We start from the raw sequence: 1,153,433 nt of genomic DNA on the forward strand, positions 1-1,153,433 counted from the left end.
CATAATGTTCTTGGGGAAATGTCCTTCCTCTTCTGTTGCTCTAACACTGACATTCAGGGACTGCCATCAAGCTTGCTTAATGATAGCCGTTCTTCATTGTTAATGAACATCAAAGGTTGCAAGGAAAGAGGGACTTGGGGAGCACCCTGGCCCATGTTCTTCCATCGTCAGTTGCTGTACAAATCCCTCAAGCCTTACCAATGCTTCGTGAGCCTTCTGCATTCAATCTGTGTCAAAATTCCTATTCTTATTACTGTTGAAACAGACAACTTTCTAGTACTTGTTTCCTCTAATAAGGCAAAACAGCACTTTACAGATATAAGATGCATGCAGTATTTTCTTCTTTCTTTCTTTCTTTCTTTCTTTCTTTCTTTCTTTCTTTCTTTCTTAGGAGGAGTGCCTGTCAAGTAAATTCATACCTATTCCCCATTTTATGTTTAGAATGTGGAAATTATATCTGCCTCTGAAGCTCAACAGCTGAGACAGTGTAGTGGTCAAGCTGTTGGACTCAGACCGCAGAGTCATGGGTTTGAATCCCTGTTTGAATCCATGGAGCTTGCATGGTGACCTTGGATAAGTCAGACCCTTGCAATCTATAACCTATTCACAGAATTGCTCTCAGGAAAAACAATAGGGACTCCCCAAACCCCTGCATTTGCTCTGCCCCCTTCCAAAACTCTTTCACAATTCCAAAAACAATCTGTTTCTCCCCCATTCAAATTATCCCAGGCTGAAACTTCTTTCTCCCTCTCTTCCCCCTTCTCCACGATCAGCTATGCGCACATCCATTGCTAGAGATTAAAACTGTCCTGTTTAAGGTACCATGCTTCCATCATCATCCCTTTTTTGAACACACACACACACACACACACTTTTCTATGTATCCCATTGCACCTAGGTTTACTACTGAGTTTTAAATGTATGTGACCTTTTAACCTTCTCAGTGTTAATATATGATTCTAATTCCCCTGATGTGTGATTTTAATTAATTTTAAAGTCTTCTATAATAAAACAAGGAATTGCATTCAAGGACTTTGTCTGTGGTCTCTGACTCTCTCAGGTTTCAGGGTATCAGGTTTTCCTAAGTGCTCAGAGTTCAGTGCCAAAAGATCCCTCTTGTGTGTGCTTGGTTTACATGTAGGTAATAAGTAGGTGCATGTAAAAGAAAGCATACTTCTTAATGGATTAGCCACTTTGGAGATGCACTTTATTCAGGGAATGGTATGGGATCAAATGGTTAGGTCCCCCTTCCCCTGCACTGAAGCCCTTTTCCTAATCATATCACTCAGCTGATTCCATAGGTCTCCATGTAATGTTTAATTTGCCCCTGGCCCATCTTGAATAAGGATTCTATATAATGTATAATAATGCAGAAACCAGAAGCAAAATTCTGGTTATCATTTGTTATCATTTCTCACATTTATGTCACAACTTTCCTCTGAGGAGCTCAGTAACATCTACTTTGTCCCTAAAAGTGTGAGGTAGGAAATCCTCAGAGCCATAGGGCTTCTCTACAACAGGATTTTATCCTGCGATCGAGATTGGTTACTCACATAAGTTTGCAGGTCCTTTACATGACGCTGTCAACTTCCAGGGCCTCTCCCATGCTTTGTGACCATTTCCGCATCTTTATTTGTAATGGGAAAAATGCACTATTTAAAAATGGTGATTTGAATCACTCAGTGTAATTACGGAGTTGCACTATAGCTGCAGCTATACCACAGCACAATCTAGTGGCTGTATAACAAAACATATAGAACTTGCAGAGAAAGGAAATCCCTGGTGGAAAAAAAGAGGGGAAGTGCGTGTAAAGGGCCAATCTTAATCCCACAAAAAATCCAAAAGCAGAAGCCCCGGTAAAGTTGCAGGATAAAAAGCCGTGTGTAGAGAAGCCCATAAACTCACCAAGGGTGCAGTCATATGGGATTGCTGCCCATTAGACGGAAGCCTCTGAGTTAGGTGGCTTCTGAAAATCCTGTGCCCTGCCAGGCTGTGGCCAGCAAGGCAGGAGGAAGACCAAGACAATTTCTCCTCCAGTTTCTCCTAAATAAAATAAAAAACCTAGCTAGATGGGCCTCTGATCCCAACGAGCTCACCAGTGATGGGCGGGGACAGGCGACAGAGATACCACAGGATTCTACGGATCCTGGCTTCTGCTCCCTTCATGCCCATCAGAACACCCCCTTCCCGACCTCTACAAGGTCGTCTGAAAGCAGCCAGCACTGTTCTTTCCAGGCCAGCAGGGAGTGGGAGGGGTCCAGTGACGGATTCCCTCTCCTGAGGTTGTAGGAGAGTCTACGGGCTCGGGGGGGGGGGAATCTGAAGTATCCTATGGTTCCTTGGATGCTCTTCCAGGGACCATAGCATTGCTCTGTAAGTGGCTTTAGACAAACTGATATTTTCTCAGCTTCAACCTCTTATGTGTTCAGAATATTCTATCCTCACTGTTCTATAACTGTTACATTGGCCACAGTACCCTTTGATTCACATCAGAGAAGCTGAAGAAGGCAGAAGCCAAAATATTTTGCATTAATTCAATAACTGTGTTGTGTTAGTCACAACACTTGTGACTATATAATATTATTATTGTGAACTGTATTATATAATAGTTATATTTGTGTGTTAGTTAATACTTATATTTGCGTGTCTGGTAATACTGGCCTCTCGTATCAGGCTGTTGTAATTCAATAATGCAAGTCCTTAAAGTCCCATTGATTTCAGTGGGTCTACTCTAAGCATGACTAAGTCGGGACCCCCCCACTTGTGTGTGTGTGTGTGTATATATATATTCATTAATGTCTATATATTGTTTTCCTGCACCCTCAATTTCTATCTATCAAAACAGCAAGCTTGCCTCCTCTTGATTTGTGCCTGCTAATGAAAATTAATTCTGTGATGTGACGCTGTCAGCTAGTTCTGTGCTTTCATGTGTTTGCTCAAAAGAAAGTGTACTTTTTGATGTTGTTCTACTTATGCCTCATCAAAGGGTTCATGGCAGCTGCATTTCATGGTTCTGTGCAAAAAAACAAAACAAAAAACCTCCCACCTGCAAATCATCCGTCATCTGAAAGTGATATTCTTAAAAGTGCCTCACAGACTCCAATCTGCAGGTTGCTGAATGCCACTAAATTGAAAACGGCCTTGTTTGAAAGGAAATAAATGCCATCAATCTTTTAAGAATATCAAAAGCTACAGTACAGCTGGTCCAGGGACTACAGAAGCAAGCAAGATCTCAGAAAGCAAGCGACCAGAGCGAGTGAACAGGGGGAGCAAACAGGAGTTGGCTAGGGGAGTTGCAGTGGTAGAAGAGACAAAGGAGGCAGAGGCTAAGAGCTGAGCAGAGCAGAGCAGAGCAAGCTGCTCCACCTGGTCCAAGGACTACAGAAGCAAGCAAGCTCCCAGAGAGTGAGCGACCAGAGCGAGCGAACAGGGGGAGCAAACAGGAGCTGGCCAGGGGAGTTGCAGTGGTAGAAGAGACAAAGGAGACAAAGGAGACAGAGGCTAAGAGGTAAGTGGGCTGCAGGAAGCCCAGGGGGATGCCCTTTATCCTTCTGAGTGGCTGTGAGCTCACCAGGTGCTCCTGAGAGCTCCAACTGAATTGGGGGTGTGTGGCCTGAGTATTCCCAGCAGCTGAGTGGGCGGGAAGCTTCAGTCTGTTTCCCGCCTCCCAGCTGAGCAGAGCAGAGGAAGCTGCTCCAGCTGGTCCAGGGACTACAGAAGCAAGCAAGCTCCCAGAGAGCGAGCAAACAGGGGGAGCAAACAGGACACGGAATAATGGGCTCAAGTTACAGGAAGCCAGATTCCGGCTGAGCATCAGGAAAAGCTTCCAGACTGTTAGAGCAATACGACAATGGAACCAATGACCTAGGGAGGTGGTGGGCTCTCCCACACTGGAGGCGTTCAAGACGAGGCTGGACAGCCATCTGTCGGGGATACTCTGACCTGGATTCCTGCATTGAGCAGGGGGTTGGACTCGATGGCCTTGTAGGCCCCTTCCAACCCTACTATTCTATGATTCTATGATTCTACAACAGAGTGCATGAAATATAATGGATTTCTAGAGAACCAGCTGGAAAGCTGTGGTGCTGGTGTAATTTGCTGTATTCTAGTCATGCACAATGAGGACCGTACACATTTCCTATAGGAATGTTCTGGCTCAAAGTGTTTGCTTCAGGGTTGTTTAGTCATGTGATCACAAGGACCAGCTGAAGCACTGGGAGCCCATGACAGGCAACTCTTCTGCGAACACCAGTGGTGGCCATTCGCAAGCAAGGGCTCTGTTCTTATCCAATTTGGCACAAGGCCCCAGCCAGAAATCTGAGAATTTAAATAAGAATGAGTGCCTTGAAACAAAATGATGCTGGAGCACTGATTAGATGCTTCAGTCTTTCAAGGAGAGAGGTTGCGCCGACACGGTTAAAACTGCTGCAACTGTGTGGGAAGTTGCTTCATAGAGACAGCATCCCGTGTGGAATGATGATTTCATTTTATGGCAGCTGCCTGCCTCCATGCCACAAAATGTAGCATATGAATGGGCCCCAAAGCTCTAACATAATTGTGCCAACAAGCCAGAGCCCCTCAGAAGGCAAGGACTGTTTCCAGTGGGGCCAAGTGATTATAACCATAGCACATTCTTCAAGTATCAGATATGGATATCTCTGGGGTTAGAATTCAAGAGGCAGAGACTTCAGCTAGCTGGGCAAGTACTGAATCTTACATTCAGTGGAGGCTCTCCTAGGCCCTGATAGACCCCCAGCAGAACGTTGGCTGCTTTGGTTCCAGATAGAAACCATCGGTCCTAACGTTCTTTGGTGACCTGTGGTCAGCAAACCAGGACTTTGCTAATGCAGTCGAGCTGACTCTTCACTCCAGGTCTTTAGCTCTTCTCCTGGCTTGGCTTGCTCACCAGTGGCCCATGCAGCCGTGACCCCTGTGACACCTAACTGCAGAGAGAGAGGGAGGGTAGGAGGGAAAGAGAGTAACCTGGTATGAGTACTGCAACACTGCACTTGCATGGAAGCCTCTAGCAAGTTCAAATTCATGATGTCACTGTCTGGAAAAATGCCACTAAAACTACACAGAGTCACAGCCCTTTACTGGGAATACTGGGTGCTGAGACTAGATTAAATCTATATCTATATCTACAGTATATCTATATTATCAGGCATTTGTACTTCAGAGTGTGTACATTGAGATATGTATACATTAAGATATATGCACCAGAAAACAAGAGTAGTCCTTGAAATATAAGTTCTTCTGTTCTGATATTAAAATGCACAATTTCCCAGTCAGTGTCTACACCACACTACACAATAGAAAGGAAGACAGCATCGGAGAGGGAACGTGTAGATTCATTTTGACCCTTTACATTGGCAAATGTGTGCATATTGTTAAATGGCAGAGCACTTGAATTTTCATAGATAAAATAGGATGCTGTCAAGTTTAGTTTTTATTGTGTTTAATACTTCAGCCATTTGCCCTTTTACGCCTATAAAACAGGAATAAAATAATAGAATAAAGAATTATATTTGAGATTTAAAAGAATGAAATGGTATGCCCTTTTCATCTGGAGCTTCAAAAAACACTTTATCAGTCTGACATCCTTTAAGGGTGTAGGGCGAGGGACAGGACTACATTCACCAATATTCCTCTGAATGCTCATGAAGTGATTCTACGTCTCCCTTTGCACTGTGTCGGATCTGCTCTTGTACTGCTTCAGTATATCCACTAGGTGTCACCCTACTACCTGACAAATGAGGTAAACCCCCCCTTCTAGGACAATGTGGAGAACAGTAATCCTGAGAACTGATGAAATGTGTGATTAATGTACATTTTGCTTAATACTCTTCCGCTGTAAATTATGCATAATAGAGTCACTTAATAAACCTTGGCTTAAAGAGCTTAAGAATGCTAGCTGGAGTCTCTCTCCTTCTGCCAGCTCTTGAAGACAAATAAGAGTTATTTGTCACTACTTTAAATATTACTTTTAGGCTACTTGGGACATTTCACCACTTCACAGCTGGTTCAAGAAGACTTCTGACATACTGTGAAAATGTTAGTGTACAAAAGTCCATTTCTCTTGGTACTACAAATCTGGCCCAATTCAGGGCCAGCGTGGTAAGTATTAACAAAGATCTTTTTCCCCTTTTCTTTATTTGTCATCCCATCCTGTTTTGGCATTACATTGCTGAGGTAGTTATTTCTTCTCCTCAGCATACCTTTTCTCCCAAATGCAGTTTCAAGTTCGAATAATCATTACTTTGAAGCAGAGATAAGATAATGCTTAATTCTCTCTCTGTCTCTCTCTGTCTCTCTCTATCTCACACACACACACACACACACACACACACGGTGTGCATGCAGGCTCCCGATATTCTTTCCCCATATGTGCAATAACTAAAATAATTCCATGAGCGATACAATCAGTGCCAACCTTAGTTATTTTTGTACCTGAGACAAATTGTGGCACTTAGGTCTTGTAAGGACATACAAAATAAAGGATTTTGAAGTGCTTTGCACCTTTTAAGTGCTATAAGGCAATCATTTCTTCTGCTCTGGCAGATATTTTTTTGTTTCTGCTTTCAGCATGTTTGCTGTTTCTCTGGCAGAGAGAGCAAGAGAAAGAGTGCACCTATTATGGTGTATTCATTTAGCACACTGAAAGGGAGGGTAAAAAGAAAGTCTGGAATTCAGGCGCAATTGGTGGTACCGTTAGGGCTCCAGGGGAGGGGTGCTGTAATGACTGGAGCACCAAGCATTTCTCTACATGCTATGAATTGACTTGAGCAGTCTTAATTGTTAGTTCTTAGTCAGAGCTGCACCTGTGCCCTTTATCTGGAAGAGAATGAAGTTAAGGCTGGGGTAAGTAATTGCTATATAGATGAATACATACTGAGCTGCATCCTACAGAATGCACCATTTAGTGCAAGACTGAAATGATGGCCCAGCCTCTAAATGTTCATTGAACAGATGGCTTTACATTTTGTAGAGTCCTGCAAATTCTTAGAGGTCTTGCTGATCATTCTAGATGTATTTCTATATTCTTTAATGATAAGACACACTAACAGGATGCATGGTAGGGATATTGCTGAATTTTGTAATTAGATCGCTCACTGGTCGAAACTTGTTCGTTTGTAATGCTCACTTTGGGAGTGAGCTTGGACCACTGTCTTATGAATTCGTTATTAATTTCAGAATAGATCGCAAGCTTCAGAGCCTGCTCAGTCTGCATCTAAACTATGGCACTTCTGCGCATGTGCTGAGTTGGTTGATTTAACCTTTTTCTTTCAAGAGGGAATGCGAGCATGTCTTCTTAATCCTTTAGGGAAAGGTTGGCATTTGAACTCTTTCCATAAACCAGTCATGTTTGAAGGAACAGCCACATAGGTTGTATACACCTCCATATACCAATCCATATATCTCTCCTCCATATTCCGATAAATATTATGTAGAAAGGCCATGTGGAAAAAAACAGTTGGGAAGGGGCACATAACGTGGTGATACATGATGTCATCATGACACATTGCTGTCATGTTTGATTGTCCTCCCCCTTCACAATCAACAAAACAGAGACTTGTAGTTCAAGCTATTATGGCTTTATTATGCTAAGGGCAAGTTGCACAATGCACATTCATGGAAGCTCTCAAACTGCCCCAGGCTCTAAACGAATATTCTAAGATCTCTATTAGGGAAGACAATCCATGAAGTGAAGTTGCTGACAGTTTGCCCGTGGACACACTGATGCTCCTCCCTTAGGGTGGCTCTATTCTACATTGGCTTCTAGGAGTGGCTATCCTGACAGAGTGTCTTAACCCCATCCCTAACTCCTCCCGCTTCAACTTGGCACCTCTCAAGCTGCACCCCTCTTCCGCCTTCTCAGAAACTTGGGTTCCCATGGTGGAGGGGGGAGGTGGCGATTCAGCCTGGGCCATCCATCAGTTTGTCAAGGCCTCGGGAAGGTTCTCTCTCAATGCCTGGGGGCTCTGGGGGAGTTTCCTCCCCCGTTCTCTTATCTAGCTGTCCCAGCTCTGATTCAGAATTGGAGCCCTCAGACATCTCGAGGGGCCTGGGCTCAGCCCTGACAATAACATAATTCCAAACTACAGCTCCCAAGATGCAGTTTGATATTGCACATGTGCAAAAAATATATAAACAGAGTAAGATCTCAAATTAAAGGCAAACTCTCATCTGAGATTACACAGACAGATTTGTTACTTTCTGAGGAAATAACGAATTCATTTGGGGTAAGTTTGCCCACAGTAATGCATGGTAGAGACAAAGGACCTTTTCACACCTGGCTTTCACCTATGAAGTGGTCAGTCAGTGTAATTAAGTATAAAACCTACTTAATTACACTGACCGAAATTAACCGAAAATCTCATTTTCATGACAAATGCCTCTCTTCTGCATGAACACTAGCCAGATATGCACATGAATAATGTGAGAGATTAGCATAGGCAATCTATTTACACTTCACAAATGTGAACTGTTTCAGCAAGAGGAAGAAAATACAGTTCTGCCACCAGAAGCTCTGCCCCATCGTGTCACTCATGACAGCAGTGGTAGCTCTAGCTGAGAGATAATCACTTTCTCCCCAGTTATACAATATTACATCTGGAACTCTGAAAAAATGAAACACTGGGCATAATTGAAATGATACCCTGAAAATAGACATCTGGATCCCATTCCTATAATAAGTGACAACTGGACAATTATTGTGTCACTCACAAAGACCTTGTGGGAAGAGGCCAGAGCTCAGGGATACAGTACATGCTTTGCCTACAGAATCTTCCAGGTTCTATCTCTGCCTGGAATCTTCAGATTAAAGGACTAGGAAGCAGGTGATGGAAAACATCTTTTCCTCAGTCTTTGGAGAGCCAGAATTGATCATCTGGGCTAGACTAACACATAGTTTGACCTAGTATAAGGGAGCTACCTTTAATCCTACATTTAAGTGGGTCTGTTTGGGACCCTCATTTTAGAAAAGTTAGGAAGGCTGATGGGGTGGGGTATACAGTTAGGCCTAGGAAATTCAGGTGTTTCATATTGAAACAGTGGGAAGGGTATGGTTAATTGGTTCTTTTTAGCGCTTGCCCAACAGAAAACTGCTGTGAGTGGGCTACTCATTAAGGCCCTGTAATAATCCTGTTTTGGCCCCTTAATAGAGCCATTATATGCACCTCTGAATATTACATTTTTGAATTTGTTTGTGTGCTGGATGCTTTCTGTGTTCTTGCCAATTCCTACAATTTTCCTACAATCATGTTGAAGGTCTGTGCCATTGTGCTGTTGCTGTTCCTGCTGTTATTGCTGTTTTAAATCATTGGTTCCTTTCAACACAGTGAACTCGTCTGTGATTTTCTACTTATGACCTCCATTTCCCCCTTCCTAATATTTCAGCCGTATCAGCTTGTAGCATGCCCAGTAGAGGTTGGATTGCAACAACAGCAAGTTCCTGTACAGCTGTAGGCTGGTTACTCAGCATTTTACACCTGGTTGTCACTGTGTGGCAGCGAAAGTGCTGCACTGGATCTTACGTATTTAATAATGGAAAAAACAACCACCACAAAACCCAACCCAACCCAACCCAACCAAGAGAGAACACATACACTTCAGAATAATGCAAGTGAAGTATTTTAATAATGTTACATTTATCGGTGCATTTAGTCCTTCCATAAGAATCACTTTACCATCGACGATTTGCATGAAATACAGAACAGAAAGCAGAATTCCACTACAAAAATACAAATGTGCTTGGCTTTTTGCGGTTCTCTTACAGCAAAGAAGGATTCCATTTTTTATTATACTGAACAACACTGATGTGTTGCTACAGTTCAGACCTTTAGCACTTTCTGATTCCATTGGTATGTTCTGTGGCATTATGACACTAAAAGGATCCTGATCCTCAGCTGTGTTGATGGTTCTTCTCACTGTGCCAGCAGGTCAGAGAAGACATCTGAGATTCAGGGTACAAAAACCATTTATAGGCTTTTCTCCTTAATATAGCATTACCAGCTGCTGTAACAATTATATCTCTGTACGATCTATAGCCATTTTAAACCAAAAACTTCTCTAATTAATGCTGGAGGACAAGCTCATGAATAGTAAGCCCTGCTTTGTATGCCTCCACCATCTGAAGTACAATGCGCAGTGACACAGAACAGGACCTTCTCTGTGGTGGTGCCAAAGCAGTGGAACTCCTTCCCTAGGAATATCTGCCTTACTCCTTTCTTTATTATTGTTTTTTTGGTGCCTATCCAACCTGGCCTTCTTTTGGAGCACATTTGAATTGCCTTCGTTATTTCTTTCTCTTGTTTCTGCTGGTCTAATTAATGGTGCTACTGATTAGTTCTTACATGGTGTTTTAAAAGTTTGCTTTTAAAAAAAAAAGATTGTAGACTGTATTTCATATGTTTGTTCCCTGCGAAAGTTTGGTTGTAAACATTGCAATGAATGAATAACATAAATAAAACAGGTGTACTTTGGTTGGTGCACCAACAGTGCTCATTCCTGCATAGGGATAGCCTAGGCACTGTGATCCGTGCACTGGTAACCTCACGATTGGACTATTGTAATGAGCTCTATGTGGAACTGCCCTTGCGCCTGGTTTGGAAGCTGCAGCTCATGCAGAATGCAGCAGCTGGGATGCTCAGTGGAGCACCCGGCTATGCTCAGATTACACCTGTCTGAAAAGAACTGCACCAGCTGCCTGTTAGTTACTGAGCCATGTTCAAGGTTCTGTTGTTGATATACAAAGCCCTAAATAAGTTGGGGCCACAATACCTAGCTGACCACCTTCCCCTACATAGACCCAGTCGACCCAATAGATCCTCAGAGGAGGCCTCATTGGTCATTCCACAACCAGGAGAATGTCACCAGTTGTATAACCAGGCCTTTCCAGTAGTAGCACCCACTGTCTAGAACATTCTCCCATGTGTGGTTAGAGAGCGAGAAACTGTGGCAAGCATCAAACGCTTCTTGAAAACACATCTGTTCACACAGACTTTCCCTGTGACACTGTTCTGTTTTATTGTTGCCTTTGAAGTAATGTGTTAAATTATTTATTATTTTATACTGTTTTTATATTGAATTCTTTATGGATTTTAGCATGAACCACTTAGAGATTTTATTATATTAAGCAACACAGAAGCATAATAAATACATACAGGCATACCTGGATTGTAGTAGTATAAAGATGTGTCTGAACTGGCTACTAATGTGGATGTTCTACTGATTCATGTGATTTCCATTGCCTTTCAGGTGCAACAGAGCTACACTACATTTGGAAATTATTGTGACTGTGATCATTGTGCCTTGTATAACTTCTGAAATGAATGTTGCACATCAAAATGCAATGACCTGATGACAACCCAGAGTACAGGTTGAGTATGGGTTGTCATTAAATCATGGGTTGTTGTTACATGCGAACCCTGAGCTATGGGTTGTTAACCTCGAACCATCCAGAGTTTGCAACCCACAACAAACCATGGGTTCTCTTCCTGGGTTGTTCATGTGAGGATAACATGGAGAGGAGGAAGATCATGTACATTACCTTGGACTCCTTGGTGGAAAAGGCAGGTTATAAATGTAACAAACTAACTTCTGTAAAACATAACCAAGCCAACTTCAAACCAGGCTGCCTAAAAGACTGCCTTCCCCCTTACAAGCCTGCCTGGGTTTTAACATCTTTGGAGGAGGCCCTTCGCTTGGTCCCACCTCTATCAGAGACATGTTTGGTGGGGATGCAAGGGAGGGCATTCTCAGTGGCTGCTCCCAGGCTGCAGAACTCCCTGCCAAGGGAAGCTAGGTTGGCTCCCTCTCTGTTGTCCTTCTGCCAGCAGGTAATGACATTTTTATTCAGGCAAGCCTTTAGCAGGTAAGCTGGTCTGTTGGTGAAGGGGGTTTTAGTTGGCTGGGTGCTGTCTATTTCTTTTATTGTGGTGTTTTTAATTGTGTTTTAATGGATCTGTTTTTATATTATGTTTTAATTAAGGTTTTGTTTTTTGTTGTTGTTCAGTCGTTCAGTCGTGTCCGACTCTTCGTGACCCCATGGACCATAGCACGCCAGGCCTTCCTGTCCTGCGCTCTCTCCCAGAGTGTGCTCAAGTTCATATTCATGCTATCTAGCCATCTCATCCTCTGTCGTCCCCTTCTCCTTTTGCCTTCAAGGTTTTGTTTTTAGTCAGTACTTTATTACTGTTAGCTGCCTTGAGCGCCAGTTTTGGTGGAAAGGTGGGATAGAAATAAAATAAAACAAAATAAAAATAATAGTAGTACAGATGAGTACCTGTTGAGCTCCATCGGGATCAACTCGGAACCCAATTGCAACTATTCCAAGTCCTATATCTAGGCTAATGTTGGTGCTAATTTGGTAGGAGTGATCAGGGTTCACAACACCTTTTGAGCCCACGACAGTTTGCCTGAGACAATTAAAGCAACTGCAGCATCTACCAGGCACTCAAATTCATGAGAATGAACTTTGGGATAGGGGAGATGGAATGCAAACTCTGTCCATATTTGCGGTGGCCCAAATGCTCTGAGTTTGTCAGTGAAAGAAAGTTATTAGGACTAAAATGTGCTCCTGTTTAGAGCTCTCCCAAGTCCACTGTCATGATTTGAGAGGAGACAAAAACCAAAAACGTATTTATTTTAAAATGCATACAGGAACCATTCACTGAAGGAGGTATTCGAGATGTGTTTGGTTATTCATGGATATATTTAAACTCAACTGTGATTTCCCAGACTTGAAAACATATGTTGTTGTTTTTTACACGTCAAGGAATAGCTGCATTTTCAGATTTTAATGATTAGGCTGCTGCTGTACAAGATGGTGAAGGAATCAAACAACTCTTTAAGGAAAGCAAAACGCTGGTGCTATTTGGACTGAGCAGGTGCTGAAGGTGTGTACATCTTCCACAAGTAGGCGGAAGGCCCCAGCAGGGTGTCCCTGGCTGTTTTAGTTCAGAAACAGAGTGGGGCATCATGAGATTCTTGGCCATGTGCTTGGTAGGGTGGCCACTTAGGAATGGGCAAAAAAGAGGAAATGCATCACCAAAAAAAGAGGACACCAATTTTATATGCTAATTTATATGTATAGACACACATTTTGAAAATATTTTGTATAATTTAAATAGAAATACAGTATGTTTCACCATTGCGTGGAAGGCTGTGACCAGGTGATCTGTGTGCCTTGCTCAGCCCGCTGTTCAGGTGCTATGGATGGGCAACTTCAAGGCCCATTCTGACGGTTCTTTATATCAAACTTGGACTGAATAGCTCTGCAACCAGAGGATGCCTTCAAAATAGAAGACAGTCCTCTGGCAGCCCTTCAAACAGAGGACAGTAGAAGAGGACACATGGCCACTCTGGGGTGCGGGGCAAGGTTGTAATGCTAAATAGAAGGCTGTGCTGACTACCAGTAGTTCGCCAAGAGATGCCGAGGGATTCATTCCATTCCCTCTATCCCTCAAGTTAAGAGGTGTGTGTGCGTCCCTCTGTAGCCAAAATGGCACCATTCACGCACAGGGAGGTCGGTATGAGCAGGCTTAGGGGAATCCCAAGCTTTGCAGAAGGAATGGAGGCCGGTGGTTCTGATGTCAGTGGGGCAGTGAATCTGCTCTGAGTTTCAGTCAGAGCTCTAAAGGAGCTGTCCAAGGAGCTCTGCACCTTGGATAGCTCCATTAGAGTTCTGACTGAAACCGAAACCTAGAGTGGATTTACTGCCCCACTGACATTGGAGTTACCAGCCTCCACTGTGCAGAAATATATTACACTGTTTAGAAATAAGACCATAAGGAGGTGGACCCCAAAAGCAGCGCAGTAAAGACTGAATATGCTCAGTGGACACAGAATGCTGACTGATGGTTGGGGAGAGGAGGGGGAAAGCAGAAAACCAGGTGCTGGAAGGAACAGCACAGAGCATCTCAGAGGAGGGGGAGGCTGACTGACTGGAACAGCAAACAGGAAAACTCCATCACCATTTTTTGTTGCAGCCAGGTCCCACTTATCTTGCTTAGTTCTCACTGAGGAGGTAAAGCTGTACTACTCTACACTGCAGGTGGGGGCTCACATAAAATGTGTGCGTGGGGGGTTGTATGGAAGTTTTTATATAGAAACCTGTGAGCCCCCACTTGTAGTCTGAAGTGGTACATTCCAGACACAGGTATCCCAACTCAGTGGTAACTAGGCCTCTCTCTAAGGTCAGGGTCTCTCTAGTTAGTACAATCAGCTGCAAGGAGGAATACTTCAAAGCATACATAGAAGCCAGAGCAATGTGAGGTTGCTGAAGTGTTGTTATTTTCTAATCAACTGTCAGTAAAGCACCGGGTGCCTGATGAAAGAACGGAGGGGAAGTTCTCCAATTGTATTCTCCATAAAGAAACTTTAGGGTAGTCACTCAAATCCTTTCACTTATTGAAACAAGACATGAAGAGGTGGTGGGGTTAGGAACATAGGAAGCTGCTTTATATTGAGCCAGACCATCTAGCCCAGTGTTGTCAATACTGACTAGCAACGGCTTTACAGGGTTTCAGGCAAGTTTCTTTCCTTGCCCTACCTGGACATGCCAGCAATTGAATCTGGGACCTTCTGCATGCAAAGCAGGGGCTCTACCAGTGGGCCACAGCCCCCAATGTCTGTGGCTGTAGCTCAGTGGTAGTTGTGTTGTGTAGCCCTGCTAACTGTGTGTCCGGTGACTGTGAGAAAGGATCCTATGTATGTCCTGAGAGTCCCTCCATGTGATGGGGAATCCTGATTGGCCCAGAATTTCCCCTTGTGTGGAAAAGTTCCGACGCATGTAGGGTTCTGCCTCACAGTCACTGAATGTTCTGCACATGGGAGGAGTGGCTGGCGGATGCACTGGGGAAGGCCCTGTGACCCCATGTTAAAAGCACATGTGAGGGTAGGGCTGTGCCAAATCTTGCCCCCTATTTTGGGTAACTTTTGCTCTCCCTGTTTTTTGTTGATTGTTTTTTCTGCCTCTTTCGCGGTGGGGGGGAGAATTTCAGAGAATTTTCTCCTTGTGGAGGCGGACAGGGTTTCCACATATCTTTTAAAGTGTAGGCAGTTGCTGAGGGGTCTACTTTCTATTTTTTTAAGTACTCCTTGCACTTGTAGGCACCCAGGACTCTCCTCCAGTCCAGCAGTTCTTTCTGAATTCCCAGGAGACTATGTGACCTCAACCTTCCCGACAGGCATTCAGGAAGAACTCCTAGCTAGGGAAGAGTCCTGGGCTCCTGCATGTGCAGGGGGTGTTTTTTAAAAATAGAAAATAGACCCACCCCAACAACTGCCTATGTAACCCACTGGTATATTTTTCTTTAAGAAGAATATTCCTGCACATGCTCAGTAAGGGAGTAAGCTAGGGAGTGGCCACCATTTTAGGCAGTTACCAGAATTGCAGTGTGGAAGAAGTTTGTTTTCTTCTCCCTGTAAGACTCTGAACCCTTGAGACAGGTTACTAAGGAGGTTTCCTTTGATTTTTTAAAGAGTTATGATTTGTTTCCCCCCAAACATGATGAGTTCCTTCTTTCTTTGTTATTTTGTATAAAGGGCTGTTTAACAAAGTTCCTATGTTGCTGGATCCTGATCCATATTGAGAAGGTTGCTGTGGAGCTGGAGGGAACTGAATAAAGACTGTTTTCCTTCTTTGGCCAGCAGAAAAAAAAATCAAGCTTCAGAGAGAAGTTTTATTTATATTTTTGTTGTGGACTCAAGCTGAAAAAAAAAGACAGAACTTTGGGAGGGTTGTGCTCTGTTTTACTGTTTTGGTGATAAGTGTATGTTTATGAAGAACTATTACATGTGCATTATTGTTTTAATTAAGATATTAAAATATATGATAATTGTCCCTGTACAAAAGCCTTTGCTGTGAGTTCCTTTAGAGACCCTGAAGAAAAGGGTTACACCTACATGTAAAAAGGTAAGTGGAAACCTTGTCCCCCGCCCCAAGGAAAAAATTCTCACCTCTCCCAGCCTCTTTCGCCAGAGTTTTTGGTCCCCCTGCCCCTAAAATGCCGAAAATGGAAGAATCAAAATTTTTGGCACAGCACTATGTGAGGGTACATGTTTTCTCATTAAAAGTGTAACATGTGAACCAGTCCTAGAATGGGGCTTCATATAAAGAACATAGCAGAATCCATGGGTTGTATTCAACGCTAGCCTTAATTAGCATTGAAATGAAATGGAGTCATTAAAATGAAGTCAGTCATGACTAAGTTAAATCCTATTCATTTCAAAGGGTCTACTCTAAGTAGGAATAGCATTGATATTACCCCATGTACACAAGCTTTTTTTTTTTTTTTTTAGGAAACACCAAAACCTCTCAGAATATCCAAGAATTATGGATGTATTTCTGGGTGTTCCTAGTGTCATCATCATATATTAACTTAATGAGTAACTTTTGTTCATAATCTAATAATTTAATGCATAGTAGAGTATAATAAAGTAAATGTGTGTGTTTTAGGCTGCAATCCTTATGCACACTTACTTGGGAGTAAATATCATTGAACATAGTGGGATTTACTTCTGAGTAAACAAGTATAGAATTGTGCTGCCTATTAGCTTCTTACGTTTTCTTTTCTTTTCAGTTTTCTTTTCACTGATTCCTTACTGTCCAGGCTGCTAATATTTCTTTTGTAGATAATCTCATCCACTTTACTTTATGATAAGATAATATTTGCTTTCCCAATAAATTTGATTCCTTCAGAGCCTGCCAACAACTAATCACATGCTCCAAAAAGACATCACTTGGAATTGAGTCCCCTCGGTTTCCATGGAACTCAGCTGCATGTAATAAATTTAGGATTGGAGTGTAATTCTCTCATGGCATCCTGAAACATATACTTCAGCATAATGGTATCACTCTTTATAATAAATTAATATTAGTTATAGTTTTCAGTTCTGCAGTTGTAATATGTGCAGGGTTGTGTAATCATTGTGTTACAATTGGGAAACACATAGTATTTTGCACAGTAATTTTATTAGTTTTTACTGTGAGATTCATCTTGTTATCTTAGTCCCAAGTGAACATAAAGAGATCTGCCTTGCAAATCCAATCCAGTTCTACAGCACGCTGGGATGAACTATGGAAAAATGAAAAACTCCTTGTATGGAACCATTTTGTTTTTACAGTGATGTAGTCAGAAGGCTTGTGTGGCAGTGAACAAATGCCCCCATTGATTGATTGATGGATTGATTGATTTACATTTCTTGGCCACCTTTCAGGGCAGAAGCCCTCCCAAGGTGGCTTACAGCAATAAAATACATAAAAACACTTAAAATATCAAAAATGATAACATAAAAACAATAACAACAATAAAACCAGCAACAATAACAGTAGTAACAGCAACAATAACAGTCATATCAGCAGAAGGCCAAGGTAAAATAATATCTTTTCCAGGCCTTCTTAAAAGCTTGCAATGACGGAGCATGGCAGAACTCCAATGGCAGCTTGTTCCATAGGTGTTGCTGCTGCCAACTCACAAGAGGGCACCAACGGAGGCCTAGGAAAGGTATCAGGGGAGGCCATTGGCTCTGGTGTCAATGGGGTGGTGAAAATGTTCTGGGTTTCAGTCAGAACTCTATAGGAGCTATCTAAGCTGCGAAGTTCTGACTGAAACCCAGTGCGCATTAATCACCTCATTGACAGTGGAGCCACCAGCCTCCACTGAGCCTCCTCAGAGGGCAGTTTGCTGAGGACCACCTCAGATATGAAGCTGGCCCTGCCCTCCTCATCTCCCTTGCTAAGCAGCAGACAAGGCCCCAGTGCACTCACAGATTTCCATCAGCCATAGCAAACTGTGGGAAGGGGACCTATGTGAGTTTGGAGCTCTGAATTACAGCCGTATCTCTGAAATAAACACAGGGCTGGTACAGTTCCCCCTGCTACCCTGTTCTGTGGGCATGTTGGGGTGGAGGTGGGGCAAATCACAGCAACTATATTTGGGGTGAATTTTCTTCATTGTTGCTGTATTAAGAATTCTCCCCCCTTCCCTGCCCTTCAGATGAGTGTTTTTAGACATTTCGTACAGGAAAAAAAAAAGGATGAAGAAAAGGGATGGCCAACTTACATACTAGAATTTCAGAGAGCATGGACATATCTATGGATTCATTGTCAAAACTTTATAAATCCCTAAGGAGATCAAGTTTACAAAAGAAAGAAGGCTAAATGAGAAAATGATTCTGGGCTTGTTAGAGGATTTGGAGAAAAGATAAAATATCAAAAGAGAACAGATTGTTACTGCCCTACTATGAATGTGTCAAAGCAACAAAAAACAAAAATACTAGATCGTACCTGACATGCAGGTTTGCCTCTCCTTTCATTTAGATGCTAAGGTTTCACAGGTGCTGCTGCCTCTCCCCAACAGGCGATCTGCCGAATTGTCCAAATCTCCAAGTCTTCTTTAGACTGGGTACAGTTATTGGCAATCTCAATAGAAGGGCAAAGGATGACAGGGAAGGGAGAATCGATGGCAGCTGAATTATCACATCCTGTCCCCTGCTGAGATCATGTCCAGAAAGTGGTCAGGTGGTGTTTCCCTTTCCCCCGCTTTTATGGCCATTTTTTTCCATTTAACTTTCTCATTCCATTGCTCCCAATGGGAGGGAAATAAACACAGAGCTGGTACAGTTTTCCCACTTCCCTGTTCTGGGGGCATGTCAGGGAAATGTGAGGGCTTTGGATCTACCCTTTCAAATTATTTAGGGCACAATCCTATGGGGATACGCAGCCACCTCTGAACTCGGAGGCAACCGCCTATCCAATGCAGGGCAGGAGCCATGGGAAGGCGGGGGGGGGGGAGGCAGATGCCGGCTGATGCATAGGAAGTGTCGGAACAGCACTTCCACCCTCCCCATCCTGGCACGCCCCCCAGGAATGCCCCGTTTTCACTGCTCCAGGCTCCTGTTCCGAGCACAGAGCATGGGGCCTTTCTGCACTGCCTACAAGACAGCACGGGAGGGGGTGGGGGGGTCGGTTCTTCTGGAACCAGCCTTGGAGCACGGGCTCCGAGGTCAAGTTCCCAGGAACTGACCTATCCTATGGCCATCTAGCCACTGACTAGCAGCCATAGGATTGTGCCCTAAACTAATATTTTTGTCATATTATCCAAATTACCATTAAAAATGATATTGAAGACTCTTACTGCTCAGAAGTTGTTCCTTACCTAAATATATCCATTAATAATCCAATTTGTATACGGCTTTGTTTCTAATCCTAGGAAAGTAGTCATAGAATCATAGAATCACAGAATCACAGAACAGTAGGGTTGGAAGGGGCCTACAAGGCCATCGAGTCCAACCCCCTGCTCAATGCAGGAATCTAAGTCAGAGCATCCCTGACAAATGGCTGTCCAGCCTTGTCATGAAGGCCTCCAGTGTGGGAGAGCCCACCACCTCCCCAGGTAATTGGTTCCATTGTCGTATTGCTCTTACAGTCAGGAAGTTTTTCCTGATGTTCAGCCGGAATCTGGCTTCCTGTAACTTGAGCCCATTATTCCGTGTCCTGCACTCTGGGATGATCAAGAAGAGATCCTGGCCTTCTTCTCTGTGACAACCTTTCAAATACTTGAAGAGTGCTATCATATCTCCCCTCAGTCTTCTCTTGTTAAAGCTAAACATGCCCAGTTCTTTCAGTCTCTCTTCATAGGGCTTTGTTTCCAGTCCCCTGATCATCTTTGTTGCCCTCCTCTGAACCCTCTCCAGTTTGTCTGCATCCTTCTTAAAGTGTGGTGCCCAGAACTGGACACAGTACTCCAGATGAGGCCTAACCAGTGCTGAGTAGAGGGGAACTAGTACTTCCCGGGATTTGGAAGCGATGCTTCTATGAATGCAGCCCAAAAGAGCATTTGCCTTTTTTGCAGCCACATCACATTGTTGGCTCATATTCAGCTTGTGATCGACAACAATTCCAAGATCCTTCTCGCTTGTAGTGTTGTTGAGCCACGTATCCCCCATCTTGTAACTGTGCCTTTGGTTTCTTTTTCCTAGGTGCAGAACTTGGCATTTATCCCTATGAAATGTCATTCTGTGGTTTTCTGCCCAGCACTCCAGTCTATCCAGATCACTTTGAATTTTGTTTCTGTCTTCCAAAGTATTAGCTATCCCGCCCAATTTTGTGTCATCTGCAAATTTGATCAGCATTCCCTGCACTTCCTCCTCCTCCAAGTCATTAATAAAAATGTTGAAGAGCACTGGGCCCAGGACTGAGCCCTGTGGTACCCCACTCGTTACCTCTCCCCCGTTTGAGAAGGTCCCATTGATAAGCAGTCTTTGAGTCCAATTCTGTAGCCAACTGTGGATCCACTGGATTGTTGTTTCATCTAGCCCACTTTGAGCTAGTTTGCTCATCAGGATATCATGGGGCACTTTGTCGAAAGCTGTGCTGAAGTCGAGGTATATGATGTCTACAGCATTCCCACGGTCTACAAGGGAGGTTACTTGATCAAAAAATGAGATCAGATTTGTCTGGCAGGACTTGTTTTTGACAAATCCATGTTGGCTTCGAGTAATCACGGCATTATTGTCAAGGTGCTTCCAGATGGATTCCTTTATCATCTGCTCCAGAATTTTCCCAGGGATTGATGTCAGACTGACTGGTCTGTAGTTCCCAGGTTCCTCCTTTTTACCCTTTTGGAAGATAGGGACAACGTTAGTCCTCCTCCAGTCATCTGGCACTTCCCCCGTCCTCCATGATTTCTCAAAGAGAACAGACAACGGTTCTGAGAGTTCTTCTGCCAGTTCCTTTATGACTCTAGGATGCAGTTCATCTGGCCCTGGAGATTTGAACTCATTCAAAGTTATTAGGTGTTCCTTGACCATATGCCTATCGATCTCAAGCTGCAATCTTGCCCCTTCAGCCTGTACTTTGCCTTTGCCAGGGGGGTCATAGACCCTCTCTTGGGAGAAGACTGAGCCAAAGTAGGAATTGAGCACCTCTGCCTTTTCTTTGTAGTCTATAATAATAAAGAGACTAAGGGCAAAATCCTATGCATGTTTAGACAGAAAAAAATCCTACAACTCACAGCATGTCTAAGCATGAATAGGGCTGAGCCCTAAAAGGTGTGGATTTTCACAGGCAGGAACCTCCTTCATCCAGTGAAAGCCTTAGGTTTTATTTACATCTGTGAGTTTGACCCACACTTCATTCTCTCTTTCCAGTCCAGAGAAACTAAGCATTTGATCAATTAACAAATTGGGGTACAAGAAGAAAAAGAATAAAAGGCCATTGTAGCAAGTGTGATTAGCATCTTTTTAAAAAAAAAAAAAAATGACAGCATACAAATATGTTTTGCCTTTTGATCCCAAATGCTAATTGTGACTTTTTAAAGTTTGGGGAAAAGGAATCGAGCAAAGCAGAAAACTGCATTGTACCATTTCACTGTAGGGGCTTCTGCTATACATGACATGTGAAAGACAAACTATCAGATACTTGTTATATTTTAGCTGAGGTCTGTCTGTTACCTAGATGGCAGCAGATGAAACGCCCTTAATTTCATTTTGTGACATGCCTGATGCCAAGAATTGCCACAGCTCTAGGTCACTGTATAATCTATTCCCACTTGAATATGATATAATTCCTCTTATTATATTTATGGCTTTGGGGTCAAGTAAACAAAAATTTCTGAATTGCTGTAATCTACCCAAAGCTCTCAGTGCAATGCATTTTCCCAGTGACTGTCAGAAATCCCCACAATGTCCCAGCTGCCAGGTTTTATATTCTGTTCTTGATGAATAATGTTCAAAGGTTCATGGGGTGTGAAATGGCATCTAGGCACAAAAGGAAGTTCAGTGGCATAAATGATATTTTGTCCTCAAGGGCAGTTCAATTTATGCTCGCTAAACATGGTCTCCAATGTTGCAGCCTTTGGCTGGTAACATATGACTGGGCTTTTTGTTAAAAACCTAATTTGCTGCTTTGCTACACATTCTTTAGAGAAATCCTCATCAAAATGCAATGGGCTTACAGATGCAAAGCTGGCAAAGTATCTCTGTTTGTTATTTAAGTGAGCTGGGCATTGTCTCTCATGCAACTGCTTAACATTTTTTACAATTTGGAGATATGCAGGAAAGATTAAAGGGTGCAGCATTTTGGCTGTAAGCAAATGGAAAAGATAATTTAATTGGGTTGTGTCATTGAACATAGGCCTTGTCTTGTCTCTTCTTTTTAGATATTTCAAGGTCTCCTGCCAAGACAGTGAGGGGAAGGGCAGAAAGGTACCAGGGTAGAGAATACCAGCAGCTCCTTAGACCCTGAATGTTTATTTAGGATCAACAAAATGGCTTTGCAAAACTAGGCCTAAGTTGCTCTCCCAGTGCTACTGAGAGCTCTCACTGTGTCTGTTTTTATGACTGTAAAGTTCTGTTCAACTGCTGCATTCTGCTTTTAATATGGCTGCTATTTAAGGTGTCTTTGTTCTGATTGTTTTGTATTGTTTGTCCCTTTTACTATTCTGATTGTATGTTTTAACTTTTGTAAGCTGCTTTGTGAGGTTTTCTAATCAGAAAAGTGGGATGGGAATCATCACAATCATGAGCTCCTGGATCATAGAATCATAGAATAGCAGGGTTGGAAGGGGCCTACAAGGCCATTGAGTCCAACCCCCTGTTCAATGCAGGAATCCAAGTCAGAGCATCCCTGACAGATGGCTGTCCAGCCTCGTCTTCAATGCCTCCAGTGTGGGAGAGCCCACCACCTCCCTAGGTAATTGGTTCCATTGTCGTATTGCTCTAACAGTCAGGAAGTTTTTCCTGATGTTCAGCTGGAAATGTCAGCCGGATGTCAGCAGACATTTAATGGCAGGTAGGCCGACACCTTGCCGACAGAGGTTCGTATAATCAAAGCTATGGTTTTCCCAGTAGCAACATATGGCTGTGAGAGCTGGACTATAAGGAAGGCTGAGTGCCGAAGAATCAATGCTTTTGAACTGTGGTGCTGGAGAAGACTCTTACGAGTCTTCTGGACTGCAAGGAGGTCAAATCAGTCCATCCTAAAGGAAATCAACCCTGAGTGCTCATTGGAAGGACAGATACTGAAGCTGAAGCTCAAATATTTTGGCCACCTAATGCGAAGAGAAAAGTCCCTGGAAAAGACCCTGATGCTGGGAAAGATTGAAGGCAAAAGGAGAAGGGGACGGCAGAGGATGAGATGGCTAGATAGCATCACTAATGCAATGAATATGGACTTGAGCATACTCTAGGGATGTACGAAAGTCACTTACCTGAACCCGAAAGTTGATTCGCAGTGGGGGGGAGGCACTCCGTCCCTCCCCCCGAAATTCTGGCTGGGGGGGAGGTGCCCTGTCCCTCCCCCCCGAAATTCTGGCCGGGGGGGAGGCGCCCCGTCCCTCCGGCAGCGAATCCTGTCCTGCTGGGACGCAAATGGCGGCGGCCGTAGCCGCCGCCGTTTGCGTCCTTGCAGTCAGCCGTGATAGGCTACATAAATGTTTACGTAGCCTATCACGGCTGAGTGAAAAAAACAAACCGCGCGTATGCAAATGGCGGCGCCCATGGGCGCCGCCATTTGTGTTCCTTATTTTGGCACGTGTAGTCTACGTAAACATTTACGTAGACTACGGCGAAAATAAGGGGAACGCTTATTTGCGTTCCCCTTATTTTCGCCGTAGTCTACGTAAATGTTTACGTAGACTACACGTGCCAAAATAAGGAACGCAAATGGCGGCGCCCATGGGCGCCGCCATTTGCGTACGCGCAGTTTGTTTGTTTTTTTCACTCAGCCGTGATAGGCTACGTAAACATTTACGTAGCCTATCACGGTGTTTTTTTAAAATCTAGCCGTGATATGCTACGTAAATCTTTACATAGCCTATCACGTTTGTTTGTTTGTTTGCTTGTTTAACTTGGAAATGGCGGCGGCAGCAGCCGGTCACCACCGAACCGCAGCCACCACAGAACCACCGCCGAACCGCCGCCGCCAGGGACATTCGCACAAGGTAAGTCCTGTCTCGGGGGGGGTGGGGGGGCAGACCGTTTCTCCACCAATTTCGGGGGGCCGAACGCACTGGCATTCGGCCTCCCTGAGATTCGTGGAGAAATTCTCTGACATCCCTAGCACACTCCAGGAGAGAGCGCAGGACAGGAAGGCCTGGCGTGCTATGGTTCATGGGGTCACAAAGAGTCAGACACGACTGAATGACTGAACAACAACAACAAGGCCATTTTATCTCAGGTTCAGGTTACATGTGACAATGGAAGACCTGTGTCTTTAAATCCATGTGTGCCTCAATTACATACCTAATGGGGTAGAGTATTTCTGAGAGCAAAAAAACGTGCGGGTGATGGTAGCGAGAAAAGCCCACCCCACCCCACCCCCTCAGTCTGACCCCAGGTGATTTTTCTCCTCAGCCAAGTTCTGATTAGGGAAGTAAGCTTGCCTTGGAAAGAATCGTTTTGGGAAGAGAGGCTATGGAGAAGTAAGCAGAAGGACCATGGAAGATTACACTCCCCTCCTCTGCACAGCATTTTTGCTCAAAGGATTGGAACCCTGTCCATCCCAGGGCTTGCTTGCTTGGCTTCTCCTTGCCTCTCGCTCAGCTGCAAGGAGATCTGAAGCTTTCACTTCCATTTTCAACTAACTGTGGTTACTTGGTATGTCTGGATCCAGACAAAATGTGGCTAGCGTTAACAGTGTTTTGGGAAGCAAGCCAATTTCAAACAATGGTTTATGATCCTGGCTTGCTTTCCTAAACCATAGTTAACACCAAACACAGTTCTTGATTTAGACAACGCAAGTAACTGTGGTTAGCTGAAAATGGAAGCAAAAGCTTCCAGTCTCTTCAGGGCTGAGGGTGGGTGAGTGAGTGAGTGATTGAGTGAGTATGTGTGTGTGAAAGCTCGAGACTCACCCAGGCTTGTTCCCATAGCACTAAAACTGTGATTTGATTTTGCATTACTTCCAAATGTAGCCTGTATGTAGCTCTATTCATCTGCCTGGTATATTTTATGCCACACTGTAAAGAAATACATAAATAAAATGTGGCTCTCTGAAGGAATGTGTAAATAAGTGCTACGCAGTAGCTAAGAGTACAATCCTATTGGGATAGGTGACCACCTCCGAACTTGGAGGTGGCTGCCTATTCAATGCAGGGCAGGAGCAGTGTGGAGGGGATCTTCTCCTCTGCTCTTTAGCTGCCTTGCATTTGTGGCTAAACAGCCGAAGTTGGCTGTCTAGCCACGGGAAGTTGGAGTGGGGTGGTGGAAGGCAGCCCATGCATAGGAAGCGTCGGAAAGGCACTTCTGCCCGCCCCGCCCTGGCCCCAGGAATGCCCCGTTTTCACTGCTCTGTGCTGCTGTTACGAGCTTGGAGCACGGGGCCAATCCACGCTGCCTACAAGGCAGTGCAGAGGGGGTGGAGGTCGGTTCTCAGGGAACTGACCTCGGAGCGCGGGCTGACTAGTGGCCATAGGATTGCGCCCCAAGTCTATTTTGTCTAACATTTAACTGAATAGTCATAGCACACAGGTATAGAATTGTAATCCAAGAGGCATCTTAAAGAGAGCCCTGGCTTAATTCTTCCCATTTTTCAGTAGCAAATTTGCTCGAAATATTGAATCAAATTCTACTTGGAGAACAAAAAAGGAAGGTATTTACATTTTGATATAAATATAGCAATTTTAAACTATCATTGCTGAAACTGGAATTATAGATAACAGAAATCCTTCATGTTTTAATAAACTTCAAAATCCAGCATATGGACCCTCCATCTGAGGTACACACTGCGTTGTAACTGCACCTTGCTTCTGTGAATATTTATTCAGGATTGTTTTATATTTAAATTCACCTGTGCTCTAATTCAAGATGGATGGCGGCTGTGTGTGTGCTGCTATCCTTCTGAAGAGTGAAATATGGCATTCTGTTTAAAGTGCAGAATTAAAGCATGACACCTGGAATGCCTGGCTGTAGCCCTGGGAAGGGCCACATGCCACACATTTTCACCATATGGTGCTCCTAATTTGCTTCCCTCCCCTCCCTGGCAATTCAGGTTAGGTTTATCTGACCACCACTGCTGAACCAACCAGGAGGAAGGTCTTCTAGCTCGCCAACCATATCTTCACTCAGTTGCAGCATACATCTTGATGGTGTTAACAGAGACAATGGAAACCAAATGCTGAGACAGGTGAATGAGAACTCAACACAATGATTCTTGATTTGCTGAAAGATGTAAAAGGAACAGTTCGTAAAGTATGTGGGGTGGGGAGAGATAGCGAAGTCATTGATTCATTTTATACCCTCTTTCAGCAAAAGTTCTGAAAGAGAGAAAGAGGTTTTCCTTGCCCAGGCAAATAGTATCAGTGGCTCTTGGACCTTTGTATCAGCAGTCCCAAAGAGAAAACAATAGATTGCCTCTCCATCCTGCAGGAAAGATGAGGCTGTTCACACAACATGCTAACTCACACTCAGTGGCTGAGTATATGTATGTATGTATTTATTATATTTCTATACCGCCCAATAGCCAGAACACTCTGGGTGGTTTACAAAGATGAAAAACATTAAAAATATAATATACAGAGATTAAAAACTGTTTACATTAAAAAAAAAGAACAATATACACAAAAGAAACATATCTAAAACAACTTCAAACAAACAATCTCAAAAACAAACAACCATAACCATAAGACATTAAAACTTATCATATGCTGCCGACTGCCTGGGAGAAGAGAAAGGTCTTAACCTGGCACCAAAAAGATAATAATGTTGGTGCCAGGCAAGCCTCGTGGGGGAGATCATTCCATAATTTGGGGGTCACCACCGAGAAGGCCCTCTCCCTTGTTGCTGTCCTCCAAGCTTCCCTCGGTGTAGGCAGCCAGAGTAGGGCCTTAGATGTTGAGCATAGTATACCAGTAGGTTTGTGTCAGGAGAGATGCTCCATCAGGTTTTGTGGTCCCAAGGCTCATGTAAGGCTTTATAGGTTAAAACCAGCACCTTGAAGCGGGCTCGTAAACATACAAGCAGCTAGTGCAAGCGGGCCAGAGTTGGTCTTATATGTTCGGACCTTCTGGTCCATGTTATCAATCTGGCTGGCACATTTTGCACGAGCTGCAGTTTTTGAACCGTCTTCAAAGGTTGTTGAACTGTGGGTTAGGGTGTTGTCTGAACCCAGGACATTTTCTCCAGGGTGGCTTGTTAACCATGCAGTGTGGCTTGTTTTTCTTGAATAAGCCACCTTGAGAATGCATGGTTTGTTGCTGGGTTGTTCAGGTTGGATAACAAGCCCCATGACATGGTTAACAAGCCACCCTGCTGAAAATGTCCTGAGTTTGGACAACACACTAACCCATGGTGCAGCAAACAATCCACAGTTCAGCAACAGCCCTCACTCAACCACTGAGTGTGGGTTAGGATGTTGTGTGAACCCAGCCAAAGTGTGAACATCAGACTCACGTGCATAGCTAGGAACTCAGGACCAGCATTAACTACTGTTGTGTGTGGATATTGAAACTTGCACTATAATTCTTTCTTCAAGTGCCCATAATCTGCAGGAAGTCAAAAGTGATATTTTATGCTACTATTATTTCAAATGTAAATATTTAAAAGCACAGAAAGTGAAGGACAAAACCTATGAAAGTTTACATCATCAGATTCAACTATGGATGTTTCTAGCATTTCATAGAAATTAGTGAGATTTCAGGAAGGAAGGAATACTGTTTTTAAACTGGCCTCAACTTGTGGGACCATTATTTCCTAAATTTGTGGCCCATAACGTTCCAGATATATTTTTTTTAAAGCAAGAAACTTCAGACCTGTGTATATCTAGTGGTGGATGTGTTCCAAATTCACAACAGAGGGAGCTGTACAGTCATAGGCAAATGTGCCACAAGCTGCCTGTGTTGATACAGACGCCACAAAGATATGCACGTGTGGAAATGAAGCACCACGCTGAGGTGCTGCCAAGGAAATTTGATGACACTCAAGCACAGCTAGCCAAAGTGCAGATACTAGTGATGGCTGACAGGACCAGTACACCATGTCTCACTGTTTGAGCACAAATTCAGCTGAATAGCCATGAAAGAATGTTGCACATTGCATAGGCATTACTCAATGTTGATGGCTCTGGCAAAGAGCTACACACACTGCCCGACAGCCAAACATCACACAAGACAATTCTATGTGTTTTCCTGCAGCCAACGAGAGAAACAAACAAAACAAAGCCAAATAAAAGGTGATTGCTGCAGGGTGGATAATAGTAATGAGGGTATATTGGTATGTATGTTCCAAACGTTACCTCTCTTGAGGCCCAGATATCTTTATATCTTTATGGATATTGAAACCACATTGTCTCATGGGGGGGGGGATATTACACTGAATCTATGAGATCTCTGTAGGGGTTTTCACCACAAGCAATCAACGGGGCCAATAAGAATGCCACTGCATTTAAGGTACAGTTTATAAGACATTAAGCACAGTGATTCTGTATGTTCATAGAAGTGTGAGTAGTTTTCCTTATTAAAGGGAGGACTTTGGGATCCATAAATAAAAAAGCAGGGATCCAGCCAAGCAGTCCATGAGTTGCACTCTTAACTTCACCACAATCTAATATGGGAAGCCTTCAATATGGGTGCGAGGAGCCATCAGGGGTCCCTGGTTGCCCAGCAACAGTAGCCAACCACAGTTAGGGCTAGTTAAACAGAAGGAAAGGGAATCAGGGCAAGGGCTCATTAAATGGGTCAAGAAGAAGGGTTTTAAATGGCTCTGAGGGAGGAGGAGGCTGGGCGGAAGAAACAGAGGGCTTTACCACACAAGGCTAAAATCCCGCATCCTTACCATGGCTTTTGCTTTTGGATTCTTTGCGGGATTAAGGTTGGCTCCTTTATATGGGCAGACACATGCTTTGAATCTGGGACTTCTTTCTCGGCAAGTTCTATATGTGTTATTTTACAGCCACTAGATGGTGCTGTGGATATAGTGCAACTCTGTCATTACACACAGCTGATATATCGGATTAACTTTCCTTATCAGGTTATCTCCAATCTTTTAAAAAGTGGGATAAAGGTCAGAAAGCAGGGGAGATGTCCTGGAAGTTGATGACATCATGTAAAGGACCCACAAACCTACATTAGTGTCCAGTCATGAGTGTGCAACCAAAGTCTCATGTAGAAATGTTCACAGACAAAAACAAACAAGAAAATACTTGCTGCCTTCCACAGCAAGCTCAGAAACAGATCATCCTGACTCTATAGCTACTTATCTACAGCTAGCATCATTACATAGACATTCTCTCTAATCCTGAAGCTACTTACCTTTATCACTCTATGGGCATTCACCCTAGTCCTTCAGCTACTTACCTAAACTATGACTCTTCATATTGATCCTGTCAATACTTACCCATATTGCATTATAGTTATCCAGCCTGATCCTACTGCTACTTACCTTGCTCTTTGACCATTTATTTTGATGTTAGGGATACTGACCCATATCACCCAGTGAATATCCATCCTGGTCCTGCAGCTACTTATCTCACTATGTGACCTTTCATCCTTGTTCTGCAGCCATTTACCTTACTCCATGACCTTTTATCCTGATCCTGCAGTCACTTAGCAGTATCACTCCAGGGTCTTTTTGCCTTATCCTGAAACTACTTGCTAAAATTCCCAAGCAGTGAGTCTGATCCTACAGCTACTGACTTGAATGAGGAGGTTCTTCCTCCTCTGAGAAGGCATTTCCCATCTCTTTGATTGAATCTTGGACCAGCTGAAAAGCAAAACCTATTGAATATAATAAAACCCACTGGCCAAAATCCAAACCTCTGGGAGTCTCCAACATGCCTGTGGATCTCACATGGAGGGCTGCCCCATTCACTCCAACATTGAGGAATGCGTCACAGGTCCAGTGGGGAGTATATACTGAGCAACACTGAAGTGAGTGAGATCCACTCCTGTTCACATGCAGCTCTGTGTGCACATTGGAGCCACTCCAAGGAGCAAAGTAGTTCACAGTGCAATTCTACACATTTACTCAGAAGCAAGGCCCTCTGCACAATGGCACTTACTCTCAGGTAAGTGTGTATGGGATTACAGCCTGATTCATGGTGACTGACTCTTACCCATCCTTTTTAGGATGAAGGCAGTATTAACTGTTGCAAGCAACTTGTCTTCCAGTGTCATAGACTTCGGCACATATGACTTATGACTGGCAGAGAAAAAACAATGCAGATGGTTAGATGTAAGATATATTTTCTTCCAATGCCTTTAGATGGTTAGATGTAAGATATATTTTCTTCCAATGCCTTTAGATGGTTAGATGTAAGATATATTTTCTTCCAATGCCTTTAGATGGTTAGATGTAAGATATATTTTCTATATATAAATGTAAACTAAGAACAAATGAAAAGGAGAGCAGAGCACAGCTGATTGTCTCAAATACCCATGTGAAAATAACTGGTCAACATCTAAACTTCCCTTTTGCCTTCTCACCCTAGTCAAATTATACAAGCACGAGCTTTACATGTCTAATGAAGTACAGCTCAAGAGATTAGGAACAAAGCTTTTCTGTAGAACGAACAGGCACTTCAGCTATGTGAGCACAGGGACGGTTGCTTATCCACATATAGGTTCTGTCAGTTTCAGCTTTTTCTCTTGGATGTTCCTGAAGGAATCTGGATTAGCATAATGAGGATGTTTATGAGCCATCTCATTATAATTTTAGAATTTTTTCAGTGCTGAAATAATATACTCTGTTTTCAAGTCCATACTTATACATTTTAACTTTTGGAAATATTTTTTGTTACAAATGGAACTTGAAGTAATTCTCCCTTCCGTATGTTTACATACTACTACAATCTGGAGGTGGGGTGGGGAAACACAAGAATTAGGACAACCTGTGCATCGTTATAATGTCATTCAAAGCAGCAGGCAGCTCTAATAGGGGTTTTTCTCCCTACTCTAATTGGGCATGTCTGAAGGGAAGGAGTATTGCACAGCTCCGCATTCCAGCTAATTGCAAATAATTCCACGTTAACCCAGGCTATCTTACATAAATAGGCTACTGGGTTTCATAATGGAACTAACTAGTTACATATTCTCTCTCCCCCCCCCCACTATAGTGTGTTACTGAGAAGCCATGATGGCTTGTTTACACATGTAGTTTGCATTTTTTAAAAAATTGGTATGGTATCACCCTAGCAGTTTGTCTAATCAGTCCAATATGTATTTTGTTCTGGGAGAGGTTGCATGAGGAAAGGACCTGTGGCACCTAGAAGCAAAAGGTTCCTCTGGTAGAATGCTAGGCTATCTGCCTTTAGTTTATTGTAATTAAAGTTCATGACCAGTGTCATCTCCATTGTAACTTAATCAGTGGAGCTGCCCTCCTGCAGTATGCAAAGCTTGGGAACTTGGGGATAAATGCAGAAGGCTTCCTGGTTGCCAAGTTAGCACCTTCTTCCATATAGGCTACCCAGGTCTTTATGTTCTGAGCGGGAGGACTTGCTTACCATACTGTGGCCTACTGAAGCTCCTTTGGCCATGGTGTGGAGGGCCTTCTCAACTGTGGCACCCACCATGCAAAATTACCTCCCCACGGAGATCATGCAGGCCTCTAGCATGGAGTGTTTCTGCTGGCAACCAAAGACACATGTTTGCCTAGGCATTTCCTGACAGCTAGTACTGTCAGTGGCCCCTACATACTTTAATTGATATTTTATTTTTTTTCTCTTTGTTTTAATTATTGTTTTTATTGCATTTTATCATGATTTTATACTGTAAACTGCTCTGGGATTTATAAAAAAGGAAAAGTGGTATAGATTTTTTTGAATTTTTTTAAAAAATGAAAATTTGGTAAAGCAACCCACAAGGGTAACTTTAAATGGGCCAATCTAAAGCCTCAACAGGAAATAGAACCCAGTCATGAAGCATCTTCATCTGAAAGTGAATCATTAAGAAAGTCATCACCTCGGCATCTTTTATGTTAAGGACCGCCTCTTGTTTGCCTCTTAGAAGCATGGCTTTTGTAAAAATGAACTAGATAGCCCCAAATTCAAAGAAGTAGTCAGAAATCTTTGGAGAGTTCTTCTTCTGTCTCTGCAACCAAACTTTTGGCTGGGTTCACACAACCTGACAAGCCAGAGTAAAGGTTGTGGGTTGAGTATGGACTGTCATTGAAGCATGGATTGTTGTTGAATCATGGGTTGTATGAACCCAGCCGTGCTAACAAACTATCAGTTGTTATCCATGAGCAACACACAAAGAGAACCCATGGTTTGTTGTTGGGTTGTGAATTGTAGGGTGTTCGTAGTTAACAAAAATGGTTTGCTAGTGCAGCTACGTTCATACAACACAACCCATGATTCATAGAATAGTAGTAGGGTTGGAAGGGGCCTACAAGACCATCGAGTCCAACCCCCAACGACAATCCATACTCAACCCATACTCTGGCTTGTTGTGTTGTGTTGTGTGAACTTATCTCCTTTGTTTTTACTTTGTCCTGAGAACAGCCAGGCACATTTTTATGGCATGTTTTTGGCTCAACTTCTACTGCCCAACATGTTTTTTGATTGTGAGGCTCAGCATGGCGAGACACTATGCCACACAGCTCCAAGTTCTTTTTTATGGTCTGAGGGGATTACCCCATTGCTTGTCCAAAGGCTGGTAAAGACGAGGATAGCCATGCCTACAGAGGGTTTCCGATGTACCTGGTGTCCATTTATTTCCCCCTCTTTTTCTTGAAATCATTCTAAATCTAGCCATCCCACCCCTCGTGTGGCTAATCTTCTGGCCATTGATACTCAAAGTTCCCCTGAAGTTCCTCCAGTCCCTGCCATCTGCAGCCCATCCTGGACCATGGGGCTTCCCTCTCACAGGCCTTGGGTGGTAGGCTGGCTCTTGCTTACAGACAGCTGCCCAATTTAAAACACCAGCCCACCAGCAACAAACAGACTGCATAACAGATGAACAGAAACAGTAGCCAGACCATATAGCAGACCAAGATGCCAACGCTGTCCCCATATCTTCTCTGGCACTACTATTACAGGACCTAATAATGCCATCCAAAACATCAGGGGTTCATACACCTGCTCATCTTCCAATGTGAGATATGCCATCATTTGCCAGCAGTGCCCTGCTGCATTCTACGTAGGACACACAGGCCAGTCTCTACACAAAAGAATAAATGGACACAATTCTGACATGAGGAATGGCAACGTTCAAAATCTGCACAGGAACATTTCAACCTCCCAGGACACTCTGATAAAAATGGGGTCGTATTTTGAACTTCAAAGACAGATCTCAACATGAAACAGCTGAACTATCATTAATCAAGAGAGTCAGCTCTGCGATGGCTGAATCACACTACGTGTGCTAATCAGCTCAAGGATTACTGTATTATCACCCAGCAACTGTTTTATGAAGGGCCACTGTTAATAAGGTAATTATCACTGCCTGAACTCTCTGCATTTCATTTCCCTCTGACGTTACTGTTTACAACATGCCCGCCCACCCCTCCAGCGTGTACAGTCCAGTAAATCAGCGTAACATATCAGGCATCTGATGAAGTGGACTCTAGTCCATGAAAACATATGCCATAATACATTTGTTGGCTGTTATGGTACCACAAAACTGTTGCTGTTTCTCATTTAAATCCGTGGAACTTAAAAGTACTTTAAACTTTGGCTGGGTTGTGCATTATCATATTTAGTAATATCCTGCAAAATTCTAGAAAGTGAACAACAGCGGTGGATATACCTCAGACCCTGCCAACAACAATGACAACATCATGTTGTTCACACAGCACATAGTTAAACTATGGAATTTGCTACCACGAGACATAGTGCTGACCACCAATTTGGATGGCTTTAAAAGGGGGTTAGACAACTTCCTGGAGAAGAAGGCTATCAGTGGCTACTAGTCCTGATGGCTATAGTATCAGAGGCAATATGCCTGTGCACACCAGTTGCTGGAGCACATGGGCGGGAGGGTGCTGTTGCACTCATGTCCTGCTTGTGGGTTCCCCGCAGGCAGCTAGTTGACTACTGTGTGAACAGAATACTAGACTAGATGGACCTTTGGTGTGATCCAGGATAGCTCTTCTTATGGTCTTATGTAAACATGTTCAGTAGTTAACCCTATGGCTGGATGGATCATATGGCTGGGGAAAGAAACATTCTCACATGCACCCACACAGACCGAAAAGCAGACCAATATGAGGCACAATATTTACAACCCACCCACCCCCATCCCCAAGTTAATCTATAGCATTATCTCCATGTTTTCTCTTCAGAAATGTGGAATATCTCTTGCCTGTATAATTTTACTAAGTTAGCCCCCCCAAAGTCTAATTAAAGTCTCCTTCAAACACAACTGGACTAGACTACTTGTTCAAAATATTTTCAATGTTGACCACAACATCTGCCGCAGCAATAGTCCCGTTCAACAGTAATCTGAAATATCCTCCTCCATGCTGTTCAATCTTAGTAAAAAAAAAAAGGAACAAACTTGGCAAAAATTAGAATAAAAAATTCAAGGACTTAAATCTCTATATGGCTATTTGGCTCTAGAGCAGGGATAGGTAACTTGCTGCCTTCCGTATATTTTGGATTACAACTCCCATAGGCCCCAGTTAGTAGGATCAATGGTTATGGATTATGTGAGTTGTATTCCAAAAATCAGGAGGGTACCAGGCTCTAGAGCAACACTCGTCAAATCTGTATACTGGAGATGCTGAAACAACTACTGAAAAAAGCTTAACTTTGAATGAATTTTCTAGAAGGAGTTTTTAAATATTATTTTCATGGGATTAAGTGATTTTTGAGGTCATGTACAGACAGCACTAGGAATTAATTATTATTAGGGATGAACAAATCTGTCAATTTCGGTTTCTCTCAGCATCTCATTTTTCCAGTCGTAATCCCTTTCCATCCTGTTTCTGCATCAGCGTGCTTTTTCTTTCTTTTTTAAAAGAAATCAGTGTTAGAACTCATACACATTTTCATACACATTTCTCCTAAAATATGCATCTTCGTATGCATTTTTTGTAACATATGTACTTTTTGATCAGGAAGCTGCATTTCAAAATTTGAGAGGTGAGAATACCAGAAAACTGTGTTTTGATTCACATAGAAGTCCAAATTAGGTAGGTTTGCATGAAAATGCAAACTAAACCAATTTCTCCCCCATTCCTAAATATGATACAAAGTATGCATGATAAAGAAAACAATTGGTTGACTCATAGGTTACACAGGAGTCTGCATTACCCCTCATCAGTCCTCTGGTCTATCTAGGTCAGTATTGTCCACCCTGGCTTGCAGCAGCTCTCCAGGATTTGAGACAGGCATCTTTCTGAGTCTTTCCTGGAGATGCCAGAGACTGAACCGGGAATCTCTGACATGCAAAGCCTATGCTCTACTGTTGCGCTACAGCTAGTGGAGGCTGGTGGTTCCGATTTCAGTGGGGCTGTGGATCCATTCTGGGTTTCAGTCAGAACCAGCCAGAACTCCAATGGAGCTATTCAGAGTGCTGAACCCTGTCCCCAAATAGGTTCCACACCTTGGACATCTCCTTTAGAATTCTGGCTGGTTCTGGCTGAAACCCAGAATGGATCCACAGTCCACCAAAATCAGAGCCATCAGCCTCCACTGGCTACTGCTCTACTGATTTGTTACAACTAAAATGCTCCGTTCCGCTCACTTTCATATTCCATTAATTCTTGTGCCCCTCACTATGTAGCTGTATATCTGTTTATTGTAATTCAAAACAAAGCGTTTACAGTGAAATCCTAGCAAGCAGCATAAAAGTTGTTTAGAAAATTGGGATTTGTTGTGAAAGTGATATATTTTGATGAATGCATAATGAATTTTAATTATATAAAAGACACTTTTCCTCTTGTTGGGCATTAATTTTCTTCTATGACTGTATAATACTGGAAGACAATTTTCTTCTTTTTGCAAAGCTTTTCTATTATTTCTAGTAATCATTAATCTTTCTGCTTTTCTAATGCAGGAGATAATTGATTTTAAAATGGCTGAATTAAAATAATCAGGTTATGTTAAATTAGACATCTGTGATACAGCCTGATGTGACCTGATACAAGTTTGAAAGAGACAGGACTTTACTGCTTCCAAGGAAGAATGGTTAGCCAAATCGTGATCATCACCTTGTGCCCCACCAGCTGTGGGTGGTGAGGCACAAGTTGTAAACCTTAAACTATTGACCTCCTAACTGCTTAAGTTGTGACCATAAGAAGTCAGGCAAAAAAGCTTATGCCAATGTGTAACTTTCCCCCTTAGTAGTATAACCCAGCAGAATTAATTTTTGATAACTTCTGTATAGACAACTCTTTTGCCTACCAACATTCCATTACACCAGTGGAGACTGGTGGCTCTGATTTCGGTGGGGCTGTGAATCCATTCTGGGTTTCAGTCAAAACCAGTCAGCACTCTATCCAAGGTGCTGAACCCTACACTCTGGTTTAACCAAGGAAAGCCCCATTCCAGTGTTCCTAAGCTAGGGAGACGAAACAAGTGAAAGAAGGGAACGTGCTAGGCACATTCCCTCTGTCATCACTTCCGCCACCCTCTACTTGGGGAGCATGACTTTCTGAAGAGGAGAGCCTCCTATATCCATGGAAGCTCTCCACATGGTCCCGAATACTGGAAAATCAGCATTCAAAATGGATGTATATGTAAATGTAGGTGGAAAGGAGAGAGCGAGCTGTGTGTCATCGACACATTGGTAACCGCCCAGCTCATGCTGGCTAGGCTAGGGGCAGGTTTACTCCCACTCTCAAGCGCATCATCTCCCACTCATGTAAGTGAACAGTTGCTATTTGTTCTGGTGAATGCAAAAGCTGTTCTCCACTACTGGCAGTTACCCTACAGCAGGCTGCAAAGTATTTCCCTTTGCACAGATGCAATGTAGTCCCCAAAGGAATCTTTCCAGTATACAAATCTTCCCTACACACATGCACACACATCCTAATGCAGGGCTGTGTATAATTTTAGTAATTTTATACTAAAATTAATGCCCTCAGATGATCAAATGTTCCCTACTCAAAACATCAGTGTAATAAAGTTGTATTTTACCACATCTTAATTTTAATTAAAATATTAAAGTAGGTTTAAGATGTGCTAAATTATAATTTCAGTACATTAGCAAGGCTTGTTTTGATTAATCTTGAATTTTTAATATTGGAAATGTTATAAACAGTGTATGCATTAACTTTATAATTTGCATAGTTTTTCAGGGTCTGTACACAGCATATATAATCATGAAAACACATAATTGTTCTTGGCTTATGCAGTCTTGCTTGTTTAAACCATGGCTGCTTGTCATATCTGAACCCAGAACTGTGGCTTATCCCTGTCTTGCTTATGCTGAAGCCTACCCTGAAACAGAGTCACTTAGCAAGATCAGTCTGAAAATGAAAGTACTCTGAAGGCTGCTGGGAGAGAAATAAACTGAATATAGGTAAAATGAAACTGCTCTGAAGGCTGGTGTGAGACAAATAAACCAGAAATAGGGCAAACAACCCATGGTTTGTTTGCTTGTCTAGAAGACAAGTCCTGGCTAAAGCATGAATTATGTGTGAATGCAGTCATAATGTTTATGTTTATGTCTTATTCTCTCTGTCATGAAGGCATAGAAGAACATCCCTTAAAACACCCTAGCAAACCAATTCCTATGTTATTCAACATCTTGCAAAGTGGTCTAAACTGTTTGTCAATGTAATACCATAAGAACATTAACAGCACAATCCTACGCATGTCTACTCAGAGGTAAGTCCCACTGAATTCAGTGGAAGCTACTCCGAGGTAACTGTGTATAGGATTGCAACCTCAAGCCAGGCCTTTCTTCCCACATGTTCCGGGGGTATCTTATCTTGGAGTACCAACAGTACTAGTGAAAATTGATTAGGTTCATGAGAAACAATGTGTTTAGCATGATTAAAACAGTCAGGTGACATTAGATCATGCAAATAGTTTGTCTTAAATTGCCCATGTAACATAAAGCCCCACTGGCTATTAAGCTATTCTGTTCCTCAAGCTGATAAACTAGCTGATAAACTCTGGTGTGAGAAATATTTGCTACAAATTACAATAGATATGTTGTCGTCCTTGTGGACAATTCAGTGACCACTTAGAACTATGTGATTACAAGCCCAATCCTAAATACCTTTCCATGGAAGTATGTCCTGTTGACTTCAGTATTTATTTTAAAAATAAACTGGCTAATGTCCACATTGTGGTGCTATTTAACTGAAATCCCTCTCCTTGTACTGTAGAGCTACTGCAAAGAAGAGCTGCTGAGACCAAGAGCTACTGAAAACCAATTTCATGCCCGCCAAGTACACAATCTCAAGTTAGGACAGAAAGCTAAGGGTGAAAACTCAGCATATTTCCTATTAGGATCTAAGTCTTGGATCTAATCCTGAAAGTAAGTAACCTTTGGTGTATCAGGATAATGACTGAGAATATCTGTGGGATAGGAAGCATCAGAACCATTCCAGATCTTTGATCTGAACCACCATATACAATAATACCTTTCAGATTGTACAGACTGCTGTGAGACCAATTTTTCTCAGAGAGCAATGCTCTTACCACATCCAGAAAAGGATAACATAATAAGAGCAAAAGTTAGAAACAATTACATGCAGTGACAGGTCTCCCCCTCCCTCAGTAGCAATCCTCCATTTCTCTATCCATTAAGAAGAAACATTATAGGATGCAGTGGTAGTGAATAGCAACATTTGAATGATAGAAAGATAGCTGATATTAGGAGTAATGTATTTTCTGCTTCCACCTTGCACAATAAGAAGAGCAAAGGGGGAAATGCAGAGAAGAACTGCATCAAAACCAAAGACTGAAATAAAAACAGGTTAAAAGTATGCACTGATTAGCAAGGTATAGGTTTTACTGAGTGCGCATCAGGGGTGTATGTGTGTGTGTATGTATGAAAGAAAGAAGCATTACAGCAATCATACCTCTGTTTTTTCCCCTAAGAAACTTTAATCTCCAGGCACTCCAAACTGCCACTCCTGATATCCATTTAACAGCACAGCTACTGATGAAAGTAGAAGCTGAAACTTTTAGCTTACTTTAGCTTAAAATATATTTTTTGAATAAACTGTTCTTAGTCTTTCTATCTTTCTTATACATTTTACCTGAAGCCTGACTGCATCCACAGTGGATCCAGAGCCTCCTTGCTGCTTTGCTGTTGTGCCACTTTACACCAGCCTCTCCCTCTTTATTTATTACATTTATATCATGCTTTTTTTTTTCCTCCTTAAGGAACCCATAATCCTCCTCCTCTCCATTTTATCCTCACAACAACAACCCTGTGAGGTAGGTTGGGCTGAGAGTCTGTGACTGGCCCAAAGTCATACAGGGAGGTTCTATGGCCAAGTGGGGACTAGAACCCGGATCACATGACTCCCAGTCCAACACTCTAGCCACTACACACACACACACACACACACAGAGGCTGACTTAATTTTTAAAACCTTACATTTATTGAACCAAAACTGCAGTCAAATACAAGAGGAAAGACCCGAGATGTTAATGCTACTATTGACTGTAGATGTATCTTGGTAATAAATTGTTCAATTAAAAAAATAATATTCAATGATAAAAACAGTTGGCAGCTTAAAACTAGAGTTAAGGCTATCTCATGTTGGCTCAAGCTTCAGAAAGCCAGGAAATTGGAAGTTAAGGCTTCTGCCTTAACAGATGTGTGCCATAATTGGTACTGTTGTGCAATGTCACAAACTGAGCTTGCTTACAACTGACTCTCCATGCACCCACACCTTTCCTTGGTCTTTGAAGCTCCAATCAAGATGGAGAGGATGGAATACCTGGGACCAGCAAAGCTGAGCCTCTGATCCTGTATTGCCTTATGAAGCATCTGAGCCTTACTGTATTGCTAGTCGAATTGCCTGGGGGGCAGGCACCATGCTGTGTGTGACATAGAATCATAGTAGGGTTGGAAGGGGCCTAAAAGACCATCGAGTCCAACCCCCTGCTCAGTGCAGGAATCCAAGTCAAGGCATCCCTGACAGATAGCTGTCCTGCCTCATCTTGAATGCCTCCAGTGTGGGAAAACCTACCACCTCCCTAGGTAATTGGTTCCACTGTTGTGTTGCTCTAACAGTCAGGAAGTTTTTCCTGATGCTCAGCCAGAATCTGGCTTCCTGTAACTTGAGCCCATTATTCCGTGTCCTGCACTCTGGCATGATCGAGAAGAGATCCTGGCCTTCCTCTCTGTGACAACCTTTCAAGTCCTTGAAGGGAGGTATCATATCTCCCCTCAGTCTTCCAAAGGCTAAACGTGTTCTTTCAGTCTCTCCTCATAGGGCCTTGTTTCCAGTCCCCTGATCATCTTTGTTGCCCTCCGGGGGGGGGGGGGGAGTTATGCTGTGTGTGACATGGGGGGGGCAGAGTTATGCTGTGTGACCCTACTCCCCACTCGTGTGTGAAGGTAAGTGGATTTAATAACTCCTGAATAGGGTTTATAGGTTCACATGAGATGAAAGGAGAATCTGTATAAACATTGTACAAGTTCACACAGCAAATGGGCACAAATGCCCTACCTGGCGCCAGCTTGTCTGGCTGAAAGGGGGGGGGGGGCATTGCGGGCGGGTGGGGTGACAAGACGTATGGGCCTCTGATTGGTGCACCCCAGTCACACCACCGGTCAGGGAGGAGCAGGCCGAGTTGTCTTAAACTAGACCTCCCCTCCCTATCTCAGCTCTTTGGCGCGACGCAGCTATTGAGAGCTAAAGACTCGCCTGGATTCGACGGGGGATTCTTGCCTGCTGGAGACCGGCTTCGTCGTCATCTTTCCAGCCACCTGGACTCAGCCTGCTTCTGCGCGCCAAAGCTTCTCTTCACGCGCGGCTATCGAGTTGCTGGCCCTCGCGGCGGGTCTCGTGTGCTCCGGCGCCGCTCCCGCTGGGGCGGCACCTGCTGGCTGTCGGGAGAGCCAACCTTGCTGGTGATATCGTGTCCACCCCCCCATCCTTCCCTCCCTCCTTGTCGAGCGCCCGCCCGCTCGAGCGCGAGACCTCTCCACAGCCGACCGTTACTCCTGCGTCAGCGCCGGCTGCGGCTCCTGGTGTGTCCCGGGTCGGGTGCCTTACTCCCTCCCGGGGGTCCGGGTGGGGAGGCGCGCGCGCGCCTGCCTCCTCGCTCGGCCTTTGTTCACCCCCCCAACCACCTCACCCGCCCACTCGCTCACTCACCCACCCACCCCCTCAATCACCCGCCCCCTTGTTCATTTTGCCTGTTGCCCACCCGCCCTCTCACCCGCCCGCCCGTCCGTTTGTCTGCCGGCCAGCTGGCCGGCTCTCTGCCTGTCTGCCTGCCGGCTGGACTCCTAGATCGCCGGCCTCCTCCGGGCTCACCTTCCGCCGACTTCCGCCGGCCTCAGCCTTGCACTTGCCTCGCGGGGGGCTCGGAGGCATTGGTCCCGGCGAGGGGTGGCGGCGGTGCGCGCTGACCGCGGCACCCGTGTTTGCCGGCTCCGGTGGTCTCGGTGGATGTGTGCCTGCCTCCCCCCCCCAGCTCGTGAGTTGGGATGGCCTGGTGGTGGGGGGGAGTCTGGCTGCAGAGCCAGAGGCTGGGTGTTTTCCCACCAGAGCCTTAGTCTTTTCCTCCCCCCCCCGCAATAATAATAATAATAATAATAATAATTAATTAAATTGTGAAGCAGCCGCGGCTGCCTGTTTGGCGCCTCCTGAGCTAGGGCGCCCTCAGCTGATGGCGACCGCGCTCAAGTGCGTCTCCATCACCGCTAAAAAAAAAAAAAAACACTTTGCTGCGCCTCTTGAGCTTTAATATCTTGGTCTGGAACTCGTATCCACTGACTGTGAAGATTGTGAGGTAGCTGCCTGTTGCCGGGGGTGCCCACTTGCTTACTTAAGTCTCTGTTAGCAGCTAAGCTTAATTCACCTTTTGCATCATGCCTCCCAAGAAGGGCTAAGGTGGTAAGAAAGGGAAGGGGAGGGCCCCTCCCCCCCTCCCCCCCTCCCCCCCTCCCCAAAAGACCGCCACCATGGCCCGATTCTGACTCTGATGAGGACTCAGACCCGGTACTGACATCAATTCTTTCTCGTTTGGAAGCTGCTGAGCATTCCTCGGGGATCCCTCTCCCTCCCCCAGCCAGGCCCGAAAACCCCTCAGCAGTCCAGCCTGAGCGAACGCGGCAGCAGACACAACGCTCGTTGCTCCTTTCTATTTCAGCTCGTCTGGACGCTATTGAGGCATCCACCTCCTCTTCCTCGGCTCTTCCAGAAGGCGCACTGCCTTCAGTGGAGCTCCTCCCTTCTGTGGCCTCATCTTCCCTGGGCGTACAAGCAGCAACATCGGTTTTTCCAGCTAGGGATCAGAGCACGCCCACGATGGATACAGGTGAGACTGCTTTGGCACCTCAATTCGCATGGCCGGGCATGGGGCAAATCACCCCATGGGGTTGGTTGCCGTGGTTTACCCTTCAGGGTGGCCCAGTCCCCCCTCTCACTTCCTTCAGTTACTTCAGCCTCCCCAGTTAGTACTCCCCAGCCCATTGCCTCGGCCTCAACTCCCAGTTCAACTGCTCTGGTGGCCAGCCCACCTAATTCAGTGGGGCCTGGCGCCTCATTCCCCTTAGCAGGAGATGCCACCACGTCGGCCCCGTCACTGCTCCAGCCTCATCTGCTTAACGTCGCCTCCGCCAGGGTTTGTCAGGGGCCCGCCGGTTCAGTTCGGGACCCCCTGGCTTATCTATCTCCTCCTCTCCTAGCCCCACAGTTGTCCTCGGTTGACCCATGCACCAACCTGAGTTGAGGATCTATGCCCACTGGTGCTACTTCCTCCCCTATTGGTTTTCACTTAACCATTGCCACCAGAGAAAAGATTTTACAGGGTGAATTTACCGACGTCCTTGCCCTGCTCTTTTGCGAGCCTGAACCCAGTGATAAAGATAGGACCCGTGACCGAGATCCTGAGCGGAGCAAAGCCCGCAAGGTGCCTCGCACCTGGGCAAACTGGTTGCCAGGTTTTTTAATTTACGCTGGCATCCTCCAACAGAGATTCCCTGAGAGGGCTTGGGTTCTCACCAAATACCTTGACATAATATACAGGGCTTACACCGAATATGAAGGGAGTGCATGGCTGGCCTATGATGAGGCCTTTCGAAGGAGGGCCACCATTGACCCCTCCATGCACTGGGATCTGAAGGACCAGGACCTTTGGCTCCAATTCATGACCCCTTCTAGGCCAGGCTTCGGCGACAGGTCCGACAGCGGCCACATCCTGGCCAAGCTGTCGCCCGCAATAGCCGTTAGGTCTATTGCGGGTCCAGGGGTTCAACACCACTGGCTGTTCTGGGAGTTCAGCTCCAAAGGTTCCTGCTCCCGAAACCCATGCCGCTTCCGGCACGAGTGCTCTCTTTGTGGCGTTCAACACTCCTGTTCCTCCTGCCCGAGAGCTAGAGGTTGGAGAGGTTCTCCAAGGGATGGCCGTGGTGGCAGAAAACAGAGCGGTGGGCACCCTCCCCCTCCCAAAGGGCCCCAGCCCAGTTAAGATTCTTCCGCTCTTCCAACTTCTAAGGCGTTACCCAAATCATCGGGCAGCGATCTACTTGGAACGCGGCTTTACAGTGGGTTTCAGGATCCCCTTTATGGGTCTGCGCAAGCCATATTTGACCGGTAACCACCAGTCTGTTCTTAGCATGCGGCGACTGGTGCAAGATAAAATTAACAAAGAAGTTCAGTCAGGTCGAGTCATCGGCCCCTTTTCCTCGCCCCCGCTTCCCAACCTGCTGATTTCCCCTTTGGGAATTATCCCCAAGAAATCGCCCGTTGAGTTCAGGTTAATTCATGACCTCTCTTTCCCCAAGGGCCAGTCGGTTAATGATGAAATCCCAGATTCCCTATGTTCCGTACGTTATACATCTTTTGACACTGCGGTAGCCATGATAAGAGCCCTGGGCCGCGGGGCATTGATGGGCAAGTATGATACCAAATCCGCTTTTTGCATTTTGCCTATCAATCCTCTGGATTTTGATTTGCTGGGATTCTCCTTCCAGGACAAATTTTACATCGACCGCGCCCTCCCTATGGGATGCTCCATTTCTTGCGCCATGTTTGAAACGTTTAGTACCTTTCTGGAATGGAAATAAGGGATAAGACGGGCTGCGGGATAAGACGGGCTGCGGCGATGTGGTCCACTATTTGGATGACTTCCTGTTTGCTGGACCCGGGGACAGCAGCCAATGCTCTGACCTGATTAAGGCATTCATATCCCTTTCCTCAGATTTAGGTGTCCCTTTGGCACATGAGAAGACAGAGGGCCCAGCTGTTACTTTGACGTTCTTAGGGATCGAGCTCGATACCCTCGCACAGTGTTCTCGTCTCCCTCATGATAAATTGCTGGTACTTAGGAATAAGCTCCAATCCATCTTGCACCTTTGCAAAGTCTCCCTTAGAGCCCTCCAAGAGGTCATTGGCCATTTGAACTTCACTTGTAGGGTGGTGGCCCCCGGCCGTGCATTCCTGCGACAGCTCTGCTGGGCAATGCGGGGTCTTCGACTCCCGCATCATTGCACCAGAGTCACATCCGCTATGCGCATGGACCTGCGGGTATGGCTTAAATTTCTGAGAGAATTTAATGGCATCTCATTTTGGAGGCGTGAGTTACTTCTACGAGCCGACATGCAGATCCATTCGGACGCAGCTGGCACCTTTGGTTTTGGGCTAATTTGGCGAGACCGGTGGTGCCTGGGCCAGTGGCCAGAGAGCTGGGCTGCTGGCAGTATCTGTCGTGACCTTACCTTCCTGGAATTCTTCCCCATTTACGTGGCTGTACATATTTGGGCAGACTTGATGGCCAACTCTGTCGCTCTTTTTTGGTGCGACAATTTGGCTGTAGTGCACGTCATTAATACATTATCCTCCAGAAACCAAAAGGTCATGGAGTTAGTTACAGCATTCACCCTCCAATGCCTACGCCACAACATATGGTTCCGCGCCCGCCACGTGCCGGGTCTAGGGAACCCTGTAGCCGATGCTTTGTCACGAAACCAGATCGACAGGTTCCGTGCGTTGGCTCCGTGGGCACGTCCGCTGCCAGACCCTATGCCAGACGAACTGTGGGAGATTGGCGCTCTCAAGTCGAACACGCTATCCTGAATTCTATAGTCCCGAGCACTAGAGCTGCCTACAAGAGAGCAGGTAGGGAGTTTAGCGCCTTCAGGTGCGGACTTCAGTTGCAGGATGTGTGGCCCTTACCTGTGGACCACTTGTTACAATTCTGTGTACATATGCATAACAAGGGACTGTCTGCCAGGACCATTTCGGGGAAGCTTGCCTCTTTGGTCTTCTGGGCCAAAGTGCGAGGGGTGGAGGACTCCACCTCAGATTTCCGAATTAGGAAGGCTGTGCAAGGCTGGGCACGGATGTCTCTCGCCCTGCCAGACTCCAGACATCCCTTGTCACCAGTTATTCTTATAGGGCTTTGGGCATTGTGGCCTTCCATTTGCTCTTCTCCATACGAAGCCTTCCTCTTTCACGCTGCAGCCTTAACAGCCTTTTTTGGGGCTCTTAGGATTTCAGAACTGGTCTGGGCATCCAAATCCAACAACACTGGGAGGGCCTTGAGGTATTCAGATATTGTGATCCATTCTAGCCTGATTCACCTCCATATTTGACACTCAAAAACCGATCAGTCAGGCAAGGGAGCATTGGTGATCCTTAACCAGGCCCAGGCTGACGAGTTATGCCCTGTCAGGGCCTTGCGGGCTTTCATTGAGCATCGCAGGGCGAAGGAGGGTCCCCTATTTTGCCATGCCGACGGTTCACCACTGACAAAGTTCCAATTTTGGGCAGTCACTAAGTTATCCTTGACCACACTGGGTCTGGGGCATTATCATTTCGGGACTCACTCATTCTGTATTGGGGTGGCCTCTACGGCAGCTGCCATAGGTTTTTCTTCCAAACAAGTGAAGGCGGTAGGGAGATGGCGCTCCAGGGCCTTCTGCTCTTACATTCGCAAGTTGCCTGATGCTTCATGATGATTCTCTTCACCTTCCCCAATGTTTTATTTAGATGGGATTCGACCGACGCCGGTACGGGTGCTCATTTGTAGGCACAGTATGGTTTTTTTGGGCTGCCCACAGAGCTTCTACGTCAGCCTTTGGATCCCGGCTGTTTCCCCAACAAGTGGCGATACAATGGCTCAGCCGATGGGGTATGCGATGGGACAGTCTTCTTCCCACACTCTTTCAACGCGGTTTGGTCAGTTTCCCTCCACAGGTCTTGGTGTTGCACCTAGGAGGGAACGACCTGGGCTACAAGCCTGGAAAGGGCTTGATTGAGCAGGCACTGGCCGATCTGCAGACGATCCGACATCGCTGGCCAGGGGTGACCATATTATGGTCCTCAGTGCTCCTGAGAATCATGTGGAGGGCGCAGAGCAATGCGGCCATGGAACGGGCCCGGCGCAAGGTGAACAGAGAACTGGCACGTGGGTTGTCAGAGCATGGTGATGGTTGCATCAACCACCAAGGAATCCATTGGACTAGGAGGGAGCTTTACAGGCAGGACGGCATCCACCTGTCAGACATAGGCAACGATTTATTTTTGGCCGATCTGCAAAGGGGCCTGCGGGAAGTTCTTCTGCACAGGCGGGGGGAGTTTCACAAGCAATAGGCTTGTGACTCCTGTGGCGGCTAGGACGGGCAAAACAGGAAAGGGAGTAGGGATGGTGTGTACGCAGAGGCACCTTATGGTGACAGGTGACGCCTGAGGCCCCCCGAACAGGTTGTGCGGCTCGGCGGGGGGATAAGGGTTGCCTGGGAGACCAACCCTACTCACTCACCCAGGTGTTGTGCGGCACCGGGTTGGGGGTGACACCGGAAGGTCTACCTCCCCCAGAAAGGGCAGTCCGGAGGGATGGCGAGATCACCGCCACCTCTCAGGCTGAGTGTGTTTTCACCCAAGAAGTGTCAGCTAGCCGCTGACACAGTTAGATGCCCGTCCTAGTTACCCCTTTGCAAATATTTCAGTAAATGTGGCCCAATTTTCAACCCAAGTTTGTTGTCTGCGTCTTCTTTGACCCATCTCCGCTCGCAAATGGACAACATAAACAAGGAAACTTGAACGCTCCCTGGTGAATATGCAAATGAATCCAAGTGATGTCAGAGAGCTTGTGTAGTTTGACAGCATAATCAGGCAGTTCTGAACACTGTGCAGAGTCTATGGGGAAAGGGCTGGAGTCTCCAACGTGGTGCCCACAGACACCTCTCTTGCTGCCTGCCAGCCTTCCTGCCCCTCCTGATGTTTATTTTATTTTAAAAGATTCATTTCAATCAATAAATAAAAACCTAGGAGGCTGGCATGCTGCAAAAGAAAGTGTCACCTTCCAGCACCATCTTCATTTGGTCCTTTTTAACTTCAGAACCAACACCAGACAGGTTCTAAACACCCCTGTGGGCAACCAAGCAAAGGCCAAACAGACAAACATCACCACAGACAAAAGTGTAAATTGAAATCTGTTTAAGGCTTTATTTTAGAAAAGTACAGAATAATAAAAAAAAGTGGCCTAATGGTTGGATGAGTGTTAGGAACTTTCCCTGTACTTACAGGGAAAGAGACTGCAAGAAAACCATGAAATTAATTAAAAGAATTGCAATTGCCAAAGCTGGTATTATGAATTTAGCTAGTAAGATAATGACTTCAGCTTCTAGCATTATTATGACTTCTTCTTACCCTTCTACTGCTCACTACTCGTAGTTTTCAGCTAAACTAAAAACACTAAAGCATACTAAACAATATTATTAACTCTCCTTGTGCTACCTCCTGCACATTACTTAAATATAAAAAGCAAGCTAAAGCATTACTACGTTCCTCTAGGCATGGGAAGAATAAAGCTAGCAGCTGGAGTGAATGGAAAAGCAAAGACATGGAAATAATTCTACATTCTAGAGGCTAAGGAGGCCCATATTATCCAAAGCTTTGGGTCTGGTGGCGAAGCAAACAGAACAAAATGGAGCAACAGCAGCCCTCATGAGCCCTCACTCCTGTGTTTTTATACATTTGCTCTGATCAAAGGTGGGCCCCCCACTGAACAACCATCTTCCAATCACAAGGGTGTGTGTGTATGTGGTTAGACCACCTGCTCACCCATCAGGATTAAGGTGTTTTTATCTATCTCCCCCAATTCCACATTTTACACCCATGTGTTTTGGGGAACATTTCTGGCACTACTACTAACAAATTAATTTTAAGTTTCCTAAAACATGGCTAAAAGTCTGTCATCTGGGCATGTTATCTTGATTGACGTATTTCTCCCTGGTACATCTTCTTTTGAACTCATGGATATCTTTGGTCATCCTTGGTCATTTTTTCACTGGTGCTCAGTCCTATGGCTTACTGTGCCCAACTAGCGTCAAGTAAAGACATTCTCTTATCAGCAGATGCACACCACAAGATGTCAAAACAGTAATTTTCCTCCTCTTAGTGGGTGTCTGAGCATGCTCAGTTCTTCTGTTTATCTCACTTGTACACTCACATTAGCTCACCATGGCCATGAGATTCTTTTGTGAATCCACCTCTAAAGACAGCTGCGATTTCCCCCCACTTTCTTCAAAGCCAGTCTTGCCATAGTCTTAGTTAGAGTCTCACTTAGTGAGATAACATCCATTAGCACAGAATCAAAACTTCAAGGTCTTCTCACCAAGAGTATGAAATATAAATCTGATTCTTAAATATGAATCTGAGATCTTTTAGGGGGGCTTCTTATAGGTCTCCCCAAAACTGTCATTCAGACCATTTACCATCCCAGATCAAGCTAGCCATGTTCAGGTGTGTGTGTGTGTGTGTTTTGCTAGCCAAATTATTTGACCCCTTCAGTACCAGATTAAAACCAAGAACATCTCTGGGCCCCACATCTCTGAGCTTTGGTGGTTTGCCTTCTGTGAAATGAGTGTTGGAGTAGAAAAACGTCAGTTCAAAAGAGTGATTGTGTTTTGGAGCTCAGCCCCCACATCTACCTTGTACTTAGTGTTGCTTTTGCATAAGTTACCTTTCCTTTAGTCTCACCGGTCTGCCATCTGGGAAATGGGTGTTTTCTGACCAGCCATGCTCACCATGGCAGCCATTTTGTGAATGGACAAGCCCCCATGGCAGCCATTTTGTGAGAGTGCTCACAACACTTTCTCAACATTTCAAGTGTGCCCCAAAGGTTGGGGAAAACTTTTATAGGGTGACACAATCCTATACATGCTTATCTGGGAGAAATTCACATTGCACTCAATAGAGCTTACTTCTGAATTGACATGTATAAGATTATACTGTTTGAGACAAATGGTGATGTGCACCACTATTGTGCACATTCTTTATTACATTCAGATTAGCTGATCTGCGACATAAACATGCCTTGCCCCAAAGCAATTATTGATATCCACTGATATTGTTTACATATTATATTTCTAGGTAGTTCTTGGATTTTCTGTGCTGCCTGTGCCATCAGAATTGGATACTCCCACATGCTGAACATGTTAGAGCTTAAGTCACGTCACCTTCTTTATTAACCACTAGACAAGACAGGTGCTTGCTTTGCTGTATCTTATTTTAATATTTGATTAAGAAATAATACATGAATAAATGAATATCCCACTGATGTATTGACATTTGCTACAAGTGGTTTGTATCTGCAGTCTCAGGAATAGTTGCTATAGTTACAAGGCAGTTTTCTATGAATTATCTAAGGAATAAATGAACATGTCCAATAGAAGCTAAGTAAAAATGAATATCAGTTTGATAGCCTTTTTTCCTATCCCGGTCGTATGCAATTTAGAATGATGGTTGTATCCTGCTCTATCAGTTGTATCCTGCTCTATCAGTTCCAAAGGAACACAAGTGTAAAAAGTATAATTGTGCTGCATTGTGATGTATGTTGTATGTGCTAGGACTGCAGAAATGACTGGGATACAGAAGGAGCATGGAACAGTTGTCTGTAATCTCTAGGTAATCTCTACCTTCCTTTAAATTATGGGTGGGGAATGTAAGGCCAGGGGCCAAATCCAGTGGCTGTGATTGTGGTGAGACTCTTGGGGCCCACTGGGGCTTATGTATGCTCACCATGGCCTTTACTCCCACTACAGCTCCTTGCGCTGTGCTGGAAGGCACTTTGGACACGCCCAGTAGTAGCCAGACCCTCGCAGTGTTTGTTTATTTATTGAAAAGTTTTAAACTGTGCCTTTAAATCAAGTTTTTCCATGTGTCTTACAAAAAAATACAATTAAAAGCAAATATGAGCTTTACAAATTAAAAAAATAAACATCACTGGAACAGCCGTGAAAATAATGCTACAGAGAGCCAGTGTGGTGTAGTGGCGAGAGTGTTGGATTGGGAGCTGGGAGATCCGGGTTCTAGTCCCCACTCAGCCATGGAAGCTCACTGGGTGACTTTGGGCCAGTCACAGACTCTCAGCCCAACCCACCTCACAGGGTTGTTGTTGTGAGGATAAAATGGAGAGGAGGAGGATAATGTAAGCCGCTTTGGGTTCCTTGGAGGAAACAAGGCGGGATAGAAATGCAATAAATAAATAAATAAATAATAAAATGTGTGGATCAGTTAAAACTTGGGCAAACTGAAGGGGCTTGGCTAAGCACTTGAAACGGGTCAGACCAGCTGCCAGATGAGCAACACTTGGGAGAATCTTTTGAAGATTCTACCCAGATAATTGGAGCGCCCTCTCTAGAGAGATAAAATTGGCATCGAGTCTGGTTATTTTAGTGCCAAATTAAACATTTTAACATGTTTAGAACTTGTGAACATGTTTAGTATTTTAGAACTTTACAATTTTACATTTTTACAATTTAAAATTAATTTAAGTTGAATTGGTTGTTGTGTTTTTGTTTCACTTGCTGGTTAAAGATTTGTTGTTAATTTGTCTTCTAATGCTTAATTGTATGGATTTATATTGGATTTGTTTGTCTGTTTTAATGCTGTGTACACCACCCTGGGATCCCTTGTGGATGAAGGGTGGTTTAGGGTGCAATCCTATGCCAATTTAGACAGAAAAAAGTCCCACAGCTCCCAATTGTGGGAGTTGTAGGACTTCAGGCATCCCTTACAGTCCAGTGCCTCTAACTGTAAAAATATGCTGTAATCCTGAAATCTAAGATTTCTGTAAGTAGAGCTGTCAGGGTTCCCCTTTTGATCTGGATCCCCTGAGCAACTTCTTAAGGATCTCTTGCCTCCTTAAGAGTCCCACCTTCCTTCTTTTACCTTCCCCTTTCCAATAATGTAGAGTTTAGGCTGCAGAAGTGGGGTGATTGACGCTCTAGATGCGGGGTTTAACCACAACAGTTTACTGGTCGTTAAAGCAAGCAAATCACAACTAAAGATATTTACACAGTAGAATGAGTGATACAAAAGGCATTAAGAGAAAATAAAAGTTGCAAAACACAAGTTCTTTTACCTTAGCTGCACTTAGACTCCTCTAGGCTGCTTCTTCCTGTTCTGGTCTTCTGACTCTGCTCTCACTGCTCTGGTCTTTCTGACTCTCTTTTTATACCTTCCTCCCCCAAAGCTGAAAGTACTGTTTCAAACCTGAAGAAATGAAACTTAACTGGGAAAATGAAACCACTCCTCTCGGGGATACCCCTTCCCAACAAACCCCCCCCCCCAGGACTCTAAGCCTCAGCTTCCCCTCCCCCTCCCCCTCTTTGCTTCTGTAAGCCTTCAATCTTCAGAAGAGATGTCAATGTTGGTGCCCTGAGGCAACACCTCTTGAGTCCTGACACAAAAGACAGTTGACAGCATTCTGGTGATGTGTCTCATTGGGACCTAGGATGGCCCAAGAAGGCATATGTGATGCGCTGAGATTATTCATCTTTCTTCCTTTCACTAGATGAATGAGGTCTGTGTGTATAGCAGAAAGTCAGTCTGTGCTAGAATTGGATCTGAAATGGAGGCAGAGAGCTGACTTTACTTTCTGCAGGAAGTCCTATGGCACTATGGATTCCCCTAGAAAGCTGATGGGGAACAGGAATCTGTTGGAATGTTAATACTGTGAACCCTCATCTCATGCTCATCCTGCATATCATAGAATCATAGAATAGTAGGGTTGGAAGGGGCCTATAAGACCATCGAGTCCAACCCCTGCTCGATGCAGGAATCTAAGTCAAAGCATCCCTGACAGATGGCTGTCCAGCCTCGTCATGAAGGCCTCGAGTGTGGGAGAGCCCACCACCTCCCTCGGTCATTGGTTCCATTGTCGTATTGCTCTAACAGTCAGGAAGTGTTTCCTGATGTTCAGCCGGAATCTGGCTTCCTGTAACTTGAGCCCATTATTCCGTCCTGCAGTATAATTTAGGGTGGGAGGGAGTAATTTTGTTGCTGCTATTGTTAAACAATTGGGAGTCAGAAATCCTTGCAGAGCTATTGCAAATCAGTATGGTGTAGTAGTTAGAGTGCTAGACTGGGACTTGGGAGATGTGGGTTTTAGTCCTCACTCAGCCATGAAGCCCAATGGGTGATTTTGGACCAGCAATTGACTCTCAACCTAACCTACCTCACAGGGTTGTTTTGAGGATAAAATGAAGAAGAGGAGGATCATATACACCGCCTTGGCCTCTTTGGAGGAAAGACAGGATATAAAAGTAACAAATAAATAAATAATATGAATAAATAAATCACCCAGAAATCCACTAGTAGATTGAGAGCTACCTTTCTGCCCACTGCTACTCAGGACCACGATGAAAATGAAAGGTGAAATTCCTGATGGCCCTTTCCAGGGCAAACAGGGGCAAATGCCAGAATAAAAATGCTGCAGGGAGATGGTATCTATCGGTGAGAGTCCTTTCCTTTTGCCTTGAGGAAAATGGCAACACTCAGAGTGTGTACATAATGGCACCCAGTGTTAGTAAATATTTTGTAGTGATATTTATTTCAGTTGCATCATAAAATATTTTTGGCTGTTGCTCAATGTATAGCACAGGTGTTTGGAATAAAATGCACTAATGAGTGTGTTGTGAACAGGGGTGAGATCACAAATGTGGTTAAACTAACATCTATACTGCTACTACTTTTTTAAACCCTGCCGCTAACTACAGCCATATGGGTCGATGCTTCTGAGTTCATAACACTAAATTATAATGAGACTTACCATTTCAATAACACCTTTCTTTAAGACTCTCAAGTCACCGAGCAAACATTAGTTAAATTAGTCTCATAGCCCCCTGTGATGCAGGCTTATGCAGAAGTGGTTCTGAAGTCCAAGCATCAAAATGCTCCACTGAGAGCACTGAGAAAAATACAACCAAACCACACTGTGGGAAAAGCCGTAAAACAGCATGACCAGGAGAAGGGACTTGAGTCTGGATCCTAAATATGCCCGCACCTTTCTGTTATTGCATGCAATTATTTGTAACTGACACATTCACTGTATGTATTAAAGTGAAATAGCTATTTTTTTTTAAGGGTGTTCCCAACACGGCCTTATTGGTTTCAGACAGAATGAGTCTACAAATGTTTCCAGGACCCACCAAAATGGGGAGCGGGTACTTTTTTTGAGACACATGGAAATGGAAGCTGCACTCGAGGGAGTGGTGACTCACACTGTCAAGTTCAGCCTTATCCCAGTCAAATGGGTGTTCCTATGGGGGGTAAAATGGTGGTAGTGGTGAATTAATAGTCTTGGGCCTGAAGCTGTATTTATTTATGACATTTACATCCCACCATCTTGTTCAACAGAAAATGATGACAAAGACGGGCTTTCCATCAAGTTCAGTTTCTTCCTCCATGTTTTGACCTTCGATACCCATTTATGTCACCAGAGGGAGGGCTGATATTGACCCTTCACACAAATGTCGGCCATGATTACTATGGGCACCCTCCTGGATCCAGGGACCAACCAAGTATCACAGGTACTAGCATCCAGGCAATATGTTCCTGTAATTGTACCAGGATCATCCAGTGAACCCATAGAGATGACCTTGTGAATTCTGTTTTATGTCCTCCAGTTCCTGAACTCTACCTCATGTTCAGTTATTAATATTTATGACTCTACCAACCAAACAGCAAGGACAATTTACTTTCTGTCTTATGAAGAAACACTGTTTTGTCCATTAACCATAATCTCGTTTGTCTTTTAGGGTGCAATCCTATGCATGTTTAAACAGAAGGAAGTCCTACAAGTCCCAGCATCCTGCCAGCAGCCATGCTGGCTGGGGCATGCATGGAACCGTAGGGTGATTTTATGTCTAAACATGCATAGGATTGCAGCTTTAGTCTTTTAATGTCACCACTACTAGCCATTCCTGCACCTGTATGGAGGGAGATGAGAGGAAAAGTGGGGCCATTCCACCTAGAGATGTAAAATTTCCAGAAATTTTGAGGCCATGGAAAAAATGGCTTTTTTTCTGGGTTTTTGTTGTTGAAAAAACTGGAAATCATGGGGGAAATGGGAAAATAAGCAATACTTATTTTTTCAGCACTCTTTACAGATCTAAAGTCACTTTGCTGCTATAAGACAGCCTTCCCCAACCTGGTGCCCTCCAGATATTTTGGACTTCAGCTCCCATCAGCCTCAGGAAGCATGGCCAATGGTCAGGAATGCTGGGTACTGTAGTCCAAAAAATCTGGAGGCCACCAGGTTGGGGAGGGCTGCTTTAGGAACATAAAGCAGCCTTTCTGTTACTAATGTTATTTTATATATAACTTAGTTTGGTCATAGAATTATCATTACATTTTAAAACTTTTAAAAGTAAACCCAGTACATTTGTAATTATTGTCTGGATCAGCTAGAATTACGTAAATGATTGCTACAGCATCAGAAGCACAGGATATATACACGGTAGTCTGTGGGATGACTTTTAAATCTTTTCTCCTTTTAAAAAACAAGTAATAGTTGCTTCCCCTTCAGAGATCACTGCCTTGTTGTGGCGAAGGGGCTTGCATAACTCAGTGAAGCCATAAGCTATGCTGTGCAGGGCCACCCAAGACGGACAGGTCATGGCAGAGAGTTCTGACAAAATGTGGTCCACTGGAGAAGGAAATGGCAACCCACTCCAGTATTCTTGCCAAGAAAACCCCATGGAACATATCGCAAGGCTAAAAGATATGACGCTGGAAGATGAGCCCCTCAGGTCAGAAGGTGTCCAATATACTACTGGGGAAGAGCAGAGGGTATTTCCAAGTAGCACCAGAAAGAGTGAAGTGGCTGGGCCAAAGCTGAAAGGACACTCAGCTGTGGATGTGTGTCAGGGTGGACACTGAGCCCATAGAATCCCAGAGTAGTTCTGATTCTGAGGAAGAGCAGTTGCTCCTGGGAGAGGAGCGCACTCCTTTTTCCCAGGGCCAATAGCTGATGGAGATTCCTCCCACCAGCATTCCTAGCTTAGATAGCAGTCCTGGGAGTGACAGAGTGCGGGAAGCAGACTTGATGGATGTGCGACGCCGACGCAGAGAGCGGCACCAAATGGAGGGCGCAGAAAGGAGGCGTAGTGCCCGGTTGGCGCGCAAACAACGGCTGCACCCAGAAGATCCAAGGGAAAAGAGGAGGGACTCTCCCTAGTCCTTAAGTTCAGGGGTCTGCCAGTAATTCCCTTTCAAATGGGGACCAACTGTTCAAACTTAGGGCATAGGTATTCTGCTGCTCATATCTAGTTGGTAACGGTAGAGTTGTTAAGTTGTAAAACAGGAATAAAGCTTTGAAAAGAATCCCTTTATCTGTGTCTGGACTTGGCTACTGGATTAGACTGAGAGAGGCCTCCAAGGAGCCCTTGACAATGTGTCTGGTGGTGAAAAGAAAATCCGATGCTGTAAAGAACAATATTGTTTAGGAACCTGGAATGTCAGATCAATGAATCAAGGTAAGCTGGAGGTGGTCAGACATGAGATGGCAAGATTGAACATCGACATCTTGGGAATCAGCGAACTAAAATGGACAGGCATGGGCGAATTTAATTCAGGTGACCATTATATCTACTACTGTGGGCAAGAATCCCTTAGAAGAAATGGAGTAGCACTCATAGTCAATAAAAGGGTGGGAAAAGCAGTACTGGGGTACAATCTCAAAAATGATAGAATGATCTCAGTATGACTCCAAGGCAAACCATTCAACATCACAGTAATTCAAGTCTATGCCCCAACCACTGAGGCCGAAGAAGCTGAGGTTGAACAGTTCTATGAAGACCTACAACACCTTCTAGAACTAACACCAACAAAATATGTCCTTTTCATCATAGGGGATTGGAATGCTGAAGTAGGAAGTCAAGAAATCACCGGGATAACAGGCAAGCATGGCCTTGGTGTACAAAATGAAGCAGGACAAAAGCTAATAGAGTTTTGCCAAGAGAACACGCTGATCATAGCAAACACTCTTTTCCAACAGCACAAGAGGCGACTCTACACATGGACATCACCAGATGGCCAATATCGAAATCAGACTGATTATGTCCTTTGCAGCCAAAGATAGAGACGCTCTATACAGTCAGTAAAAACAAGACCTGGAGCTGACTGTGGCTCAGATCATGAGCTGCTTCTTGCAAAATTTCAGCTTAAGTTGAAGAACGTCGGGAAAACCACTAAACCATTCAGGTATGACCTCAATCATATCCCTTATGAATATACAGTGGAGGTGAGGAACAGATTTAAGGGATTAGACCTGATAGACAGAGTTCCTGAGGAACTATGGACGGAGGTCCGTAACATTGTTCAGGAGGCAGCAACTCAATCCATCCCAAAGAAAAAGAAATGCAAGAAAGCCAAGTGGCTGTCTGATGAGGCTTTACAAGTAGCTGAGGAAAGAAGGGAAGCAAAAAGCAAGGCAGAAAGGGGAAGATATATCCAACTGAATGCAGAGTTCCAGAGAAGAGCAAGGAGAGACAAGAAACCCTTCTTAAATGTACAATGCAAAGAAATCAAGGAAAACAATAGAATGGGAAAGACTAGAGATATCTTCAAGAAAATTGGAGATCTCAAGGGAACGTTTTGTGCAAAGACGGGCATGATAAAGGACAAAGAAGGCAGGGACCTAACAGAAGCAGATGAGATTCAGAAGAGGTGGAAAGAATACACAGAAGAACTATACAGGAAAGATCTTAATGTCCTTGATAGCCATGATAGTGCGGTCTTGAACTTGAGCCGGACACCCTAGAGAGTGAAGTCAAGTGGGCCTTAGGAAGCATTACTAACAACAAAGCTAGCAAACAACAGTGGCCACAAGACTGGAAAAGGTCAGTTTACATTCCAATTCCAAAGGAGGGCAATGCCAAAGAGTGTTCAAACTACCGTACAATTGCGCTCATTTCACATGCCAGCAAGGTTATGCTCAAAATCCTACAAGCTAGGCTTCAGCAGTATGTGAACTGAGAACTACCGGAAGTACAAGCTGGGTTTCGAAGAGGCACAGGAAGTAGAGATCAAATCGCCAACATTCGCTGGATCATGGAGAAAGCAAGAGAATTCCAGAAAACATCTATTTCTGCTTCATTGACTACACTAAAGCCTTTGATTGTGTGGATCACAACAAACTGTGGCAAATTCTTAAAGAGATGGGAGTACCAGACCACCTTACCTGTCTCCTGAGAAACCTGTATGAGGGTCAAGAAGCAACAGTAAGAACCAGAGATGGAACAACCGATTGGTTCAAAATTGGGAAAGGAATATGACGAGGCTGCATAGTGTCGCCCTGCTTATTTAATTAATATGCAGACTACATCATGAGAAACGCCGGGTTGGATGAATCAGAGGTCGGAATTAAGATTGCCGGGAGAATGATCAACAACCTCAGATACGCAAGACGATACCACCCTAATGTCAGAAAGCAAAGAGGATCTAAAGAGCCTCTTGTTGAGGGTGAAAGTGGAGAGTGCAAAAGCTGGTTTGAAACTCAACATTAAAAAAACAAAGATTATGGCATCTGGCCCCATCACTTCCTGGCATATAGAAGGGGAAGAAATGGAAGCAGTGACAGATTTGATTTTCTTGGGCTCCAAGATCACCGCAGACGGTGACTGTAGCCATGAAATTAAAAGACTCTCGATCCTTGGGAGGAAAGCTATGGAAAACCTAGACAGCATAGTAAGAAGCAGAGACATCACCTTCCCAACCAAGGTCCGTATAATCAAAGCTATGGTTTTCCCAGTAGCAATGTATGGCTGTGAGAGCTGGACTATAAGGAAGGCTGAGCACCAAAGAATTGATGCTTTCGAACTGTGGTGCTGGAGAAGACTCCTACGAGTCCCCTGGACTGCAAGGAGGTCAAATCAGTCCATCCTAAAGGAAATCAACCCTGAGTGCTCATTGGAAGGACAGATACTGAAGCTGAAGCTCAAATATTTTGGCCACCTAATGCGAAGAGAAACTCCCTGGAAAAGACCCTGATGCTGGGAAAGACTGAAGGCAAAAGGAGAAGGGGACGGCAGAGGATGAGATGGCTAGATAGCATCACCGATGCAATGAATATGAACTTGAGCACACTCCGGGAGAGAGCGGAGGACAGGAAGGCCTGGCGTGCTATGGTCCATGGGGTCACGAAGAGTCGGACGCGACTTAACGACTGAACAACAACAACAACAACAATAGTTGCTTGGAGCAGCTAGCAAATGTGGCTGCACTTTTGCATGCAGAAAAGAGGAGCTGCAAATGCCCCTGTGCACAGCATGGGGGTAGGAAGTGCTGCTGCATTGTACATAAAAAAATGGGCTGCCCCATTGGTCTGTGGCAGCTGATCTCTTTTTTTTGTACAATGTCCTGTGTGCTCTGTCATAACTGTATCAGCTCTGCTCCCACTATTCTCACATTGGGGAAAAGGTCTGAAGAAGGCAGCTTGCTCTTCATCATAGGCTCCCTATATGATGCAGAACCCTGTGCAACCAGGGGGCGGAGATGTGATGGAAGGACTGGAGCCAGAAACTGCAGCCCCACATAATTGTAATCTCATGAGAGGGGGAACACCTGAAAAGGGCTTCAGTTGCAAACCGCTGTGCTTTAACTGATAGAGCACTTAAGTGATGGAGCAACTAGTTAGTATGCATACCTGTTTGGGAAATATATGAATTTCAAATGGGAAACTTGATCTCTATCAGTTATTTAAATTAATCTCTTTTTCTTGGTGATTTAGTAGTTAGTAGTGGTTGTGTGCCAGACTACGAGGAGGCAGACCCAGGTTAAAATCCCTGCTAGACTTGAGCTAGGAATGCACCCTCAGCCTAACCTACCTTACGGGTTTGCAGTGTGAGGATAAAATGGGGGAGGAGCCATGAGCTCCGTGGAGAAAAGTTAGGCTATAAATATAATAAATGAATAAATAAATCTTCTCAGTTTAAATACATCCTCCCTATTCATGTCCCCCCCCCCCTTTCTGCATGAATTCCTAGAGTGCCCATCATGTAGATTAATATATAGTTAGGCAACAACACAACAAGCTGAATACTTTTCACGGGCCCCTTCATGTTTTAAAATCTGAGAAGCAATCTTATGGAAATACATGTTCTTAGGCAGGATTCTGCACAATGTATAGTGAGCAATGGTAGCTAAAGAAAACAATTTCACATTTTATTAGGTTATTGGCCATGTTTGGCCCAGTAGGTTTATTGAGTCTGAAACAGCTTTAATCAAAACAAGTCAAATGTGTCGAACAATGTGTTCAGGTGTCAAGCTCGCTTCTTGGATTTGAGCATTTTGTTTGGAGAAATGCCAGTTCCCTCATCATTGGTAATGCAATTGCATGCGCCCTGGTGAATCACCCCATCTAGAATCCATGCTGTAGTTTTGGGAACAGATAAATGAATTGTGTCCTTTTGAAATGACAGTCTAAATGGACTGTCATTTTAAAAAGACACAATTCATTTGTCTGCTTCTCAAAATGACAGCGTGGAGTCTAGACGGAGTGATTCACCAGGGCACATGTCATTGCATCTACCGTCCATGCAGGAGGCACTGAGAGTCCTCAGATTTACGTCTGTTGGCTATAATCCAGCGAAGAGCTAATTGTGCTTAAAGGCCATTGGTTTTAATGGACCTTTGCACACTGAACTTGGATTGTGGGGATTGATTTAAGGGCTCTTTGGATCATATTCTTACACCTCAGCATTCAACACTTCTTCCAGCATTATCTCTAATCTTTCTGAGAGTCTAGTTCTATGCATACTCTATGGAAGACATCCCAGTGAGTTGAGGCCAGAGCTATGCCTTATGGCAGACCTGGGGCTTCCACTGAGAATGGCAGCCCCGTGTCTTTTCTCCTTCCTCTGCCTCCTGTAACATCTTGTGAAACAAAATGCGTGACATGATGCTGCTGTGCTGAAGGGTTTCTACCCCTTGCTCCAGTTGCTTGGACAGAGAACCTTGCAGTGCAATGACATTTTGCAATTTGCATCATTAGACATTCCCAGGGAGAGGGGGAGAATGAGATACATATGCCCGATCTACATTGCGCCCGCCACCGCAACGAAGTCGGGCTCCTGCCGGCTTAAATGCACCCGCATTAAAACGTGATTATCCACACTCACCTGTCTGCCCCGGTTCCAGTGCATCCTCGAATGCACTATGCCGGTTCATACTCCGCCGCCGTGCTGTTTACCTGCTCTCCGGCAAGGCACCCATCATTGGCTGAGTGGCAACTCCTCCTGCCTCAGCAAACACACGCCCCCTCCTCCCCCTCCCTCTGCGTCTTTCTGCACTCGCTCAAGGCAAACCCCCACTGCGCCTCCGTCGCTCCCCCCCCCCAATGATTCTCTTCACACACCTTCCAGGCATATTGTATCCCTCTTCGAAGCACAATTCTGCCAGAAGACATGCCTCAAGAAATGGCGACATATTACTAGCTGCTTTTTGTCTCCACGAATGCCCTTATGTGCACTCTCAAGGCACAGATAGCTCTTGACTGTCTTGCATCCCAGCGCAGGAGGTCCCGGGTCCAGCTCCTGCGGTGGTACCATCAGCGCTGTCTGCACCTCGCTTCAAGGAGGCATCGAAACATGCTCACCCTCGCCCAGAACACGCATTTCCTCCCCATCCCTCATGTTTTTCGGAGCTACTGGGTACGGCCGAGCAGCCAGGACTGGTGGGAGAGGCTTGTTCTGAGGGTCTCGAACGACGAGAGATGGATCGAGCACTTCAGGATGTCTCGTCAAACCTTTTTCCAAGTCGTGGCCAAGGTGTCCCCATTACTGAGGAGACGTTCCACCCAGATGCGCGCAGCCATCTCAGTGGAGAAGAGGGTGGCCATCGCAATTTGGAAGCTCGCAAATCCCTCATTCTACAAGTCTGTGGCGGAGCAGTTTGGCGTGAGGAAATCTACCATTGGGGAAATTTTTGTGGAGGTGTGCCTCACTCTGGAACATGTTCTACTATGGAGGACGGTGTGCCTGGGCGACGTGGACGCGGTGAGTGGGGGTCTTGGGGGTGGGGGGAGCGCAGCTTTTGGGGGGGGAGTTGGGATCTTCGAAGAATCGAATCTTTGAAGAGGCGATGTTCCGCAGTTCGCTGCTGTCCCGACCTAAGCTTTCCGTGACTTCCTCGGTCACGATATGCTCCGCGTTGATAATTTGTGGATGATAGTCCTGGAATGATCATGGGTGTGCCCCCAGATGTGTGTGTGTGCGTGTGTGTGTGCCACCGCATCCCCGGGTGGGGTAGGCAAGCATGGGGGGTCCAGCGTGGTGCTTTGTGTTTGGCCAGGCTTGTCCGGGCAAATGTGCGCAGAGATGGGGCAGGCCATGAGTGGGAAGGGTCATTCACTTGGTGACTGGCTGTCATCCTTTCGCTGCTCCCTACTAACTTGGCCCCCCCTCTCTTTCCAGGCACTGCTCAGCTTCTCCCAATTGGGCTTCCCGGGGGCCTTCATGGCTTGCGATGGGATGCATTTGTCCATAGTCTCTCCAGTCAGGGTGGGGAATTCATTAATCGGAAGCAGTACTACTCCATGCTTCTGCAGGGCACAACAGACCATGCCGGATGTTTCGTCAATGTAGAGATAGGATGGAGTGGCAGAAATCATGTTGCCTATGTCTTCAGGAACTCCGCGCTCTGCGAGGCCATGGATGCTGGGGCATTTGTTCCTGGCAACGCGACGTGGAGAGTGGGTGCTGTGCTGGTTCCCCCACTGATACTTGCTGATGGTGCTTACCCCGTGTGATGCTGGCTGATGAAGCCCTTTGGGGGTAACCTCTCCCCACAGGAGGCTCACTTCAACTGCCGCCTCAGCAGAGCCTGAAACGTGGTTGAGTGTGCTTTCGGGAGGCTGAAGAGCAGGTGGCGATGTCTTGCTGGGAGACTGGAGGTGGCTGAGGAAAACATTCTTTTGGTGAGTTCTGCATGTGTCATCCTCCACAACATCTGCGAGACCAACAGGGAGGCTCTGACAGACGCGTCAGGGGAAGGCAACCGTAGTATGTTGGACACGTTGGGGCTTCCCTACATGAATGACGACAATGTGCACAAGGAACAGAGGGAGTTGGTTAGGCGGGCACTTTGCGAGTACATGTGGGAGAACCGGGCACGACTGTGATGTGTATCACTTTCTTGCGATCCCCGGGGCGCATGTTCGTGGGTGGGCGGGGGTGTTGATCTCATCCCTACTGTCTCTCCCGCTTGATCTACATTGCTCGAGGTGGGCTGATGTTGCTGTTATTTCTCTTAATAAAACTCTTTGAATCACATGAAGGCTGTCCTCCATCCTTCTTCGCATGGGGGGCATGGTGGTAAGTTTCACCTCTCTTTAAGGGTCTTCGAAGATTCGAAGAAGCATTTATTCGAAGCTACATAGAGAGGTGGCACTGCACTGAAACAGGGCCAGCAAGGTACTCTATGGTCTCTGGAGAGGAACCCCGGTGTCCGTGAGCTGCCTCGAAAAATGGCGTCGCACAGGCTGGCCTACTGGCAGGACAGTGAGGTGGAGCTCATGCTCCAGCTGCTCCTGCAGGGCGGCCGCGCGGCGCACGTGATGCACAGCTCAACACGCGCGAACGAGGCAGTCTACAGGGCGGTGGCAAGGGGACTTTCTCAGGCGGGGTTCCCGCGCTCCCCCCTGCAGGCCAGAACTAAGTTTAAAGCCTCGAAGGCCTGCTTCTTTGAGGCGCTCGAGCGGCACTTGGGCCCACCACCCCAGGGAGCGGAACCACCCCAGTACCGCAGGCTGCACGAGCTGTGGGTGCGTGCTGGGCAGCCAAGCTGGACCGAGCGGCACAGTGCAGGTCAGCCTGCGCAGTGCAGGTCAGCCTACTTTGCCACTGGGGGAAGGAGGCAGGGCTGGTGGAGCTGCTGGCTCGGCTTCACTGTGTGTGGGGCTTCCCTTGTTGGGAAAGCCCACGTGCAGCAAAGCCTGGTCCCAAGCGCCAGGTGAAAGATCGACCCAGCATTTGGGGAGCAAATGCCATCAGGTCGGCATGGCTATGTTCACCTGATGTCATACTTCCCACAGAGGGCTGGGGGGGGGGGTCATCTGAAGCTACACCTAAATTTGGTTCTGGACCCCACATATAAAGACTGTTCAAGGTCTGATGAAGTTATGGGATGGAGATCAAATGCACTGGGGGCCATGTCTCTTATTTTTCCTGTGGAGTGCTGAGAGTTGGCAGCTCTGGCAGACACTCAAGAAATATATCCAGATTGAGCCATACTTAGATTAGACCCATTGAAATCAATGGAACTTCAGTGGGTCATAATTTCACTCCCATTGATTTAAATGGGTCTACTCTAAATAACACTAAATCTAGAACAAACTCAATGTCCCTTAGGGCACAATCCTATTCAGATAAGTGGCCACCTCTGAATACGGCCTATCCAATGCAGGGCAGGAGAAGCACAGAAGGGAGTGTTTCCTTCACGCTTCTCCTGCTCTGCATTTTCTGCTAGACAGCTGATTGTGGCTGTCTAGCTGCAGGACGGCTGAGTGGGGGAGGAGGCTGCTGTACGACACATTGGATGTGTCGTACTGGCATTTCCGCCTTCCCAGCCCTGGAACGCTCCCCAGAATGCCCCTTTTTTGGCCACGCCGCATTCCTCTTGTGAGCACGGAGGACAGGACTGTTCCACCCTGCCTTGGAGGCAGCGCAGAACTGAGGGGAGGTTGGTTCTCCAGGAACCGACCTCGGAGCACGGGCTCCCAGGTCAGTTCCCAGAAAACCAAATATCCTATAAATATCTAGCTGCTGTCTAACGGCCATAGGATTGCTCCCTCCAGCATTTAATCTGTGAAAAAAATAAGAAATATGCACCGTCAGGTGAGTACTACTATTTTTAAATAAGTAGATGCTGCATGGTTGTCACAACCACTAACTTCATGTGAATTTTAGGAGAAGTGAAGTGAATTTAGGACCCAGAAAGTCCTGTGGTGGAGGGATTGTTGAAACCAGTGGATTTTGGTGGGGCTTTAAATCAATTCTGGGTTTCAGTCAGGATCAGCTATTGAAGGTGCTGAACCCTAGCTCCAAAATAGGATCAGCACCTTGGATAGCTCCTTTAGAGTTCTGGCTGCTTCTGACTAAAACCCAGAATGGATTGACAGCCCCACCAAAATCAAAGCCACCAGCCTCCACTGGTTGTAATTTTCTACTGTCTATTAATGAGGTAGTTGTTTTAATGACACTAGCATTTGTATGGGTGAGATTGTACTCTTGTTAGTAGGGTGAAGGGACTGGCTCTCTGCAGCATACTTAGTGTGTTTTTGTCCCTTAGGCTTGAATCTAGCCTGTTCTTAAAAAACAAAAAACAACTTAGGGTCAAAAGTAAAAAAGAAAATAAAAAACCTTTACTTTAAAAACCATACTTTTTACAACAATGAAAGTGTTTAATATTGTAGAATTATAGGCATGATAAGGCGTCTATAAGAAGTGATACTTTTTAAAAATATATTTTGCAACAACTATTATAAAATTAGAAATACAGGTCTTTCCAAATGGAACATTTTAACAACACTTATTCCAATAATTTACAACAGGGTTCTACTTGTAAGCATTTAATATGAAGATCTGATGGAGATTTCATTGGGAGGGTCTCAGAAAACCCACCATTTTGATCCATCTATGGAACAAATTTGCTGAACTTTGCCCAAGTGATAAATGCAGCATTTTTTATTTAAGCTGGATCAACTGCAATGGCGGAAATGGACTTTCCTGCCCTCTACTTCCTACAGCAGCCCCTGCATCCACCTGAAAATGCATCACAGAGGGTCAAGAGACCATGCTGAATGGGATGAGCTGTGGTACGTGGGGGAGGGGGATTCCTTTCCTCTTGCAGAAGGTCCCTTCCTCTAAGATTCGATCCTCTACACACTTTTTTTTTTCCCCAGGGGTTTCCTTCTCTGCCTTTCTATATGTTCTGCTACATAACCTCTAGGTGGCACTATGATATAGCAGAATTGTGCAACTACACTAGCATTTCATTCCACCATCCCCCAAGATAATGGATTTTTCCCAGTCAAACCCTCCCACCCCCATGAAAATGCTTGAAAAGCACAGTAGAGCCCTTGGAGTCTAAGGGATGAGTCTAAGCACTTTGAGATGTCTGACAGCTCTGATTTTGAATCAGAGATGGAGCAGCTAGATCAGAGGCTGGGGGAGGGACCCTCCTTAGTGAGCCAAGACATGAGAAGATAGATACATTTTCTGAAGACCTTGATAAACAGATGGCCCAGGCTGAGTTGCTGCCCCCTCTCTTTAAGAACCCAAGTTTTTGAAGAGGAGGAGGAAGAGGGGTGTGACTTGAGAGATGGTAGGGCACGTCGCAAAGCAAAGTGGGAAAAGTTAGGGGCAGGGCTCAGAAGTTCAGCCAGGATTGCCACTTTTAGAAGCCAACAGAGGAAGGAGCCACCTTAAGGGAGGGGCATCCCTGTGAAGCACATCTGGCAGTGAAGTTTATGTTTAAACTGTTAGCAACTTTGTTTTTAATGTTTTAATTAGGGATCACAGATTAGTTGCTTAGGGGCCTGAGGGAGTCTGAGAGTTTTTTGGAATCTGCATTTGTAAAGAGGCTAGTTTCTAGCAAAATAAAATAGTATTAGCCTGAAGCTTTGTCTCCTTGTGGTGTTGATTGCGAAGGAAGAAGGACGATCCATTTCTTTCAATGTCTTCTAAAGCACCTTCAAGCTACCACGGAGGAATCACAAGAGCACAATAAATGTCTTGCATAGAAAAGATCTTTGCTGTTGTTCAGTCTCCGACTCTTCGTGACCCCATGGACCATAGCACGCCAGGCCTTCCTGTCCTTCGCTCTCTCCTGGAGTGTGCTCAAGTTCATATTCATTGCATCGGTGATGCTATCTAGCCATCTCATCCTCTGCCGTCCCCTTCTTTTGCCTTCAATCTTTCCCAGCATCAGGTTTTTTTCCAGGGAGTTTCTCTTCGCATTAGGTGGCCAAAATATTGGAGCTTCAGCTTCAGTATCTGTCCTTCCAATGAGCAGTCAGGGTTGATTTCCTTTAGGATGGACTGATTTGACCTCCTTGCAGTCCAGGGGACTCGTAAGAGTCTTCTCCAGCACCACAGTTCGAAAGCATCAATTCTTCGGCGCTCAGCCTTCCTTATAGTCCAGCTCTCACAGCTATACATTGCTACTGGGAAAACCATAGCTTTGATTATACGGACCTTTGTCGGCAAGGTGATGTTTCTGCCTCTTACGATGCTGTCTAGGTTTGCCATAGCTTTCCTCCCAAGGAGCAAGCGTCTTTTAATTTCATGGCTACAGTCACCGTCTGCGGTGATCTTGGAGCCCAAGAAAATCAAATCTGTCACTGCTTCCATTTCTTCTCCTACTATATGCCAGGAAGTGATGGGGCCAGATGCCATGATCTTCGTTTTTTTAATGTTGAGTTTCAAACCAGCTTTTGCACTCTCCACTTTCACCCTCAACAAGAGGCTCTTTAGATCCTCTTTGCTTTCTTACATTAGGGTGGTATCGTCTGTGTATCTGAGGTCGTTGATAATTCTCCCGGCAATCTTAATTCCGACCTGTGATTCATCCAACCCGGGGTTTCTCATGATGTACTCTAAATATAAGTTAAATAAGCAGGGTGACAATATACAGCCTTGTCATACTCCTTTCCCAATTTTGAACGAATCGGTTGTTCAATGTCTGGTTCTTACTGTTGCATCTTGACCCTCGTACAGGTTTCTCAGGAGACAGGTAAGGTGGTCTGGTACTCCCATCTCTTTAAGAATTTGCCACAGTTTGTTGTGATCCACACAATCAAAGGCTTTAGTGTAGTCAATGAAGCAGAAATAGATGTTTTCTGGAATTCTCTTGCTTTCTCCATGATCCAGCGAATGTTGGCGATTTGATCTCTAGTTCCCCTGCCTCTTCGGAACCCAGCTTGTACTTCCGGTAGTTCTCGGTTTGCATACTGCTGAAGTCTAGCTTGTAGGATTTTGAGCATAACCTTGCTGGCATGTGAAATGAGCGCAACTGTACGGTAGTTTGAGCACTCTTTGGCATTGCCCTTCTTTGGCATTGCCCTTCTTTGGAATTGGAATGTAAACTGACCTTTTCCTGTTGAGTGTTCCAAATTTGTTGGCATATCGAGTGCAGCACTTTAACAGCTCTTTGTGGTATCCTATACCCTAAGATTAATTCAATTGTGTATTTAACCTTAAGAAACCCACATTCATATATGTGATAAAAATCTGTATTTGTTCATAAAAGTTGTACCTTGTCACCTATTCACAGTCTTCCTGACTATGGTGAGATGTATTGTATTTCTATTTAATGCTGCAATCCTATTCTCATTTTCCTGGGAGTAAGTCCCATTGAACTCAATGGGACTTACATCTAAGTAGACATGTATAGGATTGCAGTATAGATTATAGGAAGCTATACATATAAATAAGCATATGCAAATTTTATACAAACCAATGTCCACTTTTGTCCTCTTTATTGGGGTGATGCAGTTCCTCTGTTTTGGCAGTAGATAAGTGACCACCCTAACAGCTCCTTATGCACTAAGGAGAGGGAGACAGAGGAGACTCCTTTAGGCTCTGTCACAATCTCTACAAGCACATGTGTCTGTTAGGGATGTGCAAATCAGCAAAACTCAAGCTTGTTGAAGTTCTCCAAACTCCACCTCAAGGCTTTTTTGGACTTGTGACTTTATCAGGTTGCAGGCTTTATTATTTTATTGTTTAATTTTTGTTTTATTTATTTTATTCTTAATCCCAATAACCAATGTTCTCTGGGAAGTTTTTTTCTTTTGCATGGAAATTCATGCATATTTTTATGTGTATTTTTTTTTCAAAATATGCATTAATTGTGTGCATTTTTCAAAACTGTGCATTTTTTCAGGTGCATTTTTTCATGTGTATTGTTCAAATATATGCATTTTAAAAGCATTAGTTTTGTGCCAGAAATCGCATCATAAGCTCAGAAATGTATGGACTTCAACTGCAGGTTGCAGTCAGGTCTGGATTAGGTTCCAGGAGATGCAAACTGGGTAAATTCTAACAAACAAACAAACAAACAAACAAACAAACTGAAACAAATTTCCTACATCCTTCGTGTGTCTGCTTGTTGGAGGAAAAATGTTTTATTTATTTATTTATTTTATTAAATTTCTTAATTGCCCATCTGGCCGGTCACCCGGTCACTCTGGGTGATGTACAATGGTACAATTTAAAACAGTAAAATTATACATTAAAACATTATTTTAAAATACCCTAACCCACCCCAAATGCCTGCTTGAATAACCAAGTTTTCAGTGTGTGGCAGAAGGTTATTAAAGAGGGGGCATGGCGGAGTTCGCTAGGGAGGGAGTTTCACAAAGTGGGAGCCACCACAGAGAAGCCACCCAGGAGCCACCCTCTCCCTCATCCTCACCAGCCTAGCTGTCCTGGCTGATGGGACAGACAGTAGGCCATCCGAGGCTGATCTTGTTAAGCGGCCTGTCTGGTGTTGATGGAGGCGCTTCTTAAGATAGGCTGGGCTGGAACCACATAGGGTTTTAAAGGTCAAAACCAACCCCTTGAATTTGGCCTGGAAAACAACTGGTAACCAGTGCAACTCCTTCAGCACCGGAGTGATGTGATGATCACGCCAGCAGCTGCCTTTAATCAGGCGAACCGCTGCATTCTGCACCAGCTGCAGCTTCCGAACCGTCTTCCCTTAGATGGAATCCAAAGGAGGAAAAGGTTATTCTGTCCCTTCCTCTTGGGTGGAATTCATAAAGTGTTGTTGTTCTTCAGTCGTTCAGTCGTGTCCGACTCTTCGTGACCCCATGGACCATAGCACGCCAGGCCTTCCTGTCCTGCGCTCTCTCCCGGAGCGTGCTCAAGTTCATATTCATTGCATCCGTGATGCTATATAGCCATCTCATCCTCTGCCGTCCCCTTCTCCTTTTGCCTTCAGTCTTTCCCAAAATCAGGGTCTTTTCCAGGGAGTTTTCTCTTCGCATTAGGTGGCCAAAATATTGGAGCTTCAGCTTCATTATCTGTCCTTCCAATGAGCACTCAGGGTTGATTTCCTTTAGGATGGACTGATTTGACCTCCTTGCAGTCCAGGGGACTCGTAAGAGTCTTCTCCAGCACCACAGTTCGAAAGCATCAATTCTTCGGCGCTCAGCCTTCCTTATAGTCCAGCTCTCACACCCATACATTACTACTGGGAAAACCATAGCTTTGATTATACGGACCTTTGTCGGCAAGGTGATGTCTCTGCTTCTTACTATGCTGTCTAGGTTGGCCATAGCTTTCCTCCCAAGGAGCAAGCGTCTTTTAATTTCATGGCTACAGTCACCGTCTGCGGTGATCTTGGAGCCCAAGAAAGTAAAATCTGTCACTGCTTCCATTTCTTCCCCTTCTATATGCCAGGAAGTGATGGGGCCAGATGCCATGATCTTAGTTTTTTTAATGTTGAGTTTCAAACCAGCTTTTGCACTCTCCTCTTTCACCCTCAACAAGAGGCTCTTTAGATCCTCTTCGCTTTCTGCCATTAGGGTGGTATCGTCTGCATATCAGAGGTTGTTGATAATTCTCCCAGCAATCTTAATTCCGACCTCTGATTCATCCAACCCGGCATAAAGTGTTACCACTGCCCAATGCACAGACCTCAGTAAGGTCAGTGGGTTGTATAATATAAGTCAGTTTGATACACTGCGTCACTATGCCCTCTTAGGGTGGAATGCTATGCCTGTTTAGACTGAAAAAAGTCCTGTAAATCCCAGAACGCCCCAGCTAGCCAGCTGTAGGACTTTATGCTGTCTAAACATGCATAGAATTGTGCCTTTAGCAGCTCTTCAATCTCTCTCCCCCCCCCCGCTCCCCCTGCTCTGCAGAGTTCATATCCAAGGTGTGGCTCCCCCCTCCTCCAGGTGTTCATAGAGACATCCCGCAGTGTTGCTTTTCTTCACGAGCCATCTCCCAAATCTCTTGTGAGATCAAAGAAAACAAACTCTGAAAAATACTGCGCAGAGCCAGACATAGCTGCTTCCTGTTTTGCATTTCAGAGTTTCCTAGTATTCGTAGTTTAACTGCATTACACTAATAAGACAAACTACATTTGCGGTATCTTTCTTGAGCCAGGTACTGGCTATCTTTAGCATAAGGAAAAGCACTAATGTTTCTTTTGAAGTCCCTCCTTTAATCTCCTTGGCTCATCAGAGAGGTGACCTATTGTCTTTCATGTCCAACAGTGTAAGTTATAATTTTTTTTAAAAATGGATCTCATCAGTTTTATGCTGCATATTTGGGATGACTACTGCTCACACTTGGATTTTACATCTATATTGCTGTATGCATTTCATACTATCATTTCAGTTTTAATTAAAGGATTATGGTAATAAGTCCTTTTTGGAGTGGCAGTACTGATCAACAGCTTTTCCCTTTCCCCAATTTATTTTCCCTAGAGGTGCTTTATTTTACTTAGTTAGACTCGTAAATTCTATTTAGCATTTCGAGTAGTTTAAAAAAAAAAGTCACTTAGTGATATTTTTTTCTAGAAGCCATGTGCAAAATGAGATGCATTTTGGCTCTGTCATTATCACACATAACAGAAATTCCCAAAGTCCCTCTGGCCTATTCATTAGATTTGTCAGAGCACTCATCACACAGTCCTCTGCAGTAAGCATAAATAATGATGATGTACAATGGCTTAGAGAGGAGCCATTTGTATTATCCTGCTCTTTGAAAAAGCACGAACAGTGAAAACTTTCCTGGGATTAAATCCCATTGAATTCAGTGGGGCTTGTTTTTGAGTAGACATGTCTAGGATTGTGCCATAACAGGGTAATCTTGTGCTCGTCTATTTGAAAGTAAGTCCCACTGCGTTCAATGGTATTTACTGCCAGGTAAGCGTGTATAGGATTGTTCATAAAAACCACTGCATTATTATTTGCCTACAATAGCATACTGTAGTATTCATTTTGGATTTTTATAACTTGAGATTTGTGAAAAGCCAGATAAAAATAACATATTTTAGATGTTACTCAAAATCTGATATTTATTTATTTGGCATACTTCTAAAATCTTGTTAGCTGAATTCCATCATGATGTAGCACTTAATACCTGTTTCACATATTTCTGAAAGGTGGAATATATATACAACAGTGTCAATACTACAGTAGTGAGTAAATTATTTAGCCAATATATACATATTTTGAGCAGCAGCAGTCAACAACAACTATCATAAAGCTTTTACTGATAAATGATTAGGGTTGGCTAAAGTAAAATGTACTCAGTATTTTTTCTTTATTCAGTGCCTTCCCATTTAGGTCAAATGATTATATAAGGGACAATTTTAAGTAGTTCCTTCTTGAATGAAAATTTTGTAAGGCTAAAGATATGATGCCAGAAGATGAGCCCCTCAGGTTGGAAGGTGTCCAATATACTACTGGGGAAGAGCAGAGGGAATTTCCAAGTAGCGCCAGAAAGAGTGAAGCGGCTGGGCTAAAGCTGAAAGGACACTCAGCTGTGGATGTGTCTGGTGGTGAAAAGAAAGTCCGATGCTGTAAATAACAATATTGTTTAGGAACCTGGAATGTCAGATCAATGAATCAAGGTAAGCTGGAGGTGGTCAAACGTGAGATGGCAAGACTGAACGTCGACATCTTGGGAATCAGCGAACTAAAATGGACAAGCATGGGCAAATTTAATTCAGGTGACCATCATATCTACTACTGTGGGCAAGAATCCCTTAGAAGAAATGGAGTAGCACTCATAGTCAACAAGAGGGTGGGAAAAGCAGGACTGGGGTACAATCTCAAAAATGACAGAATGATCTCAGTACGAATCCAAGGCAAACCATTCAACATCACAGTAATTCAAGTCTATGCCCCAACCACTGATGCTGAAGAAGCTGCGGTTGATCGGTTCTATGAAGACCTACAACACCTTCTAGAACTAACACCCAAAATAGATGTCCTTTTCATCATAGGGGATTGGAATGCTAAAGTAGGAAGTCAAGAATCACTGGGATAACAGGCAAGCATGGCCTTGGTGTACAAAATGAAGCAGGACAAAGGCTAATAGAGTTTTGCCAAGAGAACACGCTGATCATAGCAAACACTCTTTTCCAACAGCACAAGAGGTGACTCTACACATGGACATCACCAGATGGTCAATATCGAAATCAGACTTCCTTTGCAGCCAAAGATGGAGAAGCTCCATACAGTCAGTAAAAACAAGACCTGGAGCTGACTGTGGCTCAGATCATGAACTTCTTATCGCAAAATTTTGGCTTAAATTGAAGAACGTCGGGAAAACCACTAAACCATTCAGGTATGACCTCAATCATATCCCTTATGAATATACAGTGGAGGTGAGGAATAGATTTCAGGGATTAGACCTGATAGAGTGCTTGAGGAACTATGGATGGAGGTCCGTAACATTGTTCAGGAGGCAGCAACTCAATCCATCCCAAAGAAAAAGAAATGCAAGAAAGCCAGGTGGCTGTCTGATGAGGCTTTACAAGTAGCTCACGAAAGAAGGGAAGCGAAAAGCAAGGGAGAAAGGGGAAGATATATCCAACTGAATGCAGAGTTCCAGAGAATAGCAAGGAGAGACAAGAAGGCCTTCTTAAATGAACAATGCAAAGAAATCGAGGAAAACAACAGAATGGGAAAGACTAGAGATCTTTTCAAGAAAATCGGAGATCTCAAGGGAATGTTTTGTGCAAGGATGGGCATAATAAAGGACAAAGAAGGCAGGGACCTAACAGAAGCAGATGAGATTAAGAAGAGGAGGAAAGAATACACAGAAGAACTATACAGGAAAGATCTGAATGTCCCTGATAGCCATGATAGTGCGGTCACTGAACTTGAGCCGGACATCCTAGAGAGTGAAGTCAAGTGGGCCTTAGGAAGCATTACTAACAACAAAGCTAGCGGAGATGACAGTATTCCAGCTGAGCTATTTAAAATCCTAAAAGATGATGCTGTTAAAGTGCTGCACTCAATATGCCAACACATTTGGAACACTCAGCAGTGACCACAAGACTGGAAAAGGTCAGTTTACATTCCAATTCCAAAGAAGGGCAATGCCAAAGAGTGTTCAAACTACCGCACAATTGCGCTCATTTCACATGCCAGCAAGGTGATGCTCAAAATCCTACAAGCTAGGCTTCAGCAGTATGTGAACTGAGAACTACCGGAAGTACAAGCTGGGTTTCGAAGAGGCACAGGAAGTAGAGATCAAATCGCCAACATTCGCTGCATCATGGAGAAAGCAAGAGAATTCCAGAAAAATGTCTGTTTTTGCTTCATTGGCTACACTAAAGCCTTTCATTGTGTGGATCACAACAAACTGTGGCGAATTCTGAAAGAGATGGGAGTACCAGACCACCTTACCTGTCTCCTGAGAAACCTGTACGAGGGTCAAGAAGCAACAGTAAGAACCAGACATGGAACAACCGATTGGTTCAAAATGGGGAAAGGAGTACGACAAGGCTGTATATTGTCGCCCTGCTTATTTAATTTATATGCAGAGTACATCAAGAGAAACGCCAGGTTGGATGAATCACAGGTCGGAATTAAGATTGCCAGGAGAATTATGAACAACCTCAGATACGCAGACGATACCACCCTAATGTCAGAAAGCGAAGAGGATCTCAAGAGCCTCTTGTTGAGGGTGAAAGTGGAGAGTGCAAAAGCTGGTTTGAAACTGAACATTAAAAAAACGAAGATCATGGCATCTGGCCCCATCACCTTCCTGGCATATAGTAGGAGAAGAAATGGAAGCAGTGACAGATTTGATTTTCTTGGGCTCCAAGATCACCGCAGACAGTGACGGTGTAGCCATGAAATTAAAAGACGCTTGCTCCTTGGGAGGAAAGCTATGGCCAACCTAGACAGCATAGTAAGAAGCAGAGACATCACCTTGCCGACAAAGATTTGTATAATCAAAGCTATGGTTTTCCCAGTAGCAATGTATGGCTGTGAGAGCTGGACTATAAGGAAGGCTGAGCACCGAAGAATTGATGCTTTCGAACTGTGGTGCTGGAGAAGACTCTTACGAGTCCCCTGGACTGCAAGGAGGTCAAATCAGTCAATCCTAAAGGAAATCAACCCTGCCTGCTCATTGGAAGGACAGATACTGAAGCTGAAGCTCAAATATTTTGGCCACCTAATGCGAAGAGAAAACTCCCTGGAAAAGACCCTGATTTTGGGAAAGATTGAAGGCAAAAGGAGAAGGGGATGGCAGAGGATGAGATGGCTAGATAGCATCACCGATGCAATGAATATGAATGTGAGCACACTCCGGGAGAGAGCGCAGGACAGGAAGGCCTGGCGTGCTATGGTCCATGGGGTCACGAAGAGTCGGACACGACTTAACGACTGAACAACAAAATACATTTAAACACTAAGGTTGCAATCTTATGGTCCTTGGGAGGCCTCTCTCAGGGTGGATATCAGAAGCTTTTGCAGCCCTTCCTTCCCCAATGGCAGAGCTCTGACATCAGGTGAGCTGGCAGATGAGGGGTGTGGTGGCAGATGAGGGGTGTGGTGTGGGCAGATTACAGTTTATTCAAGTCCCCAAACACCACCCCCACCACCCCCAGTATGTGTAGGGGGCATTTATGCCAGCCCTGGAGCTGGCATAAATAATGTCTACCCCATTGCTTGTAATGGGAGGGAAATAGTTAAAGGCCATGTCTCCATGACAATGGAAGGAGAAGCAAATGGAGGAGTACTGGATTTTTTTTAAAAAGGATTCAGTTTTGCTGCACTTTGGTCCATGCAGGGCTCCACAAACAGGTTCTCCGCACCAGTAAAAATCACTTCACAGAACATACTTTCTGGTGGGGGTGGGGGTTGGAGTGAACATCATCTGACTGGCAGGAGCTGCTCAACCAATAAGAGAGTCTTCTCCCCCCTCTCCCCCTTTTCTCCTTTCCCCTGAGAGTCCAGATGCACCTGCATTTCAGGAGCAAGCCTCACTGAGCACAATGGGAGTTACTTCTGAGTAGACACACATATGCTTGTGCTGGGAAAGAGGGCAGGGGGAAGACACAGAGAGGGGAAACCAGCCCCCATTTTAACCTGCAGGATCTCTATAACGAAGGGTTGAAGTAGATACTTCCTAAGGCAATAAACCAAACAAAGAGGAATCAGAGCCTCGAGATAGTGCTTTACAGCACTTAGGGAATTGGGGCTTTAAAGTGTACCATTTCAGTTGAGGGGGATCTCTGTAAGTTCTAATGAGGGCATTCAGCACAATGGAGTTACTTCTGAGGAGACACTAATTGGTTTGTGCAGGGACGGGAAACACACAGGAAACACCCCTTGACCGGGGTCAGGGTGAAAGGCACACCCCTAGGCAGGGGGTTGGGGCACACAGCAACTATACCGGGGAGAACCCAACTTAAGGAAAAGAATCGGACTTTAAGCAGTCTCAGAAAATCCAATTTTTCCCTGATAAGCTTCGGGGTGGCTGCTTGATGGCCACGATGTCATCTGTCCCTAGCAACCTCAACACGCACCGTGCTCAGAGTAAATCACTGGTGGAAACACCCCCAAAGAGAACGAGAGAGAGAGAGAGAGAGAGAGAGAGAGAGCATGAACAACCCCAGAACAGGATGGGAGGAAAGCACTGCCCCTCATTTCTGCCCTGTTGACATGAGCCCGGCAGGGCTTTGGATGTGGCCGTTTCTCCACTTTCGGAGCTGCTGTCTGTGCTCCATTGGATTGATCTGCCCCAATGCCATGCTATACACACTTACCTAGAAGTAAGTCCCATTGAACTCAGCCGAGTTTACTTCTGCATAGATGTGTAAGTACTGCACTTAAGAAAAAAAAAGAATTTATATTCTCTTGTGGATGTGGTTTTTTTTTTATAAATACAATATAATCTCTTGCTACCCCTGCTCTCCCTCCCAATTCTCTATTGTCTTTCCCATTGTCTATTTTTTATTATAACTTTCTTTGAGGGAGGAATCTATCTATAACGATAATCTCCTCTCCACTAACAAAGCAGCACTCAGTTCTAACCACTCATTCTAACCCTCCCCCAGGTCAGCCAGCCTTCAACTGGGCCTAGGATTACTCTGTAAAGTATCACACTAGGAATGAGAGAAGGACCTGTACAGACATAGACCTGGTTCACACATAATGACAAACCATGGTTTAATTAATCTTGGTTTGTTTAATTGTGGGTTGTCATTACATGAGAGCCCAGAACTATGGGTTAACTATGGATTGTTACCACGAAATATCCATGAAGAGAAAGCAAGGAGCCTCTTCACACATATGGGTGACAAATGGTGAATTAATTATTTAATTAATTAAATAAATTACAATTAACTATTAATTGTAGGTTAGCTTTGGGTTGTTTAACCCATGATTAACCTATAGTATCTGGGTTCGGACATCATGTAGCAAACTCCAATCAGCCTGATTGGAGGCTGAATATTCAAAAGGGCTACAGAACGTTCCCAGCGCATGCTGTGGCAAATCGTGGGTTAATTAGCCCACGACTTTCCACCATTATGTGTGAGCTGGGTTATGGTTTGTTATTGGGTTGTGAACAGTGGGTTGTTTAAACCATGGGTTGTCGTTACATGCAAACCCAGAATGTGGGCTGTTTATGGGTTGTTTTCTACAGAGACAGTGGGCAAGACTGGTCAAAAACCCCAGCCTCTTTACATGCCAGTACTGCAGTGCCACAAAAATAATACAAGGGGGGAGCAGGTGAAGGAGGAGGAAAACAAACAACCTAGGGACTGAGAAAACAAACTACGGTTTGTTTGATCATCTGCCTGGGTAGGGCAACAAATCATGGTTTAAATAAACCATGGGTTAGTGTTACATGCAAACTAGGCCAATTTCAGAGGTAAGCGGATCAGTCCTATTTCTGAATGGATTTGTTTCAGAGTTATTTGAGCTTTTGGTATTACACTTCAAACAGCTTTTCCAGCTGGAGTGGGGTAGCAAGAGCAGAGAGAACAAACATTTTATCCTACTAGCAGTTGGTGATTAGAAGGGGTTGCAGAGCAGTGACTCGGGGTAAAGTATACATGAGGCTGCCCACTCTTCTGAGATTTGCAAGTGCCTAGTTTTCTTTTCATTCAGACAGTGTTTACACTCCAATCAAATCCATGTTAACATTTGAATTTCTTATGCAGTCCTGGGGAAGCGAGGGGAAAAATCAGTATGCAGACTAAGTCGTTTAAGTGTATCTTATATGATTTTGATAATTTTTGACACTGAGGTCTACTTATGGCTAAATACATCAGTTTCTGGATATTCCGATGATCTTTAGCTTTGATGCCTATCAATGTTAAGCTTGCTGTCTGCCAGCCCAGTGATAATCTGTTCTTCATGTGCAGAAAAAAAGGCTGTCTCTGCAGCCTGACTACTTTGGGTTAACGACCTTTATATTGATTTTTCTTTACTCAGAGAAAAAAAAATGAATTTGTTTTCTGTATGAGTGGTCCGAAGAGTCATAGAGATGGGAGGGGCGAAACAACCATCTAGTACAGTCTTCCCCAACCTGGTGTCACCCAGGTGTCTCGGACAACAACACACATCACCCTAACCATTGGCCATGTTGGCTGGAGCTGTTGGGAATCATAATCCAAAATATCTGGAGAGCATGAGGTTAAGGAAAGCTGATCTGGTATATAGCCATTTGCACAAGGCAGGACTCCCTATCCTCCACCGACACTTTCCTTCCATCCCCCCTTGCTCACCCAACCTGTTCCACTCTGTGCTACAAACAGAGAACAAATGCCCTGCTGACAAATGTTTATAGGGCAAACGTATCTGAATTCCAACCCAAGTAATGGAAACTCCTACTGCCCTAGAGGAAACCTCCACATCACATGCAGAGGTATGTGTGAAATCCCTTCCTAATACCAGGGTCTTTGTGGCCCCTGCTAAAACCCTTTCTTCTTTGGTTAATGTAGCACTCACACTATCAAATGTCTTCCTTTACAATGCTATCCAGATTTAGTCATATTTTGATTTCAATGGGACTTCAGTTAATCATACTTAAGTCCCATTGATTTTAGTGAGTCTGCTCCAAGTACGACTAAGTCTGAACCCATCCCCTTGTGTACAGTGAGGCAAATATATACACACTTACACAGGTGTGTATATGTTTGTGCTGTCAGTTAGATTTTGGCTTTTGGTACAGATCCTGCCTGAATCACATTCACAGCCCAGGGGAGCTTTAGCAGAATTTCCCTACACCCCAAGGGATTACCCAGATCCATTCAGAGGAGTCATACATCTGCAATCTCATATGAGTCTTCCTTGTAGTAAGTCTGTGTCTCTGGTTATCTTGTTCAAATGCATGTGGTAGTTTTATTGCCTGGGAAAATAGAAAGAGTATTATTTGTACATATTTATTATATTTGTTGATCCCATCCTTCAGGGTGCCGTACATAGTTCCCCAATGCACAACAGCCTTATGAGATTGCAACTGATCCAAGCTTCATGGCTGTGTGGGGATTTGAGCCTAAATCGCCATAATCTTTGTCGAACACTCTAACCATTACACCATGATGGCTTTGAGAAATTTTGTTTCTTAATTGCTGCAATTGTAATTTTCAATGTCTTAGTTGTCCATCAAATATTCAGTCTCCCCTGACCAGCCCCACTGCCATTTGTGCTATGATTTCGTATCTGTGGGGATCTCCACACCTCAAGTTTATTGCGCATTCCTGGTTGTTCACTCACTGAATTGTGCAGGTCCATTACATGACGTCGTCGTTGTCCAGTCATTATTCCATTATTTCCTCCCATCTATCCCATGTTTTCCTCAAACACAAAAAATGGGGTATTTTTCCAGATATGCGCAAATGGAGCGCCATGTCCTCCCCATGTATTTCTCCCCTAGCGTGAATGAAGCACTGAGTGTGGTTGTTGGGGGCGTGGTCATGATGTTGAAGGTGGTGACCAAGGTCTGATGGGCGTTCAGCCTTCCCGCCCCTGCGCCACTTTGGCTCCTTGTCATTTTCAGCCTGCCTGTTCAAGACAGAGCGGCAGAGTAGCAGCAAGGGGGGGAGGCAGAGCAGAGGAGCAGCAGAGGGGCTGAGCGGCAGGGATTGGCCAAAAGCATGGAAGAGGGAGGTGCGGCCCCGGGAGATTGGTGGGGGGGCTGTCCGTGTGTCAGTCCCCATCCACCAGTAATGTGCAAGTACCCAGGAGCAAGTATCGCTGAACCTGGAGTGTGTGTAATGCCTCTTCATGGAAACATAACGCCATGGGAATGGCCATCTACAGAGAAGGAAGTGCATGTAAAGGGAATCTGTTGTGATCCTGCATTTAAAACAGAAGTGGAAAGCCCCATTTTAAATGCAGGATTTTAGGCTGGTGTAGAAATCCTCTGTATGTCAACATGTTGCAACGGGTTTATGGTGCATCACTTGAAAAGACTTACTGTTCTGCTTTCTTTCCAGCAAAACTCTGTTTGTTGCAACTTGAGGAGAAGAAGGTGCACAAGGTTTTCCTTTCCCCATATTCAGCCCCTTTAAGCCATTGCCCCTTCTGTAAAGATGGACTACCCAGTTACATCCCAACTTGGTAAACCTCCATATAGGACATTTTCTGAAAATAAGTAGCCATTACCAAATTGTGTAGGATTTAAGGGCAGGTGACCCAGCTCCAGGCTCATGGTGGGGAAGGGTTTACCTGTCATGGGCTATGTCATGGAATGCCCTGTTTCATGAACGGAAGAGAAAACAAGCAAAGTAGTGTGATCATACTCTTTTTTGCCTTTTCCTTCTTGTGGCCTTTTCCGCTGCCATCAGGTGGAAATCTTTATTTCTCTAGCTGCCTCCACCAAACCAGCCTTAAAACTCTCTCAAGTTTCTACTTAGATAATGTGGGGGTTGGCTACTAGACATGGAGTGGGTAACCGCCCGCCCCCCAACACAAAGTTTCAAATAACAGTGCTTACACTTTAGTTCTACAGGTGTTTCAGGTATGGTTTGAATTTGTCTCTGTTTTGTCTGCCAAAGGAGAGATGATCTCCTGTCAGAGGGAACCCAGTGCATAGTAAGCATGAGCTATAAGTGCCTGCATTGTGCCAAAACACTGAATGCCGAATCCCCCAAGCTCATCATCATGAGTAATTTTATCGATCTCTCCATGTACTTGTCTATAAATTTGAGCACATTAGTTTTGCTGTTGAATGATAGAACCAATCAAATAATAGTTGAGTATGCCTTGGTACATATAAGCTCACAAGCTGTTTCACTGCAGTTAATGGGAATGCTTTTAGGTACATAGTTATGTGCCTTAGTGGCCACAGGCCCAGTTCCAAGGACACGTGTTTAGGCAGTTATTTAAGGAGTAATATCTTTCTTCCAATGAAGTCAACAAGGGCTTAGTGTGCCCTAGGTTTTGCCTTGGTACATATAAGCTCACAAGCTGTTTCACTGCAGTTAATGGGAATGCTTTTAGGTACATAGTTATGTGCCTTAGTGGCCACAGGCCCAGTTCCAAGGACACGTGTTTAGGCAGTTATTTAAGGAGTAATATCTTTCTTCCAATGAAGTCAACAAGGGCTTAGTGTGCCCTAGGTTTTACCCAAAGTTATTTACTTATGTGATTCAAATTATAACAGCAGTAGTTGAGAGTACAGTACAGATAGTAGGTCATTAGAGAGCTTTTCTAGTGGATAGCTGTTATGACTGGTGTCTTCTTTCCCCACGTAAAGATCTTCTTCTTCTTCTTCTTCTTCTTCTTCTGTCAAACCATTTAAGGTTGACTTCTGAATTATTTTTGGTCACCTTAAAAACAACAACAGCATTTCTCAATTCTCATGAAAGAACAGAACCATAGTAACGAGCTTTTTGCTTTTAAGTGCTGCTGGAAACATCATTAATGGATCAGTTATTCTGATCTATTTCCTTACATCTGGGCAGGGTTGCATTTATAACATGAATAGCGTCAAGGCATCATAAGGCTGTCTAAAAGACAAACCCTATCACCTAAATGCCCTTGACCCCTATTCCAGTTGCACGACTGTACAGAAACTGCAGTTAATTCAAAATTCAGTTCCTCTGCTGCTCATTGGGACCAGGTACTGGGATCACATCTTGGCAGTGCTTAAACAGTTGTATTGGTTCCTGGTCCAATTATGGTTAGAATGGAAAGTGCTGGTGATTACTGTTAAAGCTGTATAAGGCTTGAAACCAAAGTAACTCAAGGATCATTTGCCTCCATATCAGCTTGTCAGTAAGTCCTCTGGGTGCTTCCTAACTTCTGAAGTGAGGAAGTGAACCAGACTTTGTATTCATAGCCATGTAATTTAACCCCTGTAGCAGGGGTGTTGAATATTTTTGGTTTGGGCCCAAACTCCAATTTGGGAAAGTTTTCAGGAGCTGCATTCTAGCAGTGGGTAGAGCTAAGCACATGGGGTAGGGGCAAAGACACAAAGTGGGCAGGGTCAGATATTACCAATTCATACATTTTCCCACCAAGCATACACAAACACAGCTCAATTCTAAGCCAATCTACTCAAAAGTAAATCCCAGTGCAACAGCTCTCATGCCTGCAAAACTTACAACTTCAGGGGCAGATGTAACCAGAGGACTGGCAGTTCAGTGCCCTGCCCTTCCCCCTGCTGAACCCCTCCCTGAAATAACAACAACAACAACAACCCTCTGCTGCAGTATGCACTGGTTTCTTCCATCTTGGAGGCAGTGGCTGCTGCTATGCTGTGGTTCTGGGCCTGCCCTGAAGCTGCCAGCCAGGAAAGAAATCCTGGTCCAGTAGCATCAGTTTGTAAATTCATGTATAGAAAGAAAGGGAGATGTTTCCTTCAAGGAGGGCTCGCTCCTCCAACTTGGGTTGTTGTTTTAAAAAAAACAGTACAGGCACAGCCTGTGTAAGCCAGGCAGCCAATTTGATCCAACCTTGATCTTTTCCAAAGGGATGGGTTGGGAGAGTGCTGGTGAGGGCACACAGTGCTGCTACAGCTCAGTTCTGACCTCCTCCCATCACTGCATCTCAGTCTGCTCTCTCAGCCGAAGGGCAAGGAGTCAGTAGCAGAAGCAGGCTGGACGGACGGATCATGGATATGAGAGAAAAAGCCTCTCTCTGGCCTATCCTTTATTTAAGCAGCAGAGCTGCTGAGATTCGAGGAGTCCTGCTTAGGCATTTTTTATTTTTTTTTTAAGAGTGAGGGGTGAGTATGTGTGCACCATAATCTGCTTTCTGGATTAGGGTGGGCTTTGTCCATTTGTTTTGTAAAAATCTGTTGTGATTGCTTGAGCAATCATTTCCCTGATGGTACAGGGATCTGTGACTGGCTGAAATTATTTATGCTGTGCTTTGTGGTGATGATGGGTCATTTGTGAGTAGTCCTTAATTCCAAAATTATTTTTTTAAAATGCCCTGTGGTGGTGACAAGACATCATTTTCCTTATCTATTTTCCCCAGTTACTTCATTTTAATTCCCTGTCTGTGGTATCTCTGCTGGCTTAGGCTAGGCCACAGGTGTGTGTGTTTATAACTTTTTCTCTCCTCTAGGTTGTGACTGGAGAAATAGGATGGGGGCAATGCATTTAAGTCAGTGACCCATACCACATTGAGTAAAAATGCATTTGAGCTGTGTGTTGGTGGGTGGGATTTGCAAATCGATGAATTCTTACTTGTTTTTAAATATAAAATGTATATTAAGGATATTTATGTATATCCTTAATATAAATACTTCTCAATTTACACTGCTGCAGTAATTTAAGATGGTGATAATGATAATGGTTGTTGTTGTTGTTGTTAATGTTATTAATATTGTCATAGAATACACATTGGCATTGATTATGTGCTTGCACATGCCAAATGCTCCATGTGTTTTTAAATAAAGGCTTGTTTGTTAACTTGCTTGCTTAGGCCAAAGATACTCCATGTACCTTGTTTTTAAGTCTTGCTTTCTGGTTTGCTTGGTAGCCAGTTTCTTCATCTATAGCTTCTCTCTCTGGTAAAATTAAAAACATTGGGGCTTGCTGAGCCACTTTTTTTTTTTTAAGGCTTGCTTTTTGTAGGCTCACAGTACTGGCATGCTGTGATGATCTGAACCAAACTCTCTCTCTCTCTCTCTCTCTCTCTCTCAATCATTGACTCTCATATGTGTCTGCTGCCTCCCCTTTAAATCGGGGAGGAAAGGGTTGTATAGCAAAATAGTACAGCTTGATTCTTTGCAGGGTATTTAAAGGCTAATTGCCTTTCAATACTGTCTTCTCTTAACAGCAAAAGAAACTTGCTGACTGGATGGGTAAACTGTGGTAGCTGTATTTGGCCTGCAGGGTGGAAGTTCCCCATCCCTGCCCTATGGTTACTTTTAATAAGGAAAAACAACTAGGGGCGTGGGCGGCTTTCAGCAGAAAAATGGGAGGGGTAAGAGGTGGTGTTTAAACCTTGTTGTCAAAGGAGGTAGCAATCTTTTTCCCAAGAATGCCCCAGATGATAATGGGCCTGTTCACACATGCAGGGGGAGAGGGTGGTTAGGGTAACTACAGAGGGATTTTTTTTCAGCAAAACAATGACAAGCATGCCTGTCACACAAGTGGGAATCATGCAGCGCCGTGTTGTTCCACTAATCCCCCCGCCTTCCGTCGTTACCTGCTGATCTTCCCGGTGTGGTTACTGAACGCCCCATTGTCCTCCGCAGTGCGAATGGGCTTCCAGCGGCTGCTCCAGCAGCCAAAATGGCTGCGCAACCATAGATGAAGTCCACAGCACATTGCCTGCAGTGGCAGACGCTCTAGCCGGCGTACTCTGTGGCCCCTTAACCGCCGGGGAACCCGCCAGATTATATGGTAAGCCACCCCAGGGCCCCTTAACCCTTTTGCAGGGGGATTGTTAGCAGGGGATGGGTTACCAACCATGGGGAAAGTGGTTTTCTCCCCTCACATGACACACTAAGCAAAAAAAAAAAAGCCTAACCATCATAGGTTAGTGTTACGTGTGAACAGGGCAATATGTCATGATGTAGCATCTGTGTCCCAGGAATGTAGCAGCCAAGCCACCACTTGAAGTGGCATCAAGACGCCCACTACCACCACCACCAATAAAACAAGGAAAGAAAGCTGGGCACCTCATATTTAATGGTAGGACCACTCTACTGAAAATCCTTAAGACTTCAAACCATTTTCATGGAGGATAAATGGTCCCGTGAAATGTGTGGTAGAGGATTTTCAATTAGCCCTAAATATGCCAGATGGGCATGGCAGGTTAGGGCCTGTTCTGTGGTGGCACTAAGGTGATGGAATGACATCCCAAAGGCTCCCTCTCTGCTCTCCTTTCACCGGGCAGTGAAAACTTAACTTATTCCAGTGGGCTTTGGGGATGCCATTTTACTCACTAGACACTGCATTTTTTTACTTGCTGTGTGACAGCTAGGGAAAGAAACTTCTCTGTCGTGGCACCCCATTTGTGGAACACCCACCCCATGGAAGGGCACTTGAAAGTGCAATGCTTGCTATCATTTTTGCACCAGGTCAAAGCTTCTTTGTTTGCTCAGGCGTATTAAGCTGGTCAGTATATTTTCTGGGTTTTACTGACTTATCTTTTTATGATCATAGTTTATTGCTATTTTTAATTATCTCCCTACTTTTTTTAATGAAGGTTGGTTTATAAATGCCCCAAATAAACAATTGAATTTTTATGACACACTGAGATAATTTTTAGTGGCTGTGAGGATACATTAAGGGTGCAATCCTATGCATGTTTAGACAGAAAAAAGTCCTACAATTCCCAGCGTTCCCCAGCCATCCATGCTGGCTGGGAACTGTTGGGAATTGCAGGACTTTTTTCTGTCTAAACATGCATAGGGCAGTATCTAATTGGGGCTTTCTGCACACTGCCAGCCCTGTTGGTTCCAGCCCTTCCAGAAATGAGCATTTCCACTCATTTGGGGGCTTGCCCCCAGAAGCACTGTCTCTCATCGCGCAAGTGGCAGGGGCCACTTGCGGACTGGGGCCGGCGGGGCTGGCTGCACGCAAACTGGAACCAGTGGGGCTGGCTGTTTTGCCAAGAGGCAAAGGTCCTTTTAGGATTCAAAAGCAATAAACCCACAAATGGATAGAAGTCAAGGATCTTATTAAAAAGCAGGCAAAAATGATACAGAGAAACACAAGATACTGATACTGAGCAAGATAGCTTACTTCCCCATTCATTTGTCAGGAGCTACAGGTGAACGACAACGGAGAGACCCCAGTCAAACAGCCAGCATGCAGTACCTCCATGATCCAGGCCTCCGTTGAAGCTCACTATGGGCATGTCTCTGGTGACTTTTATACCTGAGTTCTCCTGTTCCTACATGCAGGTTTGAGGAGCACCCTAATTAATTACACCTGGTGTTATGGTCAGATTCTGAGGTCTCATGATGTTCATACATCCTTTTATCGCCCCAAAGATAAGCTAAAGTGAGTGGACAGTGGCCAACCTAATTGATTCAAGGTTGTATGCTCCCAAGCAGACAACTGACCTTGGAAAGCAAAGCCTCCACCCTAGAGGCTTGAGAGCTCTTAAGGGGGCAGGGATTTTAAGGTTCTCCAGGAGATTCAGGCGTGCAAGGAACAATTGTGGCATGCCACTCTCCTATCTCCTTGAAATACAATGGTCTTCCGGTGCATTTCCTCTACACTGGCTACGCACAGAAGGCCCCAATTGTATTGCATCTTGAGGGCACAATCCTATGCATATTTAGACAGAGAAAAGGCCTATAACTCCCAGCATGCCCCAGCCAACCATGCTGGTCAGGAGGGCAGGAGGTCTCTTGTAAGAGAGTGTTTATCTGCATTCACACTGGCATGCAGATTCTTACCTGTTTCCTGCAGACTTGCTGTCATATTAGCTCATACGCATTGGCTAACCCACATGTTATGGCATCCAGGACTCTGACAATTTCCCTCTCACACTGTGGACATCCTTTGCACATTGTTTTGTACGTAGAAACACCTGTTTGTGTAGGCAAGGCCATTTTGTATGTCCAAAATCAACTTTTTAAAAATTATATTAGAGTGTATGTTCCCTAGAGTTCAAATTCTTAAATCTGGCAGGCTTGTTTCAACAAGCTCATCATGCTATGTTCATTAACTCTTTAAAATAATTGTTTCCCAACAACTTCAAAAGTTGCCCAGCTCATACAAATCCCACCCTATTCATCCTTGACAGAAGCAAAAAAGTAAGGAATAAAGCTGTAAGGAACAAAGCTCAGCTGATGTACACACTTCTGTTTATGTGTAATTAGCAAATGCAAAGCAAGAGTGGCTTAACAGCAGAACAAATTGCTGCAGTAGAAATGCACTCACCCACGGGGTGTTCAGGGGAAGGTGAGTAATCTTTCAAAAATATTTGCAATATGTTTTGTAAGCGCAAATGCTGGCAAAGAGAGAGTGGGGGGGGACCCCCTCCCATTTTTTATGATAGTATTTCATTATTTGTACTTGACAACAGGGGTCAGAAATAATTATGTGTATGGTTTTTGTTGAAATGGGGCACAGGAGAATGAAAATACCCCTTCATTTGTCGCTCAGAATGTAGTTCTTAATTGCAGTGCTATAATGTGCCATTAGCAACACTTCGTGCCACGATAATGAAACATTGGGCTCACCAAAGAAAGCTGGTGGACTAAAGGAGAGATTACTTAAAACTGCACTGAAATCCTCACAATGGGAAGTGTAACAGTTTTGTACATTGTGCTTTTAGAAAAGGAAATTGGCCTTAATCAGGATTAAATTTTTGCTAGCACAAAAGAAGCAATATGTAATTATATAATGTGCAGAAGGACATGTGAACTCTATGGATTTTTTAACACCTGCATTATGTTGTCTATTGCTGACTTCTGGTGCTGCTTACTAAGTTTCTCCGCTGCCACTCTCCAATATTTTCATTGAGAACAATTTATTCTTGGTATGGGGGTTGCGGGGAGAGAAGAAGCTTGTTTTATCCCAATGCTTGATCAGCCGTTTTTAACCTTCCTATGCGTACTAACCTGATATTGGAATCAAATAGATCCCAATTAAGTCATTGTGTGTGTATATGCATGTGTGAATGTTTTAAAAGGGATACATTTGACAATGACTGGGTTCACACAACATGCCAACCCACACTCAGTGGTTGAGTGTGGGTTGTTGTTGAATTGTGGGTTGTTTGTTGAACCATGGGTTAGCATGTTGTCTGAACCCATGACATTTTCCACAGGGAGGCTTGTTAACCATGCAGTGTGGCATCCTGAACAACCCAACAACAAAACATGGGTTCTCAAGGAGGCTTGTTCGAGAAAAATAAGCCACACTGTATGGTTAACAAGCCACTCTGCAGAAAATGTCCTGGGTTCAGACAACACGCTAACCCATGGTTCAACAACAACCCATGCTAACCCACTGAGTGGTTCAGATGATCTTTCCGGGCATCACTAACCATGGTTTCTGAAGCTAGGTATAAGTGTTAGGTAGGCACACTACTCTCTTGTTCCCCCCACCGCTCCTGCCCTCATGTGTTGCCTTTCGTGCTTCATTCCTGACTTGCATTAAATCAGAGTTTTAAATTATGTCTGAACCAGGGAAATCTGCTTTAATGTCAGTTAACTAACCAGGATAATCAGCCAGGCTCAGATCCAGGGACAGCCTCTGTAGAAGGATATTATGGTCAAATGGTATCAAGAGCTACTGAGAGGTCCAGGAGAATCCACAGGGTGGCACTCCCCCTGATTCTCTCCCAGCCAAGAGCATCCCACAGGGCAACCAAGACAGATCCCATTCCCAAAACAGGCCGGAAATCCAGGGTGCTTCCAGATGGAGAGCTCCTAGCACTACAAATCAAAAGGCATTCCGTCTTCTCCTCCCTAACAGATTTTTTTCTGGTAAGGAAAAAAAAAAAAACAGATAGAAAATGCAGTGGGAAAACACAGGTGAGTTACAAGTGGAAGACGTTGTTGTCTGGACCTCCTATAAAAATTATGTGAATGAGGTAGTGCAGTTGCATAATAAAAGCCTGCCATTGGCAAGCGCCCCCGCCCCCCACTGCCCCTCTGAAATGGGCAGAGAAAGTCAGCTTCATCCAAGAGTGCTTGGATTTGGCTGGCAATGGCCCAACAGGAAATGAAATGAGAATAAACTGTGGGGAGGCTCAAGACTAAGGGCCAAACTATGTCTTCCATCTGGGGTGGGAAACCTCTTTCAGCCTGAGGGCCAAATTCAGTTTTGGGGAAGCGCTGGAGGGCTGCATTCCAGTGGTTGATGGGGCCAAAGGCAAAGGGGGTAGAATGAAAAATACAAAACATACCAGCATATTGTAGCTAAAATGCCTTATTCCCAGTACCTAAGCCTCAGGAGAGGCATTTCAACCTTTTAGAATGAGGGAAAAAAACAGCACAGAATCCGGGAAACAACCAAACAATTGGTGGTTGGAGGAAAGGGGGTGTGGCCAGGGGAAGGGGGTGTGCTCATCTAGGGGACCCTGGAGGGCAGATGTGGCCCCCAGGCCTGAGGTTCCCCACCCCCGTGTTACATTAAGTACAGGTTTTCAAAAGTCTGCTTAAGCTAGCCACTTCTATTTGGAAGGAAAAACAGCCGTGCAAGGCCCTAATTCAGATTTATTTATTTATTTTACTTATTACATTTCTATACCGCCCCATAGCCAAAGCTCTCTGGGTGGTTTACAAAAGTTAAAACATTACATTATACAACGTTTAAAAGCCATTTACATAAAAGCATACGGACAATGAACTAAAAACAACTTTAAACCTAAAACAATTTAACAAATAAAATACCCAACAATAAAATAACACAGCTTAAAAACAATATACAAGAGTCAGCAAAAGAAACAAGAGTTCTAAAAAGGGAAGGCCTGCTGGAATAACAGAGTCTTTAATGCCTGCTTAAAAACCTTCAAGGAGGTCAGCAGGCGCATTTCAACTGGCAGGTCATTCCACAACTGAGGGGTGGCAAAGGAAAAGGTCCTCTTGTGTGTGGCTGCCAATCTCACATTAGACAGCCACAGCAGATAGCCCTCAGAGGACCCTAGGGGGCGGACTGGGATGATCATGCTCTCAAGTACCATCCCACTGCTGACACAATCCAGACGGGGGCCCTTTGCTGATTCCCCACAAAGATCACCCCCAGCTGCTGTTTGCCTTGATGGTGCTTTCACTGCAAACTGCACCTTCATGGGCAAAAAGGTGCTGGACTGGATTTTGGACAGGAAACGGCTGTAAATCCGCAATCAGGATCAAGAGTACAATCCAGATCAGGGCCTTGCACGGCTACTTTCCCTTTAAAAAAGAAAAGAAAAGCCCCCCCCCCCCCGCCAGCCTACACCTGCTTTTTTAAAGGCATGTTCAGCGTAATGTGTACTTGAGCCCAGAGTCTATAGTCATGTTTTCATGTTACAATTTGAAATCTTGTATTATTTGAATTGCTGTGCTATGACTGTGAGAGAGATCTAAGCCAGCACAGACAGAATACTTTTGCAGACAACTGCTTTAAGATGACTAGTGGTCACAAAATAAAGGTTCTTGCCAGCCACTCACCTTTTAATATTAAACTTCACACTTGATTAGTCACAAGGCCACAAGGGGGCAAGCATAAATAAAACACGTCCTTTCCACACAGGGCAAAGCTATAATTTGCGACGTGCATTGTAATTATTTCTGGTTAATTATCTCAGTGGTGGATTTCAAGCATTGGAGATAGACCACTTTATATCCATGATTGGAGAAAAATAAGGCTAATTCCTTAGATGATCCTAATTTCTAAACTGAGATGCTGACAAGTGCAAACCTAGTAGCCTTCCACTTCTTAAAAAGGGTAACTAGAAGCAGGGGCTGCCATCACACAGTTTAATAATTACTGCTAGTTATACAAAAATTGTATCATTCGGACATTTCCTCCCACCCCACTCCCTCTTACATTTCATAGATAGTGTAGATTTTCAGTTTCCTGCATGTTAATTTTTCGGTGAGTTTCAATGCCCTCTTGAGGCCTTTGGACCTAATTAAGCTCTCGGACAAACATATTGTGCAATTAAAATGGATTAATATGCTCTTGCATAATTTATCTTTTACATAATTGTGAGAATGAAGGACATTGGGAAGAAAACACTTTTTGGGGGGTTTGAATGCCAAGAACATTGACTACTGAACATTGACTACTGTGTAATGAACTAAATTTACAAACTGATACTTGTTATAAACCCCCAATGGCTGTGTTCACATGTAATACTGAACCATGATTTCACATTACAAGGACAAGATCCAGTGAACCTCAGGCTAGCACAGTCCATTTTTGACTAGGTGCCTCTTCTTGTGTTGTCATCCAAAGTTGACAAACTGTGGATAGTCTTAATGATGACTTAACTAACCATGGTTCATGAAGATGGCTTGTTTCAGCAAACCATAGTTAGAATTAACCACAGTTTCTTGTTTGGACATGACACTAAACTGTGGTTAATCTGAAATGGAAGTGGAAACTTCCAGTCTCCTCCTTGCAACTGTACCAGAGGGGGGAGTGTGTGAGCCTGAGGCTCTCTGAAGCTTGTCCTTGTAGTGCTAAATCAGGGGCACAGAATGTCTTTCAGCTCATAGGCTGAATTCCATTTCAGAGAAGCTCTCAGTGGTGAGAGCTTCCAGTGATGGGTGGAGCCAAAATACAACCTACCCACTCCAGCATATTGTAGCTTAAAGCTGTTACTGCCCAGAACAAAGCCTTAGGAGAGGCATTTCAACCTTTTAGAATGGGGGGAAACCCTACACAAATGACAGGAAACCACCAAACAATAGGTGTTTGGGGGGAAAGGGGCTGGGACATGGGGGCACGGCCTCCTGAGGAACCTCAGAGGGCAGAGTAGGGACCCCTGGGGTGAGATTCTGCATCTCTGTGTGAAACCATGTCTTAGCATCATGTGCGAATGCAGCCAATGGGTTTTTAATGGATAATATATGTATATGGTACCGGGGCAGGTTTAAGGTTTTAGTACTAGTGTACGAAGCCCTATACAACTTGGGACCAGGATACATGAAAGAGTGCCTTTTCCCTTACCAAGCTCCCCGGTCACTGAGGTCATCGGAGGGGCTGCTCCTGGTGGTTCCACATGGACCTAGGGCCTGATTGGAGTCCACCAGGAGAAGAACCTTCAGCATGGTGGCCCCCTTTCTTTGGAACTCCCTGCCCCTGAAGGTCAGGCAGGCACCAACACTGTGTTGTTTTCTGGCACCTCCTGAAAACAGCACCGTTGCAGGCGGCATGCCTTAATAGACCAGTCTTTTTTTTGGCATTGTGTTTTTTAAACAAGTATAATTTTAACACGATCTTTTAATCTTTTTATTTCTTGTGTTCACCGCTCCGAAATCTGCTCTAGATATGGACCAGTATAGAAATATTGTAACTAACTAACTAAATAAATACTGATGTGATTGGTTCCTTTAGTTTCTTTTAAAGAATTTGAAGAACTCTTGCCGTTTCTCGTTATGATAGATGGCAGCAGGTAAGGTACACTTCTTTTTTCAAAATGTGCCTTCCTGATCAATTAAGCAGTCTTTCACAAGCTTCCCCCCACCCCAATAAACCAGTTCTTCTCCAAAGGTGTGTCGGTTCAATTATACTAGGACTAGAAAGGTGGGAGCAACACCAAAGACACAAGCTCTTAGTGCCAAAGTACAGCTGAATGTGGAAGTTCCAGGATGGATCACCCAGTTTCTTTTAAGTGTCAATGTCGCTTCAAGGGACCGCGGATTTGTTTGGAGCAGCAGTGGGGGATGGACTATTTAAGCCTATCCCGCGGTGCCATTTTCACAATCAAGATAGGTCCAGCCACTCTTTGATTTCCTATTGGAGGGGGAGGGATACAAGTACCAACATGATTTCCCCCTGTGGCACACACAGCAGCTGAGGGGGGACAGCTTGGAAAAATAATGTGGGTGGAAAAGGTTAAACACCCCCTTCCCCTTGCTCTGCTCCAAAAACATTGCACCAGCTGCATTTGAGAAGAAGATCCATAATGTTGACAGACGAGTCATGGGCCTCCCCACGTCACACACAGTTTGGCCCCCGGATGCTCAAAGTTTTGCGCAAACTACCCAGCATTGAACTGGCCACCAGCACTAACTCTTACCCTGATCTGCCACTTACACCAGGAGGGCTCAGCAAGAGGGGTGGCACACTCGTGCTGAACCTTGATATGTCAAAACTATCAAGGAGCATATTCAAAATAGTTTAGTGTGGATTAATTACCCCTCCCCTTAACTTCCCTTAGTCACTTTCATAGCCAGTGGGGGCTGGTGGTTCTGCTTTCGGTGGGGTTGTGAATCCGTTCTGAGTTCCAGTCAGAATCAGCCAGAACTCTGAAAGTGCTATCTAAGGTGATAAACCTATTGCCCGGGGGGGGGGGGGGGGAATAGGGCTCAGCACCTCGGATAACTCCTTTAAAGCTCCGGCTGGTTCTGACAAACCTGGAATGGATTCACAGCCCCACTGAAATCAGAGCTACCATCCTCCACTGATTATAGCATCATAGAATTGGAAGGGATTGTGGAGGTCATCTAGTCCAACCCTCTGTTCGATCCAGGATCTGCAATGCAGAATGCAACTGCAGCACCCCTGGCAGATGGCCATCCATAGCTCCAGTGAAGGAGAGGCCCCCACCTCCAGAGGCAGACTATTCCAGTGTTAAACAGCTCTTAGCGTTAGGACATTTCTCATAACGTTTTGCTGAAATCTACGTCTCTGCTATTTCTGTCCATTCATTCTAGTCTCTGCTGGGCTAACGATCGGGATGATTAAGAGAGATAACATGAGGTTTTGCTCCAACCTTTCAATGCATGCTTGTGGTTGGAAGGGGGAGTTTCCGCTTTAGTGATCGTGAGATATGGAACCAGAGTTGATTGTCTGCAGCATGAGGTGCCACTGTGCTAATTATTTTCTCTCTTAAAAAACCCATAAACCCACAAAAGGAAGCCCTTCCTGTTCAGCAGTTATTCACTCTCCTTACTTTTCATATGTGGGAGGTGGACGTGATGAATGTATGTCTTGCCTTCAGAACTGCATTTCCTTGAATTTCTCTTATGGCTTATTAACTACCACCATTATTAATTATATGAGTGAGTCTGCAGCTGCCACCTTCTTCAGGCTGTTTCTCTGAGCTGCTCATTATGAGGACAACAGTGGTAGTAACAACAGATATTGGTAATGTACAAAGCTGGCCTTTGAAGAGCAGTCTGTGCACCAGGGATGACTCCAAGGGGTAGCAAAGAGTAGTGGGTGCCGCTCCAAATATTTCCTCCTCCCCCATTCACTCCCCCAGCTTTCAGTCGCAGCACAGAAAGATCCTAGAGAGCAGCCTTCCCCCACCTGGTGCCCTCCAGATGTGGACAATACCCCCCCTCTTTTTTTTTTTTTTTGGAGTGCCAGACATGGGGGAAAAAAAAACCTTCTTAGTGAGCCAACATACATGGCTGGTGGGTTGTATTTGGTCACACATTGTGCAGGTCTGCTGTACAATAATGATTCCATACTGCAGGTGAAGTCCCTGTTCAGGGCTTTATAAAAGGATTCAATATACTGAGTCGCCTATATATCCATTCTATCTTTTGCCTGAGTGACACATTACTTGGTCTCTAAACATCACCCCTCCCCCGCCACTCCCCATGGACACACACGAGAACAGTTGCTAAGTTTTTGTTGCACTTTCTCTTTTAAAAGGGGTGGAAGGAGAAGGAGGCCAAAACTGGAAGTTGTCAAGATTGTACAACTGGTTGCAGGTGATCACATTACCAGCGGGTTTGAGCAGTAGTGTGGGCATGGCTTTAGACCAGGGGCGGGCACCATGTGGCCTGAAGGCTGTCTGTAGTTGAACCTATACGGTCAGAGGCACCACTAAATTCAGTGGTGCTTACTCGAAGGTAATTATGCATACGGTTGCAATCATTCCCTGTAAACTTAGAGTATATAGTACTTATATAGTACTTTTCTCTCTCTCTCTCTCTCTCTCCCTCCACGTGTGTGTGTTTGTGCATATATATATATATGCACACTTTCTAGCATTCCTTACTGAACTGACTTGAATTTTTGTGAGCTGCCCAGAGAGCTTCAGCTATGGGGCGGTATAGAAATATAATAAATGAATGAATGGTGGAAACTCAAATTACAATCTGTTGGCTACCATTTTTAAGTAATATTGCTTCCCCTCTCCCCCCATTCTTTAGACTTAAGGTTTACCAGACTACTCCTTAGAGAGAAAGATTTGATTCAACACCCACAGGCATACAATCATTAATTTTTGCCACTTTACAGTTTAATTAAAACAAGTCAGCACACTTTTAAAAGCTAGCATAAGGCGCCAATGAAGGGCGGAAAAAAAATACTAAATATGCTCTACAGTCGCCACCTACTGGTACTGATTCTATCTGCCTGCCTGCCTGCCTGCCATTTCGTTTAGGGCTATTGCATTCAATCCCATATCCACAGAGATAGTTCTATGTACCTTTCTTCTCCTTTAATGAGTAAATATGGGCACTGTGGATCCATACAGAAATTTCCTACAGTTCTTTACTATAGTACCTTCAGGATGTAATCCTATGCTTGAGATCTCCTGTCTGAGGGGGGCTGTAGAATTTGGTAGAAGTCCCACTACACCAACAGAAGGCCAGATAGAACACTGCCATAACAAATACGTCAGCAGAACACCTCTGATATACCAGTGGACCAGCTGAAACAGAGTGGAATTTCAGGTGGAGGAACATACGTATGCTGTTGCTGTATCCTAGACCCTTTCAGTCCACAGCAATACCCCCACTGACAGCATAACTTTACATCACCCTTGTGCCATGCAACCCTATCATCTGAGTTATTGTCTGTCTGTAGGGTGTTTATACATTGGTGGTGGTGTGCTGCCATTGGGTGCTGAGTTATAACCTCAGCACCCAATGTGATAAGCTATTAAAGATTATGCCTCTCAAAGATAGTTTAGTCTCGCTCAGTTTTTTGAGAAAACTAAATATTTTCCCAGCTTTGCCATGAACTAGAGATAGGTGGCTCATGATGGAGGCTGACGCTTTTCTCATATATAGTCCTAGCCTCAATTAGTTTTTCAAAACAAGACTTGTCTGTTTGTTGTATGCCTTCACACACAGGACTCCTTGTCTTCTCCTCCTTCCGCCATCCCCTTCCTTCTGTCCTTGGTCAGTTTTATATTTTCCCCTTTGTAGCTTGGGCTCATTAGCTGCATGTGACAGCCAGCTCCCACCTCCTTTGGGAATGCCACAATTACTTTCAGGTGGTGTAGCGAGACTAGCCAAATATCCAGCCATGCATGGCCTCTCTCACACAATATCATATGCTCTGTTGTGGTGACATGGGTGGAAAGGTCATCAATTATAGAAGTGGCTATTTTTAATCCCAACTCCCTCTGATGGACTTCAACACCTACCATGCATCCAGGTTCAGAAACTATGTGCTCCAGCTGCTGCCTATCACGTGTTATTATCTCTCTGTGTCTCCCCTTATTCTTCACAGGCTGCTTTCCCACAAGTACAAGATTCATCCTACACCCTGTTTCTTGCTGACCATGAGAGAGGTCCACCCCATGGCCAACAACAATGACCAGGATGCTACCAGCTGTTCCATCATGAGGCTATTCACCTACTTCTTCCTGGAGGGCCCCTTCACACTTGCAAGCTCCATAACAGACAGTGATGCAATAGGTGAACGTGTGCTGGCACTATAAAGCAGGGGTGGGCAGAAGGTAGATATCCAGATGTTTTGGCTTCAAAGTTCCAGAAATCCCTGCCAACATGGCCAATGGTCAGGAATGCTGGCAGTTGAAGTCCAGAACAGCTGAAGATCTCCTTTCTGCTGGCCTCTGCTGTAAGGGATCCTGTACCTACTACCCTGCTGTCTGTCAAGCCACTGTACAAATGACAAGGGCCCTGTTGGAGTGACTGGCTGGCAGCCCTACACATCTGCCACAAATTTGGCACCCAGAATTTTGACTGGTTCATCTTGATGGAGCCATGTTACATCAATCCATAAGGAATTACATTGGCTCCCTATTCATGATCAAGCCCAATTCAAGGTGCTGATTATCCCCTTCAAAGCCCTAAATGGCTTTGGACCTTCTTCTTCCATACTAGCCTGAACACGGAGACAGCGGCGAGACAGCCATAGGATATCTGGTTTTCCGGGAACTGACCTTGGAGCCCACACTCCGAGGTTGGTTCCCAGAGAACCGACCTCCCACCACTTCTGCGCTGCCTTGGAGGCAGCGCGGAACAGCCCCACACTCCACGCTCACAAGAAGAGTGTGGAGCGGCAGAAAAGGGGTGTTCCAGGAGGCATTCTGGGGCAGGGAGGGTGGAAATGCCTGTACAACTCATCCAATGTGTTGTACAGCAGCCTCCTCCCCTGCTCTACCCTCCTGCGGCTAGACAGCCACAATTGGCTGTCTAGCCAAAAATGCAGGGCAGGAGAAGTGCGGAGGGAACAATCCCCTCTGTGCTTCTCCTGCCCTGCACTGGATAGGCAGTCACCTCTGAGTTTGGAGGCGGCCGCCTATCTGAATAGGGTCGCACCCTAAGATGTTCAGAGGAGGCCCTTCTCCGAATACCATCAGTGGAAGACATACACTATGCATGTACAAAGGAGACGCTGTGGTGATGCTGTAGACAGTTTTAAGGCAATGGTCATATCAGGCATATCAAAGAGGCCTAGCTGAAAAGGCTGTCTGAAACAAAGTTTGCTTTTGACCTATTACTGGCAGGAAGCTTGACCTGAGGAAAAAAAAGAATTATGAGAAAAATTCTTGCTCAATAGGGTTCATACCCCAGACAGGTCAAAGCCACAGAGAACAATTTGAGAAATTTCTATAGAACTGTAGGGACGTCGGCAAATATGAGTAGGTAGGATTGAAAGAGTACAGTAGCCAGTGGGAGTATAGAAGCAGCAATATATCACATCACATATCATGCTCAAGTGTAAAACTATAAAAACAAAGGGAAGATACTGGGTGGGGATGCTCCTGGCAGGGGATAACCTCTGCTGGCAGACAGCTGTATTGCTTTCTATATGTTCTATAGTATATAGTATAGATATATACTATAGTATCTATAGATATATACCATACTATAGATTTATAGATATATACTATAGATGTATAGTATAGTATACTATAGTATACTATAGTATAGATAGTATACTAGTATAGTATAGTATAGTATAGTATAGTATGTTCTATACTTCGTCTTGTTCTCTTTTCTTGTTTTTCCATAGGGTATGTGGTGTGTGTGTGTGTGTGTGTAAGTAAGTGTGACATTGTCTTTCTTTTTAATAAAAACCAAATTGTACTCCTTCTATCCAATTGTTACTTGTGGTTCTGTACTTTCTAATGCCAAAGGCAAGCCACATCCTACAACCTTAAGCAGAAAATGGCATCTAAAATGATCAAGGGGCTAGAGCAACTCCCCTATGAGGGAAGGTTACAACAGCTGGGATTGTTTAGTTTGCAGAAAAGGCAAGTAAGGGGAGACATGATAGAAGAGTAGAAAATTATGCATGGTGTGGAGAGTGTGGATAGGGAAACATTTTTCTCCCATTCTCAAAATACTGGAACATGGGGTCATCCCATGAAGCTGATTGGTGGGAGATTCTGGACAGATAAAAGGAAGTACTTCTTCACACAGTGTATAGTTAAACTATGGAATTTGCTACCACAAGATGTAGTGTTGGCCATGGATTTGGATGGCTTTAAAAGGGGGTTAGACAAATTCATGGAAGATAGGGCTATCAGTGGCTATTAGTCCTGATGGCTCTATGCTACTTCTGTTTATGATCTTTTAAAATTAAACAATGGTATGAATTTGGGCAAGGAACTTGGTGTTCTTTAAATAATTCCCATATATCCTACTTTTTCTACTCCTTTTCTACTTTAGGAATATATCTTATAGCAGCCCTGCTTTGGAATGCCCTCCCAAAAGAAATATGATTAGCTCCGACTTTGTTTTCTTTTCAGCACCAAATTAAAATGTTCCTCTTTACCCAAGCATTTTAACATATTAACATTTGAATATTTTAGAATTTTACCATTTTAAATTTAATTTATTTTAAAACTGAATTGATTGTTGTGTTTTTGTTTGGCTTGCTGATTGAAGAGTTGCTGTTTTAATTTGTCTTCTATTGTGTAATTGTACGGTTTTTATACTGGATTTCTTTGTTTGTTTTAATGTTGTTCTGGGATCCCTTGTGGGGATCCCAGCACAGTTTTATACATTTTAGAAAAAATTGAAACAAATAAAATGTGCCTTTCCCTTTCTGGATCTCCTCCATCCTGGATGCTGTTCAACAAAGGCTTTGACATTGCCACATGTTGAATAAAGTGCATATTTATGTGTGTATGTGTGTGTACACATATAAATATATTTTTAGATATGATATTACTTAAAATATACAAATGATTTGTTCCTGTTGTTATCCTTTTCTTGAACTTTTTTCTCTCTCTCCCCTTTTTATTAATATTATTATTAATAATATATGGGATTATTATTATTATTACTATTCCTTGTTGGCTAAACCTTTAATGTTTATTAATACATGTTAACTGAATGGTAATTTATGGCTAATGGAAATAGACTGTTTGCTTCTATTCCTGTGCTATAACACTGTTTGGATATTTGGTTTGTTCTTATTGAAGTTTAATATAATTATTTTCTTTCTTTCGTCTTTTCTTTCTTGTCCTTCTTTTGCTATCCTCCTTTTTTCTTTTTCTTAGAATATTGTAATGTTGGAAACTGAAGATTCTGATTATATTGTTGGTAGTGTTTATTTCATTTATAAAAATAAAATAAAAATATATATTTTAAAAAAAGACATTGCCACATGTTGCTAGGGAGTGGTAGGAAGGGATCCCTTTCCCACTCCCTAGGAAGATGTGGGTTCAGCTGGGTTCAGGATGGAACTCAAGGTGGGGTAGGGTGAGGCAGGGAGCTTGATGGGCTCAGGGACAATGACCTCTCTGCCTTCTGCTCACTCAGGTTCCCTGCACTGTGAGGGGATCAGCCTCACAGGGTGCACAAACATAATGGATGGGTGTATAAGGCAGCCTGTTGGGGTTGGGGAGAGATGAAGAGGGAGAGATGATGAGAGGGGAGGGACAACGAGGCCTGCTGGGATGTTATCCAGAACGGCTGGCCTATCTAGCAACACAGGGGTGGAGGATGTTCTTATGGGGTTGGCCTGTACTCATACAACAAAACAATGCCTTGAGGAGCATAAGGGTAATCTAATCCCCCTGTCTGGGGTCTTGTAGCATCAGAACCACTGCTGGCTGTGCCACTGGCACTGAAGGAGTTGAGGTGCTGCTGGGTCATTGCCTGTGTGGTCATGTGGTGCGTGCGCGCCGGGGTCATGTCCCCATCACCACTGGTTCAATGGATGCCTGAATGTGTGGTGTGGGCAACATGTGGGTGGCGCTGCTGGCACCACCCCTGATGAGTGGGGACTGGTGGAGTTTCCAGAGATGCTGGGCTTGTGCCTTTCATTTTAATGACATTTCTGTATTTGGGGTTGTGTGTTTTTCCTCTCCTCTCCCAGGATGGGCATGCATTGGATGTGGTGTCCATTCCACCAGCATAGTGGCAGCATATCTCCCCCCTCCCAATGTAATTGTAGCATAGGACTGATGTGTTAGCCCTGTTACTCTAGGACAGCCTTCCCCAACCTGGTGCCCTCCAGATGTTTTGGACTTCAACTCCCATCAGCCCCAGCCAGCATGGCCAATGGTCAGGGATGATAGGAGTTGTTGTCTAAAACATCTGGCAGTCACCAGGCTTAGGGAAGGATGCTCCAGGAATTATCTTATATTTCAGAAAATGTTAAAGGACATTTTGAAATAATTTGAAGCACTCTTTAAAAATAGTAATTGTTAAATTACTGTTAAATTCTATTAAATTCTGTAACTAGCCTTTGAAATATGCTCTTCTTTAGTTGTAAGATGGCCATCTTTTGCTGGCAGAGCTCCTATACCTTTAAGCATGACGATAGGCAGATATTCAATATGTTTGTTTTATGACTATTTGGAAGAGGTTCCCTGTGGCATTTTTTTTTTTTGCCTGTGACGAAGTGTTTAGACGTAGGAGTCCTGCCTGAAAAATGAAGCAGCCCTGTAGAGTATGACAAAATGTTACCATTTCCTGGGGAGTCTACAGATATTTGTTTAATTTCCTTAAAACACATGCATAATACTAAATCAATATTATGTACTAATGTTATATACTAATAGCAAACTTCATTTTCTGAGTTTGGATCCTTATGTAGCTAAAACAGCACAACCAAACCACAAGAGGGAGCTATCAGTAGGCTTGTGGGGAAACCCAAGGTTTGCAGAAATACAAAATTTCTTTAGAAGAAAACCCCTAAGAGGCAGGACCCCCAAAACAGCCCAATGGGGATTGTGCATGCTCAGTTGAGTGCAGAATGCTGAGCATCTATAGCAGAGGAGGAAAAAGAAAACCTGGAAGGGAGGGGAAATGGAATAGAATACCCTGGAAGAAGACATGGCTGGAACCCTGGACAGGAGAACTTTATGCTGCAGCATTTTATTGCAGGTCCCACTTCTTAACTTGTTACATATAATTATTATGCATATGAATTAAGGAAATTGACAGGCAGTGGTGATAAATATGCAAATGAAATAATCCACTACAAATTGCCCAACTTATTTTGTTTGTTTGCTTGTTAGTGTCTTTGAATTTATTGCCCAGGTTATAGCCCTCTAATTACTATATTCAAGTGACAAACACACACGCACACAGTGGCATGTTTCACACGATCATGGAGAGGAAAAACGCCATGCTGGCTTATTCCCCACCCCCCACGCAGAGTGTGTCAGTCGCGTAGTGGGGGGATCCACATAATTGCCCTCCAGTGTGGCTTGTTGTATTGTGCAAACCCAGCCAGGGTGGATTGTTGCCATGTGTAACCAGTCACTCAGAACCCTACAACAGTCCCTGGTTTCTGGGTGCTTTGTTACCCACGGCAACAAGTCACTCTGGCTTATTTCCTGTCCGTGATCGTGCGACCCTGGTCACTAACTCTCCTGGGACCATATTACTTTAAGATATATGTGGGTAGTACAAGCATAACTGCTTTGCCAGATTAAATATAACAACCCCTGCCCCCCCCACACACATATTGAATAAATAGCATGAGAGTGATAAGGTTATGCCACCGCTCATTTCCCTGATGTGATAGCTTTCTAAGGGGCAGTATTTAAACATGCAGTTCTCCATCTGTAGTTTGATGCACTACAACCTCAGGAGGGCTGTACCACATTTATTTTCAAATTGTGTAAATCAACCCTTAATGCTGTACGGGATGAACTTTTAAGCTGATGCACTGAAGCAATTCTTCATAGTGTTTATGTTCATTCTAGCTGTGGAGCGAGCAATTGTATTTATTTATACAAAGACCTCCATGAGGTCAAAGGTGTTTTCAGTCCAACTGAAGGTAATAATAATCCTTCCAGTTGCAGCAGGAGTCCTGGATATGAAGTTGCTTTAAGCAGATTTAGGAAGGAGCTGGGGGACCTCATTGGCAAGCTCCCAGTGCAGCGCTGGGTGCTGCTACCCACTCAGCAACCACGTGCCTGCACAGTGCTGAAGTGGCAGCTCCTGTCCCCTGTTGCTCCTGCCTAGTAACACTTAGCAATTGGGGCATAAGGTCTCTCCATCCCATGCGATATCCGTGGCAGGAAAAGTAGTCCAGGGCCATTGATCTTTCGGCCCTCTTTAGCTGTAGAGGCTGGTGGGTCCGATGTCAGTGGGGTGGTGAATCCGCCCCAGGTTTCTTGGATAGCACCTTGGATAGCTCCTTTAGAGCTCTGTCTGAAACCCGAAGCAGATTCACTGTCTCACTGACATCGGAGCCACCAGGCTACAGTGCTTTCTAGTGATGCATTTCCTCATTTTTAGTGATTCTTAAGTGTCCACCTTACTCCAGATCCAGCCTTTTCTAATTATACACAAGGGGTGCTTGCAGATGAGGCTTTTATCATCCAGATGTTGTCTTCCACTTGCAACCTCCCTGTTGCGAGTGGAAGGTGACAACATCCCGCTGCAAGTGTAAGATGACAACCCAATTTCTTGTGATTTTTTTCATACTGTGGAAAATACATTGAGGAAAAGATGGAAGAGCGGCCTTCTGATTGTTAGCACTAGGACCCCTCCCTCTGGAAGCACCCAAGCTTTATTGTGGTGCCTGCTTTCCACAGTGCTGAGATAATGGACACCTTTGACACTGAGGTGCCCTCTCCTTGATCCTGGGCTACAAAGAAGAAAAATTGCTCAGGAAAAAAAATAGAGAACAAAGCCATATTTAAGTTCAAAAGGAGAAATATCTTTAAAAAACTGAGGATCTGTTAAAAGGAAGCTGAAAGGTAAAGATGGAGGGTAGCTTGGAGATAAAACAAATACAATAGCAACAAACCTGTTTTAGCAATTATTATATATTATAATTATGTTGTAATGCATATCATAATGTATTTTAATGTATGTTATTTTCTTGTAAACTGCTTATATTTTTAAATATTGTCAGTGGTATATAAGGCTATGAAAGAAAGAAAGAAAGAAAGAAAGAAAGAAAGAAAGAAAGACTAAATGAACAAGTCCAAAGGGGTGCCAGCATGGTTAAATAGCAGAATCAAAAAGCAAGAAGAGAATTTACAGCAAGGTAAACCAAGAAGTTGAGTACTATTTTCTAAAGAAATAAAAAATATTGAGTCCATAAAAGCCCCCCCCCCCAGTCACAGAGGCTCCAGCCCCAAAGTGGGAGAGCTACATCTGTGAAGCAGGGATAGGCAGTGTGGTGACCTGGGAACCAGTGTGCTCCCTGGACACCTTTCTTGGTGCTCACCAAGATGCCCAACCCCTCCAACTTTTTTTTTAAAAAAATAGATAATAGGTTTCTCTTGGTGCTGAAAAGTGTGGATTTAAAGGAGTTGTTTATTGTGATGAGGCTCAGACCTCTATCTTTGCCTTGTACGTAGCCTTTGGGGCATGTTAATTGTCCTTTGTGGCTAAACACACCTCCTATGGCAGCGATGTGGTGGTGGTTCCCACAAGTTTCTCAAATTGCCAAATGTGATCACATACCCCAAAAGGTTGTCTACCCCTGCCTTAAATGAAGAGTCTGAAGGAAAGTTTTCATCCTGAGCCCAGCTGTAGGAAAATAAGCTCCAATGTCTGATGTCATCTTCTCTAAGACAGCGATCACCAGAGGCCTATCCCACTCTGTGGCATTACCATCTATCTTCACCTTTTCCCTTGAAGGGAGTCTCTTATCTTTTCTCATGTGCTTCTTTAAGACCCTACTCTAACTTGCTAGTGATAGAAATATTATTTTAAAGGGCTTTTCCACACAAGGCTGTTAATTTGCTGCATCTGCTTTTGGTTTTGTCACAGAATTGAGATCTGAGCACTACACAAGGAACATTTCCTTTCCTGCTTTCCACTACATAACTTCTAGGTGGCACTGTGGTATAGCAGAATAGTGCAAATACACAAGAGGAAATTTCACTTTCTTTCACCAGAAATAATACCCTATTTCCCCTGCTCTAAAAAAACCTTGTGGGAAATGCTATTTACAAACAGAAGCAAAACTGTCTAAGAAACCTGTAAACAACTGTGAGTGGGGAATGATGAGCACACACTAAATGCCTCATCTAGAAAAGCTCAAAGACTACTCTAGAAAAGTAACTGTAGTAATGAGGTCTCCATACATTGTAGGATGATTCCCAGCATAAAGGATCATAAATCACTTAAAACATGATGGGAAACTTCATCTTAAAAATAAAAAAAACTGACCTTGAAACAAAGGAACTGAACCAACATATGTTTTTACAAATTCTGATACTTTCAGGTATGCCAGTATACACCTCCTTAGCTTGTAATCAATAGATGGCAGTTTGTATGATATAAAATTGCAAACTAGCCAGAATTCATTCACTCGAAGAACGAGCCTCAGCAAGTTTTATAATGAAGGCAAAGCTTATGGTTTTAAATATGTATAACAAATAAAAGGAGGATTAATGACATCTGTGGATGTATTTGTGTTTATGTCAAAGGGTTGTTGAAGCATAGATACATTTCCAGTGTATGGACTATTAATCTATCATAGTGACACTAATGTTCTAAGAAATTTCAGTCAGACCGCTCTGCTTATTACTATTTAATGGATTGTTCCATTTTAAGCAACCAAGCCAGCATATTGAAACTGTAATGCAGGTAATGCAGAGTTACAAAGTATAGAGGCCTACATATATGTATCTTAGAAACATAGAGCATACAGTTTTTCATTTTTTTATTACCCTGGAAGAAGAAGATAGTACATTTACTGAAAGGTTCTAAATGGTTGAATGAAATCAACACTTCCTTTAACATTTATCTTAACCAATGTATTTTCTTGCCATTCCATCTTTTATCTGCCTAAATTAAATAAAATGGTACCCTCTACTGCTGAGGTCCCCAATGCGGTTCCCATGGGCACCAGTTCCCATGGACACCTTCATTTGCACCCACCAGGCTTCCTGCCACTCCTGATATGTAAATGTTGTAGGGCATAATCCTATGCATGTTTAGACAGAAAAAAGTCCTCCAAACCCCAGCATTCCCCAGCCAGCATGGTTGGCAGGGGAATGCTGGGAGTTGTTCAGACAGAAAAAAGTCTTACATGCATAGGATTGTGCCCTTAGGGGTTTTTTTTAATTAACAGGAGACTAGCATGCTGCAAAGCAAAGCATCAGTCTCCAATGCCATTTCTTTCCAATAATACCTCTGATTCCTACATGGTGTTTTGCCTGTGTGCGCGCGCGTGTGTGCATACAGGCACATGCATTTGTGTGTGTGTTTCTCTGAGCATCACCAATTTGCCTTCTGTGAACTGGATTTTGCTTTGTGGGGGTACATAAGTGATCTGGTATTTAGGGTACAGACCCCAGCTTGGTCTTGTACTCAATTTCTTGGCCCAGATATTTGTCTCTAAACCTTATCAGTTTCCTCTCTGTGAAATGGGGGCTAGAGCAGAAAACTGGGTTCAAAAGGGTGGTTTTGTGTTTTTGAGCTCAGACCCCAGCCTTGCCTTGTACTTAGATTCTTGGGCAAGTTACTTTCCTTTTCATCTCAGCAGTTTGCCCTGTGGGAAATTGTTGGTCAGGAATGGGCAGCCATTTTGTGAAAACACCCATGAATCCCTCTCAAAATTCCAAATGCATCCACTAGCCCCCAAAGGTTGGGAACTCCTGCTCTACAGTGTGCAGAAAAGGGCAAATAAAATGATCAAAGGACTAGAACAACTCCCCTATGAGGAAAGGTTACAACACTTGGAGTTTTTTAGCTTAGAAAAAGGGCAAGTAACTATTAGCAGTATGAAATTAAACATGGTGTGAGAAAGTAGAGAGAGAGAGAGAAACTTCTCTTACAGTACTAGAACCCAGGGTCATCTAATGAAGCTGAATGGTGGGAGATTCAAGACCGATACAAGGAAGTACTTCTTTACATAGTGCATAGTTTAAACAATGGAATTTGCTACCACAAGATGTAGTGATGGCCCCTGACTTGGATGGCTTTAAAATTAGACAAATTCATGCAAGGTTAGGCTATCAATGACTACTAGTCATGCTGGCTATATATTACCTCCAGTATCAGAGGCATTATACTGTATTGGGAACCTACAGGAAGAGGAATTGTACCTTGAGGAGTTAGGTGTGACCTGTCACAGCTTCATGCCTTTTCTCCTGAGGAAACAGCTTGGACACAGCAACTCCTAAAAGCTGCCAAGCTATAGGGCTGCCTGGTATAAACAAAGATGGGAATATCCCTTTAAGTAGAGACTGCTAGGACTGGATGGTGAGGCTGCATTGCCCACAAGTGTAGGCAATCAGCACAGGTGGGATGGATTAAGCCTACAGGACAGACCTGCAAGGCCCTGCTAATGGACTATAAAAGACAGCTGGAGAAACAGGATGAGTAGTTGCCTGGTGTGAGAGTTCACTACCAAATACTGGTGACTTCACTGCTGCCTCCCTCCTTCTTGTTTCTGAGATTCCAGACCACTGAAGCCAGAGAGGTGCTGTGATTACAACCTGGAAATAGACTCAGTCCACCAAGGGAAAGAAGGTATAATGCCTTTGCCTGGGGGATACACCACAACTTGGGACCAGTTGAATGAATTACTAGTGCTCATATATGCAGTGGATAAAACCCAGTGGGTCTATTTTGTAATATTTATGTTGGCTAATGAAGCTTTCCCCTTCACGGATCACTGCCTTGTTGTGGCGAAGGGGCTTGCGTAACTCAGTGAAGCCATAAGCTATGCTGTGCAGGGCCACCCAAAATGGACAGGTCATGGCAGAGAGTTCTGACAAAATGTGGTCCACTGGAGAAGGAAATGGCAACCCACTCCAGTATTCTTGCCAAGAAAACCCCATGGAACGTATCACAAGGCTAAAAGATATGACGCTGGAAGAGGAGACCCTCAGGTCGTAAGGTGTCCAATACTGGGGAAGAGCAGAGGGAATTTCCAAGTAGCGCCAGAAAGAGTGAAGTGGCTGGGCCAAAGCCAAAAGGACACTCAGCTATGGATGTGTCTGGTGGTGAAAAGAAAATCCGATGCTGTAAAGAACAATATTGCTTAGGAAGCTGGAATGTAAGATCAATGAATCAAGGTAAGCTGGAGGTGATCAAACATGAAATGGCAAGATTGAACATCGACAACTTGGGAATCAGCGAACTAAAATGGACAAGCATGGGCAAATTTAATTCAGGTGACCATTATATCTACTACTGTGGGCAAAGAATCCCTTAGAAGAAATGGAGTAGCACTCATAGTCAATAAAAGGGTGGGAAAAGCAGGACTGGGGTACAATCTCAAAAATGATAGAATGATCTCAGTACGAATCCAAGGCAAACCATGCAACATCACAGTAATTCAAGTCTATGCCCCAACCACTGAGGCCGAAGAAGCTGAGGTTGATCGGTTCTATGAAGACCTACAACACCTTCTAGAACCAACACCCAAAATAGATGTCCTTTTCATCACAGGGGATTGGAATGCCAAAAAGTAGGAAGTCAAGAAATCACCAGGATAACAGGCAAGCATGGCCTTGGTGTACAAAATGAAGCAGGACAAAGGCTAATAGAGTTTTGCCAAGAGAACACGCTGATCAGAGCAAACACTCTTTTCCAACAGCACAAGAGGCGACTCTACACATGGACATCACCAGATGGTCAACATCGAAATCAGATTGATTATGTACTATGCAGCCAAAGATGGAGAAGCTCTATACAGTCAGTAAAAACAAGACCTGGAGCTGACTGTGGCTCAGATCATGAGCTGCTGCTTGCAAAATTTCAGCTGAAATTGAAGAACGTCGGGAACCACTAAACCATTCAGGTATGACCTCAATCATATCCCTTATGAATATACAGTGGAGGTGACTAATAGATTTAAGGGATTAGACCTGATAGACAGGGTGCCTGAGGAACTATGGACAGAGGTCCGTAACATTGTTCAGGAGGCAGCAACTCAATCCATCCCAAAGAAAAAGAAATGCAAGAAAGCCAAGTGGCTGTCTGATGAGGCTTTACAAGTAGCTGAGGAAAGAAGGGAAGTGAAAAGCAAGGGAGAAAGGGCAAGATATACCCAACTGAATGCAGAGTTCCAGAGAATAGCAAGGAGAGACAAGAAGGCCTTCTTAAATGAACAATGCAAAGAAATCGAGGAAAACAACAGAATGGGAAAGATTAGAGATCTCTTCAAGAAAATCAGAGATCTCAAGGGAACGTTTTGTGCAAAGACCGGCATGATAAAGGACAAAGAAGGCAGGGACCTAACAGAAGCAGATGAGATTAAGAAGAGGTGGAAAGAATACACAGAAGAACTATACAGGAAAGATCTGAATGTCCCTGATAGCCATGATAGTGCGGTCACTGAACTTGAGCCGGACATCCTAGAGAGTGAAGTCAAGTGGTTTTGAAGAGGCAGAGGAACTAGAGATCAAATCGCCAACATTTGCTGGATCATGGAGAAAGCAAGAGAATTCCAGAAAAACATCTATTTCTGCTTCATTGACTACGCTAAAGCTTTTGATTGTGTGGATCACAACAAACTGTGGAAAATTCTGAAAGAGATGGGAGTACCAGACCACCTTACCTGTCTGCTGAGAAACCTGTATGAGGGTCAAGAAGCAACAGTGAGAACCAGACATGGAACAACCGATTGGTTCAAAATGGGGAAAGGAGTACGACAAGGCTGTATATTGTCGCCCTGCTTATTTAACTTATATGCAGAGTACATTATGAGAAACCCCGGGTTGGATGAATCACAGGCCGGAATTAAGATTGCAGGGAGAATGATCATCAACCTCGCAGATGATACCACCCTAATGGCAGAAAGCGAAGAGGATCTAAAGAGCCTCTTGTTGAGGGTGAAAGAGGAGAGTGCAAAAGCTGGTTTGAAACTCAACATTAAAAAAACGAAGATCATGGCATCTGGCCCCATCACTTCCTGGCATATAGAAGGGGAAGAAATGGAAGCAGTGACAGATTTTATTTTCTTGGGCTCCAAGATCACCGCAGACGGTGACTGTAGCCATGAAATTAAAAGACGCTTGCTCCTTGGGAGGAAAGCTATGGCCAACCTAGACAGCATAGTAAGAAGCAGAGACATCACCTTGCCGACAAAGGTCCGTCTAATCAAAGCTATGGTTTTCCCAGTAGTAATGTATGTCTGTGAGAGCTGGACTATAAGGAAGGCTGAGCGCCAAAGAATTGATGCTTTCGAACTGTGGTGCTGGAGAAGACTCTTAGGAGTCCCCTGGACTGCAAGGAGGTCAAATCAGTCCATCCTAAAGGAAATCAACCTGGAGTGCTCATTGGAAGGACAGATGCTGAAGCTGAAATATTTTGGCCACCTAATGCAAAGAGAAAAGTCATTGGAAAAGACCCTGATGCTGGGAAAGATTGAAGGCAAAAGGAGAAGGGGACGGCAGAGGATGAGATGGCTAGATAGAATCACGGATGCAATGAATATGAACTTGAGCATGCTCCGGGAGAGAGCGCAGGACAGGAAGGCCTGGCGTGCTATGGTCCATGGGGTCACGAAGCGTTGGACACAACTTAATAACTGAACAACAAATGAAGCTTTAGGCCAGCTGCCTGCCTTTATCTGCCTTATGTTGGGTAAAATCAAGAACCAAATCACTTTGGCAATACATATGCCTATGTTCACCAGTTGCTGGGGAATGTGCATCGGCGGATGCTAGTGTCATCACATCCTTCCTGTGGGCTTTCCATAGCCATCTGTTTGGCCACTGTAGGAACATAATGTCGGTTCTGATGGGATTATTTGGTAATGATGCCTCCTGTTAAAAAGGCATTTAGCAGAGAGGAAACAAAACAAAAGGAAGAACAGAATGAGTGTTTACCAGTCCCACATGTGCACGAGGCTAAAAAAAGAAAGAAAGAAAGAAAAGACTATACCCGTCTTTAGTGAAGAAAGGGTAAAATGGTTTATACACAGTATTCTTGCATAAAAATGCAGGTACGGCGTAGAGTTTCAACCGTTTGTTCAGTCCATTTCTTTGTGTTCTATAATATCAGCAGGAGTGAAAGAGAGTAAACACAATGGCTCCCAGCAGTGGAGGAAGTCAGAAAGAGGGGTGGGGAAGGAAGGGGAGGATCAACATCACAGGAAACCACATTGTAGTCTATAGGGATCCTAAGGCTAACTGTGGCCAACATTCACATGGATTAACTAACTGCAACACTGCCCCCTTCCTGTACCTTGCAGATGAGGTTGCAGTATTCCCATCAGGTCTTTGGTTCTTATAAGTCTGCCTTCTGCAGGGAGGGATGCATTCCCCCTGTCTCACCTCTCCCATCCCATCCCATGCACCATTATACCATTTGCTTATCAATTAAAAACTGCATGGAATGAATACTGTGTGTTTGTAAAGATGCTTCCAGCATTCAAGCAACTAGCAGCTATAGTTAATGTATTGCATCCCTAAGAAGCCTGTGTCATTTCTGTTTCCCTGGACGCTGTCTGCTGACACAACAGCTGAGTAAGGAGACAGCAACACTCTACACCGGCAAACACTACACATCCTTCACGCAGCTACTGCCTTAAGAACTGTGTAACATCACAGGGAAGAACAGAAGTTAGATATGACATGCTATCTCTTAGTGTGTCAGCATAACCATTTTGCCAAGAGAACTGAGGTGTTCATTAAAAAGAGGAAAAAAATGTATGCTGGGAAAAGGATATGGGGGACGAAAGCAAAACAATACCACAATCAAGGTCATTGTGGTCATTAAAAGGAACGTTAAGCAAATACTGACATACTCCATAACCGTCTACAATTCTATCACCCATGAGACCAAGACAGGAGTTGGCAAACCCTCGCTCCTCTTGAACATGAATTGCCATCAGGGACCAGTAATAATCTCAAGGCTTGCATCATTTCACAGCCGAGTTGTTTGAAAATAGGCAGTCTGGCCATTATAGAAAGCAGCTGTAGCATTTGGCATTATTTCTCATTCCTGTGTAGTCTTTACTCCCCAGTATATTCCCAATTGCTTTTGGGATCTTAATCCCTGCCACAAAATACGAAGATTCTTCCCCTTCCCCCTCCCCCTTGTGTCTCCACATACATTTGACTCCTTTATTTTAATTGCCTTTTAAACCACCTTTTTAAGGCTGCCTGCCTATTCACCCTCACCTGGAATTAAGTCCCATCGAACTCAGTGGGACTTACTTCTGAATAGACATCCACTGGATTGCACTGTAAGGGCATGGCTGGCTGGGGAATGCTGGGAATTGTAGGACTTTTTTCTGTCTGAACATGCATAGGATTGTGCCCTAAGTTGCTTTAGATACACTGCTGTTGCTAAACAAAAGCTAGGATGACACTATGGGGCAGTGAGGAGGAATGACAGTGATATCCCCATGTAACCTCTTTTTTTCCACTTGGCTCACAAGCATTAATTCAGCAGTTTCGTGTGCAGCTTGGTGTTATCAGCTAAGAGAAGGAACAAAGACACTCGCCTGCATTTGTATGGCACAAAAGGCTGGGAGTAATGAAAACCCATTTTGATGCTTTTATTTATTTTAGAGGCCATGGAGACACCACTGTCATCCAGGCTGAAAGACTCGATGAAGTGTACAGACAGTTCTCAAACATGCTACTTTAAAAAAAAAAAAGCCACTTTAAAGTATTAAACTTCAATGTATATTTTAGCTGTAATATCTTTTTTCTGGTTCTGTGGTATTTGGGGCTTAAAAATCTCTTATGCGCACAAAAACTGCCCATAATAACCGTCAAAAGTGCTCCAGTGCACTTCTGTCTCTTGTTACATACTTGTATCTTTGTAAGCTTATAAAAATGTGGTAGGGAGAGAAAATTATATGTATTTAGGGCTATATTGGTCACTCTTGAAGTTATCAAATATTATCCAGTGTGATTATTAATCACTATGTATCCCCCACTCCACATACAAACTCTATTCTTTCTCAAACTATTCAGCATGGTGCATGGAGCCAGCATGGTGTAGTGGCTAGAGTGCTGGACTGGGAGTCGGGAGATCCGGGTTCTAGTCCCCACTCGGCCATGGAAGCTCACTGGGTGACTTTGGGCCAGTCACACACTCTCAGCCCAACCCACCTCACAGGGTTGTTGTTGTGAGGATAAAATGGAGAGGAGGAGGATCATGTACGCCACCTTGAGTTCCTTGGAGGAAAAAAGGCGGGATATAAATGTAATAAATAAATAAATAAAATATTCATTCCTGTTAGAACAAATTCAGAACATGTGAAATGCATTTTAACTCCTCATTAAAATCATTATCAAAGTTCTGATTGCCATGATCAGGGTCACACCCGCCTGCTGTTTTAAAACACTTTTCGCCAAACTGGTGCTTTCCCAATCTGTTGGACTACAGAATCCCCTGGTCAGCTGTGCTGGCTGAAGAATTCTGGGAGGTGTAGTCCAACCCTTTTGGAGGGTGGCTGCCTTAAAATACACAACACATAATCAGGCTGAAAAGGTAGTTCTCCAAGAAATACTACGATCTTTGTAATTACAAGGACTATTTTCAATCGTGGGGGGAACCCTTCTTTATCAAAATACAGAGCAAATCAAGAAAAATAAACTGTATACACCTTGCAAATCCTGTACAATAAGATATTGCTAGTGAAATCTTCCTGTTCAGCTATTTAAACTCTACCATATATAAATGATTTGCACTTATTTATATGCAACTTTCCTACTGAAAAATGGATCTATCGCTAAAGCTTTCTCTTCAGCTCCAAAATATTACTTGCTGTGAATTGGCTAGTGTATCAGTCACATGTTAACAATGGGGTCACCCTCTTATCAGGCTATGCCCAGTACCTTAAAGAAAAGCATCCTGGAATCTGTAGTTCCAATGACTGATGAGCCATGGCAAGGTGTAAGACATCTGGCTGGGGATGGTGGGAATTGTAATCAACACATCTGGAGGGCATTATATTGGGGAAGCCTACTATAGGAGAGAGCTGGAGAGTTTGTGGGTGTTAAGACTGTGGTGACAGCCATCGGCCTATGTTGCATTCAGGTGCAGCATATTCATCCATTTATTTGCCACTATTCTTTGCTCCATTTCAGCTTGTGCAATATGAAAATTGGGCCCCAGCAGCAGGTCGTAAACTCAGCATGAATCCTCAGATCATCACATCCCAAGTCTAACTCCCACTCAGGAAAATGAATTTTCCTACTCGCAGCACAAAATCAGCCCAAGTGTTTTAAATTTTAATAAGAGCTTGACAGCATTTTTGTTCATTAAAAAAATCTGCTCAGCTTTTTCACACTGAAAGTTTACAGTAAATAAAAGCTCCGTGGACATTTCAGTGTGATCCCTATGAATGTTGTCATCAAATCCTGCAAGAGAGATCTGCAGGTGGAAACGGTACTGTGCAGATGGATCTCACAGCTAGCTTGCAGACTCTGTGTGATGCATTTTGTGTGATCCCCACCTGCCACACAAAGTCTGGATGGGGATCCTCTTCCCCATCCATCTTGCAACAACCTGGATCAAAGTATCTGTATTTAAAAGGCACCCAAAATCAGCCAGTAGCCATAACCTTCAAATCACTGCTGCATCAAACAAATATGCCAGAACATTTAAGTTCAGGTGGATACATGGAGTTTGGCTTTTTCAGCAATTTCCACTATTATATGTGGTCTTGCTAAGAAAAATTAATTAATTACATTTCTATACTGCCCAATAGCCAAAGCTCTCTGGGCAGTTTGCAACAATTCATAATATGAATAATATGAGATTTTGAGGAGGTTCTAATCATTTTGGTTCCCTTACCTACCCCATGAATGAGCAAGCCTAGAGTAACCACTTATCTGGGTGCTGGGAAGGAGATACTCACATAACCTAGAGAGAGTTGTAAACTAAATTAAATACACATGCCCTAATTTCCCGAAGCAGTGTATTTAGAGTGAAGGCCGTTTTGTCTCTTCACTAATTTAGTGTGCAGTCCTATGCATGTTTAGACAGACAAAAGTCCTACAACTTCCAGCTGGCTGGAATATGCTGGGAGTTGTAGAACTTTTGTCTGTCTAAACAGGCATAGGATTATGCCCTTAACCACATTTTCAGTTTTTCAGGGCACACAAACAGTATCATTTGAACTCCTCTGTAAAGGAGAGCATGCATGAAAATTCAGAGGAGGGAGTAGATATAATGCTATATTGTAGAACAGACGGGATTATGATGCAGGGAAACCAGATGAGCCACTGCATTAAAAACACCCCACCCCCCATGCCACCCCAAAAGCTTTCTTTGGGGCAAATGCAGGCTGGAACATTTTAAGGCCACCAGATGTCTACAGCTTGGATCTTGTTTCTGTTAGAAGGAGATCAATGTTTCTCTTTTCTCTTCTTAATGGAAATAGAACTCTGGGGTTGTTGGTGAGCCTTTGGCAACATGACTTGGAGCATACCAACAGCAGGAGCATGCACAGACAAAAAAGTACTCGGTGTGGTACAAAGCTGTTTTGGATGTTCCCTTGTGCTGTCTGCAGACTCCCAGGCAACATACCATGAGTTCAACAAGTTCACGAACTGAATGTGCAGCTCAGTGTTGAACTAGGATCTATAAAAATTTCAGAGTTCTTAAGTTACGAGGAGATACAAAGGTGCTTTTAATCTTATGATAAAACATCTATAATATTTGCTTCTTTGGGACTAGCAGAAGATGTAATGCTGCAAAGATTTTGAAAAGCCTGTTGCATATAATGCAGCCCAAATGTAAAGGAGGAAAAAATGTTGGTAAGCCATTAAAGGGGCATACAGAGTTATTATGCATTATTTATTTAAATATCTATATTTCACCCTTCATTATCAAATCACAGGGTGGTGTACAAAATGCATTAAAACAACTGTTAAAATAAAATGCAAAGATAAAAACAATGACAAAGAAAATCTACTGATCTAGGTATTAAAATCAGAAAGTGCTTGGGTATACAGGTGCCCAAGCACTGTCAAGAATGGCACCTGATGCACTGCAGGGGGGAGAGATTTCCAAAAGCAGGGTGTCACAACAGAAAAGGCCCTGCCCCTGGTTGCTGTCAAATATACCTGTGCAGGTGATTGGTCAACCAGAAGGCCCCATGGATCTCAGTGAATGGGCAGTTTGATACGGTAGAAGGCTCTCCCTCAGGTAGAGAGGGCATGCATACAATGTGCATGTGATCCTTGAATTGCATGTGGTAATAAAATAAGGTATGGATGCAAATTTAGACATAATTATTACAATTTCAAAAGAAATACTGTACATTTCACCATAGTGTGGAAGACTGCGACCAGATGACCTGCCTGTTCAGTCTGCTGTCAAGGTGCTAACTGGTGATGGGAAACAGTTCTTATTGTTCTTTAAACCAGAATTGGACAGGACAGCCCTTCAAATAGAGGATGCCTTCAAATAGAGGGCTGTCTTCTAGCAGCCCTTCAAGTAGAGCATGTTCTCTGTAAAAGAGGACACATGGCCACCCTAGGTGTCCTCTCAAGGTCTTATTTATTTTATTTAAAACTAGCTGATAGACCCGGCATTGCCTGGGATGTAAAACTGTCATAGGCACTATTTGTTAGAAATACATTAAGGTAGGTTTATGCTTCTCGGAAAGGCTCCATAAGAAAGGTGAAAAGGAAAATTGAGGAGATTTGTTGTTTATATATTATTTTTTAAAAAAATTCTTACAAAGAGGACACAACACAATTTTTGCTTATCGTTACAAACTAATTCTGCAAGGTATAACTGTACGTGGGAAGAACATGGAGATTCCCGAGCAGCATGATGGGCGACATGATGGTGACAGTGCCAACAACTATGGACCTAAAGTTAAATATTAGGAAAGTAGAAATTCATTGTAAGGCTTGTTTATAAACAACATTTGTTATTTTTCTAGTTGGAGCAAATATATACAACTGATTCAGGGAACCCACTCTAGAACACGCAACATATACTGCCCATGGGAGAAACATGGAGAATAAAGCCCTAAGTCTCCAGTCCACTGTGTCATCCCAGCCCCTCAGACAGGCAAGCACATACCACACCACATTTCACATTAGTGTTAATCACACACTACTAACAGATACATCTGGCACTGAATGGGGTAAAGATATTTAACACTAACTTGCCAGCTCACTGGATATTGCAGGAAGAGGGGAGAGAAACTAAATGCTCTCCACAGTCAGAAAAGAAACCACAAGTAAAGGGGAGGGAACAAACGGCAGCCAGCCAATCCAAGGTGAAAGAAGTCAGAGTGAATGGGAGAGAGACCAACAGAATGAAAGATGGCCAATAGGATGACTCCTAGCTGAAATCAGAAACCTGGCCTGTAGAGACGACTCTACACATGGACATCACCAGATGGTCAATATCGAAATCAGATTGATTATGTCCTTTGCAGCCAAAGATGGAGAAGCTCTATACAGTCAGTAAAAACAAGACCTGGAGCTGACTGTGGCTCAGAGCATGAGCTGCTTCTTGCAAAATTTCGGCTGAAATTGAAGAACATCGGAAAAACCACTAAACCATTCAGGTATGACCTAAATCATATCCCTTATGAATACACAGTGGAGGTGAGGAATAGATTTCAGGAATTAGACCTGATAGACAGAGTGCCTGAGGAACTATGGACGGAGGTCCATAATATTGTTCAGGAGGCAGCAACTCAATCCATCCCAAAGAAAAAGAAATGCAAGAAAGCCAAGTGGCTGTCTGATGAGGCTTTACAAGTAGCTGAGGAAAGAAGGGAAGCGAAAAGCAAGGGAGAAAGGGGAAGATATATCCAACTGAATGCAGAGTTCCAGAGAATAGCAAGGAGAGACAAGAAGGCCTTCTTAAATGAACAATGCAAAGAAATCGAGGAAAACAACAGAATGGGAAAGACTAGAGATCTCTTCAAGAAAATTGGAGATCTCAAGGGAACGTTTTGTGCAAAGACGGGCATGATAAAGGACAAAGAAGGCAGGGACCTAACAGAAGCAGATGAGATTAAGAAGAGGTGGAAAGAATACACAGAAGAACTATACAGGAAAGATCTGAATGTCCCTGATAGCCATGATAGTGCGGTCACTGAACTTGAGCCGGACATCCTAGAGAGTGAAGTCAAGTGGGCCTTAGGAAGCATTACTAACAACAAAGCTAGTGGAGATGACAGTATTCCAGCTGAGCTATTTAAAATCCTAAAAGATGATGCTGTTAAAGTGCTGCATTCAATATGCCAACAAATTTGGAACACTCAACAATGGCCGCAAGACTGGACAAGGTCAGTTTACATTCCAATTCCAAAGAAGGGCAACGCCAAAGAGTGCTCAAACTACCGCACAATTGCGCTCATTTCACATGCCAGCAAGGTTATGCTCAAAATCCTACAAGCTAGGCTTCAGCAGTATGCAAACCGAGAACTACCGGAAGTACAAGCTGGGTTTCGAAGAGGCAGAGGAACTAGAGATCAAATCGCCAACATTCGCTGTATCATGGAGAAAGCAAGAGAATTCCAGAAAAAGTCTATTTCTGCTTCATTGACTACGCTAAAGCCTTTGATTGTGTGGATCACAACAAACTGTGGCAAATTCTTAAAGTGATGGGAGTACCAGACCACCTTACCTGTCTCCTGAGAAACCTGTACGAGGGTCAAGAAGCAACAGTAAGAACCAGACATGGAACAACCGATTGGTTCAAAATTGGGAAAGGAGTACGACAAGGCTGCATATTGTCACCCTGCTTATTTAACTTATATGCAGAGTACATTATGAGAAATGCCGGGTTGGATGAATCAGAGGTCGGAATTAAGATTGCTGGGAGAATTATCAACAACCTCCGATATGCAGACGATACCACCCTAATGGCAGAAAGTGAAGAGGATCTAAAGAGCCTCTTGTTGAGGGTGAAAGAGGAGAGTGCAAAAGCTGGTTTGAAACTCAACATTAAAAAAACGAAGATCATGGCATCTGGCCCCATCACTTCCTGGCATATAGAAGGGGAAGAAATGGAAGCAGTGACAGATTTTACTTTCTTGGGCTCCAAGATCACCGCAGACGGTGACTGTAGCCATGAAATTAAAAGACGCTTGCTCCTTGGGAGGAAAGCTATGGCCAACCTAGACAGCCTAGTAAGAAGCAGAGACATCACCTTGCCGACAAAGGTCCGTCTAATCAAAGCTATGGTTTTCCCAGTAGTAATGTATGTCTGTGAGAGCTGGACTATAAGGAAGGCTGAGTGCCGAAGAATTGATGCTTTCGAACTGTGGTGCTGGAGAAGACTCTTACGAGTCCCCTGGACTGCAAGAAGGTCAAATCAGTCCATACTAAAGGAAATCAACCCTGAGTGCTCATTGGAAGGACAGATACTGAAGCTGAAGCTCAAATATTTTGGCCACCTAATGCGAAGAGAAAACTCTCTGGAAAAGACCCTGATGCTGGGAAAGACTGAAGGCAAAAGGAGAAGGGGACAGCAGAGGATGAGATGGATAGATAGCATCACCGATGCAATGAATATGAACTTGAGTACACTCCGGGAGAGAGCGCAGGACAGGAAGGCCTGGCGTGCTGTGGTCCATGGGGTCACGAGGAGTCAGACAAGACTGAATGACTGAACAACAACAACAACAACAACTTGTTAGTAAGGGAAAGTATAAACACAGTAATAATGTAACCCAGTGACTCCTGTCATACACTCTGGCAAGTGAGAATGTGAAATAAAAGGGGCAGCAACTGTAGGGCCCAAATGGCAGGCTCAGTGGGCCCCTTCAGTGTGATTACACCCAGGGCAGCTCCCACGTATTCCCTGCATTACAGACGGCCCCGCAGGCGGCCACAAACACACAAACCCACACACAATTTTTGACTTGTATATATATAGAAGATATGTTTATACCCCCTTTCAAGGTGAAGCCTCCTCAAGGTGGTTTACAAGATAAAATTATAATACAATCAACTATAGACTACAATGGACCAAAACAGTAGCACAAAAAAATTCTTAAAATAGTACTGACTGTAAAAGTTCCAGTTTATAAAATGAAGATCAGCATCCATTCATTTAAAAGCAGGCTGGTACAAATGGACATTTAAAAGTACTCAGGGAGAGAACCAGGTGTAACTCTCATGGTCAGGTATTCCATAACAATGGGGCTACCACAGAAAAGGCCCTATCTCTTGTTCCTGCCAGCCTCATAGATCTTACCAGGAGGCATGTGAGCATGGTACAGAGCCACTGCCAGAATTTTTTCCACTCACATATTGCTGAATCTGTCCCCGAATCTTTCTTCAGTATGTTACAGATTAATTTCAACCCACCTATATTGGTATCTTCCTAGGCTTGGGGCCCTGATTGGTTCCAGTCCCTCAGCACCCAGGCAATGCGAGCGTCTATGGCCCAGGTCTATGCCTGTATTCTGCCTTCAACCTTCTTACACTCCTTTCTAGTTCTGTCTACCCAGGTCTCCCTTTTTCTTCGGTAGAGGAGTGGTTCCCAGCTGTCCCTTTCCAAGGGAGTGAAACACACTTCCTTTCTCTGCTTTGCCTTCCGCTGTTTAATCTCTTCCTAACCCTTTGCACCATATTTCTTCCTCTCCTCTACCTAATCAGGGCTGGCCAGACATTTTGCTGCCTGAGATGGAATAGTAAATCCTTTCCCCTTCAGGTGCACCCAAGTTATTTTGGCACCTGAAATGGAACATCCCACAAGTGTGTTCTGGGAGTAAAAATGCAACAATCATAAATTACAGTGCAATCCTAACCAGGTCTACTCAGAAGTAAGGCCCATGGAGTTTAATGGGGCTTACTTCCTGGAAAGTGGGTATAGCATTGCACTGTTAAACAACTAACAATTTTCTGCCCATTCAACAACATCAAAAAAACAGCTGCCTGAAGTGGTTGCCACACATTGCCAAATGACAGGGCTGGCTTGTTGCAAAATCTGTTTGAGGAACTTATTCTGTCACTTAGGTTAGATTTTTAAATAGGTCATGCTCCTTCATCCTCGTTCTTTGCATATTATGATTATGAGTATTACCTTATGTATAAGTGGCATGTTACAGAACTTCCTGGGCAAAAATAGATAGGGTCCTCCCCAAATGCTTAAAATCTAAAATCCACAATGGGGGAAACTGTTGAGGGAAGAAAGCAGTGAAAGGTGAGGGTACAGAAGGCAAATTTAATTAAAACTTGGTTGCTGCTTATTTATTTATTATATTTTTCAGCCACCCAATAATGAATGTTCTCTGCAAAGATTACAAACAGTTAAAAGAATAAAATACAATATCAATAGTTGGAAGACTAAAATATAGTATGAAACACTTGGAAATGGGGATTAAGGCCTGAAATGCTAAAACTGGTTGATGCCCTCTTGAGGGGCCTCTGGAATATTTGTTTGATAGATAGATAGATGATAGATGATAGATAGATAGATAGATAGATAGATAGATAGATAGATAGATAGATACCCTGTCTTTCAAGGTGGCTAAAAATAATGAGATCCAAAATTTAAAACAAAAAACTTAGTTAAAACCATCGTGAAACATTGGGCATAATCCAACAGGGCATATACTCCTCTGCTGATTCCTTCCTGCCTAGCCAACCCCCTTCTGCAAGCAGTGGGTCCCGCCAATTCCACTGCTCAAGCAGGACCCACTGCTTACTCAAGGGAGATTTAGCGCTTTCTAGGGGAAGCCCTGAAATGAGCGGAAATGCTCATTTCTGGAAGAAAGTAGGTCAGTGGAGCCCCCTTATGCAAGCTCTGCTGACCTGCCTCATTCCCGAAACTAGTGTTTCCACTTGTTTCAGGTTGCCCTGGAAGCACTAAATTGCCATTAGGGATGGCTGAACTCACCCTGTTCATACCGCATGCCGCTCACTGGACCTTTGCTGTGTGTGGCGAGCTGCCGGGAGGTCTATGGGTGCCTGGTGGGTGGTGCCCAGCTGCCCGATCCCTTGCTGAGCTGCCATTTTGCGTAAAAATAGTGACTTGCCCTTTTTTGTCAATCCCCATTTACCCAAATGGTGGCTGTAAAAGCGACTATTTTCACAAGATTACAGGTGTCAATACTCAATTTACACCTGTAATCTTGCATAAATGGCCCCTTTATGGACACTATTTGTGTAAACTCAACCTAACAGACCAGTTTGCATGCCAACCTAACAGACCAGTTTGCATGCCAAAGGCCTGCCTGAACAAAAAGGTCTTTGTCTGCCGGAAGAAGGACAACAGAGAGAGAGTGAACCTAGTCTCCACAGGTAGTACCACAGCTTGAGAGCAGCCACTGAGAAGGCCCTTACGTTGTGGTCTGCCAGCAGAGAGAATCTTTGCAGATGGGGCGGCACCTATGCCCCCAGACAATCCCCCAGTATGCCCATGGAAGGAGGGGACATGTCGGGGTCATCTTGTGGTTGGGTCAGGGTCAGGATGCAAACCCTTCTCATTTCTCCAAGATTCCTGAAGAAAGGGTTAAGAACTACCCCAGCTCTGGTGCTGGCATAGTTAATTATCCTTCCATTGATGTAAATGGAAAGGGAAAATAAACAAACAGAAACAATGTTGGCATGTAGAATGGCAAAAGAAAAAGCTGCCCCATGCCCTTCCATCCTGGTCACACCAAGCCAGCAGGGCATTTTAGGAAGTGGCAGTAGCACCATTATGGATTCCTCTCACCACCGCTCACTTCCATTGGATTGCTCTGCAAGGCTGCAGTCCTAAACACACTGACTAGGGAGAAAGCTCCATTGAACTTATTTCTCAGTGAACATGTACAAGATTGCCCATTCCCAACTGCACTATAAGGGGATGAGCTATGGATCATGCAGATAAGGTGGGGCTTGAGGAAGGAGCCAACCATTTTGTTACAGACATACGAGATTTGAAAATTATTTATGGACCAAAGACATTTCTTCAAACCTTTCTTTTTGGGCTGGTAAGTCATAGTTCTGTTATTTATGTAACTGGTGTAAAACATACACAAACAAGTTCTTCTAACTGACACATATTAGATGAAACCATTAACATTTACTCATTGCTATTTACTTTTAATCATCACAAGCCAATTTTTAAAAAATATATCTCTCTTGTTTCCCCCTGCCCCTTCCTGTTAAAGCAGGACAGTCTGTCCTTTATATACTATATTTCTTAATTACAATTTCTCATTTTGCTCACCAGCTTTTGGGTTTCAAGCTTTTGGGTTTCAAGCATTTTCAGAACAACTGGCAACACATTACATGTTCAACCTAAGACTGTCCTGAGGTATAAGGAGATAATTCACAGACTGAGAGAGTTCATTTTTCAGTTGAAGTAAAGAAGCTTCCCCCACCTCCCCAATAACTGAAAATAAATTAAAGCTGCATGAAATGGGGCTAACAGGCTAGAACTATAGTGACTTGGTAAATTGGATTTGGTTAGCTAAAAACATCATTAACCTAAAGCATTCTAGCTTACCAATACAGTGCGAACGTTCATAGGGTGGGATGTGATTATGTGCTGCCCTCGTTCACATTTTAACCTCTTGTGGAGTTGCTAAAGCCAGCTGAACATAGACATCCCAGAAGCTCAATTAACAATCCTGGGTGTTTAGGGGCAAATCGTGAGGTATTTGTTTGAGTTAAACAACAACAAAAAAGTTATGACAAGAAGACAGTGTTGGATCCAGATTTATGCTGGATTGACTGTGCCGGTGGAAGTGGACTTTCCCACCCCTCCTTCCCACAGCAGTCCTCCAGCCCCCTGAAAGTGCTACACAGTGAGCTACAAATGCTATACCTGCTGAATGGTGTGAGCTGTGGTGTGTGTGGGAGGGGGAGATCCCCCACATTCGAGAGGACGGCGCTTCCGCCAGTGAAGCCTTCCTCTCACAGAAGGCAGATCCTAGATCCAACCCATAGTACCTGAAATATAACTTTTGGGATGCCTTTCTCTCCACTTTTCTCCACTTTTCTTTTATGGCATTATTCAATCAATTATTTAAAGCACACTTTCCCAAATGTGAGTCCTTTGATGTTGTTGTACTACAAATCCCATCATCACAGCCAACATGGCCAATGGTGAGGGATGGTGGAAGTTGTAGTCCAACAACATATGGGGCCCCAAGGTCAGGAAATAATGAAAGCTATCACCTATATCTTTTGATCTAAACTACTTTTGATCCAGGGTTTGGATTACCTCCCTGGACCAAGCAGGTAGGCTGGATGACATCAAGGGGCAGGGTCTCACTCCAAAGCCCCCCCTCATGATGTCATCTGCCCCCCCCACTTAAAAAAAATTCTCCATGCAGAAAGAGGCATGGAACTCCATGCTTCTCTCTATATGGAGAAAGGGACTTGGCTGGGTTTTGCAAGCCCTGGCTGAATAGAGCTGTGCCTTCCACACCGTTAATGCCCTGACTGGGGTGCAAGAGGCATGGGAACGGATTTGGTGGGACTCCTTCTTCCTGCACCGCTCACATGTCACATCCCAATAGGGGCGTAAGAGGGGCAGAAAATGGTGCAGGGGAATCCTCAGCTTATCTCCAATCTCTGGTAACAAAGATAACAAAGCACTGCACTGCTTTGCACGGCTCACCCTTGGGGAGAGGAGCTTTGGGTGGGCCGGGGTTGGGGCCAGTGGAGGACCAGACTGGGCCCTAATGCAAGCTGAAGGCACCCCTCTCCTGCCTTAAGGCTTAGTTGCTGGTAGTAAGAGCTTTATGCTAAAGTATGCTGGTCTTTTGGCTCTGCCCCTTTGGCCCCACCCATCACTGGAATGCAGCCCCCGAGATCTTCTCTGAAATGGAATTTGGCCCAAGGGCTGAAAGAAGTTCAACACCCCTGCCATAGGAGAATGTGCAGATCCTGCAGTTTTGTTTTAAGTATGGGATCTTCCCTAAACATGAAATAGACGTTAGGGCCAAAGCACAGGGCCATTCGTGTGTGTCAGATTTGCATTGAATTGACCTACATTACAATTTTCTTTCTGGCAAAGTAGTCCTGAGATTGCTTCACCTCAATATGTCAGATGGGTCACCACCATGAGCGTTCTGAGAGGTGATGGGAAAATAGAATGTTCAGCACTTGTCTCCACCCATGGTGCAGTGATTGCAGAATCACTCCAGCATGACCAGAAATTGAACCTGCATTCTATCAGCCCTATCCTGACACACTGAATTGGCTGTATGAATGGATCCTTACATGGAAGCTAAATAAAAGGAGATTTGCAAGCTTGGGCAAAAGCAGAGAGCTGGAAGATCTGATATGAAGTGAGAGCAGGCCTCCAAGTCAATAGATCACCAAGTTGGAGCACAGCCAGTGTAGCAGTGAAATGCTGGGTGCAGAAGGAGCATGGCAGGGCAGGGAATGTTATGTTTGAAACTTATTGAGAGAGCCATTCCACACCATGTTCTCCATAGAAGCAGAGTGAAGGATTGAGGATGCTGCCTTCAGCTTTCAATAAACAGTCCCCACAGTGTCTTGGTTTCATACTTGGAAGGATGTTTTGGAATATTGCTTTCTGCAGGCATATAGGTAGATTAAAACCATGGATATGGGGTAAACAAAATATTTAATATCAAATAAGTTGTATTTTTCAGCAAAGGTTATTTTGGCTGATAATATGTATCACATGTATCTGAATAGAGCTTGTTGTACACAAATGTCTGAAAATTAAACTAAACAGACAATAAACATTTGTGCCAATCATTTCATTTCTTCTTGCTCCCTTCCCCATTCCATATGTTCGACCAAAGTTCTCCTTCCTAATTGCCTTCTTCAGACTCAGTTGCACCTCACTCCCTCGCCTGAGTGAGGTACATTGCAGAACTATCCTTTCATTGCATTCTGTCTGCATTTGGAATATGCAGATACATGTGAAAAGGGAGAAATAACATAATTTCCCAGGAATTCAAGCTGTAAGTTAACAAAAGCTGAGCAGCAGGAGTGCTTACAGGGCCCAGACAGGTTTAGAGTATAGATAAGATGAAACACGCACACTCCTACCACACAACACTCTAGAAGACAAAGTCTTGGGTGGTAAAATTGTCATCTGTCCAGTGTGTGAAAATGGCTAATTAGGGCTCCACTTATGTGAGGGAGCTGTGCCATCTTCTAAATGTGTGCAGTAGTGGACTAAATAGCTGATGATTAATGGGTAACCCTTCAACATCCTTGTGCCTGTTTATGCCTTTCAGTTCATATTCCCCTAGTTGATTGCATGATTTCAAGAAGAACAAATTATAGCAACAGCCTCCAAGTCTCTCCTTGTTATCTGCCAGCTATTTGTAAGGTATGTAATTTCAGGTAAGCTGCTGGGTTGCCAGTCAGACTTTAAAGCAGGAATCTGACACATTAAGAGTATGTATGCCAGAGATGTAGCCTACAGTTTTACATGCTAGGTTCTGAACAGAACCTAGTATGTAAAACGGTACAGTCACTATGTTCAAGAAACATATACTTGGTTTCACTATTAGTCACTCTTACCAGTCACATAGGCTGAATCAGAAATAACGTGAATCAGAAATGTAACACACACAAACTAAGATGTAGATAAGGAACTAAACAAGCAAGTGGTTTCTTAACATATGGAAAAAGCATGGAACAACTTCCATTATAGGTTTGTGATGCCATCTTGTCCTTGGACATAATTTATGAGGTACTAGGACCAGGAATGGGGGAGAAATTTGTTCTGTTTGCATTTTAATGCAAAGGTATCTAATTTCGTACTTTTGAACCAATGTGTAAACTGAAATTCAGTTATCCTTCAAAAGTCACACATCTCCAAATTCTGCAGTAGAGTTCTCCAGACAAAAAAATGCATAGAAGAACACATATATGTGAACTTTAAACACATTCTTGAAGTTTGGGGCAAAATGAACTCTGAATTGGGAAATGGTGAGAAATGGTGAGAAACTGAAATGGACAGATTTGTCCATGCCTACCCTTTACAGGGAGGGAGGGATGGAACTACTGACACTTCAGGCACAGAAAATTAGCCCTTTCCTGTCAATAATGTTAGAAGTTTCTAGTCCCAATTATTCAATCCCACCCCCCTCTGCTGGGGTAATACTGCCACTGAGATACAAGCCCACTGTCTCTGTGCCAGGGACAGCAAAAACAGATAGCTTTGGGTGGGGCAGCCTTCCCGCAGACACAATATGTTCTGGCTAGCTCAGGAATTGCTCAGGTAGAACAATTTCAGAAAAAAAGGACACGCTGGAGAAAAGCCACAGATTGCTTAAGGAAGAAGTGAGCCAGCAAAGCCTCTTGCAGACAGAACTAAAGATTCTCTGTCAGGAGCTGACTGCTGATGGTGCAAAATATCTTTGCAGACCAACTCCATGGGAATCTGCACTGCATACCTATCAGACAGTTCCTGTGTCCAGGGGCCCATCTACATGGGAGGTTTTCTCTGATGCTGCTGTGGCTTAAAGTCATTAGGGACACATGATGTTGTTGCCACTCTGCAGCCACCCTGGAGTTTACCTGTAAGGAAGCTGCATTTTTGCAGAGTAATTTTACTCCGTTGTTTTTCTTAAATTCAGCTCCTTGTGGTTGAGCTGCTGTGTGCCCATTCCTCTGCTTTAAATTCAGTATGATGGGGGCATTCCTAGGGGTGTGTCTTTCACCTGACCGTGCCCTCAGTAACCTATGTAACTAGAGTAACTCGCCTGCCTTTCCAGAACCCTTTCGAGCCTTCAGAATCACCCTGCACTTCCTTTTTGCCAGTGTGGGACTAATTAGCCATCATGATGATGTACTTGTCTGATGTTTGCATTATTTCACTTTCCTGATGTCACGTGAAATTGCTTCCCTGATATTGTGTAAAGTCGCTTCTCTGATGCATAAGAGCTTTATCATAGTAGCAGTCAGGTGAGGTATCTGATCAAGGGAGATTGTCATTGTGAGCAGGGAGAAAGTGCCCAGAGAAGGAGAAGGGGGATAGAAGCTATAACTCCTGGACAGTTTGCTGGAATGGGGAGAAAGGGGGGAGCTTCTTTCAGAGGGAAACTTCAGATTGCACTCCAGAATCTGGGATTTGGCTTCTTCAGGCAAAAGTGTGCATATTGGGAAAAATGAAGTGGGAGCAACAACTCCAGGACAGTTTACTGGAATGGGGCAAAATTGGTGGGTGGGTGAGATGCTCTCATGGGGAGCTTTCAGATGCTGCACTGGAGAATTGGGGATTTTGGCTTCTTCAGGGAAATCTGTGTGCATTGGGAAAAATGAGGTTGGAACAATAACTCTGCGACAGTTTGCTGGAATGGGGTGAAATTGGTGGTGGGTGGGATGCTCTCAGCGGGAGCCTTCAGATGCTGCACTGGAAAATCAGGGATTTTGGTTTCTTCAGGGAGTTTTGTGCACGTTGGGAAAAATGAGGTGGGAGCAATAACTCCATAAGTTTGTTGTAATGGGGTGAAATGGATGGGGAGATGCTCTCATAGGGAGCCTTCAGATGCTGCACTGGAGAATTGAGGATTTTGGCTTCTTCACTGAAAAGTGTGCACACTGGGGAAATGGGGGGAGCAATAACTCTGTGACAATTTGCTGGAATGGGGCTAAATTGAGGTGGGTGGAATGTTCTCAGGGGGAGCCTTCAGATGCTACACACAAGAATTGGGAATTTTGGCTTCTTCAGTCAAAAGTGCACACATTGGGGAAAAAATGGGGAGAGGAATAACTCTGACAGTTTGCTGAAATGGGATGAAATTGGGGGTGGGGTGGGATGCTCTCATAGGGATCCTTCAGATACTGTACTAGGGAATTGAAGATCTTGGCTTCTACATGCAAAAGTGGGGGAGCTTGGACAGGGGTGGGAAACAACCCTTTCTCATTGGTTGAGCAGCCCTGCCAGGTTGATGACGTTCCATTCTACTTTGCCCACCAAACCTGGAAGTATGTTCCTTTCAAGCACTGTGTGACCCGTGAAAACCAGATTTGAGAGGTACGGCACACTTGGCTTTTCTTGCTTCATGGGTCTCTGATGGACTAAAGCCGATTCCATGAAAATCTGGATACTCCAATGTGTTTCTTATTCTGTTGTCATGAAGTTCCCCCCACTCCATTTCATGAGTGGATAGAAAGGCGATACAGATCCAGTGGTCAATCTCTGGGTGATTTTCAGTAGATCTCCAAGGGTTTCGGACTCCCAGTAAGAGCAAGTAAAAGTGCAAGAAGAAATCTCTGTCATGGCCAGCCTTGTGCTAATTGCTTCTCTCTCAGGCTCAATGTTCCTCATCTATAAAATAGAAGTGTTATGTGGTTGCTTTTGGACTAGGTCTTTGTTCAGCTCTACTGGTCAGTTCTAAAGTGTTGTGTTAAAATTCCTAATCTTTGGTAATTTACATGTTGATTTGTATACATCCCAGTGTATGGCTCATGGAGTTCAGTAGATAATTAGTTCTTCCCCCAGAGTCACCATTTTGTGTCTGGGTAGTAGACCTCAGTGTTCTAGTAAAAAACAAAATAGATCCTGCAAGCCTGACATCTGCCCACTTCTAGCCTGGCTCATGTCCTTGTTTTGATTTCCAGAGCCTGGCCAACTCTTTCTCAGCTTTCTCTGAGTTTCTAGTAAATTCTTTCATCTGGCAAGTGAGCCATCAGTCCAAGAACTTACCTCAGTTGCTTGCCTGAACTTGCCTCAGATGTTCTAGAATGTGTTAGAGAAATTCACTAGACTATTATTACACAAATACTGAAGTCTGAATGCTCAGATTAGAATTAATTGCTGCTTTTGTTATGATTCAAAAATGAAGCAAAAATAGAACAAGGATATTTGGAATAGTTCCCAAAATAGTTTATGGCCCACAGAAAAGGCACAGATTGCTGTTGCTTATAAGATCCAAACTAAACTCTCCCTTAGGCCTACTTACTGGAATTCTAAAGAGGATTTCCCCAAAGTCAAGTCTTTTAGCTTGCACAAAAGTAGCTAGTCCTACCTAGAATCTAAACCCCCTTGAGGGTGGGCTATTTGTAGTGCCTTGTTGGTGCCAACCGGGGCGGCGGGGGGCTTCTTTCCCTTTTTTTGCTGTGAGTTTGATGTGGCTGAGGTACCTAATGAACTGTTTGGTGAATTGTTTAATGCGAGTATAATGTTGATATTATTGGTACTGGGTATTGTTAACTGCTCTATTGGTATGTCTTGTGCTTATTTAAATTTTTGATATGTTTCCAATGAACTGGAATTGAGTTAATATTGTATTATAATAAAGGCTACTGTACTTGTTTGTTTTGGTGCACCACTTTGAGCACAATATATTCTGGAAAATGCGGTATACAAATAAATTGACTAGGACTAAATGTTAAAAAGTAAATCATAGAAATCTCAGAGAGATTTTTTTCTATTCATGTTCCCATGATTCTAGAAAAGGTGTATGTGTGTGGTGGTGGGGAAGTGACAACACTGCGTGTGGTCTGGTCCTCAATGGGTTCCAGATGGTACTGCTTATGTGTCTAACACAGCAATCCTATAACCACTTAACTTGGAGTAAGCCCCATTGAACTCCACAGCACGTAGACACATACATGATTGTGCTGTAAGTTCTACACTCTCTCAACTAAGGCCTGGACTTTTTATTCTCATTGAGTTATGGGAAAAGGCAAACTCTTATGCTGTCAGCCAAAGTTAGTTTCAGGTAGGTTTTTTCCCTTGGAACATTAGTTGCGATTTTTCTTCTGATAGCCAGTACATCAGCCATCTCATTAAAATGAGCAGGCAGAGAGAGGCAATTTTCCTCCCAGAGAGATATGCTAATTTGACCTCTTATATATTTATTAAACTAGCAAGCCTAAATTTTTAAAGCAAATCCACCTTACCTCAAATGCTGTGGGATTATTTTTATGCCTATAATATATGAATATATTTTATTCTAAAAATGAAAGGCTAGAAAAGTAATGTAAAAGAAATATGCAGAGTTTGAAAATTAAGGCACAGCTTCAGGGGGGAAAAAGTGATCTGTCCTGGAGAAAGAAGAGTGGAAAACCAAAATACTATATGATAGGTTTAATACAGACAAGTCCCTACGTGTAGTGTTTGGAGTAATTACTCAGCCCCACTATGTTCAGTGGAGCTTACTCACAGGTAAGTGTGCATAGGATTTTAGCCTTGAAATAGAAAAGGGAAGTTGTTGTTGATTGTTCTTCAGTTCTACATCACTAAACAAAATATTAGGCCCAGAACCACATCAAATACTCTGCATCATTATAACAGACTAGTACTGTTGAGCTTAATAGCAGCATTAATTCTTATGCGTTTGATATGACGCTTCTTCTAATGATATGCAAAATAACATTTTCCTTGTTGCTACAGCATCACGTTGCTGGCTTGGATTCAGTTTGTGTTCTACTATAAATCACAGCTCCTTCACAGCAGTGCTTTTCCCTAGCCAATTATCTCCCACTTTGTATTTGTGTGTTTGAATTCTTTCCTAGATTTCTCACTGTTGAATGTCGTAGGATTGCTTTCTGTTCTCCAAAGAGTTTAAAGTCTTTCCAGTATTTTATCATCTGCGAATGCAGAATTATCCTCTCACTCAAATCCCTCATTAAAATATCGAACAGCAGCACAGACTGAGGACAGGATACTGTGTAACCTTTGATGCCTTCCCACATAGAATCAGAGTTGCAAGTCAGGACTTAATCCCTTCAACGAGACCTGAACCTGGGAAGGGGCCGTAGCTCAGTGGCAGACCACCTGCTTTGCATGCAGGAGTTCCCCAGGTTTAATCCCTGGCATCTCCAGGTAGGGCTGGAAAAGACCTATGTCTCAAAATTCTGGAGAGCCGCCGCTAGCAAACATAGACCAGGGGTGAGGAACCTCAGGCCTGTGGACCAAATTTGGTCCACCCAGGTTCTCCAGATGGCCACGCCCCTCCCCCTCCAACCCCCAGCCATTGGGTGGTTTCCTGGCCTTCGTGCAGTTTCTTCCCCATTCTAAAAAGGTTGCAATGCCTCTCCTAAGGGTCCATTACTGGCAGTCAGAGCTTTGAGCTACAAGATGCCGTGTTGTTTGTTTTTGGTATTTTGGGGTCCACCCCTTTAGCCTTTGCTCCCTTTGCCTTTGGTCCTGTCCACCACTGGAATATGCCTTCTGAGAGCTTCTCCAAAATTGAGGTCAGCCTTTGGGCTGAAAGAGGTTTAATACCCCTGGCACAGACAATACTGAGCTAGATGGGCCAATGGTCTTTCTTCATGTAAGGCAGCTTATGTTTTTTGGTCAAAGGACAGAACTTCAGGAAGAGACCAGCCATACTGGCAAGGAAGTCTTTTCATGGCAGTAGGATTAGGTGACTCTCCCTGATACAATGTTCCAGTTCAGGGCTACTCAGCTACAAGGTGACTTTGGTCCTGTGTCTCCTGCAATAAACACAGGACCAAAGTCACCACTCACACCTTCCTTCATCTCCCAGCCCTGCATTGGCTAGAGCAGGGTGTGATATCTAGTCCAATGCATTGACAGGCAGCCATATATAAGATAAAGCATCAGCAACGGATACTCATCTTATCTAAGCTTTTATTGCAAGCCCTACAAAGGACATTGCACAACCTCTCTGGACAGTTTGTTCCAGTGCTGAACTGCTTTCACCTAGAAAATTATCCTGACTTTTTAATTTAGATGAACCTTCTTACGTTTTAAAGCAGGGGCAAGCAACCTTTTTGGATCCATAGGAGCATTTGTCATTTTTTTCCCCCAGACCTGGGGGTGCACTCATCATTTTGGGTGGATTCCCCCCCCCCAGTTTCCTCTTTTTTTCTTCTCCTCCTCCTTTCTCCCTGCATCATTCAGGATTTCTTTTCCCTCCCCCCATTTTCCTGTATTTTTCTTTCTCCCCCCCCCCCCCGCTACCTATCTACTGACCCGGTCACCAATTCTTTTACCTGCCCGCACCCCCGCTGCTTCTCCTGCCCACTGACTAACCCGCATCCTGCCACCATCACTTCTCCTGCCTTCCTGCGCCCCTGCCACCTGCTTGCCCCTCTGCCACTTCTTTTGCCTGCCCCTTGCCACCACTTCTCCTACCTGCCCGTGGCCCTGCAGCTTCTCCCACCACCTGCTCACCCTTGCTGCTTCTCCACCCCCCGACCTGCACCCTGCTGTTTCTCCCGCCCACCACGCCCCCACTGTTTGCTCCATCCCCCAAGCCACCTGCCACCACTTCCATGCCCTACTCCAAGCCCCCTGCCTGCTGATTCTGCTCACCTCAGCAGCAAGGAAACAGGAAGTCAGGAGATCAGTCAGCCGACTTCCTGCTTCCTGCTGCAGAGGTGAGCAGAATCAGCAGCAAGTGAGCAAATAGGAGGTGGAGTAAGGAGGAAGGGGTCTGGCAGGCACCAATGCACCCATGGGTGCTGCTGACCTTGGTTTAAAGATACTGGGTTGGAGCCAAAGATTCTTTTCCTCCAATGGAAGGAGTCCTTCCATCAGAGCAGAACTCCTTCTGTTGGAGGAATCTCTTCCCTTCTGAATATGGGAACCTTTGGCTCCCAGTTTGATAACCATCAATTAATAAGTACTTCTTACCTGTCTCCTGAGAAACCTGTATGAGGGTCAAGAAGCAACAGTAAGAACCAGACATGGAACAACCGAGTGGTTCAAAATTGGGAAAGGAGTACGACAAGGCTGTACATTGTCACCCTGCTTATTTAACTTATATGCAGAGTACATCATGAGAAACGCCAGGTTGGATGAATCCCAGGTCGGAATTAAGATTGCTGGGAGAATTACCACAACAACAAAGAGATCTTTTCCAAAAAATCGGAGATATCAAGGGAACATTTTGTGCAAAGACGGGCATGATAAAGGACAAAGAAGGCAAGGGACCTAACAGAAGCAGATGAGATTAAGAAGAGGTGGAAAGATGAGATTAAGAAGAGGTGGAAAGAGGCAGAGGAACTAGAGAAGAGGCAGAGGAACTAGACATCAAATCACCAACATTTGCTGGATCATGGAGAAAGCAAGAGAATTCCAGAAAAATGTCTATTTCTGCTTCATTGACTATGCTAAAGCCTTTGATTGTGTGGATCACAACAAACTGTGGCAAATTCTGAAAGAGATGGGAGTACCAGACCACCTTACCTATCTTCTGAGAAACCTGTATGAGGGTCAAGAAGCAACAGTAAGAACCAGACATGGTTCAAAATTGGGAAAGGAGTACGACAAGGCTGCATATTGTCACCCTGCTTATTTAACTTACATGCAGAGTACATCATGAGAAATGCCGAGTTGGATGAATCACTGGTCGGAATTAGGGGAATTATCAACAACCTCAGATACACAGATGATACCGTCCTAATGGCAGAAAGCGAAAAGGATCTAAAGAGCCTCTTGTTGAGGGTGAAAGAGGAGAGTGCAAAAGCTGGTTTGAAACTCAACATTAAAAATACTAAGATCATGGCAACTGGCCCCATCACTTCCTGGCATATAGAAGGGGAAGAAATGGAAGCAGTGACAGATTTTATTTGCTTGGGCTCCAAGATCACTGCAGACGGTGACTGTAGCCATGAAAATTAAAAGACGCTTGCTCCTTGGGAGGAAAGCTATGGCACACCTAGACAGCATAGTAAGAAGCAGAGACATCACCTTGCCAGCAAAGTCTGTCTAATCAAAGCTATGGTTTTCCCAGTAGTAATGTATGGCTGTGAGAGCTGGACTATAAGGAAGGCTGAGTGCCGAAGAATTGATGCTTTCGAACTGTGGTGCTGGAGAAGACTCTTACGAGTCCCCTGGACTGCAAGGAGGTCAAATCAGTCCATCCTAAAGGAAATCAACCCTGAGCGCTCATTGGAAGGACAGATACTGAAGCTGAAGCTCAAATATTTTGGCCACCTAATGCGAAGAGAAAAGTCACTGGAAAAGACCCTGAATGATGCCTGGGAAAGATTGAAGGCAAAAGGAGAAGGGGACGGCAGAGGATGAGATGGCTAGATAGCATCACCGATGCAATGAATATGAATTTGAGCACGTTCCGGGAGAGAGCGGATAGGAAGTCCTGGCGTGCTATGGTCCATGGGGTCACAAAGAGTCGGACATGTCTGAACGACTGAACAATAACAGCAGGTTTAAAATAAATTTTACAAGTATTTTATGGTGGTTCTTTCTAGCTGATATCTCTGCAGTTTACTTATAAGATGACATTCTTCTTCTTCACTAAACAGCTACTGTGTCTAAAAATATCACGATTGGCTGGGTATTTACCAAAACTGAGTTTACGATCAATAACTACATTTTGCAGGTGGGTGGCTTCATTAAATGCTGAAATAACTTCCTGTAAAGCTGGGATTCTTCAGGTTCATTCTGCCATACTTCCAATACAGATACCTGATTTTCTTCTGTCCTCAGACTTTTCCTCAGTTATCGAAATTAACTCTGAATACTTCTGGGAGTTCTTCAGTTCAGCACACTAAAGCTGAATCCTATGCATATTTGGAAGTAAATCTGATGAAAACCAAGAAAACATGGTTAGGACTGGGTTGCAGATAGGCTCCATAAATCCAACTGAAGTTAGCAACATTTAAAGAGCCTGTGTACAAATTACAACCTAAAACTACAATACTGTGTATACTTACTTATAAGCAAGTTCCACTGAACAAAATGGTAATTCGTTTTAAATAAACATGCTTAGGATTAAACTGCACAGTTGCAGTCCCAGGCATATTACTAGAAATAAGTGAGTGGGATTTCCTTCCAAGCAAACATGATGAGTGGGATGTAAAAATGTAAAACAGTAACAATATTGGGCTGGATCAAGACTAAGTCATTTGCACTTAGTTCCCACTCAAATCAATTGAACTCAAGCTGGCCATGTACATTTTCACATTAATTTCAAAGGGACCTACGCGTGCCTAGCATTAGCCTGAATCCAACCCATTGTGTTTAAGTTTGCCACCTGTCTATTAAAAATAAATAAATCACTGTGATCATAGGAATTTAATATGAAAGTTTATCAACATTGAAAATCTGCAAGCTGACAATTCCCCAGGCCATCAAACATTCGTAGTTTAGAGATTGCAATGTAGGTTTTGGTTTAATGTTACTCATAGTAATTTACTGCAATTTTACTGTAATTTAATGTTTTTAATTGTTGTAACCCGCCCAGACAGCCTCAGCTATGGGGCGGTATAGAAATGTAATAAGTAAAGAAAATAGTATCACAAGTTTAAAACCATAACATTGTCTGCAGTTGTCTTTGGACAGACTTTCATCTTGCCATGAAATATAGACTTGAGGATAATTTCTGTGGCCCTTGGACACATCATCAGATTCTTATTTTTATCTGGGCTAACAGTTTCTATTGACTCAGAGACTACAGTGTGCCCTTGGCAAAAAGTTGTTGTCTGATGGTTCTGTAAGGGCATAGATTGTAATTTTGTGTCCTAGCACAACCTTAAGGTGACTTGATTGTTCAGTTTGTGCTAATAACAAAGCATTCACAGGTCTGCTTCACCGTATGCCAGCCTCCATATGGGTTAGACGCATTATTTGGTTGTAGTCCAACATATCCAAAGGGTTGGAAAAGGCTGCCACAGGCATGAGACTCCAGGATAGACAAAAAAAGTGCTAGCTATCCAACCCAGGGACATACAAATGTTCCCAAAAAGAGCAAAGTAAGAGATAATATGTAGATAAACGGTGAGAGTGACAGCAATACATGTTTTCACTGCTTCAAATGTACTGATGTTTCTCACACAGGCATACAATCAGGTATATACAGGCACACACAGAGGTCTTGGACCACCTGGTTTTGAGTCTGAGGTCTCCCAGACGTCTAGGGGTTCGAATTTGTGAGCACCTGTCTGTTTAAGTGGAAGCACATTTTGGTATGTGACTCCCCAACCATACCTGTTTTAACCTTTTGCCAACAGACAGTGGACTCCCTTAACAGATGACATGACCCAAGGGAAAAAAGGGCATGGGATTTATTCATGCATAGCAGCACAGGGAAGCTGACTGGCTCACTCCCCAAATCAACATTGTGCTGGTTATGCATGTGTTTTAAATCCCTAATTCAAGAATAAAGATGAAAACACTGGGTTGTTGAATTCTACAGGCCCAGGTTGTTCCATACATGTGGAGTTGCTGGAAACTCCCATTTTCTCTTGAGGTGCAATCTCGTTTTGAGCAGTCTGCGGAAGGCATTGTTGGTGTGGCCAGCAGGCTTGGAGGGAGAAAGAGGGGATTCTTAACAGAACTCATAAAAAGTTACCAAGAAAGTTAGGTTAGGGGGGTCTTGAACAGAGTGCATCTTCAGAGCGACAGTCACCCTCACCTACAGAGAATGCCAGTTCCTGCGCCTCCCCCACCTCCCTGCATACACCTCTAGTAATACTACACTAGGATGACTCAGCCTCGTTTCAGCTCATCTTTAATTCTTGAGATGCTTATTTACAGTTGGGAAACTCCTCATTCAAAACAAAACAAAAAACTTCTGATGAAGGTAACCGTTATCAAAGGCAGGGGGACAAAGATGGAAAGGTCAAGACCAACTCCCCCAAATACCTCGGGGGGGGGGGGATGATCTTTTGCTTCCAAAGCTTCTCTCTCTCACACACACACATACACGCTGCCGTCTCTGTGCAAGAGCTTGTAATCTTGCCCCTCCCTTACCAAGGGGATTCCTCCACAAGGCCAAATTAATAATTTATTCCTCGGCTCCAGCAGTCACTTAGGCTCGCATTGATTTCCTTGTGCTGCATTTCCTCTCGTTCGTCGGTGCCTTCCCAGTTCACCCCCCCGCCCCCCGCCGCCGCGCCGCGCCGCCTTCCCGTCCCGATCTCCCGCTCGGATCTTGCCTCGCCGCAGCCAACGCTCAGGCACAGGAGCGAAGAGAGCCGTCGACACCACCATGCCTGCCCGGCTGTTCAAGGACACGGGGAGCGAGGCGAGGAGGGCGGCGAGGAGGAGGCCACGCCGGCCGGCGGCGGGGCTGCCCTGAAGGCCGAGCGGGAGGGGAGCGCAGGTTGGCTTCGCGCGATGCAGGCGCGCGGGGCGGCAGGGAGCGACCTTGCGTGCCTCGCTCGCCTCCCCCCCCGCCTCCCGCGCTGCGACTTGGGAGCTCTCCGGGTGGGAGAGGTTAAGCGAGCCGCTCGTCCCTCCGTCTCCGGCGCTGCGTCCACAGCTGTTCGTCACGCAGCAGCGCCCTGCCTGAATTGCCCGGCGGTCGCGAGAGGGGCAGCTGCGGCGGCGGCGGCGCCTGCTTTGCCTTTGCCGAGCAGCCTCGAGCCGACCTCCACGCAGGTCGCTGGGCCGCTGCCAGCCGGCGCGCGCGCCTTCTCCGGACTTGCTCCGCTCCCGCCGGCTCGGAGACACCTTTGCCCTTTGATCCGTCTCCTTCTTCCTCCCGCCCCCCTTCTGTTGCCTGACTGACGGCGCGCGCCACCTCCTTAAAAGGCCGCCGCCGCCGCCCCTCCAGTGCGCTAACAGCGCGGGCTTGAGTTGGGGTGAGGCTGTGCTGGAGCTTCTCCGCGGTGAATGAATAAGCGCGCGCGCGCTCTCTCTCTCGCGCTCTCCCACAGACTCACACACACACGCACAGAGGCGCACGCACGCACGCGCTTTACAAAAAGGGGGACCTCCAGGCGGCTTTGCGTTTGGGGCAAGTGACTGGCAGGACGAGCTGCAGAGCGGGCAGCGCTCTCCCCTGCCCCCTCTCTCCCTCTCCCCCCTGGCGCCAAGACGCCCCATGCCGCGTCGCCCCTCCAGGGCACCGGGGAGCAGAGCGAGGTCACGGAAGTAACTCCGGCGGCGCGGCGCTTCCTGCGGAGTTGAGTTGCTGTCGCCCAAGTGGAGAGCGGCGAGCGAGTGGCGCGGGCTGCAGTGGTGGCGCCGCTTGGCTGTTACCAAGGACACCGGAGTTTTCAGGGCAGCCGAGCCTCCTCGCTCCGCATCCAGGGAAACCGGGCCGTCGCTAGCCGGGGATGGAGCGGTGACTTCCTTCCCTGCGCCTCGCTGTGCTCGGGTCTCTCTGCCACGCGAGCCCCCCTCGAGCCGCCGAGATCTCAGCCCCGCTGCCGACCCCGCCGCCGGCGAGGAACGGAACCATGCCAGGGCTCGGGCGCCTGCTGCGGGCTTTCGTCGGCTTGCTCGCCCTCCTCTGGGCGGCACTTAGCATCAGCCTGGTCGACGTGGTCGGCTCGGAGCAGCAGATCCCCTTGTCGGTGTAAGTGTCGCAGGCGGTGGCGTGGAAGAGCCACGCTGGGAACGGGGCAGATGGTTTGGGTGGCGAAGAATCCCTGCCTGTTGGGTTCGAAATCCCTTTCTGAACAGAGTGGCCGCTTTGAACTCTGGGGGTGGGGGTCTTGAATTGGCGCGGGAGCGGGGCGAGCGATACGCTGAGATATTCATCCCCCCCCCCCCCCGCGTTTCTATGCATGAACTTTTGGCTGCTGCACGAACACGCTCGAATCGCTCCTCTTAGGTGTTCAGGTACGGTGATCTTGCAAAAACGGTCTCTTGATAATGCCGTCGCTATCTATGGTAAAGTTTATCTTCAGCAAGTTTGACAAAAGAGGCCTCCTCGTCTTCCCTAGTGATTTTGCACCTTTGCCGTTTTAAGACCTACACATCTTTGCAAATGTTTTGGAAGTTAGCAGTGCGCACTGTAGTGTTATGGGTGGTGGGTGTCATTTACAGCAATGTGTTATTACATCCCACCTTCTCTCTCTAATGTTTTTCCCCCCTCCCACTTCACAGTGTGAAACTCTGGGCCTCTGCTTTCGGTGGAGAAATCAGATCCATCGCAGCTAAATACTCAGGTTCCCAACTTCTGCAGAAGGTAAGGATCCTTTCCAGATGTATCACATGGAATGATGGGTTCAGTGTCGTGCTGAAAATGGAAGAAGATTTGGTATCCTAAACAAACCTGAACATCATCTCTCTGTCAAAAGGATTTTCTCTGCTCCCCCTCCCCTCCCCTCCCCACCCCACCCCACCCCACCACACTTTTAACTGCCTGCTGCCTCTTTACACACTGCAGAGACCATAGACTTCACCATGAACGGGTTATTTTTAGATTACACTCCTTTCTAAATACAGCCCACCCAGATGACTTTAGCTGTCTAGGGTGAAGCTGTTTAGAACGTGGCTGGCTTTTGTTTTGCTTCCTAGGCAGGGATTGTGTTAGCACCAGCTTGTCTCTATACACACACACTCTCACACATGCATTCATGCGCACACACAAAGTTCATTGAACAGGTAGAAAAAGTGGGCAATTTTTATGTTGCTTTCTCCAGCTGTACTTCATTGCAATCCTGCTCCCCCCCCCACACACACTCTTGTTTGTCATCTCTGCAGGGTTTTTTTTTTTACAATCCTATTATTCCTCCAATCATCTCAGGCCAGTGCTGGGATGTATTACATCATTACAGATAAGGGGAATGAATGTGGTTATCTTCCTGCTCAGCTGCACAGCTGGGTAATAAGCTTGTGAAGTAGTGCAAAAACTTGAGAAATTGGGCCATAGTTCTGAAGAGTAATGAGAATGGAGAATGGATTATTAGACCTTTTATCAGAGCCTGCATCTGATCTCATTTAAACATGCAACTTTATACTGAAATTTCACATTCGATTAACCTGCGTTTAAATATAGCTGTTGATGAATGTAAAATAAATGAAAAATCCAGGGCAGTGGTAAGTTCAAAAGGGCTTCAGGATTGCGTTTCTGTGTGATTTGAAAACATGAACCTCAAAAGTGAAATTCAAATATCCAGCTGCAGTTTTCAGAGCTGGGGTTGAAATGACTCAGTTGACCAAGGTAAACTTTAAAAGATTTTTTTAAAGGAATTTGCTATAAACTAACCATGTGCTATATATTTTACATAGTCAGGGTTTATGCCATCCATATTAGTGAATTGAAGCAGCTTGGTATTCATGAGAAATTAGGTGATGTGCTTATATATTGCAATGGTAAGGCAAAGAACAAACTTTTATGCTTCACTAATTGTGGTTAGTGCAGTAAACCTAATGATGATGAAAGAAACATAACAATGGAGCAGAAAGTCCCCTGGTTCTTCTCAATATTGTTTAGTACTAACAAATGGAGATTTCTTAAAGTATAATGGTTATGGCAACATATATTTTTGGGTTTGTTAATACGACCAAGATAATTTAAAAATATTCTCAAATAATTTTAAGATTTTTCGTAAACTCCCATGGAATGCTCTGCATTTACTCTGGTCTTAAATAATATCTACTTCACAGTAAGAATGTTTCTTTACATGCTGTGAAAAGACATCCCTTCTAAACTACATAACATATTAAAAAAATATAGGGGGTTGTGACAGATTTCTAAATCACAGCATATTCTGGGTATTTCATACAGAAGTCTCAATATCCTTAAAATGTACTCTTTCAAAGCAGATGTTATCAAATAAATACAGTCTATAATTAATGTTGGAATTCCCCCTTGATTTAGACTCCTTGCACAAAAAGTGATTTCTTACCATTTTAACCACTGAATATTCATTTTCCAAATGTTTCACAGCAAAATAAGGACACACAAAGTTCCCAAATGTATCCTTTGTACTAACTGTTTCTGTTCACATTAGAGCCTTCTGAAATAAAGAATCTTATCTGAAGTAGTAAGGTTTTTCCCTATTGGTTGCCATATTGCAGTGTCAATAATCGGAAGCTACTACAGTGCTCATTTTACATTCTCTTCATCATCTTTCAGTTGCACAAGCAGTCCTGTGTTTCTCTTTCTGCAGCTTGACAATTGTGTTTAATTCCCATCTGGAGGGCTTTGTTTTTGGTATTCCCTAACGAAATGAGACAGGAAATACAAATGCTGATATGATGTGCATTTCAGGTTGTATTGCTGATCATGTCTTTATGCTGCCTTGATATTTTGGTGGCTTTAGGTTTTAGGGGATTTGGAGTGTGTTTTAGTTTTATTTTAATTTCAGCTTGTTGTCTGCATTGTAAGATATGCATTTATCTGAGGCTGAAGAACTATAATAGCAGGTTCCTCTTACAAGTGCTAGTCTTTGTAATAGTTTGTACTTTTAACGTTGCTGAGATAAATACATACCTGATGTTTTCAGATGTATCAAAGTTGGGAGTTTCAAAGCATAAAAAAATACAAATCATCCCACTGGAATGGTAGTAGCCTGAACAGTTAGGGAGATGACATCATTGCACCATCTCAGACATAAAATTCTTTCCTAGTGTCTGGCTTTGTGGAATCCATTTGGATTTTGAAATTGTTGTTAGTTAACCCAAGCGCTACTTTATTCACCTCACCTCCCCCGTTGTGTCTCTGTGAATAAAATGGTACTAATGATGATAGTAGAAATGCGTCGCACTCAGGTGCCATTGAAAGATAAAAATGATTAAGGTGATACCCCTGGTCACGCAATACGATTTTCAAGGTAACAAAGTAATCAAAGTGCTACATAAGCGTACATTATACATATGCTTATATATGTATGTAGTGCGGACAGAATCTGTTTTTGTGTTCCTTTTGCAAAATGCAGAAAGTGCCTCTGTGGGATCAAAATGTAAATATAGTCTATTTTCAATACCAGCTATCCTATTGTATGTTTGGTTTCACTAGATGATTTGCATTTCGTTTATTTCTCAAAACAAAACTATAGGAATCTATTATATTAGATAGTGACACGAGAGGTAGCCATTACTCTGCAGTACTGTAGCCAGCACAGGTAGTAGAGTAGAAGCAATGCAGAGTACTCATGGTAAGACACCTTACCTATTTATCACTCTATGCTGGAGTAACCTGTATAGAAACTGACACATATCTTTTGGACTGATAGGGCGTTAATACCCCAATCCTACAAATACTTATTTGAAAGTAAGACTCATTGATATCAGTAGATTTTACTTCTGTGACAATGTGCTTAAGATCAAAGACTAGGCTGAACTATATTGCAGGCAGAAGATGCAGTCCCCAAAGCGCTCTGGATCAATGCCACAAACCCCACTTATGTCAGTCTGTGATGTGATAATGGGCTCGTTCGTGTACAGGGTTATACTAGTCTGCACTCATATTGTTCTCAGTATAGCCTAAGTATGTTGCTATTACACCGCCCCCTCCCCCGGTCTGCCCCCACCATGCAAAGGCCGTTTGGTCCCTATTTTTCTTCTTCTCAGCAGTGCCTTTTGATGAAACCCCAAAGTATTCATAATATGCTTCAACTTCAGTCGCATAATTCTAGGGGGTTGCTTTTGAACAAATAAGTACTTTCTCATTTATAAAAAGAGCAGTTGAGTGTGTGCGTGTCTTTATTTTCCTTTTAGGGAATCAGTGCTGTTCTGCCTGCAGTATGGCAGTGAGGGAAAATGCAACAGTGTTTCTGTGATATGGCTAATTTTCCAGTTCCGATTCCAGTTGTCATGTAGATTTGGTACCATAAAGGGAATTGTCTACATGCTTCTGCAGTGGGATGCATGCTCTTCGCTCACAAACACTGCGGGTGTTCTTAGCTTTGGTTCCAAATGTATGCAACGCTTCCATTTGAAATGATGTTTAAAGGAATAGTTTGTGAACAATCATGATTTTATGTGTACTCTGGAGAGGTATTCCTTTCGTTTTCTAGATTGGCATACCTTAAAGAGCCGTATTTCTAGATTGGCATACCTTAAAGAGCCGTATTTCTAGACTGGCATACCTTAAAGAGCTGTATTTTCCAAATATTATGCATAATTCACCGAGCAGTCCCATTAATTTCAGTTGCCCTTACACCCACTGGTAAACTTCCAAGAGAACTGTGCTCACTGTGGATGCTGATGATTTGAATGACAATAACCCTCAATTACAATACTTCAATATAATAGGTGGTGTTCTCACATCCCAGATTAAAGGCAGAATTGACAGGCATGGGAGGCAGCTATTTTGCCCACAGTGGGCCAGGGCTGAATACTGAAAGCTAACTGTTTGCGTTCTAGAGTTTTATCATCATTGAAGTTACTAGTATACAATAATTGCTTTTATTGGGTATAGCAGGCTATTCATATGGTTGCTGTAAAATTTAGGCAGAAACGCGAATCCTGCACCTTTTTTAACTTTAAAAATAATTTAAAAGGAATGGGAAGATACTTCATACACTAAATATTTCTTTAATTAGAAAGCCTGTTTACTTGCATGCTAGTTGTAGACTTTTTTTAAACATACATGCACAACCCTTGTGTTCTGATGGCACATTTCTTGGGCCTGAATTAGAAATCCCCATCCCTGCCCTATTTTTAAAAATTAATGTTTATTAGCTGTGGAATGGGTGTAGCTAGTACCTTTAATAGAAGAACTTACTACTTCAGAGAAGATATATTGAAGTATGACATCCATTTCAGATCATGGGCCAATATTTCAACAGTCGTATTGGTTAATAATGTGCATAATTTGTATTTGCTTTTCTTTTGTGATTGTGCATGAAGAGCTTCATGTTTTTTTCTGAGGTAATTCTGAGTCTTTCTTATGTGCATTGTTAGCCTTAACCTAGGTCTGCACTGCAGGTGTCATTTTGGTGCAGGCATTGGCGTATGTTGCTGACAATGCGTTTATTCTTGGTCATCTGCTACGTCCAGGGCTGTATAAGCACAACTGAATCCACATGCATAGAATCCTTCTGAGGTAACTGGGTTATTCCTAGGGATGCATAGGGCAAAATCTATCATTGGCCTAGGTCCTCTTCCTTAAACAGAAATCCAGGTGAGAACTATATATTCACAGGGAATTATTATGTTCCCAGAATGGGGAAGGCTGTAATAAGCATGAAAGTTGTGATGAGGCTGGAGCCAGAAACAAAGGAAGTCTGTTGAGGAATTATTTTATTTACTTACTTACTTACAATATTTATTTATTTATTTATTTATTTATTCATTCATTCATTCATTCATTCACAATATTTATCCATAAAGTGTGTCACCCATCAAGGAGCTGAAGGAAGTAGTGAGGTTGTAATGAAGCTCAGATGGCATTTTAGTTAAAATGTGCCAAAATATGTGTTTGTGTGTGTGTGTGTGTGTGTGTGTGGAAAAGGTTTTTAAAAGGATGGCATTCTTAATGGGCAGTCCCTGTGGTTTGGGATGGTGGTGGGAAATAATACCTGGTAACTTAGCAACAATGGGGAGGAAGTTTAAGGGGAAGTAAAACAAAACTATACATGTAAAAAGGGAGGAAATGAGTTGGCTGGCTAGAAGGAGAATGAGCACATAAATGTCTGGAAAAAAAAAGAGGCAGGACTCAAACCAAGAAGTGATGGAAGGAAAGATTATTGGGATAGTTCAATTCTGGGTGCTCACCTCACAACAAAAAGATTAAAAACCCTGTTGAGGAGATATGGAAAATCCCCCCATAAATGTCACAAGATGATCAACTGGTTGCTTCTCCGAAGAAAGTGGAGGACCCGATGTGGAAAGTGGCATCATCCAAGGGTGTGGTGAAGATCGGCGATATCACCTCATCCCGTGGGTGAAGTCTTGCCTGGTGGTGGTGGTGGGAAGCCCTGTTGTGATGGAGGGAGGGAGACTGATCTGGGAGCAAATGTCTTCCTAAGCAGAGAGCTCAGGTTCTGCAGATTTGATGTGAAAAGTTTTATTTATCCATTCAGGTCTGACCTCCACTTAGTTTGGCGCATTTTATTGATGTAAGGTAGACTGGCTAATAAAATAGTCATGCAACACTGTACTGTGAATTCTGTCGTGTGCTTTTTACAGCCCAATTTTATGCAAATCAAGTGCACCTAACCTAAAACCAGTGAAATAACTGGTTTTAAGCATGTTGAACTCTGCCTAGGATTTCAGCCTTGTTCTCCAAGTCCAGTTCTTTGATCATTTGGGCTTTGTTTTATTGTTTGCTTCTCTCTCAATGCCAGTGTTTAACCTAGGACAACAGTGATAACTGTATAGGCATGGAGGATGGTATTGGCATTTAGAGGTAATCTTTGGAGGGCATTTGGGGTGAATGAGGGAATACAAACGGCTTAATGGTTCTCCTGTGTGAGTTTTTAGAGTGAGCATCATGTTCTTGTTGCAACCCGCTCTTCAGCATTTTGTGTTCTAAACTCTTCTTCTTTTTGGAATCCAAGAGTTGAGAAGTAGGAGTTCAATTTTGCAATAACTGTGTGTTTTAGATGGGTGGTGGGGCGGGGGGGGGGAGATTTCAAGCTTGACGGATTTATTTTGTTTTTCCCTAGTGATCTATCAGCTGGAGCCAAGTACAAAATAGTAGTTTAGAAAGGGGGGCAGACATACACTTAGAATTAAAGATCAGGGCACGTCTGAGTGCATTTGTTTTCAGCTCCAGAACTGAGATCATAGCGTTTTTCACAAAAATCCACCTCTGGCTTTCTTGTTTTCAGCAGCCTCATTTTGGGGGTGGAGCTGTTGCTATTGTTAAACAATTGGAAGCCAGAAATCCTTGGTGATCTACTGCAAATCACCCAGAGATCTACCTAGAGCTTCCAATCTACCTTCTGCCCACCCCTGCTTTAAATCAATTAATATTCATCTAGTGCATCTGATTCAGGCAGTACATCTATCTTTAGTTTTAAAACACATAATGGTTACTTAAATTCTTCAAATTTTCATTTTATATTGATCTAGAAAAACATAGCCCAATCATCTTGACATTAATTGCTTTTCTTTCCCCTTTTCTATGCTTGCTCTTTTAAAAAAGAAGCCTTTAATGTTTTCTCCTCCTCCTCAAGCGACTGCAGTTAATACTGTCATTATTGGGGGATGGGTCAGTAAGATTATGAGAGTTCCTACAAATTAAGGGGTAACATGAATGGCAGGTCTTGTTGAACAGTAGCTTTATTTTTATGATAGTTTTGGTTCACAGTTTCAAGCCTTTGCCATAGCAATCTTGAAGCTGAAGTTAATAATGTTAGGAAAATATTGTTGTCATTAAAAAAAAAACGTACATGCATAATTAGTGTTAATCGCTCTAATGCCAGTGCTTAAATCCAAATTATAAATAGTTTAGAACTTTGGGCTCGGCAAAATCATTGTTGGATTACTATTCAGCTAACTTTAAAATCATTACCAAATGACACAAAGATATATGCAAGGATGTAGAATCATGTCTATCCCAGTTTTGACCTTTTAAAAAGTTAGCTTTTTTCCCTTCATGTGCAATTTAATATGCTAGCTCCTTTAAATCTTTGCATGTACTGAAGGAGCTTGGGCTAGGTTCCAAAGAGCTGTTTTGGACTCACACAAGGCTTGGGGCCTGCCCAGTGGAAAAAAATTGACTTTCTTTTCCCTTTGAACAGCAAACTGACTCCTGTGCCTTATTACGTACTCCTTTTGAACCTTCTACCATTTTCAAAAGTATTTGCCAGGTGGAATTAAAGATTGTCTTGCCTGAAATTTGTAAGTGAGCACCAAGTCCTCAAGGTAAGGGTACCCATTTAGTGACTTTTACTGAAGTCTGCATTGTAATTTATTAATTAATTTGCTCTGAATATTTATTAATCATAACCAATTTACCATTCCTACTACATTTACATCTATAGAGCCTACAGTGCTTCTATTCAGGGTTCCTAATTTCTGCACATCAATCTGTGCGAGGTTTCTTCAGTGTTCAGGTTCCAAAGAACAAATATATTACCCTTATGTATGCCCCAATTTCTGTTAAGTAAACAGGTTTTTCACAACTCCAAGTGGCTGTTTATTTAGCTAACCTTGCCTGACTTTTGAGATCCTTTGTGTAATTGTCTTGTGCAGGGATTGCAGTGACCCCAGGTTTATGTATTGACCCTTTCCATTAGGCAGAATGCAGCTGCCTCAGGTAGCTGATTCAAAGTGTTCAAAATTTAAGGGTGCAATCCTATGACTGCTAGTCAGCGGCTAGATGGCCAGAGGATATGTTGGTTCCCAGGAACCGATCTTGAAGCCCGCACTTTGAGGTCAGTTCCCTGAGAACCAACCTCCACCCCCTCCTGTGCTGCTTTATAGACAGCATGGATTGGCCCCGTGCTCTGTACTCATAGGAACAGCATGGAGCAGTGAAAACGGGTGTTCCTGGGGGGCAGGCTGGGTGGAAGTGCCTTTCTGACGCTTCCTATGTGTTGTCTGGCCTCCACCCCCCTCTGTTCTGACTTCCAGCGGCTAGATAGCTGAAATCACGAATGCAGATTGGCTGAAGTACAGAGGAGAAGATTCCTTCTGCACTACTTCTGCCCTGCATTGGATAGGCGGTCGCCCCAAGTTTGGAGGCAGCCACCTATCCCAATAGGATTGTGCACTAAATTACTATTGCTGTATTTTTACTACCTGGAAGGGTGAGCTAAGCTTGTGGGATTTTCTGCCTCAGGTGCCAAAATAACTTGATTGCCCTTGGGTATTATACATCTTGACTTGGGGTGAGGCATTTTGCCTCAGGCATCAAAATGTCTTGGGCTAGCCATGGCCCTTTCTATATGGAATGCTTTTGGCACTTTTCTACATGGATATACTTGTACAGTTTCCTCTAACCGTAACATATTTGTTTTGCCTCTTTGACTCACCAGTTATTTTCCCTTGGCCAACACCACTAATCTCTATATAGGCCTCATTCATTCATTCATTACATTTATATCCTGTTTTTCTTCCATCAAGGAACAATATAACATGCATGGGGTACCCAGGTGGTCTCCCATCTGGGCACTGATGAGACCCAGAGCTGTGTTGCGTCAGAAAAGTGGCTACATCATGTGCCCTTAGACCTGTGACCTTAAACATCTACCTGTCAGCAGACTAAAGAACATACATGTTTTTCATATAATGAAAAAACCTTAAACATCTACCTGTCAGCAGAATAAAGAACATACATGTTTTTCATATAATGCTCAGATTTCAGCTGTTCATAGAATCATAGAATAGTAGGGTTGGAAGGGGCCTACAAGGCCATCAAGTCCAACCCCCTGCTCAATGCAGGAATCCAAGTCAGAGCATCCCCGACAAATGGCTGTCCAGCCTCGTCTTGAAGGCCTCCAGTGTGGGAGAGCCCACCAGCTCCCCAGGTAATTGGTTCCATTGTCGTATTGCTCTGACACTCAGGAAGTTTTTCCTGATGTTCAGCCGGAATCTGGCTTCCTGTAACTTGAGCCCATTATTCTGTGTCCTGCACTCTGGGATGATCAAGAAGAGATCCTGGCCTTCTTCTCTGTGACAACCTTTCAAGTTCTTGAAGAGTGCTATCATATCTCCCTTCAGTCTTCTCTTCTCAAGGCTAAACATGCCCAGTTCTTTCAGTCTCTCTTCATAGGGCTTTGTTTCCAGTCCCCTGATCATCTTTGTTGCCCTCCACTGAACCCTCTCCAGTTTGTCTGCATCCTTCTTAAAGTGTGGTGCCCAGAACTGGACACAGTACTCCAGATGAGGCCTAACCAGTGCTGAGTAGAGGGGAACTAGTACTTCCCGGGATTTGGAAGCGATGCTTCTATGAATGCAGCCCAAAATAGCATTTGCCTTTTTTGCAGCCACATCACATTGTTGGCTCATATTCAGCTTGTGATCGACAACAATTCCAAGATCCTTTTCGCTCGTAGTGTGGTTGAGCCACGTATCCCCCATCTTGTAACTGTGCATTTGGTTTCTTTTTCCTAGGTGCAGAACTTGGCATTTGTCCCTATTAAATGCCATTCTGTTGTTTTCTGCCCAGCGCTCCAGTCTATCCAGATCACTTTGAATTTTGTTTCTGTCTTCCAAAGTATTAGCTATCCCTCCCAATTTTGTGTCATCTGCAAATTTGATCAGCATTCCCTGCACCTCCTCCTCCAAGTCATTAATAAAAATGTTGAAGAGCACTGGGCCCAGGACTGAGCCCTGTGGTACCCCACTCGTTACCTCTCCCCAGCTTGAGAAGGTCCCATTGAGAAGCACTCTTTGAGTCCGATTCTGTAGCCAACTGTGGATCCACCGGATCGTTGTTTCATCTAGCCCACTTCGAGCTAGTTTGCTCATCAGGATATCATGGGACACTTTGTCGAAAGCTTTGCTGAAGTCGAGGTATATGATGTCTACAGCATTCCCACGGTCTACAAGGGAGGTTACTTGATCAAAAAATGAGATCAGATTTGTCTGGCAGGACTTGTTTTTGACAAATCCATGTTGGCTTCGAGTAATCACGGCATTGTTGTCAAGGTGCTCCCAGATGGATTGCTTTATGATCTGCTCCAGAATTTTCCCAGGGATTGATGTCAGACTGACTGGTCTGTAGTTCCCAGGTTCCTCCTTTTTACCCTTTTGGAAGATAGGGACAACGTTAGCCCTCCTCCAGTCATCTGGCACTTCCCCCGTCCTCCATGATTTCTCAAAGAGAATAGACAGCGGTTCTGAGAGTTCTTCTGCCAGTTTAGAGAGGTCTTCTTCAACCCTCATGACAGAGGGTTGGCTCTATACTTAGTCATACTTACGACTAGACCAATTGAAGTCAATCGTTAGTCAGGCCTGCTCTGAGTCCTATTGATTTCAGTGGGTCTGCTCTAAGTATGACTCCTCCTGGATCAAATGCAGACAAAAGAAAGTACTTCGTCATACCATGTAAGTTTGTGGAATGCCACAAGCTGTGGTATTGACTCTTAGGGTTGATTTAAAAGAGGATTAGACAAATTCATGGAGGATAAGGCTATCAGTGGTTATTGGTCATGATGGGTGTAGAGTTAGCTTAAGACAGAGGCCATTCAATAAGCTTTATGACAGAGTAAGAATTTCAGTCTGGGTTGCATTCAGACCCAAATACACTGACTCCCTACCTTGGGCAACTTTATGTAGAGGGAATTAATGCCTGCCGCCTTGTCATGTCTAGACTCTCAGCAGCCTTTCCCCTCTGCAAGGGTAAGGGACCTATTAAAATGGTCTTCCCCCAGAGGCTAATGGATTCTGATGGATTCCAGAGGGCTCTGGGGGATTTTCCTTCTCGTATGGTTGGTGCTCCTGTCCAAGTCCAGGTCACTCTGTGGAATGCAGAGATGACTCTGGCGGTTGACACGATCATGCCCAAGTGCCTTCTCCCTCTGAGCAGAGCCCGGCCAGCTCATTGGTATTCACCTGAGCTGAGGGCAATGAAGCAAGAGGGGAGATGGCTAGAATGCAGGTGGAGGAAAACTCATGCTGAGTCTGACCAAACACAGGTTAGAGCTCATTATCGAGCCTACTCTGTGGTGGTGAGCATGGCAAAGACACAGTTCTTTTCCACCAGCATTGCATCTTAGAGTCAGTCAGCAGAGCTTTTCTGAGTGGTTTGCGGCCTGTTACATTCTGGGCCAGGGAGAGAGACTGTGGAACCCTTAGTAGCATGCTGTGATGAGTTTGCACGACACTTTGAAGATAAAGTCACTCAGATTTGTCATGATTTGGACACCACGATTAATGCAGTTCCATTAGTAGAGGCATCCAAAGTGGTAATCAGGCCACTCCTGAAAAAGCGTAACCTGGACTAAGAGAACATTAACAACTATAGGCTGGTGGTCAACATCCCTTTCCTGGGCAAGGTGCTTGAGTGGGTGGTTGCATGACAACTCCAGGCACTCTTGAATGAAATGGATTATCTCGATTCATTCCAATCTGGCTTCAGGCCTGGTTTTGGAATGGAAACTGCCTTGGTCAACCTGTGGGATGACCTCTGCTGGGAGAGGGACAGGGGGAGTGTGACTCTGTTGATTCTCCTGAACCTCTCAGCGGCTTTCAATACCATCGGCTGTGGTATCCTTCTGGATGGGTTGTCTGGGTTGGGAGTTGGAGGCACTGCACTGCAATGGTTCTGCTCCTACTTGGTTGGCCGATTCCAGAAAGTGGTGCTTGGGGATTATTGCTCTGTGCCTTGGCAATTATGCCATGGGGTTCCACAGGGCTGTATTTTATCCCCTATGCTGTTCAATATCTAGATGAAACTGCTGGGGGAGGTTATCTGGAAGTCCGGGCTGAGTTGTCATCAATATGTGGATGACACCGAGCTCTACCTCTCTTTTTCATCAAACCAGGTGAGCAGTGGCTGTTCTGAATGAATGCCTGGGCACAGTAATGGACTGGATGAGGGCCATTACTCATCCAGTAATGATGATCAAGTAAACTGAGACTTGATCCAGACAAGACAGAGGTACTGTTAGTGGGTTGTTTGTCTGCCTGGCTAGTTGATGTTCCACCTGTTCTGGAGGGGGATGTACTCCTTGTAAAGGATCAGGTTCATAGTTTGGGGGTGCTCTTGGACCCAGAACGGTCACTTGAGGCACAGGTGAACTCAATGGCATGGAGCACTTTTAGAGAGCTTCAGCTATTGGGCGGTATAGAAATGGAATAAATAAATAAATAAACAAACAAATAAAATTTTATCAGCTTAGACTGATGTACCAACTATGCCCTTATCTGGACAGAAATAGCCTAGCTACAGTTACCCATGCTCTGATAACCTCTCATCTGGATTACTGCAATGCATTATACATGGGGCTGCCTTTGAAAACAGTCCAGAAGCTAGTCCAAAACAGGGTAGCAAGGTTGTTAACAGGGACTGGCCAACGAGATCACATTATACCAGTAATTTTCTAGCTGCACAGGCTGCCAGTCCATTTCCGTGCCCAATTCAAAGTGCTGGTATTAACATACAAAGCCCTAAAGGGCTTGAGGCCACATTATCTGAAGGATCGCCTTCTCCCATATGTGCCTGCCTGGACTCTAAGATCATCCTCAGCTGTCCTTCTCTGTGAGCCCCGCCAAAGGAGGTGAGGCAGGTGCCTACCAGGAAGTGGGCCTTTTCTCCTGTGGCACCCCGGCTGTGGAATGAGCTTCCTAGAGAGGTTTGCCTGGCACCTATGTTGTATGCCTTCTGGCACCAGGAGAAGACCTTTTTATTCTCCCAGTATTTTAGCATTTCAGTTTCCTAATCTTTTAGCTTTGGTGTTTTAAAACTGTATTTTAAATCTATGCATTGCTGCTTGTTTTATTCTGGTTGTACTGTTATACTGTGGTTTTAAGCTTTCATATTTTATAGTGTTGTGTGCTGTGCTTTGTGGTTTTAATTTTTGTGAACCGCCCAGAGAGCTCTAAGTGGCGTAGAAATAAATACATGAATAAATAAATGTACAGTACTGTGCAAAAGTCTTAGGCCACCATTAGATTTTTTGTTTTAGCAATGGTATAATGACCATATATAATTATTCCTCAGTCTCCTCATTAGAATACAACCAGAAAATGTAGGAAATTTGTATGCAGTATTCAACAATAGAAAAAAAAATCAGAAAAAACTGCTTCCATAGGCTAAAGTGGCAAGTATTTAGTGTGACCTCCCCTTACACTAGAGTAACAGCAGGCGCCTGGCCAGGAATGGTCTTCGTGGAAGGGTAGCAGCCAAGAAACCACTTTTGCGGAAGGGGAACAGGGTGAAAAGGCTAAGATACGCTAAAGCTCACAAAGATTGGAATGAAGATCAGTGGAAAAGAGTATTATGGAGTGATGAATCCAAGTCTGAAATTTTGGGGTCCAGTCGTCGACAATATGTGAGAAGAAGAGTTGGGGAGAGATGGATAAATGAGTGCTTGTGGCCTTCAGTGAAACATGGTGGAGGGTCTGTCCTGGTTTGGGGCTGCATTTCTGCCAGTGGTGTTGGCGATCTTGTCCATATTGATGGGATCATGAACGCTGAAAAGTACAGACAGGTTTTAATTCATCATGCCATTCCTTCTGGAAAGCCCCTGATTGGGAATGGTTTCATTTTTCAGCATGATAACGATCCCAAGCACACTGCTAATGCAGCAAAATCATATTTAGCGAGGAAAACAGCTGATAAAACACTGACAGTCATGGACTGGCCTCCACAGAGTCCAGACCTGAATATTATAGAGGTAGTATGGGATCACCTGGACAGAGAAATAAATAAAAGACAACCTACATCTAAGGAAGAACTCTGGGAAGTGCTGAAAGAAGCCTGGTATAATATACCAGAAGATTACTTCAGAAAACTTCAGGATAGTCTCCCCGAAAGAGTTCAAGATGTGCTTAGAGCCAAGGGAGGTCACACTAAATACTGGCTTTTGCCTGTACATATTTCCTGTATTTTCTGTTTGTATCTTAATACAGAGACCGGAAAATAATTATGGATGGTCATTAAAACTTTGCTAAAACAACATAGCTGGTGGTGGCCTAAGACTTTTGCACAGTACTTTATACTTCTGGAAACTCTATCCTTCCAAAGCTTTTGGAAAAGGCTGGACAGGCTCTGACAACTTCTGGGTGTTTTGTATCACCAAGAATTGACAGGTTCCAGTTATATCCCATCCCCAATTTTTGCAGTTTTTTTTCCTGTACACTTGTGCTTGTTCCCTAATATGTTTTCTAATATTTCTGATAATCAACCATGTATACTGTTTGTCTCAGTATAAAACTAATATATTTAATTTTCTGTTTAACTGAAAGAAAAATGTCATTTCAAGGCATTTGGTGCTTACTCACCTAAGCGTTGTCTCAGTCTGCTACTTTCACAGTATTTTGTATGCATGGGATGATCCCATTACTTTTATGATTAAAATGTGAAGTGGTCTGTCTTTGATATGTGATTTGATATGTGATGGAAATATGAGATGCCTTCAATTCATTTATAGCACATTCACATTATGTTTTCAATAATATCCTTTAAGATGGAGATTTAAAATAGACAATCCAAAGGGAAAACATTAGCTCCCTTGCTCTTTTCCAAGAGCTAATTTTCTCCTAGAAGTCATTATAGCTGGTTTGGTCTTCTTTCATTCTTTTGGGGTGTGGGGAAGATAACTTTTCAAGGTTATGAGATTTAGTCTCCAGAAATTCATTCTCTCTCTCTCTCTCTCTCTGTGTGTGTGTGTGTGTGCGCGCGTGTAAAAATAATCATTCTTTTCCCTAAGAAGTTTGTTCACATCAACATAATTAAACAGTGCAATTGAAAGATCAGCAGAAGCCATAAACACACCAGAAACATTACGCAAAGCAAAATCCTACTCTAAGGGCCTGGTCACAAGCATGCTAATCCACACTCAGTAGTTGAGTGTGGGTTGTTTTGAACTGTGGGTTGTTTGTTGAAACATGAGTTAACATGGTGTCTGATGTAGTCAGCCTTGTTAACCATGCAGTGTGGCTTTTTTTTTTTTAACAAGCCACCTTGAGAACCCATGGTTTATTGTTGGGTTGTTCAGAGTGGTTAACAAGCCACAATGCATAGTTAACAAGCTACCTGGCTGCGGTCAGACAACACAATAACACTCCCTGAGGAAAACGTGCTGTGTTCAGACAACACACTAACCCATGGTTCAGCAAACAACCCATGGTTCAAAACAACCCACATACAACCACTGAGTGTGGGTTAGCGTGCTGTGTGAATAGCCCCTAATACTAGAACCTGCTTGGGAAAAGAAATACAGCTTCCCCATTATATCATGAACATCCCTCATACTCAAGTCATTTCTTATTGGGATGGTCAACCTTCATCTGTGCTTGATCACTTCAGGCTGATGGTAAACAGTGCTTCCATGCAAGTTATTCTCACAGAAGAAACCACAAATAGATGCCACATTGCAAGACTGTTTCCATTTAAACCAAGCAATTGCTAATCAATACTCAATGGGTATTACACTGCAAATTTCAACTGGTTTAATAGTTATTTTCTGTCTAGACTATCTTTGAATATCTCTAGCCTTTTCAGACATTATATGTCTAAAGGACTACCTCCTCCACTATGAGCCTGCCCATACATGAAAATGGTCAACAGAGGCCCCTTTTAGGGTGGCCAGGTGAAAAATGAGGACAGGGCTCTTGCACCTTTAATAGTTGTGCAGAAGAGGTTTGTGTGACAATTCTCTCTTCTACACATGTATTAAAGGTGCAGGTCCCATCCTCTTGGTCAGCCACCTTAGCCCTCTTGTGTGTCCCAAACTCACATTTGACTGGGATGAGGGAAAGAGCTTTATTTCTGTAGCTTTGCCTAGACTCTGGAATTCTCTGCCTAGGGAGGTCTGCTTCACCGCTTCCCTGGTGGGCTTCTGCCACACCATGAATACCTGCCATACCATGAGTAGGAAGGCTTTGGGCCTCTAGCAGCTTCACTGATTCTTGCCTGGACTTTCTCTATTGACTCTACAGGGTGTTTTTAGCCATAGCTCAGTGGTAGAGCACCTGCTTTGCATGCAGAAGGTCCTAGGTTTGACCCCTGGCATCTCCAGGTAGGGCAGGAAAATCTCCTCCCTGAAACCCTGGATTGCTACCACCAGTCAGTGTTGACAGTACCGGGCTAGTTGGACCAATGGTCTCATTCAGTATAAGGCAGCTTTCAGTGTTCCTATGAGATGACACTGTACTAATATTAGTGTGCTGAAGCAGCTAGTGGAATAATTATTGCATGCTGCCTGTGACCATGTTTTAAATGGTTATTTTTATGTTTGGACTATTTTAGTTGGGGCTGAGCTGAAACCTCCAAGGTTTTGACTCTGTTTTGAGAGACAGAAGGTTTCAACTGGGATAGAGGGGGGTGAATCTATTTCAACAAGTTTCATGGGCACTTCCTGTTGGCACCATGTCGGCCGTTTCTCCATTTTATCGCTTTTTTTCTTCCAGCTGCTGTCTGTAGTGGTGGTGCAGTCAGCGGTGGCTGGCTACCCATGCCCCTGGAATGACACAACATTTTGATAGTGCATCATTCCAGGGACATTCCAAGGGGGAACAATGGCAGCCAGCAGGCACTTGCTACAGCAAGGAGCTTTGCTGCACCACCACAAGTGTACGAAAAACTAAAATAGAAAAAAAAGAAAAAGAACAAAAAGAGAAACTGCTGACACTGCTCCTCCGCTAACAGTGAGCACTCCCCAAAACTCTTAGAAAAAGATTAACTCCCCCAAATAGTCAAAATCCCCCCCTTTTTTGCCATGTGTGAAATGGGGGTGAATCTGGGATGAGGAGGGTGGTTTTGGAATAGCCCTCTGTGATGTTTTGACGTTCCCATGCCTTACTGTAACTTGGACTGCAACTTCGCCTAAGCACATGCAACTGAAATAAATGCGCTGTTCACCCCTGCCTCCATTTCTATTCCTTTCCTCTGTTTCTGCTTTGTCGAATTTTAGATTGCAAGCTCCTCGTGCAGAGACCTGTTCTCTTCTGCTCTGTAAAGCGCTGTGCTATATAAATGGCACTATAGGAATAATGACTAATAATAAACATAATAAAGGGTAAAAGTCATTTGAAAAATATATATGATGCGATCTGCAAAAACACATGGGCTGCCACAGCCAATATAATTTAATGGCAGTGTGGGCAAATGAGACTGAGGACAATAACAGCAAAGAAGAAAATGGCACACACAAGAACAGCAGCGTGTAACACCACCATGCTCACCATGAGTGCCAGAAACTGCAGCTGAAAACAGGAGGTGCTTTTCAGCACTTCCTCAAATGAATAGAAAGCAAGGTGAATTGTTTGAGATCAAGCGTAGTTCAAACTGGTGCGTAATAATCACATGCAGGTAATAATACTACCAGTAGTAATAATACTTTTAGCTTCGTAATTAATATGATTCGGTTCATAATAGCATGCAGCATTTGTACAAGCAGACTTCTTAATGTTAAGAGTGAATGGGTACAATGTGTTTTCACTTTTGTTGTAGCATTTAAAACCACCGTAGAAGAATAAAGAGCCTCCAATTGTTTTTCTGCCAAGCCCTCCTGTACTTAACAGAGATTCACAGATATTGTCCCTTCAGAAAGTGGATGCAGAGCTAGCTCAGTTGCTGTCACAGTGCAACCATAATTATGATTTCCCTTGTCATGCTCTTGACCTCGGGAAGTGCAGAATGTCAGGTGGTTACTAAGCCCCCATCCACTACATCCCAGCACATAATGCTGTTACTAATCTAATGAGCTGGTCTGGGCATACGATTCTCAAAAGGCTTGTGTGCATTCATCCCTTTGATGTGGTGGTTTAGGGCATTTTGAACCACATTGCTAATACTTTTGAGCTGAGCTCAGAGGTGAGCATGTTTATATCTATATCTCCTAGACAGAGGATCCTCCCCGCTCCTTCGAACACATTTATAGTAAGTTTCCTTTGGGTTGCAAAGCTTACAAACAGGGCTGGTAAGCTCTTTTGGCTATGATAAACCCACGATGGAATGATGAAAAGACAAGCTTCACAGGTTTACTTAAAAGTGTTTGCAAGCAGTGGCTTGTGTATCTCCTTATCAGTTGTCTTTTAGAATGTCTAAATAGATTATTTTTTATTGATGTTTATAGAATTTCCTGATGCTGGATTCAGATATGCTGATTAGAATCTACATTGGAAGGCACAACCGGTAATGCCACTGGATGTATGATACACTGACTGAATCTTTTTCCAGTGCCTTGAAGCATTTTTTTAAAAAATCACTTCCTTTTGACAGTTGGATTTCAAAACATACTACTGAAATACCACAGGAGAAGGAAACAGATCATTTAGTTCTCTGTCCATAGGAAATTTGCTTGGTGGTGCAAATTTCAGTCTCTGTGAGACTGCAGATGTTGTCCTGAGGGGACAACATCTGAGGGGGTAGAGACTTTCCACCTCCAAGAAAAGTAATCAGTCTTAGCTAAACCATTCCCACCCTTCTCAAAATTCTTCTGATGTTTCTCTTGAGAAGCTTCAACATTTTGCTTTAGGTGAAATTTGATGACAACTCTGGTCCCAGATCTCATTCACTCTGCCCGCTTTCTTCACCAAGCGTAGATTCCAATAGGGATGTGTGGAACCACGCTTTGGAAAAGTATTATTAATTACATGTTTATCACACTTGTCCTTCAAAGAGCTGAGCACAGTGTGCATGTTCTCTCCATTTTTCTTCACAACAACCCTGTAAGGTAGGTTAGGCTGAGAGATCGTGATTAGCCCAAGATCACCCGGTAAGCTTTGCAGCTGCGTGGGGATTTGAACCCTGGTTTTCCTAGTCTAAATACACCACTGTAACCCAGCCTTACCCAACCTGATGCCCTCCAGATGTTTTGGACTACAACTCCCAGCATTCCTCATCATTGACCATGCTGGCTGGAGCTGACAGAAGGGTAATACTTCTGGAGGGCATTGCATTGGGAAAGGCTGCTCTGATCACTACACCACACTGGCTTCTGTAGTGTTATCCAGACGACTTCTTTTTTGGCCTCTTGTAATTTCGTGGATATTTTGCTGAAAAGGAAACCTCCACATTTATCTGAAATTTTGCTTTGGAAGATCAAGTGTGATGGCAACTCTACCAGACAGAGTGCAGGGTTTGAACTAGGTTGAAATTCCTGTTTGATAACAAATTCTTTTGGTGGCCATGACCAAGTAATTTTGTCCTTACTTCAAGTCCTCATGGGTAAAATAGGAATACTGCGGACCAACATTATGGGATTGTTGTGAGGGGTGGGGTGGAGATGAACGGTCCGAACTAGAGCTCTGCAACACCCTGGTGTGCAAGCAGAAATTTGTATGTGCCCACAATGCCTGGATTTGAATTAGATATGAAAAGGTTTTATATAAAACATTCACACATAAATGCTACATTCTCATTCATGTAGATGGATTAAATTTGGAATAAGCATTCATGCTGAGTTTAGCTGACCTTTTCAGTGTTTTTAGTGATAACTGGCTTTATCATCATTCAACGTTACTTGTGCAGTCCTGCACATCATTTTAATTTTAATTCTGGTCAACTTTGGTGCGAGACACTGAAATGTCTTCAGCTCTTCCTCCTCCACATCTACTCCTAGTTTACAGCGAATCAAGAGGTTGTGGGGGAGACTTCTACTCTGCCTCCGTGCAGACTCAGGTCCACCCAAGTGCTTCCCCACTCCCATCTGCAATACCTGTGGGAGCTGGAGCATAAAACCCAGGCCCTGAAGGGGCCAAACCACTGCCAGTGGTTGTCACCCCCAAAGTGGGTGACATCAAAGGGGGTCACCCCTTTGAGGGAGCCACTTCTGGGGAACACGAGGGCGAGGGGCTATCCCCCTGCTTGAAAGGAGGGAGGGGGACTGCTTGCCTCAGTGTGGCCTGCACGACTGCCTGCACTAGAGATGTGTTTTTTAAAGAGGGGGGGAAGTGCTGGGAGTCAGGGAACAGCCATTACAGCTCTACAGGGCAGAGGGAGATATGGAGGGGGGAGACAGTCACACTCTAAAGGCTAAGTGTGTAACAATAGGGTGTTGACTGTCCCCAACTGGTCCCCAACTCAAATAACCTGGATGGCCCTGGCAACAGACCCCCTAGGTTGAAACTGCTGCTACTGAATGCCATGTTGGTGAATGGTAAAACAACTGCTATCCAGGACTTGATCCTGAATGAGCATACTGACCTGGCCTGTATTACAGAGACCTGGCTAGATGAAGTGTGGGGGGGTTAATCTCTCTTGGCTCTTCCCTCCAGGGTTCTCTGTCCAGCAGCAGGCAAAACCTGGGGGGGGGGCAGGGAGGTGGAGTGGCAGTGGTCTATCGGGATTCGATCCCCCTCACCAAGTTCCCTGTCCCACAGTCTGCTGGGTTAGAGTGTGTGTATTTGAAGGTGGGTGGCTGGGACAGAATAGGGATTCTGTTGGTGTACTATCCATCCTGCTGCTCAACAGTCTCTCCCTGATCTAGCCGGGTTGGTGTTGGAGACCCTTCTCTGGGTTGGTGTTGGAGACCCCTCAGCTTGTTATGCTGGGGGATTTTAACATCCATGCTGAGGCTGCCCTGTCAGGAGTAGCTCAGGACTTCATGTCTGCCATGACAACCGTGGGTCTGTCCCAAAAGGTACAGCCAGGGCCAGAAATATTGGAAAAAGGATAACTGTTTTGGCAGTTGGCCTCTGTACACCACCACACTGAAGTTGCAAGGAAACACACCCAGATGGGAGCGAGGTCAGGGCTTTCAGCTGTAATTCAAGGGGTGTGACAAAAGTGGGGCACTAACCATTCAGGAAGTACAGCCAGTGGCATTCACACACTGTATCTGGCCACACCCATGCTGCTGGGCACATAGTGATAGTGATAGTGATCTGAGAGTTGAGGAACGCTCTATAGCTCCGTTGTCATGGGCAGATCACAACCTGGTGGGGTTTAGACTTGCTGGCACTCGGAACCTCTGCAGGGGTGGAGGGCCGATTAAGATGGTCCGCCCCAGGAGGCTGATGGATCCGAATGGTTTCCTGGCAGCTCTTGGGGAATTTTCTGTTGCCTCAGCAGGGAATTCTGTCGGAGCCCTGGCCGATCTCTGGAATGGAGAAATGAACAGTGCCATGGACACAATCACTCCTGAGTGTCCTCTCTCTAGGGATGTACAAATCCCGTACCTTGCCTTCTGCTGGGTTCCACCGGGGGGGGGGGGCGATCCGTTCCTCCCCCCCGGAATCCTCGCTGGCCGGCTCCGCTCCGCGACGATTCCGAAGCACCAGCGATACGACCGCCATGCCGTATTGCTGGCTGAAGGGGACGTGACGTACTACGGCCGCAAATGGCATCTGGGACACCATTTGCGGCCATAAAAGGCCTTAGTTTAAGGTAAATGTGGCCATAAATGGCTGCATATACCTTAAACTAAGGCCTTTACGGCAGCAAATGGCGTCCCGGATGCCATTTGTGGCCGCAGTACGTCCCCTTCAGCCAGCGATACGGCATGGCAACTGTATCGCTGGCAATCCGAGCTGGAGGATCTGGCTGAAGAGGATTCTGCGCAGAGGCGGGTGTAAGTCTTCCATTCCGCCACAGACTCCAGGGGACTCATTGGAGTCCGTGGTGGAATTCTCTGCCATCCCTACCTCTCTCACAAAGTGGAGCCGCACCAGCACCCTGGTTTTCTAGGGAGCTGGCAGTGATTACACGCGTGAGAAGACAATTAGAGTGACGTTGGCAGAAAACTTGGAATGAATCCGATTGAACACGGGCTAGAGCCTATTTGAAGGCCTACTCTGTGGCAATTCAGGCAGCAAAGAAAATATTTTTTCTGCCGCTATTGTGTCTGCAAAGAGCTGTCCAGCGGAGCTGTTTTGAGTGGTCAGGGGTCTTTTATACACTAGCCCGCAAGAGGATAATAAACCTCTCGACAGCCCACTGTGAACAATTTACTCAGCACTTGCATACAAAATCGCTCGGATCTGCTCTGACTTGGACGCTATAGTTGATAGAGACCCAGTGAATGTAACTTTGGCCCCTGCTTGTCCAGTGTTGTTAGATACTTTTCAGTGTGTACAGCCTGAGGATGTGGACAGGATCCTGGGAGAGGTGAGAGCCACCACGTGTGTTCTAGACCCTTGCTCTCCCTGGCTCATAAAAGCAGAGAGAGGTGGACTGGCTGAGTGGGTAAGTGGAGTGGTTAATGCCTCCCTTGGTCAAGGCAGAGCTCCAGCCTGCCTGAAGGAGGCGGTGGTGAGACATTTGTTAAAAAAGCCCTCCCTGAGCCCCACCATATTGGATAATAATCAGCCAGTCTCCAATATTCCATTCCTGGGCAAGGTATTAGAGCGCGTGGCGGCCTCCCAACTCCAAGGTTTCCTGGATGAGATAGATTATCAAGATCCATTTCAATCTGCCTTCAGACCCAGTTATGGGACATAAACAGCTTTGGTCGCCTTGGTGGATGACCTGTGCCAGGAACTAGACAGAGGGAGTGTGTCCCTGTTGGTTCTGCTTGGCTTCTCAGCGGCTTTTGATACCATCAACCATGGTATCCTTCTGGGCCGCCTTGCTGGGATGGGACTTAGAGGCACTGTTTTACAGTGGTTCCATTCCTTCTTGGAGGGGTGGACCCAGAAGATGGCACTGGGGAACTTCTGTTCGACTTCCTAGCCATTGGCCTGTGGAGTTCCTCAGGGTTCTGTTTTGTCCCCCATGCTATTTAACATATATATGAAACCTTTGGGAGAGGTTGTCTGGAGGTTTGGGGTTCAGTGTCATGAGTATGCTGATGACACCCAACTCTACTTTTTCTTTCCGTTTAATTCCAAGGAAGCTGTTGTGGTGCTAAACCGGTGTCTGTCAGCAGTAATGGACTGGATGAGGGCAAACAAACTGAAGCTTAATCTAGACAAGACAGAGGTGCTCCTGGGCAGTCGAAAGGTAGATCAGGGAATAGAGATACAGCTTGTGCTAGATGGGGTTACACTCCCCCTGAAGACACAGGTTCGCAGCTTGGGTGTACTTCTCGATTCAGGCCTGAGCCTGGATGCCCAGGTTTCAGTGGTGGCCAGGGGTGCATTTGCACAGTTAAAGCTAGTGTGCCAGCTGTGCCCATTTCTTGAGATGTCTGACTTGGCCACAGTAACACATGCCTGAGCTACATCCTGTCGGGATTACTGTAATGCGCTCTATGTGGGGCTGCCTCTGAAGAGTACTCGGAAACTTCCGCTGGTTTGAAGAGCTGCTGCCGGACTGTTGATTGGGCCTGGTTATAGGGAGCATACAACTCCCCTGCTAAAACAGATTCACTGGCTCCCAGTCTGTTTCTGGGCACAATTTAAAGTGCTGGTCATGTCCTATAAAGCCCTATATGGCTTGGGTCCAGGTTATCTGGAAGACCTATTCTCCCCTATGAGCCTACTTATGCCCTGAGATCTTCAGAGGAGGCCCTTCTCACAGTCCCGCCACCATCACAGGTTTGTCTGGTGGGAATGCAGGAGAGGGCCTTCTCGGTGGCTGCCCCAAGGCTCTGGAACTCCCTTCCCAGGGAGGCGAGTATGTCCCAAGCATACCTCCTTGGTATGCTTTTGCAGGCAGGTAAAAACTTTTTTGTTCCTGCAGGCCTTTGCGGATAGCTAGTCTGGACCTGTGAGAATATGATGGATACTATGGTTTATATTTCTTGTTGTCTTTTAAATTTTTTTTATGTTTTATATAACTTTAATATTGTTGACACTTTATATTTTTAACTTTTGTATATTTCTATTTATAGGTTTTCACTGTATAAGTTCTTAAGGTTGTAAAGCTGCCTTGGCAGAATTGGCAGAAAGGCGGGAAAAATAACAATAATTGGGGGAGAATGTATATTTTTTGCAAATACATTTTTATTATATTTTTAAAACACAACAATAAAGAACTTTAATAAAACAAATGCGACTGGTGTGGTTTTTGAGTGACAACTGATTTCATATAAGCAATATCACCCTATGGAACTAGGGGCTTTCTGAAAACTGTATTATGACAGCACATCTCTCTAGAAGGACTTCTGAGACTTCAGTGGATGGATCCCTTTATTTACATATGACAGGAAAGGGAACCATATGCCTTAGGATACAGCTATCCTTTTTGGTCAGCCTACACTGGTTTGTTGGTTTTTCTGATAGCATTTGTTGGTAGATTTAGACAGACTACTCTGAACTGTGAACCTGGACCTGGATTTCCAGTGCCGTGCTTAAATTGATAGAGATTTGGACTCACCCTTACAGCAATTTGCTAAAGTTTGGGAATCTTTATATTTTAGTAATGTAATGATATCTACCACAACTAATTTAATCTGTATGATAACTTATGATAATATGTTTAGTAGGTCTACTGTTGTATATGCATGAGCAAATTATTAATTACAGTTAGGTGGTATTTATATCACATATGAATATATTCAGAAACAGTGTTAAGTCACAAAGGAAAATAAGAAGAATTTATTCCTTCTGTGGCTGTCTTTCTTCTCCCTCAAGACACAGTGTCTTTATTGTAGCTTGATACCATTGCATATACTTGACTTCTGTGTTTAAGTATAATGTTGTGTTGACTTGCTAATGCTGGCAGTCAAACATGGTTCTTGCCATCAAAGTGCTGTTTTCACATTTGAGACAGCATTGGTGTCTTGGAAACAGTACTCTAGATCTTATTATTGAGGAAGTGCACAAAATATTTACACTACTGTAATGATCACTAGAATGACACCACTGTAATTTATTACTAATAGAGTTCTTGATAGTTGGGTCTGTGAGTTGGATGAGATGAGCAAAGGGTTGGATGTGCCTGATCTCATCTGATCTCGGAAGCTAAGCAGGGTCAGCCCTGGTTAGTACTTGGATGGGAGACCGCCTGGGAATCAGGCTTCCTGCACTGAGCAGGGGGTTGGACTCGATGGTCTTGTAGGCCCCTTCCAACTCTATGATTCCTATGATTCAGATTTAGGACACAATCCTGTGAAGCTAGTTGCCAGCCTCCAAACTCAGAGGCTGCCGACTACCCTATACAGGGTGGCTGGGGCATGGAGGGGATCCTCTCCATGCCCTGGCCACCCTGCATTTTCAGCTAGATGCATGATTTCGTGCATCGAGCTGGGGACATTGGAGCAGGAGGGGGTAGGGAGGAGGCTGTGCAGTGCATAGGAAGCCTCGTAAAGAGGCTTCCACCATCTCCTCCCCTCCCCGGGACTGCCCTCCCTCCATTTGTGAGCACAGAGAATCAGCCAGCACAGATAGAACTACGCGGGGGCAGGGAGCACAGTTTGTGGGAAACTGAAAAATCCTGACTCCGAGCTCAAAACCTGGTTCCAAGCTTGGTTCCCAGAAACCAAAAAATCCTATGGCTGTCTAGACAGTGTCTAGTGGCCATAGGACTGGTCTCTCCATTATACTTGGAGTAGTTCTTTTAAAACCCATGGGACTTAAGTTGGTCGTGACTAAGTTCAGTCCCATGGACTTCGAGGGGTCTACTCTAAATTAGACTAAGTCTGTATCTAACCCATTGTCTTTGAATTAGGAACTGTGCACAATCAAACCATTTATTTCTCATCTAGCCCCATTATGAGAACAGATTTTAAAAACATATTTTTAACAAGGGAAGGATATAAGCATATATGCTCATCTGCCCTTATAACCAATTAAAAAATGTGACAATGCTACTTTTTGATTCCCAATCAGTAAGAAAGCACAATTAATCCAGGTCTATGTTTTTCAGTGAGAATCCACATGCAATTAAGTCATTTTGTCTTCCACGCCTAGAGCAATTTGGGGCTGGGGAGGGAAATTATAACAGACAGGGATATGTGTAAATATGACAGATCTTTAAAAACAAACAAACAAACAAACATAAAACACAAAATTGAATACAAAGTTACTTGCTTAATTACTAATCAGGACTTTCCAAAATTTAACAAGGGATATGTTATTGAATTTGAATTGTGCCTAGTTGAGATCTGTGTGCCTTTAAATGGGAAATAATAGGGAATTGTGTGATGTGAAATAAGAGTTTGGAAAATAGTACTTTGTGAAAATAACATGTCTACTTCTGTGCAAAAGGGCATTGAGGAAAACTACATTTATGACATAGTCGACTGTGTCCCAAAATGCAATTATATAATGCAGTGCCAAAATAAGTGTACTAGATTTCCCTGTGTTACATTACACCTCCAGTATGCATTGCTGTTGGACATCCCACATCTAAAGAATTTGAATAAATTCTCATTGTTTTTGTTATATTTGGTTATTTTTAAGTATGACCCCCCCATCCCATGCCAGATATGCTTTTATTGTATGGATCACAGGTGTATGATGGCATACAAAGGCTGGAACGTTTAATAAACAGTATAAACTATGGAATTGGACATATGTTGCTGTCTTAATACATTGGTCCATGTAGCCCGAGAACTATCTACTCTGGCTCCAAGATCTCAGTCAAAGACAGTCTGTCTCACAGCAGGTAGTCAAGGGGGGCAGTTAGTAGAATGGGAGATGTGAATAACTGAAGAAGTGGATGTTGCTGACAGCCTGACTGCTGACAGGATGAACCATCCAGCCTAACTGCTGGATAACCCAGTGACACAGGTGTCTTGATTCTGACAGGAAGCTTGTGGGCAAGAGGTGGTTTCTGGTGGTCCAGACCCAGCCATAGACAGTCAAAAACAAGAGCTGCTAAGTGTCAGAAAAGTCAGTCACTAAACTGGGAGAGTGGAGAGCAGGGAGCAGGTAGAGGTGGACTTGTGCAACAGAACCTTGGACAGCTCCACAGCAACAACTTGCTCCAACAAAGCCTAGAGCTCAACTGAGCCCTTATAAAAGCCTTCTCCAAACTGAGGAAAGTTGGACGACAGCTCCCAGGCTTCCTGGCTATTGTCCATGCTGGCAAGAGCTGATGGGAGATGAAGTCCACAAGATCTGGAGGACACCAGGTTGAGGAAGGCTGACTTCTAACATCCCCTGGCTTGGCTATCTATCTTGGATTGTCCAGTTTGGCCGGGAGTCTACTGCTCCCTCACCTCTCTGCTAATTCCTGCTGGGTATGTTGTCTTCATTAGCAAATGGGCACCAGGGAGCATGAGTCTTGGCGATGAGAGTGCTGCATCTTGGGGAATCCAGGTCTGGGGTTGCAGTTTCTGTGGGTGTTGGCTCAGCATTCTCTGGATCAGGGTCTCTGGCTTGGTCCAGGTCCAGTGCCTCTATCCCTTGTGCTTCTGGCCCTCCTAATTGGTTGGGCCCTCTCCTTCTGGGTCAGTGTCTAGATTGCTGCTAATGGTTGGGGCTATGACAAAAGGAACGATGCAATTTTCATCCCACAACCCCTAACCCCATTCCAGCCTGGAGGAGCATCTGACAAGCTGCCCCTATAGTGAAGCAGTTGTTGCACAACTCTTCAAGCCTCCTCCCTCAGAATGGGGCTTTATTGGAAGCTCACCTCTGCTTGCCTCCCAAAGCATAGTCCCTGCCCAATGCCAGGGTGTCAGTTGTTGGTTTTTGTTGTCACCACCACTGCCTATACCTGAAAAATACAATCAGGGCCAGAAATATCAGAACGATAACTGTTTTGGCAGTTGGCCTCTGTACACCACCACATTGAATTTTAAAGAAAACACACCCAGATGGGAGCGAAGTCAGGACTGTCAGCTGTAATTCAAGGGGTGTGACAAAAGTGGGGCACTACCCATTCAGGAAGTGCAGCCAGTGGCATACACCCCCCCCCCATCGTTGGTGGCTCATAAGTAATGGAACAAACCAACATCATTTCAAATTTAAGGATTGCCTTTAATACCTGGATGAAAATCCTTTGCAGTCAATGACTGCCTGAAGTCTGGAACCCATGGACGTGACCAAATGCTGAGTTTCCCCCCTTGAGATGCTTTGCCAGGCCTTTACTGCAGCTGCCTTCAGCTGCTGCTTGTTTGTGGGTCTTTCTGCCTTCAGTCTTGTCTTCATTAAGTGAAAAGCATGCTGTATTGGGTTGAGATCAGGTGACTGACTTGGCCATTGAAGAACATCCCACTTCTTTGCCTGGAGAAACTCTGGGGTAGCTTTTGCTGTATGTTTTGGGTCATTATCCATCTGCAATATGAAACAACGTCCTATCAGTTTGGCAGCATTCATCTGAATCTGAGCAGAAAGTATAGCCCTATACACTTCAGAATTCATCCTGCTGCTTTTATCAGCAGTCAGGTCATCAATAAACACCAGTGACCCGGTTCCATTGGCAGCCATACATGCCCATGCCATAACACTGCCTCCACCATGTTTGACAGATGATGTGATGTGCTTTGGATCATGAGCTGTTCCTTTCCTTCTCCATACTTTTCTCTTCCTGTCATTCTGGTACAAGTTAATTTTGGTTTCATCAGTCCAAAGAATCTTATTCCAGAACTGGGCAGGCTTTTGTAGGTGTTTGCTGGCAAAGGCTAATCTGGCCTTTCTGTTCTTGAGCGTTACCAGTGGTTTGCACTTTGTTGTGAAGCCTCTGTATTTACATTCCTAAATCCGTCTCTTGACTGTAGATGTTGACAATGACATGCCTACCTCCTCAAGAGACTTCTTGACCTGGCTAGATGTTGTGAAAGCATTCCTCTTCACCATGAGCAGAATGCTGCGGTCATCCATTTTAGTTGTCTTCCGTGGTCTGCCAGGCCTTTTGCAGTTGCTGAGCTTGCCAGTTAATTCCTTCTTTTTCGGGATGTTCCAAACTGTTGTGTTGGCCACTCCCACTGTTTTTGCTATCTCTCTGATGGGTCTATTTTGTTTCCTCAGCCTAATGATGGCCTCCTTCACTTGCATGGACACCTCTTTGGGCCACATGTTGGGAGTTCCAGTGAACAGCTACCAAATGCAAATGTAACACTCAGAACCACCTCCAGGCCTTTGATCTGCTTGATTAGTCATGGGGTGCCCAGGAAACAGGCCACACCTGGCCAAGCAGCTGCTTGTCAGCCATTCATTCCATTACTTATGAGCCACCAACCTTGGAGGGGGGGTGTATGCCACTGGCTGTACTTCCTGAATGGCTAGTGCCCGACCTTTTTCAAACCCCTTGAATTCCAGTTGAAAGTCCTGACTTCGCTCCCATCTGGGTGTGTTTCTTTTCAACTTCAATGTGGTGGTGTATAGAGGCCAACTGCCAAAACAGTTATCCTTGTTGCAATATTTCTGTCCCTGACTGTAGATCCTATTGCTTGAGGAAAGCAAGAACCTGTCTCCTAGTTGGCTAATCTGGACCCACAGTAAACTTCCTTCTCAGATCTATCAACAAGGAACCAACCTATGTCCATGTGAAGGGTCAGCAATATACCCATTTAAGCAAGCAAGTTTCAGTGATCCATCCATTTACTAAGGTAGTAGGATAGCTAGGCAAGGAAACAGCAATAGAGGCTGCTTCCTGAAGCCACTTCATTGTAAATGTGGCAGGCCCTACTACCAGTGGCTGGGGAAGGCTAGAGTGAAGTAGTCTTTATTCCAATTCTTCCTGCATACCTTGTCCCTAGCTCAGTCAGCCCCAAGCTGACTGAACTCAAGGTAGGACAACAAAAAATGTGACAAGCCAATGCTCGCCCTCAACCATTCCATAACCTCCCTGAGTGTGGTAACCTTTGATTCCCAACTCTGAGATCCTTTGAAACGGCAGGGATTGGACCTGGGACCTTATACATGCAAAGCATGTGCTCTGCTATTGAGTTTGGTCACTCTCAAAGCAGTGTAGAGTCCAGGTATTCATCTACTGTTTTATAATGTGTGTTTTGATACTGAAATGCTCATGAGTATTAATGGCATGTTTAGTGTGTGTCAGTCAATAGTTTGTACAGATGACAGAGGCTGATGCTGTAACCCATCTCTCTCTCTGGTTTAGAATGATTCTATAACCTGTATAGTGAGATGAAATTTTGAAATACGGAGTGGGTATTCAAAACTCATTGCTACAGTGTCATCTATAACACCTCTTGTACTGTGCTTTGTTAAAGCATAGGCTGAAATACTGCAAAGGCAAAATATGTATAGGAGGTAATAAATCTGCTGGATGCAGATAGTCCATGTCTGTAAGGCATAACACTTCATTTCACTTTTAGCCTCCTACCAGTTTCCATTATCAGTAAAAAAAATAAAAATGGTATTACTGTAACATGATAGCATCATGTACAAACAGTGTGACAGACAGAGATTTGGCACAGCTGTCATAAAATGAAAGCTATTTCCCTTCAAGCCTGTAAAAGCTGAAGTTTGAATATTCTTGCTCTTAATCTTTTTTATTCCCAATACTGTTACTAGATTATATCAACCTCGTACAAGCCTGAACAGTAGGGGATGATGAGAGAAGCATTTTCCCTTCCCCCACCAAGCTAAGGGCCATTTTATACATTTATGAAAATCGAATGATAAAGCTTTCCCTGGACTATATACCACTTCAAGCTGCAGGTGTAAATGTTCAAATATTCCCCCTGCTAAAAAGCTCAGTTTGTCTTTTTCCTCATTTCCCATTATTTAAGACTGGCTGTTGTGTCTAGGATAATTTAAAATTGTCCTTCATTATATCTGTCTTCATATTGTTTGTATTCAAATAAAATGAATAATTTTGTTTGGTTTTCTGGGCGCTAACTACAATTATGGCTGACAGTATTTATTAGTAGTTTTTATATGTAGTATGTGTATAAATCAAGTTATATAACAGAGAGAGGTTGGATCGGGACATTCTGTTTAAACCATTCTCTCTTACTGTTATGGACTTCTACTGTTTTTAAAGTAAAAAAATTATAATAATAATAAAAGATTCTATCTTTTTTTTTTTTTAAAGCTCATTGGACACAAAACGTTAGCATACCAGGTTGAAGGGCTTATCTTAGCCTTCTTCTGGAAATGCTGTTTTTCTTTGTGCAGGGAATTTCTCATGTGTGTATGTGTAGGTAAGCATTAAAATATGCCACTCTCACCTGCAACCTGAAGTGGTACAGACCAGGAAAAGTTTGAACACTCAGTTTTGGTGAAAGCATGCACTGGCCCCAATACTGATAATAATTGTAAAACAATTTTAAAAGAAGTACCTGGGATGGTACTAAGGCATGTGTTACTGTGGCCAGATTAGATTTCAGTTCAAAAGAAACATGTTTCCACAGAAGTAAGTCCAACTGTGTTCAGTGGAGCTTATTCCCAAGTAAGTGTGTATACGATTGCAGCCTTCATTACCTTGACAGGTCGCCTGAGGTAAACATATATTATGATTAGAATTTTATTTTAAAGTGTGGCCAAAAAGTTATGGTCACATATATATGATAAATGTAAATTTCACACTCATAACAAGATAATAAAAAGAGACGATAACACAGATCCAGCCCTCAAAGATTAGTGTAAGCCAGCAACAAATCAGAATACTGAAAGACCACATAGGCAATGGATTTTAAACACACAGGAGATCCACAGAGGATGGCCTGGCACCAGATCACCCTGGGATATAACTGTCAATATGGAGGCCTTCGCACTTATGTCCTGGGAAGGAGCAGAGGAAGTTTGTATCTCCTGACATTACTTCTAAGATTAGGCTGCCCAGATTGCCACTGTCAATCCCAAGAAGTCTGAGGATGTAGGTAAAGGCTACAGAGAAAGGGGAACACACACACAACCACACACACACCTGTTTTCTAGCAATGATGTATGTTCTACAGAACCAGAGTCAGAGGGGGCTTTGTAGGCCATCTAGTCCAACTGGCTGCTTGATGCAGGAAATCCAGAGCTGGAGAAACCCCAACAAGTGGTTGTCTAGCTTCTGCTTGAAGATCTCCAGAGTGGGAGGAAACCTCCACCCCACAAATAATTGGTTCAATTGTCAAACAAATCTTACCATTAATAGGTTTCTCGTAATTTTCAACCCTCCTATAACTTCACCCCATTAGCTCTAGTCCTGCCCACTGGGCTGCAGAGAACAAGTCTTCTATGTAACAGCCCTTCTGGTATTTGTAGAGTGCTATCATGTTCCACCTCAGTCTTCTCCAGGCTAAACATACCCAGTTCCTTCAGTGCTCAACCTTACAATACATGTGGACTCATTCCTAATGCCATCTACAAGTCTCTTAAAGGTGCAATCCTATGCATGTTTAGACAGAAAAAAGTCCTACAACTCCCAGCATTCCCCAGACAGCATGGCTATCTGGGGAATGCTAGGAGTTGTAAGACTTTTTTTTCTGTCTAAGCATGCCATAGGATTGTGCCCTAAGATACTTAAAATGAGGAGGAAGCCCTCTGTATATTATTAATTGTTGTTGTTCAGTCGTTAAGTCATGTCCGACTCTTCGTGACCCCATGGACCATAGCTCGCCAGGCCTTCCTGTCCTCTGCTCTCTCCCGGAGTGTGCTCAAGTTCATATTCATTGCATTGGTGATGCTATCTAGCCATCTCATCCTCTGCCATCCCCTTCTCCTTTTGCCTTCAATCTTTCCCAGCATCAGGGTCTTTTCCAGAGAATTTTCTCTTTGCATTAGGTGGCCAAAATATTTGAACTTCAGCTTCAGCATCTGTCCTTCCAATGAGCATTGGAAGGACAATTTCCTTTAGGATGGACTGATTTGACCTCCTTGCAGTCCAGGGGACTCGTAAGAGTCTTCTCCAGCACCACAGTTCGAAAGCATCAATTCTTTGGTGCTCAGCCTTCCTTATAGTCCAGCTCTCCCAGCCATACATTACTACTGGGAAAACCATAGCTTTGATTATACGAACCTTTGTCAGCAAGGTGATGTCTCTGCTTCTTATTATGCCCAAGGAGCAAGCGTCTTTTAATTTCATGGTTACACCGTCACCGTCTGCGGTGATCTTGGAGCCCAAGAAAATAAAATCTGTCACTGCTTCCATTTCTTCCCCTTCTATATGCCAGGAAGTGATGGGGCCAGATGCCATGATCTTCGTTTTTTTAATGTTGAGTTTCAAACCAGCTTTTGCACTCTCCACTTTCACCCTCAACAAGAGGCTCTTTAGATCCTCTTCACTTTCTGCCATTAGGGTGGTATCGTCTGCGTATCTGAGGTTGTTGATAATTCCCCCAACAATCTTAATTCCGACCTGTGATTCATCCAACTCGGCGTTTCTCATGATGTACTCTGAATATAAGTTAAATAAGCAGGGCGACAATATGCAGCTTTGTCGTACTCCTTTCCCAATTTTGAACCAATCGGTTGTTCCATGTCTGGTTCTTACTGTTGCTTCTTGACCCTCGTACAGGTTTCTCAGGAGACAGGTAAGGTGGTCTGGTACTCCCATCTCTTTCAGAATTTGCCACAGTTTGTTGTGATCCACACAATCAAAGGCTTTAGCGTAGTCAATGAAGCAGAAATAGACGTTTTTCTAGAATTCTCTTGCTTTCTCCATGATGCAGCGAATGTTGGCGATTTGATCTCTAGTTCCTCTGCCTCTTCGAAACCCAGCTTGTACTTCCGGTAGTTCTCGGTTCACATGCTGCTGAAGCCTAGCTTGTAGGATTTTGAGCATCACCTTGCTGGCATGTGAAATGAGCGCAATTGTACGGTAGCTTGAACACTCTTTGGCATTGCCCTTCTTTGGAATTGGAATGTAAACTGACCTTTTCCAGTCTTGTGGCCACTGCTGAGTGTTCCAAATTTGTTGGCATATTGAGTGCAGCATTTTATCAGCATCATCTTTTAGGATTTTAAATAGCTCATCTGGAATACTGTCATCTCCACTAGCTTTGTTGTTAGTAATGCTTCCTAAGGCCCACTTGACTTCACTCTCTAGGATGTCCGGCTCAAGTTCAGTGAGCGCACTATCATGGCTATCAGGGATATTAAGATCTTTCCTGTATAGTTCTTCTGTGTATTCTTGCCACCTCTTCCTAATCTCATCTGCTTCTGTTAGGTCTCTGCCTTCTTTGTCCTTTATCATGCCCGTCTTTAGATCTTCTTTGCTTTCTGCCATTAGGGTGGTATCGTCTGCGTATCTGAGGTTGTTGATAATTCTCCCGGCAATCTTAATTCCGACCTGTGATTCACCCAACCCGGCGTTTCTCATGATGTACTCTGCATATAAATTAAATAAGCAGGGCAACAATATACAGCCTTGTTGTACTCCTTTCCCAATTTTGAACGAATTGGTTGTTCCATGTCCGATTCTTACTGTTGCTTCTTGACCCTCGTACAGGTTTCTCAGGGGACAGGTAAGGTGGTCTGGTACTCCCATCCTCTGCCTCTTCAAAACCCAGTTTGTACTTCTGGTAGTTCTCAGTTCACATACTGCTGAAGCCTAGCTTGTAGGATTTTGAGCATCACCTTGCTGGCATGTGAATAGAGCGCAATTGTACGGTAGTTTGAACACCCTTTGGCATTGCCCTCCTTTGGAATTGGAATGTAAACTGACCTTTTCCAGTCTTGTGGCCACTGTTGAGTGTTCCAAATGTGTTGGCATATTGAGTGCAGCACTTTATCAGCATCATCTTTTAGGATTTTAAATAGCTCATCTGGAATACTGTCATCTCCGCTAGCTTTGCTGTTAGTAATGCTTCCTAAGGCCCACTTGATTTCACTCTCTAGGATGTCCGGCTCAAGTTCAGTGAGCACACTGTCATGGCTATCAGGGACATTCAGATCTTTCCTGTATAGTTCTTCTGTGTATTCTTTCCACCTCTTCTTAATCTCATCTGCTTCTGTTAGGTCCCTGCTTTCTTTGTCCTTTATCATGCCCGTCTTTGCACAAAACGTTCCCTTGAGATCTCCGATTTTCTTGAAAAGATCTCTAGTCTTCCCCATTCTATTGTTTTCCTCGATTTCTTTGCATTGTTCATTTAAGAAGGCCTTCTTGGCTCTCCTTGCTATTCTCTGGAACTCTGCATTCAGTTGGATATGTCTTCCCCTTTCTCCCTTGCTTTTTGCTTCCCTTCTTTCCTCAGCTTCTTGTAAAGCCTCATCAGACAGCCACTTTGCTTTCTTGCATTTCTTTTTCTTTGGGATGGATTGAGTTGCTGCTTCCTGAACAATGTTATGGACCTCTGTCCATAGTTGCTCAGGCACTCTGTCTATCAGGTCTAATTCCTTAAATCTATTCCTCACCTCCACTGTATATTCATCAGGGATATGATTGAGGTCATACCTGAATGGTTTAGTGGTTCCCGATGTTCTTCAATTTAAGCCGAAATGTTGCAAGAAGCAGCTCATGATCTGAGCCACAGTCGGCTCCAGGTCTTGTTTTTACTGACTGTATGGAGCTTCTCCATCTTTGGCTGCGAAGGACATAATCAATCTGATTTCGATATTGACCATCTGGTGATGTCCATGTGTAGAGTCGCCTCTTGTGCTGTTGGAAAAGAGTGTTTGCTATGATTAGCATGTTCTCTTGGCAAAACTCAGTTAGCCTTTGTCCTGCTTCATTTTGTACGCCAAGCCCATGCTTGCCTGTTATCCCGGTGATTTCTTGACTTCCTACTTTGGCATTTCAATCCCCTATGATGAAGAGGACATCTTCTTTTGGTGTTAGTTCTAGAAGGTGTTGTAGGTCTTCATAGAACCGATCAACCGCAGCTTCTTCGGCCTCAGTTGTTGGGGCATAGACTTGTATTACTGTGACGTTGAATGGTTTGCCTTGGATTTGTAGTGAGATCATTCTGTCGTTTTTGAGATTGTACCCCAGTACTGCTTTTCCCATCATTTTATTGACTATGAGTGCTACTCCATTTCTTCTAAGGGATTCTTGCCCACAGTAGTAGATATGACGGTCACCTGAATTAAATTCGCCCATGCTTGTCCATTTTAGTTCACTGGTTCCCAAGATGTCGATGTTCAATCTTGCCATCTCATGTTTGACCACCTCCAGCTTACCTTGATTCATTGATCTTCCATTCCAGGTTCCTAAACAACATCGTTCTTTACAGCATCGGACTTTCTTTTCACCGCCAGACACATCCACAGCTGAGTGTCCTTTCGGCTTTGGCCCAGCCGCTTCACTCTTTCTGGTGCTACTTGGAAATTCCCTCTGCTCTTCCCCAGTAGTATATTGGACACCTTCCAACCTGAGGGGCTCATCTTCTGGCGTCATATCTTTTAGCCTCGTGATACGTTCCATGGGGTTTTCTTGGCAAGAATACTGGAGTGGGTTGCCATTTCCTTCTCCAGTGGAGCACATTTTGTCAGAACTCTCCTCCATGACCTGTCCGTCTTGGGTGGCCCTGCATGGCATAGCTTATGGGTTCACTGAGTTAAGCAAGCCCCTTCGCCACAACAAGGCAGTGATCCATGAATATTATTAATACTTGATCAGAAAAGAATTTATCTTATTTCAATCATTTGGAGAACACATCTCTAAAGCTCAGTGCAGGAAATGGAAATACAGATTTACCATGCACACACTAAAAAATAAATAAATCATTTTATGGAAAAATAATATTGAAGCAGAATACTGGAGTTATGGGGGAAAGGTATAGCCATGACTACTTAGTTACTTTGTATGTGGTGGTGGTGGTAAGTTGTAAGTTTATATTGTTGCAGTTTATATTTCTTTCCAAACAGATAGGTTTTGGTTTAGTGTTCCATAAGACACATTGTCTTAAAAAGTAGGTTTAGCAGCTGTAGGAAATCCTGGTCCCCAGTTTCCGTGATATGTGGTACTATGCTACCGCTGAGTCTCCAAAACAAGCAGTGTTCTGTGAGTGATAGGTTGGGAGATCTGGGGTGCTTCCAGAGCAGGCTTTTACTGTGGAATCACCCTGCCTTCACTGAATTTTGTGTGGGGTCCAGGTGTCTTTGTTTTCCAGTTGTGACCCTCCTGCATTCTCCCACTGCATCTTCCATCTTTTTTCTTTCCCCATAAAGTCCATTAAGGAGCAAAAGATGGAATTCCTGCCCAGTGCCTAGTGCTAGGAGCCCTCCATCTGGAAGGTCCAAGATCCATCATGGTGGTGTTGGAGATAAAAACGATCTTTCAGTAAAGATACTTCCTTGTCTATCTATGAAACATTTTCAAAATGACTTAATGAAAGAGATCTTGGGGTTATTATGGACAGCTCATTGAAGATGTCAACCCACTGTGCAGCCGCTGTAAAAAAAGGCAAACTCCAGGTTAGGCATAATTAGAAAAGGGATTGAGAATAAAACTGCCAACATTATACTGTCCCTATACAAATCTATGGTGTGACCACACTTAGAATACCGTGTACAGTTCTGGTCACCACACCTAAAAAAAGATATTGTAGAGCTAGAAAGGGTGCAGAAAAGGGCAACTAAAATGATCAAGGGGCTGGAGCATCTCCCCTGTGAGAAAACATTACAACAGCTGGGATTGTTTAGCTTGGAAAAAAGGAGGGTAAGGGGAGACATGATAGAGGTCCACAAAACTATGCATGGTGTGGAGAATGTGGATAGGGAGACATTTTTCTCCCTTTCTCAAAATATTAGAACCCAGGGTCATCCCATGAAGCTGATTGGTGGGAGATTCAGGACAGATAAAAGGAAGTACTTCTTCACACAGCACATAATTAAACAGTGGAATTCGCTACCACAGTAAGTAGTGCTGGCCACCAATTTGGATGGCATTAAAAGGGGGCTGGACAAATTCCTGGAGGAAAAGGCTATCAATGTCTCTTATTCCTGATGGATATGTGCTATCTCAAGTACCAGAGGCAGTGAGCCTATGTACACCATAGGAACATGGGTGAACATGGGTGGGGAACATGGGTGGGAGGGTGCTGTTGTGCTCATGCCCTGCTTGTGGGTTCCTGGGTGGCCACTGTGTGAACAGAATGCTGGACTAGATGGGCCCTTGGTCTGATCCAGCTCTTCTTAAGTTCTTATGTTCTTATGATTCTATAAAGAAAGGTCAGCCTTTGTTGGATGTGACTGTCTTTTGAGGAATTAGAGCCATGTTTTAGTAGTTACTTTGCATTAGAACACAGATTTTTTTTTCACAAGCTGCCTTATGATCTTTTCCATTACACATGGATACTTGATACACAAGCAGCCTTAATCCTTTCCCAGCTTTACTCTGCTGTGTTCAGCCTACTGAAATTTCCTCTGCTATTTTAGTATGTATTATTTTGGACTTCCTGCACCTAAGTATTGAACTGTGTGCTGAGAAATTACCCTTGTGTTATACATACAGTAATTCCTGACTGTATTTCAGAGAAATATGAGAAGAAACCTATTTAAAGGGCCACCCGTCCTACTTTGAGAGCAGTGGGAATTTTGCCTGCTTAATAGACCACATGAGTGGGCTCTGAGGAATTACTGTAAATGCTGAGGAATTGAGTAGTCTGTTTTTAGTTCAGCAGGACGTCTCTCCTGTGTAACATTACCTGGTTAGAGTAATTTTTGCAGCATCTCTATTGCTGTTCTGAATGATGCTAAAAAACTTTTAAACTGTGTAAATGCATGAACTCTTTGAATGTTTGTTTGTTTACAGAACTTGTTAGTCACTTGTGTAAAAAAAATATCCAAAGCTATGAGGAGTAAAACAAATACTTAAAAAAATCACATCTGATAAGAAAATGAAACATTTAAATGTAGCAGCAGGTTAGAACCAGCAATGCCCGTTTAAAATAAATCTCATCTCAGTCATCCACCAGTACTGTTTAATGATTTCCTCTCTTTTGACCTGTAAATACTCGGTTTTTTGACTGTCCAAAAATGCTTTGTAGTACCTGCCTCCACCTCTCCCCCTTCCCCCTTCCCCCAAACCAAAAAATATACACCTTTCCCTGGGAAAGTGGAAGTGGAAACCATGGTGCTTCCATTGACCCAGTGGAGTGTCTTTTCTCACTGAGGACCAAGACTACATTTCCTGGAATCCCTAGTAGCAAACTGATGCTCTGCACATCATTTTTCCTGTGGCGATGGTCACAAGAATTTGAGCAGGGGTGTTTGCCTATGTGGGTACCTCTGTTCGAATTCTCATGACATCCCCACTATTTTAAGAGGCCTTCCTCACTAAAACTGCTTTAGCTTGCCTGTGAAAAGAGTATTAGGACAGAGCCTGTGATACCACACAGGATAGTCAGTTCTATAGAACAGGTGATAACAAGGATGAAAGTTCTGCTTTGCATGTTTATTATTCTAACTTCAGTAAAGGAAGGTGTGCATAATATGGCCTCAGGTGCTGATACGATGCTGGTGTGTATGTTTTATATATCTACTCCAGCAAACAATTAACATACTTAAACACATTTAATTAAGCAAACTGCTCTTCCACCTTTTCCTATTGAAAGTTAAACCCTTGCTATTTATCCTGTATCCACAACTGCTAGCTTAAATGTCTTTGAAATATATTTTAGATACATTCATTTATTTCACTATTTAGGAGTTGAACCTCCATGTTCTGAGGCAGCATATCTCTTGGTTACTAGGTGCTGGAGATAATTGTTGGTGACCCACTGTTTTTTTATTGCATGTGAGCCTCTTAGGGAAGGAGACATGGCCGTTCACTGCATGGACCTTTGGTCTGATCACCATGGTGATTCTTGCATTCTTCCTCAAAATCTGACAAAACAGTCAGTCGTGCACTGTGCCGAGAACTATCATAGAAGCATAACAGCAGGTACCAAAAAGAAGGGCTAGATGTGTGGAAATGCCTGAGCCAAGATGCCCACCATAGGTCATACTATGCAGTCGGGCTGCTGCAATAAAGCAGAGAGTTAGGAAAATGCTCATCTCACATTTATGGGTTGAAAAATGAATGGTGTTCCTTCAGAGACATGCAACCCCTCTGGCATTTCCAGACAGTTTCTTGCTCAGTACGTTTTCCCTTTGAGAGCTAATGTAGATGTTCCCACTTGTCTGTGGAGGCCTCCAAAAAGCCCTTCCCTCTCATGATGCTGCATGTAGAAAGGCTAAAGTTTAAATGAGTCTTCCCCAACCTGGTTCCCTCCAGATGTTTTGGACTACAATTCCCAGCTTTCCTGACCATTGGCTATGCTGGCTGGGACTGATGGGAGTTGAAGTCCAAAACATTTGGAGGACACCAGGTTGGGAAAAGCTGGTTTAAATACTCTGCACTCTGTAGAAAATATGCACCCTGGCAGTGACACATCCCTGATGGCAGCGGTGGTGGCAGCATGGATTCCTTGGTTGAGATTGTGAGCCTTTGAACAATACCATTTCCCTCTTCAGTATCACCACAGGCAAGGGCTTTTCAGTGGCCCATGCAGGCCAGTGGTAAAACTTAAACGGATCCTGGCATCCTTTAAACCATGACAACAGAAGCTGGGCATCATTCCCAATGACCTCTTTGGCTGTATGACATAAAAGACATGTCACTTAAAGCAATTCCCTTCCCAAGCTGTTTTGGGCTTCACGAGTCAACATCAAGATGGTAAATTTTCCTTCAAATTTTTTTTCAGCTGCTACATCCTATAAGTCTTAAGGAATAAATACAGTCTAATAAACCTATCTAATAATACAGAGATGACAGGACATGTGCACCTTGAAAGGAAGATCTGGATCAGAAGGAGATGGTTATACTCTTCCTCAGCAGGCAAAAATGGAATGGTGGGTTCTTGGGCATAGCTGCTACAGTATTACACAACAGCAGCTGTAGATTTGATGCAGCCCCTATGTTGTTCAGCCAAGCAACACATTTCAGCAAAAACCATGAAGGCTGGAATTAAAAAGAACCTTGTGCCAAAATGGGATCTCTGATATGCACTAATGATCACTGACTTGCGCCATTAATCCCACAGAGGTCAATAATGCAATTGATACAAGGGACGTTTTGTCATAGAAACAGGGTTTTCCACACAGTGGCCTGGTGTGAATACAGAACTTATAATTTAGCTGTTCTTCCAAATCCTATTTACAAAATAGATTGGAGTCTGCTTGCGTGCGTGTGTTTAATTCATGTGGCTTGAGAGTATTGTTCTGATTTTTTTAATGGTAGTGTTACTTTTCTTCATTAAAAGAAGAAACCACTTTCAGTATCACTGTCCATATATTTTAGTTATGAACTCAAACGCATTTGAATAAAAAACAGTAGAGCCTTGTTATTTAATTTTCACTCCACGTCCTGTCCACATGAGACATGGGGATAGATTCCACATAGACCAATTGAACAGGCTGAATAGGCAGAGGAACAAGAGTAAGTGGAACATGTTTGGAGCTAAGCCAGGAAGCAGAAGAAAAAATAAGCAAAGATTGATAAACATAATTCCAGAAACACTGTAAAGGGCGTGCTACAGGCAGGAAGAGGGCTGATGTTATAAGAGGGCAAGGGAGAAATGAGACCAGTCACACAAATAAAGATGATACTGGACACAGAATCCAGTTTCCTAAGAATCCCAGGTTTAATTTAGAAGAGAACAAATAGAGCAGTCCTCAGCAAGGCCAGGGAAGAGTGGAGCAATGGAACACCTGCTGCATTCCATGCTCTGCTGGCAGGGAAAAGGGGTGTGTGTGTGTGTGTGTGGTGGTTTCACCAGGCTTTTAAGCACTGCAGAGCTTTGCATTCACAATTATGCCTCTGTTAAGAGCCAGTGTGGTGTAGTGGTTAGAATGCTGTACTGGGACTTGGGAGATCCAGGTTCTAGTCCACACTCGGCCATGAGGCTCACAGGGTGACTTTGGTCCAGTCACTGACTCTCAGCCTAACCTACCTCATGGGGTTGTTGTGAGGATAAAATGGAGAGGAGGAGGATTATATATGTTGCCTTGGGTTCCTAGCAAGAGGGAAAAAGGTGGGATATGAATAAATAAGTAAATGTTGGGTGGCAGTGGGGAGGGGATTAGCTATACCAGCTCTAGGAATGACACAGATGATGGGTCTGAATTGAGCCCCTCTGGGGGAATGGCTCAGCTTTCGATCCAGCAGATCTGAAGCTGACTCCTCCCTACCCCTGGAACATTCTATTCGACCTGCTAGAGATGGTGGAAGAATCACAGCAGTAGCCTTCTGCCCGCCTGGGCACAGTGGGGGTTTCTGATGCAGTGGGCCACCATTTTACTCCCCCCCCAGTCATCAATGTGGTGGTGGGGGAGGAAGATTGTGCTCAAAGTTTCTAGCCCCCATGACTGTGAAGACATGTTTGCAAATTTGTAAGCAATACCTGTTGAAATCTCAGAAGCCAGAGAAATGGCCAGAGAAGATTTCCAGTGCTGCTGGTGGTGAGCCTCCATAGCTCCTTGTCCTCCCTCTAACTAACAGAACCAGAATAAATTACGCAGCACTGTAAAAAAAGAAACGAGAGAATAAACCATGAAATGAGAGAATAAACCATGAAAAAGCTGGAGGGATTCAACAGTTTGCTTAATGCATACAGTCTGCAGTGTTCAGCTTTTCATGGTGTAGGATTTTATTTTAGGGTGTGTGTTTTTTTCATCAATGCAGGGTTCACATCACCTACTTGTAACCACCTGAAGACGGCCCCATTTAAATCTCTGGAAGTTAGATTTTTTTTTCTCTGCGCCCCCCTCCTTCACTGACGAAGATTTAATTCATTGATACCTTACAGGACCAGAGATCAGTGGTGCCTGGTGAGGTGGGGTAGAGGCCAGGAAGTGACCAGGATTACTCATGAGTGACCAAGGAGAAGGAGCTCCCACACGTGCACAGACTGCACTTCTGGCCACTCACCAGTTGTGCTTCTGACATTTTTCCTGCCTCTCCCTCTGCTGAGCAGTAACATCCAGTAAGGCCGGGGGCTTTGAACCCCTTTCAGCCTGAGACCCAGATTCCATTTTGGAGACGCCCCTGTGGGCCACATTCCAGCGGTGGGTGGACGGAAGGCAGAAGGGTCATGGCCAAAGGCAGAAGGGATGAGCCAAAATACAAACAGTACCAGCTGATTTTAACTTAAAGCTCTTGCTGCCGGTCACGAAGCCTTAGAGCCGTTTCAACATTCTAGAATAGGGGGAAAAATGCATACAAGCCAGGGAACCGCCGAATGGCTGCTGGTTGGGGGGAAAGGGTGGAGCCAGAGGCAGGGGGCGTTGTCATCTGGGGAATCCTGGAGGGCCACATTGGGCCCCTGACCCTGAAGTTCAGCACCCCTGCTTCTCCTCAGCCAGTCCTCAGTTGCAGCCAGTGGAGGCTGGGGGCTCCAATGTCAGTGGGGCGCACCTTGGATAGCTCCTTTAGATTTCTGGCTGGTTCTGACTGATTCATTGCCCCACTGACATCGGAGCCACCAGCCTCCACTGGCTGCAAGAACCACCTGCAATCTTCACTCTCCCCACCCCAGCTGTGCTTTTGTTCATCGAAGGTATTTTGCCTTTAATGGGAAACAATAAAAATAGCTAGAACAAAATCAGTAATGGAGACAGAATGTTGTGAATGATTTTCCAGGGCTGTGTGCATTTAGCTATTTAGATGTTATACAAAGTAACTGCTGGCTGCAGAAGTCAAAATTAATCCCGTGAAACTGGCCTGAGGGGAATACTGTGTCTGCTGATGCCAACCATAAGGTGGAATATTTAGTCCAGACTGTGGGAGGTAGATGCTGCTGAATTGGCAGCTACTTATTTTACATTCAAATGAAAATTGTGTGGAATATATTAAAGGACACAGCAGCAATGCTTTTGTGGAGAGTGCTGTATAACTTGCTGCCACGCTTAGAGATGGTGTGCATTCAGCATCCCGATAATTGTTCATGTTATGAATGAAATGGATCTGCAATCAATCAGGTTTTGCTTTATGTAGATATAAAATGTATGCAGAGATGGGACTATTCTCTTCAGTGGGCCTGCACAACTTGAAAGATGGGCGATGTAGACAATAGAGCATTTCTTGAGCAAGAGAAATGATCCATTCACTCCTGTGGCTGAAATACCAAGAGTAATGATAAATCTCTTTGACTGCGGCACTTTGGTTTGGATCTTACGTTGCTCCTCTGTTCATGTAAGGGGGAGGGAAGCTGTTTTCTGCCGACTTCCACCTCCATCTGCAGCCCCACACACCATTCCCAAAGAGTCCCCCCACCTCCATGAACAGATTTTCTGGGTGGGTGTGAGGTGGAAACCCCGTTCTGTGAATGTGAATTCTGTTGTATGTGTGGAAGGAAAGTTAGGATCCAAGCCATCACGTTTATTTTTTAAAGGCAAGATTTTAGCTTTTTGTCAGGTAGAAGTCATATTCAGATGATAATGTCTTTGTTTTATTATTTAATCACCTCAGTGGGAAAATAAGAATAGTAGCTCTTTACAAACTGGATGAGCTAAACTATACAATGGAGTTCTCTTCTATACCTTCAGTCATCTCAATAGGAAGTGCTGAAGTCTAATTTCTTTAGCTTTTGAATTTTCAGAGGAGCTTGCCATTCTCATTCTTCTCTTAACTATTTCCTGTCCCATTCAGCCAAGTAAAAAATTACTTTCCTCTTTTTAATATTTTCCTTTAAACACATAATTTAGATCTTAATATTTCTCTACACTCTGCTGTCAGTTCTCTGCTATAATCAGTTGTACTTTCCCCCCTTCTCCATGGTGGGTTTTGATGCCACATGATAGCTAATCTCTTTGCTAAACAATTTCTTTTATAAACTGAGGTTTGACCAAGTTTTCAGTGGATAAAGAAGGCCAGAGGAAGTACCGAAAGCAACAACCAATACAATTTCTTTGATAGTTAAATCATTCCAAAACCTTTCCCCATCCAATTGAGCAGTAAGAAAATGATCTTGTTAGCCATGTTCTACACCACGTTAGAGCTCAATCAACTTCCCATTAAATTCTGTGTTCTCATCATTCCCTGACAAGCTCTTTTCTTTTGGTGTAAAACACACTAAATAAGGTTTAGGTACATCAGTCCAGTTCTTGTTTATCCATCTGAACTCATCTTTGCTCCAAAGACCATTTGTTGTTGTGAAGCACCCCATTTCACATAAATGGAAATTGAAGCCACACCTGGTTATCTTTGGGCAGCTTGAGTGAAGCAGTGCATTTATAAAAAGTGGACAGTAAGGTGGATTGCTGTGGAGACTTTTGAAAGACATCCGGGCTTTCTTGAGCACTTCGGAGATGTCTGAAATTGTGAGAAGGGTGGCCACTTTTGCTAACTGCTGATGGACAACTTCCAGACCACTGCTAACCCTTATAGTTCTTTTTCCTTAAAGCAGATGTGGAATGGACAGCCCTTCAAATAGAGGACTGTCCTCTGAAAAGTAAGATACATGGCCATAGTTGTGAAGGAAAGCTGTTTCCTTTATATTCTTATTCCCTACTTCTCTCTTTCTCTCTGTTTTCATTTGTATGTTTTTGTGTTCTGTTACTGTGATGACATACACATAATCTTGCCTTGGTAGGTCAACATTGGGGGCCGCGGTGGCTTAGTGGTTAAGATGCTGAATTGCAGACTGGAATGTCGGCAGGTCAGCAGTTCGAGACCCGAGTGCCGCGTGACGGAGTGAGCTCCCATCTTCGGTCCCAGCTCCTGCCAACCTAGCAGTTCGAAAGCAAGAAATTGCAAGTAGATAAATAGGTACCGCCTCGGCGGGAAAGGTAGCAGCGTTCCGTGCACCTCGGTGTTCAGTCATGCCGGCCACATGACCACGGAAGCGTCTTCGGACAGCGCTGGCTCTTCGGCTTAGAAACAGGGATGAGCGCCGCACCCTAGAGTCGGACACGACTGGCTGGGGACACCTTTACCTTTTTTAGGTCAAGATTAGGGAAAGAGTGGGAAGTAACTTACCTAGGGCTTACTTTAATAATCTAAAGATGGCCAACATTTTTTGAATGGCATGCAAAGTCTCTGAACTGTCAAGCCTCTGGACTGTGTTAACAGAAAGAAAGAAAGAAAAATCCAATCTCACCTAGATGCATGTACAGCAAACACTGAATTTATTGGATTGATTCATCCAGCTACTTTCCAACCCCCAAACAAGAAGGATTTCAGGTTTATTTCTTTGGGGAAGGGAAGGGGCTAACCATGATCAACTCATCCCATGCAGACTGGTCATGTAGGCAAGGCTGACGCAAACCCAGGCTGCTTCCATGCTAGAGACATCGCTTTTCTCTAATCGGCTAGAAGCAGAACTCAACAGAGGTTCCACACCACCACTTAATATAGCACAATATTATCCAGTAATGCCCTTCACCAGAGCCATGAGCCTTCTGTAATGTCCACTTACAATTAAGTTCCATCCAGCAAAGGTCTTTCCCAATGTAAATAAGAAGCTTCCTGCTTGCAGGTTCTACTTGTTTTATTACTTTCCCGATCATTTTAACTGTTTTTATGTAGTTTATTGCTGTAAGCCGCCTTGGGAGGGCTTCTGCCCTGAAAGGCGGCCAAGAAATATTTTAAATAAATAAATAAAACATTTTAAATAAAATAAATAATAATTCAGTCAGTTTTTGTCCTTTTGTTCATGGAAAGTGTGTGAACTCCCTAGTTTCTTTCCATTGTTATGCTATAACTAATTTGCTATAATGAAAAGAGAAACAGGTCTTTAAAAAATGGGAAGACAGTAGAGAAAACCCTGGAATGCAACAATTTCGCAGTGAGGTCATCTGTGTTCCCTGTAAACAATGAGGGAACAATGGATGGCAATTCCAGAGCAAGGGACTCGTGTTGAAGCAAACCCAGCCTATCAGGATGAATACCACTGTGGATGAGGGACACTTTCCGCACCCCCCCATCAACTTGTAGCTTTCTTTACACACACACACACACACACACACACACACTTATAGTGTTTATTGTATTTGTAGTGCTTGGTAAAGTTGCTTCAAAGCAAAGCCGTTATTATTATTTTTTTTAACCTAGAATGAATGACATAACACTGGAAACTGAAAAAGATACATACTTCAATGCTAATTGCTGGAAGCCTGTTTTTGTAGTTAGTACCCAAATAACCTGTGTAACAGACTTCCCCACAACCTGGTGCCCTCCAGATGTGTTGGATTACACATGTGTTGGGCTGGCTGGGGTATGCTGGGAATTATAGCCCAGCGCATCTGGAGGGTACTAAGAAGGGATATACGGATTTTGTTAAATCTGTTCCACCAGGTATCTTTCGTTTTCTCATCCACTCATTGACAGAATTAGATTTTCTGTAGGAGAATTTTGTTCATTTGCAAATGCGCATGTGAGCTAGTAGGCATTAGCGCAAATGTGCATTTGCACAAATCACGTCCCAAACTAAATTTTTAAAAGGTCTATAAGTTGGAAAAAGCTGGAGAGAATACATTTCCATGGGGTCGTGACTGAATAAATAGGGGTAAGGGAAATGCATTTAAATCTGTGCTGCCACGTCCTATAACAATGTATTTTTTGGGGGGGGTGCGTAGCGATTTGCAAACTGATAAGTGTGTGTGTGTGTGTGTGTGTGTTTGTATATAGTGCTTGGTGTGGGTGGATTTCTATCCTTAATATATAAATCATTTTCCGTTTATGGTGCTGCAACTTAAGATGACATTTTTGTTGTAATAGAATACATATTGACATTATTTGGTTGTGTGTGCCAATTTCTTTTAAATGATGGGAAATATACAGCAATCCTATGTAGATCTACTCAGAAGTTTGCTTCACTGAATTCAGTGGGACTGACTCCCATGTAACCATGTGTATGTGTGTGAGAAATGGTGCCCCTCCCCGCTTTCAATAAGTGGGCTGTGCCACAAACTGCTTTCTCTGTGTTGTTATTCTGGAGAAATAAGTTGAACTGTGTAGCAAAAGTCTTGTGTATAGCAAAATAGGTGCCCTTGGGTCCACCTCTGGTGACTCCCTTGGCTCTGCCTCCAGTGACCCCCTCTTTTCACCCCACCAGTGAGATTGGCCACAAGCCTCCACTGCAGAGACCGAGGTAGAACCCTTCCCCCAATCTGCCCCTCCAACTGCCCTCCCCAACCTGGAGCCACCAACCAAGCTCCCCCCTGGCTCCCCACCCCTGGCGTGAGCCCCCACCCCCTGACAGCCACCCCCAGCATGAGCCCCGACACCAGTCACTCATCCCTAGCACAACCCCCCACCCAGCAGACTCAGACATGAGCTCCTCCCCAAACCAGTGTCACCAGCCTGGAGCATCCACCTCCAGACCCTCACCCCAGGCATAAGCCCCTACCCCCAGGCACCTATCCCCAGCATGAACTATGCTTTGGAGGTGGAATCTAATGTGATTATGGTATGCTTCTGAGCAAACCCAGTGTGTGTGTGTGTGTGTGTGTGCGCGCGCGCGCACTGGTGTATCCCCATGCTTTAAATCTGGGAAATCTTTTACAACTCCAGTGTTGATAGACACTAGAATCTCCACACCCTTCCTAACAAAACCTGTGTTATCAGTTATGGTGGTTTGTGATTTATGGTTGAACTGAACACACAGAAGTTGGGAAAAGGTTATTTATTTATTTCTGGACTGCCCAATAGCCGAAGCTCTCTGGGCAGTTCACAAAAATTAAATCCAAAAAGCGCAGGGTAAAACAATATGAAATATAAAAGCATTAAAACCACAATATAACAATACAACCAGAATAAAAACAGAATAAAACCTAGCAGCAATGCAGAGATTTAAAATACCGATTTAAAACAACAAAGCTAAAAGATTAGAAAGCTAAAATGCTAAAATGCCTGGGAGAATAAAAACGTCTTCACCTGGTGCTGGAAGGAATACAATGTAGGTGGCAGGTGAACCTCACTAGGGAGCACATTCCACAGCCGGGGTGCCACAGCATAAAAGGCCCTCTTCCTAGTAGCCACCCGCCTCACTTCCTTTGGCAGGGGCTCATGGAGAAGTACCGCTGACAATGATCCTAAGGTCTGGGCAGGCACATATGGGAGGAGGCGAAAATCATTTTTCTAACCATAACGCCAGTCCCCTTTCAAACCACAGTGCGACCTGGGCAAAGGGACCAGCACACGTGTGGCAAGTGATGAATGGCAGGAGTCCACTGGGATGAACACGTGACTGTTGAACCACAGGGCTCTGCGGCCTGTCAGTCAACAGCCTGAGTGCTCGGACTTGTGCGATATTATGCATGCCAAGTCAGAGTTGCCCCTCAGTGCCTGAGTGAAAACAGCTGAGGGAAAGCCAGCAGTACAGTTTGGCACCCATAGCTTCCACCCCATATTCCACTTCCCATTGTTCCACCACCCCCTGCTCTATGCTACTGTCAGCAGTGAAGGGGATAACAGCTTGAGTGCTAGTTGGCAGGGAGAAAGTTGGGATGTCATACCAGATAGAGAGAGGAAAGCCAGCACCCAGCACAACAAAAAGTTAACAATTTGGCCCCCATTGTGCTGCAGCCCTCCCATAGCCTCCACCCCATTTCTACATGCCTATAGGAGTGCAGGGGTTAATTTCAGGCAGCCCCAGTCACTAGCTACAAATGTTATGGGCTCATTGTAGGGATGTACGAAAGTCCCTTACCTTTCCGCAGATTATGTTGATGGTGGGGGGGGAAGCGTTCCGTCCCTCCCCCCGGAATCCTCGACAGGGAGGGAGGCGATCCGTTCCTCCCCCCCGGAATCCTCCACGGCTGGCTGTGCTCTGCAGCAGCTCCGCGGAGCAGCCGGCCAGGCCCAGGCCAGAGCCGCCCACAGCCGGATTTCTAGCCGCGGAGGCTCTGGGTAAGAAAAAAACAAAAAACCACGTATGCAAATGGAGGCGGCTATGGCCGCCGCCATTTGCATCCCTTATTTTTGGCCGTCTTAGTCTACGTAAATATTTACATAGACTAAGACGGCCAAAAATAAGGGATGCAAATGGCGGCGGCTGTAGCCGCCGCCATTTGCATACATGTTTGTTTTTTAACCCAGCCATGATAGGCTACGTAAATCTTTATGTAGCCTATCACGTCTTGTAAAAAAACCACAAAAACGACAAGACTGCAAATGGCGGTGGCGGCAGCCGGTCGGAAGACCAGCCGCCGCAGCTGCCACAGCCGGCGCTGGAGCCGCTGCCGCCCGGAACATCCGCCTCAGGTAAGTCTCGTCCTGGGGGGGATCCACAGGGGGCAGGGAGTGGCAGGCCGTTCCGCCACGGAGTTCGGGGGGGCTGAATGCACTGGCATTCGGCCTCACCAAGATCCATGGCGGAATTCTCTGACATCCCTAGCTCATTGCTGATGTAAATAGACTATCAGTTAATGGGGATACATTTGGAGTGGCTTGCAATTAGCTGGGGATGCACTTTCATCTACAATGTATCAACCCACGGTTGAAGCCTCTTAGCTACTTCAATGAGTACTGCCCCTGCAATGCTGTATGCTGCTAGCGCTTCTGTTGATGGCACACCTTTGGGAGAGCTGGGAAAATCAGGAAGAGGGACAAGAGGTATAGGCTACAGGGGCCATTAGCCCCTGCAGTGGTGGTGCACACCAATGGGGGGAGGGCAAACTGTTAACCCTTGTACTGCTGGTTGCTGGCGCTCTCTCTATCCGAACTTCCTCTCTGCTGCCCAGCACTCACACTGATAACCCTTCACTGCTACAGGACTATAGGCAGCTTGTTCTTCAGGTTACAGAAGCAGACACCCAGAGATGCTTAACCAAGCTGAATGAGAGGGCAACTCTGACTTGGCATGCATAATATCACACAGGTCCGAGCACTCAGGCTGTTGACTGACAGGCCGCAGAGCCCTGTGGTTCAACAGTCACGTGTTCATCCCAGTGGACTCCTGCCCTTCATCACTTGCCACACATGTGCTGGTCCCTTTGCCCAGGTTGCATTGTGGTTTGAAAGGAGGCTGGCATTATGGTTGGAAAAAATGATTTCCCAGCTTTTGTGTGTTTAGGTCAACCATAACTCACAACCACCATACGTTTTGCTACTGATAGACCTTTACTTCTAAGTAAATGTGATTAGGACAGAGTTGGTCTCAAGGCAAAAGACACTTGCGTCATCCCATTTTATCCTCCTAACAGTCCTCTTTGAGGTAGGTTAGATTGAGGAAAGTTGACTGGCTCAAGATCACCCAGTGACCTTCATGGTTGAGGGAGGATTTGAACCCTGACTTCTCTGTGAAGTCTGGCCCTCTATCCAATACACTGTCTCTCCACTGGGTTTGCATTGTGTGGAAACCTTTCTTGTTTTTTGTGGGGGAAGAATAGGTGGTTTGGGTATATGAGTAATGAGCTACAACAGAAGGACTTTCATTAGAAGGCATTCACTATGGAGACTTTTGGATCTTCTTTAAAAAATGTTTTCACTAAAAGTCCAGGGTTTGGGGGTAATTTTCTTGGGGTATTTTTTAAGGCAGCAATCTAAAACCCTTTACAGAATATTGAAGGGTTAAGGGTCAATATTTGAAAATTCTGAGAAAATAATTGTTTTTCTGGGTTGGTAACTTTCCATGTGTTGATTTTATGTGATCACAGTGCTTGAAGCAAAGCTATTGGAGAACTTATTAGTTTTATTATAATTAATAAATAAATATTATTGTCTTTATGTAAGAGAAAATACCCTGAGGCATTTTTAGTATTGTATTATACTTTGTGCATTAACTGTAGGGTTAATGTTTGCTTAGCTATCCAGGCTATTTTCTACCTTACTTTTGAATACTCTGGAATACACATCTTATTTGGAAACCTATGATTAAATCCTTGGCCTCTGCTCTTTTTTATCATCATCATTACCTTTTTTTTTATCATTGAGTTTGCCATCTTCTCATTAGCTTTAATGGCTACTTAATGACATCTGAACTTGTTACTCAGTTGAGAGTTTCTTTAGAAAAGTGTTATTTTTGTAGAGAAAAGAATGGAAGATGGGTCTGTATATTTACAGCATGATCCAACCAAATTTAGGGAGCAATCCTGTGCATGTTTAGACAGAAAAAAGCTGCTTGGGGAATTCTGGGAGTAGTAGGACTTATTTCTGTCTAAACATGCCATAGCATTGTGCCCTTAACCACTTTTACAGTCCCATTGAGTGCAGTGGGAAAGATTCCCTTGAACTCAGTAGGACTTCAAACGCATCAGCTTTACTCTTCCATCAAAATTGGTAAGATTTAAATGTGGCTGGATCATGCCTTTAATTTTATGTTAACATCTGTGATCTGTGCTACATGTATGTACTTAATTGAAATAATACTTACTCAAAATAATTGGGCTTGCTTCTGATTAAATATGGCTAGTGTCTAGCTGTTAAGAGTTAGAATCAAAATCCTATTGAAACTGATGCCTAAATTTCCATTGATTGGAGCTGGGTTTTATACACTGAAAGCTTGTGTCTTTCTTTTAACTTAATAAAGGCATTCATAAGGGCATACCTTTGGATGTCAGAACCATGTGATGCAATGACATTGCTAACCATGAGATGTGATAGATAAGACTGGCTGTAGGAATCAAGGCAAACGAGCAAAACCACATTATTGATTTGCTTAAAACCTAACTGCTAACCAGCACATTGCAGCCTCTAGGAATAACTGGAATGTAAATGTGTAGTAATTTCACTGTTTTCTCCCTTACTTCTGCCAAGACTAGCCTCTTCCCAGTGAAGCCTAAAGGAGGATGTACCATCTGTGACTTTGCCTTCTCAAGCATCACTGATCTAGGCATTCTAGGCAAATTTCCAAAAAGATCTCCACTGATGTCACAACATTTTGTTCTCTCTGTGCTCGTCTAGCTTGGACTCATGCTCAGACACAGACTCATGCTCCCTGACTTTTTGATTCTGTTTTTAATGCTGTTGATGGCATCTTTCGTGGTCTCTGTATAATACAGAAATCAGCAAGTTCAAATGCAGGGGTGGGCTTTGAAGGCCACACTGGAACTGTATCATGAGCTATAGAACCACAGCTAATGTGCCTGTTTTAGTTTCACATAATTAACCTAATTTTCACAGACCCATCAAATTATGCCTTTCCTCTGCTGAGCCTTGGAACTCCACAAAAGAGAGGCTGTCTGAGCAGCTATCATGTCATTTGCATACTTTGTACAGTGCCTAGCATCCAAAATACAATTGAAGTTAATTGAAAAGAACAACCAATAGCTCTACAAATGTAATGTAAGAATAAACTTTAATAATTGTTCCCCCTCCCTAATTTTATCTAGCCCAACAGCTTGATTCTAAACAAAGTCCCACTGAGTTCAATAGGACTTGCACCCTAGTATGTGTGCTTAAATTTGCTGTCTGAACCTCAGACCCAGGTCAGGATTTCCTATGTGTAAAAGGATCCCCTAAAGATGCCATCAACTTTTCCCTGGATATTTCGCTGCTTAAGCACACTCACAATTAGGAGCTTTGCTCTAATATTTAAACTGAAATCTCTTTCTCTGGATTCTGCTCAGTGCTATTTGTTCTTTCATCAGTGAATAGAATAAAATAATTGCTCTTGGTTTTCTTCCTTTGTTGTTGTTGTTGTTGTTGTTGTTGTTGTTGTTGTTGTTGTTCAGTCGTGTCCGACTCTTCGTGACCCCATGGACCATAGCACGCCAGGCCTTCCTGTCCTGCGCTCTCTCCTGGAGCGTGCTCAAGTTCATATTCATTGCATCCGTGATGCTATCTAGCCATCTCATCCTCTGCCGCCCCCTTCTCCTTTTGCCTTCAGTCTTTCCCAGCATCAGGGTCTTTTCCAGGGAGTTTTCTCTTCGCATTAGGTGGCCAAAATATTGGAGCTTCAGCTTCATTATCTGTCCTTCCAATGAGCACTCAGGGTTGATTTCCTTTAGGATGGACTGATTGGACCTCCTTGCAGTCCAGGGGACTCGTAAGAGTCTTCTCCAGCACCACAGTTCAAAAGCATCAATTCTTCGGCACTCAGCCTTCCTTATAGTCCAGCTCTCACAGCCATACATTACTACTGGGAAAACCATAGCTTTGATTAGACGGACCTTTGTCGGCAAGGTGATGTCTCTGCTTCTTACTATGCTGTCTAGGTTGGCCATAGCTTTCCTTCCAAGGAGCAAGCGTCTTTTAATTTCATGGCTACAGTCACCGTCTGCGGTGATCTTGGAGCCCAAGAAAGTAAAATCTGTCACTGCTTCCATTTCTTCCCCTTCTATATGCCAGGAAGTGATGGGGCCAGATGCCATGATCTTCGTTTTTTTAATGTTGAGTTTCAAACCAGCTTTTGCACTCTCCTCTTTCACCCTCAACAAGAGGCTCTTGAGATCCTCTTCGCTTTCTGCCATTAGGGTGGTATCGTCTGCATATCGGAGGTTGTTGATAATTCTCCCAGCAATCTTAATTCCGACCTCTGATTCATCCAACCCGGCATTTCTCATGATGTACTCTGCATATAAGTTAAATAAGCAGGGTGACAATATGCAGCCTTGTCGTACTCCTTTCCCAATTTTGAACCACTCGGTTGTTCCATGTCTGGTTCTTACTGTTGCTTCTTGACCCTCGTACAGGTTTCTCAGGAGACAGGTAAGGTGGTCTGGTACTCCCATCACTTTAAGAATTTGCCACAGTTTGTTGTGATCCACACAATCAAAGGCTTTAGCGTAGTCAATGAAGCAGAAATAGACGTTTTTCTGGAATTCTCTTGCTTTCTCCATGATGCAGCGAATGTTGGCGATTTGATCTCTAGTTCCTCTGCCTCTTCTAAACCCAGCTTGTACTTCCGGTAGTTCTCGGTTTGCATACTGCTGAAGCCTAGCTTGTAGGATTTTGAGCGTCACCTTGCTGGCATGTGAAATGAGCGCAATTGTGCGGTAGTTTGAACACTCTTTGGCGTTGCCCTTCTTTGGAATTGGAATGTAAACTGACCTTTTCCAGTCTTGTGGCCACTGTTGAGTGTTCCAGATTTGTTGGCATATTGAATGCAGCACTTTAACAGCATCATCTTTTAGGATTTTAAATAGCTCGGCTGGAATACTGTCATCTCCGCTAGCTTTGTTGTTACTAATGCTTCCTAAGGCTCACTTGACTTCACTCTCGAGGATGTCCGGCTCAAGTTCAGTGACCGCACTATCATGGCTATCAGGGACATTAAGATCTTTCCTGTATAGTTCTTCTGTGTATTCTTGCCACCTCTTCTTAATCTCATCTGCTTCTGTTAGGTCCCTGCCTTCTTTGTCCTTTATCATGCCCGTCTTTGCACAAAACGTTCCCTTGAGATCTCCAATTTTCTTGAAGAGATCTCTAGTCTTTCCCATTCTGTTGTTTTCCTCGATTTCTTTGCATTGTTCATTTAAGAAGGCCTTCTTGTCTCTCCTTGCTATTCTCTGGAACTCTGCATTCAGTTGGGTATATCTTCCCCTTTCTCCCTTGCTTTTCGCTTCCCTTCTTTCGTGAGCTACTTATAAAGCCTCATCAGACAGCCACTTTGCTTTCTTGCATTTCTTTTTGTTTGGGATGGATGGAGTTGCTGCCTCCTGAACAATGTTACGGACCTCCGTCCATAGTTCCTCAGGCACTCTGTCTATCAGGTCTAATCCCTGAAATCTATTCCTCACCTCCACTGTATATTCATCAGGGATATGATTGAGGTCATACCTGAACGGTTTAGTGGTTTTCCCTATGTTCTTCAATTTAAGCCTAAATTTTGCAAGAAGCAGCTCATGATCTGAGCCACAGTCAGCTCCAGGTCTTGTTTTTACTGACTGTATGGAGCTTCTCCATCTTTGGCTGCAAAGGACATAATCAATCTGATTTCGATATTGACCATCTGGTGATGTCCATGTGTAGAGTCGCCTCTTGTGCTGTTGGAAAAGAGTGTTTGCTATGATCAGCATGTTCTCTTGGCAAAACTGTATTAGCTTTTGTCATGCTTCATTTTGTACACCAAGGCCATGCTTGCCTGTTATCCCGGTGATTTCTTGACTTCCTACTTTAGCATTCCAATCCCCTATGATGAAGAAGACATCTTCTTTTGGTGTTAGTTCTAGAAGGTGTTGTAGGTCTTCATAGAACCGATCAACCTCAGCTTCTTCGGCCTCAGTGGTTGGGGCATAGACTTGAATTACTGTGATGTTGCATGGTTTGCCTTGGATTCGTACTGAGATCATTCTATCATTTTTAAGATTGTACCCCAGTACTGCTTTTCCCACCCTTTTGTTGACTATGAGTGCTACTCCATTTCTTCTAAGGGATTCTTGCCCACAATAGTAGATATGATAGTCACCTGAATTAAATTCGCCCATGCCTGTCCATTTTAGTTCGCTGATTCCCAAGATGTCGATGTTCAATCTTGCCATCTCATGTTTGACCACCTCCAGCTTACCTTGATTCATTGATCTGACATTCCAGGTTCCTAAACAATATTGTTCTTTACAGCATCGGATTTTCTTTTCACCACCAGACACATCCACAGCTGAGTGTCCTTTCGGCTTTGGCCCAGCCGCTTCACTCTTTCTGGCGCTACTTGGAAATACCTTCTGCTCTTCCCCAGTAGCATATTGGACACCTTCCGACCTGAGGGGCTCATCTTCTGGCGTCATATCTTTTAGCCTTGTGATACGTTCCATGGGGTTTTCTTGGCAAGAATACTGGAGTGGGTTGCCATTTCCTTCTCCAGTGGACCACATTTTGTCAGAACTCTCTGCCATGACCTGTCCGTCTTGGGTGGCCCTGCACGGCATAGCTTATGGCTTCACTGAGTTATGCAAGCCCCTTCGCCACAACAAGGCAGTGATCCATGAAGGGGTTTCTTCCTTACATTCCTTTAAATATTTGAAAACTGGCAACAGTCCCTCGACGCATCTTCTTTAGGCCAAGCCAATCTTGAAAATAAATATCACAGTGATGATCACCTGCCCCTGTTCTGGTCAGATATAATTAATTTTGCTGCAATCTGTGCAGCTGTTCATTTTAATGAGTTCCATTTGAATTCTAACTCTCATCTTCTACAATGTTTGCAGTCCTTCCCAGTTTTGTATCATCTGCAAATCTGGTAAGTGTACTCTTCTCCTTCACATCGTTTATAAAGATATTGAACACCACTTATGGTTTTGTGCCTTGCAGGCACAACAATCTTACCTAGTTTGATTAATATTTAAAAACATGAATGGCATGTATGTACTCCTCTCATTCCATTATGATTATACTGGTGGCAAAACTGCTAGCATTCACTGGTTAAACCAGTGTCATGGCATGGAATGCTCAGTTGCTCATGGAATTAAACTGTTTTCAGTCCAGTATCTGTGAGGAATGGAAAGCTGTTTGGCTGGGGGTAAACACTACTCACTGAGGGGTAGTCTGAGGACTGAAAAGAAGCCCAGGCTTTAGGGAAACTAAGGTACTGGGAGCACAAAAGGCAGTGAGACAGAAGGAAGCATGCAGATTAGGCTGTAGACTAAGAAGACCGACCTGGCATAAAATAAATAAATAAACACTCCTCAAAGTTGCCTATCGCATGGAGACAGCCCATGTTCCTGCCACTTGTATGCATGGAGGCTCTCTGTATGCCTTCAGTTGAATGGGTGGAGGTTGAGGTTCTCAACCAGTTCTCCCTTCCATGTGTATACTGAATGTATGGAAACAGCTACACCTTTAGCTGAATGCATAAAATCAGGGGCAAGGACAACAGGCTTGATGCCGATTCCTGCATCCATGCATTCACTGAGCATGTGAAAGAAGTTGTGGTCAGGCAGCCAAATGGCACTGGATCATTAGCTCTAGAATCTAACTGGGGAATTCTGCCTCTCACAGCTTATATTGTCAGTGTAGCATTGTGACCTGGCAATTCTAAGGGACAACAGGGTCTTGAAAGTAGGAGGGCGGTGGGGTCGAATTATCAGCTAATCTTTTGGCTGTAGGTTGCTAGTTCATCTTATAGTGAAACAAAACATTTTAACAACAACAACAACAACAACAACAGATTTTATCAGTCATTTTGATAGTTCTTAAAAGAAAAAGAACTGAACTTTAATGCTGCCCTAAGAATGGCCAGTTGAATCTGCTGTGCCTCAGAAGATTCCATTAATATTTGTCTTTGTGAATATCCTCCATTGTTGTATTTACTGGACATAGCAGTGAACAGAACAAGAACATCTGTTCTTTTCCCAAACTGATTTGCTTTATTTTCAGCCCATTTGATTTATTAGGCTGTTTTTGTTTATTTTTGGTCGTTTCATGCTCTGATTATCCAACTCATGTGAATGCGGTATGCTCATTGTCAGTCTATTAACAGAAATCCATCTTTGACCTATATGGGTTTAATGGATAAAATTGTTCATGTAGTATGTACATCATTTGCAACAATTCCATCTCTGCTAGAATTATTTATCACCCACAAGTGTTTTTCTCATGCCGTAAAGTGACCTTTCCCCACAGTCTCTTCCTTCCACATGAGAAGAACAAGACAACATGTGTTAGGTGGAGTATATAATAGGTCCCTAAAGGTCGGTCCTTAGCCTAAGGAAGTTTTGAAAGTTTTCCATGGCCTATTTCCATATGGATCTCACTGCAACAATATCAGGTCGAAACAAAAACACCTTTATTCTGTGAGGAAAATATATGTGAATCCACTTTCACAACTTTATTTTCACTGCTGATATATTATCATTAATTATAATTAGTAACTACAGTTATGTTACATTAAGAGAGCAATCCTATGTCCCCTAGACAGGATCTGGGGGAGAGAGGACTTTTCAGTTTCCCAGCTCCGAGCTCATACACAACACTATGAGCTCGTAGCCGGGAAGCCGTGCTCCCCACCCCCTTGTAGCTTGTGTGGAGAGAACTGTACCACCATCACCTCCGTGCTCATAATACAGAGCACAGAGGGGTGAAAATGGGGTGTTCCTGGGGGCAGGAATGAGAGGAGACCATAGAAGCTGTTTTGGACAGCTTTCTGTATGGTCTCCAGCCCTGTTCCCGCCCCCTCCCCAAAGCTGCACTTAGAGGCGTGAAAATGCCCATCTAAGGCAAAGTGCAGGGTGGCTGCAGCAAGGAGGGAATCCTCTCCTCCGTGCTGCTTCTGCCCTGCATTGTATAGGCAGTGGCCTCCGACTTCAGGGGAGGTCAGAGGTGGTCATCTATCTCTCTAGGATTGCGCCCTAATATGTGTTATTAACTAGTTGTACATTATGGTCGTGTCTCCATCTTCAGTTGCCCCAAATCAGAGGCTTTTTATATGCAGAGGCATAATACTCACTACTCTTTCTGACCCCAATCATTTTGCCATTCTGGGGGGAAAAGGTAACTGACATTTTAGGGTAGGGTGGGGTGGGGGTGAATTTTTCTAAAAGTTTGGAGACTTACTATTGGCAGTGCAGTGATCCTTTTTTTAAAAAAATGTATTTTAGCAACCGCCACTTACGCTGACAGCTGCTGTGGTTACCCAGAGTGCCCCGAGCAGCACTGTTATTTATTTATTTATTTATTTGTTGCATTTATATCCCGCCTTTTTTCCTCTTGCAAGGAACCCAAGGCGGCTTACATTATCCTCCTCTCCGTTTTATCCTCACAACAACAACCCTGTGAGGTAGGTTGGGCTGAGAGTCTGTGACTGGCCCAAAGTCACCCAGTGAGTTTCCATGGCCAAGTGGGGACTAGAACCCAGATCTCCTGGTTCCCAGCCCGTCACTCTCACCACTGTCTCCCAAATCCAAGTCCAACATATGCTACATCCATCTCCTATGTCTATGCATATGTGCTTAAGAGGACCGAAGATAGGATTACCACAGAATTTCATGCACTAGTCATGTTCCTGGTGGTTCAGATTAGTAGCAGGAAACAGCCAGGCTACTACCCAGTGTTTGGAGCTTCTTGTCACCAGCTATGGAAAATGAAGCCTTTGTGTAGATTGCAACCTTCACAGTATAAAGAACCTTCTCTGCCATTCAGAGGTACTTGGGAGGGCTCAATTCGCACTAAGCAGGCCACAGCTGCATAGGTTCCTGTGCACACCAACCTCTGTGCAATCTGCTCAGTGTATTATTTGATGAGGAAGCTTCTCCTCCTCCGTTTTCAATCAGACCCAGTATCAGAGGTTGGCACCATTAGGCAGGTACCAATGGCCCAAGATTTCCAGAGAGCCCCACACCTCCCCTCCTTTTACACTGAGCCAGGCAGATGCAACAGCAACAAAAAAGCTGGCCTAGCTGGCAAGTACTGCTGCTGGTGCTTGCCATTTTAATCCCCCCACAATGTCTCTTGGGCTCTGGCATAGCATTGGCCCTGGCATAGCAGGTGAGTTGTGGGGAGCCAATGCTGTCCTTCAGGTCTATGAGGTAGCAGAGGTCAGACATTCCCCAGACCAGTTCCAGGACATTGATTTTTCATGGTTTGATTCCACCCCCAGAATTCTTCAATGGGGTTTTGCAAATCTTTAAACAAAACGTCACAGCGTTCCTTGTGTAAGGGAGAATACTGCTTTGAGCATGATGAAATTTACATGAATGGAATTGTCACTTTTCTTTTGGCAGGGGTCCTGCTGCCTGCAGGTTAGGCTTTTTCCAGCAACTCAGGAAATTCCACACCTGCTGAATTCCACATCAACTGAAGGCACAAAACCTCTGTCAGGAAAAAAAAAGGTGGCAGCCTATGAAGGACAATCACTTCCAGTGACACAGAATATTTGTAGCAGCAAAAACAGAGAGAGAGAGAGAGAGAGAGAGAGAGAGAGAGAGAGGAATGATAACAAAACGAGGCCAGGCTAATTTCAGAACCCTTGTCAGGCTGAGTATTTTTACAGATAACCAAAACCAGGACAAGTGGATGTTCAAAGGAACTGGATATGTTTCAGACTAGTTCATCCAAAATGTTTTATAACACATTCTGCGGATCAATTATGTAAAAAGAAAGGATGTTACCAGCTTGAACTTTCCTTTGATATCTTCCAGGCTCAGCCAAATAAGTATCTATATCTACATTCCCATCTTGGGTGCTTACAGCAATCTGTATATGATGGCCAATTACGTTTTCTTTTCTTTGACCTGTTTCCAGTGTGTGTTTGAAATGATGGTCTTTTGAAAAACATTTCTGCATATGCAAAGCTCTTGACCAATTTATCTTCCTATCATCTGTTCCTCTGTTCATGCATCTGCCTGGCTCCTGTAGCTTTCACTTCTTCCACAGGCAAATCTGTTTATATTGATAACGGTTTTATCCCATCCAGTTTGACACAATATTGGAAAGGAGACTGTTTGCCATGCCAAGCTCTGCAGCCAGAATATAGAAAACATTTGCTCTGCTTTCTTGGGGTCTACTCATGTGGATAACTGCTTATTGGACTGTGCAGCTGTACCACAGGCAGCAGGACTTGCTCCTCTTTATGCAGTACTTTAAGTGCAGAATTATGGGATCCCTGTGCCTCCACTGGTGGTGTTGCACCAGCAGGACCCGCTGATGGTACAACAGGAAGCTAGAGCTTCCTAGAGCAACCCCAGAAACAAGCCAAAATGCTTGTTTGCAGAATGGGACAGGCGAGCAGAGCTTGCTTCTATGGTCTCAGCTGACCTGTCCCATTCTGGAAATGAGCATTTCAGCCAGACGTTTTACATGTCACTGCCTGAACTTTGAAGCTTGTATAAAGTAGTTTTGCCAGGTGCAACTGAACACACACCAGCACCAGCAATGATTTCGCCGATATTTCAGGCATCCTGTAGCTGAGCAGGTGCCAAATGGCTTCTCCTTCCTGCAAAATGGTAGATCACAATTAAGGGCCAGTTTGCATGTTACAAGGAAGTGGTGACAACAAATCTCTCTGTGTGTGTGTGTGTGTGTGTGTGAGAGAGAGAGAGAGAGAGAGAGAGAGAGATGAATATCATGAAAAGAGGGAATTTGAGCATCTTCCAGCATGGAGCTGTACTTTCATTGGTAGCCCATGTTCTTCTGTGGAGGAGAGAGAAAAGTTCCTGCTTTGCACAGTAGTACCCAAAGTGTGGAAACTACTGATCCTTCTTTGCTTCTTCCTCACAACACAGGGATAGACAACTTGTTGCCCTTTAGATGTCATTGGCTGCAGCTCCCATCAGCCCTAGCCAGCATAGCTAATGCTGAGAGATGATAAGAGTTGTAGTCCAACAACATCTGGAAGCCACAGGTTGCCCACCCTTGTACATATTGCTTTCAGTTTTAGTGTGTGCACTCATCAAACTGCTAGCATGATTATCATGTCTTGTATCATGTTGCCACTGGACTGGCATTTGGGGGTACTTACCTGAGGAGGGTAAGCAGCAATTATCTGGGACAACCTGTCATTTGGTAACCAGTGTTAGCAGGTTCACACATTCAGGTTATGAGCTGGTTGTAACAGCTGCCCTAGTTGGTTGTGTGTTAACTTCTGGGGTAAGTTAGGTGGACAGCCTTGTCTTCCCTCTTTTCCATAAGAATCACTTGAGGTGCTTCTTCCCATGGCTTTCTACCAAGGGTCAGGATAGTTGCTTGCATTATAGAACACTCTTCTGGCTTCCATAGGGATTGCTGGTGGCCCATGTTCATTGAGTGAAGGGCTGTCCTTTTCTCTTGGCATTTTGTCTTAATTAAGGTCTCTGCCTGAGCAAAGGTAGCCATGGACATAATCACACCAGCTTTGGTACTGATCTAGATACAGAATGTGCAGCAAGATTAAGTGTGGAAAGTCTGCTATTTTCTGGGATATGTTTCTTAGTTATTTTTCCCCTAATAGTGAATTTAAAACATAGCCCTAATGTTGTTGAGACTTGCTTGCAGAGCTCTTCAGAATCATTCTCTCATCACATATTTCCCCCCTCCAATGATTTTAGATTGAGGAATTATGGTTGTGGCTATTTATGATGATGATTATACATGGAATGTTAGAGTAACAAGCAAAAATGATACATCTCTGCCCCATGGAACTTACAATCTACATTTCAACAGTGGAATAAGAGATAGGGAAGAGAACAGAAGGAGGGGAGGAAGAAGAAGACAAGGCTAACAAGGGATGGATGTGAGCAAATGCAGCTACATGTACTTACAGAAGAATTTTAACCCCCTTGGGCAGCCACCCAAGAGGGATTCGGATGGATCGAAGTTGCCCCTCCAGCAGTGGCAGGGGGGACATGTCTGCTCTGGAGTCCCCAGTTATGCTGGTGGAAAGCTCAGCAGCTGCCATCTACTGCTGGTGGTATACCCATAGGAGCCCGTAGTAGGCCCCGAAGCAGGGCACCAGAGCAGGCATAGGGCAGGGGCCCTTTTGGACCTGCTGACTCCATAGCCCCTCCATTCCCATGATTAACTTACCTACACCAGCCTTGGGATAGCTAAGCTGTTTTCCCTCCCACTGGTTTCAGTGGGAAGGGACATTAGCAAAAAGAAATTGCCAGAAGGAAAACCAGCCAAAAGTGCCCGTGCTTCCCACCTCAGTGGCTTGCATACTGGCAAGGCTCTGGATGCCGTGGAGGCTCTGAGGTGGATTTCTCTGTCAACCTGGCTTAGGACAGCTCTGCCAGCATCATTTCAGTCCAGCATGAGCAGTGAGGGGTTAAGTCAAAGGCATCTTGCCTAATTTACTAAATGAACAGACATTTCATCACTGTGTCCCAGTCGGATCAACAATAGTCATTGGTGTAGCTGAATGATTTTAGCCTAGTACCTCTCCTTCTGGTCATGTACAAGAAGGACTATCCTTTTTTCAAACTTTCACAAGCTAGCACAACTTTTTCTCCTTTACTGTATGCCAAAACATCCTATTTTTTTGCTTCAAAAATTCCAATGCGTGCACTAAAAATGCAAAACTATATGATTCTTTTGTGGGCCCCTTGCAAGACTTGTATTTCCTAAAGGATGTAAGCTTAGCATATTCCTGTGCTTTAAAACAAGAATGGGTTAATTATTGTTTGACGCTTTGTCAATGCTGAGGGTTTTTAGTTCTGCATTTTCTAATTTTGGTCACAGGATGGCAGCATAAGTAAAACACTCAAAGAGCAGCCTTGCAACTTTGTTGACATGTGTGAAGATTTTTGGAGTGATAGTTTATTGTTCCTTGAGAGTTCTGTGATGAGAGACAACAGCACATCCTAAATGCCACTTGATTTTTAAATTCCTAAGATATTCAAACCAGTTAAATCATTTGTATGGAAAAAGCAATGTCAGGACAAGTAACACACCTCTAATGTTAAGGTAAAAAGAATCATGCTGAAGTCTCAGTTTATATACTTCTTGAGCTTTGCTGTCAAAGGCTTATCATTTACTACAGTGCCTCTGTCTCAAATGTAGGATGTAATCCATTGGGAACTTCTGCTCAAGCTGTATGGAAAAGTGTGGGAATTGTAAAGAAGTAGTGCTGTCCCCTTAATTTCCATGGTGCTTGCTCAAGAGAAACTCCTAATGGATTGTTCTCTCAAATTGCAGAGATGTCCATTTTGATTAAATAGTGGATTAATCCAAACTGCCCAGGCATGGGCTATTTGATTTGATTTCTTACATTTCTATACTCCCCAATACCTGAAGCTCCCTGGGCAGTTTATAAAGATTAAAAACTTCAAAATACATTATACATAGTATAAAAAATCATTTACATACAAACATATAAGCAGACAGCACACACACAGACACCTATATTTAATGGGTAATGCATATAGATGCATTATATTTTCCCCAATAAACTTTACCATTATGTTCCAGTGATTAAAAAGAAAGGTGGCACATGAAGGTGAATATCACAGAGTTCATACAAAATAAGAAAATATATTCCTGAAGGAGTGTAACCTCATCCCTTCTTCAATTGTGGTTCAATAAAATCTTGAGTTGCAGTGAATTCTGATCTCCTTTTCTTATATGGAAGCAAATTTGATACCAATCTATTCCACCTCCCTGCCCCCCCACCCCCATTAGAACCAACACCATTTAGACACCATTTTCTGCCTTCATCTATCACTCCACTCAGGTGCTGTCTACAGGGGGTTGCTTCACCTTGCTGCATGGCAAGGCTGTCCACAGTAGGAGGGAGTTCCACAGTATTGGAGCCACCACAGTAAAACCTGTGTAATGGAAGAGCCAGCTCCAACACTTCTGTCCCTGTTAGAAACTCCGGGCCTCTCTACACCAGCCTAAAATCCTGCATTTAAAATGGGGCTTTCTGCTTCCATTTTAAATGCAGGATCACAATGACTCCCTTTTTCACCTGCTTCCTTTCCCCCCTCCCCTTTCCCCCTCCTTCTCCCTCTTATCTTAAGTCTTCCATACGGTTTACTGCTGTAGCTCCTCTTCTTGCAGCTTTTGCTCTTTTCACAGAGGAAACTCAGGTGGAACACAACAGGGTAATTTGATAGCTCATTATCTGCAATCTATTTAAAAATGGAACAAAGGGCTATTTAGTGCAGGAGGTGCCTTGGAGGGTCACAGTGTCATGTAATGAGCCTGCAAACTTCCGTGAGGGAGCAATCTCAATCTCAGGATAAAAGCTTTGTGTGAAGAAAGCCTCTATCCTTCTCCAGATAGTCTCTACACCGTTATAGAAGGAACAGAAAGACACACCCTTAGTCCGCCAATCCATCTGTCTGTCTCCCCCCCCCCCTGACAAATCTACAAGAAGTAACTGGCAAGACAGGAAGAGATGCATTTGCCCAGGTTATACCTTCTGTAACTACTTCTAAGATACTAAATATGTCATCCGTGTGTACGTGCAAACCTTGACAAACACCATGGTCCTCTCTGATTGGCTGCCTACTTCCCCCATACAATCCCTTCCCTCCCACTTCTGACCCACAGTGTTAAAACTGGCAGTTTTGAACTTGCTTTTGTTTCCATTCACTTTGTGTGGGAAGCTCTGCTTGTTCCGTTTCAAGATGGAACCCATGCCAGAATGGGCATGCAGAAGGAGGCTACAGTTACTTATGTACGTTACATAACTTTAGGATCTATTTCAAGTGTAAGGGCTAGCTAGAAAATACTGTTCATTTTAATTTTAACGCAACCTCCAATTTCTCTGACTTATTTTATCTTGAATCCTTAATAAAAGATTTGAATTAGAAACCTGGAGTTGTTTCACATGGGTAATTTCTCCACAGCTGACCTCCCTGTCTAATGTTACTGAGTTACTGGAAGAAGAGCTGACTCAGGTCTGTCTCTCCCTCTTAACCGCACGTTTGAATTTCCATGCATTCCGACTAACATATTAAAATATGGATGGTGGTGGTGCTACTTTTTTAAGTAAGATGGTCATTACATGCTGGTACTTTCCCAGCAGGTCTGATTTGATGGAATCCAGGAAGCAGAGCCAAGGATGATACTCTTAAAACCTAGGTAGGTCCATATGGGCCAAAATTAAGCCTCAAATGTGGGTTACTTAAGGCTCGGCCAAATATACCCCCCGCTTCCACAGGACTATTTGTTCCCCTGCAAAGGTGTGTGTGGGATATTGGTGACTTCCTCCCCTGCCCCCACCAGTAACATACCATCGTTCCCAAGGGCATTCTGCCTCACATTAGAAGGGAACACATCTGGACTGCTGAAGCTCCCAGAAGAAAAGAACAAAAAGGAGACACCATTGGCCACGTTATCATTAACGGTAATCCTGAAGTTTCTGAGAATTTGCCCAGCCCTACAGGTTAATCCAATCTTTGGGGATTGTTCACTTTGCCCCAAAGATGTGAAAACCGCTGGGCTGAATGATGCAGCCCAGCACTAGTGTTACTGCATTTTCACCCATTTGTTCCTTGTTGTCCTTGCCACAGATGTCCATGGATGTCTGTTTCCAAGGTGAAAACAGCATATCTGATCCCATGAATTAAGTGTTCTGAATATGCTGCAGAATGGAGAATACTTTCACTCTTCCCATGGCTGCGATCACTTTAATTTCTATGCAGGAAGAACAGGGTTCAACCTGGAATAACCTTGATGGAGGGCACTCCAGACTGCAGCCCTCTTGTTTTCACTATACAAGCAAAAGTATTCTATCCATTCCTAAAAGAAACAATGATTCTGCATGAGACCTGAACCATTTTTCCCTTGGATGTTCATGGATATTTGTGTCAATCTATGGGGAAGGTGGAAATACCTCCATAATGATAGGTATCACCCACCCTTCCTCCCTATTCCTCTCATTTCTTTCTGTTGTTTTGTAACACTGTCAAAGATATAGATCGTTGGGGGGCAGGAACTGATTGGGTACTTTCTGAAGAAAGCACAGAATATTGAGCAAAAGACAAGATAACAGTTTGTGGCCCCAAATGGAACTTTAAAGTAAAAGCTGCCATGGCTTGCATCACTCTCTTTCAGTTATGATGTGGGTGTTTTGGCTGTTTTTCTCAGCTCTTAATTTATTTTGCTGGCACATCAAGGAACTGTTGCTTTCATCTTTGTAGAAGTGCCAAATACCTGAAGGTCACACAATCAGCTAAAACTGTGGAGCACTCTGAAGACTTATTCAAGTCATTACCTCTCATTCTGTCTCACCGTGTGGCCTTCACTTACTAATGTTCTGTTCTGCTCTCAGTTAAATCTGCATTATATTATTGTTTGATACAGCACCATGTAGCCTTGCTGGGTTTAGAGATAAATTTAATCATCAGACTGGAAGAGTTTCTGTGCAAAGGAAAATGTGATGCAGATTTCTTTTATTGTCTCATTTCATGCATTTCTCACCAAAAAAGTGTCTTTCCAAGTAGTCTATTTGCACAAAGTAAACAGTTTAGCAATGAATGATACAGACGATGAGTAAGATCCTAAATGTATCGATCAGTCCAAGCAAAATACATCTTGCTGATGAAATTTTATCCCAGGTTTGTAATGGGTCTGCTCACCTATGGGATAGTGCTGTTTGCGTAATTATTCTTTGCAAACTTGGAGGAGCAATTTCATAGGGCTTTGCTCAGATAGGAAATGGGTTGCCAGAAGTAGGACCATGAAACTACCTGTAGTCCAAGACCATACCTGACAGAATGCCTCTCCCAACATGAACCTACTCAGACGCTATGATCAGTGTCTGGGGCCTTCTTCTGAAATTGAACTGAAATTGGTTTTAGCTATGTAATTGTTTTACATTTTGTATTTTAAAGATTTTAGACCATATTTTATTATAATGTTTATAAAGTTGTAGTTTTTGTATTTTGTATTTATTTTTTATGAATTGTTGTGAACCCCCAGAGAGCCTTGGCTGTTGGGCAGTATAGAAATGAAATAAATCATAAAATCATTTTTAAAAAATCTATAAGCTCTTATACCCAGTCCAGAACATCAGGGACTATGGGTGAAGTCAGGTATTGAGTTTGAATGAGCGCTACATTCTGCAAGCTGGAGTGGTTCTGTCTCTGCAGTTGGCACTGGAGGGAAGTCCTGGACCTGGTTGGTTGGTTTGAGGATATTTGGTATATTGCTCCTAAATCCCCCCAAAGACTCCCAAAATAGTTACTAGGGGTTTCTCCAAACACAGTAAACAATAAAAGAAATAAAATAAGAATACAACAAAAGAACACCAGTAATGAAAAGTAACAACAGATATTAAAAGTAACCGGTGTTCTAACAGCATGGGTACAAAAAGTGTGGCCCACCATGCTGTTTCTGGCAGCATGCCAGACTCCCTGCATCTGCTGCCACAAAAAAATCACAATGGCACTGCCTGGGTGAATCCCTTCCGTATCTCTGGTCTCTCAGCTGGTGCCAGCAGGAAAAGGCCTTCCCTTATCTCCGATCTCTATTGAAACCCTCATGTATGTGCGTGCAAGTGCGCATGTCTGTATATGTGTACTTGTGTGGCCCCCAGCTGCTGCCCGATGAGGTTTAGGGGCCAAAGAGGTTGTGCACTCCTGTTCTACAGAGATCTGAAAAGCTTTGCAATGGGTTTGAGACAGGCTGGCTCTGATACTATGGAAAACAGACCATAGAGATCATAAAGGATAAAGCCCTGGTATGCATGCAGGTGAGATGTGAGTGTATACAGAGCACTGTGTGGATGTGCATGATTTAAACCATCTATTCATCTCTTTTATAAAAGAGAGAGAAAATAATTTTGCAAATGGAACAGAAGTCATATGCTTGAAAGGGAAAGCACATGGAAGAATAAAACACATTTTATGAATCTTGAGTGTTGAATAAAAAGCAAGGTGTCTTACATCTTATCACTTAGCAACATTAACACAAATATTATCCTTCCTCAGTGAGTTGCCATACATACAAATTCTGCTTTCTCCTTTATGTTTTTATATCCAATCTGCATGCACAGCTAGCTTTTGTTCCTCCTGAAAGCAAATAACTACTTTCTTCCCACAGAAAAGCATATTTTTGTATTTTATTTTTACACAATAAAATATGATTTTTTTCACTGAAGGGTCTACAAAAGAAGAAAGCAGAACAAAGTTTTTATTTACTTTAAAACTACATTACGCAAACAGCTTTCTAGTTACTGCATATCTGCCCAAGAACTATGTAGACTGGTGTATAGACAGTAGTAACCATTCATTGACAGTGCAGTGTGGTGTGGTGGTTAAGAGTATATGGAATGACCTGGAAAGCATGAACTCACAAGATGGTTTTAAGCAACACAGAGTGCAATCCTGTGCTGTCTGAGCTGAGCCTCAAATATTGTATGCTTCGCACTTCCTATGCCCTGTCAGCAGCAGCTGACAGGCTGGAAGTCAGGAGGAGGCAGGATTTCCTGTATTTTTTCTCCATCCGTGTGTGGAGGGGAAAAAAATCAGACCCTCCCATTGTTTGTGATGGGGAGGGAAACATTTAGACCAACTCTTGAGCTGGTCTAAATGTTTCCTGGAGATGGGGACATAGTTGGGGGCTGAGAGGGCATTGGATCTATCAGATATCTGGCCTTTTTCTACCCGCCACTGGCATAACCTTGATAGAACCTTTTCCCCACTACTTGAGGTTAGAGTTCTGACCTTGGGAGAGGAAGCTACCACTGAGGTTTCTGCGGTGGCTGGTCAGAGCCAGGATGGTAAGGGGCCTATGTTGGGAAAAGTTCTGCAAGATCAGAGCTCTGACGAAGACCTCAGATGGGTTTTCCTGCATAATCCTCTGGCCCTGAGACATTGCTTCTTACTCTTTTAGCCCAGCCCCCATCAGTAATACGGGGATAGTCTTACTGGCTGACCTGACAGAAGGTTTACTAAGATAATGTGTGTGAAGTGCTTTCAGTATCTAAGAACAATGCTATATAAATATTAGTATTATTGTACATATTGCTTCCTTTATTGAGAGCCATGTACGTAGATCCTGGTCTTCTCAGAAGCTGCAACATGTGTTCAGGTCCCTGGCCACTAGGCAAATGGACAGTCTAATTTTAAGAACTGACATGTACATGGTACCTTAGGAGCCCTAGTTGAATGCAGTTCAACCATGTCTCAAGAATGAGTTCCATCATTACAAAATGTGATTACAAAAATAACTGTGTAGTGGAAGAAACTGTAGAGTAAATCCATCCACCTTTTTGTTAACTAGAGAAAATGCATGATGCAGTTAAGGGCACATCTTTTTAAAGTAATGTGAATAACCTCTTGAAACCATTTCAGTCACTTCCCAGGGAGATCTACTTAGTATCAGACTAGATGTGATAGTGGCAGCCATATTTATTTGTTCATATGCCTGTCCCATTCACATATAAAGTAACAGTGGTAATGGACATGCAAGTAAGGGGAAATGCCCTCCTTCACTCCTACCTTACTACTTCATGATTTGTCATCCCAAACAGTTTGCTTCTAAACTAGCTCACTTAGAGTATCAGAGCCCAGCTGGGACAGAAATGCCTGGAGCAATGGTGCATGGAGAAGTAAGGTGGAGGAAGGGAAGAATTCAGCTCCCCTCATCTTCACACTCCCTTCTGATATAAAAATTAGATCCTACCCTACCAGTTTATACTTGAATGTGGTATAGATGTGCATAAAAGACATGGCTGCTGACATCCTATCTAGTTGGACCATCATGGTTTATTTCAAATAAACAAACAAACTTGACTTGGAAAAGCCAAATACTGCAGGTTTGTAGTGTGAAGGATATCTTCCACAAATGATACACATTATGGCAATGACATTTGTGTATGCGGACTCATAAATCCAGTCAGATTTATTTGGTTTGTTAAATTGTGGGCACAAACTCCATTTAGTCTTGGTGCAAATGGTAACACTTCATTCTAAGTCAGTGTTAGTCACACTAGATTTGCAATTCTGCCTAATTGCCCAATGTGATACCGATAACAGAAGCGGTAGCAGAATGATGGCACGTTAATAAAATCAGAGGGAGTGATGATTTAGTAAAGAACAAGGTGGTGTGAAGAAGGCTTTGCTGGCAATAAAAGCACATTCCCATGTTCACTCAGAAGCAAGTCCCATTAAGCACTTGTTGTTGTTTATTTGGTCAGTCGCTTCTGACTCTTCGTGACTTCATGGACCAGCCCACACCAGAGCTTCCTGTCAGCTGTCGCCACCCTCCGCTTCCCCAAGGTCGAGTCCGTCACCTCCAGAATATCATCCATCCATCTTGCCCTTGGTCAGCCCCTCTTTCTTTTGCCTTCCACTTTCCCTAGCATCAGCATCTTCTCCAGGGTATCCTGTCTTAATGTAATTAAGACTGTGTAAAAATTATCCTGTGTAATTAAGCACTTACACCCAAATAAATGTGCATGCAGCTTAGGGATACCATACTTTCAGAGAGTTGTAGGATGGGACAGTAGAATGGGACAATGTAGCAATCATATACAACACTGTGGCTGCAATCCTATACCCACATATTTGAGACTAAACTGCATTGAATTGAATGAGTGGACATGTATAAGATTGCACTGTAAAATAATGTTTTCCAGTACACTGGCTTGAGCCTGGCATTATTTGTTTGACATACTTATACCCTGCTTTTGTCCCTGACAAAAAGCCTCCAAGGCAGCTTAAAGAAAATGTCTTTAAAAACGTACATTTTTTAAAAATAAGGCAGTGATCAACATTACAAGTGGTGATCACATGCTTGAACCTTCCCCTAACCCTTCCCTGCACATAGGAAACTAACATGCCAGGTAGATAATGGTAGATAATGTGTCACCCTGGCCGTGGGCATTGAACTCTTAGGTTAGAGGTGCCAAGAAAGTGATAAACCAGACTCAAACGTTTACTTACAAGGAGTACTTTATTGGGTAACTTACAGCACACAGGCGTACCCAGTGGTTGGATCAGACAGCTTCTCTGACCCCTGAGCCATTGGGTACAATGGGTCTTATACTCTACATGTCAGCAATGAGGCAGCACAAAACTAGCAAGAGCCCCTAGAGTTCATTCCCAGTGTAGGCTAGAAGTGTTTGGTTCTCAGGCACAGCCACCTGTAAACAGACTTCGCTTCCCAGGCAGAGTGCTTGATAAGACTTTCTACTCATTAGTAAGGAATGCACTGAGAAGGCTGTTACCGGCCTTTTGACTCATCTGCACATGCTCAAAGGCCTACTAGAATGGGAATTGCACCAATAATGAACTTAAGCAAGCATTATGGATCTCTAGGCCCCTCTAACACTATAAATGACTTGGCTACACTCCTGGGGCCAATTTGTTGTTGTTGTTGTTGTTCAGTCGTTCAGTCGTGTCCGACTCTTCGTGACCCCATGGACCAATACAGATATCTAAACTCAAACTCTTCTCCCTGACATCTAGTTCTTCATGTGGAAGGAGTTGTTTTTTTTTTAATGGCAAGTGCCCAAACTTGTTAAGGCTGAATCTATTCTTATTTATTTAAAATATCTTTTACCGCCTTTTGAGGCAAAGTCTTCTCAGTGTGGTTTACAAGGTAAATTAAAACAAATACAATACAAAATACTATTAATTAAAACAGCAGCATAAAATATGTAAAATAACAGCAACAGTAAAAGCTTCAATTTATAAAATAAAAATGGGCATCCATTCATTTAAAAGCAGACTGGAACATCCAGGTCTTAAAGGCTCATTTGAAAACAGGAAGGGGGGCATGCCCACATCCCATGGTAGGCCATTCCACAAGGATGAGCCCATTACAGAAAAGGCCCCCATCCCTTGTTCCCTCAAACCAAATGGATCTAACCAGCAGGAACATGAGCAGGGCTTCTATGGCTGACCTGGATAGGATCATGTAGGTGCAGGCCATCTGATAAATAACCTGCTCCCAAGCCATTTAGGACTGTAAAGGTGATCACCAGCACTTTACATTTGGCCTGGAAACAACTGGTAACCAGTGTGTATGCTCTCATTGCCTAGCCCCCACAAGCAGCCAGGTAGCTGCATTCTGCACCAGCTGAAGCATTTGAATTGTCTGCAAAGGCAGCCCCATGTAGAATGTATTACAGTAGTCTACTCTGGATATAACCAGGGCATGGATGACTGGAGTGAGGACTGCTTTCTCCAGATAGACACATAGCTGGCGGAATCAACTGAAGCAGATAAAAGGCACTCCTGATCCAGGATGCCCCAAATCCCACTGTACAAGGTTAATGTTACATGTGCCCAAAATAGCTTTTTGAATGCTGGCCCAGGTCTCTTGAAGCATGCATCACCTTATAGGACTTCAAAATCACTGTAATGTTTTTGATTGATTTGTTTTATTGTTTTATTCTGATGAGATCTGATGTGCAATAATGACATCCAGTTCAGTTCAGGAGTAGATAACACAAACCATTGGAAAACAGCCTACTGGCCTGGATGGGAGAAGACATTTGCGCCATTGTGACCTTCTAAGCTTGATCTTAGACCCTTGTACATTCTGCTGCTGGCCACTTTTTTGTTTTTGTTTTAATATTATCCCCTTGGCCCTTAATGAAGCATTGCTACAATTTTCTTTGTGTTGCTCTCAGTTTAAACAGGTAAAAATGTAAATATGGCAAGCACATCACCATTCCACTTAAAGAAACAAGTAGTGGTGGCAGCTTTGATGCTGGGGAAACAGGAGGAGACATTGGCTGGGTTTGCGTGATCAGGGAAGGAAAACAAGCCAACATGGCTTATTTTCCCTCCCTGCACGTGCCAGTTGTGTGCCACCTGATTACCATAAAGCAATACTGAAGGAGGACAAGAAGACTGCAGAGAAGCTGAATGAATTCTTTTTATCTGTCTTTACTGCAGAAGGTATAGGACAGATACCTGTGCCTGAACTGATGTTTTTAGGAAGGGAGTCTGAGGAACTGAGGCAAATAGTGGTGACAAAAGATGACATTCTCAACCTTATTGATAAATTGAAAGCAAATAAATCACTGGGCCCAGATCGTATCCATCCTAGAGTTCTCAAAGAACTCAAATATGAAATTGCTGATCTTCTAACCAAAATTTGTAACATGTCCCTAAGATCAGCCTCTGTACCAGAGAACTGGAAGATGGCCAGTGTAACACCAATTTTCAAAAAGGGACCCAAGGGGGATCCAGGAAATTATAGGCCAGTTAGCTTAGTCTGTTCCAGGTAAATTGGTTGAAGGCATTATTAAAGATAAAATTAGTTAGCATATAGAAGGACAAACCCTGCTGAAAAAGAATCAACACAGCTTCTGCAAAGGCAAGTCCTGTCTCATTGATCTTTTAGAGTTCTTTGGGAGTGGGTTTCTTGTTGACGGCTGATTGGCCACTGTATGAATGGAATGCTGGACTAGATGGACCCTTGGTCTGATTCAGCATGGCTCTTCTTATGTTCTAATGTACCATAATTACCCTTGCTGGGTCCAGCTTGTGTTGTCCAAACCCAGTGAGGGAGGGTGGCGGGGTATAAGCCATGGGTTCCAGGGTGACTTGTAAGCCACCCCAGCTACCCACCCTCACTGGGTTTGGACATCATGACAAGCCATGCCCAGCGAGGGTAATTATGGTAATTAGGCAGCATGCAACCAGCATGTGCAGGGCGGGAAAATAAGGTACAATGGCTTATTTTTCTTCCCCGATTGACCGGGTTTGCACAATGTCTGAGCATCATTTGAATCTCCAAAGCAGTTTTGTTTGGGATTTGGGATTGGAAATCTGAGCAACTGAATCAGGTAGGACAAGTTGCTATGCAGTTTAGATTAACATGTACATTCCAGAGCTGTGCTTAAAATCCCAGATTATCGGCCTAACCAGGAACTTACTTTCTTGACTTGTACAAGTTTGAAAATGTATGTTGGCTGCATTGAAAGGAAGAGAACTTTTCCTCAGACACGTTTCCCAAATCTTTTTCTTGTCCCATATGCTGTACTATGATATGTTATTAAATCAGCTCCAAGAGCATCAAGGGCTCACCTTGAGATGGGCCCACTGTTGTAATGCAAGCAAGGATGGAAACACTGAAGGATTCTCTGAACTGACAGCCTCCCTTTTGCCATCCACTAGATAGATGCTTTTCCATGTGGAAATAATGGTAATGCTGTGCATAAATGCATTTGGTACAGAATATTTTTTATTTTACATTGTCACTTTATTTCAAAGTGCATGCCCAAGGTTGAAAAAGTCACTGCTTTGTTTGGAGTGTGTCCAGTGGCCCTGAAGACCATTGGCAGCCTTCTTTCATCATGTTCATTCATCCATATATTCTACTAAGGATGAGAGGACAAATTACAATGCTCCACACAGGATACCATTAATCTTAAGCAAGTAACTTATTGCCAGTTATTAGCTGTTCACCTTGAAAGCCCGTGAATACAAAAGAAAATTATCCTAATGTTCTCTTCTGAAGATTAATTGAAAATGCAGAAGGTAAATTCACAGGGTCATTAACCTGAAAATGGGGATATGGCCTTTTCTGAAAGTTTGGGTTAGATGTTACTTACACATGATAACGTGACTTTTAAAAACTATAACAATGATGATAACAGCTACTGTGTCTCCTTTAGCCTATATTCTTTGCTTAAACTTCTCAGATTTGCACCATTGCAACAGAGGGTTAGATCCAGAGTGAAACATTTAGAGTGGGGCTGGTAGAAGTAGATGTCGCTGCCTCCCCCGCCAGCAGCCCCATCCCCATCAAAACCGCTGCACGCAGGGTTGGTGGACTTTGCTGAATAGGGTAGGCTGTGGTGTGGGGGCTGGGGGGAGGAAGAAGAGGTCCCCGAAAATTGGCTGGATGCACTTTCCAAGAGTGGACCCTCTGTTTAGCATTTTTGGAGGGCTGCCATGAGGAAGAAAGAACCAAGACTGGGAACTAAGGCTGAAAAACAGTAACCTGTCACCGGTTGGGTGGCTGGAAGCCCCTTATTGCCAGAATGCCAATAAAAATAAAAATGAAAGGCTATTTTTTATTTAAAGTGAAGCCCAGTGCAATCATCAGGAGTAGAAGGAGTTCCCACAGATAACACGGATTTTTATGGGGGAGGGGGCTTGGGTTGCTCTCAAGGTAACAGTTTGGCACACTCTGAATGAAACTAGGCATGTTTTTCTTCCCCTTAATAGCGACTGTGTGTGTGGGTTTGTTTGAGATCTGGAAGGGAGAATTAGCCCATCTCTTCACCTTGTTTTCCTGCCCCATTTGTCCCCTGAAGCTGCCATTTGTCTTTAAAGATACCACTTGCGGCCTGCAGCAATACCTTGAGGAGCAAATAACAGCTTCTGGGGGTGGGCAGATATTGGTTGAAAAATGCCATGGGGGAAAGTATGAAACCTCCTCCATCATGCTGTTATAGTGATCTGGATTAGGCCTGCCATAGCTGCTATTTTAAAGCAGGGAAAACTACGAGACAGTTTGGCACACTGAATTAAAGACATACATCAGGAGTGCAGAACCTCAGAACCAGGGTTCCAGTCTGGCCACCTGCGGTCCCAGTCCAGCTCTCCAGGTTTCTCCAGATGGCCATGACCCCTCCCCCTGGTTCCCCCCCTTTCCCCCCAACCACTGACCATCTGGTGTAGTTTTTTTCTCCATTCCAAAAGGTTTAGTTACTCCTAAGCTTTAGTTACTGGCAGTAAGAGATTTAAGCTAAAATATGCTGGTACTTGGGGGCAGGGGGAGTTGGTCCCACTCTGTTTGCCTTCAGCCCTGCCCATCACTGGAATGTGGCCTCCGAGAGGTTCTCCGAAATAGAATTTGGCCCTTCAGCTGGAAGATGTCCTGCTTTGACCGTAGCAAAATCTGACTACAGTGAAGTCAGGACACCTTCAAGCCTGTAGTTGGTAACTCAGTGGGGTTCAGGCTACAACAGAGGTGGTCTAAATCTAGGCAGAAACCAGAACACAGGCAGGCAGGCAGGCAGGCAGGCAGGCAGGCAGACAAGAGGATCAGGCAACAGCAGGAGTGGTCATGATGACAAGCAAGAGGTCAAAGATAGTAAAGCAGTTAGGTACATTATGCAGTCCAGAAGCAGGGTCATTAGGCAGTCCAAACATCAAAAAACAGAGCATCAATCACAGGGCACAATCCAGGAGACAAGGTACACAGCAGAGACAGGTTGGACCAGTTGTTCCAATACTGGATAAGTTTCTAGTGAAGACTTTTACACCTAAAGCCTGCTGAACCCCACCCAGAACTCAGCTCCTACTCCTGAGGAGTCACTTTCTCCTGAGGAGACCTTTCCTGGAGACAAGCATTCCTTCACACAGGGGCCCTGCTAGCTTGTCGCGTGAGGTGATGACGCTTCCAGGGATCAGGGGGTTGCTCAGCCACTGCCTCAGAGGCAGAGTCCCTTTCTCCTGACAGGGATGGCCCTGCAACCACCCTCCCTCAAGGGCTCAGGGTACTGTGGGTCTGGTGGTAGTCCTTGGTCTGGGGTGCCCTGGGCTTCTGGGGCCTCTAGCTTCCTGTGAGGAGGACTTCTCCAGTGGGGGCATGGCAGAAGAGGTTCTACATCCCAGCATACATCCTAGCTAACATATTGTACTTTTGTGTGTTTATGTTTTTGTGGTCACCAGCTATGTAGGCTGCCCATTTTTTTCCATAATAAGTAAGCATCCATGCTTGCCCTGTTAGAAACAGCCCCAAACCCTCCATAATCTGGACTCTGAGTCTGAAGTAAATCATGAGAGAAAGATTTCAGGCCCTCCTTCTTCTGAAACTGTCAGTAGTCAATTTCCCATGAGGATACACACCATAGGTCCTGCTATTTGTCTGCACAGTGCTACAGACACATGCAAAGATAAGCACTTTTGTTGCAATTCTATTCATAATATCAGAGCACCTGCAGGGTGCTGTCTAAGGTGCTTATTATGAAAGTTAAAAATAAAAAGGGTACTTGCTCTTTGAAAAGATAGATAAAATGTTAATACAATGCACACAGAGAGAAAGAGAGAATTCTCTGGAATTAAAACCCTTGAAGAGTCAAGAATTGTCAACCTTTCTATGTCCTATTATTTCCTGTTATAGAAAGAGTATCCGTTTCTTCCATAGCTCCAACTCATTGAGCAGCTTTAAATAGATTCTTCTTTATTGGCTTGTGAGATGTGCCCCCCCCCCATCTTTTTCTTCTTCCTACAATGCCATTTCCCAATAAAATTAAGCAGGATTTGTTCTGTAACAATGATTAACAAGGACCTAGATGCCGGATAAATTCATAAAAATAGAGCTTCCAACCTGCCTATGGGCTTAACTTCAGGTGTTTGGAACTAGGCTGCCCAAAGGATCTTAAATCTTTATTTCCAAAAGTAAACTATGAAACAATAAGCGGATGCCACCAGCCTGCTAAACAAGAGCACCTCTGCCTTGTCTAGATTAAGCTTTCATTAGTTCACCCTTGTCCAGTCCTTTAACAATATCAGACAATGATTGGGAACTAAAACAGCTTCCTTGGATTTAGATGGATAGGAGAGATAGAATTAGGTGTCATCGGCATACTGGTGGTACCAAACCCTAAAACTCTGGACAACCTCTTCCAGTGGTTTCATGTATATGTTAAAGCATGGAGGATAAGATGGAACCCTGATGGACACCACAGACCAATGGCCATGGCATTGAACAAGAATCCCCCAGCACCATTATAGTCACTGACTTTTATTAATTATGATGTTTATTGTATTGTTTTTTATCTTGTAAGCCACTGTGAGAGGGTTGTCCCCTAAAAGGTGGCCCAAAATGTTTTAAAGAAAGAAAGAAAAATAATTAAGTAAGTAAATTATATTGGAGTCTTTATCAAGTTAAATGATGGAACTCGCCACCACAAGATGTAGTGATGGCCACCAATTTGGATGGCTTTAAAAGGGGATTAGACAAATTCATGGAGGATAAGGCTGTCAGTGGTGACAAATCCTGATGGCTCTATGCTACCTCCAGTATCAGAGGCCATGAGCCTATGTACCCCAGTTGCTGGGGAACATGGGCAGGAGGGAGCTGTTGCATTAATGTCGTGCTTGTGGGTTTTCCACAGGCAGCTGGTTGGCCACGGTGCACACAGAATGGTGGACACTTGGTCTGATCCAGCACTGCTCTTCTTATGTTCTCAAGTTCTGCATGGACATTGCTTTTGGTTAATGCAGAGAACATTATGTGATAGAAGAAAAGAGCTAAGGTAACATATTTATTTATTTACACTGCTCCAGTACATCCTCCAAGGAGCTCAAGGTGACTTCTTCCTTTCCTCCCCACCACTGCTAATTTTATCTTCATAATAACTCTGTGAGGTAGGCTAGTCCTAGAGAAAATGACTGGACTGGCCCAAGGTCACCCAGTAATCTTCATGGTTGAATGGGGATTTGAACCTAAATCTTTCAGGTATGGTCTAACTACTACAGCACACTGACTCTTTAATTTGAATAACATTATTAATTTGGGGAAGAGAATATAAATTTCATGGAACCAAAGTTTTAGATTTTGGCTTGTTTCAAGTATGCAGTCTTAATGGAGTTGGCTGTTCTTCTCAGAGTGATAGGCTCTTGTGTATTCTGCGTGGTTGTCAGTGGCTGAACTTTACTTGCAAGCTGCTTAGGAGCAACCACACACAAGCTCACTTCCCCACCTCTGGAGTGTAACTCAGGATGATTTCACACATTTTTTTTAGGTGTATGACATGGATATTTCAAGTGTCTACCTAAAAACGTAAAAGTATGAATGCAACGAAGACATGTTTATGAGCAGGTATATCATACAGGTATCATACCGGCTGTAGTTTCTTCTCGACTCCACATGTGGTGGCAAAACACAGTGGCTAACACCATAATCCTATGCATGTTATCTTGGACACAAGTCCAACTGTGTCCCATGCAGCGTACTCCTTTATAAGTCTGTTTAGGATTACAACCTAAGAGTGGGGCTGTTCATGCGACATGGCATTCGTTATTTGCAACCTGGCGCTCTTGGGCACTGCGGCTTGTTGTGGGTTAGAGCTGCAGTGTGTCGTCTGAACCCTGTCAATGTGAGTTGTGAGCCATGAAGTTCCCACTTCAAATCTCCGATCAACCATGAATTCACTAGTCAGCCTAAGGCAAGCCACTGTTCTTCCAGCCTCAGCTTTGCATCAGGAGGGGTTAATGCTGACCTACCTTTCGGAGTCATTGTAAGGGAGGGCTTTTGGACATTCTAAAGTGCTCTATAAATACTATGAAGTATTATTGTGTGAAATAATTTTTGGCATGCAGTCATGAGTTAGGAGAAATATATAGGAAGGAACATTTATTTTGCCTTTTGGGCACAAAAAACAAGCATTAGGAGACAGAGCTGTGTGTAACTATTCATAACTACATAATGCTTCTCAGCTGAAGGAGGGGAGCATCTTTGTGCCTTATACAGCCTCCACTTCAACGCAAGTGGATAAAAAACATAACCCATGTTTTTCCTTTGAATTTTTCCCGTCATCAATTTGTTTGTTCAAATTTACTCACATTAAGCAAGCTGCTGCATCTAAACTACCTAATTTACACTGAGATGAATATAAATATGAATATTACTTTGTTTGGAAATGTGTCAGACATTTTCAGTGTTTTGTTTATCTGTGTATATTGAAGAGCTTGAAACATTTCGCACAGTGCTTCCACATATACTCCCAGAGTGAAAGAAATTATTATTTACTGCAGCTGTGACGAGCTTAGCCTTTGATAACATACAGCTAGATAATTGGGTCTTCAGGTTTAGCAGACAGTACAAACTTCCTGTGACTTATAGGCTTCTGACAATGTTACTGCTGTCTCAGTAAATTATCTTTAGGTAAAGTTTGGGTTGCTGGATCTCGGAATACACTGCTCCAGTTTCCCAATGCATCTGTGTCCTCAGATATCTAAGGCAGGCATGCAACCAATGAGGGGGGCAGAGTGGCAAAGGGGCAATCTGTTTGCTGCTCCGGTGCCCTCATTGGCCATGTCCCCCCAACGGCAGTGTCTGATGGTTAACCTTGAGTTGCAGCAAGCTGAACCAAAGAAAAAACCCTTCAAGTTAAAATGGTGTGCTGCAAGGCTGCAGGCTTGCCTAGCAGGCTGTCACAGTGCTTCCTTTTAGCAGTGGATCAACAGCAGTACGAAGAGCTGCCACCACTGTCGCTTGTGGTCATTTTGCCCCCCCCCCCCCGTATTGCAGGGCCCCAGACCTAGGCCCCCTGGTGTGGCCTTGGTGGTGCCACACCCAGCAGTATTGGAACTCTGTGGCTGGATTCATACAGCATGCTAATCCATGCTCAGTGGTTGAGTGTGGGTTGTTGTTGAACAATGGGTTGTCGTTGAACCATGAGTTATCATGTTTCCACAGGGTGGCTTGTTAACCATGCAGTGTGGCTTATTTTTCTTGAACAAACTACCTTGACAACCCATGGCTTGTTGTTGGGTTGTTCAGGGTGCCACACTGCCTTGACAACCCGTGGCTTATTGTTGGGTTGTTCAGGGTGCCACACTGCCTTGACAACCCATGGCTTGTTGTTGGGTTGTTCAGGCTGCCACACTGCATAGTTAACAAGCCACCTTGCAGAAAAGGCACTGCCTTCAGACAACAAGATAACTCATGGTACAACCACAAACCACACTCAGCCACTGAGTGTGGGTTAGTGTGTTGTGTGAATCCAGCCTCTGACTTAGTAGAAACAAACTCTATTACCTCTTTTCCCCCTTCCTTCCTAATTCAATTTATACCCCACCCAATCTATAGTGAATGGCTATAAAATTAATCGAGTTTCATATTTATCATTGTCCCCAAAGACTTCACAATCTAAAGTGTGACCCATAAAGGGTATGGATGGACTGAGAAAACGAAAGAAAGGAAAGTAAAAGCAAAGGTTAATTTTCTTTTGCTTGCTTTTCTCCTTCAAAATTAAGCTCTCTAAAAATATACTTGGTTCAAGCTACATTAATCACCTCTCCATTCCCAGACCACAAACAAAACGCTCTAAAAGTAAAAACTGTTGCTTGGATCAACCTCCTGGAGCGACATCCATTTGTGGCCAGTCTTGGTGGCATCTGAAGGAGAGGAGAGGCATTGGTCCATCAGCTTGGCTGAGACCAGTTTCCATCTGGGTGTTTCCCCTCCCAGAGGTGCCTCCACCTGTGGCTAGGATGTGACTTTATTGTATAACATTGTGGAAGAGTTAGTGTCTCAATTTCCTTACTTTCCCCTTTCCTTCCTGTCACCTTTTCCTATTGTATTGTGTCTCTTAGATTCACAAGCTATTTTAAATTTTAAACTGCCTTGAGTGCAGAAAGGCAGTATATAAGCATAGAAAGGAAATATATACATGCATACATACATCTGTGTTAACTTTTCCCTGTTAAAAACAGTAAATAGCCTGTTGGATGAAGGAGGAACCCAGTTCCAGCTTCCTGAGTGCAAAGTGTAGAGATCCTATGTATGTATGTATGTATGTATGTATGTATTTAGGGTGCAATCCTACACATGTTTAGACAGAAAAAGTCCTACAGAAAAAGTCCCGCTGGCTGGGGGATGCTGGGAATTGTAGGACATTTTTTGTCTTAACATGCGTAGGATTGCGCCCTTAAAGGGTTTTTAGGCTGCCTTACAGGACACAGTGTCCTCTCTAGATAAAACACAATTCATATAATACAGTACAATACACAATGGCAGTGATGACTTTCCTTATGTACTTGTCTCCTTCCCCTGCTCACAGGTAGTTGGCTGTAAATGGCTACTCTGGGGGAGTAGCCATTTACAGCCTTCCCTTCCAGCCAAGGGAGCAGAAACAAGTAGAACTGGCAGTGCAGATGGTACACTTTTAAAATGTAAAATTGTAATTGTAAAGCCACCCTGAGCCATGGGGACAGAAGAAGATAGGAATGAGTAAACAAAAGGTGCTGGACTTCCAATCTCGATATAAATAAAATATCTATATGGAGCCATTGGAAGTGGCATGGGCTTCTGCAGGAAGGGGCAAGGGGGGGGAAAGAAACCCCCTGCCCCATATGAGCCATAATCTCCAGGTTCTCAGTTTTCATTTAAAAAATAGCAGGTGTCTAGCCCTTGTGGAACCCCAGATATGAGGCAAAATCTGCAGGCACTATTCTGCCCATTTGTTTTGTGAGAGACCAGCTTGCTCCCACCTTTAGCCAATGAATGAAGCCACAGTTAACACACCCAGTATTTGTGTTAACCCTTCTGAGTGTGTTAATCCTTTTGGGGGTCTTCCCTCTTAGGAAGTAATTGCAGCCTCACAGAAAACAATATAGAAATTTAGGAGTTTAGTGTAGCTGAGTTTGGGCAGCCACAGCCCTCCCTGCCTTCTCCCATATTGCAGAAAGCAGGGCTGTGACTGAGAAACTGTGGGTTGCACCTCTCCCGCAAAGTAGCCCAGTGTTGTTATTTCCATTGGAGTTGTGGTGGTTGGAGTAGCGCAAGACAACCCTGCAGTGCAGTCCAGTGTTGTTGTCCACTCTTTTTGTGTGTTGGTGTTTTAAGGAAATCCAGATGGGGCTGTAAAGTTGACTGTGGCAGCAGCGCAACTTATGAAAGGTTAGCAGGGATTGTTTGTGTATATATAGCTGTAAGAGAACCTGTTAGCTCTTGCAGGAGGCCCAAGCGGAGCCTCCCCATCCCTTGCTTAGTGTTGGCCTTGGAGCCGAGACAGTGCGCCATGCAGCTCCTCCGAAGTGAAGCGTCCTCTCATGTTGCGCTGATAAAGAAGCCTGTTGCGAAGGTACCTGAGTCTACTGTGCATTGCTTGCTGAGCAGAGCCTAGGCGTGGGCTGCGAGCTGAGCAGGTCACCCCTCCCTTCAATATTAACCACACCCTTCAGCCTCATAATGAACCATTGACCCAAGGGCCATTGCAGGGGTGAAAGGACTTAGGGAAAGAATTGAGGGTTTCCGCTGCAGGTGGAAAGACATTGTTCAGACACCAGGTCAGCCCACTGAGAAACAACAGAGGTGTAGACCTGGTATAGAAGTTTTTCAGAGGCCATGTCTACCTATCTTGTAAACCTGATGACCAGGCCTTTTCACTGCTCAGTCACCAGATCTACCAGAAACTTGTTTCCTGATGGTATCAGGGCTTTTTTTAAATGCGAAAACATGCACAAAATGTGCAGTTACAGAAAAAGTATGTGGTGTTCAATTCCTAGGACCTTCTACTAGCCTGTGTAGGCTTCTAAAGGTCACACAATGTGACACCTCACAACAAAGCGCACACACAAGGGAAGCGCACAGGTGACTTGGAGCATGGAGTCATCACTATGCTTTTTTTTTTTTAAACTCAGCTCTATTTCTCTATTCCATATGAATCAAGAGAGGCTGTGCAGGTTCTATACTGTCTGGAAGCAGGGGTGGGCTGGATGGGGGCAAAAAAATTGAGACTGAATCCTGGTAAGACCACAGTCCTGTGAGTTCCTGGCTCTGGGAATTGCACTCCCTTTGCAATTGGGGTTGCACTCCCTTTGAAGAAGCAGATAATAGAGTTTGGGGATCTTATAGAGCCATTGCTGTCTTTGGAAACTCATGTGGCTGCGGTGACAAGGAGCGCCTTTTACCATAATTGGCTAATGTGCCAGTTGTGGTCATTTTTGCGCAGGGATAATTTGTCCAGTGACCCTTGCATTGGTACTTGTGTCTCAACTACTGTCATGCACTCTGTGTACGGTTGCATGTATCCATGGTCTGGACGCTGCAGATATTGGCTAGATTGTGTGGCAGTGGCTAGATGATTATAGAATCATAGAATCATAGAATAGTAGGGTTGGAAGGGGCCTATAAGACCATCGAGTCCAACCCCCTGCTCAGTTTAGTAATCTAAGTCAAAGCTGTCCAGCTTCATCTTGAATGCCTCAAGTGTGGGAGAGCCCACCACCTCCCTTGGTCATTGGTTCCCTTATCGTATTGCTCTAACAGTCAGGATGTTTTTCCTGATGTTCAGCCGGAATCTGGCTTCCTGTCACTTGAGCCCATTATTCCGTGTCCTGCACTCTGGGATGATCGAGAAGAGATCCTGGCCTTCCTCTGTGACAACCTTCCATGTACTTGAACAGCGCTATTATATCTCCCCTCAGTCTTCTTTTCTCAAGGCTAAACATGCCCAGGTCTTTCAGTCTCTCTTCATAGGGTTTTGTTTCCAGTCCCCTGATCATCTTCATTGCCCTCCTCTGAACCCTCTCCAGTTTGTCTGCATTAAAGTTTGGCGCGCAGAACTGGAGACCGTACTCAAGATGAGGCTTAACCAGTGCTGAAAAGAGGGGAACTAGTACTTCATGTGCTTTGGAAACTATACTTCTATGAATGCAGCCCAAAATAGCATTGGCCTGTTTTGCAGCCATATCACATGGTTGGCTCATATTCAGCTTGTGATCTATAGCAATTCCAAGATCCTTCTCGCTTGTAGTATTGTTGAGCCAAGTATCCCCCATCTTGTAACTGTGCATTCGGTTTCTTTTTCTTAGGTGCAGAGCTTGGCATTTATCCCTATTAAATTGCATTCTGTTGTTTTCTGCCCAGCACTCCAGCCTATCAAGATCACTTTGAATTCTGTTTCCGTCTTCCAGGGTATTAGCTGTCCCACCCAATTTTGCGTCATCTGCAAATTTGATCAGCATTCCCTGCACCTCCTCCTCCAAGTCATTAATAAAAATGTTGAAGACATTACTGAGCCCTGCAGTACCCCGCTTGTTACCTCTCCCCAGTTTGAGAAGATCCCACTGATAAGCACTGCTTGAGTCCGATTCTGTAGCCAACTGTGGATCCACCGGATTGTTGTTTCATCTAGCCCACTTTGAGCTAGTTTGCTAATCAGGATATCATGGGGCACTTTGTCGAAAGCTTTGCTGAAGTCGAGGTATATTATGTCCACAGCATTCCCACAATCCAAAAGGGAGGTCACCTGATCAAACAATGAGATCAGATTAATCTGGCAGGATTTGTTCTTGACAAATCCATTATGTGATGGGTCTAGACACTGCCATATAACCCTCTTTTTGAAAGAACTGCACTGGCTGCTAATTTGCAATTGGACCAGGTTTAAGGGTTTGGAATTAACCTAAAAGGCCCTTAAAAACTTTGTACCAGGATACTAGAGAGAACACCTCCTCCCATATAGACCTGCAGGGACACTGTGAGGTTGTTCTCATTGTGTCATATCCTAAAGATATCCATATGACAACAATGACGAAGACAGCCTTTTCTGTGGTGGCCCCCACTCTCTGGAATACACTTGCCTGAAATAAAACCTGCAGCAATCTTAATGAAGTTTAGATGCATGTTGAAGATTTTCAAATGCCTCAGCATTTGATGATTTGTGATGCCCGCCATTTTGATTTTTAGTCATTGGCCATTGGTTTGTTTTAGTTGCTTGTTGCTTGTGCAGTCGTTAAGTTGTGTCCAACTCTTCGTGACCCCATGGACCATAGCACGCCAGGCCTTCCTGTCCTGCGCTCTCTCCCGGAGTGTGCTCAAGTTCATATTCATTGCATCAGTGATGCTATCTAGCCATCTCATCCTCTGCTGTCCCTTCTCCTTTTGCCTTCAATCTTTCCCAGCATCAGGGTCTTTTCCAGTGAGTTTTTTCTTCGCATTAGGTGGCCAAAATATTTGAGCATCAGCTTCAGTATCTGTCCTTCCAATGAGCACTCAGGGTTGATTTCCTTTAGGATTGACTGATTTTACCTCCTTGCAGTCCAAGGGACTCGTAAGAGTCTTCTCCAGCCCCACAGTTTGAAAGCATCAGTTCTTTGGTGCTCAGCCTTCCTTATAGTCCAGCTCTCACAGCCATACGTTGCTACTGGGAAAACCATAGCTTTGATTATACGAACCTTTGTCGGCAAGGTGATGTCTCTGCTTCTTACTATGCTGTCTAGGTTTGCCATAGCTTTCCTCCCAAGGAGCAAGCGTCTTTTGATTTCATGGCTACAGTCACCGTCTGCAGTGATCTTGGAGCCCAAGAAAATAAAATCTGTCACTGCTTCCATTTCTTCCCCTTCTATATCCCAGGACGTGATGGGGCCAGTTGCCATGATCTTAGGTTTTTTTAATGTTGAGTTTCAAACCAGCTTTTGCACTCTCTACTTTCACCCTCAACAAGGGGCTCTTTAGATCCTCTTCGCTTTCTGCCATTAGGGTGGTATCGTCTGCGTATCTGAGGTTGTTGATAATTCTCCCAGCAATCTTAATTCCGACCTGTGATTCATCCAACCCGGCGTTTCTCATAATGTACTCTGCATATAAGTTAAATAAGCAGGGCGACAATATGCAGCCTTGTCATACTCCTTTCCCAATTTTGAACCAATCGGTTGTTCCATGCCTGGTTCTTACCGTTCCTTCTTGACCCTCGTACAGGTTTCTCAGGAGACAGGTAAGGTGGTCTGGTACTCCCATCACTTTAAGAATTTGCCAGAGTTTGTTGTGATCCACACAATCAAAGGCTTTAGCGTAGTCAGTGAAGCAGAAATAGATGTTTTTCTGGAAGTCATCCAGCGAATGTTGGCGATTTGATCTCTAGTTCCTCTGCCTCTTCGAAACCCAGCTTGTACTTCCAGTTGTTCTTGGTTCACATGCTGCTGAAGCCTAGCTTGTAGGATTTTGAGCATAACCTTGCTGGCATGTGAAATGAGCGCAATTATACGGTAGTTTGAACACTCTTTGGCATTGCCCTTCTTTGGAATTGGAATGTAAACTGACCTTTTCCAGTCTTGTGGCCACTGTTGAGTGTTCCAAATGTGTTGGCATACTGAGTGCAGCACTTTAACAACATCATCTTTTAGGATTTTAAATAGCTCAGCTGGAATACTGTCATCTCCGCTAGCTTTGTTGTTAGTAATGCTTCCTAAGGCCCGCTTGATTTCACTCTCTAGGATGTCCGGCTCATGTTCAATGACTGCACTATCATGGCTATCAGGGACATTCAGATATTTCCTGTATAGCTCTTATGTGTTCTTTCCACCTCTTCTGAATCTCATCTGCTTCTGTTAGGTCCCTGCCTTCTTTGTCCTTTCTCATGCCTGTCTTTGCACAAAACGTTCTCTTGTTATCTCCGATTTTCTTGAAAAGATCTCTAGTCTTTCCCATTCTATTGTTTTCCTTGATTTCTTTGCATTGTTCATTTAAGAAGGCCTTCATGTCTCTCCTTGTTATTCTCTGGAACTCTGCATTCAGTTGGATATATCTTCCCCTTTCTCCCTTGCTTTTCGCTTCCCTTCTTTCTTCAGCTACTTATAAAGCCTCATCAGACAGCCACTTTGCTTTCTTGCATTTCTTTTTCTTTGGGATGGATTGAGTTGCTGCCTCCTGAACAGTGTTACGGACCTCCGTCCATAGTTCCTCAGGCACTCTGTCTATCAGGTCTAATCCCTTAAATCTATTCCTCACCTCCACTGTATATTCATAAGGGATATGATTGAGGTCATACCTGAATGGTTTAGTGATTCCCGATGTTCTTCAATTTAAGCCGAAATGTTGCAAGAAGCAGCTCATGATCTGAGCCACAGTCAGCTCCAGGTCTTGTTTTTACTGACTGTATAGAGCTTCTCCATCTTTGGCTGCAAAGGACATAATCAATCTGATTTCGATATTGACCATCTGGTGATGTCCATGTGTAGAGTCGCCTCTTGTGCTGTTGGAAAAGAGTGTTTGCTATGATCAGCGTGTTCTCTTGGCAAAACTCTGTTAGCCTTTGTCCTGCTTCATTTTGTACACCAAGGCCATGCTTGCCTGTTATCCCGGTTATTTCTTGACTTCCTACTTTAGCATTCCAATCCCCTATGATGAAGAGGACATCTTTTGTTGGTGTTAGTTCTAGAAGGTGTTGTAGGTCTTCATAGAACCGATCAACCTCAGCTTCTTCGGCCTCAGTTGTTGGGGCATAGACTTGAATTACTGTGATGTTGAATGGTTTGTCTTGGATTCGTACTGAGATCATTCTATCATTTTTGAGATTGTACCCCAGTCCTGCTTTTCCCACCCTTTTGTTGACTATGAGTGCTACTCCATTTCTTCTAAGGGATTCTTTGCCCACAGTAGTAGATATAATGGTCACCTGAATTAAATTCACCCATGCTTGTCCATTTTAGTTCGCTGATTCCCAAGATGTCGATGTTCAATCTTGCCATCTTATGTTTGACCACCTCCAGCTTATCTTGATTCATTGATCTTACATTCCAGGTTCCTAAACAATATTGTTCTTTACAGCATCGGACTTTCTTTTCACCACCAGACACATCCACAGCTGAGTGTCCTTTCGGCTTTGGCCCAGCCGCTTCACTCTTTCTGGCACTACTTGGAAATTCCCTCTGCTCTTCCCCAGTAGTATATTGGACACTTTCCGACCTGAGGGGCTCATCTTCCGGCGTCATATCTTTTAGCCTTGTGATACGTTCCATGAGGTTTTCTTGGCAAGAATACTGGTTGCCATTTCCTTCTCCAGTGGACCGCATTTTGTCAGAACTCTCCACCATGACCTGTCTGTCTTGGGTGGCCCTGCACGGCTTATGGCTTCACTGAGTTACGCAAGCTTATGGCTTCACTGAGTTACACAAGCCCCTTTGCCACAACAAGGCAGTGATCCATGAAGGGGTTATTTTAGTTATATTGTATTTATATTATGGTTTTATTGTTGTACTCCACCTATATAAATATGTTTAAATAAAATAAATAAATAAATATCTCATGTAATGAAGGCCTATGTCATATCTAGAGCTACTGATGCTTCCTATCATGTATCCCTCTTTTGCAACCTTTGATGTTTACCTGAAAGGAACCAACCTTCTTTCTTCTTGTGTCAGTATCTTTTACATGTGTCAGTAATTGTCTGTTTCTTTTCCCGTTTTGTCAGATAAATGACATGGTTCTCCTGGCCACTGTGACTATGTATTGCTTAGTGACATACTTAGCATGCTTCCCCCCACCCAATTTCCCTTTAAAATTATTTTAGCATTTTGCATTGTTCCTGTTGTCTTTTACTTAGTCTCCCTGTATTTTCCTTGTCCTTTCCAACTCTTGGCATTAAGTTTATGACAGTTCAGCTGCCAGTATGGATCAGGATTAAAAGGCATGCTTGTTAGGAAGTAAATTATTTACATAGGGCACTTTATGTTGTTTATTTTTAGGGCGAGGATTGTTCTAGCATGCCCTCCTTATGTAAGCTCTGGCCTCAAACTCTGAATTTTCTTTAGTAGGGCTATTAGAAGTGGCTACTTGACTGGCAAGTAAAACACCCCAGATCTATATTCTAAAAGAGCAGGTGAGAGAAAAAACAAATGTTATGATAAGGATAGTTCTGTGCATGTTTTTTGTGGGAGCTAAATTCAGTAGAATTACATCTCATTGCCACAATTGTATTTTAAAATTATTATTATTTGTAGGCTATTTTTCCTGACCTAAATATGAGTTAAATATATTCTGCAGAATGTTTTATTTGAGTAGCAATTATGGATAAAAAATCTTAGTGAGGATTTTGTGGTATTAATGCAGATTAAAATTAATACCAGTTATTAGGAGGGGGGGGAGTTCTACTGAAGAAAGCTGTGGAGAATCAGAGGTAAGTCGAAGATAAGGTAAGCAGGTTCATTCATCACACAGGTTTACTTAGTGGTGAGGGAATTTAAACGTATAAAGTCTTCACATGTGTTGTCAGGTTGGTGGGATTGGTAGTAAACTCCTTCACATATGTTGGCAGTATGGTGAGATCTTTCACAGAAGGTGAAGTGATTTTCCATGTGTGATGGATATTGTGGTGGAAACATAACTTGATCCTTCATAAAAGTGCTTAAATGCAAGCTTGACATCCATCACTTTAAAAGAAGCTCCTTAAGCTTATGTTTAATTCTCTCTCATTTCTCCTTTGCTGTTTCTTCTCCTGCTACGTAACCCAACTTCCACCCCGACTCCAAAGCACTGCCCTCCATAGCAACACTATAATCCTGGGATGAAACTGGATCCCAGAGAGGACTTTCTCCTCCCACTTAGAGGGAAGAAAACAAATTCACCATCTTTCTGAGCAATTTGAGAGATATAGTGTGTATATCTCTCAAATTGTGTGTGTATCTCTCTCTCTCTCTCTCTCTCTCACACACACACACACACACACACACACTTGTGACTTTTTAGTGTACTCGGTCTGTACTGTGGCCCACTGTGAATGTTCCACATCATTGTATGACCAAAAATAAGTAGAGAGAACCATTTGACCAGCACGTTTTTTTCGACTCTGCTTAAGCACAGATATTTTGATGCCAGCAGGGACCCCTGAGGAACAGGATTCCGCAAGCAAGAATATAAGAGAGATCTGTTGGATTGGAAACAGAGTCGAGCCCAATTCAGGCATTCCAAAATTCTCCTTGTGGAGTGGTGCTGGAATGTACAGTCTGGCTCCATCCCCTCTACCCACAACCTCGCTGTCTGCAATAGAAATGTACGTTTTGCATGATCAGGAAGCCTGAGGAACGGCAATCTAGTTGAGCATCTGTTTTCCAGCAATGGCTCACCATACGCTTCCAGAAGCACAAGTAGGGCATGTATGTAACATGAAGGACCTTGCTGTTGTTGGTCCCCCCACCACCCCAGAACTGCTATATGGAGTAATACTGCCCCTAAATGTGGAGGTGTGGCAAAATCCTCACTCACTGTGTGGTATATTTTAGTCTCATTTTTGTCATATAACTTTTTTCAGCATACCATGAGGAGGCTCCATTGACAAAGAGGAGGTAAAAAGGATGAATATTTGTAAATATAATATTGAGGTGAAGTTTTAACTCTTTCAGGATTTTGTGACATGACAGGTGAAAGAAATGTTGAACTTTCTGGTCCTGGTATGCTAAGAAAAAACTGTTGCAAATTGTGTGTGTGTGTGTGTGTGTGTGTATACACGCACGCACGCAGCTACAATATTTATTTATTTATTTATTACATTTTTATCCCAAGCAGAAAACCAGCTAGTTTTCTGCTAAAAACCAGGGAGGCAGTTGGACCACTGGATGACAAAGGAGTTAAAGGAGTACTGAAGGAGGACAAGGAGATTGCAGAAAAGCTGAATGAATTCTTTTCATCTGTCTTCACTGCAGAAGGTATAGGACAGATACCTGTGTCTGAACTGATGTTTTCAGGAAGGGAGTCTGAGGAACTGAGCCAAATAGTGGTGACAAACGGTGAAGTTCTTCATCTTACTGATAAATTGAAAGCAAATAAATCACTGGGCCTAGATGGTATCTATCCTAGAGTACTCAAATATGAAATTGCTGATCTTCTAACCAAAATATGTAGCATGTCCCTAAGATCAGCCTCTATACCAGAGGACTGGAAGATGGCCAATGTAACACCAATTTTCAAAAGGGATCAAAAAGGGGGGATTACAGTCTAGTTAGCTTAATGTCTGTTCCAGGTAAATTGGTTGAAAGCATTATTAAAGATTAGTAAGCATATAGAAGGACAAGCCTTGCTGAAAAAGAATCAACATGGCTCCAGCAAAGATAAGACCTGTCTCACTGATCTTTTAGAGTTCTTTGGGAGTGTCAGTAAACATGTAGACAGGGGTGATCCAGTAGATATTGTTTACTTGGACTTCCAAAAGGCTTTTGACGAAGTCCCTCACCAAAAACTCCTGAGCAAACTTGGCAGTCATGGAATAACAAGTCTTATCCTATGTGGATAGGGAGACATTTTTCTCCCTCTCTCAGAATGCTAGAACCCAGGGTCATCCCATGAAGCTGATTGGTGGGAGATTCAGGACAGATAAAAGGAAGTACTTCTTCACACAGCGCATAGTTAAACTGTGGAATTCTCTACCACAGGAAGTAGTGCTGGTCACCAATTTGGATGGCTTTAAAAGGGGGCTAGACAAATTCCTGGAGGAAAAGGCTTTCAATGGCTAGTAGTCTTGATGGCTATGTGCTGCCTCCAGTAACAGAGGCAGTGAGCTTATGTACACCAGTTGCTGGGGAACATGGGTGGGAGGGTGCTGTTGCACTCAGGCCCTTCTTGTGGGTTCCCGGTCGACAGGTGGCTGGCCACTGTGTGAACAGATTGCTAGACTAGATGGTCCCTTGGTCTGATCTAGCATGGCTCTTCTTACGATGAACTGCCTATGAGGCGGCGGGGGAGGGAGCAGGAGTCGGGTTTCTGGGAACTGACCTCAGAAAGCTGGCTCTGAGCTTGTTCCCAGAAAACGAAAAATCCTATGGCCATCTAGATGCTGTCTAGTGGCCATAAGATTGTGCCCTAAAATATTCTACATTCAGTAAAACCTGATTATACACAACTTGTATCCAAACAGAGCAGTCCATTCACACATAATACAAAAGGGACAAACAATAAGTAGTACTGACATTCATTCTGACTAGCAAAAGAAGTCTTTAGCATAAAAAAACTTATTAGTAAAAAACCAGCATACTCTAATGCACAAGACATTCTGAAAAACTACAAAGAAACTTAGAAAAGTCAAAAGGAAAATAGAATTGTCTAATGCACAAGACATTCTAAAAAAAAACTGCAAAGAAACATTGAGAAATCTGAGGACAAATAACTAAAAGAACTAGAAATAAACCTTGTTAGCTCCCTAGAATCTCCACAGGCTTTCTTGACAAGAAAACAGTTCTAAAACAGTCATAATACAGCAACACCCACCTTAAAAACTCTGTTGCACTGTTGTCTACAATAAGACAAGTTGCAAAGTAAACATACCACAAAGGATACTCCACACAGAAAGGTCCAACATTCTTATATATGTAGCCAAGGCATTCTAGGTGTGGTGAGCTACAGCACTTTTAAAGGAGAATTCCTTTCTTTTGCATAGCCTCAGTAGTTCAGAGTTTACTCAAGAGTAAAGAAACCAGTATGTGAAAGATTGTCTACACTCATTATCATGGGTATTGGATCCTGTTATAGTAAGGGTTTATCCAAATTTTCAATAAGTCCCATAGGAGACAAGCTCTTTAACTTAGGTATCCAAAACAATTCCCTTCATGTCAGCAATCCTGGAAATGTGCCCGATTAGAGTCGGGAGGGTCGACTCTACTATTCCTGATGTTACTCAAATGTTCACTGATATGTTTTCTTAGAGGTCTAAAAAAATGGATAGGATGCTTCCCCTTTTGCTCACCTCCAACATGGCCACATGGAGGAGATTAGAAGCATCTGTTTCCTGTTTTAAACTAACCAAAGTTTATCATTGGGTCTGACCTTAGGGAAACTCTGGTTAGTTTAAATGTTGGTTTATAAACAAGCCAGAAACATAAATCATGGTTTGGACCTAATGATAAACTTTGGTTACTTTAAACCAGGAATAAATGTCTTTTTCAGTGTACAGTTTCTCCCTTTGGTCACTTTATAGAGCTGTTTGTCTCTCTGCTTGCTGCATAGAGAATCCCCATTTAGTTGACATGAACCATGTTTTGCTCCTCATAGTAATCAGAAACTAATTCTTCCAAATATGTGGAAAACATTTATAGAGTGGCAAAAAAGACAGATAAAACCAGGACAAACAAAAAAAGCCTATTGAGTACAACCCTCAAAGGTTAGTCATGAAAGCAGTGATATATTACTCACAACTAAGACTGCCATTCTAACCCCTCAGATGGCTGTCAAAAGGGGTTTAGGATAGGGCAGAAGTGCCCTTGCACTAGTGGGATAGGGGACCTCATCTGCGGAAGCCTGTGAGTGTAAATCTACCACCAGTTGTATTCCTGCCAGCAGTAGGCCCCAATACAGGGCACTCTGGGGGCATTTATCTGTGAGGTTCCAAAATCATGCTCCTTCCCTATACCAGCAGCGACAAAAGAGGATGATCCGCCTTGCCCTAACCAGTGCAAGCTTTAACATTTTTCCACTTCAGTCCCCTCCAAACCTACTTAGAACTACTCTGTAACTTAAGCCCCATTGATGTTCAGAGGATGTCAATGGGTTGATGTCAATGGAACTTACTTGCACCTGATTGTTGCTGAATTATGGCCTTTGTTATACAGATTTGGTTTGCTTTACTAGTTTAAATTCAGGGAATGAGTCCTGAATTATTTTTGATCTACTCATTGCCTACCTTTCTGTAGGTAGCAAAACATTATTTAAACAAATTACATTACAGAGGCATTCACTTGATATTATTGCCATAAAAAATACATGGTCCACTTAAATCAAAGGACTGTAACTTGGAGATGTTTGTTTATTTTTCTGTACACCTTTATCGCTTGCCCTCTTTCATCATTTCAGTTTGCGGATTATAATATTTCCACTGTGATTAATGAAGGTACGTAGCTGCTATTGTTTAGCTGGCAATATTGTGGTAGTGCACTGAAGGACTAAGGGGAACAATTTAGCCTACATGTTTCTCATTGTACTAGTTATTGCCTTGTTTATTCTAATCCAGGAAAGAGATTATTAAAATTTTAGAAAATTAGTATTTTAAAAAAGTGTTTAATGTTTCCTGTGTCAGAAAGGCAATAAGAACAAAGCATTTGTACCAGGTGTTGCATTTAATTTTAAACAGATTTTTCCAGGTTAACAAAATGTTGTTAATTTGCTTCTGATCTTCTGGGTTTTTTTTTAAACCATTCCTTTTGAAAATAAATTGATACATAATTCCAAATTAATTGATTATTCCTTTTGTGTTTAGCACCTTCCTGCTGGAACGTTTAACAACTGAATTTTGAAAAAAGCAACTCACTTGAGATCATGAACGTAGTGTAAATTGCTGCTGCTGCTGCTCACACACCTCCCACTGAGCCAGTGGCAGATGAGTATTGTGCAAACAAACAGATTTCCCCAACGTGTTGTGGCCTACTTTTATGTGTCAGTCCATCTTTCTATTCATCTGACAACATGAGAGATGAGTCACTGTGTCACGAAACAAAATCGCAAAGTACTGCAAAGTTATCATAACCTGATCTGCTATCATTTAGACTACTGATGACCCAAAATTGTAACTGACTTGTTTTGTATTGAATTGCAGGGATTGGGGGGAAATGAAATTTCCATTAAAATGCTACTCACCCATTATGCTGAAATGTTGAAGGTCCTTCAAAACCAATTCAGTTTTTTTTCCACGTTCTCTTCTTACCCACCCCATCACTGAGATTTCAATACTTGCCACAAAGTAGGAAACAGAGGAGGAGTAAGGGCTGTAGTTGAGCTTGAGAGGAGATTATGGGAAATTTTCAGCGATCCATATATAGAAGAAAGAAAAAAAGGGGGTTAGGCCTTTCAGGGCCTAAATTTTAGGGCCTCTTTGCTTCGATGCAATTGGTACAGGGAAGAATCCTGCAGTGTCTGGTCGGAACAGCTGGGATGGAGGAAGTGACTTGGCAGATTTTAAGCAGGTAAAGAAGCTTAAAGAAGATTTGATTTCAAATACCAGGGTTAGAAGAAAGTTGAAACGATCTGGCCTCATTGCCAAAGGCCCCCTGACAAGACTGTAGCTTTCCCCCTCTTGATCACTGTTTGTTCTGATGAACAAAGTTGTTTTCCTAGTATCTGTAGGCAAGGAAGGTCCCCAGGGATATTGGAGAAATGACTAGCTGCCTAATTTGAACAATAGAGAAAAGTATATTCTGAAGGTACTAGCCAAAGTATTTGTTTTTCCTGTTTGTTTAGGCCTAGAAAAATAAATCGGCTGAGTTCGGACAATCACGGGAGGAAAAGAAGCCACCGTGGTTTCTTCCACCACTCCTGCTCCGGCCCTGTGTGCGACCTCCATTTGCATAAATACCCACAATGCTATGATCATCCTAACCTGGCTTATTTATTTATTTCATTTCTATACTGCCCAATAGCCAATACTCTCTAGGCAGTTCACAAAAATTAAAAACACAAAATACAGCATAAAACAATATAAAATCTGAAAGCTTAAAACTACAATAAAAAAGTACAACTAGAATAAAACCTAATATCAATGCAGAGATTTAAAATACAGATTTAAAACAGCAGAGCTAAAAGACCAGAGTGCTAAAATGCTGGGAAAATAAAAAACTGGCGCAAAAAGGAGTACAACGTAGGTGCCAGGCAAACCTCTCCAGAGCTCATTCCACAGCTGGCATACCACAGCAGAAAAGGCTATCTTTCTCGTAGCCACCTGCCTCACTTCCAGTGAGCCTGAAGTGCTGCTGTTTTAAGGAGTAGCGCTGTTTTTTCTAGTAAAGGCAAAGAAGTTATTCATACGATACGATAAGTTCATTATTTGGTTATATATCAGTAATCCAGTACCTACTGGAGGCTTGGTCACTATGTTTTGGAGTTCTTTCTTTGTTTGGAAGCAACTTTAATCTTTGTTTGGAAGCAACTTTATCTCAAGGACGAGGCCAGTAAAGATTAGGGGAAAGAAGAAAAGTGACATGCTGCAGAGAGAAAAGAGTGAGTCTCCTTTGTTTGCAGGATATATTCTCTGCGCTGGGTCAATCTTTGACTTGGAAGGGTGTGTGGTTTCCTTCCCCTGCGTAATGCACACTCATTACTTATCAGAAGTGCTAGTGATTTGATTCAAAGTATATAAATCATATAAATAAAGCAGATAAAATATATAAAGACTGTGTAACCCTCCTGGGAAAGGGTCATGGTGATCACTCGAAGACAAAAGAGAAGATTAGACCATACCTCAGTAAATCAAAATAAGCTCTCAACCTACTTTGCTCCAGTTAATGAATCAAAGATAAAGAAAAGCTCTACTCTGAGGTTAAAAGAGACGTTGTCACCCTCAAAAATAATTTTAGAACAGACTGCTCCATATTCGTTGGAGCATTGCCTGACCCTAATTGACGAATATGCAAAGGAGCTAGGCTTGCTACCTGTTCCTCAATTAGAGCACAATCACTCTGCCTTTGAAGCTGTTGAATCGCCAGATCAATCTAACCTGGAGCTTCTCAGCTCTCAGTGCATCCTTCAGGGGAGACCAGTGAAGAAACTCTTTGATGAACTCTCTGCCCTTAAAACAACATTGCAGAACCCAATTTCAGATATAAAACTATTAGTAAGTGAAGCTTTGGGAAAGCTGCAGGCCAAATCAAACACTGAGTGCATTTGTGCCATTGTCCAGCCCACAAAAGAAGTGAATGGCAGCAACAGACTTAAGTGCTTGTCAGCAGACCAAGCTTCCTTCTTAACTTCAAGGGGAGGCTCTAATATAGCAGACATACCTCAAACTGGTCTTGATAATGCCCCCCTGCTGGATAGACCTAGAAATTGCAAGAAAGGCAGCAGAATGAAGATTCAAAGTAAAGGGGCCAAGACCAAAAGGTGCATTGCCCAAAGGGTTACTAAACAAAAGAGAAAAGACACTCCAAATTTGCTAAACAAAAGATTTAATTTTTCCAAGCTTTTTGCACTGCTGGAAAGAGATGTGAAGGCTCCAAAAGGCAAGATGAGGAAGAGGAAGAACAAAAATATAATAAGATAAAACCTAGACTAAGAAAGAAAAATACTGAAGAGGGAGACAAGACTGCGTTTAGCCTTCCAGCCCTTTCCCTGGTGCGTGAAGACTAGCGCACAGGAAGCTATACAAGACTTCTTGTCACAGGAACACATTTCTCCCTTGATGTCCAAGGGTCTATCTTCCCCAACTAACTTCACGTTAAAGAACAAGCAAAATGACGGTGCAGCCCCCATCCCTGATTCTGATTAAGCATCAGGTGGTTCTGTGTAACTATCCAAAACCACCAGGGCTCTTAACCCAGTGTAAGAGAAAGCTCCATCTTCAACAGACTTTGAAAGAGGTAAGAGTAGGTTCCATTATCACTGAAGATATCAAACAAGTGGATTACTTATTTTACAACTACCGTAATGCCAGAGCTATGATAACATGTGTTAATCACCATGTGGTAGCCATTTTTCTGGGAGCCAGAGCCCTTCAAAATAAAATCAGCATTGGGGTGAGATGCCACTTCAGACAACTCCATCCACTCCCTATGCCCATTTAACAGCAGTGTTCATCACAGGAAAAGGTGGTATCTTCCAGCAATCATCCACCTAAGGAATCCAGGCCTGAACCAGACAAGGGTAAGTGTCTGACTGGTAAGATGATTGATCTAAATGATAATGAGGAGAGTGCAGAGCAACAGTAGTGAGGTATAACAGGTTGGATTATGGAATGCTAGGCAGAGCCCTCAATGATATTACTCAATTAGTGTCGGGGTTGGATTGGAGTCCAGAGAGCCCCAAAGCAGTTCTGATTCTGAGGAAGAGATAGAAATCGCGGGAGAGGAAACTGCATGCTGTTCAGAGGAGCAGCTGGGGGAGCTGTACACCTCCCGGTACACATTCCTGAGAGTGATAGTGACCATGACAGGGAGAGGGAGGAGCAACAGCAGTTTCTGGATGCTAGGTGCTGGTGCACCCTCAAGCGTGAGATGGTGGGTGCTGAGAGGAGGCGCTCGGCCTGCTTGGCATGATAGCAACAGCTGTGCCCCTTGTCCCATGGGAAAGGGGTGGACTCTGTCCTCCTAGCTCATAAGTACAGAGGTTTCCCGCGTTCCCCTCCAAACGGAGATCAACTGATTCCTAAGGTTAGAACCCCCGAGTAGGTAGCTCTCTTAAGTCTCACTCTTGGGATCAAGCAATTAACATCTATAAACGTCATTAGATTGAATGGGAATAAAGCCTTGGAAAAGAGCCCTATTGTCTGCGTGTTGATTCTGGCTACCTGAGGATTTCAGAAGGCAACAGGGGCAACCTCCTTGACAATTAGTTCCATTGGAGTGGGAAGTTAGTACCCACGGAAAAACAAAGCAACCTCTGGTATTAAACAGTTCCAAAAGTCCCCTGTCAAACAGAGTCCATCGATGTGGGGATCTCCCGCAGGATTTTATAACAAGTCTTGAGGAAGTGGTTTCAGGTATTCCCACTGAGGATCTAACATGGGCTCATGAATCTATACTTACTGATAAGCTGAATTCTATTCAGTTGAGCTTTCTGGCCAAGTGTGCTTATACTGATTTGAATCCCTGAATGAGTCAGTTCCTTAATGGGGAAGAAGAAGGATCCTTAGTGGCATCCTGTGATGCCTTACCAGAGAAGGATGAATTAGCGATTATTGATAGTTTTAGGGTCTTGCAGTGCAAGCGTTTAAGTAAATTTCTATACAAAATACTGTCTACCAATGACAAACAGGAAATTATTGTGGCAATACCCTCCCCATCCATGGTGGAAGAGGCAACTCCCTCTCAAAGGCAAGAGGAGCTGCCCCTAGAGGATGGAAAATTGAGTCAGGCTCCTCAGAAATTAATGAGGATTAATTAAATTGTTTTATTGTGTGCTGTTTGGTTTCAATTTTTGTGAACCGCCCAGAGAGCTTCGGCTATTGGGCAGTATATGAAATGAATAAATAAATAAATAAAACGAGAACCCTCAGCTTGTGCCTTGTAGGGTGCTGATTCCACACCTATCCTGCTCAGCACCTTGTAGCCGTAGCTACTTTGTGGACAGTCCCTTTGCTATTTCAGCAACTGTCCAGGTCCCTGGCCCCAGTGCTTACCTCCCCACATCACAGCTGGCCAGTTTTCCCATCTCCTTTTCAAGCCCACAACCCCACGGCCACCAACTCGTGTGTTTATTGAGTAGTAGTAGTAGTAGTAATTTCATTTCTGTACCTCCCAATAGCTGAAGAACTCTGGACGGTTCACAACAATTCACCAAAGAAATACAAAACTACATTATAAACATTATAATAACACATGGTCTAAAATTTTAAGGTACAGAATTTAAAACAAATAGCTAAAAACAAATTCAGTACACAGTTTCAATAACATACCTGTTCAAGACAGCTGACATAAACGTCCCGCCATATGCCATTAAATGCCTGCGAGAAGAGGGCAGTCTTAACCTGCCACCGAAAAGATGACAGTGTAGAAATGAAATAAGAACTGTACTTTATTATATGTGGGATTGTACTTTTAGTGTACGTTTATGGCTGTCTTAGGAATAGATGCGCAATTTTTTTTCTCGTGAAAGTTTATTTTATTTTGAAATAACGTCAACAGAATAAATGGAACAAAAAGGAGAACGTACATAACGATAAATCAAAATCACTAGGGGTGCACTCCTATGGCCGCCAGATCCCCTCTGGGCTGCTCCAGCTCTAGGCGGTCACCTCCGAGTTCGGAGGTGGCCACCTATCCTGGTAGGATTGCGCCCTAAAGAAACAAAGGAACTCACTAATTATAAATCTTGTTTCATAAGCATATCTGTTACAGACTATGCCATAAAATGACCTAAGTAGAGCTCAATATCTAATGAAAGTAAAATAACAAGTTCTACAACATATAAAAGGAGAATGCGGAAGTGTACGTCATTTTGTGTGTTCGCACGTATTAATCAGAAAAAATACAGGCAACTGTACTTTGTTGGAGCTATATCAAAAGTTTGAAGTGCCTCAGCATAGGAAATGAATGGAAACTATGGTGCCATAATAGCATTCTTCAGCTTAGGATTTCTTGCTCACTGCACTTGCTGAGTAAGCTTATACATACTCATACTCTCCCAGATTTTATTAACCCACCGCTCTTTAGTTGGTTGCTTTGGGGACTTCCAGTTACATGCTGTACATAACTTTGCAGCTGTATACAATTGTTCTTTAATTTAAAATTCAATTTTAACAAAGGTTTTAATTGGAGGGAAGACAGTATTTAAGACTGAAATTGGTGATACAGTTTTATGGCTTCCTCGTCTGTGAGTTTAGCAAATCCTAGGCAGTCCTGTACACTCCTGTCTACCAAGTCCTGACCTTCTGTTTCTTTCTGAACCTGGTGAGTTAATCGATTTCCTCTTAGGCGGGACCTTCATGACAATGGAATGAGAAGTGCATTGGAGTATTATTCGGTTGTTCATGGATTTGGATTTGGTCCATCAGGGACACATGAAGCAAGATAAGCCAAGTGTACCGTACGTTTAAAATTTGGTTTTCAGGGGACACACAACACTTGAAAGGAACATACTTCCAGGGGGACTAGAATGCAACATAATCAACCTGGCAGGGGCTGCTCAACCAATAAGAGAAGCTTGTTTCCCAGCCCTATGTCCAGGCTCCTCACTGTTACTACGTTGTTGTGAATGGAGATCAACTGATTTTCCCCATGTGTGCAGATTTCCCTGAAGAAGCCAAAATCCTGCAGTGTCTCCCCATTCCAGCAAACTGTTGCGGAGTTATTCCTCTCTCCCATGTTCCCCAGTGTGCACACTTTTGCCTTGAGAAGCTGAAATCCCCAGTTCTTGAGTGCAGCATCTGAAGGATTCCCCTGAGAGGAGCCCCCCCTCCCAGTTTCACCCCATTCCAGCAAACTGTTGTGAAGTTATTGCTCCCGCCCCACCCCCTTTTCTCCTTCTCTGGACACTTTTTCCCTGCTTGCAATGACAGGCTCCAGAGACCTTGCCAGATCAGAGAAAAAACTTTACATAACATCAAAGAAGCGACTTTACACAATATCAGATATGCGATTTAACACAACGATGGAGAAGAAAAGTAATGCAAACATCACAGAAGTGCATCATCACAGAGGCTAATTACTGGTGAAATGGGAGTGCAGGGTGATTCTGAAGGTTGGAAAAACTCAGTGAGGTCACAGCCAGGTGAAAGACACACCTCTGGGAAGGACTATAATGCTGAAGTAAATGAGGAGGATATGGGCACACAGCACCAGAAGCATGGAGAACCCAAATTAAAGAAATCAAATGGAGTAAAAGCGGTCTCAGAAAATCTGGCTTTTCCACCAGAAATCTCCAGGGTGGCTGCAGACTGACCATAACGTTATCTGCTGCCAACGACCTTGAAATGCTCCCAGTTTGCAGCAAATCCCCCATGAAGACATCCCCTTAGTCTAGGTGAGTGGCTTTATAGCAAGTAGCCAGCAACTAGAAGGAATAGCCCCTACATTAGACAGAGCTGATTATTTCTAGCTCCTTGGCTTACAGTTTTAACTGCTTTCTGGCTTATTGACAGTCTGACACTAATCCAGAAATATCAGTAAACTTGTAGTGTATGGTTCCTTTGGAGATGTTCACTTAGCACTTGACATCAGCCAGTTAATATCATTTGATGATGTTGGAAAACTTGTGGTTTCTTCCTTTCCTCTGCAGATTAAAGGAATTAGGATTTATCTGACTGTGTCAAGGAGATAGCTGCAATTTCTCATATGTGAATAAAACCCTATTATGGTTGAGGAAGTGCAATGGATTCTAAGTTAACTTGCTAAGGGAACAATCCTATTCTCTCTGAGCAGAGCCTCCGATATCAGGGGCATCACTCCATCCTATGCCCTGTCGGCATGAGTCAACAAGGTGGATGCGTGGTGGGAAGTGGGGCTTCCTGTGTTTTTCCTACATCCATGGACAGAGGAAAAATCGGTCCTTCTCATTCCTGGCAATGGGAGAAAAACATTTAGACCAGCTCTTGAAAAGTGTGGTGGCTGGGCAGAGTTGGTGAGGAAGGGAAATGTTGGAAAAAAAACCCTTTTAGGTTGGAGCTTTGACTAAGATGTCATAGGGCTTTTTTAAAAAAAACAACCCTATGGCCCCTGGGATGCTATCTAGATACATTGGCTCATTCCCTAAATATCTTGTTTAATCAAAGTAATGCTTTATAAGTGAAATTAAGTAATCTGTAGGCTGATGATACTGTTGGTATTTGTGCTTTACAGATGCATACATTTCCAGGAAGTACAAAACCATCTATTTCACTGCTGTTTATGTTCACAGGCTTATACGTTAGCATTTCAACACATCAGGGGAGCCAAGGAAAAACAAAAGCCATCAATGTTTTAAAAATAGCCTGTAAAGAAAAGGGACTCCTGTGTTTGGAGAAATAATGTGACTAAAAATGAATAAGAATGCATAGACAGAGAATGGAATACACTTCTTTCTTTTTTAATTTTCATATTAGTAGGTTGAAACTTCATGTTGACTGAAAATCAAATATTTCTGAAAGCACACTTCGTTTATAGAACACAATAGTATGCACTTTGGTAGTATGGTCTATTGGAGTTAGTTCAATAGTTCCAGGACTACCTGGAATAGAAATCAATTGGCCTAGTCCCCATGAACAGCTAATATGGTCGTCGGTCATGTGATTGCCTGTCTTCAGTCTGAACTGAAGTTTTATCACTGAATCCATTGCACATTTGCTCTTTATACACAGACGAAACTAGCATATTGGCAAGAAGGCTAAGCTAGAACTATTCTTCCTGATATATTACATTTGTATACAGATTTTTCCACATGGAGGAGCATTCCGTCACATTATTCCCCCACCTGCACCCTGAGGAGTGGGTAGCCCTAAATGGCCAGGCCTTTGGCTTGGAGCCTAGCACTCCTCCTCCTCCTAGTTAATTACTTCCAGGCTTGTTGCTTTCTCTGATGGGCCAACATGGTGTGTGGAGGGCATGGTTCCTTGTGCTGTGATGAGGCTCCATAACTGTTGGAAGTTCATAGTGAGACTGAAATGGATGCTTTGGTTCAGGTGATAGGCCTCAATAAAAGGTACATGTCACCTGAGAATGTAAGTTGATTGAGAAATAAATGTTTTTAACTGCTGCTTAGATGCAAGGCTATTCTTAATCAAGAAGTATTTCTGAGTCTGGGAGGTAAATATATAGAGCCGTGCTCAACAGATGCATACAAGAATGGTGTTACATATCCGTAGGCAATTTCAAAAAATTAAACATACACAAAAGAGTTATCCTGTTTCCGGTGGCACCCCATTCATAGTACATTTGACACATGCTTTTTTCCTCGAAAGAATAGTTCTTGAAAACTTGTAAGAATTTCTATAAAACATCATTTGAATCATGTATTATTGATATAAATCATGTATTGTTGGTAGGAAGACTGCTTTTGATTTGCCTTAGCAGATTGGCACTGAAGGATAATCATTTGCAACTCTCTTTATATGCAGGCAGAATGTTTCTGTGATACCCATTTACTACCATTGTTTGTGATGTTGGGCTTGCATCTTTAAAAATATTTCCAAACTTATGTATTTGTATTTACTAGAATTGCTGATCTTGGCGGCCAGCCAGAGCAGATTTGGGAGAATATGGGAGGATGCAGAGGGAAGGAGAGGCAGGAGAAGTCCCAGAAGACTGCTTATGTGACGTTAAATGTAGCACTCTGAAATCGGGACTTTGAATCTATAACATATTTTATTTTTCCATTGAATAATCCTCTACCAATATTGTTTCCACTAAATTTACTAAATTTCAGTGATGCCAGACGCGAAGTATCGGGTTTTCTTCTTCTTCCTGTATTTAACCAATGTTTTAAATAAATTTAGAGAGAACTTCCATTTTGAGTGCTGAAATCTTTGCCAGCCGAGATAGATTCAGTTTCTGTCCAGCTCCTTTTTAGTGTTGCTAATTGGACTCATAGCTTGATTTCCCAAAACTGTATAGGACATTTGAAAGTTTCACCCTTAAATTTTTTATTTATTTAAAATAGCCTATTTTAATCAAAGTAACCCTAGTATTTGGTAATGAGATATTTAAATGTATTGGGTTGGATCCAGATTTAGACTTGTGCAGCTAGCCTGGCTGAAGTGGACTTCCCTGCCTCATCTTCCATATTGAATGGGGTGAGCTATGGTATGGGAGGGGACGGGGCTCCTGAAAAATTGGGAAGAGGCTCCTTCTATGTATCTCCATGAACTGAAGCACTCCTTCCATTTCCAGAGGGAAACAGTGTCTAGTGGAGGTTTCCCTGCTGGTGGAGGGGACAGGGTGGTGATTTTCACTGATTCTCTGTTCTCCCTACAGTCCCCCAGAACCACATCTCATGTTGTTCTGGAGGTCCCCTGCAACCCTCCAGAGTAGCTTTTCAGAAGCTGAGGAGACTGTAGGGGGAAGGTGGAAGTGGTGAAAATTAACTCTCCCAAGCCTGCCTCCAGTGCGAGCAAAATTCCACTGTGTGCAAGTCTAGAACTATCCATAATTTATTACTGAAGTTTGTTTACTTTGTTTCCTAAAATTAAACTGTAAGTATCAATCAAATAAAATAAATGTCTGAGATTGGCTAGGATTTCTAAAGACAGCATGGTATCATCTGCATAAACAAGATCTAGGATATTTGGAGAAATTGTTGAAAGCAGCGGTACACAAATTCCTGCCCTGCCATTGCTGTGCCACTGAAATTTGGTGGTGCAGCAGCAGCAGCAGCAAGAAAAACATCGCGTGCTTTTAAAGCTAAAAGTGTGGTTTGCTGCTGGAATTTCAGTGATGCAGTGGCTATGGGTGATGCTTTAAAACAGACCCTTTTTTGCTGCCGCACTGCTGAATTTCAGCAGCAAACCACACTTTTAGCTTTTAGCCACTTTTTCCTCACTATCACTGCTGTACCACCAAATTTTGGTGGTAAATTTGGCATTATGGTAGCAGTTGAGGACAGTGGAGCCCACAAATAAGGAAGGGGGATGCATGTAGCCCATGGGACACTTGTTGCAAACCCCTGGTTTAAAGGGTGTAGATATAGTTCAATTACAACTTCTAAGACAACAGTTGGCTCAGTTATGAAATGGGAATGGGTAATGATAAAAACGTTCAAAGAAGTATGCATGTCAGACGGAGAGTTTATGGACAAACGTTTCACTGACATTTCAGAAAAGTGACAAGGATCTAAAATAATGAGAAGTTCTGACAAAAATAAAGGGGTACATAAAGCATGAAAGTATATAAAAGTCTCAAATAAGAGCAATAACTCAGAATGTTAATGGATTGAATCATCCAGTTAAAAGAATCAATATAGCAGCTTTTTAAAAAATGGAGTCATGTGGATGTTGCTTTTTTACAAGAAACAGTTTGAGTAAGGGGTGGTCTCTCTCTTTCTAATAAAACATATTTTAGGAGCATTTGATTTTGTCTTTCTTATTTAGACATATCAAATTATATAGCCATGATTTTTCAATAAAAATAGGAAGATTGTAGCTTAACATAATCATCCAAGATTTGATGGATGTATTTACCAGATCTTTTTACTGCTAAATGATCAGAAAGATTTTAAGTTCTGAAGAAACCAAGGTGATGTTATCTTTGTTACTGGATGTAACTCGCATATATTTTTTTTCTAAAGCTAAACCTTAAAATGATTTTAAATAAGGCCATAAGAGTTATATTTAATGAATTGGAGCTCAACTTAGTCATGCTTAGAGTAGTCCCACTGATTTCATTGGGTTTGCTCTGACCATAACTAAGTCTAGATCCAACCCAATATTTTATTTTTCATTTCCTGTTAAGTGATATGTCAGAAAAAAAGAACAACACACATACACACCACCTCAAGGAATAGATATTTTCCATACTTAATTGATGGTTTTTGAAGCTTGAACTTTAAGCTTTTTTAGTTCAACAAAGCTTGAACTAAAGCTGTATCTTTTTATTCTACTAATTAAACCAATTAAAGAAATTCAAAGCCCTAATTTTAAGATGATTGAAGAGGCCATTGACTATAAGGCAAAATATTTTATTTGATGGAAAGCCAATAAGCTTGTATATATCTGGCTGATAGGAAAAAGACAGAAGGAATTTACTGGATATACTATTCACATATGATATAGTCACATTCCACATTACTGCACACTAATTTCATTCTCTATTTCTCTCTTTATGATGGAGAATATAATAAATACGTCTTGCATTCTGCAAAAACAGATAGTTTGGCCTTTTACAAAAAACCCCCACAAACCTCCTCTTCCATAATACTTGGAAAGTGTGAAAGGAGAAATACACACATGTGTGGCTTGTCCCATTTTAGACTTATGCTCCTGGCTAGTTAGATATTACCTGTTGGTAAGGTGGTTCATACTTAAGGGCACAATCCTATGCATATTTAGACAGAAAAACAAATCCTTCCACTCTGGTTGGGGAATGCTGGGAGTTAGAGGACTTTTTTCTGTCTAAACATGCATAGGATTGTGCCCTAAGTGAATTAGGTTCCAAAGGTGGCAAATCCATATTTGAGATAGACCTGTCTACTTAAGGAACATGCTTCCAACCTCCTAGAAGTTACATCTGTAATATAATGCAGATTACTGAATCTTTCATAGTCCAGTGCCAAATGAAATATTCTGTGCTTTCTGACTTCCTTCAAGTTTCATACTGGAAACCTGAGAGTCATCATCTCTCAGTATAAGAAACCAATGAACACACACACACTGTGTGTGTGTGTGTGTGTGTCTATGAGCATATGACCAGTTGAAAAGTATTACCTTTCCAGGAGTCATATGAATGCAAGCAATGCCTGTAGTGGTTGGTGCGGGCCATCCTCTGGGGTGAACTAGTATAAGGTCCAAACTAGATGCATCTCACTCTCCTGTCTGCATGCTCCTTTTCATGTAGAGTCTCAGTAGACCCCTCAATTCCTGTGTTTTGTGTGAACAAGGCAGATTCATTGATAAACTACATTTCATTTTATTCATTTCATTTATTACATTTCTGAAGCTGTCTGGGTGGTTTACAAAGATTAAAAACCATAAAAATGCATTATACATAGTATAAAAACTGTTTACATAAAACACATAAACAGGCACACACACTATATAGAAACAATTTTAAACCATCAACAATAAGAAAAATCCGGGACCTGATTAAAATCTCATGATATGCTGCCAAATGCCTGATAGAAGAGGAAGGCCTTAACCTGGGGGCAAAAAGATAACAATGTTGGTGCACAATGGGCCTTGTTGGGCAGATCATTCCATAATTGGGGGACCACCACCGAGAAGGTCCTCTTCCTTGTTGCCACATTCGGAGGCTCCCTTGGAGGAGGCACTTGGAAGAAGGCCTTAGATGGTCCAACCCGTATGCTATGGTAATCATCTTAATAGGTCCCTCACAAGGGTGTAGAGTGGAAAAGCTCTCGTAAGTCTAAACTGCAGCAGGCAATGATCTGACCATGACAAGGGGACTGATTCATAGTCCTCAACCTTCAGATCACTATCGCCATCTCCATGTTGAGTTGAGAAACCCAAGTGTAGAGTATGCCCCGCTACATGTGTTAGGCTGATGACATGTTAGAACAGTTATTTGGCTCCCCCATCTCTCCATCTGAGAAATAGTGGGTTTTCTAATGACTTGCTTAACAACCTGAAAGGGACAGGCTGATGCAAAGGTATTCGTATCTCAGGATGCAAGGTACAAAAAAGGATAGGTTGGAAAAATGTTGCCTTGAAATCTTAACTAGTTGCCCCCTGCTATTGTAACTGGCGAGCTGGGGACTTCAAAAGAATTTGAATAGGAAGATGATTATGTAATGGTCAAGAAAAATCTCATCTCCTTTAATGTATTACCATATCAAATCTTATATATATAATTCAAAGTCAGGAGTTAGTTGGTCATCTCTTTTTGACTGTCTTCCCATTTACCAATTCTTAGGAAACACACTTCATTGGAAAACTCTTGACACGCAGATTCCATGAATAACAACGGTTTTCATTATAATTCAAAGTTGGGAGTTTATTTCTGTCTATAAAACTTTTTTTTTAAAGAATTGGGCTATCTTCTATAACAATGTACTGTAAAGTTTTTTTATATCAAAAAATTGTCAGGTATAATTAAACATAATTCATTGCAAATTGGAGCAAAATGAAATACGACCACAAAAAATGTCTCTGTACACCTGTATAAACACAGGTGCAGGCCAAAATACAATGATATGCCACTAACATACGGTCTGTAAGCAAATCCTGAAAGGATGAAGAAACACCTACAGTTAAAAGTAACCCAGTCAAAGTTTAGTTATTGCTCAGAAAAGAAGTCTCTAGCTGTTAAATTTAACAAAATATAATTTAAAGTCTCTGTACACCTTTAGGGTGTACCTAAAGCTGCCACTCAAACTGGATGAGATTTTGGTCTCATTGATCAAGCTTGACAGTGTTCTCGGATGTCTTCTTAGATCTGATATTGTCATCTGGGATAAAGTGTCCATAGCTAACCACTTTGAAATTCACTGTGTAGACAGGCTGCTGAAGGGGTTCATGAGCAATGACACCCCATTCGGTGGCAAGACTATTGTATTTGGCAGTGACTTTAGGCAGACCTTGCCTGTCTTCCCACACAGTGCCCATGCAGCCAATATTGGCCAGTTGGTGAAGAAATCCAACGCCTGGAACAGTGTCACCAAATTCTAGCTTACAACATGTGCACCCTGGAGAGTGAATCTGAATTTGCTGCCTACCTTCTGACTGTTGGTAATGGTACCGTGGAAGAGTTTCCAGCTGTGGGAGAAGACATGATCAAGATCCCAGACTCATGCATTGTTAACGAGGATGTTGTCACTGCTGCCTATGGGACTGACTTTAGTGAGGCAGCTGTATGTCCTAATGCAGGCAAGGTCATTCTGTGTCCCAAGAATGAGCACTATGATTACATCATCCAGATGGTATTGGACAGAATGGAAGGCGAGGAAAGGGCTTAATTCAGCACAGATGAAGCCATTGGTGATGATGCCAGGCTTGATATGCAGTACCCTTCAGAGTTCCCAAACACTCTCAACCCAAGTAAGTTGACTCTGAAGAAGGGCACTGTGGTCATCCTGCTAAGGAACCTGGATGTGACTCAGGCTCTCATCAGTGGCACAAGGTTCATCATAAGGCTGGGCAATGCTTTGATCCAAAGCCCAAATAACGCATTGAAGTGGGCTGATTTGGAGGTGCCTCGTCGCGATCAGAAGCAGATCAGAATAGCAAGGAGGTACCCCGAAGCGAAGCAGCTTGTCAAAAAGGTGTTGTCCACCTCAGAGATTCAGAGCTCTTCTTATGCCTTCTGTCATGTCTGTCCAGATGTCACCCCAGACGTCAACCCCTTCATGGATCACTGCCTTGTTGTGGTGAAGGGGCTTGCTTAACTCAGTGAAGCCATAAGCTATGCCATCCAGGGCCACCTAAGACGGACAGGTCATGGCAGAGAGTTCTGACAAAATGTGGTCCACTGGAGAAGGAAATGGCAACCCACTCCAGTATTCTTTCCAAGAAAACCCCATAGAACGTATCACAAGGCTAAAAGATATGACGCCAGAAGATGAGCCCCTCAGGTCGGAAGGTGTCCAATATACTACTGGGGAAGAGCAGAGGGAATTTCCAAGTAGCGCCAGAAAGAGTGAAGCGGCTGGGCCAAAGCCGAAAGGACACTCAGCTGTGGATGTGTCTGGTGGTGAAAAGAAAGTCCGATGCTGTAAAGAACAATATTGTTTAGGAACCTGGAATGTAAGATCAATAAATCAAGGTAAGCATGAGGTGGTCAAACATAAGATGGCAAGATTGAACAGCGACATCTTGGGAATCAGTGAACTAAAATGGACAAGCATGGGCGAATTTAATTCAGGTGACCATTATATCTACTACTGTGGGCAAGAATCCCTTAGAAGAAATGGAGTAGCACTCAGTCAACAAAAGGGTGGGAAAAGCAGTACTGGTGTACAATCTTAAAAATGATAGAATGATCTCAGTACGAATCCAAGGCAAACCATTCAACATCACAGTAATTCAAGTCTATGCCCCAACCACTGAGGCCGAAGAAGCTGCGGTTGATCGGTTCTATGAAGACCTACAACACCTTGTAGAACTAACACCAAAAAAAGATGTCCTCTTCATCATAGCGGATTGGAATGCTAAAGTCGGAAGCCAAGAAATCACTGGGATAACAGGCAAGCATGGCCTTGGTGTACAAAATGAAGCAGGACAAAGGCTCATAGAGTTTTGCCAAGAGAACATGCTGATCATAGCAAACGTACTTTTCCAACAGCACAAGAGGCGACTCTACACATGGACATCACCAGATGGTCAATATTGAAATCAGATTCCTTATGTCTTTTGCAGCCAAAGATGGAGAAGCTCTATACAGTCAGTAAAAACAAGACCTGGAGCTGACTGTGGCTCAGATCATGAGCTACTTATTGCTAAATTTCGGCTTAAATTGAAGAACATCGGGAAAACCACTAAACCATTCAGGTATGACCTCAATCATATCCCTTATGAATATACAGTGGAGGTGAGGAATAGATTTAAGGGATTAGACCTGACAGACAGAGCGCCTGAGGAACTATGGACGGAGGTCCATAACATTGTTCAGGAGGCAGCAACTCAATCCATCCCAAAGAAAAAGGCATGCAAGAAAGCAAAGTGGCTATCTGATGAGGCTTTACAAGTAGCTGAGGAAAGAAGGGAAGCGAAAAGCAAGGGAGAAAGGGGAAGATATATCCAACTGAATGCAGAGTTCCAGAGAACAGCAAGGAGAGACAAGAAGGCCTTCTTAAATGAACAATGCAAAGAAATGGAGGAAAACAATGGAATGGGAAAGACTAGAGATCTTTTCAAGAAAATTGGAGATCTCAAGGGAACGTTTTGTGCAAAGACAGGCATGATAAAGGACAAAGAAGGCAGGGACCTTACAGAAGCTGATGAGATTAAGAAGAGGTGGAAAGAATACACAGAAGAACTATACAGGAAAGATCTGAATGTCCCTGATAGCCATGATAGTGCAGTCACTGAACTTGAGCCGGACATCCTCGACAGTGAAGTCAAGTGGGCCTTAGGAAGCATTTCTAACAACAAAGTAGTGGAGATGACAGTATTCCAGCTGAGCTATTTAAAATCCTAAAAGATGATGCTGTTAAAGTGCTGCACTCTGTATGCCAACAAATTTGGAACACTCAACAGTGGCCACAAGACTGGAAAAGGTCAGTTTACATTCCAATTCCAAAGGAGGGCAATGCCAAAGAGTGTTCAAACTACCGCACAATTGCGCTCATTTCACATGCCAGCAAGGTGATGCTCAAAATCCTACAAGCTAGGCTTCAGCAGTATGTGAACCGAGAACTACCGGAAGTACTCCTGAGAAACCTGTATGAGGGTCAAGAAGCAACAATAAGAACCGGACATGGAACAACCGATTGGTTCAAAATTGGGAAAGGAGTATGACAAGGCTGTATATTGTCGCCCTGCTTATTTAATTTATATGCAGAGTACATCATGAGAAACGCCAGGTTGGATGAATCACAGGTCGGAATTAAGATTGCCGGGAGAATTATCAACAACCTCAGATACGCAGATGATACCACCCTAATGGCAGAAAGCAAAGAGGATCTAAAGAGCCTCTTGTTAAGGGTAAAAGTGGAGAGTGCAAAAGCTGGTTTGAAACTCCACATTAAAAAAATGAAGATCATGGCATCTGGCCCCATCACTTCCTGGCATATAGAAGGGGAAGAAATGGAAGCAGTGACAGATTTTATTTTCTTGGGCTCCAAGATCACTGCAGACGGTGACTGCAGCCATGAAATTAAAAGACGCTTGCTCCTTGGGAGGAAAGCTATGGCAAACCTAGACAGCATAGTAAGAAGCAGAGACATCACCTTGCCGACAAAGATTCGTATAATCAAAGCTATGGTTTTCCCAGTAGCAATGTATGGCTGTGAGAGCTGGACTATAAGGAAGGCTGAGCGCCCAAGAATTGATGCCTTCGAACTGTGGTGCTGGAGAAGGCTCTTACGAGTCCCCTGGACTGCAAGGAGTTCAAATCAGTCCATCCTAAAGGAAATCAACCCTGAGTGCTCATTGGAAGGACAGATACTGAAGCTGAAGCTGAAATATTTTGGCCACCTAATGCGAAGAGAAAAGTCACTGGAAAAAACCCTGATGCTGGGAAAAACTGAAGGCAAAAGGAGAAGGGGAAGGCAGAGGATGAGATGGCTAGGTAGCATCACCGATGCAATGAATATGAACTTGAAGACACTCCGGGGGGGAGTGGAGGATAGGAAGGCCTGGCGTGCTATGGTCCATGGGGTCATGAAGAGTCGGACTGAACGACTCTTCGACTGAACGACTGAACAACAACAACAACATGTCAGTCCAGACGTCAACCCGGACAGGCTTATGTCTCAACCCATGGATCAAGTTCTGAGAGATCACGTGGAGGGCGAGGAGGAGGGGGGAAGGGGAAGGGAGGTGGAGGTGCCAAATGTATCAGTTTGAGAGAGATCTTGCCAATGGGAGTGGTAGAAGAGGAGCGCGGAGGGGGGAAGGGGAGAGGAGGCAGCACAGGAGGAGGGAGCGAGCTTTGCTGTGAGTCAGCCTCCAGTTGCTCATTGTGAGAGGTGGTATTACTGGAGAGGAGAGGGCTCTGGACAATATTTGGCTAGACCAGTGGTCTCCAAAGTGGGCTGCACACACCCCAGGGGGTGCGCAAGACGATCCATTGGGGCGCACGATCCGCCTGATAATTGAGCAGCCTCCCGCTGCCCTGATGAGCTGCCATTGTGTGCAATGAGGGTGGTGAGAGCAGTAACAGCAGGATGGGATGGGACCTGAGAGGGAAACTCCATGGCATTTCTCTCTCAGCTCCAGTCCTATCCTGCCTCTGCTGCAGACACTGAGAGGAACTGCACCAGTTCCTGCCAGGCACGGCAGAGGAAGGTGCAGCTGCTTGGTCAGGCGGTGGCACTGGAGCAGCCGCATTCCTGCTGAAGGACAGCGGGAAGGAGATGAACCCCTCCCACTCTCCTTTGGCAGAAGGAAGCCGAGAAGGAAGCACGTGCTGTGACAGCTATGTTTGTCTCTCCCCACCCCGCCCCGCCCTTCTGTAATAAATTTACATTTCATTCTTCTTGTTTGTTCATTTAAAAATCCCAAAAATTTCACTGTACTTGCTTATCTCTCTCTCACTCTCCCCCCCACACCTTTTGAATTCTTTCTCAACCATTAGTTGAGAAACTGTGTTCATAGGTAACCACATGGTACAACATAAAAGAGATATAGCATCATACACCCATATTCTCCACAGTTCATTGTTCATATTTCTCTAATGATTGGGGTGTGTTGGAACTCCCCTCTCCCTAATCCAATGTTCACTTTCTCTATGTTGTGGCCATACCTTAACCATTTTGATATCCTGGTTGATGTGTGAGGACCATGCATCTATCTATGTCAAGATGTATATAGACAGATAAATTTGACATCTTATCAACATGGATTTAGAAAATAAATCTCAGTTATTTAGGACTTTTGCTGTTGGCATTGCTGTGCTGATTTAATATAATGGTAGATGATTTCCTGAAAAATGCTAGTGGGGACAGTGCTTTTAAGATGTTAATTTGATTTTATTTAAATTAGTCTGTCAGTGGCACATTGAAGTGGAAGATCCAACTGTTTCCAGAATGTTTTCTGAGGTAGGCTGTAAGCTATGAATATTTATACTCTGTGAGGTCCTAATTTATGTAGCACTTTTTAAATAATTTTCACATTAAAAGATGTCATTTCCACCCGTTGCTTAGGTAGATTCCTTCATTGGTATGCACACAAGGACTGTTGATAAATGAAATCCTGAAGACACAGACAGATTCCTGATGGTTTTTAGTAGCTACTTGATGAAAGTGTGTGTGTGTGTTTGTGTGTGTGTATATACACGTGAGCAACTTACCACATTATTTTGCGTTGATAAATGCCACATATCAATTATGGTAAATTTGTCCTCTTGAATTATTTATGAGATACAGTGCTAATTTTCCCACCATGTGTGTTGAAGACTTGTTACTAAACATCTTGCATTTCAAACAACAATAAGAATGCTTGCTTAAGTTGATCTGTTTATTATTATTTTTAAATCAGAGGCTCTCTGCGTTCATTGTAGCTAGCCTCCTGTAAGTCAGGGATGAAATAGTTTGAGCTTCTTGAAGTATAATGAAGACAAATAAAGACAAATGGGATAGCAAGGTGAGTTTTGTCCCATGCATGGAGCCAGGCTGATCAGTAGCTAAAGGAGAGAGGAGCATGGCATGCTCAAGGTAGAAATGGCTATAGAAGGGACTGGATCCATTGCATCATTAATTAACAGAAGTCAGGTGGCACAGTGACTGTATTAAAGTGATTCAGAGGAGGTGCATACTTAGTTTCCTGCATAATCTGGGATTAATAGGAAAATTAAAAAAAATGAGTTTGCATTGCTTAATGTTTCAGACATTGGTTCTGCCTTCTGGAGAACAATTCCATCCTTTACGGAATTGGCCTCAAATGCCTTTCAAATCATTTAGTGTGAGCTTTAACTAGTTTTGTTTTTATCAGCATGGTTCACAAAATTAATTCAGTGTGTGTGTGTGTGTGCGCGCGCGCACACACACACACACATGTAGGATGTGAAGCAGTTTTCTTTTTGCTTATTCTGTGAAATTTTTTTGGTTGAGCACAATGCTGCAACCTGCAGCATAATCCTAAGGAAGCTCTGAATTCTGGTTGAAGTCAAAAGGACTAGACACTCGGACAGCCTTCCCCATTTTGGTGTCTCCCAGATGTTTTGTACTACAACTCCCATCAGTCCCAGCCAGCCTGGCCAGTGGTCAGGGATTATGGGCATCATAGTCGAAAACACCTGGGGTGTACCGTGCTGCGGAAGGCTACACTAGGTAGCATGCATTCATTTCTAAAACAAATGAAGAAATGAGATAAATGCACCTCCACGTGATCAAAAACTACTTTTCACCTTATGCAGGGCTTCTGTAAGGTGGAAGATTCTGGAGTACTCTGAAAGTGGGAGGTCATGAAAACTGTCTAATCTGAAATACACAGCAATGGGAAGCTTAGAGGATGTCACGCCTTCTTAATCGCTTATAAGATGTGGGCACTATCCCCAATCTTTCTGAAATGTATATCTTGCTTTTAATAAATTCAGACCCATCTTGACCTCCCTTCTTGAGTATTTCTACCCATTGAATCACATCTAGTATTTCTTTAAACATGTTGAAATCAGCTTTCATAAAGTCCAGGGTGCACGCCTGCTTGGCTTTCCCTTTCCTCAGTGTCATGAATCTCAGATTGACATGGTCACTTCCCCAAGGTCCCTACTACCCTCACCTCATCAACCAGTTTGTGTGGATCAGATCTCAGGTAGCTGATCCCCTTGGCTCTTCTTCTACTTTCTGGAAGATGAAATTGTCATCATTCTTAGCAGAGTTTGATTTCTAGCAGATATCAGGGTAATTGAAGCCTCCCGTTACTACTGTGACTCTCCACTTTGAAAATTTCGTAATCTGCTCTAGGAAGGCATCATCCAACTTCTTCTACCTGGCTTGATGGTCTGTAACAGATTCCCATAATGCTACCGACCTTATTTACATCTCCTCTTAGTTTTATTCAAATGCTCTCAACTGACCTTCCGTGTTCAGATTTATGGACTCTTCACATGCCTATAAATCCTTTATCTATAATACCACAATGACTCCCTTCCTGTTTGGTCTGTTCCTTTTGAATAAGCTACACCCTTCAATCCCTGCTTTCCAATCACGAGCCTCATTTCACCAGGTTTCAATAATACCTTCCTGTATTAATTTCATATTTGTCTTGTGTATTTTCCATGCTCTGTACATTGCTATAGAGACATGGCTCATATACGGTGACCACTCCCTTAGTGGTCTTTTTCGGGGGGGGGGGATATTAGTGGATACCTGCACTGCTATTCCAGTAACATTCACACTCCTGTCCCTGGTACATGGCATCATGCTGTCACATTGCATTCCCCTGTGGGATTCAGTTTAAAGTCCTCCTGCCAAATACATTCTTTTCAGCCCTTGTGAGGCACAACCCATTTCGCCGCCAGAAGTCCTTCATCGCAGAAGCATACACAATGTTCCAAGGATCCAAACACTAAATCAAAGAAGAATGGGATGGTGTTTATCACTTGAACTTTTACTGGTGACATTGGGCAATATCCAATTCGAAGCTAATGTAAATTATGTCGTGCTCATGTAAACAACCTCTAGTACAATGCAATAATTTTTGTTGGCACAACAGGATTTCCAGGGAAACCCACTGGAGCAGCAAACACTGTTGGCATTGACCAGAGGTTGCTTAGGCGAGCACAATGTAATTTACATTAGTGGTAGTGTTGAATTGGATTTTTCCCATTACATCATCTAGATAAGAGAAAGCAGTGCCAAGACACTGCTTTGCTTAGATCTTGAAGGATGTTTCCCTAAATTTCTAGGGAAAGATTCCCAGGTTTTTGTAGGGGCCTACTGAATCATGCTGAATTATGCTTTCCAGTTCCTGTACAAGTGCCCGAAGCAATCTTCATAATTAGCATAATAATTTATTGAGGAAAAATAGAATGTACTTTAGTTGTAAAAGTATGTTAGCGTTTGGGTTTTTTTTTTCAAATGGAGATAATGGACCTGGAGGTCATTGTGACTGAATATAAAATGAAAGAACCATCTAGCAATAATTACAGTGGCTGGGATCTAAAGTTCCTGTGAGTGGAACTCCACCAGCAGGAGTATCCTGTGTGTGGAAAGAAGTGGGAAGAAAATTTCTGACAATTCCTCCATTCCACTGCAGCCCTTTGTGCTCCTTTTTAAGATGCTTGAGAGGGTTGAGAGAAGCCCTCCAAAGACTCATAGAATCATGGAATAGTAGGGTTGGGAGGGGCCTATAAGGCCATCGAGTCCAACCCCCTGCTCAGTGCAGGAATCCAAGTCAAAGCATCTCTGACAGATGGCTGTCCAGCTTCATTTTGAATGCCTCCAGTGTGGGAGAGCCCACCACCTCCCTAGGTCATTGGTTCCATTGTCATATTGGTCTAACAGGACGTTTATCCTGATGTTCAGCCAGAATCTGGCTTCCGGTCACTTGAGCCCATTCTTCCGTGTCCTGCTCTCTGGGATGATTAAGAGATCCTGGCCTTCCTCTCTGTGACAGCCTTTGAAGTACTTGAAGAGCGCTATCGTATCTCCCCTCAGTCTTCTCTTCTCAAGGCCCAGATCTTTCAGTCTTGCTTGATAGGGCTTTGTTTTCAGTCCCTTAATCATCTTTGATGCCGTCCTTTGAACCTGCTCCAGTTTGGTTGCATCCTTCTTAAAGTGTGGGGCCCAGAACTGGACACAGTACTCCAGATGAGGCCTAACCAGTGCTGAGAAGAGGGGAACTCGTACTTCCTGGGATTTGGAAGCTATACTTCTATCAGTGCAGCCCAAAATAGCATTTGCCTTTTTTGCAACCACATCACATTGTTGGCTCATATTCACCTTGTGATCTACCACAATTCCAAGATCCTTCTCGCTTGTAGTATTGCTGAGCCAAGTATCCCCCATCTTGTAACTGTGCATTTGGTTTCTTTTTCTGAGGTGCAGAACTTGGCATATATCCCTATTAAATTCTGCCCAGCACTCCAGCTTTGGATCACTTTGAATTCTGTTTCCGTCTTCCAGGGTATTAGCTGTCCTGCCCAATTTTGTGTCATCTGAAAATTTGATCAGCATTCCCTGTACCTCCTCCTCCAAGTCATTAATAAAAATGTTGAAGAGCACTGGGTCCAGGACTGAGCCCTGTAGTACCCCTCTCGTTACCTCTCCCCAGTTTGAGAAGATCCCATTGATAAGCACTCTTTGAGTCCGATTCTGTAGCCAACTGTAGATGCACCTGATAGTTGTTTCATCTAGCCCACTTTTTGCTAGTTTGCTCATCAGGATATCATGGGGCACTTTGTCGAAAGCTTTGCTGAAGTCGAGGTATATTATGTCCACAGCATTCCCACAATCCACAAGGGAGGTCACCTAATCAAAAAATGAGACCCTCTTGTTGAAAGAACTGCACTGTCTGCCAATTTGCCACTGGACCTGGTTTAAGTGTTTGGAATTAACCTTGACAAATTTGTTTGTTTTTGACAAATCCATGTTGGCTTTGAATAATCACTGCATTGTTTTCAAGGTGCTTACAGATGGATTGCTTTATAATCTGCTCCAAAATTTTCCCAGGGATTGATGTCAGACTGACTGGTCTGTAGGTCCCAGGTTCCTCCTTTATGCCCTTTTTGAAGCTAGGGACAACATTAACCCTCCAATCATCTGGCACTTCACCCGTCCTCCATGATTTATCAAAGATAATAGACAGTGGTTCTGCGAGTTCTTCTGCCAGTTCCTTTATTACTCTAGGATGCCATTCAGCTGGCCCTGTCTTCGACCAAGCATTCACTGAAGGCATAGGTGGTCTCAGTGGCCCAGGGTGCCTTTTATCAGGATGTCAGGGTGGAAACTGAGCCCAGAGAGCCTCAGAGCAGTTCAGATTCTGAGGAGGAACAGCTATCCATGGGAGAGGGGCCAGCTCATACCTCCCAGGCTCAGCACCTGGCAGAGATTCCTCCTGCCAGCATTCCTAAGATAGATAGTGACCCTGGCAGTGAGGGAATGCGGGAGGGGGGCTTCTTAGATGCTCGACGCAGATGCAAAGAGCGACGAGCGATGGAGGGCGTGGAAAGGAGGCGTAGTGCCCGTTTGGCACGCAAGCAACGGCCGCCTCCCATGGACCCAAGGGAAGGAGGGAGGATCTCTCCCTAGCCCATAAGTTCTGGGTCAAGTGACTCTCTTTCAAACGGGGATCAACTGACTACTTGAAGCTTAGGCTACCCTGCTGTTCCTTGCTTTAGTCGCTGGTGATTAGCATCTGAAAGAGTCATTAAGTTGTGAAAGGATTAAAGCTTTGAAAAGAAATCCTTTCATCTGTGTCTTGAGTTGGCTATTGGAATCTACTGGGAGAGGCCGCCAGAGCGCTCCTGACACAGCTTAAGCTGATAAACCTCAACCCTATCTGGATAGAGATAGTCTGGCTATAATTATGCATACTCTTGTAACCTCTTATTTGGATTACTGCAATATGTTATGTCTGGGGTGACCTTTGAAAACTGTCTGGAACTTTCAGCTGGCCCAAACTGGGCAACAAGATTTTAACAGGGGCTCAACAATATGATTATATTATGCCAGTGCTTTCTCATCTGCACTGGGTCCCAGTCTGTTTCTAGGCACAATTCAAAGTGCTGGTATTTTAACGTTTAAAGCCTTAAATGGCTTTGGGACAAATTACCGGAAGGATAACCTCCTCCTATATATGGCTGTCTCCAAAGGCATCCTCTGTGTGCCCTCACCAAATGAGGTGAGGGAGGTAGCTACTAAGGAGAAGACCTTTTCAGTGGTGGCACCGCAGTTGTAGATTGCCCTCTCCAGTGAGACTTGCCTGGTGCCTGCATTGTGGTCTTTATGGCACCAGATGAAGACTAAAAACCATTCAGCAATGTCATATTCATACCACACAATACCAGAAATCAATCATCGATATGTAAGCATTTCCCCCCTCTTCTGTATGGGCTGATGCACATCTAGTGGAAAAGGCAGAAAACCTTCCCAATCAGAATACCTTGGGTGATGAAAGAGCTAGCTGTCTGTGATATTAATCCCAAGCAAAGCAAAGCAAAGCGGCATGGCATGGCCTGAATTGAGCTGAAAAAGTCAGCACTGTATGTTAGTCTACAATTCGCGTAACATTAACACCGAAATACAGCAGCACGGGTTGTTACATCCTTCCCTTCCCTTTACTCCTCTGTACATCAATAATACATTTGGAATTCCTTTCCTGTAATTTTATTCTTGATAGCAATTCTGAGCTGTAATGGATGTGTTGATAAGAGTCTGGCTGGAGAAGATAACAGCCAATTTCCTGTTCTCTTCCTGTGGCCCTAATTACAGATGTGTGTATTTATTCGCCTGGCTTGAGGCTGAAATCCTAAACACTCTTACTAGGGAGCAAACCCCATTCAACATAATGGTACTTACCTCTGAGTAAACTTGCATAGGATTGCATAAGGAATATTAGCTGAATTAAGTAGGTGAACCTGATATGCCTCTTAGACTCGTATGCAGATTTCCAGCCCCCCGGGTATCTGCTGAATTAGGGATTGCCTTTATACTGAGAAGTCTTATATTTAAGCATGAAAAAAGCAGTACACTGGTATTGTTTCCTCCCCCCCCCTCCAAACTGTAAGGGAAAACAAGCATAATGCCATAATAGCAGTGTGAATGGGAGTAGACATTTCCCTATTAAACAGGTTAGTATTTCTTCCATATTTATGCTTCCTGTTGGTCCCATTACATTAAATCTGAAAGTAAAATGTATTATTTCTCACATTACAGGTTAGTTTCTGCACAGAACCATCTACACAGGTGGGCATCTTTTAGTGGCAGTTCTAATGGCTATGGCACTATAATTACCTCCTGGCTGCTGCTGTGAAGAAGAAGCAATGCTACAGTTTACATCTCAGTGTAGCTTTTTGTATGTGTGCCTTTCAGCAGCTCTCTTTTTCACTAGACAAAAAGTCTTTCCCTCTTCTTTGAGTTCTGCCCAATAGCACGAGTGTGACAAGATATCATTATTATACTCCAAGCTTTGCCAGAATGACAGCCCCAAGTTATCCAACCACTACCAACCATCGCTCATGGCGTAGCGATTGGAGTGCTTGAGTAGGACTGAAGAAAGTCTGAGCTAGTCACTGTCTCTCAGACTGACCCAACTGACATGCCTGGTTGGCACCTGGTAACCCAGGTGTTGTTTTTAACCCTGGGCTATCCTGAGCATGCCAGTGTGCTGGTTCACACAGCTTGGTTGCTCCCACTTGGCTCCTCCTGCCAGCAAGAGTGGCTGATCAAGCCAGGGATGCTGTGTCTCTGGGTTGTTTAGCGTGACACCCAAACCTGGAACTCTGGCTTGTCTTTTCCCCAACAAACCAGAGTTATAACCCTAGAACAAACCCTGGGTTACAACTTGGACTTGTCAGGGGAGAGACAAGCTAGAGAGTTCCAGGTTGGCCACAATACTAACCAAGCCAGATACCAAGTCTGGCTTGCTTAGCCACTCCCACTGGCAGGAGAAGCCAAGCACGAGTGATCAAACCCTGTGAATCAGCATACTGGCTATGTCACATCAACCCAGAGTTTAAATCACTCCCCCCCCCCCCGGTGTTACCACCGCATGCAAATTGAGCTACTGGGTTATAGTACAAGTAACATGGGGAGGCCTTAATCTCCTCGGAGGAAGGGTGGGATAAAAATGTAATAACGAAAACGAAACTATAGAAATGTAGCAACACAAACTCATGTAATTTTCAGCTTTTTTTTTTTAATGGGGGAAGTTGATTTAAAAATGTTTGCAGTGTTTGGCTGATGTCAAATTCTACTTTTGTATGATGACATAGCTCATAATACATTCATAATGAGGTGGGAGGAAGTTAACAAGAACCTAATTTGAATGTAGAGACTAAGGGCCCTTTTCAATTTACTTTTAAATAGGATCGTTTATATTAGTAAAAGTTTTTTAAGACATAGGTGCAATTTAGTGATAGGAAGATAATCAAATAAGGAAAAGTCAGACAACTATTTAACTGAGAGTAGAGCATGATGAGAATTCACAGATGTTGACTTGAGGGAGAAAAACATCTACAACCTTTTTGTGAGGAAGTCCAAAATGTTCAGTATATTACCAATGAAAATACTGCATTTTTACTCCTTAGAATCATCCATCACTACATGTAAATGCAGCCAATAAATCCCTTAAAAAGAGGTATTCCATTATTAAGGTTAGCTAATTAATAATGAAGCCTTAATGTCAGTAAATGAAACCGAGTCTTCAAAATAGCTGCAATCTGCTATTGCTAAAAATCTTCTATACTTGGACATAGATGAGAATGTGGTTAAGAAATGTATTTACGTACTATATTTATTTCAATGTATTTACAAACCACTTTTCCCCAAAGCCAAAACTGATACTGAATTGACAAGCAATACTGAAATCAAAGAAAACAACATGATTCTTGTTTTAAACAAACAATTCACTGAACAAACCACCAAATAAATTAAATGCCAACTAATTTTTTTAACCCTTGTGAAAATTCAGCAGAGATGAATGCTTCCTTACCTTTTTCAGGCTGAGCATTCCAGGGCAAGGGTGCAACAGCAGTAAAGGCCTTCTTATTGTCTGCTTACTGTGATGCAGGGATGGCAGGGCCAGCTGACTTGACTGCAATTGGCACATGGGCCATTGAAACTGAATTGTCAAGACAGATCTTCAGTCAAAGATGTGCTAACCTTAAAATGGCAGTGGAGCCACGGAACACAAAAGGCTAAATTTATTTTGCTATATGTTTCTGTAAGTTAAATTGTAATATAAATTAATGTCATAAACTAATATTAGTAACAAATACTTCCTACTGGAAGCTTTTTATAGCTACTATATTAGTAAATCCCTGGGGAACCTGGAATGTAAGATCTATGAGCCAGGGCAGATTGGATGTGGTTACTGGGGAGATGTCAAGATTAAATATAGACAATTTTGGGTGTCAGTGAACTGAAATGGACTGGAATGGGCCATTTCACATCAAATGACCACCAGATCTACTACTATGGACAAGAGGACCACAGAAGAAATGGAGTAGCCTTCATAATTAATAATAAAGTGGCTAAAGCAGTGCTTGGATACAATCCAACAAATGATAGAATGATCTCAATTCGAATTCAGGGTAAGCCATTTAACATCACAGTGATCCAAATATACGCCCCAACCACAGATGCTGAGGAAGCAGAAGTAGATCAGTTCTATGAGGATCTGCAGCACCTACTGGATAGTATGCCAAACAAAGATGTTATTTTCATTACAGGAGACTGGAATGCTAAGGTGGGTAGGCGAACGACACCTGGAATTACAGGCAAGCATGGTCTGGGAGAACAAAATGAAGCAGGACATAGGCTGATAGAATTTTGCCAAGACAACTCATTGTGCATAACAAACACTCTCTTCCAACAACCTAAGAGATGACTTTATACATGGACTTCACCAGACAGTTGACACCGAAATCAGATTGAGTACATCCTTTGTAGCCAAAGGTGGCGAACATCTATGCAGTCAGTAAAAACAAGACCTGGAGCTGATTGTAGTTCAGATCACGAACTTCTTATTGCACAATTTAGAATCAGACTAAAGAGAATAGGGAAGATCCACAGATCAGTCAGATATGAGCTCACGAGTATTCCTCATGAATATGCAGTGGAGGTGAAGAATAGATTTAAGGGACTAGATTTAGTAGATAGGGTCCTGGAAGAACTATGGACAGAAGTTCGCAACATTGTTCAGGAGGCGGCAACAAAACACGTCCCAAAGACAAAGAAAACCACGAAGGCAAGATGGCTGTCTGCTGAGACACTGGAAACAGCCCAAGAAAGAAGGAAAGCAAAAGGCAACAGTGATCGGGGGAGATATGCCCAATTAAATGCAAAATTCCAGAGGTTAGCCAGAAGAGATCAGGAATTATTTTTAAACAAGCAATGCGCGGAAGCAGAAGAAGATAATAGAATAGGAAGGACAAGAGACCTCTTTCAGAAAATTAGAAACATCGGAGGTAAATTCCAGGCAAAAATGGGTATGATCAAAAACAAAGATGGCAAGGACCTAACAGAAGCAGAAAAGAGCAAGAAAAGGTGGCAAGAATATACGAAAGATCTGTATAGGAAGGATAATAATATCGGGGATAGATTTGACGGTGTGATCAGTGAGCTAGAGGCAGACATCCTGAAGAGTGAGGTTGAATGGGCTTTAAGAAGCGTTGCTAATAACAAGGCAGCAGGAGATGACGGTATCCCAGCTGAACTGTTTAAAATCTTGCAAGATGATGCTGTCAAGGTGATGCATGCCATATGCCAGCAGATTTGGAAAACACAAGAATGGCCACCAGATTGGAAAAAATCAACTTATATCCCCATACCAAAAAGGGAAGCACCAAAGAATGTTCAAACTATCGAACAGTGGCACTTCTTTCACATGCCAGTAAGGTAATGCTCAAGATCTTGCAAGGTAGACTCCAGCAATTCATGGAACGAGAATTGCCAGATGTACAAGCTGGGTTTAGAAAAGGCAGAGGAACTCGAGACCAAATTGCCAATATCCGCTGGATAATGGAGAAAGCCAGGGAGTTTCAGAAAAACATCTATTTCTGTTTTATTGACTATTCTAAAGCCTTTGACTGTGTGGATCATCACAAATTGTGGCAAGTTCTTGGTGGTATGGGGATACCAAGTCATCTTGTCTGCCTCCTGGGGAATCTGTATAATGACTAAGTAGCAACGGTAAGAACAGACCACGGAACAACGGACTGGTTTAAGATTGGGAAAGGAGTACGGCAGGGCTGTATACTCCCACCCTACCTATTCAACCTGTATGCAGAACACATCATGTGACGTGCTGGGCTTGATGAAGCCAAGGCTGGAGTTAAAATCTCTGGAAGAAACATTAACAATCTCCGATATGCAGATGATACCACTTTGATGGCTGAAAGCGAGGAGAAGCTGAGGAACCTCATGATGAAGGTGAAAGAAGAAAGTGCAAAAGCTGGGTTGCAGTTAAACCTCAAAAAAACCAAGATTATGGCAACCAGCTTGATTGATAACTGGGAAATAGAGGGAGAAAACGTGGAGGCATTGACAGACTTTGTCTTTCTAGGCGCAAAGATTACTGCAGACGTTGATTGCAGCCAGGAAATCAGAAGACGTTTACTTCTTGGGAGGACAGCAATGACCAATCTTGATAAAATAGTGAAGAGCAGAGACATCACACTGACAACAAAGGTCCGCATAGTTCAAGCAATGGTATTCCCTGTAGTAACCTATGGCTGCGAGAGCTGGACCATAAGGAAGGCTGAGCGAAGGAAGATAGATGCTTTTGAACTGTGGTGCTGGAGGAAAATTCTGAGAGTGCCTTGGACTGCAAGAAGATCAAACCAGTCCACACTCCAGGAAAGAAAGCCAGACTGCTCACTTGAGGGAATGATATTAAAGGCAAAACTGAAGTACTTTGGCACATCATGAGAAGACAGGACACCCTGGAGAAGATGCTGATGCTAGGGAAAGTGGAAGGCAAAAGGAAGAGGGGCCAACCAAGGGCAAGATGGATGGATAATATTCTGGAGGTGACGGACTCGACCTTGGGGGAGCTGGGTGTGGCGACGGCCGACAGGAAGCTCTGGTGTGGGCTGGTCCATGAAGTCACGAAGAGTTGGAAGCGACTGACCGAATAAACAACAATATTAGTAAAACCTTCGTAGCCTTAAATATCTCAAAGTATGGATTTTTTTCTACTTTGATATTCAGAGCATGATCCAGCCAAAAGGTAATCATTGATTTCAACAGGAGTTTGGAATGCTGAACAGTCCCACTGATATCAGTGGGACTTCAAAGTGCTTAACTCTAGCTAGATCCCATCCTCGATTTCAAAGTTATATCTTTTCTGCTGGGTCATGATAATTTCAGTGTCTATTGCAAGGGAACAAATGCATCAGTGAGTAATTATATACTGACATCAGACTGCTGTTCTAAGCATTAACAGTCCATCATCTCCAAAGCATTATGGGCCAGAACAGCTCTTGCCATGAAGAGATTTGCAGGACTGGTGGCTAAAATGAATAATGGTTAATTTATGTTATTTGAAGAAAGGCAACCACCTGAAGCCACCACAACACTAGATTTTTATGGCCATGTTTAATTTTGCTGCTCTCAAAGTAGGGCATCCAATTAAAAAAAGAAAGAAAAGAAAACAGTTCTTGGCAAAATTTCTAATGAATATTTCTAATGAGATGTTCTGGTTATTTAGTTTAGATGGGTCAGCTTTAAGTAACAGGACTCATAGTGCTTAGTTTGGAATGTAATAAAATACAAGCTAGAAATGAAGAGGTTCTCTTGTTGCACTGATTGCACTGATTGCTAATCCTAAAAGCTTTGTAGTGCTAAGCTCATATTAGTGTGATTTCATTAGAAATTCTTTCACTGTGGCATGATCTTTTATGAACTGCACTCAGAATTGCAGGAGGTTTGGGACAGAACAGTAGCTGTAAAATAAATGCAAATATTGCAAGCGAAATCTAAACACAATAGTTTTGTAACATTTTATCACAGTAGTTGCCCAGCTAGAATAAATTATATTCTATAATTTTATAGAAGTCTTTTGTATCCTATGTGCTGTTTCTATTAATCCATTTTAATAGGATTTATAACTTTTTCTATGAAAAAGACAAAAACCTGCAGATTATATATGAAAGCTCAGAATACTTTGGGAATCTTTGGTGCAATTTATGTACCCCTAGGTGAGTAATTTATTTCATATTTTTTAGATTGGTCTCTCCTACAAACTGAAGTACCTAACATTTACTGTTAAAATTACTATTCATATATAATCTGCATTTAACTAACAACTCAGTCCTATGAGCTCCTTTGTGCCATTCTATTGGGCCAATCCTTCACCGATTCTGGCCATTTGACATGCAACCAGGCCTCAGAGGATGAGCATGTTATTTCAGGGGGGCTCATGGGGGAGGAGACAGTCTTTCAGATACCCTGATCCCAAGCCATTTAAGGCTTTGTAGGTAAGAACAAGCGCCTTGCAATGAGCACGGAAACAGATTGGAAGTCGGTGCAGCTGTTTCAAGACTGGTGTTATACGGTCTGCAAAACACATCAGACAAAAGTCTGGCTGCCAGGTTTTGCTCTACCTGAAGTTTCAGGACACTCTCCAAGGACAGTCCCTCACAGAGCGAGTTACAGTAATCTAAATATGAGATGATTAAGGCTTGGATCATTGTGGCTGTCAGGCTCAGCTTTCTTACGCTCTCTGGCAAATCGACACATCACAGATAACAATGAAGCTCTTTATGGCAGTGAATCAGGTGGTACAGGTGGTCAGGTGGTACAGATCAGCTTTCTAGAGCTTGTGGCAGAGCTGCAGCATTTGTAATTCCCAACAGATCAAACAGCCTATCAGCACATTGCTTTGTTCAGGAGATAGTTCCAAGGCTAGGGTTCATACTGAGTCAGAGTCCTGACAATATATATGACAAGTCAAGATTCAAGGCAGACAAGAGTTGAATCATGATAAGTCCAGGCAAAAAAGTATTCTGAGCATTTAAGATGTTGTTCTCAGCAAAGCCTGAATACTGGCTTAAATAAATACAGAGGAGGGGTTGCTAAGGCTCTCCTTTTGTCAGTCTCTTCTGACAGGGGAATCTGGCCTTTAAATTATCACTACATCTGAGGGACTGTCTCCATTCCACCCTTTTCAGTTGGGGTTGTAACCTGGGTGACACCCCTGAGCCCCCTCCACTGCTGAGTCTTCCTCCTGCATGGTTCTTACATTCCCATGCTGTAAATCAGAGCCTTCATCAAGGCCACCTCTTGTATCTGTGGCTATCATCGCCGCCACCACCTTCTCCTCCTCCTCTGCCACCATCATTGCTGCCGCTTCCTTCTCCTCCTCCTCTACTGCTGTTACTGTTGCCACCGCTGTTGCTGCCGCTGCCAGGTCCTGAGCCTGGACGTGCCTACTCTTATTGCAGGGAGTTGCCATTTTAAAAATGGCAGCTTCCAGGAACTTCCAGGAGGATGACCTCTTCCAGCAGCTTCATGTAGATGTTAAACAGCATGAGGGACAGATTAGAGCTCTGAGGAACCCCATATTTCTCACCAAAGAAATGATCGATTGTCCCCCATGACCACATTCAGGGAAGGCTCCGCCAAATATGACTGGAACCACAGCAACACAGTGGCATGACCCATATCAGCCAAGCATCCTAGAAGGATCCTGTGATCAGTTGTATTGAAGGCTGAACTAACAGGGACACACTCTTCCTGTCTATCTCCTGGTGTAAGTAATCAACCAAGATGACCAGATGTCAGGGTCGAAACTGAGCCCATAGAGCCCCAAAGCAGTTCTGATTCTGAGGAAGAGCAACAACCCGTGGGAGAGGAGCCTGCTCGTCTTTCAGAAGCTCAGCAGCAGGGAGAGATTCCTCCTGCCTGCATTCCTGAGAGAGAGAGAGAGTGACCCTGGCAGTGAAAGAGCGGGGGATGGGGTGTTGGTGGACGCTCGGCACCAACGCAGGGAAAGGCACCAAATGGAGGGCGCCAAGAGGAGGCGCTTTGCCCGCTTGGTGCTACGACAACGGTCGCGTCCCAAGGACCCATGGGTAAGAGGGAGGACGTCTCCATAGCCCATAAGTTCAGAGTTTTCCCGCTCTACTTCAAATGGGGACCAACTGCCTTACTTGGAGCTTAGGCTACTCTGCTAACTACCCCAGTGCAGTTCCTTGCTTAGTCTCTGGAAATTAGCATCTGAAAGAGTCATTAAATTGTAAAGGAATAAAGCCTTGGAAAGAATCCCTTTCATCTGTGTCTTCAGTTGGCTATTGGAAGGGACTTTAAGAGGCAGCTAGGGCGCTCCTGACACCAAGGTTGTTTCTGTCCGCAAACCAGGTCTGCATGCAGATCGAAAAATATCCAGATAATCAAGTTGTGAGGCTGCCACCCACTCCAAGACCTTACACAAAAGAGGGAGATTTGAAACTGGCCAATAATTATCAAGGCTGGTGGGAGCCAGTGAAGGCTTCTTCAATAAAGCTCTTACTAAGGCCTCCTTTAGAGAAGCTGGAACATGACCCTCTCTCAAGGAGGCATTAGAACATAAGAAGAGCCATGCTGGATCAAACCAAGGGTCCATCCAGTCCAGCATTCTGTTCACACAGTGGCCAACCAGCTGCCCACAGGAAACGCACAAGCAGGACATGAGGGCAACAGCACCCTCCCGCCCATGTTCCCCAGCAACTGGTGTACATAGGCACACTGCCTCTGATGCAGGAGGTAGCACAGAGCCATCAGGACTAGTAGTCATTGATAGCCTTCTCCCCCAGGAATTTGTCTAACCCCCTTTTAAAGCCATCCAAACTGGTGGCCATCATTGCATCTTGTGGTAGCAAATGCCATAGTTTGACTATGTGCTATGTAAAGAAGTACTACTTTTTATCTGTCTGGAATCTCCCACCAATCAGCTTCATGGGATGACCCTGGGTTCTAGTATTTTGAGAGAGGGAGAAAAATGTCTCCCTATCCACTTTCTCCACACCATGCATAATTTTGTAGACCTCTATCATGTCTCCCTTTACCCTCCTTTTTTCCAAGCTAAACAATCCTAGCTGTTGTAACCTTCTCTCATAGGGGAGTTGCTCCAGTCCTGTGATAATTTTAGTTGCCCTTTTCTGCGCTTTTTCCAACTCTACAATATCCTTTTTTAGGTGCGGTGATCATTTTAGTAGTTTTTTTTGGTCGTACCATAGATTTGTATAAGGGGAGTATGATATTGGCAATTTTATTTTCAATTCCTTTGCTAAGTATGCCTAACATGGAATTTGCCTTTTTCACAGCTGCTGCATAACGGGCCGACATTTCATTAACAATCACTACCACCCAATCCCCCCCCCCCCCCGGAAGTTCTTATAAGCCAGGATGGACATGGGTCTAAGGAAGTTGGCTTGACATTCAACTTGTTCACCTTCGCAGGTGAACAAGTTGAACAACCCCCACTCCACCCCAGATTACCTTCATCCTGATGAGCAAAATGAGATCAAGTGCATGTCCTGTCACATCTCTAGCACCAGATATTAACTGAGCCAGGCCCATGGTTGCCATGGAAGCCATGAAATTCTGAGCCACTCCTACCAAGGGGGCCTTGGCATAAATGTTGAAGTCCCCCAGCACAATCAGCTTGCGGGACACCAACCCACATCTGAAACCACTTCAATCAGTTCAAGCAGGGAGACGATTGGGCAGCAGGTTAGGTAGTACACCAACAAAATCCCTTTCTTGTCTCGCTGCCCTATCACCAGATGCAGCTACTCAAATCTTCCAGGCAGGGTACCTTGATAGGGCGATACATTCATGACAGACCACTGCAACTCCACCTGCTCACCAATTGGTTCTAGCCTGCTGCTGCACACAGAAACCTGGTAGGTGCAGCTGGGTCAGATTTCCCCATCCCCCATCTTCACTCAATCAGGTGTCAGTCACACATGCCAGATCAACTTATTCCTCCAGGATTAAATTCTGGATTGCAACACTCTTCCCATTAACTGACCTGACATTAAACAGCAGCACTGTATGCCCCACTGGGTCTTGTCTAGGGCAGTCAGGAATCTGAAGCTTGGATAGTGCACCAGAAGAAGGAACAGCCACAAGGTGTCTGCTCTGCATTCTTATCCACTGGCGTGTTCTGTCTCCACCACCATACTTCCTCCTGCCTGAAACAACACCAGTAACAGCACCCTTATTTTCTCACCCTACCTCTGAACACACCTTTGGTGCAAAAACACCTTACAAAAGCAAACAATATAAACATACACATCCCACATCACCGTCCCATTAGGAATGAACTTGCTGAGATGGAAAAGGGAAGTGGCCACCTAGATCAGTCCCACTCAGTCCAGCTATCCACCAACCTCCTCAACGTATTGCCTCTTTGTCTCTCACTATTTTGTCTTACAATAGTATTGGGACTTCCCCCCACAAAGCAAATTCAATCAAATAATAGCCTCCAAGTTGCACAGCTGTTAATAGCAAAAGTATACTTTTGCTTTTAAATGTTTTGGGGTTTATCTTCTGTGTGCGTATCTTACTGAATAATATTTAACCTCATTGTACAGCACAAAGTTGGCTGAATTCTAGTTACTGAATATATATTAATTCTTATACAGTCGACTCAAAGCTTGTTCAAGGGATTTAAACTCATGGTCTCCAAGAGAGTATTGATCAGGATCCCTAAAATATCATTGTACTCGATGTAATGATGGTGTGTATGTGAAAGAGAGATACACGAATACAAACAATATTTCATTATATCCTGTGGTAAAGTTACTAAATGATGAATTGCAAAATAGGAGAAAAAGTCATTTAGATTATAATGAAGTGATAGATAATTCACAGTACATTAATTTTAGCCATGGGATTGTATAATGAGTATTATCCCGAAAGGCTAAGAGTTAATGTTGTGAGCAACTCTCCTCAAGCTCTTTGTGAATTCCCTGTTCTTTTACCATGTTTATTTTTTTGGAAGGGGGTGATGATGAAAGCCTAAGTTTTTGTTTCTTGGGATAAACTTATTTTGTTCTCTTTTATTTGTTTCTCTCTAACCTTGTTCAGGTGTTCACCTAAGTGCATGAGGGCTTAAAGTGGATAGAGCAATGGGGGCTGTAGATTGTGCAGCAAGTCTTACAATTCAACCTGGCAAGGTCTGAACTGAGGTGGGTGGGGCTGGAGCACCCAGAGATGTAGCAGGCAGGACCAGCTTGCCTGGCCCCATCGCTCTACCCACGTTAGGCCCTCACATGTTCAGGCAAATGTCTGAACAGGGCTCCTATCTCTCCCTCCTGCCCCCGCTCTTTCCTTAGGTGACTTGAACACATCCTGTGGCTTTCATTATTACTTATATGCTTATGGCATTCAGCTCTCCTTCTTTATTCCTGACCCTATCCATCCAAACCCACATCTCCACCTGCATGCCTGACATATCCACTTGGAAGTCTCATCACTCAACATATTCAAGACTGAACTACTTTCCTTCCCTCCCAAACTTTCTTCTCCTAGATTTCTCTCTGTATCCGTTCATACCTGTTGATAGTGGATTCATTTTCAATTCCTTGCTTTCTTTTCCTCCTCACATAGAATCATTTGCCAATATACATTGCTTCTTCCTGTTTAACATTACAAAAACCCACCTTCTGTGTTCCAGTCTATCCTGTCAGCTAAAGCACTGGCACATACTCTGGTTATCTTTGTCTGCTACAGGCCAGTCAGGAAGTCACCAGGATGGTTCATGAGCAGTGCCAAGGAAGCTATTACAAAAAATAAGACTTTTTTCAATAAATGGAAGCATTGCCCAAATGAGGAGAACCAAAAGGAACACAAACTTGCACAAAATACAAATGAGTAGCAGCCAGAAGATTTCAGTTGGCTATCTACAGTCTTTAAGTTACTGGGGAAAATGAAGGAACATTTGAGATGGTGTTTTACGAAGGCCTTGGATTTTAGGCAGCTGATTGTTCATTTTGGGAAAGAACTGTGTGAGTGGGCAACTTGTGGCCCTCCAGATGTTTTGGTCTATACCTTCCATCAGCCCTTGGCAGTATAGCTGATGGTGAGGGCTGATGGGATTTATAAGCCTAGACATCTGGAGGGCCAGAAGGTGCCTACCCCTGGAGTATATGGAGAAAGAACTTTGGTTATTCAATGGAAGTTGAATGAAGTTGAATGAAACAGGGTATTACCAGATGTCCGGGGCATTGTCATTGTGCTATTCCTTAAAAAATATACACTTAACTTTTCTGGAATTTAGAATTCAGTGCCTTTCATTCCAAAATCACACGTGTGCATTTTAGTTGTTGGATGGGGGGTATTGTTCATTAGCCTTTAAGATTAGTATATTTGGATCTTATTCCATGTTCTCTCTCTCTCTCTCTCGTGTGTGTGTGTGTGTGTGTGTGTGTGTATAGATAGATAGATAGATAGATATGAATGAGACATTTGTATGCATATTAGAGTAGTTGTGTGCTCTTCAACAGTTGTTGGATATTTGTATTTGCAACTGTTGTCCTATTTGGTTTGCCTGGAATTGGCCCTAAATATTTACAGGGTTTCTCCCTTAAAATTCCATGTGACCTTTGGCTTACCCTCTTAATCTTTATTCTTGACTGGTAACAAACGTACGTAGGTGTAATGGCATTTTCCGACATACTTCTCACACTCCCCTAATTTTTGCTTCCTGCCCTCTCTTCCTCTGTTGTCTCCTCACTGCCTATTTTAGATTATAAGCTTCTTGGGAGCTGGGGCCTGACTACATTGTCTATGTAACTCTGTAATGTGACAAGTACACTGATGGTGCAGTATCTAAGCAAACCAACAGCAAAAATAAAGGCTTTTAACCTTTATTACCATGGAATGCTTTTGCATGCTTTTTTTATGGAAATGCATTTAGCAGCACAGGAAACAAAAGTCAAGAAAATCAGTCTCCTGCCCCAATAATGTCAGGATTCTGTCCATATTGGCTCCTCAAACTTTAACATACACAATCCAGAAACATTGTGAACTACAAGCAAAGACTGTGGGAATGGAGGGAGAGAAAGTTGCATTCAAGGCAAATACCTCCTGATGCTTCAGCAATAGAGCCAAGCCATCCACCGCATAAGTAATAACGCAAACGATCAAATGTAGTAGTAAACGGTTGTAGATTATGCTGCCAAGTTCTTGACTGAAATGTCTAGACAGCAATAAAAAATGCACACGTGATAGCAGAATTAATTTCTGTGCCTGAGATTATATGAACGTAGCAGGAAAGTAGTTCTTGCAACACACAAGCCTTCATCTACTACAAGCTGGTCTGACTGCCCGTAAGTGAGTTCATAGGGCTTGTGTAGACACTTCTGACGCAACTTGGAGGCCTTTATCCCAATGAAAGTTAATTGTCAGCCTTAGGCCCCAGTATAACTCAGAGATTATGACGAAACTAACGGAGTTGTATATAACTAATGGAGAGTCTACTCTATGTGAATAGTGTTTTAAAGAATGGCTAAGTAGTATGGCCAAATGGGAGTCAGTGTTGATTTTGCTTCTTCCTCCCTTGCTTCAAGAGGCTTTCAGACCGGGGAATTTTGAACATTGTTTTCCACCAAAGGCCATCGACCCACAGGGAGGAAAAATCAATATTCAATCAAGGGCTACATACAATTATGAAGCAATTAATTGATTATATATGTTCTTGATTGTATTATAAATACCATCAATTAATAAAATGTTGAAATGCCTAGGAAAATAGTGCTCGGGTGTTGCCATCTCCTGTAGAGCTGGCTACTCAGGCTGGAATCCACTGAATAACAGGAACAACAGTATAAATGGGGAGGCAGGCATGTGAAAATACACACTTGCTGTTAGGGGATATTTCTGCCAGAGCAGGAAAGGCAAACGAAGAGTTAATTATTAATTAATGTATTTATTTTCTTTCTACCAAGAAAAAAACAGCATTCAAGACAGAGTTGGAAGCCGCTTCTGCAAGGTCAAGTGTTTTCAGACCAAGACTGGGGAACTGCCAGCATTAGAACTAGATACGGTCCCAACTTAATTTCAACCAACCCTGGGCATTTCCAGGGAGCTCCATTTCTGCCCTCTGCCCATGGGCTAGATGAAAATACCCTGGGGGCTGCATGCAGCCCCAAGGCTGTAGTTTACTTACTTACTTACTTATTTATTTATTTCATTTAAAATATTTCTTGGCTGCCTTTCAGGGCAGAAGCCCTCCCAAGGTGGCATACAATAATAAAATACATAAAAACAGTTAAATATTAAAAGTGATAAAAATATAAAAAACAACAATAAAAGCCAACAATAAAACCATCAACAATGTTAAATGCAGCAATAGCGATGTTAACAGCAGCAACAGAAACAATAGCAGTCATATCAGTAGAGGGCCAAGTTAAAATAATATGTTTTCAAGGCCTTCTTTAAAGTCTGCAATGATGGAGTATGGTAGACCTCCGATGGCAGTTTATTCCAAAGGTGTGGGGTCCCTGCAGAGAAGGCCCTCTCATGTGTGGTCACCTACCTGACTGCTCTCACGGGTGGGCAAATGAGAAGGGCCTCTCTGATCTTAAAGTGTGGGCAGGATGATATGGGTGTAGGCAGTCCTTCAAGTAACTTGGTCCCAAACCATTTAAGGCTTTAAAGGTCAAAGCCAGCACTTTGAATTGGGCTCGGAAATGCACCGGTAACTAGTGCAGCTGGCGTGGTATAAGTGTCGTATGATCGAATCGCCTTGTCTCCACAAATACTCGGGCGGCCGCATTCTGCACAAGCTGGAGTTTCTGAACTGCCTTCAAAGGCAGCCCCAAGTATAGCGCATTATAGTAGTCCAGCCTGGACATGACTAGTGTGTGGATAACTGAGGCAATGTCCGTCCTCTCCAGATAGGGCTGCAGTTGGTGTACCAGCCTAAGCTGGTAAAAAGCACTCCTGGACACTGCAACCACCTGGACTTCCCCAGTTAGCTCAGAGTCCAGGAGGACTCCCAAACTGCACACTTGGTCTTTCAGGGGGAGTGTAACCCCATCTAAGACCAGTTGTAAATCTCCATCCAAAGTAGTTGGTTTCCCCACCCACAGTACCTCTGTCTTGTCTGGATTAAGTTTCGGCTTGTTCACCCTCATCCATCCCAAAACAGCCTCCAGACACTGGTTCAAGAGTTCCACAGCCTCCCTGGGATGTGCAGAATAGTTCCCCATTCCTGGTACAAAAACAGGTAATTTCACTTCTATTTTTATTTTATGTATGTATTTATTGTATTTGTATGCTGACCTTCAAAAAAACTTATCCAGTGGTCATTTACAATGCAACTTTAAATCCAAAACAGTGTGTGTGTGTGTGTGTGTGTGTATGCATACAAATATACAAAGCAATAAAAACAGTAAAGCAAAGAAACAGCAGAGTGGAAATTTTCTAAAAATTACTAATACTTAAAGTATGAAGCCATTCAAATGACTGAGACAATAAAAATGTCTTAACCTGGTTCCTGAAACATAATAAAGTGGATGCCAGGCAAGCATATTTGTGAAAGGTGTTCCACAACTGGAGCACAGCAGGTGAAAAAGCCATGTCTTTGTTGCTGGAACTGCTATGGAACCTGAATTTGGTTAGGCAAACAAGTGTATCTCATACACTCCTCTTTCCTCCTCCCCTCTTTCATGAAAATTCTTCCCTCTCAGTTGTGGTGTTTTATCTGCACTGATATAACACAAACCATATTTTGCCCAAATCACATTTTGCCAATTTGCCTCTTGCAATGGCCTCAGGCTGTGGTTTGGCTCTAGCTCCTTTCTTGTGTTACTTGTGTGAAGGGACAAAGTGTGTAGAAAGGGGCTGCTGGGTAACGTCTGTAGCCCCGCCCACAATGACACTCTGCTCCTTCTGGCCCCTTCCCCACTATCCAAACATTTTGTGGCCATCTGAGTTCGGGAAGTGTTCATGCAAAGACAGGTGTGCAGAAATGCTTCCCCAAGTTTTGGAACCCTATGTGATCCACAAAAATGGAACCCCTTAGAGATATTTTTAAATCTGGACAGCGGTACATGAATCTACTAAATAAATAAAACAATAAAATAGTAAATGTGTGAGTGCCCCTTTGAGCACCATTTTTTCTGAAAAGACAGGATAAAAATGAAACAAACAAATAAATGTGGGTGGTGAGGATAGGGCCAAGAGAAGCCATGAATAATTGCAGGGCCCCATAGCAGCTTTGTAACCTTTGCCTCTTTCTGTGAGTAGCACATAAAGAGGGCTACAATGTTGAACATTCAAATTAGAATAGCTAACCCACAATTAGCTCTAAAACAGAAAAGATGGTAAGACTAGTGGAGGAGAGAGGGACAGGAGCGTATAAGCTCATCTTACATCTATACTGGGTTTGTGAGCTTCTGTTGTGGAACCCTGAAAAAGACAGAACAGACTGTCACACAAAATAGTTGAATTTTATATTGATGCTCTTGTGGACTGCTCTACTTTCATGAGATTTTGTCAACAAGACTGGAAGACAATTGCTTGAAGGAGGTGCAGGGAGAGAAAACGTTAAACCTGGCATGGTGCAAAGCTTCTTAAGGCTTCCCATAGCAACTATTTCCATAACAAAAACCATGCAGATTAATTGCATTCACACAATTAGCTTCATGACCAATTTACCCCTTAGTGTGCATCTTTCTAACATAACATGTTAATAACAGAAACTTTCTGTTTTCAGTGATATGCATTCTTTATGTGGAGAGGAGAAGTATTTCCAAATGTCCTTCACTGTTGCTGCTTTGGGGAAAAAAACCTTAGTTGCTGTGCATATTATCAATTGTATGTCTTTGCTCACTGTGTTTTAAGCATTTAGAAAAGGTTAATCTTTTTCCAGCCTGGCTGTCTGAAAGGATGCTTTTGTCTGATTTGTTCTGATGGGAAGTCATGAGCAGCAAGATCAGAGAAGACATTCTTACAAAGGTCTGACAGTATGATATCATGCTGTGCTAAGTCTTTAACCTTTTGTCACTGCTTACCCACCCTCTAAGTGCTGATAGTTTGTGCCAGGATTGCAGTGTAGTAATCTTCTTTGCAGAAGGGTGCAATCAGGTCTCCCCGAAGGACTGGCAGTTGAAGTACCTGCAGGTTTCTCTCACCTTAGTGTTACAGCTTCTTATCTCAGTAGAAACAAGTAAAATCTAATCCCCACTGCCTTGCTGTATGAAATATCACTGTTATTTTTGTATTAGTTAATAGGATTTGTTGCCCGCTCCATCCTTCAGGGCACAGTATGTTGATTGTGTATGTATAATTTACGGATGTACGAAAGTCACTTACCTGTTTGCGGATTATGCTGATGCTGGGGGGGAGGCGCTCCGTCCCTCCCCCCGAAATTCTGGCTGGGGGGGAGGCGCTCCGTCCCTCCCCCCCCGAATCCTGGCCGGCTGGCTCCGCTCTGCAGGGATTCTGCGGAGCCGCCGGCCGGCTCCGCCAGCGGCCAGACATCCGGCCGCTGGCTAGCAGGGACGCAAATGGCGGTGGCCGTAGTCACCGCCGTTTGCATCCCTGCAGTCAGCCGTGATAGGCTACGTAAAGATTTACGTAGCCTATCACGGTGTTTTTTAAAATTTAGCCGTGATAGGCTACGTAAATCTTTACGTAGCCTATCATGTTTTGTTTTGTTTTTTAAGCTTGGAAATGGCGGCGGCGGCAGCCTGTCGGAAGACCAGCCGCCGCCACCGCCAAACCGCCGCTGGAGCCGCGCCGCCAGGAAGATCCGCCCCAGGTAAGTCCCGTCCCGGGGGGGCGGGGGGCTGTTCTGCCACCGATTTCGGGGGGCCGAATGCGCTGGCATTCAGCCTCCCCGAGATCCGTGGCGGAACTTTCGTACATCCCTAATGTATATGTGTGTGTGTGTGTGTGTGTGTGTATACACACACACACACACACACACACACCCATACACCTGTTAAAATTAAACGTAGGAAATATTAAAATGTCACCATTCTCTATTTGGCCACCAAATGCCAGCTAAACTTATTTTTATGTCATTCTGCTTTAGGGAAACTGCTCTGATGAAGACTTTGATGAGTTTCCAGAGTAGGGACTCCCAACAGCCTCTGAGAGCATTTCTTTGCATTCCATTTTTGTCCTGACTTGGCACAGATTGGAAACCTAACAGAGTGTTCTAGGCTGGCCTTAGACACTGAGATGGGACAGTGGAGTGAAGGTGGGGCCTCAGATACAGAGCACACATGCCACTGAAGACTTGCAGCATTTAGATTTGGGCCTAGAGAATAATGGGGGCTAGAGACAATTGCCCTCTGGTTTGCCCCCTACAAATTTAGCATTTGTGAGTGATGGTAACTCACTGCTACCTCTTCACTCCTCTGTCCTACCCCTTTCCCAAAGAAATTTTTTTACCATAGGGTAGGGGGAGATGGCATAGATGGGGATTGCACCTATTAACATGCAGTACATCTTTTACCACTGAGAACCAGGGGAAAATGCCCCCTGTATCAAGAGTGCACCTCTGCCTCCTTTTCTCTCTTCCCATTCATCAAGAGGGAAAAACATACCTTGGGAAGGGTATAAAGTATTAGCTGGGTATAAAATATTATTGCAGCACCTGAAATGTTCTTCCAGATTTGCTTTTTTGGGAATGCTGAGTTTAAAAAAATCTCTATTTATTTATTTGAATTTGATCTGGCACAGTTTAAGGTCAACGGTAGTGTAGGAAATCTTTTTGTAAGAAAAGAACATTTAATGGTTCAGTAAAATCTGATTGAATTATGCTCATGGTACATGAACACTAAAATAAAGTATGCATAATTAATGCAAGTTCAGTAATTTCCAAAGGAAATATTAATGGTTTCGATACTACTAATTGTTGAACATAAAACAAACATTACACCATTCCTGGCTGTATTTTTGTGTAATGAAATATTTCTGGTTTTATGCAGCCATTCAAGTAACATTTAAGTACCATTAATTTCAGTAAAAAACTTAAAAATATGCTTAAGCCATTTCCATTGAAACCAATGACATTTAAGCCTGCTTCTCTTTATCTGGATCATGTCCCTTGTTTTATAATATTTTGCTATACACTAATGCAGTCTGTGTGGAACCTTGCTTGTTGAAGGGTCAAATATACATTACAAGCAAATAATATACCATTTCTTCTACGTTTTTTAATGAAAAATAGTCTTGGTAGGTAGTGGAAGTGTGCGTGTAGGGGAGGGAGAACAATGCCCAGGTGGTGCTTAACAGGAGGGTCCTTTAAAAAAGTTTTTAAAATCTAAAAATCTCCCAGCTGGTTTTCTTCCCTAGGGGGAAAAAAAAATACATGGACTTATATCTTTTTTTCCTGTATAATGAAAAGCAGCTTAAGGATGGGTGACTTATTTTCAGTGAAAAAATAGCACCAGGGAAAGTGTTAACCATTTTCTCTCTGCTGCTCTCCCACTCCTGACCCCAGCCTCCTCAGTCTGCTTTTCATTCCTAAAAAAAATGGCAATGTGAGAATGTTACAAATATTTACATGAAACATCTAGTGTGATCCAAAGTTGCACAGCATTATTTGGAAAGAAAGGTTGAATCCAGGAAACTGGAAGTCACTGGGCATTTGCCTCCTGGAGGTTATAATGCAACGTTATCGAGTGGGCTGAGACAGCTCTACCTCTAATCTAGTGCAGTGGTCTCCAAAGTGGGTGCGTGCAAGACGATCCACTGGGGTGCGTGAGCCGCTTGATAATTGGGCAGCCTCCTGCTGCTCCTACGAGGTGCCATGGTGTGCAACGAGGGTGGTGGTGGTGGCAGCAGGATGGGACGGGAACCGAGAGGGAAGCTCCAGGGCATTTCGCTCTCGGCTCCAGTCCTATCCTGCCTCTGCCACACTCTGAGAGCATCTGCGCCAGTCTCTGCCAGGCACGGCAGAGGAACGCATGGTTGCTTGCTGGGCCGTGGCACCGGAGCAGCTGCCATCCTGCCAAAGGAGAGCAGGAGGGATATTAACCCTCCCCACTCTCCTTTTGCAGAAGCAAGCCGAGAAGGAAGCCGGCCCTTTCCTCTCAGTTTCCATCTGCCAAAGCAGAGCGGGAAGGGTTAACAGCCCAGGAGGAGGAAAATTTCCACAAGGAGGGAGGGCATTACTTTCTGTCATTTGCATCAAGAGCCTTAATGCATTTTTCTTTTCCTGTTGAGAATACTGGAAGAGCAGTCACTGCAATATTAGCCGTTTACCTCTAGAATGCATTTCCTCACTCGGAAACAATATAACATAACATAGCTTTGACTACTGGGCAGTATAGAAAAATTATAAATAAATAAATAAAATACCAGGAATCTATTTGGTTCTCTGATTAACAGAATGCTAAAAAAATTAAGGTGTTTTCACCTTTTATGTTGTTGCAGATCTTAGTGCTGTATAAATTTGCATTGGTACCTTACCTCAACCACTGACTTTCAAGCAACAGTAAGCAGGGTATATGGTTAATCGCTAGAGCAGAAATCTAGAGTCAATGAGTAATTATTAAGAGTTTTCCAGAATATTGGCTGTTTCAGTTGCTGCAGTGACTAGTGATGGAATAGTCCATTAGACATTTCTGTTTCTAGCAACTCCTCCGAATTGATTCTGTTACGAAACAGCCAACTGTTTTGATCAATACTGTAATTACTCTTATTGATGGATTGTTTTACAATGGTACCCATCAGTTCCATGCATCGGCTCAGGAGGCATCAAGCTTGTCCCCTGCATGGAGTAAACGCACCACAAATATCTGATTCAAATCAACACATTATTGAGGCTGGGATGACAAGCGTGAAATTAATTGTTCCACTTCATGTAAGGTCTGCATTCTTCTTTTGAGAGAGTAATTTGTTGCTGTTATGTATTCTTGGAACGCTAGGACCCCATTGCTATGTCAGGGTTTCCCCCTTCTCTTTATCTTGCTTGACAACCAACTTTGCTTCTAATTTTCTTAGGCATCAAACCAGCTTTTTATTTAGATGAACCCAGATATACTCTTCTTGTCTTCAAAAAGAAATTCCCCATCCATGATAGAAACCAGATATTTTGAGGCTGAGAAAGTGAAAAGATTTAATCATTCAGAATCAATATTACAACTGGGCAAAGATTAGAGGACGATGCACCAGAAATCCTTGAGTATATCTCTCCTCTCCTCTCCTCTCCTCTCCTCTCCTCTCCTCTCCTCTCCTCTCCTCTCCTCATCAGTATATCTCTTCTCATCCACCCACATACAATGCGCATACAAGCACTTACCTCTTCACACACATGACTTTTAAACCTAACATTGGATCATCCAAAATGCTAAACAATATTCATGGCTTTTATGAGAATTAGTCTCTGTAGTTGCAAAGAATTTGTTTGGTTCATCAACAAAGTATATTTTCAAGGATGTGAGAATGGGAATCAGGGTTTTGATTATTTGTTACTGATTTAAATAGTAAATTCAAAATAATATTTTCTAACCTAGTATAAAATAATCTAGAATAATATCATCAAGATTGCATCTTGGGAAAGAGATGTTTTCTGTGGATGTATCCAAAACCAAACCAAATGCAGATTTGTATTTTGTAAAACATAATAAGGCCAAATCATTTTTTGCCCATGCACATTGGAGCCTTAGCTAGAATGTATTTTTTTGTGATAGCTGAAGGTATATATATTTTTTATAATACTCAAGAAAGAAATAGTATTTCCTTTTTGATTTCCTCCCCCTTTCCCCCATTGCCTGAAGGAAATCTCAGAGCAGCAAACAATTTTATTAGATTTGCTGTACTGCTAAATGAATCCTCTTGTGAACCTCATTCAAATACATTTACTCACATGTTCCATTGATTGCCATGGGATTTAACATCTAAGGAAATGTGCTTACATGTGTAGTCTAAGTGGATCAATAGAAATTTCTATACCACCCATCCTATAAGAAATGAACTAAAATGAATAAGAAACTCATTTGAAAGATTGATGTAACTTGTGGCTGGAAATAGTTCCAGTTTTCCCTTAAAAGTCTCCTTCTGCCCAGCTGGATAAGTATTTGGAAAGTATTGACTGAACACTTCTAATAGCCTGGCAGACAGTGGCAGTTAATAACACATCATGTGTGAAAATATGAACTGGAATGAATATATGCTATCCCTTCAGTGAGGAGATACATTTATGCTGTAAAAAAGTCTTAGACATTAAGGATGGATTATTTGCTGATCCATACTCTCTCTAGCTATGTCAGCTAGTTCAGTACTAGTCAATTTGTAATGAGGATACCTTCCAAAATGCTTGGTTTGAATTGAATGGTTTAGCTATACACTGTGTCTGTATTGGGCAAGACCCTCATATCAGGATTTGGGTCTGGTGAAAAATCTGTACCAGCTTATGAGTTGTCAGGTTCCGTGCAGTAGTAGTGCATATCTTGGACCTTTTTACTGGGGACCTTTCATTCTGAAGGAGAAATCTCCCCTTTCCATTGATTTTACAGCAGTGTTCAGATGTGTCTCATTTGCCTGGACATTTTAGCAAAGGAATCAGTAGTCTCTCCACAGCCATCAATTCAAGTGTTTTCTTTAAATTTGATTTGATAAGGGCATAATGCAAACATACATCATAAGTATGGTTTGTAAAATGCTAATTAAAATCAAATGTAGTTTAAACACATTCTTTTCCCCTTAGGTCTTCTAAATGTAATGAAAATTGTTTTAAAGACAAATTTGAGCAGTGGGAGCTATTTGAATAAAATGCTGTCATTAAATAAAATGTTGTCTTAGTATGACATTTAAGGCTCAGGTGCAACAGCAATGAATGGAAGGAAAATAAATGAAATTCAGAAGTATTTGAGATTCAAGGCTCATTTAAATACACTCATTCAAAACAGATGAGGCAATGCTACGTTAAATATCATTTAAATAAAACTGAACATCCATTAGTCCACCTGTACTGTAAACTGAATATTTAAATGGATTTGTAAATAGTCTATTTAGATGCATGTCAGGTTTTATTTGGAGGGGGGATTTTTAAAATCTTGTCTAAAGGAGTAGTTTTGATTTTTGAAAAGCTTAGACTGTATACAGACAATAGTTTTTCAGAGATTTAAAGGCATTATGATAGAGCCATCTGTGCCTTTAGTACAGATGTTCAAGAGAACCACTATGTTGCTTTGTTGCATTTAAAAAAAAAAACTTGGGGAAAAGAATAATGGAACTTGACATAATATGTCATTCGGCCTTCTCTGCAATGTACATTCTCTTCACATTCCTCCCCCATGAACCTTGAACTAGAAACATTTTGCTTAACATAAGGCCTTCCAGCCATCAATGCATTCAGCAGATATAGATGTATGGAAGAAGGTGATGCTTGAATTCATTCTATCCATACTCCTAGTCAGATGATCAGCACTGTCAGTTGTGGAAGTCATAACTGTTTGGTGGCATATACAGAGTGAACACAACCTAGGTTCTGACTGTGTTTTTTTTTTTTTTTACTTCATTACAGGGGATGAGGATGGGGGGTGGGATGAAAGGACAGTGAACCAACCTAGTTTTACATGTGTATTTCTCTTATTAGATCCAAGGACAAGGATTTATACATTTTGTAAACTAGTTGGATACTAATTTATTTACACATTTTTACCCCACATCTTAATTACAAAAGCTATTATTACATGGTTCCCTAATAAGAGAGCCTGAGGTAAGAGGGGACCATATCAATGAGCAACAGAGTTCCATAATTCTCAATCTGAACATTAAATAAAGGACAACACTTTTTGCTTGAGGCTGATGTGACCCCCCAAGACTTTCTTTACCTATTCATTGTGTGGCAAACTATTTCAAGTTTCAAGGGGATTTTAATGACAGCTATCACACACTACTATATGGAATTAAGACTATTTTCAGATGAACCCTAATTGAGTCTTTCTATTGGCAATCAGTGGGAAATGAAAAGTATTGTCTTGCAAGATTTTGTGTAAAATGTACCATCAATTTTAATTGTAAGTATATGGAGCTTTGATACTGAATTCCTAAAAATATAAAGCTTTTAAGGGCACAATCCTAGGCATGCTTAGACAGACAAAGGTCCTACAAGTTGTAGGACTTTTGTTTGTGTAAACATGCATAGGATTGCGTCCTAAGTGTGTTTTCTAGGAAGCAAAGGATTGTATCTGCCACTTATTTCTTTATTTAGTTCATGAGTGAGTTAGTGAACTGAGACTCCATTTTTCTTGGCAACTCAAAGCAACTTCACTATATAATGTTTTTGAAATTTCAACAATATAACATGTATCCTTCCTTTAACTTCTACCTGAAGTACAGGTCCTGGGGTCCATGGAGGAAGTCCTTATAATCTTTGCAGAAAGCTCTTTGATCCAGTGGAGGCTGCTGTGAATGGAAGTGGGAAAGGCCATTTCTGCTGATTCTCCCTTCCATTTGCAGTCCTCAATCTGAATCTGCTCCAGAGGGTTGGGAGACCCTTTGTGATAGTCTGGAAGATGGCACTGCAGCTATAGGGGAAAGGGGGAATTTGTGAAAATTGTCTCCATTGGGCAGTATCTAATACTGCTGCTGTGCCTCTGTTCATTCTGTTGCACTTGCGGGTCCAGCTACTTGTGGGTCCAACAACTGGCACAACAGGAAGCTAGCACTTCCTAAAGCAACCATGGAAACAAGCTGAAGTGCTCATTTCCAGATGGGACAGGAGCTCTGTTCTGCAAGCTCTGCTGAACTCCCTCATTCTGGAAATGAGCATTTTGGCTCATTTTTGGTTGCTTTAGGAAGCATTAGCTGCCTCTTGTATTGGCAGCGGGTTCTACTGTTGCGTGAGCAGCACTGGATACTGCCCCTTCCTTTTCCTTTAATGGATCCATTAAAGGAAATCGGATCAAAGAGCTTCCTGTGAATGGAAGGACATACTGTTTCAAGACTACTAATTACTGTATGCATACTTACTGTGATATTATTTTTTCATTTTTAATAGGTACCTGGTTTTTTAGGGCAAGCTGTTTCTTCTTGTATTTTTTTTTTTACAACAGCAGACTATAATCTGTGATAATTCCAGTTGTTTGAAAGTTCCTTAGTAGATGAAAGAGAAAAAAACAAGGGAACAATTTCTTTGAACTAGACTAGGCTACAATTTACTGCAATAGATCAGATTGTCTTTATGGATTATGCCATACAATTTATTTGCTGACTCTCCCAGATACAGAAAATGCTTTATTGATCTGTCTGCATCTTAATTAACATAATCTGCTCTGCTTTGTTGCCAGTATAGCACATTATTTGTAATAATAGAAGTTTTATATTATCTGTTTCAACTCTCTTTCCCATATAGTCCCAAGATAGTTCCCACATGGACTGAGCTTTTGTTCTGCTTGTTTTTATAAAATTGTGAAATGAGGGAATTGATGCTCGTTTGATCAATGTCTTGCATCTCCAGTTTTTCATATGGAGGAAATCATACCCATGTGAAGTGTGTGAGTGCATGTGGGGCAAAAATTCAAGGCATATGTGCTTAGAACAAGAGAGGAATAATACATTCACTGAATTTTTCCAGGAAGAAGAGGCGCTCTCCAACAGTTTCTCAGAAGTGGAGCTCATCATTAGCAGTGGTTGTAGCACAACTACTTCCTTTTTCCGATGGGTTTCTGTTTTTGTTTGTTTGTTCTGCCACTGCAAGTGAGCAGCAGTCATGTTGGCAGCATGGCTACCAGTTTGCATTTATGAACAAACGCATGCGCACAAGCAGGATTTCCCTCATTCTGGTCCTTCAACATAGCTGAAACTGGTGTTTGAACTACAAAAGTGCTGAACTGAGGAGGAAAAATGTGTCCATCAGTTATCCTGAGATTCAGTGCAGCAAGTACCTCTCTCCCAAGGGTAGGAGTACCTTCAGGTACAATGTAAAACTCTGCAGATGCGCAATTTGTGCCCAAAGTTACTTTTACAGGTGAACATCCACATACAGGAATTTGGTTCTTCAGATAACACACCTATTTTATTTTTGATTCTATGAGCGGTAGATCTCCAAAGTAATGCAAACAAAATGATTCAGGCAATACAGAAACTGCCGAGCCAGTATCCAACGTTAATTCAATGTCTTTTGATACCTCTACAGCTGTAGCAAAGATGTTAACAGTACACTTTTTCTAACCATGTGTGTGGGACTAATCCTGTCCACACTCAAAATAGTAACATCTGGTACTGTAACTACATGTACTTGCTGGTTAGGCTGGTTATTATGTGACGTACTTTAGCAAAATGTCCCAGTTTTTTTCAATAAGTACACTGAACCATCTTAGCAGGACATCTTCTGTAACTTGCTAGATGCTGTGAGACCACAACAAAAACAGAGTTTAATTAGACTTTGTTGACTTGGTTGTTTTTGACCAGTTTTAACTTCACAATCCTTTGTCTGTCTTATAATAGAACATCTAGGCAGAGGATGCACTGCTTGTACACACACTCTTTATCCAAACAAATTATTTTACGGCTATCTTGATTTGAGTTGCAATAGTTATAGCTTTCTGGAATGTAAGATCCATGCCTAGGAGCAAGCATTCTTATCTACGAGGCAGAGATGTTTTCTCAATTTGCTGGTCTCCAGTAATCTCATCTGCCACATCTCCAAAGTTACATATGTTCATTATGGCCCTGTTCAGACATCATGCTAAGCCATGCTGGTTAGGGAATTTCTGCTAACCACAGTGGCTTAGCATATTATGTGTGTGTGTGGGGGAAGGAAACTACGGTCCTCGTGGTAAGTCACCCCAGCTAACCACCTCCCTGCAACAGGGTTAAGGGGCCCTGGGTTGGCTTACCATATCATATGGTGGGCTCCCTGGTGGTTAAAATGCATTCCGGAGGACTTCCAGGCTGCAACCATAGAGTCCGGTAGCTAGATTGTCCACCACTGCCAGTGATGCTCTAGCCACCATGGACTTTCTCTGTGGTCATGCAGCCATTTCGGCCACCAGAATGGAAGCCGTGAGTCGTTCACGCTGCAGAGGATGATGGGATGCATGCAAACTATGCTGGGAAGATTGCCAGGTAACTACAGAGGGGGGTGGTTAGCAGAACCATGCAGCACTACATGGTTCTGCGATTGTTTCACTAAGGTTCCACGATAGTTTTGCTACCTCCCCCTCCGTAGTTACTCTAACCACCCTCATCCCATGCACATCTGAACAGGCCCTATGTGTCTCAAAGCAGCAGTATATTGTAATATACAGTCCCCCACTTTCTGTTCATGCTGGCAAAATTTACAGCTGTTACACATTCACTTTTAGCACAAAAGAGTTTTTTTAAAGCAATGCATGGAGTCTCATATTTATCATCAACAAGGGGAAGGGTGTAGAATATCTATTGCCCTTCAGCTCTCACATTCCCTTGCTTGAGAGAGCTCCTCATTGTTAACTGCAAACAACAAGTAGTTTTCAAACATCCAGATCCAAACAAAGAATGCTACTGGAGGCTCATCTGGGTTTTGAAGAAAAGGTACAGGTGGGTTCAGTGATAGAAGAGCCATTCTTCCTTGCCAAAATGTTGTATCCAGTAAGAGAGGCAAAGTACAAAAAGAGGAATAAAGTACAAAACCCTAACTAGCAGCTATGCCTAGAACTAAGCATACACCATTGCTACTTCATATTTCCTTTTATAGGCTGGGTATAATCCCAGCTCTCTTAAAGGGTCAATGCCAACAAAATCACCACAGTCTCCTGAACCATTAAACTTCTGAGAGATGATTGTGGAGCAGGGTCAGCCCTTGTTGGATGGGAGACCGCCTGGGAATCGGGCTTCCTACACTGAGCAGGGGGTTGAACTCAATGGTCTTGTAGGCCCCTTCCAACCTTATGATTCTGTGTCTATGTCTACATTTTGTTAGTGGCTCTCCAGAGTTCCAGATACAGGCTCTTGCCAAGATCTATCTGGAGATGCCAGGGATTGAACTTGGGACCTTCTACATGCAAAGCATGTTTCCTACCACTGAGCTACGGGCCCTCCACTACCTTTAGACCTGCACAATTCAAGGCCAGAATCCTGCAGCTTTTACCCAAATGAATAAACCCACTATTTTCAGTGATGTTCATCTGGAGTATGTTGCTATTCAAATAAATGTTTTAAGGAGTGAATGGAATGGCAGGTCATACAGTGAATTATTATTTTGTAAAATTGAAGGATGCAGAGCTTGCTTAGATATCTGCTACAAAGTTTTTGGATCAGATATATCTTGATGCCAACAGGGAATAACTATTCCGTGTTTTTAACTGTGGTGGGATAGATTCCACTCTGAGCAGGAAGGGAAAACTGCTGATTTATGCAGGCATAATGATCCATGGGTAATATGCAAATGAGTATATATTACCTGCAATGAAACAGAGATAGCCATAATGTACAGTTTAAATAAAAGACAACTGTGAATTGTAGACCTAGAATTCCATTGAGAGTTCAGCTTGTAATATCAACCTCAGAAGCTCGAGTGGTTCTTGATATTGAGTCTCTGGTCTCATTCAGTGAAATTATAGCCCCATAATTTGCATCTTCTCCCTAAATGTTATTAAATATGCTGTTAGAAATCCAAAACTCAGTGAAAAGTTCTTTTTTAAAGTGAACACTTCTTTGAGGCAGGTTTTAGAAACTAATGAGTTCTGTTTCACTGGTCACCTAGTTGGAAGGAGGCAGACTCTCTTTAAAAGGCCACTGCTCTTTTGCATAGATTAATTCATTTAAATGCAAATCAGATCCTCCCTATTGTCTACCACTAAGGCTAGAAATCAGTCAGGGCTATTAAAAATTGATTAAGTGGCAAACTTAGTTAATGGATGCAGTTTATTAATTTGTAAGCCAAATACGGATGGATTTTCCTCCTTTGTTTAATGCATGATGAAATTAGAGAGTTATCTTGAAGACACTAAAAAAAGTAAAATGATTATGGTTCTCACTAAAATCATAATACTACCAGGGAGATTTTAAAACTATAAGTCATATTTATATATTGGGGCTGAGGATTGCTTGCATTTTTACACTGGTATGCAACTAATAAAGTATTATTATATAAACAAAAACATTTTTAGATCAGCATCCACCTTGAGAACTCATTCTGGGATTTCATTAACCTAAAATTTTTGTTCCTGTGTGTTGGAATTTCCCTCAATTATCTGACTCTAGAAAATGTTGCAAATGTAGAACTGTTTTTAAATCCCTTTGAAAGAGACACCATTTTGGAAACAAATAATAGGACCAAGACTACATTCCTATGCATGCATACTTGGATGGGAATAAGTTTCTTCCCCATTGAAACTGAATTTAGGGTGAAATCCTAATTATGTTAGACAGAGAAAACTCCTATAATTCTCAGCATGCACCAGCCAGCCATGCTGGCTAGGGAATCCGGGCAGTTGTACGACTTTTCTGTCTAAACGTGCATAACATTGCACCTGGAGGGAGCAATCCTATGGGGATAGGTGGCTGCCTCCAAACTCGGAGGTGACCACCTATCCAATGCAGAGCAGGAGAAGCATGGTGGGGATTGTCCCCTCCGTGGTTCAGCCGCCCTGCATTTGCAGCTAGTCAGCTGATTTTGGCTGTCCAGCCACAGGAAGGCGGAGCAGGGATGTGTTGTACCGGCATTTCCACCTTCCTTGCCCTGGACGCCTCCCCCCCAGGATGCCCTGTTTTTGCCGCTGTATGCTCCTCTTCAGAGTGTGGGGCCATTCCAAGGTGCTTGTGAGGCAGCGTGGGGGGAAGGTCGGTTCTCTGGTAACCGACCTCACAGCACGGGCTCTGAGGTTGTTTCCCGGAAACCAACATATCCTATGGCCGTGTAGCCGCTGACTAGCAGCCACAGGATTGCTCCCTTTGACTGCAACCCTATACACGTGTACTTAGGAATACGTCCTATTGAACTCAGTGTAACTTACTTTTGAATAGACATGTATAGTATTGCAATGTAAGACTCATTTACTTCAGAATAAACATGCATAGAGTTGGTCTGTAAGGCTGCAGTCCTAAGAACATAGAGTTGGAATTCCCCTCTCTTCTGTGGAATTTAGGATGCAAATCTGTACACACTTACCTTGGAGCAAGTCCCATCGAACTCCATGGGACTTACTTCTCAGTAGATGTGTAAAAGAGTGCACTGTCACTTAAAAAAAAATGTGTCATAGAATCACAGAATAGTAGGGTTGGAAGGGGCCTATAAGACCATCGAGTCCAACCCCGTGCTCAGTGCAGGAATCCAAGTCAAAGCATCCCTGACAAATGGCTGTCCAGCCTCATCTTGAATTCCTCAACTGTGGGAGAGCCCACCAACTCTCTAGGTAATTGTTTTCATTGTCGTATTGCTCTAGCAGTCAGGAAGTTTTTCCTGATGTTCAGCCGGAATCTGGCTTCCTGTAACTTGAGCCCATTATTCCATGTCCTGCACTCTGGGATGATCGAGATGCTGGCCTTCCTCTCTGTGACAACCTTTCAAGTACTTGAAGAGCGCTATTATTATTATTATTATTATTATTAAATTTATTAATCGCCCATCTGGCTGGTCACCCAGCCACTCTCGGCGATGTACAACATACAATAAAACAGTTTAAAACAATAAAATTCTACAATAAAAACATTTTCTAAAATACCCTAACCCACCGCTATCATATCTCCCCTCAGTCTTCTCTTCTCAAGGCTAAACATGCCCAGTTCTTTCAGTCTCTCTTCATAGGGCTTTGTTTCCAGTCCCCTGATCATTTTCGTTGCCCTCCTCTGAACCTCTCCAGGTTGTCTGCATCTGTCAGGGTGGACACTGAGCCCAGAGAATCCCAGAGTAGTTCTGATTCTGAGGAAGAGCAGACGCTCCTGGGAGAGGAGCGCGCTCCTCTTTCCCAGGACCAACAGCTGACGGAGATTCCTCCCACCAGCATTCCTAGTTTAGTTAGCAGACCAGGGAGTGACCAAGCACAGATAGCAGACTTGGTGGATGCGCGACGCAGACGCAGAGAGCGGTGCCAGATGGAGGGCGCGGAAAGGAGGCGTAGTGCCAGGTTGGCGCGCAAACAATGGCTGCGCCCAGAGGATCCAAGGGAAAAGGGGAGGGACTCTCCCTAGTCCTTAAGTTCAGGGGTCTGCCAGTAATTCCCTTTCAAACGGGGACCAACTGTTCCAACTTAGGGCATAGGTATTCTGCTGCTCATATCTAGTTCAAATCGGTAGAGTTATTAAGTTGTAAAAGAAGAATAAAGCTTTGAAAGGAATTCCTTTGTCTGTGCCTGGACTTGGCTACTGGATTAGACTGAGAGAGGCCTCCAAGGAGCCCTTGACAGCATTCTTCTTAAAGTGTGGTGCCCAGAACTGGACACAGTACTCAAGATGAAGCCTAACCAGTGCTGAGAAGAGGGGAGCTAGTATTTCACGGGATTTGGAAGCGCTCCTTCTATTAATGCAGCCCAAAATAGCATTTGCCTTTTTTGCAGCCACACAACGTTGTTGGCTCATATTCAGCTTGTGATCTACCACAATTCCAACATCCTTCTCGCTTGTAGTATTGTTGAACCAAGTATTCCCCATCTTGTAACTGTGCATTTGGTTTCTTTTCCCTAGATGCAGAACTTGGCATTTATCCCTATTAAATGTCATTCTGTTGTTTCCTGCCCAGTGCTCCAGCTTATTTAGGTCACTTTGAATTTTGTTTCTGTCTTCCAGGTTTAGCTATCGTGCCCAATTTTGTGTCATCTGCAGATGTGATCAGCATTCCCTGAACCTTCTCATCCAAGTCATTAATAAAAACGTTAAAGAGCACTGGGCCCAGGACTGAGCCCTGTAGTACCCCACTCATTACTTCTCCCCAGTTTGAGAAGGTCCCATTGATAAGCACTGAGCCCGATTCCATAGCCAAGTGTAGATCCACCTGATAGTTGTTTCATCTAGCCCATTTTTAGCTAATTTGCTAATCAGGATATCATGGGGCACTTTGTTAAAAGCTTTGCTGAAGTTGAGGTATATTATGTCCACAGCATTCCCACGGTCCACAAGGGGAACGTTACCTGATCAAAAAATGAGATCAGATTAGTCTGGCAGGACTTGTTCTTGACAAATCCATGTTGGCTTTGAGTAATCACAGCATTGTTTTCAAGGTGCTTGCAGATGGATTGCTTTATAATCTGCAACAGAATTTTCCCAGAGATTGATGTCAGACTGACTGGTCTGTAGTTTCCAGGTTCCTCCTTTTTGGAGATAGGGACAACATTAGCACTCCTCCAGTCATTTGGCACTTCACCTGTCCTCCATGATTTCTCAAAGAGAATAGACAGTGGTTCTGAGAGTTCTTCTGCCAGTTCTTTTATTACTCTAGGATGCAGTTCATCTGGCCCTGGAGATTTGAACTCATTCAAAGTAATTAGGTGATCCTTGACCATATGCCTATCAATCTCAAGCTGCAATCCTGCCCCTTCAGCCTGTACTTCACCTTTGCTAGGGGGGTCATGGACCCTCTTTGGGGAGAAGACTGAGCCAAAGTAGGAATTGAGCACCTCTGCCTTTTCTTTGTGATCTGTTATCATTTTGCCAACCTTATTTAATAGTTGAACTGCCATTTCTTTCCTCTGTCTTTTACTGTGCATGTATCTGAAGAAAGCCTTTTTGTTGCTTTTAGCATCCCTTGCTAACCTCAGCTCATTCTCAGCTTTAGCCTTCCTGATGCCATCCCTGCAATTCTGTGCTACCTGTGCAGGGCGAAGAGAGGGGAGGGGAGGTGCCGCCCTGGGAGCAGAGCTTGGCCGGCGCAGAGAAGTGGCAGCAGCCACCAGCCCTGCGAGATTTCGAGCGTGCCCTTCGTGGACTTCTGCACCGCGCTCCTGCACGGCCAGGCCAGAGTAGCGCGCGGGCAGAAACGCCGCCTGGGACTGGGCCTGCACCAAGCGGGCCGTCTGCTGTCTTGGCCAGTTGGAACGGAGCTCAGTGGAGGCCAGAAGCCTCAGAATCAGCGTGCTCCCAATCACCCGGGCGAGCGCAGCTGCAGGCTCTCACCCAATCAACCCACCTGCTGCTGCCTGAAGGGAGGCCACCCTCCCAAACCCAATGTGGCAAACAGCAAGCCACCCACCACGTGGCACTTATGATTTGATTTCTGCCATTTATTTTTATTTTTACTCTGCTGTAATTGTGGATTAACCACCCACCGGCAGTGTACCACCGGAGAGTGCTGGAACTGGACTCTGAACTGCATTGCAAATATTTACAGCAATATAGCCTTGTAGTGAGACATATATATTTACACCATTTTTGTTGGACTTTTGCTTCTCTACTTCATGTGTTTTTGCAGCTGAGCTCCTACCTGGACCTATGTGTCCTAATATGTATTGTACATACTTTAGTTAATTTTGTTTATTTTTCACATTTTCTTGCACATATTTACATACTGTTACTCATAAATGACAACAATGTATGTTATTATCTTACAAATCATATATTTTTAAAATATAAATGAAAGGTTTTCATGAGATATGTTCTATCCCCATACATTTCGTTATTACAATTTATGTATGTGTCCGAATCTCTTATAACGGGTTAGTTTAACCTCCGGTTTGCTAGTAAAACTGAATTACCGTGTCACGAAATGATGCATGTCTAAAATGTGTGTCACCAACATGAAAAGTTTGGAAAGCTCTGCCCTAGAGGGACGCCGCTTACACTGGCGTTTTCATGGCAGACTATAGCGGGGTGGCTTGCCATTGCCTTCCCCAGTCGTGACTACCTTTCCCCCAGCAAGCTGGGTACTCATTTTACCGACCTCGGGAGGATGGAAGGCTGAGTCGACCTGAGCCGGCTACCCGAGACCCAGCTTCTGCTGGGATCGAACTCAGGTTGTGGGGAGAGTTTCGGTTGCAATACTGCCGCCTACCATTCTGCACCACACGAGGCTCTTAGGTGGTATATTTAGTCTCAAAATGATGGGTTGTATCCAGTGATGGTATTCCCGCAGGAACTGCCGTGGACAGAAAAGAGGGAAGCAATTTCTGCTGATCCCCCCTCCTTCTGCAGCCTACTGGGGCCCTCTGACTCTGCCCCATGGGGTTGGAAGATCCTCCAGAACAGGTCTGGGGGCTGTAGGAGAAGGGGAATTTTCCAAAAAACCCTCCCTCACTTCCTGTCCTGTTCACAGAGGCCTCTGCTGGATCAAAGAGCTTTGTGTGAATGGAAGGATATGACCCATTGGAAATATAATTTTCGGAGATCTACGAAAACACACTGGACTTAATTATTTGGCAGCTGGCAGTGCTGAATAATAATTGCGGCAACTGGACATTCTGTTTGCAGTATGTGAGGAAACTGCAGAGCTTGCGCAGCATAGACAAGTACTGCCAGAGGCACACATCTGTTTGCGCAGTTCTAGTTCAGTAGTTTAAGGAATGAAGTATCACCTCATTATAGAACTGCCATGTATGAGTGAATTTGTGGAGCTTGCCCTCCTCACAGTAAGACAGTTCTAATCTTCTCGCAACCCACGGTGGCAGCATGGAGATGAAATGTTAAGCTTATCAGGCCTCATCTGTACCATCACTTACTTAGTTAAACCTAGGCCATCTATTACTCTGTCATTTCTTTGTTCCTGAGGGGCCTGGATACAGAGAGCTAATACTGAAAGATACAAGATATCCCCAAGACTTCAATGTGAGAGACTTTAAAGTGCAAAAAGAAAGCATGTTACAAGTATAGCATAAGAATCTTCCGCACCCCTTGCAAATAGCAAATATAATACTGTACTCAATAGATAACGAACGTATATGACTCTTCCTGTTCTTAAATAAGAGTTAACTTTCAGGAACTGGAAAATGTATCCTATGGCGACTAGGAAAACACAAACCTTTCAAGATACTTATTTTACTTATTTACAACATTTGTATACTGCTCCATATCTAAACAGATTCTGGAGTGGTGAACAACAAGAGATAAAATGAACAAAGGATAAAAAGATGAAACATGATATTAAGATTATTTGTCAAAAAAAAACAGAGTGCCAATAAAACTGAGGCTGGTTAACCAAGGAATGCTCCCTGGAAAACAGCTCTTTTCAGAAAGCGCCCAAAACAATCCAGTGTTGGTGCCTGCCTGACCTCCAGAGGCAGGGGGTTCCATAGGACAGGAGTCACTATACTGTGCATTGTGCACTGTGGTGCCTTGGTAACACAGGAGAAGGAGATGCTTAGCCTTTCACTTGCCTGTTGATTTCAGTGGCAGAGTTAGGTAATTTTAGTCCCTGGACTTCATGATCTTATGGGGGAGAGGGGTTTAGCATTTCTACCCCTGCCCCACTTTATAACCAGTCCATGCTTTATAACTGCTCCTATGTTCCTGAAATATTGAACAAGAAAACTGTCTACCAATTCTGATTTAAAACACACACAAGCATGCACGCACGCATGCACACACCTCTGAGCACCTGCAGTTTTGCATTTTAACTCACTTAAATCATAGCAACTTCATGGCTACCGGAATAAAATGGAGTTTGCTTCTGTTGCCCTGATGTCCTCATCACCTGCCACTCTCTGGGTGGTCATTTGGGGCCCCTCTGGGCTGTGGGGCCCTGGACTTTGCCCCAAGGTCCAGCCCCAGCTGTACCACTGGTTGTATTTCTGCCTCCAGTTGCTTGACTCTCATGAGCTTCCAGAGCTGTGTTTGCAGGGTGTGTGTATGTGCCTGTAAGAAAGATAGCTACACTTATTAGTAACATTTCCCAACCCACATCTAAATATTTATAATCATGACCCTTTAAAAAAAAATACATTTCAGAAAAGGAGGGAAGAGAGATTTATTTATTTGTTACGTGTATACCCCACCTTTCCCCCAAAGAGCCCAAGGCAGTGTACACGATCCTGCTCCTCTCCATTTTATCCTCATGACAACCATGTGAGGTAGGCTAGGCTGAGAGTCACGACTGGCCCAAAGTCACCCAAGGAGTTCCATGGCTAAGTGGGGACTAGAACCCAGATCTCCAAAGTTGCAGTCCAATGCTCTAACCACTACACCTCACTGGCTTTCAGGGATTTATGCAAGAATCTGCACAGTTTGGTGGGCCTTGGTAAACTAGCCTTTATTTGTAGTTGACACCAACTCCATCTCTTCCACAAGAAGATTCATGTAGTAAATGGGTCAGTCTTTCACTTTGCACCAGGCCTTGGAAACTCTCAGAAGCAGTGAAAGAGAGCCTTGCTGCTTCTGAGTGGCTCCATAGCCCTGAGGAAACTAAGATTCCCCCCCCCCCGCCCCCCACTGTATGCCAGAGAAATCAGAAAAGGGACAGAGCCTATCTTTCCCACCTTGCAAGATGTGGGAGACCTCTTTCGAGTTCTCTGCAGTTAGTGCCTTTAGTAGGCTTTGTAATTAGCTGGTTTGGATTATGAATTTGGCATGTTCATAAAAGCATGCCTGCATTCCAAACAAACTGCCATAATTTTTTCTTGCTCAGACTGTGGTACGAGCTGGAGATAAACTCATTTCCTGCTCCCATGCTGCGATTCAAGCAGGTGGAGGCAGGTGGATGGCTGCAATTCAAGCAGGTGGAGGGACCCTGGTCTTGGAATGTTGCTATGGCAACATTCTAGGTGCCAGAGACCCTGGGAAATAGAGTACTCCTTGGGCCCCCAGGAGACCTTGGATGTCTCTGTAGCAGCATTCCAGCAGTAGGGCGAGGTGAAGGGGGAGAGAGACCTCCCTGCCTGCCGCCACTGTCACAGCTACAGCAAGGTGAGTGGCTTTGTGGGTGGGAGTGAGAGGACAGAATACCGGTCAATATTGAATCTAATAAATTACCAAGGACATCTTTGGAGCTGCAGGGTCAACAGGCGGTTTTAACCCTGGCTGATGGAGTCAGAAGAAATTAATTTATCAGACTCTTGTTAAAATCCTATGCACCCCTATTTGGGAGTAGGTCCCGTTGAGCTTAGTAGGGCTACTTACAGAGACATAACATGGCTTCCCAAAGGTATCTGGCAATATAGGCAAAAATGCAGGGTGGCGGGAGCACGGAGGCGAGGATTGCCTCTGTGCTTTGGCCGCCCTCCATTGGATAGTTGTCAGCCTACAAGTTCGGAGGGTGACAACCATCTCTATAGGATTGAGCCCTAAAACTACACATTTCCCATTTAGCTGGGAGTAGGCCCCACTGAACTCAATGGGACCTACTATTTATTTTTATTTTTTTATTTATTGCATTTATATCCCGCCTTTTTTCATCTTGTAAGGAACCCAAGGCAGCTTACATTATATCTTCCTGCTCCTCTCCATTTTATCCTCAGAACAACAACCCTGTGAGGTAGGTTGGGCTGAGAGTCTGTGACTGGCCCAAAGTCACCCAGTGAGCTTCCATGGCCAAGTGGGGACTAGAACCTGGATCTCCCAGCTCCCAGTCCAACACACTCACCACTACACCACACTGGCTTCTGAGTAGACATGTATAGGATTGCACTGTAAGAGCTAAAGTAGGGTTTTCAGGCTCAGCTGCATGTAATGAATCCACATTTCTGCCTCATTCATATAAAAAGCAGGGATATGATGATTTGCAGCTAAAAAAAAAATCTAGTCAGCAGTTCACATTTGTGGGACACATTAGCTGTGAGAGAGGAATACAGTTAGCAAAGAAATACAACTGACTTAAAAAAAATAAATCCCCTAAATTTTTATTTTATTTTATTTAAAAGATGACATGATTTTAATGTCATCTTTAAGGGTAGAACCCCAAATAATTGCCACATGCTTTTAAATATTAAAAATATCTTGGGTGAGCTTATATGTGTTATACCAATTTCTGCAGGGGTGGAAAAAAAAGATGTTTGTTCATTCATTGCTTGTTTTGATTTATTATAATACCATATGATATAATATGGTAGGTATATATATTAGTTAGAAGCACTGCAAGCTGTAGATTATTTATCAGCGCTTTCTCTAGAAAACTGAAAAAAAGCTACAACTTGAATAATGAGCCCTGGCTGTTTTCTTTGTGTACCAGCCATTTCCTTAATTAGGTTTCAAGCTTCAACTCCTTCATTTTTAACTAAAAGTGTGTGTTGAAAAAAATGTGTTGGGGTGTGCGTGTGTGTGCGTGCGTGCGCTAAATGCACCGAGAAGCAAGCAGCAATACTTGGATGTTCCCAGTGTCACAGTTATGGAAAGAGTTTTTTAAGTGGCATTTTTTAATTCATTATTTGAAAATGTATCACACAGTACCTTTTTATATTGTTTCCAGAGGCAACTGTTACGCAGTAGTGAGAACACAAAACAGGAACTCGAAGTACATGATTTCTGGATTTGAATACTCTCTATACCCTCCAGCATTGTTCTTTGTACCATGGGATGACTGATAGTATTTCAGGTTTGGGAGATAAAAATCCACAAGAGAGCCCACTATGGTTCTGTTTCTTCTACAGAAGCATTTTATGGATCTATTATGTTTTAAGAGTGGATAAAGACAAATTAAGGGAGCAATCCTATTCAGGTAGGCTCGGAGGCAACTGCCTATGGAGGGCAGGAGAAGCACAGAGGGGATTGTTCCCTCCGTGCTCCTCCTGCCCTGCAATTTCAGCTAGACAGCTGACTGCGGCTGCCTAGCTGCGGGAGGGCTAGCGGGGGAGGAGGCTGCTGTACGACCCATTGGATATGTTGTACAGGCATTTCTGCCCTCCCTGCCTCAGAACGTCCTCTGGTATGCCCCTTTTCGGCCACTCCGTGCTGCTGTTGTGAGCGTGGAGGATGGGGCTGTTCCGTGCTGCCTTGGAGGCAGCACGGAAGTGGGGGGAGGTCAGTTCTCTGGGAACCGACCTCAGAGCGTGGGCTCTGAGGTCAGTTCCCGGAAAACAAGATATCCTATGGCTGTCTAGATGCTGTCTAGCGGCCATAGGATTGCTTCCTAATTTTATTATTTATTCATTTCACTTCTATAGTGCCCAATAGCCGAAGCTCTCTTCAAACACCTTTATCTGTTTCACTAGGCCTGATGAGATTCTGTGTTGTTCCAGTGTGAAACAAAAATGCATAACTAGTGGTTAAAGGTTGCTCAGGCTTCACGTTTTCTGAGGGCCCTTGGATAAGACACCTTTAAAGGGCGCCCCCCCCCCTTAGTGAATCTCACCTTCTCACTGCCATTGCCACCAGGTGCAATTGCTGCTGCTGCTTTTTCTCCTCATTGCTACCACTTACTTGCTTGCCAGGCAGAGAGCCAGTGGCATCTACTGCTCCTCCTTGTTGCCACCACCACCACCACCATAGTCTGGGTCAGAGTGAGGGGCAGATTGCAATGGTGAAAAGGAGGCGCAACTCTTGTCAGCTGGGAAGTGGGCCCTCGGCAGGTGCCCAACTATGTCTACACTCGACGCTAGCCCTGAGGTTTCAAAAGGAGAGATGGGGTGAGGGGGAGAAGACAAGCTGAGAGGCCACTAAAGTCCTTTAAAATATTAGCACGTCAACATACTTAGGGCCAAAATAGATATTATATGAGAGATTTTAAAGAAATCTCCAGATTTTAAGGAAAAGTCTCCAGATTTTAAAGAAATAATAATTGAAAAAGCTCTTTTGAGCTGAAGAATGAGAGGGGCTGCTTAATCCCTTTCCCTCTTGTCATTTTTCTGCTCAAAACCACTGTTCCGCCAGCTGCTTTTCTATTTGACTTTCCTCTGGGTAGAAAAGCATCTGGGGGCTCAGTTCCAAGTGGGAAAAAAAAACTAGATGAGAAAGGGTTATTCAGGGAGCCTCCTCCCTCCCTAGAGTTCCTCTACTCCAGGGGTGGGGAACCTTAGGCTCAGGGGCAAAATCCAGCCCTCCTGGGGCCCAATCCAGCTCTCCAGGGTTCCCTAGAAGGCCACGCCTCCTTCCTCTGGCCTCTCTCTGTTTCCCCCAACCACCTATCATTTAGTGGTTTCCCAGTTCTTGTGCTGTTTTGTCCCTTTTCTAAAAGGTTGAAATGTGGCCCCAAGAGCTTCTCCCAAATTGAATTCTCTCCCCGCTATCCGCAGTGTTTTCTGTTAATAACTAGAGGCCATTTGACACACACACACACACACACACACACACACCTCTTATAATATCATTGTGAATATGTTGGTGGCAGAAGAGAGATAAGTGCTCTTTGCCCTTGACAAGAAGAAGAGTAGTGCCAGCAGTGAAATAAAGCCAATATGAGACTGAAAGTAAATGGCCTGCGTTACTCAGACAGGGAAGTTTTAGGAGAACATTATTCAAAGAGATAAGGAAGCATAGCCCCTAGTAAACATTACAGTCATGAAGAGTTTTGAGCTGAAGGAAAAGAATGCCAGGTCAGTGCTACTGTTTCTGCTGAACCTAACTGTTCTCTTTAGTTTATTGCTAAACTATCTCTTTCTTCTGGCTTTGAATATTTTTTGAATAGCAGCATTTCACCTGTACAGAGAGCACAACTGTGAAATACTGATATATGTGACAGACATTTCTCGTAAAGCGTCCATTTCTCCGAGGGCCAGACTAAACTTTCTACCTAATCACTCATAGTTTAGCTATGTGTGACTGTTTTCCTTACTCTTATGTAAGCGTGTGCAGCCCTAATTGAGATCAGGACCATGGTGCTTCAGGAAGGTTCCCCCCCCCCACCCCAAGTTTCCACAAGCCGCATGTGTGTGTGTGTGGGCTGGTAAAAAAAGAAAAATGTCTCCATTGACGGCAGTGGAGACTGTTAAAAAAAAAAAAGACATGGGGAGGGGGGAATTTCAGGTAAGCAAAGCACCCGAAACATCCCCTCCTGAAGTCCCATGTTGTTTTTCCTATCCTCATGTAAGCGTGTGGTCCCAATTTGTAATTGGACCACACACTTACATGAAAGTAGAGAAAAAAATCATGCATAGCCTTACTTTGGACCAGTGCTCACAATCACCGCAGCCCACCATGGCTTATTTAAGCCACAGTGGGTTGTAGTATGTGCCAGCGGCCATTTTGAATATTCAACACTCAGTGGGATGTTGCCATGTGTTTTCTGAACCCAGGCATCAGAGGTTGTTGGAGCGGGAAACAACCCCAAATAACCCATGGTCTGTTGTAGGTTATTTAAGGGTGTTTCCCTCTCCAACAACCCCTGCCCCCTGGTTTTAGATGACAAGGCAAACCCCCACCAGGGGTTGAATATGCAAAATGGCCATTGGCATGTGCTTCAGTGATCATGCAAACCCTGTCTATTAGTAACCAGGAGAAAGTTTAATTTGGCCTTGAGTTCTATCCTGTGGAGATTAACTGGGGCAGTTTGGGGAGACTGTGTACACAAAGTGTAAATTACCTCTAACCTCTTATAAACAATTCCATCCCTTCTTTCTTGCTGCCCTTAACACTTGTAACTTCTTTTCAGACCATGTACATGGTGCCCTCTCTTCTCTCCTCAAAAGTATTTTTTTTAAATGAAGCCTTTGGCTTAACCACTTAATTCACATTCCACAACCGTAACCAAGCCTAAGTATTTGAAGTTGTGTTTGCTCACATTAATCTCTTGCTGCGGTCAGGGCTAGCTCCGGGACTGAGGAGGCCTTCAGTGAAATGCCATATGGTTAGCCCATCCTACATCAGTGGGTGACTCCGCTTTGGCTGGTGGCAGAGATAGGCAGCTTGGAGGCTACCATTTAAAATGTCCCATAATGCCTGAAGTGCCTAACATAGGGTCAGTCTTGAGCATTGGAGAAAATTTTTAATGGTGGGCTTGAACTGTGGTTCAAGCCAAAATTTAAAGTCTCCACAGTGCCCCAGAACAGGGCTGGGAAACCTCTTTTTTCTGCTGAGGGTTGCATTCACTTGGGCGTAATTTGTCAAGGGGCATGGATTGGGGGGCGGGGTGTAGCTCAGTGGTAGAGCACCTGCTTTGTATTTATTTATTTATTTTTATAATATTTATATACCGTTCCACACCCAAAGATTTTGGAACGATGAACAGCAGATAGAGGATAAAAGAATACAAACCATGTTAAAATAATTACTGTTTTTAGAAGAAAAAGTGCTCTGATAAACCGAGTTCTGATAAAACCGTGGCCTGTCATGATTTAGCATGTGTGAGAAATGTCTGCAGTGTTTCACTCCAGCTGTGTAAGTCAATGAAGAGTTGTTTAAGTTTCCAAGCCCTGACATTATCGTGAAAGTCTATTAGCTCCTGGAGAGAAATTGAAGCAAATGTAGAACAGCTGTCGATAATTCCTATGTGGACAAGGGGTTGCTTCCTGGGTTACAGTTTGGAAGCACTGGTGTTTAACTGAAAGCTAGTAATGTGTATTATGCAATCAGATGTGTTATATTCAGGTTTGTGGAAGCACCACTCTTTTTTCAACCTGTAACTTCAGAAATGCCACTGATTTTAAATATCATATGCATTCAAAGTGTTGGAAACCCTTGCAGTTTGATCCAGAGAAGGAGATCCATGTGCAAAAGTGTCTTCTGCGGTGGATCCTCTTCTCTGTATTGGGAGCCATGGGAATACATTTGATTTGGATCTGATTGTGTCTAGTTGCCCATTGGATGTGCTTTTGGATAATCCACAGAGGAAATAATATCAATGTAAATTATTTTCCCTTCTTTTCCCTATAAATGGTTCTTGCACTCATTCACAGTCTGGCACAATTAATAATCACAGACAATACTGGGCCCAATGGACAAGTACTCTGACCTGGTATAAGGTACCTTCCCACATTCCTAAGACCACATCAGTGTATGCTATATTAATCTAGAATAGCTACCACCCCTACTGTCATTCTCTCATTCAGGATCAGAGTTTAGAATCTAGAATTTGATACTGATGCACTGAAATGGTTGAAATAATTAGTGCTGTGCCAAAAAATTCTCCCACATTTTTTCGACCGTTGTCATTCAATTTGATAGAAAAGAAATTGCTTTTGAAAAGAAATTTGAAGGAGGAGAAATTTCAGAGAAATTCTCATGGGTTGGTTTTGGGGTGTTTGTGTTCACCTTACTTATGAGGTGGCTGACGAGTGTTCATGAGTGTCCCATCTGTCATCATAAGTAATCTCTGTGGCAGCCTGTAGCCTCCTTGGCTTCCTGCACTTCAGTTAAAGCCATCATGAGGGAGACAACATGAGGCAATTCCTCCCATGGGGCCTTTTCAGCTCAGGAAGTGCAGGTGGCCTGGGAGGCTGCAGAGCAATGAAAAGATGTGTAATAGAGAGAGAAAACACACACAGAACCCTCAGCCACCTCGCAGTGATTAGGTAAGCTCAAAAATGCCAATAAAAGAAATTCAAAATTCTGCCTCAAAAAAGTGGAAGCCTCAACACAGCTGATGCTGTTGCCACCTACAGAAGCAGTGTAATAAACCAAAATGCTTAGGAAAACAAGAAAGAACCTGTGCTACAGCCCCTGCCAATAATGTGAACAATTACCTGAGAGAAACTGTTGGAGAATTTCTCCTCCTCTAGGAGAAATTTGGTGCAATTGTCCCCCCAATTTCTCTAATAGGCTGGAAGAATTTTGAGAGGCCATTTGCACACAGCTCTAGAAATAATCTTACTGTTCTCCCATTCTTCAGGCACCTCAGTTGCAGGGATTTATGTACTCTTGGAAGATCATTTTGTACTAGGGACTGCAGGGTAGCTGAAGGATCAGTTTGTACTAGGGATGAGCAAATCTGTCGGTTTTGCTTTCTCCCACATTCACATTTTTTGAAACCTCAAGTTCTTTCTCTCCCAAATATGAAGAACTTTGTGAACTTCAGTAAATTCTTAACAAAAACGAAAAGAAACTAAATTCTCACCCATCTGCACCAGCCAAATTCACTAGGTACGGCTGTTCCCAGCACGGAGAGGACCGTGATGTGCTTGCCTGCCATGTAGCTGTTAAAAATGAGGAGCCTGTCAGCTGAAAGAGGTGGCAGCTCTAATGAAGCACTAACATGGCTGAATACACAAGGTTTCCAACCCAGACTTTTAAGAGCAAGGTACTCCTCAAGCTTTGACGGACAAATCTGTCAGTTTCAGTTTTGCCCACATTTGATATTTTTTAAAATCTCAAGTTCTTTCCCCCTGGATATGGAAAATTATGCATATTTTTGTTAATTCTTACCAAAACTGAACTGAGGCAAAATTCTCATCCTTTCCTAGGTTGTACCCTCCCCCTGCACTGAAGTCTTTATAGCAAGACTAATTTAGATCTCATTGTACTAATATATTATAAATCAATCAGTGCCCTGTGGGCTGGGCATGAATATAATTCCTGGATTGCAGTCAGACTCACACTATCTTTAAAGGGAGGTGGCATTGAACAACTGGGAGTGACTGCCTCTGTACTGTTGTCTTGTACTTTTCCCTGTGATTGGGGCACACACCGGGCACTCTTTGGCTCACAGCGCTGAGCAGACTATTTGTCTAGTACAGTGCGGCAGCATTTTGTTGGCGTGTTTTATGTTTCTGTCTGGATATTGGAAGAGCTGTTCAGAGCCATGTAGTGGATCCTGATTCACTCTTTATCTTCCTTTTCCTCACTCCTCCTTCTCTAATTGATTTTAACGCAGGAAGAAGCTGACAACCTCCATGATTACTGCCCTTTAGCTTCTTTATGAGAATATCAGAGATAGCAGCAAAGTTATCTTTAGTCCTAATTAGGAATCATATCCACAAAGCTACCTGTCCTGAAAGAAGCACTGTTTTACCAAATGGGCTTTACTTCATTCATACTTCAAAGTTGGGAGTGAGTCATCCCTTTTTGACTGCCTTCCCGTTGACGGATTCTCATGAAACACACTTTATTGGAAAGCTCTAGACATGCAAATTCCACAAATAACAATGGTTTTCACCATTATTCAAAGTCAGGAGCTTATTTATGTCCATAAAGCTTTTTTTAAAAAAGAACTGGGCTGTCTTCTGTAACAATGTACTATAAAGTTTTCTTTTTAATATAAAAAATGGCAAGTATAATTAAACAAACATAATTCATTGCAAATTGGAGCAAAATGAAATATGAACACAAAAAACTCTCTATACATCTTTATAAATACAGGTGAAGGCCAAATATGCCAGTAATATATGGCCTGTAAACAAATCATGAAGGAATTCAGAGACACCTACAGTTAAAAGTAACCCAGTTGGCCTGTAAGCAAATGAATGGGTTAAGAGACACCTACAGTTAAACGTAACCCAGTCAAAGCTTAGTTATTGCTCAGAAAGGAAGTCTCTAGCTGTTAAATTTAACAAAATAACATTTAAGAGTTTCTGTACACCTTTAGGGTGTACCTAAAGCTGCCACTCAAACTGGATGAGACTTCGATCAAGCCTGACAGTGCTCTTGGATCTCTTATTAGATCTGCTGACATTGTCATCTGGGATGAAGTGTCCATGTCTAACCACTTTGCTATTCACTGTGCAGAGAGGCTGCTGAAGGAGCTCATGAGCAATGACACCCCATTTGGTAGCAAGACTATTGTGTTTGGTGGTGACTTTAGGCAGACCTTTCCTGTCGCCCCACATGGTGCCTGTGCAGCCAGCATCGGCCAGTCAGTGAAGAAATCGAATGCCTAGAATAATGTCACCAAATTCCAGCTTACTTACAACATGAGCACCCTAGGGAGTGAATCTGAATTTGCTGCCTATCTTCTGACTGTTGGTACCGCGAAAGAGTTTCCAGCTGTTGGAGAAGACATGATCAAGATCTCAGACTCATGCATGGTTAACGAGGATGTTGTCACTGCTGCCTATGGGACTGACTTTAGTGAGGCAGCCGTATGTCCTAATGCCGACAAGATCATTCTGTGTCCCAAGAATGAGCACTGTGACTACATCAACTGGATGGTATTGGACAGAATGGAAGGTGAGGAAAGGGCTTACTTCAGTGCTGATTAAGTCACTAGTAATGATGCCAGGCTCAATGTGCAAGACCCTTCAGAGTTCCAAAACCCTCTCAATCCAAGTGGTTTACTGCCAAGCAAATTGACTCTGAAGAAGGGCACTGTGGTCATCCTGCTGAGGAATCTGGATGTGACCCAGGGTCTTATCAGTGGCACAAAGTTCATTGTGCTTGCCATACACAACAACTGTCTGCATCAGGAAGCCCTCACTGGACAGGCTAAGGGCAAGCAGATCTTCCTGCCAAGGATCAGCCTTACACCTTCTGATTCATCTTTCCCCTTCCAGTTCAAACTCCTGGGATTTGTAGTCCAAAACATTTGGAAGGCACCAGATTGAGGAAGGCTGGGTTAGGGAATGTGTTAGGAGTGCCCTTGCTGCCTTCTGAAATCCTCAAGTAGCCAGAATCAACACGCAGACGATAGGGCTCTTTTCCAAGGCTTTATTTTCATTCAACCTAATGATGCTTACAGATGCTAATTGCCTGAGCCTAATGAGGGAAACTTTAGAGAGCTGCCTACCAGGGGTTTCTAGCCTTAGGGAATCAGTTGATTTCCATTTGGAGGGAAAGGGCAGGAAGCCTCTGAACTTAGGGGCTAGGAGGAGAGAGTCCACCCCTTTCCCATGGGGCATTGGGGCGCAGCTGTTGTCATCGCGCCAAGAGGGCTGAGCACCTCCTCTCAGCGCCCGCCATCTCCCGCTTGTCCCTGCACCGATGCCTCACGTCCCGAAGCTCCAGTTGTCTTCCCTCTCCCTGCCAGGGTCACTGCCACTCTCAGGAATGTGAGCAGGGAGGGGCTCTCCCTCCGGCTGTGCCTCTGGACAGCGCACGGGTTCCTCTCCCACGGTTTGTATCTTTGAATCAGAACTGCTTTAGAGCTCTGTGGGCTAGTAATGAGCAATCATATGATCCAATCCTGACAGAATGAATGGGCACAGAGACCACTTTCCTTTTTAACCATATGAAATGTTATGCCCCATATGAGGGGCAGATTATATGTGACATTTATCACATGGTTTGGTGTTGCAGGGCTGATTTTTAGTTTTTTAACAAAAAGCCAGCATACCCCACCCCCCATAAGATGGATTGCGACTGTGGCATGGGGGAAGCTTTCCTCCTATTGTGAATAGGAGGTGTGTGTGTGTGTGTTTGATTCTAATTAGGTCATGCCATGGACCTTGATTTGGCTTCCTGCCTCCCCCGCCCAGCTATTCTGTTTCTAAAAAATCACCCACACCCGATGTTGGAGGGCAGGGTATAAGACATCTTTGCCAATAGTAGAGACACCCTACCCTTCCAGAAAAATAGCAGGGGTTAGAACAACCTCTTGTCTGTCCCCTAAATGCCAAACCCCAGCCCGAGCCACATGTTTTATATGTTCACAGCCCTTATACTGCCACAGAATAATCCCTCACCAACTGGGGGCCACAGGAAGTCATTAGTACCTACGGAGTGATCAGTGTGAGCTGAGTAAGGACTAAACACAAAAAGCCATGGATGACTCTGAAGCATCCCACCTGCCAGTTCCTGCAAAAGTATCTTGCTGCTTTGCTGTTGAAACTGTTGTGAAGAAAGACAGAGAGAGAGAGAGAGAGAGAGAGAGAATTGAGCTCTGAGATAAGTGCTCTTTGAACCCAGTTCCCTCCCTCCACACGGATGGAGATACTAATCCTAAATGTACTTTGTTGACATGGAAGATTAATTAAGACCCCTTTCACACTTTACATGGCAGTCATTTGCTGTGCCTCTCCTGGTGTTTCACCACTATTTCCTGCAGTAAATATGTAAAGCATGAAGGGCGAGCACGAGTTCCTAAACATGCAGTGGATGCCGGCAACGAGCTGTAGCTAATCACAACTCCTAAGCATGTATTCCAGTTGTTAAGAATGGACATCTATCCTTCATAGCATATTTTTTTAAACCTTTAAAAAAATCTTCCTCCACAGCCAAAAAGCCTCCTAGAACAGCTTACTTACAATCAGTAAAACAAGACAGTCTCTGCCCACAGGCTTACAATCTGGAAAGGCATGACACAAAAGGAAAAAGGGATCGGAAGGGAGGAGGAAAAATGTTTACTATGACAAACCTTGGTTTGTCACAGTGGCCCTGGCAAGCACAATTACCATGCCGAGTGTGGAGCTGCTCGGACTCCTTATTGTAGGATTTTGGGGAGAGCTTTTCTATGTTACTTCTTGCAAGATGTTGAAATATATTTTTAAAGAAATTGTAAAAACTGGGAAAAGCAATACAGACATATTATTTTTAAGGATAGCATCTCTTCTGTTGAATGGTGAAGCAAGTTTGGCACCTGAATGTCAGCAGCTGTGGTACAGTGCAGCAGGAGTAGGAAACAGAATAAAACCAATTATCTTTGAGTTTTTGCATGTCATTGAAAATTATCATATAAAATACCTTCACTACAAAATACAGAATTTGTGCATCTAATTAAAGTGAATATTGTTTCATTCTGGCTGTCATTCTCTGGAATTGCATACCTGGAGCCTTCTCTGAGATTGAAGGAAACGTAACAACACCAGGCTGCTTGGGGCTTCAGATACACATTAGAGCTTTTCACTGGAGCCATTGAGTACAGTACTCAGTGAAAGTAGGATAGAACGTGTGGGCCTGTATAATTAAGAGGGCATTTTTTGGGTCACTCTCAGAAGGTAAAATAATTGGAAATAATTGGCAAGCAAAAATGGTCTTGATTTTGGGTCTCCTAAAACGTTCTAGCATTGTTATATAGGGCAATTAATTTAAGGGCAATTAATTTAAAGGCAATTACATATATCTGTGTTCTGTCACAATGTCCTGTATTTTTCTACTCATAACAGGAAAATGAGTCAAAAGGAAACAGGTCAGTATTTTGCTGAATACTGAAAATCTGTAATCACTTTGATTATTCCACACATGTAGAGAGACAGAGGGTGGTGTAGTAGTCAGTGTGTTTGACTTGGATCAGAAAGACACTTGGTCAGCTATAAAATTTTCTGGGCGTCTTTGGCCAATTGTGTATCTTCACAGCCTAATCTACCTCACAGGCTTGTTGTGAGGATCAATGCGGGAGGGGGAATCCCCATGCACATTAATCTGAGGTCCTTGGAAGTAGGATGAGATAAAAATGTAAAAAATGAATTTTAAAAAAGCAGTTTCTTTGTATTCCAGAGGGACATTAGGAATACATGCATATGCATATGCTAGGCTCATTGCTTAGTTTAGCCTCTAAAGAATTCAATATGGCACAGTTCCAAGTTTGTTGGAAAAGCCGTTGGCTCTGAACCAAAAGAAACCACATTAACAGCTGCAAATTGTATTAGTTTTAAGCTTATTATGACTTCGCAGGCTCATTCATTGATTGTATTTGATTGTCAGCACATCCCATATACAGAATTAAAAAGACTTCAGAGAAATCAGTTAAGTTTCATAATACTTGCTGCCAACTTTTCTATGCCAAAATGGGTCACTGGAAATACATTATTTTTCAGACAGCGTGCTGGTTCGCATGTCATACCAAACCATGGCTTCCTCCCTTCCTATCTCAAATCCTCCGATTCCCTTCCTGGTTCTTGTCAAACCATAGGTTGTTGTTACATCCAAATTTCCCTTCCAGTCAGAATCACAGTGCACATTATAAATGTGGTTTTCAGTCCTACTTTGCAGGGCAAGTAAAAAGCGTTTTTTGCTGATATGGTTGTGTGAACCTGGAAGCCTAGGAGGGAATCAGAGCATGTAAAGGGAGAAGGAAGGGATGGAGTGTGTGAGCCTGAAGCGTGCTCATAGAACTCCAAACTATGGTTTGGGAATAAATTTGAGCCAGTTAAAAAACTGAGAACCAATTGCTCTGATTAATGCAATGAACAGCAACTTGATTCAGTGGCTTTCTCAGTTTGTAAATCAATAATTGCATCAGCATTAGATAAGAGAATAGCAGTCATTGATGCAACAGGATCATTTCTCTTTATCAAACAGTATTCCCAGCTATAGTAAATTAAAAACCCTATTCACTTGTTGCAACCTCGACCTTCTGGCCTCCTGTAAGCCTTTCAGCTAGTAACATTAGAAACTTCTGACGTTTGGTGGGCCATAATTTATTAACATCAGGAAATCACAGGCCTTCAAAATACAATACGAATATACAGCAGTAGGCCTTTGTGGATTGATTTTGTGCCAGCATTCGTATATGTTTCCATATTTTAATAATTTTTAGGTTGTACGGTTTTTGTAATAATTTTATGGTACTGTTGTGAGACAGCGTGGAAAAAGTTTTGTTCTTGTATATGTTAAATTAAGTAATGGGCAAGCAAGAACCATTTAAAAGAATTATATATGTGGCTGGACATAGCTTAAACTAAATGGACATACTACCAATATTGATTCCTATTATAACCCTACAAAAGGGAGAAGTTTGATTAGGTGTTTCAGCTTCATTGCCAGCTTAAATTGATGAGGGAGGGGTTATCAGTGCAAGCAGGTGTTCTGGGGGGTTGGGACATTTCTCCCCCATCAATCACATACTCTTGTATCCCGTGCTTTCTCACCCAATTTCAAGGCGGGAACTTATTTGGTGATGGAATTTCATCTTTGGCTGCTTTCACACTAGGTATTTAGCAAGACTGGCATCAAGCGTAGACATGATTGGGCAACTGCCATCCACACCCCAGCAGGGACCCAGTGATAAGAGCGCCCTGGAGTTGCCCCTCCTCTTCACCACTGCAACCTGCTTGTTCACCTGCCTCTCCCTCTGGCCCAGACAATGGTAGTGGTGAGAAGGAGGAGCAGGAGATGCCCCTGCCTACTTGCTCACTGGCTCTCTGCCTGTCATTCAAGCAAGTGGTAATGAGTATGAGGAGCAATAGAAGCTGGTAGTAATGGTGGTGAGAAAGTAGATTAATTGAGGGATGGAGCCCATTGAGGGTGTCTTGCCCAAGGCCCTGGAAAACCTGGAGGTGACACTGGCATTTAGTGTGGAATCACCATGCCTTGTTCATTCACAGTTCATAGGGTTTCAACATGTTGTTATCTATTTGTAATCGTCCTGTGTTTACCCAGGGCAGTGATGTATTGTGCAAGTGAACCTATCACAGCTCAGCACACATTCATTATAAACTTTGTGGTGGGCTGCATTGTACAACTCCATTAATTTTTAAGTGATTTTTAAATAGAACTGTTGTTTTCCTTTCCTGGGTAGTAATTGGCAATCATACTTCTACGAATAAGCATTTAATGCTAAGTAGATAATAGATTTTTACTTCTTTCTTTTTAAACTTCTCCTTCCCCATGCCCACTGGTGTTGATGGAACATAGGAGGATGAACATACAGGAAAAAGTGCCATATCCCCAATAGTGTGGAAAGTCAATTGCAATTCCACTTGTTGTAGCATTTCTGCAGCACCAGAGCAATGATGTACTCATACTAGGAGTCACCTGTCTGAAGACAGCCTTTGTCCCAATGCATGAATGCCTAGGAAGGCTTTCAATGTTGTCTTGACATTAAAAAATAGTAGTAAAATATAGTAAAAAAATATAGTAAAAAAAAGTTACTATATACATATAATGAAAAAAATGCAAAAGCGTTTAAGCCTACAATTCTGCATAGGGACAGTATGTGTCACCTCTCTCTATATTGCCCATCACAGTACAGGCACCTGGAGAAATATTGTATTTGTTCTGTGGAAGGACTAGCTGTTCACCTCCTTCTTTCAACTCCAGGTTACCTCAAGGAACGTTTCCCCCTATACCAACCTCCCAGGCTATTACCATCTTCAGGGGGCGTCTGTTGTCCGTGCCATGGCCTATAGGTTTCCATTTGGTGATGACGTGGAGACAGGCCTTCTGCAGTGATGCCCAACCTGTGGAATGACCTCCCCTTTTAAGTCCATCAGGCCTCAACGCTGGCATGTTTTAGGCGTTTCTTGAAAACATACCTATTTGCTTTGGCTTGCGCTATCTTTGTACCAGCCTCATGAGACTATTGTGTGTGGTTTCTGTTTGTTTGTTTTTTATTCTTTTGTAAACCATTTCAGGATTAGTTTCAAATGAGAAGTGGTATATAAATATTGCAAATAAATAAAGAAATAAACTACTTATTTTCAGCAGTTTTTATTGATAAACATTCTGGGTTTAAGTGAAGATAACCTCCCTTTTTTGATGCCAATAGAAACCTTTTCCCTTTTTTAACATCTGTGCATGGGGCTGGGGGGAGGCGGTTGGGAAAAATTGTGTGGGAAGGTTTAATCTCACCCTCCCGGTGCATAGTGGTCCCAATCCAAATTGGGGCTGCACACACTTATTCTAGAGTTAAAAAAGAGATTAATGTCAGCCACACAGTACACAATTAATGTAACATGTAGTTTGACCCCCTATTAGATTAATTTAAGGTGCAATCCTATGCATGTTTAGACAGAAAAAAGGAGCTACAACTCCCAGCATGCCCCAGCCAGCCAAGCTAGCTGGGGCATGCTGGGAATTTTAGCTCCTTTTTTCTGTCTAAACATGCATAGGATTGTGTCCTAAGGAGTTTGAGTCTTCCTCCTCTCATAATACATATGTTTGGTATACAAATAACTGAGAACCTAACTAATTATTCCCTCAAAACACCAGTAGATTTACTTATTTGTTGCATGTTTATTACCCGAGGTCTTGCCAGCAAAGGCTAAATTCTGCTGAGGGAAAGAACCTGTCTCCTTTCATGGTATCTTTCACCATCAGGGGGAAAATGAGGGCAGAAAGCCTCTCTTTCCATTCTGCTGGTCCTTTCTGATTCAGATGCCATTGTAGCCATAGTCACAGGAGAGTGAGAAGCCTTCCCTCCTTATGCTCTTGCTGCTGCAGGAACAGCAGTGGTAATCTCTTGTCCACAGTGTTTCTTCTATTGGTGTGAGCCCCCTAGAGGGCAGGAGGATGAAAATTTTATATAATTTCTGACCTATGCTATCTAGCTTCAGGAGGAAAATGTGTTGATATCCTGTCCATCATAGCTGCCCATTGCATTGAATTTGTTCCCCACCTTGAAATAAGAAAAATAAAATAGGTAGGGTGACTTCTTTGACCTAGGCAGTAGTCTTGATCATATAGCTTGTAGTCAGGTTGCAATGATTTTTTCTGATTGTGCAAACATTTCACTTTAAGTTCCTGTGAGTTGCTTTTGGCATGTTATTACCAGATACTCAGTGAACACGCAACTAAAAAATTGACCAAGTACATGAACAGTGTTAAAAGTTTCGACAGTGAAATAGTGTTTCTCTTTCCATTGTGCTTGTGTGAAATGATCTGGCAAAATGGAAGCTGCAGAATTAATGTGGGGTTTGTGTGTTGCCTTTCTGAAATGATAAATGTTCTTGGGCTGTGCAGGGCGCCTTCCCAAATGCTGATTCTGCTAACAAAAGGAATTGGTATTTTGAATATTTCTTGTAATACAGCAAAACAGAAGACTGTAGACACTTGGTCTTCTATACATCTGCACACATTCACTTAGAGAATATGACAAGATTTTGATGTAACTGGCAGTTGTAGGCTTTTATTACTTTCTAAGCAGTTTTTTTTTTTTTTACTATTTTCCTCTCTTTAATGGTTCTAATGTATGTATACTGTAAGAGTTATTTAGGTTTCATTTTGTATTGGGCTCACTGCTAAAGAATATCTAGACACTACATATAGTGTATATCCAACTGTTTCCATTTGCCAGTGGAATGGACACTGCTGGTGGAACAGATTCCCCCTCCTGCTGACCCCTCCCCCACCCAAACCAGATAAAGTCAAAATAAGGAAAGCAAATTAATGGTATTTAATCACTAATTATTTATTATTTAAAATAGGTTTTCCTTTCCTTTGATTTCAATAATTGAATATTGATGTTTTGACTTACAATTTTGTTGACAGAAACCTGCCTGCTTCTGTTCATTGTCTTCTTTTGATCTTCTCTAATTATGTCAAAAGGAAGTAGCTATTGATCTTAGACAATATGATCAAAGGGGTGAGTCCACAATAATAAAACACACAAATTGATGGAGAAACAGCCCAATCCCTGGCATCTGTTTGCAAAGAAAATAGGCAGGTAGAAGAAAAAAATACTCTCCTTTAAGTAATCTAAGATGATTCAGTTTCTTTTTCTTATTAAAAGAGGCTATTTAATTTGGCTGCTAGAGGCATGTAGGCAAGCTGTAGCTTTTAGGGTAGAAATGGGTTAAATGCTTCCTTGCTACTGGGTTAAATCCACCACGATGCTAGTGCCCCACTAGTGGCACCCACGGGGACCTCCAATGGAGCCCACAAAGCTCTCCACAACCTGCCCCCTTCAAAAATTATTTTTAATGAAAACCTTGAAAAACAGATCCAGGTTCTCCTTCCCTGAACCTGTCACTGATCAACTTTTTTGTGGGCAGGAAGAAAAGAAAGACTTGCTTTCTGGCCCCTTTCAGTCTTTTTCCACCCACACAGACCTTTTCCCTTTGATCTCTCCCTCTTCACTCCCAGCCTCTAGCCTCACTATTCCTCTCTCTACATCCCCTTTCCTTGCTATTTCTCTCACTCCCCCATCCATAGCTTCTTCTTTCTCTCCCTTCCTAGCCTCTAGCTTTGCTCTTTCTCTCCCCTCTATCTGTTTGCCTTTCTGTTTCTCCCCCTGTCCCCTCCTCACTATTTCTTTTCCCCCACCTCTTCCGCTCACTGTTTCTTCCCCCTCCTAGCCTCTAGCTTGGCTTTTTCTATATTTCCCCTCCTTCCCAGCCCCTAACCTTGTTATTTTTCTCTCCCTTCCTGTCAGGGTTGTATCTGAGCCCAAAGCAGCTCTGATTCTGAGGAAGAGAGGCAATTTGTGGGGGACAAATTTTCCCAGACTTCAGAGTCGCAGCTGGAGGGGGAGCCCCCCCTTCTCACATCCCTGAGAGTGACAGTGAACAAGGCATGGAGAGGGAGGGACAACCTGAACTTTTAGACACGAGGCGCAGACGCAGGCACAAGCGAGAGATCGCAGGGGCCGAGATTCGGCACTCAGCCTGATTGGCTCGACGTCAACAGCTGTGCCCAGAAGCATCACGGGAGAGGGGGAGATCTTCCTCTCCCACCCCTTAAGTTCAGAGAATTGCCGCCCTTTTCCCAAATGGAGATCAACTGACCCCTAGATGGCTGTTCCTTTGTAGTGCACTGAGTCTCTAGCAATTAGCATCTGTATGCCTCATTAGGGTAAATGGAATTAAAGCCTTGGAAAGCAGCCCTTTTGTCTGAGTGCTGATTTGGCCATTGGAGTATTCAGTAGTCAACAGGGAAATCCTGACACTTCCCAGCTCCTTCTCTCATTCTTCACACACACACACACACACACACAACCTTCCTGGGTGGGGATTCTGATGGCAGAGGAGTTAGGAGTGTCAGGTAGAGAAAAGAGTGGCTGAGCCTGGGGCCATTTTCTTTCCTTTGGGGCTGGAGAAAGGGGTAGGTGTGTGTGTGTGTGTGTGTGTGTGTATAGGATGAGCAGAGCAATCCTGTGTAGGTCTACTCAGAAATAATTCCCACTGAGTTCAATGTATGCATGCATAGGATTATAACCTTAAGTGGGTATTTTGTTGTGCTTCTGTGGGGTCAAATGTGTGGATTGGCTATGGAGTTTGGACACTTCCTGTGCTTGTACAGTTTCTTGGGAGAATCACTTGTCTTTTGACTGGTCAGGCAGCCATTATACAAATAGCCACACCTTCCATGGGAGCCATTTTGTGGTGGTGCCCACCGCAGTTTCTCAAATTCCCAAGTGTGTCCATAGGTCCAAAATAGTTGGGGGACCCTGTGCTAATGAAACTGTCCCCCTCTGTCCTCCCCCCTGCAGCCCTCTGTGCCACCTGAAACTCTGCTCTGGAGCAGATTTGAGTGTGTGTGTGGGACTACGGGGAGAAGGGGAATCATACCCCTCCTGGATCTGCTGACCATAGCAGTTCCATTTGCAGAATTACACTGTATGCTTGGATGCATTTAAAAATGGCAAATGTAAAGAAGAGCCTGGAATTGCTTCCAGACAAGGCTTTTATTGTGCTATTGCCCTTCCTCATTCACAGAATTTTACTGGGGACACAGCCTAGTGTCCAGGCATTGTTATCTTCCATTTGTAGCCCTCCTGTGTTTTCCCACTACTTCTTCCATCTTTTTTCTTACCAGAAAAAGAAAAATCCATTAAGGAAGAAAAGACACAATAGCTGCCTTTCAGTTGTTAGTGATGGGAGCCCTCCATCCAGAAATACCCTGGATGAACAGCATTAATCCAAGAATTTTTAGAGAATAATATCACTATTCTTGCTAATGTCAATAAAACTTGCTGTTTAAAATGTGAATGTGAAGAATATGGAAAAAAATGGAAAGTGACGGAGCTGAAAGTTAGAACAGAGATCCTGAATTAGACCATTGATCCATCTAGCTCAGTATGGCCTATGCTGACTGGCACCACCTTTCCAGGCTTTCAGGCAAGAGGGAGTCTTTCTCAGCCCTACATGGAGGTGGCAGGGATTGGACCTGGGACCTGCTGCAGGCAAAGCAGGTGCTCTGTCTCCAAACTACAGCCTTTCGACAAAACGTGAAGCTCTCTTCTCCCCACTTGCATGGGCTTTTCTCGGATTAACTGACTCGTTTCTGTGTATAAATCTTCAAATCTCATTTATAACTATGGAAGTTACAGTTCCATAGTAATAAAAAGACAAGAATAGAAGCTGTATTCATCCTCGCTTGTACCAGGTAAACGGTAGCCTGATCCTCTCAGAAAAGGCCTTAGTCCTTGCATTGAGCAATAAGCCCTGACACTTACTGTCCCATTCATGTCGAACTGTTTCGCACCACATGACAGCCCACTATGCGTTGATTTACCTGCGGGGGCTGGCGTGTTGTGCTGGATGTCCACGGGTGTCATTCTTGCATGGTGCCCTGCAGGTGCCTGGCTTGCTGTGGGTTGTCGTATCATGTGGACCAAGCCCATGGATTATTTGATGGTTTTCTAGCCCTCAAACAACCCTGCCGGCTAGGTGCTCACGACATCACAACCCATGGGAAACCGGGCGCCCGTGGGCAACATGTAAAAATGGTGCCCGTGGGCACCCAGTGACGTGCAAAAGCATCCTGTGGGTAAATTAATGCATAGTGGGCTGTCGTGTTGTGCGACCCAGGTCGTTGTGTCTGAAGATCAACTGAAAAGTCGCTGAAACACTCAATGCTCCTGAAAAACATTTGAGAACTACTCACTAGATGGCTGAGCCCAATCATGTGAGGAGTCTGTAGGCAAACATCGCACATTCTTGGTACTAGCATGGATGTGTCAGGGACACTGAACTGAAATGGTTGGAGAGCTAAATTCATCCCACCAGCAGGCCCCTGAGGCCACACCCATGTCTTTTTCACTGAAACATTTGATGGAAATAGCCACTGGATAACTTCTAAAGGTACCTGCCTTCACCATCTGATGCCAGTATGCTACCCATAAACATTTTGTCTGCCAAAATCTTATCACCACAACCACGTGTGCCATTTCCTCCCATTAGTCCTGCAGTACTCAACTCTGTCCCCCCATGTAACCACCCTTCAAGCATAAACATCCCTGTCAAATTAGCAGGGTGGCCATGTGTCCTCTTTCACAGAGGACTGTCCTCTATTTGAAGGGCTTCCCGAGGACCGTCCTCTATTTGAAAGGCTGCCTTGTCCAATTCTAGTTTAAAGATAAAGAACCATAAGAACTGCTGCCCATCAACACTTAGCACCTGGACGGCAGACTGAACAGACAGACACACAGGTCACCTGGTCACAGTCTTCCACACTATGGTGAGATATACTGTCTTTCTATTTAAATTATAATACTTATTTCTGAATTTGTAGCTATACATAAAAACTAGCATATGAACATTTCATGCAAATTACCACCCTCTTCAGTCATCTTTCTTGGTGACAAGTTTCCTCTTTTTTGACGATTCATAGGGGGCTAGCCTACATCTTCGTCGTCTTCACTGGCCAAAGGACTTTTTCATTACTTATTCCATACCCTTCCAAATGCTTGCCAGTTAATTGCAAACAAATTGCAAATTCTGCACTGCCTATGCATCTTGACACTTGTACTTTTAACTCATAATGGGTGGAGAGGTTGATGTTAGGTCATGCAGCAATAGTTGCTGCACTTTACTAAGGGCATTGTTTCCTAACCTTGAAAATGGTCCAGTGTGTGTGTGTGTTTTAAGTATGGTGGGGTTGCAGAGCTCATGTGAGAACATAAGGGGCCTGAGAAGGCCTTTAATCCTTATATTCGACAGTCTTGGCCTATGTGGTAAGTACCTTATGGTTCTTGATGCTGCTGCACATGAAAGCGTCTCTTGGCAGTTTCACATATGGGGCGTAGCATTTTGAATTATAGTGTTTTGAATTAGTCCTGAATTAGTCCTGAATCAAGGCACAAGAACAGACAATGGACCCGGGAGTAGGACAAATCTCAGCATGTAGGTAACAATGAATATTGTTGTGCATATTGTCATACTGTGAATATTGTTATTCACTGCCAGGAGAGGCCAGGTTGGCCCCCTCGCTTTTGTCCTTCTGCCAGCAGGCAAAGATGTTTTTATTCAGGCAGGCCTTTGGCATGTAAGCTAGTCTGTTGCTGAAGGGGGGTTTAATTGTTTGGGTGCTGCCTATTTCTTTTATTGTGATATTTTTAATTGTGTTTTAATGGATCTGTTTGTATATTATGCTTTAATTAAGATTTTATTTTTAAGCTGTATTTTATTATTGCTGGCCGCCATGAGTGCCATTTTTGGTGGAAAGGTGTGATGCACGTGCACACACACACAGGTGTCTGTGAGGGAATCACCACAATTAAAAATCATTTTACTTTTGCAGTATTTGCTTACTGTTTTGCACTTGCATAAAGCCATGCCCAAATATCTTTTTACCGTTTTCAGGAAGGAAGACAACCTACTTTTGTTCCACCTGGGAAACAACCAGCAGTTCATGTGCTCTGTCATGCAAATACGCTTGTGTTTAGTATCTCCGGGCTGCACAAATGTTTTTCAAGCTTAAGGGCGCAATCCTATTGGGATAGGCGGCCACCTCCGAACTCGGAGGCGACCACCTATGCAATGCAGGGCAGGAGCAGTGCAGAGGGGATCTTCCCCTCCGTGCTTCAGCTGCCCTGCATTCGTGGCTAGACAGCCGGCTTCAGCTGTCTAGCCACGGGAAGTCGGAGCAGGGGGGGAATGCCGGACGATGCATAGGAAGCGTGGAATGGCACATCCACCCTCCCTGCCCTGGCCTGTCCCCAGGAATGCCCCATTTTTGCTGCTCTGTGCTCCTCTTATGAGCGCGGAACATGAGGCCAATCGTACGAGGCAGCGTGGGAGGGGTGGAGGTCGGTTCTCCAGGAACCGACCTATCCTATGGCCGTGTAGCCGCTGACTAGCGGCCATAGGATTGCTCCCTAAGTAATTATACTAAGTATCTAACTGCAGTAGTAGTTCTGCTGGTCCTCTTAGCAGCTTCTTTTTCTCTTGCAGAAATATAAAGAATATGAGAAGGATGTCGCCATAGAAGAAATTGATGGCCTTCAACTTGTGAAGAAGCTAGCAAAGAGTATGGAGGAGATGTTTCATAAAAAGGCTGAAGCTGTGAGGGTAGGTAGCACATAGTGCTGGGCCACAATCCTGCTTCTGGCTTCCCAAATATTGTGGGGTGGGTGGGATGATATTCCGTTACTTGGGAGTGGGGGTAGAAGATAAATTTCCTTTTTTTTTTTTTTTTGAGGAGGGTAGGGCATTTGCTGCTTGCCTACAATAGCTTTGGCTATTGGACACTATAGAAACATAATAAAGAAATAAACAAACAAATAAATAAAACTTAGCCTTATGAGGTGGTGGGTGGATTTTACATTATTTTTTTGCTCTTTTAACTTTTTTAAAAAGAGATGCATACAAAGCGATGCAAGGCTCTCTTCACTGCTTCCCAGTTTCCGAGAACGCCTTGGAAGTGACATTGCACACAAGACATTCCAGGAAGTGTGGCTGGTAGAAAGCTGTAGATAGGGCCTCATACCAATGCAAACTGGATGTGGCAAGTGTTAAAGGTCAGCCACCTTTTAAGGTTAAATAAGGTAAGTGGCAACCCTCCCCAAAAATTTCTAGAAAATTGCCCCCTCCCACAGAAGAAGGGAGGGGGAAATCGAGTGCTTAAAAAAGAGCTGAGAGGAATTTTGGGCTGAGCTCTTGTAGCAGATAATTCCCCTTTACATTTTGTGTACTTGTACCGATCTACTTAGAGCTGTCTTCCCCAACTGGATGCCATCCAGATATGTTGTACTACATTCCCCATAATCCCCAATGATTGACCCTGCTGTCTGGGGATGATGGGACTTGTAGTCCAATTCATCTGGAGGGTGCCATGTTGTGGAAGTCTGACTTAGGATCTTAACACTCATGGTACCTCAGTGCAGTGCTGTGGAAATGGACATGTGGAAGGACTTCAGAACAACAAGGTTGATGATGGCCTTTGTTTCGTTATACCGCAAGCAGAAGTGTTTAACTTTAGATAACACAGTTGTCTTCTCTTTGTGCATTTCAAATTCCTGCTTTAGAGCGCTTCGTTTAGAAAAGTTGAAGGGCAATGGTAGACAGACAAACAGACAGATGACAGCGAAGTGTGTATAGTGAGCACATGGTGGGGAAGTGAATTCACATGCCTCATCTTCATGGGTGCTGTACTCTACAGATGGTGCACACTTGTGACACACATAAACTTTCTTTACTCCATCCTCTAGCTATCAGTATTTCTTTTTAATACAAAAGAAAGCAGTTCAGAGATGGAGACCTGGAATTAAATGTCAGAATCTCCCTACTCTGTAGAGACACATGAGTTATTTTGAAAGCCGTGTTGGCAGTAATTGGTACATGGTTTTTGACTATTGCTATTCATTTTGTTCTTGTCTTTGTAATAGGACTTCCCCAAGGATTAGTTGCTCTGAGCTATTGAATGCAATTTGTTGTTTTAGGACTATTTTAAAATTCATATTATTTGTGGAACACATTTTAAAAAGGGGACTGAAAAGCAAGCAAAAGATTCATTGGCATTATAAAGCAGGGATTCAGCAGTTCTGTGGGAGCACAGGAAACCTGCAGGATACATATTGGGCACAGAATTTGGCTTCCTGTGAATTTCAGGTTTCATTAAAAAAAAAAAAAAAAAAAGAGCACGTTTCTAGACCTTAGGCCTAAAGTGCATGGACAACACCTGCTGAACTCTCTGAAGCCAGTGGCATGGCTGGACAATGGTTTCAGTGAATGGGCATGGAGCTTCAATGCTCTGCAAAACTCATTGCCCCTGCCCATTACTAGCAAAACCAGAATAAATTGTGCAAAATAATAAATATGGCAAACTAAATGAACAGAAAGTATGCAACTCTCCTCAATTTGCATAATTTATACAGTATTTTGCTTTTCTTGGCACTGAATTTGGATTACTTTGGTGCAGAATTTCTGTTTTATTTGGGTGTTGTTCTTTTAGCATGGAGTATTCACAGCCTTATGGATAACGAAAAGTTGCATATATTTGTTTATATCTGCTGTGTTCTGAAATGGCAAGGCTGTTTTGCTACTTTCACTTAGAGCTGATCCCAGATGGATATCATAGCCTTTCATAGCAACCTGACGCTTCATTTCAGACAGGTAGCCTGGAGACACTCAGGAAGGGATGCTGGCTTCCATCACTCTCCCTGCTTTCTGCTCAAACTGAGCATGTCCAGCATCTCTCCGCTGCTTCCCCCTTGTAAAACTCTAGTGGTCATTCACACATTCTGGGATGGAGGGACAGGAGATTCTAGAATAAGTTGAAGGTGAGGAAACAGCATATTTTGATCAACTGCAGCTTTGGGTGGATTTAGGAAGCCAGGATTTCTGACATACAGAGTTTCAAAAAACCAGATTTGTGAGGCAGCCGTAAGTAGGATGTCCTCAGAACTGACAGCATTTTACATCCCTTCAGAATATTCGAGTGTATTGTAATTGTAGAAATGACTATGCATTAAAAGCAACTGGATGTGTTAGTCCAGCCTTTATTTCCAGCTGATGACCCACAACCAGACTTCAGATTTAGATGGAGCAGCCTGATCCCATGGTCCAGCTAATACGGCCATTGCTCATTTCTGCTTGAAGTGGCACAAGCTAGTTAAGTACTCTGTGTCAGAAACCAGCACCGTTTGCTGTTTGGTTACCCACTAGAAATTAAAGTGCTTTGTGAACAGCACAAAATGTTCAAAACTTAGAGCTGAACCATACCTTACAGCAGTAGCATGGCAGCCACTGCAGTTTGGTGGCCCCAACACCACTCTGGTAACATCTTGAAGGAAATGCTTCATGCAGATCAGGGGTGGGGAACTTCTCTCAGCCTCAAGGCCAAATTCAATTTTGGGGAAGCTCTTTGGGGTCGCACTCCAGGACTGGGTAGGGCTGAAGGCAAAGAGGACAGGCCCAGTGGCAAAGGGGGTGGGGCCAGAAATACAAAGATTACCAGCATATTGTAGCTTAAAGCTGTTTTTGCCAGTAGCGAAGCCTTAGGAAAGGCATCTCAATGTTTTAGAACAAACTATTGGTGATCAGGGGAAAGTGAGTGGGGCCAGTGGAAGGCCCAATCTGGCCATCTGGGGAACCTTGGATGGCCAGATTGGGACCCTAAGAGGTCTCCATTTGGCTCCGAGGCCTGATTCCCCACTCCTGGTGTAGATAAAGCCAGGAATGTTGTTACTTTCCATAGTAGTATCGCAGGCTCCCAGACCAAAGGGCCACTGGTGTAAGCAAACCCTGCTCACCTGACTCGCTTTTTTTAAAACCTCAGTGGGATGGCAGAGGTAATGGATGAATCAGGCTTTGATCTACAGCTGCCATCTTTTGCTCATGTTCTTCTCTCTGTCAGAAGGAGAGCAGTGCATCCTGCTAGGTGAGAGCAGGGATGGAAAGGCAAAGGGAAGTCCAGACTTACGGCATGATGTCTTACACATGTCTACTTAGAAGTAAGTCCCACTGTGTTCCATGGGGCTTACTCTTGGGTGAGTGGATATAGGTTTGCGGCATCGGTCACTTAGTCCTACCCGTTTAACCCGTGATCGGAATTATTAGTCTCATGGTTTTAGGAAGGGCTGCTGGGCCTGCATGACTGTAACAGGAGGTTTTCTGCTATACTTCTGGGTCATTGGACTGTATTATAATGCCGTTTAGCAGTGGCAGCAGGAGCTAGCCAACTGCCATAAATGAACAGCAATCTTCCTACAAGAGAGTAGAGGGAACAGAGGAGAACTGTGTTTTCTTTCAATAAGAAAACAGTGCAGTTTGTAATGTGAATTGTCTTAACAAATTCGTAAGGTGTTTCAAAATACTTTGGCTGTTGTAAAACATGGTACTATCTGATAAATAGAAATACTTTTCCCAGTTGTGGTGAAAGCAATTAAAGAATCCATTGCAGATTCATTGAGGAAAACCAAATGGGCCTTGACCCCTTGTAGAAAACCACTGGGCCTTGATGACTCTTTCCCCTCTTCCCAGATGTAACAGAATCCAGACTGGAGCAGGCGCAAGCCCCAGATCCAGCCTTTGAAGTCACATGCACAGGCGCTAGGAGTTCGCTAGCATGTCAACAGCCACCTGGAGCCTTCAGAGAGGTTGGCCAAGGAAAGGGGCTGTGATTTCTTGGTGGGATGGAGCTGTTTAAATGGGCCACTGGATGCAGGTGAGGAGGGAAGGAGGGATGAGGATGGTGCTGGCCTTTGATGAGGTGGAAACTTTGCAGATGAGGGAGAATAAATTGTTATCCAGCCAGGGCTGGATGCCACAGGTTGAGATAAGGTGGAGGGGTGGAAGGCATATGATCCTTCCCCTTGCAGGGATAATGAAGGGTCTCAGCCCCCACCTGGAAATAAGGAAAGGAGGCTGGATAGCCCTAGAACCAGCAACTTCCCTGCCCGAGGAGGCGGGGCAAAGAAACCAGTCAGCACTCCCACCAATTTCAACAGCTGCTGCATTGAGCCAAATTTTGTTGCCTAGAGGCCTATTGGCCTCAAGAGGTCCAGATGCTCAATCTGTTGTAATTTATGTCAGTCACCCTCCATGGCAGAGATGGCACCCTGGACAAAGAAGGCCTAGGGAAGATGATTACCAAGCAGCTTTCCTTGAACAGGAGGAGCTGGAGCCAGCAGAGAAGGAGCTCAAGCTTATCACTGTGGGATTGCCCACAGGGGTTGGGGAGCAGTTGACCTCTATCAAGAGGCCCTAAGGGCAGAAGGAACTCTTTGCCTCGAGTGAAAAGGCCTCCACCTTGTTTTCTGATGTAATTAGAGGGGCCAGTAAAGGCTTACCTGACCGTTGCCGAAAGATCCGAGGTATTGGCAAGTTATTGCCAGGTATTGGCCAAGTATTGGTGCTTCCGGAATCCAGTCCTCTTCCTGGTTGGAGAGATTTTTTTTTATATCAGAGGCCTCTTCCCCAAGGAGCAGGGACAGGAACCTTGCATCCTGATTCCTGACTCGTATCTTTTTGGACATGCCCAAAGATCAAATTATTGTACGTAACAAGGGTCAAGATAAAAATGTACGGATATCCTTTTTGATATCCTACATTGTTAAGTCATATAATATATTGTTAAATTGAAAAACCAGTAAAATATATTAGAAAAATTATTCTGGAATGAAGTTTCGAACAATACTCAGCAGGATATCAGTTGCCTGCAAATCCCAAACTACACTAATGAAAGGATCACCTGGCGCCAATATTGTGGTCTTGTGCACTGCTGTTCACTTCTACTTGATTACTATTATTTATGTTTTTTATACTGTAGTTTTAAACTTTTAAACTTGTGTATTGTCTTGAATTTTATGGGTTTAATTGTTGTGAATAACCTAGAGAGCAGCATTCTGTAAAATGTCCAGCAGGTGATGGAAACCTAAGACATCAATGTGAATGTAAACGTTCTCTTCTATGACATTCTAATCCTGGGGTCCTGAAAGTGGTACCGTCAGACACAACCCTTGGTGCCTGTTAGACTCACTGCTACTCCTGATTTTGTATTTCTTTTATAGATTTTTTAAATTTATAAACATTAATTGAGAGGCAGGCATGCTGCAAAGTGAAGCACTGGTCTTCAGTGCAATCTTTATTCCTAAGAATGCCCCTGGGTCCCCATGTTAGGTTGTTTGTTCACTTTTGGTGTAGTGTTGTGTATTTGTCTGGGGTTTTCGTGTGGGTGGATTTCTTGCCTGTCTGTTTCTTTGAGCATCACCAGTTTGCCTTCTATGAAATGAATATTTCGTTGGCTTTGTGGGCATAAGTATACAATTTGGCATTTGGGTATATATGTCTCCCACCTCATACGTTTGCCTTCTATGAAATGGGAGCTGGGGCAGGAAACTATGGGTTCAGAAGACTGGCTTTTTGTTTTTGGAGATCAGATCTACTTCTGCCTTGAACTTAGTTTTTTGAAGAAGTTACTCTTCATTTGCCAGTTTCCTGACCAGTTTTGTCTTTGGGGAAATGGGTGCTTTGTGGCTCACTATGGCCACCATGGCACCCATTTTGTGTGAGTGGCCATAAGAGTCTCAAAATTCAAAATGTACAAACTGGCCCCAGAAGATTAGGGACCTCTGATAATCCAACCCTCCTTCCAGCAGCATATTTCAAATTTGACATAGGTACCCCATTTTGCCACTACCTTTACGAGCAAATACCTTAAGTATTGTTTATATACACAGAAGCATATTGGAGTAGCCTGAAATCAAACAATGTTTTGTTGACTGGCAGTGCTCAGGCACCTATTAGTCAGTTGAAGAGCTTGTATTTTACAAATGAAGAGAATGTTCAGTCTGCCACAATCATCTACCTGGCAGAAAGAGAAATGGTCATGTTGCTTCATTATGTTACTTGTAAAAAGGCACATAAAAGAAATAAATGAAAGAATCTGAAGAGGGTTTGTAAAGGTCATGTGCCAAATGAAGTACCACCAGCTTCATTGTTAAAAATATTCTCTCAGCTTTTTCAGAGACATAAAATGGTTTTTAACCAACAGTTTTCACTCTACTAATGTAGAGTGCTTTTAAAGATGGCTGTTTGATTTACACTGATAATGCTAAAAAAAAGGAGAGCACTTTCTTGAGTGCAATAGAATAGGCTTTCTTTTTCTTTTTGTTTTAAACTTTATGCTATAGCCATACAGAAAAATGTATGAAATCTTCTCATACAGAAGAGAAGATTTCCCCCTTTATTGGGCTTTTCTCCTGCTTTTCTTGCCCCTTCTTCTGACTACCTGGTGTTCACTGCTGAATTGATTCCCATTATAGGTGTACTGTGAAAAGTAATTGCTGTTGTACAGTAATTCAATTTCAGCACATTCACGCACCAGTAAACCAGCAGGGTTTATCAAGAGAAAACAGGGACGTTAAAGCTTTTTATCATGAAATTCCACATGTAGAGACCCATTTTTCTGAAGGGCAGAATATCAGCATTTGCATTTCATAAACATGGGCAATTGCAGATAAATATTTTTCTCCCCTCTGGTGTTGTTTTGCAGCCATCATTCAGACTTCTAGCAGCTACTATTAGTATGCTGTTGTTTAGGTTTGGCAAATATAATGCCAGTGTTACAGTTGTGCATATATGTGAAATGTCATTTAATATCTGCCTTGCTTCAAATGCAGTGTTAATATAAAGTAATTCCAAAGTTGAACCAGTTCTTTTGAATTAGAATGTAATCCCCATGTCTGCTGGTTTTGATGACTCAGCAATGAATGCTTTAAAAGGAGACATGGACACTGGTGGATAATCTGAAACTGTAGAAAATAGTCCAGAAGTAATGGAAGTGGTTTTGCCATAGATTGTATTGAGATTTAAAAAATTGTTCATAAAAATAAACAATCCACATTGTGGATTATGTTCAGTACATTTAGCTTTTATGTCCGAATTTATTTTAATCTTGGTATTTTAGTATTAATACTATTGCTACAAATAAATACAACTTCCCCCTTCTTCTTATTTTTGCTAAATGTACAAAATCATATATGATTTTAATATTTTCTTGCCATTCTTATTTTCCTAATTGAATATCTGTTGGTTAGACCTCCATTCTATGTCTCTCCATCCCACCTGTACACACAGAAAAACACCTACCCCTAAAGGCCTTTTTTATTATTCCAGTCAGCTTTCAGATTATTGTAGGATTCATTTTATAACTATTTTAGCTACTGGTATTATTTTTATATTTTACCGGCAGTGTCCAATGCCACTGCTCTGCTTATGCAGTTGACATAGTGCAAGTGTAAGCAACGTTTTAGCGCAATCCAAATAGTGTTTGCTGGCGTGGCATGTTTTTCAGGGAAATCCATCACACCAGCAGATGCTATTGGTGTTGCTCTAGAGGTCGTTTATGCTAGCACTACATAAATGGCGTGAGCAGCAGTGTGGACAATGTCCTATGTTTCATTCATTCATTAATTCATTAATTCATTACATTTCTATGCTGCCCAGTAGCTGAAGTTTTTTCGGCAGTTCACAACAATTAAAACCATAAAATACAAGATGATAAAATACAATATAAAAGTTTTAAACTACAGTATAAAAAATAAAAATAATAACCAAATAGAACCTAGCAGCAGTGCAAAGATTTAAAATACAGTACCAGATTTAAAACAGAAGCCCCTCCCCCCCAAATGCCTTGGAAAATAAAAAGGTCTTCACCTGGTGTTGAAAAGAGCATAACGTAGGTGCCAGGTAAGCCTCTCTGGGAAGCTCATTCCACAGCCTGGATGCCACAGCAGAAAAGGCCCTCTTCTTAGTAGCTGCCCACCTTACTTCCTTTGGTGGGGGCTCCTGGAAAAGGACTACTGAAGACTATCTTAGGGTCTGGGCAAGTGTATATGGAAGGAGACAATCCTTCAGGTAACCTTGCTCCAAGCCATAGGGCTTTGAATGTTAGTATCAGAACTTTGAATCGGGGCTGGAAATGGACTGACCGCCAGTGCAGATGGAAAAGTACTGGCATAATATGATGATATTGGCTAGTCCCTGTTAACCATCTTGCTGCCCTGTTTTTGACCAGCTGAGGTTTTCAGACCGTTTTCAAAGGCAACCCCACGTATAACGCATTGTAGTAATCCAAAGGAGAGGTTATCAGAGCATGGGTAACTGTAGCTAGGTTATCTCTGTCCAGATAAGAACATAGTTGCTATATCAGCCTAAGCTGATAAAAGGTGTTTTGTGCCACGGAGACTACCTGTGCCTCTAGTGACAATGCTGGATCCAAGAGCACCCCCAAACTAAGACCCTGATCCTTTAGGGGGAGTGCAACCTCATCCAGAACAGGTTGAATATCACTTAGCTGCACAGATGAACCACGCACTACAATACCTCCGTCTTGTCTGGACTGAGTCTCCATTTATTGGCCCTCATCCAGTCCATTACTGCATCTAGGCACTGGCTCAGAATGCCCACTGCCTCACCTGGATTTGATGAAAAGGAGAGATGGAGGTAGGACTCATCTACATACTGGCAACACCTCAGCCCATATCTTTGGATAACCTTCCCCAGCAGTTTCATTTAGATGTTGAACAGCAAGGGGGATAAAATAGAACCCTGTGGTACCCATGTCATAACTGCCAAGGGACAGAGCAATAATCCCCCAGCACCACCTTCTGGAATCATCCATCCAATAGGAGCAGAACCACTGCAGTGCAGTGCCTCCAACTCCCAGCCCAGACAACCTATGCAGAAGAATACCATGGTCGATGGTATCAAAAGCTGCTGAGTGGTCCAAGAGATCAAAAGGGTCACATACTCGCTGTCCTTCTCCCAGCAAAGGTGACCAAGGCATAGGGTGACCAAGGCAATTTCTGTTCCAAAACCAGGCATGAAGCCCAATTGAAATGGATCTAGATAATCAGTTTCATTCAAGTTGGCTGGCAACTACCTGCTCAAGCACCTTGCCTAGGAAGGGAATATTAGCAACTGGCCTATAGCTGTTAACATCTTCTGGGTCCATGTTAGGCTTTTTCAGGAGTGGCCTAATAACTGCTCCTTTAAAGTGGCTGGCTTTTTTGTAAACAACCTCTAATCAGCACGATCAGAGGTTGTCAGGATGATGTGCAAATCCAGGCCACTGATTTTTTTAGGGGCTAAACAACCCAGCGGTTAACCCAACAACAAACCAGCGGGTAATGGCTGGGTTGTTTAGCCCCTAAACAATTCCAACAGTCTGGGTTTGGACATCATGCTCCCAATCCCCAATCGCATTCTGTTTACAGAAAACAGAAGAAGCTCACAGACAATGCGTTTCCCTGCAGTCCTGGGTTAGATAACCCACGATTTCCCGTGAATTGTCAGGCACCTTTTGTTCCATTGTCTGCTGACGGATGGATGTGAATACTTTTTTCATCATGCGAAAACATACGCAACTAATTACCTAAGAGGTTTTGTAAGAATTTACATAATTCACCTTAGTACATAACATTTAGTGTAGTATCCCCCAGTCCAGTCAACTTTTTCCTCAGCAGAAACATGCGTATTTTCCTATGAATAAATATGTGTAAATTTTGGAAAAGTAAAAAAAAAAAAATCCAAAAGTCAATGGACTCCATGCTGCATGAGGGGGTCGCTGTGCAGCAGATTCCACAGGTTGGATTCTTAGAAATCTGAGCTCATTTTAGTCCATCTCGAATTTCTCCAGCATCCCTATCAGCTTGTAATGGTCCTGAATGCCCTCCACCTCCTTCTGCATAGACTGGAAATATTAAAAGAGCACATAGGAGCCCACATTTCACAAGTTCCCCAGGAAATTGGAAACTAAGGCTGATTCTTTCACTGATATGTCCCATGACCAGGGATTATGTTGTCCAATATCACAAATTGTGCTTGCTTACAACTTACCCTCCATGCATGCACACTTTTCCTGAGTCTTTCAGGCCCAAATCCAGAGGGAGAAGATGGAGTGCCTGGGACCAGCAAAGATGCCCCATGTTTTCCTGGTCCTGTATGGAAGTTGTAAGCAAGCACAATTTGTGACATTGCACAACATATTCACTGATTACAGGGCACATCAGTTAAGGCATCAGCTTTAGCTTCTGATTTCCTGGCTTTGTGGAGCTTGAGCCAACATGAGAAAGCCTTAACACTAGTCTTAAACCAGGAGGTTTTTAAATCATTGAATGTGTATGTGATTGTTGGTTTAAATCTCTTTTCATATTTGGGCTTTCAGGAATGGCAAAGTGGGAGAAGCTGGCTGTGGGATTCCGGGACTTATAGGACTTTTTTCTGTCTAAACATGCATAGGATTGCACCCTCAGTCAGTTCATCCTGCCTCTAGCCTCTTCCAAATACATATGTGTATGACTGCGCTATAAAGGCATTTCAAGATGTACTTCATTTTGCTTACATTGCAGCCTATGTATCATATTTTTATTTGGGAACACGTATAGCTGGTGGCTGTTTTGTGAAGTACAGAATGTTAATTTCTTTCAGTCACCCATAATTACAATTCAGTACCATGCAAGTAATGTTATGATCATCACTACCACTGCACCAGTCTAGTTTCCTAAACTATCCACGTGGTTACAGAGGCACATTTTATTATTTTTAGTTTTAAAAAAAAAATCTGGGTGATCAAATTGTGTTGTTTTCTCTAACTGTGGATTGAGAGGTAACTGTACAGAAATAATGAGCAAGAGGAATGAAAATGGGGAAACTGAATTGGAGGTGATCTTCCTATTAATTTAGGGGACTACATGAGCAATCCTATGGCCCCCAGGCAGTGTCCAGGTTTGGATGATCACGGGAGAAAAGAAGCCATCATGGCTTCTCTCCCTGCCCATGTGCGTGCTGTGTGCGTGCCTGTGATTCACATAACACCTGCGCTGCAGCACAGGTTGGCGTGTTGTGCAAACACAGTGCATGGTGGGGGTGGCTTCATACCCACCCTACAACCCATCACATGCAGTAGGGGTTGTAGGGTGGGTTCAAAGCCAGCCCCACCATGTGCTGGGTTCACATGACATGGCAACCCACACTGCGGCACGGGTAATTATGCAAACAACAGTCGCACGCACAGTGCGTGCGCATGCAGGGGGGAAGCCACGATGGCTTCTTTTCCCCCTGCAATCGTCCAGTATCTGAGGGGCCATAGCATACTGGGGATTTTTCTCTCTGAGGAGGCTGAAGACAGGGCTACAGTCCCAGAAGGGAAAAATCCCCACTCATATTTCTGCCCCTCCCACTTCCTTACCCCTCCCAGCCACTGCAGAAAATTCCCTGGCAGCTTCTCTCCTAAGAGCAATGTTGTAACCTAGAAGTGGATGGGAAGGGAGGAAAGGGGGCATGCCAGTGGACAGGACAGGGAGAGGAAGGAGGGCATGGATCCACAAGCGTCTTGGCCTCCGTCCCCCAGCTAGGTAGGTGAGCCAGGCTTGCTCAGGTGCCCGTCTGTCTCAAAATACAACGAAGGAGGACAGAGAGGCTGAAAAAGCCTCCAGTGCTCCTCCTGGTCTGCCTGGCTCTTGCTAGCAGGGCCTAGGACAGATGGAGGGCTCTGAAACTGGAGCCCTCCATCTAACAAGTGTCAGTCCTGTAGAATTGGACTCTACATTAATTTTACAGGAATTTATTTCAAGGTGATATTGAGAAATTAGTTGGCTTGCCTTCTGTGAAATAGGTGTTTAGTTTGTAGCATAAAATGGTGAGATCAAAAGACTGTTTTTGTGTTTGCGGGCTAAGACCCAACCATTGACTTGTACTCAGTTTGTGGTGTTGGGCAACACATTTGTCTCCACCTAGTTCAATACTCTGTAGCAGTGGCCAGCCAGATGCCTTTGGGAAGCTTACAATCAGCAGGGCATGAGGACAGCATCTTCTCCCTGCTTGTCCCAGCATTTGGTATTCAGAGAGAGAGAGAGAGAGAGGCATGTGTTATGCCTGGTTCTATGAGCCCTGTCTGTGCATGAGGAAGAAAGAAGCCTCAGACTTTGGTGTTATGTACCTCATAACAAGAAAGAAAGAAAGAAAGAAAGAAAGAAAGAAAGAAAGAGAAAGAAAGAAAGAAAGAAAGAAAGAGAAATAACAATATATCAGGAAAGAAAGAGAAACAATAAATAATAAATTGGTGAGCGGGAAAGGAAAATACTTTTGTCCAAATGATTTTAGGATGTTACATTTTGTATTGTGAGGGTTAAGAGAGAATCACCTTTATATCTGAAACATCAGTCGAAATCACATTTTCTGTATGTGCAGTGTGTTTTATTACACCCCCTTTCTAGTCTGTTGAGAAGGATTTCTCGTCACTTGGTCAAGGCTAGAGTGGGAAACAACAATACCCTTGAGATGAAAAGCAAATTCTGTCATCATTCAGGTTCTCTCTTCCCCCTCCTTTTTGCGTCTGTGAAAGGGGTGACGCAGGAAATTATTATGATTATGATTCAATGTATTAAATTTATTAGACACCTTTTGTTAAAAAAGACTCAAGGTATCTTACAGGAGGGGTTAAAACATACAAAAGGTTAAAACAATTCAAAAACAGCTAAAAATCAGTTAACATGTCAAGATCGTGTAAAACAACTAAATTAACAAGTCCCATCATATGCCATCAGATTCCTGGGAGTAGAGGAAAGTCTTAACCTGATGTCAAAAAGATGACAATGTTGGCGTCAGGCTGACCTCACTGGGGAGAGCATTTTACAAAGGTGGGGTGGGAAAACCACTGAAAAGGCCCTCTCCCTCATTGCTGTACTCCAAAACCCGCTTGGAGGAGGCCCTCAGATATTAACTGTAGTGTAGGTGTAGGTTCATACTGTGAGAGGCGCTCTGTCAGGTATTATGGTCCATGTAAGGCTTTATAGGACAAGACCAGCACCCTGAACTGAATTTATAGGACAAGACCAGCACCTCAGAAACATACAGGCAGTCAGTGCAGGTGGGCTAGAATCGGTGCTGTATGTTCTGGCTGTCAGTCTGGCTGTTGCATGTTGGACAAACTGCAGTTTCTAAACCATGTTCAAAAGCAGACCCATATAGAGTGCATTGTAGTAGTCTAATCTGGAGGCTACCAGAACATAGACGACTGAAGCCAGATAATTCCTGTCTAGATAGGGACATAGCTGGGCCACCCAACGAAGTTGGTAGAAGGTACTCTGTGCTACTAAGGCCCCTTGAGACTCAAGTGACAATGATGACACCAGGGGAACCCCCAAGCTATGAACTTTCTCTTTCAAAGGGAGCATAACCCCATCTGGAAGAGGCGGAACACCCTCCATCTGGTCAGGAGTGAAAATAATGCATTAACTGTTAAAAAACAGGACCATGTTTATGCAGATTTATTTAAATGTGAATTAATTCCTACAAGTGGTATATGTGTTTGTTTTAAAATGTATATCCAATCCGATTAGCATAGCTTTTTGAGCAGCTAAGGGCCAAACTAAATGTGATATTAATTGTTGTTGTTGTTGTTGTTCAGTCGTTAAGTCGTGTCCGACTCTTCGTGACCCCATGGACCATAGCACGCCAGGCCTTCCTGTCCTGCGCTCTCTCCTGGAGTGTGCTCAAGTTCATATTCATTGCATCGGTGATGCTATCTAGCCATCTCATCCTCTGCCGTCCCCTTCTCCTTTTGCCTTCAGTCTTTCCCAGCATCAGGGTCTTTTCCAGAGAGTTTTCTCTTCTCATTAAGTGGCCAAAATATTTGAGCTTCAGCTTCAATATCTGTCCTTCCAATGAGCACTCAGGGTTGATTTCCTTCAGGATGGACTGATTTGACCTCCTTGCAGTCCAGGGGACTTGTAAGAGTCTTCTCCAGCACCACAGTTCGAAAGCATCAATTCTTCAGCGCTCAGCCTTTCTAATAGTCCAGCTCTCACAGCCATACATTACTACTGGGAAAACCATAGCTTTGATTAGACGGACCTTTGTTGGCAAGGTGATGTCTTTGCTTCTTACTATGCGGCCTAGGTTTGCCATAGCTTTCCTCCCAAAGAGCAAGCGTCTTTTAATTTCATGGCTACAGTCACCGTCTGCAGTGATCTTGGAGCCCAAGAAAGTAAAATCTGTCACTGCTTCCATTTCTTCCCCTTCTATATGCCAGGAAGTGATGGGGCCATGTGCCATGATCTTCGTTTTTTAATGTTGAGTTTTAAACCAGCTTTTGCACTCTCCTCTTTCACCCTCAACAAGAGGCTGTTTAGATCCTCTTCGCTTTCTGCCATTAGGGTGATATCGTCTGCGTATCTGAGGTTGTTGATAATTCTTCCGGCAATCTTAATTCCGACCTGTGATTCATCCAACCCGGCGTTTCTCATGATGTACTCTGCATATAAGTTAAATAAGCAGGGCGACAATATGCAGCCTTATCGTACTCCTTTCCCAATTTTGAACCAATCGGTTGTTCCATGTCTGGTTCTTACTGTTGCTTCTTGACCCTCGTAGAGGTTTCTCAGGAGACAGGTAAGGTGGTCTGGTACTCCCATCTCTTTCAGAATTTGCCAGAGTTTGTTGTGATCCACACAATTAAAGGCTTTAGCGTAGTCAATGAAGCAGAAACAGACATTTTTCTGGAATTCTCTTGCTTTCTCCATGATCCAGCGAATGTTGGCGATTTGATCTCTATTTCCTGTGCCTCTTCGAAACCCAGCTTGTACTTCCGGTAGTTCTCGGTTCACATACTGCTGAAGCCTAGCTTGTAGGATTTTGAGCATAACCTTGCCGGCATGTGAAATGAACGCAATTGTACGGTAGTTTGAACACTTTTTGGCGTTGCCCTTCTTTGGAATTGGAATGTAAAGTGACCTTTTCCAGTCTTGTGGCCACTGTTGAGTGTTCCAAATGTGTTGGCATATTGAGTGCAGCACTTTAACAGCATTATCTTTTAGGATTTTAAATAGCTCATCTGGAATACTGTCATCTCCGCTAGCTTTGTTGTTAGTAATGCTTCCTAAGGCCCACTTGACTTCACTCTCTAGGATGTCCGGCTCAAATTCAATGACTGCACTATCATGGCTATCAGGGACATTAAGATCTTTCCTGTATAGTTCTTCTGTGTATTCTTTCCACCTCTTCTTAATCTCATCTGCTTCTGTTAGGTCCCTTGCCTTCTTTGTCCTTTATCATGCCTGTCTTTGCACAAAACGTTCCCTTGAGATCTCCGATTTTCTTGAAAAGATCTCTAGTCTTTCCCATTCTATTGTTTTCCTCAATTTCTTTGCATTGTTCATTTAAGAAGGCCTTCTTGTCTCTCCTTGCTATTCTCTGGAACTCTGCATTCAGTTGGATATATCTTCCCCTTTCTCCATTGCTTTTTGCTTCCATTCTTTCCTCATCTACTTGTAAAGCCTCATCAGACAGCCACTTTGCTTTCTTGCATTTCTTTTTGTTTGGGATGGATGGAGTTGCTGCCTCCTGAACAATGTTACGGACCTCCGTCCATAGTTCCTCAGGCACTCTGTCTATCAGGTCTAATCCTTTAAATCTGTTCCTCACCTCCACTGTATATTCATAAGGGATATGATTGAGGTCATACCTGAATGGTTTAGTGGTTTTCCCAACGTTCTTCAATTTAAGCCGAAATTTTGCAAGAAGCAGCTCATGATCCGAGCCACAGTCAGCTCCAGGTCTTGTTTTTACTGACTGTATAAAGCTTCTCCATCTTTGGCTGCAAAGGACATAATCAATCTGATTTCGATATTGACCATCTGGTGATGTCCATTTATAGAGTCTCCTCTTGTGCTGTTGGAAAAGAGTATTTGCTATGATCAGCGTGTTCTCTTGGCAAAACTCTATTAGCCTTTGTCCTGCTTCATTCTGTACACCAAGGCCATGCTTGCCTGTTATCCCAGTGATTTCTTGACTTCCTATGTTAGCATTCCAATCCCCTATGATGAAAAGGACATCTTTTGTTGGTGTTAGTTCTAGAAGGTGTTGTAGGTCTTCATAGAACTGATCAACCTCAGCTTCTTCGGCCTCAGTGGTTGGGGCATAGACTTGAATTACTGTGATGTTGAATGGTTGGCCTTGGATTCGTACTGAGATCATTCTATCATTTTTGAGATTGTACCCCAGTCCTGCTTTTCCCACCCTCTTGTTGACTATGAGTGCTACTCCATTTCTTCTAAGGGATTCTTGCCCACAGTAGTAGATATGATGGTCACCTGAATTAAATTCGCCCAATGCTTGTCCATTTTAGTTCGCTGATTCCCAAGATGTTGATGTTCAATCTTGCCATCTCATGTTTGATCACCTCCATATTACCTTGATTCATTGACCTTACATTCCAGGTTCCTAAACAATATTGTTCTTTACAGCATCGGACTTTCTTTTCACCACCAGACACATCCACAGCTGAGTGTCCTTTCGGCTTTGGCCCAGCCGCTTCACTCTTTCTGGCGCTACTTGGAAATTCCCTCTGCTCTTCCCCAGTAGTATATTGGACACCTTCTGACCTGAGGGGCTCATCTTCCGGCGTCATCTCTTTTAGCCTTGTGATACGTTCCATGGGGTTTTCTTGACAAGAATACTGGAGTGGGTTGCCATTTCCTTCTCCAGTGGACCACATTTTGTCAGAACTCTCCACCATGACCTGTCTGTCTTGGATGGCCCTGCACGGCATAGCTTATGGCTTCACTGAGTTACGCAAGCCCCTTCGCCACAACAAGGCAGTGATCCATGAAGGGGGTGTTATTAATTGCATGGATTCAATTAATGTGCATGTTTCTTGTTACTTAAATAACAGTCATGGGAAAGACTGAGGTGCTTTAGCGCCCTGGGTGGTGAGGAGAGGCAGTTGAGCTCATTTTCCTCCTAACATGGTCCCAACAAGAATCACCTGTCTAAAGGTGCTTTTGCTGTTCAAGGGAAGCCTCCACTGGTGCCAGCAGCAGCTTCTCAGAGGTGATTTTTGTTGGGACCATTGCATGAGTCTGCTTCGGCTTCTCCATGGTTGCAATTTGCATAATTTATTAACTGCATTTATGTAATGTCATGTTTAGTTTCGCCCTAGAAAAATAGAAAAATAATTACTGTGTTATGCGCTATAGGTTGTGCCACCAGGCTTACAGTAGGCCTCTAGAATTTCCTGTGTGTACTTTCTCCCTTCTCATGGCCAGCCATGCACATGCTCACATGCACAGGATTACGCTCTGCCACAGCTGTCCCAATCTCCAAAGAAGAAGGTTGTGGTAGTGTGCAAAAACTTGTTATTGGCACATTGAAGAGACAGATTGAAGAGCTTCAGGTAGCTCCAAGCATCCTGAGGGTCATGTGAAGTTATGCAGTGTTTATGCAGTACCACGTAACTTCATTTAATTTATAATTTTAGAACTTTTTTTAGCCTTCAGACGCTGTGATATTAAAATGCAAAAGAAATTTATACAGGTTTTTTTTTTCTAGCAAGGGCGTGTAAATGGGCTGTGGGAGGAATGAAATTATGGTGAATCAACCAAGTTTCACTATAAATAGGTCCAACTGACAGAATAAAGACATAATAAAATAAGATGGCTATAATTGTATTAATTACCAGCAACAAATGAAAGGGTTTCAGCCATATTTTTATTCAGTATTTCAGTGACAAGTTTTGTGGCTTCCTTGTTTTATGATTTTTGTTCATGCTAAATGTATGATCCAAAAAAAGCTAAGAACACCTTGATGCTGATTTGGGCATTCTACTAAAGTGAGATTGCCTATGCATGATTTTCTCATGCTTCTGAATGCCTCCTTCTAATCAAAGCAAGTGTAGATGGATCCACTTATGGTAAGATCCACATGTGAGCACGTAGATTTCATCTTGTTTCAGATGTGTGTATTGAGAATTTCCAGAGGAGTAGCTGTGTCAGTCTGTTGCAGCAAGAACAACAAAGAGTCTTGTGGCACCTTAAAGATTAATACATTTATAGCATGTACTTTCATGTATCGCAATCCATTTCATCGGACTCACAAAACCTTATGCCATAGTAAATTCATTCGTATTTAAGGTGCCACAATACTCTTGGTTGTACTAAGAATGGTCCCTCACCAGCCCCCTTAATGTAGCATGGATGTCTGCATCAGGGAAGCTTGCATGCATAGGCTGCCATGTGACCTGGAACTCCTATTGCATAGTCCTCCAGGTCACTTGTAAACCAATGTGCTTACAGTCTCTGTGTGTAAGGTTTCCTGCTGCAGGTCTCCAAGGTCAATTCATGGACATCAGGGAGGGGGCAGGGCTGGGGAGCTGCCTGATGTTGGAAGTGGTCCTGCTGCTGCTTCATCATGTGGAGCCCCTTCACACACAGAATCAGTCTATTCTGATTGCTTTAGCTGCAACAGTCCAACAGCCTATGCAACATACTGAATGGGCCATGTAGGGGCTTTAATGTAAGTACTGCTATTGCAGCCATGCTGTGGTGAAGTACTGCCAGGCTGGACCAAAGGCTTAGTCATTTCCTTGCATCTGTACTGCATAGGTCTGCATAGGATATGCATAGTAGTTCTGGACACAAAAATGAGATTTTCTGTACTTTGAATATCTAGCCCTGTTGAGCTACTCCTTCAAGCATAAATTTTCAGAGCATGAAAGTGGATAGGAAATTCTGGATCTCCTGGTGGGGCTGGGCCTTGGCAGCACTGGATTGCACTTCTTCCAGTTCTTCTTGTCAAGTCATGTCCAGAAGGTGGTGTTGGAGGATTACTGTTCAGCACCATGGCCATTAGTGTATGGTGTCCCATAGGGTTCCATACCACCCCCTACATTATTTAACATCTACATGGAACCACTGGGAGAAATCATCCAGGGGTTTGGAGTAATATGCCATAAATATGCTGATGACACTCAGCTCTATTGCTCCTTATTACCAGACTCCAAGGAAGCAGTTGACACCCTTGAACATTGCCTAAATTCAATAACAAGCTGGATGAAAATGAACAAGCTGAGATTAAATCTAGACAAGACAGAGGCACTGTTGGTTAGTAGAAAGTCTGGCTCAGAGACTGGGATTGAACCTGTTTTGGATGGGGTTGCACTTCCCCTGAAAGATCAGGATTGTACTTTGGAAGTGCTTTGGAAAAACATTTGTTTTTAATGTTTTAAGATTTTTTTTCTGAAATCACTGTAAACCATCTTGGTTGGCTTCAGAAAGGTCATATAAAATACAATAAAGAATAAAATAAATAAATGTAAGGTTTATGGCAGGCTTGATAACTAGGCTATTGTGTTAAGACACACACCTATTTCAGATTTAGGGACAGCTTGTGTTTCTGTACATATGCTGATTTAATCATGTATTTAATAGATGGATTTTTGCCTCCTTTTGTGCTTTTCATAGAACTATGAAGTTACTGTTATATCTTGTATTGCTAGATGTTCTTGTTCTTTTCTCTGCAGACAGGTATATAGGTGACCAATTCATGCATCTGATAAAGCAGGCTCTGGTTCATGAAAGCACACTCCACCATATATATGTTGGTCTTTAAGGTGCTCTTTGGCTTGCTTCACACTTCATGGCTACCCAGCAAGCAAACACATTTCATGCTGGCTCCTGGCCAGCTGCCCAGTCCCACTGAGCTAAACAACCCAGGGACACTCCATCCCTGGGTTGTTGTCTGTGATGTCCAAACTCAGAATTATAGGTTGTTGTGGGAGGAATAACTCAGACTTGTAACCCATGATTTGTTCTTGGGTTACAAGTCCGGGTTGTTCCTTCCATGACAACCTACAATTCTGAGTTTGGATGTCACAGACAACCCAGGGATGGAGCAGTGGGAGCAGGTGGAAGCTGACACTCTTGCTCACTCCTATTTCATTCTCAACAACCCACAGTTAAATAAACCATGGGTTGTTGTGATGTGCGAAATGGGCCTTTCTGGTTTCATGTATTTTAGAGCCCTGATTTTCTTATATTGCTTTATTGAACTAGTTGGCAAAAACATTTTGATACATTTACTCTAGTTTAGATGCCCAAATAATTTCTCATTTTTCTAATGTAGTTTGTCTTGTCCCACTTTGGCATACTTGTGTTCCTACAGTGACATATATTTATGGTTCCATAGGCTTTACATTTAAGCTCTTTGCCCCAGCTGCATATTCTGTTGTATCAATGAAGCTTATTAGAATATCTCTGCAAAACGCAGATAAGAGAGATTATTCTCTTTGTTATCAGAGGTTTGCATCTGTCACCCCTCCCTAGAGAAGTTGCTTTTTGTATGGTAATGATGTGTCATTGGCTGATATTGGAGTAGGCTTGCATATGGATTACTTGGTTCAAGTTAATTAAGGTCTATTAAGGGTTATTAAGCACAAGAAAAGAATAATGAATAAGGTTTAACAGCTTTCTCTACATAGTATCCATTAAAGTAGAAATAGGACTTCAGCATGAAGGACTAACAAGAAGGAAGTTTCCACACGTTTGCCCTTTGGCCTATGCTGTCTAACTGAAATAATCTTATGGATAAACCCTACAATAAGCCTTTCCCAAACTGGTGACTCAGCCTTTTCTGTAAAGGCCAATTTTACATAAATTTATGCCAACATTATAGGCATAAATGGTCTAAACAGACCATTCACACCTGTAACATTGCATAAATGGGCCTCTTTATGGCTACCATTTTCATAAAATTAGGCTTTGTGGAAAAGGCCAAGCTGCCATTTTTCACAAAATGGCGGCTCAGCAGAGAAGCGGGGGGTTTCATGCTTGCCGGACTCGGCACGTGCTGAGTTGGGCAAGTGCGGGGGTCTGCAGACTGGCATCTGGGCGGCCAAACTGGCAGAAACCCACTGAACTTGAGCTCCCAACTGGATGCTCACGATATCCCTAATCAAAAGCAACATCTTTCAAAATAACTTACGGTACAATGGATTCCACTCCATGAAAGCTTATTATGCCACATAAATTTGTTAGACTTTAAGATGCCACAGTGGATGATATTCTGGAGGTGACGGACTCGACCTTGGGGGAGCTGGGGGTGGTGACGGCTGACAGGAAGCTCTGGCGTGGGCTGGTCCATGAAGTCACGAAGAGTCGGAAGCGACTGACCAAATAAACAACAACAAAAACAGATGCCACAAGGTACTGTGGCTTTTGAACACAAAAGAGCTAGAAGCCCCTATCCTCCTATCACATCTATTCACTTTTCTCTAGCCTAGTTTGTACCCCTGATGCCAAGGAGGACCATGCACCCACCAGAATCTGGCCACATGGATCATGCAAACAGCAAGGTGCTTTCCAGAAAGATAATTGCAGAGCCAAGGAGCTCTAGACACGTGCAAGCAAGCAAGCAAGCAAGCAAGCTGTACATTCATACATTACCTTGTCCCAAGTTCAGATATTGCTACTCATTCAAACACTTTTTGCCAGCAAACCCACCTTTGTTTTCTCCCAATGTAAGGGGCCTGGGCAATCTTGGAGGAATCAACAGATGATGAAAGCCTCTGGCACTCCATTTGATGTAAGAGCAGTCAATGCGCCTGTTCTTCCTCTTGTCAGGGCTTCATTGCCTAGAATGGGCCAGGGCACAAGTGCAATTTCCCGGTAACAATTGGCTCGATAGGTCTCCGCAGAGTCAGGCACACTCTGAGAAAGCTGGGAGACAGCACCACTGTCTGGTCTTAATGAAAATAATAAGCAGGTCTTAACTCTGGACTTAATGAAAATAATGAGCAGACTGTGGAAGGAAAGGTGGCAGTCTCCACTCTAGTTTAAATGGCTGGTGCCTTCATGCTATACTCCATATTATCTGCTAAGAGAGTGAGTCCTAAGGTCTCCTAATAATCGGAAGCCTGCTAAGTTCAGAGGGAAGAAGCAGGCTTGTATTAAGGCAGATGATGGCAGTTGGAGCAGCTCTGAACATCTGGTCACAGCTTAAATGATCCAGAGCCCATGCCCAGGTGCCCTATCTAACACCGCCCGTGATAAGGACTGATCAACATGCCACTTTGATAGAACTGGAATCAGTCTCTGTTTGATGGGTTTGAATTGTGCTGGCTATCTCTTCACTCATCTGCTTGCCTTGGGAAGTTTCTACTGTAGAACAGCACGTTCCTGGCAATGGTTGGTGCTAGTGTAGAAACGCTCCATGTTCATGCAAAAGATCACATGAATCGTGATGTTTGAAGACTTTGATCTTCAGTTTGACATTAGTGTTGCGGAGTGTGACAAATATTTGCCCGAGAAACCTTTGCATCTGGCAAGACTTCTGCATCAACCTGCATAATAAGCTACTTTGCAAATATTTATCCAAAATAAAGATACTGGTCATCCACATTTTTCTCATAAGCTGCAAAACTAATCTAAGCTACAATTTTCATAAAGAAACAAATGAAATATTAAGGTATATTCCTGTATTAAGTTTGAATCAGTTTTAGTCTAGCAGGGGCATTCTAACAGAAGCATTTGTGCTGACAGTTTGTAACTTCTCACTGATCTCTGAGCCTGCTATGGGAAATATGAAATTTTTACATCTGAAACTCAGGAAAAAGCAAAATGTACTTCAGATAAAGAATTTGGGGGAAAGGATGTCTGCATACGTGTAGCATTGTCAGTATGCTTGCTTATGACGCAAAGGACATTAAATATTTTGGGAAGTGAATAGAACTTAAAGATAGTTGTGGGCTAAAATAGTCCAAGACTGTAAACCTACAGAAGAGAATACAGATGTTATCCTGTTTGGGGAAATTAAGGAGATGGGGCTCAGCAAACCTGACAGGAATATGAAGTAAATATATCATTGCAAATCATGGCTGGGAATTTTGGAAAAAATAATAACTTAATTGTTAGAGTGTGTTGCTCTGAAGTTGGGAAACATATGTAAGCTGGAAAAAAATCATATGAATATGAGAAGCCAAATATGGGAACTTCGTGATGCAAGTTGGACTAAAACACCTGTCTCAAATTGACTTCTGTGCTCCTTTTTGCTACAAGTTCAGAAATTGTCATCTTTAAAGCAGTCTTGCTCCTGGAACTAAACTTAAAAAGCATGTTTAAATGTGTTTGCTTGCAACTACTATGTATTTTTGTATATTTAATGGTCTTATATCAAATTTAAATCATGTAAAAACTGTTTAAGATCTTGAAGTAAAAGATAAAAAGATGGCCCTGATCTCAGAGTTCTCCATCTAAACATTTCCTGTGAGCCCATACCAAAAGTCAGAAAAGCCTCCATTCTTGGTGGCACTTTGTTCTGGGGAAATGGCATGGGATACATTACCTGCTGATCCATGATCAGAATAAATACAAGAAACCCATCTCATAAAATCCCTGGGCAGGCACCAAATTCGTTACAAGAGGAATAGATAAAATTGCATATAACTGGGTCACATTAGCTTCTGCCAGGCTCTGAAACAAAACTGTGCCTCTGTTTTCCATTTAATATGTCTTTCCTGTAAATAATCAAATGATAACAGATAAACAGCATGACTTGTTCATCTGAAGCTATGCTGTCTACTAGTTTCTGTATAACAATGAACTTTGTTAAGGCTATTAACAGAAATCTGCTTTGTGCTAAAAAGAATTGCTTTCACCATTTTTTTGGGGGGGGAATATATTTGGAGGCACGTATCTTAATATTACAAACATTGTCTTTCTCCTATGAACTAGTTAAATGAATTGGCTTGTTTAAAGTAGCAACCTGCTGAGAGCAATAATGCAACAAATGACTTTAAATAACTTCTTATGTGCATCTTTTAAAACTAAATCGCTCCAAAGAGAGTAAATAGCTAAATAACACTCATTTTATAGAACATTTTACTGTTGATATAAGTAGATTTATTTATTTATTTATTTATTTACAGTGTTCACCAAACTAGAAAATTGCAAAAAATACATGGTTATACCTTTTTTAATGCTAACGCTGAGATATTATTAGAGATTAAACTGATGACTCCTCATTTAAGTGAGTGGAATGTTTCTTCTGTGATCCTTTATGATATGAAAGTACACCTGGGGACAGGCAAACTCAGTAAATTGGAATAAAAAACTATGCTGGGTGAAAGATGTAAACAGTTCCAAACCTATTTCATAAATTGTTGTGTAGAACCGGTTCTGTGTTTTATTACGTTGGCTAGATTACAGCAGTCATTGAAGCACAAAGACTACATTATGGAACAACGATGTTGCCTGTACAGTAGCAATAGTGCATATGGCTGGATGAAATGCTGCACTAAACAAATGAAATTGAAAATGGAATACCGTATTGTGCCTGCATTAAGTATATCTCTTTTATAGGAGAAGGGTGGAGTGGACATACGGTTGCTGCCATAAAAACAAACAAGTGTTGATGGCACTTAGAAGAAATGTTGTAAGTTTAATGCCGCTCTTCCGTTTGTCTTGTTTATATTTGTGTCAGGCTAACAGACTTTCATTTAGAGGATAATGCCAAGTTATGAATGATATAATAATATCAACATGATCTTATTTCCTAAGAGAGCAATCCTATGGCCCCTAGACAGCATCTCAGGGACCATAAGGTTGTTTAGAAACCCCATCTGAGGCTGTAGAGAGAGCTCCAGCCTCAGAGATTTTTCCCCATGTTGGAGCCTCTCTCCTGACTCTGCCCAACCACAGCAGAAGTTTCTGTGGTGCCTTCCTCGGCAACGTTGGAAAAATGGGAGTGTTGGGGGCATTCTGGTGGGTGGGGAGGGAGAGGCTATGATCCAAGAGATCCAGTGCCTCTCAGCTCCTGACTACACCCCCGTCACTGGGAAACATTTAAACATGCTCAAAAGTGTGTCTAAATATTTTTCTCCCATTGCCAGCATAGAGGAAGATACAGGAAGTCCCCCTTCTCCTAATTTCCACCCTGTTGGCTTCTGCTTAGACAACATAGGGCAGAGTACAGCCTCTGATATGGGAGGCTCTGCTCAGAGACCATAGGACTGTTATCTAAGTCCTTGACTGGATGTTTTATGTATTATTTTCTCCAGTATCTGGCAGAAATAACTAATTTGGCTGGTTGAACTTCTCCAGTATTTCATTAGGCTGCTATTGTGACATAAGAATCTACATGGAACGCTACATGGTATGGAACGCTACATGCTCTGTCTTCTGGGCATGTGAAGATGCATGCATGAGGTGTGAAGAATTTTGCATCAGGTATTTTTGATTGATTTTGGAAGCCCTCTGTTTGGAGCCCTCTGTTCTATTCAGAGGCTCCCTTTCAATAGAGTAGAATTCCCAATATATTCAGGGCCTAGACACTAGGGCTGTGCACTGCTTTGGTCCAAAGCTGGAGCTTCAAGTAGAAGCCAGCTGCTTCGGGCCACCTTGGGCCATCTCTGAGGTGAGGCGGAGGGGGCCTGAAGTGGCCTGAAGTGAAGTGGTTTGCTCCGAAGTGCTTTGGTGCACTTCAGCACGATCTGGAAGCCCAGCCACTATGCCACCGCCACCGCTGCTGCCAGTCCCCAGCTCCTTACCTGAGTCCTGTGGACACGTGCTGGCAGCCATCTTGTTGTTCTGGAGGGGGGAGCCATTTTTAAAATGGCTCCCCTCTTCTCCCTGAAAACAACAAGACAGCTGCTGGCATGCGTCCGTAGGGCCTAGGAGCTGGTGGTGGCAGCGGTTCCCCCGGCAGCGCTGACAGTGGCTCCAGAACAAGGACCCAGATAAGGGGCTGGGTGGCATGTTGCGGGGGGGGGGGGAGCAGGATTCGGATGTCTGAATCCCACTTCGGCTTCATAGGCTCCCTGAATCAGCCTGAGCTGAATCAGGCCTGCTTTGGAAGCCCCGAAGCAGCCTCCGGGTTGGATCAGTGGGTCCATGCACAGCCCTACTAGACACATCTGGAATTCAGCACTGAAACTGTCTCTTATACTCCTTTCATTTTTTTAGTTCACCACTCCTATAATGCATATCCTTCAAAAAAAAAAAAAGTCTGAAGAAACTGAAGGTAGCTTGCCTGGATTTTGGAAATGAGCTATCACAGGCAGAAATCTCATTTCACCTAATGTCACTTCACACACAATACTTTTCAATGGAGTCATTTCACACATTCTGCTCCAGTCATCAATTGGGGAGTGTTCAAGGGTGAGAAGTGTTGTGAGTGCCTGGGTGAGAACCTCTTCTTAGTATCAAGTATATATAAATGGAAAGGTAAGACTGATTTATACAAAAATTAGCATGTACTTTAGCATGTACTTTAGCATGTACTTTAAATTAGCATGTACTTAAAAAAAATCTTTACAACGGGTGTATAGAGTTTTATCATGTTATTTATTCATTTAAACTCGTTATATACCATTTGTTATCATATGATTTCAGGGAGAGCAATCCTATGGCCCCTGGGCAAGTGTCCCTGGGTGAGCACAGAATGGCTCGGATTCCCTACTCTGAGGTTGGAGGCAGCGTTCTGACCTTGAAAGGGAAGTTTGGAGAGAACGTGCCAGCTGCCTCTCCGAGGTCAGAAAATTGACTGTGGAGAGGGGGAAAAGGGGGTGTTCCAGAGACGGGGCGGGGAGGAGATAGGTAATTTATCCTGAGTCTTCTCCAGCTTCCTTCCCCCCCTCCAAAGTGCCTCACTAGATGGGCTGGAAAGCCTATCTAATGAAAAAAGCATTCAACGGAGGATGAGGAGGCAAAGGTCACCTCTGCCGCTCTTCCCACCCTCCTGGTTTCAGCCCCATTGGAATCTCAGAAGCCTCCGAGTTCAGGGCAGCTTACATAAGAAATACATAAAATACAATATAAAAGCCAATATAAAATAATAAATACATTTTAAAAATTGAATTTTGAGTTGAACTTAAATGGTTGAGTTCTGTTTCTTAGTTCTCAGTCTGATATCACATCTCCTTTGATTTATTTGTAACTTGAAAGGGCAGCATCTGGTAGAAAGAAAGCAGTATGATTCAAAGTTACATCCTTCTGTGTTTTTTTGATGGGAGAATCTTCAAGCCTATAGAGTTCTATGTGCAAAATCACACCCTTAGGGAAAAGAGGGCTTCCTTCAGAAAATGGAAGGCTTGCCCTAATGAGGAAAACAAAAGGGAACACAAGCTTGCACAAAGACGATACAAGCAGACAATAAGAGATGCAAAAAAGCATTTTGAGGAGCAAATCACTAACAACATCAAGGCCAAAAATAAAGAAATATTTAAATATATCAGAAGCTGGACACAAGCTAGGGAGGCGGTTGAACCATTGGATGACAATGGAGTTAAAGGAGTATTAAAGGAGGATACGGAGATTGCAGAGAAGCTGAATGAATTCTTCTCATCTGTCTTCACTGCAGAAGATATAGGACAGATACCTGTGCCTGAACTGATGTTTTCAGGAAGGGAGTCTGAGGAACTGAGGCAAATAGTGGTAACAAAAGATGAAGTTCTCAACCTTATTGAGAAATTGAATGTAAATAAATCACTGGATCTAGATGGTATCCATCCTAGAGTTCTTAAAGAACTCAAATATAAAATTACTGATCTTCTAACAAAAATATGTAACATGTCCCTAAGATTAGCCTCTGTACCAAAGGACTAGAAGATGGCCATACTGCTCTTATATAAATCTATAGTGTGACCACACTTAGAATATTGCGTGCAGTTCTGGTCACCGAACCTAAAAAAAAAAAAAAGATATTGTAGATCAATAAAGTGCAGAAAAGGGCAATTAAAATGATCAAGGGGATGGAGAAACTCCCCTTTGAGGAAAGGTTACAACAGCTGGGATTGTTTAGCTTGGAAAAAAGTCCCGTGGTCTGATCCAGCATGGTTCTTCTTATGTTCTTATGTTTAGCAGTACCTAAACCCTGGTTTAGCATTATGTGAATGAAAATCAGTAAATTTTGGGCTTGCACCCCCCCCCCCCCGACTTTTCCTCTGGCACGGCCATGAAGAGGAGATCGGAAGCATCTGATTTAAATTAACTGTCATTTCTCTGGGAACTCTGGTTAGGTTAAACTATGGTTTCTTGAAACAATCCAGGGTCAAGAAACCATAGTTTACACTAACCACAGTTTGCACTTTACAGATGTAACAACACACTGTGGTTAGTCTTTAAACCAGGAAGCAGGACGCTTCCAATCTCTTATCAGCCATGCTGGAGGATGGGAGGGGAGAAAGCACGCCAGTCACTGATTTGTTAGCCTAACCTACCTCACAAGGTTGTTGTGAAGACAAAATGGAGAGGATCATGTAAGCTGCCTTGGGTTCCTTGCAAGAGGAAATAAAGTAGTTTATAAATGTAATAATAAATGAAATAAATGTATCATTAAATTATGATTTAGTTTTATGTCCAAACATGAAGTGGGTTGGTGTGAATGGGCTGGAGGGAACGATCCTATGGCTCCTAGACAGTGCCTGAAGAGCCATAGGACAGTTTGAATTCCCAAATCTGACCTTGGAGACAGTGCTCTGACCTCAGAGCTGGGAATTGGAGCTCCACCCCCCTTCCCTCGCAGCTGGCACAGAAAGAACTGCACTGGCTGCCTCTAGACCTCGGAGAAAGGGGGAAGGGGGTGTCTTGCTGGGCAGAGTGGGGAAGAGACTGGAGAGGCCAGGATATGAACATCTCTTTCTCTCCCACCCTCAGATGGTTGATAAAAGCCCATCTAGCAAAAAGGCAGGGCGGGAGGACAGGGAGGCAAATATTGCCTCTGCCGCTCCTCCTGCCCTGCATAGGAGGACCATAAGCATCCAAGTTCGGAGGCTTATGATCATCGCGACAGGATCGCACCCTTAGTCAAAGAGCCACATCTGCAGCCTGAGTAACTGATTTGCCTGGAGGAAAATCAAGGACCTCTGTTCACAGTGCAGTAAACATTTGGACTGTCCGAGATCAACCCTAGATGTGTGCTACTTTCTATCTTGTGAGCAATCTTCTGAGTTCATCATGGCTGAGACATTTCAAGGTTTTTATAGCTGGCACTGAGGCTGAGGCAGATATTTACTGGGCCTGTGTGGCAATTCCTGTAGCAGAGGTGCTGGCATGCCTCTTCCCCTCCATCACACAGATAACATCACATAATATTTCACAGATGCCGATTGCACAGGCAGTCAGTTGGTCTGTTTCCTTTAGAGATGGAAGAACTGCACATCCAAATGGACTTATCAGCACATGGTGAAAGGTAGGCGGCACCTGCTCCTCCATCATGCAGTTTGCAGCTCTGGCCCAGTGATGGTCTGAACCAGGTGTGCAACAAGCCAGATTGTTGAACTGCAACGCTGCATTTGTGCTACGTTACAACAGACTTCGCATGAGCCTGAAGTTTGCATGGCTGGTCCTATGGCGTTGCTGAATGATGTTTTTTAAATCTTTTCGGGGAGCCATGCAAATAGTAATTATTTTCCCGCTTCTGTTTGTAGACACACCCCTTTCTGCAGAATTAATAGCATTAATAACCAAAGCACTCTTTGCAAAACTCCATGTGAGAACGTTTTCCCTCTTTTTAAAAGGATGTCTTGCAGATTCTTTCAGTTTCAGCATGTTATCACTTCAAGTTACGCATCCCTATCCGTTGCCAATAAAAGCATATTTTCCTCCAGAAAAACATATCCCACATTTAAATGTGAAGCATGCCATATGGAATTTTAAAACCTTGGTATACCGACTGCATTATATTGCCTTGTTAAATCTCTGATTCTTTACAATATTAAGTTCCTGTTTTGGAAGAATTATGTTCCTGCAGGTAAGCCGGGTTTTCTTTATTATAGTGTCCAAAGGAGTTAAAAATGATTAACTCCCCCCCTTGCCACCCATCCTCCCCACATATTCATGCAACCTGTACTCAGAATCCTGCAAGTTAAAGGAAATCATATCTCAAAGTTGATATGGATGTACATGTGCTTTTTTTTTTCAACAAAAGTTTAAAAAAATCTGCAGAAGTTTAAAACTATATTGGTTTTAATTATTTTTTTCTGCTGAAAACCATTTGACTAACAGCAACACAATCTAAACATGATGTACATACAAACTGTATTCTTTATACAGACACACACAGACATACAAAGACGCAACATATATTTTGTTCAAGGAATATAAGCACTTGTTTAAATTCCAACAGTGCGTTTTGCTTTGGGAAAATCATCTCCCATATTGGTATGTATACTCCTTACTGCATAAGATCCATTTCGATACAGAATCAGTACGGGGTATCTTCTCATTACTGGATTCTGCCACAAATAAATGTTTGGATTTTAGAAGCAGGCTTCCTCCTCACTGTGTTATTTCTCTTCCTATATATTTGTGGCAGTATAACATGAAGGCATGTTGCAGAACCTGGCATTCTGTCACTGCAGGCAATTCTTCTGCATGCATGGAAATAAAATCGGGAGGCTCATCTGCAGGCCAACATTTTGTTAAGCCAGCTAAAGTGGCTCATTCGACCAATTTTTGGTGGCTGTTTCAAGAATACCATCCATCAAAGTAATTGCAGTGCAATACCCTGGTGAAAATGTTAACTGAAATTCCTGGCACTCAAAATTAAACAATTTCCTGAAATGGAAGCTTTGAAAGTAACACTGAAATTCATTAGTTCAACCTATTAGCAACTAGGAGAGGTACATCTGTGTACAACGTAAAATACATTTTGTTTCCAAGTGAGATTCCTGTATCCAGATGTTATCCGGGTAGGGCACTTTATTTATTTATTGCTTTAAACAAGAGATGGGCATGATGCTTAAGGGATTTCATAACATACCGTTGGCGCATGTGTGAGAAGCTTTTGTACATTTGGCTCTACCGGCTCTGATAGGTTCTGCTTTGCGCTGTATCAACTCCATCTGATACGGTGGCTGCGCCCCTTCCTTCCCGACCATCTGCTCCCATCAGTAGTACATGCCCTGGTCTCCTCTTGTTTAGACTACTGTAATGCACTCTACGTGGGGTTACCCTTGAAGACGGTTCAGAAGCTGCAGCTGGTACAGAACGCGGCAGCTCGCCTGATTAAAGGCAGCCGCTGGCGAGATCACATCACTCCAGTGCTGAAGGAGTTGCACTGGTTACCAGTTGTTTTCTGGGCCAAATTCAAGGTGTTGGTTTTGACCTTTAAAACCCTATATGGTTCCGGCCCAGCCTATCTTAAGGAGCGCCTCCAGCAACACCAGACAGGCCGCTTAACAAGATCAGCCTCGGATGGCCTTCTCTCTGTCCCACCAGCCAGGACAGCTAGACCTGTGGAACTCCCTCCCTAGGGAACTCCGCCATGCCCCCTCTTTAATGAGCTTCCATCGTGCATTAAAAACGTGGTTGTTCAGGCAGGCATTTGGGGTGGGTTATTATACGCTGTACATCACCCACAGTAGCTGGGTGACCAGCCAGGTGGGCGATTAATAAATTTAATAATAAATAAAAAGGGGGCAATTTTGGATAGACCAGAGCTCTGATACTTGAGCCTAAAAGATTCCAGTACTTACTGTTAACTCTTGCGTAGGCTTTGGAGGAGAATGTCTGTGATCGCCTTCCGTTCCTGTGGTTAACCTACCTGAAGCTTGAGCATTTAGGGACTGACTGCAGAATTATTAGTTATTGTATGATATGATTAATTGTTTGAATGATAGCTTGTATTTTAAAGCATAATTTTAAAGTTAAATTATCCTGTTTAACTGTCAGAGATGGGGGGCACACGGTATCTAATTGTTTGATTAATTGCTGGATAGCTTAAGGTTTTTCAATTTAAATGGCTGATTAAATAGTTTAGTTTTTTTCATTTGAAATGGATGGTTGTTTATTTGTAATTAGATAACTGTTTGGATTATTTTTGTTTCAGACTGTTAATTAGCTGTATTAGGATGGCAGGAAAAAATAAACTCAAATTGTATAATACCTTACAAGAACTACAGATAATTCGCCTGCACATGGTGGTAACGATCTTTGTCTCTTGAAAACCTGACAGATCTTTTTCTTTCTGAAGTTAAACGTTGCAAGGTGCTACATGCCCCAAAGGTGCTCTTTGCTGTTAATAGCACTATCTGGGTCAAATAGCAGCTTTGGGGAAATTTGAAGCAGGAAACTGCATGGGTGGTGGTGGTGGGGGGGTTAAATCCTCCCCTGCTACAGTCCTGATCACAGTTGGGTCCCCGCAGCTGCCTTTTGTTAAGAAAGAGGTATGGTCAATCTTAAGCATGCTAGACCAGAGAGCAAAGGGCTGGATGTGCCTGATCTTGTCTGATTTCTGAAGCTAAGCAGGGTCGGCCCTGGTTAGTACTTGGATGGGATTCCACCTGGGAATCAGGCTTCCTGCATTGAACAGAGGGTTGGACACGATGGTCTTGGAGGCCCCTTCCAACCCTATGATTCTGTGATACCTTGTGTCATATAATCACAACCCCATCATGGTAATGCTATATCCCTCTTGCACATTTATACCTCGTAGGACACACAATGACATTTGTTATGGTATTTTGGATAATGTGGAATAAAAGGCAGGAAATAACACTACGATGGCAGTATATTGAATGTGTAATGTGCCCCAACCGTTATCAGTGCGCTTCAATACCACTGTAAAACTAGCCCCATCTAGATGTAGATCTAGCCCCATTTAAACACAATTCATGCTACATGCAGTCTGGGTTTTAGTCAGCGGCTGTATCATTCTGTGTGTCTTCACTGCCTTATACATGCCTTTACTATAGTGCAGATGGTTAATTTATACAAGAGGTAATTTAACAAAAAAAGAACAATGAAATAGTGCCATGGTGTGTCTACAGAGCACATGTATGACAGATAAAAGGCCCAAGTAACCAGTGGCCTTGACTATCCTGACTCTCTGCCAAAATCTGTTAAACCTTAAACTTAGATATTATACTGTAAACTATGCCAAGAAATTATTCTGTATTCTGGCTGCTCTCCCTTTTTCATATTGCTGATGGCTTTTCCAGTTTTGTTTTATTCTAGATATTTTTTCTTAATCGAAACCAATAGAAATGACATGCTGCATTTAAGATAGCCTGAAAATGTTCTGCTCATTCTTTGCCTTCTCTTTGCCTATTAGGTGGTGATAATAGGGAACTGTCAGAATAATGTTTTGAGCTTGGCTGTGTTCAAGACTGGAATGTTTTTATTGAAAGTGATCATGAGTCAGCATAGTGATACTGCACAAAAGGGAAGCATCACTCTAGGTTGCATAACAGTAGCAGATTTATATCCTTGCATTCAGAACTAGCAACATCTAGTATGTTGGGTTTTTTTAAAGAGCAGGACGACAGTTGTTCATTGGATGCACTTAAGGACAGGACAATATGCAATATATTTAAATTACAGGACAGATATAGGAAATCCCATAGGAAATACTTTACAACTGTATGTGCAGTTAGTTCATCAGTGGAAGAAACTGATTTGGGAGATTAGGACATCAGTCTCCTTGAAATCCTTCTTTCATAGAATTGTAGAATAGAATCATAGAATTTCAACTTTCCAAGAGAAGTTGAAAAGGTTTTCCTAATATATTGCTTTTTAAATGTTATTTTCACATATACACATTTTTGTGTGCACCTTTTCCTACTATACACATTTTATACTCTATTTTTAATTGGAGAATTCCATTGCAAACTTCAGGGAAATGCAAATTTCGAAGGATAACTGAGTTTCAGTCCACATATTGGTTAGAAATGGCAAAATTAGATTGTATTAAAATGCAAAGTGACTGAATTTCTCGCCTCTCCCTATTTATTTTAACTCTAGTTGGCTAAAACATGGATTGGTATCTTGGTTTGTTAACTAACTACAGTTAGAATAAACCACAGTGTTTCAAGTTTGTATGTAAGGGCAAACAGATTTAATCAAAAGTGAAAGTGTAGGATTTCAGGGCTAAAGCAAACATTAGGTTAAACAAATAGCAAGCAGCTATGTCTTTTCTTCTTCTTTTACTCTGGTGCAAGAGCAGGGGTCTGATCCAGATTGGGACCCTACTGTATGGAGTAGGGGGGCTTTAACTCTTTCCCCCATGCTGTGGTCCTAATCTGGATTTTCCTCCTGCCATGCTTTCATTTTGTAGTACCAAATAGTGATCCATTTGCTGTAATTAGTCATTATTTGGTAATATAAAATGTAGGCATCCCCCTGCCCCTCCCAATTGTCTGTTTTGGCCTTCACTCCCCCCTTATGCACAAAAGAGGAGGGGAGGGGAGCACTGAAGCATGAGGTTCAACTGTAGATCATTACTGATCATGTAAACCGTATTGCCTGAACTGGACCATAGAGTTAGCTTCACCCATTCAGCAATACCTTCCATCACATTTCCTTAAAGGCAGTAACTGAATCCTGTTTACATTTCTTTCAGTAAATAAAAATTGCACATGGATCAGTCTTAACTTGAGATCAATCAAGGATGAAGAATTAAAACCTCATAAAAAGCCTCAGCCTATATACACTTGGGGGGTTACTGTGTAGTTATACTGAATAACTGCACTCCACCCTAAATGCAGAATTTTTATTTATGGAGGGCACAGCCCTATCAGGATAGGCGGCCCCCTCCGACCTCGGAGTCGATCGTCTATCCAATGCAGGGCAGGAGCAACGCAGGGGTGATCTTCTCCTCCGCGCTTCAGCTGCCCAGCATTCACAGCTAGACAGCCGATTTCAACTGTCTAGCCACAGAAACGTGGCATGGGGGGGGTGGAGGCATAGGAAGCGTTGGAAAGGCACTTCCGCTGGCCCGCCCCCAGGAACGCCCCATTTCTGCTGCTCCATGCTACTCTTACGAGCGCGGAATGTGGGGCCAATCTGCGCTGCCTATGAGGCAGCGTGGGAGGGGGTGGAGGTCGGCTCGGAGTGCGGGCTCCGAGGTCGGTTCCTGGGAGCCGACCTATCCTATGGCCATCCAGCCACTGACTAGGGGCCATAGGATTGCACCCTTATTTGATTTGTATCCCACCTTTCCACCCATTTTAATTCTTTTTAATTGCATTTGACAATGTATGCAATTCAAGAAAGTTTAGGAGAGTTGGTATTTTCCATTGTACACACACATACTTTTGTATCTTGCTAAATAGCGTTTTTTTACATTTACTACTGAAGGCAGTATTGAATGTATGCTTGTAAGTATTTTTTTTAAAAAAACATCTTAATTAAAAGCATACCTTTTCAGGATCTTGTGCTTTAACTGAGCATACACACGCACAGACATGTTATAATATGGGAATGAACACATATCTGCGTTTTTCAGTAATCAGTATTGTCACAAATAGCTATTTAGCAAGGCAAGGCACAACATTCTTACGTTTGAATGAAAAGAAATCTGCTGGGGACTTGACTGTGTGTGCATTTTAAGCTCTGCCTTACCATGGAACAATATGAAGCTGTAGCTTCAGGCAGCAGATTCCAGAGGCAGTGCCATTGTCCTTCCCCACAATATCCATCTCATTTTATCATAAATAAATGAGATCCAGTCCAAGAAACAGGAGCATCATTTTGACAGTTCGCTTCCGATGCAAAAACATCTAATGGCAACATTGTGTACTTGTGACTTTAATTCTGTACCAGTGTCCAGTCAGCTCTGGATGCCTTGGTCGAAGCTCTGAACATATGCTGACAGTACTGAATGCGATGTGGATCATGTGGTCATTTGTCCCTTCAGAAGTGCATCAAGACTATCAGCTTATTTTACACAGGCCATCAAACAGCCTGCAGATAATGGTAGCATCTGGTCACTGCTGACTTGGATTGAATTGCAATGAGTTGCCTGGAAGGCTTCATCCATTCAGCAATACCCTTTAAAGGAGAAGATGAGATTTTCTACCCTTTCCTGCCAATGTTTGAAGCTCATAAGGTTTGAATTAAATTACTTTACCATTCTGGGAGTAAGATAAAAGCCTGGAAGTAGCGTGGTCCAGAATAGCTAGAGCCGAGGATTGTGCACACATATCTCCAACACAGGCACAGTGCCACAATTTGCAATGTTGTGGCTGGATGTAACCCAGCTAAAGCTGCCGTCTTGCATCACGAATTAGTGCAGATGTACTAACAAGAGCCCTTCTGGCATAGCGCAGCACTTCCGTGCAATGGGACTTGTGTTGCACTAGCAGCGGTTGGGCCTCTACCTACGTAACATTCTAAGGGCCACTTGGTCCCATCATACAAAGATAGATATATTTATTTTACTTTATTTTGGGGTAGTAAATGCTACACATTAGAAATGGGACAGAGTTCGATGGTACAGGATTCCGTTTTGGCTGTTGTGGTGTGGATTTTCCCATTTTGAATTGGAAAATTTTGAATTTGGGATAATTTGCATAGGATAATTGATACTGGAAAATTTTCAGTTTGCATCGGAAAATGTCTTGATGACTTAGGGTGCAATCCTGTTCAGATAAGCGGCCACCTGCGAACTCGGAGGCGACTGCCTATCCAGTGCAGGGCAGGAGAAGCATGGGGGGATCGTTCCCTCTGCTCTTCTCCTGCCCTGTAATTTTGCTAGACAGCCAATTGCGGCTGTCTAGCTGCGGGACAGCAGAGTGGGCGAGGAGGCTGCTGTACGACACATTGGATGTGTCGTTCAGGCATTTCCGGCCTCCCCACCCTGGAACGCCCTCTGGGAACGGCTTTTTGGCCGCTCTGCGCTCCTCTTGCCAGTGAGGCGCATGGGGCTGTTCCGCGCTGCCTACGAGGTTGGTTCCTGGAAAACCAGATATCCTATGGCCATCTAGCTGCTGTCTAGCATCCATAGGATTGCTCCCTTAGAGAGTGACCTAATTTAGCATGTTTATTTTACTTGTCTTTAGTAAGGCAACAAAGCTACAAAAAAGTAGCCCGTGTTACTTTTTTGTGTGTCCCAATACACCACAAGTATTGGACTTGAAATATTTGAGGGGGAAGTTAAAGCACACTTAATGTGATTTAAATGTAATATTATGTAGAGATTTGTATTGGAATACTTCTAAAAATGTAAAGACAATAGCATTTACTTCCCTTCCATTGTTTAATTTTAAGGAAAAAGGTACTGAAAACTGTTGACTGATACAGTCAGGGCCAGAAATATTGGAACAAGGATAACTGTTTTGGCAGTTGGCCTCTGTACACCACCACAATGAAGTTGAAAGGAAACACACCCAGATGGGAGCGAAGTCAGGACTTTCAGCTGTAATTCAAGGGGTTTGACAAAAGTGGGGCACTAACCATTCAGGAAGGACAGCCAGTGGCATACATCCCCCCATCGTTGGTGGCTCATAAGTAATGGAACAAGCCAACATCATTTCAAACGTAAGGCTCGCCTTTAATACCTGGATGAAAATCCTTTGCAGTCTATGGCTGCCTGCAGTCTGGAACCCATGGACGTGACCAAATGCTGAGCGTTCTCCCTCGAGATGCCTTGCCAGGCCTTTACTGCAGCTGCCTTTAGCTGCTGCTTGTTTGTGGGTCTTTCTGCCTTCAGTCTTGTCTTCAGTAAGTGAAAAGCATGCTCTATTGGGTTGAGATCAGGTGACTGACTTGGCCATTGAAGAACATCCCACTTCTTTGCCTGGAAAAACTCTGGGGTAGCTTTTGCTGTATGTTTTGGGTCATTATCCATCTGCAATATGAAGCGGCGTCCTATCGGTGTGGCAGCATTCGTCTGAATCTGAGCAGAAAGTATAGCCCTATACACCTCAGAATTCATCCTGCTGCTTTTATCAGCAGTCAGGTCATCAATAAACACCAGTGACCCGGTTCCATTGGCAGCCATACATGCCCATGCCATAACACTGCCTCCACCATGTTTGACAGATGATGTGGTATGCTTTGGATCATGAGCTGTTCCTTTCCTTCTCCATACTTTTCTCTTCCTGTCATTCTGGTACAAGTTAATTTTGGTTTCATCAGTCCAAAGAATCTTATTCCAGAACTGGGCAGGCTTTTTTAGGTGTTTGCTGGCAAAGGCTAATCTGGCCTGTCTGTTCTTGAGTGTTACCAGTGGTTTGCACCTTGTTGTGAAGCCTCTGTATTTACATTCATAAAGCCATCTCTTGACTGTAGATGTTGACAATGACATGCCTACCTCCTCAAGAGCGTTCTTGACCTGGCTAGATGTTGTGAAAGCATTCCTCTTCACCATGAGCAGAATTCTGCGGTCATCCACTTGTTATCTTCCATGGTCTGCCAGGCCTTTTGCTGTTGCTGAGCTTGCCAGTTAATTCCTTCTTTTTCAGGATGTTCCAAACTGTTGTGTTGGCCACTCCCACTGTTTTTGCTATCTCTCTGATGGGTTTATTTTGTTTCCTCAGCCTAATGATGGCCTCCTTCACTCGCATGGACACCTCTTTGGGCCTCATGTTGGGAGTTCCAGTGAACAGCTACCAAATGCAAATGTAACACTCAGAACCACCTCCAGGCCTTTTCTCTGCTTGATTGGTCATGGGGTACCCAGGAAACAGGCCACACCTGGCCATGCAGCTGCTTGTCAGCCATTCATTCCATTACTTATGGGCCACCAACGATGGGTGTGTGTGTATGCCACTGGCTGTCCTTCCTGAATGGTTAGTGCCCCACTTTTGTCAAACCCCTTGAATTACAGCTGAAAGACCTGACTTCACTCCCATCTGGGTGTGTTTCCTTTCAACTTCAATGTGGTGGTGTGCAGAGTCCAACTTCCAAAACAGTTATCCTTGTTCCAATATTTCTGGCCCTGACTGTAAATGTTAACAAACCAAAGAACTGTGCATGATACATTAACAGCCACCCATCTATAGTCTGGAACTGCAACTTGCTAATGGCGCAAACTATATAAATAGTGAAAAGGCCTACAATTCCCAGGATGCACCAGCCATGCTGAGAGTTGTAAGCCTTTTTTTCTGTCTAAATATGCATAGAATTGCACCTTAATATTGTATTTGCAGCTGGCATCCATTCATTGTTACTTATGCAATTATGAAATGGAAAAATTTTCCACAGGAAAATAAAGCACTGCAAATCTGTCCTACATCACTGGTTGTGGTACAGATTTATGCTTACTCTACTACAACAATGCATCAGGTCTGTACCAAACTTATGGCTATAGGCTAAGGGAGGAATCATATGCATATTTAAACAGAAAAAAGTCCTACAACCCCCAGCATTCCCCAGTCAGCCTTGTTGGCTGAGGAGTGCTGGGAGTTGCATGACTTCTTTCTTTCTAAATGTGCATAATATTGCACCCTAAGTTTGTTAGACCTATCACTGTTCTCATAATGTTCATTTCTAGAATACTTTTCCTTGTTGTTTTATGGGCCTCAAGCTTAAATATTTGCAGACGCTCAGGGTTGAAAAGCAATAAACCCTTGGTCACCTATCAGTCTTGCATTTATTCAGCTTAAGTCTGAAGCGATGCAAAAGGCAATAACTGTCCAGCTGTACTTGTACACAAAACTAATTTCACATAATAAAGTGTTTGTATTACTGAATGACAGGCTGTGCCTGAACAATGAGAAGACACATTCTGTTTATGAAATTATGTTGCATGAGAGTTTAGTTGGAGTTACATAGAAAGACAATAGCTTTTCAGAAACAGAGGCAGTAGTCCCCTTCAAAGGGGGCATCACATAATTACGGGGAATGGGGACATTCCACTGGCCCCCCTCCTGGCACTGGTCAGGCTGCTGATCCTGTCCCACGATGCCCAAACATTGGTATAGTCTTTCTGCACTGAGAAAGCATACATGTGAACAGCTGGGAACATCTAGCCATTGGAGCCCCTGGGTGACTGGAGGTTCTGATCATGTGGAAGCTGAGCCATGGGCAGTGGCTCACATGTAGGCTTCCTCGATGCAGTCAGCCTACACTGATGTGTGAATGTCTGGGGGTGGGGCCAGAAGAGTGCCCACTACCAGGGGGGAGGCTGGCAGCATGGCTTTGCCCCCAGTCATCACTTGATGCTTCCTTCCTGCCGGTCATGCATGAAAGGGTGTTGAATTGTAATGTTTGTTTCCTAATGTCTAAACTAGGGGTCCCCAACATGGTGCCTGTGAGGACCTCCCACAGCCCCCATGAAGCTCTGCACTTCCTGCCCCTTTCAAACATTTTTTTAAATAAAAACATTGATAAATGCTAGGGTTCCAAGTTGTCCTTCCAGTTCCTGATCCTGCCACTGATCACCTGTTCACTGAGCAGGGGGAGAGAGAAAAGGGTGCTTCCTGGCCTCACCCAATCTTCTGCCCACATAGACCTTTCCCCTTTGCTTGCTGTCTCTCTCTCTCACTCTCACTCACTCTCTTCACTCCCAGTTGCTATCCCCCCCAGTCCCTTTACCTCACTCTTTCTATCCCCTCTATCTGTTTGCCTTATTTCCTCCTCCCTCCTTGCCTCTAGCCTCACTATTTCTCTTTCCTCCCCTCTTTACCTTGCTGTTTCTCCCCCCTCCTAACCTCGTTTCCCAGCTCTTGTCCCCCCACACACATGGACGTACACACACACACACACACACACACACACACACACACACAGAGCACCTTCCCAGGTGGGGACTCTGATGGCAGAGTAGGAGGTGGGTGTGTCACATAAAGAACGGAGCGGCTGAGCCTGGGGTCAAAGTAGGGAAAATTCCCCCCCTTTTGCACTGGGGACATTTTTCTTTCCTTTGGGATTGGGGAAAGGTGTCTGTGACTGTGTAGATACGATGAGTAGAGAAATCCTATGTAGGCCTACTCAGAAGTAATTCACACTGAATTCCATGTAAGCATGCATAGATTGGAACCTTAAATGGGTATTTTGTTGTGCTTTGGTGGGGTGAAATGTGTGGAGTTCAGACCTTTCCTCTGCTTGCATAGTTTCTTGGGGAATCACTTGTCTTTTGACTAGTCAGGCAGCCATTATGTGACTAGCCACATCCTCCATGAGAGCTATTTTGTGGTAGTGCCCACAGCAGTTTCTCAAATCCCGAATATGCCCACAGGTCCAAAATGGTTGGGGATTCCTGGTCTAAACGGTCATTTATTGTGTGCCCTGCCATTGACTTTTGTTGGTCTAGTTCAGCCTTCCCCAACCTGGTGCTTTCCATGCCATGCTGGCTGGGGATGATGGGAGTTATAATTAAACACATCTGGAGGGTGCCAGGCTGGGGAAGGCTAATCTAGGTAACTATCCCCACTTTTAGACACTCTGGCTGCCTAGAAAGTGTAGTGTCATAAAGAGATGAGCTCCAAGAATCCTCCAAAGCCAGGAGAAGGGGTCCTGGCAACCCCAAAATTTGATTGGTTAAAAAGGCTCAGCAAAATCTGTGGACTCCTGCTTAGAACAACACTGAAAAAATAATATTCTTTCAAAAGTGAAACAACTCTATTCATATGTCATTTTCATGAACTATTTAATTTTTTTTGCTTGAAAATGTGTTATGTATTAGTTTAATTTCTTTTATTGTGAAAGGACCTTTCAGCTTCTCACACAGCTCTGCTTCTTGGATAATATTCATCCTCCCCTTTGTAGTAGTTAATTATTTTCTCTTCTTTTTTATGAATAGTTTAAAACAGAAGATTTATGCAAGACACATACCTCTTTTCTAATATGGCTCCTGCTTTTTGATTTGCTGTGGTAGAGGGATGAACGGATACAAATAATTTTAATTATAATGTATTCCTGGAGAAAAACACAATAGATGGGAAATTACTGAGATATCCTAGAAAATATGTTCAACTGAACAACAAAGAGAGAAACTATCAAACATGAAACAAACTTTGCATGCATTTGTACACAATTTAAGTTTTTACATCCCCATCCCCTTCTACGTTATTATATTTTGTTACATCTCTCTTTATCCAGGTCAGATAACCTTGCTAAGTGTTCTGAGATATTACCATCTACTTTTCATTTTTATCGAGAACATCAAAAACTTTAAATCTAAATTAGTGTTCAGGTCATTACAAAGGCACTGCTACTACGGTATTTCATTTTTAATGAATCATTATTAGCATTGAGGTATAACCTTGACATTAAGTGAATCATAATTTGGCAATCTGTGTAGGTCCATCACCATTGTAAAAAAATACGAAACACAAATAAGATTGTCTGATTTCAGGTTCAGTCAGAAAAACTCTACAATAGTGTTGTTTAAGTCTGCAGGAAATATGATTAATGGTCAGTCTGAAAATGTGTTAAATTTCATGGATATTTCTTCGGAGTGGAAAGCAGTCAGCAACAAAAATCAAACCATGTCCAATGCATAGGAAGGTTTCCATATGCTAAAACATAAAGGGATTGTACCTGCTATCATACCCATGTTAACTATAATCAGCTTTCTCAAGTCTTGAATTTCTTTAAATAATATTTCTACCACTCTCTATTAATATCAGTCTTAAGTGTTGTGATTCATTACCGTCTGCATTCATGTGGCTGTGTATGGGGAAGGGTTTCATCATGGGACTTAATGGAACCCTATTCCTTACCTCTCCACTCAAGAGTATTACTGATATGTGTGGGTGACCCTGTGAAGGAGCAGACCAATTGGATCTACATACAAGAGGCACATATGACCCTCCCAGGGTAGGAAATGGGTGATGTGTTGCAGTATGCATGTGCAGGGGGAGAGGGAGGGAGGGAGGGAAAATGCCTCCATTGAGCTCTGTGGAAACTCCCCCCCCCCGTTCACAGCTGGATCATGCCCTGTATCCTTTTTTCCTACTCATGGGCAATATCCAACACTGGCAATGTGTCAGTGAGAATCTCTAGCACTTCATATTGCAACCCCAGAAACTAGCTCCAACTAGTGCTTCCAGAATGGGACAAGTCAGTGGAGATTCCTTTCTCCCATTCCAGAAGTGCTAATTTAGCACTTTTTAGAATGGTGTCCCATTCCAGAAGTGCTAATTTAGGCTAGTTTTCCATTGCATTATCAAGCACTAGCTTATAGGCTGTGTTAGATACTGCCTCTTGTTTGTAAAAAGCATTCATGGAAACAATTCTGAATGATAAATGTGATACATGTGTCTGCTGAAACTTCTTAAAGCTTGCTTCATAATCTACATCTATTACCTTATTTATTTAATCCATTAACATTTTTGGTTTTAATAATTAGTTGTTGGGACAGCAGTGGCACCCTGTGGCCTGCTGGGGCCACTGAAAGTGGTTCTTCATGGCAGCAGGAGGAGGAAGCTCAGCTGAATGAATACACCACCGATGCACCAGTTGCCCAACAATAGAACCACCTCCAGACAGAGCAGGCAACAGGATGGGGAGGAACAGCTCCATTGCACAGGTGATGGATAATCTTCCTCCTGGATGCCTGTAAGACAGGGGAAAGAGGGACAGCCCTTTAAATGCCTGGCAGACAGAGGCCCAGCGGGATTCCCTTCCTAACTGAAGCCCAGGGAGACAAGCACGGGCACAGAGAGAGGAGGCGGAAGAAAGGTGCTTTAATCCCCCTCCTCCTCTGTATCTGAAGTTGGGGCAGGAATCCCTCATGGGGTCAGAAACAGTAACAATGGCATTCCCTCCCCCCCAGACTTCTCTCCTAAATAAAATGGTATGTCTTGCTGCTGCAAAATGCTTTGCTCAGACATCCAAGAGCATGACCTGTAGTCATGCCTTCAGTGGATATAGTTGATTTTGGATGCAGGAAGGAGACTATCAAAAGGGCTCTTTTTGACAGGAGAGGGTGTGGGGGGGCGCTCATGATGGAAGACAGGCTGTCTTTCAGTAATAACAGGACTCTGTGCATGACCTTGAACTCTGCTCAGCAAGCCCTAAATCAGTTTTTCCATTACAAGTTTGATGATTTCTTGCCCTAAATTCCAGTTCCTTGTACTTCATAGACCAACTGGCTTCAATGCCTTTCAGGGCCAATAAGGACCTGCACAACTCGAATTTGTCTATGAATGTGTCTCTAGGTGCCCTTTGCCATAGACAGCTGACTCCCTGGGAGATTAACCATAGAGATAGAAGCTGCCTACTCAACCAAATGATTCAAACTCATTACCCATATGATGCTAATGTTGTTGAGTCTATAAGGAACACTTTCGGTTTCACTGCAAATCTGTGTGGGGCAAATTGTTCAGATAGTTGAGAAGAACGGCTGTGTCTTCGCAGACACAGCAGGAAGTTTGAGAGGTTATAGGCAGCTGGGGGCAGAGGCACTGGGGTGGTATAATGACAAGAAGTTTCAGAATTAAGGACACTTTTGAAATTACCTCTGTTCTTCAGATGCTCACAAGTCTCGGATTCTACTGTACTTACAAACAGATACTTTGGGAGGAAAGTATCCCCTTTGATCCATTAGTTTATAGAAACATTTTACAATTTGGGACTTACAATATGGGCTGATAGGATTTCCTGTCAGCTGTAAGGTTCACATCCTCTTTTTTTTTAAATAGTTTTTCATGTCCTGCGTTTCCTTGTGGATTGTCTGCATGGTTCATTAAGTACCAGCTTTGCCCCACAACCTGCTGCTGGCAATGGTAAAATGTGCAGTTGCAAATTTGCCTCAGGCAGAGATTTTGATCACTTCCTATTTCATGGCTGCGGCCACATACTGCCAAGGGGAAATACCTAATATTCATTCTGTATGGACAGTGCTTACATTTCAGACATACTTGAGCGATTACACAGCTGCGTAGAGAGAATATGCTCTGAGGGAATCCCTGTCCTCAAATATTGCCTTTGTCTTTTCTGAACACTGCGGAATGATTCAGATTTAATTTTTCACTCCATGCAATTCCAGTAGAAAATGAGAGCATTCCCTGATTTGTATTTAGTTTGCTGTATGCTTACATTGGGCATGATCCCGCTAAAGTTAAACACATTAAAGCCCCACTGATTTCAATTGGAAAATTAGCACGTGATTAATACTCTCCCATTAAACAAATGTGACATAAAAGATGGAGACTGATTACTGAGTTGTTGGATTTCAATTTGTATTTATTGTGTTGTTCCTATTTATTTATCTTTTTGCTGAAAACTTCAATAAAGCTAAAATCTTTGGCTAGATCCTGCCCACTGTATCTTAGGAACAGTCTACTCTTGAAAAATCTACTGATATGTATGTATTTCTGCATGTTTCTTTAGGCTGTGCCATAACAAAAGTTCTCTGGGCAACTTTCAGAGTAAAACAATATTTTTTGTAAATCACATTACAGTAAAATGCAATTACAGTAAATAACACACATCAATTAAGTTTTTTTAAAATCCTCAGATCAGTTAAGAGCAGGATGCAGAGGAATAAAAAAATACACACAGGACGATAGCATGATTGAAAAGATGCTGTAAAAATTAAGTTAAAAATAAGTGTTTGATCATCAGGATTCTACTGCTTACCTTTCCAAGTATAAGCCTTTTGTGCTTTGACAATGGTGACTAGACAAGAGCTCTCAAAATATTTATAAGTGGATATGTGTGAGAGAAAGCATTTAAAATAACAGAACATTCTTCCAAGTTCTGAAGTATGGAACAATGCCATACTGCTTTTGTGTCCTACATTATAATTTCAAGGCAAATTTAGGTGGAAATGTTCCTAATAATGATTCTTTCTCAGCTGGGAGCCAGTGTCACAGTTTATCGGGTAGGCAGAATTAACTGATGTGAAAAGAAAATTTCTGGACAGTTGGGTAAATGAGCTGAGCAGTAAAGGGATCTCTTATGATTTCAAACCATTTGTTGTTCAGTCGTTCAGTCGTGTCTGACTCTTCGTGACCCCATGGACACGTGAGCGCCTTCCTGTCCTGCGCTCTCTCCCGGAGCGTGCTCAAGACCATATTCATTGCATCAGTGATGCTATCTAGCCATCTCATCCTCTGCCGTCCCCTTCTCCTTTTGCCTTCAGTCTTTCCCAGCATCAGGGTCTTTTCCAGAGAGTTTTCTCTTCGCATTAGGTGGCCAAAATATTTGAGCTTCAGCTTCAGGATCTGTCCTTCCAATGAGCAGTCAGGGTTGATTTCCTTTAGGATTGACTGATTTGACCTCCTTGCAGTCCAGGGGACTCGTAAGAGTCTTCTCCAGCACCACAGTTCGAAGGCATCAATTCTTCAGCGCTCAGCCTTCCTTATAGTCCAGCTCTCACAGCCATACGTTGCTACTGGGAAAACCATAGCTTTGATTAGACAGACCTTTGTCGGCAAGGTGATGTCTCTGCTTCTTACTATGCTGCCTAGGTTTGCCATAGCTTTCCTCCCAAGGAGCAAGCGTCTTTTAATTTCATGGCTACATTCACCGTCTGTGGTGATCTTGGAGCCCCCAAAAATAAAATCTGTCACTGCTTCTATTTCTTCCCATTCCATATGCCAGGAAGTGATGGGGCCAGATGCCATGATCTTCGTTTTTTTAATGTTCAGTTTCAAACCAGCTTTTGCACTCTCCACTTTCACCCACAACAAGAGGCTCTTTAGATCCTCTTTGCTTTCTCCCGGCAATCTTAATTCCGACCTGTGATTCATCGAACCCGGCGTTTCTCATGATGTACTCTGCATATAAGTTAAATAAGCAGGGCGACAATATGCAGCCCTGTCATACTCCTTTCCCAATTTTGAACCAATCGGTTGTTCCATGTCTGGTTCTTACTGTTGCTTCTTGACCCTCGTACAGGTTTCTCAGGAGACAGGTAAGGTGGTCTGGTACCCCCATCTCTTTCAGAATTTGCCACAGTTTGTTGTGATCCACACAATCAAAGGCTTTAGCATAGTCAGTGAAGCAGAAATAGACGTTTTTCTGGAATTCTCTTGCTTTCTCCATGATCCAGCGAAAGTTGGCGATTTGATCTCTAGTTCCTCTGCCTCTTCGAAACCCAGCTTGTACTTCTGGTAGTTCTCAGTTCGCATACTGCTGAAGCCTAGCTTGTAGGATTTTGAGCATAACCTTGCTGGCATGTGAAATGAGCGCAATTGTACGGTAGTTTGAACACTCTTTGGCGTTGCCCTTCTTTGGAATTGGAATGTAAACTGACCTTTTCCAGTCTTGTGGCCACCGTTGTGTTCCAAATGTGTTGGCATATTGAGTGCAGCACTTTATCAGCATCATCTTTTAGGATTTTAAATAGCTCAGCTGGAATACTGTCATCTCCACTAGCTTTGTTGTTAGTAATGCTTCCTAAGGCCCACTTGACTTCACTCTCTAGGATGTCCGGCTCAAGTTCAGTGAGCGCACTATCATGGCTATCAGGGACATTAAGATATTTCCTGTATAGTTCTTCTGTGTATTCTTTCCACCTCTTCTTAATCTTATCTGCTTCTCTTAGGTCCCTGCCTTCTTTGTCCTTTATCATGCCCATCTTTGCACAAAACGTTCCCTTGAGATCTCCGATTTTCTTGAAAAGATCTCTAGTCTTTCCCATTCTATTGTTTTCCTCGATTTCTTTGCATTGTTCATTTAAGAAGGCCTTCTTATCTCTCCTTGCTATTCTCTGGAACTCTGCATTCAGTTGGATATATCTTCCCCTTTCTCCCTTGCTTTTCGCTTCCCTTCTTTTCTCAGCTACTTGTAAAGCCACCTCAGACAGCCACTTTGCTTTCTTGCATTTCTTTTTCTTTGAGATGGATTGAGTTGCTGCCTCCTGAACAATATTACAGACCTCCGTCCATAGTTCCTCCGGCACTCTGTCTATCGGGTCTAATCCCTTAAATCTATTTCTCTCCTCCACTGTATATCCATAAGGGATATGATTGAGGTCATGCCTGAATGGTTTAGTGGTTTTCCCGACGTTCTTCAATTTAAGCCGAAATTTTGCAAGAAGCAGCTCATGATCTGAGCCACAGTCAGTTCCAGGTCTTGTTTTTACTGACTGTATAGAGCTTCTCCATCATTGGCTGCAAAGTACATAATCAATCTGATTTTGATATTGACCATCTGGTGATGTCCATGTGTAGAGTCGCCTCTTGTTCTGTTGGAAAAGAGTGTTTGCTATGTTCTCTTGGCAAAACTCTGTTAGCCTTTGTCCTGCTTCATTTTGTACACCAAGGCCATGCTTGCCTGTTATCCCGGTGATTTCTTGACTTCCTACTTTAGCATTCCAATCCCCTATGATGAAGAGGACATCTTTTGTTGGTGTTAGTTCTAGAAGGTGGTGTAGGTCTTCATAGAACTGATCAGCCTCAGCTTCTTCAGCCTCAGTGGTGGGGGATAGACTTGAATTACTGTGATGTTGAATGGTTTGCCTTGGATTCGTACTGAGATCATTCTATCGTTTTTGAGATTGTACCCCAGTACTGCTTTTCCCACCCTCTTGTTGACAATGAGTGCTACTCCATTTCTTCTAAGGGATTCTTGCCCACAGTAGTAGATATGATGGTCACCTGAATTGAATTCGCCCATGATTGTCCATTTTAGTTTGCTGATTCCCAAGATGCCAATGTTCAATCTTGCCATCTCATGTTTGACCACCTCCAGCTTACCTTGATTCATTGATCTGACATTCCAGGTTCCGAAACAATATTGTTCTTTACAGCATCGGATTTTCTTTTCACCACCAAACACATCCACAGCTGAGTGTCCTTTTGGCTTTGGCCCAGCTGCTTCACGCTTTCTGGCGCTACTTGGAAATTCCCTCTGCTCTTCCCCTGTAGTATATTGGACACCTTCCGACCTGAGGGGCTCATCTTCCAGCATCATATCTTTTAGCCTTGTGATACGTTCCATGGGGTTTTCTTGGCAAGAATACTGGAGTGGGTTGCCATTTCCTTCTCCAGTGGACCACATTTTGTTAGAACTCTCTACCATGACCTATGTGTCTTGGGTGGCCCTGCACGGCATAGCTTATGGCTTCACTGAGTTACACAAGCCCCTTTGCCACAACAAGGCAGTGATCCATGAAGGGGTTTCAAACCATGGTGGGTTGTAAATAAGGTTACACATAACAGAAGAACAAACTAGATCAGCTTTCCCCAACCTGCTGCCTTCCAGATGTGTTGGACTACAACTGATGCTGGGAGTTATAGTCTAACATATCTGGAGGTTACAAGGTTGAACTAGATTACTTGGAAAGGTTGATCTTAATTTCATATTACAGGTTTAATGAACAATCTGTGGACTTCAGAATGACCAGTCAGATATTTTTTAATGCTGCTGTTTGTTAAGGCCACACATATTCTTTTCACTACATTAACATCAGTCTAATTGCTAAAAACAATTAGTCATTTTAAGGTCTAAACATGCTATACATATTCATTCAGATGTTCCTTTTAAAATGTTTGAACCAAAACCACAATTACTGTATTTTCTCTCATTTAGTTCATCTCTAGTCTATAAAAACAGAATATGGGGGGAAGGGTTCTCACTGAAACAAAACATCTGAGGAGTTTTGAGCATAACAAAAAGAGTTTTAGATGAATCTATGCTATTTCTTGGGGAATGTGTCTCATATTATTAGAAATCAAGGAGGACAGTGATTCCTGCACCTAAATTCAAAAATATGTCTGTAGTGGGTAAGCATCCTTTTCTTCCTAAAACAGATAACGGCAATATTAAAAGACCAGGAATGGGTAATACATATATTTTAAGTTTCATTTATGTGTAGTAATGGCTCACACAGGAGGATGCTAGATTGCATACAGAAACACCAAAAGTGCTAGATCTACATCCATGGAGATTTCTGAGGATATACTGGGGACTGGCTTGATATGGCCCTGGAGGAACCCTTCTACTGCAGTATAACCCCTCCAGCCAGTGTATATAGGGATTAAGATTGTTCTGCAAAATCATCAACTTTGAGCCAAAGCCTTATAGATTCTCATATTGATACATTTAAAAAACTGAATTAGTCCTGTTTTTCTTATCAGAGGAGATGATTTAAATAGCTCAAGTGACAGAATAAACTTGGAAATAAAAGGTAACTTTAAAAAATGACATCATTTGTGGCAGTGAGGGTGAGGTCAACTCCCAGTTTTGTGTACCATTAGAAAGCTTTATATTCTTTAGTTAAAGTTTGGAAGTAGCAATTGAAACATCACTTTAAAATGTCAGGTAAAGGTTACTTAAAGCAAAATTATAATTGTGAGCGGAAACGGTAATAAAGAGGTGAAATCCAGGGTCACATTTATTGAATCCAAACAGGATCTGCAAGGGTAGTTTGTGCAGGAAGCTAAATTCTACCTCCATCAGGCAATTAGTCTGTGAGCTCTTTGGGTGAGACCACACTGGCCTTTGAAGGTGGGGGACTTGTGACCACGCCAAAGTATTATATCTCACTTTTGTTTCAAACAAATAATGAGCAAACTGAAACAAATAATAATACTCCCCCAAAGTCCATCCCCGCAAATAAAACTATTTTAAACCTAATAAAAAAACTAATCAAAACAGTGGAACAAACAGAGGTGGTGCTACTGGAAGTGGGCACATGGCAGTGCCCCGCTATCCCCGCACCCCTTCACACGAACCCTCATGCCATCTCCCCTGTTACAGTCACTGTTGCAACATCATGCTTCTTTCTTCTAGTGTGGCGCCATTGCTGCCATGGGCTGCACGTGATCTGCCACATCTGTCTGTTGCTGCCCATTCACCAGTTACTTCATTTAGCAAGTTGGGTGTGCACACTGAGCACACATGCGTGGATCGTGTAAAAAAAAAAAGATGGCCGCTTTCCTGGAGAGTGCCCTGGGGAAGTGATCCCCCACATCTTCAAAAGAACCTGCAGGCGCTTCATCTTGTGAGGGGCCTGCCTCTTTCCAGTGGGTGGCACTGTGGGCACCCAGGGTGCAGTGGAATAGACACCCTGTGATGGTGCTGTCCAATACCATAGCTGAATGAAGAGGAACTTGAAAAAGGTATGTGAAGTCTCGCCCAGACAACCAGTACAGTGGTTATAGTAGTAGCAGCCAGTCCCTTTCCTACTGCTGGCTGAGGTGAGGCACAAAGCCAGCATGGAAGAGATTGGGGCAGGGGGAGAGAGAAAGTGAGAGAGGAGGAGCTCCAACCTCAACAAAAGCTAGGCCGGTGAGGACGAGGGAGAGGGCCTTCTCTGTGGTGGCCCCCACTCTGTGGAACTCCCACCCTATGGAACTCCGCCATGCCCCCTCTTTAGTGAGCTTCCACCATGCATTAAAAACATGGTTGTTCAGGCAGGCATTTGGGGTGGGCTAGGGTAATTTTAGAAATGTGATGTTTTTAATGTTGAATTTTATTGTATAAACTGTTTTTATTGTTGTACATCGCCCAGAGTGGCTGGGTGACCAGCCAGATGGGCGATTAATAAATTTAATAAGTAAATAAGCAAGCAAGCAAGCAAGCAACTAGGAGACTGTCTTTTTTCATTTTTCAGTCCTGAGCAGCTGGTTTTTAAATTTTATTTTGACTGGGAGAAGGTGGGAAGAGTGAAGAAAAGAGAGAGAGAGGTGAGCTTTTTAAACATTATTTTGAAAAAAAAAAAACATGACAAGGAGGCAGCTGCTTAGGAGGCAGCCGGCCAGAGCCAGGCACAATACAGTATGCCATCTTCTGTACTGCTGGATATTTTATTTGGGGTGGGAGTGAAGAGGCTTGCTTTGCTATGCTATGCTATGCTATGCTATGCTATGCTATGCTATGCTGGTTTTGTTTTGTTTAGAATTAATTCCATTCCATCTCAATCAGTCTAGGGGTTGGGGGAGAAGGTTGGATGCTATGCTATGTAATGTATGCTGGCTTTTTTTTTTTTTTTAAGAATTACTTTCATCTCAGTCTGGCTAGTGGGTAGGGAGAAGAGGATGGGATGTTGTGCTATGTATACAGGGCTTTTGTTTTGATTTGAAAAAAAAAGAATGAAGTTCAATTCTGGATCCAGAGTTTGGGTCTGGGGGGCGGGGAGACGGTGTAGGAAGAAGGTTGTTTCCCCAGGCTGTGTTTTGTTTTGTTTTGTTTCTTTCTTAAGAATTACTTTATTCCACTTTTGGTAATCATTGTACATCATAATGAATTCGAACTATGCCTTTTTCTTTCTTTTTTTAATAAAGGGTTTTGGTCACCATCCATTCCAAAGTGATCCATGTGTTTTTACTAGTGCAGTCCTATCTGTCTACTCACATGTAAGGCCCACTGAGTTCAATGGGACTTACTCTTAGGTAAGTGGGTATTGCAGCCTATGAGACCAATGCTATGGTCCCTGGGCAAGCGTCCCAGGAAAGCCCCTTGCAAGGTTGGAGACAGCACTCTGACCTCAGAAGGGAGAGTCAAAGATCCGCCCCCCACTCCCACCCTCTATGCCAGCTGCCCTTCTAAGGTAAGAAAATTGACCCCAGGGAGGGGGAAAAGGGGGCATTCTGGTAGATGGGGAGGGAAGGAGACTGGGGAGGCCAGGATACGATTTATCCTGAGCCTCCTCCAACCTCCTCCCCTCCCCTTCTGAAGCACCCTTACTAGACAGTCTGAAAAGCCTGTCTAGTGAAAAACTCAAAGATTGGAGGATGGGGAGGCAAACATTTTCTCCGCTTCAGCCTGACAGGACCTAGGAATCTCGGAAATCTCCAAGTTTGGGGCTTCCAAGCAGTGAGGCCACAGTCCATAGGGTTGCGCCCTAAGAAGACTTTATGGCCTGTTTGTGTCTCTAGTGATTCCCTATGGTGAAACAAAGCATTTTTTGCTTGCTGTGTTCAAGATGCATATCGCTAGTGCTGTAAACTTGGCTTGTCCAAATTGAGCTCTATGTTTACTTCCCCCCACTTTTTTTTTTTAATTTAAAGAAGCTGTTATGGTCCATGTGATTCTCCCTTGTGATTCTAAAATGACGTCTTGGCTCAGCTTCCAGTGACCCCTTGGCTCCACCTCTGCTGACCCGCCCTGCACCCCATCAATTAGATTGTCCACTGGCCACCACCTGGAACAAAGTAACAGTGTAAATCATATATTGTTGACATTTTACTATGTCACTAAAATAATATATTTGATATATAAAATGAATGATTTCAAGTTAAAATTGGTACCACAAATTAGAAATTAACTTAATTTATTATCAAGCTTTCTAACTCCCTGCCACCTCCAGTGTAGGCTGTGGATTAATCTACTAAGCATTATGAACATAATTCAGAAATTGGCTGTAACTATATAATGGTTTGGCCCTGACTATGTAGTAGTTACTTCCAGTGAAGACAATACAATTAAAATAATTTTCTCATGCAAATTATAGATCTTTTTGCTCTATCAAGAAAATAAATATTTCAGGTACAACATCAATTCCGCTTTTTTTCAAATGTTGGCATTTTTATTACAAAATGTACATATGGTGTCATTTTGTTTGAAAGAAATGCTGAATATCCCCAAAGGTAACCAATAAATACAGTTCCTGTTATCTAGATGGAACAGCATAGCCCACCAATGTTAGCAAATGTATATAATAAGCTATTTCAAGATTGTTGTCAAATAAAGGTGGTGTTGCTTGAATAAGGGTGGTTGCACCTGCCATCAAAACACACATTGGGCATGATCCAACCTAAAATAACCACATTTAATTCCCATGTATTTCAGTGGAAAACATTTAAGCAGGCACTTAATTCTTCCAGTAAAATCTCTTTGACTTGATGGTGTCCCCTTTCTTTTAATTATCATTAAGTCTAAATGCAGTGTGGCATAAAGATCAACACACCATAGGAACCTGGAATGTAAGATCTATGATCCAGGGAAAATTGGATGTGGTTATTGGGGAGATGTCAAGATTAAATATAGACATTTTGGGTGTCAGTGAACTGAAATGGACTGGAATGGGCCACTTCACATCAAATGGCCACCAGATCTACTACTGTGGACAAGAGGACCACAGAAGAAATGGAGTAGCCTTCATAATAATAAAGTGGCTAAAGCAGTGCTTGGATACAATCCAACAAATGACAGAATGATCTCAATTCGAATGCAGGGTAAGCCATTTAACATCACAGTGATCCAAATATACTCCCCAACCACAGATGCTGAAAAAGCAGAAGTAGATCAGTTCTATGAGGATCTGCAGCACCTACTGGATAGTATGCCAAACAAAGATGTTATTTTCATTATAGGAGACTGGAATGCTAATGTGGGTAGTCAAACGACCCCTGGAATTACAGGCAAGCATGGTCTGGGAGAACAAAATGAAGCAGGACATAGGCTGATAGAATTTTGCCAAGACAACTCACTGTGCATAACAAACACTCTCCTCCAACAACCTAAGAGACGACTTTATACATGGACTTCACCAGACCGTCGACACCGAAATCAGATTGACTACATCCTTTGTAGCCAAAGGTGGCGGACATCTATGCAGTTGGTAAAAACAAGACCTGGAGCTGATTGTAGTTCAGATCACGAACTTCTTATTGCACAATTTAGAATCAGACTAAAGAGAATAGGGAAGATCCACAGATCAGTCAGATATGAGCTCATGAATATTCCTCATGAATATGCAGTGGAGGTGAAGAATAGATTTAAGGGACTAGATTTAGTAGATAGGGTCCCGGAAGAACTATGGACAGAAGTTTGCAACATTGTTCAGGAGGCGGCAACAAAAAACGTCCCAAAGAAAAAGAAAACCAAGAGGGCAAGATGGCTGTCTGCTGAGACACTGGAAGCAGCCCAAGAAAGAAGGAAAGCAAAAGGCAACAGTGATCGGGGGAGATATGCCCAATTCAATGCAAAATTCCAGAGGTTAGCCAGAAGAGATCAGGAATTATTTTTAAACAAGCAATGCGTGGAAGTGGAAGAAGATAATAGAATAGGAAGGACAAGAGACCTCTTTCAGAAAATTAGAAACATCGGAGGTAAATTCCAGGCAAAAATGGGTATGATCAAAAACAAAGATGGCAAGGACCTAACAGAAGCAGAAGAGAGCAAGAAAAGGTGGCAAGAATATACGGAAGATCTGTATAGGAAGGATAATAACATCGGGGATAGATTTGACGGTGTGGTCAGTGAGCTAGAGCCAGACATCCTGAAGAGTGAGGTTGAATGGGCCTTAAGAAGCATTGCTAATAACAAGGCAGCAGGAGATGATGGTATCGCAGCTGAACTGTTTAAAATCTTGCAAGATGATGCTGTCAAGGTGATGCATGCCATATGCCAGCAAATTTGGAAAACACAAGAATGGCCACCAGATTGGAAAAAATCAACTTATATCCCCATACCAAAAAAGGGAAGCACCAAAGAATGTTCAAACTATCAAACAGTGGCACTTCTTTCACATGCCAGTAAGGTAATGCTCAAGGTCTTGCAAGGTAGACTCCAGCAATTCATGGAACGAGAATTGCCAGATGTACAAGCTGGGTTTAGAAAAGGCAGAGGAACTCGAGACCAAATTGCCAATATCCGCTGGAGAATGGAGAAAGCCAGGGAGTTTCAGAAAAACATCTACCAAGATTATGGCAACCAGCTTGATTGATAACTGGGAAATAGAGGGAGAAAACGTGGAGGCAGTGACAGAATTTGTCTTTCTAGGCGCAAAGATTACTGCAGATGCTGACTGCAGCCAGGAAATCAGAAGAGGTTTACTTCTTGGGAGGACAGCCATGACCAATCTTGATAAAATAGCGAAGAGCAGAGACATCACACTGACAACAAAGGTCCGCATAGTTAAAGCAATGGTGTTCCCCGTAGTAACCTATGGCTGCGAGAGCTGGACCATAAGGAAGGCTGAGCGAAGGAAGATAGATGCTTTTGAACTGTGGTGCTGGAGGAAAATTCTGAGACTGCAGGAAGATCAAACCAGTCCATACTCCAGGAAAGAAAGCCAGACTGCTCACTTGAGGGAAGGATATTAAAGGCAAAACTGAAGTACTTTGGCCACATCATGAGAAGACAGGTTACCCTGGAGAAGATGCTGATGCTAGGGAAAGTGGAAGGCCGACCAAGGGCAAGATGGATGGATGATATTCTGGAGGAGATGGACTCGACCTTGGAGGAGCCGGGGGTGGCGACGGCTGACAGGAAGCTCTGGTGTGGGCTGGTCCATGAAGTCACGAAGAGTCGGAAGCAACTGAACGAATAAACAACAACAATACTTGACCTAGTTTAATTACTGGAATCCACTGAAGTATTTTAGACAATCATTGTGACCTGCATATTCCTTTTTCTTAACACAGGAATAGATAAATGTTTATGGTGATCATCCTTAACTAAATCAGGATTGGGACAACTTACAGCCCTCCAAACATTTTAGCCTACAACTCCCATCTTCCGTTAACATTGGCTATGCTGCCTAGGGCTGATGGGAGTTGTAGGTCAGATCACTGGGAGCACTTCAAGATGCCCACCCCTGAATTAAATGGTAATAGTGTAGTCATTTCCTGTTGTTTGAAACAAACTTTCCTTGTAATATGAGGATTCATTTAGAGCAAGGACATCCAAATTTAAATGTAGTCTTGAGTGGGGGGGAGGTTAGAGAGAGAGGGAGAAAGAGAGAGACACTATTGTATTTCCTAATGCTGCATATTTTTAGCTTGAAAATATATACTAGACATGCACTGACCTTGTGCGTAGGTCTTGGTCTTCTACAATTAGCTGGCTGTACAAGAAATGTAAAACACTTTGGGATTCAGTTGGTCCCTTAAGTAACTCTTAGCACGCTCATGTCCGATGAATAAGGCTTTCTGCCCACAGGAGGGTGGAGAGTGAGGGGCTCAAGGGCCTCCCATATGACAGGCTCAGACTGCCTCTGCTGCTGGTGCTGCTGGTCCAACTAATCTGGCTGGCTCCTCCTCAGCTGAGTTGGAGTCAGACTCCAGCCTGCTACTCAGAGAGGGGCTATGACACCACAGAATTTATCAAGAGATCTGTTTGCAAGTCACAAACAGGCCGCCATTTGCGTACGCGTTTTTTTTTTTTCAAAGTCACCCGTGATAGGCTACATGACGATTTACATAGCCTATCACGGCTGACTTTGGAAATGTAGCCGTGATAGGCTACGTAAATTGTTACGTAGCCTATCACGGGTGTGTGTGTGTTTTTTTACTTTTTTTTTCGCAGCCGGGTAGACGGGGCGCTCCTACCCGGCCTGAATTCCGGCGGCGAGGGATGGGGCGCCTCCCCCCCGGCCTGAATTTCGGCTGGGCGAGGCGGGGTGCCTCCCCCCCTCGCCTGAATTTCGGGGGGAGAAGCGAAGTGCCTCCCCCCCACCACGAAGCAAGCTGCGGGACGAGGTAAGTCCCTTTTGTCCATTCCTTCTTCAATCTTTCCCAGCATCAGGGTCTTTTCCAGGGAGTTTTCTCTTCGCATTCAGTGGCCAAAATATTTGAGCTTCAGTATCTGTCCTTCCAATGAGCAGTCAGGGTTGATTTCCTTTAGGATAGACTGATTTTACCTCCATGCAGTCCAGAGGACTCATAAGAGTCTTCTCCACAGTTCGAAAGCATCAATTCTTCAGCTCTCAGCCTTCCTTATACTCCAGCTCTCACAGCCATACATTGCTACTGGGAAAACCATTGCTTTGATTAAACGGACCTTTGTCGGCAAGGTGATGTCTCTGCTTCTTACTATGCTGTCTAGGTTTGCCATAGCTTTCCTCCCAAGGAGCAAGCGTCTTTTAATTTCATTGCTGCAGTCACCATCTGCGGTGATCTTGGAGCCCAAGAAAATAAAATCTGTCACTGCTTCCATTTCTTCCCTTTCTATATGCCAGGAAGTGATGGGGCCAGATGCCATGATCTTAGTTTTTTTTAATGTTGAGTTTCAAACCAGCTTTTGCACTCCCCACTTTCACCCTCAACAAGAGGCTCTTTAGAGCCTCTTCGCTTTCTGCCATTAGGGTGGTATCGTCTGCAATCTGTCAGGAGTGCTTTGGCGGCGTCTCTCAGTAGATTCCAATAGCCAACTCAAGACACAGATGAAAGGATTTCTTTTCAAAGCTTTAATCCTTTTGCAACTTAATGACTCTTTCAGATGCTAATCACCAGCGACTAAAGCAAGGAACAGCAGAGTGGCCTAAGCATTCAAGTAGGCAGTTGATCCCCATTTGAAAGAGAGTCACTTGAAGACCCTGAACTTATGGGCTAGGGAGAGATCCTCCGTCTTTCCCTTGGGTACATGGGAGGTGGCCGTTGCTTGTGCACCAAACAGGTGCTACGCCTCCTCTCCGCGCCCTCCATCGCTCGTCGCTCTTTGCATCTGCGTTGAGCATCTAAGAATCCCCCCTCCTGCATTCCCTCACTGCCAGGGTCACTATCTATCTTAGGAATGCTGGCAGGAGGAATCTGCCAGGTGCTGAGCCTGTGAGGGATTAGCTGGTCCCTCTCCCATGGATTGCTGTTCCTCCTCAGAATCTGAACTGCTCTGAGGGTCTCTGGGCTCAGTTTCCACCCTGACAGTATCTGAGGTTGTTGATAATTCTCCCGGCAAACTTAATTCTGACCTGTGATTCATCCAACCTGGCATTTCTCATGATGTACTCTGTATATAAATTAAATAAGCAGGGTGACAGAATACAGCCTTGTTGTACTCCTTTCCCAATTTTGAGCCAATCGGTTGTTTGTCCGGTTCTTACTGTTGCTTCTTGACTCTCGTACAGGTTTCTCAGGAGACAGGTAAGGTGGTCTGGTACTCCCATCTCTTTCAGAATTTGCCACCGTTTGTTGTGATCCACACAATCAAAGGCTTTAGCGTAGTCAATGAAGCAGAAATAGACGTTTTTCTGGAATTCTCTTGCTTTCTCCATGATTCAGCGAATGTTGGCGATTTGATCTCTATTTCCTCTGCCTCTTCGAAACCCAGCTTGTACTTCCAGTAGTTCTCGGTTCACATACTGCTGAAGCCTAGCTTGTAGGATTTTGAGCATAACCTTGCTGGCATGTGTAATGAGCACAATTGTGGTAGTTTGAACACTCTTTGGCGTTGCCCTTCTTTGGAATTGGAATGTAAACTGACCTTTTCCAGTCTTGTGGCCACTGTTGAGTGTTCCAAATTCATTGGCATATTGAGTGCAGCGCTTTAACAGCATCATCTTTAAGGATTTTAAATAGCTCAGCTGGAATACTGTCATCTCCACTAGCTTTGTTGTTAGTAATGCTTCCTAAGGCCCACTTGACTTCACTCTCGAGGATGTCCGGCTCAAGTTCAGTGAGTGCACTATCATGGCTATCAGGGACATTAAGGTCTTTCCTGTATAGTTCTTCTGTGTATTCTGCCCACCGCTTCTTAATCTCATCTGCTTCTGTTAGGTCCCTGCCTTCTTTGTCTTTTGTCATGCCCGTCTTTGCACAAAATGTTCCCTTGAGATCTCTGATTTTCTTGAAAAGATCTCTAGTCTTTCCCATTCTGTTGTTTTCCTCGATTTCTTTGCATTGTTCATTTAAGAAGGCCTCTTGTCTCCTTGCTGTTCTCTGGAACTCTGCAACCAGTTGGATATGTCTTCCCCTTTCTCCCTCGCTTTTCGCTTCCCTTCTGTCCTCAGCTACTTGTAAAGCCTCATCAGACAGCCACTTGGCTTTCTTGCATTTCTTTTTCTTTGGGATGGATGGAGTTGCTGCCTCCTGAACAATGTTGTGGACCTCCGTCCTTAGTTCCTCAGGCACTCTGTCTATCAGGTCTAATCCCTTAAATCTATTCCTCACCTCCACTGTATATTCATCAGGGATATGATTGAGGTCATACCTGAATGGTTTAGTGGTTTTCCCTATGTTCTTCAATTTAAGCCGAAATTTTGCGATAAGAAGCTCATGATCCGAGCCACAGTCAGCTCCAGGTCTTGTTTTTACTGACTGTATAGAGCGTCTCTATCTTTGGCTGCAAAGGACATAATCAATCTGATTTCGATATTGACCATCTGGTGATGTCCATGTGTAGAGTCGACTCTTGTGTTGTTGGAAAGGCATGTTTGCTATGATCAGCGTGTTCTCTTGGCAAAACTCTATTAGCCTTTGTCCTGCTTCATTTTGTACACCAAGGCCATGCCTGCCTGTTATCCCGGTGATTTCTTGACTTCCTACTTTAGCATTCCAATCCCCTATGATGAAGAGGACATCTTTTGTTGGTGTTAGTTCTAGAAGGTGTTGTAGGTCTTCATAGAACCGATCAACCTCAGCTTCTTCGGCCTCAGTGGTTGGGGCATAGACTTGAATTACTGTGATGTTGAATGGTTTGCCTTGGATTCGTACTGAGATCATTCTATCGTTTTTGAGTTTGTACCCCAGTACTGCTTTTCCCACCCTTTTATTGACTATGTGTGCTATGGAAAAATGGAAGGTTGGCGTTGCAAACACTGTACTAGTGCTATAGCAGTGGATGTCAGGACAATGGAAAAATGGAAGATTGGCGTTGCAAACACTGTACTAGTGCTATAGTAGTGGATGTCAGGACAATTTCATGGAGAAAATGTGGTGGTGAAAATTAATCTGTGAACTATTTATACATCTTTTTATCCCACATTACAGGCAGCTAACAACAACAACAACAACAACAACAATAACAACAGACAATTAAAATAATTAAAAACAGCAAAATATCACATTCTAAAAACTAATTAGCAAGTGGGTTTAAGAGCAGATAAAATATTAAGAATATAAACACTAGTGGGAGTATAAAACCACTATCCCAAAGTCTATAGTGAAGAATGAAATCTGTGGGTCTTCGTTTTGAACAATCAGATGCCCCCCTCTCCCCAAAAGAGTCAGACATCCTGGGTAGTCTTCACAGGGTCAGTAGCAGTGTGGTCTCCCTTTTGGAAGGGATAGCATATGCATTTATTCAATTAATGTATTATATTTTTAAGTTGCCCAATAACACGTTATCTGGTGTCCTTCTCATAAACTATTTATTGATAACATTGCAGGTTGAGCAAGTATTGGAGAAGTGCAGAAGCAAGCACATGGGCAGATAGTGCTTGGTTCTCAGTGACATCAGTCCAAAAACAAAAGCAAAACCTAAAACGGCTTCTTTACATTTCAACTCTAAACTCAAACTGCACCCCACAAAAAGTAATTAAAATAAAATGAAAATGTCATTTTCAGCTGCCCTTGCCAGATTGGTTCTAGCCTTTATGAAGATGTGACATATTCCAGGAACCTAAAATTGCCACCTGCCTACCAAAGCTAATCAGGTTCCGCTTGTTCATCAAGTACTAGACTTACAGCACAATCCTTTGCATGCCTACTCATAGAGTTCAAAGGGACTTACTCCCAGGTCAGTGTGTATAGGATTGTAGCTTTCCTATTAAAAAATCTATAAAGGGAGGGAAAGTATTTTTGTTTTCTGTTTTTAAACAAAATACTGGAGTATACCATATGTTCTTTTTTAAGCATTCGTGAAAATGACAATTATTTCCCCTAATCTCTACAGCAATTCCAGGCAAAACTGGGCCAGTTCGCATTGCACAGCAGTAAATTGTGGGTGAATTAAACCATGATTTGCCGGGACATGCACCGCTTCTGGTTTGCATAAAGAGCCTACAAATGCTCCGTCTGTAGGTTGTTAGCATGACATTCAAACCCAGACACTTCAGGTTATTTATGGGTTAAACAACCCAGAGTGTCCAGGATAGGACATCATGCAAACAACCTATGAATGGGGGCATTCGTAGGTTTTCCTTATAAAACCTGGAGGCAGCTGTTGTGTGGTGTGCGTCCCTGCAAATTGTGGGATAATTAACCATGATATGCAAGCCAGGTCAATATCTCAGCACTTAATACAATCCAGTAACAGGCGGCAATGGAGAAATGCAATGAGAATGCTGTGTGAGGAAACATCATCTAGTCAGTCAGAAACCCCCCACAAATGAACAATGTCAATAATAGAGGGGGATAACCTTTTTGAAAATACTGTATTTATATATTGGGGGGGGGTGTCTCCTTTGGGCATAATTCTTAGTTGCTTTTTTGTTTAGAATTAGAACTATGGAACTATCTTCCATAGTTACCAGATTAACAGACAATGCCATGTAAAATAATTTAATGGATGAATAGCAAACAGGTATGCTTAAGTATTATTTAATATCCCTACAGAAGATTGCATAGCATGTTTTTTCTACCAGGAGTACCAGTCTTATTTATTCATCCTTGCCATGATTCTGCCTGTGATAGTGACTCGATCAAGTGTACTTGGTACACTTTATGGCTAAGCAAGGTTTTGAACCCAGTCCATATCCAAACCAACCTGGCTTCCACTATCACAGCAGGTGTGAACATGAGAAGGGAGAGACTGGAATTATTGGCGTAGTTGTGCGAGTGGCAAGATAACATGGTTGGATTTTGTGAGATGTTGCATGTTAATATGTTTGTTTGGTTAGGAAGATTTAAGGCTTTAAATACTTGCCTGCAGGCACCGCAGCATGATGGGGTCATGTCATATTTGATTTAAAATGGCTAGGCCAAAGGTCAAGTGGAATATTTCTATGCGGTGACAGCCCCGAAGACTATTAGCCCTGTTTACATCTTCATCTGGAACAAGAGAAATAAACTGAAATACAATCGCCCCAGCTGCATACAAGATGTTGCCAATGGCACATTAGCAGACCCTGGGTGCCAATTTGTTCTTCTGGAAACACACAACAGTTTGACTTCCTATTAAGGACTTAATATCTAAGTGGTTTGAAAACAGATTGGGCTGAAACAGGGCCTGCAGGGTCTCATCTTGTTGGGGATATTTTCCTGTGCAAAAATAGTTCAATTCCTTAAGGCTGCAATTACTGAAATGGGAAAAATAAGGGGGTTTAACTTGATTTCATGGGGCTTTCAGAACTATAGAGGGAAAGAGTGTGGTGTATAGAGCTCTTTTGTTACATTAGAAGTACATCTATATATTTTTTCTGAGGCTGATTGATCAGAACATGTTTCTTTTACAATCATGCTTATTATATAAGGGGTTTATTTAGTACTACAATGGAAACAACTCTCTTTGGAGTGAAGAGCAAGGGGACAAACACCTTTCATTATGGCAGGACAAGTTGAAATTGCAAAAACAAACAAGGCAGAGTCTGTTTTGGGGGGATGTTGGTAGAGCACCTATGGTGAGTGGTCTGCTGTTCCCTGTTACAAAGACTCCTTCCAATAGCACTAGGAGTATTCTATAATAAGGACTTCCATAAGGACCAGTACAATTGCTCCAAAGAGCTTAGGCTGAGCTCAAATATTCTGTTATACATGGCTAATAAGTCCTGGTAGTCAACTTCTGTGGTGCTGGTGATTGGTCTATCTCTCTTCTTTAGACTCTTTGCCTCTCAATCCAGCCAGGATCCCTCTAAACTCAATTGCTCCCAGCTCGTGCTTACTAGCTGAGCATGAATCCTGTCCAGGTATTCTTGGCTTCCTGTCCTTTTCTGTCTCACCTTTATTGCACAGTTGGGACTGAAGTTAACGTTGTCCTAGGTAATGGACAATGAGACTCCACTTTGGGGACCCATAATGTTTACTTCAAATACAACAGTAGCAAGTTTTCATGCTTCAGTGTAATCTCCAAAGGGGAAAGAGCATACAATGAAATCCTTAGCTGTGCCCATTCCTGATTCTTCTGTTTTTCTCCAAAGGGGAGATGTGTGAATCTTCTCTTTGGAAGTTACACCAGAAGCCCCCAAAGCCAATGCATACATCGCTTGCCCATTTCCATAAAGTCTTAAGCTGTCCTGTATTACAAATGATTTTGATTCTGTATGTCCAAAGCTACCCACAGACTCCCAAGAGGTGACACCACTTAAGCACTAACTTAAGAGCTGAAACTGTAAAAATGTCTGGTTCCAAAAACTAGCTGGAGGTTATTTTATATTTCCTTGTGTCTTTTTTCAACAACAACAACAACAATTCAAAAGTAAGTGCAGGGGATCTGATGCGGATTCAGCCCCTAACAGGGAGAATGGGGTGTGTGTTTACCCTATGCCCCCTGTGTAATCTTGATTTGGATCGTGTCATCCCCCACCCCCCTTCATGGATCACTGCCTTGTTGTGGCAAAGGGGCTTGAGTAACTCAGTGAAGCCATAAGCTATGCCGTGCAGGGCCACCCAAGACGGACAGGTCATGGTGGAGAGTTCTGACAAAATGTGGTCCACTGGAGAAGGAAATGGCAACCCACTCCAGTATTCTTGCCAAGAAAACCCCATGGAACGTATCACAAGGCTAAAAGATATGACGCTGGAAGATGAGCCCCTCAGGTAGGAAGGTGTCCAATATACTACTGGGGAAGAGCAGAGGGAATTTCCAAGTAGCACCAGAAGAACTATACAGGAAAGATCTTAATGTACCTGATAGCCATGATAGTGCGGTCACTGAACTTGAGCCGGACATCCTAGAGAGTGATATCAAGTGGGCCTTAGGAGGCATTAGTAACAACAAAGCATTAGTGGAGATGACAGTATTCCAGCTGAGCTATTTAAAATCCTAAAAGATAATGCTGTTAAAGTGCTGCACTCAATATGCCAACAAATTTGGAACACTCAACAGTGGCCACAAGACTGGACAAGGTCAGTTTACATTCCAATTCCAAAGAAGGGCAACGCCAAAGAGTGTTCAAACTACCGTACAATTGCGCTCATTTCACATGCCAGCAAGGTGATGCTCAAAATCCTACAAGCTAGGCTTCAGCAGCATGTGAACCGAAAACTACCGGAAGTACAAGCTGGGTTTCGAAGAGGCAGAGGAACTAGAGATCAAATCGCCAACATTCGCTGCATCATGGAGAAAGCAAGAGAATTCCAGAAAACGTCTATTTCTGCTTCATTGACTACGCTAAAGCCTTTGATTGTGTGGATCACAACAAACTGTGGCAAATTCTGAAAGAGATGGGAGTACCAGACCACCTTACCTGTCTCCTGAGAAACCTGTACAAGGGACAAGAAGCAACAGTAAGGACCAGACATGGAAAAACCAATTGGTTCAAAATTGGGAAAGGAGTACAACAAGGCTGTATATTGTCGCCCTGCTTATTTAATTTATATGCAGAGTACATCATGAGAAATGCCGAGTTGGATGAATCACAGGTCGGAATTAAGATTGCTGGAAGAATTATCAACAGCCTCCGATACATAGATGTTACCACCCTAATGGCAGAAAGCGAAGAGGATCTAAAGAGCCTCTTGTTGAGGGTGAAAGTGGAGAGTGAAAAAGCTGGTTTGAAACTCAACATTAACAAAACTAAGATCATGGCATCTGGCCCCATCACTTCCTGGCATATAGAAGGGGAAGAAATGGAAGCAGTGACAGATTTTATTTTCTTGGGCTCCAAGATCACCGCAGATGGTGACTGTAGCCATGAAATTAAAAGACGCTTGCTCCTTGGGAGGAAAGCTATGGCAAACCTAGACAGCATAGTAAGAAGCAGAGACATCACCTTGCCGACAAAAATTTGTATACACGACTTAACGAATGAACAACAACATCCCCCACCCCACACCTGCAATTTATGTTGCCAAAAAGTTATCCATTTGTTATAGAGATCACTTTGGCAATACAAATTGTGGGTGCACCCCCACCCACCCACCCGATCAAGATTGAGACTCCAGTGGAGAGTGCAAAGGGTTTAAGCTCCCCTACCCCATATACTATACTCCTGATCCAAATCAGGTCCCCCACACTTACTTTAGATTACTTTAAATTTACTTTAGATTAAAAAGATTAGATTAGATTTTTAATCTAAAGATTTACTTTAGATTAAAAAAAGAAGACATAGCTGCTAGCTATGTCTTTAAAGTAATATTTAGTTTGGATCTTAGAAACCTATATAGAGTGGGAGAAAATCCTCAGAACTCAAGAGTTGACAGCGCTGTTGGAGAATAGTGTTATATTCACACAGAAATCAACAAAAAGTTGGCCAGCCCCAAACAAGGAATTCTAGACCTTATAGTAGAGGCTGTTAATATGTAATTTCATGTGCATAGATGAATTTTCAATAAAGGTATTGATTTCTTTTTGAATGCATGATTATTTTAGAAAAATGGCTTCGGACTTTTAAAGGGTTTTTTTTTCTTAAGCTAAATCACTTTGTGTGTGGTGGGGGGATCTAGGGAAGGGCTAGCATTTGACTTGTCATATGAAAGGAGATGGAGAGCATGTTTCCATCTACAGCATGAATAGGCAACTTGTGGCCCTCCAGATGTTTTGGGCTACAACTCCCATCAGCCCTAGACATCATAGCCAATGGTGAGGGATGATGGGAGCTGTAGTCCAAAGTATCTGGCGGGCCACATGTTGCCTATATCTGATCTAGAGTAAAGAGGGTTCTTGGGAGAACTGGCAACTCATATTTCTCAAGTGCCTCATTTCCCAATTTCCCATGCTTCCCAAGTGCCCACTGTGGCTTATTTAAGCCATGGGGGGCTGCAGTGTGTGCCAATGCATGCTGGGTGGGATTTGAATATTCAAGGCCCAGCCATGGCTTGTTGTCTCATGCGAACCACAGTGGGCCACGGTGGGCTGTTCAGTCATGTGAACTGGCCCAATATGTGGCTGACTTCTCATTACAGTGCTAAATCTCCACCAGGGATGGCTTCGGGGTCCCAATCTGGCCCTCCTGGGGTCCCAAGATGGCCACACCCTCTTCCCCTGGCCCCACCCCTTTTCCTAAACCACCAGTCCTGGCTTTTGTGCAATCCCTCCACCCACCCCCATTCTAAAAAAGTTGAAACACCTCTGCTAAGGCTTAGTTACTGACACTAAGAACTTTAGGATGCAATCCTATGGCCTCTAGTCAGCAGCTAGACAGCCATAGAATAGGTCGGTTCCTGGAGAACTGACCCCCACCCCCACCTGCGCCACCTCATAGGCAGTGCAGATTGGCCCCGTGCTCCACGCCCATAAGAGCAGCATGGAGCAGTGAAAACGGGGCATTCATGGGGGCGGGGCAGGGTGGGGCAGTCGGAAATCCAGCATGACATATCCTATGTGTTTTCCGGCCGCTGCTTCCCACACTCTGAGGTCCTGCAGCTGGACATCCGAAATTGGCTGTCTAGCCATGAAAGCAGGGCTGGGGGAGTGAGGAGATCCGCTCCTCACCACTCCTCCCACCCTGCACTGGATAGCTGGTCGCCCCTGGGATCAGAGGTGACTGTTGACCTTGATAGGATTGCTCCCTCCAGCTACAATATGCTGGTATTTTTTGTATTTGTATTGAGCTTTGAGGGGAGATTAATTTTCTGTTTAGATTCTAGAGAGAATATTTCTCTTCTTGCAAAGCTCAATAATTGTGTCCCTTAATGTTGTCTCGTTGCATCTGGCAGAATCGTTACATAGCTTCTTCTTCTTTTTCCTATTCAGGACCATACTGGCTGCTGTGCTGTGATGTTATTTTCAGATACAAATGTTTCTGTAGCTTTGTCCCAATAAGAATGTCATATTAGATATTTTCAGGCATCACCATCCTTACTATGATATTGACAACTTCACATGACTTGTCAGGAAAGGGATTCCCATGCTCTAGAATGATTTCCTTCTGTCTTTGAAACTTTCTCTTTGCAGAATAGTCTGCAGGGAATGTCTTTATCAAGGACAGGAGAAATGGGTATGCTTGCTCAGGGTTTGGGGTTTTAGAGAAACTTGTTCACTTTATTTTTCACATTGTCAGCCACTTTTTTTAACATAATCTAACAACTTTTGCATGATCTGTATTTTTGAAATGCACAAATGTTCTTTTAGAACTGTACCTTTCTCTCTAGAACTGTACATTTTGTGTTGTTGCACATTAAAAATAAGCTCTGAATCTTCTTCTGTTACTGTATAGGTGACTTGTCAAAATGAACAGGGTGTATGGGTAAATGATATGTCTGCCAGCCCCTGAAAACTGTTCCCTGCATATTTTCCTTTTCACTGGAAACAATACTATGGTATTGACAGCTGCCCAGAGGATCAGTAAATAGTTGATACGTCAGCTTTCCCAGAGCTATCTTAGCCTACACAAAACAGAAGGGCTCTGATGCCAGATGGGTAGATGGTACATGTGCCGTGCTTCACCACCTTTATCTTCCTTCATGGTTCCCACAGGTAAAAACACAATCATGCCTTTGAAGATCATTAAAAGCAATGGAATTCTGCATTGGTTGAATTTAATCCCCTAGTTTTAAAATGGAGAATTATCTTAATTAAGCAGGAGCTAATTCTTTATCCCAGGGTTAACTGGCTCCCTTTGATCATTGATGGAAACCCAATTATGTCTCAGTTAGTTGTGGTCGAGTCCATTTAAAAAGTAATTTTAACAGCCCGCTACACATGTGCAAATATTTATATTGGCACTGGAGCAAAATATATTTGAATTTCAAAGAATTCACTTAAAGCAAAGCTTATCAAATAAGCTTGTTCAATTTCATTTTGGTTTTCTGTGAGTGAAATGAGCTGTTCAAACCTCTAACCTGAATATAAATGAGTTAGCCAGAATTAGGATATTTAAATGGATGGCTTCATTTTTTGCCTTTTAGGAAATCAGAATTATCTCACAAATTCTAAAGTCATTGACTCTACCACTTATGGGAGAAATAATCAATTTTTCCTCTACTCTGTGCAGGGGCGATCCCTTTGTCTTGATTTGTAGGGAGAATTGCCTATCTAGGGGACTAGAAAAGACAAGCCCAAGGTTCCACTTAAGCTCCATCAGTGAGTTGCTTGTTTACCAACCTGAATACTTCTTGAACTCTAGTTTTCCAGTCATAAAATGAGAAATCTGCAAACCCATGCTTAAAAACATTGTATTTAAAAACTATGTATTCTATACAAATAAAGATGGATAAAATGACCGAATTTACATGACAATCTGTTTCATATGCTGATCATTGCTATCAAGAAATAGCCTGCTTGTGTAAAGGTAGGTTAGGCTAAGACCTTGTGGCTGAGATTTAGCATTAAGCCTGGCCTCCCCCTTGACCACCACACTCCCCTCCCTCTCCTACTCTGGAGTGGTGGGAGGAGATCAGAAGCTTCTGCTTCTATGTTAGATCAACCACAGTTTATTGTGTTGTCTTAACTATGGTTTGATGAAAAAAGCCAAGTTCATAAACTAAGCTTTGAAGTTAGTTTGTTTCCAGTAACCACACTTAAGATTAACCACAAGTTGTCCAGGTTTGGATGACACAGCAAACTGCCATTAATAACAGAAGTGAATGCTTCTGATTTCATGTCCACACCGGAGGAGTAAGAGAGAAGGAAAGAGTGAGTCTAGGCTCATTCCTGTAATGCTAAACTACATCTTACCCAGCCCGCTGACTGGCCTGGAAATACTTATGGTGAGCTTAATAGCTTGATAGGAGATTTAAACTCAGGTCTCCACAGTTTAATTCAGGATTCATTACTTCTGGAAAATTGCTTTGCTTTTATGAAATGTCTAATACACTGATGAATCTCCCCCACTACTGTAGTAAAATATTCTCATAACATTTAGATCAAGGAAGTGGTGAATGCTCCACTGCAAGATTGTTGCTGTCTTAGTGATTCATATAAGAAACCAAGATGTGCCAGTTGTTATGGAATCTAGGCAAAAGGTGGCAGAGTTTGCTCCAAAATTATGTCACAAATGTACATATTTGTGTAATGAATTTAGATCAACAGACCCTCCATTAACGAAGTACTAAAACAAATGAGAAGCTTGCAGTCAAAGCATTGGCTGCTTCGTTCAAATCAATATGTGAAAATCAGCATGTCATGTTTTCCCACTGCCTCTTGACTCTCACTGTCCCCTTGGGATTGCCACTAGATCATGATTCATAATGCTGCAGTAATGGTAGAATACACAGCAGACAGAATTTTCCTTTCTATAAAAATGTTAGGCACAGGAGCACGCTCAGGGTCAAGACCTGCAAACCTAGCTCACAGTCCCCAAGCCTCAGACCATTGTCTTTTCCATACCTTCTTTCACAATCATAGATCACTGAACAAAGTCAGTGATGTTGTATCCCTTCTCCTTCAATATCCCTGCCCCTGGGCATTCTTCCTCTGATCCTCTCTTCCTGCTGGGGCCTGGAAAATGCCACAAGGAATGACGGTGGCCTAATTTATGCAGGGTTTGGTTCATGTGGAAATTAGGGCTGTGCACTGCTTCGACCCAAAGCCCGAGCTCTTAGTTGAAGCAGGGCACTTTGGTCTGCTTTGTGCCACCTATGAGGAAAGGTGGAGGGGGCACAAAGTGGCACAAAGCAGGTCGGGTTGCTCTGAAGTGCTTCAGCACGATCCAAAAGCCCGGCCCAGCTGTGCCTCCACTGCCCAGCCTCAAGGTCCTTGCTTGGGCCCTCTGGATGTGGAACAACAAGATGGCTGCTGGCACATGTCTAGAGGGCCCAGGAGCTGGTGGTGGCCACAACTCCCCCAGCAGCAGCAGCTCCCCCCTGGAACAACAAGACGGCTGGCAGCATATGTCCCGAGGGCCCAGGTAAGGAGCTGGGGGCTGGGCGGTACTGTATGTTCAAATCCCGCTTCAGCTCTGGAGGCTGAAGTGGATCGGGGTGTGTGTTGTGAATCAGCCTGAAGCGAATCGGGCCCATCTCAGATGCCCCGAAGTGGCCTCCGAGGCGGATCGGAGGTCCATGCACAGCCCTAGTGGAAAGTCCTTACTCACGCAAGCTTTCAATGTGCTCCAAGCTTTACTATATACATGGCGAGGGTGACCATGTACCCTGTTTTACAGAGGGCACATGGCCACCCTCGGTTTGAAGGGCCATCCAGTGCAAGTCTGGGATTAAGATAACCCTCAGAAGGAAGAGCTGGGCTTTGAAGTTGCCCATCAACAGCACCTGCACAGCAGACTGTACAGGGCACACCAAGCAGACTGTCACCTGGTCGCAGTCTTTCACATTGTGGTGAGATGTACTGCATTTCTATCTGAATTATAATAATAATTTCTAAATTTGCATCTATAAATATAAATTCGCATATGCAAATTTTATAAAAACCAATGTCAACCTTTTTTTGGTGGTGCATTTCCTCTGTTTTGGTAATGCATAAGTGGCTACCCTAACACGGGGCCCCATCATGTTAAATGTTAGCACGGCAAGCGCTCATTCCTGGGGCCACTGATTGCTGGTGTGCAAACAGGAAGCACACAGAGTAAGTGCATGAAAATGCAACGGGGCATGCAGAGAAAGCATCCATGGATGAGAGATTTCCCCGTGGCCCATGTATGTAAATCAGGCCTGCCACTCCACTCCCTGTCTTCAGAAAGATCTTCCTTTCTCGTTGTGTTGCCTTTCCAGGTACTGCAACTGGAAAAGGAACGTTTTCGCAGTTTCTCTTAGTTTGAGCCATATCCAAAGTCCGTCCTTTGGAGTGCTGAATTATATGATTTTTGTTATCCCATACACATGGGAAAAATGTCTAGTTGATAGCTTTTAAGTGAAAAATAAAAGGTACTGTAAGAATGGCTTTCTGTCTGAAGGCATATGATGCAGCAGTGGTGTTAAAGCTAAGCAGGTCTGGGCCTGTTCAGTATCTGGATGGGAGGCCACATGGGAACCCCCTATACATTATTTGGACTCCATTGTGAAAGGCAGGGTGAACTTTATTTATTTAAAATATTTATATCCTGTCTTTTGGCCCCATAAGGTCAGCTCGCAACATGAATTATGGATCCAGGATCTGCCTTCCACCCATGGAAGGTCCCTCCACCTAATTTAGGGGGATCATCTCTCCCTCCTGCACCAAAACTCACCCTTTTCAGCAGAGTCTCCCTGACTCTATGTAGCATTTTCAGGGGGCTGGAGGAGCTGTTGTGGGAGGGAGAGGACGAGGAAGTCCACTTCTGCCGGAGCAGTAGATCCAACCTAATATACCATCAAAACAAAAACACACCAAATCAATTGAGAAGGTTAAATGAATGAATGAATGAATGAATGAATGAGGCCCAGTGGAACAAAAAGGCTTTCATAGCATGCTTGAATGCCAATAATGGAGGAGGAATTGGTTGTCCCAGGGAAGGGACTCCCACAACGTGGGCACCATTATTAAAAAGGCACGGACCTGCATCTTAGTCAGTTGTACTTCCAGTGACAACAGGACGCAGTGCAAGGCCGCTGATAATGAATGCACTGGTTGGGCAGGCTCACGCAGGAGAAGGTGGTTTTTCAGATATCCTGGTCTTAAGCTGTTTAGGGCTTTATACGTAGATCCGCCTTTCCCAACCAGATGCCCTCCAGATGGTTTGTACTACAACTTCTTTCATCCTGGACCATTGGCCGTGCCGGCTGGGCTGATGGGAGTTGTAATCCAAAACATCTGAAGAGCACCAGGTTGGGGAAGGTTGTTACAGGTGGTAGCACTTCTAATTGTGCCCAGAAACGAGCTGGAAGGCAATGCAGATTGAATGAAACTGGAGTACTGTGACCTGAAAAATGGGATTCCAGTAGCACTCTGGCAGCATCTGATATTTCTGAACGTTCTTCAAAAGCATCCCACATAGAAAATATGTGATAAATCAATTTCAGTAAGATACATGTACTTCACCTGATTTCTTATGCTGTACTTAATGACTACACGCTGGATGCCTGAAGCAATTCAGTGGAAAGCAGTGTATAAGTCCAGTGCCACAGGAGCGCCACAAATTAGGAACATAGGAAGCTGCTTTATACGGAGTCAGACCATTGGTCCATCTAGCCCAGTATTGCTGGCACTGACTGGCAGTGGCATTCCACGGTTTCAGGCAGGAGTCTTTCCAGTCTTATCTGGAGTTTCTGGGGATCAAACCTGGGACTTTCTGCATGCAAAGGATGCAAACCAGAGATGAGCTTGCAGTATCCCCTAGTTTGGAGGAAGTCAGTAAAGCCATTAACCAAATGCAAAATAATAAATCTAGTGGATCTGATGGGATCCCTGTTGAAGTCTTTAAAGAAGGAGGGCCTGAAGCTACACAACAGCTTCACAAGCTCATCGAAGAAATCTGGATGAGGGAGGAGATCCCAGCAAAGGATGTGCTCTACCACTGAACTATGGCCCCTTATTACCAACTTATTTTCTGAATAATTTCAAGATGATTGTTTTTCCCAGTTTAAAGCCTTATATGGGATACCTGAGGAACGACCTACTTCTAAAAGTACTGCCACAATGATTGAGGCAAAGTAATGAATCTTTCCTTTTCATGGATCACTGCCTTGTTGTGGCGAAGGGGCTTGCGTAACTCAGTGAAGCCATAAGCTATGCCGTGCAGGGCCACCCAAGACGGACAGGTCATGGCGGAGAGTTCTGACAAAATGCGGTCCACTGGAGAAGGAAATGGCAACCCACTCCAGTATTCTTGCCAAGAAAACCCCATGGAATGTATCACAAGGCTAAAATGAACTTGAGCACACTCCGGGAGAGAGCGGAGGACAGGAAGGCCTGGCGTGCTATGGTCCATGGGGTCACGAAGAGTCGGACACGATTTAACGACTGAACAACAACAACAACAATGAACCTTTGCTTCAGAGGCCACCTCCGGGGGCTAGATAGATTATCTTCAGCACTAAGAAGAGTATTCTCTGTTCTGTTGCTGCCCTATGTCTGTGAAATTACTTAGTACCTCTCGTTCACCAGATGTGGGAGCTTGGCCCAGTCATATGGGCTAGTAAGACTTTTTTTTTTAAGAAGCACCTTTGAAATTAATTACTGTAATTATTATTGTCCCTAATGTTAGAACAATGCTGCTGATTTTGTTGTTTTTGTATTTTTCAATGCATTTTTGGGGTGGGGCAAGGCTGATATTGTTCATCACTTTGAGTTGAAAAGCAGATTATAAGACTTCAAATAAATAATTGAATAATACAAAATTACATAGAAGACATTGCTTGATGTTGCAGATATGTGGTAACAGACATGCAGAGGCAGATTCTTGGTTTGAATAGTATAATCTTTATATCTGAAAAATGGGTATAGCTTAACCTTTTAGATTTGAATCAGGATTTATTGGGTAATGCTTGTGAACTGTTTTGAATATAAAGAATTAAGTCATTGCTTTTTCTAGCATTTGTTGGCCCAGATCCATTATCTCCACTGTATCTGGTAACACAACTCGCAAAATGAATGAGTGCTTTACCATCAAGAGTATTATGTAATATACCACTACAGTCTATTAAGCAAATGTCCACTAAACCCTGCACTTTTTTGAACTTCTTTTATTATAAAAAATCCCATCAAAGTAATGATGGTTGTTTTCTTTGTACTATTTCAGTAGAAAAGTTGAGTTGCTTAAATCTCTCCCATCGAAATGAATGGGACTCAAAAATATTTCAGTTTATACAGAATGAGGAATGTTTTGCAGTGTTAATTGAGCTGGTGTGGTGTAGTGGAGAGAATGCCAGATTTAGACTGGAGAGGCTGGGGTTCAAGTTCACGTTCAGCAATAAAGTTTATAGGGTAAACTTGGACAAATGACTACTCAAGCTAACTCACCTCACAGGGTTGTTGTGAAGATATCATAATGTAGGAAACCTTGCACATCATCCTGAGGTTATTGGAGTAAATGTGGGATGAAATAAAGGTACTCAGAACTACTTCTGCCATGCTTCCAAGACTGAATATTTCTCTCCAAGTTTATTATTTCCCCAATACCTGCAGTGAATAAGAAATGGAGTGTATGTGATCTATTCCCCCTCCTGCCAAATTGTTCCCCTCTCCCTGTGCATGGGGGTTCTGTACCACTGACTACCCTACTTAAACTTTATCAGCAGCCCTCTCATGTGTGAGGAGCTGCTCTCATTGGAGGACTGAGCTGCACACGATGGTGTGGGTAGGGAAGGGAAAGAATCAGGCCCCCAAGTCTGACTTTCATTATCTGAAATAGTGTCAATCTAATAATAATTACAATCTTGCAGCGCTAAACCCATCATAAAAGCAAGTAGAGTAAACATTTCATATGTTACTTATTTTTACTTCACTGTTACATTCATTTGTGACTCTATTCATTATAAAATACCTAATCTGAAATGGGATGTAGCTGCTCAAGTAGCAGCAAAAAATCCAATTAAATGTTAAGTCAAATAAATAAGCCGTCAAACTGATTTAAACTGGCTACAAGATTTGCACATTCTAATAGCCAGTGGTTGAATGAATGCAAATGTTGCAATTTAAAAGCATGCTGCAAGTGCTTCTGGTCATCCTAGTGTAGAAAATCTCATTGGTTTCAGTGGAGAAACCACAGGCATACAGGGTAATGAATAATGGCTTGAGTCCCACATGGTTGCACACAATAATCTGTGGCAACGGAGAAACCCCACCAGACATGAGGAATTACACACTTGCTTGTCTCGAAAAAACATCACTTGGAGAAGACATTAGCATCCCTTTTCAGGGTGCAGACTTTGGACATTGTACAGGAAACACATGAAAGAAACATGACTTTGGGGGCCTCGTATTCCCCCGCTTTTGTACAGCATTCAGAACTGCTCTCAGTGGCAAGGTGGGTGAGAAGAGTTAACTATCCACTGCCTCCATAGACATTTATTGTGTTGGTCAGCTGCTGTCAGGAATGCCTTGCCGGCCTCCCCCAGTAGATCCCAATAGCCAACTCAAGAGACACAGATGAAAAGGAATTCTTTTCAAAGCTTTAATCCCATTACAGCTTAATGACTCTTTCAGATGCTAATCACCAGTAGCTAGAGCAAGGGACAGGAGCGTGGCCTAAGCTTCAGGCAAGCAGTTGATCCCCGTTTGAAAGGGAGTCACTTGAAGACCCAGAACTTATGGGCTAGAGAGAGATCCTCCCTCTTTCCCTTGGGTCCATGGGAGGTGGCCGTTGCTTGTGCGCCAAACAGGCGCTACGCCTCCTCTCCGCGCCCTTCATCGCTCGTCGCTCTTTGCGTCTGCGTCGAGCATCTAAGAAGTCCCCCTCCCGCACTCCCTCACTACCCGGGTCACTAAGTATCTCTGGAATGCTGGGAGGAGGAATCTCTGCCAGGTGCTGAGCCTGTGAGGGATGAGCTGGCTCCACTCCCACAGATTGCTATTCCTCCTCAGAATCAGAACTGCTCTGGGGCTCTCTGGGCTCAGTTTCCACCCTGACAGCTACTTCTGGTGTCTGTTGGCCCATTATCATGGAAAAAGGTACTTCTCGCCACTTATTGACATTCATGTGTAATTGATCTTGTATTCAATATAGTGCATTGTTTTAATATGCGAACCAAGAACTACCAGAAGTACAAGCTGGGTTTTGAAGAGGCAGAGGAACTAGAGATCAAATCGCCAATATTCGCTGGATCATGGAGAAAGCAAGAGAATTCCAGAAAAACATCTATTTCTGCTTCACTGACTACGCTAAAGCCTTTGATTGTGTGGATCACAACAAACTGTGGCAAATTCTGAAAGAGATGGGAGTACCAGACCACCTTACCTGTCTCCTGAGAAACCTGTACGAGGGTCAAGAAGCAACAGTAAGAACCAGATATGGAACAACCGATTGGTTCAAAATTGGGAAAGGAGTATGACAAGGCTGCATATTGTCGCCCCGCTTATTTAACTTATATGCAGAGTACATCATGAGAAACGCCGGGTTGGATGAATCACAGGTCGGAATTAAGATTGCCGGGAGAATTATCAATAACCTCAGATACGCAGACGATACCACCCTAATGGCAGAAAACAAAGAGGATCTCAAGAGCCTCTTGTTGAGGGTGAAAGAGGAGAGTGCAAAAGCTGGTTTGAAACTCCACATTAAAAAAACTAAGATCATGGCATCTGGCCCCATCACTTCCTGGCATATAGAAGGGGAAGAAATGGAAGCAGTGACAGATTTTATTTTCTTGGGCTCCAAGATCACCGCAGATGGTGACTGTAGCCATGAAATTAAAAGACGCTTGCTCCTTGGGAGGAAAGCTATGGCAAACCTAGACAGCATAGTAAGAAGCAGAGACATCACCTTGCCAACAAAGGTCCGTTTAATCAAAGCGATGGTTTTCCCAGTAGCAACGTATGGCTGTGAGAGCTGGACTATAAGGAAGGCTGAGCGCCGAAGAATTGATGCGTTCGAACTGTGGTGCTGGAGAAGACTCTTGCGAGTCCCCTGGACTGCAAGGAGGTCAAATCAGTCCATCCTAAAGGAAATCAACCCTGAGTGCTCATTGGAAGGACAGATACTGAAGCTGAAGCTCAAATATTCTGGCCACCTAATGCGAAGAGAATTATGAACAATAATTCTTTTCTCTGAATGCTTGCACCCGCTAGTCCTAAAACCTTTTGCTCTCACATCCACATATGTGAGAGCGATAGGCTTTAGGACTAGCGGGTGCAAGCATTCAGAGAAAAGAATTATTGTTCATCTTAGAACAAGAGACTGAATAGCTTCAAACAGCTCCTGAAGAAGGAGACATTTCTGAAATGTGTAGAGCACAATAAATTCTCCTTTTTCGAGAACTGGAGCCTGCCTCCCCCTACTTTGTCATTAGTCCATGGTGCTTCTTCCCTCTTCGCTTCTGCTAGCCCCCTTTTAAAGCTATCCAAATTGGTGGCCTCCACTACATTTTCTGGTAGCGCATTCCATAGCTTAACTATGCACTGTGTGAAAAAATACTTCCTTTTATCTGTCCTGTATCTCCCACCAATCAGCTTCATGGGATGACCCTGGGTTCTACTATTTTGAGAGAGGGAGAAAAACATCTCCCTATCCACATTCTCCACACCATGCATAATTTTGTACACCTCTATTTTTGTACCCTTACCCTCCTTTTTTCCAAGCTAAACAATCCCAGCTGTTGTAGCCTTGCCTCACAGGGGAGATGCTCCAGCCCTCATTTTAGTTGCCCTTTTCTGGAATGTAAGGTCAGTATCCAACTGCGATGTTGCACTAGCAGACACTAGGTTTTGAACTATGTGCAAGAGAAGAATACAACTAGAGTCACATTTGTGCCACTGTGGTTGTGCAACCGGTTGTGCAAGCCTAATCCACAAGCACTAGTGCAATGGAAAGATTTGGTGAAGCTCCACTAGTGGTATTTGAGTTAGCAGAATGTCACTGTTAGATACACTGACTTACATCAGACCTCAAGGCTGGGATGTTTTAGGCATTTATTGAAAACATATATGTTTACATTGGCTTTCCCCCAGTCATTAATTATCTTTGTACCAGCCTCAGGATACTATTCTGTGTACATGTGGTCTTTTTTTATTGTTTATTGTATTTTTGTTTATTTTTAATCTTTCGTAAATAGCTTCAGGATTTGTTTTCAAATGGGAAGCGGTATATAAATATTGTTAAGAAATCAATAATAAATTAAAAGATCATACTGCCCTAAGTATTTCACTTGTTGGCATTGAGATGCTCTCCATTGTTGGCAAAGAGATTATGAGTGTAACCATAAATTAGATTATTGCTTGACCAGAAGTGCCACTAGGTATGAACTTTGGGGAAACTGTTATTTCCTGAATATAATTAGCCTTATATGGGGAACTATGAGTGCGAATGTAACAGGGGAAACTAGTCAAGCCAGCCCAGCTGTACGTTGTGGGAGAAGGAGCTCTGATGCATTCACAGAGTTGCCCCACTCACACATTCCCATTCAGTTCAGAGGAGGGGAAAACACTGCTGAACTGAACAGAGCATGTTTTTTTCAGCACTCAGTGGAGAGTCCTATACATAACTAGGAATGTCTGCGGAGAACCACACCTTCTGCTGAAGTGACTGGGAAATTCTACGAGTGTAGGAACGTCCCGTCTATCACAGCACATCTGGGGCAGTAGATCATGATGTACTTTAAGCTATGTCCCTTCTCACAGCAGGACCTCAACACAGATTCAGTCTGGGCTATGATTTTGGGTCAAAAATATATGAAGTAGTTGGTATTATACGTTGAATTCATTTAGGATTATAAAAGTAATTAAAACTTGGAAATGTAGCGATTCAGTAGACATGCAGAATATAAGATGAACACGTCTTCATAAAGTTTTGACTCCCTTTGGCTTTAAAGTCATTATTTTCCAATAAAATAACCTAAGCAGTTTATTCAGTGTGCTGAACTTCCTCTTTGCGAGAATCTGAAATTATGCAGATGTTACATTTTAGCCACAGGAGGGCTCACAGAAACCAATAATATTAAAAGGAAAGAAGAATGTACTTTTAAAAACGAAAACATAGAGGTCAGTTCAGCAGTACCTTGTGGTGGAGGACCTTGACAAAAATATCTCCAAATCCATCTTAAAAAAAGAAAAGGAAAAAAAAGAAGATAAATGCATGGTTTTATTAATTTATACTCCTGCAGCTTCCACTGAATTCAGTTGCATTTTGAATGCTAAATTTCATATATGTATAAACTTCTACATGAATGCAGTGCTCAGATTACGGTGGGGGTCAGGGTGGGAAGGGGTCTGGCCTTATCTTTTGTGATGATCTCCTTAGCTACTGTTTACAGAAGGTACAAGAGGGACGTTTTTGGCTAAAATTGTGGGAGTCAGAGGTTGAAGGCTTGTGGCTTTTGTAAAGGCCACCCCATCCATCTTCCCATAATTCAAATACTGCATGAACATTGCATTTTCAGACCCCCTTTATTATACAGTTGACATTGGACATCACAAATAATTGGCTGTTGTGGACTTGTAAGCAAGTTAATTTTTTTTTAATGTATTTATTACATTTCTATACTGCCCAATAGCCAAACCTCTCTGGGCAGTTCATAACAATTAAAACCATAGAACAGAACATAAGGTACCATTTAAAAGTGTAAGAGTTTAAAATTACAGTATAAAATAAAAGTAAAAATCAAAATAAAACCTAGCATCATTGCAAAGATTTGAAATACAGCAACAAGTGGAGGGAGCAATCCTATCTGGATCGACGGTCGTCTCCAATCCTGAGGGCGACTGCCTATCCAGTGCAGGGTGGGAGGAGTGTTGAGGAGTGGATCTCCTCGTCACTTCTCCTGCCCTGCTTTTGCGGCTAGACAGCTGATTTTGGCTGTCTAGTTGTGGGACCTCAGAGTGTGGGAAGTGGCGGCTGGACGGCGCATAGGATGTGTCATTCCGGCATTTCTGACCTCCCCGCCCCATCCTATCCCCAGGAATGTCCTGTTTTCTCTGTTCCGCGCTGCTCTTCTCAGCACAGAGCATGGGGCCAATCCATGCTGCCTATGAGGTGGTGCGGGAGGGGGTGGGGGTTGGTTCTCCAGGAACCGACCTATCCTATGGCCGTCTAGCCGCTGACTAGCAGCCATAGGATTACTCCCTAAGTCACCCTTACTTGCATTAATTAATTAATTAATTCAGTACATTTGATTAATTAAAGTAATGAAATTAATTAATTAAAGGTGCAATCCTATACACTTTTAGACAGAAAAAAAATCCTACAACTCCCAGCATTCCCCAGCCAGTTAACATGCATATGATTGCACCCTAAATTGCCCAAGAATGGAATATTGGAGACTGGGTGGAAATTATCCAGTCCTATAGGTTTCAGGGAGCAGGTTTGTTTTAGCAGAGATCTTACCACTGCCACCTTTAGGCAAGATGTAATCACTTAATGGGTAAATGCCATTAACAGGCATTTACCACTACCCTTTCCAACTTGCACAGTTCCCCCAGATGCTTTTATAAGCTGGGAGTGTGGTAGGTCTCACCTCTCCAAGGATCCTACCTACATCCTCAAACAATTGGTGCATTCTTTGGTTCATAAGGATCGTGTTGAGCTAAAGGCAGAAGAAAGCAATGGTGATGGAGCTATTGTCAGTGTGTTACATGTAACCCACTGTCTATAGCTGTGGCAGCAGCAAGGACCAAATTCTTATCACATTTGGCTAATGATCCCAGAAATAAACATGGGCATCTAGGTAGTGCTGAATGGGTGCCATGGAAAACAGATCTTCCCCATTTGCAATATACAGGAGCAGAGCCTATTAGCAGAATGTATCTGTGTATTTAAGAAACAGGGTAAAGGGGAGTGGGGAACAATGGGAGCTTCGAAAAAACAACACTGTGCTTGCTACCCAAGTCACACAGCCACATGCATATAATATATAATATAATTTGGTATGTTACCATAAATCAATTATAATTAGTTTATCACCTGAGACCAAATCCCTGCTTCTTTGCTTTGAGAGGGTGGAACAATAGGTGTTTATCCATGATCCAGCAGTACGGGCCTATGTGAGAATCTGTGTTGTTTTTGATGTCTGACAGTAGGATCCAACCAGCCTGTTAGCATAGACTCAGCAGGTGTGGCTGGCTGAGGGAAACGTCAAGTGATGCAAATCCAGCTTCTCCATGTAGATTAGTGTCGTTGTTGTTGTTGTCGTTCAGTCGTTAAGTCGTGTCCGACTCTTCCTGACCCCATGGACCATAGCACGCCAGGCCTTCCTGTCCTCCGCTCTCTCCCGGAGCGTGCTCAAGTTCATGTAGATTAGTGTAGCAACTCACAATGTTCCTAAATCCTTTGCTGTATGTTATAACGTGCACCATTCTCAGTTGTGCCACTGAAGACTGCCAAAAGAGCTGGGTAGTTGAGTAGATGATGGAAGTGGGACCACATAGATGAGGTTGTTTGGAAGCAGACAAAAAGCGGGTGAAGTCTCCAAAAAGACTTTCTTTTCCTTTTCCTGCTTCTAGGTGGCAAAGCCCGAAAGAACTAAAGAGAATTACTTCCAGATTTTGACCAGCTGGCTGAAAGTCTTATTGTAATACTTTGGTTGGAGTTTACTGCATCACTGCAACATTTAAAAACAACAACAACAACATAATGGCACACTGGTGTGGTATCATTTCTCCTGTTTGGCAAGAATATGCCACCTTTTGTCCTATCAAAGTCCAATATGTGCCATAAGCACAAGACAAAGTAATCAAGCTGTGTGCCAAAATCTCATTTTAAGTTCAGTGTACCAATGATACTGGGGAATGAGATTTTAAATAGAATATTTGGACAGCAATTATTGCCCACTTGTGTCTTTCATATCTGCCATGTTATTTGCTATATTTATTTCTGGTGCATTGTAAAAGAAATGCATAAAACCTATTCAAAAAAGAAAATTGTGCAATGAACAAATATGCATGCTGTAATCATTTTCTTATATAAGCATTTGCAGAGATTGCATCAAGCCCTTATTGAAAGAAGTGGGCTTAATCATAGACAACATGATAACAACACATAAAGAAGTTTGTATCGTACTGCCAGTATATTGCATGTCTTTTCAGAGCATACCAATCTAACTGAGACAACATTGTTTAATCTGTTTAATTAAGTGGATTTTTCACTCTTAGCATCTAAATAGTGTTTAATTGCAAGGACATTCATTTTAATTAGATTAATTTTCATGCCTTGCTTTTAGATTCTAGTTGAGTGACATGTGGCTTTAAAATCTGATGAACAAAGAAGGCATATCTATTGTTATGTACAGCCCCAAACTATGAATGTTTACTTGGAAGCAAGTTCTGTTTTATTCAATCAGACTTCCTTTCAGGTAACTGTGCATAGGATTGTAGCCTTAGGCTGTGACCCAGAAAGGCATGTTCACAATTGTAAAAAAAAATTTCCTTTTCACAGAACCCAACACTGCTCTTTGAACTCCAGAAGTTCAAAACATAGGTTGACAATGTGGTAAGAACTTCTTTAAGATTAAATACTCTGCTGCACATGTAGTACTTTGCTCTAATTTTCCTTTTAAATATTTATCACAACAATTCCCAAACTGTTTTTTTAAAACTCGGGGTGGTTTAAAGAGATGCTTGAGTGGTCTGTGTGGACAACATGTACCACTGTGGGTGTATGTAAGAAAACGTTCAGATATTTTTGGCATAATGATAAAAAGAGGTAGAGATTTAAAATGACCTGTCAAAGAAAGGATCCTTCCATTTTCTTCAGCAGAAGCGACAACATAAATTTGATAAACAGGCTGAGAGAGAGTTTGTCTTCTAGCGTATTTGAAATGCCGTGCATAGCAAAATCTCTAAAATAAATGAGATGATATTTTTCATTATTGCATGATAGCTTGGGTTGCCTCCTCACTCTCTAGAACGGATATCATTCACTTACTCAGGTTTTCCAGAGAATCCAGATGACATCACTGCCCAACTGTTGATTCCAGTGTTTTCCCAGCTGTCTGTCCATCTTTTCAAAGACCTGGTCGGTGGTGATTTTTCTGACTTTCAGTGCAATTGCAGCACCAGCTTTTCCCATGTGGAATAGCAAAGGGCAATTGATTCACCAGCTGGAGGACTGGTCTGTGCAGTATTTAGGAATGCAAGAAGAAACCAAAGGCCTATCTAGTCCAGCGTTCTTCTTCCCACAGTGGCACAGTGGAGAAGTCCAGAAGCAGGCCATGAGGCCTCTCCTGCTTTTGTTCCCCAGCAGCTGGTATTCAGAGGTATACCGCTCTGATCCTGGAGTTAGCATATTTATTATTAACATTGTAATTGCATTTAAATACCAATTTATTTGCTAAAAAGCCAACAAGGCAATATATAGTTATCATGGTTAGTAGCCATTGATAGCCTTATCCACCATGAATTTGCTAACCCCCTTTAAAAAGCTGACATATGTTAACATGATTACCAAAGCCCCAGTTTCCTTCATGGCATCCGTGCTCTCCCACGGGTGAAACTGAATTGCCTAGTTTTTATTTGGACTGTTTCTTAAAAATTATTATGTGCAGAGTCCTGATGCATGCAGATGCTCTTACAAATTAAAAAGCAAGCAAATGTTCGCCGTTCTCGCTTTGGGGAACAAGAATAGCAGAGGCAGGGGAAAGGGCTTTATGGGTGCTCAAGTGGAGGAAGTAGAGGAGGAGGAGGAAGGCCATCACCCCGTTCTGTCTTAGGCTGGCAGCAGGGCTCTGCTGGAGTGAATGTGGCCTACTGGCGATAACCTCAGCCACCAAAAATGCTGTCACACGATCACTCCTTTGCATGGCTTACCAGAATTGGTAGCGGGGATATGGAATTCTGTGAACAAATGAAGCTAAACTACGCATGTGCCTTAGAAATTCTTCGAGCAGTTGGAAGACTTAGAGGAGTGGAAGGCTGGGCATGGCCAACCCGCAGAAGAGCTACAAACTGGAGTGGGGGAAATTATCTGCCCTTCTTTTTGAATCTGATACATTGTAATGGTGTTGATGGAATCTTTTGCTCCATTACCTTCCCCACCATCTGTTTTAAATGGTGGGAAAGCAATAAAGAAGTCTGATGGGACTAAGATGAACTTTCAGCATATTTATCCATCTGTGAGCCAGAATGTTACCTTACTAAGGGCGTAATCCTATGCAAGTTTAGACAGAGAAAAGGCCTACAATTGCCAGCATTCCCCAGCTAGCAAAGTTGTAGGCCTTTTCTCTGTCTAAAAAAGCACAGGATTGCACCCTAAGCCACTCAGCAACAATAATACATTTAAGCCCTTCTCAACAAAACACAGACTTTTACAAAGCACCTGCAAACATGCAAAATTTTCTGGAATTGAAAACTCATGGTCACCTTTGGAATGAACCCACAGATGAGGAAATAATAGAAGTGGATATTGGTAATTTTTTTAAAAAACTTTGGTAATCTACTATTGAATAGTCCCCAGAGTACTATGTAATCCTTTGGCAATGCAGCCAGAACAGAAAATAGCTACAATGATTTAAAATAGTTTGTTTGATCACTCTCGGGACTATTGTGTGAAAAAAATATACTTATTAAATATAGTTTAGGAAATGAGTCTATTCGTTTTCAAATGTCTAATACTACCATGATTATACTAAATTGATATCTATATAATAACTAAAGTAATAAAGCATAATCTTAAATGCATAATCTTTTCAACTAAAGGTCACCTTGTTGTTAGTGATAAGTATTTCTCCTTTGTATGGACATGTGGCTGATATTATTTTGATAGTTATATGTCAGTATAAAGTAACTAGTTCTAATCAACTAGAAAAAAGACCCTTCCTTGGCTTTATTCCACTTTTACACTCTGGTGGCTGGATTTTAAAGAGGTGTGGCTAGGGGTAAACGAAAGTCCCTTACCTGTCGTCGAAGGACGTTCGCGGTGGGGGGGAGGTGCTTCGCTGCTCCCCCCGCGAAGTTCAGGCTGGGGGGGGGAGGCTTCCTGCCTCGCCCCGGCCGAAATTCAGGCTGGGGGGGAGGCTTCCCGCCTCGCCCCGGCCGAAATTCAGGCCGGGGAGGAGGCTTCCCGCCTCGCCCGGCTGCGAACGCGAAAGTTTAAAAAAACAAACAAAAACGCCCCCTGATAGGCTACGTGACGATTAACGTAGCCTATCACGGCTAGATCTGCAAAGTCAGCCATGATAGGCTACGTCAATCGTCACGTAGCCTATCACGGGTGACTTAAAAAAAAAAAAAGCGCGTACGCTAATGGCGGCCCCCATAGGGAGCCGCCATTCGCGATCCTTATTTAGTCGCTGTAGTCTACGTTAATGTTTACGTAGACTACGGCGAAAATAAGGGCAACGCAAATAGCGTTGCCCTTATTTTCGCCGTAGTCTACGTAAATCTTTACGTAGACTACAGCGACCAAATAAGGAACGGGAATGGCGGCTCCCTATGGGGGCCGCCATTATCCGTACGCGCTTTTTTTTTTTAAAGTCACCCGTGATAGGCTACGTGACGATTGACGTAGCCTATCACGGCTGACTTTGCAAATCTAGTCATGATAGGCTACGTTAATCGTCATGTAGCCTATCAGGGGGCGTTTTTTTTTCCTTTTATTGCAATGGTGGTGGCGGCAGCCGGTCGAAAGACCGGCTGCCGCTCCCGCCCCTCTCGAACACCTGCCGAACCGCCGGCCGGACCTGCCGCCGGGAGGGACATTCGGCGAAGGTAAGTCCCGTCCTGGGGGGGAGGTGCGGGGGGCGGGGGGGGTTCGGATGATTTCTCCCTGAAACTTGTTCGGGGGGCCAAACACGTTGGCGCTCGGCCCCCCGAAGTTTCGGGGAGAAATTCGCCGCCATCCCTAGGTGTGGCGCAAAACTGTTAAATGAATGCTGTTTTTTTGAAATGAGTTTAAAATGGTGCATAAATTCTTGTTTTTCTTTGCATGTAATTAGCGTTTCAGTGTGAAATATTGGTAGTGTTCAGCATTGTGCCTTTGAATACTTCTGTTGGTTTGTTTCATATTTGTGTAATTTAAGAGATGTGAAATCTTGTCTCCCAAAAGTTTAGTAGTTTATAAGTTGAAAAATAATGAAGGTAACTTGTTTATTGAATAAATTCAGTGCTTTGTTCAGCAGAATAGAGGCAGTCCCATCCAGAGTTGCAGCAAAATTCAATGAAGAGTCTGGTACCATCTTAAAGCTTAATAAATTTATTCTGGAATCCACTTCATTAGATGCAGAGTTGTAATTCATTTAAAATTCCTACGAATTATCTTTAAAGTAACTACAGTTCGAACAATAGTTGGTATTGACCCATAACCCATTGCAATGCCTGGTTGCATTCTGAAAAGCTTCCTGCCTTAACAGTTGCTCGGTTTTCGCCCAGGTGTCAGATGGGGTGGAGTTCAATAGCATCTTTGCTGAAAATCCGTTACTTGGGCAGAGATATTACCCACTTCTAAAGGACTGTAGGGCTTGGAGTGCCCCTCCCCTTCAAGTCTCAGAGGTCCTTAACATGGGCTCAAGTTACAGGAATCCAGATTCCGGCTGAACATCAGGAAAAACCTCCTGACTGTTAGAGCAATATGACAAGGGAACCAATTACCTGGGGAGGTAGTGGGCTCTCCCACACTGGAGGCATTCAAGACGAGGCTGGGCAGCCATCTGTCAGGGATGCTCTGACTTGGATTCCTGCATTGAGCAGGGGGTTGGACTCAATGGCTTTGTAGGCCCCTTCCAACCCTACTATTCTATGATTCTATGATCCTGTCTAGCTAGACCATTACTGATTGCTGCCACTTCTGTATTTCCCATTTCTCCTCTTTTCAATCAACTTTGTGATAGGCTGCCTGGGAGTGGAATGGATACCTGGTAATGGATCATATAGTGTTGAGTGCGTCTCCCTCCATATCCTAGCTGGGAGCCAGCTTCATCTCCTCAGATATCTCTCTCCTCCACTTTCAACTAACTACCTCTCATTTGGGGCAGGTTTGCACATCACACTAAGGGTGCAATCCTATGCATGTTTAGATTGAGAAAAGTCCTACAACTCCCAGCATTCTCCAGTCAGCATGGCTGGCTGGGGAGTGCTGGGAGTTGTAGGACTTCTTTTGGTCTAAACGTGTATGGGGTTGCACCCTAATCCACCTTGAGAATAAGCCACCATGGGCTCAATGTTTGCTGAGCAACCTATGGTATTGCCAACAGAAGATCAGGCTTGCTGTCGGTTCCCCGCCCATTCCTTCCACCGCCTCTGGCACCTATCCCAGGCACCTTTGCAGCAGAACTCATTGCCTCAGTCCCTACATCAGCACCCTTTCTGCAATTGGTCTGCTGGAGTCGCTAGCTACCAAGGGAAACTCCCCCACCCTGCTTCAGATCACCAAAGGGAACTAATTTTCAGTAGGGCTATGCACTGCTTCGGTCTGAACCCCGAATTCTGAAGCGGATCGAGGTGATTTGGACCGCTTTGGTCTGAATCCGAAGGGGGTTGGGCTGATCCAAAGCGCTTCGGAACACTTTGGACAATTCTGAAGCCAGACAGCCTATCTGAGCAAATGTAACAACTTGCTAGAGAAGGGAGGAGGAGAGGAGGAGTTGGGAGCCTTGGAAAGTGGCATCTCTAGGTGCTAATAGGGCTGAACTTTTAACCCAGAAGTTTGTTTCCTTGCTTTGTACTGCTTGTTCTTTGGCTCCCCCAACCCCCTTCTCAATTCCTATTCCTTCCCTTCCCATTTTTCAACTCTTAGTATTCTTATAAAGAACCAAAGAATACACACACACCCCTTTTCTCTTCTGTTAGGCTTTAGTGTTATTTCTCTTCTCTTCACCTGTTAGCTTGTATTTTTCTTTCCTTCTTTATCTGCTTTTCTTTTGGCCATGTGTATGTGTTTGTGTGTGTGTGTGTGAGCACACCATACACATTATTGTGCACAAGCAAACAGTGTGTGGCCAAAGCAGTACACTAATATACAGTCCAATATATACTGTGGGGCAAAGCACTACACAATACACATACTATGAAGCATCATCACTTTTGCTGATTTTCCAAGGCACTTTGCCTGTTACTTGTTTTCCCTTGTGTACATCAAATGACCATAAGAAGAATATGATCAGGCAAGGCTATATGCATTTTTTAAAAGATGTTCACTTCATCTTACCCTTCCTGGGGAAAAGGGCTGCCAAAATGATCAGGGGGCTGGAACAAGTCCTCTATAAAAGGGTTCAATGTCTGGGCTATTTAGTATAGAAGAAAGGCAAATAAGGGGGAAGTTTATAACATTATATGGAGTAGAGAAAGTGCAGCAGTGCAATTAGGTTTCATCATCTCCATACGGGCTGCCAGGTCTCCATATTATCATGAAAACTAAAAACATTATGGTTTCTGTTTTCCAATGCAAGTCAATGGGAAAATATAACATCCAAATAATCCGGGTGTTCAAATCTTGCTTCAGATCCAGAATCAGGTTGGGTCTGAATCGGTTTGAAGCTGATCAGGGCCGACTCATAGGCTCCAAATCGCTCTCTGAAGCAGGTTGGGAGGTCCATGCCCAGCCCTAATTTTCAGAGCCCTTATGAATGTAGGAACAACATTTGCCAACTTTTTATTAATGGGGAGGGAGGAATTTCACTGTTGTGCTAGAACGCAAGCCTGCCTCTCCAATACTTAGCCCAGCATTCTGATCGTCCTCTCTTCAATGTCCTTGTTAATTTCATCCTCCATCTTGGGGCTTGTCTTGCTAGTGAATACCTTTTTAAAAAGGCTGCTTCATTTTACACAGAAGTAAGAACACTCACCTGCAAAGTACCTTCTCTCCCCCAACCACCATCCACTTTCAGCTCTCTCCCCCACCCCTCACATCATATCACAAAAATAACACATTCTGAGCCTTTATGAATGCAGGAACATGTTGGTCAGCTTTTTATTTTTATTTTCAGGGACTTTCACTGTTGTGCAAGAACACAAGTCTGCCTCTCCGATATTTAGCTAAGCATCCCTGTATTCCCTTCCTCTAGTTTGGTGCTTCCCTTGATAGCTAGTAAATACCTTTAAAAAAAGCTGCTTCATGTTACACTGAAGTAAGCACACCCATTCCCACAGCACCTTCTCCTGCAGCTGCCAGCCACTTTTGGCTGCCCCTTCGCCTTACTGCTTGTCACTTCCCTCCATTGCTAGCTGTCACATCTTGATATAGGTCACAGAGCAGTGAGCAAGATTGGTAAACATACAGAAATGTCATGGCAAAGCAGAAACATGGGAGGGGAAAACTGAGCAAATCTCAAGGCAGTGAAGTGAATGGAAGCAACTTTGCACAAATCTCAAAGTAAAATGGACAGGAATAAATTGTACAAAGCTCAGGAAGAGCAGTATCATGGAGATGAACATTGCAGAAATCTAAAGGCAGCTGTCATTTGCTCCTGCACACTTGCACAGGACCAAAAATAAAAATAAATTTTAAAAAGTTGTGAACACGTTTGGGACACTCTCTGGTGTCCTTTCTTTGAACTTTTTAGGGACACAGGATAGAGGGAACTGAGAAGGGATAAGAAAGGATGGTGGTGGCATGAGCGAGATCACAAGGAGTGGCAGGGGTTTTTGCTGCTCTTGCTGTTGGGCTCTGTAGCTGTTCCTGACAACCCACAATGAAGTCGCCGTGCTGGATTCAGATAAGATAACAAGCCACCACAAGTATCAACAACCCCAAAACAAGCCATGGGTTTTCAGGGGGGCTTGCTTGTGAAAAATAAGCCACCCTGCAGAAATAGCACTGGGTTCACACAATATGACAACCCACCATTGTTGATCACCTATGGTGGGTTGTCGTGTCATGTGAACTGATCACAGTCTCTTACCTTTGAGCTCTTATGGCTGTTTTACTTAATTTCAGCTGTGTTGGATCTGCTTGTTTGTGCTACTAAGAAAAAGATGATGAGAAGGAGCCACATAATTCACTGGCTGGTGTCAGGGTGGAAACTGAGCCAATAGAACCCCAGAGCAGTTCTGATTCTAAGGAGGATCAGCAATCTGTGGGAGAGGAGCCAGCTCATCCCTCACAGGCACAGCAGCTGGCAGAGATTCCTCCTGCCGGCATTCCTGAGATAGATAGTGATCCTAGCAGTGAGAAAGTGCAGGAACGAGGCTTGCTAGATGCTCGACGCAGACGCAGGGAGCGACGAGCGATGGAGGGCGCAGAAAGGAGGCGTAGCGCCCGTTTGGCGCACAAGCAACGGGTGCCTCCCGTGGACCCAAGGGAAAGAGGGAGGATCTCTCCATAGCCCATAAGTTCAGGGTCTTCAAGTGACTCTCCTTCAAATGGGGATCAACTGCCTACTCGGCGCATAGGCCACTCTGCTGTTCCTTGCTTAGTCACTGGGGATTAGCATCTGAAAAAGTCATTAACTTGTAACAGGATTAAAACCTTGAAAAGAATCCTTTCGTCTGTGTCTTGAGTTGGCTATCAGAGTCTACTGAAAAAGGCCGCTAGGGCGTTCCTGACAGCTGGGTTCATACAACACACTAAACCATACTCAGTGGTTGAGTGTGGCTTGTTGTTGAACCATGGGTTGTTGGTTGAGCTGCGGTTTAGCATGTTGTCCGAACCCTGGACATTTTCCACAGGGTGGCTTGTTTTTCTCAAGCAAGCTACCTTGAGAACCCATGGTTTGTTGTTGGGTTGTTCAGGGTTTTTAATAAGCCACACTGCATGGCTAGCAAGCCACCCTGCAGACAACACAGGTTCTTGGGTTCAGACAACACGCTAACCCACGGTTCAACAAATAACCCATTGTTCAACAACAACCCACACTCAACCACTGCATGTAGGTTAGCGTGCTGTGTGAGCCCAGCCATTCAGTTGCATCACACTACATTCCAGGGTTGAAGAAGCCTGCAGTAAAAAGCTGTTAGAGGCCCCCTCCCACCCCTTACACCTGTCCTGGGTTCTCCCCTTTTCAAAATACCTTTATATTCAGCCAACAGTGTGATTTTGCCCCCCCCCAGTGCCTTTTTAGGGGGTAATGTCCATCTTTTCTCCTCATGAAAATATGGCAGTTGCTATGCCCCCTGCCCACCCCCCACTGCCTTTGCAACACACACATACACAGAGGACTCCAGAATGACTTGACTATTGGGACATCGGGGGTAAAACAAAGATAGTAGCCAGAATCCATGTGGTAGTTAAGCACCAAAAAACAGAAACAAAATAAAACACAAATGTAAACTTTTTTTCATGATATTTTATTTTATTTTGAAATAAAGTTAACAAAGAAAGGCAACAAAAAGAAGAGGAACATACATAATAATAAATCAATATCTCTAAAAAAACAGAGGAATTCGCTAATTACTAGTGTATAACCAATATGCTTATGGAACATTTGAAGTTTAAAAAAATGAGTTTCAGGGCAGACATCCAAGGTAGTTCCTCCTAAGGCCCCTGAGCACAGGCAACTGCAAGAATATGTCTCATAGTTATGCTGGGCATGATCTACATGGTTCTTTATATACATGTTACTGGAGAAGCATGAACTGCACCAACAGGAAGCTGCTTTGTATAGTTGTGAATTAGATTTCAAGCTTTGGTTTTCAAATAGGCATCTTTAGAACACAGAAAGACACGTCGCAGCCAGGTGAAGCCAGAGCTGCAGTTGTTATTGTCTAGCTCTTATTTTGCACCTTCCCTTAGTTTCATTTAAGCACTGAACTAAGTGCGTGTATCTCTGGTAAGTGTATTAACATTGCATCCACAAAGAACCTGGCCATTTGACAATAGCAGATACATAATGCAGAATTGCAAGGTATCTGAGTGCTGAGTATTCTATCGTGAAGTTGCCTTAAATTATAAGTTTTATTTTTAATGAAAATATATTGCAAAGTTACATATGGTTTTTATATCTTTGTCTCTAGTGCTTTAAAGAATTTCTTCCATAATGCTCCATGTCTGTAGGGACTTCCATGATTACAATTATATACTTTTCTATACTCCCCCCACCTGCCTCACCGCTATTTGGATACAGTCGTTGAAGATCTAGTAATAAATTATCATTGAGACTTAAATGTATCTTTCTACATTTCTCTGTGACTCTGTATATTGATTCTGAGGGTATTTGCATTACAGTTTCTCTTGAAAACATTAATATAACTAAACATTTACTGATACCTTATGTTAGCAGGATTCCTTATGTTTTTTTATTTGTTTTGTTTAGTTACTAATAGTGCAGGCAGGGCATTTTTGCCTTTCTTTGCAAATGCACCTTTTGGCATCACTCCAGAGAACTTCTGTTAATTTATTTCCAGGCTAGTGTTTGCCCAGAATTGTTATGGATCTGGGGGAGGAGGACACTCTCCCTACTGGTGGACCCCCCCTTTTTGTATAAGTATTCCCTCCCCACCCCCAAAATATTATAGGCTGCTACAAGTCAGGCAAAATCTCCTGGCATACCTTAGGTTTTCTACCTGCTTGAGGAGTTCCTAAGAACTGCAGACAAGCACCTCTTCCTCCAGTCCAGCTCTATGAAAGAAAGAAAAAGAGCTTAGGTTTTACTTTCTCAAAGTCCAGAGGATTCCAAATCTTACAGAACCTTGTAGATAATCCTTAGAACATAAGGGGGGTAGTTTAATAACCATGCAATCTTAGCACATGAGGAAGATTGTGGTGAGGAATTCCAGATTTTTGGTGAGGCATTCCTTTTAAAACAATAAAGCCATGCTTATAAAGCCAAATGCTTATGAAGCCAAATGTCCATAAACAAGTTTATTTGGGGAAAGGGGGGTGGGGAAAGGAAGAAAAGGGGAAGGCAATGTATCACAGACTTTCAAATAAAATAAATAGAAGTCAATCTGATTTAGCTAGCTTCTGTATTTGAGACTCACTTAAGTGTCAGCTGGCCATGTGTAATGCAGTGAAATGGATGGAGGCCATTTTCCCCTAGGCTGGCCCTCTTGTCCTACTTACAGAGGACACTCCAGTTCAAGTCTGGTTTAAAGATAAAGAACCCTAAGAAGGGAGAGCACAGGCCTCGAAGTTACCCATCAGGAGTTAGCACCTTGGACAGCAGACTGAGCAGGCACCGGTGCAGATCTCAGATCTTCCCCACTATGCAGAGATGCCATGGATTTGTATTTAAATTATAGTCATTATTTCCAAATGTGCACCTCTTTGTATAAATTAACATGTGCAAATTTTACATAAAACTATATTCTCTTTTGTCCTCTTTTTGGTGATGCATTTCCACGTTTTGGTCATGCCTAAGCAGCCACACTTCTTAGCCTGTCCAGCCATCTGTCCTGAGCACAGGAACTTAGATGGATCATTAAACTTCCCCATCCAGAATGGCTCATTTCCTTCCACATCAGTGGAAAGAGGTTCTAGTCATCATGCACACAGAACCCATATGAACCTGCCCACACATGTTTGTCTTCAGAGGAGCCCCAGGTCCCACTGCCATTGGAGGTACAGCTGGTGATTAGGCAGAGTAGAGCCTTCTTGGGGGGGGGGAATGCTATGGAACTCCTCACCTCAGGAGATCTGGATGGCTCATTCTCTAAGATGTTACTTGAAAACAACATTGTTCCGATGTGTTTTTCATTAGGGTGGTTTTGTCTGTTCTTGGTTTATTATCACTCCTGTTTATTTTTGTTTTTGTTGTTTTATTCATGATGGTTTAATGATGGTTGTTGTTTATTTACTGTATTTATTGATTTCATTCTATGATATCCTGCCCTTCATAAAATCACGGGGCAGGTAACAAAAATGGTAAAACAACAACAATAAAACAGCAATAAAATAAGTAAATAAACATATAATAAAACCAATAAAACAATCAGCAGCAAGATAGATTGCAGCAGCAACTAACCACTCATAAATGCCTGGGTAAGGAGATGGGTCTTAGCCAAAATGTCAATAAAGTTGGCACCAGGCAGACCTCTTGTGGGAGGGCATTCCAAAGTCAGGGCACTACCACAGAGAGGGCCCTATCTCATGTCACTACCCAATGTAGCTCTCGTAATGCTGAAATAATAAGACAGGCCTTCCCTGAAATCTAAAAACACGGGCGGACAGGTACAGGGAGAGGCATTCCTTCAGATATATAGGTCCCAAGTAATTTAGGACTTTGTAGCTCAACAGCAGCACACTGAATTCAGCCTAAAAATAGGCAACCAATTCAGCTCTTTCAGAATTGGTATTATATGTTCCCTGACATCTGTCCCTTGGCAGCATCCTGGCAGCTATATTTTGCACCAGTTCTAATATTTCACTCATTTCCAAGGGCAGCCCCATTTAAAGCAAATGACAATAATCTGTGGCTAAACTATCTCTGTCCAGGAATGGCCACAGCTGGTGCAACAGCCAAAGCTGGGCAAAGGCATTCTGGGTGACTGAGGCCACCTGGGCCTCCATTGACAAAGCTGGATCGAGGAATATCCCTCATACTATGCACTTGCTCTTTTAGGGGAAGGGTAACCACTTCTTCAACATGCTGTCTACCCAATTCCTGGACCTGAGAAATGCCCATCCACTGGACCTCCATCTTGTCAGGATACAGTCTTAAGTTTATTGGCCCTCATCCAAGCCATTACTATTTACACTTTGCCTCAAATGCTTTCATGATCACTCCAGGCAGCTTCATATAACTATGAATTTAATTTAGTTTTAATTTTAAATATTTGTAGGCTACCTTTCAGGGCAGGAGCCCCCTTCCCCCCATGGCAGTGTAGAATGATAAAATGAACATAATAAAATGCATGATTAAAAAATGATGCGGTAATTAAAACAGCAAAAGAACAAACACCACAAAACAACAAACCCCAGCATAAGACAGAACGCACAACACAATTGCAGCTGTAACCCAGTCTTGATAAAACATAAGTGGGGGAAGGCTGGAACAACCAGATGAGTCATCAGGGCCCTCTCAAAAGCCTGCAATGATGGGGTCTGGTGGCAACTTCTTCCAGTGGTGTGGGGCCACTGTGGAAAAGACCCTCTCTTATGTACTCGCCCACCTAACTGCCCTCACTGGTGGGCAAGTGAGAAGGGCCTCTCTTGCTGATCTTTAAGTGCAGGCAGGCTGATAAGGGTAAGGCAGTTCTTCAGGAAATTGGTCCCAAGCTGTTTAAGGCTTTAAAGGTCAAGACCAGAGCTTGAAATTGGTTAAACACACTGGTAACCAGTGCAGCTGGTGCATATAGGTGTTGTATGATCCAATCACCTCATCCCCATCAACACTCGGGCAGCTAGCTGCATTCTGCACAAGTTGAAGTTTCTGGACCATCTTGAAAGGCAGCCCCACATACACTGCATTATAGTAGTAGTAGTCTAGCCTGGATGTAACTAATGCATGAATAACCAAGACAAGGTCCATCCTCTCCAGATAGTGCCACAGATGGCATATCATCCTAAGTTAGTAAAATGCACTGCTGGACTCTGCAGCCACCTGGGCTTCCCCAGTTAGTGCAGAGTCCAGGAGGACTCTCAGACTACACACTTGATCTTTCAGGAGAAATTCAACCCCATCAGTTGTAAACCTCCATCCAGAGTAGTTGGTTTCCCAACCCACAGTACCTCTGTCTTGTCTGGATCAGCTTGTACACCCTCATCTATCCCCAAACAGCCAGACACTGGTTTAAGAGTTCCACAGCCTCCCGGGATGTATAGATAGAAACGGGAGGTAGAGCTGAGAATCATCTGCATACTGATGACTCTTCAGCCCAAACCTCCAGATGACCTCCTCCAGCAGTTTCATGTAGATGTTAGAAAACATGGGGGACAAGTCTAACAGCCATGGATTGGAGCAGAAGTCCCCCTTCTAAGACTTCTCCAGGAAGGACCAGAACCACTTTAACACTGTGCCTCCTGAACCCAACCAAGATAAATGTTCCAGAAGGATACCATAGTCGATTATATCGAAAGCCGCTGAAAGTTCCCGGAGAAACAGCGGGGTTAAAAAGCATGGGGGACAGAATGGAACCATACAGTTGATCTAAGTGAGTGTGTTTATTTTACTTGTATTTAGTAAACAACAAAGCTAAAAAAAACCCTACCCTATGTTAATGTTTTGCCCTTATATGCCACATGTTTTTGACTTGCAATATTTGAGGAGGGAAATTGAAGCACACTTAATGTGATCTAAATTTTTATATTATATTACATAGATTTTTTACATTGGAACACTTGTAAAAATTTTAAGACAATAGCATATACTTTCTTTACATTTAATTTTTTAAAATTTAAGAAAAACACACAAAGGTACTGAAAACTGTTGACACACGGGGAGTGCAGTCCTATGGCCCCTAGACAGAGTCTTGAGGGCCATAGAATAGCTGGGATTCCCGGATCCCAGGCTGGAGACAGCACTGTGATCTTGGACCCGGAGTCCAAGCTCCCCGCCCCCTCGCAGCTGGCATGGAGAGAGCCGCACTGGCTGCCTCTCCAAGGTCATAAAGGTGACCTCAAAGGGAAAGGAAAGTGGGTGTGCTGGTGGGCAGGGAGGGGAGAGGAGGGCTCATGCTGTATCTGCAGGCCTCCCCAGACTCCTCCCCTCCCCCTCCCCAGTGCCTCAGCTAGATGGGCAAAATGCCTGTCTAGCTAAATTGCGGAGCAGGAGGTGTGGCGGAGGCAAAGATTGCCTCTGCTATGCCTCCCACTCTGCACTGGATACTTCCAAGTCTCCACATTTGGAGGCTTATGAGCATCAAAGGCAGATCGCATCGGATTGTGCCTTAATAAAGTTTAGCAACCTAAACAACTGTGCTAAACAACCACTCATCTACAACTTTGAAACTGCCAGGCTTGCCTAATATTGTTTTTGCCATTATGTCCATTCATTGTTACTAATGACTTACAAAATAGAAATTTTTCCATGGGAAAATAAAGCACTGGGGAAAAAATAGGAAGATGTTCGTTTTGGGAACACATCACTGGCTACAACAACTGAAACTGACCCCACACAACCTGGCTTGACAGTGCTTTGGGCATCTCTACCAGATCTGTCATAATAGCAGCATCAAGTTCTGTACAAATGCATGCAACTTTGCCAAAGTGCCTTGCAAATTGGTCCCAGTAGGTTTTGGAGGGTTCTCCTATTTTAATAGCCCTTTCACCACCAAGAATAACTCTGCTCAACAACTTTGAGGTTGCAATGATGGCTGCGAAGCAAGCTTTTTTGATATCATCACTGCCCCATGGTAGGCACAGTCACCAGTGTCCGATCGCATTCATTCTGAGAGTTATGCCACTTGCGCTCAAGCTGCCATCCTGCTTGCTTCATTGCCTGTAGCCCCTGCAAATACCAGTGGTCCAACTGAGCTCCATCTTGCAGGAGAGGATGTTTGGAAGTAATTGTGTTGACAGCCCTTTCCATCTCACCATTCCACAGTGCAAACAGGGCCTCAACAAGCATGCCAGCCACATCTGCCAGAAATTCCCTGGAGCATTCAGGAATCCCTCATATTCCAGTAGTGCGCAGAGCGGTGGTGGCAGTGGGCCATTTTAGTCCATCTCCCATCCATGAAGAGAGGAGCAGTCACAGATAGTCCAAACCTTACTAGGATCCTTTTGGGGGGTGGGAAGCATCTTATCAATATTTTAACAAATAAATACATGCATTTGCATGCATAGTTTGCCTAGAAAGCTGAGTTCAAAGGATTATCTGGATTGACAGCTGTGTACAGATGTAAGTCATTTCATAGTATGATATTTCCCATGCCGTGAAAATGCTAGAGTGCTGGAGAAATTGCCGAATAAGCCCAGATGTCACTTATGTTTAGAAAGCTAAAATAAAGAAAAGTCAGATGCCCTTCTGGGCATACACAAGCCCACGCATACGTATAATATATCTTCTCTGAATTGGAGCCAAAAGGTATTTGCAAAGAAGATGAGTAAAAAATCGCTTTCTCCACATTGTTGGTAAGAAAAAGAAAGAAAGAAAGAAAGAAAGAAAGATTTATAAAGAACTGGGGACAACATTTTTACTTTAGCAGAAGTTGGTGCTATTTATTTAATGTTCTTTTTTTCTTTGCAGGGGTGGTGGTGGTATTTTTCCTCCTCAGTAGATTATCAGCAAGACTGCTACATCACCACAAGTTTCAAATAATTTCCTTCCTATAGAGATAACTCTTGGTTTGTACGTATTTCATTGGGAGGAGTAGTGTAATTGAGAAACGCTGGGGTGAATACAAACTACAGAAACTTACGAATTACAGCTTTTGCTGTAGAGATTCTAGGGTCTGAGTGCTCATGATGTAGTAGAATCATTTATGCTCAACTGAGTTAATAAACGTTTCAGTTTGAGGAGAAAATCCTTTACCTTTACAGTGCCCTTCTACACAAGGTATGGTTATGTATGAAGGTGTCCTCTGACCTCTGGGAGGGGCATGTTATGAACAATACCTATCACAATCATGACTGTCAGCCTTGAGCTCACAGCCTCCTTTCAACGGTGTGTGTTTTTAAATCAGGGAGAATGAAATGAGGCTTCTTCCTGGAAAATTATTTTAGGTCAACAGGATTTTAAGAAGCTTTTGGGATTCCCTGGTATGTCTTTGTCATGAGCTTTTGCTTTTGGTGACTCTACTGCCAGATTCATTTGCTGCTGAATATGCATTTCTGTAGATTCGTTCCTGTAGAAAAACTCCTGAAAGACTCCTTGTAATTTTTGTGAACTGCCCAGAGAGCTTTGGCAATTGGGTGGGATAGAAATAAATAAAAGCATAACTAAGTAAATAAATGGTAATAAATAACCCATTAATTAAGAACAAAATGTTGCTGCTTGCAAGACAGGTCAGCAGAGTCAGAAAAAAAATGGTTAAACTCTGTCAAATAGGAAGAGCCAGTCTGACCGCAACCCTTCCTCGAATCATGGTGCAAGCTGTACTGGCTGGTTGGGTTGGTGGGCAAATCAGAATGGTTTCTTAAGCCAGAACATATGGGTTGAGCCAGGCTGATCAAGTCCAGCCACTGGAGGTCCTGGCTGTTGTTGGAAGATCTGCTGATTGGAAGGGGTGGGTGGACAGAGTCCAATCCGCTTTTGAAACTTAGTTAAGATGGACATCTGCTGGCTATTTGGGATGCTGAGTAGAGTCAGGACAACTGCTGAAGTTCTAGCAGGCAGGGCAGAGCCAGGCTGATAATTTCCTTTCCTCCAGTCACCTGGCCCCTGCGGTTAATATGGATATCCAACAGTCTGAAGACAGATATTTTGGTTCAGGATTTCTTTCTCTTCTGCTTTTACCCACAGCTGTTGAGTTTAAACATTTTTATTTTATCTAGACATTATCCCACCAGGCTTTATGCATTGTCTACGAAATGAAATTTCCGTCACTTTCATTCTTCTGTATTCCTTGCCTTCATGAATACTTCTCATCCTTGCAAATGTCTAGTAAAAACAAGTGTTAAAGATTACATTATTTCCAGTGCTCTCCTTACCCATTTTCTTTTTCAGGCATTGTGATTTACTATACCATTGAGTGAATATAGGGAAATGAAAAATTGCCACATGTGTCAAAAAGGAAAATATTAAGGGAAATAACATCTTCTCTCCCTTCCCACTCCACCAAAGAGAAGGGTTGGAACCAGAGATAAAAGACTAGAACGTTACTTGTGCAAAGATTTTTTTCCTGGCTTCCCCCCCCCCCGCTTAACCCCCAGCAGCTCCCCAAAGCCACAGGAACAGCATGAGATGGGGCACTGGGGGTGGGGTGGGTAATACAGCAGAATGGAGAAATTGGAAGAATTCAGTGGGACTGCCTATCTCATGTCTTTCTACCTATGTAAGACACCTTTGGATACTGACTCTTTCTTCTCTTGCCACAAAACCATTTGCTTAAGATGAGCCCTAAAGCTTGATGGCTACTTACTGTGAATAGTTTAAATCCAGAAAAAATATACATTTACATTTACAGTGATGATGTTCTCGAGTATTCATAACAGTATAGGGGCCGCGGTGGCTTAGTGGTTAAGACGCTGAACTGCAGACTGGAAGGTTGGCAGGACAGCAGTTCGAGACCCGAGTGCCGCGTGACGGAGTGGGCTCCCATCTTCAGTCCCAGCTTCTGCCAACCTAGCAGTTCAAAAGCAAGAAATTGCAAGTAGATAAATAGGTACCGCTTCGGTGGGAAAGGTAACAGTGTTCCATGCGCCTGGGTGTTCAGTCATGCCGGCCACATGACCATGGAAGTGTCTTCGGACAACGCTGGCTCTTCGGCTTAGAAATGGAGATGAGCACCACACCCTAGAGTCAGACACGACTGGTTGGGGACACTTTACCTTTACCTTTTTATTCATAACAGTACAACAGTCATCACAACTATGGGAAGTGGTATGATGTCGTGGCATCAAAGAAAATGTTGTTGTAGCATGTTGCATGAAGTCATGTCAAAGGGCTGATGGGAATGTTCTCATGTGGCCCCACCCCTCAACCCTAGTGAAGTGTTCTTTATGCAAAACAAAGCATTGTAATTAATACGACCATTGAAAGAAGAGTGTGAGTTTAGTGGAACTAAGTATCCACAGCTGGTTGCAAGACTGCATTCTAACAGTTCATCAACATGGGGGGCGGGGGGGAACAACACAGGAATTTCTAGAAAGTAATGCTAAATTTTCCCTCTTTTTTTAGCGCCTTGTTGAAGCTGCAGAAGATGCTCATTTGAAACATGAATTTGATGCTGATTTACAGGTAGGAAAAACATGACTTTTTAAGATCAATGGGTTGGAACTAAAGGTTCTGTTCCATGAATAGAAGGAGCTTTTATTCGTGGAAGAAGAGGGTTTTTGTTTTTTTGTGTTTTTTTACCATTTATCAGTATTGGCATTCAAATGCATAGAATCCCTGATTTTGAAACTCTACTATATTTCCTTTGCCAAATCTCATGCACAGAAGGCAAAATATATTGCCCATTTAAACCAGAAGCACCTTTATAGAACCCCATATTCAGGATACTGCTTCACCACTGTTCTTCCCCATTTCTTAAATCACTGATATCGTGGAAATGTTTATGATGTGAACACTTTTAGGTTAAAAGCCATTTGTGATGGCAGCATTAACAGCACAGCCTAATCTCTGACAGGGTCCTTGTTGTTTATTATTGCCATGGTCCATTAAAACTAATCAATTGTTAATATTGGTTTCAGTGACCCTTGTGCAACCCTTGGAGGAATGTAGTTCTTTATTTAAAAAAACCTCCAGAACTCATAATACTGTCTGCTCAACATACTATAATGACCAGGTTGAGAGGATATCTTAAGGGCATAATTATTTCTGTAATTTCACTTTGGGATGGGAATTTGTAGAACTGTTAATGCTTTGCAGTAAGTGGGCAGGACAGGACAGTATTGACAGCATTGGGGTGAGGTGTTTTTACTACAACAGTCTGGGAGCCATTTCATATCAAGTATGTATGTATGTATGTATTATAACCCAAATGGGCTCTGAAGATGGTTTCACATGAATCCCTTAAAGCACATTTGGAAACATCATGATCAATAAAATCATGACTATAGAAGCCAACAACCAGAAAAACAAACATTCCAGAAACTATCAAGGCAGCAGCACTAATATGAAAATAGAAGGGGATATTTAAATGTATCAGCCAGTCTCCTCAAAAGCTCTGGGCAACAAAAATATTTTTGAGATCTTTCTTGGCAAAAAGCAGCGTACACGAATATTCTACCATAAGTGAAACAATATTGGAAGAGAGTATTTACAGAGGATTGCACAGCTACTTCTGTAAGCAATCTGTCCTGCAAGGCCTTGATTCAGCTCTGTTCACATAAAACCAAGGTGTTCAGTAACTGGTTGTGCACAAACATAGATGGGAATATCCATCTGAAGGCACCCAAGTAATACAGTGTGAGTCTTCACTAAGATCAGTGTGTGTTCATATGCATGCCTGAATGTGAGCATCTGACTTATGCCATGGTTTGTGATCTAGCAAGGGATATGTATGTGTAATGCTGCCGACATGCGCAGATACCCTCTCTAAAATGGGCACCATGATCAGGGCTTGCACCAGCCTCCAGTGGGCCTGCCACTTACACACCACCTGGGCCGCACCGCCACCAGCCAGCCAGCCCTCCCTTCTGCTTCTTTTTTTGGCGGCGGCAGCAGCTTCTACTCCAGCTCCAGCACCATGGTAGCTGGTTGGAGAAATCTGCAAGGCCCATGGTGTGCCATTTTTTTTTTTTTAATTCTACTTTACGTTTTGAGTAGCAGCAATCTGAACCAATCATACACTGCCTTTGAAAGTACAGGAGCAGCAAAAAGATCACCAGTTCACCACTCCTGTGGCCTCATTGGCCAACAACCCTCCCACAAGGCAGTGTCTGATTGGTTCAGATGGCTGCTACTCAAAATGTTTTTTAAATTTTTGTCTTGAAATGGTGCAGTGTGGGCCTTGCAGGCTTGGCTGGCCAGCTGCCCCCCATGCCATTTCCTTTTGTCAGCAGGGCTGGCTGTGTGAAAGACTGAGAGAGTCCTGGCAGTAGCTGTGGCAGGGTCAGGGAGGGGCCCTTTTGAGCCTCTGGGCCCTCAGCAGCTGCCTGCCCATGCCGACACCTAACACCAAAGCAGCTCATGATCCTCTATGAGCATTTTTGCTGCGATTACATACATCATTCACATGAGTAGCCCAATCGTGTGAAAGGCTAAGGTTGTACTCATGTACTCATTTACCAAGGAAGAAGCTCCATTGAATTCAGCAGGACTTCATTCAGAACAGACAAATATAGGATTGTGTTCTCTGTGTGTGTGCCAATAAAGAAAAAATAAAAACACATTTCTGCTTTCTCTTTGTGGGAAAATACCAAATAAGGATCATAATAAGTACGTTGTCAAATGTGTCTCCAGCAATCTTATCTTTCTGTTCAGTTTCTCTGATCCATCTTATTCAATAATATAAATTTATTTTCCATACTGGTTTCTCCTCAAATCATTTCCATCCAATAGAAATTCTAGTGCAATATTAGGGTCCTTGACACAGGACCTATTTGAGCTAACCACAGAAATCTATAGTGAGGGGTATAAATAACACTGCCTGTTATTTGAAATAAATAAATCAAAACAGCGGATAGGACTGTCTGTGTCACTAGAATCTAATACTGTATGCTTGATTAATGGGAGAGCATAACCTCAAGCATATCTGGATCTAAAGCTTTAACCTGCTGAATTTGGCCTTGAGAGCTGCATTTTCTACAAGGTCTGGGAGTTGAGGGCTCTGAGTGTAATATGCTGGTGGCAGCTGAACTTTCTAAACATTTTGATTCGCCTTTCAGGGCACTGCATCGTTGTTGTTTTTATATAAATCTAGGATATTCTCTAGGGAGCAAGACTAATGCCTTAAATTAAGTAAAATTGTAGTAGTGAAAGGGTGGAACATGTCCATATGAAAGGGAACATCTGTGTATGTGCATGGGTGTATGTGTGTGTGCGCACATGCACGCGCACACGTGCACGCACACACACACACACACACACACATCTAATTTGGCCCTGCATGCATCCTTTCTGTGTCACAGATAACACTTTCATTGCCTGTTAAAACATGGGCCCAATGCCAACCCAAGAAATCTTGCTTGAAGCAGAGCCCAAATGGTACCCCCCCTCTCTTCTACAATCGACTAGTGATATGCCAACCCCCCAACCCCCATTTCTGCTGCTCTTGTGGGGTGGGGAAATATGGAGAAATCTTTGTGGGTGCTAGGGTGTGGGAAGCCATTTTGTGCTTATCTTATTAATTCTATGAGTTGGCTGAGGTGGTTCTTTCTTGCTTAAACAACTTCTTTTAAAAGCTCCCCATGCTCTCACAGTGCCAGAGGCAGAATGACTTGAACAACCAGCATTTTTCAAACAAGCACCCAATGCTACACCGTCCCAGGTTCCACAGACTCCACAAAAACACTTTTAACACTCCTGCTCTAGGGAGTGAGTAAAGAGTGCTGAACCCTTAAAGAGTTCTGCAATATAGTCTTAAATATTCTTCAACATCTCTGCCCCCAAAGCACTGGGATTGGAGAGCCCTGATTAGAAGCTAGAGTCAGTCACAAAATTACACCCCCTTTAACCCCTTCCCCCTCTTTCCACCCTGGAGTTTTCCTTATATGGAAAGTTTGTGGAGAAATTTATCAATTTTTGCAGATGCACTGTGTTCCTCTGAATCTGAATCACTAATGAAGCTTCGGGACAGTTCAGATTTGGTCCATTTGGAGGAGCCCCACTTCAATTTGGACATCTCCTGAATCTTTCTGAATCAGCCTGAATAGGTTTGGGATTTGAGAATCAGCCAAATCTAAAGCACACCTCTAGTCTCTCTCTCTCTCTCTCTCTCTCTCTGTGTGTGTGTGTGTGTTTTCATGTGCATGTACATACAAACACACACAAAAATAGGGATTTCTTGTCTTTTTTGTATAAAACAGGGTTAGGGTTTGTATAAAACAGCTACATAACAGTTAAATGTCTGCCTACTGAACACTGCAGGTTTAGTTTTTGTACATAACTCTTAGGAAAACATTGGGTCATGACTAAAATCCCATTGAGTTCAGTCAGTCTGCACTAAGTATGACTAAGTCTGGATCCAACCCATTATCTTTGCTCTATGAAATCTAAGCAATGGGTACCTCTCATTGCAAAACTAATCACAATGCCCCACATGGTAACTGGCTCTTCACTTTAGTCTCAAGTGGACAACTCTACATTGTTTCAACTGGGTGCTACATGACCAAGCATGTAAGAGCATCTATGATGGGCTCTTACAAGGAAATTGTCTGCCTATTGTTGTAAGACATGCATTCAAGTTTGTACTAAGTTAGTAACCAGATCCAGAAGAGGCCACTGGGGGATGTTTATGCATGAAGAGCTTTAAAGTATATCAGGCTTTTTTCAGAAGCCCCCAAACTTTCTTCAGTTATTATGCTATGGTCCTGTGAGTTCTGTGTCCTTCGCCTTGGTAGTCATTGCAGTCTGTAGGCAAACCTGTTATTTTTTATTATTTATTTATTTATTTATTTATTTATTTATTAAATTTATTAATCGCCCAGCTGGCTGGTCACCCAGCTACTCTAGGCGATGTACAAAGCATATAATAAAACAGTTTAAAACAATAAAATTCTACAATAAAGACATTTTCTAAAATACCCTAACCCATCCCAAATGCCTGCCTGAACAACCACATTTTTAATGCATGGTAGAAGCTCATTAAAGAGGGGACATGGCGGAGTTCCCTAGGGAGGGAGTTCCACAGAGTGGGGGCCACCACAGAAAAGGGCCTCACCCTCGTCCCCACCAGTCTAGCTGTCCTGGCTGATGGGACAGAGAGAAGGCCATCCGAGGCTGATCTTGTTAAGCGGCCTGTCTGGTGTTGCTGGAGGCGCTCCTTAAGATAGGCTGGGCCGGAACCATATAGGGTTTTAAAGGTCAAAACCAAGACTTTGAATTTGGCCCAGAAAACAACTGGTAACCAGTGCAACTCCTTCAGCACTGGAGTGATGTGATCTTGCAGGTGGCTGCCTTTAATCAGGCGAGCCGCTGCGTTCTGTACCAGCTGCAGCTTCCGAACCGTCTTCAAGGGTAACCCCACGTAGAGCGCATTACAGTAGTCTAAATGAGAGGAGACCAGGGCATGTACTACCGATGGGAGCAGATGGTCAGGAAGGAAGGGGCGCAGCCACCGTATCAGATGGAGTTGATACAGCGCTGTCCGGCTCACAGCTGACACCTGAGCCTCCATGGACAGCTGGGAGTCCAAAATAACCCCCAGGCTGCGGACCTGGTCTTTCAAGGGTAGCTGTACCCCATTCAACACCAGGTCAACGTCCCCCAGCCTCCTCTTGTTTCCCACCAAAAGTACCTCGGTCTTGTCAGGGTTCAGCTTCAGCTTATTCCTCCCCATCCAGCCACTCACCATCTCTAGACATTTGGACAGGGATTCTACGGCCAACCGTGGTGAAGATTTGAACGAGTCGTAGAGCTGCGTGTCATCCACATATTGATGACACCGCACCCCAAACCTCTTGATGATAGCCCCCAGTAGCTTCACATAGATGTTAAATAGCATCGGGGAGAGGATGGAACCCTGTGGCACCCCACAAGTGAGTGGCCACAGGTCCAAAACCTCCTCTCCCAGTGCTACCCACTGGTACCTGCTAGAGAGAAAGGACCGGAACCACCGCAATACGGTGTCTCCAATGTTCAACCCCTCCAGGCGGTCCAGGAGGATACCATGGTCAACGGTATCAAAAGCCGCGGAGAGGTCAAGGAGAACAAGGAAAGAGCATTCACCCCTATCCAGAGCCCTCCTCATATCATCCACCAAGGTGACCAAGGCCGTTTATGTCCCATGCCCAAGCCTGAAGCCCAACTGAAATGGGTCTAGATAATCAGTTTCTTCCAAGTGTTATGCTAATAGCACAAATAAGCAGAGTTCTAGATCAGACACTTTTAAAGATGCCCTTTTAAATGATTCAGAAATCACATTATTGTTCCCACTTCTACCATTCTGTAATGCCAAAGAAAAGTGACAATATCTAGTTATATGTTTAAGTTCTGAAAACTGTTCACTGGCTTTACTTTCACTGCCCCTGGAGCATTTTGTGAAAATCTGTCAAGACATAGTGACAGTGAGGCCCTAAAGTTGATTAATATCCTGTATGTTGAGGCTTTTTGAAATAAGTTGGGAAGAAAATAGGAATGGTGAAGAAATTTGTTTGGTTCACATTTTAATGTGAATTCACGTAATTTCACACTTTCAAAGCAATAGATGAACCAAAACTCAGTTATCCTTTGAAATTAATTACTTCTCTGAATTTTGCAATGGAACTCTCCAAACAAAGGCTGTGTACAAAAAATGTGTATATTAGGGAAATGTGCACACAAAAATGTGTATATTAATAAAAATAACATTAAAATGCATTATATTAGGAAAATTATTTGCAGAAAATGTGTATAGTAAGCAAATTTGCATACACAAATGCATGTATTAGGGAAAATGCACACAGAAATGCATACAGATTTAGATGCAATTTTTTTCTCAGTGTTCTGGATGAACTGAACTCAAGATTGGAAAATTTCTCAAGGTTTGGAACAAATCAGATTTAAGACTGGAAAAATGAGAAATGTAGAGAAACCAAAATTGGCAACTTCATCCATAACCAGAACATTCTTTTATCATAGGATGTATTATGTGAAATATTCATTATTTCAATCTACCTACTCTATTTTGAAACACGTTTGTTAATATATTTCTATCCCAAGATATATACAAAGAATTATTTACCTAAGTGATTAGATTACAAAAATAAAGACCTTTCTTTACATGTAAATTTCACTTGGCAGGAGAATGAGGGAAAATCTTTTAATCATTCATTTTGTCTCTAGTCATTTGTTTCTTTATCCTCAGAGACATAATGTTCATTCTGATCCCCAAACACATTTACTTGGAAGTAAGTCCTTTCGATTCAGTAACAGAACTTTTGTATTAAGTGTGCACTAGATTCCATCTGCTGTACTTCAGAACAGTTTATCTGCAGATTATGTGGTATTACTCTCTGAAGACAGAGATGCCATTTTCATGATGTATGAGTTATGAACTTTAAATACTCCAAATCCTGATTATGGAATAATTTGTAACCAGAAATATCTATGCATCCTGTGCATCCATTTATGCTGTATTTGTGGTTTTCTCCTCTTCAAAGAAAATTAAACACCTGGATTGTTTTGCTTTTGTTGGCTCACACTTATCTGATAGTCAAACGACTTTGGAATATTTTGTATATAATGGTGAACTCATTCTCCAAGAGTGGATCCTTATGTAGGCTAAAAGGCACCATCCATACTTTTCTTTGGGTTTACTGAATTTATTTTTGGGTGAAATAAATGGCTGGCTGTCTTGGTTGATGATTCACGCCTTTGGGGCATTTTTGAAAATTAGAAATTAAAGCAAAAATCACAGAAACCTGGCTTAGCAATGGAAAATCAGCTGGCACCATTACTGACCATTGCATATAATATATGAACTACATTGAAAGACACTGTATTGACTGTGATATCACTCTGTATTGTCAGTATATAGATGATACTATACTTACAGCACATACAGTGATAGAAGCAGATAAAGAGTTTGATGCAAAGAATGGGGCAGGAAGTAATAAGTTAACATGGAAGCAGCCAAATGTAGACAGCTGCCTTCCCTTTGTGGGTGTGGAATTAAGGATCTGTAATGGACAGTTAGAAACAAGGTGGTATAGGAAATCTGTGAAAAGAGACATACTGTTGAATGGTAGTTCTACACACCCTGTACTAATGAAAAGGCAACTTGTAAAGAATATGATTCAGAAAGCAGTTGGAGTATCCATGAATAATTACACTGACGAATCAAAAAAGGCAGTAAAACTGACAGAGGTTAATGATTATAGGTTACCAGTTCCAGCTATTAGGAATGTGAGGTATATTAAAGGACTTCCGAAAATTCCATTTGTGACTGATAGCTCTGTATGGGAAGTGCAAAAGAACATTGACCGTCATAATATCAAGGCTAAAATTGTTTGTACTAATAAAACTGAAACAACAACTTGTGAAGTCTCAGTTGTATGAAAAGACATGCTGGGCACAGGACTGTGCAATGTGTGTTTAAGGTAAGGGAAGTGTGCCTTTAAGGGTGCTATTTACAAAACTGAGCATTTAGAATGCAATTCCTTTTACATTGGTGAAACTGGAAGACCTCTCCTGAAAAGATATCAGGAGCACCTGGCTGATATTCAGCGTAATGAAACACGTACTGCATCGTGGTCTTTTCATATGAGGGAGAAACATGCTGGTAGACAAACCCCAGTTAAGGTCCCTCTGCTGGCAGTTGAAGAGAGCTTCCAAAGGAGAAAGGTTAAGGAGGTGTTGTTTATTGATCAGTTGAAACCTGATATCAGTATCAAGGATAAGATGAAACAAACCATGTTGTTTATTAATGCAGGTTGATTGGTTGTTTAATACAGGTGCTAATTGTTAATTATGGTTCCCCTCTGAGTAGGCTAACCGTATGTGCCGTTTTAAACGGGACAGTACCGTTTTTTTCATATTTCTTGACCGTTCCGTCGTTTTAATATAAATGTCAATTTTGTCCCGTTTTTAATTTTTTGTAAAAAAACCTGAATGCGTTTATCATAAGGCTCTATGCTAATCGATGCATGCAGTAAAGCTACTAGTGTGACGACAGAGGAAGTTCCGTTTCCTTTGTCCAGCCAGGGCCAGGCTTCTTGAGCTAGCGACGATCAGACGCCGCCCCCTTGCTTGTCTGCAGTGGCGGGGAATTCAAGAGGCGGTCGCTAAGCCCCATTCAGCGTGTGGGAGCCAGGAGGGTGAGGCTGTTATTTCTACCATCATTCCGCCCATAGAGATTCTTTCTGCCCTACATTCAGTTTGATTCGGACTTCTCAGACTCATATTTTGGTTCAACAGGCTGTTAGCTATTTTTTTATTACAGCGGAACTCTCCGGTGGGACATTAGCATATATCGGCTTGTGATAGCAGTTGGGTTGTTCATTTCTTTTTTTTCTTCTTTTTGGTGTATGTTTATGATTTTTTGCAGTCTGGCCACTGCAGTCCTGCATTAGAGAGTTCGGTGTGGTATGCCATACAGACTTGTTTACTGCTCATGTGATATTTTATAAGTATTTTATATATGTATATTTATGAGTGTTTTTTTGTGTATATGCAATAAATTAGTGTTATTCATTTGCGCCCCTTTCCATGTTCTTTTGCAGTGAGTTTAGGTTGTTTTTCATGAGTACGGAATATTGCATAACCCCGTCCCATTTTTGTCATCCCAATATCCCGTTTTTGTCTCAAGGAAATATGGCCAGCCTACTCTAAGGTAGGGATGTACGAACGTCACTTACCTTAAGACGAAATTGATTTGCGGTGGGGGGGAGGCGCTCCATCCCTCCCCCCGAAATTCTGGCTGGGGGGGAGGCGCCCCGTCCCTCCCGCCGCGAATCCTGGCCGGCCGGGAATGCAAATGGTGGCGGCCGTAGCCGCCGCCGTTTGCATCCCTGCAGTCAGCCGTGATAGGCTACGTAAATGTTTACGTAGCCTATCACGGCTGAGTAAAAAACAAAACAAAACCACGCGTACGCAAATGGCGGCGCCCATGGTCGCCGCCATTTGCGTTCCTTATTTTGGCACGTCTAGTCTACGTAAACATTTACGTAGACTACAGCGAAAATAAGGGGAACGCAAATAGAGTAGACACTACGCTATTTGCGTTCCCCTTATTTTCGCCGTAGTCTACGTAAATGTTTACGTAGACTAGACGTGCCAATGAGTAAACATTTACTCAGCGTAGCACCTACGCTATTTGCGTTCCCCTTATTTTCGCCGTAGTCTACGTAAATGTTTACGTAGACTAGATGTGCCAAAATAAGGAATGCAAATGGTGGCACCCATGGGCGCCGCCATTTGCGTACGCGCAGTTTTGTTTTGTTTTTTACTCAGCTGTGATAGGCTACGTAAACATTTACGTAGCCTATCACAGTATTTTTTTTAAATCTAGCCATGATAGGCTACGTAAATCTTTACGTAGCCTATCACTTTGTTTGTTTGTTTTAGTGGAAATGGCGGCGGCGGCGGCAGCCGGTCAGAAGACCGGCTGCCGCAGCCACTGCCACCAGGGAGATTCGCCCAAGGTAAGTCCCATCCCGGGGGGGGGGAGAGCATTTCGCCACTGATTTCGGGGGGGTCGAATGCGCTGGCATTAGGCCTCCCCGAGATTCGTGGCAAAATTCTCTGACATCCCTACTCTGAGGCTTGTTTCTGGTCTGTTCCTGATTGGTTTTGGCTGAGTTCATAAGTGGTTTTGGAACATACTCTCTGTTGTGACTAAAGCTGGAGTCTTATGCTGAAATGTTTCACATTTTAAAATCTGTTTCATAATAAAACAATGATTTCAACAATTATAAATTGGATACATGATTACTGGTCATTTATTGTGGTTCAGAGTAATGTATCACATGCATTGCATCAGCTATGTATCAGATTAAAATGAGATACTACAAAATGAATGAGAGTTTGTAATGGGAAAATCATCTATGGCTTTTCCTGTTCTGATATAAAGCAATTTGTTCAAAACACAATAACCCTATTCATGCACCCGAACAGGGTAGAGTGTACAGTTGGTGAACATTGTGGTGGCAAATCTTGTGCCAACCTTTGCACTTACCAGCTCATCTGCACAGCTCATCTGCACAGCAGCATGCACAGAGCCAATTAATGCTTAGAAGCTGGAACTGCAACCCTCCTCTCTCCCCCGCGCCCCTGCATTCACTCTACCCTTAAATCTACAGATATAAGAAATGTATATCAAGAAGGAAAAATAGCGCTCACCATGCAATTCTTTGTTTTATTTTACTTTCTTTCTCTGAGATGTGCATCATTTGAAGGCAGATAATTTTGAGCAGATCACAGATGGTGGTGTCTGGAGCTTTGCTAGGTGCTTTGTAGGGGAAAATTCTTGCCATAAGGTGAAAGATAGGAGTTCTAGGCATACATAAAGTTCAAGTAAGAGTTTTTCAAGACATTTCTCTGGATCAGTCTCAATAACTGAAATGATATAATAAATGGTTTACCATTGTTAACTTAGAAAGAACAAAAGGGAGGAAAACTCCAGGTGCACAAGAAAATGTTTATTTAGACTCAGTGACCCTTTTCAGATGCACATCAGGGCAGGGTGGTTAGGCAAACCATGCTGCAGGGTGGTTAGTGCTAACCACTGCAAGAGCCCCCGCCACATGTGCAGCTAGCCATGGCCGGCAATGTGGTTGGCCTAACCACTCTCTAACCACCCTGCAGTCCTCCAACCACTCCATCACACATCCTAGTAGCCTCAGTGGCTCACACAGCCATTATAGGAATGGGGTTGCTGACAGCCATCGGCAGCCATTTTCTTCCTTCTTTTTGCTCCCCTTACAGAAATAAGCAAAAAATAAATAGAAATGGTGGGAAATTGTGCAAAAATTGTCATATCACTAAAATGCGCATTTGATCAAAATTGCCATATATCGCTAAAATGTGCCTTATCCCTGCCCGCATATCTCTAAAATGTGCATTCGCACAAATTTGCTATAGCAATTTTGCACATATGCACAAAGGCTTACGTTAGCCATATACGGGGATAATGCACGTTTTAGTGATATATGGCGATTTTGCGCAAATGCACATATGCGCAAATGCACATTTTAGTGATGTGGTTTTTGCACAATTTCCTGCCATTTCTATGTATTTTTTGCTTATTTCTGTAAGGGGAACAGAAGGAAGGAAGCAGCACTGCTCCCGTAATGGCCGTTTTTGGCTGTTCTTCCTGCACAGCTATATGGAAGTGCTCCCTTAACCACAGGACCTGTTCAGATGTCATGTTAAGCCATGGTTAACGCTGCTAACCATGTTGCAGCAGGTGGTTAGTATGCGTGGTTTGTGCATGGTTAATAAACCACCATGGTTGGGTCTGACCCCCTGTTCAGACGTCATGCTAAGCCACCACGGTTAGCGAAAAACTCCTAACCATCATAGCTTAGCATGGCGTCTGAACAGTCTCATTGTATTAGAGAATAATACAGAAATATATTACAGAATAAATCCAGGTTATTCTGTATAAAGTGTGAAAAAAATTCCAGAAGACAGCTGTGTTGGTGTATTGAAGCAAAACCAACAAGAGCCTTGTGGCACCTTAAAGTTTAACATACTTATTTTATTATTTATTTGTTTATAACATTTATATCCTTCCTTTTTTCCTCCTTAAGGAACCCAATCCTCCTCCTCCTCCTCCTCCATTTTATCCTCACAACAACAGCCCTGTGAGGTGGGTTGGGCTGAGAGTCTGTGACTGGCCCAAAGTCACCCAGTGAGCTTCCATGGCCAATTGGGGACTAGAACCCGGAGCTCCCGACTCCTTGTCCAGCACTCTAGCCACTGCACCACGCTGGTGTAGTGGCATAGGTTTTTGTGGACTACGGTCTACTTTATCCGATGCATGGAATATTATGGAGAGTTTCAGGTTTTTTGTATGGTTCATATGGTGGTGGTGGTGGTGAATTGTAAACAGTGAGTTCAGAAGGAAATTCAGTGCAGAAAGTATTGATGGTGACAATCATATTATTAGCAGTGGTCATTTGCAGTGCAGCTGTTGTTGATAACAAACATCCTGGCATTAGGTGAACTGATTAATGCACATTTATGTGATAAAAATCTGTAATCCTGATTCAAGCCTTTGGTGGTAGAATTAAATCTGTTAATAAATTCCAGTTCAGCCGTCTCTCTTTGAAGTTCCTTTGTTTCACAATGGCCACAATTTTGCGTCCCAAAGGATCCCCAAAGTGGTTTACAAAACCAAGCTAAGTGTCATCAAAGTACTCCCCACCCCTCAAAAAATCCCTTAAAATCAAAGTAGTAGAGTTAAAACCAGGTGGAATAAGTGTTTTCACTGCCTGGCTAAACGCCATCAGGGATGGGGTAGCCCCATCTTCCTTGGGATGCAGTTTTGTAACTGAATTATTGTACTGTTTGTTCGTTTGTTTTTTAAAAAATGGATCCAGGGTGCCGCCAATGTTTATATGGAACTACGTCCTTGTCTGTGCATCCCATTTCAAGAGTCTTGATATGTCATCGTACATTCTGCTTTCATTGCAGTATAGCATGTCTGCAAATCAAATCCAGCAGGATGGCATTAGAATGTTTTATGTGAAATTACTTATAGTATCATAAATGATATCACTGTATTTGCACACAAATCCATTAATGAATATTGTGGACATAAACTTAGCTATTGGTTGGAGCATGAACATTTCAAGCCCAGATTTAATATCAGCTTTCATATAATACCCTTGGAATGTATGTGTGCACGTGTGCGTGTGCATGTGTGTATGTATACACACACACACACACCATAGCTTTGGACTATATTGATATTCATGTTAATAAAAAAGAAGTCAGGAAATCTGTTAAAGTGTCTTTATAAAAAAACAGGGGGAGGGAGATCTCAGCTAACCCTTTTGTTATTTCCTTTCATTATTTGCACATTTATTTCAATAGAATTTCCTGATGGGATTTCTTTGAAGGGAAAGTATTAACAGATTTCTGTAAATGATTAGCATTTGATACATAATGGTGAGCTCTGTTTTCTATTACTACAGAGTCAGATGGATGTCTTCTTTAACTTTAGAATGCATGTAGAGTTCCTATTGATTTTGTAACAGTTTACTGTTTTACTAGCTTACGAGTTTATGGTTAGCTCTGTAATTTTAACCAGAGCAATAGGTATTTTATGGTATTCATTGTTGTCATTTTGCTGTGCACTATTCACACAGTTAATTAACCATTCAGGTCTTGCTTTTATTTTTAGTGATAAACAAGCATAGCCTTCATACCTCATTGTTGAGCCCCTCTGAAATGAATTGTTACACAGCAGCAGCGCTTGTTGGATTGTGCCCTGTGCTTTTAGATCATTGTGAATAAGTTGTGAATAAGAATTAGTTGGCATTTAAAAGAAAACACTGACTTCCCCTTTAATTACAGTGTGTTAATTACCAATGCATTTTGTTAAGAAAAATGAAGTTACTGTTCATTTCTATGCTCCATTCAGGAACTCTTTGAACAAACCCCTTTAAATTAAATTAGTGTTTTGTGAAAGCAAAACAAATGAGAAAGCAAACAAATGAGTGTTTGAAGAATTCTGGCATTTACGTACGGCATAACATAAATTATTTGAGCTTTGTGTTTTTTTAATGTGTCATTTCCATCTTAAGGAAAACATAGCTATAACCAATATAAATACGAAATGAGAGGGCAAGGAATTAGAGTGGTCGCTTACGCATCAGCCCCAAAGAGGAAATGCATCACCAAAACAGGGCAGACGTTTGCGTAAAATGTGCACATGCTAATTTATACATATAGATGCACATTTAGAAATAATTTCTATACTTTAAATAGAAATACAATGCATCCTACCATAGTGGGGAAGACTGTGACCAGATGACCGGTGTAGTCTGCTCAGTCTGCCGTCCAGGGGCCAACTCCTGATGGGCTGCTTCCAGGCTCCTGTTGCTCTCCCTTCTCATGGTTCTTTATCTTTAAACCACACTTGGACTGGGTAGCCTTTCAGACAGAGGACTGTCCTCTGTAAAGAAGAATACATGGCCACCCTAAAAGGAATCCCAATGGTACAGAGCAATGTAGGGTGCAATCCTATGCATCTTTAGACAGAAGAAAGTCCTACAACTTCCACCATGCCCCAGCCAGCATGGCTGGCTGGGCAGTGCTCAGATTTGTAGGACCTTTTCCTGTCGAAACATGCATAGGATTGCACCGTTGGGCTCCAGTCCTATAACCACCTACCTGGATGTAAGCCCTATTGAACTTAATTACACTTACCTCTGAGAAGGCATGTATAAGATTGCACTGTTCATGACATACAAGGGAATGGACAATTAAGTACAACCCCATTTATTTGGATGGCCTGAGAATTCAGGGCACAATCTGATGGCCGCTAGACAGCAACTGGATGGCCACATGATTATTTGGTTCCCAGAAAACTGCCTCCCCACTGCCTCATAGGCGGTGTGGATCATCCCCAGCAACTCGTAAGAGCAGTGTGGAGTGGGAGAAGAGGGGCCTGGGGGCAGGGCGGGGACCTCAGAAGGGGGTATAATGCTTCCGGTATGATGCTTCCTATGTGTTGTCTGGCCACCCACCCCAACTCCAAAGTGCTGCAGCTAGACAGCCAAAATCAGCTGCCTAGCTGCAAATGCAGGGCAGCTGGAGCACAAAGGAGAAGATCCCCTCTGTGCTCTGCCTGCCCTGCATTGGATAGGCGGTCACCTCCGAGTTCGGAGGCAGCCGCCTATCCCCAAGGGATTGCTCCCTTAGTCACTCTAATTGGCTAACTAGATAAATAAAGGCTACAGGTGGGACATGAGTACCCAGATCCAAAGCTCTACTGGATCTGCAAGGCACATACAGAACTCCCACATGAGCAAGAATTTCCTATTAATTTCAGTGGCAGAAATAGGAATGCTTTATACTGAATCATTGACCATCTAGCCCAGTATGTAAACACTAGCTGGCTGTGGCTCTCCAAGATTTCAGTAGGTTTTCCAGCCCTACCTGGATATGCCGGGGATCAAAACTGAGATCTTCTGCTGTAAAGCAGATGCTCTGCCACTGAGCCATGGCCCCTCCCTACTAATAGGCCAAACACACATAAAAATAAACATATTTTAAAGCAGCATGTGCAAAGCTGTCACTGAAATTATGTCCATGTGAGTTCCTGAATACCCAAAGAACAGGACTAACTAGTGAATTTGGATAATGATGACTAGATTTAAGCCTCCATCACAAGTTATTGCCTCACATGTTCAAAAGACACTTGGAGGGAGAGCAAGGCCCTTTGTGCCCACTCCTGCTGGCTCTACCCCTGTCCTTTGCACATTGAGCAGGAAGGTCTGAAACTGCAATCTTTGCACATTTGGCTGAATGCCCTAAGAATTGTCAACATGCTTGGGATCGCTACATGATCTGAGTTCGTGGGGAGAATTCTAAGTGGGAAGATCTGCCCTGTAGACTTTCCTGCTCAATGCATGGGGGAGTACCTTTAGAAAGGGACTTTAAATAACTGAGGTTTTGAAGTTTTGCTATAATAGGAATATATTATGTCACTGTTTTAGGTTCAAAATGGTGTTTTAATCTTTTAATCTTTTTATTGTTTTACCCTTTATGTTCACTGCTCCAGAATCTGCTTTAGATATGGAAGAGTATACAAATGTTGTAAATAAATAAACAGAATTTTTGTGTGCAGTTCTGTTCTATTAAGGGATTAGGTTATGCCTTAACCTTCATTATTAGTAATTAGTTGTAGTAAAGGAATGATACCATCATTTGGGACTCAGGAACTAATGAATTTATCAGCCTATGATTTTACCTCTATCCGCATTTGCCATAAGCCTTTGGTTCCTAAATTTGAGGTTTGGAACAAGGAGTGAACGGCGTATGTGTGTGTTTGTGTATGTTTTCTGCCTCAGCTTGTCTCAATTGGATTCATTTGTATATTTTATGGCATTTTAAATTATCCTTGAATGCTCAGGGTGTTTTTGCTTTGAAAATTGGAACTACTTTTCTGGTAAGGAAAACGCTATAACCATAATTTCTTTTTTTTATTTTGAAGCTCCTGAAATATGCTTTGAAATGTAAACTCATATCCCTTACAATATGTAGACCAGTGTGTTGACATTTCTACTTCCTGTATTGTGTTATTTTTAATGTTAAGCACTGCATTTGTTGTCTTTTCTAAAAGTACATATTGCAATCATAAGTTTACACATCTCAGTCGAAATCAGTGTTCCTTAACAGTAATTAAATTTGCAAATGACAAGTATAATTCACATTTTCTTTTCATATTCATCTTAACCGCTGATATTAATAACAGTGCTTTCAACGTTCACTAACTATCAATGTCATTATATAGTCATAAATACTAATGCCAATTAACATGTCGTCTAAGATGATAGATCTTTAATGCAATGAATATAGTTGAAATATTACCATCATTGGAGAAGAACAGCCTTGTAATGAAAATGAGAATAGTACACAACAAAATCCAACCATATTACTCAATAGTCTTGGGTACGGGTTTTTAAAAATTAGTGCTTCCATTTAATATTGACTAAGTGGTGTCTATATGCTAGGTGTTGCACAGACATATGACACAATTTTTGTCCAAAGGGATTCGCATTACAAAGTACTTCTTGAAGGTTGGTTAAAGGCCAATTCACCTGGAGCTCAGTTGTTTGGGAACCACTTCTACATGGTTATCTGTGTTAGGCCATTCTGTTACTGTCCGTAGGAAGTATGCTTTACTTTCCATGCTGATGTCCATCTGCCCCTTGAGTCCACTCTGGCAACATATGAACTGGCCCAGATATTTGCCCATCACAGCTGGTAAAAGTCAACCTATGAAGACTTTACCATCTCAATTATGGACCTGGGTGGTATGCAACATAGCCTAGTTTAGAAATATATCTAAAATAGACTGGGGTTCAAAACCCATAGTTTCATAAGGACAACTCATGCATGCCGAATTTGTATGTGGCACATCCATTTGCCAGGAGGTGTGAAATGACATTAGTGGAGAGGACACTGAAGGACACAAGGGAAGAGAAGCCACTGCAACTGAGCAGCCAGGAGTTATGGCCAAGGTGGCATTCCACTGAGAACCAGAAAGGGCCAGGCTCTGTCCCCATGGAGTTTTGGGCATCTTGTGAGACTTTGTAGGGAAGCAATAGGCATACATGTACTCTGGTTATTTAGGATTCATGGGCTGTGTGACAAAGAGAGAGGAATCCCTGCAGGTTATTAGCTGTGGTCTGAGGCCCTCCTCAGACCACAGGCCTATGTGAGGAGGGGAAGGAGCTGGATGTAGTATTGTTGCCTCCATCCTTCGAGTCAAGCTGCCACCTCTGTAGTAGTTATCTTTACCTCATCATTTAATACCAGTGGTCATTAACTGCCCAAATACACACATGTGTAGCCAGGTTTTTGGCATGGGTTGAGGCTACACTGCCTTCCTTCTTGCCCCAGCAACTGGTCCCCCCACCTCCCCACACACATCTTATCTCTTTTCTCTCATGTAGGTAAACCTACATTCAGTATTACTGAAAAATGTTATTCCTTTAGCTCCCAAGGGGTGATTGGTGAATAATAAGGGCGTATGAAGGGCGTGTTTTCCTTTAGTTAAGAAAAGCAAGTTTATAAGCTCTAGTGATTGCATAGCTCTAACAACAGTAGCAATATTCCTTAGTATTTATATGACGCTTTCTTTCAAAATGCTGAGAGTGAATACTTTGAACCTGTTTTAACACTCACAGTGTTTTTACAGCTATTGTGCCCAGTCCCTGAACTCCTTTTGGGACCTAGGGGAATTTGGAGTGGCTGAAGCCTTCTGCAAAGTTTAGACAGGAAAAAACATGTGTGAACATGTCAGGTATTTATTTCCATGCCTTTGGAATCTCGCTGCTCAGTTTAGCATCACAATGTGAACAACACATCAATATTTAGCTGGGTACAAGTGTTTGTTGCCCTTATATATCAGAGATGGCCTGTTGGGAGGGGCAAGGGGGCAATGAACCACCTCCCCACCGTCGCCCCAGTGTAATGATGACTGTGCAGTTATTATGATTTTTAAAAAACAAGAACAAAAGTGACAAAACAACAAAGCACTTTCCTTTGCGTTTTCTCTGTTATTGCATCCCACTAGGGGGAAGTATGGGCTTTGCATCATAGCTGCATGGTAGGAACATTCCTCCAATCACTATTGTAACTATTGTAATGTGTAAAAATAAATGCAAATAAATAAAATTCCAGCACCCAGGTGCAGAAGGTTGCATGTCAGGGGAATAGCTTTCCGGGAGGTCATTCTGTCGAATGATCCCTTGATGAACCCTCAAAGCGCACTGGCTTTTCCTGGCTGTAAGCCAGAGGCACCAATGAAGGATTTCCCCGACACTTTCGTTCTGGGTGCAAGGGCACCAATCAGTGTCTGTAGTGTGTAAAAAAGCAGCAATCCAATCTGCCCACTCAACCATTGTAGTTGCCCACAGCCAGTCATGTGTTTATTCTTCCCCTGGCTGTGCCTGCGCAGTGGAGTTAGTTGAGACCAGACTCAGACAAGAGGGAAGCGGCAGCGATGCAACCGTGGAGAGTACAGGTGATATTAAGGAAGTGGGGGTGCAGTCCCAGGCAGTCAGTGAGTTGTTGCTTTTTAAATTAAGGTGTGTTCATTTGTTTTTTAAACATTTTTTAATCTGGCACCCGAGACATGCTAAAATACCAACCCCGAGCCTCCAAGCAGCAGTTCAGTTTCCTAATTACGAAATTCTGCTGTTCAGCTACTCTTATTTTCCTTCCTTAATCTCCTTTTCCTTCCTCCCCTCCAAGTTCCTGTCCTCCTGGTTGGCCTCTGAACTCCTCTCCCTTAGAACCAGGCACCCTCCCTTGCCAGCATTATAGGGGTGACACAAAGTGTGAGGAAGAGGTTTTTCTTGGTGTGCAAAACTGGTAGTGAATGTTCTAGCACACAAACTACCAGAAGTTGAAGGGTGAGGTGAGAACTTTGTGATAGCTCAGCACGAGGTGAAAACATTTTAGAAGCAGGGAGTGAGAATAAAAGAAGAAGAAAAGGAGTGAAAGAATAACCCAGTAAGGGCCAGGGGCATCAAATAGAACATTGAGAGGGAAATACAAGGAAAATTATGAGGCCCAGCCCAGGCACTCTCAGGAAAATAATAATGGTGAGTGGAAGCTGGGTTTTAGTTTTTCAGCCAGCCCTGGCTGGCCAATAGGTTAAAAAAGGAAAAATGCCCCTGAGCATAATGTGAGCCTGGTAAGCTGGGAGGTGTTGGGGATGTTGAGGGTGGCTGGACCAATGGGGGAGGAGGGGCTTAGCAGGCATCTATTTGTAGTTTGTGTGTGTGTCTTTGTGTTTGTTTGCTCTTTGTACAAATGTGTATGGGAACTGGTTTGTGTGAGTGCGAGGGAGGGAGAGACAGCTTCCAGCCTCCCTGTCTGCCAAGGCCAGGCCAGCAGGCGGACAGGGAGTTGAGTGACTCCCCCTGGCTCTGTTCAGAGAACACTCAGAGAACACTGTGTCTTTGTATGATAGAGAATACCTGCCCGTATGTGTGAGAGAGAATTCCTCTGTGTGTGTGTGTGTGTGTGTGAGAGAGAGAGAGAGAGAGAGAGAGAGAGAGAGGGAGAGGAAGAGAGAGAGAGAATGAGAATGCCTGCCTGGATGTGAGTGTGTGTGTAAGAGAGAAAGTGACAATGCGATTTTATACATGTCTACTCATAGGTAAGTCCCAGTGATTCAATGAGGTGTAATCCCAGTTAAGTGGGTATAGGATAGCTGCCTGAGTGTGTGAATAATTTTTAAACTAGCTTTATATATTTCAGCATTATTTTTCTGACTTTGCCTTTTCTGTGCAATGGTGGTTGCTGCTGTAGCAAAAACAACGAAGGTTCGAAGGAGTGATTTGGTATTGCTGTGTGGATCTCTGTCAGGGCATTGTAGGTTATAGCCAAGATCTGATTAGAAGTAGCCTGGAAGGGTTTAGGCCTATTCAGCCTCTGGAATGTCAGAATCTGTGTGATCTTATCTCTGTCAGTGTTCTCAGTGCAGAGCCAGGGGGAGTCACCCAACTCCCCGTCCACCTGCTGGTTTGGCCTTGGCAGGCAGGGAGGCTGGAAGCTGTTTGTGGGATTGCAGAGGTGGGGTGGGGTTTGCAGAAGTATCACCCAGGTTGAAGAGTCACTGCTGGAGGGCTGAGCAGTACCGCCCTATCTAGACAGGGGCCTTGTCTGTCAAGGGATCTGGAAGGAGTGTCTTACAGTCACGCCTTCCCTTTTAAGTCGATGCAAAGGTGAAGAGCCTTTGCTAGGAACATCTCGCCTTCATTGCCTGATGCCTTCTCTGTTTGGATCCATTATCATCTGGGCTTTCAGAGGCACTCTGCACATGGACTGGAACTTTGGATTGTTAAGGACTTGCCATGCTATGCATCAAGTTCATAGACTTGAACTCTTGTTGCTGTGGATTGTGTGTGTCTACCATCAGCTCAGTGTACTGGCAGGCTGGGTTTGAGCTATGACTTTTGGACTTTCCTCTGCCTAGGCACATGCAATGTGGAGTTACCAATGCAAAACCAGTGGCACAGAACTCCCTGCATGTCTGGGTGTACCCTTCCTTTGATCTTGATAGGCCTTGACCATGTAGCCTGGAGTTATCAACAAAAGATTCAAAGTTGGACTCTCTATGGGTATGGTTTGTTTAGGCCCTTCAAGAAGTTATCCCTTGATTGCCTGATGGATTCATTCCACGAATCATTCCCTTTCCATGTTCTGGGATGGAACCCTGTGAAAGGATTGCCTGGGTTAAGGCACCCAGGAATCCAGAGTCCCTTCCCTTGTGTTCAGAACTGTGGAGAATGACAGTGGGGAAACCACATGGATGAGGATCTCAGTCACGGTAGTAGTGTTTAGCTTTGGACTGTCCTGGAATTACATAGAACCTGCAGCTACTGACCATTAGCTATATGATGTCTGAAGTGTGTAACCATTTTGCTGTAGGATTTCCTGCAATAAAGAAATCTCACTGATTTGAGTGTCTGGTGTCAGATTGCCTGAGTGTGTGCACTGGGGGGATTGGGAAACCTGACAAACTGTTCCTCACTTGGCATTCAATATGTTAAAGTCACTTGCCCCAGTTTCCCCTTTTTATGCACTGGCTTGCTGGTGGAGGAGAAAAAATGTGGGTTCCCAGGAGTACTTTTGTGTTATTTTATAGTTCTGAGAAACTCCCAACTCTGTTTTGCACTCCTGAGGTTAAAGTTCACATGTATGCCTCAGTTTCCCCCTTCTGTTCAATGCCTTGCTGGTAGAGGTAGGGATGTATGAAAGGGACTTACCTTGTTCCGCAGCTTTTTTCGCGGTGGGGGGGAGGCACTTCGCTTCTCCCCCTGAAGTTCATGCGAGGGGGGGGTGTCTTCCTGCCTCGCCCGGCCGAAATTCAGGCCGGGCGGGAGGCGCCCCATCCCTCACCGGCGAAAGTCAGGCCGGGTAGAAGCGCCCCGTCTACCCGGCCGTGAAAAAAAAAACAAACCCACCCCCATGATAGGCTACGTAACGATTAAAGTAGCCTATCACGGCTAGATTTCCAAAGTCAGCCGTGATAGGCTACGTTAATCGTCACGTAGCCTATCACGGGTGACTTTGAAAAAAAAAAAAAGCGCGTACGCAAATGGCGGCCCCCATAGGGAGCCGCCATTTGCGTTCCTTATTTGGTCCCTGTAGTCTACGTAAAGATTTACGTAGACTACAGGGACCAAATAAGGAACGCAAATGGCGGCTCCCTATGGGGGCCGCCATTTGCGTACGCGCTTTTTTTTTTTTTTCAAAGTCACCCATGATAGAACGTAGCCTATCACGGCTGACTTTGCAAATCTAGCCGTGATAGGCTACGTTAATCGTTACGTAGCCTATCACGGGGGCGGGTTTTTTTTTAAACTTTCGTTGTAATGGTGGCGGCGGCAGCCGGTCGAAAGACTGGCTGCCGCCCCCGCCCCTGACAAAGACCCGACGAACCGCCGCCGGGACCCGCCGCCGGGAGGGACATTCGTGAAAGGTAAGTCCCATCCCGGGGGTGGCGGCGGGGGGGTGGCGGGGGGGTGGCGGAGAATTTCACTGCCGATTTCGGGGGGCCAAATGCGTTGGCACTCGGCCCCCCGAAGTTTCGGGGAGAAATTCTCCCCCATCCCTAGGTAGAGGACACAAATGTGAGTTTGTTCGTTACACAATGTTAAGTTTGAAAAAACTCGTATGCTGCATGGGTGGCCAATTTTTATGACTTTAAAAACTTCTCTGCCTTTGATGTTGGTTTCACAGTGTTAAACTCCTATGCCAGGCATCTTTAAAAGCTCTGCCTCTGGTGAACCTTTGTTCCACCTCTGGTAGCTTGTCCTCTGCCCCACCAGCCATAGTGGGCACCAGCTGTCTCTGGGGTGTGTGTGTGTGTGTATATATATATATATATACACACACACACACACACACACACACACAGATATTGCAGATGTATCACTCTTCCTTGCATTCTTTCAAAATAAGTATTCCTCTATAAATTTGTTTAATCATTCAAAACACTGGTAAACAGGGAATAATAATATTAATAATGATAATAGCCTCAGAACATTTTTCTTCACATTTTCATGAGCATGGCAGTTGCAAGTCATCCAAATGCAATCTAGCGAAATAGAATGAAATACTATAGAAACCAGTTAAAAGGCAATTTATATATACTGTAACACTGCTAGCCACTAGATGCCACTGTTGTTTTATACCAGTACAACAGGGTGAATTTTTATGATTGTTTTAAAAAGAAGTCTTTAAAGAAGTCATGTAAAAGAATATGAGTGTCTGGAACATTTCTACTTTTACATTTCACCATTGTTGATATAACGTCTTTCCTTCCACAACCATTTTCCCTGTATCGTTTATACCATTTTTACATGTAGTTTATGCTGTGTTATATCTGTACAGTATTGTACCTTGTATTCATCCTTTGTTGGCAATTACAGTATGATGGCATTTTTTTTTCACAAGTATATTGCCATGTCCGCCAAGTCATCTGCAATTATATCTGTATTCTTACTGTTATCTGTAGCTATGCCCATATTTGAGAGTAGGCAAATGTTCTGTCAGAACGCACAGAATTCTAGCAATATGACAATTAAAAAACACAGAGACTAGATGTTGGAACTCCTTCAAATTTAAATACACATATATTTTAGTACTAAATCACATCATAGTCCAGCTGTAGAAAGTTGGGAGTTTGTTTTAGGACAACAAACACCTCTCTGCTAACCGTTTGTGTAAGCTTATAACACAATATGACTGTCGTGTAGCAGCTCAGGGCCAAACCAGATGTGTGTGTGCTTATTAAACACATGCTCAGCAGTTTGTCTATAAAGTGAGGGCAGAGGCTAAATTCATACACTAAAAAGAATCAGTGGTGTAGGGGAGATAAACCTGCCCCCTACCCCGCCTTACCTCCCCGCATTCCATGGCTTTAGGTAGTTTTTTCCCCTGTTGGCTCATTTCTGGTATCATTGCTGGGCTGAGGGGAAGTCCTCTTAAAGCAGCAGAACATAGATGGGTTTTACTCCACTCCCCTGCATGCTCCTTTTAGTATAAGAAGTTGACCCACATCCCTCCTTTATAGCCAAACATGCTTTATAGCATGCATTTCATAAAACATGCACGCATCTGGCTTGGCCTTAAGATTTCCATGTTTGTGGGTGGATAGCACATATCGCTGGAAGCCACTTTCTTGAACCCTTTATTTATGAAATGTATCATCTTCCTTTTGACCTCTTTGAAGGAGTTTCTTTTTAAGTAAGCACCTTCCTATGTAGGGCTTAGCTTTAGTTAGAAGTAAAAGGGCCTAATACACTCATGTTGTCAAATAGAAGATAGGAAGAGAAGCCAATAAAGATTCAAATTGTCTAATGCTAAGTAACAATTGTGAAACTTTTAAATGTGTAGGGAGGTCTTTTTCTAATCAAATAGCCTGTTTATGTTTCCCACATGTGTCATACAGTAAAAGCTCATAACAATTGCTCAAAATACGTGACTCACTAATTCATTTGGGAATGGTCTTCTGCTCAGTCAGTAAGAACGTTTGTGGACACAGCAAATGGTACCTTTTACTTTAGTGTATATCATATGTGCTGCAGTTTAACAATAAAATAAAATAACTCTGGGACACCATTCCTATAGTTTACTTGGAATTATTTCAGGAGAATTAAGATGTATTACTGAATATGTGATACAGCAAGGTTGAACGTGTAAAGACCCCCTAGGGATCCACAGCTGATGACTGGAAATAATACATTTTAGGCTTCTATGAAGTGGATTACTTACAAAAGAAGACATGCTTTACAAATATTTGGGGGGGGGGAGGGGATCCATGTTTAGAATGTAAAGACTTGGTTGCTGACATATAGGCTCAGGCACTGGGAAACTCTCCCACTCTTCCTGAGTCTCCTTTTCCTTGTGTGTGTTTGTATTTGGTTATGTTTTCCCCCATTTTCCTTCATGTAGATGTACCCTCTTTTTCTTCCAGTCAGTGATGTCAACTGTGCTGTTGGTATACAATGAAGTGATTGTTGAAGATGAATAGACCAGGACTCATAGACAATGGCATTGTTCAGATGTAGCATTACATGGATGAGCCTTGGGCTCATGCATTCCTCCTCTGTTCCATTGTGGCCAGCAAGGAGGAGATTGGAAGTTTCTGTTTCAGTTTTTTTTTTAAACTAACCACAGCTACTCGTTATGTGGAAACTTGGACAAACAGTGGTTAATATTAACAGTAGTTTAGGGAAGCAAACCAACTTCAAACTGCAGTTTATGATCCTGGCTTCTTTCTTAAACCATGATTAAGAATAACTAGTTTGGGGTTTGGACATAGTGATAAACCACAGTTAATTGAAAATAGAAGTGACAGTGTCTGATCTCTTCCCATGGGGTGGTTATATTTGTAATGGGGAAGGAGTGGATTTTATTGAAATGCTTTTAGACATTACTGAAAACTTCTTAAAATTTCAGTTGGCTTTTTATGTATGATCTGTTATTTTAAACCATCATTTTGGTTTTATAGTCTAAAATTTTTCTAAAATACTTTAAAAACTATATACCGCTGCTTGTTTGTGTTTTAGTGCTGCTGTTTTAGTATCATCATGTTCTGTATTGTTTAAATTTGCACTGATTTTATATTTGATGGTATGTTTCTTTATAAACCACTTTGGCTGCTTTATACAGAAATGTGAGGTAGACATTCCAGTAGTTAGAAGAGGGATAGAAAGGGAATGAAAAATACTCTGGGTGAATGACTGGCTACGAAGGTGGTGCCGACGAGAGAGATTTGGATTCTGGGACCACAGGCTATACTTCCTGGAAGATGGGCTGTTGGCAAGGGATGGGTTGCACCTCACAAAGGATGGGAAGAATGTGTTTGGCCACAGCATGAAGAACTTCATCAGGAGAGCTTTAAACAGGGAAGGGAGATGTAATGGACATAGGCGCATGCACTGCAACGGAGAGTACAGCTCTGATAGCGCCCAATAATAGTCTTCAGACACACGTAGGAAGAAAGCCAGACTATGAAGCACATGGTCTTCGATGTCTATATACTAATGCCCAGAGTATGGGAAACAAACAGAACGAACTTGAACTCTTAATACAGGAGGGAAATTATGACTTGATAGGTATAACTGAGACTTGGTGGGATGATTCTCATGACTGGAATACAGCAATTGAAGGATATAACTTGTTCAAAAAGAACAGGAGGAACAGAAAGGGAGGTGGGGTTGCACTGTATGTGAAAAATACATATCTCTGCACAGAAATACAGGAGGATGAGCTTGGTAGCCCCATCGAGAGCATCTGGATCAAAATAAATGGAGCAAAGAATAAAAGGAACCTGGTGGTTGGAGTCTACTACCGGCCACCCAACCAAGGAGAAGACGAGGATGAAACTTTTGAAAAGCAAATAGCCAATGTTTTAAGGAAGCATGATGTAGTAGTAATGGGGGACTTCAATTTCCCCGTTATTTGTTGGGAGACAAATTCTGCAAAACATGGCCCCTCCAGGAAATTCCTGACTTGTGTGGCAGATAACTTCCTCCTACAGAAAGTAGAGGAAGGAACTAGAGGATCGGCTATCCTTGACTTGATCCTAACCAACAGAGATGACTTAGTGGATAAAGTAGCAGTTACAGGAACTCTGTGGGAAAGCGACCATGTTGCACTTGAGTTCTTGGTTCTAAGGGAAGCAAAAGCCGAGTGTAGTCAAACGCGTACCCTGGATTTTAGGAAAGCTGATTTTAATAAACTCAGAACAATGAGAAGTAAGGTCCCATGGCAAGCGACGCTAATGAGAAAAGGAGTCCAAGATAGGTGGGAGCTTTTAAAAAAGGAAATTCTCAAGGCACAATCACAAACAATTCCAACAAGAAGAAAAGGTGGAAGACAACAGAAGAAGTCAATGTAGCTTCACAAAACGCTTAGGGATGACCTGAAAACAAAAAAGGACACATATAGGAAGTGGAAAGAAGGCCAAGTAACAAAGGAAGAGTACAGGCAGGTAGCACAGAATTGCAGGGATGGTGTCAGGAAAGCTAAAGCTGAGAACGAGCTGAGGTTAGCGAGGGATGCTAAAAACAACAAAAAGGCTTTCTTCAGCTATGTGCATAGTAAAAGGCAGAGGAAAGAAATGGTTGTTGAGCTATTAAATAAGGATGGCAAAACGATAACAGATGACAAAGAAAAGGCAGAAGAGCTCAATTCCTACTTTGGCTCAGTCTTCTCCCAAAAGAGGGTCTATGACCCCCCTGGCAAAGGCGAAGTGCAGGCTGAAGGGGCAGGATTGCAGCTTGAGATCGATAGGCATATGGTCAAGGAACACCTAATGACTTTGAATGAGTTCAAATCTCGAGGGCCAGATGAACTGCATCCTAGAGTAGTAAAGGAACTGGCAGAAGAACTCTCAGAACCGCTGTCTATTCTCTTTGAGAAATCATGGAGGATGGGGGAAGTGCCAGATGACTGGAGGAGGGCTAATGTTGTCTCTATCTTCAAAAAGGGTAAAAAGGAGGAACCTGGGAACTACAGACCAGTCAGTCTGACATCAGTCCCTGGGAAAATTCTGGAGCAGATGATAAAGGAATCCATCTGGAAGCACCTTGAAAACAATGCCGTGATTACTCGAAGCCAACATGGATTTGTCAAAAACAAGTCCTGCCAGACAAATCTGATCTCATTTTTTGATCAAGTAACCTCCCTTGTGGACCGTGGGAATGCTGTAGACATCATATACCTCGACTTCAGCAAAGCTTTCGACAAAGTGCCCCATGATATCCTGATGAGCAAACTAGCTCAAATTGGGCTAGATGAAACAACGATCCGGTGGATCCACAGTTGGCTACAGAATCGGACTCAAAGAGTGCTTATCCATGGGACCTTCTCAAACTGGGGAGAGGTAACGAGTGGGGTACCGCAGGGCTCAGTCCTGGGCCCAGTGCTCTTCAACATTGTTATGAATGACTTGGAGGAGGAGGTGCAGGGAATGCTGATCAGATTTGCAGATGACACTAAATTGGGCGGGATAGCTAATACTTTGGAAGACAGAAACAAAATTCAAAGCGATCTGGATAGACTGGAGCGCTGGGCAGAAAACAACAGAATGACATTTAATAGGGATAAATGCCAAGTTCTGCACCTAGGAAAAAGAAACCAAATGTACAGTTACAAGATGAGGGATATGTGGCTCAACAACACTACAAGCGAGAAAGATCTTGGAATTGTGACTATGCTGACTATGAGCCAACAATGTGATGTGTCTGCAAAAAAGGCAAATGCTATTTTGGGCTGCATTAATAGAAGCATAGTTTCCAAATCCCGGGAAGTACTAGTTCCTCTCTACTCAGCACTGGTTAGGCCTCATCTGGAGTACTGTGTCCAGTTCTGGGCACCACACTTTAAGAAGGATGCAGACAAACTGGAGAGGGTTCAGAGGAGGGCGACAAAGATGATCAGAGGACTGGAAACAAAGCCCTATGAAGAGAGACTGAAAGAACTGGGCATGTTTAGCTTTGACAAGAGAAGACTGAGGGGAGATATGATAGCACTCTTCAAGTATTTGAAAGGTTGTCATAGAGAGGAAGGCCAGGATCTCTTCTTGATCATCCCAGAGTGCAGGACACGGAATAATGGGCTCAAGTTACAGGAAGCCAGATTCCGGCTGAACATCAGGAAAAACTTCCTGACTGTAAGAGCAATACGACAATGGAACCAATGACCTAGGGAGGTGGTGGGCTCTCCCACACTGGAGGCGTTCAAGACGAGGCTAGACAGCCATCTGTCTGGGATGCTCTGACTTGGATTCCTGCAATGAGCAGGGGGTTGGACTCGATGGCCTTGTAGGCCCCTTCCAACCCTACTGTTCTATGATTCTATGAAATAATAACAACGCTGAATAAAATGATAGAAGAAATACACAAAAGATGGGTTGACTAAGAGGGGCTTCACACATGCAGCTACTGTTTTCTCTCTATGATGTTCCCCAGGATGCAGAAAGGCTCACCTGTAATTATGATACCATAATAAAATATTTCCACATACCATGTCAACACAGAAATAAGCTGTTCAAAACACATGAAAAGACATACTAAGCAAGTGCTGTATTTGAGAGTGTGAACAGCTACATGAGCTTTACAGTGCAGTTCTATGAAGCAAATCCCACAAGTCCAGGCATCGCACCTGGCATACTGGGGCATTTTCCGGGACTACATACCCCAGCAAGACCCACCAGTACTGATGCCTTGCCAGTCCCCCCAATGCCTACTGGCATACACACTCCCCTGGTGGTTGTGCTGTGGTAGCTACCAGCCTTGCCTTCCCCCTCATGCTTCCTGGGTAAGTCTGCTTGCAAGTGTGGCATACTCAGTAGTGGTTCGACTCCCAAACTATTACTGTGCTGCCGCCATTACCACCAGGAGAGTTTGTATGCAAGCAAATGTCAGAGGGAAAGGAAGGCCGGTGATGGCAGCAGCTCCATTGCTGGGGTGTGTGTGCCAAAGTGGTCGTGGGAGGGGGACCCACCAAGGGGAGGTTGCCGTGGAACCCCCAACATCTAGAGCCAGGCCTGAATCCCACTGTGTTTGATGGGGCATACTCCCATAACTATGCACTGGATTTCAACCTTAGTTCACAAATACATGGTGAAATATATCAAATGTGCAAGAAGAGAATGTCATTCTTAGAAGTGATTATGGAAGTAAGGCATCAAGATCACGACGACACAGTGGCAAATGGAACTTAAAGTGTGTTATCTTAAAGTTGAGCAATAATTGGACCATTTTAAAGTACATATTTCCTTTCCCCCTTAACCTAACCATTTGTTTACCTTTTCCCACATGTGTAATACAGTAAAACCTCATTACAACAACTAAAAGTATGTAACTCAGTAATCTGTTTGGTAATGGTCTTCCGCTCAGACGGTAAGAGCTTTTTGTGGTCATCAGCAAATGGTAACTCTTAATTTTGTATATATCATCTCTGCTGCACCAAAACAGTGAAATAAATATCTGGCAAACATTACATATTTCCACTCTTAATTAAGCTAGATCTTGTTCCTGAAAATCGTATTAATTCCGAATGTTTTCCTCAAGTTTCAGTTGGGAACATTATGAAGGAATGTCATGTAATCAAATAAAATCAATTTTATTGCTGAAAAAAATTGCTGGATAATATTTTAGAAAAGAAAGCATATGCAATATGTTGAATGCAACAGTTGTGAAAATGGCTTCTTCTATGTCACAACCAGCTAATATGTACAGGCTGCAACACTTAAGCCATTTGCAATTCTATTACAGATATTTAAGCGAAATACGACAACAATGGCTTCATTACTGCATATACTGCCTTCTTTTGCTGTGTGCATAAACAGCAACATATGTGCCAGCTTATAACCGAAAACTAACAAAATTCATTTCAGTTTTTAGGGAAATTATTATTATTATTATTATTATTATTATTGAATTAAAAGGCTTATATCCCACTTTTACTTTTCCATTCAAGGTGTCTTATTACAGGAATAATATACAATAAAAATCAACCAAAATATAAGAAAAACCAACAAAAATAGCAAGGCAGCAAATAAAAACAATTAAAAGCAGGAGCTTTTACAAAAATAGAAGGATTACATACCAATGGCAAAGCCAAATGGTGCAGCCCAGGCTGTAAAGGCCAAGAGTCTTTGTCAACAGGAAGGCCTTAACTCTGTCAGCAGGTCAACAAGGAGGGGGCAAAATGGATCTCCCTAGGCAGGAAATTCCTAATCCTGGGCATGGCAATAGGAAAAAACCTGCCTAGGGTGCCCATTTATGAATTGCCAAAAAAGAAGCCAAAAGAGCACACAGATTTGCATAATAATTCCATGTGCTAATTTTTATATATAGGTGCAAATTTAGAAATAATGACTATAACTTAAGTAGAAATAGAGTGCATCTGTGAGCACGTGACCTACATGTTTGCTCATTCTGCTTTCCAGGTAATAACTGTTGATGGGCAACTTCGAGCTGTCCCTTCTTGTCCTCTGCTGTCCCTTCTAATGGTTCTTTATCTTAAAACTGGATTTGGACTGGATAGCTGTATAAACAGAGGGAGCCTTCAAATCAAGGGTGGTGGTTGTCTGACAGTCCTTCAAATAGATGACTGTTCTCTGTAAAGTCTTTGATCCAACCAAAAGTGGTTTTGGAACTGGCCTCTGTGGATGACCATAATGTGCAAGCAGACTCAAATGGAAAGAGACCGTTCTTCAGATATCCTGGTCCTAAACTGTTTAGGGACTTAACTAGCAATCTGAATTGGGCCCAGAAACAAATAAGGAGCCAGTACAGTTTTTTCAGTAGCGGATATGGGGACAGATATCACTGCCTTGTCGTAATTCTCCCGCCCTCCTTCCTAGCAGCACTGAATACTAGGATTTGTAGATTGAGGTGGGCTTCTTTCCTTCCCAACAGCAAATATGTGCCTGCCCAGATCCTAAGATCATCTTCAGTGGTCCTTTACTGGGAGCCCCTGCCAAAGGAAGTGAAGTGGGTGGATACAATGAAGAGGGCCTTTTCTGCTGCGACACCCTGGTTGTGGAATTAATTTCCCAGAGATGCTCACGTGGTGCCTGTGTTGTGCTCTTTCTGACACCAGGTGAAGAACTTTTCCCCCCAGGCATTTTAGTCTTTTAGCTCTATTTTAAATCTTTTAGTGCCTTTAAGTCTCTGCACTGCTGCTAGATTTTATTTTGGTTTGTACTTTTATACTGTAATTCTAAACTTTTACATTTTGTATTGTATTTAATGATGTGTTTTGTGGTTTTAATTGTTGTAAACTGCCCAGAGAGCTTCAGCTATTGGGCGGTATAGAAATTAAATAAATAAATACATAAATAAATAAATTTGTGGCTGGAGAAGGCATATGTGGTTGAGGAGACCTAAAAGTTCTTCTGTATCTTATAGCCCTAACTTTATACAACATAGGTACTGAAGAAGAGCATGTTTGGGTAGCATAGTATAAGCAGATCATAACCACTTAATATTGCTATATTATAGATGAGGGTTCAACACGTTGAGCCCACGGCAACTGCCTGAACGTGCTTGACACTCCAACAGTTGCCCAAGTGTACCAGGATTTAACCAAATGACCTCCTTTCTCATAGAACATTTCATGTGTAGTGAGTGAAATCCACCTAATCATTGAGCTATGATAGCAACACATCACCTAACTCACTACATCTCAGTTGGGTTGTTATCTCTGACACAGAGATTTGGGATTTAAAACAATGATGATGGGATCTAAAAGATGGTTCCCATAAAACCATGCAAAGTGAACCCAGATTTCTGAATTTCCCACAGCTTCTGTTTAAAAGAGAGAGAGAAGGTTCTTCTAAAAAATGGTAAATGCAATGTTTTTCGCTGAACTGGCATCAGCAGACAAATAAAAACCTGAGAGAGGAATGAGAAGAAAGACATGAAGGAACATGGGGAGTGATATCGGGGTGAGCCAGCTGACCCCAATAACTGTGTCGTGAAATGATATGACTCAAATAAAGGACATTCAGTACAGACTTTGACAATGAAAAATGGGGCATACATTATTCCAGCTAGGGGAGAAAAAAGCCAGATTCCATAATTGTGTTCTGGCTTTGTTTGGATTTTCAGGGAGACAAATATGCACATGCTTGATTGCGTTTTCACTGGGAAGAGGGGAGGGAATCCAGCAAGCTATCTTTCAGTTCTTTCTATATTTTCCCACAGTATGAATTAATCACATTTAATAATACTAATTATATACTTTATACATACCAAATTCCTCTATAAACTGTGGAAAAATGTGAAGACATTTCCAAGCCTGGAGCAAGTTTGACAATGAGTCTGTGTATGTGAGTCTGTAATTGTTTGCCATGTGTCATAGTCAAACTTAATTATTCTTTGCAGAATTGCTCGTGTGCTTTGCTGGTAATTTACACTTCTAGGAAAATAGTTGAGCAAAACTATGACATGGGAAGGCTAGTGCTTAATGCAGAAAAAGTAAACTCAGGCCAGTTTGTTTGAGTGGTTCAGAAACATTGATATCCATATTGCAGTGGGGAGTTGATACTGATAAGCTGACCTGTGTGATTCATGAGACAAACTAATGTGCCAACTTGGTAGAAACCATAGAAAGGGATAAACAAAAAGAAAAATGAAATATATTTTTAATTGCCAGGGGCCTGGCAATTGCTCATTTAAGGCTTCTTGGCACCCTGTTGAAAGGATCAGGCTATTGTTAGGATTGGGATGCAGCCTGAGCCTACTATCCAGACGCCGTGCCCTCTTCCCTAAGCTGTCCATGGTTGCAGATGGGAAGCACAGATGATGGCCCAGAAAGCAGGATGGACCCTTTGAAGAGCTAATAAACAAAGGAGCAGGCTACTATGACCTCATTGTCCAGACAATGGGAGCATGGACCTGCTTGGTTAAAGAGCAGGATGCCCTGGGAGAGTGGAGGAGTCTCCCATAGCAGAAGTGGGGTGAGAGGCCAGTGAATAAACAGGTCTTGCCTTGTTTCATTCCTGAGAGGCTCGTGTGGGCAGCAGCAGAAGCCTGCCCCCCCCAATCTGAAGCCACAGGAGTACTTGGAAGATTACAGAGTGGAACTGTCATACGTCTCTTGAAATTTCCATGATCCATGTAGAAGATGCTTAATAGTCCCTCTATAGTAGTCTTATTAGTTCCATGGTATATAAGTTCCTAAGGGTTCCTGTTTCCAACCCCTTAACCATAGGGAGCATCAGTATTCAAATGGATAAGAAATCTGTTGAGCTGCTGCTCAGCTCAATAAAAGCATGCCTTACAGGCAGGGATCTCTGAGCGGACAGGGTGACACAACTTCTTCTACCTCTCACTTCAGGCATTTCTCTTTGTCTTCATCAGGCAGAAAGGCGACTCAGTAACCTTCACAATTAACATTATCTCAGTGGACACACACACACACACACATACACACACAGAGTTTTCACGGTACAGGTATTAAAGATCAAGTGTATTTTGCACTTTTTTTTAAAGATAGCGTGGTGTTGTTGTTGTTGTTATAAATGCTGGTCAAGACTTTGTTTACTTTGGAATCACTACAATGGGATTGGTACCTCTGAAAATATTTCCATCAACTTAGTATAAGGAAATCTGATGGATTTGAGAATGAAAGTGCCTCTAGACACGGGTGACAATAGCAGGAGTGCGAGTGCCTTGTGCTTCCTGTGTGACAGATCAAGTGAGATGTGCACATCTTCCAGTGGGCCACTGCAGGGGAGATGTGTCAGCCCTCACTTCACACATTACACTGAAAGTGTGGGAAGAGATAACCCTTCCTTCATATAGCAGTAAACCACAAAGTTTCTCACAAGATGTGGCCTTATTAAACACCACTCAAATTGTAGCCCTCTTCCTAACCAAGCCTTATGTATGGTAAGCATGCTTCCCTCTAAGCTGTAGAACAAACCAGCATACACATCCTCAAGCACAGAGGGAAGAGAGGCATTCAGTCTCTACGAGACCTGTAGACCTATTGATGTAAAATAAAATAAAAGGAGTTAAAAGCAAAATAATGTGGTAAGCATCTCCGTCTCTAAGAGATTTACTAATCCCCATATATCAAACTGATGTGAAAGATTCTTCAGTAGTGAACACACTACTCACTCTGGCACTTACTGGCTAGAAGCAAAAACTGCAAGAGCAAGATAAAATGGGAATTAATTTTACGTTAATGTCCCTGTAGACTTGATGCTCAAGGCGCGGCTATTAAACTACAAGCTTTGCAAACTTCACATAAGCTACTGCCACTCTCTAAATCTCCAAGCAGGTTTATCTGGGTGTTTTTAAAGACAGGAAAAGAAAAACCCATGGCTTCCATTAGGAGACATAAATATCAAAATTTAGAATGCTTCCATTAAGAACGCTTGAAAATGTCTTTTTTAACAAGACACCCAGGAGAAAGAACATCAAGAGCAGACAGCATTCAAAGCGGGAGGAAGACCATAGCTTATTAGGAGCAGGGTAGTAGTGTCAAGCAACTGCACACTTTATTAGGACCAGGGTCGGCTTCAAAGATAGGCATGATTGGGCACTTGCTGAGGGCCCATACCCCAGCAGGGGCCCACAGACAAGAGCCTCCTTCTCTTCACCATTGCAACCTGCTTGTTCACCTGCCTCTTGCTCTGGCGCAGTCATTATATTTATAACACAGTGGGATGGAGAACATTAAACTTTTTTTCACCATTTTTTTGTTGTGAGTTTTAACAAACCAAACCAAACCAAACCCAAAACATAACAAAAGAAAAGAAAAAGAACAAAAAAAATGCAACAACAAATTCTAAAATTCAAATATTTCAATATTCAAGAAAGAAAGAAAGAAAGAAAGGTGGGAGGGATAGTTTACACATACACTTCAGTAAAAGCAGACCAAATATCCACATATACAGTCAGGGCCAGAAATATTGGAACAAGGGTCAGGGCCAGAAATATTGGAACAAGGGTAACTATTTTGGCAGTTGGCCTCTCTACACCACCACATTGAAGTTGCAAGGAAACACACCCAGATGGGAGTGAAGTCAGGATTTTCAATTGTAATTCAAGGGGTTTGACAAAAGTGGGGCAGTACCCATTCAGAAAGGACAGCCAGTGGCTTACACACACACCCATCATTGGTGGCTCATAAGTAATGGAACGAATGGCTGACAAGCAGCTGCATGGCTACGTGTGGCCTGTTTCCTGGGCACCCCATGACCAATCAAGCAGATCAAAGGCCTAGAGGTGGTTCTGAGTGTTACATTTGCATTTGGTAGCTGTTCACTGGAACTCCCAACATGAGGTCCAAAGAGGTGTCCATGCGAGTGAAGGAGGCCATCATTAGGCTGAGGAAACAAAATAAACCCATCAGAGAGATCAAAAAAACAGTGGGAGTGGCCAACACAACAGCTTGGAACATCCTGAAAAAGAAGGAATCAACTGGCAAGCTCAGCAACAGCAAAAGGCCTGGCAGACCACTGAAGACAACTAAAGTGGATGACCGCAGAATTCCGCTCATGGTGCAGAGGAACCCTTTCACAACATCTAGCCAGGTCAAGAATGCTCTTGCAGAGGTAGGCATGCCATTGTCAACATCTACAGTCAAGAGACAGCTTTAGGAATGTAAATACAGAGGCTTCACAACAAGGTGCAAACCACTGGTAACACTCAAGAACCGAAAGGCCAGATTAGCCTTTGCCAGCAAACACCTAAAAAAGCCTGCCCAGTTCTGGAATAAGATTCTTTGGACTGATGAAACCAAGATTAACTTGTACCAGAATGATGGGAAGAGAAAAGTATGGAGAAGGAAAGGAACAGCTCATGCCACATCATCTGTCAGACTTGGTGGAGGCAGTGTTATGGCATGGGCATGTATGGCTGCCAATGGAACCGGCTCACTGGTGTTTTATCCTTCCAATATCATAAAATCAGTCTTTTAGCAACCAAAAGGGTGTGAAAAATCCATTTATGCTGACCATGTGTTACATTCCAAGAAGCAGGTAAGTAATTTAAAAGAACATTTACATCAGTAAATATTAAAGAGCTTTCCAATACAAAATTTATCTGTATAATAACTTCCTCCCCAAAGGAGGCAGCCATCAGTCATTTCCAAAACATATGAATAAGAGAAGCATTGACTGCATTACACCTTCAACAATTAGCCGAGTTTGACAACCCTTTATTAAAAAGACGTTGTGGTGTCCAATAGACCTGAAACAAAAGTTTTTGCTGAATAAGGCCTAACCAAAGATTCACTGAAATGTTTGATACAGACACCAAGATGGCAGTCCATTGATTAAACAAAATAGGATGTTCCAATTCCCTGTTCCATTCTTGGTGTAAACCACTTGTATCATATTTATTCATTGCTAATAAATGTTTGTAAACATGAATCATAGGTCGATATATCTGATCAGCTTCAATAAGTATATCCAATAGCGAAGGAGACTCCGAAGCAGTAAAAGCAGCAGGAGGACTGAATTGAGATACCAACAAATGTTTCAGTTGCAAATACTGCCATTCCGCTGTAGCAGGCAAATCAAATTGATCTCACAAAGTTGAAAACAGAAGAAACTCATCATCAACACCCACTAATTGATCCAGGGTAAAGATCATTTTATCTGTCCAGGTCCACCATAAAAACATTTTCTTACCAGTTCTTAAATCTCGATTTCCCCATAAAGTCAGTTTAGCATAGGAAAATGGATCAAACTGTAATTGACCTGACATTATACGCCAAACTTCTCTAACTGCCAACATTGTGGGAGGAGCTCTGTCTAGCTTGATATGCCAAGAACCTAATGTCATTCATTCAAAGAGAGGCTCCGGACAAGAAGATTCCAAAACCGACCAAGGTGGAAAATCTAATCTGAGTGGAAAAGACCAAAATTTAGTATTGGTCAGCAAATAGGCCCGATGGTACATAGTTAGATCCAGAAAACCAAACCCGGCTTCATTAATTTCAAGTTGCATCCTTTTTAAAGAGATTCTTGGTGGAGAGGAACCCCAGAAGAATTTATGAAACAATGTATTAAGTTTTTGAAAATATTTGCCAGGTATAACTATAGGGATCCCACATATAACATAAATAATTCAAGGTATGGTATTCATCTTAAGTGTATTCACCTTACCCCATAAACTCAACTTTAAAGATACCCATCTTTCTACATCTCATGAAATATCATTAATCAACTTGTTGAAATTTAACTGAATCATTTGAGATATATCTCTAGGAATAATTATTCCCAAGTAAGTAATAGACTCTGGGCACTGTTGAAATTGCCAATTGGCTAATACACTAGAGTATACCCTATCTCCAATCAGCATTATTCCTGACTTTGACCAATTAACTGAATAGCTGGACAGTTCACCAAAGGTATTAATCAGTTTCATCAAAGCTGGAACCGATGACTGGAGTTTTGAGATAAACAGCAAAAGACCATCATTAAGCTTGTTATTCTTTAAGCAGACATTTTCTGTTCATCCAATAATTCCGGCCTGTGCTGACCCTCATTCCTTTACTTTTCCCAGAAGCACAACCTACGATATTTTTAAGGATACAGCTTACAACATGGGTAGGCAACCTGTTTCCCTCCAGATATCGCTGGAATCCAACTTCTATCAGCCCCAGCCAGCATTGCCAGTGGTCAGCCTTACCAAGTCTGTCCTTTTTTCATAGTCTCTGGCTGTAATCCTAAACACACTTACCTGGCAGATAGGCACATTGAACTCAATGGGACTTACTTCTGAATAGAGGATTGCACTGTCATCTATGAAAGTTATGGGGAAAGGCCTTAGTTCATATTTTGTAAGCGTAAGGTTCCAGGTTCAATCCCCCTTATCTCCAGATAGAGCTGGAAAGACTTTGTTAATCAGTGTACACAATACCAAGCCAGATAGACCTTTGTCCTGTGTTTCTATATACCTTAGAACAGCCTTCCCCAACCTGGTGCCCTCCAGATGTGTTGGGACCGCAGCTCCCCAAATTCCCAGCCAATGGGTGCAAGGTTGAGAAAGGCTGCCTTAGAAGGATTCTCCTGACCTAAGGTATGTAGCCTGTGCAATGAAGAATGAGCATCCAATGAAATCAATGGGAGTGAAACACCCAACTTTCCCTGGATTGTTCAAGATTGTATGTAAACTGAGAGAGAGAGAGAAATACAGAGGGGAAAGAAATGGAAAGCAGGTATAGTACGGCATACAGAGGAGGAAGAATCCTCCACATGGATTTTGTTAGGAGGATCTATAAAGAAGAAACCATACTAAGCTTAAAGCCAGTGATGGAAAAGCAAAATTATTGTGCCTTCAGAATTAAACACAGCAAACGGGATTCAAAAATTCTCTCATAATCTAGACACCAAGAGAAAAGGCAGTGAGATAATCTTTTTATTGTTTGCGAAAATGGTACTGAATTGGCACGAATGAATAGGCCGACATTTTATTTTTCACATATTGATTTGCCTTATGATAGAGAAGCCTAACATTGTCTAATGGATGATGAGGTTTGGCTAAGAAACAATGCAGCTTTGCACTGGGGGCTTCTTTGAAGGACTCAGTGGCTCTCAATAAAAACTCTGATGGAAGTACTTTGGGGGGGGTGTAGTTTGGTTCACATTTCCCTATCTCTTGTTAAAATATATGTAATCAAATTTGATTCCCTTTTCTTTAGAATATCCTGGGAACAATTATAAACCACTAGTGCAAGATAGATCTGGAAGCCATTTGCCAAGGCATGCTCACACACACACACACACCCACACACACGCACAAACACACACACTACCAGCATTTGGACTGCACATTTGGATGCAGAAACCCTTTCCCACTCCCCACATGATTCCCCCTCTCCTCCCCCACCCCCCACACATATACTTGGCTGAGGGAGCTAGCAGTGATAGATTGTACAACTGATAGAACTGAGAACAGAGCATTGCCCTGTTTAGAATCCCATTTTTCATTGCTAGCAATCTAAATCCAAGATGCTAAAATGGGTATATATCTACCTGTATACATATAGATATTGACATATACGCGCGCACACATGTACGCACACGCGTGTGCGCGCGCACACACACACACACGCACGAGAAAAGTGTATTCAGTGTTCTCCAGGTTATACTTTCAGGATATGGCTCCAAATCCCTTCTTGGTGGTATTATTGACAATCTGCAGATTTTTCAGCTCAGTTCTTCAGAGATCTAAACAGGATTGCTCCTGTGTATAGGGCCAGGTCGCTCATGTAACACTGGTACCAAATTCTCTCCATACCATCATCTTCAGGCTTCTGCATGCCTGCAAACATATTCAGGTAGGTGGAATGCCATGTGAATTGTTAGTACTATGCATACATGGACTACACAATAATTCCCACAAGAGGCCAGGGGGCGGGGCAGGGATTTGAAGAAGTGTTGTCTGACTATGTGAGCACCCCTTCTCAACTTACTGCAGGCTGAACAAAGGGGAGCACAGCATGCAGTCCCCCCACCTTGATTCTGCTCACCCCAGCCCTCCTCAGCTCTTACCATGTCACCCTCCCCAACGACAAAAAAACTCACCTTGGGGGAGGGATGAAGACATGAGAAGCCTGGTGAGCTTTTCCCTCTTCAAGGAAGTGATGCAGACAGTGTCTGTTGTCACCAAGTATAATGGAGCTTATAGTTCCACCCCATGAACCCCGGTGGCAAAAAACACTGCTAGCATCACTTTCCTGAAGGTGGATAGGCACACTGGACTATTCCAATCTTTGTCATACCCTTCTGCTTGCTAATCCTTTCCCTTACCCCAAAGTATGGGGTGGGGGGCTGTCCATGGGTGGTAGCAGGTACCAACAGGTTGGAATCAATTGGGCCCTTGAGGGGTTTCAAGCATTTGGTAGGAATGAACTTGATATGCTGTCTTATTGAAATCAATTGATAAAAAGCCTGGTTGAGATCCCAATTGCAGAACTAAAGGTTTTTTCACACTTTTGGCACCACCACCTAGTTCCTTCCATGTGCTCAGCACCTGTGATGAGTGTGTGTGAAGATGGTGTCATGTGAACCAGCTGTACACATCTGTGTAGGCTTCAGTAATTATAGGCTTCAAAAATGTAGTGGAGTTTGCAGGAATTAGGGATGGACAAGCAGCTGGGTGCTCATGCTGAAAATCAGTTGGGCTCTTCGAGTCCTTTTTCTTTCCATCTTCCAGTGTGCTTTACCCTTTGGGTTTCTGTTTCTGGCTGCTATACTTTTCTCTACATTGTCTCCTTGCTGTTATTGCTATCCCAGCAGCTTAGCCACTCATCTAAAATCTTAATTTCTTTCCATACTGGGTCTCATGATCAAGCACTGAGCACTTTGTCTCAAGGGCAGATATGGAGTTCAGGCAAAGAGCACAAAGGAGCAATGACTCTGGGCAGACTCAGGATGAACTTAAACAAAGAACAGCTTGACTCTGGGGAGATGAATAGGAACCTTCTAGAGATTCCTGGCTTCTTGACTTGAATTAAAGCTAGTTGGCTAAGCGTTACAAAAGCTATGCTTCCAAGAGATAATCAGGCACAGTTTCTTAGAACAAAGTGATCATGAGGGGTACCTAGGTGGTCCTTTAATCTGCTGGTCTATTTTGAGGTGAGAATGCTTCAATATTGGACCACGTTTTCTGTCAAAGCTTTAGATTGACCAGTTTCAGTTTCCCTTATAGGTTGCTTAACTAGTGTGGTAACCTGGAAGTCAGGAATGCATTTGCATTTATCCCAAATTCTCATACTTTACATTCTACAGAAGGGCATCTCATCTTAACTCAATTAGCGTAGAGGACATACAGGTCATGAAATTCAATTACATTATAGCCTAGAATACTACCACCAGTAGAATACTATTATGTTTCTCCTGGTTGCTATTGGTCCCTTGTTCATGCACCCTTTCCCAGAACATTAGACACATTATGCACATTAGATAAGGTGCAGGCTGATGCCAAAAGAATACAAATGACACATGTACAAGTTATCATTTATTTATTATTTATTATTACATTTTTATCCTGCCTTTTTTTCCTCTTGTGAAGAACCCAAGGCAACTTACATATTCTTCCTCCTCTCCATTTTATCCTCACAACAAGAACCCTGTGAGGTAGGTTAGGCTGAGAGTCAGTGACTGGCCCAAAGTCACCCAGTGAAATTTATGGCCAAGTGGGGACTAGAATCTAGATCTCCTAAGTTCAAGTCTGACACTCTAACCACTACACCACACTAGCTCATGGCTGAGCTTCTCAATAATGGTGTCCATGTTGATCTACTATTGTAAAGAAAGCACAGGTGATAAGCAGCAATCAAAGAAGGAATGTGTCTTGATGCATCATGTCCTGACGCACATAGTACAAAAAACACTATATGAAGCATGCCATATTCTCAAGAAGCTCAAAGATACTCAAAATCTCATAATCGCAAATAACATTCACCCAGATTTATAACAATGGATTCGTAACTTGGTGAGCATGATGAGGTCAGTTCATCCATCACTTCTCTGTAACAGTGAAACCTGCCAGAGGTTGGTAGCAGAACTTTTATGTCAAGTGACTGACTCAAAAGTTCCAGTTTTGCTGTAATGTATAAATAAATGAAAATGCAGAACAACAGTTTCTCGGTTGCTTACAAAAATTACATCTTCTTGTATTATAAGCTTTTCTTTAAAACAACTCTGTTCTTCGATTTGACCGAGGTGTTTCTTTACTTCTACTTTTCTCACAAGACCTTCTCAAGGGTTTTTAATATCACACAGAATGCAGGAAAATCTGAACTCCCAGTTCATACTCTTAAGTTCTTGGATGTTAGCTAAGATATCACATTATTATTTCCACATTGCTAGAACACATTTGAGAGTGTATTGCCAGTATGAATAGAACCAAGCCTTGCATTTTTGTCACTAAAAAGGAAAGTCTGGTTTAAATCTCTATGTTGGTTTAAAGTACAAATCAGTAAGTGATGGAGATATATATTGTGGGTTGGTTTTTTCATGACATGCTGTATGCATTTATGCTATGATACCTGTGTGGTCTAGTCACTCCATATATTATTATAACCGCAATAACAAATGATATATGGATGCTTAATAAAGTGTTATTATGGCACTGTATTTAGTTAGGAGGACCTCTTTCAGTCTTTATCTTGGCAGATGGAGGCACTCGATGCAACTTTACCCTTGGAATTTACATACAGCAAGTCATCGTTGCAGAAGCTCTGGTCTGGAAAGCCTGAATTAATGGCTAGTGTGTCAGCTCATAGGCTGTTCATTATTTTGAAGACTTCCTCATGTTAGATAAGCCATATACCCCAGTGCCCCAATCCTGCTGGGGGCAAGATGTGGGTAGAAGCAAGCCCCATGTACATATCCCTGGCTTAAAAAAGAAGCTATGTGTGCATATGGAACTGCGTTCATGCCTCTCCAGCATGATGTGACAGCTGGGCTTGAGCATAAACATCCTTTAAAAAAAAGAGATGAGTTCCCACCAATTGGCTATTTAAGAGGAGAAGCAGGGAGCCAGACTGAGTCCTCTCTTGCACCCTCTTCTCTGTCGAATAGCTGATTGGTAGGATTCCCATTTCTTTTATTAGGCTGTTCCTGTGTGTGTAGCAGGCCCAGCCGCTGTGGGTATACTCTGTTAAGATCTGTTTCAGGCACTAGAACATTTTCATGTCAAAACGGATTTCTAATTTTGCCTAATTACATACGTTTCTAGGGAAAATACGAGCAAAATATTTCCCTTAGCACACTGGGTGAGCATGATGCTTCTGTTCCTCCAAGCCGTGCTCAGTCTGTCACAACAAGAGAAAAGACTTCCCACCTCCAACAGGCCAGGCTCTGTCATGCAAGCCAGACAATCGTGGTTAGGACTGCACACCTGTCAACTTGAGGGCTTGTGTCGGTCCTATCAAAGGAAAGGGTGTGTTTGACTAGTACCAACTTGATTTTTATCAAATAATACAAACATTGTTCATTTTGGTACAAACTTGTTTTGCAAGCTTTGTCCTTCCCAGTCATGTACATAATCTGTAATTCATTGACATTATGACAACATACCATTGTCTATCAAACTATTCTGATGTAAGGAGGGGGTAAATGTTTTTTCCAGTGAGAGGCAGTTGCTATTTTTGGAGCTCCATGCCAGTTTCTTCTACAACTATGTTGATATCCATTAATAATTATGAAGATCATATACATATACATATATGACATATGCATATATGACCTATCAGATGCTGATGCTAGGGAAAGTGGAAGGCAAAAGGAAGAGGGGCTGACCAAGGGCAAGATGGATGGATGATATTCTGAAGGTGATGGACTCGACCTTGGGGGAGCTGGAGGTGGCGACGGCCGACAGGAAGCTCTGGCGTGGGCTGGTCCATGAAGTCACGAAGAGTCGGAAGTGACTGAACGAATAAACAACAACATATGAACTTCAGGACTGTTATAGCTTTTAATCTGTTCAATATACAGGAAAATAGTTCTCCAGAACCATTTTATCTTTCCATGGTTCCAAAAAGAAAATCTGCAAAAAATCTGTGTGGCCTTTCCCATAACACCAACAGCAATTCTTACTCAGACTGTAAATCACTTTCAATTTATATAGTGTTAAATACCATTGATGACATATTTTAAGTAGATTTCCCCCTGAATTTGAAGCTATTCGATTGCTAAAAGCATTTTTCCAAATTCATTGCCAGTTATATATCTGAATTGGGATGCTTACGTCTTTCTTCCACTTCTTTGGGAAAGACATCATTTTAATGTTTCCAGAAACAAGCATTTAATAAATTTGCCCTATGATCCCTTTATCGGGCTCCTGGTGTATTAAACATCCAGATTGTGTATGTTATCTAATTGAAGCAATGCAAAGACAGGATTTGGAAGCAAAGCAAAGACAAGTTTTGGAAGTGCTGAAGTAAACGTGATCTATCAAAGTTCTTTCTATCTTCTGATAAGTTACAGATCAATCCTATGGGTGGGGGAGAATCCATGGCAGAGGAACGGCTGTTTCCCAAGTCCTGCTGCATCATGCTGACCAGGGCAGATGGTGGGAGGCATTTTCCTTTTTCTGCCCCTCCTGTTTGATTTCCAGTCCTCCCATTGACACCAGTGGGAGGAAAGATCGCCTCAAGGAAGGTATAGTTTTTCTCCCTTGGTTAAGGCATCTCTCTCTCTCTCTCTCTCTCTGGATCCTCCCTCCCCCCTCTGTCTTTCTCTCTCTGTCTGACTCTCTCTTGTTCCTGTTTCTTTCCTTCTTTATCTCTTTCTCTGACCCTTCCTTCCTTCCTTCCTTCCTTCCTTCCTTCCTTCCTTCCTTCCTCTTGCTCTCTGTCTCTGTCTCTCTCTCTCTCTGTCTTTCTGTCTCTCTCTCTCTCTGTCTCTCCCTGGCTCCTCTTCCTTCCTTCTTTCTCTCTGGTTCCTCTTTTCTCTCTCTCTCTGGTTCTTCCTCCTTTCTCCCCCCCCCCAGTCCCTCTCCCCCCATCTCTCCCTCTCCTCTTTCTTTTGCTCTCTCTCTCCCCATGCCCATACAACTGAATAGAGCAATTTTTCCATTCATCTTCATTGGGGTGAGAAAAGCGCCCCCCCCAGTGCCAAAAATTGGCTTGAGGGAGGACAAAGTCCACCCCACAACAAGGATCATGTTTCTCCAAGAAACCATTTTTCAATTTTCAGTCAATTTTCAACAAGGGGTTGGGGTTTTTTTGCTCCCTATACAAGCCAATGATGATCACTCCATTGGGTTGTATACAGAGCTATTGTGGTCCAGCTCCAGCACTTCAGTGCGTCTTATAGTTTATAGCCAGAATCTAATCAGAAGTGGTCCAGAACTGTTTGGGCCTATTCAGCCTGTGGAATGTCAGAATAAGTGTGAGTTTATCTCTGTCAGTGTTCTCAGAGCAAAGCAGGCAGGAGTTAAATTACTCCTGTCCAGCTGCTAGCTTTGGCCTTGACAGGGAAGGAAGGTGGCAGCCCCTCTGTGAGAACCGAACAGGAGAGGTGGGGTTATTTCAGAGGTGTCACACAGGTTGAAGTGTCACCCCTGAAGGGCAGAATGGAGACGCTTTGTTTGGGCAGGGGCTTCGTTGATGGGCTAAAATCCCTTGCCAGTTAGTTGTTCATGAGGAGTGGTGTTGGAGCCGCACCTTTGCCTTTAAGCCAGTGCCCAGGCTGGGAGCCTTTGCTAGGAACATTCACTACCCAAATCCTCTCTGTTTTGACTTACTACCATCTAGGTTACCTCTTGAGGTGTTCTTCACTTGGACTCTCCCCCTAATTTAGACTCTTGTCTCTTTGAACTTTGTTTTCTTAAGAACCTGCCCATGAAAAGTACTGCTATACTTTTTGTAGACCTTGAAGTCTTGTTTGCTGTTTGGACCCATGTAGTGTGGGGATACCAAAGGTGAAGCTATGGTCGTTGAAATCTCTCTATGTGTGGGATTATTCTGGATTCACTGTTGACTCTTCGATTTCAAAGGCCTTGACCCATGTAGTGCTGAGGTTCCAAGGAAGATTTCAAGGTTGGATTCAACCTCTGCGTGTGTGGATTTGTTTAGGTCTTTTTCTAGAACCCATGTCATGGATTGCCTGGGATAGATTACGCAAGGAATCCTTCAAACCCCTTGCCCTGTATCCTGTAGAGATTGCAGTGGGGAAACCAACTTGTCTAGATCTCTGAAACAGATATAGTTATTAGGTTTGGATTGCTTTGAAATTACTTATGGAGTCTATAGCTAATTGTCACTAGCTATATGATTTCTGAAGAATGTACCCATTAAGCTTTTACCATGGGAGTTACTACAATGAAAGTGTCTCACTGGTTTGGAGTGTCTTGTGTCAGAATGCCAGAGTGTGTGTTTGAAGGATTGGGCCCATGACAAGAGCAGACATCCTGCTGAAAACCCTGCTGCCCCAAGGGTCCTTGGTGGGGGCTGCACTTTGCCTCCCTGCAGCCATTTCTCAGCGAGGTGAATTCCCCTCCCCCCTCTGTACAAGTGAATTGAGAAATTATTCCTAAAACAAGCCATGGGTTGTTGGGGTGGCTTCTTGCCCACACACAAACCACCCTGCAATAGGTCTAGGTTTACATGGTATGACCACCCACCCACCGTGGCTTAACACCCATCATAGCTTGTTGTGTCATGTGAACCCAGTGAAGCTTATCTAATCCAACCCCTTGCTCAGTGCAGGAAAGCCACAGGTAAAGCATTCCTCTTTATTTCTCTCCATCTCTCACACAAGGTTTTGGTTAGTTTTGTAAGCCTGAAACAAAAATCCCATACAATAGGTAAATGTTTCCGCATAGTACAGAATAAGTGAAATTGCTGAGAGTGAAAAGGTGTTTTTTACTTTTAAATACTTTTTGAGTTTATGGCATAGGAAGGATTCAGGCTTTGAATTTTATACGTTACTGAATTGAATCATAACTATATGGAAACTTAGTCAAATGCCCACATGTAAAGACTGAGGCTAGGGCAGAATAGCTGTTCATAATATTGCAGTATTAGTTCATGTCTTTGGCTACTAAGTAAAAAGTCTTGCCTTTCAAATAATTAGGCATCAATATGTATATAAAATACTCTGAACAATTGCACATGCAAGTAGTACATATTTCTCTTCCTAAAATCTCATTGTAATCTGGATCTCCCTCATAATATCACCTTCACTGGGGGAAGAAAAATAAACGGACCATAGAACTTGGAGAGGAACAAATTTCATGACAAGGTTTGTGAAATGAAACAGCAGTACACCAGAACTGGTTTTCTATTCTTAAATGATGTGTCTGCTCTCAAAAACAACACCACGAAACTGTACTGAGGCTCAGACCCTTGCAAGGAAGGTACACTTTCTGATCTGAAAACCTCCATTCTGCACATGTTCAAAGGCAGTTTTTCTTCATGACTTGCAGATGAGCTGGGCTTTGGCACAAAAAATGATTTCCACAATAGCGCTCCAAATATGGAGCATATAGCATCATTCTACCTCCATGCACAATGTCATGCTGGCACTAGCACAAACATGAGTCTCCATCCTTTCCATTCTCTCAGTTAATTAGCTAAAAGCAAAGATATTCCAGTTACGAGACAATTCTGGGACTTGGGGCCACCACTCTGCTACTGACAGCCATGCAGCTCCAGGGTGTGGTGAAGCTGGAACTAACCACAACAGAAGATACCATACCATATCCATATTGTCCAAATAATGTGTGTCAGAAGGGCATGGCCCTTAACAACTGTAATTTCCCAGCATTTTGGAGCTTGAGTGAACATGGAGAGCACTTAACGCATGGTAAACAAAAAGGTTTTTTTTGTTGTTAATTGAATTATCTTGTAACTTCTTTGATTTTAAACAGGCGGTGAAAGTCAAGGTAATGGTAAGGAAGGTGCAAATCAACGTATTTAACTAAAGCTGTATCCAATGTCATGCTTATCTCTGTTTTCTCAATGGCATATAATTTAACCTGAGAGTTAAGAGACTCTCTTAATCAGAGCTGTGCCATAAGCAGCCATCATGCTGGAGCCTGGGGCAGGGAACAAGAACAAGTTGGTCAAGTCAGCAGTCAGAACTGTGGGGCGGGGGGGGGGAGGGGGGGAAGTGTTCCCCCGTCAACACTTAGCACCCGGACAGCCGATTGAACAGACTATGCAGCTCACCTGGTCACAGTCCCCCCCACCCCCCGTGGTGAGATGTAATGTATTAAATTATAGTAATTATTTCCAAATTTGCATCTCTACATATAAATTACCATATGCAAATGGTATGCAAATCTATGCCAGTTTTTATCCTGTTTTATTGTTTTAAGGGGCCACCATAAATGCTGATGATTATTTGCAAAGATATTTCCTCCAAAGCATGCTATTTTTGCTATTCCTGCAAACCTTTATGCTTCTAAAGCTTTTTCTTGGCATGTGAAATGCTTATCAGAATCAAGCCAAGTTTCCTCACAGGCAGTAAATAAAAAAGCTATATTTCATCAGCTGCACTGTTTTCAAAGTAGAATTTCATTCTCGGAATCATGACCTAGTTTTGATTTAGAATAGATGACAATGTGAAACAAATTGATACTACACAGTGAATGCTGTTAATATGTTTGGAAAATCTTAAATTAGGAAGCTAGCTGATTTGATAAAGTTTAAAATTTTGATAATCCAGTCATAATTCTGAATATATTTGGGTTAGAAAGACACATCTACTGCTCAGTAACTATAATAATAAATTGTTTCTTATTAATTTAGCAACTAAATATCTTTCACATTCTTCGTAACAAGGAATTTCACTAAATACTAAATTTTAGTCTGGCAGATTATTTTATAAATATAACAAATTTCTGAGCTTATTTAGTTATTTATAACATTGGCGTCCTGCCCTATATCATTAAGATCTCAGGATGGTGTACTGATAAAATCAGTTTAAACAGTATAAAAGAATAAATAATTTAAACAGCTAAAAACATATTAAACCATTAAACAAGCTAATACCAATTAAAATCTAAAACAATAAAACAGTTAAAACAGTGTAGGGAATGCATTTAGCCCTCAAAGGCTTTGGTAAAAAGCCATGTTTTTACTTGGTGCCAAAATGGAACCAATGTACATGCCAATTGGGCCTCCAAGGGGTGGGCATTCCACAACCGGGGTGCCATAGCAGAGAAGGCACTCCCCCAAGTCCCAGCATAATGTATGTCTTGCACGGGTGGGATGCAGAGGAGGGCCCGTCCAACAGATCTCAGTCCTTGGGCAGGCATATATAGGGAGAGGCGCTCCCTCAAGTATCAAGGTCCCAAGCCACTTAGGGCTTTAAACATCATCACCAAAATCTTGAATTCCGACAAGAGGCATATTGGCAGCCAGTGCATTAAAACTGGTGTTATATGATCTTTACAAGATGTTCTGGTCAGCAGTCTAGCTGCTGCATTGTGCACTAGCTGCAACTTCAGAGTCGTCTTCAAGGGAAGCCCCATGTAAAATGCACTGCAGTAGTCTAATTGGGAAGTTACCAGCGCATGTACTACTGTGGCTAGGTTATCCCTGTCCTGGAAAGGCCATAGCTGGCAGATCAACTGAAACTGGCCCCAAGTACTGTGAGCCACAGAGTCCACCTGGGGCTCCAGTGACAGGGATGGATCTAGGAGTACTCCCAAGCAACACACCTGCTCCTTCAGGGGGAGTGCAACCCCATTCAAAACAGGTCACTTACCCAATTCCTGGACTTGGGAACCACCAATTCATAGTCCTTCCATCTTGTCAGAATTAAGCTTCAGTTTATTGGCTCTCATCCAGCCCATTATAGCCTCCAGGCACTCATCCAGTACCTTCACTGTATCAGCTGACTTGGATGACAAGGAGAAATAGAGCCGAGCATCATCAGCGTACTGATGTCACCCCACCCCAAAACTCCTAATGACCTCACCCAATGGCTTCATATAGATGTTGAACAGCATGGGGGATCGAATAGAACCCTGTGTCACCCCACATCTTAGTAGCCATGGGGTGGAACAGGAATCCCCCGATACCACTCTCTGCAATAAGCCCTGTAGGTAGGAGTGGAGGTACTGTAACACCGTGCCCCCAACTCCCATCCTGCAGAGCTGATCCAGTAAGATACCATGGTCAATGGTATCAAAAGCCTCTGAGAGATCCAGGAAGATAAACAGGGTAGCACTCCCCCTGTCTTTCACCCAGTATAGGTCGTCAGTCAGATCAACCAAGGCTGTTTCAGTGCCATACCCTGGTCTGAAACCAGACTGAAATGAGTCCAGATAATCAGTTTCCTCCAAGAACATCTGAATCTGCCCAGCCACCACACACTTAAGCACCTTGCCCCCAAATGGGATATTAGCAATGGGGCAATAGTTCTCACACACCTCTGGGTCCAGGGAGGCCTCTTCAGGTGAGGGTGCACTACAGCCTCTTTCAAGGCGGCAGGCACCACCCCCTGACAGAGTAAAGCATTTACCACCCTGGACCCACCCAGCCAATCCACCCCTGCTAGATCATATAAGCCAAGATGGCCAAGGGTCAAGCTTATATGTGGTGGGACGGACTGATTCAAGTGTCTTGTTGACATCATCAGGCTGCAACAACTGAAGCTGATCCCAGGAAACATAACCAGATGGAACACTGGACACCTCCCAGACTCTGCCATAACTGTGGCATCAAATTCTGAGTGAATACAAGTGACTTTCTCCTTGAAGTTAGGGATGTACGAAAGTCACTTACCTGTTTGCGGATTATGTTGATGGTGGGGGGGAAGGCGTTCCATCCCTCCCCTCAGAATCCTGGCCGGCCGGCTCCGCTCCGCTCCACAGGGATTCTGTAGAGCCACCGGCCGGCTCCGCCAGCAGCTGGACATCCAGCCGCTGGCTAGCAGGGACGCAAATGGCGGCGGCCATAGCCGCCGCCGTTTGCGTCCCTGCAGTCAGCCATGATAGGCTACATAAATGTTTACGTAGCCTATCACGGCTGACTTAAAAAACAACAACAACAACGCACATACGCAAATGGCGGCGGCCACGGCCGCCGCCATTTGCGTTCCTTATTTTGGCACGTCTTAGTCTACGTCAAGATTTATGTAGACTAAGACGACGAAAATAAGGGGAACGCAAATAGCGTAGCAGACGCTACGCTATTTGTGTTCCCCTTATTTTCGCCGTCTTAGTCTATGTAAATCTTGTTGTAGACGAAGACGTGCCAAAATAAGGAATGCAAATGGCGGCGGCCGTAGCTGCCGCCATTTGCGTACACGCGGTGTTTTTTTTTAAAAAAAGTCAGACGTGATAGGCTACGTAAAGATTTACGTAGCCTATCACGTCTTTTTTTTTTTCTTTTTAACTGGAAATGGTGGCGGTAGTAGCCGGTCGGAAGACCGGCCGCCGCCGAACCGCCGCCGCCACTGCCCGGAAGATCCGCCCCAGGTAAGTCTCGTCCTGGGGGGGGCGGGGGGCAGGCCGTTCCGTCACTGATTTCGGGGGGCTGAATGCACTGGCATTCGGCCTCCCCGAGATCCGTGGCGGAATTCTCCGACATCCCTACTTGAAGTGTCTAACAAATTTATTACAGTAAATGACTGAACTAGTAATGCCACTGATGCTCATCTGTATGTTTTTTTAAGAGCTAAGCTGAATGGTCAGCTTCAGTTTTGGAAACAAGCAAAATTCAACCCCCCCCACCTCTAAAACCATTTATCTGATTTTGGGGAGAGGGATTCTCTAATTGGTTCAGGGATGTTCACTGTTAGCAGTGACAGCAGCCTCTTTCTATTCTTAAACTTTTTATTTTTAAAATTTTGCTGCTACTCCAGAGCTCTTCTTTTGGTTATCTAACCATCATTTTATTTTCCCCATAATTTCCAAAACACCAGGACATTGTAGGGGGAAATGAGAGCCCCTTTTACTTTTTATACCCCCTCAAATCACTCTTACCTGTTCCAGTTTAAATTTTAGACTGTTGATGGGTAATCAATTTATTTTCCTTCAATGAACTGTAACATTTATTTCTGTATTGTACAAATATTGATATGACTTAGCAACTGGGGATAGTTGTATACACACACACATGCAATGGAGAAGTATTCTAGTTATTGCATGCAGATTCTAGATCTCACTACAACATATACACAAATAGATAGGAAAACCAAAAAAACCCCCTCTGGCTTGGATTGAACTCTGGCTTCTCTCCTCCCTGACAAGCCAGAATTCTTGGTTCACACATTACGCTAAGCAACCCAGGGATGTAGCGTCTCTGAGTTTTTCAGCCACTCCTGCTTGCAGTGGGAGAGATCAAGCAGCACAGCATGCTGCTGTGTTCACAACAATGCAGAGTTTTAAAAACAAACAAACCTATATTGTCTTTCTGTGTGCACCAGGCCTTTATAAACAAGACGAATCCATTTGTTTTACTTGTGCAAAATTCTCTGGCTCCAGACAGATGTGCTTCTTTTTTTACTTTTTAAAATTAACTTATAATTGTGGTCTTGTTATTCTGACTGGAGGTTTAGCTGACCAGATTGCTACATTACATGGGAGTCATAAATTATCTGAAGAGGATTTGTATATGCTCAGTTGTTCAGAACATCTTTGTTTTTTTTACTTTACTTGCAGATATATTCAGCAATATTGTACTCTTTCACCCACCCTCTCATCTATTAGTATACACATTCAAGAAATTGGTTCTGAAAGGTAAACAAACATTCTGCTGGTGATTATTAGCAAAGGTAAAGAAAGTGCTTAGAGGACAGAAACTGAAAACCATGGCTACATAACACAAAGAAAAATCCATGTACTCCAGAATAACTCCGTGTGGAGAGTTGTTGTGGTTAAATGAATGGCATGCTGGATGCAGAATAGGGAGACCTGGGTGCAAATGTCATTTGATGAACTTCATCCAGTCACACAGGGCTGGATCATGCAGCACAATCTTATGCATGATTACTTGGAAGTAAGTCCTGCTGCATTTAATGGAGCTTTTCCCCTAGTTAGTATTTAGTATTTTCCCTTAATCTACATTAAGGGTACATTCCCAAACACACCTAAGCCCTGTTCAATTGTTCATCGACCACATGATTAGAATTGGGAGAGAGAGACTGTGCTCATTCTAACCCCGCCCCCCCTTGCATTCCTGTCATTTGGCTACATCATCCACCACGTGATGGAGGCTGAAAGTCTGTACCAGGGAGCCTGCTCTACTCGTGTAGGCTCTGCGTGATTTAGAACCCTGCATGTTCAGTGTCCTAAATTATGCAGAATAGAGCAGCCTGTCCACTGCAGAAGTTACCCCACCAATGCACGTAGGACAATGGGCCAGAGCAACTGGAACGCAACAGAGGGGAAAGAGCCAATGACCTTCATGCAATTCTAATTATTGGGGTTGCAAGTTGTGGGGTGAACACCAGGCTTTTTTAGAGCGTAAATCCTATTCAACTCAGAGGGACTTACTTTTGAGTAAACATGCTTACGGTTGTGCTCTTAATCTGGAAAACTTAATCACTTGGTTTGCATGATACGACATTATATTGTGGGTTAATTTACCTCTGAGGGCTGTTGCATCATGCTGGGAACCTGGCTCCCTGTGTGTTGTGATGTTGTGTGAAACCAGGCAGCCAGGGTTGTTTGAGGGTTAGACATCCCTCAAATAACCCTAAAACAAATGGGTTACTTAAGGAGTGTGTAACCCTCAAACAACCCCTGCCTCCTGGATTTGCATGACATCACAAGCCAGGTGCCTGTGGGTGCCATGCTAAAATGGCACCTGTGGGTATCTGGCATGATGCAACAGACCCCACAGATAAGTTAACCCACAATGGGCTGTGATGTCATGTGAACCAGGTAAATGGATAAATCAGTCTTCTGGGTGTGGATAGATTCCTGGATGTTAAAACATGAGTATTACTTAAATGCTTCATGGGAAGATTCTAACTCCCTCAGTAGTTAACTGGGCATTGATCTCTCAGCAATAGTAAGGCTGCAATTGTATATTCATTTACCTGGGAGTAAGTTCCATTGAAATTAATGGGTTTACTTTTGAGTAGATATGTATAGGATTTCACTATTAAATGTATTTGGTATGGTAAGATAGTCATCAGTAGACTAAAAGAACAGAGAGCTTTGTTTTACTTGAAATAGCCCTGAAGTTTAAATTATATATAAGGTGTTCCATCTTCAGTACTGTTTTTTGCCTTGGGATCCAATAAGGGATTTATATTACTTGATATTGTACGCTCTTTCTGCTTACTTCTATCTTTGATTTCTGCAGGCACCAATTTATTTTTGTTGTTGTCATATTCTTTCATTGTTCAGTGGCTTCAAACCTCTGTCATCCATCTCCTTGAATTCAGTACACATTTGATTTCCCTTATTTAATAACTGACAGATTTTTTCAAAGAGGATCTTCACTGTGATTTGGGGTGCTATTCTGTTCTATTGCTTTTGCGGTAGTGAAGCTTTGCCACTGTCAGGAAGGAGGAAGAGGAGACAGAAATAAGGGAGGGAGATTTATTCCCATGGTGATCTTCCCACCCAGCTGGACCTAGCAGCCACATGGGTGTTTGGCCTGGTTGCTATAACAGTCAGTTTAATGCTCCTTGCTTCATTGGCCTGGGGAAGCTCTTTCTGGTTTGGCTGTACAGCTGCTAGTTGGCTAAGTTTGTCCATTCCTTCTTTCAAGTTTCTACATCAGTCTTCCCCAACCTGGTGCCCTACAGATTTGTTAGATTGCAAGTCCCATAATTCACAGCCAGCATGGCCAATGGATGCTGACTGGGAATTATGTGCATTGTAGAGGGTTCCAGATTAGGGAAGGCTGCTCTACACAGAGAGAGACACAGACAGACAGGATAGGGAGGGAAGGAGAGAGAAAGATTGGGTCACAGAGGCAGTATGCATCAGGAATGGTGGAAGAAGTCATTTTGCTGATTTGGAGCCTAGATGGGGTGGCGGTAGATGGGCAGGTTGTGGTGTGTGTTGGAATTTATTTATTTACAATATTTATATACCGCTCCATATCTAGAACAGATTTTGGAGTGGTGAACACAAAATATAAAATAGTAGAAGCATAAAAAGATTAAAACATGACATTAAAATTACACTTGTTTAAAAACACAGTGCCAATAAAAACCATAACTGGTCGGTTAAGGAATGCCTCCTGGAAGAGTGCTGTTTTCAGGAGGCACCAGAAACAACACAGTGTTGGTGCCTGCCTGACCTGCAGGGGCAAGGAGTTCCAAAGAAAGGGGGCCACCATGCCGAAGGCTCTTCTCCTGTTGGACTCCAATTGGGCCCTAGGTCCATGTGGAACCACCAGGAGCAAGCCCTCTGATGACCTCAGTGACTGGGCAAGTTGGTAAGGGAGAAGGCGCTCTTTCAGGTATCCTGGTCCCGAGTTGCTTAGGTATCCTGGTCCTGAATTTACCAGCCAACATGTTGGCTTCGGGTCTCTAATTTTTAAATATTGTTCGACAATCATGATTTCCTCCCTTATCTTCATCTTGGTTGATTGAATGTAAGATCAATTTATCACTTCTATAAAGAAGAGGTTCATACTGAAGCGGTGCAGCCATAATCCTATGCATGGTCACTCAGAAGTAAATTTTGAAAACAAATGCCTCAGAGGTGGTGTTGCAGTGGTTGGTGAGAAAAGAATTAAGCTCGCCTCACTTCCACTAAAAATTGACCCCCTCAAAGCAGTGTTTTTTGTGACAAAAGTGTTCTTTGGAACTTGGTTATGTGACTTGCTGTGTAAGGTGTAATTAGGCCCTTTGTTTACCTTAAAAAGGTAAAGGTAAAGGTGTCCCCAACCAGTCGTGTCCGACTCTAGGGTGCGGTGCTCATCCCCATTTCTAAGCCAAAGAGCCAGCGCTGTCCGAAGACGCTTCTGTGGTCATGTGGCTGGCATGACTGAACACCGAGGTGCACGGAACGCTGTTACCTTTCCCACCGAGGCAGTACCTATTTATCTACTTGCAATTTCTTGCTTTCGAACTGCTAGGTTGGCAGAAGCTGGGACTGAAGGCGGGAGCTCACTCCGTCACGCAGCACTCGGGTCTCGAACTGCTGACCTGCCAACCTTCCAGTCTGCAGTTCAGCGTCTTAACCACTAAGCCACCGTGGCCCCTTTCAATTAAGGTCACTTGACTGAAACAAGGTCACTTGTTTACCTTACACAAATGTTAAAACAGAAAGATGCATACTAACCACACACCGTACACTGTGGTGAATGGATTTGTAATGTTGCCAGCCTCTCAGTATAAGCACTTGCCACTTTTCAAGTGACCTTAATTGAAAGAACCCATGATTTCAAATAGCCATCTCTGATAGATCATTGCTGCAGCAGCAGAATACACAATTGTGCACAGAGCGTAATGGTTATAATGGCAATGTTTGAGTGAAAGTGGTTAGTTATATGCATCTGTAAAATGGTCTCTTTATGCTAGCATTCCTACTTTGTGAGGAAACCACCCAGATGGTAACGAACCGATTTCCAGTCTCTTCTTTGTATATTAGACAAAGATAAACTGGTTGTGCATATCAGTAGTATGTGATAACTTGCCATTTATTTCAAAGAGTTAAAGCTTTCAAGTGTGGTGCCTACCCTGTAAAGTTACTATCTCTGTGGCAATAACCAGGAAATCCACAATACTATCTTTTGTTTCAGAAAAAGTACTATGTTGTTACCAAGAGATTCAGTCTCACTGCCATGTTTAAGTTATCACCCTAGCACCTTGACTATAGCATTTTGCTTGGGAATTTAGGTGCCAGCTCAAGAGGTTTAGGTACCAGATCAAGAAAAAGAGTAAACTGCAGTGTCCACTGGTGGTCCTTCGTTAGCATATTCTTACCACTGGGTTGCAGGTCTGGGACCTCTGGGATATACAGATCCCTTACTCTCTGCCAGGTTCCTAATGTAATCAAGTATTCTGGACTCACCCTTTAATTGACCTTAGAGCCCTGGTGAAAGAAAGCACCATGCAGGAAGTACTGGTAAAGCCACTTGTAAACACATTAACAGTTATTAAGGTTAGGGACGCCTACCAAAATATTCATGCAACTCCCTTATTGAATTCTGCACCTTTTGCACTAAACACTCATGGCAGGAAAACCAAATTCTGTAATCATCAACATCAAGTCACCCTTCTTTTGCTCTTAGGGAAAACTCCTCCCCCAAACCAAGTTTTTTAAAAAGGAATTCTTTATAGTAACAGTTCATTCTGCCTGTCTATTTCCAGTTTAGTTTGTCTACCTCCCTCTAAGAGTTCAGTTCACCATACAGCCAGTCAGCAAGCTCTACCTTTGCTTATTTTGCCACTACATCCTACTTTTGAACTATTGTGAAGGGTTCAGGAAGAACCCAGGTGGAACGTCTTGTTGGGGAGCTTGTGTGCCCAGCCATTCCATAATTTATGAGGAATATTCCACATAGCCCTGGTGCTCCGGTACAAAGATGAACTCTCAGATTACAGCAAACCTTGGAGTTTCCCACTCTCAACCCTTCCCATCTTGGGATAGGTAAATATCTGAGGTCTAGCTCTCTGTCTTGCTGTCTCTCTCTCTCCTGCTGAGAATTTACCAGTTTATCTGTGGGTCAGGGTTTCTGCATTGATATCTCTCATATCTATCCAGCCCCTAGCATCCTTCTCTGTCCTTGTTAGGTATCAACATCTCCCTCTTCCTCCCCAAACACGTGCACATTGCTCTGTCTCTCTCGAAGCCATCTCTCTCCATTCTCCACTTCCTCTATAAATTGAATCCCATAGTTGCTGGCCCCATTTAAATGTTGTGCATGTAATTTTCCTTTCTGTTTTGTCATAATCTTCATATTTTATTGTTCTAAAACAGTGGCTTATCATATCTTCATTTTTTACCCACCTGAGCATCTCAATTACTGCTGCAGTGCATTGTGACTTTTGCCTAAAGATGCCAAGACATGTCTGTTGCGTATATGGACATGATTAGACATGTGTAGATGATGACACTTGGTAACACTGTTTTGTCATAGAGTAAATGCTGTCTTTCTTGAAAAGTAGGTATTTTTTCCTATGCACAATTGCTCACATTGGGCTACCTACTGGGAAAGGTTGAGATGATAGCATCTGCACAGACAGTAATAAGTACTGCTGTTATTACATTTGGTTCCCAGATTTTCTTATTGTTATTCTCTCTAGGTGGGTTAAATTGATCCCACTTTGTGGTCATGTCACAATCAGCCGTGGGGTTGTCCTATTGTAAATAATCATTTTGCTGTTTATTAAGCTGATATGATTTGGGCATGACATACTGTGCTGTCTCTGGAATCACCTTGTTAAGGTTCTGTTAAAGGTTGACCTGTATTGACAAGATTAAATTGAAGTCATTTTCTCTTAGAGCTGAGTGGTTTGAATATCTGTGTTGTCAGCAAATAAGGCTTTAGCACTTTTCCCTGGGGCATTATCTCAAATGTGGTGTCAGTGCCAGATGGATTTGCTCTCCATTTTTTATATCCAGTTTTAATTTTTTTATTATTTTCCTTCTACCACCTTTTGGCTGTCACACACAATTTTTCTCTAGAAATCAATTGCAGATGTTCACAACAGAAAACACTGTACAACAAGACTTCTGTCTAAATGCAGAGCTTTTCTTAACCTTTCCACTGGGAACCTACCTTTTCCAGCATTATTATATAAGTGAACTCAGTCTGTTGTCTGGCTGAGGATGCTAGTTAGGCCTTTGCCAAAAAGTAATGGGGGCAAACTGGCCACCCTCCTAAACCCCCTCAAAAGACCCTTTATTGGCACATGCACTACCCAAGGCATTGGTATTTATGCTTGTTCCCTTGGTGCTTACCTGCTCTGCTGCCTTCTCACAGTGTGTGTGTGTGTGTGTGTGTGTGATCGAGAGTGGGTGAGCAAGAGACTGTATGAGTGTGACAGATTAGCAGGCGCCAGTGTCTGACTGTGTGTGAGTGGGTGAACATGTGTGTGAGTGTGCAGTCAGAAGTGTGACTGCATGTGTGCATGTATGCATGAGAGAAAAGAAGAGAGGAGAAGGATGAAAGTCAGTGAGTTGATGCAATCCCTCTGGATGACATCAACACCTCTTCATGTAGGGAGTTGCTTATCTGAATGTGTCCCTACCTGAGAATCACACTTAATGTGTCAAAATGCCTACTGACTCAGAGGGAAGGCTGGCCTAGAAGGTTTGAGGGGCCATACCACCCCCACATCTGAATATATCAGCCCAGAGAAAGCATTGCTATCTTTCAAGATAAGATGATAATGAAATGAGTACACATTGAGGGGAAAAGCTGTACTCAGGAAAAGGTTACTAATGGATCAATGCCAAATCGAGTGCGAGTAATATTATGCAGACTTCACTCTTGGAACTTGTTCTCTAAACAGCAAAATATGGTTCAGATGCAAAGGGCTGCTCAATAGCAAGGGGAAAGCAAACAAACATGCATGCATTCATGAGTACAGTGATAAATTAAACAGGTACTAGCAGTCCTTGAGAAGTCTCTGAGATTTACTGATGACAGAGTGGCTAATGCTGATGTGCTATTTCCAAAGTGCTCTACTCAGATTTATTAACAGAAGTATTGTTACACTCACTGCTCTTTTCCGGATCACAGATAACAGTGGGGATTCCTCCTCTGCCTCCTTTCCAAGCCTCCAGGGGTGGGCTTCAGGGAGGGGAGGTGGCTTTAGGGAGGGGGTTGAGACTCAGCTGAGGTCCTGCAGGCTGGATGGGCCAAGCTGGCAGGTCAAAATTGGCCAGCAGTTCCAACTGCCTTGCAGTAGAATGATATAAGAAATCACAGTTCTAAAATTCCAGGAGGTTTAAAAAAATAGTCCATTGTGACTTTAAAAAGGGCTTAAAGCTTCTAAAAATCCTGGGGGAATAAAAGGTCTTTGCCAAAATGATACCAGTGGAGCCATTTGAGCCTCCCTAGGGAGAACATTCTAGGGACAGGGAGCCACAACTGACAAGGTTCTCTCTCTCTCCAGTTGCCACCATGTCACCTGTAAGAGAACCTAAATGCAGTGGATCTAATGAAACAAGTTGCTTAGGGAAGCTATAGAATCATATATGGGGTAGAGCATTTCCAGGCATGGCTGAGAAAGACTCCTGTCTCCTGCCTGAAACCCCGGAGATCAGCTACCAGTTGTGTAGGCCAGGGGTGGGCAATATGAGGCAAGCGCCCCTCTGATCTTTTGTGTGGCCCCCGGCAATCTCACTGCTGCTGAATTTGCTGCCATAATGGCAGCAAAAAGCCCAGCAATTTTGCTGTAAAACAAGGTGCGGGGGGAGTGCACACCTTGTTTTAAAGCAAAATTGCACTCTTGGACATTCAACAGTGGCAGGGGGCATTGGTACAACTGCTTCCTGTGATTAATATTTGTGTGAGGTCCTGCCCATGTCATTTGGGCCAATTGTAACCATACCAGGGAAATATTCAATTTCTGTTGCATGAAAGATTTCTCTGGATCCTTGTTATGCAAGTAGTTTAGATGAATACTATATAATACTGTAGGTGGGTGATTAATAATGGTTATATATAATAAAAATGAATACAATATTAAAATAACAACAACACATAATGTATCTTCTGACATTATATTACCTTGGCTTCTTTTATTATCATTTTTACTCCTCCCAATTATCAATGACTTAAGAATATCTGAGAGATTAAAAAGGTGAACTTAGCTTGTTTTGTAAAGTGTTGGATAGAATTCCATTTGACCTAGGTCGCACACAAAAATAATCAATAATTTTAAATTGCTTTTGCTTATCTTTTATTTAATGTCTGAAAAAAGGGCAAACGCCTGCCCAGAAATCTGTAAATCTTTCTCCTTGAAATGTCATAAGAAGAGCCCTGCTGAATTAGGGCAAAGGCCTATCTTAGTCCAGCATCCTGTTTCCTACAGTGGTCAAACAGATGTTGATGGGAAGCCCAAAAGCAGGACATGAGGACACTTGTCTTCTCTCACAGTTGTTCTCCAGGAACTGATATTCAGAGGCATGCTGCTTCTGATTCTGGAAGTAGAATATATCCATCATGACTAGTAGCTATTGATAGCCTTATCCTCCATGAGTTTGTCTAATCCCCTTTAAAGCTATCTAAGTTGATGGCTATCATCCTCATCATCGCATCTTGTGGTGGCAAATTCCATAGTTTATGCACTTTGTGAAGGAACACAGCATCTTGGGTGACCCTGAGTTCTAATGTTATGAGAGAAAAACTAAAAAACCCCAAACATGGTAACCATTCCTTGTAGGAGATCAGCCCCATGATGATTTTGGTTCTCATTTTTTGTACCTTCTCCAACTCCACAATATCCTTGTTGAGGTGTCACATCTGCGTGTATATGCTTTTGCTAATAATTACATCATGAATGCAATTAATTTGTGGTCATGGTACTAATAATGAACTAATTGAAGTGTTCATTATTAAGTGAATAAATCCATAGACTTCAAGAATTGTTGAATTAAGGTTAAGAATTAACCTTCATTTGTACTGAATAAGGGCAATTTGCTTAACACCCAGTGGATACCTATGTTGTGCTCATGTTGAACAGATTGAATGAGCTCCATCACTAGCCAAAATTCAGTGGTTGCTATAAAAAAGCTTTACAATTGTGGGTTGTGCAATAAGATTTGGGCTCACAGAACTATTTCACAACCTGATGTCATTGGTCCAGAATAAACATTTGTTTTGATGTATTTTTGAAACATATGACTTGGATATAGATTTTTAAAATGTTTGAGTTTCACATTGAATATGTGAGATAATGGAAATGTTTATATATCAGTTAAGGTTAAGTGAGGTGAAAGCTATAAAGAAGGATAAGTTTATCAATAGGGCCAGTCCAAAACATTTTAATGTCTGAGGTGAAGGACAAGAGGTGCCCCCTCCCATTCCATGTAAAAAAAACTGACCGAACTGGTAAGGATGTCAGAGAATTCCACCCGGATTTTAAATGGGCTCGAATTTTGACAAATCCGTTCCGCGGAATCCTCCTCGGAACGGGGCAGCCAGGTTGACCCGGACCGGAGCTCACATGGACCCAATTTTTTTTTCTCTGCCAAAGGGTGGATTTTTTGAAAATAATTAGGAAAATAAAAACGTAAATAAGAAATGGAGGAAGAAAGACCGCGAGCGGCTTTACCCTTTTTACGAGGAATTTTCTGGAGGCTTTCTTTCGCTGGGGCTGAGTTGTCCATGGAAATCCTCCATATTTTCTGTTTATTGTCTGTGGAGGTCAGGTGAGGTGAGGTGAGGTGAGGTCTGGTGAGGTGAGGTGAAGTCTGGTGAGGTGAGTTCAGGACAGCTCTGGTGAGGTGAGATGAGGTGAGGTGACCAGAAGTTACGTGGAGAATCCCTGAGAAGGGCTTTACTCTTACAGAGACCTAGGGCATGTGGAAAGGATTTTTTGGCAGGAATTACGAAAGTATTTATGTAAGTTCCGGAGCCAGAAAAAAAAACGGGGGGGGGAATCCGAGGCAGATGGACGGCGGAACGGGGCGGCCCTTGGCTCTGCGGCATCCTAGCGGAGCGGAGCCATGAGGATTCCAGGGGGGGGGAGGAACGGATCGCCTCCCCCCCCGCAGATTCCCCACTGGAATGGACGGTGGGGAATCCGTATGCCCCTACGAACTGGTAGTTGAACTTTTCTTCAACACGTGCAATGGGACAGTATCCTGCACTAGACCTGAAGGCAGCAGGCTAACTTAGGGGGCACAGGGCAGGCTGCATTATCAACAGCTCTCTCTTCCAACACCTTGCTGCCTCCTCCCAGAATCTGGTGCCTGAGGCAACTGCCTCACTCTACCTAATGGCCCTACTTATCAATATCTGAAGGCTATATGCAGCTAGGGATGGACAGATTCACTCCAATCCTTGCGTGCCGCTCACTGGACCCCTTTGGCTGCCTGCCCCTGTTCACCACAGTGTGCGAGCTGTTGGATGGTCTGCGAGTGCCTGGCGAACAGCACATGGCCGCCCATTCCCTCAGCGAGCTGCCATTGTGCATAAAAATGGAAGTTCGTTCTTTTACGTAAAGGCCCCTTTATGCAAATGGCGGCTGTAAAGCGGCCATTTATACCTATAATCTTGCATAAATGGCAGCTTTACAGCCACCATTTGCATAAAAGGCTCTTTACGTAAAAGAGCAAGCTGCCATTTTCATGCAAAATGGTTGCTTGGTGAACCAGCGGGGACCGCTGCACTTGCCCAACTCAGTGCTCGCTGCGTCTGGCAAGTGCAGTGGTCTGCAGACTGGAGTCTGAGAGGCTGAGGTGGCAGGGAGAGTCTCCCCTCTCAGACTCCCACGACATCCCTATGTGCAGCCTCTAGGTACAGGTCTAGAAGAAGTATCAGCTTCTGTGGAGCAACCATGGAGGGAAGGCTATTGCCCTCATGTGCTTTTTGTGGGCTTCCCAGAGCCATCTGGTTGGCCATTGCAGGAAATGGGAATGCTGTTGCACTCAAGTCCTATTTGTGGGTTTCCACCTTGTGGGCTGGCCTCTATGTGAACATAATGCTGAACTAGATAGACCCTTAGTCTGGACCAGTATGGTTCTTCTTGGACTTATGTTGCACAGCTTTTCTTGCATTCTTATAAAACATTGTATATCTAGGATGTAATGAATACTGAACCAGTACATAGATATGTTTAAATATTTAAAAGAACTGTTTAGATAATGTATTTACTGGGTTTCTGTTTCAGTATGAATATTTCAATGCTGTCCTTATTAATGAACGAGATGAGGATGGCAACTTCTTAGAACTGGGAAAGGAATTCATCCTGGAACCAAATGACCATTTTAATAACTTGCCTGTGAATGTCACTTTGAGTGATGTCCAAGTGCCAACCAACATGTACAACAAAGGTAAGTGGAAGCATTTTCCTTTACAGTATTTTACAACATGAAGAACATATTTGTTTTGGGTCAGGGGTGGGCAACTCATTTCAGCCTACAACTCCCATCATCCCTCACCACTGGCTATACTGGCTGGGGCTAATGGGAGTTGTAGGCCAAAAAATCTGGAGGGCCACCCTGCCTTATAAGGGTTTCTGATTATGGAATTGTGCGCATTCATGCTTACATATCTTCGTGGTCAAGATGTGAAGGTCTCACTAAGTGCCAGATATGTGGGGATGTAGGTCTGGGGCTTACGTGCACACCCACATCCCCCTGCACACTTTAGCCCTGCATGTGAGCCTGAATAGGACTTCTCTCTCTTAAAAGACACTAATATTTCCAGGCTTAAATAAATATTTATTTGTTCAAGGATTTCTGTCATGCTTTTCAGCTGAAGCTTTCAAGGCAGTTAATAAAAAAAGTTAAAATCCAACATTTAACATTGATATTAAAACAAAAGCGGTACTTCTTTTCTCCGTCCCCAAAACCTTGTCTCACTCTGCCACTGTGGTAAAGGAGCTGTGCCCCTCACCCAGAATAAATAGCTGACCCACCCACCCAATTTGCTATCTGTGAAAGGGGAATAAATGGGGGGGGGGTATTTTCCCTTTGCCCTACAAACTCTCTCTTTAAAATTCAGTGGAGCTTCAGATTGTTTAACTTCAGCTGAATCTTGTCTCTAAACTCTATTTGCCTAGCTTCCTCTTCATTCAAGAAAGTAGTTTGACATAGATGGGCTTATATGTTTGTCATTGTGAGAGTTTAACCAAAACCAGAAGAAGCATCTGAGAAGCAATATACTAAAATATAACATCTCTGTAAAATCAAAACAGAGTAATAAATAAAAAATACTCCATGAGAAAATCACTTCTCTCAATCCTGATCCAAAGGAAGAAAAAAATCAACGTTCTGTTTTATGCAGCCAGTCCTGGCGGTTGCTCCATTACCTAGGAAACAACTCCCTGATGAATACTACACTTTTGGTGTATTTTTTAAAAATTATTTCTATCACCTTTCCCCCCAATAAATCCCTTTGTATTGAAGTGAGGTTTTAGAGAATGCAGGAAAAGATTTTATCTGTGTTGCCAGAATTATGGAGTATTTTTCCTTGATAGATGGTAAAGTCTATGAATATTTTCAGACATTCCTGTCAGCAGGGGATATGTTTTACTTCACCTCGACTGACAAATATAAAACAAACAATATGTTGCTGAAAATTTGAAGCTGTGCTATCAGTTTTTATATCAAAATATACAGATCGTGCAAAATGTAAGACGGGAAATTCAATCATGTGAAGAAAGAAATTGAGAAATCTTGACTAATTTCCAATAATTATATTACAACAAATGATACCCATTCACATTGTATAAAGTGACAAGTAATGTGTCCATGACATTTAAAATGGACCTCTTTCCTGGTGCTGTCCTCTCAAATACAGCAACGGCTCTTTTCCCCAGCAATATAAATCTGCAAAAAAGAGCCACAATCTTTTTGTTTTGCATTTCTTTAAGCCATCTATCTGCTAATCTGGAAAGAAAACCAGCTTTGGAACAAAAGTTTAATATTTTGTTTCTATAGCACATTTACAATTCATACTTCATTTATCATCACAAGAACACTGAGATTAATCCTGAGGGCCTATTCAGTCATTACATTCTGGGGAGAACTCTTGACCCAGTATGATCCTTGGCTGTATGTGGGTCTGTCTCCCTGTGGGGACAAAATAAGAAAGAAACTGATTTGTACCACATTTAATGGAACATGGTATTTCCATAGACACCAGGTTAAATCCCCCCTCCCCCTGTCCCTGCATTCCGAAGATAGATCAAGTACTTAGGGAAATCAGAGTTCAAATAAACTCCGTTCATTTCTATTCATTTGTTACTTGCTCTTGGTATTGAGGGGAAGAGAAAGAAACATGAGAAATAGTTATCCTCTCAAACGTAATGACTAAGTAAGCCCATAGTGATGTCCTTAGCTATCTGGTGATTTTATGGCTTGTTGTTTCTTCAGAGCAGGATGTGCAATTTCATTAACACCATGCATTTTCTTGTACTTTTCCATGTAGAGTTTGTATAGGCAGTTCAGCAGTTGGCTATCACAGGGCTGAACCTTCCATACACCACGGCTTCCAGCATTTAGAAATTGTAAATGGAACTTTTGTATAAAAATTTATAGAATAAATAAACCCAGACGCATGTTAGCATGCTGGCTCAGGGCATATGTCTCTATACACACCTGCGAACTACTTTTCCATGTTTTGGGAATAATCCCTTCTAGAACAGAAATTACTGGGGATGGGTGGGTGAGGATTTAGCTCAAATGTGGTAGACTGCGGGGGAGGGCATATCCCACCTCAGTCCTGGCTCTGTTTTGCTGGAGGACAGACTGTTTCCCATCTGGTAGAGCTGTCCCAGAAACTAGCACTTGTTCTGAATATAAAAGAGCACAACATGCATAACTTTGGATTGTTTAGCCATGGTAGTGGGCTTTCCTCGTAGAGTTCCCATGGGAGCAACAGAGGCACGAGCAGAGCTTTTCCAGAATGGAGTGTTACTGGGGATATATTAAAAATGGGAACTGGATAGTTAACCGTCTTAGGTTGTTCCAGAGGCACAAGGGAGAAAAAGAGGGATGAGAAGTGGGGCTGCTGAGGAGGCTGCATAGTGGGTTGCTTTGGCTTCCAGGGAAAAGGAGCAGGAATTGCAGTGGAAATTGGAAAGCTGATAAGAGAGAGAAGGTTCTACCTTTCCTGCATTGTCCCTTGTCTGAAACACAGTGAGAGAGCAAGGGGATCCTTAGCGTCAGCATAAATTCAAAAATAAGGTAAAAAGGAGAGACTTTCCTCGATTGCAGTAAGGCCTTACTGGGTGGAGTCTACTGAAAGTGGGAGTGCTGGAAAAAGAGCAAAGTCAGGATCTGTTTCCAGACTAAGCCAGGCTGTGTTTATTACACAAAGACCCTTTTTTGGGATCACCTGGAGTTCAGAGGCTTAGACGTTCAAGAATGGCTACTCACGTGGGAGCGCCAAAACTTTAGCGACAGAATGTCAGCCACTGCTAGCACAGGAGTTTCAAGGGGCTTGTGAAGGACTCAAGACTCACTGAGTTCCAGGGATCTAAAACAGTTATAGATTTGGATAACGAAGATTCACAAAAGAGAAGGATGGTCCTAGAATGCCAATTTCTCAGTGAAGAAAAGGAAGACAATTGTATTTTCCTTCTTTACAAAAGAGGGGACTCTAGATTTTTCATGAAGTTTAAGGTAGTTATAAAGGAGATGTGAAATCTCAGGGTGAATTGATTGGTGGCTTTGATTAGGTTAGGGCCCCATCTATATGGCACCGCTTTGACCACCCCCCCCATCGCAACTGCGTAGCAATGCTGCTTTGAATCTCCATGCCCTGCGATACACTGCGATACACTGTCTGCGCCCTTCCCTAAGAGACTCGCTGTACCCTTTCTTTTTGCCATTATACTGAAATGCGCAGCTGTGCAGTCCCATGAGTGTGGGGGTGTGAAACTTTAGTGGCTGTTTTATATTTGAGGGGCTCTGCTGTGTCTTTCTGACCCTGTTTTAAGTAAAAATTGGATATTTTGTGCTCCTTCATTTCTGCAGCATCAGCATGTCAGTTCCCCAGCATGAGACTCTCACGATGGTTCGCACTTACAAGCATGAGCACTACGTGCCTAGCCATCACTCCGAAATGGTGGCCGGAGCGATGTTGTTCCTCCCCCAAGCCACCCCCCCCCGCGAGCTTGGGCACTGAGTCCAAAAGCAACCATTGCAAAGATACGAAGCTGCAAATATGTTCAGAAGTGTGATTAAATAAATGATAACGTCCCTCTGTGCCTCTGTAACTGCGCAGCGGCGAAGGGATGAGGGAGCAAAGGAGTGCCACAGAGTGCCACAGGCACTATGCAGACCTACAACGCACCCACTGTTAGATGCGAAGTCAGTTCGGGGAAGGAACAGATGGGCCACAACTGGAAACACGCAGCAAACCCCCCAAACCACAGTAAGACGAGTCCTTGGAACTCCGCTTTTTCCGGGCGAAAACCATGGATGGTTGTGGTCGCGATTGTGTCATCTATCCCAAGGGACCTTGACTCACACCCACCCTGGAGTAAAAGCCCGGTGTCGATAGGGCCTAGGAATGGAGGGAGATTAAAGATGAATGAATTCAGGAGTTCACACACCAGTGTGAACTCTATACTATAGAGCACAGGTGGTCAATGTATAGCCCCTGCTGCCCCCAAATTATAAAATAAATAAATAATTAAAAACAAAAACATCCAGAGCAGCCATTTTGAAGCCTCTTTTACCCATTTTTAGTGCTCCATAGCTACTACTTGGTGCTCATAGCTGTTCTGGGCGCCATTTTTTAAAAAACGGTGCCTTGGGAGGTGAGGCGCAGCCTGCAAGGGGGAGGTGTGGTCTTCCAGGTGGGGCCCAGAGGGCAAAAATATTCCCTGGATCTTCCATAATTGCCCACCCCTGCTGTAGAGGGTGGAGACACTCATTTCCATAGATGGTTTCGGGTACATGTGCCCTAGTTCTCAACACCCTTGCCAGCCAACCTTTTTAGATGAAGTGTAACCTTTTGGGCCAAGGTGCTCATGAGGGGGACACACATGGTTGTGGAATGCTGCTGTCCAGCAACAGGAATGAGAAACTGGAAGAAGACTGGATGATGGGCAAAATGGGAATATTCATTCCTCATCTTATTTCTAGCTATCCTTCTGTGCAAGGGAAGGAAAAAGAGAGCAAGGCACATGGAGCTTGCATTCCTACCATTCCCCATCTCTCTCTGCTTCTCTAAGTGGGGCTTTGCACATTATGTACGTTCTGGGGAAAGCTGAAGCGTGGGTGAATTACTCATTCTGGTTTAGAGTTAGGGACATTGTGCATCTCCTCTACAATGAGGTGCATGAGCACCAAATACAGATGCTGTTCATGACAATACCTTCCTCTTCAGAAAAAAAGCCATCTCCTGTCTCCTCCCATGGGAGGGCATACTATAGGTATGTGGGGCTGTTGCTAGGTGCATGTCTTGTCATTAGCACTTCGCAAGCATTCACCTGATTGCTTGTAGGGCTAAAGTGGGGTAGGGGAACATGGGCACGCACATAGCCCCAGTGATCCCACATGCCCAGATACTGGTTAGACCATTGTGCAGTGGGCATGAAGGCCCATGATCATGAGAACTCTGTAAGTGCATTCAGTGGAATGCACTTACAGAGCTCTTTACAGACCTTCGCACTCAATGTGCAATGGGCTAACTGGCAGCCAGGTTCACAGGGACATTGGAAGTGAGGCTTATGTGCCCGCCCACATCCCCCACCCCACTTCAGGTGTACATCTGAGCAGCCATAGGGCTATTATTCCCAGGCTATCCAGATAATGGGCAGTATCCAACAGGGCGCTACATCCCTGCTGATTCTGTCAATCCCCTGCCAATTTGGTTTTGCAAGCAGCCCCTCCCACTGGTTCCCTTGGGCAAGCAGGACCCAACGCTTGTGTAATGGAGATTTAACGCTTGTGTAATGGAGATTTAAAGCCCTGAAATGAGCAGAACGGTTTGTTTCTGGATTGGGACCGGTCGGCAGAGCTGCTTTATGCCTTATCCCTCTTCCTTTCTGGTTGTTCCCAGAAGCACTACATCTCTGGTGTGCACACAGTGGACGCTGTTTGTGGGATGGAATTGGCAGGGCACAGCAGAATCAGCGGGGGCAGAGTCCCCGTTGGATAGCGCCCACTGAACATCTTGTATCTGCAGTTCCATACATCCACATAGGGATGTGCAGGGTTGTATGTAAGGCATCATCTGCTCTGTCGTCCACTCTATGGATTCAGGTTTTTTCCCCCCCTTCGGAAAAGTACTCCCAAAAAATGTATGAATGTTTTGCTGGTATGCAGTATTTTGCATAGTTTTCTTTGTTGTTGTTGTTCAGTCGTTCAGTCGTGTCCGACTGTTCGTGGCCCCATGGACCACAGCACGCCAGGCCTTCCGGTCCTGCGCTCTCTCCCGGAGCGTGCTCGAGTTCATATTCATTGCATCGGTGATGCTATCTAGCTCACTGTAAAATCAATTAGCAGAGTGCGAACAAAAAATGAATGCTACGTAGGAGAAGCTGAAAACAGAGCAGGGATGTATAAAATGTTGTGGGTTTTTTTCTTTAAAAGGGCATATACATTAGTGTATTTTACAGCAACTTTTGTATTTTTGTGCAGCTAAATTCATGTCCAATTCTGGAAAGTTTTAAAAAACCTGGTTTGCAAGTCCATGGGATCTACACAACTCAGAAAAGCTGATCTGCTGCAGATTCTGCAGATTCATAAAAACCTGATGTCATTTCAAACTCTGACATTCTGACATACACGCCTGCTAGGCAATGAGGAAATGACAGTATTAATAGATGGTATTAACAGAAATGGTTCCTCAAAATAAAGATACAAAATAGGTAGCATGACGAACTTAAATACGTTTCTGGTGATTTCTGAGTTTCAGAGCTTCCAAGGTAAACTGAGGAATTAGAACTGCTTTCCTTTGTTTCCCGTTCTAGGCTGTGCATTACTGTTGTTTCCTTGATTGTTAGTTAGACTGTACATTTACAGAACCTTATAACTGAATGAACTAAAAGGGCATGGGTGTACTCGTAGTCTTAACCAAAAGTTTGATACCTTTTAGTAAAAAAATCAGATGTGTTCTATTTCTTCCATATCTAGTTAAAATAAATCTTAATATCTATAGATGTTATTCCTGTATTATTACATAAGGGAGAGATTAAGGACCATAATGCAAACATTGACCATAATGAGATAGTGGTCGTTTTCAGATGTTTGGAATCTGTGTATATCAACACAGGGAGGGGGAACAGGATCATGACCTCCATGCATTTATCTTCTCAAGGCGCAATCCTATGGATTGTGCCCTCGATGAATGTAAGCCTCCGAACTAAGAGGGTTATGATCATCCACTGCACGGCGGGAGGAGCACCAGAGGAAGTCTTCACCTCCCTGACCTCCTGCCTTGCATTTTTTGCTCGATAGGCTTTTTTTGCCCGTCTAGCAGGGGCACTTCAGAGGGGTAGGGAAGGAGGCTGGAGAGGACTCAGGATAACTTGTAACCTGGCCTCACCAGTCTCCTCCCCTCCCTGCCCACCGAAACACCCCCTTTTCCAAGGTGGATTTCCCAATTTCAGAGAACAGCCAGCACGGTTCTTTCTTCACCAGCTGAAAGGTGGGGGGCAGAGCTCCAGTTCCCTCCAAGGTCGGATCACTACCTCCCACCTCGCAACGGGGAATCCAAAATATTCTGTGGCCCCTCAGATGCTGTGTAGGGGTCATGGGATTGCTCTGTCAGTGTGTACAGAACCACATATGGAGATGGGGGCTAGAATAGTGGGCACAGTCCCCCTCCCCCTCAACACACTGAATATGCACAGATTCCAAACATCTGAAAAGAGGTGCTGTTTCCTTTGAAATGAATTATGCAGAAGAGGAGGACGGTACCTCATGCAGTTCCTCCGTATCTACATCACAAATCCACCAGCTCCAGAAATGACACATTTTGTCCTTTTCATGTGCTTTTGATGTCACTTTTCATGCTTAGCATCATTTTGGTTTCCAGCTGCAGTCTGCTTCTACATAGTACATCAATAGGATTTTGTTTTGAAAAAGACAAAATGATTTGAAAAGTATAAAACAGATCCTAGTGCACAGTTCAGTTATTTCAACAATGTACATTAAAATTTAATCCGAAAGGGTAATGCAAACTTATGATCATGGAGTGTATGTTTTAAAAGACTAAAATAAAAGCAAGTTCAGTTTTCAAAACTGTTACATTAAAATCATGACAATGCAAAATGTAAACAGGATCATACAAATCCATAGATCAGGTTATGTTAAACAGCAACAGAAATGTTGAATAACCAAAATACATGAGGAATTTTAAAATAAGGATCCCCCCCCCTTCCTTACCAAGCAATAGCTGCACGGTTGAAGATTCAAGTAGTAGAGAGGAGGAGAACTTAAATGGAATTATCTTAGGACCCACGTACTCAGTGATGTCAAGTCCCCATTGTCCTGCTCGTATTTCCTGATCTTCTTTACCTCCTCCTCTCAAGGAGTGCTCGGAGTGAGTTACTTTCCATTCGTAGAAATGTGAAAACAAGAGTAAGCTAAGCACTGTTGCTGCTACCATCCATTTCCTTTCTTTATACTCTTGCAAGTAAGGCTTAAGAAATTAAATACTATAAAACCAAGCAAAACATTTGGTAAGTTTTCACAGATTTCACCTTACCCCACAGCTCTGAATTTTAATTCATAGAACTCAGGGCCAAACAAGATGAGACTAAATTCACACAACTTGGAACTGTATGAATGGCTTCAAAAAAAGCACAAAGTAAATAGGCACAGCCCCCTCCACCCATTGGGATAGGGGGCTTAGCCCTTTGCCGCCACCCCCAGCTCCAATCCTTATGCAGATCCCCTCCCCTGCATGATGCTGCATCTACTATTTGCATTGGAAGAAAAGCTCGCAATGGCATGAAATGTGCTAATTCTATGAATTGTGTATCTTCTAGTTAGGTCTGAAGTCATATGCAATTGTTGTCCATAGAAATGGTAAAAGAGCAGACAAGTGAACGGAACTTACCATATTAGGAAAATCTACTTCTTATTAGGGAACCTACTTCTTATTACTCCCTTACTAATGGAATGATCCCTTCATCTAGAGTGCTGTAACAGTCCCAAATAGGACAGACTCAGTCACCAGCAATATGACTTTGAAAGCTACCAATGGACTGATTAGAAATTAAACACAGAGAAGTGGGCACAATGAAACATTACTGAAATCTTATTATTGAAATTTGCCAGGACTCCAGGGATTATAGGAGTTCTAAGGATTACGGAGAAAATCGGTATGTCACACACACACACACACACACACACACACACCCAAGGCCAGTTAATGTGGGTATATAACTTTTGATTTGTATTCAAGATGACTGATTTATCTGTTTTTATTTTAGCCAAGATGGAAACAGAACAAATATATTTCTCACACTTTCCATTCTTAATCATGAGTTTGGGCTCTTTAAATTAGCAAGAGAATTAAAAACCACCTAGAAAAATCAGGGGAAAAAGTAAATATAATGAAATAGATAGGGTTAGGGTTCCATCAGATCATATTATTTTGATAAATTATATGCTCTGCAGAGGCTCTCCTCTTTTATGGATTATATGTAAACCACTCCAGGACCCTTTTTTGGCTGGAGAGCAGGCTAAAAATACAATAAATAAATAATTATTTATAAATGGGTTTTTAAAAATGATACTTTATAAAAAATTGAGGGTTTTCCCAATTCAAATCTCCATGGTACTCGCATTTGTAGTTTGACTTAGCTGTTTGCTTCTCCCAGCCCAAGAGTTGTGATGGCAGACTCCAAAGTTTAATATTTGAAATTGAACTTAAAATGTTTCTTGATCTTTGCAGCCTACTGAGAGTGAGAGAATGGCCATGTGTGAGGATGAGTAATCCCATCACATGGATTTCACTGGCTCTCCTTCATCGTAAGTTGATTTGCTAAAAGTTGATAAATGCAAGCTGTAATCAAATCTCTGATTATCTTGGAAAAGAAATTCTTCTGACTGTATGGATCTTGAAAATATATTGAAATGTGATGAACCACAGCCACTTTTGATGAAGTAGAGTTTTTTCAATTTGCCACTTAAAAGCAGCTATGAATATCATTCAGTCGTGCTTCTCTAGCAGCTCTTTCCAAGTGACTGTCAAGATAAGAGTACTTATTTTCTAGAATACTATAACCAGAATTTTTTCATCCCTTGAATGATGCACATTGATTCTAATCTACAACTGGCAGATATGTAAAAATCTCTTCCTGCAAGGTAGTGAAAATGTGAAATAAAATCTCACCTGTTATTGCAGTGTATAATTTGTTAGCTTTCATGCCTGATAATCCTTCATGTGCCATGGTGCTGAAAATACGTGTATTCCGGACATGAGATTTCTGAAAACTGATATAGCTGCATGACACCTTATACTTTTCTTCATCTGTGAAACACTAAATTAATTTTTTGTGTGGATTGTATACTTCTTGGGATAACATTTATACCTTGTATCTTAAAAAACAAACAAACCCACCAGCTAAGTAATTTCAGTTTTGCCAGATATATATTATTCTCATCTAATGGCATCTTCTTTGAAATACAAGATGATAAAATATGATATCATGTGAAATACCAGATGATAGAAGTATGGAACTGGAATGTTATTATTGTTGCCTCTGTATTGGGGAGTCCACAAGCCACAGTTTCAGCAACTACTGTTGATGAGAGCATAGAAGAGGGTGAGGGAGGGAGGAAGGAAGGAATACAGATTGAGGCAACTAGGCTTGCAACTGATTGAACTGAACCCGGAGGCAATTTGCAACAGTTTATTCAGTTAACATCTGTGAAAAGAATTCACTTACCAGTAAACGAGGTAGTTATCATGGTAATGTTTATCATTAATGTTGGGGATACTCCAGAATTCTGGCACATCTTTCATCTCTCTCATGTACTGCTCCATATGAAAGAATCCTCTACTGCCCCGCCCCATTAGCAGCCCTCTGACAAACAGCTCTGCACCCCAAATAGCATGCACAGGGGAAGGGCTGGGTTGTCCCCTTTGTTTGTAAACGGATGGGGAAAGGGGTATCCAGTGGTAGACCATGTTTTTGGGCCATGGGCTCATTTGGCAATTTGAGGTGCTGTCCTGGGTACAACCACAAAATGGCTGCCATGGGAGGTGTGGCAAAGGGCAAATAACCTGTCCAAAAGACTAAGTACAAGGCGGACACACTAAACAATTCCTTTGAACCCACAGTTTTCAGCACCAGTGGAAACCTATTTCATAGCAATCCCAGCTGCCTATAGGAAAATAAAAAGTGGGAGAGTTGGGCATCTTGGCAGGTGCCAAGAAAGGTGTCCAAGGGCACTTTGGTGCCCATGGGCACCACTTTGCTTTTCCCCTAGCCTATCCATAATCAATGTAGTATTTCTTTATTTTTAAATGTCGTGCTCTACCCTTCTGTCCCAGAATGGGGACCTCCAGGGCAGGTAACATTGCAATAAACCCCCAACTACCAATACAATAATGCAAATTAAAACTAAAATGAACAAACAGTGACCAAGGACAAACACGCTCTCTCTCTCTCTCCCTCTCCCTCTCTCTCTCTCTCTCTGTCACACACACACACACACACACACGCACGAACACACACAGGGATCTCCAGGATACCAAAGCCTGAGATTTAAGAGGTGGGGCTCAATGATGTGAGAAAGGGTGGCTTTGTGATATCAGAAGGCAGTATCTGGGATGACACAAGCTAAATAAAGAGATATGGGAAGGCACCAAATGTGTGCAAAGAGGAGGATGCCTCCAGGTGCACAAAACCTTTTGCAACAGAGCTGGAAGCTAAAGATACAATTTGATTGTGCTGAAGAGTGCCCCAAGAATTCAAATTATGTTGAGATTAATAAACTTATTTCTGTGACCTTTTCCCCGTGATGTCACCAGATTGTCAACTCATGTAAGTAAAAACATCTCATATCAAAGCCCAGTGATAAATGCATGGAGCTAGAGATGCAGAGGCCCAGAACAAAGAAAAAATATTATTTCCTTTTGATTTGCAGGGAGGAATTTTAAAATCTCTTATGCATGATGAATGAGATACTTTAAAGGTCCTTTTGGTAGCTCCGTATGCTTCTCTGTCAAGCAAGTTGGGAACAGTGCGGCCAGGGCAATCCACTACTCCTGCACACTGTTTGTTTTTGTATTGGTTGGTGTTGCGGTGCAAGTTTCATGTGCAATAGTTACCATGATGAGTCGGCTAATCTAGCAAACTTGCACATTTAGAGAAAGCCATCAACACCTCAGCTGAACCCCCCCCCCATTGTTCTCCCTTCTTCAATTAAGCTTGAAAAAAGCCTCCCTTTGGCTCCAGTGGGAGGCTTTTTTCAAGCCTAACTGCTGTGGAGTGGGTGGCTGGGGAGCATGGGTTAGTTGGGAAGCCCTCACTGGCCATATCTGGCCCATGGGCCATCACTTCCCTACCCCAGGTCTAAGACCTGGCAACCCTAACTCGCACAAAACAAAACACCCACAACCAAAATAACCAGCAATAACATAATATAAAAATCCAAATCCAAAATAGGAATAAAGAAAAGAACAACAACAGCAGCAGCAATATAATGTTGAGGTCCAAAGCAGAATAGCATCTTAAGCAAATCTTCACTGGATGAGAGCAGTTTTTTTGGAAAGACAGGGCCAGAAGGGGTCAATCCAATCATCTGGAACAAAATGTGCCAAAAGCACAGATGCCTCGACCGAGAAGGCCCTCTTCTGTGTGCCCACTCACCTTACCACTGTTGGGCATGGAACACAGGGCAGGGCCTCTGCCAAGGATCAATCTGTACTGGTATGTTTGCATGGAAGCAGGGCCGGCATCAAGGGTACACATAGTTGGACACCTGCCAAGGCCCCACACCCCAGCAAGTGCCCACTGACAAGAGCCCCCTGGAGTTGCTCCTCCTCTTCATCATTGCAACCTGCTTATTCACCTGCCTCTTGCTCTGGCTCAGGCAATGGTGGTGGTGAGAAGGAGGAGCAGGAAATACTTGCCCACTGGCTCTCTGCCTGCCTGCCAAGCAAGCAAGTGGTAGCAATGATGAGAAAGAGGATGAGGACAGTAGCAGCTGCTGACAATGGCAATGAGAACGTAGACTCACTGAGGGAGAGGGCCCATTGAGGGTGTCTTGCCCAAGGGCCCTCATAAACCTGGAGGTGGCACTGTATGGAAGGAGGCAGGCTGTAGGTATGATGATCTGGAAGTATAAATTGTCTGACCTGAGCACCAATGGCAGTGAGCAGTCTGTATTTCATTTCACAAAACACATGACAAGGACAACATTCATTTCTGGTAGTGGTGGCCATTTCATATGACCTGTTCTGTACGGATTCATGTGCACATATTATATTCATTCAGAAATGGCTTAATGGTGGGTGGGATGTGCAGCAGTAGCCCTAATCCTTGGCATCAGTTTCAAATGACCAGCAGCAGTTTGTAGAAATGACCTATAATGTAAATGGAATGTACCATGTATTGATGTTTTCCAGCACCAGCTTTCTTTCAGCAAGTGATCTAATCTTATCACAAGCAGAAATAGATTTTTATTTGTATTCTGCAGAGCTATTTTCTTTGGGGCACCATTATTTATAATAGCTTCGCTCGAAACCTACTTTCCTACAAAACTGCTCCATTGTTTAAATTAATAGCCTGCTTGTTCACAGTTCAGTGCTGTGAATTTCTCAGCTGCAGTCCAGATACTCCAGTGACAAAGTAGTTGAGCTATGGGGGTGGGTTTAATGGAATCGAGATACTTACATCCTACATTTCAAGGGTTTTGGTCAGGGGAATTCCTGATTTCAGTATCATTTTTTATTTAAGAATCTGCCGCTTATAATCTTATTATTAGGAGGCACACTGGGAATGTTTACATCAAAGGGCATCACATAAATATAATAAACAAACAACCAAGCAAATAAAAACAAATCTTCAGTATTCTTTATATAGATTCATGAGAATTTCATTCCTGTTTGCAAATCATGCAAACATGTCGCATTCGCAACATGAACTTGAGCAGGAATTCAGTTCTCGGGAATGTTTTGCAATTCCCTGAACATCTGTTTGCAGTCAAAATTGTGCACTTGTGTAAATGCTAATGTCCAAAAATGTGCATTTGTGCATATGCACACTTGTACAAGTGTGAAAACAAAATTTGTATTTTCCATACTTTAGCCTGGGGGAGGGGAAATGTGCATTTTTGTTCCGGAAAAATGCATATTTTTCCAGTTGGGAAATTTCCTAATTGAAAAAAAAATGATGCTTGTGTTCGGGAATACAAATGAGGCAAAATGAGCTTCGAGGAAGAATTTGGAGAACCTCAATGAACTTGATTATTACAGGTTTGCCCATCCCTAGTTTTTTATGCTGAAACAACTGATTCTGTTGGGCATTTCTTCTTGGATGAAAATGCAAATCTGCTTGTATAAAACACCTGTATTTTGCTTCATGCCCTCCAAATCTGCTCCAGAGGGTTGGGGGACCCTCCAGAACAGATTTGGGACATGTGCAGAGGACTGCAGGAGGATAAGAGGATGAGGAAGTCCCGTTATATGAGCAGAAGTTCTAAAGTGCAAGTGGACTTCTGCTTGTGCAATGTTGAATCCAACCCTATAAACTTTTTCAAGATCTGGTAATAAGGCTGGTTAACTATATGAAGAGAATGGTTGAAAGAGATGAATTGAGCTAACAAAAATAGGAGTATCTTGCTACAGACAGTATTATTATTATTTATCACATTTCTATACTGCCCCATAGCCGAAGCTCCCTGGGCGGTTTACAAAAGTTAAAACATTAAATACAATATACAAAGTTTAAAAACCATTTACATGAAAGCACACAGACAATATACACAAACATATAACTAAAACAGCTTTGAAAACTCAGTCATAATTAAAGACACATCCAGGACTGATTAAAACTCATCATATGCTGCCAAATGCCTGAGAAAAGAGAGAGGTCTTAACCTGATGCTGAAAAGATAACAATGCTGGTGCCAGGTGGACCTGATCAGGGAGCTCATTCCACAGATGGGGGCCCCTACTGAGAAGGCCTCTCCCTCATTGCTGCCTTCTGAGCTTCCCTTGGTGGAGGCACATGGAGGAGGACCTTAGATGTTGAAGGTAGCATACAGGTAGGTTCATTTTGGGAGGGGTGTGCCATCAGGTATTGCAGTCCCAAGCCATGTAGGGCTTTATAGGTTAAAACCAGCATCTTGAATTGAGCTTGGAAGCATATAGGCAGCCAGTGGAATGGACAGTATGGGGTCTTCATTTCCTTATAGTATGACAAAAAACACCTTGTGTTTACTCTCTGCTCTCTCTCCACCAAGGTCCACGTCATGACATCCAATGTAACAGACTTTCTAACCCTACAGATAGCCATTTCTTCCAAATATGCACATCTCATATACAGAATACCTATAGCTTTCCATACAGACTATTGCTATGGTTAACCGTGAAGTGAATGTATGTGTATTGCTTTAAGTAAGAAGTGTGAAAAGTGTGACTTTGATTCTCCCAGGAAGTTGTCTAGAAGCTTTAGGTTACGTTACAGTCTTGGTCAGAGAGAACTGAACAACAAATGGGAGATCACAACAAGGCTGAAAATAGTGGATTCTTTTCCTTTTGCAAAGTGGTACAATTGCACCCACATCAGTTATTATATACATGTATTTGGGAATTTAAGTTTTCATGTCTCTTTTTCACTTGAATATGAGATTTGAGATAAATAAGTAACTGTTTCTCAGTTTCTTATAAAGCAATAACTTGCAGGCATGGGAAGTCCAGTGTACACATGGGGCCCCTTGCACTTTCCCAGTGTACGTCTGTGGAAAGATGCATTGTTTCACCCTTATAGAAAAGAATACACACACACACACAGAGTTCCCACCTCTGTCAAACTGAGTAAGTGTGCACAGGTCTTTGGAGCAGAGCCACTGCTTTCACTATGAATAAAGCAATATCATTTTACCCTTTAAACCAAAGCAAGGCGACTTGGTATGTTATGCTTTTATAATAATAAATCCACAATTTTCAAAGTTTAATAGAGATGGCATCTGAATGACTGAAAGACTGGGAGAAAAGTCAGAAGATACAATAGGTGCCATGGAAGCATGCATTTGGAAGGTAGTCTAAACCTTTGCATTTTATGGCAAATGACGTCATAATCAGTGGTTTTGGAAGTCCTTTGGGATTGACTATGCCAGGCTGATTGTGAGGCAAATGTAAATATTATAGCATTTGTTTATAGTATAGTAGAAAAGCTTAAAGATGTACAAAAGATACACACACACACACACACACTTTCCTCATGCATACTTATGCTATGATATGGTTTCTTCACTTTGTCTGTTATTTTAGAATATGGTAATTATTCATTTCTCCTGCTATATAAAACAGATCTTGCTTTGATTTTACTTGGAACTGTCTTGAAGAAAGAAAAAAAATGTGCTCTGCTTGCCTAGCATTAATATGAGCCAGCATGTAAAACATTTAGGAATTATGTTTGTCTGAAAATTTGCAGAGTTTTAATTTTTTTGGAATATCCTCTGACCTTTTTTCTTCTGTTGGTTTTTACTTTGGCATAATTCAACATGAGTTATATTCAGATGCTGAACTTATCTTCTCTGAATGTGTAATATCCTGAGATTTTCTCTGTGCTTCTGTGCAATGCTCTGTAATTCTAGAAATGTTTTAATTAAAGCAGCTTTCGTTCATGCATCACAATCCTGAGCATGTTCATTCAGAAGTAACTTAAATCATTTGGCTGATTTCAATGAAACAAAAGCCATATTCAGGCAAACTGGCTCACATTTTCCATCAGCGCGTGAAAGCATGGTCACATCGACTAGTCTTGCGCCCAACAGTGTGCACTCTGACCAGCCTCACCCCATGGCATCTGCATGTACACACTGAAATCTGCATTGCTGGAATCCTTTACACATACAGCTGTGTTTGCATGAAGGCTTTCATGTTATCTGGAACCCCAAATGCACAGTGTTCCAGATGTAGTGGAAGCCTTCATGCATACAGCTGCAGTGCAAAATCTCCCTCTCTGCAGATGTTCATGCTGTACCCTGGCACTAGGGGGTGGGTCTATTGGAGTGTGCAACATCAGGGACAGGGCTAGTTAGTGTGGCCCCACTCCCTGCTCATACATTTATAGAACATGTGAGCCAGTTCACCGGATTGGACTCTAGTCCATGTGCAGCCTTAATTTCAGTATTTTGTCATTCCAATTTCTACAAGTCTCCCCAAAATATAAAGATAAAGGCTCATTATACTTGAGTGCCTTAATTTACAGAAGGAATATGAGGACTTGTAAGAGGGCTAATTTTAAAGCAATGTGAAGCAATCAGTTTTGGCAGCCCATTACAAAAGGGGCTGTTAATCTCTGTATTTTGACTCTGATTCAGGAGCAAAAATGTCTAAGGCCATCATTTATTTCTAAAACTTTATTCTTCAGCCTCTTGTCTTGCTCAGTTTCATGTTGGATCTTGCCTAGAAATTAATGATTAATATTGCATAGGTTATTCTGTTTCTGCAATTAGGTTTTTAAAAAGAAAAGGATATTGAATTATTAAGATAGACCAGGGAAACAGAGGGCATAGAACACATCGTCAACTAGCGTAGCACATCTTGCTGATCTCCTTGCTACATCACCACCCTAGGTGAGATCCAAGACTTTGCACTTATTCTTAATGCTTTCAGTGGATTCACATGAACCCCCTCATGTATTGCAAGTGTGTGCGAGGGAGTTGCAGGGTCACACCACCAATGCAGCTAGGCCATGTCTCCCAGTAGCTGTGCTTTGGTGACCATATGAAGCAGCCCTACACTTACGCACATAGGCTTCATCCGCATATGTGGGAATTCTACAGGTTTGGAGGGTTACTTCACACAGCCACTGAACACATGACCAGTGTGCTCAGAAGTAGGGGTCCAGGGGTTGCTGATGCAGCCTTGTCACACATGCTTTCAATGTGTGAGGAGTTGTGGGTGAACTCCCCTTTATTAGGGATCATTGGACCGTAAATGGAGCAGGATAAAATGTGAGTCTGCTGGCCGCAGCCATCAGTAGAAGTGCTGTGTGCCCTCAGAGCCAATCCAGAGCCAATTGCTGCAGCATGAGACCGTTGGTCTGATATGGCCCTCAACGTTCATCTCCTGCTTGGTGAGAGATAAAGGAATATTTCTGCCACCTTCTCTGGTACAGAGAACCCTTGTATAGTCTGATGGTTCGAAGCTAGCACATCTGCCCAGCCAAGGACTCATGGGGATAGCTCTCACAAGGATAAGATGGGCAGTCTCATCTGGGTGAGCCATTCCCAGCAGACAGCCTACCTGCACAATGCACATGTGTGTCCCGAACAGGGTTTAGATTTCTGTGGAAGCCACGGTTTATGGCTACGCTATGGAAATGAGAAAGTTTAAGAGTTCACATGCTCTTTGTTCTAATTACAGCATGAAATGGAACAGAATTCATTATTGCCCAGACACAAATTTGTAATGTTCATGAGTCTGGATAAATTGGCGGACTATGTTGTCCAGACATACTTCATCAAGATGATTTTGATGTATGCAGCAAACTGTGACAGCACTGCATACGGCCAGGTTTTGAGGCATCAAAATGTATTGAAGCTATGCACAGCTGCACATACACTCACAGAAATCAGTAGCATGCGTTTTGGAAATGTCTCCAGTTCACTATAGATTGCCTGAACATCTGGAGTTTTACATAGACAGCCTCTGGTTGACCTGGGAGAGCACTTAATCATGTTCTGATTAATTCACGGTTGGCATCTGGGTCTCTCCCCCCACCCCCCAATCTCTTTTGTTTCAGCAGCAGGTAGCTCTAGTACTTACTACGAAGTACTAAGAATACTGCTAGTAAGTTGTATTCTTCACATTCAGAGTTTTTGTGGAAGGGCCCTGTGCATCTCATTTTGAAATAGTAAAGTCAAAAAATGAATAAGCTTATGGAGTGTTGCCTTCTGCTAATATTTATGGAGAGCAACAGGATTCAGGTGAAACCTCTCCACAGCTTCATCTCTGGGAGGAGTTTTATTACAGTTGCTGTTTCTCACAGAGTATTTAGACCATTTTTGTCTTAATTCCATTGTGGTTTTGAAAGCTTATATTATAGTCACTGGCTTTAACATGGTGTCCTTTAGCTACAAAGAAACTAGGCTGTTCTCTGCTTTTTAAAGAGTGACTAAACAAACAGACATTATATGTGAAGATCACCCGTGACCTTTTAGCCTCTTCATGATACCATGGAGATGAAACTTGAAAGGCTCGCTCCTGAGTGCTGATTCCCAGACAAAGATTTGCAGGGTTATGTGACTAAAACTACAGCAGTGAGAGGGTTTATGTGTTTACTCCTGAGACAAACATGGATTTGTTAAGGATCTGGGAATAGTTAAGCATGCTCATGTCTGTCTCATTTCCAGACAGCTTAATAAATCCTTCCCATGTTGCACATTTTGACAGAGGAGTGATTTGCAGCAGTGCTTCCTGAGCTGGAAATGTTAGCATGGGAAGTAGCAGCCTTGAGCATCACAGAATGGTGATAAGGAGCTATTTTAAGTCTGATTTTGTCTTCTATCCAAAAACTATACCAAGATTCAGCAGGGTACGGATTTCATTTTGCATTAGAATGCTTCTGGGCTTCACAATATATATCAGGGGTGGAACAGTAAGTCCAAGGGTCATGAGCAGAATTGCATAAGCTGGACATAGTTTGTTCAAGATCTGGTCTGGACTGGATAAAAACTTGGGAGGATAAAGATAGAGTGGAGATGTGACAGATTAAGGCTCCAAGACAAGTTCAAGCAAAATGAGGACCAGGTAGGTCTAGTGAATGGTTTGGACGCACCCGCTGTTACAGCATTACTGATGCTATGCAGGTATGGACATGGTCAGTCTGTTGGATGGGAGAGACCAGTGTGATAAAAGTATAATAAATACTTTTTAAAAAATTGGGTAAGAGAGAAATGGTTCAATGGTAAGGGAAATGTAACACCAAGGAGGGCAAATAGAAAAGACTGGGAATACAAGATAAGAAGAGCCCTCTTGGATCAGAGCAAAGGTTCATCTAGTCCAGCGCATTGTTACTCTCAGTGGCCAACTAGATGCCTCTGGGAAGCCCACATGTGGAGCTTGAAGGCAATAGCCCTCTCCAACTTTGCTTCCCACAAATGGGTATTCAGAGGCATACTCCTTCTGTACCTGGAGATTCTATATAGCAATTACGACTAATAACCATTGGCAGATTTATGAAAACTGAATGAAAAGTCAGCTGTTGTTATTGTGGTCTAGGCAAGGCTATATTTTAATGATCACTTCCTCCCAGATATACCCCACATGTTTTAAGATCTTGAAAGTGTGTTGTATTCAGGCACAGTGAAGAAACTGCCCCCTTAACTGCAACCCAGACCTCCCCCTCCCTCCCTCTCCCCCAGCTTGAGTAACCTATAACAGTTTTCAGGCAGTGGGGCCCAGCCAAGGATCAATATCAAACCCATTAATAAATCAGTTTAGTTTCACCACCTCAAATCTAGGAACTTAAATCATATCTAACAATTTTTGAGTTACAATTTCTCTTGACCTCATTTGGTTCCAGTATTGTATAAACAAAGTCTAATGTATCCTAAAAACCTCTGTTGTCTAGATTTTTCCTTCCCAAAGATGGTTAAGTTTATTCATTGCCATCATTTTCTGCCTCCAATACTCTAATTTTCAGTTGAGCAGTTCTCCACACTTTTGCCAACAGAATTCAAGCTGCTGTTAACATATAGGTCACCATAACCTAAGTTTTCTTACTTCCCCTTCAGACATCCCAATATTGTTTTGCAGTGTAAAACAAAAGGGGATAATTGGATAATGTAAAATTTTAGAAGGATAGTTCTTCAAGTAGGACGTACATTTTCCATCCCTTTTTTCATTTCATTTGTATCTTATTAAATTTCAATAACTGTGGAGTCATAATTCCTTTAAAAGCACCAGTAGACACCTTCTGAAGTGAGCCAAGAAACTGGCCCATCGGCAGCTGCACCTTGTTTTGGAATCCACTTCAGCCCACAAGCTCACATTCTGTTGGTTTTTTAGGAAGCTGCCAATGATGTGAGCATTTGCCACTTTTGTGTGGTGGAATGGATATTCAATTTGTTTTTAAGTTGCCTAGAGGTAGAAATCTGGTTAGAAAATTTAAAATTGTTAATAAATGAATGAGTTGGATCCAGTGATACGCCATGCTGAGTCAGAATCAGTATCGTTTCATTTTGAGAGACAGTTTGAGCTTGAGATTGTGTCTGTGTGATAGACAAGAGGTGCATATTCCCACTTATTGTGAAAATGGGATTACATGTTCCTCAAGCATTATGTGCATACAACCATAAATAATATGTAGCCCAATTTGTATGATCTCCACCTTTTTTGAGGTGAAGGACTACCCAAGTCAGACATATACATATCTGACTTATGTCTCTTGCTATCTTTTAGATTGACACATGCGCCAACCTGAGTAGAGGATCTATGCCCACTGGTGCTACTTCCTCCCCTATTGGTTTTCACTTAACCATTGCCACCAGAGAAAAAATTCTGCGGGGTGACGTCTTTGCCCTGCTCTTTCGTGAGCCCAAACCCAGTGATAAAGATAGGTCCCGAGACCGAGATCCTGAGCGGAGCAAAGCCCGCAAAGTGCCTTGCACATGGGCGAACTGGTTGCCAGGTTTTTTAATTTACGCTGGCATCCTCCAACAGAGATTCCCTGAGAGGGCTTGGGTTCTCACCAAATACCTTGACATAATATACAGGGCTTACACCAAATATGAAGGGAGTGCATGGCTGGCCTACGATGAAGCCTTTCGTAGGAGGGCCGCCATTGATCCCTCCATGCGCTGGGATCTGAAGGACCAGGACCTTTGGCTCCAATTCATGACCCCTTCTCGGCCAGGCTTCGGCGACAGGTCCGATAGCGGCCACATCCTGGCCAAGCTGTCGCCCGCAATAGCCGTTAGGCCTGTTGTGGGTCCAGGGGTTCAACACCGCTGGCTGTGCTGGGAGTTCAGCTCCAAAGGTTCCTGTTCCCGAAACCCATGCCACTTCCGGCATGAGTGCTCTCTTTGTGGCGGTCAACACTCCTGCTCCTCCTGCCCGAGAGCCAGAGGTTGGAGAGGTTCCCCAAGGGATGGCCATGGTGGCAGAAAACATGGCGGTGGGCACCCTCCCCCTCACAAAGGGCCCCAGCCCAGTTAAGATTCTTCCACTCCTTCAACTTCTAAGGCGTTACCCAAATCGTCGGGCAGCGATCTACTTGGAACGCGGCTTTACACTGGGTTTCAGGATCCCCTTTATGGGTCTGCGAAAGCCGTATTTGACCAGTAACCACCGGTCTGTTCTTAGCATGCGGTGCTTAGTGCAAGACAAAATTAACAAAGAAGTTCAGTCAGGTCGGGTCATCGGCCCCTTTCCCTCACCCCCGCTACCCAACCTGCGGATTTCCCCTTTGGGAATTATCCCCAAGAAATCGCCCGGTGAGTTCAGGTTAATTCATGACCTCTCTTTCCCCAAAGGTCAGTCTGTTAATGATGAAATCCCAGATTCCTTATGCACCGTGCATTACACTTCCTTCGACACTGCGGTAGCCATGATAAGAGCCCTGGGCCGCGGGGCATTGATGGGCAAATGTGATATCAAATCTGCTTTTTGCATTTTGCCTATCAATCCTCTGGACTTTGATTTGCTGGGATTTTCCTTCCAGGACAAATTTTACATCGACCGCGCCCTCCCTATGGGATGCTCCACTTCTTGCGCCATGTTTGAAACATTTAGTACCTTTCTGGAATGGGCCATACGGGATAAGACAGGCTGCGGCGATGTGGTTCATTATTTGGATGACTTCTTGTTTGCTGGACCCGGGGACAGCAGTCAGTGCTCTGACCTGATTAAGGCATTCATATCCCTGTCCTCAGATTTAGGTGTCCCTTTGGCACATGAGAAGACAGAGGGCCCAGCTGTTACTTTGACGTTCTTAGGGATCGAGCTCGATACCCTCGCACAGTGTTCTCGTCTCCCTCTTGATAAATTGCTGGTACTTAGGAATAAGATCCAATCCATCTTGCACCTTCGTAAAGTCTCCCTTAGAGCCCTCCAAGAGATCGTTGGCCATTTGAACTTCGCTTGTAGGGTAGTGGCCCCGGGCCGCGCATTCCTGCGACGGCTCAGCTGGGCAATGCGGGGTCTTCGACTCCCGCATCATCGCACCAGAGTCACCTCCACTATGCGCATGGACCTGCGAGTATGGCTTAAATTTTTGAGAGACTTTAACAGCATCTCCGTTTGGAGGCGTGAGTTACTTCTATGAGCCGACATGCAGATCCATTCGGATGCGGCTGGCACCTTTGGCTTTGGGCTAATTTGGCGAGACCGGTGGTGCCGGGACCAGTGGCCAGAGAGCTGGGCTGCCAGCAGTATCTGTCGTGACCTCACCTTCTTGGAATTCTTTCCCATTTACGTGGCTGTACATATTTGGGCAGAATTGATGGCCAACTCTGTCGCTCTCTTTTGGTGTGACAATTTGGCGGTAGTGCACGTCATTAATACTTTATCCTCCAGAAACCAAAGGGTTATGGAGTTAGTTAGAGCATTTACCTTCCAATGCCTATGCCACAACATATGGTTCTGTGCCCGCCAAGTGCCAGGTCTGAGGAACCCTGTAGCCGATGCTTTGTCACGAAACCAGATCGACTGGTTCCATGCGTTGGCTCTGTGGGCACGTCCGCTGCCAGACCCCATGCCAGACGAACTGTGGGAGATTGGCGCTCTCAAGTCGAACACGCTATCCTGAATTCTATAGCCCCCAGCACTAGAGCTGCCTATGAGAGAGCAGGTAGGGAGTTTAGCGCCTTCAGGTGTGGACTGCAGTTGCAGGATATGTGGCCCTTACCTGTGGACCACTTGTTACAATTCTGTGTACATCTGCATAATAAGGGACTATCTGCTAGGACCATTTCGGGGAAGCTCGCCTCTTTGGCCTTACGGGCCAAAGTGCGAGGGGTGGAGGACTCCACCTCAGATTTCCGAATCAGGAAGTCTGTGCAAGGCTGGGCATGGATGTCTCCCGCCCCGCCAGACTCCAGACATCCTTTGTCGCCAGTTATTCTTATAGGGCTTCGGGCATTGTGGCCCTCCATTTGCTCTTCTCCATACGAAGCCTCCCTCTTTCACGCTGCAGCCTTAACAGCCTTTTTTGGGGCCCTTAGGATTTCAGAACTGGTCTGGGCATCCAAATCCGACACCACCGGGAGGGCCTTGAGGTATTCCGATATCCTGATCCATTCTAAGCTGATTCACCTCCATATTCGATGTTCAAAAACCCATCAGTCAGGCAAGGGAACATTGGTGACCCTTAACCAGGCCCAGGCTGATGAGTTATGCCCTGTCAGGGCCTTGCAGGCTTTCTTTGAGCATCGCGGGGCAAAGGAGGGTCCCCTATTTTGCCATGCTGACGGTTCACCACTGACAAAGTTCCAATTTTGGGCAGTCACCAAGTTAGCCTTGACCACACTGGGTCTGGGGCATTATCGTTTTGGGACTCACTCATTCTGTATTGGGGCGGCCTCTACGGCAGCTGCCATAGGCTTTTCTTCCAAACAAGTGAAGGCGGTAGGGAGATGGCGCTCCAGGCCTTCCGCTCTTACATTCGCAAGTTGCCTGATGCTTCATGATGATTCTCTTCGCCTTCCCCAATGTTTTATTTAGATGGGATTCGACCGACGCCGGTACAGGTGCTCATTTGTGGGCACAGTATGGTTTTTTGGGCTGCCCACAGAGCTTCTACGTCGGCCTTCCGATCCCGGCTGCAGTTTCCCCAACAGGTGGCAATACAATGGCTCGGCCGACGGGGTATGTGTTGGGACAGTCTTCTTCCCACACTCTTTCAATGAGGTTTGGTCAGTTTCCCTCCACAGGTCCTGGTGCTGCACCTAGGAGGGAACGACCTGGGCTACAAGCCTGGAAAGGTCTTGATTGAGCAGGCATTGGCTGATCTGCGGACGATCCGACATCGTTGGCCGGGGGTGACCATATTATGGTCCTCAATGCTCCCGAGAATCATGTGGAGGGCGCAGAGCAATGCGGCCATGGAACGGGCCCGGCGCAAGGTGAACAGAGAATTGGCACGTGGGTTGTCAGAGCATGGTGACGGCTATATCAACCACCAAGGAATCCATTGGACTAGGAGGGAGCTTTACGGGCAGGACGGAGTCCACCTGTCAGACATAGGCAATGACTTATTTTTGGCCGATCTGCAAAGGGGCCTGCGGGAAGTTCTTCTGCGCAGGTGGGGGGAGTTTCACAAGCAATAGGTTTGTGACTCCTGTGGCGGCTAGGACGGGCAAAACAGGAAAGGGAGTAGGGATGGTGTGCACGCAGAGGCACCTTATGGTGACAGGTGACGTCTGAGCCCCCCCGAACGGGTTGTGCGGCTCGGCGGGACGATAAGGGTTGCCTGGGAGACCAACCCTACTCACTCACCCAGGTGTTGTGCGGCACCGGGTTGGGGGTGACACCGGAAGGTCTATCTCCCCAAGAAGGGGCAGTCCGGAGGGATGGCGAGATCACCGCCACCCCTCAGGCTGGGTGTGTTTTCGCCCTAGAAGTGTCAGCTAGATGCTGACACAGTTAGATGCCCGTCCCAGTTACCCCTTTGCAAATATTTCAATAAATGTGGCCCAATTTTCAATCCAAGCTTGTTGTCTGCGTCTTCTTTGACCCATCTCCGCTTGCAAATGCCCTACCCGGCGCCAGCTTGTCTGGCTGAAAGGGGGGGCCATTGTGGGCGGGTGGGGTGATAAGACGTATGGGCCTCTGATTGGTGCACCCCAGTCGCACCACCAGTCAGGGAGGAGCGGGCCGAGTTGTCTTAAACTCGACCCCCCTCCCTATCTCAGCTCTTTGGCGCGACGCAGCTCCCTCCCACCCTCCCCTTAGCAGGGTGGGTTTTGCCGGTTGCCCCTTTGGGAGCCATGTAGGAATTTTTTGGTTCACAGCCAGATTGGCCTAGGACTGTGAGTCTTTTTTGCCTACGTCACACTGTTATGCGGGTTGTGTGTGTCCTGTAAGGGAATACAGTCTATATCATCGGTCACATTCCACTTGGCGGCTAGGATGGGCAAAACAGGAAAGGGAGTAGGGATGGTGTGCACGCAGAGGCACTTTATGGTGACAGGTGACGTCTGAGGCCCCCCGAACGGGTTGTGCGGCTCGGCGGGGCGATAAGGGTTGCCTGGGAGACCAACCCTACTCACTCACTCAGGTGTTTTGCAGCACCGGGTTGGGGGTGACACCGGTAGGTCTACCTCCCCCAGAAGGGGCAGTCCAGAGGGATGGCGAGATCACTGCCACCCCTCAGGCTGGGTGTGTTTTCGCCCTAGAAGTGTCAGCTAGACGCTGACACAGATGCCCGTCCTAGTTACCCCTTTGCAAATATTTCAATAAATGTGGCCCAATTTTCAATCCAAGCTTGTCTGCGTCTTCTTTGACCCATCTCCGCTCACAATGGGATTACATGTTCCTCAAGCATTATGTGCATACAACCATAAATAATATGTAGCCCAATTTATATGATCTCCACCTTTTTTGAGGTGAAGGACTACCCAAGTCAGACATATACATATCTGACTTATGTCTCTTGCTATCTTTTATATATGATATGAGGGGGACTTAGTGGACTCTTTCCTACATAGCCCTTTGTGGAATGTATGAAATATTTCCACAGTATACAGTTGTGTCAAATAGAAATATGTAACAGTTGTACAGGGTATGTTTGTGTATGCTTAAAGTAACTATTTTGTTGTTGTTGTTCAGTCGTTCAGTCATGTCCGACTCTTCGTGACCCCATGGACCATAGCACGCTAGGCCTTCCTGTCCTGCACTCTTTCCTGGAGCGTGCTCAAGTCCATATTCATTGCATCAGTGATGCTATCTAGCCATCTCATCCTCTGCCATCCCCTTCTCCTTTTGCCCTCAGTCTTTCCCAGCATCAGGGTCTTTTCCAGAGAGTTTTCTCTTCGCATTAGGTGGCCAAAATATTTGAGCTTCAGCTTCAGTATCTGTCCTTCCAATGAGCACTCAGGGTTGATTTCCTTTAGGAAGGATTGATTTGACCTCCTTGCAGTCCAGGGGACTCGTAAGAGTCTTCTCCAGCACCACAGTTCGAAAGCATCAATTCTTCAGCGCTCAGCCTTCCTTATAGTCCAGCTCTCACAGCCATACGTTACTACTGGGAAAACCAAAGCTTTGATTAGACGGACCTTTGTCGGCAAAGTAACTCTACCACCAGGAAAAAAAACCCTCTCTAGATTAGAGAAGACTATGTGATGATGTGAGAGATACTGTAGATATGTATTAGAATAAGGCTAACTTTCCCCAACCTGATACCCTTCAGATGTTTTGGACTACAGCTCCCAGGATTCCTGGTGCTGCTGGCTGTGGCAGTTGAAGTCCAAAACATCTGGACACCAGCTTGGGGAAGGCTGGGTTAGACTAGCCTGAATTTTAACTGCATGATTGAAATATACTTTATTTTGAGATACCTGTTTTTTGCCATTCATAATGCTTACAAATACTTTGATTTTGCCCTGCATATTGAACAAGGGCTGACAATTACTATCACTGAGGTTCCTTTTTATTTTTTTGTATTCCATTTCATTCTTTCAGACTGAATGCAGCCCTTGTCTGAGCTCTACTTCTTAGGGTCAATAATATCTATGACAGCTACTTAATTGCTACATGCATGTAGACTGTTTCTTGGCAATTATATTTCAGATTCCTGTCAGTGTACTTGTTTGTCCACGGGCACTGTTGATATTAAATATCAGTAAAGTACCTGATAGCCACTGCAGAAATGGCAGTGAAACAAATTGTACATAGCCACAAAAGTCTTATCGAAAGGATGGAAGAAGAAATCTGCTAATTTTATTGCAAAGTTGTTGCCTGGAAAATTCTCTGCAAAAGGCAAATCATGAAACACTTTTTAAGGACTGCCAGATCAGCCAAAATATATTTTTACTGGGTTCTGATTCTACTATATGATAGACTGAGGATTTTTTTTTCCATTTGTATTATTGCCACCCCTTCCCAGACAGGTCACTCATTGCCCATGGAAGTAGTGAAAAGATACAAAGAGTACACAATCGTTTTAGAAAATGAAGGCAGGAGTCCTTTTTCAGATAAACAGGGCCAATTCAAGAGATGTAATTCACAGAAGCGGAATATCGAGTTGACAAAGTCCTTCTTCTTATTGTTCCAAGAGCTGCTATGAAATTCTAATAATGGCAAATGTTTGGGATTGTAGTTATCTCTTTCAGAGGCATCATTTACAAACCCAGGAGACTTGACCTCCATATTCTAAGAGTACATTAGGTATAATTTGGTCATTCTAAAAGGCTGTGTAATCCATAGAATATAGTGCTTGACTTGGTCATGGGAGTGTTCGTACTCTGGCTTGTAAAACTGATTTATCAAATGGCAAAAGGTAAATCATCCTGCCCACAGTAATCTTTCCTTTGCTTGCATTTTGGAATGTTCATAGGAAATCAGCCAATATTTTCCACTTTATTTATTCGAAACATATATCCTATTTTTCAATTATTTCAGTTCTTAAAGCAGGCAAAGGCAACATAATTAAAGTCAGTTCATTAAACTGCAATAATAAAATGTGGTAAGGCTGTACTGATGTGTTTTGGCCCGTCCTGCTCATTCCACCCAAAGTCCTACTTTGATGATGCCACTTCTTCTGGGAGCATCTGACCATAGCAGCTGCTCCAGAGTTGCCAGATTACTGATTTAGATTTGAAATCCTTGTACCTCAGCCTCAAAATATTATTTGTTTTTCAAGGGAACTCTCATAGATGGGGGTCGAGGGAGGAGAAAAAAAAAACAGCCTTAGTGGCCTGTTATAGCTCTGCCCAACAGAGCAGTATTTATGAAAATGGCAACCCTACATATAAAAAAATCCCAACAGGAGCTAATTATTTTTTAGCTGGGATGTTACGAAGTCCTATCCTTGAGCACCATCTTTATTTGGGTTCAAAAGAGTGGTTTTGTGTTTTGGAGCTCAGCTCAGCTCTGCTTTGTACTTATGTCCTTGAGCAAGTTACTTTCTTTTAGATTCATAATTTGCTTTCTTGGAAGTTTATGACAAGCCCTACCAGTATGGGACCCATTTTATGAATGGGCAAGTCCACCCCCTCATGGCTGCCATTTTGTGAGAGTGGCCACAACACTCTCTCAATATTCCAAATGTGCCCACTGACCCCAAAAGGTTGGAGGGCCCTGCCGTATTTGAAGGGCTGTCAAATCCAAGCCTGGGGCATTATTATGTTTATCGTGTGAAGGCTACACATATTATGGAGAGTTTGCAGAAGGCACAAAAAGGGTGGGGCTATGAAGGAAGGTTGCTGAAGAAATGGTTGTTGAGGAGAAAGCTCTATTAAGCACAGCCTCGTCAAATCTTTAAGGACATTAGTGAAGGAAGGAAAGGGTTGTGGCTTCACATTGAATACAACGTTATATTATGTATGCACAAGCACACACACACACATGCAGGTCTAGGGTTTTAGTCTTTTTTCTTCAGGGCACTTTCCAGCCAGGAAATTGTATCACACACATAGAATAACATGACAGCAGATGGTTTTAGCAGTCAGTCTCTGCTAAATTCACCAACACAGTGAAACACAAACTTTGTTCCATATTTTAAACAAGAAAATATTTATTAAGATAAACACACAAACAGAAGCACTGTATAAAGTAATGCATACATGGTCCTGGCACAAACCCTTTTCAGGCATTCAGCATCCATGGACTTGTGGGGGCAGGGGGCAATTCTGTTCCCTGACTGACATTTATTTGTACATCTGCAGGTACTGAATGCCTGAAAAGGCCTGCTGTCTATACTATACAGTCACCACTGGAATAAGAAAACCAGGGTACAAATTCTTAAATAAAACATTATTTTAGGTGTACCAGACATTTTGCTTTTACACATGTATGACCATTTTCAAGGGTCTAACATGGCAACAGTTCTGTGATCATTGTGGTCTGACTCCAGCCACAATCATCATCAAGTTATGCTTTGACATCAAGATGATCATGCCTAGCAGTAAATTGATTTCATGTATACCTCTCGAGATTGAACTTCATAATTTCAGCACAGTTTTGAATATGGTGAGTTGGGGTTTGGAAGTCAGCAGAACCAAGCATGCAACTGACCATCACAAATATTCAGTGCAAATTATCATGCTCCATTGGGGCTTAAGCCTGCCAGTGCAGTGGGCATGTTCAGGCTGAATCTCCTTTTATAGTTTTATAGTTTCTGGAGTTGAGGGCCATGGCAGAATCAGTTCATTTACCAGATAGAACACATTTTTCAGCCCTCAGTGTAGGAATCCAGTTATCCAGAAATGAAGGGAAGAAAGGATTCAAAGAGATTCAAAATGAAATATCTCTTAATATATAGAGAATCTAGTAATCCTGTCTCAGACAGAGGGCACTGAGACACTGAAGAACTGCTGCCAGCAATAGTAGACCTACTAGGCAAGTTGGATCATTTGACTTATTGGGCATGCTGGCTGGGGATGATGGGAGTTGTACTTCAACACATCTGGAGGGCACCAGGTTGAGGAAGGCTGGACTAACTATATGGCAGTATCATTTGTGCATAAGATTAGAAATCTGACATTTGTGCCTAAACTAATGAACATCAGTAATTTTTGCCTTTCTAAATGAATGATTCCTGTCCTGTTAGCCAGGTTGGGAGAGTACGGGGATATTAGCTTGCTTTCATCTAATACCATTTTGGGGGAAACACAATATTCTGTCCTGGATGTCTCCAGTATTGTCAGTTATAATTTTTCATGTTCTCTCATATTTAGAAAAGCATGTCTCTCTGAGAGAAATGTGTTGTTGTTTTTTACAACAAAGTCTGTTCTGTTTTTATGAACAGCATGTACTTGTAAATATAAATATTTAGAGGAAAGCTTAGTTCAAAGACATGAAGCTGAGACATTTCCCTGTTCTTCCTCCCCCCAGTGTTTTCCTTAATGAATGTTAGCACAGAAAACAATTCACCTCTGTTCCACTTCATTAAAATTACTCCATTAAACTAAGCAATTTGAAATCAGCCATTATTTTACAATTCAGTGAAACTACTGTGGGAAATGCTTGGGCTTGGCATGTGTTTCTCTGCTTCACAAATTAATATTCAGCTATTTAATTTTTAGAAAAATAGCTATTTTTAAGAATTATCTTGAAAATATGGTATAAGAATCTTACTCCTCTTCTATGATCCTATACATACCTGAATCAAATAAAATTGTCACTTGACTTGGGGCTTTTCAAGATGGCCTTCTCCCATTTGGTTAGTACGGTGCTATTGTAATGGTACCAAGAGCCCTTGTAGAAAACAAATGTGATCCAAAGATCTAGGCATCCAGAGTTCTATGCATGTCAAGGCTCTTTTATTTATTTATTTTAGGGATTTACACCCCATCCTTCAACAGGTTCCCAGGGCAGTTCACAAAGGCTACAGCTGCCACATTCTGTTCTATAAATTGGAAAGCATCGGGCCGTATAGATTCCCCACACTGTCGCACTGCCAGAATTTGTGGGAGGGAATGGGGGTAGCTCAAGCTGGAACACTATAGCACCACAAACCTGGTGCTGGAAATCAGGTGGCCCTAGAAAGCCAGTGCCATGCTGTTTAGTTCCAAAGCTATTGATTTATATTTAGTTAGTTAGTTATTTCTTTTTATTACATTTCTATACTGCCCAATAGCTGAAGCTCTCTGGGCGGTTCACAAAAATTAAAACTACAAGTACAGTATAAAACAATATAAAATACAACAGCTCAAAACTACAGTATAAAAGTACAACCAGAATTTCAGCAATGCAGAAATTTAAAATACAGTAACACATTTTAAACAGCAGAACTAAAAGACTACAATGCTAAAATTCCTTGGAAACATAAGTGCCAGGTGAACTTCCCTAAGGAGCTTGTTCCACAACTGGGGTGCAGAAAAGGCCCTCTTCCTGTAGCCACCCGCCTCACTTCCTTTGGCATTCCCTCAGTCCTGACAAATTGTTGCTGACAGAGTCCATTGGCTTATTCCTCTGTGTTTGAGCCTGTTGCTCTCTCACTGTGTTCCATTATTTAGCAGCACTTCAGCTGCTGCAGACTGAGTCTTGCCAGCCTCTGACAAGGAAGTTCTCTTCATGCACATTGGGAGAATAAATATGGAAGGAACGCCAACAATTCTGAAATTAAGTGGGGAGACCCAGCCCCGTCTAGCACACTTTGGACAGACACTTAATCATTGACATCCTTGATGCAGGTTTGGGGGCTTTTTTTTGTGGAAACGGGGCAGAGACACCTTTGTTACCCTGTAATGGCCTCAGAGCTAGCAGTCCAGTTCCCAAACTTGCCATCCCTACTATCCCCACAGGGGCAAGCTCCTCTCACAGGCCATTTATTGTCTCCCCAGACCCTGCCGCCGTGGCCTTTTGTACCCATGCTGCCCATGGTGGATATTGTTAGTCTGTGAAGGTTCCTGTTCTTTCTGGGTGGAGTTGGCAGCCAGTAGAAACAGCAGCAAACAATTATCTCCCCTCCCCCATAATGCTCTCTTTCTTTGATATATTCATTTAAAACATTTCTGTGCTGCTCTTTGGTTTCAATAAAACTCCCAGGGCAGTTCATAAGAAATATAAATGTAACAGCCGTCAGTACATACCATCACATTAAAAACAGCTGGCATGCTAGAAAACTTGGATAAATCATAAATTAAAAGGTCTTCCCCTGGAAAGATATCAGATTTGGTGCCAGGCATGCCTCCATTCCATATGTGGGGCACCATCATGGAACAGCCCCTCTCTCCGGTCACAGCCCACCTTTCTTTGGAAGGTGGAAGCTGCTGTTCACTCCTCTGCCCTTTGGCACCATTTGTAGTACTAGTACATGACATCCACAAGTGCCATACAAGATGTTTCTAGATACTAATCATCCTAGCCAACTTCTCTCACACTTTCTTATTCTTCTTTTTCAGATCCTGCTATTGTGAATGGAGTCTATTGGTCTGAATCATTAAACAAAGTGTTTGTTGACAACTTTGACCGTGACCCTTCCCTTATATGGCAATACTTTGGAAGTGCAAAGGGCTTTTTTAGACAGTACCCAGGTAAGGACAAACTTGTTGTTGTTGTTTGTTGCCAGGCTTACTTCCCCATCCCCCCCATCCCCAAGAGCCTGTCCAGTTCAATTTTATTTGGTATCTTTAATGGAGGGCGTCTACTTCTGAAGTGGCTGAGGAGACAGTACAGAAGTGAAATACTTCCCTGTTGGGATAAATTACTGTTATTTCAAAAGGGACAGACAAATTCACCTTCAATAAGTCAAGAAGCTCTGACTTCAGTGTTCCATTGAAGTGTGTCCCCCCTTTTTTATTTATTTATTTCCCCACCCCTATTGCCCCTCATCCACTACTTGTACTAAGATGTGGAAACACATACACCAAACAGGAGTCCTAAACCTTTTTGGACCAATGGACACATTTGGAATTTCGAAAGGGAGGTGTGGGCACTTTCACAAAGTGGCTGCCCTGGGCGGGGGGCTTGTCCATTCACAAAATGTCTGACCACTCATTTCCCAGAAGGCAAACTATTGAGGCAGTGATTACTCGAAACCAACATGTATTTGTCAAGAACAAATCCTGCCAGACGAATCTGATCTCATTTTTTGATCAAGAAACCTCCCTTGCGGACTGTGGGAATGCTGTAGACATCATATACCTTGACTTCAGCAAAGCTTTCAACAAAGTGCCCCATGATATCCTGATGAGCAAACTAGCTCAAAGTGGGCTAGATGAAACAGTGATCCGGTAGATCCATAGTTGGCTACAGAATCAGACTCAAAGAGCGCTTCTCAATGGGATCTTCTCAAACTGGGGAGGGGTACGAGCGGGGTACCACAGGGCTCAGTCCTGGGCCCAGTGCTCTTCAACATTTTTATTAATGACTTGGAGGAGAAGGAGGTGCAGGGAATGCTGATCAGATTTGCAGATGACACAAAATTGGGTGGGATAGCTAATACTTTGGAAGACAGAAACAAAATTCAAAGTGATCTGGATAGACTGGAGCACTGGGCAGAAAACAACAGAATGACATTTAATAGGGATAAATGCCAAGTTCTGCACCTAGGAAAAGAAGCCAAATGCACAGTTACAAGATGGGGGATACGTGGCTCAACAACACCACAAGCAAGAAGGATCTTGGAATTGTTGTCAATCACAAGCTGAATATGAGCCAACAATGTGATGTGGCTGCAAAATAGGCCAATGCTATTTTGGGCTGCATTAATAGAAGCATAGCTTCCAAATCCTGGGAAATACTAGTTCCCTTCTACTCAGCACTGGTTAGGCCTCATCTGGAGTACTGTGTCCAGTTCTGGGCACCACATTTTAAGAAGGATGCAGACAAACTGGAGAGGGTTCAGAGGAGGGCAACAAAGATGATCAGGGGACTGGAAACAAAGCCCTATGAAGAGAGACTGAAAGAACTGGGCATGTTTAGCCTTGAGAAGAGAAGACTGAGGGGAGATATGATAGCACTCTTCAAGTACTTGAAAGGTTGCCACAGAGAGGAAGGCCAGGATCTCTTCTTGATCATCCCGGAGTGCAGGACACGGAATAATGGGCTCAAGTTACAGGAGGCCAGATTCCAGCTGAACATCAGGAAAAACTTCCTGACTGCTAGAGCAATATGACAATGGAACCAATGACCTAGGGAGGTAGTGGGCTCTCCCACACTGGAGGCGTTCAAGACAAGGCTGGACAGCCATCTGTCAGGGATGCTCTGACTTGGATTCCTGCATTGAGCAAGGGGTTGGACTCGATGGCCTTGTAAGCTACTTCCAACCCTACTATTCTATGATTCTATGAGGCTAAAAGAAAAATAACTTGTCCAAGACCCTAAGTACAAGGCAAAGGTGGGGTCTGATCCCCCAAACAGAAAAACACTCTTTTGAACCCACCGTTTTCCAACACCCATTTCACAGAAGGCAAACTGATGAGACTCAGAGACAAGTAACTTGGCTGAGTACAAGGTAGAGTTGGTGTCTGTACCCTAAATACTGGGTCACATATTTTCCACCGCAGAGCACAATCGATTTCGCAGAAGGCAAACTAGGGATGCTCAGAGAAACACAAACACAGAGAGAAGCAAAACCCCATGTAGGACCCAGAGGCATTATAAGAAATAAAGATAACATTGTAGGCTGGTGCTTCATTATACAGCATGCTCGCCTCCTTGCATTAAAAAAAAAATAAATCTAAAACAGGAGGTGATATTTATCAGGAGGTGATGCTGAGGGAGGTGTCTGTGGGCACATGAAGGAGCCTAGCACCAAGGTATTGCTGGGAGCGAAAAAGAGCCTTGAATAAGATGTTGCTGCAGCAAAAGTACTTCATATAAAATGCTTTCTTGGACTTTGTGTCAGAGAAATTCATTACAAATTGAAATTGTTCTATGTTGAGACACCACAAGCTCCTGCATATACTCCAAGATTGTCCAAGGCAGCAAACTTTTTCATTTTTCTCGGTGGAAACAGCTGAAACCCTTAGGACATCTCCCCTGCTGCAGCAGTATTTGAATCTTTAATAGAAAGGAAGTCTTGATTTTGTTTGGGAATTTAGAAAACATGACTTAAGGCTGCTGACTCTGCAGCTGTGGCAATAAAGGCACATAACTAAAAATAAAAATGTTAAAACAGATAATTTGAGACTACTTTAACTGTTTCCGGGTTTTCTTACATAAAGTTAATATTATAACACCATTTATTTTCTGCTGTCAAATACTCATTTTGCTAGCTATTTTTGATTGCTGTTTACTGCAAAGTCTTATGATTATGCATTAGCAATGTGTTTTATTTTGCAGCCATTTCAGTGATAATAGGAATATCTAGACAGCAAAACTTTTGGGTTGGATCCAGACTTGTCCTTCTACAAATAGCAGAGATGGAGATCCAGCAGGGACTCCTGCTTGAGGAAGGGGGGAGGCAATTTTCATTAATTGCCCCTTCAGCCCCCATGCCACCTCCCACCCTGTTCCCTCCAGACCTTCCAGAGCAGCTTTTCAGGGGGCACAGGGTGATAAGAAAGGGGAAATGGGAAAATGCCTTTCCCCCTTCTGCCAGTAGGAGAGTGCTATGGTTGGAATTCTGTCCATGGGTAGTCTGGATCCAACCCTCTATCTCCTTCTCTTCCCAGTAATTTAGAAGGAGTAAAGTACCAGAAAATCAGGATTATATTACTCTAAATTCTGCTGCTTTCACTCAAGGGTTTTATATGCTGCAAACACTTGGGTTTCCCTATTTTGTCTTGAGAATGTACAGAGGAAACACAGATTCAAGTATCACCTCAGTTTTGAGTTCCCTTGGCAATCATGGGCAACCTCAGTTGCTATTAGTAAAATTAGATTACTAGTGACCTTTGCATGAGATTCTTGTGATAATAAATGAGATAAATAGTTAGAACACTTTGCAAATTAAAATGCTATGTAAATCGTAGCAGCAATAGTAGTAGTAGACATGATCTGGTCAAAGTTAAGCATTTTAACATGTGATTGACTTCAATTGCAGAGCTGAGTGTTTGCTCAAATTATTGGGATTTTAAAATTATTTGTTTGTTTGTTTATTTCTATACCACCTTTCTGAAGCCAACCAAGACAATTTTGAAGCCAACAAAGGTGGTTTAATTATGGTTATTATTTTATTTTATTTTGTCTGGATCATGCCTAAACCTAAACTTAACTTTTCATAGTGCTATTTTGCATGGTATCTGAAATGACAAACCATGGTTTGCAATTGTCCAACAAACCAGAATCAGAAGCCACGTTCATGGTAACTATGGTTTGGTATATCTCAATTGGCAAACCATAATTATGGCTGGTGCTCAGCCCCTGGAGGCCATTGCATCTAGAGTGCTGACTAGATGGAAAATGAAACCAGACAAGCAACTCTAAGCACAGCTTGACTGTACAGTTGAAACCATGGCTTAGGTTCTAAGCTATGATTTGCCATGATGGTCTGAATTGTGGCTTAGCATTTAAGAGAGAAATCCTGTGGCCCCTAGATAGGGTGTGGGTGTCCATAGGATACTTCAGATTCCTGGATCTGAGATTGGAGACAGTGCTCCGACCTTGGACCCAGGAGTCCAAGCTCCCTGTCCCCTTCCCCTCCCACTCACAGCCGGTACGGAGATAACCCAGCCAGCTGCCTCTCCAAGGTCGCAAAGGCAACCTCAGAGAGGGCAGAAAAGGGTGTTCCTGTGGGCAGGAAGGGGAAGAGACTGGGGAAGCAGGGATATGAGCTATCCCCAGCCTTGCCCAGTCTCCTTGCCTCCCACTCCTCAATGCGAAAATGCCCATCTAGCTGAAATGCAGAGTTTGGGGAGTGCAAAGACAAAGCTTAGGTATTGTCAAGGGCTCCTTGGAGGCCTCTCTCAGTCTAATCCAGTAGCCAAGTCCAGACACAGACAAAGGGATTCCTTTCAAAGCTTTATTCTTCTTTTACAACTTAACAACTCTACCGTTTGCAACTAGATCTGAGCAGCACAGTACCTATGCCCTAAGTTGGAACAGTTGGTCCCCATTTGAAAGGGAATTACTGGCAGACCCCTGAACTTAAGGACTAGGGAGAGTCCCTCCCCTTTTCCCTTGGAGCCTCTGGGCGCAGCCATTGGTTGCATGCCAACCGGGCACTACGCCTCCTTTCTGCACCCTCCATTTGGCGCCGCTCTCTGCGTCGGCATCGTGCGTCCACCAAGTCTGCTATCCGCGCTCTGTCACTCCCTGGACTGCTATCTAAGCTAGGAATGCTGGTGGGAGGAATCTCCGTCAGCTGTTGGCCCTGGGAAAGAGGAGCGCGCTCCTCTCCCAGGAGCGACTGCTCTTCCTCAGAATCAGAACTACTCTGGGATTCTATGGGCTCAGTGTCCACTCTGACAGGTATGTTGCAGGAGTCCAAGAGGGGGCTGGAGTCCGGTGGACTCCTCCCCCACTGGGCCTCCCAGATCCTGTTTGCCGAGCCACCACCACTTACTGGACCCATTCACCAGGTGCCCATCCCCTTAGCAAGCCACCTTTTTGCATTAAAATGGCAGCTCAGGTTTCTCCATAAAACTAATGTTGTGTAATTGGTGGTTGTAAAGGGGCCATTTATGCAACATTACAGGAGTAAATGGACCATTAATGCCTGTAATGTTGTGTTAATGGCCGTCATTTATGCAGCATTACTTTTATGGAGAAACCCGAGCCGCCATTTCTACACAAAATGATGACTCACTAAGGGGATGGGTGGCCCTGCGGCACTTGTCTCACACTAGTCAGGCGCTCGCCGAGCTGTGCAGGGGCTCACGCAGCTCAGTGAGCAGACACGGGCAGTGGCTCAGCGAGTGCCCGGTGATCATGGAGAGAGGTGAGTCTGTCCATCCCTAGCGAAGATTGCTTCCACTGCTCCTCCCACTCTGCACTGGAGTTCGGAGACTTACAGCCATCCCCATAGGATTGTGCCCAAAGACTCATATTCCAGAAGTGGAATCTAATTTCCTTATTTTAAGGGTCTGAATTTGAACTGAGTGCTAGACTAGAATTGTTAGATTCCAATTATATCTTCATTGATTAATCCCAAACAGTTGCTTAGAGCTAAATGTGTAGCAAACATCCCGGGACTGTACCACTTCAACATGCATGTGGAAGATCACATCTTCAATGTCCCTGATGTAAATAAATAAATAAATAAATAAATAAATAAATCCCAGCATGAAGAAAACTAGCATATCAGTGAGAAGGCTAGACCAGAAGCCTCACCCTGACTTGCTCTATTTCTTGGGGAGAGTCTTTAGGACAAGAATGGGAAATGTGTGGCTCTCCTGATGTTGCTGGACTCCAACTCTCATAATCCCTCACCATTGGCCATGTTAGCTAGCGCTAATGGGAGTTACAGCCCAACAACATTTGGAAGGCCACACGTTTCCCATCCCTGGTTTAAGACATGGGAGGCATCCAGATATTCAATCTCTTGTTCGTAGTCTGAAGTGATGCAAATTTGGGACAGTTATATCTCCAGCTTTTCCTGGACATATAGATTAGCCCAAACTCTTGAAACCATATTTATCTAGTCCAAAAACAGAGCCCAATTAGCTTCAGTTTAAAAGTCTCATTGTGTCGTGCAGTCCTTTCTGGGACCAACACTTTAAGGATGCAATCCTATCAGGATGCCCATCAGCCTCGAACTAGGAGGCTGTCGGGCATCCTATGCGGGGTGGGAGGACCACGGACGTGATCTTCGCCTCCCACTCTTTTTTTTGGCCTTTTTGCCATCTAGCTGGGGCTCTGCAGAGCAAAAGAGAAGGAGGTTGGGGAGGCTGGTGGATTCTTCATAAGCCAACCTCCCCAACTCCCCTCCCTGCCCACAGAACCTCCCCCTTTCCTTCCTCTCCAAGGTAACTTTGCCTTAACTTTAGATTCAATACCTAAAATTTAGATCCAATACCTCAAAATAGATAAAATCCAGGCTTCAAAACAAATTAAATGACCTACATACCAGAAAAAAATCTGCCTGTCTAAGTGCTCCCTGTAGCTGGCCCCGAATCAAGCATTCTGACACTGCTGGTTAATTCCATTCTTTGTTGCTCATTCCATAACTCAGGGGTAGGCAGATGTCAGGCTTGCAGGATTAAATGCTGAGACCTACCAGTCAGAGCCAGACACAAAATGGTGACTCAGGGGGCAGGGTCAATTATCTACTGCACCCCCACTGGGATGTTTGCAAATCTAAGTGCAAGTTACCAATATAAGGATTCTAAAACAAGCCAGGAGAGCTGAACAAAGACCTGGTCAAAAGTAACTAATTAATACTTCCATTTTACAGTTCAGCTGAGGCTGAGAGATAAAGCAATTAGCACAAGGCAAACCATGGCAGAGGTGCTGATGCTACTGCTGCTGTTCTATCCCCTCTCATGAAAGTCAGAAATCCTTGGACATCTACTGCAAACCACAGAAAGATCGACATTTTGCCCACTACTGCCTTAACTAGGCAACTGTCACCTCCCTGCATTTTTCCCCCACTTCAGTTACATTTTAATGCTGGAAAGCAGCAAAGTTTTGTCAAGCTGGAAAGGTGATTGATATGGATCTCCTGGTGAGATCCACAGGAAGCTGGGAAGGATCTAGCAGGGTTCAGATTACTTTGTGGTCAAGTGAAGAAATGATTGTGTAGTTAGTGCTTTCATTGCATTGCACTGTGAAAGTCAAATGGAGAACAGTAGTGATGGTGGGTTTAATGGTTGTTTTTCTTCTTCTTCTTCTTCTTCTTCTTCTTCTGATGATGATGATGATGATGTAAAAAATACTTTAACATATTTCCACAAATACAAAAATATTTGTGAATCTAATTTGTGGATCATTTCCATGATCCACAAATTAGAGACATTACCTTATGATCATTACCTTATAGCAAAATGTCTGGACACCCAACCTGTGAGTAATACCATTAAGTTAATTTCTGGCAAGTTAGTTTGGAATAGTAAGAGCATTAGCAAAAAGAAATTGGCAAGGCCTGTCAAGAACTGTTGCCAGTTCTTCTGTTCTAGCATAGTGAGTACCTTAATCATCATGTTTTCAGTTGTCTTCATTCTAAAGTCAGCAGAAAGGCTTTCCATAGCATGGCTATTGCAATTATAACCTTTTTCAAGAAAAATGATTATGGGAGCAATCCTGTGGCTGCTAGTTAGCGGCTAGATGGCCATAGGATATGTGGTTTTCCGGGAACCAACTTTTCCCCCGTTCCACGCTGCCTCGCAGGCAGTGCGGAACAGCCCTGTGCTCCGCACTCAGAAGAAGAGCACGGAGTGGCCAAAACGGGGCATTCTAGGGGGTGTTCCGGGGCAGAGAAGGCAGAAATGCCAGTATGACACATCCAGCAGCCTCCTCCCCCACTCTGTTTAGCTGGAAATGCAGCTCAGGAGAAGCGTGGAGGGAATGGTCCCCTCCGTGCTTCTCCCACCCTGCTTTGGATAGATGGTCCCCTCCGAGTTCGGAGGCCGCCGCCTATCCCCATAGGATTGTGCCCTAAGGCTGTAATCATCTGCACATTTACCTGGGAGTAAGCCTTTTTGAACACAGTGGGACTTACTTTTAAGTTAACATGCATAGGATTGTGCTGCATGGCAGTCTCATCAACAAATTAAAATATCAGACTTCTATTTCAAATATTGAAACTTGCATTTAGATTTGCTATAATGTAATATTTCCCCCCTCTCCAGGAATTAAATGGGAGCCTGACGAGAATGGAGTCATTGCATTTGACTGCAGAAATCGAAAATGGTAGGTCATGGTCACCCACTAAGACTTTCAAGGGAAGCAAACAGCTAAAATCTTATACACTCAATTTACATTTCCCTTGTTGATCCAGGTACATTCAAGCTGCCACTTCACCTAAAGATGTCGTCATTTTAGTTGATGTCAGTGGCAGCATGAAAGGACTCCGTTTGACAATTGCAAAGCAGACTGTATCATCCATTCTGGACACCCTTGGAGATGATGATTTTTTTAACATAATTGCTGTGAGTATTTCTAACTTTCTGCTCTTCTTTTTATTTGATGTTTTCTTCCCCACCCCCACCCCAAATCCTGATATGGAATCCAGCCAGGACTTTAGGAGACAATGGTTAAAGACGGGTGTAAGTTCATAAGTTACTTATGAACTTATGATTAGATAAGTAATATCTAATCTCTAAAAAAGGAAAGGTGCCACATCTGAAGCCAGCCTGAAAGACTAGTTATCTGCTATAATAGCCCTGCCTGTTCATCCTATGTGTAGAGAAGGCTTTGGCTTCTTGATGGTGTAGAGAGCAATCTGCAGATCCTCAGAGGCAGTTTATTATTTCACATGGTTTAGGACTCCATTGAGGTACTAAAACAGATTCTGAAGTGAACCCTGGTGAACAAGGTCTCATTGTCATTTATTGTCTGCATGCTTGCTATGTAGGTAACTTTGTAAATAATGCCTCAGATCCATTGAACTAAATATGGAAAACATTGTACACACGTGAGCACTGGGCCTCAAACTAGAAATGCAGCATATAAATACTATAAATGAATGAATGAATGTAAGGAAGCTGGGTTAATATCCCCTTTTATTGTCCAGCCTTGGAATTGTAAACATTTTTTTTTACAAACTAGAAATTTGTTAGGGACACAGTTGTGTGTGCTTCAGGAGCTTAAAACCTATGTTCAGCCACACGCATTACTACTAAATGGCTTCGCTCCCAGAATTCAAACATATATTGTATATTTAAGAGATAACAGGCAGTAAGCTAAGAATATCTTTCTTATTAATCTGTAACTACTCACTACATTATTGTTACCAGAAACCTACATAATAGGAAAGCATAATTACTTTCTCCAACTGGAAAGATTTGTTATTATTATTAATCTTATTAATCTTTATTATTATTTGCTATTTTTTTTACTATTGCTTATTAATCTGTAATTACTCACTACATAATTGTTACTAGAAGCTCACATAATAGGAAAGCATAAGTGCATTCACTATGAGGCAAGATTTATTGTCCTCCAGCATGCCTCCTTCAGCTCAAATACCCTAAATATGTTTAAGGCACCAAATATCTGAACCTAATACTAAAAGGGTTGTATCCAGTTATGTACCCTCTGCTTGTGGAAGGCTCTTTGATCTAGCAGAGGCTTCCATGAGTAGAACTAGGGAGAGGGGCTTCTGAGAGAGACTGCTTCTGAGAGAGACTGATGGCAGGGCAGAATCTTTGGTTTATATGCCAGTGATATGTGGAGCCCCAGTCCATAGTTCAGCACAGGATATGTTGTCATAGGAAGAAAGGAAGCTGCCTTATACTGGGTTAGGCGGGCATTAGTCCATCTAACTCAGTACTGCCTTCATTGATTGACAGCAGTTCTCCAAGGAGTCAGATAGGGGTCTTTCCCAGCCCCACTTGGAGATTCCAAGGATTGAACCTGGGACTTCTGGATGCAAAACATGAGCTACACTGAGCTACAAATCTTCCCTGAAATACTCTTTTAATGAAACCTATGGCTTTTTTGTCACTTGAGCTCCCCCTTGGCAATGTAGCCCCCATGCAGAGGCTGGAATTATGCCTTGTTGTTGTTGTTGTTGTTCAGTCATTCAGTCGTCTCCGACTCTTTGTGACTCCATGGACCATAGCACGCCAGGCCTTCCTGTCCTGCGCTCTCTCCCGCAGCATGCTCAAGTCCATATTCACTGCATCAGTGATGCTATCTAGCCATCTCATCCTCTGTCATCCCCTTCTCCTTTTGCCTTCAGTCTTTCCCAGCATCAGGATCTTTTCCAGAGAGTTTTCTCTTCGCATTAGGTGGCCAAAATATTTGCGCTTCAGCTTCAGTATCTGTCCTTCCAATGAGCACTCAGGGTTGATTTCCTTCAGGATGGACTGATTTGACCTCCTTGCAGTCCAGGGGACTCGAAAGAGTCTTCTCCAGCACCACAGTTCAAAAGCATCAATTCTTCGGCGCTCAGCCTTCCTTATAGTCCAGCTCTCACAGCCATACGTTGCTACTGGGAAAACCATGGCTTTGATTAGACGGACCTTTGTCGGCAAGGTGATGTCTCTGCTTCTTACTATGCTGTCTAGGTTTGCCATAGCTTTCCTCCCAAGGAGCAAGCGTCTTTTAATTTCATGGCTACAGTCACCGTCTGCGGTGATCTTGGAGCCCCCCAAAATAAAATCTGTCACTGCTTCCATTTCTTGCCCTTCCATATGCCAGGAGGTGATGGGGCCAGATGCCATGATCTTAGTTTTGTTAATGTTGAGTTTAAAACCAGCTTTTGCACTCTCCTCTTCCACCCTCAACAAGAGGCTCTTTCGATCCTCTTCGCTTTCTGCCATTAGGGTGGTATCATCTATGTATCGGAGGTTGTTGATAATTCTCCCGGCAATTTTAATTCTGAACTGTGATTCATCCAACCCGGCGTTTCTCATGATGTACTCTGCATATAAGTTAAATAAGCAGGGCGACAATATGCAGCCTTGTCGTACTCCTTTCCCAATTTTGAACCAATCGATTGTTCCATGTCCGGTTCTTACTGTTGCTTCTTGACCCTCGTACAGGTTTCTCAGGAGACAGGTAAGGTGGTCTGGTACTCCCATCTCTTTCAGAATTTGCCACCGTTTGTTGTGATCCACACAATCAAAGTCTTTAGCGTAGTCAATGAAGCAGAAATAGACGTTTTTCTGGAATTCTTTTGCTTTCTCCATGATCCAGCAAATGTTGGCGATTTGATCTCTAGTTCCTCTACCTCTTCGAAACCCAGCTTGTACTTCTGGTAGTTCTCGGTTTGCATACTGCTGAAGCCTAGCTTGTAGGATTTTGAGCATCACCTTGCTGGCATGTGAAATGAGCGCAATTGTGTGGTAGTTTGAACACTCTTTGGCGTTGCCCTTCTTTGGAATGGGAATGTAAACTGACCTTTTCCAGTCTTGTGGCCACTGTCCAAATGTGTTGGCATATTGAGTGCAGCACTTTAACAGCATCATCTTTTAGGATTTTAAATAGCTCAGCTGGAATACTGTTATCTCCGCCAGCTTTGTTGTTAGTAATGCTTCCTAAGGCCCACTTGACTTCACTCTCTAGGATGTCCTGCTCAAGTTCCGTGACCGCACTATCATGGCTATCAGGGACATTCAGATCTTTCCTGTATAGTTCTTCTGTGTATTCTTGCCACCTCTTCTTAATCTCAGCTGCTTCTGTTAGGTCCCTGCCTTCTTTGTCCTTTATCATGCCCGTCTTTGCATTGTTCATTTAAGAAGGCCTTCTTGGCTCTCCTTGCTATTCTCTGGAACTCTGCATTCAGTTGGATATATTTTCCCCTTTCTCCCTTGCTTTTCACTTCCCTTCTTTCCTCAGCTACTTGTAAAGCCTCCTCAGACAGCCACTTTGCTTTCTTGCATTTCTTTTTCTTTGGGATGGATTGAGTTGCTGCCTCCTGAACAATGTTACAGACCTCCGTCCATAGTTCCTCAGGCACTCTGTCTATCAGGTCTAATCCCTTAAATCTATTCCTCACCTCCACTGTATATTCATAAGGGATATGATTGAGGTCATACCTGAATGGTTTAGTGGTTTTCCCTACGTTCTTCAATTTAAGCCAAAATTTTGCAAGAAGCAGCTCATGATCTGAGCCATAGTCAGCTCCATGTCTTGTTTTTACTGACTGTATAGAGCTTTTCCATCTTTGGCTGCAAAGGACATAATCAATCTGATTTCGATATTGACCATCTGGTGATGTCCATGTGTAGAGTCGCCTCTTGTGCTGTTGGAAAAGAGTGTTTGCTATGATCAGCGTGTTCTCCTGGCAAAACTCTATTAGCCTTTGTCCTGCTTCATTTTGTACACCAAGGCCATGCCTGCCTTGGTGATTTCTTGACTTCCTACTTTAGCATTCCAATCCCCTATGATGAAAAGGACATCTTTTTTTGGTGTTAGTTCTACAAGGTGTTGTAGGTCTTCATAGAACCGATCAAGCTCAGCTTCTTCGGCATCAGTGGTTGGGGCATAGACTTGAATAACTGTGATGTTGAATGGTTTGCCTTGGATTCGTACTGAAATCATTCTATTGTTTTTGAGATTGTACCCCAGTACTGCTTTTCCCACCCTTTTGTTGACTATGAGTGCTACTTCATTTCTTTTAAGGGATTCTTGCCCACAGTAGTAGATATGATGGTCACCTGAATTAAATTCACCCATGCTTGTCCATTTTAGTTCGCTGATTCCCAAGATGTCGATGTTCAATCTTGCCATCCCGTGTTTGACCACCTCCAGCTTACCTTGATTCATTGATCTGACATTCCAGGTTCCTAAACAATATTGTTCTTTACAGCATCGGATTTTCTTTTCACCACCAGACACATCCACAGCTGAGTGTCCTTTCGGGTTTGGCCCAGCCGCTTCACTCTTTCTGGTGCTACTTGGAAATCCCCTCTGCTCTTCCCCAGTAGTATATTGGACACCTTCCAACCTGAGGGGCTCATCTTCTGGCGTCATATCTTTTAGCCTTGTGATACATTCCATGGGGTTTTCTTGGCAAGAATACTGGAGTAGGTTGCCATTTCCTTCTCCAGTGGACCACATTTTGTCAGAACCCTCCGCCATGACCTGTCCGTCTTGGGTGGCCCTACACGGCATAGCTTATGGCTTCAGAATTACGCAAGCCCCTTCGCCACAGCAAGGCAGTGATCCATGAAGGGGGAATTTTACCTTACAAGGTGCAATTTTTTCAGGAATGCTCACCCTACCTTCTCTTTTTGAAATCCCTTCTCTCTTCTTCTTCTAAATGCATTATAAAATAAACTTAGGAAACTTTTTCAAAATTTTTCCATGTTCCACTGCATTTCTTTACATTATATTTTTGCTAACCCATGCAGAGAATTATGTCTATAATTCTCATTAACGATAATGGGAGTTATGGTCAGTAGACATGATCATAATGGCAAATTCAATTAACTCTTAAAGCATGTAACTGGGTAGTGAAACATATTTCAATGATACAGCGAGATGGGGTTTTCGTCTGCTATATATTGGATTCATTTCATCCTCCAATAATTCCTTTGCTAAATATATCCATGAATAAATGGCACACAAAAGACTAGTGCAGACCTTTCTGGAGAATAAACGTAAAAGGATAATGCAGCAAAAACCATTGTTGTTTTCCTGGGTAACTCATTGCAAAATCTATCTAAAATTGATGGGCTAGATGATTGAATTACAAAAGGAACTGTTAAGCAATGCACTTGGTTTTGTGTAGTCTATGTTAAAATATAAGGTCGGATCATCAGTGTATGAACAAAGATGTCTGTAGCAAGGGAAAACACCCACCCACATTTTTTCCACTTTGCTTTGAAGTAAAATTCTAAGTGAAGCATTAAATTAACAATATTATCATAAAAACAGGGTGCTAATTCTGTCCAGGGCTGAAACCTGAGGAATTTTTTAACAGAAATATAAGCTGTACACTAAATTAAGAATACGCTAGTTAGGTTAAAATACTTTAATTCAATTTAAGTGTTTTAGCTGTATCATACTGAGGTTGATTGCAGGTTGGTTTATTTATTTATTGTAAAAATAGAATTACTGTTTCATTATTTGGAAGGGAGGGACAATAAGGAAGAACCCTTGAGAGCCACTTCCTTTGCTCATTTTAAAATCTATAGGACAGTCCACAGGGAACTAGGGAGTCTATATGGAAGTTCCCCAAGTAAAGTTACCTATATGGAAGTTACCCAAGGAGGTGATTATAAATTTTATTTATTTATTTATTATTAAATTTATTAATCGCCCATCTGGCTGGTCACCCAGCCACTCTGGGAGATGTACAACATACAATAAAAACAGTTTAAAACAATAAAATTCTACAATAAAAACATTTTCTAAAATACCCTAACCCACCCCAAATGCCTGCCTGAACAACAACGTTTTTAATGCACGACGGAAGCTCATTAAAGAGGGGGCATGACGGAGTTCCCTAGGGAGGGAGTTCCACAGAGTGGGGGTCACCACAGAAAAGGCCCTCTCCCTCGTCCCCACCAGTCTAGCTGTCCTGGCTGATGGGACAGAGAGAAGGCCATCCGAGGCCTATCTTGTTAAGCGGCCTGTCTGGTGCTGCTGGAGGCGCTCCTTAAGATAGGCTGGGCCGGAACCATATAGGGTTTTAAAGGTCAAAACCAACACCTTGAATTTGGCCCGGAAAACAACTGGTAACCAGTGCAACTCCTTCAGCACTGGAGTGATGTGATCTCGCCGGCGGCTGCCTTTAATCAGGCGAGCCGCCGCGTTCTGTACCAGCTGCAGTTTCCGAACCGTCTTCAAGGGTAACCCCACGTAGAGCGCATTACAGTAGTCTAAATGAGAGGAGACCAGGGCATGTACTACCGATGGGAGCAGATGGTCGGGAAGGAAGGGGCGCAGCCGCCGTATCAGATGGAGTTGATACAGCGCTGTCCGGCTCACAGCTGACACCTGAGCCTCCATGGACAGCTGGGAGTCCAAAATGACCCCCAGGCTGCGGACCTGGTCTTTCAAGGGTAGCCGTACCCCATTCAACACCAGGTCAACATCCCCTAGCCTCCTCTTGTCTCCCACCAAAAGTACCTCGGTCTTGTCAGGGTTCAGCTTCAGCCTATTCCTCCCCATCCAGCCACTCACCGTCTCCAGACATTTGGACAGGGATTCTACGGCCAACCTTGGTGAAGATTTGAACGAGAGGTAGAGCTGCGTGTCATCCGCATATTGATGACACTGCACCCCAAACCTCCTGATGATAGCCCCCAGCGGCTTCACATAGATGTTAAATAGCATCGGGGAGAGGATGGAACCCTGTGACACCCAACAAGTAAGTGGCCACGGGTCCGAAACCTCCTCTCCCAGTGCTACCCTCTGGTACCTGCCGGAGAGGAAGGACCGGAACCACCGCAATACGGTGTCCCCAATGCCCAACCCCTCCAGGCGGTCCAGGAGGATACCGTGGTCAACGGTATCGAAAGCCGCTGAGAGGTCAAGGAGAACAAGGAAGGAGCATTCACCCCTATCCAGAGCCCTCCTCATATCATCTACCAAGGCGACCAAGGCCGTTTCTGTCCCATGCCCAGGCCTGAAGCCCGACTGAAATGGGTCTAGATAATCAGTTTCTTCCAAGTGTGCCTTCAACTGCACCGCCACCACCCGCTCAATCACCTTGCCCAAAAATGGCAGATTTGAGACTGGGCGAAAGTTGTTCAGAACTTGAGGATCCAAGGAAGGCTTCTTTAAGAGCGGTCTTATCACTGCCTCATTGAGGGCTGATGGCATCACTCCCTCCTCAAGGGAGGCGTTCACCACCGCCTTGATCCCCTCACCCAGTCTCTCTCTGCAGCTCATAATGAGCCAAGATGGGCAAGGATCAAGTAAGCAGGTGGTCGGCCGTACCGATGAAAGCACCTTGTCCACTTCATCAGGAGGACGAAGCTGGAACCGATCCCACAAAACCGGTTTGCCACAGGCTGCCTCTCGCTCACTAACTGTATCCACAGCGTGCAGAGTAACACACCTAATTTGATCAATTTTATCTGCAAAGTGCCTTGCCAAGGCCTCACAGGAGGCCTTAGAATGCTCCAGTGGTTCCGGAGCCACAAGACCGACCAGGCTCCGGACCACTTGGAACAGCCTCCTGGGACAGCACTCTGCAGACGCGATGGAGGCAGCATAATATTCCTTTTTTGCTGCCTTCACCGCCACATGATAGGCTGAAGATACAGCTCTAGCCCGTGTCTGATCGTCTTTGGAGCGAGACTTCCGCCACCGGCGCTCTAGCCGTCTCACCTCCTGTTTCAGAGCTCGTAACCGCGGATTGAACCATGGTGCAGTCTGAGCCCTGTTCAGGGGGAGAGGGCGTTTCGGAGCCACCTGATCTAATGCCCCAGTGATTGCGGCATTCCAGCCACCCACCAGGGTCTCGACCGAGTGGCCGTTGGCATGCCCCAGAGAATCCCCAAGCGCGTTCAGGAATCCATTTGGATCCATAAGACGCCTGGGGCGGACCATTTTAATGGGTCCTCCACCCCTGCGGAGGGGTTGTGGAACCGAGAAGTCCAACGTCACCAGATAGTGATCTGACCATGACAAGGGGGTGGTGGATATACCCCCGACTTCCAGATCACTCCCCACTTCTCCAGAAACAAACACAAGGTCTAGTGCATGACCGGCTACATGGGTGGGCCCAGTTAGAATATGGTGCAGCTCCCAGGAGGCCATGGTCTCCATGAAGTCCCGAGGTGCTCCTGTGAGGATGGCCTCCGAATGTACGTTGAAGTCCCCCAACACCAGTAAGTTAGGGGACTGTACACGCACATCAGAGACCACCTCAAGCACCTCGGCCAGGGAGTCAGTCGTGCAGTGGGGTGGACGGTACACGAGCAGAATCCCCAGACTGCCCTTCGGGCCCAACCTCCAGTACATGCACTCAGCAACCTTGGTCTCCCGGAGAGGGGGTCTGGTGAAGACCAAGGGCTCTCGGTAGATAACAGCCACTCCCCCTCCCCGATCCCCAGCCCTCGGCTGCTGTGCATACGAAAATCCAGCTGGACACATGGCTGCAAGGGTTGGAGCAGCAGCCTCGGCCAGCCAGGTCTCCGTAATACATGCCAGGTCTGCACCCTCATCCCGGATCATGTCATGGATGAGGGAGGTTTTCTGGGTAACAGACCTGGCATTGCAGAGCAGCAAACGAAGGCCAGAAGATGGGGTCACGCCTCCCCCAGCCATCCTTTGGCTCTGGACAGGCCCGGAGCAGGGGACAGCTACTACACATCTCTCCCTTGTTCCCCTTACCTGGCATGGCCTGCCCCTAGCGCTCCGCCAGTGCCTGCCGCCCAGCCTCGGTATCTTCTGGCCCCCAACACTCCCCCCACTGCCTCCATCAGGTGGACACATGCCCCCTCGCTCCCTCCTATCAGGCAGGCTACCCACCCCTAAAACCACAACAAAATCCCCCAAGAAAAACACACACGCACGCACGCACACACACACACAACAATTAAAAATCCCCTTAAAAATAATGCCAGGCCAGAGTCCACAGGGAAGGCCAGGTGGTGGTGGTGGTGGCGGTGGCGGTGGTGGTGGCGGCCGCCGCCACCACCGCCGCCGCCGCTGGCCCAGCAGCAGCTGGCACACCTCTTCCCCGGTGATGGTGGTGGCCTCTCCTGCAGGCCCTGGCTCTCCCAGGCCACCTCAGCCAGCCAGCTTATGTAGCCCCTCCAGGGAGGGCAGGTGGAGCAGCACAGCTGGCTTGGTACCTGGGGGCCTGGTCCTGCAGGGACTGGTGGTCTGCCAGGCAGAAGTCTCCAGGGAAGGCCTGGTGGTGGTGGCAGCTGCGGCGGCTTGCCCTCCTTTTTCAGAGTGGAAGCATATTCATAGGGAATGAACCACTGGGAAAGGGCTGTAGCACTGGTAGAGTACATGCTTTGCTTGCAGAAAGTCCCAGATTCAGTCCTTAGCATTTCCAGGTAGAGCTGCAAAAGAAAACTCCTGTCGGAAACCCTAGAGGGCTGTCAGTGTAGACCGGGGTATGCAACGTGGTAGCTCAGAGGCCCTAGTGCCCTGATGGACACCTTTCCTGGTGCCTGTCAAGGTACTCTACCCATTCCACTTTTTATTTTTTATTTTAAAAGACTAACTTTTTAAAAAAATTTTTTACTAGTGGTAGGTTCAAATGAGTTGTTTAGGGTGTTGGGACTCAGACTCCACCTCTGCCTTTTACTCAGTCTTTTGGGCAGGTTACTTGCCCTTTGTCCCATGGCACCCATTTTGTGGTAGGCAACCTTTTAGGCTGTGAGCACATTTGGCAATTTTAGAAACTGCCTTGGGCACAGTTTCCCAAATTTGCAGATGTGCCCATGGCCCAAAAAGGTTTCCTACCCCTGATGTAGACAACTGAGCTAGATCAACCAGTGATTTGATGTGATATGAGGCAGCTTCTCACGTAACACTGGAAACAGTTAGACTTGAAGTAGACCTATTGAAATCAACGAGACTTCAGTTAGTCATGGCAAACTTAAATCCCATTGGTTTGAATGGGTATGCTCTAGGTATGACTGTGTCTGGACCTGACCCAGAGAACATGCAAATGTGCCATAAACTGAGTCAGGCTGTTGTCCCATATCTACCCCTTTGCTGTCTACTCCCGCTGGTAGAGACGTGGGAATAGATCTCTCCCCTGGCCCCCCACCATGAGATCCTTTAAACTGGAGGTGCTATGTGGGGACTGACTGAAGAAGGGGATGGAGTGAATAGTATGTATCCTCCATCCATACAAAGTCCTGTGTTCTTATCACAATTCTAACTCTTATTGTGGCTTGGCCAATGCATTAGGGAAAAGGGGCTGGCTTAAGCAGGGGAACATGTGTGGTCAGACTAGGACCAGAGTGTGGTAAAGAAGAAAAAAGAGAGGAGCTTACACAGGAAATCACAGATAGAGAAACCAGGGAGAGAGTGCCACAAACTACCAAAAGTTATCAACATCGTGGAAACCTTGGAAGTATAATCTATGGATTCCAGATACTGGTAGCAAAATAAATAAATTAAATATGGGAACTCAGTGTGTGTCAGAAAGATCTTTGTTGTTGTGAAACATCCTGCAAAAAGAGTGGAGAAAGTCACATTCCCATACTGTACAACACAGAAATTTCAGTTAGAAAAAAAAAGCCATATATTAAGAATATAAGAGCCTAAGAAAAGACATAGTGGATCTAACCAAATCAGGACATGAGTGCAGCAGCACCGTTCTGCTCGTGGTCCCACCAGCTGTCCTACAGAGGCATGCTGCCCCTGATACTGGAGGTAATGTATAGCCCACATGACAAGTAGCCACGGATAGCCTTATCCTCCAGGAAAGGATACTGCCTAGGGATTTTATTACATTAGGCAGTGTAGAAGTATCACAGATAAATAAATAAAGGAGGTGATATTATAGCTTAGTTTCCCCTAACGTGAAGCCCTCCAGAAGTTTTGGACTTTAATTCCCATCGGCCCCAGCTAGCATGGACAATGGTCAGGAATCCTGGGAGTTGTAGTCCCAAACATCTGAAGAGCACTAGCTTAGGGAATGCTATCATAGGTGATAACCATTCCATTCTCTTATGTGACTGATAGCACAAAGCTCTTTATTGAACATCCCTTAGTTTTATTGTTTCACCTTTGGAGATTCTTTTTTCTTCTTCTTGTTTACTGCCTTAGAAGCCTTTATGCTGAATGGTGGGATCCACATTTTCAAAAAAATAACTAATATGCATCAGAGAGAATGTCTTTGTAATTGTTTAAAAAAAATACTGCAGCAAGAGAAGAACAATTCAGAACTACATAATTTTATTATTTTAAAAAGTTTGGATGGTAAATAGAGGAGTGAAAAATGATGCAGTACTCAAAGGGAAATTTGCATTTTCATTGGGGATTGGAAAGCTTAAGCTCAGGTTCAAAGGAGCCCATGCCAGCATTTCATGAGTACACTGGAATTTTATTTTTGTGGTTTCCTTTTCACAACTTTGGAATCTACAGACCGCTCTTTAAACTTCCCCTAAAGTTTTTTTAAAAATCATTTGGAGGTTTTGTTGCAAGAAACTGCAGATCCACTAAGGTTTTGCGAAGGTTGCTTCTGAAAAGAATCTTTTCTGGACTGTGTCTGTAAAGTATTTACAGTTTGTGTAAATAGAGAAGATGGTCTTCAGCAGGTATTTCAGTAAGGAGGTCCTTTTGTCAGCCTTTAAGAACAAACATGATTTTTGCATGAAGAAGACACAGAAGATGATGATAATGTGTGGGTGTTAGTTGGGTGCAGGATTTATCAGAATCTAAAAATGTCCATAAAACAGTTCTCCAAAGAGGAATACTTTCCAAATTGATCTTCCCATGGGCATGTTCAAAATGAATTAGCATGTGCTAGAATTACTTAAATAGGGTTGTAGAGACACTGGCCACAAAAACAATCAAACAGATGAAGATTTGATTTCAGGTGGCATTAATTTCAGATTAGTATTCAGTTAATAGTTGACATGGTCCAAATCAAACACCCTTGCCTATGTGCCAGTGTAATTAATTAAGGATTGTTGGAGATCATTGAATTGTCCTCCTGAGTGATGGAGACAGATGTCCGATATGGAGCAGGTTACAAGCAGCCTGGGGGTTTAGGCAGTGAGAACAGGTGAGAGCATAGCTTAATTGAAGAGAGGGCACAACGGAATGTGAACCAGTAAGGCTCACAGGCAATGTGCCTTGTAAAAAGAGTAAAACCTGTGTCTGCAGCACCAGCACCCTCGCCCAGGCAATGAATTAGCGACTCTCTTTCTTCCCATGGAGCTGACAAGAGGTATTTGGGCTAAACAGTTTGGTGGTTTCATCACTTACTGGTGGCTGGGTTGTGCTTCTGTTGTCATTCGCTTGGTGGCTATGAATGGTGGAAACAAACAGAATGAAGCCCTAAAGGTTTCTGTGTTCATTTATTTATCTATAAATATATAAAGCTATTGGGGAAGGGGGGAATGACATTAATTTTTCAGGATTAATTCAGAATGCTTTTACCATTCCTAAAAGTCTGACTTTAAAGTTTACCACAAATGTGCTCATTGGTTTATTTTAATTTAATTTAATTTATTTATTTATTACATTTATATACCACTCCAGATCTAAAGAGATTTCAGAATGGTAAACAATAAAAAATAAAAGAATAAAACACCATATTAAAATATTTTTTTCAAACAAACAAACACACACACACAGACTATGAATAAAAACCGTGGGTTGTCAGTCAAGGAAGGCTTCTTGAAATAAGGATGTTTTCAGCAGGCGCTGAAAACAGCACAGTGTTGGTGCCTGCTGACCTCCAGAGGCAGGGAGTTCTACAGAAAGGGGGCCACCACACTGAAGGCTCTATTCTGGGGGACTCTAATCAGGCCATAGATCTATATGGAACCACTAGCAGTATCCCATCTGATGACCTCAGTGACCTGGCAGATTGGTAAGGGAGAAGGTGCTCTCTCACGTATCCTGGTCTCAAGTTGTTTAGAGTTTTATACGCTAGTAACAAAACCTTAAACCTGGCCAGATAGGGAATAGGCAGCCAATGCAGTTCCCTCAGCAAAGGAGTTGCATGCTGAAAAGGGGCAGTTCCCAACAACAGCTGACCTGCTGCATTCTGCACTAGCTGCAGCTTCCGGACCAGCCTTAAGGGCAGCCCCACATAAAGCACATTGCAGTAATCCAGTCCTGAGGTTACTGACACCTGTACCACTGTGGCTAAACTATCCTTGTCCAGGAGAGGCTGTAGCTAGCAAACCAGTAGAAGCTGGTAAAAGGCACTCTGAGCCACCATGGCCACTTGGGTTTCCAGCAACAGTGATGGATTTAGGAATACCCCCAAACTACAGACCTGATCTTTCAAGGGGAGTGCAACACTATCCAGAACAGGCAATGAACCTCTCTCCTGGACTCGGGAGCCACTTACCCATAGGGCTTCCATCTTGCCAGGATGCAGCTTCATTTTATTGGCCCTCATCCAGCCCATCACTGAGTCTAGGTACTGAACCAGGACTTGCACAGCCTCATCTGATTCAGATGTCACAGGGAGATAGAGCTGTGTGTCATCAGCATACTGATGCCTCTTTGCTCCAAATCTCCTGACTGCTGCCAGCAGCTGCATAAAGATGTTGAACAACACTGGGGTCAAGGTGGCAGGCACCCCATTGCTGAATTGCTGAGGGGTTGAGGAATGGTCACAGTGTTACTTTCTGAAACCAACCCTACAGGTAAGACCGGAGCTACCGTAACACAGTGCCTCCAGTGCCCAGCCCACAAAGTTGATCTAGGAAGATACCATGGCCAATGTCATCAAAAGCCAATGAGAGATTGAGCAGAATTAACAGGGTTGTATTCCCCCTGTCCCTCTCCCAATAAAGGTGACCGAGGCTGATTCAGTCCCATAACCAGATTGAAACCCAGACTGGAATGGGTCTTGATAATAAGTATCCTCCAAGAGTGCCTGCGGTTGCTCTGCCACAACCCTCTCAAGTACCTTCCCTAAGAAAGGGGTATTTGCAACTGGGCGGTAGTTGTCATTGGGTCCAGAGAGGGTTTCTTCAGGAGTGATAGTACTACTGTCTCCTTAAGGACAGCAGGAATCACTCCTTCATGCAAAGATGCATTTACCAATCCCTGGACCCATCTGGTCATACCCTCTCAGCTAGCTTTTATTAGCCAGGAAGGGTAAGGATCAAGAGGGCACATGGTCAGTCTCATTGCTGCAGGCATCTTGCCCACTTCATCAGGCCGCAATTGATCCCACAAAGTCCAGCAGATGGTGGTGTCAGACACCTCGACTGGAGCTGTGCTAACTACAACGTCAAGTTTGCTGTGGAGACAAGCAATTTTGTCCTCAAAGTGCAATGCAAAAAGGTCACAGTGGGTCTTTGAAGGGACCAGGGCTCCATTCACTGGGGAGAGTGTTAACCCTGGGACCACCTGAACGAACTGCGCTGGATGACTGCTCAAGGACACAGTGGAGGCAGCACGTTTTGGGCTGGAAAATTTTTACCAGCCAATCCACCTAAGGTTCAGCGTATATGTACTAGTTACCCATGATGGGGTGGTTTCTGAACCATCCCTCCTGCAGTACATATCTGTTACTTAGAACTTCCTCGAATGTATGCTTCCCCTTTAAAAGGTCAATGTTTAAAGCACTGAGGAAAATAAGAAGTTGCTCTTTTTTTTACAAGAAAGCATTGCATTCCATGTTGAGTTTGTGCCATATGCGTTTTCCCCATTGTTTTCTGTCATTAACTTAAATTGTATATTTCAAAGGCTTATATCAAATGCCCCAACATTTTCCTTTTCCTTTTCCCCTTGCTCTGCAGTATAATGAAGAACTCCACTATGTAGAGCCATGCCTGAATGGAACTTTAGTTCAAGCAGACAGAGCCAACAAAGAGGTAAAAAGGGATAAGAATTCTGTAAAGCAGCAAATATTTTGTATGAGATGAATATCACTATAATACCTTGATTTTAGTTTCAGTTAATGAAATCCCATCTTCTGAGAAGATGAAATGAATTGTTTTCTGTGTCCATTTAAATAGTTGTTGTGTGATGAGTAGAGTCTCGTGTGGCGCAGCAGAGTGGTAGGCAGCAGTATTTCAACCGAAACTCTCCCCATGACCTGAGTTCGATCCCAGCGGAAGCTGGGTCTCGGGTAGCCTGCTCAGGTCGACTCAGCCCTCTGTCCTTCCGAGGTTGGTAAAATGAGGACCCAGCTTTCTGGGGGAAAGGTAGTTACGACTGGGGAAGGCAATGGCAAACCACCCCGCTATAGTCTGCCATGAAAACGCCAGCGCAAGCGGCATCCCTCCAGGGGTCAGTAATGACCCGGTGTTTGCACAGGAGGAACCTTTCCTTTCCTTTCCTTTCCTTTCCTTTCCTTTCCTTTCCTTTCCTTTCTGTCCTGTCCTGTCCTGTCCTGTCCTGTCCTGTCCTGTCCTGTGTGATGAGTAGAGATGTCACCAAAGTTCATCTGACCCAGGTCTGGGAATGTGCTTCAAGGGGGCTTGGTAATTAGAAGCCCTGGTATTCTTACCCAGCCCTCATTAAAATCTGAGCTGCAGAAGATTTCACAGCTTCATTGAAGTGTGGCCCCTGGGAAAACTGGGGCTGGGGGCAACAAGCCCACCACCAGGGGAGGAGGGAACGATGTACCTTATCCCAATGGGGCTTCTCCCATTGTTACCCATTTTCTAGGGGACAGTTCTTTTAATCAGCCCCTGCCGAAGCAACAGTAGTATTTTTCCATTGCTTTTCTAGTAGGCCCCTGTGGGTGTAGGCTCTTGTCCCCACCACATTTCTTCAGGGGACAGCCCTGCCAAGGATACCCCTAGCAAAGCAAAAGACATGTCTCCATAGTTTTGCTAGCGAACTGCCTCAAAGAGCTTCCCCTGGGAAAACTAGATGTGGGGGCTAAACGCTCATCCCTCACATGGGACTCTTGGGGTAATAGTATCCTCCTTGGGGGGGGGGTTGTCTCACACCACCCAGTTTATCTGGGGGCAGCTTTTCAAAGCAGCTCCCTTGAAAACCCAGGGACAAACAACTGCTTTGCTCTGCCATTTGCTGCTCTAGTTGGTTTGGCAATGAATGGACATATATACCGAGTTTGGGGGTCAATAGCTCAGCTCATTTCTAAACCAATCTGATGGGAACCAAGGGGAGCTTGCCCCTTCTCTATTGACAACACAGGGCCAATGGTTCCCTCCCCTGTTATGTGGGCATGGTGGATTCTTTGGATGGACGTCAGACAAGAGCATTGGATCCTCTCTGATCACCCCAGAGATGAGTTTGTGTGATGCTTCTGCCTTCAATAGCAGTTAAGCGAGTGAGAGCCTTGAGATCATTCTGCAGCTTCTGGAATAGTCATAGCTTTTATTTTCAGTCTGGTCTAGCATTTCCTAGGCCCAGGGGCGTTGCTGATCCAGAGACATTGAGCCATATTGTTTCAGGGATCCTTGAAATGCTGCAGTTCAGTGGACTGTCTGGTCGAGGTTGCACTTTTCTTTTTAGTTGGTTGGTTGTCTGGCTCTTCCAGTAAACCTGGAACATCTTTCAAAGCTGTCACTGAAGTATATGGAGCTTTGTTGAATGGGGAGCCCCACAACAGGTTAAAATGAAATATGCATTTAAAGATGTTATGAAGGTTCTGGAAATTTGCTCTGTTGGCGCAACACATAAAAAGGAACCATGACGCAGGATGCGCTACTTGCTTAAAATATAATTGTTATCAGGCTGCCATGATATCCCCAATATAAGTATTGGTGGTTCATTTATACAATTTCTGTCTATTATTGGCCCAGTTTCACTCTGCTCTCATTACAATTTACTAATTTTTAGGCTTTCCTGTTAATCTATTCACTATGTGTTTCCAGAAAAAGCTTCTCACTCTGCTCATTGCTGCAACAGTATTACCAAGACCTTATCCAGCCTGCCAGAAGATAATTACTTTCAGTATCAGAATGTAAGCAAAGTAAAGGGTGGTGCAGGCAATCAGATACACATGAAGTGGTCTGGAATATTTGGCAGCAGTAGAACATTTTAGCCAATGTCTTTGTAACTGCAGCTAATGAGAGTAGAAATAGTTTGGGGGCTTACAGTGAACTAGGTGACTATGTATTAAAGTAGGATAGAACTAACATCTGTGGTTGAGATTTATACAAACATTTGAGCTCACAGATTCATTTCTTTAGGCACAAAGGAATAAGGGAAGCTAAACTTGTGTTGATTTAAAAGTAAGCAAGGTTTCATTGGTGGGTATTCCAGGTACAAAGGGGTGGTGGCAACAAGACCTTCAACTTGATGTGCCCAATAAAGGGTTAAACAGTCATGGGATACAAACTCTTCTCCTGGCTCCTGAAACAAAGGTCTCTGTTTAATCCATTACTTCTCTACAGTCCAGAAGAGTCATTAATTTCATTTCCCTAGATGGTCTTTTGAAAGCATTGTGGGGATTTGCGGCAAAGTGGTTGAGATCTCCCAAACCATTTCATGCAAATGGCTTTCCACCACACATTTCTTTTTGAAATGGCCACCCATGTGAAGGGGTTGAAGTATGAACTGAACCCAAGCTGGAGTAATTATTCCTTCAACAACAGCTCTGTGTTGTCTGGCATTGATCTCCAGTGTGGGCTGGCAATATCAACCCGCCATTTCGGGTGGAATAGCTTGTTGTTGCACAGTCAGGGATGGCCCTACTGGTAGTCTGTGGAAGAAAAGAAGCTGCCGTATACCAAGTTACACTATTTGTCCATCTAGCCCAGTATTGTCTTTTCCAGGGGTAGGCAGTACAACTCCCATCAGCCAACTCCTGTCTTCTTTTTGCTTTTAAGGTTGTTACACAGATAAGTAAGTTTCTAGTCAGCATGGCCAATGGTCAGGGATTATGTGAGCCGTACTCCAAAATATGTGGGAGGGGCACCAGGTTACCTCCCCCTGGTCTGCTCTAAGTGGCAGTGGCTCTCCAGGGTCTCACACAGAGGTTTGTCCCATAACCTGCCATCTCATCCTCTTAACTGGGGATGCTGGGGTTTGAACCTGGGACCTTGCATCCAAAGCACATGCTGTACCACTGAGCAAAGGTTGCTCCGCTCTTTCACATGATGGTAAAACTCAAGGGGTCAACGGTGGTATCTGAAGCTGTCTCCTCAGGCTACTATAAAATTAAGGGCGCAATCCTGTGGAGATAGGCAGCCGCCTCTGAACTTGAAGGCGACTGCCTAGCCAATGCAGGGCAGGAGAAGCATGGAGGGGATCATCCCCTCCACACTTCTCCTGCCCTGCATTTGTGGCTAGACAGTTGATTTCAGCTGTCTAGCCGTGGGAAGGCGGAGCATGGGAGGAGGCTGCTGGACAACACATAGGATGTGTCGTACCAGCATTTCCGCCTTCCCCACCCTGGAACACCCCCCAGAATGCCCCATTTTGGTTGCTCTGCACTCCTCTTCTGAGTGCGGAGCATGGGGCCGTTCCGTGCTGCCTGTGAGGCACAGCAGAAGGGCGGGAAAGTTGGTTCTCCTGGAACCAACCTTGGAGCATGGGCTCTGAGGTCAGTTCCCAGAAAACCACATATCATATGGCCGTCTAGCTGCTATCTAGTGGCCATAAGATTGCTCCCCCCATGAGTTGCAACTATTTTTTTCCATTGGTTTAGACAGAAATAAGTCATGATTAATGCTGGCTAGATTGGGGCCTTAGGATATGTACATCTTGCGACTTTGTTTAACAATGATTCCTAACAGCCCTGTGCATAGGTCTTTCTGTATTTTTAACAATGACCTGGTTCACATGTAACAAAAACCCATCAGTTTAAAAATCCATGGGCTGTCATGCATGAGTGGGAGAGAGTGCACGCCTCTTCCACATTTACTCAGCAACCCATGATCACCTCCTTCGTAGGGTTGTCAGTGTGTGTGAACAGCTCCATAATGTGATTGTTTTGGTTTTGTACTGTAGTTCTTTCTCTCCCTTGTTGTTTTTTCACCTTGTAGGACAGTCTTCTTTTTTCTTTTAGTGATGTTGCAGAGCGACATAAGTGTTTAGGATTGTGCTATAATTGTTACTTTTATTTTTACTTTTTGATATCACAGAAAAATGATAGCCCATATTCCTAGCTTTACAGTTTGTATGCTGATCTGAATTATTTTTGACAGATTGAATGTGCTGCTTTTGCCAAGTGTTAAGCAATGGTAAACTGACAGCTTCCTTAATGCTATTTTATTTCATTGAAAACTTATTAATTGGCACTTGGCACCACAGTAATTATACTATTGAGTAGGCTGAAGATTAATTGCAGATGCATCCTTTTGCAGGAAATGTGTTCTTTGATGGAAACTATCATTAGGTTTACCTCCTTTGGGGAGGAGCTAGGTGGATTGTACTGTGTTCTGGAACTATACAAAGACGAAAAGGTAAAGATGAAATCTGAACAGTGGAAGAGCCATGATGATGACTATTAAGTTTTAGGATGATATCTTGAAAACAGAAGTACTAAAGCTACTTCCACAATGGATAATACAAGTTTAATGAAATGTAATGCAACATACCCCTTCATGGATCATTGCCTTGTTGTGGCGAAGGGGCTTGCATAACAGTGAAGCCATAAGCTATGCCGTGTAGGGCCACCCAAGACGGACAGGTCATGGCAGAGAGTTCTGACAAAATGTTGTCCACTGGAGAAGGAAATGGCAACCCACTCCAGTATTCTTGCCAAGAAAACCCCATGGAACATATCACAAGGCTAAAAGAGATGACGCCGGAAGATTTTATTTATTTATTTATTTATTTATTGCATTTATATCCCGCCTTTTTTCCTCCAAGGAACTCAAGGCAGCGTACATGATCCTCCTCCTTCCTCCATTTTATCCTCACAACAACAACCCTGTGAGGTGGGTTGGGCTGAGAGTCTGTGACTGGCCCAAAGTCACCCAGTGAGCTTCCATGGCCGAGTGGGGACTAGAACCCGGATCTCCCAACTCCCAGTCCAGCACTCTAGCCACTACACCACACTGGCTCTACTAGATGAGCCCCTCAGGTTGGAAGGTCTCCAATATATTTCTGGGGAAGAGCAGAGGGTATTTCCAAGTAGCGCCAGAAAGAGTGAAGCGGCTGGGACAAAGCCGAAAGGACACTCAGCTGTGGATGTGTCTGGTGGTGAAAAGAAAATCCGATGCTGTAAAGAACAATATTGTTTAGGAACCTGGAATGTAAGACCAATGAATCAAGGTAAGCTGGAGGTAGTCAAACATGACATGGCAAGATTGAACATCAACACCTTGGGAATCAGCGAACTAAAATGGACAAGCATGGGTGAATTTAATTCAGGTGACCATCATATCTACTACTGTGGGCAAGAATCCCTTAGAAGAAATGGAGTAGCACTCAGTCAACAAAAGGGTGGGAAAAGCAGTACTGGTGTACAATCTCAAAAACGATAGAATGATTTCAGTACGAACCCAAGGCAAACCATTCAACATCATAGTAATTCAAGTCTATGCCCCAACCACTGAGGCCGAAGAAGCTGCGGTTGATAGGTTCTATGAAGACCTACAACACCTTGTAGAACTAACACCAAAAAAAGATGTCCTTTTCATCATAGGGGATTGGAATGCCAAAGTAGGAAGTCAAGAAATCACTGGGATAACCGGCAAGCATGGCCTTGGTGTACAAAATGAAGCAGGACAAAGGCTAATAGAGTTATGCCAAGAGAACATGCTGATCATAGCAAACACTCTTTTCCAACAGCACAAGAGGCGACTCTACACATGGACTGTCAGGGTGGACACTGAGCCCATAGAATCCCAGAGTAGTTCTGATTCTGAGGAAGAGCAGTCACTCCTGGGAGAGGAGCGCATTCCTCTTTCCCAGGGCCCACAGCTGATGGAGATTCCTCCCACCAGCATTCCTAGATTAGAAAGCAGTCCAGGGAGTGACCGAGGAGAGATAGCAGACTTGGTGGATGCACGACGCAGACGCAGACAGCGGCGCCAGATGGAGGGCGCAGAAAGGAGGTGCAGTGCCCGGTTGGCGCGCAAACAACGGCTGCGCCCCAAGGATCCAAGGGAAAAGGGGAGGGACTCTCCCTAGTCCTTAAGTTCAGGGGTCTGCCAGTAATTCCCTTTCAAATGGGGACCAACTGTTTCAACTTAGGGCATAGGTACTCTGCTGCTCAGATCTAGTTGCTACCTGTAGAGTTGTTAAGTTGTAAAAGAAGAATAAAGCTTTGAAAGGAATCCCTTTGTCTGTGTCTGGACTTGGCTACTGGATTAGACTGAGAGAGGCCTCCAAGGAGCCCTTGACGTGGACATCACCAGATGGTCAATATCGAAATGAGATTGATTATGTCCTTTGCAGCCAAAGATGGAGAAGCTCTATACAGTCAGTAAAAACAAGACATGGAGCTGACTGTGGCTGAGATCATGAGCTGGTTCTTGCAACGTTTTGGCTGAAATTGAAGAACGTAGGGAAAACCACTAAACCATTCAGGTATGACCTCAATCATATCCCTTATGAATATACAGTGGAGGTGAGGAATAGATTTAAGGGATTAGACCTGATAGACAGAGTGCCTGAGGAACTATGGACGGAGGCCCGTAACATTGTTCAGGAGGCAGCAACTCAATCCATCCCAAAGAAAAAGAAATGCAAGAAAGCAAAGTGGCTGTCTGAGGAGGTTTTACAAGTAGCTGAGGAAAGAAGGGAAGTGAAAAGCAAGGGAGAAAGGGGAAGATATATCCAACTGAATGCAGAGTTCCAGAGAATAGCAAGGAGAGACAAGAAGGCCTTCTTAAATGAACAATGCAAAGAAATCGAGGAAAACAACAGAATGGGAAAGACTAGAGATCTCTTCAAGAAAATCGGAGATCTCAAGGGAACGTTTTGTGCAAAGACGGGCATGATAAAGGACAAAGAAGGCAGGGACCTAACAGAAGCAGCTGAGATTAAGAAGAGGTGGCAAGAATACACAGAAGAACTATACAGGAAAGATCTGAATGTCCCTGATAGCCATGATAGTGCGGTCACGGAACTTGAGCCAAACATCCTAGACAGTGAAGTCAAGTGGGCCTTAGGAAGCATTACTAACAACAAAGCTGGTGGAGATGACAGTATTCCAGCTGAGCTATTTAAACTCCTAAAAGATGATGCAGTTAAAGTGCTGCACTCAATATGCCAACAAATTTGGAACACTCAACAGTGGCCACAAGACTGGACAAGGTCAGTTTACATTCCCATTCCAAAGAAGGACAATGCCAAAGAGTGTTCAAACTACTGTACAATTGCGCTCATTTCACATGCCAGCAAGGTTATGTTCAAAATCCTACAAGCTAGGCTTCAGCAGTATGTGAACCGAGAACTACTGGAAGTACAAGCGGGGTTTCGCAGAGGCAGAGGAACTAGAGATCAAATCATCAACATTCGCTGGATCATGGAGAAAGCAAGAGAATTCCAGAAATGTATTTCTGCTTCATTGACTACACTAAAGCCTTTGATTGTGTGGATCACAACAAACTGTGGCAAATTCTGAAAGAGATGGGAGTACCAGACCACCTTACCTGTCTCCTGAGAAACCTGTACGAGGGCCAAGAAGCAACAGTAAGAACTGGACATGGAACAACCGATTGGTTCAAAATGGGGAAAGGAGTACAACAGGGCTGCATATTGTCACCCTGCTTATTTAACTTATATGCAGAGTACATCATGAGAAACGCCGGGTTAGATGAATCACAGGTCGGAATTAAGATTGCCGGGAGAATTATCAACAACCTCCGATATGCAGATGATACCACCCTAATGGCAGAAAGCGAAGCGGATCTAAAGAGCCTCTTGTTGAGGGTGAAAGAGGAGAGTGCAAAAGCTGGTTTGAAACTCAACATTAACAAAACTAAGATCATGGCATCTGGCCCCATCACTTGCTGGCATATAGAAGGGGAAGAAATGGAAGCAGTGACAGATTTTATTTTCTTGGGCTCCAAGATCACTGCAGATGGTGACTGTAGCCATGAGATTAAAAGACACTTGCTCCTTGGGAGGAAAGCTATGGCAAACCCAGACAGCATAGTAAGAAGCAGAGACATTACCTTGCCGACAAAGATTTGTATAATCAAAGCCATGGTTTTCCCAGTAACAACTTTTGGCTGTGAGAGCTGGACTATAAGGAAGGCTGAGCACCGAAGAATTGATGCCTTCGAACTGTGGTGCTTGGGAAGACTCTTATGAGTCCCCTGGACTGCAAGGAGGTCAAATCAGTCAATCTTAAAGGAAATCAACCCTGAGTGCTCATTGGAAGGACAGATACTGAAGCTCAAATATTTTGGCCACCTAATGCGAAGAGAAAAGTCACTGGAAAAGACCCTGATGCTGGGAAAGACTGAAGGCAAAAGGAGAAGGGGATGGCAGAGGATGAGATGGCTAGATAGCATCACCGATGCAATGAATATGAACTTGAGCATGCTCCGGGAGAGAGTGGAGGACAGGAAGGCCTGGCGTGCTATGGTCCATGGGGTCACGAAGCGTCGGACACGACTGAACGACTGAACAACAATGCAACATATCTTTGTAATGAAAATGGCAATATTATATAAGCCGGGTCTGCCTTCTCCACTTGAAAGTTAGAACAGCCATGACAGATCTGCTCAAAGACATGTTTATGCCCATTTCTGTAGGCTTAAGAAAGTTCATTATCTCTGTATGAGGTTGGGGTAAAGTATAACACAGGCAAGAGGCAATCTTGACTTTATCAGTATGTTTGTGGTTCTTTGATCTAACATGCTGGGTACAATCCAAAGGTAAGCAAAGCCCCATATGACTGGTTTCCCATTATATTCCATGAGATGGGTACCAAGTCAAGAATCTGCAATATATTTTTATTTGGATCAGCTCTTAATGGCCAAAGGAAAATCCTGTTTTACTGTGTGTCCCCTTTCCTACTATTCACTCACATGGAAAAAACAAATAAAAGTGAGGTTTGTAACCCTTTTCCATGTACCTGACTTTCCATGCCTTCCACTTCTGGTATTGGCCACAGATAGGAAATAGATGCTTACAATATGGGCACCTTTCCTACCCGTAGCTATTGGCAGCTTTTGGGAAGGATGAATTTAAAAACAGACATTACTTTAAATATGTAGCAGATATGTCTTTTTTCATGTTTACTCTACAGTAAGAGTAGGGCTTCCAATCTGGATCCTAGTTTGGAGGGTGGGGGTGGGGCTTTTAAGGTCCTGATCTGAGGCCCTGTACTTACTCTAGAGTAAAAATGAAAAGAAATCATAGCTGCTAGATGCAGGTTGTGGGCAGAAAGCAGATCTCCAGATGTTTTGGGCTTCAGCATCCAGCATTCCTGACCATTGACCATGCTGGTAGGAGCTTCTGTGAGTTGAAGTCCAAAGCATCTGGAGATCCACCTTCTGCCCACCCCTGGTTTAAAGTAACATCTGTTTTGGCCCTAAGCCAAAGGCAAAAGGTCAGGCCTCCCTTCCCTTAGCCCGGGTCCAACAGCATTCTCCTCCCATGGCTGCTTTCTCTCCACCTGCTGTATTTAACCACAGAGAGAGAAAAAAATCAGGCTATCTGATCATGGACCTCCTATATCACATCTAGTCTGGTCCTGAGGCACAGTGTATCTCTGTGTACTCACTGCACAATTTCCCCTTCCCTGAGATCCATGCGTTAAATAGGTTCTCACTCTTTATACACCCCACCCATCATCATAATAGGCATTTTATAGTAACAAGTCATTCCAACAATTGTTTCTTAAAATTTATGTTGTATCCAGTTTATCTGAGAGCACTGCTCACTAGTCAGTTTATAGGAAGTAGGCAGCTCATGAAAGAGCCTTTGAGAAACATCTGAATCAAATGAAGTGTTTTAACAAAACAAGTTAAGTGGCAAGTTTAGTGTCAGAGATGACAGGGTAATGTTAAAGCATTTGATATGTTTACATGAATAGCAAGCACTAGAACAAATGTAGAAAAAAAGCAGGCCACCTAGTCCCATAATGTTTTATTAAGATTGTGAACGGAGGAAGGGGGGTACCTCCAGCAATGCAGGCAGGGACAAAAGCCAGCAAGGCAGCCTGCCACTAGGGATTCTAGAGAAATTCGAGATGGACTAAAATGAACTCAAACGTCTAAGAATCTACCCTGCAGAATCGGCTGTAGAGCGACCCCCTCAGGCTGCGCAGAATCCGTGGACTTCCAGATTTTTTTTTACTTTCCCAATTTTTTTTGCATATTTATTCATAGGAAAAAATGCAAATCTCTGCTGAGGAAAAGTTGCATAGAATGGGGGACAATGCACTAAATGTTATATACGAAGGTAAATTATGTAATTGTTATGAAACCCCTTTTGTAATTATTTGTGTATTTTTCAGCATGACGAAAAAAACAATTCGCATCCATCTGGGAGCGAATGACAGAACAAAAGGCGCCTAACAATCTGCGAAACACAGACGGAGCGGATGTTGCACACTTTGTACATCCCTAGCTGCCACTACCCCTTATATCCACCTTAGCCAGGGCCAGGGAACTCACAGACCTTAATCCCTAAGGCTTACGAAACAAGGCCCCCAGCTGGCACCATCTATTTCAAAGCCCTAGGCATGAAACCTTAAACAGTAGCAAGAACCAAGAGGAAAGCTCAGGACTTAGTTCCAAGGCTTAATTGGAATGAAGTACACACATTCAATCAAGATAGGTGGTAAGTTTATTGACAAAAGGGAAAAGGGAATAACGTGCAAAAAAACAGAGCAATATTTGGAAACAATACTTACAAGGCAAAACAACACAACTGGCCAAATCTGTTTGTACGTTCCAGTGGCAGAGGTCTTCAATAGAACAGGACCTCAGAAAGTGAAACCTCCCAAAGCAAACCTTGGACAGGGCAAAACAAAACCAGAGGAGGAAAAAGGCATCTTTTCTCCCCTTTGGTTTTATACCTAAAAGCTTTTAGCAAATCTGTCAATCATCAGATCACCTATTAGTCAATCATCAGCTAGCTGGGTATCTGGTAGTGAGGCTCACTGAACTAAGTGGGACCTCTGAATGAACAGGATTCAACTGTAAGATTTCGTCAATCAGCCTTATACAAAATGCTAATGCATAGAATGGGGGACAATGCACTACATGCACTCAATGCACTCAAACTACATGTTACCTTTAATACATAGATGTAGCTATGTCAGTGCTTTATTTTTACCTAAAAGTAACTGGGAGGGGGCTGTATCCCTTCCACGCACACACATTATGGTCCCAATCTGGATAGCACCTGCAATTTGCATAGGGAAAAAAGCCCCCATGATGTGAATGGGGGGATTTCCCCCCATACAACTTGCAAGACCATAGCTTCCCTAGAGTCCTTATCCAGACTGGGTCTTCTAGGCTTACTTTTGAATAATAAAAAAGCACTGGTGTAGCTGCGTGCTATATATTAAAGGAAATATATTTGGTTCTCAAAGGTCACACTTTTCAGAGTCAGTGATGAGAACCTTCAAAAGTGCCAGCAATGAAAATCTGTATATCCCTACGCCATCAAAATTAGTAGGTGCGTCTTGCTGGCAGTGCACGAGCAGGGAGAGTGAGACCAGAGTGTTCTAGGAAAGACTTTGGAGAGAGCAATCCTATGGCCGCTAGACACTGTCTAGAGGGCCATATGATATGTTCATTTCAGGGAACCTCATTTCCCACGCTCCGAGGTCAGTTCCCGGAAAACCGACCACTCTCCTTGTCCATGCTGCCTCCGAGGCAGTGAGGAGAAGCCCCATCCTCCGAACTCGCAAGAGGAGACCTGAGCGACTGAAAAGGGGCATTCCGGGAGGGGGGCATCCCAGGGCGGGGTGAGCGGAGCTTCACGTATGATACGGAATGTGTCATACGGAAGCTTCCTTTCCTGCCCCCCCCCCCGCTAGACAGCCAAAAAAGGCTGTCTAGCAAAAAATAGCAAGGCAGGAGACGTGCGGAGGGAACGATCCCCCCATGCCTCTCCTGCCTCGCTTTGGCTAGGCGGTCGCCTCCAAGGTCGGAGGCAGCCACCTATCTAGTTAGGATTGCGCCCTAAGCAAACTTTGTTTTTGTCTTCTGGATTTAGCCCTGGCATGCAGACTCGATCTAGATCTTGATAATCCTCCCCTAAGGGTGGTATGGCTTCTCAAAAAGGAAGAAAGCATACAAAATGTAATTGATTATTTAATAATAATAATAATGATAATAATAATAGCAATAATGTACACACATTTTCTAGTTAAATGTGGCATATGTTATAAATAGGCCACTATCCATTTTGCTTGTTGAAGTGTTCTATGAAACTTGAAAGTTTGTATAGTGAAACTTGAAAATCTGTATACTCCTATGCCATCAAAATTAGTCCTGAGAAAGATTTCCTTTTATTGTGTTTCTTACTCTCTGGGGCCAACATGATAATTGCTGTCTGTATTGTATTATTATGAACTTGTCATTTTACTAATCAGACATCAGAATATCATTGCCTTAATTGTCTATCTAATTTGCATAAAATCACCATTATGCTATATGTAAACAAGGTTTTTGCATATGCAGAAAAGTATTACACACAGAGTTGGGATTATAAATGAAAACTAAGCATGCTATTGCATGTTAAAATTAGTTCTACAAAGTTACATTTTCTTCATGGGATTCAGATTCATGGAGGATAGTCAAGAAAGTTCTGATTCCTTATGCTGTTTGTCACATTTTGTTTCCATGTGTATATGTGGGCATGCAACGTAACTTTTTGTTGCCTGAATGATAGACAAATTTTCAACTAGACATCATCTAATAGCCTGGCAGGTTTGGGTTTTTTTTAAAACTTTTAAATCGCCATTGGTGTTATCTGGCAGATGTGTACTGAATGCTCTTTAGGAAGCCTAGCCTTTGTGGTGACAGGATGGTTCTAGTACATAACTCCAGATTCTGTGTCTGTGTTTAATGGCCAGTACAATATAAAGATCCACAGTGCTTTGAGATGCATTTTATGAGCTGGAGCTTCCTCATTCACGGGACACATTCACATGCAACAGAAAGCCAGAACTCTGGATAATCCTGGTTTACTGTCAACAAGCTGCATGCTGGTGGAAACAGCCTGTTTCCTCCCATTTGGTTCCTCCTGCCAGGGAGAGCAGATACACTAACTGGGAATTGAAGGCTTGCCATGTTGTCTGAACCAGGGCTCGTGGCTCATTCATTCTTGGCTTACAATTCCTGGCTTGTTTGGGAGCAATAAGCCCGGGGGCCTGGTTCGGATTGCCCAGTGTGCTTTCAATTCCTGCTTAGTTGAGTAACTCCTGCTGTTGGGAAGAGCCAAGTGGGAGCGAGCAGGGTACATGGAGCAGCCTGCAGCTAGTTCATGGCAGGCCCCTGTCTGCCACACTGCCACTGTGTGAGAAAAGCTTTGCACACAAAATGGGGATGTTTGTGCTGAAGCTGTGCCCAGTTCAGCACAAGGAGTGCAGAATTCACTGGAATGAAAGAGGAAGTTCCTGTTCTAAGGGGAATCCCATGCACAGAGCAGAGTCTCTAGACTGACTGTCATCCAAATAACTAATGGATGTAACAGAACAGTGAAGTGCAGAGTTCATCTTTCTGAAAACTATTCACACTCCTTATCCAGCAGCTGTAGCACGTGTGAACAGCTCTGATGTATGTGCACAGTGCACACACCTGTCTCATTATGTTCTTACTGCATGATCACTTTATGTTGCAATAAAGGCATCTTTTTCTCATTTGTTGTGCCCAGCCCCAACACCTTTATTTTATTTAATAAATTTATTATCACCTTGCAGCATCCAAGGTGGATAGCAAAATACAATCATCTTCATAAACATTCCAAGATACAATAAACGCTTCCCTTGCTCTCCCTCCCCTCTGCAACCATGTGAATCCTCTGTTGAATTATATTAATCAACATGGCACTGAACATGGGTGCAGCGGGCATAAAAGAAAGTACCGTATAATAATGGTCATCTAAAATGTTTGTGGACAGGTAAATTGCTGAGATGCTGATGTCATTTTTGAGGAACAAAAGAAAGGCGGAACGCTGGTGAAAAGTAGAAGGCACAGAGGGGAAAATAAGCTTCAGTAATGCGGGCCTTTTGCAGAATCACCTAGCAGCATGTGCATAATAGGAGACTTGAAAAGAGGAAACATGATGTCATTAAAATGTGCACTGCATAGAATCCATTTTCAGTGTTTTAACATTTCAAAGAAATGTCAGTGTTGCATTTATATATTTGTCAGTAGCATGTTTTGCATAAATGTTTATGTAGGTATGAAGAAAGAGGGAGCGTTCATTGTTTGTGTCACATAAACTTCGGGTGCAATCCTATTGAGATAGTTGGCAGCCTCCGAACTCGGAGCCTGACACCTATCCAATGCAGGTTGGGTGGAGTGCAGAAGGGATCCTCTCCTCCATGCTGTGCCTGCCCTGCTTTTGTGTCTAGATGGCCGATTTTCGATGTCTAGCTGGGGCGCTTTGAAAGGGGGCACGGGGAGGCTGTGTGGTGCATAGGAAGCTTTGTAATGAAGCTTCCACCGTCTCCTCCCCGCCCCTGGGAATGCCCCCTTTTCACCCTCGCCATGCTGCATTTCTGGGCACAGAGATGGACAACAACCACACTGGCTGTGAGGGGGTGGGGGAGGGTTCTCTTAATTACATATTAGAGAGATGAAACACACTTTACTAGTAATTGTAGGTAATCTGTGTTTTATTCTGTGTTTTTCACTAGTGATAAGTTATTATTACTACTACCACTACTATTACTATTATTTTAATTTATTACACTGATATACTGCCCAACAGCCGAGGCTCTCTGGGCACTTCACATCGTGGGCAGTTCACAACAATTAAAACCATAAAATGCAAGACGATAAAACATAATATGAGACTTTAAAAGTTTAAAAGTGGCATGTAAAACGAAAGTAAAACCCAACAGCTGTTACAACCCAGGTAAAGCGTGGGTGAAAAGGTGCGCTTCTAGGGGGTGCTTGAAAGATGCCACATTTTCTGCCTCCTGAACTGCACTTGGGAGGGTTTTCCAGAGGGTGGGCGCTGCTACAGAGAAGGCCTACTGTCGCAGTTCTTCATGGCGACATTGCTTTCATTTTGGAATGACCAGCAAAGCCTCCTGTAATGACCTTAGATATTGCCTGGGTATATATAAGGGAAGGCGGTCTGCTAGGTATCCTGGTCCCAAGTTGTTTAGGGCTTTATATGATATACACTCTCAGAAGCATTCTACTTCTCTTACTTTTGATATCTTCTGAGTGCAATAAACAGTGGTGGAGATTTCACTATAGCAAAATTATTTTGTGAGTTTTACCCATTTTTATAGAAGTTTTTCAGGGAGATGCTGGCCTGCTAGAGCTTTGTACTTGTGCACTAAGAGTAATTTCCCCTTTTAATGTGACAAATTAAACTAAAAAAAAGAAAAAGTCTGTCTTGGGATCTGCATCAGAGGAGATGGGTGGCAATAATAGTGTCAGGTACCAGGAATCCTGAAGAGGGGCAGCAGGATCCAGACACTAGCAGCAGGATCTCTGTTCCATTATGTCAGGTGGTGCAAGATGCTAGTAGATTTCTACCTGGTCCTATAAAAGTGGCTAACTCTGGTCTGGAGCCATAATGACAAGGTTCTCTATACATGTAACCAAAGGAATGGTGACTCACCTGAGAAGTGGACAATATCCTCTGTCTCTCCTGAATCACCCCTAGCTTAGCACAGTGTCCCCACTTTCAAAATGAGGAAATGATGTACTGGTTTAATAATCCTTTCTTACTCATTAGTGACTCCCACACAGATATGCATTGTAAATGTTCCCTGTAAAGAAAGAGGGGCTCTGCACCAGACTTACAGCTCAAGCAGTGGAATTGAGGTTCCTGGTGGATTTTTGTATCTCAAGTCCTAAGACGGAGTGCCTGTAAGAATTGGAGAAGAAAAGTTTTATTTTCCTGCCCTTCCTATTTTGTTGTTGGCCTTGGCTGTGTTGTTTGTGCAAAGTGCTCCCTTGTGCAAACTACCCCATTACCTAACTACCCCATCACTAAAATTCCCTCTTGCATACTCATAGCATGCAGATTATATCCTTGAGGTTCAGAAGAAATCTGAGTTTTAAATCTTACAAATAATTGGAGCCAAACTCAGACCTGGAAATAAAATTTGAAGTGATATCCACTAGCAATACAGTTGACGGGCAGAATTAGGGACTTTTGAATAAGAACTTCTCCAGTTCAGAATAGGGTAGCCACATATGCATTCCCCCCCCCCAAAAAAAAGAGAGGACAAATTTTGCATAAAATGTGCATACACCAAGTTGCATGTATAAATGCAAATTTAGTAAGCATTATTATACTTTAAATAGAAATACAATTTCATAGCGGGGAAGACTATGACCAGGTGACCTGTATGTCTGCCTGTTCAGTCTTCTGTCCCGTTTCTTAACTGTTGATGGGCAGCTTCAGGGCCCCTGCCGGCTCTCCCTTCTAATGGTTCTTTATCTTTAAACAGCAATTGGTACAGGTCAGCCCTTCACATAAGAGGACACATTCTAATAGAGGATGGTCTTCTGGCAGCCCCTCAAATAACCTCTTTAAAAAGGCTGCAACAACATATCAACCGGGTTCGTATGATCACTGCAGCCCATTGTGCCAGATTCCCAAGAATTGTGAGTTAAGATCCAGAAGGTGGGAAACTACAATGCCTAGGAATCCTGGTGCCCAGGCCATTTCCTCAGCAGCATTAGTAGTACTTGGATTCCAGTGAATTATATTTTCTTAGTGCTTCTGAGTCCTTACTAAGGACCCAGAATTCATAGGAAACTACAGTCCCCAGAGATCCTGGCACCTTAAGGGCCTAATCAAGGGGAAACGGATGGCCTTGCAAGAGATCTGGAGAAAAGGAAGCTTCCAGGCCTTCTCATGGTCCTGGTGACATTATTGAGAGTGTAATTACGAGCCTTGGAGCTCAGAATGGGCCAAGCTTGAAATTAACTACTATGGGCCCAATCCAGTACAAACCCCAGTTAGCTCATATTTGGCAAGTCCATGCCAGAGTGATCCTGGGGAAGCTATCAGTGTTGTTGTTGTTGTTCAGTCATTAAGTCATGTCCGACTCTTCGTGACCCCATGGACCATAGCACGCCAGGCCTTCCTGTCCTCCGCTCTCTCCCAGAGCGTGCTCAAGTTCATAAGCTATCAGTACTGTCCTCTATTCTAGCTTCTTGGTTATTCTGTCCATGGGTGGCTGTTTCAAAGCTAAAGGACATAGGAAAGCAGGCTGTGAAATATATATTTTTATTAAACTTAATGGCATTTAAATATCAAACATGAAAGTACAAATACAAATGCTCTAATAGTAACTCCAGTTTAACTGTCACTGAAAAATCTTTCAGATTTGCTCTTTTTGTGTGTGTCCAAATAGTGAAATTCTGATTACATTGGTGAATAATTATTTTTCAAGATCTGTATTGGTTTTTCTTTGATCATCTGTTGTTTGTTTTAGATTGTAAGGGAAGTTTTCAACAATATTTGAAAGTTAATCATTCTAACATATAACATTGTTTAATTAGGATTATGTTATACACATGTTGGGAAAAGGTTTCTTATAAGTTTAAAAATTAAAATACCAACGTACATGAACTTTGGTATCATATTCACGTTGGTTTGAAAGTTAATTTTTCCAGCAGTACAACCATGGGAGTTTTTATGTTGAAGTGACTAAGGCACAGTCCTATGTAGATGCCCGTCAACCTCTGTCAACCTCGGAGGCTGACGGGCATCCTATGCAGAGTGGCAAGAGCGTGGTGGTGATTGTGGCCTCCACCCTTCTCCTGCTCTGCATTTTTGCCAGATGTATTTTTTGCCTGTCTAGCTAGGGCTCTGTGGAAGAGGAGGGAAGGAGGCTGGGGAGGGCTGGAGATAGCTTGTATCCCCACTTCCCTAGTCCCCTCTCCTTCCCGCCCACAGAACTGCCGCTTTTGCTCCTTTCTGAGGTTGCCTTTGCAAGCTCGGAGAGGCAGCCAATGTCATTCTCTCCATGCCGGCTGTGAGGGGGAAGGGGCAGGGAGCTCAGACTCCTGGGTCTGAGGTTGGAGCGCTGTCTCCAACCTCAGATCCAGGAATCCAAGCTATCCTATGCCCCCCCCCCCGACACTGTCTAGGGGCCATAGGACTGCTCTCTAATAGGTTTCCTCACCTACTCTTAGATTAAGAGAAAGCATGTTCAACTTGTCCCGTGGGTGTGTTTTGATACAATCTAATTAATGGTGTAAGTTTAAGGAGTGTAAGGCTAAGGTAGATGAGAGTTAGACTATTCCCAATTTTAAGAAGGGAAGTTTATTGTTCCCCATTGGAAGTATTCAAAGGGTTACTTCTTCTTTACTTTTTCATTTCTGAAATGCTGCATCACACTCCTTCCTCTACACATTAAGGGAAAAGGGATCATTTATAGTTACAAAGTATGATACATCTTGTAACTAAAAGCACCAACCATAAACTACAGTAAAGTTTCTCCTCCCTTTCATTCTCACCAGAATGGTGTACCGGGCCTATAGGCTGCTGGAGATACAGTCATGCAATAATTCCAAAGACAGATGATGTATTGGCACAGAGGATGCGTCAGCCAGGAAGCTAGAAAAAGCCTTTATTCTCCCTCTGCAACAAGAAATGAACAGCAACAGAAAGTGCCTGACTCCATTCAGATATAACCAAGTCCAGTGCCACCTAGTGACTAAACTATAAAATTACACAATCCACACAAAAAGCAACTTTAAGGGTTGGTGCACCCATAACAACGGGGTTCAAAATCTGGTTAAGCAGAAAACCTGTTCAGCCTTAACATGGTTAATGTCTGTGATGGTGTATGTCTTAGTGTAGTCAAGACAGGATACTGGGATTTATTTTAGGAAGATGAGAAGATGCAGAGATGGAATGTGGAATCTCTGGGCCTTCTCCCGGTCTTGAAACAGCAGTTCAGCTATTGTCACTGTTACCTGATGTGCACTTTCTATTAGTGCCTACTCTTAAGGATAATTCCTATAAATGTGATGATTTCACCCCATGTGTAAATTCCATATTTCTAGCATGCTTTCCTCACCCCAAAAGAGAGAACGTCCACGAAATGTTGGAATATAAATATTTTCCAGTGTTGGTTTATATTTTAACAGTAAAATGTTGTGAAACACATTCCACTATCTCAGCTACAGAATTCATTAAGCTATAACTGCTTATTTAGATCAACAAGACTTTGCCATTAGGTGTTTTGAAATATTGAGCTGCATGAACCATATTTACTGGGTTACAATGAACATTAAGCTACACTAATTGCTTTGGAAAACCAACCTCAGTTTGCAGCAGCAACATATGCTTCAAAATTGCCTTAAGCTGGTATTTTTTCTCTTAACTTATGAACGTTTCACAATATTTTATCATCCACTAAGCTGTGTGAATCTATTATTTTATTAAAGCACAGGAAAAATGCTTCATCGAGAAAATTTGGGAAAATAACTCATATAAGGCATTAGAGCATATAATATCCTTTTATGGCACCATATTTAACTGTGTGTCACTCTTTTCCTTATTAAATCCAGAGGGTACATTTTCTCATATGTGGATTTTATTTTACTTTTTTTGTAAAACTATCAAGCTGTTTGGTTTTTAAAATGGGCTGTTGCATACTGTGCAATTTTCAGTTTATTTAAAAGAAAATAAAAGAAGACGTGGCAAGCAAAATTAATATAGAGTAATTTTTATCATATAGCACATTTCTTCCCAGATATCTAATTTCATATTAATCTGCTGTAACAGAAAAAAACAACAGAATTGTAGCACGTTAAAAACTAATACATTGGTACTCTAACCTTTCATGGGGCAAAGCCCATTTCATCAGATACATGAAGTGGGCAGCTGTGGGTAGCTAGATTATTATAGATTATATTAGGTCTGGGCAAAAAGTTCAGAAACTCAAACTTTCAGCCGATATTGGGGAGGGTGATGGGAAAAGTGGAACTGCCTTCTGTTTGCATTTTTGGGATGGGGGAATTTCAGAGACAAGGCAAAGTAATCACTGCTCCTACCACTCCTCAGCCATTGGCTGCCATTTTGTTTCCCCCAGAATGCACCTCAGAAGAACACTATATCATGATAGCAACAAAATCACCAAAATTCTGCCTTTTTCAAAAATTGGGACCATTTTGGCTCAGCACTAGTAGATATACGCTGAGTACAGAGAGAAGAAAAAAGACACAGTGTTTGTATGTAACAAACTGTTTTAAGTGCAGTAAACACAGTATAAAGCGATTAGTCATTGGAGCGTGATATTGTTCTATTCTACATTTCATTCAGCCCCATTGTAGTCTTTTTCTGTATTATTTGCATCCTTTATTCTCTATGGTGGGAGTGCACAATAATACCAGTTTAGTGAACTAAGACTTTACGAACATCCAATTTTATGTTATTTTACCCACTTGACCAACATAATAAAATGGTATTACTTAACTTGCAACCATCTGACAGCCTTCTGTTTCTACAAAAATATCTCTTTCTTAGTGGCCTGTTATCAGGCAAGTTTGCTTGTAAATCAAAGTCAGTCACTCCTCCTAATGTTGACCTGTAGAGGGATATGGAATGGGATGTCATCCCACATTGTCACGGAAATTAAGACAATCAGTGGCTACTAATCATGATGCCTATATATTGCCTGCAGTATCAGAGGCAGTGTACCATTGTGGGGGAACATAAGTGGGAAGGTGCTATTGCACTCATGTTTTACTTGTGGGCTTCCCACATGCAGCTGGTTGGCCACTGTAAACACATTGCTGGACTGGATAGGCCTTTGGTCTGATCCGGCATGGCTCTTCTTATGTTCTTATATAATATTCAAGTGGAGGTTAATTTACAATTGTAAGCAACTAGGGGACAGCAAAATATGAACTATGAATTGTGGCTTCCTTACTAACCTCGAAGCCAAAGAAGGCAGTGTGCATTCATCTGACACATTTAAACTCCTCTTTAATTAACTATTAATGTAAATATAATAGAATTTTATAGCCTGTTTATCTCCCACCCCAGTAGTTAAGATCTCTTGTTTTCTAACCTATTTCTAACCAGATAACCTATTTTGCTTTTTAATTTGATAGTTTTTTGGTATGTTTGTTAGGTATATTCTGGACTTGTATTGATATTATTATGAATAACTTGCCTGATGCTTTCCCTGGCCTTGTTCACTTGGCTACTTATTGTTGTTCACTTGCTACTTAAAAATTGTGTTCCAGGCATTGTGTAGGGGAAATATACTCCGTAGCAATATCTCCATCAGGGACTTCCCCAAACTTTTTTTTTTCTTACTAGGTGTTGACTTGGAGGCAGTTTCAGTCCTCACAACAGAACCAATTGTCAGCATTTCAAGTCACGTTCTGCCCCTTCCATCTTTAGGAGGTCTTTGGCCTTGCTTCAGCTAAGCATACTAAAAACTCACACAGTCATTTAAATGAAATGAATCAAGCGCTCTAAAAGTTATAAAGTCTAGGATACTGAGACCAGACCAGATGAACCAATGGCTGGGGAGGACTCATATGTTTACCTCAGGATCTGTAATGTTTTTCCTGCAAAATATGTGGCCAACTATTAATTTTAGAAAAGCTAAATTCTTCTGTTATTTGTTTTTATTTATAATTGAGGGGGGGTCTTTTCAATCTATGACAAGCATTCCTTACTTTTAAAGTTTAAAGCTTTCTTCCAGAAACTAGAAGGACAAAGACCTGCTTTTAATCATCATCATCATCAAATGAACTGAGGGTTTTTTGACTTTGTAAAAGGCGTCTTATACTATGATAGCCAGAGTCCTTAATTTAGCCATTTAGATTTCAAGGGTAGGTTTAAATGCAAAAAATGTTCATAAATATGTTGTCTGACATCCCCTTTCTTTTTCCCCCCCACAGCACTTCAGGGAACATCTTGACAAACTTTTTGCAAAAGGAATTGGAATGCTGGATATAGCTTTAATTGAAGCTTTCAACATGCTCAGTGATGTAAGCTAGTGCTTTTTGCTAAGCTCTGTATCTTGTTTCAGTTTTCAGCTTCTGCAAAAGAATTAAATAATGGGGGTTTGGCCTCTTTCAGTTATAGATTATCATCAACGGATACTGAGGTATCCATGATAATTTAGCTAATTTTCACTTTATCTAACTGTATGAGGCATTTAAATTTTAGGAATCTATTCTTGAGAATTATAGGTTAGCATAGTCTCTCTTCCATACATAAAAGTGCTATTTTATGTTAGTAGTCTATTGTGTCTCACTTTTTAGATTGGTTCATAGGCTATAATAATTAAACTTGATTAACTTTCAATCACTTGTATTTTAGCGTTATGTAGCTTGTTAAAGAGCTAGTAGTTGTCAGTATGAATGATTCTGAGAGATGTGTTCATGTCCCATTTCTTCCCAGTCTTTGATTTATGCACCCACCATGAGTTGCTGCTGCCAGAGTACAGTGTCTACTTTATCACGTGACAACTGCAATTATCTCTTTTGGTGATAAATGTGATCTTTGCTGTGATTATCTTTTCTTTTTTTAAAAAAAGTCTTAACCAATTAAATAAAATTCTGTGACATTTCAAAGACTGTTAATCACAACCAAGTACTTCAAATGTCAGGATGCATCGAAATTTTCACTGCTAACTGATGAATCACTGAGTTAATTGTAGTTCATCATAAGGCCTCTTGTCATTGTTATTATTATGAAAAAGACTTTCATCACCACTGCTATTCAATAAAAAGGAGAGAGTTATAGATACATATGAGGAGATATTACTCATCCAAGCATTTAATCACCTACTTTAAAAAGAGAACACAGTAGATGATTCTGTGGAATATGATAGATTCAGACAGAATAAAGCAATGTTTTAAAATAAATCGATGAAGACAGCCCACCTCTCCAAGGTATTTTAATACATTGTTTCTTTTTTTAACATACTGTCCTTGGTTTAGTTCAGAAAAGAACAACAGCCTCCTTCATGCTGGGAAATGTCACTTTGCAATATGTGTTTTCTATTTTTAGCAGTCATGCAATGGGGCCTGATTTGGGTGGTTTTGTCTTGGCAAGTCCCAGTGAAGTTCACAATTGGCTGACGCCTAGGGTTGCCAAGTCATAACCCAGATATCATACAAGTCCCAGAAGTGAAAGAGAATACAGCTTCTGGAGCTTTTCCTTCCTCATACCTTCCATCACCTTCTTGCCTACTCTTCTTTTCCTACCTACTCTCATTTCCTCCCTGGTAGGTGGAGTGCAATGATGGATAACAGAATTGAAGGAGGACAGTCTTCTTTCACTGGTGCTTGGTTGTTAAACAACTTCCAGGTTCTTACTAGCAACCTTGCCATTAGTCAGTCATTGTGTTGCCACGTTTGTTGTACAGTCATAAATATCAACCCCAGCTAGATCTTGATGAGCTGATTTGGGCACTAGAAACTACAAATAAGACTACCTTCATTAAGAAGTAAGACTGGGGAAATATTTGACTTTGAGGTTCTGATCCTGGCTCTGACTGTGTGTATACTAATCTGAATTGCCTGAGTAATATCTGTCCCAGTTTGTAATATAAGAAGGCAACGTTACAGGGTGAAACCCACTTAGTGTCACTCCACAAACATATTGGGGAAGTGGACATTTGCCCCTTCCCCCCTTTAGCTCCCACCCACCCACTTAAATCTGCTCTGGAGGGTTGTGGGACCCTCTGGAGAAGACTTTGGTAGGGCATGGGGGAAGGAAGGGAAGGGAAAGTTCCACTTCACAAGTGAAAGTTGAATGTAGCCCACAGTTGACATAATTACTGTGTGTAAGAAAAGTAGAATGGCGGGGCCTTCACTTCTGTACTTGGGTGGCAACTAAACTATTGGCGGGTCTGAGGTGGAGACAGAGAAATAGCAGGCTGCTTAAGAAAATAAGGGGGGGAAAGGGAGCCATGTCCAACTTGGAAAATTACTATGTTTAGTTGAAAACAAAGGGTATATGAGCCTTCCTGCTTGGGGAGGAAGTGGAAATGAGGCAAACAAGTGTCTTAATGGCAAAAAAGTGCCTTCGGCAAAACTGGGGTTATATAGCTTTTTCTCATTTTGGTTATCCCCTTTACCAGATTATGAAAGAACATGCTAATATTTTGGCATAGTTCCAGCAAATGTCTTTGATTTAGGAAGGTATAAATTTATTGCCGTGTTGTAGGACCAAGTAACATAGGAGCTTTTAATGAGCGGTTTGCTTTTTTGAATGTTTTTCAGTAAAAGTATAACACTTGGCATTGCTTTGATTAAAGGCAATGGAAGTATACTATATGAAAGTCAGAAACGAAGTATCAGAAATATGCCTTTCCTAGACGGAAATGCTGAGGAGAGCATGGTTTTCTTATAGCAAAAGCTCATTTTCCTAACTAGGTATGAAAACTCAAGTAACATTGGTTCGTTTGTTTTGTTTGTTTGCTTCCCAGTTCAATCACACAGGACAAGGGAGTATTTGCAGTCAAGCCATAATGCTGATTACTGATGGTGCTGTTGACACTTACGATGCAATATTTGAGAAGTATAATTGGCCGGATAGGAAGGTAAGTCCATTATACATACCTGTGAAGCAAATGTATCTGATTTCAATGCTGATACTGATGATTTGTTCTCTCTCTCACAGGACAAACCTAACCTAAATGGATAGAATTGTGCTCTGTGTCAGATCATCACTTTGCAATGCTCTGTGGCAGTTCACAATTTTTAATTTAAAAATCCTTCTGAAGATTTTTATGCCATTATCTGACATTTTACCGGAAATTAAAAAATGAAAAATAAAACATTCATTGCCATCCTAGATGTATCTTGTTAATGTAGTAAGTTGATGTGTATCTTGCTTATAGCAGTAAGCATGAGGGAAAGTCTTTGGACTATGAGGGAAATTCTGCCAATATCATACTGAATGGGTGGAAAAGGAGATGACTAAGTTATGATTTCATTTGTCTAGAAAAGTTTGTCACATGGAAAACAAAACAAATAAAACTTGGAAAACAACATGAGAGTGTGCCTTTTAAAAAACGCCAGCACACCCACACAAATGGACCATCTTATCTTCCCCATACGATAATAGTATGGCATCCTCATATCATGATCTTCTCCTATCTGCTTTTTAATATTGGTGTTACAAAAGATATTGCACTTCAAGTCTTCCATTGTGACATACTCTGAGCAACAGTATCTCAACTGTATTTGTTTCTGAGCCTTCCAGAGAACTTCTGTTACGGTGCAGCTATATATAGAAACAAACAAACAAACTTTGATGTAAAGGTGTAGTAGGCTGCTGCAGAAGCAAAGCCGGAGTTGCTGAACTCTGTTCAGTGAAGGCCACTTTGCATGATATGGCCTGCCACACTGGTACATCAGTGCAGCAGCCTCCCTATGTAGCAAGACATTCATATGTACCAGCTTGTCACATTGATCAGTTCTGCTGCAGAGTTTGTCTCCATAACTCCAGCTATGTGTTAGTGGTTTGTGGTTGCATGGAGAAAACTGCATGGGGTTCTCTGATCCAGATTGTGAGCCATCCCAAGTGACCAACACACTACATCAGGGGTGGGAAACTTCAGGTGCTCTGGGGGCCAGTTTCCCCCCATGGATCTGCTGCAGTCTGCACTTCCACCACTGCCACACTGCTGAATATCGGCAAAAAAGGGGGGAAAGTAGTAGTTTGCTGCTGAAAATTGACAGCAAACTGCTGTGTAGGCATAGAATGGACAGAAAACAAGCTAAATTTGTCTTTTCTAAACCTCCATAGTGACAAACCATGACTTTTCCCCTTTTGGGTCCATATGTGGCCCATGGGCCACATGTTGCCCACCCCTGCATTACATGTAGCAGCCAAATGTGAATGAGGTTTTAAGCAGACTCTTTTGTTCTAAGCCATTGTGTGAGACTTCACATACTTCTTCATATTGGTATGTTCATATTGTGGACAGTTTTAATTTATTGTCTTTGTTGGTTCTGACAACTAAGAGAGCCCTACAGGCTTGTGGGTTCCTTACCCTCACTTTTATCCCTTCCTCTTCCCATCTCTGGTTAGCATTAGCCGTTGTTCATGTTACATCTGAGTTACCATGTCATCATGACTGTGAACGACAGTTAGTCTCCAAATGAGTTCCATTGTTTGGTCTAGAAGCTAACTGTCAATAGTGGCATTCGTGGGTATACTTGTTTAGATGTAATGCTAACTGGGGAAGAGAGGAAAAGGAAGGCTAGGAGTGATTTGGCCCATGGGCTGCTGTCATGCCCCCACTGGAGGAATCCTCCTCTGAGGAGGAACTAGAGCTCCCAGGGACAGACAATGCCAAGGAGCCACCCATGTCAGGAGATCTGGGGGACCCTGGGCCCTCAGGGCAGATCACCACTTGTCCGTCCCCACAGGAGGAGGGGAGTTCCACCTCTGAGGTAGAGGCTGGGTGACCACCTAGCCCCTGAGAGCATTGGGGGCTAGGTGGGGCAGGCCAATAGGTCGCCTTTGAGACAGACCAATAGGGCGCCTTTGAGAAGACATACTTGATTACAAAGGAAGGCTCCTCAGGAATAAAGGACTCCTTGGGAACAAGGCCCTCCTCCCGAGTAGGACTTTTGTCAGCAGGCCTGTAATGCACTGCGAGTGAGCCCTGTGTGGGACTCAGGAAGCTCTGGCTATGTAAGCCTTCAGATTTAGCGTAGTCAGGGCTGGAACAACATTGTTCTTTCAGTTCCAGTGCCTTATACCTTGTTTTCCGGACCTTGCCTTATGAATGACCATCAGTGCTACTTACCCTTGGACTCCTGCTTGACTCTGCTTCTGGCCTGTGTATTGTATCTGACTGCTTAATGGTGCTTTGACCTTTGCTTGTATCTTGACCACTCCTGCCTTAGCGTGATCCCATACTGGACTGAAATTTGTGCTTGACCACTTGCCTGTTTTGTTCCCTTGCCTTTGGGATTGCCCCATAATGAGCTCCAGTGCTGAGTTTAATTCTGCCATAGCAGGACACCTGCTTCCAATCATGAAACCATAGTTTGGTAGTCATGCAGCCTGAGAAGTGTACTTTTGTTTACTTTAATTTTATGTAGTGAAACAGGAGGCACATCTTGATGGTTGAGAACTTTTTATGGATAGCATGCACATTAATAACTGTAATAAAAATCTGAAGATATTTGTTTCTGCCTTCAAGGCCTTGCTTGTTGCTTGCATAAGACTATTACTCAAAAGGAGGGGAGGCTTTTCTTGCTCTTTCTGTAGCAGCTCAGTGACAGTTTAAAATGCTGAGTTGGGATATCCTTGGTAACATGTCCACTTTAAATTCAGCTGCCAATTATGCATCACCAAAAAAAGGATATGCATCACCCAGAAAGAGGACAGAAGGAGGCACAGATCTGCATAAACATTGCATATGCTTATTTATATGTATAGATGCACATTAGAAAGAATTACTATAATTTATACAGAAATACAAAACATGTCACCATAGTGAGGAAGACTGTCACCAAATGATGGGTGTGTCTGCTCAGTCTCCTGTCCAGCTGCTAACTGTTGATGGGCAACATCGAATTTCCTGGACTCCTTTCTTCTGATTCTTTATCTTTAAACTGGACTAGGGCCAGAGGACTGTCACCTGTAAAGTAGAACACATGGTCACCTCACTTTAAAATGTCCCCACTGAATTTCCTGTATCAACCCTGGGGTAAATGGCATATGAATTGCAGCATGGAGTTTAATTGAATTGTTTTGGTATCTCTTATCTCTGAGAAAGATGGCTAAGCCTAGTTAAGTTGAAATACTCAAAAGTAAGTATCTGCCACTTGTCTGGGATTGACTTGTGAATTAATTTCTTTTGATATTTTAATACAGAAATGTCCTTGTCACTGAATACCAATTGCAGAACAGGCTGTTATATGAAAAAGAAGTGTCATTGTCAGTAGTTGCACTTATACCACATGATTAGGCAGGATGGACATTGTCAGTCAGTAGCTGCCACTGTAAATTATTTTTTAAATCAGATGCACTCTCAAACTCTGTGGGAGAAAAATCTTCTGTTTTTGAACATTTCTGTCCAGTAGTATAATAGCCATGATAGTCTGATATTGAGGCAGTAGGTAGGTGCGGCAATATCTTAGTTGTGCCCATTTACTGTTGGTACAGCAATGCATGCTTTGAGTTTCACAGAGCTTCTCTTCAGAGAGCATGAATAGCTGAAAGATGAAATTATAAATCTAAGGCCATTCCCTGTCACCTCTAAGGCCATTTGGGACTGCAGGGTGAAGGTTGGCTACACTGATGTTCTGGGATCTGGCTAGTCTTTACAGGGATGGCCATGGAAAAATAGGGCCAACATACAACTGGACTGGTGGAGACCACCTGTCATGTGAACACAGTGACAGTGTTTCTGACCATAATGTGTTTGTAACTGACTTGTGATCTCAAAGAAGGTCTCACCAAATGATCAGATCTTATCTATTTATTTATTTAATTTCAATCTGGCTCTTCTGCCAAATTATGGCACTCAAGGTGATTAACAATAAAAACCAAATTAAAACAAGATCGTAACTTAAACATAGCATAAAAAACAAATAAATTTAAGCTCACAATTAAAACACAAAGGAATAAGCATCATGAGCCAGTTAAAAACACCTTCAGCAGTAGACCAGCCAAAGGCCTACCTGAATACAAATGTCTTTGCCTGCTGGTGGAACACAGAGGGAGCCAAAGCAAGGCTGGATTTGCATGTGCATTTTAGACTTTATTTTTGCTCACCGTTGGTGCTGTGCACCATGGAAAGGAGCAGATATGTGAAGGGAGTGCTACATCCATTTTTAGAAAGAAGCTTACACCCCAAATACTAAAACAAATGGCAAAAATTGATATGTGAAGATAACCTGAATCACATCTCAGCCTCTTGCCAAACGTACAATTGACAATAACCTACTTCAGAAGTATGAAGGCTGATGAAATAAGACAATATTGTTATTTGCCTTGGGTCTTAGGGATTCCCTACCCCCCCACCCTCACCACCTTCATGATGCATGACGTTAATGGCATACAGACACCATATTTGTATGGCAGCTATAACATCTTCAAGCATGCGAAAGACAGCCTAGGTAATTAAAACTGACACATTTCTTCACTTGACACAGATGCTGTTGGCAGCTATTCATTTTGTCATTTAAAAACTATATGAAAGATGTGAAGTGAAACAGACTTACTGGCTATTGTCTGGTGGAGTACACAATGCATATGCCACAATCCCTTTATGGCTCAAACTGTACGGCTCATATTAACAATTGCCATCGTTGCTTACAAAAATACAGCACTGGCACAAATCAGGGGGCCAGTTGACATAGTCAGACAAGTTGTTGACACCTGGTGCCCCATGCAAAGAAGTCTCAGGGTCATACGTTGCTGTCCGCTGGTAGAATGCCATGTAAGCTTGGTGCACATGTTCTGTATGGGTGATTGGTCTGCTACAGAAAAGGGGAAGGCAGATCACAAGAGAGGTGTATGCATGTGTACAGAGTCTATGCTGACATAACTGACGTATTTTAGGACATTTTTGTGTCGCCTTTTCATCTGACGATGCCCAAGATGGCTAACACTATAAAATCCAAGGAACAATATCAAAAAGCAGTTAAAAACAGGATTAAAAAAAAATAATAATAAAACAAGCTAACTGCAGACATAAATGGAGAACCAGTGTGATGTAGTGGTTAGCATGTTCAACCAGGACTCGGGAGATCCACGTTGTAGTTCCCACTCGACCGTGAAGCTCACTGGGTGACTTAGTTTGCACATCACAACGAACCACCCTGAAAATAAGCCATGGTGGGTTGATTGTTCGCTCTCTGACCCACATTACTGCTGAAACATTTCCGGCTTTCCACCCCACTCTGACCCTTTTTTGTGCAAATTTGATGTTCACGATCTTTTAAAGAAATATATTTTTCAGTGTTTAGGGAGTATGCACATGGGTTATTTTTTAAAAAACTCTGTTGTTTTCAAGTGCACAATTGCATATATTTGCCTGCCCAGTATATACTTTTTTCAGCAGTACAGATCAATATCCCGTACCTGTTGAAATCCCACTTGTCAGTTTCATCCTCTGACTGTATCATGTCTTGAGTTGACACTTGTCAGTCTCCCCATGTCCTCAGTGTTTCCCTTGACCCCTTGAAAGTGGCAGCTGAACAGGACAGAGCTATTATGATAGGTGTATTTTCACCCATAGTCCAGCAGTAATTACACCCGCCCACCCCAATAGCTTATGAGGAAAAAATGGAGAGGAAGAGGACCATATTAGCCTCTTGAGTTCCTTGCGAGAGGAAAAATAAAGCAGCTTACAAATGTAATAATAATTAACATAAATAGATGACAGGTAAAATACTGTAGAGATAAGCAGATAAATTTTTAATGCCTGTCCTAAGAAATGTGTCTCGAAAAGGGGGCAAAGAATTATTAAAGTGGGCATCAAATTGATCTCCTGTAGCAGAGGGTTTCACAACTTGGATGCAGCCATAGAGAAGGCTTTCTCTCGTGTTCCTGTCAAACATTCCTCACATACAGGTGGCGTATCCAAGAGAGTCTCTTCAGCCAATCCCACTGGGAAGACTCATCTGGGAGGTCCTTTAGATGTTCTGGCTCCAAGCCATTTAGGGCTGTAAAAGTTTATAACCAGCACCTTTGAGAGCAGAAACAGACTGGTAATCAGTGCGACTGGAACAGTAAAGGTGGACTAGCCCTTATCAAAACTTTAGTAGGGGCATTTTGAACCACCAAAAGTCTCTGGATGCTTTCCAGGGCAGCCTCACATAAAGCACCTTACAGTAATCCAAACTAGAGGTAACTAAGGTAGGTGTCACCACAGCCAAAAACTGTTATCTCTAGGAATGTGTGCTGTCAGCACACAGGTGGGCAAAGACAAATTCCTGGAGGAAAAGGCTATCAATGGCTACTAGTCCTGGTGGTTATATGCTACCTCCTGTACCAGAGGCAGTGGGCCTATGTACACCAGTTGCTGGAGTGCTGTTGTGCTCATGCTCTGCTTGTGGGTTCCTGGTCAACAACTAGTTGGCCACTGTGTGAACAGAATGCTGACTAGATGGACCCTTTGTCTGATCCAGCAGGGCTCTTCTTACGTTCTTATGTTCTTAAGACACTCCTAGACATGTCCGCCACCTGCTCATCCAATAGCAATACTGTTTCAAGCAACACCCCCAACTATGAATCAGATATTTCAGGGGGAGTGCAACCCTATCCCATGATGATCTAATATTCTTCTAATACAATATTCTACACACAGAGGCAGCACACAAAAGCCCTAGACCCATTCCCATGCCAACTCCTACAGAGTCTACAACAAGGAGGGGGTGACTGAATGAACTGGGGCAGGATCATGACTTGATTTGTATGTGTACCCTCTATAGAGAAATGTCAGTGTGTTCCACATTTAAACAACTTCTTCTTTGTGCATAGTAACTATGCAGCATGTTGACTAATGTGTTTAGTTTTATGAAAAGTTCCATAGGTGAACCCAACCACAACACAAGGCTGAGCAGTGATAAGTATGAAATCCTATATTTCAGATGAGCAGATGTAATCCCCCAGTATACTGAAGTACCTGAAATGAGCTTTTCCAAAGCTGGCATATGGTTCTCCTACCCACTTTCCACAAGGGTAAAATAATGTTTAAAAACACATTTGGTAAAATGGATAGCTGGACCATGAGATAACTGCAGCGACAATTCATCCATTTCCTCCAGACTGCCATCTACAAGGAGATTAAAGCATTCCTTAGAATTTCAACCAGCTCTGCCTAGTTTAGCAACATGCTGATGCTGCAGACATGAAACATTAGGACTAGCAAATTGAATGGCCTTGCTGTGCTATTGTCTTGGTGGTATTACATTGATTTTCTTTTAGGAAGAAAAAAGGACTGAAATATTTCAAAGGTGAATGTTATTGCTCGTGTATGCACGCGCCATGCATCTCATGAACAAAAGGAAGGCTCCAGACATCTCCTAGGACATTGTGAGCTGGAACATAACTTAGGATGATTATGTCTTTCTTGCAGTGATGTCCTTTTGTGGGGAGGGGCTATGTAGCCAAACAAATAGTTTTCCCCAGATTTGGAGGGGCATAGCTGTATAGATAGAATGCATGTTTTGCCTATTGCATAGAAGATCCAGCTTAAATCCCTGGATCTCCAGTTAAAGGATCTTGAGTAGCAAGACTGCGAAGATATCTGCCTGAGACATTCAGAGAGCCTCTGCCAGTTATTGCTTTCTATGGACAGTTTCAAAGCCTACTCACTCACCAAGGGGATCCACTGCTAGTGCAATGGGGAGTTAGCAGTTCTAAAAGCCACCCGAAAAGAGTGGAAACACTTGTTTCTGGAATGGGCCAGGTCAGTGGAGCTTGCAGAAGAAACTCTGCAGACCTGTCCCAATCTGGAAACAAGCCCAGAACGCATGGGCTGTTGTAGGGTTCTGGTTGGCTTGTTACCCACAGCAACAAGCCACCCTGGCCAGGTTCAGATGACATGACAAGCTGCACTGCCAAGGGTAACTATGCAGATCCCCCAAGAATGCGACTGGCATGAGCCGGGTGTGTGTGTCGGGGGCGGGGATCAGCCACTGTGGCTCCCCCCCCCCCTGTGATCATGCGAACCCAGAACATTTGTGCTCTGTGAAAGCCCTCCCCCCCCATCCCTTATTGACAGGGCAGAAGCAGCTGTTGAAGGTGGAAGAAAGAGGCAGGAAAGGAGGGGATTAACCCCTTGTGCTTGTGGTAATGTGTTGTTTATTTTCCCCACCCCAACTAATGCAGGGCTCAAGGGACTGGAGAAAGAGAAATGATTGGCGCACATCAAGGGACCGGCTGGCTGAATGACTTAAAGCCAGATTCCGGCTGAACATCAGGAAAAACTTCCTGACTGTAAGAGCAATACGACAATGGAACCAATTACCTGGGGAGGTGGTGGGCTCTCCCACGCTCGAGGCCTTCATGACGAGGCTGGACAGCCATTTGTCAGGGATGCTCTGACTTGGATTCCTGCATTGAGCAGGGGGTTGGACTTGATGGCCTTGTAGGCCCCTTCCAACCCTACTATTCTATGATTCTATCTATGATTTGGGCCTAGGAAAAGGATGGGGAGGGAGACCCATTTGCAGGGCAGCGGGGAGAGACCTTAAGAGAAATGCAGCACTCTCCTTCTCAGCCTTCTTTATCCAGGTCTGTATTGGAGTAGTTGGTAGTTGAGAACAGGCTTTCTCCCTCCCTCTGTTTAGGGGGAGTGTGGGGGAAGGGTGGATGCATTGGGCATTAAAACCACTTGGAGGGTTGGGCTGAAGTATCACCGGTATGCAGATGATCCTTAACTCCACCTTCTCATTTCCTAGGAAGGCTGTTGAAATCCTGAACTGGTGTCTGGAGGCAGTTTTGGGATGGATGAGGGCAAACAAGCTGAGATGTAATCCAGAAAAAACGGAAGTACTATGGGTAGGGAAACCAACTAATCTGGATAGAGGATTACATCTGGACCTGGATGGGGTTGCACTCCCTATAAAGGACCAAGTGCGCAGTTTGGGAGCGCTCCTGGACTCGGCACTAATTGGAGAAACTCAGGTGGTGGTGGTAGCCAGGAGTACTTTTTACCAGCCTAGGCTGGTACACCCGTTATGATCCTATCTGGAGAGGAAGGATCTGGCCTCAGTTATTCATAGTCTAGTGACATCCAGGATGGACTACTGTAATGCGCAGAATGTGGGGCTTCCTTTGAAGACAGTTCAGAAACTTTAGCTGGTGCAGAATACGACTGCCCAGATTTTGGTGGGGGCCATGTGGTTGGCTCATGTGGCACCACTGGCAGCCAATGCCAACTGTGCTGGTTGCCAGTGCATTTCCAAGCCCAATTTAAAGTGCTGGTTTTGACTTTTAATGCCTTAAATGGTATGGGGCCAAGCTGCTTGAAGGAGCGCCTTCTCCCATACCAGCCTATCCACACTCCTGAGAGGGCCTTCTCAGTGGTGGCCTTGCACCGCTAGAATAAACTTCCATCAGGGGTTTGTCAAGCCCCTTCTTTGCAGGTCTTCAGGAAAACTCTGAAGACTCACCTGTTCTCACCGATCTTCCCTTAAGTTTTGGTCATTGGTTGTTACTGGTAAGTTTTGTTATTGATTTTAATTGGCAATCTTGGTTTTTATGGATTTTATTGAAACATGTTTTTATGGATTTTTAAAAATTGTATCCATCTTGTGTGGTTTTTATCTTGTATGCCGCTTTGAAAGGTGACCTGGAAATAATTTTAGATATGTAGAAATCCTAAGTGTGAGCCTTGTTTCCTCCACTGTGAGAAGCTGTTAAAAGTCTTCCATGCGTGGCACATGAGACCACACATGCACAATTTAATTTTCTTGATTCTTTTCAGCCTCATTTTTTTTGCCCTTATGTAGGGTAATTTGAATATTATGTAATTGTGCATACCTCAGGGATCCCCCGGCTATTGCTTGGTGGCCCCATTATCGCTCCAGTGTGACTGGCATAGCGTCACCCAAGTTCAGCATTAGAGGGAATGTGAGGAAGAAGTAATTACTTAACTAGAAGCCTGGTTAAGTAATGGTAGATCCTGATCCAAAACATTCAATAGTACAATAAGAGGATCAAAATCCAGACTAATCCTCATTATTTAAGCAATGAACTTTATTATTTAGGACCATTATGAACGTAGTTGACTATTAGCTATGTGCCCTTTACATAAAGATAGATTTCACTCAACTATTTCATAACCTTAAGAAACTTAGTAGTATATAATTGTTGTGCCCACTCTCACCACCAAACAAATGCTACAAAACACATAGTTCTGGGTGAAGGTTCTGAATATACTGGAGGAATTTTCACCCATTATGGCATAATCATCTCTGCTACTCTTACCTTAATTGGCTCTATAAAAAGCTGACATGAAGTGATTTCTACATCAGAGTAAATACATTCTGTTTTTATGGGATAACACTAGAGCACTGACTTCTGTTAAACTTTAATCTGAATCTCAAAGGTTTCCCATAAGAGCAACTGTGGCATCTTTCCTGGTTTTAACATAGAAGATGGACTGAATTCAGTGCTGAAATCGCTACAGCATACTAGTCTTTGTTTCAGAAAATACACCTCAGAATCATGAATCACTTGGGACTCATTGCTGGAGAACGTATCACACTGCATTGTAATTTTCAGTGTATAAACCACCATCTGTTGTTCAACATGCCGCTAAAAAAAATAGAAGCAATCATGACTACCTAAATAAGATTGTGAAATTTTTCATTGTGAAGTTGTTCAATGTTGTGATTTTATAAAAAAGGCCACGTAACAAAACAGAATTAACAGGGCAATTCTAGAGATATATTCCATGTGTCTGACTCCTGTTTTCCTCCATTTTTTTTTTTAAATAGGGCCTCCTGCTGGAGATCAGTTCATATGTTTTATGTTTTATTTTTGTTAGTTACCTGTGCTATTTCTAGAAAGAAGAGAATTCAATGATTCAGGATCTGTTTCCCTTGCCATCCTTTGCCTTTCTTGCTATTAAGCAAATTTAGGCTCGTTCACCATCTTTCTTACCCCTGGGCCTTTAATGACAAAATGTGGACTGTACTTGGTTTTATGCTGTTACCTTTCTTTCCTAGGGTTCATGTTTTTTTCATGTAGATTTCAGGGATTCTGTACCTGCCTGCTAGCTTGACAAGGCTATGCCCATTAGGCCTATGGCATTTTTGTTTAGCTGGACAATCAGAAGGATAGGCTACCACTGAGTTACTTGTTATTTGGCCAATTTCTTCTTTGTTGAGCTGGGGTGGGTGGACATCAGGATGGCAGGAACTACTTTGTTTTTGTACTAGAACTCAGAAAGCCACCAAATGGAGCCTGACACCACTACATCAGTTAAGGATTTGAGGCTTGCGGGATTTACGTCATCTTTTACTAGAAACCCAAAATCCAGCAACTGGAGCCTGGTGCAAACAACATACACTTAGAATTAAAGAATTCTGAGCCCAGGAATTTGTTTTGAGTACCAGAAGTGAACAGAGCTCACAGTACTTACACCACGCACAAATCCACTCCTAGTTACTCTTAACTTTTCTTCATTTCAGCAGTATAAATTAGGGTAGAGTGGGGGAATTATTTTGTTGCTGCTATTGTTAAATAACTGGGAGCCAAAAATCCTTGTGGATCCACAGCAAATCATGCAGAGATCTATCCGTAGATCCAGATGTACCTTCTGTTCACCCCGACATACACTTAGGGCCAAAATAGAAATTACTTTTATTCATTCTTAGTCTAGAGTAGGTGCTGGGCCCACAACCTGGATTGGGACTCTAGTGTAATAGGGTAGGGGGGCTTTAACACTTTCCTCCAGCTATGGGCCTGATCCACATTGGGGGCCCAGTGCCTGCTATTTCTATTGCAAAATAGTGATTCATTTGCTTTAAAGTAATGTCTGGTTTGGCCTAGAATTAGAGCTATGCACAAATGGCCTCTTGAAATTCTCCACCCTATTTGTGGGCAGAGAAATTCGTGGGGACAATTTCACTGAATTTATCCAGGGGGAGGAGAAATTCTCCAACCATTTCTCACAGGTAGGGTTCACCATTGACAAGGGTTGACCACAGCTTCTTCTTTTTTCCTAAGTACTTTGGTGGCGTTTTGCACTTCCACTGCGAATGGCAATAGCATCAACTGTGTTAGCAGCCTGGCCCCCATTTTGCATTCTCTACAGTACCTCATAACTAGCATCATTGTGGGGAGGGAAGAGGGAAGGTGACCCCCACCAAAAATGGGGAAGAAAATTTGGAGAAGATTCTGCAAAGTGGCCTTTTATTTCTAGGTGGGTAAGAAAATAAAAAAATATCAGGACTTTTCTGAGAAAAATCTTCTGGGAAATTTTGGCTCAGCTCTAGTTGTCATTCTTCAGGGTTCAGCACCTTCCCCAGGGTCTTCCAAATTGAGGGGGGATTGTGGATACATCTTGTCTCTAATGCAGGTGTTGATAATATTGCTCCTTCCCTAGAAGTTGTAGGTGTTCAGAACTGGTCATTATGTACTGGAACTCTAAATTCATGGATGGCTTGAGTCCTTATGTTAAGTTTGCAATGTTGTAATTTCTGTTGTAAATAAAAACTTATGGAAACATTTAAAAAAAGGTAGTAGGTGTGAAGGAGGCAGTGTTGTGTCCAACTCCAGGGAAGAGGTGGAGCTAGTGCTGTGCCAAAATCTGACCTCCAATTTCCTGAAAGTTTTTTTCCCCTGTGAAAAAGGCCCCCATTTTTCTGCCTCATTCTCAGGGCATTTCATAATTTCTTTTGGTGGTGTTTTCTAATCACTGTGAGGTGGCTGTGTGTGTTTTTATTACATATCTCTCTATTGCTCTGCAGTCTCCCAGGCTCCCTGCACTTTCTGATCTGAAAAAAGCCTATGGATGGAATTACTTCATGACGTCTTCCCCTGGGCTTTAACTGAAGTGCAGGAAGCTGAGGAGGCTATAGGGTACCAGAGAGATGATTGTAGAATGAAAGACAGGACATTCACACACACTCCTCGGCCACCTCATAAGTAAGGTAACGACAAGAACCCTGAACCCAACCCAGATTTCTTCTCCTTTGAATTTCTTTTCAAAAGCAATGTATTTTCTATCAAATTGATTGAGAATGGTAGAAACAACGTGGGAGAAATTTTCAGCACAGTACTACTTAGAATTAAAGAATTCTAAGCTCAGGAATTTGTTGTTTGGAGTCCCAGAGTGGAACAGAGCCCACTGCCCTTCCACACACACAAAATATCAGTTCCTGGTTACTTTATGATTTCTTCATTTCAGCAGTAGAATTTAGAAAGGCGGGGGGATAATTTTGTTGCTGTTATTGTTAACCAATTGGGGGTCAGAAATCCTTGCTGAACTATTGCAAACTACCCAGAGATCTGCCAATAGATCCAGATCCACCTTCTGCCAACCCGTTGATGGGGTAGTAAGCTCAAAAGAGTTTGCCCCATGTTTCAGAAGTTGAACATGCAACTGTGTTTCCAGCAAGTACAGGGATGATATCATGGCAGTGAACCTGTTTACCAACAGGATAGCATCGTTCCACTCACTGGAACTGATCTTCTTCCATGGGTGGCCCTATCTTACGGCAGACGAAGTGGCTGCCTCAGAGAGCTGCTGGAGGCTGGGAAACAGTTGCAAGGTGTTGGAAGACAGAACTATGTGTGCCATGTGGCCTGCCCTGGACCCCTGAGTGTGGCTGTTGCCCTCAGGGGTGGTGGGGGATGCTGCCCCATTGCCAGTGTCAAAGTAAGATTCAACTGCCAGTAAGTAAGATTCAACTGCCAGTTACCGTATGTGAACTTCAGGCGGGGGGGGGGGGGGAGACAAGACAGGACACACCATCTTGTCCTTTCTCTTAGATAGCAAAATGTCTTGGGTTGGCCCGGACATGGCCTGATGGCTAGTTCATTACATATACCTGAGGACTGAGAACCTATATGCAGGGAATAGCAATAATAAGGGAAGATCCCCAGACATACAACTAGTCCTTCATGAATAAAAAGGCATCTTTTTCATGTAACTATGCTTGAATCAGATCTATGCTTGCTCCAGCAAAGAAAAAGTTGGCTATGCCCTGTAAAGGCTATGCAGCCATCTAGACTAGAAGATGGTTCAAAAATGGAAAACCCATGAGCTGTGACAGAGTAATTTCATTCACAGTAGTCTTCTCTGCAGTTCTGAGAAGTAAGTTGAGATAATGAAAAGGCATCACTGCCTTTCTTCCTCATTCTTTGTGATGCATTTCGATTTGAAGGATAAATGTGCCTCTTGCTGTAAGATGCTGGACACCGGGGGCAGGAGTAAGGGATGTGTGAATCAGCAAAACTGGAGCCTGTTGAAGTTCTCTGAATTCCACCTTGAAGCTTGTTCTGACTTGAGTCCATATCGGATTATAAGCTTTGTTTTTTCACACCAAAATCCATGCGTATTTTCATGTGTATTTTTTCCAAATGTATGCATCAGTTTTGCGCTTCTTTGAAATATACACATTCTTCTCCCATTGATAAAAGCATATTTGTGTGCATTTCTCAAAGGTGCACATTTTTTCATGCACATTTTTCAAATGTACACATGCTGTCAAACATATTCTGTTTTTGGTCTGTGAATCACATCACAGGCTTGGAAATGTACAGATTTCAAGTGCAGATTGCATCCAAGTCCATGTTCAGTTCAGCAGGTACAGTGGGTAAATCCTGATAAAAAAACAGTCTGAAAGGAATTTCTCATACCTCCCTAGAGAGGAGCATGGATGGATGGGGCCTTTGCAAGACTTGAGGAAAGAAGGGTTCAGGGTTCGGCTCTGCGCCTTAGTACTACTATTTCCAGGGGGCATGGGAACATAGGAAGCTGCCTTATACTGAGTCAGACCCTGGGTCCATCTAGCCCAGTATTGTTGACACTGACTGGCAGCGGCTCTCCAGGGTTTCAACCAGGCTTCTTTCATTGTCCTACCTGGAAATGTTGGGGATTGAATTTGGGATTTGAGTATGCAAAGCAGGTGCTCTAGCATTGAGCCACAGCCCTTCCCAGCATGGGCATTTAAGGGCATCTAGGAACTAGTCAACTAGATCTTTTTTCCCCATTGGTAGATGTAGACAAATTGATTTGTTGCTTTGTTGGATGCATTTTAATCAATGGATTGCATGTTAATCTTGCTGGCCTAGGCATAAGGCTCTGTCCTATCTTTTATGTCCTCCTTAACTAAAAATAGTACATTTTTAAAAAATCAAGAGCCTGTGTTCAGTTATCTTAAAACTGACTATTGTGCGGAACCAGATATATTTTTAAATATATTTGTTACTTTCATTTCATAAGAGAAGAGTACTGAGGAACAAAAAGAAAGCAATGAAGCCTATTCTTTTTTATTCTTCTGTGAGAACTATCTGTAAAAAAGAAGCAGTTAATCATTTTTTTACGTAAATGTGCACACCAGCTAAATTATACCAGCTGAAACATCTGTGACAGAAACAAGTGGATTACTAGAAACATTTCCCAGAGATTTGAATGCTTTTGCTTTGATCAAGTTCACACCCCTATTTTTCTGTTCACTTCCCATGAAAATGTATATCTGGGTCTATGGAATCAAAAAGAATGTGATCATGTGTTTTAATTTAGGTTGCATACTAAAATTATGCACATAAAAGGGTCTATGAATGCACACACAGTCTTAATCAGTGATGCTGCTTGGGGCTAAATCACGGGGCGGAACCCTGAGGCCCTGCAGTCCAGGGGGCCCCAAACAACCACCCATAGGCAGCAATGGCAGCGGGCAAATAAAGGAAAGCACTTAGCTGACCAGTTGAGGCTGCAGCCGTGCTCCATTTTAAATCAAGGTCTTTCCCCAAGCGTGAGAGCGGCAGTGAGCTGAACCAATCAGCTCAATACCTTTGGGGATGCATAGCCAATGAGGGCACAGGAGCATTGAGAGCCTTTCTCCTTTGCAACTTGAGTGCCTTTTTGGCTGTGCACCTCCAAAGTAGTGTGGACTGCTTCTTACCATGTGCTGTGGCTTGCCCTACCACCATGGCTGCCTGTCTGGGGTCACTTGGCCCCCTCCCCCACAGGCACCACCAGAGAATAGATAAGGGCCAGATAGATTGGGGAAATGGGGCACAAAAGGGTCCCTTTTGTTATCTTTTTCCCCAAAACTTTTTACAGAGGTCATTGGAGCTTTGCGGCCCCATGTGCCTTGGTTAGGAGAAAATGGAAAGCCCGGACAGACAGGTCTGTGCACACCTAACTGGTAGTACATTCAAGTGCCTGAACAATTTATTTGTTATATTATTAGGGGTTCTTTTTTTGAGGGGGGGGGAGTATTTAACCTAAATCACTTTATAGTTTCTTTTCCACCTGGAGTTTTAAAATATTACTTCTTGGCTTATCTTTATTAACAGGGCGAACAATTGGTTCTCTTTTCTTTTTCCTTTTGGCATTCTTTTAACTATTTGAAAATTGTTAACATATCACCCCTTAATTCCCCTCCTCTAGTTTTCCTCATATGGTTTCCTTCATAGACCACATATAATGCCTGTTGCTGTTCTCTGCCCTTTCCATCTGTCAATATCTATCTTGAAATGTAGTGCCATAGCCTCACCATCATGCTTTGTTTATTTTCTACTTAGAAAGAACCCCTATCTTAGAACCAGGATTGCTGCTAAGTTTGTGCTTTCTGCTTGTTAAGAATGAAAAATAATTGTGAAATGAATGGGATCTATTTGTTTCATTAGTTATTCATCATGAAACAAATGCAACAGAACGTAAACTGTTCATAATCGGCACATTATGACATTTGTTTCATTCATTTTCACTTCTCATAGGAGCCACAAGAAATCAGTTTGAGGTTCCAAGAATGGAAAGAAACAGCAGAAAGGGAGATTGACAATGTCAACTTCCGGTTTTCAATTCATTGTAGCCAAAGTGTCCCACATGCTGATCAATCTTCTTTCCAGACAGAACCCTCCAATCACAGTGGCAAGGGAGAGGGACTTGTTGAAGTATAGATGAGAAGGACTGGTGTTTGCTCTTTGCCTGTGGATGTTTCCCTCAGCCATCCATTCTCTTTGGAGACAAGATGGTTTGCAGGTTCCTTGTGCTGTGCTTTGCCTTTGTGCAACAAACCCCACAGTCAGTTCCAGCATGCCAATCACCTTTTAGTTCCACAGTGTTTTACTCTGCATTTCACATTCTCTTGTGCTTAGCTAATTATTTGTAGTTTTTAGTTCTATTTACAGTTAATTTAGATAGACGTTATGCTGTGTCAGTATGCCTTCTTTAATTGCCTATAAAAGGGTTACCCTTTTTTCTATGTGTCTGAAATTTGGCACATGCAATCCCTTTAGGGTGCAATTTTATGGATGTTTAGACAGAAAAAAGTCTAACAATTCCCATCTGCCCTAGCTAGCATGGCTGTCTGGGGCATCTTTGGAGTTGTAGGACTCCCTCCCCTTTCTAAATATGCATAGGATTGCATCTTTAGTGTAATAGCAGAATGCCTGAAAATTTCATGCCAATTGGATGGAATACACTGATGTCACAGGCAGCAGAAGAGCGCCTGGGCCTCCCATTGATGGCAATGTTAGACTCTATGTCCAATTTATCTTTTAAATAGCATACAAAATGAGCTTGTTTTCCCATCTGTCTGAAATTTGGCATGTCTGATCCCTTTTGGGCAGTGGGGTGGGGGAATAATAAAATGCCTAAAACATTCATGCCAAATTAGGTGGGAAACATTGAAATTTACAGGCAGCAGAGACGTTGCTGGGAAACAAAATTGGTGGGAACCAAAAACAAATGTCTAACTTTCACAAGTGCATCAAATCAAATGAGAATTCCATAACAAAAAATGGAGAAATGAAATGAAATTTGCTTTCTTGCACACCACTAAATGCTGTTGAATTCAACTCTAAATGGAACTGAGTAGTTGATTTGGGGATTTCCAGGCAGCATGGGGGTGTCACCAAAACCTGTTCTGCTTTCATCTGGCTGTCCTACTTGTCTCATTGCTCTGAGGCCTGCTAAGCCTTTACAGAAGCCTCAGAGTACCTGCACACACCTGCCATACCAGTGATGACATTGAACATGCTGGGGTCTGCAAAGTTTGCAGCTTGCAGTACGTTGATTGGGACCTACCTGCCATCCCTGCTGAGTCATCCAGTGAGAATGCTGTGAAGCTTCACAGTGGCCCTTCAGTCTCATAGGATCATATGCTGCTGTGGCTAGAGTATTGGGACAGTGTGGGAAATGCAGGTTCAGATCTTTGCTCAGTATGAAACCTATTGGGTGGGCTTGGTCAAGTTGCTATCACTCAGGTTTACAAACTTCACAAGTTCTTGTGAGAATGAAATTATTGAATCCCTAGCAAACTACCATGAAATCCTTGGAAGAAAGACAGGAGACAGATGAAAAAAATAAATACAGTTCTGCACATGTTTGAGGGTTGGCCTCATCAATACCTATTTTAAGGTTGTTGCATGCCCAGTCATTCCCCCTAACTTAGAGTTGTCCATGCGGTTCCTGATTTCTGGGTCAGGAAATTCAAAATTAAATTCAACGGTTCCTGTTGAATTTAATTTTGTTGCCATCTGCTCAGCTCTTCAGCTTATTGAAATCATTTTGAATTTTTAGCCAGGTCCTCAAAGATGGGGACCAGTGGATTGTGAAGGCTGCTGGTACCATGCCAGTGTACATGCAACTCAGCACTGCTCATATATGTAGGACTGGTGATCTAAACAAAAATTTCCTGGATCATGTATATGTGAATCTGAATTGTGGATCTAGACCAGTGGTGTTGAACTTGAGCCTATGGCTGTTACGTGTTCCCTGGGGTGGAGGTGGGGGGACGACTGTGGGTTAGTTATTGTTTTGAACTTTGGCAGCTCCTGTAGAGTTGGGAGTAGCAGCAGTGGGTGAAGCTTCTGCTAGGTTTTGCAGTTCTGTGTGTGATAAAAGACAGTTGTGTTTGAGGCCTGCTGAATCTTAGAGTCATTCCCTCTACCTATACAACAGTGGCCAAATCCAGTCCACCTGGGTCCCAACCCGGCCCTCTGGGGTTTCTCAGAACGCCCTGCCACTTTATTGGCCCTCCCTCCTGTTCCCCAACTGTCAGTCATTTGGTGGTATCCCAGCGTTTGTTCAGTTCCTCCCATTCTAGAAGGCTGAAATGCCTGTCCTAAGGTTTAATTACTTGGCAGTAAGAGCTTTAAGCTCAAATAAGCTGGTATGTTTTATATTTTTGGCTCCACTCCTTTTGCCCTTGGCCCCGCCCACCACTGGAATGTGGCTCTTCTGAGTTTCTCTAAAATTAAATTTGGCCCTCAGGCTGAGACAGGTTCAACACTCCTTTGGCTTTGGATATGATTTTCTATCTCCTAGTAGGTATGGATAAATACGTGACCTGGCATGTAGCTCTCTTTGCCATTGCTGCCAAGAAGATTAGAAAGAAATATATAGCAGAGATAGCCATCAATTGCAATTGATGACTGTATTTGATTTATGCCATATCACTTACAGATTAATGACAGATTATGTTTATGTTTTTAAATTGTGTATATTATGTGTTATATGTATTATGTGTAACCTAGGCTTTTTTTTTTTCTTCTTTCTCTTGGTGTGTATATTTATACCATATTACTTATGAACCAATGGCAGACTACTTTTATATTTTTAAATTTTGTACATTATGTGTTATATATATTTTTAACCTTGATATTTTTTACTTTTTTTCTTGGTGTGTGTATATATTTTCTCCAAAGGCCATTGGCCAAAAGCAATAAAATTGGATAGGATTGGTTTAACACCATTGAAATAGACAATGCCACCAGTCATCCCTCAAGGAAAATAAATAAATAAACAAACAAACAATGATAATTGTTTTCAAGATGAATATAGAATTCAAAAGAAAGAATGGGTAATAAGAACATTAATCAACTCAGGAGTCCAAAAATATTTGCCTGAATGCCGTTGGTGACCACACCTTTTGAACTGGTGGGCAACTGCCCCAGCACAAAGTGAGAGAAGGGCAAGGGCTTTGGAGGCATCTGGAAGTAGCTACAAGTCTCATGGCTTCTTATATTCCTCTGAAGCTCAAGCTTGGGAGAAGGGTGGGGTTGTGTCCCTGATTATAGAGACAAGAGTCCATGCCTCCCCTGAGTTAAGGGGCAGTGGCAAGTACAATATTTGACTGGCCACCAAAGCCAGCCAGAATTCATGGACTTCTGCATCAGATATAAATGGCCAATCAGACTTTCAAACCTTTTTGTCAGATTGTGATGTTAAAAAGTATAAGGGTTGTATCAGCTTAGTTGTTCAAGGCATATTTTAATCTGTTCATTTGTTGCTTATGGTGGCTTCATCAGTAAACTAACAGAAATTCCTAAGGTAAGTAAAATCGAGCCAAGGTATTTTTATCTATAATTTAATGAGAAAACACCTGATTTCTCTAGAGTTCAGTTCAGAGCATTTTAAATACAAACATATTTTAAGAGGCATGAGGGAATCATAAGGTAAAGTGAGCAACCTATAAAACACTACTAATGAACTACATTTTCCCACCAAGGTATCAGGCTAGATCTACCAAAATAAAGCAATTCAACAAAACATAAATGTTTTTGAGCTACTTTTTGGTGCTCCAGAGTGACTTATTAATGGGTTGTTGAGTGGCAAAAGAAACTGGCTCTTATTCCCATCTTACTATTTAATCAAGTGCTAATAGCACTTTAGTCTCAACAAGACCCAAAAGTTCCAGAAGGAGTTGTACTGGTATAAACTGTTCCAGATCTCTGAAGAATAGTGGATGATTAAAGTCATAGCTGAAGTTACAGAAGTGCAAGAGGCATCTGGTTGCTTAATTATTTGTACTGCTGTTTTCAGAAGGCTGGATTTCAATAGTAACAACGTGTAGTTGTCTGAACTGCAAATGTCATGCTGTCCAATTCTGTGCATATTTACTCAGAAGTAAGCCCCAAGGTCAATGTAAGTACTCCCAGTCAGTATACATTAGATTCCAGCTAATAGGAGTTACTTCTGAGTAAATATGTATAAGATTGAGCTATCAGTCTCCCAGGTTTTCCTTCCCTAAATGTATATAAGGTTATTGGAGAGAAGCACATTTCTTTGACCTCCCTTCTCCAGAAACACTGGATGGGAAGAAGGTGAGAAGGCCTCACGAATATGGCTCTACGTTACCATAAGGAAGACTAAACCCATGAGGAATGCCTGTATTTCAAATGCTTGCATTACTCTAGAATAATGCTAGAACAATAGCTATAATATTTACAAGTGTTTACCATATGGATCACTAGGATCAGGTTGAGAATCTCTATGACTACCAAGAACATTCCGTAAAGGGTGCCGTCTCTTTTTCTTTAGTTCTTAGAATCCTTTTTCTCTCTTCTGTTTTATGTGTTGTTGGAGTTGGCTTCACCTGATTATTTCTTAGCTAATCTGAATCTCCCCAGTTTGGCAAATTCAAAAAGTAGTTGTCCTCTCTATTCACAAATTCTTTGATTTTGTAGAGTAGAGTAATGGGATCCATGCAATATTGCTTTAGGGGAGTGGTCATGTGATCATTTTAAAAATCTATTGGATTAATTAATCAGGAATAAATGCAGTTCTCTGATTCTCTTCCACTATTCACTAACATTTCACACAAAGTTTTCACCTCACTGTTCAGAGTAAGCTTGCTGGGTGCTCAAGAATGGCAACTGTTAAGATAATAAACACTTGTATTTTTATTTTTTTTTGGCCACACTGTGACAATGCAGATTACATTTCCCTGCCCCACACACCCCAGCATATGTATATAGATCTGCCAATTTGAGATTAACACTTCGTGCATCCAATGAACACTGCCCATGAAAGCTTATGCCAGAATAAATTTGTTAGTCCTTAAGGTGCCATAAGACTCTTGGTTATGAAAAGAAAAACAACAATTTTCTATGCATATAATCAGTCTGGATTTGGGCTGAAATAAAGGGTCAGCCTGGTTTGAAAAGAAACCCAGTTTTGTGACACTCAAATCAAATTACTCCTTATATAAAAAACAAAACTCTTGCTGCTCACATAAAACAAGTATGTCAGAGAGAAGACTAAGTTGAAATTCTTCTTGAGATAGTAGCTGTCCATAGTAGGATTCTTTTTTCTTTTTTTTTACATGGGTCGAATTCAGGCAATTGTTCACTTGCACTGAAGTTGCACATCTCAGGATGAACGTACCATGTAGTTGAATGCAGGGATCACTACCATCTCCCTTTATTGTTTTACATGTAGCTAAAGAATGCATACGTCTGGAGCCAATGTTGCTATCATTTAGGCAAAAGCATTTCTAATTACCAAAGCATTTTAATAGATTCTACTGATTTAACTGAATAAGTTTTTGTCTCTTTTAACATTTTACCTACTGTTTTCTTGTTTTCGGCTGTTTTGTATTTGTTTTATGCTGTACACCTGATCTGAAATGTGGTATGATAAAGTGCAATATAAAAATGTTTTAAATAAATCCATAAGGTCATTGAACAAACCATACTTGTAGTGTACATTTCATCGAATTAATAACTATATATTGAAAATCAGTTGATGTGAACTACTTCAGCTGTATTTGTATGTAAGAATTAAAGCAGTGACTTAAGAGAATAAAAGATACTGAAAGCTTGTACTCCTAGCACATTTTTGTGCTCATAATTACAACTGACTATAGGGAAGCTCAGGTGCCCCTCTCCCCTATATATTTAAATAACATGTGAGAGGTTGCAGAGCCATGCAAGCTAACCTTACCTCTGTATTGGCCACCCACACCCCCTGCTGCCCACACATTTTGCTGGTGTGTGAAGGGGCTCTAAGTGCATACTGATGTAAACGTGTAAAACTCCTTCACACAAGGAGGAGGAGGCCGCTCAGGTCTATTCAGTTCCATGCATGTACATCAGTATGTGCATAGAACCCCTCCACACAGTTGCCGCAATATATGGAAGTTGGAGGAATGGCTGCTGTATGCATCAGTAGTGGGAGTGTGGCTTGCCCATGTGGCCTCACGATCCCCCTTCATGCATCCTTTCCACAAGTGCAGGGATTGTTTGCACTCCTGTGATGTGAAACTAAGATTAGATGTGCCTTGTACATAGCATATGAACTCAGTTTGAGATCTGAATTAAATTCTACTACACTTCTTTTATTTTGTTAGCACAATTGCTTTGTTCTGTAGCAACAAGTAATGTGAGAAGCCACCCCTTGTTATTGGAGTGGAATACTGAAATAACCAGCGTTATTTCAATTTTATAAGGGTTTTTGTGTGTGCGCCAATCTTAGAAGTGTCTGCTTTTTTCTTTTTTTTTAAAGTAAAACGCACCACTGTCCCATCAATATTCTGATTTTTTAAAATAATCTCTTACTCTTTTACTCTGTTTACTCTTAACAAATGTGCAGGCTAGTCTATCAACCCCATCCCACCCCACTCGCATAATGCAAGTTTTTAATAGATTCAGCATGCTGTAGCCTCTTGATGGCAGTGTATTTCCTTCTTGAGTTCATAGGCCTTGCAGAACATTTATGTCTCATTACATCCAGTACAGCAGTTATGCCCTAATAAATCAGGGGAGCTTTGCAGAGATGGTCTGGACAGTAATGAATCTTTCTATTGGCGTTTCCACTTCACAGGCACAAATAATGAAGCAAAACTGCCCCATCTGGTCACTCAGTAAGAGTCAAATAGCAGTGGGGAGCGATTTTCTCAAGCATGACAAAGGTCACTGTGTGGAGCAGGAGTGAGCAATGGTAGGTTGGGCTGTGAGTGACAGTGCAGAATGAAGTCATTTATGGGCTTTTATCATAATTACATTTATTAGCTGTTCTGCCAGGATTTCAGCCCCCTGCTCACAAGGGCTGTATGCTACTGCGTCAAAAGCTTCCTTGGCTGGTTGGAGCAGAAAGCTATCTAAGGTTAGCACCTTGCAGGAGCAAATAAAATTAGTTCAGTCAAATACTAAGAATGTGTACACACATTGCATGGGGATGTCAGGGAAAGAACAGTGCCTAAATGGTTTCAGCGCAGCACAGTATGAGTATGCAAACTCACTTCTAAGTATTGGCAAAGCACACTTCAGCTTATGGGAATCCTATCGTATTATTACTGTAATTGCTCACATGTTGTTTTGTTGACAGTTTACTTACCATTAAGTGCTAATGAATTACACTTTACATAGGCATTGGGTAGATTCTGACACCTTACCATTATGGATGAGTTACCCCTTTACTAGGTTTTCCTACCAGATGGTTAGTTCAGCTTCCTAGTTTTCAGCTAGGAAAGCTCTAAAATATGCATATAGGGAATTCCAATGCTAGATGGAACCTAGAACCTGTAAAGCAATAATAGATACAAGAGTGCCTTTGAACGTGCAACCTGTTCCATTTTCCTCACCACTCAGGACTGGTTCATACCTTTCGCTCATGGAAGGTGCTTCTGCCTGATTTTCAGAGAACCACGTCTCCGTGCACAGCATTCTGTCCCATTCAGCAGGGTCCTCTGACCCCCTGTGTAGCATTGGGGGGGGGGCAAGGGGGGCTGCTATAGGGAAGAGGGGAGGGAAGTCTGTTTCTGCCAGCCAAGTTGCATGTGCCTAAATCTGGATCCAATCCAAAGATTCTATCTGCATACATTTCTCTGCAGACTGCCCTGTGATTATACCTAAAGATTTATTAGTGATTCAGTGACACTAAAGGTACAATATAATAATGCATGTAACCAAATTATTACCCCAGTCTCTCTTAATTAAGACCCTTTACAAACTATTGTTTTTTATTTCTGTACAAAGAAACGATTAATGAATTCAGACAGTGCAGATCTATCAGCGTTTTACAGACCTTGATTTAAAAGCTATGATCAAGGATGAAGCTTGTTATTAGGGTTTGGGAAGGTATCATGAAACAGGAACAGCAGTGGTGCAGGCCAGCTGTTGTGGCAAAAAGAGAGAAAATATTTTCAGCATTAACACTTTACTTCTTAAGTATTTTATTCTTGCACTGTTGTCAATCTGGATCTATTGCAACTTTCTTTTATTGGTCTTACATTCTTGAATGAATTAAATATATGACAAAAGTCTGGTTTGGCAACAGTGATAAAAAGCCATGTCACCATGTGTTGCTGTTAACCAGCTAGTGCTTTGTATGACCAAAGTGATAAAGGCCACAAATAGAATTAAATGTGCCTTCTTTGGCTGATTGCTGGGATACTTTTTTAACTTACTTTCATTTCTCTTCAGATCATATACATCTTTTTTCTGCTCCGGCTTGTGTTTTATTTGTAATTTTGTTTCTTTCTCACCTTGTCCATTGAACAGTGAGCATGTATGTATGTATCTATGTATGTATGTATGTAAGTGAGGCTGACAGTCAGTGACTGGTCAAAAGTCACCCAGTAAACTTCATGGCCAAGTGGGGACTAGAACACATAATCCTATGATTTAAGTTCCAATAATGACACAAGCCCTACACCCATTTTAAGGGGAGAGGAATATAACATAAGGTTGAATCCAGACTTGGTCATACTTAGGGGAGATCCACTGAAATCAGTGGTACTGATTTCATCACTAACTTGTCCCATTGATTTCAATGGGTCAGCTCTACGCATGACTAAATCTGAATCTAACCCATATCATCTCCCTTGAACATTGAAATATTAGAATGAAAGTTGGTGTGAACATTTAGGGCAATGTTCTGCATTTAAAGGTCAAACCTCAACTCACTTCTCTATCAGTTTTCAAGGGGGTAGAGATAACATTCAGACTCAGGACAAATTCCTTTCAAATTCAAAGTCCAACTCAACTACCACAGCCATATTGAAAGGTTGGTGGTTGTGGAAAATAGTTTCTAACATACCCATTTTTGAGGCAGCAAGGAAACATGTAAAATACGCAACATGCCCTAGATATCAGGGGAAAGTCCACCTCATCCCTTGTACTCAGTGCTGGCCTTGAAGATCTAAGGTAGGGGACCTGTTATGGATGACTTCATCTACTGTGGTGATGCGGATGCCAATCAGTCGAAGGGCCTTCTCTGCTGTGGTGCCCACTCTTTGGAAAACCTTGCTGAAAGAAGCTTGGCTGGCTACCTGCCTCCTTGTGTTCAGGAGACTGATTAAGTCCTTTGTTTTTAGGGAGGTTTCTTATGACCCAATTGTTTTACTGATAGTGATTGTGTGAGTTTATGTTTATTTTTAATTTTTTTTTAAAAAAAAATGCAACTATGGTGGATTTCCTTTCCCCAACACCGCCACCACCTATGTGGAAACTGCTCCTTTATGGACAATTCCTCCTGTGGGGTTTCTTATTTCCAGCAGATGCTTATATTCCAGGTCCCAAGGAACCTTTTAAGGGCAGCCTCCTGGCATAATACAGCCACCTGCTCTTTACATCTGATCTTCACCACCCACATATGGTTATCCCACAGAGAAGGAATAGCTTAATATTCAAGCCTTAGGTATTCACTTTCTCCTCAGCTTTTTCCTAGTCTTTCTAAAATACCCCACACCAACCAGCAGACCTTCTTCCTCTTTGAGTCTCAGCCGACTAACTAAACTGCCAACTGTCATCTCCTTAATGGACATTTCTGAATTGCTCTTTTTGACCTAGCTAGAATCCCCTGCCAAACAGAATTGAATTTACCCAATTCAAGCTCCATCTAACAATATTCAAAGCAATTAAGAACGTAAGATTAGCCATGCTGGATCAGATCAAGGATCCATCTAGTCCAGTATTCTGTTCACAGTGGCCAATTAGCTGGCCCCAGGAAACCCACAAGCAGGACATGAGTGCAACTGCCCCCTCCCACCCATGTTCCCCAGCAACTGGTGTACATAGGCATACTGCCTCTGATACTGGAGGTATCATATAGCCATCAGGATTAGTAGTCATCAATAGCCTTATACTCCATGAATTTGTCCAGTGCCCTTTTAAATCCATCCAATTTGGTGGCCATCACTATATCTTGTGGAAGTGAATCCCATAGTTTAACTATGTGCTGTGTGAAGAAGTACTTCTTTTTGTCTGATCCATCTTGTGCCCATTATCCCAATTTGGAGAGATCCTTTTGGAGCTTCTCGCAATCCTGGTTTGTTTTAACCACCCTGAATAATTTGGTGTCATCAGCAAACCTGGCCACTTCACTGCTCACTCCTAATTCCAAATCATTTATGAATAAGTTGAAAAGCATTGGTCCCAATTAGGGGTGCACGAAAGTCACTTACCTGGTCTCGCAGCTTTTCGCGGTGGGGGGGAGGCGCTTTGCTGCTCTCCCCGCGAAGTTCAGGCCGGGGGGGGGAGGCTTCCCACCTCGCCCGGCCGAAATTCAGGCCGGGGGGGCTTCCCGCCTCGTCCGGCCGAAATTCAGGCCGGGGAGGAGGCGCCTCGCCTCGCCCGGCCGCGAAATAAAAAGTAAAAAAACACAAAACAACGCCCCCGTGATAGGCTACGTGACGATTAATGTAGCCTATCATGGCTAGATCTGCAAAGTCAGCCGTGATAGGCTACGTAAATCGTCACATAGCCTATCACGGGTGACTTAAAAAAAAAAAAAGTGCGTATGCAAATGGTGGCCCCCATAGGGAGCCGCCATTCGCGTTCCTTATTTGGTCGCTGTAGTCTACGTAAATCTTTACGTAGACTACGGCGAAAATAAGGGCAACGCAAATAGCGTTGCCCTTATTTTCGCCGTAGTCTATGTAAAGATTTACGTAGACTACAGCGACCAAATAAGGAACGTGAATGGCGGCTCCCTATGGGGGCTGCCATTATCCGTACGCGCTTTTTTTTTTCTTTTAAAGTCACCTGTGATAGGCTACGTGACGATTTACGTAGCCTATCACGGCTGACTTTGCAGATCTAGCCGTGATAGGCTACGTTAATCGTCACGTAGCCTATCACGGGGGCGTTTTTTTTTTCTTTTATTGGAATGGCGGCGGCGGCAGCCAGTCAAAAGACCGGCTGCCGCTCCCGCCCCGGACGAAGACCCGACGAACCACCGGCCGGACCCGCCGCCGGGAGGGACATTCGCCAAAGGTAAGTCCCATCCTGGGGGGGTGCGGGGTGCAGGGGGGTGCGGAGGATTTCTCCCCGAAACTTGTTCGGGGGGCCGAACACGTTGGCGCTCGGCCCCCCGAAGTTTCGGGGAGAAATTCTCCGCCATCCCTAGTCCCAATACAGATCTCTGTGTGACCCCACTGTTCACATCCCTCCATTGGGAGAATTTACTGTTTATTCCTACTCTCTGCTGTCTGTTCTTTAACCAGTCACTCTTCCATAAGAAGACCTCTCCTCTTATTCCATGCTGGCTAAGTTTGCTCAGGAGTCTTTGGTGAGGTACTTTGTTAAAAGCATTTTGGAAGTCCAAGTAAACATTGTCACCCCTGTCTACATGTTTATTGACACTCTCAAAGAACTCTAAAAGGTTAGTGAGAAAGGTCTTATTTTGCGGATGCCATGTTGATCCTTTTTCAGCAGGGCTTGTCCTTCTATATACTTACTAATTTTATCTTTAATACTGCTTTTAACCAATTTACCTGGAACAGCATTATTAAGCTAACTGGCCTGTAATTTCCTGGATCCACCCTGGATCCCCTTTTTTAAAAAAAATGGTGTTACACTGGCCATTCTTCAGTCCCCTGGTACAGAGGCTGATCTTAGGGACATGTTACATATTTTGGTTAGAAGTTCAGCAATTTCATATTTGAGTTCTTTAAGAACTCTAGGATGAAAACTATCTGGGCCCGGTTATTTATTTGCTTTCAATTTATCAATAAGTTTGAAAACTTCATCTTTTTTCACCACTATTTGACTCCGTTCCTCAGACTCCCTTCCTGAAAACATCAGTTCAGGCACAGGTATCTGTCTTATATCTTCTGCAGTAAAGAAAGATGAAATGGTCCAACTGCCTCCCTAGCTGTTTTCCTGGTTTTGATATATTTAAAGGAATCTTTGTTGTTGGCCTTGATGTTGTTAGCAATATGCTCTTCAACAGGCTTTTTTGCATCTCATATTGTCTGCTTGCATCTCCATTGTGCAAGCTTGTGCTCTCTTTTGTTTTCCTCATTTGGGCAAGACTTCCATGTTCTGAAGGAAGAGGGGGTTTTGTTTTCTGTTTACTCTGCTAGCTTCCTTGATGCTGAACTTGGTGCTACCTTTCCTAACATGTGGTGTACATTTTAGCTGAGTTTCTGTTATTGTGGTTTTGAGTAACATCCAAGCATTTTGAAGGGATGTAACCCCCTTGACTCCCCTTTCAACTTCCTTTTGATCAGTTCCCTCATTTTGGAGACGTTTCCTCTTTGGAAATCAAATGTGACTATGTTGGACTTCCTTGGCAATTTTCCACTTAAATATATATTGAATCTGATAGCACTGTAGTTACCGCTTCCAAATAGTTCAACAGCATTTACATCTTGTACGAGGTCCTGGATGACACAGTGTAGGATTAAATTCAGTGTTGCCTACCCTCTGTTGGTTGCATGACCAACTGTTCTAGGGCACAGTCATTTAGGGCATCAAGAAATTTAACCTTTTTGTCATGCATTTGAACATCCAGTCAATGTGGGGTAATTGAAGTCACCCATTACTACAACGCTTCCTTGTTTGGAGGCCTTCCTGATTTCATTTTTCATCTCAAGATCACCCTGAGTGCTCTGGTCTGGGGGGTGATAGCATGTTCTTAGTACTAAATTAGTTTTGGAACCCAGTATTGTCACCCACAACACTTCTGTGGAAGAGTCTGCTCTGTTGAGGTTTTCTAGTCTGCTTGACACTATGCCCTTTTTGACATACAGAGCAACACCTCCTCCAGTACGTCCTTCCCTGCCCTTCCTATAGAGTTTATATCCAGAGATGACCATATCCCACTGCTTCTCTCCATTCTACCAGGTTTCTGTAATGCCCTCTATTTCTAGGTGCTCTTTAAAAACCAGCCACTCCACTTTTCCTATTTTGGCTCAGAGGCGTCTAGCATTTGCACAGAAATGCCTATACATGGTGTCCCCCCCAGATGACTCTGGAGTGTACATCTTCTGCTATGGCATTTAGGCCTCTTTGACTTGATACCATGTATCACCATATGCTCATGGGCTATCTCCTCCCCTTCTACATTTGGGCAATTGGAAACATTTTCATTCCTAGCTCCTGTTGGCTGTTCCCCAGGGTTCAGTTTAAAAGGTACTCTGCCACCTTTTTTAGTTTAGCACCAACACTCTGGTTCCATTTTGGAACCATATTCTCTCTCCCGCCCCCTTCAGAACATCACCAAGGAACTACTACATAGGCCTTTGTTAGCAATAAAACAAGGCCTCAAGCCTACTCAGATATACTGTAGCCTTACAGAGTCCACATCAAGCAAAAATTGCATAGCAACAACAGTTATATACGGGGCATTTCTTCATGGCCACTTTCCTATCAAAAACATGTCCGGAAGGTAGTTCACAAAAAAAAAAATTTTTCCAACCCCCCTCCCCCGCAGTAAAAACACAACACCATAAAAATGGCAGAACTAATAATCTATCCACTGCATGCTGTAAAAGGCAGCCGGGAGCAAAACCATCTGTATACCATCTCAAAGGCTCAGGAACCAAACAACTTAAGCTGCCACCAAAAACTTAAAAGGAAAGATGCTCACTGACATGTATGTATGTATGTGTGTATTTATTTATTAAATTTATTAATCGCCCATCTGGCTGGTCATCCAGCCACTCTGGGCGATGTACAAAGTGTATAATAGAAAAGTTTAAAACAATAAAATTCTACAGTAAAAACATATTTCTAAAAATACCCTAACTCACCCCAAATGCCTGCCTGAACAACCATGTTTTTAAGGCGTGGTGGAAGCTCATTAAAGAGGGGGCATGGTGGAGTTCCCTAGGGAGGGAGTTCCACAGAGTGGGGGCCACCACAGAGAAGACCCTCTCCCTCATCCCCACCAGTCTAGCTGTCCTGGCTGATGGGACAGAGAGAAGGCCATCCAAGGCTGATCTTGTTAAGCGGCCTGTCTGGTGTTGCTGGAGGTGCTCCTTAAGATAGGCTGGGCTGGAACCATATAGGGTTTTAAAGGTCAAAACCGACACCTTGAATTTGGCCCGGAAAACAACTGGTAACCAGTGCAACTCCTTCAGCACTGGAGTGATGTGATCTCGCCGGTGGCTACCTTTAATCAGGTGAGCCGCCGCGTTCTGTACCAGCTGCAGCTTCCGAACCGTCTTCAAGGGCAACCCCACGTAGAGCGCATTACAGTAGTCTAAATGAGAGGAGACCAGGGCATGTACCACCGATGGGAGCAGATGGTTGGGAAGGTACCGACATACTTTTGGTGGGAAACAAGAGGAGTTTGGGGGATGTTGAGCTGGTGTTGAATGGGGTACGGCTACACTTGAAAGACCAGGTCCACAGCCTGGGGGTCATTTTGGACTCCCAGCTGTCCATGGAGGCTCAGGTGTCAGCTGTGAGCCGGACAGCACTGTACCAACTCCATCTGATACGGGTGGCTGCGCCCCACCGTATCAGATGGAGTTGGTACAGCGCGGTCCGGCTCACAGCTGACACCTGAGCCTCCATGGACAGCTGGGAGTCCAAAATGACCCCCAGGCTGCGGACCTGGTCTTTCAAGGGTAGCCGTACCCCATTCAACACCAGCTCAACATCCCCCAAACTTCTCTTGTCTCCCACCAAAAGTACCTCGGTCTTGTCAGGGTTCAGCTTCAGCTTATTCCTCCCCATCCAGCCATTCACCGTCTCCAGACATTTGGACAGGGATTCTACGGCCAACCTTGGTGAAGATTTGAACGAGAGGTAGAGCTGCGTGTCGTCCGCATATTGATGACACCGCACCCCAAACCTCCTGATGATAGCCCCCAGCGGCTTCACATAGATGTTAAATAGCATCGGGGAGAGGATGGAACCCTGTGGCACCCCACAAGTGAGCGGCCATGGGTCCGAAAACTCTTCTCCCAGTGCTACCCTCTGGTACCTGCCGGAGAGGAAGGACCGGAACCACCGCAATACGGTGTCTCCAATGTCCAACCCCTCCAGGCAGTCCAGGAGGATACCGTGGTCAACGGTATCAAAAGCCGCTGAGAGGTCGAGGAGAACAAGGAAGGAGCATTCGCCCCTATCCAAGGAGCATTCGCCTCTATTTTTGATGCTTTGTGGGTTTTTTGGGTTTATTTCTTTTTGTAATGGCTTGTCTGTATTTATCATTTTACTGTAAGCTGCTCCCTTGGGCGTTGCTGTTGTCTTGTCTGGGAAGTGGAATATGCATCTCAGAAATAAAGGAATAAATGTAAAAAGTAGCACGTTCCTCTGATGAGGTGGGGATACGACTGGCCTTTCTTGCACGTTCTTGGAAATACTGAGACAGCATTCTTCACCATAATCGTGGTGTGGGGTGAGTGAGGCTTGCTTTGATCCATGGACTCAGTGAGGTAGCGGTAATGGCCCATTTCCTGGACTGTGCCTGTGTCCTCATCTGCTCTTGAAATAGGCACCCGGCTGGGAGTGCTCTGTTCAGAGCAGATGCTTGATTTCTACAGAGCAGACAAGATCAAGTGTTTTCTCAGCTTCTGATGGCTTGTCCACAGTGCTTGGGAACATTTCCAGTCCAAGTGGTGCAATTTGTCTCACTCTACTCTGCCACTGCCTGACAGACAAGCTCTGTATTATTTATATTGGCTTTGTGGCCTTGGCCCTAAAATAGTGGCTGAATCCTCTGCTTCAGGCCAAATCTACAGAAACCGAAAATGGGTTGTATTTTGAGCACGTGCAAGGGATGACAAAAAACGAGTGAATTAGGCACCCCCCTTCCTCCAAACCCCACATGATCCCCCACCCCTGCCGTTCCTTCTGTTCTACAAAGTCTTTATGGTGGTGGCTGATGGCAGGAAGTCCTTCCTTCCTTCCTTCCTTCCTTCCTTCCTTCCTTCCTTCCTTCCTTCCTCACCTCCTCTCTCCTCTTCCAGCTTCTCTCTTTCACTCCCTCGTTAAGCACCTAGTGAGAAAAGGAGGGAGGGAAACCAAGGCTTTCAGAGAGAGGGTGGATGAGGAGGGGATGAAAGATCCTGGCTCTATCTCAGCCCCTACCCTGTTATTAGGTAAATTGGGGAGAAGGGAAGGGATAGCAATGATGGAGAAGGGAGGGGGTGGACAGTTGTGGTAATGGGTGAAGGAGGCAGTGAGCCCAAATGTGGAATTATCTGGGTTCATCTCTTACTGGTGTGAGGCAGTTTGAACTGAGGTAATTCCAATCTCCTCAATTTGAACTTCATCTCTTATCACCGTGACTCACTGGATATATATGATTCCACCGCTGTTGGAGTGCAGGATGAATAGTGCATAGGGGCTAATTAAGGAGGGCATTCATATACCTGCTCACCCTGGATCCTATAAGCTGTCATTCACAAGTCACTATGCCTTGTGCTCCCATGATCTGGTCCTGGTCCTTACTGCATGCATGAAAGATGTTGCTATTCCATATATATGCCTGAACCAGAACTTGGCTATTGGAAGAGAATTTCCTATCTACTTGTGAGCAGTATCCTAAGTTTACAGTGATTTAGAATTCTTGTTAATTCGGTGCCATCATGGTTATGTTCATTTTGGAAATCAAAATTAGCAAGGAGAATGAGGGCAATAGTGGACATAGCATGTCTCAGTATTCTTGAAGGAAACATTTTTAACTTTCAGCCAGTCAATCTGCTAAGAAAGGCAAAGTAAGTGTTAATTTCTCCTTCACATATCAAATAGCTTTGAGTCATTACAGTGCTTGGAAAATGTGAAAAGACTTTTTATGTATCAGTATATGGGCTTTACAAACACCTAATTCTTGACTAAATATCCGCTCAGTAGTTGAAACATTTTATGCAAAGCCAGGATGTGGTCCTTTTGGCTGGCAGTTGAAGTGCAGCATCCAACCAATAGGTCTGAAAAAAAAGTTATTCGTAATATTATGAAGGTTGCTAAAAGTGCTGAGTGAAAAGACTTAACTGCTGTATGTGAAGTCATGTCCCTAAATGTATGCATGTTAGTATTAGCACCAGACAATGAGCAAATGTGTTCTGTGTTTCAGCACAAAGTATTTAAACTTTAATTGCAGTTGATTTGTGTTCCAGACATAAGCTGTCTTGCCACAAATTATGCACCTGTAGTGGTGGAATCCTGCTTAACCACTTTTCATGGAATAAAAAGCAGGATGAACTGATTTCACTCAAGCCCACTTAAAAATACAGTACTTATGGTAAGAAGGAATACAAGTGTATATTGAAATCTTGTTCTTATTTGACGGTTGGATAATTCTCAATAGGACAGTCACTGGTAAAATGGTAATGCCAAAAAGTTACAATTGCCTGATGGAATTTTCCAGTTCAGCTAAATATATCTGAACTAGAGCAGGGCCAAACTTTTGAAAGGCCCATATTGGGAGGGGTCTCAATTATGAAAGAGGGGAGAAACTCCCTCTCCATTTTGGGGGGAGGTTCAGGGTGCAGTGTGCATATGTAGGTGTGGGCACTTACCAGAGCTGTTCAAAGCTCTGTTGGGTTTGTGGCTGCTATTTTAGATTTTCTGTCTGTTCCATTCATGAGTATTGGGGGGAATGATCCTCTTCCGCTGCTGCTGCTGCTGCTTCTTCTTCTTCTTCTTCTTCATCATCATCATTATTGCATTTATATCCTGCCTTTTTTTCCTCTTGCAAGGAGCCCAAGGCAACTTACGTATTTCTACTCCTCTCCATTTTATCCTCACAACAACCCTGTGAGGTAGGTTAGGCTGAGAGTCAGTGACTAACCCAAAGCCACCCAGTGAGCTTCATGACCGAGTGGGGACTAGAACGTGGATCTCCTGGGTCCCAGTCCAGTACTCTAACCGCTACACCACACTGGCTCTCTGCATACAAAACCACATACACAAAATGAGGCCACTGGTTGGAGCTACCATCTTTTGTGGTGGCCACCATTCCCCCACCCCATTTGGGGGGGGGAATGGGGCATTCTAGTAAATTTAAAATGATGCCTGCCAGTCCAACAGACCATTGAAGAGCTCCAGTTTTGCTTGCTCCCCGCCCTCAGAAGATCACTTCTAATCACAGACTTGGACCCCCATTTTGCCCATTCCTAATCAGAACTGCCTTGCTTACATGTGGATTCTATCTCCTGTGTCATGCAGCATTAATTGTGCTTGATTGGTGACTTAGGCAACCTTCTCTGTGGGTAGGCACTAAGGGATGCCCAGGTGCTGTTCATCAAATTTAAATCAATTACAGACTCTCAGGGCTGGATTTAGGAACACGTGACCTAGGTGTCACCTGGGCTGCTGGGCTTGGGGAGCATCTGTCATGGGCTATATACTGGGAGGGAGCACCTGGCATGAACTATATACTGGAACTGTCCACTCAACTGCTGAAACAAAAATAGTAGGAAGAGTTCCTCTTTGCTTATATAGCTCGCAAAACTGCTCTTTGTGTGCCAGTCCTGTGCTACTATTTGTGCCCATTCAACAAACATTGTGTGAGCAATTGTGGTGAGACTCATGCATGCAAGTGTACCATCTTATATGGCAGACATAAAGCATGTGTGAAAGCCATGCATCGAAGTCATGAAATGGGATACAAAAGGAATAAGAATAAGATATTGAAACTTGAAAAAAATGGAGGGCATGCCAAAGGTACTCCTTCTCTGGAGTGTTATGTGGCCTAGGACTGACCTTGAAGGATCCTACTGTGTGCCCACCCAGAGGGAAAAGACTTGCCATTTTGTGTTTGTGTAGCTGGTGTGGCTGGTCTCCTTTCAATTGGAAACACGGGAAGGATTGCCCCTCTAAGAGCAGGTACTTATTTTGCAACTCCAGTCTCTGGGAGCAGGAGCACATATGCAGGGAGGTACACCCCACTGTGTCACAGGCTCTGCCGTGACTACTGTTATATTTGACCACAATGAATTGATTGTGCGCTGCCTCCTTAAGCATAACCCAGTCCCCCCCTCCCCTGCCCAAGGGGAAATCCTTCTGCAAGACTATATTAAGAGCCCTACCAGGGAAATTTATATAACTGCTGTTAATTAACCAGTTAAGTTACTTGTGTGGAGCCTGAATTCAACAGTCAACACAACTGTAAAGATGAGGACCTTGCATTTTTTAGCTAGCCATTGATGGAAACATTGATAAAATGTGTGCAAAATGAAGTAAAGTCCACAGAAATTTCATTTGTGTTGATGGAGAGTCATCCATTAACAACAAAGAGTTCTGTGTGACATCTATTTCGTGCAGCCCAAGTGGCTTAAATAAATTCCTAGCAGAATCACAGTCACAGCAGAATTTGCTCTTAGACACGCCTTTTCCCCCTGTGACTGCAAACAAGCTCTCAGAATAGTCCGCAATGAAAGGAATGGATTGGAGTGAAACTAGCAAAGTCAGTGTGAGAAGGATAGCAAAAGCTGTTCTGCTTCTTGCATTTGCAGGGAATATTATCATGTTACTTGTATAAAAGATATACCTTTTGCAGTCATATATTATCCTAGTGAGAGAACAACATATATGGAAGGGTCAGTTTGGTTAACATTTATAACTGGATGCATCTACTATGATCTTATATAACAATATGGAAAAAAAATTCTTCAATACAGAACTAGTCAAATGACTTTCCACATTCCTTTTCTTTGTTTTATTCCAGGCCTGCAGAATTTGTGAACTATCAAGCCAAATACAACTCTCATCAGCCATGTTTGTCAGTCCAGAAGGGTCTTGATGAAGGTTTTTGCTGTCTGTTTGAGGACACCTGACATCCAGAAATATGACTGGTGTGGCATTTGGCTTGGTGGTCACAAATTATGTAGCCGTTTCTTATTCTAATAATATAAGTTTAATGAGGAAAGGTTTTAGGAACCTTTCTGGCCTCATAAATCTATCTAGCATTGATGGAAGACTACTAAATTCCAAAAGACACATAGCTTGAAGAAATGGAAGCTTTGCACTTATACCTGTGAGAACTTTCTGATATATTTAATAAATAAACATGAATAGTAAAATGTTTGTTTATATCATAATGTTTTTAAAGTCCACTGTTTAACCTGATTTTAGTGTGAGCAGACCCCCAATCTTTTGAATTGAATTTAAAGAATAAACTTGCATCACATGATTAGCTGCTTTCATTATTAGCTGAAATGCTGATGTACCATATAGCATTTCAACATAGCATCTTGACCCCTAAAACAACAGGCTTACACCAGGCCAGTCTTGCAGTTGGGATGAAGAAGACCACTAGGGGAAAATTATATTAACAAGTATGTCCCAAATGCTACTACATACTGGGGAATGTCACTGTAATTACATGTCCCTTCCACCATTCAGTAACCCTTTCTTTTTCTGGTCCTGGGTAGAGTATCACTCCAATTCATTCCTGTCTCTAAAACCCCTAAAGAGCTTACCATTCTCTGTTCAGGGAAGGCTGTTATAGCTCAGTGACAGAGTGAATCTCTTGCATGTAGAAGGTCCCAGGTTCAGCCCTTGGCATCTCTAGAGATAAAAGGACCTCAAATAATGAGGCAGGAAAAGCCTTCTACCTGAGACCAGAGTATGCTGCTGCCATTCAGGGAAGGCAGTACTTGGCTAGATAAGCCAATGGATTTAATTCAGGGTAAGGCAACCCTGCATATTCCTATCACTAATACCTCCAGTCTCCTACATGCTCCTGTTCATAGAATGCTTTTCTGATTGTTATAAATCCCAGCATTTTTCTACTAATTTCATGCAGCTAATCTGAGTAGCTGCTGCTTGGTTAATACAGGGCAGGGTTGGGGAACCTCTAGTCCTCCAACTGTCATTGGGTTACAGCTCCCATCATCCCTGACTATTGGCCATGTTGGCTGGGGCTGATGGGACTTGGAGTCCAACAACATCTGAAGGGCTGCAGATTCTCCATTCCCCAGTGTAGGTACCTCTCTTCAGTGGACTGGAAGTATCTCCCTGCAGGTCACACACCACCACGGTAGAATTTCCCCCTGTAAATTCGAAGTAGCGATGTGCAAATGAATCCAGGTCTGCTTAAGTCATATTTAGGCCACTACATACAAGCTTCTTCCAGAAACAATTGGGAGGGGAAAATATTACTTTTGGTCAGGAGTTCTAAATTGGCTGGTAATGTTTTGGCGTGTGTGTGTTCTTGTACGGTTGCTTTAGAACTGTAGCATGGAGGCAGGCAGGCAGCAGCACATCGCCTGAGCTACTGTTTATCGAGTGTCATGAGACCTGAGGCCCTGGCCCCTGATTGGCTGCTGGAATTCAAAGGAGGAGGTGTCAGCAGCTCTGTTGACATTAGTGGGAGTGGCAGTCTGACCTGCCTATTATGGCAGTCACCTGTTCCAGCAGCACACATTCTCCACCCGCCCCCCACCTCTCACCCTGGATTAAATTGCAGCTAACAAGAGGGAAGGACATCTTTTCACTGAGACTAAGCAAGGGATTACAGCAATCATAAACATATGCAAAAGTGGAACATCTGCTTGAAACAAGTCTCATTATTAATTATGAAGTATGTATGAATTCAGGGTAAAGGCAACCAACTCATAATAAAAGGGAGTATTATTACAAGCAGCGCAAAATCGTATTATGCACTCATTACTTGAGCTTTGTCAGCATCATTAATTAGAAGACTGAAAATATATTCTGAAAAAGACATTGAGATTCTCTGGTTTCTGACATCCATTTCATTGTTTGGATGAAGCTTTCTCTTCCCCAAGGCACAGAAGTTTTGAACAAATAATAAACATTACTAAACAGATAGTGCCTGACGGCTGGAGAAACAGAATTCAATCATGAACGCTGTCATGGCCAAGCTGACTGTAAGTCCCCAAAGTTGTTGTTTTTCAGTGAGAGAAACCATGGAGGCTGAAGGCTAAACTAAATGTTCTTAAGGCGAGCTAGTGAATTCATGAGAGTGGTGAGACTTGAAGAAGGTACGAATCTTCATGTTGGTGGCATTTCTGCCTGTAAGATGTTCAGTGGGCCAATCATTAGTTTTTCATCAGACATGAAATGATATGAAGCCAACTTTCATACTCCGTGGGCGCAGTTGCATATGGAGCTATAACTTTATATGTTGAGGCCTATTCACCAAGCAGTGTACCAATACCAAGAGCTTTTAAAGCACCTTAGTAATATGTAGTTTAACTTGCCTTGATCCCAGGAATACTCTTTAGCCATTGAAACCAATGGGGTTGACTTCCAAGCAATTGTGTTTATGGATGTAGTGTAAGTCAGTTGTGCACTTTTCATATGAGACAAGTAGAATTGAACATGAAGTCTCTCTGGTAGTGATGGCCACCAATTTGGGTGGCTTTAAAAGGGGTTAGTGAAATTCCTGGAGGAGAAGGCTATCAATGGCTACTAGTCCTGATGGCTATATGCTACCGCCAGTATCAGAGTCAGTGAGACTGTGTACACCAGTTGCTGGGGAACATGGGTGGGAGGGTGCTGTTGCACTCATGTCCTGCTTGTGGATTTCCTATGGGCAGCTGGTTGGCCACTATGTGAATAGACTGCTGGACTAGATGGACCCTTGCTCTTATCCAGCATGGATCTTCTTATGTTCTTATGTATTATACAATGTTGTCTCTGTTGGCCTTTCATCTCTTGTTCATCACCTGCTTCAGGTCTGGAACTGCAATGGTGGTCTTGTTTGTCTTATGGCTCCTGTGCAGAATGGCCATACCTTTGAACATTTTTAAAAATAAAGGAGTTTTGCATGCATTCACATATATTTTTAATTCTGTTTATTTTGTTTATATGTATTTCCTTTAAATTGATTTAGAGATAGTGAGTGAGTGTGTCTATGTGGGGATACGTGGCTCAACAACATTACAAGCGAGAAGGATCTTGGAATTGTTGTAGATCACAAGCTGAATATGAGCCAACAGTGTGATGTGGCTGCAAAAAAGGCAAATGCTATTTTGGGCTGCATTAATAATAGAAGCATAGCTTCCAAATCCCAAGAAGTACTAGTTCCCCTCTACTCAGCACTGGTTAGGCCTCATCTGGAGTACTGTGTCCAGATCTGAGCACCACATTTTAAGAAGGATGCAGACAAACTGGAGAGGGTTCAGAGGAGGGCAACAAAGATGATCAGGGGACTGGAAACAAGGCCCTATGAGGAGAGACTGAAAGAACATGTTTAGCCTTGACTTGAGAAGAGTGAGGGGAGATATGATAGTGCCCTTCAAGTATTTGAAAGGTTGTCACAGAGAGGAAGGCCAGGATCTCTTCTCGATCATGCCAGAGTGCAGGACAGGGAATAATGGGCTCAAGTTACAGGAAGCCAGATTCCAGCTGAACATCAGGAAAAACTTCCTGACTGTTAAAGCAATACGACAATGGAACCAATGACCTAGGGAGGTGATGGGCTCTCCCACACTGGAGGCATTCAAGACGAGGCTGGACAGCCATCTGTCAGGGATACTCTGACTTGGATTCCTGCACTGAGCAGGGGGTTGGACTCAGTGGCCTTGTAGGCCTCTTCCAACCCTACTATTCTATAATTCTATGATTCTGTGTGTGTTTGTGTGTGTGTGTGTGTGACAAGAGACAGAGAGATAGAGAAAGACAGAGAGAGACAGAGAGAGAGGGAGTTTAATACATCTGGATCCCCAAAACTGTATTTTGCATGCTGTAAGAATAAATAGCAGTCTACATAACTCAAGTGACATACAGAGCAAATTAATATGTTGAGTTATACATTAACCTTGCCTCTTTCCTTTGGCTTTCAGCGAGTTAATGACTCTCCAGAGACTGAAACCTAAGTACTATTGGAGCCAAAGATGTTCCTTCAAGAATACAAACATTATCTATTAAAGAAAATACATTATTTATAATTGTTTCCCTCCCATTATTGAAATCAAAAGTTTACTTCCCTAGGACATGTAATTATAAAAATTAATGTTAAGTCAAGGGGAAAAAAGTTTTACATTCTTTTCACATGATCACATGCTGCTGTGGAGAATTGTAACTTCAATAAATCTACAGATTTATGTACAGTCTTTCTTAGGCTTCTTGGAAGTTGGCATAAGCTTTGGAAAGTTTAACCTGGTTGCCAGTATTTACCTATGTATTCTTCTAATATTGTGCATTTAAAAACATTTCTTTTCAATTTACAAAAGCAACATGTCTCAGGTAATCAACATAAAGAGAAAACACAACCAATAATACACATCAATACACCAATAATAGAACAATAATCTTAATAATAAAGAAAAAGAATATGTTAGTAAGGTAGAACAATATGAATTTTCTCAATTAAAATAAAGGAAATCACAAAATTATGCTATATTTTTCTTGGTAAGCAGTATACACAAAGGGACTATATTTTATGCTTTTGATTTTTAATAATTTTGTATTTGGAGCAAAATCTGAATCTCAGAAGTACACATTAATCTCTTAATGATCACATCATACCTTCTAGTTGTGCACTTCTAGTAGGATGCACTGAAAACTATAAGTATACTATTCTGAAATTTTTATACTCTCTTAATGAAATGTCATTAATGATGCATAATTTTAGGAATTAGGAACACTGTAAATTTCCATAACATAAAACATCCATTAACCAAGTCTTTGCTTTCCAGATTTGAAAATGGGGTGTTGATTGAGTGAGGTGTTGCAAATGCAAGATGCTCCCCCCCGCTCCATTTTGGCTCAGAACTAATGTATACAAAATCTTTTATTACGTAATTATAAATTGAGTGAGCAAATGCAAAATGTATCAGTATAGCATTTAAGGGCAATTCTCACCAAACCTATTGAGTCTGAGTACAAGACTACAAAATTTGCATGCACCCCATCATGTGTGAAGGCTGTGTGTTTAAAATTAAATGCATGTCGCTTTGAAAGGAGCGGTGATGGAGAAAAGGCTAGGCCACTGCTAATTAGCTACCATTACTTTCAGAATTTTCAGAACAGTTGAAGAATGATTAACTGACACAGCTGGTATTCAGGATGTTTTAATGGATTTTCTCTGGCTCACTGCAGATAAGGATGTAATGGACAGGTTTTTACAGTAGAAAAAGTCAACACTGAAGTGGATATATATTTGATGAGGATCTGTATTGGGACATACACTGTTTTAACATATTAAAAATCTGGGGAAAGGTGAAGGAAATGAAGTGAAAAAAATTGCAGATGGTATCAACCTATTTAAGACAGAGGTTTAAAATAGGAAATATCAGCAAGAATATTTATTTATAATTTATAAATAAGAATATTTATTAAACCACTGAAAGCTGGAAGTAACTGATAAGGAGTGGAATCGTCTCTTAGTGCTCTGCAGTGTCTGCTAATATACTCCTGTTTAATCAAGTATTAAAAAAAGGTAAAGGTGTCCCCAACCAGTCGTGTCCGACTCTAGGGTGCGGTGCTCATCCCCGTTTCTAAGCCGAAGAGCCAGCACTGTCCGAAGACGCTTCCGTGGTCATGTGGCCGGCATGACTGAACACCGAGGTGCACGGAACGCTGTTACCTTTCCTGCCGAGGCGGTACCTATTTATCTACTTGCAATTTCTTGCTTTCGAACTGCTAGGTTGGCAGAAGCTGGGACTGAAGACGGGAGCTCACTCCGTCATGCAGCACTTGGGTCTCGAACTGCTGACCTGCCGACCTTCCAGTCTGCAGTTCAGCGTCTTAACCACTAAGCCACCGCAGCCCCAATCAAGTATTGGCTACTTTCAAAGATAAGATACTGGATGGGATAGATGTGCCAGTGGAATGGCCTAGTAAGGCTGCTTCTATGGATATTATGACAGATGGGCAGTGGAAGATTATTTGGGGATATTAACTTGGAATATGTGCACTTCCATTAAGCAAACTCGATTGATTGATTGATTGATTGATTGGAGGAAAGCTGGTAAAGCAAAACTAAGAGGAAAGGCAGATATCAGAGAAGATGAACATTAGAACAGAAAAAATGACATGATTCTGAATGAAAGAGCAGGCATGATGACTGATGGGCCTCTGCCTTGCTGTGGGGAGCTTGGATGTCTCTCTCCCTTTCCTTCACCCCAAAGAAATTCAACAGTCACTGACACAGCTTTGATGCTGTACAGTAAAATAGAACAGAATAATTTCTTAGCCAACTGTTATGTCTATTCAGCATAGTAATGTGAAGCATCTCCAATTCTTCCCGCCTTCTCCCATTTAGGAATATAGTTTGAATAGATACAACTCTTTTAACATCACTACCCTGAATTTCTTGCCTTTACTTCCATTATGAGTCACATAGATGATGATGATGATGATGATAATTTATTGGCACGTATTGAAACTTGTTCTTCCACGAATGGACGGGCACTGTATGTACTGAATGGTCTTCAGTCCAGAGGAAGCCATTTTTGATGGTTCCGCCTTTCCCTTTCACCACCTTCCATGCTGTTCTGGAGGGTCCTCCAACCCTTCAAGGGCAGATTTTCAGGGGTCACAGGAAGCTGTGAAGAAGGAAACAATGAAATTTATCTCCCCACCTTCCACCAGCAGTACCACCCAATGAGCAGAACTCTGTCCATCGTTTTCTGGATTCAATATGTTCACACTGTGGAATTCACCAATACGTTTATGAGAAGCACCATACCTCAGAGGCAGAGCACCTGGTTTGCATGCAGAAAGTCCCAGGTTTGATCCCCTGCACCTTCACGTAGGGCTGGCAACATTTCCTGCCTGAAACCCTGGAAGAGATGCTGCATATCAGTGTTGACAATACTGGGCGAGATGGACTTATGGCCTGTCTCAGTATAAGGCAGTCTCTAATATTCCTGTGTTGTTTTACAAAGTAAACATAAGCACAAAAAAAAGAAAAACTCCTGCACCAAGGAGCTTCTATTTAGAATCTAAATTTTGACAGAACTGTATGGACAGTGGAATAAGAAGAGAAAAGGGAACAGATAGTTGACTTAAAAACCTTTATTGTACCTTGTGCAAATGCGGTAGCCATACATTCATCTCATGTGTGTTTTATAGACCATGTAACACCAGTCTTGAAACAGCATCACTGTTGTTTCCAAGCCCAGTTCAGAGTGCTTGATCTTACCGATAAAACCCTTAATGGCTTGGGACCAGAATATCTGAGAGACCACCTCCTACCATATGAACCTGCCCAGAGCCATGTTTTTTTCATCTGAAGCCCTGTCACATATCTGACCTCTTGGAGGAGCGATGTTGGTGGGGATTAGGGATGTATGAGAATTTTGTTTTTTGCTTGCAAAACATACGAGCATGCCCCGTTCGATTTGAGCACAAGCACAAGTCTGCCGAAAATATTCACAAATTGTTGAATGCGTGTTCATGTTTGTCTCACTCCCAATTCCCAGTTCGATTCATGCAAATTTCTTAATTTGCATAAATTTCCTCAGTAGATTGAAACAGCCCCGCTTTAGTCTATAGAGGAAACTTGTGCAAATCTCCCATTTGATTGCTGCTTGATTTGCGCAAGTTTCCCATTTGCACAAAGCAAGCAGCAATCCAAACGTGAACAGGAACCAGGCACGAGACGAGTGGTGAGGCAACTCACCAGGGAGCTCAGAGAGTCCTATCAATCTGAAACATTGCTCATTCGCCCCTGCCTGTGGGGACCTGAGACAGAGCCTTCTATGTAGCTGCACCCCTGTTATGGAACTCCCTTCCTAGGGAGATTAGTTGGCTCCCTCACTATTGGCCTTTACATGGCTGGTAAAAACTACATCGTTCTGCTGAGCATCTAGGATTAAGGCTGTTCTTTGAAGCTCCCCGTATTTTTTGTTACATATTTTCAGTTTGTTTTAGTTTTGTTTGAAATTGTTGTATTTTATTGTGTTTATGGTTTTATTGTAAATTGTCTTGAGCACTCATTGAGTGGAAGGGTGATTCCGAAATATTTTAAACAAACAAATAAATAAACAGAGCATTGTAAATATACATTTTGAATCATTTTTTAAAGTGGCAGATTAGGACGATTAAAGAAGAGAGGGGAGTAACAAGTAACTGGAGTTTTGCCAAGACCATCTTTAATGGATTAATAACAATCACACAGTGTACTGCTTAAAGACCCGGTATGTCGACACAAGAACAGCCTCTGGGTTATTGCCCTGAATACTGCTGCTAATATAAATCATTTGGGGATTTGAAGAAGGACCATTATAGTGCTTTTCTTTTTTGTAGGTGACCCTTCTCCTTTTGCTTTGCTCATCTTGCACCTCATTCAGCAGCAGGAGCAGCACAGATTTTACTTATTTTACATGCATTCCAAAGAAGGGAGGGGGTATGTGACTCATTTCTTCTCTCAAAAGCTAACTGCTTTCAGTGAATTCAGACCTCCCAAGTCAATGGATATCAAAACTACTGCTTCAGAGGGCAGAGGAGAAAGGAAGGATGTTTGTTAAATAATTAAGACATTTTAGGAGTGGATGCTGTTAAAGATTCAACTCCCCCCACCCCTGCCACCACCACTCTTAACCAAGGTCAAGTTGGAGCTTAAATTATACTGTTCTTCCTTCCACAAACCTTTTTCTGAATGTTTGCTTTAGGTCACTTTTTAAAATGTTAGATTTTATATGAATGCACAACACTCTATTCTGTTTTAAGGGTGTCACAAAGTGTTTCCCGGCCTACCAAGGAAATAGTGCAGTCAACTTTTATAATACACTATTCTGGTGCCAGGGCAAGGTCTCGAGTGGGGGGTCAGGGCAGAAGTATGCACCCCCAGTTTCAGAGCCATAGAAAAAGTGGACATCAAGGTGAGAACTGCTGGGCTTTCTGTTCCTCAGAGTCACTACCAACACTAATGTAATGTGGAGTAGGAGGCCGAGCAGTAAGTGTAAACAAGCAAGAAAAACAACGAATGGCTTGATGCTGCCAACTCCACCCATCCAGACAGGCATGCAGACTCCTGCTCAGCTCACTGTCCCTGGGAGACAAGAGAGACCGTGCGTGTGGTCTAGTGCAAATGCATTCACACAAGCTTCTAGCCTCCCTCATGTGCCCAGTATGGATTCATGCATAATGTATACCTGACTAACATTTTAACAAAAAAAACCAGGGGTGGGCGGGCAGGAACAAGACACTGGGGAGGAATGGCTCTCCTCCTATGAGAGCCAACATCTGTCTGACTGTCAGCCCAAACACCTCAGAACTAGGGATGGCAGAGAATTCCGCCACGGATCTCGGTGAGGCCGAATGCCAGTGCATTCGGCCCCCCGAAATCTGTGGCGGAACGGCCTGCCCCCCCCCTGCCCCCCCGCGGATCCCCCCCAGGATGAGACTTACCCGGGGCGGATCTTCCGGGCAGCGGCGGCGGTGGCAGCGGCAGCGGCGGCGGCTGGTCTTCCGACCGGCTGCTGCCGCCGCCGCCATTTGCAGACTTGTGGGGGCTTTTTGTTTTTTTTGTTTCAAGACATGATAGGCTACGTAAAGAGGCTGGGTAAAAAAAAAAAAAACACGTACGCAAAAACGTAGGCTAAAACGGCAAATCAAAAAGGGACGCAAATAGCGCCCGCTACGCTATTTGCGTTCCCCTTTATTTTCGCTGTCATAGTCTACCTAAATATTTACGTAGACTAAGACGGCCAAAAATAAGGAACGCAAATGGCGGCGGCCATAGCCACCGCCATTTGCGTACGCAGTTGTTGTTTTTTTACCCAGAGCCCTCCGCAGCCGGAAATCCGGCTGCAGACGGCTCTGGCCTGGGCCTGGCCAGCTGCTCTGCGGAGCTGCCGCGGAGCACAGCTGGCCATCGAGGATTCCGGGGGGGAGGAACGGAGCACCTCCCGCCCCTTGAGGATTCCGGGGGGGGAGGGACGGAACGCCTTCCCCCCCCACCATAAACATAATCCGCGGAAAGGTAAGTACATTTCGTACATCCCTACTCAGAACCGTCCAGGCCTATTATTTTTTTAATGGTCAAATGGCAAAGCCAGTATCCTGACTTTGCTTGCTTACCTCCTTAGAGCCCTTGGCCAGATCTACACCTTGTGTCATACCCTTACGATTCCATCACGGTAACGCTATATCCCTCTTGTGCATTTATACCTCATAGGATACACGTAGGCATTTGTTGCGGTACATTGGATAATGTGGGATCAAAAGCAGGAAACCACACTACAAAAGCAGTATACCGGATGTCTAATGTGCCCCAACAGTTATCAGTGCACTTCAATACCACCATAAAGCAGTAGTGTAGATATAGCCCTTGTCTCCAAAGAGAAGAGTTGAAACATAAGGAAAAAACCCTTAGCAACGGAGACGTGTCCCTTTTTGGACCAGGGAATCCAAAGGGTCTGCTCTTATCTCTAGGCTGGGTTTGATGCTTTGCCATGCACCCTCTTTACATCGATAGGTTAATCTCAGTTGGCTTTCTTCTGTTGTATTGCGGTGTTTATGATGACCCTACAGGATGGTTAAGTCTAGATCTGTTATTGCCACTGGTGACAGAAGTTACGCCTTTACTTTTCAGGGTGACATTGGGAGGGCTTCTCTGCACTTTCATCTCCTTCAGGTCTCTTCTCTTGGCCTCAAGGTACATTCCAGTGCTGTGGTATCTACTAGGTTAATATAACATCACAAGCCATGTACTTATAAGGGAATTATATTAAAGGAAATATTTCACCATTAAGAGCAGATATGAGACACTCAGCACCAATCTTGTCTCTACTTATTTGGATAATATTTTACTAACTTATACTAACAGCATCTCTCCCAGTTTGCTGTAGCCTGGCAATACTTGCTGCAAAATAGAGATGTGCCAACCAACAAAACTCCAGCACATGAAGGTTCTCCAAATTCAACCTCGAAGTTCATCCAGACTCATGTTTGTATCAGACAGCGAGCTTTCTGGTTTTTTTTTTCTTTTCACACACAGAAATTTGTGCATATTTTCTTGTGTATTTTCCCAAATGTACACCTTAGTTGTGCACATTTTTGAAATGTATGCATTTTTAAAGCACAGTTTTTTGGGTCCGCAAATCATATCACAAGCTCAGAACGGTATGCACTCTGACCACATATTGCATTTGGGCCTGCGTTTGGCTCCAGGAGGTGTGAACAGCATAAACTGTGCTCAAAAACAAACTGAAATGAAATTCTCATACATCCTTACTGTAAAATTAGATAATAAGGATGTTGCAGGATATTGGGTTGGGCTGCTAATAAGAGTGAACAGTCATGCTTAGTTATTGCTAACCTTCAACAGACTGCCCCATGATTCTGCTTATACATACCCCAGTGAATTGTGCTGACCAGCAAGGAGAATGCTTCCCCACCTTGCTGGTCAGCATAGAATTGGAGGATTGGGGCCAAAGGCCATCCTTGTGGGTCACCCCCCCCCCATTTTGCCTCTGCTGGGTCTTTTCTCCACTAGTTTTCTTCCATATGTTCCCATGGTGGGGCCTGAAGACCCCCTACTGCATAGATAATCCATGGGGGTGGCCTCTGTCCCCCTCCTGGCTGCCAGCAGAGAAACAGAGCACATTGCTAACAGAGGAGGGAGGGTTCTAGCACCCTTTCTTTTCTGTCAGAGCCCACAGGCAGCAAAGGGATATTGTTAACACTGCCCTCCTCAGTCAGTGCACTCTGTTTATTGTAGTTGGCCAAGAGGAAAGGAGCCCCTCAGGTGGTCAGTCAAACATCAAACCAGCAATTTCAGGGGTTTTAGTATTGGCTCAGTAGAGGGGTATCTGTTTTGTATGTAGACAATCCCAAGTTCAATAACCGTTCTCCCTTTATGCCTGGTAGACATGCTGGAGAAATTCGAGATGGATTAAAATGAGGTCGTATTTCTAAGAATCCGACCTGTGGAATCTGCTCCGACCTCCTCAGGGCATGCAGAGTTGTGGGCTTTGGATCTGTTTTTTTTTTTTTTACTTTCTGGAAATTTACGCATATTTATTTGTAGGAAAATACTGAAGTTTTTGCTGTGACCAGTAAATATACGAGGGGGAAAGCTTAATGGAATGAGGGACAATACGCAAAATGTTACGTACTAAGGTAAATTATGTAAATTCTTGGAAACCCTCTTACAGAATTATTTGCATATTTTTCCGCATAACAAAAAAAAAATTCAAATCTGTCTGTGAACAGACGATGGAGCAAAAGGCACCTGACAATCCGGGAAACACAGACAGAGTGGATTATACACTATCAGTACATCCCTAATGCCTGGAACTGCCTCCTAGAATGCCTCTGTGATGCCATCTCACCTACTTCATTCAGATCACTCCTCAAAACCCATCTTTTCTGTGAAGGCTTTGACACAACTCCCTAGTCCCCACACCCAACGGTAACCAATCTGAAGCACACATATAAGTGAAATATTAGCACATTATTTCCCTGTTTAGCCCTGTATTCATTTCCTTCCTCTTCCTCCGTTGTCTCCGTTGTGTAAACTCCTAGATTGTCAGCCCTTCCAGGCAAAGACCTGTCCTCTTGCACCTTGTAAAGCACCGTGTACGTGGGTGGTGTTACATAAAGAAATAATCCCTGGCACCTCGAGTTAAACAGATCACAGGAAGCATGGTCTGAAAGATCTGTGACTGAGACCTTGGAGAGTATACCAGCCTTCCCCCGCTTGGTGCCCTCCAGATGTTTTGGACTTCAACTCCCAACAGCCCCAGCCAGGATGGCTAATTGTCAACAATGCTGGGAGTTGTAGTCCAAAACATCGGGGGGCAAAAGGTTGCAGAAGGCTGGAATAGACAATACTGACCTGGTACCAGGCAGCTTCATGTATCATATTCATCCATGATTTTGGTACCTGTGTCCTGATATGGTGGAGACGTAGGACAATGGAGTGTTGCCTACTAGGTACAGATGCTCAACAACAGTGTCCCATTTCCCCCCCTTTTAGGCTGATTCTTGTCATATGAATTGACGCTGACCCCACTCCAGAAAGCAGGCTGGGCACAATCAGGATAATAGGAAACAGCAGCCTCTTAGGGAGTCACGATGCAATATGTTTCAGCTGGGAGGGCCCACAAAGGTAATGTGAACCAGAGATGCAGCGATTGGCTTGAAGGAAAGGCTCTCCAGTTGTTGCTAAAGACATGGCATCAGCATTTTCCTAAGTTGGGACTCTGCTCACTATGAAAGAATTCCACCATTCATTTTTCTTCTTCATTAGTGCATAATGTTACTATTATTTCTAGGACCAACATATGCTTCACTTGGCTCATCCTCACTGTTTACCATGTTCCTGCTCTGCACATGTTTGGTATATTCACATTCTATTATAAAGAGAGACAGATTTTGAGAGGTGCTCCCCTATCAAAATCTAATAGAAGAATGCATTTAAAACAGAGAGAAAAAATAGATACCAGCAATCATAGATACATTAAGCTAAAATGTAAGATGACAGCTAAAAATGATACCAGGCCTCCAAAAGTATGTACAATAAAAACATCTTGCTTCACCTCTGACAGATGTCCAAGCCCTACCTTAGTCTCCTGCTTGGGGACAAGTTGGCCAGAGAGAGTGAGCAGCCACCAAGAATGTCTTCTAGCTTTCTCTCCGGGGCGGACCCTCCCATCAGGCACAGTGAGGCAACCACCTCGGGTGGCGGATGCTGTGGGGCAGTGGGGGCAGCCTCCTGCCTGTTCCTCCTCAGCAGCCTGGCTGTTCCCCTCTGTTGGACAACAGAGCTTAAAGATGGGCAAAGAAGCAATTTTGCATTCACCCAGATTCTCTGAGCATCAATGTGATGCTCATCTCTCCTTTGATTTCCATGAGTGCTTGCCATCGCTGTTTGATTTGTGTGAGTGGGAACATTTTGTGGAATGGGGAAATTCCACAAAAATGTATTTTGTTCAAATTTCCACAACTTTGCCCCTTAGACTAAGGTGTGAAGTTGTGCTTCTTAAAATTGCACAATTTTGAACAGCCTTTTCTCTGAAATTTGTGCAATTTTCAAAGGTGAGCACATGTTTTAAAATTTGCAAACATTTTTGGCAAACACATTCTCCTGCTCTTGGTTGCATTCGAGTTTGTGAGTGGGGCATGCTCAATTGTTTTGTGAGCACAAATAAAATTCTTGGACATGCTACACACAAGCTATCCTGGGCCCCCTAAACTGGCTTACTGCCCCAGTGTCATGGAGGACACTGTCAGATCACCAACATTGCATCAAGATTCAGCTGCCAGTCCAGCTGGCTCTTCTTCGTGGAATGAGAAGGGGGCACCATCTTCTCTTTCACCTCAGGCAGCGAAATGTCTTGGGTTGGCCCTTGCCTCCCTTGCTCAGGAAAGTTGTCTCTATATTTATGGACCTCCTTTCCATGTTTGGGGAGGAAGTCCTTCTGGAACAACAGATAATCGGGGAATTTAGTCTGCAACATTTTTTCCCCTTTGCAACAATGTATGGATATTTGATGTTTCTAAAGAGGATTCTCACCGAATCACAACGGATGTGGTGAGATACAGGGGAGCATGACAGTGTATAATTCTGTGAGGTGTCATATAACTGGTTGTTTTAAATCAAACTTTTAACTCTTTTTTTTAATCAATTTTTTTTTAAAGAATGGAAACAAAATTTCACAAGTTGATATTCAGATTAATTCTTAAAATTTAAATCTGAACTTTCAAATTTCGGAAATCACTTAGGGGGACTTCATGAAACTAATTCATATGTTATGGATACCATTTGAAGCAATAATGCCAGGTAGAAGCATGCTAAAAACATTTAACCCCCCAAATCTATCTTTAATTTAGTTAACACCAACAAAAGATTAAACATTGGTGAATGTACATTTGAATTAGAAAAATATTGTAGAGTATTCCCCACCCCCTCAAATTGCTTCACCTCCATTCATATACTATATAGAAAATAGAAGGCCTTGTTTTGTGGAAATGATGGGTAGGTAGATCCATCATTGAAAAGCTCTCTGTGAACTTTGCAGTTTATCCTGACCATGTGAGTTGGGTTACTTTCTCACTCTTTGACAACTGGATCTAATATCTTGTCTTCATAAGGTGTGTTTTCCTCATGTGTAATTTTTTATTTAAATATGTATCCGTGCTTCTTCCATGATGCTACATACTCAGCTACTGGAAATTTTTAAGGAAGAAGGTTGGTCACAAACAGGACCATGGGTTTTATTCCATGTGCTCTTAGGGTACATCTACTTGGGTCATATTCTTTTCCTGGTTTAGTACACAGCTCTACACTGCAGACACAAGGGCAGTTCCCTAACCTCCCAGCTATAGCAATGAACTGGATGACATTGGATATTAATAGAGATCACTGAGTTGATTGTCCTAACCCTTTAAACATACTACTGCTCAAGTAGTTGTTTGTTCTGCTGTGACCCTGAAAGGCAAACATGCTCATGAGTGTTTGGTCGGCAGTATCAATGGTTGGAGCAGGGTGCCTGGCCTTTGCCTACAGAGGGTTTACCTGTATGTGCTGATGAGTCCCTCCCCTGTTTGGGGACCATTGTTCTGTGCTGTTGGGGGGAAATGTGTTTTCTACCAATGCAGTTCAAACAAGACACAGTATTCACATGTGGCAAAGAAGGTGAGGAAAGACACGGGAGACAGTCGCAGATTTATTTATTTATTTATTTATTTATTTATTTATAGTATTTTTATCCCGCTTCTTAGCCAAAAAGGAGGTCCAGTTATACTTTGCAGCAAGTGTCTGTCCCTTCCTTTGTTCTGGCACCCACATTTGGAGTGGGCTGGGACTTGCTGTTGAGTGTTTGTGTCTGGAGGCATGAGGCAAGGGAACATTTTTAGACAGAGAACTGTTAGCATTGTGCTTAAGACAGAAGGGAAGCACACTCTGGATTTTGCCAGCAGCCAGGGGACCCAGGGCCACTGGGACGCTGCACCATTCATGCTTTCCATGAATGACATCAAGACAAGGGGGAGACCGACCCGGCTCAGCCCTCAGCCAGAGAAGGAGCAGTTGCAAGGAGTTAACTGCCCCCCTCTGTGCCAGAAAAAACACTCCGTTCCAACTGACAGTTGCCCTGAAACTGCAGAAGTGAGGAGAAAGAATGGCCCCATCCATTGGCCTAAGGAACAAGAGCCTCTTTCAAGAAAGAACACCAGCAAAGGAAGATCAGCCTGGCCTGAAGTGCATTTAAATGCCCACTTATAGCCCAAGGTCTCGTTCTGGCCTTGGAAAACTGGTCTCCCTCCTCTTTTTCCCTCCAGTCTCCTTACCTCATGTGCCTTGTCATTTTAGTTTGTAAGCCTGATGGGCCTGTTTCTCTTTTCTTAATGATATGTACTGCTTTCGGAGACAATAATTGTCTGATAAGTGGTATTAAAATGCAGTAAATAAATAAGTAACTTCCCATGTGTTCTCTGGAGTCAGTCTGTGTATGCAGTGTGCTTCCTTCATGTGTGCAAAATGCCCTTCCTCAACAGTTCCCCTCATTAGTTCTCCCTTGTGGGGTGCATGTGTGCATGCCCTGAGGCCAGAGAAATATGCTCTGTGCCCTATCATCTGAGTTATGGTCTCCCTATGTGGGGTTTATATACTGGTGGTGGTGGTATGCTCTGATTGGGTGCTGAGATGCACCATGTCTTATGTTCTATCATGGCAACATGATGGTCAACATTATGAGGGCAGCTGTTATGGGTGGAGGGAGGGTACTTCCTATTGCAGTCAGTGAGAGGGAAATTTCTTGCACTGGGTCTAGAGCTGGAGTAAGGTCACAATATCAACAGGGGACGTTCATAGCATTGCACTGTAAATGAGATCTGAATTCTTTTCAAACGTTTTTAGAGGGGTAGCGGTGTCAAGAGCCTCATGGCACCTTAAAGACTAACACATTTATTATGGAAGAAGCTTTCTTGGACTATGGCCCATCTGATGAAGTGGACTATAGTGTGCTAAAGCTTATGCCATAATACATTTGTTAGTCTTTAAGGTGCCACAAGGCACTTTGTTCCATTCAAAAATGTGACCTTCTGTTTTCTGGAAACTCTTGTCTCACCTCAGGTTTTTCTAATAAGCTGACGGATCTGCTGCCAGTAAGGTTTCCTGGAATAATACTGAACATTTTCACCAGCTTTGAACATTATATAGAGAGGGGCACGCCTGCACCCTCATACACATGAGGACATATACACATGTCCGTCAGTGCGCTGCTGGATCAGCAGCTCTGCTCATTGAACCACTAAACTGCATATTGAACTAGCCTGAGAGGTTTGAAAGACCAGCTTTGGGGTTTGGCGGTAGAGCTGCTCTTCAGAAAATTGTGTGTGTGTGTGCGCGCGCGCGTGCGTGCTGTTTTTCTCAGTGAGTTTCTATATCAGCAGTTTTTACACCAAATCCCCAGATTACTCTTTAAATTCAGGTAAGATTAAAATGGAATTCTGGGGTTTGCTGAGCTGGAAAAGAATTGCTGATAGGGGAACACTCTGAAATAACTCTGGTGTGCATGTGTATTTCAGACAGCAGACCTTGTTCCTTTGTTCTTCCTTTCAGAATAACAGAACTCAAAACTGAATAAAACAATGTATGAGTCTATCAATGTCATGATCAGGCTGGCTAGAGGCTTACAAGGTCCAGAAAAGGATCCTAAAAGGACTTTCCACTAGAGTGAAATGAACAGCTGCTGCTTGGCAGTAGCAGGAAAATTAGTGATTTAGTAAGTGGCAGTTGTGACCACTGTTGTGTCTCTGGCAAATAGTAGATTATCTCTGAGAGAAAGATATACACTGTAAGATATAAAGAGATATAGCTGAAGAGTTTAGGAGGTCAATTATTTGCTCCCCTGTCATAGGTTCATTCTCTTAGAATTTCTAGGTTATTGTTCCTCATTTAGAACATATGTTTTATTCTCTCTCTCTCTCTCTCTCTTTCTCTGTCTCTCATAAATGAGAGAATTTCATTGAATTTCACAAATGGGGAAAAAATTACACTCTCTATATAACTTGTTTGTTTTCCTATTTGTGAAATTCAGTGCCAGGCTTTATAACAGAAAGCTTTACTAATACAGTTAGTTAAAATTTGACCCAGATTTGTAAATCATCTGGGGCAGTGTTATGCGTAAAGGGTTAGGACAAACAGCTCAGTAATCTTGATTAATTTCCAGTGGATTAGTTTGTTTATGTTTAAAAGTGGGGGCTCATGTTGTGGCCTCAAATGGGAACTGGCCTTACTTTTCAACATGTCTTTGTGCATATGTGTGTACGTGTGTGCACTTCACATGGTATGTTATGTTTACAGTTTTTTCTGATGGATTAGGAGATTCAGAATTAGTCATAAATACATGAGCTCTAATTTATTTGACTTTTTAAGCAAAGATTTTGTTACAAACCCCTTCCTTTGCTTTGTGACAAAGAGTCAACCTGAAGACCAGATTTTGTATTCTGCATTCTCTAAATTCATACATACTCATACATCCCTCTAAAATTCTTATTCTGGGGGTGGGGGAGTGTTCTAGTGTTGAGTTTGAAGTCCACCTGTATTCACCCTCTGACTCCAATTCCTGGTGAAATATCTCAGGGACAAGAACTGGCACAGTCTAATACCAGAAGGTAAGTGAATGAGGTGAGTGATGAAACAGATGCTGGTAAGCAAACTGAAACTTAATCCAGACAAGAGAGGGGTTCTGGGCTGCTTTGCACATAACACTAGACCATGATTTAGTGGACAAGCACGAATGAGCCTGAGCAAACCTTCAGGTTCATTTGTCCCCATCCCCGTGGCCAAGAGAAGGGCTTCTGCAGCCTTTACTTTCCATAATTCCCGGTTTGTTACATACGAACCAGAGATTACAGTTTAAAACAAACTCTGGTCAGTTTTGGAATGTGTGTGTGACTCACTCAGGGTGAGGGCCATGCTCTGGCCCTATTTTCCACAATGGGAAGCTGAAATTAGATAATTCAGATGTGTGTTTTGTAGGATCCAGTTCCTATTTTGCTTTTGGGCCTATTTTATTCATTTTTTTTCATTCATTCATTTCATTTATATCCCGCCTTTTTTCCTCCTTAAGGAACCCAAGGCGGCATGCATAATCCTCCTCCCCCTCCATTTTATCCTCACAACAACAACCCTGTGAGGTGGGTTGGGCTGACAGTCTGTGACTGGCCCAAAGTCACCCACTGAGCTTCCATGGCCGAGTGGAGACTAGAACCCGGATCTCCCGACTCCCAGTCCAATACTCTAGCCACTGCACCACACTGGCTCTATTTCCACCTGGCCTGGGAAAGCAGGGCTTGGGTTGCCTCCGACGGGGGGACAGGGCTGGCGGAGGCAGAGTAGCAAGCCAAGGTGCACAATACACAAGGCTGGTTTTTCTGTTATTTTGATAGAAAATCCCATAAAATACCTCTCCCACTCCCTGGTGATGGTGGTGGTAGTAGCACTACAATAATAATTAATTAACTAACAACTTGTTGCCCTTTCATGACACCCAAAAGCAGATGCCTGAAGCAGCTGCCTCACTCTGCCCAATGATAGGGAGGCTTCTCTGACTGTTCTGACAGCCCTGACAGAGGAGGCTTCTGTTCAGGGCACGTGCAAACCTGGAGCAATCTACAATTTTCTGGTTTGGATATCACAGGACAACTGTGGTTTAACAACCCATTAAGTCTCCTCTCAGGCAGGCGTGCAAGAGAAGGATGAAAGGGGGCATGGGGGAGAGCTCTCAAGCTAATTGCTCATTCCTGGTTCAATAAACTGTAGTCTCACACAGGCCCTCCCATGACCTATTCTGTCAAGTACACTGCTTAGCCTCAGAAGTAAGTTACTTTGGGGGGAGGGGTGCATGTGTGTGCACGCACACGCGTGCACACACCAGCACACACAAATCAACCTTTAACTCAATGTGCTTGACAGATGGTTAAGAGACAGTTTTAAATGGTTACTGTAGGTTTTGACATATTTGCCTGTATTAAATTAAGTTTTTCGTTTAAACCAGGCTATATTTATGTTTAAAAGACAGCATAAATAAAAAGTAAAATATAAAAAAAAATAATTTCATTAAAATTGATTTTCTGATTTTTTTTTTTAAATCATCAATTTTTTATCTATCCTGCCAGCTGTCTTCTGACTGTGTAATGTTTGGTACTGCTTTTTTAGAAAAGTTATTTTAATGTTAATGGATGAGGGTGTTCTTAGGCTTTTCTGGTCAAGTCTGGAAGCACAATCTCTTGGATCTAGAGTTTTTGCCTGTGCCCCTTGTCCTAAAGGGAAGGGCTACTTGAAGAATGCTCTCTAGAAGCTATAGAAAATAGGTATTCACTGTAAGACATTTCCTCCCCTCATCCCCGCTAATATTTATTTGTAGTATGCCTGAGTACAAAGAGAACAGATTGGGATTTTATGCTCTGTTGCTCCAATTGCAAAAGTCAGCCCTTTTCAGAGAACATTTGTAAATAGCTGTAAAATAAGTGCTGATATAGTTTCCAGTTGAGTTTGCATGTTAGAGCTATTCATAAAGGTCTCATCCCTGTCTCTCAACTATAAGCCATGATCACAGCTACTAGCTGCGGAGCACAGGGACATACTGGGATGCTGTGGAGATTATGAAATTGAAGAATTAATGACAGATCTGTGATTGGTCTTATTATTTATTTTATTTATCTCATTTCTATACCACCTAGCAGCTAAAGTTCTGTGGGTGGTTCACAATGCAGCATAAAACCATACAATATAAGAATAAAGCATAGTATAAAAATCTAAAAAATATAAACAGCCACAGAATAAAACCAAGGTGAAACCCTCAGCGGTACGAGAATAAAACCAAAGTAAAACCAATAGCAATACTAAGATCTAAAAACAGAAACACAGTTTTAAAAACTGTAGGCTAGAAAGCCTGGGAGAATAAAACAAGGCTTCACCTGATGCCTCAAAGTCCACAACGTAGGTTCCAGGTGAGTCTCTCTGGAGTGGGCATTTCACAGCCAGAGCACACCACCACTGAAAGGCCCCCTCCTCCTGAGCAGCCACCTCACTTGGCAGGGGCACCTGGAGGATGGCCTCCGAAGATGATATTAGGGTTTGGGCAGGTATGTATGGGAGGGGGCAGTCCTTCAGGTAACCTGGCCCAAAGCCATTTAAGACTTTAGAAGTTAATTCTAGTACTTTGATTTGGGCACAGAAAACGACAAGGAGCCAGTGCAGATCCCTGCTATCCACCTCACTGCCCTATTTTAGACCAGCTGAAATTTCCAGACCATTTTCAAAGTATATTTATTTTTATTTATTTATTAAATTTCTTAATCGCCCATTTGGCTGGTCACGCGGCCACTCTGGGTGATGTACAACAATAAAACAATTAAAAACAGTAAAAATTAAACATTGAAACATCCTATTCTAAAATTACCCTAACCCACCCCAAATGCCTGCCTGAACAACCACGCTTTCAGTGTGTGGTGGAAGCTCATTAAAGAGGGGGCATGGCGGAGTCCTCTAGGGAGGGAATTCCACAGAGTGTGGGCCACTACAGAGAAGGCCCTGTCCCTTGTCCTCACCAGCCTAGTTGTCCTGGCTGATCGGACAGAGAGAAGGCCATCTGAGCCTGATCTTGTTGAGCGGCCTGTCTGATATTGCTGGAGGTGCTCCTTGAGATAGGCTGGGCCGGAACCATATAGGGTTTTAAAGGTCAAAGCCAACATCTTGAATTTGGCCCGGAAAACAACTGGTACCTAGTGCAACTTGTTAAGCACCAGAGTGATGTGATCACGCTGGCGGCTGCCTTTAATCAGGCAAGCTGCCACATTCTGCACCTGCTGCAGCTTCCAACCTGTCTTCAAGGGAAACCCTACATAGAGCGCATTACAGTAGTCTAGACGAGAGGAGACCAGGGCATGTACCACCGATGGGAGCAGATGGTTGGGAAGGTAGGGGCGCAGCCACTGTATCAGATGGAGTTGGTACAGCACTGCCCAGCTCCCAGCTGACACCTGAGCCTCCATGGACAGCTGGGAGTCCAAAATGACCCCTAGGCTGCGGACCTGGGTTTTTAAGGGTAGCCGTACCCCATATCATGAGCAAGTAATCCAAACAGGAGGTTATCAGAGCACAGATAATTATAGCAAGGCTCTCTGTGTTCAGAAAGGGCAGTAGTTGGTATATCAGCCTAAGCTAATAGAAGGTGCTCTCTGCTACTGAGGCCACCTGTTCCCCCAGGGACAAAGCTGGAACCAAAAGCACCAAAAACTATGAGCCCAACCCTTTGGGGGAGTGCAGTCTCTTCGAGGACAAGACCACTCAGCTGGGCAGACTTACCAGCCGTACACTCACCTTGTTCCTCTGCTCTCGCTGAGAGAACAAGCAGTGACTGGGACATGGAGAAAGACCAACAACCTCCATCCACTTTCGCTTTCGACAGTGGTGTGGATTTGGTCCAGAGACGAGGGGAAATGAATGGGCAGCAGTGACGAGGTGGAGAAGGAGGTGGGCATATTCAGTGAAGGGACCTACTAAGGGTGCCTTATGTCTTTATTAATTAATTCGTTCATTTACTATGGGTTGCATCCAGATTGGCCATTGCATGGATGGAAGGCACTAGGATCCAGCTGATCTCACCTTCCCCATGCAGCCCACTGTATCACCTCTCATGCAGCTCCAAAAGGACTCCCCGCCCTCTAAAGCAGCTTTTCAAGAGGCATGGGGGTCATAGGGGGAAAGAGAAATCACAAAGATCACCTCCTTGCCCCCCTCATCCAGCACAAGCAGAACTCTTCTAAGCCCCAATCTGGATACAATACAATGTTTGCAGGCTTCCTTTTAGGATGGAACTCTCCCAAGATGGCTTCCAACATATACTTTTACAATATATAAACAATTATACCATTTTTAAAAATGTAAAGCACCATAATAATAATCTGATAGCTAATAAGAACACTAAAACATCATATAACCCAGTACGAACAATAAAATCTAATATATTATTACAGCTAAAACCACATCATATATCCAGCTACTGAATAAAATCTTTATTTAAGAGAAAACCATACTAAACAAATGGAGCCCTTTAAAGGCCCACAGTCATGAAGCGTGATATACCTGAAGTGAAAAAATTCCCAAAATTCCCACTGCCAAATAGGGCCCCACAAAATCTGGAATCCACACTGATTACACTTATTTGTTTCATGTTATTTTACTAACGGTGACAAACATTCCAAGTAATGTTCTCTATATATGTCCAGCTTATCCTTTGCTCGTACTAATTTGCATAGTTGTGATCTGCTGTTTAAACTATATTGAACCAAAATACAGTGAGGTGGATCTTTCCATTTTGGGCCATATACAGAATACTTCTAAAATCTGCTTTACTGCACATAGTGGTGTTTGTTTTTTTTGTAAAGGGACTGAGGTCATGGCTGGGAAAGGGAATTATTATAATTCTGTTTCTTCCTTGTTAAAGAGCCAAGAGTCATGGAACTGTCTAGGCCCCCTGGAGCTTTGCATTTCTTGGCTCTGATAAATGAGGGATAAATAAATCCGCCATATATCCATTTTCAAGAGTCATGTCTGCATAGCTCCATTCCATTCCACTGATTTGTAACTTACTTGAATAAGAAATATCTGGAGGGTCTAACCTGTTATAAATTTAACGGTACATCTAAACAGATACAGAGGAGCCAGGTTTTTTTTGGTTTAAGGGTTTGTTTGTCTTATGCTAATAAAATAGGAGCATCTCAATGGTGAGGTGGATAAGTCGAAGGTTTGCATTATCAGGAGTTTGTTGAGGATGTTATAGTTGCAAAAGGGAAACAATGACATCTGATGGATGAAACTGAACAAAATCTCTGACTGGAACAGATTGGAGAACTGCCAAAATGGAATTTTGGATATTTATAATAGGCATGTGTTGAATGAAGAGCAAGGCATGAAAGGTAGGGGTTTTAGCAGTGTTATACCCCCAAACATGGCCAAAGTATGCAAAAACGTGGGGACCGTTATTTCTACAGGCAACAGATCAATTAGAACTTGTACAGCAAGTTTAAATTACATAATTTAAACATCCCAGATCTGAGGCAATGCTGTAAGTTTGTCTACCTATAAACAGACTTCCCCAGATCTTCAGCACTTTGTTTTTAGCCATCAAAGTTTCGATTCAGCTCATTCTTTAAATTTTCTTCTCTTTTCTGCTGACCGTAAACACTGGTCATAATGTTCTGCTCATTGTAGAGCCCATTAAGCTGAATGCTAAGTCATGTTTAAACACTTCTTTCAATGTATGCAGAGAAATCATGGCTGAGTTGCACAGCTGTGTTATCCAAAGCTGCACATGTGCAGGGACTCCCTATTTTCCTCTTCTGTGAAGGGAAACATTCTACCTGGGCAGGGACAATTCTGAGTTCTGGGTATTGCTTAGAGTACAGAACTGAAGAAGAGAGCAATTGGTGGTAGCCTCCCAGCTCCACGGGTTCCTGGATGAAACGGATTATCTTGATCCATTGCAATCTGATTTCAGGCCTGGGTGTGGGATGGAGACAGCTTTGGTAGCCTTTGTGGATGACCTACACCGGGCACTGGACAGGGGGAGTGTGTTGCTGTTAGTTCTGCTGGACCTCTCAGCAGCGTTCGATATGATCGACCATGGTATTCTTCTGACACGCCTCACTGGGATGGGACTTGGAGGTACTGTTTTACGGGGGGGGGGGCAGACTCAGAAGGTGGTGTTGGGGGATGCCTGTTTGACTCCATGGCTGTTAGCTTGTGGCGTCCCCCAGGGTTCTGTTCTGTCCCCCATGCTACTTAATATCTACATGAAACCACTGGGAGAGGTTGTCTGGAGTTTTGGAGTTCGGTGCCACCAATATGATAATGACACTTAGCTCTACTACTCCGTTCCACCAGATCCCAAGGAAGCTGTTTCTGTCCTTAACCAGTGTTTGGCATCAGTAATGGACTGGATGAGGGAGAACAAATTGAAACTTAATCCAGACAAGACAGAGGTGCTCCTGGTCAGTCAAAAGGCAGATCAGGGAATAGGGATTCAGCCTGTGTTGGATGGGGTTGCACTCCCCCTGAAGACTCAGGTTCGCAGTTTGGGGGTGCGCCTGGATTCAGCCCTAAGCCTAGATGCTCAGGTTTCAGCAGTGGCCAGGAGTGCTTTTGCACAGTTGAAACTAGTGCGCCAACTGCACCCATTCCTGGAGATGTCTGATCTGGCTACGGTGACACATGCCTTAGTTACATCCCGTTTGGATTACTGCAACGTGCTCTACGTGGGGCTGCCTATGAAGAGTGTTTGGAAACTGCAGTTGGTCCAAACAGCTGCTGCCAGACTGTTGACAGGGGCTGGCTACAGGGAGCATACAACTCCCTTGTTAAAATAGCTTCATTGGCTTCCAGTCTGTTTCCGGGCACAATTCAAAGTGCTGGCTATGACTTATAAAGTCCTATACGGCTCTGGTCCAGGTTATCTGAAAGACTGTATCCTCTCTTATGAACCTACCCATGTCCTGAGATCCTCTGGGGAGGCCCTTCTCTCAGTCTCACCACTGTCACAGGCACATTTGGTGGGAACCTGGGAGAGGGCCTTCTCAGTGGCTGCCCCACGGCTGTGAAACGCCCTTCCCAGGGAGGCTAGGATGGTTCCCTCCTTGATGTGTTTCCAGAGGCAGGCTAAAATATTCTTGTTTCAGCAGGCCTTTGGGACATAGTTGGAACCTAGGAGTATGCTGCTAAAATGCTGTTTTAAAATGCTGTTTTAATGTTTTAATATAATTTTAATTGTATTGTTGTTTAATTATATTTTAACTTTTGTATATTTTCATATGTTTTAATTGTATATGTTGTAATGTTTGTAAGCCGCCTTGTGACCCAGTACTGGGAAAAAGGCGGGGTATAAATAAATATAGTAGTAGTAGTAACAACAACAACTGTGACGCCAAGTGCACTTCGCTCATATTGGAGACACTGCATTGCCTTTGGATATATCAATTAGCCTTAATAAGCAAAAAGATAATCTACCCAGACTGCTATTCATTTTCAGTCATGTCTCTAGTTAGAGCAAACCAATATCTTTATATGGTTTTGTCAGTTTTCTATAGCTCCAGCCTATGCCAAAATCAGAGTATTCAGATGTTCCTGTTTTAAATTTGTACATTTGAAAATTGTAGCATCCAGTTTTTGGATGGTTACCATGTCACACATCATAGGCATTTTGGCACCCATATCTTAAAATACTTTTTAAAAATTGTGAATCCAGTTCCTTTTAATGAAATTTCAAAGGGATATGGTGAGTTTACATCACCAATTTTTACAGGGAAATGTCTGAATGATGTGAAAAAAATCTCTATACTTCTTCCATGGTTGCTCATATTTATAAACATGCTTATGCATGGTAAAATAAAGAGAAAAACACAGCTTAGAATTAAAATTCTTATTTCAGTTTAATTTTTAAAACTTGTTGTTCCTTGAGGAGTTTCCACGTTTCTGGCCATGCTTTGGTCCTGGAAAACAAATTTAAATTGCACATTAAGGTGTTGAAGATGAGGATATCCTGGGTGGCATTTTAAGAAATGCTACCTGCTCCACATTCACAATTAGCTAGATAGATTGTACTGTGGGATTTCAGTACTTGAAGTCAGGCTTACACATCTTTACTTGCGAAAGGGGGAAGAGGTACCATACCAGGCAGCAGAAGGTTCCCATCAACATTGGAGAAGCCCCACATGGACTCTCCTCGGCAGGACATGGAGCATCCTTTCTCTGCAACAATGTGGGGCCTGCTCCTTGGTGGGAAATGCCATGGAGAGGGATCACATGGCTTGTAGTCAGAAAATGGCCATGCCTTGGCAGGAAATGACACTGGGCATGATTTGCATTTGTGTTGGTGGTGACCTTCTGCTGCCTGCTCCCCCAACCAGGTAGATCAGTAGAGATGAGCAAGATCCCTTCAAACCAAGAAGGAATTTAGGGAGCAGTTGCCAAAGCCCTGAAAAATCAGAAGCAAACATTTATTTAAATACATTAAGAGCCAGCTAGGGTTAGAACTAAGGTGTAAAAGGAGTACAGATGGGAGGACAGGGACATCGCAGAGAGGCTAAATGAATTATTTGCTGTGGAAGATGTTGGAGAAAGGCTCAGACTTGAGCATGGTTTTCAGGGCAGTCATTTACTTTTTTAGGGCTGTTGGTGGCTGACATAATTTCAACATGAATTATTATATAATAATTCAGGCCCTGGAGTGCATTTTTCCTCTATTGTCATTTATAAAATTGCTTCGTAATATAATTACACTCTCCCATTGTTGCTTATAAAATCAGAACAGCTGCAGTTTAAAGTGAGACGTGTTCCACCCTCCGCACTCAAATAGCAATTTATTGTTTTGGATGAGTTTGGCACTGATGCAACTGGAGGACTGACAAACAGAATACCTATGAGCCAAGTATAAAAGTGGCCAGGTGTTGTATGAACCTTCTTACCTTGGATCTTGGCTAATACCCTTGGCTTCACTGCTTTTCTAAGCTGAGCTCTCACGGAGTGGAATGACGTTGGTGGGGGTAAGCATGGGACTCTTCCAGATGGTTCTGACAGAGTACACTGCAGGTACTTCTGTTCATCACAGTTCCAAAATGTGGGGAAGTTTCACACACCTGCACTAATTCTGCTCCTGTCCTAATGCTAGGTCTGGGTCAGAATCCACTGACTGGCCTCCTTGTATTGGCACCAAGTCTGTGAGATAGGTAGGAAACAGATGCCCACAGACTTGTGTGCTCTTTGCCTTAGAATGTGACTTGGTTGTCTTTTCAAAAGGAAATGTTGGCCAATTTGTAAAAAGGGAGCTGCTGGTGGTCAAATGTCTCTAGAAGCCACATCTTTTATTCTCAAATGAGTGGGAAAGGGGATAGAAACTTGGACTTTGGCTGTGGACACCTGAGTTCAAATCTCTGCTCAGTAATGAAAAATTACGACATGGCTTTTTGAGGCCCAGGTTCCTCTCCATACACAGAAATATTTATTTAAGAATATGTATTACATATTCTGTAGAAATATTCACAGAATATTTTCTAGAAGAATGAGATAAAGGATTGTAAAACAGATTGAAAAGTGCTGTAGAGTGGCTAATAACAGAAATAATAATAATAATAATAATAATAATAATAATAATAATATCTTTTTATACATCTTATACATTGTAGGTATGTGTTTTCATTAATTGGTTTTACTAGCTGGATTGTATAATCTTAATTTTGTTATTGAAACTATACAGTAGGGATTGTTGCACCTCATAAAAGAAGCAATTAGTTTCAGAACACAATTTTATCATTACCTATCTCTTTGTCATTCTAGTTGTGAATCTATCTATTCCTTAGTTTGATCTCTGTCTGTTCCCTGAAGGTATAAATAAGCACTAGTCATTTGTGATAAAACTTTTGATATATCAGGAGTGTTAAGATGTTAAGAAAATTGCTACCTATTAAAATGCCCTACAGCTCTGATTCATTGCCATTATTTTGAACTTTGTAACTGGGGTAGTCATGCAGGCAATAAAAAGTCAGGAAAGATGTTCTTTGAATAGACTCAATTATTTTCTTCAAACCTTTTGCCACAAGGAAAATGTGTACAGTTATATAGTGGGTCAAAAACATTTCAGAGTAATCAGGTCTCTTCCAAAGCATAGCTCCCTGGGCAAAATACATTTCTCCTTTAATTCACAAAAACAAAACAAAAAACACTTGCTTTTTGCTGCTGACTTGCATTCTGACATTGCTTACCTCATTGCTTAAGTTGTGGTCAAGCTAACTCAGTCTTCAGCCCACACCAAGGAAGTGAGTGGGATAGGTGTATTGACTTTATAACCTCCCCAGTGTCCCTCCTGATGAGGCATGTTGATTCTACCTTTATTCTCCAAATATTTGGTAGATCAAAGAAGCAGTGAAGTATGAAAAACTAGACATTTGCAAAGTCAGCAAGAGTAGATGGTGACAGCTTCCAAGCTCTGATGCGCAGTGCAGTTGGTGGGAGAAGATATGTTTCCTCTCCCTCCACTGCAGCCATAGAAAAAGAAGGTGGTTTCTTTGCTTCCAAGATTGGACCAGATGATTTGTATCCATTAATCTCATTTAAGAGTACAAAGCCATTGGTTAAACAAGTTTTCCTAAGAGAAATATGTCATTCTGGTCAGACGCCCTTGAAGAGTGTCCAGAAAGTGGAGCAGATCCAAAACACAGTGACCGGAATGCTTGTGATTGTCTGCTTTGGGGGTCATATTGCACCAATCCTGTTCCATCTGTACAAGATTCCTGTTCACTTCCAAGCACACCCAGGCACAATTCATCCATTCCCTAAATGGCTTGGGACCAGGGTATCTGACGGGCTGCTTCCTCCTGCATAAACCTGCCTTCCAATTATGATCACCATTGATGTGTTCCATCATCAACGGATATGTGGCTTGTGGTAACAGGGGTAGGACTTCTGAGTGGCAGATCCCTAATTGGGGAACTTTCTCCCAGGAAATATTCAACTAGGTCCTTCATTGATGGTTTTTAGGTAGATATTCAAGTTGTTTTTATTGCATCAGGCTTTTATTGGGTTTTAACTATATATTAACTTTTCTGGCTGTTATTTTTATGTTGGTTATTTTTATAGTGGTTTTATTCTTTTCCGTTTTTCTTGTATCAGAATTGTGTCTTAATCATAGTGAACTACCTTGGAGGGCAAAAGGCAGTATATAAGTGTTTTTACATACAAATAATTAAAATAAAAATGAAAATGTTTTGCTTCATCCCTGTTGGGGACCTATGTGTCCATGTGCCTATGTGTCCAAAGAGCTGTCCTGTCCTTCTCTAGCACATTGTGGCTTGAAAATGTGCATATGAATCTGACTTATACAGAGTTAGCCTATCCACCCATCTAGTATCACCTACTCTGACTGGTAGCAGATCTTTCGAGTCTCAGACCAAGGTTTTCCAAAACTCGTCCATCTGAGATTTTTTAACTGGAAATGCCGGATACTGAACCTCAGACCTCCCACATGAATTAGCTTGAATCAGGTTGCAGCTGCTGGAGATGAACATCTTCTTAATTGTTATCAAATGCTGAAGCCGCTGTGTCCTCATTTTGTTTTCCGTTTCTAATTTTTCATTTCTCATTACAAATAGTGATGGAATTCTTTTGTTTAGGCTACGTGTTTCAGGGGCAAAAAAAAAATGTTTACAAAATATTCATCTGTCTCTCCCTGTGCCTAATGCATTAAGTGACATCTCTGACTAATTTTTTTTTTTTTTTTTTTTTACTGTTTGGACAGTGCAAGATTTAAATGACACACATAGCATGTGTTTTAACAACTAAATAGAATGGAATATAGTTTATGAACCCCATTAAAAAAGAATGATGAACTCAAAGACTTATGTACCCAATGAGTTTCTATGTTTCGTATCTGTGCAACAAGTGTTGGAGGTAAAGGACTGAGAGTGATTTTTTACCATCCTTTTTAATTGTTTTATTAACAAAAACATAAAGATGTAGAACTGGATAGAGGAGAGCAATGGGAAATGCAATTTATTTCTTTATTTTCAATAATAATATACCACCCAATAACAAAATATCCAAGCAGTTTACAAGTACAAAATTAAATACAGAAGTACAACATGAAAATAAAAGGTAAATAAAATCTAAAACCCAATAAAACAGCAACATAATTATTTATTTGTTTTCTACATTTCAGTATGGGTCCCCTTTTATGGTTTGCATTTCATTGTGCATAGTACAGTAGGTGCTAGACAAATGTAATTTGATCAGCATGGAGATCCATAACTAATTTTCATCATTTTTTTAATTTATTAAATTAAAAAAATTGCCTACCTAGCTTGGTTATGATGCGAGGTACATCATAGAATCATAGAATGGTAGGGTTGGAAGGGGCCTATAAGACCACAGAGTCACATCTGTGACAGAATTTCTGCAAATATCCACTTGGGATTATAAAAGACAGGTATTAGATTGTCATAGAGATGAAAACCCAAAAATGTGAATGGTTAAGGTCTCTAATAGAAATGGGGTGGCTCCACGGCTTCTGATTGTGATGGAAGCATTTCCAGAGCCCTGTTTATTTCTGGGGGATTCCAGGCCAATTACAGTAATATATGGGATGTATAGCTGAGTGCTCAGCACCTTGGAAGCATTGAAGCTCATGAGATGAGACCTAGAGAGACTGGGGCGGGACGGAGAGGGGGCATGCTAGCCCTCATCTCTGAAGCCTCCAGCATGCTGAGGTTTTGGCAACTTTGCCTGTCTCTTAGCACACTCCAGACATGGAAGGTCAGGCTAGCAGGAGCAGCAATATCAACAACCATGGGTTCCGGAGAAGCCTCAAAGCACATGCAGAGACCTCAAACCATGGTCTTTGTGTGACCTACCTTATCCTCTCCACAGTGAGGATTGCAGAATCCATTCTTGATGCTGCAGTCCACTATGAAGTTTCGGCAGAGTGGAATGGATTCATCCTCCAACTCTGCCAAAAAATGTGAACAGGGGTGCAGGAGGTCTATTCCCGGAGGCCATCCTGGTGCCAGGACAGAAAGCTCTGCCACTGTTTCGGTACTGTCCATGGCATGGCTAAAAATGGAGCATTCTGAGGGCATGTGGGGGGATGCCTTAGATTTCCTCATCCAGAGTTTGAAGGTTTTCAAGGTTGCCCCAGGATTATTTTACACATTTGAAGAATTTGAAATATGATATGCAATGCATGATGGGAGGTAGGCTCATAGGAAGTAAAATGTGAGTTAGGCATACTTGTGCATAGGGATGGGAGAAGCAGGGATGCTCGAGCTCGCTGCAGTCCTGACTTTACTTCAAAGCTTGGTTTTGGCTCACTCCCAGTCTCATTTGTGATCTGTTTTTTGCTTCATTCCAAGGTGCACATTTCCTCCCCACTGATGAATGTGTGAAAATGTGAATTTTTAAAAAATTGCGTATTTTTACAAATGCACAAGTTTAAATTGTGCATTTTTAAAGTAGTGCATTTCTAAATGTATGCATTTTTAAAGTGCACACTTTTCCCCTGTTAAAGAATGAACATGGGAATATTTAAAAGTGTGCATTTTTAAAATGCACACATTTTAAAATGCACATTTGTAAACCTCTGCATTTGTAAAATTGTACATTTGTAAAATTGTACATTTATAAAATTGAGCATTTTTAAAAGTGCACACTTTTCCCCATTAAAGCATGAACATGGGAATATTTAAAAGTGTGCGTTTAAAAAATACTCATTTCTTAAAATGAGCAACTTTAAAAATGCACAGATTCTTAAAGTTGTACATTCTTAAAGTTGTGCATTTTAAAAATTGCACATTTTTAAAGTGTACGTTTGTGGATTCAAATACAAGTTTGGGAATTTGTGAACAATCTTGGAGAACATGCACTCCTGTTTGTGTTTTGTGATTGTGAATGGGGCATTCTTGAGTGATTTACGAACTGAAAGGAAACTCTCATACATCCTCACTTATGGAGGATTTTCACATTTATGGAGGTGTAAACCAGGGGTGGGCAGAAGGTGGATCTCCAGATATGAGTGGCTGTTTTCTGCTGCTGTGTCTGAGTGGTTCTGAGTACTCTCTCTTTTCCAACTGGCATGACTTCTTTTTATTGGCATGAAAAAGGTGAGTGGTGGGGGAGGGGCCATCCCCCCTTTTCCCCTATTGGGAAAAACTGTCTCCAGCTTCCCAAAACTATACCCTATGCAGTATTCCATTGTGACTATGGGAATGAGGGTGCTCTGGTGTCATGTGTGCTGTGTGTTGTGACACTGGGGATGTGCTGGGGGTGTAGCCTGGTTATTGTAACATCACTGACTGCTGCCATTGCCACGTGCCATTGCCACGTGTCATCTCCATCCCTTTTTTGTGGGATCTGGCATGGATTCAGGTTATGCTGACATGGCTTCAATTTTTGTACTACTACTACTACTACATTCCCGTCTCCTACCGGGCTGTGAAAGTTTTGGATGAAGCAGAAGCTCCATTGGCATAGTGGTGGCATACATCCCTTCCTTCCCCCTCAGGTGGAAATGTGAGTATAGGATTGCTCTGTAAATGCTGCAACATGAACAAAGCAACCAAATTAAGGACATGCAAATTTGCATAAATTTCATAAAGTATTCTAATCCCAGAGATCAGCTGGTGCAGATGTCTCACACTGTGTGTGTGTGTGTGTGTGTGTGTGTGTGTGTAGAGTCACAAAATAGGAATTTCCGGTAAAAATTGTAATTGTCCACAATTACATTAAAGTATGGTTGTTTGTTTGAGAGCAATCCTATAGGAGGCCAAACAATGGAGTCCTCTGCTCTCAGAGGCTCTGTTCCATCCAAACCCTTCTTGGGCTCTTCCCAGCAAGGTGGAAATATTGGAGGCATTTTGGATTTGTTTGGCCTCTGTTTTCTTCAAAAAGGGAAAATCCATTAGACAAGCCTCAGATCTTGTCTAACTTCCCCTCAGTGCTGGGGCATGGTTGTGGGCTGGGAGGGCTCCTTGGCCATTCCCTCGCCACCTACCAGCACACCTGCAACATGTCCATTTCCCCAACCTCGTAGAGACAGCCACTGCAGAACCTTGCACAGTGGGGGGGGAGAGGGGGGAGCCAGGACTGAAAAACCCCTCCAAGGTCAGAGCTCTGTCCAACAATCCTATGGTCCCTGGGACACTCCCTATGGGCCATAGGATAGCTCCCTAAAGTAGTTATACCCTTCTTTTCTTTCCTGACCAAATCAGCATTGAAAGTTTTGCAAATCAGGTTTCTTTTTGACACAGGAATTGAAATATCCATTATGATTTCACCAAGTTTCTCATTGGTGCAGAATGATCCAAGAGCTTCCAGGAAGAATTAGGCAAATGACAAATCATGACCGCTTTCTCCAGCACATTCTTTTGAAATGTCTGTCTCTTCAGACTGAAAATGAAGCTGTAGCCTCAGCGACCTACCTAATGAAAAGCTTAACCATAGCGTAGCACATTTTTTTTGCTGTCTTTGGGCATTTGTTCTGTATTCATAGACTTGGTTAGTTTAATGTAAACAGGCACCTCGACAGCTGTGTCCCCTTAAGCAAATTTTTATTTAGCAGCTGGGTTATACACGTCACTTGGTAGCCATGGATTTTCAATTTTTCCCTGTGCCAAGGGGGGCAGCTGGAATAATTTGACTGCTCATTAATTTGAGAGAAATATGAGCTGTGTAAGTCAGACAACATGAGTCTTCTGTATGGTGTCGTACAAGGATAAGCGGATCATGGTAGAAGCAATTTGCCCTGTCCCAAGGGTGTTTTAGACTTTTAATAAGCTAGTTATGAAAATTCTATTTCTCTGTCATTTAAAGAGTCTAATTAGTGCCTGTAATATAACCGGAGTGGATGAAGGTTAACATTAGGCCTCCAGAGGCTTTTCACATTCAGTTACAGATAGAAATCAGGTAACAGTTTGTAGCTAATTAGAATAGTGTATTAAATATTCAGTCCATCTTGATTTGACTCTGGGAGCACATGGATGCTGTGGAGCCTCAGAAAAAAATGATAAAGGGGAGTTAAATTTAATTTTTAATCAAAGATAAAGACAATGTGCTGATTTTAGTCTTGACTACAGCATCCCGATAGCCTGGCAGCAATTGCCCATAGTCTGCTAAAACATCAAGATAAAGGGAGTCTACTTAATTTCATCACTCTTGCATTTTGAGGCCTGAAATACTTAACCAGCTGTCCAATTAACAGAGATTTCCAACATTTATTTTGCATTGTGCTTATGGCAGTGAAGCCGCTGACAGCGATTGCCTGAGCTGGTGTGAACAGTCCAATTTGTGAACATTGAAGCTGCCCAGGAAACAAAGCTGTCAGAATGTTTGCAGAGGAACTGCAGAACTGAGGCATGAAGGAGCTCTGAAGAAATTTCACAGCACTTATATTCAGAAGGGACTATATGCTGTGGGAGGAGAGAGACAGGGAGCAGTATCCAATGGTATCATTCCATCAACTCCACCGAATCTTCCTGTCGCCTGAGCGGTTGTACATTATGCTTGTGCAACCACTTGTGACCTGATAACGCCAATGAGGACCAAGCAGCAGAGCCAAGCATATGCTTGGGTGGGAGCTACATTTCACATACAGTTTGAACTAAATCAGCCAGTTCCTTGGCTGCAGGATTTTAGTGTTATTACAGAATTAGTAGTTTCCAAAATGGTACTTACTTTGCATACACACATGGTTCCTGTAAAAGTTGTAAGAGATTTTTATTGACAGATATGAGCTTTTGCGCCAGGAAGATTTTTTTTTTTAATTACATACAACCTTGCAGTCTACCTGGAGCACCAGTCAATCTTCATTAAACCAGGAAATCCACCATTCTTATGGTCCGTTTCTATACCATTTTTACTTTTGACAGGTCTATGGAATAGTTCTGAATGCTGCCATTTCTTAGTAGCTTTATTACGCTTGTGGTATATCTGAGGACTGACAGCCCTGCTGCTTTTTAATGATTGGGTTTTTTTGTCCACATGCTTGATGCACAGAAGCTCCTAAGGGGGAACCCAAGAATTCCAAACCTACTTTCCAGCATTTCAATAGTCAGTGAAGTTTTCTCTTTGTTAAGTCTGGGTGTTAAGCGTTTACATCCTTTCTCTCAGTATATTGAAAGTCACCTTTTGTTGTTCGGTAAAAGATTTACAGGATTTGCAATTGAGAATTATTTCTCATGTCATAGAAGTCAACTCTGTTAATTATGCAGAATCAGATCTATGTGACCATAGTTTACAAAGGTTAATTTGATTCTTCCATTGTAATCAGTGTCTTTTTTTTATTATTCTAATGCCATAATCCAGCAGGTGCAATCCATGTGCTGCAGAAGGCTTCCGCCTGCAAATTGCCTAGCTTGTTGCAGCTAGATGAACAGCATTTCCCATGCTGGATCAGGGCCTCGTATACTCCTGTGAAGCAGTTGAGCAGCAATAATAGTGACAACTGTGCTGGTGCTGGTGGGGAATATCTAGGCAACCCTGTCCTTCCTCCTCCACTGTCAAAGCTGACAGCACAGACCGTATGTTGGGTGGAGAGACTGGCATGCAGCAGGGTGTGTGTAACCCTGTTGAACTTGCTGATCTGTAGATGGGTACCTAGATCTTCCGTCATTTCCTACCATCATTCTGGCTTAGATATGCATATCAATTTTTGAATAATGTGAGTGCTTTGCAATACATCAGAGATAACTTTTATATAATTTCACATTACTTCAAGCACAATGCTTTTCACCTCACACACTTGACTGCCAGTATGTAAATAAGCAAGTAATACACTGTCATGAGTGTTTCTGAGTGCAGGGAGTGGCATAGTAGTTCAGATTCTGAACCGCTAGACATGGGGGAGGTATTTTCCCAGCCTAGTCCAGACATGGCTAGGCAAGCTCCTCAGGTTTCAAAGGTCCAGCTGGAGGAGGATGGTCCCTCTCCCCCGCCCCCCGTGAGAGATAGCGAACAGGGAGAGGTGGAGTTTGGGGAGTCTGAATTAATAGACACCAGGCGCAGACACAGAGCAAAGAGGGAGAAGGCCGGGGCAGAACTTAGACGGTCTACCCAATTGGCCTTGCGTGAACAGTTGCGCCTAGAAACCTCACGAGAAGGACAGAGGCCTCCCCCAACCCCTTAAGTTAGGCTAGTGAGACTGCCTTCCTTTGTAACGGGCAACTTTCTTAGCTACCTTTTGAACCCCCTGAAGGCATTTCCTTGTAGGCTGAGAATCTCTGGGCATTCGCATCTGTATGTCCCTTTGAAGTATGGATTAAAAGCTGCAGACTGAAGCCTCTTGTCTGTGTTTGATTCTGTGTTTGTGGTTCAGTGGGGGCAAAAGGAATCCTGACATACACATGCATTTGAGGATCAGGCCTCTGACCAAAATTAGTATTCAAGCTAGCAGTTCCTAACATCAAAAATAAAAGGCATCTTGTGGTTTTCAACTTCCAGCCCCAAATCCTGGAAACCTGCAGCCCCAAAGGCAACTTTGAAAAAACCAGAGTGCTCCAGGGCCAGAAGAAACTGCATCTCGTTTCCATCTAGTTGAGCCAACGTGGTGTAGTGGTTATCATGTCAGACTAGCACTGAAGAGACCCAGGTTCAAATCCTCACCTAGCCATGAAATTCACTGAGGGTGCAATCAGAGGGCACAAAACTCAGAGGCTGCCAACTACCCTATGCAGGGCGGTTGGAGAATAGAGGGGATCCTCTCCTCCGTGCTCCAGCTGCCCTGCATTTTCGGCTAGATGCACGATTTTGTGTCTAACCGGGGACATCGGAGCCGGAGGGTTCCGCGGTTTCCTTCCCTCCCTGTCCCTGGGACCACCCCCTTTTTGCCCTCTCCGCACTCCATTTGCAAGCACAGAGAAGCAGCTGGCATGGAGAGAACCAACTGTGCCAGCTATGAGGGGTGGGAGAGAGGGTGGGGAGCATGGTTTCTGGGAATTTGGAGCTCTGGGTCTGAGCTCAGTTCCCAGAAACCGAAAAATCCTATGGCCCTCTGGACAGTGTCTAGTATAGCCATAGGATTGCTCTCTGAGTGACTTTGAGCCAGTCACTATCTTTCATCCATTGCCTAATGAGGTTAAACAGGAAGAGCCAGGTGTGCAGTCACTCTGAGCTCCTTAGTGAAAGATGAAGTAAAATATTTAAAGTATAGGAATCTTTTTTGGATCAGGTGTTTGTTCTATATGACAGATGTTCTATACAGTGCTGTGTTGTGAAATAAGGAACATCCATTACATTCTCTGGAGATGTAATCATGTGAGATTCCGTACAATAAGGGAATAATTCCTAAATAATTTTCAAGGAACATCTGTAGCTCACTGGAGATAGTGGTTGGTTAGTTCAGAGGGAATAACATGCCAGTTTCTTTATCTCTGCCATGTCAATTAAAATTTCATTTCATGAATTCTGAAAACACAAGAGAATAGTTACTGATGAATAACGTAAGCAATACATTTCAGATATAATGCATTACTGAGTAGCAAATACTGATAAATTCAGGAAGGTGGGGAAACTATTAGACTCAAGGCTGCATACCCATCACTCATTTTAGAAATGTAGCAATCCTGGTGTTACACTTTGGGCCCAACAATCTACATTTTTAATCTCAGATTTTCTGTCAAATCTCTTGCAGATTGGATGAAAATTGGTGGTAAGCCTTTCAAATGTCCCTCTTTTTTGTACTCTGCTTTCTTGTCAATTTTTAGAAAATGGTTTATGGCTGCAATAATCCTTCTAAAAACTTTTTGTTATGAGAGATAATAGCTTGTTATCAGAATGTTTATCACCTTTGACTTCACTTTCGGCTATTACACAACAAAAGAATGAACTGGGGGTAAGGGTGCCAGGTGTATTAAATTATATTATGAATTATAGAGATTCTATAGTGGGGATTAGTGTCCAAAGAAAATCACAGCAATTGCCAAACTCATTATCTGATAGGACTGCAGCCTGGACAAAATCCCAGGGGCAAAAGGTCAGCATTTTATCCATTATGTCATCCCTCTAATCTCTGTCTGCTGTGTGCAGAGTGCCATATATTGTGAACGCCTCTCCCTGATTCCACACAACTATCCTGCAGCGATGGAGTATCCGGAGTAAATAGTGGAAATGATAACCTTGGCTTAGTAAGAATTCAGCCTGACTGAGATCTGTTTTGCTAGATCAACATAAAACAAGACAGATAAATTAAGATGCTCAGTTTACGTGGGTAATTGATGCTGCAGCAGTTTCTGCTTTCTTTCTTTGGGTTGATATGTAGTATTGAATGAGCAGTATCCAATGGTGTCATTCCACAAACTCAAATTCTGCCTCGGAGCTCCGCTGAGTCTTTCTGTTGTGCAAGTGGTTGCCCATTACTGGTTGCACAACAGGTTGCACAAGAGTTATGCACAACAGGTTGCACAGCCATAATGCACAGCTGCTTGTGCAACTGTGCTTGCACAAATGTAACTTTAGTTGGATTCTTCTGTTGTGCATCATCCGGAACCTTGTTTCTGCTAGCGCAACATCATTTGTGCTAACAGAATGACACAGTTGGATACTGCCCTTTGTGTCCAAATTGTTTGGTCCCCTTGTGTTAAAATTAGGTTGGCCCCTTACCCATCACCAAAAAAAGAGGAAACACATCATCAAAAAAAAGGACAAAGGAGGTCATAGATTTTCATAAAATCTGCATACACTGATTTATATGTAGAAATGCAAATTTAGAAATTTCAGAGTTCAGAGCCAAAAAACTGTGCTCCTTCCCCCTCCCCCTCATAAAACAGCGCATGGAGACAGGGAGAAGGGGGCATTCCCGGGAAGGGGAGGAGACCAGGGCGGCAGTCCTATGATCTTTCCTATGGCTGCCCAAGCCTCCTTGCCTCCCCTTCCCCGAAGTCTCCACTAGATGGGCAAAATCGCCTGTCTAGCTGAAATGCAGAGATGCAGGTGCGAGACGCCTCCCTCTCTGAATAAGACTCGTAAGCCTCCAAGTTCGAGGGCTTACGAGTACCTATGGTACAACCCATAGGACTGCACCCTTATTTGTTTAGTACATTTCTAATCTGCCCAATAACTAATGTTCTCTAATTAAACATGTTCAGAATTCTGCAATAAAAATTTGGCTTTGTTTGCCTTCCATCGTTCTCTCTTTAGGGTGCAGGCATTTGAGAGCACAAGCCCAATGTAGATTGCAGCACAGTGCCCACTGTTGCTCTCTCTCCAAAGTGCTTTGCCAGGAGAAAAATTTTGCAACGAAAGAGAATTCTTTTCTAGGGCAGCACTGCTCTTGCAGAGAACACCGCTCTCTCTCTCTCTCTCTCTCTCTTTCAGTTAGGTGCAGCTAAAAATAAATTTTCTCCTCACAATAATTAATAGCACATACATTCACCTAGTATTTGGGGGTAGGTCTAAATTTTACCCCTATGGTGAACCACCCTGGCCACCCAACTGAGGAAGAGGACAGGAACGGAAGGCTGCAAGTAGTGATGCCATGGGGTGATACCACTAAGGGACACTGGCAGAGCAGCTTAAAGAGCCTCAGGAGTGGTGTGGAGAAAGTAGATAAGGAGATATTTTTCTCCCTCTCTCAAAATACTAGAACCCAGAGTCATCCCATGAAGGTGATTGGTGGGAGATTCAGGATGGATAAAAGGAAATACTCTTCACACAGAGCATAGTTAAACAATGGAATTTGCTACCACAACATGTAGGGATGGCCACCAAATCGGATAACATGAAAAGGGGATTAGACAAATTCATGGAGGATAAGGCTATGAATGGCTATTTGCCCTGAGGTTATATGCTATCTCCAGTATCAGAAGCAGTATGCCAGTTGCTGGGGAACATGGGCGAGAGGGTGATGTTGCACTCATGTCCTGCTTGTGGGTTTCCCACAGGCAGCTGGTTGAACAGAGTGATGGACTAGATGGACTCTTGGTCTAACCCACCATGGACCTATGGAGGAGGCGGACCTTCCAGCAGGACCTCATTAATGATAGTTTGTTCCACAGTGCATATATCCTTTGTAAAAGCACAACGAATGTCATGAGAAACTGAGTAGAGAAGCAGTCCAGCTCAATTTTTATGAGTAAAATTGGGATGGGAAGCACAGGCCACAAATTTTGCTTACACCATTGTTTTCTGCTGCTGCTGCTGCTGCTGCTGCTTCTTGAATCTATTTTTATTTTATTTTTATAAATGAAATAAACACTAACAACAACATAATCAGAATCTTCAGTTTCCAGCATTACAGTATTCTAAGGAAAAGAAAAAAGGGAGGATAGCAAAAGAAGAAAGAGAGAAAAAGAAAAGAAAAAGAAAAAAAGGATTATATTAAACTTCAATAAGAACAAACCAAATATCCAAACAGTCTTATAGCAAAGGAATGGAAGCAAACAATCCATTTCCATTCGCCATTTGTTACCATTCAGTTAATGCATATTAATAAACATTAAAGGTTTAGCCAACAAAAAATAGTAATAATAATAATCCCACAATGATATTAATAATAATACTAATAAAAAGGGGGGGAAAGTTAAAGAAAAAGATTTTAAAAAAGCAAATCATTTGTATATTTTAAGTAATATCATATCTAAAAATATATTTATATGTGGTGGGGTGCAAAGAACAGGGACGCAAATGGCATTTGTTGTTGTTGTTCAGTCGTTCAGTCGTGTCCGACTCTTCGTGACCCCATGGACCATAGCACGCCAGGCCTTCCTGTCCTGCGCTCTCTCCCGGAGCGTGCTCAAGTTCATATTCATTGCATCCGTGATGCTATCTAGCCATCTCATCCTCTGCCGTCCCCTTCTCCTTTTGCCTTCAGTCTTTCCCAGCATCAGGGTCTTTTCCAGGGAGTTTTCTCTTCGCATTAGGTGGCCAAAATATTGGAGCTTCAGCTTCATTATCTTTCCTTCCAATGAGCAGTCAGGGTTGATTTCCTTAAGGATGGACTGATTTGACCTCCTTGCAGTCCAGGGGACTCGTAAGAGTCTTCTCCAGCACCACAGTTCGAAAGCATCAATTCTTCGGCGCTCAGCCTTCCTTATAGTCCAGCTCTCACAGCCATACATTACTACTGGGAAAACCATAGCTTTGATTAGACGGACCTTTGTCGGCAAGGTGATGTCTCTGCTTCTTACTATGCTGTCTAGGTTTGCCATAGCTTTCCTCCCAAGGAGCAAGCGTCTTTTAATTTCATGGCTACAGTCACCGTCTGCGGTGATCTTGGAGCCCAAGAAAGTAAAATCTGTCACTGCTTCCATTTCTTCCCCTTCTATATGCCAGGAAGTGATAGGGCCAGATGACATGATCTTCGTTTTTTTAATGTTGTGTTTCAAACCAGCTTTTGCACTCTCCTCTTTCACCCTCAACAAGAGGCTCTTGAGATCCTCTTCGCTTTCTGCCATTAGGGTGGTATCGTCTGCATATCGGAGGTTGTTGATAATTCTTCCGGCAATCTTAATTCCAACCTCTGATTCATCCAACCCAGCATTTCTCATGATGTACTCTGCATATAAGTTAAATAAGCAGGGTGACAATATGCAGCCTTGTCGTACTCCTTTCCCAATTTTGAACCACTCGGTTGTTCCATGTCTGGTTCTGACTGTTGCTTCTTGACCCTCGTACAGGTTTCTCAGGAGACAGGTAAGGTGGTCTGGTACTCCCATCACTTTAAGAATTTGCCATAGTTTGTTGTGATCCACACAATCAAAGGCTTTAGCGTAGTCAATGAAGCAGAAATAGACGTTTTTCTGGAATTCTCTTGCTTTCTCCATGATGCAGCGAATGTTGGCAATTTGATCTCTAGTTCCTCTGCCTCTTCTAAACCCAGCTTGTACTTCCGGTAGTTCTCGGTTCGCATACTGCTGAAGCCTAGCTTGTAGGATTTTGAGCATCACCTTGCTGGCATGTGAAATGAGCGCAATTGTGCGGTAGTTTGAACACTCTTTGGCGTCGCCCTTCTTTGGAATTGGAATGTAAACTGACTGTTTCCAGTCTTGTGGCCACTGTTGAGTGTTCCAGATTTGTTGGCATATTGAATGCAGCACTTTAACAGCATCATCTTTTAGGATTTTAAATAGCTCAGCTGGAATACTGTCATCTCCGCTAGCTTTGTTGTTACTAATGCTTCCTAAGGCCCACTTGACTTCACTCTCTAGGATGTCCGGCTCAAGTTCAGTGACCGCACTATCATGGCTATCAGGGACATTCAGATCCTTCCTGTATAGTTCTTCTGTGTATTCTTGCCACCTCTTCTTAATCTCATCTGCTTCTGTTAGGTCCCTGCCTTCTTTGTCCTTTTTCATGCCCGTCTTTGCACAAAACGTTCCCTTGAGATCTCCAATTTTCTTGAAGAGATCTCTAGTCTTTCCCATTCTGTTGTTTTCCTCGATTTCTTTGCATTGTTCATTTAAGAAGGCCTTCTTGTCTCTCCTTGCTATTCTCTGGAACTCTGCATTCAGTTGGATATATCTTCCCCTTTCTCCCTTGCTTTTCGCTTCCCTTCTTTCCTCAGCTACTTGTAAAGCCTCATCAGACAGCCACTTGGCTTTCTTGCATTTCTTTTTCTTTGGGACGGATTTCGTTGCTGCCTCCTGAACAATGTTACGGACCTCCGTCCATAGTTCCTCAGGCACTCTGTCTATCAGGTCTAATCCCTGAAATCTATTCCTCACCTCCACTGTATATTCATCAGGGATATGATTTAGGTCATACCTGAACGGTTTAGTGGTTTTCCCGACGTTCTTCAATTTGAGCCGAAATTTTGCAAGAAGCAGCTCATGATCTGAGCCACAGTCAGCTCCAGGTCTTGTTTTTACTGACTGTATGGAGTTCTCCATCTTTGGCTGCAAAGGACATAATCAATCTGATTTCGATATTGACCATCTGGTGACGTCCATGTGTAGAGTCGCCTCTTGTGCTGTTGGAAAAGAGTGTTTGCTATGATCAGCATGTTCTCTTGGCAAAACTCTATTAGCTTTTGTCCTGCTTCATTTTGTACACCAAGGCCATGCCTGCCTGTTATCCCGGTGATTTCTTGACTTCCTACTTTAGCATTCCAATCCCCTATGATGAAGAGGACATCTTTTTTTGGTGTTAGTTCTAGAAGGTGTTGTAGGTCTTCATAGAACAGATCAACCGGGTGCCATTTGCATCCCTGCCGTTTGCCGTGATAGGCTACGTAAATCTTTACGTAGCCTTTCACGGCAAAGAACAGGGATGCAAATGACGTAAAGATTTACGAAGCCTATCATGGCAAATGAGGGGGACGCAAATGGCATCCGCTACACCAGACGCCATTCGCGTCTGAAGACAGGCAGGAGCAGGCAGGACAGGTGGCAATGGCCGGCCAGCAGAAGGTAGGATCCGGCCTCGCGCAGATTCCCCTGGGTGGCGGAGGTTAGTCTATCATTCCGCCATGGACTCATTGGAGTCCATGGCGGAATTCTCTGCCATCCCTAAGTTTTGTCCCCTTTCAACTGTGTCCCAAATTATAGCTCTTCTTAGTTTGGGCAGTGTCCAATTGGTGTTCCTCCTCTAGGGGAAGGCATCTGTCAGTGGAATAGGGAGGGAGGGTTTTTGATAAATTCCACCTCTCCACATTCAACCTCAACCTTTGGGAAGAGGAGTGGGGGGTGGCTGCAGAGGGAGGGAAAATCTCCAAAAATCACTTCCCTCCCCGTTACTCTGATGGAGGAGGGACACCAATTGGATACCACCCTTTGTCCTTTGTCCGTCATTTTAAACCACTGCCAGCTGATCCAGCTTTGATCTGCACTATCCCACCCTTCGTTCCATTTCTTTGACACAGCAATCTGAATGAACACTTAAGCATGACAGACATTGGACTTGCTGTTTATCCATATTTATATACCAGGTGGCCCAAAAGTAGGTATACAGTTGTTTATAATGTTGATGGGAGGGGGAGAGAATGTGTGAGTAGAAGATGTGTGGGTGGAGTCAGAATGACAGTTGGGAAGAGTGAGTGACAGGAAGTGACAGTTAAATCAGTTAAGTGTAGAGAATAAGGGGAGTGAGGCCCTTAAGTAGGTATACAGTTGTTTAGAAAGTTGATGGGAGGGGGAGAAAATGTGTGAATAGAAGATGTGTGGGTGGAGTCAGAATGACAGTTGGGAAGGGTGAGTGACAGGGAGTGACAGTTAATTCAGTGAAGTGTAGAGCGTGAGGGGATTGAGGCCCTTAAGTACGTATACAGTTGTTTAGTTGTTTAGTTATTTTTTTTACTGATATTGTGAATGATGGCAGTGAACTTGAGTCAAGAACAAAGAAAGTGGATTCTAAAGCAGTACTGGAAGACTGAAAATGCCGAGCGGGTGCGCACAGCGTGGCAAGAAGCATCTGACACTCTTCCACCAACACGTCTGACAATTTATCGTCTTAAGAGATACATTTGAAGCAACAGGTGCAGTGGCTAATGCATCGAAATTTGGACGTCCTAGGACGTCTATGACAGAGGAAAATGAGATGACAGTTGCTCTGACATTTGTGAATGGTCCGAAAAAGTCACACGACGTGCGTCTAAGCAGCTATCCATACCTAGAACGTCCTTGCAACACTTAATGCATAAACTGAAATTGAAGCTGTACCATCCAAGACTGTTACATGGTCTTCTGGAGGAAGACCCAGACCGTCGGTTGCAATTCTGTGAGATGATGCGTAACCAAATCTCTAATGAACCAGATCTTCTTGATAAGATCATCTGGTCAGATGAGGCTTCTTTCAAGTTGTCAGGCCACGTGAACAGGCATAACTGTGTGTATTGAGCAGATGAAAATCCTCATTCAACTATCACATCTCAACTGAACCAACCAGGTGTCACAGTGTGGGGTGCACTATCCAGCAAAGGTGTTCGTAGGACCGGTTTTCTTCAATACAACTGTGGATAGTAACAATTACCTAAACATGTTACGTGACATGGTAGTGCCACAACTCAGAACCAGGGCTAACTTTGCCGAACTGCTCTTCCAACAAGATGGGGCACCTCCTCATTATTCTTTTGCAGTAAGGGACTATCTTGACAACACCTTCCCACAGCATTGGATCGGATGACGTGGCAGCATTGAATGGCTGCCACGTTCACCCGACTTAACACCAATGGACTTCTTTTGGGGGGGGCGTAGTAAAGAATAAGGTTTTTGAGAGGAATCCCCAGACAGTGGACAAATTAAAAGAGTTTCATCTTGAAAGCATTTATGGACATTGATGCGGACCGGAATTTGTGTCGTACTGTGTGTCACAGTGTTCTGGACAGGTTCGAGGAATGTTGTAACATTGATGGAATACATTTCAAGCAGTTATAAGATTAAACAGTGTTAAACACATATAAATGTAATAAACAATGTAATAAAATGCAAATAAACTATACTGTATACCTACTTTTGGGCCACTCTGTACGTATCTCCGGTCACAGAAATAGGATGCAAAACAATACCTCACACATTTAAGCCCCACTCTTCACATACTCCCCAACGGCTCTCAGTTACTTAAAATACAGTGAAAAACATTCAGGAGCACCAATGCATCTAAATTCAGCAGCATGGCTGGCCCTCCCATGAGATCGGGTGAAGCTCTTGCCTCAGGCGGCAGAGTGGGAGGAGCGGCAAATTCTGCCACTTTCCCACCCCGTTCCAGGAGGGCCTACCACTGCAGCCCTCTTCCTCTGCCTACAGCGGAGAGCCTCATCAGCTGCTATCCCACTGTGGCATTTGCCACAGGGAGAGAGAGGCTGGCGGGGCTATCTGGAGCAGCTGCCCACCCTCTGTTTCACTCTGAGCTTGGGCAGGCTCCCGCAAGAGCTGGGCAGGCGGCTGCTTCTTTCAGCTGCGCAGCTCTCCACAGAGCCAACAAGGTGGTGGCAGTAGTAGGGCGAGGGAGAAGGGAGTGCACACAGTGCATGTGCAACAGGGGAAGGGGAGTGTGATGCGGTGGTGGGAAGCAGCGCGATGCAGCGACAGCACGTGTTCTCTCCCGCCTCACGGCTGTTCAGCAGTACTCTTTTATAGAGAGTTTTCCTAGTGCTCATGGCTGTGTAGTATTTTTAAACACTTTGGGGATATCTAAAAGCAGTTTGCTCATCTACTTAGCCGTTGATGAAATAAAGTCTCTCCCCCCTATAAAGACAACTGTCATTTGTTGGGAGAAAAAGGAGTAGGAAACCCTGCCCAGACAGTGCTGTCCATGGAAATGGCTTGCAGCTGTAGGCAAAGGTCTCTATTTCCCTGGCAGCTGTAAACCAAAGTCCCTCCTTTCCCTCTTGTAAACTTAAGTGGTTAAGATTATTATTTGGCCAGCTGTTGAGCATCAAGCAGAGGCTTTGGGCCTCCGAAGACATTCAGCAGGGAATAATGAACCTCCCACTGTCAGCTGCAAGGATGAAGCATCCCATAGCATTATCTTTCATTCAGGTTGCAACCCTAAACCCACTTTCTAGGTAAGTCCTAGAGAATTTAGTGTGGTTTAGGGTTATGCCGGATTTTGCACCTGAAGCAAAAGGGAAAAAGACATGACTCCATTTTTTTAAAGTAGCATGCAGATAGTGAGGGTTGAAGAAGGAAGTGACACACTTTCTAGAACAGGCCTGCAGAACTTGTCATCCACAAAGACCAAAGCAGCACAGCACTCGTATGCGGTGGCCAACCAGTATCTTGCTAAGTCTCCTATTTTTTTCCTGCCAGCCTGCAGCTGGCCTCAGGTGCCAAAATAACTTGACTGGGTTTGGGTATTATGCACCTTGACTGGAGGAGGCACCATTTGCTGTTCTGCCCAGGCAGCAAAATGTCTTGGACTGGCCCTGTGTTTAACCATGGTAAGTGATAACTATGGTTTGTTGCCTTGGAGTAAGAACCTAAACATACAGCAAACCTTTGCCTTAATTTTCTGAGTTAAAATTTGCCCCTTGGAGAGCTTGCAAAGGGGAACCTCTGCAGAGAAGCTGGAAAGATGGGGGAATTGCCGTAATAGTGGTTTGCTCTATGTACATGTAACACTTTTAATCATGATTAATGTAAACCTTAGTTTGCAAATTTAGTTTAACATCCTGGTTTCTGAGCCATCCCTGGCCAGGATTAGATTCATATCTTGGTTTCTGGGCAGTTAAGACTTAATGAACAGTTTGTGATCCTATACATGACTACTTAGAAGTAAGTCCCATTGAGTTCCATAGGACTCCATCTCAACCTAAGTACTGACGTCTGCTAAGGGTAATTGCAGCACTAATTCCAGAACTCTAGCCACAATACCACACTGGCTCTCACTTCATTGGAAACTCTACCTTTTGACTCTTTCATTCAGATTAGACTTGGATTGAAGCTGAAGTGTTGATGTCTGCAAAGGGTCATTGCATTGTCTCCTAGCTTCCACTTTGACTTTTAAGATAATTGTTCTATGACATGGGTGGATGACAATCTCCAAGTCTAATCTGAACAAAAGAGTCAAAAGTGTAGGGTGTCTAATGACAGCCTGTGTGGTTTTGTGGCTAGAGTGCTGGAATTAGACTGAGAAGACCTGAATTCAAATCCCTACTTAGACCCAAAGCTTACTGGGTGATTATCATTATCTCTCAGCCTAACCTAACAACACCATGAGACATAAGAAACAACTTCGTGGGGTGGGATACACGTGTGTACCACCCTGAGCTCCTTGGAGGAAGGGTGGGATTAAAATTAAATTTTAAAAAAATCTGTCCTTCTCAGCTGCTGTTCTCTCTTTTCAGAACATATTCCCAAATGTAGGAGCCAGACACCTAATTTATAAATGTGATTTATGATCTTTGAACCCTTTAGACCTGTAAGAGTAGCAAGTTAGCTGAAAAGATGTACATGGGATTTGGTCAGAAGGCTATGCAAATAAATCTGTCGTCTAATTTAAGACAAGCTGCAATAACAAAAATGGCTTGTGGAGAGAATGTTAAGTGGAAAAAAGTAAAACAACTGTTAATTATTTGAAGTTCTTGTAACACCAAAGCACTACAGGCCAGTAAAGGTTGCAGGGAACAGATATAGAAGTTGGAAAAATAGCAAATTTGGAGCTGAAACAAAGCAAGATTTTTGTTTGTTTGTTTTGGGGATTTTATGCAATATTTGCTTGTAGTCCAATATTTCAAAGTTACATAAAGCAGTGTTCACAACTGAAAACTAATATTTCTGCCTAAGCATACTTCCTCTCCCAGAGAGGACAATCTCTATGAGACACAGTAGGTTTTTAGGCCTCTTAGGCTTAAGGCTGAAAATAAAATAATTCATTTTTGGCTTCTTTCCCAAGCACCTGAGTTCCATATCTTTATAACACTGGGTCATGTGCTACACATGGCTGGGTAGATGGTGATTTTACACAGTCAGTTTAAGAGTACAGCTGTACTTCCTTTGCTTAACAAAAAGCAGTGGAGAACAAGGGTAACTGATCTCTCCGTAGCTTTGTATTAGAGATACTGGGCACGTTCACACAACATGCTAACCCATGATGGGTGACAAACTACGCACCGTGGGTTGTTTTGCGAACAACTCACAATGCATGGTTGGTGCACCCGACAAAAGACAGGGCATACTACCAACAGTGTGTAGCTTGTTCTCCCCCCCGCCCCTTGGTCCTCCAGCTGGCTTTGCCGAGCATCCGAGGAGACTTGGCAGTAGAACCCATCTTGTCCGCCGCCAAGCCTCCGTTCCTGCTCTGATCGCAATCCCAATCGGAGCCCTTTTTTCCCAGTGCCTGTTTCCCCTTGCCAACACCAGCCCCTCCAAAGTGCCCAAACAGGGGGCTTGGTGGGAACTGGGGGGGGGGGCAGCGGCAGTCCCTCTGAAGTGCCATTTGGGCACTTTGGAGGGGCTTCTACTAGGGAAGGAAAGGGGCACTGGAAGCAGCTTGGCTGCAGTCGTGAAAAGCAATTGCAGCCGTGCTCAGAAAGATCAGCAGGGGTTTCTCGCTGCCTGATTCCTTTTACCCACAATGGGTTGGTATGTGAACTTGAAGGCCTTTGTCTATCTTTAATTTTGCCCTCTTGTAAGTTCCTTTCCACTCCCGATAGTGAAACACCCCAACTTGCCATAACGGGTGTGGAGCCAGAGCAGCCTCCCCCAACCTGGAGCCTTCCAGATGTGTTGGACTACAACTCCCATCACTCACAGCCACCAGTCATTCATTTGCTGACTGGAGATGATTGGAGTTGCAGTCCAACACAACTTGAGCACACCAGGTTGGTGAAGGCTGAGATAGAAGATGGCCATAAAGCACAGTAAGGTCGCAATCCTATGCATGCTTAGACAGGCAAAAAAGTCCTACAGCTCCCATGGCCTGCTGGCTGAGGAACGCTGGGAGTTCCTCAGCTGGGAACTGTTGTAGGACAGTTGTAGGACTGTCCTACAACAGTCCTGTAGTCCTGTCCTGTAGGACTGTAGGACGCTGGGAGTTGCAGGACTTTTCTCTGTCTAAACACACCCCAAATGGCCCTGTTGGCATGCATCCCTTTACAAGAAGAAAAACTGTGGCTGAAGTTTTACTCAAACATAAGACAGAGGAAGCAACAGGTAAACAGAATAAAATAAAACAAGTTCTACAAAATGATGGGACATTCCTGGGGTAGTTAAGGAATTCTTGCTGCTATTTTCTACTTCAAACAAATATATGGGTAGATGTTCTAATTCTGGGATAATACAGAAGAATGTACTGCTGCTAAAGGATTTTTTTTTTTTTTTAAGTAGCTAGCTTCACAATATGGTGCAGGGTGGGGAAGCATGAGACGTGTCACTGCCCGCATCACAAACAGTATCCAGGAAGTGCTTCACTAAACAGATACAGTAGTAATGAATAGGATAAAGTATATTTTCTTAGGTACTAAATATTAAGGCATGTATTTTAATTGCACCCTTGCTGGCAGCGGAGAAACAAGCTATCCTGATAGAACTAATAAAATAGCTGCCCTTTTTTTATATAGAGATCTTCAATGCACATGTGTTAAAAGTTTATGACTTTCATTCAATTAAGTTTATTTGCTATTTTGGACTGCTGCCACATTAGTCCATCCCTCTCTCTCCTGTAGCTAAGTCTGTTCTCCTTTTATTAGGAACGTAGTCACAGTTTGATTATATGTAGCTTAAAAGAGCCCCTTAGTCATAAATCTCTGTGATTGATTCATTCTCCACTTAGAGTATATTTCAGCACATTCTTCCCAGAGATAAACATTGACAACGATTTATGTACCATTCTTTGGATATAAATCTGATGGTACTCTTTTCCTTTTATTTAGAGAGATTAAGCATTTTGTTTACTATAGCTGTGGTTGTGCTAGGTGAGCAATAGAACAGAAGAAAAACAAACGTGATGTTTTCAAGAAAACCCATCTGGAAGTCCTTCTGTGCCATGAACTCTCAGCCTTAGCCCTTCACCCTCAAATCTCCATTAGGAGGATAATAATATTAATCTAACTTATTCGTTTATTATTTATACAGACATTTCTATCTCATGTTTCCCTTCCAAGGGAGATGTTCAAAGTATCTAACACAGCATAGAAAAAATAAAAATAAAATAATAATCCCATCACTAAAACAACTAGATAAAAAACAACAACAACAACTCACAATCCAAGACTAAAAGCATTTAAAAAGCTCAGAGAGGTAGGGCTAGCAATTAATACAATTAAGCAGACTCAACAGCTTATTTAAAAAGAAAAGCCTTCAACTGCCAAGAGGACACAGAGAGAAAGATGTTCTAACCTCCTGGAGCAGAGAGTTTCCCATATGGGGCACTGAGACAGAGAAGGGCCCCTCACCTCTCCAGTGGAGCTTGCAGGGTGGGGATAGATTGCAGTAGCAATGAGAGGCAGGCAGGCCCCCCTTTTTTTCTTTCTTGTTATAGGCCACATGAAGATTAGGGTGGAAAGGAGGCGTAGCGCCCATTTGGCATGCAAGCAATGGCCGCCTCCCATGGACCCAAGGGAAAGAGGGAGGATCTCTCCCTAGCCCATAGGTTCAGGGTCTTCAAGTGACTCTCCTTCAAACGGGGATCAACTGCCTACTCAGCGCATAGGCCATTCTGCTGTTCTTTGCTTAGTCGCTGGTGACTAAGCATCTGAAAGAGTCATTAAGTTGTAAAAGGATTAAAGCCTTGAAAAGAATCCTTTCGTCTGTGTCTTGGGTTGGCTATTGGAGTCTACTGAAAGAGGCTGCTAGGGCACCTCCTGACAGTCTGTCTCTTTCTTGTCATCTGCAAAGGCCTCTCATATGTTGCCACGAGGGATGCGCTAATCAGCAAAATGCAAGCTCGTTGAAGTTCTCGGAGCTCATTCCGGCTTTGGTGCATAACATTGCTAGGTTTTCCCCCCTCCCATGAAGATCTCGATGTATTTCTATGTGCATTTTTAAAAACGCACCTTTTGATATTAACTAAAGTGTGTTTGTGCACATTTTTCAGATGTATGCACTTTTTCATGAGCTTTTTTTCAAACCTACATATCGTAAGAGCACATTTTTGTGTGTGTGCGCAAATCAGATCACAAACTCATTAATGTGCAGATGTCCAATCGCAAATTGGGTTTGGTTCTGGGAGGTACAAATTGGGTAAGTTTATATACATTTATAAATCCAATTAATTTCTTCCACATCCCTAGCTGCTGCCAACCAAGCCTCAGAAGGCAATGGCAAGCACAGCACACCCTCATCAGCTAATCTTAAAAGACAGGTTATATTTACAAAGTTACATTATAAAGATTACATGAAGTAGTTGGAGCACTCCTAAGTGCTAAATAAATGTGTATTATTATTATTATTATTATTAGCAGTAGTAGTAGTAGTTAAGTTGCTTTCGTTCATTTCAACTAGGCTTGTGTTGAATGTCTCTGGCCCCAACATGTTCAGCAGAACTTTCTCTTCCCCTGTATGCTTCGCCCTGCTAGTTTACTCAGTTAAACTTTGTGCTCATTAGGTAGTATGGAGATGATTTTACTTACCTCCTCAGTTTTCCAGGACCAGCTTAGGGCACTTGGGTTCCCTAGCCTTCACTGAACCTTTGGCACAGGAAAGGTGGAGGGAGAAGTAACAGTTTCTGAGAGCCAGGCATGCAAAGCGAATCAATGAAAGAGACCCTTCCCATTTTAAAACGGATTTTAAAAAGCTGTGAGAGGAAGGATGGATTTTGTTGACAATTTTGATAACAATAAACTTGTGGGGATGGAATGAATTAGCCAACCCTATTGCAGTGCATTGGCCTTCCTGGCGTGTCATACCGCGAAGTGCCTGAATCAACTCCCAGGCGCAGTGCTGTCAGTTTTTCTGTTAGGCCTTGCTGAAAGCAGAGAGCTGGCTCAGGGAGTTCCTGGTATGGCAAGCCAGGAGGGCCAATGCGGTACATCTGTATTATTGATTAAAGGTTGATGGTGAGTGGAAGTACAACTTCCATAGTATGAAATACATACACCATAGTATGTATTTTTTATGTATTTTTTTTTTGCTGTGACTTGCCTTGGGAGGGCTTCTGCCCTGAAAGGCGGCCAAGAATTTTTTAAAAATAAAATAAATAAAAATAGTGTTATTGTTTAAAATTTCACTTTTATTTTGAACTGAGTTTTGTATTGATTGTAATCATCATCATCGTGGCGATCACTCGTGACCGAGTAAGATTGTCTTCCAAGAGTAGAGTCTTAGCAGTGGGTCTGCAGGTGGCTGTGAAAGCCAATTCTGGATCCACACAGCCTCCCACAGTGAGGACATAGGTTTCCAGGTGGAAGGCGGTCACGGTGAGGGTTTGCTTGACGTGCCTTCCGCTGAGCTCGTTTCTCCCTTTCGCCCCGTACTCGTGCTTCTTCAAAGTCCATAGTGCCTTTAATATAGGCTGACCTCCAGTTGGAACGCTCATGGGTTAGAGCTTCCCAGTTCTCAATGCTTATGTTACATTTTTTTAGATTAGCTTTGAGAACATCTTTACATCTCTTTTGCTGTCCACTGATATTCCGTTTTCCCACTCACTCGCTGGATCGTCACCTTGTTGTGGTAAGTGGGCATGTGTGTTCCAATGAACGCTGTGAGCGAAGCCGTCGGGAGATATGTACTCTCAGCAGGGACACCCATGGCGGTAAGGTCAAGGGGAAGGAACGAGACAGAACGATCCAAGAAAGTCCTCAACTGCAGAACAGGCGGAAGATAACAAGATTGATTGTAAATCCTGCTCCTGGACAGCAGAAGCCTGGTCACAGTTATCCAAGCACTGGTAAACCATCCTTGTGGTGTACTGCAACGTGTGGTACAGAGGGCAGCCTTTGAAGGCTGCTCTGAAACTTCAGTTAGTGTAAAATACAGCTGCTAGCTCTTGCTCGGGCTGGGTGTGTGGAACATGTCTTGCCAGTCTTAAAACAACTGCATTGGCTCCCAGTCCATTTCTGGCATATTTCAAAGGTTGGACTGATAAATTGACTGATTAATTAGATTTATTAAATCTATATGACTGCCCATCAACATATGTTCTCTTGGAGGCTTACAGATCAAGACAATCAAAATGAAATGCTAAAAATGCAAAAGACAATAAAAATGCAGGATAGAAAATATTTCCCAGCAGTTCGAGACCCGAGTGCTGCATGATGGAGTGAGCTCCCATCTTCAGTCCCAGCTCCTGCCAACCTAGCAGTTAGAAAGCAAGAAATTGCAAGTAGATAAATAGGTACCGCCTCAGCGGGAAAGGTAACAGTGTTCCGTGCACCTCGGTGTTCAGTCATGCCAGCCACATGACCACGGAAGCGTCTTCGGACAGCACTGGCTCTTCGGCTTAGAAACGGGGATGAGCACCGCACCTTAGAGTCGGACACGACTGGTTGGGGACACCTTTACCTTTTACCTTTAATAAAAACAGCACAAAACTGTTAGCATCTCAGATTAAAAGCCATATTACAATAGTGCTGGTGTTAACCTTCAAAATTCTACCTGGCTTGGGACAAGGATATGTGAAAGGCAACTTTCTCCCACATGACTCTGCTTCAGAGCCAATTGCCTGATACAAAGGGCAAGATGGCACTCCCCTCCCATTTCCACGTACAGAAGCAAACGTGATTGACAATTGAATCCTACTCCAACACTGGCAATGGGACAAACACTGCACCTACAGCAGGCAGGCCACATGGTGTACACAGCCCTGTCTTCCAACACCTCACGGCTGCTTGCTCACCCCCAGCACCTGCTGCCTGAGGTGGGTGCCTCACTCTGTCTAATGATATGCTCAGCACTGATCTGCTTAGGCATTAAGATTATTTTCAGAGGCCCTTCTTCAGGTCACCCAGGTGAGGTAGGTGGTGACCTGAGGCAGGGCCTTTTTGGTTGTGGCAGGGTGCCTCAACTTTGGAATGTTCTCTCAATAGGGAAGCTCACAAAGGGCAAAAAGATGGACAAAAGAGGGACAGTGATTGTGCAGAGACACATAACAACCAGGGGTGTCATTAAAAGAGGCCCACCTGGGCACAGGCCCTGGATTTTTTTTTTAGCTGTGCCCCGGATCTTTTGAGCTGTCCAAATTAACTTTTCTTTTTTCTTTTTTTTTACATTTTCCCATTGACTTGCAATGGAAAACAGAAGCAGACATAACTTTTTAAAGTTTGTATGATAAATACATGACATTTTTGAGACCTTGTAGCCCCCATGGATGTGATAAAATACTCCCAATTTCAGGCAGTTAGGTCCAGTGGCTTTTGTGCTAGTCACAGGTAAAATTTTCTATTTTCAAGAAAATCTGTCAAAGCAAAGAGCTATAATTTTCTCATTCTTCCATATAAATACATGGAATTTGGGGACCTGACAGCCCCCATGGAGCTGATTGAACCTGCCAAATTTCAGACAGGTCCAGTGGATTTTGTGCTAGCTATGAATAAGGTTTCCTTTTCTCAAAAACTAAAGCAAAAAGTAAAAAACTGTCAAGCCATACAGAGGATTAGAGATCCTAATCAGAAGGTGTTTAAGGTGACCATTAGGAGATCACTATCCCTAATCTCTGGTGTAGGGTTTTTTGTTTTTGAGGTGCAAAAAATCTCTCTCCCCCTACTTTTCTTTTCTGCTCTTACATGCCACTGTTGGGAGCTTGCTTGCAATGAAATTCTGAAGAGGGAGAAGGAAGGGAAGAAAGAGCTCCATGTGAAATACTGGTGTTTCACGCAGCATCTGATTTTACCGCCCCAAACTGGAACCGTTGGCTTCTGCAGACGTTTAGTAGTTTCACTACAGCAATGAAATTCTGAAGAGGGAGAAGGAAGGGAAGAAAGAGCTCCATGTGAAATACTGGTGTTTCACACAGCATCTGATTTTACCGCCCCAAACTGGAACCTTTGGCTTCTGCAGACGTTTAGTAGTTTCAGTACAGCAAAGGATCCAATCAGCCTCCACAAACTTCTTTCTCCCCCTCCACTTTAATTTCTTCTAAATAGCTGTAGGACTCAACTTATTCCCAAAGGAGGGTTAGGACTATGTGGCGTCATGATCGAGGAACTGCTGAGGCTTTTAATTAGGTTCTATAGTTTTACAAAAGCTAGAAAAAGCCCTCAGCCACCTTACCTCATAGAGTTAAGTACGTGCAATCCTTACAAACCCTCCACAGCCTCCTAAATCCCTCTGAGGTACTACCTCTCTGAAAGGAGCCACTTGACTTGGGGAATTCTCTCTACCCACCCACCCTCACGCATTTCCAATCACCATTCTTCTTCTTCATTCCCCTGTCCTGTCCTGTCCTGTCCTGTCCTTTCTTTCTCTTCTTTATTCCACCCAGAGCATATCTTGGGGAATTCTGAAAGAGAATTCTCTAAAGTGGGCAAGGGAAATTCTGAACTGTATTTGACTGTATACAAACAGACAAGAGGGTTGGGTTTTCTCCTTCTCACTCGAGTCTTTGAGAAAAGTGGGTTCACATGGTTGCAGAGAAACAAATCTGGGGCTGTTTTGTTTGTCAGTTGCCATTATCCAGCCATAGGAAGGGCTGTAGCTCAGTGGTGGAGCACATGCTTGGCATGCAGAAGGTCCCAGGTTCAATCCCCAGCATCTCCAGGTAGGGCTAGGAAATAATCCTGCCTGCAACCCTGGAGAGCCGCTGCTGCCAGTCAGTGACAACAATACTGCGCTAGATGGACCCAGGGTCTGACTCAGTATAAGGCAGTTTCCTATGTTCCTATGAACAGAAAGCTTTAATTAAAATAGGAGTTTTTGGTTTGTTTTTTAAGTGGAGGGGAGATAAATACTGCTCATTTATACAATCCTATGTATGCCTCCCCAGAAGCCCCATTATCTTTAATGAGGCTTACCCTCAGGAAAGTTTGCATAGGATTCCAGCACAAGTTACTTTTGCAGGGAGGTTTGCACCCTGATGTTCTGCATATTTACTCAGAAATAAGTCCTGAGTTGTGAGCATGGTACTTCGGGCTTAATACAGTGCCTACACAATTCTGTCTAATGAATTGACTACCCTTTCAGCTCAGTCCTATGTATGTTTTCTCATGTGTGAGGTTTTTCCCCCCAATTTGCATTAACTGTAGCTTCATTAGTGAGAGAAAGGCACTTAGTACATGCTCAGAGCTTCTCTATAACTTAGCCCTAGTTTTGAAAACAGACTCATTGGCTGAATCCTTGGCACAAATGAAGTTATGGGGAGGAAGATACAATGAGAGCTTGTGCATAACAAGGAGGAGGTAGAGAGGAGTTGCGCAAAACAAGACACCTGTTTTTATGAAGAGTTGCTGGAGGATGGTAGGAGGAGGAGGGATGGTTGCATGGAGGGGAATAGAATTGGCAGGGGAAGAATGTAAGTGCTCAGTGGTGAAAGAAAAACATTCTGCACATGCCCAGAGGCACTCTCTATTTAAGAACATAAGAAGAGCCGTGCTGCATCAGACCAAGGCCTATCTAGCCCAGCATTCTGTTCACACAGTGGCCAACCAGATGCCCACAGGAAACCCACAAGCAGGGCATGAGTCCAATAGCATCTTCCCACCCATGTTCCTCTGCTGCTAACATTGGTGAAATGTAAATAAATTCTAGTAATTCTAAATTTGCATGCATGTATATCCTCAGAAACTGTGCAGGTTTCTTGCCTGGGGGACGCTTCTAATGACCTGTGCATTTTCATACAAATTTACCCAAAAACTATTGGGGAAGGGGTGAATCTAAGGGAAAGCAAATCACTCCCTCCCCCAGATTGGAGAACTCCCCTTCCACATGAATTGCTGCACATATCCTTCTGAAACTTTGCTGATTTCTTATTTAGGGACAACTCTAGGCTGTCTGTAATTTTCAGAACAATGGTTCACAGGGAACATAGGGAGAAAAGTATGACCTCTTTTGGAGACCTCAAAATGTCAAGGCCACCCCTGCACAAAAACCCCTGTGGCTATCATTATGAAATTTGGCAGACATCTCCTCTGAAGGGGCAATGAATCCTGAAAATTTTATCCAGTTCTTCCAAGTAATAAAAATGTTATTGGCAGTTCCCTTTAAAAGAAAATCAAAATATAACTCTGCACCTCTTTTTCTGACATTGGGCAGGTGTAATTCCCTTCTAGGTCCTCATACAAGGAGAGATGTTCTCTTAGGCACCCATATGCCTGAAATTATCATCCAGTTCTGACCAAGAGAAAAAAGTAACAGCTGTCTTCTAATTTCCCATGGTAGTCAACAGGGAGCATAAAGACTCATTTTTCCAAGCCTTGTCTCAGGTTTGGTGCTGAGCTGAAGTGGACTGACTACAAACTGGCCTGAGCAGAAGCAGGATGTTTTCCAAAATGCTGAATCGGGGTCTGAGTTGAAGTGGGGTGGGGGGGTCAGTGCACACTTCGTATGTATGTATGTATGTAATCTATACACACACGCAAGCACACCACCCGCACACCCCCCCCCACACACACACACACTAGAGGTGTGCTTAGACTCTGATATATATATATATATATATATATATATATATATATATATATATGCAAATTTGTGTTATGGGCCTGTGCCCTGGATCTTTTAATTTTAATTTTATTAAAATGTAATTTAATTTAATTTTAAGCAACAAAAATAGGAGCTGTACCTTGTAAATACGGACAGTTAAAGTGAAAGCTTTTCTTAAACTTCAAGTTGACCTTTGCAGTCTCAACTATGTTGAGTTTTCTCATATAAGTGGGTTTGGTGCAAGGCTGCAGCATATTTTTAGATAATTGTCTACCTCATGAACAGAGACCATATTGGACAGCTCTGCAATTTTTCTTTCCAGGATGAGGGGGGTGGGGAACACATTTGAAATCATGTATCCTTATTGTGGGAAGATTCATATTAATATATAACCTCACACATTTGAAAGACGGAGGCTTTGCCAATAGGTTGCCTCATGCTTCCACATCTGTAGCAATAATTTGTGTAATAATTAAATGTAAGGTTCAGACCAGAGCAGTTCTACTAAATTTGAACTATAGGACAGACCTCTGTATCATGTGACTTCAAGCTACACCTCAAAAGTGTTAACTTCTCATTTATGCTTGCTTATAGTTTTGGTAAAATTCCAGGTGGAGTATGTGTGTGTTTTACAAAAATCAACTGTGAGAAATCTTTTCATTAAACACTGACTGGAACATTCATAGCTCGCTAAACTCAGAAGAAAATTCCATTGAAATCAATGGGACATTTCCAGTAGAATGTGCTCAAGGTTAGACTGTAGTTTTGAACTTTTTCCTCCTTATAACTTGCTTAATTAATATTGATTAGTTTGGGTGAGGTATTTCCTTTAAATTCACATCCAAAGCGGTCTGTTTTTAATCTAGCATTTTTTTTTCAGGTACGCATTTTCACCTACCTGATAGGAAGAGAAGCTGCCTTTGCTGACAACCTCAAATGGATGGCTTGTGCCAACAAAGGTTGGTTGAATTTCTTTCGCAAAAAATGTCGCAAAAATTTGCTCCTTCCCTGACGGCTGTTCTTTCTCTCTGTCTGCTCTCATTCAACCCTACGCTGGTATCTTTAACACCTTTGCTTGCAGGGAGGTGGGACTGTGGTGAGAAACCCACTTGGCACTGGCAGGATGACACATGGACAATCAAGCTACCCCATGACAAGGGAGCTCATCCCCAGTATGGTTTGGTTACCTGTATGTGGAATCTGCCCCAAGGTGGGTGTGACAAGGTGGTAGTCCCAAACTATTCCTGGTAAAATTAACTAGGCCATCACCATGGTTCCCAGTAAAATGCAAAAATATGTTTTGAAGTTATACTTTTCTATTTTTTCCCTTGACTTGCAAAGTGAATTTTAGGGGAATTGGATTAATTTATGCCTAGTGAAGTTCATTCTACTCAGGACTAGCACAGATTGCTGTAGCCTCCATTTCTTTCTAGTTGAAGTGAGGAGGCAAGAACCTTCTCAGTCAACTCTCTGACAACTGCCCTGGCTATCAATTAGCTCCTGAGTATAAATTCAAGGTGCTGGGTTTTAACCCACTGAGTTTAAGAACAGCTTGGGTGCCTAAGAGAACATCTTTCCTTGTATGAGGACTGCAATATTATGCATATTTTCCTGGGAATATGTTCCATCAAGTAAACTTACACAGGATTGTCCTGTAGATCTGCCAGAAAGATCCTGCTGAGCCCTCCTTTCAGGAATCAAGATACTTGGGAGACAAAATTTGACTTTGTCTCTGTTGCGGTGCCAGCTCTGTGGAATATCTTACCCTAATGAAATATTCCTGAGCCAATCACCTTTTAGGATGGATTTCTAAAACGAGTTTTAGCTGATCTGGTTAATTCTAAGCTTTAAAACAATTTGTATTTTATTTGTTTTAATTTATATTTTATATGTTGTTATACATAACAAATAATTGGGGAAAAATAAAATCTAGCATCTGAGTGGAATAATGTAGCACTGGATATCCTAACACAGAGAGAAAGGTGATACCTTCTAAGACATACTTCCATGGGAAAATGGCAAACATGAAGTAACAGGTCTTGAACTGGCTTCTCTTCAGTAAGTAGACAGTGTTTGCAGTATGCATTTGGGGCATGTCTCTGGTTTTATTGTTTTAACCTACTTTAAATTGTTTTTGTAAGCCACCTTGAGTGCCATTTTTTGGTAGAAAGGCCAGGTATAAATTCAATGTAATCAATCAATCAATCAATATGGTGTCACATGGATAATAGGTAGGCTACAATGTCTTTTCCCCACTTGATGATTTTAAGATATAGCTATTATATTACTTCTAAATATAAATTGTAGATCACAATAAGCAATATGTGTCAGTGTCCCAGCAAGACATCTCCCTAGTCTCTGAGCCATAGTGAACATAAAATAAGTGATACGAAGTCAATCATACTAACTCATACTAAGTTCTAGCCTGAGTAGAACTTTCCCCTTCAGAGAAGAATGGAGTCTCAAGCTACTTAGAAATACTGGAATCCTGAACCAGGTCCCACACAGAAGGTGCCACTCTGCATGTTAGAGAGAAAAACCAAGGACCAAAGTCGATGTGGCATGGGAGATCTGTAACTGAGGTGTTACACTTTTTTAGTTGTTCTTGTTGTTTTGCTAATTAGCTGTACCATGCTGCTGCTTTGCCAAGAGATAATAGGAGCTGGGGGTGGGGGATTTTGTTTGGGGAAATGGTACACAAAAAAAAACGTTAAGCATCCTCTTCCCCTAGCACCACTTCATCAGTCTTCAGGGCAGCTTCGTGGGGTTCTCCTTGGTTAAAAAAAAATAGTGGGAAATTCTTGATCATGGATCTCCAGCATTGCATCTAGTTTGACTTCAAGGATATTAGACTCATATATGGAGGAATAGGAAAGTCCCTGTTTTGTTAAGAAGTCTTCATCAAAAGGCACGGGGAAGTACTTTCATTGTATGCTATATGTACTATAGCACATACGTCAAGTTGATAGTTGCCTAAACAAAAAACGATAAAACCCTGAACGCATAATGCTGTGCAGGGATAACATCTCCGGTTAAGCTACAGTTCTGTCTGTCATCACATTATGTACTGGTGTTTTCTCACTTTTGCGTGTGTGCGCACCACATGACATTCTAATGATTCACTTGAAGTACATCCGTTTAGTCATGGACTATTGCGTTAACCGCTGTCTGTGCCCATCTGATGGAAATTATTCCGTTTAAAGACTTGTCTTAATCGGCTAATATTGCACCAACATTTAGGCTTAGTCAGCGTATAAGAATCCTTTGAAGCAAGATTTTAACAGACAGTTTAGTCAACAACAAAGTATGTTAGCTTTTCAGACTGTACATTACCCATGCTTCACAAAGATCTAAGCACAGCCGTTCGGAAAATGTGACCGTGGGGAGGTAGCTTCCTTCCACGCTTGTTAATGTGGTATATACTAGCCCAGTCTTTAATAATGGAGAAATAAAGGCTTTTCTTTGTTGCAAGACCAAATAGCATATATGGCTCTGCATCATATTTTTGTGATCTTTGGAGAGAATCGTCTTGTTATCCTAATGGTATTTCTGTCATTTCCTTTTTAACCTTCTTGATGCTAAGAGCCCCAAAATAAGGTTCAAGGAGTGAACACTTAGCAATTGTAGGAAGCTATTTGAAATCCATCAGAAGGTTGCTAAGCAGCTGTCCCTGTATTTATTATTTGGACCCAGCAAAGTAGCCCTATCTGGTATTTTCAGAGCAATGTCTCCTGGGGGGCTTCTGTTCTGGGACCATGCAGTCAAGTATCCCGGTATGTGCTTTAGGCATCCCCCTGGCAGCTGTGGGCTGCTTGGTATATTAGCAGAGGGAGTAGTCGGTGATATTTTGTGGCTTCTTTGCATCCCATAGCACTGTGGTAAATGGAGGAGTCCCATGAGTGAGACCAGAGCAGAATCAAACCACTCTTTGTTTTAGATCATCAATATTTCTTTTTCTTCACCAGTTAAACCAAGGAGGTCTACATTTGATTATCTTTCTGTACCTGCATAAATGTGGATTATTTCTGCCAACATTAAAACATCAGATCCACTTGACTGATATAAGAATAAGTCAGCAGAACCTTTAATTGTTGGTTTCATTAATACATATGTAGCGACTTGCCTGAAGTGGCAAAAGGCTCATGAATGTCTCTGATACACTATGGCATGTTAATTGAACCGATCCCTATAGATGCTACAGCACAAGTTTATTTCACTCATGGAACTGTACTCTTAAGAAGTTGCCTTTATCAGCTGCAGCACTGCCAGGTTCTTTTTTCTGGGGGGAAATGGAGGATAATAGCTGCAAGAGAGAAGCAAGGCCTGGCAGCACTGATCTGCAGAGTCTCAGAAGTACTGCACTGCAGTCTAATTCCTGCATGGATGGGTAAGCCAAACCGTGTCACTGTCATAGAGGTCACTGGCCCTAGAATCAATTTTCCTTCTGGTGATTTTCCCCTTGGAAGCACAGCAGAGATGGAAGGTGTTTGAAAGGTTTCCAGCTGACTGAACTGTGGGTAGTGAAGTCCTTTCTCTGGAACTGGATCGCTGTGGAAATTCACACCACACTGCATGTGACCCCCACCTCCTCCTCCAGCTCCAGCATGTTTCTCTCATACATAAGTAGGCCGTATCTTGAGGGAGCCTGGGTTTAATGAGGCAAAGCGGCAGCCCATTTTAAATACATTAAAACAGTCAAGATCCTGAAGCTGCTACAGAGTAGCTTATGAAAGTTTACAATGATCTTGCCCAAAGTCTGTAGGAGAATGAGCCCAAAGGATGAAGAAACTGCAAATATTACCAAGAACTTCAGATGCACAAGTCACGTTTCCTAAAAGGCTCCCCATGCCAAATTTTAAGGGATTCAGCCACTGCCTCTCCCTCAGCAGTCAATTATAACTGAAAGTTTGCCAGCTGTAAAAACAAAGGCGGACTCTAATGTTTTAGTTCTCCACAAACAAAAGAGCCAGTATTAAGTGAGTCTTTAAGAAAATAGTCTACCTCACTGCAGCAATTTGACAGCCCCTTTTCTTTAATGTTAGTTTATCTAAGTATTAATTATGCTTCATGTGCCCAGCGCTTTACCGAACATGGAGGAAAGAGGTTGAGGAAATTGATCAATATACCAGCGTGGAATCTGGCTGGGGACAAAACAGTAACAAGAGGCAGTGTAATGTGATCAATAATAACTCATGCAACAGTTAGCTATTACATGACTAAGGTATAAGAATGGTATAAGACTGCCCAACTACACCCACAGTATCCCAAATTCTGGTGCCCTGAAGGGAATGGTTCACACATTACATTTGGGGGTGGCAGCATACTACACACAGATGCGTGTGACAGAAACTGGCACTGACTTTCTGAAAAGTAGTCTAGGGAGTGGTGAAATGTCAGGTTTAGGGCATGCAATCCTTTCCGCACTGTTTATCTGCTCCAAACTGTCCCCCTGCCCTGTTCCTTCCATTTCATTTATTTCTTTACTGACTAACATATTTACCACATTTTAAGGCAATCCTATAAGAAAAAGTTTCCCAGGCAGTTTACCATATATAATAAAGCAAGTTAAGAATTCTTTTGACAGTAAAATAAAAAGTAGCATATTCTGAACTAATTCCATGGGAGGAGTTCACCAGGACATTAATAACTGAAGCAAGGTTATTCCTGCCCAGGTAGGATTGTAGCTCTTCCTAAGTGAGTAAAGGACTACAGAGACTATTTGTTCCTTCAGTGACAAAGATGAATCAATGAGCACCTCCTGATTATGAATCTGGTCATTAGAATGAGTGCAGTCACCTCTAGAACAGGTTGATCACTACTTACCTGGGCAGATGAAGCACCCATTAATGGTACTTCTGTCTTGTCTAGATTGAGCTTCAGTTTATTGGCCCTCATCCAGCCCATAACTGTGTCCAGGCACTGACTAAGCACCACACTGATTACTGACTGCACTGGCTAACCAGGCACTAATGAATGAATCTGTCAATTTTAATTTCTATCAGTTTATCACTTTTTCAATCTTAAGTCCATTCCATCCTGTTTCTGCATCAGTTTTTTTTAAAACTCCACATGAGAATTCATACACATTTTTGCATGTATTCCCCCTAATATACACATTTTTGCCTAATGTGCACATGTTTTGCAAGCAATGTTGCCAAATATATTTTTGGATGCTGTTTTCCCTAACACATGGAGTTTTGTACGCACTTTCCCCTAATATACACATTTTTGTATGCAATTTTTGATTGGAGAACTGCATCACAAAATTTACAGAAATAGCAATGGGTAACTGCATTTCAGATTGTGTTCAGGAAGTGCAAATCAGGTAGATTTGCATTAAAATGTGAACTGAACAAATTTCTCCCACTGCCTCACCTGGGTTTGATGAAAAGGAGGAACAGAACTGGGTGTCATCTGCATATTGATCATATCTCAAGCCACTTTGTTCAGCATTCCAAGTGTGTGTTTGGAGAGACGAAGACACATTTGGAACCTTGCAGGAGGGAAAGTGGCTTGAGGAGTGATTTGGAGTGGAGAAAGAGGTGGACAAGGAAAAGATTAAGTACCCTTCCCTTTGCACCTATTCTCCATTCAAAATCTGCCTCCTGAAGCTACTTTTCCCTAGAAAAAGCAGCCATTTGATCTTCTTTGATACATGTCTGTGCCTTTGCTTGCCGCATACAGTTAGCCTTCAAGCTACACTAAGGGATGCCACAATAATGTCCTTAAGTGCTGTGCTTTACCTTTTCTCAGAGGAGTGAAACGCAGCCATTTCGTTCTGTGGAAGAAAATATAGACTTGAGAACCTAGTGTGATACTTGAATTTGTTAGAGATGCAGAACCTGGAACTGGCTTTTTAACGTCATGGCTTTTTATTGAGTATTTTTGCCACCCTAGTTTCATACCTAAATATTTCTAATAAAAAGCACTATTTCAGGCTCCTCCAACCTGGCACTCTAGATGTGTTGGACAGCAACTCCCATAATTCTTAGCCAGCACAGCTAATGGCCATGCTGGCTGGAAATTATAGGAGTTGCAATCCTACACATCTGAAGGTTGGGGAAAGCTGCACTGTTTGTAGCGATGGGCGAACTCACCTCAGCCTGCCTTGCGCACCACTTGCCCAACCCTGCTTGCTCTGTGTGATCTGCCAGGCGGTTTGTGGGTGGCCAGCGAGCAGTGAATGGTGTTCTGCTGCTCTGCCGAGCCGCCATTTTGTGGGAAATGGTGGCTTATCCTTTTCCGTAAAAGCCGATTTTACGTAAATGGTGGCCATAAAGAGGTCCATTTACGCAACATTACAGGCGTAAATAGTCTATAGACAATTTACCCCTGTAATGGTGTGAAAATGGGCCTCTTTACAGATGCCATTTACAGAAAAGGGCCCTTTGTGGAAAAGGACAAGCTGCCATTTTCCACGAAATGGCAGCTCAGCAGAGCAGCGGGGACCACCACTCTAGCCCGACTCAGCGCATGCTGAGTCAGGCAAGCGCAGGCGTCTGCTGACTGGCATCCAAGGGGCCGAGCCAGTGGAAAATCACTGAGCCTCATGCCCCAACCAGATGCCCGTGACTTCCCTAACTATTTGTCCTAGTTGTATAGGGAGCATGACTTCACAATCTGTGTCATGCAGTTTGTGAGATACTAGCACTATTCAGACTTTGTTCTGAATGTGTACAGGGGGATCATTCCCACTCATGTCCACTGGCCTTACCCTTGCCCCTCAACATATTTGGTATAATGTCTGAAACAGTCTATGTACATGCAAACTGTGCATACAAGCAGGAAAGCAGCGTGTTCCTGTGTCCCCAGTTCGTATGCATGTAGGCCCTGTAGACTGTACGCTGAACACACGTGGTAGGTGGGGTCAGCAATCCTACTCACCTAGCTACACATGTTCAGAGTAATGTCTGAACAGCCATTTTGCGTGTTAGTGCCTGCAAACATGTACACATATGTGCTTATGCATTTATGCACACATACGCACACACCGCATACCAACAGATGCATGCCTCTTGCAGGGAGAGCTCACGAACCACACATCCTGGTTAGTGATTTCACTAAAAGGATATCCAGCTGATTGGTTAGTGATTTGACAGGAAGTACAGCAACTCATGATTTTAGTAAATCATCAGAAGATAGCCACTGAGAAACATTCAGCCCAGTGATGCAGTCCACCGAGTCTCATTACTAAATGTTCCTTGAAGATTCCTTACTGCCTTAGTAGATGTGGTTCTTCCTGTGGATAGATGTTTATTACATCATATGTAGCATTAGGTCACTGTAATGGGAACTGATAGAAAGAAGAGATTATGGTAGTGGAACTCTGCATTCAGGTTTAGAACGAATAGAGCTAGAACAGGACTGAACTAGAAATTTCACTGTGCCAGCCTTATGTTTGTGATGCTGGGCATTTAGAAAGGATGTGAAAAGTAAAAAGACCCCTACCATTTCTAAAGCATTTACCTTTAAGAATAAACTCCCTCCACTTTTACTTTATCCTGAAGCTGAGAAATTCACTTGGAACCAACAAAAAGTAGGACAGGCTGTGCAATGGTGTATAACACTCTAAGGAATGGAACCTTTCAGGACTGACATATCATTTCACAGACTTGTGCTTTCACAAATTAATGCTTGACAGGACTTCTTTGGATTTTTCCCCCCTTCAATTTTTTCCTCCTTTCCCATTCCTTGTAGCACAAATAGGAGACAAGATGAATGTAATTATTATGCATATTCCACGCTCAGTTTTATCTGCATGGTCTCATTTTATCTGCTCTCTCCCTCCCCCTTTTCTCTTTTAAAATGTCTATAGGCTTTTTCACTCAAATCTCTACTCTTGCTGATGTGCAAGAAAATGTAATGGAATATCTCCATGTGCTTAGTCGACCCAAAGTGATTGATCAAGAACATGACGTGGTATGGACTGAAGCCTATGTTGACAGCACTGTAAGTCTGCAAGAGGCAACATTTAACACATCCTGTTTATTTGCAGAACACCAAAAGGTGGTGGTCTCATATTGCATTTAAGAATGCCCTGAGCTTTTGCTTTTTTGAATGTGGATTGTGCATGTACTGCTAAGATGAAGTTCAGTTTACATAAGTTGAATGAACTGATTTCAGCTGCAGCAGTTAATGGAAAGTCTTTCATTTGTAGAGAATGTAAGGCTTCCAGTTAGTAAAGCTGCATTTTGCTCATCAAGCACATAAAGTATGAATGTATGGAGTAAGCCTAAATCAGCTACTGCAAGTAAGACTTGTGCTTGATACCAAGAGGCCAAATGACAAGATAATAGTTCTGATGCTGTAAAGTAGAGGTGGGCAACTTGTTAATAACTGACAAGGACACCAAGTGTCTGTGAATGGCTACTAATCTACATATTTTACCTACATGCAATTAACTTCTTCTGCATACCATTTTTGAATGTGGTAACTGTCAAGGCAAATCTAATTGATATGTGATAGATCTAATCCAGAATCACTCACGCCTAATTCAGGGGTGGGTGGGAAACACCTCTGGTTAAATCCTCTTCAAAATAATAATCTCAGTGTGAGTTCTGAAACTGTATATAGACGCAGACAGACAGACCATAAGCTGGTATGTTGAGGATTCCAACAGGAAACCTTGCAAGAATGTCTTGGGAGTTTTTTGTATGTGTACAATATATTTAAGAATGTAGGATTACATTTTTAAAAGGGAGATGCCTTTCATGTTGAAATCTAGTAGATAACCTTTCTCCTTTTAGTGTTTGTAGTCTTAAGCATGATTGGTAGCAAACATTAGAACCTGTTTTGTTTTTCAGTGATGATATAATATTTACGTTTTGTGTTTGCTTTGTGTTCACATGTTTTTTATGGTAAGTAGTAGATTGTCTTGATCATTTGTAGAGTTTGTTTGCATTTTTAAAATAAGAATATATTTTTATACTGGGGATCATAGACCGTAGGACCACTCCATATAAACAAAGCTGTAGCAAATATACTTTGCTGAGTATGCATTGTTGTTGTTGTTCAGTTGTTCAGTCGTGTCCGACTCTTAGTTTCTAATATTTATTCTGATTGTCTGTGCAGAATTTTTTTAGTTCTTTTCTGTTTTTTTAACTTCTACCAGAACTAGGCAAAGCTCAGAGATCTTATCAGGTGAGCGCAATCTCACTTTAAAGAAATGTTTTCTACAAACCAGAAAATCAAACCTTTGCCAGGTTTATGAGCTTCATGCAATATTATGCTAGAAGAAACTTATCTTTCTAGAAACCTTTATTCAAATCCACTTTTAATACTGTGACAAATGAGCTGTACAAATTTAAACTGTCTTATTGTGACATATCGATGACATTGTATAGATTTTAATATGCTTCTTGGTTTTAATGTGGGTTGAATTATGGAATTCAGGTCTGGTATCGTGTCTTTCCAGTGCAACTCTCTAGTCCTCCCTGTTTGGGTTCTGTCTCCTCCTAAACACTGAAAAAATGAAATGAAAGGCTAGGAAGGAATCCTGCCTGAGACCCCGGAAGTCACTGCCAGTCAGAATAGACAATATTGGGCCAGATGGACAAATAGTCGGATCTGGTATAAGGGCAGCTTCCTATTAGTGATGCCAGTGAAGTTTTCCTGAGCCTGGCTTGGAACCAAACTTTAGAGTTCTTAAAAGGCTACCTCAAAGCATAGGTGCACTCTGAAGCCCTTCTCTGTCTTTCTCTGGCTTTGAGCAAAATCTGAGCAAGAGAAGGATTCCTAACTTCCCTCCCCCCTCCTCACCAATCCTACCTGCTTCCAGAAATCCACTCTGCCAGCCCCAATAACAAAGCATACTGAAGAGCAGGGATTGTGGTAGTAGCAGTGGTAGTGAGTGGAGAGTGGGAGGAGGAAAGGGTCCCCCCCACCCCCAGTCTCCTTTCTGTGGCTGTCACTCTGGGCAACAGAGGAAGGGGGGAAAAAACCTCCATCTTGCTGACTCTGAATTCACTGCTACTGTCACCATCCCCACTTGTTGATAAGTAAAGAGAAGAGTGGGGAGGATTCTCTGAGGAGGCTGGCAGGGAGAGGGGGCTTCTCATTTTCCAGGATCCTTGGATTGGCTCAGAAAATGAACACGTTTGTTCTGATTTGGGGAGAAAAGTAATAGGTTCATTTCTGAGTCATTGTCAATCCGAGGAGAACCAGGAGGTGTACACCCACATCTATTTCCTATGTTCATATGTAATATCTTGCCACTTCCTTTTAAAAAAAATACTGCTTTCTTTAATTTACAATTACATCTGATTTGCCATGAGGACTGCATCCATTTTCTTAAGACTGCCTTTCTGGTGTGTTCATGCTTTAAAGCAACTTCAGCATCACTGTTGCGAGTTGGTTATTTAAAGAGTTCTGAGTAGGAAAAGATTTTGGCTTGCCCGTAGATTCTGTTAATTTTTACCCACTGTATTTCCTGGGTCTAAAGAGAACTTCTGATGGTAGAAATGTTAGCCTTTGCCAGATTGAGAGACTGCACTCTTTTTGGCTGTTTGTTTAACTTTAAGAGCAGTTCTAAAGATACATGATGGCAGCTTCAAGATATATAGTCTTAACTTTGTGCAAGTCTCCTTTTTGTAATGTAAGTCACATCTACAATTGCAGTAGCATTTTTCATATTTTCTTTATCTATCTCTAAAACTGTTTTCTTGAAGGAGCATTGGAATTATGATGAGCTCACTTATCATCTGTCTTTCACGGCAACATTTGGTGTGACCATCAATAAGTGCTTACTACCTCAAATTTCATATGAAGCAAGAAGAGAGCTGATTAGGTTCTTTTGATTTCATCTCTCATTCTCACTTGATTTAAGGCACCGAGAGTGTTATTTTGTGCCTTGGAGTGGAGTGGTTAGTTGTGTGAAATGACTATTGTGTATCAGCTGTGCTGGATTCTGCCAGCTTATCATGTGTATGCAGCATGGAAGGCCAACGGAACATGATGAGCTTAGCATTTGGTAACTACCAACTCAACTGCTGGTCAAAAATGTTTTTAAGCCCTTTTCTTTTCCATTATTTTTGTATTTATTTCTGTATGAAAAACACTGCAATGTGATGCCTTACAGGTGAACTCTGAAATACAATTAAAGTGCTTTCTTTGCCAAATAACTAAATTTACAGCTTCTTTTCTGTTAATCTCTGCCTTTTGATTCTGTGAGCAAGAAACTTTAATAGAAGGCGCACAATCCAACCCAAAATAAGTACTTTTAAGCCACATCGATTTCACTGAGGAAGTTAAGCACTTGTTTAAATTGGTTAGAGCCATCTTTCCCTCAGAACTCCCTCTCTTCCACTACCGCTTAGGTCTGACCTTCTCCCACTTCCTGTTCTTTCCCTCATCCATTACTCTGCCTCTGGATTCACACTTCTATAGCTTATCAAGATCCTTAGTGTTCTTTCTTAGGCCCTGTGTAAGGTATTTCTCTCCATCAAACTGGCATTTTACAATCTTTTCTTAAATCAAATTTCACAAATCTGATTTTGACCCAAAACTCCACATGTATCTTTTGGAATCAAAATTTGACAATGGAAATTTGACTTTGTGAGGTTTTGTAACCTATCCGTGGGAACATATTTCTCAATTCAGGGGTGTCCAACTTTTTTGGTCAGTGGGCACATTAGACATTTGGAGAGAGTGTCACGGGCACTCTCACAAAATGGCTGCCATAGGCGGGAGGGTTGTTGATTGATAAAATGGCTGCCACAGTCACAAAACTTTTATTTCCCAGAAGGAAAACTGGTGGGACTAAAAGAAAAGTAACTTTCCCAAGAACCTAAGTACAAGGTAGAGGAGGGGTCTGAGCTCCAAAACACAAAAAAACACTCTTCTGAACTCAAGTAAAGATGATGCTGGAGAGCAGCCTTTCTCTTTGCAGCATGCCACTCTCCCAGTTAAAAAATAAATAATTTAATTAAAAACAATCTTAAGAAATAAAATAGAAGTCAGCAGGAGCAGGGAGCCTGGTGGGCCCCAAGAGGGTGTCCAAGGGCACCATGTTTGAGACCTTTGGTTTAAATGAAAACACAGATTACATTTGTGCAGTGGTCGTGCAAGCATGCAGTCAGATTCTTTCAGATGCAGTTCTACTGCAAAATTGTTGGATGTCAAATGCTGACATTATCAAATATTCACTTAATATCTGCACATCTGGAGAATATTTAGTGTCAAAATTCACAGGGGAGAATTTGGGGGCAAATTGTTTCAATTCCAGTCTTTGCATGAAATGTCCAATTTGTCAGCATTCTAATGCTGACAGGCTGGAATTGTGGCCTGCTGGTTGCAAGATCCGTAAGCACTGGAGGAATTATTCACATATCACATTCACAGTTTCTTTGCTGAACCAGGAGGCAAATGTGCTATTTACTGCTAAGCAACTGCAAGTCTTCTAAGCAGTGTTTAGAAATGACCTTGTGGCAGGTAAGAGCCAATATATGAAAATGAAATGTTATTCTGTCTGTATTATAATGGGAACTAAAAGTAATTTTACACAACATAGGTTCAGAAGAAACTTCATGGATAAGATCCAGCTAAAGTTTAAAAACTTCAAAATTCATTGATTTCAGTTGGAGGGTTAGTCATAGGTTTCATTCCCATTCAAAGCAATGGATCATTAAAGTGCTTAACCTTGGCTGGATCCTGCCCTGAAAAGGTTTTTCACTTACAAATGCCTCAGCAGTTTTGTTCATGCTCTGAAAAAGGGAAAGAATAAGTCTGGCAAATAAAACAGGTATCATGACACAGTCTCACAGAACATAGGCTTAACATAGAAAATAATGTTTGTTCTTTTTATGATATCAAATGTAATGCCACGCAAAGTATGCTTCATTGAACTTTATAAAGGTACTCCGCCTTAACCTGTCTTTAACAATGTTTACATTTATACTGTACACAGTAGAGGCCTTAAGCATTTCTGCATGTAAAGCACAAAGTCAAAATCATGTCCCTCCTCACCTTCTCTCACAGAATATAGGATCGTACAGTTAGAAGGGACTTCAAAGCCCTTGTGATTCAAGAAATCCACAACTACAGCACCCTGATCGATTGATGGCCTTCCGGCTCTGCTTTAGAAACTCTAATGAAGGAGTCTCTACCACTTTTTGAGGCAGTCTATTTCACTGTTGAACAGCTTGTACCTCCAGGACGTTATTCCGAATGTTTAGTCTAAATCCTTTTTCTTCTAATTTGAGCCCATTGGTTTAGGACATACCCTTCGGAGCCACAGAAAACACATTTGCTCCATCATCTATGTGACAGCTCGTCTGGTCTCTTCTCCAGGCTAAACATACTCAGCTCCTTCAGCTTTTCTTCATAGGACTTGGGCTGGATCTACACTTACTGCCTTTTTTCGCTTCCAATGAGGTTTCACTGCCTGCCTTTCACACTACGCAGTAGCCGCCTCGAATTGGAACCGGAATTTCCCACTTCCATGCTCCCGCTTTCAATATCCTAATATCCCGATATTTCCCCTTAACGTGCTCTGATTTTCAGCCTTCGCTACTGCATCAGGTCGTAGTCCCCTCCCCCGCCTGTCCATATGCGACGGTGTTTGTATTTCCCTCCTGTCCAATCACAGCTCTCAATGGCCCCATGTCTTCTTCCAGCTACCGATCGCATAGCTTCCTCCGCAGCCCCCATTTCCTCAGCAACCAGCAAAGGGCTGGATGTGCACGCACTTGTCTGATCTCGGAAGCTAAGCAGGGTCGGTCCCAGGCAGTGCTTGGATGGGATTCCACCTGGGAATCAGGCTTCCTGCACTGAGCAGGGGGTTGTTGTATCCCCTCAAATGAGACTAAGTTTTACCCCCTCCTATCTCCTGCTCTGGATGTGTGTGTTTTTAATTCAGGTGTTATCCTCGCAGAATCGGGGCTTCTCCGCGATGTTTTTTTTTCTAATTGAGGCACGATCTTCGAAGCTTCGAAGTTGTGAGATCAGACAAGCGTGTGCACATCCAGCCCTTTGCTGGTTGCTGAAGAAACAGGGGCTGCTGAGGAAGCTATGCGATCGGTAGCCGGAAGAAGACAAGAAGACATGCTTCGAAGCTTGCCTCAATTAGATCATGCCTCAATTAGGAAAAAAAAGATCGCAGAGAAGCCCTGATTCTGCGAGAATAACGCCTGAATTTTTTAAAAAAACATCTGGAGCGGGGGATAGGAGGGGGTAAAACTTAGTCTCATTTGAGGGGATACAACAACCCCCTGCTCAATGCAGGAAGCCTGATTCCCAGGCAGTCACCCATCCAACTACTGACCAGGGCCGACCCCGCTTAGCATCCGAGATCAGACAAGCGCACGCAGGAAAACAGCACAGCACTCGAGTGTGAACCGAGCTTGCGCATTCGATGAAGCACTGCAACAGGGAAAATGGGTGAGTGTGAATAATCATGTTTGAATGTGAGAGCGTTTAACCTGACGGGACACCAAATTCATTGCGACGGCGGGCACAATGTAGATCGGCCCTTGGTCTCCAGGCTCCTCACCATTTTTGTTGCCCTCCTTTTGATACGTTCCAGTTTTTTGTTTTTTCTTGTTTCTTAATATTTGTACATTATTTAAGTGCTTATTATACTGTATAAGCATCCACATTCAGTTTTGTAATGCCAGAGTTACTCTAGATAGAAAGAGTTGCACAAGGTATATATTAAAATCCTAAGACATCTCTTCAAAATGATCTTAGTGCTACTGGAGGTCTGAAGTCATTTTCTGTTTCATTAACAAAAGTAAAAAAAAACCGGAAACAATCACTTTATAAAACAATCTTGCTTGGTCAGCCCCCTAATCCATCTACTGTGATGAGTGAGCTTCTCAGCTAGTCCCACTTGCCAAATCCTGGTATGCCACCCTTGGACCATATATCCTGACTTGGTTTTCCACCCTTTTGCTACCTCTATATGCATGGCTGCCAATAATAGAGAGACTAATATCCTTCTGAAACTGCAGTGCCCCAAGGTGTATCTCCACCTCCAGCTCTCGGCTGAAGTTAATTTTTTTAAAAAAAGACACAGAAATGGAGACTGGGAAAATAAAAGAGCATCCCCACTCCCAAGTGACTGCTTCATCTTGCTTCATGGTGTGTGTGTATATATATATATATATATATACACACACACACACACACACACACATACACATACATACATACACATACATACATACATATACACAAACACACACACACACACACCTTAATCTTTTTGATATGTGCATATTTGTGCATTTAAGATGCAGTCTGTGCATATTAAAGCAAGGGTGGTGCCACATTTGAAGATGCTTCTAGAGAAAATGAAGGAAGATGCTCTGAGTGCATGAACATTTTGGGGGTCCACAAATTCAGTACTACTGGAACATGACCAAAATCTTGACATCAATAGAAACATGTTTGTTGTATGTATGTATGTATGGATGGATTTATTTATTTATTATACTTGTATACAACTTGATATAATAAAAACTCTAAGCAGTTTGCATGCTAAAATATTAACATCACCATTAAAATGCTCAATGAATAATTACTGGTACAACAAAAAGAAATAAATACCAGAACAACTTAAAACAATTTTTAAAACAACAATAAAAAACAATCAAATTGAGCAGCTTCACCGCAGCAGTTAGGAGCCAGGGAAAGCTAGCATAAGCAGATAACATGTTTAAAACACACCCCATTTTCTGCCTCCCAAATTGCACAGGTGAGGGAGTTCCGCAGGGTGTGTGCCGCTACTGAGTGTGCCCACTTTCTGGATGTCATATGGTGCCACCATGTTGGTCGTGGAATGACCAGCAAGGCCTCCTCTGAAGATCTGAATGGTTGGCTGGGTATATATAAGGGAAGGCAGGCTGCTAGGTATCCTGGTTCTGGGTTGTTTAGGGCTTTGTATGTCAACAACATAACCTTGAACGTGGCTGGGTAGCTAATAGGCAGTGAGTGCAGTTCTTTTAACACAGGTGTAATATGTATATGGCTGGGTGCCCCACTGTGTTCCCTAGTTGCTGAATTCTGCTGTAACTGCAGTTTGCAAACCAGACACAAGGGCGCCCCTGCAAAGAATGAAGTACAGTAGTCTAATTGTGAGGTTACCAGTGCATGAACCACAGGGCTAAGCTATCTTTAGGAGGAATGGGCATGGTTGTCATATCAGCTGAAATTGGTTATCTCTGTAATAATAGCTTCAGAATGCTGTAGTGCTGAATTATATATTTGCAGCAGCTAAGATTAGTTTCAGTGAAAGGGAGAATTCAAGGAGCATAAAGTTACAATTTACGAGGGAAAAGTACCGAGTCCACTAGCCTCCATAAGCTCTTCAGCTTACTCATAAATGATCTAGACTCTAGAGGAGTGAAGAATAAGGTTCCCAAGTTTGCAGATGGCATATGTTATTATGGATGGTAAAATCCTAATCAGACTTTTAAGAGCTCCACAAGGATCCTTTTAAACCTGGTGACGGGGCAACGGAATGGCAGATAAGGTACAATGCAAGTAATAGCAAAGTGATTCACATTACAGAATGTCCTAAATGCACACTTAAATGTTGATGAGATTTAAATTGACTATAACTACCCAGGAAAGATATCATGTGGTTTTGGTAAACTCCCTAAAAAGTATGCCTTGAAAGAAGTAAAAACAAAGAAAAGGGCAAAAGACAGTCAAAACCTCTTTCCACCAGGCATGGACGATTCTTAAAATGGGGACGCTCCTGCACATCTCCTTTATTCCCATCAAACCACCCACCTCTCTCTTTTGACTTAGAGCCCCTGCCCCCAGATTTGGCTGAACATTCTTCTTGGAGAATATTTGACCCAGCTTTAGGAGAAATACTTTTCCCCCCACCAGTACTACTGCCGTCACAGATCTATCTTGTGTTCAGTCGGGCTTGTGGATTTTCTGCTGCGAGCCCCAGCCGTGGCCTCTGGTGTCTCACCATTCCTGTTGCTGCAACTACAACTCCTCAGTATACTAAGAAGAAGAACAGACTCTGGCTTAGTTCAGCTCATGCTACTGGTGCAAGTGGCTCACCGAGCTTGTTCCTATGGGTGAACTACATCCAGAAGGCCTGGAATCTTAAAAACACACACACAAAAAAACAGATTTTATAAGTTTTAACAGCACAATCCTATTCATGTTTACTCAGAGGTAACGCCAACTGAATTCATTGAGGCTTAATCACAGGTAAGTATGCATAGAACTGCAGCCTAAGTTAATTCACTTTTCTTTAAAATGATATAGAAAACAGTTGTGTCTAACAGCTTTTAGGAAGAAATCAAGGTAAATTTGTATCTTCTTTCCGCTAGATGATTTTCCCAAAGATGGCATTGTGTTAATCATGCTATTATCATAAGTGGATGCAATTAGCATTTTTAGCACAGTAAAAGGTGCCCAGGGTCTCATATTTCCGGTGTATATTATGGATTGCTGCTCTGAAAAACTATTACAATATTTCACAGTTAGTTTGAAATGAACTTGCATGACTACAGCAAGTAAATATCAGTAATTGCGCTGAATGTACATTTCATTAAATAATATTTATAAACAGCTGAGAGAAGAAAATTTATATGAGTCACTTATTTATGCAGTGAATAATGAAATTTATTTTGTGCATACCCTACAAATATCTCACATAATCAAAATAAGTTTAAACTCTGCACTTTGTGGTATCATTTGCTATCAGTCTGTTGTACTTTCCTTTTCAGAAGTAGATTTCTTAGGTGAATATCTTATTATTTCACCCTTGCATTTTTCTCTCTAGGTAGCCAGTTCACCTTCAGAAATTTTCCATGTACAGAAGCCCTGGGAAATTTTCCATGTACAGAAGCCCTGTGGACACATTGGGCTGTATTCAATAGTGTTTTTACACCAGTGGAAGAGAACCAGTGGTGGAACGGACTTCCCCTTCACTCCTGCAGCCCCCTGCTTGCCCCAGATCTGCTCCAGAGGGTTGGGGGAACCTCTGGAGAAGATTTGGCACACACAAGGTGGGGGATGCACGGGGAAGGAGAGGACAGGGAAGCCCTACTGCACAAACAGACTTCTGCTCACACAAGGATTGGATCCAACCCCATTTTACCCTGCTGAAAAACATAATGTCTGACCTGACAGTTCTATGTTTATAGACATCGCTTCCAACATGAGGTGGTTGCATGAACACAGTGAAATATTTTAAAATGTTATACGTGCTATATAAAAATGCTAAAGTTGACTAAAGGGTCATATTAAGTAGTATTAACCAACTGTTAATAACAATGTGAATTTGGTGAAAATCTTGCAAACCAATATTATACCCTAGAGCTATGCTGATGTTTTCCTTTTTGATTTGCAAAGTGGAAATTGATTTTGGTGGGCTGAAATGTATCCCAGACATGCCTTTCCCCACCCCCAATGATGAGAACGGTCACCTCTCTTCGTGCCCATTTGTTGCCATTGTTTCCCTGATCTGCTACTTCTTTGGTGCCATTTTTATTCTTACAATTCTTGGGATATCTTTCTAAACATTGTCATATGGAAGGTCCCAACCAATCAGGATCATGTAGTGAACAGGATGAAATCACAGTATTCTATAGCTAATCAGATTTTGCGACATGCTGACTTTACAGATGGCAAAAACGCAGCCTTTAGGAAGCAATGTAGAGGTCAGTAGAAAGTGCTGTTTAGAACTTTTTCAGCTCCAAAATGAGGAACTTGCTGTATCGCCCCTGCAGTGGGCGTTGAACTCTTAGGTTAGAGGTGCCAAGATCATCAGATTCAAAGGTTTACTTACAAGGTAAATTGTCAGCAATAACCACGCCAGAGGTCCTGCACGCTGCTTCTTTTTAGCTGACCACTCCAGCTGCGGAGATTCTAATGCAGTTTCCAGACCCACTGGGGTGCAGTCCTCTTTGACCTCTGGCCATGCAATCGGGCCACTCAGGACCGCCAACTGCTTTGCGGCTGGACCCCACGGAGCCTCCTGTGGCCAGCCTGCAAGTCAGTTTAACACACCAACCTCCCAATCCTCCTTCCCTTTGAATCTGAACATAGCAGTATTCTTTGGCACCCTGCTCACTGCGCCAAATGTGTTGCCCTGGCCATAGGCTCTGAACTCGTAATTTAGAGGTGCCAAGATAGTGATACATCAGATTCAAAGGTTTACTTACAAGGAGTACTTTGTTGGGTAACTTACAGCACACAGGCGTACCCAATGGTTGGATCAGACAGCTTCTCTGAACCCAGAGCCATGGGGTACAATAGGTTTTATACTATATATGTCAGCAATGAGGCAGCACAACACTAGCAAGAGCCCCTAGTGTTCATTCCCAGCGTAGGCTAGAAGTGTTTGGTTCTCAGGCACAGCTACCTGTAAACAGACTTCGCTTCCCAGGCAGAGTGCTTGATCAGGCTTTCTACTCATTAGTAAGGAATGCATTCAGAAGGCTGTTGTTGGCCTTTTAACTCATCTGCACATGCTCAGAGGCTCACTAGCATGGGAATTGCACCAGTAATGAACTTAAGCAAGCATTATGGATCTCTCGGCCTCTCTGACACTACAACTGACTTGGCTATGCTCCTGGGGCCAATACACTTGCAGGTGTCTGAAAGATTGAATAAAAGTATTCCTCCCACTCTTATCTTTCTCTGTCATTGCCTATTCATATAGTCCTGATGGTATTGGCATTCCCATTACCAGCAGTGGCAATGTCCATGCTCTCCGCTGCTAGTGGATGCCATTTTGATGAAAATCTCTTAAAAATAAAGAATGTTCTAGTATTTGGATTAATCAAAAGTTTCTACCTTTGTATTTGCTAAAGCTGAAGATTTTCGGAAGTGAAGTTTGTGGGAAATATATTTTAAACTCCAATATTATCCACAGGCCTGGGATAACTGACTCCAGTTTGGGGAATATCCACAGTCTTCTTCCAGATTCATATTCACTGAAGATTTTAAAAATGCTTTCTTAGGTTTAGTGAAAGTCTCATTGAAAAAACCAAAGTGGGTACATTTTGCCCTTCAGAGTTTTTCACATTTCTAGCTGGATTGATTGATTGATTGTATTTTTATCCTGCTCCTCAGCCAAAAAAGGCTCCTGGAGTGGCTTACAATCAATGAACAAAGAAGACAGTCCCTGCTCGCAGGCTTACAATCTAAAAAAGACACGTCACACAAGGAAAAGGCAATGGGGAGGGAAGAGGGAGAAAAAAGAATTAGGTAGACTGTCAGCAGGGCTGGTGGGATGGCCCTGTTCCCCCCTCTCATCTCCCAAAGGAGGGGCAGTCCAAATGGAGCAGGCCCTGATGTTCCCTTTGACTGCTCCCTCGCTCCTTCTTCTTCCCCACAGGGCCATGGATGGCAGTTAGCCCGGGGGCGGGGCGGAGTCCATCTGGAGCAGGCCCTGATGTAGATGAACTAGTACAAATCCATGTTTCATTTCCTGAGATCATTTGGAAAATGGTTAGAATTTAGATATACCATTACTTCTTTATTATTTCTGTGCTTCACACACATGCACACATGGGTGCTGGTTAGAACATTCTAGAGCTGAAGAACATTTTGGCAGGAATGTTCCTGCCAACTCCCCCCATCCATCATGCATTACCCTGGGTGTGGCTCCCGGTTTCCCCCAGTTCCTCTTTGACCATCGAAGCGGAGGCATTACTCCATGCCCTTCTCAGTCAGTAAAAAGCATTTATGTATAAGAGTAATATTAGAAATGAGTACACACACATTTCTCTTTATAGTTTGTTCCATTGTCACTAATTATATGGTATGAAATTTCTCCCCAAAGTTTTTTTCCTATGCAGTTTCCATATTTTTAATCTATCTGTATCATTCAGTTCCATTATCTTCTTGAACTTGCCTTCAGTAAATATAGCAAACAGATCACTGTATATAACAACCTTAACCTTATATCTCCAGTAAGTCTAGCAATCAAATTCCATTAATGTATTTTACTTACTATCTTTGTAAGTATATCCAAGACTGACTTGGATTCCTGCACTGAGCAGGGGGTTGGACTCGATGGCCTTGTAGGCCCCTTCCAACCCTACTATTCTATGATTCTATGATTCTAAGAGTACAGATTGTCCCTTATCTGAAATAATACAATTGCAGCATACATTGTAACAATTGTTTCCTATTCAGTGGCTCTGACTTTCCTCCTTTATAGCATTATCACACTGATTGCTCATTATGAATATGAGATCCTTCATAAATTTCAGCATTGTTAGCTGATAAGGAGAGCTAATGCAGTGTAATGACTAAGAGACCAAGCTACAAATCTGTAAGCCTCTGGTTCAAATCTTGGTCTGTCATGAACTTGTTAGAAGCCTTAGGCAAACCATTCTCTCGCAGGATAAAGAGAGGGGATCGAAGGACACCCCCCCATCTGTAATATGGGGTATAATAATAGTGACATGCATTACAGAGTTGTTGTAAGTATTATAACTAGATAATGCATGTGACGTGCTTTGAACACTTGAAAGCACTATACAAAATAATAATAATTTATTTAATTTATTTATTACAATTATATCCCACCTTTCTTACATTGTGGAACTCAAGATGGCTACATGTAGTTCCTAGGTAGTCTCCCGTCCAAGCACTGACCAGACCCAGACCTGCTTAGCTTCAGCAAGATGGCTGCCTCATCATCATCATCATCATCATCATCATCATCACTGTTTGTGGATAGATGGATGGATGGATGGATAGATAGACAGATAGATAGACAGATCAACAGACAAATCTCTTTACATTATATTGGGTATGTCTCATTAAATTATATTTATTTCATTATAGACATTTAATAAATAAATAAATAAATAATATAATATAAAGCTCCATTTTCAGTGTGAACCAGTGCCCCAGGATACATGGCTAATCAGTCATTTCTGGGAAACAAAACTTTATTTGCACACATCAGGATCTCCCATTGCATGCATATTATTATGTGAACTCAGATATTATTATGTGAGCTCAGGTATTTTTAATACAGAGGTAACTCATAAAGCTGATAAATAAAAGGAATGAAACATCCATGGGAGTTTGGATTGCAGTGGTTGTCTATACTGAAATTAATTTAAGTATTTTCAGCTCTGCTATCCAAGTACTCAGTATATTTTCATTTATAAACCTAAGGTCCTCCACATCTTTTATGAAAATGTTGAAAAGTACCAGAAACAAACATTTCCCAAAGAACTAGTATAGCTTTAAATGTTGGTAGTGAGGTTTGTTAACTTTAGATGTCAGTAATGTCTCTTCTCTGGGCATGAAGTGATTGATTGCATGCTCACCTAATGTTACTCCTCTGTTGGCCCATCTGTCTAATCCAAATGCTTATGAATAGGTCATAACCACTGTGAAATATCATGACGTTGTTCCAAAGAAATGTAAACCATGGTTCCCTCATAAATTAGGGATTGAAATGATGATTTAAAGGAGGTTTGCAAACCAAGATTACAAAGGAAACTAGTTTCCGTTAACCACGGCTTGTGTCAGTGGACATATAATGTGAACCATGGTTAATACCATCTGGAAAAAGAGGAGGAAACTGCTCTGGATAGAAGAGGGAGTCATGTTCATGCAGTTGTATCACATGTTTTCAAATTATGGTTGGTTGGAATCTGGCATAACATTTGCACTGGGATGTAGAAGTTGATGTAGGTTTCATGTCATCTTTGTCCTAGTGTACCATGATTTCCTCCCTCCCCCCCCCTTTTTTTTTTTACTCTTCACTGTGAACTTCAGCCATATGTAGCTTTGAATCAAATGGCAAATTATAGTGCAGGTGAATTTGTATTGTAAAAATGTACACAAAGAGTGTGAATGGCATCTGAATATGTTGTTGAGTAGCTCTCATCTTTGCCTATAGACGATGACCCTAGCAATTGTTGAAACATACTTTAGCTCTGGTGTTGGGCCACCATCCTCTACCACGCCTGAAGTCAGCAAGGCAGAGGCAAGGCAAGGCACCCATAACTCTGTCCTCCCAACACCTCAGTGCTTGTCCCCCTTGCCCCTCAGCATCTCCCAGCCTGAGGCAGCTGCCTCACTTTGCCTAATGTAGGGTCAGCCCACACACACACACACACACACACACACACACACACATCAAAAATATCCACTCACCATTTTGAAGAATAATCTAGCTCCAGAGTTCTAGCTGTTGTGGCCAAACATTCCACTTTTCCTCTATTTGCTTTATTGCTGAATGCTACAAAAATAAAGTAGTGCTAATGGCACCAATTACATTACATGTCAAAAAGACCCAATATGGCAATTGTGAGAACATAATGTGTCCCTGAGATGTCAAATGCTTATGTCTCTTGACTGAACAGAACTTAAGCTCAAAGTGTCATTAATGTGTGTTTTAACAAGCAGATGCACAGCCAAGATGACTAATCCTAAGCACTTGGGTGCTAATAAGAACAAACATATATGTGCTACTTCCGTAAGAGTATAAGAGCTGCGATTACTTCCAAATGGATAAGAAAGTTGTTGAGCTGCTTCACTCAATAAAACCACATATGGTTACTTGAAAAAGAGTGAGAGTACACGGGGACATGGAATTGTTCCAATTAATTGTATGATTTCCTTGCAGACACCTGATAGCTAAGACATTTAAGGCAATACACTGTTATGAATTAACTGAATTTTTACACATCTAGACTTTCACCTAGAATCTTTGACTATGTAAACGAACTCCTTTGTATTTGATAATTTGGATGTTTAGTTTTGTCTTAGCGTTAGACCTGGAACTTTAGTTATTGGGGTAATTTTCAATTATTATATTAGCTACAGGTATTACATCATTGAGCTAATTGCTGGTTGTCAAGACTGCTGGGTGGGTGGAAGAGCGTAATTCAATGACAGTATTTATTTTAATTAGTTAACCTTTGTTATGGAAGCATCATGGTATACCATATTTGTAAAACAAAACAAACAAAGAAATAGCACAGATAATAAAGATGTTCAGACCATCAAAACAAACAGAACAGACACATACACTGCCACACACACCCCTAAAGAAGACTATTAAAAAATGTATCTAGGCACATGAAATTGTGGAATACCATCTGTATTATATGGCACTGAGAAAACTGATTATGTTGGACCTCTATTTCGTAGCAGATGGGTTCATTAAATTTAATAGCCTCTAGAGCTTTTAGAAACAGTGTTAAAAACATGTGGAACATGCTGTGACACTTCACTTCTAGCCCCAGAGTCATTATAATTCTGGCGCACACTATAAATATTACAGTACTTTATTTCTATTGAAACAAATGACTACTCTAATTATTTTTGTTCATGTACAGTAACTTCAAAGATATCAAAGCCTGTCCTCATGTTTTAAATTTTTCTGCAGTACATTCCATTTTCTTTGAAGACATTTTTACTATAATTTAGATGCTTCTATCTCCATGTTAGATTCAGTTCTAATTTGTTATTTAACTTGCATGCTAACATCAGAAAGTAAAAAAGCAACCATGTGGATTACGAAAATTAACCACTTTACCCCCTGTGGTGGAAAGGAAGTCTGCAAATATGCTAAGCTTTATCTGGAAAACCAGATCTGAAGCATGTAGGGGTGTTACTTTCCTGGCTGCATTGTTTCTTTCCTGGCATTTAACAGGGTACTGTTTAGGCTTTCATCACTGATGCATAAAGAGGATCCAGACCTTGCATTTTAAGCTGTTGCAGGCTTATCTTGTAAAGCCAAGGTATAAACCAACTGCAAAAGGACCCCTCTAACTGGCAGGGTAGATATTATTTGCAATTTTCGCTTAACCAATTCTTTGAGCAGAATTTTTTTAAAAAAATACTGTATTGGGGATTACTTGGGATTCTGCATCCATATCCTCACAGCAATGCTGTGTACTATGTTCTAAACATAAATCCAAATTGCAGAATGTTAAGGGAAAGAAAATGGATTTTAGATTAACTACCGGACATGGAACAACCGATTGGTTCAAAATTGGGAAAGGAGTACAACAAGGCTGTATATTGTCACCCTGCTTATTTAATTCATATTAAATAAATACATGATGCAGAGTACATCATGAGAAACACTGGGTTGGATGAATCACAGGTCGGAATTAAGATTGCCAGGAGAATTATCAACTACCTCAGATACGCAGACAATACCACCCTAATGGCAGAAAGCGAAGAGGATCTAAAGAGCCTCTTGTTGAGGGTGAAAGTAGAGAGTGCAAAAGCTGGTTTGAAACTCAACATTAAAACAACTAAGATCATGGCATCTGGCCCCATCACTTCCTGGCATATAGAAGGGGAAGAAATGGAAGCAGTGACAGATTTTATTTTCTTGGGCTCCAAGATCACTGCAGACGGTGACTGTAGCCATGAAATTAAAAGACGCTTGCTCCTTGGGAGGAAAGCTATGGCAAACCTAGACAGCATAGTAAGAAGCAGAGACATCACCTTGCCGACAAAGATTCGTATAATCAAAGCTATGGTTTTCCCAGTAGCAACGTATGGCTGTGAGAGCTGGACTATAAGGAAGGCTGAGCGCCGAAGAATTGATGCGTTCGAACTGTGGTGCTGGAGAAGACTCTTACGAGTGCCCTGGACTGCAAGGAGGTCAAATCAGTCCATCCTAAAGGAAATCAACCCTGAGTGCTCATTGGAAGAACAGATACTGAAGCTGAAGCTCAAATATTTTGGCCACCTAATGCGAAGATAAAAGTCCCTGGAAAGGACCCTGATGCTGGGAAAGATTGAAGGCAAAAGGAGAAGGGGACGGCAGAGGATGAGATGGCTAGACAGCATCACTGATGCAATAAATATGGACTTGAGCACGCTCCACTACCTCTAGGCTTGATTTTCTCTTCTTCACCTCCTTTACCTCCTGTTCTTTCTTCAGAACTTTTGACACCTGGTCTACTCTGGTCATCAGCTTCCAAATTCCTGCAGTCACTTTCTCCTTCCTTCCCAGGCTACCAAGCCTTATGCAAAAGTGAGGGATGTTGAAGTTGTTCTTGTGTGATTAGCACATTCTTTTAAAATGTATTTTGGCAGCTCTACTATGGCTTAGTTTCATTGTATCTAAGCCCTGGCATGAGCTGCCATTTCAAACACAGTCTTTGATTTAAAAAGAGCTAAAGAATTCCAGAGCATTCTAACAGCTAAGTGAATGTGTTATTCTATTACTGGTGGTGTTGAAGGGTCTAATGGCATCAGCCCCTTAAAACCCTGCCAAAAATTATACACTTCTGGATTATTCCAGGTAATAAACCTTCTATATACTCTGATTACCCTCTAACCTAGGTGTTTTAGTAGTGAATTACTGCTTAGCTGCTAAGACAGTATTTATTATTTTTATTTATTTATTACATTTATATGGCACAATAGTAAAATTCAAATAAAAACAGGAATACAATTAAAACATAAAACAGATTAAAAACACAAAACTCATCAGTAAAACACATTTTTGAAAACCAGTAACAACACACAACTAGTTAAACACTACTCCAGTTGCAACCTAGCTTCAATACCAAAGGCCGGTCTGAATAAAAATGAGTGCTGTGCTGATAATGTCTCCCATATTTTTTGACAATTCTCATTCAATTTGATAGAAGAGAAATTGCTTTTGAAACAAAATTCAATGGTGAAGGAATTTCAGAGAAATCCTCATGGGTTGGGGTTGGGTTTCTTGGGTTTACCTTACTTAGGAGGTGGCTGAGGAGTGAGCACAAGTGTCCTGTTTTTCATTGTACAATCATCTCTCTGGCCGCCTGTAGCCTCCTCAGCTTCCTACACTTCAATTAAAGCTCAGTTTAAGGAACCATGAGGTAATTCCTCCCATAGGGCTTTTTCTGATCAGGATGTGCAGGCAGCCTGGGAGGCTAGCTGTGATTAGGTGAGCTCAAAAACACTACAAAAATAATTTATAAAATATCCTGAATGAGGCAGAACGATGGAAGCCTCTTTCATGGGGGTGGTGGAGGGAGAAAACTTTCAGGAAATTGGAGGACAGATCTTGGCAGAGAACTGCTCCACCTCATCCCTAGAGCTAAACACAACAATGCCCCCACCTGCGCTACAGTGGATGCAAACTGGGGAGCGGGCTTGCCAAGACAGTTGATGCTGTTGCAGCACGAAAAAACCCAAAACCCCTTAGGAAAAAAAGACAGAAGCTTTGCTACAAGCCCTGCTAATGGGGAGGCCTACCTGGGAGAAACTGTCGAGGATTTCTCCTCCCCCTAGAGAAATTCGGTGAAATTGTCTCCCAAATTTCTCTGCCCATGTTGAAGGTGGAGAATTTCAAGAGGCCATTTGTGCACAGCTCTAATAAAAATGTATTTGTTGCCAGTGGAAGGACAATGGAGAGGTAGCCAGCCCAGCCTCTCTCAGCAGAGTTCCAGAGCCAGGGAGCAGACATTGAGAAGGCCCTCTCTCGATTCCTCACCAAACATGCCTCCTATGGTGGTGGGCTCAAGAGAAGGGTCTCCTCCAAAGATGTGAAATCCCTGCAGGCTCAAATGGGAGAATAAGTTCTTTCGAATAGCCCAGTCCCAAGTTGTATCTTTTGTAATGCTCTTCGTTGGTGTTCAGATGTTTTACCCTTTACCTAACACCTTTCTGCTATGGGTTATTATCTTCATAAATCATAGGCAGCAGGCTTGGTGTTCAGCTTTGATTTACCAGAATATTTCACTGGGAACTCTTCACTACATATGTCTTCCACACCTGTGTATTGGAGATATAGCAGGAGAGGGTATTTTTCAACTTGTCATTGATGTACAGTCCCTTTCTCTGAGAGGACAAAGAATGCCTTTAAATTTCTCTGCTCTGCTTGTACTGGAATTTTTCTGTTCCTGTCATGTCCAAACTGGAAAATCAAAAGGCAACAGATCACTAAATGAAGGAAAAATCTGATTTGAAATGAACAGTTATATTACATCAAACAAGAAAAAAAAACACACATTGGTTAAAAAAATATTTATACAAAATGCTCCTTTAAAAAATAAATAAATGGTAAAATATGAAAACATTCTAATTTCCATAGAAAATTTTTCCTTGGATTGATCTCATGATTTCTGTAGTTCCCATTAAGTCTTTACAGAGTTGCTTCCAGTATGAAAAAGGACAGAATATAATCTTTGCAAAGCTATGAAATCCTTCTATAACCTACCTGGTTATTTTCAACACGCAGCATGAAAAATGTAAAATTGCCTAGAACACTTTATTCATAAACTGTAGCTTTTAAGGTGGGTAGTGACGTTTGTTAACTTCAGGCTTATTAACAGATCGTATACAGCCAATGCTCACAGTAAAGCTCATGATCAATAAACTGAGGGTGTCATCATCAGTGTTCATGTCAGGGACACTAGACGTAATTGCACTTTTCACAAATGAGTGGGAAAACTATTGGAAAATACAGATGAAAAACTATGGTTGAGACAGATGCAGCATTCCAGAAGAATAGGCATATTTGTCTTTTGTAGCAATAAGTTCTGCTTGTGGCACCTCAAAAGTCTAATGAATTTATTGTTTCATAAGCTTTTGTAAGTTATAGCCTACTTTGGCAGATGTGCCACCTCGTTGCTCTTGTGCAAGGCTGCAGTCCTGTGCATGCTACAGGGAAGTATGCTCCAAGAGATATAGTGGGACTTCTCAGTAAACATGCACAGGATTGGGTTCATGGTACTTTACTAGGTTTGTATTCTGGCGATTTAGTGCATTGTTGCTATTTTCTGGTCCTAAGTGCAAGTGTTTCTTTTCGGTTACTGTTACAATTTCTGACTGTATAAAGCAGGGGTAGGCAACGCTTGGCCCTCCAGATGTTTTGGCCTACAATTCCCATAATTTATTTATTTATTTTCTTATTTATTTATTTAAAATATTTCTTGGCTGCCTTTCAGGGCAGAAGCCCTCCCAAGATGGCGTACAGCAATAAAATACATAAAGTACATTAAAAAAATACATAAATACATTTTAAAAAATTATGTCTCACCATTGTCTATGCGGGCTGATGGGAGATTTAGGTTTAAACACCTGGAGAGCCACAGATTGCCCAGCCCTGGTCTAAAGTTTGTGGCATCATCCTCAAGGTGCATAATCATTTTAAGTCATTTATTTGCACATGGTTCTATAAACCCACAAATGTTTTTTTCTTTGCTTGGCATAAGCATAGACAGATAATGAGATTAAAGTGATTTCCCCCACCAACAAGATCATGTTAGGTGGCCTTGTGAACGTCCATTCTTGTCCTATTTGTTCAATAGCCTTTCCACTCCTACTCCCTCTCTTGAATGAATAATTAATTTCTGAATGCTTATATTCAGTCACCCATCTCTGTGCTGGCCTTATGCAGTGTCATACTTGGAATAGAAAGTCAAAATGGACCCTCACTCTGCTCTGGAATGAAACTTTTTAAAAATAAAATAAAATCATACATTGAACTAGAGACTGGAGAGCATGTAATGGTACATTGACTTGGTTCGCACAGCACACCATGGCTCATTTTGGGTTATTTAACCTGTGATGAGCTGCGGAGCCCACAGGCACCATTTGAAATATGCAACCTTGCTTGAGGGTTGTCATGTCATGCGAACCTGAACACTGTGGTGTTATGCGAGGGTTAAACAACCCTTGCATAACCTATGGTCCATTGTAGGGTTATGTGGGGGTTAAAGAACTCTCACATTACCCATGGTCAGTTGTTGTTTAACCCTCGCATAACCCACAACATGATAACCCCTGGTGAGAGGTTGAATATACAAAATGGCCCACAGGCATCACAACTCATCATGGCTTAAATAACCCAGGAGGAGCGAGTGTCATGCGAACAGGCACATTGGCTAGCATTTGGCTAGATATGCTAACATAGAATGGAGCTACTGCGTATATGCTTTGGATTACAACCTCATTGGGTTTCTTTCTGATTTTGGCATTATTAGAGGATATATGATCATCAAATCTTAAGTTAGAAAACAATAGCCATTGAGATTTCAAGAGCTGTGTTAAAATTAGGTACGTCTTTGCTTTCTTTTATTAAGCCCTGCAAATGGAACACCAGCTGGACAAGACAAATAAGTATTGGTCTTACAATGAAACATTAGACATCACAGCGGGGCACAATCATTTCAAAGGAAGCATCACCCAATTGCAGTTCCTCCCTTTTGTTAGCATATACTTCACAGTTTAGTTAACAGTTTTAGACATGCTGGCTTAAGTCCAAAGTAGCTGTGCAGGTGAAAGGCATGCTAATTTGCATGTGTGGGGGTAGTCCCAATTTTAATTGATCCCTCATTCCTGCTGCTGACTGTTGTGTCACATACCGTTTTGTCCCAGAGATTCCCCAAACCTGGGCTGTGGAACAAAATCTTTTTCCTGGAAGCAAGTATATACAGAGCCTTTCAGAGAAGTGGAGAAATGTTTCAGAGAAACATTGAGTCCAATGACCTCACGTTTGCTTCTCCTTCTCTCCTTTGCCCTCTCTGCCTTCACTCATCCCTTGCCCCTCTCTTCCCCTCCCACCCCCTTTGCCAGTTACTTCTGCCTAGCCATATACCCTTCCTTCCTTCCTTCCTTCCTTCCTTCCTTCCTTCCTTCCTCTCGCTCTCTCTCTCTTTCTCTGTCTGTGCATGTGTGTGTGCGTGTTCTGTGTTTCTATACATGTGTATTTCGGAGAGATTCCTGTCACCGTAGTGTCAGGTGCTCCTGTATGTAAGTGAAAAAAGATCATATTGTTGTCTTTCACCTTCCCATCAATCTTCATAAATGACTCATTTAAAAATAATTAGAGTTGGCAGTAATTAAAATTATACTGTCTCCCTTGCAAGCATCTTTGATGAGCAGCCAATAAGTGCTAATAGCAAGTGTACTGGCAAGAAAAGAAATCACAGCTAAGCCATGTATTTTACTTTGGAAAATGTATCATTTTTACATACATTGTGCTTGTTGGAGGTTGGATGTAATGGAGTATTTCACCAAAAGAACTGGGAAGTGACATCAATTTCTAATATATAAAAATATCTACTTAGCAAGATCAAAAATGAATAAATAATCCAAACTAAAGACAGAGAGAGACTATTTTGCAGGAGATACTGTCAAATACATTTGTAACATTTCAAAACAGTGTTATAAGCTGGGATATATAGGTTTTGATCCAGATTTAGGCATATCCAATGGGACTGGTGGAAGTGGACTTTCCCTCCGATCTATGGTAGCCCCTCCAACCCCGCTGAAAATACTATATGGAGAGTTGGGCTATCCTGTTCAGTGGGCTATGCCAGGGATGGGAAACCTCCAGCCAGTGGGTCTAATCTGGCCTGCAGAGGTTCCACATCTGGCCTGTGGAGGCTTGGACTCCCTTCGTGCACCCCTCCATTCCCCGTGTTCCACCCCCTGAAGGCTATTGGGGACTTGGGGAGGAGGCAGGGAGATGAATCCCCGGTGTGTGTGTGTGTGTGTGTGTGTGTGAGAGAGAGAGTGTTCCAGAGAAAACAGTGAGGATTCCTCTGTGTGCTGCTCTCCCTTCCAATTGGGAGGTTGGGTGGTGTAGCGGGGATCCCTGCTGTTATCTCTTACCACAGTTCAGAGATAACAGTAGGATTGCCCTTACTTGGGGCACCCCACATCCTTCCCAATGGGGGAAGGGATGGGGCAGGCGAAGATAACCAACCAAGGTGTGGGGTGGAGGATTTCTCCATTGAATGTGCCTAAATCTAGATCAAACAGATAGAAATTGATTTCAAAAGGTGATAAATTATGTCTCCTCTGCAATTAAGCATGGGGGGTAGAACATACAAAATCTTCTGTCTCTGATGTGTCCCAGTTTGCTGCAGATACAAGACAGCCAGGGCTAGGGGAGTATCTCCATGACAACAGAAGGAGAAGCAAACAGTGGCTTACCCAGATTTTTTAAGGAAGCAGCTTTGGTCCGTGCAGGGCTCCACGAATGAGTGCACTGCACCATTCCAAGTCACTTCTCAGGAACATACTTCTGGGTGGGGTGGGGGGATTGGCAAACAGTAAATAAATCCAGCATCAATATTTAGGGAACAGACCTCATTGACCACAATGGGAGTTACTTCCTTACTTTTAGTTACAATCAGACTAAAAGTAGTCTCAGAAGAACCATTCTTTCGGCACGAAACTCCATCATGGCTGCCTGCGAGATGGCTACGACGTCATGTGCCCCCAACGACCTCTGAACACAGCAACCTTGCAACCTTGCTCTTGGAGACACGACACCTCCTAGGGGTGCTTCCGAAATTCTCTTTCCAAATGTCATCCCAGATTGTTCTGAATTACCTGGCCCTAGTCACAGAGTAGCACCAATGAATTTGCTTTCTGCTATTCTTTCAACTTTGATTTTTGAACTGTGTGAAGACATTTGCCACAGCTTTCCATTTCCACCATTCATTGATGTTAATTTCTTTTCAGAGGGCACACACAGAGTCAGAGACTGTCAGAGGGCACAAATAGCTGCAGGGGAATGGAGGAAATGGCTACGGTCACCTCCCCACTTTCCACCAGCGGGATCCCTCCTCTGCATCAAATGCCTTCTCTGGATGGAAGGAGCCTTTCCACTCCTGGAATGCAAAGTCTGGATCCAACCCAATGTCTTTTATGGGCAAAAGAGTGTCCTTGCATCAGCCAAATATAGATTCACTTTTGGCTGATTAAACAAGTATTTAATATCCATTCAGCAAATGTGTTGAGATCTTAGTTGCGTAACTGACAGGTAGAGGGGATTTGCTTATGGAAAAATTAGGACTGAATGCACAAATCCCTCACGCAGATATGATGCAAATAAACAGCTTATATATCTCAAAGCAGTCAGGTGTTTGATTGCATTGGGGTTGATTTTGGCCAGGCAAAATGATCCAAAAGTGATATAAGGAGAAATCTTGACTCCAGTGATGCTATCACAGAAATTTCATTTCAGATGTAAAATCCAATAGCTTTCTGTATAGTGGTCTGCTGGAAGTTTCATTGGATAAGTTTGAAGTGGCCTCTTGTGAATCTGAAGAGAGGGAGATAACTTGCTTTCACTAAACTAAATGTAGATATTGCAGCTAGATTTTCTGGGCATGGGGGAGGGGGGAAGAGGGAGCTCCAGGGAGCTGGATGAAACTACTGGCAACATTTATAAAGGCAAAAATGTTTCATTAGAAGGAGAAGCCTCATTAAATGTAATGATGCAGATGCTCTCAGATTCTGTAGCCTCATTTTAACTCTGAAATAAAGCTGCTCAGCTCAAACAGCTAATTATTTGAGCTTCATGACATCTTTTTTGTTCTTAAAGTGGTACAAAATGATATCGCATTCTTGGCGCTATATTTCAAGATGAACTAATAGCTTATGGGCTAAACTGTGTTTAAAGTAGAGTATATAAAATAATAATTTTATTAGATGCTATACAATAAATGTATAATGTCCTGCCTGTTACAGATTACAATCTAATTCTATGGAAGGTGTTATGTTTTTGTTCCTAGTACCCTTCAAGGAATAGCGAGTATGGATAAAACTAGATTTAGCACGTGTTCCATATTCTAAAAAAATAATATGGTACATTACAGTACATTGTTTCACAGAGGGAATGATAACAGCCTTGTGTTGTGAGGCAATAAATAAAGTTCTTCTGAAGAAAAACTCTGCAGTGTTTTATTGAAGGAGGAAATATCATGACTTAGCAACATCTTAAAGAGATGTTTGACTTTTGTGTCCAGGTTTTCAGATATGATTAGCCTCTTGGATAACTGAAACATCCATTTTTATGTACAGGATATTCCATTAATACTGATGACATTATCAGACTTCATGATTTTTACATGTGTACCCTATGATTTCTTGCTGTTTTCCACCTCAGGGAGAGATCATACAATCATAGATTTGGAAGGTACTTTGGAGGTCATCTACTCCAGCCTTCCCTACCTGGTGTCATCTAGATGTTTTGAACTTCAGATCCCATCAGCCCCAGCCAGCATGGCCAATGGTCAGGAATGCTGGGAGTTGTAGCCCAAAACTTTTGGAGGGCACCAGGTTGGAATGTAGTCCAATCCCTTGCTCAATGATGATTTGCAATTCAGGATGCAACTACAGCATCCCTGACAGATGGCCATTTAGTCCCTGCTTAAATACCTCCAGTAAAGGAGAACCCACCATGTACCAAGGCAGTCTGTCAAACTGCTATTCCTGTTTGGACATTACTCCTAATGTTTAGCTGAAATCTGCTTCCCTGTAATTTCCACCAGTTGGTTCTAGTATGGCCCTCCAGAGAATAGAGAACAATGGGCAGAATCTAACAGGGTTCTTACACCCCCACCGATTCTCTTACGTCCCACCAATTTTGTTGCACAAGCGGCCCCCACTGCTTGTGCAACAGCAATTTAGCACTTCCCAGGCAACCCAAAACTAGAGTTTCTGCTTGTTTCAGGGCTTCTTCTAGGAAGCACTAAATCTCCCTTGTGTAAGTGGTGGGTTTGTGCAACAGGATCAGCTGGACCCACTGCTTGTGGAAGGGAATTGGCAGGGCAGAAGGGAATCAGTGGGGACGTAAGTGCCCCACTGGATTCTGCCCAATTCTGCTGAATTTTCTGAATAACGGCACTTCAGATATTTGATGACCACTATCATGCTCTTCCTAATCTTCTCTTCTAACCATTCCTCACATAACTTAGTTTCCAGACAGCTTACAATTGTAGTCACCGTCCTCTGGACAGAGTCCAGTTTGCCTATGCCCTTCTTAAAATGTGGCACCCAGAACTTCTGATTTTAAGGCACACAGGAGAAAACACGACAACATGAACAAGCAGCCACAAATTCTTAGCTACTTAACTTGAAAACATTCAATACATTTAGACTGAATTTTGAAAAACAAACAAATCCTGACTAACCTTTGCATTTGTACTTTAAAGAAGATGCTGACACACATTACAGTAAACATGTATTTAGAATATGTATAGATCATTTCTCAATGTAAAGTAAACAATAGCATCTGGTTTTAGTTATGGCATATGAGTATTGTTTTATTTTGTCTTCATTAACATAGCTCTCCTCTTTTCCTCATTTTAATACACTTTAGAAACTTATGTTTAGGAATGGAAATTTTGATATTTGATCCCACGTTGTCTTTACAGCTCTTTCCCATAGCAACCGTATTATTTCCTGTTGAAAGGAATACATTAAAAAGGGAATTTGATTTGAAAAGGAAAAATAAATTTATTCACATCCTAATACATTCCTGGCTAGAAAACAGGTATTGTGAAATAGACAGTGTTGCCTTAAACAACTCTCTCTCTCTCTCTCTCTCTCTCTCTCTCATGTATATGATTCCTAAATGAACAATTAAATGTAGTAATCTATAAAACTTGTGAAGTAGGAGCAATACTGTTTTTTTAACCAGTGTTTTAGCTATACTGTTGATAAGCAAATCAATAACTGTGTTTTATAGGTCACGGAGGGAGCAATCCTATGTGGATCCACGGTTGCATCTGACCCCAGGGTGACCGCCTATCCAGTTCAGGGGAGGAGGAGTGGTGAGGAGCAGATCTCCTCCTTACTCCCCCAACCCTGGTTTCGCAGCTAGACAGCCGATTTTGGCTGTCTAGCCGTGGGACCTTGGAGCACGGGAAGCGGCAGCCAGACGACACATAGGATGTGTCGTACCGGCATTTCTTACCTCCCCACCCTGCCCCACCCCCAGGAACGCCCCATTTTCACCGCTCCGTGCTGCTCTTATGAATGCGGAGCACAGGGCCAATCCGCACTGCCCATGAGGCAGCATGGGAGTGGGTGGGAGTCGGTTCTCTGGGAACCGACCTCGGAGTGGGGGCTCTGAGGTCAGTTCCCAGGAACTGACCTATCCTATGGCCATCTAGCTGCTGACTAGCGGCCATAGGATTGTGCCCTTAGCCTTTCACAAAATTGTTGGGAATATCAGGTGATTGTGCTCAGGATACTGGGAACTGAAAGTTCTCAAGATCCTTTTCAAAGAATTTGTTTGGACTTGGAAGCTAAAGTAGATAGACCACAGTGAGGTTAGAAATCATGATAAAAACCTGACCATGAGAGGTTTAATTCATATGTTCTATAAAGGTTCTTGGTTCGATGTCATGTCATATATAATCACAAGTGAAATATGTGACTTGTCATGGAGGGGAATAAATGCTAATGGGAAGTATAAAGACAAAAAGGCTACTCTCTGTGAGTTCATCTCCCCATGTGGTACTTCTGGATAATGGCAATGTGTGAATACCCAGGTGACATTGCAAGGCTTCTCTGAACGTAAGTATCTCTACCTCAAACACTATCATCTGTGATTGCTGAAAAGGCTTTTCCAGGGCTGCACCAGGCCTTCTCTCCATGCATTTCTGTGCCAGGTGATAGCTTTGGGCAAAATCCAACACTGCATGAGTGGACATTGACTTATGAAGTGGGACTTCCCCCTCCTTCCTTCCCCTTCCTGCTTTAGCCCCTCATCCCCCACCCCAAATCTGCTCTGGAGGTTCCCTAATTCTCCAGAGCAGATTGTGAGGCTGTGCCAGGGGGAGGGGGAAATCTCCTTCCCTCCCCATTCCACTGACAGAAGCAGGACAGGTGATACTTTTGTCACCAAGCTGTGCTGTGAGTCATGTAGGGATGTACGAAAGTCACTTACCTTTCTGTGGATTATGTTTATGGGGGGGGAGGCATTCCGTCCCTCCCCCTGGAATCCTCGACGCAGGGGAGGCGCGCTGTTCCTCCCCCCCAGAATCCTCGGCCGGCCGGTAGGGATGGATGAAAGTCCCTTACCTGATCCCGAAGCTTGCTTCGCGGTGGGGGGGAGGCGCTCCGTCCCTCCCCCCGAAATTCCGGCCGCGAAACCTCTTCTCCTGCCAGGATGCGAATGGCGGCTGCTGTAGCCGCCGCCATTTGCGTCCCTGCAGTCAGCTGTGATAGGCTACGTAAATGTTTACGTAGCCCATCACGGCTGACTTTGAGGGGAAAAAAAAAGCGCGTACGCAAATGGCGGCATCCATGGGCGCCGCTATTTGCGTACGAGCTTTTTTTTTTTTCCAAAGTCAGCCATGATAGGCTACGTAAACATTTACGTAGCCTATCATGGTGTTTTTTAAAAATCTAGCCGAGATAGGCTACGTAAATCTTTACGTAGCCTATCACGTTTGTTTGTTGTTGTTGTTTTTTTACTTGGAAATGGTGGCGGTGGCAGCCAGTCGGAAGACCGGTCGCCACAGCTGCCGCCGCCGAACCACCGCCAAAGCCGCCGCTGCCAGGGACATTCGAACAAGGTAAGTCCCGTCCCGGAGGGGCGGGGGGGCAGACCGTTTCTCCACCAATTTCGGGGGCCCAAATGCGCTCCTTATTTTTGGCCGTCTTAGTCTACGTAAATATTTACGTAGACTATTACGGCGAAAAGAAAGGGGAACGCAAATAGCACCAGCTACGCTATTTGCATTCCCCTTTGTTTTCGCCGTAATAGTCTACGTAAATATTTACGTAGACTAAGACTGCCAAAAATAAGGAATGCAAATGGTGGCGGCTGTAGCCGCCGCCATTTGCGTACACTTTTTTTTTTAGCCTGCTGTGATAGGCTACACGGCCTACGCAGGGACGCAAAAGGCGTCCCTGCGTTAGCCATGATAGGCTATGTATGCATTTACGTAGCCTATCACGGCATGAAAGAAGAAGCGAATGGCGGCCACAGGGCGGCCGCCATTCGCAAGTCGGTGCCGACGGGAGCAGGTAAGTGCTCCGTTTCGTGCGATTTTCGTGGGGTGGGGTGGGGGCTTCGTGCCGCCTGACTTTCATGGGTTGGGGGAGGCAGGGGCTTCGTTCCGCGATGGATTTCGGGGGGCCAAATGCACTTGCATTTGGCCTCACCAAGATCTGTCACGGAATTCTCTGACATCCCTAGAGTCATGTCCTTCCATGAGCACAGCCATCTTTGCATTCTCTCCTACAAACCTGTTTATTAATTATAGAGTTTTTACGAAGTTTCTCTTTCTTTTGCAGGTGTAGCAACAGTACATTTAACTGGGCTTTAGTTAAAGTATCACAGTTAATAGCTTCCAAACCATTATAGGCAAACTGTTGAAAATAGTGTCCCTTTACCTTCCACATGTCTCATTTTAGAATGAGGTCTCTAACTATACAGCTTATTAGGCTTTCCCTAGCACATCATCCAAAAACACTTCATAACCACACTAGAGAATTTAGACTAATATTCCTCCTTTAGTCAGGAAGCATGAGCCTTGCCTTCCTGCATGGCAGAAGACTTCTGAGCCTGGGAACTCCTCATTTGATTTCTCTCTTTTCAGAGTTTAAATCTTAGTGGTCCCTGTTTAGCTGATCATCAAATCCAGTGAAGAGATTCAGAATTGCCAATCATTTAAAAAGAAAAACATTCAAATTTAACAATGCAGAGTAATGCACATGCTAGATGGGTTGGAAAATTGGGTATTTATTATAATGCTAATTGCTTATAATGACATTTTACAATGTTGCATTATGCCAGAAATCATTACTTTACAAATACAATGGAGAAGAGTAACCAGAAATAAATTAATTGCTTAGCAGGTAAAGGTGTAAGACCAGGGCCAAGTTGAGGCCTTTAGGTGCACTCCTATGGGCTGTGCCCTTGATGATCATAAGCCCCCAAATTCAGAGGCTTACGAGTATCTCATGCAGGGTGGGAGGAGCGGCGGAGACAATCTTCACCGCCCCATCCTCCCACTCTGTATTTTTCGCTAGACAGGCTTTTTTGCCTATCTAGCAACTGTGCTTCGGAGGGGGAGAGAAGGAGGCTGGCAGAGGCTCAGGGTAGCTCATATCTTGGCCTCCTCTCCCCTCTCCACCCACTGAAACACCCCCTTTCCCCCTCTCTGAGGTTGATATTTGAACTTGGAGGCCAGCCAGCACAGTTCTTTCCACACTGGCTGTGAGGGGGTGGGTGGGAGTGGATTGCTGATTTCCCCCTCTAATGTTGGAATGTTCCTCTATGTCCAGGGGCCATAGGTTTGCTCCCTCTCCTTGTTGCAATTATCTAATATTCTCCAATAATGAAGAATGACCTCTCTTTTGAGCTATTTAATATCCATCTAGTGCTCAAAACATTCAGCTGTGCATGCTTTTCCTATGAATATTTGTCTTCTTGAAATTTACTTGAGCCACAGTACTAAGCATGCTTACAAGTCCCTTTCAACTCAGTAGGACTTCCAAGTGGACATTGTTTAGGGTCAGCCCTATAAGTCAGCTTTGTCGAATCTTTTTAAATTTTAACAAAACAACAACAACAACAACAACAACATATGGAAGACACAAAAAAGGGTCAAAGCTGTATCATATTTATTTGTACTGCAGAATATCCTTTACATAAGATGATAAATGTGAACCATATATTTTAGAAAGCTGGATTAAAAAATGCTGGCACTGAAAAGAGAAACAGATGATATGTAATACTTTGGGCTTGGATAAAAGCATGAAAAAAGTGTAATTTCCACTGGATGCAAGAAAACGAACTGCTACATTATTCTTTTGAGGATTAATGGAAAGTGTTGTATTCTTTAAAAGAAAAAAAAAAAGAACACTTATCTTGGCAAGGTCTGAGGAAACCACTGGAGTCAATAGTACCCACTAGGTTTTTCAGAGATAAGCAATTTTTATGGCTCTGCCTAGAAGTCTTGCTTTTATTGTTTATTGTTAGGAAAATTATCTGTTTCCTGTGGCCTCTCAGAAGGAAGAGCATCAGTCACAGCAGCACAATAATTTCAAATAAATTCTAACCTGGTCGAACATGAGTTGCTCATGCTTCCAACACTAAATAAGCCAGCATCCGAATGAAGAGTTATCCCACAAGTCTAGTAGCTCAGGGAGATGATCTTGAACTTACAGATGCTAGCAGCTAGAGGAACGATGACAAAATACCCATCTGCAAACTGTAATGGACCCTCACAAATGTTGACCCTGATACTTTTAAGCCATGATTTGTTTCCCACCCTGATCCAGCAAATACCCCAAATACCTAAATTAAACTGTTCCTTTGTATCCAACAAGACCACCTTAAACAAGAACAGATAAACCCTATTTAAGCTTTGGAAGTGCCAATGGAGGCCCTGATTCTACAAAGCATTTGTATAGCACAAGGTTCTTGCTTCATAGAGCAGTCACAATGAACATATAAGGTAATAGTCTCAAGTAGTTCTGTAAAGCCATTTTAGGGAGCAATCCTATGGCGGCTAGTCAGCGGCTAGACAGCCATAAGATATGTCAGTTTCTGGAAACTGACCTCGGAGCCAACACTCTGAGGTCGGTTCCCTGGAGAACTGACCTTGCCCCCCCATGCTGCCTCGCAGGCAGCTCGGAACGGCCCCACACTCCGCAGTTGGAAGAGGAGCGCGGACTGGCAAAAATGGGGCATTCTGGGGGGCGTTCCGGGGCAGGGAAGGCGGAAATACCAGTATGACACATCCTATGTGTCATCTGGCAGCCACTTCCCCCGCTCCGCCTTCCCGCAGATACCCGAAATCGGCCGTCTAGCCACAAATGCAGGGTGGCTGAAGCGTGGAGGGGACGATCCCCTCTGTGCTTCTCCTGCTCTGCATTGGATAGGCGGTCGCCTCCGAGTTTGGAGGCAGCCGCCTATCTCCATAGAATTGTGATCTTAATCTATCCTGGCTTCTTTTCCACATTTGTGGAATCCATATCAGCATAACTACTGTATATGGCCAAAGTCCTGACTACCAAAGTTCAAGAGAAGTAGAAGAAAGTAAAATTGTAGAATTTTATTGTTTTAAACTGTTTTATTGTATGTTGTACATCGCCCAGAGTGGCTGGGTGACCAGCCAGATGGGCGATTAATAAATTTAATAACAAAATAAAATAAATAAAAATAAAAAGTTAAAGCTTATGTGCACTTTCCTGGGAGTGTAGCCCACTCAACATAGTGGGACCTACTTCTGAATAAACATGCATAGGATTTCATTTCATGGCAACATGGTAAAATCTTAAAGTATTTTTCCTTGGAGTTCCTATATTAATAATGTAAAGTAATAAAAAGTGCACACATATCCACACAGTGCTTAACAATCGCATTGGCATTCTCAGCTGTTTTTTTTTTTTACTTGAGCATTACCTTTAGATACAATATATATTCATCTAGGCTTTGAGTATTTAATTTCCAACTCTCTATGTCCTGCAAGTCAAACCCTTTGGGAGTTCTAATAATGACTAATCAGCATTGTATTAGGATGTGAAGGCATCCATTATGATATCAAGTATTTGCATGTTTGTATATGCAGTTACTATGACAATATTTATTATGACTGTTAATAATCTTTACTGTGACAGTATTTCAGAACTAAATTCTGAAGGTATACATTCAACTAAAAGCCATGCATTAATACTGGTATTAAACTTCGTTGTAATTATTAGGAATATGGTCTTTCTAAAGAAGCCTTACCTTATAAAGGTAAAAATAAAGAAGTCAGATCAGTTCAATAACATATATGCTCTTCATTATAAAGGAGAGCATGAAATGACCAAACATGATATAGCCACAAACTGTGTATTCAGAATGATTAATAAGAGATAGACTTGATGAATGTTCTGCAGTGTACAAGGTTTTGCCAGTTTTTGTTGGTTCTATTGGATTTCAGTCCTGTACTCTTGCTAAAGTTTGCCAAACATCTAGAATTTCCATAAGAATTGTTTCATCTTTATCATACCTAAATTAATCTTCTTAAATACAAGTGCTGAGCCAAGTGTTAATTAATTTCAGGTTTTGCATTGAGATTTGCATGGCTGATAAGTGAGAAATGTTAGTCCAGCACCTAAGCAAATTGCACTAACATCAAATGTGCTTTTCTACTTTTTGTTAAAGTCCTGGACACAAAGGCTTGTTCTTAAAGCTCATGGGAACTGTGTAGTGCCTATGCTAGGCCTCATGGAACAGTTTTGAAAAACTCCCAAGCCTAGGGAACAAAGGGAACTGTACAACTCTTGCTGTCATCCAGTGAACTGTCTGCAAATCATCCAGTCATCTAGTGGTAGATCCCAGTCTACCTTCTTCCCAACCCTGTTTTAAAGCCTTCATTGGATGAGGGCTGGTAATCTTTTTTACCACTCAGAAAAGCTCCTCTGGATGAGACCACACAAATGCAGTGGTAGTGAATAAAAAGACCTCTTTGCTGCCATCACCATGACCAACTATACTAGCAAATGGGTCCGTCTTCCATGTTTGGTCAGATTCACCACTGGTTTTTCTCTGTGTATACCTTAGCCATCCTCCATGCTGTTCCATTGCACCCATTTCCCCAGTAAACAGGGAAGGTGCATGGGCACCTAGGACTTATTTTTGTCAGTTACCTGAGTGAATTCCTATTCTAAGAGTCCACTAGAACATTGACAAAGGAATTAGTAGAGTCAGCCAAATATTTCCCTATGGCCATCTCAAAACTATCTGGATCTACCATTAGACTTTTGGAGGAGACTATCGTAACTGGTACCACTTAGAGTGAACTATAACTTCGACTGTAACAGGTAACAATTTTCAGAGGGGTAGCCATGTTAGTCTGTTGCAGTAAAACCAGTGAAGAGTTTTGTGGCACCTTAAAAGACTAACACATTTATTATGGTACAAGGTTTCATGGACTTCAGCCCACTTCATCAGATGCATCAGATACTTGGAGATCCAGAGCTCCAAGTGTATGTGTACACCTGGTTGGAAGGAAGGGGGAATTGTAAACAGTGAAGTCAGTGGGAATTGAAATGTGAAAAATACAGACAAAGATAATTATCTTATTTACTGTGACAATTCACAAAACAGTTGTTGGGTGATAACACAGACATCCCTGCTTTGTTGAGCTGAATAGCACATGTAATGTGATAATAAAAGCAAACATTTGTCCCTATTCACACCACCGGAGATGAAAAAAATTCTGGATTATTTTGAAGTACATCAATATCCTTGAATGATTTTTAATCTTTTCTGCTGAACTGTTCTTGTTCCTAAGAGCCCTAAGATGGTAAATCTCATGATGTAGCGTGAGTGAAAAATCCATGCTTGAATGGATATGGACCCTCTTTTAATTGAAATGAGCAGCTGACAATATTGGAGGCATGGCAGATGGCACTAGAAACAACACTAGATAAAATTCAAATGGTCAGTTTTTCCTTAGAAAACTCAGGAAATCTAATGGTCCAGTAACTTAGAATTTCTCCCTATATGTTTTGCATATCTGTGTTAGAAACCTTCAGTATCTTCTGTACACCATGTTTATCAAGGCATTGCCTGAATTTCTTATTGTTGCTTACAGTCAGCTGACATTTCTCATGGAAGTGTTTGCAACTGATATTGAACTATTTCTTGTGGAATCAGTTCAAGATGGGCATTTCATGGCTGGAAATCAATTAAGTCTGAGGGAAATTAGCAAAGGGTTAGGGATGGGGGTTGGAAATAATTGACTCAATTGGTTAATGCTCAACTCTGTTGAATAGATACATATACCAGACATAGTGTTATTTTTTCACATGGTACTATGAAATGTAATAGTAGTTTTAGTTTAGCTAGTAATGAGTATGGTGTGAAGTTGGAGGACCCAATTTTTGTCTTATTCATCTGATTATTCACTCAGCTCATGGTATGCTGAGTGAGTATATCTATGGGAGTGGGGTTACAGGACATGATCTAGCCAGAGTTAAGTAGGTCTGCGGTCCAGTGATTTCTAGCAAAGGATCACATACTTTTTCAGTTCTCCTACTAAAGTATCTGCTTAACTACCTCACCGATTTCAGAGATGACAGTGACTTGGTTCACACAATTACTGCAGCCCACCATAGCTTATTTTAGCCATGGTGCTTTGTGGTGCATGGCAGCGGCCATTTTTTTATATTCAAGCCATGGTGGGCGGTCGTTGTGGCTTATCATGTCACCTAAACCCGGTGAGAGTGGGTTGTTGCTGTGGTTAGCCCATGAGTTGTGGGTAAGTTGTTAACCATGCCAAGAACCCACCCTCACTGGGTTTAGGTGACATGATAAGCCATGGTGACCGACTGCCATGGCTTGAATATTCAAAATGGCCCCCAGCATGCACCATCCATCATGGCTTAAATAAGCAATGGTAGGCTATGGCGATCATGCAAACCGGCCCAGTGTATAACTTTTCACTGAATCATGCTTTGATTTAGATATCATTAGAAACTGTGATCATGTCAGAAGAAGGAATTACAAACAGCACAGGTTGCTTGCAATTCAGCTCCAAAATAATAATGAAAATTTCCACTGTAAAAATAGGATGCTGCTGTTTAGTATGAAGCTTCCATTTACAAAATCATAATTGTGTGATATATGCAGGCACTTGTAAGCAGCTCGTGTTTGTCTTTAAATATGCACACACAATTATGGATGAATAATTTAAAACATTCGTTGATCAGACTGGATCTTGATAATAAGAGGGGCCTTAGAGATTAGTAAACGACTGGTTCAAAAGGATCCACATTGAATTATATTTGTGTACAGGAAGATGGAACTTCACAATTCAAGTGTGATATCATATCCTTGGGGGAATCATCTCTTTCCTTTAGCCCTGCAGCATTTTAACAAATTGCATGGTGCTAGTGATATTCAGCAGACAAGCTGTCCCTTAGTTCCTGTAGTCCTGTGTTATGCAGCAGATTGAATTAACTGGAAATATTTCTCCTATTACTTCCTCTCTTTTTTATTACCTTGGTGATTTTTTACATTAATAAAACAACTAAACTCGCTTTAATATATCACATCAAGTATATAATGATGGCTTGTTCTATTCTGTTCTTGTTTTTTTCCAGCTTCCTCAGGCTCAAAAGGTAAACTATTTTCAATCAATACTTATTCAAAGAAATCACCAACTCTTCATGTTTCCACAGTGTCATGAATATGGTACAATGGTGATCAGTGAAATTCTTTACAATGTCACAGCTGTAATGAACTGGAGAACATGACATTGCTTAAATCAAAGCAAGACATTGTGTGCAGTCAAGTCACCCACTGAGTTACAATTCAGACACAATGTGAGAGCTATTTGAACCAAAATGAAGAAGGAGTGGACTGCTGCTTCGTAAAATAAAGGATCCATTTTGTTATCATGTTGAAAATAATAGGCAGCCATTGAATGGACATGGCAGTTACAAAGAAGCTATCCATAGGTCTTTGGATTCCCCAACAGAGGAACAATGGAACTCAGGCTATGGCTACATGCTTTCACTGGTCCCTATTGTATTGTCTTATCAAAAGCCTTGCAGCACATCTAACATACGTTTTGTCCAAAGAGGTTTCCATGCAATGTGCTGTTATTGTTGTACAGCTTCTGCTTTGATATGGTATGATCCAGAGCTACCCCATTGCATTTCATGATCTATCACAAATGATAATTGTAGCCAGTACAACATATCACTTGATGTCCGTTGCATCATTCTTGTATAATTCACAAATATAATTGGGAAGAAAACACACAAGAATCGCCACTGTTTAGAATGCCATTATATGATGAGGAGTGCAATTTTATAACTTACAAGAATTCCTGTATGATTACAGCAAAATGGCATGTTCCCCTGCACATTTAATTTTTTGGGGGAGAGGTGTAATTATTCTTAGACCAGCAGACTTATTTATTTATTTATTATTGCATTTATATCCCGCCCTTATTCCTCTTGCAAGGAACCCAAGGCGGCTTACATTATCCTCCTCCTCCTCTCTGTTGTATCCTCACAACAACAACCCTGTGAGGTGGGTTGGGCTGAGAGCCTGTGACTGGCCCAAACTCACCCAGTGAGCTTCCATGGCCAAGTGCGGACTAGAACCCGGATCTCCCAGCTCCCAGTCCGTCACTCTCACCACTACACTACACTGGCTGTCTTGGATTGAAATGCCTGAGAGACCCCTTGTCTGTGCTCATAGCTGGACTCTTCTTGCCATATTTGAACAGCAGCCAGCCCAGGCTACCGTTCTCTTCTGATCCATGCGGATGCACAGTCTGCTTAGTGTTCATGAATCTGGACATAAAAGAGAAAAAAAATACTTTCTGCATGGGCAGACCGAGCAGGACAGGTCTCGGTGGACTCAGTGAGACACAAGCAGGAAGCAAATGACTTTTGCCTTATTGTTTTTACTTTAATGCAGCTGAAGGGGGGTGGGGATGGGCTCACATTTGATCAGAGCAGTGTTTAATCTTTTCCCTGCTGGCTGTTTTTCTGATCAAAGGGAAAAAGATACAAGTGATCAAAGGGAAAAAGATACAAGTGCCAACTATCTTTTCTGAAACAGGTGAGAAGCTGGAGGAGGCTTTCAGAAGAATGGCTTACAGGGAAAGAGTTAAGCATCTATTTTGGTCCCGAGTCACACGAATGTATAATTTAGAAGGTCCAATTGCAAGCATAGGATCACACTTGTCTGGAGATCCTCCTGTTGGGTTTCCATAGGCATATTGAATATTTCCCATAGAAGTGGATGGTTTAGTTCTGTGGATGCCAAATAATGGTCATTGAGTAATCAAATGGTTATCAAGACCATCACTTTTACATATAACATTCAGGACAAGAACTTTTAATAGCAATCTTTTTCCAGAAATTGTCATCAATTCTAACCCAATGATAAATGCAAAATGAATTAAACATGGTAATTATGGTATGTTGGTTTCTAGTTTCCAGAATAAGCAAATTATTCAAGGTGTTGGTTTTGACCTTTAAAACCCTATATGGTTCCGGCCCAGGCTATCTCAAGGAGCGCCTCCAGCAACACCAGACAGGCCACTCAACAAGATCAGCCTCGGATGGCCTTCTCCCTGTCCCATCAGCCAGGACAGCTAGGCTGGTGATGACGAGGGAGAGGGCCTTCTCTGTGGTGGCCCCCACTCTGTGGAACTCCCTCCCTAGGGAACTCCACCACACCCCCTCTTTAATGAGTTTCTGCCACACGTTGAAAACTTGGTTGTTCAGGCAGGCATTCGGGGTGGGCTAGGGTATTTCTAAAAATACAATGTTTTAATGTGGAATTTTATTGTTTTAAACTTTCGTATTATCGTACATCGCCCAGAGTGGCCGGGTGACCAGCCAGATGGGCGATTAAGAAATTTAATAAATAAATAAATTTATTATCAAAATGCTTAAGGCTGTGATCCTAAACTCACTTACTAGAAAGTAAGCGCCAGTGCACACAGTGGGACTTACTTCTGAGTAAACATGCACAGGATTGCACTGGACATCATCTTTGTAAAATTCCAAAGCACATTTGTTCATAGCCTTTTTCTTAGCAAAATTTAGCTGTACTGAAATTTGTCTTCATGATCCTTCCATATTATTTAGCAATGCTCTTTTTCATTAAACTTATGTTAAGGGGATTGACCCCTTTTTAGTCATCCATTCCATGTAGAATGATAATGCACTGATGGTGGGGGAGGCTTTCTTCTTGAACTGCACATGTGAATTAGTCTGCACAGCTGTTCAGGGATAGAGCCTGCTGCTGCTGTGCTTCCACACAAAGTGTGCGTATTCTACATGGAAATGTAGTCATGAGTGGTCCTAGTGGAAGCCTCATTCACATTCATCTAATTGGGCAGAGTCCTGTGCCAGTGACTTGCTGTGAATATAAATAGACTAGAGATAAAACAGAGGTAAGCTTTGGCTAATATACTCTAACTTTGGCAGAATCTCTCATGCACCAAGTCAATTATGTGTCTTGATCATGGTGTCCAAATAGTAGCAGTAGTAGTAGAAGATGATGATGAAGAAGAAGATCAGGTGGTGATGCCTGGTATAGCCATGTAGTTCATCCATTACGAAGCTCTTGGACACATAGAACGTGTTATCCATCATTATAGTTTTACAAGGGTTTTATAAGTTCTTAAGCATGGAGTTACCAGTTCTGGCATTCAAAGACAGATTCAGTGGTTTATTAGTATCTTGAAAAGCCAAGGGATAAAATCATTTCCTTCAGGTGTCCCCATAGCTCAATCCTTGGATCTCTTTTGAATGCCAGGATCAGCCCTGGAAAATGTGAAGTAATCTTTAAGCACATGCATAGCCCCTTTTCCAAAACATTGGGGAATTCTAATGGTAGTTCATCCTGCCATTATTAGGAAAATTACTTCCAAGTCACTGGGTATAATTTCCAGGCAGGCTTGAGCCTTATGTTGGGGAATAAATAAGAAAATAAAGGCGGGGGGAGAATATGAAAAGTGAAATGTATAAAATAATAGTAGGTGCTGAGAAATTTTGCTGCAATGTGTCCTTGCCCCTCCATATTTGACTTGGAACAGCCTTCAGAAGCCCAGTCCCCCTTGAATAATTGCAAAACGTTAAGGGATTCCATATTGTAATGATTCCTTCCACATCAGTGAAATTTCTTTTCGTCATCCTATTTTAGTCTCTAGAAGAGCATCACAGTTGTTCTTCCAGTTTCTTTTGCAAATCTCATATTTAGTTTTCAGCACACCATTTTTATTCATATTGTAATATTAATGCTGCTTGTTCCTAGGCCGTCTTTATGCTTAGCAGATGCTGGACACAACTGTAGTATTTTAGTGCTCCCATTCTAATTTATGTACATTTGTCAAGGTACTAATATCCTCCTCCTCCACTCATTAGTAGAAATAGGCCTTTGACAGAATAAGCAACTGCCAGCATTAAGCAAATACAGTTTAAATGGAATGCACATTATATGTGTGCATATCCAATGGATTATTTGGCTCATGGAGTCAACAGGCAGTCCTCAAATAGAAACATTTATAGAGCTACATTGTATAATGCAATAAGTAGTTGTTGGATAGCTAACATGAACCTGGTATGACATTCTGAGTGGAAATAGAACTTTGTTGGGTACTACTCATTAGTTTCCCCCATGTTGAATAACCTGGAAATGTATAATGTCCGGACTTTTCCCCAACAAACTGGGGAAAGCTTCATGAGCAGCTTTCAAACCCATTTGGCATTTGTTTGTTTGAGGAAGAACAGTGCAGGACTGATGCTTGTCTTTATGAATGGCTTAAGTCAATGCTAGTGTACATTTTGCCATATGGTGTCTGAACTTGTACTGTGTTTTTGTTGGAATCTGTATCATCTATAAATGTTTTTGTATAAACATTTTAAATGGTCATGCCTCTATAAACATGCTCACTTTAATTGTCATATGAATCTAGAATAAGAATGTTACTGTCCATGTTTACTTCTTCAATTTTCTATCTGCTAGAAAACTCATATCTTTTAAGGATTGTGTGTGGCACAGTTATTCTGTGTACATGTAAATTACTAATTTGGCAACAAGCAATAGATTATCTCTTTATACCATTACTAGCAATAGATTTTAAAGCCCTTGGTCTTGCAGTTGAATACATACAGAAAAATGTTTTAAGGAAGCTATATTTTCCAACATGGAGCTAAACATTATAAATTCATACGGAAGAAAAAAAATTATTCATTTATTACATTTTTAATTGCCCAATAACTGTAGTTGTCTGGGTGGTGTACAAATTAAAAACTTTAAATTGTTGTTGTTGTTCAGTCGTTCAGTCGTGTCCGACTCTTTGTGACCCCATGGACCATAGCACGCCAGGCCTTCCTGTCCTGCACTCTCTCCCGGAGTGTGCTCAAGTTCATATTCATTGCATCGGTGATGCTATCTAGCCATCTCATCCTCTGTCGTCCCCTTCTCCTTTTGCCTTCAGTCTTTCCCAGCATCAGGGTCTTTTCCAGAGAGTTTTCTCTTCGCATTGGGTGGCCAAAATATTTGAGCTTCAGCTTCAGTATCTGTCCTTCCAATGAGCAGTCAGGGTTGATTTCCTTTAGGATGGACTGATTTGACCTCCTTGCAGTCCAGGGGACTCATAAGAGTCTTCTACAGCACCACAGTTCGAAAGCATCAATTCTTCGGCGCTCAGCCTTCCTTATAGTCCAGCTCTCACAGCCATACATTACTACTGGGAAAACCATAGCTTTGATTAGACGGACCTTTGTCGGCAAGGTGATGTCTCTGCTTCTTACTATGCTGTCTAGGTTTGCCATAGCTTTCCTCCCAAGGAGCAAGCGTCTTTTAATTTCATGGCTACAGTCACCGTCTGCGGTGATCCTGGAGCCCAAGAAAGTAAAATCTGTCACTGCTTCCATTTCTTACCCTTCTATATGCCAGGAAGTGACGGAGCCAGATGCCATGATCTTAGTTTTTTTAATGTGGAGTTTCAAACCAGCTTTTGCACTCTCCTCTTTCACCCTCAACAAGAGGCTCTTGAGATCCTCTTCACTTTCTGCCATTAGGGTGGTATCGTCTGCATATCGGAGGTTGTTGATAATTCTCCCGGCAATCTTAATTCCGACCTGTGATTCATCCAACCCGGCGTTTCTCATGATGTACTCTGCATATAAGTTAAATAAGCAGGGTGACAATATGCAGCCTTGTCGTACTCCTTTCCCAATTTTGAACCACTCGGTTGTTCCATGTCTGGTTCTTACTGTTGCTTCTTGACCCTCGTACAGGTTTCTCAGGAGACAGGTAAGGTGGTCTGGTACTCCCATCACTTTAACAATTTGCCACAGTTTGTTGTGATGCACACAATCAAAGGCTTTAGCGTAGTCAATGAAGCAGAAATAGACATTTTTCTGGAATTCTCTTGCTTTCTCCATGATCCAGCGAACATTGGCGATTTGATCTCTAGTTCCTCTGCCTCTTCGAAACCCAGCTTGTACTTCTGGTAGTTCTCGGTTTGCATACTGCTGAAGCCTAGCTTGTAGGATTTTGAGCATCACCTTGCTGGCATGTGAAATGTGCGCAATTGTGCGGTAGTTTGAACACTCTTTGGCATTGCCCTTCTTTGGAATTGGAATGTAAACTGACCTTTTCCAGTCTTGTGGCCACCGTTGAGTGTTCCAGATTTGTTGGCATATTGAATGCAGCACTTTAACAGCATCATCTTTTAGGATTTTAAATAGCTCAGCTGGAATACTGTCACCTCCACTAGCTTTGTTGTTACTAATGCTTCCTAAGTAGGAGTGCACGAAAGCCACTTACCTGGTCTCACAGCTTGCTTCGTGGTGGGGGGGAGGCGCTTCGCTGCTCCCCCCGAAGTTCAGGCCGGGGGGGGGAGGCTTCCCGCCTCGCCCGGCCGAAATTCAGGCCGGGGGGGAGGCTTCCCACCTCGCCCAGCCGAAATTCAGGCCGGGGAGGAGGCGCCTCGCCTCGCCCGGCCACGAAATAAAAAGTAAAAAAAAAACAACGCCCCCGTGATAGGCTACGTGACAATTAACGTAGCCTATCACGGCTAGATCTGCAAAGTCAGCCGTGATAGGCTACGTTAATCGTCACGTAGCCTATCACGGGTGACTTAAAAAAAAAAAAAAGCGCGTACGCAAATGGCGGCCCCCATAGGGAGCCGCCATTCACGTTCCTTATTTGGTCGCTGTAGTCTACGTAAATCTTTACGTAGACTACGGCAACCAAATAAGGAACGTGAATGGCGGCTCCCTATGGGGGCCGCCATTTGCGTACGCGCTTTTTTTTTTTTAAGTTACCCGTGATAGGCTACGTGACGATTAACATAGCCTATCACGGCTGACTTTGCAGATCTAGCCGTGATAGGCTACGTTAATCGTCACGTAGCCTATCACGGGGGTGTTTTGTTTTTACTTTTATTGGAATGGCGGCGGCGGCAGCCGGTCAAAAGACCGGCTGCCGCCTCTGCCCCTGTCGAAGACCTGACAAACCGCCGCCGGGACCCGCCGCTGGGAGGGACATTCGGGAAAGGTAAGTCCCGTCCCGGGGGGGGTGCGGGGTGCGGGGGGGTGCGGAGAATTTCTCCCCGAAACTACTTCGGGGGGCCGAACACGTTGGCAATCGGCCAATCGGCCCCCCGAAGTTTTGGGGAGAAATTCTCCCCCATCCCTATTCCTAAGGCCCACTTGACTTCACTCTTGAGGATGTCCGGCTCAAGTTCAGTGACCGCACTATCATGGCTATCAGGGACATTAAGATCTTTCCTGTATAGTTCTTCTGTGTATTCTTTCCACCTCTTCTTAATCTCATCTGCTTCTGTTAGGTCCCTGCCTTCTTTGTCCTTTGTCATGCCTGTCTTTGCACAAAACGTTCCCTTGAGATCTCCAATTTTCTTGAAGAGATCTCTAGTCTTTCCCATTCTGTTGTTTTCCTCGATTTCTTTGCATTGTTCATTTAAGAAGGCCTTCTTGTCTCTCCTTGCTATTCTCTGGAACTCTGCATTCAGTTGGATATATCTTCCCCTTTCTCCCTTGCTTTTTGCTTCCCTTCTTTCTTCAGCTACTTGTAAAGCCTCATCAGACAGCCACTTGGCTTTCTTGCATTTCTTTTTCTTTGGGATGGATTTCGTTGCTGCCTCCTGAACAATGTTACAGACCTCTGTCCATAGTTCCTCAGGCACTCTGTCTATCAGGTCTAATCCCTGAAATCTATTCCTCACCTCCACTGTATATTCATAAGGGATATGATTTAGGTCATACCTGAATGGTTTAGTGGTTTTCCCTACGTTCTACAATTTAAGCTGAAATTTTGCAACAAGAAGCTCATGATCTGAGCCACAGTCAGCTCCAGGTCTTGTTTTTACTGACAGTATAGAGCTTCTCCATCTTTGGCTGCAAAGGACATAATCAATCTGGTTTCGATATTGACCATCTGGTGATGTACATGTGTAGAGTCGTCTCTTGTGCTGTTGGAAAAGAGTGTTTGCTATGATCACCGTGTTCTCTTGGCAAAACTCTACTAGCTTTTGTCCTGCTTCATTTTGTACACCAAGGCCATGCCTGCCTTGGTGATTTCTTGACTTTCTACTTTAGCATTCCAATCCCCTATGATGAAGACATCTTTTTTTGGTGTTAGTTCTAGAAGGTGTTGTAGGTCTTCATAGAACCGATCAACCTCAGCTTCTTCGACATCAGTGGTTGGGGCATAGACCTGAACTACTGTGATGTTGAATGGTTTGCCTTGGATTCGTACTGAGATCATTCTGCCATTTCTAAGATTGCACCCCAGTACTGCTTTTCCCACCCTTTTGTTGACTATGAGTGCTACTCCATTTCTTCTAAGGGATTCTTGCCCACAGTAGTAGATATGATGGTCACCTGAATTAAATTCGCCCATGCATGTCCATTTTAGTTCGCTGATTCCCAAGATGTCTATGTTCAATCTTGCCATCTCATGTTTGACCACCTCCAGCTTACCTTGATTCATTGATCTGACATTCCAGGTTCCTAAACAATATTGTTCTTTACACCATCGGATTTTCTTTTCACCACCAGACACATCCACAGCTGAGTGTCCTTTCGGGTTTGGCCCAGCCGCTTCAGTCTTTCTGGCGCTACTTGGAAATACCATCTGCTCTTCCCCAGTAGTATACAACGTAATAATTAAACAAGAATAAAACACGAACAAAACAGGCCAGGTAAAAGCAAGATAAAACCAGCAGTACCACATAAGAAAATGAAGAGTAAAACCAGGAGCAGGAATAAAACTGTAAAAGCACTAAAATAGTTGCTGAAATGCCTGGGAAGATAAAAAGGGGGTTGTCTGCCACTGAAAAGACCATAATGTAGGTGCCAGGTGAGCCTCTCTGGTGAAGGCATTTCACAGGTAGGGCACCAACACTGAAAAGGCCTTCTATCTTGTAGCCATCCTCCTCACTTTATTTGGCATCTTCCTCGTAACCATCTGAAGCACCCGGAGGAGGGCATCAGATGATGACATTAGGGACCACATAGGTTAATATGGGAAGGAAAGCTTCTTCAGGTAACCTGGCCCAAGCCATTTAGCACTTTAACGGTTAAAACCAGCACTTTAAATTGGGCCCGGAAATGGACTGGCAGCCAGTGCAGAAGGCAACTTGCTGACATAATGTGATCGTATTGGGCAGGCCCCATTAACAATCTAACCACCCTGGTTTTGACTAGCAAAAGTTTCCTGATCATTTTCAGAGGCAACCCCATGCAGTAGACACATTGCAATGATCTAAATGGGAGGTTACCAGGGCATGTACAACTGTTGCAAAGCTATCGCTCTTTCCAGGTAAAGTTGTAATTGGTACATCTCCAGCCTAAGTTGATGAAAAGTGCTCTGAGCCACCAAGGCCACCTGTGCCTCTAGTGACAATGATGGATCCAAGAGCACCCTGAAACTACACACCTGATCTTTTAGAAATGTCACTCAAACAGACAGACAAACCATCCACAAACAATATCTTGGTCTTGTCTGGACTTGGTATCCATTTATTGGTCCTCATCCTGTCCATTACCTTGTCCATTCAGGACATCAACTGCCTCACCTGTATGAGATGAAAAGGAGTGGTGGAGCAGGTGGCTGCTCCAGAGAGCCCCACTAGCTGCTCTCCTGCTATGGCATTTTCAGAATCAGGAGGGCGGGACCAGCGGGGCTCTCCAGAGCTGCCATCCCACCCGGCAGCACTACAACAGGTGCTTCAGATAGGTGGCAGCTCCTGAAAGCCCTGCCAGCCCCACTCTTTCAGGGTAGCAAATGCTAGCGGGGCATTCTGAAGCACCTGGCAGTGGGGGGCAATCCTGGTGGGTGAGGGAACTAGGCAATTTGCTACTCCCCCACACTGCTGCCTGAGGTAGGGGATTCACTGACCTTGCGTAAGGTCAAACTTCACAGCATGCCACTGAGGGTACAATATATAATATATTAGGGCAAAAGCTAGAAATTCAGTATATGTTGACATCTACCAGTAAGTTTTTTAGGTAGCCAGTGGGAAATAACAGAAAAGTCTGACATTTATCACTGAATATTTTTGTGAACTGCCCAGAGAGCTTTGGCTATTTGGCGGTATAGAAATGTAATAAATAAATACACAAATAAATAAATAACATTTCCTTCAGCAAATCACTAAATGTCATGAACATTTCCAAAATTTATTGGTAAAGACGAAAATTTTCCATGCCCAGGTATAAATGGCAAAAGCAACCTCATGACTTGGTCTTTTCCGTCATTCAACAGAAAATCTAAGAAATAACAAAATGTCTTCAATAAATACCCATTTTCACACATTTCCATGATTTACTAGAAATTTCAACATTTCTCAAATTTATTTCCACTTCAAAAATCTTTGTTACAGTTTGTATAATTTTGTATCAATTGCCATACTTTCTGAGACATTTCATATACTGATGGCTGAAAATACTCTAGGATCATCTAAAGGTAGGGATGTACGAATCCCTTATCTTGCTCCGCTGAGGGGCATCCGCGGTAGGGGGGAGGCGATCTGCCCCTCCCCCCGGAATCCTGCCTGGCCGGCTCCGCTCCATGGCAAGGCCGCAGAGCCACCGGCCAGGGCTGGCCACAGCCGGACTTCCGGCCACTGCCGGGCTGCGACTGCAAATGGCGGCCGCTATGCCGGCCGCAAATGGCAGCCACCATATCTACGTATATCTATCATGGCAAAAGGCAGGGACGCAAATGGTGGCTGCTACGCCATTTACGTCCCTGTCTTTTGCCATGATAGGCTACATAGATACTTACCTAGCCTATCATGGCTTGGCAGGGACACAAATGGTGGCCGGCGTAGTGGCCACCATTTGCGGTCACAGCCCGGCAGTGGCCGGAAGACAACCCGGAGCCGCCATCACCAGAGCCAGGTAGGCTTTGTCCCAGGGGGATTCCGTGGGGTGGCAGGGGGGATTGCTCCATTCTGCCATGGACTCCAGGGGGCCGGATTCTAAAGAATCCGGCCTAACTGGAGTCCATGGCAGAATTCTCCAACATCCCTATCTAAAGGTTAAAGAGAAAAATGGCAAAACTATGGTAACAGTGTAATCCTATGTCCCCACCACATTGAAGTTGAAAGGAAACACACCCAGATGGGAGCGAAGTCAGGACTTTTAGCTGTAATTCAAGGGGTTTGACAAAAGTGGGGCAGTAACCATTCAGGAAGTACAGCCAGTGGCATACACACACACCCATCGTTGGTGGCTCATAAGTAATGGAACAAACCAACAGCATTTCAAACTTAAGACTCGCCTTTAATACTTGGATGAAAATCCTTTGCAATCAATGACTGCCTGAAGTCTGGAACCCATGGGCGTGACCAAATGCTGAGTTTCCTCCCTCGAGATGCTTTGCCAGGCCTTTACTGCATCTGCCTTCAGCTGCTGCTTGTTTATGGGTCTTTCTGCCTTCAGTCTTGTCTTCAGGAAATGAAAAGCATGCTGTATTGGGTTGAGATCAGGAGACTGACTTGGCCATTGGAGAACATCCCACTTCTTTGCCTTCAGAAACTCTGGGCTAGCTTTTGCTGTATGTTTTGGGTCATTATCCATCTGCAATGTGAAGCAACGTCCTATCAGTTTGGCAGCATTCAGCTGAATCTGAGCAGAAGGTATAGTCCTATACACTTTAGAATTCATCCTGCTGCTTTTATCAGCAGTCAGGTCATCAATAAATACCAGTGAGCCGGTTCCATTAGCAGCCATACATGCCCATGCCATAACACTGCCTCCACCATGTTGGACAGATGACGCTTCGGATCATGAGCTGTTCCTTTCCTTCTCCATACTTTTCCCATCATACTGGCACAAGTTAATCTTGGTTTCATCAGTCCAAAGGATCTTATGCCAGAACTGGGCAGGCTTTTTTAGGTGTTTGCTGGCAAAGGCTAATCTGGCCTTTCTGTTCTTGAGTGTTACCAGTGGTTTGCACCTTGTTGTAAAGCCTCTGTATTTACATTCCTAAAGCCGTCTCTTGACTGTAGATGTTGATAATGACATGCCTGCCTCCGCAAGAGCATTCTTGACCTGGCTAGATGTTGTGACTGGGTTCCTCTTCACCATGAGCAGAATTCGGCGGTCATCCACTTTAGTTGTCTTCCGTGGTCTTCCAGGCCCTTTGCAGTTGCTGAGCTAGCTTGCCAGTTAATTCCTTCTTTTTCAGGATGTTCCAAACTGTTGTGTTGGCCACTCCCACTGTTTTTGCTATCTCTCTGATGGGTTTATTTTGTTTCCTCAGCTTAATGATGGCCTCCTTCACTCACATGGACACCTCTTTGAGCCACATGTTGGGAGTTCCAGTGAACAGCTACCAAATGCAAATGTAACACTCAGAACCACCTCCAGGCCTTTTATCTGCTTGATTGGTCATGGGGTGCCCAGGAAACAGGCCACACCTGGCCATGCAGCTGCTTGTCAGCCATTCGTTCCATTACTTATGGGCCACCAATGATGGGTATGTGTGTATGCCACTGGCTGTCCTTCCTGAATGGTTAGTGCCCCACTTCTGTCAAACCCCTTGAATTTAGGGATGTTAGAGAATTTTGCCACAGATCCCAAGGAGGTCGAATTCCAACCCGCCCCACCACCCTGCAAAAGCCCCACGAAACAGAGCCTACCTGGCTGTGGCTCCGGTGGCTCCAGCGGCAGATGAAGTGGCAGTGGCAGCGACGGTGGCGGCTCCAGCCGCTGTCAGGCTGCTGCGGCCGCAAATGGTGGCCATCATAGCGGCTGCCATTTGCATCCCTATGCCGGCCCGTGATAGACTACGTATATATTTACGTAGCCTATCACGGCTAAAGCAGGGATGCAAATGGCGTCCCCTACGCTATTTGTGTTCCTGCTTTAGCCGTGATAGGCTGCATAAATATTTATGTTTACGCTATGCAGGATGCCATTGCGGCCGCAGCAGCCCGGCTGCGGCTGGAGGCCCTGCTGCGGGTTGGCCCGGCCAGCAGCTCCGCAGACTGGCCGTGGAGCGGAGCCGGCCGGGCAGGATTCCGGGGGGGAGGAACGGATCACCTCCCCCCCTTGTCAAGGATTCCAGGGGGAGGAACGGATCGCCTCCCCCCATCTGCAGACCCCAGCGGAGCCAGGTAAGCAGGGTTTCGTACACCCCTACTTGAATTACAGCTGACTTCGCTCCCATCTGGGTGTGTTTCCTTTCAACTTCAATGTGGTGGTGTACAGAGGACAACTGCCAAAACAGTTATCTTTGTTCCAATATTTCTGGCCCTGACTGTAAGTGGGTATAGGATTGTAGCATGAGAGATGGAGCTGTTACTTTTTAAAATTATGTCTGCCATAAAAAGAATAGGAGACAAAGCTAGATAGCAACTCACAATCATTACATGAACTTAACAGTATGGGGCACACTTCCAACTTGTAGCTATCTGTGATGGTCTGTGTGATATTTTGCTCAGGCTACATTTAACAGTTGAGATTTTCTATAAGATACAATGCAGACACCAGTTCTACAAATGCATATGATTAACTGTATTGCTTGAAATGTGTGCAGGAATATAGAGTTAAATGTTGCAAAGCGATTTTGTACATAGGGAGAATGACCGGTGTGGTTGGCCATGCCATACGAGAAGGTGCTTCACATAGTTTCCCATGTGGAATGGCACCCATGGTTTGAAGTGGTACGAGTACCACTAGTGAAACATAAGAACTGGGAATGAGTTTCAGATCACTGTGAAGGAGAGGGGTGATGATATAGGATCTAGATTTGTTGAAAGTACTTGGTCTGGATAAACTTTTGTTTCCTTCCAGGCTTATTTATTTATTTGATTTGATTTGTAACCCACCTTTCTACCAAGAAAAATGGCACTCAGTGCAGTTATGATTCCATTAAATGCCCCCGAATACTTAGTTCAGTGTAACAGTTTATTCTGGACTTTGAATCTCTGTATTAAGCACTCCTGATCTCTATCCTATCCAGTCCCTCAGGCTTAAGATATTCCTATGTAACAGCCCACTGGGGTATTGTTTGACTTGCTTTATTGAAACAGCAGGTTTCAAGATGTGTTAGCTTATTCCTGTTGTGAGGTATTTTGTGCTGAAACTGTTTGAAACAGGAGAGACTATATATTAGCCATATTAATGAAAGAGAGCCTGATTTTAAAATAATAATTTTGCTTTATTGAAAATATTGTTTTTTCTTTTTAAAAATGTTTTTAGAACATGGCTTTGGCAATACCTGTTCCCCTAAAGTTTTGCAGCAGCTTCCTTTCTCTTTGAGCCTTAACTTATTTGAGCAAGGTTTGCTGTCCTTTTATCCTGACAGTTCTGTTTCAGAAAACTAGACATGTCATTTATCATTCTTTGCTTCATTTACCTTTTCATACTTCAAGGTGTTGAATTACAAGGAGAGTGGAAAATTTGCAATCCTGATATTGTCATGGAAACACATCAGCAGAAATTTTAGCATTTTTATTAAAGTTATCTAAAAAGTTAAATTGAACCAAATGAAGTACAGAAGGACAATAAAATGGTACAGTAACTATGTTTTTTCTTCCTTTCCTGGAGTGGCGCTTATTTATTTTTCTTTGTTGTTCACGAAGGCTTTTTTTAAAGCTAATATTTGTGTGTGGAGCAGAGCATCAGGATCACAGCTGCTAAACCCACACTGACTTCCACATGTTGATCATAACATCTGCATATGTAGACCCCAACACATAGCTCCACACTGGCTTCACCACAAAACTGCACTGTACAAATTGTATAATTATACCTAAGAGTTCTACACATGTAGGCCCCTATGCAGATTTTATATGGTTGTCATATGGATGTAGGATGCAAGGGGGCAGACCTAGCAGACATCATCACCATCTCCCTCGCCACATAGCCTGAATTTATTTATTTACAATACTTATATGCCGCTCCACATCCAAACGATTTCGTAGCAGTGAACAGCAGATAGAATAAAAGAATAAAAACACCATATTACAATAATTGCTATTTTAAAAAGAAACAGAGTTCTGATATACACACTTATCCTAATGTTTCCATCCTATAGGCAAGGCTGAGGTTTTGGTTTCTAGAAAAGTTTAGAGTGTAACCAGTTTTAATCCTACTTTTGGTTAATTGTAAGTTTTTGAGTGCTGTCCCACCATCCAATGCAAACAAATTAATGCTATGGCTATGACATTCATTTTTAAATGTTCCCGGGTCTTATCTCATAATAGGTATCACACTACTGCAGTATGTTAAAGGTAGTTTAGTATCCTGCCAGGTTTGAATTGGGACTCTTAATAGTTAGCTCTTTCATCCCTTGACCACTTTGCCTGACAAGCAGAGACCACCAGGGAAACTATTTATATGAAAGGTCTGGGTGAGATTATGTTCCTGACCTCTCCCATTGGCTCCGGTTGATTTGAAAGTACCTATAAAAGTGTCTAAGTCCCCTCAGTATTTCCTGTCACTTGTACCGTTCAACTTCACCCTTTCCTCCCTATTCCTTGGATCATCTTTCTGTCTTCTCCTGTTCCTGCTTCTTTTCTACCTCTAAGCTCTGCTTCTCAATATTCTAGATTCCCTAGATTCTGGCTTTGGCTTTATTTCTTGCTAATCTTGGTTTAACTTGTTGATAGGTCTGGACTTCTTGGTTATAGCCATCTCCGTCTTTCTCCACTATGGTTGTGCTGATGCACATGGCCTATCTTGCTATGACATCTTGCATCCAAAACCTGACAGATGTGCATGTTTGGCCATTTCCTGACTTCCCCTACACACGTTTTCAAATTTCAGTTGGGGAATTAATATCAAAGAGGTGTAAATGAAACACTGCTACAAAAGAACATAGAAAACCCTGACATTGATGCTGGTGCCAGCTGGGCTTCTTGCAACATCATTACACTTTGAGCCTTTAATGACAATCTCCTGTTCTATGTACTTTATTTTCTTTATGCCCTGTGGTTATTCCAGATTACTCCAGAGGAAGCCAGAGAAGGCACAGCTTCTCTGGCTTCCTCTAGATGCAGAGGAAGGAGATGCATGAAATACTGCCTTGTCCAGCAGATGGGTTAGGAAGCTCTGCAGATAGAAGCTCTGCAGTCCCCAAGAATGAGGCCAGGTGGTGGGGGTTGCAGGGCTTCCATGGCCATCAGCTTTCTAATGAGAAGCTAGGGAAGATGCTAGCTGCACTGCCTCAGGACAGGATAGTGGTTCAGCAGGGGTGGACAACCTGTGGCTCTCCAGATGCCTTGGCCTACTCCCATCAGTCCTAGCAGTATAGCCAGTGGTGAGGGATGATGGGACTTGAGGGCCAAAACATCTGGAGGCCCACAAGTTGCCCATTCTTGTGGTATAGGGAATAGTCTACCTGCTCTACAAATGCAAATGTAGAGCAGTGTGTGTGTGTGTGTGTGTCTCTCTCTCTGTGTTACAATTAATGTGACCAGAGAAAGCACAGAGGTGAAATTTAATATTTTCTTCCTCTGCTGTGGTCTTAAGGAAAATCCCTCTTCTGCATTGGCAGGGGCATGGGGAGGGATTGCTTTGGCAGAGAGGGAAGTACCAATGGGGGATTTCCCCCCAAATCAAAAGTAGTTTCACAAGAAGGTTTTTACTTAAGATTTCAGAAGGAAAGAAAGGATTACATCCCCCTTCACACCTGCTCTTATCCTATTGATTATCAGCTGACCTCCTACGTTTTAAATTGTCATTTAAAAATCTCTGTATGCGTGACAGAAAGATACATTACATGTTCTGAGTAGTTTGGCCCTGGGACCCGTTTGATGACAGCTCTCTCCAGGGTGCTCAAGGTCAGGCTGTCCCTAAAACTGATGGTGTACTTTAGCAAAAGAAAAAGATGCATTCTAATGTACAGATATTACTGTAACATGCACTGGATCCTGAAGATCTTCCATTGAAGTCTTGCCATTCTGTAGAGTTTGACTATCCTAGTATGTTAAACGTTGCTTTTATCTGTTGAAATGTTTAGATAGATAGATGGATGGATGGAGCTATAACAAGCTCAAAAGGAGAGTCATAGTACAAAACTCAAAATTCTATTTTTTGGAAACCTCTGTTGCTTTTTTCTTTTTTGCAAAAATCATTATCTCTTTAGACGTTTCCACCCATTTAAATGTTGTGTGTATCATTTACAATTAGGAAATGCTGATGTCTCATGAAATGTAAAAATATCCTTTTGTAATAGCACTTTAAACAAAACAGCAATGTGTTTGACTTTAACAATCAAAGCACTGGGGGTGGGAGAATCTGGACTTTGTTATTGGGTTTAATTTAATTATTCTTGCATTTAAAAGGACAAACACACACCCATTTGGAGTTGGAATGCTGAAGACCTTAAAAATAAATCCCATTACACAAAAAACAAGAATACGTTTGGTATTAACAATGATAGAAACAGTGTTTTATTTTTATTTTTTAATATTAGAATTTTAGACAAAACAATGTACACTTACCCAGTGATACACATTCACTAGAAAAGTCAACCTTTAGGGCGAGTTTACCCAACACAATTTGCAGACACAGGTCTTGTGAGTGATTTCTGTGTCTATATTCATCTGAAAATAATAATAATATAATATAATTTATTACTACATTTATATCCTGCCTTTTTTCCTCTTACAAATGACCATAAATATTGCACACAGTGGGGCTGTTCACATGACACAACAGCCCACTGTGGGTTACTTAACCCATGATGAGGCTGTGGCATGTGTGGGGTGTGTGCAGCCGCCATTTTGAATATTGGGGGTTGGTGTGTTGTGCGAACCCGGTGAGTGTGGGTTATGCAAGGGTTAAACAACCCTTGCATAACCCTAAAACAGACCATGTTTAAATTTCTAAAGGATGTGGTGTACTGTCTGAGAGTTGAGCTATTCTTCATGGAACAGAAATCCATAGTTTGCTCTCGTAATCATGGCTATGGTATGAGGTGATTGGGTAGTAATTTAATTAGAATGTTCCCCATTCTGAAGTCCATGGGGAAAAAATTCATCCCCAACTAAGATCAGTGGTAAAACATATTGACTATGTTTGGATATTTAACCCATGACAAGTTGCGATGCTGCAAGCACCAAGTTGCATATGCAGCCCCCACTCAGGGGTTGTCATGTCATGCGAACCTGGTGAGTGTGGGTTATGCAAGGGTTAAACAACCCTTGCATAACCCTAAAACAGACCATGTTTAACCCTCGCATAACCCACACTCACCAGGTTCGCATGACATGACAACCCCTGAGTGGGGGCTGCATATGCAACTTGGTGCTTGCAGCATCGCAACTTGTCATGGGTTAAATATCCAAACATAGTCAATATGTTTTACCACTGATCTTAGTTGGGGATGAATTTTTTCCCCATGGACTTCAGAATGGGGAACATTCTAATTAAATTACTACCCAATCACCTCATACCATAGCCATGATTACGAGAGCAAACTATGGATTTCTGTTCCATGAAGAATAGCTCAACTCTCAGACAGTACACCACATCCTTTAGAAATTCAGAGCAGTTTGCAGTGCAGCATGGGAGGCCTGCTTGTTTTTTTTAAAAAACCTTTTTTTAAAAAAATGGCAGAAGTCCTACTGGGTGTATGCCAGTCTTTAGCCCAAATCCAAGGTAAGAGGGTCCCTGGATGTTTCCAACCTATTAGGTTGTATCCAATATTAGTCTAGTTTAAGTCCCATTCATTTCATTTCAATGAGTCTACTCTAAGTAGGGCTAACATTGGAGAGAACCCGTTGTTCATAAGATTAAGGGTTGGACTTGATGACCTCTAGGAACACCTTCTAACTTGTACCCACTCTAATTCAGTAATTGTAAATAGATTATTGCTGAAGTGGTAAACCTAGTTTAGTCAAGTCTAATGTAGAAGATCATAGTTAGAGAGATTGGGCTGATGACTCTCAATAGCTGACCTTAACAATGGCTAATACCTGAAAAGATTATGCCTGTACACGCCATTCCCCATGAATGAATGTTGTAATCCAACGTCCATGAAGAAAGCAAAGGGTTCAGCTTGATGTTCTGAAGGCAGACTAAGGAGAGAGCTGGGTTTTGCGAGGCTGGGGGTGGGGCTCTCTGAAGCATCTTGGGGATGCTGGGCTGTTACCAAGAAGACCTGATGTGGCTTTTGGCTGTGTGTTGGAGTGTTTAAACTGGGCCTCCACCTATGCACACCCTTTATATTTGCAAATAATTGCTAATATTACGAAATGCCATAAAGTTCCAGTGACGTCTTTCCAAAGGAGACCGAACCTGGGTAAGTGCTGGACCACTGAAACTTCCCATCACAGAGAATTGGGGTGCTTGTATACAGAACATGTCTTCTCAGAGCAATTTGAAATGTTTAGCGTATCTCAAAGTAGAGGGGGGCATTCCAAACCATCTTTTGCCAAATATCACTAAATGGAACCAAGAGGATACATTTCCTTGCAAAATTAAGTTTGGGTATCATCACTCCATCTGCTCTTTTGCTGCCCCCTCCTCCCATCTACTGTCATCTGTGACTTCTATCAAGGGAATAGAAACTAACCACCTTGTGTACAGTTCACAAGATCCAGATGGTATATATTCAGATTCTTCTTGCCTTGTATTTTTCCTTATTTTTTTTTAATAAACCCTGTGTGTTTAAAATTGTTTGCCTGGATGTCTTGCTCTTTTAGTCCGTTGGGCTTCCCCAAGAATGGTGCTCCCACTCTACAGAGTTCTGAGGAGCAATACTTCCCTACTGCTGGGTGTATGGAGGGAAAAGATATCTCTGGGCCATGGTGAATCTTGAAGTCTCCATTCTCACAGCCTCCTCTCCCAGAACTTGTTTGCTTGTTTTAAATAGCTTGCCTGCATCCCAGTTGCTAGCTCAGGCTGTTGGAGAAATGGGCTCTCAAGGAAACAACACTCCCACTCTTGGGAATTCCTAGGAGTGACACCTGCCTACCATGGTGGAAGATGGAAGGGACATCCATGGAGGAGGAGGCCTCTTTTTCCCTCTCTGCTAGCCTCCACGCCCTCCCCTGCCTTCTTTTTCTGTGCTGTCGCCTTATCCATGTATATCAGGTGAGAGACTCAGTAAGAAGGCTAGGTAGCTGCAGTTTCCCCCATTCTATCCCTAACTGTCATACCTTCCCTCAGATCTCCTGTGCATGCTTTGAGGACCCCTACTCTGGAAAACCTTGCTCTAGAGGGAAGCATACTTTATTAGATAAAGCCTTCTGCGATATTAGAATTCTGCCTAAAACTGGTATTTTATACAACTTCAGTGCTACAGTAGAGTCACTTCTATTGTGGAATTAATATGCCAGGAATATGTAGCGATATTAACTCTCTGGTTTGGTCACCAACACATGGTTTTAAGTTCTGTTGAGAAAAGTGACTCAGACTCTGCTCACCCATTTATGTAACAAGAAACATTCAGAAAGCTTGATGCAATGTCTGGATGACCTTGCTCTGGCTGTCCATTTCAATTGCTCCTACTTTGTGGCTTCCTGTTTCTTAGATGAAATTTTGATGTATTCTTTAATATGACAATTAGCTTTCAGATAGTAAATTTCAGAACAGAGACCATGTTAGTCGTATGGTACCTTAAGGACTAAGGGCAATAATCAACGGTGATATCCCACAAACGGTGACATCCCACAAAGCGCTAGCAAAACTCCATTGAGTCTTGATGTTGCGCAAGCAGTTGTCCATTATGCTTATGCAACTAGTTGTTTGACCAGTTGTGCAACTGGTTTCACAATGTGTTCCGCCCAGAGAGCTTCGGCTATTGGGCGGTATAGAAATGAAATAAATAAATAAATAAATAAATAAAGCAATTGCATAACTGGGTGCACAGTGAGAATGCACAATGCACTGCACAAGAGTCATGCAAAACCATTTACTAACTACACTTGCGCAAATGTAACTTTAGTTGGCTTCTTCTCTTGTGCATAGTTCAGAACCTAATTTCTGCTAACACAATTTCATTATCACTAACAGAATTACACACCTGGATACTGCCCTAGGATTGGATCTAGGATCTGCCTTCTGTGAATGGAAGGGCTCCACCCATGGAAGATGGCTCCACCCAATTTTCAGCAATCTCTCCTCACTCATGCACCACTGCTTAGCCCATTCAGAAGGGTCTCCTGACCCTCTGCAGTTTCAGGGTGCTGCCTGGAGGTGCTGCTGTGTGGAGGAGGAGGCCGGGGAGTCTGCTTCCGCCGGCCCAGTTACATGTGCCTAAATTTGGATCCAATGCTAACAGATTTGGTGTGGCATTTTGTTTAGACTAGTGCCCAATTTGTCAGATATATGAAGTGTTACCTTCAGATCAGAGTTTTATACATGGGTATTCATGATAAGAACTGAATGACAACAGCATTCCCTGATGATAACACTATCATTCTAACTATGTTATACAAGTTTAACACCCGTAGTGGGAAAGAAACACACAGCCCCACTTCGATCCAAATCAAATAGAACTGAATTTGCCTACTGAGCACCCATCCCCTTGGAGGACTTACAATGAGACAATTGATCCTAACTGCTGACTGAAGGACGGGGGGCAGACTAGAAAGTAAACAAATTAGGATGACCTCTGGGAGACCTAGGGAACAAGAATTGCCAGCAATATTTCCCTTTTTGCATTGAAGATGGAAACATAGTTTCCTGTGTTCAATCTTCAGTGCAAAAAGGAAATGTCTTACTCTTTACCTCTTTACCATATTAATCTTAATTCATTAATTTGCCTACTCCCTCTTACCTTTATCTGATCTGTTTCTGTTACTAGAGGAAACAATGGGTTTCAAAGGAAACAAATGAAGAGTAAGAGAATATATGACATTTGGAACTTGCTTAAGGCTCTGGCATTTGCTTCTGTAATATCAACAAATGATACCCATTCATTTCAATTTCAAAATGAATGCAGACCTTAGTGTGCCAACTGAAGGTAACTCTTCATGCATTTCATGAAATGGGCTCTAGACTCCAAAGTTTAGGCTACAATAAATCTGAGTTCATAATCAGATTACTATCTCTGACCAAAAGCAGCATGTTTTCTTGTTGTGTTTTGCTTGGTTGGGTTTTTTTTTTTAAACTCCAGGGTGATTGTAAATATGGTAGATTCCTAGAAATATTATCCAGTATGTTAGTGGGGTAGAATGTGAACAGGTGACCCGCGTGCCAGCTCGGTCTGCTGTCCAGGTGTGTACTGCTAATGGGCAATTTCAAGGCCCCTGTTCTCCCTTCTTAAGGTTCTTTAAACCTTAAGAAGTCCAGACTTGGACTGGACAATCCTTCAAACAGAAGATGCCTTCAGCTTGAGGACTGCCGTAAAGTAGGACATATGACCAGCCTATCCATAGTTCTATAGTTCAATGACTGACAATATAGCTTTTAATACAACATTTTGAAGACAATGGGCAGCTTTATGTGGCCTATTTATTTATTTATTTATTTTATTTCTATACCGCCCAACTGCCGAAGCTCTCAATAGCCTATAATTGCTCCTCTATCATTTATGTTTGCAAATACAAGACTCTTCTTTAAAAAAAAAGGGGGGGTGATTGTGCATTCTTTTTACAATGTGTTATCCAGTTCAGAAAATAATAGTAATATTTTGCTCCTCTAAAAACAATCAGATGAATTAGTCATTTGGAAGTTTTACATTTTTCATCCCACTTCCCTGGTTACACAATTTTTTTAACAAATATGATTTGAGAACCCATTAGGATTTCTGGCTTATACCTACCTTTGGAAAGCTTGTTGTTTTCAACCTGGTTTATCCTTTAAGTTTTAAAAATATTATTTTTAAACATAAATTTACACGTATCAATAACTACGTTATTTCCAGATAGCACAATTTCAGAATGGTTACATTCCAGTGAAACATTCTGATTAAAGCATTTATTCAAATGGAAAACAAATGCCTCTAGCTTCTAACATGTCTTGACTTCGTTGCTTAATTTTGTCAAGGTTCCTTTTAATAAAATGTTTTTCTAATGCATTTGAGCACATAACCTCTCTGTACTTCTTATCTCTTCAGCAAAGGAGATCGTTACCTTGTCGTGGTGCTGGAGCTTGAGCACCTCAATGACGTCATGAGCTAAACCGTGAAGGGACATCCAAGACGGGATGGTCATGGCAGAGAGGTCAGACTAAATACGATCCCTGGGGAAGGAAACGGCAACCAACCCCAGTATTCTTGCCATGAAAACTAAATGGATCAATACAACCAGAGATATGTCGGTATACCATCGGAAGATGGGACACCATAGGAACCTGGAATGTAAGATCTATGAGCCAGGGCAAATTGGATGTGGTTACTGGGGAGATGTCAAGATTAAATATAGACATTTTGGGTGTCAGTGAACTGAAATGGACTGGAATGGGCCACTTCACATCAAATGACCACCAGATCTACTACTGTGGACAAGAGGACCACAGAAGAAATGGAGTAGCCTTCATAATTAATAATAAAGTGGCTAAAGCAGTGCTTGGATACAATCCAAAAAATGACAGAATGATCTCAGTTCGAATTCAGGGTAAGCCATTTAACATCACAGTGATCCAAATGTACGCCCCAACCACAGATGATGAAGAAGCAGAAGTAGATCAGTTCTATGAGGATCTGCAGCACCTACTGGATAGTACGCCAAAACAAGATGTTATTTTCATTACAGGAGACTGGAATGCTAAGGTGGGTAGTCAAACGACACCTGGAATTACAGGCAAGCATGGTCTGGGAGAACAAAATGAAGCAGGACATAGGCTGATAGAATTTTGCCAAGACAACTCACTGTGCATAACAAACACTCTCTTCCAACAACCTAAGAGACGACTTTATACATGGACTTCACCAGACGATCGACACCGAAATCAGATTGACTACATCCTTTGTAGCCAAAGGTGGCGGACATCTATGCAGTTGGTAAAAACAAGACCTGGAGCTGATTGTAGTTCAGATCACGAACTTCTTATTGCACAATTTAGAATCAGACTAAAGCAAATAAGGAAGACCCACAGATGAGTTAGATATGAGCTCACGAATATTCCTCATGAATATGCAGTGGAGGTGAAGAATAGATTTAAGGGACTAAATTTAATAGATAGGGTCCCGGAAGAACTACGGACAGACATTCGTGACATTGTTCAGGAGGCGGCAACAAAAAACGTCCCAAAGAAAAAGAAAACCACGAAGGCAAGATGGCTGTCTGCTGAGACACTGGAAGCAGCCCAAGAAAGAAGGAAAGCAAAAGGCAATAGTGATCGGGGGAGATATGCCCAATTCAATGCAAAATTCCAGAGGTTAGCCAGAAGAGATAAGGAATTATTTTTAAACAAGCAATGCGTGGAAGCGGAAGAAGATAATAGAATAGGAAGGACAAGAGACGTCTTCCAGAAAATTAGAAACATCGGAGGTAAATTCCAGGCAAAAATGGGTATGATCAAAAACAAAGATGGCAAGGACCTAACAGAAGCAGAAGAGATCAAGAAAAGGTGGCAAGAATATACAGAAGATCTGTATAGGAAGGATAATAATATCGGGGATAGATTTGGCAGTGTGATCAGTGAGCTAGAGCCAGACATCCTGAAGAGTGAGGTTGAATGGGCCTTAAGAAGCATTGCTAATAACAAGGCAGCAGGAGATGACGGTATCCCAGCTGAACTGTTTAAAATCTTGCAAGATGATGCTGTCAAGGTGATGCATGCCATATGCCAGCAGATTTGGAAAACACAAGAATGGCCAACAGATTGGAAAAAATCAACTTATATCCCCATACCAAAAAAGGGAAGCACCAAAGAATGTTCAAACTATCGAACAGTGGCACTTCTTTCACATGCCAGTAAGGTAATGCTCAAGATCTTGCAAGGTAGACTCCAGCAATTCATGGAACGAGAATTGCCAGATGTACAAGCTGGGTTTAGAAAAGGCAGAGGAACTCGAGACCAAATTGCCAATATCCGCTGGATAATAGAGAAAGCCAGGGAGTTTCAGAAAAACATCTATTTCTGTTTTATTGACTATTCTAAAGCCTTTGACTGTGTGGATCGTAACACATTGTGGCAAGTTCTTGGTGGTATGGGCATACCAAGTCATCTTGTCTGCCTCCTGAGGAATCTGTATAACGACCAAGTAGCAACGGTAAGAACAGACCATGGAAGAACAGACTGGTTTAAGATTGGGAAAGGAGTACGGCAGGGTTGTATACTCTCAGCCTACCTATTCAACCTGTACGCAGAACACATCATGCGACATGCTGGGCTTGATGAAGCCAAGGCTGGAGTTAAAATCGCTGGAAGAAACATTAACCATCTCCGATATGCAGATGATACCACTTTGATGGCTGAAAGCGAGGAGAAGCTGAGGAACCTCATGACGAAGGTGAAAGAAGAAAGTGCAAAAGCTGGGTTGCAGTTAAACCTCAAAAAAACCAAGATTATGGCAACCAGCTTGATTGATAACTGGCAAATAGAGGGAGAATATGTGGAGGCAGTCTTTGTCTTTCTAGGCGCAAAGATTACTGCAGACGCTGACCGCAGCCAGGAAATCAGAAGACGTTTACTTCTTGGGAGGAGAGCAATGACCAATCTTGATAAAATAGTGAAGAGCAGAGACATCACACTGACAACAAAGGCCCGCATAGTGAAAGCAATGGTATTCCCCATAGTAACCTATGGCTGCGAGAGCTGGACCATAAGGAAGGCTGAGCGAAGGAAGATAGATGCTTTTGAACTGTGGTGCTGGAGGAAAATTCTGAGAGTGCCTTGGACTGCAAGAAGATCAAACCAGTCCATACTCCAGGAAAGAAAGCCAGACTGCTCACTTGAGGGAATGATATGAAAGGCAAAACTGAAGTACTTTGGCCACATCATGAGAAGACAGGGTACCCTGGAGAAGATGCTGATGCTAGGGAAGGTGGAAGGCAAAAGGAAGAGGGGCTGACCAAGGGCAAGGTGGATGGATGATATTCTGGAGGTGACGGACTCAACCTTGGGGGAGCTGGGGGTGGCGATGGCCGACAGGAAGCTCTGGCGTGGGCTGGTCCATGAAGTCACAAAGAGTCGGAAGCGACTGACTGAATAAACAACAACAACAACAACTTCTTATCCATCAACATAACATTAAGTAGTTCACCACACTAGTTAAATATACATCTTTCTGAATTTCTGACATTGTTTTATTCTTGAGTTTCTGTAATACTTTGAGGAGTGGCATCCTCATAGTGGCATGAGGCTGGTTAAACAGTTGTTCCTTTGTGAGTAATGGCAAAGCGATTGACAAGTTCTCTGTATGTACCTGTAAACCATCCATGCAAGTATATATAGATATAGATGCAGATATACTGTATGTAAGATGTGAAAGCTCCTCATCAACAACAGTGCTGTACTGCACAACATTGGAGGACACTGTTCACTAACACACATTTACATACCCGCATAAATGTGTCTTGTTCTGGGGTCCCTTGGGGCTCACAGAGGAAGCTGCTAGTAAGTTCAAGGCAGGATGAAAGTAGGAACCTGGATAGCTCCAAGAGTGTCTCAGGAAGTAGCTAGACCAACTAAAGCCTTAGGTAGGCTGAAAAGACCTGTAGTGTGGTCAGCTCTGCCCCTTCTAGATGAGCTGACTGAATTGTTAATGGACCCTTGCCTGATTTGCAGCCTGAGACTTCTGCAAGGCTGTGGGGAGATGAGTTTCTACTGGTAACTCATCCTCTGAGCCAGAAGATGATGTTACGACTGTGTCCTCTGGCCAGGAGGACCTGAATAATGCACTGACTGTCCTATCACCAAGGAAGTAGCCTGTTCTTCATCATCATCAGAATCTTCTGCTGCACACTGGAAGGTCCAAGGGCTTGGTGTCATGACAACACACGCGCGCGCGTACACACACACACACACACACACTTTGGTTGTTTTACCAACTGCAAACCTCAGCTTTATTGGCTAGACACATTGTTGTGATGTCACTCTGGTTGGGAAGAAAACTTTCAACCACACCTGGCTGGGACCCACTGCTCCATTAAGGTGGTTGTGTCTCCTACTTTACTATGGACAGTCCTCTGAAGGCATCCTCTATTTGAAGGGCTGTCCACTTCAGTCTGGTTTAAAGGTAAATAACCATAAGAAGGGAGAGCAGGAGCCTGGAGGTTATCCATCAGGAGTTAGCACCTGGACAGCAGACTGAGCAAGCATATAGGTTGCCTGGGTACAATCTTCCCCACAATGATTCAGTAATAATTTCTGAATCTGCACCTTTACATAGAAATCATCATATGCAAATGTTATGCAAATCTGTGCTCTCTTTTTGTCCTCTTTTTTGGTGATTCATTTCCTCTTTTTTTGCCATCTGTAAGTGGTCAATATGTGCTCCGAGCTGGGCTCTCTTGCAAAGGTTGCATTTTGCCATATTTAGCTGCTGAGGAGAAGATAAGAGGAGCACTAGAGCAGAATGAAGTACCTGCAGAGGAAATGTTGACATGTGCACAAATTGTTTGGGAAGGAGGCTCCGGAATATAAAATAATCCCAGACAAATGATTTCCCCCATCCAGTTTTTGTGCATGTGTGTGTCTATGACTTATATATCCTGCCAAAGTATTAATCTATTATGAACAATACCTAAGATAAGAGTAATTTTCCTTGTAGATGTGCTTTGTGAGTAATAGTATATTGAATAGTAATCCATATAAAGCAATTCTTTATATGTGTACTTAGTTCATAAGAATATAAGAGTTCACATTTGCAATACATGAAAGGCTATCATATATTTACTACTAAGACCACAACTCCCATTGACTGGCAAATCCACATGATACCAGCATTCGAGTATACATTTTGAGACATGAATCCCAGAGGTTGGTATGGGACATCATTCAAATGCTCCATTTTAATTTCTAGAAATAATTTCCCAAACAGTAAAAATTGGCTCTGGATTAGTCCAGCACAGATCTGTGTGGGAAAAAATGTCCCCATTTTTTCTGTTATCTAGTCACAGTCTTAGTATGTGGTTGCCACCGGTTTAATGAAAACATGATTTGGATTGGTCCAATCGTTGGGGCTGACTTTGGCTATGGGACAGCCAGGTAGGAATTAGAAGATTGGGTTCAGTAACTACATAGGGATGCTTATTCACTCACAGGGAATTTGTCTGGCATCTGTGTTTTATGAACAATGAAGTCTGTGAGCCAGCAGTTCACAGAGGTCAGCAACATCTTCCATGACCTCTAATGCAGTTTCCGAGGTTATGGAAATAACTATGGCTGAAATCCATAAACTTGCAGCTCATGCATTACCATGGTGGCATGAAGGCATTTAAAAAGCAGCTCAGTGGAGTGTAGAAACCAGCCCAGAAGCTAATATTGTGTATCATAGTGTTGGTCCTGCAAAGGTTCAGACAGAGAAAAAATGTGGTTTCCATAAGAAGCCAAAATGTCTGGAAAATTAAGGCAGATTTATCTGAGGGACATATGAGGGATTAGTTTCAGTATATTTTTGGCCAGAATTTAGCCAGTTTGCACCTTCCAGAACCGAACGTGGAAACAAGCACAATCTGTGGTCAGAGTCCATACATTTCTGAACTTGAAGTAGAAACAAAAACAATGTTTTTGAAAATGTGTGCACTTAAAAAATGTACATGAAAAAAATGTGTACTTTTGAAAAATGTGCACAAAAGCACTTTAATCAATGGGGGGGGGGGCAGAATGCATACATTTAAAAAATGCACATAACTGATGCATACGTTTGGAAAAATGCATGCAGAAATACTCACAAATTTTTGTATGAAAAGAAAAACAAACAAAGCTCGCAGTCTGAAACAGACAGGTAGAATGAGCTTTGACATGGAATCCAATGAGCTTGCATTTTGCTGATGCGCACTAATCCGAATAAGAGCTTTTTCAATACATATCCAACAGATGAGTAAAATGTCACAGGAACATGTTTCTCTTCCTTTAAACTAAAGATTCTTTAAAATAACAACACCTTTCTATAGACACAACCCATGCTTGGACTGAGATGTTATGAGATCTTAAATAGCATCATTTCCATTAATCAGAAAATAACTTGTTTAGATGGTTTCATAATTGTGATCTGATAGTGGTCTCAGGTTGCTCTGTATTAATTTCTCATCTTATTTTTTTAAAAATATAGCTTGCTGACGATCAGGGATTGGTTTTGATGACCACTGTTGCCATGCCAGTATTTAGTAAGCAAAATGAGACTGTAAGTACTCACACTTTCAGCCATGTGCTACAAAATGGAGTTTTAAAGTAGTACAAATGTGAACCTCTTGAGGAACTTACATGTTTCTTGACTGTTAGGCTCTGCCATTTCCCCATAAAGACACATTTCCTGTTAAAATAAACACAATAACACTTATTTTCTTTAAAATTCTTTAGATTTAAGTGATTCTTAAAATAAAAAAGGTAAAAAAAGAGGTTAAAATGTTTTACGTTCAGGAAAGAAGCAGAAATTAAAAGGATGAATATCAAGCTAATTTTATGTTTACCATAGTTTTTTTCATACATCAAATAAGATGCAATCCTGGGAAAGCTATGTATACTTATATATGCTTGAAAAGTATTGATTTCAGTAAACACACTAATGCTGATTTCAGTAAGCACACTAATCTTCCCCTAGATTGTTCAGATATACCCCCAATATCTTGTACTCGATGTACATAAACCTACTCTGCAGGGACAGGAGACAGCAGATGGCAATATAGTAAAACATGTGAAATTGTAGCTGATAATTACCAAAGGAATCCCCTGCAACAACCTGTGCACATATTTGCACACTGTCATCCATGTCCTCAGAAACATGCCTGCACATTTTTGCTGTTCCTGTGGTTTTCTGGATTAGAACAAATGTTTGTACTTATTTTTCCCGTAGACTAGTGCTAGTATATAGAGCCAGCACAAATTCGACATAATTCTATAGTGGTATGTGTTGGATCTGGGTTGTTTTTTTGTGTTTTTTTAACACATTGTGCTACATTTCCAAAGGTATTTAAATTTACATTGCCATTCACATTAATTCTTGCCTTCTGGGCATCAGCTAGCAAGATATTTGGAAAAGAAGATGCGTTGCATTTTTATATGTGACATTTTGCCTAGATGATGCTTCTTTAGTCAAAGTATTTAATTGAAAGCATCCTTATCAGCTGAAACTTTGCACACCACCTTTGATTTTATTTCCAGGGTAAGAAAAAGAACACAACTATTGATTTTGTGTGTGTGTGTGTGCGTGCGCACGCATGCGTGCATGCATATTCAGCCAGATTAGCTCCCGTCACCCATAATAGCTTTTCAAATAGTGGGAAGAATTAGCTAGTTATCTGCACTGCTCAGTGCAGTTTTAATCCATGTGGGAAATAATTATTGACTGAATACTTTTCTCTGACTCTAATTGTTTGTTGTTCCAACTAATCTGTGTATTTTTTTAAAAACTTTTATAATAGAGATCGAAAGGCATTCTTCTGGGAGTTGTGGGCACAGATGTTCCAGTGAAAGAACTTTTAAAGGCTATTCCAAAATACAAGGTAAATAAAACTTTGCCAACCAGTTCACTATATTGAAATGAGAGCAAATTACATTTATGTAATGCAAAATTATCTAGGGTTGCATTGAGAGACACCCTTCCACAAGCAGAAGGCCTGCTTGTTTAGCTGAATGGTAGGATAGAAATGCATAAAGGGTGCAATCCTATCCAGATGCCCATCAGCCTCTGAACTTGGAGGCTGATGGGCATTCTGTACAGAGTGGGAGGAGTGCAGAGGCAGTCTTTGCCTCCATGTTCCTCCCTCTCTGTATTTCACCTGGATGGGCTTTTTCATCTGTCTAGCAGACTCTGGGAAGGGGAGGGAAGGAGACCGGGGAGGCTGTAGGATTCCTCCTAAGCCAGACTCCCCAGTCTCCTCTGCTCCCATGGGAACACCCCCTTTGCCTTCCTGCCGAGGTCACTTTTGTGACCTCAGAGAGGCAGTTGCTGCCGTTCTCTCCGTGCTGGCTGCGAGGGGAAGGGGGAGGGGAGCTCGGACTCCTGAGTCTGAGATCAGAACACTGATTCTGACCTCAGATCCAGGAATCCAAAGTATCCTATCCCCCCCACCCCCCGATGCTGTCTAGGGGCCATAGGACTGCTCTCAGACAAACAAACAAACAAACAAACAAATAACAAAAGCGATAAGGACAGCAGTCAACCTCTTTGTGCCATCATTAGATTTATAAATACAGGATTGGATTCAAAGGTGTGTTGCATGAGGAGAAAGACATTTCCTCTTCGTTAATGTGGCCCCTTGATTCCATCTTCCATGGTAGCCTCCCATGCCCTATGCTGTACTATTCTAGAGGGTCCCCCTACCCTCAAGAGCAGATTTTCTGGAGCACAGGGGGAAGCAGTGGGGAGGAAGGGACAGGAAAGCCAGGCTGAGAAAGCAGTGCCCTGCTTGCTCTTCCTGAATCCAAGCCAGAGATTCCCTGGAGTTGTATATAACTGACTTGCCATACTGGAATGCGCCTTGTCTGGAAAGGGAGGGCTTTCTTTTAAAACAATCTGACATTTAAGCTAGAAAATGTCTCAAAAACTGTTTATGAGAATTCAGAAAATTTTAGAAATGATAATTCACAGCAAACCAAACAAAAAACAGCAGGTTTTAGACTATTTTTGTATTTGATCTGTCTTCCCAATTGTAATACCGTGTTGTGCAGAACATCTGCCAAAGCTATCAACAGCGGGTTTTTCACTAAGGGATATTTTAATGACTACACATCAGTGATTTGAAGGTACATTTATTGCAATCAGTGAGTGCAGTCAGCTGTGTAACAGAAGCATTGTCAATAGGAGCAGGATTGTTATTGAAGTGAGCGCACTGCTAAATTTGATTATGCGTGTACTTTAGGCCTAACACAACTCTACATTGCACTCAGATTATTTCCCATAGATCTCTTAGATCCAGAACTGGAAAGTGTATGAGGCTCTGAATTAGAAAGAGTCCCCTTTTAAACATATAGAATTATATTCATGTAATGTGGACATGAAAAAGCATGAATTCCCACCTGTGCTTTACGGTGTTCCAAAGGGAAGATTACATCCCACTTCCCCAAAAATACAACCAAGTAAATTCATGGCCTGTTTCTGTGGCCCACTTCATCCACATGTATCGGCATACAGCAGAACTCCGCTGGTAGCTTGGGATGTTGCAGATCTATTTTTCGGACATCTGCGAAGATTTTGTATTGGATCGGACCGCAAGTACTGTCTTTCTACAGCTGGAAGAGATTTCTTTACTTCCCTGAACTGTTTTTAAATTTCTGGTCATATTTACAATGCATATTCTTAAAAATTCAATCCAGCCAGATGTAAGCGCTTTTTAGCACCACTGAATTAAACAGGAAAGATTTAAGCACTGAAATCAGTTTAGATAGTTCATTTAAAGTCAGTCTACAGGTCATTTTCATTTTTTACAACTACAAAAAAAAAAAAGCACACACAGACAAAAGTATGTGCTTATAAAAGTATAGGGACAACAATTGCATACATTTAGGGTGCAATCCTCTGCATGCTGTCTGGAGCATGCCTGGAGTTGTAGGACTTTTTCTGTCTAAACATGCGAAGGATTGTGTCCTTGATGTTAAATCAAGGATCAGATTTGCAAGCATCTTTGGTCTAATCTTTAGAACTATATTGCTGAAAAAGTGTGATTTAAGGATTTTGTTCCATTCCCACAGTATATAATGTATTTGCCTAAAAACAATATTTGTGTTCTGCTTGTCATTGTTTTCCTTTATCAGTATATCTATATTGCAAACATATATTGGGTTTATACCAATATAAGACCTTGCATTCTCAAACCTGGAACTTTGGCAACAGCTACTTGGTTACAGCGAATAAAGTGCCTGAGTCCCAGTTCCACAGTCCTCTGTTAAAGGCCCTGGTTCCTTCCAGTAATAAAACCCATGCAGGTTTTTCCTTGTCACAAGAACTTAAAAGCGATGTCTCCCCATAGAAATGAAAGAGAAACATATTTTCCAAGTCACGTATCTATTGCTATTATTTTTGAATACCCTCCCTTTTGCTAAATCCTGGTGCCCAGTTCAATAGGAACAAACTTGGGATAGAGTGGGAGAGGTTTTTCATTTTGATCTCCCCTTCTGTGCAGCCAAAAGAAAATGGATACCCTGTCCCTGTACATAGGATTAGACAATGGGTTGCTTTTTTCCCTGTCCAAATACCAGTGAATGGTAAGCCCTGTTGTCCCATCCAGGATATTTTCTTCTTAAAATTCTGAGGAGCTCTGAGCAGACATATTTGAATTTTGTTTCGTCATTTTAATTCAAAATCTTTGAAACAACTGAATTTTCCTCAAAGCACAGAAGTTGAGATTTTGCATGGCAACTGGGCCCCTCCGTCTGGGTGGGGAAGGTTGCATTTGGGGGCTTTCTGGTCCATAGGAACCACAAACATTAGAATAAACTTACCCTAGACATATATGCTTCTAAGAATGGTTGTGGAGCTTTGCTCATAATATGGATGGATGAATCTGTTAATCTTGGTCTTATTAAGGTTGTCATTTTTTTTTAGGTCAAGCTGTTCCGTACGTTTCTGCATGAGCTTCTGACTTAAAAAAAAATCTGTACAGAAATCCATACATTTTGTGTGCATTTTTCGTAATATATGCACTTTTGTGCCACGTTTTTAAACATACACATGTCCCCCCAGTACTTCACATTGCTGACATGAAATTTTGGTTGCGCTTTTGTAAAATATATGCACATTGTGTGCACTTTTCCATAACAGGCACATTTCTTTGTATTTTCCGAGGGATGAGCTGCATTGGAAAGCTCGCAAAAATGCAGATTTTGGAATGCAGCTCTGTCTTGGCTCACTTAGGAGGTGCAAACTGGGTAAATTTGTAAAAAACAAACAAACAAAAAGCCCTGAATGGGGCAAATTTCTCGCCCATCCCTACCTAGTAAGCAGGGCCTGGTTAAGCGTCTTTCTCTCTCTCTCTCTCTCTTTCCTGGGAAGGGGAAGCGTGTGACTGTATGAGGGAAACTAGAGTAGGGGGCTGGGACAGAGTGGAAAATTAAACTCTATTACGGCACAATCCTATGCATATTTAGACAGAGAAAAGGCCTACAACTCCCAGCATGCATAGGATGGCTGGGTGGAGCATGCTGGGAGTTATAGGCCTTTTCACTGTCTAAACATGCATCGGATTGTGCCCTTATAGGTATTTATTTTGACAAAATGTCAAAGAACCAGCACTTCACATGAATTTCAATGAGCCATTTATTGATACAAATCTTAATTTTTTTAGATCTTATTGCTGTATTTTAATTGTTTTCAATATCGTTGAAAACAATAAAACCAATATTTTATTATTTTGCTGTTACATTTGATTTTGTATATCACTTGGAGAATATGTTTTGCAATGTAACTAAGAAATATAATAAATCAATCAATGCCAGTCTTGGGGTGCAAAAGATAAGAGCACAATCCATCAGAAAGTTCTCCCACACACACCCCCGTTGAAATTAATGGTAGTGCTCCTGTGGAGATCTGATTTTTTTTAAAATGGGTCTTGTGCAAGAGAACTTCCTGGTGGGCTGTGCCCCAAATGTTTACCTGTTATTTTGGGAATGCCATACTCATTCTTCTCTCCTGTACCCTTGCAGTTAGGTATTCATGGATATGCATTCGCAATCACAAACAATGGATATATTCTGACGCATCCAGAACTCAGGCCTCTGGTAAGATAAAGAATATGCTGGCTGATTTTGTACATGCTGTGATGGAAGTGTATCCATTTTTTTCTTAACCTATGCAAAATGTAGTGTTTATAATAAAATAACAAATCATAATGGCTCCTAAGGGAGACTATTTAAAAATGAGAGTATTTAACATAAATATTGCAGACATTTTCCAATAAGATCCAATACAAATGATAACATAAGTTGTTTGGTGAGATAGACACATAGAAGTTGTACAGTGCAGAAAGGCAAAGCCATAAATTGCTGCAATTATGTACACTTACATTGAAATGGAATGCTGTATTCCTAACTAATAGCCCCTATTTGTCATGTTTAAGTGGACTCCAATTTAAAAACTGTGTAGAAATTTTATACAAGCCTTCTCACCCCCCCTTTTTTTTAATAGAGAGGAGGCACACGGATATTTCCCAGCTTTAAAAAAGAAGCAAATTTCACTTTCACTACCCTTATCACCATCTTTTTATTAACCAAAATAAGAAAAAAAAAGTTTGATGTGTCTATTATATTAAAGTTTATTGAAAAGAGCATAGGCTGTAGCATCATTTTCTTGATTTTATAGGAACACTTTACCTAAGAGTTTCATCACCATTGAATCATACTAAAAGAGTGGCATTAATGAATTCACTATAATATAATGTGGATGCCATTTCTCAGGTAGGCACTTAACATAATATCAGAATTCAACAATGTGTTAGGAGACAGCAGCAATATTTATCAGAAAGGTATTTGCATATTAGACAATTTTAAATTATTGTACAGAATGATTTATGAATCTATGGTTGTAATTTGTACACTTATCCCTCTAATGTTTGGATTAGGCATTGCAGTTGATTAATATTTACATATGAGCAGATTCAGTGAGTACATGAAACAAAATTATTTGGACACCAACATTTTATTACTGGAATTTTTCTCCCCAATCGGTTTCATTTTCAAATGAGGAACAACAATGCAGAAAAATAGTGGAATTTTCTTTTGTATCAAACTGTTGTAAAGGATACCCTGAATTTAGAATGATTCTTCTGCCAGTAAAAAGTATTTGGCCGTTTTGGGTGTGGACTGTCATGAGATCAATAGTGTAAAACTGAGTCAGCCCCCTGAAACAATAAGGCCCATGCTGCTAGTCTGTGTAAATTGCCATGTCTTGTCTCTCTAGCCTGCTGTTGCATTAATAAACTACTGAATAGACCCAACTTCGTACTGGTTGAAATAGCCCTGAATTTGATACATTGAAGCCTTCAAGGAACATTACACAGCGGTCAAAGTTGGACACATTCTGCCCACCCCATCTGAGTTAAGCCACACCGGCTGGCACCCCTAGGCACAGCCTCTGCCATGGTACACCCCTGTAGCACTGAGGATGAGGTCTGCCCACTCCGTTTCCTGGAGACAGGGGTTTCCCCACAGCAGGTGGGAGGGAGCAGCTGTATAACTGTCTCCTTGGACTACTCCCCCCGGCTTAGAACTATCTCAACTGTCTGCAAAACTATGCACGGATTAGGGAAGTCTGCCACCTAGTGACTGAAGATGGCACTGTAGGCTTCAAAGACACAGATACATTAAAATTAATTAATGTGTTTTAAAAACCATAGCCCCAATTGCACACCCCTGGGTTTAGTATTCCATTTAGGATTCATACCACATTTCAGGTGTCTAGATTTGGTACTATGCTGCTGACAGACATACAGACAACCTCTTTTATTATTATAGATCAATATTAAATAAATATATCCTGCTATCCTGCTCTCAGTGCAGCTGTGTCTAATATACAGGCCTGTAGTGCAGTGTGTACTAGTGATCCAGTAAGGGTAATATATTTCATGCCTACTCAAAAGTAAGCCCTATTGAGTTAAATAGTACTTATTCCCAGGTAGGTGTGTATAGGATTGCAGCCTTAAACCATGGTCTAGGGTTTCAGAGTGAATTTTCTGATGGTTCCCAAGACCATTGGAAAGTGCTGATGGATGTTCCCCTAGGCAAAACACTGACAAACACCAAATTAAAATGCAACTCTCTTTTATTTCATGTAATTATTAATTCAAATCCTATCTTTCCACCATAAAGGCTCAAATGGTGGTATAGAGCAACCCCCCCATTTAAAAAACAACAGTAAAATCTTAACATCAAATTGTGACTATGTACAATCAAGAGAAAGCATGCTAACATAATAAAAACAATACAGAGAGCATCAGTAATATTCTCAAAAAGCTTGTTGGAGCTGGCAGGCTTTAGTTCACTTCCTGAATATTGCCATGGAAGTCTACCCAGTGACTTCAAGGGGAGGAGAACATTAACAAGGCAGGTGCCACTGCTGAGGAGGCCCTGCATCTTTCTATGTTTCACTGCAGCTGTACCAAGCACATGAGGTGAATGGAAAAGGGGAACATTTCTAGTTAGCAAGCAAACATTGCTAGGTTTGCATAATACCTTCTTAAATCGGCCGGAATAGTACTATTATGGATGACAAATGTGTCAAGACTAATGCAAACATACAGAAATATCACGTTAAACAGAACTTCTTGGACTGGACCACTTCACACTGAGGGTTGCTGATTGCAGTATTTGAATTCCCCACCCCCAACACCTCCCTGGATGTTCTTGGAAGGCTTGGACATCAAGGAGAAGAGTAGACTAAAACTCATTTTCTTTGCCATACTAACTTTCAATGTGCAAGGGATTTTTAAGGGACAGGATCTTCTTGGTTGCAGCATTCTAGCTGTGGAACTCCCTCTCAGGAGAGGTTAAATTGGCCTCTTCATTTTTTTTTTGAAGCAGGTGGTTAAGATGCCAGGCCTTTCTTTCAATACCCACTTCTGAATGTGTTGTACTGGCTGCTTTTAATGTTGGTGGGCAACTTGTAGAGCCTCAAGGGCCACATGGGGATTAGGTGGGTGGCCAAGGGCTGTACGCACACATGCAAACGTGCACATATGCACACACATATGCACACACCTAAGCATATACACACAGAGACACTCAGGCATGCAAGATCACTGCTGAAGATCACTGTATCCGGGAGGAGACTTTAGACATATCAGCAATCTTACTGGGAAAAGAAGACATGCAGGGATTACTCTCCTTGTGCACCCTCGTTCTCAGCACTCCCAGTTCTGCTGGATACAGGACCCCACATGAAGGGAGTCATCCTATTTCCCAGCAAACATGACCTTCCTCATGCATCCTTTGTGGTGTGTTTGGGGGGGAAGAATTGGGGTGCCAGGGGGTGAGTTCGTGGGCCAGCACACAAGCGGACTTTGGGGGCTGCATGTTGCCCACCTCTGTTTTATCGTTTAATTATTTAATTTGATAGTTTGTTTTAATGGAGCCTCATGTGGTGCAGAGTGGTAGGCGGCAGTACTGCAGCCGAAACTCTCCCCACGACCTGAGTTTGATCCCAGCGGAAGCCGGGTCTCGGGTAGCCGGCTCAGGTCGACTCAGTCTTCCATCCTTCTGAGGTCAGTAAAATGAGTACCCAGCTTGCTGGGGGAAAGGTAGTCACGACTGGGGAAGGCAATGGCAAACCACCCCGCTATAGTCTGCCATGAAAACGCCAGCGAATGCAGCGTCCCCCTAGGGGTCAGCAATGACTCGGTGCTTGCACAGGAGGAACCTTTCCTTTCCTTTCCTTTCCTTTCCTTTCCTTTCCTTTCCTTTCCTTTCCTTTCCTTTCCTTTCCTTTCCTTTCCTTTCCTTGTTTTAATGCTGTAAATTTCCTTGGGGCCCTTTTGAGGGCCAAAATGCAGTATATCAATAAAACACATGGGAGAGTATACAAGAACACATTCAAACGTGTGAATATGTAGAGAGTGTTCAAACATGCGAACAACCTGAGTTGGAGGTGGGACAAGCAGACAGGACTCTGAGCCTCCTCCATACATTCAGTTATGCCCTAATGAATAACTGAATAGGGATGGAGAAGGAAGCACGTTTTGATTCAGAAGCCTTTCCCAGATGGAAGCCTTAATGCAGGAAAACGTCAGTGAAAAAAAATGTGAGCCACAATACAACAAAGTTTAAGCATCACTTTTGTATCCTCATACAATATAATATATTACAATATAATAAATGAAATGAAATATGCAAAATCATAGAATCGCATTGTTGGAAGGGCCCTTGGAAATCATGGACAGCATCAAACGAGGCGGCTACATCTCTGGTGGTTCTGTTGCACTCATGGGCCCCACTACTTGTGCAACCGGGCTTTGGCGCTTCTAACCCTAACCCTGGAAACTAGAGGAAATGCTTGTTTCCGGATTGGAACAGATCAGCAGAGCTCTGAGTGCAACTGACCTGCCCCATTCCAGAAACTCATATTTCCACTAATTTCTGGTTATTTTTAGAAGCTCCAGGCTCCCGTTGCATGAGTGGTGGGTCCTGCAAGTACACAGGCACAATAGGATACTACCCAGTTTATCCAACTCTCTGCTCCATGTAGTTCTCTGCAAGGCTAGGTGCTGCTACAGCATCCCTGACTAATGACCATCCAGCCTCTGCTTAAATACCTCCAGCAAAGGAGAGCCCACCACCTCCTCAGGCAATCTGTTCCACTGCTGAATTGCTTTACAGTTAGGAAGCTTCTCCCAAAACTTAGCTGAAACCTGCTTCCTTGCAACTTTCCCCCTTTGGTTCTAATCCTGCCCTCCGGAGCAACCAAGAACAACACTGATCAATTTTCTGCCTTTCAGCTCTTTGAAGACCTCTGTGATTGCCTTCCCCTCCTGATGCCCTTGAACTCTCACCAGCTCCAGCTAGCATGGCCAATGGTCAGGAATGCTGGGAGTTGTACTGCAAAATACTGGGGGCAGAAGGTTGGGGAAGACTTCCCTACCATGCCTCCACTTAAAGTTCTCTTCTCCGGGCTCAACATACCCAGCTCTTCCAGCCATTCTTCATAGGTCTTGGTGTCCAGCTCCCTCACCATCCTGATCGTTCTTAGGAAGCTACCTCACACCAAGTCAGGCCATTGGTGCATCTAGCTTGGTATTGTCAACATTGACTGTCACAGAGAGGGAGGCCAGGATCTCTTCTCGATCAGCCCAGAGTGCAGGTCACGGAATAATGGGCTCAAGTGACAGGAAGCCAGATTCCGGCTGAACATCAGGAAACACTTCCTGACTGTAAGAGCAATACGACAATGGAACCAATGACCTGGGGAGGTGGTGGGCTCTCCCACACCGGAGTAGGGATGTCGGAGAATTTCTCCACGAATCTCCGGGAGGCCAAATGCCAACGCATTCGGCCCCCCGAAATTGGTGGAGAAATGGTCCGCCCCCCCCAGGATGGGACTTACCTTGCGCGAATGTCCCTGGCGCTGGAGGCTCCCGGCGGCGGTTCGGCGGCTGGTCTTCCGACCGGCTGCCGCCGCCGCCATTTCCCAGTAAAAAAAACACAACAACAACAAACGTGACAGGCTACGTAAAGATTTACGTAGCCTATCATGGCTAGATTTTCAAAAAACACCGTGATAGGCTACGTAAATCCTTACGTAGCCTATCATGGCTGACTGCAGGGACGCAAACGGCGGCGGCTACGGCCGCCGCCGTTTGTGTCCCGGCAGGAGACGGGATTCGCGGCCAGAGGGACGGGGTGCCTCCCCCCCGGCCAGAATTTTGGCGGGGAGGGATGGGGCACCTCCCACCCCACCCAGAATTTCAGGGGGAGGGACGGAGCGCCTCCCCCCCACCGCGAAGCAAGCTGCGGGATAAGGTAAGGGACTTTCGTCCATCCCTACACCGGAGGCATTCAAGATGAAGCTGGACAGCCATCTGTCGGGGATGCTTGCATGGATTCCTGCATTGAGCAGGGGTTTGGACTCGATGGTCTTGTAGGCCCCTTCGAACACTACTATTTTATGATTCTTTGACTGGCAGCGGCAGTCCTGGGTTTCAGACTGGAGCTTTTCCAGCCCAACCTGGGTATTGCAGGAATTAAACCTGGGACCTTCTGAATGCAAAGTAGGTGCTATATCATTGAGCCACTTCCCCTCCAGAGTTCTTTTCTGGGCTTGTTCCAGTTTGCCAATGTCCTTCTTACAATGTGGCACCAAAACTTGATATGGCCATCCATATGCCTTTTCTTTATTAATCTGTAATAATCTGGTTATGCACTCACAATCACCAGCATGGAACAGAATACTCTTTTCACTGATAAATATACTTCGTATTAAAAGTATTAAAACTTTTACAGCACAGTCCTATATAGTTCTACTCTAAAGTAAGTCTCACTCAGTTCAGTTGAGACTTACCCTCAGTTAACTGTGTATAGAATTGAAGCCTTAGCATTCTTTAACCAACCTGGAGCAGAACTGTGCGAACAAAGGGTGTTAAGAGGTAACCAATCTTTTTTGTGTCAGCGAGTATCTCCAGTTATTGTACAAAGTGAATCTGGAATCACTATGTTTTCCAGTTTTCAGTCCAGCTTCCCAGTGCCTTTTTCCAACTTCACACTCTGTAAAGTTTAAATGTTATGTTCATTAATGTAGGGGGCTCTACTTCCTAAAACATTGAAAGATAAGACCTTTCTTAAAATGTGTCCATGGAATGAAAGAGATAGTTTGTATCTACTTTTCCCTTTTACCATGTACCAAGAATGACTAAGTTCTAATCAGTTTACTTAATTTGGGCATTATTATAGGCTTTTTTTCTTTAAAGCAGTTCTTTAATCAATCTCTCCAGTGTCATTTGGATAAATAGGATTTCTTACATCCTGTATGATTTCCTTCCCCACCTGCTCTAAGTTAACCATAAAATGGGACAAATATGTCACCATGTCTTATTTTCAGAAGTCAAATTTAACTAGAAAAGCTACTGTAAAGATTAAGTACATTTCTAGTTTATCACTGTTTTATGGAACATACACACGCAGCAAATATTTTTTGTTCTAGTTTAGTGTAGTAGCTTTCTGTGAGTGTTTGGCTTTTGTTCAATACTTTTTAAACTGAAGTGTAGGTCCAGGTGCTGTATATTCCTTTGTATATACGTTACTATATATAATTATATAATAAGTCATAGTAGAGCCCATCTCCTTTTACCAATTTGTGCACTATTGCACTGTAAGAGCATTATAAGAAGAAAGATACATTCCGGTCTTTGTTAGATAGTCTGAAGTCTAAACCATTTTAATTGGACTGGATTGAGATTAATGTTTTAAGAAGTAGATCATTAATTGGTATGTCCTGTGCTCTAACAGCTTTGCCAGATGTATCTCTCAATGCTACCGGATTTTTTCATGCATAGGATCAAAATGTCAAAGGAGGCCATTTATATTAATGGAGTCTTTCAGAAACCTCCTGCCCTGCCTCCTCCTTGCCAGTACTTCCATTTTCTGTTTTATTGACATTACCAGCATGCTGAACAAAGATAACCAAGTGAGTAGATTGGTTATAAAGTCTTTCGCATCCATGTCACCCACCATTATCTTGATGATAAGGGGCTCTATCCAATGTAATGCAAGCAGTCTTCCACTTATACGATGGGACTTCCCCTTCCTCCTCTACCGCATGCTGGGTGGGGGAGGGGAGAATCCATTCCACCAGTAGTGTCTGTTCCACTGACAGATGGGCACCACTGGATACAAACCCATGTTTTTCTTAGGTCCCTTTTCCTTTCATAGCCTATTTCCAATCTTATAATTTAAGGGACACAGAAAGATTCATATATACTGCACTCATGTATATACTACATATATAGTACTCTCATATATACTGCATACACACACTAAGAATAGTTAACTGCCACCAATCTGAATTGGTCTCGACACCTAGGGCCCCAATACAGTTACAAAGTGGAAGCTCCAGTGCATACACTGAACTCCAGTAGCACATACTTCTCTATTCTTCAATTTAAATCAGGGTTCCATAGCCTTTTCAGCCCTGAGGGCCACACATGATACAGGCTCGGGGGTCAGGCTTCACACACACATGAACACACATGTATACGCATGCATGCAAGCGCACAAACATGCCAGCAATCTGTATGAGGATCTCTGGGGGAGGGAGTAGTGACAGTTCCTTCCACTCCCTCTCCCAGTGATTATGATACCGATCGCTCTTTCTTCCTTGCTAGCAGCAGCAAGAAAAGTGATCTGTATGAGGTCCCTGGCAGAGGGGATGGAGAACACAAGTGTTGGGTAATTGCAGGGTGCGGAGGTCAGGGCACCCTAAAGGGGCCATGGGTTGTGCGCCCCTGATTTAAATGAATGGGCATTCCATTTCTGCAATACACCGGCTGTGACTACACAAATGTGCATTCTTCTCGCTGAACATGGATGCAGGGAGTTCTGTATTGGTATTCAGTTGTGTTATGCAATGAGAGTATTTGTATTTATTTATGATGAACTGTTTGTCAACTTATTTTGACTTGCGGGCATAACATGGGGTGCATTTCTGAGTATCGACATGTAAATGAGTTTCTTTGTGATGGCATTAGGAGAAAGGAAATGTTCTGAAACATTTTTAACATATTTCAGCATAGTTTCTCATAGCCTTGATGAAAACATTGCATACAGCTTAGCATGACATCATTGATACTTCTTTATTTTAAGTGCACCATAGCATTTTCATGCTAGGTATCAAGCAACTTTTGCTCCTTTATTTGACCAGGAGGCCAAACTTCATCAAATATGTTATTAAAAATAGTGAGAGAAATGGAGGAAGCAATTTGAAGCAGGGAAGTTATTTTGTTTCATAAAATTGCTTAAACTTCTGCCAAGGGTGATCTTTCAATTTTAAAGATATTTCTGCTCCTATATATTTTGAACGAGCAGCATAAACTGTAGAGATAGACTGAGAGGTACTAATGAAGGCTGCAGTCCAACACAGGGTTACATGTGTTTAAGGTTATTGAAGTCTGAAGGATCATGTATATTTAACTCTGCATAGGATTGTAGTCGTGCTGTATGAGACTTACAACTAACATGGCGATTCCCACCCTGTCTTCTTCCTCTCTTGAATTATGAGTTTGCTATTTTATAAACTAAAGATGTGATCCTATACATCCTAGCTGGGCAATGCTGGGAATTGTAGGACTTTTCTATGTCTAAACATGCATCGGATTGTTGTACCTGAAATCTTATACATTCCTTGCTTAAGAGGGAAATACGAATTCCAGCAACTATAAAAGATACATGACAGATTGGCAAATGATGTAATCTTCCTTCCTTGTTTTTGTTAACGACAGCAGTTTTTTAATGGGAAAAAGTGGATTTGTTTCCCTTCCTCACATCACTCCACATCTCTGGCTCATTACCATACACAATCGTTCCAATGGTAAGTGCGTGGATAAATAAAGCGGTGAGCCCAGGGAGCTCGCTACATTATAGCCATTCTGTGTGGGATTTTACAAAAAGAAAATCTGGATCCTTTAGCACAAAATCATATTACCATAGCAATAGAGGCAATCCAAAAAGCCATCTGCATTGGCTCACATAGACTGGCTCATGCGTTTGAAGAATACAGACTATGGACATGCATCCTGATGAGAATGTGTATGTTATGCAGGTCAAAGGTGACTGTGAGATGAATAGAAGCTTCAGTGAAATAAACCCAAATGATCAACCAAAAAGCAGTAGTAACTAGTGATGCAAGATTCCCATTTGATGACCAAATGTTGTTTTTAAGTAGTGCAGTAATTGCTAGGGGTTGGGTCCAGGATCTGCCTTCTGCAAGGTGAAGGGGCCTTCTGCTTTGCTCGTGGAAAGTCTCTCTGCCCACACATCACAGTTCACCTGCATTCGGCAGGGTCTCCTGACTCTCTGTGTAGCATTTTCAGAGGGCTGGGGGGGCTGCTGTGGCTCTGGGTGGGGGGGCACAGTTGCTCATGCTTGAATCTGGATCGAACCCTGGAATTGTTTACTTCAGTGGGAAGACTGAAATATCTGTGGACCAGAAGACATCGTGCATATGAAGTAATACATCACAAAATTGCCCTGATATCATTCCAGTCACTGGGATGAGAGTCATAGAATCATAGAATAGTAGGGTTGGAAGGGGCCTACAAGACCATCGAGTCCAACCCCCTACTCAGTGCAGGAATCCAAGTCAGAGCATCCCTGACAGATAGCTGTCCAGCCTCATCTTGAACGCCTCCAGTGTGGGAGAGCCCACCACCTCCCTAGGTCATTGGTTCCATTGTCGTATTGGTCTAACAGTCAGGATGTTTTTCCTGATGTTCAGCTGGAATCTGGCTTCCTGTAACTTGAGCCCATTATTCAGTGTCCTGCACTCTGGGATGATTGAGAAGAGATCCTGGCCTTCCTCTCTGTGACAACCTTTCAAGTACTTGAAGAGCGCTATCATATCTCCCCTCAGTCTTCTCTTCTCAAAGCTAAACATGCCCAGTTCTTTCAGTCTCTCTTCATAGAGCTTTGTTTCCAGTCCCATGATCATCTTTGTTGCCCTCCTCTAGGGATGTCAGAGAATTCCGCCACGGATCTCGGTGAGGCTGAATGCCAGTGCATTCAGCCCCCCCCAAAATCTGTGGCAGAACGGCCTGCCCCCGCCCCCCCACGGATCCCCCCCAGGACGAGACTTACCTGGGGCGGATGTTCCGGGCGGCGGCAGCTCCGGCGGCTGGTTTTCCGACCGGCCGCCGCCGCCATTTGCAGTCTGGCGTTTGTTTGTGTTTTTTGTTTTTTTTTACAGAGACGTGATAGGCTACGTAAAGACTTACGTAGCCTATCACATCCCAGTAAAAAAAAAACACAACGTGTACGCAAATGGCCGCCGCCATTTGCGTTCCTTATTTTTCGCCGTCTTAGTCTATGTAAATATTTACGTAGACTATTATGGCGAAAATAAAGGGGAATGCAAATAGCATAGTGGGCGCTATTTGCGTCCCATTTTGATTCGCCGTTTTAGCCTACGTAAATATTTACATAGACTAAGACGGCGAAAAATAAGGAACGCAAATTCCTTATTTTTCTTATTTTATGGTGTATGCCATTTTTTTTTTTTACCCAGAAGCCACTGCGGCCAGAAATCTGGCTGCAGACGGCCCTGGCCTGGCTGGCTGCTCCGCGGAGCTGCCAAGGAGCACAGCCAGCCGTCGAGGATTCCAGGGAGGAGGACCGGATCGCCTCCCCCCTGTTGAGGATTCCGGGGGGAGGGACAGAACGCCCCCCCCCCATGAACATAATCCTTGGAAAAGTAAGTGACTTTCGTACATCTCTACCCTCCTCTGAACCCTCTCCAGTTTGTCTGGATCCTTCTTAAAGTGCGGTGCCCAGAACTGGACACAGTACTCAAGATGAGGCCTAACCAGTGCTGAGTAGAGGGGAACTAGTACTTCCCGGGATTTGGAAGCTATGCTTCTATGAATGCAGCCCAAGAGAGCACTTGTGTCAGGGTGGACACTGAGCCCATAGAATCCCAGAGTAGTTCTGATTCTGAGGAAGAGCAGTTGCTCCTGGGAGAGGAGCGCGCTCCTTTTTCCCAGGGCCAACAGCTGATGGAGATTCCTCCCACCAGCATTCCTAGCTTAGATAGCAGTCCTGGGAGTGACAGAGCGCAGGAAGCAGACTTGATGGATGTGCGACGCCAACGCAGAGAGCGGGGCCAAATGGGGGCGCAGAAAGGAGGCGTAGTGCCCGGTTGGCGTGCAAACAACGGCTGCGCCTAGAGGCTCCAAGGGAAAAGGGGAGGGACTCTCCCTAGTCCTTAAGTTCAGGGGTCTGCCAGTAATTCCCTTTCAAACGGGGACCAACTGTTCCAACTTAGGGCATAGGTATTCTGCTGCTCATATCTAGTTGCTAATGGTAGAGTTATTAAGTTGTAAAAGAGGAATAAAGCTTTGAAAAGAATCTCTTTGTCTGTGTCTGGACTTGGCTACTGGATTAGGCTGAGAGAGGCCTCCAAGGAGCCCCTGACAATTTGCCTTTTTTTGCAGCCACATCACATTGTTGCCTCATATTCAGCTTGCGATCGACAACAATTCCAAGATCCTTCTCGCTTGTAGTGTTGTTGAGCCACGTATCCCCCATCTTGTAACTGTGCATTTGATTTCTTTTTCCTAGGTGCAGAACTTGGCATTTATCCCTGTTAAATGACATTCTGTTGTTTTCTGCCCAGAGCTCCAGTCTATCCAGATCACTTTGCATTTTGTTTCTGTCTTCCAAAGTATTAGCTATCCCGCCCAATTTGGTGTCATCTGCAAATCTGATCAGCATTCCCTGCACCTCCTCCTCCAAGTCATTCATAACAATGTTGAAGAGCACTGGGCCCAGGACTGAGCCCTGTGGTACCCCACTCGTGACCTCTCCCCAGTTTGAGAAGGTCCCATTGATAAGCACTCTTTGAGTCCGATTCTGTAGCCAACTGTGGATCCACCAGATTGTTGTTTCATCTAGCCCACTTTGAGCTAGTTTGCTCATCAGGATATCATGGGGCACTTTGTCGAAAGCTTTGCTGAAGTCGAGGTATATGATGTCTACAGCATTCCCACGGTCCACAAGGGAGGTTACTTGATTAAAAAATGAGATCAGATTTGTCTGGCAGGACTTGTTCTTGACAAATCCATGTTGGCTTCGAGTAATCACTGCATTGTTTTCAAGGTGCTTCCAGATGGATTGCTTTATCATCTGCTCCAGAATTTTCCCAGGGATTGATGTCAGACTGACTGGTCTGTAGTTCCCAGGTGCCTCCTTTTTACCCTTTTGGAAGATAGGGACAACATTAGCCTTCCTCCAGTCATCTGGCACTTCCCCTGTCCTCCATGATTTCTCAAAGAGAATAAACAGTGGTTCTGAGAGTTCTTCTGCCAGTTCCTTTATTACTCTAGGATGCAGTTTATCTGGCCCTGGAGATTTGAACTCATTCAAAGTAATGAGGTATTACTTTGACCATATGCCTATCGATCTCAAGCTACAATCCTGCTCCTTCAGCCTGCACTTCACCTTTGCCGGGGGGGGGTCAAAGACCCTCTTTTGGGAGAAGACTGAGCCAAAGTAGGAATTGAGCACCTCTGCCTTTTCTTGGTCATCTGTTACCGTTTTGCCATCCTTATTTAATAGCTGAACAACCATTTCTTTCCTCTGCCTTTTACTATGCACGTAGCTGAAGAAAGCCTTTTTGTTGTTTTTAGCATCCCTCACTAATCTCAGCTTGTTCTCAGCATTAGCCTTCCTGACACCACCCCTGCAATTCTGTGCTACCTGTCTGTACTCTTCCTTTGTTACTTGGCCTTCTTTCCACTTCCTATATGTGTCCTTTTTTGTTTTCAGGTAATCTCTAAGCTTTTTGTGAAGCCACATTGGCTTCTTCTGTTGTCTTCCACCTTTTCTTCTTGTTGGAATTGTTTGTAATTGTGCCTTGAGAATTTCCTTTTTTAAAAGCTCCCACCCATCTTGGACTCCTTTTCTCATTAGTGTCGCTTGCCATGGGACCTTTCTGATCATTGTTCTGAGTTTATTAAAATCAGTTTTCCTAAAATCCAGGGTACGCGTTTGACTACACTTGGCTTTTGCTTCCCTTAGAACCAAGAACTCAAGTATAACACGGTCACTTTCCCCCAGAGTTCCTGTAACTGCTACTTTATCCACTAAGAACAGACCTCCTCCTCCTGATATATAAGCAAAGCAAAATGAAGACAAAATGACAACTGAGAGAGAACCAAGTGGCTATTTTTCTTCTTCTTCTGGAAAGATTATGTAAATTTAGTGACTGACCCATCATCCAATTGTATCTTTCTATGTAGAGCCAACATGCAGAGTGTTAGGTGATATTTGAAATTACTATAATAGCTGAAATCCCCACTACCTTGGGAAGGTTTAGACCAGCCTTGCGCAGCCTAGTACCCGTCAGATGTGTTGGACTACAATGCCCAGCGTGGGATTGCTGGCTGTGGGGTTCTGGGAATTGTAGTCCAACACATCTGGAGGGCACCAGGTTGAGGAAGGCTGGTTTAGAGCTTAGGATGTATTTTACGGTACATTAGTAAGACAGGCTAGTCTAAACTTTAGACTAACCACCGCCTTACTAATGTACTGGGAAATACATCTTCCCTTGGAGGACTAGGAAAACTGGCAAGAGTATGCTGGAGGAAATATATTCTAGCAAAAGTCTCTATATTCTGAAAGTAAGCTATATTTTGATTGACTTGTCTGTTGACTTTACATTATAACTGAATTAACTTGTAGAGATTCTATTCCCTGCTATGTTTACATAAATAGTGCTTTTATTTGTGATTACTCAGTCATGTTAACATTCTGTCGATCAAGCCTACATTTTGCGAGAAGGAAGCTAGCTTTGACTTTCAGAGGAGTGGAAGGAGTTTCAATTAGCCACAACATATCCACCAAACACTACGGTGAAACAAAGGCATACACACCAGAGTCAGATATCTAAGACGCGAGTGACTGCCTACTTTCCTGATAGATACATGTGCTGGTGATGAACTGTATAAAATCTGACATTAGATGGCACCATAACACTGCCAAGTATAATCACACAGTCAGTGGAACAGCCTTCATTGGAATCTGAGCAGACAGAGCCATTATTCAAAACAGATACACATATATCTTTAAATCATACATGTTTTGAATATGTTGTGTTTATGTAAAAAGTGAAAGTTAAGACTTGTATTGAATGTGTTTCTCTTTACTGCAAAACACAGTTTTATTAAAATGTAGAAACAAAACCCCACTGGCACAAAAGCATATATGGCAACAAGGAAACAGAAACTCTATATGTTTCACTTTCTGCTACATTTAAAAGCTCTTCTTGGCTCTGGTATGGAAATATTAACAGGAAATGTTTCCACGGTCCGAAGAAGCAGCCTTGAAAAAAATGCATACACTTAAAATGCACAGGGTCCCCATGCATGCACGCACGCACACAAACACACCAGGAAAGCTAATAAGACTCAAAAAAAGAAACATGGATATATACCAGCCAACCAGATGTTCTATCACAATTGTAATAGCTGCGCTTATATTACAGATCAGAATATAATAATGTAGTATAATATTGAACATGGTAGGCAAGACATCTCCATCTTCATTCTAAATTAATTTCCTTCTGTTCTTATGTCTTTAAAACATAATGCTTAGACATTAACAATAATGGCAATTATTATAATTGGAGAAAATAATATTCTTACACCCCCTCAATCTCAAAGTATGTCGAACTATGTCCCACTGAAACAAAGGAGACATACTGTGCAATCTTGTGCATGTTTAGACAGAAACAAGTCCTACAACTCCCAACATTCCCCAGGCAGCATGACTGAGAACTGTAGGACTTTTTTCTGTCTAATCATGCATAGGATTGGACCCTTAAACTGCAATCTTACTTGTTGTTGTTCAGTCATTCAGTCATGTCCGATGGGAGTAAGCTCCACTGAATTCAGTAGGATTTTCTTTTGAGAGTAATGTATGGAATGGCACTGTTAATTCAAATACTGTGTTTCATATGGGGAGAGTAGCCATATCTCCCCCCCCCACAGGTATGACCCTACATACCTGGGGGACACACACACCTGTTTTAGTACTCTTTCAGTGAAAACCTCTACCAATGAAACCTTTTCTGGAAAAGCTCGGACGTCTCTGTTGCTCTCTTAAGTACCTTATGAGGGCACTCCTCTACTCAGACTAAACTATCTGAACCTTACCCAAACTTGGCTCCTTTGTATTTTGGTTGGTCTGCTAGTAGGACTAATCTCCTCCAGACTGACATCAATCTGATTTTTGGTGAAATAGGGTCAGGGTCACATTGGAAAGAGTTCTCACCTAGCACACTATTTGAAATTTGCAAACTCCCCCAAAGTATTCATGTTTCAGAAGGGCTTAATTACTAAACAAGGACAAGCAGTGCAGAGATATGAGCCGGTGGAGTAACAGTGTAGACTGCACTGCAGGAACAGGTGCAGTGACTCCAAGCCTACAAGCACAATTATGTATATACAGGTTTTTTTCCTCATCTATAACTGTTTCGGCTGCAGTGTAACAGCAGGAGCATTGTACGTGGGAGCAACATTAGGCCCAGATTCTATAAATAACATTGGAAGAGGTTTTGATTTAAGTGCCACCTATGTGCAAGATAACTCTCCTGCACATTTCTGTCAAACTGAGGCTACACCCTATGAACTTAGAAGTAAGTCCCATTAAACCAATGGGATTTACTTCTGGGACTTACACTATCACAAAGACTGTGCTAGTGTAAATCCGCTGCAAGCAGATGTGTGCTGCCTCTGAATAGGGAAGTTGCATTTTTGGCTGTCATGGCTACTGAAATCAGTGTGCCTTTTCAATAAAATCTGGCTTCAGTTGAGGTGTAAGCTTTTCAACTTGCCTTTAAAAAAAGTTATACAGCTTTAACTGATTTCAGTGGGACTATTCCTTCTAATAAAGTTTAATAGCAAGTGTAAATGCTGCCAGTTCTGGGTCTTAGCCAGTTTCATGTAGATATCACATTAAGATGTTGATCTGGAAGAGTCTGTTGTTCTTTCGCAGCAGTTGAGGAACCTGCTAATGTGTAATAAACAAGTCGGTCCAGAGATTTGGATAATTCACACATTTTTCTCAGGATACAATGCACAGGCCAATCACTCTGTTGGAGTCCCATTGGCTTCAATAAAATGGCTCCAGTCAACATAGCCCATTACTTTACATTCTGTTGCTACAACCGAGGGGACAACCAGCATGAGTTTATGCATTCATTTATGGCAGCAGAAAAAACAGCAACCCTACCACATGGTAATGTTATCACATTTTTATGAATTAGCCCCCAACCTCCCCCCCCGCCATATATGGTCAGATTGACATCTAACCAGTATTTGAGACACAATAAATATGAACCTTCCGCAAAATGTATTAAATATAAAATTGGTCACATGGACTATGTTTGTGGGGAAAATGCTCCACAACAGCGTAGCTGGGAAATGTCACCATAAAGTGGCTTTTTCTATCATACATGGTCACATAAAATCACCTTTACTTGAGCAAGTCCCACTGATTGTGTTGAAATCAATGGGACTTGCTCCCAAGTAAATATGTTTAGTGTTGAAATATTAGGATTTAAAACTACAGTCTATGGCTTGGATCCACACCACCTGTAAGTGGAGCTCCACCCATGGAAATGAAGGTAGTGATGTACAAGAATTTCGATCTTGTTGGCAAAGCATGTGAACATGCTCCATTTGCAATCCCAAATGGGAACATAAGCAGGAACTTAATTCTTGGAGACTCTGGCAAAATTCCTGAACTTGCATTCACGTTCAAAAGTATTTTGTTGTTGTTCAGTCGTTCAGTCGTGTCCGACTCTTCGTGACCCCATGGACCATAGCACGCCAGGCCTTCCTGTCCTGCGCTCTCTCCCGGAGCGTGCTCAAGTTCATATTCATTGCATCCGTGATGCTATCTAGCCATCTCATCCTCTGCCGTCCCCTTCTCCTTTTGCCTTCAGTCTTTCCCAGCATCAGGGTCTTTTCCAGGGAGTTTTCTCTTCGCATTAGGTGGCCAAAATATTGGAGCTTCAGCTTCAGTATCTGTCCTTCCAATGAGCACTCAGGGTTGATTTCCTTTAGGATGGACTGATTTGACCTCCTTGCAGTCCAGGGGACTCGTAAGAGTCTTCTCCAGCACCACAGTTCGAAAGCATCAATTCTTCGGCGCTCAGCCTTCCTTATAGTCCAGCTCTCACAGCCATACATTACTACTGGGAAAACCATAGCTTTGATTAGACGGACCTTTGTCGGCAAGGTGATGTCTCTGCTTCTTACTATGCTGTCTAGGTTGGCCATAGCTTTCCTCCCAAGGAGCAAGCGTCTTTTAATTTCATGGCTACAGTCACCGTCTGCAGTGATCTTGGAGCCCAAGAAAGTAAAATCTGTCACTGCTTCCATTTCTTCCCCTTCTATATGCCAGGAAGTGATGGGGCCAGATGCCATGATCTTCGTTTTTTTAATGTTGAGTTTCAAACCAGCTTTTGCACTCCCCTCTTTCACCCTCAACAAGAGGCTCTTGAGATCCTCTTCGCTTTCTGCCATTAGGGTGGTATCGTCTGCATATCGGAGGTTGTTGATAATTCTCCCAGCAATCTTAATTCCGACCTCTGATTCATCCAACCCGGCATTTCTCATGATGTACTCTGCATATAAGTTAAATAAGCAGGGTGACAATATGCAGCCTTGTCGTACTCCTTTCCCAATTTTGAACCAATCGGTTGTTCCATGTCTGGTTCTGACTGTTGCTTCGTGACCCTCGTACAGGTTTCTCAGGAGACAGGTAAGGTGGTCTGGTACTCCCATCACTTTAAGAATTTGCCACAGTTTGTTGTGATCCACACAATCAAAGGCTTTAGCGTAGTCAATGAAGCAGAAATAGACGTTTTTCTGGAATTCTCTTGCTTTCTCCATGATGCAGCGAATGTTGGCGATTTGATCTCTAGTTCCTCTGCCTCTTCTAAACCCAGCTTGTACTTCCGGTAGTTCTCGGTTCGCATACTGCTGAAGCCTAGCTTGTAGGATTTTGAGCATCACCTTGCTGGCATGTGAAATGAGCGCAATTGTGTGGTAGTTTGAACACTCTTTGGCGTTGCCCTTCTTTGGAATTGGAATGTAAACTGACCTTTTCCAGTCTTGTGGCCACTGTTGAGTGTTCCAGATTTGTTGACATATTGAATGCAGCACTTTAACAGCATCATCTTTTAGGATTTTAAATAGTTCGGCTGGAATACTGTCATCTCCGCTAGCTTTGTTGTTACTAATGCTTCCTAAGGCCCACTTGACTTCACTCTCTAGGATGTCCGGCTCAAGTTCAATGACCGCACTATCATGGCTATCAGGGACATTCAGATCTTTCCTGTATAGTTCTTCTGTGTATTCTTGCCACCTCTTCTTAATCTCATCTGCTTCTGTTAGGTCCCTGCCTTCTTTGTCCTTTATCATGCCCGTCTTTGCACAAAACGTTCCCTTGAGATCTCCAATTTTCTTGAAGAGATCTCTAGTCTTTCCCATTCTGTTGTTTTCCTCGATTTCTTTGCATTGTTCATTTAAGAAGGCCTTCTTGTCTCTCCTTGCTATTCTCTGGAACTCTGCATTCAGTTGGGTATATCTTCCCCTTTCTCCTTTGCTTTTCGCTTCCCTTCTTTCGTGAGCTACTTGTAAAGCCTCATCAGACAGCCACTTGGCTTTCTTGCATTTCTTTTTCTTTGGGATGGATTGAGTTGCTGCCTCCTGAACAATGTTACGGACCTCCGTCCATAGTTCCTCAGGCACTCTGTCTATCAGGTCTAATCCCTGAAATCTATTCCTCACCTCCACTGTATATTCACCAGGGATATGATTTAGGTCATACCTGAACGGTTTAGTGGTTTTCCCGACGTTCTTCAATTTAAGCCGAAATTTTGCAAGAAGGAGCTCATGATCTGAGCCACAGTCAGCTCCAGGTCTTGTTTTTACTGACTGTATGGAGCTTCTCCATCTTTGGCTGCAAAGGACATAATCAATCTGATTTCGATATTGACCATCTGGTGACGTCCATGTGTAGAGTCGCCTCTTGTGCTGTTGGAAAAGAGTGTTTGCTATGATCAGCATGTTCTCTTGGCAAAACTCTATTAGCTTTTGTCCTGCTTCATTTTGTACACCAAGGCCATGCCTGCCTGTTATCCCGGTGATTTCTTGATTTCCTACTTTAGCATTCCAATCCCTTATGATGAAGAGGACATCTTTTTTTGGTGTTAGTTCTAGAAGATGTTGTAGGTCTTCATAGAACCGATCAACCTCAGCTTCTTCGGCCTCAGTGGTTGGGGCATAGACTTGAATTACTGTGATGTTGAATGGTTTGCCTTGGATTCGTACTGAGATCATTCTATCATTTTTAAGATTGTACCCCAGTACTGCTTTTCCCACCCTTTTGTTGACTATGAGTGCTACTCCATTTCTTCTAAGGGATTCTTGCCCACAATAGTAGATATGATGGTCACCTGAATTAAATTCGCCCATGCCTGTCCATTTTAGTTCGCTGATTCCCAAGATGTCGATGTTCAATCTTGCCATCTCATGTTTGACCACCTCCAGCTTACCTTGATTCATTGATCTGACATTCCAGGTTCCTAAACAATATTGTTCTTTACAGCATCGGATTTTCTTTTCACCACCAGACACATCCACGGCTGAGTGTCCTTTCGGGTTTGGCCCAGCCGCTTCACTCTTTCTGGCGCTACTTGGAAATACCCTCTGCTCTTCCCCAGTAGCATATTGGACACCTTCCGACCTGAGGGGCTCATCTTCCGGCGTCATATCTTTTAGCCTTGTGATACGTTCCATGAGGTTTTCTTGGCAAGAATACTGGAGTGGGTTGCCATTTCCTTCTCCAGTGGACCACATTTTGTCAGAACTCTCTGCCATGACCTGTCCGTCTTGGGTGGCCCTGCACGGCATAGCTTATGGCTTCACTGAGTTACGCAAGCCCCTTCGCCACAACAAGGCAGTGATCCATGAAGGGGGTTCAAAAGTATACACTTCTGAAAATGCGCACTTGCACACATGTGCTTTTGCACAAATCCCCCCAATCCGCATTTTCATACTTTCACCTATGGGGGGAAAATGCACATTTTTGATCTGAAAAACGGCACATTTTTTAAAAAAATGTGATTTTTTTCAATTGGGGGAATGTGTGCACTTTTTAAAATGTGCATTTTTCCTGATCAAAAAATGATTTTTCCCCCCTGAATGAAAAAAAAGATGCTTATGTTTGGGAATGCAAATGAGGTGAATTTTGCTTCAAGGAAAAACTTGGAAAACCTCCACAAGGTTGAACATCGCATATTCACCCATCCCTAGAACTGTGGAGTTGACCTTCACCGGGTATCCCTTTCCCCTGCGGTACCAACCTGTGCTCTCTAAAAATCTCCTCTGGAGCTTAGAAACCTTCCAAAACACTGTAGGAGATGGTGCTGAGGACTGTAGGGGGAATGGGCAAAGATCACCCCCCACCTTCCTCCAGTGGGAGCTTCTACTGGACCTCGGTCCCTTCTGAAAATGGAAGGAGCCCTCCTGTTTGCAGGGGGGCTCTCTACAAACAGAACCCAATGTTCAATCAGGCTGTATTTGGAGTATTGCGCCCAGAACTGGGTGCCCCATTTTAAGAAGGACGTTGACAAGTTGGAGGATGTGCAGACAAAGGAAACCAGGTTGGTGAAGAGTCTGGAAACTAAGTCCAATGAGGATTGGTTGAAAGAGCTGGATAAGTGTAGCCTGGAGAAGAGAAGATTAAAGAGAGTTGTTGTAGTGGTCTTTAAATATCTGAAATGCTGTAGTGTAGTAGATAAAGCAGACTTGTTCTTTGTTGCTCCTGAGGGCAGGACTAGAACCAATGGGTGAAAATTGCAAGGAAACAGATTTCAGCTAAACATTAGGAGAAACATCCTAACAGTGAGAGCTGTTCAACAGTGGAACAGATTGCCTGGGGAGGTTGTGGGTTCTCCTTTGCTGAAGGTATTTAAACAGATGCTAGATGGTCATCTCTCAGGGGTGCTCTAGCTGTACTCTGCTGTGTAGAACCCCCACTGAACAGAGGGTTGGCCTAGATGATCTCTTAGGGCCCTTCCAACTCTATGATTCTAATACTTTATCTTGCATAAATCATTGCATAAGAGACAAGAGGGTGTGTCCTTGTTCTTTCCCCATAAATCTGAAGTATCAAAAAGGAAGGAGGTAATATGTTTCAGGTTAATAACTTGCCATTTTACAATAGGCTCTCTAATGTTCAGTTGTGGGAGAGGCATCAGTTTTTGTTTTGTTTATTGGCTTTAATGATGGGCTGAGTATCCTCATGGATTAGACAGAATTTAGTTGAGGAACGTGATTTTGGCACACAGCTATAAAATCATAAGCCAGGAAAAGTCACTGAAATTCTGTCACAGGATTTGATCTCTCTCTCTCTCTCTCTCTCTCTCTTGCTCTCTCTTTAGTAAATGGGGGTACTTGTATTGAAATAGAATTCAAGCCTCACCCCGGTTTTGCCATGCATTGTTAAGAAACGCATTGTTGGATCATATCAAAGGTCTGTCTTGGCCAACATTTCATCTGCAATGTTGACAAGCCAGATGCTGTTGGGAAGCTCATTATTGGAGCATGACTCCCCTGTGACTTGCCTCCAGCATCTGGTTATCAGAGATACAGTGCTACTGAATATGGAGGTTGCATTTATTTTTTGCTCCTTTGGTTAATAACTGATACACCTACTCTCTATGCTAAATTACTTTTAAGAAATCATCCATAAGCTACTGGCCATAGCCATGCATGACAATGGATTTCAAAAGATAATTATATATGCGTTGTATGAAAAAAAAAGTTCCATCTGTCTTGACCCTATGCCAGTCTATTTCATTGGATAACCCTGAATTCTTGTACCTAGATTAAAAAATAAATTGACTTCAGTGTATCCACATCTTTCACAGTTTTACAAATTTCAATCATGCTCTTCCTTAGTCATATTTAATATCAAAGTACCCAGTGTCTTTAGCATTGATGTGGACCAAGTGGATAGGGAGATATTTTTCTCCCTCTCTCATATGGAACTAGAATAATACTAGAGCCCAGGGTCTTCTCATGAAGCTGAGTGGTGGGAGATTCAAGACAGATAAAAGGAGAATCTTCAGGTAGTGCTGGAAAAACTCATGCCGGAAATCCTGGAGAGTTGCTGCCAGTCAGTGTTGACAATACTGGGCTAGATGGACCCAGTGGTCTGACTCAGTATAAGGCAGCTTCCCATGTTCCTAAGTACTCCTTCACACAGCACATAGTTACATTACGGAATTTGCTCCTTCAGGATGTAGTGATGGCCCCCAATTTGGATGGCTTGAAACGGGGGTTAGACAAATCCATAGAGGGTAAGGCTATCAATGGCTACTAGTCCTGATGGCTATATGCTATCACCTATATCAGAGAGAGTATAAGCTATGTACAGCAGTTGCTGGGGAACACGTGTGCAATGGTGCTGTTGCACTCATGTCCTACTTGTGGCTTTCCCACAGGCAGCTGGTTGGCCACTCTGGGAAACCAGATGCTGGACTACATAGACCTCTGGTTTGATGGTTTGATCTAACAGGGCTCTGCTTATGTTCTTAACCCTAGAACATTCTAGTTTCTCTTTCCTGAACCTTTTGTGTCCCTACAATTCTTCCTCTCAATATAAACCTGATCATCAACAAAGCCAGCAATATAATCCTTTCTCTTTCTTGTCTCTCCCACTTATCTCCTATTTCTGTTGTCTGCCTATCTATGCTGGTACCCCTCATGCACATTGCCTCCATTTAGACTTTAACCTCCTTGAGGCTTCCTATCTCTTACTTACATTACTTTCAAAAAATTGCAATGGCCCAAATTAAAATAGGATATCCTAAAAATTTTACAAAAGCATGAGAAACCATTATGTTCATTTTGCAGTTATTTCCTAAAACTTCACACAGTTTCATAAACACCAAAGATTTAGATAATGGCATTGTAGTTGCAATAATATTCCTAACACTGAATTGGCTTTTTTGTTTAATGAGCCCATTAAACAGCACAATCGAGCTAAGTTTTTCAGTGAGCCATTATGGGCCCAGATTGTCTCTCTGGAATAGTTACAGCCAGTATTGTGTGTGTATACAAATCATGGAATTGGAAAGGATCTAATCCAACCCCTTGCTAGTACAGGAAATCCATTACTACAGCACCCCTGATAAACGGCCATCCACCTATTGCTTAAAAGCTGCTAACGGAAGAGAGTCCACTACCTTCCAAGATAATGTGCTCAACTATTGAACAGTTCATACAGTCAGGAAGTTCTCCAAGTGTTTAGTCTAAATACTTTTTCTTGTAATTTGAGCCTGCCGGTTTAGGTCCTACCCTCTGGAGCAACAGAAATTTGCTCCATCTTCTGTGTGACAGCTCTTCAGATATTTGAAGACTGCTGTCATATTACCTCTTGAATCACCTCTTCTCCACACTAAATACCCAATGCCTGCACACTTTCCTCATAGGACTTGGTTTCAAGGCATCGTTGTTGCCTTCTTCTGGACATGCTGCCGTTTATCAATGATCTTATTAAACAGTAGTGCCCAGAACTGGACACAGCATTACAGTTGATGTCAGACCAAATAGAGTGGTACCATCACTTCTTGTAATCCTAGAACTGCTTTAGACTTTTTAGCACCACATTACGCTGCTGACTTGTGTTAAGCTTGCAGTCTACTAAAACTCCTAGATCGTTTTCACATGTACTGCTGTCAAGCTAGGTGTCCCCCATCCTATATTTGTGTATCTCATTTTTTGTACATGTATCTCTGTTGAAGTTAGGGATTTTTTGCCTCATCATTTTGCATTTGTTTATGTTGGACCCCATCTGTTGAGTAACTTCTGAAGGATGAATTTGTTTAACTTCTCTGTAATTTCCCTTCTTTCAGTACTCCTCTTAAAACTTTGTCATCCAATAGTCCCATGGTTTTTTGTCTGGTTTCCTAATTCTGATGTATTTAAGGACATCTATCTATCTATCTATCTATCTATCTATCTATCTATCTATCTATCGCAATATTTATAACCACTTTTCATTTGAAACAAAGCCTGAAATACTTTTTTAACGAAATGATAAAAACATACAAAAAACTACACACATACACAAACGAAAATAATTGTATTATCAGGTAGGTTTAAAGATAGCTCATGGCTGGGGGAAAGCCAAAGTAAACAAATATGATTTCACGAAATGCCTAAAACATGCCAGCACTGAGGCCTGACATACCTCGGAGGGGAGATAATTCCACAGGGCGGGTGCCACTGCAGCGACAATCCGTCTCTGTGTCGCTACCAAACAGAAATCTGTTCTAATTCATTTTTATACCTTTAACATTTCCCCCTCAAATTTCATATTTGCTTCCCTTTTCGTAACTTTACATTTGGTTTTCCAGAGTTTCTTATTTTTTTTAGTGGGTAGAAGCCCCCCCTCCCTTCAATGTGGGCAAGATTGAAAGGTGATGTGATGTACATTTTATTTGAGCATCTATTATTCTTTTAAATAGCTCTTTGCTTTCTCTTGATATCGGATACCTTGGAGGAGGGGGCTTCTGAGGTTAAACACGACTGTGCTAGATTTTATTGGCATATCTCCACATGCATATATGTTGAATATGATTGTGTTGTAGTCAATGTTTCCGAATAGCTCAACAATACTGATGTCTTGTTGCACCAAGTATAGGCGCCACTTAGGATTAAATCAAGAGTTGCCTCTCCTATTATTATTTCTATGAGTAATTAATTGTTCCAAGGCAGAGTCATTACTGCATTTAACATTATTTCCCCTCATCATGACTCAAGCTTATATTTTTCCAGTTCATTTGCGGGGACTTGAAATTGCCCACTATTTTGTACCTTTTCTGCTTCCCTCTTTTCTTTTTGCATCTCAGGATAAAGATAAACCATCAGACTTTGGGACAGAAGGGCAATAGTGCATCCTGTCTACTAACATTTTTTATTTGGTTGGGATTTCTGCTCACAGCTGTGCTGTGAATACTTCTGCTTCTTTTAAGATTTCATGCCTTTTTCAACATATGGCTCACCACCAGTCCTGTAACCTACTCTGCCCTTTCTGTAGATGTTATATCTATGGATATCTATGGATAAGGCGGGGCTGCCAGAGGCTGCTCGGGAAGGAGCCTGGGGGAAGGCGGACCAGCCAGCAGCTGCACCGGGTGGATCCTGAGCCTGCTTCTGCCCCCGCCAACAGGTACTTAAGGCGGGGCTGCCAGAGGCAGCGCCTCAGCGTGCGCCTCGGCGTCGCGCCAAGTGCGACGCTAAATGCGCACTTAGCGTCGCACTTGGAGCCGCGTAGGATCTGAAGACTTACCCACCTGCCTCTCCAGAGACACCAGCAGCCACAGATACCAGCAGCAAATAGCAGCAGCAGAGGGCAGCAGCTTTAAAGATGAGGGGAAAGGGGAAACGTGGACTTTATCTGCTCCTTCTTAGCTGCTGTTCTCTTTTATCTCTTTTATCTTTTATATTCTTTTATACTGTTGCATCATTTTATACTCTAACATTTTAATATGTGCCTGGGAGGACTATTAGGCAACTCAGGGGGTCGGGGAGGTGCCACTATAACTGTGGCCACGGGCAGGGGGAGGTATGGCATTGGGGGATTAACAGGCCAGCTGAGGAGAAGAGGGGCTAGACACCTTACAGCTGTCCCCTCTTCTGGTTCTTCCCCCAACCTGATGGTTCCTGGCAGCCTTACCAGTCTGCCCTCGGGTCTGGTGGTGCTGCTGCTGAATGCCAGGTCGGCCCAAAATAAAATCTCCCTCATCCATGATTTGATTGTGGATAAGGGGGCTGACCTGGTATGTATTACTGAGACCTGGGTGGGGGAACTGGGAGGGGTCACTCCTGGGTACTCGGTGCAGCACCAACACCGACTTGAGGGTCGGGGAGGGCGGGTTGCCGTGGTCTATAGGAATTCAATCTCCCTCTCCAGGCTTCCTGCTCATTCGAGTGCAGATCTTGAGTGTTTGTACCTTGTGTTGGGTACCCGGGACAGATTAGGGATTCTGTTGGTGTACCGCCCACCCATCAGACTCCCTGCCTGAGCTGACGGAGGTGGTCTCGGACTTGGTGTTGAGGACCCCTAGGATGATGGTCCTGGGGGATCTCAACTTCCATGCCGAGGCCGCTGTATCCAGGGCGGCTCAGGACTTCATGGCCGCCATGACAACCATGGGGCTGTCCCAACATGTCATCGGCCCAACGCATATAAAAGGACACACACTTGATCTGGTTTTCTCGACTGGGCAGGGGGATGGTGATCTGAAAGTGGAGGAATTAACATCTGTCCCTTTGTCATGGACAGATCACTTCCTGCTGAGGTTTAGACTCCTGGCAGCCTTCCCCCTCTGCAAGGGTGGGGGACCTATTAAAATGGTCCGCCCCTGGAGATTAATGGATTCCGATGGATTCCAGAGGGCTCTGGGGGATTTTCCTGCTGGTATGGCTGGTGCTCCTGTCGAAGCCCAGGTCGCTCTGTGGAATGCAGAGATGACTCGGGCGGTTGACACGATCGCACCCAAGCGCCCTCTCCCTCTGAGCAGAGCCCAGCCAGCTCCTTGGTATACACCTGAGCTGAGGGCAATGAAGCAAGAGGGGAGACGGCTAGAACGCAGGTGGAGGAAAACTCATGCTGAGTCTGACCAAACACAGGTAAGAGCCCACTATCAAGCCTACTCTGTGGCGGTGAGGGTGGCAAAGAGACAGTTCTTTTCCACCAGCATTGCATCTTCTCAGTGTCGTCCAGCGGAGCTCTTCCGAGTGGTTCGCGGCCTGTTACATTCTGGGCCAGGGAGAGAGATGGTGGAACCCTCGGTAGTACGCTGTGACGAGTTTGCACGGCACTTTGAGGATAAAGTCACTCAGATTCGTCATGAATTGGACACCACCATCAATGCAGTTCCATTGGTAGAGGCGTTCAGAGCACCGTCTGGTCCAGTTTTATTGGATGAGTTTCAGTTACTGAGGCCTGAGGATGCAGACAAGGTGCTTGGCCAAGTCCGATCGACCACTTGTGTGCTTGACCCATGTCCTTCATGGCTTATTAAATCAAACAAGGAGGGGATGCCTGGCTGGGTCCAGGAGGTTGTAAATTCCTCCTTGAGAGAGGGAGTGGTGCCTGCCGCTTTAAAAGAGGCGGTAATTAGATGGTAATTAGGCTGAAAAAGCCTAACCTGGACCCAGAGGATGTTAACAATTATAGGCCAGTGGCCAACATCCCCTTCCTGGGCAAGGTGCTTGAGCGGGTGGTTGTAGGACAGCTCCAGGCACTGTTGAATGAAATGGATTATCTAGATCCATTTCAATCGGGCTTCAGGCCTGGTTTTGGAGCAGAAACTGCCTTGGTCGCCCTGTGAGATGACCTCTGCTGGGAGAGGGACAGGGGGAGTGCGACCCTGTTGATTCTCCTGGACCTCTCAGCAGCTTTCGATACCATCAACCATGGTATCCTTCTGGATAGATCGTCTGGGTTGGGAGTTGGAGGCACTGCACTACAGTGGTTCCGCTCCTTCTTGGATGGCCGATTCCAGAAGGTGGTGCTGGGGGATTATTGCTCTGTGCCATGGCAATTGTGCCATGGGGTTCCACAGGGCTCTATTTTATCCCCCATGCTGTTTAACATCTACATGAAACTGCTGGAGGAGGTTATCTGGAGGTGTGGGCTGAGGTGCCATCAATATGCGGATGACACCCAGCTCTACCTCTCTTTCTCATCATACCCAGGTGAGGCAGTGGCTGTTCTGAATCAGTGCCTGGACACGGTAATGGACTGGATGAGGGCCAATAAACTGAAACTCAATCCAGACAAGACGGAGGTACTGTTAGTGGGTGGTTCTTCTGCCCGGCTAGGTGATATTCAACCTGTTCTGGAGGGGGTTGCACTCCTCCTAAAGGATCAGGTTCGTAGTTTGGGGGTGCTCTTGGATCCAGAACTGTCACTTGAGGCACAGGTGAACTCAGTGGCACGGAGCACTTTTTATCAGCTTAGGCTGGTATACCAACTACGCCCTTATCTGGACAGAGATAGCCTAGCTACAGTTATCCATGCTCTGATAACTTCTCATCTGGATTACTGCAATGTGTTATACGTGGGGCTGCCTTTGAAAACGGTCCGGAAACTTCAGCTGGTCCAAAATAGGGCAGCAAGATTGTTAACAGGGACTGGCCTGCAGGCTCATATTACGCCAGTACTTTTCCAGTTGCACTGGCTGCCAGTCCATTTCCGGTCCCGATTCAAAGTGCTGGTGTTAACATTCAAAGCCCTTAATGGCTTGGGGCCAGGTTACCTGAAGGATCGCCTCCTCCCATATGTGCCTGCCCGGACCTTAAGATCATCATCAGCGGCCCTTCTCCATGAGCCCCTGCCAAAGGAAGTAAGGCGGGTGGCTACTAGGAGGAGGGCTTTTTCTGCTGTGGCACCCCGGCTCTGGAATGAGCTCCCTAGTGAGGTTCACGTGGCACCTACACTGTATTCCTTTCGGCGCCAGGTGAAGACCTTTTTATTTTCCCAGGCATTTTAGCTTTCTAAATTTTTAGCTTTGCTGTTTTAAATCTGTATTTTAAACTCCTGTACTGCTGCTAGGTTTTATTGTGGTTGTATTGTTATATTGTGGTTTTAATGTTCTATATATTTTAAATTGTTTTATTGTGTGTTGTTTGGTTTTAATTTTTGTGAACCGCCCAGAGAGCTTTGGCTATTGGGCGGTATAGAAAATAAATAAATAAATAAATAAATAAATAAATAAATAAATAAAATATTTGTGTGCTCTTAATGTTCACTTTTCCAGTAGGATTCTGATTGGCTGCTTTCTTTTAGTGTGAGAGACTCTAATTTACCTCACTTTGACTTTAAAGCATCTAGCATTTCCATATGTTATCCATTCCTGTCTTTTTGTATATGTAATTGCTTCTTTGATACATCTATTTGTTTGATCAGCTCCAATTAGTTTTCTCCAGTGGTCATTGTTAACTTCTAGCCTGTCTTTGCTTTGAGTACATAGAACGTTAGGATATTATGCCCAAGGGATAGGTAGTTCCAGTATGAATTATCTTCAGTATCTGTTGGTTTTATCCAATAAGTCACTTTAAAAGCTGCTATAAAATGTCAACTGCTATTGTTGTGGTGGTGGTGGTTATTAATTTTGTGCTCCATTATCATTCAAGTAGACTCCTTGATATAGACTCCCCCTACTCCAAAATCTGTTCCAGGGGTTTCAAAATCTAAACCGTTTCTCTGCAAACATCACTATATCACCCATTCATTGAAATCCCACCTATTTAGCTTAAGTTGCATGTAGAAAAGGTGGTATTTCCCACAATGCTACCTTGGAGGCCCCATGTCAGGTACAACCTCTGAACCATCACTTCAAAGATCTCTTGATTACATTGTTACACACATACACAAAGGCCACTGGCTTCTTGTACCATCTTCTTAAGCGTTTATCAGACTATCTTATGATGCCCAAAGACCTTCACTACTGCCAACATGCATGTCACACAGCCAACAGCCAATGCTTTCATTGTTCAAACCTACCACAGTGAGGCCTTCTCTAATGCTAACTGATAAAATTGATAAAATAATTGATGAGAGGATATCCATTAATGCCCATGAAGATTATTCCCTACTTTTTCAACATGATGCCCCCTTGTCCCTGAAACCATCATGTTTCTCAACTACGTTGCACGTAAATGATCAGCATGGGAGTGTGACCTCTCAGCAATATGGATTGTCTCATCTAGGTAGTTCTCTGTATTCCACAATCCCCTTCCAGTTTTGCCAGGTCAGGAATTCTTTGCATTGAGCACACACCCTCAACATCTGCTTTGCATGAAAATAATGATACATTGCATGCTCCATGCAAAACATTGGATAAGTCAGTCAAATCCACCTTCTACCTCTACATTTTTTTAATGTTTGGGGTTTAAGTTTTGTTTGGTAAGATTTAGGAAGATTTTGTTCACTATAAGAGTATGAGGCTACAAAATGGATTATGTGCCTTTTATTTCTACTATTACTACTCCAGGCCTCCCATATTTATTTCCCCAAACACATAGCAGTTTAAGATTGCAATCCTATAGTCAATTACCTCAGAGTGTATCCCACTGAGATCAATGGGGCTTACATCTGAGTAGACACATATAGGATGGCATGGCACTTCATTTACTTTGCAGGCACAATCTGTCATGTGATCTCACACTCATTTCTTGAACATGCTCTCCCATCCAATTTCTGTCTAAACATTTTAGGGGATAGTTCGGTTTGTTCAGTTATGATAGCAGTGGTTTGTTTTTACAAAGAATAGTGCAAAAATGTATTTTCTCCATGTAAAAGGTAATTAAAATGATGAATAACTCCTCAAAATGACACTTATCCTTATAAAATACATTTTTGAAGTTAGCCCTCATAGAGGAAGGTACACAAGTGTGTGCGTGTGCATATCTATATATCTATTATATATATCTGAAATGAAACATATGTGCTATAAACTTTTCCCTAAATACGATGGCAGTTTTGCTTTCTGAGTAAGTAGCTGAGTTTAAATTAAACGTTAACTGCCACAATATATTGTACATAGCAAAAAGACCCAGTGTATTTAAAGATTGCTAAACCAGTATTAAGGCTTTCATAGCTGTAAATTCTGGGGAAATTTGTTTCTCCTAATATAGAAAAACAGAGAAATCTAAGTCTCAGAGGAAACATTAATGCCCCACTTAAGCGGTGTTAGCCTTTCATAAGCAGCAAATCTCATTTCTCTCTGGGGAGTCCTGCCTGGAAACTAAGATAACCTACACTTACCCTTGCTTATTCAGAGACTCCATAAAACTCTACAGCTGTAGCTGACAGCAGAATATTTAAATGATTTGAACAGTGTAAATGCTTTGTGTTCATTTAAATAACTGAAGAGTTCAATCACTTGAATGTCAACAATTATTCCTGTTGGAGTTTACATGTTAAAAAAGAAAGAGCATCTGAAACCCTGTGAGGGCATTAAATTGCTATCTAATTAGCAATCCTAAATTACATATATTAAAAAGATAATTAACAGTTTGAAGGCTTTGCTGGGAAAACCAGTTCCACATACAAATGAAATGCAAGAAATTTGGTAGTAGTACTTGCAGTTTCCTTTGATTCTTTCCTTTCAACTTTGACGTTAGGTAGAAACAAGCTCACCGAGCTTGCCTGGTAATGTTGAAATAATGGCAGATGTTTTAAATTATTTCCACTCTAAGGAGATATAATTATAAGCAGCTGTCAGTTTTACATAATCCTGAATGATAAGGTCTTAAGAATGCAAATGAAATACTAAATCAAGAAGGTTTGCAACAGAAAGAATCAAGTATACGTCACATCACTAATCTACCTCTATGTGGCTGATCTGAATGAAGGTATTGTTTACCCAGTCTTTCTAGGCACATAAAGATGTGTTCCTTATTTTCTGTCTCCTTCAGTCAGATCAAATCTTCTTAAACCGTGTTGTAGGCAACACTTTAGTTGAGCCTCAACAGTTTGACTCTTCCCCAAAGCAAAATGCAGGCCAGATTCTCTGTTTCATATGGCAAAATCACCCCAAGGCATTTTACCACAAGATCCAGGTGGTGTATTCCAGACAATTGCCCTTTCATATTGTGACAGAGGTGGTATTTACCATGTGAGAGAAACCAATTGAATACTAGAGTTGTTCCGTACATGGTAAATTTCAGCTGTCCCAGAGAGTGACTTTATCTCATAATAAGTAACATGAGAACAGGACAATGGTACAAATAAAATGCCTCATCTGAATAATATTCCTGTATCAAAAGCAGTCAGCTCAAAAAGAAAAGAGGAAGGAGGCATGAGGGCTTTTGGAGTGCTTTAGAAAATTGGAAAGCAAGGGCGTATTTCCATGCTATCGGCTTCACTTTGTTTGCCACTTCATTGCAATGTTTCCCCAACCATATCTTCTCCTTTTCCTATTTCCATGGCCCTTAAAGACCTGGCTTATCATCACTGTAGTCTGGGGCTCTATGCTGTTTCCACTGAGCAATAATCAAATTATTTTCTTGATGGCTGAGTGGGGTCTGAGTGGAGTCTGGGCTGGGTGTGATTACCTCATCAGTATTCCCACCTCCTTGGCTGTGTTTCCAAGACAACGGAAGGAGAAGCTAAGGGAGGAGTACTGGATTTTCAAAAAGGAATCAACTTTGCTGCAAAGAGAGGCTTCCCCCCTCTTCTCCCTTTCTCCTTTCCCCTGAAAGTCTAGATGCACCTGCATTTCAGGAGCAAGCCTCATTGAGCACAATGGAAGTTACTTCCAAGTAGACACACATGCTTGTGCTGGGAAAGAGCATGGGGGGAGAACACAAAGACAGGAAACCAGTCCCCATTTTATCCCAGAGGACCTCATTGACCACAATGGGGGTTACTTCTGTGGAGACACTAATGGGTTTGTTGTGGGAAAGAGAACAGTAAACACAAAGGCAGAAACCAGCCCCTGTTATAACCTTCAGGATATCTATAAGGATGCTGTGAAGTACTTTCTTCCTAAGGCAATTATTTGGAGCGTCTAGATCCTGCTTGGTTGCTTAATTGCACTTAAGGAATCGCACTTTAAGGTGTGCTATTTCAATGGAGGGAGGATCTCTGTAACTTCTGATGTGGGCATTCAAAGGCAAGCCTCATTGACTGCAATGGAAGTTACTTCTATGGAGACACTAATGGGTTTGTTGTGGGAAAGAGACCGAAACCAGCCCTCATTTTAACACACAGGATCTCTATATGGAAGCTGTGAAGGAGTTACGTCTAAGGAAATAGAGCAGAGCCTTGCGATCATGCTTAATCTCATTTAAGGAATTGAGGGCTTTGATATGTGCCGTATCAATTGAGGGGATTCTCTGTTATTTCTTTTATTGAGAGGGCAAGCCTAATTCAGCACAATGGGAGAAAACTCCTCTTGACTGGGGTCATGGGCTGTGTTGTAGTGCTTATTTTCAGTGATGTTTTAAAAGTTGCTCCATTGGCATCCTGCTCCAAAATGGCAATGAAACTTCCAGAAAACAGGGAGGGAAAGAGTTGGGTCACTGAGGTCAGAGCAACACACCCACAAAGGCTGGGCTACATTCCCCATGGGCAGGACTATGATACCAGACCCAGTGCGGTTGTGGAAACAGGTCAGTAATGGAGCCACGGTAAGCTGGAAAAGTCGGACTATAACCAGTCTCAGAAGAAGTGGTTTTTCCACATTAAAATGTGGGGCTGGTGCTGAATGGGCACGACATCATGGAAACACAGAGACCTTACCACGCAGCCAGGTTGGAGTAAATCTGTCAAGGACTCCTTGGAGGCCTCTCTCAGTCTAATCCAGTAGCCAAGTCCAGACACAGACAAAGGGATTCCTTTCAAAGCTTTATTCTTCTTTTACAACTTAAGAACTCTACAGGTAGCAACTAGATCTGAGCAGCAGAGTACCTATGCCCTAAGTTGAAACAGTTGGTCCCCGTTTGAAAGGGAATTACTGGCAGACCCCTGAACTTAAGGACTAGGGAGAGTCCCTCCCCTTTTCCCTTGGAGCCTCTAGGCGCAGCCGTTGTTTGCACGCCAACCGGGCACTACGCCTCCTTTCTGCGCCCTCCATCTGGCGCCGCTCTCTGCGTCTGCGTCGCGCATCCACCAAGTCTGCTATCTCTGCTCGGTCACTCTCTGGACTGCTTTCTAATCTAGGAATGCTGGTGGGAGGAATCTCCGTCAGCTGTGGGCCCTGGGAAAGCGGAGCGCGCTCCTCTCCCAGGAGCGACTGCTCTTCCTCAGAATCAGAACTACTCTGGGATTCTATGGGCTCAGTGTCCACCCTGACATCATCCCTGCTCCCATGAGGCCCTCCCTTCTGCTCCTCCCCTGGGGCCCCGGGCTTGTGGGGGTACAGCTGATGGAAGCGCCTCAGCAGCAACGGAGCATGCACATTTTCTGCGGGTTCCCAGGATCGCTCATCAGGCCCGTACCCCTTCCAGTCCACCAGATATTGCAAGCGGCCATGAGAAAGGCGGGAGTCCAGAATCTCCACCATCTCAAACTCCTCCTCCCCCTCCACCAGCACTGGCGGTGGGGGGGAGCCGACTGAGCGATGAGGGTCGCCAGAAACCAGGGGGGACAGCAAGGACCGATGAAAAACAGGATGGATCTTCATGGAGGGGGGGAGAGCCAGGCGAAAAGCAACAGGGTTAATCTGGGCCGTAACCTGGAAAGGCCCCGTGCGGCGAGGCGCGAGCTTCCTTGCGGGCGAGTGAGAGGGGAGGTATTGGGTGGACAACCAAACCCAGTCCCCCGGTTGCAGAGACGGACCCGGCTGGCGCCGCTGGTCTGCAGAGGCCTTGTAGGCTGTCTTGGCTTGCTCGAGGGAGTCCCATAAGAGGTGGTGTACCGCTTGCAACTCCTCTAAAAAGTCCTGGGCTGCTGGCACCGAAGAGGGAGCTAGGGTGGACGGGAAGGCCTTGGGGTGGTAACCAAAATTGGCAAAAAATGGAGTTTGGCGGGTGGAAGCATGGCAGGCGTTGTTATAAGCAAATTCTGCGAGAGGCAGCAAGGAAAACTAGTCATCTTGCTGGTAATTGACATAACAGCGCAGATATTGCTCCAGAGTCGCATTGGTGCGCTTGGTCTGACCGTCCGTCTGTGGATGGTGGGCGGAGGAAAGACGGAGCGTCACATGGAGCAATGCCAGTAGCTCCCTCCTGAAATGGGCAGTGAATTGGGCCCCCCTATCGGAAATGAGACCCTCGGGCCATCCGTGGAGGCGGAAAACATGTGCCACGAACAGCTCTGCTGTCTCCCTGGCTGTGGGCAACCCAGAGCAGGCGATGAAATGGGCCATCTTAGAAAACAAATCCACCACCACCAGAATAGTGGTCTTACCGTGTGAGGGAGGCAAGTCAGTGATGAAGTCAAGGGAGAGCAGTTTCCAAGGTCCTGAGGGGGTAGGCAGGGAGTGAAGCAAGCCTGTGGGCTTGCCTGAGGGGGCCTTTGCCCGCTGGCAGGTTGGGCAGGAGGCGACATAGGACTTGACGTCCTGACACACACGAGGCCACCAAAAATCCCTCGTCACTCCATGCAGGGTCTTGGCGACGCCAAAATGCCCAGCTGTGGGGGAGTCGTGGCACTGATGGAGGACCCTCTCGTGGAGGGGTCTAGAAGGCACATAGACCCAGCCGGAATGGTAAAGCAGGCCACCTCACAAAGAGAAGGGGGTAGAGTGGGGGGGGCAGAGGCTAGCCCCAATTCCTCCACCTTTGTGCGAACAAAAGCATCCTGAGCCTGTGCAGAGAGAAGGAGCTCCTCCCAAGAATGAGGCACCGCAGCTGCCGCCAGGCCTTGGGGGGGAAGCCGGTCAGCCTCCCTTCTTGTCAAACACATCCTGAAAAGCTGCATACTTCTCTGGGGGGATGATGGTAGCTGAGGGACTGCCAGAAGCAGAGAAGGAGGGGTGGGAAAGGGTTAATGCCTGGGCCGGGACTGGCACCTCCTCCGTGAGGCAATGCTCCTGGCAGTAGGGAGATGCAAACTCCACTTGCCGAAGCCCCCAAGAAATCTGAGGGTTGTGCTTAGAGAGCCAGGAAAAACCCAGCACGACTGGGTATAAGGGAACCTTAGCTAAGTGAAATTGAATCTGCTCAACGTGGGACTGGGTGCGCAGAGTGAGCGGAACTGTAATACGGGTCACCTCACCCGAAGAGAGAGGATGCCCATCAATGGTCTGCACTGCGAAGGGGGCAGGAAGGGGCAGGATAGGAATCCTGTGGAAGAGGGCGAAGGTCTCATCCATGAAACTAGTCGTAGTCCCCGAGTCCACTAAAGCTAGGGCCTCCACCCCACCCCACTGTGAGGAGCGGAGGTGAACATGCAACAGCAGATGGGGGGGTTGGGGAAGGCACCCACCCGGTGGGGAGCTGACCCCCACACTGGAGGCCCCCAACAAGCTTGGGGAGCGGTCTAGTCAAGCCTGGGGACGAGAAGGAGGAGGAGGGGGAAGGAGAGGAGGAGGAGGCAGCGGAGCCATGGATTTAACTCGGCAGGTCTTGGCAAAATGCCCCACGTTTCCACATCGAAAACATCGGCGCTCAGCTCGCCGGCGCTCAAGTTCCTCTGGCAGCTGTGAGGCTTGGGTAGCCCCCAGCTGCATCGGGGTCTCCTCCACCCCCAGCGCCGGAGCGGGGGGTGGGGGAGGAGGCAGGAAACATGGGGGACCCCGCCGGGTCTGCCGGCGCCCCTCCAGCCGACTGTCTATCTGAAGGCAGGTCTGGATGAGCTTCTCCAAAGTAGGCGGGCTGGGCGTGCATCCCAACTCATCTAAGATCTCGTCGATCAAACCATCCAAAAACTGAGCCAGTAGCGCGGCATCATTCCATTGTAAATCCTGCATCAGCAAGCGAAAGGTGGTCGCGTAGCTGGAAACTGAGTCCTTGCCCTGCCAGAGGTGGTGAATCTCCCGAGAAGCCGTCTGCGTGCGCAGGGGGTCACCGAAAAAACGTGCCATGGCTCTCATGAAACCTTGATAGTCCCCGAGCAGGGGGTCATTAGTGAGCAGGAGTCCCGAAGCCCATTTAGCTGCCATGCCTGACAGTAGGTTAATGATGAAACCCACACGAACCTGTTCCATTTGGAAATCTTCAGGTCTAAGATGCATGTACAGCTCTGATTGGCCCCTGAAAATCTGAAAAAGTCCTTTCTCACCAGAAAACTTCTCTGGCAACGCCACCGGGCACTTGCGGCGTGGGGGAATCGGAGGTGTGGGGGGGTTGAAACGCTGCCTGTAGATTCTGCACGGCAGCCGTTAGTTGAGCCATCTGATCACGGAGCATCTGGTTCTCTTGCGCCAGAGCTTGCACCACTGGGTTCTTGGCATCCTCCATAAGGCAATAGGAGAAGAGAGAGAGAGAGGAGAGGAAAAAAAAAAAAGAGGAACGGGGACCAAGCTGTCAAGGGCTCCTTGGAGGCCTCTCTCAGTCTAATCCAGTAGCTAAGTCCAGACACAGACAAAGGGATTCCTTTCAAAGCTTTACTCTTCTTTTACAACTTAACAACTCTACAGGTAGCAACTAGATCTGAGCAGCAGAGTACCTATGCCCTAAGTTGAAACAGTTGGTCCCCGTTTGAAAGGGAATTACTGGCAGACTCCTGAACTTAAGGACTAGGGAGAGTCCCTCCCCTTTTCCCTTGGAGCCTCTAGGCGCAGCCGTTGTTTGCGCGCCAACCTGGCACTTCGCCTCCTTTCCGCGCCCTCCATCTGGCGCCGCTCTCTGCGTCTGCGTCGCGCATCCACCAAGTCTGCTATCTCTGCTCGGTCACTCCCTGGACTGCTTTCTAATCTAGGAATGCTGGTGGGAGGAATCTCCGTCAGCTGTGGGCCCTGGGAAAGCGGAGCGCGCTCCTCTCCCAGGAGCGACTGCTCTTCCTCAGAATCAGAACTACTCTGGGATTCTATGGGCTCAGTGTCCACCCTGACAAAATCACTGGTGGAAACACAGCCCAAATGTTGCTCTAGAATAAGGATGGGCAACTTGTTTTGGCTTACAATTCTCATCCCTCACCATTAGCTATACTGGCTATTGCTGATGGGAGTTGCAGGCCAAAACAGCTGGAGGGCCAAAAGTTGCCCACCCCCGCTCTAGAAAATATATTAAAATATGTGGGCATAAGGTGTGTGTGGGTGTAAGGGGTGTGCGTGTGCGTGTGTGTGTGTGTGTGTGAGAGAGAGAGAGAGAGAGAGAGAGACAGATAGACAGACAGACAGACAGACAGACAGATTTGTAGTAGCTCCCAGTATTATTAGTTGTTTTAATGTAATCCATATAGTCAGTTGCATTGCAAAGACTAGGATGAGTTTGTGTTATTAGGATAGTATTTGTTATTACTGCCCATTCAGTATGTGCACTCAAAAATGTGGCAGGGGAAGGGTTCAATAGCAGCTCATCTTTATATAAACAGCTTTCTGTGCCTCCTTTGGAATCTTTTGCACTCAGAGAACCAGAAGTTTAGAGATTTTCTGTGTTATTTGTAACATAAGCATGTTTTGGAAGGTGGGGGGTGGGAAATCACAATGTTCTTATATGTTACATTGACAGGGGTTTCTTGCTGTACTTGTTTTTATTTGCTCCCATGTTGCCCCTGTGCGAAAGCTGAGGTTTATTCCCCCACCACCTCTCCTTTTATGTGACATAGTTAACTGCTGGTTTTTCATTGCAGTATCGGCTGGAAATTTTACTGCATGGCAGTTTCTTGCTGCCAGCTGGCATGGATATCTAATCCAAAATAACTGGTCTTCATTGCCAACCATAATCTAAGAACTTCTGGATTAAAATCTTAAATTATAACCTTGGTCTACAAATCTTTATTTGAAAAAAGAAGAAGAAAGGTTAGCTCTTTTTTTCTTACAAGAGAGAGAGAGAGTCACACATTTGCTTAATCTTAATCCCTGGAGTTTCTGTTTTATGAACGAACACACTTCAAGTACTTCACAAATTCAGGCTCCATCATAGTTTATGCACATCTGTATCATGCACATGGCAAGAATACTGGGGTGGGTTGCCGTTTCCTTCCCCAGGGATCGTATTTAGTCTGACCTCTGTGCCATGACCTTCCCGTCTTGGATGTCCCTTCACGGTTTAGCTCATGATGTCATTGAGGTGCTCAAGCTCCAGCACCACGACAAGGTAACAATCTCCTTTGCTGAAGAAAACTAAATGGATCAGTACAACCAGAGATATGTCGGTATACCATCGGAAGATGGGACTCCCAGGTCAGAAGATGGTCAAAATGCTACTGGGGAGGAACAGAGGATAAGTTCAACTAGCCCCAGAGGTGATGACATAGCTAGCTCAAAGCTGAAAGGATGGCTAGCAGCCGATGGTGCTGGTGGTGAACAACGAATCCAATGTTCTAAAGATCAACACACCATAGGAACCTGGAGCCAGGGCAAATTGGATGTGGTTATTGGGGAGATGTCAAGATTAAATATAGACATTTTGGGTGTCAGTGAACTGAAATGGACTGGAATGGGCCACTTCACATCAAATGACCACCAGATCTACTACTGTGGACAAGAGGACCACAGAAGAAATGGAGTAGCCTTCATAATTAATAATAAAGTGGCTAAAGCAGTGCTTGGATACAATCCAAAAAATGACAGAATGATCTCAGTTCGAATTCAAGGTAAGACATTTAACATCACAGTGATCCAAATGTATGCCCCAACCACAGATGATGAAGAAGCAGAAGTAGATCAGTTCTATGAGGATCTGCAGCACCTACTGGATAGTGCGCCAAAACAAGATGTTATTTTCATTACAGGAGACTGGAATGCTAAGGTGGGTAGTCAAACGACACCTGGAATTACAGGCAAGCATGGTCTGGGAGAACAAAATGAAGCAGGACATAGGCTGATAGAATTTTGCCAAGACAACTCACTGTGCATAACAAACACTCTCTTCCAACAACCTAAGAGACGACTTTATACATGGACTTCACCAGACGATCGACACCGAAATCAGATTGACTACATCCTTTGTAGCCAAAGGTGGCGGACATCTATGCAGTTGGTAAAAACAAGACCTGGAGCTGATTGTAGTTCAGATCACGAACTTCTTATTGCACAATTTAGAATCAGACTAAAGCAAATAAGGAAGACCCACAGATGAGTTAGATATGAGCTCACGAATATTCCTCATGAATATGCAGTGGAGGTGAAGAATAGATTTAAGGGACTAAATTTAGTAGATAGGGTCCCGGAAGAACTATGGACAGACGTTCGTGACATTGTTCAGGAGGCGGCAACAAAAAACGTCCCAAAGAAAAAGAAAACCACGAAGGCAAGATGGCTGTCTGCTGAGACACTGGAAGCAGCCCAAGAAAGAAGGAAAGCAAAAGGCAATAGTGATCGGGGGAGATATGCCCAATTCGATGCAAAATTCCAGAGGTTAGCCAGAAGAGATAAGGAATTATTTTTAAACAAGCAATGCGCGGAAGCGGAAGAAGATAATAGAATAGGAAGGACAAGAGACGTCTTCCAGAAAATTAGAAACATCGGAGGTAAATTCCAGGCAAAAATGGGTATGATCAAAAACAAAGATGGCAAGGACCTAACAGAAGCAGAAGAGATCAAGAAAAGGTGGCAAGAATATACAGAAGATCTGTATAGGAAGGATAATAATATCGGGGATAGATTTGGCAGTGTGGTCAGTGAGCTAGAGCCAGACATCCTGAAGAGTGAGGTTGAATGGGCCTTAAGAAGCATTGCTAATAACAAGGCAGCAGGAGATGACGGTATCCCAGCGGAACTGTTTAAAATCTTGATGCTGTCAAGGTGATGCATGCCATATGCCAGCAAATTTGGAAAACGCAAGAATGACCAACAAATTGGAAAAAAATCAACTTATATCCCCATACCGAAAAAGGAAAGCACCAAAGAACGTTCAAACTATCGAACAGTGGCACTTCTTTCACATGCCAGTAAGGTAATGCTCAAGATCTTGCAAGGTAGACTCCAGCAATTCATGGAATGAGAATTGCCAGATGTACAAGCTGGGTTTAGAAAAGGCAGAGGAACTCGAGACCAAATTGCCAATATCCGCTGGATAATAGAGAAAGCCAGGGAGTTTCAGAAAAAATCTATTTCTGTTTTATTGACTATTCTAAAGCCTTTGACTGTGTGGATCGTAACACATTGTGGCAAGTTCTTGGTGGTATGGGCATACCAAGTCATCTTGTCTGCCTCCTGAGGAATCTGTATAACGACCAAGTAGCAACGGTAAGAACAGACCATGGAAGAACGGACTGGTTTAAGATTGGGAAAGGAGTACGGCAGGGTTGTATACTCTCAGCCTACCTATTCAACCTGTACGCAGAACACATCATGCGATGTGCTGGGCTTGATGAAGCCAAGGCTGGAGATAAAATCACTGGAAGAAACATTAACAATCTCCGATATGCAGATGATACCACTTTGATGGCTGAAAGTGAGGAGAAGCTGAGGAACTTCATGACGAAGGTGAAAGAAGAAAGTGCAAAAGCTGGGTTGCAGTTAAACCTCAAAAAACCAAGATTATGGCAACCAGCTTGATTGATAACTGGCAAGTAGAGGGAGAATACGTGGAGGCAGTCTTTGTCTTTCTAGGTGCAAAGATTACTGCAGACGCTGACCGCAGCCAGGAAATCAGAAGACGTTTACTTCTTGGGAGGAGAGCAATGACCAATCTTGATAAAACAGTGAAGAGCAGAGACATCACACTGACAACAAAGGTCCACATAGTTAAAGCAATGGTATTCCCCGTAGTAACCTATGGCTGCGAGAGCTGGACCATAAGGAAGGCTGAGCGAAGGAAGATAGATGCTTTTGAACTGTGGTGCTGGAGGAAAATTCTGAGAGTGCCTTGGACTGCAAGAAGATCAAACCTGTCCATACTCCAGGAAAGAAAGCCAGACTGCTCACTTGAGGGAATGATATGAAAGGCAAAACTGAAGTACTTTGGCCACATCATGAGAAGACAGGATACCCTGGAGAAGATGCTGATGCTAGGGAAAGTGGAAGGCAAAAGGAAGAGGGGCCAACCAAGGGCAAGATGATATTCTGGAGGTGACGGACTCGACCTTGGGGGAGCTGGGGGTGGCAACGGCCAATAGGAAGCCCTGGCATGGGCTGGTCCATGAAGTCACAAAGAGTCGGAAGCGACTGACCGAATAAACAACAGCAAAACATCATGCACATAGATCATGCACATCTACAAAATAAATCCAACCCACAGGACACTATGATCACAGGAAACCACTTAGGGCTCTGCAAACAACAATAGCAACATTAAGGGTGCAATCCTATCCAGATAGGCGTCTGACTCCGAACTCGGGGGCAACTGCCTCCGAACTCAGAGACAACCACCTATCCAAGGCAGGGCAGGAGAAGCACGGAGGGGATTGTTCCCTCTGCGCTTCTCCTGCCCTATATTTTTGGCTAGACAGCCAACTGTGGCTGTCTAGCCTCAGGAGGGCTGAGTGGGGGAGGAGGCTGCTGTACGACACATTGGATGTGTCTTACAGGCATTTCTGCCCTTCCTGCCCTGGAACACCCCCCAGAACGCCCCTTTCTGGCCACTCCACACTCCTTTTGTGAGCGCGGAGGATGGGGCTGTTCCGCACTGCCTTGGAGGCAGCACAGAAGTGGGGGGAGGAGGTCGGTTCTCCAGGAACTGACCTTGGAGCACGGGCTCTGAGGTCGATTCCCGAATAACACGATATCCTATAGCCATCTAGCTGCTGTCTAGCGGCCATAGGATTGCTCCCTAAATTAAATAAAAAGATTAAAAACCCGCCAGTGGAGCTTCAGACTGAGAACCAGTGCTGCTCCTACATACATCTCACAACTAGCTGAGAAGTGCTCACAACTAGACAAGTTTTTTTTTTTAATCTGTGGAAAAAGTGGCAAGGATATTAGCATAATGGATTTATACCTTTTAAAAAGGATTACTCCCACTGCCTCCCTGTCGCATGCTTGGGTCTTGATATTCTTGCTAAATGTATTCCTTATCCTACTGGAACCCCTGGCATTGTACCACTTTCTGACTTCAGTTCTAAATATTTTTGCAATACGCTACATATAATCTATATTATTTGTATTAGTTATATGTATTTAATTGATTAACATCCTGTATTATTTTAACAGATTATTTTTTTTCATAATCGGACTGGGAAGACCATTATATACACACACACACACACACACACTCTCTCTCTCTCTCTCTCTCGCTCGCACGCAGACATGGAAAACCAAACCTGACAAATTTGGCCATCTATACTTCAGGCCTCACCTGCCTTGTGTCTATACTGTACATATTAAGCATAATATGTCTAATTATATGTAGGCGTAATATGTCTAATAAAACAACAGGTTGTGATTTTACAGAAATTGATTTTGACCTCATATGGGAAATGGGTATTATTTTAATATTTATTATATCTAATAATTTATTACATTTTTATTTCATTTTACCTCCAAGGAAGTGTGCATGGTCCCCCACCCATTTTATCTTCACAACAATCCTGCGAGATAGGTTAGGCCGAGAGATGGTGACTGGCCCAATGTCATCCAGTCACGAGCTTCATGGCTGAATGGGGTTTTCAGCTTGGTTCCCACCACTCCTAGGACAACACTCTAACCACTAGGCCACATTGGCTCCAGATGATTCTGAAGTAGGAAACATCATGGTTGTCATAGAGCCATGCAATAAATGCATGTAAAAGTTGACTGATAGTTATGAGAGGAGATAAGATGGGCATAAAGGCTTTTATGTGTATATATTTAAAAAGTTATTAAACAGCCTTCTTTCCCTCAAAGAGGTGTAGTACCATTTGCAAAATTCATGGTGCTGTATTATGAGCAATTTGAGCTTAAGGAAACTCAGTTATCCTTCAAAAGTCACACTTTTCTAAATTTTGCAATGGACTTCTACAGTCCAAAAATGCATATATTAGAGAAAAGAATGTTCTAATATGCATTTAGGAAAACGAAACAAAAAATTGTATATTCGGCAAAATCATAGTGCTATATTGTGAGCAATTTGAGCCTAAGGGCTGTTAGGAGTGTATGTGAAGGTTGGGGTTTGGCAGGCTTTGGACTCTGGCAGGAATCATAAATAAACAAAGTCTCATCCAGCCTCCTGTCAAGTCCAAGCAAAGAAAATTCTCCTTTTTTTCAAAGATGGCAAAGGAGATTTATCTTTTTTCTTTGGGGATCATTTACTCCTCCCCTAGCTGTATGGCACTTGCTGGCAATTATAAGAAAACCAGTAGCAGCTACTGTATCTTCTGACCTTGGTGACTTCTCTCTGACAAGAGGAGAAACATGTACCCTTCTTGTAGATTGGAAGGTTGCAACACCTTAATCCTCTTTGTCTTAGAACAATTTGAGTTTCAGTGAATCAGCACTGGGGTTAGGGGGACTGACTCTGCCATATGTTTGCTCAACTGACTGGAGACACATCTAGGACTTCCCTTTTTTGGGGGGCCTCCTACTTAGGGGGCATCTGCATGTCATTTTTCAAGGGAGGGGGTGTCCATCTTGTGTTTTTGCAGCCTGGCACTTCATATGTTCTGATAATGATCCTTCACCCATCCACATTGCAGACAAAGCTGATTGCAGAAGTAGAGTAAGTCATGAAGTTTTGCAGAGGAGGAGTGATGCTTTCTGCTGCAATTAAAGATACCTGCTTTGTCGAGATTCCTGCCTTATTCCAGTTCCAATACTCCTATTTGAATGGACAAGCATGAAACTGTAATAGTGGGAAGCTCTTGTCTGCTTTTATCCAGAACAAGGGGAATCTATTTCTCTTGGATCAATATACAAAAGAGAGAGGTTAGAATGTAGAATAGTGTTCTGAAACAGGTGGCATGCTAGCCCAGACCAGAAATTTACTGTAGAATCTGCTGCATGTTGATTCAGTCAGGAGTATGTATATTCTCTGGAGTTTAGCTCTCTTCCATGTGTGTGAATAAATATACAACTCTTTGTGCTTTGCAGGAGACAAAATCCATGATGCAGCACAACTGTGAACAAAACATGTATGCTCAAAATTACATAGCACTTTTTTGTTGAAGCAAACCATTCCTTAGAGTGAAGTAATGGCAACATAAATGAAATTGGGCAGAATTTGAATAGGCAGCTAGATTTCAGGAGGGTTTGCACAATCCCTAGCTTGGTGCCAGAAAACTATTTTTAAAACCAATATCTTCCTGTGGATTTTGCACAGCCAGTTTTAATACCGAGAAATACTGATTAACTAAATGTGTGCCCTTAAAATATATTTCTAATAGAATGTATTGATCTATGTTCTTGAAGAGCTAGCAAAAACCAGTGTAGACACAAGTGCTAACTCATACTTAAGGAAGCTAGATATTCTATCAGGGTCTCTGTTGTGATGTGCAGCAGGGGGCAGGATTTTCCTACTTTATGGGAACAACAGTGTCAAAGTAATTTGTCATCATGAGATGTTTATTTAAAAATGTCAGATTTACAGTGTAACAATGCTAGTGATAAAAACAATAACATTGCCTTGTTACTGTGTTCCTTGCATTTCCCCCCCATGAAAGAACAGATGAAAGTGTAGTATCAGCAGATATTAACACCATACTTCCCAGGAGTTGTGCCTTATCTCAGTTAAAGAGAAATATGTAAACATTTTGTTGATAACACTCTAGGAAATACCGCTTCCTGCATGGCTGCAAGAGCTGGTTCAGGATGTCTTCTATAAACTTTGGGAGTACGACCGAGGTCTTACATACTTTCCATATGGTGTAGTAGCTTGTAGTATCATGTATCTGTGGCATTTATGTATAAAATATGATGCAAAGTCAAAAAAGAAAAGAAAAAAGAGGTGTCCACATGTATTTGTCTCTGCTCTCTCTGTTTCGAGAGTATACTAATGATTGTTATGTGCTCTGACTCTGGAAAAGGCACATTTTTATGAAAGGAAAGCCTTTCTATAATCCAAAGGAGTTGTGTTTTAGAAAAGATGTGTGCAAAATTCTATGCACTGCTCTTATTATTAACCAGACGAAATGCTGAAATCACCCATTGCATCTAAAATTCTGTCATAGCAGTAATGATTGAATGGGGGCAGTAAGGAAATTGCCTGCCTTTCCATCTAGTTAAAAGAAAACCTGTTGTTGTTGTTGTCACCCTAGTATGAAGAAGGAAAAAAGAGAAGAAAACCCAACTACAGCAGTGTTGACCTTTCCGAGGTTGAATGGGAAGACAGGGATGATGTGGTAAGTGATTGGTTTTGTCTCAGCTTGTCAGAAAGGTCAGTTGCATTTACTACCAGTTTGAGTAAGTAGCAGGAAGAAAAAAGAAAAGATTAGGCATGGGAGAGAAATTTGTTCAGTAACTTCAGTTTACATTTTAATGTGAACTTACCTAATTTCGCACTTTTGAACCACTGTGCAGACCAAACCTCAGTTATCCTTCAAATTTCGCACTTTTCTGAATTTTGCAGTGGGGTTCCCCAGTCCAAAAATGCATAGAAAAATTGTATATTAGAAACAAATAATGTTCAAAGATGTCTTATATTAGGAAAGTGGCTTGAAAATGTATTTTAGGCAAAAATGCACGCGCAGAAATACATTTTTCATGCAAACTTTTAAAAATCTCAATTTTCAGGATAAATGAAACTTAAGATTGGAAAAATGAGAAACTGAGAGAAAACAAAATTGATAGATTTATCCATCCCTCAAAAACAGAGATAATATCCCATTTTTTTACTACATTCAATATAAATTTTTATCTTCTCATTTTGTATTAGTTCTTTCCCACAGAAAAATATACTGACTTTCTTCCTGTCCCTCCCCCACTCTCCTTTCTTCCACATGTACACACACATGTATAGACATACCAGTTATATTTGTCCTCCACAAAGTCTGCCATTGTATGGCTTACCATGAAAGTGACCATGAAGGGTAGGCCTTCCCAAGGGAGGGTTTTAAAAAAGGCAGCATTTCTTCAGGTTGAATTCCAATGCTGCTTTGGTTCATGTAGTCCTGCTACTCAGGTACAGTGTGTGTAGAAGAAGGGTAAAGGAGAAAAAAAAGAGAATCCAGTGCTGTATGGAGTCAGGGCAGGAACAAGCAATATACATTCCTTGGTTTTACCATAAGAACATAAGAAGAGCCCTGCTGGATCAGACCGAAGGCTCATCTAGTCCAACATCCTGTAGCCAATGTCCCTGGTAAGCCCACAAGCAAGACATGAGTGTAATAGCCCTCTACCACTGTTGTTCTCCAGTGACTAGTATTCAGAGGCACGCTTCTTCTGATCCTGGTGGTAGTGTGTAGCCATATCTTCCATGAATTATGTATTTATTTATACATTTACATCCCACCCTTTTTTTCCTCCAAGGAACTCAAGGCAAAGTACATGATCCTCATCTCTATTTTATCCTCACAACAACTCCATGAGGGAGGTTAGGCTGAGAGTCAGTGACTGGCCCAAAGTCACCGAGTGAGCTTCATGGCTGAGTAGGGGCTTGGACGTGGATCTCCTGAGTCTCAGTCCAACCACTACACCACACTGGCTCTCTTTGTCTCATCCCCTTTTAAAGCCATCCAAGTAGGTGGGCATCAATACTTCTTGTGGTAGCAAATTCCATTGTTTAAACTATGCACTGTGTGAAGAAGTGCTTTCTTTTGTCTGTCCTGAATCTCCCAGCATTCAGCTTCATGGGATGACTCCAGCTTCTAGTATTATGAGAGAAGGAGAAAAACATCTCTCTCTCTCTCTCTCTCTGCCCCTCTCCCTCTCCCTAGCCCTGACTTCCTACAGCACTGGTATTCCAGTTGCAGTAGGAGGAAGCAGGCAAAGGGGCCAAAGTTTGGGTGCCATACTGAAAGGAGTAGACTCTAGCCATACTGATGTAGTGGGCACTGTAGACTTGTTCTGTGGAGATCCGTGTTCAAATCCCTGCTCAACCATAAAGCTCCCTCACTGGCCTGGGGCAAGTCTCCCAGCCTAATCTATCTCATCAGGTTATTTTAAGATCACTTGAAATAACCCCTTGAGCCACCTTGTGAATCCTGAAATATGAAAAAGAAGGGTATTTGTTTATTATTCATTTATTATTCCATTTATATACCACTTTTTCCCCTCTTTCAAGGAACCCTGGGTGGCTTAGATAGTCCCCCTCCTCTCCATTTTATCCTCACAACAACCTTATGAGGGAAGTTAGGCTGAGAGTCAGTGAGTGGCCCAAAGTTACTCAGTAAGCTTCATGGCTGAGTGGGGACTTGAGGCCAGATCTCCGAAGCCCTGGTCCAACACTAATCACTATACCACGCTGGATATAAATATTAAAATAAAACATCTTGAGAGATTTGAAAGAAGGGTGGGATATAAATGAGAGAAATAATCAGAGGAGAGCTGATACCTACTGTTGTGAGAAGTGGCAAAAAGAGGGAAGTCCTGTCATGGCTCCACTAGCCATAGAGCTTGGTTAGATGAATGAGGAGGGGATGTCAGGCCCAGCATCCCCATGGGGCCATAATTGTAAAATGTCATAGAGGATCCCAAAATGTCAGTGGATAGTTCTAACTCCTGTCTATTAAGTAACATTCAGAAGTTACATCAAGCAACAACAGCAATTGTACCAAATTTTGCCAGGCCGCTCTGCATCTCTGAAGAAACTTCTCTGTGGCCTATGATCCAGTCTAAAATGCCAGAAACTAATCAAAATTTTAAAAAGAGCCATATTGTTGGTCTGTGTCCAGACCACAGGATCCGCAATTGAAGGATCATGTTAGTGCCTGCTCATCTAACACCATATCTTAGTTATTTGCTAATCTTCGCTCTCTTGTTCTTTCTATTCCAAGACCATGCTCCTTCTTTATTCATATCATCCTTGTCTCTGTTCTCTAGTCTCTTTGCTGCTCCCTTCCATGGCATTCTTTATTTATATGTCAGGTTTTCTGCCATACTGTATCAAAAGTTTTCCTTATGTCCACAGCTTAACCTTTGCCTGGTCTTTCTGTTACTTCCTTCATAAATCTGATTTGTTAGGCATGATTCATTTTGTGCAAATCCACACGGACTGTCCTTAATTAAATCGTAACTTTCCAGGTGTTCTCCTTTTGGTTCCTGTTATTTAGCTTTTCCCATAACAGTTGCACTGACGAAAGTCATGCCTGCCTGCTTGTATTGTCATAGATCTTTCCTAGCACCCTTCTCCAATATCAGCAGTACATTAGCATCTCCTATATCCTTCCAAGCTTCTCACTCATTTCAGAGAGGTTTTGAATATATCAATGGAAGGTTCCCACATTTACAGCATCACATCTTTCAGAAATCTGGGATTCATTACGTAGGTCTGCCTGTGGAGCATTGTCTGTCTCCTTACACTTGTCTTCTCGAAATAACATCCACTGAACGAGAGGTGGCACATGGAGAATCACGTTGGATAAGAGGTGCAGACTTCTCTTTCCAGTGTTGTGATGTTTTGGGTTTGGCTAAACCTCACGCCTAGAAGATCTGTGGCTGTATTAGTCTGTGGCAGCAAAAAGAACAAAGGCTCCTGTGGCACCTCAAAAACAAACACATTTATTATGGCATAAGCTTTCCTGTGCTATAGTCCACTTCATCGGATGCCTGATGTGTTATCCTCACTTTGCTCAAGGGGGGTTGGAATACAGGAAGTACAAAGAGTGATCATTGACTTAGCAGTGGCATTCACTAAACAGCTGTTGGGAGATAACACAGATGTCCTTGCACTGCTGAGCTGATTTCATTTCACAGATGTGTGGTTTAAACAAAAGACCCTGTCCATCTTCAAGCTGGAGAAGGGTATTTACAGTTTCTACCTGGTCAGGAGAGTCCAGACAGAGGAGATGTGTCCCATCAGTAAGTTCAGGCCCTTGCAGCTCAGCGATGTTTGTAGCACTGGGTCGGGGGCGGGGTGTCCCAGGGGCTGGCTTGCCTCCTGGGACCAATCCAGGGGTCTGGATGATGCTGGGGAAGGTGAGGGAGGAGCAAAGCAGACTCAGCGGGCACCTTGAGGAGCTGGCTGAACCTCAAGCCAGCTTCACTTGCTGGATGTGCCTGATCTCGTCTGATCTCGGAAGCTAAGCAGGGCCAGCCCTGGTTAGTACTTGGATGGGAAACCATCTGGGAATCATGCTTCCTGCACTGAGCAGGGTGTTGGACTCGATGGTCTTGTAGGCCCCCTCCAAGTATGATTCTATGATTTCTTGATCCTTTTTCTCTGTATTGGGTTTATGTTTGCCTTCTCCCTTGCAAAATAGATGTCTGCTTTAGTCAGCCCAGCCCACTCAATTGTAAATAATGAAGCAATTCATGGGTTTAGCAATGTTGGTCTTTTTTGCTGATTAATTCTGCTCATCTATTTTCAGGGACTATACTATCTCACTGTTTGAACTTTTGTCGTTTCTGTTCATAAACAATACCATTTGATTTTGAATGCTTTCTGCATTCCTTTGTGCAATTTCGACCTGAACTTCCTTCCCTCAGGGTTACTTCTTTTTAATCTTCTTATAGTCCAGTCTATGTCACTTTTAGAATAAGATTTGCATGTGAAATTCTCCAGTTGTGGAATTCAGATCAAAATACACAACTTTCACAAATGCTGAAGTCCCCTGAAAGTCTCACCAGCTTATCTAAGGCATTGTCAATGGAGAGCATTTGCGGCATTAAGTTTCATACGACAAGGGGAAAGAGAAGCCCTGTTCAGAAAACAAACTGGATATGCACCTAGGCTAAGGTACTGTGGGGACATTGAGGGAGGGGTCCACCTATGTGATCCTGCCCCCCCACCCATGTTCACTGCACCCTCTTTGAACAGGGCTAGGTCCTATCAAGAACACCACCTAAGATAGTGGGAGACAATTGTTAGTACACCCCAGATCCTGCTATCTCTGTGTTTTGGGCTGGTGGACCCAGGTTTATGCATTGCAGCTTCCATTTCTCATTCCATAAGTGGAATGCTTCAGTGTGAATTCAAAATAAAATTTGGAATATGGCTGCCCCACCAAAATTTGGAATATGGCTGGTCCCACCCCATGAGACATGGTGAGACCCTTGCCTCAGGTGGCAGATCAGGATGGGTGATGGATTGCACGCCCTTCCATCCACTGCCTGGAAGGCCACCCACCATCACTGTGACTGGATGTGATTCCCCAGCTGGCAGCAACAGAGGCAACCATGGCCACCATCTTCCTGCCCACCGCTGGACACCCCAGAAACATGGAGTAGGCACTCTGGAGAGCCCCACCAGTCTGGTCTGAATGCCTTGATCTGTCGAAAGTCCTTTCCCCATGGTTCTTTCCATGGTGGTGTGAGGGCAGAGAGGGAGGGATCGGATTCTAGAGCCCCCCTTCCAAGGCACTGTCTACCACCTCAGAAGGGGATTCTGAAGAGTCCTATGGTCCCTGAGGCACTCTCCAGGGTCCATAGGATTGATCTCACACAAATTAAAAAAACTAAACAAACAAACCAGTACTACTAGATAGGGATGTTAGAGAATTCCGCCACGGACACCAATGAGGCTGGATTCTGTGGCAGAATGGGGCAATCCCCCCCGCCACCCCATGAAATTTCCCCGGGACGGACCTTACCTTTTGTCAGCCATCCGGTCCATCCACTGCTCTGGTCTGCGGCCGCGAATGGCTGCCCCAGTTTGCAGCTGCCATTTCCCTCCCTGCTTTAGCTGTGATAGGCAATGTAAGTATTTACATAGCCTATCACGGCAAAGAGCAGGGACGCAAATAGCATCCGCTACGCCATTTGCGTCCCTGCGTTAGCAGTGATAGGCTACGTATATATTTATGTAGCCTATCATGAAAAGAGCAGGGACGCAAATGGCATACCAGGTGCCATTTGCGTCCCTGCTCTTTGCCGTGATATATACGTAGCCTATCATGGCTAATGCAGGGACGCAAATCCCCCCCACCGCGGACGCCCCGGACTGGAATGGGGTGAGTAATCCATACACCCCTACTACTGGAGCTTCTTATGGAGAAGATTTGTCAGCTAACAGCACAATCCTATATATCTTTGCTCAGAAGTACATCCCAATACATTCAATAGGGTTTATTCCCAGGAATGTGGATACAGAATTGCAGCCTAAATCATTTTAAAACTAGGGCTCTGCACCACTTTGGCCTGAAGCCTGAGTTCTGAGCCAAAGGGGGGGGGGCGCTTCAGGCCACTTTGGGCCACTTCCAAGGCAAGGTGGAGGGGGCGCAAAGCAGCTCGAAGAGGGTTGGGTCACTCTGAAGCACTTCGGCAGTGCTTTGGAATGATCCAGAAGCCCAGCCATGCTGCTACCGCCGCCCAGCCCCCAGCTCCTTACCTGGGCGGACACCAGCAGCCTTCTTCCTGTTCCAGGGAGTCACCATTTTAAAAATCTAAGCTTATCTAATACTCCCTTTATTTCCAGAAATAGATCCTGCACAAATGGCTGCAGTGGCCAAAGCGGGTTGGGGGGGGGGGGTGAAGCAGCCCAAAGTAAATCAGGCCTGCCTTGGAAGCCCCAAAGCAGCCTCCGAGGCAGATGGGGGGGCTGCACAGCCCTATTTAAAACCTATTTTAATGTGGAAAAGACACTCCCTGAGTTATTCTATTATAGTATTCATTGTTGTCGTAAAGGCCTGAGAAAGTTTCATGTTTCCGTTCTATATTGCCTCTTATAACTGAGGTGAAATGTTCAAGACTGGTGAATGAATCAGTCTATTTCCAGTCTGTATCACTTTCACATGTGTTTGTGCATAAATCTGTTCCATCTCGTTTCCACATTAATCTGCAAATTTCTTTAAACAATCTGCAGGGAAATTTCCATTTAAATACATATTCAAATACACTTTAAAACATATTTTCACTCAAAATTGAATTTCCAAGTGTATTCCCCAAAATATGCATTTTAAAATGAATTTTGATAAGCTTATTGACCCAAGAACTGTTTTGGAACATTTGGGAAGTGTGGAAGCTAATGAAGTCCACAAATTAGTCAGAGACATAATCCATTTGTATCAGAATTCGGAAATATCAAATTCTTCAAGCATCCCTACCTGCAGCTGCTACTTTAGGTTTTAAAAGGAGACACATTAATTGCAGTCACTAACATCACATTGAAGGTTTCCTCCTTCGAGCAAGGCATTGGGTGGGCACTGTAGAGAGCCTAACTGGCTACTTTCCTGCTGTGGCAAATGCTCTCTGGAGCCCTTGCTGGGCCCAGTGCCTCACTCTGAGGAGTCCTTCCTCAGAGTGAGGCATTGTGAGCAAGGTGGCCACTTTGCCCACATTGCCTTGCTCTAAGGAGGGAACCTTCAGAGCAAGGTATTGATGGGCAAGAAAAGTGAGAAAGAGGAGGAGGGTGTCCCAGCTTCAGACAGAATTTCTAGAGGAAATCTGGCATTACTCCACTGAGTCCTGTGCAGCAAATGAAGGAGACTGCGATCAGAAATACTGTTCACATTGACCCTTTCAGAACCCTTTCCAGACCTTGTTGTTTCTGAGGGTGAATGTGCACCCTCCCTAAACAATTTTCAGAATTGCAGTCCCCATTACCTCATTCCATTTTTGAGACAAGAGAAAAGACAATTCAACAATCTAATTGGGGAGGTGATTTGTCCAATATTCTTTCTCTGCATAGAGAGGCAAGAACAATCGCTCTGTGCATCTCTGCATGGAGAAGGAATCCCTATGATGTCAGGGGCTGGGTCTTAAGGGGAAGCAGCTTTGAGGAGAGGGGGCTACCCTCTGACATCATCCAGCCTCCAGGGGTAAGCCACTTTGGCCCCTGGGGCAAGAACAGTTCCCTACCCTGGAGTAGAAGATGCAAACGTGCCTTGTGATATGTTGATGTGTCTGTCTTTCTGGTGTTTTCAGTGTGTGGATTGTTTTTTGACATTGCACCCATTAATAAGAACTCTTATTTTAATTAGATTAATGGAAGTCGAGCTTTATTTAATATTGTTTAAAAATGTCTTTAATAGTGAAAATGAAAAAAAACACCAAACTTTATGTTTGGAAGTTTGTATTTTATTATTTTTATTTAAAAGTATCTTGTCTACTCAATTGGAAGAAAGATGCTGTACGCTCGCTCATATCACTAGGCACCAATTTGAACCATGTAGAGGTAGGAAAATAACATCCTATAGAACAGATGAAAAACTGTGCTACAAAGCCAAGAACTATATTCACAGGGTAAGAAAAAAACCCTAATTCCCACATGCATACTTGATCTTAAAAGCTACAAGGGTTTTGGAGGCCCTTTTTGTAAATCTGTGCCTTGCCTGAGGGTTGTGTGGGGAGCGGGTCCTGGAATACTGCAGGCTCTGAAATGGAGAAAAATGAGAAACATGTTAAAGATAAATGGAACAGTTCTTTAAACATTAGAAAGTAGATTGGTAATTAAGACCAGCTCTCCAAGTCCAAAACCACAAAAGTTAAAAAGGGAAAATATTTCCAGAATTGCCTATTACGCATTGTGTTTTTTTTTTAAAAAAAAATACCTACAGTGAAATATATGTTTTATTTTATACATGCCTCCAGCAAAAAAATATTCTTTTACACTCACTGACTGAAAAGTAAGATTGTTAACTTGAATCTAGACAGCCCAGAATTAAATTTAAAGAGCTGCAAACATAGCAGTTTTCAGTTGGTCAGCCATGCTCATATTCTTAAAAAAAGCAAAAAGCATCTATTTCACTGACAAGCCATGGCAGCCCCTCCTTTTCTACCCAAAAAGCCAGCATGGGACTTCAGGAAGGCAGTGATTGCAAATGGTCTAGAAAGAAATCTGTCCCTATTGTCCAGTAAATCACGCATGATACCGCTGGATTGGCGAAGGATAAATAGGTGCAGTGGCAGCAGTGCTAGGAGACTAAGCAGGCTGCTTTTAAATCCTGGAATGCAGCAGTGCCTTGATATTCTGAAATGTACATCCCTCCCAGTAGGGTTTTTTTAAGCACACACACTTTTTTAAGCACAGACATACACACCAAATACTGCACTGTGTATTATGCAATAAGTTTTAGGGTAGTTTAGGAATTTTGCCATGTAAAATGGAAAACCGTATGAATGCATTCAGAGCCATGCCAACTTCTGTCCCAAAGCTTGAGTATTTACTTGACCGCCGCACACATGTATGGGATTCCAATTTACCTCATTGCAGCACAACCCAAACAAGGAACCACTGGATTTGGACTATATACTGTAATCTGTATATACTTATAGTGTGGGGGGTAGTGGGTCTTTTAAGAACTGGATTGGGGGTCCTGCACCTACTTTAGTGTAAAAATGAAAACGAGACATAGCTGTTAGATAAGGATTTGAGGTAATGTCTGTTTTGGCCCTGTGTGGAACCCCACTGAGAAATGCCTTTATTTCATTGGCTCATTGGAGTTGTAGCCCAAACCTCTGGAGGAATGCAAGTTGCCCAACCGTGCTCTAGTCGTATTGAAATTCTTTTTCTTTTCCTTGGAATTCCTTGGATATTTATCCCAAGCCTCTAGATTCTCTTCAAGCCTGCATATTAGGTAAAATTTGGAGATGACTCTGGTCTTATCAACTTTTCCAACCGTGTGGATTGTGGAGTGTCGCCCCCCCTCCCCCCCAGTTTCTGGCAGGACATCCAGTTCTGGTGAGAAGTGTGTCATTAATACTACAGAATTTTCCCATGGGTCCCAGGCAGGGATGTGTGAGACACCCCTCACCAGCTAGAAAGATGTCATTAGTTCTAGTGAAACTTTCTTTTAGGTTTCCTCAACATTTCTTGGATGTTCCACGCAATCCAGAACTGGAGAATGCCATGTAGTTTAGTAGTCTGAGGCTAACTGAGGACCCAACTAAATGTGGATAAATAAATGTGCTCGGAACTCAGGCTTCAGGCCAAAGTGGTGCAGAGCTCTAGTTTTAAAATGATTTAGGCTGCAATTCTGTACCTACATTCCTGGGAATAAGCCCTATTGAATGTATTGGGATGTACTTCTGAGCAGAGATATATAGGACTGTGCTGTTAGCTGACAAATCTTCTCCATAAGAAGCTCTAGTAGTACTGGTTTGTTTGTTTGTTTGTTTAGTTTTGTAAGAGAGCAATCCTATGGACCCTGGAGAGTGCCTCACGGACCATAGGATTCTTCAGAATCCCCTTCGGAAGTGGTAGACAGTGCTATGACATTGGAAGGGGGGCTCCAGAATCTCTGCCCAAACATCCACCGTGGAAAGAACCACGACACTTGCATTATGTGGTTGCAAATGTGGCCTCAGAGGACCCCAGATAGCTCTGAAAGGTGGCATTGTGGTGGGCAGGGAGGAGTGGAGAGAGGAGAGGCCAGGATAACAGAAATCCTAGAGCCTCTCCTCCAGTCCTCACCCCTACTAGCATGGCTCCACTAGATGGGCTCAGAGGCCTGTCTAGATTGGGCGGGGGAGGGACAAAGGAGGACAGAGAGATGAAAATTGCCTCTGTTACTCCTCCTACCCTGCCAACAGCAGCCCAACAACAGCTTGGAAGCCTCTGAGATCAGAGGCCTCTATCCGATGAGGGCACAACCCATGGGATTGTGCCCTAAATCTTAGAGTGGGGCAACTATGTTTAGAAATAAACAATAATATTTTAAATGAGGGGGTGAGATTGCAGAAACATAAGATTGTTTTTGCAGGGGTGGGCTACCTGTGGCCCTAGACCTAATTTCATTTGGACTTCAGCCTAATGTCGTAATCCCTGTGCATGCAATCAGACCTTTGGCAAGTGCTGCCTTTCACTTCTGTGGCATCCCGTTGCTTGGGAAGGAAGAGGGAGAGAGAGAGAGAAAGAGAATGGGGGTGGTAGGAACAGAGAGAAAAGGAGATGGCAGAAAGAGAAAAGGATTGATAGTGACAAACCCACTTTTGGCTCTGGCCCTGCCCACTGCTGGCTTTGTCCCTGCCTGCCCACCACTGAAATGCATCCCCCATGAGGGAATGTGGCTCTTGGCCACAAAAAAGACTGCCCAATCCTGATCTTAGGGATGTACGAAAGTCACTTACCTTTTCGCATGTGTGATTCGTGGGGGGGGGGAGGCACTCCGTCCCTCCCCCCGGAATCCTCCCTGGCCGGCTCTGCTTCGCGGCAGCTCCGCAGAGCCACCGGCCACAGCGGCCAGGGCCGGCCACAGCTGGAGTTCCGGCCGTGGCCAGGCTGCTGCGGGCACAAATGGCGGCCGCCGTAGCGGCCACCATTTGCGTCCAGCCAGGCTGCCGTGATAGGCTATGTAAGTATTACACGGCAAAGAGCAGGGATGCAAACGGTGGCCGCTACGCTGTTTGCGCTGCTGCTCTTTCCATGATAGGCTATGTAAGAATTTACGTAGCCTATCGTGGTAAAGGCAGCCACGCAAGTGGCGTAGCAGCCGCCATTTCCGTGGCTGCCTTTACCGTGATAGGCTACGTAAGTATTTACGTAGCCTATCACGGCAAACAGCAGGGACACAAATGGCGGCTGCTATGCCGTTTGCGCCACTGCTGTTTCCGTGATAGACTACATAAGTATTTACATAGCCTATCACAGAAAGAGCAGCAGCGCAAACAGCGTAGCGGACGCCATTTGCATCCCTGCTCTTTGCTGTGATAGGCTACATAAATACTTACGTAGCCTATCACGGCAGCTTGGCAGGATGCAAATGGCAGCTGCAGCAGCCAGCCGAAAGACCAGCCGCTGCCAGCACTGCCAGCGCCGCTGGAGCCCCAGGTAAGTTTTGTTCCGGGGGGATTCTGCAGGGTGGCGGGAGGTGGGAGGCCGTTCTGTCATGGATTTCAGGAGGCCGAATGCCAGTGCATTCGGCCTCACTGAAATACGTGGCGGAATTCTCCACCATCCCTACCTGATCTCTGGAACTGGGCTGTGCTAGAGGTTCATGCATTCACTCCCATCTCATGTGTCAACTCCTCCTTTCCCCCTGAAAACCTCTTTTGTTTGACTACTGTTAACTCTGCTCAGAGGAACTCTTCTGGGGGTTCTAAATGTGAGCATCACTAACTGTGGTACATACAAGCGAAGTTAGCTGTGATCACGAATTGGGAGGTAGAAGGGAAATTTGTAAGGGGTGTGTGTGTGTGGGGGGAGAGACAAAGGGAATGTGGGCTTTGTCCCCAATTCAGGGGAGGCATAGCTCAGTGATAGTGGACATGCTTTACATGCAAGAAGGTCCCAGGTTCAATCCCATGCATCTCTGGTTAGAGAAAAGGTTTATTATTATCTATATTTGCATATGTTAGTGTAATGCTTATTACTAAAGATTTACCTGACTGATTTTACTCATTTTTTAAAAAACAGAAGCGTGTGCAGTGTAGACATGCAGAAAATGTTGAAACTTCAAAAAAGTTCAAAGCTTGAGCTTTAATAACAAAACAGTCCACGCTGTGCACCAAACAGTCTCTTATTGCTCTGCAGTTCAGTGCCAGTTTATTTGCTCCACACCAAACAGCATCTGATCTGACAGCACATGTTTTCAACACGAAACTTAAAGAAACGCTAAATGATCTTTTTAAAGAGAATGCACCAAACAGCACCTGATCTGACATCACGTGTTTTTGACCTCCAATGCATCCTCCCACTTTCCTTTTTTTCGGTTTCTGTTTGGTTCAGTTTTTATTCATTTTGCTTCATAGGCAGGCTTCATGGGGTGGTGCCAGGCCTTGGGGCGGTTTCTAGGGGCAATGGTCACGCTCCCACCTGTCGGATTGTATTGTTTCAAATGGGACAAATCAGAGAGTGAGGAGGGAGGGGCTGCTGCTGCTCCTCCCATGATGCTCTGTATGCGGGTAGGGTTTGTGTATTTGTGTGTGTGTGTGTGTACAAGAGAGGGGGGGCAGTAGGGGGCAGGGCAACACAGCAGGAGTGGGTTGGGTGCAAGACCAGCACCATATTGGATGGCTCTGGCTCAGGGCAGGTGACAGAAAGGTGGCATTTTTTCTTCTCCCCCGTCCTCCAGTCTTAGCTTTTGTTTTTCAGGCCCAGGTGAAGGTGGGGGTGGGGCTTCTTCACTGGGAGCTTGGAAACTTCCTTTCTCTGCAGCAGAGGAGGGGTGGGTCTGTCTATGCTTTCATCTAATGGGAGGGGGTTTATTTGAAGGAAGGAGGGTAACTGTGTGGGTGAATGAGAGGGAGGAGGTTTGTTGGAAGATCCCATTTGCTACAGCAGGGAGAGGCTTGCTTTAATGTAGTGGGAAGGTCATATTATTGGGGAGCTCATTGAAGGAAAGATGATGTGGAACATAATTGGGAAGTTGAGAGAGGAAGAGGGAGGAAAAGAAGGAAATGCCTCCTGAAAGTTGCTCTAGTCGTAAGGGAAACAGCCAAACATATTTTCATCCAATCATTCTCAGACTACTAGCACCCATGGTGACATAGGCATTACACTAGTTATTAGACTGTAAGTCATGTGAAACAATTCTTCCCAAAGAAATACTGCCAATCAGAACAGATAAGGGCTAGATGGACAAGTAGTTGGACCTGGTATTAGGCATCTTCCTATATATTCCTAAACTCTTGAGTGCTGCCTTGAGTGCCAGCTGGCTTAAATAAAATTCCATTAGCTAGAAGTCTAGATGACAGAACATGGCCCTTGAATGTTGCTAAATTCATGTTAATTGTGTGAATGCCAAGTTTGATTCTGCTCAGTTTCTCATGTTTCCAATATTAAGTTTGTTCTGAACCATTTATGCATCGGTTTCTAATTTTGTTGGTCTGATTTAAAATTTGTATGTATTTTCTGTAAGCTTCTCAAAATGCGTGCATTTTTGTATGTACTTTTCAAATTATATGCATTTTTGTAAGTGATTCCTGGTAATATAATGCATTTTTGTGTGCACTTTCCCCTGTTATACACATTTGTACATATTTTATCTATCATACATATTGTTGTGCAGATTATTTTATTTGTGAACTGCATCAAAAATTTGTAAAAGTGTGAATCTCATTGTGTGTTCTAGTTCATGTGGACGGTTGGGAAGTGTGATTTGGTAAGTTCACATTAAAATGTGAACTTAATTTTTCTCACCCATCCCTATTTATAACTTCCTATAGGTCCAAATACAGATTTTTATTTAGCCTATCAGGTTCTATTCTATAATCTATTTAAAATGATTGAAAACATGGGGTGGATATGGATATGTCTTCTGTCAGTTGGGTGAAAGAGTTTCATTTTCCCAAATACAGCGTGGAGGAAAACAATTGAAGATTTAGCTTTAGTTCACATTTTTTTAAATTTCTTGTTTAATTATACACACTCTTTTTTTTTTTTTTTTTTTGCTTTAAGCTTCGAAATGCAATGGTGAATCGGAAAACAGGAAAATTCTCCATGGAAGTGAAGAAAACAGTGGACAAGGGGGTATCATATAGAAAATGCTTTTCCTGCTAAATGTAAAACAAATAGTTGTGTTTTTAAAAGCTAGTTTAAAAAGTATGTATGGAATGAAAAACCTCCCCTGAGGAATGATTTCCTGTGTGTTTATTAACTGTAGGTCACGTATAAACATTTGCATGTGTGCATGTATATTGCTATTATTAATCTTGCCATAGATTATACGTTTGCTTTTGCATTTAACCCTGCAAGCTTTTCATAACAAGCCCTGTGTGTGTTTTTCCTTTCTTTTCATTTTTGAATCTAGAAGCGGGTGTTGGTGATGACAAATGACTACTATTATACAGACATCAAGGGGACCCCTTTCAGGTAGGGCAGCACATAATAAATGGAACATTTCATCAGGCACATTGCAGTTGCATTTGTACAAGCCTTGTGAGCTCATTAAAAGCTCATCAGAAGGGGCTGACAATAAAATATCCCTGGACAATGGTGAAAAAAGCAAGGGAAAGGGCTTTGGAGCATGCCTTTTCAGGTTTTATTCAGAGATGGAAAGTCTGTGAAAGTTAAATGCTCTGGCCGTGGTCCAGAGCCGTCATTCAGAAAGTGCTCCATTCTCTTCTGTGTTGAGAAAAGCTGCTCATGTGTGTTCTTGCCTCTGCACTGAACTCTCCCTGCTGTTGAGAGAATGGGCATTCCTCTTTGCCCAGAACTCTGTGCACAGAAACTGTACCATTTAAAATACTGCACTAACAAATACAGCTGTGTTTTTGAGCACAGCATAACACAGGTGGGCTCAACAGAGGTGCTGTATGAAGGTGGGTGTCTGTCAAGACTTAGATTTCATTGGCAGCTATTCTGTTAAGATTTACATTGAACAAGAGTGTGTCATGATAAATCAGAGTCATAAATATTACAGCCCATATGACTGCCTGCACAGAGATCCTCCTTCTGATTTCTTTTCATGCACACTCAGAGATGGACTTAGGGATGGACGAATCTGTCAGCTTTGCTTTCTCCCCCATACACAGTTTTAAAAAACTTTCCAGTTCTTTTCACACGTATTGGCCCCAGGAGCGTAACCAAGTCACCTGTAGTGTTAGAGGGGCCTAGAGATCCATAATGCTGGCTTAAGTTCATTATTGGTGCAATTCCCTTGCTAGTAGGCCTCTGAGCATGTTGAGATGAGTCAAAGGCCGATATCAAGATGTGCCTGGGAAGTGAAGTTTGTTTGTCTTAAAACTGCAGGTGGCTATGCTGAGAACCAAACACTTTTAGTCTATGCTGGGAATGAACGCTAGGTGGTGCTTGCTGCTGTTCTACTGCCTCATTGCTAATATGTATGGTATAAAACCCATTGTTCAATTTTTTCCACGTTCAGTTTTTTAAAAAAACATAAGAAGAGCCATGCTGGATCAGACCAAGGGTCCATCTAGTCTACCATTCTGTTCACATGGTGGACAATCAGCTGTCGACCAGGAACCCACAAGCAGGACACAAGCGCAGCAGCACCCTCCCGCCCATGTTCCCCAACTACTGGTGTACATAGGCCCACTGCCTCTGATACTTGAGGTAGCATAAAGTCAGCAGGACTAGTAGCCATTGATTGCCTTCTTTTAATCTCAAGTTCTTTCTGTTTCTAAAGAAATTTGCAAACGTTGGCAAGTGCTTATAGAGATTTAAAAAAAGAACTGAACAAAATTCTCACATATCTCTAGCTAGGGATGGACGAAAGTCCCTTACCTGATCCCAACGCTTGCTTCGCGGTGGGGGGGAGGCGCTCCATCCCTCCCCCCGAAATTCTGGCCGGGGGGGGAGGTGCCCCGTCCCTCCCCACCGAAATTCTGGCTGCGGGGGAGGCGCCCCGTCCCTCCCCGCCGAAATTCTGGCCAGGGGGGAGGCGCCCCGTCCCTCCGGCCGCAAAACCTCCTCTCCTGCCGGGACGCAAATGGCAGCGGCCGTAGCCGCCACCGTTTGCGTTCCTGCAGTCAGCCGTGATAGGCTATGTAAATGTTTACGTAGCCTATCACGGCTGACTTAAAAAAAAAAAAAGCGCGTATGCAAATGGCGGCGCCCATGGGCGCCGCCATTTGCGTTCCTTATTTTGGCATGTGTAGTCTACGTAAACGTTTACGTAGACTACGGCGAAAATAAGGGCAACGCTATTTGCATTCCCCTTATTTTCGCCGTAGTCTACGTAAATGTTTACGTAGACTACATGTGCCAAAATAAGGAACGCAAATGGCGGCGCCCATGGGCGCCGCTATTTGCGTACGTGCTTTTTTTTTTCAAAGTCAGCCGTGATAGCCTACTAAAACATTTACGTAGCCTATCACAGTGTTTTCTAAAAATCTAGCCATGATAGGCTATGTAAATCTTTACGTAGCCTATCACGTTTGTTTGTTTGTTTGTTTTACTTGGAAATGGCAGTGGCGGCAGCCGGTCGGAAGACTGGCCGCCGCCGCACCGCTGCCGGAGCCGCCACCAGGGACATTCAAGCAAGGTAAGTCCTGTCCCGGGGGTGGGGCGGGGGGGTGGCAGACCGTTTCTCCACCAATTTCGGGGGGCCAAATGCGCTGGCGTTCGGCCTCCCCGAGATTCGTGGAGAAATTCTCTGACATCCCTGTCTCTAACTCACATGGAAAATGGCAATAGTCAGCATTTTTATTCCATTTTTTTTAAAATATATTCTTCATTTGTTATAAGCAGTTACAAGGGATTGCTAATCTAGCAGCCTGTACTGGATTTGCTATCCATGAAGGACACATGAACACATCTTGTATTCAAAGGAGGAAGATTGCAGTGTTTCACCAAAATGTTCCTCATCCCTAACATAATTAAACATTATCTAGATTAGTAGCATTGCATCCAAGGTTGTCGATGCACAAGCAGTTAAATGCTTAGAGCTTGTGCACCAGTTGCCTTAGTTCTACTCCACTGATTGGACATGACTTATGGCTGAGGATGCTAAAGTATGGTATGGTACCTCTGCGACACCCCACTTTGTCTTGGTGTGATTCTGCCTCTAGTGAGCAGGCAGGAGTCCAGTCCTGGCTAAGAGTCAGACAGGCCCCCAGATCCCCTTACTGCCTGTACATCAAGGCTGAATAGGGCTGCATGAGAAATTTGCTGCAGTTCATTTTTTATCAGAAATTACTCAATTCACACACTCCAGACCCAAAAGCAGACTCGAAGGCAACCTGTGGTCAATGTTCGCACATTTCCAGGTTTGCAATGTGATCTGTGGACCACAAAAATGTGTTCAACATAGGGATGTCAGAGAATTCCACCACGGATCTCAGTGAGGCCAAATGCCAGTGCATTTGGCCCCCCGAAATCTGTGGTGGAACGGCCTGCCCCCCCGCGGATCTCCCCCGGGATGAGACTTACCTGGGGCGGATCTTCCGGGCAGCGGCGGCTCCGGCGGGGGCTTTGGCGGCAGGGGCGGTCTTCCGACCAGCTGCCGCCGCCGCCATTTCCAGGCTTGTGAAAGAAAAAGAAGAAAAACACGTGATAGGCTACGTAAAGATTTACGTAGCCTATCATGGCTAGGTTTAAAAAAAAAGAAAAAAAAGACGTGATAGGCTACGTAAATCTTTACATAGCCTATCATGGTTGGGGGTGGGTTTAAAAAAAAACACGTATACACAAATGGCGGCGGCTATGGCCGCCACCATTTGCGTTCCTTCTTTTTACCGTCCTAATCTATGTAAATATTTACGTAGACTATGACAGCGAAAATCAAGGGGAATGCAAATAGCGTAGCGGGCGCTATTTGCGTCCCCTTTTGATTCGCCGTTTTAGCCTACGTAAATACTTACGTAGGCTAAAATGGTGAATGAAAAAGGGACGCAAATAGCGCCTGCTACGCTATTTGCGTTCCCCTTGATTTTTGCCGTCATAGTCTACGTAAATATTTACGTAGACTAAGACGGCCAAAAAGAAGGAACGCAAATGGCGGCGGCCATAGCTGCCGCCATTTGCGTTCGCGGGTTTTTGTTGTTGTTTTTTACCCAGAGCCCTCCGCAGCCGGAAATCTGGCTGCGGACGGCTCTGGCCTGGCTGGGTCGGGCCTGGCCGGCTGCTCCGCGGAGCTGCCGTGGAGCACAGCCGGCCATTCGAGGATTCCGGGGGGAGGAACAGAGCGCCTCCCCCCCCGGCCAGGATTCCGGGGGGAGGGACGGAACGCCTCCCCCCCACCATCAACATAATCCGCGAAAGGTAAGTCAATTTCGTACATCCCTAGTTCAACAACTTCTGTTCATTTGAAAAATGTGCATAAAAGTGCATATGTTTGAAAAATGTGCGCAAAAGTGCATACTTTTGAAAAATGTGCGCATGCACACACACACACTTTAATCAATGGTAGAAAGATGCGTACATTAAAAAATGCACACAATTGATGTGGACATTTTGGAAAATACGTACAGATTTTTGTGTGAACCTTAGAAAACAAAGCTCGCAATCTGATGTGGAGCAAGCTTCAAGGTGGAATCTGGAGAGCCTACACAAGCTCGAGTGTTGCTCGTTTGCATATCCCCAGGGCAGAGCCATAGGCTCAGAGAAGCCATGAGTTATGCCAGGAGGCAGAGCTGGGGGACACGTCAAACTGTAGCAGAGCCAAGAAGCCCATTGTGGCTCAGACAAAGTCCCAGCCCAAATAGGAAGCTTTCATAGCCCTTCTTGCCCCCTGAGGAGGACCCAGTAGCCAGTATAGGTGGGTAGGGTCAGTCCAGAGCCTGAAGATGCTGCACTGCCCATGGAGATGCTCCAAACCACCTTTCTGTTGGCTAGCTGCATAGAGAGCCAAAGGTTCCAAGTACAGGTCCTGGTGGTTCCTGACACTTGTGACTTCCATGCCACAGGCTGGCTACTCACCTTAACTCAGCTGTGGATCAGGATGCTTTCTGTATATGGGACAACGGCACAAGTAGAGCTGAAGCAACTGCAACAACTCTTTTGTAAAATGTCCTCTCCCAAATGTCAGCCTTCCTAATATGGATCTTGTATTGACGATACATAGTGGTGTAGATGATTGGTTGAGAGGAAGTGAGAAGAACATACTTCTGCAGCATACCTTACCTCTGCATAAAAGTTTCTCTTTCACAGTTCTTCAAGGATCTGCTGATAACCATCCCTATGTACATTAGTTACCTGACTATGGATCCCATAGTGAGAACCATGTGGCTTTATCTTATTAAGCTCTTGCCAAGCCTCAAAATCAATGGCCCGGCGACTTCACAAATACTTTAGAAAACAGAAGAGTTGCATTTCGCCATTTGTGAACAATACATTATGGAGCAGTAATTCTCATTATGTGTTATACAGGAAGCAGGAGTGGGGAGATAAGCCCAGTGCAGTATTATTTCCACCACAGAAATATTAAACAAGGCTAAACTATGTAAGAGAAATTGATGCCAAATGTGTCATTAAGCCCACATTATCACAGTCTTGCATTTCCTTAATCTTAGCAGCTTCACTGGCTCCCACACTAATCAATAAGGGTCATTTCTCTCTACAGATGATTTTCATTTGTAAAGAGTTGCCTCCTTCTCTGTGAGCCCATGGGCACATTCAGATCTTGGCTAAAGAATGAAGCTGCTGGAAGAACAGCATTGACCTTGGTGGGGCTTGCATTTTAGCATGGGTTACTGCAGCCCTAAATACACAGATGTATACAGTCCATTGCTGCTGGCATAACAATCATGAAATGGCACGGAAGTGGCTGGTTGAGCAATCAATACAACCACCAAGGTTTTGGAAACAAAATTAAATTGTTCCTAGAACAGGAACTAAAACTTTAGGGAGAAATACTATCTCTATTTCTGTATTTTCTAGCTTTGTTTATGCCACAGATTTCATGGTCTGCTTTTTGTTTATCTGCACAGTTTAGGTGTGGCTCTCTCTAGAGGACATGGCAAATATTTCTTCCGAGGAAACGTGACAATAGAAGAAGGTAATACTCTTATGACTCAATCAGATTTCCTATAAACTAGTTTAACTGTTGAGTGATAATGGGTGTAAGGTATATGGGTCTCCCAATCAGGTTTACTAATAAATTGTTCAGGCATCATGCATATAATTTGGATCTTTGTGTGTGTGTCCATGAAATCTAATTGAATGGATGAGATACTTATTCCAACTCTCACCCATTTGACACTAAATTAACAGGGCAGAATAAACAATTTGAGAAAGATTAATTGCAACATGGGGAGTGGCAATACGGATGCATCATTATACTTCTTGCTTTAGCAGCATCCTTGCATTGGATTTGTAGGTTTCATGATCAAATCATCATCATAAAAAATTAGATCACCAATTTTTATTGTCTGAATTGTACCTAAAATGCCTGCTGTCCACAGCTGTGAGAATACTGAAGGTTTTAGGTCTAAAACATATTGGGGAACCTTGGTTCTATTGTTCAGGCAGTGACTGAGAAATTTAGGTTGAGAGAGCTTTCATTCTCCTGTTGTCCTGATGAACTCTGTAATTACTATGGAAGGACTGTAGTGTAGTTCAGTCATAGAGCATTTGAAAGGTTCCTGGCTTAGTCCCTGGCCTCTCCAGTTAAATGGATTCAGTAGCAGGTGATGTGAAAAACCTCTGCGTAGATCCAGGAGAGATGATGCCATCAGAGTAAACTGGGCTAGATGGAGAATCAGTCTGACCTGATATAAGGAACCTTCCTAAGTCAGCCATATGGCAAGGATTTTTGATGACCAGTTGTTTAACAACAGCATCAACAAAATGACTTTCCTCAACCTAAATCATACTGTCGAAAAGAAGGAAGTGCAGGGGTGGAATTTTGTGTGGAAGGACTGTGACTTCTGTTCAGTTCTGATATTCAAAATGAATTCCTAGGCTCAGAATTCTTTAATTATGAGGATAAAATGCTTGCTTTTGTGACGGATTTGACTCCCTTCTAGGGATGTCAGAGAAATCTGTTTGGGGGGTGGAGCTCAGCAGGTTTTCCCCAGCTCGGCCCCCTGGACTCCAGCTCACTCATCTGTGAGCTGGCCCAATTCAGTGCACAATGAGTCGGGCCAGCTTGCAGAATTTGGGGTGATTTTTTTTATTTGCGCAAATCACGATTTGTGCAAAATCTCTTCTGTAAATAGCACAATTTGCACAAAACTGCAGGTGTAAATCATCTAATTTGCGCAAGTTCAATCATTTATGCCCACGACTTTGAGCAAATTGCACTATTTATAGCCATGATTTTGCACAAAACATGATTTGCACAATTTTTTCACGAACTAACCCATGGCTTGGCTCGCAAATGCAAGCTGAGTCGGGGATGCCATGGGGATCTGTCAGGCCCCAAAAGGGCCAGATTTCCCCACGATGGACAACCCTAGTCCCTTCCCTGAAAAAATAGCTGTCAAGATGTTTGGCTCTAGATGAACTGGAGCATGCAAAGAAGAAAACTCTGTCTTTTACCCCTGACTGGCAAACATCTCAATAAATTACAGAGTATGTCATTTGCACCAGGGTCCAAGTAGATCTGGCAACCCTGAAGTCTGCCCACCCTGCTCTACTTTGCCCTTTTTTCCTGTCCTCAGCTACTTGTCTTTCTGGCTTTTTCTCATAACGACCACCTATCCTTTCTTCATGGACTGACTGACCTTCTTAGATGCAGGCAGCTATGAAGCACCTGCTTTCGTAACATATCTCTTGAAGACCAGCTTGTACAGTTGTCTGGAAAGGGGCTGTAGATCAGTGGTAGAGGAGCTGCTTTGCATGCAGAAGGTCCCAGGTTCAATCCCCAGCATTTCTAGGTAGGGCTAGGAAAGAATCTCGTTCCAACCCTGGAGGGCTACTGACAGTCCATGATGACAATATTGGGTTAGATGGACCAAACCCCCAAACTCCTTCCCCAAACCCCTCCCCCAAACCCCTACCCAGGGCCAATCTACACTTACGGTTTTTTTACACTTCCAATGAGCTTTCATTGCCCGTCCTTCATATTGCACTGTCCCCAGTTTGTATTGGAACTGCAATTTCCCGCATCCCTGCTACCCTTTCAATACCCTGATATTCCGGTATTTCCCATTCATGTGCTCTGCTCTTCCGTGTTCATCACCATATAAGGTCGTAGTCCCCTCCCACGCCTGCCCATATATGGCGGTGTTTGTATTTCCCTCCTGTCCAATCACAGCTCTCAATGCCCCCATGTGATCTTCCAGCTACTGATAGGCTAGCATAGCTTCCTCAGCACTGGAAGTTTTATCACCAACCAGCAGAGAGCTGGATGTGCGTGCGCTTGTGTGATCTCAGAAGCTCAGCAGGGTCAGCCCTGGTCAGTACTTGGATGGGAGACCGCCTGGGAATCAGGCTTCCTGCATTGAGCAGGGGGTTGTTCTATCCCTTCAAATGACACTAAGTTTTACCTCCTTCTGACCCCTGCTTTGGCTTTACAAAAAAAAATTAAAATTAAGGCATTATCTTCAAATCTTCAAAGAAGCGAATCTTCAAAGAATCGTAGCTTCTCCAGCCCAATTGCGCCGCACACTTGCCTGGGCAAGCCCAGGCAAGTGTAAATGTTTTCACAGTCCCATCCATGCTCGCAGCACGGAAAGAAAAACACATATCCAGGCAGACAGTCCTCAGTGTCCATGGACTAACATCAATAAAAATGTCCGTGGACAATTTTAACATCATCTCATGAGCGGCAGACATTTTTATTGATGTTAGTCCGTGTATAGTGATGACTATCTGCCTGGATATGTGTGTGTGTTTCTTACTGTGCTGTGAGCATGGAGGGGACTGTGAAAAAATTTACACTTCCCCAGGCTTGCCCGGGCAAGTGTGCGGAGCAATCGGGTTGGAGAAGCTACGATTCTTCGAAGATTTGCTTCTTTGAAGATTTGAAGATAATGCCGTAATTAAAAAAAAAATCCAAAGCCGGGGATAGAATGATGTAAAACTTAGTGTCATTTGAAAGGATAGAACAACCCCCTGCTCAATGCAGGAAGTCTGATTCCCAGGCAGTCTCCCATCCAAGTATTGACCAGGGCTGACTCTGCTGAGCTTCCGAGATCAGACAAGCGCACACATCCAGCCCTCTACTGGTTGGTGATAAAACTTCCAGTGCTGAGGAAGCTATGCTAGCCTATCAGTAGCAGCTGTCCCTCTTCCTCGTGCCGGCTGTCAAGGGCTGGCACGGGGAAAAGAGCCTCGGCAGACACCCCCAGCCTCTCGCCCTGGCCTCCAATGAGAGCAGCCTTCCTTGAAAGCAGGAAAACAGTACAGCGCCAGAGTGTGAACCGTGCTTGCACATTCGAGGAGGTACTGGAATGAGGAAAGAGGGTGAGTGTGGATAATCACGTTTTAACGCGAGTGCATTTAACCCGAGAATGCACCAACTTCATTGCAATGGCAGGCGCAATGTAGATCTGCCCCCAGTATAAGTAACTCAGTATAAAATGTTCTCCTATGTATGTTCCTATGTCTTCCAGCTGTCTAACCTATGTGATCCTGTGTATTTAGCCATCTTCATTACTTAGGTTCAACCAAATGTGTGACTTGGTGCTGACACATTTGGTGAGTACTTGTGGAAATGCAACTTACTATGGTTCATTAAAGTATATCACCTAGTGTTTTATTTCATTTTTCAAGAAGGCAGGATGGCTGTCGTGAATTGTGTACTGACCTGGTGCCAACACATCCCAGGAAATGACCCTTTGTCATTTATTCTGGTTTCAGGATTGCATGATTTAGAACAGCCTGATGTATCTTTGGCAGATGAATGGTAAGTCTTCAATAAAGCATGCAGTTGGCTTGTGTTACCCTTTCTGTTTGTGCTTGGTGTGCCCAGCTCCTCCTACAGAAAGACAAAGGGGAGATCATGCTAACAAACGTTTGTTACAATTATTTTTAACCACACTGTGTCCTCAGGTCATATTGCAACACAGACTTGCATCCCGAGCACCGCCAAATGACTCAACTGAAGGCTATTAAAAACTACCTCACAGGGAAAGAGCCATTGCTTCCTTGTGAGTATCTTGTTGATTAAGTTTGAAGTCTGATGAATATTGCAGACATTCAATGAATACACTAGGTGGCCTTGGGCAACCCATTGTTTCTCCGATTCATTTCCCCCATCTGCAGTTTTACTACTAATAATACTGACCTCCCTGACATGGTAGTCGAAAGGATTATAAACCAACGGTATATTTGAAGCCCTTTGAATGCTATATAAATGTTACGTATTATTATTTAGAGAGTTCCATCTGAACTGGAATTTATAAAACAAGTTACTGTTAAAGTCTTTGCTTGCATCAATACAAATGCAACACAATGTCATATATGACTAAAAAAACAGACATCAGTTCTATTGCTCATACTCTTTGGTCAAAAGCTGCTTGTGCCGTGATCTCCTTAAGCTTTGTTAATGAGAGCTCAACTGAGCCATGACTTGGATGTGAGACCTATAAGCAAACTCAGTGCTGAGGATATGAAGATTAAGTACATAGTATTCTGTGGTTTAAACAAATGGTGCTGACTGCGGTGCAGCTGTGCACATGCTGCTGGGAATTTTCCATTGTTGGTAATGGCAAACAAAACGTCCCACATTGCTCATGGTATCTTTGTCTTCTGTAGTAGGCAATGCGTTGGGGTGGAGGGTGCTCTGAATCACAGCCAATATTCTGGAATGATGCTACCAAGCGTCACATATACTGGATGAAATATAGTATGGACATATGGAACTCCTATAAGGCTGAATGCATGGAATATTGAAAATTCAGATTTCTATGTATAAGAGAGAAGTGCAAACTTTGGTATCCAGTGTGAGGATCCTCCCCTCCATCTCATCTCGAAATCAAATAGGTGAGATTACCACCACTTGCAACGTCTTCTGGTGTCAGACTCCACAGTGAAGTCCCCGGTTTGTAACAACAGATCTATAGAATTCCTGCCAATGGGCTGGATCCATATTTAGTCATATTTACAATAGTCTCATTGAAATCAATGGGATTTAAGAACAACCAAGAGTCTTGTTGCACCTTAAACACTAACAGATTTATGTATTCTGGCATAAGCTTTTGTGGACACTGTCGACATCATGAGATGCATGAAGTGTCAACCTGAAATTGGCCAATTTATATACACATGTGGGGGGGGGGGCTGCAGAGGGGAGAGAGATGTAACCAGTAATGTCAGATGGGATTGAAACGCAGTGATCGTTAGCTGAACAGCTGCCATCACAAAACACAGACATCATTGCAATGATGAGCCAGTTAATATACTGAAATGCAAAACTGAACAGCAAAAAAGTACAGACTGATTATTGCCTTAGTTATAACTTAGGTTCCTTTGATTTCAATAGCTATATGCTAAGTATGACTACGTCTGGATCCAACCTAGTATCTACTGCATCCGGCTCCATACATGCTTTTTATTAATGCTTTAAAACTTTATAGGTGATAAAGAATTGATACAGGAAGTACTGTTTGATGCAGTGGTGAGTGCACCAATAGAAGCTTATTGGACCAGCCTTGCACTAAACAAATCAGAGTAAGTGAACAAAACATTGTTTATAATTTCTTTAAACATACATACATATCTACCTGTACATACATACATACATATATACATTTCACCGCAAGTCAATTATTATTATTTTTAGGTCTGTTGCACACAAGGAATTCACTTGCCATCATAGGCTGCTCAATTTATTTCAGTGGAATTTCAATTTCTGGGGGAAACTGCTGATGTGCTTTATTCAGGCTTGTCGAGGAGGTGTGCCATTCATTGGTTTGGTGAAGTTCTGAGCAGCAGTTTAAAAGTTATCAAGGTTTTATAGCCCATGAAAGCTTATGGCAGCAACTGCTGGAAAAGTTACATCGAGCATGCTCAGTTTCAGTCTGAAGCTAGAGTGCTGCCAGTGTTTTGAAAGGAAATTGAAATGCTAGTTTCCTGTTGCCATTCTGACAGTGGGAAGGGGTAGCAGGATACTCTCAACAGAGATAAGAGTGAGGCAATTTTGAATGCTGAGGGAATCACTCTCACTGATGGATAGATCACTGATGAAGGTGGGGGGAAGCTATGCTGGAATCCTGTGCAGGTTTACTCAGAAGTAAGCTATTCTGAACATCCAGGGACATATCTATGCATTTGTATGCATCTATTCACTTAATGACTTGTTCATGTTTTTTAGTTTGTCTTTTCAGAACACTGTAATTAGATATTTTTAAAAACCAGAGAAATTCAATGATAAAAAAAAACCCTGCTGGTTTAAGACCAGAGTTAAGGTTATCTCATGTTGGCTCAAACATCACAAAGCCAGGAAATTGGAAGCTAACCAACATGCCCTGTGATCAGTAATGATGTTGTGCAGAGTCACAAACTGTATTTGCTTACAAACAAGTATTCCTTTAGCAATACAGTAAGGATCAGATGCTTCAGAAGGCAATACAAGACCAGGACAACATGGGGCATCTTTGCTGGTCCCAGACACTCCATTCTCTCTATTTGTATATGGGCCTGAAAGACCCAAGGCAAAGTGTGGGCGATGGAGGGTAAGTTGTAAGCACAACATTCTGACATTGCACAACATCATTAATGCCGTGGTGCATCTGTGCTGTCCACAGAACAGTGTATCCTTTCAATCTCACATTCACTGATTAACTTGGCAAACGTTTCCATTTTCACTTAAAGCTTAAGTTGATTAATTTGTTTCTTAAATTGATTAACATTACAGTCCTGGCTTGCCTCAAAATATACAGTTCATGATCTAGAAATATTGTTCTTCCATGCTTGATGCTCTTTTTCAGAAATTCGGACAAAGGAGTTGAAGTTGCCTTCCTTGGAACTCGGACAGGTCTTTCTCGTGTCAATTTGTTTGTGGGGCCAGAACAATTAACCAATCAGTAAGTAGTATGGCTGTGTAAGATAACCACACAGGAAGGAGAGAAAGATGCACATAATTATAAAACTCTTTCTTTCTTTCTTTCTTTCTTTCCTTCCTTCCTTCCTTCCTTCCATCCATCCATCCATCCATCCATCCTCTACTCGCCAGTTCAAGTTCCACTTTTCAAAAGATAGCCAACGAAACTGATTGTTTTTGAATTTCCTATAGCAGTCTTCCCTAAGCTGGTGCCCTCCACTTGTTTTGGACTTCAACCCTCATCAGCCCCAGCCAACAGGGCAAATGATCAAGAATGCTGGGAGCTGTAGTCTGAAACATCTAGGGGCACCAGGTTGGAAGACTGTTCTGTACTATAATATTTAGAAGTTTGGTGACATTTGTCACCACACTATGAGTCTTCTTAGACATCTACGTTTGATTCCTTTCTCATCCTCTTGGATAAAAGGAGCAGCCTTACACTGACTTAGACCAGCAGTCAGTTCTCTAATTTATAGGTCCTCGTGTGAATGGTAAACATATGCACAAGAACAGAAACACTGTCCCTCAGGGTCTTTGGCAAATGAGGGCCAAAGTAGGTGTCACGTGGGAGATCTGTGAACTGAATCTCTCATGTTTTTTAAAAAAAATAATTCAAAAGTAACCCTGGCTCAAAGCTGCAGAGCTGGGGATTTAACCTCCCTGCATTTTCCTTAGTTAGATCACACACACCCAGCTTACCCAGATGAGGAAACTGTAGGTACCATATACATATTTATATGTCCCACCAAAACCTGTGGAGCAAATAGGAGCTTCAGGGAGGTCCTGTTTAAATCAGGAATGTGACACAGTGGAAAGGGTTAACCATCCCTGGCCAGCTAGTCCTAATCTGGATCCCACTTGCAGCTCTGAATCCCACTGGAGCTGCCTTTAAATTAACATGGATCTGTTCGTGGATCTCCCACATCATGTCTAGCCTGTCTCTTCTCACTGTCACTTCTCTAGGGATGCATGAGCAGCCCATTTCTCACCCCCAAAAGGGGCTTGAAATATTTGTGAAGCTCAATTTTAAATGGGCAGAGAAAGCTCAGAGGGCATTTGCAAATGTGCTCTCCATTGCCTCTCTTTTCCCCTTCCCCAAGACCCAAGTTATCATGGGGCAGGGTGGAGTAAGATGGTGCTGGCAGAGGCGGCAGGAAATGTCAGAGGTGGCAGTGGCAGGCACTCACCAGCAGAGCATCTGTTCCTGCAAGCATTACCAGTCCCGAATTAAAACTGATGTTCTCCTTATCATTTATGCTGGGGAGGAAACCATTTGAGGCCCCTGGAGTGTCTTCCCACAGGCAGACATTACTCATGGATCATTTTCCCCATGAGTGGGAAATTTGGGAGGGGTAGTCCCAGTTAAGGATGCATGAGAAATTCGTTCCAGTTCGTTTTTGATCAGGATTTTACCCATTTCACATCTTCCAGACCGAGCACAGATTCAGATGCAATCTGCAATAAAAGTCTGTACATTTCTGCATTTGTAAGGTGACTTGCGGACCAAAAAAAAGAGTTTGATAGTGGCTGTACATTTCAAAAATGAGTACATTTGAAACATGTACACATTTGGAAAAACACGCACACCAGTACGTGCAGATTTTCACGTGAAAGGGAAAAAAACAAAGTTCGCAAGCTGATCTGGACTTGAGTCCGAATCAGCTTTGAGATGGAATTCAGAAAACTTCGGTGAGCTTGCGTTTTGCTGATTTGCACATCTGTAGTCTGGGTATCATCCCCAGTGGGAAAAGGTGTTCTGCTGGGGCCCAGGGAGTGCCTACTCTTGCCACCTCTGCTGTCTCCTTCCCATCTGCAAGGTAAGTTTCTATACACATCAACAGTGGAAGGGGGAGGAAGCTCACAGGGTCAAGGAGAACACAGCCCTGATCACCTTGCTGGAAGCAAGTGGTGAGCAGGGCTGCACTCACCTTGATCCTGCCCACTAGCGTTGGAGCAAGGGCGCTCGCTTTCTCCAGCACCCCTGTCTTAATGCTCGTGACATTCTTGCACTTATTTACAGTTCCAAATGGTCAAACCTGGCATAATAATAACGTACTTCACAGGATCATTGAGCGAGGTAAATGTTGCAAAGCACTTTCCACCCCACCCAGTATTTCTAAGGAAGGAGTTCTGATATTCATTTGGAATCGCCTTTGGGATACTTGCACATACATGTGATTCATTTAGTTCAGGTTGAGCGGCCTGCCCTACAATGCAACAAATGCAAATCTGTTTCAATAAACAGGTTTATTGAGTCTTACGGTGTACTTAAAGGCAACTTATAGCTGTCCTCGGGGGTGGGGGGTCATTTTGGATCTCCCAAGGCAAATTATTTCTAATTACACTTAACCCATCACAAACAGCTAGCTGAAAATTAAAATCTTCATTCAGAATGGCCAGAATCCAAAGAGTTGTTTTTTTTTTTTTTTAAGGCGTACTTCAGGGGTGTTTTGAATTCTTCTTTTTTAACATTAGACCTCCATGCTCTTGAAAGTCCCTCAGTTTGCCATGTGGCTTGGAGAGCTGTTGTCTGAGAAATGTAAGCCCAAAGACTCCTTGGGCACATGGAACTAATTGCACAACTCATTGGATTCTGGCCACGGTGTTTTGTAAAGAAACAATCTGAAAAGTATTAGCTCAAAATGATTTCCTACACCCTTTCCCCCCATTTTTTTTAAACATGTATGTAGCATGTTTATTATCAAGTGCATTCTTATCTGAGAAGGTATTGTAAATACAGAATACTGCCTACATTATTCCACTCTGAATTGTTTTGGGAGAATTCAAAAGATAACTTAATTTTCGAAGTTAGATGATAAAGAAACCAAAAAAGCAGCAAACGTTTTATGTTTCCTTCTGTTTCAAGAGACTTCTTGACAGCTGAGGACAAGGAGAATATTTTTAATGCTGATCATTTCCCACTCTGGTACAGAAGAGCTGCTGAGCAGATCCCAGGAAGTTTTGTCTACTCCATCCCATTCAGTACAGGTTTGTCATGAAGTTATGCTCTGAGTCACAGCTAATTCAAAAACTAACCCAAAAGTCACTCTGTTAATCCAAATTTGGTATCCAATATTTATTTTTCCATTATAATACTTCAGGTTTGATTATAGTTTTATTTGTTTGTTTGTTTGTTTGTTTGTTTATTTCATTTCTATATTCCCCAATAGTCGAAGCTCTTTGGGAGGTTCACAAAAATTAAAACCAAAAAGCGCAGCATAAAACAATATAAAATATGAAAGCTTAAGATCACAATATAACAGTACAACCAGAATAAAACCTAGCAGCAATGTAGAGATTTAAAATACAGATTTAAAACACCAAAGCTTAAAGACTAGGAAGCTAAAATGCTAAAATACTGGGAGAATAAAAATGTCTTCACCTGGCCCTGGAAGGAGTACAAAGTAGGTGCCAGGCGAACCTCTCTAGGGAGCTCATTCCACAGCCAGGGTGCCATAGCTCAAAAGGCCATCTTCCTGGTAGCCACCAACCCCACTTCCTTTAGTGGGCACTCCCAGAGAAGGACCCCTGGGGATAATCTTAGGGCAGATACATATGGGAGGAGGCAATCCTTCAGATAACCTGGCCCCAAGCCATTAAGGGCTTTGAATGTTAATACCAGCACCTTGAATCGGACCCAGAAATGGACTGGTAGCCAGTGCAGCTGGAAAAGTACTGGCATAATGTGATCTCATCGGCCAGTCCCTGTTAACAACCTTGCTGCCCTATTTTGGACTAGTTGAAGTTTCCAGATTGTTTTCAAAGGCAGCCCCACGTATAACACATTGCAGTAATCCAGACTAGAGGTTTACAGAGCATGGATAACTATAGCTGGGCTATCTCTGTTCAGATAAGGGCGTAGTTGATATATCAGCCGAAGCTGATAAAAAGTGCTCTGTGCCACTGAGTTCACCTATGCCTCAAGTGACAGTTCTGGGTCCAAGAGCAGCCCCCAAATACGAACCTGATCCTTGAGGGGGAGTACAGCCTCCTCCAGAACAGGTTGAACTTCACCTAGCTGGTCAGACGAACCACCCATTAACTGTAAGTCCGTCTTGTCAGGACTGAATTTCAGTTTATTGGCCCTCATCCAGTTCATTACCATTCCCAGGCACTGATTCAGAACAGCCACTGCCTCACCTGGGTTTGATGAAAAAGAGAGGTAGAGCTGGATGCCATCTGCATATGGATGGCACCTCAGCCCACACCTCCGGATAACCTCCTCCAGCGGTTTCAGGGAGATGTTGAACAGCATAGGGGATAAAATAGGGCCCTGTGGAACCCCATGGCATAATTGTCAAGGCACAGAGCAATAATCCCCCAGAACCACCCTCTGCAATAAGCCATCCAAGTAGGAGCAGAACCACTGCAGTGCCTCCAACTCCCTACCCAGACAATCTATCCAGAAGGATACCATGGTTGATGGTATCGAAAGCTGCTGAGAGGTCCAGGGGAATCAACAGGGTCATGCTCCCCTGTCCCTCTTCTGGCAGAGGTCATTCCAAGCACGACCAAGACAGTTTCCATTCCAAAACCAGGCCTGAAGCCTGATTGAAATGGATCCATATAATCCGTTCATTCAAGAGTGCCTGGAGTTGTCCTGCAGCCACCCACTCAAGCACCTTGCCCAGGAAGGGGATGTTGGCCACCAGCCTATAGTTATTAATGTCCTCTGGGTCCAGGTCAGTCTTTTCAAGGAGTGGCCTGATTACCATCTCTTTTAAAGAGACCGGCACCACCCCCTCTCTCAAGGACGAATTTACAACCTCCTGGACCCAGCCAGACATCCCCTCCTTATTTGATGTAATAAGCCATGAAGGGCAAGGGTTGAGCACACAGGTGGTTGACCGGACTTGGCCAAGCACCTTGCCTGCATCCTTGGGCCTCAGTAACTGTAACTCATCCAATAAATTGGACCAGACAGTGCTCTGGATGCCTCTGCTAATGGAACTGCGTTAAATGTCCAATTTACAACGAATCTGAGCAACTTTATCTTCAAAGTGTCATGCATCACAGCATGCTACCAAGGGTTCTACAGTTTCTCTCCCTGGCCCAGAATGTAACAGGCCGCGAACCACTCAGAAAAGCTCCACCTGGACAACACTGAGAAGATGCAATGCTGATGGAAAAGAACTGTCTCTTTGCCACCTTCACCGCCACAGAGTAGGGTCGATAATGAGCTCTAACCTGTATTCAGTCAGACTCAGCACGAGTTTTCCTCCACCTGCGTTCTAGCTATCTCCCCTCTTGCTTCATTGCCCTCAGCTCGGGTGTATACCAAGGAGCTGGCCGGGCTGTGCTCAGGGGAGAGGGCGCTTGGGCGCAATCATGTGAACTGCCCGAGTGATCTCTGCATTCCACAGAGTGACCTGGACAGGAGCACCAGCCTTACCAGCAGGAAAATCCCCCAGAGCCCTCTGGAATCCATTGGAATCCATTTTAATAGGTCCCCCACCCTTGCAGAGGGGAAAGGCTGCTGAGAGTCTAAACCTCAGTAGGAAGTGATCCAACCATGACAAGGGGACAGATGTTAATTCCCCCACTTTCAGATCACCATCCTCCTGCCCAGTTGAGAAAACCAGATCAAGCGTGTGTCCTTTTACATGTGCCAACAATAGGTAAAATAACTAATGCTAAACTGGAATCTTGATTTGAATAGCCATTTCTTTTAATATTGTAGGAATGGCAAACAAAAGCAACGTGGTAACAGCAAGTACTGCCATTCAGCTTCTAGATGACAGAAAATCCCCCGTGGTAGCAGGTAAAATGGCTGCTTCTTTTCTACATCAGTACTGTAAATGGGCTTTGATTTGTCATGCTGCTTATGCGTCTATAAAAATTCTCACTTCAAGACTGTTTTGGAAGGAAATTCAATAAAATGCAATTTAATAACCACATGTCTTGGTCAATGCAGACCTCCTATCCTTTAAATGCTTGATGCTGAATGCCTTGAACACAGACACTTTTTATAAGTTGGTAGGGGGTCAATTTAGGATAAACCAAACAGTAAGTAAAAACAACAACAAAAATCTTCTTGGGCAGTCTCAAGTCTTTTCTACTATTATATATTTTAATTAGAGTGGGTGCAGCCCCATGAGTCATATCTGTGTTTCAAGTTAGGTGCAAATGTAACATGAGAATAACAAGATAGGCAGTGGGGTTGGCAAGGAGATCTGTGAATAGGAGTAGGTGAAAAGTAGCACCGGCGATTTAGGGATGGCAGAGAATTCCGCCACGGATTCCAGTGAGGCTGCATTCTTTAGAATCCGGCCCCGCGGAATCCGTGGCGGAACGGCCTCCTGCCCCCCCCCACGGAATCCTCCGGGACGGCACTTACCTGGGGCGTATGCGGCGGCTCCGGCGGATTCGGCGGCAGCTCCGGCGGCTGGTCACCTGGCCGGCCGCGGCCGGGCTGATGCCACCGCCATTGCCATCCTTGCAGCCGTGATAGGCTACATAAGAATTTACATAGCCTATCACGGCTAACCCCCCCCAAAAAAACCCAGCGTATGCAAATGGCGGCGGCTATGGTGGGCATCATTTGCGTTGCCTATTTTTCGCCAATTTATCTTACGTAAATATTTGCGTAAGATAGAATGGCGAAAACGCAAATAGCGTAGTGGGCGCTATTTGCGTTCCTTTATTTTTCACCGTTCTAGCCTACGTAAATATTTACGTAGGCTAGAACCTTCTATTTACGTAGGCTAGAACGGCGAAATATTAATTAAATATTTACTTAGGCTAGAATGGCGAAAAATAAAGGACCGCACATAGCGCCCACTACGCTATTTGTGTTCCCCTTTTTTCGCCGTTTTATCTTATGTAAATATTTACGTAAGATAAATCGGTAAAAATAGGGAACGCAAATGGCGGCCACTGTAGCTGCCTCCATTTGCATACGCTGGGTTTTTTTTGGGGGGGGGGGTTAGCCGTGATAGGCTACATAAATTCTTACGTAGCCTATCACGGCTGCCTGGCAGCAGCCCATCCGCAGCCAGAAATCTGGCTGCGGATGGCCCTGGCCAGCTGCTCCGCGGCCTGGCCGCAGAGCAGAGCCAGCCGTCAAGGATTCCAGGGGGGAGGACCGGATCGCCTCCCCCCCACTCCCCCCCACCGCGAAAGATTCCGTGAAAAGGTAAGTGAGTTTAGTACATCCCTATGGCGATTGCAAGCTTTTTCTGCGAACTACTTATTTACAATGTATGTGACAATACAAATGTGATTTATGAAAATGAACCTGGGTTGTGTCTTTAAATTGTGGCATGAACAGCAACCTTTTTAGAGTCAACACATTTTGAATGGAATGTTAGCTACCCATAAGCATTTGATTCCCCTGGTACCAAGTGGTACCTATGTACATGCATGCATGCACATTACATGCATGTGAACTGAACACACATATGAAGGATCTGTAATGTTGAACTCTTAGAGATCAAATCGCCAACATTCGCTGCATCATGGAGAAAGCAAGAGAATTCCAGAAAAACGTCTATTTCTGCTTCATTGACTACGCTAAAGCCTTTGATTGTGTGGATCACAACAAACTGTGGCAAATTCTTAAAGTGATGGGAGTACCAGACCACCTTACCTGTCTCCTGAGAAACCTGTACGAGGGTCAAGAAGCAACAGTCAGAACCAGACATGGAACAACCGATTGGTTCAAAATTGGGAAAGGAGTACGACAAGGCTGCATATTGTCACCCTGCTTATTTAACTTATATGCAGAGTACATCATGAGAAATGCCGGGTTGGATGAATCAGAGGTCGGAATTAAGATTGCTGGGAGAATTATCAACAACCTCCGATATGCAGACGATACCACCCTAATGGCAGAAAGCGAAGAGGGTCTCAAGAGCCTCTTGTTGAGGGTGAAAGAGGAGAGTGCAAAAGCTGGTTTGAAACTCAACATTAAAAAAACGAAGATCATGGCATCTGGCCCCATCACTTCCTGGCATATAGAAGGGGAAGAAATGGAAGCAGTGACAGATTTTACTTTCTTGGGCTCCAAGATCACCGCAGACGGTGACTGTAGCCATGAAATTAAAAGACGCTTGCTCCTTGGGAGGAAAGCTATGGCCAACCTAGACAGCATAGTAAGAAGCAGAGACATCACCTTGCCGACAAAGGTCCGTCTAATCAAAGCTATGGTTTTCCCAGTAGTAATGTATGGCTGTGAGAGCTGGACTATAAGGAAGGCTGAGCGCCGAAGAATTGATGCTTTCGAACTGTGGTGCTGGAGAAGACTCTTACGAGTCCCCTGGACTGCAAGGAGGTCAAATCAGTCCATCCTAAAGGAAATCAACCCTGAGTGCTCATTGGAAGGACAGATAATGAAGCTGAAGCTCCAATATTTTGGCCACCTAATGCGAAGAGAAAACTCCCTGGAAAAGACCCTGATGCTGGGAAAGACTGAAGGCAAAAGGAGAAGGGGACGGCAGAGGATGAGATGGCTAGATAGCATCACGGATGCAATGAATATGAACTTGAGCACGCTCCGGGAGAGAGCGCAGGACAGGAAGGCCTGGCGTGCTATGGTCCATGGGGTCACGAAGAGTCGGACACGACTGAACGACTGAACAAAAACAACAACAAATGTTGAACTCTAGGTGCTGAGGAAAACCTGACAACCCTCAGTCTAAGGAAGTTAGAGAACACAGACAAAGTCCCTTGAAAACAATTATTCTGTTTATTAAAGTGAATTTAAATGATAAAACCAGGAAATAAGAATCATAGTAAAAATACATTATAATTGAAAAAGGTTGAAAGATAACATAAAAGATAAATGTCTCTCCGTCTCTTTCTCTCGCACGCATGCACACGCACATTATTTTCCATGCATCTAGTTGTGCTACTTATTTTTTAATGCATAGCTAAAAGATATGCATTTAAAAATCAGTCATACAGCTAGATGAGACAGACTAAAGAGAGAGAGAGACAGACAGACTAAAAGAGGAATGGTAGTTTGACACTTTAAAGAGGAATTATTTTAATATAGTCTTAATTCAAACATTAAGGGAGGAATCCTATGGCCGCTAGTCACCAGCTAGACAACCATAGGATATGTGGTTTTCCGGGAACCGACCTTGGAGCCCGCGCTCTGAGGTCGGTTCCTAGAGAACCAACCTTCCCCCTCTTCTGCGTTGCCTCGGAGGCAACGCGAAACAGCTCTGTGCTCAGAAGAGGAGCACGGAGCGGCCAAAACGGGCATTCCGGGGCAGGGAAGGCGGAAATGCCGGTATGACACATCCTATGTGTCGTCCAACAGCCTCCTCCCCTGCTCTGCCTTCCCATGGCTAGACAGCCAAAATCGGCTCTGTAGTAGCCGCAAATGCAGGGCAGGAAGCATGGAGGGAATGGTCCCCTCCATGCTTCTCCTGCCCTGCATTGGATAGGCAGTCACCTCCGAGTTCAGAGGCAGCCGCCTATCCCCATGGGATTGTGCCCTAAGCATCTTAGCAACCAGAGATAAAACAGCAACTACCAAAATAAAGCAGTAAATGCTTTAATGGTAATGGTTTAATTGAATGAAAACTTGCATCTAAAAGGGGTCAGGATGGGAGGAGCAAATGCCAGTCCAATATATCACAGGGACAGAGAGAGAGAGAGGAGTGAGTTAAGGGTAGTGACTCCGATCGTGGGATTATTTGAATGGGGAAGGAATACTTATTTGGGATTGTGAGGCAGGAGGGCAAATGGAAGAGATTCTGAAGAAATCAGATAGAGAGGTTTCTACAGGGGCGGACCAAGATATTGTGCTGTCTGAAGCAAAGGATAGGATGGCACCCTCCTGTCCAATTTACAGAAGCCAACCAGAACTGGCAGTTAGGTTGAACTTCAACATTGGTGACAGGATAGTATCCTCCGCATATGAGGCCAGCAGGCTAGTTTCGGGGGCCCAAGGAAGTTCTATCCTCCAACATCTCTCAACTTCTCCCCCACCACCAGCCTTTGCTGTGTGAGGCAGCTGCCTTCTTCTGCCTAATGGCAGGGCCAACCCTGGGCTTCTGATCCGATCAGAGAAGAAAGTAGTTAAGGTAACCTAGCAGGACTGTAGGGAACCGCCTGAGAACCGAGCCAGTTGTACAGAAGATCAAAACTTTGTGGAGAAGGGAACAAATCTTGAGGTTGCAAAGGAGCAGAGGGGAAATTGTTTGCAGGGAGAGGATAGAGTGAGCTACAGAGAAGGGTTTTTAACCTGGGTTTGCAAACGTTGAGGATGTGGTGGAACATTAGGGGAGACAGAGACAATGAGCTAATAGTCTTGTGGACAAATCAAAAGGAAAAATAGCTGTTAGTTTAAAGAATACCTGTCCTTTTCTGCTGAACTTGGATGCTCTGCTGAGTTTCTTCAGGAAGGTGAACAGGAGAAAGAGAGAGAGGAAGGGGTTGGGGCTTGCTCTCCTGAGGAAGGAGTGTGAAGAGCCTTACTGGAATAAAAGTCTTTGAGATCCAGAGCCTTCTGATGCTCCTTTTATCCCTATGCTTGGAGTTTAATAACTGAAATAAAAACAATCACTTCAAGATCACACTTCAGATTTGGGATCTAGGTTTTTAAGATGCCAGCTGGACAAAGAAAAAAGAAAAAAAATGGCTTTTTTTCTCTGTCTCCTTCCTGGTGAGAGGCGGAGGCAGGAAGGGTGAGGAAGAAGTGATTCTTATGATATGGATGGGAAACAACTTCTCTGTCTGAAGCCCAAAGTCGGATTTTCAACCTTTCACTGGTGATCCTTCTGCAATTAAGTCAAAAAGACAAAGGACCTCACTGAGGTGACCCAAAGTTCAGCACATCAGCAGGCTGAGAGAAGCTTGAACTTCTGGAATAGCAGGCTTTTCCCTCTGTTCCTTTGGTATTTTGGGTAAAAATTTGTATTTTTTCCCTCCCGGTTGAGTTCTGACACAAGTATTAGTGGAGGTGAAGTGGGGGTGTCGAGAGATTTAATAGGCCTAGAACAGCAACCTGGTGCACCTCCAGATGTTTTAGACTATAACTCCCATCAGCCCCAGCCAGCATGGCTAGGGGTCAGGGATTATAGATGTTGTAGTCCAAAATATCATCTGGAGGCCACTGTGTTGCTTGCCCCTGGTCTAGAAACTTCAGGCACTCCCGACAGGCAGAACTGTATTTGTTCCAGTCCTGCTCAAAAGTTTTTGACTGAGGTGCTTGCCTAACTGAGAGTGTTGTCGGGTGTTAGTTAAATTGACTGACTGACTGACTGACTGAATATCATTTCACATTCTCATGGCATATGAGTGTGGCCAACCACAGAGTTTAGGAATCTCTAAAATAGACAGTAAATGTCAGGGACACACTGAAAGAATAGCTCTTATTTTTGTTTCATTGTGGGAGATGCCTTGTTCAAATATTTGGTTGTTTTGTCAGGGATTGGCCAGGGAGGCGGGCAGGAAAAGATACTGTCTTATGAATGTATTTGCAAGCCAGGATAATTTCAGTGTGCTTTCAAGATATATGTAAATTCCAACCATTGAAGGAACACTTGCATATAATGCATGTCGCACATTTCAGAAATTACCAAAGTAACATTATACTTTGTGAATGTGAGGCATTTTAAAGAGCAGGCAAGACCACTGAGCATTAATTGTATATTAGCAGATGCTATGGTTATCTTTCGTTGAAGATAGCATGCTGACCATCTGGTTTGAATGTCATCTAACACTTGGAAAAGGTTACAGCAGAAAATAGTTTATTATGAGATAAACTGGCTTGCGAGAACAACAGGTGCTTTCACCATAATGCCCATTACTTTGAACTGTCTTCTGGGTTCTCTGAAATCTGGATAGCTCATTTCTGATACAAAGAAGCTAAAATTCAAATTAAAAACACAGGGTAACTGGTAAGTTCACTTAGGAGCCCTTGGTGTGGGGCTTTGTAAAAAGTAGGGCTGTGCATGGATCCCCCACTTCGCTTCGGATGCCACTTTGGACCTTCTGAAGCAGCCCCGCTTCACTTTGGACCAATTTGGACCCCCATCTGCTTCGACTTGGATCCGAATCTGAAGCGAGATTCAGACATCCGAATTACTTATTTTTGGCGTTTTCCCATTGACTTGCATGGGAAAACACAAACAGCTATAACTTTTTCAGTTTCCGTGATAAATACATGAAATTTGGAGAACTCTCAGTGCCCTTGGAGGGTATCCCACTTGCCAACTCTCAGACAGTTTGTCGTAGTAGTTTTTGTGAAATATGATTTTTGTGAAATTGTTTCACTGATTGCACAGAAATGCATGAAAGTTGAGGAACGCACAGCCCCCCTGGAGGGCATCCCACCTGCCAAATTTGAGACAGTTTGGCCCAGGAGTGTTTGTGCTAGGCACAGGTAAAATGTGCTGTTCTCAGAAACTCTAACCAAAGTTCATAAAGGGATAATCAAGTTAGGTGTTGATGCGGTGAGGAGGTCACTGTACCTAAACTCTGCTGCAGCTTTCTTCGAAGTGCAAATAACCCCTTCCTCCTAGTTCTACTTTCCTATTCACAGTCAATAACCTCAGGGTCTCTTTGGCTGAATCGAATGGGAAAACACTGGCTGGTAGGCAGGAAGCAAACAAAGACAGCAACCCTGCCAGGTGGGCACATTGACTTGAATGAAGAGCAATGACAGTTGTCTGCTGGACTGACAGAGGCAGGAAGCAACACAGCAACCCTGCCAGGAGGGCACAGCAGTGCCTCGCCCACCTCTGCCACTGCCAAGACACCGAAGATGCCTCATATTGGGCTACCTTGCTTCGCAACAAGTATTATATTATTTAAGTAATAGCTGTTAATGTGTGTAGTCCTTTGCCCACTGTTTTTAGAAATGTGGACTCTGTGCACTCCTTTGACTCACACTGTTTGCTTGTCCACACACACACACACACACACACACACACACGAGTAAAAGAAAAGCAAACACTGAACTACAAGCAAAGTGGTGGGGGGACTAACTATAATCTTAACAGAAGAGAAAGGGTATTATTATTGTTACTATTACTATTATTACTATTTTAGGGGACAGAGATAAAAAATGGGAAGGGAAGGAATACAGGAACTGAGAAGGGGAGGTGGAGATAAGCCAAGAACAAGGAAAGGAAAGTACTATATTTACATATATATTTATAAAAAATCTAGACAGAATCAAAGTAAGGGAAAACCAATGGTTGAGAGAGAGTTGAAAAGGTGTGTGGGGGTAGGGGGAGATAAGCAACTACAGTGAATTTTTCTGGATTTTTAAATGAACATACAAGAAGAATGAACTGTAAACTTATTACAGAAGGGCAGGGTGGAGTGGGGAGAGATGAACATAGCTGTCACAGCACATGCTTTCTTCTCAGCTTTGTTCTGCCAAAGGAGAGTGGGAGGGGTTAATCTCCTTCCTGCGCTCCTTCAGCAGGATGCCAGCTGCTCCGGTGCCATGGCTTCCACTGCTGTGCCTGGCAGGGACGGTGCAGTTGCTCTCCATGGCTGCAGCAGAGGCAGGATAGGACTGGAGGTGAGAGAGAAATGCTGTGGAGTTTCCCTCTCAGCTCTTGTCCCATCCCATCCTGCCGCCTCCACCGCTGCCATCATTGCGCACAATGGCAGCTCATCAGGGCAGCAGGAGGCTGCTCAATTCTCAGGCAGCTAGCGTGCCCCAATGGATCATCTTGCACAACCCCTGGGGTGCACACACCCCACTTTGGAGACCACTGCTCTAGCCAAATAATGTTCAGAGCCCTCTCCTCTCCAGTAACACCACCTTTCTCACAATGAGCAAATGGAGGCTGAGTCCAGCAAAGCTCACTCCTTCCTCCTCTTCTGCCTCCTCTCCCCATTCCCCCTCTGCCCTTCTCCCCCTCTGTGTGATCTTTCACAAGTTGATACATTTTGGAGACAGCCTGTCTGGGCTGCTCAGAAGGCATAAGAAGATCTATGAATCTCCGAGCTAGGCAAGGAGCCTCGTCAATGAGCTGCTTTGCTTCCGGGCACCTCGTTGCTATTCTGATCTGCTTCTGATCGCGATGAGGCACCTCCAAATCAGCCCGCTTCGCCTCGTTATTCGGGCTTCAGACAGAAGCCCTAATAAAAATATTTTTGAAAGTCAAGGTATATAAAGTTAGATTAGTACCCCTATTTACATTTGTATTGATGGTCCCAACGAATTCTAAAACACCTGTTCTGATTCTTTCACACCAAGGCTTGTTTACATGCTATTGCTGCTTTTTTTCATTCCAAGTGGAAAAAATGTGAAAAGAGGATAGTCTTCCACCTTATACTTCTATGTTGAATATGTTTCTTAAGGGGGTGTTCTCTTTGTATGACTATGTAGTTTTTAAGGCTGCAGTCCTAAGTACAGGAAGTCCCACTGAATGCAGAGGGACTTACTTCTGAGTAAACATGCATAGGGTTGCACAGTAAATGTACCAGCGAGGTGTTATACCAGCAAGACTTAACAACTGGTTGCATGTATCAGATGCTTTTTAGTTTGTTCTCGCTAGAGTCCTCCATGCAGAGCTGTGCTCAAATGGTCTCCCAGTTTTCTCCACTGTTTGTGTGGGAGAAACCTTTCACTGAATTTTTACAGAGGGAGGAGAAATTCTCCAATGTTTTCTCAGGGGTGGGACTCACTATTAACTGTGGGTATAGCACATCTTCTTTCTTTTGTCCTAGGGTTTGTTTGTAGCAATTGTGTTGGTAGCCTGGCCAGTATTCTGCATCCTGCACAATGTCCTAACTTCATTCTGCAATAAAAATAGTGACAACTACCAAAAGTGGAGAATATCTGGAGAAAATTCTGCAATGTGGCTTTCCTTTTCTAGGGATGGGGAGGAAAATAAATATCTGAAATTTTCTTAGAAAAATGTGTTCTGAGAAATTTTTGACTTAGCTATACTTCTTAGCACAAGGGCAGGTATTCCAGGGATATATGACAAGAGTTTTGAAGCACATCGATGTCTTCAGAATCCGAAGTGTGACAATGTCATTCTAAAAGAACTCTTGATACTGAGAACCCAGGGTGTACTTTTAAAGAACTATATTAGATTTTTCACTCTCAAATCTTGTTTTTCTCCGTCTACTTGCATTATTGATTCATTGTAAACAGTGAGGCAAGTTCAGAAAATCTATTTTTCCCTTTGTTATTTTAGTTTCTTTGGATAGATTATTACAAACAAAAACATGCCAAACAATTTCATTTACAAGCGTGAAGAATCCTTTAGAATGACATTCACGTTACTAAGCTTCCTTTTCCAATGGATTCAAGGATTAAGTGTAGCACAAATATAAACTAACTGTTTTAGTTATTCGGACAGTTTAATAAATTAGCATGAGCTTTTGTGGGTTACAGTCCACTTCATCAGATATGTAATCTGCAGTCCAGTTTGTAAGACGCTCAACACTATAATCATTAAATTCAATAGTAGTACTAGCAAATTTCTGTGAAGTGGGGGGAAATGTCAGAAACAGGATGTCCAGTCACACCCAACCCTGGGCATTCCTTTTGAACAGTGGTTCCCAACCTAGTGTCCCCAGATATTGCTGAAATATAACTCATGCCCAAACAACATAGGCAATGTCAAGGATGATGGGAGCTGTAGTCCATAAACCTCTGGGGACCCAGGGCAGGAAAAGGGAGCCTTTGATCAGTGGGAGAGCACATGCAATAAGTCCCATGTTCATTCCTTGGCCTCTCCAGTTAAAGGGATCTTTAGAAGCAGGTGTAGTGAAAGAGTCTTGTCTGAGACCTTGGGAGAGCTTCCAGCAGGTAGGCTGCTTCTTCCACTGTGACAAATCTAGTGGAGACTGAGTCCCAGTAGTACCACTATCATACCCAACTGTGGTACTTTACTCCTTAGGAATGAGGGGCAGACATTTGCTTATATGGGAGATACATTTTCAAATACTTATAATGACCTGAGATAGACCATTGAGCAACTAGAAATAATTTACATCATGCATGCTAGCCTTTCCCAACTTGGTGCCTTCCAGATGTATAGAACCACAACTCCCATAATTTCTAGGCAGCATGGCCATTGGTGAGATGGACAAATACTCTGACCCAGTATAAGGCAGGCTCCAATGTTTCTATGAGGGGCCATAGCTGAGCAGTAGTGCATGCACTCCGCATGCAGAAGGCTTCAGGTTCAATCTTTAGCTGAAAGGATCAGATGGCAGGTGATGGGGTAACTCTGGAGTGCCACTGCCAGTCAGAATAGCACTGGGCTAGGTGGACCGGCAATCTGACCCAACATAAGGCAGTTCATATGTTCATGGAAAATTTGGCCATTTAATCCTTGGAGAGCTACAGGCAATGTCATGATTGGCGTGGCTGAAAAGATGTCAGCTGTGATCACAAACATGGCTGCCACTGTCCCAAAGTAAGAGTTCATTAACTCAGACACCTCTCCACATGATTGTATGTATACCTGAGTGCATGATCATGCGGATACAGTAAGCAGTGCCTGTTTGGGGGAATTGCCGCAAAGAAAGGAACAACTTGTTTGAAAGTGGAATAGGAAAAAGGACAGATACTCTTAATGGCTGAGGGCCAAACTAGACATGAAGTTAATCACAATTAATGTGCATGTTTTTTGTTATGTAAATAGCAGCCCTGGGAAAGACTGAGCAGCCTTGGGACAAGGGGGTGGAGTGTGCTATGATCCCAACCAAATCTCCTCTCTCAAGCTGCCATTTGGCACCATGGAGGCTTCCCTTGCAATGCAAATGGCAGCTTCAAAGAGGCAAGCTTTGTCAGGACGATGGCAGAGAGAGAAAATGTTAAACTCCTCCTTCCCATCCACTTCCTATGGCAGGGCAAGGCCTACCATTAGGCAGGGCGAGGCCATTGCCCCAGGAGGCAGATGCTGGGAGGCAGCAGCAATGTGTTCGAGGAGAGAGCTGTTGTCAAGGGCTCCTTGGCGGCCTCTTTCAGTCTAATCCAATAGCCAAGTCCAGACACAGACAAAGGGATTCTTTTCAAAGCTTTGTTCCTCTTTTACAACTTAACAACTCTACTGTTAGCAACTAGATATGAGCAGCAGAGTACCTATGCCCTAAGTTGGAACAGTTGGTCCCCGTTTGAAGGAGAATCACTGGCAGACCCTGAACTTATGGGCTAGGGAGAGTCTCTCCCCTTTTCCCTTGGATCCTCTGGGCGCAACCGTTGTTTGCGCGCCAACCAGGCACTACGCCTCCTTTCCGCGCCCTCCATTTGGTGCCGCTCTCTGCATTGGCATTGCACGTCCAGCAAGTCTTCTTCCCGCGCTCTCTCACTCCCAGGACTGCTATCTATGCCAGGAATGCCGGTGGGAGGAATCTCTGCCAGCTGTTGGCCCTGGGAAGGATGAGCACGCTGCTCTCCCAGGAGCGACTGCTCTTCCTCAGAATCAGAACTACTCTGGGATTCTATGGGCTCAGTGTCCACCCTGACATCTGAGTGCCTTGCAGCCTGCTCTGCACCTTCAGGTTCAGTGGAGGACATTGCCTCATCATTAGTGTTGAAGACAGATTCATTTGCCTGTCCAGACAGATTTTGTACATGGAATAGGAGGGGGCACCATCTTTTCCATCGCCTCAGGCAGCAAAATGTCGTAGGCTGGCCCTGACCCATGATTTTGAGGCTTCTTCACAGCTGCTATGTACACATTCATGCAAGTGCATCCAATTAGATTGGCCCTGAATGTGTGTGTTTCTTCCGAGGACATTGTATATACAGGTCATGAGAATGCAATATTTTTGTTACTTTATCTCAGTGAAAAATGACGAATGATATGCAAGTCTGTTCGTATATAGCTCCTAAAAGCAAAATGGGATAGGTAGTTTTTTTGGAGAAGCTCTTTGCATTTAGTGGGAATACATCCTAGAACATATTTCTACACCAGAAAAAAATAAAACGTATTTACATTTTCAGCATCAAATCTTAGAAAACTGCTTTCAGCCTTTTTAATTGAGAAATAAAATAAAATGAGCCCATGCAGATAATTTCAATATTTTAGCAACAGATGGCCATGTCAGTGCTTTACAAATTCAGGGCATTCCTGTAGGGACTTCCGTAATTTGGTATACAGTGAGTATCTAAAAATAATCTGCAATGCATTTGAAAATTACTTGCATGCAATTGTGGAAGATAATTTGCGGTTCGCACAAAATACACAGCAAATGGTGCCTTTCATCTACATTTTCTACAGTTAAGCATTAAATATCTCATGTTGCAAAATGGTAACTTTGCATTTGTTAATTTAAATGATTAGATTTTTTCCCCCCTGGCATGTCTGCTGACATTTGAAATGTTAGTAAACATCATTGCTGCAAATAGCTGTTTGCGGTGGTATCCATGGGCTGAATTTGTAAATATATAGCCTTACAGGAGTGCATTATGGTGTTACTTAATATGCAGAGGTTTTTAAAAGCAGCAAGTCAGAAAGTGTAGGTTGTGCTCAGAGTGGGAGTATTGAAGGCAGGGAGACAAAAAAGAGGCACACATGCTCTGAGGCTGGGATGCATAAGGCCACATCTTTTATTGTTATTATACAGACATCCAGCCAAGGCAGGAACCAAGGAAGCTGAGATGTTATTCAATGGTAACTCAGCCCTTATGCTGGTAAGCCCACCTCGGTGAAAGATGACCACCTCACATCAAACACTGTTTGACTTCACTACGCTCTGGAGGCCTTCATCCCCAACTGCATGACCAGTTTGGGTGCTTTTTACTGTACAGCTACTGCCCTTGGAGATTCACAGGTTCCCCTTCAACCTTACCTCTTAAAAGCTTAAAAGGTTGTGACAATGACAGTGAAGTGTAAGATCCCCAAACCCTGTAATTTTCATTGGCACTGAGGAATTTTCTAGATGCTTTTATTGTGCACTCACCATTCCTCACTCATGGTTGTTTACAGGTGCTTTAGATGACAGCACCATCCTCCAGTTTCCCTATTCTGTTTTCCAACCACTTCTGCGGGTTTGGGATGGGTGGCAGGGAAAATGTGATCTTTGGAATCACGAAACAAAGCACAACTCTTCACCAGTGTAATTGTGTTATTCCACTTAGTTCCAGTCTACCACAGCACCATCTAGAGGTTATGTAGTAGAAAGGCAGGAAAGGCAAAAATCTTTGTATAGTGATCTGGTCTTAATCCTGCAAAGAATCCTGGAAGAGAAGTAGTGGGTTTTCTAGCCTCATTTAGAAAAGTACTGTGTCATCTGAGAAGAAGTCTTTTTGTCTCTAATGTTTCACTATAGGCTAATGACATCATGAAACTATAGGCTGGAGCAATAGCTAGCATAGCCTATAATAAAAGCCTTTGCTTCTGCTACTGTCTGCTTGGGGTTTCGGAAGCTTTCCAGAACTTGGTTAAACACGTTCTGGGGGTGCATCACTTCTTTTTCCCCAAGGTTTGAGAACATCACTTGACTTGCCCATTGAAGCCTTAAAAATCCCCTTTGTGTGTGTGTGTGTGTGTGTGTGTGTAGGTTAGAATGACTTAAACTAAAATTGGACTTAAGGTGTGGTTTTTTAATATCTCCACATGTGCAGAATCTTGTTTTCCCATTCAAAGCTGTAGAAGAACATTGAAATGTGATTTGTATTGCTTTCAAGCATTTTGAGCTAGACAAATCTGTGCTCTGAACAAGGTGATTACAAGTTTTGGTGACATCACTAGTGAGTGGTGACATCACTACTCTGACTGGCAGTGGTTCCCCAGTATCTCAGAAGTCTTTCCTAGATCTGCTACCTCTTTAAGTGGAGATGCTGGGTACTGAACCTGAGATCTTCAGCACATCTTGATTTCATTTAGATGATTCTATCCCAGATTAGTAAATGGAGATTTGAACAAGCCTTTTACCCATGTACACACCCCTTTGCTCCTTTCTTCACACGAGTCAGAAAACAAACCAGGAATTGTTCAACTAACGATACTTTCCCATTTCATACAACCCAGGAAACTGTGGTTAACAGCTTTGGAATAAGCCAGGATATTAAACCAGCTTTCAACCATGGATTAATATTCTGACTTGTTCTCAAGCTGTTAACCATAGTTTTCTGGTTTGTATGATGAAATGCACCTGGATTGGATGAAATAGGAAAATACAGTTAATTGAAGATGTCCTGGTTTGTTTGCTGACTTGAACGAAGGCAAGAGCAAAGGGCAAAAGGGTTGTTCATATCTTGGCTTATTAAGTTGTCTTATGATTGTCCGAACTCTCCCATTCAATAATGTTGGTTCAACAATATGTGTCAACAGAGCTTCGGCTATTGGGCGGTATAGAAATGAAATGAATGAATAAATAAATAAATACACCACACTAAAATAATAACATATATAATTTTTTAATGTATTTTAATTCAGACACCCCCCAAAATAAAATACATATATCAATTATGTAGCACCTAGAACAGTCAACAGCCAGTCTGGTAGAGTGGTTAAAGTGTTAGACTAGGACTGAGGAAACCTGTATTCATAACCCTGTTTAGCTAAGGCCCTTGCTGCTGTCCCAGTTCCCTTGGCCCCCCTCTATCCCTAAGCACTCTCACACACACAAATAGAGAGGCTTCAGTCTCACACCTTTAATTCATTATTCGTTACAGATGCAAATCCTCGAAGACACTCTGGCTGGAAAGGAATGCCTACAGGGGATTCAAATGGGATCACCAAAAGTTGCCCGCAGTTTGAAAGGGCGGCCGCCTGGCTAGGCTAACTTAGGGAAGGAGGACCTGCCCCTCACTTGCTGCGCCCCTGCGTAGCCTTGCACACATCGCTAACCGGTTCGACCATCTGAGCTCCGCCCCTGGTGTTTCCCTCTTAGCTCTGCGTCTCCGCCTCGCGTCTCTTAGGTCACAGTCTTCAAGGCCCTCCTCCTCCTGCTTGCTGCTTCTCACAGAGAGGTGAGGGGAAAGCTTCATGCCTGGCCATCTGGGAGTTAGTAACCTGAGAAGCCTACCCATATCTGAGCTGGCCTGTGAAAAAGCCTCCCCCAGTTCTGGCTGCTCCTCTTCTGAATCAGAGCTGCTGACTATCTCCCTGCGCTCAGAATCAATCCTGACATCTGCATGATTCTGGGACAGCCACTTCATTGTTCTTTCTAGGGATGTGTGAGAAATCTGCTCTGCTGTGGGTTTTTAAATGGATTTGTCCAATCAGCATCACCCAGAAATGGACATGGACTGGACACATTTTACATTAAAAAATCCATACATTTCTGGACTTGCGATGCATTCCATGGAACAGAAAAATGGTGTCCAGTGAAATGTGCACATTTGAAAAGTACACAAAGAAAAAATGCATACATTTCAAAAATGTGCACAAACACTCTTTGTTTAGTCAGTGGATGGATCAGTACAAAAGAGCATACAATCTGAAAAATGTGCAAAAACGCACTTTAAAAAAAAAGAAGAAAACTATCTTCCAAGTGCAGCATGAAGGCCATCTAGCTGGAACTCTGCCTCTGATCAGCCAGCTCCACAGACAATCGTTATTTTATTCTAATGAATTCATTAATTTCAACAATATATAAACTGCCCTTCATCTAAAAATAGATTTCGGGATAGCGTATCCAGTGCCAAAGCTGCACTCCTCAACCAAGATGTCAGGAAACAACTCATGCTTCTCTGGATCCTGGTCTACCACTTCTTTTGCCAGCTCGCACATGGGTTCCCATCTTCCCCATAGCACAGGAAATGACTGTTTAGCGCAGGGATGGGCAACCTTTTTGGCTCCAAGGGCCGCATATGGTGTCAGATGGCAGGTCAGGGCCTGCTCATGGGTGCACACATACATGTGTAAGCATGCACGCACACATCTTCAAACCACCCCTCCCTGGCTGCTGCGATGGAATTGCTGAGGTTAAAGCTTCTCCTACCCCCCAGTAAACCCCTCTGACATTGCCATTTCCCCTCCATTAGCAGCAGGGAAATAGCAATCCCACCTGTATTGGGATCACTGAGGAGCAGAGGCTAAAGCCTCTTCTGCCGCCATCCATGAAGAAGGGTGAGGGGCCTGCATCAGGTGGCGGAGCCGGAGGAGAAGCAAATTGCAGTCCAGCACTGTATTCTGCCCCCAGCAGGTGCTCTAGAGAGGCCCACCAGCTGATCTCCCTCCACGGCATTTGCTGCAGTGGGACAGCGGCCAGCAGGGCTTTCTAGAACATCTGTCTACCCTCTGTTTCCCCTTCGAGAGCCTGCAGCTGGCAGAAGTAACTGCGGGGCTCTCGTAAGAGCTCGGTGAGGTCTCGTGAGACCCGGGAGGCTGCTTCTTTGGGCCACACAGCTCTCCATAGAGCAGGTGTGACAGTAGAGGTAAGGGAGTGTGGGATGGGGGAAGGGGGCATGATGCAGTGGTGGTGGGGAAGGAGGGGAAGGGGTGTGAGATGGCTGCAGCAGCAGAGGAAAGGGACGGGCAATGAGGTTGCGGCAGCAGCACATGTCCTCCCGCTCCAGGCAGTGGGACAGGCTGGGGCTGCCAGGGGCCCCAGTCAGGATCATTGCTCCAATGCTGCAGAGGCCTTTTTCTTGCAGGCCATTGGATCATCTGGGTTACAGGAAAGAGGGAGTGGGGCTCTCAGGGCACAGAGAGTAGTGGAGGGCTGCACAGGACCTGCAGACAATGGGTTGCCCATCCCTGGCATAGCAGAATGTTTTCCTGCTTGTTGCGTCTTTCAAGAAACATGGCGTTTAACCTTAAGATGTACTAGACGAGTACATTTGTTCACTGTAGCGATTCCAACTTTCAAAAGATCATTTTAGGCATAGGGTTATATTGAAGCAGTCTTGAATGTGAAAAACCAACACACAAGAGCAACTAGTTAATCAATCCTATTCCAACACTACTCTTGTAACAGGGGAAAAATAGTATTTGTTTTGGAAAGCTCATAGCAATCTGTAATTCAAGCCAATGAGCTCTTAAATGGCTCTTTTTCCTCAACACTTCCCTTCTCATTGCCAGGGGGGGAGTGTGAGTTTTCCCGGTGGTATTTTGCCATAATTGCAGCATAGGCGCAGCCATACACAGCGGCAGCCAACATCATGAGACATACAATCCCACAGACCACGCCAGTTATGACTACAGTGGCAATGGCATGACGCAAGCTAACAGGCCGCGGCTTTGGTTTAGGTTCACAGTGCGAGTGGCTGCCATCTCCTCCGTACTCATTGTGGTGGCCATGCTTCAGAGAACTTATGTGCTCAGAGTAGTGATGTGCCTGGTGAATTTCAGAAGCTGTATGAGGACAGATCCCATACAACTCATAAGGAATTTTGAGGAGGTCTTTTCCTTTCCGATTTTCAGGCGTTGAGCAGATTACACCATCACTGATTCCCCCTGAAAAGAAGAGATTTGTCTTAAACCCTTGGTACTTCAGAAGAATCTGATTCTACCAGCTAACCAAAGTAATGTAAAAACTGATTCTTCTTCCCCTGAAAAAAAAATTACAATGGTATTTTACAAAGGTTTGTTTATAGTTAAATTAGAATAATGGAAAGAACTAAAAAAAAAGTCCAGAGTAGGGTGGGGTGGGGAGGTTGTTACTCATTCGTTAGACATAAAATTTCCCTTAAAAACAAAAGCTATATGAAAATATCCCAGTCATGGTAAAAATGGTAAGAATAAGGTCATAAATGGTGAAAAATACCAACAATCACATCGCTGTCATCAGTCATGCTACTACCGTTTTGTCAGAATGAGGCCAAACTAAAAGGATGACCGGAATCCAAATGGCCAGATCAGAGTTCCTCCACACCCCTTGGGATGTTTGAGCGTCTTCCCCGCTAGTAGGGCAGCCATTCTGAAAAGCCACTCTCAACACTCAGGAGTAGGGATGTGAGAACCCATCCCAGTTCAGGTTCTCCAGGCGCCCGCAGAAGCCCAGACCCTGCTCGCCCCAGCCCCCCGGACCCATGCTCGGGCCGCCCATGAGCTCGCCGAGTTGCCCAGACTTACTGTGATCCCATTTGGTGAGTGCCTGCCATTTTCCTGCCTTTGTTGTGTGCACAAAAAATAAAAAAAAAGTTCATATTTAAATATGCACAGTTTGGGGCTGGGAAAGCTTAAGGTGCGCAATATTAGAGGCATAAAGCAAGCAGGGCATGAGCAGGGGGTGAGCGAGGACAGCATCTCAGCAGGTGCTGTCTGGGGGTTGAGGGTGGGAGGGGCCTGATGGACTCCCAGACCCAGTTGGGCGCCTGTGACATCCCTACTCAGGAGACCTCACAGAACAGCCACTGGTGAGGGGCAGCATTCAGAACAGGAAGCCTTCGGCAACAGGAAGCTCTTCCCTTGCAAAAAGTCCCTCTGCCTGGTTCTCTCTCACCACAGCACACCTCATCCCATTCAGCAGGGTCTCCTGACTCTCTGTGTAGCACTTTCAGGGGCTGGAGCAGCTGCCATGAGAAGATGGGGGCAGGGAAGTTCACTTCTGCCAGTGCTGTTGATCCAGCGTAAATCTGGGTCCAACCCAAAATCTGTTATATTTCACCTAACTAGTATTCATGTGTGTGTGTGAATTACTGTATATCATGGCCAGAACATGGGGGAAGTGCATGTGGCTACCATGCAGTAACAGTGGGATGGTTCACATGATCAAACAGTCCACCATGGGTTGTTTAAGCCATAGTGAGCTGTGATGCATGCCAGCATGTCCTGGCCAGCATTTTGCATATTCAGCCCCCAACCAAGGGTTGTCATTATGTCTGAACCCGGTCAGTATCGGTTATGCGAGCATTAAACAGTCCATGGGTTTTGTGATGGTTGTTTCACCCTCACATAACCCACAGGGGCGGCATTTGGACATAGGGTTGGGTGGGCGCACCCCTGTCCGGGTTCTCCGAGTGCCCGCTTAGACCCTGCCCCTGCCCGTATGCACCTGGACCCACTCTTGAGCTCACTGAGCCACCCGCACTAATCTGGGCAGTCTCGTCAAGCTCTGTGATCACCATTTTTTGAAAAATAAAATGGTGATCATGAAAATGTGCATATTTGTGTATACATGATGAAATGGGGCCATGAGTCACCCATATATGCAAGATTACAGGTGTTTGTGTGCCTGTAATCTTGCGTATATGGGCCATTCATGGCACCATTTTGCATATACGCGAATATGAGCATTTGTGAAATGCGCATATACATAAAATGGGGCTGTCACTGGCCTATATAAGCAAGATTACAAGCAAGCAAACACCTGTAATCTTGCCTATGTACGCTATTCACAACCCCATTTTGCATATATGCAAATATGTGCTTTTTCATGATCACCATTTTTTTCTGAAAAATGATAATCGTGGAGCTCAGTGCTGATGCCCGGATGAATGTGGGTGGTTTGGTGAGCACAGGCAGGGGGCCAGCGGGGGCAGGGGCCCAGCGAGTGTGGCTTGGGGCATGGGCAGTTTCCTCTGGATTCCTGGATGGAATCGGGTGCCCGCCCCATCCCTATTTGGATGCAGTGACAAGCCCCAGTTGGGGGTTGAATATGCAGAATGCCATCCAGAACACATCACAGCTTACTGTGGCTGAACAGTCTGTGGTGGGCTGTTCTGATCATGTTAACAGGTCAGTGTTTCGGAAACCATGGTTATATTTCATGCTGATCAGAGCAAAAGGGAAATTATTTCAATGCCAGAATGATCAGATGTTTTCCACCCAGAGAGGTGTCAGATTGTTGGCAGATATGAGCAATAGTACTATGTCAACAAACTGCAGTTTTTCTGAAGGCAGTGAAAGGCCTGGCTGGGAGGGGGAAAAAATCTCACACAGGGCTTAAGGACAGGAGCCAGCGTGGTGTAGTGGCTAGAGTGTTGGACTGGGAGTTGGGAGATCCAGATTCTAGTCCCCACTCGTCCATGGAAGCTCACTGGATGACTTTGGGTCAGTCACAGACTCTCACACAACCTACCTCACAGGGTTGTTGTTGTGAGGATAAAATGGAGAGGAAGAGAATAATGTATGCTGCCTTGGGTTCTTAAGGACGAAAAAAAATGGGATATAAATGTAATAAACAAAACAGGGGGATCTATGGACTGTTGATGAGAAGCAAGGACAGAGTTGAGAGAGCTCAAGAATCAGAGAGGCGGGAAACCTTCAGTGGAAGACAAGCCACCAGCCCAGCCCTCATGGCCAATGATTGGGGAAGATGGTGGTTATAGTGCAACAACATCTGGAGGCCACAGGTTCCCCGCCCGTGGCTTGAGGCATAGGGCCCAGAAGACAGGGTAAGATAGTGATGGGGGGGGGGAATAACAGTTTTTGCACTTTACATTTATATTCTTGATTTATAAGATAACAGACAGAGAAATTCATTTTGGATCCTCAAATAGCCATCCAGAGGAACTTTTTCGAGTGGTGTGAGGCTGAGTGTCATCTGCCCCAACAAATAGTATATTGATATCTGCAGAGGTCTGCTGTGATGAATTTGCTAGGCACTTTGAGGACAAAATCGCTTGTTTTCATAGCGATCTGAATGCCAGTGTTGAGATAGGACCTCTTGAAGTGTCCAGTGCACCAACTTATCCAGTTTTGTAGGGTCAATTTCAGTTGATGAGGCCTGATGATATGGACAAGACACTTGCAGTGATGCAACTGACCATGTGCTTCCTTGACTCTTGCCTATCATGGCTTATTAGGGCTAGCTGGGGAGGTCTGACCAGGCGGGTCCAGGGAGTGGTGAATGGCAACGCTCCCTCCCTCTTTTAAGAGGCAATTGTGTGACTACTCCTGAAAAAAGCCATCCCTTGACCCAGAAGACTATGATAACTACTGCCCAGTTACAAATACCCACCTTTGGAGCAACATGCTTGAGAGGCTGGTGGCAGCACAGCTCTTGGAGGGTATGAAGTATCTGGACCCATTGCAATCTGGGTTCAGTCCTGGCTTTGGGATGGAACTGGTCTCAGTCACCCTGAGGGATGATCTTTATTGGGACAGGGACAGGGGAAGTCTGACCCTATTGCTTCTTCTTGATTTCTCAATGGCTTTTGATACCAGCGACCATGGTATTCTCCTGAACTGGCTCTGTGAAGTTGGATTAGAGGGCACTGTATCTCAGAGGTTCCATTCCTACCTGCGGGGTCGGTTCCAGAGAGTGGCATTAGAGGATTGTGTCTAGGCCCCCTGGCAATTGTGCTGTTACCAATGCTTTTTAACATCTGCATGAAGCCATTGGTGCAGTCATTCAGGAATTCAGGGCAATTTGTTGTCATCCAAATGCAGATGACACCCAGCTCTGTTTCTCTGGTACATCTGAGTCAGGTGTGGACTAGTACTTGGCTACAGTGGTGGGCTGGATGAGGATCAACCAACTGAAATTGAATCCTGATAAGATGGAAGATCTCTGGGTGGGTCCAGGAGTTGTGTAGGTTACCTGTCCTGCTTGGATGGGGTTGCATTCCCCCGACAGGGACAGGGACAGGCACGTAATCTGGGGATGCTCTTGGATTCATCTCTGTCATTTGAAGCTCAAGTGGCCTCGGTGGCAAAAAGCACCGAGGCTTTTTTTACCAAGCATAGGCTGGTACAACAGCTACAGCCATTCCTGGAAAGGGATAGCCCAGCCACAGTGATCCATGCATTGGCACCTTCAAGACTGGACTATTGTAATGTGCTTTATGTGGGTCTTGTGCCCTTGAGATTGGTCGGGAAGCTTCATCTAGTGCAGAATGGAGCAGCTCTGTGGAGTGTCCTACTGCACAGACATGACTCCTGTGCTGAAAGGCCAATTAGCTACCGAGCCATATTCAAGGAGTTACTGTTGGTTTATAAGTCCCTAAACAGCTCAGGACTGGGTTATCTGAGAGACCATTCCGGTCCTATGTCCTGAGGGGAGGGGCCTTGCTCACTGTCCCACAGCCTATTGATGTTGATTTGGCCATGTTGCGGAGGAGGGCCTCCTCTGTTGCAGCACCCACAAGTCCCACATGTGGAATGATCCCCCTACTGAAATCAGGCCAGTGTTTCCGCCAACAACAGAAGACACATTTATTTCCCCAGGCATTTCCCTGACCACTAGTATTGTCAGCTACTCCTACTTATTTTAACTTAAATGTTAATGTTTTTATCATTGTTTTAATGATTGGCTCTACTGTATTTTGTCATGATTTTATCTTGTAAACCGCTTTAGGATTGATTGATTGATTGACTGATTGATTTTTAAAGGAAAAGTGGTATAGATTTTTTTGAAATATACAAATATATTGGTTTTTAGGGTTCTAGTTTCTTTCTCCAGAGAATTTAACCACAGTAGTGAGCCACACATGCCATCAGTCATTTGAGGAGTGAATATCATTCTCAGAATATAAGAAACCTCTTTTTTCTTTTGTTATGTTTATAAATGTAATATACGTACATAACATGAAGTGAGGAAAATGTATAGACATAGAAGAGATGCATACAATAAAACAATACCTTAAAGACTAAAAAAATTATTTATTCTGGCATAAGCTTTTGTGGACAGTGTCCACTTGATCAAATGCATGAAGGGCCAATCTCAAATGGGCCAGTCTATGTACACATTGGTGGGGGTGGGGGGTGTAAACAGTGTTGTTAGAGAGAACTGAAATACAAAGAAGTACAGACAGTGATAATTACCTTAATAGTTGCCATTCACAAAACATAGTTCATCATGCATCTGATGAAATGGAAAGTGTCCATGAAAGCTTATGGCAGAATAAATACATTTGTTAGTCTTTAAGGTGCCATTTGTTGTTTTTGCAGCACTAGACTAATATGGCTAGGCTACCCCTCTGGAACATGCATGATTATAAATTTAATGTGGTGTGTGTGTTGTGGATGAGGTTTTACTATTCCAGTATTTATTGAATATAAGCCATTTTTCTATTTAAAAAATCTGCTTTCTTTCTGTGTATTTAACTTATATATAATAGGCTTTAGTTGGTTATTCAGACAGTGTATGTTACCATTCTCACAGAATTAGGTCAGACCCCAATATTTTGTGTATAGTACGCCTGCTGCAATGATTTTATTCGATTTTGATTTTTTAAAATGGCTATTCTTACGTTACATAAATGTTCTCAGAGCAGCATACACAACAGCTAACAGCCCAATCCTATGCATGTTTACTTAAGAATAAGACATATTGAATTCAGTGGGAGTTGCTCCCAAGGAAGCATGCATAAGGTTTTACCCTAAGGTCTGCAATCTTAAACACGCTTACTGGGGAGTAAACTGCATTGAGCTTAATGGAACTTAATTCTGAATGCTTAAGATTGCTTTGCATGACTGCAGCCCTATCCCCATTACTTGTGAGTAGGTTCCATTGAACTGAGTGGAAATTATGCCTAGAACTGGGTTGCAATAATTCACTGTTTTTTGTTAGGATATCTTTCATTAAGTGAGAAGGCATAATCTAAATTCAATCTTAACCCTGTAATAGAATTCTTCTGTGCAGGAAGTGATTAAAATGGGGTATGTCCACCACAAATGTAACTACTGCCAACTAATGGGTAGAAAAGAAGAACGGTGTTTTTTAAGTTTTGTGGTTTGATTCAAAATCCTTTAAAAAGTATAATAAAAATAGGCCTAAATCAAATTACCACTTGTACCTTCTCCAGCTGCTGTGATCATAATCAGACTCTGAACATTATGATTTTTAGGTCTATGACCATAGGAAATTTTCATCATAGTTCTCTAAAAATACTTTCATTCTACAAGTCTGGCTAGGGCTCTGCTTTATCAAGAATATCGATATAAATGTGCAATTCAAGTCTGATATATCAGAGGCAGTATGCCAGTTGCTGGGGAACACTAGTGGGAGGGTGTTATTACGCTCATGTCCTGCTTGTGGGCTTCTCATAGGCATCTGGTTGGCCACTGTGGGAACTGAGGATGTTGAGGATTATATGGCATTTGTGAATTGCTTATGTTAAAGGAATTTCTAAGCAATGTGCAGAGGGCAAGATTACCTTCCTGGGAATGCATATTGGAAAAGGTATGGTTTTCGTAAGTGCTGAAAATCCAGAAGAGGTGGTGCCTGCCTTGTATTAGTAGGGAGTTTCAGAGAATGGGCACTATCAATAGGCCCTTGGTCTGATACAGCATGACTCTTCCTATGTTCTTATATTCTCTGTGATTAGTTTGGGAAATATAATTCAATATAAATATAATATAATTAAAAATCACTTTTACCTGAACTGCATTTGGACTAAGGTATATTTTAATCCTACAAACATATTCCTTGAGAGTTCTAATTTAGTTCCATTTGTTTTCAGCTAATAACAGGGGCATTTTATGAATGCAGCAGTATTCTGTAAGATCAGAACACTTATTTGTTGAGAATGAATAGTCTAAATGTGTTCAGAAACGTCAGCTGGTGTAACATGCTGCAACTATCATTCTGACTGGGACCTGTCAATCATGTGCTTCTGATATTGTACCATCTTCATTGGCCCATTTCCATGGCTAATTCAAACTTGGTTAGTTATAATATCGAAACCCCTAAATGGTTTGGGGCCAGGATATTTAAATGATCTTCCCTGCTTGCTTAGGTCTTTGATATAGGCCCTACTCAAGTGTCTCATCACTGACACCTGTGGATTGTGAGGATCCAGAATAGGGCCTTCTTAGCTGTGGTGTCCACACTGTGGAGTCCTCTACCCTGGGAGGTTTGTTTGGCTCCTTTCCCACTGGCATCTATCAGGGTTTTTGAGGTGACCGTGATTAGCACAATCTTTATCTAATCAAGAGAAGAGAGGGGTGGGAAAAACTCTTATTATGGTGCTTGGAGATACTTGTGGTTGGTAGCAGAGAAGGAAAAGAAAAATGTGTTTGTGTGTGTGGGGGGGTTGCTTCTTTGCTTAACACATGTGGCTATGCTGTCTTTTAATTGAAAATTGTTCAAATAATATTGCTTTGAAAGAGAGATTAATTGGCAATGAGGGGATGTGCTTCCTATTGACAGCTTGAAAATTATATTCACCAGCATTGTTTTTTAAAAGCTTGTGTGGCAACTGTTGTAAGATTTTAGCTGAAAATGGCAGCTATATTCCTGTGATCTCCTACTTCAAGTTCTCTGACTTGTTAATTTGCTCAACAATCAAACGATTACTCTCCCTATCAACCAAATGACATGAGTGTATGCTCAGTAATGACCAGCTCTTGACACAATACTATTAGCAATATGTAGTGCCTTTAAATGGTCAAAGGGTTTTATGTGCATTATCTTGTTGTAATCTTTCTAACAACCCTGTAAAGTAGATCTCTACTAATCTTCCCATATTGAAAGTGGAGGAGCTGAGAAACTGAAAGTGGCTTGCCTAAGACCAGTGAGTGAGTTCATGGCAGAGGCAAGATTTGAACTGTGGACATCATCATTCTTAGAGCCCAGTTTCTTAGCCCCTATACTATACATCAGTTCTCTGTCACATTCTGGCGGTTTTGGCTACAGTCATACACAAACTTACTTGAATAAGCTCCAATTTAAGATTATAGTGTTTATTTTCAAGTAACAGGTATAGCTCAATATATTTTCATATGATGGCATTTATGTGGTATCAAGTAGTAATTTATTTTAGAGTCATCAATTCAGTGTAGAATGGTGTGTGTTCCTGCATATGTATGGATTATATGTGAAGTCTATTTCAGGTAGGGATGTACAAAACACTTACCTGGTTTTCGTCCAGGGATATCCGCTCCGTCCCTCCCCCCGAAATCCTCGACGGGGGGGGGGGAGCGATCCGTTCCTCCCCCCGGAATCCTGCCTGGCCAGCTCACGGCCAGGCCATGGAGCCGCCAGCCAGGCCAGCCTGCAGCGGGGCCTCCAGCCGCTGCCGGGCTGCTGCGGACGCAAATGGCGTCCTGAGTAGGGGACGCCATTTGCATCCCTATGGTAGCCCGTGATAGGCTACGTAAATATTTACGTAGCCTATCACAGCTAAAGCGGGGACGCAAATGGCGTCCCCTATGCCATTTGCATTTCCGTTTTCTCCGTGATAGGCTACGTAAATATTTACGTAGCCTATCACAGCTAAAGCGGGGATGCAAATGGCGTCCCCTACACCATTTGCATTCCTGCTTTAGCTGTCATAGGCTATGTAAATATTTGCATAGCCTATCACGGAGAAAACAGGAACGCAAATGACGTAGGGGATGCCATTTGCGTCCCCGCTTTAGCCGTGATAGGCTACGTAAATATTTATGTAGCCTATCATGGGCTACCATAGGGACATAAATGGCGTCCCCTACTCAGGACGCCATTTGTGTCTGCAGCAGCCTGGCAGCAGCTGGAGCCACCGCCGTCGCTGGAGCCACCACTGGAGCCAAAGCCAGAGCCGCTGCCAGGTAGGCTCCGTTCCGGGGGGCTTTCGCGGGGTGGTGGGACGGGTTGCTCCGTTCTGCCACGGATTCTGGGGGGCCGAATTCACTGGAATTCAGCCCCCCTGGGATCCATGGCGGAATTCTCTAACATCCCTAATTTCAGACTGTGCATGGTTAAGAATTTCCTACAAGGATGTAGCATTGTTAGTATCATGATGAGTATTTCTCTGAGTCTTCCTCATCTGTACCATGGGATTAATACTCATCTCTGCAGTGGATTAATTATCTTTCTTTGGCAAGACACTTCACTATCCTGAGTGTTTCCCATTTCTAAAATGAGACAAATGCATTCTACAATGTGTGCTGAATGGTGTACTCAGTTCATTTAATAACGATAAACTATTGAACACAGCGGGACTTATTTCTGAGTAAATATGCATCAGATCAGGTTACACCAGCCTTCCTCAAGCTGATGCTCTCCCGATGTGTTGGACCAATGGCTGTACTGTTTGGGGATGATGGGACTTGTAGTACACATCTGGGGGAAGACTGGGTCACACCATACATGTTTCTCTGTGGAGGCAATAGGCTGGGATAAGACAATCTTGGAAAACGAGCTGCTGTTATACTTGGGAGGCAATGGGCCTTGGAGAGGAGATAAGCAGCGTCCTGCTTAAGTCTGAGAAAGCTTGAGCTATTCCTCCTTTGGGACCTTGCTTACCACAATTTGACATAAGTGAAGTAATACACATCATCATCTAAAGGCCCCTCTTGTAAGGGTGAAATCCTATGCATGTTTAGGCAGAAATAAATCCTACAGGTCCCAGCATTCCCCAGGCAGCATGGGGGGTTGCTCCCTAAAACCAGTAGGTTTAGAATTACTGGGCATTTTGACATCAGGCAAAAATTGTGTTGCTTCACTATACCTTCTGCAAGGGTAATAAGTGGATTTTGTTCTCCGTCTTGTTTTGGCTGACTCTGTTATGCTGTTATACTTGTGTGTGTCTTTTTATTTAATTAATTTAGTCTGCAATCCTATGCACATTTAGACAGAAAAAGTCCTACAACTCCCAGCATTCTCCAGCCTGCCATGCCCTTAATTATTTAATTTTGATGTACCTTAATTCTTTGTTTTCAGTTTTGTTTATAAGCTGCCTTGGAGAGTCCCAACTGGGGGACAGAAAGGTGGTATGTGTGTGTATGTGTGTGTAGATCTGGGAGAGGACTGGGTATCATTGACCGAGAGGATGGATCAGTTTGCTTTGTGTAAGTCATAACATAACAATGCTAGAGAAATGTAAATATGCTGGTGGAATACACAATATGTGCTTTCTCTAAACTGCATTGGAAATAACTTCATGTTACAAATGTATGTAGATTAAAACAGCACAAAGATGTGGAAAGCAAAATGGATAATTAATTTGTCAAGCAAGGCCTGTTTCCCTGAGATAAAAGTGTGACACTATTTTTCAGGTATAACAATTGAAATACATCTAATCATACATTCATATGTTCTTCATAATCCCTGGAGATTCCTGTTATGTATTATGACTCCAGCAATGCATACCAGGAAACCAGGATGGAAAGAAATAACATACTTTTTTTTTTTTTTAACTATCCAAGGATCTTAGAAAGTAATGGCCACCATGGAATTGTATTCCAGTACTCAAATTATGGGGGGATAGGCAGAGGAGTCATTAAATCTGCAAGCCCCACCTATGATCCCTGCTTGCTGTTGCACCCCTTTTTCTCCTCCCCATCCTCTTCTGAGGTCACTGCAGCAACCACAGAAGAGTAACTGTTGCAGAACTGTCCATGGTAGCTGGGAGGGGGTGGGTGGGAAATCTGAGCAGGGATTTCCCGCCAACGGTTGTAGCTTTGTCTATGGCCTTGGAGTGGGGAATCAACAATATCTTTCAGCCCCTAGGATACCCTCCCAGGGACAAAAGGATTGCAGTCTGAAATATTTTTGATACATTATAACATCAGCACAATAGATCGATTCTCTGCTATTGGTTTTATTCATTTTTAGATTTTATTTTGATGTATGTTTTAATTTTTGTTTTTGGATAGTATATAAATATAAATAAATAAATATTAACCCTTGTATTTACTATTATTAAAATTATTTTAGGCCACCTTTAAAGGGTAAAACCCTCTCACTTTGTGTACACCTTATAATTCCAAAAAAGTCAAATGGATTCTTTTACACTGAGTATGTAATCCCAGATGTTATAGTAATTATGATACACAGTTGATAGTGTTGAAACATTTGAGGTTGAGAAACACACACACACACACACACACACACACGAAAACACACCCAAACACTATGTATGCTTGCTAAAAGTAATGATCATCACATCTGTCTTACACAGTAAGAAGTGTAGGAAGTGTATATGTGATGGACTACATCAGCAAATCATCCATAGTCAACCCCACCCTGCAGTCCTGTTTTGCATGTGATTAGATGCTTCCTTAATTAAAACTACACTAGATAGATACAGTGAGATGTCCCAGTGACATTTGCTGGACACACAGTATATATGTAATAGAGAAAAGTTACTTACCTCTATACAAAAAGCTTTCCAGCCATAATTTAAGGCCAAAGACCTGACAGTTGCATTGCCAGTAGTTACCCTTGAAAAGACCCACTTTCAGATTTGGCAGAGATTCCAAAAGAAGTCTGTGTACTCTCTGAAGTTTATTATGTTTCAGAGACAACAATGTTATATTTCCTGTGTTGTTTCCTAGAGTTTCAGGCAGACTTAAGATATTGTTGGATGATAAATCCAGCTCTTTTAGGTGTGGAAGGGAACTAAAAGTCTTGTTGTCCACATATTCAATGAAGTTCTTAGTTAGGTTTAGAATCTGTAGATTTCGCAGTCCTTTGAATGTGCTAGGCAACAGACCTGAGACAGAATTATTGGATAAGTCCAGAATTTTTAAAGCCAGAGTGTCAGTGAAAGCACTTTGACTGATTTTCTGAATGTGGTTATTTGACAAAAGTAGTATTTGAGTTTCAGCAGGTAAATGGAAAGGAACTTCAACAAGTCCTCGATTCCTGCAATCCACTGTCTTTGAAAACTGATGGCATCGACACTTTGGAGGACAGCCACTCACCATATTCATTAGTATGATGACTCTTGAAATGAAAAGCCATGAACCTATACAATAAGAAAAGACGTATCAGTGTTGCATTTAGCATCTTGTGATGGCATATTGATGAGATGTATATTCTAAATAATAAATTCATGATGGAATAGTTGCATATTATTTGAGTAGGGGACTGAATTGTAGCTATTGTTTTTAAAATCCTTATGTCATGTAAATTGGAGATGATCTCAAATGTATTTAAATGAAGCTACTTTCCATAGCTTTATCAGAAGTGCAAATATCTGTTCTGAAAATGACATCCAGCAGAATAATATTTCATAAATGAGCTCAACTGATTAGAACCATACTGTCAACATGCAGGGGACAAGAGAATATTCAACCGAGTGTTTTCAGTGATATAGGGCTGTAATTTTATCATTCATCAGTAATAATGTTTAGAACAAATCCTGTTATAATAAAACTGCAGGTCCAACTTCTGTTTAAGGAATTTTTAATTCATGTAATTCATTCACTGATGAGGACTAGTTGACTAGTCCAGCCTTCCCCAACTGGATGCCTTCCACATGTGTTAGATTATAATTCCCATCAACCCCAGCGAGCATGGTCAAGGGTGATGGATGTTGTAGTCCAAAATATATGGAGGGCACCAGGTTGGAGGAGGTTGGGCTGGTCCCTGAAAGATATCAAGCACACTCATTATAGTTATGCAAAGCACTTAAGCCAGTGATTAACTTTAAGCCTATTAGTGGTCCCATTTTCTTCAATAAATCTTACACATTTTATTACATTCTATCATGGGATCTATAGGATTAATCAGTCATCCCGATCTAATGAATTCCTAATAGCTTGAGAGCTCTCCTGTTTTCAAGAGCTTCTTTGTGTAAAACAGTGAATTCCTCTCCAATCACTAGTCAGGTTGTACAAAGAAATTAATGGGATAGCCTACCTGCATTAGAGACATGCACATTTGAAGGAGCTGAGCCCTGTGGATTGGACAACTGTCTGTGGCACATTTTGATCAAACCTTATAAAAATAAACCCATTTGCAGTACACTGCTGCAAAAGCTAGTAATTCTTGTATTTTAACAGCTGCTCTTAAACATCTCCATTGCAACTTATTCATAGTAGTTCAAATTGTGGTACACATGAAGTGCAATCCTAGGTATGTCTGCTCAGAAGTAAGCCCCATTTAGTTGTATAGGGTTGCAGCAATCCTTTATACACTTGGGAGTAAACCCCATTAAACATCATGGGGCTTATGTCCAAATAAACATGAATAGGATTGCACTGCTACAGTTCTTGTATATTACCCATATGTGTTTTCTAACATTTTATTTATTTATTTTTTTAACTATTAAATTTCTATCCCACCTTTTTACTAAATGTAGTGCTCAAGGCCGCTGACAATAAAATACAGATAAAATAACAAAGTTATACTTAAAACATTAACCAATATCAAACAAGAGCATATCCAATAAAATCACATTAAATAAAAGTTCTTGAATGTGTCACTTCGGTGAAAAAGTTAATAAAGTTGATAAAATGATCTACAGTTCCTTAAAATGATCCCGTAGATCCTTTCACTGGTCCAAGTAATACAATGGGTCCTACTATATTTATAGACAATTTTTCTCTTATGGCATTGATTATATGCATGCACACGATAAAGCAATCTAAGAACCAGGCAATCATGATTAAGAATCATATGTACATGTGCATATGGCAGCTTAATCAGAATTTTCTGTCTCTTTTCATAAATGGTTCCTGAGACTTCTTAGTAATATCTAATTTCTAAGCAGAAGCCTTTAAGGGCTTTAGTCTTGTGCAGATTTATTTGGGAGTAAATCCCACTGAAATTAGAGGGCTTCTTAGTAAACATGCATTCAATTGCCCTTCAAGTCAAATATTATTCAAATATGCAGCAAGATGGAAAAGCCACTGAATGCAAAATTGAAATTAGAATTGCTAACAGGATTCGGATATTTAAGAACATTTGAATTCACAACTAATCGCACCAACCTTTACATGAAGCCATTAACTTACTGTGATCACAGTTTATCTTGCACTTAATTTCTTAAACTTCATTCAGAAAGTAAATGGTATTTCAAGTGCCCCTTCACATTCATATAAGCAAGCTAGGAAGTGTGTTATGTATCGGTATGCCTCGTGTGCAACAATTCTTTTGAGTAGAAAAAAAGTAAGCAACCATAATCCCTCTTGAAGTTATCGATTTGCTAAAATTTTAAGACTATGTTTCTTTGCAAGACAGAATCCCTCACAATAGATCTAAAGAAAAGTGAAACTTACCTTCCATGGCCGTTCACTTATCGAGATTGTAGAAGGCTCAGTTCAAGTTTTATGTGAAGCAGTAATTTTCTGTAGCAAAGTTGCTCTAGCGGTTAGAACTGCTCCAGCATATATTTGAATGCATTTATTCAGAAAATACAATTGTAGCTGCCATAGGACCTCCACTAATTGAAGTTTTATAAATGCTGTTTTTTCCATTTGATAATGTTTTTTCCCATTTGATCATGTTCCTTTTTCCATTTCATTGACTGTTGCTCTGCTACCCACAGAGATCTTCTCTGCCTCTCTGGTTCAGTCAACAGGCCTTGCGGAGTGTCTGTCAACTGGTACTGGACAGCTGTAACGTAGAAATCATGACCTAATAGGCTAGCCTTTTCAATTATTTAATCTACCTCAAATCCAAGGCACAAAAATAACGCTGACTTTTACAATCCAACGTAGTTCTTGATTTCTATTGGATTGTTAGCCATGCTTTGTCAATCCTTGCAAAATCAGATGACTCTGAACTTGGGTTCCTGTCATCCTTGGTTGTGATTGGAGGCAATGGGGTGTGTAATCTCAGTACAGAGAGGCCTTCATCTTGATTACATGCTTTTGACCGTGCACTTGTTTGCTGTTCTGGGGCTTATACTTTTGATTTCCCTAGGGATTAGCTGTGCTGACAGGATTTTATTGTATAGAAGGGAAAAAAAACACAATTTTGTGCGTTTCTCTCTCTTTAAAAAAAAATGGCAAAGAACTTCAGGCATTCAAAAAATGAGCTCTCTTTCTCCAAACAAGAAGGAACAGCCTTTGCTTCTATATAGATTGTCTTCACCTTGCAGCTGTGGATGAAGCAACTTTTGCCACTGCAGCTGAATATGCCTGAAAACCTTCTTTATCACTTTCACATTTGAAGCACAGGGTAGGATCCAGTTGTGCCCCAGCACTAAACTACCACTTGCACAATGTAACTAATGCTTTCTAGGTAAATGGGAAAAGCCAGTTTCCCCCATTGCCCCCTAGCAAGCACGATTTATGTTGTTTATGTAGTGTAATGTCGTTAGCGCTCGTGCTGGGGCACAGTTGGGTCCTACTCACGGGTTTCCACACAATGAACAGGAGGAGGAGACTAATCATTCCCTGTTTGATGTCTGAATAAGTAGCTGTGCTATAGAAAGGGCAGGGAATAGCCCCTGATACAAACATACTGAAGGCCTCTTCTCCACTGGTGGGAAGGCTGGGGCTGGGAACCTACTGTGCTCATGATGGGTCTGGGAGCTCTTGCAATTCATCGGATTCAGTCATTAGTCTTCCTTCATAAAATAGAGCTATATCATGCTTCTGCCTTCATTTGTTAATGAAAATTCCACAACTTCAAATTTCCAGTGAAGCAATCAAATCTGGCTGCTATTTTTACAGACGATTTAGCAGAAATGCTAAAATGACCCTGAAATAAATACAGTAGGACCCCTAGGTGGACCAACCAATTCAATTAATCTTCCCTTGTTCACCAGACTGAAGAGTTCTAGTTCACTGTACGCTACTTTGCTTTGACTGAAATGAACAGTGGGAGTGATCCACCAAACAGGGCTTTTGTACAGCTCCCATTCATTTCAATAGGACTTGTGCAGGAATAATACAAAATGAATTGCATCTGATGTCTCATCCTGGTTTCTGTTGCATCCTTCCAGTGGAAAGGGCCTCACCCTAGACCAGGGGGTGTTGAACCTCAGGCCCACAGGCCAAACCCAGCCTGCCTAGGGTCCTAATCCAGGCCTTGGGGGTCCCCCAGAAGGCTACACTCCCTTTCACCTGGCTGCTGATGGTTTGGTGTTTTCTGGATTTTGCACCATTTCCTTCCACCACCACATCCTGTTCTAAAAGGTTGAAATGCCTCCCCTAAGGCTTCTTTCCCTAAGACTGGAAAAGGTCAGTTTACATTCCAGTTCCAAAGAAGGGCAACGCCAAAGAGTGTTCAAACTACCGTACAATTGCGCTCATTTCACATGCCAGCAAGGTGATGCTCAAAATCCTACAAGCTAGGCTTCAGCAGTATGCGAACCGAGAACTACCAGAAGTACAAGCTGGGTTTCAAAGAGGCAGAGGAACTAGAGATCAAATCGCCAACATTCGCTGCATCATGGAGAAAGCATTTAAATGGTTAAAGCAAGAGAATTCCAGAAAAAACGTCTATTTCTGCTTCATTGACTACGCTAAAGCCTTTGATTGTGTGGATCACAACAAACTGTGGCAAATTCTTAAAGTGATGGGAGTACCAGACCACCTTACCTGTCTCCTGAGAAACCTGTACGAGGGTCAAGAAGCAACAGTAAGAACCAGACATGGAACAATTGAGTGGTTCAAAATTGGGAAAGGAGTACGACAAGGCTGCATATTGTCGCCCTGCTTATTTAACTTATATGCAGAGTACATCATGAGAAATGCTGGGTTGGATGAATCAGAGGTCGGAATTAAGATTGCTGGGAGAATTATCAACAACCTCCGATATGCAGACGATACCACCCTAATGGCAGAAAGCGAAGAGGATCTAAAGAGCCTCTTGTTGAGGGTGAAAGTGGAGAGTGCAAAAGCTGGTTTGAAGCTCAGCATTAAAAAAACTAAGATCATGGCATCTGGCCCCATCACTTCCTGGCATATAGAAGGGGAAGAAATGGAAGCAGTGACAGATTTTACTTTTTTGGGCTCCAAGATCACCGCAGACGGTGACTGTAGCCATGAAATTAAAAGACGCTTGCTCCTTGGGAGGAAAGCTATGGCAAACCTAGACAGCATAGTAAGAAGCAGAGACATCACCTTGCCGACAAAGGTCCATCTAATCAAAGCTATGGTTTTCCCAGTAGTAATGTATGGCTGTGAGAGCTGGACTATAAGGAAGGCTGAGCGCCGAAGAATTGATGCTTTCGAACTGTCGCAGACGGTGACTGTAGCCATGAAATTAAAAGACGCTTGCTCCTTGGGAGGAAAGCTATGGCAAACCTAGACAGCATAGTAAGAAGCAGAGACATCACCTTGCCGACAAAGGTCCATCTAATCAAAGCTATGGTTTTCCCAGTAGTAATGTATGGCTGTGAGAGCTGGACTATAAGGAAGGCTGAGCGCCGAAGAATTGATGCTTTCGAACTGTCGCAGACGGTGACTGTAGCCATGAAATTAAAAGACGCTTGCTCCTTGGGAGGAAAGCTATGGCAAACCTAGACAGCATAGTAAGAAGCAGAGACATCACCTTGCCGACAAAGGTCCATCTAATCAAAGCTATGGTTTTCCCAGTAGTAATGTATGGCTGTGAGAGCTGGAGTATAAGGAAGGCTGAGCGCCGAAGAATTGATGCTTTCGAACTGTGGTGCTGGAGAAGACTCTTACGAGTCCTCTGGACTACAAGGAGGTCAAATCAGTCTACCCTGAAGGAAATCAACCCTGAGTTCTCATTGGAAGGACAGATCCTGAAGCTGAAGCTCAAATATTTTGGCCACCTAATGCGAAGAGAAAACTCTCTGGAAAAGACCCTGATGCTGGGAAAGACTGAAGGCAAAAGGAGAAGGGGATGGCAGGGGATGAGATGGCTAGATAGCATCACCGATGCAATGAATATGAACTTGAGCACGCTCCGGGAGAGAGCGCAGGACAGGAAGGCCTGGCGTGCTATGGTCCATGGGGTCACAAAGAGTCTGACACGACTGAATGACTGAACAACAAGGCTTCTTTACTAGCACTATGAGCTTTAAATGAAAATATACTGGTATTTGGGGCCCTTTTGCCTTAGGCCCCACCCACCACTGGAATGTGGCCCCCCAACAGCTTCTCCAAAATTGAATTCAGCCCTTGAGCTGAAAGGGTTCGGCACCCCTGACCTAGACACACGCTCTAGCCATCTTCATGGAAGTTAGGTATCATTATCTGAGGAACAGAAATTGAATTTTTGGAAACACGGGCATGAAATGGTGTCCTCAGCATGTCTTGGATGACTACAAGCTGTTCTCCTTATGCCCATCGTGAACTGCCCAGGGTCCTCTGTCTGTCAAGTTAAAGAGAGAGAAAGAATGGATCCATCCCCAAAGAGAAAGTAAGGTAAATCCCAAAGCCAAAGGCAAAGCTCCCATTCAGGCTAATAGCTCTAGTCTGGATTATGGCATCCAAGTATAGATTTAAAATTGAAAGTAAAATGTAAGATCTGATTAGAAATGACAACATTTAAAATGCATCCTATTGAAATTAAACAATAAAACAAATGCAGTTTATCTTCTTAAGCAACAGTACACAAGTGAATGAAGTTGTACCCATAACCCTGTAGCTGCTCAATTGGAAGGAAAGGGAAACAAATCCACACAGAGACCAGAGTGAGTTAATGGATTGGTCACAGCTTTATTGATTACAACATGAATAGGAATTGGCAGGGACATAGGGCATGGATCCAGCCACCAGGCAGCCTGCCTGCTGGCCAATATCCCCTGCCTGGCCTGTGTGCTGAATACATTGGTGGAGGAATAAGGAGTCTGGGCTCGTGACAGCACAGCACAACCCATTCCTGTGAGCCCCTCCTTGGCTGGGTCTTGAGGCCACACCCCCAAGATGCCTTAAAGGGATCCCCTGCAGTGGGGAGTCCAATCCTGCTCCCCCCCCCAAATCAAATAAGGGGAACCAGCCCAATGCCTTTCATGCCACAAAGCTGGGATAGAACAATCAGAACAAACTAAATACCACCCAGTGGTCTGCTGCAGTTGCAGAACCCCATATAATACTATAATAACAACAGTAAAAATCCTACGGGGAAGGTGAAAACCCTACATAACTGAGCCAATTGCTTGTGCAGGTAAAATTCCTTCCCAGTCGCATTAACTGGCAGCCAACATACATTCCTAGCAAGATGAAAGTCCATTGCTTTGGTATGGCTGGTTGGGAAGTCAGCAGCAGCAATGGCCAATGTTGAAGCCTGGGCTGGCTTAAGTAACCAGGTTTTCCCTCTGGTCCGCCGAGGAAGCCCCACCCTCAGTAGGCCAATCAGAGTTCCAGTTGGCAGCGCTTCTCCCCACCCAAGGCCCAATGACAGGGGGCCAGGTGTCACGGATGCTCTCACACCGCAAGGCCTCTTCCCTCATTCCCTGTGCCAGCATCAACACAACAGGAGGCTCCTGGTAAGTTGGGAGCTGTTATCTATCCAAATAGTGCTCCCAACAGATGTGCTTTCATCTTCTCTGTGTGAGATGAAAAATAGACACTTTCAAAAAACAAGAGCAAAGAGAAAACCTGGGTAGCTAATCAAGATACTATGCCATAGTACCTATGCACTGTCTTTGACTGCTTCAGATCTGATAGCAGCATTAGTCACCAATACCAAATGCATGTCCAGCAGCAGCAGAGAAATGTCCTGACTGCTTTTCTTTTGTAGCCAGTCTCTTTCCAAAAGCTACTGAGTGCATTTTTTCTATGCAAGTGCTTTGCTGTGTTGTATCGTGTACCAGTTCAGGAGAACCAAAGGGACAGTGAGCCAACTTGAACCTGGGCTGTGACATTGCATTGCATCAGTATGATTTATCTTCCAAATGTTTGTTCTGCTATCACAGCATCTGCTAGAGTTGAGCTGATAATGCCTTTGATGAGTGATGTGTCATGAAGGTTGAAGGGCAGGAGACTGTCCTGGCTGATGGGACAGACAGCAGGCCTACTGAGGCTGATCTTGTTGAGCGGCACCCCTGGTGTTGTTGGAGGTGCTCCTTAAGATAGACTGGGCCAGAACCATATAGGGTTTTAAAAGTCAATGCCAACACCTTGAATTGGGCTAGGAAAACAACTGGTAACCAGTGCAACTCTTTCAGCACTGATGTGATCTCCTGCCTCTAATCAGGTGGGCTGCCGCATTCCGCACCAGCTGCAACTTCCAAATTGTCTTCAAGGGTAACCCCACATAAAGCGCATTACAGTAATCTAGGCAAGAGGAGACCAAGGCATGAACTACTGATGGGAGCAGATGGTTAGGGAGATAGGGGTGCAGCTGCTGTATCAGATGGAGTTGGTACAGCGCTACCTGGCTCACAGCTGACACCTGAGCATCCATGGACAGCTGGGAGTCTAAAATGACCCCCAGCCTGCGGACCTGGTCCTTCAGGGGTAACCGCACCCCATTAAAAACCAGGTCAACATCCCCCAATCTCCCCTTGTCTCCCACAAAAAGTACTTTGGTTTTGTTGGGGTTCAGTTTCAGCTTAGTCCTTTCCATCCAGCCACTCACCGACTCCAGACACTTGGACAGGGTTTCTACAGCCAACCTTGGCGAGGATTTAAATGACAGGTAGAGTTGCATGTCATCCGCATATTGGTGACGCTGCACCCCAAACTTCCTGATGATAGCCCCCAGTGGCTTTATATAGATGTTAAATAACATCGGGGAGAGAATAGAACCCTGTGGTACCCCACAAGTGAGCAGCCAAGGGGCTGAGGTCTCTTCCCCCAGAGCTACCTTTTGATACCGCCGTCCATGGTATCCTCCTGGACCACCTGGAGGGGTTGGGCGTAGGGGACACCATATTACCGTGCTTCCGTTCCTTCCTTTCTGGCAGGTCCCAGAGCTACCTTCTGGTACCTGCCAGAAAGGAAGGAACGGAAGCACCGTAATATGGTGTCCCCTATGCCCAACCCCTCCAGGTGGTCTAGGAGGATACCATGGTTGGCGGTATGAAAAGCCACTGAGAGATCAAGGAGAAGAAGGAAGGAGCATTCGCCCCTATCCAGACCCTCCCCATATCATCCACCAAGGAAACCAAGGCCATTTCTGTCCCATGCCCAGGCCTGAAGCCTGATTGAAATGGATCCAGATAATCGGCTTCTTTCAAGTGTGCCTGCAACTGCAAAGCCATCACCCGCTCAATCACTTTGCCCCCAAATGGTAGATTCAAGGCCATGCGAAAGTTGTTCAAGTCTTAGGGATCCAAGGAGGGCTTCTTTAACAGTGGTCTTATCACTGCCTCCTTGAGGGCTGATGGCATCACTCCCTCCTCAAGGGAGGCATTCACCACCACCCTGATCCCCTCCCTAAGTCTCTCCCTGCAGTTCATAATGAGCCAAGATGAGCAAGGATCGAGTAGTAAGCAGGTGGTCGGCCTTAAAGATGAAAGCACCTTGTCCACTTCCTCGGAAGCTGGAACCGATCCCACACAACCAGTCTGCCACTGTCCACCCCTCGTTTACTAACTGTATCCACAGTGCACGGAATAGCACTCCTGATCCGGTCGATTTTATCTGCAAAGTGCTTTGCAAACTCACCACAGGAGGCCTTAGAATGCTCCATTGGTTCCAGAACAACTGGACCGACCAGGTTCCAGACCACTTGGAACAGCCCCCTGGGACAGCACTCTGCAGACACAATAGAGGCAGCATAAAAATCCTTTTTTGCTGCTCTTATTGCCATGTGGTAGTCTGAAGCTGCAGCTCTAACCTGTGTCTGATCATCTTCGGAGCAAGGTTTCTGCCACTGACGCTCTAGCCGTCTCACCTCCTGGTTCAGAGCTTGCAACCGTGGGGTGAACCATGGAGAGGGCGTTTCAGAGTCACACAGTCTAATGCCCCCGTGATTGCAGCATTCCAGTGAATATAGATGGAGCAGATCTGCACAGAAACTGGCATGGACATGGGGAAGTAGTCAATAATCATTACCATAGCTAGGGATGTGAGAGAATTCCGCCACGGATCTAGGTGAGGCCGAATGCACTGGCATTCGGCCCCCCGAAATCTGTGGCGGAATGGCCTGCCACCCCCCCACCCCCCCGCAGATCCCCCCCGGGATGAGACTTACCTGGAGCGGATGTTCCAGCCGGCGCCAGCTCCGGCGGTGGTGGCCGGACTTCCGACCGGCTGCCGCCGCCGCCATTTCCAGGCTTGTGGGAAAAAAAAAGATGTGATAGGCTACGTAAAGATTTATGTAGCCTATCATGGCTAGGTTTAAAAAAAAAGAAAAAAAAGACGTGATAGGCTACGTAAATCTTTACGTAGCCTATCATGGTTGGGGGTGGGTTTAAAAAAAAAAAAGTGTACGCAAATGGCGGCGGCTACGGCTGCCGCCATTTGCATTCCTTCTTTTTACCATCTTAATCTATGTAAATATTTACGTAGACTATGATGGCGAAAATCAAGGGGAACACAAGTAGCATAACGGGCGCTATTTGCATCCCCTTTTGATTCGCTGTTTTAGCCTACGTAAATCTTTACGTAGGCTAAAACGGTGAATGAAAAAGGGACGCAAATAGCGCCCGCTACGCTATTTACGTTCCCCTTGATTTTCGCTGTCATAGTCTATGTAAATATTTACGTAGATTAAGACGGCCAAAAACAAGGAACGCAAATGGCGGTGGCCGTAGCTGCCGCCATTTGCGTACGCGGTTTTTGTTTTGTTTTGTTTTTACCCATAGCCCTCCGCGGCCAGAAATCTGGCTGCGGACAGCTCTGGCCGGGCCGGGCCGGGCCTGGCCGGCTGCTCTGCGGAGCTGCCACGGAGCACAGCTAGGGATGTCAGAGAATTCCACCACGGATCTCGGGGAGGCCAAATGCCAGCCAATCGGTGGCGGAATGCCAATCGGTGGCGGAACGGTCTGCCCCCCCCCGATGATACTTAACTGGGGTGAATCTTCCTGGCGGCGGCGGCCTTGGCGGCAGTTCGGCGGTGGCGGCTGCGGTGGCCGGTTTTCCAATCGGCTGCCACCGCCGCCATTTCCAGTTAAAAAAAAACAAAACTGTGATAGGCTATGTAAAGATTTACGTAGCCTATCACGGCTAAGTTTTAAAAAAAACCGTGATAGGCTACGTAAACATTTAACTGTGGCCGCCGCCATTTGCGTACGCGTGTTGTTGTTGTTTTTAAGTCAGCCGTGATAGGCTATGTAAACATTTATGTAGCCTATCACGGCTGACTGCAGGGACGCAAACGGCGGTGGCTACGGCCGCTGCCATTTGCGTCCCTGCTAGCCAGCGGCCGGATGTCCGGCTGCTGGCGGAGCTGGCCGGCAGCTCCGCAGAATCCCTGCAGAGCACAGCTGGCCAGCCAGGATTCCAGGGGGAGGGAGGAATGGAGCGCCTCCCCCACATCCAGGATTCCGGGGGGAGGGACGGAGCGCCTCCCCCCCACCATCAACATAATCCGCGAAAGGTAAGTCACTTTCGTACATCCCTATCGTAGACCCAGCTGCCTGGTTAAGCCACATTTGTTGGGCCACTACTCTGCCCACCTTTTGGCAGTAGTGAGTTTAACATGATCTGAGGTGTAAGCTGGCACCTGGTGAAATCATTACATGGCCCCTCTACTGAAATCCTTATTTCCATTGTATAATTTGGGCATAAGTATTGGCTTGCTTGAATACTTTGTTCCTGGTAAACAAGAACTGCAAATACAGTTCCTGCCACTTGTGACATAGCCAATTCATTATCATTGAATCATAGAATAGTCGGGTTGGAAGGGGCCTATAAGACCATCGAGTCCAACCCCCTGCTCAATGCAGGAACCCAAGTCAGAGCATCCCTGACAGATGCTGTCCAGCCTCATCTTGAATGCATTCAGTGTGGGAGAGCCCACCACCTCCCTAGGTCATTGGTTCCATTTCATTATTTTCATGATGATTGTCACCAGGCCATACTCATGATTCTTGATCTTCTTGTGGGATATAGAATAGTATAGAAATTATTGCTTTCTGCTGTGGCGTGTGTGTGTGTGTGTGTGTTTTCAGCACAGAATTCTCTGTGGACTTCAGTAAAAAAATTCTTTTGGCTCACATGTAGGATGAGTTGACACATTATTTTTATAACCATTGTCTTTAAAAGGAGGCTTGCTAGCCAGGTGCTTTCCCCAAGACTGTGCAGCTCTCTGTGTATTGAATGGAAGCTTGAAGGCATGCCTCTCAACTGCCTCTCTTCATTTGGGGAATCCTTTGCAGCTACAGTTGTGTTATTTTTAGCACCAACAAATTGAAAAGATGTTCACAGGGCAAGGTCACTGAAAAGTTAAGCACCGCGTGAGGTTCATTTCCAACAATAACACAGGCCTTTGTTTGATGCGTTCTCTGTTGTGGTAGAAGACATTATTATCTTGTAAGTTTTTTTGTTTCTTTTTCAGTCAAACATTCATACTCAGTCTACCTTTCGGCAACATATTATTAGAACTGTCAAGTTACCTTTCATGCACATGTTGCTATTTCCACCTTCCTATTGAGGGTGTTGGCCATAAATATTTGTTAAAAGATTTTTCCTTACTCTATACTTTCCCTCGTCTTTCTCCCACCCTGCTTGTTCGTAATAAAAATAATCTCTTATTATGTGAAAAAAGTCTAATGCAGTAAAAGTGCAAGCAGTGACACAGATAAACTTCCCCGGGGGAAAATAACTGTGGCATCTACTTATAAGACTGGCCAGTTAACAAATAAACTTTCTTTCAGTGTTCTGATGTGGTCCAGCAACTGCGTTATTTCACTGTTTCTACTAGGGGTGTGCAGAAGTTGTCCCATTTTTTTCAGTGGATTTCCTGCTGGTCCAGCCCAGTGGTGTCAGATATCCACAGAAGCTCTGTGGAGTGTCTCAGATATCATCAGAGTTTCCAGACAAGTTCTGTCCATCCGTGTGCATTTTTTGGTCATCCAGCTGCCAGTCCTGGCAAGTTCAGAGTCAAATTGCATATTATGTATTCCCCAACTGAAAGCCACACAGAGCAGAAACTGAGTAGTTTTCTGTCCCCCTCTTCCATGAGTCTGGAAAAATTCCTTAACTGTAGAGATGTAATTGTGAAACTCTCTGCAGTTTTACATCTACAGTGAAAGGGCTTCTTCAGAGTCAAGCTCATCAGCTTCACTTTCTTGCCCCCTGTGTGGTGCGGCCTAGGTAGAATGTGATACATTTAGGGCACAATCCTATGCATGTTCACACAGAAAAAAGTTACATACATTTGCAGGTGATGTTCAATTGGGGCTAAAGTTAAGGGACGCAAAACAAGGATTTCTAAAGAATCATAGTTTTCTCACTGAATTTTCTGTTGCTGTATCAAGATCACTTCTTTGTAGTAAATGCTGAACTGTATGTCAGAGAATTTAAAATACAGAGTTCCTCTGCCTCCTGGTTAAGTGAGTTGGAGATGGTGATTAGTAAGAGAAGTACCAATTACTTCCAGTGGGTTAATAGGAGATCATATTATATTACTGCTGGACTCTATTCAAAAGTTTGAATAATTTTAGTCTTTGGGCTTCAGTGGACTTTGGGTCAGGTTTCTTCAACTGCTTCTGGTATGTAAAATAATGTGGTTGTCCCCTCCCCCCTAAAAGTTAAACATACATGTTTTGTAAATTACATACTGAGAAGAAAATTGGGGTCTTGATAAAGTGATCTTATTTATTCATTCATTCATTCATTCATTCATTCATTTCATTTCATTTCTGTACTGCCCAATAACCAAAGTTCTCTGGGTGGTTCACAAAACAAGACGTAAAACCGTAAAATACAATAACATAATCTTTCCAATATTATGCAGAGGTGTGTCTCATATATTCTATTCTGTGCTCGACATACCACAGTTTATCTTCTGGCTTTGATGCCGCTTAGCTTTGAATTCCATTAGAGAATAAGTTTGATTATTATGTATTTACCACATTTATTTACCACAAGCTAAGAGCAACTAGTCACAAAATTTGGATTTCATTGTGGAACAAAGAGAGTCAGAAGCATTTGAAGGTGGAATATAAATATGGAGAACAAATTTGGTGATCTGGCCCAGAGACAAGAATCTCTTTCTGCACTTAGGTTATCCTATGCACCAGCATTTTGGTTTGTGGGAAAGGGGGCCTTGTAAGTCTACTACTACTCAAGGGATCTGAGAAGCTGGGTTAGTTTACATTTAATTGCAAGTTAAATAAAGTAGTAGCCAGAGTCTTTAAATCAAATTTCATGTGTCTGCCTGTTTAGTGATGGCAACAAAACAGGCTTCAATTTTTCAATCAATTCCCAACTTATATACACAGTTGTGTGTGCTGTGCATCTTTGTAGATACAGAGAAAATGTCGGGCAGATAAGCATGATTAAAGTTAATTAGTGAGTTCATATTGTTGTTACAGTAAATGGAAACAGATGATACTTGACATAAAAGTAATAGAAACAAAAGGGATCAAGAAAAGGGAGAATTAGAAAAGCATGTCTGAGATTAAGTGTAGGATTTACATGTTGTTTTATTTAGATATTTTAGTTCATTTTTGTCCCTTTTTAAAAGCTATACATTTGACTCAGTTTCATTTTCAGTCTTGATGGATAGCCCATGTTACATCAAAGAAAAAAGACTCTGGTCGATCTTTTTCTTAGAGCTTTGTCTTTGTTTTTTGCAAGTTTGTAGCTATAAGAGTGTTCCTAATTACGATATTTCATTTGTAAAACCTAGATGATGATAATGAAATAATTTATACTATATTATATATAGTAATATATATTATCATAGAGTGAAAATCAAGAGTTGTTTTGAGAGGGACAGGGACCCAATCTTTCTAAAGTAAAGTATCAATCTACCAAAAATGGATCCAGAACCATTGGGGTCATCTTTTCCTGCCTATTATAAGCTTCAGATTCACCATACTGCTCTATGATTTGTTGCTATTATTACATAAACAATGGAACTTCACATGCATAAATCAGTGAGAATACAAAAAATATAAACAAACACATGAGTAGCAAATGACCATATAGAGAAAAGTAGCAAGGCATAGTTTTCTTCATATTTCTGTTGAATTATTTAGACTTTATTAAAAATCCACTCAAATGGATGCAGCAGTTTGACCATGTAAGGAAATTCCATTAAACATAAGAACATAAGAAGAGCCGTGCTGGATCAGACCAAGGGTCCATCTAGTCCAGCTTTCTGTTTACACAGTGGCCAACCAGCTGCCCACAGGAAACCCTCAAGCAGGACATGCGCACAACACTCCCTCCCACCCATGTTCCCCAGCAACTGGAGTACATAGGCACACTGCCTCTGAAACTGGAGGTAGCATAGAGCCATCAGGACTAGTAGCCATTGATATCCTTCTTCTCCAGGAATTTGTCTACCCCCCTTTTAAAGCCATCCAAATTTGTGGCCATCACTATGTCTGGTGGTAGTGAATTCAGTAGTTCAAATATGGCCTGTGAAATGTCATAACGAGTGTTCAATGGTGTAAAATAGCATGTATGCTTTATCATTTATGTGAATAGCAAATAGGGATGTAAGAACTCACCCTAGTTCGGTTCTCCATGTACTTGCCGAAGCAGCATCCCTGCTCGCTTCCCCCCCAAACTGGTGCTCGAGCCACCCACGAGTTCAGTGAATTCCCCAGCACTCACTGCAAACCCGTTCATGAGCGCTGCCGTTTTCTAGGAAAAATAGGAAGTTTAAAAAATGCACATATTCAAATATGCGGTTTGGAGCTGGGAAAGCTAAATATGTGCAATATTAGAGGTATAACCTCTACTTTGTAGAGTACTTTGGAGCGTAAGCAGGTGGTGAACAAACACAGCATCTCGGCGAGCGCAGTTCAGGGGTTATGGGTTGCTCGATAAATTCCCAAACCTCGAACTGCACTCGCGACATCCCTAATAGCAAACTCAGTCCTCTGACCATGGATCCTTCTGGCATGTATTGTGGAGACCTGGCTGGCTGAGGCCGCTGCTCCAACTCCAACTTTGGGGATTGGACTCAATGGCCTTGTAGGCTCCTTCCAACCCTACTATTCTATGATTCTATGAACTCCGGCGGCCTTGTGTCCAGCCGGATTTTCGTATGCACAGCAGCCGAGGGCTGGGGATCGGGGAAGGGGAGTGGCTGTTATCTACTGGGAGTCCTTGGTCTTCACCAGACCCCCTCTTCGGGAGATCAAGGTTGCTGAGTGCATGTATTGGAGGTTGGGCCCGAAGGGCAGTCTGGGGATTCTGCTCGTGTACCGTCCACTCTGCTGCACAACTGACTCCCTGGCTGAAGTGCTTGAGTTGGTCTCTGATGTGCGTGTTCAGTCCCCTAACTTATTGGTGTTCGGGGACTTCAATGTACATTCAGAGGCCATCCTCACAGGGGCACCTTGGGATTTCATGGAGACCATGGCTTCCTGGGAGCTGTACCTTATTCTAGCTGGGCCCACCCATGTAGCCAGTCATGTACTAGACCTTGTGTTTGTTTCTGGAGAAGCGGGGAGTGATCTGGAAGTCGGAGGTATATCCACCACCCCCTTGGTCAGATCACCGTCTGGTGATATTGGACTTCTTGGTTCCACAACCCCTCCGCAGGGGTGGAGGACCCATTAAAATGTTCCGCCCCAGGCATCTTATGGATCCGAATGGATTCCTGAACACACTTGGGGATTCTCTGGAGCACGCCAATGGCCACTTGGTCAAGACCCTGGTGGGTGGAATGCTGCAATCACTGGGACATTAGATTGGGTGGCTCCGAAACGCCCTCTCCCCCTGAACAGGGTTCGAACTGGACCTGGTTCAATCCATGGTTATGAGCCCTGAAACAGGAGGTGAGACAGCTAGTGCGCCAGTGGCAGAAGTCTCACTCAAAAGACGATCAGACACGGGCTAGAGCTGTATCTTCAGCCTATCACGTGGTGATGAAGGCAGCAAAAAAGGAATATTATGCTGCCTCTATCGCGTCCACACAGTGCTGTTCCAGGAGGCTGTTCCAAGTGGTCCAGAGCCTGGTCCTGTTGCTCCAGAACCTCTGGAGCATTTTAAGGCCTCCTGTGAGGCCTTGGCAAGGCACTTTGCAGATAAAATTGATCAGATCAGGAGTGTTATTCCGTGCACCATGGATACAGTTAGCAAGCAAGAGGCGGCCTGTGGCAAACCGGTTTTGTGGGATCGATTCCAGCGTCTTCCTTCTGATGAAGTGGACAAGGTGCTTTCATCTGCAAAGCCAGCCACCTGCTTACTTAATCCTTGCCCATCTTGGCTCATTATGAGCTTCAGAGAGAGATTGGGTGGTGGAATCAGGGCGGTGGTGAATGCCTCCCTTGAGGAGGGAGTGATGCCATCAGCCCTCAAGGAGGCAGTGATAAGACTGCTCTTAAAGAAGCCCTCCTTGGACACCCAAGATTTGAACAACTTTCACCCAGTCTCAAATCTGCCATTTTGGGGCAAGATCATTGAGCAGGTGATGGTGATGCAATAGAAGGCACACTTGAAAGAAGATGATTATCTAGATCCATTTCAATTGGGCTTCAGGCCTGGGCATGGGACAGAAAAGGCTTTGGTCATTTTGGTGGATGATATGAGAAAGGCTTTGGATAGGGGGAATGCTCCTTCCTTGTTCTCCTCAACCTCTCAGCGGCTTTTGACACCATTGACCACGGTATCCTCCTGGACTGCCTGGAGAGGATGGGCATTGGAGACATCGTATTACGGTGGTTCCGGTCCTTTCTCTCCGTCAGATACCAGGGCATAGCACTGGAAGAGGAGGTCTCGGACCCGTGGCCGCTCACTTGTGGGGTGCCACAGGGTTCCATCCCCTCTCCGATGCTATTTAACATCTATGTGAAGCCACTGGGGGCTATCATCAGGAGGTTTGGAGTGCAGTGTCATCAATATGCGGATGACATACAGCTCTACCTCTCATTCAAATCTTTACCAGGGTTGGGCATGGAATCCCTGTCAAAATGTCTGGACTGGAGACAGTGAGTTGCTGGACGGGGAGGAATAAGCTGAAGCTGAACCCTGACAAGACCGAGGTACTTTTGGTGGGAGACAAGAGGAAATTGGGGAATGTTGACATGGTGTTCAGTGGGGTACGGCTACCCTTGAAAGACCTGGTCCACAGCCTGCGGGTAATTTTAGACTCCCAGCTGTCCATGGTGGCTCAGGTGTCAGCTGTGAGCCGGACAGCATTGTACCAACTCTGATACGGTGGCTGCACCCCTACCTTCCCGACCATCTGCTCCCATCAGTAGTAGAAGCCCCGGTCTTCTCTCGTCTAGACTACTGTAATGCGCTCTATGTGGGGTTACCCTTGAAGACGGTTCAGAAGCTGCAGCTGGGTCAGAACATGGCGGCTCGCCTGATTAAAGGCAGCCGCCAGCGTGATCACATCACTCCGGTGCTGAAGGAGTTGCACTGGTTACCAGTTGTTTTCCAGGCCAAATTCAAGGTGTTGGTTTTGACCTTTAAACCCTATATGGTTCTGGCCCAGTCTATCTCAAGGAGTGCCTCCAGGAACACCAGACAGGCCTCGCCCCCCAAAAAGCCTTTAGGAAAAATCCCAAAACAGTCTAATAAAGATTGAGCATGCTCTGTGGTCATGGAATGTTGGCTGACTCTGGGAGGGAGGGAGGGAGGGAGGGGGGAATGGGAAACTGAGGGGAGGGGAATAGAATGCAGTGTTCTGGAACAGGACATGGCTGGAAACAGGAACACTCCACTCTGCAACATTTTGTTGCAGGTCCCATTTGTTCTGTATAATGAATATATTCTCTATAGTGCATAACGGAGAATGCAATAGAATAGTCTTCTTTAATGATCCATAGTTGTCATAACCAAGTAGTGTATATGAGTATAATAGCCAGGCAAAAATTTGAATGTCCATGGCATTCCTGTCTGTGACATTTCCCAAGTGGAATATAGCGGTGGCAAATGCTTTCCATATGATGCTATTGAGCACGATAGGGATGGATACCTCCACTTGCTGCTGCTGATTTTCTTCATTTCGATGGCAGGTATGTTTTACAAGGCAATATCCAGCAGGCTGCTGTTCCTGTGTCTCCATTCCTCTTTCTTCAGCATTTTTTTAACCGTGTGTTTCAACGGATGTAGCAGACAGCTCTGTAAGTTTTATATCTACCACAACATCACAGAGAACTTTTTGGCATATTTCTTAAGTGCAAGCAGATTTTTTTTAGGCTGTACCCACCATGTTTTTAAAATTCTTTTCCACCCACAGAAAACTTTTTTATATGGAGGCGGAGAGGAAGGCAAGGTATATGGGGGTGAACTCTTCGTTTTTTACCACATGTACCACAGTTGTGCTGTTGTCAGAAATAATAAATCCTTGGAACACTCCATTGAGGATGAATTATACTGATTTTGCTGTTGAATACTTCCAAAGCAGGCCACTAAGGGGTCTGTTTTATAAAGAAAATCTATTGCAAGGCACATGTTGTTTATGAAAATGGCAAGAATGCTGTTAAATCTGCTTTCATTTAAGCACAGGAATGGTATATAGTGTTACACCAATGGAAATGCCTGGCTATTTTTAGTAATTTGGCAGGTAGAATTATCGGGCACTTTCAGCCTTTTCTGCTCTCAGGGAAGTTCAGTGGAATACATGGGTGCTAGTATATAATATACAATACTATATAGTATATTCTTTGATGATGAAGAGTGAAACAACAGACATAAACATAAAGATGAATATAATAGCTGTAATTATGTGCAGTTGTCCTGTTCACAAAATGTACCTCTGTGTTGCGTGCAAGGGGAAAGAGTATGTGAGAAATTCTGGAACTGAACTTAGTGATGCTAAGATGCCATAGGGAGAAACCCAAATCTTTTTATAGAGGGCACTTAGTACCTATTCACAGGAGTCTCTCAGCTCATGACAACTGTGCTGACTTCAATCTGCCCATGGGTGGGGTGATCATGTGTATCCTGGTGGCACATATAGGATTCTGCCCAAATTGCTTAGAGCTACAAGTGACCCAAAAGCGATGTTTGCAGTGGTGTGCCAAATTCCAATTCAGATTTAATCCTGCATGTGGTATTGGCATGCACATGGCCTTCTCCCCATGACCCACCACTGCTTCTGTTACTTAGTCCAGGCTGCAAGAGCCATGTGACTGCACTCTTACTCACTCATACCAAACTCTAACTGTTCTTAATTCTTCTTAAAACAGGATTGTCTTGCGTGTTAGTAGAAAGAAACTGTTTTCTATGCAAAAGTGAACTGTTGTCCATTTGGGGAAGTTTGTATTGTAATTTAACAGGGTCATAACAAGATTTATGGGTGGATAATGGTTATAAGCATTTTCTCTATCTCACTGCAGTCATGGTCATGAGTAAGGATTATGGATTATGTTTGGGTGTATTATAAACATCTTATTGAGGTCAGGCCCTTCTGTAATAAGGAGATCTGGCATGGCACAGAGCATAGCAAAATTCAAGGGCAAATATTTTAATTTGGGAAATGCCTAGCCTGATGTATATTTTAATTGCGTGAATGAATTGTATCATGAATGCTATGGTTTTATTGAATATTTTAGTCTTGTATAATATATGTGCTGTTCACTGCCTTGGAATCTGTTGGATGAAAGGTGGTATACAAATGTGATAGAGACAGACAGACAGACAGACAGACAGACAAGGAAGTCCCACTGAACTACTGTGGTATTGAATTTTGTTGAATTTACTATTCAGTATTAGTTGCCTAAGGTTTTATTGTGGGAATTGTTATACTGTCTGTTCATAGTTTTTCAAGTATCTGAAAATCAGTTCTGATTCTGAGGAGGAACAGCAATCCGTGGGAGAGGAGCTCACTCATCTCTCACAAACACAGCAGCTGGCAGAGATTCCTCCTGCCAGCATTCCTGGGATAGATAGTGACCTTGGCAGCGAGAGAGCACTGGAGGGGGGCTTGCTGGACGCTCGGTGCAGACGCAGGGAGTGACGACAGATGGAGGGCGCCGAAAGGAGGCGCTCCACTCGTTTGGCGCTCAAACAACGGTCGCATCCTGAGAACCCAAGGGAAAGAGGGAGGATCTCTCCATAGCCCATAAGTTCAGCTTAGGCTACTCTGCTATCTTTCCCCAGTGCTATTCCTTGCTTAGTCGCTACTGGTTAGTATCTGAAAGAGTCATAAAGGAATAAAGCCTTGGAAAGAATCCTCGTCGTCTGTGTCCTGAGTTGGCTATTGGAGGGGACTGCAAGAGGCAGCTATGGCGCTCCTGACAATAGGCTACGCAAATACTTACGTAGCCTATCACGGCCATTAGAAGGAAGGCGAATGGCGGCCGCAGACTTGGCCGCCATTCGCAGAGCACCGGACGGCCAACACCACATAGGCTCTGTTCCGGGCCCATTTCGCGGGGTGGCAGGGGGGGTTGCTTCATTCCGCCATGGATTCCGGAGGGGGGGCAAATTCACTGGAATTCGCCCTCCTTGGAATCCATGGTGGAATTCTCCAACATCCCTACATGGGGCTGCCTTTGAAAACGGTCTGGAAACTTCAGCTAGTCCAGAATAGGGCAGCAAGATTGTTAACAGGAACTGGCCAATGAGATCACATTACGCCAGTACTTTTCCAGCAACACTGGCTGCCAGTCCATTTCTGGGCCCGATTCAAAGTGCTGGTATTAACATTCAAAGCCCTTAACGGCTTGGGGCCAAGTTATCTGAAGGATCGCCTCCTCCCATATGTGCCCGCCCAGACCCTAAGATCATCCTTAGCAGTCCTTTCTCTGTGAGCCCCTGCCAAAGGAAGTGAGGTGGGTGGCTACCAGGAAGAGGGCCTTTTCTGCTGCGCCTACATTGTATTCCTTCTGGCACCAGATGAAGATCTTTTTATTCTCCCAGGCATTTTAGCTTCCTAGTCTTTTGGCTTTGTTGTTTTAAATCTGTATTTTAAACCTCTGCATTGCTGCTAGGTTTTATTCTGATTGTATTGTTATATTGTGGTTTTAATGCTTTTATATTTTATATTGTTTTATCCTGTGCATTTTAATTTCTGTGAACTGCCCAAAGAACTTCAGCTATTGGGCAGTATAGAAATGAAATAAATGAAATGAAATATGTGCATTAAAATGTGCACAAAAATTCACATATTTTGAAAAATGCACACAAAAATATGTACCGATTTCTGTGTGTGAGGGCGAGGGGAGTGTGCACAGAACTGGGACAGAACGAGCCTAGCAGTGGAAAACAAAGAACCTGAATGAGTTTGACAGAGCCTCCCACCCCGAGTTCTTTATCTTCAAGCCAGACTTGGACTGGAACGCCTTTTCAATAGATGATGCCTTCAAAGGGAGGACTGTCCTCTTTATAGTAGGACACATGGCCACCCTTGTACCAGTGTGAAGAGAGTATTCTTGGCGCAGTTGTGGTAAAGGAGTTGCCTTTGGTGCCTATCCTTGTGCAGTGCAGCTCTGAGGCATGAAGGCCCTTGAGGGAGTCCCTGAAAACCAAGAACAGCCACCATTAAACAACAGTTTGTGGATTTACATGAGATTCTGGAGCAAAAAACTCAGTGGCTTTAAAAAGGTGCTTCTGTGTAGCATATCTGGAAAGGCCCTGCTGTTCTCCCTTACATGTTATCCTGTGGTTTGCAGGCGGAATGGTGGTGGAAGACCTCTGCTAATTTTGCTCCCTTCAGATCTATTTTCAGTCTCCCCCCTGCCCTTGCCCCGGCTGCTCATTTTAAAGTGTAGGAGTCCCCCTGGAGTCCCCCTGGACTCACTAGGAGTAGCTGTATTCCTTATGCCTGTCTGTTTTCAGGTGCAGAACCCAGTGTTTAAACTTTAATGGCATAGAGGTGTGAGTTGGAGAGACATAGAGAGATGATTTGGGTCACAACTGGCAACCTATTTAGGCCCTGATTTTGGAAGTGAATGCACCTCTATTCCATACTCCTGCCTTCCAGCAGCCATGTCTTTTATGCTCCTGTCTGTGGACCACCCTGATTCCATAATTATATTTCCTATGGGTGGGCCTCTCTCTTTTTTTTTTTAGAAATCCAGATGCAGAAAAGACAAGCAGCCCTGCATATGCCTGTTCTGAAGCAAGACCGGTTTTGTCAATTAGCAAAGGAGATCACATTATTGTTGTAAAACTAGTAAGTGCATGCTATGTTTGATAAGAAATGGCAATAGTTCCTGTTCTTCAGTGATTCAAGTGAATGAAAGTGTGGATTATTTAGAAGGCCTTCCAGAGTAAAAACTTTGCTGTGAATGTTTCTCCTGGTAATGCAATTAGGAAACACTGGCCCCAGTTAACATAGCTTAAACAAAACATATTGTCTTCATCAAACTTGTTCAACCTATTAACCAGGCAGGTTAATAGGGCCTTGTCCTGAATGTTGGGGGGTGGGGGGCAGTATAGAAACTCTGTTAAAATACCGATTTCTACGTTTCATGATCATAGTCCATAGTTTAATCTAATATGGCTGAATTTCAAAAGGCAACCTTTTTAAATTCAGGAATTAGATGTGGCTTCACAGTCACTGTTCCTAATGGCACTGTTTCCTAACTCCATGTTTGTAAGAGTAAAGATTTTCCTTCATTACTATCTATTTTTTCTGCACCCATCATGATGTATTTCTAAATGTAGCAACCATCCAGTCAGAAAATATCATCTGATATATGCCCATTTCTAGGGTTCTTTCATACACTAGTGTCACACCAAGATCCATGGTGAGGACATGCAGATGAAAAGTTATAGGCAAGCTGCAGTCTTGGGTACAGTAGGGTGGTCAAAATTTCAAATTAGCAGAGACCCTTAGGGCCACTCTATTATTGTTTCGATGGTTGGATTTTGATCTGTTTTAATTCTGGTAGGAATGGTGAATCGTGTACATGTGCCCTCATGGTAATAATGTCTAAAGCAAAAACATGTAAAGGCATACTTCATTATTGATAACAACAACATATAAATAGCATATAAAACAAAATGTCCCCCACCATTTGTGCTCCTGAAGTAGAAAAATATTTTTTTAAAATGGGAATGACATTAAAAAGCTAGACATTCCCAGTTTTTAAAAAGTGTACAAAATATAGTTATTTTAAACCCTATTGCAAAATTAAGCAATTGTACACTTCCAAAACCAATTATTTTTTTAAAGGGAAAATGTTTTTGATTTTAATGTTTTTAAATACCTTGCAGAATTTTGGAAATAAATACAAATAAACAAACAAACAAACAAAAACTTTGACATCTGGGGAGAAATCCAACATAGGTTCTGGAAGCATTCCTAGTCATAACCTGGATTTCACTTCACAGGCTGAGGTCACCATGGTTACCAGTTGTATGGGAAAAAATCAAGTGCTTTACTTGGAACCATTGTTGCAGTCGGAGCAAATATTCTGTTTCCTTACATTTATTTATTAGAAATTTATTAGGAATTAAATTTATTAGGAAATAAATTTATTTATTTTTATTAATTTATTATGAAATAAATTAAATTTATTAGTAATTTATTTAATGTGTTATTATATAATGCATTTCTTTTATACCAAGTATATTGGCATTGATTGATTTTATCCAGTATAAGATACATATGATATAAACAGTCACCCGGTTTGGAACATTCCAAAAACACCTGTTAAAATTCCCACATTGGTAAATCAAATGAAAGAGCAAAATGACCAGCATGCAAATTTAATTTTAGGGATGTTCTGCTAATCCGCCAAGTTCAATTTTTGATATGAATATTGTTAAAGAGAGAGAACCTAGTTGTACCCTAAGCATGTCTCTGCAGCATTCTAGGCTACACATCCCAATGGAATGCTTTCAGGCACAGTGATGGATCAGTATAAATCTCCTTCTTGACTGGATTGAACTAGGTATGGATGAATCAGTCTGTTTCCGTCTGTCACTTTCACAAGTGTTCAACTCATAAGTCCATTCCATCCTGTTTCTGCATTGATCTCTCTCTCTCTCTCTCTCTCTCTCTGTATATATCCATACACAAATTTCGAAACACAAAAAGAGCCATGCTTAAGAGTCCATCCAGTCCAGCATTCTGTTCACACAGTGGCCAACTAGCTGCCCATTGGAAACCCACAAGTAGGACATGAGTGTAGTAGCACCATCCTTCCATGTTCTCCAGCAACTGATGTACATAAGCATACTGCTTCTGATACTGGAGGTAGCATAGAGACATCAGGACTAGCAGCCATTTAAATATGTATTTTAAAATTACCTTTTCTCAAGTTACATATTTTAAAATATATTTTGATATGTTTTTGAGTCAAGAACTGAGTCAGAACATTCGGGAAGTGTGAAAGCTGGTGGGTAACTAAGTTCCGCATTCGCACATTAGTCTGGGAGATGAGGATCCGTTCTTACTGGAATTCATAAAGATCAAATTGCTCAAGATCAAATTCCTCAATTCCTTCTTTGCATTGGAATTCAGAGGTCAAGTGCACCCCAGGGATATCCTGGCATCTCGATGGCTCTTTGATACAGCAAGAAGCTGATGTTTTTCCTGACCACGGAGGATCATTGCGCACATTCAAAGAGGCCCAGGCGTTTCAGGCCTCTTTGTGCATGCCTGGAGTAAACTGTGGAAGCCATTCTGAATTCCACTATCTTCTCCAGACTTGTGGCAAAGTGAAATGATTTTACTCTATTCTCTGCCAAAACTTCACAGAGCAGAACTAAATGGTTTCACTCATTTCTAAACAATATTCTCATCAGAAATTGAACCTAGCAGATGACTGAGTCATCCCTAAAGATGAGTGTACAAGCTGTCATCAGGCTCTTCCATATTATTTACAGATGAACAAAACTAACCAACTGATTTTAGAATGCCCTAAGATGTCTGAGCCATCCTTGGGTCGTACTAGACAACTGCCTCTCATGCCCAAAAGCCTCCAAGCCAGGGAAGGGCTGGCAAGAACCCTGTTGTGTCCTGAGGATGCAGAACATATGGGAGGCAGATCGCACACTCAGCTCTCCTAGGCTGATGAGTTGCGCAAGAACTGGCGGGCAGGCAAAGTCCAATCTGTGATTCAGATTCCAAAACATAAATACAAAGGCAGAGGATGATGCCCTGAGGTGGGTCTAGAATATAGTCCATGAGCAAGGATGCCGATCAGGTCACTGTCACTGGGAGTTGATCACTTGTTCGAGTCTGAATTCCAACTGAACTCTTTACCACCTGACCCCAACTGCCCTGTCCTCCAGGCTCCACACGCGCACACACACACACACACACACACACACAGAGGCTGAGGATCGGAAAGTTTTAAAGGGGCAGCATTTGGACCTGACAATGAGCCCTCTGTTGCCTCTCCATCTTCTCCCTCCTGGTATTTTGCCTGCATCGCTGAACAGGAACTTGGGAGCATGGGTCCAGTGCCTCCATCTCTGGTGCTGGCTCACCCAACCTGGCTGGCTCCCCTCCATCCATGGCCAAGTCCTGGCTGCTGCTCAAAGTCTGGTTCATGACAAACACCTTCCTCCTGCACCAAAGGCCTCCATTTGATTCCAGAGCAGTCCTGCTGAAAAAGCAGTAGCTCCTGGGCCTACTCCAGAAGTGGCTGTATTGGTCAATCTAATGTTCTTGCCTGGATCCCGGTTAGGAGTGAAACTTTGCCCCATCCTTAATATTTTGTTCTGCTGATACAGACAATAATCCTGAACCCTCTGTATGCCTGATAATATTTTGACAAGTGGATATTATTTGTCAAAACTATTTGTCAATAAATAAATCAACATCTGGATGCAGAAACTAGGTGCCAGCATAGCATAGCTCCTACTTTAAAACTTCTTCTTGGTTAGCTCTAACCACATGGAGAGTGTATTAGTTGTAGGCTCCAGCAATAGTGACCCAAACAAAACCATGTCCTCTACTCCCCAGATTACTGAGCATGTTGAAGTGGTGTCATGATTGCCCTCTGGACAATGCTTAAGCAAAACAGGTTCTCAGGTACCACAAGCAAAATGTTTAATGCTTAATGACAGTGGTTTGTACCCAATGCTGGCTTTTCACCAGTGGAATAGATACTGCTGCTGGCGGAATGGATTTCCCTTCCACCTGCACCCCCCCCACGTGCCTCTCAAATCTGCTCTGGAGGGTTGGAACCCTCTGGAATAGATTGTGTGTGTGTGGGGGGGGGAGAATAAGGGAGACTCCTGTTGCATGAGTGGAAGTCTGCTCACATCACATTGGATTTAACCCAGTGGGTTCTCATGTGTCACAAGAGTAGGAATGTACGAAAGTCACTTACCTGTTTGCGGATTATGCTGATGCTGGGGGGGGAGGCGTTCCGTCCCTCCCCCCGGAATCCTGGCTGGGGGGGGGAGATGCTCCGTCCCTCCCCCCCCCCGGAATCCTGGCCGGCTGGCTCCACCAGTGGCCGGACATCCGGCCGCTGGCTAGCAGGGACGCAAATGGCAGCGGCCATAGCCGCCGCCGTTTGCGTCCCTGCAGTCAGCCGTGATAGGCTACGTAAATGTTTACATAGCCGATCACGGCTGATTTAAAAAACAAAGAAACGCGCGTACGCAAATGGCAGCGCCCATGGGCGCCGCCATTTGCATTCCTTATTTTGGCACGTCTTAGTCTACGTAAAAGTTTACGTAGACTAAGATGTGCCAAAATAAGGAACACAAATGGCGGTGCCCATGGGCGCCAACATTTGCGTACGTGCGTTTTTTTGGTTTTTTTTTTAATCAGCCGTGATAGGCTATGTAAACATTTACGTAGCCTATCACGGTGTTTTTTTAAAATCTAGCCGTGATAGGCTACGTAAATCTTTACGTAGCCTATCACTTTTTTTTTTTTTTAACCTGGAAATGGCGGTGGCAGCGGCCACCGCCAGAGCCGCCACCGGAGCCGCCGCCGCCAGGAAGATCTACCTAAGGTAAGTCCCATCCCGGGGTGGGGGGGCGGGGGGCCGTTCTGCCACTGATTTCGGAGTGGCATTCAGCCTCCCCGAGATCTGTGGCGGAACCTTCGTACATCCCTCCACAAGAGAAATGTTTTAAGCAGATACAGCACAGTAAATGGTCAGCTAATTCCACAGCAAAAGCCAGTCAATGGCAGCTATGCATATCTTTAGCACTGTAGTGCAATAAAACTAGATTATTTTTCTCTTTCCATAAACAACACTTCAAGGCTGCAATCCTGTTCAGACTGACCTGGAAGTAAATCCTTTTGAACTCATGGGAGGTAATTCTGAGTAGAGATGTTAAGGTTTGCCCCGTTAAGCTATGATATACAGATTTTAAAGGAATTTACCATGTGTATCTATGATATACAGGTTTGGTGGTATATAGATTTACCACAGTCCTATGCATGCTTAGACAGAAAAAAGTCATACAACTTGAGAATCCTGCATGATTGAGGTTCCGGATTGTGGGGAGGCTTCTAAGTATGTTCAGCCAAACATGCTTTGAATCCCTCATTAGACCTTCCTGCTCTGCCAGGGAAAGTTGGGGATGGAGTAATGCAGAGATGTTGAGGGCAGGGGTGGTGTGTAGATTCCTGCTCCTCCTCCATGGGTCCAATTTAAGAACACCAGAATAGGACTAGTGTAGTGAAACATTGTGTTTAGTAATATAGAACATACTGCACTAGATCCTTCCATTGTTGGTTGCGCTTTCAAATGAGGACCAATCCCAGTTACTCAATATGAATATTCAAATGATTAAGGATAAGCAGATACATATAGGTTTCAGTGCGTTAAGCCAAAGAAAACACTTTCCCATTCTTAATTGCACCAATGAAATGAAAAATAATTTCAAATCAGATCTTCAATATGTACTTATTATAAATTAACCTTTGAAATTAATTTCAATAGAACCTTACCAGGCACACCTGCAGTTACCATTCTAAAGACTTATAAACACAACTGCTCTAGCCCTCTGGAAACAAAACAAAACCACTTCTCTGTGTTGAGGGGCTACAGGATGAAGGCAGATTATAAGGAAAGGAAAATCCGAGCATTGCAGTTTACATCAAAATCTTTCTGGGATTTAATTAATGACTTCTTGTTTCAACAAGGCTTAAAGCTAAAGATCAGGGTACTTCAGGATAGCTGGCTCTTAGCCAATGTAGTAAGTACTTTATGTTTATATTGAACACTGAAAATCACTGAACAATATAGTGCTATGCTATCTTCTGCACAAACTAGAGAATGCTCTGTGTGTGTGCGTGTGTGTGTGTGTGTGTGTGTGTGTGTATATATATATATATATATATATATATATATATTCTAAAACATTAAATAAACGAATGCCTAAGAGTGGATAATGATAACAAATGGTAAGCTGCTTTAAAGGAATTTACCATGTGTATCTCTTAACAGCTAATCTCCTCTACACATGTCAACATCCTTATTAAAAAACAAGAACATATCTTTGTTTCATTTTGATACACACGATACATGGGGCCTTTGTATATGATGGTGTGTGTCTGTGCACGTGCACCCAATAAATGTACATTTGTCTCACATCTTTCCCTAGGCTGTGGTTTGGTTGTGGGGAATCTTGCATTTCATGGCACTCAACCTGCAATATTTTGAAATAGGAGAATGTGAAACTATTGCTCTTGAAAAATACATTTGTCAAAATATGTTGGGCAGTGTACTTTTAATAATAAATTCTCTATCCAGTATCAATGCAAGACATTTTCATATAGGTTTGTTGTTGTTGTTCAGTCGTTCAGTCATGTCCGACTCTTCGTGACCCCATGGACCATAGCATGCCAGGACTTCCTGTCCTGCGCTCTCTCCCGGAGCGTGCTCAAGTCCATATTCATTGCATCAGTGATGCTATCTAGCCATCTTGTCCTCTGCCGTCCTCTTCTCCTTTTGCCTTCAATCTTTCCCAGCATCAGGGTCCTTTCCAGAGAGTTTTCTCTTCGCATTAGGTGGCCAAAATATTTGAGCTTCAGCTTCAGGATCTGTCCTTCCAATGAGAACTCAGGGTTGATTTCCTTTAGGATTGACCGATTTGACCTCCTTGCAGTCCAGGTGACTCGTAAGAGTCTTCTTCAGCACCACAGTTGGAAAGCATCAATTCTTCGGTGCTCAGCCTTCCTTATAGTCCGGCTCTCACAGCCATACGTTACTACTGGGAAAACCATAGCTTTGATTAGACAGACCTTTGTCGGCAAGGTGATGTCTTTGCTTGTTACTACGCTGTCTAGGTTTGCCATAGCTTTCCTCCCAAGGAGCAAGCGTCTTTTAATGTCATGGCTACAGTCACCGTCTGCGGTGATCTTGGAGCCCAAGAAAATAAAATCTGTCACTGCTTCCATTTCTTCCCCTTCCATATGCCAGGAAGTGATGGGGCCAGATGCCATGATCTTCATTTTTTGAATGTTGAACCAGCTTTTGTACTCTCCTGTTCCACCCTCAACAAGAGGCTCTTTAGATCCTCTTCGCTTTCTGCTGTTAGGGTGGTATCATCTGTGTATCTGAGGTTGTTGATAATTCTCCCGGCAATCTTAATTCCGATCATCCAACCCGGCATTTCTCATTCATATAGGTTTACACATATTCTATTTTTCTGGGGGAGGCACAGGGACTTTCCTAGCAAACAGTGTTCCTCACACTATGCTTGTATCAAATTTCAGTTTTCTGAGTGGTGTTAAAGTCCCTTCATTATTTTTGAGTGTGGTTCTTGTGCCCACATTTTGTGTGTGTGTGAGAGAGATGTACATTTTCTTTTTGACTTCTCTAGCGTTTAGGATGTCTTGGACTATGTGTGTGTACCAAAGTTTACATTCCAGGTCATGTCGAAGTATTCAACATGTACAGCCCATTGAGTAAATCCGTGAAAGAGTGGGAAATTAGAAAGAATCTTTACTTCGTAAGTGTACTTTTAAAAATGAGAAATTAATTTGGAGGTCATAATATAAATTAAAAGTAGCCCTGTTCACAAGTTAGTTCTAGGGTATGGATTCATGGAAGGTGAAGGGAATTCATGGAACATCCCAAAGCTCGTGCTCGGTGTATTCATGTGAAGGTCTAAAACATGTGTGGCATAACTCGTAGCCGTCCAAACGCTTTGGCCTACAACTCCTATCAGCCCTAGCCAGCATCGCCAATGGTGAGGGAAGATAGGAGTTGTAGGCCAAAACATTTGGAGTTCCAGGCCAAAATATCTGCCCACCCCTGGTCTAAAGAGTGCTTATGTACACATGTTATATTGGTGTAGGTGCTGATCAGATTTCAAAATCACATAAATTCATGGCGGTTGACGGATGGGGCCAGCAGGCAAAATGAATGTGTGTTTCTCTCTACACATTCATATCCTGAGATGTCTTGTAAATAGGGTTTTTTTCTGAGAACTTGGGCCTATGGGTCCACTGAATCACAGTAACTGCAACACAGTACTTAACATGTGAGGCAAAATGTCAACAGAGGTTTGGGCTAGGACCTACAATACAATACGGAAGTTTGCTTCGCTTGTCTGCCCAGTGGTGCAGTGAGGTAATTTAGACCCTGGCTGGACATAATGGCCTTATGGGGGCGGGGGGGCTCCTTTAGATGGCCATGTGGATTTGTGAAGTGCACATTTCTCTTGTCCCCCTCCCCATTCCCTGCTTTACACTTGTTTCTATATTTGTTATATATTAGAGCAAAAAGAAAAAAGTTGCAAACCGCAATTGAAAAATAATAATACCCTGACCATGTACATGTGCAGTTTTGCATTTTAATTTCCATTAAATCATAGCACCATCATGACTACAGGGATAAAATAGAGTTTGCTTTGGCTTCCCTCTATGGGTGAACATCTGGGGGGGCTAGACTTTGGCCCCAAGGTCCAGCCCTGGCTGCACTAGTGTGTCTGCTGATATAAAATGAATTGAAATTAAAATTAGGGCACAATCCTACCAAGATAGTTGCCAGTCTCTGAAGTCGTAGGCTGGTGAACTATCCTATGCAGGTCTGGTGACTATCCTATGCAGGTCTGGTGGAGCACGGACAGGAACTTTTCCTCTGTGCCCTGCCCACCCTGCATTCTTGGCAATTTTGCGCGTCTAGCTGGGGCTTCGGACAGGGAACAGGAACAGGCTTGAGACCCCATAGGAAGCAGTGTACAGGGGCTTCCATGGTTTCTCCTCTCCTCCCCCAGGAATGCCCCCTTTTCATCCTCTCTGCGCTCCATTTTACGAGCATTGAGAGGCAGCTGCCGTGGTTATCTCCAAGCCTGCTACAAGGGGGAGGGGGCAGGCCCAGGGAGTGCGGTTTCCTGGCTCCAGGCTTAGAGTGCTGTCTCTGAGTTCACAGCCAGGAAACTGAAAAATCCTATGGCCCTCTAGACAGTGTCTAGTGGCCATAGGATTGCCCTCTTACTTACTTTTAAGCCAGGCTTTTGCAATGCCCATTCATGATCAATTTGCGATCCAACGTTATGCTCAGATCTTCATCGAGCTAGCCATATCTTTCCGTTATATTGCACATTTGGATTAGGCCTTTCACCTTTTCTACATTTAAATGGCGCATTTTCAATTAATTGTATTATTTTCAGCCCGTATCTTCAGTTTCCATCAAAGTGCTGGCTTGCAGCTGGCTCTGTTAATAGGTTATAAAAGGCTTTTGTTCCCTGCTCTTTTGCCCTCCGTTTTGCCTCAAAGGGCAATCTAATGAGTGGAGTCCCCAGTTTACCCACACTCCTACTCAGGCTATGCTAAGGACACAAAGTTTATCACACATAATGGTAATGTTTTGTGCAGACTATTCTTTATAATACTAGCCAAATGCTAATGCTGCCTTGTAAAGAGTGAAATGGGAACCTATGCATCATCTAAAACTATCCTTTATAGATTGTTGTTGATGTTGTTCAGTCGTTCAGTTGTGTCCGACTCTTCGTGACCCCATGGACCATAGCACGCCAGGCCTTCCTGTCCTGCGCACTCTCCCGGAGTGTGCTCAAATCCATATTCATTGCATCAGTGATGCTATCTAGCCCTCTCATCCTCTGCCGTCCCCTTCCCCTTTTGCCTTCAGTCTTTCCCAGCATCAGGGTCTTTTCCAGGGAGTTTTCTCTTCGCATTAGGTGGCCAAAATATTTCAGCTTCAGCTTCAGTATCTGTCCTTCCCATGAGCACTCAGGGTTGATTTCCTTGAGGATGGACTGATTTGACCTCCTTGCAGTCCAGGGGACTCATAGAAGTCTTCTTCAGCACCACAGTTCGAAAGCATCAATTCTTCGGCGCTCAGCCTTCCTTATAGTCCAGATAGTTCTGTCTTATAGATACGATTCCATTGCCCAGTTGAAATAGTTTATTTTGGGTCGGCATTAAAACCTTATTTGGTTTTAATTTTAATTTTATTAAAACCTTATTTACTATTTTTCTTTCCTGCTCATGTATCATTGTCCTTTGCAAAGAAACAGGCATTCTGACAGAACTGAGACAAATGTCATTGTGAACTCTGCTGCTGTGTTTAACAGGGATTGTGTATATATTGTCAAAATAAAATAACAGTTGTGTTGGCTCAGCATGGAAATAAGCCAGGCAATTTCCCAACCTCTCACCTGATCCGACCCCCATCTGCCCCATCCATCCACCCCTGATCCCCAAACTCCAAACGTTTCAGGATATCATACTCCCAATATTTCAGCCCTGAGATATGTTTTGAATGGATTCAAGGGGCATGCTTACTGTGACAGCACCTGGGAGTAAGTTCCATTGAAGTAAAAGGGGGCTTACTCATGAGTAGGCATGTATAGAATTGTGCTCTAAATATTTTTTTTAAAATGTATTTGGAGTAATAATGTATCGCAGGGTGTGCTGACCCGAAGCCGCATTGCTGTGCAGTTGCGACGGGGTGGGGGGTCAAAGCAGTGCCATATAGATGGGGTTACAGTGGTTGGAAAAACACAGGGGTTTGCTTATTATTGGTCAATAGACCAATGCTATTTAATCCCAGTAGGCGTTAATGTGCCTACCGTATTGTCAGCATCAGTGTAACATTGTTCCAATCATCCATTAAAAGCAACAGTTACATCACTGAATCTAGCTGTGTAGGAAATTAATGCTATGGGTGTTTGAGTCATCACTTTATAAACATACAACTGATGCATAGAACATTGAAAGATATTAAGCAGTTTAGGGATTCAAATATTCTAGTATTAATTTCTGGATTGTACAATGCCCTGAAGAATGTACTGGCTCTGAAAGATGTAGTTTTTTTTTAAACATAGTTGAATGGAACATTACATGATCTGAACATTGAGGAAAACAACAACAATTTATACTAGTGTTGGGGATATATACATATACGTATGTTCTCATACAAAACCTGCAAAAATGCTTTTGTGCTAGCTCTGGGCTTTACAAAAAATTAGTATTCCATTCACCAGTGCTGCTAGTTCTTTTGAAAATCAGTTCAATAAAATAATTATGATCTGATCTGAAAAGCAGCAAACCTTCATTTTGCCATTTATTATGCTTTACATGGAGATGACTTTTCATGGCATTGTGTACTGAGGGAAATGAATTCTGGGGAGACATTCCAAAGGCCCATAAAACCCTGTGTAGTCTTCCTAAAAAGGTTGTAAAATGCAACATGTAAACAATAAAAGAGGCTTGAGTAAAATAACATGCTATGTTCTGTTTCTTCAAAGCAAACTGCTGCTGTTGCCATCATCCCCATGAAATGCATGTGGGAGCACTGTACCTCTTCCATCAAGGTATCACGTGGGGCATTTTATTTTATCATGATACAGTTTGAGTCCACAGCTTCAGTTCCACAACTTAAATATTATAGGTGGCGTCTCTATCTGATATGTCTATGGACCTCCGGTTATGACCTATTCTGCAAAAACTTTTGCTTCTGGTCTGTTTGGATGCCACAACATCTCTTTAATAAAGGTTTGTCTAACTCGGCTAATTGTTGGAAGCGTAATACAGTTAACGCTTCTTTTATTCATGACTGTTGGCCAATAGTTGCCTCCTTTCGGGAGGAAATTATCATATGGATAAACTTTGTATCGGGAAGCTCTTTAATATTTACTGATGTACATGTTCTCCTAAATTATTTACCTGCTTCTTGGAATGTAACACATGGACAGTGTAAATGGATTTTTTGCACCCTCTTGACTGCTAAAAGACTGATACTACAACACTGGAAGGATAAAAGCTCACTGCCTATAATGCATTGGGTTGAAGACCAGACAACACTAGCAACATTTCAAAGAGTGATATATAGGCGCCACTCGTGAATGGACTTATATTTGGGTATTTGGGCTGCTTTTATTGAGCCGGACACGACTTAACGACTGAACAACTACAACAAAGTATTTGAAAGGGAGGCCTTTAAAGCATATAGTTACATTTGTGATTTTTAATTTTTTGTTGTTGTTTTTGTTTGTTTTGTTGAAACTTACAATAAAAATTGATGTTTTTAAGCTTATATAGATAGCTAAATTATACCTTGCAAGTTATCCTACATCTGTACTAAGAGCCAAAAGCTTAAGATATCATAGAGAATAGAACACTTGGGGAAACAGTGATAAATTCAGTCCTGCCATTAAAAAAAAACAAAAACAACTTCCACTGAAATGATAGATGTTCTGCCTGAATAAAGACAAGCAGGAGCAGGTCCAGTGGTTCTGCCTGATCTTTGATTTCCTGCTTATTCAGGTTTTTTTAATCATTTAATTCTTAAGAGCTGAAGAAATAAAACAGCCATAAAAATAAAATTGCGTTTACAATAGACTATGCTACAAGCAGCAGGTTGTTGCCTTGGTTGCATTATGGCAGCCTTCTGGTGCTCACCAGATGTCTTGGACTACAACTCACAACTCCTATGCTGGCTGGGGATGCTGGGAGTTGTAGTCTGACACATTTGAAGGGCCCTAATGCAGGTTGGGAAAGGCTGTCAGAGGGCATTGACGTAGCGTATTTGAGAGTTCCATGGTCTGGGTGCTGGGACACTCTCTTCTCCATCTCAATGGGGGATGAAAGTTGGTCATGACAGCCAAGCCTTGTTGTCATTAGCTGCCAGCCTTTTCCAGTCTGACAGCAAGAAACAGACAACATGGATAAAATGGAAGTGGTGGTCTGTCAATAGAAGTGTGGCATAAGTACACGTGATGGCCTGCATAGGACAAGCTTTTCATAACTGTAGGCCACAATACAACAACATTTAAGGATCACTCATTTAGGTTGTAATCCTCAAACCACTTCCCCTAGAGCAGCCTGGTTCAGCAGCCTGGAATACACATAATAAATATTTTGAAGGCCTTGTAAGGCCCATAGACTCTATAAAAATCAAGCTAGATTAAAGAAATGCTGTTTGCTGGATATTTGGCGTAGAACAGTTAGAATGCTAAATATACCGACCATGGTTCGGGAAGCCAATTAAGTGTGGTTTGGATTGTCAGCTGCCTCAAGCACATGGAGTGTAGAATAGAAATGTTTCAAATAAGTATTTTACTTTTCATGCATGTTTTTCAGCAGTTCCACATGCTGCAGTCAAGAAAGCTGGTTTCTGTAAGATCCTAATGTTCTTTAGACATTTGGGTTTGCTAGTTTTCTTATACTTCCTATGGAGTAAGTGCCATTAAACACAGAGAGACTTATTTCTGAGTCACCGTATTTAGGATTGGGCTGTTAAAGGGTCCTTCTTTAGATTGGGAAGGTCTGTGAATGTTGTCTTTGTGAATTGGGTATGAGCTGGTTTTTACAAGACGTTTTGAAACTGGGTGTGAATACTACAGCTTAGAATCTGTTATACAATATACCACCCATGCTTGCATTCCAGACTTTTACTCAAGATGGACATCCCATCCTCGATTGTCTGAACCCAGCCTTTTGCTTCCCCACATCTCCAAGTGGCTGAAGACACATGATAACTCTCAGCTCACCACACATGACTGAAGCCTACACAATACTGGCTCTTTACACTGTTTAGACCTGCCACATGGGATGTTTTTAAGCCAATTGGAAAGTCGTTATCTCGATCTAGCTCCCACATGTTGGCACAGTATTACTGAAAACCTATTCCTGGATCCTGGCGTTAAACATCTTGTTCAGGAAAATGAATAGTTGTAGCATTATGATTCTCCTCTGGCCAGCTTGGGAAAGGCAAGTTGGACTGAGGGTGAAATTGGCCTCAGCTAAAGTGCATAAGATTAGTTTTATCTTGCCTAGCTATACTGGATTTATCATACATGGAAAGAAAATAAAGAGTAATAGAATTAGCTACGTAGGCATGGGGAAAAACATACTAGAGAAGAGCTGGTGTTTGATCAAATTCCCAATTGTTTTTATTACATCACTAGACAAGATGATGCAAGCTCATGTCTTTTCATCATCTGTTAAAAGGAAAGATATTCTGACAAAATACAAGTCAACAGTATAAAGCAGCAGTGAGCAACTTTGAGAGGTCTGTGGGCCATTTTCAGCCCCACTCCACGGGGTGCCTCACAATCTGCAAGATGGGGGTGGGGGAGGGGTGGGGATCTGTGGTTTGCCATTGACATTCAGCATCAAATCATTCTATGGCAATCCATAAAGCTTAAAAGGTTGTTCTCAAGCTAAACTTGACCCTTTTAATGCTCCGTAGTGCTAAAAGCACAGTTTTGGTTTTGCTGCTGCCAAATTTGGTGGCATGGTGAGGGTCACATGTGGCCCATGAGCTGCTTGTTTCCCTCCCCTGGTGCAAAGGTTAGCAGGGTCAGGAAGCAGATCTGGGTAAATACCTTAATAGCAGACTGGGAAACCGCAGTGCAAGAATTTAACTTGGTGGGTTGTCTTGACAATTAAGCAGAGGAAGCAGGTCACAAGAGAGCTTTTCTAGGCTCTTTTACCCATAGGCTTCAAGAAAAGTAGGACGACAGTCATATCCACTTACTTGAGACTAAGCCCCACTGAACACAATGAGTTCACCGGCATACGGGTTCATGGCTGCAGTGCTAAGTAAATTTACTTCAAAGTAGATTCCATTTAAATCCATTTTAATTCCTCATTAATGCATTTAGGATTAGAAGGTGGGTCATCCTGAGTCCTAGAATTTGGCTAACTTTATTTCTGGAGTGGGGTATTAATTTTCATGTGCTGTTCATGTTCTTCCTGAGATGTTAATCCTGAAAGATGCTATTTTCTTCTATTTTTCTTCAGTTTTTTTAATGTTGAATTGTAAACTGCAACATGAAAGGAATAAAACACACACTGTTCTTTATCCCTTTCTTCAGCTGTAGGTATCCAGATGAAACTTGAGTTTTTCCAGAGGAAATTTTGGACTGCCAGTAGACAGGTATGTTACAACTGAGTATTTAAATACCTAGTGTTGTGGGCCTTAGTGTTAATCAATCTTATCCCACAAAACTGAAGAGAGTCAGTCAAAAGCTTGCCCGAACCTATGCTATATTTTGACAGTGAAATATCAATGCCATGTTTATGATTAAATTTAAAAATCTGAAGACTTTCTGATAGATAAACTCCATTGGTTTAGTCATCACCATCTACTGAAGTCCAAAGATGTCCTCCCAAACTAGGCTTAACTGAAATAAAGAGGCAGGAATATTTTCTATGGGTTTATATCCAGTGGTCCCTTTCCCTGAACAGGAGTCCTTCCATTCCCAGAAGAGTATTTCACCAGCAGAGACCTTTATTTATGGAAGACGAGGGGATGGGAATTCTATCCATGCCCCCTGCAGCCTGCCGCACCACCTTCCACACTGTTCTGGAGAGGCCTACAACCCTCTGGAGGAGTGGCTCATGGGGGTGCAGGAAAAGGGGGAACTAGCAAAAACACCTCCTCTCCTCTTCTGTTAGTGCAGGCATCTACTGGATCAAAAGCCCATCAGTGAATGGAAGGGCACAGTTACATTCAACCCTATGTGTAAATAAGACATCCAAACAAACTGCAAATTATGGGAAGTATCCAGTCAGACACTAGCACAAATATAAATTAAGTTGTGCTGGTGTAAGTGATTTCTGGCACAGCACCAATCGCATTAGTTGGTGTGACAGGATTTCCCGGAAAACTATCATGCCAGTACACTTACAGTGGTGCGACATAACGTACATGTGTGCTAGAGTCCAATTGGATACTGCCCTATAGCTCCAGTATTAATGTTTCTGACTAGCAGTTTTCAAAATAACAATAACAATGAAATGTATGCAAGGCTGGCCTTATTTTTCTACCATCTCAGAACACAGAAAGGCCCCCAGGAATGAGCAGATCTCCCCAGTTCAACACTGTTATTGTTCCCTGGGTTACAATAATCTCCATAATGTAATCAATTCACATATAGTCAGAACCTGTAAGGAAAGAAAAAGACATGAACTGGAAAAGGTAGCATGCTGCACATGAGTAGCAATCTGAATGAAGTTAAAATCAAAAACAGAAGAATGGTGAATTGCTAAGGCATTGGTGTTGCTCTAGAAACAAAATCAATTAAACTGGAACCCCCAAATCTGGGGAGAATTTGAAAGTGGTTCCAAAAGGAACAGAATATTAGACTGTACTGTCATTCATTTCCTCATGGCCTGCTCCCGAGACAAAAATATATTGTAACTGTTCATACTTTTAATGAATTTGCCTTCAGAGTAATAAGGTATCATTCACCTTTAAGAGACTTAAGGTAGCATTAACTGCTGATTGTTCTTAATCTGCTTTGATTAAACCCCAACAGCACACCAGGCACTGCATAAAGCACAGAGGAGATCTAGTCATTGGTTTCACAGTTTAAGGGCCTGTTCACAATGGTCTTGTTCCTGAACAGTATACCTTGGACATCGGCTTCCTTGACTTTTTAGCTCTCTGTTTCAGCTCAGGCTGATTGGTGAGTTTATTACTCAGGGACAAGCCACCCATGGAACACAGGACAAAGCCTCAAAGGGGAGAACAGTGTTTGGTAAACGAGTTGGGATGGTGACCGGGGTGGGGGGGTGGGGGCAGATAATGCAGACAGCACAGAAAAGGCAAAATTCTAAAGGCCTAGGAAAGCTTCCTCTCCTAATACAAGCATGAGCAATCACACACAGTGTCAAAGACAGGCAGTAAGAAATAGGGATGTATGGATTTTTAAAAATCTGTTCCTGCTCTGTTTCTCAGATTGTCAGGTGCTTTCTAATGGAATCGGATTGGGCGGGGGGGATGTAAGTGAATTTCATTCCTATTTGCAAATGCACATTTGAGTAGGGATGGCAGAGAATTCCGCCACGGATTCCAGTGAGGCCGGATTGTTTAGAATCCGGCCCTCCAGAATCTGTGGCGGAACGGCCTCCTGCCCCCCCCGGAATCCCCCCGGGACGACACTTACTTGGGGCGGATGCGGCGGATGCGGCGGCAGTCCCGCCAGCGGCGGGTCTCCTGGCCAGCCACGGCCGGGCTGCTGCCGCCGCCATCGCCATTCTTGCAGCTGTGAATAGGCTATGTAAGAATTTACATAGCCTATCATGGCTAACCCCCCCCCCCACAAAAAACCCAGCGTACGCAAATCGCGGCGGCTACGGCGGCCGCCATTTGCGTTCCCTATTTTTCGGCGATTTATCTTACGTAAATATTTACGTAAGATAAAACAGCGAAAAATAGGGGAACACAAATAGCATAGTGGGCTCTATTTGCGTTCCTTTATTTTTCGCCGTTCTAGCCTACGTAAATATTTATGTAGGCTAGAATGGTGAAAAATAAAGGAACGCAAATAGCACCTACTACTCTATTTGCGTTCCCCTTTTTTTCACCGTTTTATCTTACGTAAATATTTACGTAAGATAAATTGGCGAAAAATAGGGAACGCAAATGGCGGCCGCCGTAGCCACCGCCATTTGCGTATGCTGGGGTTTTTTGTTTTTGTTTTGTTTTGGAGGGGTTAGCCATGATAGGCTACATAAATTCTTATGTAGCCTATCATGGCTCCCTGGCTGGACGCAAATGGCGGCCACTACGGCGGCCGCCATTTGCGTCCGCGGCAGCCCATCCACGGCCAGAAATCCGTCTGTGGATGGCCCGGAGCCAGCCATTGAGGATTCTGGGGGGGAGTGCCTCCCCCCCCACCGCAAAAGATTCCGCGAAAAGGTGAGTTTCGTACATCCCTACATTTGAGCTACTGCAGTCATCACAAGTGTGCATTTGCACAAATCTCCCCAAAAGTTAAAAAAAACTGTTTTGAAAGTTCCCAGAATCCGTGCGACTCGGAAACAGCCAGTTGGCTGCAGAATCCACAGGTCAGATTCATAGAAATCTGAACTCATTTGAATCCGCTGCAGATTTCTCTGACATCCCTAGTAAGAAACTAAATGAGAAGTTGCAACATTTTACTTCATTCCAATGCCTATGACAAGTTTTAAAAATTTTCAAAGGATGAAATTTAATTTATTACCACTTAGATTTAACAATACAATTATCTGAGTCCATTCCAACCTAGCTTCAGGTCTGGGTTTGGAATGGAAATCAATCTTGGCCACCTTGATGGATGACTCATGCCAAAGAATGGATGGAGGGAGTGTAACCTGGTTGGGTTTTCCCAGTCTCTCAGCAGACTTTAGTATCATTGACCACACTATTCTTCTGGGCTGCCTGGCCAGGTGTGTTGTGTGGGACACCTGCTTCAGCTTGTAGCCTTTGGCTTCAGTTTCCATTCTGTCCCCCATGCTTTTTAACATCTACAAGAAACTGCTGGGAGTAGTTATCCTGAGATTTGGCCTGAGGTGTCACCAGTATGTGGATGACACATGGCTCTGCCTCTTGTTTCTGTCTGCTTATCCCAGGGACACTGGAATTTTTGAATCAGTGTCTAAAGGCAGATTTGGGATGGATGAGGGTCAACAAGGTGAAGCTTAAATGAGCCAAGATGGGGGTGCCCTGGGTGGATGGAGGACTGCAACCAGTCTTTGATAGGATAGCATTCCCCCCAAAGAAGCAAGCTTGGGGGTCCTTGTGGACTTGGTGCTCTCTGTGAACACACAGGTAGTGGTAGCTAGGACTGCTTTTTATCAGCTTAGACTAGTGCACCAGCTGTGATCCTATCTGTAAAGGTGGACCTAACCTCAGTTATCCAAACACTAGTGATATGGAGGCCAGGCTGCTGTAATATGCTCTACATGGGGCTGCCTTTGAAGGTGGTTCAGAAACCTTAACTGCTGCAAAAAGCTGCTGCCTGGGAAGTTAGTGGTGGTCAGCGCATGTGAGACACGTACCAGTTGCACCGGTGCATTTCTGGCGCCAATTCAAAGTGCTGGTTTTGATATTTAAAACCAGGAGCAGTTTTGGACCAGGTTACTTGAAGTACAGCCTGCACCTTTATCAGCCTGCACGCTGTGATCATCTTTGAAGACCTTGCTCCCTCGTATGCTAACCAGTGAGATCAATTAGGCTGGTGGAAACAAGGCAGAGAACGTCCTCAGGGGTGGCTCCTTGCTCGTGGAATTCTATTCTTGTCAAACTTCAAGTGGCCTCATCATCATAAGCCTTCAAACAGGTGTTAAAGACCTGTTTGTTCAAAGTTGCTTTTTCTTGAAAGCATATTCTGCTGCTGCTGCTTGATCTGGTGTTGAATTGTTGAATTTGTTTTAATTATATTATACTGGGCTGAGTGTTGTTATTTATTGTTAGCATGGTTTTATTGCTATTTTATTGCTGTTGACTCCCATTGCTCTCTTTTCTGAAGTTTTATGGTGATTGTGTATTTCACAAAATGTTGTGCTTTTATATTTTATCTGTATATAATGTAAGCCACATTGTAATGGCATGGCCCTAAAAGAAGGCCTAAAATATCTTAAGTCTTTGATAAATATATGCCTTTTCATCCCGAAACTGGTGTTTTCTGGTCAGTCTAGACATGCAGTTACCACATCTCCCCTGTGGCTTTTTGTATGCATGTGAAGGTGACTGCTGCCCCCATCATGCATAGAGGCCTATGTCTGAATGCATATCATATCAGAATTAACCTACCATCGAAAAGGTACTTTTCACTACTGGTGTACTATTACTAATGTGTTATACAATCAGATGTGGGCCTCTCTGCAGAGATGGGACCAAAGTCTTTACACACACAGAACCATTGTGCTGGAGATATGGTAGATATACATCTGATACAACTCTTAGTCCATCCTAGAAATGAGCTCTTTTCAAGCATACGCCTGAACATGTGAGGGCTTAAAATGTGTACTAGGATGGGGCTGTGCACACTTGCCTCACCCCCTACATGTCCGGGCACACTGGCCCCACCCCACTCAGTTCAGAACTTGCCGTTGTGCCCAGAGGCATAGGGGTCAGGGCCAATGTGCACAGCCCCATCCGAGTACATACTCTGAGCCCTCACACATTAAAGCAGATGCCCGAACAGGGCTCTGGACTCTGGTATTAAGTAGGAATCAAAATATTGCTTGGTTATTTCATCTTACTAATATCCTTAAATCAAGCATCTTTATTAAATTCAATATCAGAAATTAAATTCAATGTCAGAAATATCAGTATTTTCATAGTACTCACTTTTTCTTTTTTAGTGTACATCTCTTGATGGGCGATGTTCTATAAGCTGTGATGACGAAGTAAGCATTAAAGATTTTCGGAACATTTCATAATATTGCACTGCCAGTATTTCTAAGAGAACAACAAAAGTCAAAGCTGCAGACAGCCATTTTTCTGAGGAATAGACTTATAGCAGAATGAAACAATTTCTCTTTTGAAATAACTTTCAAGCTAGCACGTGTATTGATACATGTTTATGCAATTTGACATGCAAATTTAGAAGTTGATGAGGTAAAATAAACCACAAGTATTATATTCTTCAGGATTAAGTAAGGCCCAATATATCCAGTCAACAGGATCCAGTGGTAACATTTATACCATGTCAGGCTACAAGTGGGATAATCTCATATTTAAATGCTTCATATAGAAAAGCGTTCATGTAAAAAACTAATGTTACTAAGAAGGATTTAGTCAGACTACTTCCTGAGATGTTGTTTTTTGTGGAAACGCAGGAGAATTTTTGTTTTATTTTGTTTTAGTGGGGAAGCATTTAAATATGTGACCCTACCCCCAAACCTGAAGTAGCACAGTCCAGGAAAATCTTTACCATTGCTTTTTGTGAATGTGAAATCTGTCCCTTATTATGGGAGCCAAGATCTCTTCAGTCAGTAGGAATTTTTTGACACAGCGCTCTGTTTCCATGTTTGGGGTGGGGGGGAGAGGGAGATAAATATTTGAAAAGACTCTCAGATTTTATGGATAAGCTACAACTTGGATTCCCCCCGACATCTTCCATTCACTCTTTTTCAGTGAAATCACATTGACACCCAGCTAACTCACTGATGCAGATACAGCCTCTGTCAATCTAGCAAAGTTAGAGGGCTATGTTCAACTTTCTCACAGTCAAAACACCAATGGGGCAATCCAGGATAGGTAGAGATACAGTCAGACACACACACACAGCCTTCTCCCACATTTATGGTCACACTCACACTTTCTCTCTCTCTCCCTCCCTCTCTCTCTCACACACACACACACACACACACTCCATTTGGCTTGCCAAACTCCTGTTTGGAGGGCTGTGGGGAGAGTGACTGTGCTGAGGCTGACCCTCCACGCCTGCCATCCTCCCTACTGTGATGGGCAGGACGGCACGTGGGGAGGGTCATCCTCTCCATGAAAATTGTGATGGTGATGAGGAAATTTGGCAGCAGCATGGGCACCCACATGGCCTACAAAGAAGGCCTCTGATGGCCACAGGTCAACCTCACATGGTCTAGGTATACAAGTTAAATTATGCACTTTCCAAAATGTACACATGAAGCTGCCAATAAAAGTATACTTATATAAGAAACGTTTCAGAAGATAATGAGTCATCAGCATCATCACATCTCATTTTTTTGTAGCGCCTTTCTATAGCACCTATAACTCGTGGTGTTCAGCTTGATGAAAATGTCAACCCAGGGTGTGGGCGCTGTAAAAAAGGCAAACTCCATGTTAGGCATAATTAGAAATGGAATTGAGAATAAAACTGCCAATATCATAATGCCTTTATACAAATCTGTGGTGCAACCACACTTAGAATATTGTGTACAGTTCTGGTCACCATGCCTAAAAAAAGATATTGTAGAGCTGGAGAAAGTGCAGAGGAGGGCAACTAAAATTATCACAGGGCTGGAGCATCTCCCCTTTAAGGGAAGGTTACAACAGCTGGGATTGTTTAGCTTGGAAAAAAGGAGGGTAAGGGGAGACATGATAGAAGTGTGCAAAATTATGCATGATGTGGAGAATGTGGATAGGGAGACATTTTTCTCCCTCTCTCACAATACTAGAACCCGGGGTCATCCCATGAAGCTGATTGGTGGGAGATTCATGACAGATAAAAGGATATACTTCTTCACACAGCGCATAGTTAAATTATGGAATTAGCTACCACAAGACGTAGTGATGGCCACCAATTTGGATGACTTTAAAGGGGGATTGAACAAATTCCTGGAGGAAAAGGTTATCAATGGCTACTAGTCCTGATGGTTATGTGCTACCTCCAGTATCAGAGACAGTATGCCTATGTACACCAGTTGCTGAACATGGGCAGGAGGGTGCTGTTGCACTCGTGTCCTGCTTGTGTGTTTCCCATCAACAGCTGGTTGTATGAACAGAGTGCTGGAGTAGATGGACCTTGGTTTGATCCAGCAGGGCTCTTCTTATGTTCTGTTTTTACTCTTCCATAATAAAAAAAAGTGTACTGTATCCAAAGTGATTATTTTAATACAGTTCATGTATGGGGTTTTGCAAAGATAGCCAATGTCTCTAGAATCTGATGAGGTGAAGAGACTTTGCCAGCTGGTTCCATGCTCACCACAGTGCTGCCTTCCTCCCCCTAACAAGTGGACCCACAAACAGATGCATGTTTGCCCTGTAGTCTGGGAACACGCTGGTCAAAATGGAAGGCCTCCAGCATATAGAGGTTCACTATAGCTTGGATACGAAGTTTTCACTCCATTCATGGAAGGGCCCTTCCATGAGAACAACTCTCCTTTGCTGAATGCAAGTCCCTTCCATTCATGTAGCAAGAACTTAGGATCCAAGCCTGTGAAACGTGCACACGTTCTGCTGCTGCTAGGGATGGACGAAAGGGACTTACCTTGTCCCGCAGCTTGCTTCGCGGTGGGAGGCAGGCGCTTCGCTTCTCCCCCCGAAGTTCAGGCGAGGGGGGGGAGGCGCCCCGCCTCGCTTGGCCGAAATTCAGGCCGGGGGGGGAGGCGCCCCGCCTCGCCCCGCCGAAATTCAGGCCGGGGAGAAGCGCCCCGTCTCCCTGGCCGCGAAAGAAAAAGTGAAAAAAAAAAACAACCCGTGATAGGCTACGTAACGATTAACGTAGCCTATCACGGGTGACTTTGGGGGGGGGGAAGCGTGTACGCAAATGGCAGCGGCCCATGGGCACCGCCATTTGCGTTCCTTAGTTTGGCATGTCTAGTCTACGTAAAGATTTACGTAAGACTACGGCGAAAATAAGGGAACGCTATTTGCGTTGCCCTTATTTTCGCCGTAGTCTACATAAATCTTTACGTAGACTAGACGTGCCAAAATAAGGAACGCAAATGGCGGCGCCCATGGGCTGCTGCCATTTGCGTATGCACTTTTTTTTTTTCCAAAGTCACCTGTGATAGGCTACGTGACAATTTACGTAGCCTATAACGGCTGACTTTGGAAATCTAGCCGTGATAGGCTACGTAAATCGTCACGTAGCCTATCACGGGTGTGTGTGTTTTGTTTTGTTTTTTACTTTTTAATTTTGTAATGGTGGCGGCAGCAGCCAGTCGAGAGACCGGCCGCCGCCCCCACCGAAACGCCGCCGAAACGCCGCCGGGACCCGCCGCCGAGAGGGACATTCGGCCACAGTAAGTCCCATCCCGTGGGGGGCGGGGGGCCGGCGGAGAATTTCCCCAACACTTTCGGGGGGCCGAATGCATCGGCGCTCGGCCTCCCGAAGATTCGTGGAGAAATTCTCCGCCATCCCTAGTGCTGCACACTGCCACATATGAGTCCATCTCCTCCTGCCTAAGGTCATTGCATCATCAGATGCAATCTCAGGCTTGCTTCTGTCCCTACAGTTCGACTTCCAGACTTCTTTCCGAAACTTCTCAAACACAGTGCCCTGTGGGACAGATTTGAGTAGGAGTGCACGAAAGCCACTTACCTGGTCTCGCAGCTTTTCGCGGTGGGGGGGAGGCGCTTCACTGCTCTCCCCCCGAAGTTCAGGCTGGGGGGGGAGGCTTCCCACCTCGCCCGGCCGAAATTCAGGCCGGGGGGGAGGCTTCCCGCCTCGCCCGGCCGAAATTCAGGCCGGGGGGGAGGCGCCTCGCCTCGCCCGGCCGTGAAATAAAAAGTTAAAAAAAAACAAAACGCCCCCGTGATAGGCTACGTGACGATTAACGTAGCCTATCACGGCTAGATCTGCAAAGTCAGCCGTGATAGGCTACGTAAATCGTCACGTAGGCTATCACGGGTGACTTTAAAAAAAAGTCTTTACGTAGACTACGGCGAAAGTAAGGGCAACACAAATAGCGTTGCCCTTATTTTCGCCGTAGTCTACGTAATCTTTACGTAGACTACAGCAACCAAACGGGTCGCCGTACACGCTTTTTTTTTTTTAAAAGTCACCCGTGATAGGCTACGTGACGATTTACGTAGCCTATCACAGCTGACTTTGCAAATCTAGCCGTGATAGGCTATGTTAATCGTCATGTAGCCTATCACGGGGGCGTTTTTTTTTTTTAACTTTTCTTGGAATGGCGGCGGCGGCAGCCCCCGCCCCTGACGAATACCCGACGAACCGCTGCCAGGACCCGCCGCTGGGAGGGACATTCGGGAAAGGTAAGTCCCGTCCCAGGGGGGGGTGCGGGGGGCGGGGGGGTGCGGAGAATTTATCCCCGAAACTTCTTTGGGGGGCCATACACGTTGGCGCTCGGCCCCCCGAAGTTTCGGGGAGAAATTCTCCGCCAACCCTAGATTTGAGCAGTATTGTTCTCTGCTAGGGGGTGAGAAGCACAAAACCAGAATACTGCTGTGAATGTTTACTACTACATATGAATGAAGCACAGTTCCCCCACTGACTGTATATAGCACTTCAGTGAACTTCTCTAATGATTGAAATCATGCATTTAAACACAGGTTTTGTTACCTTACAGAATATTAACTGTTACCTCATTGATAATAATGGATTTATATTAGTTTCGGAAGACTATAGACAGGTGAGTGGAATTCTGTTTTTTGCGTTTTAAAACATCCAGTCATACAAAATAAGTGTTGTGGCTGATCTGTGCTGAAGGAATGAATAGATTAAAAGATGAATAGATTAAAAATGAGATTAAAAGAATTTAACAAAAACCTCCCTGCCCCAAAGCATGAAGCTTACCTTTCTGGGGGTCTGAAATAATTTCTACCTCACAGTGGGGTGGGCCTGCTCTTAAGCTCATAAAAACTTTAATTTATAGAGCCCCTTTCAGCAAGCATGTCTTTCACTCTTGAGGAATGTTTAGCTTGATGGGGGAGGGGGTCTCCTAGAGCCTTTTTCTGAGTTGAGAAAGGTTTGTGCTTACTTTTTGAAGGCAAAGGGATTTTTGAGCACTGCAACAATTCCACGCGAGCAACACAAATTATGGCGGTTGATATAAACATTTAAACTTGGCTTTGCACAGGACTTCAGTTACCTGGAGAGGCAGGGAGAACTACTGAAAGTAGAACAGCAAAGTTTGTCTTGCATGATGTGATGGCGTGGGCACCTGTTTCAGCCCCCTATGCTGCCAGCTGTTAATTAAGGAAGGGGCCAGCTGTTAATTAAAGGAAAAATATTTGGCCCAGTTCCAGCAAACTGCCTAGCTCAGAAGGAGGCTTCCAGTTTGTGTGTTTAAAATATAGAGAAGACGTAAAAAGACACCCACCTCCAAAAATTCCATGAAGGCGAACAACCCAGCCAAGAAAGCCTGCAACCAATGAAAGAAACTAGGCATGGAAAGCCAGTCACACAACACACATGATTTGTGAAAAGTATAGATTAGGTATACCAGTATACCACTGTCAGGCATCTCTATAACCAAACTATGGCTGTACTGGTCTGATTGTTAAAACTTCGTAAGTTAATTTAGATTGGTGGGGTAAGATGGGTGGGGAACATGTGGCCCTCCGGTGTTGTTGGACTGCAATTCCCATCATCCCTCACCATTGGCTATGCTGGCAGGGACTGATGGGAGTTGCAATCTAACAATTTGATCCTCAGCCTTGTTGTAAGAGAATGATGACCACCTATAAACAGTCCATAAAATATTTCATGTTTTAATACTTTATCAGAGAAACATCCATTGATATATGGTTGAATTTTTTAAATGAAAGAGGAATGTTTTCAACTTTCCACAACAGCTGGGGATGTTTTCTGCATTCTTCTGTCTTCTGCTGTTCAGCAAAGAGAAAAAAATATGAGCATATGCAATGTCTGGGCTGAGATTTTGTAACAATATATCCCCACAATGACTTTTGCATGTGTATCTAGAAAACAGTTAAAAAAAAAATCAGCTTGACCAAAACAACACCATATATGCCTGCTGTATAATAGTGGAGAGCAACATAACATACATCTTTTTTTATTTAGAACAATAAGATTGTCCCTTCCAAAAATGATGGTGGTCAGAGCTCCTCCCAATCACCCCAGCTCTTTCCACCTCTTGCACAACACCCTACACAGAGCGTAATAACTAGGGGCCAATGGAGGCAGCCATCTTTTAATAAAGATGGTCCTAACAAACTTAGGTCTCCAATCTTCTGAAAACCCAATATTCTTTGCCCTGGCATTTTTTTAATTATGGGGACAGGAGTAGAACTTGTAAGATTAACGAGTACTCTGTGTATATTCTAGAAACTCCTCCTTCATATGTTTCTGGAAAACCATTCTAGAAAACTAATAGTATTAGTTTTACTATGTGCAGGTCACATTAACTTTTGCAAAAAAAGAAAATTCTAGGGACAAAATCTAGCCAAAGTTAAGCATAAAGTTAAGTCACGTGACTTCAATAGAAGAATGAAGTACATGCTTAAACATCTCCCATTTAGAACAAGGGGATTAGACGTGCTAGTTTACATTGCACACCAATCGTTTCAGATTATTCAAAGTTTACTATGTGCTGGGCTTTAAATCTGACCTGCAAGTGATGCATAGTATATTATTCAGATTCTTGCTTTCTATGAAGTTTTATATATCTGTTTTATTTATTTATTTATTTATTTGTTATTAAATTTATTAATCGCCCATCTGGCTGGTCACCCAGCCACTCTGGGCGATGTACAACACACAATAAAAACAGTTTAAAACAATAAAATTCTACAATAAAAACATTTTCTAAAATACCCTAACCCACCCCAAACGCCTGCCTGAACAACAGCGTTTTTAATGCATGATGGAAGCTCATTAAAGCTCATTATATATCTGTTGTAGTTGTTGTGGATCTGAGAAAAGTTAGTTGCTTGGATTTGTTTGATGTCTGACATCCTATTCTCCTGATATTCCTTGCTCAGATAGTCCCACTGAAACTGATGTGTTCAAGCAATAAAATACAAATGATCTCCTTGCTGCTAGCAAGCTTTGCACACCCAAATACTTTGGGCATAGAAGGCAACGCTTGCTCTTTAAGCAGAAGAATGCTTCCGTTTTTGGCTTGGCCTGTAATTTCTTTGCCAGCAAACTCCCAGGTGTATATCTGAGGCCAAGTCTATCATTTACATTGGTATCAGGATTTCGTTAAAACAAAACCCATGGAATCTATGCAGTGCCCTTTCTTCCCACAGAAATTTTGGCATTACTCCTTTCAGGAGTAGACAGAATGTATGTAATCCTTTTGTACTCAAGGGTCTCTGTGAAAAACATGTTTATACGCTGCAAAATGACACTTCACTGCATACGTGTGAGACTAAAAATCTATGTCAGGAAGAGGCCTAGCTAGGAGATATCAGGCCACTTTGGGATTGTCCAGAAAATCCATAATTTAAAAATTTGTTTTCTTATCTAAGATTTATCTTCATTATTCCATGCCTTTTTAATTTAGTGAACAAAGGCAAAATAGACCACGCCCCAGGATGAAGCTATTCATACAGAAACAGAATATAAACATTTATATGTCTGATAAAATGCAGAGGTTTAAACAGGTCATACAGGAATTATAAAAAATACTTTTTATGATTTGTTTAGGAAATCCTTTCAAACCCGGTTTATATCTTTATGGAGCAGCATTTTAATCACATGGGTTTATGCTCAGATTAGAGTATTTTCTTTACAAGCTTTAAGGTTGAGTGCATTTTTTTATTATTTCCAACATTAGATGTTATGCAATGAACTTCAGTCTATTGTGTAAGCTCTCACATCTGCTCAAGGGATTATTTTGTAATCCCTGTAACTTGTCCTGACAGTTAAATCCTTTTCAATTTTTATGAAAGAGAAGTAGCCCTTAAAACTTCATTATGGTGCTATCAAAGCTGCTCCGTTCATTTTCCAGGGTATGCCAGTTTAAATTGTAACCAATGTTGATTTGCATTTATCTAAATTTCTGGACATCTTTATGCTTTCTCCTGCAGACTGGAAACTTCTTTGGTGAGGTTGAGGGTGCGGTGATGAACAAGTTGCTAATAATGGGCTCGTTTAAAAGGTACGACGTACCACCCACTAATTTTTGCATAAATTAAACAAAAGTGATCAAGGCTATATACAAAAATTTCAAAGGTTTTATTTCTGACCAAAAGGCATCCCATAGCAGCACACCTGAAATACCTCTGAGGAGCTCGAGGTGGTGTACATAGCTTTTCCTCCCCATTTTATCCCCACAACAACCATGAAGAGTAGGTTAGGCTGAGAAATAGTGATTGGCCCACTTTCACCCAGTGAGCTCCATGGCTGAGGGGGGATTTGAACCTGTGCCCAGGGCACAAACATCATTTTTTGTGGGGCCAGTACAACCTTGTAGTATGCCCCCCCTTCCATGCACATAACCACAATTCTGTCCCAAAATCTCATGAGTTGTGAAATAAAGATTTATATTTTAATTATGAAATTATGTTTTCTACACTTCTGAAACTACGCCATGGCCCACACTGGGTCTTTTCTACCATTTCACCAAACATGCCCTTTTTTGCTATTTTTGTTTAACCTGCATGAAGAAGAGTCCTCAAAGTTCTTTTCTAGAAAAGTGTCTGGGCCAGCAACCTCCTGTTCAAAAATATTGCTAACATTGCTTGTGATTGGCTCCAGCAAATCTCACAAGATTGGAATAATAGATACATAGATACAGGGAAATAAGTTTCCCAAAACATGTTGAAGCATGATTTATACTTGCAGAGCTTTCAGAACTTTCAGCGGGTGTAACTCGGGCTTTGGGGAGTGGATTTGCCCTCCTGCTCTATCCAGCAGATCTGGGAGTTCAGATTGTGTTGCAGATCAACCTTCCCCAACCTAATAACCTCCAGATGTTTGAACTATAACTTACATCAGCCCCAGACAGCATGGCCAGTGGTTGGAGACGATGGGAGTTGTAATCCAAAACTACTGAAGAGCATCAGGTTGGGGAGGACTGCATTACACTAAAAAAAATCCTCCATGTAATGTATTTATAAGGAAATGTCTCCTTTTCTACTTTTATACATTGGAGTCCACTAAAATATGGATAAGTTGAGCATTCTATTTATTATGAATAAGATGCAAAGACTTACTGAACCCAGCATGCGGTGAAGCGGGAGTGGCTTCGTATCCACCCCACAATCCCTACTGCAAGTCATAGGTTGTAGGGTGGGTATGAAGTTGCCCCAACCACGCTGAGTGCCGCATTTGGACAATATGGCCCATGCTGCATGGCAGATAATTATGTAAAATGCAGTTGCATGACCAGCACATGTGGGGGTGGGGAAAAACCACCCATGGGGTCTTTCACCCCTGTGATCGTCCACACCCAGCCTATCGGTAAAATACTAGACCTATCTTCCTTGCCCTGGTACCTTATTTTAAACAGCTCATGGATTTAAGAGTTAATGCTTGTGAAATTGCCTTCATCAAAATCACTAGCTGAGCTCCACTTTATTAAAAATAAAATGATTTGGTTACTTAAATACCAGGAGCCAGCTTTTGCTGGTAAATTAAAAAAGGAGATAAAACCAAATTATATAATTTTACTGAGCAACCCACCTGCTTCTTCCCTCTGTGCAACAGATAATGCTTTCTATAGAATAGAACGCAGACTTCTGTTTTGCTTTCTGCCTCCATTGGAGGCCTTTCAAATAATCTAGCTGCAATGTAGACCTTTTCCTGATCCCCCCACCCCAGTAGTCACTTAAGGCCTATTCATGTGGATGGCTACAGCTGGTCGTTCCACGTTATCAAGTCCTGAGGCTGGAGCAGGATGGCTATAAACAGGAAGTGGATGTTCTCAAGCAGATGACGTGGTCATGTTCCACGCCTGTGCCACTGTCCCCTAAGGAGGCTCCACACTGGTGCAGAGAAGTAACTATATCATCCACCTGCCCTCATGGTTCACAATTAACAGTTGTTATCACTGTTGCCACATCCAGCCATAAGAAAGCAGCCCCAACGGGGACAGCAGTTTGTTATGAAATGCCTCTCACTTGCATTTTCATTCAAAATACTTTGTCTGTATTCTACTTTGTTTTGTACTTGCAGCAAAGTGGTTGCGATAAACAGTGTCTGCACTTGGAAATTATGAACTCTTTAAAAGCTGAGAGCACCTCTGAGTAACCACGGCCAGCTCCTACACAGGATCCAATGCTGTTGTGCTAGCGGGACAATCTGCTAGGGCAGTGGGAAACTAGCACTGGCTCGTGCAACTGGAAACTAGCTGAAATTATCTGTTCTGGAATGGGAAATGTCAGCAGAACTTGCAGAAGGAGGCTCCACTGACTTGTCCCATTCCAGATGTGGTCGTTTCAGCCAGTTTCCTGGATGGTTCCCTGTCAGGCTGAACAGAAGGTTGGAAGTCAAAATATTTACTAGTTTCTGGCACAACAACAACAACAACATTTCTAACTCTTGTAAAGTGTACATTGTACACATTATTCACCCAAAAAATACAACAGCTATGTTCTCTGAACAAACTAGAAGGAATTCATGCTAAAAAGACATGCAGAGACTATGGCTGCTCTTATACTTGAGACTGAAACATCTGCCAACAGGTATGTTTGTGCTGATTGGTTCAGTGTGGAAATCAAATGTCCTATTTGTTTCTTTAAACAGAATTTCCTTTCCATGCAGTCATTTTGATTCAGCTACTTTTTACTGGGACATTTTAGATTCTTGGGATCCATATTATATGAATCCAGACATCATCCTAAACCATGCACAACATCCTTCAGTAGTGTAAAAATATTAGTTTGATAAAGGCCCTCATGGGTTGCCAGCTTGAGTTTTTGAAATCTATTGAACATATCAAATAACTTTCCAAGAATAAATGTCATGCCTTATTCTAAGTAAAGACTTCCCTTCATGTATGTTTCATGAATATCTCTTCAGGAACATAACTGGACACATACCTGGAATGTGAGATGCCTATAAAACATCACATTGCAAACATTGTTGTAATTTGCTGGTATAACCTGAGCTGCTGGTAATCCTTTGAAGTTAAATTGACTTCAGACAGCTTTTCTTTCTTCCTGTAATACACTGCAGAGTTCAAACCTTGATTTTTTTTACTATATCAGGAAATTGTCTATAAAAGGGCAGATTTTGTCTCAAGGTGACTGCCCTAAAGAGATGCACATTTAGGCTGCAATCCTATACCCACTCACATGGGAATGGGCCCCATTGAACTCAATGGGACTTACTTCTAAGTAAACATGTGCAGGATCATGCTGTTAGCTGATGAAAAGTTGTTTTGCATTACCCCCCAGGGGAGTGTTTCTAATGAATGTGCTTTATTTGTCTTTTCTCTGATACTCAAAGAAACTGTTCTACAACCATTGACAATAGTAGGTTTGTGGGCAGTTAGCACAGTGAAACACCCAGGCATATTATCATCAGTGGTGAGAACAAAACACTAAGTGCAGTAGTACACACCCTAAAGCTTAGGCTGGGCAGTTTGATGGGTTTAAATTTAGTTCAGAGGGAAAGCGGGTAATTAGAATGTTCTCTAGCTATAATCAGCAGAACAGGAAACAGTTACTTGCAAAATGTAGATATTTAAAATAGACAAAATCACTACAGAAGGAATGATCACCTGGAAGTAGGGATGGACAAATCAGTCTATTTCTGGTCTGCCACATGTGGTCATTCATAAGTCCATCCTGTGCTATTTCCATAATCCATATCAATCTGCATTGTTATTGTTTTTAAAATAACCACACACAGAAATTTGCATTATTTATGTATGCATTTTACCCTAAAATATGCATTTTCTATGTATTTGACCCTAAAATACACATTTTTCAATGCATTTTGCCCTAAAATATGCATTTTGTTCAAATGATTGAGTCAGGAATTGAATCAGAAAATTTGGAGAATGGCGAAAAGTAAAGGATAACTGTGTTCTAATCTGTGTATTAGTCTAGGAAGTGCAAATTGAGTCAGATCACTTAAAATGTAGCTGTAACAAAATCCTTGAGCACCCCTACTTAGAAATTATTCTTTTATAGCATTTAGTTTATTCTAAATACATGGGGGAAAGGATCATTGCTGCAGTTTTGTATTAAAACAATGGTGTGACCATTACCACTTCTTTCTGATAATTGTTGTTGTTCAGTCGTTAAGTCATGTCCGACTCTTCGTGACCCCATGGACCATAGCACGCCAGGCCTTCCTGTCCTCCGTTCTCTCCCGGAGTGTGCTCAAGTTCGTATTCATTGCATCAGTGATGCTATCTAGCCATCTCGTCCTCTGCCGTCCTCTTCTCCTTTTGCCTTCAATCTTTCCCAGCATCAGGGTCCTTTCCAGAGAGTTTTGTCTTCGCATTAGGTGGCCAAAATATTTGAGCTTCAGCTTCAGGATCTGTCCTTCCAATGAGAACTCAGGGTTGATTTCCTTTAGCATTGACCAATTTGACCTCCTTGCAGTCCAGGTGACTCGTAAGAGTCTTCTTCAGCACCACAGTTGGAAAGCATCAATTCTTCGGTGCTCAGCCTTCCTTATAGTCTGGCTCTCACAGCCATACGTTACTACTGGGAAAACCATAGCTTTGATTAGACGGACCTTTGTTGGCAAGGTGATGTCTCTGCTTCTTACTACGCTGTCTAGGTTTGCCATAGCTTTCCTCCCAAGGAGCAAGCGTCTTTTAATTTCATGGCTACAGTCACCGATAATACCTTGAGTTTAAAATCGCCTACAGTCAGTGATGGAATTCAATTCTCAGTAAAGTAGAAGCCATGCCCCAGCCAAGCTAGCCCCACTAATGAAATGAGGCCAGTCTGCCATAATCCAGAATAGTACAATGTGTACAATGTGCCAGAAGTACAAAAGAAGTAGAAATATGTGCAGAGCCAATAACAGAAGCACATGCTCTCATCCTCAGACTGCACATCAATGCACAAAACATATAACATCCATATATGTAGCATATTATCAAGAAATGACTCAAACATTTGTAAAATGGGCAATTTTTTCTAGCCTGACTTCAAAGAAATCCATTTTACAATTAGAATACACTAGCAAGGTCATGACTGGATGCAAGGAGAGTGAGTGAATCATAGACAGAGAACCAAGTGAAAACATACATAGAGCAAAAGATCAATCAAGAAGTTAAAATAAAATAAACTCTGAACATTAATTTTCTAAATATTGCTATTATTTTCTGTTAGCCTAACACAAGTAAAAGGTTACATATTGAGACCTCAAGATAATAATAACTAGGTAGACTGGGGGAGTGGCCTGAATTCCACATCACCTGCATTGATATGAGAAGATTTGAAGGGATAATTAAAGAAAAAATTCTCATGCTCTCTAATTTTTCTGTGGTCTGAAATAAGAAGTAGAAGGTCATTAGTGGTGAAATGAGATCCATTACCTTCCCACACACATATATCGTATCCCTAAAATATTAGTATATTAACCATACAGTCTACAAAATAAGAATCCGAATCATAATGTTCTACATGGAGGGATCAGGAAGGACCCAGGGGGATCATGCCAGATGTAACCATTGGATAAGAGATAGGGAGGCCAAACAACCAGCCATGTCGCATACTATAGGAAAAGCTTTTAAAATACGCTGTTGCAATTTTCTGATTACTGTGGAGAAATATTCACTCCAACATCTTCTATAACAATCATTTGGACATTGAGCATTCAACTACAACAGGTGAGTAACTGTTTGTAATCTGCCCAGAGAACATTAGTTATTGGGTGGATAAGAAATGTAATAAATAAAATAAAATAAATTACGTTACCTTCACTCCCACCTTGTATCCTATTCCAGTTTTGGCAATGAGGAAAGGAAGGTCAGAAGGAGCCAAAGTCTTAGCATTTTTTTTCCTTAGCCGGTAGACCACCCAGGGGGAGCTTCTGCGTTTACTTTAGCTGTAGTTAACTGCCTCCCCTTTACTGTACTCCCTCACCACCTCCCATGTAATGTATGGTATAAACATATGAACATCCCCCCCTCCAGGACCTTACGTTTTGCTAATCTACAAGGTCTTGTTGGTTTGATGTCTGTCTATTCCTCTGATACCTAAGTAGCACTTCAAGCCCTGCATGGGTTTCAGGTTGGATTCCTCCTGTGCAGAGATACAGGAGAAAGCTAGTGGGTGGAAGTTGTGACACTAAAAACGTGTACTATATCCCACTCCAGTTTGTTTATAAACAAATACTGAGAGCCTCATATTTTTTCCCGTCATTCCCAGTTCCATAATCTCTTCCCAAAGAACTAATGCGATTCCCAATGGCTTGCTTCCACTGTTAAGTCACAAAGACCTGTGGTAAATTGGCCATTGTGATATATTTAGCAGCATAACTGACTCTGTAGCATATTGAGAAGAACAAGACCAATCACTCACAATTAGAATTTTAAACACAATAGAACTTCTTCTATGCAACTTTTTCCAGTTGGCGGTGTAATACCATACATATCTACTCAGAAGTAAGGCCAATTGCATTCAATAAAATTTGCTCCTAGGTAAGTAAAAGCACAATTCTATGGGATAAATGCCATAGAAGATGATCTCGAAGGCCTCCGTCCATCCCATGTTCTGTTGGACTCTTGCAAGGCAGGCAGGAGGAGCAACAGAGGCTTTGTTTCACCTCTTCATTCTCCGGTACAGCATTTTTCATTAGATTGGAATCTGAGCCTGCCTAACTTGTTCACTCTGCCAGGGACTGAGCCTGAGAGGCTGTTAGGTTCAGCAAATCCATGGCCTCTCCTCTTCCTGCCCACTGGTTGGCCACAACACACCCATTTTCTCCCTTCCACTTAATTTTCTGTGGCAGCTCAGAGGCTCTTGGGAATCGCATGGGGGAGATCTACAGTCAGATCTCCCCTCTGGCACTGTCTAGTGGCCATAGGATTGCACTCTTAGGGTGCAATCCTGTGGCCCCTAGACATTGTCTGAGGAGGCCATAGGATACTGGGGATTCCCCCCTCTGAGGTTGGGGACCTGCTCCCTCCCCATGGCAGCTGGCATGGAAAGAACCATGCCAGCCTTCCAAGGTCAGAAAAGCGACCTCTGAGAGGGGGGAAAAGGGGGCATTTTGCTGGATGGGGAGGGGAGGAGACTGGAGAGCCCAGAATACAAGCTATCCTGAGCCTTTTCCCGCCTTCTTCCCTTCCCCTCTAAAGTGCCATCACTAGACAGGCTAAGAAGTCCATCTAGCAAAATATACAGCGCAGGAGGATGGGGAAGCGAAGATTGCCTTCACTGCTGCTCCCACCCTGCATTGGATGATCAGAAGCCGCCTCTGAGTTCATATTGTACAAATCTCTTAAACCACTTTGTGAACTTTCCACTGAAAGGCAGTTCTGAAAAATATCATAACTGACAAAATATAGATAAGTAAATAAGATGAAATTCTCAAATAGTGGACATTCCAATTTGGGTTATACAGAACTTTGAAATGGTGAAGGATACCCAGTAATACATTAAGGTAAGCTGTATATTTATTATTACAGCTATTTAAAATGTCTTTGGTGAACATTCAGCAAGGCTTTTGGTGAGTAACAAAACAGCCCTCTACATGAAAGAGCACACATATGGGGGCAGTCAAATATTAGTCATGTTAAAACTTCAGCACTGAACACTTTCTGGAATGTGTCCATCTTCTGGGGGGTCAGTGCAAGAGGAAATTTAAGATTTTCTTGTTTGGATTTCTTTAAGCTTGCCAGGAGGTGGTAGCAATCTATAGTATTTTACATTTGAATGGAATATTTTATAGTTAGGCAAAATGATAATCTAAATGCATTTTTTAAAAATTGAAGAGTATGTATGTTTAATTTACAGTGGAGGTGAGGAATAGATTTCAGGGAATAGACCTGATAGACAGAGTGCCTGAGGAACTATGGACGGAGGTCCGTAACTTTGTTCAGGAGGCAGCAACGAAATCCGTCCCAAAGAAAAAGAAATGCAAGAAAGCCAAGTGGCTGTCTGATGAGGCTTTACAAGTAGCTCACGAAAGAAGGGAAGCGAAAAGCAAAGGAGAAAGGGGAAGATATACCCAACTGAATGCAGAGTTCCAGAGAATAGCAAGGAGAGACAAGAAGGCCTTCTTAAATGAACAATGCAAAGAAATCGAGGAAAACAACAGAATGGGAAAGACTAGAGATCTCTTCAAGAAAATTGGAGATCTCAAGGGAACGTTTTGTGCAAAGACAGACATGATAAAGGACAAAGAAGGCAGGGACCTCACAGAAGCAGATGAGATTAAGAAGAGGTGGCAAGAATACACAGAAGAACTATACAGGAAAGATCTGAATGTCCCTGATAGCCATGATAGTGCAGTCACTGAACTTGAGCCGGACATCCTCGAGAGTGAAGTCAAGTGGGCCTTAGGAAGCATTAGTAACAACAAAGCTAGCGGAGATGACAGTATTCCAGCCGAGCTATTTAAAATCCTAAAAGATGATGCTGTTAAAGTGCTGCATTCAATATGCCAACAAATCTGGAACACTCAACAGTGGCCACAAGACTGGAAAGGTCAGTTTACATTCCAATTCCAAAGAAGGGCAACGCCAAAGAGTGTTCAAACTACCGCACAATTGCGCTCATTTCACATGCCAGCAAGGTGATGCTCAAAATCCTACAAGCTAGGCTTCAGCAGTATGCGAACCGAGAACTACCAGAAGTACAAGCTGGGTTTCGAAGAGGCAGAGGAACTAGAGATCAAATCGTCAACATTCGCTGCATCATGGAGAAAGCAAGAGAATTCCAGAAAAACGTCTATTTCTGCTTCATTGACTACGCTAAAGCCTTTGATTGTGTGGATCACAACAAACTGTGGCAAATTCTGAAAGTGATGGGAGTACCAGACCACCTGACCTGTCTCCTGAGAAACCTGTACGAGGGTCAAGAAGCAACAGTAAGAACCAGACATGGAACAACCGAGTGGTTCAAAATTGGGAAAGGAGTACGACAAGGCTGCATATTGTCACCCTGCTTATTTAACTTATATGCAGAGTACATCATGAGAAATGCCGGGTTGGATGAATCAGAGGTCGGAATTAAGATTGCTGGGAGAATTATCAACAACCTCCGATATGCAGACGATACCACCCTAATGGCAGAAAGCGAAGAGGATCTCAAGAGCCTCTTGTTGAGGGTGAAAGAGGAGAGTGCAAAAGCTGGTTTGAAACTCAACATTAAAAAAACTAAGATCATGTCATCTGGCCCTATCACTTCCTGGTATATAGAAGGGGAAGAAATGGAAGCAGTGACAGATTTTACTTTCTTGGGCTCCAAGATCACCGCAGACGGTGACTGTAGCCATGAAATTAAAAGACGCTTGCTCCTTGGGAGGAAAGCTATGGCAAACCTAGACAGCATAGTAAGAAGCAGAGACATCACCTTGCCGACAAAGGTCCGTATAATCAAAGCTATGGTTTTCCCAGTAGTAATGTATGGGTGTGAGAGCTGGACTATAAGGAAGGCTGAGCGCCGAAGAATTGATGCTTTCGAACTGTGGTGCTGGAGAAGACTCTTACGAGTCCCCTGGACTGCAAGGAGGTCAAATCAGTCCATCCTAAAGGAAATCAACCCTGAGTGCTCATTGGAAGGACAGATACTGAAGCTGAAGCTCCAATATTTTGGCCACCTAATGCGAAGAGAAAACTCCCTGGAAAAGACCCTGATGCTGGGAAAGACTGAAGGCAAAAGGAGAAGGGGACGGCAGAGGATGAGATGGCTAGATAGCATCACGGATGCAATGAATATGAACTTGAGCACGCTCCGGGAGAGAGCGCAGGACAGGAAGGCCTGGCGTGCTATGGTCCATGGGGTCACGAAGAGTCGGACACGACTGAACAACAACAACAACAATGTTTAATTTTCTCCTATTGGAATTAAAATGGCTAAATTTCGAGCGGATCATGCAACAGCTATTTTTGTTTTGTTTTGTTTTAGAAAATGCAGGATGTAGGTCTAGGCTTTACAGGAAAAGATTTATTTTCCTGCAATCAGAATTGGTTGATTTTATACTATAAATGCCTTTTCCATATTTTTGTCCTGGAACCACATTTTCATTGTGCACAATATCTGAAGTTAGAGAGAATGGTAAACTCATCAGCTTGCCACACACGTGTGGATTTTTAGAAGCCTATCTTATGAAGATTATTCACCACAGTCCTTTTTATAAAAAAATCCACTATTTCATGTGCCCTCTGATTTATAAAATCTGTACCTATAGTACCTAATCTCTGTTTTAATCCACCTGTAGGCTACCTATCCATCATGAAGGCATGTGAACTGATAGAATACAGGGGAATCCTTTACAACAGGGGTGGGCAAAATGCGGGTTGCATTTACCCCCCATCCTCTAGTGTGGCCCTGGCTACTGCTGAATTTTGCCATGGTTGCAAAAAATTGGCAGTTGAAAATAAGCTAAATATCTTCCTTTTAAGCTTCCATGTTGGTTTGCCACCGGAATTTGGTGACAAACTGCCATTTTTGGCACTGCCACAAATTTCGGTGGTGTAGCAGCAGACTGGGGGGGAGTGGTGCAGGGGTGGAAGGGGTTCAGGGGTGGAAGGTGCCCTAGGACCCCCCAAAGTTTAGAAGGACAATGTTAAAGATTCTACTTATTTGGAACATTTAAGGCACAGTGCTATGCATGCTGGCTGGGGAATGCTGGGAGTTGTAGGACTTTTTTTCTGCCTAAACATGCATAGGATTGTGCCCTTAGAATGAACATGTACACACACCATCATTTTGCCATTGAAGAGGGGCAAAACAATGCCCTCGCCATCTCCCTTCACTCCCAGAGTTCTGAGCAGAGATGAAAAAACATGAGCACAAGCCCCACTGGAAGTGAATCTAGTGACAGCAGAGGAGGACTGGGTAGAGAGGGGAAGTTTCTGCCCTAGGCAGTCTGCTCCCTTCCCTTCCCGTTTAGCAGATTTTGATAATTCAATTCTTCAATTCTAAAACCACCCAAATAAAAATGGAAACGTGGCAACCCTGCAGCTGTAGATCTACCTTTGCAGATGGATGTAGCCAGTTTTATGTTCTATGGAAACAGTTCTGCAGAGACTGTCATATCATGTCCCTTATTTATAAATAATATGTTAAAGTATGAAGGAACTCGCATTTCTTGGAACTATTTTATTGACTATCTTTTTTCTGTAGCACTTTTACTGTATAAGCTTTATGAGGATTTGAACCTGACTCTCCCATATCCACAACCACCACTCTGCCCACTGCACCATCATAAAACTACCACAGACAAGGTCTGTGTCTGGACCACTTTTATGATGTGTAAAATGAATAAACTTGTGATGGGAGTTAATGGACAAATAGTTGAACCCATTTCCTTCATTGCTCAGTTATTATCTTGCCTGTATTTACTGAATTCATATTACTTTTTAAAACTCCTCTAGTCATTCTGTGTTGTGCTGATCCTGGGCCTGGGCAATTATAAGTGTAATTGCTTTATTAATTTATTTAATTTGGTTTATTTGGTAGAATTATCTGTATATATTGGCGGAAGTAATGAAAACTCTTCTGGCTGTGGGTACTCCACTGAGTTTCAACCACCTCCCATACCTTGAGAAGCCACACACACACACACTAAACTGCATAGCTAATTTTGTTTCCTACTGCTAAGGACCAAAGTTAAGTAGTTATTTTAATGGAAGGGTTATAAGCACATGCTTAACTCTTCCACTGAAATCAGTTGGTTCTTAACATCCTTAACTTTGGCTAGTCTGTGCGCCCTTAAATTGTAATCAAGTGTAAGCCCTTTTAGTTTCACACTGAGTATATTCTATCCATTTCCTTCTGTGGTTTATCTTGTCTTTTTTTTTGTATGGTATGTCTCTATTTCCTCTTTCCACTTCTTTCTATCTTTCTATCTATCTGCTTTATTAAATCCTTACAGACTACAGTATTTCCCCCCTTGCCTTTTATTCTTCTTTATCTGGAATGTGTATTAATGATCCTTTCTAACCCAACCACTCCCTTTTAAAATGTTATGTGTTCTACATGCCCTGTGGGCAAATCCTGTTGTATTTAACTCTGTTTTTCTCTGATGCGTTTTCTTCCTTTTAGTCAAGCAGTTTTCTGTTCTTCTCTGTAGAATTACTCTTTATGACTACCAGGCCATGTGTAGAACAACCAAAGAAAGTAGTGATAGTGCTCACAGCTTACTGGACGTAAGTACCCTTATCATTCATTCTGAGCACCTCTTCATGAACAGTGAAGTCCTATACATGTTTATTCAAAAGTGAATCCAACCGTGATCAGTGGGGATTACTCCCAGCTCCGTGTGTATAAGATGGCAGCCTAACAACACAATCCTATCCACGTTTACTGTGTTGACTGGGCCATACTCCCAGGGAAGTGTGTATAGGATTGCTGCCTAAGTCACACTTAACATTGTTGCGAATATATACACACGCACACTAATCTGATATTATTCATCTGTATGTCACTAGACTTCTCAGAAGCCCCATTATATTATTCTGAAAGTCTTATGGGAATTGCCTTTCAGCATTATTCCATGTTACAAGAAAAATGGTTTGGAATAAATAAATGCAATGTGTTCCTCGTTTGCCATTTCAGAGTACGCTATAGTAGCATTTTATTTCTTTTAGCCCACACCAATGCTAAAGCTTTGTCAATCTGTTTGTCTCTGTTATGAACACCTGCTTTCTGGACTTCATAAATTACCTATAAACATTTGCTATATTTTAAATTATGAGGGGAATTTCTCAATAGCCTACAAGTTAACTGATTCTTACTTTGTTTTTAATATCAACCATAAAATGAACATTAGATTCATTTTCTAACCATTTTACTTGTAGATTTGCATAAAGGGCTCTTCCTCTGAACATACTGGTATTATAATTATGATGAGAGACTCCACGTATTTTAAACCTCACTTTTGCAAGACTGGAGCTATGGTTAATGATTTTGTAAGGCAAGGGTTTTTTTATCTCTCTAATTTGAAATCTAAAATTATCAACATATCAATATTTTTAGCTTATTTGGAACAATAAATGATCAAGAATGGCAATCCTCAGTATGATGATTGCTGAAATCTTGAACATAATTTGAATAAAATTCTGTAAAATTAAAAACTTTACAGTTTTCTATCCATAATTTCTTTATCTTGTTGGAAATACAAGGTGATGGCAACACTCCAAACCTTCATGGCTTATTGAATACACATAGAAACATTTTGCTGATAAATGGTCACCTGATAACAGACATTCTGAGAGAGTTGCAGCTATAAACTTAACAAGAGTCAGGCGATAAATTCATTCAAACCTTTGCTATTGAAAGCTTGTTTTTAAAAGTACTTCTTGCAGTTTTCGGTGGTTTTCTTTGTCAAAAAAGTAATGTGAAGGAATTTGTTTTCATGCTGAGCCTAAGCTTTCTTAGAAACCCTTTGCCTTACTGTATTATCTTCTTTTTTTTATTCATCTGTTCGCACAAAAGTCACACTTCAGAGATTTCTTTAAAGCAATATCCCCAGTTGGCTCTCAGGCTCTTTTTATATGCTCAGTTGTATATGTCCAGTTGCACCACGTCTATGCTTTCAGCATCTCATTCCAATATTAAAGCATTTAACCTTTCACATTTCAGGAGTACACACCGGGTGCAGCAAAGTGCATAAAAATCATGTGCCAGAGTGCATATGTCGAATGTGAAAATAGCTCTTGTCTATGGGACTGTTAGACTACATCAGTCCTTTAAAGAATTCAGAACGTCTTTGTAGATATCAGAAGCTTAAATACAGTGAAAGTTGTTTGCGCCTAACTCCCACTGAAACCAATGGAACTGAAATACACAATCAAATGCTTCATGATTTTAAAGGGATTTTAAAAAGGGTAATTTTCTCAGATTGTGTCCCAAGTGTTTAATACAAGGAACTGAGAAAAGGGTAGATTTTGTAAATCTGTGCTAAAAGCCGATCGTTGTGCATGCAACGGGCCCAAATTAATATTTCCATTGGCACTTTTTGCAAACCTAGGGTTGGATCCAAAATCCTCCAATGTCCCTGGGAGGCTTCTGATCCAGCAGAGGAATCCTGCTGACAGAATGGAGGAGGTGGCAATCTTCATCAATTCCTCCCTCCTGCAGTCAGTCAGTCAGTCCCCTATGCTCCCCAAATCTAGTGGAGGTTTGTTGTTCCAATGTCAGTGGGGCGGTGAATCTGCTCTGGGGTTCAGTCAGAACCAGTCAGCACTCTAAAGGAGCTAAGGACTCTGGCTTCTTAGAGCTTGGGGTGGGGGGAGGTGGGAATGGCTGAAGATCACTTCCCCCAACCTTTCTTCCAGTGGGAGCATTCTGAGTGGAACTCTGCTCAGGGAATGCTCCCACCGCCGGAACAGAAGCTGGATCTAACTCATAAGTAATGCTATGATTTGGAGTTTACCTGATGGATCTGATGCACACTGGTTATCAAGAATCACAGCTTGGTTTATAAGAATGAAGAAACAATGAAACATACAAAGCTTTGTTTTCTATGTTTACATTTCACCTACTATTGGTTTCATGTTGTTCTTGTGGTCTTCCCAGAGGCATCCAGCTGGCCACTGTTGTTGCTGGACCAGATTGGTCTTTGTTCTGAACCAGCTGGGATCTTTGTACATTCAGCTAATTAAAATACTACTGGACACGATTTTCCATTGCTCCTTACTTTTGTTGGTAGAGAGGTTGATAAGATAGTATTACATCATAGACTGGATTAGCCTGGTAAATAGTAGCCCCCTGGAAGATAAAAATTCAAATTATTCACTTCCCTCTTTTGGCCAGTGGTAACCCTTCCATTTATAATAATTCATTTCTAAAGCAGAATAGAATAGACATTTTTATTTGCATCAGCCACAAGCCATTGCAATATCATACACAAAACACTACAGAACAAGTAAAATTATCAGGCTAAAAGCTATTGAAATTTACAGCAGTCACAAAATGCATCAAATATAAAATTCTAATAAGCAAATAGAATTGACAGACTAAAAATAAAATAAGATAATAGAACTCAAGACACCATAATAGACCTTATTTTAATTTCAGCCACCAAAAATTTTGCAGACTCTGTAAAGTAAGTATCTTGACAGTAATAGGACACTGAAATATTATTATGGAGATTTGGTACCGACTGTCAGAAGTCTCTTTCTATATATGTTTGAACTATTATTATATAAATCACTTGCTTATTTCATATTAAATATTGTGATTTCTGTCTTTTGAGTAAACAAATTGCTTCTCTCCAGCCCTATAAAGCCTTCTTTGCTGCAGCAAAATGGATTGCGAGTGAACTTGTCTTGTAAGTAAAACATATTAAGATTTTAACTTATATCTCCTTTGTATACATTTAGAGATTTAGAACATACTTAAGGCTTTTTTTTTTGCAGTGTAGTAGTGTCCAAAATTCAAACTGACAGTGCACTCCTATGCATGCCAACCCAGAAGTAAATCCCATTGTTTTCAGTGGGGCTAACTCCCAGGTAAGTGGATATGGGATTGCAGCCTAGGTTTTTTATATTGTGGTTGCAGTTAAATGCAATATCAATATTTGGCTGTTTCCAGTGCTGTTTGGGTGGGCTGTTCTCAAATGAGTGTACTTCCTCAGAGGATCTTCTGTTGTGCTGTAATTTCATAGGGGATTCCAACCCATAGATCAGCACAGTAGAAGCTCATGCAAGATCTAGCTTTGCTCCTTAGATGATGTTGAATTTTTGTCATTATCCAATTGTATTTAAAGTGAAAATGGAAGAAGCACTTGACTTGTCATCTCTGCAAAAGAACTGGATCCCACTAAGAAAGAACAAAAGAATTGTAATGCTTCTTTTAGAATCTGGTGTGTGTGTGTGTGTGTGCATGTGTGTGTGTGTGTGTGTGCGCACGCGCGGGGGGGAAATAATTCACTCAGGAATTCACAAGACATAGTGGATGGCTATAAAAGGGGGCTAGACAAATACATGGAAGAGAAGGCTCTCAATGGCTACCAGTCCTGATGGCTGTGTGCTACCTCCAGAACCAGAGGCAGTATGCCTATATTCACCAGTTGCTGGGAAGCACAGGCAGGAGGATTCTGTTGCACTCGTCTCCTGCTTGTGGTTTCCTGCAGGCAGCTGGTTGGCCACTGCATGAACAGAACACTGGACTAGATGCAAAGGGCTGGACGTGCCTGATCTCGTCTGATCTCGTAAGCTAAGCAGGGTCAGCCCTGGTTAGTACTTGGATGGGAGACTGCCTGGGAATCTGGCTTCGTGCACTGAGCAGGGGGTTGGACTTGATGGTCTTGTAGGCCCCTTCCAGCCCTATGATTCTGTGGACCATGGATCTGATCCAGCAGGGTTCTTCTTATGTTCTTATGATTGAGAAATATCTAATTAACTTGGTTTACTATTCTATGGTTTTGCAGACAGCCAGGGTGCAGCTTTAAAGTGGAATTTTTCTTAGGGAGTGTAAGGCAATTTGTGTTTGTGTGTGTGTTTTATTGTCCATGAAATTGTTTGTAAAAAGAAAAATAGAATCAAACCTCAGTGACTGCTAAGATTAAGTAGAACAAAATCTGTACAGTACAACGTAATAATAAAATATTGTTCCTTATAGGAACATATTGTTCTTGTTGTGTTGCTTGGTTGTGAATTAAATATGCATTTCTGTAAACTATTTTCATTCCATTGATTTTGAAAAACATGACTTTGGATTTCATACATGCATGATATGAAGCTGACGAATTTCACAGTAACTATTTTCATGGGCAAATTGTACATGGGACAGTGTTGCACTTAGCCAGTACAATACAACTAGAAACAATATCTTATTATTCAGGAGCTGATAATGGAAACTGTGGAGTTATTTCTGTTTCTTTATTCAATAGCAGTGACATTTTAGACCATAAGGGATCAAGGGCATCGTTGAGCAGGGCCCACCTGGGCATGGGCCCTGAATCTTTTTTGAGCTGGGCGCCAAATCTTTTGAGCTGTCCTAATTGCCATTTTTAAAAACATTTTCCCATTGACTTGCATTGGAAAACAAAAATGGCCATAACTTTTTTAGTTTGTATGATAAATACATGACATTTGGAGGCTTGGTAGCCCCCATGGAACTGATTGAATCTGGTAAGTTTCAGGCAGTGAGGTCCAGTGACTTTTGTGCTAGTCACAGGTAAATTATGCTATTTTCAAGAAAATATGTCAAAGCAAAAAGCTTTTTTTTTTTGTGCTTCCACATACATGCATGGAATTTGGTGACCTGCCAGCCCCCATAGAGATGACTGAGCCTGCTAAATATCAGACAGTTGGGCCTAGTGGCTTTTGTGCTACTAAAATTTGCTTTTTCCAAGAAAATCTGTCAAAGTAAAGAGCTATAATTTTTGTGTGCTTCCACATAAATTCATAGGATTTGGGGACCTAGCAGGCCCTATGGCGCTGACTGTACCTACCAAATTTCAGACAGTTAGGTCCAGTGGCTTTTGTGCTAGCCATGCGTAAATTTTCCTTTTCTCAAAGTCTAAAACAAAAAGTGAAAACTTTCAAGTCACCCAGGGGACTAGAGATCCCAATCAGAAGGTGTTTAAGGTGACCATGAGGAGGTCACTATCCCTAATCTCTGGTATAGGGGTTTTTTTTAGGTGCTAAAAACCTCTCTCCCCCTACTTTTCTTTTCTGCTCTTACATGCCCACTGTTGTGAACTTGCCTGCAATGAAGAGGGAGAAGGAAGGGAAGAAAGAGCTCCATGTGAAATACCGGTATTGCACACAGCATCTGATTTTACTGCCCCAAACTGGAACCTTTGGATTCTGCAGAAGTTTAGTAGCTTCAGTACAGCAAAGGATCCAATCAGTCTCCACAAACTTCTTTCTCCCCCTCCACTTTAATTTCTTCTAAATAGCTGTAGGACTCAAATAATCCCAAAGGGAGGGTTAGGACTATGTGGCATCATGATTGAGAAACTGCTGGGGCTTTTAAATAGGTTCTACAGTTTTAAAAAAGCTAGAAAAAGCCCTCAGCCACCTCACCTCATAAAGTTCATTTAAGTGCGTGCAATCCTTACAAACCCTCCACAGCCTCCTAAATCCCTCTGAAGTACTACCTCTCTGAAAAGAGCCATTTGGCTAAGGGAATTCTCTCTACCCCACACACATTTCCAATCACCATTCTTCTTCTCCCCTCCCCTCCCCTCCCCTATCTTATCCGTCCTTCCTTCCTTCCTTCCTTCCTTCCTTCCTTCCTTCCTTCCTTCCACCCAGAGCATATCTTGGGGAATTCTTAAAGAGAATTCTCTTCGGTGGGCAAGAAAAGTTCTGAACTGCATTTGACTTTATACAAACGGACAAGAGGGTTGGTTTTTCTCCTTCTCACTCAAGCCTTTGAGAAAAGTGGGTTCACATGGTTGCAGAGAAACAAATCTGGGGCTGTTTTGTTTGCCAGTTGCCATTATGCAGCCATAGGAAGGGCTGCAGCTCAGTGGTGGAGCACATGCTTGGCATGCAGAAGGTCCCAGGTTCAATCCCCAGCATCTCCAGGTAGGGCTAGGAAAGAATCCCGCCTGAAACCCTGGAGAGCCGCTGCTGCCAGTCAGTGACAACAGTACTGTGCTAGATGGACCCAGGGTCTGACTCAGCATAAGGCAGCTTCCTATGTTCCTATGAACAGAAAGCTTTAATAAAAATAGGAGTTTTTGGTTTGTTTTTTAAGTGGAGGGGATAGATACTGCTCATTTATACAAGCCTCTGTATGCCTACTCAGAAACCCCATTATCTTTAATGAGGCTTACCCTCAGGAAAGTGTGCATAGGATTCCAGCACAAGTTACTTTTGCAGGGAGGTTTGCACCTTGATGTTCTGCATGTTTACTCAGAAATAAGTCCTGAGTTGTGAGCATGGTACTGCAGGCTTAATACAGTGCCTACCCAGTTCTGTCTAATGAATTGACTACCCTTTCAGCTCAGTCCTATGCATGTTTTGTCATTTGTGGGTTGGGGGGGGGGTTGCATGAACTGTAGCTTCAGTAGTGAGAGAAAGGCACTTAGTGCATGCTCAGAGTTTGTCCATAACTTAGCCCTAGTTTTGAAAACAGACTCATTGGCTGAATCCTGGTGAAGTCTTGGCGCAAATGAAGTTATGGGGAGAAAGATACAATGAGAGCTTGTGTATAACAAGGAAGAGGAAGAGAGGAGTTGCACAAAACAAGACATCTGATTTTATGAAGAGTTACTGGAGGATGGTAGGAGGAGGAGGGATGGTTGCATGGAGGGGAATAGAATTGGCAGGGAGAGAATGTAAGTGCTCAGTGGTGAAAGAAAAACATTCTGCACATGCTCAGAGGCACTCTCTATTTAAGAACATAAGAAGAGCCATGCTGCATCAGACCAAGGTCCATCTAGCCCAGCATTCTGTTCACACAGTAGCCAACCAGATGCCCACAGGAAACCCACAAGCAGGACATGAGTGCAATAGCACCTTCCCACCCATGTTCCCCTGTTGCTAACATTTGTGAAATGTAAATAAATTCTAGTAATTCTAAATTAGAATGCATGTATATTGTTCACAAACTTTGCAGGTTTCTTGCCTGGGGGACACCTCTACTGACCTGTGCATTTTCATACAAATTTACCCAAAAACTATTGGGGAAGGGGTGAATGGAAGAGAAAGCAAATCACTCCCTCCCCCAAACTGGAGAACTCCCCTTCCACATGAACTGCTGAACCTATCCTTCTGAAACTTTGCTGGTTTCTTACTTAGGGACAACTGTAGGCTGTCCATAATTTTCAGAACAATGGTCCACAAGGAACATAGGAAGATAAGTATGTCTTCTTTTGGAGACTTCAAAATGTCAAGGCCACCCTTGCACAAAACCCCTTGTGGCCAGCATTCTGAAATTTGGCAGACATGATCTCCTCTGAAGGGGCAATGAATCCTGAAAATTTTATCCAATTCTTCCAAGTAATAAAAATGTTATTGGCAGTTCCCTTTAAAAGAAAATCAAAATATAAACCCTGCACCTCTTTTTCTGACATTGGGCAGGTGCAATCCCTTTCTAGGGGGCTACTATGCCTGAAATTATCCAGTTCTGACCAAGAGAAAAAAGTTAGTTTTTTCTCTAATTTCCCATGGTAGTCAACAGGAAGCATGAAGACTCATTTTTCCAAACCTTGCCTCAGGTTTGGTGCTGAGCTGAAGTGGTCCGACTTCAAATTGGCCAGAGCAGAAGTGGGATGTTTTCCAAAATGCTGAATTGGGGTCTGAGTTGAAGTGGGGTGCGGGGTCAGTGCACACTTCTTATGTATGTATGTAATCTATACACATGCGCAAGCACACTGCATGCATGCACCATGCACACACATATTAGACGTGTGCTTAGACTTGTGTGTGTGTATGCAAATTTGTGTTATGGGCCTGTGCCCCTTTTAAGATCCTAGCAATGCCCTTGTATGGGATTTTAATCAGAGAATCACAATATGCTGTGTACTGAAGAATTGACTACAAATAATATGCAAAAGTTAGACTGCCGGGGGCTGCCATGCACTAGAAACTGTAGCAGGTGGGGGGTTCATATCAGAACTTATAGAAAGGTATAGCAAGGATTCCATATAATGCCGATTTCAGCAGAATTTGGCATTGCAAGATAGAGTCAACTGGGAGAAAATTAACAGTACTGGAAAATAATAAGTCATCTTGAGCTAAGTCTGATGTCTGTCTCTGAACAGAATAAAAGGAATCTTATTAGTGTCAGCTAATGGTATGAACATGCCACATGTAATCATACGATATATTTGATCTTTTGTGGTTTAGGTTTCTGGTGGAATTTAATCTATGCAGTTGGTGGCATTCAGATCTAACAGCAAAGGGTAAGCACCATTTGTATTCATGGTGGCATTAACAAATATGTTCTTTGCTTTTGTAAACACAAGGAAACATTCCAAAAGATCCATGGAGCTCCAGGTGTGCAGGCACTTGCAGTTCTCTGCTATGAGAAAGGAAGCCTGCCCCGCACAGAGACATTTTCCAATACACATGCGGGGTTCTGATGACAGGTATTGGCTACAGTCCTGAAACCAGTGGTTCAAGAATAGTAAGGTGGTGGTTTGAAGACTGCAGCCAAAGCCCACTACACCCTCTTGTAGCAGCCTTGTTTTGAAACTGCCATGAGGTTACAGTGCGTAAAGCAAACTGTTTAACACGCGTGATAAATAACACTTTCATTTCTCAGTAAAAGCAAATGGGATACTAAGGAGCAGCATTCGTTCCTTCTGCAGTACTATGTTATAGCTACATTGAAAATCATCCTTCCCAATTGCAGCCTTTTTACAGCACGATCTTATGCATGTGTGCTCAGAAGTAAGTCCCACTGAGTTCAATATGACTTACTTCCAGGTGAGTGTAAATAGGATGGCAACCACAATTACCCTTTTGTTGTCTTGCCTATTACATTATTGTCGCTGCTTCTTAAATATTTTATTTTGCTTTTCAAAAGAACCAGCAATTTTATCGAGACAGATACAGTATATGTATGAAAACCAGTTCCCTGTTTCTGCCATTCCAGGAGCTTCTAGTGGAATGGGCCCTGTGTCCTCCCTGCACCTCTCTAGGAACATCAGAAGCCCCAGCTCACTTGCAGGCCAGCATCACCTTGGCTCCCAGAGAGCATAATGCTGGGATTAGAAAGGGCCATGACTCATGGCATGGGGCTGGCCCCTCCTGTGTGAGCTAGTACCTCTGACATTACTGGAGAAGCATGGGGGAGACAAGTACTGCAGCGGCCCTGCTGTGCTCATGTCAGAAGGACGAGGACTTACATAAACAAGAAATGGAACCCAGGGCAATGCTGTGGAGCTGCAAGCAGACTTAGTTCAGCAGCTTCCATTGATGCCAAGCAAATAATCTGGGCACAGTCGTGACTGGGTAAAATCTGTCCCTAATTTCAGACACCAGGTGTGTCCAGAGCAGGGTGCAATTCAGTGGTTCCTTAAATGCAGCCCTTTACTGTCTTCCATGACTGAATGGCTGACTTGTGATTTGGATAAAGGACTGCATTGCGGTACACTGACACTGGGTGTCCCAGTTCCTACTTCCAGTGGGATCCTGCAAAGAGATGCAAGGTGCATTGCACCACCCTCTACCACCACCTATCATAATCAGATTGATTGATTGATTATATTTCTATACCACCCAACAGCCAAAGCTCTCTGGATGGTTCACAAAAATTAAAATCTCAAGTACAGCAAAAAAAAAACAATATAAAATATAACAGCTTAAAACTATGGTATAGAAGTACAAGTAGAATAAAACCTAGCAGCAATGCAAAAATTAAAATACAGTAACAAGTTTAAAACAGCAAAGCTAAAAGACTGTTGGGAAAATAAATGTTGGGAAGGTAAAAAAGGTTTTACCTGGCGCCAGAAAGAGCACAACATAGGTGCCAGGCGAACCTCCATAGGGAGTTCGTTCCACAACTGGGTGCCACAGCAGAAAAAGCCCTCTTCCTGGTAGCCACCTGCCTCTTCTTGGGCATTTTGCTAGTACTTCCAGCACTAACAATCATTTAGGACAGGTGTAGGGAAACTGCGGTCCTCCAGATGTTGTTGGTTTACCACTTCTATAATCCCTTACCATGGTCATGCTGTCTGGGGCTGATGGGAACTGGAGCCTCACAGCATCTGGAGGGCCACAGATTCCTCAGCCCTGCTTCAGGAGGAGTAGGGGGGACACATCAGATTCAGCTGGATGTCACCCTCTGCTGCTCCTCTGGTCCCCTGGATGGGGGTCAGTGCCAGTATAACCATGTAACGTCCTTATGTGACCCCTACAAATGGCATGTCCCACACTGTCCAATGAAATGGCTTTTCCGTCCATAGCTCTCTTCCTTAAAGCAAATAGAAATAAATGTGTGTTACAGCAGTAACAGTATTATTAACTTGCAACCTTCCTTAAGGGCGAAGGTTTGCCATTACCTCACTAGATAAAGATACTGCATCTGAGGGATATTCATTCACATTATAGTTGGAAGCGGAGCATGTAATTATACGCTTCACCTGCTCCCATTCTTTAATTACTAGGAGACTGGAAAGTACCCCCTCATCCTGATCACTAGAAAAGTATCATTTTAATGCAGCTTGTGTTTATAGTTTAGAACTGGGTGAGTTGGCAGTCATATGGGAGTTGGTTAGCAGACATTAAAGAGAACAGGCTTAAAAAGCGAGATAGGGAGATCTCTTCTTCTCTGCTTATTCTAATGAAATTTATTGATGAGGTATATTTTAGTGAACAGAGCACCCAGTGTAGCCACCTGATCCCTTTGCCCTTCCTAGAAGTATCTTAGAGATCACAAAGAAAATACCTGGATAAATTTATTTATTTATCTATCTATTATATTTGTATCCTGCTTATATTTTCAAAAACTCAAAATGGCTTCTGTTGATTAGCCATCTACATCCATCAGCTATTGCATCAGATTCTCCCTGACCAACTACTGGGCAGCAGCTATACACCCTACAAAATGGAGATAATTGGGCAGAAATGGAAATGTGTGTTGAGAAGCGTACATGAAAAGTCTAAAAATGAAGTTGTGGTGGTGTTTTGCTTTTTCACATTTTCATCAACTAAAGAGATTTTGGTTTGGATCCAGTCTTAGTTATAGTTAGACTAGGGCCATTGATTTCAGTGGATCTACTCTGACTAAGTCTGTATTCAGACCTTTGTGATCAGTTCAGTATTTCAGATAATAGCTAGTTGTGGATACTCCACCAAATATAATTAAATGCAGTTGGTTAGGCACTGTTGGTATTGTCTGCAACAATGCCAATACAGCCGTACAGCATCCAGCCAAAGAAGAAGACACCCAGGTTTGTTAATACTGCTTGGCAGCTGCACTGGTGCTGCTGTCAGCATGAGCACAACAGTCTGGCTGTGCTATTTTTTCCCGTGGTTAACTGGGCATTTCAGGGAAGAGTGACTGTGCAGCACTCTTCAGTTCTTCCTAGCATGCTGGTGTTTTTGTAGACTATACACTCAAGTGACATTTGTTCATGCATATAAAATTATAGCTGGAGTCAGAAAAGTGTGTGCACCAGGACCTCTGTTACAAGAAAACTGAAGTTAAAACTAGATGCTACAGGAAAATCATGAATATACATTTAAAGAACATTCCTTAGAAAATTATACCCTTGTTATAAATTGCTGTGTTAATTATGAAATAAAGCTTATGCATTACCTCTATAAATCACAGGGTGGCAGAAGCAGAGTAATGTTTTCATCCACAGTAAGGCATTTGATATAATATCTCACACTGTAGAACTTTGAGTGAAGTTATTACCAAATTCAATCAATCTCTTTTATTTGCTTTAGCTCAGAGATTGAAACAAACCCTAGAGCCTTGTGACACCGAATATCCAGCCTTTGTTTCTGAACGCACAATCAAGGAGACCACAGGCAATATTGATTGCAATGATTGTTTCAAGTAAGTACTGAACCCCTCCCCCCACCCCTTTCCTGGAATTGGTTGTGAAATTCTAAACTTCACACCAATACCAAGTACTACTCGCTGTTGCAATTAGCCTAATCATGTGAGAATGGATAATGTTTAAATCTGATATTCATAAATGTATTGAGTAAATCAGGAAAAATACATGCTACCTTAGCTCATTGCAGGAGGCTTCCATGTGGTCATGTCCACCTTCATGATCAAAAGAGTTAACAATAGCAAGACAGACTGGATGAGTCACTGTGAGGTTGATCTGTTATCTCAACAGAGTCTTCTGGTTGGCAGTTCCCTTATTCAAGCCATTATAACCACAAACTGACACGCAGGACCTCCATCTGGTTTAGTCAGAAACAGGTGAAGGATGATTAGCTAGTTCCAAATTACAAACCTCCCAATAGCTAATATTCCAGTCTGTCAGTTGGCAAATTATATATCCACAAAGTTACCAAAACTATGCTGAAGCTCTTGTCAGGATGGTTGGTCATGTTGTGGATGCCTCAGGGGGAAACACCTGTATAGCATAACCTTGCTTTTGATCCTCAGTGTGCAAAGTCCTAAGATGGATAGAGTTCAGAGTGATTGTGTCCTCTGAATCGGTAATGTCCTGGGTCTGATCCAATGTGTGCCATTATTGAGCAAATTTCTGTTAGTTTGTTAGTCCCTTAACACAGTTTGCTGATCAAAGCTTCTTTAGCTTCCCATCAAGGATTTCCTTCAATATCAATATTGCTAGCTAAGCATCAACATTGCTAAATAAAATGCAGGGTTTACAATATATAGGGAAATTGAGGTAAGTTGAACACTTTCTGGGTATAGGGCAACTTGCCTGGAATCTGTATCTATAATCCTCAATTGTGCCAATGCCCCTTTGCTTCTAGCATGTAGACTTAGTGTGTCCAGCAATAAACATTAGACAGAGTTTTAAAAAATGTAATTTACTTTACAATTCCTGGGAAGTGCCAGTCTCATTTGTCATTTCCTCGCTCATACAGAACATTAGCAATGTCTCTGAATACTAAACTTTAAGATGGTGCAACTGCTGCATCTTGTTCAAGTTTTCTGAGAGTGGTGCAGCTTCTGAAGCTTATAGGCTGCAGTCACCAGACCACTCTGTGTTGTGTTTCTAAAGTCATGAGGGGACAAGCCTTGAGCTCGCAGTTTGAGGATTGTGGCTTTAGAATGCCATTTCACGTTGCTCTAAGGGAAAGCTACTTGAATCAAAATATGGGACCACCCTTGGAATGTACAGTCTCGTTGGAATGCACTTTATTGTTTGAAGCTGATGGCTGTAAATTATTAAACCACATATTACTTGTCAAGTTGAACTTTCTTCTTTTATGTAGGAATGGAAGAGAATTTTGTTCAATTCACATTTTATTATTAATTTATTAATTAATTTATTATGTTTTTATACCGCCCAATAGCCAAAGCTCTCTGGGTGGTTCACAACAATTAAAACCACAAAATACAGCATAAAATACAATATACAATTAAAAAGTTTACAATATATAATTTAAAACTACAGTATGAAAGTAAAACCAGAATGAAACCTAGCAGCAATGCAGAGATTTAAATACAGTAACAGATTTAAAACAACAGAGATAAAAGACTAAAATGCCTGGGAAAATAAAAAGGTCGTCACCTGGCACCAGAAAGAGCACAATGGGAAGCTCATTCCATAACCAGGGTGCCCCAGCAAACCGGAATGCAGTTCTCCTTCAGTATATTCACTTCTCAGAATGTTGTGTTGCATTTATCTGAACAAAAAATGCAGACCAAAAATGCTAGGGATGTCGCAAGCACAGTTCGCGGTTCAGGAATTTGTCGAGCAACCCCCACCCGCAACCCCTGAACTGCACCCGCCAAGACGCTGTCCTTGTTCGCCCCCCGCTCGTGCCTGCTCACGCTCCCCAGTACTCACCATGAACCCATTTGGTGAGCGCCGCTATTTTTGTGCCTTTGATTTCTGCATAAAGCAAGAAGTTAAAAAATGTGCATCTTCAAATATGCGCACTTTGGAGCTGGGAAAGCTAAATATGCGTAATATTAGAGGTATAATCCCTCTAATATTGTGCATATTTAGCTTTCCCAGCTCCAAACTGTGCACATTTGAATATGCACATTTTTTAACTTCCTGTTTTATGCAGAAATCAAAGGTGTGAAAATGGTGGCGCTCACCGAATGGGTTCACGGTGAGCACTGGGGAATTCAACGAACTTGTGGATGGCTTGAGCGCAGGTTTGGGGGGATGCGAGCAGGGGCGCTGCTTCGGCGAGTGCCTGAAGAACCCGAATTAGGGTGAGTTCTTATATCCCTAAAAAATGCATCTATTAGGGAGACGTGCACACAACAGGGTTGTTGTGAGGATAAAATGAAGAGAAGGACGACTGTGTAAGCCACTTTGGATTCCTTGCAAGAGGAAAAAAAGACAGGATATAAATGTAATACATACAGATGAACAGGTATTAGTGAAAAACCATAAAAAGCATTGTGTAAGTGAAAACTGCTTGCAAAAATATGCTTATATTAAGCAAGTTGCAAACAAACATGTACGTATTAGAATAAAGCTGCACAAAAAAGCATATGAAGTTTCGTGTGGACATAAAACAAAAAGGTTGCAAACTGATGTTGGAATGGCCTGGAAAGAACTGAGGATTGGAAAAATGAGAAGCAGAAAAATGGAAATTGACAGATATGTCCATCCTTATGTGCATGTGAGCCATTCCTTGCATTTTTCAAGTATCACCTCAACAGCTACAAATGAATACTCATAGTTTTCAAGTTAAGTTTTTGTATTTGCAGACTTCTGTCAGTCTCATTGCTGAACTCTATGAACATCCACAGCTTTGTGAAGCTCTACAAATAGGCACAGGACTTCCTCACATGACAATGGCCAATACACCTGGGTTACTGGCTTGTCTGGCTTATGTTAGCTATGAAGTCTAAAGAAGCATTTCCATTATGAAGCATTTCCAGTATGATTAAATCTTTAAGCCTGAAACATATAAACCCAGAAATATCATGGCACCTGAAAGCAAGAACAAGTTAACTGGACTGGCCTCCTCTTTAAAGGAGAATTTGGGGAATATTTTGAGTACATATGATTGATCAGCATATGATATTTTTCACGGTGCGTATTAGTGGATGAGCCTTTTAATATCTGGTGCCAAATCAGACAACTCTTACTCACAGAGCTGAGGGGACTGAAAACATTACTTTAAAATATATTATTAATCCTCCAAGGCTGCATTTCAGTGAAGAAGAGATGTAATTTAGCAGGGCCAGCTCTCTCCCAGATGAAGCAAAACTTTGCAGCGGGTACTTTTGAAGGTAATTTCAGGTCAGAGGAAATAATCTAATTCAGAAGTACTTGGATGAAATGAGTTGGAAACTGAGTTTACTGAAAATTATAGTATTTTAAAAATAATAAACTAAGATAATTTTCATAGAAAATCATTTCGTATTCCATAGTGGAAAGAAAACCTTTCTGTGTTAATAATACTCTGATCTCAGGGCGCCCATTATTTTTCTCTGTAAGCTACGGTAAACCAAAGAAATAATTTGAATAAGTGTTAGAGACTCATGGGAACACTCTTCACTGTGTAATTTATTCAATTACTGTCATTAACAATCAACAAATTGTGACTTAGAGCAGATTCAAATGTTCTATTTCTAGAGCTCAGTGTTCTCGCATGACTTTGTTACCTCTAGAATTCATATGGGGGTGAATTCTACTTACATAAAAAAATTCCTCACTTAAAAACTGCACACCATAATTAGGCTACACTATAAACATGAAATGTGGAGCATGGTTTTAAGGAGCTCATTCATAAAATAGCTTCTGAACATGAATTCTGAGGTGTTACCATTACCTCGGTGGATTGTATCACATCCGAGAGTATATGTTTACATTGGACTGATGATTCAGATCTCTCCTCTTTCTAAGTGTGCTTCACTAAAGCCCTGTTCAGGCGCTCTGTACCTGAATATAGCAAACATGTGAGGAGAGAGAGTGCTTCACCCTGCTTCCCTCCTTGCATGTTTCTGTCACCATGTACTCGTGGAGGGCAACAGTCTGAAGAGGAGAGCCTCCTGTATTTGTGGAGGCTCTCCACATGAGCCAGAGTGCAGATTTTCTGGCTTGTGTGAAGAGCCTCGATGGATACAGGAGACTGTTCTCTTCAGACCATGACCCTCCCTATGTACAGGATGACAAAATAAAAGGGGGGGCTGGAGTGCTCCTTCTCACATGTTTGCTCTATTCAGGTACAGAACTGAATAGGGCTAAAATGTTTTAATCTGACCTGAAAGCCTTTGCAGACCTTAACTTCCTGATCTGGACTCAAGCCCTATTTACACAATATACTTGTGGTGAGTGTGTAGTGGAGACCAGAAACGCGGCAGCAGGGCCCACTCCAATTTATATGCATTGAATTCAGTCCATTGAATTTATACATGCATAGAGCTCTTCATGATTGGGAATGCAGATTGGAGAGAGAGAGAGAGAGAGAGAGAGCCCTACTAGCATGCACAGACTTCATGCAGACATTGAACTTAATGCATCTAGGTGTCATCGTTCTGCTGCCTACTAGTTCACTCTCCACAGTTACATTGTGTGAACAAGGAAGGCTACTCTTTCATAGCTTCAGTCTCGCTCCAGAAAGCAAATTCTGCAGCTGACCTCATCTCAGCAAGCCTGGTGCAGTTGTTAGATTGTTAGGCTTGGAAACACAAAACCCAGGATCAAATCCTGGAAATAATTCATCCAGTCTTGGACATGTTATATGTGAATGTTGGTTTCTTTACTCTCTTTCCACTTGATATGAATAAATCATTTGTACTTCATGATTTGCAATGTTTAAATTATTTTCCAAAATATAGGGGCTTTAGAGAACGTAGGAGCCTAAAAGAATTACATAAGAATGCCATTATGGTTATGGTTTGGCTGCCTCAATCAATAATTTTTGTCATCCTATATCTCACTGATTATGAAATTAATCTTCAATTTAAAAAGCAATTTAAAACAAGTCAGCCCATATTTTTTGAACATCGGTGGCTGTCAACAAGAATACAAAACTGGATTTCTACATTGCTTTTCACATTTTCCACTCAGCTGTTCTTGACTTGTTTATTTAAAATGTTGTTTTAAAGGCAGATGACAGATTATTATACTATCAATGGAATAAGATAATAGCCCCCAAACAGCTAAAATGAATTGTGATTAATAGTGCAATCCTAAGCATGTTTACTCAGAAGTAAGTTCCATTAAGTCAATGGGGCTTACATACTGGTAACTGTGTTAAAGATTGCAGCCAAAGCCCCATCGAAACTAAATGAGACCTAAGCTTTTCCTTTGGTTCAGTGGGATTTCGTCACAACTCACTTGAACCAAATTAAAGCTAATGTTTTTGCCAGAAGTACATTTAAAAGCTCAACACTGGTAGAATTGGGAAGGTGTAATTAAGTTTTCATGGGGCACAACCTTTTAGGTTGGACATGGATCCTTTTTAAAGAAAGGACATGAACATGTTTCACAGGCCAGTACAGATAACCCATATAATTTCAGCAAGCCTCATGCCCCGAAAGGTGATGTCTGATTGGCTGAACTCACTGCTGCTCACACTCTGGGGGGAAAGGATTTAAATTAAAATGACACATGGTTGCAGCCTTGGACTTGGCCAGTGCAGCGCTTTGCTTTTCAGTGCGCACCAGTTGGCAACAGGACCCTTATCTGGTTGCCAGCCTATCAGCCAGCCAGAGGAGGGGAGATGAACTGAGGAGCACCCCCCACACACACACACAAAAAAAAGTGGAGCAAAGCCACCCCCCAAAGGTAAAAAAAAGAAGGAAGTGGAGCAGCAGTGACACAGAGGGAACAAGAGTGTCCCTGCCACAGAACAAAACGTTTTTTACAAAGGGGCAGCCAGGGTAGCACCTCACCTGGCAGTGCCTCTGTGTGTTCAGGTAACATGTGAACTGGGGATTTTCATTGATGGTGGAGGAGGGAGATGGTTTTGAGCTGGGAGATGGTTTCATAGTGCAGGCATTATGATTAGGGATGGATGGATCTGTCGATCTCAGTCTTGCTGAGATGGTTAGGTTTTTGAGGTCAAGCTCATTCTGTCCCGTTTGTGCACATTTTCGTAATATATGCATTCTTTGTGTGCATTTTTAAATGTACACGTTTCCCTCCATGCACTCTAGGTTGCCAAAATCCTGTTTGGTGTGCACTTTTCTCAAATATATGCATTTTGTGCACACTTTCCCCTAATATACATTTTTTGTGCTCATTTTTCCTGAGAGAAGCAGAATCAGAAAGCTTGCAAAAATGCAGGTTTCGGAACACAACTCTGTCGCACCTCACTGAAAGGTTGGGGAGGTATGAATTGGGTCAATCTGTAAAACTAAGAAAGAAAAAAATGATGGAGCAAATTTCTCACCCCTTTCTAATTAGTATATTTCCTAAATGTATCTACAAAGAGTAAAGGGAGAAGGAAGGGGTTGGTGTCTCCAATTACACAATTCTTATAATGCAGTAGGAAAGGATGATCATCGTATTTTTTGTGGGTTGTGGGGTATGATTTTTAAATTAATGTGACAGATTGTGAGAAGAGGTGGAGAGGAAGGGGAAGTGATTTAGTAGTTTCCTAATCATGTTGGATGCAGGTGAAGAAAGGAGGAGCTGAAAGTAGAAAAAGAGAGGAGAGAAGTGATCAAAGAGAGTTGAAGTCTGGGAGAGATTAGAGGTTAATTGTGAAAGATTTGATATATGCAGGCTTGAAAGGGAGGAAGCAGACAACATCTCCTCTCTCCTGGCATCCAAGAGTCTCACAAGGTCATAGATCTCTTGACCAAAGATTGTATGGTGCTATCTAATTGTACTGAAGAAAAATAATTTCAATCAGTTTCTTTTAGGATTGGGACCTGATGTTGTGAAGTTCATCACAGGCCTCTAGGTGCCTGTGCTTTTTACTTCCAGAGTTCAGGGTCCTTAAAGGATCTGGATTTAATATTATAGAGCAGACTTCCCAAGCCTAGTTCCCACTGGATGTTTTGGACTTCAACTTTCACCATACCTGGATCCTGCAAGGTTCCATCTTGAAACTGCTAGGGGATGTAATCCGGAGTGCGATATAAACAACATGGAGATGACACCCGACTCTCTCTCTCCATTCCATCTGAATCAGGAGAAGCTGTGCAAGTGCTGGACTGGTACCTGGACGCAGTGGTAGTCTGGATGGATGAGGGCCAATAAACTGAAATTAAATCCTGATAAGAGAGAAGTGCTGTGGGTAGGTAGTTCCTGCATCTGGGAATTAGGTAGATGTCCTGTTCTGGATGGGGTGGCATTCCCTCTGAAGGAGTAGGTATGTACTTTGGAAGTACTTCTTTATTCAAACTTGTCACTGGAGATCCAGGTGGCCTCAATGGCAGGGAGTATGTATAGTCAACTACAGCTGGTTTGTCAGCTATGGCTGTTCCTTGACTTGGATAACATGGCAACGTTAGACCATGCTCTGATAACTTCCCAAGTGGACTACTGCAATGCCTTCTTTCTGGAGCTTCCCTTGAAGACTGTCCAGAAGCTGAAGGTGGTGCAGAATGCTGACACCAATGTGTTGACAAGAGCAGTGAGATGTGAGATATCACACCAGTTTTGATATCTCTGCACTAACTGCCAATGAGCTAACTGGCCCAATTAACTTGTGCAAAGTCCTAAATGACTCAGACCCAGGTAGTTGAAGGACAGCCTTCCATAGTACTGACCAACCCAGGATTTAAATCAGCTAGGGCGGCTTTGCTTGTGGTGCCCTTGAGAAATGTGGCCTGTGGGGCTACCACATGTGGCAGAACATTTTTGGTGGTGGCACTTCAGCTGTAGAACTCCCTTCTGGTAGACTCTACTGGGTAGAGATTTGGCTGCCCTGCATGCTGCTGACATTTAGGTGCCAATTAAGGACATGTTTATTTGTTTAAGCTTTTGCAGGATACACACGTGCTCTATTTGTTTTTCTGCTGATTGTGCTAATGGTTTTGATGTGTTTTATTCTATATTTGTGATTTTAGAGTTATGAATTTAATGGTGTGCATGTGTTGTATTGTGTTTTATATAGGTTGTTAGCCTTCCCGGACTCTTCGTGAGGAAGGGCGGAGTACATATCAAATCAATTAAATAAATACAAATTACAAATAAATTATCCCTGCATGCTGCTGGGAGTTGTATTTCAAAAGATCTGGAAGATACCAGATTGGGGAAGGCTGCTATAGAGCACCAATCTTAGTGGGGATCCATGTAGAGGCATTCTAATGTCTTTACAATCTTGTGATGAGGAGATTAAAGGGGTGAAGTAGCAAATGTACAGGCAATGCCAGTTTCACAGAAAAATAAGTTCAACACTCAAAAATCCAAACCAGCTGAAATCAGAGCAAATTACAAGTTATTTCTTTCCAAATGTAATTAGCTGTTTTCCCAGATTGTGGCTGCCATCTTAAACACACTTACCAGGGAGTAAATTGTATTGAAGGGGGAGGGGCAGACAGACATCTGATTAAACATGCATAGGACTTCAGTTATAGGGATGGACGAAAGGGACTTACCTTGTCCCGCAGCTTTTTTCGCGGTGGGGGGGAGGCGCTTTGCTTCTCCCCCCGAAGTTCAGGCGAGGGGGGGAGGCATCCCGCCTCGCCCGGCCAAAATTCAGGCCAAGGGGGGAGGCGCCCCGCCTCGCCCGGCCGAAATTCAGGCTGGGGAGAAGCACCCTGTCTCCCCGGCCGCGAAAGAAAAAGTAAAAAAAAACAAAAAAAAAAACCCGTGATAGGCTACGTAACGATTTATGTAGCCTATCACGGCTGACTTTGGAAATCAAGCCGTGATGGGCTACGTAAATCGTCACGTAGCCTATCATGGGTGTGTGGTTTGTTTGTTTTTTACTTTTTTATTTTGTAATGGCGGCGGCGGCAGCTGGTCGGGAGACCGGCCGCCGCCCCCGCCCCCTCCGAAACGCCGCCGAAACGCCACCGGGACCCGCCGCCGAGAGGGACATTCGCTGAAGGTAAGTCCCATCCCGGGGGGGGCGGGGAGCCAGCGGAGAATTTCCCCAACACTTTCGGGGGGCCAAATGCCTCAGCGCTCGGCCTCCCGAAGATTCGTGGAGAAATTCTCCGCCATCCCTATCAGTTAATTAAATTCCGGCAGCAAGTGTTTTCAGTTGTTAGCTCAAGGAATATATGACCTAGATATATATTCTTTGAGGCTTGGGAATAGGTATATTGAGTTGGATGCAAGATCATTCTGCCAATGGAAGGATACCACTGGTGAAATGGAATGGGACTTCCCTTCCTTTCCTTCCCCCTGCAGCCCACTCTGTATCTTTTACATTTGCTCCAGGAAGTTGGGGGGTCCTCTGGAGCTGATTGGAGACAACATGGGGGGCTGAGGGGACAGGAGAGGTCAGGCACGTCCTGTTCCACCAATGGTGGTGGAATACACTGGCAGAATACCTATCTTGGATCCATCCCACTGAATGCAGCAACCCCAAAGGACCAAACTAGATTTTATAAGAGGCATGGAGTGGATACCTCTCTATGGTTCACTATTCAGCCTTCCTTGTAACATCTAATATAAACAGTGTGTGATGTGATGTCATTACTTTGCACAATTTCCTGTCCCCATCTCACCTCACTGGTTGGCAGGAATGGGGAGTTGTGCAGTGTGATGACATCACATGTGTACATTAGACACAATAAAGAATAAACAGAGATACGTGGAACAGGAACAGCTCTATGTCTCTTATAATGTGTAGTTTGTCCATAGGTTGCTGCCACTTATTATAGGATAACACTCAAAAGGAAACCCTAGAATCTTAAGATGGGCTATTGCACACATTAAAGGTAAATGTCTATGATTAGTGCCTTCAATCTGCATCAGGAACAAACCATTGATACTAATATTACTATAGCATGTCAGGTAAAATGATGACTTCCCTGAAGGGTATAAACAATCTGTGATGGAAAAAAATAATACTAGTGCTTATTGCCTTATGTAATTAAATGAAATTCCATTTTTAAAAAATGTATAAATGGACAGATTTAGCTTAGGTATGTATAAGCACAGTGTCTCATGTACAGATATAGACTGTTCTACATCATTGGACTTGAAAAGTAGGCAGATTATATTGACATTTTTGTGGAACTGGAAAGCTGGTTTATGTGTGTGTGTATGTATGTGTTCATCCAGGATAGATGGAGGGGGGTAACTTCCACAGATTTCGTATAGATTTTTCATGCCTAATTTCAAATGAATTTCTACTGAATGTATTCATTCAATATTGATCAAATAAATAAATTAAGGCATATGTTGTAATCAAACAGTACCAGCTTGGGTACACTAGTGTCACAAATAGAATTACTTGTAAGCATTAAAATGTACTTTTTTCAAATAAACCACTTAAAACTGAGAAATATCATAAGCTGCAAAAGCATATTAGCATTTGTTGCTCTGTAGAGATTTCCCAAATCACTATACTTGATCTTATTCAAATTGTTCAATAAACCTTTAGTTCAATTCCCTATGGGGAGAAGAAAAGAATATATTGATTATATTTAAACAAATCAGCTAACCACATACATTATTAAAAATGATAATCCATTTATGTCCTACTTGGAACCCTACAGGTTTTCGAAGAGTGAATTTTACACAGTATAAAGAGGTGGGGAAAACCCTCCTTAAATGAACATTCTGGTTCACCTCTCCCTCTCCCTCTCCCTCTCTCTCTCTCACACACACACACACACGTAGAGAAAGCAAACTTTGTAGATTACTATAACTTATGTTGAATTGCGTAATTTACAACATACACAATTCATGTTGTGAATGATAGCTTCTATTGATGGAAAGAAGTAATTTGGAGGATTGTGTCTACTCGCAAGCACTAGAAATGGGCACTGTCCCCCAGCACATGTTAGCTTGGCTCAGAAAATAAGCAGAGCTACCCCCCCCCCGCGCCCATCAGAAATAGTGTGTATCCTTTTCTGAAACCAGTCCAACTTCAGAAAATGGGAGGAAGATATATGACGATGTGTTTTTACTACTGTGGGGTATGATCAGGTCTTTCAGACTGGGGGGAGGGTTTCGGTGATAAATGGAGGGCATAAACTTACAGAAGATATGGGTTGGGGGTGTCATGCCCCCATTGGAAGACTCCTTTGAGGAGAAAAAGTTAGAGGCCCCAGTGGAGGAGGATGCCCAGGACCTGCACTGTGACAGGGGCCTGAGCCCGTGGAGGTGTCTGCTAAGGTCCCAGTCCTTCAAGAAGAGGGGGAGTCCGCCTCAGAGGAGGAGGCTGAGTGCCCCCCCATCCCAGGGAGCAACAGTGCCAGAGGTGGCTGGCCCAACTCAGAAAACCTTGACGAAGTGCCAAGATTTAGCAGAAGTCTATTCAGAAGGAAAGGGATTCCTCATGAGTAGAGTGCCCTCCTCATGAGGAGGACTCTCTGTAATAGAAGTGAATGACTGCAGCTGGGGCTTTAGTGGGGTGCTGGCAGCTCCAGGATAAAAAGCCCAGTAGGAGCTTACAGAGGTTTCTGGAAACAATGTCTGTGTTTGACTCTGGCTCTAGCTAGCTACCTGTCTGTGGATCCTGCCTTCTTCTTGGACCCCTGCTGTGTAAGTGACCTTGGCCTGGATTTGACTACTATCTCTGCATAACTCCTCTTGTCTATACTACCCAGCTTTGCTATGTGCTCTTTTGGCTCTGACTAGGACTGTTTGTGGACCCTGGCTTGGCTTGCCCCTTTGTTGTACCTTCAGCTACTGACTCACCAGGACCCAGCTGAACCTCAGCACCCAGTGGGGAAATAGGACAGGGGGCAAGAAAAGGGGTGAGAGCCTGGAGGAAGGAAATGGAGTTGAAGTAAGGAAAAGAATGGGACTGGGAGAAGTGGAACTACCGTTTCTGTTGAGATTTTAAGTCTTGACTATATCTAGTTTTATATAGATTTCCTTATATCAAGTGAGATTATTTGTAAACCTAGCCCAGTATTCTCTAGCAATGGATCTCCATGAGAATCCTTTGTAATGGATTTGTAACTGGAGATGCCAGGGATTGAACCTGGGACTTTCTGCATGTGAAGTAGATGCTTTACCACTGAGGTATGATTATGGTTCTTCCCCAGTGTTAAGTGTTAACATAGTTACAACATTTAGGTGTGTTATAGGTAAGCCAGCCTGGACCTTGGGCAAGATAAACATGCCAACCTCATGGAATGACAGTCACACCCAGCTGGCTACCAATGTGTGGACTCCAAATACACTGCCTTTGTAGGGAAAGCTGGATTGATAGTTTGGAGCTGTATACTTTGAGTTGTAAACAATCAGCGCTATTCTGCCTGTGCCAAAGTCCTGTCTAAAAAGCCAGGTCTTAATTTAGTATCTGGACACATTCAGCTGTGATGCTAGGTGAGTCTCCTGAAGAAGGATATTTTCAGTGTGTGGAACTGCCTGTCTGTCCATTGGTCTCCATGGGAACTTAGTGTCTGAGTACTATGGGTTCATTGTTCTTTTGGAAGACAGTGGTTTGAAAACCACTGCATGGGGGAAAATTACAGATGGATGAATCTGTGAAGTTCAATGTAGCTTATTTTCTCAAAGTTAAGTTCATTCCATCCCATTTCTACATCCATTTGAAAATAGTTTAAAAGCCTGCATTACATATTTTTATGCACATTTCTCAAAATGTACACATGTTTGAATGCATTTTTCAAATTACAGACATTTTTGGCAGGTGACTTAACCCTAAAATAAAGTATTCTTGTGCTCACTTTTCTGTACTATATGAATTTTTGTAGGCAGGTTTTTGATGTGCAAACTTTGATCACAAAAGTATGCATATTGATGTTTAACTGTGTTCCAGTTCATGTATAGGTTCGTGTGGTGTGAATTTTGTATGCTTGCATAAGCATGTGAACTGAATGAATTTCTCCCCCAGCTCTAGCGAATCTAAATCAGGAAAAATGTATTGCAATTTTTGAATAATATATCTGAGGAGTTTCTGTGGGCTGTTGGAAATATGTGATTGAAAAGTGTTTTCTTCCTAGATCTTAACACTCTCTCCAAGGGTAGATATATATTAATAAAATACAGTGTACTTTGTAAAATTGCATAGCTTTAATACAGGTGAAAGTATTTGAATGAAACACATTTTCTGTTGTCTTTTGAACTTGTTTTACTTGGGCACTGTCAAAATAGTAATAGAAAGCATTCTGTTACTGCCTCTCTATTTTCTTAGAGTAATTTATGGTCTCCAATATCAAGCCTACAACAGAGCATCTCAGTATCCACAAGACATCTGTTTGTCACTTCTATCTCTGATGAATTGTCAAAGCTGTACAAATCTATATGTGTCAGCTCTGATCCTCCTTTTATATGTTTACTTTGGAAAGGTTTCATAAATGCTAGGACTTAAATGAGCTTTACAGATCAAAGGAGGCAAAAAATGTTTCTGAATGTATTTGTACTTAATGTACAAATAATAATTTGAAACATGACAAATTCTTTAAAGGGATATTTTGTAATAGTATAAAATACATTCCTTTTCCATTTTTTTTATTTTTTGTGGCTGGAGAACCATTTTTTTCTTATTAACAATATATCTTTTTATCATAGCATTTCATATCCTTTCAGCCAATCACTTTTCAGTACAATACATCAATCTCTAGTTTGAAATGATCATACAGTGATATGCAGCCTCAACTCTAAATTTCAACAATCATAATCATTGCTACAATATTAGGAAGCTGCTTTATATCAGGTCAGGGTATTTGCCCATTTCACCAAGCATTGTCCATTGAGAGCTTTTTAGTAATACTACTTTTTAGAAGTTATACACAGTGCCTTGTAATCCGTATTTCATTTATGATGTGATCCTAGTGTCCCTGGGACACTGCCATTGGAGATAGCAGTTCTCCCCCCACCCCAGCTGAAGGTCAGAGAGAGCTCCAACCTCTGATCCTCCCCTCCCAGCCCCTGCAGAAACTTCCACACCACTCACCTCCCTGACATTGGAGGTCCAATACTTGGAAAAGTGAAAAGGGAGTGGATTGACGGGGTGGCATGGGGGATGACTATTGATCAGGGGATGACTGTTCCCCCCAAATGTACACCAACTGGCACAATGAGAGGATTGGGATAATGGGAGGGAAATGGTTTGCAAAAACAAACGAACAGAAGTAAGAAATGGGAACATTGCTCCTCCTTTACTTCCCCCCTTTCCAGCAGAAGCCCAAAAGGGCTTTGGATATGCTGGAAGTTATGACATCAGAGCCCTCCAATTCTGAAGGTAAGGTTGCCCCACCCTCCTCACAACACTCTTATAAGGTAGATCTTTTTTTTGTCGATGGGCAGTTAAAACTATTTGAAGCATCCTCACAGTGAAACCATGGCTTCAAACACCTATTTTGAATCCAGCGTACAAACCATTTAACCATGCATAAAACTCTAACCTTGTGTTATCTAGTTGCACTCGGACAGTTTGGCAGTGATTCACCATAATGTGAATGAACATGGTTAAGGATATCAGTCATTACACTTTTATGATCCAATTCTGATCTCATGGTTTTGGATCTTATGGATCCAATTCTGATCACAAATAACCCAATTCTAACTATGCTTAATCATAAGAAAGCCTTATCGATTTAATGAGGACTTCTAAGTAAATATGCTTCTTAGGATTACCACCAAACAATTCTGATGGGCTGTACCAAACTGCTGGGCCACTGTAATATCTCAAATTGCATTGCATGGATTTTATGTCAGTGTATGTGACTAGAATTGGCTTACCAATTTAATATAACTGTGAAACGGAGAAGTTGTTGAAGGGACAAAGCATGACAATTTCCAGAGTTGTTTCTATGAAAGTCTTTTCGGGGAGGGGCAATGTTAAGTGTGTGTCTCTCTGTGTGTGGTGCAGAAACATGTTGGCAGGGCATGTTTATTCTCCTGTGAAACAGGACTTTACAACTTTATAACATCCAATTTCTTTCTGGCAGTTTTGTCTTCTATTTTTTGTTTATTCATCTAAAACAGCTACAGATGGGCCTTTGCCTAGTGGATGGTATCTAATAAGATAACATCCTGCCAGAATGGCAGACATGCAGGAGGAGGAGTGTTCTCCTCCCTTGCTTTGGCTTGCCAACCTTGCTTGCCATTCACAGATTTCTAATGATACGTGTAGAAACAAGAAAGGTTGCATGAGGAGGTCCATAACTGACTCTTGTTGTGTGTTATACCTAGAATATGCCTTTTAGAGATGGCGTTGAGTTCCAAAATCCTCTGCCAATTTTGAGCTGGACCCAAGTCCAACCAAGTTTGGATCAATTTCGTAGTTGCTCTTGCCACCACCAGGCAGTGCTCCCTGACAGTCCCCGCCCCCCCGCCCCACCCCAAGCAACTTACCCTTACAGAAGGAGTCAGTGGCTGGCAAGCTGCTCTGATGAAGCCAGGAGGGGCTTTACACTTGGCCAGAGTAAATTAATTTGAATCAGGAAGCATACAAAACTAACAATCCCATTAACTCCAGCAGGGCATGGAAATGGTAGCCCTGACCATGTTCAGGAGCATCTGGTCCAGTGAAGAAGAGATCTGCATGGCTTCTCCTGGCTCCAGCGGTCCCTCTTCAAAAATGTTGCCCCCACCTCTTAGGACTGGCAGATACTGCTTGCCGAAATTTCCTCCCAGTTTGGTTTTTCTGAGCTTCCATGGAAACAGCTAGGAAAGACAGTGGTTTTTTTCCTAAGGAGACTTAGGGAAAAAAAGTTTGGAAAAACTCGATGTTTTATAAAGCAAGCAAAAGAGATCTTAGCCATGACTAGTCCTTTCTCTTCCCCATCCACAATCTGATGGACTATATTTCTTCTTGTAAAATGTTAATAATACCGCATTGCTGAAAAGTCCAAGGAATGTGTTTCCATTTGTAACACACCACAGAAAAAATTTAACCTAATGATTATAGTTTACATAGGGAGGAGATCATTTTTAAACACAAGGCGACTTTTATAGATGAGAGGAATTAGAAATAGATGAGAGGAATTGTTTGGATTAAGAAAACTGATTAAAATTTAAGTATGTTTCAGCCAACTTTAAGAAGTTAGATATTTGTGTAAATTAGCCCTTATTTAGGCAAGGTTTAATTTCAGTTAATAATAAATCTTTTCAGTTATTAGCAATGCTTTATTGATTAAAAGAAAAAATACAGAATTGTCTAACATCTGCAGTAATATCTATGCTGCATGTCAAAGAATGTGAGGTTTTAGTAAACCTATAATAGATTTTCAACAATGGAAAAACACCCACCACCACCACCAGTTCATAGTCCAGTAAAAGTGGTTCACAGTTTCAAGGAAATGTATTATATGTATTGCATCAAACTGCTTTACTGTTTTATTAATGTTCTAACAATCAGTCTTTGATTATAAGTATACTTTGGTATCATACTCCTTTCCTGTGTATGAGACCTTTAGGGGGGAATCCTAACTTCAGCCAGAAACCTCCACCAGTGTCAATGTTCCGCCGCTGGAGTGGGAGAAAAAGGCATGTGTCAGGGACATGTTAGCAGTAGGTGTGAGAAGCCCCTTCACCCTGCACATTATAATATTTGAATTGAACCCCTGAGGTATTCAGGAAGAAGTCTTTTTGCAGGGGAGTTCTAAAACATTTCATAAATAAGCTAATTGGTCAGGGAAACAGAAGGGAGAGCTGGCCCTTAGCTAACAGGATCTAAAATACCCTTTGATTGTTTCTTAGTTTGGGTTAAGATGCTTTGTTAGACAGCATCCCTAGGTTGATCCACTGATCCCTGGAAACTTACATATTTATTTTAGAACAGCAGCTGGTGACTGTGCAGGACTTGGTCTAAAAATAGACTTCACTAAAATCTGTGCTCTCTCCCCACTCCCTTTCCTATCTGCCCACCTCCCAGGAACCTCAAGCAGGTGACTCTTGCTGTGAGGAAGACATGACAGTGACAGAAGCGAATGGGAGCAAACCAATAGATTGCTATTTGGAACTCATTCGTTCCGTTGCATTCATTTCAAACAGAACAGACCTCATTTATGTCACATTTTCATTTGTTATGAAACGAAAGCATATCCCTATTAAAATACCACAATTGTTTAAGGAATGAGTTTCAAAAGGATAGATTATCCCAGGTGTCAGGGTGGACACTGAGCCCATAGAATCCCAAAGTAGTTCTGATTCGGAGGAAGAGCAGTCGCTCCTGGGAGAGGAGCACGCCCCTTTTTCCCAGGGCCCGCTGCTGACGGAGATTCCTCCCACCAACATTCCTGGATTAGAAAGCAGCCCAGGGAGTGACCCAGCACCGATAGCAGACTGGTTGGATGCGCGGCGCAGACACAGAGAGCGGCGCCAAATGAAAGGAGGCGTAGCGCCCAGTTGGCGCTCAAAGAACGGTTGCGCCCAGAGGATCCAAGGGAAAAGGGGAGGGACTCTCCCTAGTCCTTAAGTTCAGGGGTCTGCCAGTAATTCCCTTTCAAACGGGGACCAACTGTTCCAATTTAGGGCATAGGGATGCTGCTGCTCAGATCTAGTTGCTACCTGTAGAGTTGTTAAGTTGTAAAAGAAGAATAAAGCTTTGAAAAGAATCCCTTTGTCTGCGTCTGGACTTGGCTACTGGATTAGACTGAGAGAGCCCTCCAAGGAGCCCTTGACACTAGGTTTTGTTTTTTGTTTTTAAATCTCCTATAGCAAATGGTGAAACTATTGCCCAAAGTACCAGCTCTTTGGGGTTGTGAGTTACAGTGCAAATCGCCCTCATATTCATTCACACTGATAAGCCTTCACAATAAGAAAGATCAGATTTTAAAAAATAGAGGTGACCACACACACACACACACACACACACACAAATGTGCAAATATGTTTTTTTATCTGCAGTGTTCATTCCCAGTCACTCTTATGCATACTCACCCATCCACATTATTCACAGACCTCATTTATATACCCCTCTCTCTTGCATATACACACATGGCTGGTTCAAAGAATTCAGTCCAGTGTGACTACCAACCAACAGTGCTGCCACTTTCTTTGTCCATGAATTTCTTCCTATCAACAGCCCCAGGTTGTTGTCTCTAGGTCTTTTGTGCTGGCAGTTCTTTTTTAAAATTTCAAGTAGTTGGAATGTTCATAAAACAATAATACTGGGTAGAGAGACCTCATGTCAGTCATGTGAACCTAGAACTCTCACCGCTAACAGCAATGGAGGTTATAAACAAGATATGCATGTATTTAGCTCCATTTCTAAAATGAAGTTTATCTGATATTTCAGGCAATGGCCAAATCTCCTATTTCTATTTTTACTTTTATAATCGGCTGTGATTTAATAACTCATTTGTCTACTGGCTTAGTAAAAAGATATATGACAAGAAGGAATCTGATATGAAATTGCAGTAATGGAGGGGATGGTATTTGTTCCTCTCCTAAATCTAGTGAGCTTTAGCCCCTGTGAGAGATTCAGAGCTGAAGGACAGAGTTTGAGGAAGCTTATTACTCTTTGACCCTGAACCCATCATGGGGGAGGGGTGTGCTTCATTCCCCCACAAACATTTAGCCCTTGCCCGGAGATCACATGCACAACCCCCAGCCTGTGGCAGTTGGAGGGGGGTGTTGTGAGGCAGAGGGGGATAGTTCTCATCACTGGTCATTTTGGGCAAAGGTTGGGTGTTTGCACCATTGGCATGGAGCCTCCCCTATCCTGCTCAGCCTCTCAATTTCCCACTCCCCGTGTCCTCATATTCCATTGGAGCAATAGAAATGATGGTTTGCTTTCCTATGTTATCCTAGAAAAGAAAAGGCACAAAGTGGATCATGTAATATCTTCTATAGCGGCAATTAATGTTATGATCTGCCCACCCCCCAGTAACCTCAAGCAGGGTGACTCTTGCAGTGAGGAAGACATGACAGTGACAGAAGCTCCAGTCCTCCTCCCTAGTCAATATAATAAAGCTTTATACCTTTAATTAGGGATGGGTGAGAATTTTGTTTGGTTGTTCTTTGATAAGAGCTTACCAAAATTCACACATTTTATGCAAAATTTGCAAAACGAAAATGAATATGTGAGACAGCAACGTGAATATGAATATGTGAGATTCATCGTCCAGGCACAGGGCTTCTTCATGTGCTTATCTCTTAAAAGTCTGTGCCTGGAGCCCTGTGTATTCAACCATGTTTGTGCTCTTGAATTAGGTCTGCTGCCTCTTTTTTCAGACGTGTTCCTCATGTTTAACAGCTACATGTCGGGCAAGTACAACATAGGCCTCCCCATGCTGGGAATAGTGTACCCATCGCATTTGACCAGTGCAGATGGGTTGGAATTTCAATTGTTTTGTTTTTTATAAGAACTTGCAAAAATTCACACTTTTCTTCATAAATGGGACAGAAGAAATTGAGATTAAGAAAAAAATGGAAGAAAGCAAATGTGGCATCTGTTCATTCCTACCTTTAGCCAATCACTTTTTCAAGAGGAAAAAAAGGGCTACGCATAGCCGGAGGAGATCCATTCAATTGTTCCCTCCATGCCAGCTTCTCCCTGACATTGCCACACCCCAGTTGCCCACTGTCTCACATCCAAGTGTCCAGCAACACATCTGCAAAGGAGCATAGATGTGCTGCATAAAGCTAATGTGCATTGGTCATCCACATGATTGGGAATACCGATGGCACAGGGTTCTGAATGGAGGGCCTATGCACGTATTAACTGTCCATGTGTAGGTGTCCCTTTTCAGATGTTCCGCTGAACACTCAGTCAAAGGCGCAGTGTCAGCATGGCAGTGACAATGAAGTGGCGCCATTGAGCATGGTTCCACCCCCCCCATTCAATCTATGCATGAAGGGAATGGTTGAATGGACCTGGCCACACAATTTCATCTTGCTTGAAGATTTATCTCTTCATATATCTAAAGCTGAGGTACATTGGACTGTAGCTACTGGCATACATGTTGTTATTCTTAATTGTCTAAGAAGGCTCCATCCTCTATTTCATCTACTATTCAAAAACATGACCAGCCAAATTTATGACAGCAATATAGATGTTACACTCATTCATATTTTTTTATAAAGTGGATATGAGAGAAATGTGAGTTAGAAACATAGCCAGCAGCCTGGAAAACACATTATGTAGGTTGGAAATCAGAACAACAGATATCTGCATGTTGAACAGTCAAAGTTTGTTCCACTCCATTAGGGTTTGGTTTATGCAACTAACAATTATGTGAGTAACAGATATTTGAGCATAGGCTGTACATCATTTTCCATTTATGATTTCCTGATGTGCATTTTTTCTTTTTCATACTTAAACCAACAATAGGAAAAATCAAAATGTGACAGCTATGAAATGAGATCCTGTAGTAACCACTAAAGAATGCAAGCTAAAATAGAATGCTTGAAAAATAGCTGCCCATCTAGGCCCCATGGGGAAAAGCCTTGTTTTGACAGGTGCTGAGCACCTATAATGCCCAAGGAAGTCAATGAGCCCTGCACTTTCTCAGCTGCTGTAGCCAGGATCCAGAAAGCTACCCACAAGGCTTACACTCACCTAATGGGATTTTTTTTTTTTTTTTTTTTTTTTAGCAACAAGTCTCTACTCTCCCCACAGCAGTGTTAATAGTACAATCTGGTTTTGAAACATTCACATCCCTTTGGCTCATGAAATGGGTCACCTGGTTCTTTGGATCCTGGTCCTATGAAAATCAGCCCATATACCTCAAAGGCTCCTTTTCACAAAAGCTGCAAAACTGACTTGGCATACATAACAGGAGTTGCTCTGAGGTGCTTCCAGTTAGAGGGCTCCTAGCACTACAAATGGGAAGGTGTTGTGCAGCTATTCCATCTTTTCTCCTTAATGGATTTTCTATAGTAGTAAAAAAAGATGGAAAGAACAGCAGGGAAATGGTGGGTGGGTTATGAGTGGAAGATGTTCTCTAGATCTCCTGTAAAATTCTGTGAACGAGACACGAGTGATGGTATGAAAAAAGCATCATCTGGATGTATCTCAGGTGTCTATGAAATATAAGGGCCCTCACACACCCAGGAGTGGTGCACATACTCATTGCTTGTCATTATGTACAGTCATATGTATAAAGGTTTCTTTGCTTCTGTTGTTGCTGTATTTCCAGTACAGTATGTCTTCCTAGCTGCAACAGGAAGTGCACATATCAAAACGGCCCAAATCATGGTGCTGCTGGTGCCTTTCAAAAGCAAGATTGGGGAGGAAGGCTTCTTGCCCTCACTGCTATAGCAATAGAGCTGTAAATGTCGTGGGAAGGAGAGCCCCTCTTTTCCTTAGTGCAATTCAACTTGGCCTTACTTTTAAAATTTCATAGAATCATAGAACCATAGGGTTGGAAGGGGCCTACAAGACCATCAAGTCCAACTCCCTGCTCAATGCAGGAAGCCTGATTCCCAGGTGGTCACCCATCCAAGTACTAACCCAGGCTGACCCTGCTCAGCTTCCGAGATCAGACGAGGTCAGGTGCATCCAAGGGATGTCCCCGGATGCCCCCCCCATGTCATCAAGTCTACAGGTGCCTGTCACCAGCTAGTACCTGGACAGCAGACTGAGGGAGGACCTGTAGTCTTTGTACTACATTTCTATTTTAATTATAATAACCATTATCTTTAAATTTTCATCCTTGCATATAAATTAGCATATGTCATTCTCCTCGTTCCCTTGCCAAAGCATGTTCTCCAGACATATCCCTTATTTGGCACTGTGCTGTCCATGGGCCCTCCCTCTCTCTCAACCTCTCATGATGAGTGGCACTGCACAGGTTCGCTTCTAAATGTAAGGGCCACACCTGTGGCATGCGAGTGTGTGTGTTAAAATTAGGGATTGTTAGATCAGAGCAAAGGCTCATGTTGCCATGGGAATAATAGAATATCAAAATGCACAACTACCAAACCTCTTTTTTGGCAATACATAAGTGGTCACCCTAGGGCCTCCAACAGTCAGCCCACATTTTGCATAATAATTGTCCAGGGCAGTTTGGAAGCTTTCGCTTTATTAAAAATAAGCAAATATTTTTAGAAATTGAATCCAAGCAGCTCCAGATTCAATGACTGTATTATAATGTACCTGGCCTTGGTAATTCATCCCCTAATTACACCCAGATTAGGTTATTGCAACATGCCCTAAATGTAACTGAGTTAATGTTGCATTATGGTGACCTTGTTTGTTCTGGGAACCACTTTGAGCACCATGTATTGTGAAAAATGCAGTATACAAATAAATTGATTATGACTACATGGACCTACCTTTGCAACTTGTTTGGAATTTTCAGTTCATCCAGAACACAGCAGCCAGTTTTTTTCTGATTTGAGGTGCTCTGATCATATCACCCAATGTGGTTCCAGTGGCACTGGTTACCAGCATGCTACCAGTTCAAAAGTGCTGACCTTAAAAGTGTAGTATCCAGTGGCATCCCAGCACCAATGCTAATGATGTTGCACTAGTGTAAACCTATGCTTGTGTAACCTAACTAGTGCAATGGGAAAATGTTTTTTGGATGGGAAATTCGCTGATCCAAATTTGAGAGGGTGGATTCAAATGAGTGTTGATGATTAGGGATGTTTAAATATTACTTCAAAAGATAAGGACCATAGCAATTTATTGTATTTTATGTGTGGAGAAGTCTGTAAGGGAGCAATCCTATGGCTGCTAGGCTGCGGCTAGATGGCCATGGGATATGCCATTTTCCAGGAACTGACCTTGGACCTCCACTTCTGCGCTGCCTCTGAGGCAGCGTGGAACAGCCCCGTCCTCCACATTCACAAGAGGAGTGAGGAGCAGGGCATGCCTGAGGGTGTTCCAGGGTGGGGAGAGCGTAGCAGCCTGTAGGACACATCCAGTGTCTTGTCCGGCAGCCTCCTTCCCTGCTCCGCCCTCCCGCAGCTAAACAGCTGCAATCTGCTGTCTAGCAGAAAAACCAGGGCAGGAGAAGCGCGGAGGGAACGATCCCCCCCTTACTTTTCCTGCCCTACTTTGGATAGCCAGTCACCTCTGAGTTCAGAGGCAGCCGCCTATCTCGATAGGATTGTGCCCTAAGACTCTTGGCAAGCTCTTGCTATAAATCATGATATTTGCCTTACCATGAATGGCAGTTGATGATGATATTGACAATGACACTGTTGTAAAAGACAGAGGCTCACATTTTTTATTATGTTGCTTCACTTCAAAAGAGCTCTGTTATGAGACATTCACTATAAATATTCAACAGTAGACCTTTTGATTTTTAGACCAGTTTTACAGTACAATAAAAGAACCCTTAATCTTTCACTGAGACTTTTCTCGCATATTGCTAGTGACATAAATGGTATCCCAGCCCAGCAGGTGGTTCAGAGCACACTTTTCCTTAAAGTCCCAGAGTACCTCAAAATCTGAGAGTAGAAGGATCTTTTGAAAGAAGAACACATTTTTCTTAATCTTTTTTTAATTTGAAAGATCATTTTAATTATTATTTTCCTTGAAGCTGTTGAAATGCTATCTCTTGTTGTTCTCATTTTCCTCCTATATTTCAAAAGTAGGCAAAATTGCAAATGTATTTGTTGACTTTATAAAACCAGTGTAAGCCATAGCTAGAGTCCACAGTGTAGGTCAAACTGTGGCATCTTCTCAACTGATTTGGGTGCTCCTGTCAAACCACTTAATCTCCATCTGAAAATGGGAATAATGGGGCAGTATCCAGTGCTGCCACTGAGCCTCCACTGTTTGTGTTGTGCCAGTGGGACCCACCACTAGTGCAACAGGAAGCCAACCCCTGGACCAGCCCCGGAACTAGCCGAAATCAGACGCATGAGTGGAGTTCCCTTCTACTAGTTCTGCTACCTGTCCCATTGCAGCTTTGGGAAACATTGCCACTTCCTCTCTCTCCTAATAGTAGGTTTTTCATGTGCAGGCATCCTTCCAGGTGTTAAACAGAGAAAATACACAATGCGGATAGGACATTAAGAAGAATGTTTCTATCTAGATAGCTTCTAATTCTCCCTGCCCTATTGCTTCTCCTTTATTTCCCTGGGAGATGGACACTAGCAGATCTAAAACTGTTGTTGTTACAAATGTGTGATCAGGGGGGCACTGCTCACACTTTCATGAGTGTACAATGACAGTACAGCTGCAGTGTACAGGCCCTGAGAAGGCTCATTCTAGGTATGGATGAATCTGTCCATTTCAGTGTCTCTCCGTTTCTTATTTTTCTAACCTTCAGGTCACTCCATCATGTTTCCAAATCAGTTTGCAACTTTAAAAAAACTACATGAAAATTCATATGCCTTTTCATGTACATTTCTCCTTATATGCACATTTTGTATGCAGTTTTGCTTAATGTACACATTATTTTGCAAGCTTTTTCCCTTATATAATTTTTGGTTCTCCCCACCCCCCATATATGCATTTTTGTGTGCACTTTCCCCTAATATCTGCATTTTGGTAAGCATTTTTTGTTCAGAGAATTCTGAACAAATTCTGAGAAGTGTGATGACCAAAAGATTACTGCATTCTGTTTGGCATATTGATTTGGAAAGTGTGCATTTGGGAAGCTCTTATCAAAACACACCTGAACAAAATTAGCTCCCATCCCTAGCTCATGTACCTTGGAAGAGCTGCATAGAAGGCAACATTTTGCTAGTGGCAGCTTTTTTCATTAGAAGTGCTACACTGATAGGATGAGCCACACCCGAGAAAATGCTCCCTCTGATGCCACTCTCAGCGGCACAAGAATCTGGCCCTGGTAGCCCTAAGTGCCATGGTTGTCCAGCCATGTCCAGAACTGATATTGGGACTCCCACTGCCAGTTTGTGGATGTTGCCATGTGCAGCATAACTGATTGCCTGATTTTTGCCAAATTGGATCAGAAAGCATTCCATGTGGTATATCTCAGTAGTCAGTTCCAGGCATTATAACTGTTTGAAGTCAATCTATTGAATGAGAACCCACTGCATATTTCTGAATAATATATATTCAGAGGAACAGTGACCTGCTGCTCTACTAAGCAGAAGGGGAGCATAAATTTCTCTGATGAATTGCACACTGGAGATTATAAACTGAGCATTGCTCCAGCAACGTCTTTCATCCACATCCGACAGTGACAACCTAATCCTTTGCGTATGATCCAGTGTAGAACTGCCTTTTGTGCTTACAAACAAATTCACCATTACAGCTTCATGTCAAGATTAGGCTACAGGAATGGGGAAGAAGCCAATACTTGGTTAAATTATGCACATATGAAAACTTAGTGATAAGAGTGTCTTGAGAAAATCCAAAAGGTTTTATCTACATTTTCGACAGTTTTATATTCATAGGCAGCACGTGGTCTGTGTGTGGTCTATTTATTATATGAGAAAACCACTGTCACAGTCAAATGAGATAGCCCTGAGAGAAGGTGAAGAAAGCTCAGCTCTGATGCTAATGACCTGCCAACCCAGTTGTGGGAATCAGATTCATTCTGGTCTATGGTGCTGCAGTGCTAACTGGGATCAGCCGGAGCTAGGTATATATGGATTTTGTTAAATCTGTTCCGTCAGTTTTTCGCAGATTATCAGGCATCTTTCTTTCCATCATCCACTCATTGACAGAATCAGATTTTTTAAAACAAACATTCATTCTACTTGCACTAATTCCCATTAGCGCTCAGATGCACTTGTGCAAATGCACTAATCTGCATCGGGTAATGTGAAGTTGTGCTGAGGAACATTATTTAATGTGAATCAACACATTTGTGCAAGTGCACATTAGCACAAATCCACCCCAGAAGTGAAAAATGGGTCCACAAGTCCGTGGAATCTGCATGACTGGGAAAAAGCCAATCCGCAGTGGAATCCACAGGTCCTATTCATACAAATCTGAGCTCATTTGAATCTGTTTAGGATTTCTCTGACATCCCTAGCTGGAGCTGAGGAAGGTTAGCTGATATCCAGATGCATCATTTGTAAAGCTTGACTATCAGATTGAGCAAAGGAGTAGGAGACTTATATTGCCCTCCTATAAATGTCTACTGAGAAGTAAGCTCCATTGAATTTAGTGGTCCTTACTCCCAGGTAAGTGTGTATGGGATTATAGCCTTAATTATTCTAGCAAAACATGGAGGACAAGGTGAGCTGTCATTATTGTTATGACAATACTTATTAGTTTCTAAAAGTATGTACTTTGGAGAATGAATCAACTGGAAAAGTCCAGAGGTTGGGATCAATAAACTATGTATTTGTCTTTTGAGCCCTCCTTCTTATTTTGGCTTTCTCCAGGATACATTTTTCTTCATCATGTAGAAGGAGTTCTGTCAAGAGGATGGAACTGGCTGTGAATAAGAGTAACCGTTATATGAATGAATGTTTTATCTGAATCCAGTTTTTGATGAAGCAGGGAGGGGAGATGGATGTTTATATTTAATGCTTTCTTGTTCTGAAAAGGCAAAAGCCATTAATTAGTGCTGTCTGAGGATTTCATTCAGTCCAGTTTTTAAGTGAAAAGATCTGATTTGCTCTTCCTGGACTAATATGTTGGTCAGAATGCAGTTATCCTTTGGTTTTCACACATCCCTGAATTTGGAAATACATTGGCTTAAAATACATACGAAAATGTGCATTAAAAGCATATTTTAGGTTTAAATGCCTAAAAATGCAGATTTTAGGATAAATTGCATACAAAAATATTTTTCTAAGGTAAAATGCATACAAAACTGTATGTTTTGTGAAAACATATGAGAAGCTTCACATGATACTGCAAATTGATGTGGAAATGGGATGGAACAGATGTAAGAATGAACACATGTGAAACTGACATGGGCTGGAAATAGACTGATCCCTCCCTCCCTCCCATTGAATGTTGTAGGTATTGAGCTGGAGAAATAAGTGATCTGGTAAGAGATTTAGTAGGACACATTTTAAGGTCTAGACCAAGCTGAGAAGCTTATTTTTGTCTCCAGAGACTCTTGTACAGGTACTTGCTGATTCAGATATATAAGAGCTCTCTTGAAAATGAAGTGCTCACTGGAAACCAGTTCCTCACTAAGATTGCTGGAGAACCATTGTCTTTAAGGCTGCAGTCCTACGCATGCTTAACTCGGACTAAGCTTCATCGAAGAGAATGGAATATATTCCCTGAAACCCATTGTGCATTTGAACAAAGGAGAAAGTTGCTCTGAAGCATATCCCGAAAACTACTTAGATTCTTCTGCCTTATCACGTTTCTTGGTTCCACCATACAAGGCGAAATTCCAGGAAGAGGTTGAATATATATCAGTACAGAGCCCTTACAATAAACCTATAGCACAGGCAATGTGAGACACCCTGTCAGTATTTGTTGCCTTCCCATTCCTCGCATGTTTGAATGTTCCTGGGAGTGTTTCCTGATATGGGGTGGGGTACATAATACAAGACTGCAGTCGGACCTCAAATTGCTCCCCCAATTTCCTCTTTCCCTCCCCCCTCTAAAATTACTCTCTTCAAAAATCATGAGCAATTCATGCAAACAGCAATTGTATTAACACTACAGAGAATCTCCTTTCAGGCTTCTCGTGACCTAATTTTACATGTACAAACCTTATAAAATATGCTGCAGTGTGTAGGATCTGTTGTTTCAGTTCCCGAAATGGATAAATTAGAATTGCATTTATTCCCCTTGGGATCTAGTTTATTTATAATGCTCTGAGATATCATCATACATAAAATGTAGTTGTTATTTTCTGTTAAAGAACTTTCCTCCTTTCCTTTTTATTGGCCCCTTTTCTCCCACACACAAAATCCGCATAAGCCACAGATTGCTCCGTTAACAGTGACTTCAGCCTTGCTACATGGTCCAGCTGCTTGTAGGCTTCTTTAGAAAGTTCAACCCTTGTGTGTGATACCGTAAATGCACATTGTGTTTAGCATCTTAAAGCTAACAGATTACAGATCTCAGTAAGTGTAATTTTAATGGAGGTTCAGTAAGTTTCAAGAATACCAAGAAACATTTAATCTTTCTGTTGGTGATATTTTAATTGCAGACTTCCCAGTTGTTTCTTTCCCAGAGCTGGTTCAAAGACTCCTACCTCCCTTGCACGTCCTCCCCCCTCCTCCTGTTTTCTGTGTTTTTTGGAAAAAGCAGAGCATTTTCTTAGTAAGACAATATGTATTTTAAGTAGAGACGTCTGAGTGGAAATATGCTTTTGTCCACAGCTACACATGGTCAAGTCCTCATTTAACTTCATCCTTCCTTGCCAGACCACCAAACTGAAAACCTCTATTCTTGATTCAGTGGCGTTACGTGTCACAGCATGTTATACTGAGCTGATGTAAAGATTAGCACAGAAGTAGACCACACCACAGTACCACTGAGGAGAACACTGGGATGCACCTCTCTGAAAGAGCTCCAGTGTCTGTATCTCATCTCAGTCCGCATTTCATACAGAATGAGAACAACCTTTTAGAGGAAACTTTGATATCAGACACAGTTTGTGAGTTGCTGATATTGATCTGTTATGGGCAGTTTATGATGTATAATTTTTTTTTTCCTGCATGTACTACATTAAAAAGTGACACGGACCAAAATATACATACAGTTGAAAAAAGTTTCTCTTCTATCTTCTGTTAATAATAGCCACAATTAACTCCTTCCAAAAACATGGACATATACCCTTAATCTTTAAAATAAGGTTGTGGCTAAATAGACACAATACTGTGCTACCTTAGAGACCAAAGGTGCAATTCTACGCACGCTCACCTGGGAGTAAGCCCCCATTGAACATAGTCGGATTTACTCCTGAGTAAACATGCATATGTAAGATTGCACTATAGGACCATGATCCAGCTCAGGTGCTTTTGTTGATCCCAATGTGAGAATTAAATGTGTGTTGGATCCAGAAATTTCATCCCACATGCAGAAAGGTTCCACTGCTGGAATGGGGCATCCACATCTTCTCCTTCCTCTGGAGGAGATTTGGAGGGTGCATGGGAGGCTGCAGGGAGGGAAAGGAGAGGGCATGGGAGTCCCGTTCCACCAGCAATATCCTTCTGAGTGTGTAATGGGGTTTCTGGATCCAACTCATGGGGTTGTATCCAATGGTGTCTGTCCACCAGTAGTTGGGGTCCCTGTGGAGCAGTTTGGAGGGCTTGGAGAAAAGAAAGGAAGGGAATTCCTATTGTGTGAGTGGAAGTCATCTCAACTCATCCAATGTTGATGGAACCTCTGCTTATGTATCTGCCATGGAAATCAGTGGCACTTATACAGAACAAAGCTTACTTCATAATACTGTCTTGTATGACACAAAAGGGTCACTCAGTAGGTTGACAGTTACCCAGATCCAGTAAACACAATCCATTTGTGGAAGAACATTTCTGCAGACAATTCTGCTGGTGTACAAAAATTTTGTACAATCAGGTACACAAAAAACTTACATGGGGCGAGTGGAACTGATATCCAGAAATCTTGTAATGAATGGAAGTTTTTCCAATATCCACTTGCACACCAAGCTTATAATTGAGAGAACAGCTTGCCACCCTTTTACATGGTTCTCTGAATTAGGGCTTTATTATTATTATTATTATTATTAATTAATGATTCTGTGCCCACAGGTCCTTTGTTATCCAGCAAATTCAAAACAGCAATCTCTTCATGGTAGTAGTAAGTAATGAATGCGAATGTGAGTCAATTTCACCAATTACCATGGAACCAATTGAAATAAGGTATATCCTTTACTTTGACAATGGCTGGGACTGAAACAAGCAATGTAAAGAGCACTTATAGTAAACAATGCTAACATTATGTAGTTCAACCCAGCCTTAGTCATACTTGAGTGGAACAACTGAAATCAATGGGATTTATGTTTGGCATGACTAACATAAGTTCCAATGATTTCAATGGGTCTGCTCTAAGTATGACTAAATCTGGATCCAGATCTGGTCTGCTAGTTTACTGCAAGTAAACATCAAAACAAACTAACAAAAACAAGTGGTACAGAACTCCAAATTTTGAATGCTCATTGTGAATTCAATAAATTATGTAATTTAGGGAGTATACAAAACTATCCCTATTTGAGAAATCAAATGTATTTGCTGGATATATTTTACCCTTTCTGTGCAGAAATAATGACACTTCATTTGAGATACTGTTGCTATGCTAGACTAGATATTCTCTCTAAATGGTAAAATGCTGGAAAGGATGAATATCTGATACTGTCTGGTACATACATAACTTGCCTACTTAATTCACCCGGTGTTTGTTTTCTTGGAAGCTGAATGGGGCACACCTACTCAAATGACGGTGCACCACAGTCGGAGGACTGGGTGGGTTTGTGGGTAGCTGGGACTGTGGACAGGTAGGCTTACCTTGTGGTAGGTGTTGGACTAGACAGCTTTGGGGGTCACTTTGAACATGATAAAGTCTTGATTTTAAGACATATCCTTAACTTCTGTGAACATAATGAATCCCTAAAATGTGAACGCTTAAAATCTCACAAGATTAGGAGACGTCCAGAGTCTTGCCATGGATTCCATCCTGAGGTAAGTGTTAGTTGAAAAGTCTGCTAATGATGAAAACAACTACATGTGTTCCCATCACTCCAGCCCCCCATCTCCAACTGGCTCTCTGGTATATGTACTTGGATGTTTTGTCATTGTCTAAATTCAGTATGTCCAAGACCTAACTTCTCATATTTTCTTCTAAGCCTTCCTCTTTGCCAGTTTTCCTTATCCATTGGCAATGGTACCATGCACCCTGTTGAACAGGCACATAACCTTGGCTTTATCTTTGATTCCTCTCTTTCCCTTGTTCCCCAGATCAGTCCATTGCCAAATCATGTTGCTTCTCCCTTTACAGCATTCCAAAAAGACTCTGAAGGTCAAAACTTTGGTCCATGCCCTGATCATCTTTTGCCTAGACTACTTCAGTAGTCTTCAGTAGACTACTTCAGTATGCCTTCAATTCTGCATAGACTACTTCAGTTTTATATTCTTCCCTTGCCTTATCTTGGTCCCCTCAGGTCTGTCCAGAACTCTGCTGCTGAAGTCATCCCTTCCCTTCTCTCATTGCTCTAATCATTCAATGTCCCTCCTTAAATCCCTACACTGGATTCCCGTCTGCACCCAGATTGAGAACGACCTCCTTATCCTTACCTTCAAAGCCCTGCATGGCCTTGCCCCCACTTATCTTTCCATTCTTATATCCCTCAAAATATTCTCTCTTGCTGCTCTGTATGCTTGGATGTGCCTCCCAGAACACTTGCATGATGCTGCCTCCCTTCCTTCCAGTCCTTCCTCCAACCCCACCTTATCTTTGACACAACACCCTAGTTCCCATGTGGTACTGGAACTAAGTCTAAGTATGTGTAACTGAAAGAATCTCGTATTGCTTCCTTCCCCTTTCATCTCCACCTCCCTCTCCTTAGATTGTAAGGCCCTCAGTACAGGGACCTGTAAATTATCATACACAGTGATAGTTCTACATTCTTTATCATCATCATCATCATCAAATGTTAGCATTCTAAACAGATAATGTGATTGTAGACATTGTAGACACTTCCTTGATGCGCTGCTCATTCAATACTTCACAGTAGTGTAAGTTACCACAGTAAGTTAGCAGCACTTAGCAAGAAAGCATTCAGTAACTCCAGAGTTATTGAACTCTAGTGGTGCACTTTGGTGGGGGATGAAAAAGATGAAAAGTGGAGTCAAAACCCTGCCAAAGTTTGGGCCTGGCTCCTGTTGGCTTGCTAAGACGCCAGCCCTCCCTGCTCCGCATCTCCTCTTGCCCAAATCGCACCCTTAGGAAGAACGGAGCCAGGAGCAGGGAGTACTGTTGAGAAGGCTTCAGGTGTGGCACCGGGCTCCTCTTTAAGCAAGGTTGGGCACTCATGCAGAGCATCTATTGCTACTCCCAGGAAGCCTGGACAGTGGAGCCTCCATTGCCTCTCTGCTTAATAGACTGAGAAGGGGTGCAATGGAGCTCTTGGGACTGTGGCTCCAAACTCTGAGGCATGTGTAATTCACATCTTTCGGTCATAGTACTGATAGCAGGGGTGGGGGACCTGTGGTTCTTCACATGTTGCTGGACTCCAGCTCCCATCACCCCTGACCATTGGCTGTGCTAGCTGGGGCTAATAGGAGTTGCGGTCCAAAAACATCTGGAAGGCCACAAGTTCCCCACACCTTATTTAAACTCTGCTCTGTGCCCTTGACCTTTATTGAAAGAAGTGGTTCAGTGTTCTTAACTGCATTTGACTGGCAATGTGAGCCCACTGAATCCTAATAATAATAATTAATCATAATAATGACTATTATCATCATCATCATCATCTATTAACAAATTGGTTGAAAGCCACTGGAAATGATTGCTAAAATTCCAGCTGATATCAGTGGCTTTGTATCATACTTCAGTAGTGCATGGTTGTTTGAGTTCCACATGGTTTTTGTTTACTCAAATTCTATTAGCTGTTGATCCATCATGTAGTAATAATTAATATAGTATTTTCAGTGTGAGAAGTTCTTTCTTGTCTTTCTCTCATTTTATTTTTACAACACCCTGGTAAATATGGGGAAATATGGTAAGTAACCTAAGAGAACATGACTGAGGTGTGATTAGACCCCAGGTGCAAGTCCAGTACTCTGTTTACTACAGCCTCCCCCAACCTGGGTTCCCTCCAGATGTTTTTGACTTCAACTCCCATCATCCCCAGTCAGCATGGTCAGAAATGTTACGAGTTGTAGTCTAAAACATCTGGAGGATACCAGGTTGGGGAAGGCTGACCTACTATATAAGACCTGCGCAACTTGTGATCCGATAATCTGAATTCAGGCCACCAAGCAAGTATGGTAGCTCATTAGGTGTTTGACAGCCCTCTTCCACCACCCCCAACTTCATAGTGGAAGTCAAGCTGCAAAACCAGACCCCTTTTCAGGTCCCCGGTAGGCTACTGTAAATGATTGGCAGGATATATCTGCCTGAAGGGACACAAGTTGTATAGGCTTTACTATATCAGTCTGGTGTGTGTTGTATCGCATTCTGTCAGATATATCAGTGTGCTAGTAAATATTAACTTGAATTATTGAGACAGGGTGCATTTTTTCTTCACCTTCATATTTTTATTTTTAGGAAAATGCCAGAGAATGTGGTGGTGTTCTAGGCCTGAATGCTAAGCCTACGCTTGTTGTGCTTCCTCTGTTTTTGGCCATTTTCTTAAGGTGACACGGACTGATGAACAATCACTTGGCATGCTAAATCCATGGATAAACTGTGAACTGAGAAATGGTGCAACTAGAAGACATGAAATATAGTCAGAACATCAGCATTTCATGATTTTAAGCAGTGGGATGATCTAAACTCTCCAAATTATGTAAACAAAAGACATTTATATTTTCTTTTTGCACATCATGCAAATATGGATTTACCATACAATAAGTCCCAATTCATCAATAACAGGATATCAGTAGATAGATACAGATTTTCATTACTTTCTGCTTTGTCCCATGGAAAACAGTTTAAAACTGTGTACTTTTTAAATAAAGTATATTAAAATCACAATTTTCTAGTGGATATTTTATTTAACCTGGTGATGAAACAAACTAAGTGAAATAAATGTAATTTATTTATTGGAGACCACCACCCCTTTTTTACCAGCCACTGCCCTATGAGGGGGATTTTGGGGGGAAATGGTGGTGAGGGGAGGTTTAACCTTCCCTCCCAGGGGTGTGCTCATCTGATCTGCATTACACTAGAGTAAATAGAAGACAAATCTCAGCTACAGACTACATGATTACTGTAACATGAAATTTGGCTCTAATCTCCGTACTAGCATACCTTACATTGACTTTTGAAGGAGGGGTATACGTAGGGATGGACAGAGCCCCCCCTTGTGTGTCCCAGACCCATGGGGCAAGCCTGCTTGCCCCGCCCACCGAGCCGTCCCTCTCTCAATGCCAAGGACTCCGTCAAGCTCTTGTGCTTTATGTGCATAAGGGATTGACTGCTGAGTCCTCAGTGCAGCCAGCCCCCAGCGCTCTCACCCTTCCATGCCAGCTGTTATGGACACACTTGACAGCCAGGCCAGCATGAGGAGGAAGGGCCTTGGCAGCTCCAGCACTCTTGCCCTGGCCTCCTTCTGAGGAAGCTAGGGCAGGGGTGCTGGGGTGCTCCCAACTGCTTGCCAAACTCTGGGGCGCTTGGCAGCTGGACCCATCAGCGCCCCAGGGCTCGTTGAGCAGGGTCTGGGAGGCCCAGGGGTGGGAGGAGTCCCTCTGACTCCGCCTTTTCGGACTTCCGCCCCATTCCTAGGTATAAGTAAACTGGACATAACAGTTTGCTTTGGCGAATGCTTAACAATGTTTAACCTTACAATGAATCTGGTTGTACAACAAAAACAGGTTCAGAAACATTTAGGATTTGGATAGCCTTTTATTTGGGAGGGGATAGAAGGGAAACAGTGCACTGGATAAACATAGCCTTTTATTTGGGAGGGGATAGAAGGGAAACAGTGCACTGGATAAACAAACCTCAAAAAGGGCAATGCTAGTACACATTTGTGTTCATTAGCAAAAACATTTAAGGGCATCTGTGTTCACAACACATATGTATGGTAACTTCCAAAGATGCCCTGCATCCTTTCTGGTGCAAATTGGAACCCCTCTGCTTCCCCACTCCCCATTCCCACACACACACATTCCACCCTCTCATTTTTTAGTAACTAGTATAAAGCAAGGCTCGGTGGCAAAAGGGTCTTAAAATAGGGATGTACAAGAATTAAGAGTCAGGGTTGTGAATGTGCTCCATTCGCAACCCTGAACATAAACAGGAGCACATTTTTTTTTGGAAAAATGTTAGAACATTCCTGAACTTTTGATCACATTTGAAAAACGTGCATTTTTTGAAAAAATGCAGTTTGAAATGTTGTTCTCTCTCTCTCTCTCTCTCTCTCTCTCTCTCTCTCTCACACACACACACACACACACACACACATATATATATATATATATATAGTAAACCATTAAGAAATCTTTGGATATGCGGTGGTATAGAAATATTATTATTATTATTATTATTATTAATAATAATAATAATGTATTTTTACACTTTAGTCACTGGGGTGAAAGTGCACACCTTTGAAAAACACACACAGAAATATGCAGTTTTCCTGTTTGAAATGCACCCTTTCCCCATTTGAATGAACTGAAGAACATGTAAATGAAAATGGGAATGACTCGAACCAAGCTTCAAAGTAAAGTTTGGAGAATTTCAGCAAGCTCAAACATCCCTAGTTCTCTCATCCCTGCTTAAAACACACCAGGAGGGGGCATAGTTTTCACAGAAACTTTAACCCACCTCACAGGGTTGTTGTGAGCATAACACAAAGAGGAGGAGGAGGATGTACGCTGCCTTGGGCTCCTTGGAGGAAAAGTGGGATATAATTGTAACAACCAAATAACATTTCATACTATATATGTTTTATTTATGTATGAAAAGAATCATACCCCTTTCAGTCTGACTTGAAAATCAGCAGGGAAAATAGATTAGCCTTCAGGCACCAACAAGATGTCCCCATAGTTAATACAGGTTTTGACACAGAAGAAGGAAAATCATTTGGCTTCAGAATGCAGATATTGGGGTTGATCTGCCTTTCTCAATTTGATCAAATTTTGCTTATCACTTTGCAATTTTCTTTTAATTTTCAACAGCGTTTTGTGTTGCTGTTGTTGCTGACATACCCTAAATAAAATCTTTTGTAATTATGATAAATGATAGAAGCTTCCAAGAGCCCATCCATCCAATCAAACCAGAGTTCTCTAATTTAAATGAAGCACTTCAAGAGACATGCTGGAAACCATTCAGTAGAGCCAGGGTGGGGGAATGTGTGGTCCTACAGATGCTGAGCTGCAACTCCCATCATCCCTCACTATTGGCCATGCCAGCTGGGGCTGATAGGAGTTTCAGTCCAAAAACGTTCTCCACCCCAAGTGTATAGCTATATCCCAATATTACCATTGCTTAAATCTATCTTTAACCCATCTTTTTTTCTTCTTTTTTTTTTTACATTTGCTCAATGCAATATGGTTAGGGGATTATTTACATTCATTTGCAGGATTATTATATGCATACACATTTATTTCTGAGGACTGTATGGTGAAGACAAGGGTTATAATCTTGCACAAGTCAATGGGATATAAGCAGCCTACCTGTGTGTGTGTAGGATAATCGCTGGGATCCCTTAAGATATCCATTGCGCTGCAGACAGTGGTATGAAGCTTTCAGAACAGTAGGAGGAGAACAGGAAAGGAGGTCAAAACTAACTTGCCCATGAGAATGATCGTTCTATAGTTGCTTCTACATTCACTGCCCCACAGAATTCCAGACCCACATTTGCTACTTAAATACAGGTCTAGGATGCTGGTGATAGTAAAAGCAGACTGGGTTGAGGTAGAGTTCCAGGCCAAAAGTGGCTGGTTAAGCAACCCGGTCCTTTCTCCACTGTGCAAGAGCCACCTCTCAAGGCACCTTTGCAATGGATGAGCTGTTGGGTGAAGATGACATGGGGCTTTAGCTTAATGTGGAGTTTGGCCTACAGAGAGATAGCTGTCAGTGTGAGTTACCCCGATTAATATTAAAATATCAGGGAATATATGGACCAAGCCTGTGACCCCAGCAGATCCAGTGTACTTGCGATGAGGGTTAAAATGTCTGGTGTTCGCTGCACTGCAGTGATAAGAAAAGCAAATGGGAAATGTCCACTTGAAGAGATTTTGGCCTCAGAAGACACAAACAAACTTGAACCCTAAGAAAACCCTGGCTTGCTTATTGGGACTAAGTACTATTAATGAACTAATTAAAGTGAAATTTGGTGCACATTCCCAACCAGATGTGGCTTTCATAAATTGAGATGGAAGCAGGAAATACTTCCCAGCAAAAGGCTGTGAACACTTTTATACATATGAATGGTTAGCAGATACTCTGAGTGACTAGATTATTGCAAAAAAAGGACATTGTAAAGAAATGAGATAAAGGCAGCAGTTAATTTCCTGCAAGGCTATGATAAAAAAAATCTAATAACGCATGGTTCATGTTGGAATATAGGAGACTAGTTTCAAGGAATTAGTAACAGAAATTTACGTAACTAGCTAAATGCAATATTACTGAAGGAGGGAAATGAGACTGCTCAATTTTCCCATAATGAAGCAGTTACAGCTTTGGAATGTACAGATCTCTTGTCCTAAACACTTCTTGTTTAGCTATCAGAAAAGAGAGATAAAATCAATGCAAAAGGATAATCTGCCTACAGATTGCATTTCCTTTCTAGGACATTTTCAGAAAAAAGATGAACAAGCTACTGCTGTGGTGGGGGGAGGTACATTAGTCAGGGAGTATCCTGTTTTAGGGCAAAGGCTTGTCTTCATTCCCTTCCAGCCCTTTTGATTAAATGTTTCTATATCACTGATTTCAACCAAAGTTACTTCAGACCCAGAGTAAGCAGAGTTCTAACTTCAGTCGCAATTCAGCAATGTGCAGGCGCCACTTACCTGAGAACTGAATGACTGCTAGGGTTGGCGGAGAATTTCTCCCCAAAACTTCGGGGGGCCAAGCGCCAACGTGTTCGGCCCCCCGAACAAGTTTCGGGGAGAAATCCTCCGCCCCCCGCACCCCACCCGGGATGGGACTTACCTTCCCTGAATGTTCCTCCTGGCAGCGGGGCTGGCCGGCGGTTCGGCGGGTGTTCGAGCGGGGCGGGAGCGGCAGCCGGTCTTTTGACCGGCTGCCGCCGCCGCCATTGCAATAAAAGAAAAAAAAAACACGCCCCCTGATAGGCTACGTGACGATTAACGTAGCCTTTCACGGCTAGATCTGCAAAGTCAGCCGTGATAGGCTACGTCAATCGTCACATAGCCTATCATGGGTGACTTTAAAAAAAAAAAAAAAGTGTGTACGGATAATGGCGGCCCCCATAGGGAGCCACCATTCCCGTTCCTTATTTGGTCGCTGTAGTCTACGTAAAGATTTACGTAGACTACAGCGAAAATAAGGGCAACGCTATTTGCTAATCGTCACGTAGCCTATCAGGGGGCGTTTTTTTTTTTTTTTAACTTTCGCGTTCGCGGCCGGGCGAGGCGGGAAGCCTCCTCCCCGGCCTGAATTTCGGCCGGGGTGAGGCGGGAAGCCTCCCCCCGGCCTGAATTTCGGCCGGGGCGAGGCAGGAAGCCTCCCCCCCCCGGCCTGAACTTCGCAGGGGGAGCAGCGAAGCGCCTCCCCCCCACCGTGAACGTCCTTCGAGGACAGGTAAGGGACTTTCGTCCACCGTGAAATAATGTAGTGGTACAGTTAGCTCCTTTTAGACTCTGGGCTTAATATTGTTATGGAGGCGTCTATTTTATGTTATTGTATGTTCAGCACCTCGGATAGCTTCTTTAGAGTTCTGACTGAAACCCAGAGCGAATTCACAGCCCCACTTACATCAGAACCGCCAGGCTCCCCTGTTTCTAACTGGCATCTTTCTAGGGATTTAACTCGTTCACAGTAGGAGTTTCCAAGGACTGATGCTGGTGTTCGATTTTACTCTCCATATTTTTAAAATCCTTTGAGAATTGTGGCCAGAAAAAAGGACTGGAGGCATGGGAGGAGTCTGAATCGTAATGCCTTCTCTGCTAACTTCTGCTCATTCTTACCAACAGTCAGTGCCCAAAATGTACTGGCAACATTGCTGGAGCCAAAACAATGAAAGGGCTTGCGATCCAGAGATGCCCAAAGAAGTAAAAAGAGGAGAACACATAGGGCCTGTTCTCACATCATACCAAGCCACTGTGGGCTGATTTACCCACGGGGCTTGTCATTGCATGATGACTGATGTTTTTAGATGGGCTGTTTTAGGGTTGCAGGTGGTTTGTGAACCTTATCAATACCCACCCACCCCGGCCAGGTTCACACGACACAAGCTGTGGCACCCCCCTCCTGCCCCCCGCCTTGCATTTTAAAAATGTTGGCCAGCACTCAACGACAAGCCCTGTGGGTAAATTTACCCACAGTGGCGTGGCGTGACATGAAGCGGCTACTGCAGCCAATTAGGCATCCATGGAAGACTTAAGACATAAAGAGGTGTTGAATCTCAGGCTTTGAATGGGCCAATCCAGCCCTCCAGGGTTCCCCAGATGGCCACACACACACCCATCCCCTGGTGCCACCCCTTACATCTGACTGCCAATCATTTGGTGGCTTCCCAGCTTTTGCACAGCCTCCCCCCACCCCATTTCTAAGGCTTAGTTACTGGCAGTAAGCCCTTTAAGCTACGATATGCTGGCATTTTCGCATATGCTGGCATTTTCCCCACCCACCACTGGAATGCAACCCCAAGAGCTTCTCAGACATTGAATTCAGCCCTTGGGCTGAAAGGGGTCCAACACTTAAAGAGTATTTAGCACAGGATGTCCTAAACTGGGTTGCAAACCACCCTGGTCTAGTAGAGTGCCAAGAGCAAACTGCCCATCTGCTGCAAGATACGAAGGAATTAAATAACGAAAGGCGTCTGTGGATACATTTTTCTCACTGTGATTCAAATGGTGTCATTCCCTGTTCTGCCCTCACCTACTTCCTGTCAGACCCTCTGACCAGGTTCACATGATTCCTGTGGCTCATCATGGCTCATTTAAGCCACGATAAGCCACAGCACCCACAGGCACCATCCTGACTAGTCAAGCTGCAACTGCAGCTTGTCGTGTTGTCCAAACCCACACACTGTGGGTTCTGCAAGGGTTAAATAATGCACTCAGGAGACCCATGCTCCCCTGGGTTTGGACAACCCAACAAGCTGTGTCTGTGGCTTGAATATTCGAAATGGTCACCGGCACAGGCCACAACCTATTTGATCGTGCAAACCAACCCTCTGCCTTTTCTTTGCACTGGGTATGACTGGATCATTCATTCTTACCCCATGTAAAGACGTAGCAGAAATTGCCATCCTCAGAGGACACATGGGTCTCTACATGAGTTGCTGTTTGCCTTCAAGTCAGGAGCCATACCCCAATCAGGGGTTCATGCAGAAACACAAGGGGTTAGGTGGGGTGGGCTTATATACTAATTACAGCAAACATTCTCTGAGTGCCTATCCTTATGTAGCCAAAACAGCACCATCCGTACAGAAGAGGAAGATATTAGCAGGCTTGGGAGGACCCTAAGGTTTGCAGAAGTATAAATAAATATTTAGGGGAACCCATTAAGGGCGGGGGAACCTAACAGCCCAATGCGGACTGTGGATGCTCAGTGGGCACAAAAAGTAGACTGACTGCTGGGGAAGGAAAAAATAAAATTGGGGATGGGAGAGTGGAATGTAATGGAGTATTCTGGCATGGAGTGTCCTGGAAAAGGGCATGGCTGAAATATTTTGTTGCAGTTCCATCTTGTACACACCCTAAAGTTTTTCTTTAAAGGGGTATAAGAGTGAAATGTGCCTCCGATTTGAATTCAAAAAAAGTGTGCATTTGCTATCAGGCATCTAAGAAACAGTGAGTTGACATGGCTGACTCTGATGCTGCCAGAAGGATGAGGGCTTTCACGATCCGAATGTAAAAGAGCAAGTTGTCACAGATGGTGGATGCAGAGTATGCTGAAGCTCTCCAGAAAATGTTCAGAATCTCAGCCCCTTGTTCAAAGGGGGGAAAACTCAAGAAGAAACCCAAGGGCATCAAGGAAAACATTTCTAGACTGGCTCACTCCTTTCTATGCTACTTGTAAGCAAGGCTTTCCTCCATAGGAGAGCATTCAAAAACAAGCTCCCTCCCACCTGTACCCTGAAGTGGTACAGTCCATTCTTCCAACTCAGGTCTCTACCCCTTGACTGTGGTGCATGGGTAAAGCATGATGGCTCAGACAGCCACTATGGTAGGAGAGATTGGTGAATTCTATATACAGAACAACATTACCATTGACAACAACTCCACACAATATTGGTGACAGCAGGCTTGGACAATTCTGGAAGAAGGTGGATGTTCAGAGTGAGGGGGGGAGCAGTTTGGAGAATCAGGTGAGCCTTTTCCTTCTCTTACACCCACATGCTGTCCTCCCTCAGGCCCAAGGCATGGGCCAAGGCCAAGCAGGAACTGTCAATTTTCCATGGGAAAATTTCCGTGGGAGCCCATCATACACGAAGGCTGCAGTTCTATATTCACATGGGAGTAAGCTCCATTGAAAACAGTGAGATGTACTTCTGAGTAGACATGAGGAGGGTTGCGCTCTCAGCATCCAGATTGCAGTCTACATGTTTCGCAATATCAATCCTTGGCTTGTGCCCACGTGCAGTCATGTTAACATCGTCTTATGTGGCTGTCCTCTATAGCAGACGTGTTGAACCTTGAGGGCCAAATTCAGTGTTGGAGAAGCTCTTGGGGGCCGCATTTCAGTGGTGGGCGGGGCCAAAGGCAAAAGGGGCAGAACAAAAAGGGTGTGGTCAAAATGCCAGCGTACATTAGCTTAAAGCTCCTACTGCTTTAAGGCATATTGACCTCTTACCATTGTGGGAGGGGGGGGTGAGCAAAAGCCTGTAAACCACCAAACGATTGGCAGTCAGTAGAAATGAGGTGGCGCCAGGGGAAGGGAGCATGGCTATCTGGGGAACCCCAGAAGGCTGGATTGGAACTCTAGTGTGGAATTGTGATAGGTGAATTGCATGCTGGGAGTCGTAGTAGAGGCATGGAAAGGAGCAGGGAGGAAGATGAAGTGAACAGGAGGAGTCAGGAGGAATGGAGAGGGATACTTTTTGCTTTAGTTTCACTTTTGAGAAAAGGCCTAGTGAAGGCCCAGAATAAAGAAGCAATTAAGTAGCTGTCTCTGGTGTCTTGGGCTTCTTGCAATACAACACCTAGGCAGGCTAGATTTGGCCCGCAGGCCTGAGGTTCGATATCCATGCTCCGTAGCGAAGGGGAAGCTATGCAGCTTCAGGGGCATGTTCGCAAAATAAAGGAGACAGCCAAGAAGTCAGGGAGGCTTTCTTAACCCCAGCTGCATGTTCTTTTAATCTTGTCACCTGATGAGCCACAGAGACTCATGGCCAGCTCAGTCACCCCCAAATCAAGTGAGCTGATTCTGTGGGAACAGTTTGCTTACTGCAAAGAGGCCTTTGAGAAGCCCCTAAGCCCTGGAGCTCGCAGCTGGGCCATCTCCTCATTGTTCCAGGCCGTGTCACTGAGAACTGTCAATCAACTGCCTTTCACTGCCAATGTGAGTTCTGCCAATGTTCTGCGTCCAGGACAGGTGGTTGCCTGGGGCAGATTGATTCAAAGAAAGCACTAACTGTTTCATTGTGTAAGCAAATATAAAGGATGTACATTTCCCCCCACTTCAGAACTGAAACCCTGCAGGGCACTCGCATTTTTACCCTCTCTTGGTTTGGAGATCAAGGTGGAAGGGCTGAATAAGAAAGCTTAGATGGAACTATATTTGCAGTTATTTTGCTTACAGCCCTCTTTAAGAAACTCCTTATAAATTTATTCAGAATTATTAATTATACAACTTGATTCTGTGCATTTTTACACAGTAGTAAGTACCACTGAGTTCATATGGGATATACTCACAAGTAAGTGTAGATAGACTGCAGCTCATTCGGGTGCAATCCTGTTCATGTTTAGACACAAAAGAAGTCCTGCAACTCCCAGCATTCCCCAGCTCAGAGTTATAGGGCTTTTTTCTGTCTAAACATGTGTAGGACTGTGCTCTTAGTCTCTAACATGGCACAAAGTTCTTTGTTCTTTCTGCTTCAGTACCAAGTGTGGCTGTTATTCCCTCACACCCACCTAAGTCTTCTGATTGTTTTCATATGAATCCATCAAGTCTATTTGTGCAGTGTTTAACCGCAGCACATGTGTATTTTTGTGCATTGATAAAACACCACTAAAAAGTCATTTTGGTCTGATTAAAACCTACAGCCGCACTGAGATACTTTTTTGTGCACAGTGTTTGACTAATGCATAAAAGTGCACGTCCATGTTAGTAAAACACCACATTAAAAGAGCCTTGATGCAACCGTCACACAAAGATGGCTTTTTGTTGTATGTTTTAGCAATGTACATGTCCACTTTGATAACAGAGGGGTGGAGAAGATGCAAATGAACTGAAGGAACTGAAAGTGAAGGCAAACTGGGCAAGGTCCAATTCCAGAACGAATTTGAGAACTTCTCCTTGTTAAGCTGGATTTCAGGAGGAGTAGAATGCAGGCCAGAGCACTCATGGGCTAAATCTACACATAGCAGTTATTAGGGATGTCAGAGAATTCCGCCACGGATTTCCCCCCGAAATTCGTGGCGGAACGGCCTGCCACCCCCCCTGGCCCCCCGCGGATCCCCCCTGGGACAAGACTTACCTGGGGCGGATATTCCAGACGGTGGCTGCTCCAGCGGCAGTGGCTGGTCTTCTGACCGGCCGCCATCGCCATTTGCAGTTTGGTCTTTTTTTTCTTTTTTTTTTACATAGATGTGATAGGCTACGTAAAGACTTACATAGCCTATCATGTCTGGGTTTAAAAAAAAAATGCGTACGCAAATGGCGGCGGCTACGGCAGCTGCCATAGCTGCCGCCATTTGCGTACGTGTTTTGTTTTTTTTTACCCAGACGTGATAGGCTACATAAGTCTTTACGTAGCCTATCACGGTTGAATACAGGGATGCAAATTGGCAGCAGCTATGGCAGCCGCCATTTGTGTCCCTGCTACCCAGCGGCTGGATGTCCGGCTGCTGGCAGAGCCAGCCGGCAGCTCTGCGAAATCCCCGCGGAGCGGAGCCGGCCGCGCAGGACTCTGGGGGGGGGGAGCACCTCCCCTCCCATCGAGGATTCTGGGGGGAGGGACGGAGCGCCTCCCCCCCCATGAAGCAGATCCGTGAAATGGTAAGTAACTTTCGTACGTCCCTAGCAGTTATTTATTTATTTTATTTATTTACAATATTTATATACCACTCCTCATCAGAAGATTTTGGAGCGGTGAACAACATAAGAATAAAACAATGGTTAAAAGAGTTTAAAAAGTTTAAACATTTTTAAAAAGACAAATCCCAACAAAGTGGAATTCAACAACCCACGGCTGGTCATGCAAGGAAGGCCTCTTGAAAGAACAACGTCTTCAGCAGGTGCCGGAAGGAACACAATGTTGGCGCCTGCCTGACCTCTAAAGGCAGGGGATTCCATAGGAAGGGGGCCACCACACTGAAGGCTCTTCTCCTGGTGGACTCCAACCGGGCCATAGGTCCATGTGGAACCACCAGGAACATGCCCTCTGATGACCTCAGTGACGGGGCAGGTTGGTAGGGAAGGAGGCGCTCTCTCAGGAATCCTGGTCCCAAGTTGTTTAGGGCTTTGTGTTGTTGTTTGTTGTTCAGTCGATAAGTCATGTCCGACTCTTCGTGACCCCATGGACCATAGCACGCCAGGACTTCCTGTCCTCCAGTCTCTCCCGGAGTGTGCTCAAGTTCATATTCATTGCATTGGTGAATCTATCTAGCCATCTCATCCTCTGCCGTCCCCTTCTCCTTTTGCCTTCCATCTTTCCCAGCATCAGGGTCTTTTCCAGGGAGTTTTCTCTTTGCATTAGGTGGCCAAAATATTTGAGCTTCAGCTTCAGTATCTGTCCTTCCAGTGAGCACTCAGGGTTGATTTCCTTTAGGACTGACTGATTTGACTAGGGGTGCACGAAAGTCACTTACCTGGTCTCGCAGCTTTTCGTGGTGGGGGGGAGGCGCTTCGCTGCTCTCCCCGCGAAGTTCAGGCCGGGGGGGGAGGCTTCCCACCTCGCCCGTCCGAAATTCAGGCCGGGAGGGAGGCTTCCTGCCTCGCCCGGCCGAAATTCAGGCTGGTGAGGAGGCGCCTCGCCGCGAAATTAAAAGTTAAAAAAAACAAAACGCCCCCGTGATAGGCTACGTGACGATTAACGTAGCCTATCACGGCTAGATCTGCAAAGTCAGCCGTGATAGGCTACATAAATCGTCACGTAGCCTATCACGGGTGACTTTAAAAAAAAAAAAGCGCGTACGCAAATGGCGGCCCCCATAGGGAGCCGCCATTCGCGTTCCTTATTTGGTCGCTGTAGTCTACGTAAATCTTTACGTAGACTGTGGCGAAAATAAGGGCAACGCAAATAGCGTTGCCCTTATTTTCACCGTAGTCTACGTAATCTTTACGTAGACTACAGCGACCAAATAAGGAACAGGAATGGCGGCTCCCTATAGGGGCCGCCATTTGCATATGCGCTTTTTTTTAAAAAGTCACCCGTGATAGGCTACGTGACGATTTACGTAGCCTGTCATGGCTGACTTTGCAGATCTAGCCGTGATAGGCTACGTTAATCGTCACGTAGCCTATCACGGGGGCGTTTTTTTTTTCTTTTATTGGAATGGTGGCGGCAGCAGCCGGTCGAAAGACCGGCTGCCGCTCCCGCCCCGGACGAACACCCGCCAAACCGCCGGCTGGACCCGCCGCCGGGAGGGACATTCGCCAAAGGTAAGTCCTGTCCCGGGGGTGGTGTGGGGGGCGGGGGGGCGGAGAATTTCTCCCCGAAACTTGTTCGCGGGGCTGAACACGTTGGCGCTCGGCCCCCCGAAGTTTCGGGGAGAAATTCTCCGCCAACCCTAGCAGTCAATGAAGCAGAAATAGACGTTTTTCTGGAATTTGCTTGCTTTTTCCATGATCCAGTGAATGTTGGCAATTTGATCTCTAGTTCCTCTGCCTCTTCAAAACCCAGCTTGTACTTCTGGTAGTTCTCCGTTCACATGCTGCTGAAGCCTAGCTTGTAGGATTTTGAGCATCACCTTGCTGGCATGTGAAATGAGCGCAATTGTGTGGTAGTTTGAACACTCTTTGGCATTGTCCTTCTTTGGATTTGGAATGTAAACTGACCTTTTCCAGTCTTGTGGCCACTGATGAGTGTTCCAAATTTGTTGGCATATTGAGTGCAGCACTTTAACAGCATCATCTTTGAGGATTTTAAATAGCTCAGCTGGAATACTGTAATCTCCGCTAGCTTTGTTGTTAGTAATGCTTCCTAAGGCCCACTTGACTTCACTCTCGAGGATGTCCGGCTCAAGTTCAGTGACTGCACTATCATGGCTACCAGGGATATTCAGATCTTTCCTGTATAGTTCTTCTGTGTATTCTTTCCACCTCTTCTTAATCTCATCTGCTTCTGTTAGGTCCCTGCCTTCTTTGTCCTTTATCATGCCCGTCTTTGCACAAAACGTTCCCTTGAGATCTCCGATTTTCTTGAAAAGATCTCTAATCTTTCCCATTCTATTGTTTTCCTTGATTTCTTTGCATTGTACACTAGTACAAATACCTTAAACCTGGCCCGGTAGCGAATAGGCAGCCAGTGCAGTTCCCTCAGCAAAGGAGTTACATGCTGAAAAGGGGCAGCTCCCGACAACAGCCGAGCTGCTGCATTCTCCACTAGCGCCAGCTTCTGGACCAGCCTTAAGGGCAGCCCCACACAGAGCGCATTGCAGTAATCCAGTCTTGAAGTTACTAATGCCTGTACCACCGTGGTCAAGGTATCCCTGTCCAAGAGAGGCCATAGCTGGTGAACCAGCCAGAGCTGGTAAAAGGCACTCTGAGCTGCCACGACCACCTGGGCCTCCAACGACAATGATGGATTTGGAGTACCCCCAGACTATGGACCTGATCTTTCAGAGGGAGTGCAACCCCATCCAGAACAGGCAATGAGCCTATCTCCCGGACCCGGGAACCACTCACCCACAGGGCTTCCATCTTGCCAGGATTCCATTTCAGTTTATTGGCCCTCATCCAGCCCATCACTGAGTCTAGGCACTGATTCAGGATTTGCACAGCCTCTCCTGATTCAAATGTCACAGGTAGGGATGGCAGAGAATTCCACCACGGATCTCGGTGAGGCCAAATGCCAGTGCATTCGGCCCCCCGAAATCTGGGGCGGAACGGCCTGCCCCCCCGCCCCCCCCCCCGCGGATCCCCCCCAGGACGAGACTTACCTGGGGCAGATCTTCCGGGCGGCAGCGGCTGCGCTGCCGCCACCATTTGTAGACTTGTGGTTTGTTTGGTTTTTTTCAAGACGTGATAGGCTACATAAAGATTTACGTAGCCTATCATGGCTGGGTAAAAAAACAAAAAACAAAACCGCGTACACAAATAGTGGCGGCTACGGCCGCCGCCATTTGCGTTCCTTATTTTTGGTGTCATAGTCTACGTAAATATTTACGTAGACTAAGATGGCGAAAAATAAGGGAATGCAAATAGCGTAGCGGGCGCTCTTTGCGTCCCTTTTTGATTCGCCGTTTTAGCCTACGTAAAGATTTGCATAGGCTAAAACGGTGAATCAAAAAGGGACTCAAATAGCACCCGCTACGCTATTTGCGTTCCCCTTTATTTTCGCCATCATAGTCTACGTGAATATATACGTAGACTAAGATGGCCAAAAATAAGGAACGCAAATGGCGGCGGCCATAGCCGCCGACATTTGTGTACGCTTTTTTTTTTTTTTTACCCAGAGCCTGCGGATGGTCTGGCCTGGGCCTGGCCGGCTGCTCCGCGGAGCCGCCGTGGAGCATAGCTGGCCATTGAGGATTCCGGGGGGGAGGAATGGAGCGCCTCCCCCCCCGTTGAGGATTCCAGAGGGAGGGACGGAATGCCTCCCCCCCCCCACCATAAGCATAATCCGAGGAAAGGTAAGTACTTTTCGTACATCCCTAGTCACAGGGAGACAGAGCTGCGTGTCATCAGCATACTGATGGCATTTAGCTCCAAATCCCCTAATGACCGCTCCCAGCAGCTTCATATAGATGTTAAACAACATTGGGGACAGGATGGTACCCTGCGGCCGCCCATAGCTCAATTGCCAAAGGGCCGAGGAATAGTCACCCAATGTTACTCTCTGAAATCAGCCTTGTAGGTAGGATCGGCACCACTGTAGCACAGTGCCTCCAATACCCATCCCACGGAGTTGATCCAGGAGGATATCATGGTCAATGGTATCAAAAGCCAATGAAAGATCGAGCAGAATTAACAGGGTTGCACTCCCCCTGTCCCTCTCTCGATGAAGGTCATCCATCAGGGCGACCAAGGCTGATTCAGTCCCATAACCAGAATGAAACCCAGACTGAAATGGGTCTAGATAATCAGTATCCTCCAAGAGTGCCTGCAATTGGTTCGCCACAACCCTGTCAAGTACCTTCCCTAGAAAAGGGGTATTTGCGACTGGGCAGTAGTGTCTAATACCGTTGGGTCCAGGGTGGGCTTCTTCAGGAGTGGCCACACTACTGCCTCCTTAAGGACAGCAGGGACCACCCCTTCCCTTAGGGAAATATTTATCACTCCCTGGACCCACCCAGTCATACCCCTTCGGCTAGCTTTTATTAGCCAGGAGGGACAGGGATCAAGAGGGCACGTGGTCGGTTGCATTATTGCAAGCATCTTGTCCATATCATCAGGCCGTAACAACTGGAACTGATCCCACAAAATCGTAGGGATGTCAGAGAATTCTGCCAGTGCATTCGGCCCCCCGAACTCCGTGGCGGAACAGCCTGCCCCCCCGCCCCCCGTGGATTCCCCCCCAGGACGAGACTTACCTGGGGCGGATCTTCCGGGTGGCGGTGGCTGCAGCGGCAGTGGAAGCAGCCGGTCTTCTGACCGGCCGCCACCACCGCCATTTCCAGGCTTGTGTATATATATAAAAAAAGACGTGATAGGCTACGTAAAGATTTACGTAGCCTATCATGGTTGGGTGGGTTTAAAAAACAACAACACCGTGTACACAAATGGCGGCAGCTATGGCCGCCGCCATTTGTGTTCCTTCTTTTTACCGTCTCAATCTACATAAATATTTACGTAGACTATGACGGCGAAAAGAAAGGGGAACGCAAATAGCGTAGCGGGCGCTATTTGCGTCCCTTTTTCATTCACTGTTTTAGCCTACGTAAATCTTTACGTCAGCTAAAACAGTGAATGAAAAAGGGACGCAAATAGCGCCCGCTACACTATTTGCATTCCCCTTTCTTTTCGCCGTCATAGTCTACGTAAATATTTACATAGATTAAGACGATAAAAAGAGGGAACGCAAATGGTGGCGGCCGTAGCTGCTGCCATTTGCGTACGCAGTTGGTTTTGTGTGTGTGTGTGTGTGTGTTTAGCCAGAGCCCTTCGCGGCCGGAGATCCGGCTGCGGACGGCTCTGGCCTGGCCGGGCCTGGCTGGCTGCTCCGCAGAGCTGCCGTGGAGCACAGCTGGCCATTGGAGGATTCCGGGGGAAGGAATGGAGCGCCTCCCCCCCTGGCCAGGATTCTGGGGGGAGGGGCAGAACGCCTCCCCCCCACCATCAACAAAATCCGCGGAAAGGTAAGTCACTTTCATACATCCCTATAAAATCGGGCAGATGGTGGCATCAGACACCTTGGCTGGTACTGCACTAAAAACAGCATCAAGGTTGCTGCGGAGACAAGCGATTTTGTCCTCAAAGTGCGATGCAAAAAGGTCACAGCGGGTCCTTGATGGGTCCAGGGCCCCATTTACTGGGGAAGATGTTGACAACCGCTGGACCACCCGGAAGAGCTCCGCTGGATGGCTACTTGAGGATGCAATGGAGGCAGCAAAATAAACCTTCTTTGCTGCCCGCACTGTCACACAGTAGGCATGATTATGCACTCTAGAGCGTGCTCGGTCGTCTTCACTTTGAGTCTTGCGCCATTTGCGTTCCAGCTGACATCCAGCCTGTTTCATTGACCGCAGCTCCCCAGTATACCAGGGAGCAGAACGGGCTCCACAGTGCTGGAGAGGTCACTCAGGTGCGATCATGTCGATGGCCCTCCGCATCTCACTGTTTCACAGTGAGGCTAGGGTCTCAGCTGGATCACCAGCTCTCTCCACTGGAAAATCCCCAAGAGCATTCAGAAATAGGGATGTACGAAACACCTACCTGGCTCTGTGCCGGGCAATCCGCGGTGGGGGGAAGGCGCTCTGTCCCTCTCCCCGGAATCCTGCCTGGCTGGCTTCACTCTGCGGCCAAGCTGCGGAGCCACCGGCTGTCCACAGCCGGACATCCGGCCGCTGGGCAGCCCTGCAGGGATGCAAATGGCGGCTGTCATAGCCGCCGCCATTTGCGTCCCTGTATTGAGCCATGATAGGCTACGTAAATACAGCAGGAATGGCAGGACGGCCGCCATTCGCAAAGCAGCGCGGATGGGAGCAGGCAAGTGCTCCGTTTCGCACGCCTTTCGTGGGGTGGGGGCAGTGGGGACTTCGTCCCGTGCGCCTTTCATGGGGTGGGGGGGCGGGGGCTTCGTTCCGCGATGGATGAATGCACTGGCATTCGGCCTCACAGAGATATGTTGTGGAATTCTCTGACATCCCTATTCAGAAATCCATTGGATTCCATCAGTCTCCTAGGGTGGACCATCCGAATAGGCCCCCCACCCCTGCGGGAGGAGACTAATGCCATAAGTTCAAATCTCACCAGGAAATGGTCTGACCAAGACAATGGGGTTACTTGGAGCCCCTCAATCTTCAGACTACTCTTCTCACAACTTGGAGCAAAAACCAAATCAAGGGTGTGCCCCTTGATGTGTTGGGCTGATGACATACTGAGACAGCCCCATGGTTGTTATGGAGGCCATAAAGTCCTGAGCTGGAACTCCGGAGACAGCCTCAGCATGGAAGTTGAAGTCACCCAGAACCACCGTCCTGGGTTCCTCCAACACCACACTTGCAACTGCCTCCGCCAGCTCAGTCAGGGAGGATGCTGGGCAGCAGGGTGGGCGGTACACCAGCAGCATCCCCAATCTGTCTCTATGGCCCAACACCAGGTGCAACCCCTCAAGGCCTGCTCCAAGGTGGAGTGGTCTCCTGGTGATAGAGATGGAAGTTCTATGAACCACGGCAACTCCCCCCCCCAGCCCTCTAACCTATGTTGGTGCTGCACTGAGTACCCAGGCAGGCACAGCTGAGTCAGGTTGACTCCACCCAGCTCACCCACCCAAGTCTCAGTGATACATGCCAGGTCGGCCCTCTCATCCACGATTAAATCGTGAATGAGTGCGGTCTTGTTGCAGACCGATCTGGCATTAAATAGCAACATCGCAAGATAGGAGGGCACAGTGGAAGAGCTACCAGCTACATGAGAGCTAGAGGAGGGGGGTAGAAGGGGAACAGTGTATAAACACCTGTGGCCCATTCTACTTTGATGTCCCAACCCCCTCCTCCTACCATATCTCCTTTTGCCCCAAGTCACTGGAATAGTGGTGCCTCCTCCATAGGTCCCCACATTAGAGTCTCCTAGGCACATTCTTACTGCCGTAAAATACCCACACACTCTCCACAGCCACCCACCATTCAAATATACAATCAACCAGTCAACTCATACACTCCGCTCATCCAAAAATCACTCCCAACCAAACTAATACGGTCACAGTTTGTAATTGTGGTTGTAACCAGCTGCTGGTCACAGGACATCAGGCTTGTTACCCAACCAAATAAAGCAGAGAACAAGTAAAGCGCTATTTCCTAGCCATGTAACTGTCTTCCATTGGTTCATGCTCTCACCTGGAAGGTGGCAAAGCAGTTCTCCCCTGCACCCGCTGGCTCTCACCCAGGGTTAGCCCCACTTCAAGCTCCCACAGGCTCCCACCCTGGGCAGAGAAGTAGTTGTGGGATATGAAGCCTCAATCCCCTGTCTCTCACCCAGGGTGGGCAACAATAACGTAAGAAGAACTGCTGTTGGCAGAGGGTCCCTGCTGTCACTCAGGGACACCTTACTTCACACACATCACTTCTCACAGTACAGGCAATCAATAGATGACCAAGATGTAAGTAATCCAAAAGGAAGAGAAGATGGAAGGCACCCTCGCCCTTGTGGCAAACCGAAGGGGCAAACCAAAGTGGGGGCTTGCCACCTCATAGCAGGGCAGATTTTAAGTCTCCACGTTGCCTGGAGATCTCAAGGCTCAGAGATAGCACTCTGCTCTGGTTGGCTGGAGAAAACTTCGGCAGGTATTCCCACTCACTCTGCAATCAGCGCAGGTCGACACAAGGCAGGATACTGGGAGATGGGGGGCGGCAAGCAACCAGCCAGCTGTAAATGGTGGACAATCCTCTCCCCTCAGTTCTTTCCTCTCACCAGTCCAGCAGTGCAGAGTGGCCAGCCCTGTGTCAGTTATACTGTCATCATACCAGTATCATAACTATTGGTGCCCATTGGTGTCATGTGTACCAACAGTTATGATAACGGTATGATGACGGCATAACTGCTATGTGTAGATTCAGCCATGGAAGAATCAAGGCTGGGAATGGAGAAATGCTGCTCATTGCTCGCTACAAGGCAGATTCTGTTAATTCGAGGTGGGAAAGGGTTTGTATGTGGTTGGCAGAGTGCTCCTCGAATGCCCCTTGCTGTTAGCCTGGCCATGCGTACTCTTTTACTGAGGATAGTCTATTTGAACATGGAATATATGGACACTGCTGGACAATACAGATAGTGAACTCCCTGAACGTAGGACTGTAGGGATGTATGAAAGTCACTTACCTTTCACGGATTATGTTGGTGGTGGGGGGGGAGGCGCTCCGTCCCTTCCCCCGGAATCCTGGAGGGGGGGGTGCTCCGTCCCTCCCCCTGGAATCCTGGATGGGGGGGGAGGCGCTCCGTTCCTCCCCCCCGGAATCCTGGCCGGCCGGCTGTGCTCCACAGGGATTCTGCAGAGCCGCTGGCCGGCTCCACCAGCAGCTGGACATCTGGCCGCTGGCTAGCAGGGACGCAAATGGCGGCAGCCATAGCCACCGCCGTTTGCATTCCTTATTATGGCACATCTTCGTCTACATCAAGATTTACGTAGACTAAGACGGCAAAAATAAGGGGAACGCAAATAGCGTAGCGTCCATGACCATTTGCGTGCGCGCGGGTTTTTTTTTTTTTTTAAGTCAGACGTGATAGGTTATGTAGCTTATCACATTTTTTTTTTAAACCTAGCCGTGATAGGCTACGTAAATCTTTACGTAGCCTATCACATCTTTTTTTTACTGGAAATGGCGGTGGCGGCAGCCGGTCGGAAGACCGGCCGCCACCGCCACCGCCGCCAGGAAGATCCGCCCCAGGTAAGTCTCGTCCTGGGGGGGCGGGAGGGCAGACTGTTCCACCACCGATTTCAGGGGGCCGAATGCGCTGGCATTCGGCCTCCCTGAGATCCATGGTGGAATTCTCTGACATCCCTATAGGACTGTCATCATTGCAAGGGAGCTGAGACGTTTTAACATTGACAAAGCAGCACTCCCAGAAACTCGAAGAGCAGGAGAGGGACAACTGAAGGAAGAAAAAGGAGGTTACATCTTCTTCTGGAAAGGACTGCCTGGACAAGAATGACAAATAAATGGAGTAGGCTTTGCTATTAAAAATGATCTTATGAAGCTCTTGTCAGAAGTTCCTGCTGGCATTAATGAACGACTCTCAACCCTCCAAATAAAACGCACCAAAAACCAGCAGGCAACTATTCTAAGTGCCTATGCACCAACATTAGATGCTGATGAAGACATCAAAGAAAAATTTTACTCCCAACTGGACGCCATCTTATCAGAGATACCTAAGGAGGATAAAACCATCCTCCTGGGTGATTTCAATGCAAGAGTTGGGCATGATTTTGAGTTGTGGCCAGGGACCATTGGGAAAGAAGGAGTCAGCAATAGCAACCAGAATGGAATTCTACGTCTGACTAAATGTACAGAGCATAATCTTGTCATTACCAACACCCTTTTTCATCAGAAAAATAAATTTAAAACATCATGGAAGTAGAGATGTACGAAACACTTACCTTGCCCCGTTCTGGGGCATCCACCGTGGGGGGAGGCTCTTTGTCCCTCCCCCCGGAATCCTCCCTGGCCGGCTCCACTCCACGGCGACTCCATGGAGTCACCGGCCAGGGCCGGCCACAGCCAGAATTCTGGCCGCTGCCGGGCTGCTGTGGCCGCAAATGGCGGCTGCTACTCTGGCTGCCATTTGCATGGCTGCCAAGCCGTGATAGGCTACGTAAGTATTTATGTAGCCTATCACGACAAAAGGCAGCCACGCAAATGGCGGCCGCCACGTGGCAGCCGCCATTTGCGCCCCTGCTCTTTGCCGTGATAGGCTATGTAAGTATTTACATAGCCTATCACGAAAGGCAGTTACACAAATGGCAGCCACTACGACAGCCGCCATTTGTGGCTGCAGCAGCCCGGCAGTAGCCAGGAGACCAGCTGAAGCTGCCGCCGCATCTGCCGCCGCATCCACCACCGCATCTGCTGCCAGGTACACTCCGTCCTGGGGGGATTCCGCGAGGTGGTGGTGAGGGGCCGTTCCGCCATAGATTCCGGGAATCTGCCACGGATTCTTTAGAATCCAGCCTCACTGGTGTTCGTGGCGGAATTCTCTGACATCCATACATGGAAGTAGGGATGTACGAAAGTCACTTACCTTTTCACAGCTTGGCTTCGCGGTGGGGAGGAGGCGCTTCGCTTTTCTCCCCAAAGTTCAGGCAAAGGGGGGGAGGCTTCCCGCCTCGCCCGGCCGAAATTCAGGCCAGGGGGGAGGCTTCCCGCCTCGCCCAGCCGAAATTCAGGCCGGGGAGAAGTGCCCCGTCTCCCCGGCCGTGAAACAAAAAGTAAAAAAAAAAAGACCCCGTGATAGGCTACGTGACGATTTACGTAGCCTATCATGGCTAGATTTCCAATGGCTAGATTTCCATCACGTAGCCTATCACGGGTGACTTTGGAAAAAAAAACGCGTACGCAAATGGCGGTGGCCCATGGGCGCCGCCATTTGCGTTCCTTATTTTGGCACGTCTAGTTTACGTAAAGATTTACATAGACTACAGCGAAAATAAGGGCAACGCAAATAGCGTTTTTTTCCCCCAAAGTCACCCATGATAGGCTACGTGACGATTAATGTAGCCTATCACGGCTGACTTTGGAAATCTAGTCGTGATAGGCTACATTAATCGTTACATAGCCTATCACAGGTTTGTTTGTTTTTTTCACTTTTTCTTTCGCCGCTGGGGAGGCGGGGCGCCTCCCCCCCCGGCCTGAATTTCGGCCGGGCGAGGCGGGGCGCCTCCCCCCCCGGCCTGAATTTCGGCTAGGCAAGGCGGGACGCCTCCCCCCCCTCGCCTGAACTTCGGGGGGAGAAGCGAAGCGCCTCACACCCACCATGAAGCAACCTGCGGGACAAGGTAAGTCCCTTTCGTACATCCCTAACGACTGCTGGACAGACCATCGATTAATTTGTTCCATGATGGCCATGAAGATTGTCCCTCAACGTAGGCTCCAAGGAAGAAAACCAAGGCGTAAAATGAACACCCAAGCCCTTCAAGACCCTATTAAGCAAGCCTGCTTTCAAACAACTCTCAAGGAACATCTACCTATGGAAACCCCTGAAAATGTCGAGGAACGCTGGAATAAACTGAAGACTTCCATTATCACAGCCTGTGAACAAACTATTGGATACCAAACTAAGAAACATCAGGACTGGTTTGATGAGAATGATAGGGAGATTGAACATATTATTGATAAGAAAAGGAAAGCTTTCCAAATATGGCAAAAAGATATCAACTGTGCCGCTAAGAAAAAAAATCTACGCCAGTGCAAAGGCTGAGGTCCACAGAAGAACTAGAGAACTTAAGAACACCTGGTGGATAAAGAAAGCTCAAGAAATCCAGCATTTTGCAGTTGCCCATGATACACGGGGCTTTTTTAATGCCACAAAGGCCACCTACGGACCAACAAACCATGGTACAAACCCCTTACGTTCAATAGATGGTGCCGAACTTCTAAAGGACAAAGAGTCTTTGCACTGCATTGGAAAGAGCATTATCACAACCTCCTTAACTGTAACTCTATTGTGGCTGATGAGGTTTTCTTGCAAATCCCACAAAAACAAACCAGAGATGAGCTTGCAGTATCCCCTAGTTTGGAGGAAGTCAGTAAAGCCATTAACCAAATGAAAAATAATAAAGCTAGTGGACTCAATGGGATCCCTGTTGAAGTCTTTAAAGAAGGTGGGCCTGAAGCTACACAATAGCTTCACAAGCTCATTGAAAAAATCTGGATGAGGGAGGAGATCCCAGCAGACTTCAGGGATGCGATAATTATCACTCTCTTTAAAAAGGGTGATAGAACAGATTGTGGAAACTATTGAGGCATCTCCCTTCTAGCTACAGCAGGCAAAATCCTGGCAAGAATCCTCACAAACTGCCTTCTACCTATCTCAGAAGACATCCTCCCTGAATCCCAAAATGGCTTCCGCCCTTCCAGGGGGACAGTGGATATGATCTTCACCACACGACAGCTCCAAGAAAAATTAGGGATGGGGTAGGGGTGCACGAAAGTCACTTACCTGGTCTCGCAGCTTGCTTCGCGGTGGGGGGGGAGGCGCTTTGCTGCTCCCCCCGAAGTTCAGGCCGGGGGGGGAGGCTTCCCTCCTCGCCTGGCCGTAAATTTCGAAATTTACGAAATAAAGATTTACGTAGACTACGGCGAAAATAAGGGCAACGCTGACGAAGACCTGCCGAACCGCCGCCGGGACCCGCCGCTGGGAGGGACATTTGTGAAAAGTAAGTCCCATCCCAGCGGGGGGTGGGGGGGCGGAGGAGTTCTCCCCGAACAACCTTCGGAGGACCGAATGCGTTGGCGCTTGGCCCCCCGAAGTTTCGGGGAGAAATTCTCCCCCACCCCTAGGATTTGCAAAGTCAGCTGGGATAGGCTATGTTAATCATCACGTAGCCTATCACGGGTGATTTTAAAAAAAAAAGCGCGTACGGCTAATGGCGGCCCCCATAGGGAGCCACCATTCGCGTTCCTTATTTGGTCCCTATAGTCTACGTAAAGATTTACGTAGACTACGGCGAAAATAAGGGCAACACAAATAGCATTGCCCTTATTTTCGCCGTAGTCTACGTAAATCTTTACGTAGACTACAGGGACCAAATAAGGAACGTGAATGGCGGCTCCCTATGGGGGCCGCCATTTGCGTACGCGCTTTTTTTTTTCAAAGTCACCCGTGATAGGCTACGTGGCGATTAACGTAGCCTATCATGGCTGACTTTGCAGATCTAGCCGTGATAGGCTACGTTAATCGTTACGTAGCCTATCACAGGGGTGTGTTTTTTTTTCTTTCGAAGTTCGCGGCCGGGGAGACGGGGCGCTTCTCACCGGCCTGAATTTCGGCTGGGCGAGGCGGGGCGCCTCCCCCCCCGGCCTGAATTTCGGCCGGGCGAGGCGGGGAGCCTCCCCCCCCGGCCTGAACTTTGGGGGGAGCAGCGAAGCGCCTCCCCCCCACCGTGAAGCAAGCTGCAAGACCAGGTAAGTGACTTTCGTACATCCCTAAGAAAAATGCAGGGAGCAAAACCAACCCCTGTACATGGCGTTTATTGTTCTGACTAAGGCCTTCGACACTGTAAATCATACTGCTCTCTGGACCATCCTTCTGAAAATCGGATGCCCTAATAAATTTGTGAACATCTTGCAGCTCCTCCATGATGACATGACAGCAACAATTTTGGATAACAATGGCTCTCAAAGTGATCCATTCAAAGTGGGATCAGGCGTTAAACAGGGATGCGTCATTGCTCCAACCTTATTCACTATCTTCATCGCTATGATTCTACTAGGGATGGCGGAGAATTTCTCCCCGAATCTTCAGGGGGCCGAGCGCCAACGCATTCGGCCCCCCGAAATCGGCAGTGAAATTCTCTGCCCCCCCACCCCCCCTGGGATGGGACTTACCTTTGGCGAATGTCCCTCCCGGCGGCGGGTCCCGGCGGCGGTTCGTCGGCCTTTCATCGGGGGCGGGGGCGGCAGCCAGTCTTCCGACCGGCTGCTGCCGCCGCCATTACAAAGTAAAGTGTAAAAAAAAAAACCAAAACCCCTTGATAGGCTACATAACGATTAACGTAGCCTATCATGGCTAGATTTCCAAAGTCTCCCCGGCCGCAAAACAAAAAGAAAAAACAAAACAAAACCCCGTAATAGGCTACGTAATGATTACTGTAGCCTATCACGGCTAGATTTCCAAAGTCAGCGGTGATAGGCTACATTAATCATTACGTAGCCTATCACGGCTGACTTTGGAAATCTATCCGTGATAGGCTACAGTAATCGTTACGTAGCCTATCACGGGGGGTGTTTTTTTTGTTTTTCTTTTTACTTTTAGTTTTGCGGCCGGGGAGACAGGGTGCTTCTCCCCGGCCTGAATTTCGGCTGGGCGAGGCGGGGCGCCTCCCCCCCCGGCCTGAATTTCAGCCGGGCAAGGCAGGACGCCTCCCCCCCCTTGCCTGAACTTCAGGGGGAAAAGTGAAGCGCCTCCCCCTAGGGATGGCGGAGAATTTCTCCCCGAAACTTCGGGGGGCCGAGCGCCAACGTGTTCGGCCCCCCAAACAAGTTTCGGGGAGAAATTCTCCGCACCCCCCCGCACCCCGCCTGGGACGGGACTTACCTTTGCCAAATGTCCCTCCCGGCGGCGGGTCTGGCCGGCGGTTCGGCGGGTGTTCGTCCGGGGCGGGAGCGGCAGTCGGTCTTTCGACCGGCTGCTGCCACCGCCATTCCAATCAAAGAAAAAAAAACAAAACACCCCCGTAATAGGCTACGTGACGATTAACGTAGCCTATCACAGCTAGATCTGCAAAGTCAGCAGTGATAGGCTACGTAAATCGTCACGTAGCCTATCACAGGTGACTTAAAAAAAAAAAAAAAAAGCGCGTACGGATAATGGCGGCCCCCATAGGGAGCCGGAAGTCCCGTTCCTTATTTGGTCGCTGTAGTCTACGTAAAGATTTACGTAAACTGTCTACGGCGAAAATAAGGGCAACGCTATTTGCGTTGCCCTTATTTTCGCCGTAGTCTACCTAAAGATTTACGTAGACTATAGCGACCAGATAAGGAACGCGAATGGCGGCTCCCTATGGGGGCTGCCATTTGCGTACGCGCTTTTTTTTTTTAAGTCACCCGTGATAGGCTACGTGACGATTTACGTAGCCTATCATGGCTGACTTTGCAGATCTAGCCGTGATAGGCTACGTTAATCGTCACGTAGCCTATCACGGAGGCGTTTAAAAAAAAAAAACTTTTGAGTTCGCGGCCGGGCGAGGCAAGGCGCCTCCTTCCCAGCCTGAATTTCGGCTGGGCGAGGTGGAAAGCCTCCCCCCCCGGCCTGAACTTCGCGAGGGGAGCAGCGAAGCGCCTTCCCCCCACCGTGAACAAGCTTCGAGGACAGGTAAGTGACTTTCGTCCACCCCTACCTCCCCCCCACTGCAAAGCCAAGCTGCAAAAAGGTAAGTGACTTTCGTACATCCCTAGATTCTACACCTTGTTGAAGGGAAACTTCCCACTGGTGTAGAAATCATATATTGAACAGATGGAAAACTTTTTAATCTCAGTAGTCTGAAAGCAAAAAGTAAGGTAATTACATCCTCTGTCATAGAACTTCAATATGTTGATGATAACGTAATCTGTGCACATTCAAAGGAAAATCTCCAAACTATCCTAAACATCTTTGCAGAAGCTAATGAAAAGCTCAGCGTCTTGCTTAACATAAAAACCCCCAAAGTGCTTTATCAGCAAGCACAAACCAATCCCTCTGTAGCGCCATCAATCCAGCTTAACGGTGTGACGCTGGAAAATGTGGGTCACTTTTCTTATCTTGGCAGCCATCTCTCCACAAAAGCTGACATCGATGCTGAAATTTAGCATTGCCTGAGCTCTGCGACTGTAGCATTCTCCCAAATGAAGCGTAGAGTGTTCGAGGATTGGGACAGTCACAGGGAGACCAAAATGATTGTTTACAAAGCCATTGTACTACCAACCTTACTGTACTCCTGTGTAACATGGACCATCTATAAACACCACTCTCAACTTCTTGAATAATTCCACCAACGCTGCCTCTGAAAAATTCTGCAAATTACTTGGGAAGACAGACAGACTAATGTGAGTGTACTGGAAGAAGCAAAGACCACCAGTGTTGAAACAATGATTCTCCAACATTAACTTCGCTGGACTGGCCATGTTGTTCGAATGTCTGATCATCGTCTTCCAAAGCAGCTACTTTATTCCCAACTTATGAATGGAAAACAGAATATTGGTGGACAGCAAAAGAGATTTAAAGATGTTCTCAAAGCTAATCTAAAAAAATGTAACATAAGCATTGAGAACTGGGAAGCTCTAACCCATGAGCGTTCCAACTGCAGGTCAGCCTATAAAAGGCACTATGGACTTTGAAGAAGCACGAGTATGGGGCGAAAGGGAGAAACGAGCTCAGTGGAGGGCACATCAAGCAAACCCTCACCGTGACCGCCTTCCACCTGGAAACCTTCCACTGTGGGAGGCTGTGTAGATCCAGAATCGGCCTTTACAGCCACCTGCAGACCCACTGCTAGAGAGTAATGTGTTGATTGGCCTGTCTTCTATGAATCTGTCTAATCCTTTTAAAGAGTTATCTATATAGACTCTATCTTTGGAAGACAATCTTACTCGGTCATAGTGATCGCCATGATGATGATTTGAAGGGCTGCCAAAGGGCTGTCCTCTGTTTTCAAGGTGTCCTCTGTTTGAAAGGCTGTCCAGGCTAAGTCTAAGATACAGATAAAGAACCATCTGAAGGAAGAGCTGGGCCCTGAAGCTGCCCATCACCCCATGCTACATGAGGCTGCCTTCCTTTTCTGGTTTTCCTTTTCCGTTTTCTTCTTCTTCTCCTGCTATCAGGCTTTTACTTATAGTTGACAGAAATGGGGCTGAAAGGGTAGGCAACCTGGTGCCCCCTCAGATGTTTTGGACTACAGCTCCCATCATCCCTAGCCAGCACAGACAAGTGTTAGGGATTATGGGAGCTGTAGCTCCAAACTGATGGCCCTTCTGGAGGGCACCAGTTCGCCTACCCCTGAGGTGAAGCCAAATGGAAAGGAACCATTAAGGAACTGTGTACGCAACTGCAGCAGTGGATACTAAGAAGTCACTGCATGCATGCTGTGACTTGCGTGATAATGAACAAATCTGTAGCTCACCGCTATGGGCAGGTGTATTATAAACCCAATTCTCATCAAAAGGGGAGGTGAATACTGACATGCTGTCTGTTAGCTTAAATATAAGTGACATACGTAAATCACACATTAGTCAGAGGTGGGCAACCTGCAGCTCCCATGCAGTCACTGGCCCATCCCCATGTAAGCAGGGTGAGAAAAGCCTGTGTGTGTGTGTGTGTGAGTGAGAGAGAGAGAGAGAGAGAGAGAGAGAGAGAGGCAGAGAGAGAGAGGCAGAGAGAGAGGCATGCAGTGGAGGCTGGTGGCTCTGGTAGCAGTGGGGCAGTGACTCTGCTCTGGGTTTCAGTCAGAACTCTAAAGGAGCTATCCCCCTTTAGACTTCTGGTTCTGACTGAAACCTGGAGTGGATTTACTGCCCCACTGACATCGAAGCCACCAGGCAGCCTCCACATCACATTAACGTCGTAGTAGCATGGAGCTGAGGATGATCTTTTGTTTTACTCTGGAGTAGGTGTGCATGGTAAGGATTAAACCTTCTCTCACCACCATTTGCTTCCCGAATTCCCCCCTCCCCCGTTGATGCCAATAGAGACCTTTTAAAGCTGTGCACGAAGAGGGGTTTTTGGAAAGCAAATGGTGGGGGAAAGTTTAATACTCTCCTCCTGGTGTGTGGGGGTCCTGATCTGAATCGGGGCCATGTGCACTTCGTCTAGCGTAAAACAAAAGAGAATTGTCAGCAACATGCGACACAAATTAAATGTAGTTTAACCTAGAGAGGGAATGAATGCTTGCTTGCATGCATGCGTGTGCGTGTGAGTGAACAGATGTGTGTATGTGAATGGATACAGGGTGGTGTGTGGGGGGGTGAGAGGGTGTAAATGCAAGCATGGGGGTCTCGCCCTGTCCTTACCCAGAATGTGTCCCTTGACAGCTTTCTGCTGAGGAATGCAGTCTTTGGCAATAAAAGGGTTGCCCACTCCTGTGTTAGATGGTCATCTGAACTCACCATCCATATTTAACGGTGAGACAGATCCTAGAGTCACTCACTTTTTTGTCTGTCGTTACTCTGTCATGCTGCCAGCAGCGCTCCTTTTTTTAAAAACCACACTGCTGGTAGTGAAGACAGGATTCCATTGTTGGGCTCTGTGGTTTTCAGAAAGCTGTTTTGTTTAAAGAGCAATTCCTGCTATTGTGTGTGGACTTTTAAAGGCCTTAAGACTAAAATTTTATAGGAACACCCAAGAATTCTGTGACCTTGAGGATGGGTAACAAACAGCTATCTGCGTTCTTCATGAATGCAAAAATGCTTTTATGCATTTACAGCTTCTGATCCAAGGAAGCTCTTCAACACATGTCATTGCGGTTTAGTGGAAAGGGCACCAAACAAGATACGTAAAGGCCAGCAATCTCCCTCTCCTCCCGCACACCCTTAAAGCCTATGCTAGCAGAATAATCACAATATCTCTTGAAAGTGTTGAATTTGGGGGAAAGGAAAAAGACATCGCTTGAGTCTGGCTCTTTTTTTTCCTACCATGAACTCTTTTTTATATTTAATTTAATTTTTTTTGACATATGGCAGTTATTACATCTTTGTGTCTGTCTGTCTTTGAAAGGAAAGGCTTATACTGAACATATTTAGCACTAATCACTTATGGTCTCCTTAACAGTAAACAATGATCTTAAATAGCCTTATGAATGATGTAAATGATCTGCAGTTCATGCACCTTACTTCCCAGCTCACTCTCTGCGGCCTCTGGGCAATTCTGTTTCAGATTAGAACCAAGCATGAATCTCCAAGACTGTGTTTCAGTTGAGAGGAGAAGGTCTGATATTCATAGCTGTGAAGTTAGAAATCTGTCCTGTTTGGTCCTTTCCAAATGCAGCACCCCCTCTCTTTGTAAGGATCTGGCAGATTTAAGATTAGTATAGACAGGATACCCTGAGGAAACATTGATGGCCTCCAGAAGGAAAAGGATCAACAGCGAGAGAGAGACCACCACCACTTTTGTGCTGCCCACCAAATATGTTATACATGTGTGGAGGGAGGTAGACTACCTCATAACACAGCAGAGAGGAAGGGAAGGAGGTTGACTTCTTTATTTTATTTATTTAAAGCATTTTTACCCCTGCTCTTCAGCCAAAATGGCTCCCAGAGCAGTTTACGTACGTACAGTCAGTAAAACAAGACATCCCCTGCCCACAGGGCTACAATCTAAAAGACATGGCATAAAAGGAAAAGCGATGGGGAGGGAAGAAGGGGGGGAGAGCAAAGTTGGGCATCAGAGCTCAGAAATAATGACCTGAATGTCTTTTGTTCAGCACCTTAAGCAACGTTCACTGTTATCAGCCCTGAAGATATTGGTTTCATTATTTTAGAAGGGATATTTGTAGTCCTAAAAATTGATGTAGAGAGGGATTCCACATTCAGTCATTTTTGTTCATGATAAGCAGAACATCCTCTTATTTTCTGGTTTTAATTACACCGCTTAAACCCAGTAACTGCAGATGCACTTGGGTGCAATAACTTACAGCATACTATGGGTAACGTTTTTCACAGAGGGCTCTTGGATGGCAACAGAAATCTTTCAATCTCCCAGATTACTTTTCATCTGAAAATCCTCATGCCCCTTCTGTGGCATGTTTTGAACTTTTTAAAAGAATCTAGGACAGGGCCCTGGATCAACCTAGGGCCCTCCAGATGTTGTTGGACTACAACTCCCATCAGACCTACCCAACATAGCCAGTGGTGAGGAGGACATCCTCTCATAGACAAGAGCAAAGGTTTTCACAACTTACAACATTTAGGCTGGGTATTAGGAAGAATCTCCTTAGTGGTAGAACATGGAGTGGTATTCCACTAGAGTGGTAGAACGTGGAAAGAAGTTACCTAGTGGTGTGAAAGATCGCCATGCCAGCCCCAGATTTGGGATAATTTCCCCCCATATTGGACGCACGTCTGGGGACTGGTAGGGCTTAGAATCCTGAAGATATAAAGCCTTCCGTGACCTGAACATGCCATCCACCTTAGCCACATCTTCCCTTGTACTTCTAACAATAGGATGGTAAGGGCTGCAGATATTTCCATGGTGGCTGGGAAGGGAATCCGAGATCAATTCCTCTGAGGGTGGACCTCTCTGTGCACCCTCACAGGGATAGATCTGAATGATCCTATGCCCCCTGGGACACCTTCCCAGGGACCATAGGATTGCAGCCCTAGAGAATAAAACATCATACTGACTATCCATTAATACAGAAAGCCAAAGGGATGGATCCCTTTAATGAAAGGGAGCTTTCATAGTCATCTACAGACATGGAAGCACTCCTTGTTGATATGTGCTTGATGACGCCTTCAAAGAACAATCCTACATGCAATTTTTAAACCAAATATTATATTTCTATACTGCTCCATAGCTGAAACTCACTGGGCAATTCACAAAAATTCAAAACCATTAAAATGCATTACATATAGTATAAGAAAACACATTCCCATAAGGACATGAAACAGGTAGCGCACACAACAGCAACATATATCTAAAACAATTTAAAACAATCAGCCAGAGACAACCCAGAACCTGATCAAAAACTTGTTATATGCTGCCACATGCATAGTGTATGGATCGGTTCATACCAGGAGAGGCGTTCCATCAGCTATTGTGGTCCCAAGCCATATATTTCAAGATACATATTTTCTGGGGGCTGTCTGATTAGTTTTTGAGGTAGATTATTCCATGGTTTAACTCATCTCTACTGGAACCTGGTAGATACTTATTAGCTTTGAAAACTTTTGCAGACTCTGGCTGCTTCAGTAGCTATTTATTACTTTATGTTCTTATCAGCAATTATGGAAAAAAATCATCATTTTCGCAAACACTGGAGAATCTTAACTCATTTAAAAAATATATAATTGTTCCAGGTTTGTAGCTTGAAGCTTTTGCTGCCAATAAATAAGCCTTAGGAGAGGCTTTAGAATTGGGTGTGTGTGTGTGTGGAAGCCATGCAAAAGTCAGAAAACCATCAACCAATCAGTGGTCAGGGAAAGTGGGTGGGGCAAGGAGAAGGAGCACGGCCTTCTGGGGAATCCCAGGGGGGCTGGATTCAGCCTGTGATCTTGAGATTCTGCATCCCTGATGTCAGCATTTCTATCCCATCTGGTTCCAGCAAAGAAGACCCTAGCAGCTCACGAGGAAAACATATAAAGCAATAACAATGCAGTGTTAAGAATGGTGGGCAGCCTATATGCTCTTTCTTTCTTTCTTTCTTTCTTTCTTTCTTTCTTTCTTTCTTTCTTCTTCCTTCCTGTAGTAGGCTATTCTCATTGTGCTAAATGCTCCACCATCAAAACATCAACACATGCATGAATCCCTGCTAGACCTGTCTGTAGAAAATGAACCTGCCTATGTAAAATTAAGAGGCAGGATCACTAGACAGCAAGTGATGGCTGAGCACAGATTAACATTAGACGCCATTGGCTCAGCATCTTCAGGCACAGAGAGAGCTGGGAATGCGCAGTCCTCCTCCACGCCTGATGTGGTTACAGAGCCCCACGTGATCGAGAACCCTGATAAGCCAGGTCTTGCAGTTGCAAGGAACAGTGTAAGTGCATTCAGCTGAAGTGCATTCCTTCCAGGGGCAGGAAAGGAGGCAGAGGGGGCGGGTTCACACGATCAGGCAGGGCAAATAAGCCACGGTGGCTTATCTTCCCTCCCCTCACATACCGGTCATGAGCCACCTAATTAGCATAATTACCCTCACCGGGCACAGGTTGTTGTGACAGCTGACCCCAGCAAGGCCCAGAGGCTGGGGTGGTTTGCAAGCCACTCCGGAAGCCTAGAACGAGCCACGGGTGCAGGGTGGTTTGTAAACCACTGCAGCCACCCACCCTTGCCAGGTTTAGGCATTGCAACAACCTGCACCCAGCGAGGGTAGTTATGCTAATTAGGTGGCTCACAACTGGCACATGCGGTGAGGGAAAATAAGCCACCATGGCTTATTTGCCCAACATGATCGTGCAAACCCAGTCAGGATGGCAGGTGGTGCATCCCAAGGCAGGGGCATCTGAGAGCCTCATCCCTGCAGTCTTCCTCTGATTTGAACCTTTTAGGAAGGAAAAGTTCTTCAAGAAGTTAAAATCACAAAGGGATGCACACAAGCATGACCTCTCTGGAGTAGTAATCCTGTGTCTGGGCTATACCACTTCAGGGCTGCAAGTGAGAACTTCCATGACTGAATGCTCCTCCGTGCCAAAAAATAACCCTTCCCTCCAAACCCAACAAAAAACCTTGCATGTAAAAACGGATTGCATCCAAATTTAGTCAAACTTAAGAGTAGACCCACTGACATCAATGACACTTAAGGTAGTTATGACCTTGACTCCTGACTAAATTCAGAGCAATTGATTTCAATAGGGCTACTCTAATTATGACTAAGTCTGGATCCAACCCTATATGACAGGGAGGAAGGTTCTAGTATCACTGGCTCCTTGACATGCTTCAAGGGGGGGGGATTTGGGGGGCTATGGAGAAGTATTCAGTCTTGAGAACCCTCTCCTGCAGAGGTGGTATAGCCCTGGCACAGGTTTTCCAGCTTAGAGAGAACTAGGCTTATAGGCTTGTAAATGGTGAGAAATCCGATGATGAAAAATGAGATATTAGTATTCTGAAGCCATTCACAGATATGTACTAGCTTTTGGGGAGATAAGTGGGTTAGGGCAAGAGTGGGCTCAATCTAAACAGAAAACAATTTAAATAAATCACTTGAATCAGCCTTCATGCTAAGTCACTTAAAACACAAATAACCTATGAGAATTAATGGGGGAATAGAGCCATGAAAGCCAAGAAAATGGGTCTGAAAATAAACCTGATGAGGGAGATAATAATCAAGATATACAACGGAGGACTGATTAGCATAGATGGGAACAACAGTGGACAAGCAGAAGAAGAAATCTAACATAGGCAGCTGCTCAAATCAGACTGACGCATATTTAAAAAAGATGAAAAACAACATACGGAGCCATTCCTCCTTCAGACTTTGGAGGAAGGCCACCAACTGAAGGATTCCTTCTCAAAATGGCCACTGGCCAAGGCTCAAAAAAATGTGGTGGTTGGTTTACTTTTATCCTGAGTCTTTCAAAAGAGTGTGACAGGGATGGGGAGGGGGGCGGAAATAGACCAATATAACCTGATGCACAACCCCCCCACAAAGCTGCAATCCTAACCCTTCCCTTCATCAGAGCAAGCCATTTTCAGATCAGGGGAATTTGCACCACGGTATGGATTATTTCAGGCCATGAGTTCTATTGATGCTCTGCGCTGTAGCCTGGGTTGCTGGATTCTGCTAAGGGTCAGATCTTTAGCAGGGCTCAGGTCTGGTTAGGCCAGGCCAGGCGTCTAAGGGAAGCAGCTCAGCAACACAGAAAGCTCCAAGGGGGGCTGGAGGCCAGACAGGGTTTTTCTGTAGGAGCCTTATGTAGTAGTTTGGCTGCATTTAGGCTAGTTGGCTCCACCTCTACTCTGACTGAGGCATTGTCTCTTAAAGGCCTGTTTTAGTAGCATCAGGCTGTGACAACATGGGGGTGGCTGTGGCATGCAAATGTCCTTATAGCTGGAGTCGTCAGAGTCTGAACATGGCAAGGGAACTTCATCTGGATGCAGGTGAGCAAACCTCCAGGATCTTTCTGGGAAATGGTCCTGTGGAAGTGGAAGCCTCGTGATGCCTTTCCGTGACTGGATCCTCTTCCTGAACTGTTAACTCTGGAGCCTCCTCTGAGGACAAGGGTTCAGGGTCCTGGTCCATGACACCTCAGCATTTGGAGGGCTATGCAGAGTTCCTGGTTTACTGACTGTGCACTCTTGGACATAGACCAGAAGATACAGTGGTAGCATCTCAGTGTCAGTGCAAGAAGATAATGTCCGCACTGGGTGTGCTCTTATAATACTGTCCAACAATGCTCTGTTTAAAAGCTTCTACATGATGGAAAACTGTCACATGACATAAGGCACTTTTACAGTGTAAGAAGAGAGAGATCTCTAATGGCTATTTATTTATTTATTTATTTAGTACCTTATATCTTGGCTTTCTTCCATCATGGAACTCAAGGTGATGTACATGCAGTTCCTCGGTGGTCTCCCATTCAGGCACTGACCAGGCCCACTCTTAGCTTCAGCAACATGGCTGCATCATGTGCCTTCAAAGCCATTCTCTGGAGACTATTTGATATCCATCAAGAGCTATCATGAGGCTTCTTCAAGATAGCTTTGCTCCACTTACATGATATAACAGGATATCACATTAGGTATTTTCTTTGTTTATTGATTGGTTTATTGAGCAACCAGCTTGATCACTCATCTATTTCTTGGATGGGACATACCAATAGCTAGTCAAACATCAACAAAAACGTTACAACAATTTTTCAGTAACATTGTTTCTGTGTTTTAGGCAGCCAGATGAGTTCAAATAATTAGGATGATGGTAAAGTCTGGATACACATGCATGACAACTCAACTGTAGGTGGAAAATAACTTTTTTTTAGGTTCAGGTCCACATCTTAAAAACCCAAAGGGCTTCATAGCAATCAACTATGCAAGAGTATACAGAGAAATTTGCATCCCAAGAAGGGTTAGAAAAAGTCATATGAAGAGTGATAGTCCTAATTCTAGAAATGCCACGACAGGATTCCTGTCAGACTTCCTAGATCTGTGTATCTTTTGGGTATGCAAAAGGTAGGCTATGACGTTTCAGACATAGGAAGTCACGCACTGTTACTATACTTGTGCTGACTCCTCTCTAATCTCTCAACACATTTTAAAACATGTACTAATAACATCTTAGATTGCCAGCAGAGACAAGCTAAACAAGCATGAATATCATCGGAAAATATAATTGCCAAAAACTGTATTAAAAAAAATTAGCTTGAAACCATTGCTCAAGCTACATTGGACCAGCTGCCTGCCTGCCCGGTTCAGCTTCAACCACGCTTAGAACTAGAAAATTATACGCTGCAGATTTATCGTGCTCAGTTTCCAGGCCCAACAAACTCTATACGCTGCTGGGCTTAGATGGTCATATTCTATTAGGGAAGAGTTTATCAACCTCTGGGGCATCAACCAAAGACTGCTGTTGTTTTTGGAAGGCAGGGGGAAATGATGAATTGGTGATTTTAAGCAAGGAGGGGTAATCCTGCGAAGGAATGTAACCAGACATCAGTGTTTTTAAAAGGGTCAAAAATCTTGAACTTCTCCAGTAGGAAATTTAGCATTACAGATATAAGGAAAGTGCAGCTATTTAAAAACAGGCCTGCACCATTTGATGAGATGAAACAACGATCCGGTGGATCCCCAGTTGGCTACAGAATCGGACTCAAAAGAGTGCTTATCAACGGGACCTTCTCAAGCTGGGGAGAGGTAACGAGTGGGGTACCGCAGGGCTCAGTCCTGGGTCCAGTGCTCTTCAACATTTTTATTAATGACTTGGAAGAGGAGGTGCAGGGAATGCTGATCAAATTTGCAGATGACACAAAATTGGGCAGGGGAGCGCTGGGCAGAAAACAACAGAATGACATTTAACAGGGATAAATGCCAAGTTCTGCACCTAGGAAAAAGAAACCAAATGCACAGTTACAAGATGGGGGATACGTGGCTCAACAACACGACAAGCGAGAAGGATCTTGGCATTGTTGTTGATCACAAGCTGAATATGAGCCAACAATGTGATGTGGCTGCAAAAAAGGCAAATGCTATTTTGGGCTGCATTAATAGAAGCATAGCTTCCAAATCCCGAGAAGTACTAGTTCCCCTCTGCTCAGCACTGGTTAGGCCTCATCTGGAGTACTGTGTCCAGTTCTGGGCTAGGGATGTCAGAGAATTTCTCCACGAATCTCCGGGAGGCCGAATGCCAATGCATTCGGCCCCCCGAAATTGGTGGGGAAATGGGACTTACCTCGTGCAAATGTCCCTCTCGGCGGCGGGTAAGGGCAGCGGGTAACGGCGGCGGTTCGGCGGCGGCGGCCGGTCTTCTGACAGGCTGCCGCTGCCGCCATTTCCCAGTAAAGTAAAAAAAAAAAATACGTGATAGGCTACGTAAAGATTTACGTAGCCTATCACGGCTAGATTTTCAAAGTCAGCCATGATAGGCTACGTAAATCTTTACATAGCCTATCACGGATGACTTTGGGGAAAAAAAGAAAAAAGCGCGTACGCTATTTGCGTTGCCCTTATTTTCGCCGTAGTCTACGTAAATCTTTACGTAGACTACCTGTGCCCAAATAAGGAACACAAATGGCGGCGCCCATGGGCGCCGCCATTTGCGTACGTGCTTTTTTCTTTTTTTCCCCAAAGTCAGCCGTGATAGGCTATGTAAAGATTTACGTAGCCTATCACGGCTGACTTTGAAAATCTAGCCGTGATAGGCTACGTAAATCTTTACGTAGCCTATCACGTTTTTTGGGTTTTTTACATAACTTTTTTCTTTCACGGCCAGAGAGGCGGGGCACTCCCCCCCCGGCCAGAATTTCAGCGGGGAGGGATGGGGCGCCTCCCCCCCGGCCAGAATTTCGGCAGGGAGAGACGGGGTGCCTCCCCACCCACCAAGAATTTCGGGGGGAGAAACGGAGCACCTCCCCCCCCCCGAAAATAGCTGCGGGACCAGGTAAGGGACTTTCGTCCATCCCTAGTTCTGGGCACCGCACTTTAAGAAGGATGCAGACAAACTGGAGAGGGTTCAGAGGAGGGCAACATAGATGATCAGGGGACTGGAAACAAAGCCCTATGAAGAGAGACTGAAAGAACTGGGCCTGTTTAGCCTTGAGAAGAGAAGACTGAGGGGACATATGATAGCGCCCTTCAAGGACTTGAAAGGTTGTCACAGAGTGGAAGGCCAGGATCTTTTCTCGATCATCCCAGAGTGCAGGACACGGAATAATGTGTAGCTCAAGTTACAGGAAGCCAGATTCCGGCTGAACATTCCGAAAAACTTCCTGACTGTTAGAGTAATACGACAATGGAACCAACTACCTAGGGAGGTGGTGGGCTCTCCCACACTGGAGGCCTTCAAGACGAGGCTGGACAGCCATCTGTCAGGGATGCTATGACTTGGATTCCTGCACTGAGCAGGGGGTTGGACTTGATGGCCTTGCAGGCCCCTTCCAACTCCACTATTCTATGATTCTATGATTTGTGATCCACTAGGCCAAGCCAAATGGGCTGCATGCATAATGCATATCAGTCACGTATAAGAACCCATCAAGGGTTTGTTAAACCTTCTGATTTTGCTGCTTCCAGACAGCAAATAAAACAAAATAAAATAAAATAACACAAAAGAGGGACAGTCTAATACTGGACAAACCCGTACCTGGTTGGTAGGCTGCAGACAGCTTGGTGTTACATGTTGTGCAGGCCTGTAATAAAGTAACATAAGCTCTTTCTATTAAAAATTAGTATTTACTAAGTTACCACACTGTACTGCCCATTACCAAATGCCTCTTGATCACAGTTAAAAGTATCTCAGGACTTGTGCATCTAAGCAGCAGAAATCTGCATTCCTCAGACTCTTGTTAGTATTACTAATAATTATCATTATTTATTTGTACCCCACTTTTTCCTCTAAAAGGAAGCCCAAAGCTATCATCATCATAAAAAAAAAATACAATGGTATTAAATAAAATATCAAAATACAACAATATGAAAAATTATCTAATAATAAAAATATTACAATACAGTTCACAAACAAGTGTTCAGTTCAGGACTTAAATACAGAGTCAGGTAATAGATACAAAATTCATAAATATATCATACAAACAGATTACCCAAGAATACATATTTATATCCCATTCCAGTAGCAATATATTAAACCGTTTGTACACACCATTAAAGGAGACAAATCTATCCTAGATCCAGCATAAGCGGAAAGAAAAACTAGATCTATCAAATAAATAAATTTTATTTATTTATATATAAATTTATATATAAATTATATAAATTTAAATAAATTTTATTTATTTATATAAATAAAACACAGAACACAAAGAGCCACCACATACCATATCGAACCTCCCCTCTCACTGCAGGGCAACACAGAGGGAGAAAAAAGGGAGGCACGCGACACCATTTTCATGCCAAACGCAACAGACGATAATAGTAGTTGTGACTTTATAGCTCAGCCTGGAGCGCATTCACACATCCTCCATGTTGGGGCAGGGGGCTGGGTGCAATAGTCTGTCACTTACCAGGCATGATGATCCAGGCAGTTCTACTTGAGAGTCAGTTGGTTTCCTCAAGAATAAAGGGAAGGTTGGGGGGGCAGATGACACAGACCCTCACCCCACCCCTCTGTTGCTGCTGCCACTGCCACCACTGCTGGTAATTATCTTCCAAATGCCTACACAGGGGATGGAGAACCTCTTTCAGCCAAAGAGCCAAATTCAATTTCAGATAAACTTTGGAGGGCCACATTCCAGTGGTGGGTAGGGCCAAAGGCCAAGGGACAGAGCCAAAAATGATAGTGGACAATGGTTGATAAACATGAGACTGAGTCCGGGGAAGAAATACTTTCCAAACTGGAAGTTTGCTTAAATAACATAACTTCAAACCATCACGGCTTCTACTGGTTGCAGAGAGAGAGAAGTGGGGGAGCTTCTCCTAGCTCCCCCATGCAGGGAAGGTAGGACAGGAATGGCTTCCTCCTAGGCAAGTGAAGGAACATACCAATGCCAAAAGGTGGAGGGGTGGGACCAATTACCCATTGGTTACTAGGCAATGCCTATTGCCTACTATCTCCTCCCTAGCCACTAGTGGAATGGTTCATTCTATTAACCCAGAGTGATCCCAAAAGGCTTAAGAGTGCAAAGTCCAGTTAACCTTTGCATGAATCTCCTCCCTGAAACTCCTCCCTCTGGCGTTATTCTTCTGTTGTCGTTCTTCCAACAAAAAATACCAGCATATTGTAGTTTAATGCTTTTACTGCCAGTACCTAAGCCTTAGGCAAGGCATTCCAACTTTCTAGAATGGGGAAAAAACAGCATAAAAGCCAGGAAACTACCAACTAATTGGTGGCTGGACGAAAGGGGGTTGGGCCAGGGGAAGAGGTTGTGGCCATCTAGAGAACTCCAGAGGGCCAGATTATTTATTTATTTATTATTAAATTTATTTATCAAATTTATATCCTACCTTTCTTCCACTGTGGAAGTCAAGGTGGCTACATGCGGTTCCCAGGAGGTCTCCCCTCGAGGCACCAACCAGTCCCAGACCTGCTTAGCTTCAACAAGGTGGCTGCCTTCATGTGCCTTCAGACCACGGCCTGGGATTTAGCCCCCAGGCTTGAGGTTCCACAGCCCTGGTCTACATGGTCAATCAGGGAGGAAGAGGAGAACAACAATTGCCTGTTGCTGTAGCAGTAGTTAGCGAGTAGTTTTCCCTTTGGCCCTGCACATCGTTCAGAGCCTGGCTACTTTCTGCTGTGGATGCTTTCCTAAAAGAAGAACCCACTTTCTGCTGTGCATCTTCCAGAAAACTCCCATTTTTACAGGAAACTGTAATCGGTAAGTAAACTGACAAGCTCCCCAAATTCAGGCCATCCGACTTCTAGGCAAGACCACCAGGCTGATAGCAATGGACGGTGGCTCAGAGAATGAATGAAGCTGTTGACCCCATTCCAATCTTGGCAACACCAGACCAGAAGAACCTTCCCGTGCCAGAACATTGAAAAGTATCTTAGGACCACAAGATTTAAACCTGAAGCCATTCCATCCCCTTAGGGCAGGGGTGCAGAACCTCTGCCCCTAAGGCCAAATCTGCCCCTCCCTGGGTCCCAATCCAGGGTTCCTCAGAAAACCATGCCCCCTTCCCCTTCTTCCTTTCCCCCAACCAATGATTGTCTGCTGGTTTTCTGGTTCTTGTGCAGTTTCCCCCCATTCTAAAAGGTTGAAATGCTTAGTTACTTGCAGAAAGATTTTTACAATATACAGTATGCTTGTATTTTGGGCCTGCCACCTTTGCCTTCAGCCCCACCAACCACTGGAATGCAGCCCCGGGGAGCTTCTTCTAAATGGAATTTGGCTCTCAGGCTGAAAGCGGTTCCTCACCCCTGCCTTTTGGCATGCCAAGGGTAGTCCTTCACCTCTAGCAGAATGCTTGCCAATCATCCCCGCCCCCATTGCCTAGCACCTTGCCTTTTAAATGATCATCCTACATAGTGTGGAGAAATCTGTAGACATGCTGAACATGCAAGACTATCTCATCCAACACCGATTAGGACTTCCCTGAGCCTAATCCGTCTTTCCTAGCTTCATGCAGCTAAGTGCTCCTTTGGTTGGCCGTTGATCTTTAAGCCCTAATCTTCACTTCCTTTGACGTCTGGTCTACACCAGCCTAAAATCCTGCATTTAAAATGGGACTTTCTGCTTCCATTTTAAATGCAGGATCACAATGGACTCCCTTTCCAGGCGCTTCCTTCCCCCCCTCCTCTTTCCCCCACCTTCTCCCCTTTATCTGAGTCTTCCATACGCTTCACTGGTCTAGCTCCTCTTATTGCTGCTTTTCTTCTTTTCATGCAAGGAACTCAAGTGGAACACAACAGGGCAATTTAAAAATGGAATAAAGGTCATTTAGTGCAGGAGACGCCCTGGAGGTTCATGATGTCATCTAAAGGGCCCGCAAACTTCTGTGAGTGAGCCATCTCAATCGCAGGATAAAAGCTCCGCGTGAAGGAGCTCCACATCCCTGGGCATGAATGCTCATCTTCAAGTCTCATGCCTGGAGGTTTTCAGCACTTTGTTTATCCCGAACGCACCAAAAGCCCGAGAAGGGAAGATGGTTCTTGAAAGTGTGCCACCTCCACCTGCAAGTGACATGCCTTCCTTAACTACCTCCTCCCCGCTAAGTCCACATTATTCATTCTAAATGGCTGGCAATTGTTGTATACAGCATACCTGCTCTTCATCATCCTGTGCACTTGAAAATCAGAACTGTTATTTTAGTGCTCCTTCCACACAAACCTGGAACAAAATGCCAGTGCTGCCAGATAATTTGGGCTGGTCACTTTTGTGTCTTAGCTGATTTCTACATGAGGCTTTCATTGCATGCTCACAGAAGTTTGCAAGCCCTTTACATGACATCGTCAACCTCCAGGGCATCTCTCGCACTTTCTGACCTTTATCCTGGTTTTTAAAAGATCAGGGTAATGTGGTAAGAAATGTTATTCCATATTAATGGCCATAATATGTGCAGTTCTACTGTATCACAGTGCCATCTAGTGAAATTGTGCAGTTCTACTATATCACAGCGCCATCTAGTGGCTGTACAGTGGAATGTGTAGAGTTTGCAGACAAAGGAACTCCTGGAAAAGAATCCTGTGTCAGCCCGTGTCAGGAGCCAAGCTAAATCCCGCAAAGAATCCAGAAGCAGAAGCCTCGGTAAGTTGCAGGATAAAAACCTGGTGTGGAGAAGCCCTTACTCTACCACTTATTTTGAAATTCTTCATTCTCTGCCCTGGATGTAGAATTTGTGTTCCTTTAACTATTATCACTGCTAGCCGATAAATTAAAAGCTAAGATATACATTGACAGGTATCCTCCTTTCATGAAATAGAGATTCTCTTCACTTACTTTTGTTTTAACTGTAGAATGTCCCCCTATGGGGATGTGAAATGTGTCTGCACAAAAACATTTCTGGGAGATTAGAAACTAGGCCCCAGTGAAAATGTCTAAACTGGTAATCTCACTGTATGTGAGATTTCTGCAGGGAGAGGGATGATGAAACCACAGCCCTGAGGGCAAATGTTTCAGAATTCCTGTAAGACTTTTAGAGCTACCAAAATGGCAACTATAGTTAACAGGCACTCCTACTTTATTGTTTCCCATCCTTACATGGAGGGTTCTTAATGGATTCTTGGACTGTTACTATTATTAGTGTTACAATATATATCTACTTCATTAGCACAATTGGGATAGACTTTAAATGAGCATTTAAAAAAAAACCCTACCTTTTTTTCTTTCACAAGCTGTGTAGGAGGTCCCGATTAAATCATCATGAAAGCTTTTAAAATGTTTATACATGCTCATTTTTGTAAGCAAACGGAAGCCATTAAGCTTCCAGATTCTAAGGATGCTCCCATCAAAATATGGGTGGAGCTGGATTGTCATTAGAGATTTATCTAGCAGTTACAAGCACAGTCGGGTAGTGAGAGCTGATGCCCCACAAAGCAAGCTGATGATGGCTTCTTTTGCATGCACATTCACACATGGATATTCACTCATAGGGCAGGAGGATGTTTAGTGAAACAAAACAAAAAAACAATGTGCTAGAAGCTGGTGGCACCGATAGGGCTCCTGATAACATGCAAAACCAATGCAAGCATTGTACATTGATGAGGTGTCCTGATAAGAATTGCCTTGCTGGAATGTACCCAAAGGTCTATTTATTTATTAATTAACTATATTCATACACCCCTTCTCATTTGAAACAAATCTTGAAGTGGTTTACAAAAGATTAGCAAACAAAAACAAAACAAAACAAACAGAAACACACAATAGTCTCATGTGGCTGGTACAAAGATAGCTCAGGCCAAAGCAAACAGATTTTATTTATTTATTTATTTATTTATTTATTCATTCATTCATTCATTCATTCATTACATTTATATGCCCTGAGGAATGCAAGGCGGCGTACATGCTCCTTCTCCTCTCCATTTTATCCTCACAGCAACAACCCTGTGAGGTAGGTTGGGCTGAGAGTCTGTGACTGGCCCAAAGTCACCCAGTGAGTTTCTGTGGCAGAGTGGGGACTAGAACCCAGATCTCCCGACTCCCAGTCTGACACTCTAGTCACTAAACCATACTGTCTCCCACTACACCACACTTTCTCCAAGATATGTTTTCATTGAATGCCTAAAACATGCCAGCGTTGAGCCCTGATGGACTTCAAAGGGGAGATCATTCCACAGGTTGGGTGCCACCGAAGAAGGCCCAACTCCTTGTGTCGTCACCACATGGAAATTCATAGGCCATGGCACAGAACTGGGCCTCCCCTGAAGATCGTAATGGCCTGGGAGGCTAGTATGGGGGAGACATTTCCTTGAGGTATCCTGGTCCTGAGTTGTATAGGACTGTCTGGACTAATACCAATATCTTCAAACTAGCTTGGTAGCAGACTGGCAGCCAGTGTACATCCTTTCACACATGTGTAACATGTGTGCGGTATGGCACCCCAATCAGTAACCTAGCCATTGCATTCTGTACTAACTGCAGTTTCTGAACCACCCTTGAGAGCAGCCCCACATAGACAGCATTAGAGTAATCAAGTCTCGAGGTTGCCAGTGCATGGATCACAGTGGCTAGGCTATCCCTGTCCAGTAACAGGTGCAGCTGGCATATCAGCTTAAGCTTGTAGTAAGTGTTCCTAGCCATGGAAGTCACTTGGGACTCCAATGGCAGTGATGGATCCAGAATCAGCCCAAACTGTGAACCTATTCCTTCAGGAGAAGTACAACCTGTAATGGCCCCAGGCCTGCAACCAAGTCACCTGTAGTTCTATAGGTGCCTAGAGATCCATAATGCTCTTTGCTTATGCCCAGTTTCCTTGCTAGCGGGCCTCTTGGCTGGTAAGATGAGTCAAAGGTCGATATCGCCACCTCAGCACATTCCATGCTAACAAGCTCTGAATCTTATCAGGGCCTGGGAAGCACCTGAGAAGTGACGCTATGTTTACAGGTGTCTGTGCTGGGAAAGTTCTGATTGTTTCCCGTCTGACATGGGGCTGTTAGCCTATGCTGGGAAAGTTGCAGATGAATGCTAATTAACACTTGCTGCTGTCATGCTGCCCCACTGCTAACATGTATAGTATAAGACCCATTGTACCCCTTGGCTCTGGGTTCAGAGAAACTGTCTGATCCAACCATTGGGTACGGCTGTGCGCTGTAAGTACTCAATAAAGTCTCCTGCCACAGCGGCAGCGGCAGCTTCAGCTGCTGCCGGGCTGCGGCCACTACGCTGGCCGCCATTTGCGTCCCTGACAAGCCATGATAGGCTATGTAAGTATCTACATAGCCTATCATGGCTCAGGGCAGGGACACAAATGGCGTAGCCGCTGCCATTTGCGTCCGTGTCTTTAGCCGTGATAGTTGTTGTTGTTGTTGTTGTTCAGTCGTTCAGTCGTGTCCGACTCTTCGTGACCCAGCCGTGATAGGCTACGTATATATTTATGTAGCCTATCACGGCTAAAGACACGGACGCAAATTTGCGTCTGCCATTTGTGTCCCTGTGCAGCCCAGTGGCCGGATGTCCGGCTGCGGTCGGCCCTGGCCGGTGGCTCCGTGGAGTCGCCGTGGAGCAGAGCCGGATGGAGAGGATTCCGGGGGGAGGGATGGAGCGTCTCCCCCCCACCGCAGATTGCCTGGCATGGAGCCAGGTAGGTGTTTCATACATCCCTAGACACAGCACATATCAAAGCCCAATTCCTTAAATGTGATTAAGTGTGATCTCGATGCTCTGGTCCATTGCTTTAGGACGTAACTCCTTCACAGCTTCCATACAGAAATCCTGTGCATTAAAATGGAGGCTGGTTTCCTTCTCTTTCCCACAAGAAACCCATTAGTATCTCATCAGAAGTAATTCCCATTGCGGTTGATGAAGCTTGCCTTTGAATCCCCACATCAGAACTTACAGAGATTCCCCCTCAATTGAAATAGCACACTTTAAAGCCCAATTCCATAAGTGCAATTACGCGACCAAGCAGGATTTAGATGCTCCGAATAATTGCCTTATGAAGAAAGTACTTCACAGCTTCCTTACAGATGTCCTGCAGCTTACAATGGAGGGGTGGGTTCTGTCTTTGTGTTTACTGCTCTCTTTTTCACAACAAACCCGTTACTGGCTCATCAGAAGTAACTCCGATTGTGCTCAGTGAAGTTTGCTCCTGAAATGCAGATGCATCTGGACTTTCAGAGGAAAGGAGAAAGTGGGGGAAAGCCTCTCTTCACAGCAAAGCTGATTCCTTTTTAAAAATCCTGTACTCCTCCATTAGCTTCTCCTTCTGTTGTCCTGGGAACACGGCCGAGGAAGCGGGAACACTGATGAGGTAATCACACCCAGCCCAGACTCCACTCAGACTCCACCCAGCCACGAAGAGAATAATTCGATTAGAGCTCAGTGGAAACAGCACAGAGCCCAGGCTACAGCGATGATATGCCAGGTCTTTAAGGGCTGTGGAAACAGGAAACGGAGAAGATGCGGTTGAGGAAACATCACAACAAAGTTGCAAACAAAGTGAAGCTCATAGCGTGGAAACACGCCCCAAGACTGGAATGGGTCTATCCAGTCCTCCCTCCAACACTGTGTCTTCAATAGGGGTGCACGAAAGTCACTTACCTGGTCTCGCAGCTTTTCGTGGTGGGGGGGAGGCGCTTCGCTGCTCTCCCCGCGAAGTTCAGGCCGGGGGGGGGAGGCTTCCCGCCTCGCCCGGCCGAAATTCAGGCCGGGGAGGAGGCGCCTCGCCTCGCCCGGCCGCGAAATTAAAAGTAAAAAAAAAACAAAAACGCCCCCATGATAGGCTACGTGACGATTAACGTAGCCTATCACGGCTAGATCTGCAAAGTCAGCTGTGACAGGCTACGTAAATCGTCACGTAGCCTATCACGGGTGACTTAAAAAAAAAAAAAAAAGCGCGTACGCAAATGGCGGCCCCCATAGGGAGCCGCCATTCGCGTTCCTTATTTGGTCGCTGTAGTCTACGTAAATCTTTACGTAGACTACAGCGACCAAATAAGGGCAACGCAAATAGCGTAATCTTTACGTAGACTACAGTGACCAAATAAGGAACGGGAATGGCGGCTCCCTATGGGGGCCGCCATTATCCGTACGCGCTTTTTCTTTTTTTTTTAAAGTCACCCGTGATAGGCTACGAGACGATTTACGTAGCCTATCACGGCTGACTTTGCAAATCTAGCCGTGATAGGCTATGTTAATCGTCACGTAGCCTATCATGGGGGCGTTTTTTTTTTTTCTTTTATTGGAATGGCGGCGGCAGCGGCCGGTCGAAAGACCGGCTGCTGCTCCCGCCCTGGACGAAGACCTGACGAACCGCCGGCCGGACCCGCCGCCGGGAGGGACATTCGCCAAAGGTAAGTCCCGTCCCGGGTGGGGGTGCGGGGTGCGGGGGGGTGCGGAGAATTTCTCCCCGAAACTTGTTCGGGGGGCTGAACACGTTGGTGCTCGGCCCCCCGAAGTTTCGGGGAGAAATTCTCCGCCATCCCTAGTCTTCAAGAGTAGTCAGGCAAAAGCTCTAAAGCAGGACATGGGAATAGCTCTTCCTTGCTGTTTGTCCGCAGTATTTGGGACTCACAGCATTACTGCCAATGAATTGACAGTTTTCAGTTTTTAACTATAATGGCTACTAGTGGAGACCCATGAAAACCTTGCCTAATGATATGGATGGCTGTCCTGCATATGGTTAGGTGCTTAAATCAGCTTTGACTTCAGTGCGATTTAAGCTGCATAAATGTGTGAACAATTGCAACTTTATTCTTTCTTAGCTATTTTCCCATCCATACTCCTCCTCCTCCTCTTCCTCTTCCTCTTCCTCTTCCTCTTCCTCTTCCTATTATTATTATTATTATTATTGAAAAACTAAAAGCACAATCATATGCATTTTTACTCAGAGGTAAATCCCACTGTGTTCTATGGGGCTTATTGCTTTTAGCAAAGCAGCTCTAATTATTATCATTAGTAGTAGTAATTACACAAATGATTTTTTTCTGCTGTTTCTGCAGATGTGCACTTGGGGGCTCCCTACACACGTTCTAATGAACACGTTTCGGTTAGGGGAAGAGACTTCCACTACAATGCTTCTCCCCACGAAATGCATTCATTTAATCCAACATTCACATCTGAGAATGGCTGCAGAGAACTGGTTGTCAAGAGTCAAGGCTTCTCACCAGCCTTTTCCCTGCCATTAGCTTTCTGTAATTAGGGATAGATAGATAGATAGATAGATAGACAGACAGACAGACAGACAGACAGACAGACAGACAGATATTTTCCCCACAGGGGAATAATTCCATAATTTCAGACCCTGTCTGAAGTAGTAGAGCCCAGACAAAGGTTTACTACCTTGGTGAGAACCAGGTTTAAATGTACAAAGAATTAGTTTTAGCCTTAGTTCTCACAAACAGCAAAAGGGTGGCTAAGAATATTAGGGAGAACGGTACACTAGAAATAGAGGTGGGCAACCTCTCTGCCATTCACCTTGGATTAACTTGAAAATGATTCTGGTTATTTCCAAAAGAAACCTGATGCTTGGGGTTGAGGCTTGAAAAATGATTCCCCCTCGCTGCTGCCAGGCTCCCCTGTCACCAAAATGCTCTCCATCCTTGACAGCCCCTCCCCCTAACTTTGCTTACCCCAGTGATGGTAGCAGTAGCATCAGGGACATGTGGAGAGCGTCTTCCTCTCCCTCTCAGAGCACAAGGCCTGAGATGTCATTCTCCTGAGGGGATACTGCAACATACAGTAGGGATGTACGAAAATTCCGCCACGGATCTCAGGGAGGCCGAATGCCAGCGCATTCGGCCCCCCGAAATCGGTGGCGGAACGGCTCGCCACCCCCCCGCCACCCCTGGGACGAGACTTACCTTGGGCGGATCTTCCTGGCGGCAGCGGCTGCAGTGGCCGGTCTTCCGACCGGTTGCCGCTGCCGCCATTTCCAGTTTAAAAAACAAAACAAAACAAAAAAAGTGATAGGCTACGTAAAGATTTACGTAGCCTATCACGGCTAGGTTTTTTAAAAAAAAGTGATAGGCTACGTAAATGTTTACGTAGCCTATCACGGCTGACTTTAAAAACAAACAAACAAACAAACACGCATACGCAAATGGCGGCGACCACAGCCGCCGCCATTTGCGTTCCTTATTTTGGCGCGCCTTAGTCTACATAAACATTTACGTAGACTAAGACGGCGAAAATAAGGGGAACGCAAATAGCGTAGTTGCTATAAATGTTTACGTAGACTAAGACATGCCAAAATGAGGAACGCAAATGGCGGCGGCCGGGGCCGCCGCCATTTGTGTACGCGCGGGTTGTTTTTTTTTTTAAGTCAGCCATGATAGGCTACGTAAACATGATAGGCTGCCGCCGTTTGCGTCCTTGCTAACCAGTGGCCGGATGTCTGGCTGCTGGTGGAGCACAGCCGGCCGGCCAGGATTCTGGGGGGGGGAGGTATGGAGCACCTCCCCCCCCGGCGAGGATTCCAGGGGGGGGACAGAACGCCTCCCCCCCAACCATAAACATAATCCGCAAAAGGTAAGTGCCTTTCGTACATCCCTAACATAGAGTGACAAGGTGAAGACAGGGCAGGAAAGGAACCAAACTTCTTTCTCCTTCCTTCCTTCCTTCCTTCCTTCCTTCCTTCCTTCCTTCCTTCCCAGCACTGCCGTGGCCAGTATCTGGGCCAGTAAAGGAAAGGAGGAGGGTATTTGGGACATTGTGGGGAGTCCGGCAGGGATGGAAGAAGAAAGTCAGAATTCTTCCCCAATTTGAGGTGGGCTTTTAAAAGGCCACAAAGCTCTTTTCTGAGCCCAGTTTGGGAGAATTTATTTAGCATCTCTAGCTTGAGGCCTTCTTCCTGACTTCTACATTTCTATGTGTAAGGATTTGGATCGCATGCACATACACAAGGGTTAGGGAACATTAAGTCATAAGCCCCCACCTGCAACCTGCAGCATATGATCGCTACAGAAATAGGTTTACTGTCTCATCTGCTGTTTGTGGGAAGTAGCCTTTTGTAAGTTTAAAACTGGGTTCAAAATTGTAATTGGTAGGCAGGGTGGGCAACTTGTGGCTGGCTCTCCAGATAGTTTGGCCTACAATTCCTAGCAGCCCTCACTATTGGCTATGCTGGCTAGGGCTAATCTGAGTTGTAGGCCAAAAGATCTGGAGGGCCACAAGTTGCCCACCCCTGTACCAGAGTGTGAATCTGAAACGTGGATAGCCAGCAACCTATTTATGAGGGATGCTCATGTTTGTGACAGATCCAATCCATGATCCAAGCCAGAATTTCAGAATGCCCTGGCCATGGGTTATTCATCCCAGGACTTATACTAGACTGGTAGGACATGGGGAAGGAGGCTTGTGGCTGCATGCAAGGAAGGAAATGGAATAAAACTCATCATCTCATCTATTAGGTATACCAGATTCTTATTCATAAGAGCCCCGGGCCTCTGAACACAACAGGGATAGCATTTCCCACTCTGATTCTAGGAGTCTCAACTCCCTCCTTTTGCTATACCTTTGGTTCTTCTTTGAGCTCTTTATTGCACATTTATTTTGCCACATGGGACCATTCTCCTGTGGGAAGGTATGCCTGGAGATGAATTTCTACAAATCCACTGAGAATGGCTATCTAGTGCATCCTAAACATTGAGAGAGGAGCCACCTACCAGCAGGGCTGAACTCAGGGAAGGATGCAGCTCTCAGGCGAAAGGTGGTTTTTATCACTGAGCATGTGCTTAAATAGTGCAATTCTAGCTAGGCATGTTTACTCAAAAGTAAGTCCCACTGTGTTCAGTGGGACTTACACCCTGGAAAGTGTGCATAGGATTGCAGCCTAAGTGCTTTGCTGGACTGCAGCCTAATTGCGGATGTGAAGAGATAAGTTCCTAGTTTTGTAAATGTTTATTTCTGTGTTTTCCTCTAAGATTAAATCATTGGGAGGGGGGTTGCTTGCTTTGCTTTAGGGTTTTTTTGTGTTTTTTTGTATAAAGAATCTTATGAATGGAACAGAGTGCTTTTAAACTAATTTTGTTATCTAAGGTGATTTTTTTAAAGGGTATTAAAATATTTTAAGCTTGCTGGTTGCACTGGAACAATGCTTGATACTTAAGTCTTTTCATACTGGAGACAAGGTGTTATATATATCTATATCTATATCTATCTATATATATATCTGTTTACTGCACCTTGATAAAAGAAAAATAAAGGGGACTTCATATTTAACATTTACCAGCAACTTCAGACAGTTCCTTTCCCCAAACAAAATAATAACAGCATCAAATAGGGACAGAGCATATAAAATAGGGACAGTGTGTGATATCAGTTATGAAACAACCAAATAATAATAATTTTATGGCATGCTGTGCCCAAACTATATTAAGGATAAATGGGTGTCTTCTGTTCTGCTCTTTGGCTTCACTATAGCCTGCATTCCACTCCTGCTGAATTCCAATTAAATGAGTAGAGCAATCCTACGGTAACATAGGTAGGCCAAGGTGAAACAATAGCTGGTTTTATTTTTTGGAGCATCCCTACACCAGCCTAAAATCTCACATTTAAAACGGGGCTTTCTGGTTCCATTTTAAATGCAGGATCATAACGGACTCCCTTTACACGTGCTTCCTTTCCGCCCTCCTTCTCCCCCCTTATCTGAGTCTTCCAAATGTTTAATTGGTCTAGCTCTTCTTGCGAGCAGAGGTGGGTAATAAAGAGACAGACACGTGTGCTTGGATACAAATTGGGCCACATTTATTGGAATATCTGCAAAGGGGGAACCCAGGACGGGCACTAAACTGTGCCAGCCGCCAGCTGACATTGCAATGGGCGAAAAACATTCACAGCCTGTGGAGTGGAGTGTCAACATCACCACCCCACAGGGTTACCCCTTAGGGGGAGGTAGACCTTCCCCTATCACCACCCCCTGGGCCGCAAAACACTGGGTGGGTGAGGTGAGGCGGCCTCACAAGTAACCCTTATCCCCAGATGGGCTGCAAAGCCCAGAGTGGAGGCCTCAGGTGTCACCTGTCACCAGAACAGTGCCTCTGAACGCTCACCATCCCTATTCTCGTCCCCATTGCCCATCCTAACCACCACCGGTAGTGACAAGCCTATTGCTTTGTCAAACTCCCCCCACCTGTGCTGAAGCAGTTCTTGCAGGCCCCTTTGCAGATCCAACAGAAATATGTCGTTGCCAAATCGGACAGGTGCACGCCATCCTGTCTTTAAAGCTCCCCCTATGTCCTAATAATTTCCAGATGAGATGATCCCATCGCCCTTCAGTTATAGCCCTAAGGCTATCTCCCGGTTCACTTCTGACAGGCCCTTTCCATGGCCCTCTGGTTACAAACATTCTTCCAATTAATTCGAGGAAGCAAACGAGACCAAATGATCATTGTCCCTGGCCAACTATACCGGATAACCTGGAAATAAGCCAAGGCCCACAGGGTGAGGTCCTTGCCTTTCACAACCAAGATCATTCCCCCCTAGATCAGGATGAGGGATACACTCATCCCCATGCAGAGATAGCCCCGTGGCTATTTCCTGGTTGGCCTTCCTGCAGGGCCTACTCCAAGGAACGCTTTTCCACCACAAGCTGTGTCAGGCTGTCAGCCCAATACTTGACTGTTGGCAAACCATGAAAGTCCAAGACCTGGGATCCCTCTGTCCGGCCCCACTGTGCGTCACCCCAACAACTGAATGTTGGCACCATCTGTGTCCACGATGGCTCCTCAGCTCGACCTGGAAGCCCTCTGTCTGACCCATTTCACTCCTGTCCAACAATGGAATGTGGGCACACCAGCTGAGTCAAAACTGGCTCCACAGCCTGACGTGGAAATTTCCTGTCTGGCCCAAACGTAGTGCTGTGCCCATGTGTGAGCACATGCACTGGTTCACAAGAATCCAATTTATTTATTGTATGGCACATTTACATCGCATTACAATAAAAACATAGAGCATAATAAATATGAAATGTAAAATATAAAATATAGACAGGAATATTACAAACGTATGTCTAGGTTACACATATCGTTTTTTACTTCAGTTGTCACAGCCAGGAAATCAGCAAAGTCTCCATTGTAGGCTCGGTTTTGACACTCTGTCGCTAACAAGAATCCAATGATCGGAGGGAAGAAAACCAACAGGTGAGCTTGAGCACTACTTAACGTTTATTACCCCGGGAGCAACTGCATCTATAAATTGAAAGGCCTTGGAACACCACCTGTCCCCACCTGAACTTTGTCACGTACAAACTAAGAGAGATGGACAAGGAGGTGGTCCAGGTATGAAAGGAATGCAAAGGCTCCAAGGCCTCCCACCTCCCAGGTCACCCCCATGAACACCAAATGAATACTTTAAGTTAAGGGGGGGAACCATCATGAAGAAAAAAGGGGGTCTTTCCCCACCCATAACACAAACGGAAGCCACCACAACCTCCACTGAGCCCAATTCCATAACTTGTATGGGAAATATGGACACTCCTACACCAATACCCCACAGGTTGATCCGACAGAGCCAGATATGTATGACCTGTTGAGAGAATTGAATATCCCAACTCGAAGGCCCATTTGTACACATTGTCCCTGGCTGCTACCACTATTAAGAAAGATAGACGCCCCTAAGAAAACTCTCAATAATGCAGCAAGAGATAATTGCATCATAAAGGGAGTTGCACTGAAGGCTGCCAGCCCCATAGATGTGGAGAAAAAAACGGGGTGGGGAGGAGCATGGGTGAACAATGTATTTCAATGAAATCATCAGGCTAGATACTGGCCAAGCTCCGTAGGGTGTCCTGGACCCTAAACTCTGTGGTGTATGTCAAGCTGCTCTCAGACTCGACCAGAAGACAGATGCAGCCAGCTCAATGCCAATAGTCTGGGCTGGGAGTCCTACACTCCAGGAATGGATGAGGGACCATAACGGTAAACTACCAAGATAGCAACAACCACCACAGATGAATGTCAGAGCCAGAGGCCATGGACTCCATATCTACCCAGGTATAGAAAGCTCTTGTACTGTGTTCTATGGGGTGCACCATGGCTTGCCCACCTTAAATTCACCACTCCCCACGAGAATCTCTGGCATGGTCTCTGGAAGTGCCTGCACCCAGGGAGCCCCTCATACCATAATATTTGCATCCAGCCAAGCCACAAAAAACGCCAGTGCCCCGGTCAGTTACATGCTGCATGAGAAACCAGATATTGTGCAGGAGGTGGTGCAACTAAATGCTACAACCAGAGCCACAATTTCCAGATTGAGGGAGGACTATGTTATAAAGAAAAGAATAGAGGCCTTCTCTTCACACGCAAAAGAATTAAGAATTAGGAATTAAATCAGCCCATATAAGTGCTGCAATGTATAAGAGAAGTTCTAGTGAATGGGATCCCGAAAAATAAAAGGGCCAACCCTTGGGCCTGCCACTCCACACACAATGAACCTGTTAATTGACCCTAAGACTCAGCCCCCTAGCGGCATCAGAGTATATCTGCAGCTCCACCTCGATGAGGAACTCATGTTCCAGAAAGGAAATGCTGCCAAGCTCTGGAAAATTGAGGCCCAAACAGAAATCCTCTCTCAGATAGGGATGGCGGAGAATTTCTCCCCAAAACTTCGGGGGGCCGAGCGCCAACGTGTTCGGCCCCCCGAACAAGTTTTGGGGAGAAATTCTCCACACACCCCCTGGCCCCCGCACCCCCCCCGGGACGGGACTTACCTTTGCCGAATGTCCCTCCCGGCGGCGGGTCCACCACAACAGTCACATGATGGGTTCGGTTCTAACTGGGGAGGGCACCTTTAGATAGGACTATTGCCCCACGCCAGCCTTCCTGCCCCCAATTATCAAGATTAAGGCCCTGTAACCCTTAACTTCTGTGGGCAGCTGGAGCAACTATATGATCCACTCCCTATTGAGCCCTCTTAGTAGAATAAGCAGGTCCGAGCACAGGAACATGTGAACAAGTCCCCAGCTGAGGTGGATGCCATTGGATGAAGGTAGGGATGGCAGAGAATTCTGCCAAGGATCACGGTAAGGCCGAATGCCAGTGCATTCGGCCCCCCGAAAGCTGTGGCAGAATGGCCTGCCCCCCCGCCCCCCCACAGATCCCCCCGGGACGAGACTTACCTGGGGTGGATCATCCGGGCGGCGGTGGCTGGTCTTCCGACTAGCTGCCGCCACCGCCATTTGCAGTATTTTTTTTTTTACAGAGACGTGATAGGCTACATAAGTTTTTACGTAGCCTAAAATGTCTGGGTAAAAAAAAAAGAAAAAAAGGTGTACGCAAATGGCGGCGGCTATGGCCGCCGCCATTTGTGTTCCTTAGTTTGGGCCGTCTTAGTCTACGTAAATATTTATGTAGACTAAGACGGCCCAAACTAAGGAACGCAAATGTAGGGTTGGCGGAGAATTTCTCCCCGAAACTTCGGGGGGCCGAGCGCCAACGTGTTCGGCCCCCCGAACAAGTTTAGGGGAGAAATCCTCCGAACCCCCCCGCCCCCCGCACCCCCCCCGGGACGGGACTTACCTTCACCGAATGTCCCTCCCGGTGGCGGGTCCGGCCGGCTGTTCGGCGGGTGTTCAAGCGGGGCGGGAGCGGCAGCCGGTCTTTTGACCGGCCGCCGCTGCCATTGCAATCAAAGAAAAAAAACACACGCCCCCTGATAGGTTACGTGACGATTAACGTAGCCTATCACGGCTAGATTTGCAAAGTCAGCCGTGATAGGCTACGTCAATCGTCACGTAGCCTATCACGGGTGACTTAAAAAAAAAAAAGTGTGTACGGATAATGGCAGCCCCCATAGGGAGCCGCCATTCCCGTTCCTTATTTGGTCGCTGTAGTCTACGTAAATGTTTACGTAGACTACGGCGAAAATAAGGGCAACGCTTATAAATAAGGGCAACGTTCCAAACTAAGGAATGCAAATGGCGGCGGCCATAGCCGCCGCCATTTGCATACGCGGTTGTTTTTTTGTTTTTTGTTCCCCCAGAGCCCTCCGCGGCTGGAAATCCGGCTGCAGATGGCTCTGGCCTGGCTGGGCCTGGCCAGCTGCTCTGCGGAGCTGCTATGGAGCACAGCCGGCCGCGGAGGATTCTGGGGGGGAGGAACGGAGCGCCTCCCCCCGTTGAGGATTCAGGGGGGAGGGACAGAACACCTCTCCCCCCACCATAAACATAATCCACGAAAGGTAAGTGACTTTCGTACATCCCTAGATGAAGGAGACTGAAGGAATTATATATTCAACAGCTATACAGGTCATCCCTACAAAAGCTGAGTGGGATTGTGCCATTGGGCCAGGGCACATCCACCCCTGCTATACCAGAGCCTCAAGTAATGCACCCCAGTGGAATACAGGCCACCTCGGTCCCAGGTAACGCGGGCACATGACCCTTCTCACCCCAATCCTAAGCAACAATGACAATGGCGTCAGGAGCCTGGCATAGTTCCGCCACTGCAGACACCTGGGAGATGGCTGGGGGTGGGTTGTTGATCCCACAGATGCTAACACTGAAGTTAGCCCAGCACTGAGTAAGTGTAAAACCATAAAAGTATAAATAGCACCAAGGTGCTCTGAGTCTACAATCACTGACATAGAGGGCTCAAAAGCCAGCATGGATACCGCTGATCCCGATGCTATACTTGCTGTAGGGATATACGAGACACTTACCTGGCTCCGTGCCGGGGCATCCACAGTGGGGGGGAGGCGCTCTGTCTCTCCCCCCAGAATCCTCCCCAGCCGGCTCCACTTGGTGGCGGCTCTGCAGAGCTGCCGGCCTGCTGCGGCTGCAAATGGCAGCCGTCATAGCGGCTGCCATTTGCGTCCTTGCAGGCAGCCGTGATAGGCTACGTAAGTATTTACGTAGCCTATCACGGCAAAGAGCAGGGGCGCAAATGGCGGCCGCTACGCCATTTGCGCCCCTGCTCTTTGCCGTGATAGGCTACGTAAATACTCATGTAGCCTATCACGGCTGCCTGCAAGGACGCAAATGGCGGCCGATATGATGGCTGCCATTTGCGGCCGCAACATGCCAGCAGCGGCTGGCCAGGAGACCAGCCGGAGCCGCTGCCGCCACATCCGCCCCAGGTAAGCTCCATCCCAGGGGGCTTCCACGGGGGGACGGGAGGCCATTCCGCCATGGATTCCAGGGGGCCGGATTCCGTGGCAGAATTCTCTGACATCCCTAACTTGCTGACACAGGATGGCTTGATCCCTTGAGAGCTGAAGAAGGAACTGGGCCCAAGACCTGTAGTGGAGCCGAGCTGGAAGAAGCTTCAATCGCATCAAAGCACACTGCAACAAAATGAATAAACTTCGCTGGGTCTGTCTCAGAGTTTGTTTGGGCCTGGAAACCCTCCCACCCCACCCCGCATTGGAACAGACAAAGGGGGGGGGGGAGATTCCCTTGTCTTTCTCTACCACCTCCAATCTATCCAAGATTAAGGATGAGGCACTGCCGGATTTATACTTAGGGAAGAATCATGCCTCCTTCAAGGCCTCTTGCTGGTGGGTGATTAGAAAGGAACATAGGAAGCTGCCTTATACTGAGACCGACCATTGATCCATCTAGCCAGCACTGTCGACACTGACCGGCAGCAATGGCTCTCCAGGATTACAGGCAGGAGCCCTTCCAGCCCCACCCAGAGATGCTGGGGACTGAGCCTGGGACCCTCTGCACACCAAGCAAATGCTCCACCATGAAGCTACGGCCCTTCCCCTTCATGGAGGGGCATCCTGTTGAGCAATGGGTGACTCGGCACTTATAGGGCAGCTCACCGACCATGAAGGACAAATAAGCCAAGGAAGAGGCTAGAATCCCAGCCTCTGGATCCACAAGCAGACGTCCCTCCCTACCGTACTATTACACCAGCTAACAAATACAGACACACAAAAGGGGGGGGGGTTACAAATACAAGCCTTGCTGCCTGACCCCAACTAATCAGGGGATTCAAAAATGGGAGTGTAATTGTCTCCACCCAGCCTGGAATGGAGAAAGGAAGAGCCCAGGATGGGTGCCAAAAAAAGAACCCCCAACTAGGGATGGCGGAGAATTCTGCCACGGATTTCAGTGAGGCCGAATGCACTGGCATTCAGCCACCCGAAACCCATGGAGGAACGGCCTCCCACCCCCCACCACCCCGTGGAATTCCCCCCGGAACGAAACTTACCTGCGGCAGCGGCGGCTCCAGTGGCAGTGGCTGGTCTTTCAGCGGGCTGCTGCGGCCGCAAATGGCGGCTGCCATGGTGGCTGACATTTGCATCCTGTCAGGCTGCCGTGATAGGCTATCACTGTGATAGGTGATAGTGCTGTGGCAGCCACTATGCCATTTGCGTGGCTGTCTTTACCATGATAGGCTACATAAATACTTACGTAGCCTATCACGAAAAGAGCAGTGGCGCAAACGGCATAGCGGCCGCCGTTTGCATTCCTGCTCTTTGCTGTGATAGGCTATGTAAATACTTACATAGCCTATCATGGCAGCCTGGCAGGACGCAAATGGCGGCCGCTATGGCGGCCACCATTTGCGTCTGCAGCAGTCCGGTCGCAGCCGGAACTCTGGCTGTGGGCGGCCCTGGCCGGCGGCTTCGTGGAGCCGTCACGAAGCAGAGCCAGCCAAGGAGGATTACGGGGGGAGGGACGGAGCGCCTTCCCCCCCACCGCAAATCACACCTGCAAAAAGGTAAGTGACTTTCGTACATCCCTACCCCCACCTAGGGATGTCAGAGAATTCCACCACGGATCTCGAGGAGGCTGCATGCCAGCGCATTCGGCCCCCCAAAATCGGTGGCGGAACGGACTGCCCCCCCGCACCCCCCTGGGACGGGACTTACCTTGGGTGGATCTTCCTGGCAGCGGCGGCTCCGGCGGCGGTTCGGCGGCAGTTCGGTGGAGGTTCGGCGGCGGTGGCTGCGGCGGCTGGTCTTCCAACCAGCTGCCGCCACCGCCATTTCCAGTTAAAACAAAAACAAAAACACGTGATAGGCTACGTAAAGATTTACGTAGCCTATCACGGCTAGATTTTTAAAAAACACCGTGATAGGCTACGTAAATGTTTATGTAGCCTATCATGGCTGATTTAACAGAAAAAAAAAACATGCGCGTACGCAAATGGCGGTGCCCATGGGCGCCACCATTTGCGTTCCTTATTTTGGCACATCTTAGTCTACGTAAACATTTACGTAGACTAAGACAGCGAAAATAAGGGGAACACAAATGGCGTAGATGCTACGGTATTTGAGTTCCCCTTATTTTCGCCGTCTTACTCTACGTAAATGTTTACGTAGACTAAGACGTGCCAAAAGAAGGAACGCAAATGGCGGCACCCATGGGCGCCGCCATTTCCGTGCGCGCGTTGTTGTTGTTTTTCTTTTAAATCAGCCGTGATAGGCTACGTAAACATTTATGTAGCCTATCACAGCTGACTGCAGGGATGCAAACGGCGGCGGCTACGGCCGCCGCCATTTGCGTCCCTGCTTGCCAGCGGCCAGATGTCTGGCCGCTGGCGGAGCTGGCCAGTGGCTCCGCAGAATCCCTGCGGAGCGGAGCCAGCCGGCCAGGATGTGGGTGGGAGGGACGGAGCGCCTCCCCTCCCCCACAAATGTCACCCTTCGAAAAGGTAAGTGACTTTCGTACATCCCTACCCCCACCCCACCCTGCAGGGCTGCTAGACTCCCCACAGGGGAGAACCCCAGGGACCCCTCCAAACTTTGGGCCACCAGGCCCCAGCAGAAACAACTCGGGCTGAGACTCACCCTCTCAGTTCCTTCAAGGGGAGGGGATGTTCAAAAAATGCAAGTGGAGCCAAAACAGCTGCGACGGTAGACAAGGCTCCTATCCCGTGCACCCACACGCACACACAAGACCCAGCAAGAGGGCAGGCAGCCGGACAAACGCCCTACTGCATCGCTCCCCACCAACAATGCCCGGAGCCACTGCTCCTACTTCTGCCGCAACTGCGGAAAGGTCCTGGCCGAGAAGCGGCCGCCCAGCTGAGAGACGCTCGCTGGAACAGGCTGCTGCTGCCCTGCCACCGCTCCAATAGCTGGCACGTGGGCCACCACCTCCTCCTCCTCAGGCTGCGGAGCTGCTCCCACGCGCTGAAGCAGATCCGTCTCAGTCGGCAAACAGGCCAATGCTGCCTCTCTTCCTGCCACAGGGAGGGTGTGTTGACCCCTCAGCAGCCACGCGTCAAAGAGGCGTTTGGGAGGGGCACAGAGGGCTAAAAGAGGCCTCTCTGTCCCCACCCAACTCTGGTGGTCCCACCGCTGAGCAGCCAATGACTGCCAGGCACGTCTCCTCTCCCCACCTGCCTGCAATGCCCCCCCCCCCAGCCAGGCAAGCCTGACACGGTGTGGGGCACTTCTTGTGGCTTTTCCTTTTTCATGGCAGGAATTCAAACAAAACTCAAGTCCAGCAATTTGATAGCTCGTTATCACCAATCTATTTTAAAAATGGAATAAAGGTCATTTAGTGCAGGAGATCTCCAGCAAAGGAGATCGTTACCTTGTCATGGTGCTGGAGCTTGAGCACCTCAATGACGTCATGAGCTAAACCATGAAGGGACATCCAAGACGGGAAGGTCATGGCACAGAGGTCAGACTAAATATGATCCCTGGGGAAGGAAACGGCAACCCACCGCAGTATTCTTGCCATGAAAACTAAATGGATCAGTACAACCAGAGATATGTCGGTATACCATCGGAAGATGGTACTCCCAGGTCGGAAGATGGTCAAAATGCTACTGGGGAGGAACAGAGGATAAGTTCAACTAGCCCCAGATGTGATGACACAGCTAGCTCAAAGCCAAAAGGTGAACGACGAATCCGATGTTCTAAAGATCAACACGCCATAGGAACCTGGAATGGAAAATTGGATGTGGTTATTGGGGAGATGTCAAGATTAAATATAGACATTTTAGGTGTCAGTGAACTGAAATGGACTGGAATGGGCCACTTCATATCAAATGACCACCAGATCTACTACTGTGGACAAGAGGACCACAGAAGAAATGGAGTAGCCTTCATAATTAATAATAAAGTGGCTAAAGCAGTGCTTGGATACAATCCAACAAATGACAGAATGATCTTAATTTGAATTTAACATCACAGTGATCCAAATATATGCCCCAACCACAGATGCTGAAGAAGCAGAAGTAGATCAGTTCTATGAGGATCTGCAGCACCTACTAGATAGTACACCAAAAAAAGATGTTATTTTCATTACAGGAGACTGGAATGCTAAGGTGGGTAGTCAAACGACACCTGGAATTACAGGCAAGCATGGTCTGGGAGAACAAAATGAAGCAGGACATAGGCTGATAGAATTTTGCCAAGACAACTCACTGTGCATAACAAACACTCTCTTCCAACAACCTAAGAGACGACTTTATACATGGACTTCACCAGACGGTCGACACTGAAATCAGATTGACTACATCCTTTGTAGCCAAAGGTGGCGGACATCTATGCAGTCGGTAAAAACAAGACCTGGAGCTGATTGTAGTTCAGATCACGAACTTCTTATTGCACAATTTAGAATCAGACTAAAGAGAATAGGGAAGACCCACAGATCAGTTCGATATGAGCTCACGAATATTCCTCATGAATATGCAGTGGAGGTGAAGAATATATTTAAGGGACTAGATTTAGTAGATAAGGTCGCGGAAGAACTATGGACAGAAGTTCGCAACATTGTTCAGGAGGCGGCAACAAAAAACGTCCCAAAGAAAAAGACAACGAAGAAGGCAAGATGGCTGTCTGCTGAGACACTGCAAGCAGCCCAAGAAAGAAGGAAAGCAAAAGGCAACAGTGATAGGGGGAGGTATGCCCAATTAAATGCAAAATTCCAGAGGTCAGCCAGAAGAGATAAGGAATTATTTTTAAACAAGCAATTAGAGATGGACGAAAGGGACTTACCTTGTCCTGCAGCTTGCTTCGCGGTGGGTGGGAGGCGCTTCGCTTTCCCCCCCGAAGTTCAGGCGAGGGGGAGAGGCGCCCCGCCTCGACCGGCCAAAATTCAGGCTGGGCGGGAGGCGCCCCATCCCTCGCCACCGAAATTCAGGCTGGGGAGGAGTGCCCCGTCTACCCGGCCGCGAAAAAAAAAAGTAAGGTAAAAAAAACAACAACACACCTGTGATAGGCTACGTAACGATTTACATAGCCTATCATGGCTAGATTTCCAAAGTCAGCTGTGATAGGTTATGTAAATCGTCACGTAGCCTATCACAGGTGACTTTGAAAAAAAAAAAGCACGTACGCAGAAGATTTATGTAGACTACGGCGAAAATAAGGGAACGCTATTTGCGTTGCCCTTATTTTCGCCGTAGTCTATGTAAATCTTTACGTAGACTAGACGTGCCAAACTAAGGAACGCAAATGGCAGCGCCCTATGGGCGCTGCCATTTGCGTACGCGCTTTTTTTTTTTTTCCAAAGTCACCCGTGATAGGCTATGTGATGATTTACGTAGCCTATCACGGCTGACTTTGGAAATCTAGCCGTGATAGGCTACGTAAATCGTTACGTAGCCTATCACGGGTGTGTTTTGTTTTGTTTTGTTTTTTACTTTCCTTTTTTATTTTGTAATGGTGGCGGCGGCAGCCGGTCAGAAGACCGGCTGCCGCCACCACCCCCGCTGAACCGCCGCCGAACTGCCGCCGAGAGGGACATTCGCACGAGGTAAATCCCATCCCGGGGGGGGGCGGGGGGCCGGCGGAGAATTTCACCACCAATTTCGGGGGGCCGAATGCGTTGGCATTCGGCCTCCCGGAGATTCAGTGAGAAATTCTCCGCCATCCCTACAAGCAATGCATGGAAGCAGAAGAAGATAATAGAATAGGAAGGACAAGAGACCTCTTCCAGAAAATTAGAAACATCGGAGGTAAATTCCAGGCAAAAATGGGTATGATCAAAAACAAAGATGGCAAGGACCTAACAGAAGCAGAAGAGATCAAGAAAAGGTGGCAAGAATATACGGAAGATCTATATAGGAAGGATAATAATATCGGGGATAGATTTGACGGTGTGGTCAGTGAGGTAGAGCCAGGCATCCTGAAGAGTGAGGTTGAATGGGCCTTAAGAAGCATTGCTAATAACAAGGCAGCAGGCGATGACAGTATCCCAGCTGAACTGTTTAAAATCTTGCAGGATGATGCTGTCAAGGTGATGCATGCCATATGCCAGCAAATTTGGAAAACACAAGAATGGCTAACAGATTGGAAAAAATCAACTTATATCCCCATACCAAAAAAGGGAAGCACCAAAGAATGTTCAAACTATCAAACAGTGGCACTTCTTTCACATGCCAGTAAGGTAACGCTCAAGATCTTGCAAGGTAGACTCCAGCAATTCATGGAACGAGAATTGCCAGATGTACAAGCTGGGTTTAGAAAAGGCAGAGGAACTAGAGACCAAATTGCCAATATCCGCTGGATAATGGAGAAAGCCAGGGAGTTTCAGAAAAACGTCTATTTCTGTTTTATTGACTATTCTAAAGCCTTTGACTGTGTGGATCATAACAAATTGTGGCAAGTTCTTGGTGGTATGGGGATTCCAAGTCATCTTGTCTGCCTCCTGAGGAATCTGTATAATGACCAAGTAGCAATGGGAACTAAGAACATACCATGGAAGAACGGACTGGTTTAAGATTGGGAAAGGAGTATGGCAGGGTTGTATACTCTCACCCTACCTATTCAACCTGTACGCAGAACACATCATGCGACATGCTGGGCTTGATGAAGCCAAGGCTGGAGTTAAAATCGCTGGAAGAAACATTAACAATCTCCGATATGCAGACGATACCACTTTGATGGCTGAAAGTGAGGAGGAGCTGAGGAACCTTCTGACGAAGGTGAAAGAAGAAAGTGCAAAAGCTGGGTTGCAGTTAAACCTCAAAAAAACCAAGATTATGGCAACCAGTTTGATTGATAACTGGCAAATAGAGGGAGAAAATGTGGAGGCAGTGACAGACTTTGTCTTTCTAGGCACAAAGATTACTGCAGACGCTGACTGCAGCCAGGAAATCAGAAGACGTTTACTTCTTGGGAGGACAGCAATGACCAATCTTGATAAAATAGTTAAGAGCAGAGACATCACACTGACAATGAAGGTCTGCATAGTTAAAGCAATGATATTCCCTGTAGTAACCTATGGCTGCGAGAGCTGGACCATAAGGAAGGCTGAGTGAAGGAAGATAGATGCTTTTGAACTGTGGTGCTGGAGGAAAATTCTGAGAGTGCCTTGGACTGCAAGAAGATCAAACCAGTCCATACTCCAGGAAATAAAGCCAGACTGCGCACTCGAGGGAATGATCTTAAAGGCAAAACTGAAGTACTTTGGCCGCATCATGAGAAGACAGGATACCCTGGAGAAGATGCTGATGCTAGGGAAAGTGGAAGGCAAAAGGAAGAGGGGCTGACCAAGGGCAAGATGGATGGATGATATTCTGGAGGTGACGGACTCGACCTTGGGGGAGCTGGGGGTGGCGACGGCCGACGGGAAGCTCTGGTGTGGGTTTGTCCATGAAGTCACAAAGAGTCGGAAGCGACTGACCGAATAAACAACAACAACAGTGCAGGAGATTCCCTGGAGGTTCACAATGTCATCTAAAGGGCCCGCAAACTTCCGTGAATGAGCAATCCCAATAGCAGGATAAAAGCTCCATGTGTAGGGATGTATGAAAGTCACTTACCTTTTCGAAGGGTGACATTTGCGATGGGGGGGGAGGCGCTCCGACCCTCCCCCCGAAATTCTGTCCAGCCGGCTTCGCTCTGCCGAGATTCTGTGGAGCCGCCGGCCGGGGCTGCCTGCAGCCGGACATCCGGCCACTGGACAGCCTGCAGGGACGCAAATGGTGGCTGCCGTAGCCACCGCCGTTTGCATCCCTGTATTTTGCCGTGATAGGCATCGTAAATATTTACGTAGCCTATCACGGCAAGCAAAAACAAAACAGCGGACGCAAATGGCATCCCTATCTGTGTGAAGAAACCCTTGCTTTCTCTTCACACAGTTTTCAGTTTGGCATCCATCTTGAAAACACCCCAAAGCACAGAACTGGAGCATGCTCAGTTCCAACTTTTCTAAAGGGACATTTGCCTTGGGACTACTAGGTGGCAACAGCATAAACATATGTTGCACTACATTCCCAGGTGATGGCGTATGGAGTGGAGCATCCATTACATCCAATACCCTGCTAGCAAACAGTGGCAAGGGCAGGAGATGGGTGCCCAGTATTTTGCCAGTTCTTGAGTTAGTGGTTTGTTGTTAAAATGTTTCCCTCCCATTGAAACCAATGGGAGGGACTAAAGTACAGCAGCCCCAGGGCTGGTGTAATTTAAGGCCTTGTATAGGGGAGTATCTTGGGAACAGAAGGGCTTTGGATCCTTGGGCCCCAGGCCATCCTTGATCTCCCCTGACACACCCTTTTTTTCTCCCTGGTGCTGTCAGAGCACCGGTGGCAGATAACAATGGAGGAGGAGGCTCCTGCTGCTGCAACAAGGAAGTCACCGGTGGGAAGCTTCCTGCTTTTCCTCCAGACCACCTTGTCAGGTTGCAGAAAGGGAAGTCCACAATAACCTAACACCCATAAGATGTTCACCCAAGGGCCTCAGGATTGTGCCCTTACAGAATTTCCCTAATTAATGTTTGAATTGGTGTCTATACGGCTTGCCATGGCTTTTCGTTCCTCCACTTTGTTTGCACCTTTGTGTCCCCTCCAAGGTACCGATGTGCACATTCGCAGGGGTGGGGTGGGGTGGAAGAGACAGTGGGGTGAAGAAACTCCCAGACACCAGGTTAAATATTTTAAACCTTTTGTGGCGAGGGACTCGTTTTCGTAGGAGGTAGTGGCGGAGGCGTCTCATTTTCTGTCTCTTCTTTTTTTCCTTATTTTTAAACTCGTTTTGTCACTGTGGAAAAACGGAAGCGGTGCTCATACAGCTCTCGAAGGCCGCATTTTCCCACAATGCCTCTGAGGAAGGATGGTAACTTAAGTCCCATTTACTTCAGTGGGTCTACTCTTAAGTAGGACTAACATTGAATACAACCCCATGGTGCTTCATTTGCTTTATTTAGAAATGTACCAAAAAAGCACAAGTGGGAAGGGGGGGGGGGCCTTCTACCAGGCAGCAGATCCATTACGCACAGATTGCTGGAAAGAGACATTCAGCCCTGGGTGCATCACCTTCAGCCAAGTCATAGCTCTCTCTTTGTTTTCAAGTTTTCAGAAACTACCAGCCTGTATTTCTGCTGACTGTCAGCCCCCTCTTCTCAGCTGGAAGGGTGTCACCTTCTCTAAGCGCTCATTGATATCTCATTCAGCGACGCAGACAGATGCCTAACTATCTGAACATTGGTAGACTATAAAAGTGGGACAACACTTTTGCCATTTCTTCTTGGGAGGGGGAGGGGCAGGATAAATTAAAAACCTTCTCAGGGTTGGGAGTTCTTACTGGGAAAAACAAGAGAAGCAACACCCCCGCTCCCTTAAAAAAAAAAAGTTCGTAGCTCTGCTGCCACGAGAGGTGACAGAACTGCAATCAGCCCTACAGCTATTCAGCTTCAGGTAGCAAAATGCATTGGGCCATCCCTGTTCAGGTTATTTTGATCTAGGCTGGGTTGTGTGTGTGTTTTTCTATGATTCCCTATAAATACCATTTTCGAACTATTAGGAAAATATTTTGGAATTAGAATGCTTGAGCATGTGGAATGAGTTACCTCCCACAATCATGTGGACTACTGTATTACTAAGTGCATTAGCCTTCCTGTAGCTAATGAACCATGTCATTAATTACAGGTTTTCCAAACAAAAAAATTACAGCAAGGCAATTCAAATACTGACAATAAATGGAAGGGTCAAGAAACTACAAAGTACCCCCTTTGTTCTAAACCAATTGTGTTGAATGTTTACCCACATCCTTCTCAAATTTAATTTGAAACAGACAGGATGATTTTATACATCAAGTATGACAGCTATGTATGTGTCCCTGATAACGTTCTCTTGAGCCCTGTAAGCACTCAGTGTGGTTTTCAGCAAATGCACTAAGCTTTCTAAAGATTAAGCTCATGTAACTTGCTTGCATTTCTGTTGCTTTTCTGGAACTAACAAGGCAAGGATCAGTTCTCATGACCTTTGGGGTGTGTGGATGGCTGTTTGTTATCTATCTGGGCTGTGGTTTGTCACTTTGGATGCTCTTGTGCTCCTGTGCGGCTGTCATCTGAGCAGTCTGTCACAGACAAACCACAACTAGACTTATTGCCCCAAACAAGCCTCATCCCATTTGAGCAGTGGTGCAGTGAATCGCTGTTTGCTTTGACAGTGGTGTGTTCAGATCAGCAGTGGGGAAGGTGTGGCCTGCACTGTCATCCCGATGCTGTGGGCCCACTCTTGGTCTCTGGACCAGCCACTTGGGAATCACTTCTTCTTCCTTGTCATGGGTCTGTGTATGTGAGAAACATAGAGAAGGAGACACTGGTGCTACAGGGTGAGCTTGGAGGGGGGAAAACTTACAATGAGACATGGGGAGTGGGGAGCCTAGAGAAAGAAGGAGGGGGAAAATAAATCCATTCAGACCTCTGTCAAGGAAGGGAAAAGAATGGTGTGTGGGAGGGAAGCAGAATGAATAGAGAGATGAGGGAGTCCTCTGCAAGCAATCAGTTTTGACGTACTTAATTTAATAAATGCAGTCTCACACCCTCTAGGGCAGGGGTGGAAAACCTCAAGCCAGGGGGCCAAAACTGGCCCTCTGAGGTTCCCCAGAGGGCCCCAACCCTTCCCCTGGCCTCTTCCCTTTCCCCCCGACCACCAATTGTTTGATGGTTTCCTGGGTTTTGTGCAGTTTTTTCCCCATTCTAAAGAGGTGAGATGCCTCTCCTAAAGCTTAGTTACTGCCAGCAAGAGCTTTATGCTACAATATGCTGGTATTTCTGTTCCCATCCCTTTGGCTCCACCCACCACTGGAATGTGGCCCCCGAGAGCTTCTTTAAAATGGAATTTGGTCTTGAAGCTGAAAGGTTCAACACGCCTGCTTTAGGGCCGTAGGGCGGCTAGCAATAACCAAAATACCAAAACAATCACTTAATAATATAAACATTTATATACAATAATAAAACATTATTAAAAATACCTTAAAGAAATAAATAAATACTAAAGCTCACCAGCAGTTTAAAAAAGTATTTACAGTTCTCTTAAAAAACAGTAGAAAATTGACCTGTATTAATGGAGGGGGACATTATACCCCCCACTAGAACCCAGGGTCATCCTATGAAGCTGATTGGTGGGAGATTCAGGACAGATAAAAGGAAGTACTTCTTCACACAGCACGTAGTTAAACTATAGAATTCGCTACCACAGGATGTAGTGATGGCCACCAACATGGATGGCTTTAAAAGGGGGTTAGACAAATTCATGGAGGAGAAGGCTGTCAATGGCTACTAGGCTTGAGGGCTATGTGCTACCTCCAGAACCAGAGGCAGTGAGCCTATGTACTCCTGTTGCTGGGGAACATGATTGGGAGGGTGCTGTTGCGCTCATGTTCTCCTTGTGAGTTCCTGGTCAACAGCTGGTTGGCCACTGTGTGAACAGAATGCTGGACTAGATGGACCCTTGGTCTGATCCAGTAAGGTGCTTCTTATCTTCTTATGTTAATGGAGGGAAAGCCGAAACAGATGGGAAGACATGGGGCTGCAGGAAGAGGGAGGAGATAGCTCAGAGAAAAAGAAAGTGCGCTATGTGTTACTGCAAACTCTGCCCACTTTTGCCTCTTGCTCCACCCTCCATTGGATCTGCCTCTGACCACCATTGGCTGAGCCTCCCCACCCACTGGCTTTTGTCTGTTGAAAGGTCAACAGCCTTTCATAGAAAAAAAAGAAGATTCTCCATCCACTTCACCAGCACCATAATCAGTGCTTGAATTACAGAGGTGGTGCCCCTCTACCTTTTGTGATGACCACCTTAGCTACTGTTTTATAAGGTGATGGGAGGGGCATGATTTGACAATCATTGGGAGATGTCCAACAGTAAGGCTTGTTGATTGCATTCCCCCAATGATTCGAGCAATGACTACTCTACAATCTGGGCGAATAATATCAATAATGTGGCTGCTCATACCCTAAAGGGTTTCATGAATCATCTCAAAGCAAGATGTAGTGATGGCCACCAATTTGGATGGCTTTAAAAGTGGATTGGACAAATTCATGGAGGATAAGGCTGTCAATGGCTACTAGTCCTGATGGTTATATGCTCCCTCCAGTATCAGAGGCAGTATGCCTATGTACACCAGTTGTTGGTGAACTTGGGTGGAAGGGTGCTGTTGCACTGATGTCTTGCTTGTGGGCTTCCCATGGGCAGCTGGTTGGTCACTGTGTGAACAGAATGCTGGACTAGATGGACCCTTGGTCTGATCTAGCATGGCTCTTAGGTCCTTATGCTCTTAAACAAGTGCACCTTTTAAAAATGCATATTCAGTTATTGCAATTTAAGAGATTTCGAATCTCACACTAGTAATTAAGAACAAGAGGAAAGAGAACTCGGCACTTAAAAAACACACTCCGTAATCTGAAAACAATGAATCCTACTCTTAGAATAAATTGTGCAAATCATGCATCTTTTTAAATTTGCATATTATATCTAGGATATAACATTTGAAATTTATTTTTATTTTTTGCAGTATTGGCCAGACATTTTAAATACAGGCTGTGGTGGGATATAAGTTAGAAAGAAAGCACTGTGCAATTAAACATTACTGTCAGGATGGCAAGGGACTGGAATTCGAAACATTTTTTGTAATGCTGATTTTAAGAATGCATTTTAATGCCCCCAACAGGTTAATTGTTGGTCAGCTGGGACCTGGCACTTCTACCCTTCTGGCATCTATGTGTGTATGTTGGGCAGAAATGTCTCTAATTCTAGTTCTTGTCTTTTTAGTATGAAAGATCTGCTTATTTTTCTGAAATGGAAATGGTTTTCATTAACAGTGTTCAGAGTGACTGTCATTGACTAAGACTGCAATATCTTCTGGTCTCTCTTTGATAAAAACAAACAAACAAACAAACAAACATTATATTTGAGGACATACATATATCTCACACGCATACACTCACACTTCCAATGATAATGAGGGGCTGGATCCAGGATCTGCCTTCTTTGAGAAGAAGGGGACTTCTGGAAGAGGAAGGGCTTTGCTCATGGGAGGTCCCTCTGCCCTATTCTGGGGGGTGGGATCCCTCTCCCCCCACACTACAGCTCACCCCATTCAACAAGGTCTCCTGACTATCAGAGTAGCATTTTCAGGGAGCTGGAGGGGCCGTCATGGTAAAGGTGTTGGGAACTCCATTTCCACCAGTTTAGTTGATCCAACAGGATGATCCTGCCCATTATATTTAGGGCATATTAGGCTGCCACCTATTATTTGCTGATCCTGATGGGCTGTATTCATTACATCAGGTAATTTTCTTGATGATGATTTCATGACTGAAAGAAAAACATGTTAAACATTCTTCATTTCATTTCTTGTAGACCACTCCACCCATCATCATTACTCATCATACCACAGTGTTTGTTACCTCATCAAACTCAGACTCAGGGAGACATGAAACATATGGATACCAAGCAAGTGGTTTCCCCAATGAAAATAAATGCATAAAAGCTCTACATACTTCCTCCCTTACATTTGTAACTTTTTAGTGGTTGGGATGATGGAGATAATAGAACTGATAAATATCCACTCTAAATTTATTACAGGGGATAAAACCAGCCAAAACGATAAAATATTACGGCTATCAGGAAACCAGAAAATGCCCCGGTTCACCGTGAATCCAAAATATTTTCATTTCATTCTCTATTATGTTCAGGTCTATTTACCCAAAGTGCAAAACTGAAAAAAAAAATATTGGGTGAAAGAGGATATTTCAAGTAGGCTTCTAAGTCAATGGCCAGAATCCAGCCGAGAGTTAGGCATGCTTAAGCTTATTGAAAACAATGCATTTAGGCATGCCTAACTCTCAGCTGGATTCTGGCCAATGTGTTAAAAGATGCGAAATGGTGGATCAAATCCAGACATTGCTTTCCTCTACAAATCATATAATAGGAGGCTCAATTTATTTAAATGAATTACAACTCTATTTAATTCTGAATTTCACACGGCCTCACTCCTTTATTGAGTGGCGTTATTAATGCTCATCACTGGGTCTTCCTCAGAGCCTGTGGCAGCTCCTACTGAGTTGCTTACAGCTGGTTAAATGGGAGAATAGTCCTCAGCTGGACCACAAAGCAACAGGGAATCATCAAGGCAGGATGACTGTGGATGCATTACAGCAGTGGCTCAGTCTTATGTAGAAGCAGCATGTTCGAGACAAACCCTGGATGGTTTAGAGGTTGGGGTTTGTCCCCTTCCCTCTGGAACTAGGGCAAAAAGTGATCAAGAGGTAGTTGGGTATACTTATTGCAGTTGCTACTCGACCTTTCCTGCACTGGCAGCAGTAGGGATGCAGAAACAGCTTCTATGCCAAATGGCCTTCTCAGTTGTTGAATGGACAAGCCAACTCTTGAGGGTGGTTACACAGCATAACAAGCAGATCAGCTGCACTCTAGACAGGAAATTACCATAGCTGTGAAATGCTACTTCTTAGAAAGCAGTGAGAGAATTGGACTAATGTGTCAGTCAGTAAGTGCTTTGGGATCCAGAGACTAGGGAAGACAATTTAGGGGTGGGAGGTGGGACAGAGAGAGACGATCTAAGAACATTTCCCTTGCCCTTTTCTGGGACGTGAGGGTGCTGTATTTGTTATTGTTATGCATGTGTTGCAAGCCATTTTAATTCATTTGCTTTTTAAAAAAAAGAGTAGCCCCAAGAACAAAAGAATAAAAGGACATTAGTGGATTAGTTTCCTTTGCGATTTTCTTATATTATCAAGTTATCCTCTCTCTTGTTGACTAGTGCATCTAAAAAGATAAAATAATTCCACATCAATTTAAAAGCATTTTGGTAATTGAAATAAGGAAAGACTGTGTATATGATTGAGAACTTTCATTCTGGAAACTATTCTGGGACTCTGAGATGAACGATATGAAAAAATGATTTCTTCATTTTATAGTATATTATTATACTATAATAATACCTAGTGTATTATTACACTTGATTTGAAATTCAAAATATATTCATGATACGTCCATGAAATCCAGGAAAGTGGGAACTAGAAACCCCATTTTCAGAGCTAAGCATTGCAGATACTACCAGAAACAGTATACAGTCAAGGCCAGAAATATTTGAACAAGGATATCTGTTTTGGCAGTTGGCCTCTGAATTCCACCACATTGAAGTTGAAAGGAAACACACCCAGATGGGAGCGAAGTCAGGACTTTCAGCTGTAATTCAAGGGGTTTGACAAAAGTGGGATACTAACCATTCAGGAAGGACAGCCAGTGGCATACACACATTCCCATCGTTGGTGGTTCATAAGTAATGGAATGAATGGCTGACAAGCAGCTGCATGGCCAGGTGTGGCCTGTTTCCTGGGTACCCCATGGCCAATCAAACAGATGAAAGGCCTGGAGGTGGTTCTGAGTGTTACATCTGCATTTGGTAGATGTTCACTGGAACTCCCAACATGAGGCCCAAAGAGGTGTCCATGCGAGTGAAGGAGGCCATCATTAGGCTGAGGAAAAAACATAAACCCATCAGAGAAATAGCAAAAACAGTGGGAGTGGCCAATACAACAGCTTGGAACATCCTGAAAAAGAAGGAATTAACTGGCAAGCTCAGCAACAGCAAAAGGCCTGGAAGGCCATGGAAGACAACTTAAGTGGATCACCGCAGCACTCTGCTCATGGTGAAGAGGAACCCTTTCACAACATCTAGCCAGGTCAAGAACGCTCTTGCGGAGGTAGGCATGTCATTGTCAACATCTACAGTCATGACAATAAAATGACATGACAATGTAAAGCCATTCCTGGCTTTAGGAATGTAAATACAGAGGCTTCACCACAAGGTGCAAACCACTGGTAACGCTCAAGAACAGACAGGCCAGATTAGCCTTTGCCAGCAAACACCTGAAAAAGCCTGCCCAGTTCTGGCATAAGATTCTTTGGACTGATGAAACCAAAATTAACTTGTGCCAGAACGATGGGAAGAGAAAAATATGGTGAAGGAAAAGAACAGCTCATGATCCGAAGCATACCACATCATCTGTCAAACATGGTGGAGGCAGTGTTATGGCATGGACATGTATGGCTGCCAATGGAACCAGATCACTGGTGTTTATTGATGACCTGACTGCTGACAAAAGCAGCAGGATGAATTCTGAAGTGTATAGGGCTATACTTTCTGCTCAGATTCAGCCGAATGCTGCCAAACTGATAGGACAACGCTTCATATTGCAGATGGATAATGACCCAAAGTTTCTCCAGGCAAAGAAGTGGGATGTTCTTCAATAGCCAAGTCAGTCACCTGATCTCAACCCAATAGAGCATGCTTTTCACTTACTGAAGACAAGACTGAAGGCAGAAAGACCCACAAACAAGCAGCAGCTGAAGGCAGCTGCAGTAAAGGCCTGGCAAAGCATCTTGAGGGAGGAAAGTCAGCATTTGGTCATGTGCATGGGTTCCAGACTTCAGGCAGTCATTGACTGCAAAGGATTTTCATCCAGGTATTAAAGGCGATCCTTATGTTTGAAATGATGTTGGTTTGTTCCATTACTTACGAGCCACCAACGATGGGGGGGCGGGTCTTCCTGAATGGTTAGTGCCCCACTTTTGTCACACCCCTTGAATTACAGCTGAAAGTCCAGACTTCGCTCCCATCTGGGTGTGTTTCCTTTCAACTTCAATGTTAGGGATGTACGAAAGTCACTTACCTTTTTGCAGGTGTGATTCGTGATGGGAGGGAGGCGCTCTGACCTTCCCCCTGGAAAACTCCCTGGCTGGCTCTGCTCCGTGGTGGCTCTGTGGAGCCACCAGCCAGGGCCGTCCGCAGCCAGAATTCCAGCCGCGGCCGGGCTGCTGCGGACACAAATAGCGGCCGCCGTAGCGGCCGCCATTTGTGTACTGCCAGGCTGCCGTGATAAGCTACGTAAGTATTTACGTAGCCTATCACAGCAAAGAGCAGGAACGCAAACGGTGGCTGCTACGCCGTTTGTGCCTCTGCTCTTTTTGTGATAGGCTACGTAAGTATTTACATAGCCTATCATGGTAAAGGCAGCCATGCAAATGGCATAGTGGCCACCATTTGCGTGGCTGCCTTTACTGTGATAGGCTACGTAAGTATTTACATAGCCTATCACGGAAAGAGCAGAGGCGCAAATGGCGTAGCGGACGCCGTTTGCGTCCTTGCTCTTTGCCATGATAGGCTACATAAATACTTATGTAGCCTATCACGGCAGCCTGGCAGGACGCAAATGGTGGCCACTACGTCCGAAAGACCAGCCGCCGCTGCCGGAGCCGCCGCCGCCGCCCCCACCACCACCGCAGGTAAGTTTCCCATGGGGGAATTCCGTGGGGTGGCGGGGAGTGGGAGGCCATTCCGCCATGGGTTTCAGGGGGCCGAATGCCAGTGCATTTGGCCTCACTGAAGTCCATGGCGGAATTCTCCGCCATCCCTATTCAATGTGGTGGTGTGCAGAGGCCAACTGCCAAAACAGTTATCCTTGTTCCAATATTTCTGGCCCTGACCGTATGTTACAGTTTTAATGCTTCAATATACCATTATTTTCTCAGCCCATACCAGCTTCACCATGTGATAGAGACGAGCTAAACCAATGTGTCAGATGACAAAACCATGATATTTGGAAAGACTGAGGATTTGAGTAGCAAGCAGTGGCTGAGGAGATTAGGGTTGTTCTCACCAGGAAAGAGGAAAATTTATGGTGATCTAATTGATGTTTTGCAGTATATGAAGAGGACTGAAACTATTGATCTAGACCAAATTTCCCCCCTGGCAAAAATACAAAAACAAGATGACATAATGCACAGCTTAGGAAATTAGGAGCAGATAGAAATTTAATGCAAAACTATTATATCTTATCCTAAGGGAAGTTCACATATTGAATGCATTGCAAAGAGTCACCACTGAAGCTGGCAAAATCGATTCACTCAAGAGATCATTAAAGTGCTGTAGACAGAGGGCACAATCCACAATGCACTATTCCTGGACATCTGTCACTCATTTCAAACAAGCTGCTTTGGGTCGATGATGATGATGTATTGCTTCCCGAGTCATGTAGGGCTTTATAGGTTAAAATCAACATTTTGAATTTGGCCTGGAAACAAATTGCCAACAATGCAGGCAAGCCAGGACTGGAGTTGTATGTTCACAACGCCTAGTCCCAGTCAACAACCTGGCTGGTTTAGTTTAATCACAACCTTTGAATCACGACACTGAAGCTGTAATCTCCAAACCACTTACTGTTGTAGAGGTTACAGCATTCAAAATAAATGTCAGGAGGATTGCAGCTGAATGTGTAATTGCAACAAGAAATATTTTCTCCCTGGATCTTAGATATGAAGCACAGGCTGCTAGAAGTTGAACATTTGTACATGTTGGGCATACAAAGAAGCCATGTCCTCATTCAAAACCCAATTTCCTTCCTTTGTTTCCATTCTGAATATACACTTGTATGGCCATACGTATTTGCCTGTCAGCCAAAAAGGATCAGTATCTACAAATAAGATCTCTCACCAGTTCGTTGGTACTATCATTAGAAAATAATGGAAGGCTGTAGCAGAATTGGTAATACACTTGACTTGAAATAATTCAGTCTCTTGAGAAACATAGCACACAAATTTATCTTATTGTTTTTGTTAAGGGGATAAAACAGCTTCTTTAAAATGAACAAGCACCACTTCCAGATTTGTTCCTTAGAAATAAATATTTCGTATTCTGTGATGGCAAAGTGGAGGACCATCACCCCTATTTAGAAATCCATGTGCACTGAAACGCACATACAGGAGATCCCTTCCGCACAAAGGCTGTCCCACTAAAAGGCCACATGCATGGATCAACCTCTTCTTGTGTGAGCTGGAGAGTCCCTTGCATGTATAGCTTCCATTTTTGTTTAATCTGCGAATTTGCCGAACACTAGGGAAGAAAATCAAAGCAAATGGCAGCTTTTTCAAAGACAACACCTAATTTGAAAGAATATATCTGATAAAAAAGACTTCAGTTTCTTTTTGAAGTGCACACCTATTTGTCAAAAAAGAAAGAAAAGAAGTGCAGCATCTGATTGGAAGGCCACGACTGCCCCTGATTTGCAGGAGAGGCAAAATCTTGTGTTTTCATTAGTGATCTGCTACCAGTGCCAGGTACTTTCCTAGCAATTCCAATAATAATAATGAAAAGTTGTGGGCTCTGATATGTCATGGCTCTCCCGTGCGCAAGGGCTTCTGCATTCATATCAGTCCAAAGGCGCTGTTCTCTTTATTGAAGTGAATGGGAAGCTGTTATGTGAAGGAGCTCAGTGCCATGGAGTCTGATGCTATTACTTAGGATAGAGGACCAAGAAATAAATGCATGGGATAGGAGTGTGTTGATAATGATGTATTATTCAATTGGATCAAACTTCTAGGGAGCTATCTTCACTTCAGGCTACTTACTTTAGAGCCTTCCCTTTTTCCCCAATATGGCTACTCTGAAGCAAGGGTTTAAATGTAATAAAGTGCATCAAAAGAATTCCTTGAAAAATATAGATCGGTGCTCTCTTTAAAATGCATTAGATGATTGCTTCCCTTAGTCCAGTGGCCATTGTACTAAGCCAGTGCAGTCACTTTCATGCACTTTATTTATGCATTTATTAGAATGATTTCTATCCTACCCTTCTACTGCATTTCCAGTGCTCAGGACAGCTTATGATAGTTTTAGCAACAATTTCTGTTGAATTGTTATTTTCAACAGGACTTAATTTCCACCAGAAATTGACAAAACAATCAGGCTATAACAAACAAAATAATAAAGCAATAAATACAGAGCTTGCCTGTGTATTGTCGGAAAATACATTAAAATTGCCTCATTTATTAATGGCACGGATCAGTTTTCCCCACACATATTCCACCACCAGGTTGAGTGTGGGGAGCTTGTCCTTCAGCCTTCTCTATTAGGAGGGATGACGGCAGAAGAGGTGTTTGGATGTGACATGTGCACGGCAGCCATGTGCAAGAAAGGCTGGGCTCTTTGGGATACATCTCTCCCTCTGGCCTTGTTCGGCATTTCAGCCACCCCAGTCCCAGGTCCTGAGGGCAGCTGCTGGTTGTGTTTGGTGGCTGACTCTTGTAAAAGAAAAAATTCTTGCACTTCCCCTCCATATCTACGATTGCTCCCAGCAATTGTTTGAGGAAGATCCCATGTAAAAATCATTAAGTTCCAAGAGGACCTATACTTTTTATCCGTGTTTTTGCACCATGGCTTTGCTGGAAAGGGTCAGATCTGTGATTTTCACAGTCCAGTCCGTGGAGACAGACATGACCTGTGCTTTAATATGGGTTTGGGGGTAATCCTATGTAAAATTATACTGCAGTGCTTACTCAGTCTTCATCAAAGTACACATTATGTTAATGTAATGCTAGCAGCTATGTTATTTTATTTTATTTTTGTACATTGAGGGAATCCAATTTTTATTGGTGGGCAATAAAAATCACATGGGGAGGTGAGATTTAATGCTTCCTTACCCAACTCCGATCCTACCAGGAATCACCCACCTCCATGCAGTAACAGGACTTCTCTGCCTCCATGGAGAGAGCTAAAATCCAGAGCTGGGGTGGGGAAGAGAAAAGACCCTGGGGGAAAACTTTTTTTAGGTTTTATTCAAAATAAAGCCTAAAACAAAAATGGTAGCCTCAGATAGGATTTTAAAAAATGTTCTTTTGGACACCATTTGCTTTGTGTATTTCTTTTAGCTGAAGGACTGCAATTCATTGTACTTCTTCGTATCCATCAGTGCACATATTTTATGGATATAATTGTTTCTTTGTTTTTTAAAACAGACTCACCACATTATTTTTTGTTTTTACTTACTACTGCTTTTTGAGATTTGCCATTATTGGAAAACTTAGAAATCATGCTTTCCATGGCAACATCTAACCCATTTCTATAAATATAAAGCTGGAGTAGCTTAATATAGTTTCAAAGCCTTCTTGACATGCGATTAAATAGAGTGAGCTATAGTTTTCTGGTATTAATCTATGATTATATTTTAAGTAGTAGCATTATGTTGCCTCTTTTTCAAGCTTCTTTTGGTCACTCTTACAATGAATGGTTATGAAACTGAACGACAAACCTTAAAAATGCTGAGGGATCTCTGTTTTCTGCTTGTTTTCATAAATGCTTTAGATAATATGCTTCCTCCAGAGCAACTTGGCCTGAATAGCCATTACTCCTTTAACTACTGGAGATTTTGCCCTATCACATTAAAAGCCAGTTCGCTCATACCTGCATCTTTTTCCTGGAAGAACCCAAAGGGTGAAATTGTTCATTATCTGTTGGTAAATAACATTCTTTTGACTCTCATAAAAGATCAGGAAGGAAGGAAAAAGGGGGAAAAAATGGCCTAGATTGAATTCAAGTAGCCAAAGCCTTTAATAATGTATTTGTTGTTTTATTTGCATCCTACAAATCCTTGTTTGTCCAAAGAACTGAGAACAGCATTTTAGACTCACAACAGCCCTGTGAGGTAGGTTAGGCTGAGACATAGTGTTTTACTCATGGTTACCTAGTCTATGTTGGGTTCAGCCCCCTTATACTGTGCTGCACCCTGGGAAAGGAGGGTGCAATCCTCTACTGCTGAGTTCCATGCCCTGGCATGTGGGCGTCCCGCCTTTGCAATAGCTCTGCTCTGGGCATTCAGTCTCCACTCCCTTGCCTGCCATTCCCTGCCCCTTGGGCCTCTGACCAAAGGGTTTTTCTACATGAGGCATTTATCATGCTCTCGTCATTCCCAACTCACAGTTGTTTACAGGTTCTTTAGACATTATTGTGACCCTCCAGTTTCACTTTTGAGTCTAACCAGCACTTTCAGCTAGTTTTTTTAGAGCAGGGAAAATGCAGCATTTAACAGTGGAAGTGAAAGAAATCACAATTTCCTCTTGTGTATTTATGCTATTCTGCTACACCACAGTGCCACCTAGAGGTTATATAGCAGAAAAGCAAGAAAGGCAGCGCTCCTTGGGCAGTGCTTGCATCTGTGATGAAACCAAAAGTATATACAATTGATTAACAGTGGATTAACAGCCTCGTGTACAGAAACTCCAAGATTCTGCCTTGGATCTGCCAGGTTCTGCCTCTTGCTTCCCACTCTTTGGCTCTTGTATGTAAGACCCACCTGGGAGCCAAGAGTTGGCAACTGCAGTTTATCCAAACCCAGTCTACCCAAACTGCACTCAACCTAGGGATTGTGGAGAATTCCACCACGGACTCCAATGAGGCTGGATTCTAAGAATCTGCCCCCCCCCCACCGGAGTCCACAGCGGAATGAACGACTAAGCTCCGCCACCTGGGGGAATCTGCGTGGGGCTGGATCCTACCTTCTGCCAGCCGTCCGCTGCCGCCTGTCCCATCTGCTCCTTCCTGTCTTCGGACGCAAGTCTTTACGTAGCCTATCACAGCAAAGAGCAGGGATACAAATGGCACCCACTACGCCATTTGCATCTCTGCCGTTTGCCGGTATAGGCTATGTAATGGCAGGGATGCAAATGGCATCCGCTATGCCGGACGTCATTTACATCTGAAGACAGGCCGGGCGGCAGTGGACAGATCTGGCCGGTGGCTCTGTGGACTTGCTACGGAGCGGAGCCGTCCGGGCAGGATTCTGGGGGGAGGAATGGATTGCCTCCCCCCCCCTGCGGACCCCCCCAGTGGACTCAAAGGTGAGTTCTGTACACCCCTAACTCAAACCCCTACCCTAGCCTTCCCCAACCTGGTGCCCTCCAGATATGCTGGGAATGATGGGAGTTGCAGTCAACTTATCTGGAGGGCACCAGGTTGGGGAAACTTACTCTAGCCAATGCATCCAAAGATCCCTATGAGCTTCTTCTCAGAGCCTTATCTATAAGCTGGTATATGTGCTGCTAGGGTGATAGAAAAATAGATTGAGTGTGGGGGGCGGGGAACAATATTTCATGGCTGGTTTGGTAAAACATTTTCACTTGGAGACTTCTGATTATGGAACTATAGCCATGGCAGGAGAGATCCCCAATCTGTGTAAGGCAAAATATTTTATTTTGGCCCTTTCATGCCTATGCCAGGTACACCAAAAGATTCAACAGTTAAAGCGAAGGGAGAGCTGTCCTGGAGCAGTGCCTGCATGGAGTTACCACCTGAGAGCCATATGTAATCTACTCTGAGGTCCTTGGAGAGAGAGAAAAGAGTATTAATATCATAAATGAATATGCTGATGTAATTTTTTCGGTGAATGGAGCAAGTTCTGCATATCTGTACTGAAAACTCTTCCGGGCCTGTCTGGTTCCTAGGATCTGCTGCTCTTCGAAGGTCAGTTAGAGCATCACAAATAGTATTTAATGAAATGATTTGTAGTATCTTTAAGTACAGAACATTTTCTGCATGATCTGTTTCTGGCATAATAAATGCAATTGTTTGTGTGTTGTGTATAGTCAGACAGGATAGGGACATATCCACACAGAGCAGCAGGGTTGTGGATCGCACCCATATTGAAATGTCAGTTTAAAAATAATAGTTTGCAAAACAGCAAGGACATGGGGTGGATAGTTGCATTGCTTGTCACTATTGGCATCAGAAGTGTATGCGGTCTTGAATCTTCCCTTGAAGTTATGTACTGATCTGTTTACAATATATGCCATCCAATAACAAAGTTCTCTGGTGGGCAGTTTACAATAATAATGAAAACAATAAAATACAATGATGAACAATATAGTTAAATGAGTTGTGATTCCATATTAAGGAGATTTCCACATATGCCACATTTTATATCTTGGGATAGTCCAGTTCCAGTACTAAAATGTTATGGTTGTGTGGCATGCAGTTGCACAAGCATTTTGGCCAGCTATCAGTTATTGTCTGAGATATCATTTGTGAGAAACAAGCCACTATCCCTCCCTGCACCCATATGTCCTGCCATTTTGTGAACATTTATTTTATACTTTAAAACGTTATAGGCATTATCCAAATTATCTACAACCCTGACATCACTTCCCTGCAGCGCTAGGACAGGCAGGTATGCCCTGCCACACCTCAGGCATACCTGAGACCAAGATAACTTTTGGACAGGTGTGGCAAGCTCATGTTGTAACACCTTACTCCTTCCAGAGATGCTCCTTGAATAAGCTCCTGAGACTGCTTGGATTAGTCACAACAGCAGCATTAGCAGTGGCTGTAAAAGGACAGGGCAGCATCCTAGTTATGCCAGAATGTGGCTGCCTGAACTGGCACTGGAGCCAGGGAGAGACACGTCAAACATAGCACATCAAAATTGTGCATCACGCCAAAACATCTGGAGGGCCACAAGTTGCCCACCCCTGCCATGTGTCCTTAACTGTACTGTACTCCAGTGCTGGTGGTTGCATCACATTCAACACACAACTTGTCCCTGAATTGGATCCCTTGCTAATAGTTGTGATTATTGTTGTTACAATCATTATCATCATCCAGTCTTTAACTCAGTTCTGGGTCCAAGTTTTGTGGGGCCCTTGGGCGTGCCACCCTCAGTGGGCCTCCCTAACCTGAAAGAGGCAGGACGTATAAACTGAGAATTACACTGGTCTCTTACACTGATCTTCCGATCTTCTTGGATTCTCTGTGCAAATTGGAAAGTGTAGCACTGTTAGGGTGGTGTGCCCTCTTTTGATCTTGGCGTTCTGGCAGATGACCAGCTTTGCCACCATCTGGAGCTGGTCCTCCTTTAACTTTGCGCCTCAAGGTGTAATCTTATGCTGTATTTTGGTTTTAGCATATGTCATGCTTCTGATCACTGAAAGGCATCCTGAGTGGCTCTCTTCAGAGCCATTGAGTCTGCAGAACACACACACGCTCCAACACCTGGTGGAGTAAATCAAATGTCTGCCGATGGGTTTTGCAGCTAAATTTAAGTTTGTACTCTGTGTACAAGAGAGGGAATGTGTGTAGTGGAAAGCTCTGCATACTTGAGCCTGCCATACGTGCTGTATCTTACGAAATCTTCTTAACATGGCAAGAGAAATCTTGCTTTTGAATAAAGTTAAGGACAGCAAACCACAAAAGTGAGGCCATTCAAGCTTAAGGTTAACAATCCACATAGTTTGTACACCACAATGGGGTTTTTTTCCACCATGGTATGAGTTGGGAGATGATTTGTCAGGCGTTCTGTGGCTTTTCTTGGGATTTGTATAGTTACTTGGAATATGAATGAAATCTCTTTTTTGGGAGACAAAGTTTTATTACGAGTGTTTGCCATCTTTTAGTTCAACCTTGAAAGCATTGGCTGAAAGTCAGAGCCCTACAGCTAAGAAAAAGGTCCATATAAAGTGCTTGAAGGAAAGAAGTTACAATAACATTTTCAGCATAGAAAAACATTTTTTTTTGCCTTTACTTATATTATTCCTGTTCTTTATATCTAGCCAGTTGAAACCTAACCAAGCTTGGTCTTTTATGCATCTGAGTACAGACTTGGAGAGGTCTCCAAAGCATTCAATTCTGGTGAAGGGCTAATAATTGTATTGTAACACTTCTGTTCAGTTCTAGGGGAATGCTAGGAATGGAAAGGGATGAAAAGCAGCAAGTAGCATGAATGGAGAGAGACTTTGGATTGAAAGGGACAGTTCTGGGTCCTTGGATCAGTTGAATTCTTCATACATTTTTAGGTCTTAAGAAGAATGACTCATCCACTCCAGAGTGTTAGAAACAGTGGTGTAGGAGAGCCAGGTGCTCGCAGGGTTGAAGCACTTCTGGATTAGCAGGAATGATAACATCATCTGCCACCCCCACTATCTCAGACCTCCCAGGATGGATTTCCCCAGCAGCAATATATTGTGAGCTCAGCTATTCCTGTTGTAAAGCACAGTATTTGGGGCTGGCTGTCTTGAATGTTCAATTACGATCCATTAGTTTTTCAGAAGACCTGCTCCTTATGGAGATAAAAACCACTAGAACTGGTTTGCTGGCTTTGAGATAAAATGTTTCTCTCTGGTGCTAGGAAATAAACCCCTGGGAAATCTTAAACTGGTGGTCCTATGCTGTTTGGGGATAGGTGGCATCCATCTCTTTCCCTTTGTCATGCAATCTCACTTCTCTCCTGCTAAAGTCCAACATTCTAGCCACTATACTGCCCTGTGTAAACTCACTATTCTATGACTATCAGTTCATTCAAATGAATTGAGTATTATGCTATGTACTTCTTCTCTTTGGGGGGGATTGCACACACACACACACACACACACACACAATACACACAGAGAGAGAGAGAGAGAGAGAGATCAACACAGCTGCGTGCAGTTTTGTACTCTCCTTGGGGTTGTGGCTAAGGGATGGCCACGATGTGCATCTGCACTTCAAAATGTACCACTATACAGCTGGTTAGAAATATGAATTTTTGAATATGCTCTCATAATTATCTGATTCTGCACAGTTTCTACTGTTGTAGCTGTCTTACTAATATTTATGTGTACTATTAACTACGTAACATATATTGTCCATAAAATAAATGGTATATTAATGTCATAGTTTTCACTAAACCTTGTATTCAATTACATTACATACATGTCAGTATCCTTCTTATTAACACATTGAAGGGCAAAACAGACATTACTTTAAACGTGTGTCTTGCAACTATGTATACCTTCTTTCATTTTTACTCTAGAATAAGCGCAGGGTCCCTGATCTGGATTGGGTTCCTAGTTTGGGGGGGCAAGGGGGCTTTTAAGATCTGGGTTGGGGATCCTGCACCTACTCTAGCATAACATGAAAAGAAGGCATAGCTGGGGGGGGGGGAATCAACCTGAACATACCAGTGTTTGTTTGCTGTCAAGAGTAGAGTGGGCGTTATTTTGAGAAGATAATGAAATATTTACCAGAAGTTATAATTCTCAGATATCAAATCAATATGATAATGTACTTTTTGATGTACGTTTCACTGCAGTTTACAACACGTCCAAAATATAATGGATGTTAAAATGTTTTGCTATCTCACACCAGATTCGTAGCTGTGTAAATCCATTGCTATACGTGGAGTGATTGTTCACTGATTCTGAAGGAAGCCTGCCAATTACAATAGAAACATTTCAAGATTTGAACCAAATACGCTATTTACTGAAGTGTTTGCAGAATTGAGAAGGTTGTGAAGTATTGTAAATGGCATAGTAAATCTTGGCACTCCGATAGCCATGAACCATTTGGCACATCAGCTGCATATCAAAGAATAAGGCAGGAAGCCTGAAAAGACAGTGGCGGTCATCTGTGGGGAGAGCGCATACTGTGGGTGGTAGTGGCGGTCTTTCTTTTCTCTCTATATATGCTTTTTTGTTTTCCTTTTGGACTTGCTTGCTTTGGCTGCCGTGAGTTGAAATCGTGCGGATAGAATCACTTTGAGCTGGAGGTAATTCCATTTCTTGTGTCTCTTTCTGTTCTCCAGACTTCTGATTGTATTTGCACATGGACATATGCCAAGGTAAGTTGCAACCTTGCAATTTGCTGGTATGCAACGGATACCCACAGACCAATCTTCTGTCCTAAAATAAGGCAAAAATTATTGTTACATTTTGTCAATCTGGACGAGATAGAAAGATTTCACAGTGTAAGTATTTATAAGTTCTTGTACTTTCTTTCTGAAACACAGTACACTGATACAAGCTGCTTGGCCTTCTACTAGGAAACCTAGAGTTTTAATTTTCTGTGCACTTTGGTTTCTTCTGAATATAGAGGATATATTATACCTCCAGCCCTGAAGCATATTTTCGTTTTCATTTCATATTAAATTTGTAAAATGAACTGTAACTCAACTGTACAGTTGTTAACTGTAGCCAAAGACATGCACTGCCTGCCTGCTTCCATAGGATTTGGAGGAATAACACCTCAGAGACAACTAAAAAACCCTCCCCTAAGAACAGTGACAACTACAGGATTATAGAGGGAAAGATGCAAGAGAAAATAAGCACACCTGACCTGACCTTTTTTCTTTCAGACTCCTAGGCTTAGATATTTTATTATTAGACAATAATAATTAGACAATATTTTCTCCTCTCTCTTCTCCCTAAATGCTATGTGGGAATGAGATCACACCTTCCTGCCCTTCCCACTAGGTGTACCTGTCTTGCCAGCATCCATACATGGGCATAACATTTGAATAGGGCATGTGAAATCCAACATGCCTAAGCCTGCAAAGTACAGTCAAGTTCTCTAATATAATCCAGGAACTGTGAAATTTGGGTCTGTGCACAGTGGATTTTTCATTACCTTTCTTGACCTTTGGAGCCTTTCACGGCTTGAAGCAAGGGTATCTGCTTGCTCGCTCATTCACTGAGATGCTTCTCTGGTTTTCCTGGCATTTGAGGTGTGGTGGGTGGCTAGGGATGGGTGAATTGGTCAATTTTGGTTTCTCTCCATTTCTCACTTTTCCAATCTTAAGTTTGCTCTGAGCATTGAGAATTAAAAACAGCAACTCACATTTGCATGAAAATTGGTATGCATTTTTTGTGTCCATTTCATCGGATACATGCATTTTTGTATTCAATTGTGTCTAATATACATGTATTTTTGCAAGCACTATTCATAATATAATGCATCTTAATGTTATTTTCACTACTTTTGTGTGCAATTTCCCCTAAGAGGCACATGTTTTGTATACATATTTTTTTTTTATTGGAGCACTCCATTGCAAAATTCAGAGAAGTACAAATAACTGAGTTTCAGTTCATGTATTCGTTTGAAAGTGTGAAATTTCTTCAGACTTTTAAACTGTTGTTAATCTGTTTTACTTGAATTATTTTTATATTATTTTATAATAAATATCAATTATTTTAATATATTAATTATTCCATGGTAGTTCAAACAGTTTATTGTAAGCTGTCCCGATTATGCATTTGAAGGTCAGGGCATATATCTAAATAATACATAAATAAATGAGTAAATTATGAATATGCCCTATTGAAACACCTGAACAGATAGTGTTACAGGGTGAGAAGGAGTAAAGATGCTTGAAGAACTAGAGCTTTGTGAGTCCAATCCAAACTTTCCCAATCTTCACCCCCTGAACTAATATGCAGGTTAGAATGTAATTATTTGTTGGCTTATGTACTTCCCGAATTTTGCAATTCTCAGTGCAAAAAATGAATAAAAATTATCAAAATGCATTAAAAATCATATTTCAACAGAAAATATGTTCAAAAATGTGTTTTTCTTTTTGTAGGTATTTAAATATAGCAGGTTAATGTGGAAATGGGACAGAACAGATTTATGAGTAAACACATATGAAAGTGACACAGACTGGAAATTAACTGATTCACCCACCCCTAGCCAGGAGATTTCTGCTTCCCCTATGAATGGGGAGATCAAAGTATCATCTACTCCAGGGTATCATTTTAATGAAAGGATCTCATATGCATGGAATACATGTGTAGATCAAGTTGCTCCAATGAAATGCACGGGTAAATTGTTAGTACAGTACAGCTCCAATACATGTATTTAGATTTATTACATATGAATATATAGGACTGGATTCAGATTTAGTCATACTTAGAGTAGACCTATTGAAATCAATGGGACTTAAGTTAGTCATTTATTTGGGCACATCTTTGTATGTGCGCCAGAAGGATAAATGAATGTTTGTTATCCAAACATGGCAAGTGATATACCTTGTTATTTCTTGTAACCAAGTAAGCAAATTTATTAATGCTAAAGTCAAAGGATGTAGTGTGCTGACCAAAATAAATACAGCCAGTAGTGATCTGTGTGTGTGTGGGGAGGTTGAAGTTAACCAGTTGCCCAATGCAGATTGAAGACCCAGGGGTTCAGGACTTAGGCAGTTTACTGGTAAACACCCCTAGGGTGCAGCAGAGGAAGGCTGGAAAATATAACAATGACATTAATGTGATAAATGTCTAAGTGGATGCATTCAGGATGGGGCTGCCAGTGTGTTTATGACAGCAGTGTTTGCTTTTTGAACTGAATAGAAATATGAATATTAGTCACATAAGATGAAAGATTAAAATCTAGTTAACTACATGAAAAATCTAGTTAACTACATGAAAAAATAAATCAAAGCAACATTCCTTTTCATACAAAATGCACCATTGCCAGCCTGCATTCTATGACATCAAAGGAAGACATAACTCAAGAATCTATTTCATATTTTGTGAAAATGACCTCTGGGCATAGGTCACTTTTCTGGATAGCAACAAAGTGTTCTTTCTCTTCTATTGTACTGTCAGTACAGAGTCAACTACATGTCAACTTGGCACATGGTCTTACATGCTTGATGAGCTATAGATTTTTCAACAATTATATTAGCTCACTAGAGTACAATGATGCCCACCTCTTACAAATACTACATTTTCTTTTTCCAGAACATAATGGGTTAAATCCAACATTGATCAGCTGGAATTCCCCCTACTGTCCTCCCCCTTGCTCTATCCTCCCCCCCTTTCGGCCCTCCCTACATCCCCAAAATCTTCTTTGGAGGATTCCCCAACCCTTCAGACCAGATTTGGGAGGGCACGGGGACCTGTAGGGGGAGGGGAAACCTGTACTGCTAGCAGTTTCTGTCCTACTGGAGGATTTCTGTCATTGGATCTAACCCAATCTGTGAACACGTTTGGAGCATGAAAGGTAATGGGATTGATTTGGCTTTTTAAGGCTTTGAAGCTCAGGATTCTACCCAATAGTTAGAAAAATACAAGTCATTCAATGTACACATGAGGAGGGTTAACTTGAGCCCACTCCCACATTGGGTGTGTGTTTGGTACCCATGTAAAAGGACCCTGTGTATGTACTAACGTACCTGAGTTATGTTCCTCCACCATAGGGGACCTCTGATTGGCCTAAGATTCCCCTTGTGTGCAGGAGGTCTATGCATATGCATTGGTACACAAATGCACGAATTCATATTCACCAGTGAATATACTCTATGCGTATTCATTGGAACACAAATGCATTCGTTGGTACTCAAATGGGGTGTGGTTATCATGCACCTGGGAGGGGGCAGGGCTATGCATCATGCCTGCAAACCCCTCACACATTCTTTCAGCATATAAGTGGCTTCAAGTGAACCCACCTAAGAACTTTATCAAAGTGTGAGGCAATTAGTCTACTGGACCTTTGCTGTACTTCTATATGTTGAATGGAGTGGCGTTTTTGTTGTGCATTTTTAAAGGGACTGTAATCTCCTTTTTATTAGAAGTCATTATTTAGACTAGGTTCACATCACAAATTTTTTGATGTGATAATTCCAGTTGACATAAAGGAAAGAAAATTCTTACTGCAAAATAAGCACCACCTTCATGCTTATTTCAATAGATACCATGGAAGCTGTCTACCTTTGTTGCTTCAAGTTTAAATGTAAATCTTTATCAGATGTTAAAGTTTTGTACACCACAACTTCATGATGCGGAGAAATTTCAGTAAAAATTCTAGAATATTCTAGCCTTTTATTTGGCATTCTCTATGGCATTTGATGGCATTACATTTGCATTTGATCTATCGGGCATTGATTAGTCTTAATTTTAATGAGCAACCTGATACTCCTCAAATATTTTTCGGTTTGTTTGGGTTTTTTTGCTTGCCTTATTGTCAACTTACACTTGTTTCCCCAGAGCTCGTGTTCCTTTTTATTTTCCTCATGTGGGCAAGGTTTCCACTTTTTTCAAAAGTGAGCTGTATTGCCTTTTAGAACTTCCTTGATTCTGCTCATTAACCATGCTGGCATCCTCTTTGGGCCTGTGTGGGCCTTTCCTAATCTGTAGTATACATTTTATCAGAGCTTCTATTATAGTGGTTTTAAATAACCACCAAGCTTCCTATGGAAATCCTGTGGTAAAGCAATAATCTGGAGATCAAACTCCACAATTCAGCACACTTCACAAGAAACCCGTATGAGCTGAATCATGGGTTGAGTGATGATGTGCTAAATCGCAATTTATCTTTGTGATGGAAAGCTCCAGCTTTCACACAAGCACTCTTGAATTCAAAAGTTAAAGGAAGCCAGCCTCAATAATAAAAAAAAGAGTAACTCATCATATTTCTAAAGTTTCTGTGAATTGGCGCTTAAGGTAAACTTCTTTGGCTACTTGATACAAGCTGATTTATTACTGAATAAGAGAAGACCTGAACACAAAATTATATTAGATTTTTAGATTTACTTTATCCTTTAGATAGAGATGAGTCACATACTGCTTCCTCTGTTGTGAACTGACTTTGTGAAGTTTCATCTGGATCAAGCTATTGTGAATTGTTCCTTATTGTCATTGGGTGTCACCACCCCTTTTGTCTCCAAACCTGACTATCTCAGCTATTTTATTTATTTATTTATTTATTTATTTATTTAATGTCTTAATTGCCCACCTGGCTGGTCACCCGGCCACTCTGGGTGATGTACAACAATACAACAGTTTTAAAACAATAAAATTCTACATTAAAACATCATATTTCTAAAAATACCCTAACCCACCCAAATGCCTGCCTGAACAACCTCGTTTTTAATGTGTGGCAGAAGCTCATTAAAGAGGGGGCATGGCGGAGTTCCCTAGGGAGGGAATTCTAGGGATGGCGGAGAATTTCTCCATGAATCTCTGGGAGGCTGAATGCCAATGCATTCGGCCCCCCGAAATTGTTGGTGAAATTCTCCGGCCCCTGCGCCCCCCCCCCGGGATGGGACTTACCTCTTTCGAATGTCCCTCTCGGCGGCGGGTCCCGGCGGCGTTTCAGCGGCGTTTCGGCGGGGGAGGGGGCCGGTCTTCCGACTGGCTGCCTCCACTGCCATTACAAAGTAAAGTAAAAAAACAACAACACACACACATGATAGGCTACGTAACGATTTACGTAGCCTATCATGGCTAGATTTCCAAAGTCAGCCGTGATAGGCTACGTAAATCATTATGTAGCCTATCACGGGTGACTTTGAAAAAAAAAAGCGCCTACGCAAATGGCAACGCCCATGGGCGCCGCCATTTGCATTCCTTGTTTGGGCAGGGGTAGACTACGTAAAGATCTACGTAGACTACGGCGAAAATAAGGGCAACGCTATTTGCGTTGCCCTTATTTTCGCCGTAGTCTGCGTAAATCTTTATGTAGACTACCCGGGCCCAAATAAGGAACGCAAATGGCGGCGCCCATGGGCGCCGCCATTTGCGTACGCGCTTCCCCCACCCCCAAGTCACCCATGATAGGCTACGTAATGATTAACGTAGCCTATCACGGCTGACTTTGGAAATATAGCCGTGATAGGCTACGTTAACAATTACATAGCCTATCACGGGTGTTTGGGGTTTTTTTACTTCATTTTGTAATGGTGGCGGTGGCAGCCAGTTGGAAGACCGGCCGCCGCCCCTGCCCCTGCCGAAATGCCGCCGGGACCTGCCGCCGAGAGGGACATTCGCATGAGGTAAATCCCATCCTGGGGGGGTGGCGGGGTGGCAGCGGAGAATTTCACCAACAATTTCGGGGGGCCAAATGCGTTGGCATTCGGCCTCCCCGAGTTTCGTGGAGAAATTCACGGCCATCCCTAGCCACAGGCCGCCTCTCGCTCACTAACTGTATCCACGGCACATGGAATAACACTCCAAATCCAATCAATTTTATCCGCAAAGTGCCTTGCCAAAGCCTCACAGGAGGCCCTAGAATGCTCCAGCGGTTCCGGAGCAACTGAACCAACCAGGCTCCAGACTACTTGGAACAGCCTTCTGGGACAGCACTCAGCAGATGCAATAGAGGCAGCATAATATTCCTTTTTTGCTGCTTTCACCACCACATGATAGGCTGAAGATACAGCTCTAGCCCGTGTCCGATGGTCTTTGGAGCAAGACTTCTGCCACCGGTGCTCTAGCTGTCTCGCCTCCTGTTTCAGAGCTTGTAACGCAGATTGAACCATGGTGCAGTCTGAGCCCTGTTCAGAGGGAGATGGCATTTCAGAGCCACCCGATCTAATGCTCCAGTGATAGCGGCATTCCACCAACCCACCAGGGTCTCGACCGAGTGGCCATTTGCGTGCTCTGGAAAATCCCCAAGCACTTTGAGGAATCCATTTGGATCCATAAGATGCCTGGGGCGGACCATTTTAGTGGGTCCTCCACCCCTGAGGAGCAGTTGTGGAACCAAGAAGTCCAACGTCACCAGAAAGTGATCTGACCATGACAAGGGGGTGGTGGATATACTCCCAACTTCCAGATCACTCCCTGCTTCTCCAGAAACAAACACAAGGTCTAGCGCATGACTGGCTACTTGGGTGGGCCCAGTTGGAATAGGGTACAGCTCCCAGGAAGCCATAGCCTCCATGAAGTCCTGAGGTGCCCCCGTGAGGATGGCTTCTGAATGTACATTGAAGTCCCCCAACACCAATAAGTTAGGAGACTACACATGCATATCAGAGACCACCTCAGGCACCTTGGCTAGGGAGTCAGTCATGCAGCAGGGTAGACGGTAAATGAGCAGACCCCCCAGACTGCCCTTGGGGCCCAACTTCCGGTACATGCACTTTCTGCTATGCCATTACAGCAGAAAAGTTGGAAAGTGTGTGGGGGTGGGGGCAGGGGTGGGGTGGGGGTTCCTTTAAAGAACAGAAACTTTCCTCTGTTTAGTTCCATTGACCACCCATCCAGGAAAGCAGAAGCAGAGCAAGCACTGAGCTCCTTTTGGACAGCAGTGATGATCACATCATGTAACCCAACAGCAATAACAGCACTGTCAATCGGCTTCTGAGTAGGGAAACTGGAGCACAGGAAAGCACTTGGAATACTACAGGCACCTCCTGTCCCTTTCTCAGCATCCTGCCCTTGAGTCAAATATGGTGGGTGTGCTGATGTGAAGTTCCTCCCACACTTTAGCAAGCACCAAGGAGGACTGGAGGGAGAAGGGGAAACATTTCTTATAGCCTATGAAGAAAAGCCAGCTGCCTCATTGCCTCAGAATGAGGCAATATTTGGCCTCATTCTGTAAATTATGTAAAAAGTATGTATTTCAGTGTTGCTTATATTACTTAACACCCCACCCCCCCATAAACATGGTAGTGTAGCAGCTGGATATCATAACTGGTAATTTTGAGAGTAAATCAGTTGCAAAACGTTTGGATGATCGTAATAGAGAAGGGATACAGTAGTAACAGGAAGGGTAACTAAGTGCTGCTGGCCAGGACCTAAAAGGGTCTCTGGCTAAAGGTGAAGTAATGGCCTTCATTACTTTCAAGTCACACTCACCACCAAAGGTTCTATATAAATCTTAAATATTAATAGTACTATCCATAAAATAGGATCATAGTAAATTTTAGAGATAACAGCTGTAAGTATTACAGTCTCAAGTGAAGGCATTCTTCTCATTTTCTGCAGCAGTTCTAAGAACCAATAGATATAAATGTGATTCCCATAAATAAGTTCACCTTGGAAGCTGCTTCCACTAGTCAACTTTGTAGAGCTGAAATGGTTGGCAAGAGATGACCTAAGGCCAAGCCAGTTAACCTGCCTCCCACATGTGCCTCCACCACCAACCACTTGGCTTCCATCCAAACTGTTACAATGCCTGTTCTGGGACAGAGAGTATACTACAGATGAGACACAGGTGGCATTGCCGATATGCGTCCTACAATCTCCCCCCTCCCTGGGAAGCTGTGAGAAAGATAGCTCAGACTTAGTCTGCGACGAAGCTGTCAGGAGCGCCCTAGCAGCCTCTTTCAGTACACTCCAATAGCCAACTCAAGACACAGATGAAAGGATTCTTTTCAAGGCTTTAATCCGTTTACAACTTAATGACTCTTTCAGATGCTAATCACCAGCGACTAAGCAATGAACAGCAGAGTAGCCTATGCACCGAGTAGGCAGTTGATCCCCATTTGAAGGCGAATCACTTGAAGACCCTGAACTTATGGGCTAGGTAGAGATCCTCCCTCTTTCCCTTGGGTCCACGGGAGGCAGCCGTTGCTTGCGCGCCAAACGGACACTACACCTCCTTTCCGCGCCCTCCATTGCTTGTCGCTCCCTGCGTCTGCGTCAAGTGTCTAGCAAGCCCCGCAAGTGTACTTTCTCACTGCTAGGATCACTATCTATCTCAGGAATGCCGGCAGGAGGACTCTCTGCCAGCTGCTGTGCCTGTGAGGGATGAGTTGTCTCCTCTCCCACGGATTGCTGATCCTCCTCAGAATCAGAACTGCTCTGAGGTTCTGTCAGCTCAGTTTCCACCCTGACAGAAGCCCAGTGCCATTTTGAGAGGAATAAGAAACATGGAGGAAACAAATAGGTAGGGCTATCCTGCAGTTTCCCCTCCCACATGAAAACTGATGAATACTTTCTGTTGTCTTTTAAACTATTGTAATGCATAAGGCCACAGCACTTGATACAGAGGACAGGTGTAGCTGCAGAAATGCAAGGGAAACCGGGCATTAGTTAGGACCCCAAAAAAACAACCAGGCAAATGGAAATGTGTCAGAGCCCCCGTTATAAGGGAAGAGTGGGGCTTTATCAAGACAGAAGGGGAAGTAAGTAGTATAAAGTAGGGTGAGTCAAACCGTGTTGGTGAACAGAATGGCCAATGATGAGTCAATGAGGTTCTCTGTGTGGAGCAGTGAATGCCAATGGGTGTGCGTGCATGCATGGAACAGAGAGAGTGTTGTGGATCCACCCTCTTTCTGAGGTTATCTTAGCTTTCTTCCTGTAGGGGGGATCCATTTCTTTTCAGTGGTATATCGACCACCTTCAAAGATAAGGTGAGATTTTTTCACCTGAAACAGCCATTAGTATGGGGCGGGAGTGCAGCTTGGCCTTGTTGAGATACATTGCAACTATTTCTGTGTATTTAAAAGCAAGCTAGTCCTTATCTACTTGGCATTTTTTTCAACTTCATGAATGGCACAGGTTCTCATACAAAACATATCTAGAGAAATAAACAGTATTTGCAGTCGTTGACTGAATGAAAATATCCCTTCTTATACTTTGTTACTCCCATCTAGTGCCCTATAAATCTAGACAACCAGAAACAACTTGTAATGACTTAAACATTATACCAAACAAGAGATTCCAAGGGGACATGATCAGGATATAATAATGAGGCAATGTCAAAAGGATTTATGATTATTATTCATATAGCTGAACCATATGCTCCAGCTACTGCTATAATCTTACTAGATTTGGTCCGACATCTGTAGTGATAATGAGCAAAATTTCATTACACCATAGTAAAACAAAAATCAAGATACAAAAAAATAACTAGTAGGCTGCCAGGAGAAACACTGACTTTCTTGACAGGGTCAAAAGAGATTTTTTAAAAAATGTTGGATGCTCCGGACAAACCTGTAGATCTGGCAACCAGCTGTTCCTGCATTATTATAGGGGGTCCATATAATTGATTTCCTTTACCATATGCTTTTTATCACTGCTGTAAGAGACCAAGCACAATTATGTCACAAAGATTAAAGAAGAAGCAGCAGCGGCAGCTACCTACTTCGCTAAATGAATCAGAGAGAAACGGTAGAGGTTCTGAATAATACTGTGTGATGTCTTGAATCATGATAATTTCTGTGATTGTGCCTTTAATAAGAACTAATGGCTTTGTGTGCTTCAGATTAAAAGCAAACACACGTATACACATACATGGGCATGCTCTTAACAATTCTCCAACTTCCGATGTAAAGTCAAAAAGACTAGCCATGCTTCAGAAAGAGCACTAGGCTGCAAACAAATTTATTTTTAGTGGCTTTGAAATCTATTTATTATAGACAATAAACGCTATTAATTATAGAGGCTGGCTTTGACTGCGGACTCCCTTTAACCTTGAAAGTGTACGTAAGACTGAGAGACACTGCAGACTATGTCAGAAGGGCCATGAGGGGATCACACATTTGAAAGCATCTCATATCAGCCACTCTTTGTCCATGCGAAGCTAGAACATCAGGAGAAAATCTAGCTAATTTTTAAAACTGGTATGTTAGCTCTGCACAGTCAACAAAAAGTTAGATGTGGAGGCACTTGAAAACAAGGGACTTGCTCCTCCTCCCCGCCACACGCATATGCTTCCCAAAATGGAACAATCCTGTGTGGGACTATACTACAGGTGGCTTTGAACAATAGATCCTATGGATCAATTTATGTAGCCATGTTAGGTGGCAGAAAACACAATAAAGCCATGTCCAACTGAGATGCTTGTTATGACATGGTGGCCAGTTTTCCAAATGAACCAGCATGAATTGGACATGTATCAAAGGTCTCCCTTAATATCCACTGTTACTGGGAAAGGCTTAGAGCAGGGGTACACAACCTCTTTGGCCCCAAGGGCCAGATGTGATACTGGCTCAGCTACATGCATGTGCACACACATACACACCCCGCCCCCAGCAATCTTGAAACAGATCCCAGTTTCTTTGCTGCTACTAGCTAGCAGTTGTGGTGAATGAGCAATTTATGTGATGATCTCTGGGGGAGGGAGTCAAGAGTATAGGGAGTGGGGAAATTGGCAGGGGGGAATTTGGTGGTGGCAAGGGGCATGGCACCCTTGGTGGGGCAACACGTAGCCCCCAAGCTGTAGGTTGTTCACCCCTGCTTTAGAGTAATGGATGGTATAAAGATAGCAATAATTCTTTTCAGATTGGGACTATTGTGTCTGTGTTTCATAGGAAATATATTTTGCAATATTACTTAGAGTAAATAATGCAGAGTCTGATAAGCAGACATTATTCATTGTTAACGTAAGATTTATTATTTTACTTATTTAAGCTGTTTCTATACGGCTTGACACTGCTGACTGCCTTTTTGAAAAACAACAATAAGATCTTTGGTGGTTCCAGAGTCCGGGAACCTGTCCTGTTCTGGAGTTGCACTCCCCTTGAAGGAGCAGGTGTGTGGCTTGGGAGAACTCCTAGATCCATTCCTGTCACTGGAGCCCCAGGTGGACTCCGTGGCCCAGAGTACTTGGAGCCAGCTTTGGCTGATCCACCAGCTACAGCCTTTCCTGGACAGGGATGACCTAGCCACAGTAGTGCATATGCTGGTAACTTCCTGATTAGACTACTGCAATGCACTTTATGTGGGGCTGCCTTTGAAGAGAACTCGGAAGTTGCAGGTAGTGCAAAGTGCAGATGCTAGACTGTTGACCAGAACAACTTGTAAAGACCAGTTTTAAAGGAATTGCACTGGCTGCCAATATGCTTCTGGTCAGAATTCAAGGTGCTGGTGATGACATTTAAACTCCTAAGTGGCTTTGTTGTTGTTCAGTCATTCAGTCATGTCCGACTCTTCGTGATCCCATGGACCGTAGCACGCCAGGCCTTCCTGTCCTGCGCTCTCTCCCGGACCGTGCTCAAGTCCATATTCATTGCATCGGTGATGCTATCCAGCCATCTCATCCTCTGCCGTCCCCTTCTCCTTTTGCCTTCAGTCTTTCCCAGCATCAGGGTCTTTTCCAGAGAGTTTTCTCTTCGCATTAGGTGGCCAAAATATTTGAGCTTTAGCTTCAGGATCTGTCCTTCCAATAAGCAGTCAGGGTTGATGTCCTTTAGGATTGACTGATTTGACCTCCTTGCAGTCCAGGGGACTCGCAAGAGTCTTCTCCAGCACCACAGTTCGAAAGCATCAATTCTTCGGCGCTCAGCCTTCCTTATAGTCCAGCTCTCACAGCCATACATTACTACTGGGAAAACCATAGCTTTGATTAGACGGACCTTTGTCAGCAAGGTGATGTCTCTGCTTCTTACTATGCTGTCTAGGTTTGCCATAGCTTTCCTCCCAAGGAGCAAGCGTCTTTTAATTTCATGGCTACAGTCACCGTCTGTGCTGATCTTGGAGTCCAAGAAAAGTGATGGGGCCAGATGCCATGATCTTAGTTTTTTTAATGTTGAGTTTCAAACCAGCTTTTGCACTCTCCTCTTTCACCCTCAACAAGAGGCTCTTGAGATCCTCTTTACTTTCTGCCATTAGGGTGGTATCGTCTGCGTATCTGAAGTTGTTGATAATTCTCCCGGCAATCTTAATTCCGACCTCTGATTCATCCAACCTGGCGTTTCTCATGATGTACTCTGCATATAAGTTAAATAAGCAGGTCGACAATATGCAGCCTTGTCATACTCCTTTCCCAATTTGGAACCAATCGGTTGTTCCATGTCTAGTTCTTACTGTTGCTTCTTGACTCTCGTACAGGTTTCTCAGGAGACAGGTAAGGTGGTCTGGTACTCCCATCACTTTCAGAATTTGCCACAGTTTGTTGTGATCCACACAATCAAAGGCTTTAGCGTAGTCAATGAAGCAGAAATAGACGTTTTTCTGGAATTCTCTTGCTTTCTCCATGATCCAGCGAATGTTGGCGATTTGATCTCTAGTTCCTCTGCCTCTTCGAAACCCAGCTTGTACTTCCGGTAGTTCTCGGTTCGCATACTGCTGAAGCCTAGCTTGTAGGATTTTGAGCATCACCTTGCTGGCATGTGAAATGAGCGCAATTGTATGGTAGTTTGAACACTCTTTGGCGTTGCCCTTCTTTGGAATTGGAATGTAAACTGACCTTTTCCAGTCTTGTGGCCACTGTTGAGTGTTCCAAATTTGTTGGCATATTGAGTGCAGCACTTTAACAGCATCATCTTTGAGGATTTTAATTAGCTCAGCTGGAATACTGTCATCTCCGCTAGCTTTGTTGTTACTAATGCTTCCTAAGGTCCACTTGACTTCACTCTCGAGGATGTCCGGCTCAAGTTCAGTGACTGCACTATCATGGCTACCAGGGACATTCAGATCTTTCCTGTATAGTTCTTCTGTGTATTCTTTCCACCTCTTCTTAATCTCATCTGCTTCTGTTAGGTCCCTGCCTCCTTTGTCCTTTATCACGCCCGTCTTTGCATAAAACATTCCCTTGAGATCTCTGATTTTCTTGAAGAGATCTCTAGTCTTTCCCATTCTGTTGTTTTCCTCGATTTCTTTGCATTGTTCATTTAAGAAGGCCTTCTTGTCTCTCCTTGCTATTCTCTGGAACTCTGCATTCAGTTGGATAGATCTTCCCCTTTCTCCCTTGCTTTTTGCTTCCCTTCTTTCCTCAGCAACTTGTAAAGCCTCATCAGACAGCCACTTGGCTTTCTTGCATTTCTTTTTCTTTGGTATGGATTGAGTTGCTGCCTCCTGAACAATATTACGGACCTCCGTCCATAGTTCCTCAGGCACTCTGTCTATCAGGTCTAATCCCTGAAATCTATTCCTCACCTCCACTGTATATTCATAAGGGATATGATTTAGGTCATACCTGAATGGTTTAGTGGTTTTCTCTACATTCTTCAGTTTAAGCCAAAATTTTGCAACAAGAAGCTCATGATTTGAGCCACAGTCAGCTCCAGGTCTTGTTTTTACTGACTGTATAGAGCTTCTCCATGTTTGGCTGCAAAGGACATGATCAATCTGATTTTGATATTGACCATCTGGTGATGTCCATGTGTAGAGTCGCCTCTTGTGCTGTTGGAAAAGAGTGTTTGCTATGATCAGCGTGTTCTCTTGGCAAAACTCTATTAGCCTTTGTCCTGCTTCATTTTGTACACCAAGGCCATGCTTGCCTGTTATCCCGGTTATTTCTTGACTTCCTACTTTAGCATTCCAATCCCCTATGATGAAGACGTCATCTTTTTTTGGTGTTAGTTTTAGAAGGTGTTGTAGGTCTTCATAGAAGCGATCCTCAGCTTCTTCGGCCTCAGTGGTTGGGGCATAGACTTGAATTACTGTGATGTTGAATGGTTTGCCCTGGATTCGTACTGAGATCATTCTATCGTTTTTGAGATTGTACCCCAGTACTGCTTTTCCCACCCTTTCGTTGACTATGAGTGCTACTCCATTTCTTCTAAGGGATTCTTGCCCACAGTAGTAGATATGATGGTCACCTGAATTAAATTCGCCCATGCCTGTCCATTTTAGTTTGCTGATTCCCAAGATGTCTATGTTCAATCTTGCCATCTCATGTTTGACCACCTCCAGCTTACCTTGATTCATTGATCTTACATTCCAGGTTCCTAAACAATATTGTTCTTTACAGCATCAGATTTTCTTTTCACCACCAGACACATCCACAGCTGAGTGTTCTTTCGGCTTTGTCCCAGCCGCTTCACTCTTTCTGGCGCTACTTGGAAATACCCTCTGCTCTTCCCCAGTAGTATATTGGACACCTTCCGACCTGAGGGGCTCATCTTCTGGTGTCATATCTTTTAGCCTTGTGATACGTTCCATGGGGTTTTCTTGGCAAGAATACTGGAGTGGGTTGCATTTCCTTCTCCAGTGGACCACATTTTGTCAGAACTCTCTGCCATGACCTGTATGGCATAGCTTATGGCTTCACTGAGTTACGCAAGCCCCTTTGCCACAACAAGGCAGTGATCCTTGAAGGGGCCTAAGTGGCTTGGGACCTCGATATTTGAGGGAGCGGATCTCCCTATATATGCCTGATGGAGGATTGAGATCTGTTGGAGAGGCCCTCCTTTGCATCCCACCAGTGTGAGACATACACTATGGTGGGCCGTGGGATAGAGCCTTCTTTACTATGGCACCCCGGTTGTGAAATGGCTTCCCCTTGGAGGCCCTATTGGCACAGACATTGGTTTCGTTTTGGTGCCAAGTTAAAACAGGGCTTTTCACCAAAGCCTTTGAGGGCTACTTGAATTCCCTAAAGTTGCACAGTGTTTTAACTGTTTTATTGTTTTAGATTTTTAAATTGGTATTAGCTTGTTTAATGGTTTAATATGCTTTTAGCTATTTAAATTGTTTGTTGCTTCATACTGTTAAAATTGATTTTATCTGTACACTATCCTGAGATCATAATGATATAGGTCAGGATGCAAATGTTTTAAATAAATACATACATAAAATCTGAGATGGATGATATTAGATGGAGTTGGATAAAGGCTAATATATTTTTCAGATTAATATCTGTTGATTTGAAGGAAAACTTAAAAAAACCCTAAATTGAATCAATTTGCTCCATATAGGTTAAGATGTGTTTATCACATAGAGCATGATGTATATTGGAGATACCAAATGGGGACACTGATTTTCTTCATATATTTTCAATATGTCCCTTAATATTCTGGAAAGAAATATAGTGCTATAATGGGATATTGGTTATCATATGAGTCTAAAACAATTTTGTTGAGTTATTTGTAAGGAACTGTTAGTGAAACAATTTAGGACTGATAGTAACTTTTCTTAACAGCTGCTTAAATGTGCTTCTTATTAGAAAAACGTGGAAAAACTCCCTGCATCATAGTGCTTGCAGAGAATGTGGTCTGTAAGGCTTATTTCCAAATTAGATACATTAAGAGGACTTAGTCTGAATCACAAACAAATTTATTGAGAGATGGATAATGTTTCTCAAATGCACATTTATGCAGATTTAACCAATTAATTAATCAACAAAATCTCATATGATTGATTAAGGTTTCTTGGATTATAACTTTATTCCTGAGAACTTTATTTCTTTTCCATGGGCAAAGAAAAGTGTGTTTTGGAGCTTGAAACAAACCAAATAACCGGATTGGAACTGACACTTTCCCCCCAAATTGAAAATAACCTAACCAAATCTTAGAACTCAAAGACCAAGAAAGTTAACTTCTACTGATGTTTCATGTTTATTTCCCATGATTTTTTTTTTTAGATAGAATAATGGTATCATAACTCTCCCAGATAGTTCAGTGTAGAGCACATGCTTTGCATGCAAAAGGTCCCAGGTTCAGTGCCCAGCATCACCAGGTAGCCCTAGGAAAGACTCCCTATTTGAAACCCTGGATTCCTGCTGCCAGCCAGTGTACTCTTGGGTTGGCAACATGGTTCCTATAATCACCTCCTACTACGTCCATGATGTGCCCTGCCTCCCCCAAAAGGCAGGCAGGCAGGCTGGCAGGATTGATCCCATTGCTCCTGCCTGGTATGAGTAGAAGCTTGAGGATGGCCGTGGGTAAACTAGAACAGGGCTGCATGTAGGGATGCTGGAGAAATCCGCCATGGACTCACATGAGGCTGGATTCCAAAGAATCTGACCTCCGGAGTCTGCAGTGGACTGGCCACGCTCACCTCTGCGTCTGCAAGAGTTCCCATGGGGTGGCTGTCCAGCTTTCTTAATGCATTTACTAATGCTAATGCGGCTGCCATTAGCTTATCGCAGGAAAATTACAGCCATAAGTGGTGTGTTGTATGCCATTTGCAGCCATAAAGCACTTACTTTTACATAAATACAGCCATAAACAGCTGTAATGTATGTAAAAGTAAGTGCTTTAGAGCTGCAAATGAAGAGAAAATGTGACATTTACGGCTGTAAATTTTCCCGCAATAGGCTAATGGCAGCTGGCATTAGCCTATCACTAGGGATGTGCGAAAGTCACTCAGCTTTTTGAAGGGGGTGATTCGTGGTGGGGGGGAGGTGCAGAGCACCTCCCCCCAAAATCCTAACCCGGCCGGCTCAACAGCAACTCCGCGGAGCCTCCGGACGGGTGCATTTGCAGGCATGCGGAGCCTGCGGACGCAAATGGTGGTGGCTACGGAGGCTGCCATTTGTGTTCCTGTTTTTTTGCCATGATAGACTATGGAAATATTTACTTATCCTATCACAGCAAAAAAACAGGGGCACAAATGTTGTAGCGGCCGCCATTTGCGTCCCTGTCTTTCGCCGTGATAGGCTACGTAAATATTTACGTAGCCTATCACGGCAAAAAAACAGGGGTGCAAATGGCCCCCTTTTTTTTTTGCTGTGATAGGCTATGTAAATATTTACATAGCCTATCACGGTCTCCTCAGGGACGTAAATGGCATCCCTGCATTAGCCGTGATAGGCTACGTAAGTATTTACGTAGCCTATCACGGCAAAAATGGGGAAGCAAATGGCGGCCGCAGATGCGGCCGCCATTCACAAAGTAGCACGAACAGCATCAGGTAAGTGCTCCATTTCGTGTGCCTTTCACGGGGTGCGGGGCAGGGGGCTTCGTTCCGCCACAGATTTCAGGGGGCTGAATGCACTGGCATTCGGCCTCACTGAGAACCGTGGTGGAATTCTCTGACATCCCTACCTACCACATCTTTTAGAAAGCTAGAGAGCCACTCCACCAACTCCGGTGGATGCAGCAGGCCTCCAGAGAAATCTATGGGGCCCCGAGCGGCCCAATTGCCCTGTGGTAGACCCCCCCGGACCAGATGATGGGGGATTTGCCCATCTCTAGCTGCAGGTGACACAATGGAGTGGGAAAAGGAAATGAGCAGACTGCTGTTGGGCTGGGGGCAACTCAACAAGGTGGGAGGAAGAAGAAGGGAGATTGGAACTCGGGTGGTGTGGACAGTGGAGAGCAACACGTAGGGTGACAGAGATTTGTGGGACTCCATGGTGGTGGTGGGGAGAAAACAGGGAAGGAGTCTGTATGTGTTCTGTTGTATATGTGTCCGTCCCTCACAATACCTCCCCCCTCCCACCCCCTCCCACCCCCACATGCACACACACTCCATAACTCTGTCTCTGTCCTTGCTTTCTTGACATTTGATAACCTGATCCCTTTTTGCTGCATGTCTGTCAGCAGTCACTGGGAAAGAGGTAAGGCAGTGGAAACAAAGGCCCAACTCCTGGGGAGAGCCACTCACACTTTAGGCCACTGCAATCCTTCTAGTTCCTTTACTTTTCTTACCTCTGCCATCCTACCCAAAGAACAACTCTTCTTGAGACAAGTTCTAGCTGTTGTTGCAGCTGTGAAATATGAAACATGTATGTATTTACACTTTCTGCTTTCTACTTTTTATCTCCATTAACCATGGCACTAGTAATTGAGTGCAGTAGGATCATAACACAGCTAGAAGACTCTTGTTGGAGGAGGAGGAGGAGGAGGAGGAGGAGGCAGCCGAGTTGCAAAATGACTGGTGCTAGCTCTCCTAATCTTTTTTCTATGACGTTTGGCAAATGGGCATTGGGTAAGAAAGCAGAGAGGGATACACAGGAAAAGAGGCTAGCTTGCAAACCACCATAGCCACTACAAACTCAAGGCCAAACATAGCAGTCAGGGGCAAATATTTAGGCAATGTTAGTCATCCAGCTGATGTGTGTATCAGCATATTAGTGTGGAAATCCCTGTTAAACTCTGTGGGAGGTTCTGCTTTGATCCTAGCAGCACCTGCTAGTCTGCTGATGGTTTCTGTTCTAGGAATCCCTGTGAGGAGAAGAAGAGAGGGAGAAGCTCACCTGTGGCTTTGACATGCTCACTTCATTAATTAGAAGGCTGGGTGAGCATGAGGCAGGAGGAGAGATGGGTGGCTATGAAGCAAAGAGCTGCAAGAATTGGGAGGGGGCAGCAAAAGTAAGGATTATAAACTGGCAGATAAAGGCATTCTTGCCAGAAGTATCTGTCTGGGAGGATGCACAGTAACAGCCCCCAGCACCACTATAACTTTTCAAGCATCTTCCTTCCTTCCTTCCTTCCTTCCTTCCTTCCTTCCTTCCTTCCTTCCTTCCCCCCCCCCCATCGTTCAGTTTGCTTTGGTTGAATATCTCCTTTATCATCAAGTTTACTCACATGGTATTCAAAACCCTCTTGCTTGTCTGCCAAGGCCTTCAGCCAGCTGAAATATTCCACATCTGCTGCAACCTTGCTTTCTCGGCTTGCACAAACACGAGCCCCTGAGATGACTCCATGATGTTGTTTTAAGCACCTGACATATTCCATCTATCTTCTTTATTTTTAATTATTTCTAGTCTATAGGGTGACCTAATCAAACAGGCTTCTGTCTGATGTCAGGGGATTCTTTCTTTTTTTGGTACTATAATCTGTTCTCGTTCCTATATAATTCTCCTCTTTTCTTCCCCCAATGCTATCAAAGTATTTTCTTTAACAAGCCCATCAACTAAAACAAAGTCTGCATTCTTGAATTCTAAGTCACACATAAACTTTAAAGATGCTGTTTGTTCAGCGTTGACAGAAGCAGTCGGCTGTCCTAATTTACCTTCTCCATATGTTTTTATTAGAGCTGTGAGAGCATGCAAAAACCAAGTGGGAGGACAAGCTCTCTAGTCTCTTTCTTTCCTTTACAAAAATGAAAGCCCTTCCTGCCCTTCAAGTTCATAAACTTCTGTATGAGCAGTTCTACTGGGGAAGAGATGTACCAAGTTTCCTATGACATTTCTGGTACCACAAATGGGAAAGTTCTGTCCACAAAGAGCCACAGGAGTATCAGTCAGTATTGGGATCTGAAAACAAAGCTGAGGTAAATGCAAAGCTGCTGACAGGAATGGTAACCTCATCAGTCACTCTAGTACAGCAAGGCCTGGCAGGGGGCAGAAGAATAGTGCTGGGCAACAGCAGTGTTTACTCCCTGGCCTGTTTAGTCAGCAGCCGCACGCTTGGCATGACTTCATCCAGTGTGCATGTATGTGAGTCTGTTTGGGAAATATGGTGTGTGTGGTGGTTGCTCGGTGGTAGGTGACATCTGAAGCAGCCAGCTGCCTTGACATCACCAATATAAGGGACGTATGTTACCTCACAGAGCATTCTGGCCCAAAGTCAGGTAGATGTCCAGTTTACAAACCTTCCCCATGCTTGTATATTCTAGCACCAGAGGGCAAAGCATCCAGCCTTTCAAGAAGACAATAAAATACAACTTATAAAATGGTGGCACAATGCCCTAGGTAGGGAGGTACAAGAATTTCATTTCAGTTTATTAAACATCAAACTCTTCCTGTTCACACCCCCAAATGTGAACACGAGTGCATTTTTCAGGCAAAGCTTGTACATTCCTGAGCTTGCGATCACGTTACAAAATACATACCTAAGAAAATTGCACACTTCTTTAAAATTGTGCATTTTGGGGTAAAATGCATTTTCATGGTTTTGTCAATGGGAGGAAAGTACACATTTGGGGGTGCACTTTAAAAATGCACACCTAAATGCACATCTTTCCCATTCGAACAACAGCAACAAAAAAGCTTGCATTTGGGAATGGAAACGAGGTGGACTGAGCTTCAAGGTGGAACTTGGGGAAACTTGATGGGCTTGAGCCTGGAGTCGGAGAGGGAGTTTGGCAGAGGAGGTGGAGGAAGGCTTCCTGGTGTTCACTGCATTTTTTAAAGGCTTGATGAACATTTCCATGCTGGGATGGGGGAGGTTACTTTGTCATGAAGACATTAAAAATAATAAAACCAGCCGTTTTTAAGCATCAAAATATCGACTGAAGATGGGGGAGCTATGCCAGTTTTTACCACTCACACAGGCAATATCACATAGACATATTTGACCCAGGAGACATCACTTTCAACTTGTCACTTGCAACAGCAATTAATGTACCTATCTGGGTGGAAAGCTGATTTTCCCCAGTACAAAACAGAAAAGCATACGGTGCTTGGAAATTTTGGTAGTCCCATAGTAGATGTGCATGCTCAAAGAAGTTGTCTGAGCTTGCATGCAATGACTGTACTGAAGAAGAGGGCAAAAATTGATAATCTATACAAAGCTGTTAAGACAGCATCATAACACCCAATGCAAGCAAATGGAAATGGAGAACTGATTGTTAAGCTCAGGGGTGACTCCTGAAAAACTTGTTTAGGGGAGCAAAGGTGTGGCAAACACCATTATTAAGGGAGCAAGGATTTTGCTATACACATTAAATAGAAATACCCTATGAAAGCTGGGAAAATGAATGGTTGGCAAGCAGTATTGCCTCTTGGAGCATCTCTGGTTAAGCTCATAATGCGAGCACAGAGGAATTCCAATCAACCTGTAATGCGTAGCACATTTTTGTGCTATTTTGTTTTTCATTTTAACCTCATTGAGTACTGGAGGCTGAAAATGTCTTGATTCTGGGCTTCCGTTGCCTCTTAGCTGCCAACCACTAACTGATGTTCTAGGACAGATGTTTTAACTATTGACAGCTTGTTATCGCCTTCACTTAGGCCTATCTTGTTTGGTATGCCTTTTACCTAGTTGAAAAGGTCAGCCATGGAAAGGCATTTGATGATTTTGTAAGTGGCCATTTTCTGTCATCTTACATGTACTTCAGTTATACATCAACCCCAAAGAGATAATCAAGCACTGCATATTCCCAGGTGGGGTGTTTGCAATTTAGTCCTGAAAAAAAGAAAATAAAGATTCTTCTTAACAGATTCCTGGAATGATTAAAATATGCTATTTATAATCTACGTTAAACCGCTGGAGGAGGTTGTCTGGTGTTTTGGAGTTTGAGGCCACAAATATGCAGATGACACCCAAAACTATCTTTCCTTACCAAGGAAACTGTTGATGTTCGGAACTGTTGCCTGGTATCAGTAACAGACTGGATGAGTGCAAACGAACTGAAACTTAATACAGACAAGACTCCTAGTCAATAGAAAGGCAATTGAGGTTCAGCCTGTTTTGGATGGGGCTGTGGTCCCCTTGAAAAATCAGGTTTATAGTTTGGGGATACTCCTGCATTCACTCCTAAACAAGGATGCCCAGGTTTTGGCAGTGGCTAAGAGTGGTTTTGCTCTTAACCAGCACTTGTGCCAAATTGTGTCTGGAAATGGACTGGCAGTTAGTATAACTGTTGTAACCTAGGAGTCCCCTGCTCTCTATCACTTGTCCCAGTGGTTCACTGCACCCAGTCAGCCTGGCTGGAGCATTCTGAAGTTTCTAAACAGTCTTCAAAGGCAGTCCCACAGAGTATGTTGCAGTAATCCAAACAAGATGTAACAAAGGCGTTTGTCACTATGGCCAGATCAGAAACCTCAAGGAATGGACATAATTGGTTTTGTTCAGCTGAGGCTGGTGCACCAATTATGTCCATTCCTTGAGGTTTCTGATCTGGCCATAGTGACACAGGCCTTTGTTACATCTTGTTTGGATTACTGCAACATACTCTGTGGGACTGCCTTTGAATACTGTTTAGAAACTTCAGTGGATTCAGAATGCTCCAGCCAGGCTGACTGGGTGCAGTGATCCACTGGGACAAGAGATAGAGAGCAGGCGACTCCTAGATTACAACAGTTAACTGCCAGTCCATTTCCAGTCCATAACTAGATAACTGCCAGTCCATTTCCAGGCACAATTTGGCACAAGTGCTGGTTATGATGGATAAAACCCTAGCAGCTTAGGAGAAGGTTACCTGAAGGCCTGCCTTCTATTGTATGAATCTGCTGAGCTGTTGAAATCTTCCAGACAGGCCTTTCCCTGGCCAACACAAGCTCTCATGCCATGTCTTCCCTTCTCCCACATCTCCCAGCCCCCCTGTTGCATCTCCCACCTCCTGCTGCTTTTTATGGCTGACACAGACAGAGTGAGCCCACCTGCCCACCACCCACCAGCTTGCTCTGAGAAAACACTCAGAGAAAGCCAGAGGGTGGGTGGTGGCTGCTTCAGAGAGCTCCGCCGACTCCTCTCCCACTGTGGCATCCCTAGAGCACCTGCTGTAATGCAGCAGCTCCAGACAACCCTGTCAGCTCTGCTCTGCTGAGTGCCTAAAAGCTGACTGAGGCATTTTTGGTTTTGTTTTGTTGTTCTCAGAAGAAGAAGAAGAAGAAGAAGAAGAAGAAGAAGAAGAAGAAGAAGAAGAAGAAGAAGAAGAAGAAGAAGAAAGCTCAAGCAACTGGAGAGGCAAAACAGGATACAAATGGTAAAGAGTGCACACAGCACCACCTCCCTCAGCCACCTCCTTACAGTGAGGTAAGCACTGAAACCCTGCACACTGAGAAATTTTCCGAAATTCTCACTGCATCCCACCATTTTTGGATGCAATTTCTTTTCACCCTTCTCCAACAAACGGTCAAAAAGCAATAGATTGGAAAATTTGGCACAATGCTAGTTCAAACCCAGACTTTTAAGAGGTAAGCACTCAAAGCCCTGGATCTGAATGGATGAATCTATCAGTTTCGGTTTCTCTCACATTCAAAGTTTTAAAATTCTTTCTTTCCTGAACCCAAAGATGTGTGTGTTGTTGTTGTTGTTGTTGTTCAGTCGTGTCCGACTCTTCGTGACCCCATGGACCATAGCACGCCAGGCCTTCCTGTCCTGCGCTCTCTCCCGGAGCGTGCTCAAGTTCATATTCATTGCATCCGTGATGCTATCTAGCCATCTCATCCTCTGCCGTCCCCTTCTCCTTAATTCTTATCAACAACAAATGAACAAAATTCTCACCCATTCCTAGATGAGGGGACATTGGCCCAGTCACCTTGAAAACTATCAATCAGTCTATCAGTTACTGTTTATCTTACATATAAGATACATTCCCTCTACCTCATCACCTGTTTCCTTGCACATATTTTTGTACCATTTCTCAAAGAGATGCAAAAAACTGCTCAAAGGGGGACACTTTTTTCAGAAGCAGAAGTATTAGGGAAATGTGTCCTCAGCTTTGGCTGTGTCAAAAACATTATCTTTTACTTTCACAAGTTGCTTGTAGATAAACAACTACACTATAATCCAGCTTCAATGCCTTATCAGGTCTGGGAAAATCCCAGGTGCCCAGTCATCAAAGAGCCCCAAAATGTAATATTGACCCCTGGAAATTCTAAATATATGTTACAGGCCTGAACTGAAGAATCTGAAATATTTTCCCAGACATCACTCAAAAGATAACCTATGCACGTTTTATAGATATGCTCTATAAGTATGCTGCTATGAAACCACTTAAGGAGCCATCTCTACTAAAATAGTGAACCAAAACTGGCTGCTCATTTTGTGAAGCACTTGTACTTCAAACAGTAGTGCTGTAATTTTAACTCAAACAAGGCAAGAGTCCAAGGTGATATTCAGAATATCTTTGAACCAGAGATAATTCAGACTGCTTCAGGTGGCTCAGATCTGAGTGGGTTTGAGGTACAGTTGGCTGGTTCCAAGGTTTCATAGCCACTTGGGAACCTAGGCTGTATGTGTGTTCTGAGGTGTTTTATTTATTAGTTTGATATATTTCTGTAACCTCTTCCAAGCTCTACATACCTTGAAAATGGCCAGGCAGAGAGGAGCAGGGAGGCAAGGCGGGGGATAGTTCTGTGGCTGACTGGTCTAGTTTTATTTATTTATTTTTATTTTACTTTATTTAAAATTATTTAGGCTGCCTTTAAGGGTGGAATCCTTATTCCCTGATAAATCAGGGAATTACTTTATCAGGGCTCTCCGTTTACTTCCAGTCACTGTGCTTTCTTTGCTTGTTGGTTGTAGAGACGTGCGAATCTGCCTGGGTCCAGTCCAGGGGAAATCCTCTTGGGGCTCGACAGATTCCCCTGGAGCCCTTGGCCCAGCTTGCGGATTTCATCTAAAATTTTCTCTTTAAAAACAGCAAGATATGTACATGGCGTAAGCCATAATTTAAGCATAGCTAAGCACTTTACGGCTGCAATTTGCATAACATACACAAATTACAGCCATAATTTGCCCACGATACACAGTTTATGTATCTTGACATTTTTAAAGGAAATTTTTTAGACAAAATCTGAAAGCAGAGCACAACCCTCCTGCTCTTACTGCCAGTGCCAGCACTGGAGGGAGATCTGCACATTTCAGAGATCGGATTCTTAGGAATCCAACCCCATTTAAATCCAGTTGAGGATTTTCTCAGCATCCCTAGTTGACTGTCTGATATTAGCAGCATGCCAAGTCATAGGCCTGATGCACACATGCATGTGGCATTCACACTCAATGCTCACCCAATTATGCCTTCCCCCAACCCCCCCTCCCATTATGGGCGGCTGTTGATTTTCCTCTTGTAACCAATGGGAAAGATATCCTAGACTTCAGAAAATGAGGTGTGGTGATCCACTGCCTTAGATCTGAGGTGAAGTGCAGTGGTACCCTAAATCACCAAGCTGAAGCAGCCCCTTATCCATGCCAACAAGGTGGGTTCTAAGTATGCACAGACCTACTTCACAGTATCAGGAAGAACAGATTTTTAAGATCTACCAGCTTCCTCTTGCTTCTACTGAACATCATCAAGGCTAGGAACAGTGGGGTACTGAATAATAAGAGAGAACTTCTCCAGTCTTCTATTCTTGCCAAAAGTTAATATTGCTTGAGTCAGTATCCTATGTTGTAAATAGAGCTGTGCACAAATGACCTCTCGAAATTCTCCACTCTATTTGTGGGCAGAGAAATTGGGAGGAGAATTTCACCAAATTTCTCCAGTGGGAGGAGAAATTCTCCAACAACTTCTCACAGGTAGGGCTCACCACTGGCAAGGGTCATAGCACAACTTCTTCCTTCTTTTTCCTATGGGGTTTGGGTTTTTTTTGCACGGCCACTGCAAGTGGCAACAGCAGCAAGTGTGTTGGGAGCCTGGCTCCCATTTTGCATTCTTCACAGTACCCCCTACCTAGCATTATTCCAGGGCATGATGGGGTGGAGAGGGAAGGCAAAACCTACCAAAATATGGGGAAGAAAATTTGGAGAAATTCTGCAAAGTGGCCTTTTATTTTGAGGAGGGGGGGGAGATAAGAAAAAGAAAAATCTCAGGACTTTTCTGAGAAAAATGTCCTCTGAGAAATGTTGGCCCAGCTCTAGTTGTTATTCTTTAGGGTTCAGCACTTTCCCCAGGACTTTCCAAATGTAAAATTTCTGAGGGGTGATTGTGGATACATCTTATCTCTAATGCAGCTGTAGAAAGATGATTGTACAGTGAAAGACAGGACACTCCTACACACTCCTCAGTCACCTCCTAAGTAAAGGAAGCACAAGAACCTAGAACGCAACCCACCAGAATTTCTCTGAAGTTTCTTCTCCTTTATTTTTCTTTTTGAAAGCAATTTCTTTTCTATCAAATTGAATGAGAATGGTCAAAAATAATGTGGGAGAAATTTTTGGCATGGCACTAGCTGTAAATCCTTATTTCCATTCTAGTTTCTAGTCATCATTTTGAAGGTGGTCCCCCAATAGCTCATGGTCTCCCATGGAAGCTTAAGTTTATATTTTCTCATGTTAGCAAACTACTTTAACAGGATTTCGTCAACATTATCATCAAGATAGTCATTGTAGCCAGATAAATGTTTTCACTTTGGGGTAGGATAGAAATTACATCTGGAAAAAATTGAAAACTTACAAAAGTTTGAAGATTTAATTTCTGACCTTCAGTACTAGTTCCAATGAAGTCTAGACTTGGGAAGAATCCTTAACTGGATTAGTAACTTCATCATTTATGCCAACATTTGGAACAATACTACAATAACTATTTGGTTGTACGGGCTTGTATATTGTTTGAGAGTTGTGGTTCCCCCACAGGTCGGGAATGTAACACTACCAGAATTCTTTTATGAATAAGTTAATAAGCAGCTTGTTCCTTTGTGTCAGAGTCCTCCCTTTCGAGCTTATAACAACCTTGAGGGTTAGAAGAACAATGGGAGTTTCTTGATACCTATAGGTATCACTCAAAGTAATACTTATAGCTCTGCAGATCACACCACCCACACCACCCAAAAATGGTACCTGTCAGTTGTGATAAGAGTTGTCAGGAGCCAGCATGAATAGAAAATGTGGACTGGGGGATTAGATGAACTGAAACTGAACTGATTTGCTAAACTGGATTGTTCATAGAATCATAGAATCAGGGAGATGCAAGGGGCCTCAAAGGTTATCTAGTCCAACTCCCTGCTGAAGCATGAAATCCACTGCTACAGCATCCCTGATAGGTGGCCATCCAGCCTCTGCTTGAAAACCTCTAATGCAGGAGAATCCACCACCTTCTGAGGTAGACTGTTCCAGTGTTGAACAGCTTGTACCATCAGGAATTTCTTCCTCATGTACTATCAAAAGCCGAGTTCCCCGCTTACCAGGGAGCCGCAATTTGTGTGGGTGTGCAGGCTGGCAGCAAAGGGAGGAAAGGCTGGCAAGGACCGGCTGCTCAGCCGCAATGTCGACACCTTTCCAGGGAGAGCCTGCTGAGCCAATCAGTGCTCAGTGAATACTTGACGGGTAGGGCCAAAGGGATGAACCCATCGGAATGAGATGTCCTTTGTTCTCATGGTGGGGGTTCCCATAAGGGATCTTGGGGACATGGCACCAAGACCAGCCCAGCATGACAGCTGGCCACGTCTGGGGTGGTGGAAAGGGGTTCATATTAGCAGTCTGTGCCGTGGTGAGGGGTTCACATTAGTGGTCTGTGCCCTGCCGTCCATCGCCAGCATTCTTGGCATGTGGGACAGGAAGGGGGAATCGGACAGCAGGCTGGCTGGCTGATAACAGGATCCACGCCCTATGCCACCACCAAGCGTATTCAAGTGAGTCAATAAAGTTGTGGCCTATTTAGTATCCCAGCTAATTCTATGTGTCTAATTTGTTCCCTCTCCTTTGCCACCCAAGGCCAACTAAGCACTGCCTGTACAATCCTTTTCCTTGTAATTTGAACCCATTGGTTCGAGCCTTGCCCTGTGGAGAAACAGAAAACAAATGTGTTCCATCACATAGATTATGTGACAGCCCTTCAAATATTTCAAGACAGTGATCATATTGCCTGTTAATTGTCTCTTCTCCAGAGTAAACATGCCCAACTCCTTCAACCTTTCCTCATAGGACTTGTTTTCCTGGTCCCTTGACATCCTTGTTGTCCTTCTCTGAACACATTCCAGTTTGTCAATATTCTTCTTAAATGACAGTGCCCCTAAACTGCAGTGCTCCAGTATCATTACTTCTCATCAGACTGTACTTCTGTTGATGCAGCCTAGAACTGCATTAGCCTTTTGTAGCCACCACATTGCACTGTTGTTTAGCTTGTGGTCTACTAAAACCCCAAGATCCTTTTCACTTGCACTACTGTCAAGCCAGGCGTCACCTACCCTGTATTTGTGCATCTGCTTTTTCCAGCTGAAATGCAGTACATTTATCTCTGTTGAAATTCATTCTGTTAGTTTTGGCCCAGTTCTTCATCCTATCAAGATCATCTTGAATCCTCTTTCTGTTTTCATGTTTCCCCTAGTGTGGAAATAAGTTCCATCTGACAGCAGTGTGGTGCAGTGCCTATACTATAGGGCTTAGAATATTGTGCGTAGACTAAGGAGAGATCTGGCTTCAGATCCTTGCAGTATCACGAAGTTAAAATGGATTACCTTAGACCAGCCACTGACTCTCAACCTACCCTACCTCACAGTGTTGTTTTGAGGAATAAAATATTGGAGAGGCTTCTATGTGAGGGCAATTGATTTCAGTTGTGGAGGGGGATGGGTGAAGTAAGTGCATTTGTATGAACTGGTCTCGGGGATGGGGGCTATTAAGCTTTTTATAAGTAAGTTGTTTCCATATGTCACGTTGAACAAATTGGGGAAACCAATTGGTATACATTGCTTAATATTTAGTGAGTACATAAATAATGAAGTGGCCCTTAGAGATATGCTCTCAAACAGAGGAGGCTGGTGGTGGAGTGGTGAATCTGCTCCAGGTTTCCGACAGAATCAGTCAGAACTCTAAAGGAGCTATCTAAGGGTCAGCAACTTGGACAGCTCCTTTAGAGTTCTGACTGAAACCCAGAGCAGATTCACTGTCCCACTGACATGGGAGCAAACAGCCTCCACTGCCCTCAAGGCAGCTAGTCATGTGGACATCTTCAAGATTCAAGACTGATACTTCTAACCATAAAAATGGGCGTATTAACTCCAAATCCTCCTAAAAGAGGCACAGCATGTACTTCAGCCCCTAATCAAGACCTCAGCAACCTTCTCCTTCCTCCACCTGGTGCCTTCCCTCTGTACTATGGAAAAAAATTCTTTCTTCAGAGACAATTCTTCTGATTGACTCAGGGAAAGAAAAGGGGTTGAAGGTGAAAGTAAATGTAAAAGAAAACTAGGAGAGTTCACCTTTGCAGGTTACTGATCATAAGAATTCTCCCCGAAGAAGGAATTTATAAGTCTTGGGCACAAATAAATCACTTTGGCACTTTGAGAACAGTTCTTTCCTGTTTATTCCTGCATTCAGTGCCTCTCCCTGCCCTTTTGGTTCTCTCTGTAGTTGCCTGACAGAGCCATCTCATGCAAAATGTTCAACTGGGGCCTGATGGGAATGATGAAAGCTGAAGTAAATACAGAGTAATTAGGGAATGAAATGAATGTCAAGGCTCATTTGGCCATCTTTGGTTGAGTCATGTTACTGCCTGGCTGAACCAGGCTACAGCAGGGCTGTTAATTTCTTTGGGGCATCCGGACTGTGTCACACATGACTTAGATGTGGGACAGTAAAATGAAGTAACTAATTCACAACAGTCCTGTCATCACATCCCGGGGCTTGAAGATATCACAGTGGGAAGATGCATGAATCCCACTATATATGTTACACAAGAAGCAGGGGAAACAGTAGCATGCAAGTCAATCTCATTCTTGCTTTTTCCACTTCTCTATAGCTGGATTTACAAGAAGACAAACATCTTTTCTTTGATATGTATTTGGATTGTCTCTGGAGGTTCTGTGATCCTTAGTATGTGGCTGAAAATAAGAGTAGTTGAAATTCATGCCAATTGATAGAACAGCCTTCCCCAACCTGGTGCCCTCCAGATAGGTTGGACTCCAATTCTCATCATTCTCAGCCAACATGGTCAAGCTGGCTGAGAATCATGGGAGTTTGAGTCCAACACATCTGGATGGCACCAGGTTGAGGCTGGACTAGAAATAGCACCTGGCTTTTGACTCTTTGAGTCAACAGTCTAAGATAATACTGTATTTGGGGTGAGGGGTGGAGACTTCAACAACTATTTCAAAATTCAGGGTTTGAATTCTGGCAAAGAATTTGTAGCTGAAATAGTCTTGAAAATTGAGCTTTTAATAAGTACATGTGAAAGGGATCAGCTGTCAGAGTTGGGTTTGTGTCTGCTGAGAGCAGCTGTGCTAATGACATTGTAAATATTGGGCAATTGTTGTGAGTTGTCCAAACCTCAACCAAAAGAGATTTTCTCCCAACAGACACAGTGTGAGAGTAATCATTGCCACCTTTGCACAATCAGGATTAAATATCTTGACTTTTCCCTCATCCTTCCTTCCAGTAACTGGCTGGGAAAGTAAGCTAACTCCTCTAAGTGAAAACATAAGCAGAATTAGTGGCATTGATCAATGCTAGCATAAATAAGAAATCAAATATTTCATCAGGAAACCAGGACAGAATGCATGGATAGATGCAGGCAAAATAACCTGGATCAATATAAAGCTCTTTTGTTGTGATTTCAGTTGCTCTAATTCCAAATATTAAAAAATAGAGCCCTATTTTAAAAAAACAAGATATGAAAAACAACCACAAATGCCTCAACCTAGGAGTGGATATCATTTAGACCAGGGGTGGGCAGAAGGTGGATCTCCAGATGTTTGGGACTTCAACTCCCAGAAGCCCCTGCCAGTATGGCCAGAGTTCAGGAATGCTGGGAGTCGAAGTCCAAAACATCTGGAGATCTACTTTCTGCCCATCCCTGATCTAGACAACATGCTTCTAGGGCTGAGGTAAAGCTAGCAATAGGTGTACTGCTCCTAGCTCAGCTCAACAGTAGCTGCAGCAGCTACCAGGTAAGTCAATGGACAGGTTCATTGTGGATGGGAGGGAAGAGATCTTCTCTGGCCCAGACTACAGTCCAAGCTGGAGAAGAACCATCATAGGAATGGAGCCCACTTCACAATACAGTATCTCATTATGAGCATGCAAAATTCATTATAAATTAAAAGATTTATAGTCTTTTAGGAAAAACCTTCCCAACATTACAACCATAAAATACTATAAAATAATGATAAAACAATTATAAGAATAAAATAACAAAACTGAACCACATAAAACAGCCAACACCATCTACAGAGCAGCACCCAATAACCTAGCTCAGTTAGGGGCCACTCAAAGGCTTGTATTGACGGGGTCTTGTGGATGTCATTTAGAAAGTTCCACACATGAGGGGCCTCTACCAAGAAGGCCCTATCCTCCATTCCCACCAGCCTAATTGCTCTTACAGGCAGGCACGCAGGCAGGGACTCCAATGAACTAGCTGAAATAGACACCCCAATTTTGCCATCCTATTTATAGGTGGAAAATAAGACCCCTTTCTGGCCAATTTTCAGGAGGGCATTGTTGGTGGTGGCAGTCTTGGCAGCACTAGAAGTTTGAAACTGTGCTCCCAGCCAATGCTCGGCATCATTTTTTTCTTCTGCACCAAAGTAAGGATAGAAAACTTTGCCCTCACTCAGTTTTGGCATCATGACAACCCTAGCAACATAGAAAGCTGCCTGATACTGAGTTAGATCATTGGTCCATCTAGCTCAGTATTGTCCACATACTGACGGGAGTGGCTCTCCGGGATTTCAGATAGGAGTATGTCTCAACCCTACCTGGAAAAGCTAGCTACTGAACCTGTGACTTTTTGTATGCAAGGCATGTACTCTACCACTGAGCTACAGCTCTTCCCTAAAATACTCTATGTAGCCAGTAAGCTTTGCTAAGTGATAATGCCATGAAGCCAAAGCATAGTGAGGACAATATTTCCTGCCCTCATTCTGGTGGAGATGAAGAAATAAATGATTCAGAGTAGTGGAGGAGACTGTGGTTGCTACTGCCAGTATAGCAGTACAGTACAGCATAGAAAGGGAAAATAAGGTTTTGACCCCACCCCTTTCAAACTGAAAATGTTCATGTTTAAATCATTCAGATTAGCTTTCCCACACCCACACCAAGTCCTGGGCTAATTTAACAGAGAAGTTAACCCATGCTGGTGTTCACACTAGAACAGCAGACACCATTCTACCACATCTTTATATTATCCAGTAGGAGGAGATGTCCATTTACCAATGAAAAAGTGGTACCTGGAAGTAATGATGATACCAGATTCTAAAACCTCCCCAAACTAAAACAAACAGGAAAACCTATAGGCCCATTTAAGGGCCATTCAGATACAGAAACCTTTTTTAATTTCAGGAGAGGCTCACTGGCATCTAAAAAGTGGTTGAACTGTCTTCAGAGTGGCACGCATCACTTCTGGCTATTTGCAAGGCTTGCCAGGTGCCTTTAGGCCAGGGATGGGCAACTTGTGGCATTCCAGATGTTAGTGGACTGCAACTCCCATCGGTCTTAGCCAGCATAGCCAATGGTGAGGGCTGATGGGAGTTGTAGGCCAAAGCATATGGAGGGCCACTCATTCCTCATCCCTCCTTTAGACTTTGAGCTGTTACTGTGAATTGACCTCTGAGCTACTGGGGCATGTTTGGTCTGGGCTGAGCTTTCCCTCCACTCCTGCTGCTCCTCTTACCAAAAAAAGAAGAGGCTGTGAACTTTGGTTAAGAGAAATGTAAAAATTAATCTACAAAATAGCACATATATGTCTGCTATAGCTATAATTAATTTAACTGAACTGCTGCTTGAATCCCTGCTTTAAGTCAACAGGCAATCATAGCACATAGCACAATCTTAACCTCTATTCCTTTGTGTGGATAGATGTTGTTGTTCAATCATTAAGTCGTGTCCGACTCTTCGTGACCCCATGGACCATAGCATGCCAGGCCTTCCTGACCTCCGCTCTCTCCTGGAGTGTGCTCAAGTTCATATTCATTGCATCGATGATGCTATCTAGCCATCTCGTGGATAGATAGATCCCTTAATAAACCTTTTGTTCATCTTATCTCTGGTGATGGTCTTAATCCCATGCCTATGTCATAGTTACCAGGCTACTGAGGTATATAAGATACAAAGGGCTTATTTTGGTAGCAACAGTTTTATGGTCAAGAGTTTTTATACTTGAGATGGTCTTGTAGCAAGGAGTTCCATAGACCCAAGTCTCAATGTATTTGAAAAGGGAATACAGGCAGCAAATCTACCAGGTTTGCTACATTTGGTGGCCATAGTGCTGGGATAACCTATCACAGAAGGTTATTCTATCCTGTTCTGTCACAGAAACCTACAAGCAGGACATGAGTACAACAGGGCTGTTCTATCACAGGCTGTTCTATCACAGAAACCTACAAGCAGGACAAGGGTACAACAGCACCCTCCTGCTTGTGTTCCCTAGCAACTGGCATACAAAGGCCTCTGATATTGGAGGTAATATATAGTAATCAGCACTAGTAACCATTGATAGCCTTATTTGCCTAATCTCCTTTCAAAGCCATCCCAGTTAAAACCACATCTGAGACCTAGGGATGTTGTGGGCATCCAGTTGGGGCTTGAAGCTCAGTGATTTTTCACCTGAAAGAGTGCAGTATAGCCTGTGTTTCAGCTGTGCCTCCACCTATGCTTAACCTGTATATCCATAAATAAACTGAAATATTACAAAATACCTGTAACCTTCCAATGACCTCCTTCCAAAGGAAATCAAACCCAGGTAAGCACTGCGCCCACGGAATGTCTCAGTGCTCAGGGAAGTGGGCACATTTAGCGATATCCATGGCTTTAAATATGCATGAAATTTCAGGTTTACATCATATTAATATCAGATTTTCAGTGCTTTCGTTGAGAGAGGCAAGGTTTAAGCAGAGACAAGTATTAATCTGAATTAAAACTCAACTTCCCAGGCACATATATAAATGACATTGATTTCCAAGGTATAGCCAGTGCTTTATACCTGTGTAACAGAGCACAATGCAAAACATGCTAATAAAATGTTCATAACCTCCTTCACTTACAAACGTTTGTGGTTATAATCAACTTCAAACAGAAGTCACACTTTCCCTTTTCTGGGCAGAATTTGGGATGTATGTATGAGTGTGTGATTGATTGATTGATTGATTTTGTCCACTGATATTTATGAATTGCATACATTAAAAGAAATTTCTAAGCAATATACAGAACAATACAGTATAAAACCATAATAAATTACTATATACTGAAGACAAGGTCACTGTTGTGGGAAAGCTTGTTGGAAGAAGTACATTTTCAGTAGGGGCTGAAAATCCAGACAGGTAGGTGTCTACAGTGGAGGACGGTGGCTCTGATTTCAGTGCGGCTGAAAATCCATTCTGGGTTTCAGTGAGAACCAGCCAAAGCTCTAAAGGGCATTAGACCAGACTTATAAAATCTTAGGTACCATCAGGATAGTATCACCTGATGAGTGCAGCGGGTAGGGGGGTCAGGCAAACCCTTATGTATGCTGGTCCCAAGTTGTTTAGGGCTTTGCAAACAAGTACCCAAACCTTAAACCTGGCCTAGTCACATATAGGCAGCCAGTGCAGATCGATCAGCATAGGTGTAATGTTCTGGCAACAAGCCACTCCTGTTACCAACCTGGCTGTGGCACCAACTTCTGGAAACCTTAAAGGCAGCCCTACTGCAATCCAATTTTGCAGTAATCCAGTTTTGAGGTTACCAGTGGTCAGGCTATCGCTGGCCATAGTTGTCTGACCAGCCAAAGCTGGTAAAAGGCACTCCGCACCATCAAAGACATCTGTGCCTCTAGTGACAGCGCTGGATCAAGGAGCATCCCCAAACTATGCTCCTGTTCTTTTGGAGGGAGGCTCTAACCCCATCCAAAGCAGTTACTGACCCAATTCCCAGGCACAGGAACCACTCATCCATGCAGCTTGCATCTTACTGGGATTCAGACTCAGTTTACTGGCCCTAATGCAGCCCACCGCTGCATCTAGACACTGGTCCAAAGCTTGATTCAGGCATTACAGAGAAATAAAACTGGTTGTCATCAGCATAGTGCTGGTACCTCACTCTAAATCCCCAAATGACTGTGCTTCATATAGTTGTTAAATAGTATTGGGGACAAAATAGTACCTTGAAGTACCCTACAACTTAAACACCAGGGGCTGAACCTGAGGTTGAACCTGAGCACTTCCCCAAAACTGGTCTCTGAAACTGACTCTGCAGAAAGGACCAGAAGCACCAAAGAACAATGCCTCCAACACCTATCTCATGGTTGGTCCAGGAGGATACCATGGTTGATGGTACCAAAAGCTTGCCCCAGCCATCTCCCACTAAACGTCATCCATCAGGGAGTCATCCATCCCATGCATGCATGTGTTTGTGTCTAAGTGTGTGTGTCTAAGTTTGAAAGATATTTTGCTTTTTGGCTATATTATGTACAATATAATTAGTGGGAAAATGTCTGAACCAAGTGCCTTTTTGTATTGTGGAGTACACATTTTTTATTGATTAGAGAACTCTATGGCAACATGTAGAGAACTGCAAATTTTGGAAGATAACTGAAATTCATATGTTGGTTTTGAAAATGAAAAATTATTAGGTAAGTTCACATTAAAATATGACCTGAACAAATTTCTCCCCCATCTCTAGAAGAGAGACAGTACTCTAGAGTAAAAAGTTGTTTCAGTTTGTAAACTAATTAAACACTGGTCCTTAAGGTGTAGACTTCTGAAATTCTTCCATTGCATGCCATAAAAAAATAAGAGTGACCTCTTGTGGCCAGTTCAACACACATGTCAATCCTACTCTTTCATATGAAACAGTGAATTACGTGGAAGTAAGTTTGCCCTAAGCTTTGATGTCATGGTGATGGAGCCAACAGTCCAATATACTTCTAATACATAAAATCCATATGCCACCCCTCTCTTCTTATTATATGGTTATTAAATGTTGTTTATGTATTTATATCTCATTTAAATATTATGTATTTATATCCCATTTAAATATTATGTATTTATATCCCATTTGGCCCTTTACAAAACTGATGAAAGCGTGGCAAAAATTAAAACTAACTAAAACATAAATGTACAATAACAACAGTACAAGAGCAAAATGAAAATAACAGCAAGGTAAAAGTACAATTAAAATAGCAATAATCCCTGCCATAAAAGTCATCTTATATGGTGAGATTTGCTGTCCCCCACACCATAAAAAAAGTCAAAAGAGTGTACATTGTCACATCTTGTGAAAGAACTTAGAAAACTGCCTTATACCAGGTCGGAATATTTGTCAGTTCAGCCCAGTATTGTCTACTCCAACTGGCAGGCAGTGGCTCACTAGGGTCTCAGCACAGCACAGGTCTTTCTCACCACCTGCTTCCTGACCGTTTGCTTGAAGATGCCAGGCATTGAACTAGGGATGTCAGAGAAATCTGCAACAGAACCAAATTAGTCCAGATTTTTATGAATCTGACCCATGGATTCCCCAGCACACTGGCTCCCCACCCCCTTTGTTGGGCAAATTCCATGGACTTGCAGACCATCTTTCTAACCTATGGGAATTTTGTGTTGTAGAAAACTTATGCCAAAACAAAACAAAACCCCAGCCCCAAAATGTACATTTCATCCATAGGCTAAAGTGTGAAAATGCACATTTTGTGGGGATTTGCACATTTTTGCACACACAAATTTATGCAAATACCATTTGTGCAAATATGGAAACGAATAAAACCAATTCTGTTGATGGGCAGGCAATGGAACAAAAGGTGCCTGACAACTCACGAAACATACACAGAATGGAGTTTACACAATCCGTACATCCCTAGGTTGAACCTGAGATCTTCCCATCCCCAAAGATCTAATCCATCTCCTTGTGGAATTATTTTCCCAGCATTGCTGCTGCAGTGGGAAGCAGACTTTCCCAGGTTCTACTGGAAGTGGTTTTGCCCAAACCCTAACTCGGGATGAACTCTTGTGAGACAAGGAAAGGCAAGTGAGATTTCATGGGTCAATCAGGACTGGGTTGCAGATTACTATAGCTGCCTTGCCCCTCTCTTGGCCTCTTTGGGATCTGTGTGGCATCCCACCTGCCCATCAAATTGGCCTTTGGGCTTGCCCTTTTTTCACCTGCTCCATACTATTTTAGGATTGATTGATTGATTGATTGATTGATTGCATTTTATGCTGTCCAAAAGCCAAAGCTCTCTGGGTGGTTCACAATACTTAAAACCATAATATAGAACATGATGAAAACATAGATATAGATATTAAAACTACAGTATAAAAATGAAGTAATGTGCTCTGTGTTTATGATTTGAGCGATTGGAGTTCTAATTGTCAACATCTAGCAGGTGATGTGGGCAGGGAGGGAATGAATTGACAGGCTACCCTGCTGAGCACCCAGAGGCACCTTTATGGCGATGGATTGCTGCACCAGATAATCCCTTATCACCTCCCATCTTGACGGGATTGGGCCTCGGAGCCTCCCTCTTTCTGAGTGCTGCCCACCCAGGGTGGGAGGGAGCAGGAGGGGCCTCTCCTTGGCTTGCCTGATTGGTGAGCAGGCCTTGATAAGCACTCATTGGCACTTCAGCTGACCCAGCACTTGGAGCCAGGGTGTTGGTGTCTATAGTTGGGTCAGCTGGTGTTCACTCAGCCATCTTTTATTTATTTTATTTATTATTAAATTTATTAATCGCCCATCTGGCTGGTCACCCAGCCACTCTGGGCGATGTACAACATACAATAAAAACAGTTTAAAACAATAAAATTCTACAATAAAAACATTTTCTAAAATACCCTAACCCACCCCAAATGCCTGCCTGAACAGCCACGTTTTTAATGCACGACGGAAGCTCATTAAAGAGGGGGCATGGCGGAGTTCCCTAGGGAGGGAGTTCCACAGAGTGGGGGCCACCGCAGAAAAGGCCCTCTCCCTCGTCCCCACCAGTCTAGCTGTCCTGGCTGATGGGGCAGAGAGAAGGCCATCCGAGGCTGATCTTGTTAAGCGGCCTGTCTGGTGCTGCTGGAGGCGCTCCTTAAGATAGGCTGGGCTGGAACCATATAGGGTTTTAAAGGTCAAAACCAACACCTTGAATTTGGCCCGGAAAACAACTGGTAACCAGTGCAACTATCTATCTATCTACCCATAGAGGGAGGTGGGGGACAACATTTATTTTGTTTTGGGAATTATTCTGATGGTTGTGTTTCCTTGAGTTATTAATAAAGTTGTGGGCTTAAACCCATGCACTGGTCTCACACCTTCATTTGGGATGGGTGTGGGTGGGCAAAAGGCTCTGTATCAGGAATATTGTGAAGGAAATCAAAACATGTTCAAGGAACACTAAGCATTGCCATCTAGCTCAGGGCCATAGATGCATGGAAGCAGGCATCCCTCCACCTGGATAGGGAAATGAGCACAGAAATTCCCTATCCAGCATGTGCAGAGGGGTACAGGGGACTGCCAGTGGAAAGGCAAATCCATGAAGATTTGCCATTTTGCCAGCAGGATTCCAGAAGACTCCCATGAACTGAAGAAGCCCTTCCACCCAAAGGAATCACATTTTGGATGCAAGCCATGCTATACTGTTCTATATACAGTCATCACAGAAATTCCTCCTTCTGTGTCTCCCCCCGCCATGTGAGACAAAGTTAAAAACAACAAAACCATAGACACAGCAACACAGGGTGATTAATCTAGCTCTAACCCTTTTACTTCTTCTGAATTATTTTTTCTGTCCCTAAGTTGCAATGAACATGGCAAAGAGTTAATATTTTGTATCAGTTGCTTTACAGCATTTTAAAGTAAAATATTCCAGAACTGAAGTGTGGTCCATTTAGTTTCACTATCATCTCCCATATAGTTATGAGCACCGTATCTATTTAAAAATATAAACACATATGGAACAGCAATGTTATAAACACACATGGAACAGCAATGTTCAAAGCCGGGGGAAAGCAGTAGCAAACCATCTTTTGATGGATTTTCTGTTAGGATTCAAAGACAAGTCAAAACTGAAAAAGAAAACAGGTATTATAGAACACATGATCATAAATGGCTAATTTCAGTGACAGTGTGGTGGACTGAGTAAATATAGAAGGGATTTATTATAAAATTCTTTAGTGTTGTTGGCAACAGAAGCAAATTGCTGGGCAACCTTATATCACCAAAATCCAGGAAATAGCACAAACACCAAACCACGATATTTTTCAATGACAATAATGAGAGAAGCTGCACCATTGGCTGGCATTGCCACAAACAGCGCATGTTGGCATGTTCAGGAGCCTGAATGATAGATTTGCTGCTCAACGTTTATAATTATTTAATCAAATCCAGATTGTGGAACCTGAAGGGACGTCAGTCAGGCATCTTTGTAAAAGGAGTGAAAGAGAGAAGGGAATCTATATCTGCACAATGATGGAGTGTATTGGTCCCCCGGGTGTGCTAGCCATGTATTTGAGACTGCTGCAGGGAGGAAATCTGCATTTTGTTTTCTTTCTCTGGGTGATCTTTATTGCTTGATACATCAATGTGTGTTTAGGTGTTCATGCAAAAAACAAATGTTGGCAATTCTTGCTGCATGCAGATGGGCACTAAATCAAAGATTTCCATTTCCTTTCACGGAATAAACAAAACAGCCAAAAAGGACATCATTCCTTTAAATAAACAGTTTGTATGCTACACACCTAGTCAAGAAAAAACAACACATGCCAACAGCTTTCCTTATACATGTCATGTTTATATATCATGGATACTATGGAATACTGTAGCACTCTCCTTCCTATTTATTAAAATATAAAACACATACCACTTCCAGAAATAAATTAATGACAGCACTATATATTCTGTCTTGTAACAAACTGGAGAGTTACACATCTGTTATGTTTCCTAATATTCACATTAGGAAAATATTAATGGGAAAAGGTTTTTTTTTAATGTCTGCCAAAAATAATTATTTTGTGAGGAGCAAAAATGAATTGCTAAATTAAATTAGGACTGCTTTTTATTCCTAGCCCTTAGGAGAGTCAGAGATTTACATGAGATACTTTGTTAAAATTCTCATGGGTAAATATTAGGGGCATGATCCATCCAACTTATATGTCTATTGATTGCTATAGGTCAGAGCTAAGTGCATGCTTAAATCTCTCACTTGAGGCTTACTCACAGGTAAATAGGCATAGGATTTCAGCCTTAATTTTTTTAATATTATATTAAGAGCAGGTAATGATTTAAGCAGATTTTAGCAAATGTTCATAATATTAAGCATATTATTAACTTCTTATATTTTAAAACATTTGCAGGCATTTAAGCAACAGATCTTTTCATTCTTTATGGACCCAATTTAACGTTTATCGGAATACCAACATTATTTTCTCTTCCTTTAGATAAATAATTTGCTAGCATTATTCTTTTTTTACAGATTTAATTCTATCATCTGTTCCAGCACAATTCTGCCAGCCTGCATACTTCTCTAGTATTTATATAATTTAGATTCAATGCTGTACTTTGCAGCAGTGATTTCATGACATGGAATGATATGATCATAGTTAAATTTGTGTTTTAAACACAGTGAAATAGTGCCTTCAACAAGGCATATAAAAGTGTTAAATATATAAGGATTTCATATTTTAAAATGGTCTGCTTCTGCCTTTTTCCTAGTTGATAATATTATTAATATTGCATATTAGCTTTTTTGCATATAAAATAAATAGATTTTTGATATTTTGAACATTGCTAATCTCTGTGCAATGTGACAAGAAGCAAAAGTCCCTGGGGTTGCAATCCTATGCACACTTATTTGAAAATAGGTCCTTCCTCTGAGTAAACATGCATAGGATTGGGCTATAGAGATATTTAATTAAGCAAAATCATTCAGAAATGTCTTTTTAAAATGTTGTGGAGAAACTTAGAAAACATGCACAATTTTGCAATTTTGTAAACGAACAAGCACTTTTCAAATGTACAGAATAGTTCTAGGTAAGAATACAAGCGTAATGATCTGAGTCCAAATTTTGTCAATTTATGTAGAACATTATTCACATCATATATAACATATAGCACATGCCTCAGACAAGTCTATACAGTAATAAGTTACGTATCCAAGTTAAACTAATTACCAAATGAATATATATTTGGAATGTTATCTTTTCAGCTGGAGGGAATAGAATCTGTTTTTTAAATGAAATCTTTGCATCTGAACATAATTATGCACACACGCATTCAATTATATATGCAGATAACTTAGCTGTGGAGTACATCACTATTTAAATAGATTTTGCCCTTCACTGTATAGTTCTGCTGTTGTTTTTCAGAGGTTTATTAACTCTCTTCTAGATCTCTTACTTGTTGAAGTTTTGTTATTCATGAGTGCCCCATTTTTATGTTTTCAGAGTTTGTTCTGAGTTTTACTGACTCACACTGAATTTTTTTTATAACAAGCTGGCTTGTGAGGTTATTTAACTTATAATTTTCCCCCTTGCCTTTATATTCAGAAAAATGGTCCTTAACTAGACAGCGTAGAGCAGCGGTAGGCAACTTTTGTGGGCCTGTGGGCACATTTGGAAATTTGAGAAACTGTCCTGGGTACCACCATAAAATGGCTACCATGGGAGACATGGCTAGTGACCATGTAGCCCAGAGGTATTCATAGGGAATGAAGATGGCAGCTGTTGGAGGCCTTCACTTAGCTTTGAAGTGATCCCAGCTGCAAGTAAGAAAACACGTTAATTAAAAAGAAAAAGTGGGAGGGGTAGGGCACCTTGGTGTGTGCCAAGAATGGTGTCTGGGAGTGTGTTGGTGCCCATGATGCCACACTGCTTACCCCTGATGTAGAGAGCTAGCCAGATTAAATAGTTTTAAGGTTGTCTCTTATTCTGAGGGTCAAACTACATGTTACATTAATTAGGTAGCATGTAGCTGAGCCTTTTGTTTCTTTTTACTATACAGTAGGTTTGCATGGCTCCGATTCAGATTGGGACCATTGTGTACTATGAGGGGAGAATTAAACCTCCCCACCCCAAATTTATTTGCTTCTCAAAATTCCCCCACTGTGCAGGGGTTAAAAAGAGAGAATTCATTGGTGAATTGGGGCCCCATGTATCTACTCTAGAGTAAAAAAACAAAGATAAGGCTCAGCTACATGCTATGTACTTAATGTGTAGTTTGACCCTGAGGCAGACTAGTCTTCTGGAGTTTGTTCATCCCCAAACTATTATCAATAACTAGCAAGAGATTTCTCATGATATATCCTCTGAGGCACCTGTTGTCCATCATCCCCAGCCAGCATAGCCATTTGCCATGCTGGCTGGGGGTGCTGGGAGTTGTAGTTCAACACATTTAGGGGGCACCAGGTTGGGAGTAATATGTCTCCTGACCTTAGGGCTAAAGATAGATAGACATTGTAAAGAGTGGTGGAAGCAGCTTGAAGGAAGAAAAGGTAGGCGAGGAATCAGGAAAGCACCAATTGTAGGGAAAAGGAAGAAAGGAGACATCCAGGTGCAGAAGAGGAAAAAACATATCCAAAGTGTGATAGAAGCAGTTTGAAAACACACTCACTGCATTCTGGAGTATTTGTTTTCAGAGCAGAGAATGTGTGTTCTTCAGACCACGTCTAGCACTCTTTAAAATGTATGTGTGTGTTCACCCAAGGTTTTGCTGAATGGGAGGTGTCAATGTAGAACAAACTCCTTTTTCTATTTGGACATGTCTGGGCCTGTGGATCATTCTCAAAAATGACAATCTTCTTTTAACCCCAAGTTCTGATATACAGGATGATAATCTTATATTGTGTTTGTTGGGCACTGAATGCCTCTTTGTCAGCCAGCTGCTAGGAACATTCTTTCCCAGCAATTAGACCAGTTAAGCAATGATTGGAGCAGCTTAATCTTTCATTAGTTACTGCTTGCACTGTTTATCAAGTCAGGAATCCTGACCGTATTTGCTGAGGTTCAGCACAAGAGGCAGGATGACCCTGTTACACTTGAGGGCCTTCCAACTCAGAAGCTAAATTTAGAAAACTGGATTGTCAGTCGTTTTGCTCAGGTGGGATTTGTAGGAGGCTGGCTATTAACCAAATCCAAGGAACTGGCGGACACTAACTGCTGGTAAAGGCATGAAGTTAAATAATAGCCTCTTTTCAGCAACAGCATTTGAAAACAAAAAATCAGCAATTTAGAGATTGGTGAATCATCTCAATCAGCTCAAACTTCCCTCACAAAAGACCTGTACAGTCTAAGGACTCTGCCCAGACATGCAGATGGGTGAATAATGGTAAGATTAGGGATCGCAGCAGAACACACACTTGAGTTTGGGGGAGTATTTCAGGGAGAAGCAAGGACCTCAGCCTGCAAAACCAAGACAAAAGACATTTCTTTTGTTCATTTTAATGAGAATTGTGCTTATCAGATATTTCATAGCATCTTTGAGGAGTCATTAGAGGACATTTTGGCCACCATTAAGAAACTATACAAGTTACAATTCCCTTTGGGTATTGTGCTACAATTTCCTCTTCACTTAGTAGCAGAGGTAGTGTTAAGACTGAGTGTACATAAGAACATAAGAAGAATGCTTCTGAATCAGGCCAAGGGTCCATCTAGTCCAGCATTCTGTTCACACAACCAGCTGTCGACCAGGAACCCACAAGCAGGGCACGAGTGCAACAGCACCCTCCCACCCATGTTCCTCAGCAACTAGGCATACCACCTCTGGTACTGGAGGTAGGAGATAACCATCAAGCTTAGTAGCCATTGATAGCTTTCTCCTCTAAGAATTTGTCTAACCCTCTTTCAAAGCCAGCCAAGTTGGTGGTCATCATTACATCTTGTGGTAGTGAATTCCATAGTTTAAATATGCACAGTGTGACAAAGAAGGCCTTCCTTTTATCTGCCCTGAATCATCCACCAATCAGCTTCATGGGTTGACCTCGAGTTCTAGTATTATGTGAGAGGGAGAAAAAAAGTCTCCCTGTCCACATTCTCTACACCATGCATAATTCTGTACACCTCTAAATTTTGTACAGTATTTTGTAGGGTATCCAGTCTAGCAATATATATTTGGAGACAAGAAACAGGTTCCAAGAATGAATGTTACAATATGTTACTCCATGGAGCCTCCATCCCTTTTTTATGAGGACTTGGCCATTGCAGAAATTGGGATTGTGTTTCGAGGAACAGAAGGACAAATCTTAAACATAGATGTGTGTCACATAAGCTCATGCTATATCCCAGGAATAGAGCCTTTAGGAAAATTTTTGGGAACAGAAGATCAAATTCACAATCTTAAGTTTAGACATAGCTATGTTTCCCAAGAACAGAGTTTTTGTAAGGAATCCCAACTTGATCCCTATGTCTTCTTCTACATAGGTATGTACCAGAAAGAATCCTAGCCAAGGGAGATGTTTTTCCTTATATCTTAGGTAGCAGATATCACTAGATTCCTGGGTGAGTGATTTGCAAGGGAGAGAGCAATCCTATGGTCCCTGGGAGTGTGTCTCAGGGACCTCAGGATGGCTCATACCCCTTCTGAGGTTGCAGGCAGCATTCTAACCTCGGAAGGGGGAGTCAAGAGATCTGCCCCCACTCCCTTGCAGCTGGCATGGACAGAACCACTCTGGCTGCCTGTCCAAGTTTGGAAACTCACCCTCAGAGGGGGGAAGGGGACGTTCTGGTGGGCAGGGAGGGGAGGAGACCAGAGAGGCCAGGATACGATTTATCCTGATCCTCATCCAGCCTCCTTCCCTCCCTCTCTAAACCACCCTCACATGATGGGCTGAAAAGTGGGCAGGATGATATGGGAGGGAATGGTCCTTTAGGTATCCTAATCTTGTGCTGTTTGCGGATTTAGGGTTTAAAGGTGATATCAAAGCCTGGAAACAGACCAGAACAGTCAGTGAAATGGTTGAAAAGGGGGAGTTACATGCTACTGAGAACTGATGGCAATCAAAATGTTGGCTGCCATGTGCTGAATCAGCTAAAATTTCTTGATTTTCTTAAAATCGTAGAAGTCTTAAAAATTTTGAATCAAAGGCCACGTAGAATGCATTGCAGCACTCCAATCTCAGGTCAGATCCATCCTTTCAAAAATAGGCACAGCTGACAGCTCAGTCACTGTTGGACAAACAACCTGGGTCTCTAGAGCAAGTCCTGGATTCAGGACTATCCCCAGACATCAGTCTGTCCAACCTCAGACTCCACGATTGGATGGAACTAGGGATGTACGAAATTGCCCTTACCTGTCTCCGCCGGGTTCCGCAGCGCTCCGTCCCTCCCCCCGGAATCCTGGCCGGCCGGCTCCGCTTCGCGGGGATTCCGCAGAGCCGCCGGCTGGCTCCGCCAGCAGCCAGACATCCGGCCGCTGGCTAGCAGGGATGTAAATGGTGGTGGCTGTAGCCACCGTCGTTTGTGTCCCTGTAGTCAGCCGTGATAGGCTACGTAAATCTTTACGTAGCCTATCACGTCTGACTTTAAAAAACAAACAAACATGCGCGTATGCAACTGGCGGCGGCTACGGCCGCCGCCATTTGCGTTCCTTATTTTGGCCCGTCTTAGTCTACGTTTACGTAGACTAAGATGGGCCAAATAAGGAACGCAAATGGCGGCGGCTGTAGCTGCCGCCATTTGCATACGCACGTGTGTGTTTTTAAAGTCAGACGTGATAGGCTATGTAAAGATTTACGTAGCCTATCACGTCATTTTTTTTTAACCTAGCCATGATAGGCTATGTAAATCTTTACGTAGCCTATCATGTCTTTTCCCCCCCTTTTTTTTAACACTGGAAATGGCGGCGGCAGCAGCTGGTCGGAAGACCGGCCGCCACCGCCGCCGCCGGAGCCTCTGCCACCCGGAAGATCCACCCCAGGTAAGTCTCGTCCCAGGGGGGATCCATGGGGGGGCGGGGGGTGGCAGGCCGTTCCGACACGGAGCTCGGGGGGCCGAATGCACTGGCATTCAGCCTCACCGAGATCCGTGGCGGAATTCTCTGCCATCCCTAGACGGAACATTATAATAATGCCCAGCTATCATTAGTGGTTGGGCATGCACTCACTTTAAAAATGAACACAAAATCAAACAAATGAACTCCATTGATTTCATTGACTTTAGTTACAGGAAAGACTGGGAGTTCAAATGAATGAGTTCCAAATGAAACTCCATTCATTTCTCATTTGTTTCAACTGGTGCACTTCTGGAACACCGCACATACAGGCCACAGAAAAGATACAGGAGAGAGCAGCTAGGCAGTGCCTGTGCATGTTTTAAAATATCCTCTAAAACTGATGCCATTTGTGCTATCTGTCAACAGTTTGGCAGACCTGATGCCTCAAAGGAGTACTAAGAAGCCTGAACATGTCATGCCAAACACCAAAGTCACAGGCAGCAGAAGACTGGCTGGGTCTCCCCTTAAAATGAATGGCAACAAAAACAAATGGGAGTTACAGGAAATAACCAATTTCAGATCAGTAACAAACAAATGTAACTCTGTCTAAAAGGTAATGAAACAAATGAAACTTTCAATAACGAAAATGGATGGTCAAACTAGATGGAAAAATGCCCTGCACACTCCTAGTATGCCTTTTTCCTCCAAGTAAGGTAAAAACTTTCCTCAAAACGGGGGACATCAGATAAAGAAGAACCAAGCCCATGATCACATTTTATCATGGCATAACAAAGGGTCAGCTAAAAAAGGAATGACAAATCACATTTAATAAAACTGTCGTGCACTCTCATCTCTGATTATTCTTTCAGAGACATCCAGCTTCATTCTACAAAAGTATTCAACAGAAAAGCCATAGTCAATTAGTCATGAATCATCTGGCTTATTTTGTTTACCCATCTAGACTGATTAGAAGAGTTTATTTGCAGTTGTTCTGCCAGGCAAATTTTAGGAAGCCAATCCTCAGACAGAAAATGAAGCGTAATCCAATAATTAAATAGACTCAGATGAAACTCCATCACAACAAGCAAAACTCCAGTTTCTGCTCTTAACAGAGCCATAATTGAGTCATCCCAAACATTGATCTTAAGACTCAGTTCTGCAAAGCTTCCAGTCATCTCTGATGCAGTACAAAAGTCCCATATTTCCAAAGTCCCATATTATTGGAGGGCAGAATTTTGAGGATAATTAAAATTTACAGGTTCCCATGAGTCACCCCAAATCTCAAGAAACCTGAGACTGCTTGATCTACCTTTAACTTGGTTGATTCAATATGCAGTTTCTAGCAGCTTTTGCTGGTTAAAAAAACCCCAGCACGACAATATGGCTGTTCTGGCTCAAGCACCTGTGCTTGATTGGGTTACATCTTCTTAAAGACTCAGGCTTGCAGGTTGGATTAGCGCTCTGCTGAAACCTTGAGACGAGGCTACCTGAAAGAATGCCCTCACCCATACGAGCCTGCCCAGTTCTTAAGCTGCTCTGGAGAGGCCCTTCTTTCGAGATGCGTTTGGTGGTGACCTGAGATTAGTAAGTGCTCCAACCAGTGCCCTCATGCCAGTAAGGCTCACACATGATACTTTTTGGTAGAAATCCTACCAACATCTGGAGCATTTTCTTCAGGCAAATAATGTCATACTCCTTTAAGTGTTAAAATATGTTTTCCAGAACACTTCAAATACTAGCCAGCCACATAACAAATAAAATCATAGGACTACAACTATCTGCCAGTTTCTGCAGTGGAAAAAGAAATAACTTTTAGGGTGCAATCCTATGGACTGCACCCTCACTGCTTGGAAGCCCCTGAACCCCAAGGGATCCAACATTTCTATGCCCTGCCAGGTTGAAGCGATCTTTGCTTCCCTGTCCTCCAATTTCCTTTATTTTCCTGCCCACTCATTAATATTTTTCTGCCCACTTATTAATATCAGCTGCAGCAGGGGCTTTTCTTCCTGTCCCACCAACATCTAAGGTGTGATTGGCTGGGATGCAGGAGAGGCCTTCTCTATCATGTCATGATGGTCTTTGTGGAAGGGGAGCAGGTATTAGCCTGTCAGCGTTTTCATTAATGTTTTATGACAGTTTAAGTGCTGTCTCTTAATCTTGCCCTTTCATTCATTGTTCATTTTTTCCTGCTTATTTTTAAAATATTGTCGTGTAATCTGCCCTTGAGCATTTTTTAAACTGAAAAACGAGGGCAATAGATATTTAAGCAAGTAAATAAATAAATAAACCTCTGCTATAATATTTGCTAAGATAATGTAATAGAAGACAGTCTCCCTTATATGTTCTCTTGCCCCATTTCTGAGGTTGCCAGGCAAACGCTTCTTTCTCAGACCAGTTACTGGTGGATCAAATTCATTTGTCTGAAATGCAAAAATCAGATCACTCATTTGCCAATAGTAGTAAGGAGATATGCATATACAGAAGGTAGCTAATTTTGCTGTGGAAGTTTCCGTAAAAGCTCTTGCGATGCTCATTTCCTAGACTGAACATTGGATTTCTGATGTTTTATTACTATAGCCTTGTGATTTCTGTCATTTTTATTCATGTTTTATGCTTAAATTGATTGCAGCAATTTTATATCTTGAACTTTGTAATGGCCTATAGCTAAAACAAATAAAAGTGAATTGAGTTGAACTGAACTGGGAAAATAAATATAGCAGCTGAGAAATACAAGCAGAATATGTATGGCATTCAAAAATAAAACGTACTCAATAAAGCGGAGACTAAGTTATACTTTTTTATTATATTCAGAGAGAAGTATTATACACACACACACACACACACACACACACATTGAAATTCTGCTAATATTCATGTCAACAGCAAATCGCCTTTTGGCTTTGACATGGCAAAGAGGTCACCATAATGCTGTATTTGGAAGCTCTCACTAACTCCTTTTAATTCTGTTTTTGCTTTGCTTCTCTCCACCATAGATGTGAGCTTTCATATTTCCTTCCTTTCCTGTGCCAGCCCTCAGTTTGCTGGTCCTCAGATCTTTTCTGTGATTTAAATGTCACCTTAGTTTTGCATTTAATTTTTTTTAAAGCTGAATAGAACCCCTCTCTTTACTTGGCTGATTTCAAAACCTCAGGTAACATTAAAATGTTTTATACTCGATCTGTGATTAAAAAAAGATGTGGTTTGGCTTTTTACAAAAAGTTGGAGGAGGCGGAAAGAATTTAAATAAGGAATGAAAAGCAGACTTATTTCGGAAGAGGTCTTAACTCATTGTCTCATCTATAATGATCACTCAGCACCATGAAGGAAAGATCCGCAATACCTACACTTGGTTCGATGAGATACATAACCCAGGCACGTATTTCTTTCAGTACCTCAAGTAGCTGTATTTCCTGCCCCAATATGCCTTAAGATTTCCATAGCTGCTTCTTCAGCTTTCTGGGAATGCTACATTTTAAATATTCCTTCATCTCTCTAAGTACAACTCTCATGAGACATATGGTAATGTTTTCTTAGGTTTGATCTGGGTTTTGGAGAAGGCTTTTTAAAATTATTATTATGCTGGGAAGAATCCATGTGAACAGTATGGGAACACCTGAAATGGTGTTCTGAACTTAATCAGGATTAGGACAGGGAAGTCTCACGTGAGCTGCTCTGAGCTTTCCAAGGAGATAGAAATAATAAAGGTGCCTATGGACATGATGATTGCAGCAGGGTAGTTAAGTATCCAAAGGACGTGGTATGGTATCAGCATTCACACAAACAGCTTATGCCATGGCAGCATGATTGAAACTAGTTAACGTGGGCTGATGAAACCCCCCTGCTGTCACAGGCTCAAAGGACCTAATGGATGGACATATGGAGCATCATAGCCAGTTCAGGCAGCGTTCAGGTGCAAAAGGAACTCCCAGTACCTGGGCAAAGTCCAGGTTAACATGGGCCCCAGCAAGGGGCCTGTGGGACCCCCTACCCACTGCGGTGGGGTCCCCAGGCAGCACTGGCATTAAGGGTGGGCATGGCTGTGTACCTACAACTAGGGATGTCAGAGAAATCTGCAACAGAACTAAATGAATTCAGATTATTATGACTCCAACCTGCAGATTCTGCAGCAGACTGATTTTTCCCCTGGTCAGTGGATTCCGCAGACTTGCGGACCATTTTTCTACCCTTCAGGAATTTTGCACAAATTTCATTGTAGAGAAATACACAAAAATAAAAAAAACCAGCCGAAAATGCACGTTTCCCCCATAGGCTGAAGCGTGAAAATGTGCATTTGGGGGGATTTCCGCATTTTGGGGAGATTTGTGCATTTTTGCACATACGAACTTGCGGAAATCCTGAAACAAAAAAAATCAAATTCTGTCAGTGGGTGGACAACAGAACAAAAGGTGCCTGACAACCTGAGAAACACAAACAGAATGGATTTTACACCATCCATACACCCCTACCTTCAACCCTGCAGGCGTCCACTGACAAGAGCCCCCTGGAGTTGCCCCTCCTCTTCACCATTGCAACCTGGTTGTTCACCTGCCTCTCACTCTGGCCCAACATTGTTGGTGGTGAGAAGGAGGAGCAGGAGATGCCTCTGCTTGCTTGCTCTCTGGCTCTCTGTCTGTCAAGCAGGCAAGTGGTGGCAATGATGAGAAAGAGGAGAAAGAGCAATAGCAGCTGGTGACCATGGCAGTAAGAAGGTAGACTCACTGAAGGAAGTGGTCTGTTGAGAGTGTCCTGCTCAAGGACCCTGGAAAACCTGGAGCTGGAACTGTCTCTAGTCTCTCCTTTGTTCACTAAGCCGCCATCTCTTCTGTCATTGTGGCCACTTCTTCCTCCTCCTCCTCCTCTCTTCCCTTCTCAGATTTTCCTTTGCCAGTTATTTGTGAGCACGCAACATCTCTTGGTTGGTGCTGATAAGCACATGAATTTGTGGTATCCACTGCCAGCACATCCATGTCCCTTCTGGTTCAGGCTGGACCACATGGCAGACAGCAGCAGCTCCCATGCTCAGTACTGGTTGGTGCTAAAAATGCTTGGAAGGGTGGGGGAGATGGCAGAGGAGGTGTGTCTTGCATGCTCAGCTGGGAAAAGGAGGTAAGAGAAGGTGATGGAAAGAAAAAGGCAGTGGTGCAGGAGCAGGCCACGGTCCTTAGCAGATGCCTGACGATGCTGACAGCTGATGCTTGGCCTGCCCTGCCCAACACCAGCAGAAAGGTTGGGATGATGTGCTAGCTAGACTGTGCATGCTGTGGAGCTCTGAGAGGGTTGTTTGCCCTCATCAACAACCGTGGCACCCTGTAGGTGACCAATGAGATAGGGATGTGCAAATCAGCAAAACTCGAGCTTGTTCAGCTTCTCCAAATTCCACCTTGCCGGCCGCTTGTTCCAACTTGTGTCCGAAACAGAATCTCTCATACATCTTTAAAATGAGACAGAGGTGTGCTGCTTGGAAATGGAAGCCTCATATTTCATTTTTATTGATAAATAAATTGGGGTAAAGTGCTATGTCTCTGCGTAAGCTCTAAGGTGTTCTCCCTGCCTCCTCCCCAGTAAAACCTGCATGCTGAGTTGGGGCTGTTGGAATGCTGGAGCAGGGGCAACAGAGACTGCTGCTGCCCTTCAAAACCAAACATTACAAAATCTTCCCAGTTATCAAATAACTGGCTACCTTGGGAAGTTGCGGAACGTCCCTCCTTTGAAACATTCCAGGAAGCATAGTTGATCAGTTTTCTGAGATGTTTTAGACAGTGGGCATCTTGTTTCAGCACAGGGATCCTGGGCTAAATGGCCTGCTGAAACTTTTCCAACTTTTACTCTGATTCTCTGCGGGCAGATCTTCTGTTCCCATTTGTTAATGCTTCCCTATGAAATAACTGTATTATTATTATTATTATTATTATTATTATATAAACACTTTGATGCTGTGCTATACAATGGATTGAATGCACTAGGTATACAGATAATTTTTAGTTCTCTTATTTACCATAATATGCTACATATGCTGACTGTGGGACAAAAGAGACATTATTTAAATTTATATCTAGCACTATGTCTTTTCCTTTTTCATTTTTACCCTAGGGTAGGCTCATGGGGGCAATGCTACTCTAGAGTAGAAATGAAGACAAAAAGACATAGATGTCTAATTTGGCCCTGTGTCATCATGGTCTGATTTTGTTAAATGATTCTGATTTACCTCTTTTCTGTTTTGTAATATCTTTGTGTTACAGGCTATGAACTACAGTCTCCATATCATTGTCTTCATAGATATGTTCTAAGAATAAATGTGCTTTCAGCTTTTCAGACTCCAACCTGAGCACATATTAGAGTTTTGGTCCCATTACTCAGCTTCTCCAGACAGGAATATCGGCATTCTGTTCAGCCAGCTGGAACAAAAGATAATGCATGTGGCTAACGTTGCAGCCTGTGCCCGGTCCAGATGTTCCTCTCTAAATAATATGCCAATGTGAACAGTCAACCAGAAGAAAAGCAGGATTCTGGTCTGTGGTCAAACTCAAAATGGCTCTTTGGTGTCCACAACTGGAACCCTGCCTTGGACAATAAAAAGGAGCAAGGCATCTTGAAGAACAAGTAGGCACTAATTGCAGAAAAGATGTTTGCCTTTATACTTCTGTCTCTCACTGAAGCATATGGCATTTCCTTTTGGAACCCTCCAAACTGTTTCCAGGACCTAATTATAGGCACATCATTCTACATGGAAAGGACATGTTTATATAGAAGTGTGTGCTTACAGCCAAATAAACATACAGGGAGGTTCATGAATGAGGTGATTCACACACTTTTAACAGAACACTAGCCTGTTGCTTCAGCAAGGAGTTCTGCCCTTTGTTGTGTGGAACATCTGTTTATGGGATCGCCTAGATGAACTGTGAATACAGTGATATCACCATGTTCTACTTTCAGGGGTGAGGACTACTTCAGCCACAAAAACCTGCAGGTCAAGGTAGGTCATATAGCACCAAGCAAGCATGCCATTGTCCCAAGGAGTGGTCAGAAAAACACCTGACACTATAGTGTTTTTGAAGCTAAAGTGGGGCTGTTTACACAGCAAGCTAACCCACACTCAATGGTTGAGTGTGGGTTGTGGTTGAACCATGGGTTGTTTGTTGAACCATGGGTTAGTGTGTTGTCTAAACCCAGGGCACTTTCCATAGGGTGGCTTGTTAACCACCCTGAACAACCCAACAACAAGCCATGGGTTGTCAAGGTAGTTTGTTGGAGAAAAATAAGCCACACTGCATGGTTAACAAGCCACCCTGAGGAAAATGTCCTGGGTTCAGACAATGTGCTAACCCACTGAACATGGATTAGTGTGCTGTGCAAACCCAGCCATTGTGAACTTGACCAGTACTTGGATGGAAGGCCAATGGAGTATAGGGTATAAGAATAGGATATAAGCAAATATTAAAACTCATCAGTGGTATTCCCATGGCAATGTATTCTGTTTGCTGCCCTATCATTATCAGCAAGTAGAGCTGGAGGCTTTGGATCAGCTTTTATCCTGTTTGGCATTTTTCAGGAGCTTATTAAAGGTGTTTTCACAAAACTAAAATAAGTTCATTCATTTATTTATTACATTTATATACCACCCAATAGCAAAAGCTGTCTGGGAGGTTCACAGTATGATAAAACATAATATGAAACCTTTAACATTCAAGAATTTGAAACAGTTTAAAAACAAATTTAAAATAATTAATAATAAAACTACCAGGACATGGGGGGGGGGGGAAGTTCAAGAATGAAGGATGTAGCTAGAGCAAGAATATATAATCACCAATTATAGGTATTCCAAAGGGGGAATAAAAGCAGTGAATGATGATTTGTGGAGGGTGGCCAGATGTCCTCATTTACAGAGGACATTCCTCTGCTTGAAGGGCTAACAGAGGACTGTCCTCTATTTTGAAAGCATCCTCTATTTGAAGAGCTAAGGTCCAAGCCTGGTTTAAAGATAAAGAACCATCAGAAGGAAGAAATGGATCTTGAAGTTGCTCATCAACAGCAACTAGACAGCAGGCTGGCTGAGCAAGGCACACAGGTCCCAGTCATCTACGCTATGGTGAGATACTGTATTTCTATTTAAATTATAATAATTATTTTAAAATTTCCATTTATGTATATAAATTAGCACATGCAAATTTTATGCAAACCAGTGTCTTCTTTTTTGGTAATGCATGTCTTCCTTTTTGGTGATTCACAAGCAGCCACCCTACTTTATGCTGGTCTGATATGTTTGTCTCATTGGCCCAGATTGGACATAATGGCGGCTTTCACCAGCAATTCATGGGTTAATTAACGCACTCTTACAGGGATGCACACTGTGTGTGAGCCACTTCTGGTTTCCAACAACAACCTACATATGTGGCATTTGTAGGTTGTGTCTGTAAGTCTGAATCCATGCACTTGGGGTTGTCTGTGGGTTAAACAACTCCAGATTAAACCATGTTTTGTACTTGGGTTAACTTAGGGTTGTTTAACCCACAAACAACCCTAAGTACTCATGTTAGAACATCACAGAAACAACCTAGGAATGTCAGGTTCATAAGTTGTTGCTGGAAACCAGAAGCAGCTCATGCACAATGCACATCCCCACAATCCATGGGTTAATTAACCCACAAATTGTCACCAAAAGCTCATGTTACATCTGAACAGGGTCTTAGTATCAGTACTGTTACACCTGCTCCTAAAGGCCTTGGAATGTGAGCTGTGAAAAGTGGAATGGAGGGAAAAGCCAGTGGGATGTGAATTTTTGTAACAAGATGGTTGGAGCTGGGCAGGTAGAAGAACGAAGAGGACAGCTGGAGGAGAAACAGAGAAGGCCAAAGAGGGAAGACCAACTGAGGAGAAAGGCAAGAGAAGGCAGCAGAGTGAAGCAAAAGATAAGAGAAAGTAGCTGCGTAGTGAAGCCAAAGAGAAAGAGACAGAAAGAGCATCCCTCAGCCAGTGGGGAAATGGCAACACAGAGCAGCAGAAGCCAGCAACAGGAGTCCAAGTAACTGTGCAAGCACCTGTCACTGTCCAAGTAACTGTAACATTGTATTTGCAATTAATAGTGGTTTAGAGTTAGAGTTATTTGTATTTGTTCTGTATAGCTATATTTGTTGTTCAGTGAATATTGCTATTCATTAAATATCTTAACGCAAAGTGTGCGTGTGCGTGCATGCATGCATGCATATATATATATATATATATATATATATATATATATATATATGATTGGGAAAATATATTGCCAATCTGGCCCTCCCCATTCTGATTATGGAACCCTGAGGTATTACATTGTCTCTTACTATCAGTGCTGAAGTAAAAACCACTTTAGCAGGATCCATAGCACTCATTTAGGTGTGCTTTCTTCTTCTTCTTCTTCTAACAGCAGACCCACATACTATATCACAAAACTGCTTGTGAAAACCTCTTCAGGTCTAGGAACATAGGAGGCTGCCTTTTACTGAGTCAGAACCTTGGTCCATCTAGCCCAGTATTGCTGACACTGACTGGCAGCGGCTCTCCAGGGTTTCATGCGGGAGTTTTTCCAGCCCTGCCTGGAAATGCCAGGAATTGAACCTGGGACCATCTGCATGCAAAGCAGGGGCTCTGCCACTGAGCCACAACCCCTTCTGCTTCTGTGGTTCCTGCTGCTCCATGTATAAAGTGGCTCAGAATTCTAGCTTGGACTGTGCTACTTTCTGAACATACTGTTATCCACACTCTGGTAACATGGAAGCTCTGAACTGAACCTGTTTCCCCCATGTATTTGGGGCAGTAGGGCATGAAGGAGTTCACAGTCTGAGGCTCAGAATCAAAAGGGTGTGGCTGAGTGGGAAAGTATGTTAATTATAGTAATCCTGATCACAGGAAAGAGGCAAATGAGTTTGCATAGTCTTCAGTTAAATTTAATTACCCAAGTAATACTAGAAGTTAATTTTATGTAACAATAAGAGTTGACAGTTGGTTTTCTTTTCTGTTGACATTTTTTCCCAGTGTGCGATAGCACTGCATACATTCTTGGAGTTAGATTAGCACCTTCTACTGTTCTGACAGAAAATGATGAATGGCACCATTAGTGGGGTAGCGTTATGAAAGTAAGATGAAGCTAGTGCTTGTTTTTTAATTGTTGTTAAAGCAATTACCACAAAATTACTTCCAAATTATAGTTCGCACAGCCATGACTGCACTACAGGTGAACAATTGAGAGCAATCATTTCCTCATGCCCTTTGAGATGTCCACATGCACAGCCTCCAAATGCCTAGCCCTCTAGTGCACCTTCTGGAACACAGTGATGAGCTCACAAAGTGGTTGGAATAGGAGGAATAAGGAGCAGAGCTTTTAGGGTTCCTTTACTAGGAAGTAAAGATGTCAGTCCTACAGGGCATGTGCACAACAACCAGAAAAAGCTGAAATGATCAGCGGTTTAGCAGGGAATCACTACCTCTATGCAGATATATCTCGAGTTGGATTTGGGGTGATAGTTTGTTAGTTTTATAATTCAAAAGAATTGCAAAATAAAGTTCTTGAAAAAATGGTCATGCACACACACATATTACACCAGCATCAACATCATGCTTCTCCTTGCAACGGGCTCTTTAATTAGTAATTTCCTCCTTGACCTTTTCATTTAAAATGGTCTCTGCTTCTTGGCTACTGTGCCTTTCTATTACTTTCTCACTGTTCCTTTGCAGAGCCATGGCATCCCTGAACTGGTCCTTAATTAGTCAGTTCCTGTTCCCTGCAGGGGGTGGGGGGTAATGACTGGTTTCCTCTCTGCAGTCAGAGCAATTGCTGGTTAATTTCATTTCATTTATTTTTTGAATTGTCAAATTGCATAACTGCAACCTTAAAACCAAAAAACCAAAAACCAATGAGCCATTGCCCTGGGTGCAAAGAAAAAACAGTACACACATCACCAGGGTCAGGTGCTGCCCTGTAGCAAAAGCAACCATGCAGGCTGTCTGAAAAGAGAGAAAGCTGTGCCGTTTCTTCCCTTCCAGCCCACTCCACATAAAGGGAAAAGGTTTCCTCTGCATTGTCATAGAGGACAAGGGCAAGTACTCCTGTCCCAGGTAGTGACACACAGCAGCAGAAATTCCTCCCTTCTTAGGTGCCTGCACAAAGTGAAATGGATGATTGGTGTCCCTCTCCTGACATTCAGCAGATGGGTGGAACGGGTGGACATCCGGGTGACTTTGGCAGGGTGCTTTCTTTGTTCCCTCCCCCAGCTGGAGAAAGAGGAGAGGCAGCAGTAGTGGATGGTGGTCAAAGTGAATGAGGAAAACTCACATCTGCAGCCCTGTAGGCGGGACTGGTGCTTGCTTCTGTGATGGCTGCAAAGTCCCCCTGGTTGCTTCAGTGTCCCTTCTGCCTTCCTTTCATATTCATAGACCCTGCTGACAGCATTACCTATCAAGGAAGGGTGTGTGTGTGTGTGTGTGTGCGCTCGCGTGCATGTGTATGAGAGAGAGAGAGAGAGAGGGAAGAGGAAGTGGGAGGGGGAGGAAGAAGAGGAGGAGGAGTTCCCACCCTCCCCCTCCTCTGTCCAGAAGAATAGCTGGATACAACTTCCAACAGAGAAGACTCCTGGGAACTTGATTGTATGGAGGTGAAACCAAACTGCAGTTCCCAAGGGGCGATGCATTACTGCACATGTGTACATGGCACCATGAGGGTACGTGTGCCAACTACAAGCGAGGACACAACTCTAAGCATGCAGATGATCTTTTTTCTAAAGACCGTCTGGAAAAAGCTTATACATGCCACACCTCTCATAGTTCATACTTCTCCCACCTTGTCCTCCAGATGAAATAGTTTGAAAGCTTTCTTGGAGTCTACCAGTTTAAGATCAAATATGTTCCCCTTGTCTACTAATAAATTACCTTCATAAATATGGGAATTAAGTGGTCTCACATTTTCTACTCTTAATAGATCTATGTTAATAGATCTCCATCTGATACGGCAGCTGCGCCCCTATCTCCGTAACCATTTGCTCCCATCAGTAGTTCATGCCCTCGTCTCCTCTCACCTAGACTACTGTAATGTGATCTATGTGGGGTTACCCTTGAAGATGGTTCGGAAGTTGCAGCTGCTGTAGAATGTGGCAGCCCACCTGATTAAAGGCAGCCGTCGGCGAGACCACATCACTCCAGTGCTGAAGGAGTTGCACTGGTTACCAGTTGTTTTTCAGGCCCAATTCAAGGTGTTCGCATTGACCTTTAAAACCCTATATGGTTCCAGCCCAGTCTATCTTAAGATGCCACTCAACGAGATCAGCTTTGGTAGGCCTTCTGTCTGCCCCATCAGCCAGGAGAGCTAGGCTGGTGAGGACTAGGGAGAGGGCCTTTTCTGTGATGGCCCCCACTATGTGGAATTCCTTCCCTAGTAACCTCCACCATGCCCCCTCTTTGATGAGCTTCTGCCAGGCTTTAAAAACCTGGCTGTTCAGGCGGGCATTTGGGGTGGGTTAGGGTTTTTTTTAGAGCAGTGTTGTTATGTTTTTGTTGTTGTTAAGTTGATTTATGTACATTCGTTATTAGTATTATATGCTGCCTAGACTGGCTGGGTAGCCGGCCAGATGGGCAGCTAATAAATCAATCAAACAAACAAACGTTGCCGGTGAGAATGTTGTGATCTGGGATTGAAAGGACGCCTTATGAACATTTCATGTGGTTCCATTTGTGCACTGGAATTCTGCTGATGTTTTGCATCTGGCTGCAGACCCTGGTCTTGAATTGGATGCCGCTCTGGGAGGTCTTCCAACTCTCTGAAAAGGCTTTTGGTGTGTGTGTGTGTGTGTGTGTGTGTGTGTGACATAGGGACCATTATGGGAAAGGGGCATTGTAAACTCCCAGTGTGCTTGTGGAAGGCTGCACATGACTCATTTTAGATTTTGACCCACATATTTTAGTTATCTAAAAAAAGAAAGAAAAAGAAATCAAATATTTTAGAAGTGTAATAAGCTGCTTTGATTTGCAAGGAATTCCATCCTAGTTTAAAATCTTTTGATAGCCTCATGCTTGTTATATTATAGCATATCCTCAGTGGAAATTTTCCTGTGTATCTCATTGTCTTATATTGTGTGTGTGTGTGTGTGTGTGTGTGTGTGTACACACACACACACACACACACACACTTAACCACTCTAGTTCCATTTTATCCATGTATTCTCTTCTTTCTGCTGTACTGCCATTATATATATTCATAGTCCATCTTCCTGACATGTTGAAAATTTCTCTTATATCGTAGCAGCCTTTTTATCTCCCATTCTCTCTTGTTTCACAAGGGTATGATGTTTCATAAGCACCTGGTGATTTGGTTAAAATAAGGAACTAGGCTTTTTACAGGCTAACTTTCTTAAAAGCTTGGCATTCAGATATGAAACAGATGTTTAGTGTGTGTGCGCGTGTGTGTGTGTTTTAATGTCCAGGAAATCTTATTGGAAGAGTCTGGCACGTTCAGTATTTTATGTAAAATGGTAAGAGTACCTTTTAAAAAAACCTTTGCTTGTATAGGCTTGCCTCTTAAGCAAATACATATATTCTTGACAAACAGATTTTGAAGGGGACACTAAGTTATGACCTTTTGTACGCTCATATGACAATGCCCTTCAGAAGTGTCTGAATCAAAGACTTCTGCAAGAGCTTTATTAACAAGTCTAATAAAATGAACTGTTGATTGATGTCAAACATCTGTCATGCCTAGACCCTTTTAGATTTACCTGTGCATTCTGGATCCTAGATTTACCCATGCCATCTGCACGCCAGACATTTGGCATAGAGCATGCCCACAGGGAAGCATCCGGTGTGGGGAGAGACAATCTGCCCTGAACTTCACATATCAAGGGGCCCTGAAGAGGGCCTTTGATGCCAGTTCCAAATGGGAGGATCAGTCTTCTTTAAAGAGACTACTTTTTTTCTTATTCTTACTCCATCTGCTGATGCCCTATTCTTACATTCTGAAAGCTTTGTGCATCAACTCTGTGTGGCAAGGCAGTTTCTACACTGGCCCTATGAAAATTTCCATGCTGGGTCAGATTAGTTGCTTCTGAGCTCAATTTTCTGTCTATTTTTTTCTCTCTCTCTCACCTGACTTTAGCCTTCCAGATCATGATGTGAGGAGAAAATCTCAAAGGAGGACACGATGGTGATATCTGGAGCTGGGGGACTGTCCATCATATCTCAGGTGCTAATTAGAAGGGTGAGAACATGGGGGGGGGGGTTTGGAGAGGACAGTGACATTCAACCAGCCGGGGCATGGATACAAGCTTGGACTCGAGGCCCAAAGATGAGGGGACCATGATGAGCCCCAGAATTGCCAGACCCTAATTTCCCTCTTTCTTTCCTTGAAAGCGTAACTGACCAATGGTGGTTCAGAAAGAGGGATGTCTGACCGTTCCCTCCCTCTCCAGTGCCCTGGTGCTCTGTGTAGCACAGAGATGGACAACTGTGGGAGGTTCTGGGGGCATTTGTGCAAGCCTGGGAAATGTCCTCCCCCATGTTTTGTGGTTCTTCTTCAGAATCTGAACTACTCTGCCACTCCCTCTGCTCAGAGGCAACACTGACACCAGCAGCAACTGCTTTGTAGGCATGGTGGAGAATTCTGCCACAGATCTCGGTGAGGCCGAATGCCAGCACATTCGGCCCCCCGAAATCTGTGGCGGAACGAAGCCCCCGCCGCCCCCATGAAATGGGCCTGGAACGGAGCCTACCTTTGTTGGCCGTTCCGGTGGTCCTTGAATGGCAGCCGTGTCTGCAGCCGCCATTCACGTCTTTTGAATGGCCGTGATATGGAGTTCCCACTGTGGGTTGGCCCAGCCGGCGGCTCCGCGGCCTGGCCGCGGAGCGGAGCCAGCCGGGCAGGATTCCAGGGGGGAAGAACGAATCACCTCCCCCCCATCAAGGATTCTGGTGGGAGGAACGGATCGCCTCCCCCCATCTGCGGAACCCGGCGGAGCCAGGTAAGCAGGGTTTCGTACACCCCTACTGCTTTGTGAATGGCCACTGTCTGTAATGTGATTGTTACTGTCAATCCTTTCTGCATTTAGTTTTCTTCTAACCAAACTGTTTACAATTCTCCCCCCCCCCCACTGCCCCTGTACTGTATATATACCTGAAATTCTCAATAACATATCTTGGATCTGATAAAGGGGGCTAGAGTCCACAAAAACTTATGTCGGAATACCTTTGCTAGTCTTTAAGATGCTGCAGGATTCTTTGTTGGTGCAGATAAATAAACTCTCAAGGTGACTTTAAAAAATAATGAAAAATACATGTGTTCTTTTTATGTAACATGACTTACTACTCTTAGGATGCAAGCCTATACATGTTTGGACAGAAAAAACATTCCTACAACAAAATGTCTAAACATGCATAGGACTGCATTCTTAAGCAGCTTCAGGTAGAAGGGCTGGCTGTTAAAATTTTCTTCGCTCCCCAGGAAGATTGTAAAAGAAATCATGGTGTTGTCCTGATCTTAGCTAGGTCTGTGGCAAACCCTGCCCCATATTTTCATGATTTTTCTCTCTCCCTGCACAAGAAGTATTGCTTTTTCTGCCTCTTTCTCAGGAAGAGGGAGAATAATTTTCTCATCAGGAGTGGGGGGCAGGAGTTCTGTTTATATTTTTTATAGGGATGTACATTGCTTCACCTCCAGATTCGAATTCCAAGCCGAAGCGGGCTGCTTAGAACCACTGTGGTCCAGACTCAGAGCAGGTTGGGATCGGACTGAAGCGGGTCGGATCGATCTGGAGCACTTTGAGCCAATCTAGACAGCTGTCTGCCCAACTGCACCAGCTGCCTGCTCCATACCTGGACCTGTGGAGAGTACCCACAGCCATCACCCACTTCAAGGGAGTCACCATTTTCTTTTAAAATGGAGGCTCATCCTTTCCGGAAATAAAATCTCTCACAAATGGTGCCCATAAAGCCGTCATGTACACAACATTACAGGTGTAAATTATGTAAATTGCACAGCTGGGGGGGCAGCATGGGGCTTGTGCAGCTGGGCATTTGGATGTCCGAATCTCGTTTTGGATCCAGAGTCCGAAGCAGGTCGGACTGGGTCTGAATTGTGCCGAGGCGGGTCAGGGCCGATTCAGAAGCCAATGCTATTTGGGGCTGCATTAACAGAAGCAGAGCTTCCAAATCCCGGGAGGTACTAGTTCTCCTCTACTCAGTACTGGTTAGGCCTCATCTTGAGTACTGTGTCCAGTTCTGGGCACCGCACTTTAAGAAGGATGCAGACATACTGGAGAGGGTTCAGAGGAGGGCAACAAAGATGATCAGGGGACTAGAAACAAAGCCCTATGAGGAGAGACCGAAAGAACTGGGCATGTTTAGCCTTGAGAAGACTGAGATATGATATGATAGGGCTCCTCAAGTATTTGAAAGGTTGTCATAGAGAGGAAGGCCAGGATCTCTTCTCGATCACCCCAGAGTGCAGGACACAGAATCATGGGCTCAAGTTACAGGAAGCCAGATTCTGGCTGAAACATGAGGAAAAACTTCCTGACTGTTAGAGCAATACGACAATGGATCCAATAACCTGGGGAGGTGGTGGGCTCTCCCACACTGGAGGCATTCAAGATGAAGCTGGACAGCCATCTGTTGGGGATGCTTTGACTTGGATTCCTGCACTGAGCAGGGGGTTGGACTCAATGGTTTTATAGGCCCCTTCCAACCCTACTATTCTATGATTCAATGAATATGCCAAACTGGATTCCAGTGTGTTTCAAACAAAAATGTTCCACATATTCAATCATAGCTAAGGCTGCAGTCCTATACACACTTACCTGGGAGTAAGTCGGATTGAACGCAGTGGGGGTTACTTCTGAGTAGATGTGTATAGGGGTCTACTGAAAAGAAGATAAACATGGATGTGCATAGTTAAAGCACTCACAACAGAATCCTCCAAAAGAAATAATGCAAGAGCGTACGTAAAAAAAAGCCTCAACCATCCTGAATGAAAAGCATGAGAAATTATAATCTCATGCTACTGATTATATTTAACTAATACCAATATTTATGTAGCCTTTTCTTTTCCCTGGTCTTGACCAGTATGCAGACACTTCAGCCACAATTCAGCACAGAATAAAGTCTGCTGAAAACCACTGACTTCCCATTTCTAACTCCATCCAAGGCAGTTTGCAAGCTTTGGGTGAAAATGTTGACTTCTAAAATGTGGCACAGCTTCCAAATATGACAGCATCACCCCAGAAATGTTGAAGCCCCTGTAAAGGGATTGACCTGTTGTTTTTTTCCAAGAGTGTTGAGTGAGGAGTAATCTGCAACAATGCAGATGCATTGGAAAAACACTGCTTTGTTAAAGCCAGACAACTGTCCACATTAATGAGCTTCACTAGGTAGTGTTTATTTTGAAGCCCTGAGTGTTTTTGAGATTGTTCTTGCACTAGATTAGCCTTCCCCAACCAGGTGCCCTCCGGATGTGTTGGATAGCAACTCCCATCATTCTCAGCCAGCATGGCCACATAGTCGAGGTACCTTCTTTTGACTATGGGCGCATGAGAATTTCATTTCAGCTTGGTTTTGATAAGAATTTAGCTATATTTGCAAGGTTCTCCATATTTGGGACAAACAGAACCGAGATTAAAAAAAAATGTGTGAATATGGGAGAAATCAAAACTAACAGATGCATGCATCCATGGCCCAAGGCTTTGACTCCTTGGCTCATAAAGTCTGGGTTTGAATGTGTGTCCAACCAGGTTAGTGCTGAATTAGGGCTGCCACCTCTTTTTTCTGACAGGATCCTCATCTTGAACAGCTGCATGACAGGCAGGTACATCATGGTCCTCTCCATGCTGGGAATAGCTATTTCTATTGAATTTGGCTGGTGCAGATGGGTGAGATTTCTTTTCCATTTGTCTTTGATAATAATTTACCAAATTTACCAATGTATCAAAGTGAAAAATATGGCAAAACAAATGAACGTACAATATTACTTAAAATATCCTGCTACACTTTGTATGGTGTCTGAAAGTCAGATGAAGAAGTTTCTAAATCATGAAATGGCGGAGGCATGGCTGAACGTAAAAATGCGTGAGATTTCTGTTACAACCCCATGAACTGGAATCTTTAAACAAGCTTTGTTAACTGCTTGTATTTAGTCTACATGATCCAGGCTAGGTCAGAAGATAAATGATTATACATATATTCGTTTATTCTCTTCCATCTTTCTTTTTTCTCTTGCTTTTCTTTATATTTTTTATTATTTTTTATTTCAAAATAGATATGGTATGCTCTTTTTAAATTTATTGTTTGAGGGTAATTGTGTACATGCATTTATATCTCTAGTATAAAATATATTACTGATTGTTGAAGGTTTATTTTAAGTTGTACTATTATATAACACAATAATATATAATAATAATATAATAATAATAATAATAAAGAATAATAATATTCTTTTAATTATTATTATTATTATTACTATAGGCTACTGGGAATGAACTGCAGACCTGTTTCTTTGATATAAGATTGATGATATGATATTGAAATGTAAGGTTGTTTATTAAACTGTAAGATTGTTAAGGTTATAGATATAGTTTTAAAACAGAATGGCATCGGAGGCCGGGGGGTATTGGAGTTAAAACTTAATTCTTTAAAGGGGAGGGAGAGGGAGGGGGAGAGGGGAAAGAATCTTATTTTCTTTTTCTTTACTTCCTTTCCTCCTCTCTTTTCCTCCCCCCCCCTTTTTTTTTGTTATTGTGGTGTCCTCATCAGAATATTGTATTGCTGGGAAATTGTAGTATAGATCAGGTTGTTGGTATTTTTGGTATTGTTTATTTTATTTATAAAGATAAAATAAATAAAAATGTATTTTTTAAAAAGATAATAATTTACCAACATTTGCAAAGTTCTTCATTTTCAGGAGAGAAAGAACATGAGATATATTTTTAAAAATCGCATGCGGGACCGAGTTAAACTGACAGATTTCCCAATCCCTTCTTTTGACAAAGGTGAATATCTGAGTAGGCATGGCATATAGTCAGTGGGATGCTCGTCCAGTGGACTTCCTATAAGAATGGTTTGCAGAAAATAGAGTCATTGCTCCTTGATCTTTCCACTGCCTGTGAGTGTGACACGATCTCTGGCATTTTAGCAAACTTGTAAAGCGGTTGAGAATGTTATTGCAACAATTGTTAGTTGACTCCATGCAACTCTTACTCAAAAGCTAAAAAAAACTGGGAGATTAAACTAGCACCTAAAGGCATCAGTTGGATGGCTGTCCACAAAGTTTAGACGCCTTCCCAATACTTGCACACATAGTCTGCAGAGCAGTGAGAGCACACAGTTTAGTCCTTTGTAACAGGGTGCACGCTCTCCCCACCGTTTTAATTCATTCATCAATTTTCTGGAGACATGAGTCATGAACAGCCTCAACGACAGCTATTGGAGGTACTGGAGAAATGAACATCTGGCCTGATCCACCATGTTTGGATCAGGCCAGGGAACAACTCCAGAAAGTTCTTTCTGAATCCCATTATTGGGTTGAATGGTGAGCAATATAGAGGTATGCATATTGGGGAAACATAATCCTCGTGTTCCCTGTTTCCTTTCCCAGTTCAAGGAGCTGAAGGGGGTACTGACATACAGTGTAAGGAATTATCTCCTTGAAAGTAGCCATTCCCTTGGAGAGAGGTTGTGAGAGGCGAGCCAAGCCAGAAAACTGGTGCAGTGGCTAGCAACAGCTGCTCAAAGAGTTCTGGAGGAAGGAACAGGCAAAGGACCATAGATCAGTGTAACACACATGCTCAGCATGCAGAAGGTTCCAAATTCAATCCCTGGCAGACGGACCCAGTGAAGAGGATATGTGATGTAAAAGACCTCTGCTGACATCCTCAAGTGTTGTTGCCAGCCAGAGTAGCCATTATTGGGCTAGTTGGACAATTGATCTGACCTGGTATAAGGCAGCTTCCCCATTGGCAGATCCAGTCCATGTGATCTATGAGAGGTGGAGCTATGTATCCAAGAATGAATAAAGGAGGCTATCTCTGCATTCCTTCAGCAAAGGAGATCGTTACCTTGTTGTGGTGCTGGAGCTTGAGCACCTCAATGACGTCATGAGGACAGCAATGACAAATCTTAATAAAATAGTTAAGAACAGAGACATCACACTGACAACAAAGGTCCGCATAGTGAAAGCAATGGTATTCCCCATAGTAACCTATGGCTGCGAGAGCTGGACCATAAGGAAGGCTGAGCAAAGGAAGATAGATGCTTCTGAACTGTGGTACTGGAGAAAAATTCTGAGAGTGCCTTGGACTGCAAGAAGGTCAAACCAGTCCATACTCCAGGAAATAAAGCCAGACTGCACACTCAAGGGAATGATCTTAAAGGCAAAACTGAAGTACTTTGGCCACATCATGAGAAGACAGGATACCCCAGAGAAGATGCTGATGCTAGGGAAAGTGGAAGGCAAAAGGAAGAGGGGCCGACCAAGGACAAGGTGGATGGGTGATATTCTGGAGGTGATGGACTCGACCTTGGGGGAGCTGGGAGTGGCGACGGCTGACAGGAAGCTCTGGCGTGGGCTGGTCCATGAAGTCACGAAGAGTCGGAAGCGACTGACCGAATAAGCAACAACGATCTCTGCATTCAGGTCCAGAGCGTGAAAGTAATTTTCAAAAGTGGTGTGTGGCATGGGGTGAAAAAAATAAAACAAAAAACTCTTGTGGGTACATCAATGTGCCTCTATAGTCTTCCAGATTAAAATAAGTGATACAGCCTTTTGCTGAACATCTGTGAAGGCTATAGGGTGCTGCAAGGAACAAGGCTGAAGATATTAGAGGAAACTATATCAAGAGGGATATTATCTATAGTTACAGTTCTCTGATTTGGTAGAATACCTGTGCATACCAGCTGAGTCGGGGTCATAACGAAATGCAAAACACATTGCGGACATAACAGTACAGCCTAGAGAGAATAAGTTTGTTTGCATTGTGTGATTGGCTCTAAATGTTTCATATTAAAAAGGCTATGGAATAAAGGCTGTTTTCTGCCAATGTGGCTGGTTCCCTGTTGGAATTCCTGCCATCAATAAATCTGAACCAGTATATTTATGAATATGCAAAGCAGTTGGGTTGTATATGTTTTTTATATATTATTTACAGTACATTGCCATGCTTACTGAACAATCGCTGAGTGGAAGCAGTAACTGGCATATGTTCTGGATCGAGGAATGGCAGTCTCTTCCCCACCCCCTCCTCTCAGCATTTGAACGTAGACTTGTGCCACTTACATCCGAGTTCTCCTACTCTCTTCTACGCCCCGACTCTAGAATAGGTAGTGTGAGGATCACAGTCTTTGGATTCTCTTGATGCAACCCATTTAAATTTTACAAGTACGAATGCCCTATCTCTTCCAGGAAGGGAAATTAAAGAGCAAAGGAAGAATGTTACTGTTCACTTCTCTCAGTTTATGATGTACAATAAGATGCAGGCTTCTCCTAGTCCCTTGAGGCAAGTCGCAAACAAAGATTAGCATAGCAATGATTTAATTGTCTCTTCTCCCCCACCAAAAACTGCAGCATGCCTGTTTAAAGTTAACCTTAACAAGGATTCTTATATCAAAGAAGCATCACCCCTACATTACAAAGTACTATGGAAATATTTTACAGCTGGATCAAGAAGGGCAGGCTAATGTTTTTTAATCAGCTGTCAGACATCTGAAGTTTCTTTCGCGCAACTGTGAGTGTAGCTCCAGGTCTGGCTCAGATGTCACAGAGTCCATGGTTTGCATTTGTGTTTTATAAATACACTTACATAGGCACGACATTCGATATCTGCGGCTTTGGCCTACTAGGTGAATGTCTGCAGTGGCAGCCATTCTGTACATTTGCCCACAAACTGGACTGTTGCCACACAGCTTGGAAAGCTAATAAATACATGGAAGAGCTCAGCACCACACCACGCAGCTCCACGGTTTTGACGGTTCATTTTCCAATGAGCCCAATCATTTTCTTTCTTTTTAAAAGTAACATGGAGTGAAGTTGGGTCTTCATGTTATCCAGAATTATGCCACTGACATGACCAGACCAACCATCATAATGTGGGTGGGTGGGGTTGTTGGCAGGACTAGGGCCATGAGTCACTTAACCTGAACTTGAAGGGTTAATATGTATCTGAGTGAGGGGAGGGGATCCCTGGGAGGTCATCCTGCCTTTTCCTTGTCTCCTCCTTCTGTCTTTTCTATTCTTCTTCCTCTGCAAGTGATGCTGACCATGGGGCTGACCTCAGCCAACTTGAGATGTAAGTTTGTTATATCTCCAGTAAAAGTCTGTTCTTAACCCACTAGTCGTGTGTGTTTTGTCTACATCCGCAGACAATGCTGGGGGCTGATTTGGACTTCAGGGGTTGGGTGGGTGAGACCCCATTGTCCCTGGAGCAGAACAGACTCTTTGGAGTAGCAGAGTTCCATTCAGGTTTCTCCAAAGGAGACATTAAGGTAGAGCAGGGAGGATGCCAAGCTATTTTGGCTATTCAGCCAGATGGGATGCAAAATGAGTTTGTTTTTCTTAAACTCACAGCACGTGTGGACACAAACGCATGGACGGTGCATTGAGATTGCATTTGGTTCTAGCTGCTGGAAAGGAGGCTTGCAAAGCCCCTTCACCTCATCTGCTCCATGTGTTTTACTTCTTGGGCCTGTACGTTTCTTGGAAGTTGGTGTACTCTCCTTTGCTAGAGGTTTTTCTTAGCAGAAGCTGATGGCCACCTACTGAGGATGCTGTGGGAGCAGACTTCCGCCATAGCAGGAGGTTGGATTAGATGGCCTCTGAGATCACTTCCAAATCGATGGTTCTACAATTAGAGCTGTTTGTGTTCCTTCTCTGTGCCTGTCGCTCCTTCTCATTGTAGATCCTCATGCACATGGTTGTTGTGAGGATAAAACGGGGAGAAGGGGACCATGTACACCACTTTAGGCTCCTTTGAGAAAAAGGCAGGACATAAATGTAATAAATAAATAGTAAAATAAGAACAACACCTTTGTTTCCGGGTATTCTTTCCTCCAAAGGAAAATCCTCCCTGAAAATTCCATCTTTCCTTCTGTGCATTCTTTAATCCAACTTCTGGGAAACTCTTCTCTTTTCCTCTTACTTCTTCTGTGAATGCTGCCCTCTCCTGTTTCTCTGAGTGATATTCTCTTCACCTTGATTTTAGGCCAGCATGAGTAGATTTTAGACCAGGTAGGAAGGGGAATGCCAGATGCTCTTGGTACTGCCAGAGCACTGTGATTATGTACCCAGTAAAAGGTTTCAGCCTGGAAAAAAAAAAAATCAATTATCAGACACCAAAAGTTACAGTTATGAATTTTCCATCCATCAGCTGGGCTTTGTCCAACAAGAAAGAAGCCGGTGGGCTGCATTGGTGGGCCATTTACTTCCCCCTCCTTGTTCAGTGTCAGGAAGGAAATGCCTGGGACATACTTAGTCACAAGGATAATTATTTTGATTTGGAAAACGTCTTGGTTGCTTTTCCTAAGAAAAGCTCAAGGCAACACACAGCATTGAAAATACAGGGGTGGGGGGCAGACACATTAAAGTATCAGCAGTAAATAAAACAACTATGAACAACAGCAAAAGGTCTTTATTTGTCAGTGAATGGTGTATGATGTGTGACATCCAATGTTTTGGATCTAGAGCTTTATTTTGCTGATGGGGGTGTGCCTGAGTGGAGTTCTATGGGTGGAAAAGGCAGAGGCCATTTTTGCAAATTTCTCCCTCCTCTGCAGCCCCCAGCATGCCCCATCTTCAGTTACATAAGAACTTCAGAAGAGCCCTGCTGGATCAGACCAAGGGTCCATCTAGTCCAGCATTCTGCTCACACAAGTGGCTAACCAGCTGCTTGTGCATCCCCTCTGGAGCAGACTTTTTGGGAACACGGGGAATTGCAGTGGAAGGAGGAAATCAGCAAAGATTTCCACCTTCCCCGTTCAGCCAGTGGAAAAGCTCCACTGGATCAAAAGCCTCCCACTGCCAGGAGGAGCCCTTTTGTCCACAGGATGCTTATGCAGGACCCAACCCTCTGTGTTAGAACTGGAGCGAACCTTTGGAAGGATATTTGTTCATCTAGCCCAGTGTTATTTGGTCTTTCCCATCACCTGCTCCCCGATCCTCTTAACTGGAGATGCCAAGTTTTGGACCATGGACCGTCTGCATCCCACGCATGCGTTCTATTGCTAAGCTACAGCCCCTCCCTTGAGGTGGTTCTCAGAGGAACAAGGCATCTCCTCAGGCAATGCTTTTAGCAGAGTGGAGGAATACTAATATTTTGCAGGCCTTATATTTCACATGTGGAGCTTTTCTGCATCCTCCCTCATTCCTGCACCCTGGGTCTCTAGCCTCAGAGGTATTCAAGGAAAACTTGCAAGAGGGAGAACTGCACCTGCAGCTTGTGCATGAAGTCCCCTTTCAGATGTTAAGGAAAAGCACTGCCAGGAATATGCGAGTGTGACTGCACATTTGCTTGCCTGCGCTTCTTTGTCATGTTACAAAAAAACATTTCACTGTGTAAGTACAGGTTAGCTGATGTTCCATCAATAAATGGGGGGTTGTCATGTTAGACTTGTGAGAAAAGTACAAGAGGTGTTGTTGTTCCTCTACCACTAGTGGAACTACTTTCACAATTATTACAAGCATTACTGAGCCGAATGAAGTCTCAATGAGTTGTGCAGCGCCTTGTGCAAAGCCTTGTGGAACAGTTTGTGCAAACAGAATCAAAGTATTGGATTGCACACAGATGCAAATGGGTTTCTGCTCAGGCTGTGCATCGCTGCAGTGCCAAATCCAAATATCAAAGCAAAACAGGCTGCTTCGGGCGTGCCTTGCTGAGATCCGAAGTGGAACAGACCAGCACCAAGGCAGTCCAAAGAGAAGCAAGTCACCACCAAAGTGCCTCAGTCCACCTTGGAGATTTGGAGCTATTCTGAAGCCTTCTGAAGGGCAGAAAGCCTGTCTCTAAATGTATCAACTTGTGAAAGACCAGGGAGGTGGTGAGGAGGAGGAGGAGGAGGAGGAGGGAGGGGGAAATGGTGAGCTTTGGCGAATGGCAACCCCTGTTGCCAAATTAGGGCTGAACTTAACCCAGCAGTCTCCAATCAGTGACAGTGGTGGAGGGTGGCGAGGGGGGGGGGATACTGTATATATTGGAGATCAGCCTACATTTGTTTCATTGTGTGTGAGAGAGAGCTGGTTAGAGAGTTAGAGAGCTGGTTAGAGTTGGTTAGTTGGCTAGAACTGGTGTGCGTGCGTGTGTGTGTGTGTTGCACTGTAGCTTTGTCATTCTTCTTCTTTCCCACTCAGCCCTTCTCAACTCAGCTATTCCCTTTCTTTCTTTTGTAGATTCTTTATTTAAACCCACAAAAAACATTTAAAAAGTACTTTAGTTTCTTCCTTGCCTTGCCTTGTCCTTTGTCTCTCCCCCCCCCCCCAACTTCTCAATTCAATGATTCTTATTTTCTTTCTTTCGAATACACACACACACACACACACACACACACAGTCAGGGCCAGAACAAGGAAAACTGTTTGACAAAAGTGGGGCACTAACCATTCAGGAAGGACAGCCAGTGGCATACACACCCATAGTTGGTGGCTCATAAGTAATGGAACAAACCAACATCATTTCAAACTTAAGGATCACCTTTAATACCTGGATGAAAATCCTTTGCAGTCAATGACTGCCTGAAGTCTGGAACCCATGCACATGACCAAATGCTGACTTTCCTCCCTCAAGATGCTTTGCCAGGCCTTTACTGCAGCTGCCTTCAGCTGCTACTTGTTCGTGGGTCTTTCTGCCTTCAGTCTTGTCTTCAGTAAGTGAAAAGCATGCTCTCTTGGGTTGAGATCAGGGGACTGACTTGGCCATTGAAGAACATCCACTTCTTTGCCTGGAGAAACTCTGGGGTAGCTTTTGCTGTATGTTTTGGGTCATTATCCATCTGCAATATGAAGCGTCGTCCTATCAGTTTGGCAGCATTCGGCTGAATCTGAGCAGAAAGGATAGCCCTACACTTCAGAATTCATCCTGCTGCTTTTGTCAGCAGTCAGGTCATCAATAAACACCAGTGACCCGGTTCCATTGGCAGCCATACATGCCCATGCCATAACACTGCCTCCATCATGTTTGACAGATGATGTGGTATACTTTGGATCATTAGCTGTTCCTTTCCTTCTCCATACTTTTCTCTTCCCATCATTCTGGTACAAGTTAATATTGGTCTCATCAGTCCAAAGAATCTCATTCCAGAACTGGGCAGGCTTTTTTAGGTGTTTGCTGGCAAAGGCTAATCTGGCCTGTCTGTTCTTGAGCGTTACCGGTGGTTTGCACCTTGTTGTGAAGCCTCTGTATTTACACTCATAAAGCTGTCTCTTGACTGTAGATGTTGACAATGACATGCCTACCTCCTCAAGAGTGTTCTTGACCTGGCTAGATGTTGTGAAAGGGTTCCTCTTCACCCTGAGCAGAATTCTGCGTGATCCACTTAAGTTGTCTTCCGTGGTCTGCCAGGCCCTTTGCAGTTGCTGAGCTTGCCAGTTAATTCCTTCTTTTTCAGGATGTTCCAAACTGTTATGTTGGCCACTCCCACTGTTTTTGCTATCTCTCTGATGGGTTTGTTTCCTCAGCCTAACGATGGCCTCCTTCAGTCGCATGGACACCTCTTTGGGCCTCATGTTGGGGGTTCCAGTGAACAGCTAACAAAAGCAAATGTAACACTCAGAACCACCTGCAGGCCTTTCATCTGCTTGATTGGTCATGGGGTGCCCAGGAAACAGGCCACACCTGGCCATGCAGCTGCTTATCAGCCATTCGTTCCATTACTTATGGGCCACCAACGATGGGTGTGTGTGTATGCCACTGGCTGTCCTCCCTGAATGGTTAGTGCCCCACTTCTGTCAAACCCCTTGAATTCCAGCTGGAAGTCCTGACTTCGCTCCCATCTGGGTGTGTTTCCTTTCAACTTCAATGTGGTGGTGTACAGAGTAGGGATGGCAGAGAATTTCTCCCCGAAACTTCGGGGGGCCGAGCACCAACGTGTTCGGCCCCCCGAACAAGTTTCGGGGAGAAATTCTCTGCCCCCCCACCCCCCGCACCCCCCCGGGGCGGGACTTACCTTTCCCGAATGTCCCTCCCGGCGGCGGGTCCGGCCGGCGGTTCGTCGGGTCTTCGTCCGGGGCGGGAGCGGCAGCCGGTCTTTCGACCGGCTGCCACCGCCGCCATTCCAATAAATGAAAAAAAAACAAAAAACGTCCCCGTGATAGGCTACGTGACGATTAACGTAGCCTATCATGGCTAGATTTGCAAAGTCAGCCATGATAGGCTACGTAAATCGTCTCATAGCCTATCACAGGTGACTTAAAAAAAAAAACAAGCGCGTACGGATAATGGCGGCCCCCATAGGGAGCCGCCATTCACGTTCCTTATTTGGTTGCTGTAGTCTACGTAAAGATTTACATAGACTACAGCGACCAAATAAGGAACACGAATGGCGGCTCCCTATGGGGGCCGCCATTTGCGTACGCGCTTTTTTTTTTTTAAGTCAGCCGTGATAGGCTACGGGACAATTTACGTAGCCTATCACGGCTGACTTTGCAGATCTAGCCATGATAGGCTACGTTAATCGTCACGTAGCCTATCACGGGGGCATTTTTTTTTTTAACTTTTAATTTCGCGGCCGGGCGAGGCGAGGCGCCTCCTCCCCGGCCTGAATTTCGGCCGGGCGAGGCGGGAAGCCTCCCCCCCGGCCTGAATTTCGGCCGGGCGAGGCAGGAAGCCTCCCCCCCGGCCTGAACTTCGCGGGGAGAGCAGCGAAGCGCCTCCCCCCCACCGCGAAAAGCTGCGAGACCAAGTAAGTGACTTTCGTGCACCCCTAGTACAGATGCCAACTGCAAAAACAGTTATCCTTGTTCCAATATTTCTGGCCCTGACTCTGTGTGTGTGTGTGTGTGTATGTGTGCGTGTGTGTGTGTGTGTGTGTGTGTGTATATATATATATATATATATATATATATATATTCATTCATTCCTTTCCTTGTTCTTGGCTCCCCACCCCCAGCACCAACCTTCTCAATTCCTGTATTCCTTTCTTTCCCATTTTTGAACTCTATATCTTTTCCCTAGGGAAAAAAAAGAGTTAGAAATCCTGTTCTTTGCTTGTAGGTAGTTCTGTATTTTATTTTATTTTGCTCTTTGTGTGTGTGCGTGTGTGTGCTTGTGTTGTGGTCAAGCAACCAGTGTGTGGCAAAGCACTACACACAAGTCCACATTTCATAATGCAGTGAGCAAAGCACTACACACATTAACATATGCTATTTCAGTTTAATACTGCACTGTGTGGCAAAGCAAGCCCAGTATGAGGCATCTTCAGGGTCTTGGCATGGGGGCTGCCCATTGCCCAGATTTCAGGCATTTTTGTGCAACCAGTGAAAAATTATACACTTTGCTTTGAGAGTTTTTGTTGAAAAAACTCAGGACAGCACAAAAACTACTCTGCTAGCCAGCCTGCCAGTCTGTGTTCCCAGGTAATGTGTATTTCATTCCGCCAAAGAGAGCCTGAGGTCATCCACTGTGAAGCTGAATAGGAAAGTAGAACTAGGGGAAACGGCTTATTTGCACTTCAAAGAAACCTACAGCAGATATTAGGGATAGTGACTAGGGATGGCCGTGACTTTCTCCACGAATCTCGGAATTCTCCCCCGAAATTGTTGGTGAAATTCTCCGCCACCCCCCCTGCCACCCCCCCCCCGGGATGGGACTTACCTCCCTCGAATGTCCCTCTCGGCAGCGGGTCCCGGCGGTGGTTCGGCGGCGGTTCATCGGGGGTGGGGGCGGCGGCCGGTCTTCCGACCGGCTGCCGCCGCTGCCATTACAAAATAAAGTAAAAAAAACACCACCACCCGTGATAGGCTACGTAACGATTAACGTAGCCTATCACGGCTAGATTTCCAAAGTCAGCCGTGATAGGCTACGTAACGATTAACGTAGCCTATCACGGCTGACTTTGGAAATCTAGCCGTGATAGGCTGCGTAAATCGTTACGTAGCCTATCACGGGTGTTGTTTTTTTCCCCCACTTTTTATTTTGTGGACGGGGAGACGGGGCGCTTCTCCCCGGCCTGAATTTCGGGCAGGCGAGGTGAGGCGGGGCGCCTCCCCCCCCCGGCCTGAACTTCGGGGGGAGAACTGAAGCGCCTCCCCCCCACCGCGAAGCAAGCTGAGGGACCAGGTAAGTCCCTTTCGTACATCACTAATAGTGACTTCCTCCTTGTTTATTCATTCAGTCGCTTCCAACTCTTCGTGACTTCATGGACCAGCTCACGCCAGAGCTTCCTGTCGGCCGTCGCCACCCCCAGCTCCCCCAAGGTCGAGTCCGTCACCCCCAGAATATCATCCATTCATCTTGCCCTTGGTCAGCCCCTCTTCCTTTTGCCTTCCACTTTCCCTAGCATCAGCATCTTCTCCAGGGTATCCTGTTTTCTCATTATGTGGCCAAAGTAGGGATGTATGAAACTCACTTACCTTTTCGCGGATTGATTCGTGGTGTGGGGCGAGGTGCTCTGTCCCTCCCCCTGGAATCCTTGACGAAGGGGAGGTGATCCGGTCCTCTCCCCCAGAATCCTGCCCAGCTGGCTCCACTCCATGGCGGCTCTGCGGAGCAACTGGCCAGGGCCGTCTGCAGCTGGATTTCCAGCCACAGACGGGCTGGTGCGGACGGAAATGGCGGCTGCTGTAGCGGCCACCATTTGCGTCCAGCCAGGCTGCAGTGATAGGCTACGTAAGTATTTACATAGCCTATCACAGCTAACCCCAAAACCCCAAACAAACCAGTGTATGCAAATGGTGGCGGCTATGGCGGCCTCCATTTGCGTTCCCTATTTTTCGCCGTTCTAGCCTACGTAAATATTTTTTATGTAAATCAAACATCCCACTACGCTATTTGCGTTCCCCTTTTTTTTCACCATAATAGCCTATGTAAATATTTACATAGGCTAGAACGGCGAAAAATAGGGAACGCAAATGGCGGCCGCCGTAGCTGCCGCCACTTGCGTACGCCGTTTTTTGTTTTTGTTTTGATTGGCTCTGCCGCGATAGGCTACGTAAATACTTACGTAGCCTATCATGGCAAAGACTAGGACAACAATGATGGCCACGGCAGCCAATCGAAAGATCAGCTACAGCCGCCACTGCTGCTGGACCCGCCACCAGAGCTGCCGCCATCTGGAACATCCGCCCCAGGTAAGCCTCGTCCTGGGGGGAATCCGTGGGGGGGCGGGGGGGCAGGCCATTCCACCACGCATTTCTGGGGGCCGAATGCCAGTGCATTCGGCCTCACTGAAATCTGTGGCGGAATTCTCCGCCATCCCTAGGCCAAAGTACTTCAGTTTTGCCTTTAATATCATTCCCTCAAGTGAGCAGTCTGGCTTTATTTCCTGGAGTATGGACTGGTTGATCTCCTTGCAGTCCAAGGCACTCTCAGAATTTTCCTCCAGCACCACAGTTCAAAAGCATCTATCTTCCTCCTAATCACCACTTAAACATCTAACTTCTCTGATTATCCCTTTATGACCTTTGGTTTGAGTTGCTGGGAACAACACATTTTACCTGTGCCTAGCACAAAAACTACAGGAACAAACTGTCTGAAATTTGGGAGGTGGAATCATCTTGATGGGGGATGAGAGGTGCCCAAATTTAATGTACTTTGCTTTGAAAGTTTTTGTTGAACAAAGCGAAATTTACCTGTGCCTAGCACAAAAACTACTGGGACAAACTGTCTGAAATTAGGTGGAATTGGCTCCATGGGGGCTGAGAGGTCCCCAAATTTCATGTGTTTATTGTGGAAACTGAAGACGTTATGGCCTTTTCTGTTTTCCAATGCAGGTCAATGGGGAAACATCAAATCCAAATAATTTGGATATCTGAATCTTGCTTCGGATCTGAATCCAAAGCAAAGTGGATTGGGTCCAAATTGGTCCAAAATGAAGTGAGGCTGCTTCAGAAGGTCTGAATCGGTATCCGAAATGAAACGGGGGGTCTGTGCACAGCCCTAGTTTCTGCAAGTGGTAGAAGCTTTGTGCTAGTGGAATGGCACCATTGGATACAAGCCCTGGTCTGCTGTCTTTGAGCAATTATGAGGACTAGAACACTGGACAAACTCCCCATGGCATTCCAGCATCATGTTGGAGTTGGCTCAGCTCTTTATACAACCAGTGAAATAATATCCTTGACCTGACAAAGAGGGAGATATACTGCACTGCATAGGTTAAAGCAGTACATTGAGCTATGTCTATGTGAAGTGCTGCGTTTGAGATTATTGGAAGATATCTTTGATATCTGCCTGTTTATATTATGCAGGTTTTGACAGATCAGCAGTCAAATCACCAGTTTTTCAATCCCAGGATTTAGATCCTTCATTACTGGTGTTGGATTTAGAGCATCAAAGGCTTCACTATACTAAGGAAGAGCTTGGATTACTCAATACATACACACAGATGTGTTATATATATAGTTTTACTGATGCAACATGAGCAAAACAGCAGGCCAATCACTCATACCTTTGTCACTTTCATAGCTGTAGGGCTCAAGCACAAATCTGTTTAAAATATTGAACATGTAGTACTGCTTTTTAGGACACCTTTGTAACAAGGATGGGCAAACTGACTCCTAGAATTTTAAAGCAGACTGGAGACAAGTTCAAACAACATTTTTTTAACCAATTCACATCTTATAATTCCAGATAATGGACCACAGTTTATACTCTTGTCTGGATAGATGTTGCTTATAAATGACTTGCTCCCCAGGGATCCTATGAATGGAAACCTTGGATTCAGTTCCTGGGATAATTAAGGAACCAATGTCCTAGAGGAGCATCTTTCCAGAGACATGCAGGAATCATTTTGTGACTTTTTCTACACGAGGCATTTATTGCGCGCTCATGGTTCCTTAGCTTACTCACGGTTGTTTGTGGGTTCTTTAGGCAATGTGATCCTCCAGTTTTGCTTCTGTTTATTAGGAGCGCTCTTGGGGGTGGGGGGTAGAGTGGGGAAAATGACGTATTATTTCTGAAAGCAAAAGAAAAGGTATTTTCCTACTTGTGTAATTATTATTATTATAAGGCAGGGTAAAAATAAGAACACAATCCTATGGGACTGACACTCCAGGGTTGAAGCTCTCCATCTATCCTAAGTCCTGCCATCAAGAGCCAGGCAGGGCAGGGTGAACACTGGAGGCTTTTATAGCCTTTCTACCCTCCTTGGTTGTATTTTGAGTCTGAAGGCCTCTGAGCCCACCTGGTTCACTTACCTGGCTCCGGGCAGGGATGGAGGCTGAGAGGCTTGTGGATCCACAGCATGTCCTCTCCCCATCCGACATAGTGGCACGACCTCTTTCCTCCCTCCCCATCCTCTCCTGAGGTTACAACCTTGGGAGAGAAGCCACTGCAGACCTTTCCACAGTGGCTAGGAGCAGGCGGGGGGGAATCTGGGTGGGGTTTTTCATCTGCAAGGCCATAGTTCTGTCTATGACCATGGAGGAAAAAATCCTCAGTGCTGTATGGCCCCACAGGCACTTTCTAGGGGCCATATGATTGCTAATAAAATACTGATAATAAACAAAGAACAAAATGCAGGCACAGCCTCCCAATTGGTTTCATTGCATATTTACAAATATAGAATATACTGTCAAAAATGTACAGAGATGATATAGTAACAAGTAAGCTAATACTTTTGAGCAAACATTGTTACAATTAGAAATACAATTTATATCCAAAATCTATAGTATATTGGTGTCTATGCAACATTAGGATGATAAATATCAAAGGCAATGGAGGGGAGGGATACTGACCAATAGACTCTCTGCACAATGGAATCATATTTGCATGACTGGGTCCGCAATTTCAGTAAAAGCAGCAATCAAATATTTTTTAAGAACATAATTATGTTATAGTGCTTTTATACATGTGTAAGATTTTTTTAAAAAAACAGCACCGCTGCCATGCTGAAGATCCTGAAAACTGTAGAAGAAGACTGGAAAGATTTTAAAATGATCGAATCAAGAACAGGAGATGTATTAGAAGATACAGGTAGTACTGTTGAATGATTTGTGAAGCTGTTTAAAATGAAAGCACAGGATGTTGGCTGATACTTTATTAGCTGGTACATAAATGCTTCTTGGACAAGACTGGAAGTGTATAAGAAGCCATCTGTTGAGGAATGGTGCAGAAAGATATGGAGCACCATGATTATGTGTAAATTAATGTGTATCACTATATCCCATTTTGTGGGTGACTAAAAAAGTTGCATTATATTTGAATGGGAACAATCCTCAAGACAATACACATATGCAGGTATTAGCACCATTGTAAAGTTAACTGGTTTACAGAATATAACCACAACAAGTGTGTGTGTGTGTGTGTTGTGTATGGAACTATGATTTTATGTGTGTGTGTGTGTGTGTCTGTGTGTGTGGGCGTGTAGGATTTTACTTCTTAAACCCTTGAAATAAATATTAAAAAATATAATACAGAGTTGTTATGATGTTTAATAAGAAAGACATGGCAATGTACTCTGATCTGCCTTTGTTTGTAGAGCAAATTGGTGGGCAGGATCGATCACACCTTTTGCAATTCAAATGTAGGGAGGTTATACAAGCCTGATAGGTATCTTTTGTTGTTGTTCAGTTGTTCAGTCGTGTCCGACTCTTCGTGACCCCATGGACCATAGCACGTCAGGCCTTCCTGTCTTGCACTCTCTCCTGGAGAGACTAGCACTGTACGTGGGTGGCACTTTCTTAAATACTAATATAGATTGTGCTGATAATCTATACACAGGGATCATCAGCCTTTTTAGGCCAGTGGGCACATATGAAATATTGAGAAGCTCTTCTGGGTACCATCCCAAAATGGCAACCATGGGGGCATGCTTATTTTAGAAATGGCTGCCGTGGTGGTGTGGCCAGTCACAAAACACTCATTTCATGGAAGGCAAACTGATGCGTCTAAAAGACAAGCAATCCACCCAAGAAACAGTACAAACCAATCCTTTGAATCCATACTTCTCTGCTCCAACAAAACACCAATTTTACAAAAATGCACATTACCAAAATGCGGCTAAAAGCCAAGAAACTTAAACACACAGAGGAAAAACCCTACCCACTTCACACGGAAAACACATACACAGAGAGAGATTGAGAACAGCCCACCCAGCACAGAACGCACACACATGCCACTCACCCCAAACAGAGAAACACACACACAAACCACCCACCCTCACACAAAAAACCACCCACCCTGTACAGAAAACACACATACAAGGTACCCTATTACTCCCCACTGCTCTTCCAACCCTCATGCTGGATTCCCCCAGTCCCCCCAACTCCCGTGCTAGCCCCATTGCCCCCCCCCGGTTTCCCCAGCCCCTCCACCTGTGCAATTTTCATATGCAGTGCACTTTCCAGATCTGAAACATAAGAAGGCCCTCTAATGGCACTCTGTGTTCACACTGGAGCTTCCTGGGGCTTTGGGACACAGTGGTGGTACGGCTAAAGGGCATGCATAACCCCTCTTCCAGGCACATTCTTTCTGGAAGAAATGCAACTAATGATGGAAAAAGAGCTGTCCTCCATTTCTCTTTCATTAGCTGCCAACTGTCTTTGCCTGTGGGGCTAATTTGTTTTTGTTTGTCTAACTGTCAAGCTGTGGCCTTTTTAGCCAGTCTTTAATCATCAGGATATAAGTATCCCCATTTTACATGTGGTGTTGATGTGCTGTTCTTCCCCAGTTCCCTTTTGCTGAATTAAACAAAGCAAAACACCATGTCTACTATGCGACTTAGTATGCCATGTTCACCTATTCATGTTATACTGAATAGGTTTGCAGCCCATGGACTATAGCCTGATCCATAGTCCAGTAAGCTAAAGTACCAGGATTTAAGGCAATATGGTCAGACTTAATTCACTAGAATTCCAGTCATTTAAATCCAGGGACTTCAGATTTAGTTTGTCAATCCAGTTGAACTTTAATGATACAGATTATAGAAAGTTACTCTATATCTATAACTTTCAACTGGAGAGAGAGAGAGAGAGAGAGAGAGAGAGAGAATATTAGGGCTGGGACAAAGCCTGAACTAACTTACTTAAGACACAATCCTATGCATGTTTAGACAGAAAAAAAGGCCTACTACTCCCTAAACATGCATAGGATTGTACCCTTATCTATTTTAGATGCTGTCCTATAACAAAATGTTTTCAGAGTGGCTCACACATTAAAACCAGCTAAGAAAGTATTGTTTAGCAGTCTCATGCAGGAGGGAGGAATGAACTCAGCCCCCTGGACAGGGGAGCAAATTTTCTAGGCTTTGATGGAGGGCACCAAATTTTGCCATCACTTGAGGCGTTTTCCTTTAGCACTGGTATCATGAGTGGGGGGCGTCTCTGATTTTTTTCATTTCATTTCATTTCATTTAGCCTCTGCTGTACACAGTGGTGGTAGCAACAGCTGCCATATTATTAACCCTGGCCTAGCATCATTCTGAGGCATATGGGGGGAAAACATAGTGACTGCCATAAAAAAAAAATCAGCCTCCACTGGCGCTGCCGTATTTTTGTGGTGGCCACCATGTTCCCCCCACCCCCATGCTCAGAATGATGCTTCAGCCATGTAGGTTTGGGGCTAAACACCAAGATAGGAGCTGCACTTTTACTGCTGCCACTTGTGTACAGCAGCAGCTTCATAATAAACCTCTGAAAATCATAGAAGTGGCTGGCCCTACTTACTGCCTGTAAACAGGGCTGTGAACTTGGGCAGTCATTCATTCCGAGCCCTAAATTATATATTTTAATTGGATTCTTAATCTGTAAGCCACTTTACAGTTCTTATTACTTTCATCCTCATAATAGTCCTGACTGTTACGTCAGTCTATTTCCATTCTTTAGCTGAAATAAATTGTTATGTCCAAGGCAACCTTACCCAATCTCTGAACAATGATTTCAACCCAAATCTCTTAAATCCGAGTCCAGTTCTTCATCCACAGTGGTCACTGATAAACATTGCAAAAAGATACACTCATGTAACTGTATTTTTCCATACCATTTACCAAAGTCAAGCACTAAGAATATCCAGTTTTGAATATAAGCAATTGATTTTTTGAACTGGTTTATTTCCTTATTGGGCATTAATGGAATGAGACGTTCATCAAAAAGGATTATCATTAGTTGGCGCTGGTTTATTTGCTTAGCAGGCCTGATAATCAATCATCAGGTTTCACCACTTGTCTTGTGGCATTTTATTTCATCACTAGGTACACTATGTAATACTATAATTCCTTACACAAGTTTGTTAACGGCATATTTATTTGAGTGGGTTCCACTATAAATAAAAGTTCTCTACATATTTTTAATAAGAGGGTTTATTATTCCATGAACTGTTTGCTTTCCTTTCCTAAATCTCTGTCAAGGAAAACCCAAGACTGGAGAAGCACGAAAACAGAATTATTTCTCACCTAGATTGGCTGATCTTTCAAGGTCAAATACAGGGCTTTGGATGGGATGTTGCAACTGGCTTTCTTAGCCAGGAGAATTTGTTTACCTCTGGCCTCATCTGACTCATTCACAGAGATATAAAAAAATGTTAAATTACTCCCACAGCAGATGAGAAGCTGACATTTGGTACACACGTAATCCACAGCACCCTGATTACTAAGGGGTGGGGTGGTGGTGGTCTGAAAATGGGACATTTTTATGCCTCTCAATCAAAGCATGTGTCTAATACAGCAGGCAGCCATCCAGCATTTTATTTATTTATGTATTTATTGCAAGGATTTCTACCCTGTCTTTCTAAAACACGTCCACTCCTGCGCACCTAATAGCTCACAGAAATACTAAAACAATAAAAACACACAATGACACAAGGAAATAGAAGAATAAAGTATAAATAGCAGCAGTTAAAATATACACAAAGGAAGCCAGAATGAATAAAACTCATTCTGAAGTAAAACTGCCCTTGCCCACCCAAAGGCTATGATATCCAATACATTGAAGCAGCAGTAAAAAGTTAAAATGCTCTTGCCTCCCTGCTGTTGCCAGAGAGCACCAGCCCACTTCCATTTTGCCAACCCATACTATCATCTCAGGCTTCCATTTTGTCTGGAAATGCTAGCTGGCAAGATCTAACAAATTAACTCAGCATTCATTTACAGTTCCTGATGCATTTGCACTTCCTCTTTGAAATGGAGCAGAAAGACTTCCAGACGGACCAGACCTTCTTCCAAACAATGACCTGGGAACTCTTGAAAATCTGTCCTCCGCTTCCAAACTCAGTCAAGACAACACAGTGCCACTTATCAATGAGGTATTGAATGCCCTGAGCTTTTGTCTGACCTTCCTGTTATGTCTTTTATTAAAAGCCTCTGAAAATAGATTTCTCTAGGCATGGTGCAATATACTTTAAAACATAATAATGCAATAAAACACCATAGAATCACAATAAAAACAACACAGCATAAAATCAATAGGCATATTAGTCCTGTTCAGGTGCTTCCCCAAATGTCTGAGAGCTTAAGGGTGCAATGTATGCATGTTTAGACAGAAAAAGACCTACAACTTCCAGCATTCCCCAGCCAGAATGCTGGAAGTTGTAGGATTTTTTCTGTCTAGACATGCATAGGATTGCACCCTAAACAGGATAGGGGGAGAGGTCTGTGCATGTTGGCTCTGCCATCTACGTTCCCATGCATGCATGCCCATCGCCACTGCTGCTCCCCCGTACTTGACCTTGCTGTGTCGAGTGGCACAGTCTGAAGGGCATTCATCTTGCATTTGCTTGAATGTGAGTAGAACTCTCCTCGCAATCGGGGACTCTGATTTATCAGGGTCCCAAATTCTGAGGGGAAAAAATCTACTTGTGTTCAAGAGAACGTGAGTAGAGAAGCCCTTCAGACCTCCCTGCTCAATTCGGGGAGGTTGAGGACTGAGGGGACGGGGGCTGGCATGCATGGGGGCATAGCGGGAGAGCCAGCATGCATGGCTCTGTCCCCCTACCCAGGTTAAGCCTTCACACGTTCAGGTGGTCACCTGAACAGGGCTCCTGATGCAGTAGACAATATAATATGGATGCAAAAACTAAAACCACCCTAAGGTACATGAGTTGAAACCACACTTCAGGGACTAAAATATTAAAATCAGCACTGAAACACACCCACCTAGAGTCAAGCATCCCACTATTCAGAAAAGTGCAGACAATCACCCTTCCCTTCTGTGCACCTGGAAATCTTCCCTCCAGTTGTCACCCCAGTCTTTTGTTAGTTGTGTCTTTCTAAGACTATCTCTGGTCTTGGACCCCTGAGCTCATTGTCATTTCAGGAGATCAGTCTTGCTGGCATAAAGTCAGCCTGGCTGACTCTTGACTCCCGGCTTTAGGTACCTGTTTCTGCACCTTCATTATCTAGGGATTCTTGCCTGACAAAACCTTGACTGACAAAGAACCATACTGACAGCAACCTGGCCAAACACAGCGAGGACCACAGAGGGAAATGGTTCCCCTAGCATCAGTGTAATTTACACCCCACCCCCAACATTAATGTTCCAGAAGGTCTTATTGCCTGGACATGGAAAAGTAGGTTCCAGATGTGTATAGAGACATGCGTGTCCTAAGCAAATGTAATACTCTGTTGGAGGTCTTTGGGCATGCAGAAAGAGGTGGACCATGCTAGGTCTCTTTGCATATATGCCTGGAGTGGAGCGTGGAACCCATTCAGGCTTCTGCAGTCCACTCTAGGGTTTGGCAAGAAAGGCTTTCATTCCTAGAGGAAGGTTCTCCTTCATATTATTGAATCAGGGTGCATTCCTATGCATGTTTAGACAGAAAAATGTCCTACAAATCTTTGCATTCCCCAGCCAACATGGGAATTGTAGCACTTTTTTCTGTCTAAACATGCACAGGATTGCACCCTTACACTCAGACCATAAGAGAGCAGATATGTGTTGGCAACTAAGAACATACATTTGAAAGTTAAAGCCAGATTTCCCCCTCACATACTTCCTCAGATTAGAGGAAGAGGAGTTCTGGAGGAATCCAGGAACAAATCTCTATTTGTAGAATGCAAGCTGTATTAACTTCTACAGCATATATTAAAAGAACATGGCTGCTATGGGTGGTATACAGTTTTGTGTAGAGTTTTGGCACACTATGTCTTTGCCTGGGGTGTCTATTTTCTTTATCTGTTTTTGTTGTTTCAGATGCTTCCCCCGCAACATACGCTCAAATATGTATGAGAAAAAATTGGCAGGCTATTAGTCCTTAATGCAATCTCATATGCCTTTGGGCGTATTTTCAAAATGTAAATCACTAAAAATTTTAAGGATTGAGCTTGAAAGGCTGAGCCTACAAGTCTAACTCCTTTCAAAAATATTTAGTGTGCATATTTACTACATATGACTCTCATACAGTCGAGATTAAATCAATGATTGCATGCTAAAATATGCAAACTCTGGTCCATGAATAAACAGATCCCATGCATTTCTGTTCAATGAAATGGGTTCTTTTTAAAGGACAGCAAAAGAAAGCAAGACAGAGAACAAGTCAACTTAGAGAAACATTATTAATAGTCTAACTTTACTTTTTGTGACAAAGTTCCTTTATCCCAGCAGGAATTGATCCAAAGTTTGCTGAAACCAGTAGGAGTCCATTGACTTCATCGTTTGTTTGCCAAAAGTCTTTGCTCAGCTGGTAGATGGCTGAATTCCACTATTATATTATGATAGCTATTATATTACAATGTACAACAACATGCATTGTGTGGCAAGTGGGGCACATCTCGCCTGCTATAGTCTCTGTCAACACTGTACCTTTTTGTTTACTGCTTTATGTCAGGCTCTTAGCCATGAGCCAAAATAACTGGATCAAATGTGTCTACTATGATGCTTTTAGGTTGACATGTAGCTGTCTGATCCCCCTTTCCTCATGTTTTTCTTCTGCCTGGTTCTTGTGCAGAACCATAGATCATAGATTTTACATGAGAAGATGAGCTTTTCGACATGAGACATTTATCATGTGCTCGCCATTCCTTACTCATGGTTGTTGACAGGTTCTTTAGATGATGACATGACCCTCCAGTTTCACTTCTGTGTCTAACCAGCACTTTCAGCGACTTTTTTTAGAGCAGGAAAAAATTAGGCATTTAATTGTGAAAGTGAAAGAAAGCATGATTTCCCCTTGTGTATTTGTACTATTCCACTATACCACAATACCACCTAGACGTTACATAGCAGACAAGAAGGAAAGAAATGTTCCTCGTGTAGTGCTTGGATCTCAATTCTGCAAAGAAACCAAAGCAGATACCACAGATTAACAGCCTATTAACATTCTCATGTAGAACATTTCTATGAGCATCTCTACACCACCTAAAATCCCTCATTTTAAATGGGGCTTTCTGCTTCCATTTTAAATGCAGGATCACGATGGACTCCCTTTACACACGTTTCCTCCCCCTACCTGCTTTCCCCCCTCCTTTCCCCCCTCATCTGAGTCTTCCATATGTTTCATTATACAGCCACTAGATGGTGCTGTGGTCTAGCTCCTATTGTTGTGGCTTTCCCTTTTTCATAAGGAAACTCAAGCGAAACTCATTGCATCAGGGAGCTGATCCATCTGTAATGGCATCACCCCATCCTACTGTGTTGGCACAACAGCCTGGATTTCCTTATGACATTGGCACAGTATAAGAAGTCATGGCCATTGTTAAGACATCATTTGAATTAGAGCTGACCTCTGGAAACTTTGAGCACAGTGTCAGAACCCATTACTAAGGGCTCTGAAATATAATAGTAAAAATGATGCTTTGGGAATGTGCAGAATGCCCTTCTCTCACTTCTGCATCCTCCATTCACACATGGGTTTCCAAATACATAGGTGTGACTTCCAGACCTCTTAAGTAACACCAGATAGCAAGTCCCATCCAAAATGCATTTACTGGCCCAGGAAACCCTAGGAGATGAGCTTGTGTGTGTTCAGGGATGTATTGTCCTCAAGGGCATTCTGCTTTGGGAGTGGGGGCAGGTGTTCCTAAGGTGTTCCTGATAAATATGAAATCTGAGCATATATTAAATAGAACATAGCTGCTAAGGGTGGTATATACTGTGTCTTTGTCTGGGGTCTATATTTTCTTGTATGCTAAATATTAAAATGGACATGAAGTTGCCCACTGCTGAAAATGGCAGCCCTGTGTCATGATACCTCCTCCCACTCTGTGGTGTCCATTACAATTTACCTCATGTTCTGACATCATTACAGTTCATCTTTATTTGGCCCTTCCTGCAGCAGGCAAATGTATGGATCAGGAACAAAGAAACAAACCATGTAATGATGTCAGGATGTGGAGGAACATTATCCTGGATATTATAGAGGAGGGGGGATAGTGTGGCCATTTTAGGCAGCAGACATTCCCCCTTTTGTACCATGTCATTTCCCCCTCTATGCTTGATTAGTTAAATGGCCTTAGACACAATCTCAGTGCACTATTTAAGGGAAATGTTCCAGTTTGTGTGTGTGTGTGTGTGTGTAGTCTAATACCATTTGCATAGGTCATTATTTCTTTTTTAAAAAGTCTTCTCCTTTTTTAACCATTTACTTAGGCAAGCTACAAAAGTGCATATCAGTTAAAAATGGGTGACTAACACAATGCTTCTCATTATGATGCAGTTTCTAAGACTGAGACAATAAATTGTACTTCATGGTCATCTATGGGATCTTATAAATGCTGGCAATATCCAGCCACCATTGCAGACACCTTGGGCTTTTCTACATGAGGCATTTATCATGTGCTCATCCTTCCCCACTCATGGTTGTTTATGGGGTCTTTATATGATGATGTGACCCTCCAGTTTCACTTCTGTGTCTTACCAGCACTTTTGGCAAGGTTTTGTAGAAAGACAATGTGGCATTCAACTGTGAAAGTGAAAGAATGTGTGATTTCCTCTTGTCTATTTGTGCTATTCCACTATACCAAAGTGCCACCTAGAGGTTATATAGTGGAAAAGCAGGAAAGGAAATGCTGCTTGTGTAGTGCTTGGATCTCAATTCTGTGAGAAGAAAACTGAAAGTAGATATAGAGGATTAGCAGCTGATTAACAGGCTTGTGTAGAAAAGCTCCTTGACTTGAAACATGAACTTTGAAAAGGGTGGCTAAACATGTTGGGTTGAATCCAACATGGTGGATCCAGTAGTGAAGAATATCACTTGTGGAACAGGACTTCTGCCCTCTCCCCCCCCCCGCACCCCCCAATGTTCTCCAAATCTGCTCCAAATCTGTGTTGAGGGACACTCAGGAGCAGGTTTGGAGTGTGCATGATGCGGGGGTGGGGAGAGGATGTGGGAGTCGCATTCTACAAGCAGCAGCCTCTGCTTGCAGTATCATGATGCTAGATCCAACCTGTCTGCCTTACAGTGCAATCCTAGGCATGTCTACTCAGAATCAGTCCTGCTCTGTTCCATGGGCCATACTCCCAGGTAGGTGGATATTGGATTGCAGCCTTAAAGTACAATCTTATGCCTGTCTACTGGGAAGAAAGACCCATGGAACTCAGTGGGACTTACTCCTGGATAAGTGTGTTTAGGATGCAGTCTTAGTTTGCTGTCTGTCTTCATCATAAGGCAGCACCGGTTCCCGATAAATTATACACATAGTTGTATCAGCAACATCGTAGGAACAGCTGTGCGCCCCCCTTGCCTCAGGCAGAATGCCCTTGAGGGCAATAACCTGTGAACGCAGAGCTGGTTTATTAAAATAGAAACCAAGCTTTAATATGCACAAACTAATTATCTGAGGCCTAATGTATGCCCATTATTAACACAAAATAAACTTGGTCTCAAAAACAAATAAAATAACATCCATTTCCCCTTCCAAAACCACCTGCCCCCACCCCCCAATTCTAGTGCAATGGCAGTGTACCCAAGGGTTTAAAAATGAATGGGGACATAATTTACTTATTTTTCAATTCCTGTCCCGCCACAGGACAACTAACAATGACTTTAAAAAAAAGAAGATAAAATACAACAAATACAAGTAAAAAAATTAATTTTAAAAACCATTAAAAATATCAGTCACCATTACAAGAGCCATAAAAGAGGTTGCATAGACATAACAGTCCCAAATAATATTAAGGGCAATGATGCAGGCTGGAAGAGAGCTTCAGCTATTGGGGCGGTATAGAAATGTAAATACATAGATATGTAATAAATAAATACATATGTAATAAACAAATACATAGATATGTAATAAATAAACTTATGTAAAAATTAGGACTGTGCACAGCCCCTCTGACCAGTTCAGACTTCAGAGGCTGCTTCTGAGGTCCTGAATTAGCCCTGATCCACCTCGGCCTGTTCTGAGCTGGGCCAACTCGCTTTGGACTCCAGATCCAAATCAAGATCTGGACACCTGAAGCAGGGGCCCCTGCTGCCACCAAGTGAACCCCCTGCCACTGCTGAGTGAGCCCCGCACGACCGAGCGAGACCCCTGCTCCTTATCTGGACCTGTCAGGAGCACCTGCCACTGTCATCCTCTGCAAGGGAGTTGCTTTTTTTTAACAAAATGGTGACTCCTCTGTCTGGAGGAATCGTCACCATTTTGAAAGACATTTTTGAAAGAAAATGGTGACTCCCTCCAAGATGGTGATGGCTGCAGGCACTCCCCAAGGGTCCAGGCAAGGAGCAGGCGGCTCATGCAGCTGGGTGGGGTGGCTGTCCAGATCACGCCTAAGTGCCCCCCAAATGCTTTGGAGCAATCCAACCCACTTTGGGATGCTTCGGCCTGACCCTGACCCACTCTGGAACAATACCACTTCAGCCCAAAGCACCCCGATCCACTTTGGGATTCGGGGTTCGGAACAAAGTGGTGCTCAGCTCTAGTAAAAATAGAAAAAGAAACACTCAAAGACTCTGTCCAGAAGACCTAATGAACACGTGGAGGGCACTGATTGTACACATCTATTCTTCAAGTGTTAAACTAATGTGCTAAAAATATCTCCCACATCCCCCCCCCCCCCGCCCCACCATTCTCATTCAATTTGATAGGGGGGAAATGCTTTTGAAAAGAATTCAAAGGAGAAGGAAATTTCAGAGAAATTCTCATGGGTTCAGTTCAGGTTTCTTGTGCTTTACCTTACTTAGGAGGAAGTCAAGAAGTGTGAGTGAGTGTTCTGTCTTTCATTGTTCAACCATCTCTCCAGAATCCTGTAGCTTCCTCAGCTTCCCACACTTCAGCTAAAGCCCAGGGGAAGATATCACGAGGTAATTCATCCCATAGTGCTTTTTTCAGCTCAGGAAGTGTGGGCAGCCTAGGAGGCTGCACAGCAATGGAGAGAGGTGTAATAGAAAGAAAACACACTCACACAGCACCCTCGGCCACCTCATACTGAATAGGTAAGCTCAGAAATATCACAAAAATAAATGAAAGAACACCCTGAGAATGAGGCAGGACAATGGAAGTGTCTTTCATGGGGGAAGAAAACTTTCAGGAATTTGGAGGATAGATTTTGGCACAGCATTAGCTCCACCTCTTCCCTAGAGCTGGACACAGCATGTCCCCTCCTCATACCTGCCTTGTGGAGGATGCAAAATGGGGGCCAGGCTGCCAGTGTAGCTGATGCTGTGGCCATTTGCAGTGGCAGCACACACAAAATGCCAAAACCCTAAGGAAGAAAGCTGTGTGTGCTGCCTACAACCCCTGTCAATGGTGAGCCCTACCTGTGAGAAACTGTTGAGAATTTCTCCTTTCCACACCCAATTTCTCTGCCCACAAATAGGGTGGAGAATTTTAAGAGGCTATTTGCACACAGTTCTATACTAAACTAATTGGGAGTCTAAGGGCGCAATCCTGTGCTGGCTGGGGCATGCTAGGACTTTTTTTCTAACATGCACAAGATTGCACCCTATGCTGTGTTTCAATATATGTGTATATTTCTCATTTACGGTACAACAGAGGGAAAACATTATCAGAGGGAAACTAGTTAATCTGAAATGCTGGGGAAGTACAGAATGCGTGGGCTTCTTTAGACCTATTTGGGCATTCAGTTCCTCCCTGTGATTAGAGTTGCATGAGCTAGAGTGCAGTTTTGCACCGAAACGCCAGGAATGTGCCGGGTAGCTCCACTCCCTCTTTCGTGTTCCCATTGCCTGCCGGTGAGCCATATAGGTGAACCACGCGGTCGCCTAGGGTGCCAGGTTAAGTGGCGCACCAAATTTGAGGAAATAAATACAAAAAAAATACCTGCACATACAGAGGGAATAGGACTGAGGCTGTGGAGGTGGGTGAGGTGATGGGGGATAGCCTCCTGCTCTGCTGCTCCCACCTGGAGGCAAGGAGTGAGAAACTCCCCCAAGAGCAGCAACTTCCTTTGCCCTCAGAGGGCTGAGCCTAAGGGCTGGCAGTGCCTTGTTGTTGTTGCTGGTATTATTATTATTATTATTAATAATAATAATAATAATAATAAGATTTATTAGCCACCCATTTATTATGTCACCCCCAGGATACAACATGCTCTCCCTCCCATGATTCCAATTGTGTGGGGGAATTGAATGCCCCAACAGGGCTTTTGTATTTGCTTTTGATTTCAAGTTCTTTTCTACAATGTTTTCAGTTTGTCTGTACAATCATGAGGGCTAGAAATGTATATTTCAAAATATCTTGGCAAAAGTCATCCAGTTGCTTTAGGCCAGATCTTAGCTTAATTGGCGGGCATTTGGTAAGAGGAAGGGTCAATGGTAGAGTATGGAGGTGCCAGAGTGCAATAGCAGAGCATATGCTTTACTATCGTAGGAGATCCCAGGTAGGGCTGTACTCAGTGTTTGCTAGGGATGGTGGAGAATTTCGCCACGGATTTCAGTGAGGCCGAATGCACTGGAATTCGGCCCCCCGAAACCCATGGCAGAACGGCCTCCCACCCCCTGCCACCCTGCAGAATTCCCCCTGGAACGAACTTACCTGCAGTGGCGGCAGCGGCGGCAGCTGGTCTTTTGGCTGGCTGCTGCGGCCGCAAATGGCGGCTGCCATAGCAGCCGCCATTTGCAGTCTGCCAGGCTGCCGTGATAGGCTATGTAAGTATTTGTGTGGCTGCCTTTACCGTGATAGGCTGCGTAAATACTTAGGTAGCCTATCACAAAAAGAGCAGTGGCGCAAACAGCGTAGCAGCCGCCGTTTGCGTTCCTGCTCTTTGCCATGATACGCTACATAAATACTTACGTAGCCTATTACGGCAGCCTGGAAGGACACGAATGGCGGCCACTACGGCGGCCGCCATTTGTGTCCGCAGCAGCCCGGCCGCGGCTGGAACTCCGGCTGTGGACGGCCCTGGCTGGTGGCTCCGCGGAGCTGCGGCGGAGCAGAGCTGGTCAGGGAGGATTCCGGGGGGAGGGACGGAGTGCCTCCCCCCCACCGCGAATCACACCTGCAAAAAAGTAAGTGACTTTCGTACATCCCTAGACTGTTTGCCCACAAACACTTTCAGGACAAACAGCATTGTTGGCGGTGGTAGGTGGGCGTGAAGGGCTGAAATGTTTTCTACTACTACCACCCCCTTTGTCCACCTTGTTTGCACCCTCTCATCAGGCTGTTGTTTCTCAGCTCGCTCCTGCTTTAATTACTTTTTTTTCTTAACTCAGTCTTTTTTTCTTAACCCAGTCCAATTCGGCTGTGTGCTGGTATCACTGATGGCTAACAAAGCCAATTCTGGGAGAAGGCAATGCTTCCTAAATGGAGTTGCTCTCTATTTGTGCTATTCAGGGCTTATGATTTCATGCCACGCAGCCAAGAAGATTTGGCTATATTATGATTACATCAGCAACAGCAAACAAATCCAGTTTAGAGAGTGAGGGCAATATATCCTGCATAAGCTTGCCGAAACACAATATATGCAAGCACTTTTGTGCCCTTTTGAACTCCAACCTTAAAAAAAAGTATTGAAAATGTATTTTCGCAGGGCAAAACAGTCAAGAAAAGCCTGAGCTCAAGCATAGTGATGAGTTCAATCCCTGACATTTCCAATTAAATCAGAAAAAGGATTTCAGTTAGTAATCCTGGAAAAGACCTCTGCTTCAAATCTTGGAGTATAACTGCTGTTTGATGCTGAGATGTAAATTAGGGTATAAACATTTTAAATCAATAAGAACTATAGCACTTATTTACCTTCACAGGTTGTTAGCCAGCTAAGGATGCATGCTAAGGAGTCTTCCTCCATCATGTGCATATGCCCCCTAAGGCTGCAATCCTATACTCACTCACCTGAACCAGTGGGGTTCACTTCTGAGTAGGCGTGCATAGGATTGCACTGTAATTGTGTCAGGTCATCTGATTAAACCCGGTCATCCTGGCCTTCTGAGCTCACTTGAACTTCTAGTTCACTCCCAGCCAGTAGCGTGGTGGCAAATTCAGAAGTGCAGGGTCCCCTTCAGTGACAGCCACAGCCACGCCCCCTTCTAAGATGGTACAACCTTGTGAGATACACAGCCTTCAACTGGGATCCCAAAACAGTGCAGCTGAGAGTAAGGCACTGGTATTTCAACTGGATGTCTGAGGAAAAATGCAGGGGTGTTAAAATCTTTTTCACTCACTCACTCAAACACAAACATTTTAGGTTTTCAAAATATGATACTCTATGGAAGCTTCACCCTCTCAACTCAGCCCTCAACATGGACAGATCCCTTCTCATTTAAACAGCCCCCTTGCACACTCCCTTAGCGCCCCGACATTACCCATTAGCCTTCTCTAAGCACCTTCATTATATCTCCCCCTCCAACAGAAATGTCCACACATCCAGCTGGATTGAAACACACACACACACACACACACACACACATGCACAGTGGAGCATTTGTAAATTTGGAAATGCAGGAGCTCATTGTGACAGTCCTCAAGGGCAGTCCAAAAATTTCAGGCAGCTGTGTCGATCCATATCAACAAACCAGTTCTAGGAGTTTTCATCTCCACCAGGAGCACGTCTTTGGTACAGCGAATAGGTCTTAATTGCCCATTCCAGACCAAGTCATCCCAAATACTTTGCATTCCAACATGGAACAATATATTGTTGCTTGGAAAATTCATTCCTCCTACACCTACAGTGAGGATTGCAGCTAAGCTTAGAGAGAACAGGGAATTTGGGGGGTGGGGGTGGCAGATGACATCAGAGTCCCTACTAATGAAAAAGTGCCGGGGCTGCGTCCCTGTGACCCCTGCCTCCACTACATCACTGCTCCCAGAACTTGTGAACATTTCAGATATAGGGATATTATGCAAGGATAAGGCAGTTTGAAAACAGACCTGTATAAGCTCCCTAAAGAAGATGCTGAGCTGGAAAATGTGGAGTTATTTCCTGGAGCAGGGCTGGGCAGAAAGTAGATCTCCAGATATTTTGGACGTCAACATCCAGCATTCGTAACCATTGGCCATGCTGGCAGGGGCTTCTGGGAGTTGAAGTGCAAGACATCTGGAGATCTACCTTCTGCACAGCCCTGTCCTAGAACTATAGGCACATAAAAATGGTCCCAAACCCTTATCACCCATGTGTTACAATATTCAATTAACAAAAAGAAAACCAACAATGTTTAAAACTCCTACCTGGATAGCTTGATCAATAGTTATCTGAATGCAACATCTCTCCTTTTGCCAGAGTAAAGTTGGACCCTCTGATGTTTTTATTTGCATGTATTTGCATTAAAAATAGGAACAAATGGCTGCATATTCTTTGTATCGGTCTGCCCAACAATACCAGAGAAGGGAAAAGCGTACTATGTAAGGCTAATCTTTCTTTTTTCAAGGTTTGGTTCAGCCCACTTTTAAATTGACATTTAATTGTTGAAAAATGCACACCTGCACATTAGCAGTCGTGGTAAAGGAGTTTATTAGCAAAGGAATGTCTGCTGGAAATCCATATGAACCTAGTCATGTTTTTGTGTTAAAATCCTCCCCCCACCCCTTACCGCCCTGGAATTAAATCCCATCAAATTGCTCTATTGTAGAGACAGTAGGGCTGGTGAAAAGAAGCAGTTAAGGAATTCCTGGGGTTTATTTGCTTGTTCTATGGAGAGCGTATTTTATAAAGAGATGAAATTAATGCACATCTATTTGGGATGTGACTTTGATATATGGAGTCAGCTGGAGCTCTCTGCTGGAGGACAATATGTTCTTCAGTGTGAGGAGTAGGGATAGAACTGGGGTCGATTACCTCACTCTTAACAGAGTAAGTAAGAATTAGAGTCACCTGGGATGCTTTGAAACAAGGTGTTCAATGGCCATACTTTGTTCACTCATTTTTTTACATCTATGTGTCCAGGGCATCAATGAACTGTTGTTCTTTCTGCAGTTTTTCTGTCTCTTTCAGACTGCAGAAAATTCAACTTTTTGGAAAGAATGAAGAGCTGGGCAATAGATTGCCATAGCATTATTACTGGTGCCATTTGATTAGCATGTTTATTTTTCCAAACTGATCTTTTAAATTTGCACCAAGAAGACTTTTTCCATAAAACAATAAAAGAAAAAATATTTCTGCAACAGTGCTTAAACTCATGAAGGTTGTATATGATGTTTCATCATGCTGTATTTTAATGTTTATGAACTACCCAGAGAGCTTTGGTTATTGGCCACTGTAAGAAATGTAATGTAATAAATAAAGAAATAAAAAAAAGTAATTTAGTAAACATTTTAAAATTTTATTTAAAAAAAAGAAATGCTGCCTTTCTGGCTAGTGCTATTTTAAATTTGTGCTAACCACTTTTTAGTCTGTAAAACATCACCCCTCCCCCATAGACACACACTGACCAAAAAAAAAGGTCAGGGGACAAAAACTGCATTGAGATATGGCACAACTTTATGTATTTAACATGACAGAATCTGCAGTGAGGAACAGTGTTGCCATGACCTTGGCTAACAGCAATCAGAGTCATTCTTCTTATCAAATTCAAAGGTAAAATACCATAACTAAAAATTGCTACATTTCTTTAAGTTTATCTTTTGAGTAAAAAAAAAAAATCTTTATAACTCTGGTCTCTCCCACTATTGCCTGACAATGAATAATTTTCTGTGCATTAACTGATTGGTATTTTATCTAGATAACATCTGCCTCCTAGTACCACTTTGAGGTTTCACTTATTTATTGGTTAATCACCTCTTTTGGCTTTTACTTTAAATCAAATGCCCCCAAGTCAGCAATTTTCAGATGTGATCCAATGCATGTTGCTGTTCTTTGGACCTCGTAAATTAATTATACTATTTTTAAAATCTTTGTTTTTTCTTCAAAACCTTCTGAGAATCTCATGCAACAAGCTTCCACTTGGGTACAGCGTGAAAAGACTGAGAAGGAATAACATGGAATTAATAACAGGAAAAAGACCTTTCACCAGGTACATGGCTGGCTGGGTTGAAGGAGGGAAGATTAAAATAAAACCAGGGCTGATCACACGACCTCTTGCGTTGGCTGGACCTTATCCTCCAGCGAAGGTGGGGTGAGAAATTCTGCAGCTTCTGTTGGCTCCTTACAAAGGTCACAACACTGTTGGGATGGAAGGCCAATCAGCTGGACTGTGGGGAAAAGACCTCGTCTTGTGCTGACAGGGTTCCCAACTGAGGTTGTGGGGTGGCAGGAGGGAGAAAGCTTTAGCTTCTCCCTCCACCAGTAGCCCTGAAGTAGGAGGGATCGCTGCTTCCATGGGGGAGCAGAGACCCCAATGCAGGATTGCTGGGATGGGGTGAGGTTAAAGCCTCCTCTGACCCCAGTGATCCTGAGCCTGCCCAGCCCACCACAGCAGGGTGAAATGTGAGTGAGTGGGGAGAAGATGTGTGTGTGTGTGTGTGTGTGTAGGTATGTGTATGTATACGACCCTAATGCAACCTTGCATTAGACCATGGGGGCAGCCATCTCCCCCCATGCCATTAAATGTCACTGGGAATCATGTGATGCCATCACGTAGCGACATTCCCCGCACTATTATTAACGAGATTTCAAACACGACTGGCAGCCAGCTGCTGAGTGCAACAGCCCACTGTTTTTAACATAAGGAGGAGGAGGAGACCCAACCCAACTGGTCACTACATGGGATTATAAGTGCCTGTCATCCTGAACTCCACCCCAACACGCAGAAATGTTTGCCTCCCTCTCTTGATCTTTCGGTTGTTTTTTGCCTTCCTTATGACCCACCAAAGGTCAGGAAATTCTCTAAGGGCAGATGTCACGAAGAAGCACCTTCGTCTAGTCTGTGTTCCAGAATCTGGGTGTAACTGATGACTTGCACTTGAATGTTTGAACTTCCTCCATTGGAAAGTAGTAACACATGCACACACACAGAGGACACACAGCACGCACATGCTGGATTTTAGATGGACAGCAGGATTTTTTATGTGGATTCAGTGTTCCCAGCCATCTGGACTAGCCTAATGAAATTCCAGAGTTTTCACACATAGGTCCATTAGGGAATGGCCATTTAATGGGTTTGAGTGGAAAGGTTATCATGGGATTCAACAATACAGGAAACAGGCTGGATAAATACATGGATAAAGATACCTCAAGGGTAAAGAAAACTAGTTGCTTTGTTGTGTAAAATACTAGAACACTTCTTGAAAGAAAAAAAAATCAGTGTACTTGACTGTTGACAGAACATTATGGTTTTCAAGAAGTATCTTGCAATTTCATGGAATTACAGATTTAGAACTGAATTTTGTTTGTAGTGGAATTCAATGGCAAGCCTAAAGAATTAAGCAAAATAATTCATTTTTATGATCATGCTTGATGTCTACTGCCTGGGCAAATGCACTGTGCCGACCTTTACAAGAATTATTGTCACTGCATTAGTAATAGTGCTGAAATTCGGAACTGGAAGGTCTCCCAACCCTCCAGAGCAGATTTGGAGGGGGAGAGGCTGCAGGGGTAGGAGAGAATGCAGAACCCCCATTCTGCAAGTAGTAGCCTCCACTTGCAGTAGCACAATACTGGATCCAACCCCAAATGCATTATGTTAAGAAAATTGCTTGCAAAAAGTAGAATATTAAAGAAGAAAAAGAAAACTTGGAGCTGAGGGCGGGGGACAGGCTAATTATGAGGCAGTCACCCATCACTACAATGTACCAGGGATAATGGCAGAGGGAAAGAATGGGCTTTTTGCCATTGTAACAGATGAAAGGATCAGCGGTGGATATTTGCCATGGGAACACTTGACTTTTAAGCACTTGATCTAATGCCTCTGAACACATGGGAATTGAACTAGGGAACTCAGGAAACCTCAGCTAAGTTGTTTCCATTGCATACAAAGGATAATCCAAACCAGAACCCTTTAGTGAACTCGTGCTAATGGAGAGGATGCTAGAAACAAAGATTTTAAGAGACGCATTGCATTCCAGGCTCCTCCCCCCATCCCCTACCCTGCCATGCCCAGTTTTTGCTGCCAGGTTTTCAGTGCAAGCAAAGCATTCTAAGGATCTCAGGTGCTCCTTGAAACAGGTGGGAGAACAGCCAGACAGGCAAAGACCTTTTCATTTGGGAAGGCCTTCGGCATGTAAGTTGGTCTGTTGCTGTTTAATTGGTTAGATGCCGTTGATTTCTTCTATGGTTGTGTTTTTAAATTGTGTTCTTAATTATGTTATGTTTCAACTAAGATTTTGTTTTTAATCTGGATTTTATTGGTAGTTACCTTTAGCACCATTTTTGGGTGGAAAGGCGGGATATAAATAAAATAAACAACAATAAAGAAATAAGTAAATATCAATCAATCAATCAATAATCAGCAAATACTGTTTGCTGATGCAAAAGCTGAAGAGCAATAAAAACAAAACCACAACAACTTTCTGGAGACCACACGCCAAGGATCTCCATGATAGAATGTGCAAAAACAGATTCCTAAAGACAAAGACGGTGTGGATATCAAAGGCGGTGGTTGACAAAGAGGGGAAAAGCAGTACCCAGCGGGTAGCGGGAGGATGGCTGAATCTGGACTGGGACTGATGCAGGGGCAAAGGGATAAAGGCCCCTAACTTCTGATCCAGATCAGGGGGCCACTGCTTGCTATCTATTGATTGATTTTTACATTCACACAATAGGTAATTGCATGAATGCCATGTAGTGTGGCCCTTGCCAGCTGCAGTAAAAATGACACAGAATTCTGTGGCACTGCAAAGCGTAGCACATTTATTATGACTACAGGACAGAGTCCACCTCATCAGAGGAATAAAGTGCATCTGCTCTATGCAGAACGGTAGGTCCTCTTGAAAGTGTCACAGGATTTGTTGTTAATTCTAAACATGTTTCTTTTCCCCACACTAGTGTACTTTTGAATGAATAAATACTTACAACAACCCAAGTCCAAATGCACTGGGGGTAATGAAGATTTATTTGACTTTCATTGTGGTAACCCAGTTCCCCCGCCCGCTGCCACCTTTACCTTGTATTTTTGCTTTGCTTCTCTATCTGCTATATTCCTACATTTCACTAGCATGCTGAGGTGGCCTTTCCCTATAAAAGACACACACAACCTACCCGTTACCTTGCCTGCTAAGTTTTTCTAAGCTCTTGCGACTCTAATAAAAATAGTATATATGTGGGTATTGCAAACCAACATAATTTTTTGCTGTAAAAATACCATATGCGTGTTCTTAAACATGAGAGCTCTGGGCAAGATCTTTTCACACATGCAGGCCCAGCTGCCATTTCATCACTTGCATGAACGGGAATGTTTCAAACACACACACACACACACACACACAAAGAACACCAAACAGCAGTGGAAGAAAATGCTGGCATGGTCCAGCAATTTCACTATCTACTTCTCTGGTTACACATGCTGTTCTGACTGACATTGGTCTTGCAGTGGTTATTGCTTGCAAAACTCATTCTGTTTTATTTGACTCCCTGCTTCAGTGGATGCTATTATTGCTGCATTTTTCATTATTCCTTCGGTGGGGTGTACCTTGTCAGCTGCCATAAGCTCCTTGCAAGTTAAGTTGTTCCTAGTTGCTCCTTCCTATTTCCCCACCAGGCAATTGCTAAGAGAACTCTTCCACGTGTGGTTTGCAAATTGAGGAAAACATCTGGGGCAGCCAAATTAGGGCGCTGAGAACAGTAAACAGCTCAGTGCACTCGCAGATTAAATGGAAAATGCAATATACTGGAGCTGGACCTATCTTCAGTCCTGTTCAATGGAAACACCTAGATTTAAGATACCCCTAAGCCTTGGTACAGCAGCACTTCAGTACTTAGGAAGGCTTTGGCCTGCACTTCCTGTGACTCACCCAGCCATGTAGGGCAACCCTCCAGGAGCTAAATAACTCTCCTGTTTCTACTGCCTCCTGGGAACTGAAAAAACCAAGGGGGGTCAAGCTTATGGGGCAGCGTCTAAAAACTTGCCTTGACTGTCTCCACCCAGATTTAGCTGAAGACTTACAAAGCAAACCGGAGCAAGCTCTGGATGCTGCCTTCTCAGCTCCTACTCTCCGTTCATTTGCCCCACAAGATCAGGTGTTTGCTAGAAACTATGGTGCTGGACTGAGATGGGTTCCTTCCTCTGTCACTGAGGTCACTGGACCTGTGTCATACAAGGTCCAGTGTGCAGATGGGACAGTGTGGCATCGCCATGTTGACCAGCTGAGAAGGCGTTCTGGCCAGAGCGGGTTGTCATCAGCAGAGGTAGCTGTTGAAGATCTATGTGGAACTGATGTGTTTCTCTCACTGCTGGTTGAAGCACCAGAACTACTAAGTGATGGGAGCAATACTCCTTCCTTACCTATGGCAGTTACTGAAAGAAAGTCATCTGAGCAATCTATACCTACTAGTTGAGTGCAGACTGTGCCATGAAAGGGTACCACCTTGTTGGTTGGAAGACCATGATAGCTAAGTGGGGAGGAATGTTATGTATCCTAGGGGAGGGGTACTGAGGCTTAATTATTGTTTTTGAAACTTGGAAGCTCCTGTAGAGTTGGGAGCAGCAACAGCAGGAGCTTCTGCTAAGTTCTTCATTTCTGTGTGTGCTGAATAAAGAACAGTTGTGTCTGAGGTCAGCTGATTCCTGCAGCCATTCCTATTACCAATACAACATTTTGGTGTAGTGGTTAGTGTTGGAGTGGGGCTTGGGAGATCTGGGTTCTACTTCCCACTTGGCCATGATGCTCACTGGTTGACTTTGGGAGATTCACCAAGGCTGGATCTACACTTACTGCCTTTTTTCGCTTCCAATGAGGTTTCACCGCCCGCCTTTCACTCTACGCAGTAGCCGCCTCGAATTGGAACCGGAATTTCCTACTTCCATGCTCCCGTTTTCAATACCCTAATATCCTGCTATTTCCCCTTAATGTGATCTGATGTTCTGCCTTCACTACCGTATCTGGTCGTAGTTCCCTCCCCCTCCTGTCCAATCACAGCTCTCACCTAGCTCACAGGGTTGTGTGAGGATAAAACTGAGAGGTGGAGGAACATGTACGCCGTGTTGGGTTCCTTGCAAGAGGAAAAAAGGCAGGATTTAAATGAAAAATAAAAATTTAAATACACATAGAAAGGCATTCATAACAACAGGACAAGCAGCCATCAAAGGTACATTGAATGACTCTGCAATCAATATGAAGTCAAAGTCAGAATAGATGCAAGTGACGTTATCCTTTAATAATTTCCAGAGGGATAGGTGTGTTAGTCTGTTGCAGCAAAAACAACAAAGAGTCTTATAGCACCTTAAGGTCTAACATTTATTCTGGCACAAGCCTTCATGGAACTGCCCAGAGAGCTTCAGCTATTGAGCAATATAGAATCATAGAATAGTAGGGTTGGAAGGGGCCTACAAGGCCATCGAGTCCAACCCCCAATATATAGAATGCAACAAATGAATAAAGAAAAGACACTGTCCTCAGACACTGAAGACACTGTCTTCAGAGTGCATCTGACAATGCCAGAAGCTTATGCCAGAATAAATTTGTTAGTCTTTAAGATGCCACAAGACTCTGTGTTGTTTATCCTGGAAGAGCAATCCTACGTCCCCTAGGCAGCGTCTAGGATTGTTCTGTTTCCCAGCTCTGAGCTCATAGACAGCGATAAGTGCACGTAGCTGGGAAAATGTGCTCCCTGCCCCTCCCCCTTGTAGCTGGGGCAGAGAGAACTGTGGCAGCTGCCCCTTCGTGCCTGTCCATGCTTGTAACACGGAGCATGGACAGGGTGGAAGAGGGGCGTTCCCGGGGGCAGGGCAGGGAGGAGAGCATGGAAGCTGCTCTAGACAGCTTCCTATGTGGTCTCCAGCCCTGTTCCCACCCCTGTCCCTGAAGCCGTGCTTAGTTTAAGGCAAACTGCAGGGCAGCCAGAAAAGAGAAGGAATCATCTCCTCTGTGCTTCAACCACCCTGCATTGGATAGGCAGTCGCCTCTGACTTCAGAGGAAGGTGGAGCACCCTGCCACCCATGTTCCCCAGCAACCAGTGTACATAGACCCCCTGCCCCCCTGATATTGGAAGTAGCATATAGCCATCAGGACTAGTAGCCATTGATAGCCTTATCCTCCAGGAATTTGTCCAATCCCCTTTTAAAGCCAAGGCTGGATTGGGACCCCAGGCAGGCTGGATTTTGCCCATGATTCTGAGGTTGAACACCACTGATCTAATGTCACAAAGAGTCTTGTTTTTGTACCAATCTCATTTGAATCTACAAATGCAGGAAAATCATGTGGAACAATTGTTCATGTACTATATTCAAACTGCTGGTGGGAAGTGCATATTGGGATACTCCCCCACATCCAAATTCAGTGCACAAATCTTGCTCCAGTCATACTCTCACAGCCTCACCTACCTTGCAGGGTTGTTGTGAAGACAAAATGTGGGGGTGTCAGTGGTGGCGGATCAAACATGATGTCTTGAGCTCCTTGGAGAAAAGGTAGCATATAGATGTAGTAAATAATAGGGGTGTGCACTGACCACAAGATTCAGTTTAGACCCCAATTAGGTGATTAAAAAAAAAGCTCGATTTGACTTGAACCGATTTGGAGCCCATCCACTTCAAGACGGGTCTGAATCCAAATCTCAGTTCGAAAATCCAAATCTTCATGCCTCCCATTGGCTACCATTGGAACTATAAAAAAACTATAATGTATGTTCTGTTTGTGAGGATCAGATGTATTTTGCAGGTATAGAAGCCCCTTGCAAGGCTATTATACCTACTATGCCTGCCAAATTTCAGACAAATAGGTTCAGGGGGGTTGTGCTATAAAAATTTAAATTTGGGGGGGGGATTAAAAGGGAACTGCTGAAAACTTAGAAATTTAAAATTTCCAGAAATTCTGAGGCCATAGGAAAAAACAGGGAGTTTTCCGGGGGGTTTCAGAAAAATGGGAAATTTTGGAAAAATTGAAAAATAAGCAATATTTATTTTTTTTCAGCACTCTTTACAGATCTAAAGTCACTTTGTTGCTTTACGATAGCTTTCCCAACCTGATGCCATTCAGATACTTTGGACTTCAACTCCCATCAGCCTCAGGCTGTATGAACAATGGTCAGGAATGCTGGGCACGGTGGTCCAACACATCCGGAGGGCACCAGGTTGAGGAGGGCTGCTTTAGGGACATAAAGCAGCCTTTCTGTTGCTAAAGTTATTTTATGTATGATTTAGTTTGCTCATAAGATTATCATTACATTTTAAAACGTTTAAAGTAAACTCAGTTAAAATTTGTAATTATTGTCTGAATAGATTAGAACTACACTGAATTATTGCTACAGCATCAGAAACACAGGACTCTATAGAACAAAACCCAAGCTGCCAAGAATGCACATTTACTGTCAAGAACATGCACAATGGTGACTCTACTCACATGTTGGGAAACTGAGCATAAATGTCTATCAGTAAAATATACTGTAAATCAATAATTTTGATAAGGAAATAAAGAACTAACTATGCTGGGAATCTTACAGTGAGGATTAAAACATATTTTTCCCCATAGCTTCATTATTTCCAGATATTTTACATCTCTAGTCTTTCTATAAAAGTGTTCTTATTACATAGTTTTAGAAATCATTTTGTGGGGAGTAAAGGCTGGGTGAGAATATATAAATACTTTGTCTTAAATTCTAAAAGAAAATATTTCATAATCCAAAGCTGTTCAATTTTTCCAATTTTTCAGAAAAAAACAAGAACAGTCCCCGAGAAAAACAGAAAACAACCATTTTTTTCCCAGAATTGTTCAGGGTTTTTCCCAGAGCTTCACATCTCTATGAAAACCTTTTTGTTTGTTTGTTTTTTTTGGGGGGGGGCTGAATTGAATGAAATTTGCACTGATAGTAGCTCCTTCTGATGGGGCAAGTCCTGCCAAGTTTCAGACAAATAGGTGCAGCGAACTTTGTGCAAGAGTACCCTTTACAGTTTGGGACTGTCCAAAAAGGAACATGCGGAGGGGATCTTCTTCGATTTCAACTGTCTAGCTGGGGATGACAGGGTTGGGGCAGGGAGGCTGGATGGTGCATAGGAAGCATCGTAAGGATGCTTCTGCAGTCTCCTCCCCTCCCCCGGGAATGCCCCCTTTTCACCTGCACTGCACTTATGAGTGCGGAGATGGGGATGAACCATGCTGTCTATGAGGAGGCAGGGGTGGGGAGTGAAGTTTCTGGGAACCGAAAAATCCTATGGCTATCTAGACACTGTCTAGCGGCCATAGGATTGTTCCCTCTGAGACACTGAAATGAAAATACAGGGGAAAAGAAACAGAAAACAATTTGAAAAGAAAGGTGCTTTCCACAGGTGCATAGCACTCAAGTCATTAAAAATAGGTCAAAATCAAAACCAGCATCTTAAATTGTGATTTTGCAGATTCTGTACTGTAAGTTTGCAATGCTTCCTATGCACACTTACCTGGGAGTAAGCCTCATTGAACTTGGTGGAACTTAGTTTTGAGTAAACCTGTATAACGTTTGTAGTTTTCTCATATTATGCAGGTATTTATGTACCTCGGGGGGGGGGGTCACCTGTTTGCCACATGTTATGCACATATACACAGATCGAGATACAATATATCTTCATAGTGATTAATATGAGAATGCATGAGGAAAAGTCAATGGTGAGACATGACCCTCTAGGGAAAATCTTCTCCGTTGATAGAAAGCAGCAGGTCTATTAGTTCCAGATAACACTGCGTTTTTAAAAGCTCCCCACTCTTGCTCAGACCATGCATTTATGAATATCTTCGCATCTGAAAAAGACTGAAATATTTGAAGAGAACTATTAGCATGCATTCTTTAGCTTAACATCTTTTTCATGTTTAGCTCTTAAGAGGAAAAACATCATATTTTGATACGAACATCTGTTTTATGTTTTGCTGAATGCACACTTAACATGATGAACATTAACCCTTGAATATTCAAAATATGCAGGGTTTTTTAGCCCAATCTGGATAGATGGTTGGACTGCTCTAATTCATTGTTTCAGCACAATCAGTCCCAAGAGACTTCTCATGCAGAGTCCATAGTGCTGGTAGTTATAGGGTCAGGTTCATTTGGGGAATTCTGATCAGTGCAACCTGCTGACATATAAGTCTCTCTCTCCTCTCTCTCTCTCTCTCTCTGGGTGTGTGTGTGTGTGTGTTTGTGTTTGTATGCGGTGGTGGGGATATGCTTGTGAAAAAGGTCACAGAATCCTGAGAGTTCTGATGGCTTCTTCCCTGAGCATGTTCAAAGGGCGATTTCCTGCACTTCCATTCAGGTGAGTGGGAAGAAGGATGGGAAATTATCCAGAAGAAAGGAGGCGCTATTTCTCTTGAGATCCCCACCCTGCCCCCCGCCATGTTCTTTTTCTGGGAAGTTGACTATATAGACTGCATAGCAGTGGAGGCTGGTGGCTCTGATGTCAGTGGAGCAGTGAATCTGCTCCGGGTTTCAGTCAGAACCAGTCAGAACTCTGAAGAAGCTACTGTACATAGCTCCTTTAGAGTTCTGACTGGTTCTGACTGAAATCCGGAGCGGATTCATTGCCCCACTGACATCAGAGCCACCAGCCTCCACTGCTGCGTAGTCAGTTTTTTCTTTTTGCTCCCACATGGGTCCCTGTCAGCAGCACCCCAGACAACTTAGTCCCAAACAAGCAACCTATTATCTAGGTGCAGGCGCTCTGATGAGCTCACAGATCCCTCTCCCAGAAAATTGGAATAGCATCTTTGTTCAGCTGAATGGAGGAATGGGATTTTTGTCTATCATCTTCCATGTGTGATTAATGGAACAGCTTATGCATACAGACTTTTGATCGAGACACCAGGATATGGGGGTCAAGTACTCCTAACTGCTAAATTAAAGTCACGTGGAGTGCCTCTCCTGTAGTCATTCCAAAATTCCTGTAGTCATTCCAAAAGTCCCTGTCTGATGCTTTGCTTCACCAAGCTCATGCAGAACAGCTATTGTTCTTATTTATAATTATTGTTATTTATAAGACATTGTATTCAATGGGTTGTATCCAATGTTAGTCTAACCCGAGTCCCATTCATTTCAATGTCTCTATTCTAAGTAGGACTAACATTGGATACAGCCCATTGTCCTGAAAGTTGGCAGAATCCTTTGTCCACTGTTCTACTCTGGCATCTTCCCGAGGTGCACATGGAGGAACATAAGAAGAGACATGCTGACCAATCAGACCAAGGGTCCATCTGGTCCAGGATTCTGTTCACATAGTGGCCAACCAGCTGTCAACCAGGAACTCACAAGCAGAGCATGAGAGCAACAGCACCCTCCCGATGTTCTCCAGCAACTGGTGTACATAGGCATACTGCCTCTGGTTCAGGAAGTAGCATAGTGCCATCAGGACTACTAGCCATTGAGAACCTCTTCCCCCAGGAATTTCTCTAACCTCCTTTTAAAGCCATCAAAATTGGTGGCCATCACTACATCCTATGGTAGCAAGTTCCATAGTTTAACTATGTGTTGTGTGAGGAAGTCCTTCCTTTTATCTGTCCTGAATCTCCCACCAATCAGCTTCATAGGATGACCCCGGGTTCTAGTATTGTGAGAGAGGGAGAAAAATGTCTCCCTATCCACATTCTCCACACCATGCATAATTTTGTAGACCACTATCATGTCTCCCCTTACCCTCCTTTTTTCCAAGCTAAACAATCCCATCTATTGTAGCCTTCTCTCAAAGGGGAGATGCTCCAGCCCCTTGATCATTGCTTATGAAGAGCAATGCCTGGACATTTTTAACAACGGCAGCTCAAGGAGGCCAGGCAAAAGTTTCAGTAGCTGAGGGTCTTCCTGCACAGGTGTAACAGCAAGATGAGGACCAGTCAGCTTATGCATCAGAAAATATCTAGCTCACACCAAGTATGCCCCAAAGGATCCATCTCATTGCCTTATTTCATTAATGTTAGGCCTGTTTCTGTTAGCAATTTATTATCTATTCATCTTTCTTTATTCTTCTCCTTGTCTTCATAGCAGCTGTGCACCTTCGCCACAGATGGCTTCAGCTATAGCTGAAATGCCATCTTCAAAACACAGGTAGGGGTTGACTTCTATATAACTCATTCCAAGAGGTGCCACCAGTCTTTCTCTCTCTTTTCCCCTAGTGCCTCCTCAAACCTCACCTTTCTGTTAAACATTTAAAGTCTTATTCTACATTTCCTTCTGAAAAACCAAGGCCCCATTTCCATGATAACAGAAGGAGAAGCTAATGGAGGAGTACCAGACTGTTTTAAATAAAGGAATCAGCTTTGCTGCGATGTGGTCCATGCAGGGCTCCACGAGCAGGTTCTCCGCACCAGTAAAGATCGCTTCACAGAACATACTTCCTGGTGGGGGTGGGAGTTGGAGTGAACGTCATCTGACTGGCTGCTCAACCAATAAGAGAGGCTTCCCCCCACTCTCCTCCCCTTTCTCCTTTCCCCTGACCGTCCTGATGCACCTGCATTTCAGGAGCAAGCCTCACTGACCACAATGGGAGTTACTTCCAAGTAGACACACACAAGCTTGTGCTGGGAAAGAGAGCAGTAAACACAAAGATGGAAACCAGCTCCCATTTTAACCTGCGGGATATCTATAACGAAGGGTGGAGGTAGTTTGGTTCTAAGGCAATAAACCAAACAAAGGAGAATCGGAGTCCTGAGATCACACTGTGCCTTGTCAGTTGAGGGGGTTCTCTGTACATTCTGTGGATATTAAGAGGGAAAACCTCATTCAGCACAATGGGAAGAAACATCCCTTGACTGGGGTCACGGTGAAAGGCACACCCCTGGGCAGAGCTGGCATACCCAAGGTCAATGCGGGGGTTGGGGACACAGCGACTATACCGGGGAGAACCCAACTTGAGGAAAAGACTCGGACTTTAAGCAATCTCAGGAAATCTGTTTTTTCCCTGATAAGCTCCAGGGTGGCTGCTGGATGGCCACGACGTCATCTATCCCTAGCAACCTCAACATGCAGCCTGCTCAGAGTAAATTACTGGTGGAAACACCCTCCAAGTGCCAAGCTAGATGTGGCTGTATTCATGTCTTCAGCCTTTCAAAAGAAGGTGCAGGAGGGAGGGAGCCAAATCAGGATCATGAGATTGCAGGGGGGATATTTAAGGTGCAATCCTGTGCATGTTTAGACAGAAAAAAGTCCTGCAAGTCCCAGCATAACTGGCTGGGAAATTCTGGCAGTTGTAGAACTTTTTCTCTGTCTAAACATGCACAGGATTGCACCCTTAATGGTTAAAGTGCAACCCTTTGCCCAGCTGCAGTTTGGATCTGGCTCACCACCCCTCCCATGCCGACTATCTAATAGTGATGGCAGAGAATTTGGCCTCACCACGGATCACGGTGAGGCCAAATGCCAGTGCATTCGGCCCCCCGAAATCTGTGGCGGAACGGCCTCCCCCCCCGCCCCCTCCGCGGATCCTCCCCGGGATGAGACTTACCTGGGGTGGATCTTCCAGGCAGCAGCAGCTCCGGCAGCGGCTCCGGCAGCAGCTTCGGCGGCAGCGGCTGGTCTTCCGACTGGCCGCCACCATTTGAAGTTGTTTTTTTTTTTTTTTACAGAGACGTGATAGGCTACGTAAGTTTTTACGTAGCCTAAAATGTCTGGGTAAAAAAAAAAAAAAAAGGCATATGCAAAATTTGCATATGCGGTTGTTGTTGTTTTTTTCCAGAGCCCTCCCCGGCCGGAAATCCGGCTGCGATCGGCTCTGGCCTGGCTGGGCCTGGCCGGCTGCTCCACAAAGCTGCTGCGGAGCACAGCCGGCCATGGAGGATTCCGGGGGGGAGGAACGGAGCGCCTCCCCCCACCGGTGAGGATTCCTGGGGAGGGACGGAACGCCCCCCCCATAAACATAATCCGCGAACAGGTAAGTCACTTTCGTACATCCCTACTATCTAACAAAGAAACACACAAACCCAGGCATATAAGAGCTAAAGAGGTGAACAAGATCACATCTAGTTTAGCCCTAAGTTTAGATATGTTGGAAGTTGCCTTATACTAAGTCAGAACACTTGTCCATCTAGCCTAGTATTACCTGCTGTGACTGGCAGCAGCTTTTCAGGGTCTCAGACAGACCCTGGAAAGACCCTGGACAGATCTTGCACATCCCCTGCATCATGTATAGTATTGTATTAATTCGCTGTCTATAGTAATAGGCCATTACAAATCAACCGAAGTACAAACAATAAAATGTTTGAAAGCACAATATATCAGTCTCAACTAACTTTAAAACTCCAGTCTGGCAAGTGCAAACCATAGATGACAAGAGCATGTAAACAGCCTCAAAGACATTAATAATCCTTTTAACTGGAGATGCCAGAAATGGAGCCTTCTGCATGCAACACATGTGTCCTGCTGCCACTGAGCTATGGTCAGCGTAACTGAACTGAACGCATGGTCGTCCTCTGGTCCCCTTGCCCTTATCTTCCTCGTCTCCTTCTGTGGCTCCCTGGTGTCAGCGTTTCGATTCTACACTTCACGGGGTGGGACCCTGTCATCCTGTTTATTACTCTGTAAAACGCCTCCACGCTGATGGTGCCGGATGACTAATTGCTTGGATGAATCAAAAGAGTTCGGGGCCGGTGTTCCTCCCACGTGTGAGCACAGCACAGTGCTCATCTGCTTCGCACGCCTGCATTGTGAAGAGCCCCCTGGCCCGAATGAAACTCAAGGCAGAGTTTCCCTTACGGCTGGCCAATCCCACCCCACAAATTCATGCACAGAAAGCAGGTCAGGTCTGCTCCCTCTTCACATTTTTGGGATTTCCCTCATCATGTAAGGGGACTGCCATTTGTTTCACACTGAGAGGAATACTGGCACACCACAATATTGGTTATCGTTAATCGTTAATAGCATCTGCTAAGGTTCTGCTGCCTGAGGCCACCTGCACACCTCCCCAAATGTATAAAGAATAAAGTGGTAAATAAATAGCTGACAAGTCCTTTTTTCCACCTGTGCACAGTTTAGGCGCACAGCATATTCCCCATTGTATTTCTGAGGTCATCAGTGACATCCAGTGGCCAAGAGACATATTCCATATGCTTCATTGGCATTGCTTTGATGCCTTGTTTTATAACCTATGTTTACTTGGAGTCTCATAATTTGCTGCTCATAT

The 1,153,433-nt window shown here is 43.5% G+C and overlaps 2 protein-coding genes and 1 long non-coding RNA gene across 3 annotated transcripts; 1 reads left to right on the forward strand and 2 right to left on the reverse strand.

Annotated features, from left to right (window-relative positions):
• Positions 1–80,869: 80,869 nt before the first annotated feature.
• Positions 80,870–84,008, reverse strand: LOC146354872 (uncharacterized). Its single transcript, XR_014787433.1, has 3 exons — positions 83,915–84,008; positions 83,206–83,270; positions 80,870–81,081 (listed from the first exon to the last, which is right to left on the reverse strand). It is a non-coding gene; the product is annotated as an uncharacterized LOC146354872 (long non-coding RNA).
• Positions 84,009–137,872: 53,864 nt separating this feature from the next.
• Positions 137,873–958,935, forward strand: CACNA2D3 (calcium voltage-gated channel auxiliary subunit alpha2delta 3). Its single transcript, XM_084829826.1, has 38 exons — positions 137,873–137,991; positions 138,525–138,606; positions 319,746–319,862; positions 420,376–420,435; positions 484,190–484,352; positions 517,182–517,313; positions 525,453–525,513; positions 525,602–525,752; positions 540,630–540,704; positions 562,746–562,835; positions 565,286–565,399; positions 661,604–661,682; positions 669,539–669,672; positions 706,489–706,506; positions 735,521–735,592; positions 736,830–736,910; positions 741,049–741,123; positions 787,351–787,434; positions 801,465–801,536; positions 801,817–801,878; positions 807,398–807,465; positions 811,215–811,260; positions 811,407–811,504; positions 812,933–813,026; positions 814,286–814,381; positions 817,265–817,386; positions 820,079–820,159; positions 887,880–887,941; positions 893,140–893,184; positions 897,796–897,858; positions 901,226–901,296; positions 913,353–913,428; positions 916,501–916,553; positions 922,033–922,088; positions 925,585–925,696; positions 955,329–955,441; positions 956,173–956,255; positions 958,843–958,935. Exons 1-38 carry the CDS (start codon positions 137,873–137,875, stop codon positions 958,933–958,935), a joined length of 3,273 nt encoding a protein of 1,090 aa, XP_084685952.1.
• Positions 837,250–852,051, reverse strand: LRTM1 (leucine rich repeat transmembrane protein 1). The gene is made up of 3 exons (XM_084834052.1): positions 852,045–852,051; positions 849,191–849,787; positions 837,250–837,683 (listed from the first exon to the last, which is right to left on the reverse strand). The coding sequence occupies exons 1-3, from the start codon at positions 852,049–852,051 to the stop codon at positions 837,250–837,252; spliced, it is 1,038 nt and encodes a 345-aa protein (XP_084690178.1).
• Positions 958,936–1,153,433: the final 194,498 nt, after the last annotated feature.

The sequence above is a fragment of the Heloderma suspectum genome, chromosome 2 (assembly GCF_057233095.1).
Source record: "Heloderma suspectum isolate Gila_16-S chromosome 2, 16-S_ref, whole genome shotgun sequence".
Classification (NCBI taxonomy): Eukaryota; Metazoa; Chordata; class Lepidosauria; order Squamata; family Helodermatidae; genus Heloderma; species Heloderma suspectum.

Bases quoted from the DNA above. Each gene is read 5' to 3' on its own strand.
- CACNA2D3 (XM_084829826.1), top strand. From the start codon at position 137,873: ATGCCAGGGCTCGGGCGCCTGCTGCGGGCTTTCGTCGGCTTGCTCGCC. The intron at 319,863-420,375 runs GTAGGTAGCACA...CTCTTTTTTTAG, and splicing joins AAAAGGCTGAAGCTGTGAGG to CGCCTTGTTGAAGCTGCAGA. The intron at 811,505-812,932 runs GTGAGTATCTTG...AAAACTTTATAG, and splicing joins GAAAGAGCCATTGCTTCCTT to GTGATAAAGAATTGATACAG.
- LRTM1 (XM_084834052.1), bottom strand. The intron at 837,684-849,190 runs GTAAGTAACTTT...TCTTCTTTTCAG, and splicing joins GGAAAGCTTTTTGTATAGAG to GGGGAATCAGTGATGGTGTA.